General features: G+C 43.6%; 3 protein-coding genes and 2 pseudogenes across 3 annotated transcripts; 4 read left to right on the forward strand and 1 right to left on the reverse strand.

Annotated features, from left to right (window-relative positions):
- The first annotated feature begins 122,300 nt into the window (after positions 1–122,300).
- LOC144493968 (dynamin-like GTPase OPA1, mitochondrial pseudogene) lies at positions 122,301–123,084 on the forward strand (annotated as a pseudogene).
- Positions 123,085–314,428: 191,344 nt separating this feature from the next.
- On the forward strand, positions 314,429–328,678 carry LOC144493969 (G-protein coupled receptor family C group 6 member A-like). Its single transcript, XM_078213544.1, has 6 exons — positions 314,429–314,610; positions 317,507–317,810; positions 320,709–321,575; positions 322,256–322,459; positions 324,634–324,754; positions 327,627–328,678. Exons 1-6 carry the CDS (start codon positions 314,429–314,431, stop codon positions 328,676–328,678), a joined length of 2,730 nt encoding a protein of 909 aa, XP_078069670.1.
- An 8,469-nt stretch (positions 328,679–337,147) lies between these two features.
- Positions 337,148–895,737, reverse strand: me1 (malic enzyme 1, NADP(+)-dependent, cytosolic). The gene is made up of 14 exons (XM_078212605.1): positions 895,293–895,737; positions 707,284–707,417; positions 688,447–688,596; positions 630,633–630,708; positions 627,731–627,892; positions 546,718–546,821; positions 476,939–477,048; positions 439,585–439,682; positions 438,083–438,196; positions 421,026–421,131; positions 414,789–414,931; positions 380,779–380,952; positions 341,239–341,337; positions 337,148–339,842 (listed from the first exon to the last, which is right to left on the reverse strand). The coding sequence occupies exons 1-14, from the start codon at positions 895,401–895,403 to the stop codon at positions 339,675–339,677; spliced, it is 1,749 nt and encodes a 582-aa protein (XP_078068731.1). The 5' UTR covers positions 895,404–895,737; the 3' UTR covers positions 337,148–339,674.
- LOC144494094 (small ribosomal subunit protein uS14 pseudogene) lies at positions 714,884–715,042 on the forward strand (annotated as a pseudogene).
- Positions 895,738–950,146: 54,409 nt separating the features above from the next.
- On the forward strand, positions 950,147–965,341 carry prss35 (serine protease 35). The gene is made up of 2 exons (XM_078212606.1): positions 950,147–950,515; positions 962,029–965,341. Exon 2 carries the CDS (start codon positions 962,048–962,050, stop codon positions 963,185–963,187), a length of 1,140 nt encoding a protein of 379 aa, XP_078068732.1. The 5' UTR covers positions 950,147–950,515; positions 962,029–962,047; the 3' UTR covers positions 963,188–965,341.
- Positions 965,342–980,598: the final 15,257 nt, after the last annotated feature.

Raw genomic sequence — 980,598 nt, forward strand, 5'->3', positions numbered from 1 at the left:
GGAAGATAGACTAATTTCTAATTTAAAAAAAGGGAACCAGGGATATGGGGAACAGGTGGGGAGGTGGATTTGAGACTAGGGAGAGATCAGCCACGATCTGATTGAGTGGTGGAGCAGGCTCGAAGAGCTGAACTTGCTTACTTCTGCTCCTAATTCCTATGTTCCTAAATGTATTCAAATGATAATCCCACCACTAAACATCAGGATACCCGTTACGACAATCCGATCGGAGAAACCCTGGTGTAAAAGTCATTTTGGGACTCATGCACGATTCTCCACCCCCCTTGCCATTCCCACCCACCCTCTGAAAAAAAAACGCAGGTGGAAATTCCGGGCCTTGGCATGAATAAAGAAAGCAGAGTTTTGGATTACCTCCAGTTTACAGATACATTTAGAGAGGGCTTGATGAAATTTGGTGTACAGTTAGCGAAAGACAGAGAGACTAACTGAAAATCAAATCAAAACAAATCTTACAAATACAAATGTATAGGCCAGTGACCTAAATATACCAAACCCTACCCAAATATTAATATATGTCCTAAAGGATTCACCCTTTGACACAAGACTACAATTGCCTGGGGCACCAACTCTATTCTCACAAAAAAGTTAGTTATAAAATGCTGGCAGCATGATCAGTGAGAAATACTCTGGGCTTTCTCCATTTTTTTGATCTAAAACAGGGTGAAAAGGGTGAAGAAAGAAATGGACAACTTTCATTAACTAATAAAAATCTTGTATTGAGCTTTATGCATGGATTGTTTATTTCTATCCAGATAAATTCCCAACAGGTAATTTCAGCTCTAGTCATTGCACCATGTTCTCAAGAATAACTGTAGAGGCTGCATGATCCTCTTTCCCAGAGTCTTCCCATGGATTACACGTGACTTTTATTCTTCTAACGATGCATACATTTCACCTCACCATTTTCTGTTGGTGATGTTCCAGTCCGAGGTTTATAAGATTATCAACGTTTGGACTGTGTCTTTAAACTTTGGTACAAATGAGCGGCAGCATGTGACTGATCCAAATTTTGCCTCACAACAAGACTGGTTTAGTTAAAGGACAGTCTGAGCAAGGTGGTGTGATATATGTGTATATATTGCATGTTGATGACCCCTGGCCAACTAGCTTCTCTCAGTGTTGGACCCTGTTGGGCAGTCGTAGACCTGACTGTGAATGAGTGCACACCTCAAATAAAGAGGTCTCAATGTTCAAGTTATCAAGCCTGCCTTGTGATTCTTTATGCACTCTTAGTCCATAGGAACTTACATAAAAGGGGCAAAGTTCTCACAGCTGGGAATAAAGGGCAAAAGCAGCTGTGCTAACAGGAAATAGACTTGTCGGCTCCAACCTTTTTGGGGCAGAGAAGAAAAGGGTGGCACGGTGGCACAGTGGTTAGCACTGATGTTTCACAGCAGCAGGGACCCGGGTTCGATTCCCAGCTTGGGTCACTATGCAAAGTCTGCATGTTCTCCCCTGTGTCTGCGTGGGTTTCCTTCGGGTGCTCCGGTTTCCTCTCACTGTCCGAAAGACATGCTGGTTATGTGATTTGGCCATGCTAAATTCTCCCTCAGTGTACCCGAACGGGTGCTGGAGTGTGGCGACCAGGGGATTTTCACAGTAACTTCATTGCTGTGTTAATGTAAGCCTACTTGTGACTAATAAATAAATTTTAAACTTCAAAATAGAAGAAAAGGAACAGTTTGTGTGCAGCAGGCAGAAGAGGATACAACTTCTTTGCAAGATACCAAAGCAGGAGGGAGATGGTTTTTAGTCAAATAGATCCATTCCATAGCCATCTCAGGAATCCGGGTGATTTATCCTGGCTTGGCTGGTCATCAGAATTGGCTTTCCTGCTGATAATGGATTTGGGAAATACTCCACAAAGTGAGGGAAGTGTCTGAAAATGATCACTCGAAGTTACTTCTTGGTGAAACGGGAAAAGGTGAACCCACTGGAAACTGGAAACTGGAAGCAACTGCAGACTATTTGCGATAAGGATGTAAAAGAATAAAAATAGAAACACATCAGCCCCCCCATTACATAACCCCTCCACCAGCTCCCTAGTATGGAACTGCCCCCTCCCCCCACCGCCCCGAGCCCCCCCACCTCCCCACCATTCCCCAAGAAAGCAGAATCACCCCCAACACTGCCCTCTAGCCTGGGCAATGCCAAGGTACTGCCCAGGCATGACCCTCCCTGGGACATATCTGGTGGGTTCTGCTTGCCTGGTGCATGTCATAGAACCAGCGAAAATTTACAGCACAGAAGGAGGCCATTCAGCCCATCTTGTCCATGCCAGCCCAAAGACATCCAGGTGCCTTTACTAATCCCACCTTCCTCCACCCAGCCCATAGCCCTGCACTTTACTGCACTTAAGATGCAGGTGGATGAGCAAGAGAGCTGAGGGAAATTATGGGGAGGATTGGGGTCAACAAGGGATTGGAAAAGATATGCTGAAGCATAAGAACATAAGAACATAAGAAATAGGAGCAGGAGTAGGCCATCTAGCCCCTCGAGCCTGCCCCGCCATTCAATAAGATCATGGCTGATCTGACGTGGATCAGTACCACTTACCCACCTGATCCCCATAACCCTTAATTCCCTTACCGATCAGGAATCCATCCATCCGCGCTTTAAACATATTCAGCGAGGTAGCCTCCACCACCTCAGTGGGCAGAGAATTCCAGAGATTCACCACCCTCTGGAAGAAGAAGTTCCTCCTCAACTCTGTCTTAAACTGACCCCCCTTTATTTTGAGGCTGTGTCCTCTAGTTTTAACTTCCTTACTAAGTGGAAAGAATCTCTCCGCCTCCACCCTATCCAGCCCCCGCATTATCTTATAAGTCTCCATAAGATCCCCCCTCATCCTTCTAAACTCCAACGAGTACAAACCCAATCTCCTCAGCCTCTCCTCATAATCCAAACCCCTCATCTCCGGTATCAACCTGGTGAACCTTCTCTGCACTCCCTCCAATGCCAATATATCCTTCCTCATATAAGGGGACCAATACTGCACACAGTATTCCAGCTGCGGCCTCACCAATGCCCTGTACAGGTGCATCAAGACATCCCTGCTTTTATATTCTATCCCCCTCGCAATATAGGCCAACATCCCATTTGCCTTCTTGATCACCTGTTGTACCTGCAGACTGGGCTTTTGCGTCTCATGCACAAGGACCCCCAGGTCCCTTTGCACGGTAGCATGTTTTAATTTGTTTCCATTGAGATAGTAATCCCATTTGTTATTATTTCCTCCAAAGTGTATAACCTCGCATTTCTCAACGTTATACTCCATTTGCCATATCCTCGCCCACTCACTCAGCCTGTCCAAATCTCTCTGCAGATCTTCTCCGTCCTCCACACGATTCACTTTTCCACTTATCTTTGTGTCGTCTGCAAACTTCGTTACCCTACACTCCGTCCCCTCCTCCAGATCATCTATATAAATGGTAAACAGTTGCGGCCCGAGTACCGATCCCTGCGGCACGCCACTAGTTACCTTCCTCCAACCGGAAAAACACCCATTTATTCCGACTCTTTGCTTCCTGTCGGATAGCCAGTCCCCAATCCACTTTAACACACTACCCCCAACTCCGTGTGCCCTAATCTTCTTCAGCAGCCTTTTATGGGGCACCTTATCAAACGCCTTTTGGAAATCCAAAAACACCGCATCCACCGGTTCTCCTCCATCAACCGCCCTCGTCACATCTTCATAAAAATCCAACATGTTCGTCAAGCACGACTTTCCCCTCATGAATCCATGCTGCGTCTGATTGATCGAACCATTTCTATCCAGATGCCCTGCTATCTCCTCTTTAATAATGGATTCCAGCATTTTCCCTACTACAGACGTTAAGCTGACCGGCCTATAGTTACCCGCCTTTTGTCTCCTTCCTTTTTTAAACAGCGGCGTAACATTAGCCGTTTTCCAATCAACCGGCACTACCCCAGAATGCAACGAAGCAGATGGGAGGTGACTTGTTTGAAATGTAAATATTAACACAGGCCAGCTGAATGGTCAGTTTCTGTGCTGTATATTCTGTTGCATTTATTTAAGAAACAACATTAACCTCAGTGGTTGTTCCATTTACAGGGAACAACACTGCACTGATTATATTTGTGGGAAGGATTGAGGATATTGAACTTGGTCAAGTATTTCAAATAGGTGGAGCTGGGAACAGATGTTCTAGGCTTTGGGCTGCAGGGTCCAAAACATGGACATTTTGAAGTGGAAAAGACTAAGATGAACAAGGAACAATCAGGGACCCGGGTTCGATTCCCAGCTTGGGCCACTGTGCAAAGTCTGCATGTTGTCCCCGTGTCTGCGTGGGTTTCCTCCGGGTGCTCCGGTTTCCTCTCACAGTCCGAAAGACATGCTGGTTAGGTGATTTGGCCATGCTAAATTCTCCCTCGGGTACACCAGCTGGAGAGGGTGGGCAAAAACTACCCTGATTTACTAATGAGAATTTAAGTATTGCTGAAAAAAGAGCACGCTGTCGAAGTTTTTCGCCCTGCACTCATCAGGACAGAATCACAAGAACGCCAAATCTCAAAGGGAACAACAATTTAGCCTGCATGAAAAGAGGGTGCTGATTGGTTGGCAAGTCACGGTATTGCCATGGGGAATGAACGAGGGAGTAGCTGTACCCAAGATTTTGTTTAGCTGAAAAAAATGCAATACATTGACATGTACTTTGTATGCAAAGGGCAAGACCCTTTGTGTGAATATATGTAACTTCTATCTTCACAGCCAGGACCCTGTCCTTTGTAAACTGAAAAAAAAAGTCAATGCAAAGCACCTTTTTCAACAAAACAAAAGTTTGGGGGACAGGTATTCAGTAGTACATTCCCCATTAGAGTTGACTTGCTTGATTTGAATTTAAAAAGAAGCTCAGCAGTTAACTGTTTCATAGTGCATGCTCCGTGGCAACACCTTTACCAATCAGAGTCCATTTGGCAACCAATCAGTACCCTTTTCTCATGCAGTTGTTCCCTTTGAGATTTGGTATCCCTGCGAATCTGTCCTGATGAGTGAAAGATGAAAACTTTTAACAGCGTGTCTCTTTATTCAGCAATGCTCAAGTTTTGTATTACCATGCAGGGTGCAGCAACTTCTCACAGAGCTGAGACCAGAACTGGGTGAGAGATTGTGAGCGGATCTTTCTCAGAATCTGAGCGACAGACAAGCCAAAGTGAATTGAATAACTAATTGGATTCTGTGCTTGGAAAATGGCAAGGGAGAGGAATGGCATTCCAGCACATCTGGGCGCACACCCTTGACTTTGTAAGAATATATTTATTTTGTACTCTATGCATCTCGTACATGAATATTTCTCTTTGCCCATCTGTTGAGCTATTTCATTACAGTTCAGGATAATTTAAGTAGTATCACTTCTATTAATTGCAACCGCTACCTCAGCTGAAATCAAAGAGCTTCAAACAGACTAGTGCCAGCATTTTTCCACCCCGCATGCCACGAGAATCAGAGCAGGTGAGGGGCGGACGCTGCCCCTAATGGGTCCGCGGCTCTCTGCAATTCTGTACTCTCTTTCACAAGGAGAAAACATAGAGAGCTGTGCGTCTGAGAAATGGATTGTGTTTTGATTTGATTTGATTTATTAATGTCACGTGCATTGGGTGCAGTGAAAAATATTGTTTCTTGTGTGCTGTACAGACAAAACATACCGTTCATAAAGTACATAGGGGAGAACGAAAGGATAGGATGCAGAATATTGTGATGCAGTTACAGTTAGGGTGAAGAGAAAGGTGTGGAGAGGAGAATTGGATGATGTAGTCCAGTGAATATGAAGTGTGGGTGTGAGATGTGTTGTGCCTGCCGCACAGTCTATTTTAACCCTTATACAATGGACAAAGAACTGCGAGTGGACTTCTTGTTAGTACAACCAATATTTATTTAAAACACACAATTAATAATCACCCACCCAACCAGCAATAAGTTATCTTACAGAAAATACTAAAGTTCAAGTCCAATACCAGACCTTGACTTAACTTTGCGTGACTGGCAAGTACCCAAGCAGATATTGGCCTTTATCTGTGCGCTGGTCTCTGTAGTCCTCTGTGTAGTCTAGTCCTTTGGTCTGGTCTGGCATTCTGGCTCTGGTCTTCCTTCCTTCTCGTGCTGGTCGTTGCTGGCGATGGTCACCGTTGTTGTAGCCCGTTCATTGGGTCAGAGAGAGAGAGAGAGATTCTTGGTTGCGTTGGGTTTCACGCCCCTTTTGGCCATTGCCAATCAATCGATCAGGACTTGATCACCCTGATCGATAAAGTCCAATCAGGTGCTGCCACATCAATCTCTGGATGTGTCCCCAACAGCCATGTCTGTAGGTGCTGGGGGCACGTAGGACACACACCTCCCTCCCAAATAAGGGGTTATGGCACCTCTATGTCTGGTAAACAACCAGTTTGACCAGAAAGTCCCTTTTGTCCTGGAGATGACCCATATCCTGTGTATTCAGTCGCCTGAGCTGCAGCTTGTTTATCTCTGTCTTTTAGGCTGTTTTAGTTCTTGCCCAATTGTCCCAGAGCGCTTTACAAATCGCCATTTTAGGTGGCCCATTTGGACACAGATGGGACAAAGATAGGGCTATGAGTATTGCCTATTCAGATGGGAATGTGGAGAGGTGCATGAAAAGAGAGGTATGAGTGGAGATCAAGGTGTGTTGGTTTGAAAAGTGATGTTCAGGCGAATGCTGGGAAAGTCAAAGACTTGGCATCTGAAAGTGTTGTCTTTCCCTTTTTGAGGCCCTTGAACCTCACTTCCACTGTTCCCAGACGTGTGGGACCACAATCCTGCTGCTACTTTCATAAGAACATAAGAACATAAGAAATAGGAGCAGGAGTAGGCCATCTAGCCCCTCGAGCCTGCCCCGCCATTCAATAAGATCATGCTGATCTGAAGTGAATCAGTTCCACTTACCCGCCTGTTCCCCATAACCCTTAATTCCCCTACCGATCAGAAATCCATCTATCCGTGACTTAAACATATTCAACGAGGTAGCCTCCACCACTTCAGTGGGCAGAGAATTCCAGAGATTCACCACCCTCTGAGAGAAGAAGTTCCTCCTCAACTCTGTCCTAAACTGACCTCCCTTTATTTTGAGGCTGTGCCCTCTAGTTCTGGTTTCCTTTCTAAGTGGAAAGAATCTCTCCACTTCTACCCTATCCAGCCCCTTCATTAGCTTATATGCCTCTATAGGATCACCCCTCAGCCTTCTAAACTCCAACGAGTACAAACCTAATCTGCTCAATCTCTCCTCATAATCTACACCCCTCATCTCTGGTATCAACCTGGTGAACCTTCTCTGCACTCCCTCCAAGGCCAATATATCCTTTCGCAAGTAAGGGGACCAAAACTGCACACAGTATTCCAGCTGCGGCCTCACCAATGCCTTGTACAGATGCAGCAAAACTTCTCTGCTTTTATATTCTAGCCCCCTCGCGATAAATGCCAACATCCCATTTCTCTTCTTGATCACCTATTGTACTTGCAGATTGAGTTTTTGCGACTCATGCACAAGGACCCCCAGGTCCCTTTGCACAGTAGCATGTTGTAATTTTTTTCCATTTAAATAATAATCCAATTTGCTATTATTTCTTCCAAAGTGAATAACCTCGCATTTGCTAACGTTATACTCCATCTGCCAGATCCTCACCCACTCACTCATCCTATTCAAATCTCTCTGCAGACCTTCCGCTTCCTCCACGCAATTCACTTTCCCACTTATCTTCGTGTCATCAGCAAACTTTGTTACCCTACGCTCAGTCCCCTCCTCCAGATCATCTATGTAAATAGTAAACAGTTGAGGCCCCAGCACCTTTCCTTAGACACTTCCCTCCAGTTCTGGAAGAATCATATTGGACTCAGGACATTAACTCCGTTTCTCTCTCCACAGATGTTGTCAGATTGGGTGAATACTTCCAGCACTTTCTATTTTTATTCCATCCATTGCTTGCTTAGTTTGAAAGGCTAGCCTCTTCATCCTGCCCTTGACAATTATCACCTCACTTCAGTTCCTTAGATCCCGCAACAGGATATCAAGGTAAGAGTCCGAGACTCAAGGGACAACCTTTCCAGTTCTCCTCTCCATTCCTGTGGTTGCTGAAACCTCAGGAATCAATGTCCAGTTCTGCCATTCTGAATCCTGCCAGTGTCCCTTTAATGAGAAATCCATTCTTTGACCCATCATGGGAGATTCAGTGGCCCAGCCAAAAGTCCATTGACCCACCACGGACAATCCTGGTGGCAGGTGAGGCTGGAAAATCCCACCCAAGGAAGCAGGATGTGAAGACCAGGGATGGGTTAAAGCACTAAGGAAAAGTCCACCAACAGAACAAATGTCTTCACAACCCATTACCAACCTTCATGTTGCATGCAGATTTGTTCAGTCGGTTAAGATTCCACCCTGTATGTTCCAGGGAGGACTCTTCATTCAACTTGGTGCTTTTTCTGTGCACAAACACACCACAGATCCCTTTCATAAGGCAATGTGCTGGAAAGGATCTTTCGGAACCATAAATTTCTACTCAAATTCACATGTTAAGCCCATGGGCAGCTGTAAGTGTAAAGAATGGGAAGTGCCATTTATTTGTACACTTCATAGAATCATAGAACCCTACAGTGCAGAAAGAGGCCATTAGGCCCATCGAGTCTGCACCGACCACAATCCCACCCAGGCCCTACCCCCATATCCCTTCATATTTTACCCACTAATCCCTCTAACCTATGCATCTCAGAACACTAAGGGGCAATTTTAGCATGGCCAATCAACCTAACCCGCACATCTTTGGACTGTGGGAGGAAACCGGAGCACCCGGAGGAAACCCACGCAGACACGAGGAGAATGTGCAAACTCCACACAGACTTATCACAAAATCCAGGCCACATTACAATATTGTCAGATTCTCTGAGCTTTAGTGTTCATAATTTCAGTTTTTGTCATAAGAATCCAAAATGAATACTAATCATGTACATCATACATGTTTCGTTTTATTTTCTGATAAAGCCTTAAAGGATCAAATTCCCACATTAAAATTTCCCAACTGTATATCATGATGTTTGCAACAGAATGATGATAGGTTAGATACCTTAACTACAAAGATGACATCAAAAATCTTTCCACACAGTACTTTAGTAAGAATGAAAGTTGAATGACTCCTCTTTCATTCTTTGTAATCCAGCCTTTTAGTTTTTACTCACAGCCTTTAGGAACTGAAACAAAGCCTAAAGCCTTATTTTGCTACACAATCAATGAAGTTTAGCACTACTGAAACCTCAGCTGAAAATCTTTAGCATGTGCAGGTGTTAATAGGACAGTGCCTGCAGCTAAAGCCGTTCAGAGGGGTTGGAGTGTTTGATGCACCCCGCGTATTACAATTAACATAACTGTTTGCAATCATTAAATGTTGCACCTTTTTCTGAATTGCACACTTTCAACGTGTTTTGAACTTAGTCTCTCACAGGATTGCAATCATTGATTTGTTTTCAGTAATTTGGGTTTCAGATTTTTTTGTCATACTTATTAAGAGCGCAATTGGAATGAGAAATTCACTTTTCATAATGTACAGTGATGGTTCACAAGCCTGTACTATGGGGTTATCTATCGTTCTGGGATTCAAGTGTTCATTCTTTAAACATTCTTTAAACATTCATTCCTTATTTAAGGAGGCGATGGCCGAGTGGTATTATCGCTAGACTATTAATCCAGAAACTTAGCTAATGTCCTGGGGACCTGGGTTCAAATCCTGTCACAGCATTGGTGGAATTTGAATTCAATAAAAAATATCTGGAATTAAGAATCTACTGGTGATCATGAAACCTTTGTCGATTGTCATAAAAACCCATCTGGTTCACTCATATCCTTCAGGGAAGGAAATCTGCTGTCCTTAGCTGGTCTGGCCTAGATGTGACTCCAGAGCCACAGCAATGTGGTTGACTCTCAACTGCCCTCCATGAGCAACTAGGAATGGGCAACAAATGCTGGCCAGCCAGCGATGCCCATGTCCCACGAATGAATCTCAATATTAGCAACATAGCGAATTTTTCACTTTAGCAAGATGGCAGTATCAAATTTCAGTTTATTGCTCATTGGGAAGCACTTATTAGTGCCATTTCAGACCAATTGAGCAGCAGTCCTAGTCTAAACTACAAGCATTGGCTTACAGCCATCTCAGATGGATATCCAAATGTAATTATGTACATTGCAAACAGTCTGCACAATCCAAATTCCCTTAGAGACAAAACCATCATCTTGCGATTTGCATAGGTGTCAGATTGTTTTGTCATCCCTTTAGAATTGTTTGGAGTCTCCAAGAATTCAAGATGAACTGTGAGGACACTAAGGCAAGAAGCCCAGAAAAAGGTCATAAGACATTTCCACTTATTAAAAATAATAGATTTGGGATCAAAGGGTATTTGACTGGATGAGGCACTCGGAGATGGGAGGCCAAGTGAATGAAACATCTAGGAATATCTCAAATTGGCAATGCCATGCTAAGAACAATGTCACAGCATTTCTAGTACATTTTCATATTTTTGCAAGTATCTTGTACTCTTGTGCACAGCCAGACTTTGCTCTCTAACAGTTGTGCAACATAACAAATTGTGTGATTGAAAAACAGAAAATAAATGACAACCAGAATTTTATTTCTAAAACCCAATTTCTCCTGTAAAACATGATACAATGTACATGCATTGGACATGTACAAATTTGCAGACCCATGGTTTAAGACCCAGCTTTCAAAGGATTAGATTCATATAACTGAAGCAGGTTGATTCAAATACATTTGTATTTTTGTGTGTTTTCCTGTTGTAATCAGCTGCCATTTTCTGGATTAAAACACGCATGTTTTATATGCATGTCCAAATGATTCATCAAAACTAAGCCTGATCTATAAATATCATTAGAAGGATGGCACGGTGGCACAGTTAGCACTGCTGCCTCACAGCACCAGGTAATTGGGGTTCATTTCCAGCCTTGGATGATTGTCTCTGTGGAGTTTGTACGTTCTCCCCGTGTCTGCGTGGGTTTCCTCCGGGTGCTTCGGTTTCCTCCCACAGTCCAAAGATGTGCCAGTTAGGTGGATTGGCCATGCTAAATTGCCCCTTAGTGTTCCAAGATGTATAAGTTAAATGGATTGGTCATGGTAAATGTGTGTGGTTATGGGGATAGGGTGGGGAAAAGGGCCTGGGTAAGGTATTCTGTCAGAGAATCAATGAAGATTCAACGGGTCAAATGGCCTCCTTCTGCACTGTAGGGATTTTATGATTCTATGAATCAATTTTGATTGCCAATTTAAAACATAGGCTGAACTTTCTTGCAATGTCTTGCATACACTTACATCATAAATGTTATTTACATGAGGGGATTCCTGGGTCAGCTCATTTAAGTACCCATTGGAGATGTGATTGATGTAGGTTCCATGTAGAATGTGTGCAAATACTTTAGAGCACAGAAATCAGAATTCTGATTGCCATTTATGAACTGGGCACACAATTTGTTAAGTTGCACATTTTTAAGACGGTAATGTTTGGCTATCTATGCAGGTTGGTCTATTTTTCAGTACAAGATACACCCAAAGATGCGCATGTCAGATGGATTGGCCATGCTAATTTGCCCCTTAGAGCCCCAAAATGTGTAGATTAGATGGATTAGCCATGGTAAATGTGTAAATTATGGAGATAGGGTGGGGAAAAGGGCCTGGGTATGGTACTCTGTCAGAGAATCGATGAAGACTCAATGGGCCAAATGGCCTCCTTCTGAAATGTACGGATTCTATGATTCTATGAAACGTTGGCTCTATTCTCTCTCCACAGATGTTGTCAGACCTGCTGAGATTTTCCAGAATTTTTGGGTTTTATTTTAGATTCCGGCATCCGCAGTATTTTGCTTATAACTTTACACTCAGGGTGTGTCACTTCCTCATTGCCCTTGAGAAGAAGTTGGTGAACCGCTGAAGTCCATGTGGTGTAGGTTGTGATGTTAGGTAGGGAGTGGCAGATATCTGACCCAGTGACATTGATGGAACGGTGGTATAGTTCCAAGTCAGGGTGTTGTGTGGCTTGGGAGGTTTCCATGCTCCTGCTGCCCATGTCCTTCTTAATGGTAGAGATCATGGATTTGAGAAGTGCTGCCGAAGAAGCCTTGGCAAGCCGCTACAGTGAATCTTGTAGATTGTACTCACTGCAATGACAACCTGCCAGTCGTGCAAATGGTAGATGAGGTGTCGATCAAGCAGGTTGCTTTGTCCTGCTTGGTGCCAAGGCTCTAGAGTGTTGGCGCTGCACTCACCTGAGTCAGTGGAGCTTCTTCCACCACACTCCTGATTTGTGCCTTGTAGATGGCAGACAGACTTTTGGGAGTCAGGAATTGAATTATTTGCTGCAGAATTCCCAACTTCCTCTTGTAACCATGGTATTTATGTGGCTGGTGAAGCTTGTCTGGTCTGGGTATGAATTGCTACCTAGCCAATGTAGTATTTGCAATAGTACAGTGTTTGCTATTTCAGTTTCAATTTGCTTTGAAAGCCATCTGCCCATCTGTAGGTCTCCAAACATCTTATACCACATTAATTAATTAAAAATACATGTGTGTACATTAAATCAAGTCAAGAACCATCCAATTCATGAAAGAGTAAAAATATTCAGCGACATACAAGTTAGATCAAATTGCTCTCTATAAAAGAATCACAAACGCTGAGGAAGTAAAGACCAAAAACCATGCAGAATTCAAATATCTTTAGTTATAATGGCCCTCCAATTGCTTTCACAGTTTCTAATTTTTGCAACAGGATCCTGGATTTCTCATATATGATAAAAATAGATTATTGCCTTGTTACCTCACTGACGAGTCTTTATTTTGGAAGAAAGTGCCATCTATGGTTTAGTGGTTAAGATTGCAATATTCCCTTAGTCAGTAATTGTAAAATGGGTCAGTACCCTTTAATGCATCATCAAATAACATATTTCATTTATCTTAATATCTGTATTTCTGTTGCACATCTATTGATCAGAGAACATTGGAATATAGCTTCAGTAAAGACATTTTCTCCTGTTTTAGCCCTGTCAGAGCATTTCTCCCTGTTTCAGTTTGATATCCCTCTGATCTACAGACAGCTCAGAATAACATCTCAAATGTGGAAAAATTATTGGGAATGCAGGCTTTTCCCTGACAGCGTTGTCATGGCACATTATCTGGTTTTGACTGCGGCTTGCGTTCATTGTAGTCGTCAGATAGAATTTCCCATTCTGAAGCTGAGCAAAGTGCGGTATTGTCACTGCCACAGGCGACTGTCTTCACAGGAAGGTTTACCAGTGAAGTTGAGCCTCTCAGCCTGTCACAGTGTATATACTTCAGCTTTTTGGTGCTTCTTCCTTGTCTGGTTTATAAGAACGTTGCCTGGAGCAGTCAAGGGACGCACCAAAAGAGCGATTTTTGTTCAACACTTAGCAACATTACCGCACTTTGCTCAGCTTCAGAAGGAGGAAATTTCAGCTGACTACTCTGAATGCAAGCTGCAGTAGACATCACTTAATGCACCATGACAATGATGTGGATGGATGCTGTGAAACTGCTTCATTCATATTCTACCGTCAGATTTGCTTCCAGATATTAAAAATGAAGGTAAGCAAACCTGCCAAGTATATCATAAAATTAATATCTGATAAGCAAATAAAAATAAGTCCATCACAAGATATTTCTTTGTCAATCCTCCTTAGTAAGACAGTTCTATACTCGCTGTTGTTATTGTCACTGGAGCGAGGCTTACTGTGACGTTTTGTACCCCACTGTCGATTCTATATGCTACTATTTTTAGTGCTGCCCCAGCTTGCCATAGACTCATGCAGCACAGGAGGAGGCCATTCAGCCCATTTTCCTTTTGTCCTTTCTTTTGAATACACAAATAGAGAGATCATTTTCTTCTGGTATGTTCCACAGCCATTGCGACCATAGCATCTTAATGTTCATCATTTATGGAGCATCAGCTGGCCACAATATATTATTTCCTTTGATATTTTACACCCATAAAATAAACACATGCCTGAATAATTTGCAACTTACACAGGGAGATGGTGGCGGTATAGTGACGTAACAGTGGCAAAGTCACTCGACCAGTAATCCAGAGGCCCAGGCTAATGCCCACAAGACACAGGTTCAAATCCCACCATGGCAGTGGGTACAATTTAAATTCAATTAATAAAATCTGGAATTGGAAGCTAGTCTCAGTAATGGTGAATATCATTGATTGTTAATAAAAACCCGTCTGGTTCACTAAAGTTCTTCAGGGGCGGAAATCTGCTAACCTTACATGTAGCTGCAGAAACAATGTGTAATGTAATGTGGTTGATTTTTAACTACCCTCTGAAATGCTTAGTTAGCCACTCAGTTCAAGGGCAATTAGGGATGGGCAACAAATGCTGGCCTCACCAGCGACTCTCACACCCCATGAAAGAATTTTAAAAACCTTTCACCATCAGGCCACCGATCACCATTGCCCCACTCGAAGGATGAAACCCTTTCTCCTACCACTATCCATACCCACCCGAAATTGGACCCCAAACATGACAACTATCTCCACCCTGCGATTATATACTCCGGACCACAATCTACACGCTCGCCCCAGCAATCAGAATCGTCAACCTCCCCACAATCTAACCCCAGTCCGCAATTTCCCCCCCATCAAAAATCTACCCTCGACCATGAACTCCAACCCTGACTCTCCTAAACCACAAAGCTCACCCTCAGCCAAAACCCTCCTGACCATGACCTATCCCCAAACACATTCAACCCTGCAACTGTGTTCTACCACCAAATACAATTTATCCTCCATCACATTCCAACACATTCCATCATTCACATTCACAAAAATGTGCTAACCACCCCCCCCCCAAACCATGACCTAAATGAGTCCATGATTACACCTCAAAAATTATCTACCCTGTCATTGTTTTACCCCCAAACCCAATTTACCCCTGAACTCATTCCAACACCAAGCACACTCTACCTGCGGACCATAATCCTACCCCTGTGTTCTCCCCACACACCCACTCAACACTCTTACCTCCAATTGCATTCTCTCTATGCCTTCTCCTCCCTGGCTTTTTGATCAATGAGTCCTTGGATTGTAGGCCTTTTGCCCAACAGTTTGACAGTCACGCTGGAAAACTAGAGAAACAAATTAAAAGACACCCTTCAGAAGCCCATATTTCCTAGTTTCATAGCCCATCTTCCCTGCCCCACACCCCACCTAACACTCCTACGAGCAGCCCCATGAATACCGAGACTTAAGTGTTTCCAACTCACTTTGTCATCGATCCACATACCCAAAATTGTGCCCAGAATTAAATAGGGTCCACATGTGAAAGAAATCCAAGGCTCATTCTGACAAATCTATGAAATCCCTCTCTGAAGATATTAAAAAGTAAGTTCTAGGAGATGCCCATTAATATAGCATTAATTAATGTCAAAATGCTGTTTATTTATTTGTTTGTTTATTAGTGTCACAGTAACACTGCAATGAAGTTACTGTGAAAATCCCCTAGTTGCCACACTCCAGCACCTGTTCAGGTACACTGAGGGAGAATTTAGCATGGCCAATTCACCTAACCCCCACGTCTTTCGGATTGTGAGAGGAAACCAGAGCACCCAGAGGAAACCCAAACCCTGTCTGTATGCAGCAATATCAACCTCCTAAGAGAATACGTCTTGAACAAATCTGCTCACACTGCCAAAAGCTGGCAAACTATTCCAAAGGTCAATGACCCTCTGGGAAATCTAATGTTCATGTGTCTTGCTTGTTCATTAAAAAGAATGGGTGTTATGGTGTTTATTGCTAAGTATATAATTGTGCCGCTAGAATTAATTCTGATTTCCAGTATGCTAAACAACCGTGTGTCAAAATTATCATTGAATATCGAAACAAAATGCTGAACCATTGTAGTATAATTATTCCGATTTGGGATACAAAATTTAAATCAAATAGCAAAGTAGATACCAAAGCCATTGTAAATTAACTTTTCCCTCAAGGGATATTTAAGTCAACTTTTTTTAGTTGAAGGTGATACCATACAGGCTGACTCACGTTGAACACCTGTCAGTAGCTGTGAACCTGGACTGAATTTAACCAGGTTAAAGTCCAACAGGTTTATTTGGTAGCAAAAGCCACACAAGCTTTCGGAGCTCCAAGGCTTGGAGCTCTGAAAGCTTGTGTGGCTTTTGCTACCAAATAAACCTGTTGGACTTTAACCTGGTGTTGTTAAACTTCTTACTGAATTTAACTGCCAGATTAATTCATTCACACTGACTGAATTTTATTGTTGTATATACAGATCTCATCCCAACCATAATCATCGTTAATCACAGACACAGGAAACTTTATAAATCCTGCACAACTTTCAATCAGCTGTGATACTTGCCGCTGCCAAAAAATACTTTGGAACAGGGAATCTAATGAAGGGACCTGAAAAATCCGAATAATAAATACATCAAAAAGCATGTTGGTCCAGAAATTGCATTCTGCAGTGCCTGTTCCACAGGCCTCAAAATGGTAGGCTAGCAGTATGTGCTGCCAGAAGTACACCCTCCACCATAGTAAGTAAGGACAAATAAGAGGCATCTTTTACCTCCCCAAAGCAGAGGTTTGGGGGGGGTAAAAAATGCATATGCAAATAACAAGGTGAATGCCTCTCAAAGTTGCACTCTCCAAATTTGCTTTGCCCTGCTTCATTCAGTGCAATCAGCCCCAGGGGTTGTCTGCAACAAAGAGCGTAAGCCATTTACCTGAATGTTGAGCTGGAATGAGCAGAACCCCACATTTAGCTGCCCACTCTATTGACTCTACCACAACCCCGTATCTCCCACTCCACCACTCATTCCCAAATGCTGATCTCTCACTCGATGAAGCAAACCTGACCCCCAGTTCAGTGGCCTCAGCCATGTTCCTGACCTGTCCTTGCATTGTATCATTCCCCATCCCATGCTAACCCCAAACCCCTTACCTAATGCCTGCTGCAACCCAAGCAATGGCATCATTTTCCATCATTGCTCTTGTCTCCTTTGGCACTCCGAGTCTTCGGGCTGTTGAGATTATCGTACAGCATGCACTAAAAGACAATATATTTGCAGAATTAAAGGGCAATCAAAAATTAAATGGCCGACTCCAATGAGTTGAATTGTTCTCAGGTGATTGATGCTGTCTCCCTCACTGAGGAAAGTCATCACAGATGCACGTCGCTGAGGCAACATCAATTACAGCATAGCATCATGTATGTCCTTACTTGCAGCTCTGAAGGTGACTACAGCCCTGAATTCTTCAACCTTGGGATCATCCTAGACTGTAGCATGTGACATGCTTAACATTTTCCCAATCTGCTGAATCAAGCAGAGGACAAATACACTGTTTACCAGAGTCCATAATTCATATCCTTCCCTATCAGGCTATGAAGTAGAAGGACAGCTGTAATTTTTCAGGGTTGCAGATTCCTTCAGTTGCTGGGCATTGTCAATTCAATACACATAGCCTCACATTCTCCGCTGACGGACCTCAGAGTATAAATAATAGGAAGGGTCTCCATTTGCTGAGTGTGTTGCTGCTTTGTGATGTTATGCGGCATACCATGCAGGTCTGTTCTCAAAAGCCTGGCTGCTGTCATAATGCCTTCACCCTTTTGCAAGTCCTCAGTTTTCTTGTCTCTCTCTTGCCAGGCCAAGAGGTCAGGTGCTTGACAACAGGGCTATATCCCCTACACAAATGGCTTATTATACCTTTTAATAATCTCTCACAGACACCAGTCAAAACCATGCCTCCATCAGAGACCTAACAGAGAAAATTATTAGATCTTGAAACTACATGCCTTCTGCCTGAGTAGTTAAAACCCCCAGAGATTCTCCAGGATTCCTGTTGAGTGTTACTTTGCAATGGGAATAGGCCAACCCATTGAGTCACCTGTGGAGGAAGATATGGAAGGAGAAGGACCAAGAAGCATATGAAAACACAGAGGATGGCGAGGAAGAGGAAGCCCACCATTATTAAGTTGCAAGAGTTATTCAATAGCAGATCATTAGGGAGCCAGTGTAAAACTGTAATTACTTCCTTCACTTTAACGTTTCATTTATATTGTATAGCTTTTTTGGAAATCTGAACTCATCATGCATTCCTGGACTTTAATGTCATAAGTTGTTGCATATACAGCAATATTTGATCACGTATGATGCCAGTAATTGTGTCCGTATAGCATGGTGTTTCGTTCTGAATGTCGCAACATTCATGATTGAACAAAGAAAACACTTTCAACACACCATACTGGTGTAATGCTTTGCACTTATCGAAGTGTAACTAAAATTTCTGATTCAAATTTCATATATTCATATGAAAATGTAACATAGCTGAACTACAATTGATTCTCCCTTTCCTCCAATAAAATTGGCTGAATTCCTACTTCATAAGAGCTAACATAAAATAAGCTTATATAAGAAAATATGAAATGTCTAAGATGGGCGGATTAGGTTGATTGGCCATGCTAAATTGCCCCTTAGGGTCAGAGGGATTAACAGGGTAAATACGTGGGGTTACGGAGATAGGGTCTGGGGGGATTGTTGTCGGTGCAGGCTCGATGGGCTGAATGGTCTCCTTCTGCACTCTAGGGATTCTATTATTCTATGATTCTATGACAGTCAAATGATAGTTAACGCCAGGCATTCATTTCTGATAATGATAGGGTGCTTGTATAAAATCGTTGTGAGATTGCAAATCATCCCTTTGTCTTCTACAGACTTAAGGGTCAAAAATTCACCAGCAAAGATGAAGTGAGGCATTTTCTGGTGACATCTCCTCCTAGTTGACCTACAATATTAAGGTTCAGGGTAGGGTTACTTAAATTTGAATTGCATCAATGGGTTCCATTGAATGAACTTTGGGCATTTCTTAGGCAAATGGGGAACTGGCAAACTGCTTTGCAATTTGTCAGTATCAGCTATGCAGATCCATAATATGCATCTAATTGTCTCCCTTAATAAGAAAAACAAAATTAGAAATCGAGTCATTATTTTGTCTTGAATCCCTAAGTTCATCCCAGAATCCAGGTCACCCAGTGTTCGGAAGGCTGGGACTGAAGAAATTCCTGGTGTAGGAGTTCCCTCCCTCACCCCTACCTCTTTTGTTATGTCGAATATGAATGGATATTTCACTCCCAAAAAGGTCCCAGTGGAAACTGGCAGCCTGGGCTAGACTGCATTGCCCTACTGGCCAACTTCAACTGGGCTCAAGGATATTTGAGGCCTAAACTGCATGACATAATCCTTCATTTACATCCTTGACTTACCTTGTTTATTATAGTTATGAGCCAGAATCGAGAGTTAGCGTGCAGTTGAGCATTTGGCTAGCATAATTAAAAGGGCAGAGAAAATAGTTAACAAATGAAGGAACGAATGTTCATTGTGCAACAAGCATGGTTCCAATTTTTCCAGAAGTTTCCATGCGTTGCTGCTGTGATATCATGAGGATCCCATGCACACACACAGTTTAAAGAAAGATTTTACCTCTAGCTAGCTGCAACTATCCTTGGAAAAGCATTATTAACTATTTAGCTATATTAGCAGCCTCAATTTTGGCAAATCACCAAATTTTCAAATGTTGACTGAATTTTGCTCTTCCAACTGGGGTGGATGATTTAGTAAAATAATACAACAAATCACTCCAAATGACTACTGACTACCCTCCAACAGACCTGAAGCTGACCTGAAGTCTGCCAGCTAGCCCACAAACATGCCTGGCATTAACACATGTATTTGGTGCTGCTTTCTATAAGACAAACCTGAGGCAGTCAGAAGTGGTCATTTAGCGTACAAGTCAATGTGACAGATCTCTGCTTAGCATGAGCAAGGACATTTTCCATTTTATTAAAGCAGGCAAAAGAGCCTTGGGTGCCTTAGCTCTGTGACTACACAAAAGAGAGAGCTTTTGTCAGTATCTGTCTACATCACCCGTTCACAACTGCCACAGTGAATCGGCTGTGCGAGCTTCAGGCACGATTCCCACTGTCCAGGGCCTTTTTTTTTGCTTGCTGTTTAATGCTCTGATGTGAAGGAAGGCAGAAGACAAGAGAAAATGTCAGGGGCTTATTAAAATGGCACTTACATGATGTGAGGAGCTCTGTGAATTTTATGCACATTGCTTTCAATTTTAATGCTCCTTTGCGTTTATTTGTTTGCTTTTTACTGAAGTTTAAGCTGCACAGAGTCAAAAAAATGTCAAATGAATGGCTGGTTCATGTACATGGAACAGAATAAAAGCAATCTGTTTGGAATTCTTGGTTATAGTAAAGGTTACAGAGGAAGTCGCGCGTCTTATTGCACTTTCTATTGACTACAATTTTCAGCAAATTAACATTTGCATCCATGCCCCGAGGGTAGTGTTAATAAAGGTTTTAACCATTTTCAGTTTTCAATTAATAAAATTGATGTAAACTTTGTGTGGACGTATTATCTATGAATGAACTACATGAATACATTAAAGGCAGTCACTAAGCACCACACGTGGTTCTCAATGAAGTGTTCATTATTTGCATCCAGTGATGTATTTATTCAGGAAGCATTAAAGGCAGACTGTCAGCAGCCCATAAATTTGGAGAAATGGAAAATCCTGAGTATAGATAAATAGGAAAATCTCCCACATTCATGTGCCCAATATGCTATTGACCACAAAATAGGTTAGCAACCTTCCATGGCCTTGTAAATCCCAATACTGGGTGGTGAATTTATAGGCCAATATTGCTGTAAAGAGAGACGTGTTGCCGAAGGTTTTTGTCTTGCATTCATCAGGACAGATGCAAGAATGCCGAATTTCAAATGACCACAGCAATTTACACAACCAGAGAAAAGGGTGCTCTTTGTTGGCAAGTCGACTCTGATCAACCAAGGTGATGACATGGAGAGAGCAATGGTCAACAATAGGCTCCCCAACCTAATGGTAATTTAAAAGTGGCCTGAATATCGTCTTTTTGTTTGCAAAGAACAGGTCCCTGCGCGGGAATGTATGTTGCTTCAAGCAAAGCGTATATGAGCCATGTTACAGGCTCAACTGATTATCTTAAGTTGTTTACTAGTTAAGTGATTAACAACTCAGGATTGTTCAGCAAGTGTTGCCCAGTCGTGGAATCATCTCTAACAGTAGAATTTCAATGCCAATGTGTTGCCAAGTAGATCATATATCCCAGTGATTTAACTGATTGATCAAATGAAGCTATATAATCCTTCAGTTGTTCATATTAGACACAGTACAGACCGTACTCAACCAGCCCGTGACTGCAAAACACTAAACAAAGCATCTACTGTCCTATCTTTTCTCAACCAGAAAGAAAAAAAATGGTGATGATATGGGCAAGTTTGCTTTCTGCTGCTTCCACATTTGATGCAGTGAATGGTAGAAACCCTACTGACGTGCGTTAAAGAGGTTTCAGCCAAACCTCCACTGAAGTTACAGCTGTAGAGAAGGAAAAGACCACCCTCAGCACAATTTTTAAATTGTTGCTGAAGTTGCTCTGCTTATCATGTTTCTCCCCTCAAAAAGAAAGTGACGCGGCTGGCTCATTACCTTCTCACTTTCAATCTTGTCCTTCATGGCATTTTCCTGAAACAGGTCTGTCCTTCCTGCTGACCTTGTTCACATCTACAGCGAATGATAAATGGGATCAGAAGCAGATAGTTCAGCTTGCCCTTGACAGCTGGTCTCTGTTCATATCTTTCACTATATTGTAAGTCTTTGGGAATTCAGTTGGTATCAGGATTTGACGAATCTTTGTTGACAGGCAGTCTCTAAACACTGATGATGCTTAACACATCTTTTCATGACAGTCCATCAATTCTCAGTATGGAAACACACAAAGGGTCTTTCAGTCAGAAGTTTGCCTTCTTTGTGAAGCCTAATTTATTATGGAACTTCTACTTTTCAAATATTGATTTTGAAACAAAATCAGACACACGAACCCCAGGCCATAAAGGAGTACAACTAAAATGTGTCACACTATAGTGACTGCCAAATGATTTTGGATCACAGTCATTGGAAAGGGAAACATAAACTTTATTTTCTAGTTGTGAAATGCTGGGATTCTCCAGCCTCATGAGATAGCCTGTGGGAATCCCGACAGCCCACTGAAGGGGGCATCAGCCAAATATCGAGATTCCCAAAGGGACTGAGGGCTCTCAGGATTCACCCGACCCGACCTGCGGCTCCGCCCCGATCAGGTTCCTGCCCATAGCGGGCAGCAACTCAATAATTTTGCACCCCCTCCCTCTCCCCCCCACCCACCCCAGCGAGAACGGCATTGGGCGGACTTTGGTGTTGCTAATCACAAGCGGGCTCATGGCATGCTGGACCTCAAGAGTGCGGGGAACACCACCAACCCCTCAGAAAAGAGGGGCAGCTTCCACTCTCCTCCATTCAAATCATGGTTCATCACCCACCCACACCAAGTGGGGAATACTCAATTACCATCCTGACTTGTGCTCCGTAGATGGTGGATCAGGCTTTGGGGAGACAGGAGGTGAGTTACTCGCCACAAGATTATGAGCCTCTGACCACTCTTGTAGCCATAGTATTTATATGGCTATGAGGGAGAGATGCCAGTGTTGGACTGGGGAGGGGTTTTTTTCCTCACAACACCAGGCTAAAGTCCAATATGTCTATTTGGAATCACAAGCTTTCGGAGCACTGCTCCTTCATCAGGTGAGTGTATATAGTACTCCAGTTTCTGGGCAATGGTAACCCCTAGGGTGTTGATCATGGGAGATTCAGCAATGGTAATGCCATTGAATGTCAAGGGGTGATAGTTAGATCATCTCTTTTGAAGGTGGTCATTCCCTGGCACTTGTGTGGCACAAATGTTACCTTCCACTTGTCAGCCCAAGTCTGGATATTGTCCAGGTTTTGCTGTTTTTAGACATGGGCATTGATTTTCCCTTTGTTAATGTGCTCTGCGGATTCTCTTTTTAAACTGACAACCCTCTTTCTTTTTTTTAATTTTCAGCTGTCCTCTGGATGCTGAACCCTTGGGACCTGCACTTATTTTAAAATATAAGAACTGCCACTTTTCTATATTTCTGCTCACTATCTCGTGAACTGTGCCACTCAGGTTCTTGCAGTTTTCTGCAGTATTGCTCACCCATCTTGTGCTCTAATTATCTTAACTCAGTGTCACTTGGGGGTCTTGCAATATTTCTTCTGAGGTGCACTGAGCTTCAGTTATTCATACCTTGGGATACTGTTCTGAGTTGAGGCATTTAGCTGAAACCTTTCATACCAGCACGGGTCACCTTGTTGAATTATGATCTATATCTGATGTGGTATCTTTCAGGAGCTCTCACCGCTGCCAATCATGTTTTAATAATGTGTTGCTGCTGTGGTGTTGCCGTAATGAGGAGCTTGAGACATGTACGATTAAACATGAACCATTTATTGTTAGTCTGTAACTAATTACATATTCCAGGCTACTGTTATGTATGGTGCTGCTTCCATGCAGGTTCACTGCTTCCAGAGTATTCTCTCTGAGTCTGGTCTCCCAGAGTCTATTACCATGTGACTCTATACATCATACCAATGGTGATTCTTTAGTCCTGTGTTAATCCTTGCTCCGCCAAGCCCCTTTGCACTACAAATACATACAATATCACAACTCTCAGTAGTGGCTTCCCCACCAAATTTGGTGTCATCCACAAATTTAGAAATTGTGTTTTGAACTCCAAACTCTAAGCCATTATTATATGATGGGGGCCAATTGATGGGGACCAGTTGTCACCCAGTGGGACTACCGTCGCAGGCTCGCTAATCATATGGAAATGTCAATTTCCATATGGTAATCAACTTTGCGCTGATTTCTGACGCAAGGCTGATTATGTCAGAAAACATTGCCTGGAAGACTCGCGATCAGCCGGACGCTGGTCGTGATTCCCGCTACATGCCCCCCGCTGTTGTCTCCTGGCCCACTGCGCTACTCCAGCAGCATAACGGGCTGGGAGCATCACCCCACATGTTCTGACATTCGTTGGCGTATTATGCAGTGTATCTTACCAAATGCCTTTTGGAAATCTAGATAAATATCTACCTCATCAACATCATTCATAGTCTTAAAGATCTCTATCAGGTCTTACATTAAGGAACAGCAAGTAGACTTTAAAACAAAAATGCAAGGTAAGTTAAAATGGCTATTAGTTATATCTGTTTGACAGATACAGAAGTTAACTTGAAGGTGCTTACACTGATGTGTGATGTCAACATGGAACTATCAACAGTGTAAAAAATCAAGAAATGAGATGCATCAATTTGGACATTTAACTAGAGATCAAAATAAATGATTTTAGCATTGTGTAATTCAGTAGGCTGCAGAATTTCAGCATGGTACCTCCAAAAGTAAAGTCAACAATTAGCAAAGGCTTTTGGGAAGAATACGATGGATAATTCAGCAATGTAGGACACTGCATTCTGGAGAGAAATACACAGGAGTGAACCTGTTTCCACCGATTCAGGTTCTAAAGTGCTGAAAGGAATGGAGAGTGTAAATGCAAAAGGGTTATGTTTAACCTATAGATGTGTATAAGACTAGAGGACATGACTATAATTGGGGTGGAGGTGCGGGTGAGTCCCTTATGCTGCTGAATGCATGTTCAACTTTACGTGTTTAAGAGTATAACAAGAGTGGATAGGTACAAAACAGTGGGTTGGGTGTCAAATCGGTGCTAAACATTAACTGACACCAGGATCTTCCCAGTCTGCCCTGCTCGCAGGGGGAACCCACACAATCACACTTCATAATGTGGCAAACAATATGGGCCATGCTGGAAGAGGGTGGGAACAGTTGCTTGCCACTTTTTAATTCAGCTGGCTCTCGTAGGACCAAAGCCACTCGTGCTGTGGAGTCAAACATTGCGGCCAAAGAACAAAGAGCAAAGAAAAAAGAAAAGTACAGCATGGGAACAGGCCCTTTGGCCCTCCAAGCCCGTGCCGATCATGATGCCCTAACTAAACTAAAAAAAAAACCCTTCTGCCCTTACTCAGTCCCTATCCCTCTATTCCCTCCCTCATTAATGTACCCATCCAGATGCCTCTTAAATATTGCTAATGTAACTGCTTCCCCCACCTCCTCTGGCGGTGCATTCCAGGCACCCACCACTCTCTGCGTGAAAAAATTGCCTCGTACATCTCCCTTAAACATTCCTCCTCTCACCTTGAACCTGTGCCCGCTTGTAATCAACATTTCCACCCTGGGAAAAAGCCTCTGACTATCCACCCTGTCTATGCCTCTCATAATTTTGTCGACCTCTATCAGGTCTCCCCTCAGCCTCCATCTTTCCAGTGAAAACAATCCTAATTTATTCAACCTCTCCTCATAGTCAACACCATCGAGACCAGGCAACATCCTGGTGAACCTTCTTTGCACTCTCTCAAAAGCTTCCATGTCCTTCTGGTCCTGTGGCGACCAGAACTGCACGCAGTATTCCAAATGCGGCCTAACCAAGGTTTTATATAGCTGCAACATGATTTCCCAACTCTTGTACCCAAATGCCCCGGCCGATGAAAACAAGCATGCCACGATCACCTTGGCCACCTTTTAAAAAACTGTGGACCTGCACGCCCAGATCCTTCTGTGATATAATGTGGTATAAATTTATTCTGAACCTCATTCAAGAAATTCAGTAGTTTTGTGACATGAATCTACTTATCCCATTCAAGCTAAAAATTAAAATCTCGATTTAAGTTGGGAAATCATGTTGCAACTATATAAAACCTTGGTTAGGTCGCATTTGGAGTATTGCGTGCAGTTCTGGTTGCCACACTACCAGAAGGACATGGAAGCTTTTGAGAGAGTGCAAAGAAGGTTCGCCAGGATGTTGCCTGGGAAAAAGCCTCTGATTATCCATCCTGTTTATGCCACTTGCTTGTCTAATCTCAGTATTTATGCAATATCCAACTTCACAGCTGCCAACACACTCCCACTACGGGTATATGTCCTTTTCTGTTTCTTAATTCCACCCATAACGTCTCATCCACCTGCTCTTACGATTAAAATGTTTGCTCCTCCCCACCTAACATTTCCCGGCCTTTGATAACCGGTTTTTCTTTTATTTATTCTTTCATGGGATGTGGGCATTGCAGGCAAGGTCAGCATTTGTTGCCCTTGAACTAAGTGCTTTATGAGGCCACATGTAAGAATGGCAGATTTTCTTCACTAAAGAGCATTATTAAACCAAATGCGATTGTACTCCAATTGATAATGGTTTCATGGTTACCATTATTGAGACTAGCTTTTAATTCCAGGTTTGCTCAATCTCAGATGCTCTGGTGGGATTTGAACCCTGGGCCTCTGGATTACTAGTCCAGTGACATTAGTATTATGTGTGGTAGTGCGGCCCCTTTAAGGGGCGATTGTTCACGGATCACATGGCCTGCCTGGGACCTATTGCATGGGAGCACGTGAATCTCAGCCAATGGAGAGAAAGCAAGGGGCCATCAATGTGAGTCCAGGAGTGAAGATCTGTGCTGTAGTTTCTGTGCCTGTATATAGTTTCACTTTGTGTCTATTAAATAAATCACCTTTGTGATGCAAGGATCCTCCTCAATGTTACCTTGTACTATTACACTGTGCCACCATCTCCCCCTGAGGTACATTAGTTTCATGTCCTGACTGTCTTGTTTCAGTAATGGCTCCCATCCAAGTCGAATTTGCAACTGCAATTCATTCAATTTGCTCATTATAGTACACACATTTGTATTAAGGCTCTTTTCATTGGTACATAAAAGAAAATTGTAGAGTACCTAGTTAACTAATTACCCATCTTTGGCTGGTTGCCTACCCTGGCATGATATTGCCATGATCCCAGCAGATTAGGTTCCACACAGCGTTCAGTCATCTCCATTTACTTATCCTTATAATCCTGAATCAGTTTCCAAGCCTGATATTTATCCAGCTCCTACTTAAAGGTGTTAATCAACACAGAATTAATAGCTTGAGTTGACAGTCTATTCTGGTGGGAAAATAAACTCTTTTAAATCTAAAGTTTTGCTGGAGGCTTCTTAATTTTATAGTCAGGTCCTGTAGCCTTATACACATGTCCAAGTTAAATAACCTTTTTGCATTTACATTCTCCATTCTTATCAGCAGTTTAAAACCTGAATTAGCAGAATCAAGATCAGTCTTGTGAACTTCTCTATGGAATGCAATGCCCTACACTGCTGAATCATCCATCTTATTCTTCCCAAACAAAAACAGAAAATGCTGGAAAATCTCAGCAGGTCAGACAGCATCTGTGGGGAGAGAATAGAGCCAACGTTTCGAGTCTGGATGACCCTTCATCAGAGCTAAGAGCAAAGAGAATCAGCAGAGATTTATACGATTGGGGTGGTGGGGGGATGGGGAGGAGCGGGTGCGGAATGGGACAAAGGGAATGTAAATGAGGATACAGAAGGCTAAGAAAGTGCTAAAAATGTCCATTAAGCGATCAGAATGTGTGAATGGCAGAACAGAGGTACAAATTGTTAAAGGACTGCCTGAGGAATGTGGCATTTGCCCTGAAGTGGGAGGGGCGAGAAGGAAAGCTGGAATGGAAAAGTGGAAAAATGGAAGTGAGAGAGAAGGATGATAAAATGGATGAATGAAATGAAATGAAATGAAATAAAATAAATGGAAATGGGGTGAAGGTGGAGGAGAGAGTTCATGCTTTGAAGTTGTTGAACTCAATGTTCAGTCCAGAAGGCTGTAAAGTGCCCAATTGGAAGATGAGGTGCGGTTCCTCCAGTTTGCGTTGGGGTTCGCTAGAACATTGCAAAAGGCCAAGGGCGGACATGTGGACAGGAGGGCAGGATGGTGCATTGAAGCAGCAAGTAACAGGAAGGTCTGGGTCCTGCTTGCGGATGGACTGAAGGTGTTCAGCAAAGCGGTCACCCAGTCTGCGTTTGGTCTCTCCGATGTAGAGTCGACCGCATTGAGAGCAGCGAATGCAATAGACCAGATTGAAGGAGGTGCGTGTGAAGCGCTGCTTCACCTGAAAAGGGCGTTTAGGATCTGGGACGGTGAGCAGGGAGGAGGTAAAAGGGCAGATGTTGCATCTTCTATGATTGTATGGGAAGGTGCTGTGGGCAGGAGGTGAGATGTTGGGTGTGATGGAGGAGTGGACCAGGGTGTCCCAGAGAGAGTGGTCCCTGCAGAATGCTGACAGGGGGAGTGAGGGGAAGATGTGTTGAGTAGTGGCATCTTGCTGGAGTTGGCGGAAATGGTGGAGGATGATCCTTTGAATGCAAAGACTGGTGGGGTGAAAAGTGAGGACAAGAGGGACCCTCTCCTGGTTCTGGGAGGGAGGGGAGGGGGTGAGAGCAGTGGCCCAGGGGATGGGTTGGACGTGGTTCAGAGCCCTGTCAACCACAGTGGATTACTTCCATCTCAGGGATTAATAAAATTAGGTGAAAATGTTGCGGATGGCCTAACAATAATGATCCAAATGTCTTTCAATTTGAAAACCATACCTTTAGTTACCGTGGCATTTAAGGAAGGTGAGAGAGAGGGAAATCAGGGAATTATAGACCAGTTAGCCTAACATCTGTTGTCAGGGAATGACTGGAGTCCATAATGAAGAGTAGGATGACTGAACACCTTGTAAATTTTCAGCTGGTCAACATGGATTTGTGAAGTAGTCAAGCCTGAAGAACTGAATTGAATGCTTGAAGCGGGAAATCAGGTGGTGTACAAGTATAAATGATATTTATTTGGATTTTTAGAAGGTATTTCAAAAAGAAATCCCTCATAAGAGACTGATAGCTAAAAGTTGAAGCTTATGGAATTGAAAGCAAATTATTGACCTGATTAGAAAATTGCCTGAGTGGCAGGAGAGAGAGAGATTAGGGATCATCAGCAGGTGCTGTAATTGGCAGGATGTAATTAGTGGCATTCCACAAGGATCTGTGTTGGGGCCTTAACTATTCACCATTTTTATTCATGACTTAGTGATGCACTAGAAAGCCACATATACAAATTTGGCTGATGAAACAAAGTTAGACTGCCTTGTAAACATAAAATTACAAAATGATAATAATGGTCAAACAAATGGGTAAAATTGTGGTAAATGGATTTTAACATGAGCAAATGTGAACTCATTCTCTCTGGACCAAAAAGGATAGAACAACTGGAAATGGATGTCCAAAATACTTTTGAGTTCAAGTACATAGATCATTAAAGTAACATGAACAGATACGAAAAATAACTGGAAAGTTAATGGGATATTGGACTTTATAATTTATGACTAGAACACAAGGGAGTAGAAGTTATGCTACAGGGCCCTGTTAGATTGTCACACCTGCAGTACTGTGAGCAGTTCTGAGCAGCAGAGTTTAGAAAAGATATATAGCCCTTGAGGGAATGCAGTATAGATTTACCAGAATGATTCCTGGGCTGCAAGGATTAAATTGCAAGGATAAATTATACAAACTAGAGTTGGATTCCCTGTAAGATAGAAGTTTAGATCCAATTTTTCAAGATATTAAGAAAATAGACCTGGTGGATTGAGAGAAAATATTTCCACTGGTTGTGGAATCTAGTTGGGGTGTAGTTAGAAAATTAGCCTGGCCATTCAAGAGTGAAGGAGTGCAGGCAAAGGTTGATAAAGGTTTGAAATACTTTCATATAACTAGTGATTGATGAATTCCATAACCACATACTCCAGTAAAGGAGCCATACAGGATCTGAAATCAGGCTACAAGGTGGGCCTACATTCATCTGTTCTTTCTTCAAAAGCATATGTCACTGATACGTACAGCTAAAGTTCTTCCGTCTTTTGCATAAAAGAAGGTGCCTTGGGGGTAGTGCTTAGCCACCTCAATGACCTGGGCATTTTCAGATCCACAACTGCTTCCACCTCCTCACCAAACGAATCCTGGCATATTTCCTGGAACAGCACGAGCGCAGGGATATCCAGTTGTGGGGAGTTATAGGGCGGGAGTTTCCGGCTGTGCTCGCTCCAAGACTGGAAAATCCCGTCCGAGGTCAATGGACATTTGTATGGTCCTGTCCCACCCGCTGCAATTCCCATGGCGGGCAGGATGGGATAGTTCTGCTCCTAGAGTCCCAAGCGTTTTTACCGGGTGAGGTAGCAAGTACTTGTAAAAATGAGGACTGTCGAGTGGAAATGAGCGCGAGTTGTTCATAAGATCATAAGAATTAGGAGCAGGGTAGATCATTTAGCCGACTGGGCTTGCTCCACCATTCAATGAGATCATAGTTGATTTGACTGTGACCTCAACTCCAGTTTACTGCCTGCCCCCATAACCCTAGACTCCCTTGTACATCTCTAACTCGGCCTTGAATATAATTCAATGACCCAGCCTCCACTGCTCTCTATGGAAGAGAATTGCAAACACTAGCGGCCCTCTGAGAGAAGAAATTCCTCCTCATCTCTGTTTTAAATAGGAGACTCCTTACTTTGAACCTCTGCCCCCTAGTTCTAAATTTTCCCACAAGGGGAAACATCCTCCCAGAATCAATTCTGTCAAGCCCCCGCAGAATTTCATAGACTCGATTTTCCCGGCCCACTGCGTTGCTCGAGTAAAGCGATGGGGGGCACAAAAACAAGATTCGCAACCGGCCAGATGCAAGTCTTCCCAGTCCATTTTTTATAGCGCAATCAGCCTCGTGCCAGGGAACGGCACGAGACTGATTACCATATGCAGAAGCTGCGCTGCATCTCCTTAGGGGGCTCAGGATGGTATTATCCGGGCTTGCTAAGGTTTCTGCCCCTGCTGGTGGAGGTCCGCACCAGCGGGAATCACGAATGGTCCCCGCCATGATGGCCTCGCTGGTGGGACCAGAGGAGGGCCCACAGGAGGTTGGAGGGGATCAGAGGCTGGCATTCGGGATCGAACGGGATTAGGCCACCCCACCCAACCGGCATAGATCCCCTGACGGACTCTGTGATGCACAGAGTGCCATAAATCCCTTTTACTAAACTCACCCAAAACACATGCGGGAAAATCTCCCGCATTCCCGCCCATTGGTACTTAGTTTTTTGCGGGGAAAAATTGCCTCCCATATGGATCAATAAAATCACCTCCATTCTTCTAAATCAATTCGCGCACAGAGGGGGTACTTTGAAATTGCATAATTGTGCAACAGGAATGATTATTCATCAGCAGCCTACTTTACATCTTTCACAACTTTCATTTCTTATGATGTCAATGTGGCTCCTTGTCAGTGAGTGTCCATAGTTACACAGAAGATTCCCTTGTTCTGTAGAAAGATTATTTAGATCCAAAATGGTAACTCTGGCCGCGGTTTTCCCAAAGAATTACTGAAGTGTCATTACGACGAGAAAGCCGGAGTGATCCACGTCAGTCTGTTCGGGACAGACTGGATTGCAACCATCCCACACTTGGGAGAGTGGTGAGTTGTGTGCCAGCTCTGGGAGGGGCAAGGCCTCAACACGTTAGTGAGCCTGACTGCAAAGTGGTTGGGTGCCAGTTCAGAAGGGCCTTCCCAATGGGTCTCCCTTCATGGCACCGGACATGGCCCCTTTCATGACCCCCAACATGCCCCCCACTTCATGCTCCACCCCTATATGACCCCCGACATGATCCTCCTGCAGGACCCCACTTGCATCCCACCCATCATAGCCCCACGTCATAGCACCCGCCCCCCCCCCCCCCCCCTCCCCCACTGTGACCGGCCTGGTCACAGCCCCAGCTCAGGTTCCAACCCTTTGGCACTACCCCTGGCACACTGACAGTGTCCAACCATTTCCCCACCCACCTGGGAGCTTCATTAGTCTCCAAGCCCCCGGCATGGCCATGATGCCTGGTCTCTGCTAGTGAAGACCAACAGTGATTCTCGCCGGGCCCGAAGGTTGGAAGATTCCGGGAGCTGGGAGAATCCAGTGTTGAATAGCTCAGCACATTTAAATGCTACTCAAAATATGCTACTCGGCTTCACGCCCTTTCTGGGCACAATTCAGTTTGCGCCAGTAGAAAGGGGCCAGGTCATTTGCAAACATTTGGCGTTGGGCACATGCCCACATGAAATTTTATGGGATCGGCACAATCCATGCCAGACACTAGACCCTCCATATATGGTGCCATAGATGGTTTCCCTCCATAGATGGTGCCAGATCTGCTGAGTTTATCCAGAATTTTCTGTTTTTATTTTAAATTTCCAGCATCCACAGTATTTTGCATTTATTTTCTCTTGTTGATGCCTGATTCCAAAGGGAGGGGGGAGGATTTTCTTCTAAAGATATCCCAATCCATCATGCCAACCCGATCCATCACGCAAACCAGCCTCCCATCCATTGATTCTGTCTGCACTTCCCGCTGCCTCGGCAAAGCAGCCAGTGTAATTTAGGACTCTATGCACCCCAGACATACTCTCTTCCACCTTCCTCCTTCAGGAAAAAGATACAAAAGTCTAAGGTCACGTACCAACCGACTCAAGACCAGCTTCTTCCTGGCTGCTGTCAGACTTTTGAATGGACTTATCTTGCATTAAGTTGATCTTTCTCTACACCCTAGCTATGACTGTAACACTACATTCTGCACTCTCTCCTTTCCTTCTCTATGAACGGTATGTTTTGGCTGTACAGCGTGCAAGAAACAATACTTTTCACTGTATGTTAATATATGTGACAATAATAAATCAAATCAAAGATAGTTCCTGACAGGAAACTGCAAGTCCATTCACTGTCTGTCAATAGCAGCTGGAGGCTTTTGCCAATTTTAATTACAACACTTTGTTTAAGTTCCCACTGATCCATTTTCCAGTTGTTGGAGAGGATTCTTAGAGACAGGATGTATGTGCATTTAGAACGGAACAATCTCATTAGTGACAGACAGCATGGTTTTGTAAGAGGGAAGTCGTGCCTTACAAATTTGGTGGAGTTTTTTGAGGAAGTGACAAAAACGGTTGATGAAGGAAGGGCCGTGGATGTCGTCTATATGGATTTCAGTAAGGCATTTGACAAAGTCCCTCATGGCAGGTTGGTTAAGAAGGTTAAGGCTCATGGGATACAAGGAGAAGTGGCTAGATGGGTGGAGAACTGGCTTGGCCATAGGAGACAGAGGGTAGTGGTCGAAGGGTCTTTTTCCGGCTGGAGGTCTGTGACCAGTGGTGTTCCGCAGGGCTCTGTACTGGGACCTCTGCTATTTGTGATATATATAAATGATTTGGAAGAAGGTGTAACTGGTGTAATCAGCAAGTTTGCAGATGACACAAAGATGGCTGGACTTGCGGATAGCGAAGAGCATTGTCGGGCAATACAGCAGGATATAGATAGGCTGGAAAATTGGGCGGAGAGGTGGCAGATGGAGTTTAATCCAGATAAATGCGAAGTGATGCATTTTGGAAGAAATAATGTAGGGAGGAGTTATACAATAAATGGCAGAGTCATCAGGAGTATAGAAACACAGAGGGACCTAGGTGTGCAAGTCCACAAATCCTTGAAGGTGGCAACACAGGTGGAGAAGGTGATGAAGAAGGCATATGGTATGCTTGCCTTTATAGGACGGGGTATAGAGTATAAAAGCTGGAGTCTGATGATGCAGCTGTATAGAACGCTGGTTAGGCCACATTTGGAGTACTGCGTCCAGTTCTGGTCGCCGCACTACCAGAAGGACGTGGAGGCGTTAGAGAGAGTGCAGAGAAGGTTTACCAGGATGTTGCCTGGTATGGAGGGTCTTAGCTATGAGGAGAGATTGGGTAAACTGGGGTTGTTCTCCCTGGAAAGACGGAGAATGAGGGGAGATCTAATAGAGGTGTACAAGATTATGAAGGGGATAGATAGGGTGAACGGTGGGAAGCTTTTTCCCAGATCAGAAGTGACGTTCACGAGGGGTCACGGGCTCAAGGTGAGAGGGGCGAAGTATAACTCAGATATTAGAGGGATGTTTTTTACACAGAGGGTGGTGGGGGCCTGGAATGCGCTGCCAAGTAGGGTGGTGGAGGCAGGCACACTGACATTGTTTAAGACTTACCTGGATAGTCACATGAGCAGCCTGGGAATGGAGGGATACAAACGATTGGTCCAGTTGGACCAAGGAGCGGCGCAGGCTTGGAGGGCCGAAGGGCCTGTTTCCTGTGCTGTACTGTTCTTTGTTCTTTGTTCTTTGTTCCAGCCAATGGGAAGAAAGTGATGCAGGTTACTGAAGATTAGCCGCTGGCTGCTGACTAGTTGATGGGTAAGTGGTTTCTAGAAGGTTTCACGAGAGGGAAAGGGAACAGGTCTGAGGGATATTCCTCCTAACCCCACAAAGGAAAAGTTTTAACCTACTCTTTGTCCCTCTTTGGCCTGCCCAAACTCCTTGAGACCTGATCTTAGCTTTTCCTGTGTCTTCATTTTGCACAGCATCAAAATGTATTATTTCTAATTAAAAATATATTTGCAGAAAGCAAAGCAGTACAGCTAGTAGAGAAGTGTAAAAGCTGCAACAGAAAACAGGAGTCAACTTCCAAAATATCAAAATGTTCACTATTGTAGATAAAGAAAGATAAACCTTCAGTAGCAGCATATAAAATAGCCTTTGTAACATGACACCCACTTTAGAGATATCTTGCAGCGGCTATTCTAATTAATTGGGCTGGGTTTGAAGTAGGAATAGAGGAGAATGCAGTGGAGGGGATAACTGTGCTGATTTAATGCCATTTACATCTAGTAAAGCAATTTTTAAAAAGTAAATGTTATAATATGCCAATTTTTGAAGAGGAAAATGCAGATGAAGATTTTTGTGGCAGATCTTATTTTACATTTTATTTATTTTGAGATGTGAGTACTGTAGCATGTGTTGCCCATACCTAGTTGGGCCTTGAGATTATGGTGGTGAGCTGTCTTCTTGAGTCATTCAGTGGCTGTGGTAGGTAACCCCACAATGCCATTTGGTCGGGAGTTCCAGGATGTTAACCCAGCAACAATTTGAGGTGTCAATTGCCCAGGTCATTTGAAGTTTCAAAAACAACAAACCACAAACACTTGAAACTACTAAACTTGTGTCAACAAACATTGCGAGGATGGTTGCAGAGAACAGCCAGCCTGAGCTGTCAAGCAAACAAATGATTCATGTGGGGGGGAAAATGTGATCTGTTATTCAAACAGATATTTTGGTTCAGAGCCAAGTGTACATAATTGATATATTTATTAGTTTGCCAGCCAAGACTTTCTTTCATCGGACAAAACTTTCAATGGATTGCATTTTTTCAAAACTTTATTCTCACATCCAATATTATAATGTGATTTTTACTGGTTCAAGATGGTGTACAATGGGTCAACGGGGATGGAAACGCTGGAGCTTGGCATAGAAGGCATGAGGGGCCTGACGAGTGGAAGCAAGCGCAAAACTTGACATGGGGGTATGAAGGGACATGGGGGTGGTGGGGAACATGAGGTGACATAGATGTGCATGGTGAAGGGTGAAGGGAGAGAGCAGAAGGGCCTCTGTGTATTTTCTTCCATTGGGACAATGTCCGACAGCACTGAAGTGGGCCTTTTAGACAGACCGCCTCAGCAGCCCCTGTAGCTGTCTCCACATTTCTTCCCGGTTCAGCTTCCCAACTGAAGCTCACACCTGGCCCCAGCATTGAAGGTCCCAAATTTCCTGACTCCCCCTGCCCACCTCAAGGATAAAAATCAAGGCCCTTCCTTCCTGGATGGTATTGAAGGGTCGCTGCAGTGGCACATGTTCCGGCAAGTGGAAAGTATTCCATCGTACTTCTCACTTCTGCTTTGTAGACAGAAACTCTAAAGAACAAATTATGTTCTGTTGATTATCCTGGACCTGCACTAAAACTTTTGTTAATTCAGAGCAGAATCACAGCTTTGGTCTCTGAGAGAAACTGCGTTTATGGGGCCAATTCTTTCATCTATATTTTCTTATGCTGCTAATGAATTCTAATTTCGCGACATCATAACATAAACAAATAGCTTTTTGCAGAAAAATACATTTAGAATAATAGACAATATGCATTCAGTTACAAACTATTTTTTTAAACAACCACTCAGATTTCATCATAAAACATGAATAATGTATGAATCACAAAATCCATGTATTTACATTAATTCAGCAAAAATGTGTACTAATGGTGATAATGTATTCTATGGTTTCATTTTATTTTATAAACTAAAATTCATTCTCTTCATTTTATTACAATGGGTATGCTGAATAAGAAAGGGGACAGTAAGAAGTCTCACAACCAGGTTAATCATAATCATAGAAACCCTACAGTGTAGAAGGAGGCCCTTCGGCCCATTGAGTCTGCACTGACAACAATCCCACCCAGGCCCTATCCCCGCTTAGTTACCCTGCTAATCCCTCCAACCTATCACATCCCAGGACACTAAGGGTTAATTTAGCATGTCCAGTCAACCTAACCCGCACATCTTTGGACTGTGGGAGGAAACGGGAGCACCCGGAGGAAACCCATGCAGACACGGGAAGAACGTGCAAACTTCACACAGACAGTGACCCGAGTCAGGAATTGAACCTGGGTCCCTGGCGCTGTGAGGCAGCAGGGCTAACCACCGTGCCACCGTGCCATGATAAGAATCACATCATAAGAAAGGGAAAAGGGTAATCAAGAAGGAAATTAGGTAAATTCTAAAGGTGTGATGGTATGTCAAATTAATTTGCATTACTAACCATCTAAAAAATACTATAACATATATACAACATGCCAAAAATGTGAAAAGAATTCTTAATAGATGTGATAAAGACAGTCAGCAGTTGCTGTAAAACTTAATTTCGTACCATTAAGGTGGAAAATTAAAGTCAAAAAATTTATAGCTGGAACTTGGTTGCACATCTACCGAAGAACATGTTTCTGCTAAAATACAGACTAACCCAAATCACATAGTTGCAAAGGCACATACATTGGCATGCATATAATCACATAATAATTTAAATGCATTCATGCATGAACATACTGGCTATCTTACAGAGACAGCATTAATAGAGGTGCATGCGCAAACAAAAAGGTGCAGCCCAAAGCAAGCACATCATGGCCCCCTATTCACAGGCGTAGATATGTATCCTAAGCAGTAATGATACTGTGAAACACATATTTAAATTTACCTGACCATCACCATTTTGATAAACTTTAAGGGTATTCATTTCTGTCAGCAAAATTAATTAAAAATCAGCTAAATGTGCTAAACAATTTTAATTGTACATTTTATGCTGTTTAATGACATTTGTGTGCCCAAATTTGCAGCTGGCAAAATGTTGGAAAGAAGATTACATGCCGCACACAACAGGCACAAGGTAGTCTATTTTCTTGTGTTTTCTGCTGATTGTGAAGCTACTTGCAACATCGTAAGCTAATTCTTTTTCAATACAACCAGTTCACTTGTTTCACCCTGATGCAGTAGCAGACATTTTTGCAGAGGCTAAATGCTATAGGTGTCATTTTTTTTTTAAATGGAGTAGATGGCGAAATTCAAAAGTGTATGTAATTAATGTTCATTACATAAAATGTTCTAGACACTACTTGAATGATAATGTAATTGTTTTTCTAGACGAATGGTTGGTTAAAACAAATGATCATGTATATGCATCACGAGCCCCATAAAGTGCCGCAGACCAGTTGATTACAATGCGCATCATCGTAATTCACATCTGGTCATTCATCATTCAATAAAGTAAAGTTTATTTATTAGTCACAAGTAAGGCTTATATTAACACTGCAATGAAGTTACTGTGAAATTCCCCTTGTCACCACAGTCTGGTGCCTGTTCAGGTCAATGCACCTAACCAGCACATCTTTCAGACTGTGGGAGGAAACCCACGCAGATTCGGGGAGAACGTGCAAACTCCACATAGACAATGACCCAAGCCAGGAATCAAACCCAGGTCCCTGGCAGTGTGAAGCAGCAGTGCTAACCATTGTGCCACCGTGCATCTCAAAGCAAAGAACTTAACATCATTTCTATCCAAAGTCCATAGATGTGCGGGTTAGGTTGATTGACCATGCTAAAATTGCCCCTTAGTGTCCTGAGATGCGTAGGTTAGAGGGATTAGCGGGTAAATATGTAGGGATATGGGGATAGGGCCTGGGTGGGATTGTGGTCGGTGCAGACTCGATGGGCCAAATGGCCTCTTTCTGCACTGTAGGGTTACTATGATTCTATGATTCTATCAACTATCTAAATATTCATTATCATTCATGGTTTCTTAGAAGACACACTAAACAACAAGCATCATCGTGGCTACTGTTTACAAGAGGAAAAGTGTTTGGCACATGATCAGATTTAAAAAGGAGGAAATGAATGTTAGGAGATTTACATTCATTAGGGGTTAGGAGCTACCCAAATGCGATTTGTGAAAATAGGATTTTGGAAAATTTCTAGACTGAATATTTTAATTGCATCAGTCGGAACACAATTCAAGCAGCAGTTGCACATTTTTTTCTTAATTCTTTTTTCACTTGGTGTCAAGTTCCTGTCACTGATCTTGAAGCTTTCAAATTGGTTCTGTGTATATTTAAGAAAATAATCTTCACAGGACCAAAAAATAGGTTATTTTCACCATACAAGAGAAAGCTCTTTAACTCTCTAAATGTTTCTGCCCTGAGGAAACATTAAAAGTTAATCAGCCTCATGTGGGACTAGCACTTCTGGGGTTAAGTGCATGTGACATTCCTGCTAATGAAGCAGAGCAGTCAAAAACAATAGAAATTGCTTGTGACTTGCAGCAAGTCTTTGAGTGCAATAATATTATAAACCTATAATTATAACCAGCCTATTCATTTAGTTTGACAATAAAGAATGATATTTTAGGATTGAATATGAATTTTAGGAAGGAATATTACCAAACAAGGATCTGGATCATACTTCAACATATGTAAAATGAAGAGACCAATTTTTACCTTGCTTTCCTGAGCTCCGCAAAACTGCTTTCTTTCTCCCTTCTATTTAAGTTAATGACTCATTATGTTATAAAATTGTTTACTTACCAGCTGCCTTCCAATACCTCAAGAAAGTGGCTATCTTTCACATGTCAGCCAAAGCAGCAAATGTTGTGTAGATATTTCAACATGGGAAGCATCACATCTCAGTCCGATCACGCTGTCACCCAAAGCCCACCCACGTGCACTTTCTAGTATTAATCAGTGATTAACAATTAGCTGTGACAACCCGGGCTGATCTTTTTTTATCTCCTTGTCCTAGGAACATTGAAATCATTGTCAATGCCTATGCACTGAGCTGGCTGAGATCCATAAACTTAGCACCAACCAAATATGTCTCTGTGAGCTTCCTGATCTATGCAGCTGAGTGTCAATTCATTTAGCGAGTTACTTAGCCACTGAGCAAACTTGCACTCATATAGCACCTTTCACTACCTCACGGTGTTCAAAGTGCTTCACAGCCAGTAAGGGGCTTCTGAGGTGTTGTCAGTGTCCCAATGCAGGGAAATACGGGAGTAAATTTGCGCACAACAAGGTACTTAAAACAGCACTGAAATAAATGTCGGATAATCTGTATTTGCTGCTGTTGATTAAGAGATAGTGATCAGGATACTTAGCAAAAGTCCTTGATCTTCATCAAGTGGTGCGTGGGATTATTTACATCCACTTGAGAAGACTTCAGTTTAACTGTCTCCTTCAAAATATTTCTATCTTTGAATTATAGTTGAGACATCTGCAACTGGATTTACCAGTTGCCAATAATTTAAATGGATGACCATGAATTTAATGGTCAACTGGCTACACAATGTTACCATTGTTTAAATCTGCTGCTCTGAAATGTATCATTAAGAACATTGCAACATGCACTTATGTTACATTAGAATTAATCCAATACAATATGGAGGGCAAACAAAATAGGTGGTTAAAAATAGCTACTTGCCACAAGGAGACAATTTTCCCATTTTCCCAAAGGAGCACAGGCTCTTGTCATCGATTTTTAATAAACCCAAATTAAAATGGTGGGTGTGCACAATTTTACATTACACTTGTATTGATGCTCCTTTTGTACTTCTCAAGTGGATACTTTGTATAAATGATACATATTTTGTTCATTTAACTGTGGAGTGTGAAAATGTGTCGATACAAAATCCCATTTATTTATCTCAATCATAAATATACACCGGGCTCATTTAACATGAACAAACCTGACAGTATCAATCACGGCGAGGACACGGGACATGTACGGGAAAGCATATTTTGAATTTTTTAAATAAAAAGCAGAATTGCATGAAAAGGGTTGTTGTTTTGTCTTTTCTCAATCCTTCTTTGGAGAGGGCTGTGAGCTATTTGTGATATCGACAACACTCCTTCCATGGGTTTACTTATGTCAGAACTGCTGACAGGGTGAATAGCTCTACACGATACCCGCATCCACATGATAGGGCACACGCAATATCACCAAGTTACCAACACCTTCTGGAGCATGGTTCAAAACCCTGCGCCTTCTGACTGAAAGGCAGGAATGGTACTACCCAAACAAAAAAAGTTCACTCCTATGGAAAAGGTATATGCAAATAAATTTTGAATGGCTGCTTCCTATAAATATTTCAAAGGACTCTATGGGATAATAGTTGAGTACAGTAATGACTTTCATTGCCATTGTGAACATTTTGCAAAGGAATTACTTTTCGTCCAAGCCAACATGTGCCTGGAGATGTACCTTAGTTACAACCTCCCTGCTGACCTGGAGTCTCATCATGCACGACTTAATGATCCCTAAGCAATTCTTTCAGTTGTCGTAGATCCACTGCCTAAAGTGACTTGCTTATGAGTAATGTTCTTTTGTGCACCCACTAATAGCCTGGGTAAGAAAAAAAAGATGCATTTTTATGTAAAATTTAGTATGCTCTATGCTTATTTAATTTTGTCACAGCACATGAAGTTTAATAAAAAAACAGCTTAACTCATAGAAACCATGGACCAGCTCAACTTGATATAATTTTTCAATAACTAGTGTTTTTTCCTTCTTTGCTTTTTGCTGAAATTGTGTGTGGTGGCTGTGGAGGGGGTGAGGGGGGTGGATGTAAAACCATTCAATTCAAATATCGACATTTATTCAAGAACGTATTTGAATTTACCACATGCGTATTCAAAGCTTCTTAGTCCCAGTATTTTTTTATAAAGGTATCCTTTAATCCATCTTTTTTTCAAATCAGAAGACCTATCTGTGGTCTTCAGTGGGAGATGGTCGGTCAAGATAGATTCTGCAGACAGCTAAAAAGAAAAGAATTGCTATGTGAGATTATTATACAAATCATAACTAACAATTATAGCATTTTACAACATCAAAATAAATCATTTGTTCTGTTACCTGTGTCAGCTCTGTAAAGGAGTAATACACATAGTCACATTGCCCTGTTGTTGCCCCTCACATTTTTTTTTCTTTTTCATTCATTTATTCATCCACTTTCCTTTTAAAACCTATTTTGAATTCTGCTTCTATCACTAGTTCTGGGAGGACATCATTGGTTTCTATCACTTTCCAGCGTGATGCGGTGGCACAGTGGCTAGCACTGCTGCCTCACAGCGCCAGAGACCTGCATTTGAATCCTGACTTGGGTCACTGTCATGTTCTTCCCATGTCTGGGTGGGTTTCCTCCGGGTGGTCCGGTTTCCTCCCACAGTCTGAAAGACGTGCTGGTTAGGTGCATTGGCCGTGCTAAATTCTCCCTCAGTGTAACCAAACAGGTGCCGGAGTGTGGCAACTAGTGGATTTTCACTGTAACTTCAGTGCAGTGTTAATGTAAGCCTACTTGTGACACTAATAAATAAACCTTATAAAAATCCCAAGTCCAAACGACACTCAACATTAAAAATTTTGTCAACCTCTTCCTTCATTTTTCTGGTGAGTATAAATTTTGTGCATTCTAATTACTAACTCAGCAGCCAGTAGGAATAGTTTTACACTATTCCCCACAGCAGTAGCAACTATTTTCTTATTTACTACTATATAAGGGACGAGCTAAGTTTCCAAACTACTGTAAAATGCTCGTTGTGTTACTGATGCAATTTACTTGTTCATTTGCAGTTTAACATTGGCGGACTTTTCTCTGAGTTGTAATAAAATGTGGTGACGGGAGTGCTATAAGATGTTTCCTTATTGGCCGCAAGGATGGATTTTTGCGTCATATTGTCCGCACTCACCTTGCTACTTATGCAGACACAGGAAACATGCTGTATTTCCTGGCAGGTGGCTTCTGAATTGCCCATCACACCTTTGTCTCACTGTCTCCTCACTCCCGGTGCAATATCTAAACTGCAGCATCTCAATGCTTGCAGCCCAGGATTGCTCCAGCGAAGACATGACTCTGATAGCCAGGAAGAGTCCAGTGATTTATCCCTGAAATGCCTTTTTGAGGCCTGCTGTGATGTCCTCTACCCCCACTCTGACTGCAGGAGGTCCAACAATCTCACCATTCCAGCTTGGGAGGGGGTGGCAGTGGAGGTTAGTGCAAATGCTGCACAGATGGGGTTGGCCATCCAGGGCAGAAGGAGAATGGAGATTTCATCACACTCATAAGGCCTTCACACTTTCATTAGCATCTCACTCATTGCCAGTTCACGCACTCTCACACATACCCTCGGCCTCACTATTTTGAGGCACTTGCACAAATCAACTTGTGCTGCCACATACACCCTGGGATACCCCCCTTCTCAGTATAGCCGTCACCATGCAGCCACTTTCTTTGTCACTTCTCCCCTTCCCCAAGCAAACCCTAGCCCTGCAGTCATTGTACCACCAGCCCTGTCTTACCATTAGTCTGATAGGTAGAGACCTGCCTGAGAACCACCACCACCCCCCCCCCCGCCCCGCGCCCACCCCCTCCCCCCTACCACCCTGACAAACGATATGGTTCTTCCTGCGAAGCCTGGCACTGATGACCGTGAATACTTCCCAAAGCAAGATAGGAAAATAACCCTCCAAGTCCAGAGTGAAATGCAGGTCGGCAGATGCACGTTGCTTATGTACTATTGTGAAACGCGTCAGTCTGATGAGCTCATGATGCAACCGTGAAGGGATTTTCTGGCGAGCCGGGGTTACGTTTTGACATTAAGGGCAGGATTCCCCGGCTGATCCCGCCTGCAGGATTCCCTGGTCCCACTGCAGTGAATGGTGATTTGGCTAAGAGCCAAATTCTCTCTCCTCACTGGCAGCGGCGACAGGACATGAATGGCCCAAGAATCTGGACTTAAGCCTCAATGTCAGGCAGCAGGAAACTGGACTACAATTGACGGGTGGAGCAGCCAGTCGCAAACTGGTTTGATGACAGCATGAGGCCGATTTTTGCAATCTCCCGCTAGGAACCCCATCACAAACGGGAGTGGAAAATTCGTGACACCTATTGCCAGTTGAATTGAAGTCAAATTCATTAAAGTATTTAACAGAGAAGCGGATAAATATTTGAAAAATAGAAGCTTCAAACAGACCATCATAGAATCCCTACAGTGCAGAAGGAGGCCATTCGGCCCATCGAGTCTACACCAACCACAATCCCCCACCCAGGCCCTATTCCCATAACCCCACATATTTACCCTGCTAATCTCCCTGACATTATGGTCAATCCACCTAACCCACACATCTTTGGACTGTGGGAGGAAACCGGAGCATCTGGAGGAAACCCACGCAGACACGGGGAGAATGGGCAAACTCCACACAGACAGTGACCCAAGCCGGAAATGGAATGGAACCCGGGTCCCTGGCACTGTGAGGCAGCAGTGCTAACCACTGTGCCACCATGCCGTCCTAAGGAAAGAGAATTGGAATAGGCCTAGGTTTTTCAAAGCACTGAAACAGTTTAGTGTTATTCTACCTACCCGTAAGCCCAAACAGGATTTTGTGGCAGCACAGGCATCTCTGGGATACTTGGATACAGGGACTAGGGCTAACCTGAACTAAAAGCAAAGATATTCCAAAATGTAAAGGTTGCATCAGAAGGTGGTAACTGGCCCCCAGGATAGAAACTTTTGTGTACTTAGAAATACTTAGGAATGTTGACCTTCTTATAATTGACTTAGAAGTTTGAATTTTCAGCCATCCCCGACACTAATGTCCCAATCTCCCGCCCCCACTGCATTTATGGTCAAATTTATTTTCATTAGCTTTCAAAACAGTATTAAGAATCCTTAATTATATCTCATTTGGCTAATTTTCATTAATATATTTTAGCTAGGGACAGACTTTAGGCTAGAGTTAATGAATTGGTGTTCCCGTGTGCACGGTAGGAGCGCATTCACATGCAGAGGTCATCAAATCCCTGATGATCTTCTATGTATTATTTTTAATGGATAGAAAACCAAATGGGACACGTTATGACTTCCATGCGCAGATTCCCAAATTGCTCTCCTGTTGTGCAAAGTTACACATTAGGATGGTTAATTCTTAAACCTGATCCTCTGACTTGTGGTTAAAAAATGAAGTCCAATGCAGTTTCGAACGAATCTTGTTCTCTTGCTTTTCACACTTTCTTTTTCATTAAATTTAAATCTAGAGAAAAGTACATCTCAAAATCTTTTCAAAGGTAAAAGATTTTACTCAGTATTTTAAAAATACTTCTCTGTAGGTCCTGCAGATTTTTTTGCCAGTTTCAAATCAAAAGGTGAAATCTCTCTATTTTCAATTCTGTTTTTGAGCTCTCAACTATTTCATTGTAACATTCTTTATCTAAAAGATTGTGCAAAAAAACAATTATTGCTGTTTTAAAATAATATTTGTTTTGGCACTCCAGCCTTCAGTCTTACATAGTTTTATAAAACAATGATTTCATTCAGAGATTGCAGTATCAGCATTTCACACTTTCACCCTTAACTTCCCTGTAACAGTGGGAATTAGTGTTTCTTCATTTAAATATTAATAAGCTGCCCACTTATATGACTTGGCAATTTATCGCTCTGACACTGAAAATAGCACCTCTCAAAATATACAAAAGACAATTAAAAAACAGTGTAATTTTGGGACGGCGCAGTAGTTCGCACTGCTGCCTCACAGCGCCAAGGACCTGGGTTCGATTCCGGCTCGAGTCACTGTCTGTGTGGAGTTTACACGTTCTCCCCGTATCTGCGTGGGTTTCCTCCGGGTGCTCCGGTTTCCTCCCACAGTCCAAAGATGTGCGGGTTAGGTGGATTGGCCATGTTAAATTGCCCATTAGTGTCAGGGGGACTAGCTAGGGTAAATGCAGAGGTTAGGGCCTGGGTGGGATTGTGGGTGGTGCAGACCCGATGGGCCAAATGGCCTGTTTCTGCACTGTAGGATTCTATGATTCTATGATAGATATTTTAATTGGAAATAATGTGATCTGTGCAGTTAGTTTCAATGGGAGGAATATTAAAGTGAGGCGGGAGGAGCGGGGGGAAGGTGTGGCAAACCAAGTTGGCAAAAAGATGGGCATGCTCCACACCGACCTGCCTCACAGCTATAAAGCACTGCAGTACCCACTAACGATGGCCGAGTGGGACTTCCGCCTCTCATAGCTCCATCAGTCCTGGCAACATCAGGAAGGCGTCAGTGGCTATTGCCGGAGCTGTAGAAAGAAAAGAAGGTTAAGGGCAATGGGTCTGGGGTCTGAGAGGGTTTGGGTAGGTTAGAGTGAGGGGGTGGGTTTAATGAAGAGAGTGGATAGGAAGTTGGTGGGGGGGGTTCAGCCTGAGGGAGGGCTGCCCTGCAAACGGCCAAGGGCAGCCTCTGAAGAGCAACCCCTTCTTTCCTGCCTGTTAAACATTAAAGTTTAAAAAATGGGCTTCTTCTTCCTGTCCTGTTGCCCGGACCAAACGTTTTATGTCGTGGGCAGCATATTTTCAGGGTCAACTGTCTTAGTTATAAGCCTCATTGACCCTTAATTATTCATTTAAATAGGACAGGTCAGCTGCTGATTTCAGCTACCACTCTCCAGCTGCTCCGAGTTATCAGGGAAGAGTTCAGGGGTGGGTAGCAAGGTAATGGGTTGAGCCCACCCACCCTCCCACAGGAAACCCATCCATCGGAGGCAAATCGGATTCAGTCCAATGTCAGGCGTTTCTATTGAGAAGGGGAAAAGAAAATTCCTTTGCAGTATCAACAAAACAGTATCCCTTTCCTCTCTTACCATCTCCATGCGCTGTAACACTAACTTGCTTGCATCAGGTGTAGCAGAAGCAAAAGTTGCACTGGGTTTGAAACAGACTTAAGCACACGGACAAATGGTATTTTCTGGCTGTACAAGGGCTGGTCACTGTATTTATCAAATGGACTAAACTTTAAATGTTCCAACTGGCAGATTGCTCCAGGGAGGGACGGAACATCATGAAAGGTAAAATTGCTTTAAAATATCTGCTTAATTTGATTTAACTGTAAATAGTTCTATTGTCAAACATGGTCCTATTGATTTTTCTCGACTCTTTAAGAATTTATGCATTATTTTGGCCATATTTTCCACATTTCTGACAATATTGTTGGAATTTGAACAAGTCACAATTAGAAAATGCACTTCAGAAAGATCATTGAGAAACACATAACTCACATTTCACTATAAATCCCTGTCATGCAAGTATCCCTCAAAAAATTTTTTGTGTTTCTGTTCAATAAAAATTGATTGTAGAGATTTAGTCAGCTGCTTACCAGTATTCTCAAAAGTAAAAGCCCAAAACTTTAAAGGGATCTAAAAAAGGAAAGCAAATTTCTCACAAATGTAGATGTAGATTAAAGTGATCAAAATTCTAAAATTCCCTTATTGTTCTTCCTTGAAAACAAAATAAGTCCCAGTGGTGATTCTCTGGGGCCGTTAGCTCTAGCTGGAATTCCCACTCGCTTGTTGAATTAGGCATGAGGTCTAAAACGGGATGCTTGCCGGGCGTCAAACCTGTCATGAGTCTCCCAGCCTGCTCTCCTGGCGAGATTAGTTTCTCATCCCGAAACGGCGAGAACCTGATTAGAACTCACTAGCATCCATTTCAATCTGATTAGCAAGACTGAAGTGGAACGCTGTGGCCTTCTGGGATGCTCCCGTGCCCACAGCTGGAAGCCTGATGGCACCAATCACTACTAGTCCTTAAAAGCAGGGACCAGGCTCTGTGGACTCCAAATGGGAGCAAGGAGGGAAGTACCAATTTTTACTTATAGTCATGGTGCCCATGGCCCATGCAGCCACTACCAGGCTGCAGAGGCAGGGTTCCTTAAAAGATCTGGGGGTTGCAGGCGGCTCGGGCTGGGGAGATTGGGTTAACTTTGGGGGTTCACGTGGCTGGTCATCTCCATGGAACCTTAAAAATCCTCAGCATGTAAACTTCAAGCAAGTTTCAGATTGACCTGAAGATTCATCTCTCTGAATTGCTTTGAAGCCCTTCATTCAAATAAACTTTTATATCCCAGGAACATTTAATAACCTTTGGTTTGATAGGTCCAGTCCATTTGAAAGCAGAGAGTCCCTCAGGCAGCATAGAATAGTCACAGATGGTCCACTGAGTCCTTTAAACTCCTTTTGTTTGACAGCTCCAATTCATTTCAAAGCAGCCATTAGCTGTTTGTTTATTCAGTCACTTCATGCTCCAATAACTTTTACAACCATTTTGATTGACAGGTCCAGGCTAGTTCAAAGCAGAAAAATGGGGTTGTTTATTTACACAAGTTTTTTCATGGTTCATTAACCATGAAGTACGCCCTCTTTTGACGAACTGTTCTCTAACCACAGTTTTCTTCTGAACTGGTTAAGAGAGGGGAGCTTGTGGTCTTGCAACCACAGTTATTTTCATAGTGGATTATTTTAATCTCTGAAGGAGATTACGGTAAGGGCAATGCTCAGGTTAACCCCATTTTTTAAAACTGATACGTCAGAACCTCTTCTGCCTGAATATAATGCCAGCACTGGAGGTGGTGTTCCATTGGAAAGGGTGCAGAGGAGATTTACTAGGAGGTTGCCTGGTATGGTGGGAAGGTCTTATGAGGAAAGGCTGAGGGACTTGAGGTTGTTTTCGTTAGAGGGAAGAAGGTTAAGAGGTGACTTAATAGAGGCATACAAGATGATCAGAGGATTAGATAGGGTGGATAGTGAGAGCCTTTTTCCTCAGATGGTGATAGCTAGCATGAAAGGACATAGCTTTAAATTGAGGGGTGATAGATATAGGACAGATGTCAGAGGTGGGTTCTTTACTCAGAGAGTAGTAAGGGCGTGGAGTGCCCTGCTTGCAGCAGTAGTGGACTCGCCAACATTTAAATGGTCATTGGATAAACATATGGATGATATTGGAGTAGTGTAGGTTAGATGGGCTTTAGATTGGTTTCACTGGTCGGCGCAACATAGAGGGCCGAAGGGCCTGTACTGCGTTGTAATGTTCTATGTTCTATGTTCTATCATGAAAGCTGCTGGCAACACTCAAAATATTGAGCTGCAGGGGTCTGGAGGCCTTTGTAGCCCCTGAGTGGTCAGGGACATGGCTGTATAGTTCCCAGACACTGCCCCCTGGCACGCTGGCATTGCCAACCTGATGGTGAAAGGTTGCACTGCCAAAGGGGAGCTTGAACAGGAGGCCTAAGGGGTGGGGGGGGGCGGTGTGGGGGGGGGGGGGGGGGCTTGAAGGGGGTGGAGCCTTTGGCGACCTCACAGCAGACTGTCACTCACATGGAGGAGGAATGATGCTTGTAAGGATGAGGAGGGAGCTTCAAATCAGGTGACTGATGCCCCTGTCGTGTGGGGAGGGGAGTGACCTGAGCCTTTAGTGGTGGGAGGGAAGATGGCCTCTGTGTGCTGAAGGGTTGGGGTCAGCAGGGGTTACGATGAGCATTGTGGGGATAGGGGTGGGGGGGCGCTGTCACTGTTCTTTGTGATCAGGGCGCCCTTTAAAAATGGCGCCCCAATCTCTGAGGAGCTCTACCTGTCAGCATTTTTAGGTCCTGCCCCTCTCAAGGCCAATGTAAAACTCGCCCCTCTCCAAAGAATTTTCCAAATGTTGTTGAATCTCCCCTCAACAGGACCAATGGGAAAAGCAGCGATTTTCCTGCTGGCCGCAGCACTTTGTTTTCTTTTTGGAGAATTGGGGCCATTATTTCTAACAATATGCAAATGCAGGCAGAGATACCCTGTTGGTTTGAAATTGTGTTGTGTAATGGAAGTAAAAATGTGTTAAAATATTCAGATAAAATTCCTTCACCTTCCATTTTAAAGAAGACAATTTAATGGTACATACATTACTAATGTTTTTTCCACTCTCAATTTCAATCTATTTTTCTTTCCCTTCCTTCTTGTTTTCTCTACCCTCACCAAGTGACTTAAAGTTAACACTCCTCAGAAAGTTAAGTGTGCTGTCTTAACAATTCAATAAACACAACTTCAAAACATATGACCTCCTGCATGCTTAAGGTTAAGCAGAAAATAAATACTGCAACTCTGCCGTCTTTTAATCTACGTTAAAGGGCACCGAATAAAATTATGAATCCCATATGATTCCTTTGCAATTGACATTTCCAATATTATTGTTTATTCTTGTTTATCAACTGTAATGGTTAGGGCGTGTGTTAATGCAGATGCCATCAATCTCCCACTGTTATTTAATGCTGAATTGCCTCAGGCAGTGACAGTTCAGTGCTGGGTCCATGGTCCTTTTTTTTGATCATTATTAGCCTGTGTAATTGTGGTTGTCAACTGCTGAGCTGAATGAATGCATTCCTTTATATGCTGAATGTGCCGGATAGTCAGTTCTAATTACTTTTTAACCTACATTTCACAGTCACATTTTAGTACATATTATTTTTTTTAAATTATCCAATTCTCTCACTCAAGCTTCTCACCTATAAATTACTGCCTCCAGAAAGGAAGAGAGGTGTTCCTTGTTATATTTCCCCTAAGGAAATAAGAAAACAAGCACAATATTTAAATGTGGAATATTTAATAGGTAGCAAAATGAGATGACCATGTCAGCAGAATGACAGTGGTGTGTGTCCTGTTATTACGAGATGTTCCAACTTGCAGCCAAGTGGGAAGGAATGGAACTCATTACGTCTGAATGTGACAGATTTGATTGACAGGAAGTCCTGCAGCTCAAGCCTGTGATATCTGATTGTAACAAGAAGCTGGTGGGATAGTCAAGGTTTGTCATTATTAAAATATTTCTGTCTCTGCTGGTTTCTATTATCATTTCATTCATTAGGGTAAGAAAATGCAATGTTTTGTGAGTTTTCTTACTATCATTGCTCTTTTACTCAACAGCTGGTCACCTGGACAGCGAAGAGGAGATGTTCTGGTCATGATGGCTGGTTGCACTGGAATGGAATGACAACGTGGCACAGGTTTGTGCCTGGTCAAATTCATAGGACCACGTTTGTAAAATATTGATATGAAAAATGTTGGTTCTGACAAGTAATTCAGGAATGGCACATTCTTTAACAAAATGTGAATGAAGGCGAGGCACACATGATTAGGAAGGGCAATATAACATGTATTATTCTAGCTCATCTGCAAGACCCAGCACACTCCCAGCTATGATAAATTCAGCACTGTGTGTAACTTTTAAATTAAATGGGAAGAATAAACGTCCACTGACAAAATAAAACACAGGGTAACAAAGCGGTTGATCCTTTTTTTCTGTTTCAAAATAAGTTGATTGTTTATGATAAATGGAAAACAATTAACTGTAAACATTATGAAAATTAAATAAAGTTACTTTCGCTACATGTGTTTTTCTTCAAAATTCAAAGATGATACCAAAATATCTCACCTTTAAATCTCACCTTTAAATGTCTGTTGTTTATTTCTGATGTTCTGTAAAATATGTTAAATTGTAACAGGTGAAACTCGGTGTGATCTTGTGCTGTAGAAGGTTTCCTGAGATTATTGATCTGGCAATGCCTCAGGACTCTAAGGAAATTTGGCTTGTTCGCTACGACTTGCACCAACTTTTACATATGCACCATAGAAAACATCCTTTCTGGATGTATCACAGCTTGGTATGGCTCCTGTTCTGCCCAAAACCTCAAGAAACTACAAAGGGTTGTGAACGTAGCCCACTCCATCACGCAAACCAGCCTCCCATCCATTTACTGTCTACACTTTCCAGTGCCTCGGAAAAACAGCCAGTATAAGCAAGGACCCCACGCACCCCGGACATACTCTCTTCCACCTTCTTCCGTCAGGAAAAAGATACAAAAGTCTGAGATCACGTATCAACCGACTCAAAAAAAGCTTCTTTCCTGCTGCCATCAAACTTTTGAATGGACCTACCTTATATTAAGCTGATCTTTCTCTACACCCCAGCTGTGATTGTAACACTATATTCTGTATCCTCTCCTTTCCTTCTCCCCTATGTACTCCATACATGGTATGTTTTGTCTGTATAGCGCACAGAAAACAAGGTTTTTCACTGTATACCAATACATGAGACAATAATAAATCAAATCAAATGTCAGTAAGGATGTGTGATTTCTGAGTGAAAGATGGTGGCTGGGATTCTCCCAGCCCACTGCGCTGCTCGAGTAGTGCAGCAGGATGGGAAACATCAGTGAGGGGCAAATAGCAGGATGCCCGATCACGAGTCTCCCAGGCCCTTTTTCCTGATGTAATCAGCATGGGGCTGATTACTATGTGGTAATCGTTATTTCCATATGATTAGCGAACCTGGGTCAGTAGTTTCAAAGCCCGTTAGTGTTTCCCCCGTGCCGTGAGAGGTTCCCACCAATGGGGTTAACAATTGTTCCCCACTACAGGGGACCAGACATGCTGGCGGGGTCAAAGGCCCTTGATGCCCCCTGGGAGGTCAGAAGCAGGGGGTGCCCCTTGGCAGTGCCAAGAGGGCAGGGCCAGAGGGGGCTGGGGCCTACTTGGCGGGCTGGGCCTACAGGTGGCCGATCGGTGATGGTGGGGGGAGTCCCACTGCACACCATGCAATGGGAACAGTGGAGGAGGGAGAGAGGGGGTGATCGGGGCTGGCCATCGTGGGGGGGGGGGGGGAGGGGGAGTCAGGACTGGCATGGTGGGGGGGAGTCAGGTAGGCCAGCGAGCAGTGGGGAGGGTGGATCAGGTAGGCCAATGATCGTGGGGGATGCCCTCAAAAGAAATCGGGAGGCTGGCAATCAGGAGGCCGGCGATGGGGTTTGGGATCAGTGCGCATGCGCTGATCTCCCACTGACAGATTGGTGCATGTGCAGTGGCCCACTCAGCACTGTGCTGGCGACCTCTCCAGCAGGATGAACTCCCGCTCCCTACTGACTGGCATGAATCTTTCTGAGGCACTCTGTGATGCACAGAGTGCCGGAGATTTGTCAAATTAAGTACGCCCAAAAAATGGGCGGGAAATTCTCCCGTTTTCCCGCCCATTGGGCACTTCATTTTTTTGGGGAGTATCTTGGCCACTGTTGGTGTTTCGCACCTACGAAAGTACCTGGCAAGTAAGATTCAGTCCTCAATTTGACAATAAGGAAATATTTTTAAAAACTTGTCTTCATCAAACAGCTTGTAAATGAAGCACTAATGCACTGGACTGCCGTTTAATGTCACCTTGAGTCATAAGGGCATTACTAGGTTGCATGTGTTGATAAACATTATCAGATAAACTCTAATTCCAATGTGGAACTCTGTTTTCCAGGTTACCAACTGGATCTTTGAATCTGGATTTACTTATCACCTGTTTCAGAAGTTCTATGACTTTGTTCAAAGATTGGGTCCATTGTCTCATGCACTTCTCCCAAATGGACAGCTGTCGAGTTTATAACACTGAGTTCCTCTTTGCAAATGGTCTCAGCCATATTTTCCCCTCTCAACATGGAGCACACCCATGTTAGGCGCCCAAACTGGAGGTATGCAGGGCCACAATTTTATACGTGTAATGATTTCATTATGGGCAGCAGATTCCCCAGGGCAGGAAATGTGGAGGGCCGTAACCCAGCTCACATGAAGTGATGTCGAAGTTGCCATTTAAGTGCCTGCTGAAAATGCAATTTTCACTAACATTGGTATTTTTGTTGAGGCAGATTCATTCCTGAAGGCTGTGGGAACGATTGAGTTAAGGACATTTTGACAGGTAAATTTAAGAGAAATTGTCAACTTCAAATTTAATAATGTAATAACAATTTAAGTCTGTTTTCAATGTGGTGATTTATTTTAGAGCTCTGTCCTTAAAGGTAAGTGACCATTACATTGACCAGCATTGTCTAAATGTTGACATGCATTTAAGTATTTTACCCAGTGAATAAAGTCCTTTTCTACAAATGGACAGCTTGGAAACTGTGCTTTGATTTTTACATTGATTTAAAAACCAGAGATTTGTTGAGCCTTTGAAAAAACCTAAATAGATGCCAGACTTCTTTGATATAAACACCATTTAGCCTTTGTAACAAAAGGAGCAGATGGCTGGATTTCTGGTCAAGGAACTTCATGACTTTATTGTATTGACATGTGTACAATTTGTTTATTCACTTGCGCAATGTAATCCCATTATGAATGCATGGCTGAGTTACAAACCTCAATGATGGATTTAACTCACACAGATTGTTGACCTATCTGTGGAAGGGACTGTATGCTATGTTTGATAGTTTCATGAGCAGCCAATGGAATTAAATATTTTGGAAAAGTTTTTGTATGGATTTTTGTTTATTTTGAAAGACTAATGAGCACTTGAGAGGAGAGTTTTTTTCAATAAAAGTTTCAATAGCTGTGTTTTTGGCTGATAGTTTAAGAGGGATATTTTTTCAACTGGAGTTTGAATGAATTATATTTCTTTAAAATTTCCTTAACATTTCTCAGGCTTCCCAGTGTTGTTATATGGTTCATGGGTTCTGCAGCTAGTGGATACTGGGTGAGTGGGTGGATGCAAGGGGCTCATCATGGGGAGTGGGCAGGTTAATAATATTGAATTGCATGCAAATACAGCAAAGCAGGTTCACGTCCCTAATGGACGGTAGCACAGTGGTTAGCACTGCTGCTTCACAGCTCCAGGGACCTGGGTTCGATTCCCGGCTTGGGTCACTTTCTGTGTGGAGTTTGCACATTCTCCTCGTGTCTGCGTGGGTTTCCTCCGGGTGCTCCGGTTTCCTCCCACAGTCCAAAGATGTGCAGGTTAGGTTGATTGGCCATGCTAAAATTGCCCTTAGTGTCCTGAGATGAGTAGGTTAGAGGGATTAGCAGATAAATGTGTAGGGATCTGGGAGTAGGGCCTGGGTGGAATTGTGGTTGGTGCAGACTCGATGGGCCGAATGGCTTCTTTCTGCACTGTAGGGATTCTATGATTCTATGATGTCGCCGAGAATAGGCGGGGAAGATCCAAAGTCGTGTTCTCGTTGGCAAAAACTGCGACTTCTGGATTTTGAGCCCTCGCCAGCGTTCCCACAGACAGCAAACGCGGGCCAAAGATTACGCTGTGTGTTCCCAACTTCTGAAAGTCAGTCCATTCACATCTTTCTCCTGCACGCTGCCCTCGTCTGAGTCCTTGACAGCAGAATTCATCTATTGTGCAGAATCACCCTAATCATAACACAGCATGCAATGTTGCTTGTGTTCCTGCCCACCCGTTAGCTTTCAGAGGCCAAAATCCTACCAACCTTTTTCTACAGTACCTGCCAAAACTGCCAAAGAATGACTTTGGGAACATTTTCCTCAGTCTTTGGTGAGCGAAGCAGTGGTTGAGTCGTTCTATCTGCTGCAATTCACAACTACCATGTATCATAAGACTTGAAGATGAAAGAGTCAGGGGCAGGCTGAGGTTGTGAAGCATGCCTGAGGTGGACCTGGAGGCAGGTGGATGTCACGGGCAGCACTTTGAGCAGTTTAGTTTACTCCATATGACGGAATATCGGCTCAGTTCCAACATTCATAGTTATTGTTACTACTGGACGGGAAAGTCCCAGGATGGAATCCTGACTAGTAAGACGTAACTTTTATTCATAATAGAAAACGTGGATGAATGTGGATGCTTTTAACAACAGAAAAAAACATTTATTAAACATGACAATTTGACTAAAATGAAATATTCCTTCACTCCCACTTATCTTCACAAATGTACACAGATTTTATAGATGACCCAGGTTACAAAATATACCATATGCTATAATGTTCTCAGTAAACACAATCCCTGTAACCAAAAGGCTAACTGTGGTCAGAAAACACACCACTCTGAGACCAAATGGCAGATACCACTCAATTGATCTTCTGTGGACTCCTCCTCAGATCCCCCCAGATGACTATTACACTGTGAGCCAACTGATCTCACTGGACTCCAGCTTCCACCTGAGTGTTTCCAAACTCCACTCTCAAACAGACATGCCTTAGACTCTTATTTCAAACATTGCTTTCCCTCAACTGTTCCCAGCAAGGATCAACTTCAAAGATTTCCTACTCTCTCTTTACTAATTCCTTTCTCTTGAATGGCCATGTGCTTTCAAGTATTTTCACACAATCTCACAGGGCTTCAGCCACCAATTGTTTCACAATTACTTCACAGACTGTTGGGAGATATCACCAACCTTATGATTACTTCACATCTCTGGCTTTTCTCTAGCCACCTTCACCAGATCTGCTCTGTTCAGCCCTGACTTTAATTTCAATGAACAGTTTCAAATCTAGTTCCTCTTTGTTCCTCTGACTTCAAACTTCCTGGAATTCCTCTTTTCAACCCCTGGTTTCTAGAAATAACCTTCCTTTAGTTTCTGGGACTTGGGTTCTTGCTTATTATCCCATTTTTTCTGGCAGAGTTGAGAGATCGGTTCTCTCTCTAGCTTCCTAGCCCCAAATGTTATGGGTTCAGCTAAACTAAAAACACAAGGTATTTTCCCTTAAATGGTGGGACTGTGGTTAGCACTGCGCCAGGGACCCAGATTCGATTCCTAGCTTTGATCACTGCCTGTGTGGAGTTTGTACGTTAGCCCTGTGTCTGCATGGGTTTCCTCTGTGGGCTCCAGTTTCCTTCCACAGTCTGAAAGACATGCTGGTTAGTTGCATTGGCCATGCTAAATTCTCTCTCAGTGTACTCGAACAGGCGCTGGAGTGTGGCGACTAGAGGATTTTCACAGTAATTTTTATTGCATTGTTGATGTAAGCCTACTAATAGATAAAACTTAAAGAAAACTTAAACTTAAAGATGGTCCCTGGTTGCTAAGCAACAGCTCATTCTCATTCTTTCTCCAAGTTCATGTTTACTTCTGATGCTGTAAACTCTCTAAGCACAATAGTTTTAAAATCAAACCAAAACACCCACACATGAAAACACCTTTATTTAACAAGAATCTAGCTGGTATCTTACCCTTTCTTACCCAGAAGCACTAAACTAAACTCACTTAAATCTGATGCTTAGAAGCTGGCAGATCTGCTGAGTTTTTCTGGCGTCTTCTATTCTTGTTTCGGATTTCAGCATCCACAGTATTTTGCTTATTTCACTTAAATCTATACCTTATTTATATCTATACCTCTGTTTCCTGACAATAAGGACATTAACGGTTTAACTGTACCCTGAAATGTGGCTGTATTTTCATATAGGCATGCTACAGAGCTGATTTATGGTATGGTTCTGTCTCATAATGCTCTCAAGGAGCTAATCCTGTTCTTCACTCTAAGACAAAGTACCTAGATCCTGAATGGTACCACCCAGGTGCCATTCAAATTCAAATTCACTGGAAAAGCAGGACTGAGTCGAAGGCTTAAAGACTACTGGACACTCCTCCAAATGTGGGTTCACTTAATGTTCCAAAAGCAAAATGAGATTGGGGCCCCAAAACATCCCTTCAATCTCATTTGTATGGGATCCCTGTACCTGTGCCTGGTGTAGGCATTACATTCTATACCCCTTGCAGAATACCCGGAAACTCCAAAAGAAACAGGACAATGCAAAGGGAGTAGCCACTGAAGCCTCAGTTTTCCCTCTGTTTTCCATCTGAGAATTGAGCATTCCATGAACACAAACCAAAGGCAAATTAGACCTATTTAATCACATCATAGAATCCTTACAGCGCACGTGGAGGCCATTTGGCCCATCGAGTCTGCACCAACTCTCTGGCAGAGCATCTTACCCAGGCCCACTGGGACACTTAAGGGGCAATTTAGCATGGCCAATCCACCTAACCTCCACATCTTTGGAGCGCCCGGAACAAAACTACGCAGGCACGGGGAGAATGTGCAAACTCCACACAGACAGTTGCCCAAGGCCAGAATCGAATCCGGGGCCCTGACACTGTGAGGCAGCCATGAAGTTCTGGGGTTAAGGTCTGGGGTTAAGAGTACTGTGCTTTAAAGGTAATACTTTAACCAAGGTGTTAACCCACCTAAATATAAAGAAATACATTAAAATAGCAGACAGTAATATTGCACAGCTGCTTTGCAAACACGTATTTGCAAACTTACCTCCTGATTGATGTTATGAAACTAAGATGACAAATGGGTGCCCAAATTTTTACCTGTCAGAATCATTGTATGTCAGGCAGTGGGAATTAAAGAACAAACAAGACTTGTACTGCTTAAGTGCCAAACAGTTGGCACTTCTGAAATATTTAGACACAAATAAATTTGGAAATTCATCTACTTTTACAAATATTTCTTTCGACTTTTACTGTCTGCTTTAATTCACATCAGACATTATTGCTGATGACTTGGCCTTTGAGATGAGAGCAATACTGCCACAAAGATGGGATTTAGTTGAACATTAAGCCATAAACTGGGACACTGACTGTAATTCAGAATAGCTTCATGGTTGCTGGTCCCCTCAGACAATGTGCTGCCTTTTAACTTTAATGTAACAACAAGAAATACTGTTCCAATCTGTTCTCTGCCATAAAAATAAATAGGAAAGGCATCTCACTAATTTTTTTTTGTACCTAAAAATTGCCTTTCAATATGAGGAGCAGGTTATCTGGGGAGAAAAAAAACACTATTGTGTGCTGTAATGGAATTATTCAAGATGTCACATATCACCCTGACAGAATTTGGTTTCATGCTTCGTGATGTTTGGAAACAATGAACTCAAAGATGTTATAATTATGTTTACTATTAATTGACAATAAGGCGCCTGTTTTCAAATATAAGGCAACAAGATTTCCTACTCTTCGGTAAATGGATTTCACACGTACAGCTGGTTCTTTTGCTGAGATGAAATTTATGCAGAGACAAGTGAGCCAAGTCCACATGACTGAGCTAGTCTTCATGGAAAGCTTAGCTCTGGCCTTTTCCGTGGCAAAATCTCAGAGGGACGGCAGCTTTGTAAAATCCAAAACAGCAGAATTTTGTGAAATCTGGCTTCCTCGGTAAGATTTTGATAGAAACATCGTCACTTTGCCAGTGGATACTCAATTGTCACCTTTAACATCCCCCCGCACCCCCCCTTGCCCCCGCAAAGTGATGAAGAGTGAAATCAGAAGTGAACTTCAAATCCTTTATTTTATAAAAATCACTGGGAGAGAAACTGTTGGGAAAGTATCTATTCAGCAAAACCATGAGACAGGAATTCAGTCGCATCGGAAAGGAAGCCAAATGAGCTGTCAAGTGAAAGAGACTTGTCAAAGGAAGTGCCTTGGGATGTTTTACTATCTTAAAGGCACCTTATTGTTGTGGTCAACAGCAAGGGTTAATCTGGACAATTATTCAGTCATGTCGGAAAGAGACTGATCAGAAAATCTTTTGTTTAATGAATTAATGTAAAATGTTGTATGACAAATGTAACATTTTGACATCTGAGGAGTCAATATTCGAGGTCTATATTTCATGGGATAAATCGAGTTTGGTCATTCTTTCTGGCAGGATGTTCTTGCATGATCATGGACAATAGGTGCAGCCGGGAAAAACTTACTTCATTGCTACCATTTTTATTAAAAGTGATCACAACTGTCAAGCAATATATTATGCAATAATATGCAATATATTACAGGATATATTCAATGGCACGACTGCACAGTGGTTAGCACTGCTGCCTCACAGCACCAGGGACCCAGGTTCGATCCCCGACTTGGGTCACTGTCTGTACAGAGTTTGCACATTCTCCCTGTGTCTGCGAGGGGTTTCCTCCGGGTGCTCTGGTTTCCTCCCACAGTCCAAAAAGACGTGCATGTTAGGTGCATTGGCCATGCTAAATTCTCCCTCTGTGTCCCCAAACAGGTGCCGGAGTGTGGCGACTAGGGGATTTTCACATGAACTTCATTGCAGTGTTAATATAAGTCTACTTGTGACTAATAAATAAACTTTTTAAAAACTTTTTTTCACATGCAGGCAAAGATCGCAGTGAAAGCCTGAGTTACCGCAATTCACCCCTAATAGTTCAAAGCCATTGCCTGCACTGAATATTTTGAATTGGCCAATAATGTAAGCAATATAGAAAAGTGGGATTTGGGTGGTTGAAAGTCTGCTTCCATGCATTGGCTTCACGTGGATATGCTGGGCACAGAGGAAATGAAGCAATTTTATCACACTAAACTTGCATGGCTCCATATTTTCATGTGCTGGGAGTATAGAGGGTTTGCATCGTTCCATGGCATAAGCCTCTTGCAACACTCCCTTGGGCATAGGGTGATGGTGGGGGTGATGGTTGAGGTGGGGGGGAAGAGTGGGCACTATTTTTGGAATCTGAAGAGTAGCAGCCGTGACAGCAAGTTCTAAACTTGGGAATGCATCACCGAAGGTTAGATGGAAAACGAATCCAGTTGATCTGTTGATGATGCCAGCGGTCAAATTTACTTGGCTGTTTTTGTTTTGTGTTTGCTGTTTCTCATTTCTCGGAGTTGCACCATTTTTTTATTTTGCATCACATTTACAGCACAGAAGCAGGCCATTCAGCCCAACAGGCCCACGTCAGCGTTTTATGTTCCCTTCTGTTTGGACTCAGCATTAAGGCTGCACCATACTATATAAAACATTTTGCTTGATAAAGGCATCCTGCTTTCCCCTGAGTAATTTTTGCTGAAAATGTAGTATTCGAATGCACCATCCCATCCTCACAGTGAACCCAGTTACATTCCTGCTTCAGGGTCATTATACATGTAGGTCAGTTTCTGGCAGTAGCTTCACCATATGTCTGACAGGGATTTGTGAGGTGGGCTAATGACTTGGCTACGTCAAAAGGGATTGTTTTTGTATTATTTCAATTAACAGCCATTTACATTGACAACAACTTGCATTTGTATTAGTTAATTGGTCTTCCCTCAGTGCCAGTAATCCAAGGAAAGGCGGCATGGTGGCACAGTGATTAGCCTCACAGCGCCAGAGACCCGAGTTCAATTCTGGCCTTGGATGACTGTCTGTGTGGAGTTTGCACATTCTCCCCGTGTCTGTGTGGGTTTCCTTCAGGTGTTCCAGTTTCCTCCCACACTCCAAAGGTGTTCAGGTGAGGTGGATGAACCATGGTAAATGTGTAGGGCTATAGGGATAAGGCAGGGGGAGGGTTGGCCTGGGTGGGATGCTCTTTTGGAGAGTCAATGCACCAAATGGCCTCCTTCTGCACTGTCGGGATTCTATAATTCTATGAGCCTCTGAGATGGAAGGCTGAATATTCAGGCCCATGTTCAGACAATCCTGCTGAGAGTTCAGGTCTTTGACATCCAAGAAGACATTTGTATCCAATGGTAATGGAGGGGTCCCTACCAAATTAAGCTGGAGTATACTGTGTTAAGATCCAACAGGATACATGCTTTATCCGCATGTTAATTTCCTGAGATTCATGTTAGAATATACAGGTCCCTCTAAATACCAACATTTCTCAGTCATTTAGTACTTTAAAAAAATTCTGCTTCTCCATTTTTACTAATAAAGTGGATAACTTCATACTTCTCCACATTATATTCCATCTGCCATGTTGCGAAGTTGAGTAGAATGTTCAAATGTGGTGATTGGAAAAATTATAAAAAAGCATTGTAAATGGCTGAGGTGAAAGTATTGCATGGTCCCTTTAAAAGGTGATGCTCTTTCTGTACTTAGAGTTTTTAATAAAAGTTTTTAAAAGGACGCAGGTGCCTATGTAGTACACAGACTGAAACATTGTATCAAAGGCCAAACAGTAGTGTTGCCAAGACAACAGGCTGTTTTTGAATTTTGCCCAATCAATTTAAATTAGGCACTTGGATAACAGAAGCCTATTAAATTTAAATTTGATGCTTTGGTAACCTGAGAACCAATCCTATTGTGGGAATGTTGGTATGTCATCAGGGAAAAGAGACAGCTCTCAGCTCCAGAGAGACACAGCAACTGCTCTCTGCCACAGCGAATAACTTTTAGGTCAAAGCCTCATCTGAATAGAAAATGCATCAAAAGAAGACAGAGATTTCAAACAGAAGAGAGAAGATAGAAGATCCCAGAAGATAAAACCTGGTTGTAATTTAGAAAGCGACTAAAAATTCTATTTTTTTGTTCATAAGTGGGAATTGTATTTTTCTAAACAGCATTCCATTAGAATCATGTTTTATTCGTTTTTTTAGTAGTTTAACCTGTTTACTGTTAGTTTGATAAATAAAGTGTTACTTGTTGATTTTACAGAGAGTGTCTCAGGTAGTTATTTTGATTTAACCACTAAAAGTTGCTGCAGAGTAGATCGTACTATTTCTCACACACTTTTAACAGATTGTGAGGCGAGGTTCTCCTCTTTGAGTGGTTAGTGTTAGTTCTCAGAGAGGGGATCAATCTCCCGTTTATAATATTACTCCTTTGTTTAGCCTGCCTATATCCCTCTACAATCTCTTTGTCCTCCTCACAACTTACTTTTCCAAACTTTAGCAAACTTGGATACTCAGTTCCTTCATCTAAGTTATTAACATGGATTGTAATTAACTAAGGGCCCAACACCAATCCTTGTGGTACCCAGGCTAGTGACAACCTGTCAACATAAACATTACACCTCGATTCCTACTCTGTTTGTTGACCATTAACCAATCCCACGCCCATGTTAATATATTATCCTAATCCAAAAAGTCTTAATGTTGTGCAATGACTGCCAGGAATAAAATGAAGAGGAATGCCGAAGACCAGAGGGAAGGAAGCCATGGTGAAACGTAAGTGAGTGGGGATTGGAAGAAGAGCAGTTGAGTGACAGGTGGGAATGGAGAAACGTTTTCAGTAAGTGTTTTAGAAACCCCAAGTAAAATGGGAGAAGTTGAAAGAGGAAGAAGAACATCTTGTGAGGTACATTATTAATTATTTTTTAAATTCAGATTTACTTCAGCCACTTGTTACCTTTTATCTATCCTGCTCACCACAACCTAAAAAACTTGTAGCAGATTTGTCAAACACTATTTCCCTTTTACAAATGTGTTTTGCTTCTGATTAAAATCTTATTGTTATGATCCCCATTGAGACTGATATATCTGAAGAAAATGACTTTGAATTTCTCGTGACTGTCTGGAAAGATCACTCAAATTTCAAGTGTAATAAACAAACTGTTTAAATTAAACACTATTCAGTTGGCAACCTGCACTCAAAACTACAGAAAAGACAGCCCGACTTAACTTTTAAATGACTAAAGATCCCCTCCCTTACTCTGTCCTTTAGATGGTCACTTCATTCTCCAGGAATCTGTCCAAAGCTAACCTCAACTCACAACGGCTTTCACACACACGAGATAAAAGCAAAATACTGCGGATGCTGGAATCTGAAACAAAAACAGAAAATGCTGGAAAATCTCAGCAGAGCTGACAGCATCTGTGGAGTGAGAATAGAGCCAACATTCTGAGTCTGGATGACCCTTCATCAGAGCTAAGAGCAAAGAACATCGGAAGAGATTTATACTATGAGGATGGGTGGGGGTTGTAATTAGACAAGGGGAATGTAAATGAGGATGAAGAAGGCTGAGAAATGTGCTAAAAGTGTCCATTAAGTGATCAGAATGTGTGAATGGCAGAACAGAGGTACAGATTGTTAAGGCAGTTGCTCTGAAAGGTGGGGGGGGGGGTGGCGGGCAGGCGCAAGATGGAGAGTGGGAATGGAGAAGTGTGAAAATGGAAGTGCGGCACGGTGGCACAATGGTTAGCACTGCTGCCTCACAGCGCCAGGAACCCGGGTTCAATTCCAGCTTCGGGCGACTGTGTGGAGTTTGCACATTCTCCCTGTGTCTGCATGGGTTTCCTCAGGATGCTTCGGTTTCCTCCCACAGTCCAAAGATGTGCAGGTTAGGTTGATTGGCCATGCTAAATTGCCCCTCAGTGTCAGTGGGATTAAAAGGGTAAATAGGTGGGCTTACAGGGATAGGACCTGGGTGGAATTGTTGTCGGTATAGGCTCGATGGGCCAAATGGCCTCCTTCTATGATTCTAAGTGAGAAAGATGGATGATAAAAATGGATGGATGAGATGAAAAGAAGAAACAAACGGAAATAAAATAAATGGAAATGGGATGAAGGTGGAGGGGAGAGTTCATGCTCTGAAGTTGATAACTCAATGTTCAATCCAAAGGTTGTAAAGTGCCCAAATGGAAGATGAGGTGCTATTCCTCCCCTCACTCCCCTATCAGCATTCTGCAGGGACCGTTCTCTCTGGGGCATCATGCTGAAGTTGGCGAAAAGGACGGAGGATGATCCTTTGAATGCGGAGGCTGGTGGGGTGAAAAGATCCTGGTTCTGGCTGGGAGGGGAAGGGTGAGAGCAGTGGCCTGGGGGATGGGTTGGACGTAGTTGAGAACCCTAAATGGCTTTCTCCCTTTTTCCTTTACTAGCCAGATAATTTCTACTCCCTGAACTTATTTTCACAGTGAGGGTTACCCGGAGATACTCCCTCTAGCCAAAGCTAGGTGAATCTTGCAGCCTTGTTTCAATCCTCTGAAATTTGATCTCTTCTGTCCAAGAGCGAGCTCCTGCCTACATCCTGAATGAGAAAAATAGAAACTGGTTGCCTCTCTCTCTCTGCTCTCTCGTGCTTGCAGACTGACTTGCCTGTGAGGTTCATGGATATATTAGGAAAAACACGATAACCCGATGCTATAAAATGGCTTGCTATGAATTTTTCCCCTCGCAAAACCCATCTCCATGGTAACATGATTCACACAGGCCTTGCATCAGGGTAGAAATGTGAATTATTTATCCTTTAGACCCCCAACTCCATTTTATTTTGAAATTAAATAGACAATTTAGGTATAATGTTTACTAAATGTTTCTAATATATATAAATGACTTGGAAGAAAATGTAGCTGGTCTGATTAGCAAGTTTGCTGAAGATACTACGATTGGTGGAGTTGCAGATAGTGATGAAGATTGTCAGAGAATACAACAGGATGTAGATAGACCGGAAAATTGGGCGGAGAAATGGCCGATGGAATTTAATCCGTACAAATGCGAGGTGACGCATTTTGGTAGATCCAATTTAGGTGGGAGCTATAAAATAAATGGCAGAACAATCAGGAGCAAAGACACACAGATAGATCTGGGAGTACAGGTCCACAAATCCTTAAAAGTGGCAGCACAGGTGGAAAAGGTGGTGAAGAAAGCATATGGCATGCTTGCCTTCATCGGACGGGGCATCGAGTATAAAAGTTGGCAAATTATGTTACAGTTACATAAAACGTTGGTTAGGTCACATTTGGAATACTATGTCCAATTCTGGTCACCACACTACCAGAAGGACATGGAGGCTTTGGAGAGAGTACAGGAAAGGTTTACCAGGATGTTACCTGGTATGGAGGGTATTAGCTATGAGGAGAGATTGAATAAACTGAGATTGTTCTCTCTGGAAAGACGGAGACTGAGGGGCGATCTGATAGAAGTTTACAAAATTATGAGAGGTATAGATAGGGTGAACAGTAGGAAGCTTTTTCCCAGGGCAGAAATGACAATTACAAGGGGGCACAAGTTCAAGATAAGGAGGGAAAGGTTCAGTGGAGATGTGCGGAGGAAGTTTTTTACACAGAGAGTGGTGGAGTCCTGAAATGCACTGCCAAGTGAGGTGGTTGAGGCAGTTACGTTAGCCACATTTAAGACTTTCTTGATAGGCATATGAACAAAAGGGATTGGTTAAATAGGTAAACGTGATCGACGCAGGTTTGAAGGGCCGAAAGGCCTGTTCCTGTGCTGTACTGTTCTTTGTTCTTTGTTCTAAACCTGACATTCCTAACAACTCCCTGTGGAACTTAAAGACTAACAGTCCAACTAAGAATCATCTAAATTGGGCCTACCATCAGCATACAACTACGCATGCATAGCATTGGCAGCCACCCTGCCCCTTCTTCTCAGTGAATCAAGCTGAGCCTCTCTGTCACCATAGCAGTCAAGCCACCCAGACTTGTTGTCAAGTAGATTTCAGAGCAGGTCACATGACCCCTTTAACCTTAATTTACTTCTTTACCTTAATTTGAATGGGTAATTCTAAAACATGACCAACTTATAAATTTTGCATTTGTAATAATATTGTGATTTTCTAACTGCACTGTTATCACGGCCCTGATGATAGATTCTGGCATTTTCCCTACTACGAATGTTAGACTAACTGGCCTAGAGTTCCCTGTTTCTATCTTCTTCCTTTCTTGAATAATGGAGTTATATTTGCTATCTCCCATTCTATGGAGATCATTCTAGAATCTGAGGAGTTCTCGTCCTTTTCTATGTACCATTCCCCAGGAGGGCCTTGGCAACCATGAACTTGCATGGCATTGGCCCATGATTATTTTTGGCAAAGTACTGCATTGGTTTGTGTAATAAGTCTATGGAGGCAGAAGTCGCTTCACTGAAATCACTTTATTTACAAATCTAACAGCAGTACACAGAGTGCTATCAGTTAGCAGTCACATCAGGGGTTTTAGAGGAACTGACATTACTGGTTAAGTACAAGGCAAAAACTCCCTGATTTGTCCATCAATTGGATCCTTAATCAGGGAGTTCATACTCCAATGGCCTGATAGAAGTCATGACAGTTTGCCATTTCCTTCTACAATATGGTTAACCAAGAAACTCTCCCGCTCTTACTCCCTGCCAACAAGCATATTAGAAAGATTTACAGAGTGTTAATCAACCTGTTTGGCTACATTATGAACGTACCTTCTATAGACATCAAGTGTTGAAGTGGGATTTAAACCCGGAGCTTCTGGCCAAGAGGTAGGAGCACGACCCCCCACCCCCCCCCCCCCCCCCATTGTGCCAAAGACTTCATCTGGGCAGTCCTAGATGATCAAAACCAATGCATCCATCAGCTTGGAGTTAGCTCTTTAAAGCACTAGGGAGAAGGCCATCAGATAAAGTGGATTTAAAAGATTATTAAATAAACTTCTGCGGTATTTTCCTTATCAGTAATTTTTCAAGTTCTTCATTCTCATGTCACAGTCCAGATGCGGATGAAATTATATATATATTCATCAGCTGAACAACGTTAAACAGTTTTTTTGTGCTTTTCAAAATGGACAATTGCTGAGCTAACAAGATGGCTCCAGCTGGTCACATGCTGGCTTCCAGATGTTTCTGAGTCATTTCAAAGTGAACAAGGACTAATACCCAAAATGTCAAGAATGTAACAGTCTTTGCATCGAATAAACATTCCGGCCAAGCAAACACAGTGGCCCAGAAGAGGTCAGTCTACTCCAGCCAACTTTGAACAAAGACAGCCCTCTGCAGGTCCTAATCTGCAATAATGCCTAATAGAATGGTTTCAACAAGAGGGCTCGTTTAAAAATCCAAAAGCAGTATCACATGACCGAGATTTGGGCTGTATGAATTCCTTTAATTATGAGTCTTTGGATCTTATGGTCAGTGACTGCTTGAACTTCAACGAGAGCAGGACTTCAGGGAACAGCCTGCATTCTCTACCATCAGTCTAGTGGCAGGAGGAAGACCTCGGGCCGTCATGTGTGTGTGTGCATGCATGCATGCGTGTGTGGTCTCCACAGGGGATTGCAATACGCCAAATGTATCCACTTCCTGTTTTCAGGTGGATAGAGAGCAGGGACATCAGGAGACTTTCAATTGACCCCCCTCTTCATAGAATCATAGAAACTCTACAGTACAGAAGGAGACCATTTGGCCCATCGAGTCTGCACCAACAATAATCCCACCCCAGGACCTATCCCCACAACCCCCCACATTTACCCCGCTAATCCCTCTAGCCCACACATCCCGGAACACTCAGGGGCAATTTAGCATGAACAATCAACCTAACCCGCACATCTTTGGACTGTGGGAGGAAACCGGAGCACCCGGAGGAAACCCACGCAGATATGGGGAGAATGTGCAAACTCCACACAGACAGTGACCCGAGCTGGGAATCGAATCCAGGCCCCTGGAGCTGTGAGGCAGCAGTGCTAGCCACTGTGCCACCGAGCCACCCCTCTTGTCTGAAACACACGAAACATTTGATTCCCCTTTATTTCTGGAATGTCCTCTATCCTGAACACAGATACAAAGTTTGTTTAATCACTCCGCCATTGTTTCCAATTGTTGGGTCCAATATTGTTTCCAATCTCTGTCTCTACTTTTGTTAATCTTTTGCTTTTACCATCTAGATAAGTTTCTACAATCTATTTTCTGTCTTGCTACTATATTTCTATATTCTATTTTCACTTTCTTTTTCAATGTTTTCATTAACCTTTGCTGAATTCTTAAATGCCCCAAATCCTCTGTTTTATTATTCCTTTTGTAAAGGTTATAAGCTTCTTCCTTCAATCTCATACTAACTTTAACTTAATTTATCTTTCTAACCATAGTTGGATCACTTTCATCACGTAGTTTTCCTTATGAATTATTTATTTAACTTGTTCCAGTAGCTGTCTATGATCATGCCTTTTAATCTAGCTTCCCAAACTAGTTCAGTAAATTCATACTTCCATAGTTTGCTTTGTTCAGATTAATACCCTAGAATCAGACTAAATTAACTAATTCTCAAAACTAATACAATATGTCATGATATTATGATCACTGTCTCCCAGAGGCTCCATTATGTCAAGATTATGAATTAACCCTATCTCATTGTGCAATACTAGATTTGAAATCACTTTTCACAAGTTGGGTCATTAACAAATCCATCTACATTACTATCTTGTGTATACATTTCATGAATTGGTTCTCCATACTATTACTGTAAATTTGCTTTGCCCAGTCCACATGAAGGTTAAAATCCACCATGATTATTGTATTACCCTTGTTATTTACAACCCTAATTTCTTGAATTATACTCAGCTCAACACTGCAACTATTGTTAGGGGGCCTTTAATTTACTCCCATCAGTGTTTTATGCCCCTTGTTTTATTTTTTCAGCTCCACCGAAACAATTTTGACTTTTTGAGCTAAGATCCTTTCTCCCTACTGTCATTATTCCATCCTTTACTGTGAGTATTCTGGAATAATTCATTCCTACCCTTGGTCATTTTGTCTCCAAAATGGTTGTTAGATCAAACCCATCCATTTATTTTTGTGCTATCAATTCATCTATTTCATTCTGAAAACTTGGTATTTTATTCTGAATACTTGCCTGATCACTTTTTTAAGGCTCTCTATCTCTGCTTTATCCAAAACGCTGCTCCAAAACCGTGCCATTTCTCTTACTGCTTTTGAATGAATCCTCTCCTCAATCCTCCCACTCCCTCTTGCTTTAGAACAACAAAGAACAAAGAACAATACAGCACAGGAACAGGCCCTTCGGCCCTCCAAGCCCGCGCCGCTCCCCGGTCCAGGATTGAATCCTGAATCCAGGATCCCCGCCCAATTTTCCAGCCTATCTACATACCAATATCCTATCCACCGAGCTGTCCCTCACAGCTACGATGCTTTGTTCATCACAACCTATTAACTCACCCCCACCCCCCCATTCCAGACCATGTGATCTCCAGGGAGAGGCGAAAACCCAGAGTGAAAACCCCAGGGCCAATATGGGGAAAAAAAATCTGGGAAATTCCTCTCCGACCCCCTGAGGCGATCGAAACGAGTCCAGGAGATCACACTGGCCCTGATCGGAAAATGCTTCCCAACCCTAGTCATTTCCACTTCCACGAACACCATATGAATTCCCTGCCCCCTCGACAGGTTCCCAACTATCCGCAGTAAATTCATGTCAGCACTGGATTTCATTGGAGTTCAATTTTCAAGTATTAGGGAACATTTGGAGAAAGTAGTTTGGGATGTGCTGTTATGCAGTCATAAATCTGTGCGAAAATAAGAACAGAATATTTAAATTTAGATCTATATTGATGGATGGGGGAATGTTGTAAGATCCTAAATTAAAAAGAAAGGTAGACAATGATGTGAAACCTAAATGGATTAGCAATAAAGTTTACTATTGAGCAAATAATGCATATTGTTCAGAAACTGTGAGTACATTATGCCTATACATTTTCCAGGACCAGAATAAGGCTGATAGAAGTCTAGTGCGCAGGAACTCTGCCACAAGGGCTTTACCAGACAATCTGCATATTAAGTGCTCAACCACAGCACAGGACCCAATAATATGCACTTTCACTGTTTGATGTACTTCAGTAATGTGGGAATGAAATTCTGCATATCGGTCTTGGTATTTTACATTCCTTTATGCTTCTTATCCTGATTATTTGCTCTTCGTGCTGCTGTTTTCCAGTTCCCACACTTCTGATTTCACCCTTTTCTCTTTCTTCCCGAGCCATGTCCTCACTTACCACCCCATCTACCTCCACCTTCAATGGATCATCTTTCACCATTTCCGTTATCTCCAGCATAATGCCACCACCAAACACAAAGTCTTCTCCCCTTTCAGTATTCGGGAAAGACTGTTTCCAGAATACCCCTATTCAGTCTTCAATAACCCTCAATATCCTCTTCCCTTCCCATAGCACCTACCCATGTCAGTGTACAAGATGCACCACCTTCTCACGTATTGCCTTTCTTCTCATAGTCCAAGGGTCCAAATATTCCTTTGAGGTGAAACAGTGATTTCCTTGTACTCTTTCAATGATCCATCAGCAGCTATATGAGAGGGGAATGGGGCACCTTGATCTCCCTCCAGGAGCCCTTCTCCCCAAAGAGCCAGGGAGAGGCCCTCCGGCACTCACTAGAGGAAGAGGGTCAGCAGTTGTCTATCTTATTGAAGAGGACATCAGTGACACCTTAGATGTATTTATAAGCAGAGGATGGTGATAATCTGCAGAGATCCCTAGTGGAGCCCTGGAATGTGCCAATTGCAAAAGGTTGAGTGCAGTGTTCACTTTTAGAGCTATTGGCAATGGATGACCTCCCAGGCTGTGTTGCCCAAGATGCTCCCAAAGAATGTGGCAAATGTGAGCCACCTTATCCTTTGACAAGAGGCATGTCACTCCTCTGCAAGTATGAGAGGTTCATTAGTGCACCCTCCGTCTGCTTAATGCTTCCATGGAATTGGCCTCTCTGCCTCAGCTTTTGGGTCTTCATGGGGCCCCACTGACTGATGTTCTTCTGGGTGAAGCTCCTCCCTTGCCCTACCTGATGGCGATGGGCTCTTCTTCTCCTTGCCATGCCAAGAAGACATGAAAGAAAATATATCACTAAATCACCCTGGCTATTTTATAATGGTTTTTTTGTTGTTGTTTATAATTGAAAAAGGCTTTATACTGACTGTAGCTATAACTCACACAAAAGGACTTTCTAGCCTTCAGAAAATCACAGCCATCTCATTATCTTTAATGTCCCCTATGACTGCAGAAATCAACTTTTAAGGAAATGCACAAAGGTCTGTTTACATTTTTGAGGCAAAGCCCTGAATAACAAAAATGACCCATTGTGAGGGCAAAGGACCCTGCAACCCATCTTTACACCAGCAGCAAACTGACTTCTGGCCACACTCTGAATTTGATATTCACTCTGTTTTTGACTCCCCAGGTGCTGCCAGACCTGTGGAATGTCTCCAGCACATTTTCAATTTTATTTCATATTTGCAATGTTCGCTGTAGTTTTCATTTTTGTCGCTCCAAATTTGGCTGATCAGATTACATTGAAGTGAAAATCCTTTAAAAATCTTGCAAATTCCTTATTGAATATGGAGAAATCTTTGAGATTTCATTGGCAACCTAATGACAGGTAATGTGCTCTAAACAACAGGGCCACAGGCAACAGGGAGTATGACTATTGCCATTTTAAGAGTTAGGGAGCATATGGCAGGGGAAGCCTTCAGTCATCATTCAGAAAGCTTTGAAAAGCCTTTCAAGCCTTGAATGATCACCTGAAAAGGCTGTAACATCGGGATGGCAAAGCTTTTGACTGGGGGCTGTGAAAAGCTTCAGCATCTAAGAGTGGAAGTTTTGATTCTGGATCTGACAGCAGACATTTAGAGCATTGATCTGAGGAGCCAGCAACAATAAAAGCCATAATCCTGCAGAGGTCTGTGCCATTCTTTATTTTTCTTTTGGTGGAATTCTGTAGTTGTAAAGTGTTGTATTTGAGTTTGGGAAGGAAGAAATTTGTACTTTGAAGATATTTTACACAATAGTAGTGGCAGCTAAACAAGGCGGCTGGAAGCTCACTGTGAAATTATAGCCAAGCCACACAGACCTAAATTATCTCTGGTTCTATCCTGTGCCTGTACTCAGTGCCATAGCTCATTATGTTTCAATACCCCATTGTTCAGGCTCACATATGAATGCATGCACATAGGTAGGATATCAAAGAGTGACTGACACTATGGAATTTTACCTCCATAAGGAACCAATACCTTTTAGAGAGGAAGAGAAAAGTAGGAGAAAAGTAGGTGAAACAAAACTGGCAGATGGGGAAAAAATGAATACAAATTTCATTGGTAAGTTTCAGGAGTTGCTTCTGAGTCCAAATTTCCAGCATGTGTTTCTAGTGGCTGAAGCTTCCTATCAAGAACATAGGGCCAGGTTTTCAATTGCGGGTGGGATCAGGGCCAAGTGCTGGTGCTGGATTGTTTGCTTGGATCCTCTGGAACAGTCTGGAATTTTCAAAGAGGGGGCATTGGGTGTTTGGGGATGGGCTTCAGGTTTGTCTCCAATTAATGGGCCATTAATCTCCGTTAGGAGATTGTTAACAGGCTGGAGAGATGGAGACTGTAATTTTCAGTGGCGGTGTTGGCAAACCTCAATTGTATGAAGCAGGTTAGTTCACAGCTGACGGGTTTGGCGTAGGTGAAGAAAGAATTTGTTTTTAAGCCCTCAGGTACTCTGCACCAGATTGCACACATTACCTCAGCTTTGCTCATTTGCATTTATTTCTTTCCCGTAACCTGTTGGTCTTCTGAAGAACTGTCTACTCTCCTTGGCAAGCTCAACATGGTTACTGCCTGTGTTTGCCACTGGAGCCAGGCAGGCACCTCCCGCTTCATGGAGTTGCTTGGTATGACTAATAGGGCACTGACCTCAACTCCTGCTCAATTAGGACATTTGCTCAAAAGAGCGGGTGTGTGCAACACAGCTGAGGGGCGGAGTCAGGACCCAGAATTAATTTGGGTACCAGCTTCTCCACCCCAATTTGAAAATCTTGCCCAGAGATTTGTAAATGCGTTTTCTCTTTACCCAAGCGTTTGACCACTTGATCTCAGATTACCTTTGAACTTGAGACCTGAGGCATCTTGCTTATCTTGTGCTGTCAATGTTTTACTGACTCCAATAGTGTGGTATCACTGTTATGCTGCACTCCATCTAGTGGCTTAAAGTTCTGTATCCAACACAGGAGCTTAGCCAGGAATTTAAGGTACATGTACTTTGTTACAATAATCAGATGATTAATTATTAGCTGCATCTTTAATATTGAAATCGTCGGTCATTTTCAGTTGAAATCATCTCAAAAAGCTAGAACATCTGCTTAGGAAAGATGTTCATTGTGGCCTTTGAAGCATCTGCCTCTAACAGCGGAATTCTTAAAGCTTTTAACAATCTTGGGTGTCAATTGCATTGCACTCAAAAATAGGCACATGTATCACAATGCACACCAGTTTGTTTTATTCATTCATGGGATGTGGACTTGACAGTGACAACGCGTTCTCTGGCAGCTCCGCATGTATCAAAAGTGTTTGACACATGCAGAGCTGCCAGAGCACCCATTGTCACCGTCAAGTAATATGTTGGCACCTTGGCACTGGGTCATCGCTTGGAGATCATTGTTCTGTGGATGTGGTGGCCAACTTCAATATCACACTTGTGGACCCAAACATGTTGTAGCATCTGATAACTGATGTCAGTTTCCTTTACAGTATAGGCAGTAGTCACCAAGGCCTGGATTTTTAGCCTCCATCTCCCCCTCCCCCCATTCTCCCCAAGCCATTTTTCTGGAGGGCAAATAGGGTAGTAGGGATATCCAGCCTCAAACTGTGAGCGGCCAACTGAGCCCCTAAAAGTCTTTCAAGGCCTATTGTCGGGTGCAGACTAAAATTTTGCTGTCAGCCTCCAGAATCCCCCAGTTCAGCAAAACATCCTTTGTCACCTGCTGCACAATTCCCTGTAGATTTTTGCAACTTGAAACAACTATAGAAAAAAAATTGTAGAATACTGTAATACCAATAAGCCAGAGGAAATCAACCAACAACTAGCCTGTAAATTGATAATCCCCTGAAATCCTACTTGTGTGGATTCCCTCTTGCTGCTGAATGTGTCCCCCAATCATAGAATCCAGTGCAGAAAGAGGCCATTCAGCCTATCGAGCCTGCAATCCTACCTAGACCCCCATATTTACCCTGTTAATCTCCCTGACACTAAAGGGCAATTGAGCATGGTCAATCCACCCAATCTGCATATCTTTGGAGTGTGGGAGGAAACCAGAGTACCCGGAGGAAACCTACGCAGACACAGAGAGAATGTGCAAACTCCACACAGACAATCACCTGAGGCCGGAATTGAACCTGAGTGCTTGGCGCTGTGAGGCAGCAGTGTTAACCACTATGCCACTCAAGTTAAGAGAGAGAATTTTTGAGTTGCAAAATGGCAGCTCTGGTATTAAAACATCATGATGCAACTGACTGATGTTCTGATCGGCTTGCTCTGCATATTTCCATTGGATAGTCATTGCGCCCACATTGACCTCCTCACCAATATGTTTTCCGGCAGGATTTGCCCTGGATTTAAATATGCACCATGGACATTGTTTTCAGAGCTGTAGGAGCATTAATAGTACCCGAAAAACAGATGCTAACGAGCCCAATTTTTTGCTCCTTATTTTTCTCTTAAGTGGAATTCATCTTTATTCCAGTTTAGTTTGAGACCTGTCAGAAGGGATTTCCTAGTTGTGTAGCTTGTATATTATTGATTGGCATAATTTGTGATCGATTGACCCCGCATTATTGTAAAGAGGTCAATAAAAGCCATCCATCTACTTAACCTGGCAGGTGCACATTCAGTCGTCTGCTTCAGATGGAGTTCTCCATTCGGAGCTTTGAAATTTAAACTGCAGCTTCTTGTATCAGATTGATCATTCATTTACTGCACCTCATTTTTATTACATTTTAGAATGACAGAGGCCCCTCAACTCCTGCAATTTTTATTCATGTTGTTCAATTGTTAAATCTCACACTCACTGGGATTTCATATTTCAATCATCTTTCACCTCTGGGACTTAAGTCTGAAATCAACGCAAGCTAAAGCAATGAAAACCTCCACTGTCTGTTGGCTTTAATGACATGACATGAAATGCGCTTCATCAGCCTCAATCCAGTTCTTCCCTTCGTTCTTAGACAAACAGGTTTTGACAATGTTTTGGGGAGCACGTGTTCGCAGCCCAAAATTGCTCCTAATTTGACATTAGTTAGGCGTCTCATTCAAAGAGACAATCTGGGTTGCTAGTGTAGGATCTGCAAAAAATGCTTCACTGGTGCAATAATGGCTGCTTCTTTAAGGGCACTGGCATTTGTGCTAATGCTCACCCTATATACTTGCCTTGTGATTGTTGCAGTATTCCATTTGGATGCGTCTAGCATATTCTTGGGAAATGTTTTTAATCTCTATTTCCAGTGTTGAAAAATGTTGACGATAGCATTTTGTCAGCCAATCACTGATCGCCTCCTTTTGGAAACCGTAATCCTGTAAAGGGTGCCCTCCTGTGGAAGTTCTATTATTAATACCTCGCTTGGCCAGTTTTTTGGGGAGTTGGGAGTGTTTTTACTCCTTTGGCCTGTGGCAATTCTACTTGATTTGTTTCATGTTTTGCAAAAGAAAATGGAATTACAAGTTCAAAATGTGCTTTTAGTTTGGCACTCTGAACATTTTAAAAAATTGATCCCCAAAGAACTGACCTTGTTTATTACCTGTCTGCCCAAAGGATTTTATAAATTTACATTCAGTTAAACCATATATCAATGGTTGAGCTTGTCAGAAATTAATTTCAATATTAAATACCAAAAACTGATAAGCAGAAGTATACCTTATTGCTGGCTCAGATCTATTGAGCTTGGCTGAGAATATGATGATTTTGCCACATTAGCTTCAAACAATCGGTAAAAGAATAAATGATAGTATATTTGCATAGTGCCTTTCATGACCACAGAACATCTGAAAGCATTTTACAGCCAGTGAAGTACTTTTGAAGTGTAGTCTTTATTTTAATTTTGGGAATGTGACAGTCAATCTGCACAGAACAAGTTTCTATAAATAGCATTGAAATAATGACCAGTTTTAAAGTTGATGAGTGTCATGCCCAGTACATTCATATCATATCAGGAACTTCCAGCCAATACTTTTAAAACATTGCATACAAACAAGCCATTAAGATGCTCACCACAAATCATGTGACTTTTGGCATTTGGATTACAGACAGTACGAAGTCTCTGGTGAATATCTAATTTGATATGAACACGGGTGAGGGTACTCCACAGCCATCTGTGGAATTCACACATCTCATTATTTAAGGATCAGCCAACACCTAAAGATTGTGGAGTTTCAAGGCAGCTTGTATTCATGTTTCATTCTGGACAAAGGAAAAGATTGAAACTCAACGGCCAATATCAATTTCTCATTGTGTCGCAATGGCATCCCCCATGCAAACCAACCTGGGTTGACCGCAAAAGTGTTAAGCCAGAAGTCATTTGTTTGGAACTGGTTTTGGGGACTGCACCTTTAATAGCCCAGGACCCAACAGATCATCAGAAGAATCAATTGTCAGCCAGTTTGAGAACTGAACACTGAAATTAGCAGTAAGTCAACAAGCAACCAAACTACTTAACCTGTGACAGTTGTAAAGTTCAGCTGAGAGCAAACCTCCTAGATATTCGACTACAAAAAATTTCACAAACTGCTGTGAACGCTTCGCTTCACAAGGCATACAGTTCAACTATAAATAATCAAATTCATTCAAGCAACATTGCCCCGCCATATGGGATTTAATCTATAAAAGTGCACTATCTTTATCTGTACACAATCATTGTGGGTGCTTGTGCATATGCTTGTGCATGCATAATTTGATTTGATTTATTATTGTCATGTATTAGTACACAGCAAAAGGTATTGTTTCTCGCACGCTATACAGACAAAGCATACCATACATAGAGAAGGAAAGGAGAGGCTGCAGAATGTAGTGTTACAGTCATAGCTAGGGTGTAGAGAAAGAGCAACTTAATGCGAGGTAGATCCATTCAAAAGTCTGATGGCAGCAGGGAAGAAGCTGTCCTCGATTGGTATGTGACCCCAGACTTTTGTATTCTTTTCCTGACGGAAGAAGGTGGAGGAGAGTATGTCCGGGGTGCGTGGGATACTTGATTATGCTGGCTGCTTTTCCGAGGCAGCTAGAAGTGTAGACAGAGTCAATGGATGGGAGGCTGGTTTGAGTGATGGCTTTGTTCACGACCGTTTGTAGTTTCTTGTGGCTTGGACAGAGCAGGCGCCATACAAAGCTCTGATACAACCAGACAGAATGCTTTCTATGGTGCATCTGTAAAAGTTGGTGAGAGTTGTAGTGGACATGCTAAATTTCCCTGGCCTCCTGAGAAAGTAGAGGTGTTGGTGAGCTTTCTTAACTATAGTGTTGGCATGGAGGGACCAGGACAGGTTGTTGGTGATCTGGAAACCTAGAAACATGAAGATCTCGACCATTTCCACTTCATCCCCATTGATGTAGATAACGGCACGTCCTCCACTACACTTCCTGAAGTTGATGACTATCTCCTTCATTTTGTTGACATTGAGATTACTGTCGTCGCACCAGTTCATCAGATTCTCAATCTCTTTCCTGTACTCTGTTTAGTCATTGTTTGAGATCCGACCCAATACAGTGGTGTCATCAGCAAACTTGATAATTGAGTTGGAGGGGAATTTGGCCTCACAGTCATAGGTGTGTAAGGAGTATAGTAGGGGGCTGAGGGCACATCCTTGTGGGGCACCGGTGTTGAGGATGATCGTGGTGAAGGTGTTGTTGCCTATCCTGACTGAATGCAGTCTGTGGGTTAGGAAGGGCATGAGGCTGAATTTCTGATGTTGCATTAGTTTAGAGCAAGTATGTGAGAATAAATAGCTTTCTTTAATTTAAGCTTATGAAAGCTTGCTGCTGAATTATTTAATTTGAATGTGCCTCCAAGGGTAAGAAAAGACACACCTCTTTCCATCCAAAACACAGTGATTACGAGCAGTAAGAGAGCACATACAGTCTATTCATGGTGGAATTTGTTGGGGGGGGGGGGGGGCACTGAATCCTGGATTTAAATCCATTATAAGACAAACTGAATTGGCGAGGGAAAGGTGATCTTTACATAGTGGAGAAGAAGCTGGTGATTTGAATGATCCTAGTTCAGAGGAAAGCTTTGATTTTTTTAAATAACGCTTGATTAGTACCCACATTTGATAAGCATGATATAGAAACATTCTTCATCTCACTTGAAAAGCTTGTTGACAGATTAATGTGGCCGGAAGAAGTCTGGATTGTCTGGCTGCAAGGTCACTAAAAGGGGAACACCTGCAAGGTTCAGTCCCTGTGGCCCACTGATGGTTCTGCAAATTATGAAGAGACAAAGGCTTTAATCCTAAAGGTCAATTAACTCATTCCAGAGGCCCACACCCAACAATTCCAGAACTCTCATAAAAAGCACACCCAACTTTTCTAGGGTTCGAGAGAATTAAACAGATAGCATTTGACCAATGAGTGCGAAACACTGTCCACGCATCTGACGGATTAAGGGAAATAATTTTGCGACAGGAGTTCAGAAATTGTCTCCTACCTGACCTCAAAATTCATATATTAGGAGCAGAGAAGTTTAACAGCCAGGAATGCTGCCATCCTCGCTGATGACTTACCTCAGCCATAGGCCTGGGAACTCTGACAGAAAGACAAGAAGGTGGAAAAGGATAGAATGTGGGATAGCCAAGAGAAGAAAAATGAATATGAGGTACATTGAAATTGAAATTTTGTTCCAATTCCAGTTGGCAGTTGAAAGGGTGATACGTTAAAATTTAATGTTTTTAGACTGTTAGTGTAACAACCTGACTAAATGTACTATTGGCTACACACTGTTGTTTTATAGGCAAATTATACTTTAAGCTACAGAAGAAGGACTCTCCCCTTTTACTTTTAACACAACTGTAAAGTCTATCTCACAAGCATTATGTTGCTAAAGCCGCAAAGTGTGGTTTTCTGTTCAATGTACTGAAACTTAACCTCAGAAGGTCACCGCCTCCTGCACTAATAAGATATTTGAGTTTCTTAAATCAACCATACATTCAGTTCCCATACTTTCCAAGCTCTTAAAATTGAATGTTGAGAACATTGTGTAAAACAGTTCTACAATGTTGGATGCTTAAGGGAGAATGTGGAAGGGGAACATTGAAATTCACACCAAGAGGTGCAGTGCTGCAGAAGCATTAGAACCTGAGTAGCACTGCTAGTTTCACTGTCAATTAGTGCACAGTTGATAGTTTTCTTCAACAGACTCAACACATCCACTCAGAATTGGATTGAAATTTCTCAAGTTCATTTCACTTAAGCTGTCTGAGATGGGAAACTTTCATTAAATTATTCTACATTGGATTTAAAATAGATTGCAGATGTGACAGAATACTATGATAAATTCATCAATCTAATGCTCCCACTGGGGAACGATGCTCGGATAGAATGGGTCAGAAAATCATTTGCTATAGTACTGTAACCCTCTCGCTAACTCATATGTTTTCAGTGAGCACATAAGCATTTGGAAGTGTGGAATATATTTACTTACCATTAGGGCAGGATTTTTCCCTCATTGCACTAAGAACATGAAAAATGGCATTCTGCCCACTGGCCGCAATAAGAACATAAGAAATAGGAGCAGGAGTAGGCCATCTAGCCCCTCAGGCCTGCCCCACCATTCAACAAGATCATGGCTGATCTGAGCCGAATCAGTTCCACTTACCCGCCTGCTCCCCATATCCCTTAATTCCCTTATCGATCAGAAATCCATCTACCCGTGATTTAAACATATTCAACGAGGTAGCCTCCACCACTTCAATGAGCAGAGAATTCCAGAGATTCACTACCCTCTGAGAGAAGAAGTTCCCCCTCAACTCTGTTCTGAACCGGCCCCCACTTATTTTGAGGCTGTGCCCTCTAGTTCTGGTTTCCCTTCTAAGTGGAAATAATCTCTCTACCTCTACCCTATCCAGCCCCTTCATTATCTTATATGTCTCTATAAGATCACCCCATAGCCTTCTAAACTCCAACGAGTACAGACCCAATCTGTTCAATCTCTCCTCATAAGCTACACCCCTCATCTCCGGTATCAACCTGGTGAACCTTCTCTGCACTCCCTCCAAGGCCAATATATCCTTTCGCAAATAAGGGGACCAAAACTGCACACACTACTCCAGTTGCGGCCACACCAGTGCCTTGTACATTTGCAGCAAGACCGCCCTGCTTTTATATTCTATCCCCCTCGCGATAAAGGCCAACATTCCATTCGCCTTCTTGATCACCTGCTGCACCTGCAGACTGAGTTTTTGCGATTCGTGCACAAGGACCCCCAGGTCCCTCTGCACAGTAGCATGATGTAATTTTGCTCCATTTAAATAATATTCCAATTTACTATTATTTCTTCCGAAGTGGATAACCTCACATTTGCCAAGGTTATATTCCATCTGCCAGATCCTCGCCCACTCGCTCAGCCTATCCAGATCTCTCTGCAGACTTTCCGCATCCTCCACGCAATTCGCTTTCCCACTCATCTGCTATTACCTCAGCCATTTCAGCAATGGTGGGTTTTTCTCTGTATTGTTTGCTTCCCGTTGCATTAATTATGCACACATCGAAAATATGCCATATTGAGGGCAGGCAGCCTCTGATTCACCAGTCTCGCTGTGAGTTTACTGCTTCCTCAGGCCAGGTGCCACATTTAACTGGAACACCACACAGTTTTAAAACAATGTTTGAAGCCCGGGGCTGTTCCATGGAATACATGGTTCCCAAAGAGAAAAAGCTTTCTGCTCTGAAATTCAGTGATGCCGTCCTGGAATCCCTGTCAGACACCATTGAGGACCGCTGCAAAGTCCTCTACACTCGTGATGGCCGGAGGAGTTTAACAACCTCACCATTCCAGCTTGGTAGGTGGTGCCAATGCAACACAGAAGAGGTCAGCTACCCAGTGCAGAAAGAGAATAAATGATCTCATCTGTGCTGCCAAGCTAATACATATTTCATCACCCTCAACTCACACACTCAGAAGCCCATCACACAATCACTGGCATTTCACATATTACCAGCTCAAGGGACATCGCAACTCATTCTCTCACACACATCCTCACATCTCCATCTGGGTTCACCTCCACTGGAACTTGCATCTTCATCCCATCCTTGGCTCCATTCACCACCCACACATGCCAGACATCCTTCTCATCTTCCTTGGCATGTGTCTTGCTCACACTCTCCATCTGTCCTTATGCAGGACAAGCTGGCACACAGCGAAAGGTGGCACACTGGGGTTGGAATGCCAGAACTCAAGGTCCTCACTGCATTCAAAAACAGAGACATTGAGCTGGCCAGAAAGGACATCGACTGTGCAACTCTCTGCACCACTTCATTGCCTGCAATTACGAAATCCTTATTCTCTTTTGAAGTCATAGAGTCATAGAGGTTTACAGCTTGGAAACAAGCCCTTCGGCCCAACTTGTCCATGCCGCACTTTTTTTTTAAACCCCTAAGCTAATCCCAATTGCCCGCATTTGGCCCATATCCCTCGATACCCATCTTACCCATGTAATTATCTAAATGCTTTTTAAAAGACAAAATTGTACCTGCATCTACTACTACGTCTGGCAGCTTGTTCCAGACACTCACCACCCTCTGTGTGAAAAAATTGCCCTTCAGGACATTTTTGTATCTCTCCCCTCTCATCTTAAACCTATGCCCTCTAATTTTAGACTCCCCTATCTTTGGGAAAAGATATTGCCTATCTAGCTGATCTGTGCCCCTCATTATTTTATAGACCTCTATAAGATCACCCCTCAGCCTCCTACGCTCCAGAGAAAAAAGTCTCAGTCTGTCCAGCCTCTCCGTATGACTCAAACCATCAAGTCCCGGCAGCATCCTAGTAAATCTTTTCTGCACTCTTTCTAGTTTAATAATATCCTTTCTATAATAGGGTGACCAGAACTGTGCACAGTATTCCAAGTGTGGCCTTACCAATGTCTTGTATAACTTCAACAAGACGTCCCAACTCCTGTATTCAATGTTCTGACCGATGAAACCAAGCATGCCGAATGCTTTCTTCACCACGTTGTCCACCTGTGACTCCACTTTCAAGGAGCTATGAACATGTACCCCAAGATCTCTTTGTTCTGTAACTCTCCCCAATGCCCTACCATTAACTGAGCAAGACCTGCCGTGGTTCAATCTACTAAAATGCATCACTTCGCATTTGTGTGGCATAGTGGCACAGTAGTGAGCAGTGCTGCCTCACAGCGCCAGGGTCCCAGGTTCGATTCCTGGCTTGGGTCACTGACTATGTGGAGTTTACACATTCTCCCCCTGTCTGCGTGGGTTTCCTCCGGGTGGTCCGGTTTCCTCCCACACTCCAAAGATGTGCAGGTTAGGTTAATTAGCCATGCTAAATTGACCCTAGTGTCGGGGGATTAGTAGGGTAAATATGTGGAGTAAGGGGAATAGGGCTTGGGTGGCATTGAGGTCGATGCAGACTCGATGGGCCAAATGGCCTCCTTCTGCACTGTAGGGATTCTATTTGTCTAAATTAAAGTCCATCTGCCATTCGTCAGCCCACTGGCCTAATTGATCAAGATCCCGTTGCAATCGGAGATAACTTGCTTCACAGTCCACTATGCCACCAATCTTGGTGTCATCTGAAGACTTACTAACCATGCCTCCTATATTCTCATCCAAATCATTAATATAAATGATAAATAACAGTGGAACCAGCACTGATCCCTGAGGCACACCGCTGGTCACAGGTCTCCAGTTTGAAAAACAACTCTCTGCAACCACCCTCTGGCTTCTGTCAAGAACATCATTTACCCCATCATTTACACATCATTTACCCCAGTCCAATGCCGGCATCTCCACATCATGACTACCATCGACACCGCAAACTGCCGGCTCCAAGTGGAGAGGATCTCCAACAAGATCACGCATATCGACACATTTACCCCAGTCCAATGCCGGCATCTCCACATTCTGTCAAGAAGCCAATTTTGTATCCATTTAGATGCCTCACCCTGGATCCCGTGAGATTTAACCTTATGCAACAACCTACCATGCGGTACCTTGTCAAAGGCCTTGCTAAAGTCCATGTAGACAACATCAACTGCACTGCCCTCTCTACCTTCTTGGTTACCTCTTCAAAAAACTCAATCAAATTTGTGAGACATGATTTTCCACTCACAAAGCCATGCTGACTGTCCCTCATCAGTTCCTTGCATCTCTAAATGCCTGTAGCTCCTGTCTCTCAAAATACCTTCCAACAATTTACCCACCACAGATGTGATCACAGTACAAGTGATTAACTGGCTGCATGTGAACTGTTGGTATTTGTACCAAAGCTAAACTGGAAATGGGCTTCCACGACAATGGCTGTTAATAATTGAGTCCATAGCCACAAAGGCAAATTCATTTGTTTTGATTTAACCAACTCACACAGGAAGAAATTAGAATAATCTGCTCAGAGAGACAATAAAGACAGTTCAATTCCCAATGGAGTTGGATATGATTGTGAAAGAAACAATTGCTGACGAAGAGTAACTGGAGGGGGAGGTGGCTAGATGGGTGGAGAACTGGCTTGGTCACAGAAGACAGAGGGTGGTAGTGGAAGGGTCTTTTTCCGGCTGGAGGCCCGTGACTAGTGGTGTTCCGCAGGGCTCTGTATTGGGACCTCTGCTGTTTGTGATTTATATAAACGATCTGGAAGAAGGTGTAACTAGGGTGATCAGTAAGTTTGCGGACGACACGAAAATGGCTGGACTTGCAGATAGTGAGGAACATTGTCAGAGGCTACAGAAGGATATAGCGGCACGGTAGCACAGTGGTTAGCACTGCTGCTTCACAGCTCCAGGGACCTGGTTCGATTCCCGGCTTGGGTCACTTTCTGCGTGGAGTTTGCACATTCTCCTCGTGTCTGCGTGGGTTTCCTCCGGGTGCTCCGGTTTCCTCCCACAGTCCAAAGATGTGCGGGTGAGGTTGATTGGCCATGCTAAAATTGCCCCTTAGTGTCCTGGGATGCGTAGATTAGAGGGATTAGCGGGTTAAAATATGTAGGGATTTGGGGGTCGGGCCTGGGTGGGATTGTGGTCGGTGCAGACTCGATGGGCCAAATGGCCTCTTTCTGTACCTTAGGGTTTCTATGATTTCTATGATTTCTAGATAGGCTGGAAATTTGGGCAAAGAAATGGCAGATGGAGTTCAATCCAGATAAATGCGAAGTGATGCATTTTGGTAGAACTAACGTAGGGTGGAGCTATATCATAAATGGCAGAACCATAAAGGGTGTAGATACGCAGAGGGACCTGGGTATGCAAGTCCACAGATCCTTGAAGGTGACGTCACAGGTGGAGAAAGTAGTGAATAAGGCATATGGCATGCTTGCCTTTATAGAACGGGGCATAGAGTATAAAAGTTGGGGTCTGATGTTGCGGTTGTATAGAACGTTGGTTCGGCCGCATTTGGAATACTGCGCCCAGTTCTGGTCGCCACACTACCAGAAGGACGTGGAGGCTTTAGACAGAGTGCAGAGGAGGTTTACCAGGATGTTGCCTGGTATGGGAGGGCTTAGTTATGAGGAGAGATTGGGTAAACTGGGGTTGTTCTCACTGGAAAGACTGAGGATGAGGGGTGACCTAATAGAGGTGTATAAAATTATGAAAGGCATAGATAGGGTGAACGGTGGGAAGCTTTTTCCCAGGTCAGTGGTGACGTTCACGAGGGGGTCATAGGTTCAAGGTGAGGCGGGGTGGGGGGGGGAGGTTTAACACGGATATCAGAAGGACGTATTTTACACAGAGGGTGGTGGGGGCCTGGAATGCGCTGCCGGGCAAGGTGGTGGAGGCGGACACACTGGGAACGTTTAAGACTTATCTAGATAGCCACATGAATGGAGTGGGAATGGAGGGATACAAAAGAATAGTCTAGTTTGGAGCAGGGAGCGGTGCGGGCTTGCAGGGCCGAAGGGCCTGTTCCTGTGCTGTATTGTTCTTTGTTCATTGTTCTTTGGAGAAATGTATTTACCTTGTACTCCAAGTCAGAAGTCTCACTGACCAAGAGTGCATAATAGAAATAACAGTGCTCTCCCGAGTGGACTGTAATTTCCAGTATGAGAGATTAATAGATATCATAGTTATTTATAAATGAGTGAGGAGCAGGATATTGTTGGCCATTTATAATAAATATGTATATATAAAATATAGAGCAGATTACTGTCTTGGAAGTATGGGATGAAGTAATATATCCTAATATTTTGACTTTACTATGAAAACACGTGAAAAGGCAGTTCAGGAAAGATACATTAAAAAAGAGATGTTTGAAAGTTTAAGCGAAAAGTTCAAATGTGAAAAAAAGTTAAAAAGAGGAATGGGAAGAACATAACAACATAAGAACTAGGAGCAGGAGTAGGCCATCTGGCCCTCAAGCCTGCTCCGCCATTCAATAAGATCATGGCTGATCTTTTCGCGGACTCAGCTCCACTTACATGGAGATGGAACAGTGAGTGAAAAAAGAGTGAAAGATGCCAGATGGAGAGGATAACCAGGTCCTGGAGAAGGGAGTCAAAGCTCAATCAGAACCCACTACATTAAATAAAAATAGAAAATGCAGGAAACACTCAGCAGGTTTGACAACAACTGTGGAGAAAGAAACAGAGTTAATGGGCTGAATTTTTGTCCGGGATTTAGGGGACCTTTAAACAATGTTGGGAGCTGGGATACTGTCTTGAAGACCTCAGATGGGCCTGCTAACCAGCAGCCAACTCCTCACACGCTCCAGCATAATTCAGATACTGCACTGTGAATCCAGCCCCCGTGTGAAAAGACAAATTAGGCTTGTGAAGTCACACGAGGGTCAGGTATGCAGTTTGCGACCCACAAAAGAGTGCCAGTCAGGTTATCCTGTGGCCAGAGGAACACTCGGCTATACTTTCAAATGTTTCATTTGAAAAATGTTTGTGTCTAAATTTTATGCTTTTGTAAAAGGAAATTTTAAATAAAAAGAAGTACTCTATAAAAACCTGCCTGTTGGATGTGCTGGAGATGGAGTCCCTGTTGTATTTGTCTTTTGTGTAGAAAAGAATAAAAAGGGCCTGTTTTGGCAGGCAGTTCACTCAGAAGTAGTCGTGTATGTGTGTTTGCATTTTTAAATGTTTAGAAGTGACAAAACACTTCAAATGCCGATGAGGATGGGATTATCCGGGGCTTTAGAGTCTGTTGACCCAGCTACAGTGGACTTTAGTTTATATCAAGCAAATGGAAAAGATTTTTGTTTCAAATGAAATTTCATAGATTCATAGAATCCCCACAGTGCAGAAGGAGGCCATTTGGCCCATCGAATCTGCACCGACCACATCCCACCTAGGCCCTATCCCCACAACCACATACATTGAGCCTCGCTAGTTCCCCTGACACTGAGGGAGAATTTAGCATGGCCAAATCACCTAACCCACACATCTTTGGACTGTGGGAGAAAACCCACACAGACACGGGGAGAAAGTGCAAACTCCACACAGACAGTGACCCAAGTCAGGTCCCTGGCGCTGTGAGACAGCAGTGCTAACCACTGTGCCACCGCACCGCCCACGGAAGAGGAAAAGCAGGCCTCAGAAACTTTTACATTCTTTAGAATGAAAAACTTCACTTTACGGAGAAATCTCATTCCCCCTGACAAGCCAGCAGATTAAAACTTTAAAGAGCTTGTGGACATTTTGAAAAAGCACCTCAATCCCAGACTGGCGGTTATGACCGAGAGATTCAAGTTTCACCAAAGAGAACAACACGAGGGTGAGTCAGTTTCCCCAGTTCCAGGCTGAGCTGAGAAAATTAGCAGAACATTGTGACTTTAAACGTTACCTCGAAGAAGCTTTGTATAATCACTTGGTTTATGGGCTAAGAAATGAAAGAATGCAGCGAAAATTATTAGCAGAGCAAAACCTGACATGGAAGAAAGCACAAAGTATAGAAATGACAAAGAAGGCAAGCTAGAGATTTGAAAGCTGCCTGACCTGATGAGCATTTCTAATCTCATGTCACGTTTGTAACAACCCCAGTGTTTTGCATTTGTATTACGGAAAAATTCAATGTTGTGGGAGGGAGAACTCGATGGGTCGAATGGCCTCCTTCTGCACTGTGGGGATTCTATGCTTCTATGAGAACGAGTAGAATTTGCTATTTTGATAGTAAGCAGCCGAAGGGAGGATTGGCAGCGAGAGGATCCAGTGCACAGAGCATTTTTGACAACAGATGCTCTCCTGTGAGGTCCCAAAGTGTATGCCAGCAAAAATATTGATTTGATTTGATTTATTATTGTCATATGTATTAACACATAGTGAAAAGTATTGTTTCTTGCACGCTATACAGACAAAACATACCGCTCATAGAGAAGGAAACAAGAGAGTGCAGAATGTAGTGTTACAGTCATAGCTAGGATGTAGAGAAAGATCAATTTAATACAAGGTAAGTCCATTCAAAAGTCTGACAGCAGCAAGGAAGAAGCTGTTCTTGAGTCGGTTGGTATGTGACCTCAGACTTTAGTATCTTTTTCCCGAAGGAAGAAGGTGGAAGAGAGAATGTCCGGGGTGCATGGAGTCCTTAATTATGCTGGCTGCTTTGCCGAGGCAGCGAGAAGTGTAGACAGAGTCAATGGATGGGAGGCTGGTTTGCGTGATGGATTGGGCTACATTCACAACCTTTTGTAGTTCCTTGCGGTCTTGGGCAGAAAAGCAGCTATACCAAGCTGTGGTACAGCCAGAAAGAATGCCTTCTATGATGCATCTGTAAAAGTTGGTGAGAGTTGTAGCTGACATGCCAAATTTCCTTAATCTTCTGAGAAAGTAGACTATGAAAATGGACTAGAATGGCCAATGGAGAAAACCTTGAGGGTGGAACAGAATGGCAGCAAGAAGAAAAATAAATAAATAGGTCAGGCACAACAGAAAGAGAAGGGTCCGGAAGTGAAGAAGGTTAGTATTCAAATATTTATTCTGAATTCAGCCTTTTGATATTGTTCCTTCCAAAATTACGTGCTCACAGCACGCAGCTATTTTCTGACCTCGAGGCAGATTACAGCTAGAGGCAGAAGAAAATATTTATTTTGGAAATAGGGACCAAAGAAACCAAATCAAAAAGCATAAAGAAACAAAATAAAATATTGAAAGTACAAAGATGCCTTGAGGATGTTAAAACCAGGAAACAGGTGGAGAGCTTGTAGTGAAGATGCTAATGGTGGCCGAAGAGCTAGAGAGAGGCCCAGGGTTTGAACTGAAGAGAACAGGAGTGCCATTGTGCCAAGATCGATGGAGAGTAATGTTGCATGCATCACTTGTGCTTCCTTACCCAAGTGACCTGTGAAGTGTCAAGCACAGGTTATTAAAGCGTTTTCATTGTCACAATTCCAACAAACTTAAAAAACTCTCGAATTTTAATATACGACGACCAGATTTCCCATGGCATTTCACAAAGTAAACTTTTTGCCAATGCAAAATACGTAAATTTAATACATCAAAATAAAAAGTCTGTCAGGGTGTATTTGGGATCAGGTTACAGAGAAAAGTCAACCCTCAAATTGAAGTCAAAGGAAAAGAAAATTGGGTAAGGTGTTAACAGAGGAATGATTCACTACTGCCTTTTGCTCAAGAATAATTTCACCCTTATTAGGTCTGGCCCTGATTTTTAAAACATTTAAGTAAAAAGCTTCAACAAAAGCATGAAAGGATAAGCAAAAAACAATCATTGGATAAATAATGTCATTGTCACCGCTGCTAATTCCCCTATTGGGGACGATGTCATCACCACTCCAAGGCGGCATGATGGCACAGTGGTTAGCACTGCTACCTCACAGCTCCAGAGACCCAGGTTCAATTCTGGTCTTGAGTGACTGTGTGTGTGCAATTTGCACATTCTCCCCGTGTCTGCGTGGGTTTCCTCCGGGTGCTCCGGTTTCCTCCCACAGTCCAAAGATGTGCGGGTTAGGTTGATTGGCCATGCTAAATTGACCCTAGTTTCAGGGGGATTAGCAGAGTAAATACATGGGGTTACCAGGATAGGATGGGATTGTTGTCGGTGTAGGCTCAATGGGCCGAATGGCCTCCTTCTGTACTGTAGGGATTCTATGATTTCTCCTTGTTCCTGTGTGGGTTTCCTCCGGGAGCTCCGGTTTCCTCTCCCAGTCCAAAAATGTGTAGGTTAGGTGGATTGGCCATGCTAAATTCGTGAGGTTTATGGGGATAGGGTGGAGAGAGGGCTTAGGTGGGATGTCCTTTCAGAGAGTTGGTACAGACTCAATGAGCTGGATGGCCTTTTTCTGCACTTAAGCAGTCTATGGTGGGGAGATCCTTGAATCTACTGAGAGACCAATAGAGACAATTAAAAGGCAATTAAGAGCTTCTTTTAATCTTGTATTCAGACTTTCCCTGCCAATATATGGGCTCCACAATATTTCTACATTTCTCCAGGTTTGGAGGAGGCAAGTGCAGTGCAGGAAACCATCGTGGACTGAAACTGACCTGCTGAAATCAGCAAGCTTGTGCTGAGCTACAAAGAAAGGTTAACAATCAGGAGCCATTCTTTCAGCCTGAATTGACAATTTACTTTGAGAAATATGCATAGAAAAATACATAGAAAAGAGAAGCAGGAGGAGGCCATTCAGTCCTTCAAACCTGCTCCACCATTCATTATGATCATAGCTGATCATCAAATTTAATATCCTGATCCTGCCTTCCCTCCCCTCCCCCTCCTCCTCCATATCCCTTGATCCTCTTAGCCCCAAGAGCTATATCTAATTCCTTCTTGAAATCACACAATGTTTTGGCCTTAACTACTTTCTGTGGTAGTGAATTCCATACATTCACCACCCTCCGGGTGAAGAAATTTCTCCTCACCTCAGTCCTAGAAGGTTTATCCCCTTATCCTCAAACTATGACTCCTCGTTCTGAACTCCCCCACCATTGGGAACATTCTTTCTGAATCCACCGTGTCTAGCCCTGTTAGAATTTTATATTTCTACGAGGTCCTCTCTCACTCTTCTAAACGCCAATGAATATAATCCTAATCGATTTAGTCTCTCCTCATATGGCAGACCTGCCATCCCAGGAACTAGCCTGCTAAATCTTCACCGCATTCCCTCTATAGCAAGAACATCCTTCCTCAGATAAAGACACCAAAACTGCATACAATACTCCAGATCGGTAGATTTTTGATTAACAAGTAGGTGTAAGGTTACTGGGGGTAGGCAGGAATTTGGGGTTGAAGTTACAATCTGAATGGCGGAGCAGGCTCAAGGGACCGAGTAGCCTACTCCTACTCCTAATTCATATGTTCATATGTTTATTGTGTTCAATATTTCCTATCCCTTCAAAGCTCACCTTAGTTAAACTTAAGACCATTGTTCGAGACACTCCCTTCCTTCTTGTACATGCTAGTCACCGAACTGCTATATGGTCACTTCATCAGGAAACTGAAATAGATTAGTAACACAGCATCATCATTTTCTAAAGCCATGCTCTGATTTTTTTTTAATAACTGGCACTCTCCAGGTAATCATAAATTATAAGCTTCAGAATGCCTTCCAGCATTGTCCCTGGTGGCATCAACAGGCCTATAATTCCCGAGGTTTCATTTGTCTCTTTCTTAAATACCGGGACCAAATGATCTTCCCTTTAGTCCCTTGGAACTAGCCAGACCTCAAAAAGCTATTAAGTATATGACCTAATGGTTCAACATAAAGTATTTCCCATTTCCTTCAACACTCTGGGGTAAATAGCATCAGGTCCAGGAACCTAATCAACCTTGACTACCTCACTGTCAACTAAGACCATTTTGCCACTTAGTTCTATAGAATTAATTTTAGGTCCAGCCTCATTTCGCTTCAGTAACACCTTAGCAGCCTATTTGGCTTCATTCAGGAAAACAGATACATCCATTTACTAATTTAATCAAGACCCAGCACTTAAACTGGCTCCTTGCAAAATTCCTCTAAGTCCAGCTTTGATAAAGGGTCATCTGGACTTGAAGCGTCAGCTCTTTTCTCTCCTTACAGATGCTGCCAGACCTGCTGAGATTTTCCAGCATTTTCTCTTTTAGTCCTCAAAGTTCAATGTGATTTTAAGTTGTTTTCTGTCCATTGCTGTTCACAATTTAGATTTAGAACATAGAACATAGAACAGTACAGCACAGAACAGGCCCTTCAGCCCACTATGTTGTGCCGAACTTTATCTTAAACCAAGATCAACCTATCCCACTCCCTATCATCCTGGTGTGCTCCATGTGCCTATCCAATAACCGCTTAAGTGTTCCTAAAGTGTCTGACTCCACTATCACTGCAGGCAGTCCATTCCACACCCCAACCACTCACTGCGTAAAGAACCTACCTCTGATATCCTTCCTATATCTCCCACCATGAACCCTATAGTTATGCCCCCTTGTAATAGCTCCATCCACCCGAGGAAATAGTCTTTGAACGTTCACTCTATCTATCCCCTTCATCATTTTATAAACCTCTATTAAGTCTCCCCTCAGCCTCCTCCGCTCCAGAGAGAACAGCCCTAGGTCCCTCAACCTTTCCTCATAAGACCTACCCTCCAAACCAGGCAGCATCCTGGTAAATCTCCTCTGCACTCTTTCCAGCACTTCCACATCCTTCTTATAGTGAGGTGACCAGAACTGCACACAATATTCCAAATGTGGTCTCACCAAGGTCCTGTACAGTTGCAGCATAACCCCACGGCTCTTAAACTCAAACCCCCTGTTAATAAAAGCTAACACACTATAGGCCTTCTTCACAGCTCTATCCACTTGAGTGGCAACCTTTAGAAATCTGTGGATATGGACCCCAAGATCTCTCTGTTCCTCCACAGTCTTCAGAACCCTACCTTTGACCCTGTAATCCACATTTAAATTTGTCCTACCAAAATGAATCACCTCACATTTATCAGGGTTAAACTCCATTTGCCATTTTCAGCCCAGCTTTGCATCCTATCTATGTCTCTTTGCAGCCTACAACAGCCCTCCACCTCATCCACTACTCCACCAATCTTGGTGTCATCAGCAAATTTACTGATCCAACCTTCAGCCCCCTCCTCTAAGTCATTAATAAAAATCACAAAGAGCAGAGGACCAAGCACTGATCCCTGTGGTACTCCGCTAGCAACCTGCCTCCAGTCTGAAAATTTTCCATCCAGCACCACCCTCTGTTTTCGATCAGATAGCTAGTTACCTATCCAATCGGCCAACTTTCCCTCTATCCCACACCTCCTTACTTTCATCATAAGCCGACCATGGGGGACCTTATCAAACGCCTTACTAAAATCCATGCATATGGCATCAACTGCCCTACCTTCATCAACACACATAGTTACCTCCTCAAAAAATTCTATCAAATTTGTGAGGCACGACTTGCCCTTCACGAATCTGTGCTGACTATCCCGGATTAATCCGCATCTTTCTAAATGGTCATAAATCCCATCCCTAAGGACCTTTTCCATCAATTTACCAACCACTGAAGTAAGACTAACCGGTCTATAATTACCAGGGTCATTTCTATTCCCTTTCTTAAACAGAGGAACAACATTCGCCACTCTCCAGTCCTCTGGCACCATCTCCGTGGACAGTGAGGACCCAAAGATCAAAGCCAAAGGCTCTGCAATCTCATCCCTTGCCTCCCAAAGAATCCTAGGATATATTTCATCAGGCCCAGGGGACTTATCGACCTTCAGTTTATTCAAAACTGCCAGTACATCCTCCCTCTGAACAACTATTTCCTCCAGCCTATTAGCCTGTAACACCTTCTCTTCCTCAAAAACACGGCCCCTCTCCTTGGTGAACACTGAAGAAAAGTATTCATTCATCACCTCGCCTATCTCTACTGACTCCATACACAAGTTCCGATTTACGATTTGGACTTTGGAATCATGAACACAGAATATAATTTTACAGGACCCTATCAGTGGATTTGCAGGTGCAGGGGCAGGGCAAGGGTCATAAAATTCTCCAACAAGTCTCTTTTCACTTACCTGCCCACCCTGACTTGTCAGAAGTTATACTGGGTGCAGGCAAGGCCTAGAACAAACCAACTCCTTCACCCAAATTGAGGTCTTCAAATCATCACCCAGCTGCAATTTGGAGCCCAAGGGACGAGGTCCAGGTAAGCCTGCTCGGGCCTTGGGCAGTAAAGGGAGGGTGCCTCCATCATTGGCCCCCTTTCCCAATTGTGCCAGCACCCAAAATCTGCCATCCCCATTGTCTTTACCAACATGATCCTCGCCCCTCATTCCCCCAGGGCTGGGGTCGCCCTTCCTATCCCTACCAAGTGACCCCCTGGACTTAGCACTGTTCTGTTCTCCCAGTAGTTAGAATCTGGGGAATGCCAATAGGCCAGCATTGACCACCGCTTTTTGTGAAGCTGTTGGGTCTACAGAGTTTCTGGCCGATCTCTGAGGCAAGGTTTCCTCCTGAGTGTGGAACAGAAGTACCATCTTCAGTCAACTAACACATCAAAATGTGTTAAATAGCAATGGGAAATATTTGTAGTGGTGGGATGGGAAATCCAGGCATCCGAAAAGTCTTGTCCACAGTTTTGAAATTTGCGGATGGCACCAAATTGGGGCACAGTCAATACTGAAAAGGACTACAACAAATTACTGAAGGACATTAATAAACTTGCAGAATGGCCAAATAATTGGCAAATGAAACACAACACAGGTAAATGTATGGCAGTGCGTTTTGGTAAGAAGAATAGTGAAAGGGTTAATCATTACACAAGTTTAAAAATCACATAAGCTGCAAGCTGCTAAACTCAGTCACATGGGGAAAACGATGAGAAAACCACAGGTCTTGATTAAAGCAGACCCAGATAATGGTCAGGGACCATAAAACTCCGAGTTACAAGGAAGGCCTCAGTCACACAGCATATGCATGGCCTTCATTGAATTATATACAGCTGCAGCTTGTTAGTATCTGTTCTAACAAGGGACAATGAACATGGGAGACCATGAGAGGTTGATAGAAATAAAGCTATCGTAATCATGCCTGGAAAGTAATGGATAAATAGAAAGAAATACTTGCTTGATGATATTATAATTAGTTATTTCTTTTCATACCAACCAAATAAACTAACTCAAACTTAAGGACAAAGTAAAAAGGGCAGCTCCCCAAAAGGAGGGGGAACAGCCCGAACAAAAAACAAAGTCGAAAGGAAACTTAAAACATTAAATCAAAAGGTGATTATCAGGGTCGATAATACGCCCCAGCCCCTGCGGTGCTCAACGGACATGGAAGGCGTCAACTGCACACGTGGACACCGCATGCTCCCTCTCCAGGGACACCTGGCCGCGAATGTAATAATTGGGTAGACATGCACAAGTTGTAATTGGACAATTATACCCTTATGTTATACATTATGTGATCCCAATTGTTAGTTGTGAGTGTATGTTGATAACTTCTGTGATACCTTTGATTGGTAGATGTTAATTGTTCGTAGTTGAGTCACAGGGTATAACTGCCATTATATTCTCTTGTTCAAAGAGTTTGTGAGCCCCCAGTGGATGACAGACTTCCCTGCTGTAGCTCAAATAAAGATTTTGGACGTGAACCTCTGAGTTTTATCTGATCAGTTACAAGGAGTGAGGTACGCTGTAGTGCAATAGCTTAGAAACTCCCGCAATAAATAGGGAGGTCAGTTATGACTTAGAAACTGTGAGTCTAGGTGAAGTAGAGGAACAAAAGGGATCTGAGTATAAATATACCAATCTCTAGATGTTGTACCATAGGTTAGCAACGATTAGAATTGAAAAGTAGGGAAGTTATGTGAAACCTGTATTGAATCTTGGCTAGACCACTCTTAGGTAATTGTGTGTAGTTCTGGTCACTATATTAAGAAAATAACTTGGCGACATTGGAGAGGATGCAGCGAAGATTTACAAGGCTGATATCAGAAATGCATGGGTGTAAATATTAGGAAAGGATTGACCAGCTGGGTCTCTTAACTCTTGAAAAATGAAAGCTGAGGGAGAGTTAGTTAAAATTCTGAAAGATTTCGATAGTGTGGATACAGAGAGAATTTTTCCTCCTGTGGAAAAAAGAGTAACTATCGGTTATCAATGTGAGATAGTCACAAAGAAATTTAATATTGAATTAAGAAACTTCCTTAACCAAAGTGATGAGAACAGCCTGTTTCTGTCTATTGAGCCTGTGTAATCCTATTTTTCAGCCAATAAATACACATGTTAGTATTCTCCACAGCATGATAGCTAACATAGTAACATAGAGATAGAAAATAGGAGCAGAAGGAGACTAATCAGTTTTTCAAGCATGCTCCACCATTTATTATGATCATGGCTGATCATCCAGCACAGCAAAGGAAGCAACCTCTGACAGGATCAACAAGTGTCGCTTATTTTAACTCCCTTTAGATTGAACTAGCCTCATGAATCCACTTAATAATTCTCAATAATAACAACACTGTCCCATTCTTCTGCCTTCCTAGTTTTCTCTAAGAATTCCTAGAATAGGTACCAAACATTAATTTTGGCCTATTATTTGTCCCCAATATATTTTTAGCTCCACTCTGTTAATCAGTATCATCACTCTCTAAAACAAAAGCAAAATTATGTGCATGCAGAAAGCAAAATAGACCAGCCTGTACCCAAGGAGCGAGACAGAGTTAACATTTCAAGTCAATGACCTTTCATCATGATGAATGCCCATCAACCTGAAACTCAAACTAGCTATGGGTTATTATGTTATTTTAAAACAGATATTGAGGAGTTTTTTTTATCCAAAGTGTGCTAAATGTTTGAAATATTCCCCCATGTTGTTATAAAGGGAAAATCATTTCAGGTATTCAAGGAGCATTTGGGCATTTGGCTGTGTTAGACTACTGGAAGGATGATCTTCAATGGCTCAATGGCCTTCTCTCAGTCTTAACTTATTCTTATGTACTGAACTGCCATAGATTGCCAACAAAGATATCAATGAAAGAATGAGCGCGCCCATGAATGAACATAGAACATAGAACAGTACAGCACAGTACAGGCCCTTCGGCCCTCGATGTTGTGCCGAGGCTTTGTCCGAAACCAAGATCAAGCTATTCCACTCCCTATCAATCTGGCGTGCTCCATGTGCCTATCCAATAACCGCGTGGAAGTTCCTAAAGTGTCTGACTCCACTATCACAGCAGGCAGTCCATTCCACACCCCAACCACTCTCTGAGTAAAGGACCTACCTCAGACATCCCTCCTATATCTCCCACCATGCACCTTGTAGTTATGCCCCCTAGTAACAGCTGCATTCACCCGAGGAAAGAGTCTCTGAACGTCCACTCTATCTATCCCCCTCATCATCTTATAAACCTCTATTAAGTCGCCTCTCATTCTCCTCCGCTCCAGAGAGAACAGCCCTAGCTCCCTCAGCCTTTCCTCATAAGACCACCCACCAAACCAGGCAGCATCCTGGTAAATCTCCTCTGTACTCTCTCCAATGCTTCCACATTCTTTTTATAGTGAGGTGACCAGAACTGCACACAATACTCCAAATGTGGTCTCACCAAGGTCCTGTACAGTTGCAGCATAACCCCACGGCTCTTAAACTCAAACCTCCTGTTAATAAACGGCAACACACTATAGGCCTTCTTCACGGCTCTATCCACTTGAGTGGCAACCTTCAGAGATTTGTGGATATGAACCCCAAGATCTCTCTGTTCCTCCACATTCCTCAGAAACCTGCCATTGACCCTGTAATCCGCATTCAAATTTGTCCTACCAAAATGAATCACCTCGCACTTATCAGGGTTAAATTCCATGTGCCATTTTTCAGCCCAGCTCTGCATCCTATCAATGTCTCTTTGCAGCCTACAACAGCCCTCCACCTCATCCACTACTCCACCAATCTTGGTGTCATCAGCAAATTTACTGACCCAGCCTTCAGCCCCCTCCTCCAAGTCATTGATAAAAATCACAAATAGCAGAGGACCCAGCATTAATCCCTGTGGTACACCGCTGGTAACTGGTCTGCAGTCTGAAAATTTTCCATCCACCACCACCCTCTGTCTTCTATGAGATACAGTAAGCTCTGTACAAGGAGCTCTGTATCTTACTGTGTTCACCCCAGTCCAACGCCGGCATCTCCACTTCTATGAGATAGCCAGTTACTTATCCAATCGGCCAAATTTCCCTCGATCCCACACCTCCTTACTTTCTTCATGAGCCGACCATGGGGAACCTTATCAAACGCCTTACTAAAATCCATGTATATGACATCAACTGCTCTACCTTCATCTATACACTAAGATACCTCCTCAAAGTATTAAATCAAATTTGTTAGGCAAGACTTACCCTTCACGAATCCGTGTTGACTATCCCGGATTAAGCTGCATTTTTCCAAATGGTCATAAATTCTATCCCTCAGGACATTTTCCATTAACTTACCGACCACCGAAGTAAGACTAACCGGCCTATGATTACCAGGGTCATTCCTATTTCCTTTCTTGAACAGAGGAACAACATTCGCCATTCTCCAGTCCTCTGGCACTATCCCCGTGGACAGTGAGGACCCAAAGATCAAAGCCAAAGGCTCTGCAATCTCATCCCTTGCCTCCCAAAGAATCCTAGGATATATCCCATCTGGCCCAGGGGACTTATCGATCCTCAGGTTTTTCAAAATTGCTAATACATCTTCCCTCAGAACATCTACCTCCTCCATCCTATCAGTCTGTGTCACACACTCATCCTCAAAAACATGGCCCCTCTCCTTGGTGAACACTGAAGAAAAGTATTCATTCATCGCCTCTCCTATCTCTTCTGACTCCATGCACAAGTTCCCACTACCATCCTTGACCGGCCCTAACCTCACCCTGGTCATTCTTTTATTTCTCACATAAGAGTAAAAAGCCTTGGGGTTTTCCTTGATCCGACCCGCCAAGGACTTCTCATGCCCCCTCCTAGCTCTGCTAAGCCCTTTTTTTAGCTCATTTCTTGCTACCTTGTAACCCTCAAGCGACCCAACTGAACCTTGTTTTCTCATCCTTACATACACTTTCTTTTTCCTCTTGACAATACATTCAACCTCTTTTGTGAACCATGGTTCCCTCACTCGGCCATTTCCTCCCTGCCTGACAGGGACATACCTATCAAGGACACGTAGTATTTGTTCCTTGAACAAGCTCCACTTTTCATTTGTGCCTTTCCCTGACAGTTTCTGTTCCCATCTTATGCGCCCTAATGCTTGCCTAATTGCATCATAATTACCCCTCCCCCAATTATAAACCTTGCCCTGCCGTATGGCCCTATCCCTCTCCATTGCAATAATGAAAGACACCGAATTGTGGTCACTATCTCCAAAGTGCTCTCCCACAAACAAATCTAACACTTGGCCCGGTTCATTACCCAGTACCAAGTCCAATGTGGCCCCACCTCTTGTTGGCCTATCCACATATTGTGTCAGGAAACCCTCCTGCACACACTGTACAAAAACTGTCCCATCTGAACTATTCGACCTATAAAGGTTACAATCAATATTTGGAAAGTTAAAGTCAACCATGACAACTACCCTGTGACCTCCACACCTATCCATAATCTGCTTTGCAATTTCTTCCTCCACATCTCTATTACTATTTGGGGGCCTATAGAAAACTCCTAACAACGTGACCGCTCCTTTCCTATTTCTAACTTCAGCCCATATTACCTCAGTAGGCAGATCCCCCTCGAACTGCCTTTCTGCAGCTGTTAAACTATCCTTGATTAACAATACTACTCCTCCACCTCTTTTACCACCATCCTATCTAAGTCGTATACTAATGAGTATAAGAAGGAACCAATAAGGGTGTATAAATCTCTGTTTATAACATAGAACCATAATAAATTACAACACAGAAGGAGGCCATTTGGCCCCTATTGTCCATATCACCCTGAGGAAACCCAGGTACCCTTTCTAATCCCACCTTCCTGCACCCGGCCTTCTAGTTTGTAGAACTTAAGATCCAGGTACTTTCTAAGAGTCAAGGGTCTCTGCCTCCACCACCAACTCAGGCAGCAAATTCCAGACATCCAGTACCCTCTGCATAAAAAAGTTATTTATCATGTCCCCTCTACACCTTCTGCAACTTATCTTGAATGTATGTCCCCAGGTTCTAGAATTCCCTGTCAAGGGAAACAATTTTATCCTGTCCACTTTATCACTTGCCCTCATAATTTTGCACACCTCAATCAAGTCACTCCTCAGCCTTCTTTATTCCAAAGAAAATAACCCAAACTTATCCAATCTCTCCTCAAGTCTATACTTTTCTAGCCCTGGCAACAATCTTGTAAACCTCCTCTGCACTCTCTTCAGAGCAATTGCATTCTTCCTGTAATGTGGTGACCAGAATTGCACACAATTGTCGAACTGTGGCCTCATCTATTTTGTGGCCTCAATATCTTGCTTTATATATCATTAGAGTACACTACTTGGTTAATTCAATCTCAAGAATCTGCTGATCTTTATAATGCAGAATGATCAGACATATTTCAGTGAATTGCTGCCTTATAACTTATAGCCCACAACCAACCACCGTTTACCTTTCAGGACATGAGCGTTGAGTCTATTCTGAGTTACAGTTGTTTATACTCCATTAAGGGGAAACAATGGCATAGTGATATTGTCGCTGGACTAGTCAATCCACAAAACCAGGGTAATGCTCTGGGGAATTATATCAAGTGAGAGTTTCAACAACACCAGATTAAAGTCCGACAGGTTTATTTGGTGGCAAATGCCATTAGCTTTCGGAGCGCTGCTCCTTCGTCAGATGGAGTGGAAATCTGCTCTCAAACAGGGCATAGAGACACAAAATCAAGTTACAGAATACTGATTAGAATGCAAATCTCTACAGCCAACCAGGTCTTAAAGGTACAGACAATGTGAGTGGAGGGAGCATTAAGCACAGGTTAAAGAGATGTGTATTGTCTCCCGACAGGACAGCTAGTGAGATTCTGCAAGTCCAGGAGGCAAGCTGTGGGTGTTACTGATAGTGTGACATAAACCCAACATCCCGGTTTAGGCCGTCCTCATGTGTGCAGAACTTGGCTATCAGTTTCTGCTCAATGACTCTGCGCTGTTGTGTGTCGTGAAGGCCGCCTTGGAGAACGCTTACCCGAAGATCAGAGGCTGAATGCCCGTGACCGCTGAAGTGCTCCCCCACAGGAAGAGAACAGTCTTGCCTGGTGATTGTCGAGCGGTGTTCATTCATCCGTTGTCGTAGCGTCTGCATGGTTTCCCCAGTGTACCATGCCTCAGGACATCCTTTCCTGCAGCGTATCAGATAGACAACGTTGGCCGAGTTGCAAGAGTAGGTACCGTGTACCTGGTAGATGGTGTTCTCACGTGAGAATGGGAATTATATCAAACCATAGGACCTCCATCTCGTCATTAGGAATGAGTTCTGGACATTTGAATTCCACAATGGCAGATGGTGAAATTTGAATTCAATAGAAATCTGGAATTAAAAGTCTAATGATGACCATTAAACCATTGTTGATTGTCATAAAAACCCATTTGATTCACTAATGTCCTTTAGGGAAGGAAATCTAATGCCCTTACCTGACCTGGCCACATGTGACTCCAGACCCACGGCAATGTGGTTGACTCTTAAATGCCCTCAGGGATGGAAAATAAACTTTGGCTGGCCGAGCCAGTGACATCCCACGAACAACTAAAAAAATACAGAATAATACAATAATGGTTGTTTATGCTCCGTACATTATAATACAATTAAACCCTTTACTTAAAAGGAGCATTCCTAAAAGAATGATATCAATAGGATTTCCATCTCGTCATTAGGAATGAGTTCTAGACATCTTCACACTTCAGTACCTTATAATTATAGGTAATATTACTCCTGCCATTTGTAACAACAATTCTAAAATTTAATCTAAAATGTACCAAAGTCATCCATTCACAGCAAATAATTTATCCATCTAATAATTTTGTTCTTTTTTAATGAAGTTGTATCATTTCACTGTGTTAGATAATTATAAAATGACTGGATAAACCGATATACAGCAATGTGGATCTTGCGCCTTCATCAGTTTAATTGAGCCAAAATATTTACTGACAGGAATTATCCAGTAACAGTGTATAATTCAACTTTTTGTCAATCAATTTTTGTCAAGTTAGTTTAGGAACTCAGAACCATAATTTCTCAACTTTTCTGGATAATTTCCAAATAACCTATCTACAATATTCAACACTACGTTTCTCTGGTAAAGCCACTAAAGTATCTGTTATATGATAGTCAATTGGTGCAAAATAGGACATTCACAACTCATCTGTGAAAATGGAGAACCAGAGCCGCCAACAAAGAACTGTCGCTTTAAAGCAGGAATCTTGATTGAATGACCAAAATGAAAAGAATTTGTCTCTTTAAATAATAATCATCGAGAGATGCATGTCACAGTTATAGACCTGAACCTGCAGCCTCAAATTAAAAAGAAATTAAAGATGTGGCCTTTAGTCACCATGCAGAACATACCTTCTCTGGAGGTATAATTACCATCTGCATATTAATATATGCAAACTAACTTGGAAAGATCTCATCCTCCAAAGGTTAAATGCTGAAGCCCATTAATTGGAAACCAGTAATTAGCTGCGAATGTAAAGGAAAAGTTTTTTTGCCTAATACTTTTTGTTGAAGTATAAGTGAAACTAACAGTTCCATTTTTTCTGAGGTGTACTTAAGGTGAAAGAAAATTATGATTCATCCCAGCAATAATTAATTGCAACCTTCTATTCCTAATGTCAGCACGTCCGAGATTTTCAAATGTCTGATATGCAGATGATCCTGGTTAGACACATTTGCACAAATTCAACTCCTATCTGTCATTTTGACATGTATAATCCCATATTGCTAACAGTTGCATCTCAGAGAATATAGATAATTAAGTCTTCAGGCACAATCTGTTTTTTTACAACTTGTGCTAAGTGACCCTCCAGTACCTGAGAATTTATAAAAAGGGACAGTATCTCTTTTGATTCCAAATGTAGGTTGACTAAATTAAAAGTACAGATATTCTTGGAGTCATAATCTAAAAAGGAAATCACACTTAAGCATACGGAAGTATATAAATTCTTCATTATTTTCACAACACGCTGCACAGGACTCATCAAAGATGTGTATTTATGATCATTGTTAGATCAAAACAATCTGCCTATATACTACCTGGAAAGAGCTACAGGTTGACAACAGATTATCAGGATTGCAAACATAAACCAATTTAGTTTAAATCACAACTTAATTTTAATTGCTGTTCTTTTGATGTATAGTTTGACTGTTGTCTGGTTCTGAGTGTATAAATCAGGACAAGTAATGGTTATTATGCATGGGTTCATTGTGGTCTCAGCTTCTGAATTTTTTGCAACAATCCTGTTACTGTATTCTGTGAATCATCGTGCATAATATTGCTATACTATAGCTCTGGCCTCAGAAATATTAAATTGCATTTATTTTTATTGGCACTGCTTTTATTGAACCTTCTGTCCAGTAGGTGCCTTTCTAATTTGCAAGAGTAAAAGTTACAGCTATAAGGTTTTATTTTTCTTCTAGTTTCTTCCCTCTTTTGAAAACATGCAGGTCGACTGTAACCATCAAAATAAAACGTTGGAAATGAATGCCAACTCCCAATGGAACAGTCATGCTGCCTTCACTTTAAGGAAGTGCATTTTTTTCCGATTATTCGAGCTGCGGAGAATAGTGCAAAGTTATTTTTTAGAAAACTAAAGCTACTCTCGTGAGCCCAAATGATGCATCCATGAACAACAGTGGAGCAATGATATGACAGAAACAATGACGATAACTGAACACAATAAGCATCTTCAAGCAAGATGCTTTGACAAATCAGGACAACATTCTACCATATCATTGTGCATGGGTCTCCGAGACAATTAAAGGGTTGTAAAATGTTGCCATGCAAAGTGGGTCAAACAAGCAGATAACAGGAGTTATCCTCCCACAGCGAAAAGCCAAACAAGTTAAAGTCAATAAGCTTGAAGATAATTTTGTTGAATCATCTGTGAAGCAGCTAAAGCCATGCAACAGATTTGCATTTGCAAAATCTTCATATTCCCATCCACAAAAAGTATTAACTGCTGTAATTACATCTGCAATAGGTAATGAATAAATATACCTTCACCAACGTTAGCTTCAATGATAACTTACTTATGAATTCCTTTTTATTTTCCCCTATTAAATCCCTATTCTACAACATTCTAAAGAAACACTAGCTGAAAGAAAGTCTGAACAATCCCTTAAAAGTATTTATATGGGCAGTATTTGTTTGAACATCAGTACCTCCCTTGGTGGAATACATGATTTGTGCATTATAAAATGTAATCTAATGTTCCTTCTCAATGCTTCTCCAGTTAGAGAAGTTAATGAAATGGTTGGCTGGAAGTCTAGGTGGGAGCCTTTAGGAATTGAAATGTACAGGCACCTCATTGTACTGCTGTGAAATCAGACTGCAACTGCTTCTGCCTTGTCTGATTTTGCAGTGGCTGCTTCATCATGTGCACTTTCTGTCACATGAGAACAGTGGCTACAAGGGTCTGATGTTACATTGCCTGACAGCAGCCTTATCCATGCCTACTGCCGGCATGATCCTGCCACTGGGCTGTCTCACAGCCTGATAACTGATTTTTGTGGATGTAAATCTTTGGCTAGTTATGAGCACAGTGGCTGACTATATACTCCCTAAGAAAAATTGGAGGGCAAGCACTCTGAATTTCCTCTGAGTTCTTGGTAAACCAGCAACATTTCTGGACCAGTTGCAGACTAGAAGGGGCATATATTATGATCTCCAGTCGTTTTATATACACCAGGGTCTTTCTGAGACAGGAAGGTGGGCACTTCCAGTCATCATGAGTCCTACTAGATTTCCTGCAGGATGGAAGAACAGAATCACAGGTTCTCACCCTCACGTTCTTTATATGTGTTGCCCATGCATCCAAGGAAGTCATTTGATTGAGTTTTCATCAATCATGCCATCAGAACATAAGAACATAAGAACTAGGAGCAGGAGTAGACCATCTGGCCCCTTGAGCCTGCTCCGCCATTCAATAAGATCATGGCTGATCTTTTTGTGGACTCAGCTCCACCTACCCGCCTGCTCACTATAACCCCCAATTCCTTTACTGTTCAAAAATGTATCTATCCTTGCCTTAAAAATATTCAATGAGGTAGCCTCAACTGGTTCACTGGGCAGGGGATTCCACAGATTCACAACCCTTTGTGTGAAGAAGTTCCTCCTCAACTCAGTCCTAAATCTGCTTCCCCTTATTTTGAGGCTATGCCCCCTAGTTCTAGTTTCACCCGCCAGCGGAAACAACTTCCCTGCTTCTACCTTATCTATTCCCTTCATAATCTTATATGTTTCTATAAGATCTCCCATCATTCTTCTGAATTCCAATGAGTATAGCCCCAGTCTACTCAGTCTCTTCTCATAAGCCAACCCTCTCAACTCCGGAATCAACCTAGTGAATCTCCTCTGCACCCCCTCCAGTGCCAGTGTATCATTTCTCAAGCAAGAAGACCAAAAATGTACACAGTACTCCAGGTGTGGCCTCACCAGCACCTTATACAGCTGCAACATAATCTCGCTGTTTTTAAACTCCATCCCTCTAGCGATGAAGGACAAAATTCCATTTGCCTTCTTAATTACCTGCTGCACCTGCAAACCAACTCCTTGAGATTCCTGCACAAGGACACCCAGGTCCCTCTGCACAGCAGCATGTTGCAATTTTTTACCATTTAAATAATAGTCCATTTTGCTGTTATTCCTACCAAAATGGATTACCTCACATTTACCAACATTGTACTCCATCTGCCAGACCCTCGCCCACTCACTTAGACTATCTATATCCCTTTGCAGATTTTCAGCGTCCTCTGCATACTTTGCTCTTCCACCCATCTTAGTGTCACCTGCGAATTTTGACACACTACACTTGGTCCCCAACTCCAAATCATCTATGTAAATCATAAACAATTGCGGTCCCAACACTGATCCCCAAGGCACACCACTAGTCACTGATCGCCAACCAGAAAAACACCCATTTACCCCCACTCTTTGCTTTCTGTTAGTTAACCAATCCTCTATCCATGCTAATACATTACCTGTAACACTGTGCATCTTTATCTTATGTAGCAGTCTTTAGTGCGGCACCTTGTCAAATGCCTTCTGGAAATCCAGATACACCACATCCACAGGTTCCCCATTGTCCACTGCACATGTAATATTCTCAAAGAATTCCACCAAATTAGTCAAACATGACCTGCCCTTCATGAATCCATGCTGCGTCTTACCAATGGGATCATTTATATCCAGATGTCTCGCTATTTCTTCCTTGATGATAGATTCAAGCATTTTCCCTTCTACAGAAGTTAAGCTAACCGTCCTATAGTTATCTGCCTTTTGTCTACCTCCTTTTTTAAACAGTGGCGTCACATTTGCTGTTTTCCAATCTGCAGGATCCACCCTAGAGTCCAGCGAATTTTGGTAAATTACCACTACTGCATTTGCTATTTCTCCCGCCATCTCTTTCAGTACCCTGGGATGCATTCCATCAGGACCCGGAGACTTGTCTACCTTTAGCCCCATTAACTTGCCCAACACTACCTCTTTCGTGATTATGATAGTTTCTAGGTTCTCACCTGCCATAGCCTTCCTGTCAATCAATCGTTGCAAGTAAAATATAAAATATAAAAATGTTTAAAGTTTATTTGTTAGTGTCACAAGTAAGCTTACATCAACACTGCAATGAAGTTACTGTGAAAATCCCCTGGATGGAAAGAACAGAATAAAGTAACAGTTTCAACACTCGATTAGGGTTTTTATTATCTTGCAGGATTGAATATTTATCCATTATGTGTCTGGAATACACATTGGACTATTCTTAAGCCATATTTTACATTTTAATTCAATTAGTTACTTTGAGTTCTTGTTGCTGGTAGCCACTGTGAGATCTGTCTGCAGGTAACAAGTAGTGAAGTTTGAAGTTCGGCAACAATCTCTTGAAAGAATGGCAGAGTTGATTGTATCGGCTCTCTCCGGGCCATGTTTGTGTAAGGCACCTGAGTAACTGTGGTAATTAGGGCTAAGAATAATTTTGCAAGCTCCTTTCTGAACACTTTCAATGGCTTTACACGACTGTTTTGTGATTCCACCCGACAACACAGATGCCCTGTATTCAAAAACGTGAAATATAAAGGATTTTTTTAAAAAGTGGTTTCGAGATCAATGTTTGTGAGGAAATGGTATTACAGCTTCTGAAGTAATCTGCAGATGGACATTGGCCTGGCTTGGCTTAGCTTGATTAGAACTGATGTGTTCATTCCATTTTAGATCTACCTGGATAAACGTAATCAATCATTTGACTATATTATTGTATATAAGTTCCAGGTATTATCTGAATTTACACTCTAATGATGTTCATTTGAGACTTGAACAATATAGGCAACATGAGGCAGCATGATAAAGCAACTCAGGAAATCTTTAATAAATTGTTGATTAATACTTATCAAAGACAGCACAGGACTTGACCAGTATACTATTGCTCTTGCTTTTCGGATCAGCCTCGGGCACAGATTAACACTCGGTCTCTGTTCACTCCCCGTAACTTCTATGTGCAGCTAGCACTTGCTGTGCAACTTGTTCAGTGAAAGTTTCTGCGTATTTATCCATTCCAAGCCACAACCCATAGGGTGATCCATGAAGTTATTGCATTCTGATTGCCCAAATGAGGTGAGATTATTTCCTAACTGTTTTAAGGTGTGCGTGATCAATCTCTAAGTGGTTTCTCAAGCGTGATGGCCATCTATTTATGTCATTTCCCATTGTCCCCTCACTGGCCCTCTATAGTGTCAATTACTTGTGGGACCATCCCTCACATTAAAGTTTACATTACTTAATTCTTGTTAAAATTAAAGAATGTTTTATGATATTTTCCTTACCCATTTGTTCAGGATGGGGGAAGTGTGCTGTCATGCCTTCATGATTCTGAGATGATTCATCATCTCAGACTTAATTTAATTGGTATTAAATCAGACCTTTATCAGTGACTCTAGATTGATACAGGTCATTTGAAGGTTGCTGTCACTTATCTTTGTGGTTACTTGGAATTAATTATTTTACTTTTAAAACAAAGGGTTGAGTGGTAAAGTTGCTTATAACATTAAAACTAATAAAGTAGTTTATGAAGTGTGTCATGTAGTTTATATATAGAAAATAAATGATGTCTGCTTTTATTTGAGATAAGACAACATGCAATGTCTGGGAACGTGGATTAATTGGTCCAAATGTCTAATTGATACACAGATATTAGTATGCCCCGTGGAACTTTATTAAAACAAATGCTTATTTTATTGAGTCAACTGATTTACCACAGTATGTTTTTGTATCTATCAGTATTTGGTATAAGTCAATTAAAAATATAGAATAGCTGTTCAAAACTTACAAAGGTATAGAAATTACACAAAGTCTATATAAAATCAATGCTTAAAAGTGTTTGGTGTGCTAAATATGACACAGCACATTCAACTAACATTGAAAAGAACTGTAGAGTTACAAAAACTAATTACAGAGCTTAATTCTGAACCTATAAAATCAAAGATGTTTACATACAGTGAAATAAAGTGACTTCTTTGAAACATCACAAGTTAAACTGTACTAATTTAATGCACAAGACTGAATGTTTTAACACTTGTTTTCCTTTGCACAATAGGTCTCTGAATTTAAAGAATAGAGCTGATAAGTATTAATAGATAGGGAGGTGAATGGTGTGGATTGTTCAACCTTGACATCTTGCACCACCAGCTTAAGAGCCATGGGCAGGATTTTACAACCTCGCTCGCCCGCCCGACGTCAACAGACCTTTCCTTACCTTCCCTCCCCCTTTGTTTCCCCTTGCCCCCTTTTTCTAAATTTTACCTCTCTCCCACCCATTCCCCCGCTCCCCCGGCATCTTCATCTGTCACAGCTTACCCTCTGATTTCAGCTTCTCTGCCGTTTGGCCATTCACACCTTCTATTCTCTCAATGGACTGCCATGAGCAGCCTTTTGCCCTGGTTTCTGTGGCTGTGACTCATCTTTCATTCTCTCACCCGGCAGTATAAATATCTTCCACTTTCTATGCCTTTTAGCTTTGACAAAGGGTCATCTGGACACGAAACGTCAGCTCTTTTCTCTCCTTACAGAAGCTGCCAGACCTGCTGAGATTTTCCAGCATTTTCTCTTTTGGTTTCCCATTGTCTGCTCCTAGCCCACTCCGTTTCCATGGTGGGCGGGGCGGTAAAATTCCAGCCCATGTGTTTTTTCTCTTTTAAAGTTTGAGTGTGATGCTAAGTCGAAGTCATGTGATGAACTAATGTCCCAGAATTCAGCCTAAGGCCATATTAGGTTGACATCAAAATTAAACTTTCCTGCATTATGTGTTGGATTGTGATGTAACTCAATGGAAGACTGGGAGAAGCCGGTGTGTTTTTTCACAGGTCAGCAGCTCCCTCAGTCAGCTCCGCAGTGGCTGTCCCCCTTGAGGGAGACATTGGAAGCGCCAGCCCACACACTCCCTTTTCTCAGCACCCACCCTCTTCCCGTCATCCCGAGCAAAGCTCAACCTTTCACAGCACACATTTCACGCTGGTTGTTCATTAACTGGCCAGACGACATGAAATTGTGCCACAGGGTCGATTGTGGCCGGGAGGGTGTTTCTCGCCCACTTATCGGCCCACTGAGTGTGCGCGCCCGACGGGTGAAATATTCAGGACATGGTGATAGCTGGTGATTTCTGTCGACTGTTCAGATGCACCATCCAAAATATAGTGACAACAGACAGAGCAGAAAGACCAGGAAAACCTCCAAGAGAGGACTGCAGACTTGAGAGGCCACTGAATCCTTAGAAGAGGACAGGAAAAATGATTGAACACTGACCTGAGCATAGAACATCACGGGTGCCGAAGGCCCAAACAGACATGCAAGTCCAGAGTCCAGATAGCAGTGAGTACAGATCACAATCAAACAGCCAAACTTCTAAAGCAGCAACAGGCAGAAGGACGAGCTAAGCGTGAAAAATGTGGGAAGTTAGGACATTTTAAAATAAAATAATACAGATTCAAAGTTCCCTATAGCTCATTTGGGGAAAAAGTAAAAATAACAACAAAACCAAATAAAATCCAGGAAATGGAAGAGTCACAGAAAGAATAGATAAACTTCTCAGGAGAAGTTAACAAAATAGAAAGTAATTACCGGAGCATTCAATTAGAAGTTGATGATAACCCCATAGAATTCAAGCTAGATACAGTTCTGTGATTGTCTTCTCTCTTGGATTCTAGACATGGGACTTGTTTAGTAGGTAGACCTTCGCCATACTATGGTATCTACTTAACACTTGTTTATTAGTACTACATCTAAACAGATTACAGAGTATGCATGTTGCTCAAAGACATGGGATGGGATTCTCTGGCAACGCTCGCCCCAAAACTGGAGAATCCCACCTGGGGAATAATTCTTTGTGTGGCCCGCACCCCCCTCCCCCCTCTGCCACCCGCTATGATTCCCGTGGCGGGTGGGACAGGAGAGCTCCTGTCACCACCCCCCCCACCCCCCCCCACCCCCTCCACCTCCCACCCCCGGTTCCAATCTCTCTTCAAAGAACATCTAATACTTGACTAACTGATATCAGTGGTACATCATCATCTACCTCATATATTAGAATATCCCATCTGTTAGCCCTTAATACTACAGATACTGGGGCAGGTGTTTCAGTATTATCTGATGAGGTAAAGTGGTTTAAAGATTACATATCACAGGCACCCTCCATCCAGTTGCAGGGTCCAGAGGGGAATACATGAAAAGTAGTAGGCATCTGGCAAGATCAAGAAAAAAAGGATAAAGAAATGTAGAACTCCTGTATATAATAAAGAATCAGGAATCATCAATATTTAACAGGTTTGCAGTTGAGGTTAATTTACAAAGTTGATTTAATTGCTGATGAGCAATCCAGCGAGTTATTCAGGAATACATTTCCATCCCTATTTTCAGGATTAAGAAATCTGAAAACAAAATATTACATAATCCTAAGGGCAGAGGCTGAGCCCCGATATCTCTTCACAGCAACGAGAGCAAAGTTAAGAGCAAGATTGAACACATGTTACAAGAGGTCATCTCTCTAGCAACCATAGCAACAAAGTGGTGTTCTGAAATGGTCACAGTATCAAAGACTAATGGTTGAATTGCAATCTGTGTGGATCTGGCTCAATAAACAGGTCAATAGAGTACAAGATCCACCAAATGGCATCAGTGGATGCAAGTCTTGCCTCTTCTCAAAATTGGATGCTGATGACGACCTTTTGCAGTTACCTCTGGATAAAGAATCCAGATTGTTAATTACTTTCATGGCTCAGTTTTGACATTAATGTTTTCACAGGTTGCCATCCAGAATTGTTTCTTCACCTTAGATACATAGAAACATAGAAACTAGAATCGGGAGAAGGCCATTCGGCCCTTCAAGCCAGCTCTGCCATTCATTTTGATCATGGCTGACCATCAAATTCAATATCCTGATCCCCCTTCCCCCCATATCGCTTGATCTCTTGAACCCCAAGAGATCCCTAATTTCTTCTTGAAATCAGACAAAGTTTTGGCCTCAACTTTATTCTGTGGTAGAGAATTCTACACATTCACCACCTTCTGGGTGAAGAAATTTCTCCTCACCTCAGTTCTAAAGGTTTATCCCTTATCCCCAAACTATGACCCCTAGTTCTGGATTCCCCCACCATTAGGTACATTCTTTCTGAATCTACCCTGTCTAACCCTGTTAGAATTTTATAAGATTCTATGAGATTCCCTCTCACTCTTCTAAACTCCAGGGAATATAATCCTAACCAACTTAGTCTCTCCTCATTTGACAGATCTGCTATCCCAGGAATCAACCTGGTAAACCTTCACTGTTTTCCCTCTATAGCAAGCACATCCTTCCTCAGATAAGGACACCAAAACTGCACACAATACTCCAGGTGTGGCCTCACCAATGCCCTATCCAAAGAACGATGCCTCAGACCCTGGAAGATATGAAAGGAATAATATGCCATGTGGATGGCATTCTCGTACATGGTTTATCAAAGGAAGAACATGACCATCATGTAGGAAGAGTCCCACAAGAAGCAAATGTGAATTTGCAAAGCCTATGATAAATTTTGTAGGGTACATTGTTGAAGCTTTGGGAATTACAGCCAACTCACAGAAAACCCAAGTCATGAGAGAGTTCCCATAGCCTACAAACATCACAGAATTGCAAAGGTTCATTGGGATGGTCAACCAAGTAGACAGGTTCCTATCAAACTTGGTGGAAATCAATGAGCTATTACAACAGCTATTGATTCAAGGTCAACAGTGGTGCTGGAACATGGACCAGCAAAATACTTTTGACCTAATGTCCTAATTTCACAGGAAATTCTACACACTATTCAGAATTACCAACAATTGTAGCAGCAGACACAAAATCTAAGGCTTAAAAGTAGTGCTGTTTCAAGTTCAAAAAAGTGAGCAAAGACGACTAGTTTATTATGCCTCAAGACAAAAGTATTTAACCATCGAGAAAGAAGTATTAGCAGCCACATTGACCTGCTAGGGGTTCTCTGATTATAGGATTGAGTTTTAAAATTGAAAATGAACACAAACACCTGTTTATTTTTCTTAACCTAAAGGAAATTGTAAAAATGCAGCCAAGAATTCAATATCATAGACTGAGATTTCATGAGATATGATTCATTGACTGAGTATGTTCAAGGCAAGTACCAGATCACAGCGGATGCATTATCAAGAATATCAGCGAAAGGATTCAAACTGGAACATTTAACTCTTATTGTGGAAGTGGAAGCATATACTTCAATCATTACTAAAAAATTACCAGCCACAAAGGAGAGAGTAGAAGAAATTAAGCAAGTGCAACAACGGGAAGATGGGTGCATCAAAATAAAAGAGCATTGCCAGAATGGATGGCCAAGGTACACTCCTAAAAATACTTTGAACAGAGAAAACCTCTCGCAATCATTGATGATTTCTTAGTTTTTAATGACAAAGTAAGCTAAAACACTTCAACTTGGCATTCTTCGGAAAATCGATCAAGCTCACTTGGGAATAGCGAAATACAAAACAAGAGCCTAACTGTAATTCTGGTGGCCAGGCATCAGTCACTCCATTGAAGGATTAATCACAAATTGCCTTACATGTGCAGTGCATCACCAGCAGCAGAGTGAACCACTATGGGAGCACCTCGAAATAGATTTACTTAGGTCCAAAAGCAAAGATTTCACCATCATCATTGATGACTACTCCAGATTGTTTGAAGTGAGCAGACTGTCTCGGCCATGGCGCTAGGCAGTCATTGCATCACAAAGCAGAATCTTAAGGACACATGGCACATTGCATCCCGGACGTTGTAATGTCAGACAACTGACCTCAGTTTGTTAATGAGCTGTTCCATAACTTTTCACAACAACATGGATTAATATGACTCATTTGCCAAGATATCCTCAGTCGAACAGAAAAGCGGAAAGAAGAGTTCAAACATTAAAGGAATTGATAAAAAAAGAACAACAACATTAACTTAGTTCTTCTTAACAATAGAATCTCACTGTTAAAGAACAGATTTTCCCCATCAAAACTATTGATGGGAAAATGGCTGTGAACACAGCTCTAAAACAAACACTACAACCTGACATTACCTCAGATTGTGGGAAAAGTAGGGAGCATGCGGAGCAACAAAGAGACAGTCAAGCTCATAATTCCAACTTCAGTGCTATTGCCCAGGAAGACAGTATGGGTATGAGACCAAGGGGTTGATCTTACCAGAATTTGGCAGAGTGCTGGTTCTGGTGAAAAATAAAGGCATATTCCTCTCCGGAGAAACACACTGGTTTTCCCTCCAGATCTTACCACGCAAAAAACAGCTGGGCGAGTTTCACATCATCATGCAGGGAGGCAGGGCCTAAACACAGTAGCAAAGCCTGGCTGCACTAAGATCAAGGCGCCATGATCAAAGGGCACCCCCGATCAGAACATGAATGATCCACCCCTCACAGCGTACCATGGAGGTCTCAGGGTATCTTCCCTCCACCCTGATCAGAGTGGGCACTTCTCTCCCAACCCACCTCCCCTCAACATCAGTGTTGCTACCACATTCCCCCCGACATTGGACCCCTGCCCCCCTGCTGCAACCCCCCCCACCCACAGAATCACTGTCAGCACCCAATTCCCCCCCACCCCCACCCCGCCAAATTGCCATTGCCGGCATCCCCAGTTCTCAGGTCCGCTCCTGTCAACTCCCCCACCCCTCCCCACCAAATGAGTCTCCCACTGGGGTCCACCCCTGGCACGGTGCCAATCGGGCACTGCCAATCTGCCAAGGGACAGTGCCAGGGGCATTGCCAAGCCACTGCCTGGCCACATCCCTCTCCCTCCGGGGTCTATACTCAGCTTCATGCCCCCGAGGGGGAGCATGACAGGTTCACATCTGGGTGAACTTGTTGTAAACCGTGCAGACGTGATGTCAAGTCAATGCAGTGTGAATATATGGCGTGGGGTTGGGGTCAATACATGGCAAAGGGGCATGTTAATAATATTAAAATCTATTGAAATGTACTTTCATCACAATGGACAAGAACCTGATCATGTTGCCTGCGAGTGGCAGTGGAAATTGGGTTCTTGCCAAATATTGAGCCTCCGCTGCTAATCCCGTGACAAACACAGGCTCAAGATCCCACCCCAACAGAAAGAAGGCAGTGTAATAGAGAGAGCTCCATAGTTGAGATATTAAAGGATTGAAACAGACCAGGCAAATATCAGATGAAACAAAGAGCAACCTTGGACAAACTATTTAGATCAGTTTGGAGACAAGGACCCCCATTGACTCTGTCTACACTTCCCGCTGCCTCGGCAAAGCAACCAGCATAATTAAGGACCCCACGCACCCTGGACATTCTCTCTTCCACCTTCTTCTGTGGGAAAAAGATACAAAAGTCTGAGGTTATGTACCAACCGACTCAAGAACAGCTTCTTCCCTGCTGCTGTCAGACTTTTGAATGGACTTACCTTGCATTAAGTTGATCTTTCTCTACACCCTAGCTATACATTCTGCATTCTCGTTTCCTTCTCTATATACGGTATGCTTTGTCTGTGTAGCAAGCAAGAAACAATACTTTTCACTGTATGTTAATACATGTGACAATAATAAATCAAATCAAAAAAACAAGTAGAGATTATACAATCACCCAGGTGGAAAACACTCCTTTCGATCAACAAGTGAGTCCAGCTCATCTTCAACCTCGAGATGAAGTCAGCACCAGATCAGGTAGCATAGCACTCCACAGAGACTAAGCCTGTGATGTCTGAGACTTTAACTGGAGATGGAGGAGGAAGTGTATAGTTGGAATGAAGACCTGGGGGGAGATGTGGAATAAAGGATTAACACCAAGAACACTTGATACTGATATAACTGTAATGCACTGTAACATGTCAAAAGCACCGAGATTTGGTATGAAACAGAATTACAACCTTGTGTAGATTACTGAATCATAGAATCCTACAGTGCAGAAGGAGGCCATTCGGCCCATCAAGTCTGCACCAACCACAATCCCATCCAGGCCCTATCCCCATAACCCCATGCATTTACCTTAGCTAGTCCCACTGACACTAAGGGGCAATTTAGCATGGCCAATCCACCTAACCTGCACACCTTTGGACTGTGGGAGGAAAGCGGAAACACCCAGAGGAAATCCATACAGAAACGGGGAGAATGTGCAAACTCCACACAGACAGTGACTCAAGCCGGGAATCAAACCCGGGTCCCTGATGCTGTGAGGCAGCAGTGCTAACCACTGTACCACCGTGCCACCCATATAGACCTGGAAACCCTTAAGAAACCTCATTTAAACCCCAAACGCATGGCAAAACACTTCTGCCATAGACTTAATCAAGGTGGAGGTGGGAAGGTGGCAGGGTCCTCACCCTCCAGCCTGATTCTGATCATTGCTGTCTATCTAGCTGGTCCCAGTGTAACTTGCTCTCGTTGTCCTGTATTGCTCTAATCAGACAGCAGTGTCAAATTGTTACTCGTGAAATAAATACACCTGTTGAAAAGCAGTCTGCGGAGCAAAATTGCCACTCGGTGCATTGAAGGTTATTTTAAGGCGGAGTTGCTTTTAGAGATGCTTTATGACAATATTTTTCAGTGTATGATCCTCATTCATTAATTAACTTTACAAAAAGTACAATTTACTTGGATAGAAGTTGGTGGTATTGGTTGAAATCCTGCTGAAGTGAAAATTCCTTGAAATTTTTATCAAAAACATTCAAATTAGTCTCTTGCTAGGTCAACTAATGAGCTGGCATGGGGTGGTCTCAGCTAGAACGTACCTCCTGTAGATTAATATATCAGGACGTGTCCCAATCAAAGGGAAAGCTCATTAATGGTGCTTTTTGAAACTGATTTGATTACTTTTTCATTCGTGAAAATGAATATTTTGACTCATTAGAGTGATTATGTTTCAAGGTCATCTTTTGAAGAGAATCCAGCCAATATAAGATAAATCAGCGCTTTTTTTATCTTCTGATTTTTGCATATTTAATATTTTTAGAGTTTAGCACGGCAATTAATTTCTTTCTCATGTAAAAGCCATACAGAGAAAGTACAAAACAAAGGCTGTGTCCAACATAAATGTACTGAAGAATTTATTACATCAGAAAATAATTCATATTTTTACTAATTTAAAGAAAAACTTCAAGAAGAGTGTGCCTTTCTATAATTTGTCTCTGTTCTCTGCCTTAAACCAAAATCAGTTTCAGAGGGTTTGACTATACTCATGGGGCTTATTTTTAAGGGTCACTGTGCAATAGGAGCAGTGAGAGGTTAAGCAAATCACCAACTGGCTTTAAAAAAAAATCCCAAGGATGGCAAACTCAGCAAGCTGGAGGTTTAAATTTGTATCAAGAAACTCAAAAGATTAAACACTCAGCCTTAACTGGTGTTCAGATGAATCTACCTTCACTGAACGTGCGTGACGGTCTCTCCGATGGGTCAGCGCATGAATGAAGGGACCAACGCCTAATGGGTTTTTTTCGGAAGTTCAATCAGAATGGTGTTCCCATAGTGACTACAGAACAATGTGTGATCCTGGCCATCTTCCCAACCTCTTTTTGACTGAGAAAAGAATCTTATCATTAGGGACCAACAACTAGTCTCAATAGGTTAAATTATCTCCTTTCCTTAAAGCTGAGTGACCTGTTGTGTATTTCTAGCAAATTCTGATTTCAATTGGAGGCAACCACCAGGGCTTAAAGAGAAAAAGCATTCACATGGTGTGCGTGGTGCTTGTTGGATACAATCCCCAAATCAATCCTAATTTAACCAATCAGATAAATAATTCTAAAAATCTAAATTATGAATGGCATGTTTTCACGTTGGGATATTTTGCTGGTTTCTATACAAGCTGCACAAGCATAATACAAAATTGACAATTATATAAATAAAACATTTTTACACTTTCCACATTGCTGGACAAATTTCTAATGCATTAACATTTAATCATTTAACTTATTTTTATCCTATTATGCACAGATAATCTGGGCAATTTGATGATGACAAAATTGCTATCAATTTCCCCGGAGATGCCTCCGATGTGTTAAACATTACACAGAGGGGTTTCTCTTCATTTTATACATTCTGGAAAAGATGCAAGGCTGCTGTATTCTGAGGTCAGAAGACTGAAATGATCTTACCCTAAAATCAGGTGTTGCTGTAAAGAAAGCTATTCTTTGCCACTCAAATAAAAAGTAAGAAATAATGGAGATACACTGCCAGTCAGTCAGCATTCCTGTTGTTCCAGCATTTCGTGACTAATTCTAACTTTGGGCGATGATGTAAAATGGGCAATATCAAATTGGTTACCCGGTATTGACCCTATCTGACTTTCCTTTCCCTCAGTGTAGGGAAAATTGGGAGGTTGTATACTGAACAACCAAATCAATTAATGAACCCCTTCCCATTTTTGTCTTTTTATTGACTTCAATTTTTGGCTCCTGAAAATATTGACACAGACACAGTTGTTAAGGCCAAATGGCCTCCTCCTGCTCCTATATTCTATGTTTCTTCTATGTTTAGGACCTCTACAAATGAAAAATGCTACTGCAAAGAACATGAAGAATAAAAGCTTTCTCAGATAATGAACTTATTGCACTGAACAAATTGGACATGTTCATTATAGTATGTTTGATCCAGTTTAAGAAGTGCAGGAAACAATAGAACTAGTTTTCATGGTTACCCATCAATTAATGATATAGAACAAAGGAAAAGGATCTGCCAGATCTCCTGGAAAAGGATCTGCCAGAATCCATATAGGTCGAAACCAGGCATGACAAAAAATGATGATAGGTAACCGTTCTAGTCCACTAGGATAAAGTGAACAGGCTGACATTTAACATTGTGGACAAAAAAGGAAGGCTGCAGAAAAATGTAGAGTTCTGATCATGGGCAATTTAATTATCTGGGAATTAAGTGAGTGGAACAGGGTCACCCTGGGGGAAGAAAATAAATGTATTCTGATAGTGCAAGATTCTCTTCTTTGATACAATATGTGAATCAGTGCACCAAAGCACATGTCACATTAGATTTATTATTTAGCAGCACGTTAAAAATAATCACTAACCTCGACATAGGGCATAATTTAGACTCAATTAATCATAATATTATTAGGTTTGGCATATTAATGAAGGTAGCTGTTGATAACATTAAAATTAAGGTACCTGATCTCAGAACAACAAAGTAAAAGATTATTTGGTGGGAATGAGGGAATGCAGAGCAGGAAATGCATTGGAAGGGAAGCAACTAAAATAAATTGTCATAAAACGTCAGAATTTTGGGGGAGAACACTTTGTAAGGTATTAGTGGGTGAGAAGTTGCATCGTAGAATTAAAGATTAAGCCAAATTCACTGAATTAAAAGTGTCAGACATGAACAGATGATAATTAGAGGAGTTTTAGATAATGCAAGCAGCCCAGAAAATATATAGGTAAAAGTTGGCTCTTAAAGATGAACACCTTCCAGGGTACAGGCCAAAGGGCATTTTTGACAGACATTTATTGGCAAAATTCATCTCAAAGCACTGATTGAATCACATATTCTGGCCTCAGAAATAGTAAGAGTTTTAACAACACCAGGTTAACCTGGTATTGTTAAAACTCTTACTGTGTTCACCCCAGTCCAACGCCGGCATCTCCACCTCAGAAATAGTGCCACAGTATTCTTTTAAGGACATCAAATCAGAGGATGGTGGTAATTATTGACAATTGCTGGAATGAAACAACCTGCTCTATTCAAATTACCTTTCTCCCATTCCATTTAGGATCATAGCAAACGAAAAACATCCATTGCAGATACACAGCAGAAAGTTAAAATTCACCAGAAAAGATCTTAAAGAATTTATACAACAACCAACATGAGTTTTGAAAAGTTAAAAAAAAATCAGCATTAATAAAAAGCTTATGTTGTAAATAGTTTGTACATTGCCCAGTATGAAACAAAGAATGCCCTTTGCCTACACCAGAAAAGGATATTTTATATTTATTTTAATATTGGAATAATGATCAATTTATCTATTATAATTTTAATTTATTATTTATATTACTTATTATTTATATTACATATTGAGGGAGTGAGTTAAAAACATTTGAGATAATGTACAAATTTTTAACCGATACATAGAAAGCAACATCCCCGCTGAAAGAGTTAAAAGTGAAGGCATTGGGCTTGGTGACATTTTGGATATGTTAACTGTTGGTAAATGGCTGATTTAAAACCTGTCTCTAATGCTTAGGCCAGTCAGCATATGCAGTTAATTTCAACAGAGCATCAGATAAGAAACCCAGTGACAAGACTGGCACTCAGGGGTAGCCTGGGGGCAGGCAGCAGTGGTAGAATGCTTCACGTATCCCCAGATGAAAAGTTATTTCACCAACACAAAGCTAAATGGAACTGAACCTTGATGATTGTGACCAGCCAACTGCAAGTGATGTCCTGCCCAACATGTCATTATGCATCCCTTTTTTATTTTTGTTTTGCTTCCAGATGATAATTGAGAAACCTTTGACATAGATTCAATGGTATCTTTTCTTGACAGATGTAATGGTGTTGGAATTTGTGAAAGGGTCTTGTAAAAACTGCCATCAAAATGCTTGCAAGGGTCAAATTTCAATGCAAGTCAAAATAGGACAATATTACTTTTGTAGAGGTGTTGTCATGGAGAATGTATGGTTTCAGTTTCAGTGTGACTTCATCCCAAATCAAATGGAAAAAAGGGATTGCAGATTTTGATCTCCACTACTCCAAACTATCCCACCAGTAATCAGCATCCACTGAAGCCGCTGAATCCTTGAATCTGTGCCTAGTTGATCTAGTACACTCGTATTGCGGGTTCCGAAACACGGCACGGCATAGTGGCACAGTGGTTAGCACTGCTGCCTCACAGCGCCTAGCACTGCTGCCTCACAGCGCCAGGGACACAGGTTCAATTCCAGCCTCGGGTCACTGTCTGTGTGGAGTTTGCACATTCACCCCATGCGTGGGTTTCCTCCGGGTGCTCCGGTTTCCTCCCACAGTCCAAAGATGTGCAGGTTAGGTTGATTGGAAATGATAAATTGACCCTAGTGTCAGGGGGACTAGCAGGGTAAATGTGTGGGGTTACGGGAATAGGACCAGGGTGGGATTGTGGTCAGTGCAGGCTCGATGGGCTGAATGGTCTCCTTCTGCACTGTAGGGATTCTATGATTCTTAACCTGTCTGATTTTCACATGCAAAGCATATTACTTACAGTGTTGTGAGGCCTTAAGACCACCTTGGATATATGCATCTATAAACCTGACAAAGGAACGGGAATACTCATCCTTAAATAAACATGACTGTATCGAGAAAATGCATGCCATTCTTAATGACAGGTCCAAATATCCATTGGACTTGTCGCTCAGCATGACTGGTCAGCCTTGCCCGAAAGTAAACTGAAAAAAACGCTTGCTGGACTTTTGTAAGAGTGATGAGCTGCCGTATAATATATATGAAACGTTTCACCCTCACGGCTCATTGCACCCACGTACATATGGACTGTCCAAGACACACAAAAGTGTTGCCCCATCTATGACTGGTTCTGCACAGCATAAATTGGCCAAATGGTTGGGTGAAATGTTACAACTAATGTTGAACAAGTTTTCCACAAACACGGTGAAGGATTCCTTCACATTTGCAAAGAGCGTACAGGACTTGTATGTCGATAGCAATGCTGTGACCATCTGCTCATTTGACATTGCTCGCCTATTCATCAACATTCCACTTAAAGAAAGACATAGATATTCACACTGCAGCATTATATCAAGATGATCTAGACCTGCCACCATTGCATGGGTCAGCATTCATTGAGTTAATGAACTTGGGAACTTGGGTAGTTGAGCTCAGCTTTATTGACACCACGTATGCCCAGGTAGATGGTGTTGCCATGGGATCCCTTCTAGGCCCAGCTCAAGCAAACATCTTTTGTTGGGTTCCATAAGAAAAGTGTCTTTAATGGAATGACATCTAACCTCCTACCTCATGCATATTTCTGATATGTGGATAATACATTTACGGTATTTAAATCTGCAGTTGCATATAATAATTTCCTTACATGCCTTAATGGGCTCCATCCTGCACTCAATTTCACCTTTAAAATGGAGCAGTCAAATGAACTCCTTTTCCTTGACATATTAGTTGAGAAACCTGCCAAGGGGTTCTCTACCACGGTCTTCCGCAAGCCTACATTTACTGCTCAATACACGTGTTGGGATTCTTACAGGTCCATGTGCTACAAGATTGGCCTTATTGGCAACCTTGTAAAAATAGCCTGAGCCATTAGCTCACTGTGCAAACGTGATGCTGGAAATGGCACATCAAAGACACCCTTCAGGTTAATGACCACTCTGATCAGATCATTGCTCGCTGTATATCGCACAAACTCATGAACGGACCTTTGGTCCTGAAAGGTACTTCAGATTATCCTGTAACGGTATGCTGTTTCAAAACTTTCAGCAGTGGAGCTGGCTGTTTCACGCTGTCACTATGCAGTAGCAACATGAGTGGTATTCGCCACTAACAGGATAGCTGTCAAGCCATAAAGATATTCTTCTTATCACACAAATGAGTAATGTTGTATAGGAATTTCTGTGTCAGTGTGATGTTCGGAATTTAAGCTGTATGAACCAAAGACTGGTGGATCGTATGAAACAGCATGTTCCTTCTGCTGCTCACACCAGGCAAATTACAGACTGTAGCCAATCAGCCCATGCTCGCAAACTCAAAGCACAGTCCAACATCAGATATGGTTCTGCGATTGGACAACATTTGCTAAATAATCCTCAGGGCCCGATTTTACCAAAATGTCCCGCCCGTTTTCGGGCGCGAAATCACGGTAAAGTTGGCCGTCGGGCCTATACCGCAATCTGCACCCGATTCTGAGCAGATCGCGGCTTTACCGACACCCGATTCGGGCGCGGGTCCGGCCTGCGTGCGAATTGGGCGGCCCGACGATTTAAATGCATTAGCATGCATTTAAATCGACTTAATGAACCGCACGCCCAACCCTACCGCCAAATCCCACTTTACCATCTTCTGGCCCGTTCCAGATCCACGCTTTTAGCAACCTGCAGAATAAAAGTCCGAAGCGGATTTCTATTCTGCAGGGGAACCTCCGAAGCCCATCTCCTCGTCCATCCTTCGCGGACCCCCCGCTAACCACCCCAGCAGAGCCCCCCCTCCCCCGGATCAGACCCCCCTGGGAGGCTGGTCCCCCCGGCAGACCCCTCCCCCCCCCCCCCCCCCCCCCCCCCCAGGATCAGACACCCCTGGGAGGCAGGCCCCCCTCGGCAGAGCACACCCCCAACCTACCTTGATCGCTGGTCTCCCTCCACCATCCTTCCATTAGCAAGATAAGCTGTATGTTCCTCAGTGATGTTTAGCAGCCATTCCAGTTCGGTTTTGGTTTCACTTCGAACATGCTGTTCTGGAGACCGCGATTTCCAGTAGAACCACCTTTCTTGCCAATCTGGCCCCACCATATCACGAATTACAGATTCAGTATCTCGAAGACGGGTTTGCAAGGTTTCTTCCAGGAAATGGATAGCTGCATCCCACTGCTGTTTGTCAGATATGGAACGATCTTCTCAAGCATTGTGCTGGATGACTCGCAGACTGTCTTCAGCCTGCTCATCCCATCTGTGACGTTTTATACCTTCATCTTTAACAGCATGTTTTAGTTTGTCAAGAATATCATCATGGTCCTTCCCTTTGTTCTCTGACATAAATCGAGCAAATTCATCCTCCAAGGTTCCCCAAGCAACCTCTACTGCTTTGTGAGGCAACTGTTTGTCAGTCCACTGCTTGAGCTTGATGTCTACTGTGGTATTGAATGTGCCTGAATTCACAGACTGGGCAGCAGGAAGGTCAATATTCTCTATCACATGTGTACAGACTCTTTCCCACAGTTTCCTTTGTAGAATCTCTTCCCAGTGATTTGGAGTAACCTGACCTAAGCTGATCACTTCATCTAGAATTCCATTCTTTGCCTTCTCGTATAGTTCATTCCTGTCGAGTTCCCTCAGCCGAGGATAGTCATTCTTCCATTCAGTTTCAAGGTTGAAGCGAGTAGGTTTAAATGCATCAGCCTGTTGTTGCACAGACTCGCGCACCATCTTCCAGAAACAGTCTGAAACTGCTAGGCTCAAGTTCTTAGTTGTCACTTGATGTGCTTTCAGCATCCCTGTCTTCAACAATTTTAAATTCTGAAAGAACTCTCCTTCATAATCTTTTAAAGTGACAACACACTGCCATACATCCCTCCAACCTCCCCCCCCACTCCCCTCCAGAGGATGATCCGTTAAAGATGAAGGTATAAAACGTCACAGATGGGATGAGCAGGCTGAAGACAGTCTGCGAGTCATCCAGCACAATGCTTTAGAAGATCGTTCCATATCTGACAAACAGCAGTGGGATGCAGCTATCCATTTCTTGGAAGAAACCTTGCAAACCCGTCTTCGAGATACTGAATCTGTAATTCGTGATATGGTGGGGCCAGATTGGCAAGAAAGGTGGTTCTACTGGAAATCACGGTCTCCAGAACAGCATGTTCGAAATGAAACCAAAACCGAACTGGAACGGCTGCTAAAAATCAATGAGGAACATACAGCTTATCTTGCTAACGATGAAGTTACAACAGTTCGTAAAAACCTGGAGGCCAAAGATGTAGATGTGGACACCATTCTGATTAAAGATACTTGGCACCAAGTTTACCGAAAACACTTCCTAATGGAATCGCTGAACCATTGTAATCTTTGCAGAAGAGGTTTCCACTATTACCAAAGGCATTTTGTAGATTCTGAGCTTGAATGCAATAACGTTATCCTGTTCCGGTGCATTCAGCAAATGCTAGCTATTACAGCAAACACACTCCGACAACAGCTAACAAATACTGAAGTGAGACGCCTCGAAAAGAATGTGAAAGAAGTGTTGGAGGGTTTTGCTGATGACAATGCTAAAAAAATGCAACTGTTGACAGGACGGCGAGTTCAACTAGCAGAGGACCTCAAAAGGGTTCGTGAGATTCAAGAGAAGTTAGAAGTATTCATTGAAGCTCTTCATCAAGAAAAATAACACAGTCTCTCGTCACACACTGCCATACATCCCTCCATCCTCCCCCCACTCCCCTCCAAAGGATGATCCGTCACGTCCCCTCTCCTCCTCCCACCATCCCCCCCCCCCCCCCCCCCCCCAGATGATCTGGGTCAGAGAGCCGCTCTCTCTGCTTTTTTCTTCCCGCCCGGGCGCGCTGCTTCCGATTTTTTTCGAACTGCGCATGCGCAGTTCAGGGCTCCGATCGGTCCGGCAGCGCTAAGCCCCGCCCACTGCGCGATTCGGACTGGAGCCGGCAAAAAGCGTATGGGCGCGCTGGAAAGAGGATTCCAGGCTCGGGTCTATTTGACGCCCAGATTCGGCATTTAGACTCAAAATGGTAAAATCAGGCCCTCAGTGTGCTAAAACAGATGCTGACAACCCATTAAAATTGTCAGTTGGGCTCACACTGTGGTGCATTTGTATGCACTGGAAGCTACATGTATTAATACACAGAGCCCTGTTCTTTGCACTCAGGAAGAGCATGTACACACGTTGCACCTGCTTCATTTAAACAAAATAAATGACAGCCATCCATTGGTTTATTCCTCAGGGCAATGCCTTTACCAATCAGAGTCAAGCTGGTTTAAATTTCAAATAATGCTTGGCAGTTACCTGTCAGTAACAATTGTTGCGAAGTTGAGTGGAGTAATTGTAGATTGGCGATTGTAAAATTGTAAAATGCTAGGGGGGAAAAGCATTGCATGGTCCCTTTAAAAGGTGGTGCTTTTTCTGTGCTTAGAGAGTTTTTAAAAATTCAAGTACATACTAAAAGCCAAAAATGAAACATTTGTGTCGAAAGGCCAAGCAGTAGTGTTACCAAGGCAACATGCTTTCAGGCTTTTGAATTTTTTTAATTCAGCCAATCAAATTTGATGGTTTTAGCAACCACGGACCAATCATATTATGGGGGATATTGATATGTCATCACAGGTTTAAAAGGGTGGCAGTGGGACAAAAGCAGAGACAACTGCCATCTGCCAGAGTAACAGCCTCATTTATGTTTTAGAGAAAGCTCTATCTAAGTAGCAAAGGTACCAAAAAAGAAAGGAGTTCCAGGCAGAAGAATCAACAGAGAAAGCCCAGAATATTCCGGAAGACACGAAACCTGGTTGTAATTTCGAGCGTGACAGAATTCTCTTTTTGTTAATGAGTGGGAATTGTATTTATTTGAACAGCATTCCATTAGAATCTTGTTTTATCGGGTTTATTAATAGTTTGGTTAACTTGTTCACTGTTAGTTAGATAAATAAACTGTTACTTGTTGATTTTAGAGAGTGTCAGGAAGTTATTTTGATTTACACACTAAAAGTTGTTGAAGTGCAGATCGTACCACTTCACATTCACTTTTTACAGATTATAGGCGAGGTACTCCTCTTTGAGTGGTTAGGTGTTAGTTCCCAGAAGGGGAATCCACCTCTGCTTTATAACAGAATCAACTGGTGAATTCTCCATGGCAACATTTCTACCAATCATAGTCCATTTGCAACCAGTCATCACTCTCTTCTCATATTGTATAAAGTTGTTGTTTCCCCTAACGTTGAAATTCTTGTGGTCATCCTAATGAGTTCAAGACGAAAAGCTTTGACAAGATGTTTTTTTCAGCAACACTTATGTTTCGTACCACCAATCAACTACTGGTATTACTTTTATCATTTTAGTGAGATCTGTGAAGAGTTACTACTTCAACGATGTCTACAAATTCACTTGTCTCTCCAGAATTTGTGTGAGCCATCTTTGCATCAAATACAATCCAAGTTCTCAACTTTCTTATGATGGGGGTGAATACTTTTAGGTCTTTATTGCTCACCTGCCTGAATTTTGATGGAGTTGCTGTGGAAATCCAGGGCAAGTGACCAAGACGTTTGCTGATTTTCCTCAAGTTCCACTGTGGCTACACTGAGTAATCAGGCAAACACCCACAGAAATTCAAATCTTAGTTGTGCAAACAAGATTTAAGAAAATGCTTTAAGCTGAAGAATTGTGAAAGGTCCTCACCTGGTTTCCTTCAGTGTTTGAGTATGTGTTTAGATCACATAAGGTGACCAGCACTGTTTTGCCAATGGGATTGGCTTCACGTCCAAAAAAAGGCACGAAGCCGATTAGAATATTAATGTCATGCTTGACATTAATGCATCAGCACAGCTAATTACGGCCTCGCCCATACTTACCACCTTGCCGGTTGGACCTCACATCGGGAAGAATCACTGCTGGCTTCCACCAGCAGAGACAAGGCATGATGGCCACACCGAAGTTATCAGAGATACTGCCACCCGGGCACCCTGGTACTGCCCACCGGACACCCTGGCACTATCCACAGGGCAACATAACTGTGCCAGAGCAGTGTCAAGGGGGTGGAGCCTGAATGGGGGCAGAGCCTGAGTGGAGGTGAGGCTATGATGGGGGGAGGCAAGTGGGACAGTTCTGTGGGAGGGGGAGCTCTGAAGATGGGGGAGTAATCTGCGGGGGTGGGGGGGGCAGTATGCAAAGGGGGGTGATCGGCAGAGACCAGCAAAGGGGGTTGATTGGCAGACAGGATGAGACTGGCAAAGAGGGTGATCAGCAGGCAGGGGGAGGTTGGCAAATAGGATGGCAGCAAAGAGGGCAATCGGCAAATGGGATGATCGGCAGGCAGGGGAAGACTGACAAAGGAGGGGTATGCAGGTTGGGCTGTGGAGGGGGTGGGCCGTAGAGAGGGTCAAGACAGGATCTCATTGGGAGAGTCCCAATGCCCCATGGCCAGCGTCCCGTGTTGCCATGGGGGGTGTTAAATTGCAGCCGATGATCGGGGGTGGGGGGAAGGGCGATGTACATGGGTGGGGGGATGGCAGGAGGTCTCTTAGTTCACTGGAAGATCGGGGTGTCTGCATAATGGTGCCCCAAGCAGTCTGCAGCTGGCTTCACCAGCGAGCTTAGCCTCCTGCAGCTCCCCCCCCCTCCCCCGCCCCGCCACCCCCCACCCTCCCCAACTGATGGGAATCACACTTCTGTCCAAAAAAAGTGACATTGTCATAATATTCCATTGTCGAACCTGCACAAAACAGGTCTGAAACACACCCCGTTTTCCTGCTCGTTCAGAACTTAGAATTTTTTCCGTAAGATCGTGGCCTACATGTCAGTTCAAAACAGTTAAGAACCGGGGCTAATCTTATCAGAATGTTAATGAGCAGGCAGCACTGAAATTTCATGGTCAGTCTATTTGTCTATTTAGTCACAGAGTTACCTGCAGACTTAAATTAGTGGAGACAGCACGCTGGGGATGAAGACTAAAAATACTCCACGAGTGAGGATTTTCCACTCTTGTTTTCAAGGGTGGGGGAGGGCAGGAATGGCGGACGGGGCGGAGAATCGAGCAAGAGACCCAAAAATGACTTTTAACACCAGGGAGGTTTCCATGATTGCTTGTCTCCCCCCCCCCCCCCACCACACCCCCAAAATGGCATAACAGGAATCCGGACTTTAAAAACCTGGATCTCAATTTACATTAACTCATTACCCGACATTTACACCCGATTGTCCCCCCACGTTACATTGTTCATTCGTGTCAGCATGAGGGCACACCCACAACAAGTCCCCTGCAATGTGCACCTGACAATCAGAGCCCACCGGAGGTGGACAGGTGAGCACAGCCCCCAGTGGGGGAGAGGATCATGTCTGGGTGGTACCCTAACACTCCCCGAGCACTGCCTCGACAGTTCCCAGAGGTGAGGCTTGTGGGGGAGGTGTCGGGGGAGGTGTTAGTTCCCTATTTGGAGGGAGGAAGGGTGTGGACTGAATTCCATGGTGGGGGGGTTGGCGGGGGGGGCGGGGGGCGGGGGAGGGGGGGTGGGTTCTGTGCTGGGGGGGCAAAAGGGCTTTCCATAGGGGCTGGGGGAGTGTTTTCTTTACATTATGGGATCCTTTAAAAATGGCATTCCCCATCTTTTAAAGGCTGAAGTTACTGGTGGGGCAGACTCACGGATTCATTGAGATCCCACCCCAATGTGACATCGTGGGACCTGCCCCTTCAATTGTTTTTGACAATGTGTCAAAAATTACAGCTGGAAAAGCCAGCGGTGCAGCCAGTGGGCTACATTCTGTATTTTCCACTCAAGCGGACATTTTGCCTAAAAATGGAAAAATTACACTCATGAATATAGAGTGGGATTTTTCAGACCGTGGGAATCGTCACAGGCCGCAGTGGAAAATCTGACAAACCCTTAGGTGGCGGCGGGTCTGGAAAATCCCACCCTTAGGCAAAAGGAGTAGGAGTAGCTCAGACAGCTTCTGGAGTCTCCTCCACCATTCCTTAAGATCGTGCCGATCTTTCACCTCAGCTTCCCTTTCCTAACCAACTCGCCTTTCACCCTTGATTCCTGGAGAATCTAAAAATCTATTGATCGGCCTTGAAAATATTCAATGTCTGAACACCCAGTGTCTGATGGACAGAATTTCAAATATTCGCAAACCTCTCCTCATCTCAATCTTAAATGGTTGAGCCTTTACCCTGAGACTGTGCTTGTTTGAGGTTCTCCAGCCATTAGAAATAGCCTTAAGGCAATGACTCTGTCAAGCACTCTCGTGTTTCAATAAAAGCATCTCTCATTCTTTTAAACTCCAGCAAGTAGAGGCCCATTCTACTGAGTCTGTCCACAGAGGACAATCCTCTCATCTCAAGAATCAATCCATTAAACCTTCATTGTAACCACACTAAAGCTCTTTATTAGATGTGGAGACCAAAACTGTATAGAATGAGCTGGATTCTCCGGTGCACCCTGGCACAAAACGCACTTGGGCCAGAGAATCATGGGGGAGGGTCCATAGCGTGGTTAGCGCCGGCAAGGACCCGGTTTGGGATTCTCCCAGTGCCCACGCCTTGACATAATCTGGTTCAACAAGGTCGTCAAACAGATTAGCATATCTAAATAATTTAAATAATTATTTAAATATGCCGGGTCGGTTTGGTGCCGGATTCTCCCAGCTCCTGAAATTCTCTGACCCATGGGAGCAGTGGGAACCTGGTGCGAATCACTACTCATCTCCACAAATGGAGACCAGTCACAATGGCCGCACCAGTGGGGTGGGGGTGGGGGGTCAGAGGGCATTGAAGACCCTGGGTGGTTGGGGAAATGGCCGGGTAGTGCCCTGGCACTGACTCCTGGCACTCTGGCAGGGCCAACCTGGCACTTTGCAAAGAGAATTTGGAGGGCTGAAGGGCCTGATCCTGTGCTGTAGTTTTCTTTGTTCTTTGTTCTAATTATCTGAAGAGAAAATGATTGCAGGACGATGAGAAGGTGGGTCTAGGTGAGCTGTTTGTGCAGAAAGCCAGCATCGACATGTTGGGCTGAATGGCCTTCCTTTGTGCTGTAACCATTCTATCATGCTACCATTTTGTATGAAGGAGTTAAAACTTAAAAAAATAATAATTGTGTCTCAGGTTTAGTCAATAGATATTTTCCTTGTGGTCTATCTCGCTCACTCTCAAGTCTTTCTCTTTCTCTATCATTCACTCTCTCTCTCTCGGGACATTGGGTTCAGTGCTTTTCCCTCTCTCTCCTTGCAGATTTATGATTGACATGCCATGGGGAACGCAACTACACTGTTTAGCCTAAAACCAACATGCTTCTTGCATTCACTGTAGTGTGTTCACTTGTAAATCATCCTTTCCCCCAAACCTTTCTCTGAAATCCACCTGGACCGTTTGCATTATGGAGAAAATATTGAAAATTGAATGTATTATGAAGGAAAAAGAGCAAGACACTTCTCTTGACATTTTAGCATAGAAAAGTGGATCATAACCTGGTTTTTCCCACCGTGATGAAACACCTCATTCCTGATGGATTTTTGAGACTTCTGTATGAGTGCAGTCTATTTCCAGTGCTCTCTGACAGCCAACTATGAAGTCTGGAAATATATTCTTTAGGGATTAGAAAATACAGTCAATTTCACTAAAGCACGTATATGAAAAATATATAAGCTGGCTGCTGGTATAGAATTTCAAATACATTTTCCAAACACCAAAGTTCTGCTGTGGTATCCTTAAAGCTACACTGCAAATATACTATACTATTTCATCATCAGAATTATGCATTTTTTATGCGTTGCACATTCTGTGAAATTTATAAATGATCAAAATAGTTGGAGAGATTGGTCTCTACTTTCACATTTCAGGCTCTGCCTGTTTTCGGAATACTCAAAAATGGCGTCCGATATGCAAACACAGACCTCAGCAGGAAACTGCACTGAACGCCTTCTTGATGAAGGAGTTTGTACACACATCCAAACACCATATTGGTGAAGGAGTTTGTACACACTCAAACACCATCTTGGTGAAGGAGTTTGTACACACTCAAACACCAGCCAGAATTGTACCGCCATACCCGCCTGGAATCGGGGCGCGCATGGCTTGCAGAAGGAATTCTCCATTGGCCTCGGGCAGGATTTTATGAGCCTCGCCTGAGCGAGGTCATAAAACACCAGCCACTGTAATGACTTCAATCAGGCCATTGAGGTTGGCCTATTGGAATGTGAACTCCCTGATTAAGGAGCCAATTGATGGGCCAATCAGGGATTCTTTTATTTGTATTTAACTGGGAGTGTCAGTTCCTCTGGCACTCCCAAAGGTAGACTGCTGACTGATAGCACTCTGTGTACTGCCATTGGAATTGTAAATAAAGGGATTTTGGTGAAGGGACTTTTGCCTCTGAAGACTTAATACAGCCATCATCTTGGTGAAGGAGTTTGTACACATATTCAAACACCATCTTAGTATGTACACATGCAAACACCATCCTGGTATATGCACACTCAGACACAATCCTGGTGAAGGAGTTTGTACTCACATCCAAATGAATTTGGGCAGCATAGAGAACAGGCAAATTATGACATCAATCAGTGCATTGCCACTTTGGTATCAGAGTAGACACTGTCTAAACCTCACAGTTAAATAGTTTTTATTTATTCTTTGTGGGTTGTGAGCATCACTAACAAGGTCAGCATTTGTTGCTCTTGAGCTGAGTGGCTTATTAGGCCATTCCAAGGGACAATTAAAAGTCAACCACATTGCTGTGTATCTGCTGTCATGGGTGCAAAACCGATTTTTAGGCCCACATGCTATTTTCCGGGATCGGCACAATCTGCAGCAGACACGGCGAGGTTGGAAAGTCGCCTCCCCAATAATTCTTTTTATTATTTTATGGGATGTGGGTATCGCTGGCTAAGCTAGCATTTATTGCCCATCACTAGTCGCCCTTGAGAAGGTGAAGGTGAGCTGCAACCATGAATGGTAGCAGTCCGTGTGGTGTAGGTGCACCCACAGTGCTGTTCAGAAGGGGTTTACAGGATTTCAACCCAGCGACAATTAAGGAATGATGATATATTTCCAAGTCAGCATGGTGTGGTGCAGGTGGTGGTATTCTATTGGATCTGTGCCCTTGTCATTCTAGGCAGTAGATGTTATGGATTTGTAAGCGGGCTCAAACTGAGAGGGGCGAAGTATAACTCGGATATCAGAGGGACGTTTTTTACACAGAGGGTGGTGGGGGCCTGGAATGCGCTGCCAAGTAGGGTGGTGGAGGCAGACACGCTGACATCGTTTAAGACTTACCTGGATAGTCACATGAGCAGCCTGGGAATGGAGGGATACAAACGATTGGTCTAGTTGGACCAAGGAGCGGCACAGGCTTGGAGGGCCGAAGGGCCTGTTTCCTGTGCTGTACTGTTCTTTGTTCTTTGTTCTTTGTTCTTTGTTCTTTGTTGTTCTTTGTAAGGTGCTGTCGAAGGAACCTTTGTGAGTTGCTGCAGTGCATCTTGTAGAGGGTATAGACTGTTGTTACTGTGCATTGGTGGTGGAGGGATTGAATATTTAAGGTGGTGGATGAGGTGCCAATCAAGCTGGCTACTTTGTCCTAGATGGTGTCAAGCTTCTTGAGTGTTGTTGGAGCTGCACTCATCCAATCAAATGGACAGTATTGTAGGAAAGCTTAATTTTAATAATTATTTACAGTTAATTTGTAGTTTAGTTTTGGGCATTGGTCAAATAATCGAAGTATGAATGGGAACACTTAGTTTTGTGACAAAGGATCTCAGAGAATCTGTCAGGCCAACAGTGCAATCGGAAGGGGAAGCCCAAGAAGTTGTGGGATCATTGTTAACACCCCTGTGATTCCTAACACTACTGACAAGATGTCAGTCAAAATGGTTTCTTCTCTCCACCAACGCAGGCTAGAAAAGACGTCTAGCAAAAGGTGTCCAAACACTGCTTACAGAATGTTTAGAAAAGGTGGATAGTTCATAGAAATCATAGAAACCCTACAGTACAGAAAGAGGCCATTCGGCCCATCGAGTCTGCACCGACCACAATCCCACCCAGGCCCTACCCCCATATCCATAGTTGTGTCTGTCCAGAGACAGATGGACGCAAAGAAGTTAAGAGGTGAAAAGGTAAGGAGTCTTCTGGCTTTTGGAGCATTTTACCATGCTTACAAAGTTGATGACGTTTTAAAAAAGAGTCAGGAAGAGATGGACAATTGGAGGAAGCAATTCCAGCAGAAAGATCAGGAGAAAGATGGTTCAGTGAGGCAGCTTCATACTTTACGCAGGGCTCTGTATTGGGACCTCTGCTGTTTGTGATTTATATAAACGATCTGGAAGAAGGTGTAACTGGGGTGATCAGTAAGTTTGCGGACGACACGAAAATGGCTGGACTTGCAGATAGTGAGGAACATTGTCAGAGGCCACAGAAGGATATAGATAGGCTGGAAATTTGGGCAAAGAAATGGCAGATGGAGTTCAATCCAGATAAATGCGAAGTGGTGCATTTTGGTAGAACTAACGTAGGGGGGAGCTGTACGATAAATGGCAGAACCCTAAAGGGTGTAGATACGCAGAGGGACCTGGGTGTGCAAGTCCACAGATCCTTGAAAGTGACGTCACAGGTGGAGAAGGTAGTGAATAAGGCATATGGCATGCTTGCCTTTATAGGACGGGGCATAGAGTATAAAAGTTGGGGTCTGATGTTGCGGTTGTATAGAACGTTGATTCGGCCGCATTTGGAATACTGCACCCAGTTCTGGTCACCACACTACCAGAAGGACGTGGAGGCTTTAGAGAGAGTGCAGAGGAGGTTTACCAGGATGCTGCCTGGTATGGAAGGGCTTAGTTATGAGGAGAGATTGGGTAAACTGGGGTTGTTCTCACTGGAAAGACGGAGGATGAGGGGTGACCTAATAGAGGTGTATAAAATTATGAAAGGCATAGATAGGGTGAACGGTGGGAAGCTTTTTCCCAGGTCAGTGGTGACGTTCACGAGGGGTCATAGGTTCAAGGTGAGGGGGGGAGGTTTAACACGGATATCAGAAGGACGTATTTTACACAGAGGGTGGTGAGGGCCTGGAATGCGCTGCCGGGCAAGGTGGTGGAGGCGGACGCACTGGGAACGTTTAAGACTTATCTAGGTAGCCACATGAACGGAGTGGGAATGGAGGGATACAAAAGAATGGTCTAGTTGGGACCAGGGAGCGGCGCGGGCTTGGAGGGCCGAAGGGCCTGTTCCTGTGCTGTACTGTTCTTTGTTCTTTGTTCTTTAGGATTAGGAGCTGAGCAATCAGCTACAATATTGCAACGGCAGAGGAGATCTGGTTTGCATGCAGAATCTGCCTTGGTTGTGATACAGCAACACAGGCAGGAGCTCACAGCAAGTAACAGGACAAACCAGAGGCTCACACAGAAGCTGTGTGATGCCAGAGGAGCTTTGAGGAAAACTGTTAAACCGCCTCGCAAAGTAGCTGATCCCTCTCGATGTTAAGTTTCAGATATTAGACTAAGATGGGGACTTGGGAAAACAGCAGGCGTTAGAAGTGGCAGCTACAGGAAGCGAGCTCCCTTTTCAATGAGATGACACACCAGCTGCTGGTGTTCCTGACCAAAACATAAAGCAATCTGTTTCTATACATCCCACCTCGTGACAATTAAGGTTAAAATGATGAGGAGAAAGTAAGACATTTTGTTTGTAGCCCCACATTATTATTCAGATGCTGTGTGAAAGGCAACAAAAAGAAATAAATAATTTGTGAGTATTGGTATATTTTGTTGAGATATAAATCTTATTCTTCGAATGTGATTCCTGGTGTAAGTGTTGCTTTGTGTCAATGAACTGAAATGGGCGGCACGGTGGCACAATGGTTAGCACTGCTGTCTCACAGCTCCAGGAACCCAGGTTCGATTCCTGACTTGGGTCAATGTCTGTGTGGAGTTTGCACGTTCTCCCATGTCTGCGTGGGTTTCCTCTGGCTGCTCCAGTTTCCCCCCACAGTCCAAAGATGTGCGGGTTAGGTTGATTGGACATGGTTAAATTACCCTTAGTATCCCAGGGTGTGATAGGTTAGAGGGATTAGCAGGGTAACTAAGCTGGGACAGGGCCTGGGTGGGATTGTTGTCGGCGCAGACTCGATGGGCCAAATGGCCTCCTTCTGCACTGTAGGATTTCTATGATTCTATGAACAATGGCTTGTTAACCTCTGTAGTCTGGTCCTGTCTGTTTTAAGGTTTTTTCTTCCTTGGCTGATTAATGTGAGTATACATTTATATTATGGTTGCGATTTTAAACCAGTTTAAACTTTGTTTTTTTCTTCACTTGCCTGGAGCTTGTGATCTAAGGATACTTTTGACACTTTGGGCAGAGTTTTCCCATATTTTTTCAGAGTGCCAGGCTTTGACTGGAAATCCCTCTCCAGCTGCACAGCCGAGTTTTTAGTCCAGAGTTTGAGCCTCCCTGAAAAAGAAAATCCAGGTGGCTTGGTTTACGCCATCACTGCAGTGAGGCGGGGCCTGATAGAGCTGGCCTTTTTAAAGGGCACTCTGATAGCACAGAAAATAAATACTGCCCAGCTACCCGCCCCCACCCCACGGACATGCGGGAGCTCCCCCCCCCCACTCCCCCCATTCCCCCACAGACACAAGGAGGGACCCCCCCCAACCACAGTACAAGTATCAGGACTTTTTAGATTTCAGTTTCCTCTTCCTATAATTTGTGCTGAATTCCATTATATTCCATAATCCGTTGTAATTTGAAAGCAATCTTTGAACAATGACAATTTAGATTGATGTTCCTTTCTGTCTGACACTCCCCACCTGCAGATCACCTCACTCAATATAATTCAAAATAACATCATGCATAAACTTAAATGATTCTCCAACTCACCTTTCACTCTCGCCTCCCCCACCATTATCAGCATCAGGGGCTTCTCCCTCTGAACAAACACAACAAGAACCCTGGCCTCCAAAGGGACTCTCCAGGGGCTTTGGCCCAGCACTGCCAGCCTCTGACAGCAGGCAGTGCCATACCACTGGCTGGGCATGTCCCTCTTCCTCAGGGAGATGTACTTAACTTTGCAACCTGAGGGAGGATTCCCTTTGACTCTTACCTGTTTTTCCGAACTTGTTGTCAAAGTCGCCCACGTTTGAATATTCAATGAGAGGGGAATCATGTGGCGGGGGCTCGATAATGAGATTAAAATGTATGAAAATCTGTTAAAATGGAAATTACAACATTTTAAGTTTCTGAATTGGCAAATATCATAGAAATCATAGAAACCCTACAGTACAGAAAGAGGCCATTCGGCCCATCAAGTCTGCACCGACCACAATCCCACCCAGGCCCTACCCCCATATCCCTACATATTTACCCACTAATCCCTCTAACCTACGCATCTCAGGACACTAAGGGCAATTTTTAGCATGGCCAATCAACCTAACCCGCACATCTTTGGACTGTGGGAGGAAACTGGAGCACCCGGAGGAAACCCACGCAGACACGAGGAGAACGTGCAAACTCCACACAGACAGTGACCCAAGCTGGGAATCGAACCCAGGTCCCTGGATCTGTGAAGCAACAGTGCTAACCACTGTGCTACCATGCCGCCCCGTGCTGAACAAATACATTCAGATTAATTAATCTATTTTTCCCCCACCAGAGTGGATCTTTTGTGTTTGTTTTCCAGGAAACTTCAAGTGGAACAGGATTTGCAGTATCTTCAAGATTTTGAGAATTTATCTGCAGGTTTTCAATATCACAGCAATAGTCATGGAGTTTATTCCAAAAACAAACAAGTCCTTAGCCTATTCGGGCCATTTGTTAATCCCAGAAAGAGACTGGGATTTTCCGGCCCTTCCTCCCGGCAGGAACCTCCAGGGCCAAAAGTGACCCCTCATGGCAGACTCACCAGTGGTGCAGCCGGCAAGAATACAAATGACCATTGACTTCGGCAGAACCAGATGATCCCGGCCAACATGTTGTAAAACATACCATGGAGGGCCAGAAGATTCCGGCCAACAAGCCATAAAGACGCTATGGAGCGGGATGGAAGGGATGGTTCCAGAAGATCCCAGTCAAAGTGTTTGCGTATGGGAAATCCATTGGACACGCGCAGACCAATGACTATCTGACTTTTAAAAACCACCAAGTCTGAGCACCAGAAATTGGAATTGATGGATTAATTTTAATCCATACAAGTTTGTATTCCCAAAAAAACTTCCGAAATTTAAATGTATTCTAGGAAAACAATGAGAAGACATATGCACACAGTCTAGGTGGTTTCAATGGATATAACAACAAAATTTATTTCAAAGACGGAATGGAATAAGCACTAATAGAAATCTGTCTGCCCAATAACATTGTTATTTGAATTTGGGACAATTCTAAGATGTGAGAAGTGCAATGTGGTTTAGCAAGTTACTTTTGAAAAATGATGATATCATTTAAGATGAAGAAAAAGCAAGCAAAATATGTTAACGCCTGGAATCAAATAGAAATGTTTGATTTCTGTTTTAAAGATATGAGAATATTTCATTGAACTGCAAAATTTCTCCAGGGCTGGTGAATGAGATAGGATAGTAATTAATGGGATGCATCAAACTGGATAGAATTAAGCAATTGAGGATAGAAGATAGAGACAGGAAATGATAGCACCAAATGGGAATTGGGATCTTGGGTGCAATTCAATGGAATATTTCAATTTGGCATTGATGTTTATTCGAGTGAAAGAAAAGTATAGATGAGGCTCGTAAATTGGCAGCATTCTCTTGGTGAATATTGTGTCTTGTCTATTTTTGTTTCAAGAGAATTGAATTTGATACGTTGACCACCACCCGAGGCATTGGGACCAAACATGGAGAGATAAGTAATAAATCTGAGATCTTTTGATAAGATCATAAGGAATTCAAGAATATGTGGCATGACACTTGGGGCACTGCATATGTGTGCAAATACATGTTACATGTGAAGTAACTAATATGCAGAAAACCAATTCAAAATGGGTTGGTTCAAAGGTTGGGAAATACTTGGGAGCACTGCACTGTCAAACAGGTCTCAGACATACACATTACTTGAAAAATAGCATGGCATGAAATGGTTAATGTGGCCAGCAGTATGAGACAACACCTTTAAATTATCAAGGCACTGATACATACTCCATAGATAAAGTGACTTTAAAACAATTGGAATAGAATTAAACACACTGATGCCTCTCTAAGTAAGTAAAATTAAAGTGAAATTTGGATTGGAACAATTAAAGGCTTGGGAGTAAGTAAGCATAGTAAAAAGTATCCACAAGATGGATACAAATGTGAAAGGAGAGTTGGAGAATCATCTAAGTTTATGCATGATGTTATTTTGAATTATATTGAGTGAGGTGATCTGCAGGTGGGGAGTGTCAGACGGAAAGGAGCATCAATCTAAATTGTCATTGTTCAAAGATTGCTTTCAAATTACAACGGATTATGGAATATAATGGAATTCAGCACAAATTATAGGAAGAGGAAACTGAAATCTAAAAAGAAAATGCCTTGTTTTTTTGTGTGCCAATTACCCGACTCCAGGGCGAGAGAAAAGAAAGTAATCAAGAACAACCATCAGGCAAGGGGTGAATGAGTAAGATCTCATCCTGGGAAACTGAAGCAGTCTTTTGCACATGACACACAAGTTGAAATGACATTTCATCCACAGAGGAAGCAATGAATGAACTTAATAACATTGCAAATGGTCAAATTCCATCTTTTGAAAATTATAGCAGGACTAGTAAATTATTTGTGAGTTGCAGTGATACTAGTGGAGCCAGGAAGCTTGCGCTACCGGAGTTAGTGAAGTGGAGTCAGGTACACAGGAGTCGAGTAATGGGAGCTATTTGAAAAACAGTGATAGAATTATTATGTGAGGCATCAGACACCCAGCCATTTTCAATCTTAGTTGTAGGAAACAGTAAGAAATCTCACAACACCAGGTTAAAGTCCAACAAGTTTATTTGGAATCATGAGCTTTCGGAGCACTGTTCCTTCATCAGGTGACTAACCTGAGGAAGGAGCTGCACTCCGAAAGCTCGTGATTCCAAATAAACTTGTTGGACTTTAACCTGGTGTTGTGAGATTTCTTACTGTACCCACCCCAATCCAATGCCCGCATCTCCACATCATACTTGTAGGAAAGTTTAATTTTGATTATTGTAATTAGTTTCCAGTTTAGTTATGGGCATTAGACAAATAATCAAAGAATGTCAATCCAGCACAATTTTAGGCTGAATTCGCTGACATTAGCTCACGTTATGACTTGGTTTCAGCATCACAATCACAACTGACAAGGGAAGAAAAACATAATATAGCCCTTAAGCCAATGCTGCAGGATGTCAAGGTTGAACGATTTACTGGTTCCACACCATCTACCTCCCCAACAATTAAAACTTATCAGCTCTATCCTCTGAACTCAAAAACGTATTATGCAAAGAAAAACAAGTGTTGAAACATTCAGCCTTGTGCATTAAATTAGTACAGTTTAACTTGTGATATTTAAATTAAGTCACTTTCTTTCACTGTACATAACCATCTTTGGTTTTGTAAGTTTAGAATTAAGTTATGTACTTAGCTTTTGTAACTCTGTTTTTCTTAGGTTTTAATAGGTATTAGCTGAATATTAATATTCTATCTAATTATTAGTCACATGAAAAAATGTGAGTTGATTAGGAAGATCCAGCATGGATTTCTAAACGGGAAATTGTGTTTAACTATCTTGCTGCAGTTTTTTTGAGGTGGTAACAGAAAGAGGTGATGAGGGCAATACTGTTGATGTGGTATACATGGACTTACAGAAAGCATTTGATACAGTGCCACACAACAGACTTGTGAGAAAAGGTATAGCTCATGAAATAAAAGGGACAGTAGCAACATCGATACTAAATTGCTGAAAAATAGAAAGCAGAAAGTAACGGGGAATGGTGAGAGTAACAGTTTCGGGCTGCAGGAAGGCTTGTAGTGATGTTCCCCAGGCATCGGTATTGAAACTCTTGATTTTCCTGTTATATATTAATTATCCAGATCTTGGTGTGCAGGGGACAATTTCAAAGTTTGCAGATAACACAAAGGTTAGAAGTATTCTAAACTGTGAAGAGGACAGTATAGAACTTCAAAAGGACACAGATAATTTGGTGGAGTGGACAGATAGGTGGCAGATGAAGTTCGATGCAGAGAAACATGAGGTGTTGCATTTTGGTAAGAAGAAAATGGAGAGATAATATAAAATTGGGGTAAAACTCTTAAGGGGGCACAGGAGCAGAGGGACCTGGGCATATCTGGATAAAAGCAAATTACTGCGATGCTGGAGTCTGAAACCAGCTTTGACAAAAGGTCATCTGGACTTGAAACATCAGCTCTTTTCTCTCCTTACAGATGCTGTCAGACCTGCTGAGATTTTCCAGCAGTTTCTCTTTTGGGGACCTGGGTATATCTATGGATAACTCATTAAATGTGGCAGGACAGATGGAGAGAGAAGTTAATAAAGCATATAATATTCTGGGCTTTATTAATAGGGGCAAAGAGTACGAGAGCAAGGAGGTTATGCTGAACCTATACAAGACACTAGTTAGACATCATCTGGAATATTGTGTTCAGTTCTGGAAACCACACTATAGGAAGGAAATGAACGCACTGGAGAAAGTGCAGAAGGGGTTTATAAGAATGGTTACAGGGATGAGAAACTTCAGTAATGAGGATCAATTGAAGAGGTTGGGATTATTCTTCCTGGAGAGAAGAAGGCTGAGAGGAGATCTGATAAAGATGTTCAAAATCAGGAGGGGTCTAGACAGAGACAAAAGCACAATATCAGAGCAATCACACAGTGACATTGAACATCATTGTTTCTTTTCTTTCTTTCCTACTTCACCCATCCAAATACTGCCTTATGCGTCTTGGGGTCAAATTTTGTTTGATAACACTTCTGTAAAGTGCCTTAGGATAATTTACTGCATCAGAGGTGCTATATAAATGCAAGCTGTTGTACAGGTGAGTTCACTAAAGATAAAGCTTTATTTCATGTGGTGATTCCACACGTGAGGAAGACTCACGCACTTGTGGGGAAAGACTAATAATTAAAGTTTGAGTGATTTGATTCTCTCAACAACTCACTCTAAATAATTCTTCTCTCTCCCAATCAGCCTCATCTTCTTCAGCTTCTCCCTGCCTTCCTTCTCCTGCCTCCTTCCAGGTCAAGACCCTTCTTAGTAGAAAGTTGTGGAAAGAACTGCAGCCTTAGAAACTTTGACCAGAATGTATTGAACCCCCATTTCTCATTTGTCCAAGCAATAGAATCACTGTTTGAGGATGTGAAAAGTATCTTCCATTGTAATCCTAGTGGAAATATGAACAATATTGTACCCCTCCTGACCTATTATTCTTAAGTACTATTATGATGATTTTGGTCACACCAACAGGACTATGTTTGGTCCCCAAAAGCTATTAGTGCGAGACTCTTCCTGGACCTTCAAATGACTCACAAATGGGGCTGCCAGAATATTGCAAATCCACCTGCACAATTCTCTTCCAGTGACCATAGATCACTTGTTCATTGACAGAATGGAAGTCTTTACTTGCATTTAGGAATGACCGTGCCTTGGGCATGTTGCCTACATGAGTTGCCTTGCGCACATATGAATCCTGCCACATCATAAGAATCATAGGAACTAGGAGCAGGAGTAGACAATGTAGCCCTTCAAGCTTGCTCTGCCATATAATATGATCATGGCTGATTTCATTTCAGCCTCAACTCCATTGTCCTGCCTGTTCGCCATAACCTTCAAACTCTTACTAATTAAATATCTGTCCAACTCTTCCTTAAATTTATTCAAAGTCTCGGCATCCACCACAATTTGGAATGATGAATTCCACAGACTCACAACCCTTTGAGAGAAGTAATTTCTCCTCATCTCAGTTTTAAATCTTGTCAACCTGAAAAAGACCCATTTATCCTGACTCTCTGCTTTCTGTTAGTTAGTCAATCCTTTATCAAAGTTAATAAATTACTCCTAATCCCATGTGAACTAATCTTGTTTATTAATCTTTTGTTAACCTGAGCAAATGCCTTTTGGAAGTCCAGATATACTACAACTACAGGATCCCCATTATCCACCTTGCTAGTTAATAGTTCCGAAGAACTCAAGCAAATTAGTCAAACATGATTTACCCTTCATAAAACCATGCTGACTCTGATGGATTGCATTTTGTCCTGTTTGCCTTCTTTATAACGGATTCTAACAATTTCCCAATGACAGATGTTAAACTAATTGGCCTATAGTTTCTTACATTTTGCTCTTTCCCTTTTTGAATTAAGGATGTTATATTAACATTTTTCTGATCCACCAGACTCATTCCCACATCCAGAGATTTTTGGAATATTGTCACCAATGGATCAACTATCTCCAACGCCACATCCTTTAAGATCCTAGTAGGTCATCAGGACCTGGGGACTTGCATGCCTTCAATAACAATAGTTTGCTCAGTGCCTTTTCCCTCGTGATGATGATAGTTCTAAATTCGTCCCTTTCTATAAGCTCTGCATTTTCTGTTGCTAATGGAATGGCACCTGTGTCCTCACCATGAAAATTGAGGCAAAATATTGATTTCGTGTCTCAGCCATTTCTGTGTTGCCCACAATTAACTCCCCAGCCTCATCTCAAAAGGACCAACATTCACTTTAGCTACTCTCTTCCTCTTTATATACTTATATAAACTTTTGCTGTCTGTTTTTATATTTTGCGCTAGTTTTCTTTTATAATTTACCATTGCTCTTTTTATTACCTTTTTAAGGACACTTTGTTGATCTTTAAAAGCTTCCAGTATTCCACTAACCTTTGCAGTACGGGTATGCCTTAGTTTTTGTTTTTATGTTATCCTTAACTTCCTTGCTTAGTCATGGAAATCTTTCCCCCCCTTACCAACTTTCTTCATCTCTGTAATATATTTTAGTTGGGAGGACTTGAATATCTCCTTAAATATCTATCACTGATCATCAACTGTCCTACCTGTTAATCTTCCACTAGGGCCAAACCTGTCCTCATGCCTATGTAATTTCCTTTGTTTAACTACAGAATGCTCGTGTGGGATTCCAGTTTTTCGCCCTCAAATGAATTTGAAATTCTAGCATGCTGTGATCACTCATCCTTAGAGGATCCTTAACTATGAGATCATTTATTAACCTGACCTCATTACATAATACCAAATCTATAATACCCTGCTCATGGTTGGTTCCACAATATATTTCTCCAAAAAACAATCCCTAATACACTCAATGAACTCTCCTTCAAGACTACCCCTGGCAATTTGATTATTCCAGTCAATATACATGTTAATATCACCAATGATTATTGCCGTACTTTTCTTACAAACCCTCAGTGTTTTTTGGTTTATACAGTGTCCCACAATATAAACCAAAACTACTGTTTGGGGAACTATAGATTACTCCCACCAGGGCATTCTTTCCATTCATACCGAGACTGTTTCTACATTTTGGACTCCAGTGCCTATATCATTTCTCACTACAACACTGATCTCTTCCTTAACTAACAAAGCCACACCTTTGCCTTCCTACCTGTCCTTCTGAAATACTGAGTACCCTTGAACCTTCAATTCCCAAACTTGGTCTCCCTGCAACCATGTCTCAGTAATCGCCACTAAATCACACCCATTTGTCTCTATTTGCACTGTTAACTCAATTTTATTCTGAATGCTTCATATATTCAGATACAAAGCCTTTAAGTTTGTTTTATTATCCAGTTTCCCTCCACTTGTACGAGATCTTGGTGCAGTATACCTTTCATATGATCTGGCATTACCTTTTGCTTTCTGTTGACATTTAGACTCATCACTAACTTCCACTCCTATCTTCTTTGATTTTGACTTTCTAATTTTCCATGCAACTGAACTCTCATCCCCACTATTTAGTTTAAAGCCCTCTCTACTTCCCTGGTTATACAGTCTGCCTGGCAGATGCTGTAATAGGAGTGGTTGTCAATCAATTGGTGGGCAGTGCCAGTGCTATGCTCCTGGTAATAAGATGGCGACGGGCCTGTAAACATCTCAATGTGTGCTCCCAATAAAGTTTGCATTTGCTTGCGACAAAGCGGCTCTTGTCTCAAGTTATCACATTGGTGACGAGGATAAATCTGGTTGATGCTGTGTACTTCACCCTGGTTGCTGTGTGCACCACAAAGCTCAAAAACAATAGAGAAGTTCTAAAAGTTTGGCAGGCTTGAAGGGGATTCCAGAAAAAGGCAGGAAAAATAGAGAGGAGAAAGAAACACCAGCAATTTTATAAAAATGGAACAAAGAATTGCCCTGAAGTCCAATAAATTGCTGCGGAGCTGACAGCTCGCAACTTTTCAAAAACACGCGCCTGACGAGACTTCAAAAGCGCGGGAAGATCAAAGACCGAGAAAGTCGACAGAGTTCAACATAAAACGGGCCTACAGAGAGGAGAAAAGAAATTAGTGTTCTTACCTGAACAAATTTGGCAAAGAACACCCATGATCGCTGGGGAGTCTGCCTAAGTAAGGAAAGGGTGGTAAAAGCACAGCGACATAACTGGCAAGCTGCAGAGACAGCTCTTAAAGCTGCAATGCTCATTAAGTGGTAAACACAAACACGAAAGAAGAACACAACCAGCACCCGCAGAAGCAAATAGGAAAACTAAAACTTACTGATCATCCTGTTGTTCAGGAGAGATTTCCAAGTGCGGTTGTGTCCTTGTCACTGGTCCAACTGACGCTGAACATCTAGCCAACCTCCTGCAAGGGTTGAAAATATTAATGGAATCAGGTGTGCATTTGAAGCGAGAGATTCCAGGTATCTAATGTAACATCCCCGTGCCACAGAATGAACACTGTGGGGTTGCATCCTACTGAAAACAAGGTTCAAGCCCTTAAAATGCCCTGTAACGTGACAGAGCTTGAGTCATTGCTATAGATGATAAATCACTCCAGCCGTTTCTTAGTTAATCTGTTCGTTGTCCTTACATCACCCCACCCAAAGCAGCACGGTGGCATACTGGTTAGCACTGCTGCCTCACAGCGCTGGGGACCCAGGTTCGATTCCCGGCTTAGGTCACTCTCTATGTTCTCTGCATGTTCTCCCCTTGTCTGCGTGGGTTTCCACCGGGAGCTCCAGTTTCCTCCCACAGTCCAAAAGATGTGCTGGTTTGGTGCATTGGCCACGCTAAATTCTCCCTCAGTGTACCTGAACAGGCGCCGGAATGTGGCAACTAGGGGATTTTCACAGTAACTTCATTGCAGTGTTAATGTAAGCTTTATTTGTGACAATATTGAAAAATAAACTGTCAGTGAGGAAGAATCATCACTGGTCATGGGGTTCACAGCAAGAAAAGCCTTCACCGCATTGGAGCCCTACTGTCGCATTGAGTGGAGGATGGGGCAGAAAAGCCAATCAGCTACATTTCAAAAACACTCTCCCTGGCTGAAAAGGGCTACTGCCAGCTGAATAAAGAAGTGCAGTCAGTTTTTTTTGGTGTCAAGAAGTTTCAATAATACCTGCAGGCACAACATTTTAAAATTGTGCCTGACTATAAGTTGTTGACAGGCTTATTTAGCGAAGACAAAGCTATTCCACCAACATCTTCAGCGAAAATCAGCATTGGGTCCTGATGCTATCAGCTTATAAATACAGATTCATGTATCACCCTGGCTCACATATAGACAAGACGTGGAGATGCCGACATTGGACTGGGGTAAACACAGTAAGAAGTCTAACAACACCAGGTTAAAGTCCAACAGGTTTATTTGTAGCAAATGCCACTAGCTTTCGGAACTGGCTGTTCCTTCGTCAGGTGGGTGGGAGTTCTGATCACAAACAGGGCATACAAAGACACAAACTCAATTTACATGAATAATGATTGGAATGTGAGTCTTTACAGCTAATCGAGTCTTAAAGGTACAGACAATGTGAGTGGAGAGAGCATTAAGCACAGGTTAAAGAGATGTGTATTGTTTCCAGACAGGAAAGTTAGTGAGATTTTGCAAGTCCAGGCAAGTCGTGGGGGTTACAGATAGTGTGACATGAACCCAAGATCCCGGTTGAGGCTCGTCCTCATGTGTGGTGAACCTGGCTATGAGTCTCTGCTCAGCGACTCTGCGCTGTCGTGTGTCGTGAAGGCTGCCTTGAAGAACGCTTACCTGAAGATCAGAGGCCGAATGCCCGTGACCGCTGAAGCGTTCCCCGACAGGAAGAGAACAGTCTTGCCTGGTGATTGTCGAGCGGTGTTCATTCACCCGTTGTCGTAGCATACAGACAATTCACATATAGACAATGCAGTTGCACTTGGTCATCCTCCATGAACAGGTCATCCTGCAACACACCTGTTTCTAAAGGCTTATAGTTAAATTTCTCGGATTCATCACCTGTACGCACGAAACAGATCAGGAATTGGAAGTGTAGAGATCCAGTGCTGTCAAACGTTAAAGGGGCGATTCTCCCAGCAGTGCAGCAGGCCGGGAGACTTAAGCAGAGGCCGTGTAGTGGGCTTCCGCTGAGCACCACAGCCTCCACACATCTCCGGCCGCCGGATTTCTGGCATCATCAGCTCCGGGCCAGAAATCGGCGCAGAGCTCAATAAATTATGCAGATGCTCATTTAAATCTTATTAGCGGGCCCAGGACCGAAGTCTCTGGGCCCACAAGCCTCCCCCTACCCCACGCCCCCTCCCACCAGCCTGCTCGCCAGGGGTATTTCACTCCAGCGGTGTTTACAACAGCTCCCCACTAACGGGGAGCTGGCGGCCCGACCCCACTGGTGTGAAGGAGGTCCATGGAGGCCCCCCAGGAAGTCGGGGATAAGGGGGGGTGCCCTTGGGCATTGCGAGCCTGGCCCCATTGCACTGCTGGGGGGTCGGGGCTGGCCAGGACATGTCCAGAAAGCCAGCCATCGGGACATGGGGAGATGGGTGGGGCAGCTTTGCAGGGTCGCTGTGCTAGCCAACAATCAGGAGACCAGTTGATCTCGGCGCTGACAGATCAGCACATGCACAGTGGTCTGCTCAGCGCTACGCTGCCGGCTTCTCTATCGGGAATAGGCCCCGCCCACTGATTTTTAGCATGATTCATGCTAGGGCTCCCTGTAATGCACAGAGTGTGGGAGATTCATTTTGAAAATCCCACTGAAAAACCAGCAGGATTTACTCCAGTTTTTACATGAATTTGGAACTTAAAATATTTTGGGGAGAATCCCACCCAAAGACTTTGTTTCACAAGGTTGGCCAGGTGTCTGAATACCTCCGTCCCTTTTATTCTAGAAGCATTGAACTGAGTTGCTAGGATGGCATCTTGCTGTGGATTTCCAGAGTCATTGTCCCTTCCCAGGGCAGTGAGACATTCTTAGCAGAGCTCCACATCACACAACCAGGCAAATCAAGGATGAAGATGTTGGTATGCAGTTATGTCTGGTGGCCAGGGTTAGACATTGAGATTGAGAACGTGGTTAAACATTGTTCCCTTTTGTCAGCAACACTAGAATCAGCCTACATCAGCTCTTCTTCATACATGGGAATGGCCTGGGTGTCCTCGGATCAGACTGCACATTGGCTATGTGGTACAATTTCCAGGCGCTCCATGTTCCTGTTACTCATTTACATGATGACGCCAGAGCGTGACGACTTCTTGCAAGCTGTGCCCAGCATACCCTCTAATTCTATCTTTTACTCTCGTTCTATGCTTCTAAAATTTTATTATAACCCTTTTAAACTCTCTAACAATGCTTATTAAGTTGATCTTTCTCTACACCCTAGCTATCACTGTAACACTACATTCTCCACTCTCTCCTTTCCTTCCCTATGTACGATATGACTTGTCTGTATATTGTGCAAGAAACAATACTTTTCACTGTATATTAATACATGCGACAACAATATGTCAAATCATCGATGCACATCTGAAGTAGCTTGATGTCTGCGAGATAAAGATGCCAATTCCAGCTACAACTATTGAGAAGCTGCATCACTCCTTTATTATATATGATTTGTCTCAGATTATCATCTCTGACAATGGAACAGTTTTCGCCAGTGCAGAATTTCAGAGACACTGACCTGAATAGCATCAGGAACATAAAGACTGCTCCCTGGCATCCTTCACCAAATGGCCCTGACAAAAGAGCTGTCCAGACATTTAAAGCCAGTATGAAGAGGTTGTCTGGAGGTACTTGGGAATCTTGTCTTCCCAGATTCTTTCTGAGTTACCGCACAGCACCACAGACGACTACCGGCTCCACGCCTTCAGAGCTGCTGATGAAACATCACTTACACACATGTCTGGATTTGGTGTTTCCCAATTTGGAGAGGAAGGTGAGACAAAACAAAGTGAAACAGTAACAAAGTAACTAAATCGCAGTGGTGCTCCTACATTCAAAGTCAGCCCGTGCGTAACTTTGGAAGTAGACCATGCTGGACTCCAGGAGCCATAATTTCAGAAATTGGTCCATTGTCATTTTGAGTTCAAGTTGGGAACAGAAATGTGGATTATGTCGAGCAAGAAAAGCATCCCAATGAATGCAGGATCAACCTGTGACTGATGTTTCACCGTCAACCCTGCAGCTGTTATTCCTGATACAACCAATGAGCTATCAAATACAGAACCACGTGGTTCCAGTCACACGTCTTTTTCTGCAGTTCTAAACCACATTATTCCTGTTCCTGAACCACTCCTTGTAGAGTTACGTCACTCTGACCATCCCCGCAGAGCATCTCAGAGATTTGATTTGTAGAAGAGGGGAAGTTAAAGGCTTTTGAATGTGAAACATAAAATTTCAAGTGGCTGTAACCTTGAAGACTACTGACTGAGTTATTCTTTTGCAGGAACTGTCCTCCAACTTTGATTGCAGGACAGTGCAGAGTCCAGTGATGACTTCTGAAGGATTTCTTCAGACAAGTACTGATGTACACAAATGCTAGCTCAAAGGTGCTTCTGAATTGAACCATCTAGACTGCCATTTCAGTACTTTAGCTTTCCTTCAGTGAGCCTGAATCCCATCCATTGACTCCATCCACACTTACCACTGCCTTGGAAAAGCAGCCAGCAAAATCAAGGACGCCATGCACCCCAGACATATTCTCTTCCACCTTCGGGAAAAAGAGACAAAAGTCTGAGAACATGTATACCAACTGACTCAAGAACAGCTTCTTCCCTCCTGTCATCAGACTTTTAAATGGTCCTATAATATATTAAGCTGATCTTTCTCTTCACCCTATCTGTAACAGCAACATCCTATCCTTTCCTTCTCCCCATGTACTCTATGAACAGTATGCTTTGTCTGGATAGTGTGCAAGAAACAATACTTTTCACTGTATCCCAATACATGTGACAATGATAAACCAAATCAAATTTCTTCCTCCTTCACTTCCTACTACTCCAAAATGGCACTGCCAGTGGATAGTCATTAGAGAGGAATGGCTTACCTAATTATTTTGATGTCAGTCAATGTAACTTTGGAAAGCTAGCTCCAACTTATTCTCAGGAAACAATCCTTTTGTCTTCCTTTTGTCTTAAGATTAAGCCGGCAACACTGTGCAGTTCATACTTTGGCCTTTGTTCCAAGCATATTGGCATTCTACAGTTCCCAGCTCAGATCCTTGCCAACAGGTTATCTAAATTGGCCACAGCTAGATTCATTACTGATACTCCAAGACCTGCAAAGTTATGCCCAGAGGGAAATGTATACATGGATCCTAAAGAGTTCTCTAAAAACTACAAGTGGAAAAACAATTATTGACATAAGGTGTAGAACAACATTAAATAGCAACCAGAAAAGCTCCAACAGTTTTCAATAACTTAATTTGTCAAAAGGACAACTGAAACAGTGCAGACATGATAAATTGTTAAGAGACACATCAGTAAGAGTAATGTATCTTTAACAACATGGACCCAGCTGAACAAGCTTCCCCGTTTCATACAAGTGTTCAGCTGATTAAGTGCTGTTCTGGATCAGACAACGTAGGGAAACTCTGATTAACATAAAATTGCCGGATGTATCAAGCTTCACATATTCTCCGTGTGCTTGCTTGAAGAAGTCAAAGCGCTTCGGGGTTGCATTGTGGTATGTTATGTCTCTCAGGCACATAGTAGGCCTCAGGGCTTTGCATCCGATAACATAGGGAGCTAGCACTAGATTCATATCAGTGCTTCAGGTGCCTGTTATATTATCAGCCCCATTATTTCAGTCAGCATGAGCTGGTAAAATACTTTAGAACAGAGTTCATTCACCTCTAAAACTTGATATCACGGGGAAAAGAATAGCTTCTGTCTGTAATGTCCTAAAGTGAAATGAGTTTGGGAAGTTTCAACCCAGTTCCTGCAACATAAAAGTCCATAGTACAAATTGATAGTACATCAGAAAGGTCACAAATACAAGTTTCATGGAAAATGCACTCTGCTACATTACAGGGTGCTTTCTTTGTGACCCAAGTTAGAACTGAGCTACTGTGGGTTGGAGTTTCCTCCATGGCCTGTTTTCCAAAGGTGACTCCTAGCCTTTGACTAGCAGGGGGATCCTCCAGTCCCATCGACGTCCCGCGGCATTTTGCATGATTTGCCAGTCCCGCCAGCAGAAACACTGGAAAATCTTGCCCTGTACGTCGTTATGGCAGAGGAGCAGGGGTTTACATAATTTATCTCATGCCAAACCCAAACTGCTTGTTATCAATACCGCACACAAGAAGTGGCATTGGTGTTCTGTCACCTAGCAGTGATCTCGAAGAAGAAAAATAAAACAAAAGTTAACATAAGATTCAGTAAAAAATTCTATCCATTAAAGCTACCATCCCTCACTGTAGGGAAAACTCAGCATTTATAATTCCATTCCAAAAAGTGAAGCTTTTTGTTTAAACTTTGAATAAGGAAACCGACAGTACCGTATTTATTTTTCCTTAAAAATACTAAATCTAATCTCACAGGCTGATCACTATAGCTTTGCTGTAAAAAAAATGCAAATGTTTCATGCCTTAATTATTATTTGGTAATTGTATCAATAGCAAGTTAATCTTACAAATATTAAGTAGGCCTCCTAAGGGTTGAATGCGATGTGACATAAATTATTCGTTAGGTGTTTTCAGCAGCAAGGTCTACCAGCTGAGTTAACATATAATTATCAAATCTGACATATTCTCATTACTCACAGTATAACATGAACTATATTGTGACTTTAGCATTGCAAATCAGCCTGGAAGAATTGTTACTGGTACTGCAGAAGGGTCCCTGGAGATGAAAGAGAGTGGAAGTGACCCAGGTTAAATCCTAAACAGAAATGAGAGACAGAGCAAAAGAAAGCCAGAGGAATACAGAACAAATTGTATAATTTTAGGAGTTAATACTCCAATCCAGCCCTCTTAACAGTGGAATAAAACAGCTTATTACGCCAACTAGATATCGTTGGTCCAACAGTTGCACTAATTAAATTGTGTGGGACTAATTAGTACAGAGATCAAAGATATGAGTGTGAAATGCAGAGGAAACTGTTACAAATGGTGTGCACTGGAGTCAGGTTAGTTGATTTCAATGCAAAGAACATTGGCAAGAAGTGTTAACCCTGAATCTTCCAGATGCTAGCTGTTCTCAGTGCTCCTGCCTAAAGCTTAAACATAGTTGACACATTTGTTGAATTTATTTCTCCTGTGGCAATGTCCTGTTTTGTATAAATGAGACTAAAGTGGTTAGCTCCAAACTCCAGCTTCCTGTTCCAGCCAATCAAGGTTCAGAATTGTCTTCCAAGTCTCTTGCAGTAATTCTGATTCCAAGTTGCTGTCAAAAGAAAGATATAACATTTGATATGTCACAAGATGGTTTATAGTTTCGGAGTCATTATGTTGTACAATTTGAAAATGGAAATTGTATCTTGCGCTTCATGGTTAATTACAGCGGAGTGATGGGTTTTGAAAAGTCTTTTCTCACACAAAATGATATTTTCCTCCATTAGAGTGAGGCGATTGGTTGGATAACTTGAAGAGCACCACTCTGCATCAAGCATGAGACAAGATAAGGAAGCAGTTCTCCATGAACTACTCCAGCCAATAGAGGGATTGGAACTATGCAACTGGTGCTATTTTGCTCCATACTTTAACCAACCTGAGCTGGTTGTATATGTGTGACGAGAGTTTCTTTGTTACATGTGTTACACCAATTCAAATAACTTTTTATAATCTTTGCATGGGTTGTAGGCAAGTTTGCAGTAAATGTATGCAGCTGGATTGTGCAAATATCCTTGACTGAAATCAACTTAAATATTAAACAATGATTACAATTGAGTAAAACATTTTTGAAATGACAATTCAGACCATGAAGAATATTTTGCGTGCTTTCACTGTAAGGGCCCGATTTTACCATTTTCATTCTAAGTGCCGAATCTGGGTGTAATGCAGATCCGACTTAGAAATCCGCTCTCAGCCGCCCCCATACGCTCTCAGCCATCTCTAGTCCCATTCGCGCTGTGGGCGGGGCTTAGCGTGGCCGAAACGATCGGAGCTCAGAACTACGCATGCGCAGTTAGAACAAAATTGGAAAAAGCGCGCCCATGTTAGATCGCTCCCGAGCCGCAAAAAACGGAGAAAGCGGCCCGGGAGCGAAAAGCGGGAGTGAGGGTGTATCTGGGGGGGGGGGGGGGGGGGGGGGGGGCGGGGGGGGGCAGATGAATCTCTGGTGGGGGGGGCAGATGGATCTCTGGTGGGGGGGGTCGATGGATCTCTGGTGGGGGGGGCAGATGGATCTCTGGTGGGGGGGGGCAGATAGATCTCTGGTGGGGGGGGCAGATGGATCTTTGGTAGGGGGTTGGGGGCAGGGGGGTCCGCTGCCACTCTGCAGGCGATCAGCGGGGGGGGGGGGAGGGGGGCAGGGGTGGTGATCGGTCTGGGTAGTGGGGGTGGTGGATAAGGGACACACACACACATAATTGTCCCCCTTACCCATCCAGCTCACTACCCAGACCAATCGCTACCCCTGCCCCCCCACCAGAGATCCATCTGCCCCCCCCACCAGAGATCCATCTGCCCCCCACCAGAGATCCAGCTGCCCCCCCGCCAGAGATCCATCTGCCCCCCCACCAGAGATCCATCTGACCCCCCCGCCAGAGATCCATCTGCCCCCCCCTCCCCCAGATACATCTTACCCGCCTCCCTCCCCCCCCCACCCCCGACAACAAACTTGCCTCACTCTCCCCCCCCTCCCCGGAGAATGGTCTGGCCTCACTCCCCCTCCCCTCCAGAGGAACATCTGACCCGCCTCATCCTCCCCCCTACCAGCAGACAATGATCGCTCTTTCCCCCCCCCGCCAGAGATACATCTGACCCGCCTCCTCCTCCCCCCCCCCAACCAGACAACCATCTGACTTCACTCCCCTCCTCCCCCCTCCAACCAGAGAATGATCTGACCCGCCTCCCTCCTCCCCCCCCACCACTGATCTGAGTCAGAGAGCCGTTGGAAACACTGAACACGCCCTTCAGAGGTTGGAGCACCCGACTCAGACTTTTATTTAGCAGGTCCGTAACGGCACGGTTCCGGATCAGCAAATGCGGTGGTAAAGGGAGAAATGCTGATAAAGTTGGTCGGGCAGTTCATTAATTTAATTTAAATGCATGCAAATGCATTTAAATCTCCATTGTGCCCGTTTTGGGCGTGAAGCGGATCGCTGCCATTCTCGGGTTTCGGTAAAGTGGCGATCTGCGCCGATACGGGTGCAGATCGCAATAAAGGCCTCACACCCGACTTTACCATGATTTCGCGCCCAAAAACAGGCGCAAATTGTTGGTAAAATTGAGCCCTGAGAGTCTCATTTGGGGAAGGTGGTGGCATAGTGGTATTGTCATTGGACTAGTAACCCAGAGGCCCAGGATAATGCTCTGAGGAATTGGAATTCAGTAAAAATCTGGAATTAATGACCATGAAACCATTGCTGATTTTCGTAAAAACCCATCTGATTCACTAACGTCCTTTAGGGAAGGAAATCTGTTGTCCTTACATGATCTGGTCTACGTGTGACTCCAGATCCAAAGCGATGTGATTGACTCTTAAATGCCCTCAGAAATGACCCAGCGAATCCCTCAGTTCAAAGGCAATTAGGGATAGACATTAAATGCTGGCCCAGCCAGTGATGCCCAAATCCCATGAATGAATTACAAAACATTTGCCTCTGGATTTTAACAAAGCTTTTCAAGTGTCCTTTTCTCTAGCATTTTAGATATTGAAAGGAAAATTGAAATAGGCCTGCAACCATTCAAATCAAGTATATTTTCCTCCTCTTGTCCTGATATCTTAGATGTGTTGATAATTAACCATGTTTTTTTTGCAGTTGAGTAGTTTATTAGAGGATAAAATATTTATTTGCCATATGATTTAGGATTACAACAGACAAACCAACTAGTGATAATCTCTAGAGCTGTTTAATGTACTGAATAAATCATTAGCTTCTTTAGTTAGATGGGTTTACCGCATAATTATCACTCGGCAGAGATTCTTATGCAGCTGTATGGATGCTTGAGTCTTGAGAAACAGTAGTTTGGTCAAGATCCACTTGCTAACATAAAATAAAACCTAATTTGTTGGGTTTTAAGATTGCTGCCAGTTAATAAGAATAATAAACCTTCTGTCTTTATACAATCTCTAGCCACACCAGCAATGGCAGCCAAAGATTGACTAGAGCCTTTGCAGTTAATTAGTCTTTCAAGAATGTTCCTCTGTTTTGCTGCCTGATTTTATTTGGATCTCTCAAGCATCATTGTTCCCTGCTTTAAAAAAAACCATGCTAATCTAAGTTCTCGGATATTTATTTTTGTAGTAATTTTTAGAATACTTTTAGTGGACACCTTTTGCCTCATTAGGTACGTTCACCAGTCCAACACTCCCAGCAAAAAGCTGTGTTCAAAGCAACAACAATTTGGAGCTTGCTGTCTTATTTCTGACTCATGCTTTCTTCAGACGGTCTTAGTTGGATATATGAAATTGGTAAATTTCCCCAATACACTAGTTCTTTATCAGGAATTGACTGTTGCAGGTATCAGTATTTTCTGCACATTACAGTATTTCACAAGATCAATATTCAATGATTATAAGCAAAGCGTACGTCTTTCTTGATTTATTCTGTTCATCTGGACACAATCTGAGTAAACATTCTTAATTTGGGGACGATAACAAGAAAAAAGTGAATGCTGAAGATCTGAGGTAATTCAATGTTGCATGTCCTTATGCTAACCTTTTTGGTGACCTTTAAGTGTACAACCATATATTAGATTCTTCAACAAACAGCAAGGCATTGTTTAGGTGGTTAGATGGCAAGCATGTGGTTCAGAATAATGTCAAGAGTACAGGATTAAATCCCTGTTCTGGCTGAGGTAGACTTGGGGCCTGCCTCCTCACTCTACCCCGTAGTGATAAATCACAGCATATGTCATGGTTCAGCAATCTTCAAATAATCAAGGACACTACCTGAAGAAGAGAGAAGAGGCATCACTATTTTGTGCTTTAACAAATAAATTATAAGCTATCCCCAAAAATTGTTTTGCAATAATTCTATTTTATTTCATCGTACAATGGCTCACCATCATGAAGTCACTTTAGGTGAGACTTGTGGCAAGATTCTGTGACTATCTGGCTAGTTGATAGGAGGTATACTGTCATTGTGCAATGATACAAGGAAAATAGTCTAATTTTCTTATAGTAGAAAACTGACTCCGAAAAGGAAAATGAACATCCAGAAATTGAAAATTGATGCTAATTTCTGTGATTTTTCGATTATGGTGTGTATCAGTACATTTACTGCTTTCCTTCCCCAGGATAATCATGACTGTTGCGCTTGAAGTACTGTAAATAAAGAAAACCATTTCAAACCATAAACATTTTAGCAATCATATATTATTCCCTTCAGTCAAGCTTTAATCATCCAATTTTATTGTTATTGTGTGAAGCAATTAACAATCATTACAAAAATATGAAAAAAAAACCATATGCGTTTGACAGTTTGGTGAAATAATGGTCTGTCGAACTGTTAACAGTTTCAAGCATTTTACTGATCAATGTTTCTTGCAGAGCATTTTTATGTGACATCGCCTACCATGTTGAAAAATCATTAATCTTTTAAAATAATAGTTTATTGGTATGCCATCCCAGTAGTTGCAGTGCAAGTTCATTGGATTCTCAGCGAGGAGAACTCGGTTCCAATCCCAGTCTTGATTGACATTCACACTCTGGCTCTCCCTGGAGTGCAATTTGCCAGTCTGAGCTGGTTCATCTGGCGGGGGAGGGAAGGGGAATTAAGCAGAAGAGCATCCTTTACTGTACAACTCATGCACACTTCCTACCAGGTCAAGTGATGAACAGCATATGTTTGCAGGCTGGAGAGTTTCAACCTGCTAAGGAAGACAGCAAAAGGATAGCAGAGGAAGCTATGGAAAAAGGAGAAGAGGAGAAGAAAAGAGGAGACACTAATCTCAAAAATATATTTCAAAACATTTTTGACAGTAAACAAAAAGGAAATAAAAGTGACTGCAACATCTTCGAGTGCATGTTTAAACTAGAAAACAGTCATTAATTGTACATCAAATCTGTGTTGATTTAAACAAAATCCTCATGAATTGTATTTGTTTAACATATATTACTTTCCAGAAACACATGAAGAAATGGCATTTTTCACATTGTGCAAAACAAAAACTGCACAATGTAAAAAAAGTGAAAATAGCAACTGAATCCTCAATATAGGTTAATGCTATGAGTTATTCATCAGACTGAAACATAGGCTTATAATTGCAAAGTTGTTCCAATCTGAGCAAATATGTTGTAAATCTTTTGGTTTAAGAATGTTCAAAAAGGATATTTTTTTTATATGTAACTAGATTTCGAGCAGTTCTGGAAATGAAGGCCAAGTGAGCAATTCAAAATGCTAAAACTCAAGGGATCGCACAATATGTGGTCAATTTACCAGGTTCTTTAGAAAAAAGGGATAAGTTGTTAAATTTTCTTCCCAAATCCACAGAAACTTACATAGACCTCTTTAATTGTAATGCTATTGAATTTATGTTAACACTACACTGGATTTTCTTTTTAAATCTAGGATTTTAACTTGATTCTAAAATTGATTTTGTATCCAGCCAATTTTGGGACTTTCATCTTAGAAAGGGTTGCATATACAAATTAAAATGTAAGCAAGTCTAATTGAATGCACAAGCTTCCCTATAAACTATACTTCAACTTATTTGTGTTTGTCCTGTTGAGTGATTTTAACAGAATATATAGCATGGATTTTTTAAAAACAAAGCAGTTTTGATTAAATTATTTAAAATGCAGCCCATATGTAAAACAACAGTTTTTTTTTCAAAGTCCCACCTAAGCGGAACAGTGTCTTTTTAACCTTTCTAACCATGGCTCATCTGGCCTGCAAAGCTCTTTCCCCTCATTTCCCTGCACCAAGCTATGAATGTTAATTGAAGCGAGTAATTCAACGCATTGTTGAAGGCCAGCTGACAGGGAATGGTGTCAGCTGCATAGGCAGCAGAAAGCCGACATCTTAATAAAATAGCCTCAGGCAAAATCCCATTAAAGCCTTCAGAAGCTTGTTTCCCCGCAGTTGAGCAGGTAGGCGGCGAGCAGTGCGTGGCAGCCCCAAGCACTCTCGGGGAACGCAGTTCAAATAAAATGAGCGCTGTTAAAAAAATATCATCCGGGCTGGCTCCTCAGAGTCATTTTGCAGGCAGAGAAACAGAGAAAGCTCCTTGATGTAGGGGCTGAGTGGCTGTGGTATGACGGCACTGACAGGGCTGTTAGCAAGCTGTACTCTTCCATTAACGAGTCACACAGACCCCATGGTGACCTTTGGGGAAAAGCGGAAGAGACAGCAGAGAGAATTCAAGAAAAAAATAGGAGAGTAGGCAGAATAAAAAGGCAGGAGATTAGTAAAGTAAAATGAATTGATAACCTGACCACATATGTCAAAAGTGATTGTTTTCTTTTCTTTAACAAGATCAACGGGACTGCTGGATTAAAAACAAGTGTCATTATAATTTGAGATAATATGAATACGATCAAGTGTTAATATTTTTGCTGGGGTGATAAGTACTAATATTTAGCCTGTAGTAAGAACTTTTATCTTTAACAGTATGAAATGAGAAGTTCAGCTCAACAAATCTAATTAGATTTATGGAAACAAAGGAAAAGCACAAATATTGTACAGTTTCAGAGCATCAGTAATTTAAAAATTTTCTTTCATGGGATGTGGGCGCTACTGGCTAGGCCAGCATTTAGTGCCCATACCTAGTTGCCCATGAGAAGATGGTGGTGAGTTGCCACCTTGAATCACTGCAGTCCATATGGTGTAGGTAAACCCACAGTGCTGTTAGGGAAGGGGTTTCAGGATTTTGACCCAGCGATAATGAAAGAACAGCAACATATTTCCAAGTCAGGATGGTATTTGGCTTGGAGGGGAACTTGCAGGTGGTTGTGTTCCCATGCATCTGCTGCCCTTGTCTTTCTAGGTGATAAAGTTTACAGGTTTGGAAGATGCTGTCGAAGGAGCTTTTGTGAATTGTTGTAGTGCATCTTGTAGACTGTACACATTCTGCCACTATGTTTCAGTGGTGGAGGAAGTGAATGTTGAAGGTTTAGGTATCAATCAAGAAGGATGCTTTGTCTTGGAAGGTGTTGACCTTCCTGAGTGTTGTTGGAGTTGCATTCATCCAAGCAACTGGAGAGTATTCCATCACGCTCTTGACTTGTACCCTGTAGATGGTGAGCAGGCTTTGGGGAATAAGGAGGTGAGTTACTCATTGCAGAATTTCCAGCCTTTGATCTGCTGTTGTAGTCACAGTATTTATATGGCTAGATAAATTCAGTTTCTGGTCAATGGTAACCCCCCAGGATGTTGATAGTGGGTGATTCAGCAATAGCAATGCCACTGAATGTCAAAGGAAGATGGCTGGGTCCTCCCTTGTTGGAAATGGTCATTTTCCAGCACTTCTGTGGTGCAAATGTAACTTGGCACTTATCAGCCCAAGCTTGAGTAGTGTCCAGGTCTTTTTGCATATGGAAACAGATTGCTTCAGTATCTCAGGAGACTCAACTGGTGCTGAGCATTATGTCGTCATCAGCAAACATCCCCCCTTCTGACCTTATGGTGGTCAGAAGCTCATCGATGAAGCAAATGAAGGTGGTTGGGACGAAGATGCTACCCTGAGGAATTCTTGCAGTGATGACCGGAGAGTGAGATGATTGACCTCCAAACACCACATTCATCCTTCTTTGTGCGAGATATGGCTTCAGCATATATTATAAATATGCTATACTAAAATGGACTGCGTATCTCACTAGAGGTGTTTCTGACTTGCAAGTCTGGAGTACAAATTATACATTTGTTTACTTTTGAAATATGCACAAACCAAATAATAGATTATTTTCATGCCACCACTGAAAAACTGAGATGATCCCCAAATTAATGTCTTGCAGTGTGGCACCAAGTTTATCCAATGGAATGCTATTTCTAATTTTGTCTCTACAATTACTGTCATATTAAGGCAGTTGACAGTGACAATACCACATAATTGCTAAAAATTGCCTGTCTTCCTTTTCAAGTGATAATTCAAGTCAAATTTGACAACTCAGCCTAATATTTGTGTGGAACAATAGTGCTAAATATTCACAGAAGCTTTGTGACTCAATCATGACGGTAATCGTACTTTGGGTCAAAATGGCTCTCTACATAATTGTCAGCTTGGCTCAGTCAATAGCATTCTTTCTTCTTAGTCAGAGAATTGAGAGTTCAACTGGCACTACTATCTTCAGTGCCTAATTTAGGCTGACTCTTCAGTGCAGTGCTGCATCATCAGAGGTGCTATCTATTGAATTAGATGTGAGAGTGAGATCCAGAATGCACAGGTGGGCTTAAAAGAACACGTGGAACTACCTGCAGCAGGGTGGGCAATTCTCCAGCCAAAGTTCTTCCCGCAACCATCGCCAGGAATAGATTTGGTCATTCATTTCATTTACTTGCACTCTGTGGCGGTAATGTGATCTTCATTTTGGGGATTTGGACTGACTGCTTTAGTAGTATCATCTTGTTTGAGTATATTTCTCGCTCTTGTGGACTCTATACTTGTGAGATCTTACATATGTAAATTGACTGCTATTTTTGCCTACATAGCAGTAGCGACTTTCCTTTAAAAATAATCTATTGGTTGTAAAATGTTTTGTATAAATATCAAAAGCTCGAGTTACTTTCTTTGGCTCGGACTCTGTACACGAAGTGCATTTTGAAGGGTGTCCATGAAATAAATATAAAAGTAATCAGTGCTGTTGCAGAAGATTGCCATGAATTAGAATCATAGAATCCTACAGAGCAGAAGGAGGCCAGTCGGCCCATCGAGTCTGCACCAATGACAATCCAACCCCAGGCCCTATCCCCATAACCCCATGCATTTACCCTAGCTGGTCCCCTTGACACTAAGGGGCAATTTAGCATGGCCAATCTGCCTAACCCACACATCTATAAAAGTTACATTTTGATTCTCAACTTTTTGAATACACCTTCATAGGCACCAGAACTATTGAGCGAAATTTTACAAGATTTCACCTGCCCCTAAACATTGCACCTTGACTTTCCAAAACACCTTCCCCTGTCCTGGTAATGTGGACACTCAGAAAATTTTGTCCCATAGTCATTGTGTGAATCCTAATTGTTCAGAACCTAGATGAGGGTATTATTTAAAATGGTAATGTAAGTAGCAACGATTAGCACTGGGGATCTCTATGCCGAGCAGGAGAAAGAATAAGATTTCCTGCACTGCTAAATGTGGCATGGCCCACCTCCAGAGTTGCCAGTACTGTACTGAGAATCATCCCAATCTGATTGTCACCATTCTTGCAGAATGGAACCTAGATTCTGTGTTAAACAATTATATTCTTATCAGCGTGGAGTTTGAGTCTGCTTTGAATTGTGCCCATTTCATCTTCATAAAATATCAACAAACAGTTGGTACGCACAGGAAATTTCCTGTTGCTTAGATGCAAGTATCACAGACCAGAGGAAGAGTGCAATGGTACCCTGGTGTGGCGCAATAGCAGAAAATTATACATTTTTGAATGGGCAATATCAGCACAATGTTACAACTTTAAATCCAGAAAAAAAGCTCCGACAGATACACCCTTCATAGTCCGTCTCAATTTGTTCTAAATTAGTCTAGTTTAAATCAATTCAAAACTTGGCCACCACCTCCACATATTCCAAGGTGGGGTTCCACAGAACCCTGGGCTTCCGTGGGATACATCCAGGGGTTCTGCAGTAGGCCAGGCTGACGTACAACATCTGCAAATGCAATAAAGCTGCTTGTCCAATCAGAGATTGGCTTCTCCTTGCATTGGTGAGCCTAGCAGCAGCCAGTACAGTGAGAAGCCAGGCTCTGATTGGATGAGCTGGAAACAGCGGGATGGTAAGTCTTCAAAGTTTCAAGCCAGGGCGAGTGCGGGAGATCATAAGACCATAAGACATAGGAGCAGAATTAGGCAACTCGGCCCATCGAGTCTGCTCTGCCATTCAATCATGCCTGATATTTTTCTCATCCCCATTCTCCTGTCTTTTCCCCATAACCCTTGATCCCCTTATTAATCAAGAATCTATCTATCTCTGTCTTAAAGACACTCAATGACATGACCTCCACAGCCTTCTGCAGCAAAAAGTTCCAGACTCACCACTCTTTGGCTGAAGAAATTCCTCCTCATCTCTGTTTTAAAGGATCGTCCCTTTAACCTGAGGTTGTGCCCTCTGGTTCTAGTTTTTCCAATTAGTGGAAACATCCTCTCAACGTCCACTCTATCCAGGCCTCGCAGTATCCTGTAAGTTTCAATAAGATCCCCCCTCATCCTTCTAAACTTCAGTGAGTACAGACACAGAGTCCTCAACCGTTCTTCATACAACAAGCTCTTCATTCCAGGGATCATTCTTGTGAACCTCCTCTGGATCCTGTCTTTCCAAGGCCAGCACATCCTTCCTTAGATACGGGGCCCAAAACTGCTCACAATACTCCAAATGGGGTCTGACCATAGCCTTATACAGCCTCAGAAGTACATTCTTGCCTTTGTATTCCAGCCCTCTCGACATGAATGCTAATATTGCATTTGCCTTCCTAACTGCAGACTGAACCTGCACGTTAACCTTAAGAGAATCTTGAACAATGACTCCCCTTTGCGTTTCTGATATCCTAAGCATTATCCCATTTAGAAAATAGTCTATGCCTCCATTCCTCCTTCCAAAGTGCGCAACCTCACACTTTTCCACATTGTGAGAGTATGGACAGCACAGCCAAGCAGACAGGATACTGGAATCAGGCAAAGAGGACAGCGGAGTAATGGGGAGAGCAGGCAATGAGATGGGATGGAAAGTGGGTGATGGAGGGGGAAAGAGGAAGTGGGCGATGAGGCCAGAGGGGAAGTAAGTGATGAGGCAAGAGAACCAGTGAGCACGGAGCAAATGAGTCACCAGGCCATGGAACAAAACACGAGGTGGCCATTGAGCGACCTACAGTGCAGGCAATGGGATAGGTTGGGAAGTGGCCATGCAGTGAGAGAGAGCGTGGGCCATGGGGTAGAAGGGGAAGTGGCCATGGAGTGAGAGAGCCAGCAGACTGTGGGGTGGGAGTGATAGGGTGAGCAGGCCTTGGAATGGGAATGAGAGTAGGGCACAGAGAGAATGGGGCAAGGGTTGTGGCAGAAGGGGACCACCAGCATGTAAGAGAGAAGGGGTAGAGGGTCAGTGTTTATGTATGTATGTGTATAAGAGAGAGAGAGAGGTGAGTGTGCGCGTGAGAGGGAGTTGAGTGTGTGTAAGGGGGAGAGGTGTGTGTGTGAAAGAGTTGAGTGTGTGTGTGATGCGCGTTATCACATACGAGGCTTGAGATGCTCAGGAAATAAAGGCTTTTATTTGCTGTAACAAGGCAGCTACTAATTATATACACGATCCCAGACTGAGGGGTCCCAGACAGAGCAGAGACCTTTATACCTCTCCCAGGAGGCGGAGTCCGACTGGGATGTACCACAATAACTATAATACAAGGTGTAACAGCCCAACCCTAACCCCAACAGCAACAAGTAGAACAACCCATCCCTAACCCCAACAGCAACATATATACATACTTGTAGTACTGGCCAGACCCTGGCTCAGTACTATCTAGTGGGAACCAACGATGGTTCACCACAGTGTGCATGTGTGTAAGAGAGTGAGAGAGATGAGTCTGTGTGTGTTTCCAGGTGTGTAAGAGATAGGTGAGTGTGTGTGTATGTGAGAGAGTGAAGGGGTTTGAGAGTGTGAATGTGTATGTGTGTCTGTGTGAGAGAGGTGAGAGTGTTAGTGTGTGTGAGAGAATTGAAAGTAAGTGTATGAGAAGGAGCTGAAAAATGTGTGTATTAGAGAGAGAGGTGTGCATGTAAGAGAAAAGTGAGAGTGTTAATGTGTGTATGTGCATGTGTGAGAAATCTGTCTAATATGAGAAACAGCTTTCCAGCAGCACTCCTAACATTAACTTTCTGAGCAAAAGGAAGAAGATCACTTCTGCCATTAAAAATGACAAAAAGATAAGACTCAAGTACTTTGTTGAATAAGAGAACTTTTTAATTGTAATAAATATACACATAACAAATAGAAAATACTTCTACAAGTTTATTTTTGTATGTTTGTACCTATTACACGTTTAACTCTTCAACATATTAAAAATATTTCTCAAGTGTTCATCTATACTCTTGGGAGGTCAAAAGAGTTCCGTGGCTCGAAAAGTTTGGGAAACCTTGTCCTGGATATGTGTGATGGTGGGTGATGTGGCAAGTGTAGCCAGTAGCTGCTTGTAAGATGAACTGTACTGTTCAGATATCAAAAGCGCAAAGTCAAGGTTTAGTCAAACAAAAATAGCCTATAGTCATTTGGTAGCACAGAAACTCAAATATTTCTGAAAAAGGAGACATTTTGATCAAAGCTTTTCATCTTGCACTCATCAGGACATTCACAGTTACCATGCAAGGGAAATCAACAAATGTATACTGTATAAATACAGTAGCAGACTTTGGTGCAGAAGGCAAAATTTCAAAATTTGTAGAGGACACTAAATTTGAAAGTACTCTGATCTGTGAGGAGGATAATAATAGACTCCAAGAGGACATAGGTTGGCTAGTGCAATGACCAGGAATAACTTAATGCAGAGAAATGTTTTGGTAAGAATGGGTGAGTGAATAAATGGCTAAGAGATAGGGTGGTCAGTAGGGTAAGTGGGTATGTTAGGTAGGTGGGTAAGTGGTTAGGGTGGGTAATTAGGTAGGTACGGTGGGTAGGTGAGTAATCGGCTAAGTGGGTAATCTTGGCATAGGCTGAGATGTGAATAGGTGGGTGTGCGAGGTGGACATGGACCTCACCATGTGGATGAGGTGAGTAAATGGATGGGTAGGTGAGATGGTAGTTGGGTGAGATAGCAGGTAAGTCAGGAGTAGTCAGGTGGTTCGGGGCGATCAAGTTGGGCCGGGAGTAGTTGGGAGGTCGGGGGCTATGAGACCAGTTTGTGAGGATAGTTGATCAGGGTGGTAGTCAGGCTGAGGGGAGGTTATTGAGTGGTCAGAAGGGTGATCAGGTCAGGGCTGTGGTCGGGTTAGATTGGATCAAGTCAGAGGCATTCCTTAAAGGACCACCTGTTAGGTTGCAACTAATGAGGTTAGTTTCAAAAATATACTTAGATGTTCTTGGAGCTGGGCAGAGTCACATTCAAATATCACTGTCAGCCTCTGCCCCACTCCCGATTCTCACAACTCCCTCCTGGCTCAATTGCCTCCTTGGATTAACCCCTTTTGACCTGACCAGCTCTCCCCCCACTGATCTGATAGCCCCACTTACATTACCAACCTGATTGCCCCATTCTCAGTCTGATTGCCGACCTTCTATATTTAACTCAGGGCCACTGCAATTTTCAACCACAATTCATCACCAAGATGCTCGCTACTCTGTACAGTTCACTGGTTCCATGGAAGTGAGGCCCAAGTCGTAATATTGGGTGGACCTCGGACCACCCCATTTGGACACAGGGGTTGCAAATTTCTGAGGTTATCTGATCAATCTGCTGCACATTTCTACCATTTTCTCTTTTCTGAATGTTAAAATTATCCTTGGCAATAATAGAGAATGAGTTCTAAGCACATCCCGATAATGATCCTCAGCCTGCTATTTAATGGACAGTTTAATCTACATAAAATAAGTAGGTTAATTCCCCTTTTTGACCCTTATAAAAAGTATATCATCCTAAGTATGAAGCTTTTGAAGCTTTTTGGCTTGCACTCATCAGGAACGATTTTCAAAAATACCAAATCTCAAAGGGAGCAACAATTGGTTGCTGATTGGTTGACAAGTGGACTCTGATTGGTGGAAGTGTTACTATGGAAAATACAACAGGGAACCATTATTACTTGTTAGGCAAGTCAGGTATGATTGGTCAAAGCATTGCCATGAAGGAATGATACCTCCATCAATAGCTTTAACAATAGAAATCACAGTGATGTCTGGTACAACTGAGTGGCTTATTAGGCCATTTCAAAGGGTAATTAAGAGTCAAAAAACATTGTGTGGATTTGCAATCTCATGGAGGCCAGACTGGGTAAGGATGGTAGATTTACTTTAAGACAGAAAGCAAGAAACTACAGGACAGTTAGCCTAACATCTGTCATCGAGAAAATGTTAGAAGCCATTACTAAAGATGTTATTGTAGGGCATTTAAAAAATTCAAGGCAATGAGGCAGAGTCAACATGGTTTTGTGAAAGGGAAATCATGGTGGATGTATTGTACTTAAATTTCCAGAAGGCACTGCCACATCACAAAATATTATGGAAATAAAAGCTCATGGTGTATGGGATACCATATTGGCATGGTTTGAAGATTGGCTAGCAAACAGGGAACAGAGTTGGCATAATTGTGTCTTTTACTGGTTGGCTGGATGTGAAGAGTGGTGTGCCACAAGGATCAGTGCTGGGGCCTCAACTTTTGCAATTTATATAAATGATTTGGATGAAGGGACTGAAGGAATGGTGGCTAAATTTGCTGACAACACAAAGATAAGTTGGAAAGTAAATTGTGAAGTAGACGTAAGGAGGCAAAAAGGGACACAGGTAAGTTATGTGAGGTGGGCAAAGATCTGACAAATAGAGTATAATGTGGGCAAATGCGAAATTCTCCATTTTGGCAGGAAGAATAAAAAAGAAGCTTATTATCTAAACGGTTACAAAAGTAGGAAAGTTATGCTACAATTGTACAGGGCATTAGTGAGACCACATCTGAAGTATTCAGTACAGTATTGGTCTCCTTATTTAAGGAAAGATGTAAATGTTTTATAAGCAGTTCAGAGAAGGTTTCCTCAACTAAACCAGGAATAGTCAAGGTCGTCTCATGAGGAAAAGTTGCAGAAGTTATGTTTGTATCCACTCGAGTTTAGAAGAGTAAGAGGCGACTTGATCGAAACCTTTAAGATCTGAGGGGTCTTGACTGGTGGATGTGGAGAGGATGTTTCCCCTTGTGGGAGAAGCTAGACCTATAGGTCAGTGTTTTAAAAATAAGGAGTCGCTCACTTAAGATCGAGATGAGGAGAATTTTTTTCTCTCAGAGTCGTGAATCTCTGGAACTCTAAAAGGCAGTGGAAGCAGAGTCTTTGAATATTTTCAAGGCAGAGCTAAATAGATTCTTGATTAACAATGTAGGCAAGAATGTGGGGTTGAGGTTACAATTAGATCAGCCGTAATCTACTTGAATGGCGGAACAGGCTAGAGGAGCCAAGTGGCCTACTCCTGCTCCTAATATGTATGTTCATATGTACTTCCCTAAAGGACATTAGTGAACCAGATGCTTTTTTCAACAATCCAATAGTTTCACAGTCACCATCATTGAGACTAGCTTTTAAATCCAAATTTATTAATTGAATTCAAATTCCACCAGTTGCCATAGTGGGAATCGACCATGTCCCCAGAGCATTAGCTGGGGCCTTTGTATCACAGATCCAGTAACACCACCATCATACCATCATCCCCATAGAAAGATGGGGCCTCGGTTTAACATCTCATCTGAAATATGGCATCTCCAACTTTGAAATATTCCATCCGCCAGGTGGCATGGTGGCACAGTGGTTAACACTGCTGCCTCACAGCGCCACTGACACAGGTTCAATTCCAGCCTCGGGTCTGTGTGGAGTTTGCACATTCTCCCGCGTCTGCGTGGGTTTCCTCCCACAGTCTAAAGGTGTGTGGGTTAGGTTGATTGGTCATGCTAAATTGACCCTAGTGTCAGGGGGATTAGCAGGGTAAGTATGTGGAGTTACGGGAATAGGACCTGGGTGGGATTGTGGTCGGTGCAGACTTGATGGGCCGAATGGCCTCCTTCTGCACCATCGGGATTCTATGAGGATTCTATCCTAAAGACAGCAGGATCACAACAATGGATCCCAGGTATTTCAAATGGATTGATACAAGATTGATAGAGAGCAAATCCTGACTTCCTGAATTTGTGACCATTAAAAAACCTTTAATTAGACAGGTTTAAAAAAAGGGTAGGAAAGCAAGGAATAAATAGTAAGATTACCCAGAAAAAAACAAACTGGCCTCCAGAATATTTATCCTAATACTTCCACTGCTCAATCCTGGGTAGCAGGAACCTATGCTCCAACAATCCCAATAACTTGAGAACCAACATGCCAAGTAGAATATTTGATCATCTCAGTGTATGCTAATGCATTTAACTGAGTCCTAAAATAGAAATGGCAAACAAAGTTATTGGTAATGTAACTGCGTTCAATTGGCTGTCAAAAACTGTGAAGCTGGTGGGTAGCATTCCTGAAATCCCGTTGATCTAGCAAATTATTTTTACATTCCATTGCCTGAAACTGTAGAAAGATATGGATGTCGACTAGCTTAAACAAATTCAATAAAAGGATTGAGATAAATTATTCAAGATTATTTTGCCATATAAGAGAAATCCATCCTTTTTCTGTGCCTTCTATAAAGTACAAATATTTTCTCCACAAGTTCTCAGGTACTTACTGTAGAAAATGCATCATAAGCACATAATCAAAAAAAAACTACCTTAAATAAATCCTTGTTAAAATATTCAAAGTAATTTTTGTCACATTAAAGACCCAACCTCCCGTTGTGACTAACATTTTGCATTGTGTGCGTGCATTGTTTTCCTAAGTAAAGTGAAAGGGTTGCTTCTTTAAGCTAAACTGAAATAACAACACAACCTGTCACTGTCAAAATTGCAGAGCATTACATTTCCAATTCCTTTTACTGAAAAAAACCAAGGAAGAGACGTGAAGCCATGGAACAGCAGACACCATTCATTTCTGTGACAGACTGTATGGCTGTGAATTTTCAAAATCCTTGGTCTTGATCATATTTTTCTTGTTTCTTTCAAACAGACTGTATCTGGATTGCCAGTACAACTGTGCATTGGTTTATCTGTCACTGAAGATACACCAACCAAGAATGCAAATTCAAAATGCGTGTCTGGGACAAGACAGAAAAAAGCAAATGTATGTTAGCCGCCTTCAGAATACTAGACAGTAAGACCAGCAACTGACAACAATCAATACTCCACAGCTTACAACAACAACTTATATTTAAATGCCACTTTTAACATTAGAAAACACCCCAAGGCGCTCCCCAGGGGCATCATAAAACAAAATTAGACACTGAGTCGTGTAAGACGATGTTGGCACAGATGGCCAAAAGCTTGGTTGAAGAGTAAGGCTTTGAGGAATGTCTTCACAGACGAGAAAGAGAGTCAGAGAGGTTTAGGAAAGGGAATTCAAAGTTTAGGGCCTAGGTAAGCTGCAGGCACTGCTACCTGTGCTGGAGCAATTAAAAATCAGGATTGCCTCAAGAGGTAGCATTAGGTCAGTGCAGATATCTTGTGGGCCTGGGAGAGGTTATAAAGATAGTGAAGTCAAAGTCATGGAGGGATTTGAAAACAAAGATGAGAATTTTAAAATCAAGGTGTTGCTTGACTTTTGGAACCAATGTAGGTCTGTGAGCACAGGGGGGTTAGATAAATGGGACCTGGTGCAAATGAGGGCACGTGTTGCGTGACTTCAAGTTTATCAAGTGAATCGGGCATGGGTCTTGCTCCGTAAAATTTTGGTGTACTGTCTGACTGAACATAAAGTTTGGTTTTCAAGCCTCAGATTTTGCTTAATTCTTCTCGAACTACCTTTTAATATCTCCTGAGGATGTCATGTTGTCCTCTTCATTAATCTGGAAAATTTCTAGCCAATTCAATTTTATTTGCTGAAACCAATCTCATCCCATCGAGCTTGGCCCTCAGCTACCATTAAAGGTAGTTGGGCAGACTGCTGTCTGTAACTTACAGATGCCGTTGTTGTTCCTAAAATCTGTATAGCCTCCTCTGTGTACATTTGCAGCCTGGCTGCAGTATTTTCTTAATCTCCGGAACTGGACCCCATCTCTGTAAATCAATAACTTTGTTCTCCCATTACTGTGGCAGAGACTCCTGTGTCTACTTCCATTTTAAGCAGGTAACTGTTAACCATCAGTATGAGTGTGATGGGAGCCACTTTGCCCACCTTAATATTATTTCAACCTGTATACATTTCATCCTTCTTCAGAGTTACACTCTACGCTGTGCATTGGAGCCAGATTTTTTTCCTCCAACACTGGGTAGGTCCTGTTCCGGCTTTTGCTTGCTTCTTATATGCTTCTTTTTTCTGCAGGTATAACACAAAGCTTCCCTAAACCTACACTTTTTCTGGGGTGGGGCTCCCCTACACTGATAGCATTCTTCACAGTTTGTAGTTTGTAGACCTTATCTCCTATACCTCTGCATTCTCTCTCTGGTACTGTACTTCTTTGTTTGTTACACTTCACACCCACATCCCTAGTGCCAATGCCATATAAAGACACAAACTCAATTTACAAAATAATGGTTGGAATGCGAGTCTTTACAGGTAATCAAGTCTTAAAGGTACAGACAATTGTCTGTATCTTTAAGACTTGATTACCTGTAAAAACTCGCATTCCAACCATTATTTTGTAAATTGAGTTTGTGTCTTTATATGCCCTGTTTGTGAACAGAACTCCCACTTACCTGATGAAGGAGCAGCGCTCTGAAAGCTAGTGGCTTTTGCTACCAAATAAACCTGTTGGACTCTAACCTGGTGTTGTAAGACTTCTTACTGTGTTTACCCCAGTCCAACGCCAGCATCTCCACATCATTGCTAATGCCATTAGCAGTTTCCCTCCAAACTTGGTGGACCTCAGCAGCTTGCAAACTTTCAAATTCAATTGCACCTTTTTCTGAGCTTTCCGTAGCAAGGGCAATTTCTAACACCTTCTTTAAGATTATTTCTGCTTCGGCCAACAGTATCTTCTACATGGTCCTATTATTCACCCCACACACTAGCCAGTCTCTTAACATCTCATTAATAGCAGGCACAAATTCACAATGTTCAGCTATTTGTCTCAATCTCAGCATGAAAGCTGCTATTGCCTCCCCAGGGGCTCTTGTCACTGAGTTGAATTTATATCTTTGCATAGTCACCAAGGGCTTGGGGTGATAATGCCCTTTTACTATTTCTATGAGTTTTTTGAAAGTTTCAGTGTCAGAGGTTTCTGAAGAGATCAAGCTCCTTATCAATTTATAGGTTGGGGCACCACAAATTACTAGTAGAATTACCGTTTGTTTCTCCTCCCCCACTATTTAATTTGCTTTGATGAAGTATCACAGGTGTTCAACATATTGAACTCAATCCTCCGAATTCGGGTCAAATGGCCCAAGCTCCCCGATTAGAGGCATTTTCGTCACTCACTAACTGCTGAATGGAAGTGTTTCCAATGACTTATGCGCAAGGTCTGCTCTGCCATTCTCTGTGACAAGTGGAAAGCAGTCCTTTGATCCTCATCACCAACGTAATATCTTGGAAAGAGTGCCGACCCCCAAGTGGAATAAGAAAGAACTATTTATTAACAATAAACAACTCTGTATAGAGAGTGAGATGAATGCCACCAGTTACTTCAACTCCCGTTCCTAGCCTGCCGAGGGGAGCCCGCGCTCAGCCCCAGGATTTGCATGCTTCGGCCCAATTGACTAAACGGGTCACATGACCCTCAGAATCCTTGCTCCTTAAAGAGGCTTGCGACTAAATGGAGCATTGAATGTGGGAGGACAGCCAGCTTAAAGCAAGCATCATTGACATTATTAGAACCATATTTCACATATAAAAACAGAACGTGGTCTGCAGCAATTCAAGAAGACAGTTCACCACCACCTTCTCAAGGGCAACTAGGGATGGGCAATAAATGCTGGCCAGCCAGCGATGCTCATGTCTCACGAATGAATAAAAGAAAACACCATGTTTTCTTTGAATATATTATATTTATGACCTTGGTATATAATGACCAGGGCAATTCTCATACAGTCAATTGTTCATTGGAGGCTTTTGCAAATGAGTGTCTTCACTGAAAAAGAAAAGATTGACAAGTGATATGATTGAGATTTTTAGAATTCTAAACGGACAAAATATTTTAAACTCTGACAAGTTGACGTGTTATTCGTCTTTTAATGTAAACACCTTCCGGCTTTCCAGTTTAATGAGACAAACAAGGACAGTAATCAACATTTCAACTCATTCATTTCTCTCTTTATTTAACACTTCAGACACCAACTTAAACAGTTGCAACTCATTAACTCTCAACTGAACTTTAACTCTTAACTGCACATTAACTTTAACTGAACATTAACTTTAATTATTTAACTGAAAATAGATACTATCAAATTTAGGAAAAACCTTGACCAAGAAATATCACCGATGTAGAATTTATCTTCTCCTCTGAAACATCCTTCAGGGCGCATGTCTTGCGATGGTTAGTCTCTATAGAGTTGTCGCTGGCAAACAAAGGACTGCAGTGACTTTTATCCACAAATCCTCTACTTGCTTCCATCAAATTCTCTGTCGTCCAGCCAACTATGTAACCAGAAATCAATCGCACGGCTCGAACATCCAATGAAATTACTTGTGAACGACGCAATTATGCTTAGTTCAGACTGCATATTCCACACATAACGGCAATATAATTCGAGGCATGATATCTGTTCAAATGTAAACAACTTCCCTTATTTCGTCAACACAGGAAGCTTCAGATCACAGTTCCCAGACCAGAGTAACTTTACGACTTGCGTTTGGTTTTAATTAGAAGTTGACCAAAAATCCCAGTCTGCTTAATTCTCAGCCAGAACAGCTATGTTAAAGCCTCTATTTCCATTATTGTTGTGAAATCACTGTTGTAGCTGTTCTTTCTTCAGCCACATCAGGAAAAATAGAACCAGGGACAAGACAAAAATAGAACAGGGACAATGGAACCATTGAAGGGGTGGGGGGAGGGGGGGAGGGTAGATTGAAAGAAAATTTGCTAATGCAATAATTAATTGATTGAGTGGGTTTGTCTATGGAACAGTCTCCCCAAAAACAGTGGAAGCATTTAGCATTGATTCATTCAAATAAAGAACAAAAAACAAAGGAAAGTACAGCACAGGAACATTCAGGCCTCCAAGCCGGTGCCAATCATGATACCCCAACTAAACTTCAAAAAAAACTTTCTGCCCTTACTCAGTCCCTATTCTCTCCCTATTAATGTACCTATCCAGATGCCTCTTAAATGTTGTTAACGTGCCTGCTTCCACCACCTCCTCTCGCAACGTGTTCCAGGCATCCACCACTCTCTGTATGAAAAACTGCCCCCGCTCATCTGCCTTAAACTTTCCCCCTCTCACATTGAACCTGTGCCCCTTTGTAATTGACACTTCCACCCTGGGAAAAAGCCTCTGACTATCCACCCTGTTTATGCCTTTCATAATTTTGTAGACCTCTATTAGGTCTCCCCTCAGCCTCTGTCTTTCCAGTGTAAATTGGATAGATTCCTTGCAGTGAATAACATTTTTGAATTAGGGATATTTGTAATTTAAGACATGACACAGTGTACCACACTTGGCAGGAAAAAGGTGATTTTGAGCCCATGTTTCCAAAACTCTCCACAATACACCTGGGGTTTTCCTGGTGTCATTTCTGGCTCTGCTGTGGATTAATAGAGATTAATTGCTATGAATAGGCATCATGACGATTATCTCTGGCATGTTGGTAAAAGTTATGTTCCAGGACTAGTGGACCAATGTTAATTTAGAAAAAAAATATTTTAACTGTTGTTAGAAAAAACTCTAATGACAGACTTTTCAACTGATTTAGTAAGGCGAGCTGAGTACACAGTCGTTTTATTATTGCTGACTCCTGTTGAAAGTTTTTTAGTCATTCACGGGATATAGGCATCACAGGCAAGGGCAGCATTTATTGCCCATTCCCTAATCATTTCCTACAATAAAAGGTTGCAGAAAAAAATGAAATTCCTGGGGGTAACACAGCAAGACTGTGTTGTCTGTTTATTTATTTTTTCTTATCTCTTTTGTGTGTTGGGACTTATGCATATATTCTTCTCTGTCTGTGTCTTGTCAGAATAGACCGCTGAATTGTTGTGAGTGCTGGTTCAGCATTATCCCAAGTGTCCCAAATTTTAACATATCCCCAATATTAATGTCCATCATCGCAGAGATTCTGACAGCTTAATTTTCTCCAACGTCCATTTTAACATGAATGTTCCTACCTATTTGCCCACTCTCAATGAAGATATGAATGCTTATTGTACAAATAGAAATCCAAAGGAGATTTTGAACCTTTCTAACTTATTTTAATACATGCATCATCTGAATTGGCCTTTTTTGTATCAGAATATGCCATTCGAAAAATAAGACCGGAATGTTAGCCCACTCCTCTGTTACCCCACCTTTAACTTGAACCATTAGTATATTAACCTTCCAACTGCTTGGAGGTGAAATTAAACTTCTGTCTTCCTGGATGATTCAGCTCGTGTCACTGAGCGTAACAACTTGCACTTATACAACACTTCTGCCATAAATCATATCCTCAAGGTGCTACACCCATAGGTCTAAGGAAAATGGATACCAGCTAGGAAGGAAGAAAAGTAATAAAACTACCCAAGCATCAAAATACCATAAATTGTAATGTATAAGACCACGTCAATTGTCATGTTTTGCTTATAGTCGGCTTATAAGTCAACCCCACCTTTTCAGTCACAACATGCTAGTAGCCAGCCTCAAATTTTCACCTCACAAATGCACACTTTTACATGCACCAGGAGCTTAGAACTGAGCACAAGGGATCAAAGAGGTGATAATGCCTGGGTTGCAAAGATGCATGCATGTTTAAGACATGCCCACTCTTAGCCCCAATGCTAATGACTTTACAAAATGGTAACCACACACACACCAAACTCAGCGTGTAAGTCAACCCCAGTTTTTGCAAGGATTTTTCAAAGCTTGAATTATACACCATCTTTAGTAGCTTTTTTATAAAATTAATATTAATTGAAGCCTGGAAAGTTAACACATATAACACAATTTTAATAAAGAAGAAATCTAATATTGACTTTTCAAACATGGTTTTGCTAATGGGAGACAACAGAATTGTTACAGAAATTAGATAAATGGGCATATACATCCATTTAAGACGATTCCTGTGTTTTTCACACTCTATTACCAAAGCTATGACAGGATATTGAGGACACTCTGGAAATTCAGGGCCATTGTGTTCTCAAGCTGAATTAACTAAACCTACTGGGCACGATCTTACCGGCCATTCACACCACGTTCCCGCTGCAACAAAGTCAGAGAATTTGGCGGCCAGCCAAATCTCCGTTCACTGCAGCGGGATGGGAAAATCCCTCCGGCGTGAACGGTGGGAAGATTGTTCGTTTCAGTTCAATATTTAATGTTATTTACTTTAACTCGATTTTACTTTTCTTTCAATAGCTAACACATCTTCTGTGCTACTGTAAGGGAAATTGTATGAGTTTAGTATGAAATTCAGATTCACTTGTAAGGGAAATTGTATTAGATATTGTATGAGCTAGGTATGAAATTCAGATTCACAGGTTTTAGTAAAATGATATAGCAGATTTAGGTGAGTAGTGAGATGGGTATATAACCTAAAATAACTTCGTGTGACCTAATATAATCAAGTGTAGTCGATATGATCAAAGTGGAGAAACTAGAGAAGTAATATAGCAATCACTAATTAAGGAAAGCAGACAATAGTCGCTTAAGAAAACAAGGAAGACTGCTCGGTGGTTCAACTTAATAGTGGACCATAAATCAGCAGAGAGAATGTCTTTTCTGCTAAACACATTAGTGGACCATAAATCAGCAGGGGGGATGTCTTTTCTTCTAAACACATTCGCCTTAGCCTACAAAACCACGATTATTGTACAAACAGAAAAGTTCAGATAAGAGCAAGAGTTATAACCACCATGGTTTAAGAAACGAAGAGATATAACAGTGAACGACCGATTGCAAAGAAAACAGATAAAGGGTCAACTAAAAATAATGGTGGCCAAAGAAAGATAGGGCTGTAGGGTAAGATAACAACCAAGGACAGGCTGTAAAAGGGAGAGGAGGATCTTGAAATATGAGGCTGAAATGTACATAAAAGACTGTAAGCCCAAGGGCTCTTTGGAGTGTTCCGGACGTTCCCGACTTTATCTCTTGTGCTGAGAAATAAAGTCTATTGCTTGGAAGATCGCTGCTCAGACTCTCTGTTTTAATTGATGTGAATAAATTGTCGTCCTGGGGAACCACGACAAAATTGGCGCTGCGAGCAGGGTTGGTGAGAGATCGCCCAGAAAAGCATCTGGAAGGAGTAGCGGAGACGGTGGTCCGACCGGAACCGAGAAGTCCCCAGCCGGTCTTCTGTCAACAAGGTAAGCAGACTTGCATGCATGTAAATCCTTGTTGTCAGAAAGGGGTTTTCTCGAGGCCCGGTGCGCCCGGCTCTCTGCGGGTCCTGGATCTCCCCAACCCAAAAAGATATCCTGCACAGGTAAAACCAAATTGTGTAAAAATTTTGAGAGACTGAGTCTGATCCGAAGAGCAGAATTTTTGCATGCAAAAGCGCGCTGCGAATACTGTATTGTCTGTGAATGGGTAAAAAGTGAGACGGGAAAAAGGCCGAAAGCTAAAGTAATGCAATTAGGTTAAGTCAAGCGGTTTGGAGCGGGTTTTTCAGGTCACGACTTGCCCAGAAGAGAGTAAGTGTGGGAAAACCTGCCAGTCCAAACCTACCCAGGACCTCGGGTAAGGGACGTCAACCGAGAGGGAGAGAGATCAGTGAGAGATCGCTCTCTGACCTAGTACAGTAGTCAAAAGCACAGGAGTGGATTTTAACCACAGGAAAGGGGAGTAGCAGCTAGAATAGAGGAAGTAAAAGACCAATTTGAACAAACTGGTCTGAGAAAACAGCGTGAAGGACAGAAATAAGAGAGAGAGTCGGAATATAGGTAGGGTAATAACTAACAACTTGAAAAATTACCCTGACAAAACTGCCTGGTGACAAGATTGAAAATAACTAATCTTTGAATAATAACAAAAACGGAAGCAACACTGGATTGGAAAAAGATTACACATATAACTAACTTAGAGGAGATAAAGAATGAGTGGCCGTATGTAAAATGGGAAAGAGTAGTCGATAGGAATTGGATAGACAAAATAAAATTGGAAACCCTAGAGAAATTAATAAAGGGATCTGACCGATACAGGATTCTTATACACATAGACGAGCAAGTGAAAACCTACTACCCTCTGGCCCGGGAGAGGAAGATAGTGCCGGGACAGGGGACTACGGGGAAGTGGATATCAGGACCCCGGTTAGAATTACAGATAGTGGCAAAAGAAATCCAAAGGAAAGGTAAACAGGGGACTGAGCACGGAAAAACAATACAGCAAGTAATAATCACTGTGATACCTAACTCTGACAGATTAAGTGACAAAAATTGCGACAGTGATCCAAAAAGACGAGTAATGGCGCACCAAGTTAAGACACCAGTGGAGATATTAGGGGATAAGTTCCCAGCCCTTAGGGGAGATATAGAACACGTCTCTAAAAAATGGGCCAAAAGAACAAATAAGACCAATACACAGTGGCCGGAGGAAGGCACATGGTCCATAGAGAGGTGTGAGGACCAGAAGGGAATGATAAAGAACTATAAGATTAAGGATAAATCGAGCAAAAGAAGGGAAAAGCGAGAAAAGGAGTTAGAGATATTAGCCCTATTCCAACAAGAAGGGAAAGAGAGAAGAGGGGTATGGAGGGGAGGTAGAATGCAGATGCCAGTACAACTTGAGGAAAAAGCAAAATTGGAAGATCCAAACGTAGCCCCACCCCCATACTTAGAGAAACGGAGCTCCACGGGACTGTACCCAGTTATATCAGGCACAATGAATTTTGAGGGAGAATATGACATAGAACAGATGACGAAGGAGGGAAGGGCACAAAGGGAGAGAGAAAAGAGACAAGATATAGAGAGATGGAAGGAGAAACAGAAGAGAGTAGTGAAGACGAAGGGAGGCAATCAGTGTTAGGGGTGCAAAGAAAATCAAGGCGGGAAAGGCACCCACCTGTAAAGTTTCCAGATGTGGATAGGAGAGGGAAAAGGGTATTCCCGGTGATTCTGAAGGGTGGCAGACCGCAGTATATCCCTTGGTCAGGTCAGGATTTGCCTAATTTAATTAATGAATTACCCAATATTTTGGATGGGGCTGGAAGGTGGATTGGACAGTTGGAGGCAGGGATGGTGGGAAAAAGGATGGCACTGGGCGACATCAAAGCTCTCCTGACAAAGGTGCTAGGAATGGACCAAATGGCGGAAGTAATGAGACGTGCTGGCATCCCGACCGCAGCTTATGACCCAGCGGTGGATGGGATACTAATGGACCAGTACCGCCAAGACATCTGGCAGGCACTGCGGGATATGTACCCCAATCGAATGGATGTAAAAACCCTAAAGGGAGAGCCACTGGGTGAGGAGGAGAATGCAGCGGTGTATGTGGAGAATCAATTAAAAAGGTGGAGAAGGGACACGGAGAGGGACATTCTAATAGACCCACTGACCAACTCCATGTTCCGGGCTGCAATCCTAGAGGGCTTGCCAGCCCCAGCTAAGACAAGGCTGGAGGAAGTGGTGGGCTTGGACTCAAAAAATTACCGAGAGTTTGTGGATTATGTTGCCCATGCAGTAGAGAGACATCGCAAAGATGAAAAGAATGCAGACAAACAGCTGAAGGAGGTACAACGTAAACTCCTTCAGGCACAGTTGGAGGAGATTAAAAGCAAGGATAAACTGAAGGCAAAAGAGGATCTTGCACCCAGAAAAATAGCACCAATGATGGTGGAGCAAAAGCCAGAGGAAACACCTGCACTAATCAAAGGGGGGAGCGGAGATGGAGGCCAGCCCGTCATAACCTATAACATTTCTGCCTTCCCACTGTCCATGAACCCAGGAGCCTATGGCCTAAATTATCAAAACCCATACGCCCTGCAAAGTCAGACTGACTGGAATAGAAATGGGAAAGGACAGGGAGGTGGTAGGCCACCCTATCAGAATCAGAGAGGACAGGGACAGGTTAATCATCAGACTCCGAGACAGGGACCACTGCCTGGCCCTTCAGGTGTGTGTTGGGGGTGCGGGGAGGCAGGGCACATAAAAAGGAATTGCCCGCGGAATTTCCCCAGACAGGGAGAAAACCAGCAGCAGACAGGCCAACAACTGATCCAAGGATCGCCAAACAGCATCCCGATGTTTCAAGGGCCGGTAAACCATCAGAATTCCCCATAGGGAGGCCCAGAGAACCCCGAAATGGTAGGACAGTACGTACAGATAACAGAAACTGCAGAGCAGGAACCTATAGTTAACGTTAGAGTAGGAGGGATCGAGGTCCCCATGATGATAGACACCGGCGCCACATGTACGTGCATGCAAACGAAATATGCGGATCACTTACCATTGTCAAACCAGTTTGTAAAAACTGTGGGGTTCTCGGGGAAAGTAACATTAGCTCGAATGACGACGCCGGTGCCTGTTACCATTGGAAATAAGACAACCCATGTACCTATTTTAGTATGTGATAAAACTCCTTTAAATCTATTGGGAAGGGATGCAATCCTAGGTTTAGGACTGAAATTAGAATGCACTGAACAAGGAATTGATTTGATGGGAATGTATCCACTTGAAATACCAGGAAAGGAAGGGGTTAATGTATATTGGTTGGGAGATATAGAGGAACAAGTTAAAAAACAGATATGGGAAGTTTGGGGAAAGCTTATAAACACTTGGGTTCCACAAGCCAAATGGCCAAGAACAGAATTACACAGTACAATGATATTTGATGAAGGGCAAGAACCTGAGATACAGGAGAAATGGGAAAGGGAGGCAGGACGAGAACAGGAAATAAAGTCAGGAAGTATTTTAATCGGACTAGAGGGAGTAGCCCTCACCATTGTTAGGAATGAATGGGTTAACAAATGGTTCTCTGTATCTGGGGCGGAGCCACATGTCACATTGAAAGTGAATCCGGGATACAGATCAAAAGACCTAGGACCAATGGTGTTGAGAGCACAAGATTTAGAATTTGTCCAGACAGACAATGTAGATACTTGGACGTCCAGCAATGGACAAATGACGAAAATAATTTTGGATGTTAAAATGCTTGGGAAACCGAAGCAGATAACAATAGGAGTGCAAATCGAGAAACAGGAACTGGAGTGGAGAGAGAGGTTAGAGCAGGATTTGAACTCTCTCCCGCAGGAGTTGTGGTCCAGACAGGACACGGATGTAGGGAGGGTCAAAAACGCTAATCCAGTTGAAGTCAGATTAAAGACAGGATGCCAGGGGCCGTATAGGCCGCAATACCCAATCAAGACAGAAGCAATTGAAGGAATTAGAGGGACAATTAAGGGATTGATAGAAGCAGGGGTATTAAAAGAAACCCGGAGCAGGTGTAATACACCGCTACTACCAGTGAAAAAGGCGGACGGAGAAAAATGGAGATTGGTGCATGATCTAAGGGCAATTAATGAGGTAGTGGAAGATATGCCAGCAGAGGTTCCAAACCCTTATACCTTGATGACAAATATACCACCTGAAAGTAGATGGTTTACTGTAATAGACCTATGTTCGGCATTTTTTAGTGTGCCACTAGCTCAAGAAAGTCAGTATCTCTTTGCATTTACATACGAGGGGAAACAATACACATACAATAGGATGCCCCAAGGATTTAAACATTCCCCACATGTATTCAATCAGGTGTTGAGAGCAGATTTAGAAGGAATACAGTTGGAAGGAACACTGATACAATATGTGGATGATTTATTATTATGCACAGGAACACAAGAACAATGCAGGAAGGATAGTTTAAAACTATTGAAAAGACTAGCAGAAGGGGGCCATAAAGTTTCCAGGAAAAAGCTGCAGCTGTGCCAGAAAAAGGTAGAATACTTGGGAAGAGAAATATCAGCAGGACAGAAGGAGATAGCTTCACAGCAAATAGAAGCAGTACTGCAAGTTCCGAAACCACAGACGGTGGGACAAATGATGACATTTTTGGGAATGACAGGATTCAGTTCAGAATGGGTGGAAAGCTATGCCGAAAAAACGCAGGCACTACGAAAGATAATGAAGGAGGCAGGGTGTGACGAATTAAAAGCCAAACTAAAATGGGATAAAGATGCTTCAGACGCATTTGAAAACGTGAAAAAAGAAATGGCACAGGCACCAGCCTTGGCTTTACCGACCTATGACAAGCCCTTTGACTTATTTGTGAGTAACAGAGAAGCCGGATTTGCTACAGCAATGTTAATGCAGGAAAATTGCAAGGGTAGACGAAGGCAGGCTGTAGCATATTACAGTACCAAGCTAGATGACGTAGCAATGGGATACCCTCCGTGCTATCAAGGCCTGGCAGCAGCTTGGTGGGCGTACGAAAAGGCAGCCACGGTCACAATGGGATATCCGATAAACATACATGTATACCATAAGGTCGCTGAATTGATTGAGCAAGGAAAATTTGTGCTGACACCTGCTAGGATCCATCATTATCGAATGCTAACTACATTTCCAGATATCACGATAATAAAGTGCAACAGAGTAAATCCAGCTGATTACATGCCATTACCTCATGAAGGAGAAGAACATGAATGCTTAAGAGAAGCAAAAACATTTATGAAACTGAGGAGAGATTTAAGAGCAGAGGGACTAGTGACAGAAGGGAAAAGGACACTGTATGTAGATGGCTCATGTTACAGGGATCACTTAGGAAACCACGCAGGCTATGCCATAGTTGAACAGAAAGGGGAAACACTTGAAGTCATAGAAGCAGAGAAATGTGAACAGCCCTGTTCAGCCCAACTGGCAGAACTTAAAGCATTGACCAGAGCATGTGAGCTAGCAAACGGGGAAGCATTGGAAATTTATACTGATTCGGCCTATGCCCACGGGGTCTGCCATCTGTTCGGGGCAATATGGAAGCAAAGGGGATTTATGAAAAGCGGAGGAGGACCAATACAACACGAAGGTCAAATCAGGGCTTTAATAAGGGCCATGATGGGTCCAAGGGAATTAGCCATAATTAAGTGTCAGGCGCATAAAAAGGGGGCAGACAGCGTCACACAGGGAAACACCAAAGCCGACAAGGCAGCTAAAGAAGCGTCAGGATGCATTGAGGCTACGATAGCCCCAGTAGAAATAGCAAGGCCGCACCCAGGGCCAGGTACGGGGGATATCGAACCTCATATCACATTAGAGGATGTAGCACAGTTACAGGAGGAAACCTCTGTAGCTGAAAAGGCAATGTGGAAAGATAGAGGAGCACTACAGGGACAACAGGACAGGATATGGAGAAATGGGGAGGGATTAGTCATAGCACCCACATCATTACTAACCGTACTAATTAGCGAAGCGCATGGAGTGGACCACTGTGCAAGAGGAGAAGTGGCTAGAAAGATCAAGAAGGAAGGATTCTGGTCACCATACCTGCAAAACTCGATTGACTACATACTAAGTCAGTGTGAGGTGTGTGCTCAGAATAACATCAGGAAGGGCATTACTGCCCCAATAGGGCATATACCCATTCCTGAAGGACCATTTAAACATCTATGCATGGACTATGTGGATATGGGAAAGGTGGTGAGGGGGAAAAGATACATGCTAGTGATTATTGATAGATTCAGCAGATGGATAGAAGCAACGCCATCCAAAGATCAAGGATCTGGAACGGTGATTAACTTCCTGTCAAAAGAAATTATCCCAAGATTTGGCATACCCACGCAATTAAGTTCAGACAATGGATCTGCTTTTATAGGAAGGGCACTGAGAGAGACACTCTCGGCACTCCGAATAAAGCAGAAGTTTGGATGCGTATATCACCCTCAATCCCAAGGAATGGTGGAGAGAGCAAACGGGACCCTTAAGGCTAAAATAAGCAAAATTTGCAATGAAACAGGGAAAAACTGGATAGATGCTCTGCCATTGGCTCTAATGCAATACAGGAGTCAGGAAAACAGAATCACACATTTGAGCCCACATGAAATGATGACAGGAAGAGTAATGCCGGTACCTAAGATCAGGGGATCAGGAGGTCCTACGCTAGAATGTTTAGATCAAAGCACAAAAGAATATATACAACAATTAACTGTTATACATAGAACTATATTTGAACAGGAAAAAGCCAAGGAGGAGGAGAATCCGGTAACAGAACATCAGATCAAACCTGGAGATCGAGTATACATCAGAAAGTTCCGGAGACGTTGGAACGAACCGAGACGAGAAGGACCGTTTGAAGTCACCAAAGTGTCTCCCACGGCGTTGCAAGTAGAAGGCAGTACACTGTGGTATCACTTAAACCATTGTACCAGAACGGTACCAGGGGTAGGGGAGAGAAGGGAAATTGAAGAAGTACACAGAGTGGACAGAAGTGATAGCGAGGAAGAAATAGAAATACACGGGGAGAATCGTGGGGAGGAGGAACAGAGCCAAGGAAGAACAAAAAGAATAGAGGATGATGAAAGTAGTTCTGTACATGAGCTGGCTGATGATACAAATGCCCAGCCTGAGCCTATTAGTCAAGGTGCCGAGGGAGGTGAGGACAGGGAAGGGGCCCCATTCCCCACCTGGGAGTTGGAAACTATTTCCCTTAGGAACTTCCGTGACCCATAGAAAAGGAGAATGGGATACAGAAGACATAAGGGTGCAGAATCAGGAAGATAGAGTATTAAGACGAACAAAACGTGAACGATTAGTGAGCACAAATACTATTTGGGAAAAAGCGCAGAAAAACAAATGGTGGAAATGGGCTAAGTATACAGGTCAGAGAAACAGTGATGGGAAAGAGTGTGTAGTATGTGCATCAGAGAAACCTAACACCCAAGTAACTGATATACCATGGGGATCAGGAGACTGTAGAACCAGGAAACAAAGCTGGAGAAAGGAAAATTGCCGTCCATATACCACATATATACGGTATCATATGATAGGGAATCGGAACTACTCGTATGAGAAGATAGACTGTTCCGGATCCGCATGTGATAACCTTTGTAAAGGTGAGTCGCCGTTGTGTCAATACCACTGCATCCTGTTTGCTGGGGTAAAAAAGGGCATCTACAACTTGACCCACAGATGTCCAAAGTGGCCAAAAACGGCAGTGGACGCGGTCCCAAAGGAATGGAGTGTAGAGCCCAACTTACAAATCCGAGATTGCTATTGGAGGGAAAGTAGCACAGGAAGTAGTGTGGGAAATTACACAGGAGAGTGTGAAAGGATTTGGAATATAACCGATGCTCTTTATCTGATCCTCTCAGGAGGGGGATGGGCACCCCCTCCTTATGTGTTAGACTATCAAGAAAATCAACTGGCCGATCTCTGGTGGCTTTGTGGCCCGGAGAAAGGGCTATTGGCAAAACTACCACAGAATTGGAAGGGACTATGTGCCCGAGTTATGCTTGCCCAGAGCACTGTGATACTACCGGTGGAAAGAAAAATTAAATCACAAAAAGTTAAGAGGGCATATACCCCTGACCCTACGATAAGATTGGACGCAATCGGACAGCCCCGCGGCATCCCGAATGAGTTCAAAGCTAGGAACGAAATAGCTGCAGGGTTTGAATCCCTCTTTGTTTGGATCACACCCAGCAAGAATACTGAGTGGATCAATTACATCTATTATAATCAGCAGAGGTTTATTAATTATACGAATGATGCCCTGGAGGCCTTAGGAGAGCAGTTGGATGCGACCAGCAAAATGGCGTGGCAAAATCGACAGGCGTTAGATTGGCTCCTGGCAGAGAAAGGAGGGGTGTGTGTTATGTTTGGGGATCAGTGCTGCACATTTATCCCTAATAACACTAATCCAGAGGGGTCATTTACACAAGCCATGAATAAGTTAAGAAATCTTAAGAAAGAAGTGAAAGAAAATGCTGGGTTTGGGCATGAGGTATGGAGTTGGCTGGACAGAATATTAGGAAGATGGGGGGGCGTGGTTTGCCAAAGCTGGAGCTGTAGCAATCGCAACAATAATCATTCTGGGATTGATATTTTGTTGTTTTTTACCCGCCCTGAGATCCTTCCTTACCAGAATGGCAGCGCGGCAGATGGTGACGCGGGTGCTAAGCAGCTCACGCTCAAGAGAAAAAACAGAGGAATGGGAAAATCTTGAGCCGCCCCCGCTGAGTGGATTCACAATGACCTTGGTCGAAGTTGAAACTCGTCACTCTGTAAAATAACTACAATAGTGGAAGATCACCTTGTGGAAACAACAGCACCTTGCTGAAGTCCGCACGAAACCAGGAGAACTTAGTCTGTACACAGGAATCAGTCTTTTTCCCTTCCCTAGACAAGAGTGGGAAGGTTTTTGGCTGATGACTGTCAGGGGCAGGCAATCTGGAGGAGCAACCCAAAAATCAGAACCGGGATAGACAAATTATGATAAAGTTAGAATAGGGACACTGATCCCTGACCAAAATAGTCGGCTCCTCCACATCGCCTGAAAAAGTGATTAAAATGAAATGCAAATGGAATTGAGCGAGGGGATTATTTGAGCTTGGTAATTGGGATGAGGCTAGGGAATAGCCTCAAAAGGGGGACTTGTAAGGGAAATTGTATGAGTTTAGTATGAAATTCAAATTCACTTGTAAGGGAAATTGTATTAGATATTGTATGAGCTAGGTATGAAATTCAGATTCACAGGTTTTAGTAAAATGATATAGCAGATTTAGGTGAGTAGTGAGATGGGTATATAACCTAAAATAACTTCGTGTGACCTAATATAATCAAGTGTAGTCGATATGATCAAAGTGGAGAAACTAGAGAAGTAATATAGCAATCACTAATTAAGGAAAGCAGACAATAGTCGCTTAAGAAAACAAGGAAGACTGCTCGGTGGTTCAACTTAATAGTGGACCATAAATCAGCAGAGAGAATGTCTTTTCTGCTAAACACATTAGTGGACCATAAATCAGCAGGGGGGATGTCTTTTCTTCTAAACACATTCGCCTTAGCCTACAAAACCACGATTATTGTACAAACAGAAAAGTTCAGATAAGAGCAAGAGTTATAACCACCATGGTTTAAGAAACGAAGAGATATAACAGTGAACGACCGATTGCAAAGAAAACAGATAAAGGGTCAACTAAAAATAATGGTGGCCAAAGAAAGATAGGGCTGTAGGGTAAGATAACAACCAAGGACAGGCTGTAAAAGGGAGAGGAGGATCTTGAAATATGAGGCTGAAATGTACATAAAAGACTGTAAGCCCAAGGGCTCTTTGGAGTGTTCCGGACGTTCCCGACTTTATCTCTTGTGCTGAGAAATAAAGTCTATTGCTTGGAAGATCGCTGCTCAGACTCTCTGTTTTAATTGATGTGAATAAATTGTCGTCCTGGGGAACCACGACACTACTTTCAGGGGGGGGCCTGGACCACTATTCAGATGTTCTGCTGTAGAGTTTGCCTGTCTCTTTTAGGCTATTGCTCAAAAACTCCCTGTAGGAATACAAGTAATTATAGCTGCCTGTAAATATGCTGAGGTGAATTAGAGGTCAGTATATTGCTTGTAGATTTCAGGCTGCAAGTAAAAGAACTCAGCTAGGCTTTCTTTTTTTTAATAAAACGTGACATCTGGAGTATGATGAATGTATGCCAGAGGCAAGACGTTTTCTATAGTTATAGATATTCATTTTATTCTAACTCGTCTTTTCACAATATCTTTTAAGTTGAAAACATTTTCACGTACCTTTTTCATCTGTTCCCTGTTTCCACCATCCACACAGAGGTGAGGAAACATTTTATTTACATGTTTCCATTAACTGAAAATCAGACATTAAGATCAGGGAACCAAACGTCCACAGGATCAATATACCAGCAGTAAGTGCTGTAGCTCCACTGCCAGGGTTGTTTGGCACTGACTACTCCCAAAATATTCTAGCTCATTCACTTGGTTTCCCACCACTAAAGGGGCTGAAAGATTCTTTTAAAAACTTTTGAGCTCCAGACGTCATCCGGAGTCTGGACTTCCAGGAGACACCTGTGTAGACTTTAGTAAAGCGTTTGACAAAGTCCCTCATGGTGCAAAAGGTTGGATCTCATGGGATAAAGGGGGAGGTGGCTAGATGGGTGGAGAACTGGCTTGGTCACAGAAGACAGAGGGTGGTAGTGGAAGGGTCTTTTTCCGGCTGGATGCCTGTGACTAGTGGTGACTAGTGGAACACAATGGGACAGCCAATGAACCGGAACAGCCGACAGAGAGATCCGCAGTGCATCCGAAGAGGAAAGAGTCGAATTGGACTCCTCCGGAAGGCCGCTGCCCTTGACTTGACATGTATGCCCAAGCCGTCAGGAGGTGCGTCAACACCAAATTCATCAGCCGCACTCACAAGACAGCCCCGAACATCACCCAAGCACAACGTAACACCATCCACGCTCTCAAGACCAACCGCAACATTGTCATCAAACCAGCAGACAAAGGAGGGGCCATCGTCATACTGAACAGAACGGATTACTGCAAAGAAGTGTACCGACAACTAAACAACGAGGAACACTACAGACAGTTACCTGCAGATCCGACCAAAGAACACACCCGTCAACTCAACACTCTGATCAAGACCTTTGATCCGGACCTTCAGAACACCCTCCGTGCTCTCATCCCACGTACTCCCCGCGTTGGAGATCTCTACTGCCTCCCGAGGATACACAAGGCAAACACACCCGGCCGTCCCATCGTATCGGGCAATGGGACCCTGTGCGAGAACCTCTCCGGCTATGTCGAGGGCATCCTGAAACCCATTGTACAAAGAACCCCCAGCTTTTGTCGCGACACGACGGACTTCCTACAGAAACTCGGCACACATGGAGCAGTTGAACCAGGAGCGCTCCTCGTCACAATGGATGTCTCGGCACTCTACACCAGCATCCCCCATGACGATGGCATTGCTGCAACGGCCTCAGTGCTCAGCGCCAACAGCTGCCAGTTTCCAGATGCAATTTTACATCTCATCCGCTTCATCCTGGACCACAATATCTTCACCTTCAACAACCAGTTCTTCATCCAGACACACGGAACAGCCATGGGGACCAAAATCGCACCTCAATATGCCAACATCTTCATGCACAGGTTCGAACAAGACTTCTTCACCACACGGGACCTTCAACCGATGCTATACACTAGATACATCGATAACATTTTCTTCCTTTGGACTCATGGTGAACAATCACTGAAACAACTCTATGATGACATCAACAAGTTCCATCCCACCATCAGACTCACCATAGACTACTCTCCGGAATCGGTTGCATTCTTGGACACGCGCATCTCCATTAAGGACGGTCACCTCAGCACCTCACTGTACCGCAAGCCCACGGATAACCTCACGATGCTCCACTTCTCCAGCTTCCACCCTAAACACGTTAAAGAAGCCATCCCCTATGGACAAGCCCTCCGTATACACAGGATCTGCTCAGATGAGGAGGATCGCAACAGACACCTCCAGACGCTGAAAGATGCCCTCATAAGAACAGGATATGGCGCTCGACTCATTGATCAACAGTTCCAACGCGCCACAGCGAAAAACCGCACCGACCTCCTCAGAAGACAAACACGGGACACAGTGGACAGAGTACCCTTCGTTGTCCAGTACTTCCCCGGAGCGGAGAAGCTACGGCATCTCCTCCGGAGCCTTCAACATGTCATTGATGAAGACGAACATCTCGCCAAGGCCATCCCCACACCCCCACTTCTTGCCTTCAAACAACCGCACAACCTCAAACAGACCACTGTCCGTAACAAACTACCCAGCCTTCAGGAGAACAGTGACCATGACACCACACAACCCTGCCACAGCAACCTCTGCAAGACGTGCCGGATCATCGACACAGATGCCATCATCTCACGTGAGAACACCATCCACCAGGTACACGGTACATACTCTTGCAACTCGGCCAACGTTGTCTACCTGATACGCTGCAAGAAAGGATGTCCCGAGGCATGGTACATTGGGGAAACTATGCAGACGCTGCGACAACGGATGAATGAACACCGCTCGACAATCACCAGGCAAGACTGTTCTCTTCCTGTTGGGGAGCACTTCAGCGGTCACGGGCATTCGGCCTCTGATATTCGGGTAAGCGTTCTCCAAGGCGGCCTTCGCGACACACGACGGCACAGAGTCGCTGAGCAGAAACTGATAGCCAAGTTCCGCACACACGAGAACGGCCTCAACCGGGATATTGGGTTCATGTCACACTATTTGTAACCCCCACAGAGTTTCACTGGCTGTCTTGTCTGGAGACAATACACATCTTTTTAGCCTGTCTTGATGCTCTCTCCACTCACGTTGTTTTGTTTCTTAAAGACTTGATTAGTTGTAAGTATTCGCATTCCAACCATTATTCATGTAAATTGAGTTTGTGTCTTTATATGCCCTGTTTGTGAATAGAATTCCCACTCACCTGAAGAAGGGGCTTGCAGCTCCGAAAGCTTGTGTGGCTTTTGCTACCAAATAAACCTGTTGGACTTTAACCTGGTGTTGTTAAAGTTCTTACTGTGTTTACCCCAGTCCAACGCCGGCATCTCCACATCATGACTAGTGGTGTTCCGCAGGGCTCTGTATTGGGACCTCTGCTGTTTGTGATTTATATAAACGATCTGGAAGAAGGTGTAACTGGGGTGATCAGTAAGTTTGCGGACGACACGAAAATGGCTGGACTTGCAGATAGTGAGGAACATTGTCAGAGGCTACAGAAGGATATAGATAGGCTGGAAATTTGGGCAAAGAAATGGCAGATGGAGTTCAATCCAGATAAATGCGAAGTGATGCATTTTGGTAGAACTAACGTAGGGGGGAGCTATACGATAAATGGCAGAACCATAAAGGGTGTAGATACGCAGAGGGACCTGGGTGTGCAAATCCACAGATCCTTGAAGGTGACGTCACAGGTGGAGAAGGTAGTGAATAAGGCATATGTCATACTTGCCTTTATAGGAAGGGGCATAGAGTATAAAAGTTGGGGTCTGATGTTGCAGTTGTATAGAACGTTGGTTCGGCCGTATTTGGAATACTGCGCCCAGTTCTGGTCGCCACACTACCAGAAGGACGTGGAGGCTTTAGAGAGAGTGCAGAGGAGGTTTACCAGGATGTTACCTGGTATGGAAGGGCTTAGTTATGAGGAGAGATTGGGTAAACTGGGGTTGTTCTCACTGGAAAGACGGAGGATGAGGGGTGACCTAATAGAGGTGTATAAAATTATGAAAGGCATAGATAGGGTGAACAGTGGGAAGCTTTTTCCCAGGTCTGTGGTGACGTTCACGAGGGGTCATAGGTTCAAGGTGAAGGGGGGGAGGTTTAACACGGATATCAGAAGGATGTATTTTACACAGAGGGTGGTGGGGGCCTGGAATGCGCTGCCGGGCAAGATGGTGGAGGCGGACACACTGGGAACGTTTAAGACTTATCTAGATAGCCACATGAACGGAGTGGGAATGGAGGGATACAAAAGAATGGTCTAGTTGGACCAGGGAGCCGCACGGGCTTGGAGGGCCGAAGGGCCTGTTCCTGTGCTGTATTGTTCTTTGTTCTAGATATGCTGACAGGCCTACACGTCCACTGTTGTTGATCAATGAATGGGCCTGCCAATGAGAAAAGAGATCCCAAAACACCAGGCTGAAAATCCTTTTCCTTGTTTAAACCCTGATAGAGGTAACCATTGTTGGACAGGATAGAACCTCTAACCCTGACCTGGGCAAACTATGGTTTGTAGGCCACAACTGGCCCTCAAGAACATCTGTTTCAAACCATGGCTCCAGCTGGGACGCGAGGTTCACCAGCGAAAGCGATGTACACCAAATGTGCAATAACTCCTGGAACCTGCCTGCTTGGTGTCAGGAGAATCACAGAATCTACAGTGCAGAAGGAGGCCATTCAGCCCATCGAGCCTGCACCGACAGCAATCCCACCCAGGCCCTATCCCCGCAACCCCACATATTTACCCTTCTCGTCCCCCGGACATTAAGGGGCAATTTAGCATGGCCAATCAACCTAACCCGCACATCTTTGGACTGTGGGAGGAAACCGGAGCACCCGGAGGAAACCCCCACAGACACGGGGAGAATGTGCAAACTAAACACAAACAGTCAACTGACACCGGAATTGAAGTAAGAAGTTTAACAACACCAGGTTAAAGTCCAACAGGTTTATTTGGTAGCAAAAGCCACACAAGCTTTCGGAGCCCCAAGCCCCTTCTTCAGGTGAGTGGGAATTCTGTCCACAAACAGGGCATATAAAGACACAAACTCAATTTACATGAAATTCATGTAAATTGAGTTTGTGTCTTTATTTACATGAATTTACATGAAATTCATGTAAATTCATGTAAATTGAGTTTGTGTCTTTATTTACATGAATTTACATGAAATTCATGTAAATTCATGTAAATTGAGTTTGTGTCTTTATATGCCCTGTTTGTGAACAGAATTCCCACTCACCTGAAGAAGGGGCTTGGGGCTCCGAAAGCTTGTGTGGCTTTTGCTACCAAATAAACCTGTTGGACTTTAACCTGGTGTTGTTAAACTTCTTACTGTGTTTACCCTAGTCCAACGCCGGCATCTCCACATCATGACTGGAATTGAACCCAGGTCCCTGGCACTGTGAGGCAGCAGTACTAACCACTGTGCCACCATGCCGCTGTAAAGATAAAATGCAGGTCCCATAGAGCTTCAAGGGAAGTGGCCAACAGAAGTTGGAGTTGGCCACTGACTTGATGCAGGCCTTAATTGGGAAGTGCATATGGTCACCATGTAAAAGGGGTGGGCACATGTGGAACAACAGTGAGCACAAATTTAAGCATACTTATTAGATTACTGCAGGTTTAAGCTGCTTTTTGATTTGGCAAGTATATACACTGTAATTTCAAAACTTTAGCTTATTTTACATTTAGGTTTAAAATACACTTGATGAAGTCAAGTCAACTCTTATGTAGTTTTATTTCCCCATTTTGCTCACTCACTCACTGAAGAGGTTGACTCTTTCTCAGGTCTGATGCCATGGGTGCTGGCAGTTCAGGATTTGAACCTGGGGTCGTCAGGTCTTCATTGGCATAATTATACACTGAAAAGTGCTTTCATCCACTGGTGGGGTTAAACATCTATAAAACATTCTTATATCTGTGGGTGCCTCCTGTCAACTTTTTACAATATCAATTTCATATAGCCACATGTATAGCAGCACCAGGAATGCGGAACTTCAGTAAAACAAGGAGTTTAAAATCATGGAGTGAATTGATTAGGTAAACAAGGAGAAGCTGTTTCTGGTGGCAAGAAGGTCAGTAACCACAGGGCCCAGATTGACAAAAGAACCTGTGGGTGACAGGTTTGTGAACCCAGTAAAAACCTGATCTACAAATTGGCTCATGAGCAAGGGATTGGAAAGCCAAAGCATAAATGTTGCTAACTGCAACTAGTCCCAAGGTAAGTATGGCAAGGTCTCCACAAGCAACCTTAGTTTAACATTTTGACATTGGGAATTCCAGTGATCAGTTGTTGATGCACTTGTGAAGATAACAGTTGGAAAAGCAGATCCTGTCTCTGCCAGAGGTGCTGATCTTTAGAAGAAGAATGTGTGATTTTAAGTTAACGTTTTGCATTTGAGAGAAATAAAAATTAGGAATGTGTTTCCGAACAGATGTGGAAGAATCATGTGCAATTTATATATCCTCGAACAACACGCATTCTACCACACACATGAAAGGGACTACAGAGCATTGATAGTACCTTGTTTAAATTGTCCTGAGAGGTTATGAAATTATGTGGAGATGCCGGCGTTGGACTGGGGTAAACACAGTAAGAAGTCTCACAACACCAGGTTAAAGTCCAACAGGTTTATTTGGTAGCACAAGCCACTAGCTTTCGGAGCGCTGCCCCTTCGTCAGGTAAGTGGGAGTCGTGTTCACAAACAGGGCATATAAAGACACAAACTCAATTTACAAAATAATTGTTGGAATGCGAGTCTTTACAGGTAATCAAATCTTAAAGGTGCAGACAATGTGAGTGGAGAGAGGGTTAAGCACAGGTTAAAGAGATGTGTATTGTCTCCAGCCAGGACGGTTAGTGAGATTTTGCAAGCCCAGGCAAGTCGTGGGGGTTACAGATAGTGTGACATGAATCCAAGATCCCGGTTGAGGCCATCCTCATGTGTGCGGAACTTGGCAATCAGTCTCTGCTCAGCGACTCTGCGTTGTCATGTGTTGTGAAGGCCGCCTTGGAGAACGCTTACCCAAAGATCAGAGGCTGAATGCCCATGCCGCTGAAGTCAGGTATGTGTTCTCCAAGGCAGCCTTCACGACACACGACAACACAGAGTCGCTGAGCAGAGACTGACAGCCAAGTTCCGCACATGAAGATGGCCTCAACCAGGATTTTAGGTTCATGTCACACTATGTGTAACCCCCACGACTTGCCTGGGCTTGCAAAATCTCACTAACTGACCTGGCTGGAGACAATACACATCTTTAACCTGTGCTTAATCCTCTCTCCACTCACATTGTCTGCACCTTTAAGACTTGATTACCTGTAAAGACTCGTATTCCAACAATTATTTTGTAAATTGAGTTTGTCTTTATATGCCCTGTTTGTGAACAGAACTCCCACTTACCTGACGAAGGAGCAGTGCTCTGAAAGCTAGTGGCTTTTGCTACCAAATAGACCTGTTGAACTTTAACCTGGTGTTGTGAGACAAAGAACAAAGAACAATACAGCACAGGAACAGGCCTTTCGGCCCTCCAAGCCCGCGCCCTCCCTGATTCAAACTAGACCATTCTTTTGTATCCCTCCATTCCCACTCCGTTCATGTGGCTATCTAGATAAGTCTTAAACATTCCCAGTGTGTCCGCCTCCACCATCTTGCCTGGCAGCACCACCCTCTGTGTAAAATACATCCTTCTGATATCCGTGTTAAACCTCCCCCCCTTCACCTTGAACCTATGACCCCTCGTGAACGTCACCACTGACCTGGGAAAAAGCTTCCCACCGTTCACCCTATCTATGCTTTTCATAATTTTATACACCTCTATTAGGTCACCCCTCATCCTCCGTCTTTCCAGTGAGAACAACCCCAGTTTACCCAATCTCTCCTCATAACTAAGCCCTTCCATACCAGGCAACATCCTGGTAAACCTCCTCTGCACTCTCTCTAAAGCCTCCACGTCCTTCTGGTAGTGTGGCGGCCAGAACTGGGCGCAGTATTCCAAATACGGCCGAACCAACGTTCTATACAACTGCAACATCAGACCCCAACTTTTATACTCTATGCCCCTTCCTATAAAGGCATGTATGACATATGCCTTATTCACTACCTTCTCCACCTGTGACGTCACCTTCAAGGATCTGTGGATTTGCACACCCAGGTCCCTCTGCGTATCTACACCCTTTATGGTTCTGCCATTTATCGTATAGCTCCCCCCTACGTTAGTTCTACCAAAATGCATCACTTCGCATTTATCTGGATTGAACTCCATCTGCCATTTCTTTGCCCAAATTTCCAGCCTATCTATATCCTTCTGTAGCCTCTGACAATGTTCCTCACTATCTGCAAGTCCAGCCATTTTCGTGTCGTCCACAAACTTACTGATCACCCCAGTTACACCTTCTTCCAGATCGTTTATATAAATCACAAACAGCAGAGGTCCCAATACAGAGCCCTGCGGAACACCACTAGTCACAGGCATCCAGCCGGAAAAAGACCCTTCCACTACCACCCTCTGTCTTCTGTGACCAAGCCAGTTCTCCACCCATCTAGCCACCTCCCCCTTTATCCCATGAGATCCAACCTTTTGCACCAACCTACCATGAGGGACTTTGTCAAACGCTTTACTAAAGTCCATATAGACAAATATCCACGGCCCTTCCCTCGTCAACCATTCTAGTCACTTCTTCAAAAAACTCCATCAGGTTAGTGAGTCATGACCTCCCTCCCACAAAACCATGCTGACTATCGTTAATGAGTTTATTCCTTTCTAAATGCGCATACATCCTATCTCTAAGAATCCTCATCAACAACTTCCCTACCACGGACGTCAAGCTCACCAGCCTATAATTTCCCAGGTTATCCTTCCTACCCTTCTTAAATAACGGGACCACATTAGCTATCCTCCAATCCTCTGGGACCTCACCTGTGTCCAGTGACGAGACAAAGATTTGCATCAGAGGCCCAGCGATTTCATCTCTCGTCTCCCTGAGCAGCCTTGGATAGATTCCATCAGGCCCTGGGGATTTGTCAGTCTTTATATTCCCTAAAAAACCTAACACTTCCTCCCTTGTAATGGAGATTTTCTCTAACAGGTCAACACTCCCCTCCGAGACACTCCCAGTCAACACATCCCTCTCCTTTGTGAATACCGACGCAAAGTATTCATTTCGGATCTCCCCTACTTCTTTGGGCTCGAAGCATAATTCCCCACTTTTGTCCCTGAGAAGTCCGATTTTTTCCCTGACAACCCTTTTGTTCCTAACGTATGAATAAAATGCCTTGGGATTCTCCTTAATCCTGTCTGCCAAGGACATTTCGTGACCCCTTTTTGCCCTTCTAATTCCTCGTTTGAGTTCTTTCCTACTTTCTTTGTATTCCTCCAGAGCTCCCTCCGTTTTTAGCTGCCTGGACCTCATGTACGCCTCTCTTTTCTTTTTGACCAATCCCTCAATTTCCCTGGTTATCCACGGTTCTCGAATCCTACCCTTCCTATTCTTCTTTTTTACAGACTTCTTACTGAGGTTATTAAATCCCAGCTTTAGGAGTGAGATGTGGAGAGAGGATACCCGATCAATGTACTTTTCACAACATGTTGTAACTGCCTCTGAGCCTTTAGTCTCTCCACATTTTCTTTCTCTTTTCTTCACTGTTTTGTCCTTGGTGGTTCTCACCTCAATGTAAATCACACTTTAGCACTATTTAATTACGGCAAGACAAAAGCAAAACACTGGGGATGCTGGAAATCTGATATAAAAACAGACAATGCTGGACGTACATGGGCAGTATCTGTGGAGAGAACCAAAATAGCACCGGACTTTGATACCATTGTAAAAAGGATGAACAACTACATTGTTCACATCCATTATTCGATGCCATGTATCTTTCTGATAGGATAATTACCATATTGAGTTATTATTCATGGGATGTGGACATTGCTGGCTGGGTCAGCATTTATTGTCCATCCTCTAGTGCCTTTCAACTGAGTGGCTTGCTAGGCCATTTCAGAGGGCATTTAAGAGTTGACCACACTGCTGTGGCTCTCGAGCCACATGTAGGCCCGACCAGTTAAGGACAACAGGTTTCCTTCCCTAAAGAACACTAGTGAACCAGGTGGGTTTTCACAAACAATTGACAATGGTTGCAATGCCATCAAACTTTTAATTCCAGATTTTTATTGAAGTCAAATTTCACGATCTGCCATGGTGGCATTTGAACCCAGGTCTCCGGAGCAGTACCCTGAGTGTCTAGATGGCCAGTACGCTACTGCTTCCCAGTGTTTATGTTTATCTGTACCTCATAACCAGATGTGGCCCTCTGTCCAAAAGGTTTGCCCATCTCTGCTCTAATTCAAACATAGAACTTTGGAAACCAGCAGTGAAAAGGTGGGACCCTAGCCACATTTCAGCTGGATTTATTGCAGAATGTGTTGGGAGGGCCACAGAAATTTAATCCCCATTTTAGTAGTCACCCATTCCATCCGTATTATCAAATCAATTGTTGATGCATAAACATGTACCAATAACCAGGTAGAGCAAAATATTTGCAGCACAGTGTAACATTAGAGCATTCCAGCTGCAGATTTTGTGAACAGTTTTGATGTATTGTACTTTTAATTGTTTTCTTGTTACTCTCACAGGATCTCTTCACAGGCTGTTAATAATTTATTCGTGAAATCACGCAGAGGAAGGTGAAAATATTATCCCAGTAATCTAGGTGCACATTATACCCACAATAAACATTTTAATAAAGATGCTCTTCATAGGCAGAATGCACAAAATCTTTAGAGAATTTTCTCACAGCTGTTCCTGCCCTGCTGGTGCTGCACTTCACTGCAAGTGCCGCAGATATCCCATTTATGTGCAGAAATGATGCTGTTGGGATGCTGGGACTGAGAAATGTAGGAGAAATGTTATTTCCCTTGAATTTGAGCACAAAGAATTACATGAGCACACGCATTCCACACAAGAAAGTCAAATGGTAGTGATTGCTAATGTTTAAATCTACTCATTGTTGTAAAGGTGTGGAAATGTGGGCAGACTCAGATCTGCACCTGTTTTTCCTCACTTCACTGTACTGGGCAATCCTTTACAGCCAACTACAAGAACAGGAAAATCTGCCCTCTAATGTTTTGCTGTATTGAGGTTCTGAGTCTCTCCAAATTCAGTGGTCTGGGGTTCGGCTCCTCCCTCTGAGACTGGATCCTGAACTTCCTAACCCACAGACCGCAATCAGTAAGGGTAGGCAACAATACCTCCTCCACGATCATCCTCAACATCAGTGCCCCACTAGGCTGTGTCCTCAGCCCCTTACACCTTGTACACCTATGACTGTGTGGCCAAATTCCCCTCCAACTCAAATTTCAAGTTTGCTGATGACAGCACCGTGGTGGGTCGGATCTCAAACAATGATGAGACAGGGTACAGGAAAGGGATAGAGAATCTGGTGAACTGGTGCGACAACAATAATTTCTCCCTCAATGTCAACAAAATGAAGGAGATAGTCATCGACTTCAGGAAGCATAGTGTAGGACACACCCCTGTCCAATTAACAGGGACAAAGCGGAAATAGCCGAGAGCTTCAAGTTTCTAGGTGTCCAGATCACCAACAACCTGTTCTGGTCTCCCCATGCCGACATTATAGTTAAGAAAACGCACCAATGCCTCTACTTTCTCAGTAGGCTAAGGAAATTTGGCATGTCAGCTACGACTCTCACCAACTTTTACAGTTGCACCATGGAAAGCATTCTTTCTGGTTGTATCACTGTTTAGAATGGCTCTTGCGTATTCTAAGACTGTAAGAAACTACAAAGGGTCGTGAATGAAGCCCAATCCATCACACAAACCAGCCTCCCATCCATTAACATGGTCTACACTTCCCGCTGCCTTGGAAAAGCAGCCAGCATAATCAAGGATCTCACACACCCCGGACATTCTCACTTCTACCTACTTCCGTCGGGAAAAAGATACAAAAGTCTGAGATCACGTACCAACCGACTCAAGAACAGCTTCTTCTCTGCTGCCATCAGACTTTTGAATGGACCGACCTTGCATTAAGTTGATCTTTCTCTACCCCCTAGCTATGGCTGTAACACTACATTCTGCACTCTCTCGTTTCCTTCTCTATGAACGATGTGCTTTGTCTGTATAGCGCGCCAGAAACAAGACTTTTCACTGTATGGTTGATATATGTGACAATAATAAATCAAATCAAAGCATCTCCATCAGGTCAGATATAGCAAAGCTGGATGCAGAGTAAGAGTCTGATATTGTTTTCTTCTGGGGCTGTGAAGGTCACAATACCAGACCAGGTAAGGGAGGGGTTTGGCGGAATGGGGCCCATTTCTGCACAACTCTCAACCTTTTTGAATTAGAGTTGGTCAGAATTTGGCAAATCCCATGATTTTCATTTGGTGCTCACTCCTCCCATTCAAAAATACCAATGTTAAATTTGGCTCTGAACTCAGGCCAGTGTGAGCCATTGCACAAAACAAGCACATCACCAAATTCCCTTTTCTTTTGAGGTCCGGTCCAATTTGACCCTGCACCCACCATCACCCCCCTTCCCCACTTCCAGTGAGAAATACTGGGCCAAGTGTTTACACTGGCGAGGGTCCCCACCCTCCCCGGTGTAAATGTTGGGGGCACCGGCTCCCTGCAACCAGCCCGTACTTGGTTTGACGTAACACTTCTGCTCCCATTTAGTGAGGAAGACCTACCTCCCAAAGGGGCCAGCCAATCAAATAGCCAGCAGCATTCCCATGAGCTGTGGCCGTTTTTGGGACTGCACCTAGTTTCAACAATGATGGTTACTAAGCCAGCTATAAAAGGTAAGTTGGGAAGAGTTAATCATCAGAGCCAAGCTGACAGGGAAATTGGAGCCTGGGCTGTATAAGGCAAGGGAAAGGGGAAACACGGAATGGAAAGATGCTGTGATGGACCCAGAGGGCACATAAAGGAGATATGCCCAAACCATCCCGTCCTGCCACCAGTTCAAACAGTGAAAACTGCTGGGCTTCACACATAGACTTGGCCTCTATCTGCCGACAGCAGTTGGAAAGAGGCCATTAAGTGGACCATTCATTGGTCACTTAAGGTCTAAATTGGGTTGACCTCACCTGATACAAATGAAATTGAGGCAAAGGGCAGAGTATGGGCAGGAAGATCAGTGCTGGGAATGACACCAAGGATATTGCAGCCAATGTGCCCCTGATCACTCACCTGATGAAGGACAGCTCATGATTCCAAATAAACCTGTTGTGAGACTCCTTACTGTGCCCACCCCAGTCCAATGCCGGCACATTAGAATATAACAGAGAGATCACAATGGTTGTAAAGGAAGAGGATTTACTTTGAGCGATTTTGCTCTCTTGGGTCATTCAGTAAATGGTTAAACCTGTAAGACTGTGGTCATAGTCTATATGTGTACCAACCATCATTAGGATATATTGGAAATTCTGAGAACACTTTTGCCGTAGTCATTATTTTATCCTGCTTAACCAGCTGCTAACCAATGACTTTCTCAAGATAAAACAGAAAAAGAAACTATGCCAGTTTGAGAAGCCACCTGCCATGCACATTTGCAATTCAATTAGATCTATGAAGCAAAATAAATAACAACCAGCAACATTTCTATTGCAGCTTTTATTTCAACATTAGTTGCAAAAGACAGGGCCCAGGATCATCTGATTTCTCTTTACCTGTGGAAAAGATTTCCTCGCCCTTTGAAAGCAAGCCTTTCTTCAGAGCAAATACTTAACCTATGTACCTAATAACACAGGAATGCTTCTATTCTGTAGCTGGCATGAAATCCAGTCACTTGCTGTGCAGCTCTATTTGTGCTTGAGGCATAGAAATAAGAGTCTAGTTTGCTAAAAGTATTTCTAATGTCAAAACAAGCAGGAAATCAGCAAGTTCTATTAGCTTTGAGTTATCGGAAATGCATCCTGTTAGAGATCAGGAACAATCGTTAACTGCACTGTCTCAGAGCTTCGGAAGTCTTTGTAATTTTATTGCCGTTAAAAATTCTTCTTTACTTTATTTTATTGTTTCTAAAAGCATACTTCAAACTCGATGCAAGGTAACAAAACTTATTTCAGACTGAATTAAGAAAATTGTGCTGAACTTCGCTATTGGCCCAGATTCTGTAATTCAAATAAAAATGCTGCTTACTGGAACATGATCATAAACCACTTCCAATCAGTGACTAAACATGGCGATCGCACAGTTCTCCTACAGGGACTTCCTAAACTTGCATACTTTATCCCAGATTTTGTGGGAGTATAAACAGCAAAAATGTCAACGTTTGCCAACGTAACTCCTCCAAAATCGACAGCAACTTCTAAAGTCCACACATGCACTCTTAAAAGCAGAAATATAGATGTTTCTACCAGGGGCCTTCTGTTTCTCCAAAGAGCTATTGCAGTCCTGCCTGAATGAAAGCAATTAAGAATCATTGTGCTGACAAGAATTTCCATGCTTAAGCTTTTAGTCTTGCTATAAAAAGCCTTGAGAAAGTATTACTGCTCAACAGCCTCACTGACCCTGAAAGATTAATTTGCTGAATGTCAAATTTCTTTATTATCAAATAAATGGCACATATTTTTAAAATAAGTCTTTGAAAATAAGTTTGTTTTAATGATAAATTAGCTTCTTTCTTAATCCCATGTGCATATCCCAATCATTTATTTATTATCCATCACATTTAATATTACAAGTTAAGAAATTCAGTGCTTTTTTTACTTTCTGGTTTGCTGTCTGTGAGAATATATCCTTGTAATTGGTTGCTTATCTTGCCTGACTGCTGCTGGTCCCTTGCTCCATGACCTGGAACCAGAACCAAAACTGGAATCAGGAAAAGGGAGACACATACAACAGAGATTGCTAGATATTCGAGGGAAGCCTTCATCGAAGTCAGAAGCAAGCATCATTGCATCACTGCCAATCACATTCCAGCCATTTTCTTCCTGTCTGTAGACCTAATTTCATTTTTACACAATCATATAGGTTAGCGTTGTTTCTGATTATTAAACCGTGGCATTTTATACTGGAATCACTAGGTATCCTGTGAACTTGAGATATGCAGGGCAAGATGTCAGACCTTCAACAGCAGCACTTGTCAGATTGATAGTTACACAAAATAGGGATCTAAACCAACATTCCACCCACCAATCTCCGCCGAACCCGAACAGTGTAGAGCATTAAATGTTTTAGGAGTATAGAATCATACAGTGCAGAAGAGGCCCTTGGCCCATCAAGTCTGAACCAACACACAAGAAACACCTGACCTCCCATCTAATCCTATTTACCAGCACTTGGCCCATTGCCTTGAAAGTTATGACATGCAAAGTGCTTATTCAGGTACTTTTTAAAGGATGTGAGGCAACTCACCTCTACCACCCTCCCAGGCAGAGTATTCCAGACTGTCACCACCCTCCCAGACAGGAGTTTGAGGTCATGTAAGTGAGAGGGAATGATCTTTTACTTTTTATGAAATCTGAATTTAAAAATATATAGAAGGCTTAGATGGATTTTAACATTGGTAATACAGGATTGTATCATTCTATATTGCAAGACATAACCTTCAACCTTTGCTCGTTTGTCCTACAGTCCAGACACGAGCATTAAGAGAAATATTGAGAGCTGGCCCAAATATCAGAATTAAACACTAAGCTTTATTAGACAAAATGTACAATGTTAAATTCTATTCAATTATGCAGCAGCTCCAATAAACATTCTAAGCAGGGGTTCAAAGACAAACTATGGAGCTTACACACACATACATGTCCCTCTTTGCTTAAAAGCAAAATAATAAAATATAGAATAAAAGTCTGCACCGTCTGAAAGCAAAACCTTTCGAACAAGATACAAACTGGGCTCAGCTTTCTTTCCCATTAACCATGTGTCCTCAGTGCACCCTGTGTGTAAGCATGCTAATTACGTGATCTTCACTGACTCTGTGAACTTTGTAAGAAGTCTCACAACACCAGGTTAAAGTCCAACAGGTTTATTTGGTAGCACGAGGCACTAGCTTTCGGAGCGCTGCCCCTTCATCAGGTGAGTGGGATTTCTTCGGCAGCATCATTAGTACAGCACCCAGACAAGTATGTTCCAGCAGGGATCACACCCTGCTGGTCTGTAGTTACCAGTTTGATCATGCTTGGTATTTTTTTTAGCATGTGCAGTAATCACCAAACCAGGTAATAACTTCTGCAGTGGCAAAATGGAGTTCTCTCTGAGCCCTCCGCTGAATTTTGTTAGGGGGCAGTCTTCAGTGACGAGTGTAATTGATTGGGGTGCACCACTCCTGCTGTCCGGGCTCCCTACAGCGACCACTTGTGCGGATTTGCTGCACAAAGGCCTTGGCCAGTGTGGAAACGGTTAAGGAATGCCCAATTTTGGTGTGGTGGGTGATAAGCAGCCGATGGATTGGTAAGGTCCTTGTGTCGTGGCAGACTTGGGCTATGTAAACCTTCTCCAGGAGCTTTCTTGTTGCAATCTCCTTCCATATGTGAGGCAGCGGAATGTTGCTCAGGACTGGGAGTGGGAAATTGAGGTGATCAGAGGGTACCTGAGATGATACACATTGTTGTGTTAAGCTGGTAATCTACAAGACTGTATGGGATGAGTTGTACCACATTGGTGCACAGTACTCTGCAGTCAAGTAGGCAATGGCATGAGCTGAGGTTATTAAGGTTTGAACATCTGCACCCCATGAAGGGCTAGCAAGTTTGCTGAGGAGGTTGTTTCATGTTTTGATCTTTGGTTGTCTTGCTCAGATGTTCTTTATATGTCAGTATTTGGTCAAGCGTAACACCAAGATAAATTGGATATTGTTTCTGATTTGGGCTGGAATCTTATCACCATTCACGCCGGCGGAATTTTCCCATCCTGCTGCAGTGAACGGCGATTTCGCTGAACACCAAATTCTCCGACCTCGCTGCAGCGGGAGTGTGGCATGAACAATAGTAAGATCGGGCTCCTGGTCTCTTGCCATTCAAAGAGATGCTGAGTTTCCTCTTGGCGCTGGCATGGCGGAGGTGGAATATACTTGAGGCTGTTTAGTTGCTACCAAGCAGTAGTTAGTCAGCTTTGCAACATTATTGTTAAGTGTCATCTCTAGCTCAGAGAATGTCTGAGCCTGAGAGGCACAGCAGATATCATCATCATGGATGAACTTCCAAGACAGGATTGGAGGCTGATCACTGGTATAGAGATTGAACAGGGCTGGGACAAAAAAAGGTCCCTGGGGAAGCCAATTGACTGTTTCCTCCAGGTGCTTGTCTCATCACTCATGTGCAGCCTGAACTGTCTATCTCAGAGTAATAGTTTGATGGCACCAGTAAACCATGGAGGGAGATTTTGACATGAAGACCAGTGTGCCAGACTGTGTTCTAAGCCACAGTGAGATCAAGAAAGACAAACACCAGTTTGAGGTTATTTCCAAAGCCATTTTCAATGAAGTTGGTCCTGGTTGCATGTTCTTCACCCTCATCAAAAGCCAGTCTGTTAAGCTTTCAAGATTTTCTTCACCTCTGGCTTCTACCCATTGTAAGAGGAGACAGTCTAGGACCTTGCAGCACACAGAGAGCAGAGAATCCTGAAGGGGGAGGGAGAGGAGCCGAAGGTCGTGATGCATATAGGTACTGCTGACATAGGTAGGAAGAGGGAAGGGGTCATGAAAAGAGAATATAGGGAGTTAGGTAGACAGCTGAGAAAGAGGAATGCAAAGGTAGTAATCTCGGGATTGCTGCCTGTGCCGCGGGAGAGTGAGAACAGGAATCGGTGGAGAATGAATGCGTGGCTGAGGGACTGGAGCAAGGGACAAGGATTTGGGTACTTGGATCATTGGGACCTCTTTAGGGGCAGGTGTGACCTGTTTAAAAAAGACGGGTGGCACTTGAATCCCAGGGGGACCAATATCCTGGCGGGAAGGTTGGCTAAGGCTACTGGAGAGACTTTAAACTAGAAAGGTTGGGGGGAGGGAATCGAAATGAGGGGACTGAGAGCGAGGAGGTTAGCTCGCAAATAGATAATGAATGTAAACAGGGTAAGAGGGAGGTTAGACGAGTGATGGAGAAGGGAAGTGCTCAGGCTGAAGGTCTGAGATGTGTCTATTTTAATGCCAGGAGTGTAGTGAATAAAGTGGATGAGCTTAGAGCGTGGATTGCTGCTTCGAATTGTGATGTGGTGGCCATTACGGAGACTTGGATGTCTCAGGGACAGGACTGGGTGCTTCAGGTGCCGGGTTTTAGATGTTTCAGGAAGGACAGGGAGGGAGGCAAGATGGGGGGGGGAGTGGCACTGTTGATCAGGGATAGTGTCACGGCTGTAGAGAAGGTGGACGCCGTGGAGGGATTGACTACGGAGTCTCTGTGGGTGGAGGTTAGGAACAGGAAGGGGTCGGTAACGTTGCTGGGTGTTTTCTATAGGCCGCCCAATAGTAACAGAGATGTTGAGGAGCAGATGGGGAAACAGATCCTGGAGAGATGTAGGAATAACAGAGTTGTCGTGATGGGAGATTTTAATTTCCCAAACATAGATTGGAATATCCCTAGGGCTAGGGGTTTGGATGGAGAGGAGTTTGTTAGGTGTGTCCAGGAGAGTTTCCTGACACAGTATGTGGATAAGCCTACTAGAGGAGAGGCTGTACTTGATCTGGTGCTGGCTAATGAACCTGGACAGGTGGAGGATCTCTCGGTGGGTGAGCATCTTGGGGATAGCGATCATAATTCTATCTCCTTCACGATAGCATTGGAAAGAGATAGGATCAGGCAGGCTAGGAAAGTGTTTCTCTGGAGTAAAGGGAAATACAGTGTCATCAGGGAGGAAATTAGACGGGTAAATTGGAAGGAGGCATTCTTGGGGAAAAGTACCGAAGGAAAGTGGAGGATTTTCAAGGAATGTTTGTCTGGAGCTCTGCATGACAACGTTCCGATGAGACAGGGGGGTGTTGGTAGGGTACGGGAACCGTGGTGCACGAAGGTTGTGATGAACCTGGTGAATAAGAAAAGAGAGGCGTACAGAAGGTTCAGAGAGCTAGGAGGTGTTAAGGATTTAGAGGAGTATACGGGATGTAGGAAGGAGCTTAAGAAGGAAATTAGGAGAGCGAGAAGGGATCATGAGAAGGCCTTGGCGGGTAAGATTAAGGAGAATCCCAAGGCTTTCTACAAATATGTCAAGAGTAAAAGGATGAGATGTGAAGGCATAGGACCCTTAAAAGGTGAAGGGGGAAAAGTTTGTGCGGAACCGTTAGAAATGGCGGAGCTGCTTAATGAATACTTTACCTCGGTATTCACGGTGGAAAGGGATCTGGGTGGTTGTACTGCTGGTTTGCGGTGGACAGAAAGGATCGAGCATGTGGACATAAAGAAAGAGGATGTGTTGGAACTATTGAATGGCATCAAGGTTGGTAAGTCGCCGGGACCGGATGGGATGTACCCCAGGTTACTGTGGGAGGCGAGGGAGGAGATTGCGGAGCCTTTGGCGATGATCTTTGCATCGTCGATGGAGACGGGAGAGGTTCCGGAGGATTGGAGGATTGCAGATGTGGTCCCTATATTCAAGAAAGGGAACACGGACAGCCCGGGAAATTACCGACCGGTGAGTTTAACCTCAGTGGTTGGTAAGTTGATGGAGAGGATCCTGAGAGACAGGATTTATGATCATCTAGAGAAGTTTAGTATGATCAAAAGTAGTCAGCACGGCTTTGTCAAGGGCAGGTCGTGCCTTACGAGCCTGGTTGAGTTCTTTGAAAATGTGACCAAACACATTGACGAAGGAAGAACATAGAACAGTACAGCACAGAACAGGCCCTTCGGCCCACGATGTTGTGCCGACCTTCATCTGAAACCAAGATCAAGCTATCCCACTCCCTACCATCCTGGTGTGCTCCATGTGCCTATCCAACAACCGCTTAAATGTTCCTAAAGTGTCTGACTCCACTATCACTGCAGGCAGTCCATTCCACACCCCAACCACTCTCTGCGTGAAGAACCTACCTCTGATATCCTTCCTATATCTCCCACCATGAACCCTATAGTTATGCCCCCTTGTAATAGCTCCATCCACCTGAGGAAATAGTCTTTGAACGTTCACTCGATCTATCCCCTTCATCATTTTATAAACCTCTATTAAGTCTCCCCTCAATCTCCTCCGCTCCAGAGAGAACAGCCCCAGCTCCCTCAACCTTTCCTCATAAGACCGACACTCCAAACCAGGCAGCATCCTGGTAAATCTCCTCTGCACTCTCTCCAGCGCTTCCACATCCTTCTTATAGTGAGGTGACCAGAACTGCACGCAATATTCCAAATGCGGTCTCACCAAGGTCCTGTACAGTTGCAGCATAACCCCACGGCTCTTAAACTCCAACCCCCTGTTAATAAAAGCTAACACACTATATGCCTTCTTCACAGCTCTATCCACTTGAGTGGCAACCTTTAGAGATCTGTGGATATGGACCCCAAGATCTCTCTGTTCCTCCACAGTCTTCAGAACCCTACCTTTGACCCTGTAATCCACATTTAAATTAGTCCGACCAAAATGAATCACCTCACATTTATCAGGGTTAAACTCCATTTGCCATTTTTCAGCCCAGCTTTGCATCCTATCTATGTCTCTTTGCAGCCTACAACACCCCTCCACCTCATCCACTACTCCACCAATCTTGGTGTCATCAGCAAATTTACTGATCCACCCTTCAGCCCCCTCCTCTAAGTCATTAATAAAAATCACAAAGAGCAGAGGACCAAGCACCGATCCCTGCGGCACTCCGCTAGCAACCTGCCTCCAGTCCGAAAATTTTCCATCCACCACCACCCTCTGTCTTCGATCAGATAGCCAGTTACCTATCCAATCGGTGGAAGAGCGGTGGATGTGGTCTATATGGACTTCAGCAAGGCGTTCGATAAGGTCCCCCATGCAAGACTTCTTGAGAAAGTGAGAGGGCATGGGATCCAAGGGGCTGTTGCCTTGTGGATCCAGAACTGGCTTGCCTGCAGAAGGCAGAGAGTGGCTGTGGAGGGGTCTTTCTCTGCATGGAGGTCAGTGACCAGTGGAGTGCCCCAGGGATCTGTTCTGGGACCCTTGCTGTTTGTCATTTTCATAAATGACCTGGATGAGGAAGTGGAGGGATGGGTTGGTAAGTTTGCTGACGACACCAAGGTAGGTGGTGTTGTGGATAGTTTGGAGGGATGTCAGAAGTTGCAGCGAGACATAGATAGAATGCAAGACTGGGCGGAGAAGTGGCAGATGGACTTCAACCCGGATAAGTGTGTGGTGATCCATTTTGGCAGATCCAATGGGATGAAGCAGCAGTATAATATGAAGGGTACCATTCTTAGCAGTGTAGAGGATCAGAAGGACCTTGGGGTCCGGGTCCATAGGACTCTTAAATCGGCCTCGCAGGTGGAGGATGCGGTCAAGAAGGCGTACGGCGTACTGGCCTTCATTAATCGAGGGATTGAGTTTAGGAGTCGGGAGATAATGCTGCAGCTTTATAGGACCCTGGTTAGACCCCACTTGGAGTACTGCGCGCAGTTCTGGTCACCTCATTACAGGAAAGATGTTGAAGCCATTGAAAGGGTGCAGAGGAGATTTACAAGGATGTTGCCTGGATTGGGGGGCATGCCTTATGAGGATAGGTTGAGGGAGCTTGGTCTCTTCTCCCTGGAGAGACGAAGGATGAGAGGTGACCTGATAGAGGTTTACAAGATGTTGAGAGGTCTGGATAGGGTAGACTCTCAGAGGCTATTTCCAAGGGCTGAAATGGTTGCTACGAGAGGACACAGGTTTAAGGTGCTGGGGGGTAGGTACAGAGGAGATGTCAGGGGTAAGTTTTTCACTCAGAGGGTGGTGGGTGAGTGGAATCGGCTGACGTCGGTGGTGGTGGAGGCAAACTCGTTGGGGTCTTTTAAGAGACTTCTGGATGAGTACATGGGATTTAATGGGATTGAGGGCTATAGATAGGCCTAGAGGTGGGGATGTGATCGGCGCAACTTGTGGGCCGAAGGGCCTGTTTGTGCTGTGGCTTTCTATGTTCTATGTTCTATGTTGATATTGGTCAGTGGCTTGAAGATAAGTTTGGGTCTTTGCCTGGTTTTGGGAGGCCAATGACTTTGTACCTGCTTGGATGATGGTGTTATTTTGGCATCTTTCTAACTTCTGCCAGAACAACAATAGCCAAAGATGTTTGAAAGATTATGATCAGAGTCTATGATACTTCTGCACTGATTTCCTTCGACATTCTAGGATGCAAACCTCAGGGTTTGCTACCTGCAGTGAGTGATTTTTGTTTTAAGATGTAATTAAGGGGATTAAAAGCAAGACATTCAGATATCTTGAACCAAATCATTGGGGGCTTGAGACAGAGTTAATAAAAAGTTAGTCCAATCATGACATTAGCACAGATTTCTATATAGTCTGGAGTGTGATCATCAGGCAGCTTTATTTCTGTGGACAGGAGAAGCTGACAGGAACTCAGGAGAATTAGGGGGTGCAATTGTTTTGAGCAGTGGCACCAAGTGGATAATCGTACATGAACAGCCTGATTTACACTCTGCCCAATTTGCAAGTCTAGTTTGTGATACCGCCCAAGAAGACCATCTTGTGTTGGCTGATTACACAATCATGGGAGTCTCATCATTATATTTGAAGGAGGATAGCCTGGAGTAGGAACGGGTGTGAAAGAGAGAAATTAGAAGAGAAAGTTTTTGTTTTTGAAAGATAGCATAATACAACCCTGAGTGCTGCTAACTTTTACAAATAGGCTACATCCCCCTCTTGTGGTGACACTGGCTCTTTCATTGTCAATGCTGTTTTCAACCATTAACAGAATGACTTGCATGTATATAGCAACTTTCAAGACCATGTCAACCCATAGCATTTTACAGACAATGAAATGCTTCTTCAAGTGCAGTCACTGTTGTAATGCAGGACACGAGGCAGCCTCCCACAGCAAACTCCCACTGCTGCTTGTGGCATTAATATTGGTACGATCACCTGGTTAACTCCCCTACTCTTCTTCAAAATTATGTCCTGGAGTATTTTAGAGGGAAGACAATGCCTCAGTTTAGCATCACATCCAAAGACGGTACCTCTGATAGTGAAGTCCCTCAGTGAAGTCCTTTTCCTGCTTGTGCTCAGGTCCTGGAGCATTGGTGTAATTTCATACAAATGTGAATTGCCACACAAAGGAAGAAATTCTTGATCTCAGGCAGTTACCTCTTAAATCTCAGGATTATTACTGTATTCCAAAATAAATTCTTCAGCTACCTTGATCAACGTTGTTACACAGTATTCAATTTTCAGTCCTTATATTTCAGTAAAGCTCCTCAAAAGGAAGCTTATTCTGATAGATGTGTGCTGAAAGACTGTATTTTACCATGACTATGTGAAAGTGAATGGTCAACTGAATGGATGGCACGGTGGCACAGTGGTTAGCACCGTTGCCTCACAGCGCCAGGGACCCGGGTTCGATTCCCAGCTTGGGGTCACTGTCTGTGCAGAGTCTGCATGTTCTCCCCATGTCTGCGTGGGTTTCCTCCGCATGTCCCAGTTTCGTCCCCACTGTCTGAAAGACTTGCTGGTTAGGTGTATTGGCCTTGCTAAATTCTTCCTCAGTGTACCCGAACAAGCACCAGAGTGTGGCAATTAGGGGATTTTCACAATAACTTCATTGCAGTGTTAATGTAAGCCTAATTGTATCTCTAATAGTTCATAAAATTAATGTGAATGTAGAGTGATAAATATTATCTTTGACAGGTATTAAGGTGCGTGTATGAGGCAATCATTTTGTGAGTTTTGTTCTTTTGTGCATGCAGCATATATCTAAATGGACCATAAATAGAATCGAACACGTGCACAATAAATAAATTCCATTTGGTTGATTCCTTCTTTATTTGGCAAGGCAAATAGATGAAGACTGTAGATTTTTTTTTCTAGCAAGTTCAATTTACAAAGCAACAACAATAACTTGTCAATATATAAACACATTTAATCCAACAACTGAAGATGCTTCATTGAGCATTATCAATCAAAATAGGGCAAAGACACAGAAAGAGGCATTAGGACAGACCATCAAAGAGGTAGATTTTAAGAAATATCTTAAAGGAAGAGGGAGATGAAGAGGTTAAAATATTTTGGGAGTAAATTCCAGAGACTAGACATTTGCTGATAATTTTCAATTGAATCAAATACAATTCTAATACATTTCTACCTGTTGCCAAGTTGCCTCAATGGAAAGGCTGCAATACTGCAAGAGTGGGAGTGACTTTAAAGGGACAGAATCATCCTGTACCTTACACAGATAAGTCATGGTTTTCAGACTGGAGAGGGTGAATATTGTTGCAATACCCTTTCCTTCCATTGTAGAATCTGAGGATTGTTAATCCTGCTCCCCAGGGCCTACAATCACAAGAGAAATATCCACTGAGACCCAGGTCCCAGACTGCTGCTGCCTTTTCCATGCACTTTGCAGAAGCAAAGTCCAATAGTGGTCCTAAAGAATGCAATGGGTAGCGAGGCTTCAGTCAGCGCCAGTGCTTGAATTCTCCATGCTATCCTATTGCAGAGGAGAGTCCAGCCCTTTTACTCTAGATTCTGATTCCCAAGCCAGGAGATGTCAAGTTCCATCTAGGAAGCCATCTCTAAGTGTTTTAGGAACGCATTGGTGGATAATAACTCGAATTCAGTATGAAACAAGCATATACAGAGCACTTCAGTCACTAATCTGTGCAATCTGCAGCCATGTGTAAGTTAACAATATAACTCTGGCCAACTGATTGCACATTGTACTCCACAGCTGCAGGTCTTTTTAATTTTACAAAGTTCTCTGGACTGTGGACAAATCTCCTTTTTTCTATTTCCTATTTGATAGTCTACAATGAGTAACCAGTATTTTCAGAGTTCTTATGAATTTACAATTCAATTCAAGAAAGCACAACACCCTCACCAATATGGATTCTTTCTAATGCTTCAATACCAGCCTTAAGCTTGCAAGACTCTGCTGTTGGCATGGAGTCAAACACAACAAGTGTTTAGCTTTGTGAATCAGCAGTGGAGACAGTCCCAATTTGCTGGCCACTGGTACAACACATCTTGCTGCGTACAGAGGCAGTAGATTCCAATAGTTATTACTGGAACTGATGCGTTCAGCAAAGGGCAGGGTAGCACACATTCAAGGAGTACATTTGGCATTTTTACAGTGGTAAAAGATCCAATTTGTGCATAGCCTACTGCTGAGTCAGATCTGCTGCTGAATTGATAATCATGGCCATAGTCTGCCCTCAATGATCACCATCTGTGTAGTGATATATAAAGTCTGCAATGAAAAAATTAAAAAATACCGTGTACTACTACAGCTCATTTGCAGTCACTGGATCTGTTGGCGTCAACTGTACATACATGTTTTCACTGACACATGAATATTACTGATGCTCCACCTTCACTTACTACTGACATGTTCATGATAGGAACTTGAATCAAGAATATTGACAATACCTTGATTCAAACTGATCAAATACCACAGAAAATAGAAATTTAAATGATATGTAGAAATACGTAGGTGGTAGTTTGCATCTGAGAAGCACTTATATCCACGTAAGATATGAGTATTTGACAAAGTCCTGACAACCACACTGACATCCTTATTAATGATCGGGTCAAAACAGTAAAATGTGTTATTTTAGTAAATAAGTCTCTCTTATATAGAACTGCACTCTTTGAATCTCTTGTAGCGGTATTATCTTTGAATGAGACATCGTCAAGTTTTTAGTGACTTCAGTACTGACAGTCTTGTGTTGGGTGCTGCTCAAACCATTTTCAGTTAGTGACAAGTACATTTTATACATGAGACAAGTATAAATGGATGCTCCAAAATTGCAGCTGATGATGTGTCAAAAAGTGTTATTCCGTTTGCAATGGCCAAAAGGGCTGGTATTTCCAGGGTATAATGCTTTGGGAGCATCTGGATAGGCGATTCAGCCAACAGAGCAATACTAAAACTACACTCAAAATAGGAGCAAATGAATTTTGGTATTTATCACTAAAGGAATAGAGCATAAATGTAGGGAAGTATTGCTGCAATTGTACAAAGCATTGACGAGACCACACCGGGAGTATTATGCACAGTTTTGGTCCCTTTACTTGAGGAGGGATGTAGTTGCATTGGAGGCAATTCAGAGGAGGTTCACTGGATTGATTCCAGAGATGACAGGTTTGTCTTGTGAAGAAAGATTGAGCAGTTTAGGCCTATACTTGCCGGAGTATAGAAGAATGAGCGGAGATCTAACTGAGGTATAAAAGATAATAAAGGGGATTGACAGGATAGGAAAAGTGAGGATGTTTCATCTTGTGAGGCAATCTAGAATGAGAAGTCATAGTTTTAGGATAAGGGGTAACAGATTAAAACAGAGATGAAAAGAAATTACTTCTCTCAAAGGGTCATGAATCCATGGTATTCAATAGTGCAGTGGATGCCAGGGCATTAAAGGAGGAGATAGACAGGTTGTTAATTAGCAATGGGTTGAAGGATTATGGAGAACAGGCAGGAAACTGGAGTTGAGGCCGAGACAAGATTAGCCATGATCATATTGAATGGTGGAGCAGAATCAAAGGGCGAAATTGCCCACTCTTGCTCCTCATTCTTATGCTCTAAGAGACCAGTAATAGTGAGTAACTTAAAGAAATCAATTTCAGCAGAGCAAAGTTATTGAAGAAACTTAAGGGCCTCATAGCTGACAAATCCCCAGAACTCGACAGCCTATGGTTCTGAGAGGTAGCTGCAGAGATAGTGGGTATTCTGGTTATATTTTTCCAAAATTCCCTAGATTCTAAAACAGTCTGAGCAGATTGGAAGGTAGCAAATATAACACTACTATTCAAGAAAGGAGGAAGAGAGAAAACAGGGAACTATAGGCCAGTTAACCTAATATCAGTCATCAGAAAAGTGCTGAAATCTATTGTTGAGGAAATCTGAAAAATGCATTTAGAAAATCATCTGACAGAGTTAAGATAGTTTTACAAAAGTGAAATTGTGTTTGACAAATTATTAAGAGTTTTTGAAGATGTAACCAGGAGGGGAGATAAAAGGAAGTCAATAGATGGAGTGTATTTAAATTTCTAAAAGGCATTCAATAAAGTACCACACAAATAGTTAATATGCAGAGTGAGGGCTCATGGAGTTGGGGCTAATACATCATTATGGATAGAGGAGAAAAACAGAGACTAGGGATGAACAGAGCACTTTCAAGTTGGCATCATGAGTGCAGGCAAGAATCAGTGCTCGGGCCTCAGCTATTTAAAATCTATGTTAATGACTTGGAAAAAGGGATTGAGGGTAATGTATCCAAGTTTGCTGATGATACAAAGCTCAATGGAAATATAAGCTGTGAGGAGGACAAAGAGGATCCAAGAGTGAGTGTAAGATGCCAGATGGAGTATAATGTGGAGAAGTATGTGGTTATTTACTTTGATCATGAGATCAGAAAAGCAGAATATTGTTTAAAAATATGAAACTTCAAAATGTCCACAGAGACTTAGATGTGCCCATACATGGAACTCAGAAAGTTTTCATGCAGGAACAGCATGCAATTAGGAAGTTAAATAGTATGTTGGCCTTTATCACAAGGAGATTGGAGAACAAGAATAAGGAACTCGAGCTAAAATTGCACAGGATTTTGGTGAGACCACACCTCATGAAATGCACCCAGTTTTGACCTCCATAGTTCAGAACATTCAGTTTCTGGGTTGGAGAACCTGTCCTTTGATTTGATTTTTTGTCATAGGTCTTAGTATACAGTGAAAAGTATTGTTTCTTCCGTGCTATAAAGACAAAGCATACCGTTCATAGAGAAGGAAATGAGAGAGTGCAGAATGTCGTGTTACAGCTGTGCTATGTAACCATTGGCAGTCCCACTTCACTGACTCCATGGGAATTGCCAAGGAAGTGTAAAACTTACTCCCTGGGATCATCCAAAAGAATTTCCACTTCTGAACTTCTGACAATTCTGGCTTATGTATCTGGATAGATACCCAGGAAATGTAAGACAGAAAAATCCTATTTGAACTATTGGGTAACTAAACATCTGATCCTCCACTCACTCAGTATCCACTATGTACAGTGCTCAGCAGCCATTGCACTAGCAATGGAAATTTTTAAATACAGGCGTAAAAATTTAGACCTGTGAAAATGAAATAAAATTTTCAATCAAGTGTCCATCATTGATACGGCAGAGAGAACTCGTGCAGTTAAATAGTGTAAACGAATAACCTTGTACTCTGAAACCACATCAAACATCGAGTATGTTTTAAGTTCATAAAACTATCAATTATTTTCCTAAGCAACTGAGTGGAGTACTCTTCGAGGTTTTAGAACTCAGCCAAGCATTCATACCAGCTATCAAAACAATTATAGGAGCCTGAAACTGAAAGGACCGGTTGTCCTATCCATTTCAAAGCAGATTTGCCTGTCAATTAATGGAGGGAAACAGGTGCTAAGATTTTATTTTACCTTTCAGATGCAAGGGATTTTTATTCCACTATCAGAGCTGTCTGTACATTTAAATCTAGTGCCAAGTATGGAAAGGAGAAAATAAAACACTTTTTTCTACATTATGGAATGCATTGTATCACCCTCTCAAATGGAAAACATATTGTAATACATGAAAACATGGTTAATGATTAACTTATCCCTTACAGGACAGATTCATGTAATGAATCACTGCACTAAAAACACATCTACATTACTGTGACATATAAAGGTGTCAAAGCATTGTGGGCAGGAATTTCCACCCAACCTGCTGCAGGTTTCACGGTGGCGGAGGTGGCCCGGCATTGGCAAAATCTTCTGGTCCCATTGTTGTCAACAGGATTTCCCAGTGAATGCATGCTTCACCTCTGGTAAAGCCACAACAAGGTGCACCTTTGACAGGACTAGTAGATCCCGTTGGCGTGAACAGCAAGCCAATTCTGGCCCTTGCACTTAACTCAGAACATCCCAAACTCCTCAGCAGGCTTTCTGCAATGGTTACAAACTCTACTAGGAGATGTGGTTATTTTAGTGTTTCCAAAACCCACACGAGCACATAAAAATTGTGTGTGGGGGGAAATATTTCTCTGGGCCTCATAATGCAAATTCTGACCTCAGCAGAGGTGCATGTGTATTTTGCACCCAAGGCCTTCCCGACCCATGAAATAGGTCACACAGAATGGCATAGGTCAGGAAGACATAGTAAAATTGTTTTCCCAGTCAAATAAACTAACTCCATTGTTTCGCAACCCGATTCGCACATCTATCAGAAAATATAAATCCAACCCTTGGTGTTAAAATAGTTATTATGGAATCTTACAGCACAGAAGGAGGCTATGCAACCACTTCATGAAATATTAGCCTAAATGTAGCACCAGAGTTTTCATGCAATTATTTATAATGAGGGGACATTAAAATAGTATGGATATTTGACATGTCTATATTACGAATTTGTATGATAACCTGGCACAATGGAAATTCTAGGCGACCATTGTGATAAGCTTGACATCTCAATTCTTTGATAATCCCCACCCATTAAAAATATTAAATAACATGTATGCTTATGGTGTATCTTAACTTTCTTTATGGGTTTACTAAGCAGTTTTGAAATCAAAAAGTATAAAGATATAGTAAAATTTAATTATCAAACATCTAAATAAAACACTAAACCACTATTTTAAGTTTTAATACATAATTCAAGCTACTATGCATTGCAAATGAAGATTTGATTCTTTCAATCAGATATCTCTATTCACTCAGTTAATTACGTGTGTGTGAGTGTGTCTACTAAGTGCAATTATTTGAAAAGATATGCATGCAAAAGAAAACTGCAGAATTACCATTTCTAGCATTTTGCTTTCTGGGTACATATTCTGTAATCATCAATCAGTTATGACTATGAAATGCATCAATTAATTTTCACAGGTGTTAATCCGTGCCCATCTTCATTAAATCTTTCAAGAATACAAAGATCATTATATCACTGGAATCTGACTTCTGTTTTGAGCACGAAAAGCTGAAGTTTCTTGGTGATGACATATGCTATGTATAATTACATTACCTCTCACCAGCAAGAAATATATGTGCATCCCAGTCTTTTGGAAGAGCCACTGGCTGCAATAAATCAGTGCAAAATGCCTAGTATCATCATAGATAGCGAGACAACTGGAGAAACTGACAAGGTTCCTCCAGGATGCTTTGTAACCCAATAAAACATGTCGGTACAGCTCAAGTTGAATTTGTAGAAAGAGTAAGTTTATCCAACAAGAGAATCATAGAATTGCTACAGTGCAGAAGAGGCCATCCAGTCCATTGAGTCTGCACTAACTCTCTGACAAAGCATCTTACCCACGCCTCCTTCCCTGTCCTCTCCCCAAAACCCCAAACATTTACTATGGTTAATCCATCTAACCTACGGATTTTGAGAAACTAAGGGGCACTTTAGCATGGCCAGTCCATCTAACCTGCACATCTTTGGACTGTGGGAGGAAACCGGGACACCCAAAGAAAACCCATTCAGACACAAGGAGAATGTGCGAACTTCACATAGGCAGTCACCCAAGGCTGGAATTGAACCCGATTCCCTGGAGCTATGAGGCAGTAGTGCTAGCCACTAACCGCTGCCTCAGGAGAAAATTCTGTTTTGTTGATAATATCTGCACAATGAAGGCAATATGGGCAGATGTGTATGTCTTGCCAGGACCCATTCCCAAATCTTAAACAATACATTGAGAAATCAACAAGGGAACTGGCTATTTTAGATCAGTTGTTATGCAATAAGACAGGAATAAATTAATTACCTCATTTTAAATGATCCTCCAGGGAAGGGTGATCATAACATTAAAGAATTTCTCATTTAGTTAATGTTGAGAAAGTTGGGTCTGAAACAAATAGCTTAAAGTTAAATAAAGGCAATTACAAAGGTATGAAAGTAAGTTTAAGTTTATTCATTAGTGTCACAAGAAGGCTTACATTAACATTGCAATGAAGTTACTGTGAAAATCCCCTAGTCACCACACTCCGGTGGCCGTTCAGATACATTGAAGGAGAATTTAGCATAGCCAATGCACCTAACCATTAGAGTTGTCAAAACTAAGCTGGAAAAATGGGTTAAAAGATAAAACAATAGATAAACAATGACAGACATTTAAAAAGATATTTCACAACTCTCAAAAGATATATATTCATTTGAGAAAGAAACCATGTACCATCCATGGTTAACGATGGTAATTAATGATGGCATCAAATTGAAAGGAAAGGCATACAGTGATGCAAAGATTGATAGTAGGCGAGAAGATTGGGAAGATTTTAGAAACCAGCTACAGATGACTGAGAGGAAATTAGAATATCATAGAATCACAGAATTGTTACAGTGCAAAAGGAGGTCATTCAGCCCATCATGTCTGAACCAGCTCTTTGAATAAGCTTAATCATTGAGGACCATTGGTGGTGCCTTTCTCCTGCCTTCTCCCCATAACCAGGCACATTCTTCCTTTTCCAATAATAGTTTAATTCCCTTTTGAATGTGTGATTTTACCTGTCACATATATGATTAGATTAGAAGCTTAGAATCCTACAGTGCAGAAGGAGGCCATTCAGCCCATCAAGTCTGCACAGACCACAATCCCTCTCAGGCCCCATCCCCACAACCCCATGGATTTACCCTGGCTAGTCCCCCTGAGGGGCAATTTAGCATAGCCAATCCACCTAACCTGCACGTCTTTTGGACTGTGGGAGGAAACCAGAGCACCCAGAGGAAACCCACGCAGACAGGGAGAGAATGTGCAAAGTCCGGACAGAGACAGTGTCGCAATCCAGGTATTGAACCCGGGTCCCTTGCGCTGTGAGGCAGCAGCGCTAACCACTGTGCTACCGTGCCACTCTAATAATACTCTCAAGCAGTGCATTTCAGGCCTTAACCACTCACTGCATGAAAACATTTCTTCTTATATGGCTGTCGCTTCTTTTGCAAATTACTTTAAATTTCTGCCCTCTTGTTCTCTATCCTTTCATAATTGGGAATTCTCTCTCCCTTTCTAATCTGTTCAGACCTCTCATGATTTTGATACAACTATCAAATCTCCTCTCAGCCTTCTTTACTCCAGGAAAAACGGTCCTAAATTCTCCAATCTATCTTCGTACCTTAAGTTCCTCATCCTTGAAACCATTCTCGTGAATCTTTTCTTCACTCTCTCCAAAATCCAGTGAAGCATTCAACATGAAAATGTAAATGCTGAAGTTCAGTATTTTGATTAACCGCTGCTATTTAACATTTCTGCACTTTAACTGTGTTTATTTTTTTTCATTCCTGAACTGTTTATTTCGTTTTTGCATCACGTTTTTGTGAAACTTACAGTGCAGTCCAGTCAAGTCACAGTTCACTGCAGTACACACAGACACACTGGGCAGGATTTTTCACACACACCTGACGGCGTGTGTTTTGTAGCAGTGGAGGCTGCCATTGACCGGTGGTGGGAACTTCCAGTTCCACTGCTGTCCCATTGTCCCACCCTCGGGGAATCTGCAGTGGAAGGGGTGGAGGAGGTGGTTCGCTGTCGCTGGGACTATAAGGGACCACCAATGGGAGCAGTTGTAAAATTCCACCTTTTCCATTTATAAGTGGTATTTATATGGATGGAGTGAATTAATTTTCTAGATTTTCTCTTTTTCATGTTTTATGCATTTAGCTGCAGGGTGACTAGCTGTCCCGTTTTTTAAGGGATTGTCCATGGACTATTTGCCCCATAAGGGCTGCCTGGCATCCGGTATTTCTAGGACAGCCACAAGAGTCTGAACCTTGGGAGTCCACAGGGTGAGTTTTAGTCATTCAAGTGGCACTGGAATTAAGTGAGTCATCTAGCAGAAAGTCTCAACAAGGTAAATTGTAACCCCATCCCTGGTCTCAATTCAAAGAATCCCCACCCCTCTCACCAACCACCCTCCCAATACTTACCAACCCCCAACCCCTGCTCTTACAGTCGCCAACACCCCATCCTATGCAGTCCCATGGTAAAAGTGTTCCTATAAAATTGTTGATCAACCAGGACTAGTAAATTTAACCAAGCTACCTGGGCACAACTGCAACCAACTTGATGACTCAAGTGGAAGTAATTCAACTGGGAGCAGCTCAGCTGGCTAACTGAGAGGTGACCACCTGGGACCAGCTTACCTGGGACTAGTCCCAATTCCTATTTAAAACTGGACTTGTCAACCACAGATTTTTCCACAAGGAAATATCAGGTGGCCTTTGGCCATTGGTTGGCTTGCAGGATGTTGGCAGCGACTGGTCTCTAGGAAGGTTTTGTGGGGATAAAGTGATGGAAGGGATTCCCCGAGAAGGGATGGCCATGACTTTCCTTGTGATGCGCCATCTGTCTTTCAGCTGGTTCCACAAGAAAATGCTCTCACTTACCAGGAGGGTTACAAGTGGAGGCAGTGTCCATGAAGAGGCAAGGGAGTTTACATGATAAAATTGGGGGTTTATAATCAACAGAGAAGAGACCAAGACTAAGATGGAAATTATAAAATATAAGGCACAGTTTGTCAGCTCTGATCTTTCAATGGAATGATCAAGAGTCAGCAAGACAGCAGTAGGATTTACCATTTGGTAAAGGGTAGCACCAAACTTTACTGCAATTTTCCCCAAGTCAAATTATGAAAAAATGGTCAAAGATATATTCAGTACTTTATCCAACAAAAGGTTTTCATTAAAATTATATTTGCACGTGTAAGCTCATCATGTCCCCTCTTTGGTGAGGATAAAGACAGCCATTCTTCAGCAAACAGCTACAGGAAAATCTGAGAAATATACGACAGATCTATCAACCCTAATTTCCTTGACTCCATCAGTGTATTTGTAACCACAGCAGGCACACACATTCAGTATGTCGTTTTGTCAGAATTGGCAGTTTTGTAGTGGATTTAACAGGTTCCAAAGTTGTGACAGATTTCAAAAATTTTATAGCAGTGAATCCTTCAACTAGCTGAGAAAAGATTCTTAGTGCTTTAAGTTAAGCACCACCAATGGTCCTCATAATTATTAAAAGAGGTTATGGTAGATTATGATTTTCTTCAAGAAAAAATATGAAGATAAGTTTCTGGTAGTGCTATCTCCTAAGGCCTGACTCCTGCCCAATGGTCCTCTCCAACATTAAGCTGTTCATGGTGGCATCAGCTCATTCAAGCATGCACTGATATTGTCCAGGTATGAATCTCTCCACTGCAACTTTCACATTGGGGACTTACTAACATGATAGCACTGGGCAGCCCAATCAATCTGAAGCTTTGCTGAGATGTTGAACTGCACGAATTCTCCAGCATCACTGTTATGTGATGAGTGCTTGCATGGACAGCGTTGCACACATCCTGGTTGGTTGATATGAGGCTGTGTTTTAAAAATTGAACGAGTTCTAATTTTCACTGACAGACTTAGAATCATAGAATTCCAACAGTGCAGACGGAGGCCATTCGGCCCATCAAGCCAGCACCGACAACAGTCCCACACAGATCCTATCTCCTTAACCTCCCTGACACTAAGGGGCAATTTTAGCATGGCCAATCCACCTAACCTACACATCTTTGGACTGTGGGAGGAAACCAGAGCACCCGAAGAAAACCCACGCAGACACGTGGGAGAACATGCAAACTCCACACAGACAGTGATCCAGGGCTGGAATTGAACCTGTGTCCTTGGCACTGTGAGGCAGCAGTGCTAACAACTGTGCCATCGTGCCGCCCACGTGTGTGTAGCTGACCTAGTAAGACGCGTTTGCTACCAAATAAACCTGTTGGACTTTAACCTGGTGTTGTTAGACTTCTTACTGTGTTTACCCCAGTCCAACGCTGGCATCTCCACATCATAGCTAAACTAGGCCATAGGTCTTCATGTGATAACTATAAAGCACAGCTTTCATATGGCATCTTTCGGGGGCATACTGTTTGGACACAGAGCTCAACAACAATAATAACTTGCACTTATATAGCAACCTGAACATGGTAACATAGGGCGGTAATGTGCAGAACACAAATTCTTGGAGGGTTGTAAATGTGGGGCAACATACAAAGGTACGTGTGGCATGGTAGCACAGTGGTTAGCACTGCTGCTTCATAGCGCCAGGGACCTGGGTTCAATTTCCGGCTTGGGTCACTATCTGTGTGGCGTTTGCGCGTTCTCCCCGTGTCTGTGTGGGTTTCCTCCGGGTGCTCCGGTTTCCTCCCACATTCTGAAAGACGTGCTGGTTAGGTGCATTGACCTGAACAGGTGCCGGACTGTGGCGACGCGGGGAATTTCACAGTAACTTCATTGCAGTGTTAATGTAAGCCTTACTTAGTAATAATAAATTAACTTTAAAGATAGGCAGGAGGGAGGGTGAAGGCTATGGAGAAATTGAAGAGTAGATACAAGCAGCAAAGTTTTGGACAAGCATAGGTTTAGGGAGAGTGGACAATAGAAGACTGGCCAATGAAGCAGATGGGCTGAGGGCAAAAAACAATGATGTGGAGATGCGGTGTTGGACTGGGGTGGGCACAGTAAGAAGTCTCACAACACCAGGTTAAAGTCCAATAGGTTTATTTGGTAACACGAGTTTGAGCGCTGCTCCCTCATCAGGTGAGTGAAGAGTAGGGTTCACAAACAAGGCATATATAGACACAGACTCAATTGCAAGATAATGGTTGGAATGCGAGTCTTTATAGGTAATCAAGTCTTTACAGGTACAGACAATGTGAGTGGAGAGAGAGATAATCACAGGTTAAAGAGGTGTGAATTGTCTCAAGCCAGGACAATTAGTAGGATTTTGCAAGCCCAGGCAAAATGGTGGGGGTTACAGATAGTGTGACATGAACCCAAGATTCCGGTTGAGGCCGTCCTCATGTATGCGGAACTTGGCTATCCGTCCCTGCTCGGCGATTCTGCGTTGTCGTGTGTCTTGAAGGCTGCCTTGGAGAATGCTTACCCAAAGATCGCAGACTGAATGCCCTTGACTGCTGAAGTGTTCCCCAACAGGAAGGGAACACTCCTGCCTGGTGATTGTCGAGTGGCATCCATTCATCCGTTGTCATAGTGTCTGCATGGTCTCCCCAATGTACCATGTCTCAGGACATCCTTTCCTGCAGCGTATCAGGGAGACAATAGTGGGCATGTCGCATGAGTGTGTACCATGTACTTGATGGATGGTGTCCTCATGTGTGATGATGGCATCCGTGTCAATGATCCGACACATCTTGCAGAGGTTGCCATGGCAAGGTTATGTGGTGCCGTGATCGCTGTTCTCATGAAGGCTGGGTATTTTGCTGCGAACAATGGTTTATTTGAGGTTGTGCAGTTGTTTGAAGGCAAGTAGTGGGGGTGTGGGGATGGCCTTGGCGAGATGTTTGTCTTCACCGATGACGTGTTGAAGGCTCCGAAGAAGATGTCGTAGCTTCTCCACTCCAGGGAAGTACTGGACGACGAAGGGTACTCTGTCTGCCGTGTCCCGTGTTTGTCTTCTGAGGAGGTCAGTGCGGTTTTTCGCTGTGGCACATTGGAACTGTCAATTGATGAGTTGAGCGCCATATTCTGTTTTTACAAGGGTGTCTTACAGCGTCTGTAGGTGTCTGTTGCATTCCTCCTCATCAGAGCAGATACTGTGTATACGGAGGGTTTGTCCATAGGATGGCTTCTTTAACGTGTTTAGGATGGAAGCTGGAGAAGTGGAGCATCGTGAGGTTATCTGTGGGCCTGCGGTACAGTGAAGTGCTGAGGTGACTGTCCTTGATGGAGATGCATTGTCTAAGAATGCAACCAATTCTGGAGAGAAGTCCATGATGAGTCTGATGGTGGGATGGAACTTGTTGATGTCTTCATGTAGTTGTTTCACATGAGGGCGGCCTCAAGGTGGATTTCAGTTCATGTCACACATTTTGCTTGGGCTTGCAAAATCCTACTAACTGTCCTGGCTTGAGACAATTCACACCTCTTTAACCTGTGTTTAACTCTCTCTCCACTCGCATTGTCTGTACCTGTAAAGACTCGCATTCCAACGATTATCTTGTAATTGAGTCTGTGTCTATATATGCCCTGTTTTGTGAACTCAACTCTCCACTCACCTCATGGAGGAGCAGCGCTCCGAAAGCTTGTACTATCAAATAAACATGTTGGACTTTAACCTGGTGTTGTGAGACTTCTTACAGCAAAAAACAACAATGAAGAGGTGGAAGTGGTGGTCTAATATGGTTTTCATGGATCTCCATGCTCTGTACATGGGGTATTAATATCTTGGATGCCAAATTCCCCTCTTTTCCTCTACCCTGCATGAAATAAAGACAAGATTTGCATTTAAATAGTGCCATTCACAACATGTCAATACACTTTACAAAATAGCTTTGAAGTGTAGACACTGCTGTAGTGTGGGGAATACTTCAGCCAAATTCGCACACAGCAAACTCCCACAAACAGCAATGTAATCATAGCACCTTATCTGTTTTTATGATGTTGAGTGAGGGATAAATATTAACCAAGAGACCAGCGATAACTACTCTTCCTCAAAATAGTGTCATGGGATATTTTACATCCACCCAAGAGAGCAAAATGGGGCCTCAGTTTAGTATCTCATCTGAAAGACAGCACTAGCAGCAGTGCAGTACTCCCTCGGTACTGCACTGGGGTGTCAGCCTTGATTTTTATGCTTTAACTCCTGGAGTGGAACTTGAACCGAGAGCCCTCTGAATCAGGGGTGAGAGCACTACCAACAAAGCCACAGCTGGTACTGCTCATCACCCTCAATTAAAATTAAAGCAAGCGAATAGCTATTGCGAAGCCAGTACTCTACCTGATACTCAGAACCTCTTGTCATGGGAGATGGCAAAAAGAAATGGACTGAAGGGCTCTCAGGATGTCAAAGACAAGTCAATCTTAATCCAAGCACAAGATACAAAGAAGAAAATACTTGAAAATCTCTTCTGCAGCTCCAGCAATCTTCAGGCTGCAGGCTCCAAAGTAAAGCACTTTCACTGCTGTCAGCCGATACTGGCAGCAGGTTTGCTTCTTTTATTTCATTCTAAGTTACCCTTGGTGAAATGGGAACACAAGCCATGGGATTTGGGGATTCCAATGCCATTCATCCTCATTATAACTTTGCTAATGAGCTCCCAACAGCAGCGGCAAGCGCACGGATATAGAAAGGCCCAGATTGCATCACAAACTACAGCACAGACATTACAGGTTGCAATCCTAGTAAAAACACACCCTGCCTTGGCCTCCACTCATGAAATTGCCAGTGCTATAGGCTGCTTTTAAGCCACAAACTCACAAAAAGGATTTGTGATTTCGGGATCCAGGTTTCCGTACTTGTATTATCTACTCACTCATTTGTTCCAAGAAACAGTTATGTATGCCAACACATTCATTTTTCTTCTCCAAATCACATTAAATGGATAATATATCAATACATTGTAGTCTGATAAAACCAAACGCATTCTGAAAATTAGTCATGCAACACTGCAATTGCATCTGGTGCTTTATAATTTTTAAAAGTTCAGAATATTCATTAATTCAACCTAGGGCAGCACAGTGGCACAGTGGTTAGCACTGCTGCCTCACAGCACCAGGGACCCGGGTTCGATTCCCAGTTTGGGTCACTGTTTCTGCGGAGTCTGCACGTTCTCCCCGTGTCTGTGTGGGTTTCCTCCGGGTGCTCCGGTTTCCTCCCACAGTCCGAAAGACGTGCTGGTTTGATACATTGGCCATGCTAAATTCTCTCTCGGTGTAGCCGAAAAGGCGCTGGAGTGTGACGACTAGGGGATTTTCACAGTAACTTCATTGCAGTGTTAATGTAAGCCTACTTGTGACACTAATAAAATAAACTTTAAAACTTTAAAAACGAGAGTCCTGCATTTTATGTTCTGCATTTGAATCCCACCATGGCAAATGTGGAATTTGAATTCAATAAAAATTAAAAAGTTTAATGATGACCATAAAAACATTGTTGGAAAAAAAAAACCACATCAGGTTTCCTTTGGGAAAGGAAATAGAACATAGAACATAGAACATAGAACAGTACAGCACAGAACAGGCCCTTCGGCCCACGATGTTGTGCCGACCTTCATCTGAAACCAAGATCAAGCTATCCCACTCCCTACCATCCTGGTGTGCTCCATGTGCCTATCCAATAACCGCTTAAATGTTCCTAAAGTGTCTGACTCCACTATCACTGCAGGCAGTCCATTCCACACCCCAACCACTCTCTGCGTGAAGAACCTACCTCTGATATCCTTCCTATATCTCCCACCATGAACCCTATAGTTATGCCCCCTCGTAATAGCTCCATCCACCCGAGGAAATAGTCTTTGAACGTTCACTCGATCTATCCCCTTCATCATTTTATAAACCTCTATTAAGTCTCCCCTCAATCTCCTCCGCTCCAGAGAGAACAGCCCCAGCTCCCTCAACCTTTCCTCATAAGACCGACACTCCAAACCAGGCAGCATCCTGGTAAATCTCCTCTGCACTCTTTCCAGCGCTTCCACATCCTTCTTATAGTGAGGTGACCAGAACTGCACGCAATATTCCAAATGCGGTCTCACCAAGGTCCTGTACAGTTGCAGCATAACCCCACGGCTCTTAAACTCCAACCCCCTGTTAATAAAAGCTAACACACTATATGCCTTCTTCACAGCTCTATCCACTTGAGTGGCAACCTTTAGAGATCTGTGGATATGGACCCCAAGATCTCTCTGTTCCTCCACAGTCTTCAGAACCCTACCTTTGACCCTGTAATCCACATTTAAATTTGTCCTACCAAAATGAATCACCTCACATTTATCAGGGTTAAACTCCATTTGCCATTTTTCAGCCCAGCTTTGCATCCTATCTATGTCTCTTTGCAGCCTACAACACCCCTCCACCTCATCCACTACTCCACCAATCTTGGTGTCATCAGCAAATTTACTGATCCACCCTTCAGCCCCCTCCTCTAAGTCATTAATAAAAATCACAAAGAGCAGAGGACCAAGCACCGATCCCTGCGGCACTCCGCTAGCAACCTGCCTCCAGTCCGAAAATTTTCCATCCACCACCACCCTCTGTCTTCGATCAGACAGCCAGTTACCTATCCAATCGGCCAACTTTCCCTCTATCCCACACCTCCTTACTTTCATCATAAGCCGACCATGGGGGACCTTATCAAACGCCTTACTAAAATCCATGTATATGACATCAACCGCCCTACCTTCATCAACACACCTAGTTACCTCCTCAAAAAATTCTATCAAATTTGTGAGGCACGATTTGCCCTTCACAAATCCGTGCTGACTATCCCGGATTAATCTGCATCTTTCTAAATGGTCGTAAATCCCATCCCTAAGGACCTTTTCCATCAATTTACCAACCACCGAAGTCAGACTAACCGGTCTATAATTACCAGGGTCATTTCTATTCCCTTTCTTAAACAGAGGAACAACATTTGCCACTCTCCAGTCCTCTGGCACCATCCCCGTGGACAGCGAGGACCCAAAGATCAAAGCCAAAGGCTCTGCAATCTCATCCCTCGCCTCCCAAAGAATCCTAGGATACATTTCATCAGGCCCAGGGGACTTATCGACCTTCAGTTTATTCAAAACTGCCAATACATCCTCCCTCCGAACATCTATTTCCTCCAGCCTATTAGCCTGTAACACCTTCTCTTCCTCAAAAACATGGCCCCTCTCCTTGGTGAACACTGAAGAAAAGTATTCATTCATCACCTCGCCTATCTCTACTGATTCCATACACAAGTTCCCACCACTGTCCTTGACCGGCCCTAACCTCACCCTGGTCATTCTTTTACTCCTCACATAAGAGTAAAAAGCCTTGGGGTTTTCCTTGATCCGACCCGCCAAGGACTTCTCATGTCCCCTCCTAGCTCTCCTCAGCCCCTTTTTCAGCTCGTTCCTTGCTAACTTGTAACGCTCAGTCGAGCCATCTGAACCTTGTTTCCTCATCCCTACATAAGCTTCCCTCTTCCTTTTCACAAGACATTCCACCTCTTTTGTGAACTACGGTTCCCTCACTCGGCCATTTCCTCCCTGCCTGACAGGGACATACCTATCAAGGACACCCAGTATTTGTTCCTTGAAAAAGTTCCACTTTTCATCAGTGCCTTTCCCTGACAGTTTCTGTTCCCATCTTATGCCCCCTAATTCTTGCCGAATCGCATCATAATTACCTCTCCCCCAATTGTAAGCCTTGCCCTGCCATCCGGCCCTATCCCTCTCCATTGCAATAACAAAAGACACCGAATTGTGGTCACTATCTCCAAAGTTCTCTCCCACAACCAAATCTAACACTTGGCCCAGTTCATTTCCCAGTACCAAATCCAATGTGGCCTCACCCCTTGACGGCCTATCCACATATTGTGTCAGGAAACCCTCCTGCACACACTGCACAAAAAGTGCCCCATCCAAACTATTTGACCTACAAAGGTTCCAATCAATATTTGGAAAGTTAAAGTCCCCCATGACAACTACCCTGTGACCCCCACACGTATCCATAATCTGCTTAGCAATTTCTTCCTCCACATCTCTATTACTATTTGGGGGCCTATAGTAAACTCCTAGCAACGTGACCGCTCCTTTCCTGTTTCTAACTGCAGCCCATATTACCTCAGTGTGCATATCCCCCTCAAAGTGCTTTTCCGCAGCCGTTAAACTATCCTTGATTAACAATGCTACTCCTCCACCTCTTTTACCAGCTTCCCTACACTTACTGAAACATCTATACCCCGGAACGTCCAACAACCATTCCTGTCCTTGTTCTACCCACGTCTCCGTAATGGCCACAACATCGTAGTCCCAAGTAGCAATCCACGCCCCAAGTTCATCCACCTTGTTCCGGATGCTCCTTGCATTGAAGTAGACACACTTCAACCCATCTTCCTGTCTACCGGTACCCACCCTTGACCTTGATACCTTCCCCAATACCTCACCACCCTCAACACTGACTTCTGGACTACAACTCCTTTTCCCACTCCCCTGACAAATTAGTTTAAATCCCCCTGAAGAGCCGTAGCAAATTTCCCTCCCAGGATATTGGTGCCCCTCTGGTTCAGGTGCACCCCGTCCTGTTTGTAGAGGTCCCACCTTCCCCAGAACGTGTTCCAATTATCCACGTATCTGAAACCCTCCCTCCTGCACCATCCCTGCAACCACATGTTTAAGTGCACTCTCTCCCTGTTCCTCAACTCGCTATCACGTGGCACCGGTAGCGTACCAGAGATGACCACATGTTTTGTCTTTGCTCTCAGCTTCCAGCCGAGCTCCCGAAATTCCTGTTTTAAATCCCCGTCCCTTCTCTTACCTATGTCGTTGGTACCAATGTGTACCACGACTTGTGACTGTTTCCCCTCCCCCTTAAGAATTCGGAAAACACGGTCCGAGACGTCACGGACCCTGGCATCCGGTAGGCAACAAACCATCCTCGAGTCTCTTTTGCTGCCACAGAACCTCCTATCTATCCCTCTAACTAACGAGTCCCCAATAACTATTGCCCTCCCGCTCTCCTTCTTACCCTCCTGAGCCACAGGGACGGACTCAGTGCCGGAGATCCTCTCACTGCGGCTCACCACTGGTATGTCATCCCCCTCAACCGTATCCAAAGCGGAATACTTATTGCTAAGGGGAACGACCACAGGGGATCCCTGCACCGACTGCTTCTTCCCAGCCCCTCTCACCGTCACCCATCTATTTTCATTCCGCGGAGTAACTGTATCCCTGAAGCTTCTGTCTATGGCCATCTCTGCATCCCTAATGATCCTAAGTTCCTCCAACTCCAGCTCCAGTTCCCTTACACGGTTTTGGAGGAGCTGCAGATGGATGCACTTCTCACAGGTATAATCAGCAGGGACACTGTCGTCGTCCCTCACCTCGAACATAGTGCAAGAGGAACATTGCACTGCCTTCACACCCATCCCCTCTAGATACCTTGCCAGTACCAGGTAGAAACAGCAAAAAATGAATTAACTCACCCAAGCCCTGTGAGCCAAAGCCCTACAGGTTTCACTCTGCCTCCTGCTCACTCTGCTGCCCGCTAACGACGCTGCCCGCTCAAAAGTGCGGCCTACTTTTAAACCCTCCAAAAAACCTTCCCAGACTCCTGCTGGGCCCACTTCCTGTTTTAAAAAAAACCTCCGATTTTTTACACAAATTTAACTTAAAATAAATAAATGTAGTGAACAAACCAACTGCCTTCTCCTCAGCCTGGTCCTTATCTGATCTGGTTTGCATGTGACACCAGAAACACGGTAATGTGGTTGATTCTTAACTGCCCTTTGTAATGGTCTTACAAGCAACCAGTTCAAGTGCAACAAATGATGGTCTTGCCAGTGATACTCACATCCCATATAAGAATTTTTAAAATTCTGTGCTGTAAGAACATATGGGCAGAATTCCCAATGGGGGAATAGAGAACCAGTAAAATATAATGGATATTGGTAAGTACATACAACTGGATAGACAGGCAAGACAAGACAAACTATAAACTCCAGTCGCAAATCCTTCCGAGAAACAGAACAGGTATTAACAAAATTGTTGTATTAATTTCAAAACCTGCATCATCCTTGTCTAAAGTTAAGAAAATTCCAGCAATAATTCTAAAATAACTCCAGTCCTCCTCTACTGTGTTTTTTTTAAAGGTGGCAGTGAAATCGTCCGTCAGGATTTGTTACTGCAGAGCAATTGGATTATTTTATCTGGTCCAGGCATTGCTGAATAAAAGCAATTGGAAGTTGGCTGAACCAACAGCAGGAGGTATTGGTGTAGACAATACAACATGTAGTGATGTCAACAATACCTTCTTCCATTATTGCATTTATTAGTTTTAATACCATTGCTGTTATTGTTCACAAAAAGCGAGAGGGATTTATCATCTTTTAAACTGCAGCAAAATGAAAGCTGAAGAGAAGCTTACATTTAGTATAAATGCTGCTACACTGAAGCTAACCAGGCACCAGCAACATGGAACAGAAAACTGTTGTAAGATATATTACAGATTTGTCTGACGTTACCACCAATAATTTTTAGCCCATTATGCTTGGCAAATCCAAACGTTTGACAAAGTACACCTGTGAGTAAGCCCATTCCTCAACTGTTTTTGTCCAACAGGTTTATTTGAAATCACAAGCTTTTAGAGTGCTGCTCCTTCGTCAGGTGAAGTCCAGTAGGGCTGACAAAGGAGCAGCGCTCTGAAAGCTTGTGATTCAAATAAACCTGTTGGACTATAACCTGGTGTCGTGTGACCTCTCATCTTGTCCACTTCAATTCAACACCGGCATCTCCACATCGCAACTACTTTTGTACCATGTCCAAAATTCTGTGATCAGATTATTTGAATGGGCACTACCTAGGAGAGGGTGAAATTTGGCTTAAGCCTCTTGGAAAAACATCAGTGGGTCCATAGACATGACTGAACATTTTAACATTCTGCTTCCTGCTGTACACTATAGATTTGGGAATACAGTTGAACGCCCTGGTAAACCAGACTTTAGATGTCCAAACTTACACCTCCCCTCCACATCTGCCTTTCTTTCCATTGGCCTCAACAACTCTGGATGTCAGGAACCTCCAGACATCATCAATGGTGATGCTTATGGTGGGGGTGATAACTGGGATTTCTCTTCTTCAAGATGCCCATTACCTAAGTTATGTGATTGTACCTGCCGCTACTCAGGCTAATGCTGGATGTCACCCAGCTCATGCTGTAGGTTGGCATGGATTACTTCACTGTCAGCGAGTTGTGAATGAAATTGAAGACTGTAGAACCATCTTCAAACAGATTAACTTCTTACTTCATGACACAAACAAAGTCTCTGATAACTTGAGGCTACTCAATGCGGTAATTAACAAACTTGAAGATTTATTGAGTACAAAGAACTATTTACAACTATAGATTTAATAGCATGAATATAAAGGTCTACTCCCAACAATGCCCTAACTTCTACTGCTGACTTCCAGCCCCAGGCATGCATGCCCTCGCTTCCCATTGGCCAAAGTTCACTTCCTCCTGCTCCATTGGTTCTGGCCTGGTCATGTGGTCACATGGCCCACAAAGGCTTACCTCTTAAAGGGGCCACGCAATCACTCAGTCATTTATGAAGCAACTAAAAATGGTTCGGCCAAGAAACATTCCTCTTCCCTGAGGAATTCCCGTTCTGTGGCCATAGTAAGTGGGCCAACAATCAAAGCCATCTTCTTTTGTGTCAGGTATGTCGCCATGCCAGAGGAGGATTTTCCGCTTAATTTTGATTGACTTCAATTTTGCTCAGGTTCTGAGGTGTCATATTCTTGGCGTCAAGGGCAGCTGCTCCCATGTCTCCTCCGGTATACAGCTTTTATGTCAATGTCTCAATCAAGGAAGTGACGAGGACTGGAGCCAATTGGCTCTGGCAGGGAACCCAAGCTGAGAATTGGTGAGCAATTTATTGGTGAATAAATGACACTTTTAATTAATCCTTCCATTACTTTCCTGATAACTGGGAAGATACTATTTGAGTAGCAATTGATCGCGTGAAATTTATTCCCTTTTTTGATTTATTCTATTTTTTGTGCATTGAACCCATTAGCACAATCTTCTCTATTATTGGACTGCTAGTGTCATGGCAACACTGGAACAGCTTGAAAAGGGGAAGAGTCGTTAATATGTTCAGGGTTACTCATGCTACAGCACTGTTAATAAACATCCTCAGTCATTTAATTGATGATGCTAACCACAAAAGAAGATCTGATTCCAGTATCTATCCTCGAAGAGAAGTTTTTCCTAAGTTTCCTAGGAAAATAATAAATCATTTCTCAAGTTATATTAAAAAACATTCTCTCATGCAGATTCAAAATCTTCCCCAATTCTAATTAGACTTTCTAGTGCATCCAAGCCCACAAAATTCTGGCAGGTGATTTAGAATGGGTTTCTGTTTGAGCATAAGGAAAACAATGTATAAATTTGATGGCCTATAAATTTGGCAGCATGGTGCTCTTTTTATAAGCATTAACTGGCCTACAAGCCCCCAATGTATTGTGCAGGGAGCTTGTGCACATTTCCATTCTGAAGAGCACAGCCTGCAATTTGGTGATAGAAAAGTTGAGGTATCCGGAGACATTGGGCACAATATTCCAGCATTGGGCGGCACGGTGACACAGTGGTTAGCACTGCTTCCTCACAGCGCCAGGGACCCAGGTTCGATTCCCAGTTGGGTCACTGTCTGTACGAAGTCTGCACATTCTCCCCGTGTCTGTGTAGGCTTCCTCCGGGTGATCCGGTTTCCTCCCACAGTCCGAAAGACATTCGGATTAGGTGCATTGGTCATGCTAAATTCTCCCTCAGTGTACCTGAACAGGTGCCGGAGTGTGGCGACCAGGGGATTTTTACAGTAACCTCATTGCAGTGTTAATGTAAGCCTACTTGTGACACTAATAAATAAACTTAAACCATTCACTCCGGCAGGATTTTCTGGTCCCACTGCAGTGAATGAAGATTTGGCTGAGCGCCAAATTCTCCGCCCTCGCTTGCAGCGGCAGAGCGGTGTGAACGGCTGGAAAATTCCAGCTCATATTTGCGTCTGAAATCGGCATCAGCTCTTTTGCTTCTGCAGATAAAGGCCCTATCACTGGTTTGATGCCCCCACTTCTAGACTGGTTTGCCCTGAGGCAGTGCGGTAAAGACAGACCTTGGGAGTGCCTATGATGGTGCAAGCAGGAGATTTTAAAGAACCCATCCCTGCTCTCACCTCCTTCCGGTCAATCACTGCTGCCCCTACCACCCCTGGCTTCCTATCCTTAATAAATCCTCCACTCTCAACCCAACTTCCCTTACCCAAGGGCTGCTGTGCCACTAGCAGCAGCCTATTTTTGGCTTTCTCTTCACAGGGAAGCTGTTTTCGCCATGTTGGCTCCATTAGAATTAGACCTGAGTCCTTGGGGGTGATTTTCCAGCCCTGTTGAGCACAGATGCAAATCCTGTTAAGGCCGGAAACTCTTGCCAAAGAGCCATAACGGGTTTTGTGATAGGGAGATCTCATAATGAAATCTTCCCCACCCACGGCTGGTGACATCATCAGGTTCCATTCATTTAAATATATCTTAATATTCAAAAATCGGCTTAAAATCGAATCTTCCGGAACGTGAGATATTCCAACCTGTCGGCATGATGTAATGCCAGTTGGAATCAGACTGGTCTTCAAATACGGAGACCAGACATGATGACCGCACTAGGGGCTTGGAGGCCAGTGCAGCCTCCAGGTGGTCAGGGACTTGGCACTACATCTGGCAACATAGAACCACAGAATCCCTACAGTGCAGAAGGAGGCACTCACCCCATCCAATCTGCACCAACTATCGAAAGAGCATCTTACCCAGGCCCATCCTGCCCACCCCCCGCCCCACCAACCCTATCCCCATAACCCCATATATTCACCATGATTAATCCACATAACCTACAATTTTTGGGACACTAAAGAGCAATTTACCATGGCCAATCCACCTAACCTGCACATCTTCGGACTATGGGAGGAAACCGGAGCACCCGGAGATACCCATGCAGACACGGGGAGAATGTGCAAACTTCACACAGACAGTCACCCAAGGCCAAATCGAAATCGGGTCCCTGGCGCTGTGAGGCAGTGGTGCTAGCCACTGTGCCACCATGCTGCCCTAGCAGTGCCAATCTGTCATTAGGTCCCATCCCTCACAATGATGGTGTGGAACACACCCACCTTCTGAAAATGGCAAAGCATGGGAAGATCTTGATGGAAAATCTGTCTGTTTCCCTGGGGAGAAACACACCGGTTTCAGTCAAAACCTGGCGCTTCGTCGTATTTGGGGAAACTTCCACCCCTCTTGAGGCACTTCAGGCTTCACCATTCACCTATCCCATCATCAAATGTGGACATGTCTGAAATTCCAGGCCAATGCAAAGAGCAAGTCAGAGGTCAAAGTTAATTGTTCCAAAAAGTAAAGTGCAGATGTATATATAACATATGACAGATTTGTTCCAGATAGACCAGATTTTATCAATCATATTTATTTGAACTGCATATAATTTAAGCAAATCCTTAAGAGGGAAGCTAAGCAAAGATCCTTTAATTCATCAGGCAATTGACATGGTGAGAAATGGTACTACAAAGAAAACGGCGAGGTCTATTGGAGCCCAGCCTTTGCAAGTATTTCAACAATGCAATTTTTAATATTTTAAGAATGAATGGAAGGAGCCAAACTTTGAGGAGTAATTAGAATTTCCTTGGTTTAATGTTTTGAACTTAATGGAACAATGAAAGAGAAGAACAACTACTTCAAAATTCCCTCACTTTTAAGGTCTTTTTTTGTGAATTTCACAGAATCACTGAATTGTTACGGCACAGAAGGAAGCCATTTGGCCCATCATGAATGCACCAGTTCTCCAAATGAGCATTCTGGCTCAGTGCCATTTCTGTACCTTTTCCCCTGCACATCTATTCAAGTAATCATCTTACATACCCTCCTACATACCTCAATTGAACCTGCCTCAACCATAATTCCAGGCAGTGCATTCCAGACCCGAACCACTCATCGTGTGAAAAAGTATTTTCTCACATCACATTTCCTTCTTTTGGAAATCACCTTAAATCATTGCCCTCTTGTTCTTGATCCTTTTACAAGAGAGAACAGTTTCACCCTATCTACTCAGTCCATCTCCCTCATGATTTTGAACATCTCTATCAAATCTCCTCTTAGCCTTCTTCTCTCCAAGGAGAACAATCCCAACCTCTCCAATCTACCCTTGTAACTGAACTTTCTCATCTCTGGAACCATTCTTGTAAACCTCTTCTGCACTCTCTCCTATGAGTTCACATCCTTCCTATAGTGTGGTGCCCAGAACTATACACAACATTCCAGCTGAGGTCTAACTAGCACCTTGTAATGTTCAGCATTCCCTCCTTTCTCTTGTACTCTACACCCCTATTAATAAAGCCCAGGATACTGAATGCTTTCTTAATGGCTCTCTCCACCTGTCCTGCCACCTTTAATGATTTATGTACAGATACACCCAGGGACCTTTGCTCCTGAATCGCGGTTAGAATTTCTCTGACTTAGATGAAAATGGCATAGTTCCCCTAAGATCCTGATTACATGGGGACAATATTCAAACAGTAAATAAGTCAATCAGATGTAAAGCTTTGTAGAATTTGGTGGAGGATAAAACGGCTGCAAGGGGCCTATGGCTGGATTCATAATTTGCTATTTACTCAGCAGAGAAATAGCTAAGATTTTCCAGTGGGCTCTGGGTCATAACTCATTAAGTTACAAGAAGACAAAACTGGTGGCATTAATTTCAGGTCTTCCACTAGGTTCGATCTTTGTGCTGATCTAGATCCAGTTCCTTGCCAACATTCGTATTGCTAGGCAGGAGCCACTGGAATACCAGCTAAATAAAGTCATCCTACCAACACTGTCTCCTTGTGACCTCATGGGCCATATATGGAACTGTTAGAGCTTCTGTTCACTTCTGGCTCCATCATAAATCTTGGTTGCTCTCCTTCTGGGTAAAAAGCATTTTGATTTGATTTATTATTGCCACATGTATTAGTATACAGTGAAAAGTATTGTTTCTTGTGTGTTATACAGACAAAACATACTGTACATAGAAAAGGAAAGGAGAGTGCGCAGAATGTAGTGCTATGGTCGTAGCTAGGGTGTAGAGAAAGGTCATCTCATGCCCAGTACCACATAATGTTTCTTTCAGCACACAACCCTTGAGGAAATTAGGTGTCGTATTAAACAGATGGACCCAGCCTGTCCCAGAATATTCCAGTAGGGTGGTCGATAGCTTACAGTTCCATTCTTGCAAGAGCACGTTTGTTCCCAGAACTTTTGGTTCACAGATCCGAATGACTGCATGGATAAAACAATACAGTGCAAATGTGCAAAATATATTCATTTACAATCTTCACTAAGTTGATTATTCATTTTAGCATGCTGCCTTACCCTTTTTAGCTGTTAGCTTAGATTTGTGCGGAGTTTGCACATTCTCCCCATGTCTGTGTGGGTTTCCTCTGGCTGCTCCAGTTTCTTCCCACAGTATAAGATGTGCAGCTGACGTGTATTGGCCATGCTAAATTTCCCTTAGTGTCCCAAGATGTGCAGGTTTGGGGGATTAGCCATGGTAAGTGCACGGGGTTACAGGGATAGAGCCGGGGGTGGTGTCAGTCAGCCTGGGTAAGATGCTTATGCAGAAAGCCAGTATAGATTGAATGGGCTGAATGGCCTCCTGCTGCACTATAGGGTTTCTATGATTCCATGGAATATGCAATGGAGGGATTTATTAGATGGAATAATACCCAAGTCCAAATACAATAGCATTGAATGATCTTTATCACTGATTTGTTCTTTATATCAAGTTTATTATTTGGATATTGATGAATTAAACCCTGTTTATGTTCTATATGGTATATTCAGCAGAATTTTCTGTATGGCTGAGGAAATACTGCCACCTTGTGGAGATATTCAGACTGTAATAGTTGATTTTCTGCTGCGATACAATGAACACAGAGCAATGCAGGAAGTCACTGTGGCATCCAAGTCTGAGACTACTTTAAACAGCAATTTAAAAGCCTAATATATCATGAGAAGGAGAAATCAAGAGATACCCGGCACAGACAATAATTACGCACACAACATTTAAGTTTTTGAGGCAATTCAGGTGAACACATTTCCCCTTCACATTGTAGCTGGGGTTGTACTTAAGCCTTGAATTTCAGATCTAATAGGTGGTTGAATGGATGGGCTGCACTTTGATAAAATGGCTGTATTTTTGGGCAGAAGATTTCCCATGAACAGCAGGCGAAAGACTCACAAGTTAATTACCTGGAAGCAAGAAATGGATGGACAGACCAGAGTACCAGAACAAGAGTGACCAGCCTGAACAAAAGGGCTTGGATTTTGTCAAAGAATTTAAGTCCTAATACTTCATTGAGCACAAAATTTCTACCAGCAACAGCACAGAACGTAAATGACATTTGAAAGTCATGGTAGCACAGTGATTAGCACTGCTGCCTTTAAGCGCCAGGGACCCGGGTTCGATTCCGCCCTTGGGTCACTGTCTGTGTGGAGTTTGCACTTTCTCCCTGTGTCTGCATGGGTTTGCTCCCACAGTCCAAAGATGTGCGGGTTAGGTTGATTGGCCATGCTAAACTGGCCCTAGTGTCAGGGGGATTAGTGGGGTAAATGTGTGGGGTTACGGGAATAGGGCCTGGGTAGGATTGTGGTCAGAACAGACTCGATGGGCCAAATGGCCTCCTTCTGTACTGTAGGGATTCTATTCTATGAAAAGGCCAATGAAGAATGTGCTCCAATCTGGGAATTCTGCATCAAAGGATCGCCAGAGTACGTTCCAAATAATCTCACACTGAAGTAATACTTTGAACAATGAAGATATCAAATCCCCACCCCCATTCCCAGCATGACCAGTGTGGAATGAGGTGGTGTTTAGTGATCCCTTAACATGTACTCCTGGCCTGAGGTGTGCTAGGCATCTCACGCACACTCTTTGTGGAGTCAGGCCAGTTCTGGTTCAGAGGAATTGTGAACCATAGTCTGGATACCTTTTGAAATGTAAGTTTAAAAGGTCTTACCTCCATCCCATGCCACTTCCACACCCCTCCATACCCACTCAATCAGCATGTATCATGTACAGAACCAATAAAGTATATAATAACACTGACAAATCCTGAATGCTGAGGAAAAGAAAATATCCATTCAGAAATCTGGTACAGAAGTCTTCTGGTTCAGAAGTCTGGTTTAACCACTGTGTCACCGTGTCTGGGCGGCATGGTGGCACAGTGGTTAGCATTGCTGCCTCATAGCACCAGGGACCTGGGTTCAATTCCCAGCTTGGGTCACTGTCTATGTGAAGTTTGTACATGCTACCCATGTCTGCGTGGGTTTCCTCCGGGTGCTCCAGTTTCCTCCCACAGTCCAAAGGTGTGCGGGTTAGGTTACAATAATTGAGTCATAGAGGTTTACAGCATGGAAACAGGCCCTTCCGCCCAACCTGTCCATGCTGCCCTTTTTTTTAAACCCCTAAGCTAGACCCAGTTGCCCACATTTGGCCCATATCCCTCAATACCCATCTCACCCATGCAACTGTCTAAACGCTTTTTAAAAGACAAAATTGTACCGGCCTCTACTACTACCTCTGGCAGCTTGTTCCAGACACTCACCACCCTCTGTGTGAAAGAAATTGCCCCTCCGGACCCTTTTGTATCTCTCCCCTTAAACCTATGCTCTCTAGTATTAGAAAATATATTGACTATCTAGCTGATCTATGCCTCTCATTATTTTATAGACCTCTATAAGATCACCCCTCAACTTTCTACGCTCCAGAGAAAGTCTCAGTCTATCCAGCCTCTCCTTATAACTCAAACCATCAAGTCCCAGTAACATCCTAATAAATCTCTTCTGCACTCTTTCTAATTTAATAATATCCCTTCTATAATAGGGTGACCAGAATTGTACACATTATTCCAACTCTATCTGCCAGTGGTATTGACAAGGTATCTAGAGGGGATGGGTGTGAAGGCAGTGCAATGTGTGGTGGACCTCAGTTGTGCCTTTGTCCTATATGGACCACCGTTGTGTGTGCTTGTCATACCTGGACACATCCCCTCCCGGTTCGGTTCCTCCCCTCAGCACCTAGTATAAAGGTGGCTGTCTCCTCCCCCTTGTTCAGTCCAGGTCGGTTATTTGTTGGGATCTGCTCCTGATTCTGTTGTGAATAAAAGCCTACACTTATATTGGCATATCGGTAGTCTTTCGCCTTATTGATAGCGCATCACAATGTTCCTCTTGCACTATGTTTGAGGTGAGGGACGCCGTCAGTGTCCCTGCTGATTACACCTGTGGGAAGTGCACCCATCTGCAGCTCCTCCAAAACCGTGTTAGGGAGCTGGAGTTGGATGAACTTAGGCTCATTAGGGAAGCAGAGGTGGCCATAGACGAAGATTCATGGATATAGTTACTCCAGGAAAGGAAAATAGATGGGTGACAGTGAGAGGGGCTGGGAGGAAGCAGTCAGTGCAGGGATCTCCGTGGTCATTCCCCTTAGCAACAAGTATTCCGCTTTGAATACAGTTGAGGGGGACGACATACCAGTGGTGAGCTGCAGTGAGTGGATCTCCAGCACTGAGTCTGTCCCTGTGGCTCGGGAGGGTAAGGGGGAGAGCAGGAGGGCAATAGTTATTGGGGACTCATTAGTTAGAGGGATAGATAGGAGGTTCTGTGGCAGCAAAAGAGACTCACGGATGGTATGTTGCCTACCGGATGCCAGGGTCCGTGACGTCTCGGACCGTGTTTTCCGGATTCTTAAGGGGGAGGGGGAACAGTCACAAGTCGTGGTACACATTGGTACCAACGACATATGTAAGAGAAGGGACAGGGATTTAAAACAGGAATTTAGGGAGCTGGGCTGGAAGCTGAGAGCCAAGACAAAACATGTGGTCATCTCTGGTACATTGCCGGTGCCACGTGATAGCGAGTTGAGGAACAGGGAGAGAGAAAGTGCAGTTAAACATGTGGTTGCAGGAATGGTGTAGGAGGGAGGGTTTCAGCTACGTGGATAATTGGAACACATTCTGGGGAAGGTGGGACCTGTACAAACAGGACAGGGTGCACCTGAACCAGAGGGGCACCAATATCCTGGGAGGGAAATTTGCTACGGCTCTTCAGGGCGGTTTAAACTAATTTGTCAGGGGGGTGGGAAAAGGAGTTATAGTCCAGAAGTCAGTGTTGAGGATAGTGAGGTATTGGGGAAGGTATCAAGGTCAAGTGTGGGTACCAGTAGACAGGAAGATGGGTTGAAGTGTGTCTACTTCAATGCAAGGAGCATCCGGAACAAGGTAGATGAACTTGGGGCGTGGATTGGTACTTGGGATTACGACGTTGTGGCCATTACGGAGACATGGGTAGAACAAGGACAGGAATGGTTGTTGGACGTTCCGGGGTATAGATGTTTCAGTAAGTGTAGGGAAGCTGGTAAAAGAGGTGGAGGAGTAGCATTGTTAATCGAGGATAGTTTAACGACTGCAGAAAGGCACTTCGAGGGGGATCTGCACACTGAGGTAATATGGGCTGCAGTTAGAAACAGGAAAGGAGCGGTCACGTTGCTAGGAGTTTACTATAGGCCCCCAAATAGTAATAGAGATGTGGAGGAAGAAAATGCGAAGCAGATTATGGATAGGTATGGGGGTCACAGGGTAGTTGTCATGGGGGACTTTAACTTTCCAAATATTGATTGGAACCTTTGTAGGTCAAATAGTTCGGATGGGGCAGTTTTTGTGCAGTGTGTGCAGGAGGTTTCCTGACACAATATGTGGATAGGCCGACAAGAGGTGAGGCCACATTGGATTTGGTACTGGGAAATGAACCGGGCCAAGTGTTAGATTTGGTTGTGGGAGAGCACTTTGGAGATAGTGACCACAATTCAGTGTCTTTTGTTATTGCAATGGACGAGGGATAGGGCCGTACGGCAGGGCAAGGTTTACAATTGGGGGAGAGGTAATTATGATGCGATTAGGCAAGAATTAGGGGGCATAAGATGGGAACAGAAACTGTCAGGGAAAGGCACTAATGAAAAGTGGAACTTTTTCAAGGATCAAATACCGTGTGTCCTTGATAGGTATGTCCCTGTCAGGCAGGGAGGAAATGGCCGAGTGAGGGAACCATGGTTCACAACAGAGGTGGAATGTCTTGCAAAAAGGAAGAGGGAAGCTTATGTAGGGATGAGGAGACAAGGTTCAGATGGCTCGATTGAGGGTTACAAGTTAGCAAGGAATGAGCTGAAAAAGGGGCTCAGGAGAGCTAGGAGGGGGCATGAGAAGTCCTTGGTGGGTCGGATCAAGGAAAACCCCAAGGCCTTTTACTCTTATGTGAGGAATAAAAGAATGACCAGGGTGAGGTTAGGGCCGGTCAAGGACAGTAGTGGGAACTTGTGTATGGAGTCAGTAGAGATAGGAGAGGTGATGAATGAATACTTTTCTTCAGTGTTCACCGAGGAGAGGGGCCATGTTTTTGAGGAAGAGAAGGTGTTACAGGCTAATAGGCTGAAGGAAGTAGATGTTTGGAGGGAGGATGTACTAGCAGTTTTGAATAAACTGAAGGTCGATAAGTCCCCTGGGCCTGATGAAATATATCCTAGGATTCTTTGGGAGGCAAGGGATGAGATTGCAGAGCCTTTGGCTTTGATCTTTGGGTCCTCACTGTCCACGGGGATGGTGCCAGAGGACTGGAGAGTGGCGAATGTTGTTCCTCTGTTTAAGAAAGGGAATAGAAATGACCCTGGTAATTATAGGCCGGTTAGTCTTACTTCGGTGATTGGTAAGTTGATGGAAAAGGTCCTTAGGGATGGGATTTACAACCATTTAGAAAAATGCGGATTAATCCGCGATAGTCAGCACGGATTCGTGAAGGGCAAGTCGTGCCTCACAAATTTGATAGAATTTTTTGAGGAGGTAACTAAGTGTGTTGATGAAGGTAGGGCAGTTGATGTCATATACATGGATTTTAGTAAAGCGTTTGATAAGGTCCCACAAGGTCGGCTTATGATGAAAGTAAGGAGGTGTGGGATAGAGGGAAAGTTGGCCGATTGGATAGGTAACTGGCTATCTGATCGAAGACAGAGGGTGGTGGTGGATGGAAAATTTTCAGACTGGAGGCAGGTTGCTAGCGGAATGCCACAGGGATCAGTGCTTGGTCCTCTATTTGTGATTTTTATTAATGACTTAGAGGAGGGGGCTGAAGGGTCGATCAGTAAATTTGCTGATGATACCAAGATTGATGGAGTAGTGGATGAGGTGGAGGGCTGTTGTAGACTGCAAAGAGACATAGATAGGATGCAAAGCTGGGCTGAAAAATGGCTGATGGAGTTTAACCCTGATAAATGTGAGGTGATTCATTTTGGTAGGACAAATTTAAATGTGGATTACAGGGTCAAAGGTAGGGTTCTGAAGACTGTGGAGGAACAGAGAGATCTTGGGGTCCATATCCACAGATCTCTGAAGGTTGCCACTCAAGTGGATAGAGCTGTGAAGAAGGCCTATAGTGTGTTAGCTTTTATTAACAGGGGGTTGGAGTTTAAGAGCCGTGGGGTTATGCTGCAACTGTACAGGACCTTGGTGAGACCACATTTGGAATATTGTGTGCAGTTCTGGTCACCTCACTATAAGAAGGATGTGGAAGCGCTGGAAAGAGTGGAAAGGAGATTTACCAGGATGCTGCCTGGTTTGGAGGGTAGGTCTTATGAGGAAAGGTTGAGGGAGCTAGGGCTGTTCTCTCTGGAGTGGAGGAGGTTGAGGGGAGACTTAATAGAGGTGTATAAAATGATGAAGGGGATAGATAGAATGAACGTTCAAAGACTATTTCCTCGGGTGGATGGAGCTTTACAAGGGGGCATAACTATAGGGTTCATGGTGGGAGATATAGGAAGGATGTCCGAGGTAGGTTCTTTACGCAGAGAGTGGTTGGGGTGTGGAATGGACTGCCTGCAGTGATAATGGAGTCAGACACTTTAGGAACATTTAAGCGGTTATTGGATAGGCACATGGAGCACACCAGGATGAGAGGGAGTGGGATAGCTTGATCTTGGTTTCAGATAAAGCTCGGCACAACATCATGGGCTGAAGGGCCTGTTCTGTGCTGTACTGTTCTATGTTCTATGTTCTAAGTGTGGCCTTACAACTTCAACAAGACGTCCCAACTCCTGTATTCAATGTTCTGATCAATGAAACAAAGCATGCTGAATGCCTTCTTTACCACTCTGTCCACCTGTGACTCCATTTTCAAGGAGCTATGAACCTGTACCCCTAGATCTCTTTGTTCTGTATCTCTCCCCAACGCCCTACCATTAACTGAGTAAGTCCTGTCCTGGTTCAATCTACCAAAATGCATTTATAAATGCACCTCGCATTTGTCTAAATTAAACTCCATCTGCCATTCGTCAGCCCACTGCCCCAATTGATCAAGATCCCGTTGCCATCCTACATAACCTTCTTCACTGTCCACTATGCCACCAATCTTGGTGTCATCTGCAAACTTACTAACCATGCCTCCTATATTCTCATCCAAATCATGAATATAAAAGGTTGACGAGCCATGCTAAATTGTCCCTTAGTGTCAGGGGGACTAGCTGGGTAAATGCATGGGGCTATTGGGATAGGGCCTGGGTGGGATTGTGGTCGGTGCAGGCTCGATGGGTTGAATGGTCTCCTGCTGCACTGTAGGATTCTATAATTCTAAATAACAAAACAGTTCTTATAACAGTGTAGAAGTGTCTATCAGCCAGAGCCAGTCATTGGCTGAGATTTACTGGCCCTGCCATGGGCATTACAATGGGATAGTCAAAAATCCATTAATTTTTCAATGGGACCAGACAATCCTGGTGGTGGGTGAGAGTAAAAAATCCTGTTCATTGTATCAATAGAAGAATTTTTCCCTTCCTTCACATAAACACATTGACAAAACAAAGAAATAACTTAATATAACCTCATGAAGATGTCAATCAATCGAGGCAAATACACCACTTCAACCTGTCAAAATAGAATCCCTGTTGAGCTAATCAATTTGTGAGTCTTAGAGCTCAGCTGACATTTATTATGAACCAAGCTGTAGATATGCCATCTTTCTCTGTTCTTACAGTTCACAGAATGCCTCATTATGTATACTGCATGAGAAGACATGAAGGGTGATTGGGAACATGGAGGAGGTATAGAGAGTGTGAGGTGGAGTGAGGGCTAGGGAGCCTACAAGCTTTTAAAACAACAGGGGCCAAGTCCCAGTGAACTAGGGTGACGCTTCCAACCAGCTTGATTTGGCACTCGTCCATGCCCTCGCCATCTCAAATCTGCTTCCAGGATTGGCAGACACAACTCAATCCTGCGCCTTCCTGCCCGGAACAAAAGTTTCATGTTTCAGGACTTTTTATATTGAGGCAGGTCAGCCAAGTCCAGAAATTTCCCGAGTCGAACTACCCACCTCAGTAAGAAAAATCAGACCACTTATCTCTACAACAGAATACACTGTGATTTTGAAATGCTTGGTAGAATATTTCCCTTTCAGGTTTCAGGTCAGGAAGCAGAAGTAGTTGTAATTCATTTATATTTGTATTGTTAGAAATAAGATACAGATTTAAATAAGTTTAATTTAGTGTTTCTGTGTAAGAAAGAGTAAAACTCTAGTTAGATTCATGTCAAACAAAGGTGTTTGCTTGTATTGCAGTTTTTGGTTTCAATTCAAACCGTGCCTGCATTGTGCTTAGTGAGTTTATGACATGAAAGGTAAACAAGAGCATTGGAAAAGAATGAGCTGTTGCTTAGCAACCAGGGGCACCCTGACAGTTGTAGCTTAGCAGTGAAAGAGAAGGTAGCTCTGACAGCCCTGCTAGAAGCAGGGAAGCCATACCATAGAGTAATGGGCAACAAAACAAGTCCAGAGGCTAAAGGACAGTTAGTTCCAGAAACTAGAGAATGAAGAGATATTTCCAGGAAGATGAAAGTAAAAAGGAACAAAGAAGAACTTCACTGAAGTTAAAGGTTAGCGGTGAAAAGTGCAGACCTGGTGAGTTAGCTCATGAAAAGCCAATGATATCTGAAGCACTCCTAATTCCAGTTCTCATCCTGCACCTAATGGTGCACTAAGGCAGACTTTTGTCAATTTCCATAGCTAGTAATTCCCAAAACAGGTCGCTAGTCTGTCACTAGAGGCTAATAGCTTGAGGGGTGCCACTCCAAAGCAAGCTTGGCTGACCAGGAATCTCTCCTGCTTTTATTGCCAGCCAATGCATGTTGGACAGAATTGCAGGTTGATGTACTCAACTTGTCTGACCATGTTATGAACGCACCTTCCTTGGCCATCAGGTCCTGGGGTGGGCACAAATCTGGAGCTTCTGGCTCAGAGTAAGAGATGCTACCCATTGCACTACAAGATCTCCTTGAAGCACTCCTAAGGTTGGTGAGATCTTAATACCGCCTGTAAAGTGAAAGATTGAAGCAATTATGAAGCAGTTGCTGGCTGGATCCCTGAGAGACTATGTGAAAGTTTGAAAGCTTCCAGCTATTCAAGACAAAAGAATACTGAAAGGAGAGTTGGAAAACCTGGAGTTGGATCCTTGCTGAGAACAGCTGAGGGAAAGAATTATTTGAAATTAAACTCTAAGGTGTGTCTATTTGAGAGTGGAGTTTGGAAACACTCAGGAGGAAGCCAGAGTCCAATGAGATCAGTTGGCTCACAGTCTAATCGTCAACTGGGGGGATTTAAGGAGAGATCCACAGAAGGTCAAGTGAGTGGCATCTCCCACTTGATTTCAGAGTGAGGTGTGTCTCACCGTCATTAGCCTGTTAGTTTACAGTGACTGTGTGTTTACTGAGAACATTATAGCATTAGATATATTCTGCACCCTGTGTTATCCTTAAAATCTGCATACATTTGTGAAGATAAATGGGAGTTAGGAGTATTGTATTACAGTCAAACTTTTCAGGTTTAACTATTTTGTTATTAAACACTTATTGGCAGCCCTGTGACTCTGTTCCTCAACGTTTTCTAAAAAAGTAAAAGTTACTTTTGAGTCAGGGTTCCATTCTGGGACCTTCCCATCCAGTAAGTAACATCAATTAGATTGTAACAGGCTTCACAAGCCTAATCTTTAATTTTGCGCAAGTTTCCTAAACCATCACTGTCAGCTGAAAAGATTCAAGGTAGCATGTCACTGATCCTATGATTCTATGATGATTCTATCCCAATATGCATTTATGTATATTAGTCAAATCTTTTTTAAGATTGAGAGCAAGACTGGTTCTATTTATCTTCAAAGTAAACCTTTAAAATGATCAGGTTAAATTGAGGAAAGAAATGGCATATTTATCTTTCTCTTTCAGTCATTCACTCTGTAACTTTCCCTCAGTCTCTCTCAAAGGCATTGGAATTTGAATGTCTGCCTCACTGGTGTATATGGTTAATATTACTTTTTCCTGGGTGTCAACAAAACACAGATATGTTAGGCAGATTGCTTCAAAATTCAACTTTAAAAAAATTGGGATAGCATTAAAGGAAAGATCCTCTGATTCTCCCTCTCTGCTTTTATATAAACCCAACTCTCTGGGCAGAAATTTCCACTTTTGAGACTTTAAGTGCAGAGATGGGAAAGTTTCAAGGCACATTTCCCACTGGGCAGTGTGACAGGAAACCGACCAGAGGCTAATTAATTATGCAGCTCTCCAAATCACATTGCGGTGTGGGCACTGACTTGTCCACCCTGCTGTTAGCTAATAGGGTCGCTGGTCCAAGCACCATACTTAATCGCCACCTAAACATACAGATGGATACAGAGTTCGCCAGTGGCCTTTCCAAAGATTAGGGCCTGGTGAATCATGACGGTTGAAGGCACAAGATTGAATGCTGAACTTGCTCTCGATGTTACTCGTTGTAAAGGTCATTCAGTGCACTACAGAAGGATTGTGGCCATGCCATTGCCTGCACCTCCTAGAAACTAGTGGTTATCAGTGTATCGTGGCCACGTCTCCCACGTCATGCTTCTTCAATGGCATCCTCATGTGGAAGCAGACCTTCAGAGTCTTGTCCTTCTTGGTCTTCATCGCCCAATGAGCTCTGAGATTCCTCCATGTCTCCCTCTGGCAAGGGATCCCCCCTTTGAAACATTAGGCTGTGAAGGGTGCAATAGACCACGGTGATGCAGGACATCCTCTGTGGAGAATACTACAAAATCTCACTCACCTGAGCAGTCCAAATATCAGAAGCACATCTTCAAGATGTCAATGGTCTGCTTGATGATGGATGGTGTCAACATGTGCACCACATTGTATCTCTCTTTGGAGTCACTCAGAGGACCAGGTGTGGGTGTCATGAGCCATTGTTTGAGCAGGTTCTCCTTATCCTCAGGCAACCAGCCCTGTAATTGCTGAGGCCCTTTGAACATGTGAGGCACCTGGGAGTGCCTCAGCAGGTCTGAGTCCTGGGAACTCCAAGGGAACTTGGGTCGAATGTACATAGTTTGCTCCTGATCATTGCACACCAGTTGAAAATTGATGGAGCGGAACCCACTCTTGTTAAAGAACATCAGGGGCTGTTGCCATGAAGTTCTCAAAGTCATATGTCTGCATCCTATAGTCTAGGGAAGTGTGAGATAGCTGTAAACCCCAGAAATCTAGCAGCTTGTCTAGCTTTATCAAATGTGAACTTCACACAATGAGCCTTACTTTAGAAGGCATCTGTCACTTGCTTGATATGTTACGGATATACACAAATATAGATAATAGGCAGAATTCCTATATAATAAGGGCATTATACTATAGAATTGAAAAAAAAGATACAGGTTAACAGATAGCCATTTCACCCAGACGCCTTCAAACATAAACATGGGCAGTGTAGACCTTGATTAAAAACAGCTCTGATTTTAGTTAGAAACAGACATTACTTCAAGTGGTAGTATCCACTGAAGCTCATTAGTGCACTTTCCATTTTTAGAAATAGGTATTTATGCTTATTCACCAGCAAAGTGGAGCAGCACTGTGGTTAACACTGCTGCCTCACAGCGCCAAGGACCCGGGTTCAATTCCCGACATGGGTCACTGTCTGTGTGGAGTTTGCACCTTCTCCCCGTGTCGGCGTAGGTTTCCTCCGGTTTCCTCCCACAGTCCAAAAGAGGTGCTAGGTCCATCCTGGAACTTTCCCTGTTCAGTAGTAACATAAGCTGGGATTGTAACAGTACCTCAATAATTATTTTTTATTCTCTTCTCTGCCAAAATTATTTCTGAACAAACATTATTGAGCAGGAGGTGCAAGCATCTAAAGGAAAATATTCCATTCGTAAAACTGACTTGGAAATCTTGCACGTGCTCAGACTGCATAATCCAAAAGCATGTCACAGAAATACAGTTCAAGGAACTGATAATAAAGTGGGTAACAAGGGGAGGTTGGATAGTGATAGGAGGAACGGGATTTTGGAGGTGGAGAAGATGGAGGAGAATGGGTGGGTGTAATGTTGCATTTTCAGAGATTTTATCAGGGAATAACAAAGGATTTATTTACAAGGATCTACGAGAGGACACAGGTTTAAGGTGCTGGGGGGTAGGTACAGGGGAAATGTTAGGGGGAAGTTTTTCACACAGAGGGTGGTGGGTGAGTGGAATCGGCTGCCGTCAGTGGTGTGGAGGCAAACTCAATAGGGTCTTTTCAGAGACTCCTGGATGAGTACATGGGACTTAATAGGATGGAGGGTTATAGGTAGGCCTAAAAGTTAGGGATATGTTCGGCACAACTTGTGGGGCCGAAGGGCCTGTTTTGTGCTGTAGTTTTTCTATGTTTCTACAAGAGCAGCAGCATGTCTGCACCTAGCTGTGGAATGACTGTGCCGAAGAGAACTCCTCCGCCTGGTGTGATACTCCGCTCTGAGTGCCTCCATTATTTACCCTTTTAATGTACAATCATATTTTAACTACGTAAATCTTTCTTTATTTCTTTTAAATTAATTAATGTAGACCAGTTGTGGTGTAACTCTATGGGTGGAGTCTGTCTCATGACGGTAACATGGAATATTGCTGTAAGAAGAAGAACCCAGGCTGACAAGATGTAAAGAACAATACTGAACTGCACCATGGGCTCAAACACAAAGTTTGATAGTTAATTTAGTCAAATGAAAGCCTTGTTAGGATCAGAAAGCTCTGCCTCATGACTGAAGCTGTAGGAGGGCTTATACCAGGAAAGATAAACAGATAATGGACAATAAATGTGCCAATGTTTCCCAGCTATGGAGATTGTTGATACTGTTAGAGAAAACAAAGTGGAGTCAAGCTGGTTATAGTACCTCAAGTGTGGTCTTCAAAAGGGTCCTGGCCAGGGAATATCTGAGAAAGCATGGAGATGTTGTAATTAAAAACAATTAAACGGGCCAAAAATGGCCTTTACGGTTTATGGGCCAGTGCAAACAAAATGTATAAAGTAAGAGTCTACAAACACATCTTGGCTGCAGTGGGTTGAGCAATTTGGTCAATCACTCATCATTGGATTGACCACCGCAAGGGACTCCAGCTCACAGGGAAGATAAGCAGCCAGTATTATTGTGAGAATGTACCATTGCTTAGTCATTTAATAAACCTTTTGGTGAAACTTCATCCAAGTTGTTGTCTGTGACATCCATAGTAAAGCCAGGACAATCTTTAGGCCAGGTAGAGGGTCTTACAACTCCACTACTAGCACACCTCCTCACCATGGTGGCAGCAAGTCCATAGCCATGGCATCCTTCAAGAGGCAGAAATGGCATTTCGAATGTGGATGCACTTATGTCAGTTTGACAGTAACTTAACAATGAGACTCTAACAGGAAAAACATTCATTCATGGTTAGCGCTTAACTGTTTCCAGAGGAGCTACATCTGATCACTGGCATCTCTCTAAACACCAACTCTCATGCATGATTAGTGCACAGGCCTTGTTGTCTATTCATGTTTATTGGAACAAGGTCACTTTAAGAGTCTGATCACATGGTACATTGATGATGTCATTGGCTGTTTGCACGGGCAAACAGGCAATCATTCCTGACAGCCTGCAGAGTAAACACCTTTCCAATAAAGCTCTTATTTACTCGTACCTTCATGATCTGCAAGTCTATCCTTTCAAAATACCACAAGCCTCGCCTTGATACTGAATCCCTAGATGCCTGTTACGTGCACCCAAAGCTGGAAGATATGTTAGCAATGCCCTTCCAGAGAGTGGTTCAGCAGTACCATCATGTGGTTATTGACAAACACTCATGACCCTGCATTTATTGGAAACCTGCCAAGTTCACATCTTGCATTGCCTTGGCACTTGGGAGAGAATTGGCTCAGTCAATTGACACAGCAGTCACTGATAACCTATTCCTTACATAGATACTGCTGAGCACTCAGGAGATGTGAAAAGGGAGTGGGGGGTGGCGGGGGGAGCGTGAAAGAAAACACTGGTGGGAAAGTCTAAAGGTGTTTTATAGGTATAAGGGCAGGAGGATGACCGAGGAAAGTGTCGGGCCCATTAGGGGCGAAGGTGGCAATTTGTGTGTGGAGCCAGAAGATGTAGGTGAGGTTTTAAATGAGTACTTTGCATCTGCCTTTACAATGTAGAAGGATGGTGTAGATATAGAAATCAAGGAGGGATATTGTGATTTACTTTAACAACCTAACATTGAGAGGGAGGAGGTATTAATAGTTTTAACGGACCTAAAAGTTGATAAATCCCCAGGCCCAGATGAGATGTATCCCAGGCTGCTGTGGGAGGCAAGGGAGAAGATTGCAGAGACTCTAACGCAAATTTTCAAATCTTCCCTGGCTGCAGGAGAAGTGTCAGAGGACTGGAGGACAGCTGATGTGATATCACCATTCAAGAAGGGAAGTAGGGAAAAAAAACAGGAAATTACAGACCAGTGAGTCTAACTTCAGTGGTAGGTAAACTATTGGAAAAAATTCTGAGGAGCAAAATTAATCTCCACTTAGGGAGGCAAGGATTAATAAAGAATAGTCAGCATGGCTTTGTCAGTGGAGATTCTGTCTAATAAAATTTGATTGAATGTTTTGAGGAAGTGTAGATGAGAGTAGAGCAGTTGATGTAGTCTACATGGATAAAAGAAAATTACTGCAGATGCTGGAATCTGAAACAAAAACAGAAAATGCTGGAAAATCTCAGTAGAACTGATAGCATCTGTAGAGAGAGAATAGAGCTAAAGCTTTGAGTCTGGACGTCCCTTCAACAGAGCATCAGAATAGGCTGCATGGACTTCAGTAAGGCTTTTGACATGGTTCCACATGTGAGGCTGATAAAGAAGATAAGAGCCCATGGGATCCAAGGCAATTTGGCAAATTGGATCCAAAATTTGCTTAGTGGCAGGAGGCAGAGGGTGATGGTCGAAGGTTGTTTTTTGTGAATGGAAGCCTGTGCCCAATGGTATTCAACAGGGATCAGTGTTGGGTTCCTTACTGTTCGTAGTGTAGATTAATGATTTTGATGTGAATATAGGAGGTATGATCAGTAAGTTCACAGATGACACAACAATTGGTGGTGGGGTAAATAATGATAAGCAAAGCTTTGTATTACAGAACGATATAGACAAGCTGGTTCGATGGGCAGATCAGTGGCAAATAGAATTTAACCCTGAAAAGTGTGAGGTAATGCATTTTGGGAGGACTAACAAAGCAAGGGAATATAAAAGAATGGTCAGACCTTCAGAAGTAGAGAGCATCAGAGGGGCCTTCGTGTACATGTCCACAGATCTCTGAAGCCAATAGGACAGATAGATAAGATGGTTAAGAAGGCATAAAGGAATCTTCGCCTTTATTAACCAAGGCATTGAATACAAGAGCAGGGAGGTTATGATGGAGCTGTATAAAATGTTGGTTAGGCGAAAGCTGGAATACTGTGTGCTGTTCTGGTCACCATGCATAGGAAGGAAGTAATTGCACTGCAGAAGGTGCAGAGGAGATTCACCAGGATATTGCCTGGGCTGGAGCGTTTCAGCTATCAAGAGAGACTGGATAGGCTGGGGTTGTTTTTCCTGGAGCAGAGAAAGCTGAGGGGACCTGATTGAGATATATAAAGTTATGAGGGGCATAGATAGGTTGGAGAGGAAGGAATATTTCCCCTTAGCAGAGGTGTCAATAACTAAGGGGCAGGAGGTTTATAGGAGATGTGAGGAAAACCTTTTTCACCCAGAGGTTGGTGTGAATCTGGAACTCACTGCCTGAAAGGGTGGTAGAGGTGGGAACCCACACAACATTTAAGAAGTATTTAAATAAGTCTGAGGTGGAAGGATCACATGTGTATTGTCCAGACATCATTCTCAGATAGGGAGTGCCTTTGTTCCTGCCGCAGATGTAACAGTTTCTTTCTCCACAGATGTTGCCAGATCTGCTGAGCATTTTCTGCTTTTATTTCAGATTTCGATATCCACAGTATTTTATTTCTCCTAACACTGGGGCTGTTGCACCCTTCTAGGCATGACCTTTAAGTTTATTTATTAGTGTCACAAGTAGGCTTACATTAACATTGCAATGAAGTTACTGTGAAAATCCCCTAGTTGCTACACTCTGGCACCTGTTTGGGTAACACTGAGGGAGACTTTAGCATGGCCAATGCATCTAACCAGCATGTCTTTCGGACTGTGGGAGGAAACCAGAGCACCTGGAGGAAACCCACGAAGACACGGGGAGAATGTGCAGACTCCACACAGACAGTGACCCAAGCCGGGAATCAAACCCAGGTCGCAGGAGCTGTGAGGCAGCAATGCTAACCACTGTGCCACCGTGCCGCCCGCCTGTTGGAGTTGTTGGGATCACAGACAGAGGGGATTTAGAGGGCAGGACACCCTTGGAGTATCCTGGGGTGGTTTCCCCCTGGGTGTTTGTTAGGCAATCCTCCTCCTACTCCCTTTGAATCCCCAAGGGCCCCTCCCTGACCCCTGGAGGAGAAGGGAAACTTAGAGAGAGGTCATGGTGCACTGTCCCCCTCTCATCTAGCCATTGAAGGAATACACCCACAGCTAGAGCAATGGAACGCAGGTCCGAGTACAATCCAGCAGAAACTGCTGGGCCTGGATCTCCAAGGCAGACACAACCCTTCCCATGGATGCCATGCTGGAGCCAGAAAATCAGGCAGAATATGGGATGGACTCCTCCATCCTTCATTCCAGCCTGTAAATGGCCTGACGTGATTTGCGAATCACTGAGTTGCTAAGATTTGTGTCACTCTGCTGTTAACCGCGCTAAAAGCACCAACTCGCTTTCAAGTTACCTGGGAGTCACATGCAATTGCTGCATTTACATATGAATTGCCTATTAGACATGTGCAGATAGTCAGGGCAAATGCTTTTTTAAATAGAAGGTTTATGTTCATGCAATGTCATTCACCCTCTCCAGCCCAGAAATACAAATCAGGAAACATTATCTCACACAGCGGGAGGGGAAATTTAGAGCTCTCTTTCCTGGAAGGCTGTGGTGCTCAGTCAAGATAGGTCAAAACCAGAATTACAGGTTTTTTTATTATGTAAGAGTATCAAGGGATGTGGATTATATTTGGGTCATTGAAGTTAAAAAGCAGCTCAGCCATGATCTGATTAAATGGTGGAATAGGCTTGAGGGGCTGAATGGCCTACTCTTGATCCTCCATTTTCAGCACATACAGAGAAGACTGCAGGTTGTGAGTTTGTTTGAGGAATCTGGCACGCATAAGAAATAAACAAGATTGAAAATCAAATGGCAAAGAACCGATACTATTGTCTTACACCAACTTGCAGCTGGCTACAGAGAACTATTAACATAAACAGCTGGACTGCCTGCCCTCTTCTGCATGGCACAAGAAAGACCTAATGATGAAAATGAGAAGCTAAATGGGAGGAGAAATCACCTTGAAATGCTCGAGGGATAAAAGCTGTAATAAAGTTAGCTCGCGATTTCAATAGATGGTGCTATGCCAATCTTTATTCATGGATACAGAAAATTCATTGTGAACTAGAAAAGATTTTTATTTTCCCAAATGCAATCACAGCTGAAGGCACTTTCCCTTGTGGTAGATTTTCTGTACATGTGGTTATTGCTCAGGTCAGATTTACAAAGTATACCGCATGCACACTGTTAAGTGATAATTCACATGTGTGCGTGTTTGTAAATTTTGCATTCACCACAATGTTAGCACCTTCGGGAGTGGAGAAATAACAATAAAGCTAATTTTATTCTGATTTCATGAGGTCATGGATATCATTCTCCTTAAGTATGGGCCCGTTCTCCATTATATTTTATACACGTAGCAGACCACACATGACCACATCAATGAATCTTGAGCACAAAGCGGAGGTGCAGAGTTGCCACTGATACTTACATAGATACCTTTCAGCAACTTACAAGCTTTTAATCCAATTAAGCGTTCCAAATGCAATTGCAAGAAAGCAGTTTATGGCCGTCATTTAGACTCAAGTCGGATCAGGGATTAACGTCTAAAACTGACTGTGATGTACATGCTACCGTATTATTATAACATGCCAGCAGATCTCTCTTGTGGCATTGTTGCTTCAGAATGCTATGTCATGTAATGCACAGCACAATGTGTTTTTGGGATCACTGACTGACAATGACTGTTTAAGTCAAATTCCATTTGTATTAGATTGCACCATAGAATATCACTTTGTACTTGGGCATGTACTTTGGGCATTGAATTCCACAGCACTTATCCCCTTAATTGTCTAAACTATAATTGAGTCATCTTTACATACATCTTTACCAATGTATTTGATTTTGTTGCGTACTATTTTTTAAAGCTGGAAAACGTAGTAAGATGGTAAGCAAGATGCGCCAGATGGAGTTAGATATCTGAGCCTGGAAATTCTGATGGGCAGGGAGGGGTTGGGAAGGGGCTAGTTGGGGTCAGATCCAGGTTCAATCAGCATGAAATGCGGAGCAATTCCAGCAGAGGGAACTGTCATTTGGGATGGAGTCCGGATCCATTATATTTCCACCACACAAGATTCCCCAATAGTTATGCACCAGATTGGGCCGTCTTTAAAGAGACAGAGCTCAATGCACATCAATCTAAAATAATCTGTATGAAGAAACCTGCATCAGGGCTCAATGTTAAGATCTCTGTTCTTCCTGATATATGTATATAGACGTATAAATGAGCCAGGCCTTGGTGTACAGGGCACAATATCAACACTTGTGGATGATAGAATACTTGGAAGTATTGTGAACTGAGTGGAGGATAGTAACATAGAAACTAGGAGGAGTAGGCCATTCAGCCCTTCAAGCCTGCTCCACCATTCAATTTCATCATGGCTGATCATCAAATTCGATGTCCTGATCCCCCTTTCCTCCCATATCCCTTGTTCCCTTTAGCCCCAAGAGTTATATCAAATTCCTTCTTGAAATCATACAATGTTTTGGCCTTAACTACTTTCTGTGGTAGTGAATTCCATACATTCATCATCCTCTGGGTGAAGAAATTTCTCCTCATCTCAGTCCTAAAAGGTTTACTCCTTATTCTCAAACTATGACCCCTAGTTCTGGACTCTCACACCCTTGGGAACATTCTTTCTGAATCTACCCTGTCTAACCCTGTTAGAATTTTATAAGTTTCTATGATATCCTCTCTTACTCCTCTAAACGCCAATGAATATAATCCTAACCAACTTAGTCTCTCCTCGTATGACAGACTTTCCATCCCAAGAATCAGCCTGGTAAACCTTCGCTGTACTCCCACAGTAGCAAGGACATCCTTCCTCAGATAAGGACACCAAAACTACACACACTACTCCAGGTGTGGCCTCACCAAAACTCTATACAATTGTAGTAAAACATCCCTATTCCTGTACTCAAATTCTCTTGCTATAAAGGGCAAATTACTATTTGCCTTCTTTGCTGCCTGCTGTATGTCCTGCTGTGTGGTTACCTTCAGTGACTGATGCACGAGGACACCAAGGTCTCACTGAGTATCTACCTCTCTTAATTTACACCCATTCAAATAATAATCTGCCTTTCTATTGTTGCTATGGAAGTGGATAACCTCACATTTATTCATATTATATAGTGTCTGTCATGCAGATGCCCATTCACTCAGCCTGTCCAAATCACGCTGAAGCATCTCTGCATCCTCCTCACAGCTCACCGTCTGAAGAGAACTTCAGAAGGACATAGGCAAGTTGATGGAATGGGCAGAAAAGTGACAGACGAAAGTTTATACAGAGAAATGTGAAGTGGTTCATTTGGTAGAAAGAACGTAGAGAAATAATATAAAATAAATTGTTAAATTCTAAAGGGGGTGCAGGAGCCGTGGAACTTGGGTGTATATGTGCATAAATCAAAGAAGGTGGCAGGACAAGTTGAGACAGAGATTAATCAAGTATACTGTATCTTGGGCATTATTTATAAGGGCTTAGACCAAGGTCTCTATGGTATTCATTCCTACCTATACTGTCACGGAGAGATGTGTGTGCAACAGGCAGGTTGGTGAGGATGAGGTCAAGTATATTTTTCCCTCTTGTTGGTTCCCTCAGTCCCAGTCTGGCAGTTCTGTCCTTTAGGATCCAACCAGCTCAGTCACTAGTGGTGCTGCCGAATTACTCTCGGTGATGGACTTTGCAGTCCCCATCCAGAGTTCATTCTGAGCCCTTCTCATCCTCGGTGCTTCCTCCAATTGGTGTTCGACATTGAGGAGCGCTGATTCATCAGTTGAAAGGAGACGGTATGTGGTAATCAGCAGGAACTTTCCTCGTCCAAGTTTGACCTGATGCCATGAAATTTCATGAGGTCCAGAGGACTCCTCAGACAACTCCCTCTCGCCTGTGTACCACTGTGAAGCCACCTCTGCTGGATCTGTCCTGCCAGTGGGACAGTACATATCCAGGGATGGTATTGATGGTGTCTGTGACAGCATCAGTAATGTTTGATCATTTCCTTAGCGTTTTCAATTTATGTGAAACCATTATCAAAGGACTATTGAGATAAATCTTTAGGGTATTGACTATTAAACAGATTAAGTGAGCCTCACCAACATCCTGTACAACTGCAACATAACTTCCCAACTTCTATATTCAGTGCCCTGACTGCTGAAGGCTAGCATGCGAAAATCCTTCTTCACTGCCCTATCTACCTGTGACTCCACCTTTAGAGAACTGTGCACCTGAATTCCAAATTCCCTCTTTCCACAATACTCCCTAAGATCCTGCCATTCACCATGAAAGTCTTACCTTGATTTGACTTTCCAAAATGCAACATTTCACACTTATCTGCATTGAACTCCATTTGCCATTTCTCCACCCACTTCCCCAGCTGATCAAGATCCTGCTGCAATTTTTGACAACCTTCCTCACTGTCTACAATACCACCTATTTTAGTATCATCTGCAAACTTACTGATCATGCCTTGTACATTCTCATCCAAATCGTTGATATAGATAACAAACAACAATGAATCCAGCATTGACTCCTGAGGCACACCGTTAGTCACAGACCTCAAGTCCGACAAGCATCCTTCCACCATTACCCTCTGGAAAGGCGGCGGCTAAGAGGGGATCTTATTGAAACATATAAGATGATTAGAGGTTTAGATAGGGTGGATAGTGATAGCCTTTTTCCTCTGATGGAGAAATCCAGCACGAGGGGGCATGGCTTTAAATTGAGGGGGGGTAGTTATAGAACCGATGTCAGGGGTAGGTTCTTTACCCAGAGGGTGGTGAGGGATTGGAATGCCCTGCCAGCATCAGTAGTAAATGCGCCTAGTTTGGGGGCGTTTAAGAGATCCGTAGATAGGTTCATGGACGAAAAGAAATTGGTTTAGGTTGGAGGGTCACAGTTTTTTTTTTTTTTAACTGGTCGGTGCAACATCGTGGGCCGAAGGGCCTGTTCTGCGCTGTAATGTTCTATGTTCTATGTTCTATGCTTATTACCAGCAAGCCAATTGTATATCCAATTTACCAGCTCTCCCTGGATTCCATGTGATCTAACCTTCCAGAGAAGCCTACCAACTTTATCAAAGGCCTTACTAAAGTCCATACAGACTATGTCTACCACCCTGCCCTCATCACTTCATCAAAGAGCTCTAACAAATTTGTAAGGCATGATCTCCCATGCACAAAGCCATGCTGACTACTCCTAATCAAACCATGTATTTCCAAATGCCTGTATACCTTATCCTCAGAATCCTTTCCAGTAACTTACACACCACAGATGTTAGGCTGACTGCTCGATAATTCCCAGGTTTTTCTTTGCAGCCCTTCTTAAACAAGGGCACAACATTTGCTACCCTCCAGTCTTCTGGTACCTCACCTGTGGCTAACGATGATGCAAATATCTCAGTAAGAAGTCTAACAACACCAGGCTAAAGTCCAACAGGTTTATTTGGTAGCAAAAGCCACTGACTTTCGGAACAGGCTGTTCCTTCGTCAGGTGGGTGGGAGTTCTGATCACAAACAGGGCACAAAGACACAAACTCAATTTACATGAATAATGATTGGAATGTGAGTCTTTACAGCTAATCAAGTCTTAAAAGGTACAGACAATGTGAGCGGAGGGAGCATTCAGCACAAGTTAAAGAGATGTGTACTGTCTCCAGACAGGACAGCTAGTGAGATTTTGCACATCCAGGCAAGTTGTGGGGGTTACAGATAGTGTGACATGAACCCAATATCCCGGTTGAGGCCGTCCTCATGTGTGCGGAACTTGGCTATCAGTCTCTGCTCAGCGACTCTGCGCTGTCGTGTGTCATGAAGGCCGCCTTGGAGAACGCTTACCCGGAGATCAGAGGCTGAATGCCCATGACCGCAGAAGTGCTCCCCAACAGAAAGAGAACAGTCTTGCCTGGTGATTGTCGAGCGGTGTTCATTCATCCGTTGTCGTAGCGTCTGCATGGTTTCCCCAATGTACTATGCCTTGGGACATCCTTTCCTGCAGCGTAACAGGTAGACAACGTTGGCCGAGTTGCAAGAGTATGTACCGCGTACCTGGTGGATGGTGTTCTCACGTGAGATGATGGCATCCGTGTCGATGATCGGCACATTTTACAGAGGTTGCTGTGGCAGGGTTGTGTGGTGCCGTGGTCACTGTTCTCCTGAAGGCTGGGTAGTTTGCTGCGGACAATGGTCTGTTTGAGGTTGTGCGGTTGTTTGAAGGCAAGAGGTGGGGGTGTGGGGATGGCCTTGGCGAGATGTTCGTCTTCATCAATGACGTGTTGAAGGCTCTGGAGGAGATGTCGTAGCTTCTCCGCTCCAGGGAAGTACTGGACGACGAAGGGTACTCTGTCCACTGTGTCCCGTGTTTGTTTTCTGAGGAGGTCGGTGCGGTTTTTTGCTGTGGCGCGTCAGAACTGTTGATCGATGAGTCGAGCGCCATATCCTGTTCTTATGAGGGCATCTTTCAGCGTCTGGAGGTGTCTGTTGCGATCCTCCTCATCTGAGCAGATCCTGTGTATACGGAGGGCTTGTCCGTAGGCTTCTTTAACGTGTTTAGGGTGGAAGCTGGAGAAGTGGAGCATCGTGAGGTTATCCGTGGGCTTGCGGTACAGTGAGGTGCTGAGGTGACCGTCCTTAATGGAGATGCGTGTGTCCAAGTTTGCAACCGATTCCGGAGAGTAGTCCATGGTGAGTCTGATGGTGGGATGGAACTTGTTGATGTCATCATATAGTTGTTTCAGTGATTGTTCACCACACGTCCAAAGGAAGAAAATGTCATCGATGTATCTAGTGTACAGCATCGGTTGAAGGTCCTGTGCGGTGAAGAAGTCTTGTTCGAACCTGTGCATGAAGATGTTGGCATATTGAGGTGCAAATTTGGTCCCCATGGCTGTTCCGTGTGTCTGGATGAAGAACTGGTCATTCTCCAAGGCGGCCTTTACGACACATGACAGCGCAGAGTCGCTGAGCAGAGACTGATAGCCAGGTTCCGCACACCTGAGGACGGCCTCAAACGGGATCTTGGGTTCATGTCACACGATCTGTAACCCCCACAACTTGCCTGGATGTGCAAAATCTCACGAGCTGTTCTGTCTGGAGACAATACACATCTCTTTAACCTGTGCTTAATGCTCCCTCCACTCACATTGTCTGTACCTTTAAGACTTGATTAGCTGTAAAGACTCACATTCCAATCATTATTCATGTAAATTGAGTTTGTGTCTTTGTGCCCTGTTTGTAATCAGAACTCCCACCCACTGGACAAAGGAACAGCCTGTTCTGAAAGCTACTGGCTTTTGCTACCAAATAAACCTGTTGGCCTTTAACCTGGTGTTGTCAGACTTCTTACTGCGTTTACCCCAGTCCAACGCCGGCATCTCCACATCATGGCAAATATCTCAGCCAGGGCTCTCGCAATTTAGTCTCTAGCCTCATGCAGTGTTCTTGGATATCAGGGCCAGGAGATTTATCCACCTTCATATATTTTAATATGTTCATCACCTCCTCTACTGTAATGCGAACTGTCCCCAATATATCGCCACTAACTTCCCCATGTTCACAAGTCTTCGTCTTCCTCCACGGTAAACACAGAGGATAAATATTTATTGAGAACCTCACCCATCTCCTGTGGTTCCACACAAGTGTCCTCTTTGGTCCTTGAGGGGTCCTATTCTCTCCCTGGTTATTCTTTTTCCTTTAATAAGCTGAAAGAATCCCTTTGGATTCACCTCAATCCTCTCAGCCAAAGCTATCTCATGCCCTCTTTTTGCCCTCCTAATTTCCTTCTTGACTATGTTCCTGTATCCCCTGTACACTTCCAGGGAATCCCTTGATTTCAGTTGCTTGTACCTGAGCCATGCCTCCTCCTTTTTCCTGGCCAAAACCTCAATATGTTTTGTCATCCAGGGTTCCCTACTCCTGCCAGCATTGCCCTTCACCTGAACAGGAACATTTAGACCCTGAACTCTAGCTATTTCATTTTTAAAGGCCTCCCACTTGCCGGAGGTCCCTTTGCCCTCAAACAAGCTACTCAATCAAGCCTTGCAAGCTCCTGTCTAATTCCATCAAAATTCACCTTGTCCCAATTTAGAACTTGCATCTGCAGGCCAGTTTTGTCCCTTTCGTAACTATTTTAAAATTAATAGAACTATGGTCACTAGTCCCAAAGTGGTCTCCCATCATCACCTCAGTCACTTGCCCTGCCCTATTTCCCAAGAGTAGGTCAAGTTTTGCCCTTTCCCCGAGTAGGACCCTCCACATACTGCCAGAGGAAACTTTCCTAAGCACACTTAAATTCTACCCATCTAAGCCCTTAACACTATGGCATTCCCAGTCTCTGTCAGGAAAATTAAAATCCCCTACTACGACAACCCAATACTCTTGCAAGTCTCGCCAGTCTCCCTGCATATTTGTTCTTCTAATTCCTGTTGACTATTTGAGGGGCCTATTGTACAACCCCCGTAGGGTCACCATCCCCTTCTTATTTCTTAGTTCCACCCACAAAGCCTCGCTGGATGATCCCTCAATTATTTAATCTCTGACTACTGCGGTGATGCTTCCCTTAATCAAAAATGCAACTCCCCCTCCTCTCTTTCCTCCACCTCTATCCCGCCTAAAGCTGGAACACTAAACTGCCAGTCCTGTCCCTCCCTTAGCCAAGTTTCAGTTATGGCTATAATATCCCAGTCCCACGTACCTATCCATGCCCCGAGTTCATCAGCCTTACCTGTCAGCCCGCTTGCATTGAAATAGATGCAATTTAACCCAACAGATTTTCCCCGCTCTCTGCTGTGCTCCTGCCTATCATGGCTATTGAGCTTGCCATTGCCGAGTTCTGCATCTCCTTTCAGCCCTTCATTTGCTTCCCTGCTGCTGAGGATCCCACCCCCCTGCCAATCTAATTTAAACCCTCCCTTGTAGCACTAGCAAATCTGCACCCCCCAGGATATTGGTCCCCCTCCAGTTCAAATGCACCCATCCCTCTTAAACAGGTCACCTCTGCTCCAGGAAAGATCCCAATTATCTAAGAATCTGAATCCCTGCCCCCTACACCAATTCCTTAGCCACACATTCATCTGCCATGTTCTCTTGTTCTTGCCCTCACTAGCACGTGGCACTGGAACTAATCCAGAGATTACCACCCTCGAGGTCCTGCTTCTTAACCTTTTTCCTAGCTCGCTATAATCATTCCTCAGGACCTCCTCCCTATTCCAATTTATGTCATCTGTGCCAACGTGCACAACGACTTCTGGCTGCTCACCCTCCCCCTTGAGAAAGTTCTGCAGCCGCTCAGAGATGGGTGACCCTGGCAGCCGGGAGGCAACATACCATCCCCGACTCCTGTTTGTAGCCACAGCATCTCCTATCTGTCACCCTAACTATTGAGTCTCCTATCATTACAGTCCTGTTTATCTTTACCCTTTCCCACTGTGCTCCAGGGCTAGTTGTAGCACCAGAGATCTAGCTACTGCTGCTTTCACCTGAAGGGTCATCCCCCCAACAGTATCCAAAATGGTATACTTGTTTACAAGGGGAATGGCCATAGGCTTTGCCTTTCCTGGTGGTCACCCAGCTACTCTCTGCCTGCACCTTAGGTGTGATTGCATCACTAAAACTCTTAACTATCAAGTGCTCAGCATCCCAGATGATCCTGAGTACACCCAGCTCCAGCTCCCTAACTTGGTCTCCCAGGAGCTGCAGCTGGGTGCACTTCCCACAGGTGTAGTCATCATGGTCAATGGAATTCTCCCTGAGCTCCCACAACCTGCAGGAGGAGCATATCACTGCCCTCATTGCCATCCCAACTGCAACAAGGCTAAAGAGGAAAGTTAAGGGGACATGACTTGAGATTACCTGTACTCTGCTGAGACGCCACTCGCCGAAGTCTCTCGAGCCAAAGCCTCACCACTCGAGCAATCCACTGCAAATTTTTTAAAGAGTGCATCTCTCTCTCTCTCTCTCTTTCTTTCTCTTGCTTGTGGTCCTCACAGTGACTGTCCCTTAACAACAGCTCCTCCACAAACCACTTTCTGGAAGCACTGACCACCCAGTGGAAATCTTCCCCGCAACAGCCAATCAGCATTACCGCTCTGCTGCCCTCTGTTGGACACATGTATGAGTATATAGTGAAAAATATTGTTTCTTGCGCGCTATACAAAGGATACCGTACATAGAGAAGGAAAGGAGAGTGCCGAATGTAGTGTTACAGTCATAGCTAGTGTGTAGAGAAAGATCAACTTAGTGCGAGGTAAGTCCATTCAAAAGTCTGATGGCAGCAGGGAAGAAGCTGTTCTTGAGTCGGTTGTATGTGCCCTTAGACTTTTGTATCTTTTCCCGATGGAGGAAGGTGGAAGAAAGTATGCCCGGCGTGCGTGGGGTCCTTAATTATGCTGACTGCTTTGCCGAGGCAGCAGGGAGTGTCAACAGATGGGAGGCTGGTTTGCGTGATGGACTGGGCTTCGTTCATGACCCTTTGTAGTTGCTTGCAGTCTTGGACAGAGCAGGAGCCATACCAAACTGCGATACAACCAAAAAAGAATGCTTTCTATGGCGCATCTGTAAAAGTTGGTGAGAATTGTAGCGGACATGCCAAGTTTCCTTAGTCTTCTGAGAAAGTAGAGGCGTTGGTGGGCTTTCTTAACTATAGCGTCGGCATGGAGGGACCAGGACAGGTTGTTGGTGATCTGGACATCTAAAAACTTGAAGCTCTTGATCATTACTACTTTGCCCCCATTGATGTAGACAGGGGCATACCCTCCACTACGCTTCCTGAAGTCAATGACTATCACCTTCATTTTGTTGACATTGAGGGAAAGATCTGGTCGCACCAGATCCTCTATCTCTTTCCTGTGCTGTGTTTCTCATCGCTATTTGTTAAAATGCTCTTCGGAGACTCGATGGGCCAAATGGCCTGCTTCTGCACTGGAGGGCGTCTGTGGTTTTACGGTTCTAAATCAGCAATGAGTGTTGTCACTTCACCACTGACTGCAAAATCCACAATGTTGTTCTGTTAGTTTGTGCCTCATACTCAGATATGGCTGGCTTTAGATAAATAAGCCTTTGAAACTAAATACAAGTCTAGCTGTCAAATTATAAGCCCATACTTTTTATTTATCACACTTCAAATAGATAGAAAATTAGGAATTGCAGAACTGTGATTCCTTGGTTCAAAATTTCTTATTAACGCCATTTCTCACCGAGGAACCAACTGGGGATACAGGATTACTGTGTATACTCCAGGATCAGTCCCCTTCAAAGGGGCATCATTGCACTGGGATAAATTCAGTGAAGGTTAAAAAGATGAGGTTGTAAGTCATGAACAGAGACACACAGCACTGAAATCTTTCCAGTGGAGAAAATAAAATTGGCTGAAAATGTCAAATGGGGATGGAATTTAATGCCCTTCCCCATTCCCCATGTGGGTCTGTGATTATGGTGGGGAGGGGGGGGGGTGTTGGCATTTAGTCTGATGGGAGGGTGTTGGGTGGACTGCTTTCCTGCCTCACCACCACCCATGTAAGGGCCTCATTCTACCACCACTGGTATTACTCCAGTAGTCATGATGTGGAGATGCCGGCGTTGGACTGGGGTGAACACGGTAAGAAGTCTCACAACACCAGGTTAAAGTCCAACAGGTTTATTTGGTAGCAAATACCATAAGCTTTCGGAGCACTGCTCCTTCGTCAGATGGAGTGAAAATGTGCTCTCAAACAGTGCAAACAGACAAAATCAAGTTACAGAAATTCTGTAACTTGATTTTGTCTGTTTGCACTGTTTGAGAGCACATTTTCACTCCATCTGACGAAGGAGCAGTGCTCCGAAAGCTTATGGTATTTGCTACCAAATAAACCTGTTGGACTTTAACCTGGTGTTGTGAGACTTCTTACCGTGATTACTCCAGTAGCCAGTTGTGAACCGCCATGCAGGGAGCATGGCCTGTGTGGGATTGCTAATGGGCTCCTGGGGGGATGTTTCCTCATTCAAAGGCACTCAGTATTTGATCAAGGTAAGGTGGGGGACCCAGCTGTGAACCATCGCCTGCCCTTGCTACCAACCCCCATCCTCCATATCACACCACCCCCATCCCCCACCTGATGCTGAGAGGTATAATTAAAAAGAGCCTTCCACCACTCAGAACAGTCAGTAAAGACAACCTGAATTCAATTAACTCATTCAGTGAACAGGTGGATAATACCTACAGCACAAAATCTTGTGACAGATTTAGAAGACTGATTACTCCAAAGGGATGAAATGTGGACTCATTCACTTGCCTGCCAGAAACCCTATAAAGCAATGAAGAAAAAACTATTTATGAGTTTTGCACACCTCCTTGCCTGACCTACAATGGATGAGCAGATAAACTCTGCAGAAATTCTCCCCGCTCGTGGTTCCTACACTGCTGCTGATGGTGGGTTTTCAGAGGTGGAGCCCTTATTGTCAATTGCAAAGAAATGGTCAGACAGAATGGAGCAGATGGAAGATGCTAAGATTTACTGGAGTTAAATTTTGACCTTTTGGGTTGCAGGAATATTTTCTCTCAGGATATTAAATGAGTTGAATAAAGTTAATGATAGAATCATAGAATCCTACAGTGCAGAAGGAGGCCATTCGGCCCATCAGGTCCGCACCGACCACAATCCCACCCAGGTCCTATCCCCATAACCCCATGCATTTACCCTAGCTAGTCCCACTGACACTAAGGGGCAATTTAGCATGGCCAAGCCACCTAATCCACATATCTTTGGACAGTGGGAGGAAACCGGAGCACCCGGAGGAAACCCACGCAGACACAGGAAGAACGTGCAAACTCCAGACAGACTGTAACCCAAGCCAGAAATCGAACCCAGGTCCCTGGTGCTGTGAGACAGCAGTGCTAACCACTGTGCTACCGTGCCGCCCAACGATAGGTTAAAATGCTGTAGACTCTTGGAAAGTGGGCATGCTATCCTTTTCTCCTATCTTTTATAAATCTGTTTTGTTAGCTGATTGGAGCTCCACTGGTATGCAACAGAACTGGTAAAGGTAGATTTTTTTTTTAATTTAGTGGATGTAGTGCCAGAACTGTGTGTGTCAACAATGAGTTTGTCATCAAATTCTCCATTGGGAGGAAATAAGTCTGAAAGACATTCATGATTGGGATTCAATCTCAACGCATTGAGTTCAATGCTCTACTTACAGAAATATTAGGATACCATTTTATCACTGATTTGTTGAAAAATCATGATTTTGGGACCATGATTTAGAGATCTAAATAAATGCATATTGATCCATATTGGAATTTGATTTACTAATTTCCAACCAACATTTTTTTTTACAGAACAAAGAAACACTTGGATGGTTGCAATCTGTTTTGGAGGTAGAACCAGAGCATGCAACTCATTATTGGAGAATGACACCCACAAATCAATGCATAGTCCAAGGAGAATAAAAACTGCTGATAGGGACAGGTCATTGAGTGAAAACATTCCACTTCAGAGGAAATGGTCTAATATACTGAAACCTTCACAGTCATTCACATAAAAAGCTACATTTGTTGCACAGGCTAAACCCTGTCATACTTGCTACTTTGAATGTTTCATTTTTTTGTCATTGGTTTGTATCTGCTGTTAATTTTGTTCAGTACAACATATGCATTGCGTTTTCCCATAGGCTTTTAGAGCTTTTTGACATCAAACATGAATAGTTTGTCTGATTCAAAATACACTTTAGACTGTCAGTGGGTTGCATAGCAGATGTCATAGTGTAAAAGTTCTTTTTTTCCCCCCACATCCTTTTTTTAAAATTTCCTTTGAGAACGTCACGTTCTTTGCATCTGATGCATCGTTTTATCAGATCATATTTTACACGCTGTAGGATTTTCCTCAAATATCAAATGGCAAATATGACAAAGTGAAATTATAAAAACCTATGAAATGATGGAACATTTCCTCCTTCACATCACGCCATAAACTAAAAATAAATTGCTTCATACAGCAAAATTATTTTTAAAATGTGTACAGAAATGCACCCGCTGTTTTCCAGAAGTTAAATATAAAACTCTTTGAATTTAATTCTTTCTTCAACAAAAAAATCAGTGTGTGCTACAGAATTTTAACTTAATTATATTTATAATATTGTATAGTTGTAAGAATGACCTATACAATGAATTGCAGTTGTTGTGCATAAATTTCACTTATTGATACACTTATGAGTAAAATATAATTAAGTGAAATCTATTGTTTATACACACTGAGATGCTTAGTAATGTCATACCACTGGAGAGCTGTCAGTCAGGCTTCCATCCATCTGGCTAATTGGCTTCTTGCCGCATTTCAGTCATGTTTTTCTTAACTGGTTGCCTCTGGCGAAAAATGCAAATGACAGGCAGAGCAGTCTGGCAGTCTGCAGCTTCTTAATTATCTGTCAGAGTAAAGACCAGTCGAGCCCAGGCCGCACAGTAGAGATATGCTAAGCAGCAATGCATCTTGGGAATAGGAATGACAGCTCATTTTCCTCTTGTGTTTTTGGTAGCCTGACACCATAGGTATGCGGATTTCCCAGTTTCCCAGTGAACACCTGGGCCAGTGCTCAGGAGAGCATAGTGCCAAGTGTCTGGCTTATCAAGTCAATGGCTTTCTTCGTTTATCTGTGACAGGATTGTTGACAAACGCCAGCAGTTGTTCAAGCATCATGGGAAATGCCTGCCATGATTATGTCAGTGGCCTGACAAAAATTGTTATTGCGAAAAATCCTTCTGACGACAGAATGCTGTCACTCTGAAAACACTTCTCTCAAACTTTATCAAATGTCAAATAACCAGAATCATGGGTAACAACTGGAGTGCAATGCTTGTTTACCTAATTGTACATAGCCTGTCTTCTTATTACTGTGTTAAAGTTTAACTTGCTGGTGTTTATACATAATCATTTTTTAAAAATAAACATAAACCAATTTAAGATACATACCTGAAGATCATTTCATATGAAATGTATTCTGTAAGCTTTAAGAACGGTTAAAAGAACTTGAATTGTTTCTGGTGTCAACTAGATGAAAGAAACAATACCTGGCACCTTTCAGCTCAGCCAAAAGCCTGATCAAAATTAGATATTGGGCCTCATCTGCATAATTGGGCACCAGTCAGGAGTGTGATGGAATACTCTCCACTCGCCTGAATGAGTGCAGTGCGATCAAACCTTAAGAAGTTCAACATCATCCAGGACAAATCAGCCTGCTTGATTGGCATCCAATCCACTAACTTAAGCATTCACACCATCTAGCACAGTGACAACAGTGTGCAGCTTACAAGATGGACTGCAGGGCGGCACGGTAGCACAGTGGTTAGCACTGCTGCTTCACAGCTCCAGGGTCCCGGGTTCGATTCCCGGCTCGGGTCACTGTCTGTGTGGAGTTTGCACATTCTCCTCGTGTCTGCGTGGGTTTCCTCCGGGTGCTCCGGTTTCCTCCCATAGTCCAAAGATGTGCGGGTTAGGTTGATTGGCCAGGTTAAAAAATTGCCCCTTAGAGTCCTGGGATGTGTAGGTTAGAGGGATTAGTGGGTAAAATATGTGGGGGTAGGGCCTGGGTGGGATTGTGGTCGGTGTAGACTCGATGGGCCGAATGGCCTCCATCTGCACTGTAGGGTTTCTATGATTCTATGATTTCTATGATGAACTTACCTAGGCTTCTTTGACAGTATCTTCCAAATTCATGACCTCTACCACCTAGAAGAACAAGAGAAGCAGAAATATGGAAATATCACCACCTGCAAGTTCGCCTCCAAGCCACATACCATCCTGACTTGGAAATCGATCACCATTCCTTCACTGACGCTGGGTTAAAATCCTGGAACTCCTACCCCAACAGCACTGTGGCTCTTCCTACACCCCAGGGATTGCAGTGGTTCAAGCAGGCAGCTCACCACCACCTTTTCAAGGGCAATTAGGAATGGATAGCAAGTGCTGACCTATGAGTGATGGCCACATCCCATGAACGAATACAAAAATAGAATTGTTGGGATCTCACATGGCTTGAAATGCAACTCGCCTCTTTCAATCAGGATACTTTGGACTGCCTGCCTCATTGCTGTGGCCTGCAGATACACGTCAGGGTGGAGGAGATATGAGGAGCAGAATTGGAGGAGTGAACAAGGCTCGCAGAGACCATCAAGTGTGCTGTGGATTCATGATGAGCCTTCCTTCTACTCTTGGCTGCACATGAAAATTATCTTTTCCAAATAAAAATCAATCCTTTGATGTTTGCTGGATTGATTCCCGAGAGTGCTGTCTTATGAGGAGAGTTTAAATATAAAGGTTCCATACTCTTAGTAGTTTAGAAGAAAGAGAAGTGATCTCATTGAAACATAAGAGAATCTGAGAGGGTAAGTGTTTCACCTGTTTAGAGAGTGTAGAGCTAGGGGTATATTCTGAGGAAAAGGGATCAGCCATTATGATGGTGATGAGGAGAAATTTCTTCACAGACAGCTGCAAATGTTTGTAATTCTCTACCCCAGAGGGCTATAGAAGCTCAATCATTATTTATAAGTTTAAGTTTATTTATTAGTGTCACAAGTAGGCTTACATTAGTACTGCAATTAAGTTACTGAGAAAATCCCCCAGTCGGCACACTCTGGCACTTGTTCGGGTACACTGAGGGAGAGTTTAGCATGGCCAATGCACCTAACCAGCATGTTTTTCAGACTGTGCGAGGAAACCGGAGCACCCGTAGGAAACCCACGCAGACACGGGGAGAACGTGCAGACTCCGCACAGACAATGACCCAAGCCGAGAATCGAACCTGTGTCCCTGGCGCTGTGCGGCAGCAGTGCTAACCACTGTGCCACCCATAGGGTCGATTATATGCAAGGCTGAGATTAACAAATTTTGGAGGCAGGTTTTGGTCGAGGCTGCAGGATTCTGGAGGTGAATTAATTTCTGAGTCGCAAACACACTCCCGATAAGAAAGGCGTTTCGAATATTGTTGGCGGCGAGAGGTTAATTGATAAGGGTGAAGAGTGGTGGCTAATTAGAGGCAGGGGAGGACACAAATGGATGGGGAACATCAGGGAAGTAGATCACATTCTGGAGCAACTCAGCAATGGCTGTGGCTGCGATTGACATGATTTTAAAAAATGAAAGCATCTGAATCTGCAAATTAGTCTGGATGGAAGGAGCTGGAACACGGGATAGGGGAATGAATTGTTAATGTTGTTAAAAATTTGCTGCTGTGGAACAGATTTTCTTCAAAGCTTCCAATTCCTTCAAGCAAATGGAACTTTGTCCACACTGTCCACCCTGCTGCTGACATGCTGGAACTGTTCAGCTTAGCACAGCTCCCAATGGTCCCAAACCCCAGGAGGACATTTCAACATCACAAGCTGCATAAATTACCTGCAGTTTCACGATCCCACTATCCTCCCACCCTCACAAAGATTGGCAGCGTCCGGAACAGAGGTGAACATCATCCTGCATGACGTCAATGCCATTTCATCGCCCCCACACCTCCCTCCATTCCTATTCGACGCCAGCCCGAAGAGTTTAAGAAAATTAACCAAAATAAGGAAATATGACAGGAACGTGGAAGCAACATGGGGTGGATGGCTTTGGGTGCAGGACAGAACGTGACAAAACTGGTCATTGTAAGATTATTAGTTTACTAACCAGAAAGCAAGTTGCTAAAATTGAACTTCATTGTAAAATACAACTAACATCTAACCCTGTGATTTACTAACACTTGACTTAATTATTTTACAAAGAAGAATCTCTAATTACAAAGAACAAAGAACAGTTCAGCACAGGAACAGGCCCTTCAGCCCTCCAAGCCAGCCCCGCTCATGATGCCTGCCTAAACTAACACCGTGTGCACTTACGGAGTCCGTATCCTTCCATTCCCATTCTATTCATGTATCTGTCTAGATGCCCCTTAAATGCTGCTATCGTACCTGCTCCCATCACTTTCCCAAGCAGTGCGTTCCAGACATTCACCACCCTCTGTGTTTAAAACTTACATGGGAAAACTTAGAATTAGCGCACAGTATAGAAAAGATGACAATGTGGAGTGACTCTGGGAAAATTATGCCAAGTTACAAAAAGCTTACTTGCAGCAAAAGAACAAGACCTGGAGAAGTGTGAAAACCTGCTAGCCTGAGATTGGAATGTAGATATCCCTCTCTAGCAGATAAGGAATTATGGCATACGAAAGCACTGAAAGACACAATTGACACAAAGGGCATTGCTTACGTAAATATTTAATAATGTGATGCTCACATAAAAGATCTGTGGTTGGTCAGGGAAGGTATCCGCACACACAGGGTGGTATATGATTGGGACAAGGGAGGAATTAATTGGATAACAACCAGGATAAAAGATGCCCTCAGTTTGTTTTTTGTTTGGTGAGAGAGAGAGAGACCATCCAGAAACAGAGCAACCAAGAAAAGACACGAGAGAGAGAGGGAGGGAGACCTGAAGACCAAAGTTATGAGAAAAACTATTTGCACGTTCTACAATCCAAATCTTGACATGTGTAATATAATCAGTGTTCAATTGTAAATTACTGCCCGAGTTTAATGATATGTCTCTATGGAGCTGATGCATAACATAGCTTTGCTGACAAGTCTGTCCCTGCCTTAAAAGGAGTTAAACCACCCCCCCCCCCGCAAAACATTCTGGCTGGGATTCTCCCAGCCCGGAGACATCAGCAGGGGTCCTCTGGCGGGACTCGCGGCCGGTCGATCGCAAGTTTCCCAGGCCAATTTTTCTGACGGAATCAGCTCTGCACTGAAAATCGGTGTGGAACTGATTATCATATGGAAATATCATGGAAACTGACATTTCCATATTATTAGCAGGCCCAGGATGGTAATCTCTGGGCCTGTTAGCATCTCCCCTGGGTGGGCGGGGTGTATTGGGGGTGATCCGTGGTAGGGGGGGGGGCTCGCTGCCACTTCGCGAGTGGGATTGGTGGGGGAGGGAGTGAGGGGTCGATCGGGGCTGGCCATCGGAGGGGGTCTTTCTGGCCATTGGTGGGGGGGGGGGGGATCACGGCTGGGGTTGGCTCAGGGCTTTACATCATAGAATCCCTATAGTGCAGAGAAAGGCCATTTGGCCCATCGAGAGTGCACCGACCACTATCTCAGCCAGGCCCTATCCCTGCAATCCCATGTATTTACCCCGCTAATCCCTCTAACCCACACATCTTAGGACACTAAGGGTCAATCTGCCTAACCTGCACATTTCTGGAGTGGAGTGTAGGCGGAAACCAGAGCACCTGGAGGAAACCCACACAGACACAGGGAGAACATGCAAACTCCACACACACAATCAACCGAGGCTGGAATTGAAGCCGGGTCCCTGGCGCTGTGTGGCAGTAGTGCCAACCACTGTGCCACTGTGCCGCCCAGGGGAGGCCAGTGATGGGGGAGTGGGGAGGATCCAGAGGCCAGCAATCAGAAGGGAGAGGGCCAGTAATCGGGATCGGGAGGCCGATGATGGGGGAGGGGCAGCGCTCATGCGCTGATCTCCCCACTGACAGATGGGGGCATGCGCAGTGGCCCACTCAGCGCACTGATTCTGGTTTCTCCAGCGGAATGAGGCCCCACCCCTCACTTTCCGTCGTGAATGACTCCGAGGCATTCTGTACTGCTCAGAGTGTCAGAGATTCATTCAGAGAAGTACGCCCAGAAACTGGTGGGAAATTCTTCCATTTTCCCACCTACTGGACACTTATTTTGTTTGGGAAGAATCCCGGTCTGCAACCTTTTTGCAGTTTTTCCATCCTATAAGCAAATTGTTAATTTACATCACATAATGCAGGTAACAACACAAATTTATACTCTTACAATACTGGGATTTATACACCAGTGGGGAGGAGATCTTTGAATATAAATTTACGATATGAAACTGTTTGATTTTTTAAAAAGTGCCTGCTATAAGTCTCACTGGTGTGCACGTTTGTACAGGAATACATTACTTGCATTGTTATATCCTCTTCAATCTGTCAATTCCACATGCACTGTTGGCCAAACACCACTTCGCAATTGGGGAGAAATTCCAAGAGGTCAAAGACATTTTGATATCTGATGTTCCACAAACCTGCATCGTGCCTTCCCTCAGTCTTTTCTCTTGCAAAAATGAGATAGTTAGCCGAGACTTCGTTGACAACTTAATTCATTCTGAACTGGAATCAGTTTAGTTTCTGTTCTGTGAACCCAGTTTCAGGAAGGCTAAACAAAATGACATTCATGCCCCTGAATCGTCCTTGTCTTCGATATAAGCTGAAGAAAATAAGAAACATGGGACAATATTTCCAGACACCAGTACATTATAACTACAATCTGCCAGGTGCCTCAGCCATATCTATTACTGAGCACATGAGAGACATGGTGAAGCATTGCTTACAATGCCTTGACAGGTCAGGAAGCATCTCTCAATATAACACTGTCATGGTCTCCCAGATCATCACGGCCTGGTACATTCTTGACAAATTCACAGTTAAAAGAGGTCTGGAGCAGCTGCGGCAGGAGTTCTTTGAAGAGTAACTAGAAGACATCACTGAAAAGCCTGAGGAGACAGGAGAGACAGCAGCACTGGAACTTTGACAGCTGCAAACTATAATAAAGGACATTTTCTTCTAATGCCACATCACCAGTCTTCTCTGCATCTTCACAGGCCTTGCTAATAAATCATAATCTGCAACATGGTGCCTCTGACGGCAGCCTGTTAACTGGCTGGCAGCTAAAGGACTTTGAGAGGTTCCTGAAGTGGGGATGACTCACGACTGTTTGCAATCTGGCTCTGGGATGTTCCTGCTTCAGCTTGCTGCTCTTCTGTATGCAAGAGGGCAAAGGCCTTCTTAACTTCCATGAAAGGACCATACAGGGTTTAAAGATCTCCTTTTGCTACAGGGCCAAAGTGGGGGGGGGAGAGGGGTCCCAGATCATGTGTCACAAATGAAGGATTGTGCCTGTGCGGTGGTACACAGGGAATCCAGAATGACAGTGTAGCTAGTCAATCATTAACAAAGCATCAGAGATATGTTCATGGCCTCACCATCTTGTTCAGAAGGAGCTGAGTGCTTCCCATGAATTTCATGGCCTTCCCATAACATCTAAAGGTTTTATAGGTTGGGAAGCCCCCTCCAATGAACTGCCCCTTGTTGGTACTGGGCATCATTCCGTCCCACAATAAGACTGAATGAGAAGATGGTTAGCAATTAGAAATTGGATGTGTCGAGTGACATGGGAATGCTGAAGTCAGGTGGGGAGGTGAAGGTGAGGAAAGGTTCCAGCCTGTGTAAGTGGCGGAGAAGGGGATTTGGGATGTGCATTTCAGTAATACATTGAGTGGAGTTAAGTATCACCCCCATCGCCACAGACAGAATGGATGCTGAAAAGATGTTTCCCCTGTGGGAGGGACTGAAACTAGAAAACAGTTTGAAAATAAGGAGTCTCCCATTTATGTTGGAGATGAGAAGATTTTTTCCCCCTGATTCCTGATTCTTTGGAACCCTCTTCCCCAGGGAGAGGTGGAGCCAAGGCGATGATCTTTTTTTAAGGCAGCAGTAGATAAATTCTTGACCAACAGGGGAGTCAGAGGTGATCAGGATAGGCAGAAAGTGGCATTGAGGCCACCATCAGATCAGCCATGTTATTGAATGGCAGAGCAAGCTCAAGGAGCTGGATGGCCTACCCCTGCTCCTAATGTGTATGTTTCTATGTAATGGAGTCCAATGGTGGACAGGGGGATGGGTCCAATGATAGCCAGGGGGTGGGGGTGGGGGAAGTCAAAAGGATTTGCACCCCCTTTCTGGTCAAGTTGTAGATTTCCAAAGGGTTGGAGAAAGGGTCCCAGTTTTCTGGTCACCTTCCGAGGAAATGCATCCTTAAGATGTACCCAGGATGCTGCAACATTTCAGAGGGATCAATTTACCATTAGTTAAACAGCACGACAAACATACAACAAACCAGCAGCAAACATTTTTCACATCAGACACTAGTGCAGACAGTTCCATATTCCCCAAGCCTACACTCCCACACTTGCTGACAGGGTAGCACTCTGAGACTCCAGTGCCTGTGTAAGGCAGACATCCCAGTGCCCAGCGATGTGGGAATGGACACCTGTCCCTCTTAATAAAGATGACCAACCTCCTCTGGGAACTGGGACAGGCTCATTACTGGGATAGCCAGGTGAATGCATGTCCCATCCCATTTATCTTCTTATAATGCTGCAAATAACTCTCAATTTCTCAGCTATTCTATAAAGGGAAATTATGAAGGAGTAGCAAGGGGGACAGGAGGGCGAGGCACTTTCCTTCTTAACCCTCACCCCTGCTGCCGGTACAGGACATCCCTCCTCCTCAGGGTGTTCTCCACCAGAACCTCCAGTACCACATCTAAGATCATCTAATCAATGCTCGATTGTTAAGCCGGCAGGTTTATGTTTGAGCATCTCCAGGCAAGTTTGAATGAATGTAATCAGCACTTTGGGCTAAAGTTGTGTGCTGAAACCAGGGCCGCGATTCTCCGATCGCAACCCGCAACTTTTCTGTTGGGTCGCGGTGGGAGAGGCGGGTCTACGGCCTTGAACAGGGATTTGCGCATGCGCTGGGAACGCATGCACATCTCCCAGAGCCGGCGAACAGTCGCCGGTCAGACCACCCTGGAAACCGGCGGGAAGGCAGGTCAGTAATTTGAATCTTTTTAAAAATATATTTAAATACGTATATTAGTTCATTATCGGGACCGATTGAATCTCTCACCCCGCCAGGAATACTTCATTCCGGTGGGGTTCAGACCAACTCCCCACATTCGGGGAACTAGCAGGAGACCCCGCCGGAATGAAGGGGGGTGCAATCGGTGTCCCCCCAAAGGATCGGGCGGTGGGGGGGTGGTGCCCCATGGGCATGGGCACCCTGGCAGTACCAGCCTGTGCCCCTGAAACTATCCAAGGGGGCAAAGTGCCCATGCCCAGGGGGCACCTTGTAACTGCCCACCAAGCATCAGACAGTGCCAAGGGGGCGGGGGGTCCTGCTGCCATTCTGCAGATAGGATCGGTCAGGGATGGAGGGAGGCAGCGATTGGGGCGGGCTGGGGAGAGGGAGGTGGTCTGCCAGGGGGGGCCTGCCTCCTGGGAGGAGGTCTGACCCCGGGGTGGGTGGGGGGAGAGTGGTGGTCAGCGGAAGGGTATGCGCATCAGAGCGCTCCGGGACGGTGGGGGTGTCAGGGCTAACCTGGGAATTGCTTTTGGGGGCCGCGATCATGCCATTGGGGTGTGGGGGCTGGAGGGACAGCACTGCGGGGGTCCCGGGCTGGCCAGCGATCGGGCTGGCCAGCAAACGGGGAGTCTGACAGATCGGGACCACTGCACATGCGCAGAGTTCCAGAACTGTCACACTCCAGCGTGAATAGGTCCCGCCCCGGGTTTTTAATGAGATTCACGACTGGGACCTCTTCAGTGCACAGAGTGCGGAGATTCGGGAGAGAAGCTGAACTGACAGAACAGTCGGGATTTAGAACAGTTCTCCCACCAATTCAGCACTTGTGTGAGAATCGCGGCCCAGGTTTCCAAACATGTCCTAGTATCACTCCGCCCACTGTTTTCACCACAAAAACCTCAAAGGTAATTTTCACATTCTTCCCGTCAAGTATAAAAAAAACCGGCAGAGTCACATGAACAGTCATTTACTAACCACAAAAGAAATATAGAAACATAAAATCCCTACAGTGCAGAAGGAGACCATTCGATCCATCGAGTCTGCACTGACAACAATCCCGCCCAGGCCCAATCCCCATAATCCCACTAATCCCTTTAACCTATGCATCCCGGGACACTAAAGGGCAATTTAGCATGGCCAATGCACCTAACCCGCACATCTTTCGGACTGTGGGAGGAAACCGGAGCACCCGAAGGAAACCCACGCAGACACGGGGAGAACGTGCAAACTCCACACAGACAGTGACCCAAGTCAGGAATCGAACCCGGATCCCTGGTGCCGAGAGGCAGCAGTGCTAATCACTGTGCCGCAACCACGTAGGATTAAAGGAGACTGAGAGAAAACAATGAGAGTTGTACGCCTATATACATTATATAAATGTCATGCTGCAGTCAAATTCTTGACATCACTTTCCAAGTCTTTTAATTCACTACGTTTCATGTTTTTATTGTTAATTGTGATTTTCATATAGGAACAACAAGTCCCTACGTCACCTGCTTGCCCTATTGAAATAACAAATGAATAGCTGTTTAGATTGGAGTTGGAGGCAGGAAGGTGGGGGAGTGAGGGGATTCTCATCGCTACACTATGCTGAATTGTTGTTTCAGGGAAACTGACTTCTTCAAACTGCAGATTGCAATAGATCCCAGGACTGGAGTGAATCACATGAGGTAAACTCCAGCACCCTCATGTGGCCCATATTGAACTGCAGCAAGTAAGCACAATTAACTGAGGTGATTGAAAGTACATATACATAGGTACCTGGGAGTGTTTAAAGACAGTAACCTAATCAAGGTGTTCAAATTAAAACATAAACATCTGAGTTTTTAAAGAGTGAAATCTAAATGGTTTTGTAACTTGCACCACCCAAAATCCAAGGATAGGTTATTGATTTGATTTATTATTGTCACATGTATTAGTATGCAGTGAATAGTATTGTTTCTTGCGCGCTATACAGACAAAGCACACCGTACATAGGAAAGGAGAGGATGCAGAATGTAGTGTTACAGTCATAGCTGGGGTGTAGAGTGATGCACTATCAATCAAGCAAAGACTAGTTTGTATGCAAGAACAAATAGGCTTTTATTCGCAAAAGACTTGGAGCACACCCATGCTGATGAACTGGTCCAGACTGAGGCAGGGGGGTGAGGAGCAGTCACCTTTATACCTGGACCAGGGGGAAGGAGTCTCAGGCAGGGCCGGCAGGGGCATGCCCAGGCATGTCACACACACACACACACACACACACACACACACACAGGCAATAAGCTTAACAGTGGTTCACCACATAGAGGAAGAGAGCAAGAGTAAAAGATAGAATTAGGGGGTATGCTGGGGACAGCTCGCAAGAAATCGTCACGCTCCGGCGCCATCTTGAATGAGGTGACAGCATTACTGGCCACGAAGCACCCCAGTCCAACACCGGCATCTCCACATCACCAAGCAAGAGACAGAGAGAAATCTAAAGGCAATTCAATGAGGTAAATAAAAACAACAGAGCCACACTATTGACCCACTGTAATTATCCCAGGAAGACTGAGATAAAAGAACGTTTTAGAATGCATCCAAGAGTGTTTCCTAGATCCATATCCACCACAGTTAAAATTACCCACTCCCCCGCTCTTTTCAATATGGTAGTTTGATAGTTTGATTTATTATTGTCACATGTATCAGCATACAGTGAACACTATTGTTTCTTGCACGCTATATAGACAAAGCATACCGTTCATAGAGAAGGAAACGAGAGAGTGCAGAATGTAGTGTTACAGTCAGAGCTAGGGTGTTGAGAAAGATCAACTTAGTGCGAGGTAAGTCCATTCAAAAGTCTGACAGCAGCAGGGAAGAAGCTGTTCTTGAGTTGGTTGGTACGTGACCTCAGACTTTTGTATCTGTTTTCCGAAGGAAGAAGGTGAAAGAGAGAATGTCCGGGTGCGTGGGGTCTTTAATTACGCTGGCTACTTTGCCGAGGCAAATGGATGGGAGGCTGGTTTGCGGGATGTATTGGGCTACATTCACGACCTTTTGTAGTTCCTTGCAGTCTTGGGCAGAGCAGGAGCCATACCAAGCTGTGAGACAACCAGAAATAACTCAGGTCTCGTGCAATCAAGTGCACCCCACCACACCACAGAATAAGGCGTTAAACCTCTGGATGCATATTCATGAAGTCAGGGCCAGAAGATTTGGTGTGGTTTCCTGTCAGCCTCCGCAACAGCAGATAATCCCATCCCTACCCCCGCCGCAGGACTTTATCCCAACGGGGAGAAATCCACTCTAGAGTTAAAGGGATAAGTGGCGAATGGTCTCGAAAACTAGTGGGAGTGCTCTATTATCAAAGCTCTAGTAGGTACCTGGGGACATCGGAAATGCCAGATGCTCTGTTAAACTACATGTTGCTCAGGGGTTTAATTTCAAATCAGTGCTTGCAGACTCTTCCATGAGGCTACCCAGCACTGCACATGCCCGGAGTTTCACTAACTATAACAAGGTTCACAAATGCTCTGAGCTTCAGCACCCAACAGAACATGGAGCAGGAATACAAAAAGGAGAATACTGAACGCCGGAAATCTGAAATAAATCAAGAAAATGCTGGAAACACTCAGCAGGTCAGGCATTGTGGAGGGAGGAACAGAGTTAAAGGATTGAATTTTCATCAAGGAGATGGGAATCAGGAGTCAGGAAATTTCCTATTGTCTCAACTCGACCTGTCTCAGGAATGCCGGCCGGAGGGATCTTCCTCCTACAGCGATGGATGACAAAATCCTGAATTAAACCAGGATCAACATCCAAAAAATGACAATCCCACAGATCATTGTGAATAAGTAAAGACATGGTTACTATGAGAAAATCTGGCCATAGCAGTAGATTACTTCTATGCTTTAGATTCATCAGTCCAATATACTTATGTAATGGCAACTAAACATGAATATGTACTGTAAATAGTTATACATCTTGGGGGGGGGGACACAAATATCTTTAAAAGAAAGGGAGGGTCTACTGATATGCCTTTAAGGGATAGCAGTATGACATCTAGAAGGGAAGTATGTCATGTGATCCAGTCTCAGTTTCACTTTGGCTTGTGAGCAGAACACAGCAACCAGCTCTGCTGATGTCTTTAAGCTTCCTATCTTTGTATAGCTGTCTTATGTGCCGAGTCTAAATAAATGAACCCACAACATGTTTACTAAATCCCTTATGATTGTGCTTTTTTATCAGTATGTAAACATAACAGATCACACATCCAAAAATTGGCACACTGGGTGCCCATGTTGTGCCTGAGAAAAGGGTGCAGCAGAGAGAATTTCAAAATAATGCATAATGCACCTGCAGGTGTCCCTGTGAGCATAACATTACGTTCAGTATTGTGACACCAGGACTGAGGAACAAAACTAAGATACACACTTACGCAAGAAAGAGGGGAAAGAATGGGTGCATGTTCAAAAAACTTTAAACTGTCCTGCTCGAGGTCAACGGACCTTCCCATTATCCGCCCCTCACCCGCTAGGATTCCCGTGGCGGACAGGGTGGTAGAATTCTGGCGCACATGTCCGTTTTTGGCCTGTTGCAATGTTCCAGTGAAGTCCAACGCAAACTGGTGGAACAGCAGCTTATCTTCCAATTAGGCACTTTACAACCTTCCAGAGGGAGTTCAACAACTTCAGACCATGAACTCCTTCCTCTAGCTTCACCCCATTTCCATCAATTTATTTATTTTTTTGAAATGTATTTTCATTTCTTTTGTTTAATTTTTCAATTTAAAAAAAATTAAATCTCGCTTTCCATCTTTTTACCCTTACCACTGTCTCCCCTCCCCCCACCACATCCGGGCCATCTGTTCCCTGTCTCAGGTTATTCTTTGACACTCTGCTTACCTGTGTTCTGCCATTTACTTCTTCCGATCTCTTAATGGCCGCTATCAGCATCCTTCTTAGCCACGATCACCACGATTCACATTCTCTTTGTCTTTTTGTCTCTAACATCTTTGTCAATCTCTCCCATCTCCACCAACTGCTGGCTCTCTATCTAGCTCCTCACAACTCACAGTATAAATCCCATCCTATTTGGGGGAGGGCTAGTGGTATTATCGCTAATCTATTAATCCAGAAATTCAGCTAATGTTCTGGAGGCCCGGGTTTGAATCCCGCTACGCAGATGGTGGAATTTGAATTCAATAATATCTGGAATTAAAAATCTACTGATGACCATGAAACCACAGTCGATTGTCGGAAAAACCTACCTGGATCACTAATGCCCTTAAGGGAAGTGTGGTGAACCATAGATGGTTACCACTCTGCGTACTTGTACATATGTTACTCTTGTTTCTGTTGGGGTTAGGGTTGAGGTGTTCCACCTGTTAGCATTGTTCTGTGGTACACTCCGTTTGGCTCCGCCTTCTGACAGGAGTATAAAGGTCACTGCTACTTCCTAGTGGCCCTTAGTCTGGGATAGTATTGTTAAGCAGTATGCTCTATTCTTGTTGTGAATAAAAGCCTTTATTCCCGGGTACGTCCTCGCCTCCCGAGTGAATTAATCGCGCATCAATTTTATTCACAACAAAATACCGAAACTTTTGTTCGAAGAAAAATGGAGCAGATGCTGAAACCCGATCGGCTAACCTTGGATCCGTGTGCCGCTGGAGCGTCGAATACTTTCGACCATTGGTTGAAGTGTTTCAAGGATTACATCGACGCCTCAACAGCAGTCCAGTCCGACGCCGACAGATTGCGGGTCCTCCACGCCAGGGTGAGCGACACTGTGTATGCAACAATCCGTGATTCCCAAAATTACAAAGAGGCCATCGAATTACTCAAGAAGCTGTACCATAAACAGCTGAACAAAATTCATGCTCGTCACCTATTAGCCACTCGACGGCGGCAGCCCGGCGAAACTACGAGACAGTACCTGCGTGAACTTCAACAGCTAGCCAGAGCCTGCAATTGCAAGGAGGTGTCGGCTACTCAATACACCAACGATCTGATCCGAGATGCGTTCGTGGCGGGAATCGGCTCATCCTATATTCGCCTGTGGCTGCTAGAGCAGGGTAACTTGGAGCAGGCTAAGATGGTAGAATTGGCCGTTGCAATGGAAACGGCCTCCAGAAGTCTTGAAACCTACCCCACCGACCACGTGGGAACATCGTGGCAAGTACAGCCACCGCCTCAACTGTACCCGGCGGCTCCTCGGAACTGCGCGATAATGCTCTCAACTTCAGACCTGACGGCTGCGGCAGCTCCTGGAGGCCCACGGTGCTATTTCTGTGGATTGGCGAAGCACCCTCGTCAGATGTCCGGCCAGGACGGTGTTTTTCTCTGCCTGTGGGAAGAAAGGGCACTATGCAAAAGTGTGCCGAGCAAAGACCCCTTCCAAGCCCAGCACTGCTGCGTGTGACTCCCCAGGATCCATCTCCGGCCTCGTCGATGTCTTCAGCCACGTGCGATTCGCGGGCGCCACCATTTCCTATGACGACGATGCAAGCCACGTGCGATCTGCGGGTGCCGCCACTTTCAACATCATTGACCACGTGCGATTCGTTGGTGCAGCCATTTTGGTCGACACCGGCCGCAGAAGACCAGCAGGGGGCCTCGTCGTCGGCTATCTCAGCTGCCTGTAATTACACTCGGGATCCAACAGTGGCGTCAATCATCCTGGACCAGGCCAAGCCTCACAGACTCGACAAGTCCATGATGGACATAGAGGTAAACGGGCGCCTGGCGCATTGCCTGTTTGACAGCGGGAGCACGGAGAGCTTCATCCATCCGGATACAGTGAAACGGTGCGCTCTCCGTGTGCAAACTGTCAGGCAGACAACCTCCATGGCGTCGAGGTCCCGATCTGTCCTCGTTCTTGGGAGCTGTGTGATAACCTTAACGGTGCGGGGCACAGTTTACGAGAACTTCAGGCTCCTCGTGTTACCGCACCTTTGCGCGCCGGTACACCTGGGGCTAGACTTTATGGTCCACCTGAAGAGTGTGACCCTGCAGTACGATGGGCCACTCCCTCCGCTTTCAGTGGGAGAACAGCAGCCTCCAAATTGTCCAGCGCGCTCCACATGCAGTCTCTCAACACTCAAAATTACCCCACCTTCCTTATTCGAAAATCTCGTGCCAGGCTGCAAGCCCATCGCGACTAAGAGCAGGCGTTACAGCGCTGAGGATTAGATCTTTATTCGATCTGAGGTTCAGCGGCTCCTCAGGGAAGGGATCATTCAACCTAGCACTAGCCCATGGAGAGCACAAGTCGTGGTGGTCAAGACTGGAGACAAGCCCCGGATGGTCATAGACTATGGTCAGACCATTAATAGGTACACGCAGCTGGACGCGTACCCTCTCCCGCGCATATCTGACATGGTCAACCAGATTGCGCAGTACCGGGTGTTCTCCACCATTGACTTGAAGTCAGCCTACCACCAGCTCCCCATTCGCCCAGAGGACCGCAAATACACGGCCTTTGAGGCGGATGGCCGTCTCTACCACTTTTTAAGAGTCCCTTTCGGCATCACAAATGGGGTCTCGGTCTTCCAGCGTGAGATGGACCGAATGGTGGACCAAAACGGGCTACCGGCTACCTTCCCGTACCTGGACAACGTCACTATCTGCGGCCATGACCAGCAGGACCACGACGCCAACCTCCAGATGTTTTTACGCACTGCGACTCTCCTGAACCTGACCTATAACAAGGAGAAGTGCGTATTCAGCAAGCACCGCCTAGCAATCCTCGGATACGTAGTGGAAAACGGGGTCATCGGCCCCGATCCAGACTGTATGCGTCCCCTCCTTGAACTTCCCCTACCCACTAGCATCAAAGCACTGAGAAGATGCTTAGGCTTCTTCTCGTACTATGCACAGTGGGTTCCCAATTACGCAGACAAAGCCCGTCCGCTCATAAAATCTACCTCTTTTCCCCTGACAGCAGAGGCTCGCCTAGCCTTTGAAGGGATAAAAGCCGACATCGCGAAAGCCACGATGCACGCTGTCGATGAGTCCATCCCCTTTCAGGTGGAGAGTGATGCATCTGATTTCGCCCTGGCCGCCACACTTAACCAGGCGGGCAGGCCCGTCGCCTTTTTCTCTCGCATCCTCCAAGGCCCTGAAATTCGGCACTCCTCTGTGGAAAAAGAGGCTCAGGCCATTGTGGAGGCCGTATGGCATTGGCGCCATTATTTGGCTGGCAAACGGTTTACCTTGCTCACGGACCAGCTGTCCGTGGCCTTCGTGTTCAACAACACGTTAAGGGGAAAAATTAAGAATGATAAAATCTTGAGGTGGAGAATCGAACTCTCCACCTACAACTATGATATCATGTACCATCTGGGGAAGCTCAATGAGCCCTCAGATGCTCTGTCGCGTGGAACATGTGCCAGTGTGCAGGAGGACCGGCTGCAGGCCCTCCACAATGATCTCTGCCATCCGGGGATCACTCGGCTCTTCCATTTTGTAAAGGCTCGGAATCTGCCCTACTTCATAGAGGATGTCAGGTCGATAACTCGAAGCTGCCAGGTTTGTGCAGAGTGCAAGCCGCACTTCTACCGGCCTGACAGGGCACACCTCATTAAGGCCACTCGCCCTTTTGAAAGACTGAGTGTCAACTTCAAGGGCCCCCTTCCTTCGACAGATCGGAATGTGTATTTCCTCAACGTGGTTGACGAATACTCCCGATTCCCCTTTGCCATCCCCTGTTCTGACATGCCCTCTGCCACAGTCATCAAAGCCCTGCAGAGTCTTTTTACCCTGTTCGGCTACCCCAGTTATATCCACAATGATAGGGGTTCGTCGTTTATGACCGACGACTTGAGGCAACACCTGCTCTCTAAAGGAATTGCCTCAAGTAGGACTACGAGTTACAACCCCAGGGGTAACGGACAGGTCGAGAGAGAAAACGCTACAGTCTGGACGGCTGTTTTACTGGCGTTAAGGTCTAGGGGTCTTCCAGTCTCCCGTTGGCAAGAGGTACTTTCTGATGCCCTCCATTCAATCCGGTCCCTCCTGTGTACGGCAACCAACGCTACCTCACATGAGCGAATGTTTACCTTCCCTAGGAAGTCTTCCTCTGGGACCTCACTGCCATCTTGGTTGACGTACTCAGGATCTGTCCTCCTGCGGCGGCATGTTAAGGCCCGCAAGTCCGACCCTTTGGTTGAACAGGTCCATCTCCTCCACGCCAACCCTCAATATGCCTATGTGGCATATCCTGACGGGCGAGAGGACACGGTCTCTATCAGAGATCTGGCGCCTGCAGGGGACCTGGAAACCCATGTCACTCCCGCACCCCTGGTTAGGATTCCTTTGCCCATTCTCTCCCCTCCTGACACGGCGCGGGCAGCATCGGGACCTCAACTTAATCCTCTTACTCCCGTGTACAGCTTGCCTGAGTCCAGGAGATTGTCGCCACCTCGAGGTCCACAGGTGTGTGAGGAACTGGAGGAGTCACTGGACACCACCTCAGAGAGAGGGTCGTCACCACGGTCACCAGAACCAGCACTGTTTTTAAAGGAGGGGTGAATGTGGTGAACCATAGATGGTTACCACTATGAGTACTTGTACATATGTTACTCTTGTTACTGTTGGGGTTAGGGTTGGGGTGTTCCACCTGTTAGCATTGTTCTGTGGTACACTCCATTTGGCTCCGCCTTCTTACAGGAGTATAAAGGTCACTGCTACTTCCTGGTGGCCCTTAGTCTGGGATAGTATTGTTAAGCAGTATGCTCTATTCTTGTTGTGAATAAAAGCCTTTATTCCCGGGTACGTCCTTGCCTCCCGAGTGAATTAATCGCGCATTCGGAAGGAAATCTGCTGTCCTTACCTGGTCTGGCCTGCATATGACTCCAGAGCCACAGCAATGTGGTTAACTCTCAACTGCCCTCAGGCAACTAGGGATGGGCAATAAATGCTGGCCTGCCAGTGATGCCCATGTTCCATAAATTAAAAAAATTCTATTGTCTTCTGATGAAGTTCTCATAGAATCATAGAATCCTACAGTGCAGAAAGAGGCCATTCGGCCCATCGGGTCTGCACCAACCACAATCCCACTCAGGCCCTATCCACATATCCCCACATATTTACCCACTAAACCCTCTAACCTATGCACCCCGGGACACTAAGGGGCAATTTAGAATGGCCAATCAACCTAGCCCGCACATCTTTGCACTGTGGGAGGAAACCAGAGCACCCAGAGGAAACCCATGCAGATACGGGGAGAATGTGCAAACTCCACACAGACAGCGACCCGAGCCGGGATTCGAACCTAGGTCCCTGGAGCTCTGAAGCAGCAGTGCTAACCAGTGTGCTACCGTGCCGCCCCAATGAAGTTGTGATGAAGATTCATCCAGACTTGGAACAGTAGCTCTGCTCTCTCTCCACAGATGCTGTCAGGCTTGCTGCGCTTTTCCAGCATTTTCTGACATTGTGTCAAACAATGTGACAATCATCAAAACTAGATCGGAAAGTCCTCTTCCATATCATTTATAAAATGAAGAGGAGGTCCTGTGACATAGTGGGCAGGATTTTACAGTGTCGCTCATCCTGAAACTGTAAAATCCTGCTCGAGGTCAACAGACCTTTCCATGTTCCATCCCTTGCCCGCTTTAATTCCCGTGGTGGGTGGGGTGGTAGAATTCCGGCCGAATGAGTAGCATCCCTGCCTCCGAGCCGTGTTCAAGTCTCAAAGCCAGGACTTGATGCCAAGGAAAGTGTGATTGCAAAGTGGCCATATGGGTTCCTACTAGTAAATCCTGCCAACATATGCCAAAGGTCGGTGATAAGATTTGGAGAGATTTCTGATCAGACGTTATAGAAAGAAATTGGAGCCTCTACCATCACTATCCATGGTTCCAGGCTGCAACATGTATGTAAATGTCTATGGGCAGGATTCTCCGACCACGTACGCCCGAAGATCATAAATTCCCGTCAGAGCTCAACAAACATTTGAACAGTTGCCAAATTTTCTGTCTCGCCCACGATGATCCCCATTGGGCGAGATGGGAGAACTTTGGCCCACGTTGCTACAGCAACTCAGACTCCTTGGTGGACCGGTTGGATGAGTGATCGGTGTGAATCAAACTTATAGCAACTACATGGGGGTTTGATCCTCATTACAGCTGGCCTATTCCTTGCCCTACTTGTGGTGAAGTTTGTGGTGTCGTGGGTCAGACTTGCCTTCAGGCAGAGGACTCAAGTAGAAGAAGAATGCAGCAAGGTCTCGAGCAGATCCCTTCAAACTCACTCACCTTATTTGTTTTCTCTTGCTCTTTATTGCTAAGCCATTGAATACAGACGACATTAACAATTCATTAGCCACTGGATGCCAATATTCTTCCGTGATAACCCCATGAGTTCCGTGGGAATCTCTAATTGATCTCCCAGTGGGGCTTGTTGAATACGAGTTCCCTTGGTAACAGGCAATGGCTCACCCAGGTGGAACTCATCAGCTGAATCCTTTATAAAACAGAGACTGGAAAGGGTCTGCATGTTTTAATTTCAAGTAGCTGTCTGTGCTAAAAGTCAGTGCCTGCTTAATGTCTCTTTCCCAGGTAATCTTTTGATGTTTCCAAGCAGCCATTTTATGTGTTCGGTACCCATTTTTATGTTTTTCCCCACTTCACTTCCCTGGGAAGTTTCATCAGGAAGTGACAGATGGACTCGATTGTACAATGAGGCCAATTAAAGTAGTTAACAAACTCACAGCCCTCGTTAAAGACCAGTTTGGGAAATTGGTGAGGGTGCATGTTTTACACACTGGATCAAGGGCAGACCAGGTGCACGAAGGCAGCAACACAGTGGGGAGTCAGTTATAGACACACCATCAAATTAGGTGGGCCCATAAAAGGGACTAGATCAGGGAGGCACTGAGACTTTGGCACACAGTTGCCATTGGGTGTGCAGTTTGTGGAAGAGCAGATTGTACATGTATGGGCAAAGTAAGGGTACTGTTACTCCATGGTGGGAGCCTAAGAGAATGTATTGCAGACTTTATTGCGACTCCAGCTGAACACAAGGACTGTTGTCCCAGTTGGGGCTTATGAATGTACGCCATGGAGTAGTGGCTTTATTTTATGTTTAACAATAAATATCATTCTTTTATAGTCAGCCTTCCGGAGTTATTGTATTCTCAAATAATTACAATTCGAAAAATTTCACCAGACTGATGTATCATTTTAAACATTGTATTCATCTTATTTCATTTGCTTCTGTAATTTCCGGTATGACTGGTATGCATTTTTTATGACAATGGAATATGTGATTTTAACTTTGCTTCTTGTAAAAGCCTGGCTGTCTGCCATGTCGCAGATGCAACTTTAAGAAAGGGCACGTCTGAAGCTGTTAACTTCTTCAGTCTGCGTGGTGTAATCTATCTGCGCATCGTATTATTTTCTTTACGCATAATCCCGATGTCAGCAGAATGTAATTCAATCATGAAGAAAGAACAAAGCTGCTTCGTGGGAACATGCCAAAGTGCAGCACGAACACTAAATGCTTTTGAAATACAGGCACCAAGTCTTCACAAATCGGGAGCCAATGTATAACAGGGAACCAATATGAAAGTGCCAGAAACAAAAACAGAAAATGCTGGAGAATCTCAGCAGGTCTGACAGCACCTGGGGAGAGAGAATTGAGCCAACATTGAGTCTAGATGACCCTTCGTCAGAGCTGATGGAGGCTCATCCAGACTTGAAACTTTGGCTCTATTCTCTCCCCACAGACGCTGTCAGACCTGCTGAGATTTTCCAGCATTTTCTGTTTTTGTTTCAGATTCCAGCATCCGCAGTATTTTGCTTTTATGAAACTGCCACATCGCTTCCTGTGCAAAAATGAAAGTTATTCCCCATAGTCAATACCGTAAAGTAGACAAAAGAGGCAGTCAATTAGTGCACAGTAAGATTCCCAAACCTGCCAAGAAATAATTGACTAGTTAAAGTGTAGAATGTCCACCTCAGTTCACTTAATATCCTTACAGTAAATTCAGCAGAAATCACAGAGAACATCGTTTTTGCAATTTTCTCCACTGATGTACCTTCTACCAGCCCAGCAACATTCCTCAAAACCAAACCCAGAACTTCTCTTCTCTCACATAAAAGCAAAATACTGCAGATCAGGAATAAGCACAAAGAGTGCTGTAAAAACACAGCAAGTATGGCAGCATCTATGGAGAGAGAAACAGAAATAGACTATTTTATCCATTTCCTTTTTGACTCTTCTTTGGAATTTCCCTGCTCTAGTGGGACTTGTTACAGACTAAATGAAAATATTCTTTTGAATGTATTTTAAGCATTCTGCACCCTCTATAGCTTTTACATTGATATCCCAGTTGATGTCAGGGCAGTTTAAAATTATTGCTGCTCCACTGTTGTTGCACTACGTATTTGCTCTTCTGTTTCCCTCTGAATGTTTGGTTGCCTATAGTGACACAAGTAGTATGTATTTAATATTTCTGTTCTTCGGTTAACGTATATAGCCCTGTTTGTTGATCACTCTTCACGGCTGTAATTGTTTCTTCTTTTTTAATTCTCTCTCTTCCTCTCTTTCAGCTGAAACTGCTGGGTGGCACAGTGGTTCACACTGCTGCCTCACAGCACCAAAGACCCTGGTTTGATTCCTGACTTGGGTCACCGTCTGTGTGGAGTTTGCACGTTCTCCCTGTGTCTGCGTGGGTTTCCCCTGGCTGCTCCGGTTTCCTCCCACAGTCCAAAAGATGTGCTGGTTAGGTTGGATTAGCCGTGCTAAATTCTCCCTCAATGTACTCGAACAGGCGCCTGAGTATGGCGACTCGGGGATTTTCACAGTAACTTCATTGCAGTGTTAATGTAAGCCTACTGGTGACACTAATAAATAAACTTTAAATGTTGAGCTGCCACTTTTGCCCTTCCCTCAGCCATGTTTCAGTTAGGTCCAGGGAGAAAAATCACATGTCCTGGTATTTCCGGTTCCAGATCCTTTATCCATGCCATCTGCCGAATCACCTGACAAGCCACGAGCCGATTCGTCCACCCTGCAATTACCTGGCGGGGTCAAAGATCCAGGCACCATATTTAAATGCCAGCCGAGCACACACATCTCACTCTCTCCATTCCGCCAGTCTTCAGGAGACCGTTAGTGATCACTTCCATCCAGAAGGTGGTGGCTGGAAGCCCAAAGAAGACGGTAGCACCTGGTTCAGCCACAACGCCCTCCAGGCATTGATAAAAGGAGTGTGTCCACAAACGGATGTCCTATATCCCAGGGTCGGCTTCCGAACGCATACCAGCCTCGTATCTCTGGTCTGGGAGGCTTTTGTAGAGGAGGTCAGTGCACACCTGAAAAGCCACCCATGCAGGAAGAAAATGGATGATCTCATCCACTTAGCCCAGGTAAGTCCTCCTTCCTTTCCTTCAATATCAAATTCTCATCCCGGCATCATATAACTCAAATTGCTACTCTCTTCAGGGATCTCCTACAACCATTAGCGGCAGTGGACATTTAACACCACCAATTTTCTCTCAGAAACTTTCACCATCATGCTGTGCACATTCCATCCTTTGGCCTTTCTGGGGCGGGCTCACCACACACAGAGAATATGTATCTCACCCAACCTATGCTCCCTTCTCAACACGTCTTTCTTTCAACTTCATACAAGCTAGGCTGGAACGTAGCAGGAGTGCAGACCAGGAGGAATAAATAGCTGACGTATAATTGCCTTCACAGAATTTGAAAATGATGCCACTGAGATCGCTGGGGAGGACAGGGATGGCGCTGCTGTGAGAAAGGGGAGATCCGATTGTGTCAGCAACCTCATACGGATCACGCCTCCATCAGTTCATCACATCCTGACAATGGGCGAGCAGCTCAAGGTCACCGTGGGAAGGCTGGCAACCAACATGGACTCCTTGGTCCAGTAGGCTTTGCTGGATTTGCGCTTGGCCCTGGAATCCATGGCCACGCACCCTGGTGGGCATCAATAATGCACAGGCGAGAGGGAAACAAGGCACCTTGACCTTCCAGGTGTACCTTCTCCTCAAAGATTCAGCACAGGGCCCTCAGGCTCACACAAGGATGGTAAGCATCAGCTGGATACCCAGGGGGCCTCCCCTCAGGAACATGCCAAGGCTGTCCAGCCACTCAGAGTCCCCTCGACCTGTGATTCCATCCACTGCAGTTGCTCAGACTGAGGAGGGTGCATCTGCCCTTGAGCAGGAGACTCTCATCAGGCCAGGGCCCTACAGGCCTCAGGCCACCAGAGTTCATCACAGACTTCAAGATGTAGCAGTCAACAGGCTGCCTCCACCTCTGCTGCAGATGTTGGGCTGCACCTGGACGTTGTGGTAGTGTTAAGAAAATCAATATTGAAATCACTTTTCGGTCACTGCTCTCAGTTCTATCACTGTAAAAATACTTCAATTTTGTAAATACATTTGATATTTATGTGGCTGGCATGTCACCTAAAGGTGTTGTGATACCTGAATCCTCTTATTTCAAGGTTTAGCTATCCTCCCATTGAGTGATAGTGTCCCACTGTGAGAGTCACTTTCATGTGAAGTCAACCTCACTGAAGATAATTTCTGTATCCTTGTGTGGTGTCAGGGAGATGTGTTAAAGTCTATATTGGAAATGTGTGATTAAAGCACTTGTGACCCTTCTTCCTCATGAGACACCACTGTGTGAGGGCAGGCCAGCAGTCTTGAGGGATTAGCGACAATTCTGTCTCCTCAGTGGCCGTGCCAAAGGACAAGACATGGACGGAAGGATAGAACCATAGAAGCTAGAAGCAGGAGTAGGCCATTCGGCCCTTTGAGCCTGCTCCACCATTCATTTTGATCATGGCTGATCATCGAATTCAATATCCTGATTCCCCCCTTCCCCCCATATCCTTTTAGCCCCAAGAGCTATATCTAATTTCTTCTTGAAATCAGACAACGTTTTGGCCTCAACTACTTTCTGTGGTAATGAATTCCATACATTCACCACCCTCTGGGTGAAGAAATTTCTCCGCACCTCACTCCTAAAAGGTTTATCCCTTATCCTCAAACTATGATCCCTAGTTCTGGCCTCCCCCACCATTGGGAACATTCTTTCTGAATCTACCCTAATGAAATCACCAGCTCCCTGGCTGCTGTAGTTTGATATTTATGTGGTGATGACTACTTCAAGTGAATTTTAGCAGCCTTCTCATTGTTGAGGACAATATAGAGGATGCCGCTGACCTTCTTAGAGATCATGGCCTGCTGGATCTTAAGGCTAGAAAGTGCAAGTGTGAATGCTAAATGAGCTCTCAGTGTGACTGGTTGGACATCCTTTTCAATGAAATGGAATAGCATCCAAGGCGGCACTGTGGCAAGCACTGCTGCCTCAGAGCGTCAGGGACCTGGGTTCAATTCCCACAGCCTTCGGTGACTGTCTGTGTGGAGTTTGCACATTCTCCCTGTTTCTGCGTGATTTTCCTCTGGGTGCTCTGGTTTCCTCCCACAGTCCAAAGATGTGCAGGTTAGGGGGATTGGCCATCCTAAATTGCCCCTTAATGTGCCAAGAATTGTAGGTTAGGGGAATTAGAGGGGTAAATACATATTTACCCACTAATCCCTCTAACCTATGCATCCCGGGACACTAAGGGGCAATTTAGAATGGCCAATCAAGTAGCCCGCACATCTTTGGATTGTGGGAGGAAATCGGAGCACCCGGAGGAAACCCATGAAGACACAGGGAGAATGTGCAAACTCCACACAGACAGTGACCTGAGCCGGGATTCGAACCCAGGTCCCTGGAGCTGTGAAGCAGCAGTGCGAACCACTGTGCTACCGTGCCACCCTGGGGGTAATGCTCCCTAGGCATGGGCACCCTGGCAGTACCTAAGGGGCAAAGTGCCCATACCCAGGGGGCATCTTTGTGCTGCCCATTGGGCATTGGGCAGTGCCAAGGGAGCAGAGCCTAGGGGACAATCGGTGGGTGTGGGGGGGGGGGGGGGGGGGGGGGGGGGAGGGTCCTGCTGCCACTCTGCATGGGGGTCGGTCTGGGCTGGAGGGAGGCCAGCGATCGGGGCTGGCAGGGCTGCTCTGCCGGGGGTGGGGGAATCTGCCTCTGGGGGGGTAGCAGTGGGGGCGGTCTGCTGTGGTGGGGGGATTGCCACCACTGGGGGGGGGAGGTGGGTGGGGAGAGGGGACGGCTGGACATCGGGGCGCTCCAGTGCGGGGGTGTCAGGGCTGGCCTGGGAATTGTCATGGGGGCCCCCCGATCAGGCCGTGAGGGGAGCTGGAGGGGTAGAACTGCAGGGATCCGGGGGCTGGCCAGCGATTGGGCTGGCCAGCAAACAGGGAGACTGACAGATCGCGGACACTGCACATGCTCAGAGTTCCAGAACTGTCAGCCTTCCCCCCCACTTTTAGTTTTCAATAATATTCACGATTATGACCTCTACAGTGCACAGAGTGGGGAAATTCAGGTCTAAAGTTGCACTGAAAAAAAAGTCGTGATCCAGGCCAGCTTTCTTGCCAATTCGGCACTTTTGGGAGAATTGCCCCCACTGTTGCTAGTTCCACAGGATATACACCACACATGCTGATGACCGGATGTCCTATGAGAAGTATTGAGACATTATCAGGATTAGATTTGACCAAACCAGGATACATTGTCCGTGTCACACAAAAGGACGGTTCAGCACTTACTGGAAAATGTCAAGGCAGCTCAAATGACAGCCGCAGTTAAAATGGGAAAAAGGAAACAAAAAGTAAAGCCTGTTTGGACGCCACCATCAACACTGGAATTTGAAGTAGGTCAATTAGGTCTGGTTAAAATTTATCAGCCTGGGACATTCTGGTCACCAAGGTACATGGGACCATTCTGTATTGTGGATAAAGTTAGTCCTTCAGTATAGAAAGTATTTGTGGACAATGGCAAAATGGGATGGCAGCATGTAAATCAGTTAATACCTTATGGAGGGGAACAAAATTGTCACTTGCACCACATCATGATTGATACCCTTAAATAATCAAAGTCAGCATGGATTTACAAAAGGGAAATCATGCTTGATGAATCTATTAGAACTTTTTGAGGATGTAACTAGTAGAATTGACAGAGGAGAACAAGTGGATGTGATTTATTTATACTCTCAGAAGGCTTTTGACAAAGTCTCACATCACAGACTATGTAAAGTTAAAGCACATGGGATTGCAGGTAATGTCTTGAGATGGATAGAAAGCTGGACAGCAGATAGGAAGCAAAGAGTTGGTATAAATGCGTCTTTTTTTGATTGGCAGTCAGTGACTAGAATCGTAGAATCCTACAGTGCAGAAGGAGGCCATTCATCCTATCGAGTCTGCACTGACCACAATCCCACCCAGGCCCTATTCCCGTAACCATAGCTAGTCCCCCTGACACTAAGGTGCAATTTAGCATGGCCAATCCACCTAACCCGCACATCTTTGGACTGTGGGAGGAAACCGAAGCACCCAGAGAAAACCCATGCAGACATGGGGAGAGTGTGCAAATTCCACGCAGACAGTGACCCAAGCCGGGACTCAAACCCGGGACCCCAATTGTTCACATTATACATTAATGATTTGGAAGAGGGAACGGGAATGTATTAACACCAAATTTGCAGATGATACAAAGTTGGGTGGGAGAATGAGATGTGAGGAGGATGCAGAGATGCTTCAGTGTTATTTGGACAGGCTGTGTGTGTGGGCATCTGCATGGCAGATGCAGCATAATGTGGATAAATGTGAGATTATCCACTTTGGGAGCAATAATAGGAAGACAGGTTATTACTTGACTGGGTGTAAATTGAGAGAGGTGGATACTCAATGAGACCTTGGAGTCCTCGTGCATCAGTCGTTGAAAGTAAGCGCGCAGGTACAACAGGCAGTAAAGAACGCAAAGAGTTTGTTGGCCTTCATAGCAAGAGGTTTTGAGGATAGGAATAGGGATGTTTTGCTGCAATTGTATAGGGTGTTGGTGAGGCCACATCTGGAGTGTTGTGTGTAGTTTTGGTGTCCTTATCCGAGGAAGGATGTCCTTGCTATAGAGGGAGTACAGCGAAGGTTTACCAGGCTGATTCCATGGCAGGTCTGTCATGTGAAGAGAGACTGTCAGTTAGGATTATATTCACTGGAGTTTAGAACAGTTAGAGGGATTCTCATAAAAACTTATAAAATTCTAACAGGGTTAGACAGGGTAGATTCAGGAAAAATGTTCCCAGTGCTGGGGGAGTCCAGGACTGGAGGGTCATAGTTTGAGGAAAAGGGGTAAACCTTTTAGAACTGAGGCGAGGAGAAATTTCTTCACCCAGATGGTGATGAATGTGCAGAACTCTCTACCACAGAGGTTAGTTGAGTCCAAAACGTTGTCTGATTTCAAGAAGAAATTAAACATAGTTCTTGGGGCTAAAGGGATCGGGGGTGAGCAGGGAGAGGAAATCAGGATATTGAATTCGATGGTCAGCCATGATCAAAATAAATGGCAGCGGAGCAGGCTCGAAGGGCCGAAAGGCCTACTCGTGCTTTAGTTTCTATGTTTCTATGTAAGGAGCCCCATGGCATTATTTGGCATTAGTATCGACCACAGAGTCAAGTGAAACCAATAAAACAATAGAGTGTCCTGAACAAACACAAGGATGAAAGAATGGTCCGGTGCCAAGAAAGACAGAATTGCGATTGTGTGATGACATCCAGTACGAGTCAGGGCCAGTTGTTTTAAATATAACAGATACTCAGCTACTTCATTGGTATGGTAAACTAATGAGTGTTTTACTTAAACAAGAAATTGGCCAAAATAATAAACAAGAAAAGGTTACAAGAAAGACATGGGAAATTGTAGAAGGAGTGTTAGGAGTTTACAGAGCAGGGGTGTGTACTGTAAACACCCTAGAAACACAAAATCTGGATAGTAAATTAAAGACTGAAACATAACACACTAAGAAACTACTAAACAATATAGAGTCATAGAGTAATATGAATCAACACCCCCAGAGTGATACAGCAGAGGGAGGACAACAACAGATATAAATTGGAAAAATTATAGTGCAAGTGCTACAGAGTCATGCAAAAACTATCAGGTGATAGATCAAACTCAAAAGATTGAAGACAGAGGACAGAATAGAACAATTTGTAATATCTACTGGAGCTAGATGATCAAACAATTAAGAGAAAATTTGGTAGCTGTGGAACAAGAAATAATGCCATCATGGATTAACATTGAACAGATTCAGGAGAATAATGCTAATATAATAGAACATAGAACATAGAAAGCCACAGCACAAACAGGCCCTTCGGCCCACAAGTTGCGCTGATCATATCCCTACCTCTAGGCCTATCTATAGCCCTCAATCCCATTAAATCCCATGTACTCATCCAGAAGTCTCTTAAAAGACCCCAACGAGTTTGCCTCCACCACCACCGACGTCAGCCGATTCCACTCACCCACCACCCTCTGAGTGAAAAACTTACCCCTGACATCTCCTCTGTACCTACCCCCCAGCACCTTAAACCTGTGTCCTCTCGTAGCAACCATTTCAGCCCTTGGAAATAGCCTCTGAGAGTCTACCCTATCCAGACCTCTCAACATCTTGTAAACCTCTATCAGGTCACCTCTCATCCTTCGTCTCTCCAGGGAGAAGAGACCAAGCTCCCTCAACCTATCCTCATAAGGCATGCCCCCCAATCCAGGCAACATCCTTGTAAATCTCCTCTGCACCCTTTCAATGGCTTCAACATCTTTCCTGTAATGAGGTGACCAGAACTGCGCGCAGTACTCCAAGTGGGGTCTAACCAGGGTCCTATAAAGCTGCAGCATTATCTCCCGACTCCTAAACTCAATCCCTCGATTAATGAAGGCCAGTACGCCGTACGCCTTCTTGACCGCATCCTCCACCTGCGAGGCCGATTTAAGAGTCCTATGGACCCGGACCCCAAGGTCCTTCTGATCCTCTCCACTGCTAAGAATGGTACCCTTCATATTATACTGCTGCTTCATCCCATTGGATCTGCCAAAATGGATCACTACACACTTATCCGGGTTGAAGTCCATCTGCCACTTCTCCGCCCAGTCTTGCATTCTATCTATGTCTCGCTGCAACTTCCGACATCCCTCCAAACTATCCACAACACCACCTACCTTGGTGTCGTCAGCAAACTTACCAACCCATCCCTCCACTTCCTCATCCAGGTCATTTATGAAAATGACAAACAGCAAGGGTCCCAGAACAGATCCCTGGGGCACTCCACTGGTCACTGACCTCCATGCAGAGAAAGACCCCTCCACAGCCACTCTCTGCCTTCTGCAAGCAAGCCAGTTCTGGATCCACAAAGCAACAGCCCCTTGGATCCCATGCCCTCTCACTTTCTCAAGAAGTCTTGCATGGGGACCTTATCGAACGCCTTGCTGAAGTCCATATAGACCACATCCACCGCTCTTCCTTCGTCAATGTGTTTGGTCACATTTTCAAAGAACTCAACCAGGCTCGTAAGGCACGACCTGCCCTTGACAAAGCCGTGCTGACTACTTTTGATCATACTAAACTTCTCTAGATGATCATAAATCCTGTCTCTCAGGATCCTCTCCATCAACTTACCAACCACTGAGGTTAGACTCACCGGTCGGTAATTTCCCGGGCTGTCCCTGTTCCCTTTCTTGAATATAGGGACCACATCTGCAATCCTCCAATCCTCCGGAACCTCTCCTGTCTCCATCGACGATGCAAAGATCATCGCCAAAGGCTCCGCAATCTCCTCCCTCGCCTCCCACAGTAACCTGGGGTACATCCCATCCGGTCCCGGTGACTTACCAACCTTGATGCCATTCAATAGTTCCAACACATCCTCTTTCTTTATGTCCACATGCTCGATCCTTTCTGTCCACCGCAAACCAGCAGTACAACCACCCAGATCCCTTTCCACCGTGAATACCGAGGTAAAGTATTCATTAAGCAGCTCCGCCATTTCTAACGGTTCCGCACAAACTTTTCCCCCTTCACCTTTTAAGGGTCCTGTGCCTTCACATCTCATCCTTTTACTCTTGACATATTTGTAGAAAGCCTTGGGATTCTCCTTAATCTTACCCGCCAAGGTCTTCTCATGACCCCTTCTCGCTCTCCTAATTTCCTTCTTAAGCTCCTTCCTACATCCCGTATACTCCTCTAAATCCTTAACACCTCCTAGCTCTCTGAACCTTCTGTACGCCTCTCTTTTCTTATTCACCAGGTTCATCACAACCTTCGTGCACCACGGTTCCCGTACCCTACCAACACCCCCCTGTCTCATCGGAACGTTGTCATGCAGAGCTCCAGACAAACATTCCTTGAAAATCCTCCACTTTCCTTCGGTACTTTTCCCCAAGAATGCCTCCTTCCAATTTACCCGTCTAATTTCCTCCCTGATGACACTGTATTTCCCTTTACTCCAGAGAAACACTTTCCTAGCCTGCCTGATCCTATCTCTTTCCAATGCTATCGTGAAGGAGATAGAATTATGATCGCTATCCCCAAGATGCTCACCCACCGAGAGATCCTCCACCTGTCCAGGTTCATTAGCCAGCACCAGATCAAGTACAGCCTCTCCTCTAGTAGGCTTATCCACATACTGTGTCAGGAAACTCTCCTGGACACACCTAACAAACTCCTCTCCATCCAAACCCCTAGCCCTAGGGATATTCCAATCTATGTTTGGGAAATTAAAATCTCCCATCACGACAACTCTGTTATTCCTACATCTCTCCAGGATCTGTTTCCCCATCTGCTCCTCAACATCTCTGTTACTATTGGGCGGCCTATAGAAAACACCCAGCAACGTTACCGACCCCTTCCTGTTCCTAACCTCCACCCACAGAGACTCCGTAGTCAATCCCTCCACGGCGTCCACCTTCTCTACAGCCGTGACACTATCCCTGATCAACAGTGCCACTCCCCCCCCTCTCTTGCCTCCCTCCCTGTCCTTCCTGAAACATCTAAAACCCGGCACCTGAAGCACCCAGTCCTGTCCCTGAGACATCCAAGTCTCCGTAATGGCCACCACATCACAATTCGAAGCAGCAATCCACGCTCTAAGCTCATCCACTTTATTCACTACACTCCTGGCATTAAAATAGACACATCTCAGACCTTCAGCCTGAGCACTTCCCTTCTCCATCACTCGTCTAACCTCCCTCTTACCCTGTCTACATTCCTTATCTATTTGCGAGCTAACTTCCTCGCTCTCAGTCCCCTCATTTCGATTCCAGTTAATGTACCAGTTATGGAAGTAAATTAGGGTATAGTTTAATAAAGATGGCACGGGTCCTACTATCTGAGCAGTAGACTGGTGTTGGGAATACCTATTATACCAGGAAAGAAAGAAGGAATGAAAATATTTACAGTCAACAAAATAGGCATACCAGATAAACAACAACCAGGAGTACAGATGGGTATCGAAGCGATTTCGCAGTATGGAGTAGGAAAGAATGGAGAGTTGATAGGATCTGGATGAGAGTGGTGTCAAAAAATCAACCAGTTAGTAATATGTCCCTTTCCTATCTATGAGGCTGGCAGAACAAAATGTTAATTGTACTTGGGTGATAGAGAAAAGTGAAAGGATGTATGTAAAAATGGGGTATATGGGAGATGGAACATACTGTGTACACACTAACGAAGTAGAGATGCATTACAATACAGAAATTTGCCTCCCCCCCCCGCACCACCACACCTTCTCTTTTAAAACCCGGCAAGATTGGACCAATCAACCTCATTGACATACTTGTTCGAGAGCAAATTGCAACTAATGTCACTGAAGAACTAAGGGATTCCTTGAGTGAATATTGAGAAAATTATTTAGCAGATATTCTGAAGTTAGATGATGAATTGAACAAATTGAGAAAACAGCTGGGAGAAGTATTCAAAACAGAGGTAAAGATTGAACAAGAAACAAAGAGAATTGATGAGGAAATCAAAGATATCAAGGAAAATTAAATGGCAAGTAACATACATGCCACAAAAATGCCAGGCAATGATCATCACCAATAAGAGACACTCTAACCACCATCCCTTAACATTCAAAGGTGTAACCATCACTGAATCCCCCACTGTCAACATCCTTGGGGTTACCATTGACCAGAAACTCAACTGGACTCACCACATAAACACAGCAGGTCAGAGGCTAGGAATACTGTGGCGAGTAACTCACCTCCTGACTCCCCAAAGTCTATCCACAATCTACAAGGCACAAATCAGAAGTGTGATGGAATACTCCCCACTTGCCTGGATGGGTGCAGCTCCAACAACATTCATGAAGCTTGACACCATCCAGGACAAAGCAGCCCGCTTGATTGGCATCACATCCACAAACATTCAATCCCTCCACCACCGATGCTCAGAAGCAGCAGTGTGTACTACCTACAAGATGCATTGCAGCAATTCACCAAAGATCCTTAAACAGCATCTCCCAAACCCACAACCACTTCCATCTAGAAGGACAAGGACAACAGATACATGGGAACACCACCACCTGCAAGTTCCACTCCAAGCCACTCACCATCCTGACTTGGAAATATATTGCCATTCCTTCACAGTCACTGGGTCAAAATCCTGGAATTCCCTCCCTCACAGCATTGTGGGTCAACCCACAGAACATGGACTGCAGCGATTCATGAAGGCAGCAGCTCACCACCACCTTCTCAAGGGCAACTAGGGATGGGCAATAAATGCTGGCCAGCCAGCAAAGCCCATGTCCCACAAATGAATAAAAAGAACACAGTGGGACGATGTACGAAATTGGGGAAATAACGTACAAGTGCATCTATGGGTACGTTTATTGTCCTATATTGTGATCATGAAGATGTAATTAATAATGGTCTATCAATTGTAATGTTAAGAAGATGGAAAGAACAAGTTCAAATGGTATTAGAAAAAAGGAGAATATATGACCTGCTGTAAAGAAATGCTTCTGACAGGAAGAGTAGGATATCTTATACTAAATTGTTTTAAACTAAATGAACTAAATGTAATTATGATAGACGCTTAGTGTAGTTCTGTATTTGTTTTTTTTAAAAATGGAGTTGTAAAGTGGAACTGCAGATGGTAGAAAACCCAAATGTTTTAATTGAAACATTGCATCAAAGGGGTAAGTATAAGCAAGCTATTGTCTAATACAAAAATGGTCAAGCAAGAAAAGGACACTACTATGGCTGATGAGAACTATGGCTAACTTCAGAAGAGAAGATTTGTAAACTCCAGCCTGGCGATGTGGACTGCTCTGTTTCCTTTTGATAATTGGCTTTGGTTCTTTGATGGGTGATAAAGTCAGCAGGATACTGGGCATAACTGTAACAACATATCCATGACAATAAAGTCATTCTAATCGATCAAATGGACAGAAACCAAATACAAATGGAGCCAGAAGTCTGATTTGAAATGTTAAGCAGGCTTAAGACCCTACCCTAAAGTCAGGCAGCTGCAATAAACCAGTTTGGATAACATGCCTATGGTTAAAACTTAGGTACAAAACTGCATGTTTTCAAGGCAGTCGGAATTAATAAATATTGGAGTTTTGAAAACCTGATCAGAAGAGAAAAGAAGAACAGATGAAGAAGAAGAGGAACCTCAAACTTTAAGTTTGATGAAATCTGATCCCTCTCCATGTCTGTCCAGCATGAATGGATAAAGACATCCCTACAAGTCCATTAGTTAAGCAAAAATGGTTAAAATCCATGTTTGTAATCTAGTTATAGTCGATTTTTGGGGAATAGAAGGATTTGATTTGTGATACAGTATAAAAGAATCAGGCTTGTAGCAGTCATAAATATTTAAAGTTTTTTTATATTCTCCTAATAAAGATGTCATTTGATTTAAATATAAAGTTTTTGTATCTATCAATTAACTGGAGCAAGGGTCTCGGTTAACAGAGGGGACTGTAGGAAGGATGAGCAAACTGACCATGGTACCATGGTTCCAGGGAGCCGTTCAAGTGGGGGGAGAAAAGACAAATGTAGTTGTTAGGGATAGTATAACCAGGAGAATAGATACTATTCTCTGTAGTCAGGATCAAAAATCTCGAAGGCTGTGTTGCCTGCCTGGTGCCAGGGTTCAGGAGATCTGGGCTGGAGAAGAACTTGCGGTGGGGGGGGGGGGGTGGGGGGGGTGGGGGGGGGGGGGAAGGATCCAGTGGTTGTGGTCCATGTAGACACCAACCGCCTAGATAGAATAAGGAATGAGTAGGCAGCTTGAGGAGGTAGGCACTAAATTAAAGAACAGAACCTCCAAGGTTATAATCTCTGGGTAATTACCATTATGATTATAAATAGTAAATACCTGAAGCCTTGATGTGATCTTCACAACACTCCAAAAGGCACATCCTACCAACTTGAAAAATGCCTCATCCCACTGCTGCCAGGATTTAACTGGCAGCAGGAAAAGCCTACGCCAAGCAGCCAGCTTGGCAGGTTTTCATGCAGAGACTGGTGGCGGGCAGGGTAGGGGTCGCACCTTAAAGGATCCCCCCCAGCCCAGAGGGTCCGCAGGGTTTCACCACCAGGTTCTGCTCTTTCCATTGACCTCTGAAACCCCATTTCCCCTTCCAGGGCTTGCCAACTGCTTGCAACCGGTAAGACCCGAAAAGGCCAATCTTGCGTACCAAAGTGCTGGAGAGCAAACAGCTTAAGCTTGGTTAGCAACTCAATGAGACAGGATTTCCTGTCCTTCAGGGGCTGAAAATCCCACCTGCAGCCAATTAAGGAGCAATTAGGTGTTAAATGGCCACAGCACAGCCGGTGTTCTTCAAGGCAAGCTCACTATTGACTTTTCAGCTGAAGTGGAGCCGGAAATCTAGTGACTTTTTAAATTCAGCTCTTGAAAGTAGTCCCAATTCTCAGACTTGCTACTATTCTTTCCCTCTCATTTTAATCTAATACTATCCTTACCTTCCTGAATAAGCTACAAATGGAACTTTCTTTCTGATTCTTTTGCTTTCAAATGGAATGCATCTTTGTTCAATGTTTTCAGTTATTCCTTTAAATGTTTTAGGTCATTTATTTGCAGACACTCCTTTTAGTCCACTTAACCAAACAAGTTAGCCAGTTTTCCCCTCATACCTATGAAATTGGCTTTAAATTTACGATTCTCATTTGTGATTAGAGCACATTGCTTTCAATCCTAACATGGAATTCAATTATATTATGATCACTATTTCCCAGTGGATACTTTACCAAGAGATTTCTAATTAATCATGCCTCACTACATAATTGTAGATCTAAAAGAGCTTTGTCCCTAGTTGATTCTACAATGCATCGCTCTAGGACATTGTCATGAAAACACTCTATAGATTTTTTTTCTGATCACGCTTGCCAATTTGACTGGTCCAGTCGAAATGGAGATTACAATCTCCCACAATTCTTACATTGCCTTTATTCCATGATCTAATAATTTCTCATTTAATGCTCTGTCCAGTGGTATAACTGTTGTTAGGATGCCGATGAACTATCCCGCCAATGTTTTCTGACTCTTGCCAGTCCACCTGCTTCTACTTCATGCTGTTCTGATCCATAAGACATAGGAGCAGAATTAATCTGCTCAGCCCATCGAGTCTGCTCCACCATTCAATCATGGCTGATATTTTTTTCATCCCCACTCTCCTGTCTTTTCCCCCTAACCCCTGATCCCCTTATTAATCAAGAACCTATCTATCTCTGTCTTAAAGATGCTCAGTGACCTGGCCTCCACAGCCTTCTACGGCAAAAAGTTCCATAGATTCACCACTCTCTGGCTGAAGAAATTCCTCCTCATCTCAGTTTTAAAGGGTCATCCCTTTAGCCTGAGGTTGTGCCCTCTGGTTCTAGTTTTTCCTATTAATGGAAACATCCTCTCCACCTCCACTCTATCCAGGCCTCTCAGTATCCTGTAAGTTTCAATAACATCCCCCCTCACTTTTTTTAAACTCCAACAAGCACAGACCCAGAGTCCTCAACCGTTCCTCATACGACAAGCTCTTCATTCCAGGGATCATTCTTGTGAACCCTCTTTCCAAGGCCAGCACATCCTTCCTTAGATATGGGGCCCAAAACTGCTCACAATACTTCAAATGGGGTCTGACCAGAGCCTTATACAGCCTCAGAAGTACATCCCTACTCTTGTATTCTAGCCCTCTCGACATGAATGCTAACATTGCATTTGTCTTCCTAACTGCCGACTGAACCTACACGTTAACCTTAAGAGAATCTTGAACAATGACTCCCAAGTCCCTTTGTGTTTCTGATTTCCTAAGCATTTTCCCATTTAGAAAATAGTCTATGCCTCCATTCCTCCTTCCAAAGTGCATAACCTCACACTTTTCCACATTGTATTCCATCTGCCACTTCTTTGCCCACTCTCCTAATCTGTCCAAATCCTTCTGCAGCCCCCCTGCTTCATCAATACTACCTGTCCCTCTATATACTTTTGTATCATCTGCAAACTTAGCAACAGATCTAAGATCCAAGATCTTTATTCACATGCTGTATGTATTTTCAAAAATACTGTGGACCCTGAAATACTTAATCCCCAACCTTGGTTATCTCATAATCATGCCTCTGTAATGGTGATCCTAGATGTTCCACACATTCAGAGAAAGAGCCCGGAAATGTCATTGTTTTATCACTATTCCCTGCATGGACCTTACTTGTTGTTATACAATTACTGCTAAACTTGCTGTCCCTTCCTTTCCCACTCTGTTTGTCTTTACCCATCTTGATGCACTGCCATGTTGCCTCAACTTTTCTCTTTGGATTTCTGAATCTCCCTTCAACCAAACCTTCCCCCAAACCCTCTCTTAGTCTCTTCTCTCCACATTTATACAAAGTAACTTCACATATAACTTGTATAACTTCACATCCCTAGTTATATGATTTGCTAGGCCACTGGTCCCAGCCTGGTTAAAGTGAAGCCCATTGCATTGTGGTTTTCTCATCCAACATTTTCTGGTTTTAACGGCATGGCTTTGCAATTTTTCACAAATCATGACAGCTACTTGTACAGTTCACAATCCAAGTCAATCATCAAACTCAAGAACCACTTCAAAAATTTCCCACTGGTCTAGATGAAGTCATGATGTGGAGATGCCAGTGTTGGACTGGGATAAGCACAGTAAGTCTCACAACACCAGGTTAAAGTCCAACAGGTTTACTTGGTAGCACAAGCCACAAGCTTTCGGAGCACTGCCCCTTCATCAGATGACTGGGAGTTGTGTTCACAACTGTCCTGGCTGGAGACAATACACATCTCTTTAACCTGTGCTTAACCCTCTCTCCACTCACATTGTCTATGGGTAAAGACAAACAGAGTGGGAAAGGAAGGGACAGCAAGTTTAGCAGTAATTGTATATCAACAAGTAAGGTCCATAGAGGGACTAGTGATGTAACAATGACATTTCAGGGCTCTTTCTCTGAATGTGTGGAACATCTAGGATCACCATTACAGACACAAACTCAATTTACAAGATAATGGTTGGAATGCGAGTCTTTACAGGTAATCAAGTCTTAAAGGTACAGACAATGTGAGTGGAGAGAGGGTTAAGCACAGCTTAAAGAGATGTGTATTGTCTCCAGCCAGGACAGTTAGTGAGATTTTGCAAGCCCAGGCAAGTCGTGGAGGTTACAGATAGTGTGACATGAACCCAAGATCCCGGTAGAGGCCGTCCTCATGTGTGCGGAACTTGGCTATCAGCTTTTGCTCAGCGGTTCTGCGTTGTCATGTGCCGTGAAGGCCGCCTTGGAGAACACTTACCCGAAGATCAAAGGCTGAATGCCCATGACTGCTGAAGTGTTCCCCAACAGGAAGAGAACACTCCTGCCTGGTGATTGTCGAGCGGTGTTCATTCATCCATTGGTGTAGCATCTGCATGGTCTCCCCAACGTACCATGCCTCGGGACATCCTTTCCTGCAGCGTATCAGGTAGACAACGTTGGCAGAGTTGCAAGGAATGTACCATGTACCTGGTGGATGGTGTTCTCACGTGAGATGATGGCATCCTTTTTGATGATCCGGCACGTCTTGCAGAGGGTGCTGTGGCAGGGTTGTGATGTGTCGTGGTCACTATCACTTTCTGTTCAGCGATTCTGTGTTGTCGTGTGTCGAAGGCCGCCTTGGAGAATGCTTAACCGAAGATCAGAGGCTGAATGCCCGTGATTGCTGAAGTGTTCCCCATATACCACGACACCACACAACCCTGCCACAGCAACCTCTGCAAGACGTGCCGGATCATCGACATGGATGCCATCATCTCATGTGAGAACACCATCCACCAGGTACACGGTACATACTCTTGCGACTCGGCCAACATTGTCTACCTGATACGCTGCAGGAAAGGATGTCCCGAGGCATGGTACACTGGGGAGACCATGCAGACACTACAACAACGGATGAATGAACACCGCTCGACAATCACCTGGTAGGAATGTTCTCTTCCTGTTGGAGAGCACTTCAGCAGTCACGGGCATTTAGCCTCTGATCTTCGGGTAAGCATCCTCCAAAGTGGCCTTCACAACACACAACACAGAATCACTGAGCAGAAACTGATAGCCAAGTTCCGCACACATGAGGACGGCCTCAACAGGGATCTTGGGTTCATGTCACACTATCTGTAACTCCACGACTTGACTGGGCTTGCAAAATCTCACTAACTGTCCTGGCTGGAGACAATACACATCTCCTTAACCTGTGCTTAACCCTCTCTCCACTCACATTGTCTGTACCTTTAAGACTTGTTTACCTGTAAAGACTCGCATTCCAACCATTATCTTGTAAATTGAGTTTGTGCCTTTATATGCCCTGTTTGTGAACACAACTCCCACTCACCTGATGAAGGGGCAGTTCACCGAAAGCTTGTGGCTTGTGTTACCAAATAAACCTGTTGGACTTTAACCTGGTGTTGTGAGACTTTTTACGTGATAAAGTCGACATAATTTCTCTTTCCAGGCATGTGGTTTACACTCAAACGCACTCAAGCAACTGCGGCAAGTCGAAAGATGATTTGCAAATCAGCCCATGATAATCTTTTGGCAAGGTATAAAAGCAAATTACTGCAGGTGCTGGAATCTGAAACAAAAACAGAAAATTCTGGAAACTCCCAGCAGGTATGACAATAGAGTCAACATTATGAGCCTAGGTGGCCGGATGCAAAACATGGGCTCTATTCTCTCTCCAGAGATGCTGTCAGACCTGCTGAGATTTTGCCCAGCTTTCTGACAATCTTATAAGCCTCCTGGACCGTCGAGGGAGAGGATCTCTTCAACTCCCTCACAGATTCTGAGAAACCTTTAGCCACATGCTGACTTTCTGCTCGATTTCTGTAGCTTCCTCCTGATCTTTAAACTGCTCCAGCCCCTGCTACAGTTAGAATGCACCTTACTTTTAAATAGTGTGACCTGGTTTCAAGTGGAGTTGGCTAGCTTTAATTGATGCATGTTGGCATTAGGTGGTGCTAGTTTCGGAAAGAAATACACCGCCACTTAGCAGCATATTCAGCACTCACTGCATGACACGATAATAGGTAGGGGAATTTGCTTGCTGTCTGCATCATGCTGAATGGGCGGAAGGCAATCACGCATTGCCAGTCCCCATACCTGGTTTTGGGGAATGCCCAAGTAGCCCACTTAATCTTTGTTCTGTAGCAACTAAACTGGCTGCTTTCAATCAGAGCAATGTTTGCATGCTCCAATGGCCCTCAGTGCCCCCAGGCTAGGGAGGAGGATATTATCCAACATGTTAGTTGGTGTTGTCTATTTGCAGATTTCTATGACAATGATACTGAATAAATTAAATGCTGTTCAGCTGGATTTTCTACCTTTCACAAGTCTCCTTACTGATGATATATTTTTAACAAAGACAGCATTCTGACCTTCAGCCAACAACTTCCCTGAAGTGTGTTTTCTTTACTTCACAAGTGATTACACTGAAATCAGAAAATAATTAAACAGAATTCTAGTTAACAAAGCCTTAGAAAACCTTCTCAGGTGTATAGAAAAGTGCAAAAATGTTGAAATTGTCGTAATTAGTCATCAAAATAACAAATGAGACTTATAATTTATGAAAAACACCAGCTTTGATATTGACTTACCATACAAGGAAGTATTTGATTTGATTTCATAGAGTCAGAGAGGCTTACAGCACGGAAACAGGCCCTTCAACCTAACCCCTAAGGTAGTCCCAATTGCCCGCGTTTGGTTCATATCCCTCTATACCCATCTTACCCATGTAACTGTCTAAATGCTTTTTAAAAGTCAAAATTGTACCTGCTTCTACTACTACCTCAGGCAGCTTGTTCCAGACACTCACCACGCTCTGTGTGAAAAAATTGCCCCTCTGGACACTTTTGTATCTCTCCCCTCTCACCTTAAACCTATGCCCTCTAGGTTTAGACTCTCCTACCTTTGGGAAAAGATATTGATTATCTAGCTGATCTGTGCCCTCATTATTTTATAGACCTCTATAAGATCACTTCTCAGCCTTCTACGCTCCAGAGAAAAAAGTCCCAGTCTATCCAGCCTCTCCTTATAACTCAAACCATCAAGTCCCGGCAGCATCCGAGTAAATCTTTTCTGCAGAATGTAGTGTTACAGTCATAGCTAGGGTGTAGAGAAAGATCAACTGAAGCAAGGTAAGTCCATTTAAAAGTCTGACAGCAGCAGGGAAGAAGTTGTTCTTGAGTCAGTTGGTACACGCCCTCAGACTTTTGTATCTTTAATGTATTAGTGTATTAATACACTAACACCATGCTAAATGGGATAGATTTAGAAACGATATAGCGGCTCTAAACTTGCACCCGTGAGGTGCTGAGGGCCAGCAGCAACACTAGAAATGGATTCAACCACAACCTGTAACCTCATATCCGGTCATGCCTCTCATTCTGTCATTAACATCAAGACAGAGGAAAACCCTGGTTCAAGGAGGAGTGCAGGAGGGCTTGCCAGGAGCAGCACTAGGCATAGATAAAAATGAGGTGCCAACCTGGTGAAGGTACAATACAGGATATCGAGCTAAACAATCACACAACTAACAGATCAGGCAAAAGATCTGCAGTCCTGCAACATTCAGTAGAGAGAACAATAGTGGACAAAATTAAATAATGATCGAATTTAAGTTTATCTATTAGTCACAAGTACGCTTACATTAACACTGCAATGAAGTTACTGTGAAAATCCCCTGGCCGCTACGCTCCGGCGCCTGTTCGGGTACATTGAGGGAGAATGTAGCATGGTCACTGCACCTAACCTGCACATCTTTCGGACTGTGGGAGGAAACTGGAGCACCCGGAGGAAACCCATGCAGACACGGGGAGAACATGCAGACTCTGCACAGACAGTGACCCAAGCCGGGAATTGAACCCGGGTCCCTGGCACTGTGAGGCAGCAGTGCTAACCACTGTGCCACCGTGCCACCCTAAAGGAGGAGGAGACTTTACAAACAACCCCATCTGCAGTGATGGGGAACCCAGCACATCAGTGCAAAAGATAAGCCTGAAAAATTTGCTTCAGCTGAAAGTGTTGCGTGGATGATCGATCTATAGAAGGATTATTTAGATCCAAACTTTAACTCTGTTTTTCTCTCTCTACAGATGCTCCCAGAGTTTATCCAGCATTTTCTTTTTTTATTTCAGATTTCCAGTATCTGCGGTATTTTATTTTTATTTACCAATCTATCCTTCGTTTTAAAAGTAAAGTAACCCATTCCAAGTAACCACTGAGAGAAGTAACAACGCCCTTCAAGTGACCTTTATAAAACATAGAGTCACCGATAGGAGTCTCAGTAACGACCAGTGTTCGACTCGGGGCAACCAGCATTTGACTTGGGGGTACAGGCTTTGACTAGGGTGACCAGCCTTTAACTCAAGAAATACAGGCTAACACTGGAGCAAGACCGGGGGCTTAGTTAGGGGGAGGAGAACCCAGGGTAATTCTGGAAGGATATTAGGATCTAGCCAGGGAAAACTGGAGAGACTGGGATATCACTAAAGTGTACCGGGGGCCTCGTCAGGGGGTACAAGGGTATCCTTGGATGGGTACCGGAGGAACACTGGAGACCGGGAGGGTGAGGGGGAGGGGGGGGAAATTTAGGAGACACTGGGATTGGTTGAGGAGAGCTGTGAAGTGTGAAAAGCACCATTCCTAAGGTTGCCTTCTGCTGCAGGGCCACAGGTTTCTTAGAAGGGCCTCAGACGGAAGGGAAGTTGGGAAGCCATCACGGACTTCTGGCTTCCGGAGACAGGATGTTGACAAGAGCAGGGCAAATGGAAAGATGAGTCAGTGATCATTATTACCCTGTTGCAGCTGAGACTGTTCAGGTGTAACTCCATTGACATGCCTGGAGTAATTATGCCCATTCATGCATCACTTAAAAGCCGTGGGGTTATGCTGCAACTGTACAGGACCTTGGCGAGACCACATTTGAATATTGTGTGCAGTTCTGGTCACCTCACTATAAGAAGGATGTGGAAGCGCTGGAAAGAGTGCAGAGGAGATTTACCAGGATGCTGCCTGGTTTGGAGGGTAGGTCTTATGAGGAAAGGTTCAGGGAGCTAGGGCTTTTCTCTTTAGAGCGGAGGAGGTGGAGAGGTGACTTAATAGAGGTTTATAAGATGATGAGGGGGATAGATAGGGTGGAGGTACAGAGACTATTTCCTCGGGTGGATGTATCTGTTACTAGGGGGCATAACTATAAAGTTCGTGGTGGGAGATATAGGAGGGATGTACGAGGTAGGTTCTTTATTCAGAGAGTGGTTGGGGTGTGGAATGGACTGCCTGCTGTGATAGTGGAGTCGGACACTTTAGGAACTTTCAAGCGGTTATTGGATAGGCACATGGAGCACACCAGAATGATAGGGAGTGGGATAGCTTGATCTTGGTTTCGGAGAAGGTTCGGCACAACATTGTGGGCCGAAAGGCCTGTACTGTGCTGTTCTGTTCTGTGTTCTATGTTCTACTTATGTGTTTAAGTTCCACTGATTGCTACTCAGCAATTAACCTTTAGCACACTGAGTTCCAAAATCGCTGACTGCAATGCTGTGCCTGCACCATTGGCTGACGTAAGTCAGTGGGCTTTGAGAGGCAGCTTCAGATGATGAATGGGCAAAGTGTATTTCTTAGGAGACAAATGTTAACCATCAAGTCTCTCTCTCTGTGATACTGCAGTGAGGAGAATGAACAAACATGGAGCCTGGTGAAGTCACTATCATTCATCTCGCTAATAGGCAGGAGAAGAAGAAGAAGATATTAATGGAGGTGCTTGGCTCGCCAAAAGCAGGAACAGAATGGTGAAGAGGAAGGGGTGGAAGAGTCTGCTCTGCACGTAGAGGTGAACCACAGAGAGCAGTCGTTCAGAGGCGCCTCACTAGACCTAGAGTGTACAGATGGTGCCTAACATACCTGCAGATGTCCGAGAACCTTTCTCTTCACAGAAGTGCATCCAGGAGCTAACAGACACAATCTTTGTGATGGCACACAACTTCATCCACATTAACTAGGATTTGGCAGGCCAGGATGCAAGAGTGATGGGTTTTGCAGAAATCTCTGGCTTTCTACAAGTACAGGGTGCCATCGACTGCACACACATGGCCCTCATGTCTCTGGGGCAGCAAGTAGTGAACTATATGCACTGCAATGTCCTCCACGCGCTGAATGTTCAGCTAGTCTGTGACCAAATGCATCCTCCAGGTGTGTGCTCAATTCTCAGGAAGTGTATACGACCCCTACATTCTGAGCCACTCCCAGATCCCTGACATGTTTCAGAGTTCAGAGAGGCTGCAGGATTGGCTCCTCAGGAAGAAGGACTACTCACTGAGGAGTTGGCTGATGGCACCTGTGCGGAGGCCACAGAGTGCAGCTGAGACAAGGTACAGTGAGGCTCATGCTGCAACTTGTACTTTCATGGAGCAGACCATAGTGATGCTGAAGATGAGGTTCCGGTACCTGGGCCTATCTGGTGAAGCCCTGCAATACAATCCGCAGAGGGTGACGTGCATCAAGGTCACTTGCTATGCCCTGCAAGAGCTGGTGTTGCAACAGGGGGAGGAACTGGCAGGAGATGGAGGAGCAGCACATTTCCTGCGATGAGGAGAACATTAAAGGGAACAAAGCTGAGGAGGTCCTCGAGGGAGAGAATGTTAGCCATGAGGCAATGGCGAAGTCTAGATGAGACAAATTACAGTCTGCTAGATTCATGGAGGGTGATGGGGACATCCAGTGAGGACATCCCATTATCTCCACATGGCTTTTGTGAGCATTGCTCTCCCATGTGACTGATGGCAGTACACACTCTCTGTGATAAGGCTACTATCAAGAGAATGCAACGGTTACCCATAATCCCTACATTCATAAGAACATAAGAACATAAGAAATAGGAGCAGGAGTAGGCCAGCTAGCCCCTCGAGCCTGCCCCGCCATTCAATAAGATCATGGCTGATCTGAAGTGGATCAGTTCCACTTACCCACCTGATCCCCATAACCCCTAATTCCCTTACCGATCAGGAATCCATCTCTGCATGATTTAAACATATTCAACGAGGTAGCCTCCACCACTTCAGTGGGCAGAGAATTCCAGAGATTCACCACCCTCAGAGAAGAAGTTCCTCCTCAACTCTGTCCTAAACTGACCCTCCTTTATTTTGAGGCTGTGCCCTCTAGTTCTAGCTTCCTTTCTAAGTGGAAAGAATCTCTCCACCTCTACCCTATCCAGCCCCTTCATTATCTTATAGGTCTCCATAAGATCCCCCCTCAGCCTTCTAAATTCCAACGAGTACAAACCCAATCTGCTCAGTCTCTCCTCATAATCAACACCCCTCATCTCTGGTATCAACCTGGTGAACCTTCTCTGCACTCCCTCCAAGGCCAATATATCCTTCCACAAATAAGGGGACCAATACTGCACACAGTATTCCAGCTGCGGCCTCACCAATGCCCTGTACAGATGCAGCAAGACATCTCTGCTTTTATATTCTATCCCCCTTGTGATATAGGCCAACATCCCATTTGCCTTCTTGATCATCTGTTGCACCTGCAGACTGGGTTTTTGCGACTCATGCACAAGGACCCCCAGGTCCCTTTGCACAGTAGCATGTTGTAATTCTTTTCCATTTAGATAATAATCCAATTTGCTATTATTTCCTCCAAAGTGAATAACCTCACATTTGTCAACGTTATACTCCATCTGCCAGATCCTCGCCCACTCACTCAGCCTGTCCAAATTCCAGGAGGATGATGACGAGTTGCTGTGGGCAGAGTACTTAGATCTTCACAGAGTTTCTGTGACTCTCTGACTCCTGTCTGGCTGGCGGCTCACTTACTTTCAATGACTAAGGTCTTATCATGGCGACGCAGTGGGGAAAGTTTCACCTCTCCTGATCTAACACCATCCTTTGTGAGCTGTACCCTTGAGGGTCAGTGTCACTGGAGGCTGAAGCAGATGGGATGGGATGGATGGGCCATCTGCAGCTCAAAGATGCAGAAAGCACACATTGACAATGAATGGAATGAGTAACACTGGCTCTACATTGTGAGAGACATCCTCATTCCCTACAAGAAACAGACATGATTGATGTGTTCAGTCACAGTGAAGGGATGTCACCAATGTGCTGGAAATCTTCTACAAAGCACATAGAGGAAGCTCTGGACGAACACCCTAGGTGGGATTTTCCGTCTGCACTCACCCCAAGGCTGGAAATTCCCACCTGAGGTCAACGGATCTTTGCATGGTCCGTGTCCCGCCCACTACGATTCCCGTGGCGGGCAGAACAGGAAAATTGGTGAAGTAATCCAGTTTTTAGATCTGGATTACAGCTCATCAGAACAAGGAGCAATAGAAAGGGTGTAATTAGAGTGATTTATTTATATAGATAAGTGTTATGTGCAAGTGCCCATGCTGTGCAACTCGAGCTTCTTAACCTTTCTAACTCTATTGCTATGTCTTGGTGCATCCCCAACATCCACAGCGGAGGTGGAGGCAGCCTACTGTCTGCCACGCCCTGTTGTCTGTGATGACCTTGGAGGGTGTCCTCCGGACGCCAAGACCTGGAGAGCTCCGGTCTGCTTTCGGGTTCCTATTGTGTGGCAGTGCCACCTTCCTCCGCTCCGTGGACCTGGAGCTGAAGTGATCACAGGAAGAGGAGATTTGGACAGGTGGGACACTCCCGGAGTCAGCCGAGTGGATAGCCCCTGGGGTGTCCATCAGCTGATCCTCTTCCGTGTGGGTGCCAGAGGATCTCTGGCTTCCTCCTTGGAATAGAGGGCCACAGGAGTGAGCTCGGGAAACTCCACCATCCTCTGGCATCAACACAGATGGATCCCAGTAAGTGCCTGCACCATGGAACGCATGTCCTGCAGAAGTACAGGACAAAGGCCTTGCACCAAGGTCCCCGTGGTGGCTGCATCCTAGCTGTGTTGACTTAATTGCGTTGCATCGTCGGCACCATCACCTCAGATATAAGACATTCAGACTCCTCCGTGCAGCCTTTCAATCGGAAGAGTGTACCAGACATCCCTTCCTGATTTTCCCGAGTTTGCCTTTGGAGCTCCAGCAGCTGAGGCCTGACTGAGTCCAGAAGCACGTCATCTGACTGGGACTCATCTTTCTGGCCTCCAGCAATTCTCCAAGTGCCGGCTCTCTGGAGCGTTCCTGCCTCTGCCTGCTGTGGATCTGGAAGTGTGATGTGCTCACCAGATTGTGACCCGGAGGCTGCTCTAAAACTAGGTCCCACCGAGGTGTGTGCTGGTGGATGGTATGGGTCAACGCTGTGATGGTTCTTCTACATTGGAGTCCTTGAATCCTTCCTCTGCACTGCGCTCAGAGCTAGAGTCACGGACCTACTGGTGGACTCCATGGCTCCTTCCCAGATGTGCCTGCAACAGAAAGGAGTGTTCATTAATGTATGGCAGAGGTCTTTAGAAACAGGAGACATGACTCACAGCATTGTTGTCTAATGGATGATGCAGCCCTGGATCCTCACTTGGTTTATTGTTGCTGACCTCACCATCAGCACAGGAGGGTCAACGTCCTCCCCGACCAACTGGATGGCTCTGTCCATGAGGTCCACGAGAGCCTTCAGCTCCGGCATCCCTCCACCCGTCTGGGATCTCCCCCTCTTGTTGTGAACCAACTTCTCCTGCATTAAAAACAGATGGACAGAGTGTAAACAGAAAATGTGTCCAGGCAGATGATATGGCATGTGTGGATGGTGAGTGGGACCAGCACGGAGATAATGACATGACCAGCAGGGGAGATGGAGATGATGTGTAGGGGAGCGTGATTGGTGGTGACCCTTGAGCTGGCAGGGAGCGAGATCCCTGTGGACATCTGATGGGTGTGTGAGTGGAGAGTGATGAGAAGAGTGTCTTACCTTGACAGAACTGAGAAGATCATTCATCCTCTTCCTGCACTGGATGGCAGTCCTCTTCTGCAGAGTGTTAGCATAGACCTCTTCTGTCACTGCCTCCTGTGCTGGATTGGTGACCTTGCTGGCTGGTTTTCTTCCTGTGCGTGGGTAGAGGACATCACGTCAGGCCTCTACAGCACCCAGGAGTCTCTCTAGGGAGGTGTGTGAAAACTTGGGGACAGATTTCTTGGCAGCAATCACTTCCCAATGACATACAAAGTGTGGCTGGTGTACGCTGGGGCAGCATTTAAATGTGGTGCTCCGATGATTGCAGTGCAGAGGTGATGTTGGGGCAGGTGAATCAGAGGCCTCCCCACATAAGGCGTGGAATCCATGGCTCAACATTTTTGGCACTAAGTGTCACACTATATGGCAGAATAGATTTCCAGGATAGACGATAAAACAAGAAATGGGTTTACAGAAGAATCTAGACTGGTTCTCGTCAGTGTGTGGGATTCAGGGTTATTAGATGTACACTAAGGTAATACTCTGGATAAGTTGACCCGATGGAGTGAAGGTCTTCTGTCTGAAATGTTACTGTTATGTAAGTGTGTCACTGTTCATTGCATCCCAGACTATTAACATTAAGGAAGAATTGCGTGTACTGGATACAGCAAACACTGTGGGCCCCATGACATCCCAACTATCATGTGGAAAGCTTATGCTCCAGACTTCATCACACCCCAAGCTGTTCCAGTCCAGCTACAAAACTGAAAAAGTGAAAGATTGTCCAGATACACAATTGTCCTAAAAACAAAAAGCAGGACAAAAGCAATCTAGCCAATGACTGCTCCAGTGTTCTTTAAACATTTTGGGGTTTACCTTTGACCAAAACATTAAGTAGCCTAGCTATGCAAATATTTTGACTGAAGAGCAAGTAAAAAGCTGGGACTTCTACAATGAGTACCTCACCCCGACTCCCCAAAGTCAATCCACTTGGCACAATTCAGTGATGGACAAGTGCAGCTCCATCAACATTCAACGCACCTGACATCAGCTAGGACAACCAACCAGCTAGATTGGCACCTCATTCATCACCTTAATCATCCACTTCCCCATTGGCACACATTGCCAGCAGTGTGTGCCATCTACAATGTGCCCTGTAACAACTCCTTCAGTAGCAACTTCCAAACAGTGGCCTCTACCACTTTGAAGAACATGGGAAAGCAGGAATATAGGAATGCACTAGGTCACATACCACCCCAATATAGAAATACATCACTGCTCTTTCAACACACTGAGTCAAAATGTTCGACTCCCTCCCAATGAGCATTGTGGCTGCACTCACACGAAGAGTGCTCTGGTTCACTGAGGTGGCTCACCATCACTTCTCAAGGGCAATTAGCGATGGACAATAAATGCTGGCCTAGCCTACATCCTATGAATCAATTTAAAAAAGGATACACCAAACAGTGAACCACACATTACAGGATGCAAGATCAACAACAATGCCTTCAAATAAACATTTCTGCTATTATTCAAGTCTCCTGATCCTGTACCTGTTAACAGTTAAACAGCCTGAAAGCAAAAGCAGGAAGTATGAATACGTTAAGAGTGAAAGTTGAATAATCTTGACGTGATAGTGAGAATAGCAGGGAAATTCCTGGCATTAATCTGTCAGAAGAAAGGTTTCATACCTTTAAAAGCAAAGAAAATTCTTTCATCGTCTCAGTGCACACACAGCAGATAAAGCAAGAGCATTACCCGTGTCCAAGATCAAAAGTGGAGGCTGCTTTCATTTGCTCTCAGCCAACTCAATAAATACATCTAAACACCAGGTATGGTACTGAAAATTCTCATTTGTTCTTAAGGTTTTATGTTGTTACATTTAAGTTCTTACCGAGTTGTCTGCAACACTAAATAACTGAATATTCCTAGGAATCATGCGCAGTGTGAAACCAGCTTATGTTTGGTGCTGTGCTTTTCTCTGTTGGTCCGTGAGAGCTTGTGACATTGTAGGAGCCCGTAGCCAAGGAGACATCAATATTGGTGGAATCTTCCCAGTCCATCGCCAGGTGGAGAAATTAGAAATTCGTTCTAAACCAGACCCACTAACATGCAAACAGTAAGTTTATTTGTTCTTCTATTCTGCAACATTATTCAATAAGCATGGAATGAAAAGTTAACCACACTTTCAATGTGACTGCTTCAAATCAGTGTGCTTTGGCGTTTCAGATTTCAAGTGATAGTACGTTTCCATGTCATACAAGAAATCCAATCTGGCAAAAGAAAATTGGAGATGACACGGTTTCACTGAATTATTAGATTTCAAAAGGAAACATTCTGTTGTTTGAATCAGTTTTTATTAAAAATGTTTATATTTATATTTTCACAACCAATATCAGCATGAGTTTTGAATGAGTGCATAATTTTGTGTTTATCAACTTGTATTTGTAAGAACTGGTGAATAGAATGGAGGATTGAGAAATTGATCCTTCTGTTCCTGTTCCTATGTTAAATCTGTAGCAGATATGGGAGTCACTATGAGTGGAAAACGAGAGCAGGTTAGGGCCCTCTCAAACTTTTCTGTTGAAACACCAGTCAATTGGTGGATTCTTTGTCCCACCGACTCATTTACTTTCACCCTAATGCAAAAGCTACTTACTTTTTGAAAAGGTGTGTAAGATAGCTGTAGGCGGCACAGTGGCACAGTGGCTAGCACTGCAGCCCACAGCTCCAGGGACCCAGGTTCAATTCCAACCTTGGATCAATGTCTGTGTGAAGTTTGCTCATTCTCCCCATTTACGTGGATTTCCTCCGGGTGCTCCGGTTTCCTCCCACAGTCCAATGTTGTGCAGATTAGGTTGATTGGCTGTGGTAAATTGCCCCTTACTGTCAGGGGACCAGCAAGGTAAATATGTGGGGTTACGGGATAGGGCCTGGGTGGGATTGTTGTTGGTGCAGGTTTGATGGGCTGAATGTAATTTGACTATCACTTTCCCCAAAACAGACACACTTCCACTGAGATTCCACAGGCAGTCTTGTGACAATCACCGAACTCTTTAATCAATGTACAATGATTTAGGGCAACTTTCTTACAAGGCAAAGCTCCACTGGATAAGGAATACTCATCAGAGAATTGAACAGCGGTCACTTTGCCCAGTTCTGTGTGCTCACGCTTTTTTCTGATTACAATTAATCATTGAAAGATCAGTTTTTTAAAATTCATATGTGGGCATCAGTGGCTACACCAACATTTGTTTCCCAACCCTAGTTGTTCTTGAGAAGGTGGTGGTGAGATGTCTTCTTGAACTGCTGCAGTCCATGTGGTGTAGGTACACCTATAATGAAGTTAGGGAGGGAGTTCCAGGATTTTGAACTAGCAACAGTGAAGGAAAGTCAATATATTTCCCAGTCATGATGGTGAGTGGCTTGGAAGGGAACTCCCATGTGGTGATGTCCCCATGTATCTGCTGCCCTTCTCCATCTCGATAGTAGTGGCTATGGGTTTGGAAGATGCTGTCTAAGGGACCTTGGTGAGCTCCTGCAGTTCATCTTTAGATGGTACACATTGCAGCTATTGTTTGTCAGTGTTGGAGGGAGAGAATGATTGTGGAAAAGGTGCCAATCAAACAAACTACTTTGTCCTGGATGGTGTCGAGCATCTTCTGTCTTGTTGGAGTTGCACTCATCCAGGCAAGAGGAGAGTATTTCATCTTGTGCCTTGTAGATGGTGAACAGGCTTTGGGTAGTTACTAGGTGAGTTACTCACCACAGAATTCCTAGCCTCTGACCTGTTCTTATAGCCACAGTAGTTATATGGCTAGTTCAGTTCAGTTTCTGGTCAAAGGTAATCCCTAGGATGTTAATATTGAGGGATTCAGCGATGGTATTGCGATTGAATGTCAAGGGACGATGGTTAGATTCTCTCTTCTTGGGGATGTCACTGCCTGGCACTTGTGTGGCACAAACATTACTGACCACTTGTCAGCCCAAGCCTAGATATTGTCCAGGTCTTGCTGCATTTCGACATGGACTGCTTCAGTACCTGAGGAATCTCAGATGGTGCTGAACATTGCACAGTGAACATCCCCATTTCTGGCCTCGTGATAGAGAACGTCATAGGTGAAGTAGCTGAAGATGGTTGGGCCTAGGACACTATCCTGAGGAACTCCTGCAGTGATATCCTGGAACTGAGATGATTGACCTCCAACCATCTTCGTTTATGCCAGGTATGATTCCAACAAGCAGATGGCTTCCACCCCAATTCTCCTTGACTCCAGTTTTGCCCAAGTTCCTTGATGCCCAAGTTCCTTGATGCTACTTTCAATCAAATGCTGACAATGTTAAGGACAGTTGCTCTCAACTCACAGAAGTGCATGCCACCACCAGAAGCATCTGCCCAAATGTCATCATCGGTCACATTCTCCATCATTATTGCCAAAGCCATGTTGGATATTGGGCACTTCCGCGTTAAACTGATATCCAGCATTGCTATAGAAAGTGGGAGCGGCTCTTTAAATTTTAAACCTCACCAAAAGGAACGGATTGACACTCTGAAACCCACATCAATTGAAATAATTCCAACAGGACGAGCTTCCTGTTAGGAGACAGCTAGTCCCTTTTCTCCTTTTGAGAGTGTGCAAGTCCTGTGAAAGTATTTCAGTGCAAGCAGAATCCCGCCGTTAAAAGTCTTAAAGCCCCAGATGTTCCCTGCGAGGCACACGCGCGCGTGCGCACACACACCTTACAATGCTTTTGGTGACAGCCACTTCATTTGTGAAGAAAGAATGTGCATGGTATCACTGCAGCCTGTGAGATAAAAGTTAGGAAAATGCACGACTTAAAAAAAAATAGATGCTTCGAATCTAGACGGACATTGTCACTGATTAGCAATTTATTTCAAAAGTTAAAACGTTTTGACACACTGAAGTATCATGTTAAGCTCTGGCCACAACATTGTGACAAGACACTATTCACCTTTTTAACACTTGGAACAATATTTGATTTTTATTTTAAAGCTTTGATGTTCAGAGATTTATCTGGCTCCAGGCTATGATACACACCATCGAAAGGATAAACACCTCTCCCCTACTGCCGGGTATTAAACTTGGATATGAAATATATGACACCTGCACAGATGGCGCCAAGACTTTGACAGCTGCAATGAAATTACTTTCTAAAGCAAATACCTCAGAAGATTGTTTGGAAGTTCGATGCAATTACACAGATTACCAACCGAAAGTAAAAGCTGTTGTAGGTGAAATCTATTCTGAGTTGTCGATTCCCACCGCAAGATTATTTAATGTAGTACTTATGCCTCAGGTATGTCAAACCTTATATTTTGTTTTATGTCTGTTGAAGATATTTGAATTCCTCATTACAAGTATTACCAAGTATTTACAGTATTAAAAAAGGCCATTCAGCCCAAGAAATCCACAGTGGTGTCCATGCTCAACAGAAGCCTTCCCCGAATCTTCTTCATCTAACCCCATCAACATAGGGGCAGCACAGTGGTTAGCACTGCTGATTCTAACATAGCCTTCATGTGCTTATGTGGGTTCCCTTAAATGTATTTATGCTGTTCACCTTAGCTATTCCTCGCAGTAACATGTTCCACATTCTTAACACCACTTGGGTAACAAATTTTCTCTTGAATTAACCTATTGGAGTTCATTTTATGAGTGGGAAGGGGTGGTTGGGGAGGGCGGGGGGAGGACTTGCCCTCCCGTCAACAGAAGGAAAGCTGCCAGCAGCCAACATGCCAAAAAGAATTACTCTGCAGCCCTAACATTAATGTCCCAAGATGTGTAGGTTAGATGGATTAGCCAGGTAAATGTGTGGGGTTACGAGGATAGGGTGGGAAAGAGGGCCTGGGTAAGATACTCTGTCAGAAAGTCAGTGCAGACTTGATGGGCTGAATGGCCTCATTGCACTGTAGGAATTCTATGCTGGGAGAGGGCCAAAATGGTTGAGAATAGGACATCCACCTGTGAGTGGGAGGAACTCCTGCCCTCATGAGCTGCCAGTCAATCTGATTGGCCAGCAGTACCACAGCTCAGGATTGGGCACCATGGGGTTCACAGAAAGGAACAGGAAGGAGAACCATGGCTGCCACAGGAAGGTGAGTCCCACGTTTTGAGGGCAGGGAGGGAGCTGAGAGCCCAGGGTGGGAGCTAGGTTATAGCAGGCAAGTGTGAGAAAGGAAGGGGTGGCACCTGGGGGTTTCCACCGATGCCTTCCCCTTCATTGGGCAGCATGGAATGCGGTGTTCCCCCTTTCTTCCGACCATTTTCAACTAGGCCACAAAAAGCAGTGCCCATCCCTGTCGTCCCATGTCAAACACACCCAGTTGCGGGGGGAGGGGGGGGGATGTTGCTGGCTTAAAATCCAATCCATTTTCCTTATTAGTGACTATTCTAAATTTATGACCCTCGTTCTAGTTTTGCTCCCAAATGGCAACATATTCCCAAATCTATTCCATCAAACACTTTCAAAATCTTAAAGAAGATTTATTAGATTAATACTAGGAATGAGTCAGTTGTTCGATGGGGAAATGTTGGAGGGATTGGGTTTGTAACCACTAGAGTTTAGAAGAGTAAGAGGTGACTTTATCAAAACATTTTAAGATCCTGAGAGGTATAGGCTCTGCAGTCAGGGTAGGGGGAAATGTTTGTGCAAGTGTCAGCTTACTGGAGGGTAATGTCACACATAAATCCTTTTGCAGAGACTCAGATGAGGACTTCAATGGGGTAACATACAGAAAAATGCCGATTCGTATGCACACAGGTGGATTGGTGGACCTTCTAGAAAACCTGTGGTCACTGTGAGAAGCATATAAGAGTCCAACAACCTACACAGGTCATCACACAGAGCTCATTCATTGCGGTGTAAATATGGTGGCCAACTCCATGAGAACACTTGCGGACATAAAAGATGTGGCTAATAGCCAATGCCTCATCTCCCATTGAAGCACAAACATTTTCCAGCAGAAGTGAGAGTGTGGCTCTGGGTGCTTAGACTGAAGTAATAAAAGGGCAGCTTGCCACTATGCAAAGTCAGACAGTTGCCATCACAGTGGTGAATACCAGTGTCCACAAGGGCTTGCTGGATCCCACCAGCAGTCCATTAATCTGTCCTCCAACAGATCACGAGGAATCGTAAGGTGCCCCCCAATGGGAGCAGCAGTTCTCTCATGGTGACAGCATTTATTCATCCATATCTACGACTCCTCCACAGTGCCTTGCTATTGCCAGTCAGCTCAGACTGCTTCTGCTATGTTGAGATGGTGCAGTACAAAGTCGAGCTTTTCTAATTGCATGACCTTTCCTACAATGTTCTTTGGGAAATTGACCTGATTTCCAAAAAAAGGTCACTCGGTCACCATTTTGTTTAAACCAGTACCTGATGATTCTAAGCAATCTCTGATTGTCAAAGGAGGTACAAAATTGTAAAAGCTTGCATTAATTTTATTTAATATGTTTGTAAGAAGTTCAAAACAAAAATGGGAGTTCAGAAAGAAAAGGCTGAGATGAATGAAAAGACTGGGCTGATTAGCCCTTTCCCAGTCCAAAAAGACTCAGAGCAGGATTTGCAATTTTCACTATGACTCTGCCATGCTCCATTCAGATTTCTTCATATGGCTGATTAGCAATTCCTTTTGGGTTCCTAATGCAGTTCCTGAGATAAGTCAGGAGCCCGCATGTAGCCAAAGAAAATTCCAAGTGTTGCAACAGGAAAGTAAGAGAGTAGCCACTTCCATTCAAACTGCCCAAGACCACAAGAAACTACAAAAGGTCGTGAATGCTACACTTCCTGCTGCCTCGGCAAAGCAGCCAATAATTAAGGACCCCACATACCCTAGACATTCTCTCTTCCACCTTCTTCCGTCGGGAAAAAGATACAAAAGTCTGAGGTCACGTACTAATCAACTCAAGAACAGCTTCTTCCCTGCTGCTGTCAGACCTTTGAATGCTGATCTTTCGCTACACCCCAGCTATTACTGTAACACTACATTCTGCACCCTCTTCTTTCCTTCTCTATGAACGGTGTGCTTTGTCTGTATAGCGTGCAAGAAACAATACTTTACACCTGTATACTAATACATGTAACAATAATAAATCAAATCAAAAACTAAATCAAATTCAGATGTGATCACAAGAGAAAAATCTAAGCCCTGTATGTGTAATTGAATAACTTCCGTATATTCTGACTGCTTCACAGATCAGTTCTGCTTCATCTGCTGCAATCCTTAGCGACAAGGTGAGATTTGCATCATTTTTACGCACTGTTCCTAGTGACATCCATCAGACAAAGGCCTTGGCTCGATTTGTCAGAAACTCTCGTTGGAACTGGATTGGGATTATCGCGACAGATGATGATTATGGCAAATCTGCAATGAGTGATTTCATTTCAAATGCACAGGACCTTGACATTTGTTTTGGTTTTCAAGAACTGATTTCAACATTTGCGGCAGATGACTCAAATGTCGAAGCAATACAGGCCATGGTTTCAAAAATTGAAACCATTCCAAATGTGAATGTTATTGTTCTCTTCGCTAAACCAACAATTGTCATTAAACTGTTGGAGGAAATCATTAAGCGTAACATTACGAGGACGTGGCTTGCCAGTGATGGCTGGTCCATATCCAAAGCTATTGCAACGATGCGGAATATTGAGAAAGTTGGAAACATATTTGGCTTTTCTTTCAAAAATGGAAACATTCCAGGCTTTGCAGAACACTTAAGGAACCTAAGGTCAGAACCTGGGGCTTTTAACAAGTTCATTGAAAAATACAAGAAACTTCGTTTTACTTGTTCAGATGAGTATCTCAATTACACAAAGACATTCAATGCAAGTTTGAAGGACTGCCCACTTCCAGATTCTTTGAAACTGGTATCACCTCTTGCTTGTAGCAAAACAAAGAACTCCAGTGCAGATTTTGATGATGATTATTTAGTTCAAAATATTGAGCCAGCTGGCACTTATGCAACATATTTAGCAATTCAGTCAATAGCTCACGCTCTGAGGAATCTCCTCAAATGTAAAGAAGGAGCATGTCAAAAATCACTCAATTTTGCACCGTGGCAGGTAGATATTTTTACTTTATTATTTATTTGCAGGAAATTCTTATTTAGCTATAAAATACTCTTGCTGTTATATAGTCGTGCAGCGATTGAGCTGGTGCACATTCCGAGACCGGGTTCACTTTTGCACCCATTATATGGGTAGCCTGTGAACGAAAGCACCTTGTGATTCTGTGCTATCACAACTCCCAGACTCACGGTTTATAACAAATATTTACAGGCTCAGCATCAGCAATTCAAAAGCATTGGTTCAGTGCATAGTACTAGCTTGCAAGAGAAAAACACTGCTAATTCTCACTTAAATATTTTAAAGATGCTTTGTTCCTTCTTGCTATATTTCAAAGTCAACTAACCAATTGCGTTCCTACGTGGACAGCAATAAGCGCAGGTTGTTGCTGTTAGTCTTCACAAAAGTAGAAAAATGGTTAACTTACTGTTTCTGTACCCATTGGCTTTGTGTAAAAATAGCTTACCTTTCTCCACAATCTGGGCCCTACGGTGGGAATTCCATCTGCACATCATACTGGGAAAATAGAAACTCCATGGATAGAGGTAATTGATTTAGTAACTGAATTGGGGATTCGCCAGATATCCAGTTAGCCAAAACTATAGTTGCAACTGGTCTGTGGATTTTCAATCTTATCAAATAAAATTGTATACTAATTATGAGCCTTTTGTTTGCAGCTACTTGAAGCCTTAAAACTGGTGAATTTCACTGAGGCAGGGAGACTGTTCTATTTTGACAAATCTGGTGATTCTATAAACGGATATGATTTAATTCAGTGGGAGATGGACAAAGGAACTATATTGTTTAAAATAGTTGGAGAGTATAACCTCCTGGATAAACAAATCGACATGTATGACAATACCATCAGAAATATAACAGAGGTTTGGATTTACCTTTTCTTGGTGTGCACAGTTAATCTTTGAATTGATTTGATTTATTGTCACATGTATTGGGATACAGTGAAATGATTGTTTCTTACGCGCTGTACAGACAAAGCACGCCATACAAAGGGGCAAAGGAAAGGACAGGGTGCAGAATATAGTGTTACAGTCATAGCTAGGGTATGGAGAAAGATCAACCTTAATATAAGGGAGGTCCATTCAAAAGTTTGATGTCAGCAGGGAAGAAGCTTTTCTTGAATCCTACAAAGTGAGATAAATGACTTGATAATCTGCACTTGAAGAAGTTGATTGTGGGACGAATGTTGGCCAGTGCACCAGGAGAACTCGTTGCTCTCCTTAGGATAATGTCATTAGATTTTTTGGATCCACCTGAGCCGACAGGTTGATCTCAGTTATAGAGTCGTAGAGTCACAGAGGTTTACAGCATAGAAACAGGCCCTTCAGCCTAACTTGTCCATGCCGCCCTTTTTTTTAAACCCCTAAGCTAGTCCCAATTGCCCGCATTTGACCCATATCACTCTATACCCATTTTACCCATGTAACTATCTAAATGCTTTTTAAAAGACAAAATTGTACCTGCCTCTACTACTACCTCTGGCAGCTTGTTCCAGACATTCACCACCCTCTGGAAGGTGAAAGAATTGCCCCTCTGGACACTTTTGTATCTCTCCCCTCTCACCCTAAACCTATGCCCTCTAGTTTTAGACTCCACTCCCTTTGGGAAAAGATATTGACTATCAAATCAAGCTGATTTGTGCCCCTCATTATTTTATAGACCTCTATAAGATCACCCCTCAGCCTTCTATGCTCCAGAGAAAAAAGTCCCAGTCTATCCAGCCTCTTCTTATAACTCAAACCATCAAGTCCCAGTAGCATCCAAGTAAATCTTTTCTGCACTCTTTCTAGTTTAATAATATCCTTTCTATAATAGGGTGACCAGAACTGCACACAGTATTCCAAGTGTGGCCTTACCAATGTCTTGTACAACTTCAACAAGACGTCCCAACTCCTACATTCAATGTTCTAACCGATGAAACCAACATGCCAAAAGCCTTCTTCACCACTCTGTCCACCTGTGACTCCACTTTCAAGGAGCTATGAACATGTACCCCTAGATCTCTTTGTTCTGTAACTCTCCCCAATGCCCTACCATTAACTGAGTAAGTCCTGCCCTGGTTCAATCTACCAAAATGCATCACCTTGCATTTATCTAAATTAAACCCCATCTGCCATTTGTCAGCCCACTAGCCCAATTGATCAAGATCCTGTTGCAATCGGAGATAACTTTCTTCACTGTCCACTATGCCACCAATCTTGGTATTATCTACAAACTTACTAACGATGCCTCCTATATTCTCATCCAAATCATTAATATAAATGACAAATAACAGTGGACCCCGCACTGATCTCTGAGGCACACCGCTGGTCACAGGCCTCCAGTTTGAAAAACAACCTATGCCCTCTAGTTTTAGACTCCCTACCTTTTGGAAAATATATTGGTTTATTAATTCATCCAAAGGGCATCGCTTCCAACAATCCACCATTCAATATTACCATAGTGAAATGTCAGCCCAGATTGTATGACTGCAGTCTGAAACACTTTCTTCGGCCTCTGAGGCAAGAGTGTTACTGAGCTAAGGCTAACACTTGACGTACAAGTAATGCAGGAAGCAGTCTCTTGGTTTTCTGTCTCAGTCTTAATTTATCAAATTCATTGAAGAAATCCCAAATGCTAACACTATGAAAGACTAGGATTAGACATTAAACCTCCTCATTGTGAGTCCAATGGTTTCCAATTACCTGAATATGTGTTGCAGTGTTAAATACATTACCTCGGGTAGATGATGTGCCCAAGGATGTGGAAAAACATCAAAAAGGGATAAAGTTTGTGTTTCTTTTTGTTACCATGAAGCAATGCCATGGAGATGTAATCTCTCTCTTCACAAGGTGAATGAAAGATTGATAAAACTTATTACTAAAGAAAATGAATTGAAGGAATGAGCTCCTAACATAATATAGAATGGGGTAGCTATTTCGCTGTGGTGCATCTGCCAAAACAGTGTCCTTGGTGATTGTTGAGAGATAAATAACTTTTAAAATTAACTACTATCACATTAAATTGATGATGGTTTGGATTAATTCTGTTTCCATAGGCTGTATTTTCTAATTGCTCACAGTCCTGCCAACCTGGAGAAAGGAAGAACTCAAATTCCTCACATACCTGTTGCTACGAGTGTGTGTCTTGTGCAGAGGGATACTACTCTGTGGGTTGGGGTAAGTACTGGTTATTGTCACATGCGAGATAGCTGATCCAGTTCTGCGATGGTGACTTTTAAAAGTGCCAGCTCACAATTCTGATTTTCATTCTGGGGTGTAAGACTGAAATATAAACTGAGTCTGCCACCCTTGGAATGAGCGCTAAGATTGCCAGGTGGAGAGGCAAGCTGGGCAGAAGGAAAGCTCTTTGTTAATTGAATTAAAAACGAAGTAAAACAAAAAACAGCCCTGATTTCCCCTCACATCCATTCACGTCTGAGCCCCATCCATGCTAACCTATGCTACCCCATGCCCCCCATCCCCTTGGTCCCTCATACCCTTCGCATCCCTATGGCCCTTTATGGACCCTATGCCAGCTTAGTGCTGATACACGCAAATCTGTACCTCACACACACCATCCTCTGCCCTCATCTTTTCTGGGGTAGCACAGTGGTTAGCACTGCTGCCTCACCGGTCCAATTCCGGTCTTGGGTGACTGTCGGTGTGGAGTTTGCATGTTCTCCCCATGTCTGCGTAGGTTTCCTCCGGGTGCTCCAGTTTCCTCCCACAGTTCAAAGATGTGCAGGTTAGGTGGATTGGCCATGCTAAATTGCCCCTTAGTGTTAGGGGGATTAGCAGGATAAATATGTGGGGATATGGGAAAAGGGCCTGAGTGGGATTGTTGTTGATGCAGGCACGATAAACCAAATGGCCTGCTTCTGCACTATGGGGATTCTATGGTTCCATGATTCTATTCTAACTCACCTGGCATCCACAATGAGCAAATCTCAGGAACCATTGTTGAAATAAAATATCGATTCCTATTTTGAAGCCTAGGAGATAAACAAACTAAATCAAATAAACTGACAGACAAAAAGGGGCAACTCCTTAAACAGTAAATGGCAGAGTCCTTAAGAGTATTGATAGGCAGAGGAATCTGGGTGTACAAGTACACAGGTCACTGAAAGTGGCAACGCAGGTGGAGAAGGTAGTCAAGAAGGCAGACAGCATGTTTGCCTTCATCGGCCGGGGCATTGAGTTTAAAAATTGGCAAGTCATGTTATAATTTTATGGAACCTGAATTAGGCCGCACTTGGAATATAGTGTTCAATTCTGGTCGCCACATTATCAGAAGGATGTGGAGGCTTTGGAGAGGGTACAGAAAAGATTTACCAGGATGTTGCCTGGTATGGAGGGCATTAGCTATGAGGAGAGGTTGGAGAAACTTGGTTTGTTCTCACTGGAACGACGGAAGTTGAGGGGCGACCTGATAAAAGTCTACAAGATTATGAGAGGCATGGACAGAGTGGATAGTCAGAAGCTTTTTCCCCAGGGTGGAAGAGTCAATTACTAGGGGGCATAGGTTTAAGGTGCGAGAGGCAAGGTTTAAAGGAGATGTATGAGGCAAGTTTTCTTTTTACACAGAGGGTGGTGGGTGCCTGTAACCCGCTGCTGGGGGAAGTAGTGGAAGCAGATATGATAGTGACTTTTAAGGTGCATCTTGACAAATACATGAATAGGATGGGAATGTTGGGATATGGTCCCCGGGAGGGTAGGGGGTTTTAATTCAGTCGGGCAGCATGGTCAGTGCAGGCTTGGAAGGCCGAAGGGCCTCTTCTTGTGCTGTAATTTTCTTTGTTCTTTGTTAAAGGGATACTGCTCGAAACAAAAAGGCAATCACAAATGAACTGAATGATTTCATTACTTAAAAACCACCAGTTTAAAGAAAACCATTCAATGATAGAAATGTCTTCACCTAATCCCTACGTAAACAGGAGAGCCTCTCCATTGTGGCAAAACATCTGAGCCTGAGTTTTAAGGAAAAACACGAAAACTCCACTTCAGAACGTAGTGCTCTAATCCAATTTTCCTGCTTGTAGAAAATTACCTCTTCATAATTTCATCCATTTTTTTCTTAAATGCTGTCATGGACATAGCTTCAATTGCCATTCATATTCATACATTTCACATAGAACCTTTCACATGAAAAGATTCTTCCAAATTCCACCTTTTTGCTTTGTTAGTAGACTGTAGATAGTGTCTCATGGTTCCAAATTCAATTTAATAAAGTTTTAGATGTTTGCATCACTTATGTAGAAGTATATTAAGTCATATTGACAAAACAACTACTTCTAGGCAATTGTCAGTATTGGATTTTTTATTGGAGACTCTACTTCTAGGCAGGTAAAATGGAAGAACAATGGAGCATTGACTAAACCCAGTCAAAAAGCAACTTAGGCCTTCTTCACACAAAGAGTAACCAATATCTGAAATAATCTACTAAACCTGTTAGTGGAAGTAACCAGACACATTGCAAATCATTGTCTAGATGGGTTATGGTGATCTGAATGATCTCCTTCATCTACATTTGTTTAGCAGCCTTGTGAATGCAATACCATTGATTTGTACAATATAGAGATACTTCATAAATTAATTGGATAGTCAGAAGCTTTTTCCCAGGGTGGAAGAGTTAATTACTAGGAGGCATAGGTTTAAGGTGTGAGGGGCAAGGATCAAAGGAAATGTACGAGGCAAGTTTTATTTTTATACAGAGGGTGGTGGGTGCCTGGAACTCGCTGCCGGGGGAGGTAGTGGAAGCAGATACGATAGTGACTTTTAAGGGACGTCTTGACAAATACATGAAAAGGATGGGAATAGAGGGATACTGTCCCCAGAAGGGTAGGGGATTTTAGTTCATTCAGGTAACATGGTCGGTGCAGGCTTGGAGGGCCGAAGGGCCTGTTCCTGTGCTGTAATTTTCTTTGTTCTTAATCACAAAACACTGGAGCAGTTTATGACTATTTTCTGCAAAGAAAATGACAATTCTGCCAGCTTTTCTACATTAATTTGATGTTCCTGAGTGTTAACAATGATTTTTGTTCCATCACAGATATGAACAACTGCTTAAAATGTTCAGATGACCAATGGTCTGATGCTGGAAGTTCAAAGTGCAATGACAGAACCATAGAATACTTTAGATGGAATGACGGGTTTGCGATTGTCCTTGTAGTTTTTGCTTGTTTTGGTGTTATTTTAGTAATTGCCATTGCTATAATGTTCAGGAAGAAATTGAGCACTCCAGTAGTGAAGTCTATTGGAGGTCCATTCTGTTATGTAATACTCCTCTCATTGATCCTTAGCTTTGTCAGTATTGTATTCTTTATTGGTGAACCAACAAGCTATGGCTGCTACATTAGACAGCCACTCTTTGGCATAAGCTTTACTATTTGTGTTTCTTGGATCTTGATCAAATCTTTTAAGATCATTTTGGCATTTAAGTTTGATCCCGTTGATCGTGAAACAATGATGAGTTTGTATAGACCCGTGGCAATTCTGGTAATCTGTAATATAATTCAAGTAATGATTTGTACACTGTGGTTGACTTTTAACGGACCTCGTTCTGTAAGAAATTATGCAATACCTAAAATAATTTTACTGAAATGTGAAGAAGGCTCCAACGTGGCATTAGGTGTCATGTTAGGATATATAGCTGTACTTGCAATGTTTTGTTTCCTGCTCGCATTTATGGGCAGGAAGCTGCCAGATATCTACAACGAGGCCAGGTTTATCACATTCAGCATGCTCATTTACTTAATTGTATGGATTTCTTTTGTCCCTGCGTATGTCAACACTGATGACCAATATCTTCCAGCTGTTGAAGTGGTTGCAATTTTAGCATCAAACTATGGCATCTTATGTTGCCATTTCTTTCCAAAGTGCTACATGATTTGTTTCAAGAAAGATGCGTGCACACGTGAGGGAATCGAACGGTACATGAGGGAGCATAACAATCACCATGATCTGGTCGGTTTTTCACAAGGTTCAGCCTTTAGTGAATCCCTGTGGTCTGCACCAGCACCTTCATCTGTCAATGTATCAAAGTGTGGACATAGTCCAATTTTCACTCAATCCTTTGTGAGAAATCGGCGTAAAAGCTGTTAAGGATGAGAACTCTAATTTTTTGAGATTTTGGTTTAAAACACATATGGACCAAGAATATTAGGAAGACTGAATGTGAATAATTTTATTTCTTTCTAAACCCCAATCAAAAAAAATTATTTGGAGCCGAGATTCATAGTGTGAACAAGCTGACATTTTGGTGAGGGAGAAGCGATCAAATTCACCCATGACAAGAGACAGGAATTTAACCAGACTTCCAGAGACAGACTGAACGGTGGCAGGACTCAAAATGGCAGCAGTAGGCACCGGAAGGAAGCCCGACGTCTTCCTGGTGCCAGGGCATATTCCCAGAAACAGGAATGGCAGTGGCTTAGATGCCAGCCAACCAATTAATAAAATTAGTTCGCCCACTAATAGCCAATTAACATCCCCACTGGTATTTTCCGAACATCGTGAGGGCCTCTTTGACACGTTGGGAGACCCGCCAGGAATATCGATGTGGCCTCCTGCGAAGGGGATGAGAGCAGGGGGCCTCCATTTTGGGCTGGTCAATGGCTCAGAGGGATCCACCCAACACCATTGCTTGAGAGGTTACCCCTCCAACCAACGAGGCCTGCCTGGCTCTGGCACAATAAATAGTCTCAACTTGCTGCAAGGATGCCTCAGTATGAGGGTGCGCTCTCTTTCTTTCAACCTCAGCTACAGCTATCTCTATCAGTGGTGCTGCCAAGACTGCAGAGCTGTCAGGCTTCTGATTGAGCCAGCATAGGCTAGGGAGAAAGAATATGGTCCTGACATGCTGGTAAAACTCAGACCCATATCTCAGAAGGTCCAAATTGGACTAAAATTAGATATTGCTATGAATAGGAAATTATTGGGAATTTTTGGTTATCACCCCTGCTGCCCCCATCTATTGAAAAACTCTGAAGTCAGAATCTGCAAGGACTCACTGTTAAAATATACAGGTCATTTTTATTTTAAAGAGATTGCTTTCAGTTGGCTGATGCAAAGGAAACATCACAGGACATTTACACTCCAGCTTCTGGTTAGAAATGGTTGATACAGTTCAGGATCTATCTAGGAGGAACCCAATTTCCACGACTTGGCTCTTAGCTGGTTTGAGATTTAGGTTTTCTGTTTAGGTGAGTGTTCTGTGAATAACTGGATACAAACATGCACAACGCTGTTCCCAAAAATTATAACATTAAATGGGGGCATGGTGGCACAGTGGTTAGCACTGCTGCCTCACAGCACCAGGGACCCGGGTTCAATTCCGGCCTCAGGTCACTGTGTGTGGAGTTTGCACATTCTCCCCGTGTCTGCGTGGGTTTCCTCCGGGTGCTCCAGTTTCCTCCCACAGTCCAAAGATGTGTGGGTTAGGTTGATTGGCTATGCTAAATTGACGCTAGTGTCAGGGGGATTAGCAGGGTAAATATGTGGGGTTATGGTAACAGGGCCTGGATGGGATTGTGTTCGGTGCAGACGCGATGGGCTGAATGGCCTCCTTTTGCACTGGAGGGATTCTATGATTCTAAATTTTTAAACTGTTGCAATTGGTGAATCTGTGCTCTCTGAACAAGAATCGCAATGTGCCCAGGTTGAGGATGGTTAGTAGACTCCAGAATGAAGCAGAATGTTCTGAAGCCATATTGGGCACAAATACGTGAAACACATGGACAGTTTAAGAGTGGCACAATTGTTCCACATGAATACTAAACTCGTAATGCAAAGACACCTATACTTACATTTACCCCGATTTGGGTAATACCCTTGTTAAAATACCATTTACTGAACTTTCCTTTCCTAGTGAGAACGGAGATTTATAATTGGCTTTTTTTTTGTTGCATCTGTTTCATAATTTGTACTTCAGAGCAGATTGAACATAGATGATGAGGGCTGCTTCAAACGAAATGCAAAACAATTCATAGCTTAAAATGAAAAGGAAAAAACAGCGAATGCTGCTTGTGTTTCAAAGCAGGTAGCGAGAACCTGAAAATAGGAAAGACAATAATTCTGCATCATTCATACTCTACTATTGCAGCAATAATGAAAATGGGACTTGGGATGTAGCCAAAATCGCAGAGTATCTCCAGTTCTTCGAAAATAAATACATTATGGACAGAGTTTTCTGGTTAAGTACACTTGGGGTGCAGAATCTCCACCACTGGAAAGATATTGAAAATTCAACGATACTTCATTTTGCATTGGCAGTGGCTTATAGGTTCCTCACAAAAAAGCATGTCCCCAGAACATCAGCTCTACTAACAGAAGCTTTCCTTGTTCACAATTTATAATTAAGTTCTTCATACTATTTTTCATGTAATTTAGGTGCGTGAAAGCATGTGTCAAATTAATTTTAATCAATATCGATTGCTTCAGTTAGCATTTCTAAGTGGAAAATGTATTGACATTTCTCAAAGAATGACCAAGCTAAATGGATGAATCTGTTGCCAAAGTTTGTAAAGGAAAATGTCCATCATACGCTATTAATGGGCTGAATCTTCATTCCTTTTTGCCTAGCCTCTCAGGACCAGGATACAATTAGATGAGGCAGATATTTTAAATTGTTTGTTAAAACAATTTTGGGTATTGTAGATTATAAGCTTTGCATGTATAAAACTGTGCAATTTACATTAAGGCGAACAAATATTAAAACATGGACAGTTGCTATATATTCATACGTGTGGCACGGTGGCAGTGGTTAGCATTGTTGCCTCACAGCACCAGGAACTGGGCTTCAATTCCAGCCTTGGGTGACTGTGTGGGGTTTGCACATTCTCCCTGTTTCTGAATGGGTTTCCTCCCACAATCCAAAGATGTGCAAGTTAGGTGGATTGGCCATACTATATTGCCCCTTAGTGCCCCAAAATGTGTAGGTTAGATGGATTAACCATGGTAAATGTTTGGGGTTATAGAGAAAGGGCGGGAGAAGGGGCCTGGGTAAGATACCCTGTCAGAGTCAGTGCAGTCTTAATGGGCCAAATGGCCTCTTCTGCACTGTAGGGATTCTATGATTCTATGAAAGGATTTAGCAAGATCGATTGACAACATATGTAATCCGAACAGCTGCAGAATCTACTTTTGTCAATGTAGTGCCACCCTTGTTAATATCCATGATAATGTCCTCAATAAGATTTTCTAACGTTCTAGTAATGGGAGTCTGAACTTCCATATACCAGCACTATGAATCAGAGATCTCATCAAATGCAAAGTAACAACAAGGTCTCATTAAGAAATAGAGAGATTCTAAGATTTCATCAAATTGGGTCAGATCTTACTAATTCATTAAGTTCTAGCTTTCGCCAACTGGCAACGAATCCGAGATCTCAAGAAGCAGCAATGAGAGTCTGCGATCCCATTGCATCACATTGTGGCTGCAAGAGCTCCCTTAACTGCACTCCAATTATACGATTTCACTTGGTTGCAATGTCACTTAAATCTCATTAAATCACTGTGACTCAAAGCGTGGACTTTTACTTTGGCTTCATTGTATGATGAATTTCATCTGGAATACCTAATATAAATGATATTCTCATGTTGAGAGATAATAAGTCGTTGTATTGATGAAGTGTATACTATGCTAATAGGATTTTAAGGTTTTTTTTCCTTTTGCTTTGGCACAAAATTTCCTCGATATTATATTGTTTCCAGAGTCAGCTGAATTCAGACAAAATATGCACCAAAAACAATTCTACTATTGGCAATCTGAAGTGGTCACCTCAAGATGATAAGGTACATTAAGTGCATGCCCTTCCTATGGCCTTTCCTTCTGCCTTTTGTGGAAGGACCTCCAATTCACGTGTAAAATAAAATGCAGCTTACAATCCTTGCACTTCAACTTTCAGCCAAGGTTATTTCCAAATTGTTCTAGTAGCGAGTCCTCAATATATCTGAGAAATACTGACTGAGAATATAACATGAAAAACAGCTTGTTGTCTGCTTTCACCTTTTTGTGAAATGTGACAGAAAATAATAATTGATTCACAGGTTCAAAAAGGAAGGGGCCTCATGATTTTGAAAGAATAAATGGATGATTATAATCAAGGCGTAAATTATATATTTGAGAACTTTCAGAGTGACACTAGACTACTCAAGTGTTATCCCTCAAGTCTGATTGCCTCTGAATCTCAAATAAGAACCGATAATGCTGGAAAATCTCAGCAGGTCTGACAGCATCTGAGGAGACAGAATAGAGTTTAACATTCTGAAAGGTCATCCAGACTCAAAACATTGGCTCTATTCTCTCTGCACAGATGCTGTCAGACCTTCGGAGATTTTCCAACATTTTCTGTTTTTGTTTAAGATTCCAGCATCCGCAGTAATTTGCTTTTGCCTCTGAATCTTGTTAATGTTAAACTTTGCCACATTTAGTATGTTATAATTCCATTTTTGTATTTTACTATCTTCACGAAACTTAATAAAAACTTCAGACTTTGGAAAAAAAAACTTCCTCGAGCCTGTGTGTGCAAGTAACCAAATCCATCAAAGATCATTTACACTTCTTCATTGTCAGGTGGCAGTGACTGCTGATCTTACAATAGGTCATATGCTCATGCCACCAAAAAAGAGAGCTCTGGAAAACATTTATCATATAGGTTCTGATATTCTTATTGGGTGAATATACGCACAGGGGTTCATCTGATCCCTCACCTTAAATTATTAGCAGGAATCTGGAGAAGCAGCAGATTTGACCATTTTTAGTTGTTCACACCGTTTCTCTGAGCCTCCACTACTTTTCCACTGAGATAATGGCAATTGATCAGGAGAATTTTAATAGAAATCATAGATGATTGTTACTTAAATGGATTATTTGAGCACTCAGAGCACTGAAATTCTTTAGTTCCTGAAATTAAATATCTTACAATTAAGCAATCATAATATGAGCAGACAAGAAATATGAATATTTTTCTTCTTTATAAGGTTAATTGTCCTGTATTGCTTAATACAATTAAATTAGGATTTAAATCTAGCGTATAATAGTCCCAATTTTCCTCTTGTAGTCCAGGATTTTTAGCAGTATTCCAGAAAAGTGAAAATGTTACACTCTCAGCTAATTTTTCACGAAAGCTTTCATCCAATGGTGGAACCACTGGACCATAATGGGTGAGCTAATTTTAATTAATGCTGTAATATCATCCACCCCATTTACTATAGTTAATGGGCTTAATTAATGTTCAATAATCATGCCCAAATAATATAGGTGACCAACATTGTAAGGAAAAGAACTCAGCAATTACCATAAAGATTTCAGCTAAAGCTCACTTATTGCTCAGCTGATTTGATCTTTTAAATGTCAAGTTCCTTGCTGCTAATCAATACTTACCGTCTGCTTATACACTTACTGCTCTGTGCTCCATTGCTTCATCCTCAACTATAATCACATCAATGAAACTCCTCTATATCCAAACATTTTTCAATTGAAGGTGCAACAAAGGTTAAGCCAATAATGCAGAAGAGTACTATACATAGCAAGAAGTCTCACAACACCAGGTTAAAGTCCAACAGGTTTATTTGTAGCACAAGCCACAAGCTTTCGGAGCACTGCCCCTTCATCGGGTGAGTGGGAGTTCTGTTCACAAACAAGGCATATATAGATACAAACTCAATTTACAAAATAATGGTTGGAATGTGCGTCTTTACAGGTAATCAAGTCTTAAAGGTACAGGCAATGTGAATGGAGAGAGGGTGAAGCACAGGTTAAAGAGATGTGTATTGTCTCCAGCCAGGACAGTTAGTGAGATTTTGCAAGCCCAGGCAAGTCGTGGGGGTTACAGATAGTGTGACATGAACCCAAAATCCTGGTAGAGACCGTCCTCATGTGTGGAACTTGGCTATCAGTTTTCGTTCAGCGATTCTGCGTTGTCGTGTGTTGTGAAGGCCGCCTTGGAGAACACTTACCCGAAGATCAGAGGCTGAATGCCCGTGACTGCTGAAGTGTTCCCCAACAGGAAGAGAACACTCCTGCCTGGTGATTGTCGAGCGGCGTTCATTCATCCGTTGTCGTAGCGTCTGCATGGTCTCCCCAATGTACCATGTCTCGGGACATTCTTTCCTGCGACGTTTCCGGTAGATAACGTTGGCCAGGTTGCAAGAGTATGTACCGTGTACCTGGTGGATGGTGTTCTCACGTGAGATGATGGCATCCGTGTCGATGATCCGGCATGTCTTGCAGAGGTCGCTGTGGCAGGGTTAAGTGATGTCGTGGTCACTGTTCTCCTGAAGGCTGGGTAGTTTGCCGCGGACAATGGTCTGTTTGAGTTTATGCGGTTGTTTGAAGGCAAGAAGTGGGGGTGTGGGGATGGCCTTGGCGAGATGTTCGTCTTCATCGATGACATGTTGAAGGCTCTGGAGGAGATGTCGTAGCTTCTCCGCTCCAGGGAAGTACTGGACGACGAAAGGTACCCTGTCTACCGTGTCCCGTGTTTGTCCTCTGAGGTCAGTTGGTGCGGTTTTTTGCTGTGGTGCGTTGGAACTGTCGATCGATGAGTCGAGCGCCATATCCTGTTCTTAGATATACCATATCTCCTTAGATATACCTATGTCAAGGCTTTTTGAATATTTTTATCTGAACGACTCCTTTTCAAATGGATTAGTAACCATGGACCCCTCTCATCTAAACTATAATGTCTTGTGATAAAAATGTTGAATGGAAAATGCGTTGTACTAATACTTTTAATAAAATACTTACAGATAAATGGGTGTACCTGCATCTCACTGTATACTCCGTCGATTCTTGGTGTGAGGTTTGAGAATGCCATTTATGTTTAGCGGTGGTGTTATGGTCCAAGAGTGAGGCAGTTGGCAGCAAGAGTAGGTCAAAGACAGATAATTCAGCAGATGAGTGCAACACCCAACAAGTCCAGAAGCTCGACACTATCCAGGACAATGCAGTCCGCTTGACTAGCACCATAGCCACCACCTTCAATGTTCATTCGCTGCATCAGTGATATAGTGGTAGCAGGGTGTGCCATCACAAGATGCACTGCAACAATTTACTAAGGCTTCTTCAACAGCACCTTCCAAACACTTGACCTCTGCTACCTGGAAGCACAAGGACAACAGATGTGTAGGAATACCAATTACCTACAAGGTCCCCTCCAAGTCACACACTACCCTGACTTGGAACTATGTCATGGTTCCTTTACTGTCGCTGGGTCAAAATCCTGGAACTTGCTTCCGAACAGCATTTTGGGTGTACCTACAGTTCAAGAAGGTGGCTCACCATCACCTTCTTAAGAACAAATAATGATGGGCAATAAATGCCGGCCTAGCTAGTGATGCCCACATACTGTGAAATAATGTATATTTAATGAAAATTGAGTTCAGACTCCACTGGATAGAGGCTGGTTTGCCAAATGGTGTTTTTTACATTTAAAAGGTTTTAAAAATATTGTCACTTTGCATCCATGCTAAGGCCCCAACCGCATTTTTGGTTTGATATCATGGTCTAATGGTCCCAGCTTTTCCTTTCCCAACAACTGTTTAAATCTGTTGCCAAGTCATGAGGATTTCCAGGCCTTAAGTATCAGCAGTGATGTCGGCAAGCAGGGTAGGCAAACATCACATTGAACTATTCTCAAAGACAGTAAACCCAAAAGTAAAAATATTGAAACTCTTATCTTGCTATCTGAAAATTAAAAATGATTATGCTTGGCATAGCAGCTTTGATGGGCTGAATGGCATACTTCATAGCTAAAACAACAATAAAATGGAGACTTCAGCAGCTTCCAAAGTGCACTGGATAATTAATTTCTTCTCTTGATCTCTATTTCCTCCCCTTTTAAATTACTTTGCAACTGCATCCTGGAGCAGAGGTTCTCTACTTTTTTGCATCTCAGATACCCCCTCCCATTTTACAAAGGTTTCATGGACCCCATTTCTATCCCAATGAAAATTACTTTTGCAATTGAAGATACATATAGTGGTGGGACCCCTTTCAGTCACTCTCTAACCTGCACATCACCTACCCATTTTGTAGTAAGTAAAGATGCCCAGAAACTACAAGCAAGACATAAATACTGTAAAACAACATCCTTGCCTCAAAATGCAAATGAACATATGTGGCCAAAGAATATAACATTAATGTAAGAAACAAAAATGTTTTTGCAAAAGGCAGTAATCACAACTAATGGTGTGCACACTGGACACACAAACACATTTCACAGGAGTGAACTATCTTGTAGAGACTGAGGTTTCTACTGCAGGAACTCATCAAGGTTCCTGACACAGTACGTTCCAAACCCACGGCCACTAGCATCTTGAAAGGCCAGAGCAACAGACACTTGGGAACACCACCACCTGCAAGTTCCCTTCCAAGCCACATACCATCATGACTTGAGAATATAATGCCATTCCTTCACTGTTGCTAGGTCAAAATTTTCTTACTCCCGAACAGCACTGTGAGTGTACCTACACCACATGGGCTGCAGTGTTTCAAGAAGGTGGCTCACCACCACCTTCCCAAAAATTGTGTATGAAATTTCTCTGATACAAAAGTAAAGGAGACAGTAAAATGGCAACAAGAGCAGTCTTTATTCTGCACTGTTAATACAAGCAGCTCTGGAGCTGTGATTAGACAAAAATAACACCACCAAAGGAGGAAGTAATGCAAGTGACTAAAAGCCTGATCCAAGAGGTAATTTTTAAAGGAGGGCCTTAAAGGATATAGAACAGTGGTGAGTCATACATTCTATATGTTCATAGTAATTTTCTTACTGCTCACTCACATTTCATCGCAACTCATTTTGTATTCCATGACCAATCTCCTAGTTTGGTATAATCAGAAAATTTTGAACAATTCTTTTGGACTTCTGAATCCAAGGCTGGAATGTTACGACTGTTTATGCCGGCGAGATTTTTCCATCTCACTGCAGTGAACGGAGATTCGGTGAGGCGCCAAATTCTCTGACTTCAGTGTAGCAGGAGTGTGGTATGAAAGCAGGTAGCATCGCGCCCCAAATCTTTCTTATGAATTAAAACCAATAACAGTCCTATTCCTGATTCCTCTCAACAGTTATTCCTTCTTAGCCCCATATAACTCCTAACTATTTTCTATTAGCCAATTTCTTATTCATTCCAAATGTTCATCAGGATCTCCACAGTTTTAAGCTTAACTGAATACCTGTCATGCAAAAGTGTCAGACACCATTTGGCTTTCTACAGTCCACTTTGTGTGTCACATCCACAAAAGGAAACTCAAGGATGTTGAGAACATTTCCTTTTCTGAATTCAAGTTGATAGTTATTTATTAGGATGTTAGACCGAGGACAGATAATATACAAGGTTATTCCAATTAATCATATGCTGTATTGAGGCAAGACAAATGGCTATGCAAAATTAGTTAGCACCAACCCAGCCCCACTTCCCTCAATGGTCAGAAAGACCAAGGATAGCTTCTTCCATAACCTTCTTTATGAAACCAATTTTTAAATTAATGCTTCCAACTCTAGTTCTTCTATATTTATCAAATTTACCAGAACAAAAGGGCATTCATCACAATATATCCGGATTTACCTCCACTTATCCAGCACTTTGCACTTTTAGTACTCAGCCTCTCCCTTGTATTTTAACATTGAGTTATGATATAAATTTGCTTATATTGGAGAAAACAACATAACTGATACAGAAATGCACAAATTCTACTCCCAACACTATTATTTTTTTCACTGCAACTTGTAAACCATGCATATATTTCTGAAGTACAGGATCCCACTTGTGACTACGATTTTTGGAAGAGCCACATTATGGTTCAAAAGACTTTTGGAATTTAAGTTACAGCACTTATCTGAGAAGGGAGAAGGTGGGGGAACACAACATCATATCCAAACATCTTATTTTAAAGCACACTTAGCTTGTCAGCCCTTGTTTTTGTCCACCACCTGATATTGCTGATTTAAGGAGATTTTTAAGCATTTAGTAGTTATTTTCTCTTGAAATTCAAATTAATTACTTGAGCAAAAGGACAACTGAAAAAATCGTAACATGATCAATCTGGAAACTTTCTTACTTACTACTCATTAATCATATTCATGCTATTTTGGAAAATCTTGTGCGAGTGGATTATGCCAAATGCATATGCAAAAATGGTGGGCCCTAACTTTACTCCTGGTCATGAGGGCATCCAGGATATCTGGGTGCAGTCAGTGAGAGTGCTGCATTGATTTTAACAATTGGATCTCAATAGCAAGTTGCTTGACTATTTCCCAATTGTAACAGCCAGGAAATGGTGGCTCGCTCATTAAGATTTAGTAAGTAGGAGGCTGCTGCCAGGGACCTGCAGGAGCGGTGCCAGACAGAAGTTGCATGGATAAGAAGAATCAGCAGGGGAGTTGTAAATAAAGGGGATAACCAGGGCAATAGACATAAGATCTCCTGGTTCTTCTTACTGGGGTGTTTCTGGACCTTGTTGCAGCTCCTGGCAGAGAAATCACCATTGTCCCCCCACTTAGCATTGATGTAAAAATAGTAGATATGTCCAAATGATGCCATCTGAACTCAATCTAAATAGTTAAAAAGGACCATGCCGTGTGCCCTTGCCATGTTCAGTTCAAAATTGCATTTAGCCAGTTTGGGATGGGAACAAGTGGCTAAATCGTCTGTTCGCTTTTAACTATCCTTGTATCTCAATATGGACATTGCAAAAATGACTTCTAATTGTCTGCAGAAATGCTGTTGAAGATGCTTTAAATTACCACTTGTGGCATTGCCTAGTGCTGCAATCAACTACAAGACCAGATTTAAGTACCAGTGGCATCAAGCAGAACAAAAAAAAGGAATTCATTGTGGGTGACGTTTAATGTCCTCCACTTGTCAGTGAATGAGGGCAACAGATTAGTGTTACAGCCATGTGAGGTCTAGAAAATTAGAATTGAAAGATCATGGGATAATAGAAATAAAAACTTCCAGTTGTAGAACAAATTCATCCACATCAGAAAACAAAATAACTGGAAGCAAATTAAAAATTTATTAGAGAATCTAATGATTAATTTTCCATACGATTTAAACTGACGTGAATGCCCACACCCTCTGGAAACTGTTTTTATTTTTTGATTGTTTGAATCTTTGAGGCCTCTTCAGGCCAGGTATAGGAATCAATTAGAAACTCATCGTAGTCAGTGCTGTAAATTAAGGAGCTGATAAACATCTCCTTGTCTTCAGGCTCTGGGTATAAAGATGCCATTCCATTTTTGAATGCATATTCAACAACCTGTAAAGAAAGATGTGACAGAAGGTTCAGTCCCACATTAGAAACTTGGTCACAGTCATGCACTCCTTGAATCTTTTCAGAAGGTCCTAAATCGTTTCAATTGTGATTTGCAGCTTTTAGAATGTTTGCTTTATGAAAGTCATTCCTTTAACCTTGATAGAATCACCCTCATGTTATTCTAAATATGCACTCCATATATGTTGCAGCGGAAAACCCACAATAACCACCTGTTACACCCATAGCTCAACTACTGGTAAGTAAGCCAGACCAGTTTCAGTAAAATAAAACACTAAAATCAAATCAAAAAGCTGGAAATACTCAGCAGGTCAAAGAGAACCTTGTGGAAAGAGAAGCAGAGTTTTTCCGTCCCACCCGCCGCAGGAATCGTAGCGAGTGAAAAGCGGACCATGCAAAGGCCTGTTGACCTCAGATGGGGTTTCCTGGCTTTGGGGCGAGTACGGCTGGAAAATCCTGCGCAATATTTCCAATCAATAACCTTTCATCTAATGACTCGGTTTTGCTCTCCATAGATGCTGACTGACCTGAGTATTTCCAGCACTTTTTGTTCTTATTTCAGGCATCTTTTATAATGTGTAAACAAAACAGATAAAACTAGAATTTTAATAGTTATTTGGCTCTTGAACGATCTCCCTCTTCGTCCACTTATTTGCCTAGCTCTCCTCCTTCAGACCCTCCCTTACAGACTAAAAGCTTCTCATGAGCACAACGCACCCCAATCCTTCTCCCCTGCCATTTCACTGTACATCTATTGCTAGGTCAACTGCTGGTCCTACACACCATCCTGTTTGCTCAGCTTGAGCAGAGCTTCATCCTCCAGCAATCTTTTAAACTCCAATAGACACAGGCTTTTGGACCCTATATTTTTACTTAAAATGTCCAAGTTCCCGTATGCTTCGATTGTTAATCTGTCCTGCCACCTTGAAGAATTTGTGCACCAACTGCCCCAGCTCTATCTGTTCCTAAACTCCCTTTTATATCTTGGACTTCAATTCTGACACTCATTAGCTGCCTCTACTCTCTCCTTTCTTCATATCCTCCCCATGCTCTTTCTCATTCACCTGTTTTCTCTGCTTCTACTTTCCATCTTCCTTCCCCTTATCACTCTAGCTCTGCTCGCTCCCTCCCCAATCTGGGCCAAATTGTTCCTGTACTCCAATTCTGCTGGAGCAGAATAATTGATCTCGAGTCGGCCTGTGCCTTTTATAGAAGTTGGCAGTTGAATATTCAACAAAACAATGCAACATTTGGAGAAAACCATCTGGTATGTCCTGCTACCGACAATATTTTTCTTACAGAAACCTTTCAAAGAACTGCTGTTAATGAGAATGTTTTAATCAAAAAGAGTCACAGATAATAAATTGATTAATTTCATTACCTTTACAGCCACCGCTAAGGAAACAGTTCTGATGGTGTTAAGTGGAGGATATAAGCGACCTGCAGCCAAATGCTCCTCAAGTACCTGCGCAACTATAACCTGGAAGAAGTAAAAGCACACAAGTAAGGGCCAGGTTTCTGTAATATTATTAAAATTAAATAATATTGCTAATATCATCAATAAGAATGATTTTTACTAGTTTCACATATTCATAGCAACACAACAGTGAAACAAATTGTGCAATCACAGGACAAACCCTCATTTCTGTTATTACCTCTCCATTTGTAGAAACCATTCTTGTGCTCCACACAACATGCTCTTGAGCTCTGTTACTTCTGTAGCCCCTATCAGCTTTTCCAAGCACTACAAAATCTCAGAAGTGCCCCATTCCTGAAGCACCAACAGGTCACAGCCCTTCAGCCCTACTCCAGAGCACTGATAATGGCTATTGTTTTCCCAGAGTGATGGCAGGCTCCAGACCTCTTAGTTCATTTCAAGTTGTGAAGTGCTGAATACCTTCCAGCCCTGTATCAACTCTGCTTGTGCCGTCCTGTGTGCTGCCTCAGGCACAATACCCACATTCCCTGCCAACTCAGCCCCAATTTCATCAATTTTCAGAATTAACTATTGAATATATTTCCCGTCTCCGGCTAGAGTCAATATATGAAAAATGAGGAGTTTCTTTCACTGCAGCCCACAGATCAACAGTGAAACCCCTTTCACAATGGCAATTTATAGTGTAGTTTTAACTATAACATCCCAAAACACCATGTGAAATAGGAGATTCCAGTAAAGTTATAGTAATATAGCAAAGGATAGTTTTAAGATTCTATAAATAATTTTTAAAAAGGCACATTTGTTTTCAGACATCCTGAATATTCCCCATGCATTAATCCCATCTTGGACACATTATTTCAGGGCCCGCAAGACTTTTTCCACTTCTGTGGTCTCAATGTGGCCTTGGTACATTTAAATTTTTCTGGGGCAATGAGATAATAGTAAATTGACAATAATTATCTTCAAACAGAAAGACTTTAGAACTAACAAAGAATGACTAAAACAAAATAAAGAGGGAGAAAGTTAAACAGGAGAGAAAGCTAGCCAGTAATAAAAATGACAGCAAGTGTTTCTGCAAGTATTGGAATAGGAAAAAAGCAACTAATGCCAGTGTCGTCCTCTGGAGAGTGTGTTTGGGGAACTGATAATAAAATAGGAGACATTGAAGAGGTACTCTGTCTGTTTTCACTGTAAAAAAATTAGAAAATGTCCCAAAGATATTTGAAAATCAAAAGGTGAACAGGGGGATGGAACCCAAACACTCACCATCACGAAGGAAAACGTGCTGGGAAAACGATTAGACCTAATGGCTGACAAGTTCCCAGAACCAGGTGGTCTGCATGGTAGGGTCTTAAAAAAAGTGGCTGCAGAGATCATAAATGCATTGGTTTTAATATTCCAAAATTCCTTAGATTCTGGAAGGGCTCCAGAGGATTTGGAAAATAGCTAATATAACACCTGTATTCAAAAAAAGGGAGACAGAAAGTGGGAAACTATAAGCCAGTTAGCCTAACATCTGTTATAGAAACCATTATTAAGGACGTTACAGTGGAAATGAGGAAATCATAAAGTGATCAGGAAAAGTCAACATAGCTTTGTGAAAGTGAAATTATATTTAATTCATTAGAGGTTTTTTGAGGAATTAACAGGCAGGGTAGATAAAGGGGAACCAGGGTAGATAAAGTGATGCACTTAGAATTCCAAAAGGCAATTGACAACGTGCCACGTCAAAGGTTGCCACGCAATACAAAAGAACATGGTGGAGCAGGTAACATATTAACATGCATGACGGATTGGTTAGCTAACGTGAAATAGACAGTAGAGATAAAAGGGACTTCTTCAGGTTCGCAAGCTGTAACTAGTGGAGCGCCATAGGGGTCAGTGCTGGGGTCTCAACTATTTACAATCTACATCAATGATTTGGTATGGTCGCTAAATTTACCAATTGCAGCAAGGTAGGTTGGATAGTAAGTATCAAGAGGAGTAGAGATCTGCAAAAGGATATAGACAGGTTAAGTGAGTGCGCAAAAAAAAAGGCAGATGGAGTGAAATGTGGGAAAATATGAACCTGTTGGCAGGTAAATTGGAAAGTATACTATTTAAATGGAGATATATTACAGAACTTCTTGGTACGGTGGGATCTCACAAAAATTTACTATGCAAGTACAGCAAGTGATAAGAAAGGTAAATGGAATGTTGACGTTTATTACAAGGAAAAAGGAATATAAAGGTAGGACATTGGTAAGACCAGATCTGGATATTATGCACAGTTTTGGTCTCTTTACTTGAAAAAATATATTGCATTATTGCATTAGCAGTGCAGATAAGATTCACCCAACTCATCCTTGGGATGAAGGGATTATCTTATAAAGAAAAGCTGAACAGGTTGGGCCTATTATATCCATTGGAGTTAAAAGGATGAGATGTGTTCTTATTGAAATAATACAAATTCCTGAGGGGACTTGACATGATAAATACTGAGAGGATGTTTCCACTTAATGGGAATATTAGAACTAGGAGATGCAGTTTAAGAATAAGAGGCCTCCTTTCAAGACTGTGATGAGGAGAATTTTCTCCTCTCAGAGGGTTGTTAGTATGTGGAATCGTCTTCCTGAGAAAATTGTGGAGGCCAAGACATGGAATGTATTCAAGGTAGAGTTAAGACACATTTTTGAAAGATAAGTGAGTAAAGAGTTATGGGGGTAGACAGAGAAGACTACAACCAGATCCACCATGATCTTATTGAATGGCAGAGCAGGCTCGAAGGGCCCTATAGGAAACCACAACAAAGGATAAGTAAACAATGGAAAATCCAATCATCAAGAACTGGCTGGAGAAAACAGGAAAATCCAAACACTCTACTGTGTTTCCAAGACCATCAAAAGACAAAGCCAAAATGAAACATTACATCAGAACATATTTGCTGCAATCATTTTGGTGCAAATTTCAGCAGGCAATAGTGCTCTTTAAAGACAATTTGCACTGAATAAAGAGTGAAAATGTTAGAAGGACCCAATGAGTTGTGTTAATGTAATAGAGAATATGGGAATTACACATTTTTTAAGCACTAGAAGATCTACTGACCTTCCATATCACTGCTCAGTGGATTATGCTGTCAACAGACAGCTGGGGAAGGTGGAGGGAAGCTGGAAGAAATCACGGCTCAACATAAAATGGTATTTTCTGCATAGTATAAAACACAAACTTTACTAAAAAGCTTTCTAAAAAGGCAATAATTTCTAAACAGTCCCTGGAAATGGCAAGGCCAATTGATTCAGGTTGCCATGTTGACATTCCTAAACTGGTAGGATGGCATCCTGTGTCATCTATGCTAGTGTTTAGAAAGGGCCAGGATATGATCCTCAGCATGATATAAACTAAAAAGCTGACCTTAAACAGGGTGACAAACAAGGGAGTTGGTAACCATCCTGACCATTATGGGTATCTGTCCTGTACCTGTTGTTCAAAAGGGTTTGAAATAGATGATTGACACTGGGTAACTTACCAACCCCTAGAAAAAAATCATAGAAACATAGAAATCTTACAGTGCAGAAGGAGGCCATTCAGCCCATTGAGTCTGCACTGACAACAATCCCACACAGGCCTAATGCCCATAACCCCACATATCCGCTAATCCCTCTAACTTACGCATCCTGGGACACTATGCGGCAATTTACCATGGCCAATCAACCTAACCCACACTTCTTTGGACTGTGGGAGGAAACCAGAGCACCCGGAGGAAACCCACACAGACACAAGGAGAATGTGCAAACTCCATACAGACAACGACCCAAGCCGGGAATCGAACCCAGGTCCCTGGAGCTGTGAGGCAGCAGTGCTATCCACTGTGCCATTCAATAGGACATTAACAAGTGCTCAGGAACAGGGGTCAGTTTCTGGGGATGTGTTATTGCTTGCTGGCAGCCGCCTTCTTTGAAGGGAAAAGGAAGAAGAGGCAGAGGAATGCCAAGGGAAGAATTCTCTAACACTTAAACTAGAAAATAGAATGCTGCTATCACAAGCTACTGAAAGCAGCACACGCACACTGTGCCAACTGTCATGGGTCATAGACTTTTCTGTCTAAGCAGTTAATGCATCATATCAAAAATGTTGTTTCTTAATAATCTTTCTTAAACTCACTTACAAATAATGAACTGCCTAACTGTGGACCCCAATTCCAAAGTACCTTAAGAGCAAATGTGTAAGCTGAAATATTTTGGAATGAAATTTGTAAGGCATCTCTACACAGAAATAACCTTTCTGATTTCTAAAAAATTAAATAGGTACTATTCTTCCTCCTCACTGCAGTTAGACAGACCTCAGAAAGTATCTGCAGTCTCTGGATTGAAGATAAATCCTGCTCAATTGTGCAGATCAATGATTTGGATATAGGCCAATTAGAGCCTATGTTCCACCTGCTTCAACTACCTTCTGCTCTCTCCCACTCCATTTTTCTGCCCTCTCTCTCGCTCTTTTGCTTCTCATCTGGGTCCAATTATTCTTGTTCTAATCTTGTTGGATTTGAAAACATGGTCATGAACTGCCACATGAAACATCAAGGGAAATCAACTAACTTTTCGCAGAAGTCACTGAAGTCAATAATAAACAGAAAATAACAAACTAGGAGATGTAACTAATTATTTAGAATACCAAAGAAAGCTTCAATGGGAGACTGATAATATAGGCCAACAGGCTAAAAAGTGTCAGAGATAATTTAGGTATAATATAAACAGTAGTAATTGCACTCAAAGCATGTTCTGTACTGTAGCAGAGCAGAAGAATTTGGGGGAATAGTTTGAAATTCTCGGGTAGGTGTGGGGCAGGATTTCCTGAAAGGTTTTTGGGCCCTGACGTCATGGTCAAATGGGGGGGGGGGTCAGATCCCTGCACTGTGGAGGGGAAATTGGACAATTAGTGTATGGCTGGCAGGGTCTCTAAGCGAGAGGGCTAACTGGAGGTCCTCCAGCATGGGAAAAGCAGCTAGATTTTTTTTTCAGGTAATTAAGAGGTGTCTCGAGATGGAAACATTCTCTCTTCAACTAAAACTTTGGATTAACAAATGGCTTCAGCAGCTGGGTCATCACTTTGGAGGGAAAATTCCTCCACAGTTACCTACAGCTGCAGCTTAAGCCAGGCAGGCACAAAGGGTCTCTAAGCCTGCCTTGAGCAGACAATCCCCAATGTACCCATTCACCCAGTCTACCACCAGGAAATTGCCTACAAGTGGCTGCATGGTTTCCCAATGTCAGGTAATTCCACTCAACCTCAGAAAACAAATCTTAATGAGATCACTGTTTCTGGGAAAATGAACTGGGAGCAGGATGGGTCCTGTGCACCTACCCATCACTGTGCCAATAACTTCCACCCCACACTGCATCCCTGTCAAAAAAAAAATCAGGGCCTAAAAATACAATTAATGGTCGTTTAAAAAAGCTAATGGAATTATATTGCATAGAAAACATAAAAGCCAAGTGATATCCTCTACTGTGTCCAGTATTGATTACATACTCCAGGAAGTGCATTAAAGGAAGTATACACGTATAATGACACTTGAAAATTTGGGGGGGGGGGGGTTTCTTCGAACACAGATTAGAATATATTAGAACCCTATGGAATTATGCAAGGACTGGGTAAAAGATAGTGTCTCCAGTAACTGTGGAATCTAGAATCATGAGATAAGAGAACAAAACAAATAAAACTATGGCATCCAGTTCCACCATTAATGGCTGAGACAAGAACTATGTCAACATTTGAGACTAATGGGATAAATGATGGAAAATTGGATGCATGGATAAGGGAATACTTGTGTAAATCTGACTAGGACTTTATGCTCACGACAGAAAGCAACAGCACAAACTGGTTGGTTGAATGGCCTGTTTCCATTTTGTATTCCTATGTTACATAGAACATAGAACAGTACAGCACAGAACAGGCCCTTCGGCCCACGATGTTGTGCCGAGCTTTATCTGAAACCAAGATCAAGCTATCCCACTCCCTATCATCCTGGTGTGCTCCATGTGCCTATCCAATAACCGCTTAAATGTTCCTAAAGTGTCTGACTCCACTATCACTGCAGGCAGTCCATTCCACACCCCAACTATTAAGATGCCAAGATACTCTCCCTAATTACCATCAAAGGAGTGGTTAGCCACCTTCTTGAACTGCTGCAGTCCATATGTTGTAGAAGCTTTTGGGGCAGGGTGTTGGGGGGGGGCAGAGGGGGTTGGATTCCAGGATTTTGACACAGCCACATTGAAGGAATGGTGATTTAGTGCTAAGTCATGATGGTGAGATGCTTGGAAGCAAACTTGCAGCTGGTGGTGTTCCCATGCATAGTCTGTAAAAAAAACTTGCACTTATATAATGCTTGCTGCCTAATGGAATGTCCCAAGGCTATTCACAGGAGTGAATTATCAAATATGACAGCGAGGAACCAAGAGTAGATGACTAAAATCATTATCAGGCTTTAAGGAGTGTTTTAAAGGCAGAAAGTGAAGTGAAAAGAGGAAAGTTTAGGGAAGGCATGAGGGCTTGTAACCAAAGTGGCTGAAGCAATAGTGGAGCGATGCTTGAGGTCCAATTGGAAAAGCAGAGAGATTGCAGAGACGGGAAGAGGAAAGCCATGGTGTAATCTGAAAATAGATGGGAATTTCAAAATAAACATCAGCAAGCAGAGGGTGTTAGGTGAACGGGACTTGTTAGGACATGTGCAACAGAGTTTTGGATGACGTCCAGTTCACAGAATGTAGAACATGGTTTGTCAGCCAGAAGTGGGTTGGAATAATCAAATAAAATAACTCGCGTAGTCACATCGCATGACACCTTTAACACTGAAATATCTGCCTCATCTTTATCTACAGGATTTACAATGAGAATCATATACAAAAATTGATACTTATACAGGATACTTAATATGATGGGTTCCACTCTTCTTTAAGATTAGATAGAAACAAGGAATCAAATAAACAAATTATAGCCTCAGCTCCAAGGCAGTTGCTTGATGTCCAACCATTCATGAGAAAAGGAACCATATCTGGATTGTTCTTACTTAAAAGGCCACTTTTTTCAATAACTTATATTTATATAGCACTTCTAATATAATTAAACATCCCCAAGGTGCTTCACAGAACATTATAAAACAAAGTACGACACTAAGCCACATTAGGAGATGTTAGATTAGGCGATCAAAAGCTTGATTAAAGAAATAGGTTTCAAGAACTATTAAAGAAGAAACGTGAGGTCAAGACATGGAAAGGCACAAAGGGGGAATCCAGAGCCGAGGTTACAGAAGGCACAGCTACCAATGATGAAGAAATTATAATTTGGAAAGCACACAATATTAGAACAAAATGAATGTAGATATCTTGGAGTGTGGTGGGACTGGAAGAGATGACACGATAGGGGTGGGCCAAGGACATGGAGGAATTTGAAAACAGGGACCATAATGTTAAAATCAAGATATTGCTTACCAGGAGCCAATGTAGGTAAGTGGGCACAAAGGTAATAGGGCAATGGGACCTGCTGTGGGCTAAGACACAGGCAACAGAGTTTTGATGACCTCAAGTTTATAGAGAGTAGAAAATAGGAGACAGCTCAGAAATGCATTTTACACATAAATTACATGTAAGAATTATATTTTAGTCAAAACGCACTCCATCCTGAAAATTTACTTAAAGTCTACTGGATAGCAATTAAGTAAAATCTGGACTAAACCATGAGCACTGTTTTTGCCATATATTTGCTGATAATTTGAATAGTTTGCTGCAACAGCCATCTGCCACCAGAGGGCAGAGGAAAGCTGTAGGTGCTACATTGCAAGTTTGATGAGGAAATATTAAGCCGTCTTTCTGTGCAAATTAGGCCTAAAAAAGCTGAAGGTTGTTTACAGCATTTGCTATTTTAGCAACAAAAGTCCTGATTATAATCAATCACATTCAACAAAGCAGTTATTGTGACCACTTTACTGCAAAGAAAAATGACACCAGCAGCCCACCATCTTATCAAAATTGTTCTACAAAAAGAGACTTGAAGTTGCCAAGTATCTGAAAACTGATACTGCAAAACTTATGCAATGCAGAGAGTATTTAACATGTACAATCAGCACAATGCAACTCAAAGGCCTGAATTTTCAGGATGGTGAGCGCTTGGTACCTGCCACTCTGCCAACTCTGTCAGACCCACTGCCATTTCGTACTCTATTGAGCATTGATTGGTAGTGGTAGCAGAGGGGGGGGGGGGGGCTCTCTCCACAATTGGATGCAAGTCCTGCCTTGGAGTGCTATCAGCCAGCTCTCCAGCCTTTCCAGTCACATTGCTGCAGTGGCCAGAAGAGGTGCCATGGCATGACTGAGACGAAGTCCCAGGAACCACAGTGCTGCGAAGTCCCAGGGGTCTGGGGCAGAGGAGAATGGGGATGCCCTGGGGAGTTGTGGGAGGCAATCTTACTGTCTGTGGGTAGATCTTGGGGCGGGGGGGGGCGTGGCTGGAAGTCTTCAGTCCGTGAGAGGAGGAACCCCCCTTGTTTAAAGGGGCCTACCAATGGGGATGTACCCTCTCTTCCCAACCATGATAGTGGGTGATAACTTTTTCTGTTTCCACCCTCAGTCATTGGACACCCGCCAGCCTACAAATTGAGGCTGGACAAAAAAATGCCCTTCAGTGGCTATAGTGACTGTTTGAGGGCTTTAATTGGGGAATGAGATGGCTTCCGGTCTGAGGCACCATCTGCCTCATTATAAAATCGCGTCTGGGTGGGATCCCAAAGGGAATCCCGTTCATGTTATTCTACACTTCCCCCATGCCTCAGAACTCGTCAAGTGTGGGGAGCTTAAAATTCTGGCCATGAATAAACTCCAGAGTGTGTGCCCAGTGCAACTCCGTTAGGAGCATTACAAACTTCAATTGTCAATGGCTTCCCTTCATTATCAAAATTGGTCTTTTCTTGTGTGTGTGTGGAGTCATCTACACATTCCAATGTGGCTGCGGAGCCCGTTTATAGACCTGTAAGGCTTTCCAGAGTGCAGGCAATTGCCTAATTTTATTGGGACTGCCCAGTCTCAATTTCTAACTTGCCCTGCTGCATCTTGCTTGTGTATTTTTCCCCCAGTCTGCGCTGGATATGCCACATTTCCTGAAGTTCACCTTCAAGAAGTCTTTGAACCATAATCTCAGCCTGCCTCACAGGCACTGTCCAAGTTTAAGTTGTGAATATATGACTGCCTGTTGGGTCCATTCATTCATCTGAATAGACAAGGAGATCACGCTGATACGAGTTTTAAAATGGTTTGCTTTTATTGAACAGAACTTAAAATTAACATGACAAAACAAAAAGAAAAGTGAACTTGGAGACTGGCTTTTACTGGCTGTACTGATCTTGAAACAAACTGAAACAACACACACTAAAATCTAAATTATATTTCAATTCTTATCTCGTTATTGGAAATGTTTTCCCGCAGTCTGTCTTCGTCTTAGAAAAACAATTCTATGTTGTTTATCTGCATTGTGTAGCATTCAGGAATGCAGTCAATTTTTAGCTAACCTTTAGCCTTCTAATTCTACATGTAGTCAAGATAGAAGTCAATTTTTCCAGCTTGGAGTGAGTTGCATAGGCAGAAATATTTTAAAATGAAGTCTTTGCATTGACTGAAGCAAACAGAGCGAAGCATACATAGGGTCTTTCACTGGCCTTAGCGATTTGATCATCACTCACAGGTATTACATGTCTATCCCATCTGAGTTGTGCTCTGATAAGGAATGTTTCAAACCCAGCCATTCCTGCACTTTGAGGTATCACAGTGTTGAGCACTTTGTCCTCTCATTTGAAGCCCATGATGTCCTGAATGTATCTCATGTGGAACCTGTCCAACTGCTTAATCTGAATGGTGCTCCTCATCTCACAGGTATATAAGGGTGGGTATTACCACAGCAAGTTTTGTTGTAAATTTGATAATTCATTTCCTCCAGTCTCTAGTGTAAACAAGAAAATGCTGAGCTTGTTTTGGCAATATCTAGAATTAAGAATCTTCCAATGACCTCGAAACCATTGTCGATTATTAGAAAAACCTATCTGCTTCACGATGTTATTTAAGGGAGAAAATCTGCCGTCCTTACCTGGTCTGGCCTATATGCGACTCCAGACCCACAATTATGTGGTTGACTTTCAACAAGCTATTCAAGGGCAACTAGGGATGGGCAATAAATGTCCCATCGTAAAACTGTTGTATTAGAACATAGAACAGTACAGCACAGAACAGGCCCTTCGGCCCACGATGTTAGATTAGATTTATATTTCTATCTGGACATCAGAGTTTGGCTAAGACTTTACACAACACCTCTCTTTTTACTCTGTCCAAGGCCTTCATCAGTCAACAAAGGCAAAAGAGTCCCATTCGAATTAGCTGTTTCAATATCAGTACTTATGGCTGCTCAATCCAGCTCATCCTGATCTACCTCGACTCTCTGCCTGCTTGTCTCATTCTAAAAAAAATTGTATCAGCACAAGTATTGAGCAAAATCAATTTTGATGATTCAGCATGTAAGCGGACACAAATTTCTGTGATTCCTTAGATTAAATATTTCTTAGAATAAAATCAAATAAATGAAACAGGACACAGCAGCACCCAGGCACAAAGTGTGAACAGACAAGCAGGTCTTTTAAAATGCAGAAACAAGGCAGACAAAGGGAGTCAGGAACTCACATTAGCATAACCTTCCATTTAATTAAATTGGCTCCAAGGATATCAGGAAGCCCTTATCAAACACTTAAGAAGGCCTTCGAGACTTGGAAGACTTCCTGATATCCAATTAAACACCTATCGTATAAGAAATTCCGGAGATCTCAAACAATTATCACCTCCCTAGACTGGACAATCACCAGACTTAACACATCAACCACAGAATGGTCAGAGTCAAATACTGTAAACAAAACATTAACATTTGAATCATACAAAGTATCAAAGTTCGAGTATAACTGGAGCCCATTGCGGCGGGCCTTCAGAGTGCTTTTGGGACAGTGCTGTTTGTATGTCCTGATTGCACCTCCGTCGACGTTAATAAAGCTGTACCGCTGTTGAACCTGACTCTGAGTCAAAAGTGGTCGTGTTCGCCCACTCGCACTAACAAGCAATTTAAAGCAGACACTTTCTTGTAGCGTCATGAAAAGTCTCAGTAACTTGCTACCAAGCAATGATAGTAGTGTAAGACAATGGTAGGACATCTATCACTGGAAGTGTTTCAAATTCTGCATGCTTTTAAACTTGAATGAGTGCTGATCCTCCAAATCCCAAACAAATTAATGCTCAAGTGCTAAGAAAACTGATGGAAGGATTATCATGACATTTATTAATATTTCTTCCTCAACAATCTAAGTTTGCTATCCTATTTTAAGATTTTCTAAAACATTTTCAACACAAAGAAAGTGGATACATTTTCAATTGAGGGAAATATTAAATTTATTAAAACAATACTTACCTCTCTGAGAGAGGAGAACTGGAACTTTAACTCCTGACAGACCTTGGAGCTTTGCACATGTGCAAACTGAGAGTGGACTGCACATGTGCACTTTTGTAATTCTTATGCTCTTTAGGCTCATGCAGCATGCCTGTACAGAGAAGAAAATGGCACAAAACCTCAGGTCAAGTGACCAGGAGCAGAGCACCTTGGTTGACTAGTTTTCCTACATAGGTTACAGTGAAATGTCCCAGAGAGAGGAGTGGGACAGGGAAAGGTTCCAGTTCAGTTATAAAGAGGGGAACAGAGAAACAGGCTCCAAGCAGAAAAATGGCTCCAGGGAACAGAAGTTAAGTGAAGGCAGCAACCAGATGTTGGTGACCCTCTGCAGCAGGCCTTTGGGAAAGGGGTACCCCTTTGGAGCAGTAGTGTTCTGTTTGGCACAGCTAAAGAGCTAAAGTTGTGATTATGAGTTTGTGCTTGAGTACATACTTGGAAATCCAGGGGAATGGAATGTCAGGAGATGAGCTTGAAATCCCATGAGGTGGGCTTTGTTGATGTCATCCAAATTGGAATGATGTTTGAAGAGAATTCCCAGGTTAGATTTTTGAAGGTGAAGATTGGAGTCCCTCATGAAAGAGACAGAGTTTCAGTGAGCTTTGCTGACTCAGTGTTACTGATGCCAGAGTGAGTTGTTGAGAAATCCATGGATTCAGTCTTGGTCACATATGCATTAATTGTGCAGTAGGGTGTGCTCGACCACAGTTTACCTGTTAATTCATACATACCTCAAATTAACACAATAGACATTGTGAATTGTTATAAACTTCTGACCTTGCATGTAAAGTTTATTTTTTGTTTGTTCAAAACTCAAATGAATCCTGTAACTTTATTCTCTGAGTGAGTGTCTTGAACTTTGCCTACTTTTAAAAAAAACATTATTGGTCTCCAACCAAATCCTTCCAACAGCTTGGGGTCTGATCAAGGTTAGTAAATTTTCTAGTCTTTCAAACAAGATCAAATTTTTGTATGCTCAAAATTACTGCAGCCTTTCTGGTTTCTGCACAACATCCTCATCAAGGTAGAGGATTGGGTAAGCAATAATGAACTCTGCACTTTTTTTAAAAAAAAGGATTAGTTTGAAACTTAAAATTCCTTAAGCATTAAATCATCTTGAACAGTTCATTGAAACCATATGGACAAAATGTCTTTAGTTCTTTAAAATTAGTTAACCCTTTAAAAAAAATAACTTCTTACCTCATCAGCAAAAGGAAAACTTGAGAGATGTTAAAGAGGGCAGGATTTGGGAGTGATAATAGATCATTTTACAAGTTTGTGCTTCTGTAGGAAAGCAGCTAGAGAATGTACATCTTGCAGACGAGCCTCCCCATCAAAAGCATAATCTATTTGGGGAACTATGGGGACATAGTTTAAAAAACTGTAATTATACATCTGGTCCTGATAACACTTCATGCAATACTTGCTGCGCCATCCAGTAAGCAGCAGGTTTTATAAACTATTTACCACCAATAAAAATTCAATCACGAAAGAGAGAATATGATTGCATTTACTACTTCTTTCAGAAAGGTTTCTTCTAACTCAAGATCTTGCTTTAGGATCATCCATAGTCTTTAGAAGCGGCTTGATTTTAAAATTCTTTACTTGCATTCACATCCCTCATGTTCCCTATCTATCACTGATGTGGAGATGCCAGCGTTGGACTGGAGTAGGCACAGTAAGAAGTCTCACAGCACCAGGTTAAAGTCCAATAGGTTTATTTGGTATCACGAGCTGTCGGAGCGCTTCCTCTCCATCAAGTTCCCCTGATGAAGGGGCAGCGCACTGAAAGCTTGAGCTACCAAATAAACCTGTTGGACTTTAACCTGGTGTTGTGAGACTTCTTATTGTATCTATCACTATAATCTCCCACAGCCCTAGAACCCTCCAAGATATCCACTGTTCACTGTCTGTGTGGAGTTTGCACATTCTCCTCGTGTCTGCGTGGGTTTCCTCCGGGTGCTCCGGTTTCCTCCCACAGTCCAAAGATGTGTGGGTTAGGTTGATTGGCTATGCTAAAAATTGCCCTTAGTGTCCTGAGATGTGTAGGTTAGAGGAATTAGTGGGAAATATGTAGGGATATGGGGGTAGGGCCTGGGTGGGATTGTGGTCAGTGCAGACTCGATGGGCCGAATGGCCTCTTTCTGTACTGTAGGGTTTCTATGATTTCTATGATATCTACATCTTCCAACTTTGGCCTTCAGCAACCCAGATTGTAACTGATTGTGGTGACTTCAGCTGCCTTGGCTGGAAGCGCTGGAATTCTCTTTTTAAACTCATCTTTCCTCCTTCATAACTCATCTTAAAACCTACCCCTTTGGCCAAATGTTTGACCATCACCTTAGAATTTCCATAAATGGCTTGATGTCAAATTGTGTTTGTTAATGCTCCAGCAAAGCACCTTGAATGCTATGCTGCGTTAAAGGTGCTTTATAAATACAAGCTATTGATGCCATAGTTTTGTGATTTTAATTGTAACATTGTAATTTGAAACCAATGTCCTCTCGTTTTTTTCTGACAGTTCAAATCAAATATCTTGCTATACATCATGGCACAGTGGACAAGCAGCATGGTGGCACAGTGGTTAGCACTGCTGCCTCACAGCGCCAGGGATCCAGGTTTGATTTTCGGCTTGGGTCACCTTCTGTGCGGTGTCCGCATGTTCTCCCATGTCTGTGTGGATTTCCTCCGGGTGCTACGATTCCCTCCCACGGTCCAAAAGGTGTGCAGGTAGGTGCATTGGCCATACTAAATTTTCCCTCAATGTATCTGAACAGGCGCCCAAGTGTGGCGACTAGGGGATTTTCACAGTAACTTCATTGCAGTGTTAATGTAAGCCATTTGTGACACTAATAAATAAACTTAAACTTTAAAATCATATACCTCTCAGCATTTAAGAATTAGAATAATGCTCTTCTCTTTCTTTTTCCTACAATTATGTACAGCTCAAAATCCCTCATTCATTTTGGGTGGAATTTTCCGTCACTCCTGCAGCGCACATGCATATTGCAGCCTGGAGCTATAGGTAGTGACAGTAGAGGCTCCAATGCGGGTATTGCAATCAAAGAGGAAATCAAGTGGAATGTTGGCCTGTATTGCAAGGGGATTGCAGTATAAGAAGAAAAAAGCCCTACCACAATTGTATAACACAGTAAGAAGTTTAACAACACCAGGTTAAAGTCCAACAGGTTTATTTGGTAGCAAAAGCCACACAAGCTTTCGAAGACAATTGTATAAGGCATTGGTGAGACCACACCTGGAATAGGGTGTGCAGTTTTAGTCTTCATATTAATGGAAGGATATGCATGCATTGGAGTCAGTACAGCAAAAGCTTATTAGATCGATTCCTGGGATGAGAGAGATGTATATGATGAGATTGAGTAAATTGGGTCCATATTATCCGGAAATAATATGGACCCAATTATAATGAGAGACGATAACTGATCTCATTGAAACATTCAAGCTTATGAAGAGGCTTGACAGGCTAGACACTGAGGGTGGAATCCTCCCATGCTCTGCTGGTGGGTTTCATGGGATGGGCGCGGGGTGGTTGTCCTCTGGAGGCCCAGAAATCGGTTTTATGCCAGCTTAAATTTCCTGCACGATCTTTCCCTGGTGCCTGCCATGGTGGATCTGGAAACCAACTGGAGTGCGGTGTGTTAAGCCGATTTGCATCTGCTAATAGGATGCAAATAAAGGCCCAAACTCCCATGCCTGATTCTTCGTGACAACAGGAAAACACACTGCCAAGGCAAATACCACTAAACACATTTTTTGAGTCTAATTATCTCAAACCAAATTAGGCATAATAAAGCAGTGTGTAAGGTGAAAATAATTCATGCTGCCAAGAATTTTTAAAATTAGTAATATAATTAAAATGCTACACAAAATGAGAACTTGGCAAGGCTGTTTTTGAAATGACGGGTTGGATTTTCGCAGAGTTGGGGAGATTTGGTAGACCTTTAAAAATGGTGGGAGGGATCCGGATGTTGAAGTCCCCTTTTCTGACTGATCTAATTTTTGGCGGTAGCGGAAAGTGGGTCGGGTGTAATTCATACAGAAGAGAAACCTGACCTTAACAGGGCTACGCTGAGTTCAAGCGGATTCCATTTTAACTTTACCAGGGCCTTAACCTGCAATGTAAATTTCATGAATTGATGGAGTACACATAAGCATTCTTTAAGTGTGGATATGGTTTGTATAATTATCATGGTCAGAAGCTTTTTCCAATGCCCTGCGCTTTAAATACTTTTTTTAAAAATGAGGCTCTCCGTGACAAGTTTCTAGACTTCTGGAGGCCGTTTCTATCGTGTCAGCCAATTCCACCGTCTTAGCTAGGTCTAGGTTACCTTGCTCTAGCAGCCACAGGCAAATATAGGATGAGCCGATTCCCACCACGAACGCATCTCGGATCAAGTCGTTAGTATACTGGGCCGCCGACACTGGCTTGCAATTGCAGGCTCTGGCTAGCTGCTGAAGTTCGCGCAGGTACTGTCCTGTCGTTTCACCGGGCTGCCGCCGTCAAGTGGCTAGAAGGTGTCGAGCATGAATCTCGTTTGGCGGTTTGTTGTACAGTTTCTGAAGTAGTTCGATGGCCCCTTTGTAGTCTTGGGCATCGCGGATTGATGAGTATACAGTGTCGCTTACCCTTGCGTGGAGGACCCGCAGTCTATCGGCGTTGTTTTGAATGGCTGTTGAGGCATCGATATAGTCTTGAAAACACTTCAACCAATGGTCGAAAGTGTTCGACACTCCCGCTGCACGTGGATCTAAGGTAAGCCGATCGGGTTTTAACATTTGCTCCATGGTTTTTTTTTACCAAAATTATTACTAATAAAATTGATGCGCGATTAAATCACTCGGGAGGCTAGATCGTACCCGGGAAATAAAGGCTTTTATTAGTAACAAGAATGGAGCATACTATATAACAATACAATCCCAGACTAATGGGTCACCAGGCAGTGCAGTGACCTTTATACTCCTACAGGTAGGCGGAGCCAACTGGAGTGTACCACAGAACAATACCAACAGGTAGAACACCCCAACCCTAACCCCAACAGTGACAACAGTAACATATGTACAAGTACCCATAGTGCTGACCATCTATTGTTCAGTACCCATAGTGGCAACCATCTATGGTTCACCACAATGACAAACACATTTTATTAATGTATTTACAACATTTTAGGCAATAATCCTTCCTCCATATCATCACTTGTGACATTATTTCCACACACTACTCAAATGATAATATGAAGATCGCATGCTATATATAGGGAAGTTAAGATTCAATGTTGAAAACAGGCAGTTCCTTTTATGACTCATAATTCTTTACTTTAAATGATAAGTTGTGAACTTTGCTCAGCTTATATTACCATAAACTGGCTTGTAGCACATTAATCCCAAATTCTCGATGCCATTGCTTATTTTCTTTTGCTATGATTACACTGATTTAATAATAACAGGGCTGAGCAATGACTGGCCGATCGTTGAGCAAGAAGATAAATTACTCTGTGTATTTCAAAGACAATTGAATCTACTATAGTCAACTTTGTAAAGAAACTATGATCGCTTAAGCTGTTTATTCCCCATTATTTACTTGTACTTCATTAAGTATTCAAAACTTAAAAAGAAACGTGGGCCACAACTATTTCAGGAGTTTATTCTGCATTCAGTTTTTCTGTGGGAGGACAGCAAATGAACTGATCAGCATTGTCAGATGTGTGAATAGCACAACCAAACGTTTGGGAAGGTCCAAATGGAAGAAATCCCTTTGCTTTTAAAGTTCGTTCAAGATGCTGCACTCCACCCAGTACACTATCTTACAGATCAGCAAGAGCTTGCTGCACAATCTCTTCCAGACCATTTGGGAAGGCAGCAAGATTCTATTTGCAACTGATGGCTGCAAAAGTTCATCACAAGTGATGACGGTGACCTGGATGGAGGTTGCCAGGGAGGTGAGCGGCCATGGCCTCTGTCATAATATGTACGCAATACAGGTTCGTTATGTTGCAGTGGTGGTGGTTCACTGGTGAGATCTTGAAGCTTGTGCGCTTAAATATAAACACCTTTCTTGGCAGGCTTTGAGCAAGATTCTCTGGCCTCAGTATTTTACCTCAGTGGTAGGATGCAGCACACCATTCGCTGGCAGCAGGATCCTCTGGTACTGCCACTGTCAATGGGAATTCCCATTGAAGCCACCCCACATTGCCAGTAAACCTGTGGCAGGTGGTGCACTGCCAGCAGGACCAGAGAATCCCACCAGCGTGAATGGCTAGAGAATTCCGGCCTTTTACTATTTATAGTTCCAAGTATGGTCTTGCATGGGGTTGCTACTACTATGTAGCTTAGTTGCTTCCAGAGTTCTGTTCTACACTGTTTTTTGACCAGGTGACTGCATACATCAGACTGTGGGCGGTGGCACTTTCCAGTCCCATGTTAACCTTTGCTCTGCTGACCCTTACGTTATAATGCATGCGACACATGTCATCACAGCCTCCATACAAGGGACTGGGTCCAGTACCAAAAAAGGACGAATGCCCTTCTCAGTAATGCGAGGATGAGTTTGAGTGTGATGCGCTATCAATAAGGCGAAAGACTACCGATATGCCAATATAAGTGTAGGCTTTTATTCACAACAGAATCAGGAGCAGATCCCAACAAATAACCGACCTGGACTGAACAAGGGGGAGGAGACAGCCACCTTTATACTAGGTGCTGAGGGGAGGAACCAAACTGGAAGGGGATGTGTCCAGGTATGACAAACACACACAACGGTGGTCCATATAGGACAAAGGCACAACTGAGGTCCACCACAGAGTGCCATGCTGTCAAGAAGTGAACAAAAAGTGGGTGAGAAAAGTAGGGCATTTAATAGTTAAGGGTTGGGACAGGTGTTGAAGTGTAAAGTGTTTCTCCTTTCCAGTTTCCATAGTTGTATCGCTTGCATATCTCACTGGAATCTGCACCATCCTCAGCACCTTACACAAATTCAGTGCGAGTGTAAGTATTAGAAGGACAGTTGGGCAACTTATCACCTCGTGGGGCCAGGGGGTAATCTGGCACTACGGAGTATCCTCATCATCACTGGAAATCTCATTTTTTCTCCTCTGGTGCCTGCAGGACAAAAGGGTCAACTACAGGATCCAAGACTGGAGATAGAGTGCTGGAGGTTCATCCACCGACCATGGAGTAGTTGGCTACCACAATAAAGGGATAATTCCTCATTCACTTGCAAATCAAAGGAGCTCGCACAGTGAGTCAGCTAAGCCACAAGTAAGTTGCTAGCATTCAATGGGTAGATTATTAAAGGAACAGGAGACTTTTGTTAGTTTTATTTACGTGGGGATCACAATGAATTAAAAGTAAATTGCAAGCTGTTGAAGGGTGAGTTTCCGCTTGTTTATCCTCCCATTGCTGGCATAATTGGAAGACATTTTCTCTGCCTACTACACAATTCTCCAAGCCTGCCTGCCATCTTGCATGCTCCAGTGGGCGCCCCAAAATCTAGCTCAACAGTGCGAAAGAGCAGAACACCTACATGTTACATTGCCCAGGCTACAGATCCCATTTCAGGCTGCTGATTGCTGCAAGATCACATCAGAATGATCCATTCCAGCCCAGCTTAATCTGCCCTTGTAAGGTGAAGCAGCTCCATTCCATCCCACTCCACTCAAGCTCCTTCCTGAGTCCCATTCTGCCAAACAAGGTAGCTTCAAAAAGTCTAAAGCAGCTTTCAGCTGGCCAGAATTCCACCGAGGTGTTTACAAAGGGTAAAATTTCCTTGGGCGACTTGAGAGATACCTTAACATCTCCTGTGGACAGAATAGTAAAAGGGCCATAGAGAATGAGACATAAGCCCAATGGCCTTCACCATTTTCCATCCCCCAGTTGAAGGTATGTCAAGTGCTTCACCTCACCATTTTCATTCTGTTTCTTCAGCGGATATTAACCTTTTTTGAAATAATAAATTATAAAATCATTTTTTGTGACCGTCTGCTTCACAGATCCATCGCTATGGGAAATTCTGATCACAGGTAGGTTTAGATGAAAAATGCCCTCAGTCAACGTACTCTAATCCTTCCTGAATGAATACCCAGCCATTTTCCCATTACATCATCTGGTTATTTCTGAAATGAGCTCAGTGTCCTAGCTTGAACCACTCTTCCTAGCAGCCCGATCCAGCTGTGGATCAACTTCTTCATAAAGAAATAACTTGGTCTCATTAATTTTGCAGAAACTAAGGCCAATTTTATGAATGTATGCTCCCAACATGGAGCCTTGCCCGCAGGGAGTGCAGATGCAGTTCAAGATCTTCAGTTAATTAATTTTAAATGCATGGAAAATCGTGGGAAATACACCCACAGGTTTCCAAGATGCTCTCCCAGTAAATGAAGCTCCAGTGTTTATGAAGTTGACCCTGTAGTCAAAATTAAATTATCGGTTCACATCAGTAAACATTGTACGGTAGCATTTTTAACAGATTAAAAAAGTCAAAATAAATTTGAGACCAAACAGATCTGAACAATAAAAGCGAAAATAATACATTAATAGTTCCTATGTGAAGGTAGCTATGTTTACCAAGTATTCAGTATTGGCTATATCCACATAAGTTTTGAAAGCTGATGCAATAACATGAAGTAATTCCAAGCTAAACAAGATTCATAAATCCTTACATAGCAAGAGTACATGATAAAAGAGGCATCCATTCTGCCCAAGTCAGACTATACTGAGCCACAACTAATCCTTGAGTACTTGGACTGGCCTTCAAGTTGTCAGACTCCAGTTACATTTGGTGATTGTAGCTGAAAATTGTGCACCAGTGTAATGAAAACGGAGATCTCCACAAATCGTGTTGATTGTGAATCAGACACCAAGGGCCAGTACAGTGCCAGGCAGATAAAAAAACAAGGGCAGAGAGATTGACTGACTGGATGTCTTGCTTCAGTTCCCGACCTCCTCAATTTTTTTTGAGGGCAAGAGGGGGTTTGGGCTTCCAAACTGCTATGCACCTATTATGATACTGATTAATCTCTTTCATGGGCTTACTAAAAAGCATTTTCCATGGTTTGTAATTTTCACCAGAGGTGGGCAGAGTTCAGGAGCTGCCTGAATCAGACCAGCTGCATGGAGGCTTGGTCCATGTCTGGGGCAAATCATGGAGTAAGAAGTTTAACAACACCAGGTTAAAGTCCAACAGGTTTATTTGGTCGCAAAAACCACACAAGCTTTCGGAGCTCCAAGCCCCTTCTTCAGGTGAGTGGGAATTCTGTTCACAAACAGGGCATATAAAGACACAGACTCAATTTACATGAATAATGGTTGGAATGCAAATACTGACAACTAATCAAGTCTTTAAGATACAAACAACGTGAATGGAGAGAGCATCAAGACAGGCTAAAAAGATGTGTATTGTCTCCAGACAGGACAGCCAGTGAAACTCTGCAGGTCCAGGCAAGCTGTGGGGGTTACAAATAGTGTGACATGAACCCAATATCCCGGTTGAGGTGGCCTTCACGACACACGACGGCGCAGAGTCGCTGAGCAGAAACTGATAGCCAAGTTCCGCACACACGAGGACGGCCTCAACCGGGATATTGGGTTCATGTCACACTATTTGTAACCCCCACAGCTTGCCTGGACCTGCAGAGTTTCACTGGCTGTCTTGTCTGGAGACAATACACATCTTTTTAGCCTGTCTTGATGCTCTCTCCATTCACGTTGTTTGTATCTTCAGGACTTGATTAGTTGTAAGTATTCGCATTCCAACCATTATTCATGTAAATTGAGTCTGTCTTTGTATGCCCTGTTTGTGAACAGAATTCCCACTCACCTGAAGAAGGGACTTGGAGCTCCGAAAGCTTGTGTGGCTTTTGCTACCAAATAAACCTGTTGGACTTTAACCTGGTGTTGTTAAACTTCTTACTGTGTTTACCCCAGTCCAATGCCGGCATCTCCACATCGCAAATCATGGAGGCAGTAGAGTTTATTAAGTGAAAGTCCTTTTCAAAATTCAAGGTTGCAGTAATAAAGAAGCAAAATACTGCAAATGCTGGAAATCTGAACTAATATCAGGAAATGCTGAAAAAATTCAAAGTTGGGCAGCACCTGTGGAGACAGAAACAAAGTTAACATTCTGAGTTGGTATGACTCTTCGTCAGAGCTGAAGAGGGACAGAAATGTGATGGATTATAAAGTTGAAGAGAGGAGTGGAGCAAATGGAGCAAAATAGAATGTTAAGGATAGGTGGGAGCTCAAGAGAGATTTGACAAAGACCATAAGACATAGGAACAGAATTAAGCCACTCGGCCCATCATGTCTGCTCCGCCATTCAATCATGGCTGATATTTTTCTCATCCCCATTCTCCTACCTTTTCTCCATAACCCCCGACTCCTTTATTAATCAAGAACCTATCTATCTCTGTCTTAAAGATACTCAATGACCTGGCCTCCACAGCCTTCTGTGGGAAAGAGTTCCATAGATTCACCACTCTCTGGCTGAAGAAATTCCTCATCTCTGTTCTAAAGGATTGTCCCTTTAGCCTGAGGTTGTGCCCTCTGGTTCTAGTTTTTCCTACTAGTGGAAACATCCTCTCCATGTCCACTCTATCGAGGCCTCGCAGTATCCTGTAAGTTTCAATAAGATCCCCCCTCATCCTCCTAAACTCCAAAGAGTACAGACCCAGAGTCCTCAATCGTTCCTCATATGACAAGCTCTTCATTCCAGGGATCATTCTTGTGAACCTCCTCTGGACCGTTTCCAAGACCAGCACATCCTTCCTTATTTATGGGACCCAAAACTGCTCACAATACTCCAAATGGGGTCTGACCAGAGCCTTATACAGCCTCAGAAGTACATCCCTGCTCTTGTATTCTAGCCCTCTCGACATGAACGCTAACATTGCATTTGCCTTCGTAACCGCCAACTGAACCTGCATGTTAACCTTAAGAGAATCTTGAACAATGACTCCAAAGTCCCTTTGTGTTTCTGTTTTCCTAAGCATTTCCTCATTTAGAAAATAGTCTATACATAGTCTATGCATCCATTCCTTCTTCCAAAGTGCATAACCTCACACTTTTCCATATTATATTCCATCTTCCACTTCTTTGCCCACTCTCCTAACCTGTCCAATTCCTTCTACAGCCCCCACTGCTTCCTCAATACTACCTATCCCTCCACATCATCTGCAAACTTAGCAACGGTGCCTTCAGTTCCTTCCTCCAAATCGTTAATGTATATTGTGAAAAGTCGTGGTCCCAGCACTGATCCCTGAGGCACACCATTAGTCACCACCTGCCATCCTGAAAAAGACCCCTTTATCCCCACTCTCTGCCTTCTGCCAGTCAGCAATCCTCTATCCAGGCCAGGATCTTATCCTTAACACCCTGGGCGCTAAACTTATTTCACAGTCTCCTATGCAGCACCTCGTCAAAGGCCTTCTGGAAATCTAAATAAATCACATCCACTGGTTCTCCTTTATGTCAAAGATGTCATGGACATCAGACAAGGGGAGCATTAAAAATAAAGATGGTGCTAATAATGGCATGAAACTAAGGTAGCAGAATGTGGCGCTCTGTGAAAGCAAAACATCACCCGGGGCAGGAAGGGGGAATTAAAAATGATCTAAATGGAGGATAGAGCTCATTGGCTGAAGTTGACAAACTCAGTGTTGAGTCCAAAAAGCTGTAAAGTGCCTAATTGGAAGGCAAGATGCTTTTTCTCCTGTTTAGGTTGGGTTCCACTGGAACACTGCAGAAGGTCAGGAACAGAAATGTGGGCAAGGGGACAAGATGGTGAGTTAAATGGCAAGCAACAGGAAGATCAGCAGAAGCCAAGTGCCAACTCTCAGGTACTTCCTCCTAACGCTCCATGTGCCATGAGCCTACCACTGAACATCAAGCTATTGTTTCCAGGACTGTCATTGACCTGAGCTCCTTTAAAGATCTTCCCTCCATATCCTCTAACCTTATAGATCCCAGCCCACTTGACATTCTTCCCAAAATCCACAAACAGGATTATCCTGGTCGCTTCATCGTATCTGCCCCACGAAAAAAGAACCCCCCCCCCCCACCCCAGCAACGTATAATCTATCCCACTATGTCTCCATTTCTGGTGGTGGACTCTCCACCAATATTTATTACAAGCCCACCAACTCCCTCAGCTATCCTGACTACAACCCCTCACACCCTGCCACCTGTAAGATGTATATGGATTTGAAAAGGTTGGGTGGGATTTTCCAGTGACGCTCACCCCGAAACCAGGAAATGCCGCCCGAGGTCAACGGGTCTTTGCATGGTTCGTGTCCCTACCGCTATGATTCCCGTGGCGGGCGAGACAGGAAGATTCTGCCCATTAACTCTTTCTCTCTCCACTGATGCTGCCAGATCTGCTGAGTCCAGCATTTTTTGCTTTCAGTTAGTTACAGTAGCAATCACATCATAGATGAGGTGAAGATCCAGCATTAAAGAACTTTGCCAGTACAGAAGTCCATCAATTACTGGGGCATCAGAGCAAGGCAGTTCAGACTGCACCTGAGCATGAGGAAGGGTGAAGTGGGAAATAATTGCTGCACCCTCTGAAATCAAAGCCACTGGAGATTTGGAGCCTGCACGGGAAGGGAAGAGCATCAGGAGGCCAGAGGAGAGGACAAAGGAGAAAATGTTACTCTGAGCGTATGTTCAACAGGCAGATATGAAGTTACCTGTAGATGACTGAGAAGGAGCGGCAAAGGAGACTGAGACGCTTTAGACAGATGGTCACAGACACCTACTCTATTCAGCTGCAGACCTTGACAACATTTCACCTATTGCCGCACACCAGTGCATCACCCAGCTGATAGATTCCCTCTTCACCAATGATGGATAACTCATCAGATTCACAATTGTTGGGATGTCTTAGGCCCAGAGGGCACCGGGTCTGGTGCCTGGATCAGTCAGTTGGTGCTCAGCAATGCCCTCCTGTGGGGACTTTGTAATTGTTCTGGTCTACTATGCTTTACATAATATGGTCTACCTTGCTTTACATAATATGGTCTACCTGAGTATAACGAACCTTAAGGATGTCGAGGTTCTGGAAGGGGTCAGCTCTTCAGAGGGGGAGCATGAGCTAAGAGAAGAGAAGGAATGGGAGACGGATGTTGCTGAACAGGGAAGTACCCCTGACGCATGACAAGATGGCCTCCTCCTGCCATCCTTTAGGAAGAGGACTTCCCTCCTCTTGCTTGTGGGTACAAACCTCCATCTCCCGTGATATCTCACTTCCTTGTGGTGCAGAGCCAGCTATGGGCTCATGCGCTCAGGAGAACCAGCATCCTGAGTGAGGGTTAGGTGTCTGAAACTCACCCACATTCCTGCCAACCTTCACTTTAATTGGAACCTTAACTTTAATTGGAACAGGAAACCTGTCTTCATATCAACTAAGGGATCACCCAGGTGATGCGCGATTAATTCACTCGGGAGGCTAGGACGTACCCAGGAATAAAGGCTTTTATTCACAACAAGAATAGAGCATACTGCTTAACAATACTATCCCAGACTAAGGGCCACCAGGAAGTAGCAGTGACCTTTATACTCCTGTAAGAAGGCGGAGCCAAACGGAGTGTACCACAGAACAATGCTAACAGGTGGAACGCCCCAACCCTAACCCCAACAGTAACAAGAGTAACACATGTACAAGTACCCATAGTGGTAACCATCTATGGTTCACCACATTCACCCCTCCTTTAAAAACAAAGGCCGGTGGGGTAAGGAGACAATACGAACTGTCCATATGTTCACAAGTTCAGCCGTATCGGAGGTCTGCACCGTCTCTGCGACCTGCGCAGCACTGGCTCCAGTGCTGGTTCTGGTGACCGTGGTGACGACCCTCTCTCTGAGGTGGTGTCCAGTGACTCCTCCAGTTCCTCACACACCTGTGGACCTCGAGGTGGCGACAATCTCCTGGACTCAGGCAAGCTGTACACGGGAGTAAGAGGATTAAGTTGAGGTCCCGATGCTGCCCGCGCCGTGTCAGGAAGGGAGAGAATGGGCAAAGGAATCCTAACCAGGGGTGCGGGAGTGACGGGGGTTTCCAGGTCCCCTGCAGGCGTCAGATCTCTGATAGAGACCGTGTCCTCTCGCCCGTCAGGATATGCCACATAGGCATGTTGAGGGTTGGCGTGGAGGAGATGGACCTGTTCAACCAAAGGGTCGGACTTGCGGGCCCTAACATGCCACCGCAGGAGGACAGGTCCTGAGTACGTCAACCAAGACGGCAGTGAGGTCCCAGAGGAAGACTTCCTAGGGAAGGTAAACATCCGCTCATGTGGGGTAGCGTTGGTTGCCGTACACAGGAGGGACCGGATTGAATGGAGGGCATCAGAAAGTACCTCTTGCCAACGGGAGACTGGAAGGCCCCTAGACCTTAACGCCAGTAAAACAGCCTTCCAGACTGTAGCGTTTTCTCTCTCGACCTGTCCGTTACCCCTGGGGTTGTAACTCGTAGTCCTACTTGAGGCAATTCCTTTAGAGAGCAGGTATTGCCTCAAGTCGTCGCTCATAACCGACGAACCCCTATCACTGTGGATATAACTGGGGTAGCCGAACAGGGTGAAAAGACTCCGCAGGGCTTTGATGACCGTGGCAGAGGACATGTCAGAACAGGGGATGGCAAAGGGGAATCGGGAGTATTCGTCAACCACGTTGAGGAAATACACATTCCGATCTGTCGAAGGAAGGTGGCCCTTGAAGTCGACACTCAGTCGTTCAAAAGGGCGAGTGGCCTTAATGAGGTGTGCCCTGTCAGGCCGGTAGAAGTGCGGCTTGCACTCTGCACATACCTGGCAGCTTCGAGTTATCGACCTGACATCCTCTATGGAGTAGGGCAGATTCTGAGCCTTTACAAAATGGAAGAGCTGAGTGATCCCCGGATGGCAGAGATCATTGGGGAGGGCCTGTAGCCGGTCCTCCTGCACACTGGCACATGTTCCACGCGACAGGGCATCTGAGGGCTCATTGAGCTTCCCCGGACGGTACATGATATCATAGTTGTAGGTGGAGAGTTCGATTCTCCACCTCAAGAATTTATCATTCTTAATTTTTCCCCTTAACATGTTGTTGAACACGAAGGCCACGGACCGCTGGTCCGTGAGCAGGGTAAACCGTTTGCCAGCCAAATAATGGCGCCAATGCCGTACGGCCTCCACAATGGCCTGAGCCTCTTTTTCCACAGAGGAGTGCCGAATTTCAGGGCCTTGGAGGATGCGAGAGAAAAAGGCGACGGGCCTGCCCGCCTGGTTAAGTGTGGCGGCCAGGGCGAAATCAGATGCATCACTCTCCACCTGAAAGGGGATGGACTCATCGACAGCGTGCATCATGGCTTTCGCGATGTCGGCTTTTATCCCTTCAAAGGCTAGGCGAGCCTCTACTGTCAGGGGAAAAGAGGTAGATTTTATGAGCGGACGGGCTTTGTCCGCGTAATTGGGAACCCACTGTGCATAGTACGAGAAGAAGCCTAAGCATCTTCTCAGTGCTTTGATGTTAGTGGGTAGGGGAAGTTCAAGGAGGGGACGCATACGGTCTGGATCAGTGCCGATGACCCCGTTTTCCACCGCGGATTGCTAGGCAGTGCTTGCTGAATACGCACTTCTCCTTGTTATAGGTCAGGTTCAGGAGAGTCGCAGTGCGTAAAAACCTCTGGAGGTAGGCGTCGTGGTCCTGCTGGTCATGGCCGCAGATAGTGACGTTGTCCAGGTACGGGAAGGTAGCCCGTAGCCCGCTTTGGTCCACCATTCGGTCCATCTCACGCTGGAAGACCGAGACCCCATTTGTGACACTGAAAGGGACTCTTAAAAAGTGGTAGAGACGGCCATCCGCCTCAAAGGCCGTGTATTTGCGGTCCTCTGGGCGAATGGGGAGCTGGTGGTAGGCTGACTTCAAGTCGATGGTGGAGAACACCTGGTACTGCGCAATCTGGTTGACCATGTCAGATATGCGCGGGAGAGGGTACGCGTCCAGCTGCGTGTACCTATTAATGGTCTGACTATAGTCTATGACCATCCGGGGCTTGTCTCCAGTCTTGACCACCACGACTTGTGCTCTCCATGGGCTAGTGCTAGGTTGAATGATCCCTTCCCTGAGGAGCCGCTGAACCTCAGATCGAATAAAGATCCGATCCTCAGCGCTGTAACGCCTGCTCTTAGTCGCGATGGGCTTGCAGCCTGGCACGAGATTTTCGAATAAGGAAGGCGGGGTAATTTTGAGTGTTGAGAGACTGCATGTGGAGCGCGCTGGACAATTTGGAGGCTGCTGTTCTCCCACTGAAAGTGGAGGGAGTAGCCCATCGTACTGCAGGGTCACACTCTTCAGGTGGACCATAAAGTCTAGCCCTAGGTGTACCGGAGCGCAAAGGTGCGGTAACACGAGAAGCCTGAAGTTCTCGTAAACTGTGCCCCGCACCGTTAAGGTTATCACACAGCTCCCAAGAACGATAACAGATCGGGGCCTCGACGCCATGGAGATTGTCTGCCTGACAGTTTGCACACGGAGAGTGCACCGTTTCACTGTATCCGGATGGATAAAGCTCTCCGTGCTCCTGCTGTCAAACAGGCAATGCGCCAGGCGCCCGTTTACCTCTCTGTCCATCATGGACTTGTCGAGTCTATGAGGCTTGGCCTGGTCCAGGATGATTGACGCCACTGTTGGATCCCGAGTGTAACTGCAGGCAGCTGAGATAGCCGACGACGAGGACCCCTGCTGGTCTTCTGCGGCCGGTGTCGACCAAAATGGCTGTGCCCACGAATCGCACGTGGTCGATAATGTTGAAAACGGCGGCACCCGCAGATCGCACGTGGCTTGCATCGTCGTCATAGGAAATGGCGGCGCCCATGAATCGCACGTGGCTGAAGACATCGACGAGGCCGGAGACGAGGAGATGGATCCTGGGGAGTCACACGCAGCAGTGCTGGGCTTGGAAGGGGTCTTTGCTCGGCACACTTTTGCATAGTGCCCTTTCTTCCCACAGGCAGAGAAAAACACCGTCCTGGCCGGACATCTCTGACGAGGGTGCTTCGCCAATCCGCAGAAATAGCACCGTGGGCCTCCAGGAGCTGCCGCAGCCGTCAGGTCTGAAGTTGAGAGCATTATCGCGCAGTTCCGAGGAGCCGCCGGGTACAGTTGAGGCGGTGGCTGTACTTGCCATGATGTTCCCACGTAGTCAGTGGGGTAGGTTTCAAGACTTCTGGAGGCCGTTTCCATTGCATCGGCCAATTCTAGCGTCTTAGCCAGGTCCAAGTTACCCTGCTCTAGCAGCCGCAGGCGAATATAGGATGAGCCGATTCCCACCACGAACGCATCTCGGATCAGATCGTTGGTGTATTGAGTAGCCGACACCTCCTTGCAATTGCAGGCTCTGGCTAGCTGTTGAAGTTCGCGCAGGTACTGTCCCGTAGTTTCGCCGGGCTGCCGCCGTCGAGTGGCTAATAGGTGACGAGCATGAATTTTGTTCGGCTGTTTATGGTACAGCTTCTTGAGTAATTCAATGGCCTCTTTGTAATTTTGGGAATCACGGATTGTTGCATACAGTGTCGCTCACCCTTGCGTGGAGGACCCGCAATCTGTCGGCGTCGGATTGGACTGCTGTTGAGGCGTCGATGTAATCCTCGAAACACTTCAACCAATGGTTGAACGTATTCAACGCTCCAGCGGCATGCGAATCCAAGGTTAGCCGATCGGGTTTCAGCATCTGCTCCATTTTTCTTCGAACAAAAGTTTCGGTATTTTGTTGTGAATAAAATTGATGCGCGATTAATTCACTCGGGAGGCGAGGACGTACCCGGGAATAAAGGCTTTTATTCACAACAAGAATAGAGCATACTGCTTAACAATACTATCCCAGACTAAGGGCCACTAGGAAGTAGCAGTGACCTTTATACTCCTATAAGAAGGCGGAGCCAAACGGAGTGTACCACAGAACAATGCTAACAGGTGGAACACCCCAACCCTAACCCCAACAGTAACAAGAGTAACATATGTACAAGTACCCATAGTGGTAACCATCTATGGTTCACCACACCAGGAAAATCTGAAACTCATGTCAGATTTCCCATTTGAGGAGTGCTTCTGACAAAAATGGAGCTGGCTCTTGTTTCCCATCTCTAAAGGGGAAAATTCACAAACGGCACTTATTGAGAAGGCACAATATACTGTCTATTCCCCTTAATTCAATATTTCTTATTTCAAATTAATGCAAAACCAAATTGAATTAATAAATTAGGCATTGCATTTTACATTATATTATTGGTCACCCGTGATGCAAAAAAAGGCAATCAAGAAAAAATGTTTCCATGATTGGATTGTTCGGTTTTGTTGCACAAACTGATGCATTAACAGGGGTTCTGAATAATTTTGTAGTCATGGTTGCTTATTAATTTGTTAGCTTTGTCGACGAGTTTACTGAATGAAACTGATCTTTGCTCAAATAACCCAAAATATTAAAGTGTGAACAAATTATCATGGTTAACTTAACAAGAGTTAGTTATGTGGGAAGATCATTGTTTTATTGAGACACAGTATACATTAGATGTTAGGTCACAGACATGCATAAAATTCTTGATCCTCGAGCTACTGTATAAGCTCAACTCACTTTCTTGTTGCAGCTGTCTCTATAATGGTGTATATGTGCACAATTTACTGGGATCATTGGGAAATGAAAAATGAGAGGAATATTAGGTTAATAACTGTTCAATAAATCTGTCCATGTTTAAAACTATAATGCATACTTAGAATCACTGAGCTTTGATTTATACACAGCATGAAAGCAATTATTACAAAGGCTTATTTTCAGAACATATTTTAGCAAGCTGCATCAGGTATGATTACCTTCGCCCATAACTCTTCCTGAACATTCTTTAACAGCAATTATCTACAGACTTAACACTTAATTGAAGTATCCTCTACTTGAATTCTCTGCCAATTTTCTTCCAAATATACTTAAAACACTGAAAATACAAATATCCACTCAACGGCCTGTTGTATTTACATGCCTTACCAACCCCCCACAATAGCTTGACCCTGAACTGCCCATTCAGAAGAACAGTGAGCTATTTTCAGCCATTTCCTGCCCAACTCTTGCTGAAATTAAGAGGCACCCAATTTAGAACTTGCTCCCTTACCATCTCCACCAACTCCCAAACCCAAAAGGCCATGATCTTATTGAATGGCGGAGCAGACTTGAGGGGCCACGTGGTCTATTCCTGCTCTTAACTTGCACGTTCATATGCACGGACATGAGCAGACTCAAGTTATATTGTCAGTGCTAGTAGTGTAAGCATCTAATATTTAGAAAATCACTGGCTAACCTATGCTGGTCATCAGGAGAGCCAATCTTCAAATGTCAGGAACTTCAAGATGACTTAAATTAACTGCGAGTTCAGGATATCCTGCCTCCTTTGGACCTGCTTCACCAGGTCTGAGAGTCCTCTCCATCAGTCCTGAGCCATCCAGTCATTGTGCATCAGCCAGTCCTCTTCACATCTTCAGTGAAACTGGGTGTGTGGAGTCCATATCCACGAAAATTGGTTCTAATCTGTGCTCAAGGGTCTGAAAGTGTCGGTTTGAACATCTCCAGGCAAGTTCCAATTATGGTAATCAGCAATTATGGCCAAAATTTAATGCTAAACCCAATTAAACAAATACATTTAAAAATTAAACAAATACACCTTACAGCATCCATTCAGTCCCTGCTTTCACCAAAATTACCCCAGTCTTATTTCAGCCATTTCTAGATAAATGCTCCCAATAGCTCAATTGAAACAAAAAGTGATTTATTGTGCCAAACACATCTGAAAGGACAATGGTTCATAATGAGATAGTCAATCCTGGGTAGGCAACAATTAAGGACGTGACAATTTTCCTAAAACAGTTATTTGATTAGAGGATAAAAAAGTAACAAGGATTTCCTCTCCGAATTGCTATTTAACAATATTGCTTAAAGTTTGTACACACACCATATTAAAAGTACTATAAATACAAGCCGTGCTTTTTTCTTTATTCATTCAAAGGTGTGAGCATTACTAATGAGGCCAGCATTTGCTGTCCATCCCCAATTGCCCTTCAAATTAATAAGCATGCTAGGCATTTGCTAAGATCTAAGATCAAATTAAGCCCAAGATTAGGTGCGATTCCATTTATCGGCTTGAATCTTGTATATCTCTCATGTTTCTTTTCCAGTATCCAAGGTTTAACAGTGGGTTCGGCTCAGTTTACGCATGCTCCACGCGGATTGCAGCGGGCCAGCTGGATGTCTTTGGGCATGATGGTGACGCACTTGGCGTGGATGACACACAGGTTGGTGTCCTCAAGATTCCCACCAGGTAAGACTCGCTGACCTCCTTCAGGGCCATGACAGCCGAGCCCTGGAAGTGCAGGTTGGTTTTGAAGTCCTGAGCGATTTCCTGCACCAGGCACTGGAAGCGCAGCATGTGGATCAGCAGCTCAGTGGATTTCTGGTAGCGGCAGATCTCCAGCAGAGCCACAGTGCCGGTATCAGTGAGGCTTCTTCACTTCGCTCGTGGCTGGAGCGGTCTTATGGATAACTAACTGCTTATGGAGAGGTTTCCCTTCGGTCAACTTGTGGTTGTCTGCTTAGTCCTGGCCATCTCCTGGAACAGGTTTATTTGGCAGCACAAGCTTTCGGAGCACTGCCCCTTTATCAGTGAGTGGGAGTTGTTTTCACAAACAGAGCCTATATAGACACATCTCCTGGAATGCAGCAACTTTGGGATCATGAATTGGATTCAATTTGAATTGTTTTTTGGAGCAAGCAAGGAGATGGATTAAGGGCTTGCCTGGCCCACTCTGTGCATTGACTTTGTAACTTTAAGATTGGAGTCATTTTTGTTTTAAAAAGCCAACCACATTGCTGTAGGTCTCAAGCCACATGTAGGCCAGACCAGGCAAGGATGGCAAATTTCCTGCCCTAAAGGACATTAGTGAACCAGATTGGTTTTTACAACAAATGACGATGATCATCATTACTGGGACTAGTTATATTCCAGATTTATTAATTGTCCATCTGCTGCGGTGGGATTTGAGCTCATGTCCCATGGGCCTCTGGATTACTAGTCCAGTGACATTGCCACATCACCATCATCTCCCTCTATGCTGCATACCAAGTTCAAACAAAGCTTTCACATCACGCAATGCGCCTGATGTGCATTGACTCAGCTTACAAAAGGTTGGCATGATGAAGAGAAAAAGGCTTGCATTCGTATAGTGCCTTTCACAACCACCTGACAACTCAAAGTGTTTTACAACAAATTAAGTATTTTTGAAGTGTAGTCATGTTGTAATGTAGGAAATGCTGCAGATAATTTATGCACAGTCAACATCTTTGGGGTTACAATTGACCAGAAACTCAACTGGACTCGCCACATGAACACAGATCATTCTCTGGTGGCGGGGGGTGGGAGAGGGAGGGAGGCCAGATGGTTCGCTGGTAAGGGGGCGGGATGGGGTGGGGGGGGCGCTAGATCGTTCTCTGGTGGGAGAGGGGAGAGGGAGGCCAGATGGTTCTCTAGTGAGGGGGTGGGAATGTGGGGCCAGATCATTCTCTGGCGGGGAGGGGGAGAGGGAAGTCAGAGCAGGCCAGAGGCTCGGAATACTGCAGCAAGTAACTCACCTCCTGACTCCCCAAAACCTATCCACCATCTACAAGGCACAAGTCAGGAGTGTGATCGAAAACTCTCTACTTGCCAGGTCCAACAACACTCAAGAAGCTTGACACCATCCAGGACAAAGCAGCCCACTTGATTGGCACCACATCGACAAACATTCAATCTCTCCACCACCGACGCTCAGTGGCAGCAGTGTGTACTATCTACAAGATGCACTGCAGCAATTTACCAAAGATCCTTAGACAGCACCTTCCTAACCCACAATCACTTCCATTGAGAAGGACAAGGGCAACAGATAAATGGGAACACCGTAACCTGTAAGTTCCCCTTCAAGCCACTCACCGTCTTGACTTGGAAATATATCACCGTTTCTTCGCAGTCGCAGGGTCAAAATCCTGGAATTCCCTCCCTCCCTCATAAATGACCTGGATGAGGAAGTGGAGGGATGGGTTGGTAAGTTTGCTGACGACACAAAGTTTGGTGGAGTTGTGGATAGTCTGGAGGGATGTCAGAAGTTACAGAGGGACATAGATAGGATGCGAGACTGGGCAGAGAAGTGGCAGATGGACTTCAACCCAGATAAATGCGTAGGGGTCCATTTTGGCAGGTCGAATGGGATGAAGGAATATAATATAAAGGGAAAGACTCTTAGTACGGTAGAGGATCAGAAGGACCTTGGGGTCTGGGTCCATAGGACTCTAAAATCAGCCCCGCAGGTGGAGGAGGTGGTTAAGAAGGCGTATGGTGTGCTGGCCTTTAACAATCGAGGGATTGAGTTTAGGAGTCCGGGGATAATGATGCAGCTATATAAGACACTCGTCAGACCCCACTTGGAGTACTGTGCTCAGTTCTGGTCACCTCATTACAGGAAGGATGTGGAAAAGATTCAAAGGGTGCAGAGGAGATTTACAAGGATGTTGCCTGGATTGAGTGGCATGCCTTATGAGGATAGGCTGAGGGAGCTCAGTCTTTTCTCCTTGGAGAGACGTAGGATGAGAGGAGACCTAATAGAGGTATATAAGATGTTGAGGGGCATAGATCGGGTGGACTCTCAGAGGCTTTTTCCCAGGGTGGAAATGGCTGCTATGAGAGGACACAGGTTTAAGGTGCTGGGGGGTAGGTACAGGGGAAATGTTAGGGGGAAGTTTTTCACACAGAGGGTGGTGGGCGAGTGGAATCGGCTGCCGTCAGTGGTGGTGGAGGCAAACTCAATAGGGTCTTTTAAGAGACTCCTGGATGAGTACATGGGACTTAATAGGATGGAGGGTTATAGGTAGGCCTAAAAGGAGGGATATGTTCGGCACAACTTGTGGGGCCGAAGGGCCTGTTTTGTGCTGTAGTTTTCTATGTTTCTTAACGTCATTGTGGGTCAACCCTTGGCACATGGACTACAGCGATTCAAGAAGGCAGCTCGCCACCACCTTCTCAAGGGCAACTAGGGATGGGTAATAAATGCTGGCCAGCCAGCGCCGCCCATGTCCCATTAGTGAATTAAAAAAATACTCCTACAAACAGCAATATAGTATCTGATAACTGGGGGAATTGTAAACTAAATGTGCTGAATGATCCCCCCAAATGAAGAAATTACGAACAAGATTTCACTTTTTGTAACTTTTACTTTGACATGAATCAGAGTCAATGCAAATTGAACATGAATTAAGAGACAAATGATACTACAAATAAAAGGTGAAATTTCACTTGAAGTAGCTGACCCAACAAAGAAATGTTTTCGAAAACCACAAGCATTCCCCTTCAAAGTATAGCTGCTGTTCATTATTCACGCAATCAGGGTAGGTCAGGAGATAATTATCAGTGTTTGTCAGGTGATAACTATCAGGGTAGGTCAGGCGGTAACTCAGGGTAGGGTGGGCAACAGACATCAAACAGCAGCTTTCACCTCCAAATTTCAAAGCAATGTGCAATCCTACAAACCCTCTCTCTCGTTTCACAACAGTCGTGATGCTGTAAGCTTCCACTGCCACTAAACTTGCCAAGGGAGATGACACAAAACTCCATCTTTCCTCTCTCCACAAATGCTGCCAGACCTGCTGGGCTGAATTGTATGAGGTATCAGATTTCCTCCAGTTAAAAGTCAAAGCAGGGAGAATGGGTGAAGCCTACAGAGGTGAAAACTGCCCTCTCCTCAGCCACTTAATGGCCAGAAAATTAGATGAGATTTACGCACCTCAGGAACAGGAAAAACAGCTTTAGAGAAATGCTAAGTGGTTGGCAGCTCTATAGCACTTCAGGACCGAAGTATCTGCTTTTGGCTCAGAATTTGTCGATCCTCACCACGATTCAGGCACAAAACCTTCTCAAACCCTTATCTCACCTACTTTAGTCATGTCAATTCTCTCCCTCTCTCAATTCAACCTGTCACTACTCAAACCAGTCCCAAACCCCACCTCGCCTGTACCTCCATCCCTGTAATCCCCATGATCAACCGCAGACCCTTCTAATACAGCAAAAGCTCACACAGAAACAATGTAAACAAAAATACATTTTACTCATTTAGCTTTTTAAAAATATTGTTCTACAATGAACTAAATTACAACATTTCTGTTGCTGCTATTGCTGTCACTGGTTAAGTGATCGAACTACATAGGGTGGAATTCTTAAATCTTCTGGAAATTGCTAATCTTGAGGGAATTCCCATCCATGGTACGTAACTGCATTTAAATCACTTGCAGCTTCAACAAGACCTACAATGTACAATGATGCGGGGGAGGGGGGTTGGTTTAAAAGAGTGGCAGGGAAAACGGGAAGTTAATTCAAATTAATTCTTTTGAACACAAACATAGACGATGTGCCCCAAACACTGATAGTTACCATGTGTATTGTCAGCTTCACATGATTCTGCTTAAGTAGCGGACATCATTATCTACTAGTTTAAATTTCATTAACAAATTAGGTTCTCGGCTTTTGATACAATTGCCTGTTCCAGAGGCAAATGATATTCTGGTCTCTCAAAGTGTATGATGTGACAAATATAGGGTGCAATTCTCCCCCAAAAAAATTATTTTAAGTGTGCTCACCAGCAGGAAAGGCGGTGCAATTCCTGTAGGGTGGCTCAGTGCAATTCAGATTGCAATCCTCCCACATTTGGACAATCTTTTGGAGATTGGTTCATGCTATGAAAGGGATGTATGGGACCAAAAGATGCCAACAAAACCAACTTCACATAAATCGGGGTGCTGTTTTTAAAGGGCACTCTGACCTCAAAGTAAAGTTGAAGGTAACTCCCACCCCACTGATCATTGTGAGCCCCTGCGGACATGATAAACACCCCCAACCCCTCATCACTAAATGTCCAGGTGACCCACCCTCCACACCACGCAGCCATCAGGGTGATCCGGCCCCACAGCCACCCCCATCCATCCTCGCATGCAACGGGACCCCTCTGCTCCCAAGTAAACGATACTCCGCTATAGGGTTGCCCAAGGCCTCACCTAGCCCCTTTGGCAGTGTCAACCTGCATGCCATTGGCAATGCCAGTGTGGCAGTGCCCAGCCATGACCCTGACCACCTGTGGGCTACAATGGCCTCTGAGCCCTGCATCATGGCTATTACATCTGGTCTCCGTTTGTAGTGATTCCCACAAGTTTCCCATTGTGCCAGTGGGATGGTGAATACCAGGAGCCAGGTGAAACCTGGAAATGTATTTTGAAATGGATTTAAATTTTCTAATCTGGTTCATGTCCTCACTGGGTGTAAACCAGATTATGTTGCTGCATGGGTGGGGGGTGGAGGGGGCAGGGAGAATCCCACAACCCTGCCACAAATCACATTTGGCCCCTCTTGCACGATTCTCTGGCCATAACATGATTTACACCTGACCAGAGCATCACCCCCATAGTTTTTGGAACTATTCCCAGTACCGCAATACAGACCATAGACTCAATCATGTACACTTCAATATATGCACATTTGTAACAAGAGGCAGTATCTTTACTTATGGCACTTAAACTAACAGAAAAGTTCAAAGCAAAAGACGGTCTCTACTCTTATATTGCTTTCCTGGCTTCTCCAGTCCACTCTTGGCCTGTCCCTTTCTGCATCATGTGGAGATGCCGGCTTTGGACTGGGGTAAGCACAATAGGAAGTCTCACAACATCAGGTTAAAGTCCAACTTGAACCTGGTGTTGAGAGACTTCTTACTGTCCTTTATGCATCAACAGATGCTTTGGAAGAGGGAAATCTTTCTCCCAACCCATCCATTGCTAACCACCCTCACTTTTCCAGTAAGAAACTGGACAATCCCTTTCTAATTGTATCCCAGTTTCACTGCCTGAGAGTGTCCAAGGAGAAAAAGTGTGACCCAAGCATATAAATGAAACAGAAGAAATAAAGGCAACACTTAAGACTAAGGAGCAAAATAAAATCTGTTCCACCAAGCTCTTAAAATGTTGCCAAGTATTTGGGTAATTTGGAATGATGGCACCCTGTCGTCAAACTCCAGCTTTGGAAATATTGAACCCATGGCCATTAAATATCATGCTACATTTAACCAAACACCAGGGGGGACTTCAAACAATTTACTGTGGAACCATGCCATGATGCACTGTTTGTGTAGAATTAGCTCAATGCTTATTTTGGGTGAAGCTGGCCTTTAAAGTGAAGGAATTCAGATATTGCACTGTAGTATTTTCACATAGGCATTGAAAGATAGATATTACTTGTCCTAAAGTATAAAGTACACTACCTGGAAAGCTAAAAAGATAAACATCCCACATTACTAGATTATGAATGTTTTGGAAGTAAAAACAGTTTAATGTTATTTGAAAACATAATCCAAGTTTCTCAAATTAGAAGGAAAAGCATATTTGTGAAACTATTACAGCGTTTCTTGTCATTAGTATGACAATCTTCCAGGAGCAAACTATTAATCAACTATAATGCCATCTAAAAACAGGATGAAGTATTGTCATGTTACATTTTGCACTTTACCTTGCAGCTACAAGAAGCTGTATGCCTTTTTAGCTAAATTTATTTTCTCACATATCCTTATTCCTCTTGGAATAAAGCTCTGGGTCAGCCAGAGTGCCAGATGCAACAGTAAACTCATCAATTATGTTGCTTTACAACGTGGCATGCAATCGAGAGAAAAAAAACAGGTTGCAAATGTCTTGGAAAAATATAGTGCTAGTCTGCTGCTGATCCTATGTTCAAAATGTAGCCTTAAGTACTTTAACCAGAAATGCTACTTTATTTGAAATTAAGAATGCCTGCTTATAATATATGGAAAAGTTATATATAGGTACAATTGCAACATTACACTTATTGAAGTTATGAATGCAGCTCATTAAACAAGTGTTCCACAACAATGACTATGTGGCCAAATTCCCTTCCAATTCGATTTTCAAGTTTGCTGACGACACCCCCGTAGTGGGTCGGATCTCAAACAATGACGAGATGGAGTACAGGAATGAGATAGAGAATCTGGTGAACTGGTGCGGCAACAACAATCTCTCCCTCAATGTCAACAAAACGAAGGAGATTGTCATCAACTTCAGGAAGCGTAAAGGAGAACATGCCCCTGTCTACATCAACGGGGACGAACTAGAAAGAGTCGAGAGCTTCAAGTTTTTAGGTGTCCAGATCACCAACAACCTGTCCTGGTCCCCCCATGCCGACACTATAGTTAAGAAAGCCCACCAACACCTCTACTTTCTCAGAAGACTAAGGAAATTTGGCATGTCAGCTTCGACTCCTATCAACGTTTACAGATGCACCATAGAAAGTATTCTTTCTAGTTGTATCACAGCTTGGTATGGCTCCTGCTCTGCCCAAGACTGCAAGGAACTACAAAAGGTCGTGAATGTAGCCCAATCCATCATGCAAACCAGCCTCCCATCCATTGACTGTCGACACTTCCCACTGCCTCGGCAAAGCAGCCAGCATAATTAAGGACCCCACACACCCCAGACATTCTCTCTTCCATCTTCTTCCTTCAGGAAAAAGATACAAGTCTGAGGTCACGTACCAACTGACTCAAGAACAGCTTCTTCCCTGCTGCTGTCAGACTTTTGAATGGATCTACCTTGCATTAAGCTGATCTTTCTCCACACTCTAGCTATGACTGTAACGCTACATTCTGCACTCTCTCATTTCCTTCTCTATGAACGGTATGTTTTGTCTGTATAGCGCGCAAGAAACAATACTTTTCACTGTATGTTAATACATGTGACAATAATAAATCAAATCAAAAAATAAAAGTAGAAAAACACTGTACTGGAGATAGTGTACTGTCGTTAAGTGTTTTGGATCTCCACAGCACTGATGACAAACTCAGATTATGGGAAAGTCAAGTTATGAACATACACATTACCTCTGCTGCAATCAGAAAAACGTCGTCGTCAATGTGTCTCAAACCACATGCTACAACCCCAAGTGCAACTCCTGGGAAAACGTAAGCATTGTTACCCTGGCCAGGATACAACACACGTCCATCTTCCATTGTCACTGGGTTAAATGGACTTCCGCTTGCAAATATAGCTCGTCCCTGCAACAGAGAATGCAAAGAGAGAAAAATGCTTAGAAATTATATGGTCAAGGCTGGATTACATTTCTCACCAGAATTAAGCAAAGAAGAATCCTGAGAGCTGAGAAGCAAGATGCAGATGAATAATTTTCTGACTGACTTTCTTTCAGACATGTGCCTCGAAATATCTAACCATTCAAATAAACGCGAATATTCCCGACCACTGTAGCCCCAAAGTCAGGGACCTTGACCCGATCCCAAAACCCAGCATAAAGTCAACTGCATGGCTGGGGTGCTGGGACAGTGCATCAGATATCCCAGCCAGAATATTGTAGTTCCTATTGCAGAGAAAAGGTTCAAGAAGGTCTCAAATAACATTTCTCTTTTCTGATCTTCTACTCCAAATAGAACAAGTTGGTACCTCAGGGAACAGAACATTGATCAGAAGAACCAATTACTTTGTTGGGGGAAAGTTTGGAATTGCTCAACATATCAAGTGCAATTTATGAGCTCTTCACTGGCTTGAATTCCATTGAGGTTTACAGTGTGTGCAATTTCCAGGGTAACCTAGAACTCCACCAGAGATGGCCACTTGATACATGGGTGTGGGGTGGTATAGCCAATTCCTTTCTGACAGAATTTAATGAACGAATGGGATAAATTCCAACACAACTTGAATTCTCTACCAATTTCCTGACAGAACTGCAGCTTTCACTCTCTCCACTGCCTCAAATGTCAATACAATTGTCTTCAAACATAGTCATCATGGAAATTAATGCTGAGGAAGGAGATGTCTAGATGTGTATGTCATGGATTGCTTGTAACTCAGTTTGCTGAAACACAAACATTCCTATCCGTGTGGACTCTCACTCTATGCAACAACAGGCATTGCAAGGAGCACTTCAGGTTCTCGCTTGGATGCAAAATCACAGTCACTCAGAGCCTTACAACATTCAGAAATAAATATGGTCCATAGCTTTTAATTAACACCCAAATTCAGTAAAATTACATGCTTGGCAGAACAAAAACTTCCAGAGTGAGCCATGCAAGTGGTAAAGGGCATCTACAATATTAGAGGTAGCACAATATTTCAGTGTTTAAGAACGTCTCCAAGCTGTTATAGTTTTACTGAAAATGGTACTTGTAGCTAGATATACAGGTACAGTCAGGCCAGTTTAACTAAATGACATTGTCACTAAATTATATTGTCACTAAATTTCAGGCACCATGTTTTCCTTCATTTGTTAACGTTATCATAGAATCTACAGTGCAGAAGGAGACAATTTAGTCCATCGAACCTGCACCGACAACAATCTCACCCAGGTCCCAACCCCATATATTTACCCTCCAAATCCACCTGACACTAAGGGGCAGTTTATCATGGCCAATCAACCTAACCTGCACATCTTTGGACTGTGGGTGGAAACCGGAGCACTTGGAGGAAACCCACGCAGACACGGGAAGAATGTGCAAACTCCACACAGTCACCTGAAGCCAGAATTGAACCTAGGTCCCTGGCGCTGTGAGGCAGCAGGTGCTAACCACTGTGCCACGGAGCAATTACCAGAAGTACAAAATGTGTGTCCCGAATGAAAACTCAAGGTAATCTTTTCCATCTGCCATAGAGACCCAGGTCCAGCAGTTCCTGCCATATTTGTGCTCAAACCTGCGCGGCATCATCTAACCATAGGTGCATTCCATCAAAGGCTAGGCGAGAGGCAGATGGGGTACCTTAACTTCCCTCCTCCTCAGGGAGGGGTCTTCAGACACCCAAAGGGAGGGAAAGCACCAACTAAAATCTCAGGTCATCCACATTAGCCACTCCAAGTATGTCCTGCCACTCTAAATCCCATCTGCATGTGGCCTCATCAACTCAAGTGCATGTCTGGGTTGCACCTAGACACAGTGGTAGAGTTAGGAGATTTAAGAAGTGTTGACTGCACAACGGTGGCATGCGTATGTATTCATTGTACATAATCTGCACCATTGTTGACATATTTTGCTTTTATCCTGCTCCAAGTCTCAGGTATTGAATAGCAAATCGATGTGATACAAGATCCTGCATTAATTCCATCTCCCATCTTAAGTCTTACTCAATCTCATCACAATGAACATCATCATCATCGACGTGAACAGGGACACTTTCGATCTGAAAGTTATGGCTGGACAAGACACATGCAACCCTTGCATTTTAGTCAGACATTATATGACCTAATGAGAATTGGTGATCAAGGTTGGTGATTATCCTAATGCTGTCACACTGAAGTCAACAGTATGAGGATGTTATTTGTTGTGAGTATCTTCACCCAATTGCACTTTGCAATACTGTTTATTTTATTACTGAAAGGTTTTGGTTAAAATATTCATCATCGAGCATGATAGCCATTCATGCCTCCATGCAGCAAGATTTCATCTCCATGTTTAAAGCTGAAGGTTATTTCTTTGAGTTCTTACTCTTCCCATGCATGATTCTGAACGATGGAAATTGGTTCTACTTGGTGACATTTGAAATAGCTGCAAGAGATCACGAGTGTGTGATGTCAGGGGTGTGGGCTCATCCTTATGAAGCTGTCTGCTTTCCTGTGAGGATGTTACTTTGCTCCCGAATGGCTGCCAGTGATGCTTCAGTGCTAACCATTGACAAATAATTTTCCTCTTGGAGCCACTTTACAAACTTGCTGCAATATATGCATAAGTGCATCCATGTGTGCATAGTCTTTCAGCCGCTTGAAGGTGCCATGGTTGAAAGGATTGCACTATATGCAGTTGCTTGAGGATGTACCCTTGTACAGTGTTAAGCACACTCCACAGCAACTGCATAATCCTTAGGCTACTGTGCCTTCCAAGGATGACCCCACTGTTGGGGTTGAAGGTGATTTATGCTTCCTCAGTGTTAACTGAGAAATTTATGACCTTTCATGGCATGTTGAATATGACAATAAAGATGTTGTTGCCTCCCCTGCATTGAAGCGTGAAGAGAACTGTGCTCATCATAAGTTCCACCTTATTCTTTTGGAATATTGTAGCTAAAGTTGTCATGATCAAGTGTCCCGCATTACGCCCATGTAATGGTATCCTCATGTGGCTCGTTTGAATCCTTGCCCCCTTCAATGTTCTCCTCATCCGAGGAGACATCTAATGTTCCTGTGTCTCTCTGTGGTAAAACATCCTCCTTTACAGTGCGGCGTTGTGCAATGTTGTGCAGGATGCTGCAAACAATAATGATCTGGGACACACTCTGTGGTGAGTATTGGAAAGCTCAGCCTGATTAGTTCAAACATCTGAATTACATCTTTAAGAAGCCAATGCTCTATTAAAGAGCTGGTATACAGCATTGTATCTCTCCTCAGAAGCAGTCTGTGGATGATGAATTGGTGTCCTTAGTCAGGTCTTTACAGGATCTTATTAACGAGCAGTTAAACCTCTAGGCACCAGCCGAGCTCCCTCAAATATTGCTGGCACCATGGAGTGACTCAAAATGTATGAATCCTGCAAAATCCCTGGGTACCTCGCACAATCATCCATTATCTGCTTTGTATGATCTCAAATTAATTGGAAATTCCTTTCTATTGGTGAATCTCACAGGATGCTGCCAAGGGAGGCTCTCAAGGACTCTTGTGCAGTCAATGGCACCCAGCACTTGTGGAAAGCCCGAGATTGCAGCAAATCCACAGCTTTGGCAACCTGGCTTGCTTCATCAATGCAAACTCAGAGACAGAGAGTCTTAGGGGTTTACAGCATGGAAACAGGCCCTTCGGCCCAACTTGTCCATGCCACCCCTTAAATTGATCAAGATCCCGTTGCAATCCTAGATAACCTTCTTCACTGTCCACTATGCCACCAATCTTGATGTCATCTGCAAATTTACTGACCATGCCTCCTAAATTCTCATCCAAATCATTAATATAAATGACAAATAATAGTGGATCCAGCACTGATCCCCGAGGCACACCGCTGGTCACAGGCCTTCAGTTTGAAAAACAACCCTCTGCAACCACACACAGTCTTCTGTCGTCAAGTCAAGTTTGTATCCAATTGGCTGCCTCACCCTGGATCCCGTGAGATTCAACCTTATGCTGCCATACGGTACCTTGTCAAAGGCCTAGCTAAAATCCGCGTGGACATCATCAACTGCATTGCCCTCATCTACATTCTTGGTTACCCCTTCAAAAAACTTAATCAAATTTGAGAGACATGATTTTCTACTCAAAACCATGCTGACTGTCCTTAATCAGTCCTTTCCTCTTTAAGTGCCTGTAAATTCTGTGTCTCAAAATACCTTCTCACAACTTACCCACTAACGATGCTAGGCTCACCAGCCTGTAGTTCCCAGATTTTTCCCTGCAGCCCTTCCTAAACAAAGGCACAACATTTGCCACCTCACCTGCGGTTGTCAATGATTCAAATCTCTCTGCTAGGGCACCTGCAATTTCCTCCCTTGCCTCCCTCAACATCCTGGGATACACTTCATCAGGTCTTGGGGATTTATCTACCTTGTTGCGCTTTAAGACTTCCAGCACCTCCTTCTCTGTAATACGTACACTCCTCAAGACATCACTATTTATTTCCCCAAGTTCCCAAACATCCATGCCCATTCATAATGGTATGCTTTATTGAAAGGGACACCTCCTTTATCCATGTGCCTCGCCAATTGTGAGGTTCTTCAAAGGTCACCAGTGGAGCCCTGGAAAGATCTGCAGGCAAAAAGGTTCAGTGCAGTGGTATCATACAGAGCAACTGGTATTGGATTGCCAGAGTCTGTGCAGCTTGGGTCCCTCATGGAGAACGTGGCAAATATGAGCTTTCACATTCCTGGATGGGCAAAGGCTCACTTTGCAAATGACAGTTGTTAATCAAACTGTGTCATTGCAAAGTGAGCTTGCAAATGGTATTGCTGACCTTCATCTAGGAGACCAGCTTCCAAACTATTCCTATTGCTCACAAAATCCCACATATCCTTACCACCTCCTAATTGCCTTTCCTCCTGTTAACCTTGAGCCCATCATTGCCCATGTGGATATTCCTGTTCTTCCCCCAAACCATTTAATGTTAATGTGCCCATCCACTTTATGGACTTGATCCATCCCCTTCTTGAGGCCACATGCATGCTGACTTTTCAAGTCATCCCACAGAGATCATCCAATACCACCACTCCATGACTTTTCAGCTACCAATTTATAGGATAGAGATGTCTATCCTGACTGTGCCATCTGGCTCACAGTACCATGCCTCTAATCCCAAGACCAAGTTCCTTAGATGATTAACCATGCTCCGCACAATGGTCACTGCCCAGACAGGCCTTCCCCACCCAACACTGGAATTAAGTCATGCATCCATGCAGAGCCCTCTAACATGACCCACACAGTCTCTTTAATATGCCCCAATAGCATGGCCTCAGGCCCAGGTGATCCTCATCAATCTCACCCCGACAATGTGGCCGCAGCCCCAGAATCATACAGTGCAGGAGGAGGCTGAAAGGAAAGAGCAGCTAGCTTCTGTGTACTTTCCAGATCTTTGGAAGATAGGTATTGATGGACAGAAGGGTCACATATGCCCTGACAGAGTGCAAACATCCATTTGTACTAGCGAGAGGGTAGCCTAATTATCAATCCTTAAAAGGAATCACAGGAAAAACCGTCCCACAAAATTACTGTGGGTTCACCCAGCAACTGGTCGCACCATTTTTTTTTTTGGGAGTGAGGAATATTCCTGAACCTAAAGAGGAAATGCTGGAAAATCTCAGCAGGTCTGGCAGCATCTGTAAGGAGAGAAAAGAGCTGGCATTGAGAGTCCAGATGACCCTTTGTCAAAGCCCGCAGTAATCTGCTTATATTCTTGAACTTCCTGGCCCCACAGAAAGTCCCAAAACATTTGTGTGGCCATCTCCAATGGTCCTTTTAAGGTGGTTAATTCTGCTCACTGTCTGGCACAAATAAAAGGAAGGAATGGAATGGAATTATTGATGTAGGAGACCAAATTTGTATCTTTAACTAGTTGCCTAGGTGAGCATGCCATTCAACCATGAACCTAAAAAAAGAGAGGGGCAAACATACAGGCAGACAACTTGGCACCACGACACTGCTCTATAAGATTCAAATTCCATTCAATCACTCAACGCCTTTCTCAAATATTTGTGACACAAACAGAATCGTTCCCTACCCTGTTTGAATCTCATTATTAGCACAGATACATCACTAAATTTCATTGGTGGCAGATTACTTTCTGTGCAACATCTTTATCTTATCTTAAGAGGTGTCATGTACAACACAGGCATTTGCAATTCAAAACAAACTTCAAATCATAGAATCCCTACAGTACAAAATGAGGCTATTCAGCCCATCAAGACTGCACCAACAGCAATCCCACCCAGACCCTATGCCTATAACTCAATGTATTTACCCTGCTCGTCCCCCAATACTAAGGTACAGTTCAGCTTCTGGATCAAAGTTCCAATATGCTTCTACCTTTCTTTGTAGATTTGTATCACCAGTTCCATTCAAGAAAGGTTGAGAAATGTTAGTATTTTTGTATTCTTTTGTGTGGTTCCTGAGGGGGTTTGAGGGCAATCTTCCTGGATCCTAAAACAGAATCACTTGTGCAGAAAAATTAAACCAAGGTTCTGCTGCCAAATTTCCACTCTAGTTTATGACCATGATTGCAATTGGCTAGTCAAATCTTGAAGGAGTAAACTCCTACTTTCTGTACTGCAGTGCACGAATAATTTTTGAATCGTGCATTTGTTTGCTGTTTTCATGACCATAATATATCATTGTTACACAACGGGTAGATTTTCAGCGTCTGGAGAAAATTGCCATCAGTTTGATAAATTAATTGCAGTTATACATCCTCTCCAAGCAGGCCAGCACAGCAGTACACTTGCTCACTGTGAAACCACCTGGGTTTCATTTCAATGGAGTGAACATCAGACAGCTGGTGATCCACCTCCCTCTGCCAGGCTACTGTTCAAGTGGTGAAGCCGAAAATCTACCCGACATCTCCAAAGAAATAGCTTTCTGACATGATGTGCAATATGACAGGGCTCCTCCAGTGCAGAAGCAATAGACTTGATTCACTTTTCTGCAGGACCGTGAACTATATAATTCAAAAATTCACTCTGGGGAAATTGCTGTTAGTTTGATAAATTAGTTGCAGTTAAACATCCTTTCCTACCAAGTCTGCTTGAAGCTGTTTGAATTGAAAAGAAGCCCCTTCTATTACTATCAGCCATCATAAAAATCCTCATGAAAGTCTCTTAATTTATTGCTAGAAAAACAAGTTTAAAATCCAACATTTTATGACCTAATTTGATTAGATGCAGCTGGGCTTTGCTCACTCTTCTCCTAACTTGTTTTGTAGGAATACGTTCAGAGATGATCTCTCCTTGATAGAAAGTGTCAGTGTAATTGGTTTCATATTTGACATTCTCTCATTTCAGAATGGCTTAACAACTTGCATTTATATACTGCCCTCAACATGATTAAGAGTCCCACGCAGGAGATTTATGTTTATGGAACAAAACAATGAGCCAGTTTCTTTTTCATTTGTTCATGGGTTGTAGACATTGCCGGCTGGGTTAGCATTTATTGCCCAATCCAAATTACCCTCAAGAAGGTGTGAGCTGCCTTCTTGAATCACTGCAATCCATGTGGTATAGGTACTTCCACAGTGCTGTTATGGAGGGAATTCCAGTATTTTGACTCAGCGACAGTGAAAGAACGGTGATATCTTTCCAAATCAGTATGATGAGTAGCTTGGAGGGGAATTTTCAGATGGTATGTTCCCATATGTCTGCTGCCCTTTTCCTTCTTGATGGTAACCATCGTGGGTTTTGAAGGTGCTGCCATGGAACCGTGGTGAGTTCCTGCAGTGCAGCTGCCTTGTTGTCAAGAGCAGATTTGATTTTGATTGGATTTATTGTCACATGTATTGGGGGACAGTGAAAAGTATTGTTTCTTGTGCGCTATACAGACAAAACACTGTGCATAAAGTACATAGAGGTGAAGGAAAGGAGAGGGTGCAGAATATAGGGTTACAGTCATAACTAACGTGTAGAGCAAGATCAGCTTAACATATTATATGTCCATTCAAAAGTCTGATGGCAGCAGGGAAGAAGCCGTTCTTGGGTCCTCACCTCACATAAGATGTTAGGGCAAAAGCTTAGACAGAGGTTCCAAAGAAAGAATCTAAAGGAAAGAGAGGAAGAGAGGTAGAGATTGGGAACGGATGTTCAGAATACATTTCACTGTGGCACAGAGGGAATTCAGCATGGTTAGTGGTGCCACATTTTCAATAAGATGGTCAGTCAAGATCTGTTCCAAGAGGACATATAAGACTCCTCGAAAAATTTTGAAAATGCTAAGGATGCAGATCTTCTGCAAAGTGGCAATCACTGATGGATTGTCACTCCGACTGTACCTTTCTGTGCCCTGACACAGCACTACATTTACTGGACGTGCCCTCCTTTCACTGCACTAGTTGCAGCAAGAAAAGTTTAAATGTGCAGGTGAATGAATGAATGGATAGGGTGTGCAAGGTGGATCAGATATGCAGGATGTTGACAGGAAGGCAGATAGATGGGTGAGTTGGGGTAGGTAGTCGGTTGGGTGAGTGAGTCAGATTGGACTTGGGAGATAGTCAGGTGGTGGGCCAATCAGGAGTCAAGGGCTAGTTAGGTGTTTGTGTACAGTAAGCAGACTGGGCCTGAGGGGTGGGCCAGAGCAGGGCAATTTATGTCCCACCCAACATTTTTTCCCTAATTACAACCAGCACAAGCAGATTAATCTCAATTACTGGTTGTGGGAAATTGCTATGCACAGAGTGATGAATTTGAATACATCATAACATTGACAGTACTTCTTGCTTGTACATATGACCTGAAAGTCAGTATGTACATGCAAGTTCATTTCACATTCTTTCATTCTATTATGCCAGTATAAAATTGCCATCTTAGCCTTTTTCTTTCCAATTAACATCTTCTAGTGCAGCGCTTCCCAACCTTTTCTTTTATATGGACCACTAGTTTGTCGTCAAAAGCTTTTGTGAACCACAATACACGTAAGCCATTTTAAGCATTTTGTTTAAAAAACAGCCTATAGCTGACAGGAGTTAAACTTGTATTTCAACAAGTATGCAAAACACAGCTATTTCTAATAGTTTATTATGCACAAAGAACAATACAGCACAGGAACAGGCCCTTCGGCCCTCCAAGCCCACGCCGCTCCCTGGTCCAAACTAGACCATTCTTTTGTATCCCTCCATTCCCACTCCGTTCATGTGGCTATCTAGATAAGTCTTAAATGTTCCCAGTGTGTCCGCCTCCACCACATTGCCCGGCAGCGCATTCCAGGCCCCACCACCCTCTGTGTAAAATACGTCCTTCTGATATCCGTGTTAAACCTCCCCCTCCCCCCCTCACCTTGAACCTATGACCCCTCGTGAACGTCACCACCGATCTGGGAAAAAGCTTCCCACCGTTCACCCTATCTATGCCTTTCATAATTTTATACACCTCTATTAGGTCACCCCTCATCCTCCGTCTTTCCAGTGAGAACAACCCCAGTTTACCCAATCTCTCCTCATAACTAAGCCCTTCCATACCAGGCAACATCCTGGTAAACCTCCTCTGCACTCTCTCTAAAGCCTCCACGTCCTTCCGGTAGTGTGGCGACCAGAACTGGGCGCAGTATTCCAAATGCGGCCGAACCAACGTTCTATACAACTGCAACATCAGACCCCAACTTTTATACTCTGTGCCCTGTCCTATAAAGGCAAGTATGCCATATGCCTTATTCACTACCTTCTCCAAATGTGACGTCACCTTCAAGGATCTGTGGACTTGCACACCCAGGTCCCTCTGCGTATCTACACCCTTTATGGTTCTGCCATTTACCGTATAGCTCCTCCCGACGTTAGTTCTACCAAAATGCATCACTTCGCATCACTCCACAAATACATTGCACTCATCACAGCACATTCACCTGCAGTAGGCTTACCAGTGGAAGCACATAACCTTTATCTGATAAGACGGCTGGTGTTATTTCACAAACGTAAAAATTTGGATGTCAGGTTCCAGGACTGACAGTCTCATCGACATCAAGTTAATTCTACTATTTGATTTTCAATGTAATAACCCCGGAAAATCCAGTTTCGCAAAGGTAGATTGTAGGAAAAGACATCTGAAACTTCATTAACTCATCGGACAGTTCTGGATATTCCAAAGCAACCTTAAGCCAAAAGTCAGTCAGGTAGTTCTAAAAAAAAAGCCAGCTTTGTAGCACTGTCACAGGACAGTTCCACAAGGCCGTCTTGCTCTTTCAGGGTCAGGCTTGCAATGATGTTATCATCGAGACTTGCAAAGGGATTTTGCATTCAGTTGAACTGTGTGTCGGGAACAGCGAAGTACTTGCATAGCTGTGTCTTCAAACTTTGCAGGTGCTCTATGATGTCCTGTTTCACACTGTTTGGAATCTGACAGTTTCACAAACGAGTCATAATTTGATCGTTCAAGTTGTTTGACTCATCCCTATTTTCTTTACCATGGTTTCCATTTTGTCCTGCACATGATTTTCCCTGAACACAGATTGAAACCATTTAAGTACTCGAACATATCGAGCGTATGTGTCAATTTGGCAAGTCATTGAAGCATTGAGAGAGTTCAAACTTTGAATCAAGTAAAAGAATTCTCACTTCATCATGCAACTTGAAAATACACGCGAGTACCTTTTCTCAGGAGAGCCAGCAGGTCTGTGTGCAGAAATAGTTGATGGTGATCACTGTCAATCCCATCACATGGAGCTGCAAGTATTCGCAATTTCAGTGGACGGGCCTCAATAAAATTGACCGTTTTAACTGCTTCCTCCAAAATGGGCCTAAGTTTAGCAGGCATTTTCTTCGCAGCTAGCGCCTCCCCATTGATGCTGTTGCTAGCGTAGCCACTGCTCTTACACGCATAACAACCCCACTGTTGACCCAAAATTGCATGGACCCCATCTGTGCTAACTCCTACACTTTTGACCAATCATTTCAATTGCAAATACTAATGTGGATAATCCATCAAAGCTTCCTCCAGAGGTCTCCAGTATCCAGCCAAATCAATTCATTCCAGGTGATATCAAGAAATGGCTGAAGACACTGCAGAGCCTATGGGCCCTGACAATACTCTGGCAATTATACTGAACACTTGTACTCCAGAATGAAGCTTTGGAGAGAGTACAAAGAAGGTTCACCAGGATGTTGCCTGGTCTTGAGGGTGTTGGCTATGAGGAGAGGTTGAATAAACTAGCAATTTTTTTTACTGGAAAGATGGAAGCTGAAGGGAGACCGAGAGGTCTACACAATTATGAGAGGCATAGACAAGGTGGATAGTCAGAGTCTTTTTCCCAGGGTGCAAGTGTCAATTACAAAGGGACACAAGGTTCAAGGTGAGGGGAAAAGTTGAAGGGATGTGCGAGGGGAGTTTTTCACAGAGTGGTGGGTGCCTGGAACATGCTGCCAGTGGTGATGGAAGCACATTATTAGCAACATTTAAGAGACATCTGGAGGGTACATGAATAGGGAGGGAATAGAGGAATACAGATCAAGTAAGGGCAGAAGGTTTTTTAAAAGTTTAGTTAGGGCATCATGATTGACACTGGCTGGGAGGGCCAAAGGGCCTGTTTCTGTGCTGTACTTTTCTTTGTATGCCCCTAAGCAAGATTTTCCAGTTCAGCTGCAACACTGGCATCTACCTGGATGCAGGTAGGTAAAAGTAAAATAAATCGAACCTGTCAATTATGACCCAAGTCCACTCTCAATCATCAGTAAAGTGATGGAATTGTCATTGATAGTGCCATCAAGCGCCACACACTCAGCAACAACTTACTCTCTGATTCTGTTTGGGTTTGGGTTCTGTCAGGGCCATGTGGCTCGTGACCTCAATGCAACCTTGGTCCAAACATGGAGAACAAAGAAAGATGGATGAGGTCGTTGGAGATCAATTATCTCACTCCAGGACATTATTGCAGGAGTTCCTCAGGGTAGGGTCCTGGGCCCAACCATCTTAAGCTGCTCAAACAATTATTTTTCCTTCATCATAAGGTCAACTGTGGGGATGTTCACTGATGATTGCACAATGTTCAGCACCATTAAACACCCCTCAAATATTGAAGCAGTTCATGCCCATAAACAGTAAGGTCTGGACAACATTCAGGCTTGGGCTGGTAAGTGGCGAGTAGCATTTGTGCCACACAAATTCCAGGCAATGACCATCTCCAACAAGAGAGGATCTAAATAATCCCCCCTGACATTCAATGGCATTACCATCACTGAATCCCCTACTATTAACATCCCAGCAGTTACCATTGACCAGAAATTGAACTGTACCAGCCATATGAATACTGTGCTACCAGAGCAGATCAAAGGCTAGGAATCCTGTGGTAAGTAACTTACCTCTTGACTCCACAAAGCCTATCCACCATCTACAAGGCACAAGTCAGAAGTGTCATGGAATACTCTCCACTTGCCTGGATGAGTGCAGCTCTGACAACTCTCAAGAAACTTGACACCAAAAGACCATTAGAACCAGGAGCAGGAGTAGGCCATCTGGCCCTTGGTGCCTGCTCTATCATTCAATAAGATCATGCCTGATCTTTTTGTGGGCTCAGATCCACTTACCCGCCCATAGCCCTTAATTTACTGTTTAAAAATCTATCCAGGACAAAGCAACTCACTTGACTGGCACCCCATCCACTATCTTAAATATTCACTCCTTCAACATCACTTTCAAACCACACAACTTCTATATCGAAGGTTAAGGGTCACAAGGGCACACCTGGAAGTTCCCCTCCAAGTCACTCAACAGCCTGATTTGGAAATATATCAACATTCCTTCTCTGTTAATGGCTCAGTATCCTGGAACTCCCTCCCTACCAGCACTATGGATGTATTACACCACACAGACTGCAGCGATTTAAGGCAGTGGCTTACCACCACCTTCTCGATGGCAATTAATGCTAGCATAGCCAGCGATACCCACATCCCATGTACAAAATAAAGCTCTCTCATAATTACACTTTCACTTTGTATTAGTGATTTATTTTATGATAGAGTTCAATTTCGTAAATAGTAGCTCAAGTTTCAACCTTCCATGGAAAACCAATGGGGTTAGTTACCAAGTTGCAGTTGGTGATGTTTGCAGTCACCCATGGAGATGAATCATTAAAAGATGGAGGTGCCATTAGTTTGTAGGATACGGAGTGTATTCCCGTAGGGTTGGAGTGTGTTACATCGCCAATGGATTTCTACACTGCCTGCCTCTCCCTACCTGCTGGATTGCTACCAACTTACTATCCTGTGCACTCTCCAAGAAATTTTCAGCCTCCTATATGCCCTACCTTACCTGCAACCACTTCTCAAGCTCAAAAGCCCTGAGCTCAGATTCAAAGAACAGAAGGCACTTCCTGGCCTACACACATGGTTATCCAGAACTATGTGTTGGCATTCCCACATAACACAGGAATGGCAAGCATTGGGTCTCAGCTGTCCCACCATTTTACTTTGGAGTCTGTTCATCGAGGTTTGCAGTTTAGTATCCCTATATTTCCCTTTTATTCAATTACTTGCATTAAATAAATAGCTGGTATATTAATTTGGATCAATATTATGTTGGTACCCTCTACTCAGTTCATTTTAATTTTATTCCTTTAGATTTATTTACTCCAATTTATGTATTTTCTCATTTACTGGCAACTATTAGTTTGAAGTGCTTCACATTCCCTTCTCTTTGCATCAAATTCCTGTCACCACGTCATTTAGCATATTCACCCAGTGTTGTGTGCACAGCTTTATTGTAAAAATTAGTGATTTTTATCTTAAGGTGATCAGAAAATGTGCTTTTGTGACGAATATTTGTTGGTCCGCAGTTAATTTAATTAGATTTTTGTTATTGGAGAGCTTTCAACACGGTATGACAAACGGACAAATGCGACAACGCCAACATGGAGATTCCTGCTTCTTCATCATCCTACACATTTCAGCCAAGCATCACAGACGTTTTGCTAAATGTAGTTTTATGGAAACTAGAAAGCCAATATGCTTCTAAACTTTCAACACGTTAATGCAGACCTCAAAATTCTCATTCTATCTGCAGCTTTTCATGTAGAAAATCAGCCACAGGCAGACAGATAAGGCATTCCACTTGTCCCTAACATTAAACAAAGACATCTTAATATGGATTATATTGAAACATGGAACTTTTGTGGTATTCAGACTTCAATGCGAAAAGAATCACAGCATTATAGACGGTAGTAGTACTTGTGGTTTAAGTCAGCTTCCATGCTGATATCACATTTTTGCCTTGATTAAATTTGCAGAGGCAACTTACAAATCTACCCTCTTGCAATAATAACTATCCTCAAAATTCAACAGGGAATCTGTAAGATTTGCATAATCTTTTCATCAACCTGTTCTGACAACTTCTGGGCAGTTTTGAAAATACAAGCAGAATGTTGTCTGATGCACAGTATAGCTGGTTTTTTTACTTGCACCAATACGAATAGCAGACATCAAGAAAATATTTATTCAACATCTGGAGGCCCCGTTTTAAATTGAAAATTCTTTCCCTCACTATGACAAAGTTTCCTATTCTTTACAGAAGCCAGGTCACATTCTGCTAGACTGATTTCATGGCGTCCATCAATTATTTTTAGAAGCTGCCCAAAAACCTATTATAGGCAAAACTGCACTTACATTCAAACAGATTTACTATATCGATATCTATATTTTTGTAATCACAAGGCCACAATGTCATCCTGAGCCAGAAACAAAATATGGTAAGAAAAAACCATATAGTGCAAGTTAAAATGTGCAAAAATGTTCATCTTAAGTTTTACTATAGAACCCAACTTCTTTCCCATCACCCCACGTCTGGAAGTTGTGCCCTCAACCACCTATATAATCATCATCGATGAAGACGAACATCTCGCCAAGGTCATCCCCACATCTCACTACTTAGAAACATAGAACATAGAAACATAGAAAAACTACAGCACAAACAGGCCCTTCGGCCCACAAGTTGTGCCGAACACATCCCTACCTTCTAGACCTACCTATAACCCTCCATCCTATTAAGCTCCATGTACTCATCCAGGAGTCTCTTAAAAGACCCTATTGAGTTCGCCTCCACCACCACTGATGGCAGCCGATTCCACTCGCCCACCACCGTGTGTGTGAAAAACTTACCCCTAACATCCCCCTGTACCTACCCCCCAGCACCTTAAACCTGTAACTTGCCGTCAAACAACCACACAACCTCAAACAGACCATTGTACACAGCAAACTACCCAGCCTTCAGGACAACAGTGACCATGACACCACACAACCCTGCCACAGCAACCTCTGCAAGACGTGCTGGATCATCGACACAGATGCCATCATCTCACGTGAGAACACCATCCACCAGATACACGGTACATACTCCTGCGACACGGCCAACGTTGTCTACCTGATACGCTGCAGGAAAGGATGTCCCATTGGCGAGACCAGGCAGGGGCTACGACAACGGACGAATGGACACCGCTCGACAATCATCAGGCAGGAGTGTTCCCTTCCTGTTGGGGGCATTCAGCTTCTGATCTTCGGGTAAGCGTTCTCCAAGTCGGCCTCCAAGACATACAACAACGCTGAATCGCTGAGCAGAAACTGATCGCCAAGTTTCCACACGCATGAGGATGGCCTCAACTGGGATCTTGGGTTCATGTCACACTACATGTAACCCCCACCATTTTGCCTGGACTTGCAAAATCCTACTAACTATCCTGGCTTGAGACAATTCACACCTCTTTAACCTGTGATGATCCCTCTCTCCACTCGCATGTCTGTACCTGTAAAGATTGACTATCTGTAAAGATTCACATTCCAATCATTATCTTGCAATTGCATCTCTGTCTATATATGCTGTGTTTGTGAACCCAACTCTTCACTCACCCAAGGAAAGAGCAGTGCTCCAAAAGCTTGAGATTTCAAATACATCAGTTGGGCTTTAACCTGGTGTTGCGAGACTTCTTACTTCTTGATCTCAACATGACCCAAACTATTTACACACCCTTCCCCAGACTCATCATCCACCAAGTCCTTCTCTTTGGTGAATACTGACGCCAAGTACATATTTAATATCTTGCCCATTTTCTCCTGCTCCACGCATAGATTCCCTCCCTTGTCCTTGAGTGGGCCAACCCCCTCCCTGGCTTCCCTCTTGCTCTTTATATAAAAAGCCTTGGGATTTTCCTTAATCCTGCTGGAATGGCTTTTTGTGACCCCTTTTAGCCCTCCTGACTCCTCGCTTAAGTTGCTTTCTGCTTTCCCTGTATTCCACTTCTGCTTCATGTGTTCCCAGCTTTCTAGCCTTGACAAATGCTTCCTTTTTCTTTTTGACTAAGCTCTCAATATCTCTCATTATCGAAGGTTCTCAAAACTTGCCATACTTACCCTTCATCCTTACAGGAAAGTGCCAGTCCTGAATTCCTATCAACTTCCACTTGAATGCCTGCCACATGCCAGATGTTGATTCGGCCTCAAACATCTGCTCCCAATCTACATTCTTCAGTTCCTGCCTAATATTATTGTAATTAGCCTTCCCCCAATTTAGCACCTTCACTTGAGGACTACACTTATCTTTATCCATCATACCTTAAAACTTTCTGAATTATGCCACTGTTCCCGAACCACACCCCTGCTGAAACATCGACCACCTAGCCAGGCTCATTCCCCAATACCAGGTCTAGTATGGCCCCTTCCCTAGTTGGACTATCAACATACTGTTTCGAGAAGCCCTCCTGGATGCTCCTTATAAACTCTGCCCCATCCATGCCCCTAGCACTAAGTAAGTCCCAGTCAATATAGGGGAAGTTAAAATCACCCACCACAACAACCGTGTTACTTTTATACCTTGCCAAAATCTGCCTACAGTCCACGAGGCTTATAGTAAACCCCCAACATTGTGACTACACTCTTCCTATTCCTGAGCCCTACCCATATTGCCTCACTGTATGACCCCTCCGTGGTATCCTCCCGCAGTACAGCTATGATATTCTCCTTAACCAGTAGCGCAACTCCCCCACCCCTTTTACATCCCTCTCGATCCCACCTGAAATATCTGTACCTTGGAATATTAAGCTGCCAATCCTGTCCTTCCCTTAACCAAGTCTCTGCAATGGCACAACAGCATAGTTCCAAGTACTAATCCAAGCTCAAAGTTCATCGGCCTTACCTGTTATACTTCTTGCATTGAAACAAACGTACTTCAGTTCACCAGACCCTCTTTGATTAGCAACCACACTCTGTCTGCTCTTTCTCTGAGTCTTACAGGCCCCATTCTCTAGTTCCCCTTCAGTTAATTCATCTCTGCTTTGGTTCCTACCCCCCTGCAAAACTAGTTTAAATCCTCTCGTGTGACACTAACATCCCGGCCAGGATACTTATGCCCCTCCAGTTTAGATGCAACCCGTCCTTTTTGTACAGGTCCCACCTGCCCCAGAAGAGATCCCAATGGTCCAGATATCTGAAACTCTCCCTCCTACACCAGCTGTTTAGTCATGTGTTGAGCTGTACTATCTTCCTATTTCTAGCCTCACTGGCATGTGGCACAGGGAGTAATCCTCAGAGGTCTTGCTTTTTAATTTTCTACCTAACTCTCTAAACTGCTGCTGCAGGACCTCGTCACTCTTCCTACCTATGTCGTTAGTACCAATATGTACCACGACCTCTGGCTGTTCATCCTCTCCCTTCAGAGTGCTTTCTGCCTGTTCAGAGACATCCTGGACGCTGGCGCCAGGGAGGCAACATACCATCTCGGAGTCTCTTTCACATCCACAGAAGTGCCTATCTGTACCCCTAACTATAGCGTCCCCTATAACTCTTGCTCTTCTGCTTTTTGTCCCTCCCTACTTATCAGAGCCAACCATGGTGCCACAGCTCTAGTTGCTGCTGCTGTTATCCTGATAGGCCATCCCCCCAACAGTATCCAAAACGGTATACTTGTTAGAGAGGGGGTCAACCACAGGGGATTCCTGCACTGACTGCCTGCCAATTCTAGTGGTCACTCATCTATCTGCCTGCACCTTGGGTGTCACCACATCACTAAAACTCCTGTCTATGACAAGTTCAATGTCACTTTTCCGTTCAACAGTTCTGTGACTGTTCTTAGCTAGAGCAATATAAAACACATCTCCGGGTCAGACACTGTTCCTGTAACCTTGTAATGTGCAGGATTATAGACAACTTAGATTTTTCCAAGTCAAATTCTATTTTAGGTTAAAATGGTTTGCGGACCACCTAAGTAATTGAGGTACAATACAGTAAGAGCCTGTATCAACTGCCTGGGAAGTATATAAGAACATAAGAACATAAGAAATAGGAGCAGGAGTAGGCCATCTAGCCCCTCGAGTCTGCCCCGCCATTCAATAAGATCATGGCTGATCTGACGTGGATCAGTACCACTTACCCGCCTGATCCCCATAACCCTTAATTCCCTTACCGCTCAGGAATCCATCCATCCGCGCTTTAAACATATTCAGCGAGGTAGCCTCCACCACCTCAGTGGGCAGAGAATTCCAGAGATTCACCACCCTCTGGGAGAAGAAGTTCCTCCTCAACTCTGTCTTAAACCGACCCCCCTTTATTTTGAGGCTGTGTCCTCTAGTTTTAACTTCCTTACTAAGTGGAAAGAATCTCTCCGCCTCCACCCTATCCAGCCCCCGCATTATCTTATAAGTCTCCATAAGATCCCCCCTCATCCTTCTAAACTCCAACGAGTACAAACCCAATCTCCTCAGCCTCTCCTCATAATCCAAACCCCTCATCTCCGGTATCAACCTGGTGAACCTTCTCTGCACTCCCTCCAATGCCAATATATCCTTCCTCATATAAGGGGACCAATACTGCACACAGTTGATAGCTATCCTCCAAATTTATGAGAAATACTTTTCACATGGAATACAGGGCAGCGACCCTGAAATGAATGAACCTTTGGCTGACTCTCTCTAGGACTCTTAAATCCAAAAACATTGGATTTTAATAGCAGGAGCCAAATGGTTATACTGAGATCCTTGCTCTGAATCATACAATGTCTATAAGGCAGGATTCAAGGCCAAAGCCTTGGCTTGGACTTCAATATTGGAGGGAAACGTCCACCTTTTTATCTAAGAAGGGAGTAGGAAATCATATGCTATGTGCTAAAAAAAAATACGAGCCCCCAGCACCAAAATTGGACAACTTCCTATTGCATTCAAAGGATGCTCGAGTAGTGTAGAACTTTAAATTAAAAGTTTAGATCAATTATCTATTATTTTCTGTGCTCCATAATTCCCACAGTCCATTTTGCACATACATCAAACATTATTTAGACAGAAAAAATGAAAAGAATTTTCAGGCAATCTTTCACTTGTATAAACACCTAAAACAGGAATGGTTGCTGACGGGCAGCTTTACACCCAAGGCAGCTGACACAGCCCAATTGCACTTTAACAAGTAAACTTTCTGTGCAGAATTCAAACAGCTTGTAATTGAATCTGCACAAGGAATGCAATCTTTCCTGCATTCAGCCAAATTGCACCCAAAGTTAGATTTGCAAGAATTTTTTTTTTTAAAAAGCAAAAAGGAAGCCAAGTTGGATAGCCACCAAAATGTGTCCTTATTCTGCTACCCATTCATCGTAATGAAAGCATCTTGGCAACTTTACGCAGACTGCTGAGTTTAATGTTTTCAGCTTCCGCTAACTGTAGCATTGATTGGCTGGACATATTAGCAGGAGGACCAATATCTTGACTGGTTAGCAAAACTTTTATGTATCGGGAGATCAGGAGTTCTTCTAGACACGGGTTCAGATGGCGGTAGGAATAGATAGTTGTGACAATCAATAACAGATGTCTAGCTCCAAGGAGGAGGGCGGCAGTGACGCAAGGAAGTTCAATGACCACACAAGTGGTTAAGGTCAGTGAACGCATCTTCAAATGCCATATCCTACCATCTGTATTCTACACTGCTCAATTTACCATATCCCATCACTCATCTATCAACAACCTCATCAATCAAGACTCATATCCATTAATCATATTGTTTGCCGCACCCTCATGCACTCAGCATTGCTGCAAGCCTTACATGCACATCTCACAGCTTGAACACATTCACAACTATTTAATCATATTATCCAAATACATTGCACATTCACTGACTCAATTCCTTTGTGCTAGCAGAGAAAGGTGGCACACATCCGGAGACAGCAGCAGCTAACATACAGGACAAGCACAGATGCATGTCCTCACTCCAGAGGAGGAAATGGTACTCGCCATAACTGAGACCATGGCCAATGGCATTGCTCAAACCATTGAAGGTGACAATATCCTCACACCCAACCCTCTCTTCCTCACACCCCACCCTCTCTTCCTCACACCCCACTTCCCCTTCATTGCATTCTCTCTTTTGATCAACCATCGAGAAGGCAAATTGCAGCAGGCACATGAAAACATCTCCTGCAGGTACCCCTCTAAGCCACACCGCAACCTGATTTATAAAGAGATAAAGGGGAATTTCACAGTAACTTCATTGCAATGTTAAGCCTTACTTGTGACTAATAAATAAACTTTAAAGATAGTGAATTGGTTCATTAAAAAATGTCAGCAGATGTCAGATTGTGATGATGATACAAATAAAGCATAATCCATAAGTTATAGACAATTATTGAAATAAAAAAAGTATAAATAAATAAAAGGATTGCACAAATTATGAACATATCGGTATACAAACAATTATAATGTGTTATAAAATGCAGGTCTCCTTAATTTACAGAATAAAATGAAAGTCTACAGCACTCAGTTTTGTTGAGGTCCACAGGTCATATGTTGTGGACGATATCAACTTGGAATGACATTGGCAGTCCTTCACAGTCACTGGGTCAAAATGCTGTAACACCCTTCCTGACAGCAGTGTGTGTGTACCTACACCACAATGACTGCAGCAGTTTAAGAAAGCAGCTCACTACATCTTTTCAAGGGCAAGGTAGATTTGCTGGCCTAACCAGAAATGCCCACATCTCAAGAATGAATATAAAATACGCTGCAATATGGAAAGCAGCAAACCAAATCCCTACCATCATGCATTCAGATATCTCAATACAACCTACTCATTCAATGGTAGGAGAGACAGAACACAATGATAGAACCATAGAAGCCCCAAGGTGCAGAAGGTCGTCATTCGGCCCATCCAGTCTGCGTCGACTCTCTGAAAAAAAAGCACCCCCCCCTCCCCCACCGCACAATCCCTGTAACTGCGCGTTTACCATGGCCAATCCACTGAACCTGCACATCTCTGGACCGTGGGATGAAACCGGAGCACTTGGAGGAAACACACAGACACGGGGAGGATGTTCAAACACCAAGGTGACAATATCCTTGATGCGCGATAAATCACACGGGAGGCTGGATGTACCCGGGAAATAAAGGCTTTTATTACCAACAATAACGGAGCTACTATATACAATATACAATCCCAGACTAAAGGGTCACCAGGCAGAGCAGTGACCTTTATACCTCTCCCGGAAGGCGGAGCCAACTGGGGTGTACCATAGGACTATATTAACAGGTAGAACAGCCCAACCCTAACCCCAACAGTAACATATCTACAGACTCATAGTGCTGGCCAAACCATGGCTCAGCACTCCTGGTGGTAACCAACAATGGTTCACCACATTCACCCCTCCTTTAAAACAAAGGCCGGCGGGGTACAAAAAAAAAACAGAACAACTGTTCATCTGTCTATAAGTTCAATCGTTTTGGGGGACCGCACCGTCTCTGCGACCTCCTCAACACTGGCGATGACGCCGGTTCAGGCAATCGCGGTGACCTTCTCTCCAAGGCGGTGTCCAGTAGCTCCTCCAGTTCCTCACGGGCCGGTAGACCACGAGGTGGTGACAATCCGCTGGACTCGAGCACGCCTCGAGGTGGCGACAATCTCCTGGACTCAGGCAAGCTGTACACGGGAGTAAGAGGGTTAAGTGGTGGTCCCGATACTGCTCGCTCCGTGTCAGGAGAAGAGATAATGGTCGGGGGGTCCCTAACTGGGGGTGTGGGAGCGACTGGGGTTTCCAAGCCCCCTGCAGGCGCCAGATCTCGAATCGAGACCGTGTCCTCTCGCCCGTCAGGATATGCCACATAGGCATACTGAGGGTTGGCGTGGAGGAGATGGACCTGTTCAACCAAAGGGTCGGACTTGCGGGTCCTAAAATGCCGCCGCAGGAGGACAGGTCCTGAGTACGTCAACCAAGACGGTAATGAGGTCCCAGAGGAAGACTTCCTAGGGAATGAAAACAGTCTCTCATGAGGAGTAGCATTGGTTGCCGTACACAGGAGTGAGCGGATGGAATGGAGCGCATCAGGGAGTACCTCTTGCCAACGGGAGACTGGAAGACCTTTAGACCTCAACGCCAGTAAGACAGCCTTCCAGACTGTAGCATTCTCTCGTTCAACCTGCCCGTTACCCCTAGGATTGTAGCTCGTGGTTCTACGAGAGGCAATCCCATTTAAGAGCACGTATTGCCTCAAGTCGTCGCTCATGAGCGACGAGCCCCTATCACTGTGGATATAACAGGGGTAACCGAACAGAGTGAAAAGATCCCGTAATGCTTTGATAACCGTGGCAGCGGTCATATCAGAACAGGGAATGACAAAAGGGAATCGTGAGTACTCGTCAACCACATTGAGGAAGTACATGTTCCGATCTGTCGAGGAAAGGGGGCCCTTGAAGTCCACACTCAGTCTTTCAAAAGGACGAGTGGCCTTAATGAGGTGTGCCCTGTCAGGTCGGTAGAAGTGCCGTTTGCATTCAGCACATACCTGGCAGCTTCGAGTTATGGACCTGACATCCTCCACCGAGTAGGGTAGATTCCGGGCCTTTATAAAATGGAAGAGCCGAGTGACCCCCGGGTGGCAGAGGTCATTGTGGAGAGCCCGTAATCGATTCTCCTGCACACTAGCGCATGTTCCACGCGACAGGGCATCCGAGGGCTCGTTGAGCTTCCCTGGACGGTACATGATATCATAATTGTAGGTGGAGAGTTCGATTCTCCACCTCAAGAATTGATCATTCTTGATCTTACCCCGTAACGTGTTGTTGAACATGAACGCCACGGACCGCTGGTCCGTGAGCAGAGTGAACCGTTTTCCCGCCAAGTAATGGCGCCAATGCCGAACGGCCTCCACAATGGCCTGGGCCTCTTTTTCCACCGCAGAATGCCGAATTTCAGGGCCTTGGAGGGTGCGAGAAAAAAAGGCGACGGGCCTGCTCGCCTGGTTAAGTGTGGCGGCCAGGGCGAAATCAGATGCATCATTCTCCACCTGGAAGGGGATGGACTCATCAATAGCGTGCATCGTGGCTTTCGCGATGTCGGCTTTTATTCCTGCAAAGGCTAAGCGAGCCTCTGTTGTTAGGGGAAAGGAGGTAGACTTGATGAGCGGACGGGCTTTGTCCGCGTAATTGGGAACCCACTGTGCATAGTATGAGAAGAAGCCTGAGCATCTTCTCAGTGCTTTGATGCTAGAAGGCAGGGGAGGTTCGAGGGGGGGACGCATACGGTCTGGATCAGGGCCGAGGACCCCGTTTTCCACCACGTATCCGAGGATAGCTAGGCGGCGCTTGCGAAACACACACTTCTCCCTGTTGTAGGTCAGATTCAGGCGAGATGCAGTGCGTAAGGATCTAAGAAGGTTGGCATCGTGGTCCTGCTGGTCGTGGCCGCAGATGGTGACGTTATCCAGGTACGGGAAGGTAGCCCGCAGCCCGTTCTGGTCCACCATTCGGTTCATAGCACGCTGGAAGACCGAGACCCCATTCGTGACACCAAAGGGAACCCTTAAAAAGTGGTACAGACGACCATCCGCCTCAAAGGCTGTGTATTTTCGGTTCTCTGGGCGAATGGGGAGCTGGTGGTAAGCAGACTTCAAGTCAATGGTGGAGAACACCCGGTACTGTGCAATCTGATTGACCATGTCAGATATGCGCGGGAGGGGATATGCATCCAGCTGCGTGTATCTGTTAATGGTCTGACTATAGTCTATGACCATCCGGGGTTTGTTCCCATTCTTAACCACCACGACTTGCGCTCTCCATGGACTAGCGCTAGGTTGGATGATCCCTTCCTTGAGGAGCCGCTGAACTTCAGATCGAATGAAGATCCGATCCTCAGCGCTGTAACGCCTGCTCTTTGTTGCGATGGGCTTGCAGCCTGGCACGAGATTCTGGAATAGGGAGGGTGGGGTAATCCTGAGCGTCGAGAGACTACATGTGGAGCGCTTTGGGCAATTTAAAGGCTGCAGTGCTCCCACTGAAAGCGGAGGGAGTGGCCCATCGTACTGCAGGGTTACACTCTTCAGGTGGACCATAAAATCTAGTCCTAGGAGTATCGGCGCGCAAAGGTGCGGTAACACAAGGAGCCTGAAGTTCTCGTAAACCGTGCCCTGCACCGTCAGGTTGACCACGCAGCTCCCTAGCACGATGACAGACCGGGACCTTGACGCCATCGAAATTGTCTGCTTGACAGTCCGAATCTGGAGACCGCACCGCTTCACGGTGTCAGGGTGAATGAAGCTCTCCGTGCTCCCGCTGTCAAACAAACAATAAATCTGGCGTCCGTTTACCTGTATGTCCATCATGGACTTGTCGAGTCTGTGAGGCTTGGCCTGGTCCAGGATGATTGACGCCACCGTTGGATCGTGGGTGCAACTGCAGGCAGCTGAGCTGGTTGATGACGGCCCCTGCTGGTCATTTGCGGTCGGTGCCGACCAAAATGGCTACACCCATAGGTCGCACGTGGTCGATGGCGCCAAAAATGGCGGCCCCTGCAGGTCGCACGTGTCTTGCGACTCCGTCGTTAGGAATGGCGACGCTCTGGAATTGCATGTGGTGTAAGACCTCGAAGACGCCAAAGACAAGGAGACCGGCTCCAGGGAATCACACGCCGCACTGCTATGTTTGGAGGGTGGTTTGGTCCTGCAGACTTTGGAATAATGCCCCTTCTTGCCACAGGCGGAGCACAATACCGCTTAAGCTGGACATCGCTGCCGAGGGTGTTTCACCCCCCCACAGAAGTAACACCATGGGCCTCCTGGAGCTGCTTCCGTCGTGAGGTCCGAGGCTGGAAACGCAATCGCGCAGTTTTTCGAAACCGCTGAATAAAGTGGAGTCTGCGGCTGCACCTGCCACAATGTCCCCACGCGGTCGTCGGGGTACATCTCCAGACTTTTGGAGGCCGTTTCTAGAGTGTCAGCTAATTCTACGGTTTTAGTGAGGTCGAGGTTACCTTGCTCTAGCAGCCGAAGGCGAATGTATGACGAGCCGATTCCCGCCACGAACGCATCTCGAACTAGGTCGTTCATATACTGGGCTGCCGACACTGGCTTGCAGTTGCAGGCTCTGGCTAGCTGCTGAAGTTCACACAGGTACTGTTCCGTCGTTTCGCCGGGCTGCCGTCGTCGAGTGGCTAGAAGGTGTCGAGCATGGATCTCATTCGGTGGTTTGTTGTATCGTTTTTTGAGAAGCTCGATGGCCCCTTTGTAGTCTTGGGCCTCACGGATCGCTAAGTATACAGTGTCGCTTACCCTCGCGTGGAGGACCTGCAGTCTGTCGGCGTCGTTTTGAACCGCTGTGGAGGCGTCGAGGTAATCTTGGAAACACTTCAACCAATGGTCGAAAGTGTTCAACGCTCCCGCCGCACGTGGATCCAACGTAAGTCGCTCGGGTTTCAGCATTTGCTCCATGGTTTTCTTTTGTTTTTTTTTGTCAAAAAAAAAATGTTGTTGGTAATAAAATTGATGCGCGATAAATCACACGGGAGGCTGGATGTACCCGGGAAATAAAGGCTTTTATTACCAACAATAACGGAGCTACTATATACAATCCCAGACTAAAGGGTCACCAGGCAGAGCAGTGACCTTTATACCTCTCCCGGAAGGCGGAGCCAACTGGGGTGTACCAGAGGACTATATTAACAGGTAGAACAGCCCAACCCTAACCCCAACAGTAACATATCTACAGACTCATAGTGCTGGCCAAACCATGGCTCAGCACTCCTGGTGGTAACCAATAATGGTTCACCACAATCCTCACACCCAACCCTCTTCCTCACACCCCACTTCCCCCTCATTGAATTCTCTCTTTTGATCGACCATCAAGAAGGCAAAGGGCAGCAGGCACATGAAAACATCTCCTGCAGGTATCCCTCCAAGCCACACTGCAACCTGATTTAGAAAGGAATAAAGGGGAATTTCACAGTAACGTCATTGCAGTGTTAATGTTAGCCTTACTTGTGACTAATAAATAAACTTTAACTTTAAAGATAGTGAATGGATTCATTAAAACATGTCAGCAGATGCCAGATTGCGATGATACAAATAAAACATAATTCATAAGTTATAGACAATTATTGAAATAAAAAAAGTATAAATAAATAAAAGGATTGCACAATTATGAACATATCGGTATACAAACAATTACAATGTGTTACAATTACAAAGTCACCCAAGGCCAGAATTGAACCCAGGTCCCTGATGCTATGAAGCAGCTAACCACCAGAACACAGTGATGTTAACAATACACTGTTCATCAATTTCTCTCACACAGTCAGAAGCTCAGATATGTTTTTAAAATTCATTTGCAGGATATGGGCATCATTGGCTAGGTCAGCATTTATTGCCCATCCCGATTTGCCCTTCAGAACGTGGTGGTGAGCTGCCTTCTCGAACCACCGCTGTCCTTCACGTGTAGGTATGTGGCTCATTTTCCAGATAAGAACAGAGACAGAATTTGTACATGGTGAAATACCAGATAAGAATGATCTGCAGCCAGGACAAGGGCCAAGGAGGAAATAAGTGCCAGCTCATCAGAGGGAGAGGCCACACAGAAATTCTACTGTCGAGGACTAAAATAGAGCAGCCTATAGAAGAGGCCTGATATGCAAGCTTTGTGCATTGGGAAGTCTGCCAAAAAACCTGTGTCCAACGATAAGGAGAATGAAGGAGTCTAACATCAGGACTTTATGCAGAGCTTGGATTCCATCTTTTCCAGGATGGAAGTGGTGGGAAGTGCCATCCAGTCCAGATTTCTGCCAGATTGGTTCAGTCTGCAACTGGATATTCTAGACATAGAACTACTTCAGATCATTCACGAAGGGCACTTGCGGTCTCCTCTACTAAAAGTCAGCAGTCTTCCTGCAGCCATGGGGTAACACTGGGTGGCAGCACTAGGGTAGGCAAAGGCAGAAGGAAGACAAGCTCCAAGAAAATGCACAAGGCTATTAGTTGAATTCTGTATGAAATATAGCCTGATTTTCTTTATAAAAGAGTGTTTTTTGGTGACTTTTATTTATGCATTGCGGCCAAATAGATGCTGTGATGGGCACTGATGTGGGCAGGTAAGGTGTGAAACTGTTGGTGAAGAGGGGATTGTGGTTACTGGCACCGTAATTGGAAGAATACTTCACAACTTCCTCTTTCTTCTATTCATGTTCCTACTCAGCTGATAGTCATAAAGCTAATTACAAGAATTGTCCCCTCATGATGGCAAGGTCATGCAGATCGAGAGAAATGATGACACCTGCTCCAAGTACTGCAGGGCATCTCCAGAACGATCCAGGTAGCAGGAGCGTTGCCCCAGCACATCAACTGCCTGCCCTATTACATTTCGTGTGACAGCATGGCTTCCATTGTACATATGTTGTGCACACGTGTTGCGCACCAGAACCAGCAACCAAGTCTTCAGTGGAAAGCCTTTTTCACCCAGTAACCACTCTTCTGTTTGTCGTGGTGGCTAAAATGCAGCTGGCACTGTGAATTGCCAAAGAATGACAGCATTGTGACTGTTGTCAGGACACCTGTCATCAAGATGCAGGAGTCCCTGCCAATGGTCACATACCAGCTGCACCATGAAGAAGTGAAATCCTTTTAAGCTCCAGTGGATGGCACAATGGGTGTTGCAGAGCAAGGCGAATGCAGTCAGTGACACCTTATACCCGGGGGAATCTGCAAGCCTCGCAAAGACACTTATTTGTTCCACATGCATATCTCTCCCCACATTCAGCTGGCTCTCATTGAGAGTCACTGTAACCTCCCTTAGGCAACAGTGATGGCAAACTGCAAGATATTGCCCTGGTTTCCTCCGGGTGCTCCGGTTTCCTCCCACAGTCTAAAGATGTGCGGGTTAGGTTGATTGGCCAGGTTAAAAATTGCTCCTTCGAGTCCTGGGATGTGTATGTTAGAGAGATTAGCGGGTAAATATGTGGGGGTAGGGCCTGGGTGGGATTGTGGTTGGTGCAGACTCGATGGGCCGAAAGGCCTCCTTCTGCACTGTAGGGTTTCTATGATCTCCACCATTAGCTTGAAGAAGCCAAATGCATACAAGTTTATGCAGAAGCAGGATTAGGCCATTCAACCCGCCAAGCCAGCTGTCATTCAATTGCATCATCATGGTTACCTTCACAGCCAGTGGAAATGCTTTCCTTGCCCTGCATTGAAGCTATGGCTGAAGCAGGTGGCAAATTTCAATAAAGACATCAAAGAGGAGGCATCTCAAACATTGTTCCACACTGAGTTTGGAGAATTGCCGCCATGTGCATATAGGGCCTCCTGCTGAGAATCCTTTGTCCCATCATACACATCCTCCTTTCAATAATATATCCTTTCAATACTATATTCTACTCTTTATTTTTCAAGGCATACAGCATTCTAAGGGGGAAGTGTACCCATCTGGAGAGCAATTGATTTGTGCAGAAACCTTGAAACGAATAAAATGTCTATGAGCACCTGCCAAACCACTCCTTGTATATTTTTGCAACTTGAAACGGCTACAGAAAGCACCAAGCACTTATAGAATAGTACCAAAAGCCTGAAGAAGGCAAACAGCAACAAACACAAAAGCAGTTGATGATCCCTTTAAATAGGCCTGGTAGGAGGAATCCTTTCTGCTGCTTCCCCACATTCAGCTGTGCATAATTAAGAGGTGGCATTAATTGGAGCACTGAGCTTCAAAATGGCACTACTGGCATTAACTGACATCACAATCCACTTGCTCTATATACATCCAGCACTGTTCACTGTGCCGGTGCTAACACCCTCACTAATTTGGCACCCAAATGTAAGTGGCCAAAAAGAGTAATAATGCATCTAATTTCTTGCCCAAAATCTGTTACAGTCTAGTATAGAAAACCAAAACTGTAGTTCTTGAACTCAAAGACATTTAAAATATAACATGGAATCATTGGAATTTGCAGTTCAAAAATAAGCCACAAAATTGCTCAAAGAATTATCCACTTAGTCTAATGCTTTGCCCCTCATAGCAATTTAAATTTTTAAAATAATATTTGATGTTCCTGCACCATTACTTTTAACATTATAACCAGTAGAAAATATACTTTTCAAGTATGTTGTGAAAATGCTCCACTGAAGAATATTATAGTATTTATACCAATTTTATAACAGGTGGCAGAATGGTTAAAACCTCTCCTGTCTATTAAGTAGTGACAAAGACAGTAGTGGAATCCAAAGATTCTGGTTGCAAAGGAGGTTACATTTAAAAGGGCTTTTACTTGCTTAGAAACTGATTTCTTGTCAAGCAATCCCTCCCCTCCCCCCTTCTACAGTCACCCCACACTCCTAAGAATAAACTCTCTCAGCTTAACAATCACTAACACTGCTCTATTAAATTCAATTGCAGGTCTAAAGATACTCCAATCTCTGAAGGAAGAGCCCAAACTGGCAATGAGACAGTGGACCCCGATACACGGACTCATCCGTGACTGCGACCCCAGGGACATCATCTATTTGCCAGCCTTCGACCCGTCCATGCTGGAGCGTCTGGATATCCACCAACCGGCGAAGCCAAAACGCAGCCCGACAACGACCTGGAACGCCCGACTGCGCAGACCCATCTACCGACGCAGGAACTGCAAGCAAGGCAACAAATCTTCCATCCACACACCAACCAGAGCGAAGAACCTCATTGGACACAACCATACCCTTAACACCATAAACCACTCTCACCGTCTCCCAGGCTTGAAAAGAAGCAGTCACTCCAGGAAGTGTGGAAAACATGCAGGCCTGCAGCTGAGAGTGAAACAATGTGGTCCCAAGGCCCCAGCTTACTGCTTGCAAATGTCCAGTCTCTGGAAAACAAGCTAGACAAACTTAGAGCCAGAGTCACTTTCCAAAGAGAACAGAGGGACTGCTGTGTACTCTGTTTCACGGAGATGTGGCTCACTTCTGATTCACTGGACATTGCCCTACAACCAGAGGGCTTCTCAATCCATCGAATGGACCGTACAGCGGCCTCAGGCAAGGCTAGGGGAGGTGGGGTCTGCTTCCTAATCAACACCTCGTGGTGCATAGACGTAGCAATTCTGGCAACTTCCTGCTCAGTAAGAAGTCTCACAACACCAGGTTAAAGTCCAACAGGTTTATTTGGTAGCAAATACCATATGCTACCAAATAAACCTGTTGGACTTTAACCTGGTGTTGTGAGACTTCTTACTGTGTTCACCCCAGTCCAACGCCGGCATCTCCACATCATAACTTCCTGCTCCCCAGACCTAGAATACCTGATACTAAAATGCCGCCCCTACTACCTTCTGCGGGAGTTCACCTCCGTTATCCTAATGGCAGTTTACATCCCACCCCATGCAGACATGAAGATCATGCTGGACGAAATATATACCACTACAAATAGCCTTGAGACAAAGCATCCCAAGGCCTTGTTCATCGTGGCCGGGGACTTCAATCAGGCCAAGTTCAAGAGCGTACTACCAAGTTACCACCATGTCTCCTGCTCCACCAGAAGCCCAAACATCCTAGACCACTGCTCCACAAATATCAAACATGCCTACCACTCTATCGCCCGCCCAGACTTTGGCAAATCAGACCACAAGGCTGTGCTCCTGCTCCCAGCTTACAAGCAAAAACTGAAGCGGGAAACTCCATCAAAGAGAGTCATGCAATGTTGGTCTGAGGAATCGGATTATTTCCTACGGGGCTGCTTGGAGTCAGTGAACTGGTCAGTAAAAAACTCTGCGACCAGCCTGAACGAGTAAGCCACTACAATAACTGACTTCGTTAGTAAGTGTGCAAAAGACTGTGTCAAAGAAGCAAATTTGTGTGTTCCCCAACTGGAAACCATGGGTGAACAGGGATATCCACTGCTTGCTGAAGTCCAGGTCTGAGGCGTTCAAGTCAGGCAACACTGACCTATACAAGAAAGCCAGTTACGATCCAAGGAGATCCATCAAAGATGCCAAAAGACAGTACCGGACCAAGCTAGAGTCCCAGGCTAGCCACACCAACCCCTGCCGACTATGCCAAGATCTGCAAGACATAACAGGCTACAAGATGAAGGCATGTAAAATTGCCGACTCCAACGCACCTCTCCCTGATGAGCTCAGTGCATTCTACGCCCGTTTTGAGCAAGAGGTCAGCGAGAGCATGCCCTCCACCCTGGAAGCCCTGGATGAACCTGTATCTGGGGTCACCATTGCAGATATCAGAGCAGCTTTCTTGAAGGTCAACCCATGGAAAGCAACTGGCCCGATGGGGTACCCAGAGGTGCACTCAGATCATGCACGGATCAGCTGGCGGAGGTATTCACAGACATCTTCAACCTCTCTTTACAACAATCTGAGGTCCCTATCAACTTCAAGACGACGACCATCATCCTGGTACCTAAGAAAAACCAAGCAGCGTGCCTTAATGTCTATCGGCCGGTGGCTCTGACATCCATCATAATGAAGTGCTTCGAAAGGTTAGTTATGGCACGAATCAATTCCAGCCTCCCGGACTACTTGGATCCACTACAGTTTGCCTACTGCAGCAACAGGTCCACAGCAGACGCCATTTCCCTGGCCCTGCACACAACCCTGGAACACCTAGATAACAAGGACACCTATATCAGATAGCTATTTATTGACTACAGCTCAGCCTTCAACACTATTATTCCCACGAAACTCATCTCCAAACTCTGTGGTTGGGCCTCGGCACCTCCCTCTGCGACTGGATCCTGAACTTCCTAACCCACAGACCACAATCAGCAAGGATAGGCAACAACACCACCTCCACGATAATCCTCAACACCGGTGCCCCACAAGGCTGTGTACTCATCCCCCTACTATACTCCTTGTACACTTATGACTGTGTGGCCAAATTTCCCTCCAATTCGATTTTCAAGTTTGCTGATGACACCACCGTAGTGAGTCGGATCTTAAACAATGACGAGAGTGTACAGGAATGAGATAGAGAATCTGGTGAACTGGTGTGGCAACAATAACCTCTCCCTCAATGTCAACAAAATGAAGGAGATTGTCATCGACTTCAGGAAGCATAAAGGAGAACATGCCCCTGTCTACATCAATGGGGACAAAGTAGAAAGGGTCGAGAGCTTCATGTTTTTAGGTGTCCAGATCACCAACAACCTGTCCTGGTCCCCCCATGCCGACACTATAGCTAAGAAAGCCCACCAATGCCTCTACTTTCTCAGAAGACTAAGGAAATTTGACATGTCAGCTATTTTAACAGATGGACCATACATAGCATTCATTCTGGTTGTATCACAGCTTGGTATAGCTCCTGCTCTGCCCAAGTCCACAAGAAACTACAAAAGGTCGTGAATGTAGCCCAATCCATCACGCAAACCAGCCTCCCATCCATTGACTCCGTCTATACTTCCCGTTGCCTGGCAAAGCAGCCAGCATAATTAAGAATCCCACGCATCCCGGACATTCTCTCTTCCACCTTCTTCCTTCAGGAAAAAGATACAAAAGTCTGAGGTCACGTACCAACCGATTCAAGAACAGTTTCTTACCTGCTGCTGTCAGACTTTTGAATGGACTTACCTTGCATTAAGTTGATCTTTCTCTATACCCTAGCTATGACTGTAACACTACATTCTGCACTCTCTCGTTTTCTTCTCTATGAACGGTATGTTTTGTCTGTATAGCGCGCAAGAAACAATACTTTTCACTGTATGTTAATACATGTGACAATAATAAATCAAATAAAACCTGAACTCCAACTTTTTTGGCTCTCTTCAACAGAACAAAACTTGCTGTTTGCATTGCTGAATAAATATTAACCATATCACTTAAATCTACCTCCAGCATGTACTTCAATCAATGGGTGGAATCTTTCCATACGGCCCACCATGGAAATTGTGACAGGTGGGACTGAAAATCTGGCAGACTGTGTAAAGGTCCATTGACCTCGAGTGGGAATTTCTGGTCTTGGGGCGCATGCAGCCAGAAAATCCTGCCCAACGTGTTGCAATTTTCAGAGTTTCCACGAAAATATCACATTTGCTGAACAGGAACTGTGATCATTTAGTCTGCAGGATCAAAATTCCATAAATGTCAGACAGCAGCAATACTTTTCTTCAAAATTGGGATTTTATTTTCTGCTTCTGAAGTTTTTCGCAAGACAGCACATCGAGTGCTAATATCTAGCATTTCTAAACACTAAATCAAACAGCAAAGTAAAGCTATTACTAAACAAAAAAAAATACAATGGATTAATTATATCCTTCTGGGCCAAATAAAATCATGATGCCAAGCAATTGTCAGATGCAATCACTTTTCAAATATTCACCATGGAATTGCTGTGCTCCTTATGAGTTGCATTTCGTATGATAAACCAGTCATGATAGCCAATATGTTGTAGCATTCTAATAATGTAATTTTGAAGTCAGTGATAAGTTCAGAGGTCAGCAAAGCAATAATGAATACTGCTGGTACTGTCATTGGAATTTTAGATGGTGAAACTTTAATTACATCAGAAAATAAGGTTACTTTAATAAACTGGATACAATACCTCTGTCAGCCGATAACATTGCTCAGCAGTGCACTCTGCCTTGCTGGTTGGATTGCTTAAAGCAAATATAATTGGCTGCTCATTGAAGCTTGCCATTTCTTTGAGGATCTGCGCTGTAAATGCACCACCAATTGCGGAAACTCCTGGAAGAAACAGTCAAATGCAATCAATGAGCAAAATGTACTTCAAAGCAAGAAGTCTCACAACACCAGGTTAAAGTCCAACAGGTTTATTTGGTATCACGAGCTTTCGGAGCGCTGCTCCTTCATCAGGTGAATGGTCACTCACCTGATGAAGGAGCAGTACTCCAAAAGAACACTAAAAGAAAATGCAAGGAATACAATATTATAATAAAAGTTAAGTGTGGAAGACAAGAACATTTTTTGACTTACGCTGGACAGAATTCATACGAACCATCAATAACTATAAACAAGATGATCACTACTTACCTGCTTTGAGTTTCTGGGAATACTAACTGGGGTCAGACGCTAAAGTGAGCAGTTAGCATTGAAGTTTGTCGGGTAATCCTTATCTGAGGAAGGATGTCCTTAGTATAGAGGGAATACAGCGAAGGTTTACCAGGCTGATTCCTGGGATGGCAGGTCTGTCATGTGAGGACAGACTGTCGATTAGGATTATATTCATTGGAGTTTAGAAAAGTGAGAGAGGATCTCATAGAAACACACAAAATTCTAACAGGGCAGATCCAGAAATAATGTTCCCAATGGTGGGGGAAGTCCAGAACTGGAGATCATAGTTTGAGGATAAGGAGTAAACCTTTTAGAACTGAGGTGAGGAGAAACTTCTTCACCCAGAGAGTGGTGAATGTGTGGAATTCACTACCACAGAACGTAGATGAGATCAAAATATTGTCTGATTTCAATAAGAAATTAGATATAGCTCTTGGGGCTAAAGGGATCAAGAGATATGAGAGGAAGGGGGGAATCAGGATATTAAATTCAATGATCAGCCATGATCAAGATGAATGGTAAAGCAGGCTTGAAAGGCCGAATGGCCTACTCCTGCTTCTAGTTTATATGTAATCGTGTCTGAAAAGTAGTCACTTTGTCCCTTTATTTGACTTTTCTATTCAGTAGCAATGGTAGTTCATTGCATACAAGGCAAGAGAAAACTTAATTAATTAAGCTGCCTTCAGTCCTGAATATAACTGGGGAACCAGAAGAGTAATCATATGACTTGAGGCATTGTTGAACAATTATGCAACATGTCGAACATGACTCTTAACAACATTGAATCATAAAGTACTGCTAATTGTCAGAAAGACAGTGCCACTTGCCAAACAGTACCTATGGACTTTGCGGTCTTAGAAAGGAGCTTTTCAAAAAAAACTGCCCTTTGATAGGTTAAGTTACAAAAATGAGATTCCCATATAGTGAGGAATTAAATTCCCATTGCTTCATCACCTACCTCTAATTAGGTTAGTGGTGGAAAGGCTTGTGGATGGCTTTTCTGTCCGGAGGTGAATTGTGGTATTCAACAAGTGACAGGCTGGGAACTCACTATCAGGCTGCCCAGGACACCTGGTTGACTCTGCCTGTGAATCTCCGACAGGGAAAGGCACTCTCATTCACAGACACTCAATCCCATTCAAGGGACAAAGCATTGGGAAGGGGTGGAAGGACTCACCTGAAACCCTGCCCTTGTTGTTGACCTTCCCCGCCAGCACCTTTCACTGTCTACCATCCCTCTTCCTGGGAAACCCATGCTTAACTGTGTCCAGAGGATCTATCAGCGATCCTCTGGACAGGCCCCAGTGTAATATATGCAGCAGGCCCCACTCCAGTAGGTGGGATTTCCACCCTACAGTGGTTTTAATTCAGAGGATAAGATCCAGGTAAGTATCCAATTACCTCAGAATAGCATCGAGCCACTGGTGGAAATGTAGTGTGGGTCTCCCAACAGTTTGGCAACCTGCAAGCAGAGCCCATGTTTCTGTCTCTAAATTCTGCCCACATGATGTATCATTTTACATTTCTAAAAATTTGTGCTTTACATCTAAGTACTACTGGCAAAGCAGCATTACCCATTCATCCAAAGTCAGTATTGGCTCTTAAGTAATTGGCTTGCCACATTGTATTTTCTAAGATGGGATTTAGAGTCTTTGGAAACAGGCCAATTAGCTTAAATGGTTCATGCTTGTGTTTATTGTCCAGATAAACTTCCTTTCATCTCACTTCCAACCTTATTAGCATATCCTTCGATTCCTTTCTCCCTCGTGAGTTTATTAGCTTAAGAGTCAACTATTTATTATGGGACTGGAGTTACAAATGTGCCAGATTGGGTAGGAATAGCAGATTCCCTTCGCTAGTTTACCTTACTGAACTAACTGTATTTTATAGCAGTTTTGCAACATTTCTGAATATTTGGAGTCAGATCACAAATTATCCGATTGTCTAAGTTCAGTTTCACATCTTGCCACGGTGGAATTTGAACTTTCAACTGCTGAGTTGCTAGCCCCAGGACAATAATCATTGCAATGTTATTAAGAAAGTTACAATCACAGCTGTGGAGAAATCCCGAGGTGACTCCGGAACATAACTGGATACTTGGAAGCAGCCTATTGCTCAATGGAAACTGTAGACATGTACACTATGAAAGATAACATCAGTATTGAAACACTACCCATGTACAGTTAACAATCAAGTAATCTTTACTGCAATCAATAGTTAAACTTACAACAGCATTCACTATGGCTAGAATTCTCCAGCCGTTCACACTGGTGGGATCGTATGGTCACGCTGATGGCACACCCCCGCTGTGGGTTTCCTGGCAAGAAACACAGTGGGGAGGCCAGAGAATCCCACCCTATATCTTTGCAATTATACAACAACTTATGTTTATATAATGCTTTTATATAATAAAGCGTCAAAAATGTTTCACACGAGATTGGCAAAATCAAGACACCCAGCCACAAGGAAATATTAGGTCAGATGTCCAAAAGCTTGGTTAAAGAGGTAGGACTTAAGGAGTGTGTAAAGGACACAAGCGAGAGAGAGAGGCGGAGAGGTGGATGTAAGGTATTCCAGAGCTTGGAGATCAGACAACTAAAAGTGCGGTCCCAATGGTGGAGTAATTAAATTGATGCACATGAGGCCAGAATTAGAGGACAGCAGGTATCATGGAGAATTGTGGGGTGGAGGAGATTACAGAGTTAAGGAATGGCAAGGCCATGGAAGATTTGATAATCAGGATCAGAAAATTTTAGAATTAAGACATTACTTTAATAGGGAGCTAATGCAAGTCAGCAGCCACAGAGGTGATAGATGACTGGGACTTGGTACAAATAACAACATGGGTTGCAGAATTTTGGATGACCTCAGGTTTACGACATGTAGAAAGTGGACAGCCAGGAATGGTTGGAATAGTCAAACCTGGAGGTAATGAAGGCATGAACGAGGGTTTCTGTAACAGATGGACTGAGTGAGGGTGAATTTGAGTGAGATAATGGAGGTGCAAATAGGCATTCTTTGTGATGGCACAAATATAAGAGATGCTTATCCCCAGGACAAAATGTGACACCATGTCTGTGAAAAGACTGATGTCATCTCCAACTGTTGCCAGGGAGAGGCACATAGTCAGTAGCTAGGAAATGGAATTTGGAGCAGGATTGAAAACAATAACATCAGTCTTTCCAATATTTATTAGAGGAAATTTCTGCCCATCCATTATTGGATGTCAGATAAACACACTGAATCTAGCAACAATGGATGAGTCAATAAAGATGATGGTGAGGTAGGATTGGGTGTTATCAATATACATGTGAAAACTAATGCCATATCTTGTAATTATGTCACCAAGGGGTAGCATATACCTGAGAAACGTTCTGGGGGAGGTGGGGGTAAAAATAGATTCATGAGGATACTGGAGGTAAAGGTTCAGAAGTGGTGAGAGAAGCCATTGCAAATGATTCTCTGGCTGCAACAGTATAGATATAGGAATGAAACCTGGCAAGAGGAGTCCTACAGTCTCACTCAGCTGGACAACAGTCTAAAGGATAGTGTGATCCAACCTAATCAAAAGCTGCAGACAAGTAAAGGAGGAGGAAGAGGAGGAGGAGAAGTTTATCACCATCATAGTCACAAAGGACAATTTGTGACATTGGTCAGAGCTATTTTGATACTGCGTCAGGGGGAACATAGAACATAGAAAGCCACAGCACAAACAGGCCCTTCGGCCCACAAGTTGCGCCGATCACATCCCCACCTCTAGGCCTATCTATAGCCCTCCATCCCATTAAATCCCATGTACTCATCCAGAAGTCTCTTAAAAGACCCCAACGAGTTTGCCTCCACCACCACCGACGTCAGCCGATTCCACTCACCCACCACCCTCTGAGTGAAAAACTTACCCCTGACATCTCCTCTGTACCTACCCCCCAGCACCTTAAACCTGTGTCCTCTCATAGCAACCATTTCAGCCCTTGGAAATAGCCTCTGAGAGTCTACCCTATCCAGACCTCTCAACATCTTGTAAACCTCTATCAGGTCACCTCTCATCCTTCGTCTCTCCAGGGAGAAGAGACCAAGCTCCCTCAACCTATCCTCATAAGGCATGCCCCCCAATCCAGGCAACATCCTTGTAAATCTCCTCTGCACCCTTTCAATGGCTTCAACATCTTTCCTGTAATGAGGTGACCAGAACTGCGCGCAGTACTCCAAGTGGGGTCTAACCAGGGTCCTATAAAGCTGCAGCATTATCTCCCGACTCCTAAACTCAATCCCTCGATTAATGAAGGCCAGTACGCCTTCTTGACCGCATCCTCCACCTGCGAGGCCGATTTAAGAGTCCTATGGACCCGGACCCCAAGGTCCTTCTGATCCTCTACACTGCTAAGAATGGTACCCTTCATATTATACTGCTGCTTCATCCCATTGGATCTGCCAAAATGGATCACCACACACTTATCCGGGTTGAAGTCCATCTGCCACTTCTCCGCCCAGTCTTGCATTCTATCTATGTCTCGCTGCAACTTCTGACATCCCTCCAAACTATCCACAACACCACCTACCTTGGTGTCGTCAGCAAACTTACCAACCCATCCCTCCACTTCCTCATCCAGGTCATTTATGAAAATGACAAACAGCAAGGGTCCCAGAACAGATCCCTGGGGCACTCCACTGGTCACTGACCTCCATGCAGAGAAAGACCCCTCCACAGCCACTCTCTGCCTTCTGCAGGCAAGCCAGTTCTGGATCCACAAGGCAACAGCCCCTTGGATCCCATGCCCTCTCACTTTCTCAAGAAGTCTTGCATGGGGAGAAACCTGATTGGAGGGATTCAAGCATGGATTTCTGGGAAAGAACAGATTTGGGAAGTTTTGGAAAGGAAATGGATGTTGGAGAAGGGACATTAGCTTGCAAGGACAGTGGAGTCAAGGGTTGGTGTTTTGAGGAGGGGGAAGGATGACATGGAAAGGGAAAACCATTTACAATATCAGCTAACATGGAAGCCAAGAGTTGAGTGGACAGCAGCATAGTGGAGAGTGGGGGAAAAGGGTGAAAGATGGGTTTAATAGACATGATGAGCTCAGATAGGGCATGAGGGAAATATGAGGGAAACTAGTTCAAGAAAGTAACGTTAGCAGTACAGCTCCTTATCTGCCTTGCTCTTTTGAGTCTCTGAAATAAATATTAACTCATTGCTAGACTTTAGACCTCTGTGATTTAATTTACTTTGGTCAATAATCAAAATTTAATTTGGGTGACACAGTGATTAACACTACTGCTCACAGTGCTAGGGACCCAGGTTCAATTCCGGCCTTCAGTGACTGGCTATATGGAGTTTGGAAGTTCCGCCCATGTCTGCGTGGGTTTCCTCCAAGTCCTCCGGTTTCTCTCACTGTCCAAAGGTGTGTTGGTTAGATGGATTAGGGCCTGGGTAAGATGCTCTTTGGAGAGTCGGTGCAGACTCGATGGGCTGAATGGCCTCTTTCTGCATTGTATGGGGTTCTATGAAATCAATATCTTTAAAGGTAGTTCTGTAGCAATCCAATATCTGCCAAGTCAGATTTGATGAGGAAGCAGGATCAAAAAAGAGTGAAGGTAGCAGTAATGTTGTGCCAGTTGGTGACCTGATGGTGCCAAAGTAAACGAAATGGGCTTATAGGATGTATATGCTGTAAGGAAGGAATTTGAGATAGTAGTCAAATGATTTGAGTAATGAGGGGACAAACAGTGTATAGGAGATAGCAGAGCAAGCAAAAAAAATGCCATGTACCTATAAGTGCAGTAGGCTTGAGACAGTGAACCGCATCACTCAGGTTCCTCAGCCATGGATGTGAGTGAGCAAACAGCAATTTCTCTTTGGTCAGGTTGTCACGTCCCTTAAAGACAAAAAATAGAAAAAGAAAACACACTAGATGTTATTGGCAAATCAATTTAAAGTCCTTATTTCTCATTTCTAAATTTAAAACAAAGTTGAGTGCGATACTGCAATGTCTCAGATGAGTCACCCATATCATTGAATCCTTACAGTGCAGGTGGCTGCAATTCGGCTCATCAAGTCTGCACTGACAACAATCCCACCCAGGCCTTATCCCCATAACCCCACATATTTACACTGCTTGTCCCACTGACATGAAGGGGTAACTTAGCATGGTTAATTAATCTAACTCGCACATCTTTGAAATGTGGGAGGAAACCGGAGCACCAGAGGAAACACACATAGACATGGGGAGAATGTGCAAACTCTACACAGACAGTGACCTGAGGCCAGAATTGAACCTGGGTCCTTGCCGCTGTGAGGCAGCAGTGATAACCACTGCATCACGTGCTCATAACCAACTACTATATTAAAGGATAGTTTGCTTTACATCTTCACTTATACTGAATTAGATGCGTCAAACTCTGAAGTCAGTCGTGTCATGGTAGGTCCCATTCACCCAGCATCCAGTATTGCTCAAAGCACAAGATGTGGGATTTGGGTGCATCAATTTAGGGTTAGTCAAAACTTCATACATCATCGTGATGCCATTGAACTACTTGTCCCAACCTTTTTTTGAGAAGAAACTTGCATAAGTGCACCGTTCACAAGGTGAAATCCGCCACTAAACAAGAGTGTAAATATTAGTAGATGGGCACAATCTCTCGTGCAGTCAGGCATCAATACAAGGCTCCAATCTTTTTCCAAATCTACCAGATAGGGAGATTCCCATTAGGAAATGCAATGATGTCAAAAATAGTGCTGGGGCAAACAAGAAAAGTAAAGACAAGACAAGTGCCAAGAAAGGAAGGAAAACACATTAAGATATGGCTGAAGTCGTCACTCTACTGCTCTTTTCATTTTACTGATTATTTAAGCTTGCCTGTGAACTTATTGTCAAAGCCTGACACCCATTCCAACGGAGTACAATTTACAGCATACAGCCGACAATCTAGAACAGATGGACACGCCGACAATTGCATAGTCAAATGGTATTTTCGCCTTTTGATAGTCACCAGTTACACTGTTGATCCTATCAACTGGAAAATGCACCGTGCAATGTGTTTCTAATGGTACCTCCAGCCATTTAGCTAACACCCAGAAATTGCACTGTATTCGTACAATAGTCTAGTTTTAAATCTCAATCAGCTTAATCACTTAAAGCTGGGTATTAAACTAAATCGGACTGAACAAAGCAAATTATTCTGAGACACAGGGCTGATAAATACAGGTAAAAAAACAGGGAAGACATAGCCCAACTTTAATTACACACAATTGCAACCAGTGGTTGTTGACAACTGTTGACAGGTCTGCTTTTGAATTCAATCCACAAGTTTGTTATCAGAACGCAAAACCAGTAGGAAAGAATATCACCAAAGACTATGTACTTGGTTTCCTTGTACTTCTTTTCAAAAGAAAGTTCCGCTCTGGAGAACACTCAATACTATTAAGGAGTCATTTTAATCTTTTTATCTGAAGGAAAAATGATGCGTGTTTGACTGCCCCATTTGATCTTCCTTTGACTACATTTAGGATGTTTCTTTTTTATTCATTCATGGGATGTGGGCCAGCATTTATTTCCCATCCCTGAGGACATTGATGTGGGTCTGAAGTCACATATAGCCAAATCAGATTTGCTTCCCTAAAGGACATTAATGAACCAGATGGCATTTTACAACAATTGGCAGTGATTTTCACGGTCATCATTGACTTCTAGTCGACAGATTTTTTTTTATTGGATTTAAATTTCACCATCTACCATGGTGGGATTTGAACCCAGGTCCCCAGAGCATTACTCTGGGTCTCTGGATTACTAGTCCAGCAATTACCACTACACCACTGCCTTCCCCATCTGACCACATCAATTGGTCTATTATGTGGTTCATCTGACCGCATCATTTTCCCCAGCAGGAAGGTCAGGTTAAAATTACCCCCTTCATTTTTATTTTGATTCAACTCCATGTGAAATTCTATTCAATTCCACCTTACAAAAGGATTTTAAAATCTGTAAAACAAACATTAACAATCAGCCATTAGAGAAATTTTAATGTGAGAAATTAAATAAGGAAAGGGTGTAAAAACAGCGAGGTTATGTTGCAGCTGTATAAAGTGCTGGTGAGGCCACACTTAGAGTACTGTGTACAGCTTTGGTCTCCTTATTCGAGAAAGGATATATAGGCACTGGAGGGGGTGCAGAGGAGATTCATTAGGTTGATTCCGGAGTTAAGAGGGTTGGCTTATGAGGAGAGACTGAGTAGTCTGGGGCGATACTCATTGGAATTCAGAAGAATGAGGGGAGATCTTATAGAAACATTATGAAGGGAATAGATAAGATATCCACTGGCGGGTGAAACTAGAACTAGGGGGCATGGTCTCAAAATAAGGGGGAGCAGATTTAGGACTAAGTTGAGGAGGAACTTCTTCACACAAAGGGCTGTGAATCTTTGGAATTCCCTGCCCAGTGAAGCAGTTGAGGCTACCCCATTGAATGTTTTTAAGGCAAGGATAGATAAATTTTTGAACAGTAAAGGAATTAAGGGTTGTGGTGAGCGGGTGGGTAAGTGGAGCTGAGTCCACGAAAAGATCAGCCATGATCTTATTGAATGGTGGAGCAGGCTCGAGGGGCCAGATGGCCGACTCCTGCTCCTAGTTCTTATGTTCTTATGTAAACCGTGATAAAAAGATGCTTTGTAAACTTTATATTTACTTGAATTGTACAACCGCAGCTTTCCAGAAACTTTGTTGGTTCATTTAAAGGCATCTCTCGAATCAAAGAATAATTTCACACAGAAGGATGCCATTAAGCCCATTGTGAGTGCACAGACTATTTGGTGGAGCTATCCAATTAGTCTCACTTGCTTGTAAATTTTTCCCTTCAAGTGTGCATTCAATTCTCTTTTTGAAAGTTACTACCGAGCCTTCTTTGCCACCCTTCAGGCATTGCATTCCAGCCCATAATTTGCTGAGTAAATTGTCTTTTCTTTCAAGTCTGGTCTGGCTCTATTGCCAGTCACCTTCATTCTGTCCCCTCTGGTTACTGATCTTTCTGCCTCTGGAAACACTTTCTCCATGATTTTTAGCATCTTTATAAAATCGTCCCTTCACCATCTCTACACTAAGGAGAATAACCCCAGCTTCTGCAGTCCCACCACGAAACAGAAATTCCTTATCCCTGGTCGAGCTCTGGTAAATCTCTTCTGCACCCTCTCTATGATTTTCGCGTTCTTACAGAAGTGTGGTACCCAGAATTGGACACAGCTGAGGCTGAACCAGTGTTTATAAAATTTTGCAACAATTACTTGCCTTTATATAGCACTTTAATATGGAAAAATGCCCCAAGGCGCTTGCCAGGAGCAATAACAAACAAACCTTTGACACCAAACACAACCAAGATATTTGGACAGATGATGCATAGTCAAAGAGGTTTTAAGGAGCTCCTTATGGAAAAAAGTGAGGTCGAGGGGCAGAAGAGTGAAGAAGGGAATATCAAAACTTCAGGCTCTTGTCAGCTGAAGGCTGCCAATCATGAGGCAATTAAAATTATGATGGCAGAATTTAGGTCAACTTCCTTACCAAAAATAACCTTCAACTTGTCTAGTCACCTACACACACCACAGGTCTCAGTCACAACTCCTCTAACATTGTTCACTTTATATTGCCTCACTCTTCCACCCAAAATGTATCATTTCATAGTTTTCTGCATTAAAATTCATCAGCCATACATCTGCCCATTTCACCAGTCTATGTCATCCTAAAGTATGTTACTATCCTCATTGTTACCTACATTCCCAAGTTTCAAGCCAAGGTCTTTCCAGAGCCAATCATGTCATGCAGCAATCCCGGCAAAGAATGTGTCTTGGCAAATTGCAGAAATGCAGCCCAAATTTACTGAAATGCATTCAAATCACCCTCAACTGTAAGGATTGACCAGGAAATTTGAAAAACATACTGGCCTTCTCACTAGCCAGTAGATGGCACCATTTCCCAGGAAATACTTAATTCTCTTCCCATTTGAAATAAAATTTTAAGTTTTAAGGAATCAACTTTAGGTAATTCATCACTCTTTACAAAACAGCACTTTATTTTTCATATGGGAATGTTAAATTTGAACCAGGTGTGCCTGCATACAAAACATTTAAAGTTTTGATAAAATGTGCCTTGTGGATGAAACAACATTGAAATCCAGCACTTGGGATTTTTTTTTCATTCTTTCATGGGATGCGGGTGCCTCTGGCAAGGCCAGCATTTGCTGCCCATCTCTAATTGCCCTTGAACTGAATGGCACACCACACCATTTTCAGAGTGCACTTGAAAGTTAACCACATTGTTGTGGGTCTGGAGTCACATGTAGGCCAGACCAGCTAAGAATGGCCGATCAGTGAACCAGATGGTTTCATGGTCACCATTACTGAGACTAACTTTTCAATTCCAGATTATTTATTGAATTTAAATTCCACCAGTGCTGTTGTGAACTTTGAACCCTTGGGCCTCTATTATAAGTGCAGTTATATCACAACTAGGCCAGCCTGTTTTAAACAAGATCTTCAAAGTAGTAGTGCATCTTCTCAAGGGCAATTGGGGATGGGCAGCAAAATTGGCAGCACTAGCTCATATTCCAAAGAATTAAAAAGTGTTATCCTCAAGTTCATTAGAATAATTCATATTGTGATAATACTCCCAATCAAATCTCACTGTGTGGGTTGAAAATGTGCAAATATGCTGAACTTTACAGAATGAAGTCAGGTAGCATTCTTCAAAAAGAGTTAATTTCTTTTGCGCACTACTCCCTGCCTCTAGGCAGTGACTCAAGAATAGCCCCTGGTACATTAACCAATGCACCTCTTCAGGTTAGAGCCTAAGCAATGAATGCTGACAGATTGCGATTGTGGGGGCCATCCCAACAGAGGTCAATATCCAGACCAGTTCACCTTCCAGCATGATGGACAACAAGTAAATGTTCCTTCTCTTCTTACCAAGGACAACGTGGTCAAGTACCATATTTGTCAGAACTTTCCCAACTAATACTGGCTGATTCAGTATGGACCAGTGCTAGAACTAAGGATATGTGTGATCTGAACAGTAGCGTAATACATAATGCATTTTTCAATGCGCCACCAGTGGAACCCAGCCATGAATGTTAAGAATATCAGAAATCCAAATTTGCAGGAAGTCTGATCCGTGAAAGGGCTAAAGGTTGGGCATCTGAGTAGAGGAATCCTGGAGTGTAACGTGTTAAGTCTATTAGTTTATAAAATAACCTACTGTATGCATCTGGTTGGGATTAAGACCTACTGTGAAAAGAAAGACTGAGAAAGAGAAAATAAGCTGATCATGAGATTTTTAAAAAGTAACAGAATATGGATTCTGAAAATCTGAATTCATAACAGAAAATGCTGGAAACACTCGGCACATCCTGCAGCATCTGTGAACTGAGAGACAGAGTTAACATGACAGATCAATAACCATCGATCAGAAATACCAAAGCAGTTTCTCTCTCTCCACAAATGCTGCCAGATTTTTGATTTTTATTTCTGGTCATTAGAAGGTTTAAAAAAGTAACAATTTAGCAAATATATTTCTGCCTTGCTCCACAATACTATTTAATGGATGAAATGGAGTTAACACAAGGAATATCTCCAAACCTAGGTTAATCTCTGTTCTATAGATGTGAAATGCCATGTTTTCAACTTTCATATAGGTAATAACTGCCGGCTGTGGATAAGAAAAAATAACCAGGACAGTTCTGTAGCTCTTGTACTATATAATCAACTGTTAATAATTCAAAGTCAGTTTCAATTCAAACATTTTGAATTCAGCAACTTTGAATTATCAGAGATCGACCAGTTATTTCATGCAAACATTGCAGCTCAATTGCTTGTAAAAGTGCATGCAGAGTGGAGTCTGTTGTTAGATTTAATTCCAGCATAGTACATTTATGAAAATTGACATCGTCTGTTCCCCACTTCACTGCTTTTGTTTCATCTGACCATGTCCAAACACAATAATAAAAGTGAGTGCTGAGGAGTGTAAAAGCAAATAGGTTGTGAATGCAGAGCATCACATTTAAAAACTATGTGAACCTTGTTTTACAAATAGGACATGTATGCAGGTATATAATGGTTCTACGTAGTGAAATCCAATAACAATATTCCTCATTTCAGTATGGTACATTAGGTATCACCTTTTCAATTAAGAAATTCCTTGGCAGTTGTTTCAAATGGTATTAATTTTAAATTGGTGCCCTGGCCCATAATTAACCCTCAACTAGAACAGATTATTATATTGCTATTAGTAAGATGTTGCTGTCCACAATTAGTTATCAAGTTCCCGATATTACAACAGTGATGACACTTCAAAAGCAATCAATTGAGTATAAAACGCTTAGGAAAATCCTGAGGTCATGTAAACGCAAGTCTGTCCCACCTGCTTTACAGCAGTTAATGCTGTTAAAAAAGGGGGGTGTCCTCCTCCACTGTGCTCTAGCCTCAAGCTGTTTTGTTGTTCCTGTCTCACCCAGTCTGAATGTGGAATGTCAGGTGAGACAGTGGCTCTGGAATTCCAACGAAGAGGAGTCGCTATGAAGTGGCAGCGCGCCAGTGACTGCCACTGAGGGAGCTACGGGCCACTGTCTTTATTCTTCAAACTATATTCATCATTACAATCATTGAAGTGTTTAGTTTCATAGGTTCTGGGGAAACCACATACTGAATCTCCTCAGAAAATTACCATCAACAATGATGCATTTGTGGTGCCATTTATGGTCTTCAACTTATGAATTTTAAAGATCCAGAGAACTTATAGAAGCTCATTCCAAATTGATACAAACTTTCCAAAAACAAAATCCCTACAAGACCTGGTGGGATAGGATTGTCATCCATGGAGGATACACAAAGATAATCAGTGATTTTCTTCATTTTGCTCTGCACTGTAAGAATACAATATATGCAGACAGGACCGATCTGTCAGGCAGGACTGGTCTGCCAAAGAGTTTGTTACATACTGCATTTCGACCAAGACTGTAATGTTTATAGACATTTGAGGAATGACAGCCTCTCTCATGCTGTCAGTTGGCATCTGCAAGAAAGATGGCTCAAAAGTGGCCATGTAATATAAAAGCAGCTCCCTGCATTTCCTCCCTGTAAGATGCAACCTACTTAGCCATTTGCCCAAACCCTAGAATAGGAAATGAGTAACTGCCAACATCCTAAGGTTCTCTGTGGTAGAAAAATAACCATGGGTTCAGCATAATGAAAACAACAGGCCCCAATACACGTGGGCCATCAACCACTGCCTCTTGCCCTACCAGAGTACGTTTGGTCAGGCTAAGGCTCCTTACTTCAAATTCCCCAAAATTGCAGCAGGGGGAATATAGATTCTAGCCAGGCTCCTACTACAAGTACCTCCCGCAGCCCCATGCATCCGCTGCCAGTGTACTGACTGCCCAGAAGATTTTATTCTGGGGCCAAGGAAATGCAAGGGCCGGCAGTCCACTTCATGCCACAGATGGCCGAGTTTTGGGTCAGCAGATGTTCACTCCTTAGTAAAAGATCAGGCACACATGAGGTTAACGTGGGATGGAGTACAGTACCACCCACCCAATTACGAGAGAGAAAACATGACCCGTACCTGGGGTCAGTCTAGTGTTGGACAGAGCTGTGTGCAGAAGCAAGCATGGAGACAGCTCCTAGCTTGAATCTTCTACAGTACATATGTACAACACATTCCAGCAGTTTACACTACTGTTGGACGAGTGGTTTGCTCTGTTGTTGAAGGTAAACTGTTGATATAGAGGTTGTTCTGACATCTGGAGTGTCATCCTTGATGTCTCCCACATTCTAACACAGGCCAGGACCCAGTGAGTACCAGTCCTAGACTAGTGGGCTTTCCAAAACTTAAGTGAGAATGCATACCAAGGCCCGGAGAGATACAGGATGAATAGGTTAAATCTGCCCTGTGTAGCAGCAAATAAGAAGTCATGAAAATGGGACAATTTCTTGACCCAAATGAAATCGAGAAACAGGCTCATTAAAAGCTCTGCTCGAACTCAGAGGACAATCTTGTCAGAATGCCAACTCAAATTCACAGACCTAAATTGCTTGCGGTTCACTAACTCTGAAGTTGAAACCAAACATAGTGACAGCGCAATTTTCAGTGTATGAAACTTTATCTCTCAAAGTGGTTCAAACATCAGCTTTTAATTTGAAGAATTAAAATTAGAGCACAACTATAAAACAATAAAGTCTCAACAGGTCACCTTAAGTTTGCAACTTTAAACCTCAAATTGTGAGAAGAGGTGAAAATTCTGCCTATTTGTCAATACAAGAACCTCAATTTTCAAGATCATAAGGACCCCTGGTTGCTCAGCATTCTCAATGCTTTTAAAACAATTGTAGGATATAGAACAATAGATAGGTGCATACAGCTACCTAGACATCCGCACTGACAAAATTTCCATCCTTGAGCAAAAACATGGAAACTGTTCATCATCTCTGGATTCTCCAAATATCAAGCGCCATCACAAGATGGATCTTCCATCCATAAGTAGGAACCGTGAAGACAACAGTGTCTCCTGCTCTGTGTATCACAGCTCAACACTAAATCAGGAAATCAATTTTGTGATCTAAACACCAGTATGAAAGTAGAATTACATCCTTCTAACCAAGCAGGGACAGGTGCTTCTGCTGTGTTAACAAGAAGCGATAAGAAAATCATTGCAGCATTTCCTGAAAGCAAATATACCAAGTTTCCCTGTATCTAGCATTCCAATAAAAACTCTAGCCCTTGTCCTGACTTTATAAAGTAATAAGTTTTACCTATAATTTGTAAATAAGCACCTGGGTCCTAATCAAGAAACTATAGAGACTTTCCACAATCCAAATTATGTTGATCATCTTTATTTTCATTGTATTTCAATACATGCAACATCTTCTCTTTCCTTTTCTCCCACAATGGCACATCCCAGATATATAACTGGCTTAAATTAGTGCTCGTGAGTGTTTTCACTGTGAAGAAAGATTCAGACAGAAGCCTCTGAATTTTAGTTGTCACTCGCAGGTGGAAAGCAGGTAGGTGCACTCATAAAATAACGTGCCAGCCATCGGTGGTGTGCCTATCAGTCCCAACCCTGCCATGATTTTACAAGTGGCAGAGATGATGTTGGGTGGGCTGCACCCCTGGCGCAATTGCAGCCCTCAAGTAACTGACAGGTGGCAGGAGAGTGTGCACCTGGGGTGAAATCTAGCAGGTTTGCCCTGGCCAATTGCTGGCCAGCGAAAGCTGTGGTGGTGGGAGGGGGGCTATTTTCTGGGTCCCCGGACCTTCCTCTTCTTTGTACAATGTGCCCTCTAGCCCACCCTCCCCTCTCCTCCCCCCTTCTCACCTTCCAATGTACCACAATCTCCCCCCGGCCCACCGCCACACTCACTGGAGCATGCTAGCCCAAGATCCTTAGATAACTGGGGGTCGAGGCTCGTCACGAAATGCCTTCTCCTTAGCATAGCTGCTGTACTGGCAGTGGCCACTGCTCCTGGTGATTCAGAGCTGCCAGAAGTGGGACTGCCTCCTGAAAAAGGGGGAAGGGGAACCTCGACTTAATAATTAATGATAATTAATTATTTTTAAAAATTAAATCGAGACGAGCTAGCCAACAGGAGGCGGGCACACCCCTGACATTTACACTGCAGTGCAGGGAGCCTCTTAGTGCATAACCCAACGCAAGACTTCTGAAACACATTCTAAATATCACTCAGCAATTACAACAGATTGATTTATTTCTTGTGCTGTGACCAAATGTCACAGCACAAGAAATAAATTTACAATTCTGGACTTCTTTCTGATCTTACAGTGACACTTGGCAAGCCAAAGTACCAATATCTCCAAAAAAGCAAAGTTGCAGAAAGGGCTCCTCTGTACACAACACAAATATTGGGTTCTATTTGGTGGTGAGTTATACTATTGAGTGATTCTGACTGATTAAATAAATATTTTTTATATTTCCCTAGCACAAGTTGAAGACAGTTGTAGCAATTTGACACTTTCATTGGTAGTTTTAAACTCTTCTATTAATTTCAATATTATAAGAGGCTCTCGTCCAGTTATGTCCATTATCATAAATCTATGTGCTGCCATTTAAAATATGTTTTAAATGGCAGCACATAGATTTAAGATAATGGACATAAAAGGTTGGAGGAGACGGTGGCGGAGAGGAAGAGATTTTTTTTTCCACCCAGCAAGCTGTGAAAATCTGGGAGACACTACCTGGAAAGGGTGGAAGAAGAAGATTCAATAGGATGCAGCCATAAAATTACATGGCGGGTAAATGGAGTTGAAATCAACCATGATTGAATGGTGGAGTGGACTCGATGGGCCGAATGGCCTTACTTCCGCTCCTATGTCTTATGGTCTTATGTAGACCATTCAGAGGTGACGTCAGGGAGCACTTCTTCACACAAATGATTGTGGTAATCTGAAACTCACTCTCCTCCAGAGGACCGTTAAGGGCAAGTCAATTGAAAATTTCAAACTAATTTTGATTGAATTTTGTAGCCAAAGTGATTACAATGCAGTTCAGCCATGATTTCACGGAATAGCAGAATAGGCTGAAGTTGAACAGCCTACTTCTTTTCCTGTGATTCTGAGTCTGATCTCTTGTCATGAACTTTTATTCCACTTCCAAGGTGAAAAACACTGCTAACATCGGTCTTACTATTCAAATATCTTTGGCAATATTTTAATATTGTATGACAGCGTCAACCAAAAGCAGACTATTGTGTTGCAATGGGTCTTATAGAGGATAGACCCACTTTGTACAATGACTATTCTATCCTCCAGATGCTCTGCATATCCCTTTTGTTTTGTCTGCAGCTTATATTTAGTGCATGCAAGTAGCATTTAATAACATTCCAGTTTCTTTCCAGTTGATAGCTTCATTATCACCACAGTATGGTGCGAGCTGAAAGGTCATTGCAGTGTGCGTGACTGCAATTGATTTAGCAATAGAGGGGCTCCCAGAGATGCATTTCTTTCCTCCCAAAGCACCTCTGCAGAAGTTATTTGAAGAATTTACCATTATATTAAACACAGCAGAGTGAATTGGGAATAGTAATTCCCATTAAAGCATATAAAACGCAAGTTAGCCAACATCTGACATTCTCAAATCATTTGTATGCAAGGGAATAGAAGGTAAATCCATATAGTTTATTATTAAGAATGCCTTGCTCCATTGGTCGGACAAACCAACCCCAGAGACACTGGGTGGAATTTTACCAGCCCGCCCACCACGAGAATTCGATGCGAGCAAGGGGCGGACCATGGAAAGCTCTGTTGACTGCAGGATTTTACAGTTTTGGGACAAACGAGGACATAAAATCCCATCCACTGAAACATTTAGTCAGCTGGGAGAGATAGGAACTAGTCAAGAGAGACTCCATCAATTCCTGGACCCTTGAAGGCTCACAGCCTCAAGTCAAATAAGACTCAAGAAACCTCCTGCTGATGTCAGAATAAAAGTCCAAAGATGTGCAGGCTAGGTGGATTGGCCATGCTAAATTGCCCCTTAGTGTCAGGGGGACTGGCTGGGATTGCGGGGTAAATGTGTGGAGTTACTGGGATAGGGCCTGGTTGGGATTGTTGTTGGTGCAGGCTCGATGGGCTGAATGGCCTCCTGAATGGCAGCACAATGGTCTGCACTGCTGCCTCTCAGCTCCAAGGACCTGGGTTCAATTCCTGGCTCGGGTCACTGTCTGTGCGGAGTTTGCGCATTCTCCGTGGGTTTCCTCCCACAGTCCAAAAATGTGCGAGTTAGGTTGATTGGCCATGCTAAATTAACCCTTAGTGTCCTGGGATGCTTAGGTTAGAGGGAGTGGCAGGGTAAATATATGGGGATAGGGTCTGGGTGGGATTGTTGTCGTTGCAGCTTCAATGGGCCGAATGGCCTCCTTCTGCACTGTAGGGTTTCTATGATTTCTATGATTGATTTCTATAATTTCTGCACTGTAGGGTTTCTATGATTTCTATAATTTCTGCACTGTAGGGATTCTACGATTCTATTCTACGATCATCACCTACTATCTCATCGCTAACATTCTCTTTGCTGATGGTTGGTCCTTATACACCCAAACCGACAAGGACATCCTGCCACTATCCAATGACTTAATTTGCTCATGTGCTAGTGTTTTTGCCTAACAATTGTTAAAGACAGGAGAGAGGCAAACCGAATTTCTGCACCCTCTCCCTGTCCGTCCTTAAGCAGAGCTGTTTTTCAATTTTTAAAGTAGGCTGTGGTGTGTTTTCAATAATCCTCAATTCTGTGCAGTCCAATTTTATAGGTAACACGCAGCAAATTTACATTATGATCAACGCAGGTTTGTTTGTTGCACATTCAAACCTGGGGATGGCATTGTTTGAAACTTCAAATACATACACATATACAGTAAGGGGGGGGGGGGAGAGTAGTAAAGAGACAGGTTATGCAACTATGGATAATAATAATAAAAGAACCACAAAAATGAATATTGGTTCAAATGCCACTCTCAATAGAACGTAGAACATTACAGCGCAGTACAGGCCCTTCGGCCCTCAATGTTGCGCCGACCTGTGAAACCAATCTAAAACCCATCTAACCTACACTATTCCAATATCATCCATATGTTTATCCAATGACCCTTTAAATGCCCTTAATGTTTGGTAGATCTAGGTTTGCCTTTGACCGACTCCACCTTCTGACGGTCTCTGCTCAAGTTTGTCAGTCAACAAAATTGACGATATCCTAAATTGCTGTCCTCATTACCCCATTGTACAGATCAGTCATGAATCTTCTACTGTTGTCAAAGAGAAACTTGACCAGCTCCACTTGCACTATTTGCAATATGTCATAAGCATCAACAATATGTTTCACACTAATGTTCTCATAAGCTATAATAAGATTGGAGAGAATAAAAAATGATTCAGTTAAACCAGTCTGGACATATCACTTGCATGACTAACTGTGGAATTCCCAAAACAGCCTTCTACAGTATGTTGCAATCCCGATATTGTGCAGAGTTAGGCTATAAAGACCCATCTTAAAATCTTGTAATAATTCCCCTAACACTTGGGAAAACACAGTCACTGGCAGATCATAAAGATGTCAGTTTGAATGAATCTGAAACTTAAAGGTTGTAAAATCTGTTTGTCAAATGTCTGGTACATAAAGCGCCTGATCTGACTTCTAATACTATATATATGGATTCTTCTCCGATCAGCTCACCCACAATATCCGAAATTCACCTGGTGACTTGATGGGAGACTCCATCAGCTCTCCCATCCTGCCAAAGCTGACTGAAGTAAGGGCACAGAATGAAGGATGAAGTTAATGTCAACCATGATAACTCAGAGAGTACCACCACTGACTGAACTAGGCAAGTTCTAAATTACATAGGTGCTAGACTAAGTCAGTGTCTGCTGGTGAAGGAACCAACGTAAGGGAATATCCTATATCGTCTTAGTTAATAACAACGTGTCGGGGGTCCACAGGGGACTCATCGGGAGGGTCCTCATGCCCCGATGGCAACCCCATATTGGTGTGATGTGAGGGGTAGCAATGCCACCAATGATTGTGGGTGGTGGTGTGTGTGTCAGTGACAAAAGGTCTCCAGGTTTACTGTCAGCTCGGGCCACCCTGTGCAATGGCACCCAAGTGCTCTGCAGCTGGCCTCACCAGCGTGCTTAGGCTCTGCCGCCTCCTCCTCCTACTAGTGCAAAGCTCCCAGCTGTCAAAAAAAAAACTGACAAGAGTGCTAGAAGATTGCAATGCTGAGCTCGCCCAAAAGGCCGTCACGGAGGACTCCCGTTTTCACACTGTTATGGCACTTAAACTTTTGGAGGGAAGTTTCACCCTTTATCTTTAACGTGGGCGGCACGGTAGCACAGTGGCTAGCACTGCTGCTTCACAGCTCCAGGGTCCCGGGTTCGATTCCCGGCTCGGGTCACTGTCTGTGTGGAGTTTGCACATTCTCCTCGTGTCTGCGTGGGTTTCCTCCGGGTGCTCCTGTTTCCTCCCACAGTCCAAAGATGTGCGGGTTAGGTTGATTGGCCAGGTTAAAAAGAAAATTGCCCCTTAGAGTTCTGGGATGCGTAGGTTAGAGGGATTAGTGGGTAAAATATGTGGGGGTAGGGCCTGGGTGGGATTGTGGTCTGTGCAGACTCGATGGGCCGAATGGCCTCCTTCTGCACTGTAGGGTTTCTATGATTTCTATGATTTCATCAGAAATAGTAATGATAGGAGCGCACAGACTGTTGAGAGCTGCTTTCCTGCTGCCACGCAGAAGGAGTTTAAGCACGATCAAACGATCATAAACCACCTCGGGAAAACAAGTCAACTTACGGGCGAAATGGTTCATGACAGCAAAGCCTACGCCAGCTTCATGTCGCTCTCCTTTTCCACAGCTACTCTGCAAGAATGTGTAACTTGCAATGATTTCCTTGAGCGGACCCTCAGGTAGATGGGTTTCATTGAGAGCAGCAACCTGGACATTGTACCTAGCCAGCTCTCTATTGACAAAAGCAGTACTCTCAGGTCTGTCGGCTGTGCTATTGTTAGTGAGGGTGCACATGTTCCATGGGCCAATGGTGACCGGTGTCACCATAAACTTTCTTTTTTGAGATTTACTTACAATTATTTCGATTGGATCACTGCCAACTGTGGCCTGCTGGTCAGGGGTGAAGCAGACAATGTTTTGGGCATTTTATCTAGCCCCTTCTTCATGAGGGAGGTGAGAAGTGTGGCCCTGAAAAGAAATGCTCAGTCACTCAGGGGACTGCTGAGTTCCACTTCTGCTTCTTTCCAGTGAAGTAACCTATGGCCTGAGCTGCCATTTTACAGGTGAATCCACTCTTGCTGCTATATGACTCATCCATTACACAGCACTAGTGCCAGATAGATAATGAGTGGCAAATGATCAAAAGAAGAAGAACTTGACTTGGTCGCAGTGAGGGAGAGGTGCGCATCATCGGCCTCTCTCCTCATCCTGACATACCTTGGTCTAGTGGCAAAATGTGCCCAGACGGATGGAGATGGATTTGAATGCAGTGGGTGATCAGAACATCTTGTGTTCCTTGTCAAGGTCGACACGTCCCACAACATGATGCTGAACTACCTTCAAGACAGTTGGACCTTGGATTTGTCTCAAAATATGCCAGAATCAGTCTTCAAATATTAGGGTAGACAAATCCTTAAACTGCTGAGGGTGGGAGATCCAACAGCTACCCACACCTGATTTGACCAGCCTGTTGTCCTAGTTTACTGGGGTGTGGCTCGCAGGCTAACAACTACTTGAAGCCATTGGTAAGAGTTGGATGAAGGCAAGGACTAATACAGGATGAGCCACTCCAAAGAATGTTTCTGTCCATGTTGATCAGCATGGTCTGTGCGAGTTGCTATCCCTCCCTTACACCCCTCATCAATTATAATAGTTTTGATAGCAATAGACACAACACCTTTAAAGATAAAGATTTACATTCACAGTAAATACCTCCTACTTAAGCTAGTGTGGTACTCCACAGTGCTAAGTAGGAAAAAGGACAGTAACTTAAAATTGGCATCCATGAGACACTTCAGGCTTTCACCATCAGAATTGTATACCAGCATAACTTGTAACATTACAACCTGGCACATTCTTTGCCTCATCACTAACCAGTGGATAGAGCGGAATTTAGCATATTCTGTAGAAGCAGCACCAGACATAATGGCAGAGATTTTCCCAAAAAAGTGCCGAATTCACGTAAAAATGGGAGTAACTCTCGTGGATTATTTGGCAGGATTTTCAAAATGAATCTCCCACACTGAGCACGGCAGAGTTCCCTAGCGTGATTCACGTTGAAAATTCAGGGCAGGGCCTATTCCCGCTGGAGAGGCCGGCAACATAGCACTGAGTGGCCACTGCGCACGTGCTGAATTCGGCGCATGTGCAGTGGCCCTGCACTGATGGCCTCCCAATCGCTGGCCAGCACAGCAATCCTCCATTGGTGGCCAAGGAACCCCCCGCCCCACAAAGCCCTGGCCTCCCGGACCTCTCCTGAAGTCTCCCCTCACCCTCCCCACGCCAGCCCAGGTCTCCCCAACCCCCTCTCCTCACCAGCAGACCCGGTTTCCCAATGTCCCCAAGCCCCAGCAGTCCTGATGACCAAACCCACACCCCCCCAATAGCCAGCCCCAATCAGCCCCTTCCCTCCCTCTGCCACTGATCCCAATTGCAGAGTGGCAGCAGGGCACCCCATTCCCACTCATCTCCCCCCAACACAGGCCATGCCCCACCCCCCCAAAAACAGGCCCTGTCCAATGCCCAGTGGGCAGAGCCAAGGTGCCCCTTGGGCATTGCCATTTTGCCCCAGGCTGGCAATGCCCAGGAGGCACCTCCCCCCCCACCCCCCCACAAAAAGACCTTCAACCCCCTGGAAGACCTCCATGGCCTCCCTTCATTCCAACGGGGTCAGGCCACCAGCTCCCCGTTACTGGGGAGCTGTTGTAAACCCCGCTGGAGTGAACACTCCTGGCGAGGATTGGGGGGGGGGGGGGTGGTGAGGGAGGAGCGAAGAGGCTTGCAGGCCTGGAGACATCGGTCCTGGGCCCACTAATCAAATGGAAATTAAAATTATAATATTTAAATCATTTCTGCGCCGATTTCCGGCACGGAGCTGATGATGCCTGAAATCCGGGGCCCAGAGACACACAGAGATTGTGGCTCCCAGCAGGGAGTTGGCGAAACGGCCTCCACAGATGTCTCCCAGCCTGCAGAGCAGTGTAGCGGGCTGGGAGAATTGCCCCCAGTCTCTAACCCTCACATGCCAAAATGTTTTCATGATGCTTTTGTTTGTACCTGAACAATGAGACCTTTAGAGTCAACCATCCAAACTTTAAAAACAGCCTGCTGCCGAGGTGTCCCTTCCTTCTCCATTGCCATCAAAATGAGATTTGCTATCCCCATGGCAGCCTAAATTAGAAGCAAGAGGGGGGAAAAAAACATCAGATTTTAAAATATTGAAACCTGCTTTTTCTTAGCTAAAATGCAGGACAGCATTACAAACTTGTAGCTTTTAAAAATAGCTTTGTAATGCAGCTGTTTAAATTAACGTAACTCTGTTTTTTCCTCTTCCAATTTATCACTTCTTGTCAATTTGTCGCCATGCAATGCACTGTTCCTGAGTATGGACAGTGTGTGTGTCGCAAATTGCTACAATAATTCCACTCCAAAACCACTCCTTGTTGATTACAAGCTGAAATTATGGTCTCGACATGTGAATTATTGGTGAAAAACTGCATCCCATAAAATGTTGCACAGGACAGTGGGAATCAGAGACTATATTACTTCCACAGTGACTGACTGTTGTAATTCTTATTTTAGTTCAGTTGTAACTATTAACCTGAGGTCCAATTTGATGAGAAGCCAAGTTTCTTGCATTTTGACTAATATTAATACTTCAGAATTAATATGTTAGAAGTATTGTTGTACTTCAGATTTCAAATCAAGCCACACTGGTTTTGGATCAATCCTATTAATGCTTGGGTGACAGGATACAAAAAACTATTGCAATGTTTAACAGTTTTCATTAACCCATGCTGCACAGGTGTTCATTATGATCACCAATGTGTATCAACAGCACATGCCTATTATTTCAATCATCTTAAAAACACTAATTTGAATGTACAGACTTCACAGCCCAGGCATTCACCACGCTTAACCAAATAATTCAATTTTAAACATTCTGCAAAAAATTAAAAATGCTTTTCAAGTCAGGTGGCAACGTAGAGAAACCAGGGATGGAACAGCCAGCTATGGCATAAGTTTAATTTACTGAACAAAATTTTAAAATATTTCTGAAAACGATAAATAGTATATTGAACCAATTTGAGAGAGACACTTGGCCCATTATCATAGAATCATAGAATCATAGAAACCCTACAGTGCAGAAGGAGGCCATTCGGCCCATCGAGTCTGCGCCGACCACAATCCCACCCAGGCCCTGCCCCCACATATTTACCCACTAATCCCTCTAACCTACGCATCTCAGGACTCTAAGGGGCAATTTTTAACCTGGCCAATCAACCTAACCCGCACATCTTTGGACTGTGGGAGGAAACCGGAGCACCCGGAGGAAACCCACGCAGACACGAGGAGAATGTGCAAACTCCACACAGACAGTGACCCGAGCCGGGAACCGAACCCGGGACCCTGGAGCTGTGAAGCAGCAGTGCTAACCACTGTGCTACCGTGCCGCCCGTATGCCAGTACCAACCTCACTTTTTAAAGATCTTAATCATGAACGGTGGAACATTAAAGAATTGAAGTTGCTAGTTACCTGTTGTCACCTGCTGACTTACCTCTCCAGCACCTTGAAATAGGAACTTGTGATCTGACAATTTGTTCTGAGTGATGCGCAAAGCTGCCAGCAGACCTGCAACTGCCACTGCGGCTGTTCCTAAACGGAATAACCAAAACATATAAATATCCAAACAACTGAATTTAAAGTACATGCAAGCTAATCAAGTTGTACACTTATTTGTACACTACTTGTTCAATACTTCAATTGAATTAGGTAATTGTTATATTATTGAGTATAAATGTAACTTAACAGTGAGAGCAGTATATTTAGTTGTTTTCCAATGTCTTCACAATTTCAATTTTTAAAAAAACTCTAGTTTCCTGGTGTCATTTTGTGGACAGAGTGTTCTTATAAGCCTTTTCTCCTATGGAGTTGTTTTACTGGCACTTGAGGGTTCTGAGCATATATAAGCTTTGGCAGGTATTTCAGTCATGGTATTGTCACTGGACTAGTAACCCAGGGCAAAATCTGGGGACCAGAGTTCAAATCCCACCACAGTGAATGCTGAAATTTGAATTCAATAAAAAATCTGGAATTTTCAACTGTCGTAAAACCCATCTAGTTTACTATATCATTTAGGGAAGGAAATCTGCCATCCTTACCTGGTCTGGCCTCCAAGTGACTCCAGAGCAGTGTGGTTGACTTTGAAATGCCCTCTGAAATGGAGGGCAGATAGGGACGGGCAATAAATGCTGGCCCAGCTAGTGATGCCCACATCCCATAAATGAATAAATGGTCTGCTAGTAAGATCTTTTTACTTTTGCTCCTGTCTTCATAGTTATTACTGTTCTGCTGAGTTAGTTATTTTATTATATACTTTTAACTTAAACAGCACATTTGACTACTTTTATTGTGGTCTCAAGTTACCAGATCTTTTTGGCAATGAGGAGAAAATGGCGAGTAAAGAAAATGAAGTTTTTGATGTTCAGTGTGGCAACAAATTTCTCAGGGCATGAACATGGCTGCCAGCAATGTTCAAGATATTCAGAAGGTGCCCAGGCAGGGACACTGCGCCAAATACAGAAAGAAGCTGCAAGCAGAAAGGTGAAAGCTGTGGAGTATTTTAGGTGTGAAGGTCCACACTATGCGAATCATACAAAGGAGCTAGTTTTCATCTTGGGTTGATTTGATAGAATTTTAAGATAGAAACACTATGGCTATGTTTGGCGTGGTCAGTGAGTTCAATGAGAGATGGACTGAATATGTGGAGAAGTTGCAGCATTTTCGATTAGCAAATGGAATGGAAGATGAGGCGAAGCATGCTTGATGCTCCTGAGTTAGCATGTGGTGAAGACTTATAGGTTGATGAGGAAGCTGGTTGCCAAGGAAGCGAGGGGAGATTTCATTTGCAGATATAGTTGCTCTGGTCCAGAACCACCATTGCCCTTGGTAATAGTTCGAAGATTCAAATTTCATAGCTATTTTTGAAAAGTAGATCAATCGGTTGCTAACTTTATGGCAGAATTATATCAGCTTTCAGAACACTGATTTCAGAATAGTTTTAGAAGATATACTCAGAGATAGGCTGGACTGCGGCATTGACGAGGACAGCATTCAGTGTGGTTGTTGGGGGAAGTCACACTGACTTCTAAGGCGGCTCTAGAAATTTCTCAGGGCATGGAAATGGCTGCCAGCAATGTTCAAATATTGAGAAGGTGCCCAGGCAGGGACACTGCACCAAATACAGAAAGAAGCTGCAAGCAGAAAGGTGAAAGCTGTGGAATATTTTAGATGTGGAGGTCCACACTATGCGAGTCATTGCGAGTTTATGGACACTGTTCATCACCAATGCAACAAGGGCAGTCAGCAAAAAATGCAGGGGTGGGAAAGGCAAAGTAAAGGCAGAGCAAGAAAACCGTCCGAGGTGGTAAAGTGGGCTGTAAAGCACTGAACGTAATTAGCGGCCGGTGTCATTTTACAATCACCGGATATCCGGCATGGTCAGCCTCTTGCCGGAAATGAGCGACAGGCAGGTTAATATATTTAAATTTATTAAAATGGGTATTTGCATCTGCTTAGCGAGCCCGGTGCTCAATCGTCCGGGCTCGAACCCCCCTTTATGACCTCTCTGGGAAAGGTTCTCGCTGGTGAGGAATAGACATGCTCTCCATGAATGGGCAGCAGTCGGCTTGACCTCCCTGGTGGAACCGGAGGCCATTGAAGCCCCCCGGGAGGCCGAGGGCAAGGGGGGCAGGGGGTGTGCCCCTTGGGAAATGCCATACTGGAAACGATCGGTGGGGAGAGGGAGGGAGGGAGAGGGGGCCCACTGCCACTCTGCAGCAATTGGTGGGGGTAGGCGGGTCTGCGATCGGTCTGGGCGATGGTGTGGGGTGGGGGGGTTTGCTCTAGCTCGGGCAATTGCAGGGGAAGGAAACTGCTTCAGGCAGCCTGCAGTATCAGGGGCCTGACAGCTCTCTTTTCTGTCAGACCCCTGCTACTGCTAGTGTGCATGTGCAGCATCAGAGACCTGTACATGAGCACTACCTCCCTCTGCAGTCTTTCGGGCGCATTAAGCCCTGCCCACCAGCTTCTGCAGCACGAATCTGATGCACTCAAAATTCTGCAGGCAGAGTGAGCACTTGAAATAAAAATGGTAAAATTGTCCCCATTGTGTGGTACTACCATGAAATTGGATGCAGAGCCTCAGGCTACTCTGTGCTTTTTCAGGCCCAGAACAGTGCCCTATGCCACGAGAAGGAAAGTGGAGGAGTTGGAATGGCTGCAAAGGCTTGGAATCATTGTTTCTTGTTGTGCAGCTCCAATCATTCCTGTCCTTAAAAATTATGGTACAGTGCTCATATAAAACATAGAACATAGAAAAGCTACAGCAAAAACAGGCCCTTCGGCCCACAAGTTGCGCTTGTGGTGACTACGAGCTCACCATTAACCAGGTTTCCAAGTTAGATGCTTTCCTAGGGTGGAGGATTTGTTTTTAACTCCTGCAGGAGGCAAGGTGTTTTCAAAACAGCACGAGTCACGCACATCAATAACTCTTCCTAGAAGAGGACTCTAAGCAGTGCGTTATGATGAACATGTATCAAAGTCTATTTAAGTACAAACGTTTGGTTTTTGGGGCATCCTCCAGTGCAGTGATTTTTTAAAAAACGACGGACAATTTGTTGCAAGGCATTCCTCAGATTGCGGTCTACTTGGATGACATCTAAATTACAGGGAAGACTGAGGAACAGCACTTTAGCAATCTGGATCAAGTTTTAAAAAGGTTTTCAGAAGCAGGACTGTGCCCCAAGTGGCAAGTGCCTGATAAAATGCTGTTTCTTTGACAACTGTTGTGTTGGCCCTGTTGATGTACCTGTTGGGTGGCACGGTAGCACAGTGGATAGCACTGCTGCCTCACAGCTCCAGGGACCTGGGTTCGATTCCTGGCTTGGGTCACTATCTGTGTGGAGTTTGCACATTCTCCTTGTGTCTGCGTGGGTTTCCTCCGGCTGCTCCGGTTTCCTCCCACAGTCCAAAGATGTGCGGGCTAGGTTGATTGGCCATGCTAAAATTGCCCCTTAGTGTCCTGAGATGCGTAGGTTAGAGGGATTAGCGGGTAAATATGTAGGGATATGGGGGTAGGGCCTGGGTGGGATTGTGGTCGGTGCAGACTCAATGGGCCAAATGGCCTCTTTCTGCACTGTAGGGTTTCTATGATTCCATGTAGAACCTGAGGCCAAGCAGTGATTTCAGGTTCCTCAAGTCCTGTGAAGGTCCAGAGGCAAAAGTGATACTGTGCTGGTGTCAGTGACTAGGGATTGGAAGGAAATACTCTGTGCCCTGAATACAGTAACCCATGGGAATTAGCATTAAATCAATTTCTAGCGCCAGAGGAGTGAAGCTAGTGAGCAATTAGCATATCCTGGGCAATCACTCCGGGAATTGATTAACCTGCCATAACTCACTGTAGGCACATTAAATAGGCAGCCAATGGGTCTTCTGTCCCTCACTGGGAAGGAAGTCTCACCCTTAGGTGCTGTCCTCCAATCAAATTAGCCAGCAACTCCAACAGTCTCAAAAGTGCCAAAAATGGGCATTGCCAGAAATACAGTGAGGAAGCAACAATAGACCCATGGATTCCTGGAAACAAGTCCAGAGTCTTGGACAAGGAGGGTTCAAGCTGATTAGAATCATAGAAACCCTACAGCACAGAAAGAGGCCATTTGGCCCATCGAGTCTGCACTGACCACAATCCCACCCAGGCTCTACCCCCATATCCCTACATATTTTACCCGCTAATGCCTCTAATCTACGCATCCCAGGACACTAAGGGGCAATTTTAGCATGGCCAATCAACCTAACCCGCACATCTTTGGTCTGGATTAGGGAAGAGGGCAAGGGATGGATGGGAGGTGGTGGATTTAAGGCAGCAACCAGGTAGAAAGGAAGGACAGGGGATAAGCAGTCCCCCTAACATTCCATCTTAGGAGGACTGTTCCTGCACCACAATCCACAAACCGCAGCCCCCAAAGATAGAACACTCCTCTTCCATTCCACTCTTTGAATTTATGTAAAATAATTGAGCTGCCCACTACCATCCGACTGACCACACCAACTATTTTATGGCAGCATATTATCAGGGTCAATTAGCTTGATAACAAGTCTAATTATGCCTTTGTTGTCCATTTAAATATGGCAGTGTTTGATTTCAGCACTCACTCACCCACCATATTACGAGAGTGAACTCGGACAGGTGGTTGGAAAGGAAATGGGGTGGGCACCTACCCTATTTTACAGGAAACATGCCCGCCAGTGGTACATAAAGTACATCCCCTGATTGAGAGGTCTTGTTCTAAACTAGCTCTGCAACTTGGTTCACCAGCAGATTTCCTGACACTTCAGTCATATTATTCATAAGAATTCTCACAGAAGATGCTCATAAACAATACTGATTACTTTAAACTCTATTTATTTTCCGCTCTGAACTGCAGAATTAAATTTTCAATGCAATATATTGCTCTAAATTCAAAGTTACATAATTTGGATAATCTGTCAATTTTATTTTCTTTCCCCCTTAACTAAAATAGTCTTTTGTGCCATTCCGTTTAAACATAATATGAATTTTTGGAGAGTTTGATTTTTTCCTAAGCAAACAATATCAAATTAAACACAGTTGACTGTACTGCTAACTAATTTGTCATTATACCAATAAATTGGTATATCTTATTTAAACGTTCCACATCTGGGACTTCATAAAACACCTTCAGGCATTCCAATGAAAGTATGTCCCCTGCACAGCCCTCCTTAACAAACCCAGTTACCTCCTCAAAGAATTTCAATAAATTCATGAGGCATGACTTATCGTTTCTAAAACCGTGCTAACTTCCCTTTTCAGGGCTCTATGCCTTTGGGATACAGGCAGCATCTCTTTATATACTTCAGCATTTTTCTTCTTCCTGTGAGCTTCACCTTTTGCTCACCAATCTCAAAGCACATCCCACCTGTTCCAAATATCCTGCTGACAGTCACAATTTTACAATGACATAGGGCTGTAATTGCGAGTGTGCAGACACATCCATGCCTGCAGCATGGTAGTGAATCCCACTTATTTTGAGAAGCGAGGCCCAACTCCTCAGCCTCTTGCACATGGAGAATATGTGGGGATATCAGGCCTGGAAGCTGGCTGGCAGTAATCTAGCAAAACCTAACTAAAGAGAGTCTGTTCACCCTACATCATTTCTGCCCCACATCTGATCAATAGTATTTGTTTAGAAGAACAGACGGAAGGGGCAATGTAAGCAAAATGCTCTGAAGTTCCTGCCTGTGGGCAATGCAGCAATTCTTGTTGGACATGCGTATAAGGACTCTCATAGCAGTTGCATTTTCAAGGCAAGGTAAATGGAGTCTCCTTTGTGCAACATATACAGGTAAATGCGCAACCTTTTAAATGCTACCTAAAAAGATTTCCAATTTCAAAATGTAGGGCAAAGTGACAAATTAGCTTTAAGAGATCCTGCTAAGCGGGTCTCAGCTGTTCAAACAGTGGTGCAATATTTTATGGTCGAAAGCCATCCAAGGACCCAAGAATCTTCACTTCAACATTTCTGAAGTCCACTCATGCCAGCTCCCCCACCTTGTTCAATACTTCCTAGGATTGCGCCAATAGCACAGCTTCTTGCAGATTGATGCCAGGAACATCAATGCCAAAAGACTTTTTTGCGCCAGGAGTTAACTTTTTTGGGGTCCAGTGCATATGTCAACATGTCAGACAAAAAACAGTACAGTGTGGACCATTTTGCTCTCAGTGCCACTTACATGAAAGTTTTGCTGACTACTTGAAGTGATCAGAAACACTGCATGAAGGAGGTAATTGTTGAACGAACAGAAATTCCCACCTATAGTATGTAGTGTCTGGAATCATTTCAAAAGCAGCAGGAGTTGGGTTAAGAGTTGTGTTGATGGAAGAGCATTCCTGCGAAAACAGAAATTCCCACCTTGGAGTATTTAGTAGCTGGAGTGACTTTAAAGAGCAGCTTGACTTGGGCAAGAGCAGTGCTATATGTGTAGGAAGGTGAAAAATTAAATGGCAATAAATGCAAAGAAGGGTAGGAATGCTTAAGGTGAGAGGAAGAAGAAATTGCAGATTCAAGGAAGTGGAAGAACAGCAGCAGCTTGAACTGCACAGGAGCGGCAAAGGCAGCAACATTCTAAATTGGGGGGGATGGGGTGTGAGGAGAGATATTTAAAAAGTTTGGGGAGGAAACGTTTGTCAGAACTTGAGTGGAAATAATAGTCTGGTTGGTTTGTTGAAATGTGCTTTAGGATTTTAGTCAGAGAGAAAGAAAATATCTTTTTTGTGTAACATGCTTACACTGAGCATAATGCATTATTTTTAATCGAAAAATTCAAACTTTTCCAAGCTAAAACTCTAGGGCTCATAGGAATGCACCAATTTTGTGCTTTCAAGACTGATTTGTAGGTCTAAAAGGATACAGCAAGTATTTTCTGTCCTTCTCCAGTACAAATGAAAGGATAGTGTGTCTACTGCTAATTTAAATGAGAAATGCAATGTAATTATTTTTCTTCACACCAGGACAGCTCTTAAGTTGTCAGCGTTTTTGACGGCATTGGCCAGCTACTGCTGGTTTCCTAGGTTGGCTCATAATGCTGAATTGCTTCAGAACATATGTTTTACCGACCTCTGCTTATGTTTTAAATTCCCGAGCCTGGTTGACTGCATGTGGAATTAGTCCAAATTGATATAGAGAATTAACACTTGCATCATTTCCTGATTCCTTTTAATTTCTCAAAAGACCTTTAACTTTTTTTTCACTGCAGGGATAAACACAGTAATCCGATTACTCTGTCAGCTATCTTAGTATTTTTACCTTAGTTTTTTTCTCTTAGCACGTCCAGCTGTCATTTTAGTTATACGGTCACATTATTAACACTCAATATTTTTAATTTCCACAGATATTTTCTGAAATGGCCAAAATCAAAGAGGTTGAGGTAGAAATTCAGACACCAGCAGGAACAGGACTTGTGGTTCATTCTTTCTGGCTGAATAGTGAGCTCTGAGGCAACCTTGATATTGGGCCTTAGGCCTCACTATAGTGGAGCCATGCAGCATGGCGTGAATGGACAGCACTAAAGAGGAAACTCAGATCCAGTCTCGAAGGGAAGGATGGTGGGCGGGGTCAGGATAAACCAGATAATGGGTCAGAGGTTGAGGCATGCTTTAAATGTGGCTCTGGCTCCACATTCAACAAAATACAATTAAAATAAAGCCACCTTTGTGCTTTGCAGTTTCACACACTTCAGATTAAAGTTCTGTAGTGACTGCCCTGTTAACGGTAATGCAGCACAGTGAGGATTACCTGGCCTGGGTTACCAATTAGGACACAGATCCCATCATTGTAATGCTATGGGCAAATGGGTAACCTCTTAAATTGAAAGTGAATACTGGGGCATCACCCACTGTGATGGTGTGATGAGCAAGCATACATACCAAAGATAGGGAGTCCAACCAATCAAATTGAAGAGCACTTCTGCCAAGTTGAAGACTTGCGTGGGGAAGCAATAAAAATAAAAGACACTACAATGGTACCTGTAAGCAATGGGCAACAATCTACCCAGTTTCCAGTGACGATGATGGATAAAAGACCAAGCCTTCTCGGCTGTGACTTAAAGAAATCAAGTTTAATTGAGCCGAAACTTTTCAAGTGAAGGAAGGGGGACTGTCAGAATTAAAAAAATATAATATTTTCCATGAGAAATTAGGCAAAATCAAAGGGTTACAAGATTTACGTTGACACAGAGTTGACTCCCCAAATCTTTACAGCAAGACTGGCACCATATGCCTTGTGAGAGAAAGTGGATTCTGAGTTAAACAGGTTGGAAGAACTGTCGGTTCAGTTCTCAGAATGGGCAGCACATATCGTCGCCATATTGAAACTGGATGAGGCCATCAGCATCTGCAGTGATAAGTTAATCAGGTTGCCAAAATAGATTAATATCCAATCCCTAGAATTGAAGACCTACATGCAAAACTGTTAGGAAGTCAATCTTACACAAAGCTGGATATGGGTCATGCGTTCCAACAACTCGAATTAGATGACTCTTCCCATGAGTATGTCACAATAAACACACACAAAGGCCAATTCCAGTATACGTACCTGCCTTTTGCCATGTCTTCGGCATGTGCAGTATACTGAAGTCTATTGTCTGAAGGACAGTCTGCTACAGGGGCTACGATAGGTTGTAGTGTAGCTTGATGATGTCCTTATAACTGGATCGTCAGTGGCCGAGTATCTAGCAAACTTAGAAGAGGTATTAAAGAGATTTCAAGAGACTGGAGTTCACCTCACGAGAAGTGCACCGTTCAAGGCACTGAGGTGACCTACCTCGGGCATCGTGTGGACGCACAGGGAAGAAAACGTCAAGGCGATAAAGGAGGTGCATGTCCCCACAAACACAACTGAACTCAAATCATTTTTGGGGATGGTAAACAACTATGGATTTTTTTTAAACACCAAAAGGCGGCATGGTGGCACAATGGTTTGTGCCAGGGATCTGGGTTCAATTCTGGCCTGGGGTGACTGTGTGGAGTTTGAACGTTTGCCCGTGTCTGCGTGGGTTTCCTCCGAATTAGATGACTCTTCCCATGAGTATGTCACAATAAACACACTGGTGTGTTTATGCTCTGGTTTCCTCCCACAGTCCAAAAGTGTGAAGGTTAGGTGAATTAGCCATCGTGTCAATGGGACTAGTGGAGTAAATAAATATGTGGGGTTGCGGGAATAAGGCCTGGGTGAAATTTTCTTGGTGCAAGTTCGATGGGCCAAATGGCTTCCTTCTGTACTGTAGGGACTCTATGATTCAAACCTATTGACAGTAATAGTCCCCTTGATTATTCTACTAAAGAAACACCATCATTGGACTTGGAAGACTTCCGTGGAAGAAGCTTCCAAAAGAGTGAAGCAATTGGTGCACTCCTCCAAGCTGTTGGTGTGCTTCGACCCATCTAAAGAATTGATATTCATCTGCCTCGCGTCTCCACATGACATTGGTGCTGTGTTGTCCTATGAGATGCAAGAGCAATAGGGTGTCCAGAACCTTCTCAAAAGGTCAAAAAAAGTTACTCACAAATTGAGAAGGAAGGACTATTAATAGTCTTCAATATCAAGAAATTTCACCAGTACTTATATGGTAGACACTTTACCATCATTTTTGACCACAAACCGCTGCTGGACCTTTTCAAAGGGAACAAGGCTATCCTGCTGATAGCCTCGGCAAGAATTCATTGATGGGGGTTAATTCTGTCCGCCTACAAATGTAATTTCAAGTACCAATCTGCGATACACATAGCGATTGCAGATTCCCTTGGGGGTCTAACCTTGCCAGAAAGTATCACATATATTCCAGTCCCACAGGAAATCAGCATGGCATTAATTTTTTTGACACATTGTCAGTCTCTGCAAAACGCATCAGGAACTGGACCAATTGAGATCCACTTCTATCCAAAATAAGTGGATGGATGAATGAACCAGTTTCCAAGGAAATGAAACTATTCTTTTCCTGCAAGAATGAATCATGTTATCACGATGACATCATTCTCTGGAGCAGTCATTCCTATACCACTCTTAGGTGGAATGTACCCTCACCCATCACAATGGCCGATGTCCCTGTATCCACTTCCATCTTCCATGTTCCTAATTGAATTGCACAGCACTCATCCTGGCATCTCTAAGCTGAATCCTGGCATCTCTAAGCTGAAGATGCTTGCCAGGAGTTATGTTTGGGTGCCCTGGTATTGATGCTGATAGAGAAGATGTCAACAGTGCTAACTGCAACAAAAGTTGTCTGCTACAGCCTCACATGGCCTGGGTGACCAATCAGGACTCCGAGCAGGGAATCAACCTAAGGGGAGGTAGTTTGGAATTAGTTTCAAGCATGCAACTGCAAAAGATCACTGTAAATAAATCAATTTTTATTCACTAAAAAGGTCTCAAAGTGAATCATCACATCTGGCAACAAGGATAAATTATTCTGGCACTGCCTCTGGCTCGACACTTGCAAGTATCCTGTTGTAATCAAAATCTGAGAAAAATAAAAATATGCTCACCAGAATGCCTCTCTGTGGGTGCAGAGACCCATTTCACTCCTCCACAGAGGACTGGACACAATACGTCAAGCGCCTCAGGTATTATTTCTAAGCAACCAAAATAGGGAGGAGGCAAAAGACAAAGCAGTTTCCCCAAGTGTTTGTGGATGTCAGATCTATAACCTTATTTTCAGTTTTACAGCCCCAAGTGCACCCAACTCCAAATCATTTAGTGAGTTTGTGGATTTAGTGAAGTCTCAATTGCAACATTAACCATACTCCAGAAATTCAAATTTAATTTGAGAGAAAGCACCCCAGGTGAATCAACTGCAACTTGCATCACTAAACTGAAGCAATTATCAGAGTATTGTGTAAAGGAGTGACCCTAAATGACATATTATGGGATAAGTCTGTGGCGTGAATGCCACTATTAAATGCAGATTGCTTGCAGAAGTCAACAATGAGCAATGGAGGTAGCACTGGCCATGGAAAGTATTGAAAAAAGGTGCTCAAGAGCTGCAGAGTGCACAAAATGGCATAATTATCAGTTAGGACTGAACCTGCAGATAGCAGTTTCAACGGTGTTGGCACTATGACTGTGAAGTGCAAAACAATTTCAGCCACCAAAAGAACAAAAATATACAGCAGAGGCAATCAGACAGTGATGCCTAAAGTGGAGTATTTCCGATGTGGGGGCAACAATGCTCTTGAATCATGTAGATTTAAGGACAGTGTTTTTGTCACAAAAGACATTTGATTAAGCAGTGCAGAGCTAGGTCAAGACCGCCTAGTAAATGATCAACCAAAATGTTACAAGTATACACCGGTACCAGTTAGTTATTCTGGTATTCACTCTCTTTTTAATTAAGTCTCCAAAAGTGCATCATCACATTTTGTTTTAAACATATCCGGATATCCATTTTCAGACTGAAAATTATCTGCATCCATTTCTGGTGGGGTTTTTTCATGTTTGTTTCAGATATATGGTTTCCAACGCTAACAATTTGTTTCTTTAAGATTTTTTTCAAAAATCAGAAAATGCCAACAATGTCCAAGTTGTGGTCATGTGTGAACTAAGTAATGGAGTTTATCACTCCGGTCTACAAAATGAAATGCTGCAAAGTCAGCTGTTTATCTGTGGTGGGGGAAACTTGATAAAGCTTTCAAGCCAATCTTACAGCAGCACTGATGAAACTGCATTATAAATGAAAAGGTTATAACAATTATGTTTTAAAACCATCTCTTTAATTTAAGGAACTATAACAACTGCCATTAATTCATGTCTCAGCCTGAATTCATGGTTTGATTTATTTGCCAACTCTCTGTCTGAGTCAGGTGTCTTGAGCTTAAAGTTTGCTCGAACACTTATGTTTATGCTCCTGATTGATCATTTTCTGGTGTTGTGGTCTGGTTGCAAGCAATCCCATGAGAGGTCCATTATTCCAAAAAGTTAATCCATCTCCAGTGACTTGATCACTACTCCACAACCCAAAATCCTCACAGCTTGATCGTGCCCAACTTGAATTGCCACATTCTCAATTTACACACACACACCCCTTTTATTTTTGCAAGTAATGCCAAAGAAGATCACCTAAATAATGGTCCAGCAAAATAGCACATCCTTGACTCATCAAGAGAAATGCCACAGATAAAATTCTCTGCCCCTGCTGAGGAAGCAAGATTTTGCAGCCTTAATTTTGTCAACATTATACCATCAGTTATCAGAGCTAGTTAAGAACTTATGGAGGGTCTGAGGATAGAGTCAACCATGCATCTTGTTGAAGGAAGAGATTTTCATTCTTCACTTCTATTTGAATGATTGATAAAGCTTGGCACCCTGGGTAGATATGACCAGTGCTCTGACAGCCTCAAACTATAGAGCTGTTATTCTGCTATCAGGTAGCAATTTTATTGCACTTAAACGCACTGAGACTATACATGCAGTACAGGGGTAAGAAACCCATTCGTTTGTTACAGAAGAAACAGGTTTGGAAATAAATATTCACTTTTTCAGCAACATTTTGGAAATGCATTGAAGAGAGAATGACATTTTTGAATATCTGTTCACATTTCACCCGAGGTGTTGCTTGACTGAAAAGTCAGGAGTTAAGAAAAGAATCTATTTACAACACACTACCAGTGAAATCTTTTTGAGTATTGCTTCTCACTGCCTTGTATCATTGATTTCAGTAGAAGAAGAATTTAAACACATATAAACCCAGATACAGATAAAAGAAGCAAATTTCAGGTTTTAAGCATGACAAAACCACAGCTGGAACATGAATTTCCCTTACAATCTCAAAGCACTATAATTACAAGGATTATTATTAGAAGAGAGGTAACATCCTGTCTTGGCTGTATCCTAGTTAATTTAGTTGTTCTTGATTCATAATTGGCAGTGGGGAGCCCTGGAAAGAATTATACTACATTTAGGGTTCACTGAATCGAGTCAGATTCTCTAGGACCAGAGATAACAAGCAAGTATTCCACATCTGAATGCACATTTTGAAAAGAAATCTTATATGGCACAGCTGTAGGTGACACACAAAGAAGAGATAATCATACTCCAGTGCCTTTGAGTGAAAGTTGAGTAAAGGCATCAGGAGCACTAATGAGTCAACAAGTAGGGTTCTTTGTTATAGTTTCAGGGAGAAACAACATCTGGCAGTTATGTCTTCATTTTTAAAAAATTGGTCGAGAACTGAAAGCAAGTTCACATATATAACAGTTAGTAATTCCAGATTTGGCCATCATAGGATCTTCTATCACAAAGGAGGCCATGTGGCCATCATTCCCAATCACCTACTCTTTCCCCCCACAGCTAATGTAAGATTTTCCCCTTGCATTTTTCTCTTCCATTTCAAAAGTTACTATTAAATCTGTTTCCAGTACCCTCAGTGCATTCCTGACCATAATGACTTGCTGCGTGATAAAAAAAAACTTACCTCCCCTCAGGTTACTTTGCCAAGTCCTCTAAATCTGGTTTCCGACCCCGCTGCTCGTTGAAACAGTTTCTATTTACTTTCAAAACCTTTCATGGTTTCAAATGCCCCCATTAAATCTCCCCTTAACATTCTGAAGTCCAATGAGATTTGTATTACATATTATATTTAGCAGCTCAATAGCACTGCATCACTCAGAAATTAAGTCTGCTGAATATCTAATTGAATTTGACTTCTAATTGTGTTGCTGGAGATACTGTGCAGGGTTCTATTTAGAAGAAGACAGACAGCTCACCAGACGCACTGTGGCCCACAAATGCATCATGAAACAAAGGGAGGCAAGACACATGCTCATGATTGTCTGCACACATTCCTCTATCATGATTCCACTTCAACAAAAAAAATCAAACCATGACCAAGAATTTTGATGAACTGACATAAAGTATTTAATATTGTCTACATATTTAATATTTTTAACTTAAAAATTATAACTGAATACAGCAAACAGATTGAGGGGACTACTAAAATGAATGAGAGAAAAATGATCCATCTTGGGAACTGCAGTCAATAAGCTAATTGAATTAATTGTACAGCTTACTTCCACTTTCATACACTCTTGGGCTAAGCCCCTTTGACTTGCCTATGTTTGGCAGGAATCTCAGGTGGGTGAGCATACTCTTCCACTAGAACTATGCTAATAAATCACAGTGCTTTTGTTCTTTTGTTTTCTTGCTTCCCAAGAAGAGGTTATGGAAGTTGGACTTTCCTACCACTTATAATCCCATATAAAAACTAGTTCCAACAGAGCTTGTGATAGCCCTGCCTCCATAGCTTTGCTCAGCTTCCTTGCCTTCCAGCAAGCTACCAGAGTTTGTTTCAATCTCAAAACCTTAACTTTTTTTGACAAAGTTTCACACCAGCTGCTTCTACACTGCACCTACTGTCTGTACTTCTCACCGTCAGACCACCTGTTTCACATTATTTGCAAATAGTGATAGGTTGAAAGCGTCTCTTCCAGTAATTATCAAGAGGCATGACTCAGATAGTCAAAAAATAACTTTAGATTACCAGTGTCAAGGTGCAACTCTGTAAAGTAGTAGCAGCACAATAAACATGAAGTACAGAAATGTCATTCCCTATTCCATGTGACAAATGCAAGTTGCTACCTGAGACCAGGTTTAAAGTTCTGTGCAAGGCCGACAGTAATGCTAACACAATTTAGTACCCCATCTCAAAGAAAAATCAGATGACTAGAACTCAGTATTTAACAGAAGTTTAAAAATCACCAGGGAAAAAAATTCAATTTTAAAATAGATGTTGAGATGCTGCCTTTTAAGACACGATGCCTGCTTAAGAGTGCACACAAGGCATGCATCATCTGTTTTGTTCAAAATCCCTGGTACAATGGCTTTCATTCAGGATGTGTTTCCAGACTGTTTACTGTATAACTATGTATCTACTATATGGCACTACATTGATGAAATTGAATTTCCTGAATTCTTCCATGGTTCACAGAGGCAGCTACATACTGAAATTGCAGCTGCTTTCAATCAGAAGCAATTCTAGTTATACAGGTTTCTGAAACCTGATTTGTGTGCTTCAGAGATTTGAGGAAAAGATGTGAATTTACCAAAGCTATTTGGGGAGGTCAGGGACATCTTTGGGATTATTACGATTAGACATGAATTTGTGTAAAAAGTGGATACGGTGTGCGGATCTGTCAAGCAATCAAGTCATTTAAATCATCTGTTCTTTAAACTTTGAGAAAGATACCGTGTTAAAAAGACGTAATTTGTAATTTCAATAGAAGGTTGATAATCCCTGAGAATTATCATTATTGAATTAGTGCTGTTTAATTGCTTCCACAACCTATTTCACAATGGAAGGCTGATAAATTCATAGTTTCACTGATGGTCCAAGTGATCACAGAGATTAGTTATCTTTGATTTGGGCCTATGAATACACATATTCATTTTTATGAAAGATTAAGTACTTGAAGAAAACATTTGTTTTTACAAGGGTTAAGTACTAGGATGGGCCTTTTAAATACCCTCTTCGGCACCTGGCTGCTCCTAAGGCCGCCTCCAAACTCTTACCAAGAAGCAGTCAGTGGGCCCAACTCCAGTTATCCACCTACGTCCCTCTTCTCTAGTGAGGTTTGCAGAGTCACAAAATTTCCATACCTTCTATACCAGCCTATGCGCCTCTGGCTAACTCCAAGACAACTCATACCCCTCCATGCGACCCTATATAGCTCCTCTCACCCACTCATGCCCCCAATGAGCATCAGGGAATTCTCCAACTCTGTGTGCCCAACTTGGGAGCGAAAATACGGCGGAGTATATTTTCACTTCTGGAGAAGTGCAAAACTAGAGCCCACCGATATTAGATAGTCACAGCCAAAATCAAATAAAATGTAAATAAACTTCTTCACGCAGAGAATGTAGAAGTCGCTATCCACAGGCAATGAGGAGGACCATAACATGGACACATTGAACAGGAAGCCAGATGAGCATCATAGGGAAGGGAATAGAGGGCTATCTCAGATTTGGATGAAGGGGGATGGGAGGACGCTTGAGTGGAGTATAAATGCAGACTGGTTGGGCTATGTAATATACCATTATAAAAGAAATCTCTTTAGGAATGGAGAAAGTGAAACAAAAATTTAGCAATAGAAATGGTGTGTAGTTGTAGTCTCCGAGTCCATGCCATGTGCCTCATCATCCTCTACTATGCTTCTTCATTCCACTTCTGTGTCTGCCTCAGTAACTATGTGCAATCAGCAATCAACCTACACACACTGCACCCCCCGACATTTTACATTTGAGTTGTAATTTCTATTGTGCAGGGACAATTCTTTGGTGTAAATCATTTACGAAGATATCTCATAAATGCAAGTTCCTGCTTTATTTCTCATGTGAAAGGCCATTATGAAAATGAGTGTCAGGGAAATGTACTGTAATTTTTCATTTTGACAAACATTCCATTTATAAAGATGGGTAGAATGTTCCCAATTAGATTTACAATAAGCTTCAGATTTAAATTGGTTCAACAGTATTAAATGTCAAGGCAAATGTCTCTGATCCATTTGAATGGGATAACATTCCATTCTGTGACCCTGTGGGACTTGTACTTTTGTGACATCATGTCTTCTGTATATGTTCTGATTAAGGCAATGTAGCCTGAGCTTTCCGAATCAATCTCACGACCCCACAGCCATTAAATATAAATAGTAATTCACTTGAAGCACATTTTCATTGGGTTCAAACTAAAATGAATCCTCAGTTCACCACGTGTAAGTTACATGTGTATAAAAATATTTTTAAATCTCTATTTTCACACTAATGCATCCAGTTATGACTTTTAAAAATGTAATTGACTATTCAGCGAAAGATTTGATATAATGAATTAATAAGAATTAATCATTTGAAATCACTGAAAGTGCAATGTAGGATGGATTCTAAGCAATAGGGGACATGGATAGTGAGATCCTAACTGTTCTGGGGCGGCAGAGGCAGAAAGTCTCAACTTCGTATATATGAGGTTGGGAGGGAAATAGTTAGGTAAGCCAGCCTTCACATTTAGGTGCGGTTTGTGATGGGTTGGGGGTGGTGGGTGAAATGAATCTGTCCTCTCGTACTTTGTTGCAGGAGTTGGGCATTAAAAGTCATTACCATCTCAACAATTTTTTTAAAAAAACACCAAGTGTTGATGACACAATTAAAAACAAACACAAATGGAAGCTAAACCCTATCACAGACATGATAACCCTTAACGATGGAACAAGAAAATTTTTAAATATTACAAAAACTTAATTCTGAAATGGCTTGCCTAAATATTTAAGCTAAACAACTACAGCAAAAGACTTGTGGTACACAGTAACCTGTCAAATGTACTGCAGATGGAACTGGGCAACATTTTAAAACACATTTAAAATACAATCTGCATCCTTTCAATATTAATGAAAGCAATGATTTCTATTAGCTTAAACAACTGCAGCTATTGTAATCATTCAGCCAAGTTTTAATATCCTGGAAAGAATGTTCATTTCAATTCCCCCCACTAATTTGTATGGTGACAGTTCTATTGAGTCATAAACTAAACTATAAAATCCAACAATAGCTCCCTCAGTCACCACTTCAAGTCATCAGCCGGATTCTCCTTTCCATTCAACTCGAAAGGGATCACGAGTAGAATAGCAGGTTTGTTTAACTTGCAGCCGTATGACTAATGAAATGGCTTTAAATTTCAACTCTGATACCGCCTGGACAATCTGAGGATAAGCCAATGCTCTTCAATGTTTTAAATAATTCAATGATGATATCATATACAGGAACCTAGTTTCTAAGCCATAATATCATCTTTTATAATGTAATATTAAAAGTTTATATACTGATTTTTGTATGTTAATACCAAAGTGCAGTACCTAATTCAAATCATATATGGACTAGTGATTTTTTGTTCTTATAAAATTCAAGCAGAAGTTGAATCTTTCTAGAATTTCCAAGATTTATAGAAAACAATTCTGCTTCAATTTTGGTGCAATTATCACAATTGTTAGGTTTTAAGAGGGTCATATTTAGAAATAATTTATATAATGAACAACCTTTTCCATATTCACAGTGAATGGTATAGAATTAATAAGTAACATCCTTCGTAAGCTTGAGAAAATCATGATTAACAGCTTTAATTCAATCATAACTTGTGACAGAGATGTTACCCTGCTTTAGTTGCAATCAAGGTTTCAAATACCAAAGTATGAGCGGCTAGTTCCCTTCCATAGAGGAACTTGGTGAACTTGTTGAGTTTTTAAATGAGAAGCCAGCAGCTTTGATACATCATCATAGATTGGTTAGGCCGCATGGCCTGTTTCAGTGCTGTATATCCTATGCAATATTTTGCTGTTGCTGGTTCACATATCACCTCATATGTTGAATTCAATATCACAACTCCGCATCGTGAGATTTTGAAATTTTGAATTGCTAATCTGGTACCATACCTGAATTTAATCATTGGCCCCAATCTCCCTGACCCCTCACACTCCCCATCTCGCAGTAAATTTAAAATCCTCTTTTCTATAAAATGCTCCATGGCCTTGCTCTCATCTAAAAGCTCCTTCAGCTCTATTACCTTCCCCTAGCACAGCACACCACTCCACTCCACTCAGAGGGCAACATGGTATTCATTAACCCTTCCCTTCATCATACCATTGTTGGCAGTCTTCTGGTGTATTGGTCCTGTTCTCTTGACATACTCCAGACCTTTCTGCCTCTCCACCTTGATTTCCACTTTTCAAAATTTTCCTCAAAATCCAATTCTTCAGTCAAATATTCTACCTCATTTCCAAACACACTACCTGGCTCAGAATTCATTCCCGATTACCACATGTAAAACACATGAAGGTGCTGCATAGATTTAAATAGTTGTTGCGGTCAATGATTAAGATGTTTTTAAACGAAATAGAAAGATTCCCAAGTCATTATTTCCTCTCCAAATATTCTCCTGTTCTAATTTCTTCCACTCATCCCATAAGAATATGTTTACAGCCAAGAACTAATCAAAACCAGTTTGTGTATGACATCATTTCAAATTCCAATGGTAATACAGTAAAACCATCATATTTAGCTGAGGCAGTGACGTAGACCCAGGGCAAGATCTGGGGACCTGGGTTCAAATCCCACCACAGTAGGTGGTGACATTTGAATTCAATAAAAATCTGGTCATGAAACCATTGTTCATTGTCATAAAAATTCAACTGGTACTTTAATGTCCTTTTGGGAAGGAAATCTGCCATCCTTACCTGGTCTGACCTCAATGTGACCCCAGATCCACAGCAATGTGGTTGACTCTCAAATGTTCTCTGAAATGAAAGGCAGTTAGGGATGGGCAGCGGTGCCCACATCCCATAAATGAGTTTTGAAAAAGTAATGTTATTTAGGAAGTTGTAATTCAGTGCTTTTGGGTTGCAGGTCATTAGACATGATCAGCAAAGATGACACTGTAAACTGTACATTAATAGTTAGAAGTAGTACAATTACCACACCAAAGAAGCACACTCAAATTTCATTTCAATCACACTAATCTGACAAATAACAAAATACACAATAATCAATGAGGAAATACATTATAAATTGAAGGCAACAGATCAGCAGTGGGTTTCCTTAAAAATCATCACTTCGAATATAGCTTCAAATATATTTCAGTACATGCCCAAATAGGAAGGAATCTTGCGTAATAGGGATGAGCATGAGACAAGATTCATCCATCCAGTAATGAGATGAAAAAAGAAGAATGCTAGAAAAACTTAAAAGGGTACTCAGTTCCAAAGGAAACGCTGTCAACACTGATTTTCACAGAGGATTGAGAACCAAATTGAAAGGTTTGCTCTTTTAGATGTTAAACAATCTGCTGCACAGTCCCAGCATTATCTATTGGGTCTATGCTATTCAATTCAATTCTATGGGCTTTCCATCACTCTGTTGTCACCTACAAGTCTCAGGGTGAATTTTGACCTGCAAACTGCAGCTGGGAATTCGGGTTCAGGAAGAAAACATTTTGAAACCGTATCAAATCCTAAACTGAAAGTCATTAACAGTGCACAATAACATGTTGTGAATATATACACCTCTTGCTGAATGTGCAAGAGAACAATGTATACAGAAAACACACTAAATGACACAATTAAGAGCTGTCAACACTGGGTAAATCCAAGGAAAGATATCTTTGGTTGAGAAGCAATCACCTCCCCAAAGCATCATTTTGTGCACAGACCAAAATAATTAAAATTGGCCCCTATTAGCACGACCATGAGAGATGGCAAGGTCAACAGGATGACTGTGAAAATGGCTCGGGGAGTTTACATGGAGCAAGAGAATAAGCAGCAATAAGGCGGCAGTGGGAGGAAAATGGTGCTTTGGGACCTTGTGTCCACCTGAGGGTACAGACAAGGCCTTGTTTTAATCACTCATCTGAATGATAGCACCTTCAACAGTTCAGCAATACTCCCTCTATACTGAACTACAATGGCAGCCTTGATATTGCACTCAAGTCTTGGAATGGGACTGGAGCCCACAAACTTCTAACTTGGAGGGGAGTGTGCTATGAACTGAGCCACAGGTAATACATTCCCAAATCTCTTGAAATCAATATGTGCACTAAACATTGGAACATAGGAATTAGGAGCAGAGGTAGGCAAATTCAGCCCTTCAAGCCTGCCCTGCCATTCAATCAGATCATGGCTGATCTCGCCCTGATCTCAAATCCACTTCCACATCTGTTCCCCATATCCCTTTAGTTATTAGAAATGTGGATATATTGAACACCAATCTTCACGTCTGTGGGATGGCGGTGGGCGGGGGAAACCATTTATCAGAAAGCAACTTCTGTAAACTGAAGGACACTACCGCTTAGGTTCTGGGAGACTAGCCAAGATCAACATGCAAGTTTTCACACTGATCTAGACTCCAGAACCCAAAGTGCTCTGGCTAGAATATTTCTTAAAGATTTTGTCCTTCCTCCTGGTGAAAACTCTCATGATCTTTCTAACCAGCCTCTTCAAATGCCTGATTATGAAGGTAACTGAATACAGGGCCAGGCTCTGTACATATTTACTGTGGTGACACAGCCTTCTGAAGGGGCTTCTTTGAACTTGGAAGCCTTGAGATTCAGCCCAGTTCAATCACTAGAAGCTCACTATATCACAGCACAGCTTATCAGGCACTTCTGGCTCTCTGCTTTAATTTCAGCTTGACATCAGGGCTGGTTTAAGAACAGCACAGACAGGCACCAGTGTAAACACAGTGGTAAAAAGTAATAAATAAATAGCTGTACACAGTAAAAGAACTTTGTAGTGTGAGGTGCACGCTTCTGGAGCACATCTGTTCTTTGTTATTTGTGATCGGGAGGATGTTTGGAGATCAGTTTGCAACAGGAGATGGGTTCACTTTTATAGTTTCTTTCTGAACCATGCCCTCTTCAAGCAGACTTCTCCAGAGATATCATTGCAGAATCAGCTTGGTCTTAGATGCTGGTTAAAAGGTAACTCATTTGTCGTTGTCTTCTTCGGTGTAACCTCATACTGCGTGAAAAATTCTCTCTGGGCAGTACAGCTGAAAAAAGATTCTTTTCTAATCCCTCCAGTCAAAGCTGATGCTGCAGACAAAGCTTGTGGCTATTTAGCCTGTCAAATCAATCACTTTCTGGTTTGACAAGTAATGCTGTTGGTAACCTATTCTCTTCACTGAGCATAACTAAAGTCAGGTGCAGTTCTGGTATAAATGGTGGAATTCTGTGACAGCATCACTGCAGTCATTATCCTGTCATTTACCAGCTTGCACGATTTTGCAGATGGGCACATCGCCCAGCATCCACTTCTAACAGAATTAGCATGCATTTTAGAAGAGGCGAACTCTGGCACATACAATTTATGCCCTTAATTCCAGTCAATTATGCAAACTTCCCCCACACCCCTCCCCAAAACAAAATCTTAGACTTTCAGGCCCATCGGCTTTAAAAGTAACTTTAATGGACTGTTGCACCATGACTGATATTTTAATTGTTGTAAAGAATCATTGGTCGGAATTTTACCGGCCTGACCGCCATGGGAATTGGAGCAGGCAAGAGGCAGACCATGGAAAAGTCCATTGACCTCCGGCGGGATTTTATTGTTTTGGGACAAGCAAGACTGTAAAATCCTGCCCATTGTATCACCTGCTGTTAGCCAGTGACAGAATGTGAGCTGTACTCAGTATGTATCTGAGTTTCCCCACATGAAGCCCTGCCTTCCCAAATTCACAACACTACGATCAGGCATGGTTGTGAATAGAGACAATGCATATCCTTAAAGTGCAATCTAAGGATGGTACTTTTGTTTCAAGTTCTCTTTCTCTCTATTTTGTATTCTGTTTTTCCTACTTGTGTCTTCATGAACAGCATAGCAACAATTGCAAATGGCATTCTTGTATTTTCCTTAGCTTGCCCTCACACTCCAAAATACTGTCATCTTTTTTTATTCGTTCACAGCATGTGGGCATTGCTGGCTAGATCAGCATTTATTGCCCATCCACAAATGCCCCCGAAATGTTAGTGGTGAACTGCCTTCTTGAGCCGCTGAAGTCCACGTGGTGTGGGAACATTTAGAAAGTTCCAGGATTTTGACTCTGCGCAGTGGAGGAACAACTCCTTGATGCCACTCTTGATCAAATGCTACCTTGATGTCAAGGGCAGATACTTCTATCTCATGCATTCAGCTCTTTTGTCCGTGTTTGGTCCAAGGCTGTAATGAGGTCAGGAGTTGAGTGACCCTGGCAGAATGCAAACTGAACATTAGTGTGCAGGTTATTGTTGTGTATGTACGGCTTGATAATTTCAGGAAGGAAATCTGTCAACCATACCCAATTTGGCCGATATAGGACTCCAGATCCACAGTGGCATGACTGACTCAGATCAAGGACATTTAGGGATTGGCAACAGGTGCAGTCCTTCCCAGGGCCATCCACAGCCCATGAAATAATTAAAAGAAATATAATGGGGCAGTAATTGGCCAGGTTTGTCAGCAATTTCTCATCTTGCCAGGTTAATGCCAGTGTAATAGCTGTACTGTTGTAGCTTGGCATGGGATGTGGCTAGTTCTGGAGCACAAATCTTCAGTACCATTGCCAGAATGTTGTTGGGGCCTTTGACGTAGCCAGTGCCTTCAGCCATTTGATATCATGTGGAGTGAATTGAATGAAGCCGGGGATTCTCAGCATTTCTCATTAAAGAGTGCACAAAGCAAGAGATCACATTGTGGACATCTTGGTTTTGATAACATTGAAACCATAATCTGTTTGTTCAAATAGTCACATTTCAGAAAAAATGAACTTGCATTGATATAGCATTGATATCAATACTTCTCAAAGTGCCTCACATGCAATGATATACTTTCGAAGTATAGAATCTCTACAGTGCAGAAAGAGGCCATCCAGCCCACCGAATCTGCACCGACTCTCCGAAAGAGCACCTTACCCAGGCCCTCCCCTCTGCCCTGACCCTGCACATTTACCATGGCCAATCCACCTAACCTGTATACATTTGGACTGTGGGAGGAAACCGGAGCACCCGGTTGAAACCCACACAAACAGGGAAAAATGTGCAAACCCCACACAGTCACCCAAGGTATAGCCATGGTTAAGAAAGCAAAACTGACAGCTAATTTCTATACAGTAAGATATCAGAAACATGAGATGAATGATTAGTCAACTTGTGTCAGGCAAGTCAGTAGGGCAAAAGGCAACTTGTTGCAACATCTTACTGAGAGGGAGTCAGATCTCACACTTCTGCTCCAAGAGATATATTGTGTCATTTCAGCGACTCCAAATAATCTCTACTTTCCAATGTTTGTTCTAAAAATCAGACATTTTACACATGCATCTCTTTTCAAATTAAATACGCATAGGAAATCATTTATCACTATCCACATCATTGAAAATTGGATTCCAATAAAATTTCTACTCAAAGGCTGCTTGAGACATGTCATTTTAAAGCATAGACAACTTGCTTAAATGAATAGCACATTGATGACTAGATATGAAAACGTATGACTATCTCTCAATGAGTACGTGGCAAATGCTTGCAAAATGCTGATTTAAGTATTACATAGATGCTTTATGTTCATATTATTTTATGAACATCCCTTCTTTACAAAGTTCAGAAGATAAAGAACCTGCTAAAAAGACTGGCACAATCACAATTGTAGCCTTTTAACACTGTAACCTTGTGCAAAGAATTCCTTGGTCAACCTGCCTCTGAAATTTAGAGAATAAACTTCTGCTTTGGGCTAAAGAAAAAATGACTTGAAAAATAAAAGCATTACTTCAACATGGTTGTATTCCCATATTTGAAAAGGTGTGCAGGTTTTAGCCCTTTTTAATTAATGTCCAATTAAGGGCCGCCTCCTGCCACCGTGGGCAGAGGGGTGAGGGGGGGGGGCATCCTTCAGCCCATGGGTGGGGGGCAGCAGCAAGATCACCCCTCCCTTTGCAGGACATTGTGCCTCACAGGGGTAGAAGCTATTAGTTGCCTGAACAAAGTAAGAGTCATGGTTTCCAGATTATAGCAGAGGCAGATTTGCCCTTTCTTTCTGGTACGTCGGCAGGCCACTATCACCTTGCAATATCCTGGCAAATGTTTTGGAGAAGGTGCATTTTCAACCATGTCAAAGGTCATTGTTATGAATATGTAATATCATGATTCATATGCTGTAGGAATATAACAGTTAGTTGGGAATTGAATTTTTAAAGGCAAGTTGAAATAAACTGGGTGAGAGGCCAGTAAACTATGAGGAGGCAGTGTTGCATTGGGCAGCAGCCAGGATGAGGAGCATAAGGGCTATTAGGCACCAGGAGTGTTCCTGGTCTGGAGTCACTCAGGAAAGGAATTGCAAGTGGGGCCCATGTTTGGAATCCATGCGCATGAGGAATTAAAATAGCCAGATCTGCCTGGTAAAGCTAATGGAAGAGATAAGTGGTGGAATCCTCACAGAGAGAAAGCAAGCTCTGGAAGTCTATGTGCCAGACTGAGAAAGTGAAGAAGATTAAAGTGAATTCCTAAGAGCTGAGGCGCATTTTGGTTTGGACTCATGAAGTAGGGGAACACTTGGGTGGAAATAAAAATTAAACAGGGAGTGCCTGTTGCGATTTTCAGGTTAAATAACATGGGTTTATGAAACAGTGTTAGCTAGTGGTACTTGCTTTATTTAATTTTTTTTTACAACAAAAGGTTTTGGTTAAATCCCGAAATTTTGGAGTGTGATTCTCAGTTAATAACTGGAAGTTTGTATTCCTTTTGGTCTCCCTCAAAATCATAACATTACAAAGACATCAAAGAGGGATAAGGCACATGACCAGCAACAGGTAATGTAATTTGTGATTTTCTTTAGGGCAGTTTTGCAGTGTACCAAGGCAGAAACTCAAACACAGAGGTTTGAGAGAGATGCACATGGACTTTGGAAGACACATTCAAGGCCTCTATAAAGAGCATGAAGTTGAACTTGGAATAATAGTTTGCAAGGATTGAGGGGTCAAAAATGAGGAGGGGATGGTGGTGCCGAGATGGAAAGAGACAGTACCCAAGGACAGGGAAAATTTGCATTCAAGATATGTTGTGAGGCATACCATGCATGACCTTCAACAAATTATTTTTTGTAGTTCACTTGCTAAGAGAGTCTGTACAGAATATATGCATGAATCCTGAATATACATTATCACATCACTTTTGAGTGCTGCTATGACACAAAATACTGACTGGGAGCCCATTTAAAAGATTCTTAATTTTTTTTTGCATCATATTAAAAATAAGGTGCTAGAGACAATAGAGTTTGTTTTATCTGGGGGTTTTAAAATTGTCTCTTCCTTCAAGTTTTATGATTGATAGGTTTGTAAATCATTATTTTATAGTAATTTACAATGCAAAAGCTAGCATCACATGTTGAAAAAATATACAAACAACTTTCTTGCAACTTATCTTTGGAAATGCATGAAATTATAAAACTTTAAGGAAAATGTTAAGGCAAACGACAGAATTATCTTTAAATTTATACCAGCATATGCATTCTACATGTTATTTGCTATTCCAAAAATGCATCACCTTTTAGGAACGTGGGTATGAATATTTACAGAGTTTGAAGTTGTAAGGTAAAGGAATTGACGAACATCAGTTTCATTATTAATTATTGGCACAAAAGTAATATATATCAAAAATGTACTTTAATTTGAATCCCAATCACCTAAATTGAAGACATTTAACAAATATTTTAGGAAAAAATAAATATGCATTTCAAACCTTCCAACATTCATGATAAAATTATACAGAAAATGGTGGAAAATCTCAGCAGGTGATGATGGTCATTCAAACTCAAAATGTTAGCTCTATTCTCTCTCCACAGAAGCTGTCAGGCCTGCTGAGATTGTTCAATATTTTCTGTTTTTCCTTCAGATTCAAGCAGCTGCAGTAATTTGCTTTGATCTTCACGCTATAAATTGTGTGCCAAAGTGAATATGTCACCACCCTGTAATTTTAAACTTTGGAGAACAAATCTATATAAAACAACCCTGAGCTAAGTGTTCTATTTAAAGAAGTCTTACTAAATGACCTGGTGAATCGAGAGGTTCTGCTATATTACTTTATTTATACTTCTGCAGTCACAATTTAGGATCTTTCATTTTAATATTTACACACATATTTGTCAGTCCCAGGACATTGCTACAGGAGTTTCTCAGGCTGGGGTCCAAAGCCAAACCATCTTCAGCTCCATCATAAGGTCAGAAGTGGAGATGTTCGCCGATGATTGCAGAATGCTCAGCATGATTCATGACTCCTCAGACACTGAAGTAGTCCATGTTCATATGCAGCAAGATCCGCACAATATTGAGGCTTTGGCCAAGTCAAAATCCTGGAACTTCCTATCTAACAGTACTGTGGGAGTACCTACACCACATGGACTGCAGAGATTCAAGAAGGTTGCTCACACTACCTTCTCAAGAACAATTAGGGATGAGTAATAAATGTTTTTTGGAGTTTATTTATTAGTGTCACAAGTAGGCTTACATTAACACTGCAATGAAGTTACTGTGAAAATTTGAATGTCACCACACTCCGACACCTGTTCGGGCACACTGAGGGAGAATTTAGCATGGTCAATGCACCTAACCAGCACTGTGGGAGGAAACCAGAGCACCCGGAGGAAACCCATGTAGACACTGGAAGAATGTGCAGACTCCCCACCTATGGTGACCCAAACTGGGAATCGAACTCGGGTCCCTGGCGCTGTGAGGCAGCAGTGTTAACCACTGTGCCACCATGCTGCCCGTTGATCTCGTCAGCAACACCTAACTAAAGCTAAAATGAACTAAATAAAATATTCACTGCACTAACCTACTGAAAGTGCATGAAACCATCAAGTACAGTGATATGTGCTGATATGAGCTTTCAACATAAGTTATGCTCTCTTCCAAATTTGACAAATCTGCAAGATGTCTCAGTAAAGATAACCAGGAATACAAACTTCAGATAAGGTCATAAATTAATTTATTATTCCTATCCTTTACCCCAAGTATTTTATTTTAAACATTGTTTAACTAAATCCCATCCTCTGAAGCATGAGAGGTTCTAAAGTATTCAAAACGGTGCATAAATTGGTCAATTATTGTCCAGTCCCACTTGGAGACTTGTAAATTTTGTTTTAAGCAATTGAAGACTTACCATAAGCTAAGTAGAGTGTCACAAATGTACCAGATTCCTGCTTGAATGCAGGCCTTATTCTCTAATTACAAAGGCATTTGAATGCTTAAGAAATGTAATTGCCACACTTCAAGAAGTAGGTCAACATTGTTCTTTTGACCCAAGAACTTCTGTTCAAATTGATCAGAGTTCTCCATCAGCTGCATGAGTCCTGTACGAAATAAGGTCATGGAATCTGAAACCAACTTTGACTTGTTATTTCTGACTCTCACCTAATACAAGAAAAACAGAACATTTGGAAATCCTCAGCAGGACAGACAGCATCTGTGGTCAGAACAAAAAGATCATTGATCTGAAATGTTCACTCTGCTCTTTTCCACAGATGCTGCTCGAGCTGCTCAGTATTTTCAGCATTTCTGCTTTTATTTGAAGACTAATTACGATGCCAAGGCAAGGGTGGCAAGTGTGGGAATTGGTGCAATTCACTGCGGTGCCTGAAAACACCTTGATTAGGGGAATTTTTAAAAATTGTTGCCATCAGAGGACAAATATAGATGATGTAGGTCTGAGCCATGTAGACTTAGTTGCCACCCATGTTTTGATTTTAGATGACTTACTTCACTTGAGATAGTAGTTGACTTATCCATCAGTTGGACTGATTTGCTTGAAGAGGTAACACGGATCCCAATCCACTGACTAATTGAGTTCACAATTCCTGGAACAAGAGGCTTGTCCAAGGAGGAGCGATTGAGTGGACTAGACCTATACAGCCAAATGTTTTGAAGAATGAGAGATAATCTAATTGAGACAAACAAAATTCTTAAGATACTTAACTATGTAGAATCCATTTCCCCTGGCTGGGGCAGTGGGTCAACCACTTAGGACTGAGATGCAGAGAAATTTCTGAGTCAGTTTTTTAGGACTGAGACGAGGAGAAATTTCTTCAGACAAAGGGTCATGAATCTTTGGAATTTTTGACTGCGGAAAGTCGATTCTTAAGTGTATTCAAGTCAAAGACTGACAGATTCCAAGAGAATACAAGGCATGTGGGGATAGTGCCAGGAAGATGTAGCTAAGGAAGCTGATCGACTATGATCTTACTGAAAGGCAGAGCGGGTGAGGGGCAAATGGCCAGCACTGCTCCTAGTTCTTATGTTCTTATGAAAGCAAACTCTACAAAAAAAAGGAGTCAGATTATTTTCAATTAACTGTTCTCAAGAGGTACAAGTGACTGAAGCAGCCAATAAGTGTGCTAAACTCCACACAAGTTTACTTGCTAGAAAAAGGGGTTTATAGGCATATGTATTTCCTTTAAATGGATGCATACAAGGCTATCTACCTAGAAATATTAATGACAAATTAATTGACAGAATCAAGGGAAAAAGTATCAGCTCAACTTCTTTCAGCTCAGAAATATCAGTGGGCTATTGATCAGTGCACTACCTCTTAGGTAGAAAGTATCTTCTGATAGAGTTGTTAAGGTTATGCTAATAGTGTTAGTTGATGAGGGCTGGGACAGCTCATGTAGAGCTCAAATAGGGGCATGGGTCAGATACACTGAATGGCTTGTTTCTGAGTTGTATATCCCATGTAATTACTGTATATGCAATGCCATCACCATGTCTATTCAATGAGGGGCAGGCTCCCTGCAGCCCAGGGACCACATACAGCCCATCTTATTTCTGAGTGCAGCCCATTAGACATTTGGTTGACCACTGCCCTTGCACAAGGTTGCCACATTCCGCTGATTTCTGTCTGCATAGAAATCAGCGGACCAGTATGGCTCAAATGATATGTAAAGTAAGTTCAAGTGAAGCAAAACAAAAACAGAAAATGCTCAAAAATCCCAGCAGGTCTGACAGCATCTGTGGAAAGAGAACAGAGCTAGAGTCATCCAGACTTGAAACATTAGCAGCTTTGTTCTCTCTCCACAAATGCTGTCAGACCTGCTGAGATTTTCCAGCATTTTCTGTTTTTATTTCACAGTCCTGCATCTGCAGTAATTTGCTTTTATCAAGTGAAGTGCATGCTGATTGCACACATTGACAGATCTGTGAGCAAAGTATAAGTATTGCTTTTGTTTCCACCATTTGAAGTTGATAATAGTTCCATTAAATATACAAATGACGAAGCATTTCCTACAACTCATTATGGAATATTCTGTGTAATGTATTTAATCTGATTCATGGGTTCATGGTTAGTCACCAAGCCCAATTTCAATCTTACGGCCCACTAAGATGAAGGAGAGCCACTCATGTGGCCTGCTTACAGCCTAGGTTGCCTATCAGCGTTCTAGTTTATTTTACAAGTAGGGATATCTTAGCTCAATCAGCAGAGACTGAACACCCATCATTATGGACTAAAAGAGAGAGGAAAATAATGTGAGCATTAATAAATTAGATTGCAAGAAACAACTAAGTCAAAGGACCTAAGAACAATATATATTTAAAACAAATTGCATACAAGCACGCAAATTAAAATGTGTAGCTTTGTTCTTCTGTAAAGATGAATGTCTCATAAATACAGATATATACATGGAAGGAACCAATACTGAAGAAACAGACAACCAAGAACCTTACCAATCAATCAGCTTGCAAGCAAACCTTCAGAATTATGACAAGTGCAGTATAATCTTGATTTGAAATGTGACTTCTTTACCAAAAACAATCTATCTTCTTCAAGCAGCTATAATTAACCTGTCAGTCAGAACACTCCCACTGTAGCCCTTTACAGCAATGAATGAGGATCCACCTGCTTAGATTCAGGTCAAAGTCAAATAAACCTCTGCCAAACTACCTTCCTTTCAGGGATTCTTTTTAAGACAGTTGTGAAGATATATAACTACATAAGCAGCTGCTTCGCAGATATCATATATTACAGCTCGAGTTCCCAGGCTACAGCTATTACAGGGCTGAATAAACTGGATTGTTGTGCATGTTAAAAAATCTAACATTGGGGCAGAAAACACAAATGAGAATTGCGTGGTTACAGGAAATATGACGATTTCAGACTCAGAGCACACAAAGCAAAATCAAATCAAGAATGTAACAGAAACACTACCAAAATGGCCAGCGCGTTGCATGGAATGATAATTAATACTTCACTATCACAGGATTAGGCTGTTCACCCCCTCAAGCCTGTTCCGCTGCTCTCTCCAAGTGAATGAATAATATTTGGAATGTCACATTTCATACCAAAAGAGGCAATTCTGATTAAAACAACAAACAATTAAATGGTGCTCACAGCAGAGTTTTACCGAGATAGTACAATGCTTTCATGCCCATTGTATTTTACAATAAGTGCTTTATTCCTATCACAACTGAATCAGCAGGAAGTGGTGGATATAGACAGCTGTTATAGATCAAAGCACAGTGGAGTATTCATTCCTTAAGACAAGAGATAAAAAGGTGCAAAAAGAAAACATCACCAGAAAGAGAAAGCGTGCTGGATGGTTCCCATGTCTAAGATAGTGTCAAGTGCTGACATGTTAATGTCAGGAGAAATAATTGAAAAATTGCCAAAAGAATCAGAGTTTCAGAAAGTAACTTCCCAGATTAGCTTTATCATTTTCATGGTCATTTTATGCAACTATTTTGTATAAGTAGTAAAACTCAACTTTCATATTAAACTGGCTTATACAACAACAGAGTTTCAGGAAGAAAGGGAAAATCAGGCATATTATGATTGTGATACAGCCAGAGTACGAGCATTGAGTAACTAAAATAAATTTGCAAAACTCAGATGCCATCCATTGAAGTAATGGGCTCTGCTATCCAAATTGGAGATGGGGTGCGAGTTGCGAGATGCATGTCAGGACTCTGTGGAAGTCCTGACATGCACACACGTGCTGAAATTGTCCGTGGCATTTAAACCTCTGATAGCTTGATTTCCGCTGCTTGGGACCCTCTACAAAAGTTTCTTACACTAAGCTCAGGGTAGGAGACTTGGGTCAGATATACGCGGGATACCAGAAATACCAAATACCTGCATATTTACTCTGGAAATGTTACACAGTTTAATATCTGGTCTAGCTCACAGCGTAACACAATGGAGAACCACAACTGATCCCTTCACCACACAACCCCCCCACCCACCAATTATCCACCCATTCACTAACCCGCTGACTTAATGAAAGGCTTGGACCTTAAAAACCCTTCTGAATACAGCAGCTGCTCCAATCAAAAGGGGGCATATCCTCCCTTCTTCCATCTCTTCATTCTCCTGATGATCTTCTCCTTGCACTGACTCTTTAATCCTTCAGCCAGGATCAGAAATCCTGGCAGGCTGCAGAGATCAACACAGGCAGCATTGATGCTGACTGGAATATCTGGGCCACAGACTTTCTCATTTATTTAAAAGGGATTATCAAACTGTCTTTTTGTGAAATGAAGAGAATCCAGCTCAACTCTTCATTACTTGTAGAATATCCCCAACGCCAGCTTCCTAATCTTCCTCATCTGTTCCACTTCAGATAATTTTGAAACACAGAAATTTAAGTTATGGAATTATAAATGTGTTAATACCATAAATATACAATTCCTCACCTAATGTTGTTACTTCTCCCTTCTTAATGGTCACAACCCATCCTTTCATAGCATGCTGGAACTTATTTTACATCGGGTGCATTATCCAAATTTAAGTTATTAAATCTCTTCATCCTGCCACACTACCATCTCTGCATCGGAAAGCCTCACAAAATAACTTCCATTCACTCATGTAGCCATCTCTCCTTCCCTCGATAAAGTGTCAGTTCTCTCCTCCTTGGCGTCTAACTGGATCCACTGTGTAATTGCTCAGTTCCTTCACGAGGAAAGTTATAGAAATTAGTCTGTTATAATTGACATTCCTCCCCCACCCACACCTCCATCCCTCCTCCCTCTCCCACCTCCAAGTACATAATGTTAAACTTTGCTTTTAATCAAAGCACATGCATTAACAGTATCCAATGTGCTTTGTTTTTGGTATTTAACAACAGATCCCATACTTTGAAAATTGAAGTGAATTTGAATCTTTCAATGAGGCCACAATGGTACATCATAAAACATGATGCATTCTGCCTCATGTTGATCAAGATACCCATCACCAGTAGGGAAAAGGAAACAACAAAGTAATTCCCATCAACTCAAATGGCATCACCCCAGAGTTGACGGCATAGTAGTATTGAAAATTTGCAATCATCTGTTATGACGTTAACAGAGGGCATTTTTGAAGACCTCCGAACTTTGAGATTTTATTTATGATTGCAACCTTTTGATAACTCAAAGTAAAGTATACATTATTTGGACCCCATTATATTACAATGGTGTTCATACTGGCAACAAAGAAAATCTATATTGGAAAAGAGCCAAATTAAATAAACAGCATATTTTCTGCACAGACAACCTGAAGAGATGTAAAAATAATGGAAAAAATCATATGGTAGCTATAAACTATGAATCTCTGTTCAATTTGTCATTTGAAATTTTGAATTAGATCAATATAGTTCTACAATCTTCAGATTGAATTTACGTAGATTATCTGAACCATAAGGCTACATGACTATAAACATAGAAAATAGGTGCAGGAGTAGGCCATTCAGCCTTTTGAGCCTGCACCACCATTCAATATGATCATGGTTGATCATGCAGTTTCAGTTTCCCACTCCTGCTTTCTCGCCAAACCCCTTGATCCCTTCAGCCACTAGGGCCACATCCAGCTCCCTCTTGAGCATATCTAACAAACTGGCCCAACAGCTTTGTGTGGTAGAGAATTCCACAGGTTCATAACTCAGTGAAGAAGTTCTTCCTCATCTCAGTCCTGAATTGCTTATCCGTTATTCTTAGACTGTGACCCCTAGTTCTACACTTCCCCAACATCGGGAACATTCTTCCCGCATCTGACCTGTCCAGTCCCATCAGGATTTTATGCATTTCTATGAGATCCCCTCTCATTCTTCTAAATTCGAGTACAAGCCCAGTCGATCCAATCTCTCTACATAGCCATTCCAGGAATCAATCTGGGTGAACCTTCACTGGACTCCCTCAAAAGCGAGAATGTCCTCCCTCACACTAGGAGACCAAAACTGCACATAATACTCAAGGTGTGGTCTCACCAAGGTCCTGTATAACTGCAGCAAGACACCTTTATTCCTATACTCAAATCATCTTGCTATGAAGGCCAGCATCATTAGCTTTCCTCACCACCTGCTCTACCTGAATGCCAACCTTCAGCGATTGCTCCACCATGACACCCAGGTCACATTGCACTTTCCCTTTTCCTAAACTGCCACCATTATGATAATCTTCCTTCCTGTTTTTGCCACCAAAGTAGATAACCTCACATTTATCCACATTAAATTGCATTGGCCAAGTATTGTCCACTCAGCCAGACTGTCCAAGTCACCCTGCAACCTCTTAGCATCCTTCTCACAGGACACACTGCCATCCAGATTTGTGGCTTCTGCAAATTTGGAGATATTGCATTCAATTCCATCGTCCAAATCATTAATGTATGTTGTGAATAATTTGATTTATTGACACGTATTAACATACAGTGAAAAGTATTGTTTCTTGCTCTATACAGACAAAGCATACTGTACATAGAGAAGGAGAGAGTGCAGAATGCAAGGTAGGTCCATTCAAAAATCTCACCGCAGCAGGGAAGAAGCTGTTCTTGAGTCGGTTGGTATGTGTCCTCAGACTTTTGTCTCTTTTTCCGAACGGAAAAATGTGGAAGAGTGTATGTCTGGGGTGTGTGGGGTCTTTAATTACGATGGCTGCTTTTCCAAGACAGCAGGCAGTGTAGACAGCATCAATGAGTGGAAAGCTGGTTTGAGTGATGGACTGACTTCATTCATGACCCTTTGTAGTTTCTTGCGGTATTGAACAGAGCAGGAGCCATACCAAGCTGTGATACAACCAAAAATAATGCTTTCTATGGTGCATCTGTAAAAGTTAGTGAGTCGCAGCGGATTTCCTTAGTCTTCTGAAAATGTAGAGGTGTTGGTGGGCTTTTTTAACCATAGTGCAGAATGTGGGGGGGGGGGGGGGGGGGGGGGGGACGGAAAGAGGCTGTTGGTGATCTGGACACCTAAAAACTTGAAGTTCTCGACCATTTCTACTTCGTCCCCATTGATGTAGGCATATCCTTCACTACACTTCCTGAAGTCGATGACTATCTCCTTAGTTTTGTTGACATTGAGAGAGAGATTGTCGTCACACCAGTTCACCAGATTCTCCATCTCTTTCCTGTACTCCATCTTGTCATTGTTTGAGATCCGAACAACTACGGTAGTGTCGTCAGCAAAATCGAGTTGGAGGGGAATTTGGCCACACATTCAGAGGTGTATAAGGAGTATAGTAAGTGGCTGAGGACAGAGCCTTGTGGGGCACTGGTATTGAGGAAGATCATGGAGTGTTATTGTTGCCTATCCTTACTGATTGCGGTCTGTGGGTTAGGACGTTCAGAATCCAATCACAGAGTGAAGAGCCGAGCCCCAGGCCAAGGAGTTTGAAGGCGTGTTTCACAGGAATAATGGTGTTGAAGGCTGAGCTTTAGTTGAACAACAGGAGTTTGACACAGGTGTCTTTGTTCTCAAGATATTCTCGGCTTGCGTGCAGGGCCAGGGAGATGTGGACCTGTTGTGGTGATAGGCAAACTGTAGTGGATCCAGGCAATCTGGGAAGCCGGAATTGATTTGTGCCATGACTAACCTTTCGAAGCACTTCATAATGATGGATGTCAGAACCACTGGACGATAGTCATTAAGGCAGGCTGCCTGGCTTTTCTTTGGTACCGTGATGATGGTCATCTTCTTGAAGCAGATAGGGACCTCAGATCGTTGTAAAGAGAGATTGAAGATGTCTGTGAATACATCTGCGCGGACCGCCAGCTGGTCCGCGCAGAATCTGAGTGCTCATCTGGGTACCCCATCCAGGGGCCAGTCATTTTCCATGGGTTGATCTTCGAGAAGGCTGCTCTGATGTCTGCAATGGTTACCTCGGATACAGGTTCATCTGAATAGCTGGGGTCTCAGCACTGAACCCTGCGGTACCTCACTAGTCACTGCCTGCCACTCTGAAAAGGAGCCGTTTATTCCCATTCTCTGCTTCTTGCCTGCCAACCAGTTCTCTATCCACATCAATACATTATCCCCAATACCAAGAGTTTTACTTTTGCTCACTCATCTCTTGTGTGGGACCTTGTCAAAAGCCTTCTGAAAGTCCAGATACACAATAGCCACTGGTTCACCCTTGCCCATTCTACTGGTCACATCTGCAAAAAGTCCCACAAGATCTGTCAAGCACAAATTTCCCTTTAGTGAATCCATGCTGACTTGGACTGATCCTGTCACCGCTTTCCAAATGTTCAATTATTACATCCTTAATAACTGACTCCAGCATTTTCCCCACCAATGATGTCAGGCCAACTGGTCTAAAATTCCTTGTTTGCTCTCTCCCTCCTTTTTTAAAAAGTGGGGTTACATTAGATACCCTGCAATCCACTGGAACTCTTCCAGAGTCTATAGAATGCTGGAAAATGATCACCAATGCATCCACTATTTCTAGGGCCACTTCCTTGAGTACTCTAGGATGCAGAGCATCAGCCCCTAGGGACTTATCAGATTCTAATCCCAGCAATTTCTCCAATACAATTTCGTAACTAATAAAGATTTCTTTCTGTTCCTCCTCATGCTAGATCCTCTGTCCCCTAGTAGTTCTGTAAGGTTATTTGTGTCCTCCTTTGTGAAGACAGATTGAAAATACTTGTTCAGCTGGTCTGCCATCTCCTTGTTACCCATTATGAATTCACCGGATTGTAACTGTAAGGGACCTACATTTGTTTTTACCAGTCTTTTTTACTTCACATATCTATAAAAGCTTCTGCAGACAGTTATTATGATTTTCTGCAAGCCTACTCACAATTTCTATTTTCCCCTTCTGAATTAAACCCTTTCTCATCTTCTGCTGGATTTTAAATTGCTCCCAGTCCCCAGGTTTGCTGTTTTTTCGGGCCAATTTATATGCCTCCGCTTTGGCTTTAACACTATCCCTGATTTCCCTTGTTAGCCATGGATGAATCACCTTCCCTGTTTTAATCTTACACCAGACAGGGATGTACAGTTGTTGAAGTTCTATCATGTGTTCTTTAACTGTCTGCCATTGCCTATTCACTGTCAACCCCTGAAGTATCCTTTGCCAGCTTATCCTAGCCAATTCACGTCTCAGGCCATCAAAGTTACCTTTCCTCAAGTTCAGGACCCTCGTCTCAGACTTAACTGTGTCACTCTCCATCTTAATGAAGAATTCTATCATATTATGGCCACTCTTCCCCAAATGGTCTTGCACTAATTGTTCATTATTTTCTACTTCTGAAGTGATTTCACTCACTAAAATGTTGAAAATGAAATCAATCTAGTATTAATTGATACAGATAACGTTAGCAAAATTAGCAGAAAGCTTGCCATTTTGGTTATGGATAGAAACACTTCTTAGAGCCAGAATTATGGTCAATAATTCTCTGATAGGTATTCCAAAAGTGAGATTAAACAGCCTGATACTCATCCAGATGGTAGCCCTGGATGGGATTTGACAGGGTCACTGATTAACCTTAGTGGAATCTGTCTTTGGTTATGTGCAGTTGTCAGTGAAATTTAAAATATTGTACATACTTACCCTGGATATCATCATTGAAGGTGCAGTATTTGTTGCGATACTTGCTCAGAAGACGAAATGCATTCACATTTGCAAAATCCTCAAACTGAATCAGACACTTCTGGCCATACCTAACAAACAAAACATTATTCCTGATTACAAAGACAGTTTCCAGAAAACTATTGAATGTCAAATTATTCGCTTTAACATAAGCAAGAAAAAGAAATTTACTAGATCAGGGGATATAAAATGAAAACCTTCAGCTATTTGTGTAATTTGCCTTTTTCTAACCTTCTTGATGCTATCCATAATATTATTAATCCAAGAGAAAAATCAGGTAACATGTACTTCTAACAATGCTACATGAAAACAAAAGCTTAAAGTGTGAATAGGTGCACCACTTATCAACAGTGCTTCATTATTCTTCATGGGAAGCCTTGTATTTCCCAATTGTTGAAAGGCCTAGAACTCACCTTGCAGGAATTGGCAGTGGCCAAGCAAGATCTCTCATTTTCATAACACTGTCCATGGACATGTCACCTAACCATACTACCAGTCTCACACACTGTTTAAAAACATATAGGCCCAGATCTTTTGGTCTCAGAGTGTCGTACCCTCCCCTACTCAGACCCCACTACATGAAGATCCCCACACCAGATCCAACGCCCCCCCCGCCCCCCCTCCACTCAACCTGACCCAACCTCACCAGAAAATTCCCTCTGACCGGAGTTCACCACCAACTCCCTCCTACTATCCCCAATGCCCAGGCTCCCTCCGGCCTGATTTTACCCAGCTGCCATCTTACCTTACCCACTGTACTCCCTTACGTCACCAAGCAACACTTTACAAAGAAGCTTTAGTATATTCAAACATACTAACTGTTCCACCAGGCTATTGAAATGTGAGTATAGAGAGCTGCCTGTGATATGCTCAAAATCCAACATGTGCACAAAGTTTCAAAATTCAGGGGAGATGAATCGGCAAGCAGGGTCTGTCATCAGTCTCTGTGGGATACTGTGTGGGGCAAAATGTCTCGAGTTTGATGATGACTGTGTTACTTGTTATGTTTGACAGGTAACCGAGTTCAAAACACCCAGAATATGAATTCACTAAGATATCAGCTCCTGTGAATGACCATGGCAGGTCCAGGACCTCAAGCAAATGCAGCAGTTCTTTTGCTCGATGGAGCTTGAGTGCATTGCATGGTATGCATCTGGAGACTTCCTTTTTCATGTTGGGAGACGTGGAGGGCCAGTATAGCAATTCCTTGGCCCTGTATCAGGTTGCTTCCAATCCAGAGTGCCCCTGGTGAAACTGTTGGGTGTAGCACCCTCTGAACAGAAGTAGGGATGAAGCATCAGTGGCCATACAGTATCAGCTGATTCTGTGCAGTTAGTTCATCTCTGATGGCAAAGAATGTGCAGAGATCATTGGGAAGATCCCGTGAGAACTCTGGCCAGCTCCTCAATGATAATGTGCAGTTGCTGCATGTGATGTTCATCTGTGAGACATCTTTTGAGTTCCTGGATTCTACAAAAGGACAGCAACTATATTGTCAAGACGTCTATGTATTCCTCATGATCTGCCTGGTCTGTAGTGGGTTGGAAGACTCTGGAGAGGGCATCAGTCAAGTACAGCTTCCTACCACATTTGTAGACTACACTAAGATTGTAACATTACTGCTTTAGCATCATACATTGCAGCCATTCAGATGCAGTGTGAAGAGGTTGATGCTCCGTTTCAACAGTTGCAGGACAACCATATGAAGTCATGAATTTTCTGACAATGCAAAGACTAGAGTGAGGAGTTCCTTTTAAATCTATGCATAACAGGTCTCAGCGTCAATGAGGGCCCTTGAAGCGAAGGTTATTGGTCTGCCATTCTGGATGCCGATTGCACTGGGAAGCATCTGCTGATAAGTACAGGTGCTCGAATGTCAAAGTACTGTAACACCGATGGGGCTGCGAGTGCCTGTTTAAGAGTCTGTGGACGACCCCTGTATGACGCTCTTACCAACACCATTTGACGTCCTGGTGGAGAAGTTGATGGAAGAGATCCCGTGGTCTTATTACAACATGGAATGAAATTCGAAAGATAATTTGTCACACCAAGGAAGCACTGCAAAGCATGCTTGTGCGCAGGATCAGCCACCTGTCTTATTGTCATTGCCTTGTCTGGATCTGGCTTTATACCATTGGTTGTGAGTAAATGAACTTGGTGGATCCCAAATCTGCATTTCTCCAGCTACATGGTCCTGGTTCTGTTGAGAACAAGGCAAAGACGTGCATCATGTTCTTGTATAGTACGACCCCAAACTAGGATAATGATTTGACAGGTTTGGCCTGGAATGAGTTGTGCCATGCACATTGCTGCCAGTGGAGATCCCATAAGGCAAGCGAAAAAATGATATCTGCCTTTGCCCGAGATACGAATGTGGTAAGTTTAGAAGTTTCTTCATTTAACGGGATCTGCCAGAACCCGCATTTCACATCCAGGATGTTGAAAACCTTCGCATTTGGCAGGTCTGCTATCACTAGTTCACTTCGTCATAGGGTAATGAGGTTTGAGCAGTGCCTTGCTCAAGTGCACTGAGTCAATGCATATTCTGATTGTGTCATTTCTTTACCGCGACCACAATGCTGAAACACATTATCTATGGCTTAATCTATAGGAATTATGACACTTAGTGTTATCATCGGATGCAGCTCAATCACGACTTTCTACTTCATGGCTATTGGTACTCAGCTCAGAGGTATTGAGCCATCCAGTCTCATTTGGTATTGTACTGGCAGCTTATCAATGATGTCACAGTTGTAGAGGTCTTTGTATTCTATCATTTCTGAGGCCTGGTGTTGCAGAACATGCACCTCTGGACCAAGGCGAATAAGCCCCAGTATAATGCTGTCCCAAAAGAACTAGTAGTGGCCTTATGTTCTGGCCAATTATATGAAACTTGAAACTGCCCTGTGTGCACAGAGAGTGACCACACCTTCAGTGTGAATGGTTTGTCCACCATAAGCCACAAGGTCCATCTGAGTACAGGGGCCCAATGCTGCATATGGGTCTAGTTTCCATAGCATTCGGTTGGGCAATACGTTACACTTTGCTCCAGTGTTAATCTTTACCTTCAGTCTCGAGTTGCTGCAAATCACGTTTAGGCTGGTGAAGATCGGATCCTTGTGTGTTACGGCATTGATACTCTCACAGTAGAGTATTATTGGAGGCTCAGTGGTTTTGCTGCTTTGGCCGAGTCCCAGTTTGTTCATCTTGCTGATGCCCCTATCTTTGGAGGACTGCCCAGCTGTAATGTGGTTGGTGGCAAAGGAAGATTGCCTTTTCGATCTGCAGCATTTTGTGAAATGATTCCACTTGCCACATTTATTGCAGCATTTACCACAGGTGGAATATGCAGTTCTGTTCTTAGGATAATGTCCACTGCAGTTGGAACAGGGCATGCCCAGGAACTCAAAGATTTCTGTTTTCCACCTAAAATCTCTGCTTTTTTTTCCTGATGGTTTTTCATACACGCACTAATTGGTGTTTGTAATGTTAAATCACGCTCGCAGCAACTGCTTGTGGACAAGATCACTGTGGATCCCAAAGACTATTTGATCCCTGACTAGCTCATCAATAAGTGTGCCAAATGAGCATTTCTTCACTAAGATTTCCAAGGTCACTATATAAGATTGTATTGATCCCTCTGCTCTTTGGTTTGTTGAATGAAATGCATGACTGTCGAGGATTATATTTTCTAACCAGAAGACAAATATTCTCAAGCTTTTTAGAATTATATTGGGGTCCTCTCTCCTTTCCTTCCTTTGGAAAACAAATGACTTTGACAAATGTATTGCTGGTCTCAGGACTCACTATGTTTAGTAAGGTATAAGCCTGTACCGTTTTTGACTTGTCAGATAATGTGGCATTGAAGTAAATACGCCACTCCTTCTCAAACTTTTAACAACTGTCTGCAATATTTTCATTAATGGCGAGCAGGTCGATGTGCAAGTCCTTATGCCATACTGCCAACTCCTGATACCATATAAAAGTGTTGCGTTCCCAAACACCAACAAGGACTTGTAACAACGATACTTTATTCATTAACTGAGCAGCTACTTCAAGCTTGTACTCTGCCGTGCTCCCAGAGAGAACCCCTATGCACCCAGCACATGATCTTTTTTGTAGCCGTGTCACCAAATGCCTTCTACCCGGTCTACAGTTGGGATGCCCAAAACTGCACCATAATACGTTAAATATGGTCACAACACTGAACTCAGATAAGGTTGCAGCATGTTTTGTAACTTAAGGTCTTGAGAGCTAGCTTAGTATTTAATCAGCCTTTACAAATTGCATCTTAATATTTAGTTCAGGGCACCAGATTAGAGGAAAGCCAGTAGGGTCATGGTGAGTTTACAGCAAAAAAAAATCATTGCAAACAAATTACACTAGAGATAAAAGATTATTTTCAAAGAACTGCTCAAAAATTTGCAGCTCATTTCATAGCACAGGAAAATTTAACAGGAGGGTGCAGTTTTAAAAATGCCAGGTTTTGCAATGATAAAAGTGTGTTTCTACGAGTTGACAAATCTTAAAGCAGCAGAAATTCTGGATGCCTCTGGCCAGGAAAGTTAGCAGTTTACTCTTTTCAGAGGGTTACTGAATCATGGAATGTTTTAGTAATGACATGTGACTATTGAGGTTGAGTATATAAAACCATTTTCAAAGGATTGCATAAGCATTTAAAAAGGGAAGCTGAAGATTGGGAACAAAAGCAGGGGAATTGGATTAGGCAGATTCAGCTTAAGAGCCAGCACAGCAAAGACTTGATGATCTACGTGGCCACATTCTATGTTCTTGTTTTCATGATTCTCCAAAATTTCCACATAGCTAACTCTTTTCTAATTGACTGCATTTACTTTTGATGTGGCATTCAGTGTTTCTCATTCCATAAATAATATATTTTACATCATTATTTTGCAGTACAATGTGCTTTACTCCGAACTGCAGTTACTCTCAATTCAGCCTAGCTTTCTGCCTGCATTGTACTGCAAAAAATAATACAAATTACAGTGCAAGCTTAGAGCTTTTTAAAAGTCAACATTTTCCATTTTTTAAAATAAAAGCCTATTAATGTCAATGACTTCATAGATGCTAACCTTTCAATGATCTAGTTTGCGTCACTAAAATTTGTAGCTATAGAGTATTTCCAAGCAAACTACACTGAAGGTTGGACACATATTTTAATAAATTAGATTCTCCATGCAGCACAAAGCTTTCTAATATCAGTAATTCAAAACATGTAAAATTTACAAAGGTAACAAAACATAATGGAATGCCCCACTTACATTGCCAACTTGCTGACCATAAACTATTTCCTTTGTAATTTGATATTTTCCTTTGTTAAAATCGCACATTTAAATGTCTCAGAAATAAAGAACATAGGAGCAGAATGAGGCCATTTGGCCCTTTGAGCCTGCCCCATCATCCAATAGGATCATGGCTGATTCTCTATCTCAACGTCATACTCTCGCGCTCTCCCCATACCCTTGGAACCTTTAGAGTCTAGAAATCTATTACTTGTGGTGCTATCAGCTGAAGAAGAATGTTGGCCAGTGCACAAGAACTCTCTGCTCTTCTTCCAGTAGTGTCATGGGTCCTTTTACATCCACTTGAACAAACAGACTCAGTTCATTGTCCCATCTAAATTATGGCATTTGCAGCAGTGCCGTGCTCCCTCAGTACTATACACGTGTCAGCCCACATTAATACGTTTAAGTCCTGGCGTTGAACTTCAACCCACACTTCATGACTCTGAAGCTGAGTGCTGCCAACTAAGCCAAGCTGACATTCACAAGCACTTTTAAGTTGTATTGGTGGCTTAAAGTGTGTTGATCACTGATCTTCATTGTATCATGTAAATTCTATAAATTAACATTAACTTTCTGCACACAATTTCTGGTAAGGTATCACGTTATTTTAAGTGTGTAAAAAGAATAACTATGCACTCATATAGCACCTTTCATATCCTGCAGGCGTGCCAAAGCCCTTTACAGCAAATGAATTTATTTTGAAGTGTGGTAATTTTTGTTTTATAGGTATATAGGCAGAAGCTAGTGTGTACACAGCAATGTTTCCATAGGATGTTTAGAGAGAATCAACAACCTTGGTGGCCCTGAAAAGAAAAGAGGCATGTTGGAGAACAGAAGCTTATGGCAAGAAATGAAATTAATGGACCAAGATATAAAAGGTCTTAAGTTTGGAAATATAATATTTTATTTCCATATTTCTGACTGTTATAAATTAATGCTGCCAAATGTCTTTTCATATGATCTTCCAGCTATAAGAATTTGCAAGCCAAGAACACATCAATCTTTAACTCTTATACACTTGGCATGGGATGAGCTTTTCTGCAGGATATATTTCATTCATATTCTACAAGGAAATTAAAACTATGCATAAGTATTCAGACTCAGTAAATAACAGGCAATATTATATACCTAGCCCGACTCCTAAATACATGAACATAATTTAAGGCATTGGAAGAGATAAAATAAATACATCTTTCTTTTGACACAAATATATATAAACCCAGATCACAATGTTAAATGCTTTCTGCTCATGTCATTGAAAAACAGTTATGAAAAGAAGCCTTCAACACACATTCTTGGCCTAAATTTAAGCATAGGAGACATATTTGGCTACCAAAATCCTTTTGCCTCTGGGATGCGGGCTCAAAACCGTCCAGACTGATGGAATGAAAAATCAGCCTCAACCACTTTTTAAAGCTGTTGTGAATTGCCACAATTGGAATATCTCAGGCAATGGGAATATCTACTGCAGAGAATTCATACTGGTATGGTAGTCTTCTGAAGTTTAACTCTTGGGTATATTTTTGGAGTAGCTGCCCGATGCTATATGGAACACCTGGATAACAAGGACACTTATGTCAGACTCTTATTTATTGACTACAGCTCAGCCTTCAACACCATTATCCCAACTAAACTCATCTCCAAATTCCATGGCCTAGGGCTTGGCTCATCCCTCTGCAACTGGATCCTAGATTCCTAACCCACAGACCGCAATCAGTAACTGTTTCTATCAGCATGACCATGTATTCTTCTGGTCTGTCTAAAGTCTGCTAATCTCATTACTTGGAAACTCACATCCTGTGAAATGTCTAGGTGCTCAAACCATTCCTTTCCCACACAGCATTACTCGCCCACCATCCACCATATTATCTGGCCATTAGTGGTGGTAATTACTCCACTTTTGTCAATTGAAGAGCCGAATAGAAAGCTATTCTCCCTTCTATTCAGTTATGGCACTGTTTCAATCTAGCGGAGGTCTTTAATGGAGCATGAATTGAAATGTTACAAGTTTTACTGCCCATTAAAGTTGATTTCTGCTTCTTCTGAACCATCTAGATATTCCTGCAGCTGAAGGGGAATACTGTCATAAATGTCAAAATGACCAACCAACTCAAAAATTGGGCTGCGATTATGATTGGATCTAAGCAGAAGTCCTTCTCCTGACCCTGTAGGGATAGGATCTGAAAAATCTATCCTCTCTGCTGCAGGAGGAAATCAGCAGTTCCATGTATGGGGAAACTTGATGTGGAGATGCCAGCGTTGGACTGGGGTAAACACAGTAAGAAGTCTCACAACACCAGGTTAAAGTCCAACAGGTGGCTTTTGCTACCAAATAAACCTGTTGGACTTTAATCTGGTGTTGTGAGACTTCTTACTGGGGAAACTTGGCCAGGTGAGTTTTGAAGGTGACTCGATCTTTTCATTAAAAATGGTTGACATGGCATGGACTATCTTAATTTATCTGCTCCCCTCACCCACTCCAACTGGTCTCCCGATGAACTTGCTGTATTCTGTCCTCTCAAGTCTAACCCTAACTTTATCAAACCTGCCTACAAAACTGATGCTGTTCTCTGGTGTGCCAATCTCTTGCAGAGGCCGAGCGCCAACTCTCAGATATGCTCATACCCCAACCTCGGCCAGGGCCCTAACACCAAACATCAAGGACTGCCATTGACCACACTGACTCTGGAGATCTTCTTTCCACAGCCTCCAACCTCAGTCCCTCAACCAGCTCACTTCTACCTCCTTCCTGAAATCCACAAACAGAGGTGCAGACCTGTTGTTTCAGCCTGTTCCTCCCCTACTGAATTTATTTCTTCTTATCTTGATTCTATTTCTCCCCTGGTCTAGTCTAGTCTTTTGCCCCTGATACTGGAACAAGGTGGCCACACCTTGTTCCAGTCCTACTCTGGATTCCTTCCCACACTCTCTTTCCAGTCCGTCAATGAATTGGTGCCATTTCCTGTTCTTGTCTGAAACCAGATCTGGAAAAATTAATTGTATTTGCTACTAATTTCCACTCTTCCCTCACTTTCACAAGTTCCATTTCTGACACTTCACTTCCTCGACTTCCCTGTCACCATTTCTGTGGATTGACGATCTACCAATATTCAGCACAAGGCCACCAACTCCCATAGTTACTTTGACTACATGTCCTCACACCTTGCTTCCTGTGAGGACTCAATTCCAGTCTCCCAATTTCTCCACCTCTGCGGTTGACAGCACCCTCAACTTTGTCTGACAAATTCCTGCACTTTGACCCTCATCCTTTTTCCTCCCTCCCAGAATCATGATAGGGTTCCCCTTGTCCTCACTTTCCATACCATCAGCCTTCAGATTGAAAGGATCATCTTCTACCATTTGCACCAACTCCAACATGATGCCATAACCTCGCGCACTCACACTCTGAAGGGACAATTCCTTCTATAAGACTCTGGTTCACTTCCTCCATCACCCTTAGCACTTCACCCCCATCCCACAGCACCTTCCCATGCAATTGGGTAACCTCCTCTTTCCTCACTGTCCAAGGCCCCAAACATTCACTTGCAGCTCTTTCAATTTAGTCAAATTTATTCACTGCTCCTCTACACTGGTACATGTTGCTCCTTTACATTGGAGAAACCAAACGCAGATTGAGTGTCCAATTTTCAGAACACCTCTCAGTCTGCAAGCTTGGCCCTGACATTCCAGTTCCTTGTCATTTCTATTTGCCATGTCGCTCTCATGCCTACATTTTCGTCTTTGGCCTGCTGCCATGATTCAGTGAAGCCTAACACAAGCTGTAGTAACAACACCTCATCTTCAAACTAAGCACTCTCCAGCCTTCTGGACTTAACACGGAGTTCAACAACTTCAGACCATGAACTTTGCCCTCCATTTGGAATCCACACCTACCCCACCCCCAAAGCCATCTATATCTTGTTCTCATGTTTTTGCTTTGTCATCTCAAAAGTACATTAATCCACTATAGGGATAGAGCATATTTCTATGTGTCGAAGGAGAAGTGAGATCGAGCTAACCAAGCAGAATTTCCTTTTGACTGTCTGTTTGTGCCTCACCGATTCATATCTAGCCTCATCTCATCAGGGGTTTCAGACTTTGAAAATAAATAGAGAAGTGCATGTGCCAAGAACATGATAGCCAGTGTAGATCAGTAACATTATGTGGTGAACCATAGTCGGTTACCACTATGAGTACTGAACCATAGATGGTCAGCACTATGGGTACTTGTAGATATGTTACTGTTGTCACTGTTGGGGTTAGGGTTGGAGGTGTTCTACCTGTTGATATTGTTCTGTGGTACACTTGAGTTGGCTCCGCCTACCTGGAGGAGTATAAAGGTCACTGCACTGCCTGGTGACTCTTTAGTCTGGGATTGTATTGTATATAGTACACTCCATTCTTGTTAGTAATAAAAGCCTTTATTTCCCGGGTACGATCCAACCTCCCGAGTGATTTAATCGCGCATCAATTTTATTACTAACAAAATTTTGGTAAAAAAAAACCATGGAGCAAATCTTGAAACCCGATCGGCTTACTTTAGATCCACGTGCGGCGGGAGCGTCGAACACTTTCAACCATTGGTTAAAGTGTTTTCAAGACTACATCGATGCCTCAACAGCCATTCAAAGTGACGCCGACAGACTGCGGGTCCTCCACGCAAGGGTAAGCGACACCGTATACTCATCAATCCGCGATGCCCAAGACTACAAAGGGGCCTTCGAACTACTTAAGAAACTGTACAACAAACCGCCAAACGAGATCCATGCTCGACACCTTCTAGCCACTCGACGGCGGCAGCCCGGCGAAACGACAGGACAGTACCTGCGCGAACTTCAGCAGCTAGCCAGAGCCTGCAACTGCAAGCCAGTGTCGGCGGCCCAGTATACGAACGACTTGATCCGAGATGCGTTCGTGGCGGGAATCAGCTCATCGTATATTCGCCTGCGGCTGCTAGAGCAAGGTAACCTAGACCTCGCTAAAACGGTGGAATTGGCTGACACGATGGAAACGGCCTCCAGAAGTCTAGAAACTTACCCCACCGACCACGTGGGAACATCGTGGCAAGTACAGCCACCGACTCAACTCTACCCAGCGGCTCCGAAAAACTGCGCGATTGTGCTTTCAACCTCGGACCTGACGACGGCGGCAGCTCCAGGAGGCCCGCGGTACTATTTCTGTGGATTGGCGAAACACCCTCAGCAGCGATGACCAGCTAGAACGGTATTTTGCTCTGTGTGTGGGAAGAAAGGGCATTATGCCAAAGTCTGCAGGGCCAAACCACCCTCCAAGCATAGCAGCGCGGCGTGTGATTCTCCAGAGCCTGTCCCCTTGTCTCCAGCTTCTTCGAGGTCTTCCACCACATGCGATTCCAGAGCGTCGCCATTCCTGACGACGAAAACGCAAGACACGTGCGACCTGCAGGGGCCGCCACTTTTAGCGCCACCGACCACGTGCGATCCATGGGCACAGCCATTTTGGTCGGCACCGACCGCAGACGACCAGCAGGGGTCATCATCATCAACCATCTCAGCTGCCTGCAGTTGCACTCAAGACCCAATGGTGGAGTCAATCATCCTGGACCAGGCCAAGCCTCACAGACTTGACAAGTCCATGATGGGCATAGAGGTAAATGGACGCCTAATTCATTGTTTGTTTGACAGCGGGAGCACGGAGAGTTTCATTCACCCTGACACCGTGAAACGGTGCGGTCTCAGAGTACGGACTGTCAGACAGACAATTTCGATGGCGTCGAGGTCCCGGTCTGTTACCGTGCTAGGGAGCTGCGTGGTCAACCCAACGGTGCGGGGCACAGTTTATGAGAACTTCAGGCTCCTCGTGTTACCGCACCTTTGCGCTCCGATACTCCTGGGACTAGACTTTATGGTCCACCTGAGGAGTGTAACCCTGCAGTACGATGGGCCACTCCCTCCACTTTCAGTGGGAGCACAGCAGCCTCCAAATTGCCCAGCGCGCTCCACGTGTAGCCTCTCGACACTCAGAATCACCCCACCATCTTTATTCGAGAATCTCATGCCAGGCTGCAAGCCCATCGCAACTAAGAGCAGGCGTTACAGCGCTGAGGATCGGATCTTTATTCGATCTGAAGTTCAGCAGCTCCTCAGGGAAGGGATCATTCAACCTAGCACTAGTCCATGGAGAGCGCAAGTCGTGGTGGTTAAAAGTGGAGACAAACCCCGGATGGTCACAGACTATAGTCAGACCATTAATAGATACACGCAGCTGGATGCGTATCCTCTCCCGCGCATATCTGACATGGTCAACCAGATTGCGCAGTACCGGGCGTTCTCCACCATTGACTTGAAGTCAGCTTACCACCAGCTCCCCATTCGCCCAGAGGACCGAAAATATACGGCCTTTGAGGCGGATGGTCATCTTTGCCACTTTTTAAGGATTCCCTTTGGCGTCACGAATGGGGTCTCGGTCTTCCAGCGTGCAATGGACCGAATGGTGGACCAGAACGGGCTGCGGGCTACCTTCCCGTACCTGGATAACGTCACTATCTGCGGCCATGACCAGCAGGACCACGATGCCAATCTCCTTAGATTTTTACGCACTGCGTCTCGCCTGAATCTGACCTACAACAGGGAGAAGTGTGTATTTAGCAAGCACCGCCTAGCAATTCTCTGATACGTGGTGGAAAACAGGGTCCTTGGCCCTGATCCAGACCGTATGCGTCCCCTCCTTGAACTTCCCCCACCCACTAGTATCAAAGCACTGAGAAGATGCTTAGGTTTCTTTTCATACTATGCACAGTGAGTTCCCAATTATGCGGACAAAGCCCGCCCGCTCATAAAGTCTACCTCTTTTCCCCTAGCAGCAGAGGCTCGCTTAGCCTTTGAAGGGATAAAAGCCGATATGCGAAAGCCACGATGCACGCTGTTGATGAGTCCATCCCCTTTCAGGTGGAGAGTGATGCATCTGATTTCGCCCTGGCCGCCACACTTAACCAGGCGGGCAGGCCCGTCGCCTTTTTCTCTCGCACCCTCCAAGGCCCTGAAATTCAGCACTCCTCTGTGGAGAAAGAGGCTCAGGCCATTGTGGAGGCCGTACGGCATTGGCGCCATTATTTGGCTGGCAAACGGTTCACCCTGCTCACGGACCAGCGGTCCGTGGCGTTCATGTTCAACAACACGTTACGAGGTAAGATCAAAAATGATAAAATCTTGAGGTGGAGAATCGAACTCTCCACCTACAACTATGATATCATGTACCGTCCGGGGAAGCTCAATGAGCCCTCAGACGCCCTGTCGCGTAGAACATGTGCCAGTGTGCAGGAGGATCGATTACAGGCCCTCCACAATTATCTCTGCCATCCGGGGATCACTCGGCTCTTCCATTTTGTAAAGGCCCGGAATCTACCCTATTCAGTGGATGATGTCAGGTCCATAACCCGAAGCTGCCAGGTATGTGCTGAATGCAAACCGCACTTCTACCGACCTGACAGGGCACATCTCATTAAGGCCACTCGCCCTTTTGAAAGACTGAGTGTGGACTTCAAGGGCCCCCTCCCTTCGACAGATCGGAACGTGTACTTCCTCAACGTGATTGACGAGTACTCACGATTCCCTTTTGCCATTCCCTGTTCAGATATGACCGCCGCCACGGTTATCAAAGCATTACGGGATCTTTTCACCCTGTTCGGTTACCCCAGCTATATCCACAGTGATAGGGGCTCGTCGTTTATGAGTGACGACTTGAGGCAATACCTGCTCTCAAAAGGGATTGCCTCAAGTAGAACTACGAGTTACAGCCCCAGGGGTAACGGGCAGGTTGAAAGAGAAAATGCTACAGTCTGGAAGGCTGTCTTACTGGCGTTGAGGTCTAAGGGTCTTCCAGTCTCCCGTTGGCAAGAGGTACTTTCTGATGCGCTCCATTCCATCCGGTCCCTCCTGTGTACGGCAACCAACGCTACTCCACATGAGAGGATGGTTTCCTTCCCTAGGAAGTCTTCCTCTGGGACCTCATTGCCGGCTTGGTTGATGTACTCAGGACCTGTCCTCCTGCGGCGGCATGTTAGGACCCGCAAGTCCGACCCTTTGGTTGAACAGGTCCATCTCCTCCACGCCAACCCTCAATGTGCCTATGTGGCATATCCTGATGGGCGAGAGGACACGGTCTCTATTAGAGATCTGGCGCCTGCAGGGGACTTCGAAACCCCAGTCGCTCCCACACCCCTAGTTAGGGACCCCTTGACCTTTATCTCCCCTCCTGACACGGCGCGGGCAGTATCGGGACCACCACTTAATCCTCTTACTCCCGTGTACAGCTTGCCTGAGTCCAGGAGATTGTCGCCACCTCGAGGCGTGCTCGAGTCCAGCAGATTGTCGCCACCTCGTGGTCCACCTGTCCGTGAGGAACTGGAGGAGTCACTGGACACCGCCTTGGAGAGAAGGTCACCACGGTCACCAGAACCGGCGTTACCGCCAGTGTTGAGGAGGTCGCAGAGGCGGTGCGGTCCTCCAATACGACGGAACTTGTGAATATATGAACAGTTGTTCTGTTTTTTTGCCCCGCCGGCCTTTGTTTTAAAGGAGGGGTGAATGTGGTGAACCATAGTTGGTTACCACTATGAGTACTGAACCATAGATGGTCAGCACTATGGGTACTTGTAGATATGTTACTGTTGGGGTTAGGGTTGGGGCTGTTCTACCTGTTGATATTGTTCTGTGGTACACTCCAGTTGGCTCCGCCTACCTGGAGGAGTATAAAGGTCACTGCACTGCCTGGTGACCCTTTCGTCTGGGATTGTATTGTATATAGTGTGCTCCATTCTTGTTAGTAATAAAAGCCTTTATTTCCTGGGTACGATCCAGCCTCCCGAGTGATTCAATCGCTCATCACATTATATGCCACCATATGGTTAGATATTGGACAAGATAAGAATATCTCCAAGCATTAGAAAGTTCAACCACTTAAGGCAATATTCAGAATAGTTATACTACAGAATACAAGGCCCTAAATTGGTAATACCAGCCTTTACATTTTTGGTACGCTCCATTTCTACCCCATAGTAAAGCACTAAATGCTTCCAATTCATCCTGCACCTAGTGGTGCAACAAGGCAGACTTTCATCTGTTTTCACAGCTATTAATTCCCAAAACAGGTCTCTAGTCTGTCGGTAGGGGCTTATAGCTTGAGAGGTGCCATTCCACATTAAGTGCGGCCAACCTGGCATCTCTCCCACTCTTACCGCCAGCCATTGATATGTTCGGAAGGATTGCAGGTTGAAACACAATCTATTTGACCACATTATGAATGCACCTTCCTTGGCCATCTAGTCCTGGGATGGGACTTGAACCTGGAGCTTCTAGCTCAGAAGCAAGGGTGCTACCCACTGCGCCACAAGACCTCCCACACTGGATGCTTACTTCACAGATATTCTAGTACACCTCAAAAAGAGCGGAGTCCAACATGAATAGACCCACACCTGAAAACAAATCATCCAAAATCAGAAATCATAGATTTCATTGACATATCCTGCATAGATGACTCAAATGCCAAAATAACCCCTTACATGGACAGAAATAGAACAAATGGAAATCAGGTGGTGAACAGACCCAACTCAAAAGACAATATTCATGCACATTTTTAAAAATAATCTCTGCTAAATAGGAAGATATAGCAGTCAGTTAAAATGATGTTTGTTACAAAGGAGAATTGGCAACAGCCAAAACAAACAGTAGCAGCCGGTCATTCCCCGATTGCAAACACGTGCAGGAGCTTATTCTCTCAATTGTTTTGTAGTCATCAATGCATTGAACTAAACTTTCTACAATAACCCTAATCTTCAGGTACAAAAGGACCACCAATGAACAAACTCTCATTTGCTATCATATAGCAAAGAAAATCAATGATTTGGCAAAGGATTTTTTTTTTAAAGTGGAAAGTGCTTTTAACATTTAACCATTTAGAATGCATTGAAATAACTATTTCCCTTAAATTTCCATTGCAGCATTGGGACAGATGTTCTCAAGCCATTTAAGTTTTGAAAAATACAAACAATCTCTAAAAGTGTGGAATGCAAAGTCTTAACTGAATCATCACAAGGTTTTTAGCTTCTATTTCAAGAACAGGAATGAAATCCATATGTGAAAAAGAACTGCCACCGTGATGTTCTGGTGAGAGAAGCACTAGCTTCTCGGCCATGTATATTCAAAAAGATAATGGATATTTAAAATAGACACAAAGAACATATCAAGCGTAAATCTGCAGCTCATTCATTCATAGCAGATCAACCGAACACAATTTTATATCTTGTCCGTGATTCAACTTTCAGCATTTATTCTGCAAACATTAGGCATTCAATAATTCATAGCTCCACATATAGGGCTAGCAGACTCCTCAACTCAAACACTATATATGAATTTTCATGTGAATTTGTTTGAAAAAGACAAAAATGATTTAAAAATACTTGTTTTCAGGCCATTTCTGATAACTGTTCGATTTTTTAAAATATTTATTTAACAATATTTCCACACAGCTCATGAATGGGCCAAACAGAACAGCAGGGTTGTCTGTGTTACTGATAATGTGACATAAATCCATTGGGTACATTGGGGAAACCATGCAGACGCTACGACAACGGATGAATGAAAACCGCTCGACAATTACCAGGCAACACTGTTCTCTTCCTGTGGGGGAGCACTTCAGCAGTCACGGGCATTCAGCCTCTGATCTTCAGGTAAGCACTCTCCAAGGCGGCCTTCACGACACACGACAGCGCAGAGTCGCTGAGCAGAAACTGACAGCCAAGTTCCGCACACATGAGGACGGCCTAAACCGGGATGTTGGATTTATTTCACATCATCAGTAACCTCCATAGCTTGCCTGCTGGACTTGCGGGCTATCCTGTCTGGAGACAATACGCATCTCTTTAACCTGTGCTTAATGCTCCCTCCACTCACATTGTCTGTATCTTTAAGATCTGGTTGGCTGTAGGGATTCGCATTCTAATCAGTATTCTGTAACTTGATTTTGTGTCTCTGTGCCCTGTTTGAGAGCACATTTCCACTCCATCTGACGAAGGAGCAGCGCTCCGAAAGCTAATGGTATTTGCTACCAAATAAACCTGTTGGACTTTAACCTGGTGTTGTTAAAACTCTTACAAGCTTAAGGAACAGCATCACGTCTTCCGGTGGGCATGTTACAGCCCTTAGGACTTAACGGCAAGTTTGGCAGCTTCAGATTGTGACCCTTCTCCTCCACTTAAACCCCTTCTTAAATATTCCAGACATTTAAGGCCTGGATGCAAGTCCCCTCCTCCTCCTCCCACACCAGGCCATCTCTTTTGTTCTTGAAGTTGCTACTTTTTGTTGCAATCTCTCACAGCTACACTATAATATTAACACATTCTCGCCCTGCCTTCAGTTCTGACGAAGAGCCGAAGCACTCAAAACATTAACTCACTTTCTCTCCAGCCAGATTCTCCTGTACCTGCTACGTTTTCCAGCATCTTCTGTTCTTGTTTCAGGTTCCAGCATCTGCTCTATTTTGCCCATGTTAGGCGAGGTTAGTTAAGTAGCACCAAACACAGTGAAAGCTCAAATCAAGGTCAGACGGAATTTTGCATCTTTCTCAGAGTGTGTAAAATAATATCCGCAAATCACTCTGCTCTTCCCGTACATAGAGGAAGATTCAGCCCAAAATATCGTTGTAAGAGTGAAGGTGACCGATTTCAGTTTATAAACAAATTTCCATGAAATGTGGTGCAGTACTGTATCAACAAGTTCAACACTGGCTGGGCATTTTTGTGGCTAATTATCCGATCCATATCCTTCATGTTTCTATCTTTGCTATTGGACATTTAATTACATATTACAAATTTCCTGTTTCAATATGCAGTTAGAGTGGCAAATTATAAAAAGTTTGCTCCTGAGCCAATGTTCTTCATGTGTAATTGCTGAATGTAGGATGCTGAGAACATAAGGAATTTTCTTGCACTTCTTGTTTTATAATATTTAAGGTTTTTCTAAATTAAAGATTTTAATGCTGCAGCAGCACCAACAACAACAAGTATTTATGTAGCACCTCTAATGCAGTAAAGCAACCCAAGGCATTTCACAGGAGCAAATACATTTTGACACCAAGCCAAGGGGCTTGAAAGGATAGATGTTGAGAGGTTAGAATCATCAGAGAAACCCTACAATGCAGAAGGAGCCCATTTGGCCCATCGAGTCTGCACCGACAACAATCCCACCCAGGCTCTATCCCCGTAACCCCACACATTTACCCTGCTAATCCCTCTAACTTACGCTCCCAGGACACTAAGTGGCAATTTAGAAGGCCAATCAACCTAACCCGCACATCGTCAGACTGTGGGAGGAAACTGGAGCACCCGGAGGAAACCCACACAGACACGGGGAGAATGTGCAAACTCCACACAGACAGTGACCCGAGATCAGAATTGAACTCAGGTCCCTGGAGCTGTGAGGCAGCAGTGCTAACCACTGTGCCACCCACAAAACTCAATGGAATGTGCGACAGGTTTTCAAGTCAGTAAACATTTCCAATCAGACATGCGGGGAAACCCCCATTGGATATCAAGTCTAACGCCTTAACCACTCAGCCATCGCAAGGTTGTTTGCCCTTGTGGGCGAGTCAGGACCAGAGGGCATAATCTCAGAGTAATGGGTTGCCCATTTAAAACAGAGGAGGTGGAATTTCTTCTGAGGGTAGCAAATCAGTGGAATTCTTTGCTGCAGAGGGCTGTAGTGGTAGGGTCGTTAAGGATGCTCAAGGCTGAGATAGACAGATATTTAATCAGGAATGGAATCAAGAGTTATGGGGATAAGGCGGGAAGCGGAATTGAAGATCATATCAGATGAGGTCATGGTCTAATTGAATGGCAGAGCAGATGCTGGAGCAGCAACATCTTGTCTTCCAATTGAGTCCCGAGGGCTGCAACATGCCCAATGTTGAGTTCAGCAACTTTAGATTTTGACCTTTGATGCGCGATACAACTCACGAGGCTAGAGATGCTCAAGGAAATAAAGGCTTTTATTTACTATTACAATGAAGCTACCATATATAGTACACGATCCCAGACTGAGGGGTCCCAGACAGAGCACTAACCTTTATACCTCTCCCAGGAGGCGGAGCCCGACTGGGATGTACCATAATAACTATAATACAGGTAGAACAGCCCAACCCTAACCCCAACAGTAACAAGTAGAACAACCCAACCCTAACCCCAATAGCAACATATACAGACTCATAGTACTGGCCAGACCCTGGCTCAGTACTACCTGGTGGGAACCAACGATGGTTCACCACATTCACCCCTCCTTTGAAGACAAAGGTCGGCGGGGTACAAAAAAACACAGAATAATTTGTCATCAGTCTATAAGTTCAGACGGTCAGGGGGACCGCACCGTCGTTGTGACCTCCTCAACACCGGCGATGACACCGGAGTAGGCACTCGCGGTGGCGTTCTCCCCAAGGCGGTGTCCAACGGCTCCTCCACTGTCTCACGGGCCAGCTGACCCCGAGGTGATGACAATCCGTTGAGTTCCGACACTCCTGGAAGTGGCGACCATCTCCTGGACTCAGGCAAGCTGTACACGGGAGTAAAAGGGTTAAGTGATGGTCCCGATGCTGCCCGCGCAGTGTCAGGAGGGGAAACAATAGCAGGGGGATCTCTAACAGGAGGTATGGGAGCAACAGGGGTTTCCAAGTCCCCTGCTGGCGCCAGGTCTCGAATCGAGACCGTGTCCTCTCGCCCGTCAGGATATGCCACGTAGGCATACTGAGGGTTGGCGTGGAGGAGATGGACCTGTTCAACCAAAGGGTCAGACTTGCGGGCCCTAACATGTCGCCGCAGGAGGACAGGTCCTGAGTCCGTCAACCAAGACGGTAATGAGGTCCCAGAGGAAGACTTCCGAGGGAATGAAAACAGCCTCTCATGGGGAGTAGCGTTGGGTTGCCGTACACAGGAGTGAGAATCATAGAATCATAGAAACCCTACAGTGCAGAAGGAGGCCATTCGGCCCATCGAGTCTGCACCGACCACAATCCCACCCAGGCCCTACCCCCACATATTTTACCCGCTAATCCCTCTAACCTATGCATCTCAGGACTCGAAGGGGCAATTTTTTTAACCTCGCCAATCAACCTAACCCGCACATCTTTGGACTATGGGAGGAAACCGGAGCACCCGGAGGAAACCCACGCAGACACGAGGAGAATGTGCAAACTCCACACAGACAGTGACCCGAGCCGGGAATCGAACCCTGGACCCTGGAGCTGTGAAGCAGCAGTGCTAACCACTGTGCTACCGTGCCGCCCCGTGAGTGTATGGAGTGGAGCGCATCAGGGAGCACCTCTTGCCAACGGGAGACTGGAAGGCTTTTTGACTTCAACGCCAGTAAGACAGCCTTCCAGACTGTAGCATTCTCACGTTCCACCTGTCCGTTACCCCTAGGGTTGTAGCTTGTGGTTCTACTAGAGGCAATCCCGTATGAGAACAGGTATTGCCTCAAGTCATCGCTCATGAACGACGAGCCCCTATCGCTGTGGATGTAGCAGGGGTACCCGAACAGGGTGAAAAGATCACGAAATGCCTTGATAACCGTGGCAGCGGTTGTATCAGAGCAGGGAATGACAAAAGGGAATCTCGAGTACTCATCAATGATGTTGAGGAAGTACACATTCCGATCTGTCGAGGGAAGGGGGCCCTTAAAGTCCACACTCAGTCTTTCGAAGGGACGAGTGGCCTTAACGAGTTGTGCCCTGTCAGGTCGGTAAAAGTGCGGTTTGCATTCCGCGCATACCCGGCAGCTTCTAGTTATGGACCTGACATCCTCCACCGAGTAGGGTAGATTCCGGGCTTTTACGAAGTGGTAGAGCCAAGTGACCCCTGGATGGCAGAGGTCATTGTGGAGAGCCTGCAAACGGTCCTCCTGCATACTGGCGCATGTTCCACGCGACAGGGCATCCGAGGGCTCGTTGAGTTTCCCTGGACGATACATGATGTCGTAATTATAGGTGGAGAGTTCGATTCTCCACCTCAAGATCTTGTCGTTCTTGATCTTGCCCCGTAACGTGTTATTGAACATGAACGCCACGGACCGCTGGTCCGTGATCAGGGTGAACCGTTTTCCCGCCAAGTAATGGCGCCAATGCCGGACGGCCTCCACAATGGCCTGGGCCTCCTTTTCCACTGCCGAATGTCGAATTTCGGGGCATTGGAGGGTGCGAGAAAAAAGGCGACGGGCCTGCCCGCCTGGTTAAGTGTGGCGGCCAGGGCGAAATCAGATGCATCGCTCTCCACCTGAAAGGGGATGGACTCATCTACAGCGTGCATCGTGGCTTTCGCAATGTCGGCTTTTAGTTTATCAAAGGCCAAACGAGCCTCTGGTGCTAGGGGAAAAGAGGTAGACTTGATGAGCGGACGGGCTTTGCCCGCATAATTGGGGACCCACTGTGCGTAGTAAGAGAAGAAGCCTAAGCATCTTCTCAGTGCTATTGCGCTAGTGGGCAGGGGAAGTTCGAGGAGGGGACGCATACGGTCTGGCTCAGGGCCGATGACCCCGTTTTCCACCACGTATCCGAGGATGGCTAGGCGGCGTGTACGAAATACACACTTCTCCCTGTTGTAGGTCAGATTCAGGCGAGATGCAGTGCGTCGGAATTTAAGGAGATTGGTATCGTGGTCCTGCTGGTCATGGCCGCAGATGGTGACGTTATCCAGGTACGGGAAGGTAGCCCGCAGTCCGTTATGGTCCACCATTCGGTCCATAGCACGCTGGAAGACCGAGACCCCATTGGTGACACCAAAAGGAACCCTTAGAAATTGGTACAAGCGACCATCCGCCTCAAAAGCCGTGTATTGTCGGTCCTCTGGGTGAATGGGGAGCTGGTGGTAGGCAGACTTTAGGTCGATGGTGGAGAACACCCGGTACTGCGCAATCTGATTGAACATGTCAGATATGCGCAGGAGGGGGTACGCATCCAGCTGCGTGTATCTATTAATGGTCTGACTGTAGTCTATGACCATCTGGGGTTTGTTCCCACTCTTGACCACCACGACCTGCGCTCTCCAAGGACTAGCGCTAGGTTGTATGATCCCTTCCTTGAGGAGCCGCTGAACCTCAGATCGAACGAAGATCCGATCCTCAGCGCTGTAACGCCTACTCTTAGTCACGATGGGCTTGCAGCCTGGCACAAGATTCTGGAATAGGGAGGGTGTGGTAATCTTCAGCGTCGAGGCGCTACAGGTGGAGCGCGTTGGGCAATTTGGAGGCTGCTGTTCTCCCACTGAAAGCGGAGGGAGTGGCCCACCGTACTGTAGGGTTACACTCTTCAAGTGGACCATGAAATTTAGTCCGAGGAGTATTGGCGCGCAAAGGTGCGGTAACACCAGGAGCTTGAAGCTCTTGTAAACCGTGCCCTGCACCGTTAAATTTACCACGCAACTCCCTAGCACGGTGACAGACCGGGACCTTGATGCCATCGAAATCGTCTGCTTGACAGGTTGGATCCGGAGGCCACACCGCTTCACAGCGTCTGGGTGAATTAAACTCTCCGTGCTCCCGCTGTCAAACAGACAATTAATCAAGCGTTTGTTTACCTGTATGTCCATCATGGACTTGTCGAGTCTGTGAGGCTTTGCCTGGTCCAAGATGATCGACGCCACCGTTGGTTCGTGAGTGCCACTGCAGGCAGCTGAGATGGATGAAGATGACCCCTGCTGGTCGTTCGCGGTCGGTGCCGACCAAAATGGCTGCTCCCATAGGTCGCACGTGGGCGATGGCGCCAAAATCAGCGACCCCTGGTGGTCGCGCGTCTCTTGCGACTCCGTCGTCTGTAATGGCGACGTCCTGGCCTCGCACGTGGAAGAAACCCTCGACAATGCCGACAGCGAGGAACCCGGCTCCGGGGAGTCGCAGGCCGCACTGCTGTTCCTGGAAGTAAGTTTGGATCGACATACCTTCGAATAATACCCCTTCTTGCCGCAGGCGGAGCACAACACCGCTTTAGCGGGACATCGCTGCCGAGTGTGCTTCACTCCCCCACAGAAGTAACACCGCGGGCCGCCTGGAGCTGCTGCCGTCGTCAGGCCCGAGTGTGGGCACGCCATCACGCAGCTTTTCGGACCCGAGGGACGGGGTGGGATCTGCGACTGCTCCTGCCACGCTGTCTCCACGTGGTCTTCGGGATACAACGCTAGGCTTTTGGAGGCCGTCTCCAGCGTATCCGCTAGTTCTATCGACTTAGTGAGATCGAAATTACCTTGCTCCAACAGTCGGAGTCGGATATAAGACGATCCGATTCCCGCCACAAACGCATCTCGAGTGAGGTCATTCATGTTTTGGTCTGCCGACACTGCTTTGCAGTTACAGCCCCTGGCTAGCTGTAGGACCTCGCACGCGTACAGTTCCGTCGTTTCGCCGGGCTGCCGTCGTCGAGTGGCTAAAAGATATCGAGCATGCATCTCGTTTGACGGTTTAATGTAGCGCTTCTTAAGAAGCTCGAGGGCCCCTTTGTAGTCGGTGGCCGCACGAATCGCTAAATATACAGCGTCGCTTACCCTCGCGTGGAGGACCCGGAGTCAGTCGTCGTCTGTGGTGACCGCTGCGGAGGCTGCAAGGTAGTCCTGAAAACATTTCAACCAGTGGTCGAAGGTGTTAGAGGCGCCCGCCGCACGTGGGTCCAGCATAAGACGTTCGGGTTTTAACATTCGCTCCAGACTCTCTGTATCGTTTTCTTTTTTATTAACGACGAGAGTTCAATTAATAGTAAATAAAATTGATGCGCGTTATAACTCACGAGGCTAGAGATGCTCAAGGAAATAAAGGCTTTTATTTACTATTACAATGAAGCTACCATATATAGTACACGATCCCAGACTGAGGGGTCCCAGACAGAGCAGTGACCTTTATACCTCTCCCAGGAGGCGGAGCCCGACTGGGATGTACCATAATAACTATAATACAGGTAGAACAGCCCAACCCTAACCCCAACAGCAACATATATACAGACTCATAGTACTGGCCAGACCCTGGCTCAGTACGACCTGATGGGAACCAACGATGGTTCACCACAACCTTTCCCCTCCATCTTAAACTCCTTTTCTTCTCCTTTTTCTTAATTTTCTGTACATGTATGCACCAATGAAACACACCCCCTCCCCCTTCTCACACCAGGCCACCTCTTATTTGTTCTTAAATATGTTACTTTTTGTTGCAGTTTCTATCGCTCCAGCACATTCTTCCTCTTTTCAGTTCTGACGAAAAGACGATGACGCAAAACATTAACTCTGTCTCTGCTGATAGATGATGGTAGACCTAGTTTCCAGCATCCTCTGTTCTTGTTAGAGAAGGGAGGGTTTTGGCCGGGGCAGCTGTTTGAATCGTCTCAATCTTATTGACAAAGAAGTCCACGAGCTCCTTATAATTATTGGAGAGAAAGGTGGAGGTAACAGACGAGAAGAGTTTTAGTAGTAAAAATGGGAGTTATCTTTACATTCCAGGATGATCCTGGAATAGTGAACAGTTTTGGCAGACAACAGCAAGACCCAACAGCACTTTATGTGGTCCACCCAGGTCTTTAGTAAAAGGCAAAATCAGTTGGCCACCTATCTACTTAAGGCTACATTCCTGGGACCCAAGGGAGCTGAGGCGAGGACCATACATGGGAGCACCCAGATTGAGAGAAAGTTACAGGTAATCAATCTAATAAAGGAAAACATGAACATAAATATTACATAAATAAGTAACTAGTCTACGCAGAAAAGTCCTATTTGGATCATCATTATATAAACCTATATATATAAAATAGCTGATTCACACATCTTTGAGTGATTAAATAAGTAATGGTTAACCAGTAATTTCATCTGTACAATAAAAACCACTGCCAGTAAATTACTAATAGTCAGCACAAATCTATATTTATAAAATAAGTGATCAGACTAGGTGCATGATTTACAAAGTATGGCATTGAGCAGAGTACATTTATTGGAATTTTTTTAAAAATAGGATAATCGTGGAACATTTTTCATGTTTGGGTCTAAAGTTCTACATAAAAGGAGTAACTAGGATTTTTGGCATTCTCTGTAGTTCCATCTATGCAATCAGTTCTATGCTAGAGTCAGTGAGATAAGAACCAAGTAAGGAATCACAAAGCGTAATGAATAAACCATGTTTGAGGAGCTTTGCCAAGTAATGCAACATATTGGAAACTTTCCAGAAAGTTGGGAGCTCACAGTCAAAGTGCGTTGCTGGCAACAAATATTTGTTAAATTACTGTTCATATCTAATATATCCCTGCACTACTAATAGTCAGAAGTGAATTATCCTTCTTTTTCTTTTGAAGGGGACATTTCAAATATTTGTAACAGCAAATGGAAGACAGATTTTAATACTTGAAAGCATTTCAGATACCTATTGTCATATAGCAGATACCTATTGTCATATAACAGATACCTATTGTCATATAACAGATACCTATTGTCATATAGCAGATGCTGGCTGTCACGATTCCTAAAGACCAAGTGCCAAATGAACCCAAACCTATTATTTCTCCTGCTGCAACATCACGAATTGAAAATTCACACCCTTATTTTCAAATGCCTCCATGGCTTTATCCTTCCCTATCTCCAAGCTTCTCCATCCCTATATTTCTCCTAGATCATCATGCTGTTCTTGTTTTGGCCTCTAATTTTAATCACTCTACCAATGGTACTCATGTCTTCAGCTGCCAAAGTCCGGAGCTCTGGGATTCTCTTTCTAAACCTCTTCATCATTTTCTACTCCTTTGAAGACTTTCCTTAAAACCTCTCTCCATGACCAAACTTTCAGTCACCTAGTTTAATATATCCATGTGGCTCAATAGCAAAATTTGTCGATAATACTCCTGTGAAACATATTTGGGAAATTTTATTCTTTTAAAGACACTAAACAAGTGAAATTTGTTTTTTTTAAAAAATGAACATACACAAGTTTATTAGCGTTTACAAGCTCTGAAAGTTGGCAGCCATGGTTGCAAAGAAAAAGTCCATTTCAGGACCAACTGGAACCATTGGATTTTCTTCTTAGCATTTTTGCCTACACAATGGATATTAAGGCAAACTGTGGCCTCTGTTGATGTGTAAATGGCAGTAATAAGCTGATATTGGATGATTTAAATTAGCACTTATGGTGAAGCAGTATTTCTTCCCAGGTAATACACTGCAAAAACAGCTAGGTAGGCAAGGTGGGGGAGTGGGAACTCAGTTGGTCAATATGCTTTTTAAAAGTGCTCAGACTTGTAAAGTGTGCGCTTTTGACTAAAACTGTTTCAAACTCATCTCGAGCTCTCAATGTGCCAGGCAACACATGATTGAGGATGGTATAATCATGGATCTCCTCTTCTGCCCAGTTGCCCACCAACCCTGAACATGATAGGTCTATAGAGTAATGTTCTGACCAGTTGGTAGTTAGGCTTTTCAGCTCTGTCCATACCTTGAGTTTTTAGTATTCATTGCACAGGTAAGCTGTGTGTAATGGATTCATTTTAAATGTATGCATGGTCATCCTTCATTGAGAAAGCTCGGCACAACATCGTGGGCCGAAGGGCCTGTTCTGTGCTGTACTGTTCTATGTTCTAGAATCAGAACTGGTTTCCTGGTCATAAGATCATGATCTTATAAAATTCTACTGTTGCTGATAGCCTCAGGTTTTGGGCTCTTAGAGCAGTCCTTAGTTTATCGCACTTGGCACCTTGCCAACTGATATGATGCCTGGATCATTGTTGATTTTGTTCCATTGCAGCCATTGTTTATCACTGGCTTGCTGGGCTATTTGAGAGAACATTTGGAAATACTCAAATAGTGTTGGTCAGATCAACTGATATTGGCAGGTTTCATTCCCTGTAAGACTTTAGTGAATTAGTTAGATTTTTATTAACAATGAGACAAACTTTCCTGCTTATTTTTGTGGTGCTAGTCCACAATTTACCAGCTTTATTAAATTGAGTTTCACAGATTGCCATGTTGGGATTTGATCACACAACCTTTGGCTTGCTGTTCTAGTAATACAATTATTAAGTCAGTGTCAAAAACGTATTTTTATTGCCTTGTATCTTAATCATCTAACACAACAGTTAACTTTGATTCGTCTTTCATGGTTAGTTAATGCATGCCCAATGAAAACACTGAATTTACAGATCACAAAAAGTATGAGCTCCAAAAGGGAAATATTTTCAAATCAACCAAATACTTTCACTTCCAGAACTAGCACAAAAGACGACGATTGTGGGAGGCAAGTTATGTCAACCCAAAGACAAGTGTGGATATAGTCTACATTTTGTTGCCCATGGAAATTGCAAATTAGGCTGTACACTGTGGAGTAAACAGTCTACTTGTGATGGAGACAAGGTAATTGAAGCAGTGGAGATGACTGGACCTAGGGCAGTGTTCTGAGGAATTTTTGTTGCACCATCCACATCTTGGGGGAAGTCACCACTTGCCAACAACCCTTTGCAACAGCCAAATAAACACCATAGCTACTAGAGCAGTTCCAGTTCCTGATTCTCCAAAGCCTCTGCACCACCTCCAAGGCACAAGTCAGGAGTGTGGTTCAATTCTTTATACTTGCCTGGAAAGGCACAGTTGCAGTATACTCAAGAAGCTTAACACTATCCAAAACAAGCAGAACATTTGATTGTCATGTCTTCCAATAAGGTAAGCATCCACCTCCTCAACCATGATATTCCACAAATTGTGGCTGTAGTAACTGCACTGTAACAACTCGCCAAGGTTTCTTCAGCAATACCTCCCAAATCTGCCAACTTGAAGGGCAAAGGAAGCAGGTGCATTGGAATCCCACCAGTTCCAAGTTCCCCTTCAGATCGCACACCATTCTGTTTTGGATATTGTGCCTTCATCACCACTGGGTCACCACACGCCTGTTGTCGATTCAGGATGATCAGCAAACACCATGCCAGCACATTAGGCGATAGGCAATTAAGGTTGACTTTGGCAATGATGTCAACAGAAAATTAATTTTAAAAAAAGCCAACGTAGATTTTCCCTTCCCACTTGAATAATTTGTAGATAAGTAAACACTGCGAGAATCACTTCAAAAGTCCCAGCAGAAAACGGCATTCTAGAGTAAGACACAGAAGTATGTCACAGCATGACACCCAAGCATTATATCTGCAGGCTTTTGAACAAGGTTCCCAATTTTGTAAAATTCTAATGTATCATTTTAAGTTTTGCTTTATAAGCAGAAAATCACCCAACATACAATATGTATTTTGCAGTGTTCTTAATTTGTCTTTTTTTATAGCGTAGAGTGACAAGCTTTTGGAAACAATTAAATTTATGATAATTTAAATATATTTTAAATTTATTTTTTGTATTTGTACATCCTTCATCACAAGGGAGAGAGAAAAGGAGATAAAATTGAGCAGGTGGCCTGTTCTTAGCTCTTACCAATGTCTGTCCTACTGCCAGGAGAACAACAGCTTAAAGTCACAACACACTATTTTTTCCTTGGTACATAAAAGTATTCAGAACTTCGAACAGATAAATAAGCTAGCCAAGTTACCAGGTAAGAAAGTATGAAATATTGGCATCATACTACTCTGCAACATTATACAACAAAGATTAAAGTTTGAGGATTACAATTGAGAGAGACCTTTTCGTGAAAGAAATATCGTAGAAGTTAGTGTTAAACTGCAGCTGGTAATATTGACTTGTGTTCTCCAAATACATAATTCTCAATAATTACTGGTGATATGTTGTCCACAGAACAAAACCGTTGATTTATTTTAATCCATCATGACATTCTACCTGCCAAAAAGACTAATGGAATCATTATAAAAGCCCCTTTGAATAATAAAAGAGCAGCAGGTTACTAAATCTTTGTACTCCACAGAAGGAGTTTACTAAATCTTTGTACTCCATAGGAGGGGGAAGACAAAAACAGAAAATGAATACAAGTCACTAAGTGTCGCAGAATTTGCGTCACCGATATAAGTTTATTCGTGTAAAACTTTGAATTTGCCACCAAAATCAAACTTGCATTTTGTATATTAGGCATCAAAGTCTGAACTGGCTCCAAAGTAAAGTGGAAGACATTCTTGCATTCTGCCTTGTACGAACATTATGTTGTATCCTGGCATGACATTAACAGCATTAGTGGAAAGTAAAAGTCCTGCAAATCCACACGACAGCTACAGTGTAAACACATCCTTCTATTCTTTGTACAATAAACAACCATTAGAAAACTAAGGAGCACCCTGATCAATCTCTGATTATTAATTTCAATTTATTTTATCTCTTTGATACAAATAAAATGATCAGCGCTTGAATGGTATCTCTTTTAGTTACCAAACAAATAAACTAACTCAAATTAATTTAGAGTATGGACACAAATTACTGGTAATTTGAATAAATCTAACATCATGTAAAGAATCAAATAATTGCATCTTGGAATCAAATCACTGGGTAACAAGTTGGATTGACATTTAGAACATAGAACATAGAAAAAATACAGCATAAACAGGCCCTTCAGCCCACAAGTTGCGCCGGTCATGTCCCTACCTACCTAGGCTTATATATAGGCTTACCTATAACCCTCAATCCTATTAAGTCCCATGTACTCATCCAGAAGTCTCTTAAAAGACCCTATCGAGTTTGCCTCCACCACCACTGACGGCAGCTGATTCCACTCAGCCACCACCCTCCGAGTGAAAAACTTACCCCTGACATCTCCTCTGTACCTACTCTCCAGCACCTTAAACCTGTGTCCTCTCGTAGCAGCCATTTCAGCCCTGGGAAAAAGCCTCCGAGAATCCACCCGATCTATACCTCTCAAATATCTTGTACACCTCTATCAGGTCACCTCTCATCCTTCATCTCTCCAAGGAGAAAAGACCGAGCTCCCTGAGCCTATCCTCATAAGGCATGCCAACCAATCCAGGTAAATCTTCTCTGCACCTTTCAATAATTTCCACATCCCTCCTGTAATGAGGCGACCAGAACTGAGCACAGTACTCCAAGTGGGGTCTGACCAGGGTCTTATAAAAGCTGCATCATTATCTCCCGACTCCTAAACTCAATCCCTCAATTGATGAAGGCCAACACACCATACGCCTTCTTAACTACCTCCTCTACCTGCGAGGCCGATTTAAGAGTCCTATGGACCTGGACCCCAAGGTCCTTCTGATCCTCTACACTGCTAAGAGTCTTACCCTTGATATTATACTCCTTCATCCCATTTGACCTGCCAAAATGGACCACTACACATTTATCCGGGTTGAAGTCCATCTGCCACTTCTCCGCCCAGTCTTGCATCCTATCTATGTCACGCTGCAGCTTCTGACATCCCTCCAACCTATCCACTGTTTCTAAGTGAATTTATAATTAAGCTGCCACTCTTTCCCATAGAAAACCTACAGTGGGAAAAATTCTTGATACCAAGTTATTTCATTCCAGAATGTAACAACAACAAATTTATTTGCCAACAACGTGCCTGGCAGATGGAATGAATGTCAATATTCAGGAGTTGATGCAACAGCTTGACATTTTTCTTTCCATGAGCCCGGGCAGGAAGCAGATAACCATCTGAACAGCAGCAATCATATCCTAGAACTATAGAGTAGTACTTAGATATATTCAGGGAAGACATACAAAAGAATTTCCTCCATAGAAACAAAATATCTTTGTACCAAGAGAATATCCAGCTACAGTTAATATATTAGCCTACTGACAAAAAAACACCCACTCAAAAGCAGTAAAATGCATGGGGATAGGGTGTAGGAGTTGACCATGTAGAAATTGTTTCGTCATTGACTGTTAAGCAATAAATCTCTTGTGACAAGAACATCTTGTATTTATCTAGCACTACATCGCAAAGCATTTCACTTGATCATCGTCAAACAAAAATTTACACTGAGCCACAGAATCAATATTAAGGTAGATGACTGAAAGCTTGGCTCAAAGGCTTTACAGAGCATCTGAAAAAGCAGAGACAAAAGGTAGAGCGCAGAAAGGTCTAGGAAGAGAATTCCAGAGTTTAATGCTAAAGCGGCTGAAGGCCTATTCAGCAATAGTGGAACAATAAAAATTGAGGGAGCTCAAGAGGACGGAACTGGTGGAGTGCAGAGCACTCGGGAGGGTTGTTGGGCTGGAAGGACTTAGAGAAAGGGAGGAGCAAGGCTTGTCTACCCAATAGTTGCAGCAAAAGTAACAACTTGGCAGGTGAAATAATACGAAGGAAAAAACAATTAGGTCCGGATTTCTAAAACCTAAAATAAGACCAGAGATATTTTTGAAAATGGACACACCAGCCAATAGCTGAATTGCTGCAGGGAGATTCTTGAATAGACAATGGAACCCAATCCTGCTACCAGACAAGGTACTTTTCAAAGCATCCAGAAACTAATAGTCAACTCCAGAAGGGACAATGGGACATAATAGCCATCTCATCAAGAGGTTTCCTGTGTAATGCCCAGACAGATTTTTGTGGATTCGCCTTCCCACTTCGGAATATACAAAGAATGGGTTAAAAGCCAGTTGAAAAGCTGCCCCAGATGTCCATCTGTGTGTGTTCTCTGAGAACAAGTGTTGGAAGTTTGACACAGAAGTAAAAGCCAACAAGCATACTCCCAGCACCCCTGCCAGTAAGTCATTTTTTGCAGGCATTTCTTGAACCTCTCTCTGACTATGGAAGTCCAGTAAGAAGTTTAACAACACCAGGTTAAAGTCCAACAGGTTTATTTGGTAGCAAAAGCCACACAAGCTTTCGGAGCTCTAAGCCCCTTCTTCAGGTGAGTGGGAATTCTGTTCACAAACAGAGCTTATAAAGACACAGACTCAATTTACATGAATAATGGTTGGAATGCAAATACTTACAACTAATCAAGTCTTTAAGAAACAAAACAATGTGAATGGAGAGAGCATCAAGACAGGCTAAAAAGATATGTATTGTCTCCAGACAAGACAGCCAGTGAAACTCTGCAGGTCCACGCAACTGTGGGAGTTGCAAATAGTGTGACATGAACCCAATATCCCGGTTGAGGCCGTCCTCGTGTGTGCGGAACTTGGCCAAGTTCCGCACACACGAGGACGGCCTCAACAGGGATATTGGGTTCATGTCACACTATTTGCAACTCCCACAGTTGCGTGGACCTGCAGAGTTTCACTGGCTGTCTTGTCTGGAGACAATACACATCTTTTTAGCCTGTCTCGATGCTCTCTCCATTCACATTGTTTTGTTTCTTAAAGACTTGATTAGTTGTAAGTATTCGCATTCCAACCATTATTCATGTAAATTGAGTCTGTGTCTTTATAAGCTCTGTTTGTGAACAGAATTCCCACTCACCTGAAGAAGGGGCTTAGAGCTCCGAAAGCTTGTGTGGCTTTTGCTACTAAATAAACCTGTTGGACTTTAACCTGGTGTTGTTAAACTTCTTACTGTGTTTACCCCAGTCCAACGCCGGCATCTCCACATCATGACTACTATGGAAGTCCAGTCAGCAGAAGACCACAGCTGAACAAAGAATTGGGAAGTTTCTCTACTAAACTGCAGAGCACTGAAATTATAAAACTGACTATTCACCTACCAAAGTCAACTCGACTGGAATCTCAAATCACATTGCTCAATCGTCTACTTCTCATGAATCAAGGACTGTTACATATAGCTTTTTGTTATATTTAATTACTTTGAATTTAATTTTCCCTTCTAATCTGTATGAACATATATGCATGTGTTTTACTATTTTCTCACCTTTAATAATTAATACATTCACTCGATCTTTAACTCAAGAAAGCCTGATTAAATTAGTTTCTTTTTAGAACATAACTAGAGTGTCTAGGAAAAAGGTATCCGCAAAACAGGATCCTTTATAGATTAAATCTTGTTGCAACGAACAGAGGGGGTTGAATAAAGAGAGGGAGCCAGTTCATTCCTCTTCATCCAGAACTGTAACAATTTGGGGATATCCCAGCCAGTCACTGATAAATTGAGGGGTCTTATCCAGATCAACAGCTTTGGAGAAACCGCACCTGGGGTGCGTCATAACAATTTTGGGGCTCATCATTTGTGATTGTTCTCATAGAGGGGTAACAAATCTGGGGCTGGTGATCCAGATGTTGCTCTCACAGAAGAAATGAATGAATGAATGGGGAAAAAACTTGGCAGAAAGCCCAACATTTTAAAAGAGATGGCCAATAGTCTGCAGGTGGAAATTGAGAACAATGAAACAGATTAAAATTTGAGAAGTGGAAATTAGAATTTCAGCAGCCAGGAAAGGAAAGAGAAGGGAAAGAGAGAAAGGGGAAAGGAATTTTCCCCAGATACGATCTAAGGAGATCCATCAAAGATGCCAAAAGACCAAGTTAGAGTCCCAGGCGAGCCACACTGAACCCCGCCGACTATGGCAAGGTCTGCAAAACATAACAGGCTACAAGATGAAGGCATGTAAAATCGCCGGCTCCAACGCACCTCTCCCTGATGAGTCGAATGCATTCTACACCCGTTTTGAGCAAGAGGTCAGCGAGAGCATGCCCTCTACCCTGGAAGCCCTGGATGAATCTGTATCTGGGGTCACCATTGCAGATGTCAGGGCAGCTTTCTTGAAGGTTAACCCACGGAAAGCAACTGGCCCGGATAGGGCACCCGGACGTGCACTCAGATCCTGCGCGGATCAGCTGGCGGAGGTATTCACAGACATCTTCAAACTCTCTTTACAACAATCTGAGGTCCCTGTCTGCTTCAAGAAGACGACCATCATCCCGGTACCTAAGAAAAACTAAGTAGCGTGCCTTAATGACTATTGGCTGGTGGCTCTGACATCCATCATTATGAAGTGCTTCAAAAGGTTAGTCATGGCACAAATCAATTCCAGCCTCCCAGACTACCTGGATCCACTTTGCCTACCACCGGAACAGTCCACAGCAGACACCATCTCCCTGGCCCTCCACTCAACCCTGGAACACCTAGATAACAAGGACACCTATGTCAGACTCCTATTTGTTGACTACCGCTCAGCCTTCAACACTATTATTCCCACGAAACTCATCTCCAAACTCAGTGGCCTGGGCCTCAGCACCTCCCTCTGCGATTGGATCCTGAACTTCCTAACTCATAGGCCACAATCAGTAAGGATGGGCAACAACACCTCTTCCACAATCATCCTCAACACTGGTGCCCCACAAGGCTGTGTTCTCAGCCCCCTACTATACTCCTTATATACCTATAACAGTGCGGCCAAATTCCCCTCTAATTCGATTTTCAAGTTTGCTGACGACACCACCGGATCTCAAATAATGATGAGACAGAGTACAGGAATGAGATAGAGAATCCGGTGAACTGGTGCAGCAACAATAATCTCTCCCTCAATGTCAACAAAACGAAGGAGATTGTCATCGACTTCAGGAAGCATAAAGAACATGCCCCTGTCTACATCAATGGGGATGAAGTAGAAAGGGTCTAGGGCTTCAAGTTTTTAGGTGTCCAGATCACCAACAACCTGTCCTGATCCCGCCATGCCTACACTACAGTTAAGAAAGCCCATCAATGCCTCTACTTTCTCAGAAGACTAAGGAAATTTGGCACATCAGCGACAACTCTCACCAACTTTCACAGATGCACCATAGAAAGCATTCTTTCTGGTTGTATCACAGCTTGGTATGGCTCCTGCTCTGCCCAAGACCGCAAGGAACTACAAAAGGTTGTGAATGTAGCCCAATCCATCATGCAAACCAGCCTCCCATCCATTGACTGTCTGCACTTCCCGCTGCCTCGGCAAAGCAGCCAGCATAATTAAGGACCCCACGCACCCCGGACATTCTCTCTTCCAACTTCTTCTGTCGGGAAAAAGATACAAAAGTCTGAGGTCACATATCAACCGACTCAAGAGCAGCTTCTTCCCTGCTGTTGTCAGACTTTTGAATGGACTTACCTTGCATTAAGTTGATCTTTCTCTACACCCTAGCTATGACTTTAACACTACATTCTGCATTCTCTCGTTTCCTTCTCTATGAACAGTGCGTTTTGTCTGTAAAGCGTGCAAGAAACAATACTTTTCACTGTCTGTTAATACATGTGACAATAATAAATCAAATCAAATTTCAGCTAAGGAGCAGGAATCCTGCAGGGTCCCTTGAAGACACCACTTGCTCAGATTTAAGAGGCGGCAATCCCGAAATTTGATGAAGCCTTCTGTATCCCTTTCGAGTGGTTAGCACAACAGCTAAAGCGGCCGGTCTAACAGTGATCTTTAGAGCTGCAGAATAAGCTTTCAAAGAAAGATCATGACATTTAATCCTTCTGCCTGAGGAATGTATCACTGACTATGAGGCAGTGAAAATAGCTACTTTAAGTGTGCAACAGTTAGTGCCAGAGACATCCCATCAGGAATTTCCACTCCTCAGGAAATGGCCTGACGAGTCATACCTGGAATTCTAAAGGCTTAAGCAACTTGCTTTTCAGCAACGGGTGTGGGTGCTTAAAACAGATGTCACTTATGAAAACTTCTGTGAAATGATTCTCCTTGAAGATTATAAAAACTCCATACCATTACCACTAAAATCACACCTAGAGGAGCAGAGGGTCACAGGTACCAGTCAGGCAGCCACAATGGATGCCAATTATTGATAGGAAACTGATCACCCATAGGAGAGGGGGGGGGGGGGAATTCTGGGGGTCCTCCTCGGAACAGACAGGGTGATGCCGAAATGAAAAGTGAGGTCAAGAAGACGGTGCTTTAATTGCCGGAAGGTAGAGCATTTCTGGGCCAACTGCTGGAGGCTATTGGAAAAACCAGGGATTTAATTGGGGCACGTACAGCCTGTGCAGAGAATGGGAGTCAGTCAGAGACCATAGCAGATCAGACAATGGCTCTGACCACAGCTGCGAATCCTTGCAGGGGCACTTGTGAGTGTGGATGAGGTTAAATGAATCTCAGAATTACCAGGGTTTTGTATCCAAAGGAAGAGTGACCCCATTTCCCCAAGGTGAAATGGGTAAACCTGCAGTAATACTGAGGGATACAGGGGCCAGCCAGAGTCTGACCTTCTCACTGGAGAAAGTCACACATGCCAGGGTTCTCGTAAAGGGGATTCAAGGAGGATACATGCTCATTCCCCTAAATCGAATGCACCGAGTGCGACCTTCTATCAGGACTAGTGACAGTTTGCTTGTGGATGGGGTGCCTGCTCCTTGTCAATTTTTGCTCATGTACATGTCCCAAATTGGGACAGTGAAAATTTCTTTCACTCATTTTCATAGTCCCTGCCAGATATGGGCTTGAGTTTATTTATTTTAGGGGATGACTTCAATTGCTGGCTAAATCTCACCTGTGACCGCTCCTCTACTAAAACCAGCACGTCTTTGACGTCTGCTGAGATTATTAAATAATTCCTTCAGAAGTATGCAGTCTCAGACCCATGATGTTTCTTCAACCCAAGTAGTGAGGAATACCCCTTATGCTCCCGTTTATTATTCAGACACACGTATTGATTATTGATTATTTTTTATTAGATAAACAAACTTCTTCTGGCTGCCCACTCCTATTCATACAATGCCACTATTATTTCTGCTCACGCTCCTCTAACAATGGATTCACTATTTTGTGGCAGGGCTGAATAACATTCCCCCTGGCAATCTAATACACGCATGCTCACAAATGATGACTTTGCTAACTTGTTGTCGGCCAGATAGATGCTTTTATAGCTATTAACAATAGCCCCGATATCTCTGCCTCTGTTCTACGGGAATAACGGAAGTCCTTGAAGGCCTACTTCAGAGGGCAGATCATGTTCTATGCCGCCGATGAAAGAAAAGAGTAAAAAATTACGTGAACTATCAGAACATATTATTTAATTGGACAAAATAAACCCACTAATCTATCTCCAGCTGTATAGAGGAGCATCTCTTATATGTTGACTTTTAATGCCTTCTCTACACAAACTGAGGAGATGCTGTTTAAGTCACAACATGCATATTATGAACATGGTGACAAGGCAAGTAAACTGTTGGCCTACCAACTCAGTCAGCCATCCTCAACCCCTCTAATTGCACAGATCCAAATTGCTGCCGGCATATCAGTTGATCCTCAGCAAATAACTAATCAATTTAAACAATATCATGCTACCTTGCATAAGTCCAAACATCTTATGACACATCAGCCTTTTAGAATTTTTTTGAATTTTTGAATGTCTCCACCATTGGTCCTGCCTCAATGAGTTGTTTAGAGGAGCTTTTCACCATAGATGAAATGATAAAGGCAACTAGAGTCATGCAATGTGGAAAGTGTCAAGGAACAGATGGATATCCTATTGAGTTTCACAAAAGAATTTTCAGACAAACCTTCTAGTACTTAATGTATTTAATTAGCCGTTTAAATCACGATGTCTCCTTCAAACCCTAAGACAGGCCTTAATTTGATTTTTTAAGAAAACAACAAAGATCCCCTTGCATGCTGCTTTTTTAGACCAATTTCATTGCTTAATTAGATTTTAAGCTAATAGCCAAAATATTGGCTGTATGTTTAGGCTGGAATTTTCTGGCCATTTACACCTCACCGCTGCTGCAAGTGAAGACGGTAAATGTAGCGTGCAGTCAAATCTCCGTTCGCTGAAGTGGGACCAGAGAATTCTGCTGGTGTGAACGGCTGGAAAATTCCACTCAAAATCTATTCTTCACAGAATCCCAACAGTGCAGAAAGGGGCCATTCGGGCCATCAAGTCGACACCAATTTCTCTGACAAAGTATCTCACCCAGGCTTATCTCCATAACCCAAAACATTTCCCATGGCTAATCCATTTAATTTACACATCTTTGGACACTAAGGGGCAATTTAGCATGGCCAATCCACCTAATCTGTACATCTTTGGACTGTGGGAGGAAATCGGAGCAGCTGGAGAAAACCCACACAATGGGAGAACGTCTAAATTCCACACGGTCATCCAAGACCGGAATTGAAGCCGGGTCCCTGGCGCTGTGAGGCAGAGGTGCTAACCAATGCGCATCATGCCATCCTTTCTTCCCTCCATTGTTTCTCCTCTCCAGACTGGATTTATGAAAAAGACACTTTTTTTGATAACAAAGAACAAAGAATATTACAGCACAGGAACAGACTCTTCGGCCCTCCAAGCCTGCACGGACCATGCTGCCCGACTGAACTAAAACCTCCTACCCTTCCAGGGATCATATCTCTCCATTTCCATCCAATTCATGTACTAGTCAAGACACCCCTTAAAAGTCACTATTGTATCTGCTTCCACAACTTCCCCCATCCTCGAGTTCCAGGCACCCACCACCCTCTGTAGAAAAAAAAAATTGCCTCGTACTACGTGTGCTTCAGTAAGGCCTTTGACAAGGTCCCTCATGGCAGACTGGTGCAGAAGGTGAAGTCGCATGGGATCAGAGGTGAGCTGGCCAGTGGATACGGAACTGGCTCGGTACCTTAAACTTTGCCCCTCACACCTTAAACCTATGCCCCCTAGTAATTGACTCTTCCACCCTGGGAAAAAGCTGACTATCCACTCTGTCCATAATCTTGTAGACTTCTATCAGGTCCGCCTCAACCTCCATCGCTCCAGTGAGAACAAACCAAGTTTCTCTAACCTCTCCTGATAGCCAATATCCTCCATACCAGGCAACATCCTGGTAAATCTTTTCCTTTCCAAAGCTTCCACATCTTTCTGGTAGTGTGGCAACCAGAATTGAACACTATATTCCAAGTGCGGCCTAACTAAGCTTCTATAAAGCTGCCACATGACTTGCCAATTTTTAAACTCAATGTCCCGGCCAATGAAGGCAAGCATGCCGTGTGCCTTCTTGACTACCCTCTCCACCTGCGTTGCCACTTTCAGTGACCTGTGTACCTGCACACCCAGATCCCTCTGCCTATCAATACTCTGAAGGGTTCTGCCATTTACTGTATATTTCCTATCTGTATTAGACCTTCCAAAATGCATTACCTCACATTTGTCCAAATTAAACTCCATCTGCCATCTCTCCGCCCAAGTCTCCAACCGATCTATATCCTGCTGTATCCTCCGATGGTCCTCAACACCATCGGCAAATCCAACAATCTTTGTGTCGTCCGCAAACTTACTAATCAAGCCAGTTATATTTTCCTCCAAATCATTTATATACATCACGAACAGCAAAGGTCCCAGCACTGATCCCTGAGGAACACCACTTGTCACAGCCCTCCATTCAGAAACGCACCCTTCCACTGCTACCCTCCATCTTCTATGACCGAGCCAGTTCTGTATCCACCTTGCCAGCTCACCTCTGATCCCATGCGACTTCACCTTCTGCACCAGTCTGCCATGAGGGACCTTGTCAAAGGCCTTACTGAAGCACACGTAGACAACATCCATTGCCCTACCCTCAATCATCTTCGTCACTTCCTCGAAAAAATCAATCCAGTTAGTGATACAGGACCTCCCCTTCACAAAACCATGTTGCCTCTCGCTAATACGTCCACTTATTTCCAAGTGGGAATAAATCCTGTCTCGAAGAATCCTCTCCAATAATTTCCCTACCACTGATATAAGGCTCACCTTCCTGCAATTACCTGGCTTTTCTTGCTACCCTTCTGAAAGGAACAACATTGGCTATTTTCCAATCCTTTGGAATCTCCCCTGCACAGTAAGAAGTCTCACAACACCAGGTTAAAGTTGGACTTTAACCTGGTGTTGAGAGACTTCTTACTGTGGTTATCCCAGTCCAACACCGGCATCTCCACATCATGACCTTCCCTGTAGCCAATGAGGATACAAAGATTTCTCTCAAAGCCCCAGCAATTTCCTCCCTTGCCCCTCTCAGCATTCTGGGGTATATCCCATCAGGCCCTTGGGACGTGCTACCTTAATGTTTCTCAAGAACCCTAATACCTTCTCCTTTTTGATCTCAACAGGACTCAAACTATCTACACACCCTTTCCCAGACTCATTATCCACCAAGTCCTTCTCTTTGATAAATACTGACGCAAAGTACTCATTTAATACCTCATCCATTTCCTCTGGCTCCACGCATAGGTTCCCTCCCCTGTCCTTGAGTGGGCCAACCCTCTCCCTGGCTACCTTCTTGCTCTTTATATATGTATAAAAAGCCTTGGGATTTTCCTTAATCCTGCTGGCCAATGATTTTTCATGACCTCTTTTAGCCCTTCTTACTCCTTGCTCAAGTTTCTTTCTGCTTTCCTTGTATTCCACACTTGCTATATGTGTTCCCAGCCTCCTAAGCTTTGACAAATGCTTCCTTTTTCTCTTTGACTAGGCTCACAATATCTCTCGTTATCCAATGTTCCCAAAACTTGCCATACTTATCCCTCATCCTTACAGGAATGTGCCGGTCCTGAATCCCTATCCACTTGCACTTGAAAGCATCCCACATGCCAGATGTTGATTTGCCCTCAAACATCTGCCCCCAATCTACATTCTTCAGTTCCTGCCTAATATTGTTGTAATTAGCCTTCCCCCAATTTAGCACCTTAACTTGAGGACTACACTTATCTTTATCCATCAGTACCTTAAAGTTCACTGAATTGTGGTCACTGTTCCCGAATTGCTCCCCTACTGAAACATCGACCACCTGGCCAGGCTCATTCCCCAATACTAGGTCCAGTATGGCCCTTTCCCTAGCTGGACTATCTACATACTGTTTCAAGAAGCCCTCTTGGATGCTCCTTACAAACTCTGCCCCATCCATGCCCCTAGCACTAAGTGAGTCCCAGTCAATATAGGGGAAGTTAAAATCTCCCACCACAACAACCCTGTTACTTTTACACCTTGCCAAAATCTGCCCACATATCTGTTCCTCTATCTTGTGCTGGCTGTGGGGAGGCCCATAGTAAACCCCCAACATTGTGACTACACCCTTCCTATTCCTGAGCCCTACCCATATTGCCTTGCTGTACGAGGCCTCCGAGGTGTCCTCCTGCAGTATAGTTGTGATATTCTCCTGAACCAGTAGCGCAACTCCCCTACCCCTTTTACATCTCCCTCTATCCCACCTGAAATATCTGTATCCTGGAATGTTAAGCTGCCAATCCTGTCCTTCCTTTAACCAAGTCTCTGTAATGGCAACAACATTACAGTTCCAAGTACTAATCCAAGCTCTAAGTTCATCTACCTTGCCTGCTACACTTCTCGCATTGAAACAAATGCACTTCAGTCCACCAGACCCTCTTTGATTAGCAACACACCCTGCCTGCTCTTTCTCCGAGTCTTACTGGTCCTGCTGTCTGGTTCCCCTTCAGCTAATTCACCTTTTCTTTGATTCCCACCACCGCCCCCCAACAAAATGGTATACTTGTTAAAGAGAGGGACGACCACATGGTATTCCTGCACTGATTGCCTGCCTCTTCTATCAGTCACCCATCTGTCTGCCTGCACCCTGGGTGTGACCACATCTCTAAAGCTCCTATCTATGACGCTTTCCGCCATAACCAGTGAGCTTTAATATTATGTACAGCCCCTCAACCACAAAACTCCCAGAGATCTCAAGTTCTTTAGGTGCTAAGAAGCATGCTGATCATGTTGAGTGGGTCTACCTTTATGCTTTGGAAAAAATTGGATTTGGCACACACAGATTTTGTTTCTTGGGTTAAATTGTTGTCTTCTGCCTCTCTGTCATTGGTCAAAATAAATAATATCCACTCCGAATATTTTCCTCTTTTTCAAGGTACCAGGCAAGGGTGCCTCCTTTTCCCTCAACTATTTGCTATAGCCATTGAGCCCCTTGCTATTGCACTTCATGATAGCCACTGCATGACAGGAATACGTATGGAGGGAGACATTGAACAGAAGGTCTTATTTTTGCAGACCTCCTTTATATTATAGACCCTGCGGTGTATTTGCCTAACGCTTTGTCTATTATCGTATTTTGGGTTTATAAACTCAATTTGAATAAGGGCAAATTTTTCCTTTGAATGCAGCAGCTTGTAACTTTTCACTGCATACACTATCTTTTAAGATCTCCTTAATCAATTTGTCTGGTCTATTCTCCCTAGCAGGTCACTGTCAAAATGAATTCCTTTCCAAATTTTCATATCTTTTTCAGTGTATTCCAATTTTCATCCCTAAACTGTTTTTTCATAAGCTCAATCATCTCATTTCAGATTTAATTTGGAATAGAAAGGTCCCAAGATTTTGCAGAGCAATTTTGCAAAGACCAAAGATCTTTGGTAGGCATGAGTGTGCCCAATTTCATTACTGTGCTGCCAACTTGAAGGCTATCCTATATTGGTTATAGGCAGACACTCAACTGGTCGTCCCAGTCTGGTTGCACTTAGAATCATCACCTTGTACCCCTTCTTCCTTGGCGGCACTAATTTGCTCTTCCACCATTTCAGCCACCTCCCTTTATACCAAGAATGTCATTGTTAAGTCGACCCTTAGAATTTGGATAGAAGTCAGATGCCAATTTGGTTGCAAACATTTTCAATGCTCTCCACACTTTGTGAACTACTTTTTTCTTCCCTCTCTCCTGGGTGGAGCTTTTAATATTTGGACCGCATGATGATGATACATTTGCATAATTTCAACAGATTATGGACAATTATTCCCTCCCCAAAACCTATTTTTTCAGATTCTTGCAGGTACATACCTTTGTAAGCAACATGACTCCTCAGATCCCTACTCTTACCTCACACTTCCCTAGTGATGCATTTTTGACTCTAACCCCAACTATGAGGGGAGTTGTACCTATTCTACATGATAAAATTCTTTCATAGCCCTACATTATCAACTGTAAAGGCCTTATGGGAGCAAGACTTGGGTGAGAAATTCACAGATGTGAATTGAGATGCAGTATTATATCACATTCATTCCTCATCCATCTGCGCTAAACACAATGTGACAATGTAAAATCTTCCATTGCACCCATCTGATTAAAGTGAGACGAAGATTTATCAAGGTATCGATCCCATCTGTGACAGATGTCATCAGGCCCCTGCTACCTAGATATATGTGCTTTGATCTTTCCCATCCTTGCATAGAAACCGAACAACCATCTCTAAAACTCTCTCTGAAATATTGCAAACCCCTGTTGATACAAGTCCACTGACTACATTTTTCGGTGTGCAACCAACAATCCTTCCATGGGCCAAATATAAAACAGATTTCATTGTCTTTGAGACTCTTCTGGCAAGACATTTAACTTTACTTAGATGAAAGTGTGTGCTCTTCTATCCCACTCCCATTGGATTAAAGATGTGCTATATTTCATTAAATTGGAAAAAGGTAGGCAGTATGCAGCTCTACGACATACTTTGACAAGATTTGGCAACCATCTTTAGTATATATGGAGAAATTGCAACTCATCTTCACAACACAGAATTGCAATGGGTACCCGCACAAGCTATGCTTGTCTTTTTATGGGCTGTGTAGAACATTCCTTGTTCCAGGCCTACCCAAGTCCCCTCCCACAACTCCTTTACCAGTACATCAATGACTATTTTGGTGCTGCTTCATGCTCTCATCCGGACCTCAAAAAATTCATCAACTTTGCTTCCAGTTTCCACCCCTCATCGCCTTCACCTGGGTCCATCTCAGACACTTCCCTTCCTTGACCTTTGTGTCTCCATTTCCGGCAATAGACTATCTACCAATATCCATTACAAGCCCACCGACTCCCACAGCTATCTGGACTACAGCTCTTCAGACCCTATATCCTGTTCTCTCTCTCAGCTCCTTCGCCTCCGCCCATTTGTTCTGATGATGCTACTTTCCAAAGTGGTGCTTCTAATATGTGCTCTTTTTTCCTTAACCATGGATTCCCATCTACAGTTGTTGACAGAGCCCTCAACAGCGTGCAGTCCATCTCTCGCACCAGACCCTCACCTCCCTCCCAGAACAAGGATAGAGACCCACCCCCTTGTTCTCACATTTCACCCCACCAGCCTGCGCATGCAAAGCATAATCCTTCACCATTTTCGCCAACTCCAGCGTGATGCCGCCACCAAACACATCTTCCCTTCACTCCCTCTGTCAGCATTCCGCAAAGACTGTCCCCTCCGGGATAACCTAGTCCACTCCTCCACTATACCCAAACACCTCTCCCATCACTCATGGCACCTTCCCATGCAATCGCAGCAGGTGTAACACCTGTCCCTTTACCTCTTCTATGCTGACCATCCAAGGTCCAAAGCATTCATCCCAGGTTAAGCAGCATTTCACTTGCACCTCTCAAATTTGGTGTATTCCATTCGCTGCTCCCAATGTGGTCTCCTCTATAATCGGAGAGACCAAGTGCAGACTGGGTGATCGCTTTGCTGAGCACCTTCGGACTGTGCGCAATCAGGACCCTGACCTTCCGGTTGCTTGCCATTTTAACACACGATCCTGCTCCATTACCCACATGTCTGTCCTTGGCCTGCTGCAATGTTCCAGTGGAGCTCAAGGCAAACTGGAGGAACAGCATCTCATCTTCCAGCTAGGCACTTTACAGCCTTCCAGGCTCAAAATCGAATTCAATAACTTCAGATGATTAGCTCTACCCCACCTCGACCCCTTTGTTTTAATTTTATTTAATTTTTTTACTGTTCTCCACCTTTTATTTCTTTATTGTCTTTCTTCATTCCCACCCACTCTTTCCTCAACTTTATGCCCCCTTTCCTTAACTTTTCTCCCTCTTTGCTTCCCCTTTTCTATATTTTACCTCTCTCCCACCCATCCATCCCCTTCCCCCACATCTTCATCTGTCACAGCTTATCCTCTGATTTTAGCTTCTCTGCCGTTTGGCCATTCACACCTTCTATTCTCTCTGTGGACTGCCATTAGCAGCCTTTCCCCTTGTTTCTGTGGCTATGACTCACTTTTCATTCCCTCCCCTTGCAGTATAAATATCTCCCACTGTCTATGTCTTTTAGCTTTGACAAAGGGTCATCTGGACTCGAAATGTCGGCTCTTTTCTCTCCTTACAGATGCTGTTAGACCTGCTGAGATTTTCCAGCATCCGCAGTAATTTACTTTCATACAGAGAATTGCCTGTTGCTTTCTTTTTCATTAAAAATCTTAATTTTGTTAGCCCAAATCCCCATTTTATCTTTCTGTTTGTTTCCTAAGGTGATCAGCACGCATGGTTTTTTTTGTGTGGTTTGCTTATTTGTTGGTGGCATGTTGTTTTCCCCTTTTTCTTTCTCTTCTCTAGTGTGTACATTCACTGTACACAAGTTGATTCTTCTCTATGTCTCATTGACTATTCTCTCTTAAATATAACATTGAAATAATGGAAAGCAGTTGTCTAGTGCATTGTGCCACTCAATAGTAGGACCATATTTTGTGTACGGGCATACATGTACTGCACCTGAAGCAGGAGTGCAATGTAATCTTATGGGAAAATGAAATAAATCAGCTGGAGAGAGGAAATTTGTCATGCTACGGGGAAACGGGCAGGGGAGTGAGACTAGCTGAGTTTACCTTGCAGAGAACCAGCAAAGGCACATCAGGCATAGTCAATTCCCTTCTGGAAATTTACCATTAAATTTGCTTCCAATGACCTTTCAGCGATGGCTTTTTGGATCCTTCCATAATAAAATTTCTCCTCATCTCCTCAGGTTTTATCAACTTGCCTTAACAGATGTCTTTCAGTTACCGACTCTTTTATAAAAAAAGTTCATTAGTCACAAATAAGACTTACACTGCGATGAAGTTACAGTGAAATTCCCCTAGTCGCCTGGCACCTGTTCGGGTCAATGCACCTAACCAGCACGCCTTTCAGAATGAGGGGGGAAATCGGAGCACCCGGAGGAAATCCACGCAGACACGGGGAGAATGTGCAAACTCCACACAAACAGTGACCCAAGCCGGGAATCGAACCCAGGTCCCTGGCACTGTTAAGCAGCAGTGCTAACCACTGTGCCACCATGCCGCCCCTTCTCCACTGGGACTGGTTCTTATTTATTCTATCAAACCTTGGGTAAATTTGAACACATCTATTAAATCTCCAGTGGCAGTTTATTAGCATTAGTTGTGTACTACTCTTTCCTTTACAACGAAAGAACAGAGCAAAAGGAATGCAAAAACGGTACGGCAATAATCATGGGGGACTTCAACCTGCATATTGATTGGCTGACTCAAGTTGGAAGGGATGGGATGGAGGAAGAGTTCTTAGAATGCTGTCGGGATAGTTACCTTGAACAGTATGTTACAGAACCGACGAGGGAACGAGTTATCTTAGATCTGGTAATGTGTAACGAGGTAGGTAGAATTAAGGATGTTCTTGTGAAGGACCCTCTTGGGTCAAGTGATCGAAGGGTCGAATTTCTGATACAAATGGAAGACGAGAAAGAAGGGTCCCATACCAGTGTCCTCTGTTTGAACAGAGGGAAGTACGATAGGATGAGGGCTGAATTGGCTAAGGTGGACTGGGAGAGCAGACTGGTAGGTAGGACAGCTGAGGAACAGTGGAGGATTTTTAAGGAGATCCTTTTCAGTACTCAGCAACAATATATTCCGGTGACAAAGAAGGACTGTAAGAAAAGGGATAACCAGCCGTGGATAACGAAGGAAATTAAGGAGAGTATTAAATTAAAGACCGATGTGTACAGAGTGGCCAAAAATAGTGGAGAATCGGAAGATTGGGAAAACTTTAAGAAACAACAAAGAACAACTAAGAAAGCGATAAAGAAAGGAAAGATAGATTATGAAGCTAGGTGAGCTCTAAATATAAAAAATGATAGTAAAAGCTTTTACAAATATATAAAAAGGAATAGAGTGGCAAGAGTGAATGTTGGACCCTTGGAGGACGAGAGGGGGGATTTAATAGTGGGAAATGAAGAAGTGGCTGAAACTTTAAATAAGTTTTTTGTGTCGGTCTTCACGGTGGAAGACACAAATAGTTTATCGAATATTAACGATAGAGGGTTGGTAGGAGGAGAGGTACTCAATACAATTAATGTTACCAGGGAGGCAGTGCTTGGTAGACTAACGGGACTGAAGGTGGACAAGTCCCCGGGCCCGGATGGAATGCATCCCAGGGTACTGAAAGAAATGTCAGAGGTAATAGCGGATGCGTTAGTGGTTATTTATCAAAATTCATTGGATTCTGGGGTAGTGCCGGCGGATTGGAACACGGCTAATGTTACGCCGCTGTTTAAAAAAGGAAATAGACAAAAGGCGGGTAACTACAGGCCGGTTAGCTTAACGTCTGTAGTTGGGAAAATGCTGGAATCCATCATTAAAGAAGAAATAGCAGGCCATCTGGATAAGAATGGTTCGATTAAGCAGATGCAGCATGGATTCATGAGGGGAAAGTCGTGCTTGACGAACTTGTTGGATTTTTATGAAGATGTGACTAGTGCGGTTGACGGAGGGGAACCGGTGGATGCTGTGTTTTTGGATTTCCAAAAGGCGTTTGATAAGGTGCCTCACAGAAGGTTGCTGAAGAAGATTGGGTCACACGGAGTTGGGGGTAGGGTGTCAGCGTGGATTGGGGATTGGCTATCCGACAGGAAGCAGAGAGTCGGAATAAATGGGTGCTTTTCTGGTTGGCAGATGGTAACTAGTGCCGTGCCGCAGGGATCGGTACTGGGGCCTCAACTATTTACCATTTATATAGACGATCTGGAGGAGGGGACTGAGTGTAGGGTAACAAAGTTTACAGACGACACAGAGATAAGTGGAAAAGTGAATCGTGTGGAGGGCGTAGAAGGTCTGCAGAGAGATTTGGACAGGCTGAGTGAGTGGGCGAGGATCTGGCAGATGGAGTTTAACGTTGACAAATGCGAGGTTATTCACTTTGGAAGAAATAATAGCAAATTGGATTATCTAAATGGAAAGAAATTACAACATGCTGCTGTGCAGAGGGACCTGGGGGTCCTTGTGCATGAGACGCAAAAACCCAGTCTGCAGGTGCAACAGGTGATCAAGAAGGCAAATGGGATGTTGGCCTATATCACAAGGGGGATAGAATATAAGAGCAGAGATGTCTTGCTGCATCTGTACAGGACATTGGTGAGGCCGCAGCTGGAATACTGTGTGCAGTATTGGTCCCCTTATTTGCGGAAGGATATATTGGCCTTGGAGGGAGTGCAGAGAAGGTTCATCAGGTTGATACCAGAGATGAGAGGTATTGATTATGAGGAGATACTGAGCAGATTGGGTTTGTACTCGTTGGAATTTAGAAGGCTGAGGGGGAATCTGACAGAGACCTATAAGATAATGAAGGGGCTGGATAGGGTAGAGATGGAGAGATTCTTTCCACTTAGAAAGGAAACTAGAACTGGAGGGCACAGCCTCAAAATAAAGGGGGGTCAGTTTAGGACAGAGTTGAGGAGGAACTTCTTCTCTCAGAGGGTGGTGAATCTCTGGAATTCTCTGCCCACTGAAGTGGTGGAGGCTACCTCGTTGAATATGTTTAAATCACGGATAGATGGATTCCTGATCGGTAAGGGAATTAGGGGTTATAGGGATCAGGCGGGTAAGTGGAACTGATTCACTTCAGATCAGCCATGATCTTATTGAATGGCGGGGCAGGCTCGAGGAGCTAGATGGCCTACTCCTGCTCCTATTTCTTATGTTCTTATGTAACTAGCCAGAATACTTCAGCCAGATGTTGACTGCATGCATACCATCCTCAAACATGAGGTGCAGGCTCCCTTTAAACACTTCTACGGATAACAAAAATTGCGGCAAGCCATGTGTTCTCATGGTGGTTTGAATTTAGTGCAATGCACTGTTGTTTACAGGGGTTTCCAATAAATGACCAATGAATGTTACCCAAACATGATGCGGTAAGGCGCTGAATAGTTCCTGTATTCTTCCTGCAGAATGTGCCTGGGGAACGAGGAGTTAATTTGCTTTAACCAGTCTCCTTATGGCAGTTTGTGTGGTGGTGGAGGTTATACCGACTGTCTCTTCGACCTTCCTCTATGAAAGTTCAAACCACACTCTTACTTGGTTGACTACCCTCTTCCTACAAGGAATTCTCTTATGGATTTTATTGCTGTTGGGAGGACATTCACAGAACAACCTGAAAGCCCTTCCTGTAACTGAGATTTTAACTCCATTCTCTCTGAAGCTAGTCCTACCTCAGTCAGTGCTGCACTACTTCTTGCCAAAAGACATTTTGTCCCGGTTATCAGCTGCAGTCCCGAATGATGAATTTCCCTCCCACACACTAACAAACCACCACAATGAAGTAGTACTGCTATAAACCTATGAATACATATTTCAGCCCTTCTTCAGAAACTTGTGTGTAAACTGGGAATGGCGAAAATCCTACCCTGCCACAAGACCATAAGACATAGGAGCAGAATTAGGCTACTCGGCCCATTGAGTCTGCTCCGCCATTCAATCATGGCTGATATTTTTCTCATCCCCATTCTCCTGTCTTTTCCCCATAAACCCTGATCCCCTTATCAACTGCCACTAATCTATCAACTGGAGTTTAGCCCCCTCAATTACAATAAATTCTAATTTTAACTTTACAAGTCAAAAGAATCTCCCTGTCCTAAAATGGCAGAAAATGACACTTTCAAGCTATTTGCAAGAGTACTAAATAGCAACTTGCATTTACAATTCTGCAAAATGTATTTCAGTTTGAAATACTTTTGCACAAGTCTACACCTCAATCAAGAAATCAAAAATCTGCAAAATACTCAATGCTTTAGGTGAGACAACTCTTATTTGCACTAAGTAGTTGAGTAGTCTTCAATAGTGGCAGACACATGGCAGATATTGTGCACCTCAGTTCAAGTTGCATTCCAAGCAGACAAATCACTGTTCTCTAGTCTCAATTCTTCAACTGTTTTGCTGTAAACATTGAATTATTTTCCATTAAATTTGGACCAAAATAAATTGAAGTTTACAGTTACTTCAATCGTGAAAGTCCAATGAAAAGGACCAATTTACACAAATGTTTGATTTATCTGGTACCACCAACTTGAATAATTAGGTATTTAAAAACTTACATGCTCCAATTAGTGATCCAGACTTCCGTAAATAATATGATCACTAAAATTGCAAATTGAATCAACATGGAAATATAACCAGATAAAAGAAATAAAATGAACATAAATTCATATTCAGTTTCTGCTAGGTTCACTAGGTTGATTCCGGAGTTGAGAGGGTTGGCTTATGAGGAGAGACTGAGTAGACTGGGGCTATACTCATTGGAATTCAGAAGAACGAGGGGAGATCTGATAGAAACATAAAAGATTATGAAGGGAATAGACAAGATAGAAGCAGGGAAGTTGTTTCCACTGGCGGGTGAAACTAGAACTAGGGGGCATAGCCTCAAAATAAGGGGAAGCAGATTTAGGACTGAGTTGAGGAAGAACTTCTTCACACAAAGGGTTGTGAATCTGTGGAATTCCCTGCCCAGTGAAGCAGTTGAGGCTACCTCATTGAATGTTTTTAAGGCAAGGATAGATAAATTTTTGAACAGTAAAGAAATTAAGGGTTATGGTGAGCGGGCAGGTAAGTGGAGCTGAGTCCACAAAAAAATCAGCCATGATCTTATTGAATGGTAGTGCAGGCTTGAGGGGCCAGATGGCCTACTCCTGCTCCTAGTTCTTATGTTTTTATGTTCTCTTAAGATCTGTGAAATTCTAAGTCCAATGACCAAATAATCAATTTTAAGTGGAAGTACCAATCAAAATTCCAGATTATGGTCCACTTCTTCTCTTGGAAGAGGAGACATCTTTTGAATGTTTGACGTCATACAGAAAGAGAAAGAACTTTCATATATGGAGCATTTCACAACGTCAGGATAGCCCAAAACCTTTTACAGCCAATAAAGTACTTTCAAAGTTTGTAGTCACTGCTGCAATGCAAGGAACACTACAAGCAATTTGCAGATAAGGTCCTACAATAAGATAATGACCTGATAATTTGTAGGGAATGTTGATTGATGGATGAATAATGGCGAGAAGATAGGGTGAACTCCCCAGCTCTTCCTTGAATAATGTCCTCGGATATGTTTAATGTACATCATAGCAAACTGCACAACTGTTTTGTACATTAAACAAATACCCACCTGACAGGATAGGTGAGGTTACAGTTTAATATACAACTCCAAAAAGACATCTTAGAGTGTAACTGCTTCTGGGCAGTTAATATCAACCCTTTTATGTCAACATTTATATTATAGAGTGATTTATGGTTTTACTAATTTTTAAATATATTTAATGGACTATTTGGAGTGATATGCATGGCATTTTAAGTGGTAGATTAAGACTAAGGGCAAGCTTTTCAAATGCCAAAGATAGCATCTTACTAGAAGCTTTATAATAGATTGAGGTATTCGTTATGGAATTTGTATAAACACGCATTTCATTTTCAGCTTTCTTAATGCCGAGGAAACCAAGCAATTTTCCAGGTTTAGCAAAAACTTTCCAGCAAATATGATTAAGATCAATTTACAAGAGCTCAATTCCACATTCACATAAATTAGATGATAACCTGGGTAAGCTTTGATTCAAAAAAGCAAGGCATGAAAAAACATTTATCTGCTTATACTTCATTTAACAAAACGAATATTACTTCATCCTTGGCCGTAAACTAAAACTACATTTGATCATAAACGTTACAACCACAAAATCTATTCAAATGCTACCGTTTTTCTTTGTACCAGACATGATACTTGACAACACAGGCTGCATCTGCGCACAAAACACTATAATGTCCAGATCAGTATACTATACACCTTGCTTAAATTGCGTTGGCTGATAATTGGACCACTAGGTTTCTCCCCTTCATAGGGTTAGGCCTGATTTTGCGCAAAATTTAGTCAAATATGCTGCTCATTACAACATTCAAGGACTTCGTATCTTGCAAACAGAGTACAGAAAACATCTGTGATTATGTATAATCAAGCAATTCCCATGCCATCATCATCAACCGTGCAATTCCTTCCCCCCCGCCGCCCAAGTATGTTCCAGCCACAAAAAAACATAACTAATCAATTTTGGCCAATTACCATTCCATTAGCCCCTACCTCTAATCAATGTGAAGGAAACAAACCATCAACCAAACCAACAAGCATACGTATGATTCAAAATACAATGCAAAAGTCCATTCCTTAATATAATTAATACTACAAATTTTCACAAAAACAAAATCAGTACCAAAAAGTGAACAGTTACATGAGGAAAACTTTGTCCAAAGCTGTCCTAAGAATTTACTTACTGTTTTAATTTTACATGAGTTGCACACTTATCTGATTAAGGAAAATAATAATTGAAATACAGTAAGCAAGGAAGTATGACATTATAACATTGAGACGGTGCTTTGAACCCAATTAGTTGACCAATGGTTATAAGCAGACATCATATCATAGCAAACTGCACAACCGTTTTGTACATTAAACAAAGAGGCAATTGGACATCACTGACTGAAATTTTTTAACAACTATAAGCAGCAATCCAGAATCTGGTTTTGTCTCGGATCTTTCCTCACAACAACTTATATTTATATAGAATCTTTAATGTGATAAAACATCCCAAGGCATTTCAGAACAAAATTTGACTCCAAGCTACATTGGGAGACATTAGGTCAGGCGATAACAACTTTATCAAAGGTGGAGCGCATTAAAGAGTGCCTTAAAGGAGGAAAGTGAGGTAGAGAAGTGTAATAAGGCCATTGCCAAATTGCTGAAAGAGGCATATTAAGGCACTCATTAGACAAAAAGCTTTGACATGTCTTTTTCAGTGATAATCAAGGTCTGTATTATCACGCATTATTCCAGAACTTGGGGACAAAGACAACCGAAGAAATGGTCACAATTGTTGAGGCAATTAAAACTGGGGATGTACTAGAGGCCAGAATTAGAGGAACACAGATGAAAGATCCGAAAGGGCAGCATGGTGACACCATAGTTAGCACTGCTGTCTCAGCACCAGGGACCTGGCTTCAATTCCGACCTTGGGTGACTGTGTAGAGATTGCACATTCTCCCCGTGTCTGCGTGGGCTTCCTCTGTGTGCTCTTACGCTGTGTGCTCCAATTTCCTCCCAGGGTCCAAAGATGTGCAGGTTAGGTTAATTGGCCATGCTAAATTGTTTCTTAGTGTCCCAAGATGTATAGGTTAGGGGAATTAGTGGGGTAAATATGCAGGGTTACAGGGAAAGGGCCTGGGTAAGATTCTGTATTGGAGTCGGTGAAGACTCTATTGGCCAAATGGCTTCCTTCTGCACTGTAGGGAGTCTATGATTCTAAGGTGAGGTGCAGGGCAAAAAATTACATTTAGTTACTGATTTTCTCCAGTCCTATTAAATAGAAGGCTTTGATCGTAATAGCAATCTGAAAGAAATATGGATATCAGAAAATATAGATGAGACAGCATTGTATGTTATATCAGAAACTGATAAATAATTTAACAAATGAATTTGAAGGCTCCACTGCATAGCTTTTTTTCCAGAAGTTTTTAGCAAACTAAACCCTTTGTATCATGCACAGTGCTTAAAGCCACCAGGTCAAATAGAAAACCACAGGTTTATTCCCGATCTACTCAAAGTTAGATCAAATAAACTGCAACAGTTGATTTGAACACCCCATGTTCTGGAACGAGCATTAAAATCGTAGTTTTCCCACTCCTGACAGCTATCAGGCATTTAACAGTGCAAGTGTGTACAAGACGACAGCATGAGGACAAGATGTCTCAGCTGTGATGCCCTTCAGCATCAAATAGGCTGCGAACACTCATTATCTAAGCTCTGTATGGTGGCCAAATGGAATCACAAATGGAAGACAGTCAGTTGATGGTGCATTCAACAGAGAAAAAGGGAAAACAGTAGGGAAAGGGCCCATACTTACCAACAAATTTGTCATTGTGAATGAGGGAGCTGGACTGGGGCAGAGGTGTCATAATAGAAGATAAGTGGATTAATAGACAACACTTAATCCACATGATCTCCTGGACAGATTTTGATTGCCTGGGGCAGGGAGATCCACAGAGAAATGTTCCAGAATATTCTCTCTCTTGCTGACCAAGATTTTCTCTGGGGTGATTACTTTGCCCCGTTGTGAGTTGAAGGGGCAAGATGGTAAATATCTAGTCGTGATGCACCAACCATTGTGCAGGGCAGGAGAAGACAAGTTGGTCTGTCATTTTAAATTTACTTATATTTGAAAAGGATCAAATGTACTGCGCTGGTGCTGCCCAGGAGTAAAAATTAAAGGTGTAATAGTGGAACATCTGCCATATATTACTGTGGAATTTTTGGATTAGTCATTGATATTATAATGTGTTTTAATACGTACCACAAACCTCCTGAAAATCACATTGGTTGGTAAAGTTCAAACCACGATCTTTTTTAGTAAGCTTGGTAGTCAATTTAATTTTTAAGCCTCAAATTTCTGACTGAGCATTCATACGAGTATTAAATGGGGATGGTACCAACATATAACGTTCATAGGTGGACATTCCTTATCCGAAAAGCTGATTTTAAACCTGAATATTTGTTCTTCCAAGATATCAATGCCATACAATTGGATTTTTGCTGCAAAACATATTACAATATTCTTTTTGGAGCAGTAATAAAATTATGCAAAGAAAATTATCTACATGCATCCATCATATTCTGAGTGTCAGAAGTATATTGGAAGGAAAGCACCTGGCAATGTATAAACTTCATTCATCAAGTAGTAGTTATTAGTTTGACATGGGGACCTGTTTAGACCACTTCCCCACAGGGAGCACCTCAGCCATGGCCTTAAAAGAGCAGCTAAATATCACAACTGTGCTGCAGGCCCCCAAATTCTTTTGCACAATGTTAAAGATCATCAACAATTTTGGTTGAAAAGATGTAGACCTGCAGCATCAAAGGCACCAGATGCATTACACTCATTAGTCGGAAACAACGCTGGGCTTTGGTTCACATTGGTAAATCAAGCCAAAAGTTACACCGGCTCATAACGGAACTTGTTTATTTCCGAGCTGAAGACTATTTTTATATAGTACAGAAAAAAGCAGGAATATTGATCAGAAAGGAGAATGGTCACACACACAACCTGCGTCTAAGCTGTATGAAGTTTCTGCAGGGACAGTACTAGCTTCAGAAATGCATTCTTGAGAGAGACTGGTTTAAAATTTTGGTAGATAGCAGGTTCTAAATACTTGGTGCTACCCAGACTATCAAGGTCTTCATTCTGGGGATTTGTCATAGTGATGTTTGCCCCCTTTATGAGGGAGGGGGAGGCAATCTGCTGAGATGGTCACATGACCTGGGTAACGAACCGAGGTGGGGGATCACCCTGTGGGCTTCTGCATCAGCTCGATCCTGGAAGCTGACTGGCAATATTATAGTTATATATAAATAAATGTTGCAGATGTTATTTACCCAATTGCTGAAGGGGAATTATTACATTGGTAACGAGGATGAGAGAGAAAAAAAGCAGTCCCAAAATATTGAGTCTAAAGTCACATTGAAATTCAGTTCAAGTTGAGAAACTGAAGAATGTTTGTAGATATGCCCCTGTTAAGACGGATATATCTTTTTAATGCCTCTGTGGAGGATTGAGCAAAATACGAAGAAATGTACTTTTCAAGCCACTGAGGTAGCCTCTCTGGGATACTGCGTAGATGCACAAGGATTACACCCCAAGATAAGATCAGGCAATGAAAGAGGCAATCACCCCCAGAAATACATCGGAGCTCAAGTCATCCTTAGGAATGGTGAGTTACAATGGCATTTTCTCCCAAATTTGATGACAGTATTGGCTCCCTTGCATATGCTGTTAAAGCCGCACCAGGTCTAGTTTTGGATGATGCCCCATTACATTAATTGACTTTATTGGTGTATTTTGACCCATCTAAGGACTTAGTGTTAACCAGTGATGCCTCTCCATGACAGTATTGTCCCATGAGATGGATGACAGATCTAAAAGACTTGTACGGTATGTCTTAAGAAACCTCTCAAGAAGCTGAAAAAGGCTACTCTCAGGTTGAAAAAGGTTTGTCAATAGTGTGTGGGGCAAAGACGTTCTATCAGTACGTGTATTGGAGGCACTTTCCCATTGTTATGGACTACGAACCATTCCTGGATCTTTTTAAAGAAGACAAGGCTATTCTGCCAATCTCATCGGCATGAATTCAGCGTTGGGTGTTAATTCTGTCCACCTATGAACATATATTCAAGCACCAGCCAGGAACATGCATCACAAATGCAGATGCGCTTCGTCACTACCTTTACCAGAAAGTGCAGCACCTTCACCAGTACTGCAGGAAATTGTTACAACGCTAAATTTCTTGGGACAGGTTGCCAGTTTTAGCACAGCAAATCAAGTGATGGGATCTGTTCTTATCCAAAGTGATACACAGGATATTAATAGGTTGGGCCAGTGAGCCAGTTTCTGAAGAGATTAAACCATATAATACATGAAAGGATGAATTAAGTTGTGAAGCTGACATCATACTTTGGGGAGCCAGTGTAGTTGTCCCTGTAGCAGGAAGTGAGTTGCTCCTCCCGAAATAGTATCAAGCACATTAGGACTACACCTTACCACTCAACATCCAACAGACTGGCTGAACAAGCAGTCCAAACCTTCAAGGTGGGCAGAAGCAGTCAGAGGTGACCCAGGAGACTAGAATGTCATGATTCCTTCTGGGCTATAGAATCACTCCACACTACAATGGGAGTGCCATCAGTAGAACTATTGATGGGCTGGCATCTTAGGACCAGACTAACCAAGTGTTACCAAATTTGCTGGAGAGGGTAGAGGTCAGTCAGTGCTGTCAGAAGAAAAATCATGTTTCAGTCAAATCAACAAGGTCGTTTTCAGTGGAGGAACCCTTGTACGTTAGAAAATTGGGAAGTTGGGTCCCAGGAGTTGTATCAAAAACAGGACCGTTGTCTTATGAAGTGGACGTACAAGGAAGAATTATCTGGATCCATGTAGACCATTTATGAGGACGTGAGTTATTCCAGCAGCTGGTACAGCAGGAAATGTTGCTGACTATCCAAGCAGCAATGTACCAATTCAGCCTGTCACAGGCAAGTCTCATCTCCATGGAAACAAATAAAGCTGGGTTGCCAGTAACTGAGGAGATGACTGGCATAGTGATTTCTGCAGAAAGCACCCCAGTGGAAATACCCCCAACAGGGGATAGCACTGTTCCACCAGAAATTGGAAACCACCTGAAAGACTCAATTTCTGGTGGACTGAATGCATGCGTTCAATATTATAATTATTGGGGACTAAGTTAGTTAATTATCGATGTATAAAAGAATTTAGAGGGGGAGGGATTTGGTGTTCGTTCCCTTTATGCACCGATCTGTCAACAGGGTCACGTGACCTGTTGTCGCCAGTATTTCCACTGGGTGCTTTCTGAATAAATCACGATGCCAGGCACTTCCTCATTTACTGGCAACTCTGGTTCATCTGCTTCCATGGGGATGACAGACTTGCCTGTCACTGGCTGACTCGGTACTTCACTGCTTCGATAATCAACAACATTTCCTGTTGACAACATGGTTTCAAGGATCAGAGTGGGGGACCACACTAGCAAGCATGGGCCTCTGTATCAGTTCAATCCTGGAAGCCAACTGGCAGCCATGCACATGAGCTAAATGTGCTCCTTCATTTTCAGCACAAGCTCCTGAGCTGCCTCAGGGAGCCCAGCAGCAAAGAATGTAGGCCCCAAGTGTCAAAGCACAGCAGCCTTGCTTGTGACTCCAGAGGCCCTGCAACTATGCTCAACTGAGCATGGCTGTCTCTCTTCTGGCAGCCATGAGGCTGCAAGCTTCTGTATTATAGTAACTGTTATTAAAGGTTGCAGATGTTATTTACCTCACTGGTGGATAGTAATTACTACACTCATATGTTGTGGGGTTGTGCATGGACCTTGTGCAGCTCAGTACCTGAATTTGGACAAGCTGGAGTTACACTGCAAGCTGTCCACAACAGGTCAGGTCACAAACTGCCGATTTCAGAAACAAAATTTTGCTTCAAAGAACAAAACAGCACAGGAACAGGCCCTTCGGCCCTCCAAGCCCGCACCGCTCCCTGGTCCAAACTAGACCATTCTTTTGTATCCCTCCATTCCCACTCCGTTCATGTGGCTATCGAGATAAGCCTTAAACATTCCCAGTGTGTCCGCCTCCGCCACCTTGCCCGGCAGTGCATTCCAGGACCTCACCATCCTTCTGATATCCATGTTAAACCTCCCCCCCCTCACCTTGAACCTATGACCCCTCGTGAACGTCACCACCGACCTGGGAAAAAGCTTCCCACCGTTCACCCTATCTATGCCTTTCATAATTTTATACACCTCTATTAGGTCACCCCTCATCCTCCGTCTTTCCAGTGAGAACAACCCCAGTTTACCCAATCTCTCCTCATAACTAAGCCCCTCCATACCAGGCAACATCCTGGTAAACCTCCTCTGCACTCTCTCTCTAAAGCCTCCACGTCCTTCTGGTAGTGTGGCGACCAGAACTGGGCGCAGTATTCCAAATGCGGCCGAACCAACGTTCTATACAACTGCAACATCAGACCCCAACTTTTATACTCTATGCCCCGTCCTATAAAGGCAAGCATGCCATATGCCTTATTCACTACCTTCTCCACCTGTGACATCACCTTCAAGGATCTGTGGACTTGCATACCCAGGTCCCTCTGCGTGTCAACACCCTTTATGGTTCTGCCATTTATCGTATAGCTCCCCCCCTACGTTAGTTCTACCAAAATGCATCACTTCGCATTTATCTGGATTGAACTCCATCTGCCATTTCTTTGCCCAAATTTCCAGCCTATATCCTTCTGTAGCCTCTGACAATCTTCCTCACTATCTGCAAGTCCAGCCATTTTCGTGTCGTCCGCAAACTTACTGATCACCTTCTTCCAGATCGTTTATACATATCACAAACAGTGATTAACTCAGTATTAACTCATTTTTATCCTTGAAGAGAAAACACCAATGGTCCTTCAAAAACTTAACTCGCCAAAATGCAATAAATTGAATGACCTTTTGCTAACACTCCCTTGACTTCAATAAGGGGGAGGAAGCAGAGTTAGCATGCAGAGGGCGGCAGACGAGCAGGGAGGTGAACACAGTATTGAGTGAGATTAAGGGAGTGATCAAAGAAGCAAAAAGAAGGGAGATATGGAGCAATCGTGAGTGAGGGAGAGAGCAAGTGAGTGAAAGAGATAGTGAGTGACAGAGTGAGTGACAAAGCTGGGAGTGGGAGGAAATAGAAAGAAAACCAGTTGGTTTAAACAAACACAAAAGGTTCGCCTGCTCCTCAAATGACCTGCATCAACAAACTAGCCAGTTACCACTATATACACAGCAAGTTTGGGATTCCTCATTCCAGGTCCATTGACAGAAGGTGGTGGCATAGTAATAATATCACGGGACAACTAATCCACAAGACCCAGGACAATGCTCTGGGGACTCAGGTTTCAATCCCATCATGTCAGATGGTGAAATTGAATTCAATAAAAATCCGGAATTAAATGATTAATGCTGACCACCCATCTGGTTCACTAATGTCCTTTAGGGAAATAAATCTGTCATCCTTACCTGGTCTGGCCTACATATATGATTCCAGACCCACAGCAATACAGTTGAATCTTAACTGCCGTCAATAATTGTTGGCCCAGCCTGCGACATCCCATGAACAAATAAAGAAGAAAAAAAATTCTTCAAAGTGACTTGGTTTGTGGAGTCTCAGCCAGAGTCCACTGATGAAAGTGATCAAGTCTAGCAGCTTGGTCTGCACCCACCTGAATAGGAGGTTATGTCTAGAAGCCTGTGAGCAGCTTTGGGAATGGACAATATACTCTTAGTTAAGTGAATTGTCTCAGATAGCTTACTTCCAGATAGCTCGCTCCTTTCTGATGGCTTTGTCATTTGCAAGGCATGGTTATGTCAATGTTTGGCCATTTTAAGAACTGCTGTTCAGGTCACAAAAATACTGCTGGCAGCTGTTATGAACTAAACCTGGAGTTTCAGCCCTCTCAACAAATAAAGTCATTCTCAATATAAAACTTAAAAATACTCCAAGTACACACAAAATGTTCATCTCTGCTCTAATTTTTGAAATAATGAAAGACCATAATTTTACATTTTTTAAAGAATGATGGCCTGTATTTAAAGGTTTAGAAACTCCCCTGTGATCATTACACATGCAGTAAAGCAGTTCCAGATCCCCAGCCATTTCCCAGGGCCAGAAACCTAACCAGAAAGCCAGCGAGCCAACCAGCACCCTGTCACCACCCCCCTCCACTCTCCTCTCCTCAGAAACAACCAGAAACAAGTTAAAGACTTAAATCTTTACCAGGAATCCCATAGTGCTGACAGACAGATCTTCACTCTAGCAGGATGTGTACAACTCAATACCTGACTTGACAGGATTCCAGTTTTGCAGCCACTTGTGCGCACACATCAACTAAGCAGCCTAAGGGCACATTGTGCTCCTGAACATGAGAGAAAAGTGCACCCAGGGTGATTACTGACCAGTCAGCAAAGTCTTTAGAATTGGTGCGAGAGGGCAGCCTTATGTTATCTTACTCTCGCTCTTTCTCACCCATGCAGGAAAATCGAGAGCACACAATGTTAGGGCTCGCACAGAAGGAGTCCCCAAGCTTGCCACTGCAATGGTGAAGGCAGCCCATTACTAGAGTAGCAGTGTACGAGGAAGTGGATGATGGAGGGATAGGAATACCTGCAGGTGAGATGAAAAGAGATTTGAAGGGGATGGAGTGCATTCTTCCCTGTCTGGCAGCATGCTAAAACTTCAGCTGCATTTGGAAGCCTCAGCTGTGGTGAGGTATCTACTGTTAGAGACAAGTCCTCATGATCTCCTTGTATCTCCCACAGAGTCAGTTGTCAAGGGGAGCATGTGAGTTCCACAGCAACATCACTGCAAGCCTGAAGAAACCAAATCTGCAGAGCCAGCACCATCAAGTGGAAACCCCACCAGTGCAAGTACACACTCATACCAGTAAGACCTCACTTGCAGCTAGAATGGGTGCACTAGGTGAAATGCAAGGCATTAGTGAGCAGCAGGTGGTGACAGAGATAGAAATAGCTATAGACAGTCCCTCTCAGGAGAGAGGCAGCCATGCTCAACTGAGCATAGTTGCATGGCCTCTGGAGTCACAACCAAGGCTGCTGTACTTTGACACTTGGGGTCTACATTCTTTGCTAATGGGCTCCCTGAGGCAGCTCAGGAGCTTGGGCTGAAATGGAGGAGCACGTTTAGCTCACGTGCATTACCATGGGTCAGGGTTTTGAGTGCATGAGATTGTTCTTTGAGTGATTGGCCCATCACATGCAGAGCCAAATGCAGCAACAACACTAAGAGTGAATGCAGGGACAGTTCAATGACATGCAGAGAATGCATAGCACAACACATGCTATAGCACAGACTGATCAGAGGAGCTGATGGCACAGAGGACTATAGTGTGAATGGCAGTTGTGCCTCAGTTGAAACCCACTCTGGAGATCCAGTTTTAAAAGGCTGAAGCAATCAATGATGAGGATGAGAATGTCATCCCTGAAGGCCTTTATCATCAACCACATCTTTGGCCCCTCGAATTGAGGGACCATCTATGCAAAAGTGACTTCTTGCCCCTGCAGCAACATTGTGCAACAGCTTCTCAAGGTGCCTCCACTGGCACAATACTAAGAGAATGACCACCACAAGTGCCTCAGCTACAAGCAGAAACGCAAGCTGGCTGCCTTCAACTGATTCTAGACCACAAAGAATGCACAGTGCAGCGGTGGTTGAGGGCAAAGGTCATAGCACTGAGTGGGTCACTGGGGCTTATTTCATTTGTTCATTCATAATAATGTTGGAAATGTTGAGCCATGAGCCCAGACACGAGCCTCCAATCTCCAAAAAAAAAACTGGAAAAAGAAAGAAATTGTGAAGGGAATCATTCAACCAGGACACTGGGTCATTGGACAAATGAGCATCATGCACTGCAGAAAGAATGGATCTGATCAAGATTGTGTCTTCAATCGAAGTGTTCTCACAAGCAGCTTTAGCGCCAGAGAACACAGTCTTCCTGGATGAGTGGTATTGAGATGAAAGATGGCATTAATGCCTCCTGAGCCAGCCGCAGGCAATTCCTTCCTCAGCATGGGCACCCTTTTGTTCTGCATTTTCTGCTTCCTCCAATGAACTGAGTCAATCTAGCACCTACCTGTTCAAGCTCTACTCCTATCTGGGGAGTCATGATATGAAGAGTAAAGGAGACCACAATAACATGCAGGACGCTTGCAGCACCACCTCACCAGTCCAGGTACCAGAACCACATTATCATAAACATAAGGCTTGCCTAATAACGGTCCTTGTGAACAGATGACTTTGGTTGTCACAGTCAGAGGGCATTGCAAAGTAGTAAGTAGCTATCTCTTCGAGAGATATTGTTCTCCAGAATCAACACCAACCTTCAATGATGACATGAAGAGCCGTAGTATCCCGGACTCCAAAAGAACAAAAGTATCATGGTAACTGCCAGGAAATGAGTGCACATCAGCAGAAAGATTTTTGTGGTAGCACGCCAGCTGACCCTTTAAGGAATGGAAATTCTTCCTGTTGATGAATTTCCCTGGTCACTCACTCTGACTCAATGGCAACATAGAGGTAATCAGTGATGCCCTGTCCTGCAGGAATCTCACTGTCCTCTGCAAGGCTTCATTTGAAACTACCTTTGTACTCACCCCCATATCAGGACAAAAAACTCTGCCTTTGGTCTACTAGTCAACTAATTTCAAATTCCTTTGATGTGAGAGACTTGGCTTGCATAGTTTAATCATTGTGTTGTTTGGGATGTGCTCTCTCCAACATCTCAACTTCACCTCTGCCCATTCCCAACAAAGTCTTTTGACGTTTTCAGTGCTTCCTGATCTTCTCTATTTTGGTCGGTCACAAGCCAGGGTCTCCTATGAATCGGTGGGGTGTTAATCTCTTCAGTGATGCTTTGAAGATATCCTCAAGTGTTTCCACTCTCCTCCTAGGAATCTCCTGCTGAGACCAAGTTCCTAGTTGACCACAGAATCCCTACAGTACAGAAGGAGGCCATTCGTCCCATCAAACCTGCACCGACAACAGTCCCACCCAGGCCCTATCCCCGTAACTGCATATATTTATGTTATTAATCCCCCAACACTAAGGGGCAATTTAGCATGGCCAATCTACCTCGCACATCCTTGGACTCTGGACTGTGGGAGGAAACCAGAGTCCCCAGAGGAAACCCACACAGATATGGGGAGAACGTGCAAACTCCACATCAACAGTGTGGACCAAGTTAACATGGGCATGCCAACTGTCAATATTGTACCAAGAAAACAATTACTGACATTGAAGACTTCAAACAACCAAATCATTTGCTAGGCGGGACAAGAGATAAGGTGGAGGGTGCGACTAGAATGAATGGAATCTTACTTACTCATTGCTAATAAGCAAACAGGAGGCAACTTCTTCTTAAATTATCATTTGTTTTCAAGAGTTCCAATTATGGGGGTGTATTTGGAGTGTTTGTCCTGAAAGTAATCTAACAAATGGGCTATTAAAATACAGTTTCTGAAAGCCCTTCCTTTAAAAAACTTTCTGGAGAATAGCTGGCTGTGAAATTTGCTTCCTTTATTACAGGTTGCAGCTGCTTCTTTAAACAATAAATTGGATGTACCTTTGCACCCTGGTGTGAACGTGTTTGCTGGTTTTATTCAGAGGATTCAGGTAACACACCCCTTTTGGAATTACCATGGTTTTGTAACAGAAAGAACTTGCCAACAATGCAGTACTGTAACACAGTGATGTGGAGCTTAGATAGCTTTTCACTAGCTTGAGTTGAACTTTAACTTATTTGTTTAGCATGTGCACAGTCATATAGTCAGTGGCTAGGTGGAGTCCCTTTCACCTGCCTTCAAATTTAGTCAGCGGTCACTACTCGACAATGAGTCATTATTTCAACAGTTGGATGACCTTGACAACCCTCTCATGCTGGGTGGCACACAGAGGCCTTGGCCAGTCCAGAAACAATTTAAAAGGGTCATGGTCACCAGTTTAATGAGCAGTCAGGGTCTACAATGAATGAGTGGTTTCTGGTCGATATTCTTACCAAGTTTTCTGCCATGGATCCTCAGCTGCCACTCCTTGGTGCAATGGTTGACTTAAATTGGAGTTTACCATGTCTGGTAGCTTGCCTATTGCAATTATTGTTTGTGTGATCCTCTCTCATTCTTTTAAATTCCAACAAATACAGGTCCAGTCACCCAATGTCTCCTCATATGACAATCCTGCCATCCCATGAATTAGTCTGGTGAACCTTTGCTGCAATCTATGGAAAGTATATCCTTTCTTAGATAAGGAGACCAAAACTGCACACAATACTCCAGGTGTGGCCTCAACAAGGCCCTGTACAGCTACAGTAAAATACCCTCACTCCTGTACTGAAGTTTCCTTCCTACAATGTAGGTCAACATATCATTTGCCTTCTTGACTAGCTGCCGTAGCTGCATGCTTGCTTTCCATGACTGCTGTACTAGGGCACCTCTGTCCCTTTGTACGTCCACGTTTACCAATCTATCACTATTTAAATAATACTCTGCCGTTCTGTTTCTTCATCCAAAGTGAATAACTTCACATTTATCCATGTTTGGCTGCGTCTGCCATATATTTTCCTACTTACTAAACTTGTCTAAATCACCAGAAGCCTCTTAATATCTTCCTCACTACTCACATTCCCATCAAGTTTCGTGTCATCAGCAAATTCAAAGCACTGATCCATGCAGGACCCCACTAGTCACTGCCTGCCACTTCAAAAAAAGATGCATTCTGGTCTGTTAACCAATTTTCAATCCATGCCAATCTATTATCACCAGTCCATGTGCTTTAATTTGACACACTAATCTCTTATACGGAGGCACAGTGGTTAGCAATGCTGCCTCAGTGCCAGGGACCCAGGTTCGATTCCCAGCTTGGATCGCTGTTTGTGTGGAGTCTGCACGTTCTCCCCATGTCTGCGTGGGTTTCCTCCGGGTGCTCCGGTTTCCTCCGACAGTCTGAAAAGCATTCTGGTTAGGTGCGTTGGCCATGCTAAATTCTCCCTCAGTGTACCCGAACAGGCACCAGAGTGTGGTGACTAGGGGATTTTCACAGTAACTTCATTGTAGTGTTAATGCAAGCTTACTTGTGATACTAATAAATAAACTTTAAAAGCTTTCAAACCTTCATAGAAATCATAGAAACCCCACAGTGCAGAAGGAGGCCACTCGGCCCATCGAGTCTGCACCGACCACAATCCCACCCAGGCCCCACCCCCACACACTTTACCCACTAATCCCTCTAACCTACGCATCCCAGGACTCTAAGGGGCAATTTTTTTAACCTGGCCAATCAACCTAACCCGCACATCTTTGGACTGTGGGAGGAAACCGGAGCACCCGGAGGAAACCCACGCAGACACGAGGAGAATGTGCAAACTCCACACAGACAGTGACCCGAGCCGGGAATCGAACCCGGGACCCTGGAGCTGTGAAGCAGCAGTGCTAACCACTGTGCTACCGTGCCACCCTTATTGGGGCTTTATCAAAAGCTTTCATAAAATCCAAATACACCACATTTACTGGTTCACCCTCATCTATTCTACCAATTACATTCTCAAAAACTCCTGTGGGTTTGTCAAACATGGTTTCCCTTTCATGCTATAATCCAGGTTTGAAACTCCAAGATATTTTATGAAGTCAGCCGAGACCATATGTTTTGCACTTCTAATTTGGCTAGGGTAAGCATAAGATGTCTCACCCCAGATATGCTTCAAATGACCACTAGAGAGCTTTTATCAAACAAAGTTTATTTAAGAATACAGTTAACATAAAGAAAATGAGCAATAACTTTTACCAATTACAAACAAGAAACAACAAACCATGATATTGTATAAACCACAACGAAATGCACGGTTCTAACCAAACCAACCTCCTTATAAGCATGCACCCATCCCAGGTTTAGCATAGGAAATAAGAATGCTCATGATGCTGGATTTTCTAGCACTGTAACACCTGCTGCGAATTAGTCCTTTGCTTCAAGGATTGAAACCCTGGCTTCTCCATTTGGAAATCCCAGTACCTCTCGAGGTAGAGATAGTGCCACTGCTTGCCTTTAGCAAGCAAACTGCCAATAGCGAAGTTTTCGCTCCAGGAAGGCAAGAAAAACTGCAAACAACTCACCAGTATAGCTTGTAATGCCAGAGAGAGAGAGAGAGAGACAGAAATACTGCTCAAAAGAAAAAATGCTGGAAAATCTTAGCAGGTCTGGCAGCATCTGTAAGGAGAGAAAAGAGCTGACTTTTTGAGTCCAGATGACTCTTTGTCAAACCTCGAAACGTCAGCTCTTTTCTCTCCTTCCAGATGCTCCCAGACCTGCTGAGATTTTCCAGCATTTTCTCTTTTGGTGTCAGATTCCAGCATCTGTAGTAATTTGCTTTTATATATAGAAATACTGTTTTTCAGTCTGGAGCTCAACAACTTCTAACAACCCAGCTGCCAAAACTGAAAGTGAAAGAATTCTTGGGAGAAAAAACTGTCCCACCTGACTTGTCAATTATTCTTCCTACAACAGTTCAAAAGATCATAAACTCGCAGAGAATGCATTAGGCCCAGATTAAAGATAAACAAAACCCCATTTAGACAGCAATCAAAGGACATCTAATAAGGCAGCCAGTGAAAAAAAGCAAAGCTGTATATAACTGCAGAGAATATGATTAAAAATACATTTCTTAAAGGCACAGTAGCGTCACATTGATAAATCCATATTGAACATGTCTCATTTTGTTGATGTTTTCTAAGTGTCCTGTTACCACATACTTTATAATAGACTCTAGCATCTCCCCTCAACTGATAACAGATCTATAATTACGGTTTTCTCCCTCCTTTTTGCTACCCTCCAAACTGCCAGGACTGTTCCAGAATCCACAGAATTTTGGAAGATGACAATCAATGCATCCACTACTTCCACAGCCATTCCTTTAGTATCCTGGGATGTAAATAATCGGGCCCTGTGGATTTATCAGCTTTTAGTCCCAGTAATTTCTCTAAAACTATCTTTCTACTAATTCTAATTTTCTTCAATTCCACCTTCGCACTGGACCCTTGATTCCTTAACATTTCTGGAAAGATATTTGCATATTCCTCCATGAAGACAGAACTAAAGCAGTTATTTAATTGCTCTGCCATTTCCTTGTTCTCCATTATACATTCTCCTGTTTCAGACTGCAATGGACCTATATTTGTCTTCACTCATCTTATATATTTATAGAAGTGTGGTAATATAATCAGGGCCTAGTTTTAAGGCTGATTAAATTGGATATCCTAAATCAAAGAATTGGGCATATTAAAATCAAACACAGTCAAACTTCGGGCAGGCCAATTGTACAAATACACAAACATGTCTGGGCCTGGCCCATCAAAGATCATTGCACTCAGACCCAGCAGGAGCTCATCGCACCCCATTGAAATGTACCAGACTATTGTTTGAAACCCAGATCGGGTCAGACTTTCTGTCACCTAGAGTTCCTGCAGTTACCTTATCTGGCAACTGGTTACATGTAAGCAACAGCCTGGAGATGGACACCTGGGGGCGGGCCCCAGTGTTCTGTCAGGCAGACATCAAGAAACCCACTGGGTATTGGAACCCCCTCCTGGGACCTCATTGGCCGGAAACCAGAGAAGTTTCTAGAAAGGCAGGCAGGCAGGCAGGGGGATAAAGGTACACATTTCATACACACCAGCAGCGAAGAGTCGACCAGGGAGGCGACCTTGACCATTCGGAAGATGGACCAGAGAAGGAAGGAAGCAGCTGCCATCGAGACTCACCTTCATGACGACAGACCAGAGGGACCCAGAATCGAGCCTGCAGTTTAACCAAACCATCTTTGCGGGTAGTATACTTGAATCTGGGGTATCCTCTTATGTGGGTAATTTAAGGGTTAATAGTGTTATTATTAATAAACTTGTTGAACCTTTACTTGTGATTGTCCTTTGTCCATCTTGCAAATAAGGGCACCAGGGTAAAACCCTGGAGTAAGCAAACTGGTCGAAAGTATCTGAGAATTAACAGGTACAACAGAAGCCTTTACGGTTTACTTTTATGTTAACTCTCATACTCCTATTTTTCCCCTCTTAATCAAATCTTTTTGTCTTCCCTTGCTGAATACTGAACTTCTCCCAATCCTCCGGCTTGCTACTTTTACTAGCAACTTTATATGACTCCTCTTTGGATCTAATACTATCCTTAATTTCTGTTGTAAGCCATGTTTAGGCCACTTGCTGGGATTCTTGTGCCAGAGAGGAATGTATAGCTGTTGCAATGCATACATTTCCTTAAATATTAGCCATTGCCTATCCATCATCATGCCTTTTAATGAAGTTCCCCAATCTATCTTAGCCAAATCACACCTCATACCTTCAGAGTTTCCTTTGTTTAGATTTAGGAACTTAGTTCAGATCAGACTTCTTCACTTTCCATCCTTATGAAGAATTCTACTGTGTTATGATCACTGTTCCCTAATGGACCCTGCACAACCTTTGGCACCAATGCATCATATCAAAATTAAGATAGCATGTTTCCTAGTTGATTCCCCAACATCCTGGTCTTAAAAAAAACTCACACTTCAGGAATTCTTCTGCCACAGTATTGTTACTAATTCCATTCACCCAATCATTAGAAATAGAAACATAGAAGATAGGAGCAGGAGGAGACCATTCAGCCCTTCGAGCCTGCTCCGCCATTCATCATGATCATGGCTGATCATCCAACTCAATAGCCTAACTCTGCTTTCTCCCCATAACCTTTGATCCCATATTTGGCTCTATGTGGATTAAAGTCACGCATGATTACTGCAACATCCTTGTTACATGCATATCGAATTTCCTGTTTAATGCCATCTCCTACCTTACCATTACTGGAATAGGAATTAAAGTTGACCGAATGATAAATTTTTCTTGACTCAATATTATAGAGATTCAACTTCACATAAGTGGGGCAGAGTCTCCAAAATGCATTACAAAAGTACTAAATCAAATGCCAAAAATGTTTAGGGCAGGGAAGGGGAAATTTCTAAATCACCATTATTCCCATTTGTGCTTTTGTGTAATGTAATAAAAGTGGAAACTTAAAGAAACCTGTAGTTTAGATTATGACATGTCTATTGCCATTTTACCCTCATTCTGACAAACCAACCTCAATTTTGTACATTTATGTTCAAAACTGTTCTTGAGCTACGAAAATGTTTGCATTGGATCAGATTTATCTGGTTTCCCCAGGGTGGTCTTTATGAGAAAATTATGCAATGAAAACAAAGAGTTCAATGGGCGTGCACTTTCCAATGAGCATTCAAGGCGTCCTCCTCAGGGATGGTTTGTGTGAATTGGGGCTGCTGTGCTCGTAGACTAAAACATAAGTTCCAAATATCAGACATCAACTACACCACTGCGACACATTAAAACAAATTGCATTGAAAAGTCACCTTTCACACAGGGAAACATCCTAAGACATTTCACAGATCTAAAGAGATGATAGCAGGATGTTTAAAAGCTTACCCCAAGAGATTGGTCCACTCCAATAAATTTAGACAAGCTGAATATCTGGCACGTTGATTGGAAATTCGAGACAAATTTCTCAATCCTAATCGTCTCATATAATGCCTAACTCTTTTTGTGACTAAACAATATTCAATTATAAATGAATAGTTCAAGCTGATATTTTCTGAGGAAATTCTGTGTTAATTCCAGTAAATTATTTGCCATTAAAAAGCTGAGGATCAGCCAATAATTCTCGGGAAAATGTTGACTTCAAATCAAAAGGGCACAGGGCACTTATGGAAACTGACATTGAGTCACTTAAAGGAGAAAACTGTGTTGGAATATGCTTGAACTGTAGTAATGGGCCAACTGCAAACAATACAAAAGACAACAAAATCTTATCTTAAACTTTCAGTCTTCAAATTAAACATGTCCCCCCATTTTTCAGAGATTTCACGTTTATGTACTCCATGAAATGAAATGAAATGCAAAAATTGATTGTCATTGCAAGATTATGAGATTTTAAATATGGCCCATTTGGACTGGGGAATCAGGAAACGAGTGCATATTTTGCAATACACTTTTGAAATATCACATTCAGCAGATTAAACCCTTTCACCCACACTGTACTGAGATTCAGTTACTATGAACAGGAACCTGTGGGTGAAACCACTAAGAAAAGACTGATGACTAAGTTTTCCTACACATAAAGCAGACTATAATGGAATTTGATCATGTCAAAGAATGACACAGAGGACTGCTAAAGTTACAGGAAGAGAAAAAAAACAAGTCTCTCACATTTTCACCCAATAGGCTCCAGAAATGTCTGGAAAATTTCAGAGTAAATCACAAAGTAACCTGCGATAAATGTATTGCTAAATAGAAATAACCAAAAATTTGTGAAAGACAGAGGGAACAAACTTTGTATATGAGAGATTACTGACCAATTCTAAGAGGAAGGAAATGCAAGTTTATATACAAAAGGTCTGTACCTTTCAGTCACAGCCTGCATAAACTCATCCAAAAGGTCATCATATGCTTGACCTCTCACTCTCGTGTGTCTTAATCCAGTGTACAAAGGATCTTTCAGCAACTCCTGTCAAAAAACATAAAAGAGTTTTGGTTTCATATCAAAACTTCAATAATAAGGTTTCATGGATTAACATATAAATCTTAAAATTCTTGCAAACTTGTCTTGCACAACTACAATGCAGACATTGCAGTAAAATCACAACATATACAAGTTTGGTTTAGACTGAAGAAATCAGCCAGAACAGAAGGCAAAATGACAAAACCATACAGAACAAGCAGCTGGATTTTTGTTTTAAATTCATAGTTATCACAGTAAATTCAGTGGCAGCCCTCCTGTTTGAATCAGAAGGTTCTGGGTGACAAATTCTATACTTGGATTGGGGACACAAGCTAGGTGACATATCAGTGTAGTACTAGAGGAGAGCTGCATCATGCAAAGTGCCATCTTTCTGCTGAGATATTATGCAGAATCTCCACGGCATGCACAACTGGGGCTGGATTTTCAATCTGGAAAATTTCTGGGTCCTGAGCATGAAATGCAGTTTTAATATGCAAAGGCCCCATCCAGGCTGGAGTTCAGCACTGTCTGCAGGCAAGAACTGGTGGTGGAATGCAAAGTTCAATGGTTGTCAGCCATAAATGAGTTTGCTTTGCAAGTTGGAGCAGGCAGGAGAGTAGAGGGCCAGTATACAAGTGACCAAGTATTTACATATGAACAATCGAATTAGGAGCGATTCATGCACTAGGACAGAGACCAAGATCCATCTGCATCTCCAAGCTCTGTAACCCCTTACCATATGCTTCTTTTTTATTCTTCCTGCCAAATGGACAATTTCACATTATACTTAATTTGTCAGGTCTTTGTCCACTCACTTAACCTATCTATATCCTTTTGCCTGATGTCCTCTTCAAATCGTATTTTCTGACCTATTTTTGTGTCATCAGCCAATTCAGCAACCATAACTTGGATGAAGGTATTTATATAAATTGTAAAAGTTGTGGCCCCAGCACTGATCTACCTTCTGTTTCCTGGGTTAGCTAGCCAAAAATGTTACCTCTTACCCCATGAGCTTTTATTTTCACAATAGCCTTTGATGTGGCATCTTATCAAATGCCTTCTTGAAATCTAAGTACATTGCATCACCTGGTTCCACTTCTTCCAAGAACTCCAATATATTCGTTGAACATGACTTCCTTTTCACAAAACCATGTTGACTCTGCCTGATTACTTTTGAATTTTTCCAAGTGCCTTGCTATACTAGCTTAGTAATAGCTTCTAATATTTTCCTTCGGACAGATGCCAAGCTAACTGGCTTGCAGCTTCCGGTTTTCTGTCTCCTATTGTTTTTGAATGAAGAAGTTACATAAGAATATAAGAACTAGCAGCACGAGTAGGCCATCTGGCCCTTCGAGCTTGCTCCGCCATTCAATAAGATCATGGCTGATCTTTTTGTGGACTCAGCTCCACTTTCCCGCCCGCTCACCATAACCCTTAATTCCTTTACTGTTCAAAAATGTATCTATCCTTGCCTTAAAAACATTCAGTGAGGTAGCCTCAACTGCTTCACTGGGCAGGGAATTCCACAGATTCACAACCTTTTGTGTGAAGAAGTTCCTCCTCATCTCAGTCCTAAATCTGCTTCCCCTTATTTTGAGGCTATGCCCCCCTAGTTCTAGTTTCACCTGCCAGTGGAAACAACTTCCCTGCTTCTATCTTATCTATTCCCTTCATAATATTAGATGCTTCTATAAGATCTCCCCTTATTCTTCTGAATTCCAATGAGTATAGCCCCAGTCTACTCAGTCTCTCCTCATAAGCCAACCCTCAACTCCAGAATCAACCTAGTGAATCTCCTCTGCACCTCCTCTAGTGCCAGTGTATCCTTTCTCAAGTAAGGAGACCAAAACTAGGAAGGGAGAAGGGGTCATGAAAAGGGAGTACAGGGAATTAGGGAGACAGCTGAGAAAGAGGAAAGCAAAGGTAGTAATCTCAGGATTACTGCCTGTGCCACGGGAAGGTGAGGGCAGGAATGGAGTGAGGTGGAAGATGAATGTGTGGCTGAGGGACTGGTGCAGGGGGCAGGGATTCAGGTTCCTGGACCATTGGGACCTCTTTAGGGGCAGGGGTGATCTGTATACAAAAAACGGGTGGAACTTGAATCACACGGGGACCAATATCCTGGCCGGTAGGTTGGCTAAGGTTACTGGGGAGAATTTAAACTAGATAGGTTGGGGGGAGGGGAGCTAGAAGAGTTGACTAGGATCAAGGAACTAATTGATGGGGTGGAGGATGCAGGGGTAAGGGGAATTACAAAATTAATGGTAGAGGAGAGGGTGCAAGTGAATGAAGGCGGTAATTTAGATAAGGGAGTAGAGGGAGAGGGTGTTCGCGACTCATCAAAGCGGGTCCAGATAAAAGCTGGAATAAGGACACTTTGCCTGAATGCACGAAGCATTCGGAACAAGGTAAATGAGTTGATGGTGCAAATCAGCACAAGTGGGTACGATCTAGTGGCCATTACAGAAACGTGGCTGAAAGGTGACCAGGACTGGGAGATGAATATCCAGGGGTATCAGGCATTTAGGAAGAATAGACAGGAAGGAAAAGGTGCTGGGGTCGCGCTATTAATAAGAGATAATATCAGGGTAGTACTGAGGGATGACATAGGCTCTGAGGAACAAAACGTGGAATCATTATGGGTAGAGATGAGGAATAGTAGAGGGAGAAAGACACTAGTAGGTGTGGTATATAGGCCCCCAAATAATAATGTTGAGGTAGGGAGGGCTATAAACAAGCAGATAAGGGATGCGTGTAAAAACGGAACGGCAATAATCATGGGGGACTTCAACATGCACATTGACTGGCAGACTCAAGTCGGTAAGGGTGGAATGGAGGAAGAGTTCTTAGAATGCTGTCGGGATAGTTTCCTTGAACAGCATGTTACGGAACCGACGAGGGAACGAGCTATTTTGGATCTGGTATTGTGTAACGAGGTAGGTAGAATTAAGGATCTTATTGTGAAGGACCCTCTTGGGTCCAGTGACCACAATATGGTCGAATTTCTGATTCAGATGGAAGAGGAGAAAGTTTGGTCCCAAACCAGTGTCCTCTGTTTGAACAGAGGGAAATATGATAGGATGAGGGATGAATTGGCTAAGGTAGACTGGGAGAGCAGGCTGGCAGGTAGGATAGCTGAGGAACAGTGGAGGATTTTAAAGGAGATCCTTTTCAGTTCTCAGCAAAAATATATTCCAGCAAAAAACAAGGATTGTAAGAAAAGGGAGAACCAGCCGTGGATAACGAAGGAAATAAAGGAGAGTATTAAAATAAAAACAGCTGCGTACAGAGTGGCCAAAAATAGTGGAGAAACAAGTGATTGGGAAAAATTTAAGAAACAACAAAGAGAGACTAAGAAAGCGATAAAGAAAGGAAGGATAGACTATGAAGCTCGGCTAGCAATTAATATAAAAAATGATAGTAAAAGTTTTTATAAATATATAAAAAGGAATAGAGTGGCTAGAGTGAATGTTGGACCCTTGGAGGACGAGAGGGGGGAGTTAATAGTGGGAAATGAGGATATGGCTGAGTCTTTAAATAAGTTTTTTGTGTCGGTCTTCACGGTGGAGGACACAAATAGTTTGCCAAATATTAACGATAGAGGGTTGGCAGCAGGAGAAATACTTAATACAATTAATGTTACCAGAGAGGCAGTGCTGGGTAGACTAATGGGACTGAAGGTGGATAAGTCCCCGGGTCCGGATGGAATGCATCCCAGGGTATTGAAAGAAATGTCAGAGGTAATAGTGGATGCGTTAGTGATTATTTATCAAAACTCGTTGCATTCTGGGGTAGTGCCGGTTGATTGGAAAACGGCTAATGTTACGCCGCTGTTTAAAAAAGGAAGGAGGCAAAAGGCGGGTAACTATAGGCCGGTCAGCTTAACGTCTGTAGTAGGGAAAATGCTGGGATCCATTATTAAAGAGGAGATAGCAGGGCAGCTGGATAGAAATGGTTCGAGCAATCAGACGCAGCATTGATTCATGAGGGGAAAGTCGTGCTTGACGAACATGTTGGATTTTTATGAAGATGTGACTAGGGCGGTTGATGGAGGAGAACCGGTGGATGCGGTGTTTTTGGATTTCCAAAAGGCATTTGATAAGGTGCCCCATAAAAGGCTGCTGAAGAAGATTAGGGCACACGGAGTTGGGGGTAGTGTGTTAAAGTGGATTGGGGACTGGCTATCCGACAGGAAGCAAAGAGTCGGAATAAATGGGTGTTTTTCCGGTTGGAGGAAGGTAACTAGTGGCGTGCCGCAGGGATCGGTACTCGGGCCGCAACTATTTACCATTTATATAGATGATCTGGAGGAGGGGACGGAGTGTAGGGTAACGAAGTTTGCAGACGACACAAAGATAAGTGGAAAAGTGAATCGTGTGGAGGACGGAGAAGATCTGCAGAGAGATTTGGACAGGCTGAGTGAGTGGGCGAGGATATGGCAAATGGAGTATAACGTTGAGAAATGCGAGGTTATACACTTTGGAGGAAATAATAACAAATGGGATTACTATCTCAATGGAAACAAATTAAAACATGCTACCGTGCAAAGGGACCTGGGGGTCCTTGTGCATGAGACGCAAAAGCCCAGTCTGCAGGTACAACAGGTGATCAAGAAGGCAAATGGGATGTTGGCCTATATTGCGAAGGGGATAGAATATAAAAGCAGGGATGTCTTGATGCACCTGTACAGGGCATTGGTGAGGCCGCAGCTGGAATACTGTGTGCAGTATTGGTCCCCTTATATGAGGAAGGATATATTGGCATTGGAGGGAGTGCAGAGAAGGTTCACCAGGTTGATACCGGAGATGAGGGGTTTGGATTATGAGGAGAGGCTGAGGAGATTGGGTTTGTACTCGTTGGAGTTTAGAAGGATGAGGGGGGATCTTATGGAGACTTATAAGATAATGCGGGGGCTGGATAGGGTGGAGGCGGAGAGATTCTTTCCACTTAGTAAGGAAGTTAAAACTAGAGGACACAGCCTCAAAATAAAGGGGGGTCGGTTTAAGACAGAGTTGAGGAGGAACTTCTTCTCCCAGAGGGTGGTGAATCTCTGGAATTCTCTGCCCACTGAGGTGGTGGAGGCTACCTCGCTGAATATGTTTAAAGCGCGGATGGATGGATTCCTGATCGGTAAGGGAATTAAGGGTTATGGGGATCAGGCGGGTAAGTGGTACTGATCCACGTCAGATCAGCCATGATCTTATTGAATGGCGGGGCAGGCTCGAGGGGCTAGATGGCCTACTCCTGCTCCTATTTCTTATGTTCTTATGTTCTTAAAACTGTACACAGTACTCCAGGTGTGGCCTCACCAGCACCTTATACAGCTGCAACATAATCTTGCTGTTTTTAAACTCCATCCCTCTAGCGATGAAGGACAAAATTCCACTTGCCTTCTTAATTACCTGCTGCACCTGCAAACCAACTCCTTGAGATTCCTGCACAAGGACACCCAGGTCCCTCTGCACAGTAGCATGTTGCAATTTTTTACCATTTAAATAATAGTCCATTTTGCTGTTATTCCTACCAAAATGGATGACCTCACATTTACCAACATTGTACTCCATCTGCCAGACAACTGCTATTTTCTATTTGCTATTTTCCAATCTAATGGAATATTCTGCTAGTCTAGAGAATTCTGGAAAATTAAAAGCATCAACCATCTCCCCAACTACTTCTTTAAAGACCCTGGAATATTTGCCCACAATTCCAACAATTTGCTCTGTACACTTCCCTGCTGAGTTCCTCCTTCCCTTCCATTTTCTGATTTACAGCTACTTCTGGCATGTTACTTGTATCCTCTACAGTAAAGATCGATGAAAAATACATGTTCAATTCATCTGACATCTTATTTTCCATTATTAGTTCCACATATAGGACCAGCACACTCTTATTTTTAAGTATCTATAGAAACTCTTACTATCTGTCTTTATATTTCTATCTAACTTTCTCACATACTCTAACTTTTCTTTCATCAATCATTTAGTAATTTTTGTTGTTTTTTATATTCTGTCCAATCTTCTAACCTGCCACTCACCTTTGCACAATTGTGTCTTTTCTATACTATCGGTAACTTCTTTAGTTAACCATGGATGGGAGGCTTCTCCTTGAAACGTATCTCTTATGTGCATTCTGAAATACACCATTAAATGTCTGCCACTGCACCTCTATTGAACTACACCTTAACCTAATTTGCTAGTTCTCCTTGGCTAGCTCTGCTTCCATGCCCTCAGAATTGCCCTTATTTTAAGTTGAACATACTAGGCTTAGACTCACTCTTCTTTCCTTCCAACTGAATGAAAAACTCAATCATATTATCATTGGTGCTACCTAGGGGTGCCTTCACTACAAGATTATTTAATCTCATCTTGTTGCACAATACCAGCTCTGGCATAGCCTGCTCTCTGTTTGGCTCTAGGACATGCTGCACTAAGAAACTCCCCAAAAATATTCAGAAATCCTCATCTAGGCTACCTTTTCCCATTTGAGTTTTCCAATCTCTCTTGTTGTAATGCCATCCCGAATTAAGAGAACATGGACTTTAGCAAGGTCTTTGTTGCATAAGGTCAAATCTCACGGGATCCAGGGTGAGGTAGCTAAATGGGTACAAAATTGGCTTGATGACAGAATGTGGAGATGACAGAATGTTGGACTGGGGTGACATGTTGAAGGTTCCTTCATCACTCACCTGATGAAGGAGCAGCGCTCTGAAAGCTAGTGGCTTGTGCTACCAAATAAACCTGTTGGACTTTAACCTGGTGTTGTGAGACTTCTTACCTTGATGACAGAAGCCAGAGGGTGATTGTAGAGGGTTGTTTTTCAAACTGGAGGCCTGTGACTAGCGGTGTGCCTCGGGTCAGTGCTGGGTCCGCTGTTATTTGTCATTTATATTCATGATTTGGATGAGAATATAGGAGGCATGGTTAGTAAGTTTGCAGATGACACCAAGATTGGTGGCATAGTGAACAGTGAAGAAGGTTATCTCGGATTGCAACAGGATCTTGATCAATTGGGCCAGTGGGCTGACGAATGGCAGATGGAGTTTAATTTAAATAAATGCGAGGTGATGCATTTTGGCAGATTGAACCAGGACAGGACTTACTCAGTTAATGGTAGGGCGTTGGGGAGAGTTACAGAACAAAGAGATCTAGGGGTACATGTTCATAGCTCCTTGAAAGTGGAGCCACAGGTGGACAGAGTGGTGAAGACGGCATTCGGCATGTTTGGTTTCATTGGTCAGAACATTGCATACAGGAGTTGGGACGTCTTGTTGAAGTTGGACAGGACATTGGTAAGGCCACACTTGGATTATTGTGTATAGTTCTGGTCACCCTATGATAGAAAGGATATTATTAAACTAGAAAGAGTGCAGAAAAGATTGACTAGGATGCTACCGGGACCTGATGGTTTGAGTTATAAAGGAGAGGCTGGATAGACTGCGACCTTTTTTTCTCTGGAGCATAGGAGGCTGAGGGGTGAGCTTGTAGAGGTCTATAAAATAATGAGGGGCATAGATCAGCTAGATAGTCAATATCTTTTCCCAAGGTAGTGGTGTCTAAAACGAGAGGGCATAGGTTTAAGGTGAGAGGGGAGAGATACAAAAGTGTCCAGAGGGGCAATTTTCACACACAGAGGGTGGTGAGTGTCTGGAACAAGGTGCCAGAGGTAGTAGTAGAGGTGGGTACAATTTTGTCATTTAAAAAGCATTTAGACAGTTACCTGGCTAAGATGGGTATAGAGGGATATGGGCCAAATATGGGTAATTGGGATTAGCTTCGGGGTTTTCAAAAAAAGGGCGGCATGGACAAGTTGGGCCAAAAGGCCTGTTTCCATGCTGTAAATCTCAGACTCTAACCACCGCTCGACCTTTTCCTAGCTTTACTTCATAATCATAAGATACTTGACCAGCTTAGTTGTGATAATGTATCACCATTTCAGCACCTCAGTTTGAATAACGCTTTTTAATTCAGCAGCAACATCACATCCTGGCACACAGGATGTGTTCCTGCACCCATTTAGTACTGTATTCCTTAATTTATATTGCCTCTCTTTGTTCTGCCATCAAAAGATAGGTGTCTGCTCATTCCACCAGCTTGCTTATGTCCTCTTGAAATGTATCACCATCCTCCCTACCAGTCCATCTGTAGCTTGCCTCTCATCACACCAGCATGTATGGTTAAGACTACCGTGCCAAGGAATAACAGCAGGATGGTACGGTAGCAGGAGTGGAACCAATAATCCACCATTAAAAACCACTTCCTCATCACCTGGCTTCAACCTGCCACACTTTGGGCTTCCCCAACATTTCTATACTCGCCAAGGTCATTGTCCAGCAAATCAGCACAAGTGGGCCTTGCAGGGAACCCAGACTATAGCTGTGGTGTGCCCCAATCAATGACTCACATCACTGAAGATTGCAGCCTGACAAAATTCAGTAGAGGGCTCAGTGAGTTCCATTTAGCCACTGCAGAAGATATTGTTTCGCTTGATGATTACAGCATGTGGTTAAAAACTATCCTCCTCACGGTTTACAATAATTCCAAGATTGTGTGTCATCCAAAATTGTACATTCAAATCTAGGTGCAGAGAAAGCACTGATGGGGGAAACCCATTGCTAACCTTCCTCTAGTCTGAAAAAAGAACAATCATTCACTACTACTGTTTTCTGTCACTCATGCTCTCACATGCATGCTGCACTGTCCCTCTATGGGCTTCAAGTTTGCAGGCAAACCTAATATGTGCACTATTTCAAATGCCTTTTGGAAGTCAGCACACACAACATCAACTGCATTACGCTCAAGCAAGTTAGTTCTGAAAGACAACACTTCTGACAATACAGCACTCCATTATTTCACAGAAATGTCAGTTTAGATTATGAATTCAGATTTATACTGGTCCGTGGGAACTGTCCATTGATGTCCAGAGATCAACTTGCTATCTCTGAACCAAGATAACCAGGGGACCTATGGCAATTCAGTAACTTAATTACAGTATTGAGGGTTTCTGTTTGATCAATTAGATTTGCAGGGGGGTGGGAACCAGAGTGCCAGAGCAGATAGTGGAGCAGGGGTAAAAAGACAGGTTAGTTCAAGCAAAATCACAAATGGAAGGGTAGAGTGTGGTGGAAATAATCTTTTGAGGTGTGTCTATTTCAATGCCAGGAGTATTGTGGGGAAGGCAGATGAGCTGAAGGCGTGGATAGACACATGGAAATATGACATTATAGCCATTAGTGAAACTTGGCTACAGGAGGGGCAGGACTGGCAGCTCAATGTTCCAGGGTTCCAATGTTTCAGGCGGGATAGAGGCAGAAGGATAAAAGGTGGGGGGGCTGGCATTGTTGGTCAGGGAAAATGTTACAGCGGTACTCAGGCAGGATAGATTAGGGAGCTTGTCTACAGAGGCCCTATGGGTGGAGCTGAGAAACAAGAAAGGTAAGACCACATTAATGGGGTTGTATTATAGACCACCCAATAGTCAGCAAGAATTGGAGGAGCAAATCAGCGGAGAGATAGCTGACAACTGCAAGAAACACAAAGTTGTGATAGTAGGGGATTTTAATTTTCCACATATAGATTGGGACTCGCATACTGTTAAAGGTTTAGACGGGGTAGAGTTTGTAAAATGTGTTCAGGAGAATTTTCTACATCAGTATATAGAGGTGCCAACTAGAGAGGATGTGATGTTGGATCTCCTATTGGGAAATGAGTTAGGGCAGGTGATGGATGTGAGTGTGAGGGAACACTTTGGATACAGTGATCATAATGCCATTAGTTTCAACCTGATCATGGATAAGGATAGATCTGGTCTTCGGGTTGAAGTTCTGAACTGGAAAAAGGCCAAATTTGATGAAATGAGAAGGGATCTGGGAAGTGTGGATTGGCACAGGCTGTTCTCTGGTAAGGATGTAAATGGAAAGTGGGAGGCCTACAAAGGAGAAATTTTGAGAGTGCAGAGTTTGTATGTTCCTGTCAGGATTAAAGGCAAAGTAAATCGGAATAAGGAACCTTGGTTCTCGAGGGACATTGTAACACTGATTAAGAGGGAGAGAGAGTTGTATGAAATGTACAGGCAGCAAGGAACAGATCAGATGCTCGAGGAGTATAAAAAGTGCAAGAAGCTACTTAAGAGGGAAATCAGGAGGGCTAAAAGAAGACATGAGGTTGCTTTGGCAGACAGAGTGAAGGAAAATCCAAAGAGATTCTATAGGTATGTTAGGAGCAAAAGGATAGTGAGGGATAAAATTGGTCCTCTTGAAGACCAGAGTGGTAGACTGTGTATGGAACCAAAAGAGATGGGGGAGATACTAAATGGTTTTTTTGCATCCGTGTTTACTGAGGAAACGGGCATGGAGTCTACGGAAATGGGGCAAACTGGTAGGGAGGTCATGGAACCTTTACAGATTAAAGGGGAGGAGGTGCTCGCTGTCTTGAGGCAAATCAGAGTGGATAAATCCCCAGGACCGGACAGGGTATTCCCACGGACCTTGAGGGAAGCTAGTGTTGAACTTGCAGGGGCCCTGGCAGGCATATTTAAAATGTCAGTATTCACGGGGGAGGTGCCGGATGATTGGAGGGTGGCACATGTTGTTCCGTTGTTTAAAAAAGGTTCCAAAAGAAATCCGGGAAATTATAGGCCAGTAAGTTTGACGTCGGTGGTGGGCAAGTTATTGGAAGGTGTGATAAGGGATAGGATCTACAAATATTTGGATAGACAGGGACTTATTAGGGAGAGTCAACATGGCTTTGTGCGTGGTAGGTCATGTTTGACCAATCTATTAGAGTTTTTCGAGGAGGTTACCAGGAAAGTGGATGAAGGGAAGGCGGTGGATGTTGTCTACCTGGATTTCGGCAAGGCCTTTGACAAGGTCCCTGTGGTGAACCATCGTTGGTTCCCACTAGATAGTACTGAGCCAGGGTCTGGCCAGTACTACAAGTATGTATATATGTTGCTGTTGGGGTTAGGGATGGGTTGTTCTACTTGTTGCTGTTGGGGTTAGGGTTGGGCTGTTACACCTTGTATTATAGTTATTGTGGTATATCCCAGTCGGGCTCCGCCTCCTGGGAGAGGTATAAAGGTCTCTGCTCTGGCTGGGACCCCTCAGTCTGGGATCGTGTATATAATTAGTAGCTGCATTGTTACAGCAAATAAAAGCCTTTATTTCCTGAGCATCAAGCCTCGTGTGTGATAACGCGCATCAATTTTATTTGCTGTAAATAAACTCTCGTCGGGGAAAAAAAAACGATAGTTAGGAAGGTTCAGTCGCTAGGTATACATGGGGAGGTAGTAAATTGGATTAGACACTGGCTCAATGGAAGAACTTACCTGAAGAAGGGGCTTGCAGCTCCGAAAGCTTGTGTGGCTTTTGCTACCAAATAAACCTGTTGGACTTTAACCTGCTGTTGTTAAACTTCTTACTGTCTTTCAATGGAAGAAGCCAGAGAGTGGTTGTGGAAAATTGCTTCTCGGAGTGGAGGCCTGTGACTAGTGGTGTACCGCAGGGATCGGTGTTGGGTCCATTGTTGTTTGTCATCTATATCAATGATCTGGATGATAATGTGGTAAATTGGATCAGCAAGTTTGCTGATGATACAAAGATTGGAGGTGTAGTGGACAGTGAGGAAGGTTTTCAAAGCTTGCAGAGGGATTTGGACCAACTAGAAAAATGGGCTGAAAAATGGCAAATGGAATTTAACGCAGACAAGTGTGAGATATTGCACTTTGGAAGGACAAACCAAAGTAGAACGTACACGGTAAATGGTAGGACTCTGAAGAGTGCAGTTGAACAGAAGGATCTGGGAATACAGGTACAGAATTCCCTAAAAGTGACGTCACAGGTGGATGGGGTCGTAAAGAGTGCCTTTGGTACATTGGCCTTTATAAATCGGAGTATTGAGTATAAAAGTTGGAGTGTTATGGTAAGGTTATATAAGGCATTGGTGAGGCCGAATTTGGAGTATTGTGTACAGTTTTGGTCACCTAGTTACAGGAAGGATGTAAATAAGGTTGAAAGAGTGCAGAGAAGGTTCACAAGGATGTTGCCGGGACTTGAGAAGCTGAGTTACAGAGAGAGATTGAATAGGTTGGGACTTTATTCCCTGGAGCGTAGAAGATTGAGGGGAGATTTGATAGAGGTGTATAAGATTTTGGTGGGTATAGATAGAGTGAATGCAAGCAGGCTTTTTCCGCTGAGGCTAGGGGAGAAAAAAACCAGAGGGCATGGGCTAAGGGTGAAAGGAGAAAAGTTTAAAGGGAATATTAGGGGGGGCTTCTTCACGCAGAGAGTGGTGGGAGTGTGGAATGAGCTGCCGGATAAAGTTGTAAATGCAGGGTCACTTTTAACACTTAAGAAAAACTTGGACGGGTTCATGGATGAGAGGGGTGTGGAGGGATATGGTCCAAGTGCAGGTCAGTGGGAAGAGGCAAAAAATGGTTCGGCACAGACAAGAAGGACCAAAAGGCCTGTTTCTGAGCTGTAATTTTCTATGGTTCTAATTAGCAACATCTCAATCCCAGAAATCGTGAATGTGAAGTTAAGCACAGTGCATCAATTAAAAACTAATCTGCAACTGTGATCTGGTACCTTTAGCCTGTGCAAAGCTACTCATGATAAACATGCTGTGGAAGCCATTTACGTCGAAACATCAGAAAATGGGGAAGTATACTCAGAAAATGTATGGTGGCCCTATTTGTCTACCAAATGAACTGGGAAAATGCAAACCATTGTGCTGAACATAAATCAGACTCCTGAGGTGGCTTGAGAACAGTATGCCCATAACCAATTATTTCTGATTTTCCTTTCTGCAATATGGGAGAGTTTTTCCTGACCGTCTTCAAAGAACTATAGAAATAATGCAAGCCCTTACTGGTCCCCATGCTCACAATAAGAAAAATTGCATCATTTCTCATTAAAACTTGCGCCTGAAGGCTAAATGTTAAGTGTTTCAATCCAGTAGAAGAAAGAAGCCAAGTTAAGCCTCTCAGAAGGAAAGATGGTCTATCCCACCAAGAGTCCATTTCAATCCAAGAAGCAGAATCACTGGGAGAATGATGTTCTTGGGTAATATTTTCAAAGGTTTATGAAAGTATACCATCCAGTAATAATGTGTATAATCTTAAAATCAGCATTTAATAGGCTGGGTTATTAGAATTAGTGAGCCTGGACTCAATCATCCGAGCTTACTTGCCTGTGCGGCCTCACCAGGGGAGGTTCTCTCCAGCAAGGATCACATATGATCACCTAGGGGACTAGACATGATGGCCTCACTGGTAGAAATGGAGGCCATTGAGGTCCCCCCAGGAGGTTGGGGGAAAGGGGAAGGTGCCCCTTGGGCAGGGCCTACTGGGCAGGCCAATCAGGGAGTGGAGTGGAGGACCACTGCGCACTCTGCAGTTGTGATCATTGGGGGAGGGGGGGCACCGCTGCCACTCTGCATAGCTTTCGGTGGGGCTGGGGACGAGAGCGGGTGGCAATCAGTCTGGCTGGGGAGGGGGTGGGGTGTCAGATTTAGGCCACGGAAGCCAGCTATATGCAGCAGGGGCTATGTGACAGGTCTTTGCTGCTCTCAAAACAGAGACCTGTACATGAGCAATGGCGATCTCTGCTGCTATCAGCCAGCTTTCTGGTGATTTAAGCCCCAACCCCTCCCCCTCCAGTAAGAAACAGATTTCAGGATTTTTTTCATGCATAAGGTGCATAAGATTCAACATTTGAACTCACCAAAAAAAAAGGATCCAAAACTTTCCCATTTTCACGTGCGTTTTGGACTAGAATTTTTTTCACAAGATCGCCCCCTTAGTCTCAGTCACAGAAATAGGGGAAATCTGTTTCAGTCCTGATGCTTATGCTAAAACATTGACCTACCCTTTAACATATATGCACCCACAGTACATTTCCAGAATTTGTATTTTTTCTTTTGATCTGATGTTTTAGAGTTGATGATTGTGCTTTCCACAAGCAACATCGTGGATTACGCTGAGACTGATCTACAAAAGGTCTGAAGGCAGCCAATCTGTCTGGTCTACTACCCAGGGATGGTATGTAGCAGATGAAAATCCAAATAAGAGAATCTCCTATCTCCAAATATTTTCTCAGACAACAAAAAAAAACCTTGATCGTAAATTCCCCTACAATACTGCACTTTAATAGCTCTTTCATTGACTGCAAAGTGATCTGGCACATCCTGAGAATGTAAAAGGGTCATAAATAAACGCAGGATGTTTCTTCATAACATAAAACATACGCAACTCCATTCCACAAAATCACTAATTATTGTGACACAGAACACATATGAATTTATGGTTTGTGTCGTGAACACCCACACCTGCTTCATGGACATAGGTTTTCTCAAAATTGCTGCCAAAACATAGAACTGATGTTGGAGCACTTAATTAAAGGAAGAAAATAACTTAGGGCTTCAAACACAAATGAATAATTCAGTACATATTAACGTTATACCAAACAAGTTAAATTACATTTGTTGAGGCAATATAGCATTACACCCTTTTTTAAAAGCCCAAAAAGCTTTCCTTATAACGGAATCATGCTCATGGTATTGACAAAATTTCTTTAAAAAGCAATCTTTTTCCCCACAAATTCTAAGTTCCACCCACAAAACATTCTTGAATCAAAACCGTTTCTCACTTGTGCCAAACTTGGCAAAATCATCTACTGCCTCTATTTATGCACTTGGTTTCTTTCAAGTTAGAATTTTCCAGACATTTAAGCTAAATCTGTACTTATTTCTTCTCATCCTTTCTACAATTTGAAGTAAGTTGCACATTTTGATACCAAGAAAACTATCAAGAGATTTTCTTTACTGCTATTTCCTGCCTTTCTCTTCGTTCATTACTTTTCACGAATGCTCTTCCGGCAACGATGCTGAAGTTTGAAAATTCTGTCATCTCAACAGTATAAAGTTGTTGACTTAGTTATAGCTTTCTTTCATGCATCTTATACTGCTCTTGTGCATGTTTTTCTTCGTGAAATTGTTTAAAGTATGGCAATTAGCATACCTTTCCAGTGACTCAGACTGTTTTGGGTGGAGGAAATTAAACAAGTCTCCATAATAAGTTTAAGCAGCCTAACAAGCAGCTTTTGTTCTGTTATGGAAAGCATAAAATAATAAAATGGCATACATTAGTCGGGATGAAGCAGCCCATTAAGCCTAACGTACACTATAAAATGTGTGTGTGTAGGCATGAACTCGAATTATGACATACTCTGGAACACATTCGACTATCAACATTTTAGATACAAAGTGAAACCATAGCTATATTATTCCATGAACCATCAAAACAAAATGTTAAAGGCAGCACAATTCCCACCTTAAATGCTAAAAGAGGACTCACTAAATGAACTTGTGCCCAATTCTCTGAACTACATGATGCTTTATTGTGCAGTTCAAAAGCACAATTTCTTTGCCTTTTTGACCAACACTCTGTGGATAGAATGAATGTAACTGCCTTATTTAGTGGTAACACTCTTGCCTCAGAGTTGGAAGGCTGTGGCTTTAAGTCCTTCCTGACATGCAAGCATAAAATCTAATCTGATTACTTCATTGCAGTAATGAGCGAGGTTCCACAATTTAGATAGTGATCATAGAGATGCTGCATAAAAGTGCTTCACATGTTTTTCTTGGTGATGTACACAAAATTAGCCTGAAATCAGAAGCACTACAGAAAGATAGCCAAAACAGGCACCCCTGAAGCCACTTAATTTCAAATGGCAGATAAGTGTTCAAATTGTTCCCAAAGAACACACAAAGAAATAACTAGACTCTGCCTGTAATGCTGTGATAACATTGAACTGCTGCATTTTTGAAAACGCATGACCTCTGCACCGAGAAATACAAGGCAGCAGACGCATAGGAACATTACTACCTGCAAATTTCTCTCCAAGTCACAGAACATCCTGACTTCAAATTATTTCCCCTCCTTCCCTGTTGCTGGGTCAAACACCTCCCTGGCTCAAAATCCCCCGCTAACCGTATTGAGTGTATATCTAAACCACATGGATTACAGTGTGTGACGCTAATGTACCTTAAGAAATTTTTTTGAAATCACGTCCGCTGCAGTTTGTAAGCAGGTTTTTTTTTATTGTTGTCAAGCTGTTTGCTAAAAGGCCTTTTACTGCTGCTTCAATGGTTTAAATGGGGTTTTATTTTTACTCAGGGCCTCAGGTACTTTCTGGGATTTTTTAATGACCCTGCATTGTTAGGGGAAAGAATGATTGACAGGTCAGGTGACAAGAGTTATTGCATTTTTAGTTTTGAGCATCTGTTTTAGTTTAGGTGGTGTTTGGACATCAGACTGAAAAGCAGAATTTCTCTCTTTCTCTCCCTGGTATTGTAAATTCTGCTGGCTAGCTGCAAGCAAGACTCCTTGCCTTCCTGCAGTGACAATTCTGCTGTTAGTGATTTGCTAGTTAGTACCCAGAGTCGCTCTCTCTCTCCCTGGTGTTTTGGGAAACTATTCTGACTTCAAGCTTGTCTGTGTCTGCATCAAGAGAGCTGCAGCATCCAACCAAGGCACCAAGTTCCAACATCATACGAGCATTCATATTTTGTGTGTTAAACCTGTGGCAAGATTTTTGTTCAAGTAGGTTTGCTTGGTTGGAACATTATATATTTGTCAGGGGTTATACAATATCATGGTTGTTTTTTGCCTCATTTGTGATTGGTAAAAGTTATTGCTATATGTTAACTGTATTTTTAAATAATCTTTATTTGATAAAAGCTCCCTTGTGGGTTCTTTGAATCATACCTGAAGTGTTTGCCCTAGCCAAATTTAAATTGCAAAACCTATGATCCAGACAGACTTTCTGACCTGAATTATAACAAGTCGTTCAGGAACGGAGCTCAACACCACCTTCTTAATGTCAATTAGAGATGGGCAATACATGCCTTAAGAAGTCTCACAACACCAGGTTAAAGTCCAACAGGTTTATTTGGTAGGTTATTTGGTTTATTTAGATAGATAAGTCGCCGGGTCCGGATGGGATGTACCCCAGGTTACTGTGGGAGGCGAGGGAAGAGATTGCAGAGCCTCTGGCGTCGTCGATGGAGATGGGAGAGGTGCCGGAGGATTGGAGGATTGCGGATGTGGTTCCTATTTTCAAGAAGGGGAAAAGGGATAGCCCGGGTAATTACCGACCGGTGAGTCTAACCTCAGTGGTTGGTAAACTGATGGAGAAGATCCTGAGGGACAGGATATATGAGCATTTAGAGAGGTTTAGTATGCTCAAGAATACTCAGCATGGCTTTGTCAAGGGCAGATCGTGCCTTACGAGCCTGGTGGAGTTCTTCGAAAATGTGACTAAACACATTGACGAAGGGAAGGCGGCAGATGTGGTTTATATGGATTTTAGCAAGGCGTTCGATAAGGTCCCGCATGCAAGGCTTCTGGAAAAAGTGAGAGGGCATGGGATTCAAGGGGCTGCTGCCCAGTAGATCCAGAACTGGCTTGCCCAAAGGAGGCAGAGAGTGGGTATAGATGGGTCTTTTTCTAAATGGAGGTCGGTCACCAGTGGTGTGCCCCAGGGATCTGTTCTGGGACCCTTGCTGTTTGTCATTTTCATAAATGACCTGGATGAGGAAGCGGAGGGATGGGTTGGTGAGTTTGCCGACGACACGAAGGTTGGTGGGGTTGTGGATAGTCTGGAGGGATGTCAGAAGTTACAGAGGGACATGGATAGGATGCAAGACTGGGCGGAGAAGTGGCAGATGGACTTCAACCCAGATCAATGCGTCGTGGTCCATTTTGGTAGGTCAAATGGGATGAAGTAGTACAATATAAAGGGAAAGATTCTGAGTACTGTAGAGGATCAGAAGGACCTTGGGGTCCGGGTCCATAGGACTCTGAAATCGGCCCCGCAGGTGGAGGAGGTGGTTAAGAAGGCTTATGGTGTGCTGGCCTTTATCAATCGAGGGATTGAGTTTGGGAGTCCAGGGATAATGATGCAGCTATATAAGACCCTCGTCAGACCCCACTTGGAGTACTGTGCTCAGTTCTGGTCGGCCTCACTATAGGAAGGATGTGGAAAAGATTGAAAGGGTGCAGGGGAGATTTATAAGGATGTTGCCTGGATTGAGTGGCATGCCTTATGAGGATAGGCTGAGGGAGCTCGGTCTTTTCTCTTTGGAGAGACGAAGGATGAGAGGAGGCCTAATAGAGGTGTATAAGATGTTGAGAGGCATAGATCGGGTGGACCCTCAGAGGCTTTTTCCCAGGGTAGAAATGTCTGCTACGAGAGGACATAGGTTTAAGGTGCTGGGGGGTAGGTACAGGGGAGATGTTAGGGGTAAGTTTTTCACACAGAGGGTGGTGGGCGAGTGGAATCGGCTGCCGTCAGTGGTGGTGGAGGCAAACTCAATAGGGTATTTTAAGAGACTCCTGGATGAGTACATGGAGCTTAATAGGATGGAGGGTTATAGGTAGGTCTAGAAGGTAGAGATGTGTTCGGCACAACTTGTGGGCCGAAGGGCCTGTTTGTGCTGTAGTTTTTTCTATGTTTCTAAAAGCCGCAAGCTTTCAGAGCGCTGCTCCTTCGTCAGGTAAGTGGGAGTTCTGTTCATAAACAGGGCAGATAAAGACAAACTCAATTTACAAAATAATGGTTGGAATGTGAGTCTTTGCAGGTAATCAAGTCTTAAAAGGTACAGACAATGTGAGTGGAGAGAGCGGTAAGCACAGGTTAAAGAGATGTGTATTATCTTCAGACAGGACAGTTAGTGAGATTTTGCAAGCCCAGGCATGACGTGGCTAGTGGCTTTTGCTATCAAATAAACCTGTTGGACTTTAACCTGGTGTTGTGAGACTTCTTACTGTGTTTACCCCAGTCCAACGCCGGCACCTCCACATCAATAAATGCTTGCCACACGCACATCCCAAAAATGAGTTAAAACAATGCTCCTTAAAACCTCTCTCTTTGAGAAAACCTCTAGATCTGCCACTAGACCCCCATTATTTGGCTGTCAAATTTTGTTCAGTAATGCTCCTTCGAAGTACCTTGGTATGTTTCACAGTTCTACATTGAAGGCGCTATATAATGCACCTTTGTAATATATGCAAAATATTATGCAGGCTAATAGAAACTAGAAGCAGGAGTAGGCCATTCGACCCTTCAAGCCTGCTCTGTCATTCATTTTGATCATGGCTGATCATCGAATTTAATATCCTGAACCCCCTTTCCTTCAAAATCCCTTGATCCCTTTAGCCCTAAGAGCTATATCTAATTTCTTCTTGAAATCAGACAACACTTTCGCCTCAACTACATTCTGTGGCAGTGAATGCCATACATTCACCACCTTCTGGGTGAAGAATTTTCTCCTCAACTCTGTTCTAAAAGATTTACCCCTTATCCTCAAATTATGACCCCTGTTCTGGACTCCCCCACCTTTGGGAACATTCTTTCTGAATCTACCGTCTAACCTTGTTAGAATTTTATATGTTTCTATGAGATCCCCCCTCATTCCTCTAAACTCCAGTGAATATAATCCTAACCAACTTGGTCTCTCCTTATATGACAGACCTGTCATCCCAAGAATCAGCCTGGTAAACCTTCGCTGTACTCCCTCTATAGCAAGGACATCCTTCCTTAGATAAGGACACCAAAACTGCACACAATACTCCAGATGTGGCCTCACCAACACCCTATACAATTGCAGCAAAACATCCCTATTCCTATACTCACAACCTCTCGCTATGAAGGCCAACAAACTCTTTGCCTTCTTTACTGCCTGTTGTACCTCCAAGGTCTCATTAAGTATCCACCTCTCTCAATTTACACCCATTCAAGTAATAATCCGTCTTCCTATTATTGCTACCAAAAAGTGGATAACCTCACATTTATCCACATTTTACTGCATCGGCCATGCAGATGTCCACACACTCAGTCTGTCCAAATCACGTTGAAACATCTCTGCATCCTCCTCACAGCTCACCCTCCCATCCAACTTTGTATCATCTGCAAATTTGGAGATAATACATTCAGTTCCCTTTTGCAAATCATTAATATATAATGTGAACAGTTGGGGTCTTAGCACAGATCCCTGCGGAACCCCACTAGTCACTGACTGCCAATCAGAAAAGAATCCATTTATGCCAATGCTTTGCTTCCTATCTGCTAACCAGCTTTCTATCCATCTCAAGACATTACCTGCAATCCCATGTGCTTTAACTTTACATAGTACTCTGTTATGTGAGACCTTGTCGAAAACCTTCTGAAAGTCTAAATAAACCACACCCATTGGTTCCCCTCAGTCAATTCCACTAGTTGCATGGTGTTGTTGAGGTGTAAACCCAACATTATATAAACCTTTTGGGGTTCCAGCGAGTTTGATCAAAATTATCCCCAAGGGATAAGAGAATCCACATAGCCTCATGTTCCTAATTTTGTAGGTGTTCTCCACATTTCTGAAGTGTTTGCTACTTTAATTGCAAACATAACACAGTAATGGCTGTGGAGAAAGTTGTGGGCCACACAGTGGCCTTTGAAATGCTTTGCCCAATAGCTTGATTACTAACCCAAGTAACAGCAAAGTGCCTTTGGGAAGTAGTAAGCTAGTCTTGCCAGTCGTGTATCAAATTTTACACAGTTTATGCTGTGGACAGCATCTTGCCAGGGCTCATGAAATTCATCACAAGGCCATTTTTGAATGTGTTAATAATTTGTGGTCTGTGCATCGAGGAATTAAATTGTTTAAACATGATAAAGGTTTCCAACATGGAAAAAAAACGCTCCATATGTTCTGTGGAAATGAAAGGAAAAAGGCAAATGAGGAAAGAAAATACCAATAACGCGTGGGTTTTAAAGAATTCACATTTTACTTAAAACAACTGCTGCACTTTTACTATAAACATTTAAAAACAAAATTAAAATGAACCACAAGAAAAATCTGCAGCTGTGACAAATCAACAGCATAAGATGCTGCAAGTCAAAATGCCATTTGCTTTGTTTCATTTGATTGACATGTTCCATATTCAGGAATAACTGATCTATACAAAAGCAAAATATTGCAGATGGTGCAAGTTTGAAACAAAAACAAAGTTTGGAAATACTCAGCATGTCTGGCAGCATATTGGGAGAGAGGAACAAAGCCAACATTTCAGATCAATGAACTGTTGCTGGAACTGCAAAATATTACAGATGGTAAAGGATTCCAAGCAACGACGGAGACAGTAAAAGGGACATGGAGGGAGCGGTAGGAAATCAATGGAAGATATAGGAGTTTAAATGACAAGCAGATGATAGTTCAAGGCAAAAATGTACATTGGGACAAGAAAAGGGGAAAAAAAAAAGGAGTCCAGAAGAATAGATGGAAAAAACAGAACGATTACCAACAGCTGCCAATTTAAAAATTAACTGGGGGCAGACATTACAATCTGAAATTCTCAAGCCCTCTGTTTGGAAGGCCATAAAGTGCCTAATTGAAAGATTAGGTGCTGGTCCTCAAGCTCACAGTGAACCTCATTGGCCAAGGGGAGAAAAGGTCAGAATGAGAGAAAATGACTGGCAACCAGAAGCTCAAGGTGCTGCTTGCATACTGAACAGAGGTGTTATACAATGTGGTCCCCAATCTGAGTTTGGTCTCCTCAATATACAACAGGCAGCATTGTGAACAGCAAATACAAAATTGAAAGATTAATAAAATTGCTGTTACAACTTGAGGCAGTGTTTGGGTCCATGTATATTGAGATGAGAGAAGTGCAGACCTCACACCTTCTCTGCTTGCATGGAAAGGTGCAATTGGAAGGGGAAGGGATATTGGGGGTTAATAAAGAGCGGGCCAGGATGCTGTGGAGGATATGGTTCTTCTAAAATGCCGAAAGGGAAAGATTTTGTGGTGAATCACACTGAGGTTGACAGGAATTGATCCACTCTCATCCATCAAATGTGGAGGCTGGTGTGGGGGAAGGTGTGAGAATCAGCCCATCAGAGGAAAGAGGAAGAGGTGAAGACAGAAGTGTGAGAAAGATCAAGTGTTCATCAACCATGGTGGGAAGGAAATCCTTCGCTGAGGAAAAAGGAAGACATCAGAACAAAGAACAGTACAGCACAGGAAACAGGCCCTTCGGCCCTCCAAGCCTGTGCCGCTCCTTGGTCCAACTAGACCAATCGTTTGTATCCCTCCATTCCCAGGCTGCTCATGTGACTATCCAGGCAAGTCTTAAACGATGTCAGCGTGCCTGCCTCCACCACCCTACTTGGCAGCGCATTCCAGGCCCCCACCACCCTCTGTGTAAAAAACGTCCCTCTGATGTCTGAGTTATACTTCGCCCCTCTCAGCTTGAGCCCGTGACCCCTCGTGATCGTCACCTCCGACCTGGGAAAAAGCTTCCCACTGTTCACCCTATCTATACCCTTCATAATCTTGTACACCTCTATTAGATCTCCCCTCATTCTCCGTTTTTCCAAGGAGAACAACCCCAGTCTACCCAATCTCTCCTCATAGCTAGGACCCTCCATACCAGGCAACATCCTGGTAAACCTTCTCTGCACTCTCTCCAATGCCTCCACGTCCTTCTGGTAGTGCGGCGACCAGAACTGGACGCAGTACTCCAAATGTGGCCTAACCAGCGTTCTATACAGCTGCATCATCAGACTCCAGCTTTTATACTCTATACCCCGTCCTATAAGTCGCCAGTATGTTGTTCCCAATGTAGGATGTGGGAGGTCCTGGAGGCTCCTAGCCTCCCGGACGACCATATCTGTGCTGGGTGTGTTGAGCTGCGGTTCCTAAGGGACCACGTTAGGGAACTGGAATTGCAGCTCGAGGACCTTCGCCGGGTTAGGGATAGTGAGGAGGTCATTGACAGGAGCTATCGGCAGGTGGTCACACTGGGACCACGGGAGGAGGGTAACTGGGTAACAGTGAGGAAGGAGAAAGCTCGGTTGATGGTGAGCACCCGGTGGATGTGCCCCTTAATAATAAGTACTCCTGTCTGAGTACTACTGGGGAGGACAGCCCACCTGGGGGAAGCAGCGGTGGCAGTGTCTCTGTAGCTGAGCCTGGCCCAGTAGTGCAAAAGGGTAAGGAAAGGAGGGTAGTGCTAATTGGGGACTCTACGGTGAGGGGGTCAGATAGGCGTTTTTGCGGACACAGACAGGACTCTCGGATGGTGGTTTGCCCCCCTGGTGCAGGGGTCCGGGATGTCTCTGGTCGAGTCCCAGAAATCCTGAAGGGGGAGGGAGAGGAGCCGAAGGTCGTGATGCATATAGGTACTGCTGACATAGGTAGGAAGAGGGAAGGGGTCATGAAAAGAGAATATAGGGAGTTAGGTAGACAGCTGAGAAAGAGGAATGCAAAGGTAGTAATCTCGGGATTGCTGCCTGTGCCGCGGGAGAGTGAGAACAGGAATCGGTGGAGAATGAATGCGTGGCTGAGGGACTGGAGCAAGGGACAAGGATTTGGGTACTTGGATCATTGGGACCTCTTTAGGGGCAGGTGTGACCTGTTTAAAAAAGACGGGTGGCACTTGAATCCCAGGGGGACCAATATCCTGGCGGGAAGGTTGGCTAAGGCTACTGGAGAGACTTTAAACTAGAAAGGTTGGGGGGAGGGAATCAAAATGAGGGGACTGAGAGCGAGGAGGTTAGCTCGCAAATAGATAAGGAATGTAAACAGGGTAAGAGGGAGGTTAGACGAGTGATGGAGAAGGGAAGTGCTCAGGCTGAAGATCTGAGATGTGTCTATTTTAATGCCAGGAGTGTAGTGAATAAAGTGGATGAGCTTAGAGCGTGGATTGCTGCTTCGAATTGTGATGTGGTGGCCATTACGGAGACTTGGATGTCTCAGGGACAGGACTGGGTGCTTCAGGTGCCGGGTTTTAGATGTTTCAGGAAGGACAGGGAGGGAGGCAAGCGAGGGGGGGGGGGGGAGTGGCACTGTTGATCAGGGATAGTGTCACGGCTGTAGAGAAGGTGGACGCCGTGGAGGGATTGACTACGGAGTCTCTGTGGGTGGAGGTTAGGAACAGGAAGGAGTCGGTAACTTTGCTGGGTGTTTTCTATAGGCCGCCCAATAGTAACAGAGATGTTGAGGAGCAGATGGGGAAACAGATCCTGGAGAGATGTAGGAATAACAGAGTTGTCGTGATGGGAGATTTTAATTTCCCAAACATAGATTGGAATATCCCTAGGGCTAGGGGTTTGGATGGAGAGGAGTTTGTTAGGTGTGTCCAGGAGAGTTTCCTGACACAGTATGTGGATAAGCCTACTAGAGGAGAGGCTGTACTTGATCTGGTGCTGGCTAATGAACCTGGACAGGTGGAGGATCTCTCGGTGGGTGAGCATCTTGGGGATAGCGATCATAATTCTATCTCCTTCACAATAGCATTGGAAAGAGATAGGATCAGGCAGGCTAGGAAAGTGTTTCTCTGGAGTAAAGGGAAATACAGTGTCATCAGGGAGGAAATTAGACGGGTAAATTGGAAGGAGGCATTCTTGGGGAAAAGTACCGAAGGAAAGTGGAGGATTTTCAAGGAATGTTTGTCTGGAGCTCTGCATGACAACGTTCCGATGAGACAGGGGGGTGTTGGTAGGGTACGGGAACCGTGGTGCACGAAGGTTGTGATGAACCTGGTGAATAAGAAAAGAGAGGCGTACAGAAGGTTCAGAGAGCTAGGAGGTGTTAAGGATTTAGAGGAGTATACGGGATGTAGGAAGGAGCTTAAGAAGGAAATTAGGAGAGCGAGAAGGGGTCATGAGAAGGCCTTGGCGGGTAAGATTAAGGAGAATCCCAAGGCTTTCTACAAATATGTCAAGAGTAAAAGGATGAGATGTGAAGGCATAGGACCCTTAAAAGGTGAAGGGGGAAAAGTTTGTGCGGAACCGTTAGAAATGGCGGAGCTGCTTAATGAATACTTTACCTCGGTATTCACGGTGGAAAGGGATCTGGGTGGTTGTACTGCTGGTTTGCGGTGGACAGAAAGGATCGAGCATGTGGACATAAAGAAAGAGGATGTGTTGGAACTATTGAATGGCATCAAGGTTGGTAAGTCGCCGGGACCGGATGGGATGTACCCCAGGTTACTGTGGGAGGCGAGGGAGGAGATTGCGGAGCCTTTGGCGATGATCTTTGCATCGTCGATGGAGACGGGAGAGGTTCCGGAGGATTGGAGGATTGCAGATGTGGTCCCTATATTCAAGAAAGGGAACAGGGACAGCCCGGGAAATTACCGACCGGTGAGTCTAACCTCAGTGGTTGGTAAGTTGATGGAGAGGATCCTGAGAGACAGGATTTATGATCATCTAGAGAAGTTTAGTATGATCAAAAGTAGTCAGCACGGCTTTGTCAAGGGCAGGTCGTGCCTTACGAGCCTGGTTGAGTTCTTTGAAAATGTGACCAAACACATTGACGAAGGAAGAGCGGTGGATGTGGTCTATATGGACTTCAGCAAGGCGTTCGATAAGGTCCCCCATGCAAGACTTCTTGAGAAAGTGAGAGGGCATGGGATCCAAGGGGCTGTTGCCTTGTGGATCCAGAACTGGCTTGCCTGCAGAAGGCAGAGAGTGGCTGTGGAGGGGTCTTTCTCTGCATGGAGGTCAGTGACCAGTGGAGTGCCCCAGGGATCTGTTCTGGGACCCTTGCTGTTTGACATTTTCATAAATGACCTGGATGAGGAAGTGGAGGGATGGGTTGGTAAGTTTGCTGACGACACCAAGGTAGGTGGTGTTGTGGATAGTTTGGAGGGATGTCAGAAGTTGCAGCGAGACATAGATAGAATGCAAGACTGGGCGGAGAAGTGGCAGATGGACTTCAACCCGGATAAGTGTGTAGTGATCCATTTTGGCAGATCCAATGGGATGAAGCAGCAGTATAATATGAAGGGTACCATTCTTAGCAGTGTAGAGGATCAGAAGGACCTTGGGGTCCGGGTCCATAGGACTCTTAAATCGGCCTCGCAGGTGGAGGATGCGGTCAAGAAGGCGTACGGCGTACTAGCCTTCATTAATCGAGGGATTGAGTTTAGGAGTCGGGAGATAATGCTGCAGCTTTATAGGACCCTGGTTAGACCCCACTTGGAGTACTGCGCGCAGTTCTGGTCACCTCATTACAGGAAAGATGTTGAAGCCATTGAAAGGGTGCAGAGGAGATTTACAAGGATGTTGCCTGGATTGGGGGGCATGCCTTATGAGGATAGGTTGAGGGAGCTTGGTCTCTTCTCCCTGGAGAGACGAAGGATGAGAGGTGACCTGATAGAGGTTTACAAGATGTTGAGAGATCTGGATAGGGTAGACTCTCAGAGGCTATTTCCAAGGGCTGAAATGGTTGCTACGAGAGGACACAGGTTTAAGGTGCTGGGGGGTAGGTACAGAGGAGATGTCAGGGGTAAGTTTTTCACTCAGAGGGTGGTGGGTGAGTGGAATCGGCTGACGTCGGTGGTGGTGGAGGCAAACTCGTTGGGGTCTTTTAAGAGACTTCTGGATGAGTACATGGGATTTAATGGGATTGAGGGCTATAGATAGGCCTAGAGGTAGGGATATGATCAGCGCAACTTGTGGGCCGAAGGGCCTGTTTGTGCTGTGGCTTTCTATGTTCTATGTTCTATAAAGGCAAGCATACCATATGCCTTCTTCACCATCTTTGTTGCCACCTTCAAGGATTTTTGGATTTGCACACCTCGGTCCCTCTGTTTCTATCCTCCTGATGACTCTGCCATTTATTGTATAACTCCTCCCTACATTATTTCTTCCAAAATGCATCACTTCGCATTTATCCAGATTAAACTCCATCTGCCACCTCTCCGCCCAATTTTCCAGCCTATCTATATCCTGCTGTATTGCCCGACAATGCTCTTCGCTATCCGCAATTCCAGCCATCTTCGTGTCATCCGCAAACTTGCTGATTACACCAGTTACACCTTCCAAATCATTTATATATATCACAAATAGCAGAGGTCCCAGTACAGAGCCCTGCGGAACACCACTGGTCACAGACCTCCAGCCGGAAAAAGACCCTTCGACCACTACCCTCTGTCTCCTATGGCCAAGCCAGTTCTCCACCCATCTAGCCACTTCTCCTTGTATCCCATGAGCCTTAACCTTCTTAACCAACCTGCCATGTGGGACTTTGTCAAATGCCTTACTGAAATCCATATAGACGACATCCACGGCCCTGATATGAAAGGTGGCATCATCAGAACAGATGTGAAGGTGACAAAGAAAGTGGGAGAATGGAATACAGTCTTTAATATAAGTGGGGTGAGAGAAAGTGAAGTTGGGGTGGCTGTAGGAGTCAGTGGGCTAATGACGGACATTAGTCAGTCATATTTTGATCCTCTTAGGAGGTCAAAAAGATATTTGAATTCCCAATACTGACTTGAATGAATTGCATCACAGGCTTTCAAATTTTAAGACTTTTACTGTAACAAATAAACTAAATGCCATATCAACTAAACATTACCCAAGAGCAACTAACCCTAAATTACAGATTACCCCGAATAAGGTGAGCAATAAACCCACACCACATATATATACATTCTCTATTATAAGGAAAAATACAGTCAGTCCCAGATTCCAATGGGTTCATATCTCCCTGCTTCACCAACTTGAAATGCCCCAGGACCATTTAAAGTCACAGGCCTTAGTCTTCAGAGAAACCCTGAACCAGGCCCACTCCAGTGAGTTTTCTCCCCCCAAATCTTGCCAGAACAAGTCTTCCAGAATCATAGGCCGCGATGTTACCATTTTGCCTCACACCCGATTTCTTACTTCTCACAATCTGACTGGCACCGGATAGCTGCTGTGAGGCTGATTGTAATATTTTAATTCTACTTGTAATAGAATTTAAATACTACAAGAAAGACCAGGGTGTAATCGTCCCGACTCACTTGTCTCGAGGCCTCGCCGGTGAAGATAACGTATGGTCCTCATCAACAGGGAACAGACGCGATGGCCTTGCCGGTAGGACCAGAGGCCATTGAGTCCCCCCCGAGAGGTCGGGGCAGAGGTGAGGTGCCCCTTGGGAAGTGCCCTCCGGGCACAGGACTGATTGCGGGGGGGGGGGGGGATGAAATCAGCCGCGGAGCCCAACGATAGCAGGGGGTGGGGAGGGCTTGGGCTGTGGAGGCCAGCAGTAGCTGGGAGAGGCAGTGAATGACACATCTCGGTGTTCTCAGAACACAGAGCACAATGGCGCCCTCTGCTGCTATCTGTCAGCTTTCAGTGAGCTTAGGCCCCCCCTCCCCCTGCTGGCGGGAAGCAGGTTTCCCTTCAATATTTTTAACCAGTGGGAGATTGGATTCAATTTTTAACTTACCCAATGAAAAGTGCGATTCTCTCCTGTTTTCACACTCGTTTGGCTCTTTGAATTTTTTTGTTAAGATTGCCCCCCATAAAAACCCTGCAATACAGAAACAGGCCATTCGCTCCATTGAGTTTGCACTAACAATCCCACCCAGGCCCTATCCCCGTAATCCACAAATTTATCAGACTAATCCACCTGACATTAAGGGGCAATTTTAGCATGGCCAATCCACCTAACCCGCACATCTTTTGTCTGTGGGAGGAAATCCATGTAGACACGGGGAGAATCTGTAAACTCTCACACACAGATAATCAACCAAGGCTGGAATTGAACCTGGGTCACCAGCACTGAAGCTGGGCTAACCACTGTGCCACTCTTCTTTGGATTGGCACAGGATGCGTCTTTTCCACTAGCTCGCAGAGAACGTCTCCCTGCTGACCACACCACTGTCAGCTTTTCATCCCGGTTTGACTTCTCTCACTCTCTTTTTATCTGTCTCAGAACCTGGGAGGCTGAAGGTCTGCCCACAATTAGCCTAGCTGCTCCTGCTTTTATTCTCAAATACAAAAAGTGTGCACCTGGCTCCCACTAAGTTTCAATCTGGATCTCCCCTGTATCCATGGTAACCAAGCTATCCAGGCTTGTTGCTAGGCAGAATTCAAAGATCACATGATCTTTGTTCCTCCATTTTACCTTAAATTAGAGACAGTCACAAAACAATCATTTTATGAAACCTCACATTTTAACAATGGGCTGCCTCCAGAAATGGAGACAGAATTTGTAGAAAAGAAGAATCATAGATGGATCATATGGAGATGAGGGAAGGGTAGACATTGAAAATAATGTTGGTTAAACTTTCAGTTCAAGGCGAAAACAGGAAACAGCACCAATATAGGCATTAGTACAATAGAGACGAGGGGATTAAAACAAAGAATGTTCTGTATACCCCAAAAAGGGTAGGCATAGCTAGGGCCATGCAGGTTCCCATAGCAGCAAATCTTTTATTTGGAGAAACTGAGTGGAGTTAAAAAGGAAAGGTTGTTCAATGTGTGAATAAGTTAAGGTAAAGGAGGTGGAGGAGGAGGGGGAAGGAGTATGTGGTGATGGATTCGGACAGGCGGGGCCTTTGGAAGAATTAGCCTTCAGACCATCCCAGCGGGCAACTGAAGTGGAGAGAGGTCAAATGTCCATTGTGAAATGGACATGACTGGGCAAGAAACTGGAACTTGTTGAAATGAGAAAGGATATCAGAAGAGTAAGCAAGTCGAGGCCAGTTAGTTTAACATCTATTATTGGCAAGAGGCTGAAGTCAATAATCAAAGAGGAAATAGTTAATCATTTCAAAAAGCTGAATATAATCAAACGGAGTCAACATGATTTTAAGAAGGATAAATCATGTTCGACAGATTTGCTCCAATTCTTTAAGGATGTAACAGGGAGTGTAGATAGAGGGGAATCTGTAGATGTAGATTTTGTTTTCCAAAAGGCATTTGACAAGGTCCTGCTTAAGAGGCTGGTACATAAAGTAAAAGCCCATAAAATTGGAGGAAGTGTGTTAGCATGGATTGAAAACTGGCTGTCATATAGAAAACCGTGTTGGAAAAAATGGATCCTTTTCAGAGTGGAAAGATGTAACTCATGGAATACAGAAGAAATCAGTTATTGGCCCACATTTGTTCACTATTTACATTAATGACCTGAAGGAAGGAATCAAATGCAAGGTTTCCAAATTTGCCGATGACACGAAGATAGGGGAAGGGTATGTTGTGATGAGGATACTGTGACTCTGCAACGAGATGTAGATATTTTGGGTGACTGGACAAAAACCTGGCAAATGGAGTTTGATGCGAGTGTGTGAGGTTATGCACTTTGGTAGGTGAAATCTAAAGGCAGATTATCTAAATGGAGAGAGACTGCAGATGAGTGAGATACAGAGGGATTTAGGTATTCTTGTGCAGGAATCACCAAGCAAGCAGGTCCGACAAGTAGTTAAGGCAGCAAACAGCATTTTGGCCTTTATTGCAAAAAGGTTGGAGTTAAAAATAGGGAGGTTTTGTTGCAATAGTTCAGGGTGTTGGTGAGACCTCAGCTAGAATACGGTGTACTGCATTGCCCCCCTTACCTAAAAAGGATATCGTAGCATTTGAGGCAGTCCAAAAAAGAGATTCACCAGGCTAATTCCTGGGCTGAGGGGGTTATCCTATTAAGAGAGACTAAATAGTCTGTTTAGAAGAGCGAGGGGTGACCTTATTCAAACATATAAATTCCTGAGGGGGCTTGACAGACAAGGTGGTGAGATGTTTTTATTAGTGGGAGAATCTCGAACACGGGGATATAACTACAAGATAAAGGACCAGTCATTTAAAAACTGAGGTACGTAGAAATTTCTTCTTGCAGATGGTGGTGAATCTCTGGAATTCTCTGACCCAAAGGGTGGTGGAGGCCGGATTATTAGAAGTATTCAAAGTGGAGGTGGATAAATATTTGATGAATCAAGAAAGAGAGAGCTATGGGGAAATGGCATAGAAAAGGAGTTGAGGCTGACATAGATCAGCCATAATCGTATTGAATGGCAGGGGAGGCTTGAAAGGCCTGGTGGCATATTCCTACTTCTATTTATTGTGTTCTTGTGAGATTGTACAAGGGGAGGAAGGAAAAAAGGAATCAAGATAGAAAGAAATCACTTCTGTAGGGCAGGTTTAAGCAAAAGCAATGCATCCATCAAGTCCTGTTTTTTGGTCGAGGGATTTGGGGACTATGAGATCCTAGGGCCTGGAGGGAAACCCTCCAGAGATTAGGTCAAAGAGTCTTGGAAATGGTGGTTTGGTGATCAGTGTTGGAATCATGGTCCAGTGGGAGTAGGAGGAGGGGATCAGAGTTGCCATTCAACCACTGCCATATAGGGGTCTGTGAATCAAAATACAACAGTACCAGCTTTATCATCAGATTTGAGGTATGGACCTAAGAAAATAGAATGCTGCAGGTTCAGAAGGAAGTACACTGGACTGAGTGAGGGAGCAGAGAGCCTGAGACAATCAAGATTACACTCGCAGTTCTCAATGAAATGATCTGCAGGGAGTAAGAGACCAGAGATCCAAGAGGAACAATTATTGATTTATTACTGTTACGCCAGATGGAAATATTTCTCTACAGTACCCTGCATTAACTCTATCAAACGGACAAAAAAAATCCCATCTTCCTTTTGAACTGCGGCATTCTTATTAAGATCAAATGGCACTTTATGCCTTTCAATATACTGTATTTGAGCTCAAGTGCAGTGAAACGCTGACTCAATTTTTTTTATTCATTCGCTGGTTGACCACCATGTATTACCCATCCCCAGTTGCCCTTATTCAGAGGGCAGTCGAGAGTCAACCACATTGCTGTGGCTCTTGAGTCACATGTAGGCCAGAGCAGGTAAGGATGGCAGATTTCCTTCCCTAATGGACATTAGTGAACCAGATGGGTTTTTCCAACAATTGATAATGGTTTTATGGTCATCAGTGGATTCTTAATTCCAGATACTTTTTATTGAATTTACATTCCATCATCTGCCGTGGCAGGATTCGAACCTGGGTCCCCAGAACATTAGCTGAGTTTCTGGATTAATTGTCCAGTGATAATACCACTAGGCCATCACCTCCCCCAAATTAGTATGCAGAATAAAGTTTGACCGTCACTGTCCATTGTATTTAATTTAAATTCCCCTCTGATTATATTTGAGGACCCACCTTTTGTAATCCATTGTCCTTTCTTCACTCACTTTTGAATTGCATAATTAGCTGTTTTGACATTTAATCACTCCTGCCCTCCCGCTATCCTATAATGGGCCCGTCAATTTTGTTCTTTTCCTGACACCAATGTTTTACCTGGACTCTGTACTTGCTTCGAAACTTCTTCCAGCTCTAACGAAAGGTCATGGACCTGAAATGTTAACTATTTTTCTTCCCACAAATGCTGCCGGACATGCTGATTGTTTTCAGCATTTTCATTTTTTATTTCAGATATCTAGCATCTGCAGTATGTGCAGTTGTGGAAGGAATGCCCAAGTGTGATTTACAAGGTTGCCTTGACATGTGTTGTGTTTTAAATAATTCTGCTTTCTGCATTAAAAACAACCTTTAAAAAAATCTCCATGAATGTGTGTGTGCGAGAGAGAGGGGGAGAGAGAGAGAGACAGGCAGACAAGTTGTGTCCTGTGCTGGTCTCCATTTGGATGTGTGGCTTTCACTGTGACAAGTACATGAATTTTTCCTGCTCACTCATAATTTACAGTTCAGTGCCTGAAGACACAGAAAACTGCTTCCTATTCTATGCCAAATGGGGAAGACATTTTATCCAGTTGTTGCTTCAGTTTATCAGACAAAACCAAGATAAATCGACAGATTACAGTAATCCACATTTGCATACAAATATTTCAATTATTAAAAAAATTGAGAATCTATTAAATCCCTAGGTTTCCTGAAACAGGATGGTTTTGATAAGATTTGTTTTAAAGAAATCTATAGAAGTGTTGAATAATGTCCAATAAATCTGCTCTGTTAGAATGCTGAAGTGAACAATTGTTGGCAATTTCCAGTCAAAAACTTTCCATTCTTTCAAAGGAATCCCAACACAGTTAACCTCAATATTCAAGCTGTCTGCAAATGGAATTTGCTTTGGAACTGTCAGCCTACCCACAAAATACATTACTAATAGCCTCCTCTGCAGTGGTCACAGCACATACTTGAAGTAGGTTCTCATCATTGACAACAGCATTTTGTGTGTACTTTCTGCAGGATTTCTGAATCATAAAACATTTGTTCATGGGCCATGAGAAGATTAAAGTAAATAACATAAGAGGGGCTACAGCTGAGCTAAGTGTATAAATAGTAAACAACATAACCAACAATCGCTGAGAGTTAGGGACACCAAAAGGTTTCCATGGGGCCAAGAGAGGCATGCTTGCTTCTCCCAGCTGGACAAATAACTTTAAAACATATTCTAATTAACTTTATCTGAGTAGCCTACAGTGACCCCTTTAATGGCTAGTACTAAGGGTTGAAGCATGATGAGGACAGAAATGGGATGATAATTACTGCAACATTATTTTCGGGGTGGTAGTCCCCCCTTTAACACCTCCCACCTCCACTCCCATTCCTGGCATTCAGAGAACCCCAACATTCGAGCCATAATGTGTGCAGCCAACAGAAATATTTTAGATGCTTCAAAAAAAACAAGGCAGTTTGTGGGAAATTAGGCTTCCAAAATTGATTCAGTAGTCTGTGTTCAGCTGATATCATGCACAAAATACATGTGTAAATGTAAACAACTACTGCCATACATCCAAATTGTTGGTGTATGACAACAGGTTGATACAAGATAATCTGCCAGAACAAAACTGGGAAACCTATATTGATCTCTACAATTGTCAGAGTAGAAACTGTGAGGCATTTAGTAAATATTAAGTGAACAGTTTCATGTAAGGCATGAACAATTAGAATCTTGTAGCTATTGTGAGCACCAACCAGATAGATAATTTAGTTACCATGAAATATTTGGGTCACACAGAAGGGTTTTCATAGTACATATTCAATAACAATATTGCTCAGTCTGCTATATTCACTGTAGAAAGTTCTAAATGAGCTTGTATTTTTTGAAATGCATGACTGTATAGTACTTTTTCCAATATTTACTGCATAAGCACAGTTGCTTTTGGTGAGTGAAAATCATGGGTAACAGAATGAACATCAATTATTCCTGTAATGTGGTGACTCACAGCAGTAGCTCTTTCAAAGCTGTGAGTGGCAAATGATTGTGCCACATCTTAAATTCAGAGGATTAATGAGAAGCGAAGAAAGCTTAAGCACATCAGCCAGTTATTCAGCTCAGTGAGTAAACCGCAAATGGAAGAAAAGAAAAAAACTTCAAGCATATTGCACGATTAACTGATTTACTCTCCAGTAGTTTCATGGTTTCACAGCAGTGAAATAAAAACGCAATACAACAATGTTTTTCTAGATATAACAGTTCTCGCAACTGTTGCTCAGCTCTGTTTGAGAAAGGAATAATATAATCGTACAAGTCACTCATCTGTTTTTAATTACTTCATGTGATTTCCCTGGATTGCATTTAAAAGACACAGCTATGCATTAAATAGTTACAATGTTAAGCAGTTACACTGTCCTATAGTCATTGGGATGGATAGATTTTTGGGGGCAATTTGGAAATGTCAATTGTGTTAATTTAAAGCAGCCCATCTGTCAGATGTTGGTTTGCAGAAAGTACAGGGTACTGTCAGCCTCAGTATAGTGACAGCTGCCTTGCTTCCAAGTCAGGAGGTTGTAGGCTCAAGTCCCACTTTAAGAACTTGTGCACATAATTTAGGCTGAAACACAGTGAGCTGCACTGTCGAAGGGTCAGCACTCTGATGACACCCTAAATTGTGGTGCTGTATGCTCACTCAAATGAAGTCCAGATACGACTGGATGAGCAGGAACGATCACCCAGTGTCTTGATCAATATTTCAATCAGCATCACCAAAACAGTGCCTTGTTATTCCTTTCACTGTTATAAAGACTTGCTCTGTGCAAATTGGCTACTGCACTGCCCTACATTGCAACAGTGACTGCGCTTCAATAAGAATTCATCAGTTGTGAAAAATTGTTGGATGTACAAAGAACATGAAAGTTCCTACGTAAATACAAATTATTTTCTTCACAACAAGACAGTCATTGGAACTCTAATTCATTATGTTACGTCAAGGATTGCCTACAATCCTTTTACATGGCAATTTCCAAGACTGGCAAGTAATTTAGTAGCATAGTTCAAGAGATGGGGCGGCATGGTAGCACAATGGTTAGCACTGCTGCTTCACAGCTCCAGGGACCTGGGTTCGATTCCCGGCTTGGGTCACTGTCTGTGTGGAGTTTGCACATTCTCCTCGTGTCTGCGTGGGTTTCCTCCGGGTGCTCCGGTTTCCTCCCACAGTCCAAAGATATGCGGGTTAGGTTGATTGGCCATGCTAAAATTGCCCCTTAGTGTCCTGGGATGTGTAGATTAGAGGGATTAGCGGGTAAGATATGTAGGGATATGGGGGTAGGGCCTGGGTGGGATTGTGGTCGGTGCAGACTCGATGGGCCGAATGGCCTCTTTCTGTACTGTAGGGTTTCTATGATTCTATATGCAAATAAAATTGGTGCCAGACATTTATAGATGCAGCCAACTACGCAGTGTGATTTGGTAGCTATCTGTGGCCTGTTCACTGAATGAGACAATGTGAGGCAGAGGCAAAAAAACATAAGTTATGTTTTCTTGTATTTAAATATTCTACTTTTTATAGGTAGTCTTTTCAAGCAAGGCAAAATAACAGATTATTAAATGATAAATATGAATTATGATTTGAAAAGAAAAAGACACCAAGTTTATTACTAAACATGTAAAACTCTATGGAATCTCTGAAATATTTTAAAAATTGAGTTACCTCACGGGAATGTGCTGCTGAGCTTTTAAGAGTGAACTATTACACCAGACAAAAAGGTTGGAAAGATCTCAATATAGACAAGATGCCAATTCAAGTTTTCACAATTCATTTACACCTGCAATATCTTTGCAGACACACAAACTAGTGAAGAGTTACCTCCAGCTTGACATAAAAGCTTCTTGCATAAGTGGCACAGTTACAAATAGTCTTCTTCTGGTGAATTTCTGAGCATGCACTTTATGCTTCTCACCCAACTCTCAAGAGTATGGGATTTTTAAGCTCTCTGAAAATAAAAACTACAAGGCTCTTGGGACAGTGGTTAACTGAACAATCAATTATAGGGCTCAAAGAAGTGATCAGTTTAGGAGAGGTGCTATAGGAAGACTAAGTTTAGGGAAAACATTTGTTTGTTTTGCAAGAAGAATTGGTGAGTTTGGAATACAGGTTTTGCATGTCCTTTCTGAGCCCTATAACTCAGTTACATTTCAAGCTACAGAATCCCAAGTGACCGCTCAAGAGCATTGGGGAACACCAAACACTCATTATGTTTTTTGCCACAAAGTAGATGCAAACACAGGAATCAAATATAAACAAGTATTTTCTAGCTGTATCCATGCATACATTACCAACAAAACATGATTATTTTATTTGACAAAGAACTGAAAGTTGTCCTTCCTGTCATCTTCAGTGTGAGGAGTGATGCTGCCTCATTTACTCTCGCATCTGCTTGATGCCAGGGGTGATGCTGGAGAGCTGTTTCCAAAGTCAACAAACCTTGAACTCTTTAAACCATCTCTCGGGGTTGTGAAACCTCATTAAAAATGTATATATACAAACAAACACAAATAATCTGAAACCTGTCAAACCATAGACTCCCTACAGTGCAAAAAGAGGCCAGCTGGCCCATCGACTGTGCACCAATTCTCCAAAAGAGCATTATACCCAAGCCCTCCCTTCCGCCCTATCCCTGTAACCCTGCACGTTTACCATGGCTAATCTATCGAACCTACAAATCTTTGGATACCAGGGACAATTTAGCATGGCTGAGCCACTTAACCTGCATACCTTTAGACTGCGTGGAGGAAACCAGAGCACCTGGAGGAAACCCACGCAGACAAGGGGAGAACATGCAAACTTCACACAGACGCTCAAGGCCAGGATTGAACACAGCGCTAACCACTGTGTCACCATGCTGGTGACAAACCAAACTTTGAGGCGTCAAGGTTCATAAACAAGACCTAAATGAAACATTTTTACCTTTTTTAAACACACACAAATATATAAATTCAACTTAAAAATATATATATTGTTCATAATAATCATCAATAAGAGAGGCTATATGGAAAGACATAGGTTAAAAGCCCTTGGCTAACAATTTCCACTTTGGAATGTACAAGTGATATTAGAGTGATATTGCACGAATTTTAAAGGTTATTTTACTCAAATGTATTTGTGTGTCACCCAAAAGTACAATCTCCCATGAATCAGCACAAATGGCAACATGTCAGAAAATAATAGTTGTAATGTCTTTAATATTCTCATATTTACCAAGAATGCGTCTTGTCCACCACTTGCAAAAAGCACAATTTTTAATTATTGGAAATGATTTACACAATATGGAATCATTTTAGTTATATTGGTGTTACTTTTAAATAGGTTCTTGCAAGAGCCACTTTGGACGCCTGTAAACAGACAGTTAGCAGATAGTTATTAATTTGATCTGGGGATTATGGCTTCTAAGTTGATGATCTTTTAAATTAATGCGAACGATGGTGACACCAGTTTGTTTATTTTGGATGAAAGCAACGAAAAGTGAAACTTAGCAGAACTCTTGCCCCTGATGTTTTTCTTGCATCCTATTCAAAAGCACAAGGAGCTGATAAAAGATCACCCCATGGGTCATTAAATGATATGCAGGAGGTTGCCATTCAACCCATCATTTGAGACTGAAGCAAACTATTTGCAATCTTCTTGTCAAATTTGACCTCTGAAATTAATTTCCAAGCACATAACAACCTATTTGCATCTCCACAACATTTCCTAAATTGGCTCATTTTGTGCTACTGAAACACTCAATCTATGCCTCCATTACTTCTAGACAACTATGCCAATGCTTGCCTGGCTAGTCTTGCACCATACATAAACTTGAGCTTATCGAAAATTGTGCTGCTCTTATTCTAACCTGCATTCACCCATCACACTATGTTCATCAACTTCCTTTTTAGAATTGAGGAAGCAATGCAATACTTCAATTTTAAAATTCTCACCTTTGTTTTCAAATTCCCTCCAAATCTCTAAGCTTCTCCACCATTCAAGCACAAGATCTCCGTGCTCCTCCAATTCTTTCCTCTTTGTACACACCTAATTTTAACTACCCATCAATGGCAGCTTTGCCTCAAGTTGCTTGAGCCCATAACTATGGAATCCCCTTCCTAGGCCTCCAACTCGTCACCTTCAACTTGAAGCTTCAAGTCTCTCCTTAAAAGCTAGTTCTTTGCCCATGCTTCACTTCAGAGAAGTGAAGTGTTCAGAGAAGTGTTGGATTGCCCAACCCTTTTCTCCCAGCATATATTGGTCAATAAAGAAGAAAGGTCTTTCACTAGGATGCTGTAGTCATGAATCTTTGTTTTGGCTAAAATTAAGCTCAATACTTAGCCTCTGAAAAAAACTCTACAGACATTGAACTATGTTCAACACTATAAAAGTTCAAAATGCTTTTGGTGTGATAAACAATGTTGATTTGAAAACATTAAGACGTCTTGGAGACATCCTGAGCCCATGTTTGTACATACTGCAGATCAACCATTATCCAAAGCGCTGGAAAAAAACAATTAGCATTTTGGGAGATGGTAGTGTAATAGTAATGTCACTGGACCAGTGATCCAGAAGCCCAAGTTAGTGCTCTGGATACATGGTTCAAATCCCGTCATGCATTAAATTCAACATATAAATCTGGAATTCTGGAATGGTGACCCACAACCTATCATAGATTATTGTAAAAACCCATCTGGTTCATCATAATGTCCTTTAGGGAAAGAAATATGCCATTGTTACCAGGTCTGGCCTCCAGATAAAATTTATTTACTAGTCACAAGTAGGCTTACATTCACACTGCAATGAAGTTACTGTGAAAACCCCCTGCAGACCTACAGTAATGTGATTGATATGAATTTCAGCAGAGCCTTTGACAAGGTCCCACATGGGAGACTTGTAAAGATGGTAAATGCACATGGGATACAGGGTAATTTAATAAAAATTGGTTCAGTTGTAGGAGATAGAGTGATGACGGAAGGCTGCTTTAGTGACTGGAAGCCAGTGTCCAATAGCATACCATAGAGATCTGTGCTGGGTCTCCTATTATTTGTCATTTATATAAAAGACATAGGCTACTATGTGACTGATTGATTTGATTTATTGTCACATGTACTGGGATAGTGAAAATTATTGTTTCATACACACTATACAGGCAAAAAGGCATGTTAGTAGGGCAGTGAAAAAGGCATATGGAACACTTTCCTTTATCAATCGAGGCATAGATTGCAAAAACAGGAAAGTCATGTTGGAGTTGTATCGAACATAAGGGGCGGCATGGTGGCACAGTGGTTAGCACTGCTGCCTCACAGCGCCAGGGACCCAGGTTTGATTCCCAGCTTGGGTCACTGTCTATGCGTAGTTTGCATGTTCTCCCCATGTCTGCATGGGTTTCCTTTGAGTGCTGCGGTTTCCCCCCCCAGTTGGAAAGACGTGTTAGTTAGGTGCATTAGCCATCCTAAATGGTCCCTCAGTGTACCCGAACAAGTGCCAGAGTGTTGCGACTAGGAGATTTTCACTAATTTCATTGCAGTGTTAATGTAAGCCTACTTGTGACACTAATGAATAAACTTTGGTGAAGCCACAGGTGAAGTAGTGTGTGTAGTTCAGGTTGCCACATTATAGGAAGAATGTGATTGCACTGGAGGGGTGCAGAGGAGATTCACCAGGGTGGTGACTGGGATGGAACATTTAAGTTAAGAGAGGCTGGGTAGGCTTGGGTTGTTTTCAATGAAGCAGAGAAGATTGAGGGGTGACCTGATCGAGGTATACAAGATTATGAGAGACACGGGCAGAATGGATAAGGAGCAGCTGTTCCCCTTAGTTGAAGGTCAGTCATGAGGGAACATAGGTTCAAGTTGAAGGGCAGGAGGTTGGGGGGGGGGGGGGGGGGGGGGGGGGAGAGAGAGTGAGAGAGAGAGGGGAAAACTTTACCCAGAGGGTGGTGATAGTCTGGCAATGTGCTGCCTGGGAGGTGGTAGAGGCCGGTTGTCTCACATCCTTTAAAAAGTATCTAGATGAGCACTTGACACATCATAACATTCAGGGCTATGGGCCAAGTGCTGACAGATGGGATTAGCTGGGAGTTCAAGTGTTTCTAATGTGTCGGTGCGGACTTGAGGGGCTGAAGGGCCTCTTCTCCGTTCTATATTTCTATGACTCTTAATTGTCCTCTAAATTAGCCCAGCAAGCCACTCAGTTCAAGGGCAATTAGAGATGGGCAAGAAACGCTGGCCATGCCAGTAACACTCAAATACCATGAATTTGTTTCTTTATTCAACCTTCTAAGAATACATGTTCAAATTAATTACTTTCCGGAAATTTTGCTTAATATGCATTGCCCATTAAAACTTGAGTTTCTTTTTTCTGGTTTGTACCAGTTTAATCCCGCCCATCCATCAAAAACGCTTGCAGCATTCCCTAAACAACAGGAAGATCTGTTTGAGTTTCTGTTAACAGCATGCTTGCATTCTCAATGGAGACGGGAGCCGTCAGCCTGCAATGCTTTCACCCCTCATAATATAGAAAAGTCTTCATTTTATTTCCTCTCCAAGACATTATTTTTCAGTTCAGATATTTACAGACAAACCTTGGCACAACATCAAGGCTCTTGCTGTAAGCTAGAGTTTAATGCAGACATTCACTGCACAGAAATCTGTGCATGTAATAAAATTTTAAGAGATTCCACAGTGATTTAAAACTTTTCTTTCAATCTCAGAATCCAAAGTTTGATTTCCATGCTGCTTAGAGTTAGCTGAACAGGCAAGGGTCATGAATTCATTGATTAAGGAAGTTGAGAAAGAAATTTGATGGTTCACAAGCTTGCTTGCCACCAAACTGTATGCAGCTGAAAGGGTGCATTTGAGGGCATGAGGCAGGGAAAATAATCGGGTCAAATCATATTTTCCATGGTTGAACAATCCACTGGCACTCACTAACTGGGCCTACACATGACGAATCATCACTTGGTTACGGAATGGGAGGGCAGATGTGACCACACTGAACCATAACCCAGCACAAGTCAGTACATTCAAGGGAGGGAGGCAAAAAATGAAAGGTCATAGTTACAATATAAATCTCAGCTGCCAGAATGCAGACAAGAAAAAAAAAGAAAAAATCTAATTCTTATCTAAAAGTGTACACACCGTGGGAAATGGCATACCAGCAGTGTTCAATGAATTAACGGGGTAACTTTTCTTTAAGTCGTCACATTAAAGCACAAAGGAAATTTGGGCAAGTAAGATCTGCACACCAAATGCAAAGCCAAATCAATTTTTGCTTGAATGATCAGAATATGAAATGGGCTCCATTACACAGGGATGTATCTCCTCAATTAACTTTCCACCTTGCACAGAGTTTTATGCCCCAATGCAATAAAGTAAAAAATTTAAAGTGAAAAAAATTACAACATGCTACTGTGCAAAGGGACCTGGGGGTCCTCGTGCATGAGTCGCAAAAACTCAGTCTACAAGTACAACAGGTGATCAAGAAGGCAAATGGGATGTTGGCATTTATCACGAGGGGGATAGAATATAAAAGCAGAGAAGTCTTGCTGCATCTGTACAAGGCATTGGTGAGGCCGCAGCTGGAATACTGTGTGCAGTTTTGGTCCCCTTACTTACGAAAGGATATATTGGCCTTGGAGGGAGTGCAGAGAAGGTTCACCAGGTTGATACTGGAGATGAGGGGTGTAGATTATGAGGAGAGATTGAGCAGATTAGGTTTGTACTCGTTGGAGTTTAGAAGGCTGAGGGGGGATCTTATAGAGACCTATAAGATAATGAAGGGGCTGGATAGGGTAGAGGTGGAGAGATTCTTTCCACTTAGAAAGGAAGCTAGAACTAGAGGGCACAGCCTCAAAATAAAGGGGGGTCAGTTTAGGATAGAGTTGAGGAGGAACTTCTCTCGGAGGGTGGTGAATCTCGGGAATTATCTGCCCACTGAAGTGGTGGAGGCTACCTTGTTGAATATGCTTAAGTCACGGATAGATGGATTTCTGATCGGTAGGGGAATTAAGGGTTATGGGGAGCAGGCGGGTAAGTGGGACTGATTCACTTCAGATCAGCCGTGATCTTGTTGAATGGCGGGGCAGGCTCGAGGGGCTAGATGGCCTACTCCTGCTCCTATTTCTTATGTTCTTATGTTTTTCCCCAAAATATTTGTGAAGTTGTACAAAGCAATTGCATTATCCTTGCATAACATCATGCAAATCTTCACGCACAAGACTCCATTAGCTTTATGGAATCCAAATACGTTCAAATGATAAACACAAAACCACATTATCTATTCTGCTGCAATAAATCTATCTCCAGAAAGTATACAATGCATCTACTTGCAATGGAGCATCAAGAACTCGTGCCACAGCAACAGAGCCAGTGTGTCAGCAACACAGCAGTCCCGTTCTTTATTTTAAAATTATTCGATCTTCTTTTGCCAATTCAGAACCCTGAAAACCTTCTTTCTTCCATAGATTTTCGCTGTGAAAGACAATGTCACCACATTTACAAGTATCTGCAAGAGTGATGAGAATAATCAAATATACATTTTAAGTCCCCATCCCACTGAATAGATAAAAATGACACGATTAAAAAGGGATACAATGCTGTTGTCACGTACATTAGGAAACAGAATGAGAAACTATGAGATTTTAAAGAAAAGTCAGTAACAAAATGCTGTATTCTACATTGTTTGCAGGTCAAATTTAAGTTATAAATCTCATTGCTTTAGTTCATTCAGTAACAAAGTACCAAAAAGCACCATAGCAATTCCACTGCACAATAGTCTTCTGTTTTTCACTTTCTTTCCACTAGACAAGCTAAATACTCAATCCATCAACCATTCATCCATAATTACCTTGGAACATTTTCTCCGCTTTCAATGATGGCCTATATAGAATCCATCTGAAGGCCCTTTACAAAGAAAAATCACAATGGACAATCTCCAGACCCCATCCAACACTGGTGACAATGCAATGGAACATTTTTTCCTTTTCCAATTTTCTTCCCTCCCCTGTTGAAGGTGTTTACTTCCTCAATTTGGCACAGTTCCAGAGACTTAATCATTGATATCCATTAGGTTAGATCCTAGATTGTGTGTAGAAGGTTATAGCTAAGTGTTATTCTGTCCTCATTCAGCATCCATTTCTAGTAATGGTTTCTATAATGCAAGCAACAGTAGCAACCTTGGTGAATTTTCCTTTCCCAAACTCAGATACCAAAGTTGATTTTTGCATCCCTCATACCAGCCCTCATCTTCCAGAGTAAATTGCATCCATATTTGATGTCAATTTTTAAACTTGTGAACTTTATTTTGTTACGTATTTTAAGCTTCTGGCTAATTTTCCACATTATTCAGCATTTCTTGTCAATTTGCTAATGTTAACCATATACTTCAATGGCCCACAAATACAGGACAACAACATAAGACAGTCACCAAGAAATCCAATAGGGAATTCAAAACAAATTTGATCACCAAGCAAATAGTAGGAATGGGGAACTCGCTACCACAAGTGATTGAAGCAAATAGGAGAGATTTATTAAAGAAGAAAACTGGATAAGCATACCTGAGGGAGAAGGGATTAGAGGGTTACAATCGTAGATGAGAAAGAATGGGAGGGGCCGCAAGTGGAGCATAAACACTGGCATGAATTGGTTGGATCGAATGGCCTGTGGGTCTTGTATCTGATGTAAACACAGAACACTGCAGGAGATTACCCAGTAACTTAAAACAGGTGCAAGTGCAATTTCAATGAACATAGAATGTAGCTCTATGGATGCTCTGTCACCATTTTCTTTCCCCACTTCACAAAAAAAACACTATATTTATTTGCAATAATCAACCGCTTGCTTCCAGTTTTTGAATAACAATTTTAAACAAATCAATAAGAGGCAATCTCATTGAAACATACAAGATTCTGAAGGAGTTTGATAGGGTGCATGCTGAGAGATTGTTTCCACTGGTCAAGGAATCGAAACACAGAAGGGCACGGTCTCAAGATAAAGGGGCCGGTCATTTAGGATTAAGAGGAGGAGCAACTACTTCAGAGTTATGAATGTTTGGAATTCTCTTGTCGCAGAGGATTGTGGATGCTCCATCGTTGAATATATTTAAGGTCAGCCAGGCAGATTTTGCCACACTCCCACTCTGGGTCCATCACACTCCCATTGCCTTCTCCTCCTGCTCGCCTCAGAGCGACTCTGCCGGGTCCCAATCCCAGGATTTTTCTCAGCCTCCTGCAGTACGAACTGTTTAAAATGAGCAGCAGGCCATAGCACATTTGCAAGCTTTGCCACAGCACAGCGATGGAAGCCACTGATCTAGACTATCACTGAAAGGTGCTGGGACTGGGATCTGAGTGTACACATTGAGGAGAGCAGGGGAGGGGAACTGGGAGTGTGGCGGACCCAGAGCGGGAGTGTGGTGGTAAAGAGTGGGAGGAGAGGGAGTGTAAAGTCATTAGCAGAGGACTTTCAAGTAAGATGCTCTTGACTTTCCTTTGTTATTGTAGAATGGGTGGAAGCTGTGTTCAGTGTTGTTGGAGTTCTGATAAGCTGTTGGAGTCAGAGGAAGTGTTGCTGGACTTTTTCAAAGAATGCAGCCCCATCAGCAGAAAACCTGTTGGCTCTAATAGGGGCTTTATTACAGTCCTTATTCAACTGCAGTGTGGCAGGGAAATGGAGCACAGGCAACAACTATTTTTAAGATAGCTTGAGCGTTGCATAGATTTCATCATTTCTATACTGGATCTAAATAACAACAACTTGATACAAATTATTCCAACGTTCTTTATCTTGCGAAATAGTGAAAAATCTTTAATTGTTATAAAGACTTAGGAGCCAAAAAGTTTTATGAACGTTTTCTTCTTTTAAATATTTCTGTATCTGAACCCCTCAGAGGCTTAATTTTTCTAATTTTAAAGTGTTGTTTCGGAGATTTATCTTGTTCTTTTTCACAAATTGTATCACCTTCAATTCTCAGCTTTAATATTATCTGCCCAATTGACTTAACGTGCCTGTCCTTTTGAGGTCACCTGGACTCCATTACACTGTTGTTAATGCTATTTGTTGTATTTGTTGCTAATTTTGAGAGTTGTAATATTGTTTACCAATTATCTGGGTGTGTAGTGAGGTTTTTTGATAAATACCCATTCATCTGTCCCTCTTGTATTAGATACTCTTGTACCTATGCCTTCTGCAGTTGAGTATTCATCCACATCTTAAATCGGATGATGTGATTGGATGATCTAGAGCAGTAGTTCCCAATCTTTTTGATAAGATTGCACACTTCAAAGAGACAAACAATTCCATGGCATACAGACTTCTTTTTCAGCTGAATCGAATGCTCATTAATGTCACATTTACTTACGTTTACTCTGGTTATGGTCTTACTTGAAAGGTTTGCAACATACAATTACATTCAATGGATCAGAGAAAAATTCAAAATTGAGTAAATAGCAACTTACTGGATTAGTGGGAAAACTGGGGCTGCTAGTGTGTGCTTTTGATCTGGGGAGGAAAAGCAGCACACTAGCCAGAAGGCCAACTGAAGACCCCAACATAAGGGTCTCTTCCTGCCCCCAATCCAATTTTTCTCATGTAGGGCAGATGCTAGTGCTGAATGGGAGGTACTGCAGCTTTCACTGTTTGGACTGCTAGCAGGCAAGTGTGGGGGTGGGGAGACCTACTTCATGAGGCCCTGCGCTTATCAAAGACCAATCCCAGCATTCACCCCCAAAAAGCAATCATAGAAATCATAGAAACCCTACAGTACAGAAAGAGGCCATTCGGCCCATCGAGTCTGCACCGACCACAATCCCACCCAGGCTCTACCCCCATATCCCTACATATTTTACCCACTAATCCCTCTAATCTATGCATCCCAGGACACTAAAGGGCAATTTTTTAACATGGCCAATCAACCTAACCCGCACATCTTTGGACTGTGGGAGGAAACCGGAGCACCCGGAGGAAACCCATGCAGACACGAGGAGAACAGAGACCACTCCATCTGACGAAGGAGCATTGCTCCGAAAGCTTATGGTATTTGCTACCAAATAAACCTGTTGGACTTTAACCTGGTGTTGTGAGACTTCTTACGAAGTTTTTCACACAGAGGGTGGCGGGCGAGTGGAATCGGCTGCCGTCAGTGGTGGTGGAGGCAAACTCAATAGGGTCTTTTAAGAGACTCCTGGATGAGTACATGGGACTTAATAGGATGGAGGGTTATAGGTAGGCCTAAAAGGTAGGGATATGTTTGGCACAACTTGTGGGGCCGAAGGGCCTGTTTTGTGCTGTAATTTTTCTATGTTTCTATATCCAGAGAATGAAGGGAAGGGCCTGTATAGTCCATTGGAAAGGAGGCCCTGTTCCAAAAGACTGCAGATGTCAGTGACAAACAGCGAAAACCTGAGCCTCCTGAGACACTGGTGCTCCGACATGCCGAGAGAGCTGATCCTCCTCCACCTACTTTAGGGTCTAGACTCCTTGGGGTTGGACCTGTGTCTGGTCCCTCTGTCCCAGGGAGCTACATATGACAGAGAAAAAAGTTGGAGTCCCTGCTGTTGCAGGTTCTGCTAATGCTGGTCCTCCTCTTATTCATCAGGTATCCAAGATAGAGCTGCATAAGCTGCTCCCATGCTGCAGTGAAAGGAGACAGCAAGGATGTGCAGATCAAAATGAGTGATGTCCAAGATAGGTGAACTAACCTTTAACAATTTGGAAAATCACCTGTGCAGCAGTGAAACCACTCCCTCTAATGAAGTGCTATGAACATCAGCCCCTCACCTCGACAGGGCTGCAGCTATTAAGCTTTGAATGCTTTCCAGTCTGTCATCTTCACTGAAGAAGCATTCCCAGCTGTGCTCTGATCTGGTTGACCCAAACTAATTTCCCCAAACTTGGGAAACCCCGCACTAACCACTAAAGCCAGAAATTCTGAGTTAAATCCTCAGTTAGTCACCTCTTTGAATATTTTAATTATTTTCCGGCCATTCTATGGGGATTCCCTGCTCACCTGCCAACGTTAAATTCTGAAGTAGGTCAGATCATGTCCTTTTTCAGGGCTATAACCATCCACTCTCCTCCTCCCCCCCCCCCCCCCCATCCGCCCCCCAACCACCACCTCCCTTCTCTGCCCACAGTTAAAATGCTGTCCTCAGTGTCTAAGAATTGTATCTCTTACATATCACAACAGTTTGAGACAATGGGATCTGTCAATACACTTTAGTCATGATGTGGAGATGCCAGCATTGGACTGGGGTAACATTGATGAGAGATATTAGAATTACCAAATTCATTTGAATCACTAGTCGTCTTCTCATTAGCTATTTGTGCAATATACGTGCACATTAGCTGTTATGTTTGTCTTTATAAGGACAGTGCCCGATTTATGTCTTTAACTTTTGAAGTGTCTTGGATTGTACTAAAGACTGAATGCAAGTTCTCTCTTCTGCATTGTGGTGATTCACTGCAGAATGCTTGAATCCCTGAAACTACAGGGAGTATTTAAAATTGGAACAGAATGGTCATCCCTACAAGTAGCTGTAGTACTACCCTGTGTGGGGCTCTCTGGTATTATAATAAAGATTAAAACACAGATTTACCACCTTGGGTATTGTATAATTCTACAGGAAATTACACGTGAGGGACTTGTATAGCCTAAGCCTCTCAATGTTTCTATCAGATGGTAGATGCAGACACAATCATTTTTGTTTCAAATGCTACGTACTTTAATAAATATCAAATAAAACCTATGGATACTTTTGTTTTGATGTTTGGCCAGGCTGCACATTTTCTGACTTTTCCAATTTGTAGTGTAAATTTATTTCACCGATATCATATAATTACTTAAACAAAATGATTGGTATGATATCTAACTATGCAAAGTATTTAGTACACAAAATCTTAGAACACAAAGTGAAAGGACTTGCTTAAACATGCAGCTTAAGATAAAGATAATTTTCTTTACATTACAAAAGCAGGTGTGTTGTTTGAAGAAACTACCATTTCTGTAAATCAAGCTGAAGTGCCAGTTTTAAAAATTGTGTCTTGCTATGCATGAAATGGTTGCTATGTTGTCCTATCAAACTCTATAGGAAAGGAATAACTCAAGTACAAAGGGCTTGGAAGCATTTCTGAGTGTCGTTAGCGGAGTCAATTTCAGGATAAGGGGGCAGACTATTATTAAAGAGAGAGAGAGTTCTTAACTTAAAGAGTTGAGAGTATTTGGAATTCTCAACACCAGAGGATTGTGGATTTGAGGCACATTTTTGGTCTCTCAAGGAATCGAGAGATATGTGGAACAGGCAGGAAAGTGAAGCTGAAGTCCAAATCAACCATCATATTAAAAGGAGGAGCCATATGGAGTTCCCTACTCCTACTGTAAGTTTTTCGGGCAACACCAACGCATATAAGGACTGTGAAACGCACATTGGCCATTTAAATGGTAGAAGTGGCCACATTTGGCTGCAGAAATTGGCTGTTTTCTCCCAGCAGGCTCAGCCCTGCCTGCCTCCAGTCGAATTCACAAACAGTCAGCGTCCAGACAGGCTGCTGATTAGATTAACTGAATCACAAAGGGAGCAGATGACGTCACCAGACCAGACCTGCATCGAGATTGGAAGATCAATACCAGCCACAATGTACCTGGATAAGATACAATAGATATGATAATAGGGCTATCCAGCAGTAAGGAGAAACCCATCTCCATGATGGGAAAGCAATCTGTAAGCCCCGGTAAAGTGATTAGAAACATCGATGGGCCATTCCTACTGGACAAGGCAGTCTCAGCTATTTGTGATTTCAATAGGCTGTGCTATCACTGGAGCTGACAGCGATCTGGGACCATTGTTCTTGCAATTGCCGGTGGGGGCAGAGCTCACGGGACTTTTGAAATCTGAACTTTAAAAAGTGTGGCTACACAGCCATTCTTTCCCTTTGGGCCAGCATGGCAACTCTCTCTCCCTCCTGAACCACGTTGCAGACAGCAGTTTTCCAGCGCACAGCCAGTCCAGAAGGTCAAGGTCAGCTCAACTGAGTATTTCCTAGTAATTCGTGAAGTTCCCGAGGGTAACATAGCAGTGGAGGCTTTTGTGGGAATGGTGGGTGCATGAACCTTTTCATAGTATAAGATATTGCTAACACTGTTTAAAGTTAGAATTGACGTTGTGCCCGTTTAGTTTTGTTTCCCATAGTCATAGTTATAGAGTATAAGATACCTATATGTTGTTTACTGGTGTTGATGAGGTGTAATTTTGGTGTTTAATAAAAGATATATGATTTGAACTCAATTGGAGCCCATCTTGCTCTTTCATTTTCTCATCAGCTATCTCTGGTCAGGTCACATTTTAATATCCCTTACCATAATTCCGGAATCGAGAATCGAGGGTACTCTGGGCGATTCGAACCCGCCCACTCAGGAAAGGCTGCCAGGTAGTGGATAGGCAGCAGTTTCCTTTTCTCTCTCTTGGGAGCGCTACTCTAGTGAAGTAGGCGCAAGGTGGCCGTTGTTCCATCGGCGAGAGAGAGAATCACTCGGGCATTGGTGGGGTTTGGGTAATGGAGAACCAAACCTAAAATAAGCTCGCTAGTGGAGTTAAAAAGAGGGAGCCCGCTACACTACTTAATATTTTCTTATGATAGGGTACTACCGAAAATTTTACTACTCCCACCACATGAAAAATGCTCCTTGCAAATTTGTGGAGTGTTTTCCTCAACCAACTTCACCATTATTATGATAATCCATAAAATCTGTCCACACTCCTGAACTGAGAGTACATAACTTCTTCTGCACCTTCCGTAAAAACATGCATTCATAGGAAAGTGCTGGAATAACTCAACATATAGGTAATGAAACACATTGTGATCAAGTCCACTGGTTTACACTTCTCTCAGATTAGCAGACATTGGTCACACTGAATTCCAGAATATATAACTGTAATTACTTAGGAAGCCCGACTGGAAAGGAACATCGTTCATTACAGAATACGAAGTAAAACCACTACTGTGTTGTATGCAAACTAGTCGTTGCCTGGGATTACAGTTTAGCAAGCCCAGTCCTGGGCCTGCCTTATGAAAGGCTCAGGTCATGAGTTTTAGCTGGGCAGGCCACTGTCTGTTACCAGGGGAACTTGTACTCGATGAGCTCCACAAGGAGATCAGTGATTCCACATGGACCTTGTGGGGATCACAATAACGATTCCATTTAACTATAAATGACTGGCCCCAGTAGCAATCTGTTTTGTGCACGGCATTTAAAAAACAGGAGATCTTTCCAATGAAATCTAAACTGAGCTTGACTTCAAAACAAGCGACGATACAATCTACTATTAGAGATGTGGTAATTTGCACTTAGAAAATCATAACAAGGTTGCATTGAGCCAATGCAGTTTTATGAAAAGGAAGTAATGAATGAAGAATCTATTATAGTTTGAGGGCGTAGCTAATAGGGTAATGATGAACAAGCTGTACCATATTTGGATTTTTTGGTTTTCTCCCCACCTCCCTTTTTGAATATTGGAGTGACATTAGTTACCCTCCAATCTGCAGAATCCTCCAATCTATAGAATCCTGGAAGATGACCACCAATGCATCCACTATTTCCAGAGCCACTTCCTTAAATGGGATATCAGGCCCTGGGGATTTATCCGCTCTCAATCCCATCAATTTTCCTAGCACCATTTCTCTACTAATATTGATGTCCCTCAGTTCTTCCCTTTCACTAAATCTTGCATTCTGCAACATTTCTGGTATCTGATTTGTGTCTTATTTTGTGAGGGCAGAACCATTTGAAGTAGATTATGAGGCATTTGAAGTAGATTATGATGCATTTGAAGTAGATTATGAGGCATGATTTTATTGAATCGCAGAGCAGGCTCAAGAGACCTTGGCCTACTCCTACTTCATGTTTTATATAAACCATATTGAGTAATAGTTTTCTGTTAAGCCATTTCCACCATACTTTGGCTGTCACTCCAGTTGGTCATTTTTTGGTCTCGATTGAAAAACAAAGGTACATTTAGTTCAGTACTAAGTCGTCTGAGGCATGTGCTCGTCTCTGACATTGGGCAGGATTCTCCAATCTCGTTCATTCGCACCCTGCTGCCAGCGAGAATGGAGAATTTGACACTCAGCAAAAACTCCATTCACTGCCACAGTACCAGAGAATCCAGCAGCGGACGAGGTTGGAGGTTAGGGTTAGGGTGATTATGTCTACAGTGTCATTCACCATGGAGCTTCCAAACGTTGTGTGACCTAATGCTGCTTTCCTGTAACAACTACTCTGTGGTGCTGTTCTCCCTTGCCCCACACTAAAGTAACCACAAGTCAAAGCTGCCACATATACAACTACATAGGATACAGGCACAAACATGCTATTCAGCCCAAACAGCATTTATATTTCACTTGAGTCTCCTCCTATCTTTCCTCATCTATTTCACTCGAGTCTCCTCCTATCTTTCCTCATCTAAATCTCTCATAACTTAATTTCTTTCTCTCGTCTAGTTTCCTCTTAATTGCATCTATATAATTTGCTTCAACTATCTCAGTACGAGCACATGTCTTAGAGGACTTAATTAATACTAAACTAAATGTTTCTTTTTTTCAATCGAGACTAAAAGAACGACCAACTGGAATGAAGCTAAAGTATGATGGAAATGGCTTAACAGGAAGTTACTCAATATGGTTTATCGAAAACATGAAGTAGGAGTAGGCCATGAGGCTTCTTGAGCCTGCTCTGCAATTCAATAAAATCATGCCTCACAATCTACTTCAAATGCATTTCCCCACTCCATCTCCAAATCACTTGATTCCCTTGGTACTACCTGTGGTAGCAAGTTCCACATTCTCATTACTCCTGGGATAAAAAAGATTCTTCTGAATTTCCTATTGGATTGCCTGGTGACTATCTTACATGATCACTAGTTATGCTCATCCCCACAAGTGGAAACATTTTCTCTGTATCCACTCATCAAAACCTTTCATAATTTTAAGACATCTATTATGTCACCCTCAGCCTCTACTGTTCAAGAGCAAAAAGACCCAGTGTGTCAATCCTTTGCTAATATGTATACCCCAACATCGATGGCATTTAGCTTGCAAGTTTTCTTTGCACATTCTCTAGTACCTTTATAACATTGTTGTTCTAGTTCCTATATTAAACAATCAGTACTCTAAATGTAGTCTAAGGTTCAATACAGGATTAGCATAAATTCAACTGAACTTTTCAATTCTATCCCTCGAGAAATAAATCTGAGTGGTTTTCTTTGTCCACAGCCTTGCTAAACTGAGGCACAACTCTTAGTGATTGATACATTAGTACTCTAAGATCCCTCTGTTCCTATACCCCCCTTTGACTTTCACCACCCAAATAATAAGTGCCCACCATATTCTTTCCACCAAAATGTATTATCTCACATTTATTTGTGTTGAACTTCATTTGCCAATTAGTTACCTATACTGCAAGTTTATTCATAATCCTTTTGTAATTTATTGCAATGCTCCCAAGTATTGAATATTCCACCCCACCACGCCCAACCCTACCCCACTCAACCCCTCAGAATTTGGTGACATCTACAAATGTAGAAATTATGTTTCTGATTTCAAAGTCTAAATTATTGGTGTAAATTGTCAACAGCACTCAGCCTTGTGGATCAGCACTACCCACCCTCAACTAAAGGCAGTCCACTGACTTGTGAACACAATTGCTTCCTGAAAACCACAATAAGTTGGAACCTATTTTCCCATAGGAATAATGATATAACTGGGGGATTGGTTCCTGAACCAAGGCTAAAATCAATCATAGGCTGCCTGGCGATGGAAAATGCTCTGAGCTCTTGCCCCGTCAGGTCGCTGAGGTGACTATTGATATCTGCATCCTTTAGCACAAGTTCCTCGGTCAGTATGGGGATATAATGAAGCCATTTGATCACTGTCAGTTAGTTGTCTGTTTAACCTTGAACTTCTGTGAGCCTGAGCACATATTAAATACAACATAAGCATAAGGTGGCATAAGAAATAAGGTGTCAATTTATAAATGTTGCAAGTGTCATAACTGAAACAAAGTTGAGGATTGTACTCTGAACAGCTACAATTTACTCCCACTTCACTTATGCCCGGATTTGTATTCACTGACCTTATTCATTAGCCTATTATGCAGCACCTTATCAAAAGTCTTTTGAAAACCCTGATGCTGCCAGATCTGTTGAAATTTCCAGAATTTGTTTTTATTTCAGATTGCCACAGAATTTGACTTTTGAACAAAATGTAATGCTGTCAGCATATGTGCTGACAAAAGTTGCAGCAGTAGCAAAGTTGCTAAGGCATGCTGAGCAGGCTGATATCAGTGCAGATAAGTAGGTACCGAAGTTTATCAGAACTAAGCAAGGGATTACCAACTGAGGCAACACACAGTTAAAAATAGTCAAGAGAAGGAAATAAATCAAGCTTACTCAGGAAAACAGTGCACAAGTACTTTTATCTTTATTCTTTCATGGAATGTGGGAGTCACTGCAGGGCCAGTATTTGTTGTCGATCCCTACTTGACCTTGAAATGAGTAGTTTGCTAGACTATTTCAGAGGGCAGTTAAGAGTCAACCACATTGCGACGAGCCTGGACTCGCATGTTGACTAGACCAGGTAAGGATGGTGGATTTCCTTTCCGAAAGGACACTAATGAATCAGATTTTACAACAATCAATAGTTGTCATGGTCACCATCAATGAGACGAGCTTTACATTCCAGATTTAATTTTAATTAATTGACTTCAATTACCAGTGAGTGAAGACATTAACTTTTCTTCATCCTCTTCCCAGCTTAAACTATCCATATCATTCCTCCTCTGCTTGGTAGGAATAGCAGCAAAATGGACTGTTTAAATAGTAAAACATTGCAGCATGCTGCTGTGCAGAGGGATCTGGGTGTCCTTGTACATGAATCACAAAATGGTGGTTTTCAGGTGCAGCAGATAATTAAGGCAAATGGAATTTTGTCCTTCATTAGAACATAGAAAAAATACAGCACAAACAGGCCCTTCGGCCCACAAGTTGCGCCGGTCATGTCCCTACCTACCAAGGCTTATCTATAGGCTTACCTATAACCCTCAATCCTATTAAGTCCCATGTACTCATCCAGAAGTCTCTTAAAAGACCCTATCGAGTTTGCCTCCACCACCACTGACGGCAGCCGATTCCACTCACCCACTGAGTGAAAAACTTACCCCTGACATCTCTGTACCTACTCCCCAGCACCTTAAACCTGTGTCCTCTCGTAGCAGCCATTTCAGCCCTGGGAAAAAGCCTCCGAGAATCTTGTACACCTCTATCAGGTCACCTCTCATCCTACGTCTCTCCAAGGAGAAAAGACAGAGCTCCCTCAACCTATCCTCATAAGGCATGCCAACCAATCCAGGCAACATCCTTGTAAATCTTCTCTGCACCCTTTCAATAATTTCCACATCCCTCCTGTAATGAGGCGACCAGAACTGAGCACAGTACTCCAAGTGGGGTCTGACGAAGGTCTTATACAGCTGCACCATTATCTCCCGACTCCTAAACTCAATCCCTCGATTGATGAAGGCCAGCACACCATATGCCTTCTTAACCACCTCCCCTACCTGCGAGGCCGATTTTAGAGTCCTATGGACCCAGACCCCAAGGTCCTTCTGATCCTCTACACTGCTAAGAGTCCTACCCTTGATATTATACTCCTTCATCCCATTTGACCTGCCAAAATGGACCACTACAAATTTATCCGCTTTGAAGTCCATCTGCCACTTGTCCACCCAGTCTTGCATCCTATCTATGTCACGCTGCAGCTTCTGACATCCCTCCAAACTATCCACAACACCACCAACCTTCGTTTCGTCGGCAAATTTACCAACCCATCCCTCCACTTCCTCATCCAGGTCATTTATGAAAATGACAAACAGCAAGGGTCCCAGAACAGATCCCTGGGGCACTCCACTGGCGACCGACCTCCATTCAGAAAAAGACCTATCTACAACCACTCTCTGCCTTCTGCAGGCAAGCCAGTTCTGGATCCACAAGTCAACAGCCCCTTGGACCCCATGCCCTCTCACTTTCTCGAGAAGTCTTGCATGGGGGACCTTATCGAACGCCTTGCTGAAGTCCATGTAAACCACATCTACCGCTTTTCCTTCATCAATGTGTTTAGTCACATTGCTAGAGGGATGGAGTTTAAAAACAGGGAAGTTACGTTGCAGCTGTATAAGGGTGCTGGTGAGGCCACACCTGGAGCACTATGTACAGTTTTGGTCTCCTTACTTGAGAAAGGTTGTACTGGCACTGGAGGGGATGCAGAGGACATTCACTAGGTTGATTCCGGAGTTGAGAATGTTAGCTTATGAAGAGAGATTGAGCAGACTCGGACTATACTCATTGGAAATCAGAAGAATGAGGGGGGATCTTATAGAAACATGTAAAATTATGAGTGGAATAGATAAGTTAGAAGCAGGAAGGTTGTTTCCACTGGCGGGTGAAACCAGAACTAGGGGCATAGCCTCAAAATTAAGGGGGATAAGGACTAATTTGAGGAGGAAGTTCTTCACCCAAAGGGTTGAGAATCTGTGGAATTCCCTTCCCAGTGATGCATTTGAGGCTACCTTGTTGAATGTTTTTAAGGCAAAGATAGGTAGATTTTTGAACAGTAAAGGAACTAAGGGTTCTGATGAGCAGGCAGGTAAGTGGAGCTGAGTCCACGAAAAGATCAGCCATGATCTTATTGATTGGTGGAGCAGGCTCGAGGGGTCAGATGGCCTACTCCAGCTCCTAATTCTTATGTTCTTAGTCTCTTCCCTCTGCCTCTTGCAAAACATGATCGAATGATTAGCAATGCAACTTCAGATTGTCAAAAGGAGTAGGTTGTCACTGTACTGAATGTTACATCATATCAATTTTTCCAGAAGGACAAGGGCAGTAGATGCATTGGAACACTATAACCTGCAAATTCCTCTCCAAGCCACACACCGTCCTGACTTAGCCATTCCTTCACTGTCACTGTGTCCAAATCCTGGAACTCTCTACCAAACAGCACTATAGGGATACCTAAGCCACATGGATTTCAGTGATTCAAGAAGGAAGCTAACTACCACCTTCTCAATGGTAATTAGACATGGCGAATAAGAAAGCTGGCCAAGCCAGCAACATCCACATCCATGAAAGGTTTTTTTAAAAAACTCCTCCTTCGCCCAAGCAGCAATATCTTACTCCCTCCATAACCTTGCTGCTTCCACTGTCTATGCCAAGCCATCATACTTTATTTCTGTTCCCATCTGCTAAGATCTCTCTTCCAGTAGTCCTACATATAAATTAAGAGTAGGTCATTTGCTCCCTTGAACCTGTTGCACCATTTGGCAAGATCATACTCATCTGATTGTGGTCTTTATTTTCCTATCTACCCCCTATACCATTCGAGGCCCTTGTCAGTCAAGAATCTATCCAAAACAACCTTAAAAATATTCAATTACTTGCCTCCTGCTCTCTGGGGAGAATAATTCCACAGACTAATAACACAAAAAAATTCTCCTCATCGCAGTCTTAAATGGAAGACCCCTTATTTTTAAGCAGTATTTCCCAGTTCTTTTTCAGCATCCACCATGCCAAGTACCCTCAGAATCTTTCATGTCTCAATAAGACCAGCACGCAGGTATGTTATGTGCCCAGTCCAAAGATGCGTGGGTTAGTTGGATTGGCCATGCTAAATTGCCCCTTAACGTCCAAAGATTTGTAGGGTAGGTGGATTGGCCATGGTAAATTCACTGGCTATGGGGATAGGATGGAGGAGAGATGCTCGAGTAGGATGCTCTTTCAGAGAATCGGTGCAGACTCGATAGGTCAAATGACCTCTTACTTCACTGTAGAGAATTTATGTGCCCCTTTGCCGTGGCCAGGTCACAGAAGGGGATCCCCCAAGCACCTGGGGGTTGGGAGGGCTCAGGCTGGTGGGGAAGGAGTTGACCTCGAGATTCTCCCCTGAAATGTTTTTTTTTTGGCTGGACTTCCCCTTCTTGCCCTGTGAAAAGTGGAGATCACTTTTAGCATGCTGATCACAGGCAGCTTTCTGTTAAAAAATCTTCACTCTCATCTGTGCACTGAGACACCTTTGAAGTGGTCTGATTACTTTAAAATTTATGTCCCCTGGAAGCCACCAAAATCTCAGCATTACTCCATTCAACAGAAGGAATTCCCCTTGCTCTCTCAGAAGCCAGGTGCGAGCAGACTCCTTTGAAGTTCTCTGATTTACAGGAGGTGTCAGGTTTCACTGGGGGATTCCCCTTTCAAGCTTGAATGAGCTGCAGCTTCTGACTGAATGCTTTTATTGACAGGAGACTGTCAGTTTTAGGAGGCTGTTTGACTGACAGTCCAAACAACATCAAAGGGGATTAGCTGAGTTTGTTTGCATAAAAAACAGATGGTGCTTTTAGCTGTTAAAAGCTTTTTGACCGACAGCTCCAGGGGAGATCAAAGCCTGCATTGTTGATACAATCATTTCACGCCTCATTAAACCTGAAAAACTTCCTCTTTTCACCATATCTATTCAGTCAATCCCATTTTCTTAATACCACAGTTTCCCTTCGAGTCTCTGGCCATGTTGAGAGGTCTAAATGCTTTGTTTACATTCAATTTCAGGCTCTAGTACCTTTAACTAGCCTTCAGAATGTCAGTTCTAGGCCATTTCCAAGCATGCAGTGGCTTTGTTTGTTTTTCTTCCCCTTCACAGTTGAGTTTTGTTCTGAAAACTTTGGCTTTTATATTAGTGGGTCTTCTTCAATCTTTTATGCTGGAATGGCATGGGTGCACCCGAGGTTGCTTAAGAGGTTGGCACTATTCCCCTTCCACCGTGGCAGGGGGCATCTTCCCCAGCCAGGGTGGCACTGTCAAGGGTAAGACCTGAAGGCTGACAGGATCTTTGGTGATCCCAAATCATAAACATCAAGACTGACCCTCCAGTGCTGTACTGAAGGAGCAAGGAATGTTTCTCAGATAAAAGATCAAGGTCCCCCTCTGCCCACACAGGTGGATGTAAATAATGTCAGGGCATCTTTTTAATAAGGGGGGTGGGGGAGTTTACCGAAGTATACCCAAGACCAATGTTTATCCTTCAAATCAACATCATAAGAAATAAATTATTGGTCATTATCCCATTGCTGTTCATGGGAGTTTGAGGAGTACAACTTAGCTGCTGCATTTGCTACATTACAACAGTAGCAATGCTTCAAAAAGAACTTTGAAAAGTCTGACGGTCATGAAAAGCGCGATATAAATGCAAGTCTTTCTTTTTAAAAATTGTACAGGCTGGTGGGGAAATCTACACAATTAATACCTCGATCTTTCATAAAGGGAGGAATTGGTTGTTGAATGAGCTGTTAAATAAAATTTCAGAACTGCTGCAAATCTAAGACAAATAAAAATTAAGTTCAAAACTGAAGCAAGTGGGTTCATCTTTACAACAATATTAAACTGGAGTTTAAATCAGATGTGAAGGACCAAAGTAAATCCTCTGCCAGGAAATCACAGTCCACTGCCTGACAGTAGGCTACATTTACATTAAACCTGCAAAAGTGACAATGTCATTCTGCAGTGCAATCCTACAGCAGTAAATACATACTTAAACAGGATGCAGAGACCAAACACATATGCAGTCTCCAGAATGTTTCCATATTAAACATTTTTGGAATCTATGCTAATGTCAGCTTAGATTATTGAGTTATGATTACCAACATTAAAACAGAACCATGGTCACCATGAGCAGCCCCTTCCAAATTGGGCCATCTGGCTTGGCACCACCCCTCCAGGCTCCACCCCATAAGCCATAGGGCCAGGCTGGCACAAAGGGCACCACCCCTTGCCCTCAACCTCCCCAGGGGGCCTCAATGGCCTCCAGTTCTACCAGAGAGGCCAACACAACTGTTTCCTGCTCACGGGGAGCGGGTGTTTTCCTCGCCGAAGAGAACCTCACCCGGCGAAGCCATAAAGGCAAGTGAGCCTGGACGATTGAGCGCTGGACTCACTAAACAGATGGAAATTACGTTTAACATGAATTTAATTTACTCAGCCTCTCACCAGAAACGGGCGAGGGGCTTACCACACTAGAAATCCAGTTCCAGTAAAGTCAAGAGAGCCGAGAAATCGGATGTGATGCTGATTTCTCAGCTGCTCTGCCCATCGATGGGTGGAGCTAGCCAGTAAAATCATGGCCAATGTTATTTTCAATTAATCCACTATTTTTAAAATGTGTTAAAATATTACACCATAATTATTGTAATGTTGCAACCTATTTAAAGCTATAACTTACAGGGGGAGCCTGGTGTACCTTCCATGTAGTTGCAAACATTAAACAAGCAATCTAAAATATCTGTCGCTGAAATTTTTGATCAATGCTGACAGCCTATCTCAATGAAGAGAACAATTCTCTATAGATTAAACTCACTGGACCTTCAGAATGCACTCAAAAGGTTAGATCTTAACGACGTGCTCCCGGTTCAGCAGTGAACTGTTCTCTTGTATGAACTACTTCAACTATGGTACAGATTTTACTTTAAAATTGCACAATAGCTCGAGGGAATACAGCCTTAAAACAAGCATACCAGATCAGTCAGTGTTACCAAACTGCTAAGATTTCTACACATACAAATAGGTCCACACTTTGGGTGACCATCAGAACTGTAAACTGAGGCAATCTAACATACTGCAGGCCACAAATGTCTCATGGCTTTGTAACCACAGAAACAAAAGCTTCACAATGTTATGCTCCAATAGCCTGAATGCAACTTAATGCATAGGAACCACATAATCTTGACCTCATTTTGATATTAAAGCCACTTACTCTGGAAAACACCATTTAAATCAGAACTATATGGAACAGACAATAGAATTATAGCTATTCTAAAAGCAACAGTCACATACAAGATCATTCCCCAGAGTCATAACCATATCTAAAATTGTATAAATATATATATTTTTTAAAAATCAAATTCATGCCAGTATCATTTTTCCAGTTTACACCGAGGATACAAGGACTGGAGAAAATTGAAAGTGAAAAGCAAAATCACTGACATTCCAGTAAAACAAACATTGAAGTGACCAAAGCAGCAAATATGGTCACATACAAAGGGAATGATTTATCAAAAGTATTATTCATAAACAACAGCTTCAGGGTGCAAATTATTCCAGGTTAAAGGAATGAATGGAAATAGGCTTGAATTACTCCACCCCTTGTCTTAAATAGCAATCATTAATGACTAAGGCCAATACAAATAACAGACTTGTTTTCTGTATGTCAGCAGACCATTTACTTATTGATAAAGAAAAAGACAACACCCCCTATTGTAATTCTGAATTGACTGAAATCATTAGCCAAAATGCTGAGTTAAAATTTTAAGAGATCACCTCATCGGCAGAGTTCTGAACAAACTAAGCTGCCCCTAAAGATGGTTGATCACTGACGAGAGGTCAATGAGCAAGCTTTTGCAAAATTAGCACTGCTTGAACATTGAGGCAAGGATTCTGAGGGGTTTATATTTAATCACACGCCTGAAAAGCCAGTGGCAATCCTTTCATCAATGGTATCAGAACGCATCACATGGCAACTCTTAAGAACCAGACTATAGAAAGGCTCGTCAGTTCACACAACTAAAAGCTGCTAATATTCATGCAATTTGTTTGTTCCAACCGATTTAGTACAAGAAACCGCACTGATTCGAGGGAGGGCATGATGTAATCCATTCCATCTTGATACCATGGCAAAAACAGATCAGCTCAAGCAAAGGCTGAGAGTACTGTGTACAGTTTTGGTCACCCTGTTGTAAGAAAGACGTTGATAAACTTGAATGAGTGCAAAGATGATTTACGAGGATGTTGCCAGAACTAGTGGGCCTGAGTTATAGGGAGAGGTTGGCCACGCTAGGATTTATTCCTTGGAATGTAGGAGAACAAGGGGTGACTTTATTGAGATGTATAAAATCATGAGAGGCATAGATAGGATGAACAGTCTTTTTACCAGGTAAAGGGAATTGAAAACTAGAAGGCACAGGTTTAAGTTGAGAGGAGAAAGATTTAAAAGGGACCCGAGGGGCAACGTCTTCATGAGAATGATGTGTATATGGAATGAGCTGCCAGAGAAAGTGGTTGAGGCAGGTACAATAGCAACATTTGAAAAGTATTTGGATAAGTACATAGGTGGGAAAGGATTAGAGGGATATGGGCCAAATGCAGGCAATTAGGACTAGCTGGGAGGGCACCACGGTCGGCATGGACCGGTTGGGCCGAAGGGCTTGTTTCCATGCTGTATTGCTCTATGATTCTATAACTCCTGAATAGTCCTATCATATAATAAGCTGATCTTTCTCTTCACCCTATCTGTAACTGCGACACTATATTCTGCAACCTTTCCTTTTCCCCTAGATACTTCAATAAATGGTATGTTTTGCATGTACAGCACACATGAAATTCACTGTATCCCAGTACGTGTGATAATAAATCAAATCAATCACATCGTAGTCTGTGTCTTTTATATAAATGACAAATAATAGGAGACCTAACACAGATCACTATGGTATGCTATTGTACTCTGGCTTCCAGTCACGAAAGCAACCTTCTGTCATCACTCTCTGTCTCCTACAACTGAGCCAATTTTGAATCCACTTTATCAATGTACACTGCATCCCATGCGCATTTTCCTTCTTTATAAGTCTCCCATGTGGGACCTTGTCAAAGGCTTTGCTGAAATCCATATAAACTACATCAACTGCACTATCCTCATCTGCACACTTGGTTACCTAGTCAAAAAATTCAAATTTGTTAGGCATGACCTCCCCCTGACGAAACCATGCTGACTATCCCTGATCAAGCCTTGCCTCTCCAAATGGATATAGACGCTCTCCTTCAGAATTTTCTCCAGTCGTTTCCCTACCACTGACATGAAGCTAATGGTATGTAGGCTTATCTCTACAACACTTCTTAAATAGTGGAACCACATTAGCTATCCTTCAGTCCTCTGGCATCTTCTGTGGCCAGAGAGGAATTGAAAATTTAGGTCAGAGCCCCTGCAATCTCCTCCCTTGCCTCCCACAGCAGCCTGGGACACAATTCATCCGGACCTGGAGAGTTGTCCACTTTGAAACCTGCCAGCACCTCCAAAACCGTGTCCTACCCTATTTGCTCAAAAACCTTACAGCCACCCTCCCTGAATTACATACCATTGTCCTCATTCTCTTGGGTGAAAAGGATGTGAAGTATTCATTCAACACTCTACCAACGTCCTCTGGCTCCACCCACTATTGCCACCTTGGTTCTTAATGGGCCACAAGACATAGGAGCAGAATTAGGCCACTCAGCCCATTGAGTCTGCTCCGCCATTCAATCATGGCTGATATTTTTTCTCATCCCCATTCTCCTGCCTTTTCCCCATAACCCCCTTATTAATCAAGAACCTATGTATCGCTGTCTTAAAGACACTCAATGACCTGGCCTCCACAGCCTTCTGCGGCAAAGAGTTCCACAGATTCACCACTCTCTGGCTGAAGAAATTCCTCCTGATCTGTATTAAAGGATCGTCCCTTTCGCCTGAGGTTGTGCCTTCTGGTTCTAGTTTTTCCCACTAGTGCAAACATCCTCTCCATGTCCACTCTTCCAGGCCTCGCAGTATCCTGCAAATTTCAATAAGATCCCCCCTCATCCTTCTAAACTCCAAGAAGTACAGACCCAGAATCCTCAACCGTTCCTCATACGCCAAGCTCTTCATTCCAGGGATCATTCTTCTGAACCTCCTCTGGACCCTTTCCAAGGCCAGCACATCCTTCCTTTGATATGGGGCCCAAAACTGCTCACAATACTCCAAATGGGGTCTGACCAGAGCCTTATAGAGCCTCAGAAGTACATCCCTGCTCTTGTATTCTAGCCCTCTCGACATGACTACTAGCATTGCATTTGCCTTCCTAACTGCCTTCTGAACCTGCACGTTAACCTTAAGGGAATCTTGAACAAAGACTCCCAAGTCCCTTTGTGTTTCTGATTTCCTCAGCATTTCCCCATTTAGAAAATAGTCTATGCCTCTATTCCTCCTTCCAAAGTACATAACCTCTCACTTTGCCACATTGTATTCCATCTGCCACTTCTTTGCCCACTCTCCTAACCTGTCCAAGTCCTTCTTCAGCCCTTCAAATATAATTGTTCTTCATTTTCCACTATGGCTAGGCCAGCATTTGTTGCCCATCCGTACTTACCTCAAAGTGATGAGCTACCTTTTAAACCAGTGCAGTCCATGTGGTGTAGGTACACCCACAGAGCTGTTTGGGAGGAGTTCCAGGATTTTGACTCAGCGACATTGAAGGATCGCCAATACAGTTCCAAGTCAGGATGGTGTGTGGTTTGGAGGGGACTTGCAGGTGGGGTGTTCTCCTGCATCTGCTGCTCTTGGTCTTCTAGGTGGTAGAGGTTGTGGGTTTGGAAGGTGCTGTGAATTGAGCCTTGGTAATTTGCTGCTATGTATCTTGTAGATGGTCAATACTGCTGTCGGTGATGGAGCAAAACTAGGCAGAATTTTTCCACCCCACTGCGCTGATTGAGTAGGAGGCCAGTGATAGAATTTAATTTAATTTAATTAATGAGTTGGGTGCTAGGCTAAAAAGAAAGATTCTACAGTTGAACGCGTGGCTAAAGGACTGGTGCAAGAGGGAGGGTTTTAAATTCATAGATAACTGGGAAATCTTCAAGTCAGGATGGCAACTGTACAGAAAGGATGGGTTACACCTTAACTGGAAGGGAGCAAATATCCTGGCTGGGAGTTTTGCTAGAGTGTTTCGGCAGGATTTAAACTAGTGTGGCAGGGGGGTGGGGAACAAAACAGGAGGTCAGTAAATACTGAGGCTGGGGTCGAGCTGGGGGCCAGGACAAGGCTAGCTAAGAAGAGGAGCACTCTGGAGGAGGAGGACCTGACTGGGCCTGGAGGTCTAGAGTGCATCTGCTTCAATGCGAGGAGTGTAACGGGTAAAACAGACGAACTTAGGGCCTTAATGCTTGTGCGGAATTTGGATGTGGTTGCGGTGACGGAAACTTGGTTAAAAGGACAGGACTGGCAGCTGAATATTCCGGGGTATAAGTGTTTTAGGCGAGACAGAGGAGGGGCTAAAAAAGGTGGGGGAGTAGCGATATTAGTTAAGGAGCGTATTACCGCGGTACAGAGGGTAGACAACTTAGAGGGGTCATGTACTGAGTCGCTGTGGGTGGAACTCAGAAACAGGAAGGGTGCAGTCACTATGCTGGGGGTGTACTTCAGACCACCCAACAGCCCACGGGAAGTGGAGGAAAGGATATGTCAGGAGATTCTGGATAGGTGCAGAAAAAATAGGGTTGTTGTAGTGGGGGACTTCAATTTCCCTGGCACAGACTGGAAAGTGCTTAGAGCTGGGGGACCGGACGGGGAGGAATTTATAAAATGCGTACTGGAAGGTTCTTTGGAACAGTATGTAGATAGCCCGACTAGAGAGGGGGCTATACTGGACCTAGTTCTGGGAAATGAGCCCGGTCAGGTCGTCAAAGTTTCGATAGGGGAACATGTGGCAAATAGTGACCACAACTCTGTTAACTTTAGGATAGTAATGGACAAGGATGAGTGCTGTCCTACGGGCAGGGTGCTAAATTGGGGGAAGGCTGACTATAGTCGGATTAGGCAGGAATTGGTGGATGTTGATTGGGAGAGGATGTTCGAGGGTAAGTCCGCGTCTGGCATGTGGGAGTCTTTTAAGGAACTATTGATAAGGCTGCAGGATAGGCATGTGCCTGTAAAAAGGAAAGATAGGAAAGGTAGGATTCGAGAGCCGTGGACAACCAGGGAAATTGAGGATCTGATTAAAATGAAAAGGGAGGCGTACGTTAAGTCCAGGCAACTGAAAACAGATGGAGCTCTGGAGGAATACAGAGAGAGTAGGAAAGATCTCAAACGGGGAGTTAGAAGGGCAAAAAGAGGTCACGAGATGTTCTTGGCAGGCAGGATTAAGGAGAATCCTAAGGCATTCTATTCATACGTTAGGAACAAAAGCGTTGTCAGGGAGAAAATCGGACCTCTCAGGGACAAAGGAGGGGAATTATGCTTAGAACCCAAGGGAATAGGGGAGATCCTAAATGAATACTTTGCATCGGTATTCACGAAGGAGAGGGGCGTGTTAACCGGGAGTGTCTCGGAGGGAGGTGTTGACCCGTTAGAGAAAATCTCCATTACAAGAGAGGAAGTGTTAGGTTTTTTAGGGAACATTAAAACTGACAAAGCCCCAGGGCCTGATGGCATCTATCCTCGACTGCTCAGGGAGACGAGAGGTGAAATTGCTGGGCCTCTGACGGAAATCTTTGTCGCTTCTTTGGACACGGGTGAGGTCCCTGAGGATTGGAGGATAGCGAATGTGGTCCCGTTGTTTAAGAAGAGTAGCAGGGATAACCCAGGACATTATAGGCCGGTGAGCTTGACGTCCGTGGGAGGGAAGTTGTTGGAGAGGATTCTTAGAGACAGGATGTATGTGCATTTAGAACGGAACAATCTCATTAGTGACAGACAGCATGGTTTTGTAAGAGGGAGGTCGTGCCTTACAAATTTGGTGGAGTTTTTTGAGGAAGTGACAAAAACGGTTGACGAAGGAAGGGCCGTGGATGTCGTCTATATGGATTTCAGTAAGGCATTTGACAAAGTCCCACATGGCAGGTTGGTTAAGAAGGTTAAGGCTCATGGGATACAAGGAGAAGTGGCGAGATGGGTGGAGAACTGGCTTGGCCATAGGAGACAGAGGGTAGTGGTCGAAGGGTCTTTTTCCGGCTGGAGGTCTGTGACCAGTGGTGTTCCGCAGGGCTCTGTACTGGGACCTCTGCTATTTGTGATATATATAAATGATTTGGAAGAAGGTGTAACTGGTGTAATCAGCAAGTTTGCGGATGACACGAAGATGGCTGGAATTGCGGATAGCGAAGAGCATTGTCGGGCAATACAGCAGGATATAGATAGGCTGGAAAATTGGGCGGAGAGGTGGCAGATGGAATTTAATCCGGATAAATGCGAAGTGATGCATTTTGGAAGAAATAATGTAGGGAGGAGTTATACAATAAATGGCAGAGTCATCAGGAGTATAGAAACACAGAGGGACCTAGGTGTGCAAGTCCACAAATCCTTGAAGGTGGCAACACAGGTGGAGAAGGTGGTGAAGAAGGCATATGGTATGCTTGCCTTTATAGGACGGGGTATAGAGTATAAAAGCTGGAGTCTGATGATGCAGCTGTATAGAACGCTGGTTAGGCCACATTTGGAGTACTGCGTCCAGTTCTGGTCGCCGCACTACCAGAAGGACGTGGAGGCATTGGAGAGAGTGCAGAGAAGGTTTACCAGGATGTTGCCTGGTATGGAGGGTCTTAGCTATGAGGAGAGATTGGGTAGACTGGGGTTGTTCTCCTTGGAAAAACGGAGAATGAGGGGAGATCTAATAGAGGTGTACAAGATTATGAAGGGTATAGATAGGGTGAACAGTGGGAAGCTTTTTCCCAGGTCGGAGGTGACGTTCACGAGGGGTCACGGGCTCAAGCTGAGAGGGGCGAAGTATAACTCAGACATCAGAGGGACGTTTTTTTACACAGAGGGTGGTGGGGGCCTGGAATGCGCTGCCAAGTAGGGTGGTGGAGGCAGGCACGCTGACATCGTTTAAGACTTACCTGGATAGTCACATGAGCAGCCTGGGAATGGAGGGATACAAACGATTGGTCTAGTTGGACCAAGGAGCGGCACAGGCTTGGAGGGCCGAAGGGCCTGTTTCCTGTGCTGTACTGTTCTTTGTTCTTTGTTTGGGGGGTGGGGGGAGAAAGAAAACAGGGCGCATGCCTGGCAGTCTGCAGACGGCTTCCCTGGTGAACCCCCCACCCCGCCCCCCCCCCCCCCCCCCCCCCCCCACCCCACATGAAACTCCTGACAGCCAAAAGAATTGACAGCATCGGAAAATCAGGGTCGCTTTCTGAAGAAAATGGTGTGAGACATTCCACTTTTCAGACTTTTGTGACACTTAAAATTTTGACGGGAAATTTCCACCCTTAATGTTTAAGGTGGTGGGTAGGCTGCCAATCCAGCAGGGTGCTTTGACCTGGATGGCATTGAGATTGAGTGTTGTTGTTGTTGGAGCTGCAGGCGAGTAGAAAGTATTCCTACTCACTCCTGATTTGTGCCTTGTAGATGGACAGGTTTTGGGGAGTCAGGTGAGTTACTCTCTGCCAATTTCCATACTCTGTCCTGCTCGGGTTGCCATATGAAGCACCTGATGAAGGAGCAGCACTCAGAAAGCTCGTGATATCAAATAAACCTGTTGGACTTTAATCAAGTTGGACTTTAAGTCCACATCAGGACTTTAACCTGGCATTGAGAGACTTTTAACTGTGCCCACCCCAGTCCAACGTTGGCTTCTCCACATTAAAATAAACTGTACATGAATGAGGGCAACAATAAAATATAAAGTGGAAGTAAAAGGACATTGCTGTTTTAATCCTTTCACACCTATTACAATGACATTTAAGTGTTTCAACAAACTCCGATTACTGTCTGGGAAAATTATATCGACCAAAGCTATCAATTATTGCTAATTCTGCTCCTTCAATCACAGGACAGTTTTAGTGCCTGGATTTAATCACTGTTATCTTTTTACACAGATTTAAAATATGCAGCAGAAACAGAGTATACTGCAACAGAGTTTAATACTATGACTGTTCATCTCTCAGCTGTACATTTTTCAGACTGCTGCCCTGGCTCCTGTTATTTTAAACTTTGTTTCTTTCAGAAACTAAATGCAACCACATTACAAGCTAGCTAAAAGTTAGAAGTTAAGTAGTATTTACAACCAATCCTGGCTGTAATTTTCCAAAGTACTTTGACTCCATTCATATCGTGATAAGAGGCAATTCTTACTTGGCAAACCAGAATTCAAAACAATGATCATTTTGAATGCTCCTGTTCCACCCACTCAAGTCAGGCCAGCTGTTCTCATTATATGATAAAGGAGTGATAAATAGCTACATTTTCCCTTTGTGTCTGCTTAATTTGATTGTCATTAATCAATAGAGGAAGCCAAAATTATTGAGCAACTTGCAACTAGAAATTTATTGTGGGGAAAAAAAATTTGAAGAAGTTTGATACAAGCTGAAAAACAACTTCACGCCATGGCCTGTGCTCCTGTATGCCTGCAGAATGACACACTCATACATCTATCGTTAAAAAAATATTGAATTTAAATAAATTGTTAAAGTCTCGGGTGAAATTGGACAACAGATTCACTGGGATAGTGATGCGCAATTAACCTCTGTTTGTTTAATGTAATAAGAAGTCTAACAACACCAGGTTAAAGTCCAACAGGTTTATTTGGTAGCACAAGCCACTAGCTTTCGGAGCGCTGCTCCTTCATCAAGTAAGTGGGAGTTCTGTTCACAAACAGGGCATATAAAGACACAAATTCAATTTACAAAATAATAGTTGGAATGAGAGTCTTTACAGGTAATCAAGTCTTAAAGGTACTGAGAATGTGAGTGGAGAGAGGGTTTTAAGCACAGGTTAAAGAGATGTGTATTGTCTCCAGCCAGGACAGTTAGTGAGATTTTGCAAGCCCAGGCAAGTCGTGGGGGTTACAGGTAATGTGACATGAACCCAAGATCCCGGTTGAGGCCGTCCTTGTGTGCAGAACTTGGCTATCAGTCTCTGCTCAGCGACTCTGCGCTGTCGTGTGTCGTGAACAGAACTCCCACTTACCTGATGAAGGAGCAGCGCTCCAAAAGCTAGTGGCTTGTGCTACCAAACAAACCTGTTGGACTTTAACCTGGTGTTGTGAGACTTCCTACCGTGCTTACCCCAGTCCAACGCCGGCATCTCCACATCATGTTTAATGTAAAGCAGGCAGTATGACAACATGGTGCTGCGTGCTCATTTGAATGATGACTGTGCTGTTTGTTAGCTGCAACCATCAATGGGGAGTCTAAAATCATAACCAAACAGTCTTAAAGATAAGCTGAACCTCTTAGAGGTTCCTGGAGCAGATGTTGGCAGTCATACAGAAAGCAAATCTAGTCTGGGAAACAGCAAAGAATGTCACAACATGGGAGAGCATGGCGCCAAGGTTTTCCGATGCTGCACCAGAGGCTTTAGTGAACGAGGTGGAAAGTCAGATAGATGTCTTGTATTTAGAGGGAGTTAAGGGACACCTCCAGGCTCAAAAAGCAATGGGAGCAGATAGCCGTAGGTGGTCAATGCCAATCCAAAACACTGGACATAATGCTGCATGAAAATCAATGAGTTCATATACATGGTCAAGCTCAGTAAATGCACCATTAAATTTTGTATCTTACAATCTGCACCATGTAACCTCATACACTACTCATATCCTACCCACACCTAATCCTAGTGAAACCTTGTACTCACTCCACCTGCTTCTCTCTTTCATGCATTAACATGTAGTCAGCTCTCTTTGCATAAACACTCCTAGTGACCTCTCTCATACAACACTGGATAACCAACTGCATGATGTTGCAAGTATCGCATGAGCAATAGTTATAGTAATGAGTGATGTAGGCCATGAGGTGACAGTGACATCAATGCAGACTCTGTACACAAGGTAGGGCAAGAAGCACTCAGGAGAGATAGGGACATAGGAACAGAGGCAGCCATTCAGCCCACTGGGCCTGCTCCACCATTCAGTATGATCACAGCTAATTAGACACTTCTATGCGTTTTACCCACACTGTCCATATAATGCTTTACGTTATGGATACAATGTACACAGTGTAAATAAACCAGTTTGAAGTAACTACCCGAGTAAGGCTACAGACTAGATAAGAGACACCACATCGCCAGTATATGAGGCATTGAGCTCCAACCTGGAAAAAGCCAGATGCATAAATGTTCATGGCCACAGTTCCCTTCATAGTTACCGGCAATACAGTCCTTCGCCCTGTTCAGGAGGTTGGAGTTGTGGCTGCTACATTTGGCAGATATCAGCATGGGAAGAAAAGTGAAGCACAGTCTTATATATTGCTCTGTGGTTTAGGTCAGAGCTTCCTGAACATCCTGAGCAATTATGACCTCCAGCTGAGAACCCTTGTCCCCCTCCTTTCTCTTCCAATAGTTTGTCCTGCTCATTCTCCAGATCATACTGTATTCCAAAGAAATGTCCACTCGTCATCTATGTCTGGAAGCAACTGATTTGTCAGCAAAAAGCACTTCAGACCATAAGACGTAGTAGCAGAAGTAGGCCAATTGACCCATGAAGTCTGCACTGCCATTCAATGAGATCATGATTGATCTGATATTATAATTCTCAACTCCACTTTCCACCTTATCCCCATAACCCTTGACTCCTTACCGATTAAAAATGTGTCTCAGCTTTGAACATACTGAATGTTCCAGCCTCTGCAGTAAAGAATTCCACAGATTCACCACCTCAGAAGAAATTCCTTCTGATCTTTCTTAATTGGGTGACCCTTTACTCTGGGATTATGCCCTCTGTTCCAGACTCTCCCACAAGAGGAAACAACTTCTGAGCATCTGTCAAGACCCCTGAGAATCCTATACTACTCAATAAGGTCACCTCTCATTCTTCTAAACTACAATGAATATAGATCAAACCTACTCAACACTCCTCCTAAGAAAATCCCTCCATATGCAGGATCAACCTAATGCACCTTCTCTGGACTGCTTCCAAAGCCAGTATACCATTCCTTAGGTAGGGAGGCCAAAACCGTTGACTGTATTCCAGGTGTGGTCTAACTAGTGCCTTGCATAGTTTTAGCAAGACTTTCCTATTTTTCATTCCCTTTGAAATAAAGGTCAACATTCTATTTGCCTTCCCTATTACCTGCTGAACTTGCATGCTAGCATTTTGTGATTTATGCACAAGAACGCCAAAATCCATCTGTACTGTAGCTTTCTGGATTAAATATTTAGCTCCTTTATTCTTCTTACATAACATCCATCTAACCTGTTTATATCCCTCTGTAGACTCCGTCATCCTCAGCACTTGCCTTTCTACCTATTTATATTCAATCCACAAACCTGGCAATAGTACATTCACTTCCCCTCGTGCAAGTCATTCATATAATGTATTCTAAATAATTGTGACCCCCACCACTGATCCCTGTGGTACTCCACTAATAACAGGTTGCCATAGAATCATAGAATCCCCACAGTGCAGGAGGCGGCCATTTGGTCCACCAAGTCTGCACCGACTCTAACAGAGTATCTTACCCACTCTATCCGTGTAACCCCACATATTTACCATAGTTAATCCTCCTAACCTAAAGATCCTGGGACACTAAGGGACAATTTAGATGGCCAATCCACCTAACCTGCACATCTTTGGACTGTGGGAGGAAACCAGAGCAACAGGAGAAAATCCATGTAGCCACGGGAAGAACATGCAAACTCCGCACAGATAATCACCCAAGCCCGGAATTGAACCCAGGTCCCTGCCACTGAAGTAGCAGTGCTAACCATGTTGCCCATAATGAAAATATCCTATGTATCTCAACTCTGTCTTCTATCAGGAAATACCAGCGTTGGATTCAGGTGGGCACAGCAAGATATCTCAACACCAGGTTAATGTCCAAGAGGCTTTTTTGGAATCACGAGCTTTCGGAGTGCTGCTCCTTCATCAGGTGAAGAGGGAAATTTGCCATGTCAGCTACAACTCTCATCAACTTTTACTGATGCACCATAGAAAGCATTCTTTCTAGTTGTACCACAGCTTGGTATGGCTCCTGAGCTGCCCAAGACCACAAGAAGCTATAAAGGGTCGTGAATGTAGCTCAGTCCATCTTGCAAACCAGCTTACCACCCATTGACTCTGTCTACACTTCCCGTTGCCTTGGCAAAGCAGCCAGCATAATTAAGGACTCCACGCAGCCCGGACATTCTCTCTGCCAACTTCTTCCGTTGGGAAAAAGATACAAAAGTCTGAGGTCACATACCAACCGACTCAAGAACAGCTTCTTCCCTGCTGCCATCAGGCTTTTGAATGGACCTACCTAACACTAAGTTGATCTTTCTCTACATCCTAGCTATGACTGTAACACTACATTCTGCACTCTCGCCTTTCCTTCTCTATGAACAGTATGCTTTGTCTGTATAGCATGCAAGAAACAATACTTTTCACGTATACTGATACATGTGGTGACATTGTCAGTTTTCCAATCCTCTGGGACTTTTCCAGAATTTAAGGATTCTTGGAAGATTAATACCAGTGCATCCACCAATTCTGTCGCTACTTCCTTTAAAATCCTAGGATGCAACCTATCATGCCAGGGGACTCATTGGCCTTCAGCCCCATTAGTTTCCCCAGTACATTTTCTCTCAGGATAGTTACTGAATCTTTTTCCTCATCCACTTTTGTCCCCTGATGATTTAGTATTTCTGGAATGTTAAGAGTGTTTTCACCGTTAAGATTGGTGCAAAGTATTCATTTAACTCCTCTGCTATTTCCTGGTTCCCCATTTTTTTTCCCCAGTCTCATTCTTGAAGAGGCCAATGTTCACTTGGCCTCTCTCTTACTTTTTATGCATCTAAAGAAGCTTTTACTGTCTGTGTTTATATTACTTCCTAGTTTAACCTCAATTTATATTCTCACTCACTTCTTTTGGTCATCATTTGTTGGTTTTTAAAACTTCTCCAATCCTCTGGCTTACCACTAATCTTTGCCACATTGTATGTTTTTTCTTTCCGTTTAATACTATCCTTAACTTCCCTGGTTGATTTACCCCCTTTCTAGAATCCTCCTTCCTTACTGGGCTATATCTTCGAGAGTCATGAACTATTTTCAGAAACATCTGCCGACCACACAAGACCTTCATTATTCACTGGTACATCTTACATTTCTATCCATTTTATTTATTTTAGACTATAGCTAGCTTAGGCTTCAGCCATCGTTATGTAAGTAGGCCCCCGAAAACCAAAATTATCCGAAATCCAAAATGCACTTGGCCCCAAGGACTTTGGGTAAAGGATACTCGACTGGTCCTGCAATGCCATTCTCACCTTGCTTTGAGACAATAGGTCTGCCTGCAAGAGGTGAAATGGAAGCCCATGATTGGGAGGGAAGCAAGTGGTCTGAGCAGAATACTTGGAAGTGAGAATCAAAGCCATCCCCACCTGCAACACCACTTCCTGTAAACTTCACCAACTTTATGTAACAGTAAAAACCTCCAAACGTTTCTACCAACTCAGCATGTAGAAATCAATCAGCATACTAGCTGGAAAATGGCTGACCATTCCTTTAAATACCACTGGTTGGTGGCCCTTCCTGCTGAATACACATTCAACTCTGTAAAGTTAAGAGAGGGTACAAGCTGGAGAATTGTTTAAAAATGGCATCACTGGAGTCCAATCAGTATTACATGATGATGTCACAATCTGCCTACTCTGCATGCCTCCAGTGCATATTCCCAGTGCTGGGTGGCACCGGTCATTTATCCTATGCTTCTGATCTTGGTCAAATTGTCAGAAGATGCACTGGCTGAAACTGGGTATCTTGAAAGTGAGAAATAAAACTGCACAATCTCTAGTAGTAGCTGGTAATTCATCTGTCATGCTAATATTACAAGATTATTGAATGATGTTAAACAGGGACTTGTATTGGTCAGGCATGTAAAGCATTACAAAGTGCATCAAGAACTTGCCTTGCCTAATATTTACTGGTCAAGGATACAAAGTCATCTTTTTGAAAACCATCAATGGATTTAATAGAGTCAATATTAAATGCACACTGCCAAGTTATTATTTCGAGGAAAAAAATCTAACCCAATTGTGCAACAGAACTAATCTTACAAAATAATTAAAGTAAAATACTGCGGATGCTGGGAACAAAACAGAAAATCTTGGAAAATCTCAGCAGGTCTGACAGCATCTGTGGGGAGAGAATAGAGCCAAAGTTTCGAGTCAAGATGACCCTTCGTCAGAGCTGATCTTACAAAATAATTACTGGCTGCAATCCTGCACTAAGACATTAGCTCCTAAAAGCAGAAAGATACTTTTGTAACAAGTTAGAATTATCCAGACAAGCTCAGCTGATTTCTCAAAACTCTGCTGACCCTTTGCAAATATATAACACTGTTGGGGTATTAAAATGGCCAGTTGAACTCAATCTCATCAAATTCTCAAGTCCATTTTGGCACGTTACTAAAATTGAGTAGGATTATAACATATTAACAGAAGCAAAGAATTGGCATAAATGGGTCTTTTTCTGATTGGCAGACAGTAACTAGTGGGGTTTCGCAGGAATCTGTGCGAGGACCCCAACCGTTCACATTATATATAAATGATTTGGAAGAGGGAAATGAATGTATAATCTCCAAATTGGCAGATGATATAAAGTTGGGTGGGAGGGTGAGCTGTGAGGAGGATGGAAAGATGCTTCAGTGTGATTTGGACAGGCTGAGTGTGTGGCATCTGCATGGCAGATACAGTATAATGTAGATAAATGTGAGGTTATCCACTTTGGTAGTAATAATAGGAAGATAGATTATTACTTGAATTATTACTTGAATGGGTGTAAATTGAGAGAGCTGGACACTCAACGAGAACTTGGAGACATCGGGCATCAGTCGCTAAAAGCAAGCACGCAGGTACAGCAGGCAGTAAAGGCAGCAAATGGTATGTTGGTCTTCACTGCGAGAGGATTTCAGTATATGGATAGGGATGTTTTGCTGCAATTGTACAGGGCGTTGGTGAGGCCACTCCTGGTGTAGTGTGTGCAGTTTTGGTGTCCTTATCTGAGGAAGGATGGCCTTGCTATAAAGGGAGTACAGCGAAGGTTTACCAGGCTGATTCCTGGGATGGCAGGTCTGTCACATGAAAGGAGACCAAGTCGGTTAGGATTATATTAAGGCAGCAGTCATAGCACTAGGTAGTAGTCATGATGTGGAGATGCCTGCGTTGGACTGGGGTAAGCACAATAAGTCTCACACCACCAGGTGAGACTTCTTACTGTGCTTACCCCAGTCCAATGCCGACATCTCCACATCATGCCTCACAGCATCAGGGATCCGGGTTCGATTCCTGGCTAGGGTCACTGTCTGTGTGGAGTTTGCACATTCTCCCCAAATCTGCGTGGGTTTCCTCCGGGTGCTCCAGTTTCCTCCCACTGTCTGAAAGACGTGCTAGTTAGGTGCATTGACCCGAACAGGAGTGTAGTAACTAGGGGAATTTCACAGTAACTTCATTGTAGTGTTAATGTAAGCCTTACTTGTGACTATTGAACAAACTTTAACTTAACTTTATAATCATTGGAGTTTAGAAGAGAGGGGGAATCACACAAACTTATAAAATTCTAGACAGAGTAGATTCAGAAAGAATGTTCCAATGGTGGGAGTGTCCGGAACTAGGGGTCATAGTTTGAAGATAAGGGGTAAACCTTTTAGAACTGATGCGAGGAGAAAGTTCTTCACCCAGAGGGTAGTGAATGTGTGGAATTCACTACCACCGAATGTAGTGGAAGCCAAAACATTTCTGATTTCAAGAAGAAATTAGATATAACTCTTGGGGCTAAAGGGGTCAAGGGATATGGGGGGGGGGGGGGGGAATGGAGGGGATCAGGATATTAAATTTGATGATCAGCCATGATCAAGATGAATGGTGGGGCAGGCTCGAAGGGTCAAATGGCCTACTCCTGCTTCTAGCTTCTATGTTTCTGTGATTAGAGACTTCGACATCTTAGTAAGTAAGAAGTCTCACAACACCAGGTTAAAGTCCAACAGGTTTATTTGGTAGCACAAGCCACTAGCTTTCAGAGCGCTGCTCCTTCATCAAGTGAGTGGGAGTTGTGTTCACAAACAGGGCATATAAAGACACAAACTCAATTTACAAAATAATGGTTGGAATGCGAGTCTTTACAGGTAATCAAGTCTTAAAGGTACAGACAATGTGAGTGGAGAGAGGGTTAAGCACAAGTTAAAGAGATGTGTATTGTCTCCAGCCAGGACAGCTAGTGAGATTTTGCAAGCCCAGTCAAGTTGTGGGGGTTACTGAATGTGACATGAATCCAAGATCCCGGTTGAGGCTGTCCTCATGTGTGTGGAACTTGGCTATCAGTCTCTGCTCAGCGACTCTGCGCTGTTGTGTGTCATGAAGGCCGCCTTGGAGAATGCTTACCCGAAGACCAGAGGCCGAATGCCCGGACCGCTGAAGTGTTCCCAACAGGAAGAGAACATTCGCGGCACGGTGGCACAGTGGTTAGCACTGCTGCCTCTCAGCGCCAGGGACCCGGGTTCAATTCTGGCCTCGGGTCACTGTGTGCGTGGGTTTCCTCCGGGTGTTCCAGTTTCCTCCCACAGTCCAAAGATGTGCAGGTTTGGGGCATTGGCCATGCTAAATTGTCCCTTAATGTCAGGGGGATTAGCAAGGTAAATGTGTGGGGTTACATGAATAGGGCCTGGGTAGGATTGTGGCTGGTACAGACTCGATGAGCCAAATGGCCTCCTTCTGTACTGTAGGGATTCTATGAATTCCTTGTATCAATTTATGTGGGCGGCACGGTAGCACAGTGGTTAGCACTGCTGCTTCACAGCTCCAGGGTCCCGGGTTCGATTCCCAGCTCGGGTCACTGTCTGTGTGGAGTTTGCACATTCTCCTCGTGTCTGCGTGGGTTTCCTCCGGGTGCTCCGGTTTCCTCCCACAATCCAAAGATGTGTGGGTTAGGTTGATTGGCCAGGTTAAAAAAAAAATTGCCCCTTAGAGTCCTGAGATGCGTAGGTGAGTGGGATTAGCGGGTAGATATGTGGGGGTAGGGCCTGGGTGGGATTGTGGTCGGTGCAGACTCGATGGGCCGAATGGCCTCCTTCGGCAAGGGGCGGCACGGTAGCACAGTGGTTAGCACTGCTGCGTCACAGCTCCAGGGACCTGGGTTCGATTCCCAGCTTGGGTCACTGTCTGTGTGGAGTTTGCACATTCTCCTTGTGTCTGCGTGGGTTTCCTCCGGGTGCTCCGGTTTCCTCCCACAGTCCAAAGATGTGCGGGTTAGGTTGATTGGCTATGCTAAAATTGCTCTTAGTGTCCTGGGATGCGTAGGTTAGAGGGATTAGTGGGAAAATATGTGGGGATATGGGGGTAGGGCCTGGGTGGGATTGTGGTTGGTGCAGACTCGATGGGCCGAATGGCCTCTTTCTGTGCTGTAGGGTTTCTAAGATTTCTAAGATTCTAAGATTCTTACCTGGCGATTGTCGAGCGGTGTTCATTCATCCGTTGTTGTAGCGTCTGCATGGTCTCCCCAATGTACCATGCCTTGGGACATCCTTTCCTGCAACGTATCAGGTAGACAACATTGGCCGAGTTGCAAGTGTATGTACCATGTACCTGGTGGATGGTGTTTTCACATGAGATGATGGCATCCATGTCGATGATTCGACGCGTCTTGCAGAGGTTGCTGTGGCAAACCTCAAACAGACCATTGTCCGCAGCAAACTACCCAGCCTTCAGGAGAACAGTGACCACGACACCACACAACCCTGCCACAGCAACCTCTGCAAGACGTGCCAGATCATCGACACAGATGCCATCATCTCACGTGAGAACACCATCCACCAGGTACACGGTACATACTCTTGCAACTCGGCCAACGTTGTCTACCTGATACGCTGCAGGAAAAGATGTCCCGAGGCATGGTACATTGGGGTGACCATGCAGACGCTACGACAACGGATGAATGAACACCGCTCGACAATCACCAGGCAGGAGTGTTCTCTTCCTGTTGGGAAACGCTTCAGTGATCACAGACATTCAGCCTCTGATCTTCAGGTAAGCGTTCTCCAAGGAGGCCTTCACGACACACGACAACACAGTCGCTGAGCAGAGGCTGATAGCCAAGTTCCGCACACGAGGATGGCCTCAAGTCACACTATCAGTAACCCCCACAACTTGCCTGGGCTTGCAAAATCTCACTAACTGTCCTGTCTGGAGACAATACACATTTCTTTAACCTGTGCTTAACCCTCTCTCCACTCACATTCTCTGTACCTTTAAGACTTGATTACCTGTAAAGACTCGCATTCCAACCATTATTTTGTAAATGGAGTTTGTGCCTTTATATGCCCTGTTTGTGAACACAACTCCCACTTACCTGATGAAGGGGCAGCGCTCAGAAAGCTAGTGGCTTGTGCTACCAAATAAACCTGTTGGACTTTAACCTGGTGTTGTGAGACTTCTTACTGTGTTTATCCCAGTCCAACGCCAGCATCTCCACATCTTAGTAAGTGACAGACTTAAACCTGAAACAATCAATTGAAGTGCTACAAAGTAGCAAAGAAATTCCCATCAGCTCTATTTTCATTGACATCCAAACATGGGTTAGGTTTTGATCCACAGAAGCTGAAGAAAGCAGAGTTTCAGGCATGCGGATGCACACATGTAAAAAGAGAATGCTCTCCAGCCTCCACACAGCTGTACGATTAATGACTAGGGAAATATTGACTAGATATTTTCTTTGTAATTGCCAAATGTCAATGTTGTCTGAAGTAACAGAATTTGTTTTCTTTCCCCTTTTGGCACCATTGTGGCAATATAATCAGGGCCTAGTTTTAAGGCTGATTAAATTGGATATCCTAAATCAAAGAATTGGGCATATTAAAATCAAACACAGTCAAACTTCGGGCAGGCCAATTATACAAATACACAAACATGTCTGGGCCTGGCCCATCAAAGATCATTGCACTCTGAGACCCAACAGGAGATCATCGCACCCCATTGAAATGCACCGGCCTATTGTTTGAAGCCCAGATCGGGTCAGACTTTCTGTCACCTAGAGTTCCTGCAGTTACCTTATCTGGCAACAGGTTACATGTAAGCAACAGCCTGGAGATGGACACCTGGGGGCAGGCCCCAGTGTTCTGTCAGGCAGACATTAAGAAACCCACTGGGTATTGGAACCCCCTCCTGGGACCTCATTGGCCGGAAACCAGAGAAGTTTCTAGAAAGGCAGGCAGGCAGGGGGATAAAGGTACACATTTCATACAAACCAGCAGCGAAGAGTCGATGAGGGAGGCGACCTTGACCATTCGGAAGATGGACCAGAGAAGGAAGGAAGCAGCTGCCATCGAGACTCACCTTCGTGACGACAGACCAGAGGGACTCAGAGAATCAAGCCTGCAGTTTAACCAAACCACCTTTGCGGGTAGTATACTTGAATCCTCTTGTTTTATGTGGGTAATTTAAGGGTTAATAGTGTTATTATTAATAAACTTATTAATAAACTTGTTGAACCTTTACTTGTGTTTGTCCATCTTGCAAATAAGGGCACCAGGGTAAAACCTTGGAGTAGCAAACTGGTCGAAAGTATTTGAAAATTTACAGGTACAATACCATCTTTGGTCGCCGTGGGGCCTTTTCACTTCAGCCAGACCTGGAGTACAGAGTTTAAGACAGCAATTACATTCCTGCTTCCATAAGACCATATGACATAGGAGCGGAAGTAAGGCCATTCGGCCCATCGAGTCCACTCCACCATTCAATCATGGCTTCCACACCTATCTGACCCTAGCAAGAGACTCTGGGCCCTGAGAAAGCATAAAGTTCTTATCCACAACTTTATTGCTCCTAAGATTGATTTTGCAATGCCCTCCTCACTGATTCCCCCATTCTCTACTCTTAATAAACACACATGTCCAAAATTCAACTGCGTCCATTCAATGTTGCACAAAGTTACATTTGGTCTCCTGTCCAACAATGGCGCCCTGTTCTTTGTCCTCATGTTAAGATGTTCACATTGTCTTATTTCATCCCTCCTCTAGCTTCTAAAAATTTGAAGTCTTCTGGTTCTTGTTACATTGTCTTCTCAGCTTGACCCATCACTGCAATCATTTCAACCTCTGTATTGATATATGTATCTCTTCCAGGTGAATTCACTAACCAAGTGCTGATCCTCAGCTGCTGAGAAATTCTTGTTAAGCCGAGTCTAATACTCTACTCCAAAAACAATTTCCCAGCAGGGATATATTGCTGGAGGTTTCATGCACAATAGCGGCATTATTATGAATGTAACATTGCATTTTATGCCCTGTAAGCTAATATATCAGAGAATGTGTTATTAATTACTTTTGTTTTTAATTATACAACACATATACTCACGTGTGTGAACTGTGTGTGGTGTGGCCATGTACAGAGTTTGTCAGGCGGTGGAACATGGAACAAAGAACTCAAGACTGAAGGCATTGAATGAACCGTGTAGTGTTGGTATAGAGAAATTGTTGAAGGTTAGTTTAGCCAAGGTACAGCTTTGCTGGAGTAGTCAGACTGTAGAAATGTTTGCATCAGGGGAAAAGCACTGACCCTTGCACTTAAAGCAAGTGAACAGGTTTTCTCGGTCAACCTCGGAGTGATAATCGTGTTAGAAATAAGGAACTGCAACTTGAGTGGTTGTGTTCACTCAAGAGTAGGGTCTAACAAGAAACTATGAACCCATTGTGTTGTAATGGAGGGACAATGCACTAATGAAGAACCAACTGAATGGGTTAAAACAGGTTTTACTTATGGCACAGGACCAGAGCCAAAAAACAGTACGTACAAAGAAAAGGGCCCACAGAGACATTTTTGCTGCAATCAGCTAGGAGTGCCGATCTGAAGTCCTGCACGGAGAGCCTGGGATAAACTCTGGTAAGCAGGGACACTAAGCATCAGGAGTACACACTATTACTTAGTTGTAGAACAAAAGGTGTACCACGTATAGTAGAAACAGGATTCAAGTTGTGGCCACTGATATCCAAAATAAAGGTCCAAACTCTTAGATCTAGTAAAGGTCCTCAAGCATGTCCATTATTATGTGTAGATGGAAGGCTGTCATCAACAAAAAAAGTAAAGTCTGACAATGTAACCTTGTAAATCCTTAAGCTAGATAATTTTCTTTACCTCATTATCAGTGCCAACGTCTAGCATCACTGGTAAACAATGTTGAGGATTCATTCCAACGCATGCTGTGTAGAGTGCTAGCTTACCCACTGGAATGCCCATTCCATAACTCCCAAGGTCACCAAGACCTAGGATACGTTCTCCATCTGTGATGACAATAGCCTGGGGGGGGGTGGAAATCCCAAAAAAGATAGTTAGAGATAACAGAAGCAAGATTTATGACAAGCTGGCACCTAAATGCTTTATCAAGAACAACAATGATATTAGATTACACAGATGCCAAGCTCCCAATCTCATCCATATGGTTGGAGAGGGGAAGTTAGAAGCAATGCAGATCACTGCTGCTCTTCTCAAAAATACTACCAGAAACCAGATATTTGGCAACTTGTCCATCCATTCAGGTGACCATGCTTTGACTGTTAGTCTACAGAAGATTACGAGGATGGAAAAGTAAACAAACACAGAAATTGTGCAGGGATATTCACCACAACTCTGACAGGAGAACCCCTTGGAATGGAATCAAAACTATTCTTTCACTGAGAATTTCAGTGGGTTAGGATGTAACTCAGCATCTCAAGGCCAAGACTGGAATTTAATTAGCAAATCAGCTTTCCAAAACCTTTTCCCTTGCAAAGTTTTAGTTACTGACTCAAGTGAAAAAGTAATTTTAGTGTTTTTTTTATTGCAAATGGAGTTATTGAACCCTGTGGTTCAATTCCTCTGACACACATCTTTACAGTTAACAGCACAGCAAAGGAAAAGTGTTCCTGATACTTGAATAAAAGTCAAATATGCAATCGTAAATAGCTCTTGGAATTTGTGACTATTGTGACACAGATTATCAATTCTGATTTAATTCTAAATTTAGAAATAAGCAATCACAAAAATTTATGACTGTGGATTTCTGTGCACCTTAAACTATAAAGTAGTCAATTATTTGATTCCAATACCAATTTAATTGCTATCAGCATTCTCCTGGTCTTCCATTATTCCTACCAACTTGTGCTTGGGTATAGTTCCATAAGATTCAGTAGCCCTCTAGTATCTCGCCTGAACGACTGCCTAGACTCATGTGTGAAAGGTAATAAGCCTTAACAGGCTATAGAAAAACTGGTCCACTGTGAACTTAATCTTGACCTTCAATAACAAACAAGTATACTTTACATCAAGGATCCTTGGAATGAGATCAGGATTGGGAATACTTGCTGATTTTTTCATTTCCCTAGCCCAGAAGATACTGAAGTTGAGTGTAGGATCACCCATTGCAACCCAGCTATTGATGGATTAGTTATCTCAGGCAAGAAATCAAACACCGACATTATTAATTCAATCGTTTCAGAAAACAGATCTGCCATCATTCTACTCGTCAATTCTGTAATTTCTCACCAACTAAACTGTGCCAAAATCATGTACAGCACAGTATTTTGAAGCACAGAAAGACCTAGTATCTCTGCACCAGGACACATACATATTTGGAACTGAATGGTCCGACTAGCGACAGAGAGCATGGTTTTGTACGAGCGAGGTCATATCTCACTAATTTGATTGAGTTTTTTGAGGTGGTGATAAAAATTAATGATGAGGGAAGGACTGTGGCAGGCTGATGCAAAAGGTTCAATCACGCGGGATCAAGGGTGAACTAGCTAGATGGATTCAGAATTGGCTTGGCCATAGAAGACAGAGGGTAGGGTGGAAGGTTGTTTTTTCTGAATGGAGGTCTATAGCCAGTGGTGTTCCACAGGGATCAGTGCTGGGACCTCTGTTGCTTGGAAATAAACTAAGCTGATCTGATTAGCAAGTTTGCAGATGATACTAAGATTGCTGGAGCTGCAGATAGTGATAAAGATTGTCAGAGAGTACAGCAGGATATAGATAGGCTAGTAAATTGGGCAGAGAAATGGCATATGGAATTTAATCCGGACAAATGCATTCTGATAGATCCAATTCAGGTGGGAGCTATAAAGTAAGTTGCAGAACCATCAGGAGCATAGAAACACTGGTCTGGGAGTACAGGTCCACAGATCCTTAAAAGTGGCAGCACAGGTGAAAAAAGTGGTGAAGAAAGCATATGCATACTTGCCTTCATCAGCCAGGCCATCGAATATAAAAGTTGGCAAATGTTCGTTATATAAAACATTGGTTAGGCCACATTTGGAATACTGTGTCCAATTCTGGTCGCCACACTACCAGAAGAACGTGGAGACTTTGGAGGGAGTACAGAAAAGGTTTACCAGGATGTTGCCTGGTATGGAGGGTATTAGCTCTGAGGAGAGATTGAATAAACTGGGATTGTTCTCCCTGGAAAGACGGAGGCTGAGGGGCGACCTGATAGAAGTTTATAAAATTATGAGGTGAACAGTTAGAAGCTTTGTCCCAGGGCAGAAATGACAATTACAAGGGGGCACAAGTTCAAGACAAGGGGAGAAAGGTTCAGTAGAGATGTGCATTTACACGGAGGGTGCTGGGAACCTGGAATGCACTGCCAAGTGAGGTAGTTGAAGCAGACACATTAGCAACATTTAAGACTTATTTGGATAGAGACATGAACAGGCAGGGAATGGAGGAATACAGGCGGTTGGTCCAGATAAGACGATGTGATCGGCGCCGGCTTGGTGGGCCGAAGGGCCTGTTTCTGTGAAGTACTGTTCTTTGTTCAGGGTCAATAAGTAGACAAAGCTACCCTGCTTGTGTGAACTTGTACTAAGTGGATTAGTAACTGTGATTCATGTGCAGATTGCCTGCCTAATCTGTAGAGTCTTGTGATGAGCATTCTCTGGACAAACCAGCAATGAGAAAAGAAGCTAAATGTTCAATACTTTTAGAATTTAATGCTGTTTCAAAAATAATGCATTCTGACATGTTAAAACAGTATTTCACTGGGCACACAACAATTCAAACATACCTGAACATCATTCTCAGGCCAAGATTTCAGTATTGTAGCAATATGTCCTCTGTCATGGATAGTAATAAAGAGACCCCTGAGAGATTAAAAATGGTTTGTTACATGGTTTTCATTAAAATTGAATTACAATTTAACTAACAAACCTCCTAAGTAGGGTGAGGTCAATCCCAAGAGATAAAAACTCCATCACTTTGAATTGGCATGCCAAGTACATAGAATGTTGCCAAGTTATTATTTTTGGTCATTACATGTTGTGTGTAGGTCAAAAACAACATGACTGTAAACCAACATAGTCCTTTACAATGACAATGTATTTGCAGACAGTGTCTATGTAATACCATTAGACAATATTCTATGCTAATTTTGTAAGAAGTGTTAAGATTTCTAGACAAGTCTGAATGAAAATGTAATCCGTGAAAGTAATTTATTTTTCTAATCAACAGGAGGTTCAAATCTGTCAGGAATAATAAAAGGTGAACAGAGATCAAAAAGCAGATAGGGCGCCATGGTCCAAGTTGTCTCCGTATACAACCAGGACAAAGCAGCCTGCTTGACTGGCATTATCTACCACCTTCAACATTCACTTCCTCCACATAGTGGCAGCAGCATGTACTATCTACAAGAAGCATGGCATCAACTCACCAAGGCTCTTTCAACAGAACCTTCCAAACCCCACAACCACTACCATCAAGAGAAACATGGGACCACCACCACCTGCAAGTTCCCCTCCAAGCCACACATCATCCCTCGAAATATATCATTCTTCCTTCACTGGCACAGAGTAAAAAATCCTGAAATTCCCTTTCTAACAGCACTGTGGGTGTTCCTGCAATGCATGGGCTGTAGCAATTCAAGAATGCAGCTCATCACCACTTTCTCAAAATAAATTAGGGATGGGCAGTAAATCCAGGTCTAACCAACAAGGCCTGTATCCCAGGAATGGAAAAAAATGGAAATAAAACACAAAACGACAAGACAAAGGTCACTTCCATTAATCCATTTCTAAACAGCATCTGGTACTTGTTTAAAAGAAACACGAGTGTTGATAAGGGGTGGAATTTTCTAAAAAAGTGATCAAGTGCGGGAAGATCGCAATCCAATTCATACCAGACATGCCAGCGCAAATTGCATGATTTTCTCACCCAAAATGGCACTTAGTCATTTTTTGGGAGGGGGTGAGTTTCACACCAGTTCTAAAAGGGGCAGAGACTAAACACACCAGCAAGCCCAACTTCAGAGATTAGGCGCTGTTTTTAAAGGACACCCCGATCTCAGTGAAATTGAAGACCCCCCAGGTCCCTCACCCTTGGCATTGTCCCCTGGCACCACCAAGCTGCAATATTTAGATATGCTAATCTGGCTCCCATCCTCTTTGGGCAGGAGCCAGATTCTGTTTGGACACAGGGCTGGGAGCATCTCAAATGGATTTCTCACTGACACCAAATGTGTTAGGCCCCTTCCCCATGATTCTCTGGCCCCAGTGCCATCTGCGCAACATAGCCAGAAAACACCCCCTTACACTGACAAATGAAAACATGCAAATACAGTACACAGTACAGTTCGCTCCTTCAGGGCCAATGCAGCATTCATATCCACTGGCACATTCTTTTGTACAGAAAGAGACTAACAATGGCAGCATGAAGTATTTGTTGTTTGTTTTTGAACATCCCAATAGCCATCAAAAACATTCAGCAGTAAATGAAATTATGAAGCATCATAGAAAGTACAAATGAAACAAAGCTGGCTTAAATACAATGACAATAACCCTGATATTTCACAGGATCTCCCAGTCCCCTACTGAATTCCTGCCAAATGTCAGTCAATATCCTGCTTCACTAGATAGAATTACAAGTTCAATGTCAAGTTATCCAAGTTTTCCATGTCTCATTTGGAAAGCTTGGACCACTGAGCTCAATTCGGTTCTATTGTCCCGCGACAAACTACTTCTAATTTCGAAACAGGCATCACAACACCTTTTTCCATTCCAGTGAACTTGCATAATTGTTAGTCATAGTTTTTAAGCATGATATGTGCAGTTCATAGCACCCATGTCAATACCTTCACGACTTAAGAATTTACTCTTTTAACAATTATTCACAAACATAATCACTATCAGATCAAAACAGTGTATTACAGAATGGTAAAACATTGATTCATACTAGCATCCCTTAGAAGGGATTTAGTGTTTATGGATAGTCATGTGTCAGTATTATCATGAATTTGATGAGATATGAGAGGAGGTCTCAGTAGCGCCAGAAGTTTTTTTAGACAAGGAACTTTGAGACAATTTAAAGTTTTCCTGGCAGCTTTCGCTAATTGCCCATTATTGATTGATTGCTTTCGCATATGCATCCTTCCCTCATCCACTTGGGATTAGGAAATTTCCATTCATTCAATCACTATTTAATTTTTAGGAATAGTAAATGTTAGCCAATCATGTGCAAGTGTGGCACATAACTATGTAGGTGTGTCCGAGATTTTTTTTCAATTTCAATCATGGACTGAATTATGTTTCAGTTTGTTTTAAAACAAAGTGAATTGAAACAGGCATTTAAGATAAAACAGTAAAGGCGTTACACATTGAAATGTGTGTTGAAATCAGGCAGACCATTTCAAGAAATATCACAGCTTGCATTAAAAGACATGCTGGTAGGTGCATTGGCCATGCTAAATTCTCCCTCAGTGTACCCGAACTGGCGCCGGAGTGTGAAAACTAGGGGATTTTTACAGTAACTTCATTGCAGTGTTAAGAACATAAGAAATAGGAGCAGGAGTAGGCCATCTCGCCCCTCGAGCCTGCCCCGCCATTCAATAAGATCATGGCTGATCTGAAGTGGATCAGTTCCACTTACCCGCCTGATCCCCATAACCCCTAATTCCCTTACCGATCAGGAATCCATCTATCCGTGATTTAAACATATTCAACGAGGTAACCTCCACCACTTCAGTGGGCAGAGAATTCCAGACATTCACCACCCTCTGAGAGAAGAAGTTCCTCCTCAACTCTGTCCTAAACTGACCCCCCTTTATTTTGAGGCTGTGCCCTCTAGTTCTAGCTTCCTTTCTAAGTGGAAAGAATCTCTCCACCTCCACCCTATCCAGCCCCTTCATTATATTATAGGTCTCTATAAGATCCCCCCACAGCCTTCTAAATTCCAACGAGTACAAACCCAATCTGCACAGTTTCTCCTCATAATCAACACCCCTCATCTCTGGTATCAACCTGGTGAACCTTCTCTGCACTCCCTCCAAGGCCAATATATCCTTCCGCAAATAAGGGGACCAATACTGCACACAGTATTCCAGCTGCGGCCTCACCAATGCCCTGTACAGATGCAGCAAGACATCTCTGCTTTTATATTCTATCCCCCTTGCGATATAGGCCAACATCTCATTTGCCTTCTTGATCACCTGTTGCACCTGCAGACTGGGTTTTTGCATCTCATGCACAAGGACCCCCAGGTCCCTTTGCACAGCAGCATGTTGTAATTTTTTTCAATTTAGATAATAATCCAATTTGCTATTATTTCCTCCAAAGTGAATAACCTCGCATTTGTCAACATTATACTCCATCTGCCAGATCCTCGCCCACTCACTCAGCCTGTCCAAATCTCTCTGCAGACCTTCTATGCCCTCCACACGATTCACTTTTCCACTTATCTTTGTGTCGTCTGCAAACTTTGTTACCCTACACTCAGTCCCCTCCTCCAGATCGTCTATATAAATGGTAAATAGTTGAGGCCCCAGGACCGATCCCTGCGGCACACCGCTAGTTACCATCTGCCAACCAGAAAAGCACCCGTTTATTCCGACTCTCTGCTTCCTGTCGGATAGCCAATCCCCAATCCACGCTAACACCCTACCCCCAACTCCGTGTGACCCAATCTTCTTCAGCAACCTTTTGTGAGGCACCTTATCAAACGCCTTTTGGAAATCCAAAAACACAGCATCCACCGGTTCCCCTCCGATAACCGCACAAGTCACATCTTCATAAAAATCCAACATGTTCGTCAAGCACGACTTTCCCCTCATGAATCCATGCTGCGTCTGCTTAATCGAACCATTCTTATCCAGATGGCCTGCTATTTCTTCTTTAATGATGGATCCCAGCATTTTCCCAACGACAGACGTTAAGCTAACCAGCCTGTAATTACCCGCCTTTTGTCTATTGCCTTTTTTAAACAGCGGCGTAACATTAGCCGTTTTCCAATCCGCCAGCACTAGCCCAGAATCCAACGAATTTTGATAAATAACCACTAACGCATCCGCTATTACCTCTGACATTTCTTTCAGTACCCTGGGATGCATTCCATCCGGGCCCGGGGACTTGTCCACCTTCAGTCCTGTTAGTCTACCAAGCACTGCCTCCCTGGTAACATTAATTGTATTGAGTACCTCTCCTCCTACCAACCCTCTATCGTTAATATTCGGTAAACTATTTGTGTCTTCCACCGTGAAGACCGACACAAAAAAACTTATTTAAAGTTTCAGCCATTTCCTCATTTCCCACTATTAAATCCCCCCTCTCGTCCTCCGAGGGTCCAACATTCTCTTGCCACTCTATTCCTTTTCATATATTTGTAAAAGCTTTTACTATCATTTTTTATATTTAGAGCTAGCCTAGCTTCATAACCTATCTTTCCTTTCTTTATCGCTTTCTCAGTTGTTCTTTGTTGTTTCTTAAAGTTTTCCCAATCTTCCGATTCTCCACTATTTTTGGCCACTCTGTACGCATCGGTCTTTAATTTAATACTCTCCTTAATTTCCTTCGTTATCCACGGCTGGTTATCCCTTTTCTTACAGTCCTTCTTTATCACCGGAATATATTGTTGCTGAGTATTGAAAAGGATCTCCTTAAAAATCCTCCACTGTTCCTCAGATGTCCTACCTACCAGTCTGTTCTCCCAGTCCACCTTAGCCAATTCAGCCCTCATCCTATCGTACTTCCCTCTGTTCAAACAGAGGACACTGGTATGGGACACTACTTTCTCCTCTTCCATTTGTACCAGAAATTTGACCATATTGTGATCACTTGACCCAAGAGGGTCCTTCACAAGAACATCCTTAATTCTACCCACCTCGTTACACATTACCAGATCTAAGATAACTCGTTCCCTCGTCGGTTCTGTAACATACTGTTCAAGGTAACTATCCCGACAGCATTCTAAGAACTCTTCCTCCATCCCACCCCTTCCAACTTGAGTCAGCCAATCAATATGCAGGTTGAAGTCCCCCATGATTATTGCCGTTCCATTTTTGCATGCATCCATTATTTGCTTGTTTATAGCCCTCCCCACCTCAACATTATTATTTGGGGGCCTATAGACCATGCCTACTAGTGTCTTTCTCCCCCTACTATTCCTTATCTCTACCCATAATGATTCCACGTTTTGTTCCTTAGAGCCTATGTCATTCCTCAGTACTACCCTGATATTATCTTTTATTAACAGAGCTACCCCACCACCTTTTCCTTCCTGTCTATTCTTCCTAAATGTCTGATACCCCTGGATATTCATCTCCCAGTCCTGGTCTCCCTGCAGCCACGTTTCTATAATGGCCACTAGATCATACCCATTTGTGCTGATTTGCACCATCAACTCATTAACTTTGTTCCGAATGCTTCATGCATTCAGGCAAAGTGTCTTTATTCCAGCTTTTATCTGGACCCGATTTGATGAAATGCTATCAACCTCTCCCTCACCCTCTACTCCTTTAACTACTTGAATGCCCTCATTCACTTGCACTCGCTCCCTCTCTTCTAATTTGTAATTCCTCTTACCTCTGCACCCTCCCCCGCATATATTAGTTTAAAGCCCTATCTACAGCCCTAGTGATACGATTCGCTAGGACTCTGGTCCCCGCACGGTTCAAACGGAGACCATCCCATCTATACAGGTCCCAATGTAATGTAAAATGTTAATGTAAGCCTACTTGTGACACTAATAAAAAAACTTTATAAACAAAAACTGATCCAATTGGGCAAATCATCTCAGCCTGCATTCACCAGCCAAGAAAAGCACTTGTGTTTTTCACCAACACTTGTGTATGGAGTCAGTAGAGATGGGCGAGGTGATGAATGAATACTTTTCTTCAGTGTTCACCAAGGAGAGGGGCCATGTTTTTGAGGAAGAGAAGGTGTTACAGGCTAATAGGCTGGAGGAAATAGATGTTCTGAGGGAGGATGTCCTGGCAGTTTTGAATAAACTGAAGGTCGATAAGTCCCCTGGGCCTGATGAAATATATCCTAGGATTCTTTGGGAGGCAAGGGATGAGATTGCAGAGCCTTTGGCTTTGATCTTTGGGTCCTCACTGTCCACGGGGATAGTGCCAGAGGACTGGAGAATGGCGAATGTTGTTCCTCTGTTTAAGAAAGGAAATAGAAATGACCCTGGTAATTATAGACCGGTTAGTCTTACTTTGGTGGTTGGTAAATTGATGGAAAAGGTCCTTCGGGATGGGACTTACGACCATTTAGAAAGATGCGGATTAATCCGGGATAGTCAGCACGGATTAGTGAAGGGCAAGTCGTGCCTCACAAATTTGATTGAATTTTTTGAGGAGGTAACTAAGTGTGTTGATGAAGGTAGGGCAGTTGATGTCATATACATGGATTTTAGTAAGGCGTTTGATAAGGTCCCCCATGGTCGGCTTATGATGAAAGTGAGGAGGTGTGGGACAGAGGGAAAGTTGGCCGATTGGATAGGTAACTGGCTGTCTGATTGAAGACAGAGGGTGGTGGTGGATGGAAAATTTTCGGATTGGAGGCAGGTTGCTAGCGGAGTGCCACAGGGATCAGTGCTCGGTCCTCTGCTCTTTGTGATTTTTATGAATGACTTAGGAGGGGGCTGAAGGGTGGATCAGTAAATTTGCTGATGACACCAAGATTGGAGGAGTAGTGGATGAGGTGGAGGGCTGTTGTAGGCTGCAAAGAGACATAGATAGGATGCAAAGCTGGGCTGAAAAATGGCAAATGGAGTTTAACCCTGATAAATGTGAGGTGATTCATTTTGGTAGGACTAATTTAAATGTGGATTACAGGGTCAAAGGTAGGGTTCTGAAGACTGTGGAGGAACAGAGAGATCTTGGGGTCCATATCCACAGATCTCTAAAGGTTGCCACTCAAGTGGATAGAGCTGTGAAGAAGGCCTATAGTGTGTTAGCTTTTATTAACAGGGGGTTGGAGTTTAAGAGCTGTGGGATTATGCTGCAACTGTACAGGACCTTGGTGAGACCGCATTTGGAATAGTGTGCGCAGTTCTGGTCACCTCACTATAAGAAGGATGTGGAAGCGCTGGAAAGAGTGCAGAGGAGATTTCCCAGGATGCTGCCTGATTTGGAGGGTAGGTCTTATGAGGAAAGGTTGAGGGAGCTAGGGCTGTTCTCTCTGGAGCGGAGGAGGCTGAGGGAAGACTTAATAGAGGTTTATAAAATGATGAAGGGGATAGATAGAGTGAACGTTCAAAGACTATTTCCTCGGGTGGATGGAGCTATTACAAGGGGGCATAACTATAGGGTTCGTGGTGGGAGATACAGGACGGATATCAGAGGTAGGTTCTTTACGCAGAGAGTGGTTGGGGTGTGGAATGGACTGCCTGCAGTGATAGTGGAGTCAGACACATTAGGAACATTTAAGCGGTTATTGGATAGGCACATAGAGCACACCAGGATGATAGGGAATGGGATAGCTTGATCTTGGTTTCAGATAAAGCTCGGCACAACATCGTGGGCCGAAGGGCCTGTTCTGTGCTGTACTGTTCTATGTTCTAAAACAGTACACAAAGTTAGTCTATGTTCTAAAACACAGAAACAATGGGAGAGTGTGGGATCTAGGGAGAAGAAGGGGTAGCCCATTTAATTGACACAAGTCTACTGGCAAATCACTAATAGGCTGGTAGTGCAAACTACTATCTGCTCCTGGTTGCATACACAGCAGAAAGAAACACACCAGTCATTTTGAATAGAGGATTGTGAAGCAAAGCTTTTCGCCCATTTAGTAGGCTAAAATTAAAGGCCATTAATTTTTCCTATTTGTACTCTGAAGGAATAAAATTTGCATAAACTAGGTCAGTGATGGTATATTTCAGGCACATAGTATGTTCAATTTTCAATGCGCGAATTAACATTGAACTAATAATGGCATTTCCTATGACTATAGGGGTGATGTTATTTGACTAGTAATCCGGAGTCATGGACTAAAAATCTAGTTAAACCAAATTCAATCCTTAGCATGCCACTATGAAATTGAACTCTGAAGAAAAGGAGGAGTTTAGTTGAGAAATTGCACAGCTTGGGGCCCAAGTGGGACACACAGGAGGGTGAATTTAGAGGAATGCAAAGCGTGGAATTTTCCATTCTGGAGACCAAGTCCAGTGGCAGGCAGGAAGGTTGGCATGACTCCACTGAGAGAGGTGAACACGTGCAATCTTCTGTTTCCCAGCTCATTAATTATGCATCAATGAGGAGCTCGGCGAATCTTGTGTCACCCACAATTTCCTCATTGGATCGAAGGTCCAGGCACCATATCCAAAAGGCACCTGAGCACACATTCATTCATTGCAGGCCAGGAGCTCCACACTACACCTCCAGAGTCTTTGTGGCCAAAGTTCATAGTGGGAAGATCACTGATGTGAACAACTACATTTCAGGACATAAGAGGATACCTCCGGCATTGCCTCTTGCTTATCTATAGATAAGAGCACTGCCAACAATATACCCATGGTCAGGCCAATCCTGTCATTGCAGTGGTCCATGTTCACCAAACTCTTGATCTTATAGACTGCTCTAATTATCCACTGTAAGAAGACTCACAACAGCAGGTTAAAGTCCAACAGGTTTATTTGGTAGCAAATGCCATAAGCTTTCGGAGCGCTGCTCCTTCGTCAGATGGAGTGGAAATGTCATTTCCACTCCATCTGACGAAGGAGCAGCGCTCCGAAAGCTTATGGTATTTGCTACCAAATAAACCTGTTGGACTTTAACCTGCTGTTGAAACTTCTTACTGTGTTCACCCCAGTCCAACGCCAGCATCTCCACATCATGACTAATTATCCACTGGCAGAGCACTTAATTCAGAGTGGGAATGCACCCTCTGGAGTTGGCCTTTTGATGAGCATGCATGAAATACAAATAAATGCAAATGTAGTTTCCGACATAGGCCAGAAGGGCAGAATTCCAAACTAATTTCCTGCCAGCAGGAAACTGACTTTTCCCATTACACCACTGTTCATCTGCCATGATTCTACTGCCAGTGAAAGCAGTAAAGGATTAAGAGAGAAATATGGTTATAGATGTGAAGAGGCAAATGAAGAGTGGGTGCAATGCTGTGAAGGGATTGCAATACAATGATAATAGTTTTAAATTTGAGATGTGAGGGATCTGAAGCTAAATATAGGTCAGCAACCATATAAGTAACAAGTAAATGGGACTTGGTCCAGAATAGGAGGCAGGCAGCAGAGTTTTGAATGATCATGAGGTGATGGAGGATACAGGATAGAAGGCTGGCCAGAAGAGTATTGGAATAGCCAAGTATTCAGATAACAAAGGGATGGTTGAGGAAAGATTAGGTCACATTTTTCTTGAACACATAAGGCTAGGCTGACATTAACTGCAATATTGAACCAATGTCAACTATCAGAGCAACCTTCCTTTAACCAAATTCCTGCTCGCCTATTCCAGTCAACATTATAAATCCTATAGCACTATTCAAAAAAATAACCACAGTTACTACTCCCCTTCTCAGTCCCGCCCTCACCATTAATTTGTAATGAAGTTTGAAAAATAAACAGAATTCAAGATTTACAATTTTGAGTTTCATCTTTCATCTAAATCACATTCTTCCCTCAACCAGGAATATTAAATAATTGAAATATCCCACTACATTTGTGGGATCTTTCAAGTACAGACAGTTGCTTGAGTATCCCTTTCACAGTATACTGACAAATGGGTTACATTTTCAGTCCAGAGAGTTGTACCAGCTTCAGCTATCAAGTTTTCCAGACTGCCAACTCTAGCAAATTGTCAGCTACCGATCACAGCCCTGCTACCCTTGCTGATTGTCCACATAAATGGATATTAGCTTAGGATAGGACTCGCATGTTTGCCCTGGTGCATTGTGGAAGAATGACAGCGAAGGGAACATATACATTAATAATGCTCCACCACTAACTCCAAGGTTCATTCCTGGGTATTCCTAATCTGTACCCATTGAATTAATCATTTAATTATTCAACCAACCCAATGAAATTAAGGTAGAAATCAGAAAGACACAAGAAATACAGGTGATACACTATGTAAGAAGACAAGTGACAGAATGTGAAAGAGAGAGATAATAACACTAAGATTTCCAACAGTACCTGCAGCATGAAAAATGAAACTAATCCAACCCTTTAGAACAGGGCATTATCATCTGGAAAAACACTTTTACCAGTGTGCCAACTTAACTTTTAGCACAAATCTGGTTTATAATTCTGTTTTATGCCCCATTAGATCACCAGGTACTTCATAGCACAAATTAATAAAATGCTGTCCAAAAATGCACAATATTGTACGACACTGCATGCTTCATTTTTCATCAATGTATAGTAGCTTATTCAATATGACTGATAGCAGCATATCATAAAACAAGAACAAAACACAATGGAATTGCACAGGTTCCAAAATCCAACCATTACTATCAAGTTAAATATCCATTTGTTTACTTCTGATGTTTTATGCAAGGACATGCTTGGATGATTATGCAGCTGACAGAAAGAACTCATGATCAAAAATTGTGCACCAAAATGAGATATATAAAAATGTTATGATATTATATAGGAGAGGTCTGGAATCACAGCACAGTTGAATCATAGCAGGTTTATGGAGTCAGATAGTACCAACCAATACCAATCATCATTTTATGACAAAAATAAATATCATCCCTTTGTTACAAGGTAAGGGTGTACTTTATGACATTTATGAATGAATAAAACTATGGAGGGCATACAACATGTATTTCAGGGATCAGAAACTTTTATTAAAATGGAAAATGCCGAAATACTCTCCAGATTTGGCAGAACAAGTGCAAAGGGAAATATGGCAGAAAGAACCAGGTAATGTTTCAGGTCGGTAACCCTTTACCAGAACTAAAGGTTAACTATGGTGGGAGTTCTCTGGCCGTTCACATCCCACCACTGTTGCAAGCGAAGACAGAGTTTGGCGCTCTGCCAAATCTCCATCACTGCAGTGGGACCAGAGAATCGCTCAGGCATGAACAGCCAAAGAATTCCAGCCCATTTTTCTCCATCCATCTAGACCTGCTGTATTTTCAACATTTTCTGCTTTTGTTTCAGATTTCTGGCACGCACAGACCTTCAGTCTGAGAGAAATAAGGTGCTGGAAAAAGAAAGAGCCAAAAGGATAACACTCTGTCTTCCAGTGCACCAGAAGATGGGGGCACCCTGCGCAATGATGCCCAAGCACTCTGAAGCTGGCTCCCCCTGCGTACTAAGGCTCTGCACCCCCCTCTTACTGGCACAAAGCTCCCAGCTGTCAGAAAAACTGACAGTATCGGAAGATTACAGTGCCAAACACGCCCAAAAAACCGGTGTGAAACAGTCTCGCTTTCAGACTTCTATGACACTTAGAATTTTGGGGGGAAAATTCCAACTGAATAGTTTGGACACATTTTTTATGTTTAAAGCTTAACATTTAACAAAAGACAATACCAAAGTTCCCTTTCCCTGCCTTAGTGCAATCCAGAAGGACCATGTCAAAGCTAAAGTTAGTATCTGTGAAGACTAAAATGCAGAGATTGAAAATAGAGTTCCTAAAAGACTAAAAAGGTTAAATCTACAAATGTCTTGAAGGACAAAAGAACATAGTTCTTGAAAGTACTTATCCCTCCTGTAGGTTTATAAAAGGTTTCTTCCTTCATCCAATATCAAGAAACACAAGTCACATTTTTGCACCTTCATAGAATAACTAGGGTAAGTCCACAAATCTACCATAATATTGTTGAGATGCTCTCACTCCTTCTGTTTTGACTGAAAACAAATACATTGAACCAAAATGCAATCCTCTCAGGTTAATAAAAGATGGTGCCATTGAGTAGATAGAATTTAACTATGGAGAAGTCTTAGGCACTGGCAGTGCTGGAGAATTTTTGGTGTATTTGTAGCTGAAGGTTGACAAAGTGCTGGACTGGCCAGACCTAAATTAGTTTTTTTGTATTCTAGTTTATATCGCATATTTTGGCAGCAAGAAAAGCAATTTTGTATGTTCTTTAAAAAGTAATAACTGAAACTTGACCATAAGCACGCACACACACCAGAAGAATTCAAATAAGTCAAAAATGTGCAAGGCAAGGTATCACAAACCACAATAGCGATGTCAGAGAAATATTGGTCAGGACATATGGAAGAGCTCCCAATTTTCTTTGATTGTCATGGAATCTTTTATGTATAGCTGAACAGGAGTACATGGCCTTGGCTTAATATCTCAGTTAAAAAGGCAACAGTACTGAAACAGAATACTGTATACATTTAAGAATATAGGAACATAAGAATTCCGGGCAGGAAGAGGCAATTCAGCTCCATGAGCCTGCTCTGCCATTCAATACAGTCATGATTATCTTGTCTCTGCCTCAATTCCACTTTCCTACCTGTTTTCAATAACCCTTAAAAATCTGTCTATCTCTTCCTTAAATTTACTCAATGTCCTGGCATCCACCGCACTCCGGGGTAGCGAATTCACAGATTCACAAACCTTTAAGAGGAGTAGTTTCTCCTCATCTCTGTTTTAATTCTACTTGCCCCTTATCCTAAAACTATGATCTCTTGTTCTAGATCACCCTACAAGAGGAAATATCTGTTCTACATCTACTTCTCAATGCCTTTTATCATCTTATATACCTCAATTAGATCTTCTCTCATTCTTCTAAACTCTGAGCAGTTTAGGCCTATACTCTCTAATCTCTTTTCTTAAGACAAACCTCTCATCTCTGAAATCAACATGGTGAACCTCCTCTGAACTGTCTCTAATGCCACCACATCCTTCCTCAAATAACGCAGATCAAAACCGTGCACAGTACTCCAGGTGCGGTCTCACCAATGCCTTGTATAGTAGCAGCAACATTTCCTTACTTTTCTACTCTTATATACATTTGTACCAAAGCCCTGAAATGTGACATATCTCCAATTGGATGGTTTCCAATTCACCAAATAAACAACTTATATTTAGAGTGCTACATGTGTGCATTACAAATATTTAAATAAGCAATAAGGGGTGTGATGGACCTCAGGTATGGTGAAAAGAGAAGTCAGAGTGGGAAGATGAACCCATTATTGAAAAAGAGGGTTGTGAGGCAGCTACTTTTCGTAACTATGGATACAAGTGGTAAGGCATAGGAGAAAAATTCAGATGGCAGAAGTGATTTTTTTCACTGGCACATATGTAATTCTCCCAAAGCTCCTTATTTAAAAATTAAATAGTCCCGTAGAGAAAATCCCCAACAGCCCACCGAATAATAGATCAATTTTGCATTGGATTGTTTTTTGTTTTTGTTAAGTTTTCACAGTTGCTTCAGAGTTAAAACCATGTAAAAAGAATTTTAAAACATTATACAATATTTCATTATGCCCATTGTTATGGACAAGGGAGAGGCAAACCTGAACTGCATTTTTTCTGCTGTCTGCCAATAAGTAGAGATGTTCTAATTTTTCAAGGAGGCTGTTTCCCCAAACCCTTTTGTTTGTGAAGTCAACTTTTTCAAGTCAGGCTGTTGAGAGATTTGGAGGGGAACTTCCAGGTGGTGGTCTTCCCATAGGTCTGCTGCACTTGTCTGTCTAGATGGTAGTGGCCATGGGTTTGGAAGGTGCTACCTAATGAGCCTTCCTAAGTTCCTGCAGTGCATCTTGTAATTGGTACACACTGCTACCGCTGTTAGTCAGTGTTGGGGGAGCTGAATATTTGTGGGAGGGCGCCAATCAAGCAGGTTGCTTTGTCTTGGATATTTATAAAGGGTATTTATATGGATAGTCCAATTCAACTGCAGGTCAATGGTAACCCCCAGGACGACGTTTCAAGTCTGGATGACCCTTCAGAGCTGCTGACGAAGGATCATCGAGACTCAAAACTTTGGTCTATTCTCTCTCCACAGATGCTGTCAAATCTGCTGAGTTCTTGCAGCATTTTCTGTTTTTGTTTCAGATTCCAGCATCCGCGGTAATTTGCCTTTATGTTGATAGTATAGAATCCCTACAGTGCAGAAGGAAGCCATTTGGCCTATTGAGTCTGCACTAACTCTCTGACAGAGTATCTTACCCAGACCCTTTAGCCTGCCCTATCCCCACACATTTACCATGGCTAATTCATTAATCGACACATCGTGGGACACCAAGGGACAATTTACCATGGCCAATCCACCTAACCTACACATCTTTGGAGTGTGGGTAGAAACCGGAGCATCCAGAGGAAACCTACACCCACATGGGGAGATTGTGTGGAGTTTGCATAGTCACCCAAGGTTAGAATTGAAATAGGGCGCTAGCCACTGTGCGGCAGCAGTGCGTTAGGGGGTTCAATATTTGTAATGCCACTAAATGTCGAAGAGTGATGGTTAGATCCTCTTTTGTTTGAGGGAGTCATTGTCTGGCACTTGTGTGACGCAAATGTTACTTGCCACTCATCAGCCCAAGCCTAAATACTGATCAGGTTTTGCTGCATTTAGACATGGACTGCTTCCGTATCGGAAGAGTCATGAACGGTGCTGAACATGGAATCATAGAACCCCTACAGTGCAGAAGGAGGCCATTCGGCCCATCGAGCCTGCACCAACGATCCCACCCAGGCCCTATTCCTGAAACCCCATATATTTACCCTGCTAATCCCCCTGACACTAATGGACAATTTATCATGGCCAATCCACCTCACTCGCACATCTTTGGACTGTGGGAGGAAACACACGCAGACATGGGAAGAACGTGCAGACTCCACACAGACAGTGACCCAAGCCGGGAATTGAACCCAACATTGTGGAAATCATCAGCAAATATCCCCATTTCTGACCTTATGATTGAAGGAAGGTCATTGATAAAACAGCTGAAGATGGTTGGGCCGAAGACATGACCCTGAAGAATGCCTGCAGTGATGCCTTGGAACTGAGATGACTGACCTTCAACAATCACAGCCATCTTCCTTTGTGCCAGGTTTGACTCCAAACAGCAGACCATCTCGCCCACACACCCATCCCCCCCCCCCCCCCCCCCCCCCCGATTCCCATGAACTCCAGTTTTGCCAGGGCTCCTTAATGCCATACTCAAGGGAGCAAGAAATATAAGCAGGAGTAGGCCACCAGACCCTTCAAGCTTGCCCTGCCATTCAATACGATCATGGCTGACCTATGTCGCCCTCAATTCCTTTTCTGTGCCATTTCCCCATAGTCCTCTATTCCTCAGTCTATCAAATATTTATCCAACACCACTTTGAAAAGTTCGAATGATCCAGCCTTCACCAGGCTTTGGGACACAGAATTCCAAAGGTTCATTACCTTCTGTAAGATCAAATTTCTATGCACCTCAGTTTTAAAGGACCGGCCCTTTATCTTGTAGCTCTGTCCCATTATTTGAGAATTTCCCAATAGTGAAAACATCTTACCATCTACCCTGTCATGCCCCCTCAGGATCACTGAGGTTACTCATGGAGACCCACCTTCTTAACCTTGCCCCTTGCCAGAGGTGTGGTGATCCTCAGGTTGTTACCACCAGTCAGCTCTCCCCCTCAAAAGGGGAGCGCAGCCGATGGTCATCTGTAACTCTGGTGACTTGACCTTTAGCTGCACTGAAACAGCTTGGCTGGGGCATGGCAAGTTCCGGACTTAAGTCTTCAGTACTATTGCCAGAATATTGTCAGGGCCCATAGTCTTTGCGGTATCCAGTGCCTCCAGCCATTTCTTGATACCACATTAATCGAATTGGCTGAAGACTGGCATCTGTGATATTGGGCACTTCAGGCTGAAGACTGTTGCAAATGAGTCAGCCTTATTCTGGACTGATGTACGAGGCTCCACCATCACTGATGATGCGGTTATTTGTGGAGCCTGCTCCTCCTGTTTAATTGTCTATCATGATTCATGGCTGGATGTGGCAGGACTGCAGAACTTAGATCTGATCCATTGATTACATCATCACTTAGCCCTCGCCATCACTTGCTGATTATGCAGTTTGGTATGCAAGTAGCCCTGTTTGGTAGCTTCATTAGGTTAACACCTCGTTTTTAGGTAAGCTTGGTGCTGTTCAAGGCATTCTTTCCTGCACTCTTCAGTGAGATTAGCACTGGATATTCTGCTTAGAGTCATAGAGTCAGAGGTTTACAGCATGGAAACAGGCCCTTTGGCCCAACTTGTCCATTCCGTCCTTTTTTTTTAAACCCCGAAGCTAGTCCCAATTGCCCGCATTTGGCCCATATCCCTCTATACCCATCTTACCCATGTAACTATCTAAATGCTTTTTAAAAGACAAAATTGTACCCACCACTACTACTTCTGACAGCTTGTTCCAGACACTCACCACCCTCTGAAAAAAATTGCCCCTCTGGGCCCTTTTGTATCTTTCCCCCCTCACCTTAAATCTATGCCCTCTAGTTTTAGACTCCCCTACCTTTGGAAAAAGATATTGACTATCTAGCTGATCTATGCCCCTCATTATTTTATAGACCTCTATAAGATCACCCCTCAGCCTCCTACACTCCAGAGGAAAAAAGTCCCAGTCTATCCAGCCACTTCTCATAACTCAAACCATCAGATCCCAGTAGCATCCTAGTAAATTTTTTCTTCACTCTTTCTAGTTTAATAATATCCTTTCTATAATAGGGTGACCAGAATTGCACACACTATTCCAAGTGTGGCCTTACCAATGTCTTGTATAACTTCAACAAGACGTCCCAACTCCTGTATTCAATGTTCTGACCAATGAAACCAAGCATGCTGAATGCCGCCTTTACCACTCTGTCCACGTGTGACTCCACTTTCAAGGAGCTATGAACATGTAGCCCTAGATCTCTTTGTTCTGTAACTCTCCCCAACGCCGTACCATTAACTAAGTCCTGCCCTGGTTCAATCTAGCAAAATGCATCACCTCACATTTATCTAAATTAAACTCCATCTGCCATTCTTCAGCCCACTGGCCCAATTGATCAAGATCCTGTTGCAATCGGAGATAACCTTCTTCACTGTCCGCCACCAATCTTGGTGTCATCTGCAAACTTATTAACCATGCCTCCTATATTCTCATCCAAATCATTAATATAAATAACAAATAACAGCAGACCCAGCATCGAGCCCTGAGGCACACTGGCTTCTGTCAAGAAGCCAATTTTGCATCCATTTAGCTACCTCACCCTGGATCCCATGAGATTTAACCTTGTGCAACAACCTACCATGCGGTACCTTGTCAAAGGCCTTGCTAAGGTCCATGTAGACAACATCAACTGCACTGCCCTCATCTACCTTCTCGGTTACCCCTTCAAAAAGCTCAATTAAATTTGAGACATGATTTTCCACTCACTAAGCCATGCTGACAGTCCCTAATCAGTCCTTGCGTCTCTAAATGCCTGTAGATCCTCTCTCTCAAAATACCTTCCAACAACTTATCCACCACAGGTGTGTGGCTCACTGGCCTATAGTTCCCAAGCTTTCCCCTGCAGTCCTTCTTAAACAAAGGCGCAACATTTGCCACCCTCCAATCTTCAGGCACCTCACCTGTGACTATCGATGATTTAAATATCTGCTAGGGACCCGCAATTTCCTCCCTGGCCTCCCACAATGCCCTGGGATGCACTTCATCAGCTCCCAGGGATTTATCTACCTTGAAGAGCTTTAAGACTTCCAGCACCACCTTCTCTGTAATATATAGACTCCTCAAGACATCACTTTGTTTCCCCAAGTTCCCCAACATCCATGCTTTTCTCAACAGTAAATACTGATGAAAAATATTCATTTAGGATCTCACACATCTCTTGTGGAGCCACACAGATATGACCTTGTTGATCCTTAAGAGGTCCTACTCTCTCCCTTGCTACTCTTTGGCCTTAATGTATTTGTAGAAGCTCTTTGGATTCTCCTTTGCCTTATTTGCCAAAACAATCTTGTGTCCCCTTTTTGCCTTCCTGATTTCTCTCTTAACTCTACTCCTAACACCCCCTATACTCTTCAAGGGATACACTTGATCCCAGCTGCCTATGCATGTCATATGCCTCCTTCTTCTTCTTGACCAGGGCCTCAATATCCTGAGTCATCCAGGGTTCCCTACTTCTGCCAACCTTGCCCTTCATTTTAAGAGGAATGTGCTTACCCTGAACCCTGGTTGACATACTTTTGAAAGCCTCCCACTTATCAGACGTCCCTTCACCCTCCCAGACTCTCCCAATTAACTTTTGAAAGTTCCTGCCTGATGCCATCAAAATTGGCCTTGCCCCAATTTAGAATTTTAACTTTTGGGCCAAACCCACCATTCTCCATAGCTATCTTAAAACTAATAGAATTTTGGTCACTGGTCCCAAAGTGATCCCTCACTAACACTTCTGTCACCTGCCCTTCCTTATTTCCCAAGAGGTCAACTTTTGCCCCCTCTCTAGTCGGGCCATCCACATACTGAATGAGAAATTCCTCCTGAATACACTCAACAAATCTCTCTCCATCCATCCCTCTAATACTATGGTTGTCCCAGTCAACGTTGGGAAAGTTAAAATCCCCTACTATCACCACCCTATTTTTCTTGGAGCTATCTGTAATCTCCTTACATATTTGCTCCTCAATTTCCCGCTGACTATTTGGGGGCCTATAGTACAACCCTATCAAAGTGATTTACCCCTTCTTATTTCTCAGTTCTGCCCATATAGACTCAGTGGCCGAACCCTTAGATATATCCCCTCTCAATACGGCCGTGATGCTTTCCCTCATCAAAAGTGCAACTCCCCCTCCTCTCTTACCTCCTGTTCGATCTTTCCTATAGCATCTGCACCCTGGAACATTGATCTGCCAGTCCTGTCCCTCCCTTAGCCATGTTTCAGTAATTGCTATAATATCCCAATGGGTATTGCTATAATACCCATTCGTGCCCCGAGTTCATCTGCCTTACCCATCAGGCCTCTTGCATTGAAGTTAATGCAGTTTAATCTGGACTTCCCTTGCTCTCTGCCCTGCTCTTGCCTGATCTGTCTGGTACTAGGATTACAGACACTGCCTTTACCACTTAATGTGCTCTCTAACTTCTGTGCTGTCCTCAATCTTCTCTTCTGTCTCCCTACTGCTTTGGGTTCTACCCCCCTTCAGCAACAACTTCATTACACAAAAGGAAGAACATAAGAACAAGGAGCAGAGATAGGCTGCTCTCAAACCTACTCCACCATTTAATCCGATCATGGCTGATCTCATCTCAGCCTGTCCTGTCCGTACACCATAGCCTTTCAAACTCTTAGTGATTAAAAATCTGTCCACCTCCTCAACTTTACTCAATGTCCCAGCACCACCACGCTCTGGGGTAGTGAATTCCACAGATTCATGACCGTTTCTCCTCATCTCAGCTTTAAATCTGCCACCCCTTACCCTAAAACTATGACCTCTTGTTCTAAATTGCCCCACAAGGGGAAACATCCTCTCCAAGTCTACTTTGTCAAGCCCCCTTACCATCTTGTACATCTCAATTAGATCCTCTCATTCTTCTAAACTCCAGGGAGTATTAACCTAAGGATTTCATTCTTGAGGGAATGCTGTCTTTTTGCTTAAACACTATGGCAGCCTTGCAATTTATATTAGTTAACTACCAGTCATCCTATCACACATCTTCCTGCAGTCATTCCATTTTCAACCACATAGATAAACTGACCACTTAATCAGATTATTTATTCTAAGGAACCTGCCACCTTCCAAATCTGCCCATCTCATTCTGAAAAACAATAGTTCATTGCAATGACACATTCCACTTCCTGTTCCAATCACAAAGCTCTCAGCATGTTCTAAATTTAGACTGCACTTCCTTAGTCAAAAATTCTCTGAACTTCTTTACACACAATTGCAAAATAGCAATTCGACAATGATTTGTTACTTTAGGATATTATGGCTCAAGGAGTGTGTGTCTGACGAGTTAAATTTGTACTTGCAGAAAACACAGCATAGGCCTGCAGATTCTTTCAAACAAGTCAGCTGCAGCATTTCTGCTACTGTTCTGATTAACCCTATCCATGTTGTTCTATTACTGCTTACATATCTATTGTCCATCAGCCATAAGGGTAATATGAGCTGTGCGGCCAAATTTCCCTCCAATTCGATTTTCAAGTTTGCTGACTACACCACCATAGTGGGTCAGATCTCAAACAATGAGACGACAAAGTACAGGAATGAGATAGAGAATCTGGTGAACTGGTGTGGCAACAATAATCTCTCCCTCAATGGCAACAAAACAAAGAAGATGGTCATTGACTTCAGGAAGTGTAAAGGAGAACATGCCCCTGTCTACATCAATGGGGACGAAGTAGAAAGGGTTGAGAGCTTCAAGTTTTTAGGTGTCCTGGTCCCCCCATGCTGACACTATAGTTACGAAAGCCCACCAACACCTCTACTTTCTCAGAAGACTAAGGAAATTTGGCATGTCAGCTATGACTCTCACCAACTTTTACAGATGCACCATAGAAAGCATTCTTTCTGGTTGTATCACAGCTTGGTATGGCTCCTGTTCCACCCAAGACCACAAGGAACTACAAACGGTCATGAAGGTAGCCCAATCCACCACACAAACCAGCCTCCCATCCATTGACTTAGTCTACACTTCCCGCTGCCTGGCAAAGCAGCCAGCAATATTAAGGACCCACACACGCCAGACATTCTCTCTTCCACCTTCTTCCTTCGGGAAAAAGATACAAAAGTCTGAGGTCACGTACCAACCGACTCAAGAACAGCTTCCCTGCTGTTGTCAGACTTTTGAATGTACTTACCTTGCATTAAGTTGATCTTTCTCTACACCCTAGCTATGACTGTAACACTACATTCTGCACTCTCTCATTTCCTCCTCTATGAAAGGTATGCTTTGTCTGTATAGAGCACAAGAAACATACTTTTCACTGTATGTTAATACATGTGACAATAATAAATCAAATCAAATCAAAATCAGTTCAGCTCAGAAAGATCAGATGTTGAGTTAGGAGAAAAACTACAGAAAGATGCAAATTCAAGGCCAAAAGAGACAGCCTTGGCTTGGTGAGAAAGGCAAAGGGGTCAAGAGGTGGAAAGGTGAAGAGGAAAAAAAGAGACTGGGTGGAATGTTCCAGACCAGCCTGCCACCTGGGATCATATGGTTCTGCCAAAAGTCAATGGACCTTTGGCTGACTCAACATCCCCTGAAATGGGTTCCACCATGGCTGGGCCAGAAATCCAGATGTGGAGATGCCGGCGTTGGACTGGGGTAAACACAATAAGAAGTCTAACACCACCAGCTTAAAGTCCAACAGGTTTATTTGGTAGCAAAAGCATCGCTTTCGGATCAGGCTGTTCCTTTGTCAGGTGGGTGGGAGTTCTGATCACAAACAGGACACAAAGACACAAACTCAATTTACACGAATAATGATTGGAATGTGAGTCTTTACAGCTAATCAAGTCTTAAAGGTACAGACAATGTGAGTGGAGGGAGCATTAAGCACAGGTTAAAGAGATGTGTATTGTCTCCAGACAGGACAGCTAGTGAGACTTTGCACATCCAGGCAAGTTGTGGGGGTTACAGATAGTGTGACATGAACCCAATATCCCGGTTGAGGCCGTCCTCATGTGTGCAGAACCTGGCTATCAGTCTCTGCTCAGCGACTCTGCGCTGTCATGTGTCGTGAAGGCCGCATTGGAGAACGCTTACCCGGAGATCAGAGGCTGAACAGCCCGATTCAGCCTCTGATCTCCGGGTAAGCATTCTCCAAGGCAGCCTTCACAACACACGACAGCGCAGAGTCGCTGAGCAGAGACTGTTAGTCAGGTTCCGCACACATGAGGACGGCCTCAACCGGGATATTGGGTTCATGTCACACTATCTGTAACCCCCACAACTTGCCTGGATGTGCAAAATCTCACTAGCTGTCCTGTCTGGAGACAGGTGCTGTCGTGTGTCGTGAAGGCAGTAATAAAGTCCATGAGCTCCTTGCAGTAACTGGAGGAACATGTAAAAAGTGAGAAAGAGGAACGAGTTTAAGAGATGGGTGGGTTGTAAGCCAAGGGTAGAGAAAGCTCAAAAAGGGCCAAAGGGTCTATTCCTCCTCTTATTTTTTTCATTTATGTTGCTCTCTAGGATTTTCCTGAAGCAGTAAACAGTTTGGACAGAGGATGCGGTCCTGCCAAATTGGTAATTCATCGGATATATTCTTATTATTGCTCCTTAGACTTGAATCAATTAAGGCCACACCAGATGGATCAGCGAGAGAGGGTACGAATAAGAATTTTACTAAGTGATTGAGTAGATAAATAGCAACTGAAATATGGGCCTAGATACTCCGGTCTGTTCATCCCAACCAGGAGTCCTGATGGCCCTTGAACTGTGTGAAGGAGCCAAATTGAGATTCCCACTGGGTTTCAATCTAGTGGCTGCATTTGTCTTGTTGCCCTCAAATGTAGTGTTCACTCGCAGTCTGGTGATTTCAGACACCATTCTGTTAAAGGTATTCATTATTGCTTCTGTCCTTTAAAACTTTTGAAGTGTCCTAGAAGCCCTCAAAATCACCACAGCACTCCATTCCACAGTAGGATGGGCACTGGTTAATGTCATAAGATCCAGATGTTAAATGACTTATTTAAAGTGTTCTTATAGAAAAGGACCTGTTCCCATGCTCTCATAAGGCCCAGCTGCTTTAATGGACAGTTTCATGGGGAGTTCCCTTTTAACACTGGAAGAACAACATCTACTGTCTGGCTCCTTTGAAGTGCTTTGATTGACAAGGTGGATCGCTTACCCACTAGCCAGGTTTTTATTTCCCTTCACAGTTGAATGCATCACGTGCTGCTTTTGTTTCTAATCACAATGTTTATAAATATTCTGCCTTTGATTGACAGGTTGGGTCAATTACGAGGTTCCAGTTCCTCTTTTCTAACCGCAATGTTTCAAAGCACTTGAGATACGTTCCAATCTCTAAAACCAGGCTGGCTGGTGAATTTTACGCTCCGAATATTTTAAAATACTAAAACTGGGAGAATTCCACCTGACAAGCATTGCTAACGCCAATGGGAAACACTCCAGTTTTCCTACCCGTGGGAGAACTAATCGCGGCCATAATGGCAAACACTGGGCCAAAGGCTAGACAGTTAAAACCTCAATAGCATGTTTGTAAGTGTTTTGGGCCCTGCTGAAGTGGAATTAAAAAGGGGTGCTTGAAATACACTGGTTAGGGATGTGACGAAAAGGCTAGAGGTAGCTTCCTCCAAGTCAGCCCCTCTATTTCCATAAGCTCAATGAGATGGCAATTTTAAGGCCATGAATGTGGTTAGGAAAATTTATATGGAAAACAGGTTATACAAGGATAGGGTGGCAGCAAAAATTCACGAGCAAGAGCATTAGTTGAGATGAAGAGTGGGTTTAGCAGTCAATGAGAATGAGCACTTGTTCAGTCAAGTGGCTGAGAGTGGATATCTTGCTTTGAAACTCAGTGGGGACATGCTGGGGACAGCAAAAATTGTAGAGAAGGAAGATTTTAAAAGGAGACACGAGGGCTGCTACAAGGTAAAAAGGCTTCAAGGAAGGGAAGGTACCAGGATTATGATTTGCTGATAAGTGCCACTTCCACGGTGGTTGTTTGGGTGGGGCAAATTGTGGAAAGCATAGCCAGGTGGGCAAGCTTCATCAAGGAATAAGGTGCAAGTACCTGTAAACCTCTCTCTTGATACCATAATACATTGCAATCACCTACAAGGTTATTAATCGCAAGGACCTTTTAACTCCCTACATGGAGATTCTGGGAAATATGGAGAGGATGCCAGCGTTGGACTGGGGTAAACGCAGTAAGTAGTCTCACAACACCAGGTTAAAGTCCAACAGGTTTATTTGGTAGCACAAGCCACTAGCTTTTGGAGCGCTGCCCCTTCATCAGGTGAGTGGGAGTTCTGTTCACAAACAGGGCATATAAAGACACAAACTCAATTTACAACATAATGGTTGGAATGCAAGTCTTTACAGGTCATCAAGTCTTAAAAGGTACAGACAATATATGAGTGGAGAGAGGGTTAAGCACAGGTTAAAGAGATGGGTATTGTCTCCAGCCAGGTTAAAGAGATGGGTATTGTCTCCAGCCAGGACAGCTAGTGAGATTTTGCAAGCCCAGTCAAGTTGTGGGGGTTACAGATAGTGTGACATGAACTCCAATATGGAGAGGGGCAGTGATTATTGATCCACTAACATAATGGTGGAGTTTTGCTAAAGAGATTAACACACTGGACAGCAGAAATGTAACTTATGTTCTATGCTTAGATTGCGAGAAAGTCTTTGACAAGATTTTGCAGAGCCAATTAATGGCCAAGATTAAAAATCGAGGAATTGGGAGATAGGACATGAACAATTTAATAACAAGAATATTTTTTAAAATTAGAAATCAAATGCAAGGAATTAGACTGAAATTTTGATTCCAAAGATTTACAGAATAAATTATCTATGATGAGGGTTGTATGCAGTGAATAAAATAGCAAATGCATTTCTAGAGAACGAAAGAAATAAGATTGATATTATAGCGAGGAGTGAGGAGTTGTTGGGGTTAAAAATTACTTAATTAAAATTTTAAAATTGCATCTCCTTTCTTCAATCAAAATTTACCCATTTAGTTATTTGCTTTGTGGGACAACCAAAAGGGAAAACAAAGTCGTAAGTTCCTCAACTTTATGTTTTGTTTGAGTGTAAAACTGCTCTGAGGCATGGTTGGAATTTTCTCCTCTGAACTGAAGGAGAAAGATAAAGTATCAACTCACCTTCCCAAAGAAACTAGTTTGCTACTTTGAAGGAGAGAAATATTTCCCATTCAAGTATGTGTGTGTACAACTTGAGACCAATGTACTAAGACCCTGATGGCATTTTTCACATCAATAGTCTATGTAGTTGTAATTTTGATTCAGACATCATACTGTTGTGAAATAACATTATTGGAATAGCAATAAAGATAGGCAAATAATTACATACAACACAACAGGTTATAAAGAATATATTGACTATTGGAACATTGGAATATTGACTACATTGGAACATCTTTTCTTGAAACCTAATCATAATGACCATGAAATTACATTGAATTCAACAAGAATTAAAACACTTATGTACGAGATTTTCCTGACGATAAAGCAGGTTGATATGGAAAAATGCAAGTGTAAATGCAGATAGCAACACTACAGCACTTGGTGAAAACAGAAGTTACAAGACTTAATGTAAGCTAACAGATGAAAAATAAAAAGGCTGATATCAATGGTTAAGCATCATTCTTGAAAAAGTGCCAACAACCACACAGTAAGCCTGCAGCACAATACGCTTGTCAAGTTATCAATCCACTACACTATCATGGGACTTGTAAAAAAAGAAAAACTGTCAGCTCTCTACAGGGATGAGGAAGATGTCCAGCTTAAAATAAAAGATCATTCCTCTTATCCCTAAAAGATTGGGTGACCATAATATATTCAGTTGTTAAAAGTGGTTGCATTTCAGCAGAAAGCTGCAACTAAGCGTGCAGCTCTTGCTAGTTTTTTTTTAAGATGTCTGGATTCCTATCTCTGCAAAAACAATTATTCACAAGCAGCTAGTTAAAAGGCTATTCAGTCTTATCAAAAGACTAGTCTTGAGAAAGTGATCTACATTTGCAAACAATTAGAGTCTCGACAGCAGAATATTTCAGCATGTCACATCTGATTTATAGTAGTAGTATTTTTAGGGCAGTCACTGAAGTGTGAAACGAAAAGAATAAGGCCAAAATCTCTCAACCTTTCTGGCATACTCTTGTACTCCGGCCATAATGCAAAATAATAATCAAAAATAAAACCAGGGCCTAACCATGAGAGGATTCCTGCTCATCTTTATTCTGGATATATCCTGTGCCCAGTTTAGCTATTAGTGCAAAAATGGTGCAGGTATTAGTGCAAAAAGGGTACAGGTAGTACTTCAAGTTATTATTATTCACAACGCTGCCTCTTCAGCCTGGTTCCCTTTCTTGCAGATTCAAAGCCAACTTAAAATCCTGAGTCTTTCAGCTACCTCCCTCCCTCCAAGAGGGTCCTGGCAGCACTTGATCTACAAAATGTTAACCGACTTATCAAACAAAGCCAAGGTTCTGACTTGCAGCTCGAATGTAATTAACCTGAGTATTTGTTTCAAATATCTATAGCAATTGTACATACAAACCTTAAAATAAGCACATACCTAATTCTACTTGACATGGTTTATTATTTTGCATAAAATTTAATATAGTGACCATTTCTTCAACTCATGGGCAAAGTAATTGGAACAATTCTTATTAAAAACTTAATCGCATTTGAAAACAACCAATACAAAATGGTGAGGGAGCAAACCATAGCAATGGAGGGAGCCATGACATGGGATCTTTGCATCCACTTAAGACAGATGGGTCCTCTACTTAACATCTCATTCAAAAAACAGCATTTCAAACAATGCAGCATTAAAAATGTCAGCCGAGATTATGTGCTCGAGTCTCTGGAATGGGGCTCGAACACACAACTTTCTGACTCAAAAGTGAAAGGTGCCACCACTAAGTCAAGGCTAACGGAAATGAATGAAAAGAGGATTACACCTAAAAGCAAAGCTCATATCTAGAAAGTTAAGTGGATTTTAGAAAGTAAATAATACAACCCATAAACTGGAAACCCTTTGTAAACAAGTCTAAAAATTCCTACTAAACTGATTAACACCTTTCTCTTCATATACCAGTTAATCCAGTGGCCTGGAAATTATGGTCCTTTAAACACTGAATTACGGGAGGTTTATGATGCTTATCACTGCCCACTAAGAACTGCTTTAAAGATTTTCCAACCATACAAGACCTTAATGCTGGCATACATAAAACTACATTTCACCAGCCTGGTGCTAGAACAGAAATCAATTTCTAGAGATAATCATTTTGCATATACTTGTATATTCTGCAAAAGAAATTGCTTAATTTTTTTCCCTAACATGATATTTTTCCTTTTTTATGGGGTTATATGACCCCAGAAAGTACCAGTAATAGTATTTTAAACAACCAGATTTTAGACGAGCTAAATCTACTGAAATATTGTACAACAAAATATGGCTGAATATCTGGTTTTAAACTACCAGAAATAGGAGGGACAAATATTTTTTTCAATCAGCAACTCTTTGCTGCCTCTACTAAGTGCTGTAGAAAGATCCAATGGATTTTCTTTCAGATTTTTCAAAATATGGTCTGCTTTATGTCCATGAACATCAATGCTACTTACATGAATGCATATATTGTCAAAGGGATCTCAAATTTTAAATTTCAGTTATTGAACTGGGAAGGTCTGAATAGCATCAGAAGGAATCATAGAATTATGTGCTTCACCCCTCACTTTTCAGGGTTTAAATTCTATCTGCCACTTATCTGCCCATTTGACCATTCCATCTGTGTGTCTTGGGCTACAAGAAGACTCCACCTCACTGTTAACCACCTGGCAAATCTTTGTCATCCGCAAATTTACTAATCTTGCCCCCCCACACATAGTCATTTATGTCCTTAACTCATTGATTGTATTGGATGTCTACTGGATATGATTTGTTGATTATCTTCTTCAATAAGACTGCTCCAATTCCAAAAGCTAGAAAAAGGCAAGGACTGACAAATATTGAATCAGTACCTTGCCTTGGTATCTACCAGAAACATCAACAAGGTGGAAATGACATTAAAAGAAGAGATCAAAGGGATTGGCTTTGAAGCTAAAGGATGAAGAAAATTAACAAACCTAACTGATGGATAAACCCCCTGGCCCAAATGTACTACATCCCTCCATATTTAATAAGTTAGGAAACTCAGAGGCACAATATAGTGCTTAGGATTAGAGACCAGACAAATTTCAGACAAAGAGACACTTGATGCTAATGTAGAGGTATCAAAATAAATTATGCAAAAATAGTTATTAACAAATGGAGGCAATCAAAATCCTAGTTCAGATAAAGCAGGTGAGTTTATAATCCCATTGAAAGGGAGAAGGTCAGCTTCCAAAGTAAGTGAATGGGATGTAGGGGTTCACCCGGTAGTGGGGAGGGGAATCAAGGCTAAGGGTATGTGTATGTACATGTGTACACGCACCACACGGAGCTTAGTCTGGGTCTTTAAAATAGTTACGTTTAAGTTGGAAATGCTTTGCTTCCTAACTCTTTCAAAGTAACAATGAGTGTAAAACAAGCAGAAACATCTGAAGTTAGCAATTTAAATTGCTTTGTCAGGTGATTCTTAGTGCAGCAGAATTGTCCAGAGAAAATTGAGCCTTCTGGACAATTGTGAGGTAAACCTCTGCCTGGGAACTTCCAAGAGGGATTTCCCACCATATCTTTGGGGTGCCCTCCAAATCCAATGCTGGGGAGCCAAGAAGTAATGAGCCTAGATTTTTCAAAGCACATCCCTTGATCACAACTGGTAACATAGTTTAGTCATCTGTTCCTACTTCTCTATTCTATCAATTCATACAATCAATTTCTCTTAGTGTCACAAATCTAAAATTAAGCCTTCATCTACCAAGAGCTCATACAAAACACACAAAAATAATTCATAATACAAAAAGGTATAAACCATACAAGATAAAAATTTCTAGTTATAAATTGACTGATGCCTGATGGACAGCTAATGTTATTCCTGTATTTTAAAAGAATAGAACAAGTTAGCTTATCAGTAGGAAAGCTAATGGAATCGTTATTTCAAGGTACAATGGAATAACATCTAAAATTCAAAAATATACTGTCACAAAGAACAGGAACATGAATTCCCAAACGGAAGGCCTAACCAGCCTTATTGATTTTTTTTAAGTAACAAAAATGAGACAAGGATAGAATTTTCAGAAAGGCTTCACCTAGGTACTGTTAGCCAGGGGCTGAAAGGGACAGCTAAAGTCTGCAAAAGCTACTTGAATTGGAAGAACCTGAAACTGGTTAAACTTACTCAGTTCTGTAAAAAGACAAAGGAAATGTTGTAAAGCATAAGCCCTTATTTAGCCAGGGAACAATGAAGTAATCCTACCTAGGACCTTGGGCTGGGGCCAATGAGAAGACACAAAATAAGCGAGGAAGTTTAAAACAAGGAAGAGGCAGCATATCTCGGAAAAAATAAGCGACAGGATAAAAATGACGATTCAGGACTATCGGCAGGGAAACTCCAGAGATTTACGACACAAAAGGAGGAGACCCAGCGTCAAAGACGTGGAGATGGCATCCAGAGGGATGATGCTGCTGGGAGGGGTTAAAGAATGGAGGTGCAGCAGGGAATGATGCACAGCGGAATATAGAAGAAAAACCAAGTCAGTCTGGAAGGCAGATCAAAGATAGATATGTTAAGACACAAGGAAATATGGCGAGACAAGATGGCATTTATTTTAATATAAGGAGTCTTACAAGTAAGTGTGGTGAACCATAGATGGTTACCACTATGGGTACTTGTACATATGTTACTCTTGTTACTGTTGGGGTTAGGGTTTGGGTGTTCCACCTGTTATTATTGTTTATGTGGTACACTCCGTTCGGCTCCGCCTTCTTACAGGAGTATAAAGGTCACTGCTACTTCCTAGTAGCCCTTAGTCTGGGATAATATTGTTAAGTGTGCTCCAATCTTGTTGTGAATAAAAGCCTTTATTCCCGGGTACGTCCTAGCCTCCCGTGTGAATCAATCGCGCATCAATCTTATTCACAACAAAATACTGAAAATTTTGTTCGAAAAAAAAAATTGAGCAGATGCTAAAACCCGATCAGCTAACCTTGGATCCGCGTGCCGCTGGGGCATCGAATACTTTCGACCATTGGTTGAAGTGCTTCGAGGATTACGTTGAGGCCTCTTCAGCAGTCCAGTCTGACGCCGACAGATTGCGGGTCCTCCACGTCAGGGTGAGCGACACTGTGTATGCAACAATTCGCAATTCCCAAAATTACAAAGATGCTATCGAATTACTCAAGAAGCTGTATAATAAACAGCCGAACGAAATTCATGCACGTCACATATTAGCCACTCGACGGCGGCAGCCCGGCGAAACTACAGGACAGTACCTGCGCGAACTTCAACAGCTAGCCAGAGCCTGCAACTGCAAGGAGGTGTCGGCTACTCAATACACCAACGACCTTATTCGGGACGCGTTCGTGGCGGGAATCGGCTCATCCTATATTCGCCTGCGGCTGCGAGAGCAGGGTAACCTGGACCTGGCTAAGATGGTAGAATTGGCCGTTGCAATGGAAACGGCCTCCAGAAGTCTCGAAACCTACCCCACCGACCACGTGGGAACAGCGTGGCAAGCACAGCCACCGCCTCAACTGTACTCGGCGGCTCCTCGGAACTGCACGATAATACTCCCAACTTCAGACCTGACGGCTGCGGCAGCTCCTGGAGGCCCACGGTGCTATTTCTGCGGATTGGCGAAGCATCCTCGCCAGAGATGTCCGGCCAGGACGGTGTTTTGCTCCGCCTGTGGAAAGAAAGGGCACTATGCAAAGGTGTGCTGAGCGAAGACCCCTTCCAAGCCCAGCAGTGCTGCGTGCGACTCCCCAGGATCCATCTCCTCGTCTCCGGACTCGTTGATGTCTTCAGCCACGTGCAATTCACGGGCGCCGCCATTTTCTATGATGACGACGCAAACCACGTGCGATCTGCGGGTGCCGCCGTTTTCAACATCATCGACCATGTGCGATTCATGGGCGCAGCCACTTTGGTTGATACCGGCCGCAGAAGACCAGCAGGGGTCCTCGTCGTCGGCTATCTCAGCTGCCTGCAGTTACGCTCGGGATCCAACAGTGGCGTCAATCATCCTGGACCAGGCCAAGCCTCACAGACTCGACAAGTCCATGATGGACATAGAGGTAAACGGGCGCCTCGCGCATTGCCTGTTTGACAGCGGGAGCACGGAGAGCTTCATCCATCCGGATACAGTAAAACAGTGCGCTCTCCGTGTGCAAACTGTCAGGCAGACAATCTCCATGGCGTCAAGGTCCCGATCTGTCCTCGTTCTTGGGAGCTGTGTGGTAACCTTAACGGTGCGGGGCACAGTCTACGAGAACTTCAGGCTCCTCGTGTTACCGCACCTTTGCGCTCCGGTACTCCTGGGGCTAGACTTCATGGTCCACCTGAAGAGTGTGACCCTGCAGTACGATGGGCCACTCCCTCCACTTTCAGTGGGAGAACAGCAGCCTCCAAATTGTCCAGCGCGCTCCACATGCGGCTTCTCAACACTCAAAATTACCCCGCCTTCCCTATTTGAAAATCTCGTGCCAGGCTGCAAGCCCATCGCGACTAAGAGCAGGCGTTACAGCGCTGAGGATCGGATCTTTATTAGATCTGAGGTTCAGCGGCTCCTCAGGGAAGGGGTCATTCAACCTAGCACTAGCCCATGGAGAGCACAAGTCGTGGCGGTTAAGACTGGAGACAAGCCCCGGATGGTCATAGACTATAGTCAGACCATTAATAGATACACGCAGCTGGACGCGTACCCTCTCCTGCGCATATCTGACATGGTCAACCAGATTGTGCAGTACCGGGTGTTCTCCACCATCGATTTGAAGTCAGCCTACCACCAGCTCCCCATTCGCCCAGAGGACCACAAATACACGGCCTTTGAGGCGGATGGCCGTCTCTACCACTTTTTAAGAGTCCCTTTCGGCGTCACTAATGGGGTCTCGGTCTTGCAGCATGAGATGGACCGAATGGTGGACCAAAACGGGCTACGGGCTACCTTCCCGTACCTGGACAACGTCACTATCTGCGGCCATGGCCAGCAGGACCACGACGCAAACCTCCAGAAGTTTTTACGCACTGCGTCTCTCCTGAACCTGACCTATAACAAGGAGAAGTGCGTATTCAGCAAGCACCGCCTAGCAATCCTCGGATACGTGGTGGAAAACGGGGTCATCGGCCCCGATCCAGACCGTATGCGTCCCCTCCTTGAACTTCCCCTACCCACTAGCATCAAAGCACTGAGATGATGTTTAGGCTTCTTCTCGTACTATGCACAGTGGGTCCCCAATTACGCGGACAAAGCCCGTCCGCTCATAAAATCTACCTCTTTTCCCCTGACAGCAGAGGCTCGCCTAGCCTTTCAAGGGATAAAAGCCGACATCGCAAAAGCCACGATGCACGCTGTCGATGAGTCCATCCCCTTTCAGGTGGAGAGTGATGCATCTGATTGCGCCCTGGCCGCCACACTTAACCAGGCGGGCAGGCCCGTCGCCTTTTTCTCTCGCACCCTCCAAGGCCCTGAAATTCGGCACTCCTCTGTGGAGAAAGAGGCTCAGGCCATTGTGGAGGCCGTACGGCATTGGCGCCATTATTTGGCTGGCAAATGGTTTACCCTGCTCACGGACCAAAGGTCCGTGGCCTTCATGTTCAACAACACGTTAAAGGGAAAAATTAAGAATGATAAAATCTTGAGGTGGAGAATCGAACTCTCCACCTACAACTATGATATCATGTACCGTCCGGGGAAGCTCAATGAGCCCTCAGATGCCCTGTCGCATGGAACATGTGCAGGAGGACTGGTTACAGGCCCTCCACAATGATCTCTGCCATCCGGGGATCACTCGGTTTTTCCATTTTGTAAAGGCTCGGAATCTGCCCTACTCCATAGAGGGTGTCAGGTCGATAACTCGAAGCTGCCAGGTTTGTGCAGAGTGCAAGCCGCACAGGGCACACCTCATTAAGGCCACTCGCCCTTTTGAACGACTGAGTGTCGACTTCAAGGGGCCCCTTCCTTCGACAGATCAGAATGTGTATTTCCTCAACGTGGTTGACGAATACTCCCGATTCCCCTTTGCCATCCCCTGTTCTGACATGTCCTCTGCCACGGTCATCAAAGCCCTGCGGAGTCTTTTTACCCTGTTCGGCTACCCCAGTTATATCCACAGTGATAGAGGTTCGTCGTTTATGCGCGACGACTTGAGGCAATACCTGCTCTCTAAGGGAATTGCCTCAACTCGGACTACGAGTTACAACCCCAGGGGTAACGGACAGGTCGAGAGAGAAAACGCTACAGTCTGGAAGGCTGTTTTACTGGCGTTAAGGTCTAGGGGTCTTCCAGTCACCCGTTGGCAAGAGGTACTTTCTGATGCGCTCCATTCAATCCGGTCCCTCCTGTGTACGGCAACCAACGCTACCCCACATGAGCGGATGTTTACCTTCCCCAGGAAGTCTTCCTCTGGGACCTCACTGCCGTCTTGGTTGACGTACTCAGGACCTGTCCTCCTGCGGCGGCATGTTAGGGCCCACAAGTCCAACCCTTTGGTTGAACAGGTCCATCTCCTCCACACCAACCCTCAATATGCCTATGTGGCATATCCTGACGGGCGAGAGGACATGGTCTCTAACAGAGATCTAGCGCCTGCAGGGGACCTGGAAACCCCCGTCACTCCCGCACCCCTGGTTAGGATTCCTTTGCCCATTCTCTCCCCTCCTGACACGGCGCGGGCAGCATCGGGACCTCAACTTAATCCTCTTACTCCCGTGTCCAGCTTGCCTGAGTCCAGGAGATTGTCGTCACCTCGAGGTCGACAGGCGTGTGAGGAACTGGAGGAGTCAGTGGACACCACCTCGGTGAGAGGGTCGTCACCACGGTCACCAGAACCGGCACTGGAGCCAGTGCTGCGGAGGTCACAGAGACGGTGCGGACCCCCGATACGGCTGAATTTGTGAACATGTGGACAGTTCGTATTGTCTCCTTACCCCACCGGCCTTTGTTTTTAAAGGAGGGGTGAATGTGGTGAACCATAGATGATTACCACTATGGGTACTTGTACATATGTTACTCTTGGGGTTAGGGTTTGGGTGTTCCACCTGTTATTATTGTTTATGTGGTACACTCCGTTCGGCTCTGCCTTCTTACAGGAGTATAAAGGTCACTGCTACTTCCTAGTAGCCCTTAGTCTGGGATAATATTGTTAAGTAGTGCGCTCCAATCTTGTTGTGAATAAAAGCCTTTATTCCCGGGTACGTCCTAGCCTCCCATGTGAATCAATCGCGCATCAGTAAGGCAGGTGAACTGAGGGCATTGATTAATACATGAGAATATGATACTATTGCTACTGCAGAGACATGTTTCAAGGAGGGGTAGGAATGGCAGCTCAATATTCCAGAGCATAGAATCTTCAGATGAAATGTGGGGGTGTAAAAGAGGAGATGGTGTTGCAACATTGATCAAGGAATCAATTACTGCTGTGAGAATGGATAAGATCATAACATAAAAACTAGGAGCAGGAGTAGGCCATCTGGCCCCTCGATTCTGCTCCGCCATTCAATAAGATTTTTTCATGGACTCAGCTCCACTTACCCACCCAATCACCGTAACCCTTAATTCCTTTACTGTTCAAAAATGTATCTATCCTTGCCTTAAAAACATTCAATAAGGTAGCCTCAACAGCTTCACTGGGCAGGGAATTCCACAAGTTCACAACCCTTTGTGTGGAAAAGTTCCTCCTCAGCCCAGTCCTAAATCTGCTCCCCCTTATTTTGAGGCCATGCCCCCTACTTCTAGTTTCACCCGCCAGTAGAAACAACTTCCCTGCTTCTATCTTATCTTTCCCTTCATAATCTTATGTTTCTGTAAGATGTCCCTCATTCTTCTGAATTCCAATGAGTATCGCCCCAGTCTACTCAGTCTCTCCTCACAAGCCAACCCTCTCAACTGCAGAATCAAACTAATGAATCTTCTCTGTACCCCCTCCAGTGCCAGTATATCCTTTCCCAAGTAAGGAGACCAAAACTGTACACAGTACTCCAGGTGTGGCCTCACCAGCACCTTATACAGCTGCAACATAACCTTGTGTTTTTAAATTCCATACCTCTAGTAATGAAGGAAAAATTCCATTTGCCTTCTTAATTACCTGCTGCACCTGTGAACCAACTTTGTGATTCATGCACAAGGATACTTGGTCCCTCTGCACAACAGCATGCTGCAATTTTTTACCATTTAAATAATAGTCCATTTTGCTGTTATTCCTACCAAAATGGATGACCTCACATTTACCAACATTGTGCTCCATCTGCCAGATCCTTGCCCACTCACTTAGACTATCTATATCCCTTAGCAGACTTTCAGCATCCTCTGCACACTTTGCTCTGCCACTCATCTTAGTGTCATCTGCGAATTTTGACACACTACTTGGTCCCCAACTCCAAATCATCTATGGAAATTGTAAACAATTGCAGTCCCAACACTGACCCCTAAGGCACACCACTGGTCACATCGCCAACCAGCAAAACACCATTTACACCCACTCTGCTTTCTGTTCGCTAACCAATCCTTTATCCATGCGAATACATTACCCGTAACACCGTGCACCTTTATCTTTTGCAGCAGCCTTTGGTGCAGCACCTTGTCAAATGCCTTCTGGAAATCCAGATACACCACACCCACAGATTACATGTGCAGTGGACAATGGGGAATGTTCTCAAAGAATTCCACCAAATTAGTCGAAAATGACCTGCCCTTCATGAACCCATGCTGCGTCTTCCCAATGGGACAATTTATATCCAGATGTCTCACTATTTCTTCCTTGATGATATCTTAGCAGGCTCCTCAGTTGAAGCCATATGGATAGAACTTCAACAAAAAGGGAGCAATCATGTTGCTGGGATATATGCTGTAGACCCCCAAACAGACAGGGAGGGATAAAAGTACAGATATGTAGACCAATCTCAAAGTGCAAAAATAATAATAGAGGATTTCAACTTCTCCAATAGTAATTGGGATAGGCAAAGTGTGAAAGGCTTAGAGGGGGAAGATTCTTAAAGTGCATCCCGAAGAGCTTTTTGAATTAGCACGTAGGAAGTCCTACAAGAGAGGGGCAGTACTTAACCTAATTTTAGGGAATGACACCAAGCAGGGGTAGATGTGTCAGTGGGGGGAGCATTTCGATGATCATAACCATAAGATTTAATGTAGTTATGAAGAAGGACAAAGATGGACTGGAAATAAAGGTTCTGAACTGGGGCAAAGTCAATTTTAATAGGATAAGACAGGATCTAGCCTGGACTAGGACTTGTAGGAAAATCGACATCAGAGTAATGGGAGTCATTCAAAAAGGAAAGAGTACAACGCCAACACGTTCCCGTAAAAGTAAAGAATGGGACCAAAAAGTCCAGAGAACCCTTGATGTCAAAGGATATACAGGATTGGTAAGGGAAAAAAATGGAGGCTTATGGCAGATACAGGGGGCTCAAATAGTTGATGCCTGAGAGCAGTGTGGAAAGTGCAGGACCGTACTTAAAAATTAAATTAGGAGAGCATAGTGGAGGCATGAACAACACTGGCAGGAGAAATAACGGAAAACCCCAAAATGTTTTATAAACATATTAAGGGCAAGATGTAGGTGAGGAATTAAATGAGTATTTTGCATCTGTGTTCACTATGGAGAAGGACAATGTTGTTATAGAAAGTAGGGAGCGGGACTAGGATATAATTAAACAAATGGAGGGGGAGAAGGTGTTGGCAGTTTTAGCGGGCTTAAAAAGTGGATAAATCCCCAGGAATAGGAGAGATGTATTCACCTTAGGGTTTTTGTGGGAAGCAAGACCATGTTCTGGTGCTAATTTTCAAATCCTCTCTGGCCACAGGAGAGATGTCAGAGAATTGGAGGACAGCTAATACGGCATCATTATTCAAGAGAAGTAGGGAAAAAACAGGTAATTACAGGCCAGTGAGTCTAACATCAGTGGTAGGGAAATTATTAGAAGAAAATCTGAGGGACAGTTAATCTCCACTGGAGAGGTAAGGGTTAATCATGGATTGTCAGCATGGCTTTGTCGGGAGAGATCATATCTAACAAAATGCTTGCATTTTTCAAGATGACTACTAGCTGGGCGGCACAGCACCAGGGATCCGAGTTCAATTTCTGACTTAGGTCACTGTCTGTGTCGAGTTTGCACTTTCTCCCCATGTCTGCGTGGGTTTTCTCCAGGTGCTCCGGTTTCCTCCTCCATTCTGAAAGATGAGCTGGTTAGGTGCATTGACCCGAACAGGTGCTGGACTCGCTGCCTGAAAGGGTGGCAGAGACAGGAACCCTCAACATTTAAGAAGCATTTAGATGATCACTTGAAACGCCATAGCATGCAAGACCAGGGACCAAATTCTGGAGAATAGGATGAGAGAGAAATACTCAATGGCTGGTGCTGACACAATTGGGCCAAAGGACCTCTTTCTCTGCTGCAAAATTCAATGGCCAGAATTTTGCTAGCCCACCCGCCACGGGAAACAGAGCGGACACGGGTCGGAGCATGAGATGGTCCATTGATCTCAGACAGGATTTTACAATTTCCTGCCCCATGACTACTTGAAGACAGCAGAATTATGAAGGACCTTTGGTGATTGCATGTGACGTCATATGTACTGAGGGAATTTCCAGTAAATGTGAAAAATCCATCCTTACTGCACTGGACATTTAAAGTGTAATTTATAGTCTCAACTGAATACAACTGACTTGTGAATTCAAATTTAATTTATGTTGATTTTCATTTTGTTTTTACAGTAAATATTTTAAAAAGCAGAATCTTACTATCAATCTGTTGGGGTCATTTGGGAAGTTCAGTTCTCTCTCGTTATTGGTCTCCATGGGGATTATAACAGTACAAAAGAAAAATGAATTACAAGATGATGCCAGAACTGGGAGGTTAAATCAATCAGAAAAGGATGATCAGGCTGGGGCTCCTAGAAAGACCAAGGGGTGTCTTGAAAGTTTTTATATGGGAGACATAGCGATGTTTCCACTGGTAAAGTGTCCAAAGCTAGGGGATCGTAATTATAAAAGTTAATAAAGCCCGAATGATATTCAGAAGAAACTTACTTCTTCAGATTTGTTAGAATGTGGAACTCAGTCATAAGGGGCAGTTGAGGCAAATAGCAGTGATGCATTTGAAATGGGGAAGGTAGTGGTATTGTCACTGAACTGGTAATCCAGAGACCCAGGTTCAAATCCCACCATGGTGGAATTTGAATTTAATAAATACCTTGAATTAAAAGTCTAATGACCATTAAACCATTCCTTTAGGGAAGGAAATCGGCAGTCCTCACCTGTTCTAGCTTACATAGACTCCAGACCCACAGAAATGTAGTTGACTGTTAAATGCCCTCCAAAATGGCGACTCAGTTCAAGGATAATTAGGAATGTGCAACAAATGCTGGCCTGGCTAGCGATGTCCACATCCAACAAATGCTGGCCTAGCTAGCGATGTCCACACCCAATGAAAAAAAAATGGTAAATAAGCAAAATGTTTCTCCGCATTTAATTATTTTCCCACTTATGAAAGTGTGACATGACTGTGCCTTTAAGACATGTATTTGTGTCATATTTCTTGTGCAAGATTTGTTTCAGCAGTCAGTTCTATTAACTGGTGACACTACATCTGTAACCGGCAGCCCCTGTTGTTGCTACAGCAGCATATTTGATCTTAATTGCTAAAAAGTGTTTTATAATCTGGGCTAATGCTGTTCTGTTATTTTAGTGTTCCCCCACCCCGAGGTATCTCAGAGTAGGGCTTGATTAGGTTGATTGGACAGGACTAAGCCGACACAGAAAAATCAAAGCAGTTGTTGCTTGGAATCTTTAGAGAGAAGTAGCTCTCTTGTCTGTCTCTTTCTTTCTATCTCTAGAGATTGGGACCTGCCAGAGAACAGGTCTCTTTTACTGGAGGTTCTGCTGTTTGAGATAAAGCTCTCTGAAGGCTGCTGTATAGGAATCAGAAGATAGGTATATTTCTGCATTTCAGTCCAGAGGAGTTACAAGGCTGGAAATGGAGCACCCACATGAGCACGTGTGTTTTTGTGATACCTGATTCGGAAGAAGGGTGCATGTCTGTGGGGATATTGCTTAAATTAGAACTATAGAGACAGCTATTAAGAATTGTACATCGCCATGTTTAAATATTTCAGTTGGTAAAAGTTATGCTAATTCTTGTCATAGACTCAAAGGTTTACAGCATGGAAACAGGCCCTTCGGCCCAACTCAATCATGCCGCCCAGCTTTTAACCATTAAGCTAGTCCCAAATGCCCACATTTGGCCTATATCGCTCTGTACCAATCTTACCTACTGCCCAAATGCTTTTTAAAAGACAAACTTGTACCCACCTCTACTTCTACCTCTGGCACCTCGTTTCAGATACTCACCACCCTCTGTGAAAGGATTGCCCCTCTCACCGTAAACCTATGCCCTCTAGTTTTAGACTCCCCTACCTTTGGGAAAAAATGTTGACTATCTACCTCATTTAAGCACCTCATTATTTTATAGACCTCTATTAGATCACCCCTAAGCCTCCTATGCTCCAGAGAAAAAAGTCCCAGTCTATCCAGCCTCTCCTTATAACTCAATTCATCAAGCCCCGGTAGCATCCCAGTAAATCATTTCTGCATTCTTTCTAGTTTAATAATATCCTTTCTATAATAGGGTGGCCAGAACTGTACACAGTATTCCAAGTGTGGCCTTACTAGTACAAGTAAGTCTTGTACAACCTCAACAAGATGTCCCAACTCCCGTATTCAATGTTCTGACCATTGAAACCAAGCATGCCAAATGCCTTCTTGACCACCCTATCCACCTGTGACGCCACTTTCAAGGAGCTATGAACCTGTACCCCGAGATCTCTGTTCTTTTTGCAACTCTCCCCAATGTCCTACCATCAACTAAGTCCTGCCCTAGTTCGATCTACCAAAATACATCACCTCACATTTATCTAAATTAAACTCCATCTGCCATTCATTGGCCCAGTAGCGTAATTGATCAAGATCCTGTTGCAATCCTAGATAACCTTCTTCACTCTTCACTATGCCACCAATCGTACTGTCATCTGCAAACTTACTAACCATAGCTCCTAAATTCTCATCCACATCATTAATATAAATAACAAATAACAGTGGACCCAGCATCGAGCCCTGAGGCACACTGCTGGTCACAGGCCTCCAGTTTGAAAAACAACCCTCTACAACCACCCTTTGTCTTCTGTTGTCAAGCCAATTTTGTATCCAATTGGCTACCTCACCCTGGATCCCGTGAGATTTAACCTCGTGCAACAAACTACCATGCAGTACCTTGTCAAAGGCCTTGCTAAAGTAGACAACATCGGCTGCACTGCCATCATCTACCTTCTTGGTTACGCCTTAAAAAACGCAATCAAATTTGTGAAACGTGATTTTCCACTCAAAGCCATGCTGACTCTCCCTAATCAGTCCTTGCCTTTCTAAATGCCTGTAGATCATGTCTCAGAATACCTTCTGACAACTGACCAACTTCAGATGTTAGGCTCACCCACAATTTCCTCCCCAGGCTCCCACAACATACTGTGATACATTTCATCAGGTCCCACGGATTTATCTACCTTGATGTGCTTTAAGACTTCCAGCACCTCCTTCTCTGTAATATGTACACTCCTCAAGACATCACTATTTATGTCCCCAAGTTCCCCAACATCCATGCCTTTCTCAACAATAAATACCAATGAGAAATATCCATTTAGGATCTCACCTATCTCTTGTGGTTCCACACATACATGACCTTGTTGATCCTCAAGAGCCCCTACTCTCTGCTTACTCTGTTTTGCCCCTTATTTATTTGTAGAATCTCTTTGCATTCTCCTTTGCCGTATTGGTCAAAGCAATCTCATGTCCCCTTTTTGGCTCCTGATTTCTCTCCTAACTCTACTCCGACAACATTTATACTCTTCAAGAGATCCACTTGATTCCAGCTGCCTATGCATATCACATGCCTCCTTTTTGACCAGGACCTCAATATCCCCAGTTATCTAAGGTTCCCTACTTCTGCCAACCTTGCCCTTCATTTTAAGAGGAATGTGTTTACCCTGAACCCGAGTTGACACTTCTGAAAGCCTCCCACTTACCAGACATCCCTTTGCCTGCCAACAGACTCCCCAAATCAACTTTTGAAAGTTCCTGTCTAATACCACCAAAATTGTCCTTACCCCAATTTAGAATTTTAACATTTGGGCCAGACCCACCATTTTTCATAACTGTCTTAAAACTAATGGAATTATGGTCACTGGTCCCAAAGTGATCCCTCTAACAGTTCTGTCACCTGCCCCTCCTTATTTTCCAAGAGGAGGTCAAGTTTTGCCCCCTCTCTATTTGGGCCATCCACATACTGAATGAGAAATTCCTCCTGAATACACTCAAATCTCTCTCCATCCAACCCTCTAATACTATGGCTGTCCCAGTCAACGTTGGGAAAGTCCCCTATTATCACCCTACTTTTCTTGGTGCTCTTTGTAATCTCGTTACATATTTTCCACTATTTGAGGGCCTGTAGTACAATCCTATCAAAGTGATCTCTCCCTTCATATTTCTCAGTTCTACCCATATAGACTCAGTGGCCGAACCCGTGGCTATATCCCCTCTCAGTACTGCCGTAATATTCTCCCTAACCAAAAATGCAACTCCCCCTCCTCTCTTATTTCCTGTTCCATCTTTCTTATAGCATCTGTACCCTGGAACATTGAGCTGCCAGTCAGAGAGATTTACCGTATGGAAACAGGCCCTTCGGCCCAACTTGTCCATGCTGCCTTTTTTTTTAAAACCCCGAAGCTAATCCCAACTGCCAGCATTTGGCCCATATCCCTCTATACCCATCTTACCCATGTAACTATCTAAATGCTTTTTAAAAGATAAAATGGTACCCGCCTCTACTACTACCTCTGGCAGCTTGTTCCAGACACTCACCACCCTCTGAAACAATTGCCCCTCTGGACACTTTTGTACCTCTCCCCTACCTTTGGGAAAAGGTATTGACTATCTACCTTGTCTATGCCCCTCATTATTTTATAGACCTCTATAAGATCACCCCTCAGCCTCCTACGCTCCGGAGAAAAAGGTCCCAGTCTATCCAGCCTCTCCTTATAACTCAAACCATTATTTAAACGGTGAAAAATTACAACATGCTACTGTGCAGAGGGATCTGGGGGTCCTTGTGCATGAATCACAAAAACTCAGTTTGCAGGTGCAGCAGGTAATCAAGGCGGCAAATGGAATGTTGGCCTTTATCGCGAGAGGGATGGAGTATAAAAGCAGGGAGGTCATGCTGCAACTGTACAGGGTACTGGTGAGGCAGCACGTAGAGTACGGTGTACAATTTTGGTCCCCTTATTTAAGAAAGGATATATTAGCTTTGGAGGGGGTGCAGAGAACGTTCATCAGGTTGATTCCAGAGATGAGGGGGTTAGCTTATGAGGAGAGATTGAGTAGACTGGGCCTGTACTCATTGGAGTTTAGAAGGTTGAGGGGAGATCTTATAGAGACATATAAGATAATGAAGGGGCTAGACAGGGTAGAAGCAGCGAGGTTATTTCCACTTACAATGGAAACAAGAACTAGGGGGCACAGCCTCAAAATACGGGGGAGTCAATTTAGAACAGAGTTGAGGAGGAACTTCTTCTCCCAGAGGGTAGTGAATCTTTGGAATTCTCTGCCCAATGAAGCAGTAGAGGCTACCCCGTTAAATGTGTTTAAGTCACAGATAGATAGATTTTTAACCATTAAGGGAATTAAGGGTTATGGGGAGCGGGCGGGCAAGTGGAACTGAACCCACTATCAGATCAGCCATGATCTTATTGAATGGCGGAGCAGGCTTGAGGGGCTAGATGGCCTGCTCCTGCTCCTATTTCTCATGTTATGTTCTTATGTGACATGACTGAAGGCCAGTGCCGCAGGAAACTCCGACTTTCAATCAAAATCATGTCAAGCATCTGCCAGATGATTGAGCCCAAGATAGCCTCTAATTGCATGAGAACACCCAATGCCAGAGGGTTGAAAGCTCACTGTGGCACTAATCTTTTATGCTTGATGGCATCTTTCCTTGGCTTGTGTCCTTGTGTTGAAAGATGTAACCACTGCCATGTTTTCCTAACGAAGCAGCCTCTTGAACAGTAAGACGATAATGCAGCGGTACCTGCCTCAGATGTGGACACTGACAAAGATTCAGATGCTGAAGCCAAGCAGCCAGAGGGCAAGGAAGTTGAGGCTGCAATGCAGAATCTTCAGGGAGGGCAGGGAAACCAGCAACACCCTGATTCAGTGGTTCTTCAGATAGGCTGGCATGACCTACCCTCTCACATCACCAATGTACACGATCATCATCCCAAACACATAGCCACTCCATTCCAAATAAAGTTTGGCACCCGGACATCTCTGAACAGAAAATGATTAGTCTGACACCAAAAATTCAGCACACACAACACTACTGGCTTGAGTGCAGTATGATATTTATGGTGATCAATTAAAGATGATACAAATGAAAGTAAATCCACCAGGATCATCAGCATAACTCCTTAATTTTAAATGAACCCTTGCTTGTGACTAATGTGTCTTGAGTTTATGTTTGCAGGTGCTACGTCTAGGTAACACGTCACTGTGTTCCTGGAGCGACTTTTTCAGTAGAGTCGCCAAACCCTCAACGGATGAGGCTGTGTATTCAGAGCTTCAGGTCACCACAGCACTCGTGCTCTGCAAGGACTCTTCCATGACAGAGACCATGGTATGTAAACACTCCGGGATCTCCTCAGATCTCCCTGCATATCCTGCTGGAATCCAGCATTTGCCACTTTATGGATGGCTCTAGAGGCGAATCATCTTCCTCAACCTCAGCAGTCGTCCGATTGCTGGGGCACTGAACACTCATCTTTGCAGTCTGCTCTTGCAAGTATGAAATACCCTCAACTCTCCTAACATGGTGATGGCACCCAGAGTAGATGATTCTGCACTTTTTATTTTAATTTATTCATGGGACATGGGCTGGCCAGCATTTATTGCCCATCCCTAGTTGCCAAAGGTCAGTTGAGAATCAACCACATTGCTGCAGCTCTGGAGTCACATGTAGGTTCAGGCAAGGATGACAGATTTCCTTCCCTAAAGGATATTAGTGAACCAGATGGGTTTTTCCCGACAATCGACAAGAGTTTCATGATCAGCAGATTCTTAATTCCAGATATTTTTTGAATTCAAATTCCACAACCTGCCACAGTGGGGTTCAAATTCAGGTCTCCAGAACATCAACTGAGTTTCTGGATTAATAGTCTAGAGATAATACCACGACGCCATCACTCCCATCTCTGCGCTGGTGCTGGGTGGTTAGAAATAGTGCGGTGCATCCCTCAATGTTTAAAGTGTTAGGGGAGGCTCGTCGGACTCAACTGGCTCTGGAGGACAGCTCATCTGAGGGATGAAAACAAAGGGTAGGATTCACAAGTCATATCTCAGTTTAATATCTCCACAAATGCTTGCCATCATGATTGGCCTTGGTTGCACTGAGGTTCCTCGGTGATTGGCACATAAATGAGGTTGCTCTGATAACCAAACTCTCAATCATCTTCACCCTGAATATCTCGCGCTTCAGACCAACAGGCTCTTACCTTCCTTGGACACATCAGCCTCCCTGCGAGCTAATGATCTGCCGCCTTCTTGGCCCTCTAGCTCCAGTGCTACCAGCTGATGGCAGGGGAGGTGATGGTTTTGTGGTATTATCGCTAGACTATTAATCCAGAAACTCAGCTAATGTTATGGGGACCTGGGTCTGAATCCCACCACAACAGGATGGTGAAATTTGAATTCAATAAAAAGGAATCTACTGATGACCATGAAACTATTGTTGAATTTCGGAAAATCCCATCTGGTTCACTAATGTATTTTAGGGAAGGAAATCTGCTGGCCTTGCCTGTTCTGGCCTACATACGACTCCACAGCCACAGCAATGTGATTGACTCAACTGCCCTTGGGCAATTAGGGATGGGCAATAAATGCTGGCTAGCCAGCGACACCCGGTGTCCACAAATGAATCAAAAAAAAAGAATGGCCTCCTTTGCCCATCTTTCAGCATAAGGAGATCCCTCCTTTTTATAACTGCCGAACCCTACAGGCCATTCGGCCCATCGAGTCTGCACCGATCACAATCCCATCCAGACCCTACCCCCATATCCCTACATATTTACCCGCTAATCCCTCTAACCTACACATCTCAGGACACTAAGGGGCAATTTTTAGCATGGCCAATCAACCTAACCCGCACATCTTTGGACTGTGGGAGGAAAGCGGAGCACCCGGAGGAAACCCACACAGACACGAGGAGAATGTGCAAACTCCACACAGACAGTGACCCAAGCCAGGAATCGAACCCAGGTCCCTGGAGCTGTGAAGCAGCAGTGCTAACCACTGTGCTACCATGCCGCCCCAAATAAATAGATTGAGGCCTTTTATTTCAGAGCAAGTACAGGATCAAGTCCCACAAAATTGTGTTGACTCTGTCAGATGCCATCATCATTTTCTAAGTATCCTGCCATCACCTCTAATAATGGATTCTCACAATTTATATATGGCAGATGCTAGGATAGCTGGCCTTTGGTTTCCTGCTTCCTGTCTCCCTCCTTTCTTAAGGAAAGATTTTACATTTGCCATTTTCCAATCCACTGGGACCTTTCCAGAATTCACAGAATTTTGGAACATTATAACCTATGCCTCTATCATCTCTGTAGCACCTTCTTTTCAAAGCCTGAGGATGCGGGCTATCCAGTCCTGGGAACAAATGGGACAATAATCATCAACTTGCTTTATTTAACTAAACAATTAGGTTAGAAGACATCCATTGATGATAGAGTTCATGAGTTTAACAATGGATATGCTTAACTCCACAAATTTTAAAATAACCTAAATTTCACCAATTCAGTTACAGTTTCAACTCTCATTCTTAGATACAAAAACAGAAAATACTCAACTTGTCGGACATCATCTGTGGAGAGGGGTAAAAGAGAGTTAATGTTCCAGGTCAATGACCTTGCATTAGAAAAGGGAAATTTGCAAATGTAATAGGTTTTAAGCAAGTAAAGATTGGATGGGATGGGTGCAGTTCTGATGAGTGGGTGGCAGGAAGAGCTTGGGAAAATTTAAAAGGTCAGTGATAGGATGGAAGACAGGAGAGATTAAATGACAAAAGACTTGGTAGTGCAAAGTTCAAGGGAGTAATAATGGGGCAAGTGAAAAAGTTTTTAAAAAGTGTGCATCTAGAGGAGGTGTGAATGGCAGAAATGACACAGAAAGATAAAAATAAGGCTAAGACCCCAAACCTTCAAAAGAAAAAGGAAACAAAATGGGGCCAGAGATTTACGGTTAGATATTGTTGAAGGCAATGCTGAGTCTGAAAAGTTTGAGAGTATCTCATCCAAAGATGAGGTGATGCATCTTGAGCTTAAGTTGAGCTTCACTGGAACACTGCAGGAGGTCGAAGACCGAAATCAGAGTGAAGAGCATGGTCAAGATTTAAATGACTGGTGGCTAAATGCTCAGGTCACACTTGCAGACTTTTTCTTAAAATTATTTCATGGGCTGTGGGATGTCATTGGCAAGGCATCACTGCAAAGCGTTTATCTAATCAGTGTTTAGTCCCCAATGTAGAGCAGTGACCCCCAAGTCGGCACAATGTCTTTTCTGGTTGGTTGTTGACATGCAACTGTAGCGCCATGCTTTATGACTATTACACTAAAAGTGAATGAGATTTCCATTGCCATCCTAACAAAACAAAAACTGGCGGCCTGTTTCTGTGGGGGCAAAGGAATGCTGGTCCCTAGGAAGCTTTCTGGATAAAGAGTTAAAATGATTATAAAACAGGAAGTCAGTTTAATTTTCTTGACTCCATGCAATTTATTTGGTACAATAGAGTATTAAAATTGTTTAAACTTTTCTTCAAAAAAATGTCAACAAAACTTGACAAAGCAAAGACTTTCATTTTGAAAAGAAAACAAAGACAAAATGACAACTTCCATTTTGGAAAAAAATGGATCACCTCTTTGTACAACATTTCAAAACTAAATACTGAACATCTGCAATATGTTTGAACACGTGTCAAAATAAACAGTTGAAATGTCAAAAAACCCTCCATCCATATGTTACATCAAACAGCTCCTTTGAGAAGGTTCAACATTTGAAATTTGGCAAGCGTATAACACCAAATATAATGCATCCCCTGAGGCTAGATGATGAGCAGTCCAAGAGTTACAGCTAGATATTTTAAGGGAAATGTTCAGAAAAACTTCCACCAAAACAAAATTAAACTTACTAGACCTTCCTAAAGTGTCATTTGCTCAAATAGCCAGCACTCAAAAAAAGTTGGGTTTTTTTTGTCTGTGTTGGGGTGGCGGGGGGGGGGGGGGGGGGGGGGGGTGGTGGAGGGAGAGGGGGGGGGGTGAGGAAAGCTGAGAGGGGGAAAGGAAACTGTAATCCAAAGTGCTGCTTCCCAAAAAAGATTTGCCAAATTAAGTACCAATATTGATCCATGCATTTGAGAACCAAAATTCAAATGCATACAGGAAACATCTGGTTCAATTTTGCTATGTTGACATGTGCACCTCAATAGCAACCGTTATGCATGCTCATTCGATTTTCTTTCAAGCATTATCCCTGCACCCCATCCCCCACAATCCCCTGTAAAATGAAAATGAATGGCATGTCCTACAACATTAAACAAAATACGAGCAGTGGATTGGTCACCAGGCAACATACAAATTCTGTGTTACTTTACATAACATGAACAAGAGAAATTCAAATTTTGTTTGCAAACACATGGGTGGAATCCTCCCAAAATTTGTCATTTTCAGACCGAGAACAGGTGTCCAGCTCTCCAACTGCACAGCCATGTTTTCACTCCAGTTTCCTGGCACTCAGTGCACAGAGAATCTGAGGGCGTGGTTTGCTCCATCACTCTGGCGGGAGAGGGCCTGATAGAAATGGCTACACACATGCTTAAAAAATGGTGCCCCAATCTGCTCGAGAAATGAACTCCACCTGAACCCCCTGTGGACACAGAAGTACTCCTAAAAGCATCAGGGCACCACACTCTCCCGTCCCCACAGGCATCAGGGCATTCCCTCCACCCCCAAAGGCATTGGCGTCCCCTCCTACCCGCACCCCCCCCCCCTCCAAAGCATCAATGCACTCCCCCACCATTCCACTCAAATATCAACACAGTCATCCCCCCACATGTAATGGAAACCTCCCCTGTCCAAATGGGCTCTCCAGAGGGCCCACTCTTGGCACTGCCACCCTGGTGCTAGCCTGTCCCTCACCACCAGGTACTATACCGACCTGTATACCCCACAGTATACTCATCATGACTGGTTTTCACTTTTGAAAACCAGTAATGAATTACACCAGCTTGATGGGACGATGCATTGAGGGTAATCAGGCTCCCGCCCTTCCAGGTGGGGAAGATTCTGGACTGAAATCTCACCGGCACAAATCCTGCTTTTGGTCTCTCTCAACGTTTAGTGGCCGTAATGGGATCACATCTAGCGCAGCTGCTAAATTGCGTCCCATGTATCAACTATTGAGTTTAGAATTAAGGTGTATGAGCCTAAACTGCACCACATCCCCATATACAATCAAAAATAGACCACATAATTCTCACTCTTTTCGGCAAAGCAATTAAGCTAAATTAAACAACCCAAGGGACAAATTAAAAGGAGAAGCCCCGGAAGGGGAGGAGGGGGGCAAAAGTCAAGGACATGAATTACAAGTACTTCATGTCTTATTTTGGGACAAATCAATTAAAATAACAAAAAAACTGAGGCATAATTGAATACCTCTGTTCTACTAACAGTTAGCTCCCAAAACTACATATGATTAATTGCATATCAATTGAATGTTTTATTATATTTATTACTAACAGTTAGCTCCCAAAACTACATCTGATTAATTGCATATCAATTGAATGTTTTATTATATTTATATAGTGGACATTTACTCCCAAGTTACTTTAGCTGTCACAGTTGCCTTGCCGTCCTCTATTAGATAATAAGCCTCACCACTACTAAATAACCCTCACTATTTAAAAAAAAAACTCACCAGCTACTTACTCCTTTTCTGTTGACATCACTTAAATAGAAGAAAACTAAATGCTTCACTTCATGCTTTTGTTAAATAAAAGTTTAAATTTCTCAGCTGTTTAAACTAACTCACCAATTTTAAGGAAAGGGAAACTTGGCCACAATACTCACAAACCAATCAACTCAGATTTTCTATGATGTCACAGATCGATTTAGTTTTTCCAACTTATTTGAACTCGTGTCTTGGTCTGCTTCTGCTCTTGACTCACAGCTCAGGTAAGTGATTACAAATTAGGAGGAAAACAAAATCTAGCTAATAATATACATTATTCACTCGAGAAAGGTTTTGCTTCCCAAACAGCAATACTTACCATAGCCAAGAACAAAATAATACAAATAAGTTTCATCTGTGCAAAGCAGATTTACCAAATTACAAAAAACTGACATGACATGAACACAGCACATCTATTGTAGCTTCAACTAATGATTTCTCCAATGCCGAATCATTAATTTCCTACCATGGTAGCCCATAAAGCCAAAGCCATGCGAGTTCAACAGATTCGTTGTGAGGTTCAGTCTGTACCTTTGTTGCCACTTTCTGATCTCTGGAGATCAACTGGTATTCTAGGCTCAGCAGTGAAACATACATCACTTCGTGGTGTAATGTGTCGAACAATATTTAAGATATTAGCCAAACAGACTACACATTATAGCAGCCTGTTCAACTGTGAAAAACAAACAAAATTAAACAAACATTAACGCTGAAGTGTCTGCTCTAAACCTGATCATCTTTTATGCCAGCTGTCCAAAATATGAAGATAAAAAAGGGATAAAAATTTGAGCCCCCATTTTCACTGCAGTAGTCATAATTCATTATCCGTGTGCAGCAGACAGCATGCAAATTTTGCCTCCATAAAGGCTAGATGAATTCTCAAATGGGATGTCTACATACATGCTTCCCCTGTCCACAGCCTCAGTTCCAGAGACAATGCAACTACAGCTTCCATATTGATCGCAGATTTGGTGTGGAGATCAAAGACAAAAAACTTTCTACACTCTCTATATGGACGTAATTCACCACAACACCCCCAAAAACAATCTACAGTATTTCAATTAGAACAGAAGTCAGTCAACAGCACCATATCTGTAATTTAGATCGTCTTGTGCATGAGGATTCCTTATAGAACATAGAACAGTACAGCACAGGAATTGGTGCTTTGGCCCATGATGTTATGCCAAACATGATGCCAAATTAAACTAATCCCTTCTGCCTGCCCTTGGTCCATATCCCTCTACTTCTTGCATATTAATGTGCTTATCTAAAAGCCCCTTAAACACCCCTAACATCTCTGCCTGCACCACTACAGCCGGCAGTGCATTCAAGACACCTACCACTTTGTGTAAAAAACATGCCCTTCACATCGCCTTTGAACTTTCCTCCTCTCACTTTAAGTGCATGCCCCCTAATATTTGACACTTCCACTCTGGAAAAAAGATTCTGACTGTCAATCCTATCTATGCCTCTCATAATTTTATAGACTTCCATCAGGTCTCCTCTCAGCCTCCACCGCTGCAGAGAAAACAACCCTAGTTTGTCCAGCCTCTCCTTGTGGCTCATACCCTCTAATCCAGGTAGCATCCTGGTAAACCACTCTGCACCCTCCTCCAAAACTTCGACATCCTTCCTGTAATGTAGCGACCAGAACTGAATGCAATACTCTTCAGTGCGGCCTAACCAAAGTTTTATAAAGCTGCAACACAACATCCTGACACTTTTACTCAATGCCCCAGCCAATAAATGCAAGCATGCCATATAAGAACATAAGAAATAGGAGCAGGAGTAGGCCATCTAGCCCCTCGAGCCTGCCCCGCCATTCAATAAGCTCATGGCTGATCTGAAGTGGATCAGTTCCACTTACCCGCCTGATCCCTATAACCCCTAATTCCCTTACCGATCAGGAATCCATCTATCCCTGATTTAAACATATTCAACGAGGTAGCCTCCACCACTTCAGTGGGCAGAGAATTCCAGAGATTCACCACCCTCTGAGAAGTTCCTCCTCAACTCTGTCCTAAACTGACCCCCCTTTATTTTGAGGCTGTGCCCTCTAGTTCTAGTTTCCTTTCTAAGTGGAAAGAATCTCTCCATCTCTACCCTATCCAGCCCTTCATTATCTTATAGGTCTCTATAAGATCCCCCCTCAGCCTTCTAAATTCCAACGAGTACAAACCCAATCTGCTCAGTCTCTCCTCATAATCAACACCCCTCATCTCTGGTATCAACCTGGTGAACCTTCTCTGCACTCCCTCCAAGGCCAATATATCCTTCCGCAAATAAGGGGACCAATACTGCACACAGTATTCTTTACCACCCTATCTACTTATATGGCCACTTTCAGAGATCTATGGACTTGAACTCCAAGATCCCTCTGTACATCAATGCTGTTCAGGATCCTGCCATTAACTGTATGCTTACCCTTAACATTTGATCTCCCAAAGTACAGCACCTCACACTTGCCCGCATTAAACTCAATTTGTTATTTCTCCACCCATATCTGCAGCTGATCTATCTCCCACTGTATTCTTTGACAACCTTCTACACTATCCCCAACTCCACTGATCTTTGGGTCATCTGCAAACTTACTAACCCACCAATCTGTTTTCATCCAAGCCATTTATATATATCACAAATCGCAGAGGTCCTAGTACAGATCTTTGCAGAACACCACTAGTCATGGGCCTGCAGCCAGAAACACACCCTTCCGACACTACTCTGACTTCCATAGGTAAGCCAATTCCAAATCTAAGCAGCCAAATCACCGTGGATCCCATGCATCTTAATCTTCTGGATGAGCCTACTTCATGCATCTGAATGCTTGTTCAACCAGGTGGGATTAGGACAGGCCTTTGTTAAAAACTTGCATCGCGTGTCAAGTCAGCTGGAACTGACTAGACATCACATCTGGGCATTCCTAACATTTCTGGCGTATACACGCCCAGAAGGAAATAATAATAAAACAGGGAAATAAGAATACTGGTCTAAACATTAGTTTTTTCTTTCTGGGAAAAATATGTTGACCATAATTCATTCATGGGATGTGGACATCTCTGGCTAGGCCAGCATTCAATGCCCATCCTGAATTGGCCTTGAAAACGAAGTGGTGAGCTGCCTTCTTGAACTGCTGCAGTACATGTGGTGTAGGTACACCCACAGTGCTGTTAAAAGAGGGAGTTCCATGATTTTGACCCAGTGACAGTGATGGAACAGTGACACGTTTCAAAGTCAGAATGGTCCAAGTCTTGGAGTGGAACCTCTATGTGGTTGTGTTCCCATATGTCTGCTGCCCTGGCCTGCTGGATGGTAGTGGTTGTGGGTTTGGAAGTTGCTGCCTAAGGAACCTTAGTGAGTTTCTGCAGTGTTTCTTGCAGATGGTACACACTGCTGCCATTGTGCAAAGGTGTTAGAGGGATTGAACGTTTGTAGAAGGGGTAGCAATCGAGCAAGCTACTTTGTCTTGGATGATATCAAGCTTCTTTTGCAAATTGGAGCTGCACTAATTCAGACAAGTGGAGAGTATTCCATCATTTTCCTGACTTGTGCCTTGTAGATGGAGCGCCTTTGGGCGTTAGATGATGAGTTGCTCACTGCAGAATTCCAAGGACGGAAATTTCCTGTCCCGTCCGCCATGGGAATCATAGCAAGCAGGACATGGACCACACAAAAGTCTTTGACCTCGGGTGGGATTTTCCGGTCTTGGGGTGAGCGCAGCTGGAAAATCCTACCCCAAGTCTCTGAACTGCTTTTGTAGCCTACTGTATTTATATGACTAGTCTAATTGAGTTTCTGTTAAGGTTTCATAATTTGCCTGGTAAAGGGTCAATGTGCTTCAAGTAAAATAATTCAAATCCTGAACAAGTTACCCTTGCAGAGTTTACACATTCAGCATACTCAGAATTGTGAAGTGCACATAATTCTAAAGTTCTGCAACTATTCAGTTACACTATATTAGAATTTCAAAAATAAATCTTCCAACATGCTACTTTTCCATTTGCCTGTAATTTTTATTTGGCAACTGATAAAATGGAGGGCTAATAATAGCAGTCAGTGTAATACCAAAGAGCATAACAGGTTAACAATTCAGAAACCAGATACCTTACCAAACTCTCAGCATTAGTTCAATCTTTTCAGGATTGGAAAACTTACTTCTCATATTTATAGTTACATCAGGATATCCACTTGGCATCAACTTCCAGCAGTAATTATTTATACTACAGTAAATCAACAGCCAATTCAGCTCATAATTGGGGGCGAAAACATCTGCAACAAATTCCTATACAATTTGCAATGACAAATTGCACAGTTAATTACTGGCTGTGGAGTCCAATTTGGCCATAAAATGGCAGAAAACTGCAGAGATGCTCACAGGAATGCCTCTCACTCGACTGCTACTGTAGCGGTAACAGTATAACAAACCAACAAGACCAAAACCTACAAGGCTTTACAAATTACTTGTGTACAAAATGGAATTGGAAAATAAATGGAGGTAAATTTACTTGAGGCCCGTTTTCCTTTTTGGCCCCATCAACCAGTTCAACAAATACTAAAATCACGATTTGTACGAAAGTCAATAACTCTCCCAGTGTACCAGCCAACATTAATCTATAAATTAACAGTAATACAATAGATTATCTCATCATTTACCTCAGTGGTATTTGTGTGATCTTGCTGTGTACACTGACAGCCACGTTTGCCTACAAAACAAATGTCTACCAAAGTGGTGGGCAGTCTGCAGCCCGGGGGGGGGGGGGGGGGGGGGGGGGGGAGGGGGGGCCTCATGTGACCCATCAGGGTTCAAAGTGTACGCCACAAGACATTTTGTTGACTTACTCACACACAGTTGCCACATTCTACTGGTTTCCATCCACGTAGCTTTTTTCCTACCACTATGATTGAAGTGATATGCACGTAAAGCAAGGGCATGTGAAGTGAGGTGCATGCCGATTGCGCACAACATTGACTGCGAGAGCCGTGTGCTCCCTCTGCATCCAATCAAACATAAATGTTTTTGTTTTTAATCACTTAAAGTTGATGAAAGTTTTATGAATATGAATAAGCATCTTCTATAATTTGTTATAAAACATTTAGGTGCATTAAATATATTCAATGATCATAGTTAGTGAACATGCCCGGTTGCAATCTTGCAGCCCATTCACTAGCCTAGATTGCCCATCACTGGACTACTACTTAAAGGAATAATTAACTCTTGCGAGGTCTTTTGGGACTTATTAAAAAGTTTTACTTGGGACATGGGTAATTTTGGCTAGGCTCCTCCATTTAAATTTAAAATGTATTTATTAGTGTCACAAGTAAGCTTATATTAACGCTGTAATGAAGTTAGTGTGAAAATCGCCACATTCCGATGCCTGTTCAGGTACACAGAAGGAAAATTTAGCATGACCAGTGCACCTAACCAGCACGTCTTTCGGACTGTGGGAAGAAACCAGAGCACCCGGAGGAAACCTACAGAGAACATGCAGACTCCGCACAGACAGTGACCCAAGCTGGGAATTGAACCCGGGTCCCTGGTGCTGTGAGGTAGCAGTGCTAACCACTGTGCCACCGTGCTGCCATTAATTATCCATCCATAAGAGTTCTGAGGCATTAGTGGGCCATCTCATTGAGCTGCTGCAACCAGCATTGTTGTTCCACAAATAAAATCTATTAATTGCATTTGAAGAAGTTCTCTTTTTAACAAAAGAACAACACGGAGTCAATGTGCAGCAGCAGTTTGTAAAACAGCAGGTAACATGTTTCTATCACTCTTTAGTTGATGTAGCCCTCAATTTTTTTTATATTTGAATCAATATTATTCCATTTAACAATTTATAAACTGATACACTTAGTGTTTCTCTCGTTTAATCCTCTTGATCATCAAACGTAGGAGCTTTTAGTGAGAAACAAGTAATAAAGCTAAGAAACTTATGTACTTAAAACCAATGACAGAACTGAGAGATAAAAAACAACTTCATTTTTTATGAAGCATCACGTGACTGAAGATTACATAGGATACGTGCCGCAGAATAACATAAGAACTAGGAGCGGGAGTAGGCCATTTGACCCCTCAAGCCTGCTCCGCCATTCAATAAGATGTTTTCGTGGATTCAACTCCACTCCACCGCCTGCTCACCATAACCCTCAATTCCTTTATTGTTCAAAAATCTATTTTTGCTTTAAAAACCTCAACTGTTTCACTGGGCAGGGAATTCCACAGATTCACAACACTTTTGGTGAAGATGTTCCTCCTCAACTCAGTCCTAAATCTGCCCTCCTTTTTTATTGCCTCTTAGTTCTGGTTTCACTCGCCAGTGGAAACAATCTCCCTGCTTCTATCTCATCTATTCCCTTCATAATTTTATATGTTTCTATAAGATCCCCCCTCATTCTTCTAAATTCCAATGAGTATAGCCCCAGTCTACTTAGTCTTTCCTCATAAGCCAACCCTCAACTCCGGAATCAAGCTAGTGAACCTTCTCTGCACCCCCTTCAGTGCCAGTACATCCTGTGTCACGTAAGGAGACTAAAACTGTACACTGTACTCCAGGTGTGGCCTCACCAGCACTTTATACAACTGCAACATAACCTCCCTCTTTTTAAACTCCATCCTCCTAGCAATGAAGGACAAAATTGCATTTGCCGCCTTAATTACCTGCTGCACCTTCAAACCAACTTTGTGATTCATGCACAGCAGCATGCTGCAATTTTTTACCATTTAAATAATAGTCAATTTTGCTGTTATTCGTACCAAAATAGATGACCTCACATTTACCAACATTGTACTCCATCTGCTGGACCCTGGCCCACTCATTTTGACTACCTCTATCCCTTTGCAAACATTCAGTGTCCTCTGCACACTTTGCTCTGCCACTCATCTTAGTGTCATCTGTGAACTTTGACACGCTACACTTGGTCCCCAACTCCAAATCAGCTATGTAAGTTGTAAACAATTGCGGTCCCAATGCTGATCCCTGAGACACACCACTAGTCACCGATTGCCAAACAGAAAAACACCCATTTACTCTCGCTCTTTGCTTTCTGTTAGTTAGCCAATCCTCTGTCCATGCTAATACATTACCCATAATGCCGTGCACCGTTATCTTATGGAGCAGCCTTTTGTGCGGCACCTTGTCGAATGCCTTTTGAAAATTCAGATACACCACATCCACTGGTTCCCTGGTATACACCGCACTTGTAATGTCCTTAAAGAATTCCACTAAATTAGTTAAACATGACCTGCCCTTCATGAAGCCATGCTGTGTCTTCCTAATGGACAATTTCTATTCAGAAAACTTGGCATTTCTTCCTTGATGATAGATTCAAGCATTTTCCCTACTACAGAAGTTAAGCTAACCGGCCTATAGTTACCCGCCTTACAACCCATTCACCCAAACAGCTAATGGTCCACTCAAGCCTATTTTTCCTCATCTAAGCCTTGCATTCCTTCTCCTTCATGTGCTTGACTAGTTTTCCCTTCAATTTACTTTGATGTTTGCAGCTTCCATTTCAAAGATTGCTAGATTTATCATATTGCCCATTAAAAGCGTAGCTCAACCAAACAATCTCAGGTAGCCACCTACAAAATTACTGAACAGCTCTTGGTTTGAACTCCCTGTGCTTGCTCATGAAGGACAACACACAAGCTATGTTTAGTAACTGGTTTGCATTTCCAGATTCCCATCGAGAAATGTTCTGCTTCAGAACAATTTAGGGAGAGGGATAGAACACAAAAAATATATAAAGTTATAATGAGGATTTGCCCGAAGACATTCGGAAGCCCCAGCTGGGAAAATAGCTTTGGGATGGGGTCAGAGTCAGACAAAAAGAGAAGGACCTTTGCCAACAAAAAAAAGTTGGAACTCTTCACCCCCCACCCCCAACATCAACAGTATTGAGGGAATACCTTCACCACACTGACCGATTCCCTCCACCTTCCCCCACTATCGCCCCAAGCTTGGAGGCCAGATATATGAAGATTTCTAGCTCACTACTCTTTCACAATCTATTCCAAGGCTAATTTATAACAAACATTTATAGCATTGGATAAAGAATACACGAGCAATTGGTGGTTCATAGCCAACCCTACTTGCTGACTTACACCAGCTTTAATCTTAGTGATAAAGTCCCAACAGGTAATATCAAATTTACAAAAAATATTAGTTCTCATGCAATATGAAAATAAGAAATGAGAAAGAGGGATGAGTTTTCATGTCTCTATACCATGTCTGCTTCAAGAGAAAAGTTATTGGGAAAATGGACAACATATTTATTGGTACTTTTAAATACTTCATTTATATAGCAAAGCAATTCAAATTTTTAATCTACCTCAGAAGTTGCCATCATTTCTTAATCATTCAAACCTCCTAGAAAGGATTTTGTAGCATTGATGATGAACATAGTTAAACAAAGAGCCATCCCCATATGATATGCATGTATTAGTAACTTTGACGTATTGGTAAATTTTCTAAAGTTAGTGTCCGTTCACAGCAGTGTGAAAACATTTGTGCATGTTTTGGGTTGTCTATGCAACACTGAAGCAGTATTGACATTAGAATACATCTACTTGCTGCAGTGAATTTGAATAGTTATCAGTTATTAAGTATACTGATGGCCAACATACACATTGCTAACAGCGGTAATTGTTAATGTCACTGCAAAATGTAAACTAATTTTCTTTTTTTTGAGTTTATATGACTGATTGTCTTCACTATAGATGTGTATGTTACAGTGCATCAGTCACTTACCTTGGTCTGCGAAATACAAGTCCATACTGTTGACAAGCCAGGCCCACAGTGGGTGTGTAAACAATGGGCATGAATCTTTCAATGTCTGACGTCAGTACTCTGTAGAAGAGCTTTTCATTTCGGTCTTGCAGAGCAATTAGAAATATGTACCTAAAATGATAAGTAGAAAGAAAAAATAAATTTGCAGAAGTGAAGAAAGCACTCAAAATATATTCCATTGGACCAGTTTATAAAAGCCAGCACATTAATATATTTAGTACATACTGTATGTACTTTTTCTTTTAAACCCATACCTGCACTGAAATATGAATACTTAATTAGAACATTTTCCTCTTGCTGCTTTTACTTTATTCTTGCAATTACCAACTGAGGCTTTAAAAAGCTAAATATATTTACATCAGTGCACATCTTTCTAATTAAATTATCTATTCAAACTGACTGATGTAGTATATTTCAACAATACTATTTTAGCTAGGCCTCAAACCTACCCATATTTATAGGTAAAGGTCTATTGGATGGTATATGTAAAGATGAGTCTACAATATCGTATTCATGCTGATGATAGACTGAAGTTCACAGAAGGAGCAGTCAAATTCACCAATTAAAAATCAAATGTTCACTCCATGGCAGTAATAATATGCATTTGAACTAAAACAAGGCAAGTTGCAAGGAGCACCCTTTAATAAATTATCGCAATTCATTCAAGTTGTCGCATTCAGCATCAAGGATACAATTGTAAAGTCTTTGTCAACTTACAGCTAAATGAGTACATGAACACAAGCGTTTACTACAATATTCTGCATAGCATGAGATGCCTCTGTCATAGATTCAAAAAGGTACACAATTTTGAATACAGATATCCATAAATGGGCCTTTTAAAGATATTTACATGAACAGTGTGCATTGTCATATATCCCAGTCCGTTCAAGTCATAAACAAGGTAAATAGCTACTAATGTTCAATGTTCAGTCCCTAATTGACAGTGAAATAGTGTATCTCAATTGGAACAACGAGACATTGAACAGACATTCCACTTGATTGTTGTCCAGAGATCTCTTGTCTGAAGTATATGTTTATGTGGATGTCGGGCAAGGGTATCCCTAACCAGCTGTCAAGTCTAGCTTTATTTCCGAACACTAGCCAAATGGAAGGAGAGCAATATTTGAAATGAAATCATGGGTTCATTACCCATTTTGAATAACATTCTTGACTGAAAATGAAATTGCTTCAGTAGGTTGCCTGAAGTATTTATGTGGAGTTGACAATAGAAGCCAGTCAACAAGAAGTGTAGAATAGGCAAAGAAGTGTAGAAAATATCCATTTAGTACAGGAATACTTCTTCCCAACATAAATGTATCAAACAATTTTCTAAGTTATGTAACCAAATCCTTCTGTGTACATTGTTGTGCTGAAGATGTGGTGCCAGAGATATAAATCTGAAACTGGGTCATTCATTTGAGAAATTATTGCATGCCCCCAAACTGACTTGAGGACGAGCACAAAATAATGAAATCAGTTTAGTTTCTTGGGGCATAATGGAATCTCACCAAAAAATATATACACAATAGAAATTTGAAATGCCAAGTATTTCACCACTGGCCAATATTTTCCTTAATTCTTGGATTTCACAACTGATGTTAGCAAAATATTTCATTAAGATTTTCTCTCGAAACTGGTGAATACCTTTTAGCTCTAATGGAATAACATGCCTGTGCATCAAGATATTGAGTGCCCAAACCTTTTAAAAAGATACCATTCCTTTTGTCAAACTATATGTCTGCACCATCACCAAAGCCATCTACTTAAGTTCATGCCATTGCCTGACTCTGCAATCTGCTAACATTCTCATTCCCACCTTTGTTACCTTTAGACTTGACTATTCTAATGCACTTGTGACTAGACCTTCCTCTTCCCCTCTTGTAAATTTATACTCTTCCAAAAATCTGGCATCTGTGTTGCATCTTGCATCAAGTCAGGTTCACCAGTCAGCCCTGTTTAATTGACCTATACTGCATCCTGGTTAGGCAACATCTCAACTTTAACATGATCATACTCCTTTTCAAATCCCCCCATGGCCTCATTCCTCCCTCTGTAATCCCCTCCAACCCAACCACCCCGAAATATTTGCATTCATCAAATTTGCTTCTAGCACAATCCCAATTTTTAAAATCATTTCACCACTGGCATCCAGGTCTTCAGCTGCTCAGGTCCTAAGTTCTAGAATTCCCTCCATAAACCTCCATGTTTCTTTTCTCCTTCACTTCTACCTGTTAGTCCAAGCTTTTGTCATTGGCCCTAATATTCATCTCTCCACATTGCTTGGGGCCAAATTCTGTTTGATAACACACCTGTGAAGTTCCTTGGGACATTTCACTATGTTAAAGGCACTATATAAATAGCTCTTATACTTAAGATTAGCATTTCAGTTATTCAAGCCTCAACTGGAAATGTATAGGAAATGCATGTATGAATCAAGAAATGATCAATAGGCTGGGTCTCTTTATTGAAATAAAATGTCTGAGCATGACCAAATAGAGGTTATGGAAGATTGAGATAGATCACACATCGACAATGTTTCCTCTTCTGGAGAGCATAGATAGAGGTCATCAGTATAAGACAGTAACCAAGAAATCCAATAAAGAATTCAGGAGAAACTGCTTCACCCAAAGCAGAGAGAACATGGAACTCGCTACCACAGGACTGATGGGGTTTATGGCATTGAAACAGGCCATTTGGGCCAATGTAAAAGGCCACTGCAATACTTTTGAAGCAAAGGGAGGAAATTATTTGATTTATAAATGTCACATGTATTAGTATACAGAGAAAAGTATTGTTTCTTGCATGCTATACAGACAAAGGATACCGTACATAGAGAAGGAAACGAGGGAGTGTAGAATGCAATGTTACAGCCATAGATAGGATGTAGAGAAAGATCAACTTAATGCAAGGTAGATCCATTCAAAAGTCTAATGGCAGCAGGAAAGAAGCTGTTCTTGAGCTGGTTGGTACGTGACCTCAGATTTTTGTATCTTTTTCCCCCAATGGAAAAAGATGGGAGAGAATATAGCCGGGTGTGTGGGGTCCTTGATTATGCTGCTGCTTTTCTGAGTCAATGGATAGGAGGCTAGTTTGTGTGATGGACTGGGCTTCATTCACGATCCTTTGTAGTTTTTTGCAGTCTTGGCCAGAGCAGGAGCCATACCAAGCTGTGGTACAATTAGAAAGGATGCTTTCTATAGTGCATCTGTAAAAGTTGGCGACAGTCAAAGTGGACATGCCGAATTTCTTATGTCTCCTGAGAAAGTGGAGGCATTGGTGGGCTTTCTTGACAGGTTGTTGGTGATTTGGACACCTAGGAACTTGAAGCTTTCGACCATTTCCACTTCATCCCCATTGATGTAAACAGGGGTATGTCCTCCAATACGCTTCCTGAAGTCGATGACTATCTCCTTCGTTTTACCGACATTGAGGGAGCGATTATTATTGTCACACCAGTTCACCAGATTCTCTCTCTCCTTCCTATACTCCATCACAACATTGTTTGAGATCCGACCCACTATGGTGGTATCATCAGCAAACTTGAAAATCAAGTTGGAGGGGAATTTGGCCATACAGTCATAGGTGTATCAAGAGTATAGTAAGGGCCTGAGGGCACAGCCTTGTGGAGCACCGGTGTTGAGGATAATTGTGGAGGTGTTGTTGTCGTCTATCCTTACTGATTGGGGTATGTGGGTTAGGAAATCAAGGATCCAGTCACAGAGGGAGGAACCGAGCCCTAGGCACAGAGTTTGGAGATGTGTTTTGTAGAAATAATGGTGTTGAAGGCTGAGCTATAGTCAATAAATAGGAGCCTGACATTAAGTATCCTTGTTATCCAGGTGTTCCAGGGTTGAGTGTAGGACCAGGGAGATGGCGTCTGCTGTGAACCTGTTGCGACGATAGGTGAACTATAATGGATCCGGGCAATCTAGGAGGCTGGAATTGATTTGTGCCAAGACTACCCTTTCAAAGCACTTCATAATGATGGATGTCAGAGCCACCAGGCGATAGTCATTAAGGCATACTGCCTGGCTTTTTTTTGGTACAGGGATGATGGTTGTCTTCTTGAAGCAGATAGGGACCACAGATCGGTGTAAGGAGATGTTAAAGATATCTGCGAATACCCCCGTCAGCTGGTCTGCACAGGATCCGAGTGCTCGTCCGGGTATCCCATCTAGGCCAGTTGCTTTCCGTGGGTTGACTCTCGAGAAGGTTTATCTGACGTCTGCAATGATGACCTCGGATACCAGTTCAGCCAAGGCTTCTGGGGTGGAAGACATGTTCTCGCTGACCTCTTGTTCAATAAGGGCATAAAATGCATTGAGCTCATCAGGGAGGGGTGCACTGGTGCCAGCCATTCTACATTCTTTCATCTTGTGGCCTTTTGTCTTGCAGACCTCGCCATAGTTGGTGGGAGTCCGTGTGACTAGCCTGGGACTCTCGCTTGGTCCAGTAAGACCTTTTGGCATCTTTGATGGATTTCTGTAGATCGTATCTGGATTTCCTGCGTAAGTCAGGGTTGCCTGACTTGAATGCCTCGGACCCAACTCCAGCAAGCAGTGGATATCCCTGTTCATCCATGGTTTCCACGGAAACACACAGATTTTCTTCTTTGGCACAGAGTCTAATGAAGTCAGTTACTGTAGTGGCGTACTCATTTAGGTTGGTCGCTGAGTTTTTAAATATTGACCAGTCCACTGACTCGAAGCAATCCCATAGGAGATCATCCGATTCCTCAGAAAAACGTTGCACGACTTTCCTCATCAGATTCTTCCATTTCAGTTTTTGCTTGCAAGCCGGGAGCAGGAGCACAGCCTTGTGGTCTCATTTGCCAAATTGTGATAGAGCGGTAGGCATGTTTGTGTAAAAGTAGTCCAGAACGTTTGGACCTCTGTTGGAGCCGGAGACATGTTGGTGGCAACTTGGTAGGACATCCTTGAACTTGGCTGCCAGTTTGAGCACAGCAAGGTTCCACAAACAGTAGCTCACAAAGTGGATGTCCAAGTGTCATCAGCACATACTTTGGGAGATCCACAAACTAATCAAAAAAGACCAAAGCTATATTTCTGTGAGGAACATACACGACAGGTTCCTGTTTCACACAGGGCTGCACAGCATCATAATGCTCAGGAAATCCTACTTGTATTGTTTCAACTAAAATCACACTTTCACATCATGTCTCATGTGGCTCTCATGGATTTGGGCAGTATGGAGCATCATTGAAAGACCTACAGTACCTGATTTTATAATGTGTGCCAAAAACCACATGCAACAACCAATCCATACATTTATCTTAGAGATAGCTAAGACAACAGCCAGATGATTTGGGCCCGCTTGACGCAGGCACAAATCTCGTAATGGCCGATAACTCTCTCTCTAGAGAGAGAGAGAGAGAGAGAGAGAGAGAGGGGGCCATAACTGGATTTGTACCAAGGATGTTGCATGCCCAGCAAAGGCATGGACCTGATTACCATCGATTTAAATAATTTCAAGAATGTGTAAACAGCATAATGCTGTACTTTCCAGGGACGTCAGAAGCTCCCCCTGCCAGAAGGGGATGACCATGAGATGACCACACCCGGGGGGCGCAAAGGTCAGTGGAGCCCCTGGGAGGTCAGGGACATAGCCCTGGCACCAGAGGGGTAGAACCAACCTGGCCCCACCACACGACAGAGTCAGGTGACGATGGGGAGGGGGTTGGGTGGAGAATTGCAGGCATATTAATCGATGAGGTGGGAGGAATTGCTGGTGATAATAGATTGGGGGGGGTCCCATCTCTTAAGTGATTGGGGCACTGCAGCATCTTTAGGCAATGCCCCTCAAGAATGACAGCACAAACACCCTCCCCCCCCTGCTTTTCCTTGACAAAAAAAAAGTGTCAGAATATCTGGAGAGAAAACCTGGCTGCTTCTCTGGGGAGAAACATGTTGGTTTTCAGTCAGAACCTGGCACTGCCATTTTTTTGGAAAAATGCCACCCAATGTTGAAGACACTGGTGCTATATACAAGCCAACATTTTGCTTTGCTCTAATAACTAACTTGATATTCCATTACAGCTTGAAGATACTTGGTATTGGTATAACTATTTAACCATATCAAAACACCACAAATAACAGCTGCCACAAATATTCATATGTTAAAGGATTCCTCCTTCCTTTAGGGTATGAACCACCACCTTCTACAAATAGGATTAGATTAATAAACTCTTGTCTGCAACACAGCATTAGCCTATGTATTGGTTGTAGATTTACTGAACTACTGACAGGAACGGGTATAATTTTTCAGCACAAGTGGTCAAAACATTCTAAAATCAACTGCACCATCACTCAACCCTTCCTACTCATGTTATAAAATTCCCCTTACAAGTGCTTTCAAAAACAACAATCTTCTCAAACAAAAGACTAAGGAGTGTGTAAAATTGTCATTTCAGGCATGTCTGTCAAAGCAGCATGTGCACCACCAGCTCACAAATTCTAAAGAATTGCATGATTCAACATTGTGTGGGCTAACAATTTAAAGTAATGTCATCTTGATCTCTTTGCAAGATGCAAAGAAACCAAAGCTTCCTGTGCACACACTCCTGACCGAACATTTAAAAAACGCAGGTACAGGTACAAACAGTTGCTTCCATAATTCCTCCTTTTTCACCCTGTCAGTGTGATATCCATTAGGTACAATTAGTTTCACAGCATCTGCATTCAATGGTGTACCATGTTTATTAAACAGAACAAATGTGGTTTCAGCTAGTGGAACATTTGCCTGTCAAAGTTTCAAAAAGCATTTGAGAAACTATATTTAGCAATGAAATTTAACCCATGGTAGATAAATTAATGCCAATTCATTTTGTAAAGCCAAGCACATCTCATTGGACTTGTTTTACCAAAAACTATGAACTTTGAGGAAAAAGTGGAACTTCAATCTGTAACAGGAAATTGATTACTTATTTGAAAATGTCAATTTCATCAAAGTAAAGCCTCTACTTCAATATTCTCATCAGGGATTTCATTCACAAGTGATTTTATAAATGCACTCTTGATGGTGCAAAATTACTCAAAATTAACCTGCACATAAAACATCACTAATAAAGGCAAATTACTGCGGATGCTGGAATCTGAAACCAAAAGAAAATGCTGGAAAATCTCAGCAGGTCTGGCAGCATCTGTAGGGAGAAAAATGAGCTGACGTTTCGAGTCCACATGACCCTTTACCAAAGCAAAGGGTCATCTGGACTCAAAACATCAGCTCTTTTCAAACATTACTAATAGTTTACTTTGCATCGAGTGTTTGCGCTACAGATCCACATCAGTTCTTCAAATTACTTCAATCAAAAAGCATTTTGTTCATCAGTATATTCCTAATCCAATATATTATGAAATATAGTTTTAAAATGTGCTAATAAATATACAAAGATTGGAATAAAATAAACAGAGGGCATGAGAAACACCAGAGAACAACAGTAATCCTCCTGTCCATTGACTCTGTCTACACTTCCCTCTGCCAAGCAACCAGCATAATTAAGGACCCCACGCACCCCAGACATTCTCTCTTCCACTTTCTTCTGGTCGGGAAAAAGGTCTGAGGTCACGTACCAACCGACTCAAGAACAGCTTCTTCCCTGCTGCTGTCAGACTTTTCAACGGACTTACCTTGCATTAAGTTGATCTTTCTCTACACCCTAGCTAGAACAGTAACACTACATTCTGCACTCTCTGGCTTCCTTCTCTATGAACAGGTATGTTCTGCCTATATAGTGCGCAAGAAACAACACTTTTCACTATGTTAATACATGTGACAATAATAAATCAAATAAATCACAATTTTTCACGCCTAAATAATATGTTGAAGACATTTAAAGAGCACAATGCTATGATATAATTAGTAAGACGGCATTACACAAGTCTATCATTGTACTAAGGATTTACAATGTGCTAATCAAACTACATTTAGCAAAGTGTTTGGTTCTGGTAACCATGCCCACTGGAATCCCAACTCAGATTCAAGTTTATTTATTAGTGCCACAAGTAAGCTTACATAAACACTGCATTGAAATTACTGTGAAAATCCTCGAGTCCACACTCCAGTGCCTGTTCAGGCACACAGAGGGGGAATTTAACATGGCCAATGTACTTAACCAGCACATCTTTCGGACAGTGGGAGCAAACAAGAGCTCCTGGAGGAAACCCATGCAGACATGGGGAGAACGTGTAGACTCCGCAGTGACCCAAGCCGGGAACCAAACCCAGGTCCCTGGTGCTAAATTGCTAACCATCCAATCTCTCAATCGCTTCCTGGCTCCCATGCTGTTGTTAAGAGTGGCCTCTTTAGACTCTGTCATCATTCAACCCTTGATTTCAAGGTTTTTGCAGACTACCATCTCATCTCCAAAATCCTTGAATTTGTTGCTATTTCCATCTTTCGCAAACTTCAAGCTCGAGTCTCTCCAATCAAGTTTCAGACCCCTCCCTACTGCACAGGAGTAGCTCTCATCAATCACACATCTCACCCTATTTGCAGCAATTGAGATAAACAATCCCTCATTATTCTTTACCATCAGTAGCCTTTGACACTGGGGGTGATTCTCCAGGCCCACAAGCTACAACCTGGATTTCTGATGGCCCATGAATTGGGTGAGAGGGCCAACTCGGAATTCTCGCTGGGCATTAAATTGGCCGAGTGATTCCCGACCCACTGCACCTGCCCAAATGAGGGTCTTGCACACAGTGCGAGAGTGAGGACCTCCCAATTGGACTTCCTGCTGAGGAGGCAGGAGCCTAAGTCCAGCAGGTGACGATCTCTCCTGGTCCTGATAAGCATGAATCAGGCACCAGTTCCATGGCAGATGGATGAGCATTGTTGGTGCCATCACTGTATGCTCCACACAAGCCTCTGCCTACCTTTCCTGATCTAAAACTATGAGGGGCCACCTTTAAAGGTAAAGACCTGGTGTGTTTAGCTTAACTGTATCCAGGAATTCCTGCAGCGATGTTCTAGGACTGAGCTGATTGACCTCCAACAACCACAAGTATCTGCCTTTGTGCTAGATATTACAATCAAGGATAACAATTCCCATTGACTCCAGTTTGCTAGGGCTCCTTAAAGCCACATTTGGTTAGAAGCTGCCTCTCATCTCTGGAGTGGAGCTCTTTTGTTCATGCTTGGACCAATGCTATAATGAGGTCAAGGCTGATTGACCCTGGTGACCCAAATTGATTGACATTACTGGACAAGTGCTGCTTGATAGCACGATCAATGACACCTTCCACTATCCTACTGATGCTTGAGAGTAGACTGATTGGCCAGATTGCTTTTTGTTTGTCGACAGGCTGCACCTGTGTAATTTTCCACATTATCGAGTAGATGTCAATGTTGTAGCTGTACTGGAATAGCTTGGCAAGAGGTATGACTAATTCCGGAGCACGTCTTCAGTACAAATACCAGAACCCACAGCCTTCTGCCATTTCCTGATACCAAATTAGTTGCAAGACTGGCATCTGTGATGCTGGGGTCCGCAGGAGGAGGCAAACTACATAATGTACTCAGCACCACTGGCTGAAGGTGACGTGAATATTTCAGCCTTGTCCTTTGCACGGATGTGCTTGGCTCCCCCATCATATTTGTGGAGCCACTTCTCTTCCAGGCCCTAGTTTAATTGTTCACCACCATTCACAACTGGATGCAGTAGGACTGCAGAACTTGAATCTGATTTGTTTATCATGGGATAGTTTAGCTCTGTTCACAACATGCTGCTTCCACTGTTAGGCATGTTTTTTTTTGCCATAACATCCAAACCAGTTGCACGAGATACTGAGGGACAAGATATATGCATATTTGGAAGAAGCATAGTTTTGTGCAAGGAAGATAATGGTTCACCAACTTGATTGAGTTTTTTTAAGAAGTGGCACAGATAATTGATGAGGAAAGGGCTGTGAATGTATTTTTATGGACTTTTGTAAAGCGTTTGACAAGGTCCCACATGACAGACTGGTACAAAAACTAAAATCACATGGGATTCAGGGTGGACTGGCTAGATGGATACAGAACTGAGTTGGTCACAGAAGACAGAGAGAAATGGTGGAAGGGTGTTTTTCAGAATGGAGATCTCTAAGCTAGTTGTGTTCCGCAGGGATCAGTGCTGGGACCTCTGCTGTTTGTAGTATATATAAGTGATCTGGTGGAAAACGTGAGTGGTCTGATTAGTAAGTTTGCAGATGACACGAACATTGATGGAGTTGCTGATAGTGCCAGGAATTGTCAGAGGCTACAACAGGATATAAATAGATTGAAGACTTGGACACAAATGGCAGAAAGAGTTTAATCTGTACGACACCTCTACTTTCTCAGAAGACTAAGGAAATTTGGCATGTCAGCCACTACTCTCACCAACTTTTACAGGTGCACCATATAAAGCATTCTTTCTGGTTGTATCACTGCTTGGTATGGCTCGTGCTCTGTCCAAGACTGCAAGAAACTACAAAGGGTCATGAATGTAGCCCAGTCCATCACACAAACCAACCTCCCACGCATTGACTCCATCTCCACTTCCTGCTGCCTTGGAAAAGCAGCCAGCATAATGAAGGACCCCATGCACCCCGGACATACTCTCGTCCACTTTCTCTTGTTGGGGAAATGATACAAAGTCTGAGGTCACGTACCAACCGACTCCATAAAAGCTTCTTCCCTGCTGCCATCAGACTTTTGAATGGACCTACTTCGCACTAAGTTGATCTTTCTTCTACATCCTACCTGGGTGGGCGGCATGGTGGCAGTGGTTGGCACTGCTGCCTCACAGCACCAGTGTCCTGTGGTGGGGAAGTTGTTGGCAAGCTAAGAGGTATCTCTAAGATTCTTAGAGATAGGATGTATGCGCATTTAGAAAGGAATAAACTCATTAACGATAGTCAGCATGGTTTTGTGAGAGGGAGGTCATGCCTCACTAACCTGGTGGAGTTTTTTGAAGAAGTGACCAAAATGGTTGACGAGGGAAGGGCCGTGGATGTCGTCTATATGGACTTTAGTAAAGCGTTTGACAAAGTCCCTCATGGTAGGCTGGTGAAAAAGGTTGGATCTCATGGGATAAAGGGGGAGGTGGCTAGATGGGTGGAGAACTGGCTTGGTCACAGAAGACAGAGGGTGGTAGTGGAAGGGTCTTTTTCCGGCTGGAGGCCTGTGACTAGTGGTGTTCCGCAGGGCTCTGTATTGGGACCTCTGCTGTTTGTGATTTATATAAATGATCTGGAAGAAGGTGTAACTGGGGTGATCAGTAAGTTTGCGGACAACACAAAATTGGCAGGACTTGCAGATAGTGAGGAGCATTGTCAGAAGCTACAGAAGGATATAGATAGGCTGGAAATTTGGGCAAAGAAATGGCAGATGGAGTTCAATCCTGATAAATGCGAAGTGATGCATTTTGGTAGAAATAATGTAGGGAGGAGCTATATGATAAATGGCAGAACCATAAAGGGTGTAGGTACGCAGAGGGACCTGGGTGTGCAAGTCCACAGATCCTTGAAAGTGACGTCACAGGTGGAGAAGGCGGTGAAGAAGGCATATGGCATGCTTGCCTTTATAGGACGGGGCATAGAGTATAAAAGTTGGGGTCTGATGTTGCAGATGTATAGAACGTTGGTTCGGCCGCATCTGGAATACTGCGTCCAGTTCTGGTCGCCACACTACCAGAAGGACATGGAGGCTTTGGAGAGAGTACAGAGGAGGGTTACCAGGATGTTACCTGGTATGGAGGGGCTTAGTTATGAGGAGAGATTGGGTAAACTGGGGTTGTTCTCCCTGGAAAGACGGAGGATGAGGGGAGACTTAATAGAGGTGTATAAAATTATGAAAGGCATAGATAGGGTGAACGGTGGGAAGCTTTTCCCCAGGTCGGTGGTGACGTTCACGAGGGGTCATAGGTTCAAGGTGAAGGGGGGGAGGTTTAACACAGATATCAGACGGACATATTTTACACAGAGGGTGGTGGGGGCCTGGAATGCGCTGCCAGGCAAGGTGGTGGAGGCGGACACACTGGGAACGTTTAAGACTTATCTAGACAGCCATATGAACGGAGTGGGAATGGAGGGATACAAAAGAATGGTCTAGTTTGGACCAGGGAGCGGCGCGGGCTTGGAGGGCCGAAGGGCCTGTTCCTGTGCTGTATTGTTCTTTGTCCCGGGTTCGATTCCTGGCTTTGGTCACTATGTGGAGTTTGCATGTTCGCCCCATGTCTGCGTGGGTTTCCTTCAGGTGCTCCAGTTTCCTCCCATAATCTGAAAGGCGTGCTGGTTAGGTCATTGACCGGAACAGGCTCCAGGGTGTGATGACTAGGGGAATTTCACAGTAAGCCTTACTTGTGACTAATAAATCAATTTTTAAACTTTAGCTCTGATTGTAACACTACATTCTGCATCTCTCCTTTCCTTCTCTACGAATGGTATGCTTTGCCCGTATAGCATGCAAGAAACAATACTTTTCACTGTATACATGTGACAATAACCAAAATCAAAAATGTGAGGTAGTGCATTCTGGAGGATCAAATTTAGGTGCAAATTATACTATAAATTTGATTTTCACATGTATTAGTATACAGTGAAAAGTATTGTTTCTGTGCGCTATACAGACAAAGTATACCGTTCATAGAGAAGGAAACGAGAGAGCGCAGAATGTCGTGTTAAGTCATAGCTAGGGTTCAGAGAAATATCAACTCAGTGCAAGGTGGGTCCAATCAAAAGTCTGATGGCAGCAGGGAAGAAGCTGTTCTCAAGTCAGTTAGTACGTGACCTCAAACTTTTGTATCTTTTTCTTCTAAATGACAGAACCCTTAGGAACATTAACAGAGGGATCCAGGTGTGCAGTTCCCTAAAAGTGACAACATAGGTGGCCAAGGTAATCAAGAAGGCATATGGCATGCTCACCTTCATTGGACAGGGCATTGAGTACAAGAGTTGGCAAATTATATTGCATCCATATAAAACCTTGGTTCAGCTGCATTTGGAGTATTGTGTGCAGTTCTTGACACCACACTACCAGAAGGACATGGAAGCCTTGGAGAAAGTGCAAAGAAGGTTCACCAGGATGCTCCTTGGTCTCAAGGGTGTTGACTATGAGAAGGGATTGAATAAACTGGGATTGTTTTCACTGGAAAGACGGAGGCTGAGGGGAGACCTGATTGAGGTCCACAAAATTCTGAGGGGCATAGGGTGGAAGTGTCAATTACAAGGGGGCACAGGTTCAAGGTGAGAGGCGTAACGTTTAAGGGAGATATGTCAGGGGAGTTTTTCACGCAGCAAGTGGTTGGTGCCTGGTACATGCTGCCAAAGGAGGTGGTGAAAGCAGGCATGTTAGTAACATTTAAGAGGCATCTGGATGGGTACATGATTGAGGGGATAGAGGGATATGGTTCGAGTAAGAACAGAAGGTTTTTTTTTAACTTTAGTTAGGGCATCATGATCGGAATGGGCTTGGAGGGCCAAAGGGCCTGTTCTTGTGAAACATAGAAGAAAAGATACAGCACAAAACAGGCCTTTCGGCCCCACAAGTTGTGCTGAACATATCCCTACCTTTTAGGCCTACCTATCACCCTCCATCATATTAATAGAAATATAGAAAAACTGCTTTGCTTATTTGTGTTCTTTGTTCTTGAAGTAGTGGGCTGAACTCACCAGACATCAGTCTTGCCTTGCAAGACATTGGTCTCACCTATGGAAGCACTTTTTTCACAGAGCTTGCATGGTAACTCTGTTGCCTGGTACTACTTTCCAGGCCTATGAGTGTCCATCTCTTTGTTGCTTAGCTAACTGGAGTATGGGTTGGCCTCTGCACTATGATTTATTCCCTCCCCATAAAATGGTCCTGTGCTGCTCACAGAGTTCTTATTTCCAAGGTTAGATCGTCTTTTGTCTACGGGTTTTATTTAGGCCTGTAGCAATGCTGCATTTTAAGAATCTTTCCCTCCAATGTCCCAATTTTGTAATTGAATTGCGCCTTGGAATAGTCAGAATTGACTTGGAAATTTGGATTTTTGATCTTTGTGCAAAATTTTAAAATGTTTCGTTTTAAGAGCTGTCTGAATTTCAAGATGGCCTCACCGTCCATTCAGCAACAAAGGGATTTTCCTTACTTGCCGGTTTCATTGGGTTCCAAAATAATGCCAATGACAATCACCCCAAAGAACTGTTTTAACAATAGCTGCCAGGACCACCTACCTGATGACTTCTCTTGTTCAGCATTTTACATTTTTAAACTCGTCAGCCTGTTGAATTCTGGCTTCTATTCACAATGTTCCCAAAATATTTACTTAACTGTTTCTTAAGAACGTAAGAACTAGGAGCAGGCATAGGCCATCTGGCCCCTCGAGCCTGCTCCGCCATTCAATAAAATCATGGCTGTTCTTTTCGTGGACTCCACTTCACTTACCTGCCCGCTCACCATAATCATTAATTCCCTTACCGTTCAAAAATGTATCCATCCTTGCCTTAAAAACATTCAATGAGGTAGCCTCAATTGCTTCACTGGGCAGGGAGTTCCACAGATTCACAACCCTGTGTGTGAAGTTCCTCCTCAACTCAGTCCTAAATCTGCTTCCCCTTATTTTGAGGCTATGCCCCCTAGTTCTAGTTTCACCTGCCACTGGAAACAACTTCCCTGCTTCTATCTTATCTATTCCCTTCATAATCTTGTGTTTCTATAAGATCTCCCCTCATTCTTCTGAATTCCAATAAGTATAGCCCCAGTCTACTCAGTCTCTCCTCATAAGCCAACCCTCAACTCCAGAATCAGCCTAATCAATCTCCTCTGTACCCCCTCCAGTGCCAGTATATCCTTTCTCAAGTAAGGAGACCAAAACTGTACACAGTACTCCAGGTGTGGTCTCACTAGCACCTTAGGCCGCAGCTGGAATACTGTGTGCAGTATTGGTCCCCTTATTTGCGGAAGGATATATTAGCCTTGGAGGGAGTGCAGAGAAGGTTCACCAGGTTGATACCAGAGATGAGGGGTGTTGATTATGAGGAGAGACTGAGCAGATTGGGTTTGTATCCATTGGAATTTAGAAGGCTGAGGGGGGATCTTATAGAGACCTATAAGATAATGAAGGGGCTGGATAGGGTAGAGGTGGAGAGATTCTTTCCACTTAGAAAGGAAGCTAGAACTAGAGGGCACAGCCTCAAAATAAAGGGGGGTCAGGTTAGGACAGAGTTGAGGAGGAACTTCTTCTCTCAGAGGGTGGTGAATCTCTGGAATTCTCTGCCCACTGAAGTGGTGGAGGCTCCCTCGTTGAATATGTTTAAATCAGGGATAGATGGATTCCTGATCGGTAAGGGAATTAGGGGTTATAGGGATCAGGCAGGTAAGTGGAACTGATCCACTTCAGATCAGCCATGATCTTATTGAATGGCGGGGCAGGCTCGAGGGGCTAGATGGCCTACTCCTGCTCCTATTTCTTATGTTCTTATATGCAACATAACCACACTAATTTTAGACTCCATCCCTCTAGCAATGAAGGACAAAATTCCATTTGCCTGGATGTTAGGGAACTTGGGGACATAAATAGTGATGTCTTGAGGAGTATACATATTACAGTGAAGGAGCTGCTGGAAGTCTTAAAGCGCATCAAGGTAGATAAATCCCCAGGACCTGATGAAGTGTATCCCAGGACATTGTGGGAGGCTAGGGAGGAAATTGCAGGTCCCCTCGAAGAGATATTTGAATTACCAATAGTCACAGGTGAGCTGCCTGAAGACTGGAGGGTGGCAAATGTTGTGCCTTTGTTTAAAAAAGGGCTGCAGGGAAAAGCCTGGGAACAATAAGCCTCTGAGCCTCACATCTATGGAGGATAAGTTATTGGAAGGTACTTTGAGAGACAGAATCTACAGGCATTTAGCCACGCAATGACTGATTAGGGACAGTCAGCATAGCTTTGAGAGTGGAAAATCATGTCTCTCAAATTTAATTGAGTTTTTTGAATGGGTAACAAAGAAGGTAGATGAGTGGAGTGCAGTTGATATTGTCTACATGGACTTTAGCAAGGCCTTTGACAAGGTACTGCATGGTAGGTTGTTGCATAAGGTTAAATCTCATGGGATTCAGGGCGAGGTATCTAAATGGATACAAAACTGGCTAGCTGACAGAAATCATAGAAATCATAGAAACCCTACAGTACAGAAAGAGGCCATTTGGCCCATCGAGTCTGCACCGACCACAATCCCACCCAGGCCCTACCCCCATATCCCTACATATTTTACCCGCCAATCCCTCTAATCTACGCATCCCAGGACACTAAGGGGCAATTTTAGCATGTCCAATCAACCTAACCCGCACATCTTTGGACTGTGGGAGGAAACCGGAGCACCCGGAGGAAATCCACGGGGCAGGCTCGAGGGGCTAGATGGCCAGAGGGTGGTTGTTTTTCAAACTGGAAACCTGTGACCAGCAGTGTGCCTCAGGGATTGGTGCTGGTCCACTGTTATTTGTCATTTATATTAATGATTTGGATGAGAATATAGGAGGCATGGTTAGTAAGTTTGCAGATGACACCACGATTGGTGGCATAGCGGACAGTGAAGAAGGTTATCTCTGATTGCAATTGGATCTTGATCAATTGGGCCAGTGGGCTGACGAATGGCAGATGATGTTTAATTTAGATAAATGAAAGGTAATGCATTTTGGTAGATTGAACCAGGGCAGGACTTACTCAGTTAATGGTAGGGTGTTGGGGAGAGTTACAGAACAAAGATCTAGGGGTACAGGTTCATAGCTCCTGGAAAGTGGCATCACAGGTGGACAGAGTGGTGAGGAAGGCATTCAGCATGCTTGGTTTCATTGGTCAGAACATTGAAGTTGTACAAGACATTGGTAAGGCCACACTTGGAATACTGTGTGCAATTCTGGTCACCCTATTATAGAAAGGATATTACTAAACTAAAAAGAGTGCAGAAAAGATTTACTAGGATGCTATCGGGACTTGATGGATTGAGTTATAAGGAGAGGCTTGATAGACTGGGACTTTTTTCTCTGAAGCGTAGAAGATTGAGGGGTGATCTTATGGAGGTCTATAAAATAATGAGGGGCATAGATCATCTTTTCCCAAAGGCAGGGGAGTCTAAAACTAGAGGGCATAGGTTTAAGGTGAGAGGGGAGATATAAAAAAGGGTCCAGAGGGGCAATTGTTTCACACAGAGGGTGGTGAGTGTCTGGAACAAGCTGCCAGAGGTAGTAGTAGAGGTGGGTACAATTGTGTCTTTTAAAAAGTGTTTAGACAGTTACATAGGCAAGATGGGTATAGAGGGACATGGGCCAAATGTGGGTAATTGGGACTCACTGAGGATTTTTTTTTTAAAAAAAGGGCAGCATGGACAAATTGGGCCGACGAGCCTGTTTCCATGCTGTAAATCGCTACGACGCTAATTACCTGCAAACCAACTTTGTGATTCATGCACAAGGGCACCCAGGTCCCTCTGCACAGCAGCATGCTGCAATTTGTTACTATTTAAATAATAGTCCATTTTGCTGTTATTCCTATCAAAATAAATGACCTCACATTTACCAACATTGTACTCCATCTGCCAGACCCTTGCCCACTCACTTAGACTATCTATATCCCCTTTGTTAGTAAATCAATCCTCTATCCATGCTAATCCATTAATCGTAACACCGTGCACCTTTATCTTGTGCAGCAGCCTTTGGTGCAGCACCTTGCCAAATGTCTTCTGGAAATCCAGATGCACCACATCCACAGGTTTCCCATTGTCCACTGCACATGTAATGTTCTCAAAGAATTCCATCAAATTAGTTGAATATGACCTGCCCTTCATGAACCCATGCTGCGTCTTCCCAATGGGACAATTTATATCCAATGTCTCACCTCTTTCTTCCTTGATGATAGATTCAAACATTTTCTCTACTACAGAAGTTAACCAGCCTATAGTTACCCGCCTTTTGTCTACCTCCTTTTTTAAACAGTGGCATCACATTTGCTGTTTTCCAATCTGCGGGAACCACCCCAGAGTTCAGCAAATTTTAGTAAATTACCACTAGTGCATCTGCTATTTCCCCCGCCATCTCTTAGTACCCTAGGATGCATTCCATCAGGGCCAGGAGACTTGTCTACCTTTAGCTTGCCCAACACTACCTCTTTCGTGATAACGAGATTTTCTGGATCCTCACCTGCCATAGCCGCCTTGTCGTCAATTTTTGGCATGTTATTTGTGTCTTCCACTATGAAGACCACACAAAATACCTGTTCAATGCCTCAGCCATTTTCTCATTTCCAGTCATTGCACCACCCTTCTCATCCTCTGAATGGGGAATGTTTACTTTAGCCACTCTTATTCGTTTAATATATTTGTGGAAACTTTTGCTATCTGTTTTTATATTCTGAGCTAGTTTACTCTCATAATCCATCTTACTTTTCTTTATAGCTTTTTTCGTGGCTTTTCGTTGACCTTTAAAAATTTCCTAATCCTCTCGTTTCCCACTTTGTATGCATTTTCTTTCAATTTGATACCCTCTTTTATTTCCTTAGGTGTCCATGACTGATTATCTCTTTTTCTACAGTCCTTCCTTATCACTAGCATATACTTTTGCTGAGCACTGTGAAAAATCTTGAGAGTTCAGACTCTCTGGGATCAGGTTTTTAGCAATGAGTTTCTCTCGAACTACACTTCTAACTCTGAATTACTTTTCAAGAGCTGCTGCAGCCTAGAATTTTAAAAGATTAAGCTCAAGTTCTGCCGATGCAAAAGTTGAGACTCAATCTCATTAGATTTTAGTAAGTCAATACAGTATGAAATATCAATTTGTTATTCTTACCGGTCAAGGTCATTTTTTTTCAGGTCATAGTTTTTCAGCACCTGGAGAACCTGAACATTCTGGTCAAGAATGCAGGGGGGCAGAAGACCATGGATGCCCAGTTGTAGCCTCTCTTCCAATGTAAAGGCTAAGCCCTAGAAAAAGTGACAAGTTATACTGGATACTAAATCCATGAACATCAATAAAAAAAAACTCAGTGAAGAAAATCAACAGCTTCTAAAATTTTGGTAAAATAACTACAGTGCTGAAAAATTAGACATGCCATCAAAGTTTTTCATCTTGCACTCATCAGGACAGATTCATACAAATACTAAATCTTATTAGTATTTATACTACACTGCACGAGAAAATGGTGCAAATTAGTTGGCCAGTTGGCTCTGATTAGTAAACGTATTGCCATGGAGAATACACCAAGGGAAAAAAAGTTAGCTGCCAAGCTTTTGTTTAACTTAAAACAATGCAATTAACTCTGTTTGCTCAAGGCATTGCCATGGGGAAGAAACAAATGAATTGCTGTCACCCAAGTTTTCGTTGTTGAAAATGGTACAATGCGTGGATGTATTCTGTTTGCAAAAGGATAGGGCACCATGTGTGAATATATGTAATGTCCAGCACACATAGGTGAGGCATACTGTGAGCCCAACTGATAATTTTGGATGTCACCAACTCTTAGCACAACCAGAATTCTTTAGCAGGTATTGTCCAAACATAGTATTGAATGTTAGATGTGATTCGATGTTCTGAGTTTTGCAAGCACGGACTGGATCAGTAAGTTCAGTATACTGCCTGTTGCAAACAGCCAAAAGGACATGTTTTTTGATACAAAACCCCGTTGGTATGTACAGTCTATAAAGCTGGCATTAAACTGATGCTAAAATTGATTTACCACATGAATCTTTTAAGAGATTTGGTTTCACAGCAACACCCTGTCAGTGAAGACGACCACGCATATTGCTACTGTATAGTAGCAGCACCTGTTTCTCAATTTTTGAAACATCTTGGCCTTCCGGGGTACTTTGAGATAGATCAGGCACTCTTGAGAGCAGAAATTGGTAGCCCTTGGTCCATGAATTTGCATGATATTCAGCAAACGATTAGGGTGCTTGACATCTTGCCGGAGATCTTAAATGCACCCTATTTCGGTATCAGGATTGCACAGTGAGTAAATTGTATGGGCCCCATTTAGAAGGTTGCCGGTAAGGCCAATCTTCTCGTGCATCTTCACTTCACTTTCACTTAACTGCTTACTCCAATTCAGGGTCACGGAGAGCCTATCCTGACACACACAGGGTGTTAAGCAGGGTACACCAAGTGTGGTGAACCATCGTTGGTTACCACTGTGGGGTTATTCCAATGTTGCTGTTGGGTTAGGGTGTTGACACTGTGGGGTTGTTATAATGTTGTTGTTGGGCTAGGGTGTTTACACTGTGGGATTAATATACCTGTGGTGGATGCTGTTATGGCACATCCCGGTCGGGCCCCGCCTCCTGGGAGAGGTATAAGACCCTCTGCTCAGGCGGGACCCCTCCAGTCTGGAATGGTGTACTCGTGTTTAGATAGTTCCATTGTTTGTCAATAAAAGCCTTCAATCGCTGAAGCCTTGTACCTCGTGCTTGATTGTCGCGCATCAATTTTATTGACAAACACGAAACTCTCGACAGTAAAGAGAGTATGGAGCAAATGCTGAAACCAGAGCGTCTGACGCTGGACCCACGTGCGGTCGGCGCCTCTAACACCTTCGACCACTGGCTGAAGTGTTTCGAGGACGACCTGGCAGCCTCTGCAGCAGTTACTACGGACAACGACAGACTCCAGGTCCTCCATGCGAGGGTAAGCGACACGGTCTACCTCGCGATTCGTGCGGCCACCACTTACCCGAGGGCCATCGAGCTCTTGAAAAAGCGATACACGAGACCACCCAACGAGATCCACGCTCGTTACCTCCTCGCTACACGATGTCGGCAGTCGGGCGAAACCATGGAGGATTACGCCAATGAGCTCTTGCAGCTTGCCAGGGGCTGCGACTGCAAAGCTGTGTCGGCTGAGCAGTACATGTACGACCTCGCCCGAGATGCGTTTGTGGCAGGGGTAGGGTCTTCGTACATCCGGCTCAAGCTGTTGGAGAAAGAGAATCTCAACCTGACCCAAGCGATGGAGATGGCTGAGATGCTGGAGGCGGCGTCGAAAAGCTTGGCTCTGTATCCAGAAGACCACGTGGAGACAACGTGGCAGGAGCAGGCACAAATCCCTCCTCTCCCCACGGGCTCGCGCTCCCATATCGACCCGACGACGGCGGCAGCCCCAGGCGGCCCGCGGTGCTATTTTTGCGGAGGAGCCAAGCATCCACGGCAACAGTGTCCAGCTAAAACGGTGATCTGCAGTCAGTGCGGTAAAAAGGGGCACTACGCGAAAGTCTGCAGATCGAAGCCCAAGAACGGCAGTGCAGCCTGTGACCCTCCAGAACGGAGACAATCTCCATCGGCGTCGCAGTACCCACGAGGTCCGACCACGTGCGAACCCAGGACGACGCCATTGTGGCTGGCGGAGGAGGAGGATGACCACCAGGAGTCGCTACGCTTGGCGCCCTCACCCACGTGCGATTCATGGGGGCGGCCATCTTGGTCGACGACGACCAGGAGCGACCAGCAGGGGTCCTCAGCATCAACCTCGGCTGCCTGCAGTGACGTCCAAGGGCCAACGGTGGCGTCGATCACCCTGGACCAGGCAAAGCATCAAGGTAAATGATCGTACTGTGTATTGTCTGTTTGACAGTGGGAGCACCGAGAGTTTTATTCACCCTGACACTGCAAAGAGGTGTGGACTCCGGGTTCTACCTGCCAAACAGACAATTTCTATGGCATCACGGTCCCGGTCTGTACCGATCCAAGGACGTTGTGTGGTAACTCTGGAGGTGCAGGGCACAATTTACGAGCGATACAGGCTCCTTGTGTTGCCGCATCTTTGCGCGCCAATTCTCCTCGGACTAAACTTTATGGTCCACATGAAGAGTGTGATCCTACAGTACGGTGGGCCACTCCCTTCGCTGGCAGTAGGGAATCAGCCGCAGCCTCCAAATCGTCCAAAGCGCCCCGCATGCAATCTTTCCACACTAAAGATCACCACACCCTCTTTATTTAAGAATCTGGTACCAGGCTGCAAGCCCATCGCTACTAAAAGTAGGCGTTACAGCGCTGAAGACCGGATCTTCATCAGATCTGAGGTTCAGCGGCTCCTCAAAGAAGGGATCATACAGCCCAGCGCTAGTCCGTGGAGAGCACAGGTCGTGGTGGTTAAAAGCGGGAACAAACCCCGGATGGTCATCGACTACAGTCAGACCATTAATCGTTATACGCAGCTGGATGCGTATCCTCTCCCGCGCATATCTGATATGGTCAATCAGATTGCGCAGTACCGGGTGTTCTCCACCATAGACCTTAAGTCCGCCTACCACCAACTCCCCATCCGCCCAGAGGACCGACAATACACGGCTTTTGAGGCGGATGGTCGTCTGTATCAGTTTCTTAGCGTTCCATTTGGTGTCACCAATGGGGTCTCGGTCTTCCAGCGTGCTATGGACCGAATGGTGGACCAGAACGGGTTGCGGGCTACCTTCCCGTACCTGGATAATGTCACCATCTGCGGCCATGACCAGCAGGACCATGACACAAACCTCCAGAACTTTTTGCGCACTGCGTCTCGCCTGAATCTGACCTATAACAGGGAGAAGTGTGTATTCCGTACGCGCAGGTTAGCTATCCTGGGATATGTGGTGGAAAACGGGGTCATCGGCCCTGATCCAGACCGTATGCGCCCCCTTACTGAACTTCCCTTGCCCGCTAGCGCAAAAGCACTGAGGAGATGCCTCGGCTTCTTCTCTTATTATGCGCAGTGGGTCCCCAACTACGCGGACAAAGCCCGTCCGCTCATCAAGTCCACGGCTTTCCCACTCACGCCGGAGGCCCAATTGGCCTTCAAGGCTTTGAAAAGCGACATTGCGAAAGCCACGATGCACGCGGTGGATGAATCCATCCCTTTTCAGGTGGAAAGTGATGCATCGGATTTCGCCCTGGCCGCCACACTAAACCAGGCAGGCAGGCCCGTCGCGTTTTTTTCCCGCACCCTTCAAGGTCCCGAAATTCGGCATTCAGCGGTGGAGAAGGAGGCCCAGGCTATTGTGGAGGCCATCAGACACTGGCGCCATTACCTGGCGGGGAAGCGGTTCACCCTGATCACGGATCAGCGATCCGTGGCGTTTATGTTCAGTAATACGCAGAGGGGCAAGATCAAGAATGACAAGATCTTGCGGTGGAGAATTGAGCTCTCCACCTATAATTACGATATTATGTATCGTCCAGGGAAACTCAATGAGCCCTCGGATGCCCTCTCGCGCGGAACATGCGCTACCATGCAGGAGGACCGCTTGAACGCCCTCCATAATGACCTGTGCCATCCTGGGGTCACTCGGCTCTACCACTTCATAAAAGCCCGCAACCTGCCCTACTCGGTGGAGGATGTCAGGTCAGTAACGAGATGCAAACCGCACTTTTACCAACCTGACCGGGCACAATTGGTCAAGGCCACTCGCCCTTTCGAGAGGCTGAGTGTGGATTTTAAGGGCCCCCTTCCCTCAACGGACCGGAATGTGTACTTTCTCAATATCATAGATGAATACTCCCGGTTCCCGTTTGTTGTCCCCTGTGTGGACACGTCGACTGCCACGGTGATCAAGGCATTCCGTGATCTTTTTACCCTGTTCGGGTACCCCTGCTACATACATAGCGACAGGGGCTCGTCGTTCATGAGTAACGACTTGAGGCAATTCCTGCTCTCATACGGGATTGCCTCTAGTAGAACCACGAGTTACAACCCTAGGGGCAACGGACAGGTGGAGAGAGAGAATGCTACAGTCTGGAAGGTTGTCCTATTGGCGCTGAAGTCCAGGGGCCTTCTAGTCTCCCGTTGGCAGGAGGTCCTTCCAAATGCGCTTCATTCCATTCGCTCCCTCCTGTGTACGGCAACCAATGCTACTCCCCACGAGAGGATGTTCTCATTCCCTCGGAAGTCGTCCTCGGGGATATCTTTACCAGCCTGGTTGACGTACCCAGGACCCGTCCTTCTGCGGCGACATGTAAGGGCCCGCAAGTCCGACCCCTTGGTCGAACCGGTCCAACTCCTCCACGCCAACCCTCAGTATGCCTATGTGGCATATCCTGACGGGCGAGAGGACACAGTCTCGATTCGAGACCTGGCGCCCGCAGGGGACGTAGCAACTCCTGTCGCTCCCATACCCCCTGTCACGAATCCCCTATCACTTATTTCTTCCCCGGACGTGGCGTGGTCAGCACCGGGACCAGTGCATAACAGTTATACTCCCATGTACAGCTTGCCTGAGACTCGGAGATCGGCGCAACCACAGAAGGTACCGGGATCCCCTGCACCACCGCTTCACCAGGGTCAACCGGCCCGTGAGTCCTCGAGGGGACAGCCAGACGCTGTTTTGGAGAGAACGCCACCACAAGCACCTGCTCCGGTGTCACAACCGGTGTTGAGGAGATCACAGCGACGGTGCGGTCCTCCAGACCGTCTGGACTTGTAGATTTTTTTTGTATATATGTAATCTGTTTTTCGCACCCCGCCGGCCTTTGTTTTCAAAGGAGGGGTGAATGTGGTGAACCATCGTTGGTTACCACTGTGGGGTTATTCCAATGTTGCTGTTGGGTTAGGGTGTTGACACTGTGGGGTTGTTATAATGTTGTTGTTGGGCTAGGGTGTTTACACTGTGGGATTAATATACCTGTGGTGGATGCTGTTATGGCACATCCCGGTCAGGCCCCGCCTCCTGGGAGAGGTATAAGACCCTCTGCTCAGGCGGGACCCCTCCAGTCTGGAATGGTGTACTCGTGTTTAGATAGTTCCATTGTTTGTCAATAAAAGCCTTCAATCGCTGAAGCCTTGTACCTCGTGCTTGATTGTCGCGCATCACCAAGAATGGGATGCTAGGCCACCACAGGGCACACACTCTCACATACAGACAGACAAACTGAGTGGCAATTCAAAGTGGCCAATCCACTAAGCCGCACATCTTTGGACTCTGGAGGAATTCGAAGCATCCAGCAAAGCCCATACAGGTATGGGGAGAACATGCAAACTCCACACAGAGTCTCTCTCCTACGGCCTGAATCAAAGCCGGGTCCCTGGAGCTGCAAGGCAGCAGTGCTAACCATTGCACCACTGAGCACCCGACTTGAAAACATAAAATCCAGAAAGGTCTGAGGACTGGTTCATTGGACTGCAATTTCCATTTATATATACACATGTGAATTAGGAATAGAACTGTCCCTCATGCCTGCTCTGCCGTTCAATAAGATCACAGCTGATCATATTTTAACTTCACATTTCTGCCTATCCTCTAACCTTTCACCCTTTGCTTATTAAAAATCTGTCTATTCCTGCCTTAAAGATATTCAAAGACTCTGTCTTAACCACCTTTTGAGGAAGAGAATTCCAAAGTCTCTTAGCCCTCCCAAGAGAAAAATACTTTCCTCTTCTTTCTTAAATGGGAAATGTGAATTTTAAACAGTGGCCTCAACTCGATTCTCCCACAAGAGACAACATCCTTTCCACAAGTCAGGCCCCCTCAGGATCTCGTGTTTCGATCAAGTCGCCCCTTATTCTTTTAAACTCCAGCAGATGCAAGCCTAGCCTGTCCAGCCTTTCTTCATAAAACAATCCAAGTATTGGTCTAGTAAAGCTTTCTCTGAACAGCTTCCAATGCATTTACATCTTTCCTTAAATAAGGAGACCAAGAAACCAATACTGTACACAGTACTCCAGATGTAGTTACATCAATGCCTGTGTAACTGATGCATAACCTCCCTATCCTTGTATTTAATTCCCCTTGCAATAACTAACATTCTACGAGCTTTGCTAATTACTTGGTGCACCTGCATACTAACCTTTTGTGATTCATTCGCTAAAACGCACAGATCATCTGCATCTCGGAGTTCTGTAATCTCTCACCATTTAGATAATATGCTTATTTATTTACCCTGCCAAATGGACAATCACATTTTCCGACATTAGGCCAGATCTTTGCCTACTCATTTGCTTGCAAATATCACATTCAATCACTATCTAACCTCTTGCGCGGTTCAGTGTCCAAGTCCCCATGGGAAGCTACACAGATCGTCACAAGGCTTCCAGCACTCAGGACCACACTCGAGCAAATGTTATCAACTTAATAGAAATGCAGAAAACGGAAGTAAAACAGCATATGCAGTCCAAGATTTTGGATTGTGACTTCTTAATTCAGATGGACCAACAAATGCAATGAAATACACTGAATCCAAAACATTAGCAGAGGTCAATGCTTAGATATATCGCACGTGATGGGGAACATTTAATTTGGATGTCATGTCCTCTCATGTGAGGGTACATGTATTTTTGTGGAAAAACCTATGTTTTATGTTGGGATGATGGTCCTTTTAAGAACTAGGTTTCTCTGAAGGATTTCTTGCAATAGCAGGTGGTCTCAATAATTAATCCTACGACCAAGATGCCCGAGATTAAAGAAAGTCAACCAGCTCTGTGTCTGGCCACCATGTGTCATCAGCAGCTTTACAAGTCTCACCGCAGGAAATTCAACTCATGCCAAGTGTGTGTGAACTGACATAGCCTGATCCGGAAATACGGCCTCAACATGTGCCGCTAGTGCTCCAGACAATATGCTAAAGACATCAACTTCATCAAGCTGGACTAAATTACAAAAGGAGCAAGAGTCATTCTAATGCAGTACGAAATGGAAAGCAGTATTTGTTGAACAACTTTCTACTGTCTTCACCTGGAAGAAGCAAACTTTTGTGATGCTCCATTTTTGTGAATAAAATTCGATTGTCATTTGTGCTAAAAAGAAAAGTTAATTATGAAGGAGAGTGGATGCGGTTCTGTGTTCAAGCCATTTGGGTTTCAATTTGGATCAATCCGGCTGCAGGAAACATCTTTCCAGCAGAGTTCATGTGAAATTCTCTGTGCTGGCTCAATAATTTAAGCATCTTGTTCACGACAGGGTTCCCAACAGTAAGCTGAACCTCTGGGTTAGCCAAACTGAGGAGCATGAGCGAGAATGAGAGGAAACAAGAGGACAGGCGAGAGAGAGGTGAGAAAGAGTGGAGGGAGGAAAGGGAAATCAAACAAAATGAGAGAGAAAACAACAGGAAAAGAGAAAAGCCCTCATCAAGAATCTTTTTAACAGTACTCAGACAAAGTGGTTAATTGTTCAGTTTTTGATAAGCAAAATCTTAATTGAGCTTCGTGGGTGTCAAATGGGTGTAGAATTAGGAAATTCAGTTTAAAGTTGAAGCATCTGTGTTCATTTTATTTTTAATACCTTTAACAAAAACTTTTGATATTTCAGGTTTTGATTTTTTGTGTAGTAAAATTATTTTGATTTAAACCATGAACCTGGTGGTTTCATTCTTTGAGTGTTACTAGCCTCTACCAAAATCAAAACACCTAGAAAACAACAAGTCACAGCAGAGAAATTCACAAAAGGAAAATAATACCTCCTTGACCAACAAATGATGAGCAAATCATTAAGATACTGCTTTGAATGGTCCTCTGCATATCAAGTAATTCATAAACGTCTTTTGCAGAGAAAAACAAATCACTCAAAAGGATTTGTAACCAAAGCATTGTGATAGAAATTCATTGAAAGGGAGTATCATGACCTTCTTCAGCAATTTACAGTTCTAGGTGGCTACACTGAAACAAACAGGTTTGTTGAACTGGGAGGGATGGGAGAGGCACATTCAAATTTCTTGGTTTACCAAAAGCAAATGTTTTCTTCCTTTAAAAATCCTGACTAAACTTTGGCTTGTATCAAATGCATGACTCACTTACATTTCGAAATTCTAGCCATAATTAACATGAGATGAGTGTGTGTCAGACAGGGATAATTAATGTACGAGCAGACATTTAAGAAACACATTTAATTTCAAGTTGTACTTTGATTTGAAAGAGAATAGACCCTATAATTAAAAACCTGCCAAAGTTAATAGTGCTGCTGCACTTCTCTTCCCACAAACATTCAAAATACACCAACAGAAAATCGGTATTGACTGTCGCATGTTACAATCTTTGGGATCTATAAATCACAATTGCAGAATTGTCAGTGCAAAAAGGGGGCCATTCAGCCCATCATATCTGCTTTGGCTCTCTGAATGAGCAATTAACTTTGTTTCCCCCCCCCCCCCCACCCCACCTTCTCCCCAGAACCCTGCACATTCTTCCTTTTCAAATAACAGCCCTTGTGAATGCCTCCATTGAACTTGCCTCCACCACACACTCAGGCAGTGCATTCCACAGCCCAATCATTCACTGCTTGAATGCATTTTTCCTTGTGTCACTTTAATTTGTTTTATCAATTATTTTAAATCTGTGACCTCTCATTCTTGATCCTCGAGTTAAAATAGTTTCTCCCCATCTACCTTGTCCAGACTTTCCCTCACTCTTCAGTATCATGCCCTGAAAGATCATTGATGACCATGAAAAGAAAATCAACAAATCAGAAAGTCTTTACAACTTTTCAGAATATGATTTAATTTTTTGTGTAACTGCTACCATTTATGGGTAAAATAGTGCCCACAAAATGTAAAAGTACTGGGTTCCCAAAGACTGGCAACCAAAAATTAGCATCAAACAATACTTAGCAGCTGAGCAGCTAACCCATGCTTGTACTCTGCCCATGCTCTGGGGTGAACTCTCACGCTCATGTCACATGACCCTTTTAGTTGCCACGTCATCACAGCCAGTTCACAACTAACACTACATTAAAAATGTCCTTCAGAGCAGCTACTAGTGTTTTAATATGAGCCATTAGTTTATTCAATCATTTTCATAAGATTTGTGTACCAAGAGAGCTGATAGGATTTGTAGTAATTTATGGACACTTTCAACATTTTCAGACTGTCCATGGTTATGCTGAGCAAGGTAATGCAGAGGTCTGCAGTTGCCTTCTGAGATTGCGGCCGCACTTGGAGTACTGTGTGCAGTTCTGGTCCCCACATTACAGGAAGGATGTGGAGGCTTTGGAGAGGGTGCAGAGGAGGTTTACCAGGATGTTGCCTGGTATGGAGGGGAGATCCTATGAGGAGAGGCTGAGGGATTTGGGATTGTTTTCGCTGGAAAGGCGGCGGCTAAGAGGGGATCTTATTGAAACATATAAGATGATTAGAGGTTTAGATAGGGTGGATAGTGATAGCCTTTTTCCTCTGATGGAGAAATCCAGCACGAGGGGGCATGGCTTTAAATTGAGGGGGGGTAGTTATAGAACCGATGTCAGGGGTAGGTTCTTTACCCAGAGGGTGGTGAGGGATTGGAATGCCCTGCCAGCATCAGTAGTAAATGCGCCTAGTTTGGGGGCGTTTAAGAGATCCGTAGATAGGTTCATGGACGAAAAGAAATTGGTTTAGGTTGGAGGGTCACAGTTTTTTTTTAACTGGTCGGTGCAACATCGTGGGCCGAAGGGCCTGTTCTGCGCTGTAATGTTCTATGTTCTATGTTCTATTCTCCCACTCTTACCGCCTGCCATAGGCGTATCGGAAGGATTTGCTGATTGATAATCAAACTATTAGCCCACGTTATAAATTAATTTCACAGCCATCAAATCTTGAAGTTGGACTCAAACCTGAAGCTTCCAGCACAGAAGCAGGGGTACTACCCACTGTTCCACAAGACCTCTGTCCAATCCATAATTATTTTGAATACCACTATCATATCTCCTCTCAGCCTTCCCTCCTCCAAGGAAAACATGCTAAATTCTCCAGTCAATCTTAACAATTGAAATCAACTTGTATCCTTCCAGTAGAGTCATACCATTTATGTTATATGTCCATGTTCTTCCTGTCAAAATGAATCACTTCACATTTCTCAGAAATCATAGAAACCCTACAGTACAGGAAGAGGCCGTTCGGCCCATCGAGTCTGCACCAACCACAATCCCACCCAGGCTCTACCCCCCATATCGCTACATATTTTACCCACTAATCCCTCTAACCTACGCATCTCAGGACACTAAAGGGCAATTTTAGCACGGCCAATCAACCTAATCCACACATCTTTGGACTGTGGGAGGAAACCGGAGCACCCGGAGGAAACCCACGCAGACACGAGGAGAATGTGCAAACTCCACACAGACAGTGACCAAGCCGGGAATCGAACTCAGGTCCCTGGAGCTGTGAAGCAGCAATGCTAACAACTGTGCTACCGTGCCGCCCAACTCTGCGTTGAACTTCATCTGCCACTTGATCACCCATTCCAATTTATCTATGCCCTTCAGAAGTTCTACACTATGCTCAGTCTGTCGTCATTTTCTAACATGCAATTTTCTCTACATTACAATTTTGGTGAAACGCAAAACCAATCACTTGCAATGCCATGAATCAGCATAGTTATTTGAATATTCCAGTGAACAAAATTTGATAGCCTAATTCTGTTGATGCTCAGAAAGATTATTTTACAGGGTTCATAATAAAAACAGAGCAAGTTTTTCATTTTTGCTTGAAGCATTTGTTGCATTCTGTGGTATCGTGCCTCCTTTAAGGGACAATCCTATGTGGCCACGTGTTCGGGTCAGACCCTATGGAGCAGAGGCTCGGGAAGCCAGGCCATTCGGAATTGAGGGCACAAGCCCGGCAACAGAGAACCGCAATCAGAGCTGGGAGGAGGAGAGAGTAGACCTGTGCGTATGTTCCGTTATATTCTTAGTGTTTAAATAATTATAGCTTCTCGTCATTGGAGCTACATCAAATCACCTCCAATCTTTTACATTAGGGATGAAAAAAATTTGTGTCTGTTGTCAGAAGATCGCTGCGCGCAGTTAGAGGAGGAGGAAAGTGATCATTGAAGCCAAGAGGTGAGAAGTACAAATGCCCTTATATTGCCTGTAATTGGGAAGTTGGAGCCGGTTGACCCAGACTCAAGAGCTGGAGGCAATATATCGGAAGGTTGCATTATTTGAGGCTAACTGTAAAAGAGAGTTTCAAATCAGTTAGTGAGATTCACAAACAGATGTAATCTTTGAGGAGACAGGATAGCAAGAAAGGGTTAAATGATTTTTTATAACAAGTTAATATGGACATAAGTATTGAATGTATTTTAATATATTGTTCACTTTGGCCAAGAACAAGATGCCGCAATATATAATGGTCTAGGTCAGGAGAAACCATGGGGCGAATATCCCTTAGGTAGCAGAAAGATATTAGAAATGTTGCATATGTGGAACAAATGTTGTAACTTAGAGTAGCGGCATTCATTGTCTAGACACAGAATAGATACGTACCTGGGGCCCCAAGGTTTATTCATCTGGCAATGCGCCAGTGGGACAGTTCATTTTGACTTCTGGGGAGAACTTCTGTGGATGTCTAGCAACCAGGAAGTCAGTTTTGCCAGGTTAGAGGGTGATATCCTTATTAAACAGACCAGTGAAAAAACATTATGCTGGTTGGCAAATTTTGAATGGCCAAGTATCTGACAAAGTGTATATTGATGTATAATTGTTAAATTTAAAAAAAAATCGATCCTAGGCTAATGGAAGGCAGAATTATAGATAACAGAATCCTATAAGCGATTTGTGATTTGGCTGTGCCTCAGATCTGAGGTTTTACAATTCTGAACCCGAGCTGTTTAACCCTTTGGAAGGTCGCCGAACGGCCGCACGTTTATGTTTTGTTTGTCCTGCTTGACTTTATGTTTTAAATAAATCTTGTTACATCTTTCGACAGAGACTTCGCCTTTTGCGAGTTTTTTTGAATGAAGTCTAAGTTTTTAAGACATAAATTGACCACCTTTACAAATTCCCCACAACACTGCCAAAATCAAGACCAAGGAAAAATAAAAGGTGATACTACTCAGTCCGTGGCCCACAAACTTACAGCCTGGTGAGAAGCCTAACATCACCTGATCTCCAGACACAAAGGGCAGAATGTTCCCATCCTGCCCACCATGGAAATCATAGCGGGCAGGTGGCAGACCGTGCAAAGATCCGTTAACTTCAGACAGGATTTTCTAGTCTAGTGGCGAGCACAGCTGGAAAATGCCACCCACAAATTCGATCAAATACTGGGACTGGCCAAAAGCCACTTTAACTTCCAACCTTCAATCATGTTGAGGTCCAAGTTTCATTCTGCTGTGAGGGAACTGGGGGAGTCATTCTCTGGGTTCACGGCCAGACTGCAGCATTTAGCAGAGTGCTGCAATTTAGGCCCAGTTTTGGGGGAGATGTTGAGACACCATGTGGAATCAACAACTTCACCATACAAAAAAAGCTGAGACCAAAATTTCTGGAAAAAGCTGTAGAGACAACTCAGCTGAGCAAGGCTTGAATGAATTATAAGGCATGCTGATCAAGATGAATCATTTGTGGTGGAAAATAGCTGCAAGGAACAGCCCGAGTGAGGGCACAGCAAAGTCCAAGAGGGTAGCACAGCGCCAGCGATGGAAGCATGCTTCCAGTGTGGGGTGCGCACTCCCAGAAGACGTGCCAATTGCAAGAGAAAGGGTAATTTGCAGCCTTGAAGAGCAAAGCAGGTAGGGCAGAGTGCAAAAAAAAACGATATTGAGGCAACACCGTTAAACCAACTGGCTGAGGAACCCAACAAGGGACCCAAAACTTGTACATTAAACCAGGTCCAACTCAACAAGGTACCACCTATCAAGGTAGTCTGAAGATAGAGGTCAACACTTCAGCCACAGCCACGATCACAAGTGAACAAGCATTCAGATACCTCCAGAAAAGGTCTGCAACTCTAGTTGCGTCCTTCCTGTACAAATTGGATGGGTTACAGCTGGGCAGGACTGGGACTGATATCCGAGGGGGACTGTTTGCTGGAGCAGTTGGAGAGGGTTTAAACTAATATGTCAGGGGGATGGGAACCTATGCAAGGAGTCAGAGAAGCAAGGAGCAAGGACAAAAACAAAAAGGGAATAAGAAAAGTGATAAGCAGAGAAACCAAGGACAAATTTCAAACAGGGCTAGAGAGAAAAATATTGGGTGCAAGGCAAACAATGTTAAAAAGACAAGCTTAAAGGCTCTGTGCCTTAACGTGCGAAGCATTTGCAATAAAGTGAATGAAGTAATTGTGCAGATAGATGTAAACGGGTACAATATAATTGGGATTACAGGAGACATGGCTGCAGGGTGACCAAGGGTGGGAATTGAATGTCCCAGGGTATTCAATATTTAGGAAGGACAGGCATAAAAGGAAAAGGTGGTGGAGTGGCACTGCTGATTAAAGAGGAAATTAACACAATAGTGAGAAAGGATATTAGCTCTGACAACGTGGAGTCTGTATGGGTAGATTTGAGAAATACCAAGGGGCAAAAAGCATTAGTGGGTGTCATATATACCCCCAAACTGTAGTGGCGATGTTGGGAATGGCATTAAACACAAAATTAGTGATGCATGTGATAAGGGAATATCGGTGATCATGGGTGATTTTAATCTGCATATGGATTGGGCAAATCAAATTAGCCACAATGCCATAGAGGAGGAATTCCTGGAGTGCATATGGGATGGTAGAAAAGGTCACCATGTGAAAAAAACATGTGGATCATTTGAGAAAAACAGCTGGGATTGATCCAGAGGACCAACAGGGATGTTCCACTGCAGACTCACGTGTACCAGCTATGAAACCAGGGATACCTGTAGCCTTTGCAGAGCCAAGGAAGCCTCCGGCTTCTGTAACTGAGAGGGAAGATGTGACCCTGAGCTGATGAGTTTGCCTTTTGCTTCTGCAGGACCAGATTCATTAGTTGCTGAAGTTTAACCTCCAGTCCCGAAAAATCCAAAAGCTGCCATATTTTCAAAACACAGAAAATGCTGAAAGTTGAAGAATTTTTAAAAAACATGAAAATATTTTCTTGAGAATCCCTCAGAATGTCCTATCAAGTTTTTTTTAAAATCTGCCTCAACAGAAGTAACTCAGCATATAGGTTTGTCAAGCAAATATTGCTTTTTTTTTTAAAAACTGATTTATACAGATTTTTTTTCTTCAAAAAGTTAAAATAAGTCTTAAGAAATGGGGCTGGATGCAAGTTAAAAACTGACACCAGAAGCTAACACACTCAATAACAATGAAAGCCCAAGTAAAAGCATAAAACCCGATTGGCTTTTATTTTTAAGGCACAGGTGTGCCAGTCTGCAATTAGAAAGAAAAAAGAGCGTGTGACAAACAAGGGCGAATCATGTTCTGTTTTACACAACAAAAATAATTTGTGCTTCGGGATTTTTTTCAAAAACACACTAAAGAAACCATATAAATACGTCACAAAAATAAATCTCAAGCAGAGCAATGCTGCTCCTGATCCACAAATCAGCAGGGAACAGTTTATTTGCCACTTGATGCTCTAGATTTGCAGTTGCTTGCTGCTTCCCAGCTCTTGAGAGAAGGTCCCAGGTTTCTTGACCAAATAAGTTCTTCACAAAAACAGAATGAGTAGTTACTGGTTTTTGTTTTACAATGAAATACAGCACACAAATAGCTCCTCATGCATCTTCTACAAATGCTACTTTCTGTAAACCTTAAGCTTAGATTATAAACCTGAACTACTACAAGGTACCAAAATATGAAGAACTGCCACCATTTTCATCTGCAGCAAAATGAGTGGTAGGCATCTGTGACTTCAGAACTCTGAAAAGTAATTCAGAATATTTTTGAGGTAACAGTTTTTCTTTATTATACAATAAAGTTTAAAAGACCTTGCAGTAAATATGGTGGTTTGCATATTTGCACCAGTACATCTGAAAGCAGACACTGTTGAATAAAGGGTCATCATACAGATACATGATGCTGATGTACTAATAATGTTAGAACACATGACTGAGATGCGAGAGAGATCTGGAAGTAGTAGTTCCAACCTTATATAGAGACCGAAATGTATAAATATTTGCTGTCAGTAAAAAGCAATGAGTTTTGAGAAACCACAGACTTAAGCAGCAGATCATATTTTGGTGAATATGACAATTCCCAACCTCCCCATCCCACTAAGATCCCTGCCAAACAATGAAACAAAGAGATGTCAATGAATTAACCTAAAAAGGAGGATCAACAGATCTTGTTTTTGTGGGCATTTATACCACAACTGAAAAAGACAACATCTACAATTGGTCAATCCATAAACAAACTGATTTATGAAAGGTTCTGTCACCTACTGTGCATTTTAAATGTCCATACAATGGTAGATATGCAATTTTTGCCCAATAAATTAAGTTCCTTTAAACATTTGCTTTTGTTTTCTGCATTTTGAATAAGCACATAAAGCTGGCTAGATGACAGAAGACAGAGGGTGGTTGTAGAGGGTTGTTTTTCAAACTGGAGGCCTGGGACCAGCGGTGTGCCTCAGGGATCAGTGCTAGATCCATTGTTATTTATATTAATGATTTGGAGGAGAATATAGGAGGCATGGTTAGTAAGTTTGCAGATGACACCAAGATTGGTGGCATAGTGGACAGTGAAGAAGGTTATTGAAGATTGCAGCAGGATCTTGATCAATTGGGCCAGTGGGTTGACAAATGGCAGATGGAGTTTAATTTAGATAAATGTGAGGTGATGCATTTTGGTAGATCGAACCAGGGCAGGACTTACCCAGTTAATGGTGGGGCATTGGGGAGAGTTACAGAACAAAGATCGAGGGGTACAGGTTCATAGCTCCTTGAAAGTGGCGTCACAGGTGGACAGAGTGGTGAAGGCAGCATTCGGCATGCTTGGTTTCATTGGTCAGAACATTGAATACAGGAGTTGGGACGTCTTGTTGAAGTTGTACAAGACATTGGTAAGGCTACACTTGGAATACTGTGTTTTGATCACGCTATTATAGAAAGAATATTATTAAACTATAAAGAGTGCAGAAAAGATTTACTAGAATGCTACTGGGACTTGATGGTTTAAATTATGAGAGGCTGGATATTCTGGGACTTTTTTCTCTGGAGCGTAGGAGGCTGGGGGGTGATCTTATAGAGGTCTATAAAATAATGAGGGACATAGATCAGCGAGGTAGTCAATATCTTTTCCCAAAGGTAGGGGAGTCTAAAAACTAGAGGGCATAGGTTTAAGGTGAGAGGGGAGATATACAAAAGGATCCAGAGGGGCAATTCTTTCACAGAAGGTGGTGAGTGTCTGGAACAAGCTGCCAAAGATAAGGTGGGTACAATTTTGTCATTTAAAAAGCATTTAGACAGTTACATGGGTAAGATGGCTATAGAGGAATATGGGCCAAATGCAGGCAATTAGGACTAGCTTAGTGGTTTAAAAAAAAAAGGGCGGCATAGACAAATTGGGCCGAAGGGCCCGTTTCCATGCCATAAACCTCAGACTCTATAAAGGAAAAAGTGCCAGCACTTGCATTTAGGAAATCTAAGTCCCAGCCAAAACGTGCGTGACTTGGGTTCACCCAGCATAGGATAGGATACCACTTGAAGCATTTAAGTTGATAAGTAATTTCAGGACTAGATTAATCATGGTTTCACTTGCATAATTCTGATTTTCTTTGGCAATATATATTTTTTTAAATGCAAACACCGGGTGCTTTTAATTTAAAGTTTTTTTTTAATGAATTGGTGTCCAGCAACAAATTTTATGCCAGATACCAGAAAAGTTTCCAAAGTAGTTAATATCTGCTTTCAGGAAGTGGAAATCAATTAATGCAAGGAATTGTGGATTATAAAAATACCCCAATCTGTTAAACACATTCCTTTCACAGGTTATGTATAATTGCTCCATTATGGATTCAACACAATCAATTTAATAAAGGTTCTGCTTCTTCCCCAAACTATGTAAATTACTTATGAAATATAAAAGTTGGTTCTTGAGCGTTGAGGCACTGTTTAGAAGCCGGTGTTTCAAACAAATTTTATTTCCACTGTGCTTCAACAGATCAATATGTTGGCTATTAGACTTGCAATGTCGGCTGGAAGAAGCCTTCCTTCCTTAGTATCCACAGTTATCAAATACTACGCTGAATGCAGGGACAGCAACCAATCATAGGGCAATAAAGTAGATATTGACAGCATCTGCTTTATCACTTACATTAGAGGAGCAGTGGGGCCATCAACAGCGAGAAAGAGAATGTGGAAGGAAGGGGCAAAGCCACTAACAGCATGATAGTGCATCAGGTGGAGCAGGGCAATTAACAGTGAGATTGAGAGAGCAGGAACTAGGCCATTAACAGCAAGAAAGAGAGCAAGAGGAGGAGTGAAGCCATCAATAGCAAGAAAGTACAAGAGGAGGGGCAGGGCCATTAACTGTAAGGAGCCTGAAAACAGGAGAAGAGGATAGAATAATAAAAGTGCAAAGTCACATGCAAATAGCTAAATGATTGGTTAGTGTGTATTTTGCACCTTCATCTTGCATCAAAAGTGTGAAGATTATTAATAATAAGTTTTTATTGGTTGTACCAAGGTTTACGAGCAGAAGTAAAGGTTATTTGGAGTAGAGTTTATTATAAATTAACTGCAACACATAGATAACAGGGCAAATGATGCATTGTGACAGCAGGATGTAGGAGCTCCTGGACATCAGTATGATCCAGGGCCACAGTGTTTATGGTTTGAAGAACCTTGGCTCAGAGCCATGGAGCCGAAAACCAAATTCTGGACACTGCAATGCCTCAAGGAACTGGAAAGTTACCTGGACACTTTATTGCAGAAGGTAGTCACATCCCTTAGGATGGCAAATGTGGGGCAGGAGGACATGCCTGCAGGTCACACAGGTTTGGGAACCCAACATGTAGTAATGAGCCTCAGTCCATAACTTTGTTCAACAGGTACGAGGTGCTTACTCCATGTGTCAATGAGAAGGACTGCAAGGCAGATGAGCAGACAGATCATGGCATCATGGTGAAAGATACTATTCAAGTGGAGCAAAGAAAAATATGATAGTGATAGGAGATAATGTAGTCAGTTCGCTGCGGCCATGACAGAGACCACGATGATTGTGTTGCCTGCCCAGTGCCAGGGTTAAAGACATCCCTAAGCAGCTAGAAGTGGGAAGCGGAGGGTCCAGAGGCACCTGTGGGGACCAACAACATGACAAATCATCCTTCCTAATTCTCCAAGATAATTTGAGGAGTTGCACTCCAAATTAAAATGCAGAACGTCAAAAGGTAATCAATTCTGGATTATAACATGAGGCACAGATCAATTGAGATTGGGAGAAACTGAGGGCCTCTTTAGAACACTTCCTCAAAAAAACATTGGAAACAGAGTCTTAAGATTTTTTAGGCAGAGGGATAGATTTTTCTGAACGAAGGGAGGGGGGTTGAAAGATATCACAGTAGAATGTTGAGCAGAGATTCCAATCAGATCAGCCATGATCTCACTGAATGACGGAGCAGGTATGAGGGGCTGAGTGGCGTACACCTGCTCCAAATGTGTATTTATGTAATTAGCATCGGATTAAATCCAACACTTTGATCAAAAAGTGGTGTGGGAAGAAGGGCTTTCAATTCATAAGTCACTGGCACCAGTATTCAGAGAAAAGTGAGCTAATCCATTGGGATGGTCTCCACTTGAAACAAGCTGCGATCAGCATCCTGGCCATCATATAACTAGGGTTGTGCGCAGGATTTTTAAATCAACATGGGGTGGAAGGAAAGGGTTGGGATGAAGGGAGACTTATAAACCCAAAGAGAAAGGTTGAGGTAGTGAATAAAGACAGAGTGGGATAGGAAGGGACAGAGGTTAACAAAAAAAAGTACATCAGCAAATATGTTTGTTGTGGTGGATAGAATAAAAAAATGAAATTAATGGTTCTTTATCTGAATGCTTGAAGCATCTGCAATAGGATTGATGAATTAGTGGCACAAAGAGGTAAATGACTTGGATCTAAACACTTTTACAAAAACATGGTTACCACGTCGGGAAATTAATATTCCAGGGTTCACAATATTTCAGAAAGACGGACAGAATGACAATAGAAGAATATTAGTGAGCAAGTATCTGGTCTCTGAAAATCATGAAGTAGAATCAGTATGGATGGAAATTAGGAAAAGCAAAAGTCAGAAAACATCCATGGGGGTACTTTATAGGCCTCCGAATAGTAGTCATACGATTGAGCAAGGCATTAAAACAAGTATAGTAATTGTGGGGAACTTTTTTTTTATAGAGACTAGGACAATCAACTTGGTAAGAACGAGCCAGAAGATTATAGAACGTTTTTGTGACAGATTCTTGGAATAACATGTCGTGGAACTGATTAGGGATAAAACTATTTTAGATCTAATATTGTGTGAAGCAGGAAGCAGGGTTGATTTACTATGGTATTGCCAAAGATCCACTGGGAAATAGTGATTTGATTTATTATTGTTGCATTAGTATACAGTGAAAGGTATTGCTTCTTGCGTGTTATACAGACAAAGCATACCGTTCATACAGAAGAAAAGCAGAGTGCGCAGAATGTAGTGTTAGTCATAGCTAGGGTGTAGAGAAAGATCAGCTTAATAAGGTAGGTCCATTTAAAAGTCTGATGGCAGCAGGGAAGAAGCTGTCCTCGAGTCGATTGGTACGTAACCTCAGACTTTTATATATTTTTCCCAAAGGAAGAACGAGCAAGAGTTTTTGTCTGGGGTGCGTGGGGTCCTTAATTATGCTGGCTGCTTTTCCGAGGCAGCGGGAAGTGTAGACAGTGTCGATGAATGGGAGGCTGGTTTGAGTGATAGACTGGGCTTCATTCACGACCCTTTATGTTTTGTTGCAGTCTTGGGCAGAGCAGGAACCATACCAAGCTGTGATACAACCAGAAAGAATGCTTTCTATGGTGCATCCGTAAACATTGGAGTCGTAGCGGACATGCCAAATTTCCTTAGTCTGAGAAAGTAGAGGCATGGTGGACTTTAACTATAGTATCAGCACAGGCGAACAGGGCAGGTTGTTCGTGATCTGGACACTGAAAAACATGAAGCTCTAAACCATTTCTACTTCTTCCCCGTTGACGTAGACAGGGGCATGTTCTCCATTATGCTTCCTGAGGTTGATGACTATCTCCTTCGTTTTGTTGACATTGAAGGAGAGATTGTCGTCGCACTAGTTCACCACGTTCTCTCGTTCCTGTACTCCATATCATTGTTTGAGATCCGACCTACTATGGTGGTGTCATCATCAAACTTGAAAATTGAGTTGGAGGGGAATTTTGCCACACAGTCATGGTGTATAAAGGACTATAGTAGGGGGTTGAGGACACAGCCTTGTGGGGCACTCGTGTTGAGGATGATCAAGGTGGTGGTGCTGTTGCCGCATATCCTTACTGATTGTGGTCTGTGGGTTAGGAAGTTCGGGATCCAGTTGCAGAGGGAGGAGCCGAGCTCCAGACCATGGATTTTGGAGATGTTTCGTAGGAATAAATGGTGTTGAAGGCGGAGCTGTAGTCAATAAGTAGGAGTCTGACATAGGTGTCTTTGTTACCTCGGTGTTCCAGGGTTGAGTACAGGGCCAGGGGCATGGCATCTGCTGTGGACCTGTTGTGGTGGTAGGTGAACTGTACTGGATCCAGGAGGCTGGAATTGATTCATGCCATGACTAACCTTTTGAAGTACTTCATAATGATAGATGTCAGAGCCACTGGACGATAGTCATTAAAGCTCACTGCTTGGCTTTTCTTTGGTACTGGGATGATAATTGTCTTCTTGAAGCAGATAGGGATCTCAGATTGTTGTAGAGGGGTTGAAAATGTCTGCAAATATCCCGTTGATCTGCACGAGTTCTGAATGCTCGTCCGGGTACCCCATCCAGGCCAGTTGCTTTCCATTGGATGATCTTCAAGGCGGCTGCTCTGACATCTGCAATACAGGTTCATCCGAGGCTTCTGGAGTGGAGGGCATGCTCTCGCTGACCTCTTGCTCAAAATAGGCATAGAATGCATTGAGCTCATCAGGGACGGGTGTGTTGGAGCCGGTGATTTTACATACCTTCATCTTGTAGTTTGTTATGTCTTGCAGATCTTGCCAGAGTCAGCAGCGGTCCATGTCGCTAGCCTGGGACTCTAGCTTGGTCCAGTACTGTCTTTTGGCATCTTTGATGGATCCCTTTAGATCATATGTGTCTTTCTTGTTTATGATGTGGAGATGCCGGCGTTGGACTGGGGTAAACACAGTAAGAAGTTTAACAACACCAGGTTAAAGTCCAACAGGTTTATTTGGTAGCAAAAGCCACACAAGCTTTCGAGGCTCTAAGCCCCTTCTTCAGGTGAGTGGGAATTCTGTTCACAAACAGAACTTATAAAGACACAGACTCAATTTACATGAATAATGGTTGGAATGCGAATACTTACAACTAATCCAGTCTTTAAGAAACAAAACAATGGGAGTGGAGAGAGCATCAAGACAGGCTAAAAAGATGTGTATTGTCTCCAGACAAGACAGCCAGTGAAACTCTGCAGGTCCACGCAACTGTGGGGGTTACAGATAGTGTGACATGAACCCAATATCCCGGTTGAGGCCGTCCTTGTGTGTGCGGAACTTGGCTATCAGTTTCTGCTCAGCGACTCTGCGCTGTCGTGTGTCGCGAAGGCCGCCTTGGAGAACGCTTACCCGAATATCAGAGGCCGAATGCCCGTGACCGCTGAAGTGTTCCCCAACAGGAAGAGAACAGTCTTGCCTGGTGATTGTCGAGCGATGTTCATTCATCCGTTGTCGCAGCGTCTGCATAGTTTCCCCAATGTACCATGCCTCGGGACATCCTTTCTTGCAGCGTATTAGGTAGACAACGTTGGCCGAGTTGCAAGAGTATGTACCGTGTACCTGGTGGATGGTGTTCTCACGTGAGATGATGGCATCTGTGTCGATGATCCGGCACGTCTTGCAGAGGTTGCTGTGGCAGGGTTGTGTGGTGTCTTGGTCACTGTTCTCCTGAAGGCTGGGTAGTTTGCTGCGGACAATGGTCTGTTTGAGGTTGTGCGGTTGTTTGAAGGCAAGAAGTGGGGGTGTGGGGATGGCCTTGGCGAGATGTTCGTCTTCATCAATGACATGTTGAAGGCTCCGGAGGAGATGCCGTAGCTTCTCCGCTCCGGGGAAGTACTGGACAACGAAGGGTACTCTGTCCACTGTGTCCCGTGTTTGTCTTCTGAGGAGGTCGGTGCGGTTTTTCGCTGTGGCGCGTTGGAACTGTTGATCAATGAGTCTAGCGCCATATCCTGTTCTTATGAGGGCATCTTTCAGCGTCTGGAGGTGTCTGTTGCGATCCTCCTCATCCGAGCAGATCCTGTGTATACGGAGGGCTTGTCCGTAGGGGATGGCTTCTTTAACGTGTTTAGGGTGGAAGCTGGAGAAGTGGAGCATCGTGAGGTTATCCGTGGGCTTGCGGTACAGTGAGGTGCTGAGGTGACCGTCCTTAATGGAGATGCGCGTGTCCAAGAATGCAACCGATTCCGGAGAGTAGTCTATGGTGAGCCTGATGGTGGGATGGAACTTGTTGATGTCATCATAGAGTTGTTTCAGTGATTGTTCACCATGAGTCCAAAGGAAGAAAATGTCATCGATGTATCTAGTGTATAGCATCGGTTGAAGGTCCCGTGCGGTGAAGAAGTCTTGTTCGAACCTGTGCATGAAGATGTTGGCATATTGAGGTGCGAATTTGGTCCCCATGGCTGTTCCGTGTGTCTGGATGAAGAACTGGTTGTTGAAGGTGAAGATATTGTGGTCCAGGATGAAGCGGATGAGTTGTAAAATTGCATCTGGAAACTGGCAGTTGTTGGCGCTGAGCACTGAGGCCGTTGCAGCAATGCCATCATCGTGGGGGATGCTGGTGTAGAGTGCCGAGACATCCATTGTGACGAGGAACGCTCCTGGTTCAACTGCTCCATGTGTGCCGAGTTTCTGTAGGAAGTCCGTCGTGTCGCGACAAAAGCTGGGGGTTCTTTGTACAATGGGTTTCAGGATGCCCTCGACATAGCCGGAGAGGTTCTCGCACAGGGTCCCATTGCCCGATACGATGGGACGGCCGGGTGTGTTTGCCTTGTGTATCTTCAGGAGGCAGTAGAGATCTCCAACGCGGGGAGTACGTGGGATGAGAGCACGGAGGGTGTTCTGAAGGTCCGGATCAAAGGTCTTGATCAGAGTGTTGAGTTGACGGGTGTGTTCTTTGGTCGGATCTGCAGGTAACTGTCTGTAGTGTTCCTCGTTGTTGAGTTGTCGGTACACTTCTTTGCAGTAATCCGTTCTGTTCAGTATGACGATGGGCCCTCCTTTGTCTGCTGGTTTGATGACAATGTTGCGGTTGGTCTCGAGAGCGTGGATGGCGTTGCGTTGTGCTTGGGTGATGTTCGGGGCTGTCTTGTGAGTGCGGCTGATGAATTTGGTGTTGACGCACCTCCTGACGGCTTGGGCATACATGTCAAGTCGAGGGCAGCGGCCTTCCGGAGGAGTCCAATTCGACTCTTTCCTCTTCGGATGCACTGCGGATCTCTCTGTCGGCTGTTCCGGTTCATTGGCTGTCTCATTGTGTTCGTTGTTGGCCTCTTGGGGTTTGTGGAAGAACTCCCGCAGCCTCATTCGCCTGATGAATTCCTCTGTGTCTGCTGCGAGACTGATGGGGTCTATTTTGGTGGTGGGGCAAAAATTAAGCCCTCGGCTGAGAACTTCGATTTCAGCTGGTTGAAGTGTGTAGTCGGACAAGTTGACAATGGACTTCCCTGCAGTGGTACTGTTTTCTACTGTGGTACCGGGGGAGGCTTGGTTGCTGCTGGTGGTGATGCCGAGTTTCCCAAGTTTCCTGTTCTTGGTGTGCATGTAGATGGTGAAGTTCCTTTGTCTCGTCTGCTTGGCACGTCGCACGGGACCTTCAACCGATGCTATACACTAGACACATCGATGACATTTTCTTCCTTTGGACTCATGGTGAACAATCACTGAAACAACTCTATGATGACATCAACAAGTTCCATCCCACCATCAGGCTCACCATAGACTACTCTCCGGAATCGGTTGCATTCTTGGACACGCGCATCTCCATTAAGGACGGTCACCTCAGCACCTCACTGTACCGCAAGCCCACGGATAACCTCACGATGCTCCACTTCTCCAGCTTCCACCCTAAACACGTTAAAGAAGCCATCCCCTACGGACAAGCCCTCCGTATACACAGGATCTGCTCGGATGAGGAGGATCGCAACAGACACCTCCAGACGCTGAAAGATGCCCTCATAAGAACAGGATATGGCGCTAGACTCATTGATCAACAGTTCCAACGCGCCACAGCGAAAAACCGCACCGACCTCCTCAGAAGACAAACACGGGACACAGTGGACAGAGTACCCTTCGTTGTCCAGTACTTCCCCGGAGCGGAGAAGCTACGGCATCTCCTCCGGAGCCTTCAACATGTCATTGATGAAGACGAACATCTCGCCAAGGCCATCCCCACACCCCCACTTCTTGCCTTCAAACAACCGCACAACCTCAAACAGACCATTGTCCGCAGCAAACTACCCAGCCTTCAGGAGAACAGTGACCAAGACACCACACAACCCTGCCACAGCAACCTCTGCAAGACGTGCCGGATCATCGACACAGATGCCATCATCTCACGTGAGAACACCATCCACCAGGTACACGGTACATACTCTTGCAACTCGGCCAACGTTGTCTACCTAATACGCTGCAAGAAAGGATGTCCCGAGGCATGGTACATTGGGGAAACTATGCAGACGCTGCGACAACGGATGAATGAACATCGCTCGACAATCACCAGGCAAGACTGTTCTCTTCCTGTTGGGGAACACTTCAGCGGTCACGGGCATTCGGCCTCTGATATTCGGGTAAGCGTTCTCCAAGGCGGCCTTCGCGACACACGACAGCGCAGAGTCGCTGAGCAGAAACTGATAGCCAAGTTCCGCACACACAAGGACGGCCTCAACCGGGATATTGGGTTCATGTCACACTATCTGTAACCCCCACAGTTGCGTGGACCTGCAGAGTTTCACTGGCTGTCTTGTCTGGAGACAATACACATCTTTTTAGCCTGTCTTGATGCTCTCTCCACTCCCATTGTTTTGTTTCTTAAAGACTGGATTAGTTGTAAGTATTCGCATTCCAACCATTATTCATGTAAATTGAGTCTGTGTCTTTATAAGTTCTGTTTGTGAACAGAATTCCCACTCACCTGAAGAAGGGGCTTAGAGCCTCGAAAGCTTGTGTGGCTTTTGCTACCAAATAAACCTGTTGGACTTTAACCTGGTGTTGTTAAACTTCTTACTGTCTTTCTTGTTTAGTCAGGGTCGCCTCAGGCCTAGACTTCAGCAAGCAGTGGATATCCTGTTCATCCATGGTTCCCAGTTGGGAAACACGCGGATTTGCTTCTTTGTCACTAAATTAACGGACTTCATCAGGAAGTGTGTAGAAGACTGTGTGCTCTCCTCATTCAGGCTATTCGCAGAATTTTAAAATACTGACCAGTCCACTAAGCAGCCCCATAGGAGAACATCCGATTCCTCAGACCAACATTGTATGACTTTCTTTGACCGATTCTCCCGCTTCAGCGATCATAATACTACTCAATTCCATGTTCAGTTTGAAAGTCACATATTTCATAGAACATAGAACATAGAAAGCCACAGCACAAACAGGCCCTTCGGCCCACAAGTTGCGCCGATCACATCCCCACCTCTAGGCCTATCTATAGCCCTCAATCCCATTAAATCCCATGTACTCATCCAGAAGTCTCTTAAAAGACCCCAACGAGTTTGCCTCCACCACCACCGACGTCAGCCGATTCCACTCACCCACCACCCTCTGAGTGAAAAACTTACCCCTGACATCCCCCCTGTACCTACCCCCCAGCACCTTAAACCTGTGTCCTCTCGTAGCAACCATTTCAGCCCTTGGAAATAGCCTCTGAGAGTCCACCCTATCCAGACCCCTCAACATCTTGTAAACCTCTATCAGGTCACCTCTCATCCTTCGTCTCTCCAGGGAGAAGAGACCAAGCTCCCTCAACCTATCCTCATAAGGCATGCCCCCCAATCCAGGCAACATCCTTGTAAATCTCCTCTGCACCCTTTCAATGGCTTCAACATCTTTCCTGTAATGAGGTGACCAGAACTGCGCGCAGTACTCCAAGTGGGGTCTAACCAGGGTCCTATAAAGCTGCAGCATTATCTCCCGACTCCTAAACTCAATCCCTCGATTAATGAAGGCTAGTACGCCATACGCCTTCTTGACCGCATCCTCCACCTGCGAGGCCGATTTAAGAGTCCTATGGACCCGGACCCCAAGGTCCTTCTGATCCTCTACACTGCTAAGAATGGTACCCTTCATTTTATACTGCTGCTCCATCCCATTGGATCTGCCAAAATGGATCACTACACACTTATCCGGGTTGAAGTCCATCTGCCACTTCTCCGCCCAGTCTTGCATTCTATCTATGTCTCGCTGCAACTTCTGACATCCCTCCAAACTATCCACAACACCACCTACCTTGGTGTCGTCAGCAAACTTACCAACCCATCCCTCCACTTCCTCATCCAGGTCATTTATGAAAATGACAAACAGCAAGGGTCCCAGAACAGATCCCTGGGGCACTCCACTGGTCACTGACCTCCATGCAGAGAAAGACCCCTCCACAGCCACTCTCTGCCTTCTGCAGGCAAGCCAGTTCTGGATCCACAAGGCAACAGCCCCTTGGATCCCATGCCCTCTCACTTTCTCAAGAAGTCTTGCATGGGGGACCTTATCGAACGCTTTGCTGAAGTCCATATAGACCACATCCACCGCTCTTCCTTCGTCAATGTGCTTGGTCACATTTTCAAAGAACTCAACCAGGCTCGTAAGGCACGACCTGCCCCTGACAAAGCCGTGCTGACTACTTTTGATCATACTAAACTTCTCTAGATGATCATAAATCCTGTCTCTCAGGATCCTCTCCATCAACTTACCAACCACTGAGGTTAGACTCACCGGTCGGTAATTTCCCGGGCTGTCCCTGTTCCCTTTCTTGAATATAGGGACCACATCCGCAATCCTCCAATCCTCCGGAACCTCTCCCGTCTCCATCGACGATGCAAAGATCATCGCCAAAGGCTCCGCAATCTCCTCCCTCGCCTCCCACAGTAACCTGGGGTACATCCCATCCGGTCCCGGCGACTTACCAACCTTGATGCCATTCAATAGTTCCAACACATCCTCTTTCTTTATGTCCACATGCTCGATCCTTTCTGTCCTCCGCAATCCAGCAGTACAACCACCCAGATCCCTTTCCACCGTGAATACCGATGTAAAGTATTCATTAAGCACCTCCGCCATTTCTAACGGTTCCGCACAAACTTTTCCCCCTTCACCTTTTAAGGGTCCTATGCCTTCACATCTCATCCTTTTACTCTTGACATATTTGTAGAAAGCCTTGGGATTCTCCTTAATCTTACCCGCCAAGGTCTTCTCATGACCCCTTCTCGCTCTCCTAATTTCCTTCTTAAGCTCCTTCCTACATCGCGTATACTCCTCTAAATCCTTAACACCTCCTAGCTCTCTGAACCTTCTGTACGCCTCTCTTTTCTTATTCACCAGGTTCATCACAACATTTCAATTGCAAACAAAATCTCAAGTTTGAACAAAACCAATTACATAGATAGATATGCGAGGAAAAGTAGTTAAGGTTAATTTGGTGCATAAACTAAAAGGTATGGAGGGAAATGAATAGTAGGAAACATTTAAAGAAATAATTAAAAATGTTCAATAATACAATCCATGGAAGAGCAATAAAAATCAATCTGAGCTTCATTCGAGAAGCTAAAGATAGTATCAGATTCAAAGAGGAATACAATGTTGCAAAAAAAGTCAAGTCTGAGGATGGGAATGTTTTAGAAACCAGCAAAGAGTCACCAAAAAGTTGGTAAAAAGGAAAACAATAGAATGAGAATAATCTAGTTACAAATATGAAAACAGGTTGCTAGAGCTTTAAGTATATAGAAAGGAAGTGAGTAGTTAAAGTAACTGTTGGTCCATCAGAATCACAGCCAGGAGAAATTATCATGGGGAACAAGAAAATTGAACAAATATTTTGTGTCTGTCTTCACAATAAAGACACAAGTTCCATACCTAGGGGCTCAAAGAGTGAGGAAATTAAGGAAATTTAGATCAGAGATAAAAGTATTGGAGAATCTCAAGGATCTAAATTCCAATAAATTCCAGGACCTGAGGGCCTACATCCAAGAGGTCTAGGAGAGATAGCTGCAGGGATCATGGATGTGCTAAGATTTTCCAAAATTCCTTATATTCAGCAATGGTCCCACTCAATTGAAAGTTGGCAAATATTAAAATGCAAGAGAGAGAAAAGGGAGCTACAGGTCAGTTAGCCTAATGTCGATTTCTGTGACAATGCTGGAATTTATTATTAGAACAAAGAAAAGAAATTACAGCACAGGAACAGGCCTTTCAGCCCTCAAACCTGCACCGACCATGCTGCCCAACTGAATTAAAATCCCCTACCCTTCCAGGGACCGTATCCCTCTATTGCCATCCTATTTCATGTATTTGTCACCATCATATCTGCTTCCACTACCTCCCCTGGCAGCGAGTTCCAGGCACCCACCACCCTCTGTACAAAAAAAAAAACTTGCCTCTTACATCTCCTCTAAACCTTGCCCCTCACACTTTAAACCTATGCCCCCTTGTAATTGACTCTTCCATCCTGGGAAAAAGCTTCTGACTATCCACTCTGTCCATGCCCCTCAATCTTGTAGACTTCTATCAGGTCGCCCCTCAACCTCTGTCGTTCCAGTGAGAACAAACCAAGTTTCTCCAACCGCTCCTCATAGCTAATGCCCTCCATACCAGGCAACATCCTAGTAAATCTTTTCTGTACCCTCTCCAAAGCCTCCACATCCTTCTGGTTGTGTGGCGACCAGAATTGAACACTATATTCCAAGTGCGGCCTAACTAAGGTTCTATAAAGCTGCAACATGACTTGCCACTTTTTAAACTCAATGCCCCGGCCGATCAAGGCAAGCATGCCATATGCCTTCTTGACTACCTTCTCCACCTGCGTTGCCACTTTTAGTGATCTGTGTACCTATACACCCAGATCCCTCTGCCTATCAAGGATTCTGCCATTTACTATATACTGTACTGTATCAAAGAAAGTCTTAATGCATTTAGAACAAGTTAACATAATTTTACTAAAGGTGTTTGACAAATGTATTAGTTTTTGAGGATGTAGCTAGTATGCTAGATAAAGGGAAACCAGTGGATGTTGTAGACCTAGATTTTCAAAAGGTATTCAGTAAGGTTCCACATAAAAGATTAATGGGCAAAATAAGGGCTCAGATTTGGGGACAATATATTAGCATGGATAGAGGATTAGTTAAGAATACAGAGTGGACATAAAGAGGATTGGCGGATTATGCTTTGTGGGGTGCCACAAGTATCAGTGTCAGATTAATGACTTGGATAAAGAGCCATTTGACACCAAGCTACAACAGAAGGTAAACTTTGGGGACGGCATAGACAGGCTGCAGAGAAACAGGCAGGTTAGGTGAGTGGGCAACAAGATGACAGATGGAGTATAACGTAGGGAAATATGAAGTTATTCACTTTGGTGGTAAGAATAGAAAAGCAGTTTTTTTTTTAAAAAGTATAAAACTTAAGAGTTGATGTTCAAAGAGACTTCGGTGTACTTGTATAAGGAATGCAGAAAGTTAGCATGCAAGTGCAGCTAGAAATGAAGAAAAATGGCATTAGGAATGACAAATGTACTTTATTGAAAGGGGATTATAAAGAAGTATTATAAAGAATAAATAAGTCTTGCTACAGTTCGACAGGCTTTTGGTGGGACAGTGGTGCGCAGGTTTGGTCTCTAAATTTAAGAAGGGTATACTTGTATTGGAGATGGTACAGCGAAGGTTCAGCGAAGTTGTTCCCACAATGAGAGGGTTGTCCTAGGAGGAGAAGCTGAGTAAATTGAGCTTATATTCTCTGTAGTTCAGAGGAATGACAGATATCTCATTGACATTTAGATGGTGAAAAAGGCATATTTTAGTCTATATATCAATCGAGGCATAGATTACAAAAGCAGAGAAGTCATGAAGTTGTATAGAACTTTGGTGAGGCCACAGCAAGAGTACTGTGTGCAGTTCTGGTCGCCACATTATCAGAAGGATGCAAATGCACTGGAGGGGGTGCAGAGGAGATTTACCAGAATGCTGCCTAGGCTGGAACATTTAAGTTATGAAGAGAGGTTAGATAGGCTTGAGTTATTTTTGATGGGACAGAGGAGATTGAGGGGTGACCTGATTGAGATGTACAAGATTATGAGACATGGACAGAGCAGATAAGCAGCAGCTATTCCCCTTAAAGGATCAGTCATGAGGGGACACAGGTTCAAAGTGCGGGGCAGGAGGTTTTGGGGGGGCGGGTGGATGTGAGGAAAAACTTTTTTACCCAGAGGGTGGCGACAGTCTGGAATGCGCTGCCTGGGAGGGTGGTGGAGGCAAGGTGCCTCACATCCTTTTAAAAAGTATCTGGATGAGCACTTGGCACATCATAACACTCAGGGCTACTGGCCAAGTGCTGGCAGATGGAATTAGGTGGGTGTTCAGGTGTTTCTAATGTGTCAGTGTGGACTCGATGGACCAAAGGGCCTCTCCTGTGCTACATGATTCTATGAAAATTCTGAAGGATTCTTATAAGGTAAGCACTGTGATTGCTTCCACTGTTCGGGAAATCTAAAACACTGGGGAAGTCTCATGATAAGGGGCAATCATTTAGAATGGAGATAGAGAAATTACTTCACTCAAGGGGTTGCTAATCTTTAGAATTCTCTATCCCAGAGGGTTGTGGATTCTCCATCGCCAAATATATTTAAAAGCTAGGATAGGCAGGTTTCTGGTCTCTGAGGGAATTAAGGGTTATGGAAAGCTGATTGGACTTAAAGCTCAGTTTTCCCGAGATCCCCCATGACTGTGTTGAATGATGGAGCAGGCTTGATGGGCCATGTAGTCTACTCCTGCTCTTATTTCTTAAATGATGTTCTTATTAAACAGACTAGGAATTCACACTGTAGTGATTCTATGATTCTACTTTTGGCAAAACTAGTGGAGGGGGCTGTTGCCCACACCACCCAATGGATTGCTAACTACAGATAAGATGTAGCAAGAGGTGACTCAAAATCGCCAAAAACAACTCAAGTAGCAGGATATAGAGACACAAATCTCCTTAAAAAATACAATAGCATTACTTAGTTGACTGTTTGGGCTTGCTTCAATGCTAAGTAGAATAGATCCCCAGAAACATCACCATAGTGAAATGGATGTCCTGTAATAAGATACAATACAAAACATCCAGACTTTTTTTGGGAAAGCTGGTCTATAATAGCTCAGATGGAAACAGTTAAATTTTAAATTCCACTGCATAATTTACAGTTAAACATATGGCTTCATGTTTGTCACTCAATTACATTCCTATCACCGTATGAGGCATTTACTCAGGTTTCATTGTAGTCAAACATTGGCACACATGAACACAGATATATATAGTTCCATATAGTAAATTGTTCCATGGCCGCTGGTAAATTCACATTTTCCCATTTGCTAACATAATCTTCGAAAACCTTTAAAATGTGATAGGGCCCTACAATGGAGCAGCAATTGAGGCGGATTGCCACTCCGCTGGAAAGATCTTACCTTGAAATGCAGGCGACCCTATCTTCAACTCAGGTCAGGCACCAGCTGTCATAAACTAGGCATGTTTAAAGGTCCAGCCAGATTTAAAAGGACCTTCATAAGCCAAGAAGAAGGAGCACACAAGGCAAGTGGGTAGAATTTGGGGAGAGTGGTAGAGTCCCATGGGGATAGGAGGGGAGTCCTGTGGGTTGGGGAATTCCTGTTAAGGGCCATAGTCCTTCAGGGTTGGGAGAGTCCCCTGGAACAAACAGTGTGGGGTGGGACTCTACAGTAACTACCCAGAAGCTAGAATTAGTTTTACATGTTCAAACCTTTTCTAGGTAACTATTAATGAAAGACAGAGTCAGAAGCATTCATAGGTCGAGTTTGAAATTGAATTTTTTGGATGGTTCCCAGTGCAGGGCAATTGCTTGTGGGAAGGTTGCACTTCCCAGGCAATTGCTTACAAACCTTACCTGTTTAAATTTAGTGTCACAAGTAGGCTTACATTAACACTGCAATGAAGTTACTGTGAAAATCCCCTAGTCGCCACACTCCAGCACCCGTTTGGGTACACCGAGGGAGAATTTAGCATGGCCAATGCACCGAACTAGTACATCTCTCGAACTGTGGGAGGAAATGAGAGCACCCAGAGGAAACTCATGCGGGCATGGGGAGAACGTGCAGACTCCACACAGAGTGTACCCAAGCCAGGAATCGAACCCGGGCCCCTGGCATGGAGGTGGGAGTAGAGTCCAAGACATCTTACACAAATACGATACTCTGAACCTCAGAAGTTACTGCCCATATCTGCTTTAGAAAAAATGTAGTAATTTCAGATTACATAATAATATGATCGATGTTAAAATTGAAAATATAGTCCTATAGTGACAGTACACCACTACCTGCTCATTAACTAACAAATGATTTCAGGGCAGTACTGAAGAGGGCTAGGATTCATCAGTGCCTTACTTGGGCAGAACAGAGGGAAGTATACTCCTTTCACAACCTAGATTTTATCCCTAATGAAAGACACTACCCTTCCAATTTACGTATTCAAATGCAAAGGAAAGCCAACTGGCAAGACGCAAAGATAGGGAGAGCCGTCAGTTGAGAGAAAAAACCAAAATACATTAAAGTATGAGGCAAGATGATAATTACAGGAAGATTAAGTACTTGAAATACATAAAGTTTTGAGAAATCTTTCCACTGGTTGTTCAATCTGCCCTAGCCTTTGCCATCTCTTTTCAATTTTGCAAATCGCATTCAGAGATTAATCAATAGGACCCTGCAGCTCACTAAAAAAGTGCGAACCAGCATAAACTATCCTACCAAATTCACCCTCCAGTGAGGGTAGCTGAAGCAAATGAAACAATCTGTCCCACTCCATGAGCATTCATGCACCAGAGATCCTGCTAATCATAGAAACCCTACAGTGCAGAAGGAGGCCATTCGGCCCATCGAGTCTGCACCGACCACAATCCCACCCAGGCCCCACCCCCACATATTTTACCCGCTAATCCCTCTAACCTACACATCCCAGGACTCTAAGGGACAATTTTTAACCTGGCCAATCAACCTAACCCGCACATCTTTGGACTGTGGGAGGAAACCGGAGCACCCGGAGGAAACCCACGGTCACCATGCGGTCCATTCCCCAACATTTTCCCATAATTGGAGGGATTTTTGCACACAGGTCAAGTCTCTTATGAGCCAAAACCTACATCTATTATCTGCAATGGCTAGAATAGTGATCTTATTTTAAAAGGGTGGGACAAACCATATTCTGGATATCTAAGTTATCCAATCATCTTCAAAAATGATAGGAAACCTGTCAACAGTACAAGGTACACAAGCTAAAATTACTTTGTCGATTTATTCACAGGAAAAATAGAAGCAAATACAGAAAGATACTAACAATATCATGCTTAATTAATAAAATTCAAATCAGCACTAAATTATTTCTTAGAATTGTTAATAAACCCTTTTTGAAAGATATTTTAGCTGGACAAGCATCAGATCCTTCAAACTGAAACAGTTTGTTTTCTCAAAGCTTATAGAATGAGACATTGTAATTGTGAACCATAAGTTCCAGGTCACTCATTCAGGTTGTTGCTTTTAGCCCAAAACTGAAACCTAGCAGCCAGAACTAATAGGTTTCTTTCCTGTAACACTCATGAAATTAAACAAACTTGCTAGCATGTTTGGAAGTTAAATGTTCATAGCTGAGAAACCAACATCCTACCCAATCAGCCTGAAGTGGTTACGCAGCTCGTACCATTGGTACGAGGCATCAGTATGCCTATTAATCATGGCTAGTGACTGGATCATCCTTCAATCAGCTATTTGCAAACACTTCAGGAAGTTCCTTTTCCAGTCTCTCATTTTCCCTGACCTCACCCCAATGGGAAAACAATACACAAAAGCAACAGAAGTTAATCTTTCCATGAAAACTATTTTGAACTCCAGTATAATAGTTTGTCGTATAGGATCTTTAGGTGTCTCAATGAAGAGATTTTGAGGATTGAATGTTGAAACATGAACCCTTTATTGGTAGTCTTTAACCATTTACAGTTGAGGTATTATCATACATAGAACTGCTCCATGTAGTTAGGCTGCTTGCAGATTTTTATTCCAGACCATTCGCGCTCCAGAAACTCTTATCATGTGACTTTGTACATCATACCATGGACTATTCTGTAATCCCACATTAACCATTGCTCAGCCAAGCATCTTTGCATTACAATGCATGCAGGCACATAACAGAACACCACCCCCCCCCCCCTTCCTTTTCCAAGGAAACTGTCCTCCCTTTGACAGAGTATTACATTACAATTTTACTTGCAATCGATGCTCCCCCATCTCAAGTCTAACTTTAGAAATTCAGGAAGTCTTGACAGTTCTTCCTATCTATCACATTTGGAAGAATGGCAGTGGTACTGTTTCTGATACTTGGCTATCTGCATTTGATTTATATTTTTTCCACTTCACAGTTACATTTCTCTTGATTAACAACTTGTCTTTTTTTCATACACTGAGTTTCTCCTGTCCCTCCCGAGAGGAATGTGCACTCCCATTCGTTCCTGGGGGGGGGGGGGGGGGGGAGAAATCATACATAAAACAGAACAGTATAGCACGGGAAAAGGCCCTTCAGTATTGTGCCAAATCAAGTTTTCTTTTTCCGTGACACCCACCATATTCTTGCTGGGACGTTTACATTTTGCAAATTTGCACGTGCCATATTTACATTTTCCGAGCTTATTTGTCTTTTCTTTTTCTGTCAGCAGCAGAACTTTGCCATTGTCCTTAATTTTGGTTTTACTTTTAACCAGGTCTGTCTCCAGTCAAGTTTTAACTGGTTTCAGTTCTGTAATAGTGCAACTCATGGTTTCATTATCTGCTCGCAGTTTGGAAATGTCAAAAGCTTTTCCTGTCACTTTCCTCCACTTTGCCATTCAGCTGCTTCTTCAGCTCTCCAATCTGTTTCTTGCAGTTTTAAGCATCCTCCTGGAATCTGCTCTGCCAGCTGGCTCTTCAGTGAGACAGTAAATTCATTTTGCTTCTCTTCATAATCTTCCAGAAGAATAAACTTTGACCCAAGGAATTCTTGTAGCGTGTGAAGGTCTTGCAACAGATTTTCCTTTTGTGAAGCTTGCTCTTGAGCTTTCCTGCAATTCAGTAAAGTCACCTAGTATGTCTGCTGTTGAGCTTTCATGCTGCTGTTTAGGAAAGTCTTTATTTCTTCATGGAGCTGAATGGCCAGGCATTTGAAATTGTCCTTCCAATCAACTGAACTCTTTATTCTCTGGCTCCCCTCCCTCTGGGGTCTCTTGTTGCCTCAGTGCTTTACTCGGAGTATGTTAGACCACTCGTGTCTGGTGTAGCCATTTCCTTATCACAAATACATCTAGCTTCCCTAATTTTCTGTTCATAGCCACTTGTATTTCTTGTATCTAACACTTTAAATGTGTTGATGTTTTAAGAGTGTGGCAACCACTTTTTTCAACACGGGCTGCAGTTGCTAGGATACAGCTGGCTTTTTTTTTGCGATCTTGTTGCTGGGCAGATCTTGGAAAAAGCTTTGTAGGTGTATTTTGCAACAAATGTAGCAACAAAGGTTCAGAGTGTTCTAGCTTCCAACGCTACCACACTGGATTGGAGCTGGAATCCGATCACCTTATAGAGCAAAGCTATTTTCTTTCAGCTTAGAGGGCTTTTGAAATTAAGATTTGAATGCTCAGAAAAATTGAACTCAGTGGCTGTAACTCTACAGGAACTTAACTCTTCCAATCTTTTGTTCTGCGGGGCTTTTTAAAAACTTTTTAAAAAACTTGCAACTCTCATTCAGGTTCTACAATCTGCTGAGCCACTTGGGACCGCCACCTATATAGCTACTACTGCTTAGCGGTCTTATGCACGCTGACACGGGTTTTGCAGTTTTTCTGTAGCTTTGCTCAGCTGTATCATATTAGGATCTTGCAATGGTTCTTAGGTACGCATCTCAAGTTCCGCTTCAGTTGTTCATTCTTGGGATGTGGTTTTCATTTCATCAGTTAAAATACCTTTTATATCATGGCTGATGAATGCTTTATGGTACTATTGCTGATTTGGTATCTTTTAGAAGGTCTAAACATGTTGCAATAGGGGTTCTTTAGATGTCTCAATCAGGAGATTTTGAATCATGAATGTTTAAACATGAACCCTTTATTGGTATTTTTATAGTTTCAAGGTTTGCTCATGCATGGAGCTTAGCGTTTGGTTCTAGAATGTTCTCTCTCAAGAAGCTTGTGATGTTCTGCATCATACCTTGCGTGGTGTGGTTTTCCAGTCCTAAGTCAACCCTTGCTCTGTGTACCATTGCATTACAATGCATGCAGGCACGTAACAGTGTGTCTATTCTGTTCCCAATACCATATGGTTGTGCCTGGTGGCAAATTAAACGATTACAATATAGAGATAGAGAAATGGAACAAGCCTATTTTCTTAAATCATTGTTTGTCTGCTGCAGTGGCTGCACCCGAAAATGTTCTAACAGACAAATATTTAGTATGGCTTTTGGATTTCATTGACACAAAAGAACCGAGTACACCTGCAGCAATTCTAGCAAATGGCACTAGACCATCTCAAATCAGTATTTAAATAGCCAACACCAAAATACAAATGGAGACAAGCCAACAGTGCCTTTGAAAGTTTTCCAACTTGACGTTTTTGGTGGCGCATGATAAAACATGTTTTCAGCAGGGGAGGAAGAAAGCCACAATAGGGGAGAGGGATGCCCCTATTATTGCCCAGTGTTTCCACGTGAAATGAATACATGCATATCGGGAATAAAAGGCTATTATGCTCCCCTTAATAACTGGCCCTTATTTCAGTACCCATAAGAATGACCACTTGGCTAAACCATTAGATATTCACCAGTCTGCACAACTATAGAGGGTTTCAAAAAAAATGAACATTTCAAGTAGAAAATAGTGGTGTTTCATCTATGTCTTGTATATTCTCATCTACTCTCAGATTTTTATTCAATTAGATTGCAGACAATTTCAAAATTAAAACATTTAAAATAATTTAGGAGTGATGCCCTGGATTTTATAAGTTTTAAATGTGTTCTAAATTAGAAGTCCGAGAACTGTATCCTCATGGATTATTTGTGTTTTAAACTATAAAGCTGATTTTTTTTGGAAAGGAGATTTTGCAAAGTAGTTAGCTTCTGCTTTCAAGCCATGTTCACTCTAGGAGTCCAAGCTAAAAGCACAATTTTGGCATTACGTCAAAAAACATTTTTCAAATGACAAGTTTGATTTTTTTTGCAGAAATAGTTATTTGTCCTGATACTACCTGTGTAGTATATTGTAAGATTTGAGCATTATGTCTTTTGTCATTGGGAAGGTGCAAATAAAGTTCTTTAAAAATGGCTGCTTGCAGTGGACATAATGCACAAAGAAAAGATAGTGACAAGGATGGGATGGAATTTTCTTTTACATTTTCATTTGAAAAATTAAGGACGGAAGAACGTTGGTGACATTTTTGGAATTGGATCGAGGAAGTTTGAGCACTTGTAAAGATTGCTCTATGCGCATAGGATGTAATTGGGGAAAAGAGGGCACAAGCCACATTTCAGCACAATGGAGAGGAGCACAATACACAACTGGCATCTGGTGAATAATGACAATAGCAAAGTTTATGATAACGTTTTGTACTTGTGCAAAGATTCAAAGCTAAACAATTGCTTTCAGAATTTCTCTCATTACAAACATTTGGCAAAAGTTTTTTTTAGATAGAGTTGTTTTTTTAGATGATTACAGTTGTACAACTGTAATACATAAAATATACAAAAAAACTTCCATCTATTCTTCTACAGTTATACACTATTTCTACTCTATTTAGCATAGTCATTAAGTAGGTTTTTACAGAAAGTCACTCAATATTCGGAACAAAATTCAATCACTTACATTCTGACACAAAGATGGCATTCTAAAAAGGGAGATGTGATGTGGTAGTGGTATTGTCACTGGACTACTAATCCAGATTGTGGAATTTGAATTCAATTAAAAAATGGCATTAAAAGTCTAATTATGACAAAGAAAACACTGTCAATTGTCCAAATGTAGCAACACTAGTGCTGGCAGAATCATATCTTACAGATAACATCTCAGGCACCACCATCCCACCAACAGGATAGACCCAGAAGAAATGGCAACAATTTTCAGCCAGAAATGCAGAGTGGATGATCTCAGTATCCTTTGGAGGTCCCCATATAGTCAGGAGGGAGTTGCCCTGGGATTCCTCAACATAGACTCTGGACTCCATGAAGTCTCATGGCATCAGATTAAGCATGGACAAGCATCCATATACCACCGCCAACACTCCACAGCTGATAAATCAGTACTTCATGTTGAAACCACTTGGAGGAAGCACAGAAGGTGGAAAGGGCACAGAAGGTGGAAAGGGCACAGAATATACTCAAAGTGGAGGACCTCAATGTCCATCACCAAGACTGGCTCAGTAGCACCAAGCTGGCAGTGTCTTAAAGAACATAGCTGCTAGATTGGGTCTGTGGAAGATGGTGAGGGAACATATACTTGACCTCATTCTCACCAACCTGCCTGCCACAGGTGCATCTGACAGTATTGTAAGAGTGACAGTCCAGATGGGGATAAAGTCCTATCTCCACATGCTCTGGATGTAGTGTGCTAAATGGGATATATTTCTAACAGATTGGGTAACATCTGACAATATGGTAGTAGTGAAAGTCATTGCAGAGTCAAAGTCCTATCTTCACAAATTGAGGATGTAGTGTTCTAAATGTACCATCGTGCCAAACAGGATTTATTTCAAAAAGATTGGGCATTCATAAGGCACTGTGGGCCATTGGCAGCACTTCATGGCCTGGCATATCTCCTAGTCTATCATGACCACCAAGCCATAAGTTCAAAGCTGGTTAAATGAAGGGTGCAGGAAGGCATGCATGCAGCAATACCAGACATACCTAAAAATGAGGTGTTAACCTGGTGGAGGTGCAACACAGTACCACATGTTTACCAAACATCCCAGGGATGGTGTGATTCCCAAAGAGGGGAAGGATTAAACAGGTTGGGTCTGTACTCCTTGCAGTTCAGAAAAACGAGGGGCGATATGATTGAAACATACAAGATTCTTGGGAGGGTTTAGACAGGGTAAATGCTCCAAGGATGTTTCCAATTATGGGAGAGAGTGTAGGACGAGGGGGCAGTCACAGAATAAGAGGGCCTTAATTTAAAATGAACTCACTGGACAAGACTTCATAAATATACCCATCCTCAATGAGGGGAGAGCCCAGCTCATTAGCACAAAAGCATCTGCAACAACTTTCAGACAGCCATGCAGAGTGAATGATTTCAGCATCCTCTGGAGGTCTCCAGCATTACAGATGCCAGTCTTCAGCCAATTCAATTCACTTCACATGGTATCAAGAAATAGCTGATGGTACAGGATACGACAAACATGGGTGCTGACAATATCCAGGCAATAATGTTGAAGACTTGAGCTCCAGAACTTGCCGTATTGTTCCAATACAACATTGCTTCGAACTGGCAATGAAATTGCTTACCCATGTCCTGGATATACCCTGGACAAATCCAACCTGGCCAATTAATGTCCAAATCAGTCCACTTTCTATCAGTAAAGTGTAGAAAGGAGTCATCAACAGTGCCATCATGCGGCACCTGCTTAGCAATAACCTGTTCACTGACACTTATTATGGGCTCCACCTGTGTCACTCAGCTCCCAACCTCTTTCAGCCGTAGTTCAAGTATGGGCAAAAGAGCTGAACTCCAGAGGGGAAGAGTGACTGCTCTTAACAACAAGATTTGGAAACACACCACTGTTCCTTCACTGTCGTTGGTTCAAAATACTGGAACTTCATCCATAACAGCACTGTGGGCATACCTGAACCACATGGACTGCAGCAGTTTAAGAAGGCAGCTCATCACCACCTTCAAGAGTATTTAGGGATGGGCAATAAATGCTGACCCAGCCAGTGAGACTCGTAATCCATGAATGAATAAAAAACACAATGAATCTATAGAATCCCTACAGTGCAGGAGGCCAATCAGCCCATCAAATCTTAACCAGGCCCTCTCCCTACCTTATCCCCATAACATTTCACATTTACAATAGCTAATCTGCCTAACCTATACATCGTTATACACTAAGGGGCAATTTATAATGGCCAGTCCACCAATAAAGATTACAATAATTTTATAAACAATATGCTGTTTGTACTTGAAACCTTTTTTAGCTTTAGGTTAAACCAATAGAATATTGTTGTGTCTTTAGGACCTACTGTTAGTTGTACAAATCGGTGCTAAATATATCTGGTACAAAGCTGGCCATTTGAAAGGCTTTTCTGAAAAAAGAGATTTACCTAAATCTGACTGAACCTATTTCAGACAATTATTTGATTTGAGAATTTTGCATTTAATAGAGTTTTATTAAATGCAAAATGCACGCAGCATGAAGATAGTTGTATATTTGTGATGATACTGAGCCTTTAAGAAATATACATATATCATGTTTCTTGTAAGGGGTATGTCTAAAAGTCAACTCTTTTTACAAGGTATCTATTTGTCGGAGAAATCATGCTGAGAAACCAGGATGATAGTGGGGTGTTTGTTTAATCTGAGTTTATGTATTTATGTTTACTTGGGTTTTCCCAGTAAGGTTTTGATTAGGTTGATTGACAGAATGGGCAGAGCTAAGCTTGCAGGCAAGACTAAACTGTCAGTTACTGTTAGGTTCTGAAAGATGGGGTGTCCTTTTGTCTCTCTCCATGGGGATTGCTGTTTGGGGCTGTCAGAAGACAGGTGTCCCTCTCTCACTCCATGGGTGTTCAAAAGACTCTAGGACAGTCAACAAGTACAAGTATGCAAGTCTGGAGATTTGCTAACTGAATTTGAAGGCTTTTAAGTCTGGAACTCACTGGGACAGGTTAATTAATAACTATCTTGTCCTGTTTAAGTTGGTAAATGTTAAGCTAATTCTTTTGTTGCAATTAAACATAATTTGTTTTGATAAAAACATCCGAGTTTGTCAGTAGAATTGGACTGGGGTGAAACATCTATCCTCACATTAATGCTAAAATAGCAGATAGTTGGGGTCTAGTCTAACTTCATAACATTTCTTGGGGTTTCTGATGTCATACACTAACAGTTTCTCAGATCCTCACCCAGTATCATGGTGTTAAGGTTCTTTGAGCCATATATAACAGGGTTTTCTATGCACCAATTACACAGTACATTTCCCACAAGTGATCTCCTCCTGCTAAGTAAACTTCAAGGAGGCAGTAATTTCAAATTGCATCCATATCTTCCAAATGTATACCCACTCCAGTGTTGTATCAACTGGAGTTACACTTCCCAGGTGCATATCAGCAAACAAATTTAATTTTTTGCATTAAAATGGAGCATTTTAGTGAGTAAAAGCAGAAAGCAATTAGTACAACCATTCTTGCTTACTGGTTTACATAATGGGCGGCACGGTAGCACAGTGGTTAGCACTGCTGCCTCACAGCTCCAGGGACCTGGGTTCGATTCCTGGCTTGGGTCACTCTGTGTGGAGTTTGCACATTCTCCTCGTGTCTGCGTGGGTTTCCTCCGGGTGCTCTGGTTTCCTCCCACAGTCCAAAGATGTGCGGGTTAGGTTGATTGGCTATGCTAAAATTGCCCTTAGTGTCCTGAGATGCTTGGTTAGAGGGATTAGTGGGTAAATATGTAGGGATATGGGGGTAGGGCCTGGGTGGGATTGTGGTCGGTGCAGACTCGATGGGCCGAATGGCCTCTTCCTGTGCTGTAGGGTTTCTATTAAAACATTATATAGAATTATATGTGGAAACAGATTATTCAACCCCATCAGTCCATACTCCTAGTTATGCTCCACAGGATTAGTAGTTCACGTCTTCCCAAATCCCATATTCTGTTATTCCCTTCACCTTCAACTGCTGCCAATGTTCAAGAATAACAGAGACCATTACCAACTCTGGTAACGCATTCCATTCCCAACTCAAGGGGGTTAAAGACGAGGTTCTCCTATTCTCAGTCATGCATCTTTTCCATTTCATCTTGCATCCATATCCTTTCATTCCCGGCCCCACAATTGCTGGGAACAAACAGTCTAGTTTCTACCTAACATCCCATTCTTTCATAACATAAAACATCTCCATCAAATCATCCCTTAATGTTGTAATTGAAGCAGCCACATTTTTTTTCAAATCATTGTGAATTACTGTAGGTGTTTTGTACAGCCTCAGCCCTCTAAAATATTACAATTTTAAATTCAAGTTTGAAAGGTAGTCATAAAAATATCCCCCCCACCTATTTATGTATTTTTCTCCAATTACATTCAAAGCTGTTGCATGAAATGTTTAAATATTTTTCAGTTTTATTCACAAGCAAAATGATAAAGGAATCAATGAACCACCTGGGTCACTTTTTTTGGCGGGGGGGTATTGTTTTCGAAGGTCACATGACTCACTGGATCAATTGCAGAGAGGCAAATGTTTGACAGTTGGAATCTGGGAGTTAGTGAGTTTACGAGCTCTCTTATTACTGCCCTACATGTATAGTCATTGTTCCCAAATAAACCTCCTGTTCATTTACCCGTCTTGGTGTTCGTCAATTCCTTGGTCATTACACCATCCATGGCCCACATGCACTTTTTAATGATTCATGCAGTCAGAATATAAAAATGCAAAAGGTGAATAGTTCATTCAGTTGCTGTATGTCTTGCATATTTATCCAACTGTTAGTCATAACAGTAGCAAATGGCATTCATATTTCTTTCACTTATACAATTAACACACATTTACAATGAGCAAGTATAAAATCAATAATTTAGTGAGCGATGAAAATTGCTCCAATTTATTCAAAGGTTAGGATGTAAATTTTCATATGTTGGGTTTACTTCAACATGGCTGGTGAGGGTGTAGTCCAAAAGTGTTAGAACTCAGAATTGCTACGGAGCAGAAAGGGATCATTCAGCCCACCATGTCTATTCAGGCTCGCCAAATGAGCATCATAGTCTAGTGCCTTTTCCTTGTACCCATTCAAATAATCATCGAAAGCCCCCTTGAATGCTTCAGTTGAACCTGCCTCCATCACAATTTCAGGTAGTGCATTTCAGACCTGAACCACTTGCTGTGTGAAAATGTTTAGAATCACATTTGCTTCTTTTGCAAATCACTTTAAATCTGTGCCCCCTCGATCTTGATCCTTCTGTGCCCTCTCATTCCGAGACCCTTTCACAAGTGGGAACAGTTTCTCTCATCTACTCTGTTCAGCCCCCTCATAATTTGAGCATCTCTATCAATCTCCTCTTAGCCGTCTCCTCTCCAAGGAGAACAGTCCTAACCTCCCCAATCTATCTTCATAACTGAAGTTTCTCATCCCTGGAATCATTTTGTAAACCTCTTCTGCACTCCAGTGGGTTCACATCCTTCCTATAATGTGGTGCCCAGAACTGTACACAATATTCCAGCTGAGGTCTAACTGGTGTCTTGTACAAGTTCATCGTAACCTCCTTGTTCTTATACTCTATATAGGTGTATAGGAAACCTTGGAGGACGGCACATGGCAAGAGATGATGATTTTTGGAGGGCGAAAGCCTTTTGCTCAAAGTTTCTTTCTTTATACACCAAATAAGATGCAATTGTCAGGGGCCTTTTCATCAAATTTAAAAAAAATTCTAACTCCACAAGTTCCCCTATTGTGGCCACAGTTTCATTTTCAAGAATATAAAGCACCATCCATCTTGCATGAGGTTTTCAAATTGATTCTCCCCAATGAATGCCGAGCAATTCCTTCTCAAAATTCATGGGACAGTTTGCAGGAATGTCAAATCAGAAACTGGATGTTCAAATCCCACTCCCTGGCTTTAATCAAGGCTTGCATGTACATGCATAATGAGTGTGCGCTGCATTGTTGGAGGTGCTATCTTCCACATGATATACAACAGACCCCAGAGGCCACCACCAGCCAGCCCCTTTGCCCATCTCAGTGAATAAAGATCCAAAGTGACTACTGGAAGAGCAGCAGGGAATTCTCAGTCTCCCGGCCAGCATACAATAAAAACAGATCAACTGATCAGTTATCTCAGCTACAGGTTGTGTGATCTTGCTGTGCATAAATGAGCTGCTGCCTCATTTACCCAATTAATTCACTGGTGTAATAGCTAGTACATTTAACCACCAATGTCATTCACCAATATCATCATTAATCTCAATCATCCACCTCCCTGGGCAACTTAATCAAAACATTCACCCCACTTTTTTTTTATATACAGGAACATAGGATTCAAGAGGAGTAAGCCATTCGGACCTTCGAGCCCACTTTGGCATTAAGATCATGGCTGATCTGGTTGTGGTCTGAACTTCACTTTGCATTCTACTCTCCCATTACCTTCTACTATCAAAACTATTCAATTACCTAACCTCCTTCCGGAGAAGAGGATTCTACCCACCAACGATCTTTTAGGAGCAAATATTTCTCATCTCAGTCTTAAATGGCAGCCCTTTTATTCCTAAACTGTGCCCCTTGGTTCTAGTCTCTCCCACAATTGGAAACAGCCTCCCTCCATCTACCCGATCAAGTCCTCTCAAGATCCTGCATGTTTCAAAAGATAACCTCTCATTCTTCTCAACACCAATGGTTTTATGCACATGTGGGAGTAGGAATAGACCATTAAGACATCATGACTGATCTGCATCATCACTCAATCCATAGAGTCTGGCTCTACATCCTTTTATAGCCTTGCTATTTTAAATTAATTGAGCTTGCATCTACTGCCTTTTGTGGGACGGAGGTGCATGTGCGCGAATAAATGTTTCACAACATTTCTTAATGGACAGATTCTGGTTTTAAGGTCATGTCCCCTCCCCAGAAAAAAAATTCCTTCCTACAAATTCCCTCCAAAATCATCCTTTAAACTTCTACACTGTATCCCAGGGGATACAAACTTAGTTTGTGCAATCTCTCTTCACGGTCCACCCCTTGAAGCCCAGATCTGCTGAATCTACAATGTACACTTTCCACAGCCAATATAAAAACTTTCAAAAGAAGCTGAACACTCTTCCAGATGCAAACCAAGATATTGTATCAACATACAACTTCAACCTCCTCTTCTTTATAATCTCTCTTCTGGATATAAAGACCAACATTTCATTTGACTTTTATTAACCAACTAATACAGGTTAGTACAAAAACTAGGTAATGCAATGCTGGAAACTCGCAGGTCTGGAAGCATGTTTGGAGAAAGGAACAGAGTTAAAATTGCAGGTTGATGACTTTGTCAAAACGCCAGACATGCTGAGTATTTCAGCATTTCCTGATCTGTGTACATGGACCTCCAATTCCCTTTGGATCTCCATTGTTCCTACTTTTTTCTTAAATAGTTAAATAATTGGATCTATTGTTTTTGGTCATCAATAGATGACCTCACACTTACCTGTAAATCCATTTACCACAGTTTTGCCCTTCACTAAAATTTATCAATATTGCTATGTAATTTTATGTTGCTGTCTTCACCATTTACTATAATTCTTGCGTCACTGACAATCTTGTCTCTGTGGCTCTTTGAGCAATCCAAATCATTAGTAATTACAAAAGGACAAATCAAGACCCCAGCAAAGACTCTGCCAACCACTTTCCTTCCAATTCAAGCACGTATCAGTTTTCAGGTCTACCACATAACTGGGGCGGCACGGTCATTAGCATTGCTGCCTCTCAGCATCAGGGACCTGGGTTCGATTCCTGGCGTGGGTCACTGTGTGGAGTTTGCATGTTCTCCCTGTGTCTGCATGGGTTTCCTCCGGGTGCTCCGGTTTCCTCCCACAGTCCAAAGATGCGCAGGTTAGATGAATTGGCCATTTTAAATTCTCCCTCAGTGTACCCGAACAGGCGCCAGAGCGTGGCGACTCATGGATTTTCACAGTAACTTCATTGCAGTGTGAATATAAGCCTACTTGTGATTAACAAACGAACTTTAGGTCAATAACTTGCCTTCAATTCATTAATTTTAAGCAAAATTAATGATTCATCTTACCTTGGACATTCACTTCATGCCCTCCTTGGAGCCATTCCTTGATGACATCATAACATTGCCATGAACTCAGCAATATCCTAAATTAATACCTAGAATACTGTACATAGCTCTGATATTACAGGAAAGACATAATTGTACTGGAAAAGATGCAATGATGCAATCCAAATGATAGATAGCATCAGGTACCCAATTCACAAGAGTTAGGCTTGGAAGTGCTTTCATTGTTGGGCAGATATGACTATCCATTTTCACACAGCAAGATTCAGCAAGGCAATCAAAAATAAAATATTGAAATTTGTTTTTGAAGCCATTTCATTCCACTTCTTCCTGATTTTATGTTACTGTGGCTTAGTAGTTGTACTTTTACTTCCAAGTCAGAAAGTTGTGGTTCCAGCCTTACTCCGGGGAGTTAACAATCCAGAATGAAGCTTCAGTGCCAAACTGAGGGAGTGCTGCATGTCTGTCACGCTGTCTTTCAGATAAGATGGTGAACCAGGGCTTTGATCCCATGGTGCCATTTTTCCAAGAGCTAAAGAATTCTTTCCAATGTCCTCGCCAATATTTGTCCCTCAAATATTAGAATAGAACATAGAATCACTATAGTGCAGAAGGAGGCCATTCGGCCCATCGAGTCTGCACCGACCACAATCCCACCCAGGCCCTATTTCCGTAACCCCACATATTTACCCTGTTAATCCCCCTGACACAGTAAGAAGTTTAACAACACCAGGTTAAAGTCCAACAGGTTTATTTGGTAGCAAAAGCCACACAAGCTTTCGAGGCTCTGAGCCCCTTCTTCACCTGAAGAAGGGGCTCAGAGCCTCGAAAGCTTGTGTGGCTTTTGCTACCAAATAAACCTGTTGGACTTTAACCTGGTGTTGTTAAACTTCTTACTGTGTTTACCCCAGTCCAACGCCGGCATCTCCACATCATGAATCCCCCTGACACCAGGGTCAATTTAGCATAACCAATCAACCTTACCCGCACATTTTTGGACAATTACTAGAACAGATCTGATTATTTGTGACATCTTGCTGTGCACACATTGGTTGCCAAGTTCCCTCATTACAATAATAGCCCTTCCCAAAAAAGTACTTCATTGGCTGCAAATCTAGTCAATTAACAATTACTCGAAAGGACAATTCTTTAAAAAAAGTCTCAAAACAGAACATATGAAATCAGAAATTTTAAACAAGGAAAAGCTGTTACAATCAACAAGTTATGTCCCTTTATACCATCATTTCCCTGTATCCCTCAATCCCATCCACCTCTATAGACATACCACAATTGTCTCGAGTCCATTTATATTGTCTCCTTCGAATGCCTTCCCGAGTAACTTATTTGCAGTTTTAAAGTTGCAATTAAAATGTAGTCCATGGTTTCAGGGTCTACATTCATGGTGCAATACATGCTTGACAGACCATTCTTGGATATAGGAGCAGGTCGCTACCCCCCCAGACAATACTTTTTTCCACTTTAGGAAAGCACAGACAAAACCTTTATTAAAGACAAAAAAAATCCGTACAAAAGTTTTATAGCTTTCTACACCATGTACCAGGCATTAAAATGTGGCTTTACTTAGGCAAACCAACTAGACACCAGAGTCTTTGGCTTTAATGTGCTTGGCAGCCACAAGGTTTATCATTCATCCTGCAGCCTCCCCGCTATTGCGGAGGCCGTGGCCTATCGCGACCTCCCCTGCCCGGACAGATCGACCCATGCAAACCCATCCCCGAACAGCCACTGCTTAAGGGCCACCCCGCTCCCCTTGCCCCTGTACCTCCCAGGGCAGCCTCAATGGCCTCCGGTTCTACTAGCAAGTCCATCATGTCCCAGTGGTGGGGACCAGCTGTTCCTCTCGCCAGAGAGAACCTCTCCCGGCGAGGTCGCAGACGCAAGTCAGCCCAGATGATCGAGTCCGGGAGTCACAAATCACATGATAAATATATGTAAATGCAATTTAAGTAATTTATTCAGTCTCGCGTCAGATTTGGGAGCGAGGCTGATCACTCCAGATATCCTATGCCGATAAGATCACAATGGATGAGAAATTGGGCGCAAACCTGAGTTCTCAGCTTTCTTGCAATTTTACTGGCTTGCCCCATCCATCGGCCAGCAGTTCGTGATGGTAAGATTTCCCCTCCTCCCCCAGTTTTAAAGGATTAAATTATCAGGGAAGGTTGCATAAATTTGGCATTTATTTCTTTCAGGTTGGAATGGTGATTTAGCCAGAGGGGGTTGACACTATAGTTAAGAAAGCCCACCAACGCCTCTACTTTCTCAGAAGACTAAGGAAATTTGGCATGTCATTACGGCTCACCAACTTTTACAGATGCACCATAGAAAGCATGCTTTCTGGCAGCAGGCAGTGTAGACAGAGTCAATGGATGGGAGGCTGGTTTGCGAGATGGATTGGGCTACATTCACAACCTATATTAATTTTCCCAATCCCAATGTATTTACATCTTTTTATGCTCAGAATTTGCCACAATATCCAGCTGAGGCTAAATCAGTGATTGAAATAAGTTTAGCATGATCTCTTTGGTTTTATATTCTATTGTTCAATTTATAAACTCAAGTGACCATAAGCTTTTTCATCACTTTATGACCTTATTCTGTCATCATTACAATGCGCATGTAGACACCAAGGTCTTTCTATTCATCTACACCTTCAGAGTCATCTCAGTTATAATTTACTGATCTTTCTTTTGGTGCTCCAATATCACTTCACACTGAACTCCATCAACCATGTTTCTGCCCACTTCACCATCCTGTCAATTGCGATGCTGAGAACAATCACTATCTACTACTTTTCCAAGCTCTGTACCATCTGCAAATTTCCACTGATCATTTTATGAATCAGTACCATTTCAAATCAAACTGGAGGGAGAGAGAGTCTGATGTTGCCTGCAACAGGTGACAAGGTGGATATGAACAGGATGTTTGCTTTTGTGGGAGAATCCAAAATAAGGAGTCCCAGTTTAAAAAATGGGGTCACCCATTCAAGAGATGGGGAGAATTCCACAACCTCCCCCACCCCCATTGTCTTTTTGGAGCAGTCTTCCTCAAAAAGGTGGTGGAAGCATTATGGAGTATCTTTAAGGCAAAGGTAGATAGGTTCTTAATAAGCAAGCGGTTGGAAGGTGATCATGGGTAAGTGGAAATGTGAAGCTAAGGTGACAATCAAATTAGCCAGGATCGTATTAAATGGTGGAGCAGACTCAAGGGTGAGTGACCTACCCCTGCTCCTAATTCATACATTTGTATATTCGTAGGTAGATGTGCAGACAATCAAGAGCTACAAATAAGTACTTGTTCATTAAGATGCAAACCCCATTTTGCATATATGCTAACCAGAAAAACTAAAATACTGACATCTAATAAAACCACGCAGTTACAATATCTTCTTAATTAGGTTGCAGATGGATCAAGCATTTCTTCATTTGGATTACAGAAGGAACAGTATGGATGGCAGAGTTAACTAGTGGGGCTGCATCCAGAGTGCACATCTTAGCATTGAATTAGTCTGGTACTTTGTGGGTTAGCACCATCATGAGTATGAAAGTAGCTAGATTGTCAGAAGATAGTTCAGGGAGGCTTACAATGTGATTCCAGTTCCATGCTGTGATTAACTCGATGCCCACAATGCACAATCAATACTGCGTTGCTAATTTCATCAGCAACCCAAAAAGGTGCAGGCAATTATAGTATGCACAAATCAACTTGTTAAATGTGACTTTTTAAATTAATAGTTACAACTTTTCATCCTTTTGCTCCCAAATTAATTGATGCTCATTTTCTACCCCTTCCCCCTTTTCCTTCTCCACTTATCCAGTGCACAACAATACATGTTGGCACTTCTGTCCCAGCCCTCAAGTTAAAATGGGATTCTTTTCCAGCTCCTACAAAATTCCTCAGTTCAACAATTTAATGATCTCATTCCAACTATTTTGATACTCATTTTGCCTCCATGTAAACAGGTACATGTGGTGAACCATCGTTGGTTCCCACCAGGTAGTACTGAGCCAGGGTCTGGCCAGTACTACGAGTCTGTATATATGTTGCTGTTGGGGTTAGGGTTGGGTTGTTCTACATGTTACTGTTGGGGTTAGGGTTGGGCTGTTCTACCTGTATTATAGTTATTATGGTACATCCCAGTCAGGCTCCGCCTCCTGGGAGAGGTATAAAGGTCACTGCTCTGTCTGGGATCCCTCAGTCTGGGATCGTGTATTATATATGGTAGATCTATTGTAGTAGTTAATAAAAGCCTTTATTTCCTCGAGCATCTCTAGCCTCGTGAGTTATATCGCGCATCAATTTTATTAACTACTAATTGAACTCTCATCGTTGGAAAAAAAACGATACAGAGAGCATGGAGCAAATGTTAAAACCCGAACGTCTTACGCTGGACCCACATGCTGCGGGCACCTCCAACACCTTCGACCACTGGTTGAAATGTTTTCAGGACTACCTCGAAGCCTCCGCAGCGGTCACCACGGACGACGACAGACTCCGGGTCCTCCACACGAGGGTAAGCGACGCTGTATATCTAGCAATCCGTGTGGCCACCGACTACAAAGGGGCCCTCGAGCTTCTTAAGAAGCGCTACATTAAACCGCCAAACGAGATGCATGCTCGATATCTCTTAGCCACTCGACGACGGCAGCCCGGCGAAACAACGGAACAGTATGCGTGCGAGCTCCTACAGCTAGCCAGGGGCTGTAACTGCAAAGCAGTGTCGGCAGACCAGAACATGAACGACCTCGCTCGAGATGCGTTTGTGGCGGGAATCGAATCATCTTATATCCGACTTCGGCTGTTGGAGCAAGGTAATCTCGATCTCACTAAATCTATAGAGCTAGCGGATACGCGAGAAACGGCTTCCAAAAGCCTGGCAATGTATCCCGAAGACCACGTGGAGACAGCGTGGCAGGAGCAGTCACAGACCCCACTTCGTCCAGCGGGTCCGAAAAGCTGCGTGATGGCGTGCCCACCCTCGGGCCTGACGACGGCAGCAGCTCCGGGCAGCCCGCGGTGTTACTTCTGTGGGGGAGTGAAGCACAATCGGCAGCGATGTCCCGCTAAAGCAGTGTTGTGCTCCGCCTGCGGCAAGAAGGGGCATTATTCGAAGGTATGTCGATCCAAACTTACTTCCAGGAACAGCAGTGCGGCCTGCGACTCCCCGGAGCCGGGTTCTTCGTCGTCGGCGTCGTCAAGGGTTTCTTCCACGTGCGAGGCCAGGACGTCGCCATTCCAGACGACGGAGTCGCAAGAGACGCGCGACCACCAGGGGTCGCTGATTTTGGCGCCATCGCCCACGTGCGACCTATGGGAGCAGCCATTTTGGTCGGCACCAACGGCGAATGACCAGCAGGGGTCGTCATCATCGATCTCAGCTGCCTGCAGTGGCGCTCACGAACCAACGGTGGCGTCGATCATCCTGGACCAGGCAAAGCCTCACAGACTCGACAAGTCCATGATGGACATACAGGTAAACAACGCACGATTTATTGTCTGTTTGACAGCGGGAGCACAGAGCTTTATCCACCCAGACGCCGTGAAGCGGTGTGGCCTCCAGATCCAGCCTGTCAAGCAGACAATTTCGATGGCATCAAGGTCCCGGTCTGTCACCGTGCTAGGGAGTTGCGTGGTAAATTTAAAGGTGCAGGGCACAGTTTACGAGAGCTTCAAGCTCCTTGTGTTACCGCACCTTTGCACGCCAATACTCCTCGGACTAAATTTCATGGTCCACTTGAAGAGTGTAACCCTACAGTACGGTGGGCCACTCCCTCCGCTTTCAGTGGGAGAACAGCAGCCTCCAAATTGCCCAACGCGCTCCACTTGTAGCCTCTCGACGCTTAAGATCACCACAGCTTCCCTATTTCAGAATCTCGTGCCAGGCTGCAAGCCCATTGCGACTAAGAGTAGGCGTTACAGCGCTGAGGATCGGATCTTCTTTCGATCCGAGGTTCAGCGGCTCCTCAAGGAAGGAATCATACAATCTAGCGCTAGTCCTTGGAGAGCGCAGGTCGTGGTGGTCAAGAGTGGGAACAAACCCCGGATGGTCATTGACTATAGTCAGACCATTAATAGATACACGCAGCTGGATGCGTATCCCCTCCCGCGCATTTCTGACATGGTCAATCAGATTGCGCAGTACCGGGTGTTCTCCACCATCGACCTAAAGTCTGCCTACCACCAGCTCCCCATTCGCCCAGAGGACTGACAATACATGGCTTTTGAGGCGGATGGTCGCTTGTACCACTTTCTAAGGGTTCCTTTTGGTGTCACCAATGGGGTCTCGGTCTTCCAGCGTGCTATGGACCGAATGGTGGACCATAACGGACTGCGGGCTACCTTCCCGTACCTGGATAACGTCACCATCTGCGGCTATGACCAGCAGGACCACGATACCAATCTCCTTAGATTCCTACACACTGCATCTCGCCTGAATCTGACCTACAACAGGGAGAAGTGTGTATTTCGCAAGCGCCGCCTAGCTATCCTCGGATACGTGGTGGAAAACGGGGTCATTGGCCCTGATCCAGACCGTATGCGTCCCCTCCTCGAACTTCCCCTGCCCACTAGCGCAAAAGTACTGAGAAGATGCTTAGGCTTCTTCTCTTATTACGCACAGTGGGTTCACAATTACGCGGACAAAGCCCGTCCGCTCATCAAGTCTACCTCTTTTCCCCTAGCACCAGAGACTCGTTTGGCCTTTGAAAAACTAAAAGCCGACATCGCGAAAGCCACGATGCACGCTGTCGATGAGTCCATCCCCTTCCAGGTGGAGAGTGATGCATCTGATTTCGCCCTGGCCGCCACACTTAACCAGGCGGGCAGGCCCGTCGTCTTTTTTTCTCGCACCCTCCAATGCCCCGAAATTCGACATTCAGCGGTGGAAAAGGAGGCCCAGGCCATTGTGGAGGCCGTCCGGCATTGGCGCCATTACTTGGCGGGAAAACGGTTCACCCTGATCACGGACCAGCGGTCCGTGGCGTTCATGTTCAATAACACGTTACGGGGCAAGATCAAGAACGATAAGATCTTGAGGTGGCGAATCGAACTCTCCACCTATAATTACGACATCATGTATCGTCCAGGGAAACTCAACGAGCCCTCGGATGCCCTGTCGCGTGGAACATGCGCCAGTATGCAGGAGGACCGTTTGCAGGCCCTCCACAATGATCTCTGCCATCCAGGGGTCACTCGGCTCTACCACTTCGTGAAAGCCCGGAATCTACCCTACTCGGTGGAGGATGTCAGGTCCATAACTAGAAGCTGCCGGGTATGCGCGGAATGCAAACCGCACTTTTACCGACCTGACAGGGCACAACTTGTTAAGGCCACTCGGCCCTTCGAAAGACTGAGTGTGGACTTTAAGGGCCCCCTTCCCTCGACTGATCGGAATGTGTACTTCCTCAACATCATTGATGAGTACTCACGATTCCCTTTTGTCATTCCCTGCTCTGATACAACCGCTGCCACGGTTATCAAGGCATTTCGGGATCTTTTCACCCTGTTCGGGTACCCCTGCTACATCCACAGCGATAGGGGCTCGTCGTTCATGAGCGATGACTTGAGGCAATACCTGCTCTCATACGGGATTGCCTCTAGTAGAACCACGAGCTACAACCCTAGGGGTAACGGACAGGTGGAACGTGAGAATGCTACAGTCTGGAAGGCTGTCTTACTGGCGTTGAAGTCAAAAAGCCTTCCAGTCTCCCGTTGGCAAGAGGTACTCCCTGATGCGCTCCACTCCATACGCTCACTCCTGTGTACGGCAACCAACGCTACTCCCCATGAGAGACTGTTTTCATTCCCTCGGAAGTCTTCCTCTGGGACCTCATTACCGTCTTGGTTGACGTACTCAGGACCTGTCCTCCTGCGGCGACATGTTAGGGCCCGCAAGTCCGACCCTTTGGTTGAACAGGTCCATCTCCTCCACGCCAACCCTCAGTATGCCTATGTGGCATACCCTGACGGGCGAGAGGACATGGTCTCGATTCGAGACCTGGCGCCAGCAGGGGGCTTGGAAACCCCTGTCGCTCCCATACCTCCTGTTAGAGACCCCCCAACTACTGTTTCCCCTCCTGACATGGCGCAGGCAGCATCGGGACCATCACTTAACCCTTTTACTCCCGTGTACAGCTTGCCTGAGTCCAGGAGATGGTCGCCACTTCAAGGCGTGTCCGAGCTCAACGGATTGTCACCACCTTGGGGATTAAACGGCCTGTGAGACATTGGAGGGGCAGTTGGACACCGCCTTGGGGAGAACGCCACCGCGAGTGCCTACTCCGGTGTCATCGCCGGTGTTGAGGAGGTCACAACGACGGTGCGGTCCCCCTGACCGTCTGAACTTTATAGACTAATGAACAATTGTTCTGGTTTTTTTTGTTCCCCGCCAGCCTTTGTCTTCAAAGGAGGGGTGAATGTGGTGAACCATCGTTGGTTCCCACCAGGTAGTACTGAGCCAGGGTCTGGCCAGTACTACGAGTCTGTATATATGTTGCTGTTGGGGTTGGGTTGTTCTACATGGTACTGTTGGGATTAGGGTTGGGCTGTTCTATCTGTATTATAGTTATTATGGTACATCCCAGTCGGGCTCCGCCTCCTGGGAGAGGTATAAAGGTCACTGCTCTGTCTGGGACCCCTCAGTCTGGGATCGTGTATTATATATGGTAGCTCTATTGTAGTAGTTAATAAAAGCCTTTATTTCCTCGAGCATCTCTAGCCTCGTGAGTTATATCGCGCATCAGTACATGCCCATCCCCAAAGCTGGTCTTTTTCTTGCACTTCCTTGTGCTCCAAGCAGCTGCTACTCTTTGAACATCAGAGCACATGGAACAAGAATCTGTGATTAAATGGATTCCTGGAGGTGCCTTAAACATGGACTTGCCCCCATGCTCCAGCCATTCATCGACCAACATTTCCATCCAGGTGACAGTGCCTTCCTACACCAAATGGAAAGCAAAAAGATGTTTTATCCTATTGGATGATGCTGGGCTGACAGCCAAACAGCCTTTTGTGTCCCATTTTCAATGTATTTATATCGGGTAAAGAGAATTGTTCAAAGAATTTTTTAAAAAACATTTTTTAATGTCCCGATGGTTTTTCTCCAGAATTGCACATGGCAGTTTCTGGGAGATTGATCTTTAATTCCTGGACCCTCCAGGAAGACTGGCAATCTTATAGAAATTCCAAACTCACTAAGCTGTTAAGAATTTCCACACATGGTATTCAGGAATGAATTTCTTGGAGCAGAAGTGGGTAGGATCTGGCATCAAGTCTACTTGTGTGAATTTTGGCCAAGCAGATACCAGAAGGCTTCCGTTTGATTTATTGTCACATGTATTGGGATACAGTAAAAAGTATTGTTTCTTGCGTGCTATACAGACAAAACATGCCATTCATAGAATACATAAAGTAGTAGGGGAGAAGGAAAGGAGAGGGTGCAGAATATAGTGTTAGCTATAGCTAGGGTGTAAAGAAAGATCAGCTTAATTTATGGTAGGTTCATTCAAAAGTCTAACGCAGCAGGGAAGAAGCTGTTCTTGACTCAGTTGGTACGTGATCTCAGACTTTTGTATCTTTTTCCCGACAGAAGATGGAAGTGAGTTTGTCTGGGGTGCATGGGACCCTTGATTATGCTGGCTGCTTTTCTGAGACAGCGGGAAGTGTAGACAGTATCAATGGATGGGAGGCTGGTGTGTGTGATGGACTAGGTTTTATTCACGATCCTTTGTAGTTTCCTGTGGTCTTGGACAGAGCGGAAGCCATACCAAGCTTTGATACATCCAGAAAGAATGCTTTCTATGGTGCATCTGTAAAAGTTGGAGTCATAGCAGGCATGCCAAATTTCCTTAGCTCCTGAGAAAGTAGAGGCGTTGCTGGGTTTTCTTAATTATGGTTTGCATGTGCTATTCATCACACATGCATCATCTGCAGACACACACCCAATTGTAGTAGAGGACCAGTAGCAGCAACCTACTCTGATTTCTGTCGATGTGAATTTTAAACAGCCACTGACTGTTTTTAATGTTCCTATGCATTCCTTGGCATGGCAAAGACAAGTACAACCAGAAGAGGTGGACAATCTAGAGGGAGAGAAGAGTAGGGAAGTTGAGCTAAACCTGCATTGAAGGTTAGGCCACATGTAGCTCTGGTTACCACATTGTAAAAAAGGAGAATAAGGTTGACGGGAAGATACAAGGATGACAAATATGTGGGTATGCATATTAGGTCAGAATTGATAGGGTGGGTTTCTTTATTAGGTAACCCACCACTGTTTTTTCAATAGAGGTCATAAAAATTATGATAGGTATTGATAGAGTGGACATAGCAAGAATGTTCCCTCATATGGGATAAGGTAATCACCAAGTAATTCGCTAGGGATTTGAAATATATTTGAATGGTGAAAATGTAGGCACTGGCCATGACAGTGAGCGAAACTTTCCCCCCCCCCCCCCCAGTAGAGAGGTCAGTAAGTAGGGGGCATAGATTTAAGGCAAGGGGCAGGAGATTTAGAGGGGATTTTAGGAAAGCTTTTTCACCGAGGGCAGTAGGAATCTGGAAGTCACTGCCTAAAAAGGTGGCAGAGGCAGGAATCTTCACAACATTTAAGAAGCATTTAGATGAACATTTAAAACACAATAGCATGCAAGGCTACAGACCAAGCGCTGGAAAATGGGATTAGAACAGATAAGTGCTTGATGGCCAGCACAGACATGGGCCGAAAGGTGTTTTTTTGGTGCTATAAAACTCATACATTTATGGGGAAATCAGACAAACACAAAAGAAGAGATGGTTGTGATGAAGGCTAGAGAGAAGTATAAATATTAACATGGACCAATCAAGCCGTTTCTGTGCCAAACATCTAATGATGTGAATGAATATATCCGACTCATTCTTCTATACAGGGGAAATTGGGCAGCTGTATGTGTGCGCGGATAAGGGAGGAGTGAGAGAAAATGAGAAAAAGCCAAAGAAAATCCAGAGAAAGAAGGGGTGAGAGACAAAGAATCAAGAATGGAAAAGGAGGAAGAGAAACTGATTTATTTTCCATCCTTCAATAGTGTGCCTTAATTTTAACATGGCTCCTAACCAGCACCTTCAAGTACTTCCTTAAAATTCAGTTGCACGAGACCTAGTACTGTCAATTCACTCCTTTAGTTTCTCAAATTCCAAGTAAATATTGATTTATCCCATATAATGGCTTCTAGGTTATCCACCTCCTCTGAAAGCTGAGCCCAGATACTTAGGCTGAAATTCTTCCTGTTGCAGGAATTGCAGCAGGTGAGAGAAAATTCAGTGGACTAAAGTTCCATTCTCAAAGCAGGAACACTACGTTGCCCATCATCTTACTACTGATGAACCTACAAGAAAGCCTTTCTATTGCCATTCCTGTTTGTTGCTCAGCAACCAATTGCTCTGCTTTGCATTTTCTAATCAGCTTTTTATAGCTCTCCTATAGTATCTTAAGTGTTCTGTTTTTTGTTTAATTAAGTGACCTGCTTGCACTGAATTTTGTTATAAGTTTCACATTTGATGCAATATTCCAACATATGCGATGAGTCTTCAATATTCTCTTTGTCTCTGACTGGGAATTACCCTTCCGATTTTCCTAAGCAAGGGTTACCGTTACTGATTAACAATTCCTGTTGCAAATTTTGTTTTAGAGGATGATGTTGTTTTGCAACCTTTAAACAAATAATCCTTGGTGGTGATCTAACTACATTCTCTCCTTCCATTTATAATTTTGCCAATGGTTAAAATATTGAAGGGGCATCAGCCTAATTAGTCAAGAGGTTTGCATCACAATGATTAAATTGTAAGTCCTCTGCTCATTTCACAAGTCTGCAGCTGGAAATAATGTGCTCCTCTGTAACAATGAACCAAATTTTACTGGTCATTGCTTGCAAAGTTAATTCAGAATTAGAAATCAAGACAACGTCTGAAAAGTTAACCAGCCAATTCTAAAAAAAAATTTTGTAACCATCACTATAGAGTTCAAAACAAGTTTGATCATGGATACGTTTCCCCATATGTAACTCTGGAGGAAATAACACTCCTTTCATACTCAGGAGAAATCAAGCTTTTAAATCAGCAGGAAGATCATCTACCAAATGACAATTCAATTTGTCCTCCCTCTTCCCCCTTTTGTACTATATAAATTCTCCACTGAAAGCAGTTCAAAAGGTCAGGAAGATGAATAAGGAATTTAGAGTTGCATAAAAGAGGTAAGCACGCCAAATACAATGATTGTCAAAGTAAAATTGCTAAGTTATTTATAACAATGTATGATTTAATGATTTCCAAACTCGTCACAAAACCAAATCCTGAGCAATACTGATTTATGTGCAAGTCAAGTCGTTTCAATGTGTATAGAAGGTGAAAGCAGCCCTTTGAATGTAACACTGCAAAACTACAATATCTCCATTTTGGGGCATGCAAAAATGAGCCTAGGTTTGAAGAGGGGAAAAAAAACGACAGCTGGGGAAAAGGTCAGATAATCATTTGGAAAGCTTGAGTTTTATTGGGTTGCTTCTTTGGCATCTTTAAATTTTATTTGCTGCACTTGCATTTCAAGTCTCATTAATGACAGAAATTTAAAACAGCAGCTATAGAAGAAATCTATCAATCTAAAAGCATGACAGCTTTTTGAGACTCACTGAATAATTAACTTTTCTGCTCTCTCCACAATGTAAATGCTACGACTGTGAGGGTGAATGAGGAACTCCTACATTATAGCCCACTGAAGAGAGCCATAAATGGTGCACCTGGAGAAGACAATGTGCCCTCTCAACTGCCCTCTGAAAAGGCCTAGCAAGCCACTCAGTTGTCAAGGTAGCAGCAGCTCACCAGCACCTTCCCAAAGGCAGTTCGTGATGAGCAATGAATGCTGGCTTTACCAAAGATCCTGCATCCAATAAGCAAATAAAACAAACTTCAATGCAATTCCCTCCGCACCCAATCGTTTTTCTGTTTCAAAGGCAGCACCAGCTGTTAAGACATTCTGTAAACTGCCTGCAGTTGCTGGTCCATTTGCTGTTCCACATTGCTGTAATAGCAATAGGAATGTATAATCAAAGAGAATTGTAAATCACTTGGGGACTTTTGTGCAATTATTACAGAAATTCCCAAATAATGCACAAGAGATTAAACTTCATCATGATCCACTAATTGAGTCCAATTAATTATGCTGAAATACATGACTAGGAATTCAAATTAACAAAATCACTTGTGAAATTTGCCATTTTCATGTGCGAAAATCCTTGGGAGCGTTCTTCCAAAATATTAGATACAAACTATGTTTGTCCCCTTTTATTCTGATGTTGTTTGTTTACATAACCAAAGTTCAAAAAACTAGCACCAATTCATTTGAAGAGGTTCAAAATGTTGCTGCTCAGTAAACTGGATATTGCCATGATTCAGAATCATCCCCATAACCCCACACATTTACCCCGCTAATCCTCCTAACCTACAAATCTTGGGACACTAAAGGACAATTTAGCATGGCCTAACCACCTAACCTGCACATTTTTGGACTGTGGGCGAAAACCGGAGCACTCACAGGAAGCCCACGTAGACACAGGAACAAGCAAACTCCACAGAGACAGTGACCCAAGGCCGGAATTGAACCCAGATCCCTGGCTTGGGGGTTGGGAGGCTGCAGTGCTAACCACTGTGCCACCATGGTGTAATTTTATTTTTAAAACGCTAGGCACAAAGATAGTAAATCATAAATATCATTTTGTTTGGTGTTGGATTTACCTTTTGCACTCTGATTCACATTTCAGGTCCACGAAGACTGCAGAGAGGAAGATTCCAAAGATCAAACAAGGAGGACATTCTTTCCCTGTTCTTTTGGCATCCTTATATTTTAGTTGACTAAACCATAAGACATAGGAGGACAAGTAGGTCAATCAGTCCATCGCGTTTGCTCTGCCATTCAAAGAGAAATGACTTCGGAAAGGCAGGGGGTTCCAAAAAAGCATTGCAAGCAGAAATAATTGCAGGGATATGAGGAAAGAGCAAGAAGTGGGACTAACTGGATGAATCTTCAAAAAAAAGACTCGATGGACCAAATGGCTTCCTTCTGTGCTGTAATTTACTATACCATGTATAGGATTTCACCATTGTGTATCTCAATTATGATATTCCAAAATGTGGTTGGTCAGACATCAAATCAACTATGATTAAGACGATGTGCATTCAGTTACTCATTAGCTTTCTATAGGTTCTTTAATTGTATTTTTCCTGAAATATTGCAAGACTCTATATATTTTGCCAAGTGAAGATAAAGTTATTTCTTCAGGAAACCAAGTGGGAGTTTTAATCCAACTTGCCAAGTGGAAACCATGGGATCCGATGGAACTGATTTTACACCTGCAAAATGGAGGCAATGTCAACCTATCCCACTGGTCAGAAAACTGACAGGATTGGCTGAAATACTTGTTTTACACAATTAAAACAACACACTAGAGGAGGAGGCTCCACAAATATCCCCATCCTAAGTGATGGAGGAGCCTAGCAGATTCTCAACAAACTTCAGCCAGAAGTACTTAGTGGATGATCCATATCGGCCTCCTCTGGAGGTCCCCAGCATCAGTCTTCAGCCAATTCAATTCACTCCACATGACATCAAGAAACGGCTGAAGGCACTGGATACTGCAAAGAATATGTGCCCTGACAATATTACAGCAATAATCCTGAAGTGCTCCAGAATTTGCCACGCCCCCTAGCTAAGCTGTTCCTGTACAGCTATAACACTTGCATCTACTTGGAAAAGTGCAAAATTGTTCAGCCAGGTCCTGTACACAAGAAACAAGAACCCGGCCAATTACTGCCCCATTCAGTCTACTGTCAATCAGTCAAGTGATGGAAGGGACCATCAACAGTGCTATTAAGCAGCACTTACTCAACAATGAACCTGCTCATGGATGCTCATCTTCAGTTATGCCAGGGCCACTCAGCTCCTGACCTCATTAAAGCCATGGCTCAAACATGGACAAAAAGACCCGAATACCAAAGATGAGGCGAGAGCGATTGCCCTTGACATAAAGACAGCATTTGACCAAGAGTGGCATCAAGGGGCCCTAGCTAAACGGAGTTTAATGAGAATCCTCCACTGGCTGAGATCATAACTGGCATAAGGATGCTGGCTGTGGTGGTTGGAGGTCAATCATCTCAGCTCCAGGACATCAATGCAGGAGTTCCTCACGGTCATGTCCTAGGCCCAATCAACTTCAACTGCTTCATCAATGACCTCACTTCTATCATAAGGTCAGAAGTGGGGATGTTCACAAATGACTGCACAATTTTCAGCACCATTCACGGCTCCTCACATACTGAAGCAATCCATGTCCAAATAAAGCAATACACAGGCTTAGGCTGACAAGTAGCAATGAACATTAGCATCACACAAGTGCTAAGCAATGACCATCTCCAACAAGAGAGGATCTAATCATCACCCCTGGACATTCAATTACATTACCATTGCTGAATTTCCCACCATCAACATCCTGCACATTACCACTGAGCCAGAAACTAAACCAGTCATATAAATACTATGGCTACCAGAGCTGGTCAAAGGCTAGGAATCTTACGGCGAGGGCAACTCACCTCCTGACCCCCACCCCCATCCCCAAAGCCTGTGCACCATCTACTAGGCACATCAGGAGTGTAATAAAATACCCCCTCCTTGGCTGGATGAATGCAGCTCCTTTTCAATATGGCACCCAGACACAATGGCAGATTACACACCATCCAGGCCTGCCCAGCCATGGAATACAGCATAAACATCTGGGTACATAATTAATGAGGTTGAGTTAGAAGATTGGAATGTTTTCTTGCCAGATTCTGCAGCAGGAAACACTCCATGTTCCCTCCCCTGCCACAGCACATTTCACCCAGAGCTTTAGATAATTTGAAATTGTAAGTGACAAACAAGAACAATGATGCCCAAATATATGTAGTACATCAGGAACTGTATTAGGTGGTCTACAGCGATGAGATAAGCAGTTTGATTATGGTCAACGCTCGTATCATAAATAAAGAGTTGGTTTAACAATTTTTGATATTAAAAAGAGGCTTGCCTTCTTTCTATTTCCACTTAATTTCCAACATAATGGACCAACCTCAATACCTCTTTCCATACAATTTCTGGGACTTGGATGTTTCTTAATCATTAGTGTATTTTAACAAAATGGGAATTAAAAAACTATTCCTTACATTTTGAGTAACATTATTGCATTTATTCTCCACATCATATTGCATTATTTGAAAGTTTTTACCCAAGTGATTAAACCAGGGAGTACATACATCTTGAAGTTGCATGCTAAAAGTTAAACCATACAATAAAATAATTGGCTCACTTGTGTAGCATGGTTGTACTTAAAAGTTTCCAAGAAGTTCTTCCTGGCTTTGGTACAAACCTCAACCCCAAAGTTTCCACCAGTCTTTAAATTACTATTTCAACTTTGCAATTTAGTCAAAGAACATACTATAGATATTACGGCTTGTAATTCAAATTCTGACAGTAAAAGAAACCTGCCACTGTTTCAATATGGCAATAATCAAGTACGTCACCATGCTATAAACAGCAGGCAGTAAAACATCTTGGTGACAAAATTGGCACCACCACTAGAGTGAAGCAAGCATAAATATGCCTATTGCTTATATATAGGCAGACAACTAAATTTATTTGGAGTCAGTATCATAGTTCTGTCAAAGCAAATTGCATTAAACAGGGGAAAACAAGCTGCAAACTACTAGTGATTAACATAGCTATTCTTGGTGTATTTCAATCTAAGGTCAAAGGTTTAACAGAAATTGACCCAATAGAATTAGAAATTGAAGTAAGCACTCTAACAAAACCACTTGTCAGGTCGTGTCCAGTCCTCATAGAAATCATAGAAACCCTACAGCACAGAAAGAGGCCATTCGGTCCATCGAGTCTGCACCGACCATAATCCCACCCAGGCCCTACGCCCACATCCCTACATATTTACCCACTAATCCCTCTAACCTACGCATCTCAGGACACTAAGGGCAATTTTTAGCATGGCCAATCAACCTAACCCGCACATCTTTGGACTGTGGGAGAAAACCGGAGCGCCCGGAGGAAACCCATGCAGACACGAGGAGAATGTGCAAACTCCACACAGACAGTGACCCAAGCCGGGAATCGAACCCAGATCCCTGGAGCTGTGAAGCAGCAGTGCTAACCACTGTTCTACCGTGCCGCCCATAACAAGATATCAAAGGACTGGAGGTAGCTCAAGATGATCCCTCGTCAGAGGGCCGAGTTAAGATCAAGCCTTATTTTAAAAAAACTTGAAAGCAAGTGACTCAGAAGCTATACATTACAGGGATGAAAGCTAGTAAACAGTATTGAAAGTAACTATAGGTGGATGCGCAGAACAAGTATAAACAGGTTCAAACCACCTAGAACAAGGACAGCATCGGAACACTGCCACTTGCAAGTTCCCCTTCAAATCTGTAATAGCTCCTTCACTGAGTGGATCAAAATCCTGGAACTCCCTCCCTAACTATGGATGCACTTAAACTACAAAGACTACAGCAACTCAAGGAGGCGTGTCACTATCATCTTCAAAGGCAATCAAAGATAGACAATAAATGCTGGCCTTGCCAGCAACAATCGTGTGAGATGTTTTTTAAAAAAAAGTTAGGGCCATTACAATATAGTCCTTCACATAATGAATTCTGTGGGGTGGGTCAAGAATCCTATCACAAACACTGGAATCCATGAGACACTTTATGGACCACTGAACCAAAGTTAGGCTGAATTATTTTGTTCACCATTAAAGTGTTTGTTTGGATGCAGAAGCCTCAAGATCTCAGCAGTGAGCCATCAAGAAATGTTTTTGAATCTGTAAGCACTGAAGTACCTGACTGACCTGTTATAGACATAACTGATGTCTCTATAGAAATAAGTAGTGATGATCTGCCTGTGCCAGAAGAGGTACCTGTTATTGCAGTTCCTATTAGTGTCGATCCAGTGGAAGCATCTCAGACTACAGAATTACACCTCTACCAGGAACAGAAAAACCACTCAAAGCCTCGATTTATATATTGTCCAATTCGTGTATGCAAAAGGCATTAACCAGCAAACCTAAAAATAATTTACAAAATTAAGTAGAAGTTAATGAGACAATGGAGAATAAGCTGACTCCATGAAAAAGCAACCAGAGAATAAGAATTCCAGTGAAGAATTGAATCAGAAGAATAAGAGCATGAAGGAGGAAGCTTGACAAAGAAATTAACTGAAGAGGTTAAAACATTGAAATGGATAGCAAAATTAGCAATTCAGCAAGAGATAGAAACATACAAGAACAAGATGGCTGAATTGGTCATGCAAACGGAAAAGCAGCAAACCTGTATGGAAGAGTTCCATGCAAGACTATATTTGTTACTGTACATTGTTAAAGGGACAATCACGACAATTAGTGTCACATTTTACTTTCTTAATTCAGAAGAACAGTCTACAAAGTTATCCAAACATTTATATAACATTGTCATCTGCAACAAACTGAACATATCTACAATGCAACAAGACATGGATTTCCACCTTATTGTTGTGCAATCTGCATTATAGACAACGTAATATCTTAAGCATTCAGCCATTGCAGTACCAATAAATCACTTCTCAAAACATCAAGAAAAATATGGGAATGAAGGATAGGGAATAATGGTGCATTTTATTCAAAAAGTATACCCATCAGTTTTAAATCTTTAATTTTTTAAAATATTTTTATTATTGCAATTGCTCAGTTTATCCAGGTTTGCTTATGTTGGTGCCACTATACAACCTCAATATGACACTACTTCACAACATCAGTACAATTGCAGGCCACAAGCAAACGAGGAAAGATTCAACAGATTACGTGCAGATGGAAATAATAAGGATTACCATCGCAAGAGTTTGATCCCTCTGGCTGACTGACAAAACACAGACAGATTGTACGCCTCAGGCTACATATTAAGTCAACTTTATTAAATAGAAACCAGTGCAAACAGAGACCTCCTAGATTAGTTTAATTCATTTAACTGTCAACATCTCTTTCAAACAAGTCCAGAAATCTTAGTATTATTTTAAACAATTTGCAATTGTCACTGAAAATGATTGTACAAGGAAAACAAATTGGACTCCTCAGTTAGTCCCCTTTTATGCTGAAGTATGGCAAAAGGAAGCCCCAGACTATGGTACTCGTCTGATGCAGTTCCCAAATTAACCAACATCCTTAGAGACCCTGGGCAATATGCCTGCTACAAATTTCCATTTCCAACTGTTGAACAGTCTCCTCATAGTCTGGCATGTGTGACTGTCCCAGATGGTGGGCATCCAGCTCCAAAAGAATGTGGGACATTTCATTGAGGCTTAATGCTTCCAACGACAAACAATTTAAAGTGAGCACAAAGTCCAAGACATAAAAAGGTATAACGACTTTAAAAATGTGATAATGTACGTTTCAAAACAAAGACTGTTGCTGTTGCGAAGTTGGGCAGAGTAATTGTAGAGTGGGAGGTAGGAAGTTAGAATTTGGTGTTTGTAAAATTGTAAAATACTGGGGGGCAGTGTGGTGAACCATCGTTGGTTCCCACTGGATAGTACTGGGCCAGGGCTGGCCAGCACTATGGGAATGTATATAGGTTACTGTGGGATTGTACTAATGTTGTTGTTGGGCTAGGGTGGGATTGATACACCTGTGATTGTTACTGTTGTGGCACATCCCAGTCGGGCTCCGCCTCCTGGGAGAGGTACAAGACCCCCTGTTCAGACGGGACCCCTTCAGTCTGGGATAGTGTGTTAAAGTTCTGATAGTTCCATTGTTAGTTAATAAAAGCCTTCTTTTACCGAAGCTTTGAGCCTCGTGTCCAATTGATGCGCATCAATTTTATTAACTAAAATTAAACTCTCGACGGAAGAAAAAAAGAAAGGAGAGTATGGAGCAAATCCTTAAGCCAGAATGTCTGACGCTAGATCCACGTGCGGTGGGCGCTTCTAACACCTTCGACCACTGGCTGAAGTGTTTTGAAGATTACCTAGCAGCCTCCGCAGCGGTCACCACAGATGATGACAGACTCCGGGTCCTCCATGCGAGGGTAAGCGACACAGTCTACCTCGCGATCCGTGCGGCCACCACTTACCCAAAGGCCCTCGAGCTTCTAAAGAAGCGCTATACGAAACCTCCTAACGAGATCCACGCTCGTTACCTCCTCGCTACACGACGTCGGCAGTTGGGCGAAACCATGGAGGACTACGCCAATGAGCTCTCGCAGCTAGCCAGGGGCTGTGACTGCAAAGCTGTGTCGGCTGAGCAGAGCATGTACGACCTCGCCCGAGATGCATTTGTGGCCGGGGTCGGGTTTTCATACATCCGTCTCAAGCTGCTAGAAAAGGGGAATCTCAACCTGACCCAAGCCATGGAATTAGCTGAAATGCTTGAGGCGGCTTCGAAGAGCTTGGTCCTGTACCCGGAGGACCACGTGGAGTCAACATGGCAGGAGCAGTCGCAAATTCCTCCTCGCCCCTCGGGCTTGAAGTGCAGTGTTATGGCGTGCTCCCATGTGGACCAGACGACAGCTGCAGCCCCATGCGGCCCGCGGTGCTACTTCTGCGGAGGAGCCAAACATACACGACAAAAGTGTCCCGCTTAAGCGGTAGTCTGTACCGCATGCGGTAAAAAGGGGCATTATGCGAAGGTGTGCAGATCGAAGCCCAGGAACGGCAGTGTGGCCTGTGACCCTTCGGAACGGGGATCATCACCATCGTCGTCGAAGTACTCACGGGGTTCATCCACGTGCGAGTCCAGGACGACGTCATTGCGGTCGACGGAGTCGGAGGAGGATGACCACCAGGGGTCGCTACGTTTGGAGCCCTCACCCATGTGCGATTCATGGGGGCGGCCATTTTGGTCGACGATGACCATGAGCGACCAGCAGGGGTCCTCAGCATCGACCTCAGCTGCCTGCAGTGACGTTCACGGACCAACGGTGGCGTCGATCACCCTGGACCAGGCGAAGCCTCACAGGCTTGATTGTTCGATGATGGATATACAGGTAAATGATCATGCAATTTATTGTCTGTTTGACAGCGGGAGCACTGAGAGCTTTATCCACCCTGACACGGTGAAGAGGTGTGGACTCCAGATTCAACCTGCCAAACAGACAATCTCTATGGCATCAAGGTCCCGGTCTGTCGCTGTGCTAGGACGTTGTGTGGTAACTTTGAAAGTGCAAGGCACAATTTACGAGCGTTTCAGGCTCCTTGTGTTGCCGCATCTTTGCGCACCAATTCTCCTCGGACTAAACTTTATGGTCCACATGAAGAGTGTGATCCTACAGTACGGTGGGCCACTCCCTTCGCTGACAGTGGGAGAACAGCTGCAGTCTCCAAATTGTCCAAAGCGCCCCGCCTGCAATCTTTCTACGTTAAAGATCACCACACCCTCTTTATTTCAGAATCTGGTACCAGGCTGCAAGCCCATCGCTACTAAAAGTAGGCGTTACAGCACTGAGGATCGGATCTTCATCAGATCGGAGGTTCAGCGACTCCTCAAAGAAGGGATCATACAGCCCAGTGTTAGTCCGTGGAGAGCACAGGTTGTGGTGGTCAAGAGCGGGAACAAACCCCGGATGGTCATTGATTACAGTCAGACCATTAACCGATATACGCAGCTGGATGCGTATCCTCTCCCGTGCATATCTGATATGGTCAATCAGATTGCGCAGTACCAGGTGTCCTCCACCATAAACCTTAAGTCCGCCTACCACCAACTCCCCATTCGCCCAGAGGACCGACAATACACGGCCTTTGAGGCGGATGGTCGTCTGTATCATTTCCTTAGGGTTCCATTTGGTGTCACCAATGGGGTCTCGGTCTTCCAGCGTGCTATGGACCGAATGGTGGACCAGAACAGGCTGCGGGCTACCTTCCCGTACCTGGATAATGTCACCATCTGCGGCCGTGATCAGCAGGACCATGACACAAATCTCCAGAACTTCTTACGCACTGCATCTCGCCTGAATTTGACCTACAACAGGGAGAAGTATGTATTCCGTACGCGCCGGTTAGCCATCCTGGGATACGTGGTGGAAAACGGGGTCATTGGCCCTGATCCAGACCGTATGCGCCCCCTTGCTGAACTTCCCTTGCCCGCTAGCGCAAAAGCACTGAGAAGATGCCTAGACTTCTTCTCCTATTATGCGCAGTGGGTCCCCAACTACGCGGACAAAGCCCGTCCGCTTATCAAGTCCACGACTTTTCCACTCACGCCAGAGACCCAATTGGCCTTCAAGGAATTGAAACACGACATCGCGAAAGCCACGATGCACGCGGTAGACGAATCCATCCCTTTTCAGGTGGAAAGCGATGCATCTGATTTCGCTCTGGCCGCCACACTTAACCAGGCGGGCAGGCCCGTCGCGTTTTTTTCCCGCACCCTCCAAGGCACCGAAATTCGGCATTCGGCGGTGGAGAAGGAGGCCCAGGCCATTGTGGAGGACGTCAGATACTGGCGCCATTACCTGGCGGGAAAGCGGTTCACCCTGATCACGGACCAGCAGTCCGTGGCGTTCATGTTCAACAACACGCAGAGGGGCAAGATCAAGAATGACAAGATCTTGCGGTGGAGAATTGGACTCTCCACCTATAACTACGATATCATGTATCGTCCAGGGAAACTCAATGAGCCCTCGGATGCCCTCTCGCGCGGAACATGCGCTACTACGTAGGAGGATCGCTTGAACGCCCTCCATAATGACCTGTGCCATCCTGGGGTCACTCGGCTCTACCACTTTGTCAAAGCCCGCAACCTGCCTTACTCGGTGGAGGACGTCAGGTCGGTGACAAGGAGCTGTCGGATTTGCGCGGAATGCAAACCGCACTTTTACCGACCTGACCGGGCACATTTGGTCAAGGCCACTCGCCCCTTCGAGAGGCTGAGTGTTGATTTTAAGGGCCCCCTTCCCTCAACAGATTGGAACGTGTACTTTCTGAACATAATAGATGAGTACTCCCGGTTCCCGTTTGTTGTCCCCTGCGCGGACACATCGGCTGCCACGGTGATCAAGGCATTCCGTGATCTTTTTACCCTGTTCGTGTACCCCAGCTATATCCATAGTGACAGGGGCTCGTCGTTCATGAGCAATGACTTGAGGCAATTCCTGCTCTCATACGGGATTGCCTCTAGTAGGACCACGAGTTACAACCCTAGGGGTAATGGACAGGTGGAACGAGAGAATGCTACAGTCTGGAAGGCTGTCCTATTGGCGTTGAAGTCCAAAGGCCTTCCAGTCTCCTGTTGGCAGGAGGTCCTCCCTGATGCGCTTCATTCCATTCGCTCCCTCCTGTGTACGGCAACCAATGCTACTCCCCACGAGAGGATGTTCTCATTCCCTCGGAAGTCGTCCTCAGGGATACCTTTACCAGCCTGGTTGACGTACCCAGGACCCGTCCTCCTGCGGCGACATGTAAGGGCCCGCAAGTCCAACCTCTTGGTCGAACAGGTCCACCTCCTCCACGCCAACCCTCAGTATGCCTATGTGGCATATCCTGACGGGCGAGAGGACACAGTCTCGATCCGAGACCTGGCACCCGCAGGGGACGTAGCAACTCCTGTCGCTCCCATACCCCCAGTGACGAATCCCTTATCCCTCCCCCGGACGTGGCACGGACAGCATCGGGACCAGTGCTTAACAGTTTTACTCCAATGCACAGCTTGCCTGAGCCCCGAAGATCGTCGCCACCGCAAAATGTGTCAGGATCCCCTGCACTACCGTTTCATCAGGGTCAACCGGCCTGCGAGTCCGTGGGAGAACAGCTGGACGCCGTTTTGGGGAGAACGCCACCGCAAGTGCCTACTCCGGTGTCACCGCCGGTATTGAGGAGGTCACAACGACGGATCGGTCCTCCAGACCGTCTGAACTTATAATCTGTTGACATTTTAGTCTATTTTCGTACCCCGCCGGCCTTTGTTCTCAAAGGAGGGGTGAATGTGGTGAACCATTGTTGGTTCCCACTGGATAGTACTGGGCCAGAGCTGGCCAGCACTATGGGAATGTATATAGGTTACTGTGGGATTGTACTAATGTTGTTGTTGGGCTAGGGTGGGATTGATACACCTGTGATTGTTACTGTTGTGGCACATCCCAGTCGGGCTCCGCCTCCTGGGAGTGGTATAAGACCCCTTGCTCGGACGGGACCCCTTCAGTCTGGGATAGTGTGTTAAAGTTCTGATAGTTCCATTGTTAGTTAATAAAAGCCTTCTTTTACCGAAGCTTTGAGCCTCGTGTCCAATTGATGCGCATCAGGCGGTGGGGAGCATTGCGTGATCCCGTTAAAAGATGGAGCTTTTTCTGTGCTTAGAAATTTAAAATGCAAGTACATAGAGAGCCGAAACTGAAACATTAATATCGAAAGGCCAAGCAGCAGTTTTTTACCGAGACAACAGGCTTTTGAATTTAGCCAATCTAAATCAGGCACCTAGACACTAAAACCCATTAAATTTAAATCTGATGGTTTTGACAACATAGAATCAATATTTCCCATCATAGGATTGGTATGTCATCACAGATATAAAAGGGGGCAGTGCGCCAAAGAGGGAGAGCAACTTCCACCTTCCAGAGCTAACATCTCTCTCTCTCTCTTTCTCTCTATCTATCTATCTATCTCTCTCTCTAGAGAGAGAGAGAGAGAGAGAGAGATAGATAGATAGAGAGAAAGAGAGAGAGAGAGAGAGTCGCTGGCTCTCATAGCTTCATCTATGTCTTAGAGAAAGCATCATCTAGATAGTAAAGGTACCAATGAAGAAATATGTTCCAGACAGAAGAATCAACAAGAAAGCCCAGAATCTTCCGGAAGACAAAATTTGATTGTAATTTAGAGTGACTGAATTCTATTTTTGTTAATGAATGGGAATTGTATTTATTAGAACAGCATACCATTAGAATCTTGTTTTATTTAGGAATAGTTAATAGTTAGAAGGGATTTATTCGATTTATTAGTTTAGTTAATTTGTTCACTGTTAGATAAATAAATTGTTACTTGTTGACTTTCGGGCGAGTGTCAGGGATTTACTTTTTTATTTAACCACTAGAAGTTGCTGAAGAACAGGTCACACCACTTCATGCGCACTTTTTAAAAAAAACAGATTATAGGGTGAGGTACTCACCTTTGGGTGTTTCAGTATTAGTTCTCAAAGGTGGGGGGATCCACCTCTACTTTCTAACACTGCTCAGTCATAAACAAGTAATTTTATTTCCATTCAGGCCATGGACAGTTTAACTCTTGTAAATTTATAGCAATTGCTCAATGTGTACGCCCTTCATTTTTTTTTCTTCTTTAGTTACACATTTAAGATTGTTTATTTCCCCTTCATTTCCAAAGTGAATTTATAGAAGGAAAACTTTAACCTGTCAAAAGCAGGCGAGTCTAGTTCAAGTTAAAGAAATTAAAAATTAACGGAAGAAACAATTCAGCCTATTTCAAATCCACCATACACTTTTGGTTTTAAATCAATTGCTGCTTCTCATCCTGCCTATGTACTCCCAGGAGGCAGGTCAGGTGTTGAAATCTTTTTGAAGGCCATGTCTCCCCATTTTGACAGTGATTCCATCTTTTAACCACATTTGACTGGGTTTCCCAAGCCTCAAGAAATCTGCCAGGTAAAAGGAAGAGAGAAAGGCTGTACCTATAAAACGTAAATACCATTACAGCACTCATGGTAAGCCAGCCCAAGCACAACAATATCCATAAACGACACCCCTTGCAATCTTCTCTATCCCCACTACAGTGATCAAACCCCCTCCCCCAACCAACATTTCAACCCTGCCCCAATCATCTACCTTGCAACGAGATACTCCCTTCCTTCCCCACCACCCAATAATGATCTCTTCCCTACCTGCTCCTCCCTCTGCATCTTTCTGCTACCAGCTTTCCTGCCCGATGAACATCTAGCCATCTTGCTGGAACTCCACCCTACCGCACTGAACATGTTTTAAGATAATATATAATTCTTCTTGCATTGTAGCTGCACAATATTGTGTAGATTTATTCTATGATGTGGTGTTCCTTTCATATTTAAAATTTAAAATTACAGGTCTAGTTTATGCCTTGTCCGAGTGTCTGATGAGAAAGATTCCTTCATTGACAATGTTGTAAATGTGGCCTAACCAATAATTTACACATTTAGAATTCCCTCTTCACTTTGACTTCTGAGATTACAGTGAGAGATTGAAGAACGTGGGTCACCTTCATTAGTGCAGAAGTTTAAGAGGCTGGAAGTGTTTAATGGAGATGGTGAAGATGAAAAAAAGCTAGGCATGGAGAACAATGGGATTGGTAAGCATCATTCTACAAAATGGAATCATGGAGAGGCTGGAGAACAGGAGTAAAAAGAAAAGGCAAATTGGAGAGAGCGAGAAAGCCTACACCTCAAAATAACTAATTCATTGCTGACTGTGGGATCTTGCTATGCACAAATTGTATCCTACATCGTGATAGTGACCTGACTTCAGAAAAAATACTAGTTAACTGTAGGCTGCTTTGGGACATCCCAGATTGTGAAAGGAGCCATATAATGCAGGGCTCTTTCTTCCATAGCTTAAAAGTACAGATACACAGGGATGTAAAGTAGTTTATTAACATTTTTATTCTAAACTGCGAAATAAAGCAATTCTAAAGGAAGGCCATGTGCCGGAATGTAAAATACTCTTCACAGATACTGCCTGACCTAATTAAGTGTTTCCAGCATTTTAATTTATGAAAGACACTTTTTCCATCATTGCTGGATTAGGACAAACAGCTGTTTTCTACTAATAGGCTTGCTTTTTCATGCTTATCAAAAATGATTCAGATGTACAAATCAATTTGCATAGCAGCTACTTGGGAAATGTTCCACGAAATGTGGTCAAAAAGTACAAATGCAAATAGGGTGGATTACAAATAGCAAACTTTCTAATATTATATCCTCATTTTTTTCATGTCAGAAAGATACCATAGAACATTTCTAGCGAAAATTAAAATGGACACCAAAGTTGATGGAAGCATGGTGAGAATAGTATTATAGAGGAACGCAAGTGGAGAAAGGGAGGATGGAGCCAATAAGAAAAACATTTGAGACAGCAGAGGATCTTGGGAGACAACTCTGCAGACCAGGGACATTAAGAGCAACTCTGGCAACATAGAGGATGGTATCCTCAACATGTGCTTCAATTTTAAATAGCAAATATGTATTATGCAAGAGAATGGAGAAGGAGGGCTGATGATACAAAGATTGGAGGTGTAGTGGACAGTGAGGAAGGTTTTCAAAGCTTGCAGAGGGATTTGGACCAACTAGAAAAATGGGCTGAAAAATGGCAAATGGAATTTAATGCAGACAAGTGTGAGATATTGCACATTGGAAGGACAAACCAAAGTAGAACGTACAGGGTAAGTGGTAGGACTCTGAAGAGTGCAGTTGAACAGAGGGATCTGGGAATACAGGTACAGAATTCCCTAAAAGTGACATCACAGGTGGATAGGGTCGTAAAGAGTGCCTTTGGTACATTGGCCTTTATAAATCGGAGTATCGAGTATAAAAGTTGGAGTGTTATGGTAAGGTTATATAAGGCATTGGCGAGGCCGAATTTGGAGTATTGTGTACAGTTTTGGTCACCTAGTTACAGGAAGGATGTAAATAAGGTTGAAAGAGTGCAGAGAAGGTTCACAAGGATGTTGCCGGGACTTGAGAAGCTGAGTTACAGAGAGAGATTGAATAGGTTGGGACTTTATTCCCTGGAGCGCAGAAGATTGAGGGGAGATTTGATAGAGGTGTATAAGATTTTGATGGGTATAGAGTGAATGCAAGCAGGCTTTTTCCGCTGAGGCGAGGGGAGAAAAAAACCAGAGGGCATGGGTTAAGGGTGAAAGGAGAAAAGTTTAAAGGGAATATTAGGCGGGGGCTTCTTCATGCAGAGTGGTGGGAGTGTGGAATGAGCTGCCGGATAAAGTGGCAAATGCTTTTAACATTTAAGAAAAACTTGGACGGGTTCATGGATGAGAGGGGTGTGGAGGGATATGGTCCAAGTGCAGGTCAGTGGGACTAGGCAAAAAATGGTTCGGCACAGACAAGGGCCAAAAGGCCTGTTTCTGAGCTGTAATTTTCTATGGTTCTCTATGGTTCTATGGAGGGCGTATAGAAACTAAGAGCAGAATTCTCCTACCCTCTGTATGATGGGTTTGGTTGCAGACAGGCACAAAGAATCCAGTGAAAACCAAAAATTTGGAAACCTGGTGTAAAATTATGGTTACAATTTGTGCAACAGCGGGTCATTCTGTTTTCAGGTGCCGCCAATGCCATTTACATTTATTTGCATTTGATGAATGCTCATTATTCTTGTTTGCCAGTGTCCAATCAGGCCTTCCAATCTTATGTCACGCCAGCAAGAAATCACGCTGGCATCAAACCCAGTTGCTAAACAGTGACGTGCACAAGGCAGTCCATAGTTGGCAAGAGACTGAGGCAAGTGCAACAAAGCTTTCTGCACTTTCTGTAAAGTGTTACACTGCTCCTGATGTGGTTAATGGGTTTAAAAAAAAAACTTAGTGATAATTTAATGTTTCAGTTGTATAGAGCCTCAGTTAAGAGTCCACTTGTACTGTGTTTAGTTTAAGCACTGGAGGTCAGGAAGGATATATTAACCAGGGGTAGGATGAGTGCAGACTCAGTCGAATATCAGGGCATTATGGGATTAAATGAGGAGGGCATTTGTAGAAACTTGGATGTTGCAAGGTTAGTGGTTGATCTGATTGAAGTCTTAATACGCAATTTCCTGTGGCGATGAAATGCAAAATAAGGGAGCAAAATGTAAAAATTAGAGCTTGGCCGCATTCAACAATAAAGTACTTCTTCCACATAGAAGGACTCAATGTTAACTGTCATTGTATGGGTTTTGAGTTGGTTACAATCTCGCCCAAAAGATTAGCAGAAATTGTGAACTCACTTTGGCAAAAGGCTGTAGATACTCATTGTTAAGCAAGGGCACCAAGGGATGTAACAACATACCCCTTGGCGCCCTTACACTAAGTATATAGAGGTTAGGTACAGATCAATCATGGAATGGCAAAGCAGGGTTTGGGGAGCTGAATGGCACGTTGAGAAATCAAAGTGTCTGCAAACTTCCAAATACACTAATAAAGGAAGGATCAGCTTCTATTTTAATTGGTCATCTTAAAATTTAAACAAATCCTCCTTCCCCCATTGTAGATCTGAGTGGTCATGTGATTATATGACAACACAGCTACTGAAAGAATCACGTGATGTGGGCACAGGAGTTTGCTCTGGAGCATAGAGTCAGAGGTTTACAGCTTGGAAACAGCCCTCCAGCCCAACTTGTCTATGCCGCTCTTTTTTTTTAAACCCCTAAGCTAATCCCAATTGCCCACATTTGGCCCATATCCCTCTCTACCCATTTTACCCATGTAACTGTCTAAATGCTTTTTAAATGACAAAATTGTACCCACCTCTACTACACCCTCTGGCAGCTTGTTCCAGACACTCACCACCCTCTGCAAAAATTGCCCCTCTGGACACTTTTGTATCTCTCCCCTCTCATCTTAAAAACTGCCCTATCTTTGGGAAAAGATATTGACTATCTAGCTGATCTGTGCCCCTCATTATTTTATAGACCTCTATAAGGTCACCCCTCAGCCTTCTATGCTTCAGAGAAAAAGTCCCAGTCTATCCAGCCTCTCCTTATAACTCAAACCATCAAGCCCTGGTAGCATCCTAGTAAATCTTTTCTGCACTCTTTCTAGTTTAATAATATTCTTTCTATGATAGGGTGACCAGAAATGTACACAGTATTCCAAGTGTGGCCTTACCAATGTCTTGTACAACTTCAACAAGACGTCCCAACTCCTCTATTCAATGTTCTGACCAATGAAACCAAGCATGCTGAATGCCTTCTTCACCACTCTGTCCACCTGTGACTCCACTTACAAGGAGCTTTGAACCTGTATCTCTAGATCTCCGTTCTGTAATTCTCTCCAATGCCCTACCATTAACTGAGTAAGTCCTGCCCTGGTTCAATCTACCAAAATGCATCACCTCGCATTTGTCTAAATTAAACTCCATCTGCCATTCGTCAGCCCACTGGCCCAATTGATCAAAATCCCGTTGCAATCCGAGATAACCTTCTTCACCGTCCACTATGCCACCAATCTTGCTGTCATCTGCAAACTTACTGACCATGCCTCTTATATTCTCATCTAAATCATTAATATAAAATGACAAACAACAGTGGACCCAGCACTGATCCCTGACGCACACCACTGGTCACATGCCTCCAGTTTGAAAAACAACCCTCTGGCATCTGTCAAGGAGCTAATTTTGTATCCATTTAGATATCTCACCCTTGTTCCCGTGAGATTTAACCTCATGCAACAACCTACCATGCGGGACCTTATCAAAGGCCTTGCTAAAGTCCATGTAGACAACATCAACTGCACTGCCCTCATATACCTTCTTGGTTACTCCTTCAAAAAGCTCAATCAAATTTGTGAGACATGATTTTCCACTCACAAAGCCATGCTGACTGTCCCTAATCAGTCCTTGCGTCTCTAAATGCCTGTAGATCCTGTCTCTCAAAATATCTTCCAACAATTTACCCACCACAGATGTGAGGCTCACTGGCCTGTAGTTCCCAGGCTTTTCCCTGCAATCCTTTTTAAACAAAGGCACAACATTTGCCACCCTCCACCCGTGACTATCGATGATTCAAATATCTGCGTTAGGGATCGCAATTTCCTCCCTAGCCTCCCACAACGTCCTGGGATATACTTCATCAGGTCCCGGGGATTTATCTACCTTGATGCACTTTAAGACTTCCAGCATCTCTTTTTCTGTAATATGTACACTCCTCAAGACATCATTATTTATTTCTCCAAATTCCCTAACATCCATGCTTTTCTCAACAGTAAATACCGATGAGAAATATTCATTTAGGATCTCACCCATCTCTTGTGGATCCACACATAGACCTTGTTGATCCTTAAGAGGCCCTACTCTCTCCCTTGTTACTGTTTTGCCCTTGATGTATTTGTAGAAGCTCTTTGTTTTAGTAGATAAGGCAAAGGAGATTCTAATCTCATGTCCCCTTTTTGCCCTCAACTCTACTCCTACATCCCCTGTACTCTTCAAGGGATTCACTTGATCCCAGCTGCCTTTGCACGTCATGTGCCTCTTTCTTCTTGACCAGGGCCTCAATATCCCGAGTCATCCAGGGTTCCCAACTTCTGCCAGCCTTCACTCAGAGGAATGTGCTTACCCTGAACCCTGGTTAACACATTTTTGAAAGCCTCCCACTTACCAGACGTCTCTTTGCCTTCCCACAGACTCCCCCAATTAACTTTTGAAAGTTCCTGCCTGATACCATCAAAATTGACCTTGCCCCAATTTAGAATTTTAACTTTTGGGACAGACCTATCATTCTCCACCGCTATCTTAAAACTAATGGAATTATGGTAACTGGTCCCAAATTTAATTTAATGCTATTTAAAATTTTTCTTGGAGCCATCTGTAACGTCCTTACATATTTGCTCCTCAATTTCCCACCAACTATTTGGGGACCTATAGTACAACTTTATCAAAGTGATTTCCCCCTTCTTACTTCTCAGTTCTACCCATATAGACTTGGTGGCCGAACTCTCGGATATATCCCTTCTCAGTACTGCCGGGATGTTTTCCCTAATCAAAAGTGCAACTCCCCCTCGTCTCTTCCCTCCTATTCTATCTTTCCTATAGCATCTGTACCCTGGAACATTGAGCATGAGCAGAGTACAAGCACAGAGTAGCTGCTTAGCTAGTAAATAAAAGTATTGTTTGTTACAAGTCATTAGTGGCCAGTTTTTGGGAAGTCTGCACTTTGCATGGTGTCAGAAGTTGACAGTAGGCGCACAAGAATTTTGCCGCATCAACCCGCTTCTTTTCTGCAAAAACATTACAGTTGGACAAAGTGAGAAAGAGTGGCACATTTACTGCAATGCTGCATTATTTGACAACTTGGAAAAAAGCTACAAGCTTACACCTTTCTAAACTTACTTTAGGCAGGAAACAAGTTTTTGCAGTGCAGTGCACGCACTGTCTCAAATGTGGTAGCCATCACAACAGAACAGCATGTTTGGTGCATGGCAAGTGATGCCAATATGTGGCAAGTGGAATCATTTCGCAAAAGGCTGTGCATCGAAACCTCGGCATCCTTCCTTTGCAAGCAGCCACATTGTAGCTGGTCAGTCCTCCAAGGTTGGGACCATCAGCAAGGTAAACATATTGGAGCTCAGCTAAAGCAACCAAATCGCTGAGCCTCAAACAACAATATTGTGCGAGTGTCAACATCACAGAAAAGGGTGAGATTTTCACCATCCTGAACATGATTTGTAGCAAGACTGAAAATAAACATTGACAGTTGAGCGAAGTGTAATGTATTGTACAGCCGAAAGTTACAGGAATTTGAAACATATGCAGTACCAGTACCCAGCACCCAGACAGACATCGTGGCTTATAACGGACAAACCATCCACATGGAAGTTGTGGCCACTCTGCACTGCACACAGGGTCGTTTCAAGTTTCATACACTTGTTGAGAATGCACGAGCATTACTAGGTCTTTGGGACAGCATTACACTGGGGCTCATCCAAGTTGGTCAGAGGTGCATGCTGTGCAACATCAGGCCCCAGAAATGATAGAATGCAAAGACCTCTACAATTATGACTTCATTGGGAAGCTACTAATACTATAATGACATGATACTAGATGACTCGGTGCTACCAACATTTTTTGTGCTCAAAGAGTATCAATAGTCACGAAGCAGAAAGTAGTCAATGAGCTGCATCAGATGATGACACTAGATATCAAGGCTGCCATAAATGAGACCAGAGAGTGAGTTTCAGCAATGGTGTCCGCAGTGAAGAAAAATGGCAGAGTCAGGAAATGCATTAATCTAGTGCATTTGAGCAGGGCGCTGCTTAGACCTCATCACCTTATGGAGACAGTGGAACAGGTGATAGCTGACATGCCAAATGCTAAGGCTTTCAGCATCCTCTATGCAAAATGCCGGTTCTGAAAGATCCCATTAGGTGAAGAACCCTCAAAACTTACCACGCGTCTCTCCAGTAGGCAGATATCGTTTTCTTTGTGTGCACCATGGGATCTCCACTGGCAACGAAGACTTCTAGCAGTGTATGAAACAACTCTTTGCAGGCCATGCAAAATCATTGCCAATGACATCTTGGTTTGGGGTCATACTGTGCAAAAACATGATACATCTCATGCTCAACAGAATCAGGACCATGCTGCTGAAGCTTAACTCTGCAAAATGTAGATTTAGAGTGAATAAGGTTCCTTATGTAGGTCACTTACTCTCAATTGATGGTACGAAGCCAGATCTAGACATGACAACCACTATGCGACAGACGGCCATCCGGTGGGCAAGCATGCTTTACAGCACTCCCTTGGAAGGACAAACTATCTTTCTAACTTCATTCAATGTTATGGTGAAGTCACTGGACCTCATCAGTGTCTGCACCAGGACATCGAATACTGCTGACAAGAGCACTGCAGAGTGGTCTTCATGAGACTCAAACAGGAACTCTCAGGGAGCGATTCATCATTCCTACTTATCTTCAGAGGTACTACACCCAACAACTTCACCGGGGCACCTTGAGATGGAAGCAGCCAGATACAGTGCCGAGAAATCTGTATACTGGCCCTCCAAGCAAGCTGACAAGAGGGAAGTTTCCAGATATGCACAATGCAATGCACTCAAGCCGCATCAAGCGGAAGAACCACTGCACATGTATGAGGTCCCAGGCCGCTCATGGTCATTCACATAAGCTAACATTTTTAAATGGAATGATAAACATTTGGTCTTAGTCAGCTCATATTCCAGGTGGTTTGATCTCAACTACTTGCTACATATGATGAGTAACAGTCATCAATAAAAGGTGACACTTCGCCACACACTGCACCCCTCACACAGACAACTCTCGCCAATTCGTCCCTACTGAATTTCGAAACTTCTCACACAAATGGGATTTTGAGCACGTCACGAGTAGCCCCATATACCCACAAGCCAACAGCCTGGTGGAATGGGCAATGGATTCAACTAAGCATCTTCAGAGAAATATGCCAGGATTGCACATCCGTAGACTGCAAAATCTGCCAAGGCAGCACAATGACTCTTTTCTAGGCACACCAGGACCACAATTCTGACTGCCAAAACCTGAAACCAATGTGAATGGCACCCTCATGGAATGCTGAGCGTGAAGCAAAACACATTATCACAATGCCTACAGTCTCGGCCCTCTAACACCTAGTAAAATAGCCAGGATCTAGAACACGTGACCATGATATGTTGGCAGTAATAGATAGCCTTGCCCCACAGACTAATAGTTGTGCGGTAGCCTCAGAGTGCCCATTATAAACTGCTGTCACCTATTACAGGTATTAGAACCAGCATGAACAGATGCCACAGCACCCCAGTCATCTAGCCCACAACACAGGCCTCCTACACTAATGGACACGGAGGTTCCTCCAGCACCTACACAATGAGCCCTGCACCCACTGAGTACACTGATGGAATTCCGCAGGTGGTCCACACCGAGGACACCAGCCTGAGTAAAATTATAGCACAGCCAAGCAGCACAATCTCATCCTCAAGGCATGTGACCATACAGAAACGCAAGGTTCCAGCACTATGTCACCAATTAAATTATCTTTAGATCTCATCTTTACTCAAGGGGCAAGGGTGAAAGGAGACAATAAACAATGCACCAGTTTAATATGTGTTTCAACAAATACAAATAATTGTGATGATAGCTTGTTCAATCTATATAGCATTAAATGGTTTGGACCCAGTTACTGTTCACATATTCTGTCACATCCCAGCACCACTGGTTGTCCGTACTTAAAATGGGGAAGATGTGGAGAGAGTAAATATTGTTCGTTTGTTACAGGTTCTTCACCAGCCTTTGCAAACTCAGAACTTCCACACCTGTCAAAGCCTTTCAATTTCCAAGATAGCTTTGCATACCTCTTTAGCTGTCCTGATTGTTTGACAGCATTCAAATTTTACATAAAATATAGGGAAGTGGGATGTGTTTTTCTGGGGGCGTGTCAAAATTGGGAGTGCTGTCTCACAGACTAGTCAGACAGCCTGACATAGTTATACTCTCAGAATCATACCTTACAGATAATGTCCCAGATACCACCATCACTATCCCTGGCTATATCCTGTCTCACGAGTAGGACAGACCCAGCAGAGGTGGTGGTACTGTGGTGTAAACTTGGGTGAAGGTTGTCCTGGAAGTCCTCAACATCAACCCTGAAATCTCATGGCATCGGGTCAAACATAGGGAGGAAACCCCCTGCTGATTACCATGCACCGCTCCCTGTCAGCTGAAGAATCAGTATTTGTCCATGTTGAATACCACTTGGAGGAAGCACTAAGAGGGGCAAGCATGCAGCTGAAGCTTAACTCTGCAAAATGTAGATTTAGCGTGAATAAGATTCCTTATGTAGGTCACTTACACTTACATGCAGAATGTGCCCAATGTCCATCACCAAGAGTAGCTTGGTAGAACCACCAGAGACTGAGCTGGCCGGGTCCGAAAGGACATAGCTGCTAGATTGGGGATGCAGCAGGTAGTGAGGAAACCAACGAGAGAAAAACCTTCTTTGCCTCATCCTTACCAACCTGCCTGCCAAAAATGCATCTGCCCATGACCGTATCGGTAGGAGTGGCCACTGCAGTTCTTGTGGAGTCGAAACCCCGTCTTCACATTGAGTATATCCTCCATTGTGTTGTGTGGCACAAACACTGCTAAATTGAGAAACTTCAAGGTCTAACAACTCACGACTGGGCATCCATGAAGTGTTGTGGGCCATTAGCAGCAACAGAATTGCATTCAACCACAATCTGCAAGCGCATGGACTGGCATATCCCCTACTCTGCCATGACCACCTGTGGTGAACCATAGTTGGTTACCACTATGAGTGCTGAGCCATGGATGGTCAGCACTATGGGTATTTGTAGATATGTTACTGTTGTCACTGTTGGGGTTAGGGTTGGGCTGTTCTACCTGTTGATATTGTTCTGTGGTACACTCCAGTTGGCTCCGCCTACCTGGGGAAGTATAAAGGTCACTGCACTGCCCGGTGACCCTTTAGTCTGGGATTGTATTGTATATAGTGTGCTCCATTCTTGTTAGTAATAAAAGCCTTTATTTCCTGGGTACAATCTAGCCTCCCGAGTGATTTAATCGCGCATCACCACCAAGCTTGGGAAGCAACCCTGGTTCAAAGAGTGTAGGAGGGCATGCCAGGAGCAACACCGAGTATACCTAAAAATGAGGTGTTAACCTGCTGAAGCTACAGCACAGGACTACTTGAGTGCCAAACAGCATAAGCAGCAAGTAATAGACAGAGCTAAGAGATTCCACAACTAATAGATCAAATCTAAGCTTTGCAGTCCTGCCGCATCCAGCCATGAATGGTGGTGAACAATTAAACAACTCACCGGAGACTCCACAAGAATCCATCTACTCAATAATGGAGGAGTCCAATACATCTGTGCAAAAGGCAAGGCTAAAGCATTAGCAACAATCTTCAGCCAGAAGTGCCAAGTGGACCTCCTCCGGAGCATCTCCGGTGTTTGTCTTTAGCCAAATCCAATTCACTCCACGCGCTATCGAGAAATGGCTGAGGAAACTGGATTCTGCAAAGGTTTTTTGGACTCTGACAATATTCTGGCAATAGTACTGAAGACTTGCGCTCCAGAACTTGCCATGTCCCTAGCCAAGCTGTTCCAATACAGCTACAATACTGGCATCTACCGGGAAAAGTGGAAAATTGTCTGGCATATCCTGCATACAAGAAACAGGACAAATCCAACCCAGACAATTACCGCTCCATCAGTTTATTCTTGATCAGCAAGTGATGGAAGGAGTCACCAACAGTCCTGTCAAGCCTGCAACAACCTGCTCATAAATGCTCAGTTTGGGTTCTGCTAGGGTCATTCAGCTCCTGACCTCATTACAGCCCCTGACCTCATTACAGCCTTGGTTCAAATATAAAGAAAAGAGCTGAATGTCAAAGGTGAGATGGGAGTGACTTCATTTGACATTAAGGTAGCATTTGACCCAGTATTGCAACAAGAAGCCTCAGCAAAGCTGGAGTTGATGGGAATCAGGGGGAAAATCCTCTGCTGGTTTGAGTCATACCTGTGTTATGGTATAGGTCAGAAACTCCAAAGTGTTTCATGAAACTCGCCTGAACTACAAGTTTTGCATCTTGTATTTGGCTAGGATAGGCAGGAGATGTTTCACTTCAGGTATAATTCAAGTGACCCACGAGGGAGCTTCTATCAAAGTTTAAGAATATCGTTAACATATATAGTAAGAAAATTAGCAAGAACTTTTATCAATTACAAGTGAAAACAAAAAACTGTCACAATAATGTATAACCCTTAACCAATCAAAACCAACATTCAATAAACAAAACCCTTTAAACAGATTTATCACTGCACAGGCTAAAGCTCACATGATACTGTAATCCAGTTCCCTGGGTTGAAAGGTGATTTCAAATGATCTTGAAAACTCATCACCTCGTAGTCTTCAGCTCCCCAAAACCAAAACATAGATTCTTTACTGCAGGATGGCAAATTGTGCTTTCAACTAATTGGTAAAACTTAACAAATAAAAACAGAGGGAGACTTCTTTCAGCAATGCTTCTCACACTGCAGCCAAAACAAAACTAAAAACAACCCGTCACCTGACCAGCATACTTTTTTTCCTCCCACTATTGACATCACCAAGGCTGTGAGCATGATTTTTTTTAAACAACTTTCTTAAAAGGGACACTAAAATCACATTTGGCACAAAGGAAGATTGTTGTGATGGTTGGGGATTAATCATTTCAGTTCCGCGACGTCACTGCAAGTGTTCAAGGGAGTGCCTTAGGTACAACCATCTTCAGCTGCTTCATCAATGACCTTCCTTCCATCATAAGGATGAAGTGGAATGTTCGCAGATGATTACACAATGTTCAGCATCATTTGTGACTCCTAGATACTGAAGCAGTCCATATCTAAATATAGCCAAGACCTGGACAATATTCAGGCTTGGGCTGACAAGTAACATTTGCACCCTAGTAGTACCAGGTAACAACCATCTCTGACGAGAGAATCTAACCATCACCCCTTGACATTCAAATGGCATTACCATCACTTAATCCTCCACAATCAACATCCTCGAAATTACCATCAACCAGAAACTGAACTGGACTCGCCACATAAATACAGTGGTTACCAGAGCTGGTCAAAGATTGGGAATCCCATGGTGACTGACTCACCTCCCAACTCCCCAAAACCTGTTCACAATTTATAAGGAGTGCAATGGAATACTCTCCACTTGTCTGGATGAGTGCAGTTCCAACAACACTCTAAGTTCAATGCCATTCAAGACAAAGCAGCCAGCTTGATTGCTACCCTTTCCACAAACATGCAATCCCTCCATGACCAATGAACGGTGGCAGCCGTGTACACCACCTAGAGGATGCATTGCAGGAACTCAAGGTTCCTTAGGCAACACCTTCCAAACCCGCAATCACTCGCTCGAAGGGCAACAGCAGCATATAAAGAACAAAGAAAATTACAGCACAGGAACAGGCCCTTCAGCCCTCCAAGACTGCACCAACCATGCTGCCCGACTGAATTAAAAACCCCTACCCTTCTGGGGACCGTATCCCTGCATTCCCATCCTTTTCAGGTATTTGTCAAGGTGCCCCTTAAAAGTCACTATCGTATCTGCTTCCACTACCTCCCCTGGCAGGAAGTTCCAAGTACCCACCACCCTCTGTGTAAAAAAAACTTGCCTCGTACATTGATGCGCTATCAATTAGGCAAAAGACTACTTGCGTGCCAATACAACTGTAGGCTTTTATTCACAACAGAATCAGGAGCACATCCCAACAGATAACCAACCTGGACTGAACAAGGGGGAGGAGACAGCCACCTTTATACTAGGTGACGAGGGGAGGAACCGAACCGGCAGGGGATGTGCCCAGGCATAACAAACACATAAGGCAGATCCCTTGGTCGAGGAGGTCCAATTGCTCCACGCTAATCCTCAATACGCTTATGTAGCGTACCCTGATGGGCGGGAGGACACGGTCTCTGTCCGTGACTTGGCACCCACGGGTGCCCGAGGCCACCACGTCCTTCCGCCCCACTGTCCCTGGTGTTGTCCACTCAGACCGCTACGCCCCTACCCCCTTCAGTCCCAGTCTCCCATGTTGTCCATGTAGGACAAAGGCACAACTGAAGTCCACCACATTCATCCCTCCTTTAAAAAAAAACAACACAGGGTGAAGCGGAAACAATATCACAAGTCCAGACGAACCGGTGGCTTGATCCGCCGTTGCGATCGTCGTAGTGCAGGTTGCAGAGTCGTCCGAGCAGGGAGCGATGTCAGCCCAGGCTCCTTGCCGTGAGTGTCGCGAGGAGGCGCCAGGTGGTGAGGCGGACTGATCCGTCGCCCCGTCCAGTCATCGGGTACTGCGTGGCAATGGCTCCGGCGACTCAAGCGAGCTGTACATAGGGGTGAGAGGAGTGAGCTGTGGCCCTGGTGGCATATGGAGAACAGTGGGAACTGGAGCTGGGAGTGGGGGGCCGCAATGGGCTCTGGGCGCACAACATGGGAGACTGGGACTGAAGGGGGAAGGGGCGTAGCGGTCTGAGTGGACAACACCAGGGACAGTGGGGTGGAAGGACGTGGTGGCCTCAGGGGCACCTGCGGGTGCCAAGTCACGGACAGAGACCGTGTCCTCCCGCCCATCAGGGTACGCTACATAAGCGTATTGAGGATTAGCGTGGAGCAATTGGACCTCCTCGACCAAGGGATCTGCCTTATGGGTCCGGACATGCTTCCGAAGCAGAACGGGCCCCGGGGACAGCAGCCAATCTGGGAGCGAAGTACTCGAGGAGGATTTTCTGGGAAAAGAGAACATCTGCTCGTGAGGGGTCGTATTGGTCGCTGTACACAAGAGTGACCTAATTGAATGTAATGCGTCTGGGAGGACGTCTTGCCAATGGCTGACTGGAAGGCCCCTAGACTGTAGCGCTAATAGAACAGCCTTCCAGACGGTTGCGTTCTCCCGCTCGACTTGACCATTACCCCTGGAGTTATAGCTAGTGGTGCGGCTGGAGGCAATGCCTTTGGCGAGCAGGTACTGCCGCAGCCTGTCACTCATGAATGAGGACCCACGGTCACTATGAATATAGGATGGAGAGCTCAATCCTCCACCGCAAGATCTTGCCCTTCTGCCTGGTGTTAAACAGGAAGGCAACGGACCGCTGGTCCGTAATTAAAGTGAACTGTTGGCCTGCAAGATAATGGCGCCAGTGCCGGACGGCTTCCATGATGGCCTGGGCCTCCTTCTCAACCGAGGAGTGTCGAATCTCAGGGCCTTGTAGGGTCCGGGAAAAGAAGGCCACCGGACGGCCCCTTTGGTTAAGGGTGGCGGCTAGGGCAAAGTCAGACGCATCAATTTCCACTTGGAATGGGATGGATTCATCCACAGCATGCATCGCGGCCTTCGCGATGTCCGCTTTGATGTCGAAGGCCCGACGGGCCTCCTCCGCCAGGGGAAAAGAGGTCGATTTTAGGAGCGGATGGGCTTTATCCGCGTAACGGGGAACCCACTGGGCATAGTAGGAGAAGAAGCCCAGGCATCTCCTCAGTGCTTTGAGAGTAGTAGGGAGGGGAAGCTGCATAAGGGGACGCATACGGGCTGGGTCGGGACCAAGGACACCATTTTCTATCACGTACCCAAGGATGGCGAGGCGGCGTGTCCGAAAGACACACTTCGCCTCATTATATGTCAGGTTCAGGAGAGTGGCCATATGGAGGAATTTTTGTAGGTTGGCATCATGGTCCTGCAGGTCATGGCCACAGATGGTGACGTTATCCAGATACGGGAAAGTGGCCCATAGCCCGTGCTGGTCCACCATTTGATCCATGGCCCGCTGGAAGACTGAGACCCCATTGGTGACACCAAAGGGGACTCGGAGGAACTGGTAGAGGCGACCATCCGCCTCAAAGGCAGTATATGGGCGATCCTCCGAGCAGATAGGGAGCTGGTGGTAAGCCGATTTTAAATCAATCGTAGAGAAAACCCTATAGTGCGTGATGCGGTTGACTATGTCCACGATGTGGGGAAGAGGGTACACATGTAGTTGCGTATACCTGTTTATGGTCTGGCTGTAGTCAATCACCATGCGGTGTTTCTCCCCTGATTTAACTACGATCACCTGCACCCGCCAAGGGCTGGTGCTAGCCTGGATAATCCCTTCCTTGAGCAAACGTAGTACTTCGGACCGAATGAAGGCCCGGTCTTCCGCACTATAGCGCCTACTTTTGGTGGCTATAGGCCTGCAATCCGGGGTGAGATTATCGAATAAAGGGGGAGGGGGGGTAATCTTGACGGTCGAGAGACTGCAAGTGGTGCTCGGGGGGGCGCTGCAGTGACGGCGCCTGGCAGACAGAGAGCGGGGGATAAGGGCCATCATACTGCAGGGTGACGCTCCTATGATGGGTGAGGAAATCTAACCCCAGCAGTACAGCTGCACAGAGTCGCGGCAGCACGAGGAGCTGAAAATGCTTGTAGACTGTGCCCCGTACCGTCAGCGTCACCCAACAGCACCCGAGGACCTCCACTGAGTGGGAATTCGAAGCCATGGAGATAGTCTGGCTCCAGGGCCGCATGGGAAGGGCATATTGATGCACTGTGCGAGGGTGTATAAAACTTTCTGTGCTCCCGCAGTCAAACAGGCAGTTTTCTGCATGGTCATTTACCTTGATCTCCATTATTGACTTGGAGAGTTGGTGAGGCTGCGACTGGTCCAGGCAAATCGATGCCACCGTCGAATCCAGGAAGAATCCATCTTCGTCCACGTCTGATGACGTCACGGATAAAGCTTCCTGCTCGGCGCGTCTTGATGACAGCCTCAAAGATGGCGATTCCCGCGCATCTGGTGACCGCATCAAAGATGGCGACTCCCGCACTTCCAGTGACCACATTAAAGATGGCGATTCACGCGCAGCCGCCGCCTGCATTAAAGATGGCTGCGCCCGCGGAACACACGTGGCGCCACGAGACTTCGGGATCGGCTTCGCCCGGCAGACTTTAATGAAGTGGCCTAGCTTACCGCATCCGGAGCAGATCGCATCCTTCGCCGGGCAGCGACGCCGAGGGTGCTTGGATAGGCCACAAAAGTAACATTTGGGCCCCGGTGGAACCGTCGATGGAACGGGATGCAGGGTAGGACCCGAGGTTGCGAGGCCGCTTCTAGCGTTTCAGCCATCGTGGCCATTTTCCGGAGATCCAGGCCATCCTGTTCAAGCAGACGCTGCCGAATGCAAGTAGACTCAACGCCCGCAACGTAGGCGTCGCGGATCAGGTCCTCCGTGTTCTGAGCTGCTGAAACAGCCTTACAGTCGCAAGCTCGAGCTAGGACCCGCAGAAATTGGGCACACGATTCTCCTGGCTGCTGCTTGCGGATAGCTAGGAGATGTCTGGCACAGACCACGTTAGGGGTCTTTCGAAACTGCCCTTTTAAGAGTTCTATAGCGTCCGCGTATGAAGTAGTGTCCCGGAAGATACCGTAGACTGCTTCGCTTACCCAGGCGCGGAGCACGTGGAGCTTAGCGCTGTCGGAGTCGACGGCCACAGCGGCGTCGATGAATGCTTCGAAGCAGTCCAGCCAATGGTCAAATTTATCAGAGACTCCGACCTCTTGAGGGTCTAATGTTAACTTGTTGGGTTTTAGAAGCTCCTCCATGTTGGTCAAATGTTGTGAATAAAATTGATGCGCTATCAATTAGGCAAAAGACTACTTGTGTGCCAATACAACTGTAGGCTTTTATTCACAACAGAATCAGGAGCACATCCCAACAGATAACCAACCTGGACTGAACAAGGGGGAGGAGACAGCCACCTTTATACTCGGTGACGAGGGGAGGAACCGAACCGGCAGGGGATGTGTCCAGGCATAACAAACACACAACAGTGGTCCATGTAGGACAAAGGCACAACTGAAGTCCACCACATACATCTCCTTTAAATCTTGCCCCTATGCCCCATAGTAATTGACTCTTCCACCCTGGGAAAAAGCTTCTGACTATCCACTCTGTCCATGTCTCTCAATCTTGTAGACTTCTATCAGGTCGCCCCTCAGCTTCCATCGTTCCAGAGAGAACGAACTAAGTTTCTCCAACTTCTCCTCATAGCTAATGCCCTGCATACCAGGCAACATCCTCGTAAATCTTTTCTGTACCCTCTCCAAAGCCTCCACATCCTTCTGGTAGTGTGGTGACCAGAATTGAACACTATATTCCAAGTGCAGCCTAAAAGGTTCTATAAAGCTGCAATATGACTTGCCAATTTTTAAACTCAACGCCCCGGCCAATGAAGGCAAGCATGCCATATGCCTTCTTGACTACCTTCTCCACCTGCGTTGCCACTTTTAGTGATCTGTGTACCTATACACCCAGAGCCCTCTGCCTATCAATACTCTTAAGGATTCGGCCATTTACTGTATACTGTACTGTGTTAAATATACTCTGGCTATGATTCGGTAAGAATGGAAAAAGGCAAGCATAGTCCCACCCAGCTGAGGAGTGACAAGGGAGAGGTGTTGGAGGAGGATGGTGCACTCACTGTCCAAGACTGTGGTCAGGTGATAAGTGACAAGGGGGAATAGTTTACTTTTGTCACAGTCACATAAGTGACATTTTTGACTTAAAGTCATACTGTAGCTGAGGTGGACACCTAATTGTAGGAATTCAAACAAAGCTCCGGAAAGTTGGGAGCAGACCATGGAGACAACAACAGACTGATAGTCTCGGGTGGGGTGGGGTGGGGGGGGGGGGGGGGGTGGTCGTTGTGCACAGAAATGACACTGTCCTTACAAATTACCTCCCTTTGTTCTCTGGAATGCAGATTTGAAAGAAACAGAAACTCCATGACAGAAAAAGGGAAAAGGGAACACACATTCAATCACCAAGGAGATTAACAGTTTCCCAGCACCTCAAAGATGTGTGGGTTAGGTTGATTGACTATGATAAATTGTCCTAGTGTCAGGGGACGAGCAGGGTAAATGCGTGGGGTTACGGGAGTAGGGCATGGGTGGGATTGTTGTCAGTGCAGCTCAATTGGCCACATGGCCACCTCCTGCACTGTAGGGATTAAAAAGATCAAGGCTGAGATTCCACCACACCCCTCTCCCTTCTGGGGGTTTTCCAGCAGCAGAGGCGGCTCGTCATTGGCCAAATGGGATCTTCCAGTCCTACCAAAGTCAATGGCCATTTATGTTGCTTAGCGGCCATGCATCCAGGGAACATGCCACAAGGGGACACCTTCAGCGGCAGGATCAGAAGATCCCACTGGTGGGATGGACTGCAAGATCCTGCCGCAAGTCAAACGTTCACTTTACTATGTAACATCAAATCTTAGCTGCTGGTGCAGTCTGAAGTTGATATGGCCTTCCTACTATGCTCTGATTATCATCATTGCCATATGGTTAACTTTCTCACTCGATTTGTTTGGTCTTCTCTCTTTATTTAATCATATCTTCCACACTTGATCCCTTGCCCCCATTTAGTTAAAAACCCTTTCTACTGCCTAATAACACAACTTGCCAAAAGACTGACGCCAGCATGGCTCAGATGAAGACTGTCTCAATGCGACAACTTCCACTTTCCCTAGTACTGGTGCAGGGTCCCATGATTGAAAACCATTTCTCCCACAACTTTGAGACGTGCATTCAACTGCTTAACACTTGCCCTGCTGTTTTGCTCACGGTTCAGGTAATAAGCCAGAGAGCATTCCTTTGAGGTTCTGCATTTTAATTTAGCCTGGAGCTGCCCATATGCCCCAAGCAGAACCCCTTCCCCAGTCCTACTTATGTCATTGGTATTAATGTGGAACACGACAACTGGTCCTCTTCCTTTCACTGCAAGTTTACCTCCAGCCCAGTGCAGATGACCAAGTCCTGGCACCAGGTAGGCAACACAGCGTTCTGGATTCACATTTTCAGCCACAGAAAACCATGTCTATCCTACCAACTATATGGTCTCCAATTACCACTACATTTCTATTTATGCCCCCCACTTCCTGTACCATGCTGTCGTACATAGTCAGTTCACTGATCCATCCTGAAGCCCCACTTTTATCCATGCAGATTACAAACACATTTTAAATCTGTTGGACAATTGCAAAGGCTGAGGCTTCGCCACTTGTACCTTCTGGATCCCCATACCTGCCTCACTCACTTAGGCTCACCCTCCTGTTCCTGATCATTGACCAAAATCCAATGACCCTATCGTAGGGGTTGTGACTGCCTCCTGGTACAAAGTGTCCAGGTAAATTTCCCCCTCTGATGCATCGCAGAGTCTACAGTTGTCTCCTGTTCAGTGACTCTGAGCTGAAGCTCATCAAGCCACAGACACTGCTACAGATGTATTTGTCTTGGATCACAGCTGCATCCAATAGCTCCCACATTCTGCAGTCACTTCATGTTACTTGCCCTGTCATCTTTATTATGTTAATTTTTCTCATGACTGTTGGCAAACCTAATAGTTACAAATAAATTACATAAATTTAAGTTAAACGAGCAAATATCAACCACTTGTTTCCTCTGAAATCATTCTTCAATTTCTCTCAGAAATGCAGCCAATCAGTACGAGAGCCAGACTGGATTGCTCTTAGAGGTCATGCTGATTGTCTCCAGGTCCTCCTCTCTCCGTCTTTTGGATGCTGTTGAATGCATCCAAGTCCTCCTCTCTCCAATTCTTCCAGGAGTTGCTGACTGCCTCTCGGCCCTCATCTACATAGGAAATAATTGTATTTTTGCCCAAAATAGCAATTTGTCATTGGTTGTTTGTTTTTACAGGTGTAGCACATTTCTACTCAAGCTGCTTCCCTCTTCTGTAGTTGTGCAAATTATACTGAAAGCCCTACAGGGCTATGGGCAGGAAAGAAAGATTACAAAGGGCACCTGGGTGTCCTCAGGCTGGGCATGAACAAGATAGGCCAAATGGCCTCCTTCTGTGCTGTAACTTTTCTATGGTTTGCATGATCCCTTAAGTCACTCCACTGGTTAGCTTACCAAGTACAGTCACAGAAACACTTATCTACTCGGCCTCCTCTCATGCCCCTTTTTAAAAATTTGTTCGTGGGACATGGGCGTTGCTGGCTGACCAACGTTTATTGCCCAACTTGAAACTGAATGCCTTGCTAAGCCATTTCAGAGGGCATTGAGAGTCAATCACATTGCTGTGGCAATGGAGTCACAAGTAGGTAAGGACGGCAGATTTCCTTCCCTAAAATAAATTAATGAACCAGATGGGTTTTTCTGACAATCAGCAATGGTTTCATGGTCATCGGTAGATTAATTTCAGATTTTTTTAAAAATCGAATTCAAATTCCACCATCTGCCGTGGCGGAATTTGAATCCAAGTTCTCAGAACATTAGCTGTGTTTCTGGATCAATAGTCTAGCAAAAATACCACTGGGCCATCACCTCCCTCTTTCACACATTGTTGCATTTAAATGACAACAATGTGAATTGTCTAATTGGCTTCATGATTCAGTTTTAAAATTGCTTAATGCAAGGCTAACAATTGCTCCATTTGGAAATACCGTTGTCGGTGTTCTGTAGTTTTCTCACTTTAAAACAATCACAGTCTTGAAATCTGCTGCATACTTAAATAATCAAGAAACAATCCAGAAGATGTGATTTTATCACTTTCAAACTTTCATCAGGTGAAAGAGTCCTCTGTCACAGTTGGTCTGCTGTTGCTGGTAAAAGTTCTCGGAGGAACATCCTGTGTTGCAGAAAAAAGGTGTTTTTACATTGCCGAAACACAGCCAACAGGCAAACATTCCAATCTCCTACTGTTGGCTACACAGAGATTTGAATTGCACCACTTGTCTTATTTCACGCACTAGTCACTTTCCATTTAGGAACTGCTCATGCATTTGCTTTTCCTACTTTCAAATAGTGCCTAGAATCAGTCAAAATGGCACAGAGGGAGGCCATTCAGTCCACGACAGCTCTTTGCAGAGCAATCCAGTCAGTCCCATTCTCATACTTTATTCTCGCAGCCCTACTAGTTTACTTCCCTCAAGTGCCTACCCAATTTCCTTTTGAAATCATTCACGATCTCTGCTTCCACCACTCATAAGCACTGGATTCAAGGTCATTACCACCCCTTCATGCCTTGCCCTAACGCCCACTAGAAACTTTATCAACTAATCTTGTATACATCTATCAAATCTTCCCTCAACCTCCTTTGATCCAAGGAGAACAACCCCAACTTCTGCAACCTAACTTTGTAACAAAAAAACCCCATCCCTGGAACCATTCTGGTAAATCTCCTCTTTCCATCCTATTAAGGACTCTCAAACTTCGCAAGTCTGGTGACAAGAACTGGACACGATACTGCAGCTGGGGAATTACCAGAGGTTTATGCAGGCTCAGAAGTGCATTCTACTTTTAAAATCAATACTGCTACTTGTGAAGCCCAAGATCCTTTATGCTTGGCTAACTACTCCGTGTCAAAGATTTATTCACATGAACCTTCTCTTCCTGTCCTCTTCGAACCATGCAATGGTGTCTGATGGAGAATGGTGGCAGGTGGAAAATTAAACTTGAATCAGGGTACAGATGGAAAAAGGAAATGGAGGTAGAAGTTTAGCAATATAAAAGTTTCTAACAAAAGTCATGATAAAGAAAAACAAACACGAGAAGGGCTTATGTTGAACACCTTGCATTCATCATTGTGTGTTTCTGGCATTTGAATTTCTGTAATTTCTTTTGCTTTTTGTACAAGTCACTACTAAAAAGGGTTTGTATTCTTCACATTGTTCCCAATAGTTACAGGAATTAGAACGCCAGCAGTTATTAAATATTCTTCAGAAAGAGACAAGCAAGTGTGCTGGAGCAGAAACCCCATGTGAGTCAGTAGTCTGACCACATCCAGGAGGCAGGGAAATCTGAAGGATGGCTTGGCAATCTCAGCGTGGGAAATGGAGGACAACTTTGGCAGCCTCAACAGGCAAGTATGCAACACAGCCATATGCATGTGGCTTGGGTGAGGTCCATAAATATTCATCTCCTAATGGCTGACACTTAATTTCCACAATAAAACATTAACTCCTTGCCCTGGCAACATTGGCTAAATACATATGTAAACTATTTTAATCTGACAAGTGATAGACAAATAACCCCGGATGCCTCAGAAAAAAAAAAGTTTCCATAACTCAATCTTTTCCCTCATCTAACCACTTGCTGTGTTTCATTACAAGCCAGACAAACATTTGTTCAAAATTTGCAATGTTTTCTCCGCTGTCTCTTATGGAATATGAGAAAACATTTACAATTCTAACGGTCTTGTACTTAACACACATGCATTTTGCAGTGGTATAGTGTCCTCCCAAACAATTTGGAAATCACAATGTCCTGGATTTAAAAGCTTTTGAATCAGTAATTGTTCCCAAATCAAAACATTCTGTCCTACAGAATGCATCAAGGTACACACAGAATATGAAACAGAAGCACTGACCAAGTGAACCAATTCTTCAGGTTATCCAGGTGAGATTATAGCTGCACAGACTCTGAATGGCATAATGCAACTGAAGTTGTAACTGCTCAGCCTAGCAAATTGAAACACTGATACTACTACTACCTTGATTCTTTTGAGTTTAGAAAAATGAAATGCTAAACCAGAGACCAGACTTTCCTCAGTAATAAATGAGAACTGCAGTACGACCAATGGTCTTAATTTCGAACTGAACATTCCAAGTTGAGAATACTGCCCTTCATGGAGTTTTCTATCTTTGCAGCAGCAATGCCAGTAGTATGAATAAAGCCAATGCTGAGAATTTCTAGCACGCACAGCTGTAGCTCATACACAAGATACAATTCCTGCAGTTATTTTCCACTCATAATTAACAAGTGCACCAATCTGTTCACAATCTGTCCACAAAGCATTCCACCAGAAAGGCTCAAAACTTCACCACTTCCAATACTCAGGTGCCTGATTTGACAAGGTAGCTAGTTACAATTAACACCCCAGTATTTGATTAACGGACCCATCCAATTACCAAAGAAGTCAAGTCAATCCTACAAGATTCTATAGTGAACGTAGCTCAATTTTGATGAGGCCCAATTCTCACATTCAGTAATATTTGCCAGCTTTGTATCCACCCAAGGTACAAAAATTAGATTTCAAGACTGCCTCGAGCATCATCAATTTAAGAGTTTCACTTGACTGTCAACATTATGTAAAAACAACCCAAGAGTTTATCATCTGATCTAAATATCATGTCTTGCACACAATAGGATTGGAGGAGGATTGGAGACCACAGATCATTAAGCTGCTTTACCGTACAGATAAATGAAATGAGCTTTGTAAAGAATGTAATTAAATGTCATTCTAAATAACCACAGAATGCTCAAGTAAAATGGATAAAGAAAAGATGCTATGTTATCCTCATTTGCAGGGTCACAAATTTTCCTGGGTCACAAATTTTCCTGGTCAGGCTTGGAATTCTCAGCAGCTGGAGGTGAGGAAGGAAGCCTTTTGCAAGACAAGAATTTCTCCCCAACCTCAGCTAGCTGTCAAATCATCCATTTGGGGAGGTGTTGGCAGAGTGATGTCACTGGCCGAATAATCCATAGGTTTGAATCCCACCAAAGCAATTGGTGGAATTTGAATTCAATGAATAACTCTGGAATTAAAAGCTCGTCTCAGTATCAGTGACCATGAAACCATTGATAATTCGTATACAAACCCATCTCATTTACTGATGTCCTGACCTGGTCTAGCCTATATATGCGGCTTCAGATGCACAGCGATGTGGTCAAATCTTAACTGACCTCTGAAATGGCCTAGCAAGCCACTCAGTTGTATTAAATTGCTACAAAGTTTACAGAAAGAAAAGCAGCCAAATGGATCACCCACATTTTCCTAAGCACCAGAAAAAACAACATTCAGCATCATTGGTCCCATAAAGTCCTCCTTATGAACACCTTAAGGATTGTCCCACAGCCTGGCATTGTTTGTAAGATATAATTCCATACACGTGCCAGACAGCATCATGATCACTGTCCTGTCAACAGAATAAGACAGACTCACCAAAGAGTGGTGGCACACAATTGAGAAGGCATTGCCCTGGAAGTCCTCAACATCAACTCTTGACTCCATGAAGTCTCATAGCATCATTGGAAGAAGGAACTGAAGGCACTGTTGCTAAGTTTGCAGATGATACAAAGATATGTGGAGGGACAGGTAATATTGAGGAAGCAGGGGGGCTGCAGAAGGACTTGGACAGGTTAGGAGAGTGGGCAAAGAAGTGGCAGATGGAACACAAAGTGGCAAAGTGTGAGGTTATGCACTTTGGAAGGAGGAGTGGAGGCATAGACTATCTTCTAAATGGGGAAATGCTTAGGAAATCAGAAACACAAAGGGATTTGGGAGTCATTGTTCAAGATTCTCTTAAGGTTAACGTGTAGGTTGAGTCAGCAGTTAGGAAGGCAAATGCAATGTTAACATTCATGTCAAGAGGGCTAGAAAACAAGAGCAGGGATGTACTTCTGAGGCTGTGTAAGGCTCTGGTTAGACCCCATTTGGAGTATTGTGAGCAGTTCTGAGCCCCCTATCCAAGGAAGGATGTACCGGCCTTGGAAAGGGTCCAGAGGAGGTTCACAAGAATGGTCCCTGGAATGAAGAGCTTGGCGTATGAAGAACAGTGAGGATTCTGGGTCTGCACTTGTTGGAGTTTAGAAGGTTCAGTAGGGATCTTATTGAAACTTACAGCATACTGTGAAGCCTGGATAGAGTGGACATGGAAAGGATATTTCCACTAGTAGGAAAAACTAGAACCAGAGGGCACAACCTCAAGCTGAAGGGAAGATCCTTTAAAACGGAGATGAGGAGGAATTTCTTCAGCTAGAGAGTGGTGAATCTGTGGAATTTTTTGCCGTAGAAGGCTGTAGATGGCCAGGTCATTGAGTGTCTTTAAGACAGAGATAGATTGGTTCTTGATTAATAAGGGGATCAGGGGTTATGAGGAAAAGGCAGGAAAATGGGGATGAGAAAAATATCAGCCATGATTGAATGGCGGAGCAAACTCGATGGGCTGAGTGGCCGAATTCTGCTCCTATGTCTTATGATCTTATCAGGTCAGATATGGGAAAGGATAATCACCTAATTACCACTGAATGCACCCTACCGCTGGTGGTAAATCAGTACTCCATGTTGAATCATAGAATCCCTACATTGAAGAAGGAGGCCATTTGGCCCATGAGTCTGCACGGACCACAATCCCACCCAGGCCCTATTCTCATAACCCCACATATTTACCCTGCTAATCCCCTGACACTAGGGTCAATTTAGCATGGCCAAATCAACCTAACCCACACATCTTTGGACTGTGGGAGAAAACTGGAGCACCCAGAGGAAACCCACGCAGACATGGAGAGAATGTGCAAAGTCCACACAGACAGTGACTTGAGGCCGGAATTGAACCAGAGCCTCTGGCGCCATGAGGCAGCAGTGCTAACCGCTGAGCCACCCTATAGGCTGACTGGTGGCGATTTAACCCAGGGACCACCACACTTCAGCCGAGGGGCAAGTGTGAGAAGGCAGGGCCTTCATGAATAACCTCAGCTAGTACGGAAATTGAACCCTCGCTGTTGGCGTCATTCTGCCTCAAATCAGCTGTCCAGTCAACTTAGCTAACCAACCCCTGCATCATTCAACATCATTTGGAGAAAGCATTAAGGGTGATAAGGGCACAGAATGTTAGGGGACTTTGCCCATCACTAAGAGTTGCACCAATACTGACCAAGACCTAAAAGACATTGCTGCTAGATTAAGTTCGCAGCAGGTGCTGAGAGAATCAACAGGAGGGGAAAAAACCTACTTGACCTCATCCTCACCAATGTATCTGTCACTGATGCATCTGTCCATGACAGTATTAGTAGGACTGACCACGCCACTGTCCTTGGGGACATGAAGTCCCATCTTCACATTAAGGATATCATCCATTACATTGTTTAGCAGTACCACCATGCTAAAATGGGATTCCAGACTGATCTAGCTACCCAAGACAAGGCTTGAGATGCTGTGGACCATCGGTGGTAGCAGCAGATTTGTATAACCGCAATCTTTAACCTCATAAACCAGCGTTTCCCCCACTCTACCATTATGTTCGAGCCGGGATCGACCCCGGTTCAAAGGCGGCTGTAAGAGGGCATGCCAGGAGCAGCAGCCGGCATATCTAAAAATGAGGTAACACCCTGATAAAGTTACAACACATGTATTCTTCAAAACCAAGCAGCATGTGATAGACAGATCCAAGTGATTCCACAACCAATAGATCAGATCTAAGCTCCGCAGTTTTGCCACATCCAGTCATTGATGGTGGGAGCAATTAAACAACTCATTGGAGGAGGCTCCACAAATAATCCCATCTATAATGATGAAAGAAGTTCAACACATCAGCACAAAACAAGACTGAAACATTTGCAACAATATTCAGCCAGAAGTGCTGAATGGATCTCAGCCTCCTCCCAAAGATCCTAGCATCAGATGCCAGCCTTCAACCAATCTGATTCACTCCACGTGATATGAAGAAACAGCTGAAGGCACTGGGTACTGTAAAAGCTATGGGCCCTGACAATTTTAGAGCCATGGAGTTTTACAGCACAGCAAGTGACTTTTTGGCTCATGTCTGCACCGGAAGGACTTGCCTATCTATTCCAATCCCATTTTCCAGCACTTGGTCTATAGCCTTGTATGCGATGGCATTTAAAGTGCTCATATAAATGTTTCTTAAATGTTGGAAGATTCTTGCCATTACCATCCTTTCAGGAAGTGAGTTCCAGATTCCCACCACCCTCTGAGTGAAAATGTTTTCAAATCCCCTCCAAATTTCCTGCCCCTTACCTTAAATCTACACCCCTCTAAGGGGAAAGGCTTCTTTTTAACTACCATATCCCTCACAATTTTGTATACCTCAATCAGGTCCCCCTCAGCCTTCTATGCTCCAAGGAAAACAACTCCAGCTTATCTTAATAGCTGAAACGCTCCAGCCTAGGCAACATCCTGGTGAAGCTCCTCTGCACCATTTCTAGTGCAATCACTTCCTTCCTAGTGTGGCGACTAGAACTGCACATAGTACTCCAGCTGTGGCCTAATGAGCATTTTATACAGCTTTGTCCTAACCTCCTTGCTGTTATGTTTTATGCCTCTGCTAATGAAAGGCAAGAATTCCTAATACCTTCTTAACCACCTTTTCTACCTGTCCCGTTTACGTCGGGGATCTTTGGAAATGTACCCCAAGGTCCCTTTGGTCCAGCAATAGTGTTGAAGACTTGTGCTCTAGAACTAGCCGCACCACGAGCCAAGCTGTTCCAGGACAGCTACAACACAGGCATCTATCCGGCAATGTGGAAAATTGCCCAGATATGCCCTGTACACAAAAGAACAGGGCAAATCCAACCCAAGTTATTTCCTCCCCATCAGTCAACTCTTGATCGTCAATAAAGTGATGGAAGGGGTCATCAACAGTGCTATCAAAGAGCACTTACTCTGCAACAACATGTTCACTGACTTTCAGTTTAGGTTCTGCCAGGGCCAGTTAGCTTCTGAACTCATTACAGTCATGATCCAGACATGGAAATAAAAGAGCTGAACCCAAGCGTGAACAGGAGAATGACTGCCCTTGACATCAAGGCAGCTTTTGATTCAGTTTAGCATTTTTGATTTGATACCTGCAAGTACCCCTCCAAGACACACACCATCCTGACTTGGAACTATATCACTATTCCTTTACTGTCGGAGAGTCAAAATCCTGGAACTCACTTCTTAACAGCACACTGGGTTTACCTTGACCGCATCTCGACCTTTTGGCTAAGATGCAAATGAGATCAAGCTTTGGAGGAGGAAACCTCCCCCTCCTCCAATCAGCTTGGCTCATGTAGGTCAGGCCCAAGACAGGTGTGAAGGCCCTGTCTTGTCAGCTTGGATCGGAAATGTCTCAACTTGTTGAGACTCTGAATTGGACTTGATTTGATTGAATTGGAAAAGTATATAAAAAAATAGATTCCAGCAGTTCAAGAAGGTGGCTCACCTCCACTTTCTCAAGGACAATAAAGCATGGGCAATAAATATTGGCCTAGCCAATAGCACCCACATCCTAAGAGAGAATGAAAAAAAATTGTATGCAGGGGAAAAAAAGGTCAGCTAATGGGACAGTGTTCCTCTGCCTCCCTCCACAGTGCTTGTTTGTCATTATTCCCCCATGACCTCCCTCACCCTACTGTCTTTTTAAAACCTATGCAAAATACTTCATTATAAATGAAAACAAACAACAATAATTTCACAGATCCTTTCCATGACTGGAAAAAAAGTAAGACTGAAATATTTATGGTGCAGGCCACAACTAGTAGAAGAAACATAGAAACTTAAAAAAACTACAGCGCAAAACAGGCCCTTCGGCCCCACAAGTTGTGCCGAACGTATCCCGACCTTTTAGGCCTACCTATAACCCTCCATCCTATTTAGTCCCATGTACTCATCCAGGAGTCTCTTAAAAGTCCCTATTGAGTTTGCCTCCACCACCACTGACGGCAGTCGATTCCACTCGCCCACCACCCTGTGTGTGAAAAACTTCCCCCTAACATCTCCCCTGTACCTACCCCCCAGCACCTTAAACCTGTGTCCTCTCGTAGCAGCCATTTCCACCCTGGGAAAAAGCCTCCGAGAGTCCACCCGATCTATGCCCCTCAACATCTTATATATCTCTATTAGGTCTCCTCTCATCCTACGTCTCTCCAAGGAGAAAAGACCAAGCTCCCTCAGCCTATCCTCATATGGCATGCCACTCAATCCAGGCAACATCCTTGTAAATCTCCTCTGCACCCTTTCAATCTTTTCCACATCCTTCCTGTAATGAGGCGACCAAAACTGAGCACAGTACTCCAAATGGGGTCTGACGAGGGTCTTATATAGCTGCATCATTATCCCCAGACTCCTAAATTCAATCCCTCGATTGATAAAGGCCAGCACACCATACGCCTTCTTAACCACCTCCTCCACCTGCGGGGCCGATTTTAGAGTCCTATGGACCCGGACCCCAAGGTCTTTCTGATCCTCTACAGTACTAAGAGTCTTTCCCTTTATATTGTACTCCTTCATCCCATTTGACCTGCCAAAATGGACCACTACGCATTTATCTGGGTTGAAGTCTATCTGCCACTTCTCCGCCCAGTCTTGCATTCTATCTATGTCCCTCTGTAACTTCTGACATCCCTCCAGACTATCCACAACCCCACCAACCTTTGTATCATCGGCAAACTTTCTAACCCATCCCTCCACTTCCTCATCCAGGTCATTTATGAAAATGACAAACAGCAAGAGTCCCAGAACAGATCCCTGGGGCACACCACTGGTGACCGACCACCATTTAGAAAAAGATCCATCTATACACACTCTCTGCCTCCTTTGGGCAAGCCAGTTCTGGATCCACAGGGCAGCAGCCCCTTGGATCCCATGCCCTCTCACTTTTTCTAGAAGCCTTGCATGGGGGAAGTTATCAAACGCCTTGCTAAAATCCATATAAACCATTCTACCACTTTCCCTTCGTCAATATGTTTAGTCACATTTTCGAAGAACTCCACCAGGCTCGTAAGGTGCGATCTGCCTTTGACAAAGCCATGCTGAGTATTCTTGAGCATACTAAACCTCTCTAAATGCTCATAAATCTTGTCCCTCAGGATCTTCATCAGCTTACCAACCACTGAGGTTAGACTCACCGGCCGGTAATTCCCTGGGCTATCCCTATTCCCCTTCTTGAAAATAGGAACCACATCCGCAATCCTCCGGCACCTCTCCTGTCTCCATCGACGACGCAGAGACCACCACCAGAGGCTCTGCAATCTCTTCCCTTGCCTCCCACAGTAACCTGGGGTAGATCCCATCCGGACCCGGTAACTTATCTATCTTGATGCCATTCAAAGATTCCAGCACAACCTCTTTGTTAAAGTCCACATACTCAATCTTTTCAGTCCACCGCAAGCCCCCAGTACATCCACCCAGGTTCTTCTCCTCTGAAAACCGAGGTAAAATACTCATTAAGCACCTCTGCCATTTCTACTGGTTCCGTACAGATTTTCCCGCCTTCACCTTTTATAGGCCCTATTCCTTCACGTCTCATCCTTTTACTCTTCACATATTTATAGGACGCCTTAGGGTTTTCCTTCATCCTACCTGCCAAGGCCTTCTCGTGACCCCTTCTGGCTCTCCTAATTTCCTTCTTTAGTCCCTTCCTACAAGCCGTATACTGATCGAGATCCCGATCTTCGCCAAGCTCTCTGAACCTTTTGTATGCTTTCCTTTTCTTCTCGACTAGGTCCCGCACAACTTTCGTGCACCACGGTTCCTTTAACCTACCAACTCCTCCCTGTCTGCTCGAAACGTTGTCCTGTAGAACTCTAGACAGACATTCCTTGAAAAACTGCCACCTCTCTTCAGTACATTTCCCCGAGAATACCTCCTTCCAATTTACTCCTCTAATTTGCTGTCTAATGTCTTCATATTTCCCCTTACTCCATATAAACGCTTTCCTAGCTTGCCTGATCCTTTTTTCCAATGCAAGCATAAAGGAGATAGAGTTATGATCGCTATCCCCAAGATGCTCTCCCACTGAGAGATCTGACATCTGTCCAGGTTCATTGGTCAGTATCAGATCAAGTACAGCCTCTCCTCTTGTAGGCTTGTCCATATGCTGTGTCAGGAAACCCTCCTGAACACACCTAACGAACTCCTCCCCATCCAAGTATGAACTCATTATTTCCATATGCCTATTGGATCACATTTATAGCTCTGGCTGAATCTAAATTTTCCTCATTTCTTTAACGACTCTCCTAAATCCCAACAGAAATGCTACTTGGATGCACGCATTTTGCTCGGTTTCGCCATATTCAAGGAGGTCAAAACTTAGACAATGGCCACTGTTTACTCAACTGTAGACAACACAGACTGGTTAATCATTTCAGTCTGATATACTATAATTGATCATTGTAAAACACAGTCAGACTTAAAAGCAGTATTCTGTTTCCATTTATAATCCACATTACATAAAGACATAGCTTCAAAGGCTTATATCCACAAATAAGTTTAAAATTGGCAATGGCAAAAAACAGGCTCTTGAAATCCTTAATTTTATAAAGCATTCTCACAAAGCCAACAGTCAGAAATGTATTATAAACAAAATCGGATTCCACCCAGAGGAACCAACCATGGTTCCTTCTTCCCAGGAAGCAAAGCTGACCGTGAAATGTCTGTATCGATTTGAAAGTCAAATGCTCAGATATGTTCCCTGCACAAATTCAAAAGCATTAACAACTTGCAATCATCATTTGCAAGAAACCTTGCAAGATCAAATAGATGTACCTGTTTACTGGATAAAATTCAGTAAACTTAATGGCCTCCCTAAATAAAGCAACTTAGTAACTAGATCTGGAATGGGATCAGTGTGGCCCTTGTAGCCACTGTGGAGAACTAGTCATGCAATAGGAAGACAACCTGAACTCTGGCATTCACTTATTAACTCCGTAATAACATATGCTATCACTAACTCAACCAAATGGAGAAACCATCCATGATGAAATTAGTTTTGTGGCAGCATCTGGTGCGGAATTAGAATTCCTCCATTACAAAACTGATCAAAATATAGAGGAAGCAAAATTCTAAAATAATATGATCCTACAATTTTGTACAGTATATTAGAAAAGCTACCAGTCAAGCAGGTGTCTAGGATGTGAGGATTACACAGTTCTAATCTCGAATCTTGTATTGCAAATAGACAGCAACAAAAGCAGAATTATAATCTTAAAATCACAAGGTCCACCAGTGCTAAAAGGAACAGATTAGTTAGCATTGGGACAATCTTGTAAAGTGGCACCTGTGTTAATAGAAGCAGTAGAGAACTTTTTGAGGGTATTTTGCCTGGTATTTCCAACCACTACGTGGAAGTGGACAGTAAATATACAGCTGCTGCAACTGATAGTCCATTTAGACCAAAATTCACCATCTTAGATTTGAATTTTCAGTGCAACTGTGCAGACCAGCAATGTTCCTTCTCCATTACTGTCCCATATAGGCCTTCCCTGGAGAGGTTAAAATCATTGATTGCAGTAGAGTTCCCCTGAAAATCAAGTGCAATACCATGCCCCCTTCCCCCCAAAGGGAGGGATGGGGTGTGGCATCACAACCATATTTACATCTCCACTTAACTGAACAGGTGCAAAATTCACTCAAGAGCAGCTGTACAAATGTTGCTGAATCCACATACAGCATAAATGGAACAGCTTTGTTAGAAAGGCAATCAAGTGATATCAGAACCTTCCAAAATAACTGGAATATTCTCGGAACAGGCTCACAGCCTTCCTGAATATTACAGCTGGACGCAAAGGCAACCATCCATATACAGGGAACTAGTTTGTCACTTTGAGGTGACTAATGTGCTGCACATTACTGGTGCAGTATAAAGAAATAAAATCTATTGTGCAGCACTTCTCAAAGGGGGGAAGCCATAAGCACCTTGAGTGCCATGGAATTCAGTAAAAGTCAGCCCATAAAATCAGAACTTAGAATGAAGGAAATGTGAACAGCATATGGTACACAAGTTTCAGTTATAAAGCAGAGAATTGCAATAATCCAGATGGATCACATGTGGTGTTCTTGAAATAAAAACATCCCTTTTAACCTTTAGACTACAGCTCAGTAATCATTTTCTTTTAAAAATGATTAACAGTCACCTTGGAACACAATTTAAAATAGATTAAAATCTTATTGTACTCAATAGCTTGCAAAATACATTCATTGGATCTGCCTAGTTTGCAAAATTCAAAACCTAATTATGAACAATGTGGCCCATTCTAACTGATCCACCCGGAGATCCTGACATCCACCCACTGTAGCATCTGATTGTTTTAAATCATTTCAGTATTTTTGCTTCCACTACTTTATCTGGAAGTCATTCCTCAGACAGTTTTGTAAATCCATTAAGAGGGCAGAATTACAATAGTGCTACTGCATTCTCATTGTTACTTTCATCTCCCCCATTCCTAACCACACTTCCTCCTGCCCCCATTTTATCCCTGTGGATTTACTTTCCTGCTTGCGTCCTTCCAGGTTGAAACCAAGAGGGACAATGGATCCTCCAGGCAGGCAATGTACTCAACCTCTAGCTTTTAAATGCAGCATTTAAATGTGGTTGGCCTGACAGATTTTCAACTATTGAAAATAGGCATCTGTGAAAATGACAGATAAAAATTCAACCCTAGTGTATTTTTAAAAACTCATTTTTATTAGCATAACCATAGGCTGAAGTTTGGTAACAATGTTACAGCCCAGCTGATAAATCTAGTCCGTCACTAAAAATTATGCATTCTTGATGGAGAATGCTTGATGGAGAAGGCTTGGTGGCCTTGCATGCTACTGGGACTGGGAAGACCTAATAAGGATATTCAGTTGAATAAATAACCTGCATACATTTAGAAAGAGATCCATGAAAGGACAGCTTCACACAATCACAGTAAAATAGTGCTGCACAAATTTGGAATTCAATGCACTGAATTGCACTCCTAAAAATTGCATTTTTCTATTTTCTGTTCCTCCCATATATGTGCAGCATCTTCATTGCTGAGAGATCAGTATAACCAGCTGGTAGCTCTCAAAGACTTGAGTTGCACTTACAGGATATACTGTTCAGGAAACAACCCACACCAGATTTCCCTCCAACATTAGTTGGAATATCTATTGAAAAACTAACCCGCAATTGTGGATATCATAAGACGAGGATTCAAAACGAGTTCCAATTGTAGGTGGAATTCAATACTCTAGCAAATTTACACAGCAGCCCCCCTACAGATGCTGTAAATTTGAAATAACAAAAAAAGGGCGGAAACACTAAACCCAAGTGGCAATATCAGCAGTGTGAGAGCGGTTGAGGGCAAAATTTGAAAACTGCATTCTTGGAAGGCATCTCATTTATGGATCCTGATGCCTCCTGGACATGCTCTAATTTCCAAATTGAGGGTGGGACTGGGAACTGCCTGCCTCTAATTAATGGCCTGTAAAGTTCGAGGAATTTGTTAACAGGCCACAGGGAGCAAGGAGGAAGTTGGCAATGCACAGAGTACAGCTGTGGGTTCAATGAGAAGGAAGATTTTGTATCAAAAGCAAAGTACATCTTGTGATCTGGAGGATCTTCTGCATTATCTTCTATTTGGTGATCTTGCCACTTTCATGTGCATTTAGGTTACTGACCCTCTTTAGATGCTGCCTGCTCTCTTTGGCAAAGGAGGCACAGACCTTCATTGTGGCTACCAGTTACTATTGCCTTCTGCAGACAGTTCTCACCACTAATTGAGCACTGAGCTCACCTCCAACCAAACTAGAGTATTGATACTTACCACACCACAGGCAAGGGGCAAGCTTGAGAAGGCAGGGTCTTCATGAGTAACTGGGCCAATACAGGAATTAAGCCTGCGTTGTTGGCATTGCTCAGCCAGTACGGAAATTGAACTTGTGCTGTTGGCATTGCTCCACATTATAAACCTGCCATTCAGCCAACAGAGATAATCGACACCCCCACCCCCCTCCCCCAGGTAAAGTAGCCATAGTCCTGGATGAGTATAGGCTGTTCTCCGTTTTGAAGGGGAGAGCCACTGGTGAAGATCTAAAGATGCAATGATGTGTGGGTTCGGTTGATTGGCCACCCTAAATGCGGGACTGGAAAATTCCACCCAAAGAGTGTTCGTTTATGTGCATTCATGTTAATCTTTTGGAAAGTGCTTAGATGGGAAGCAAAGGTAGGATAGTTCAAGTATACCCAAGGTACTCAAAAACATTGAATATAAATGTGCTACTACTCATTCTGGTTAATATGGTTTCGTGACAGCAATGGAACTTGAAATGTACACAATAGAATTTCTGTTAGCAAAACTGAAGATTAAGGAGATAATCTGCACTCTATTAAAAACTAAACATTTGCTTTAGAATGGAACAGATTGTCAATAAATGAATCATGAATGATAATTCCTCAGCTGTTGTAATCAAAGAAACAGCAGCAGTGGGAAAGCTTGAGGCAGCGTTCAAAATTGGAGTGGAATAAGTTCTAGAATTTACCCAATTTGGGAGAGTTTCTGGAATTTCACCATACTACAAGGCCAAAACTTCAGCATGACACCCCAAAATGGAATTCATCAAAACTTGTGGTATACAATGTCATTCATTAATGTAGTCAGATGCAAGTAATGTGAAGCAACATTTATTAGACTTGTAACAAGCTATATTTATCTGCCCTTCCCTCACTCCAACAACGCTGCTGCCACCAAAATTTCAAGGCACACTTAAAAACAATGCGGTGTTTTCAGTGATACTCAGTTTAAGAGGAAATTAATTGGTTTGCAAGTGTATCTATTTCATCTAATAACTCCTCAAATACTCCTCAAAATCAACTTCCCCACAAGAGGCCTGTAAAGGTTCATACAACTTTGCAATATGTACTGTTGTGATTTTTGCATCACTGGCTTCCAAACTAAACAAACCATCTAACCTCAGTTTTACATGAGCATCTGAATCATAATGCATTTTTGGACAAAGTACTCTATGCAGCCAGAACTTGGTACAAACTGCAGTTTAAAATAATAGAAACTATGACTCATAACATGGTCTGATTTTAAAGTTACAGCAGCTGTTTGAAAGGAAGCAGCACCAACCACCCTCGCGCCGCGCCCCCCCCCCCACCCGCCCCCGCCCCTTGCCCCCCCAAACCCCGCACCAAACTTGACCTCAGTCTAGGAAGAAATTGAATTTTTAACACGTGTATTTTGCATGGTCGTTGCATAGTGCCATTTCTGTCTTGAACGAGAGTTATTTGTCCTAAAGAAATTTAAAAAACTTCACATGTTGTGCCAATGTGCCTGCTTTTTAACGGTCTTAAAAATAAACTCAAGGGAAACAGCTGCATTTACCAGTAACTGGTACCAGTTCGCAACACAGCAGAATTTGGCAAAGGGTGCCCCCTCCCAGCTCTGCTATGGATTTTCAGATCTGAAAGCACAACTTTAACATGAACTACATTCCAAGATGCTGCCAAGTTAAGCAAAACAATTAACATTCAGTCAGTATCCAAGCTACCTCAAAAAACTTCCACAAATCGGGACAATAACTTTTGCCTCAAGTATTTTACTATTTCAAATACTTTGCTCACATCTGTTAATCATAATTAGAAGGAAGCTAGGATACAGGTACAATTAACTTGCACTACATAGCTAAAGCATTTGGGGCAGCACAGTGGCACAATGGTTAGCATGCTACTTCACACCTCCGGGTTCAATTCCAGCCTTGGGTAACTGTGTAAACACCACACAAACATTCTCCCCATGTCTACATGGGTTTCCTCTGGGTTCCTCCCAAATTCCAAAGATGTGCAGGCTTGATGGACTGCCCATGCTAAATTGCACCTTCGGTTATCCATGGGAAATGTCGGTTATTAATGGGGGTAGGGTGGGGGAAGAGAGCCTGGGTAAGATACTCTATCAGAGTCAGTGCAGACTTGGACTGAATGGGCCCTTCTGCACTATATGAAATTTATAAAAACTGAAGCAATTGTGGTTCCAAAAGATTTACCAAATAAACAATTTATTTTTGCCTCTTTACCTGGTTGATTCCAGTGAAATGCTGATCAACATGGCTTTCCCCATTGAGTTGCACTTTGTTAAAATGAGCTTTCTGCCTGTACCTTGGCTTTGTAAGATTACATCGGGCAATGTAAGATTAAAATGATACACACAGGACATATGTTGGCCCAAGTTTCACAATGATAGTGATGGTAAAGCTGCCAGTATTCACTGAAACTGGCAGCGACTCCACATATGCATGGAATGATGAAAAATCCAAAAAAGTAGTTGATTGTGAGCCCATGTTTCTCCATAGGATGCACTGTTAAAGTTCCCACACAATGCAATTAATAGAATGTACAGCCATTAAAGTATGCGAAACAGCCATTTTAGCCCATTGAGTCGACACCAGCACTGTAGAGAAATTCCACCCCCCCAACATCAATTAAAGTGACTCAGAGCAACAATACCCAAAAACTTGCCATTCACATTGAGATAGAAATACAAACAAAGATATTTAGAAGCTATTCATAATGAGAATCATGGCGACAGCAAACATTCCCCATTGTGTGATAATTGCTTGGACCATCAGACTATTTGTGTGGACAATGGGAACATCAATACAGTTGCTGTGATAGGAAATACCTTTAACGCACAGGGACAGCTCAGAGCATCAGTTTGGGATACGGAAATTACAGAGGGAAGCCATTTTGCCGAGCTAAAGGTATAAACCTGCCAAGAAATTTCACTAGCAGCAGTGAAGTGGGGCTAATTTGTTTTAACTGCATGGGCTTGACCACAACTTTCAACTGGAAAAGCCAGAAACCTGCTGTCAAATGCAGTAAACCACTGTGCATTCATCACCAGATACCATCAACCTCCATTTTTCTTCAGTGAACCAAAAGAAAATTCTCAGGCCTGCAATGTTTCCAACTACCATCCTGAAGAACTAAAATAGTGATTTTTCAAACTCCAATTCACAGAATCCCTACAATACAGGAGGAGGCCATTTGGCCCACTGAGCCTGCAATAACCCTCCTGAGGATTTTACGGTGACACAGTGATTCACACTACTGTCTTACAGCGCCAGAGATCTGGGTTCAATTCCTGGCTTGGGTCACTGTCTGTGCAGAGTCTGCATGTTCGCCCTGTGTATCCCTCAATGTACCCGAACAGGCGCCAGAGTGTGGTGACTAGGGAATTTTAACAGTAACTTCATTTCAGTGTTAATGTAAGCCAACAAATAAACTTTAACTCTACCAGGCCCACCCCGATGAACCATTCCCTTAACCCCATGCAATTGTCCTGCTAATTCCCCTAAACCTATACACCTCGGGACACTAAGGGCCAATTTAGCATGGTAAATCCACCTAACTTGCACATCTTTGGTCGGAGAGAGTAATCCGAAGCATTAGAGGAAACCCACAGACACACGGAGAACATGCAAATTCCACACAACTGGAATTGAACCCAGGTCTCTGGCACTGAGGGGCAGCAGTGCTAATCACGGTGCTGATTGGTACATGCTTGCAATCACCTTTTCTTGTGTATGACGGAGGAGGAGGAGTGAACATTGTCATAACAATGAAGGAAAGACCAAATTACATCCGAAGAAACTTTAACTAAATACCTGTGGAGGTTCCTTTTCTAAAAATGCACACAAAACCAAAAAGGTGACAGTGGATGTACAGTCAGCCACTGACTGAATTGCTGGGTGAGAGGTTTGATACTCCGAGAGACTATGGAAACCCCGTTTCCAGATAAGGTACTTCTAAAGCCTTCAGAAACTAATTATTCTGTCTGATAGAGACAAAGGGATAAAATAACCCTCTCATCAAACGATCCTGTGAGCAATGTCGAGATGGGATTGTGGATGCCACTTTTCACTGAGAATACACAAAGATTGGGTTTAAAGCCAGCTGAAAGCTGGCACTCAAACAGTGGACTAAATAGCCTCTTTCTGTGCTGTAATGTTCTATGATTTTAGGAAAAATGTCCATTTGATTTGGTAGAGTAAAGGTGATACCTCTGGTAGTGTACTCAGCACCTTCATGGGAGGCAAGAGAACAAAGGCAAAAATATTTAAGTTGAGGAGTTAAAGTTATAAAAATGATTCTCAGAATAACCTAGTGAGGAATTATTCCTAGAGTTTATTGTTTGAACCTAGTAAGTTTGAACAGATGTGATTGACTTAAGGGTCAGTTTCACTTCTGTTAAATTTTTCCTGATTGAATTTTGCTATTCTTCGATGGAAGGTCCCAAAATATGTACAAATACTGCACAACAAAAATCCAACCACTAACCCCTGCAACCAACACTTCAAGATGATTCGCAAATTTTCTGATTAGTCCTCAAATTCATATCAAAGAGTACAGAAATAAATCCAAATAGGAAATATACTAGGATATATATGAAACATCTTTTTAAAAAGTTCTATTCCATTCATATTGAACGATTGTGACATTAATGTGCCTTTAAGAAATGTATTTTTTATCATGTTCTCTACAGTTTATAAGCAGGCCTTGTTTTTTATTGGCCCCAAGTTGTCTGAGCCGGTGTCCTTTTATTGTTGCTAAAATCATATAATGGGCCTTTTCTTTAGTTTTAATCTGGGCCGAATGCAGTGTCCTGGGGTTTTATGACCCGCTTTGAATTACTGGGGCACGAATGATTGACAGGTCAGGTCAGGTCAGGAAAAATCTAAGCTTCGCTTTCAGTTTGGACTCGAGGATTTTGTCTCTTTCCCTGATATTGGAAATTCAACTCTTGGTGGCTGGCTACCGAGAAGCAAGTGGTGTCCCTGTCTATTGAAGTGTGCTGAAAGCTCCAGGGGAGGAAAGCCTCTGTTTCAATTCCATACCCAAAGGTCTAATTGACAGCAGGCTGCAAAGCTGCAAGATCCAGCATTACATCTTCCAACAATTCAAACTAGTCCAGCAGAGTGGCGACACTGATGGGCTCTCGGGGTGAAGATTTCCATCAGCGCAGTCACTGCTTCGAGAAGGTGGACCTCAGCAAGACAAGTTCAAACAAAGACAAGCTTCCAGCAGAGCAGTGACATCGATTGGCTCTCAGGGTGAAGATTTGCACTTATGCAGTTACCATTTCTAAACAGTGGTTTGTACAGGAGCTGTTGTCAAGGGACAGTTAAACCCCAAACATTACTGCACTGTTTCCCTCCCTACCTCCTCTAACAAAAAAGTCACTGAAGACCACAAGCAAAGGAAAAGTGCATTGAGATTCTGTTATTCTTTTAACTGTAAAAGGACAGTATGGCAGTGGGATGCTTTTCCTGCCAGGTGTTGGAAATCAGGAAGCAATTCAGTCTCCCTGACAACTTTGTACACAAGATGCGTGTCGAGCTGCAGCTCCTCAGACCCCATTTTTCATTTGGAGCAGCAACTGGACGCATTGCGGAGCATACGGGGGCAGAGAGTGTGATTGACACTTGTTACAGGGAGGTTTTCCCATCATAGGTTGTCAGGTAGATGGGTAACTACCAGGAGAGGCAGGAGGTAGTACAGGAGTCTCCCAAAACAGGTATACATGGTTAAATTTACAATTTATATAGATGATTCGGAGTTGGGGACCAAGTGTAGTGTGTCAAAATTTGCAGATGACACGAAGATGAGTGGCAGAGCAAAGCATGCAGAGGACATTGAAAGTCTACAAAGGGATAAAGATAGTTTACATGAGTGGGCAACGGTCTGGCAGATGGAGTACAACGTTGGTAAACGTGAGATCATCCATTTTGGTAGGAAGAACAGTAAAATGGACTATTATTTAAATAGTTAAAAATTGCAGCATGCTGTTGTGCAGAGAGACCTTGTGCATGAAATCACAAAACGTTGGTTTGCAGGTGCAGTCAGTAATTAAGACAACAAATGGAATTTTGTCTTTCATTGCTAGAGAGATGGAGTTTAAAAACAGGGAGGTTATGTTGCAGGTACTGGTGAGGCCACACCTGGAGTGCTGTGGACAGTTTTGGTTTCCTTACTTAAGGATATACTGGCACTGAAGAGGGTGCAGAGGAGATTCACTAGATTGATTCTGGAGTGGAGGGTTGGCTTATGATGAGAGACTGAGTAGACTGGGACTATACTCATTGGGATTCAGAAGAATGAGGGGAGATCTTATAGAAACATAAAAGATTATAAAGGGAATAGATAAGATAGCAGGGAAGTTGTTTCCACTGACAGATGAAACTAGAACTAGGGGGCATGGCCTCAAAATAAGGGGAAGCAGATTTAGGACTGAGTTGAGGAGGAACTTCTCCACACAAAGGGTTGTGAATCTGTGGAATTCCCTGCCCAGTGAAGCAGTTGAGGCTACCTCATTGAATGTTTTTAAGGCAAGGATAGATACAGTTTTGAACAGTAAAGGAATTAAGGGTTATGGTGAGCGGGCGGGTAAGTGGAGCTGAGTCCATGAAAAGATCAGCCATGATCGTATTGAATGGCAGAGGAAGCCCGAGAGGCCAGATGGCCTACTCCTGCTCCAAGTTCTTATGTTATGTTCTTGTATCATTTTGGATACTGTTGAGGGGGATAGCCTCAGGGGAAAATACCAGCAGCAGCCAGGCCTACGGCACCATACCTGGTTCTGCTGTAGAGCAGGGTCAGGCAAAGAGCAAGCAAGCAGTAGTAATAGGGGACTCGTTAGAGGCACAGACAGAAATTTCTGTGGCCGTGATCAAGATTCCAGGATGGTGTGTTGCCTTCCTGGTGCCAGGGTCAAGGACATTTTTCAAAGACAACAAAATTCAATTTTTGGGTTTAATCTCAGTTGTTTGGGTTTAATCTCAATTTTAGAGTCTCCCACCCTCCTCCCTCTAACCTAGAAAAAAAGGACTCAGCAGGTAAGCTTTTTCTTTTTTTTCCTCTCTTTCGTTTCTTAAGGTAAGTTAGCAGGGATGTCAGTGCAGGCAGTACAATGTTCCTCCTGTGGGATGTTTGAGGTGAGGGACACCAGTAGTGTCCCAGCTGAGTACACCTACAGGAAGTGCATCCAATCCCAGCTCCTTGAAGACCGTGTTAGGGATCTTGAGCTGGATGAACTTCGGATCATTCGGGAGGCAGAGGTGGTCATAGACAGAAGCTTCAGGGATGTAATTACTCCGAAAAATGAAGATAGATGGGTGACGGAGGGGCTGGGAGGAAGCAGTCAGTGCAGGGATCCCCTGTGGTCGTTCCCCTCGGCAACAAATATACCGCTTTGGATACTGTTGGGGGGATGACCTACCAGTGGTAAGCCACGATGACTGGATCTCCAGCACTGAGTCCGTCCCTATGGCTCAGAAGGGGGGGGGGGGGGAACAGGAGAGCAATAGTCATTGGGGACTCGACAGTTAGAGGGACAGATAGGAGATGCTGTGGCAGCGAAAGAGACTCACGGATGGTATGTTGCCTCCCGGGTGCCAGAGTCCGTGACGTCTCGGACCGTGTTTTCAGGATCCTTAAGGGGGAGGGGGAACAGTCAAGCCATGGTGCACATCGGTACCAACATAGGTAAAAGGGACGGGGCTTTAAAACAGGAATTTAGGGAGCTAGGGTGGAAGCCGAGAGCCAGGATAAACCATGTTGTCATCTCTGGTTTGTTGCCGGTGCCACGTGCTAGCGAGTTGAAGAACAGGGAGAGAGTGCAGATAAACACGTGGCTGCAGGGATGGTGTAGGAGGGAGGGTTGCAGTTTCATGGATAATTGGAGCACATTCTGGGGGAGGTGGGACCTGTACAAACAGGATGGTTTGCACCTGAACCAGAGGGACACCAATATCCTGGGAGGGAAATTTGCTGCGGCTCTTCGGGGGGGAGGGGGGCTTAAACTAATTTGTCAGGGGGATGGGAAAACAAGCTGTAGTCCAGAAGCCAGTGTTGAGTGTAGTGAGGTACTGAGGAGGGTATCAAGGTCACAGGAGTGTACCAGCAGACAGGAAGGTGGGTTGAAGTGTGTCTACTTCAATGGAAGGAGCGTCCGGAATAAGGTAGGTGAACTTGGAGCGTGGATTGGTACTTGGGACTACAATGTTGTGGTCATTACGGAGACATGGTTAGAGCAGGGACAGGAATGGTTGTTGGAAGTTCCAGGGTATAGATGTTTCAGTAAGAGTAGGGAAGGTGGTAAAAGAGGTGGAGAAGTAGCATTGTTAATCAAGGATAGCTTAATGGCTGCTGAAAGGCAGTTAGAGGGAATCTGCCGACTCAAGTAATATGGGCTGAAGTTAGAAATAGGAAAGGAGCGGTCACGTTGTTGGGGGTTTTCTATAGGCCCCCAAATAGTAATAGAGATGTGAAGGAAGAAATTGCAAAGCAGATTATGGATAGATGTGGAGGTCACAGGGTAGTTGTCATGGGTGACTTTAACTTTACAAACATTGATTGGAACCTTTATAGGTCAAATAGTTCGGATGGGGCAGCTTTTGTACAGTGTGCAGGAGGGTTTCCTGACACAATATGTGGATAGGTCGACAAGAGGTGGGGCCACATTGGACTTGGTACTGGGTAATGAACCGGGCCAAGTGTTAGATTTGGCTGTGGGAGAGCACTTTGGAGATAGTGACCACAATTTGGTGTCTTTCATTATTGCAATGGAGAGGGATAAGGCCTTACGGCAGGGCAAGGTTTATAATTGGGGGAGGGGTAATTATGATGCGGTTAGGCAAGAATTAGGGAGCATAAGATGGGAACAGAAACTGTCAGGGAAAGGCACAAATGAAAAGTGGAGCTTGTTCAAGGAACAAGTGTCCCCAATAGGTATGTCCCTGTCAGGCAGGGAGGAAATGGCCGAGTGAGGGAACCATGGTTCACAAAAGAGGTTGAATGTCTTGTCAAGAGGGAAAAGGAAGCATATGTAAGGATGAGAAAACAAGGTTCAGTTGGGTCACTTGAGGGTTACAAGGTAGCAAGGAATGAGCTAAAAAAAGGGCTCAGGAGAGCTAGGATGGGGCATGAGAAGTCCTTGGCGGATCGGATTAAGGAAAACCCCAAGGCTTTTTACTCGTGAGGAATAAAAGAATGACCAGGGTGAGGTTAGGTCCGCTCAAGGATAGTAGTGGGAACTTGTGCATGGAGTCAAAAGAGATAGGAGGCGCGATGAATGAATACTTTTCTTCAGTGTTCACCAAGGAGAGGGACCATGTTTTTGAGGATGAGAATGGGTTACAGACGGATAGGCTGGAGGAGGTAGATGTTCTGAGGGAAGGTGTATTAGCAATTTTGAAAAACCTGAGGGTCGATAAATCCCCTGGGCCAGATGGGATATATCCTAGGATTCTTTGGAAGGCCAGGGATGAGATTGTAGAGCGTTTGGCTTTGATCTTTGGGTCCTTACTGTCCACGGGGATAGTGCCAGAGGACTGGAGAGTGGCGAATGTTGTTCCTCTGTTCAGGAAAGGAAATAGGAATGACCCTGATAATTATAAGCCGGTTAGTCTTACTTCGGTGGTCGGTAAGTTAATGGAAAAGGTCCTCAGGGATAGGATTTATGACCATTTAGAAAAATGCAGCTTAATCCGGGATAGTCAACACGGATTCGTGAAGGGCAAGTCTTGCCTCACAAAATTGATTGAATTCTTTGAGGAGGTAACTAAGTGTGTAGATGAAGGTAGAGCAGTTGATGTTGTATACATGGATTTTAGTAAGGCATTTGATAAGGTTCCCCATGGTAGGCTCATGAAGAAAGTAAGGAGATGTGGGATAGAGGGAAATTTGGCCGATTGGATAAGTAACTGGCTATCTCATAGAAGACAGAGGGTGGTGGTGGATAGAAAATTTTCAGACTGGAGACCAGTTACCAGCGGTGTACCACAGGGATCAGTGCTGGGTCCTCTGCTATTTGTGATTTTTATCAATGACTTGGAGGAGGGGGCTGTAAATTTGCTGATGACACCAAGATTGGTGGAGTAGTGGATGAGGTGGAGAGCTGTTGTAGGCTGCAAGGAGACATTGATAGGATGCAGAGCTGGGCCGAAAAATGGCAGATGGCATTTAATCCTGATAAGTGCGAGGTGATTCATTTTGGTAGGACAAATTTGAATGCGGATTACAGGGTCAACGGCAGGGTTCTAAGGAATGTGGAGGAACAGAGATCTTGGGGTTCATATCTACAGATCTCTGAAGGTTGCCACTCGTGGATAGAGCCGTGAAGAAGGCCTGTAGTGTGTTAGCGTTTATTAACAGAGGGTTTGAGTTTAAGAACCGTGGGGTTATGCTGCAACTGTACAGGACCTTGGTGAGACCACATTTGGAATATTGTGTGCAGTTCTGGTCACCTCACTATAAGGAGGATGTGGAAGCATTGGAGTGCAGAGGAGATTTACCAGGATGCTATCTGGCTTGGAGGGCAGGTCTTATGAGGAAAGGTTGAGGGAGCTAGGGCTTTTCTCTTTAGAGCCGAGGAGGATGAGAGGCGACTTAGAGGTTCATAAGATGATGAGGGGGATAGATAGAGTGGACGTTCAGAGACTATTTCCTCGGGTGAATGTAGCTGTTACTAGGGGGCTTAACTATAAGGTTCATGGTGGGAGATATAGGAGGGATGTAGGAGGTAGGTTCTTTATTCAGAGAGTGGTTGGGGTGTGGAATGGACTGCCTGCTGTGATAGTGGAGTCAGACACTTTAGGAAATTTCAAGCAATTATTGGATAGGCACATGGAGCACACCAGAATGATAGGGAGTGGGATAGCTTGATCTTTGTTTTGGACAAAGCTCGGCACAACATAGAGGGCCGAAGGGCCTGTACTGTGCTGTACTGTTCTATGTTCTATGAGCCACTTGGGAGGGTTCAAACCAGTTTGGCAGGAGGGGTGGTCCTCCAAGCTGTAGGGACACAGATGAGAAGGTTGAGGACAGCACGTAAAACAGTAAAGGCAGGTGTCAATAGTCCTTGTACTAGACAAGTCAGGCAAGAGTAGGGCAGAAGGCAAGGGAAGTCTAGATTAAACTGCATTTATTTCAATGCAAAAGGCCTGATGGGCAAAGCAGATGAACTCAGGGCATGGATGGGTACATGGGATTGGGATATTATAGCTATTACTGAAACATGGCTAAGGGAGGGACAGGACTGGCAGCTCAATGTTCCAGGGTACAGATGCTATTGGAAAGATAAAACAAGGAGGTAAGAGAGGAGGAGGAGTTGCGTTTTTGATTCGGGAGAACATCATGGCAGTACTGAGGAGGGATATTTCTGAGGGTTCGCCCACTGAGTCGATATGGGTACAACTGAGCATTAGGAAGGGGGATATCACTGATAGGATTGTACTGTAGGCTCCCATATAGTCAGCGGGCAATTGAAGAGCAAATATGTAAGGAGATTACAGATAGCTCCAAGAAAAATAGGGTGATAATTGTAGGGGATTTTAACTTTCCCAATGTTGACTGGAACAGCCATAGCATTAGAGGGTTGGATGGAGAGAAATTTGTTGAGTATATTCAGGAGGAATTTCTTATTCAGTATGTGGATGGCCCAACTAGAGAGGAGCAAAACCTTCCATCCTCTTGGGAAATAAGGGCAGGCAGGTGACAGAAGTGTTAGTGAGGGATCACTTTGGGCCCAGTGACCATAATTCCATCAGTTTTAAGATAGCGATGGAAAATGATAGGTCTGGCCCAATGTTAAAATTCCAAATTGGGGCAAGGCCAATTTTGATGGTATTAGACAGGAACTTTCAAAAGTTGATTGGGGACATCTGGTAATTGGGAGGCTTTCAAAAGAGTGTTAACCAGAGTTCAGGGTAAGCACATTCCTCTTAGAGTGAAGGGCAAGGGTGATAGAAGTAGGGAACCCTGAATGACTCAGGATATTGAGGCCCTGGTCAAGAAGGAGGAGGAGGTATATGACATGCATAGGCAGCAGGGATCAAGTGCATCCTTTGAAGAGTATAAAGGATGTCGGAGTAAAGTCAAGAGAGAAATCAGGAGGACGAAAAGGGGTCATGAGATTGCTTTGGCAGTTAAGGCAAAAGGAGAATCCAAAGAGCTTCTACAAATACATAAGAAAGAATGAATAGGGAGAGAATAGGGCCTCTTAAGGACCAACAAGATCATCTATGTGTGGATCCACAAGAGATGGGCAAGATCCTAGATGAATATTTCTCATCAGTATTTACTGTTGAGAAAGGCATGGAAATAAATAGTGATGCCGAGAGGAGTGTACATATTACAGAGAAGGAGGTGCTGGAAGTCTTAAAGCACATCAAGGTTGATAAATCTCCAGGACCTGATGAAGTGCCTGCCAGGACGTTATGGGAGGCTAGGGAGGAAATTTCAGGTCCCCTAGCAGAGATGTTTGAATCATTGACAGCCACAGGCGAGGTGCCTAAAGATTGAAGGGTGGCAAATGTTGTGCCTTTAAGAAGGGCTGCAGGGAAAAGTCTGGAAACTACAGGCCAATGAACTTTATGTTTGTAGTGGATAAGTTGTGAGAAGGTATTCTGAGAGACCAGATCTACAGGCCTTTAGAGATGCAAGGACCGATTCGGGACAGTCAGCAGGGCTTTGCGAATGGAAAATCATGTCTCATGAATTTGATTGAGTTTTTTGAAGGGGTAACCAAGAAGGTTGATGAGGGCAGTGCAGTCGACGTTGTCTCCATGGACTTTAGCAAGGCCTTTGACAAGGAACTGCATGGTAAGTTGTCACACAAAGGTTAAATCTCACGGGATCCAGGGTGAGATAGCCAATTGGATACAAAATTGGCTTGACAACAGAAAACAGAGGGCGGTTGTAGACGATCGTTTTCAAACTGAAGGCCTGTGACCAGCGGTGTGCCTCAGGGATCGGTGCTGAATCCACTGTTATTTCTCATTTATATTAATCATTTGGAAGAGAATTTAGGAGGCATGGCTGGTAAGTATGCAGATGACACCAAGATTGGTGGCAGAGTGGACAGTGAAGAAGGTTATCTAGGATTACAATGGGATCTTGATCAATTGGCCAGTGAGCTGATGAATGACAGATGGCATTTAATTTAGATAAATGAGAGGTGATGCATTTTGGTAGGTTGAACAAGGCAGGACCTACTCAATTAATGGTAGGGCACTGGGGAAGAGTTATAGAAAAAAAACCTCAGGGTACATGTTCATAGCTCCTTGAAAGTGGAGTCACAGTTGGACAGAGTGGTGAAGGCGGCATTCAGCATGCTTGATTTCATTGGTCGGAACATTGAATACATGAGTTGGGATGTCTTGTTGAAGTTGTACAACACATTGGTAAGGCCACACTTGGAATACTGTGTACAGTTCTAGTCACATTATAGAAAGGCTATTAAACAGCTAGAAAGAGTGCAGAAAAGATTTACTAGGATGCTACTTGATGGTTTGAGTTAAAAGGAAAGGCTGGAACTTTTTTCCCCTTGGAGCGTTGGAGGCTTGGGGTGATCTTAGAGGTCTATAAAATAATGAGGGGCATAGATAAGGTAGATAGTCAACATCTTTTCCCAAAGGTAGGGGAGTCGAAAAACTAGAGGGCATCGGTTTATGATGAGAGGGGAGAGATGCACAAGGGTCCAGCGCGGCAAGTGTCTAGAATGAGCTGCCAGAGGTAGTAGTAGAGGTGGGTACAAATTTTGTCTTTTAAAAAGCATTCAAACAGTTACATGGGTAGATTGGTAAAGAGGGATATGGGCCAAACGTGGGGAGTTGGGACTAGCTTAATGGTAAAGACTGGACGGTATGGACAAGTTGGGCCACAAGGGCTGTTCCCATGCTGTAAACCTCTATGACTATGACTCGTGACGCAAACATATGTACTCTGTGCTAAGCAGAGAACAGATTGCATCTTTGTGGGGATGTTTGAATTCGAACAGTATTCTTAGCGGTTATGGTTTTAGTTGTTTCTTTTGTAATTGTTAAAAATTATTGCTGACTTTTCTCACTATATAGTTGAATTGTATTCTTAAATAAACTTTGTTTGATAAAAGCTCCCTAGTGGGTCACTTGAATCATACCTGGAGTGATACATCTTATGCTTACCCATACTAAATGCAAAATGCATAATGATCTAGGCTGACTTCATAAAATATTGCGGGAGTTTCTAACATGGATTAGAACACAATGCCAGATTTGGCCAAATACCAAAACCCTCGTAAAAATATTTTCTAAAGTACATAAGCCATTAAAAGGTTAATACTTTCCAACAAGGTACCAATTGGCCCAGATCAGAGGAGACCGGATGTAGCAAGGAAGATGAGCCACAGGATTCCAAAACGTCCCAACTCAAGGACTCCCAAAGGAATTTCCCAGGAAGTTTGAACCTCTGATGGGCAATTCCCCCGCTTCCCAGTACCCTTCAAATCAGTCTCCAACTCTGAATTAGGATCAGAGACCTCAACAGTTCTAACTTGCCTATCTGGATAGTTACCCGAAAAAAAGAGTCTAACTACCAGAGAACTATCCAACTGACCTACCCACTGCACAACTCCCCTAACCAGACTGATCCGTCAACCATCTTACCCCCTCCCATCTTGGTGTAGTGGTTTTCTAAGCAGCTTAACTCTACTTACCAGAATTTAATTAAATGGCCCAATGCAAGAGGCCCGATGGGCAAGGCAGATGAACTCAGGGCATTGATGGGTACATGGGACTGGGATATTATAGCAAAATACTGAAACGTGGCTAAGGGAGGGACAGAACTGGCAGCTTAATGTTCCAGGGTACAGATGCTATGGGAAAGATAGAACAGGAGGTAAGAGAGGAGGGGGAGTTACACTTTTGATTAGGGAAAGCATCACGGCCGTACTGAGGGGGGGATATATCCGAGGGTTCGGCCACTGAGTCTATATGGGTAGAACTGAGAAATAAGAAGGGTGAAATCACTGATAGGGTTCTACTATCGGCCCCCAAATAGTCAGCAGGAAATTGAGGAGCAAATATGTAAGGAGCTTACAGATAGCACCAAGAAAAATAGGGCGGTAGTCGGCGATTTTAATTTTCCCAACACTGACTGGGATAGCCATAGTATTAGAGGGTTGGATGGAGAGAAATTTGTTGAGTGTATTCAGGAGGAATTTCTCATTCAGTATGTGGATGGCCCGACTAGAGAGGGGGCAAAACTTGACCTCCTCTTGGGAAATAAGGAAGGGCAGGTGACAGAAGTGTTAGTGAGGGATCACTTTGGGACCAGTGACCAAAATTCTATTAGTTTTAAAATAGCTATGGAGAATGATAGGTCTGTCCCAAAAGTTAAAATTCTAAATTGGGGCAAGGCCAATTTTGATGGCATCAGGCAGGAACTTTCAAAAGTTAATTGGGGGAGTCTGTGGGAAGGCGAAGGGACATCTGGTAAGTGGCATGCTTTCAAAAGTGTGTTAACCAGGGTTTAGGGTAAACACATTCCTCTTAGAGTGAAGGGCAATGTTGGCAGAAGTTGGGAACCCTGGATGACTCGGTATATTGAGGCCCTGGTCAAGAAGGAGGCGGCACATGACATGCATAGGCAGCTGGGATCAAATGAATCTCTTGGAGTATGGGGGTGTAGGAGTAGATTTAAGAGAGAGAAATCAGGAGGGCAAAAAGGGGACACGAAATTGTTTTGGCAGCTAAAGCAAAGGAGGATCCAAAGAGCTTCTACAAATACATAAAGGGCAAAAGAGTAACAATGAAGTAGGGCCTCTTGAGGGTCAATTATGTGCGGATCCACAAGAGATGGGAGAGATCCTAAATGGATATTTCTCATCAGTATTTACAGTTGAGAAAAGCATGGATGTTAGGGAACTTGGAGAAATGAATAGTGATGCCTTGAGGAGTGGACATATTACAGAGGAGGTGATGCTGGAAGTCTTAAAGCGCATCAAGGTAGATAAATCTGCGGGACCTGATGAGGTATATCCCAGGACGTTGTGGGAGGCTAGGAGGAAATTGCAGGTCCCCTAGCCGAGATATTTGAATCATCGATAGACACAGGTGAGGTTCCTGAAGATTGGAGAGTGGCAAATGTTGTGCCTTTGTTTAAAAAAGGGCTGCAAGGATAAGCCTGGGAACTACAGGCCAGTGAGCCTCACATCTGTGGTGGGTAAATTGTTGGAAGGTATTTTGAGAGACAGGATCTACAGGTATTTAGAGATGCAAGGACTGATTAGGGACAGTCAGCATGGCCTTGAGTGGAAAATCATATCTCACAAATTAAATTGAGTTTTTTGAAGGGGTAACAAAGAAGGTAAATGAGGGCAGTGCAGTTGATGTTGTCTACATGGACATTAGCAAGGCCTTTGACAAGGTACCGCATGGTAGGTTGTTGCATAAAGTTAAATCTCACAGGATCCAGGGTGAGGTATCTACATGGATACAAAATTGCCTTCTTGACATGCCAGAGGGTGGTTGTAGAGAGTTGTTTTTCAAACTGGAGGCCTGTGACCAGCGGTGTGCCTCAGGGATCAGTGCTGGGCCCACTGTTAATTGTCATTTATATTAATGATTTGGATGAGAATATAGGGGGCATGGTTAGTAAGTTTGCAGATGACACCAAGATTGGTGGCATGGTGGACAGTGAGGAGGGTTATCTCCAATTGCAGCAGGATCTTGATCAATTGGGCCAGTGGGCTGATGAATGGCAGATGGAGTTTAATTTAGACAAATGCGGGGTAATGCATTTTGGTAGATGGAACCAGGGCAGGACTTACTCAGTTAATGGTAGGACGTTGGGGAGAGTTACAGAACAAAGAGATCTCGGGGTACATGTTCATAGCTCCTTGAAAGTGGAGTCACAGGTGGACAGAGTGATGAAGGCGGCATTCGGCATGCTTGGGTTCATCGGTCAGAACATTGAATACAAGAGTTGGAATGTCTTGTTGAAGTTGTACAAGACATTGGCAAGGCCACACTTGGAATACTGTGTGCAATTCTGGTCACCCTAATATAGAAAGGATATTATTAAACTCGAAAAAGAGTGCAGAAAAGATTTACTAGGATGCTACCGGGACTTGATGGATTGAGTTATAAGGAGAGGCTGAATAGATGGACTTTTTTCTCTGGAGCGTAGGAGGCTGAGGGGTGACCTTATAGAGGTCTATAAAATAATGAGGGGCATAGACAAGGTAGATAGTCAATATCTTTTCCCAAAGGTAGGGGAGTCTAAAACTAGAGGGCATAGTTTAAGGTGAGAGGGGAGAGATACAAGTGTGTCCAGAGGGGTAATTTTTTCAGAGGGTGGTGAGTGTCTGGAACAAGCTGCCAGAGGTAGTAGTAGAGGTGGGTACAATTTTATCTTTTAAAAAGCATTTAGGTAGTTACATGGGTACGATGGGTATAGAGGGATATGGGCCAAATGCGGGCAACTGGGATTAGCTTAGGGGTTTAAAAAAATAATAAGGGCAGCATGGACAAGTTGGGCTGAAGGGCCTGTTTCCATGCTATAAACCTCTATAACTGGTGCCGTAAAAAACGGATGTGGCTTCTGGACAAATTCTCTGCGCTGCTCTCTATGAGATTTGCTACAAGCTAGTTGCAGAGGATCCTCCATCTGAAGATTACTCAGAAAAATCAGAGGATAAAGCTTTTTTAAAAAATCTAATTAGGGTCGGAAATAGAGAGGTAGATTCTGAGCCTGTACTCTATCTGCAGGAGTGGTGGGGATTGCCCAAAATCCAGAGAGCACAATTAGCACCAGAAAGATTCTGAATTCCAATCTTACCGACCCATTCAGATTTGATTATGGACCAACAGCAGACGATGCCGGGGGTGGGGGGTGGGGGGGGGGGGGGGGGGGGGGGAAAGAGGGAGTGGACCAACAGCAGACGATGCCAGTGGTGGGGGGTCCAGAGACCTCTGTGGTGGGCCGGGGGGAAAAAGGGGGTTTATATTTATGTTACGATCAGGACTCCCTTTAAAAGTTAGCACGTCAGCAAGTTAGAGCCCCACTTCCCTACATGACGGCGTGAAACACACCCCTTTGTTTTTTTTAAGAAAGGAAGTGTATCCCAAGATCGAGAGAGAAAACCAGCTTCAAATTCTGATCAGATGATCTGGGCCATTGTTCCTTTATAACGATGCTGGGAAATAGAAATTACTCATTAGCCACAGATGTAGTCATGGCAATATGTTTTCACAGGTAACAAAGTAGGAGCAGAATGGAAATCTGACTCTGCCACTTCAGAAGTTCACGCCAAATGTTTGTTGTAAAGCACTGGCTCAAGCTCATTTGGAATCCAGATGTGGCTATTTGCATTTCTGGTGCAGTGAATGAAAAATGCCTAATAGACTGATGTTTATGGATTTGTAATTGATCTGATCTGTGCATTTTCTAATGACGAGACAAAAAGCAGTGTGCATTTGTGCTGTATTTGCAATATACTTTCCTTCACTGATTACTGAAGTGTGATAGATGTTTAAATATATTTCATATACCATTATTTACTAGCTTTAACTAGTGTTTTACAATAAACATTTGGCCTGAACTTCTGAAGTGGCAGTCAGATTTCCACTCTGCTCCTACTTTCTTACTTTAAATTATTTTGATCCTTGCTCACCCAACCTTCCGACTCAGGCTGGACAAGAACTGCACAGTGTAGCATACTCCTGAAGCCTTCAAATCAGGAGTTCTACAATGGAAGGGAAGGAGGCCATGCCTCCTTTTTACAGCACTAGCTGCTGTAAAGCAGGTAAAGTTTCAAGGTCTAGCCAGGTAGCTAATACATCAGTGGCGATTTACTTTAAAAGCAATTCTTTGTTGATTTCTGTGAATGTAAATTTCAACAACAAAAAAATCCACGACTGGCACTTCTTTCTATACAAACATGCTGAGAGACCCCTTGACCAGTTTATTAGTTTTAGATCACACCACAACAGTTCTGTTCAATACCATGATTAGTTCTTAAAATAGGTTAGCATCTGCAGAGATCTAACTTCTGGAGCCCATCAATGCATTGTGTCAGCTGATGACTGGGGAGGTGGGACACAAGATTTAAATAAACGTTTCCACAAACTGCAAACAAAGCTCACTGAAACTGCTGCGATTTCGCATGACCAAAAAAATGATGATTTCTTCAGCAAAATTGAGGAAATTTACATACAAGATGATGAGCAAAGGAATTATGCTCAATGTGGAAGATTGGGAGGAGATGTATAGAGGTGGAAAGGGAGATTAAGTGAGCAATTCAATGACCGTGACAAATGGATGAGATAAGCAGTAAATCCGATGGCCAACAAGCAGCCTTGGAAACTCCATCCATTGGATGGATTAACATCTATGTGCTTCTGTCTGACAGTTTTCAGATTATATGACCTTGTATTTATAATTAGTGCAGTTGAGTTGATCTCCTTCCCTCTCTGAAATTTAGTTTTGGAATGTCAAGTTTATGGGTCACTTTAGCAGCAATAACATTATCTGCAGTTTGAGGGATCAGCATCAGAAAAGGTGACAGAAATGTCCTTGAATTTTGTGCATCTCCAGAAAAACCTAAACAATTCAAAGCCAATTAATTATTTTTGAAATGCAATCACTTGCATTGCAACAGCCAAATTGCATACAGAAAGGTCCAACAAAGTTCAGTAAGTGATCTGCTTTATGGTGTTGTTACAAAAAAAAGCAGGCAAACACTCTGCCAGGAACAATGATTGAGCTGCCTCCAGAGTTCAGGATGGAGGCTGTCTGCAACCGTGGACCCAGAAAAACCAATATGGAGCTCATATACAATGGGATGTTGGCCTATATCGCAAGGGGGATAGAATATAAAAGCAGAGATGTCTTGCTGCATCTGTACAGGGCATTGGTGAGGCCGCAGCTGGAATACTGTGTGCAGTATTGGTCCCCTTATTTGCGGAAGGATATATTGGCCTTGGAGGGAGTGCAGAGAAGGTTCACCAGATTGATACCAGAGATGAGGGTGTTGATTATGAGGAGAGACTGAGCAGATTGGGTTTGTATTCATTGGAATTTAGAAGGCTGAGGGGGGATCTTATAGAGACCTATAAGATAATGAAGGGGCTGGATAGGGTAGAGGTGGAGAGATTCTTTCCACTTAGAAAGGAAACTAGAACTAGAGGGCACAGCCTCAAAGTAAAGGGGGGTCGGTTTAGGACAGAGTTGAGGAGGAACTTCTTCTCTCAGAGGGTGGTGAATCTCTGGAATTCTCTGCCCACTGAAGTGGTGGAGGCTACCTCGTTGAATATGTTTAAATCACAGATAGGTGGATTCCTGATCGGTAAGGGAATTAGGGGTTATGGGGATCAGGCAGGTAAGTGGAACTGATCCACTTCAGATCAGCCATGATCTTATTGAATGGCGGGGCAGGCTCAAGGGGCTAGATGGCCTACTCCTGCTCCTATTTCTTATGTTATGTTCTCACCCAGGTGAGAATACCAATCAGACAAATGTACATTTTTTTTCACTACATTCACAATTATTCTTCAATATTTATTTTTGACTTCACTAATTCTCTGTAGAGGGAAAAAAGCAAAAAAACCTTATAGAAGCAATTTTTAAAATTGCATAAAAAACAACCCTGCACTAGCTAGTGCAATCTTCCAATACAATCCTTATGCAAGGATAACCAGCCAAAAGGCCTTTCATCTTCATTGATGCTGAATGATAGAAATACACTATCAATTACATTTCAAATTTTCAGCATTCATGGTTTTCCTTCATTTTCATGCACAGCCATTTCACAAAGTGCCTATATATCAAACTTAGCTGCTGCCAGACTTTACTGAAGAATTAGGGGTTTCTTTCCTTACTGTCATGCCAGTTGTTCAGTTTCCCATGCACCCACCCCCGAGTCTTTGTTTATACATTTACAAGATTGAGAAATTTCAACTCAATTACAACCAGCAAAGCTATTGCCAAAATAACATGGCTCAAAATTCTTCTTCCATGGATTCCATCTGAATGGAGCCTCACAGCCAAAATATCCAAAAATTATCTGTGATAGTTCCTTAAACCTCACAAATCCAGTACTACAAAACTAATAAAGGAACAAAATGCATAGATATTTATTCACGTTGCCCCATTATATCACACTCAAGAAAAAATACGGCTGATTCTAACAGGATGTACAATACCAAAACAGTGCACAAATGTGGTTAGGTGGATTGGCCATGGCAAATGCATGGGGTTGCAGGCATAGGACTGGGGAAGGTAGGGGTGGGCTTGGGCAAGATGAACTTTCAGACAGTTGGTGCAGTCTCGATGGACCAAATAGCCTTCTTCTGCACTGTAGGAATTCTATGGCCGATGTAAAATAAAAATCAATAGTTACCTTGGTTTTGAATAAACAGTCCCAGTTCAGGCTTTTCACGCATATGCCAACCAGGAAAGGGCTGCACATGCACAGTTAATCTTTCTTACCTTCTTTAGACCAGGAATCAGCTCTGCACATGAAGAAAAGCAGCAAAATAAGTGAAACGGTGCAAAATTATAGGTCTAATGACCTGGGACCAGAGCACCATTCCACAAAAAGTGCCCAAGGGAAGATTACGAAAGGAGAACAGGGTAAAGGTCCCAAACCAGACAGTGGACAAGAGGTCCCAAGATGTAAATGTAAATTGGGACAATGACAGTGATCAAAGATCACATTTAGTCAATAAAAATGTCAGGAGCAGAGAAATAGGCTCCAAATTGAAGACAGAGTTGCAGGCTCGAGTAAAGTCCAGAAGATCCAAGAGGCCAACGGTTGTTGTGGGCCACAAGGGCAAAGGTACCCTTTGCTTGACAGGGCCAAAGATCTAAAATTGCGCTTGGACTGGAAGGTGAAGCAGAAAGGGATTTCAGAATCCTTGTTTTAGCTGTCCAAGTTGGTGCAATGTTCGGAGAGAATTCCAAGCCAGGTTCTTCAAGTGTGGAGATTTTATGAGAAAGACAAAGTTTCAGTGAGACTGGTGAACACAATATGCCAAACATCCAAGTGGATGATTGAGAAATCCATGGAATCTGCATTGGTCACATCTATCATTTACTTTGGAATGTAGCAAGTCTGACCACAGTTCACCTGTTGTATGATGTGCACATCATACTTACCCGAATATTAGATAGAGTATCAAATGAATATGAATTGTTTTATCTTTCTAAATGTTTATATGTCTGTGGAGATATTGCTGTGGTGAAGGAATAGTGAATAATCATTTTTATCTAGATCTTTCCAGTTTTTTTGCCTGGTATAATATAGATAATGCCTTCAGATGATTTGCTCTACCCCACCTCGACCCCTTTGTTTTCATTCTATTTATTTAATTTTTTTTAAAAAACTGTTCTCTACCTTTTGTTTCTTTATAGTCTTTCATTTTTCTTCCCACTCTTTTCCCCTACTTTACACCCCTACCCTTACCTTTTCTCCCCCTTTTCTAAATCTTACCTCTGTCCCATCCAGACCTGCTGAGATTTTCCAGCATTTTCTCTTTTGATTTCAGATTCCAGCATCCACAGTAATTTGCTTTAATGTAATATAGATAATGTTTCTTGTTTAATTTGTGCTTTAAACAGCAGACTCCTATTGTTTTATTAACTTCTCCACAGATTCAAAAAAAAAGTTAGTTCTATCTAGCCAGGTTTCTCCCTCTGGAATCTGACTTTTGTCCAGTATTGTCAGCTGGGATCATAACACTAGTTAAAAACAGCTGCTTCAAGAACTAGCATTCTATTCAATTGCAATTTAAGCATGCGAAGTAGCGCAAGAAAATTCTTCACTAAAGTCATTGCACTTTATTACCTGTTAAAAAAATACTGAAGACCAATACTGGAGGTGTATGAAATACCAGCACGTCATTTTGTTACATTATTCAAACTAAACAGACTGTCATTTATATATTACACAAAGTATTTTGCAAGAAATAGATCCCCACTTCCTATATTATTCTGTTTTTACAAATTCTTAAGCACAAATGGTTTAAATTCCAGCTGTTCACGTCTCAAGAATGTATCACTGAAATGAAGGGACCCTTCTCGGTTTTATTTCTGCTTTGCAAAAAGGTCAAGTTACTTGTAGCATTGGCATCCATTGCCAACATAATTTGTGTCATTCTTCAAATTGTGCCACTTAAATGGTTTAAAGGATCAGATCGTAAAGTGGATTCAAATACATTATTATACGTTAGCTGGAATGCTTTTATAATTCATTATTGAAATGAGAATTTGTTTAGAAAAATTCCACATTGTTGAAAGGGTTTTTGCAGAGGAACAACGCTTCATGGGAATTTTATCAAAAATATAGATGGAGTTGACAGGGTACTAAATAACCCAGAGACCTGAAGAGTCAATGGATTAGAGTTTAATGACAAGATTATTAACTCCAGCAAGTCATATTTTACAACCCACTGTGCAGTGTAGTCATTACTACTAATAGAGGGCACCCTTGTGCGAATGCAATCTGCCTGCTATACAGACTGCCCAATAATCACCATTGTCTGATAAATCAATTTATTCCCACTGGGAGTATTCATCTCAGGTGATTGCCAAGTGTAATCTCCAGATGTGATACTTGTTTGAAATACAGGCCTGAATTTTTCTTCTTGCTGCCAACCAGTGAGGCTAATAGGGCTCAGTTATAATAGAGTAAGACAGGCAGACCACAGAGAGCATTGTTTGCCATATAGCAGATGCACTGCAGTGACTCACCAAGTTCCTTCAAAAGCACCCCCCCATTCATGTGATCTTCAACACCTAGAAGGACAAGGACAGCTGACACACCAGCACCCAACAACTTCCACTCCAAGCCACACACTATTCTGACTTGAAACTAATCACTGTCGCCGGGTCAAAATCCTGGAACTCCCTTCCGAACAACACTGGATGTACCCACAATACATGTACTGCAAGGGTTCAATAACTGCAAGGGCTCGCACCAACTCTGAGTCAGAGGTATACAGCACAGAAAAAGGCCTTTCAGCCCATCGCGTTTGCACCGGTCAAAAACAAACCACCCAACTAATCTAATCCTATTTTCCAGCACTTGGCCCACAGCCTTATACACTTTGACATCACAAGTGCACATCTATATACTTGTTAAATGTTACAAGGGTCTCTGCCTCCATCACCCTTTCAGGTAGCAAGTTCCAGACTCCAATGACTCTTGGGATTAAAAGGCTTTTCCTCACAGCCCCTCACCTTAAATCTATGTCGTACATATACAACACGGAAAACAGGCCCTTTGGCCCAACTCGTCCGTGTCAACCAGGTTTCTCTAACTGAACTAGTGTCATTTACCTGCATTTGGCCCATATGCCTCTAAACCTTTCCCAATGGACCTGCACAAATGTATTTATACCTGCCTCTACCACCTCCTCAGGCAGCTCATTCCATATATTGATTGAATTTTTTGAGGAGGTAACTAAGTGTGTTGATGAAGGTAGGGCAGTTGATGTCATATACATGGATTTTAGTAAGGCGTTTGATAAGGTCCCCCATGGTCGGCTTATGATGAAAGTAAGGAGGTGTGGGATAGAGGGAAAGTTGGCTGATTGGATAGGTAACTGGCTATCTGATCGAAGACAGAGGGTGGTGGTGGATGGAAAATTTTCGGACTGGAGGCAGGTTGCTAGCGGAGTGCCACAGGGATCAGTGCTTGGTCCTCTGCTCTTTGTGATTTTTATTAATGACTTAGAGGAGGGGGCTGAAGGGTGGATCAGTAAATTTGCTGATGACACCAAGATTGGTGGAGTAGTGGATGAGGTGGAGGGCTGTTGTAGGCTGCAAAGAGACATAGATAGGGTGCAAAGCTGGGCTGAAAAATGGCAAATGGAGTTTAACCCTGATAAATGTGAGGTGATTCATTTTGGTAGGACTAATTTAAATGTGGATTACAGGGTCAAAGGTAGGGTTCTGAAGACTGTGGAGGAACAGAGAGATCTTGGGGTCCATATCCACAGATCTCTAAAGGTTGCCACTCAAGTGGATAGAGCTGTGAAGAAGGCCTATAGTGTGTTAGCTTTTATTAACAGGGGGTTGGAGTTTAAGAGCCGTGGGGTTATGCTGCAACTGTACAGGACCTTGGTGAGACCACATTTGGAATATTCTGTGCAGTTCTGGTCACCTCACTATAAGGAGGATGTGGAAGCGCTAGAAAGAGTGCAGAGGAGATTTACCTTCAACAGCACCTTTCAAAATCACGACCTCTACAACCTAGAACGGCAAAAGGCCACAGATGCATGGAAACACCACCAGCTGCAAGTTTCCTCCCAAGTCACTACCCTAACCTGGAATTATATTCACCATTCCTTCACTGTCACTGGATTAAAAGTATGGAACTTCCTCCCTAACAGCACTGTGGGAATACTAAAACTACATGGACTGCAGCAGCTCAGTCACCTTGAACAATTAGGGATAGGCAGTAAATTCTGCCTTTATCATAACAAATAAAAAACACACTTTTCTGCAAATATACAATATTTAAAAAGGCATATCATATCAGTTAAGTTTTGACCTGTAAACACATACAGGGAGTGGAAAGATATTTGTCAGGAATTATGAAGAGATTAGACATAGGTCTGGGTAATGTGTTTAACTGCATAACTGGGTCTGACTAAATGTTTAATCTGGAGACAGTGGTATTAGTCTGTTAATTGTTGGCAAACAAAATCTGGCCTCTGTTGAATAGCTAACTTAGTATTTTGATGCCTCAGTCATGCAAAGTTTGAAATCTCCCAGTGATAAATGCATGGGGACATTCCCAGTAGGTCAGTATGGCTAGGGTGTATAGAAAGATCAACTTAATGTAAGGCAAGTCCATTCAGAAGTCTGATGACAGCAGGGAAGAAGCTGTTCGTGTCATTTGGTACATGATCTCAGACTTTTGTATCTTTTTCCCGACGGAAGGTGGTGGAAGAGAAAATGTCCGGGGTGCGTGGGGTCCTTAATTATGCTGGCTGCTTTGCCGAGATAGTGGGAAGTGTAGACAGAGTCAGAGTCAATGAATGGGAGGCTGGTTTGCGTGATGGACCGGGCTTCATTTACGACCCTTTGTAGTTTCTTGCCGTCTTAAAGCAGGAGCCATGCCAAGTTGCAATACAACCAGAAAGAATGCTTTCAATGGTGCATCTGTAAAAGTTGGAGAGAGCCTTAGTGGACATGCCAAATTTCCTTAGTCTTCTGAGAAAGTAGAGGCATTGGTAGGCTTTCTTAACTATAGTGTTGGCATTGGGGGCGGGGGGTGGGGCAGAAACAAGGACAGGTTGTTGGTAATCTGGACATCTAAAAACTTGATGCTCTCTACCATTTTTACTTCGTCCCCATTGATGTAGATAATAGGGGCATGTTTTCCATTATGCTTCCTGAAGTCGATAACTATCTCCTTCGTTTGTTGACATTGAGGGAAAGATTGTCATCATAACAGTTCACCAGATTCTCTCTTTCCTGCACTGTGTCTCATCATTGTTTGAGATCCGACCCATTACGCTGATGCAATCAGCAAACTTGAAAACTGAGTTGGAGGGGAATTTGACCAGAGTCATTAGGTGTATAAGGTGTATAGTAGGGGGCGGAGAACATAGCCCTATGGGGCACCAGTGTTGAGGATCACAGATGTTGTTGCCTATCCTTACTGATTGTGGTCTGTGGGTTAGGAAGTTCATCATCCAATCGCAGAGGGAGGAGCTCAGTCCCAGGCCACAGAGTTTGGAGAGGAATTTCATTAGGAATAATGGTGTTGAAGGTTGAGCTGTAGTAAATAAATAGGAGTCTGACATAGGTGTCCTGTCCAAAGCACCCATTTCGTGCTTACTGGAAAGTACTCAATCCTCTAGGATCAATTGGCTCTACATTCAATGCAAGAAGGATAAAGAGATACAATTTTTGGATCTACACCATCTTCAGACTGATCCAGTCACGGCTACACCCTCCAAGGGCAAGGGCGCTACTCAAGAATTTGCTCATCTACATGGGTGCTGTCATATTGCAATTTCACTATTTAAAATGGTAGAGAGCCTCCAGTGCTTTTACCTTCACCCTCCCACCCCACCTTTGAGACAGTGAATTTGTAATTTTTGATGGAGGCATCTTGTTTAAGCTCTGTTGTGCCTTGCCGCCGTGTGCTTTTAACCCTTCAATGGTGGACAAAGAACTGCGAGTCAACATCTTATTAATGCAATAACATTTCTTCATGCACACAATTATTAGTTATGGTTGTTACTTTTACAGAACAATCAGAAGTTTCAAACTTAATGTTGGACTTTGACTTAACTTTGAGTGACCAAGCAGATATTGGCCTGTATCCACGTGTTGGTCTCTGCAGTCTCATCAGTATGGCCTGGTTTGGTCTGATCCTCTTCTTCTGGGTCTGATCTGTTCTGCCTTCTCCTCTGGATGGTCCAGGATCATCCTTCATGGTGGTTGGTCTCTAGAGTTGCTGCTGCTGGTAGTCTTGCGCAGCATCTTCATCCTTGTGATTATTTTGCGCCCTTTAGGGCGGGCCCTCAATCATTACCAATCAATCGATCAAGGCTCAATCACCTTGATCGATGGAGTCCAATCGGGCGCTGTCACACCAATTTCAGAGTCATGCCTGTGGGTGCTGAAGACAGGTAGGTCACATACCTCCCAAGTAAGGGGTTGTCTGGTAAGCAAGTATTTTTGACCAGAGAGAGAGTGTCCATTAATTTCAGGATGGCCTATTTCCTGATGTCTAAGGCTGCGGCCCACTTGTCTCAGTCTTTACACACACTTGACCATCCTTTCATGCTTTGCAATCGCCATCTTTGGTGGCCCGTTTGGCCACACTGTCTATTCCCATTGAGGCCTTTGTCCACCATTTGGAGCATGTGTTTAGAATGGTGCATTCATCCCTAGTATGGATTCTGTTCAGTTTTCACATGATCGTGATTTCCAGCTTTTGCCTTAAATCTTTCATCCACATTAGATTACAGAACAAATTTGAATCCCAAGACCAGTTACCAATCCAAACAGTAATCATGGCATGAAAGACAAATGGCAAAAGAGGTATTGAATCTATAAAACAGATTTACCAGTGTGCATGGCAGAACAGAAGTTTTTCTTTTAATTAAACAGGATAAACCTTTGGATTGGAACTCTCATAAATACAGAGTCTACAAACTCAAAAGCTGAGAAATGACTTGCAAAAAAAACAGAGCCACGAATAAAGCTACCAGCTCAAACAAAAAACATACAATTGAAAACACATCTTTAAATAGAAGCCCTATAACCAAAATTAACCAAAGATAAATTTAAATTGATTCTATTAGACTTCTTGATTAAGTTTTGTGGATCACAGTCCACAATCCACTAATTTTTCTGTGAAAACTGAAACCCATAATATCAATGAAATTACAGCTTAGCTGCAGCAATGCCTAATATTTCAATGGTATTGGAGAAAATGGTACAAAGTTTTTTTTTTAAATAATGAAGGGCAAGAGTGGAATTTGACTTGGTAGACAGAATAGGTTTTATAATATGGGAAGGAGTTGGAGGCATGGTTCCCCAAGGAAATTCTAGTCATTTCCAGGTATTGGCTCTATAGTGATTTATTTTGTCTCAATCAAAATCCATGGGCCACACTTCTGTACAACACAAGGCCTCTCGGATTTTTAAAAATTTGCTCAGAAAAACACTGCAGCACTGTCTCCCTCAGTTCAGGATTTCCCAAATATGGATGAGGATGTGTCAACACACTGAACCCAATGAGGATCAAAGAAGCATCTCTAGCGAATACTGGAAATAAAACAAGGCTTTAACTTTTGTGATGCATAATACAGGGCATTCTGGCAAAAGATACACCTTGATTCCAGGAAGGGAATTGGACATTGAGCAGAATGAACTGTTGGTCAATGGTCTTATGTTCGAGTGCTACAAGTTTACCTACATCCACACTAAATCTGCTGCTGAAACTCTCATTGATGATTTGGTTACAGTCAGCCATCATCCCTGTGCTTGTTGACCCTTTATGACCAAGTGCCCGAATGCCTCAATTTTAAAATTCTCATTGTGTTCAAATGCCCCATAGCTTTGCCCCCACCTCATTTTTCCAGTCATACAAGCCTCTAAGACCTCCATGTTCCTCCAACTCATACATTCTCTAGGAGGGAGTTCTAGGATTTTTGACCCAGCGCTAGCGAAGGGATGGAGACATTTTTCCAAATCAGGATGATAGGTGGCTTGGAGTAAAACTTCTAACTGGTGGTGTTGTCACATGTCTGTTGCCCTTGTAGATGGTAGTGATTGTAGGTTTGAAAGGTTCAATCTGTGGAGGCTTGGCGAGTTCCTGCAGTTCACCCTGTAGATGGTACATATTGTCACTGTGTCAGTGGTGGAGGGAGTGAATGTTTGGGGATGAGGTGCTGATCAAATGGGCTGCTTTGCCCTGGATGCTGCTGAACCAGTTGGAGCTGCACTCAAGGCAATTGAAGAGTATTCCATCAATTGTCTCTTGAAGATGATGGACAGGCTTTAGGGAGTCAGGAGGCGAGTTACTCACCGCAGGATTCCAAGCCTCTGACCTGCTCTTGTAGCCATAATATTTAGAAGGCTAATCCAATTCAGTTTCTGGTTGATGGTAGCTTCCAGGATGCTGATGGTGGGGGATTCAGCGATGGCAATGCTATTGAATGTCAAGGGCGATGGTTAGATTCTCTCTTATCGGAGGTGGTCATTGCCTGGCACTTGAATGGTGCAAACGTTACATGCCACTTATAATGCAAGTTGTTGACTTCTCAGAAAAGGGGTTAGGATTCACTCAGGAGAGTGATTCAAGATGGAAACAATTTACAAATAATGGTTTTAAAAACTTGGAAACAAATTACCACCTAGTTTTTATTTTGTTCTTCCTTAAGCTCATTAATTTCACCACAGCAAATGTCATTTTCCAATGCATCTACCAAACCTATCTAGATCCCTCTATAGCTGACTTCTCTTTCCGATTTCAAAGTTCCCCAACTACAGGCTGTTTATGTTCTTAATTTCCAACAGTATAACATCACCTCCTGGGCCAAATCAGTTAGTTTCATAGATGACTGCGTATGCAATGGGAAGTAAACACAACAGGGGCAGAATATGCTGCATCAGAATTGTACAGCTAGGATTTGCCAGATTGAGAGTTATAAGCTAAAGTTAAGCAATTGAACAGAAGCATATAGCTTCCTCAGAGCAAAACAAGGCGAGATAAGTCAACCCTGCCACTTGACTTCTGTTGAGTATAGCTTTTTAGTAGAGACACAGTAAGTGCACTGAAAAGAATGTGTGGAACTTGTTTAGAAGTAAGAGAAGAATGGAAAAAAATAAAAGCAAAAAAAATTGGTAGATAAGCATGCTCAGGTGCATGTACGTGCCATTGTGCAGGAAAAAAGCAAAAACTAAGCTCAATTTATCAAGAACATTAATACCAATTTCAGATTGATTTCTTGCACTGGTATAACAGAACTAAATGGAGATGTTATTGGCACTGAAACATTTAGAGAACTAATTAATATCCTGCAGAGTGAATAGTGGAAAAGATTTTTCACTTTTCAAATTATAAACACAAATTCCCACCTACGACTGCTTTCACTGAAAACATGATTCTTTTCAAAACACCAAAATCTGGACACTTTCAGACAGTGACTCTAGCACAACTGATCTGTAAATCCTTCATTATTTTTGTATGTGTGCGCTGCCTTTGGCCGTTCTTTTATTAAGAACTGCAATAATATGTCTGAATCTAACAGCAAGCAAACACACAAGATTAAGTAGATTCCTGAACACATTCTTTGCATCAAAATGTATTACTGACCAAATGATTTATATGGCATTACCACAGCAAAGCATTCAACCAAGCTCTAAAGCAGGGGTCTCCAAACTTTTCAGTACGAGGGCCACATCGTATATTTTACACATTTTCGGGGGCCAAAGAAAAAAAAATTAGTTTTATAAATGAATGAATAAAATTTAAATGAATGAATAAGTTTTATTTGGATCATCTTTGTAATCAGCATGATATGATTCAGAACAAAAGAGAAATGTGACAATTACAAAGAATGCCGTGCTTACACTGAGAAATTATATACAAGTAAAAATGTCAAACATTAGCAAATGCTCTGACAAAATAATCAATTACTTAACTGCAGATGAGAAAAACAGGCTATTCATTTTTAAATTAATTTTATTTACTGAAATTTTACAAATGTTTACTTGAAACGAGAATTTGCCCAATTTTGTGGCATGCAATAAGAAAAATAAACACGCCCCAAGAAAGAACTTCAGTAAAACAAAGCAAAGAAATTCAAAATAAACTTGAACCATTAATAAAGGTCGAACAAAAATAAATTCAGTCTGCACCTTTCTACACAATTCTGGCAATTGGAGTTTTCAATCGTAACCAACAAATCATGAAGTTTTGCACAAGATTAATGGGAATGATGGAACTGCTTTTTTAATTTCAAAATATTGCTGAACTGAGGTTTCAAGCTTGCAGAGCCAATATTAGAATGGACTTCAAATGCTCATCAGATAAATTTGCTCGATATTTGGACTTGACATACTTCATTTTTGAAAATGTTTGTTCACACAGGTACGTTGTACCAAAAACTGATACAAATCCACAAGCAAATCGCTTCAAATTTGGAAACTGCTCAGGCTGCAAAGATTTATAAAATTGGATCAGATTTCCTTCTTTATACTTGTCTTTCAGCATGTCATCTGATTGGAGATCAATAATTTCCATTTGAAACTGACTTGGGAGTGTTTCAACATTGCAGCCAAATGGATTTTGAAACAGCTTTATTTCATGTGTTTCCATCAAGATCAGAAAGCCGTTCCTGAAATTGTTTTTGCAAGTCCTTAATGATTTCTGTTGCAAATGAAGGAGGAAATTCTGCTTCACTTTCTTCATGAAATTTTTCACAACATGGAAAATGAACCAAGTTATGAACTTTCAGCTGTCCTTGAAATAGCATCAGTTTTGCCCTGAATGCCTTGACATGCGCGGATAGATCACAAATCAAATTTGTTTCACCTTGCAACTTCAGATTCAATTGATTCATATGGCCTGTCACGTCTGCAAAAAATGCCAATTTCCAAAGCCAGTGTTTGATAAAAGTGGTTTGGGTCGATTCTTCTGTGAGAAAGGAATTTCCTCTGAGCTGAAAGAACCGTGATAGAACCTTTCCACAACTAAGCCATCGAACTGCTATATAAGGCAAGTCACCGAACTCAGTTTTTTTCAGAAAATCACGGAACTGGCGATGATTAAGCCTGTGAGATCGAATGAAATTCACTGTTGAAACAACAGGTTTCAGAACGCAGGACATATCCACATATTTTCCGCACAATGCTTGTTGATGGATAACGCAATGCAGAAACATGGGCTTTGAGAATCCACCAACCTCAAGCTTTTCTGATTTGTCCAACCAAACCTTTCACCACTCCAGACATGTTCTTTCCTCCATCAATTGTCACGCATTGCAGTTTATTCCACTCCAGGTTATATTTTAACACAGTTTTTTGCAATTCTTTGAAGATGTCTTCTCCAGTTACTGTGCTGTGCATGCTATGCACTGATGCAAATTCTTGTGTCACATTAAAGTCACTGTCGACGCCACGGATGAATACTAGGAGTTGTGATGCGCCACACAGTCGATTCATCAAGTGCGAGAGAATACAACTGAAAATGTCTTGCTTTGTCTGCAATTTGATGAAATATATTGTTTCCTATATCCTCAATTCTACGAGCAACAGTATTTGGCGCAAGACTGGTGATTTCGAACAGATTTGCTTTTTCTGGGCATAACTCTTCCACTGCTTCCATTATACAGTCTGATGAGATCTCCATCAGTGAATGGCTTTCCTCTTTTAGCCAACACATAAGCTAGTTTGTAACTGGCCCTGGTTAAAGTTTCATTTTCAGTTATCTTCTGCGTAAAAAAAGCTTGTTGGGAAAGCAACCTGCGTTGCATCGATTCAAATTTTTCTGAACGCTGTGTTCCTGTGAATTGGGAATAACTTGGTTCATGCTTGGTCTCAGTGCTGACGTACATTGTACTCCTTCAAAACTGCAACAGTTTCGTTGCATATGACACAAGGCTTTACCACCTGCTTGTACAAAGAAATACTTTACACTCCATTCTTCATTAAACCGGCGGCACTCACTGTCCACTTTTTTCTTTTTTCCTTCCATAACTGAATTGCCACCATCATTGTCATTGTTCTCGCTCATTTCAGACAGATGGAGCTTACGGATTGGATAAAGCAGCTGTCACTCAGTCAATGCAGAGCAGCAATTGGATAACAGATGTCTCAATTGCTGATTCATTTAATGAACTGTCAGTCACAGGACAGCAGCTCCAATTGGACAACAGGCTGGTAAAGAGGGCGGGGATTCCCATGGGTCCATTAGACACCACGCAGAGCGGCACCAAATGTCCGGCCTGTGGCTTCCGTCCCCACGCCCGGATCCTGAGTCAGCGGCGGGGTTCTGGATGCGGGAGTGTTTTTGACAGTGGGAATCCCGTCCCGCCCCACTGGCTGCGGGCCATAGTTTGGAGACCCCTGCTCTAAAGCAAAAAGGCTAATTTTTTCAGATTATAGCCTGGGAGTGCAGGTTGCGGTGTACAATAAGTGAGAGCAAGCAGCAGCATTTAGACAAACACTTCATCACCGAAATCATAAAAACAAGTACTAGCTAAACAGCAACACTCGAGAACTAAGGAACAGGAAACAGCTACTAAAATATAATCTTTAAAAACCACACAGGACAGCTTACATATTTGGATGAAACAAATTGGCTTAGCCATTTTAAACCAGAGCTCCAATTTAAATATAGCTCCACTTTGTAATATTTCAAATCACCTTTATAAAAACAAAAATGTATCAGATTAATAATACTTCTATCCATCTTTTCCAGAATGTCTAGACTAAAATGTTAACAAGATCAAAATTTCTGAAGGTCAGAAAGACAGCAGCTGTAACAATATCCAAGGACAAAGCAAAACCACTTCTGCTTGAAAGGAAAGTTAGTTAACTGCAATGCAGAGCAGAAATGGTTTCCAGAAATCACAAAAGTTCTAATTTATATAGCTCATGTTAAAACAGTAAAATGTCACAAGGATAGTTAGACTGTTGGTCACAAAAGACCAATTTCATTTTTATTATTCTGCTCATTACAAATCAAAAACAAAACAGTCACTTGGTCAGAGAAGTCATTTGGGAGCTTCCTCATACAAAAACAATACTGGTGTTTACTGTCATTTAATCATATAATTAAAGATGACATTCTTAATGCTGTTAACATGACAAGATGATGCCCGAGGTTTCCACCCATACAAATTTATAGCTACATTGTGGTAAACTTTATATTTTCAATCCCATTAAGGTTTGCAGCCAAAGAGCATGTGAGTGAGTGTGAAGCAGTCTTTAAGTCAAAGGCCTTATTTAGCCATTGGTTTGTTGTTGCTGGAATCCCTATAGAGTTTGGTGGGCAGAATATTGGTAGAGTGTGGGAGTGTTAAACTTGTAGCAGATGTGGAAATCCCCAACCAGCCACGAGAAATTAGATTCTGTTACATGCCCACGAAACACTCTGGTCAGCTTTGAAGATATATTTAACTAATTTTAAACTGAATTAATTGGCCAGAATTCAAAAGCAATGGAGTGGATTTAACAGAAGAGTCTTTCAAAGTTTTTAAAAACATATGCAAATACCTTAGATGATGGACTAGAGATCCGAGCAAGTATTAGAATTTGCAGGAAGAAAATTGTGAAGGCAGGGAATTGGATTCTCAATTATAAAGTGTTCTGTCAAAAAAGTATCCAACAAGAAAGATGGAAGGATTAAGCTCCAACTGAGATCAAGAAGTAGAGGGTCATCAATGATTTAGGACTAATAATGAATCCATCAAAAGTTGAGGTGACAACTGTAAGCTGTACCTGAGAGAAATTGCACCTTCTAAGAACTGAAGGGGCAGGATTCTGAAATCTCACCCATACACACCGCCCCCCCCCCCCACCCCACTGCCAGAGAGAATGTTGAATTTGGCGTTCAGCTGAAACTCCATTCACTGCAGCAGCATTGGAGAATCCCAGCAGATGAGAGCAGAGATTTTTATTTACTTACTTATTGTCACAAGTGGGCTTGCATTAACACTGCAATGAAGTTACAATGAAGACTCCAGCACCTGTTCGGGTGCACTGAGGGAGAATTTAGCATGGCCAATGCACCTATCCTGCACATCTTTTGGACTGTTGGAGGAAACCCACGCAGATACGGGAAGAACATGCAGACTCTGCACAAACAGTGACCCAAGCCATGATTCGAACCTGGGTTCCTGGCCATGTGAGGCAGCAGTGCTAACCACTTTTGTTTTCCTATTAAAAAGGCACAAGGGAGATTAAGATATAACGATTGGTCATCACAATAAAGACCTAGTGATGTGAAGCGACTAAACTTGTAGGTTACATGTTGAAATTCAAAGAGGGAACAGAGCCTAAAAGGCAAAATAAGCACCAAAATCTGTTGGGTTAGTGTAGTGGTTATGCAAATCAAATAATTTAGAAGTTCGCGTATAATCCAGAGAAAACAAGCTCAATGTGCCAATTTGAGAATTTGAATTCAGTGTTTAAAATGTGGAAACAAAAAATAACGGAATTTAATGGGGTCTTTGGGAAAGGCTTAGGGAGGTAGGAAGGTTGGTTTGCCCGATGTTTATGTATAAAGAATATTTTCTTCAATTTGATCAAAATCTGAGTAAATGTGTCAAATATTTTAACAAGACAACACATTTGAAATCTGAGCCACATTCAAGAGAAAATTCAACATAAAAATGGCTTAAGGTCTCGATGATTTGTCAAGCACTCTTAATTTTCCAACATTTTTTCCAAAGTAATTTGAAGCTTAGATCACTACGTAACCATTCAAATCCATGCCAAGGGTTTTCTTTTTGCAGCATTCAAGATTAAATACTTTTTCAGATGCAAAAAAGATCTTTAACAAAGCCAGCACACAATCAAAACCTTGATAATTATTACAAACAGCCCAAGATCCAAGCTTAAAAAATATTTTGCCATAACTTCTTGCAAGCCAATAAACAAACTATAACAGATTTTTTTGGTTAACATCGGCTTCAAAAATGTCCTGCGCTTGACTTAGCACCCATGTTTGGGTATCTGCCTTGGCAGCGAGATAAACAGCAATTGAAACTTGCTCCTACTCCCAGGAACCTAGAATTTGAGTTCCTCCTTTATTTTATGAAAATTTACATTTGCAAAATATGAACACGAACTTGTATTTAAATTTTACACACAAACTGGTTTCAATACCCAACCTGAGAATGAAAAAAAAACCAGTTGGGAAGAACAACAGTGAAGAAAGGGGTGGTGTGAGAGCAAAGGATAGTGTGTTAGAAGGATTTGGGATAACCGAGTACTGAAAGACTAATAAAATCAGGGTAGACTAATTTAGAAATGAATATAGTACAGAAAAGGTATGATGTACCTGGAATTACAAACATACAGATGCATAGAAACACAACCACTGTAGAAATTTTAGGTTTGTATTTTTTAAAAAAGGAATTCTGTACATCTTGGCCAAATACAGATTGTCCCAAGTATAATGCGATGAAAGCCAAGTGAGGTGAACCACATTATTTAAGAACAATAGAGCCACAGAGCATAATTTTTAAAATCAGTATAGTTCCCAGACACTAAGAGAATGGGAAAATTCATTTTCTACTTATAAGGGATGCTTAGCAGACAGTGAGAATGGCAACCCTAACTTTATGGAGAGACAGAGAAAGTTACCTTTGAACTCTTTACTTACATAATAGGGTTTGCTAAGAGACAAACGGGTGGAAGTGTCCAGACTCTACAGACCAATTAATTCTCATGGTTGCCAGAGAGTAGGATGTAATTGACCAAGGTAAATAATCCATATTAACAAAATTGGTTCATCCTATTAAGATGGACAAAGTAGGTGGGCAGATGATTTCTGAAGTCTTGATCATTTATTCAGAGTAGTTTGAACTGTCTTAAATTGCTCTCCCATATATATATATATATGGACCAGGCCTGGGCAAAATAAGTACATCTTCAACCAGAATTTACTGCCTCCATGAGTTTATTAATTCAGCTCAGCAAATACAAAGAGAAATCTCACAAATAAGCCAACATAATACTTAGGCCTCTGAAAAGCTCAACTGAGGTTGAATGGGTAGTTCAAAAGCAAATAGGCAAGGGCAGTGGTAGAAATTAAGGGCCACCGTATTGCCAGGTAGCCTTTGGGAGTCACATTTTTTCTACACAAACTCTACCCAACTGCAACCAAAGTTCCTTTCCTCCACACCTAAAAACTGACAGAAGGAAGCAGAAAGAGTTAAAGAGGACAGGCTCAACTGACAGGAGAGAAACTGCTAAATCAAAAAAAGTGTACCATATGCCATATACAGCAAGTTATGACGTGTAACACTGAAGGTACATATCTCAGTAAATCAACAGTTGCAACAGATGAATCTAATGCCTTTGTACGATCTTTGAAGAATCAAGTCCAGGCATGTTTTAAAAGACTAAAATGTGGATCACTGAACCATCTTACACTTACCAGTTTGAACGGTATTAACATTTACACTACCAACACCTAGTGTGATACAAGTTAGTTATGAGCCAATTTCTTCTTGTGGAAACGAGACCCTGAACTATAAATTTAGTAATACAAACTTTGGCAAATTTGCAATAATGCTGTTAATTGCATATTATTATGCTATAAATATGACTTGGGCAATCATCAGCATTAATAAGGTTACAAGGTAGCTCAGGTGCATCATAATAATGCCATGCCCCTGCCATCACTCCCCTCTTCAGCCACCACCTCAAACAGAAGTAGACTGATTGAACTTGCATCCTATTCAACTCAAAGCTGTGTTCTGGCCTCACCTCCTTTGGGTAAGCCTCTGATCTTCGGGTAAGCGTTCTCCAAGGCGGCCTTCACAACACATGACAGTGCAGAGTCGCTGAGCAGAAACTGATAGCCAAGTTCCGCACACATGAGGACGGCCTAAATCAGGATGTTGGATTTATGTCACATTATCAGTAACCCCCCCCCCCCCCCCCCCCACAGCTTGCCTGCTGGACTTGCTGACTGTCCTGTCTGGAGAGAACACACATCTCTAACCTGTGTTTAATGCTCCCTCCACTCATTGTCTGTATCTTTAAGATCTGGTTGGTTGTAGGGATTCGCATTCTAATCAGTATTCTGTAACTTGATTTTTGTGTCTCTGTGCCCTGTTTGAGAGCACATTTCCACTCCATCTGACGAAGGAGCAGCGCTCCGAAAGCTAATGGTATTTGCTACCAAATAAACCTGTTGGACTTTAACCTGGTGTTGTTAAAACTCTTATATGTTCACCTTCTCCATCAGAGTATACTTCCACCATAGCCCCAACCTTCATCACATCAGTTGCCGAAACTCTCATCTATGCCTTGATCACTTTGAGCCTCCAAGGTTCCAATGCACTCCTGCTGACACTCACATGCTCCATCCTTTAAACATCAGTTTGCATAAATCCAGTCTGTACTGGATCACACTCCAGATCCTACTCACCCATCACTGCTGTTCTCTCGTGCCTCAAATTTAAAATGATCACCCACACGCTTAAATCCATTCATGGCCTTATATATCCTCATTTCTACTCAAACCGCCACCCCAATAATTCACCTGCTCCACAACTCCTCCTCCTTCCTCTTAGTCCCACAATTATGGCTGTGCCTTTCAGTACATGGGCCTCATGTTCTGGAATTGCCTCACTAAATGCCTCTGCCTTTCCACCACTTCCTCCTTCAAAAGCCAATGTGAATGTCTCCTCATTGACCAAACTTTTGTTCACCCATTTGAAAGTCTTTTTTGGCTTTACATGCACTTTTTAAATTAAAAATTGCGTTGGATATTTTTCCATATTAATTGCCACTAGTTTATCAAAAAAGAACCAGCATAAGAAACAACTAATCCTAAAGGCATTAAAAACTTGGATGAAAGGGTTATACAACGGCAACAGAAGTGTTTAAGGAAATTCAATGTCTGCTGTTTAAACAAATAAAATAAGTTTACTGAAACGTAGTGTTATGTTCAGTCTTTTCACTCTAGTATCCATCCAGTTTTTGGCTCTTAATAAAAGCAGGTTATGAATTCTCCACTTTGCTCTTTTCCATCCTGTGGTATGTCTGTGCTTATAATGCAAAAAGCAGACCTCTCTCTTCCAACTCTTCTTTGACTTAGATAAATAGCCTTCCATGTTTGTATTCCATACGAGGAGAGGCACAGAAAAGGCTAGATTCAGAATACAGCTCAAAACCAAATTATAACTACCCCTTGAGTAACTTATAAACTTAATTCCAAATGGTTTGAAGAAAAATACCTTCAAACAGGTGGGCTGGGTCATTATACCTGGAAATTACTACTCCGGATGCTTCCTCAAACATTAAACTGTTAACCAAAATGATAAAGAAAATTTAATTAAATTCATTCATGGAATGTATATTGCTGGGAAGACTACCATTTATTGCCTTTGAGCTTCTTGTAAAGTAAATAGCTGAGCGGCTCGCAAGGCTGTTTCAGATGGCAGTTAAGAGCCAACCACATTGTTATGGGTCCAGAGACATACCAGCCAGACTGGACAGAAGTGGCAGATTTCTTGAAAAGGGCATTAGCAAACAAGAACAAATCAGTGCACTGTTTAAAATGTGGGACAAGAAAAGGGAACAGGTAGTGCTGGTTCTTGCTCATCACTGCCAGTTCAAGATGAACAGGGACATGATATAAAGCAGCCGTTACAAAACTTAACAGTTTACCCTGATTTAAAGTTGGAGGCTGGGAGCAGTTCCCAACGAGCCTCTCATTATATGCCTGCAGGAAGTGGTTGTACATGCACAGCTCGTGTCTTTTTACATTCCTTAGGCAAGGACTGGCCCTGGACAGAAGGAAAAGAAGAAGTGAAATGGTGTGAAAAAGCAGATCAGGTGACCTGAACCAAAGCACCACTGAGGGTGTCCCAGGTAGTCATGATGTGGAGATGCCGGCGTTGGACTGGGGTAAGCACAGTAAGAAGTCTCACAACACCAGGTTAAAGTCCAACAGGTTTATTTGGCAGCAAATACCATAAGCTTTCGGAGCGTGCTGCTCCTTCGTCAGATGGAGTGGTCTCTGATGGTATTGCTGCAACGGCCTCAGTACTCAATGCCGTCACCTGCCAGTTTCCAGATGCAATTTTACAACTCATCTGCTTCATCCTGGACCACAATATCTTCACCTTCAACAACCAGTTCTTCATCCAGACACACGGAACAGCCATGGGGACAAAATTCGCACCTCAATATGCCAACATCTTCATGCACAGGTTCAAACAAGACTTCTTCACCGCACAGGACCTTCAACCGATGCTATACACTAGATACATCGATGACATTTTCTTCCTTTGGAGTCATGGTGAGCAATCACTGAAACAACTATATGATGACATCAACAAGTTGCATCCCACTATCAGACTCACCATGGACTGCTCTCCGGAATCGGTTGCATTCTTGGACACACGCATCTCCATTAAGGACGGTCGCCTCAGCACCTCACTATACCGCAAGCCCACGGATAACCTCATGATGCTCCACTTCTCCAGCTTCCACCCTAAACCCTACGGACAAGCCCTCCAAATACACAGGATCTGCTCGGATGAGGAGGATCGCAACAGACACCTCCAGACGCTGAAAGATGCCCTCATAAGAACAGGATATGGCGCTCGACTCATCGATCAACAGTTCCGACGCGCCACAGCGAAAAACCGCACCGACCTCCTCAGAAGACAAACACGGGACACGGTGGACAGAGTACCCTTCGTCGTCCAGTACTTCCCCGGAGCAGAGAAGCTACGGCATCTCCTCCGGAGCCTTCAACATGTCATTGATGAAGACGAACATCTCGCCAAGGCCATCCCCACACCCCCACTTCTTGCCTTCAAACAACCACACAACCTCAAACAGACCATTGTCCGCAGCAAACTACCCAGCCTTCAGGAGAAGTGACCATGACACCACACAACCCTGCCACAGCAACCTCTGCAAGACGTGCCGGATCATCGACACGGATGCCATCATCTCACGTGAGAACACCATCTACCAGGTACACGGTACATACTCTTGCAACTCGGCCAACGTTGTCTACCTGATACGCTGCAAGAAAGGATGTCCCGAGGCATGGTACATTGGGGAAACCATGCAGACGCTACGACAACGGATGAATGAACACCGCTCGACAATCACCAGGCAAGACTGTTCTCTTCCTGTGGGGGAGCACTTCAGCAGTCACGGGCATTCAGCCTTGGATCTTCAGGTAAACGTTCTCCAAGGCGGCCTTCACGACACACGACAGCGCAGAGTCGCTGAACAGAAACTGATAGCCAAGTTCCGCACACATGAGGATGGCCTAAACCGGGATGTTGGATTTATGTCACATTATCAGTAACCCCCACAGCTTGCCCCTGGTCTTGCATAATCTCACCAGCTGTTCTGTCTGGAGACAATACACATCTCTTTAACCTGTGTTTAATGTTCCCTCCAACCACATTATCTGTACCTTTAAGACCTGGCTGGCTGTAGAGATTTGCATTCTAATTAGTATTCTGTAACTTGATTTCTGTGTCTGTGCACTGTTGGAGAACAGAGACCACTCCATCTGACGAAGGAGCAGCACGCTCCGAAAGCTTATGGTATTTGCTACCAAATAAACCTGTTGGACTTTAACCTGGTGTTGTGAGACTTCTTACTGGGTGTCCCAAGAACAGGGTCAAGGAGAGGACCCAAAAAAAAAAATCCAGGTAGGGACAGATACAAGGATCAAAAATAGGTCCCAATAAATGCTAAAAGTAAGGAACAGAGAAATAGGTTCCAAACTAAAGACAGAGCTGCAAACTGAGCTCAAGAGAAGCCCAGAAAGTCAGAGATAACAGTAGAAGCTTGGTGATTTCGTGCTACGGGCTATAGGGGCAACGGTATCCTTTTGGAGCAGTGGTGCATTAGGGCCAAAGATCTGAAAGTGTGCTTGGATGATGAAGCTCAAGAGTACTCGAGATATTGGAGAAAGAAGTCTCAGAAGGTGGGGCTGAAACCCTGTCAGCAGATCTTTGTTGAATTTAAGTAGGAGCAACATTTGGAGAGAATTCCAAGGCTAGTTCTTTGAGTGTGGAGATTTGAAACTCTAATGAGCAAGACAGTTTTAGAGAGACTGGTTGGTCGAGGGTGTGACAAGCAGTGGGTTGCTGATAGAACAGTACAGCACAGAACAGGCCCTTCGGCCCACAATGTTGTGCCGAGCTTTATCTGAAACCAAGATCAAGCTATCCCACTCCCTATCATCCTGGTGTGCTCCATGTGCCTATCCAATAACCGCTTAAATGTTCCTAAAGTGTCTGACTCAACTATCACCGCAGGCAGTCCATTCCACACCTCAACCACTCTGCGTAAAGAACCTACCTCGGACATCCTTCCTATATCTCCCACCATGAACCCTATAGTTATGCCCCCTTGTAATAGCTCCATCCACCCGAGGAAATAGTCTTTGAACGTTCACTCTATCCCCTTCATCATTTTATAAACCTCTATTAAGTCTCCCCTCAGCCTCCTCCGCTCCAGAGAGAACAGCCCTAGCTCCCTCAACCTTTCCTCATAAGACCTACCCTCCAAACCAGGCAGCGTCCTGGTAAATCTCCTCTGCACTCTTTCCAGCGCTTTCACATCCTTCTTATAGTGAGGTGACCAGAACTGCACACAATATTCCAAATGTGGTCTCACCAAGGTCCTGTACAGAACCCCACGGCTCTTAAACTCCAACCCCCTGTTAATAAAAGCTAACACACTATAGGCCTTCTTCACAGCTCTATCCACTTGAGTGGCAACCTTTAGAGATATGTGGCACAGTCTTCAGAACCCTACCTTTGACCCTGTAATCCACATTTAAATTAGTCCTACCAAAATGAATCACCTCACATTTATCAGGGTTAAACTCCATTTGCCATTTTTCAGCCCAGCTTTGCATCCTATCTATGTCTCTTTGCAGCCGACAACAGCCCTCCACCTCATCCACTAAAATCCATAGAATCTGTTTTGGTCACGTCTGTCATTTATTTTGGAATGCCTGATCACTTTTCACCTGTTTATTCACATATATTCAGGGTAAGAATAAGGTACTAGACCGACATTGTAAATTGCTTTATCTTTTTGAAATTGTATACATCTGTAAAGATATTGCAGGGGTAAAATGAATAGTGCAAGCTTGAATCATTTTCTTGTGTCGGTATGAGATCTTTTGTCTAGGTGTAATATAGTTCATTTTTCTGCTTCATAAATATTTTCTTCTTGGTGTTAAATGATCAGCAGACTCCTGTGAATTTATTCAGTAACTTTCTGCCACAGTTTAAAAAACCTTAGGTCCATCAAGTTAGGTTTCACCCTGGGATCCGACTTGTCCAACATCAACAACAGCTGGGATCGTAACAGCCAGGATGTTTAACTAAATTAATTCATGGGATATGGGTGTTGTTGTGAAGACCAGCATTTATTGCCTTTGCACTTCTTATAAAGCAGAGTGGCTTTTGCTTGGCCATTTCAGATGATGGTTAAGAACCAACCACATCGCGGTGGTCTAGAATGTCATGTCATAACAGCCAGACTGGGCAAAAAGTGGCAGGTTTTTCCTTAAGTGACTGACATTAGTAAACTAGATGGATTTTTAGAAATGACAATCCAGTAATTTCGATACTAATTTTATTTCAGATTTAAATGGAGTAAATGCCCAAGCCATCATACTGGAATTTAAATTCATACTTCTGGACCATAGTTCAGGCGACAAAATTATTCATCTGTTAACATAGCCCCAGTTTGACCACTTTGCGCTGACTGAATTCCTGCAGTTCTCACCATCTATATACCCAACTATCTGGGTACTGGAGCCAATGATGTATTTCATGCTGGGACAACCATAAAAATGCTAACATGCAATCTTCCAGATTGGCCTCCACGTCACACTCTGACGGTGGCATAGACTATTGAAGGACAACTCCAAGCAACACTTGCACTCTACATGGAGTTTTGCCTGTGTGAAAAAAGTCATGAGTATAAAATTTACATTTATCATCTGGAAGGACAATATCCATTTTCTGCACCACAAATAAGAGATTTCATGCTGCTGATGAATCATCCTGTTTGCTGACTTTGATTATTTTGAACCAGATCCCTCCTTATTTCACTGAAGTTTGATTTTCCACCCACTGTACCCATCCTGTACTTAAAAATTTACTTAAAATGTGTTCATTCAGAACAATGGGATCACATCTAGCAGGGACATGTCGAGACATAGACATACAGACTGATCATACAACTTTCCATCTTTTTTCCAAACTGCTTATTTCCCACTGTAAAGACAGTCAGCAATGAAGAAAACAATGTTGTGATGAGCCTGCAAATGGATAAATCAGAACTGCCACCCAAAACAAGCAGCAATCTATTTGATTAGAAATGGACATCCAAATACAATGCATACAAATATATTTGCACCCATCAGTACAGGTAATGGTAGCTTGAAGACTACACAAGGTCCAACCACAGCAGGCCTCAAACAGCCTAACCAATATCCTTAAAGATCAACTTGGTGTGTTCAAAACTGTTCATCCGGAGACTACGGGGGGGGGGGGGGCGGATGTAATTCCAAGAACTCACACTGAAGCATGCCACAGGTACAAAGGTTTTATTCAACAAACTGTTCTCCTCGCACTCCAACCCTCAACTGCCTGGAAGGGCAGATCACGCCGGGTCACCTAACCCATCCTCTTAAGAGGCTAACATCCTGCATACATAAACAAAAACCATTTTCATCTGCCTACACCCCTACCACTCCGTCTAATCACTTCAGTTTCTCTCTGCCTAGGATCCGCTATAGTGTGGCTGGACTTATCATTTTAGATGAACACAGCAGTTCATCATCCCAATATAAATACGCACTGAATTTGAACATTTTCATGCCACTAATAACTGGGCTGACAAGGTGCAATTGCTCCACCCACCCAGAACAGGCAGTGCTGAAAATAGCCCACACTATATCAGTGCCAGAACCAGCGTCAATGACCACACTATAGCATTTCAGTGAGATCATCCACTTAAAAGTTACTGATTCCAGTGCTTAAGTGAGCTGCTATAGTGGTATACCTCAACAATAATTCCCTTTAAAAACATTAGATAACAATCACGAAGTACTAAGCAAAGTGGTCATCCTTGAATGATTAAAAAGTAAAAAACTCAGAGCAAAACATTCTTTCAGAGATACTTTTGAGAAATCATAAGATGTCTCATAGATTTGTTCCACCTGTGTGCACATCACCCTACTACTCAACAGGTGGAGCTCACATTTCTGCAAGTATCGACATTCCTCTTCTGAACTCATCGTTAAAAGATTTATTCTACATTTATCAGTCTCAAATTGCATTAATCTGGTAGGAGAGGAGCAACAAAGGCGAACTAGTGACTAAAGATATTTTTCCAAGGCAGGAATTTCAGGATTAGAAAGTTTGCTTATGTTAGTTGAAAATACAACTTCTGCAGAAGTAGACAGCGGAGAGATAGCAAGATGGAGTTTACTCCAGACTAATGTGAGGTAATGCATTTTGGAAGGTCTAATACAAATAGGAAATATACAGTAAATGGCAGAACCCTTCAGAGTATTGATAGGCAAAGGGATCTGGATGTACAGGTGCACAGGTCACTGAAAGTGGCAATACAGGTGGAGAAGGTAGTCAAGAAGGCAGCCGGCATGCTTGCCTTCATCGGCTGGGGCACAGAGTTTAAAAATTGGCAAGTCATGTTGCAGCTTTATAGAACCTTAGTTAGGCCGCACTTGGAATATAGTGTTCAATTCTGGTCGCCACACTACCAGAAGGATGTGGAGGCTTTGGAGAGGGTGCAGAAAAGATTTACCAGGAGGTTGCCTGGTATGGAGGGCATTAGCTATGAGGAGGGGTTGGAGAAACTTGGTTTGTTCTCACTGGAACGACAGAGGTTGAGGGGCAACCTGATAGAAGTCTACAAGACTATGAGAGGCATGGACAGAGTGGATAGTCAGAAGCTTTTTCCCAGCGTGGAAGAGTCAATTACTAGGGGGCACAGGTTTAAGGTGCGAGGGGCAAGGTTTGAAGGAGATGTACGAGGCAGATTTTTTTTTTTAAAAACAGAGAGTAGTGGGTGCCTGGAACTCGTTGCCGGGGGAGGTAGTAGAAGTGGATACGGTCGTGACTTTTAAGGGGCGTCTCGATAAATACATGAATAGGATGGGAATGCAGGGATATGGTCCCCAGAAGGGCAAGGGGTTTTAATTCAGTCGGGCAGCATGATCGGTGCAGGCCTTGTTCCTATGCTGTAATTTTCTTTGTTCTAAATAAAGCACAACTTCTTGGGCAATTACTGTTGATACTTTACTAGATCAAACTGTTAGATCAATATTTTGTCCCTTGTGTTTTCAAAGCAGACTAATAGGTTTTTGAAATTGCAGCATTTAAGTACTTTTCCAACTGACTAAATGATGAGAGATAGCCATGCCAGTATATGTTTAAAAATAGAACAGGCAACGCTCTTTAAACATTTAGCAGTGGTAGGGTTACATGAACTTTAAACATACACAGAGTGGATACTTAAAAAGAAAGCCACAAGTAATTGAGGTTTGGAAATGCTATTTTCATTTAAGTAACAAATGAACTAAAGCAAGTTACGTAATTTGTGAAATCAAATTCATGCAACACATCCGTTTCCTCAACGTGTATACACATTTTGCCATGTTTAAGACAGCAGGACTTAAAAACATCAGCATTCACTCTTTACTCAAGTTTTAACCAATTGCAACTAATGGTCCAAGACAGATTATATCTATTGGCTGCAATGCAAAGTCAATTTTGTTAGGTCATATGCAACAACATCCGAGTGGAACCCAATGTGGATCTTTGAACTCCGAGAAACTACTGTTAACACAATTCAGAAGCAGCATGCATTTGTGAGGGACTATGATTGCAGTCAGATCCCATTTCTTCATCCCAAATAGTGTATATAAAGGCTCAAGTTTCTTCTGGTTCTGGAGGAAGCAGAGTGCACAACAATGAAGTTCCAATCAACCAATGAATACTGTGTTATTAACCTAGGTCAGTGCAAGTTGCAGCCCATTTTTCCAAACTCCAACTGTGCACGTGCAAGAACTCCTACAGTTCTAGTAGCCAATGAGCAAGGAAAGTGCAAATCAAAAACATGTGGCATTGTATTGATCTAACATTCCCACATGTACTCAAGTCTTTCTAGAGGCTTTTTTTTTTACTGTATTAGGTTGTAGAAAGCTTCAATTCCTAATGATCAGTCTTTTAAAACACACTAGAATTGCAAATTACACTTTTGCATAATATCAATGTTCCAGGTAACCGACTGAGCAATATATTGCTCAGTGATAATGAAAACATTGGGAATTAAACGAATTGAAAATATCCGAGCATAGGTGTAGTACCAAATGCAGTAAGATATGGGGGGGGTGGGGGAGGAAATAATTTGCACTTGTTAGGGATCATATCCAGGACATTTGCTCTCAAGATCAACAAGATGTTAGACGGTCTGGGTGTTTCAGAGTGTATCACTTCTGGGCAGCAAAAAAACCCACCAGCATATGTGATGCGCGATATAACACACGAGAGGCGTGATGTACTCGGGAAATAAAGGCTTTTATTGCCAACAATAACAGAGCTACCATATACAGTATACGATCCCAGACTAAAGGGTCACCAGGCAGAGCAGTGACCTTTATACCTCTCCCAGGAGGCGGAGCCGACTGGGGTGTACCATAACAACTATATTAACAGGTAGAACAGCCCAACTCTAACCCCAACAGTAACATATATACAGACTCATAGTACTGGCCAGACCATGGCTCAGCACTACCTGGTGGGAACCAACAATGGTTCACCACATTCACCCCTCCTTTGAAAACAAAGGCCGGCGGGGTACAAAAACACAGAACAATTGTTCATTTGTCTATAAGTTCAAACGGTCTGGGGGACCGCACCGTCGTTGTGACCTCCTCAACACCGGCGATGACACCGGTTCAGGCAATCGCGGTGACATTCTCTCCAAGGCGGTGTCCAGCGACTCCTCCAGTGCCTCATGGGCCGGTAGACCCCGAGGTGGGGACAATCCGCTGAACTCGGGCACGCCTTGAAGTGGCGACCATCTCCTGGACTCAGGCAAGCTGTACACGGGAGTAAGAGGGTTAAGTGGTGGTCCCGATACAGCCCGCGCCATGTCAGGAGGGGAAATAATGGTTGGGGGGTCCCTAACAGTAGGTGTGGGAGCGACAGGGGTTTCCAAGCCCCCTGCTGGCACCAGATCTCGAATCGAGACCGTGTCCTCTCGCCCGTCAGGATATGCCACGTAGGCATACTGAGGGTTGGCGTGGAGGAGATGGACCTGTTCAACCAAAGGGTCGGACTTGCGGGTCCTAACATGTCGCCGCAGGAGGACAGGTCCTGAGTACGTCAACCAAGACGGTAATGAGGTCCCAGAGGAAAACATTCTCTCATGAGTAGCGTTGGTTGCCGTACACAGGAGTGAGCGTATGGAGTGGAGCGCATCAGGGAGTACCTCTTGCCAACGGGAGACTGGAAGACCTTTAGAACTCAACGCCAGTAAGACAGCCTTCCAGACTGTAGCATTCTCTCGTTCGACCTGTCCGTTACCCCTTGGGTTGTAGCTCGTGGTTCTACTAGAGGCAATCCCATATGAGAGCAGGTATTGCCTCAAGTCATCGCTCATGAACGACGAGCCCCTATCGCTGTGGATGTAACAGGGGTAACCGAACAGGGTGAAAAGATCCCGAAATGCCTTGATAACCGTGGCAGCGGTCATATCAGAACAGGGAATGGCAAAAGGGAATCGTGAGTACTCATCAACCACATTGAGGAAGTACAGGTTCCGATCTGTCGAGGGAAGGGGGCCCTTAAAGTCCACACTCAGTCTTTCGAAGGGACGAGTGGCCTTAACGAGTTGTGCCCTGCCAGGTCGGTAGAAGTGCGGTTTGCATTCCGCGCATACCCGGCAGCTTCTGGTTATGGACCTGACATCCTCCACCGAGTAGGGTAGATTCCGGGCTTTTATGAAGTGGAAGAGCCGAGTGACCCCCGGATGGAAGAGATCATTGTGGAGAGCCTGCAATCGATTCTCCTGCATACTAGCGCATGTTCCACGCGACAGGGCATCCGAGGGCTCGGATGAGCTTCCCTGGACGATACATGATATCATAATTGTAGGTGGAGAGTTCGATTCTCCACCTCAAGATCTTATCATTCTTGATCTTACCCCGTAACGTGTTGTTGAACATGAACGCCATGGACCGCTGATCCGTGAGCAGAGTGAACCGTTTTCCCGCCAAGTAATGGCGCCAATGCCGGACGGCCTCCACAATGGCCTGGGCCTCCTTTTCCACCGCCGAATGTCGAATTTCAGGGCCTTGGAGGGTGCGAGAGAAAAAGGCGACGGGCCTGCCCGCCTGGTTAAGTGTGGCGGCCAGGGCGAAATCAGATGCATCACTCTCCACCTGGAAGGGGATGGACTCATCGATAGCGTGCATCGTGGCTTTCGCGATGTCGGCTTTTATTCTTGCAAAGGCTAAGCGCGCCTCTGGTGCGAGGGGAAAAGAGATAGACTTGATGAGCGGACGGGCTTTGTCCGCGTAATTGGGAACTCACTGAGCGTAGTATGAGAAGAAGCCCAAGCATCTTCTCAGTGCTTTGACACTAGTGGGCAGGGGAAGTTCGAGGAGAGGACGCATACGGTCTGGATCAGGGCCAAGGACCCCGTTTTCCACCACGTATCCGAGGATAGCTAGGCGGCGCGTGCGAAATACACACTTCTCCCTGTTGTAGGTCAGATTCAGGCAAGATGCAGTGCGTAAGAATCTAAGAAGGTTGGCATAGTGGTCCTGCTGGTCATGGCCGCAGATGGTGACGTTATCCAGGTACGGGAAGGTAGCCCGCAGCCCGTTCTGGTCCACCATTCGGTCCATAGCACGCTGGAAGACCGAGACCCCATTCGTGACACCAAAAGGAACCCTTAAAAAATGGTACAGGCGACCATCCGCCTCATAGGCCGTGTATTGTCGGTCCTCTGGGCGAATGGGGAGCTGGTGGTAAGCAGATTTTAAGTCGATGGTGGAGAACACCCGGTACTGCGCAATCTGATTGACCATGTCAGATATGCGCGGGAGGGGATATGCATCCAGCTGCATGTATCTGTTAATGGTCTGACTATAGTCTATGACCATCCGGGGTTTGTTCCCATTCTTAACCACCACGACTTGCGCTCTCCAAGGACTAGCGCTAGGTTGGATGATCCCTTCCTTGAGGAGCCGCTGAACTTCAGATCGAATGAAGATCCGATCCTCAGCGCTGTAACGCCTGCTCTTTGTTGCGATGGGCTTGCAGCCTGGCACGAGATTCTGGAATAGGGAGGGTGTGGTAATCCTAAGCGTTGAGAGACTACATGTGGAGCGCGTTGGGCAATTTAGAGGCTGCGGGTCTCCCACTGAAAGCGGAGGGAGTGGCCCACCATACTGCAGGGTTACACTCTTCAAGTGGACCATAAAATCTAGTCCTAGGAGTATTGGCGCGCAAAGGTGCGGTAACACAAGGAGCTTGAAGTTCTCGTAGACTGTGTCCTGCACCGTCAGATTGACCACGCAACTCCCTAGCACGGTGACAGACTGGGACCTTGACGCCATCGAAATTGTCTGCTTGACAGTCCGAATCTGGAGACCACACCGCTTCACGGTGTCAGGGTGAATGAAGCTCTGTGCTCCCGCTGTCAAACAAACAATAAATCGGGCGTTTGTTTACCTGTATGTCCATCATGGACTTGTCGAGTCTGTGAGGCTTTGCCTGGTCCAGGATGATCGACGCCACCGTTGGTTCGTGGGCGCAACTGCAGGCGGCTGAGATGGTTGATGACGACCCCTGCTGGTCATTCGCGGTCGGTGCCGACCAAAATGGCTGCCCCCATAGGTCGCACGTGGACGATGGCGCCAAAATCTGCGGCCCCTGCAGGTCGCACGTGTCTTGTGACTCCGTCGTTCGGAATGGCGACGTCCTGGAATCGCACGTGGCGGAGGACCTTGAAGATGCAGAAGACAAGGAGGCCGTTTCCGCACTGCTGTTCTTGGATGGAAGTTTGGACCGGCATACCTTGGAATAGTGCCCCTTCTTGCCGCAGGCAGAGCACAACACCGCTTTAGCCGGACATCGCTGCAGAGGGTGTTTCACCCCCCCACAGAAGTAACACCGCGGGCCACCTGGAGCTGCTGCCGTCGTCAGGTCCGAGGCTGGGAACACGATCGTGCAGTTTTTCGGTCCCGCTGAATGAAGTGGGGTCTGTGACTGCCCCTGCCACACTGTCTCCACGTGGTCGTCGGGATACATCGCCAAACTTTTGGAAGCCGTTTCTAGAGCGTCAGCTAACTCTATGGATTTAGTGAGATCGAGGTTACCTTGCTGCAACAGCCGAAGACGGATGTACGACGAGCCGATTCCCGCCACGAACGCATCTCGAGCTAGGTCGTTCATGTACTGGTCTGCCGACACTGCCTTGCAGTTGCAGGCTCTGGCTAGCTGTTGAAGCTCGCACGCGTACTGTTCCGTCGTTTCGCCGGGCTGCCGCTGTCGAGTGGCTAGAAGGTATCGAGCGTGCATCTCGTTCGGCGGTTTGTTGTATCGCTTCTTGAGAAGCTCGAGGGCCCCTTTGTAGTCGGTGGCCCCACGGATCGCCAGGTATACAGCGTCGCTTACCCTCGCGTGGAGGACCCGGAGTCTGTCGGCGTCGTCGTTGACCGCTGTGGAGGCGTCGAGGTAATCCTGGAAACACTTCAACCAGGGGGCGGCACGGTAGCACAGTGGTTAGCACTGCTGCTTCACAGCTCCAGGGTCCCGGGTTCGATGCTCGGGTCACTGTCTGTGTGGAGTTTGCACATTCTCCTCATGTCTGCGTGGGTTTCCTCCGGGTGCTCCGGTTTCCTCCCACAGTCCAAAGATGTGCGGGTTAGGTTGATTGGCCAGGTCTAATTGCCCCTTAGAGTCCTGAGATGCGTAGGTTAGAGGGAATAGTGGGTAAATATGTGGGGGTAGGGGTAGGGCTTGGGTGGGATTGTGATTGGTGCAGACTCGATGGGCCGAATGGCCTCCTTCTGCACTGTAGGGTTTCTATGAAAGTGTTCGAAGCTCCCGCCGCACGTGGGTCCAACGTAAGCCGTTCAGGTTTAAGCATTTGCTCCATGTTTTCTTTGTCGTTTTTTTTTTAAAAAAAGAATTTACTTGTTGGCAATAAAATTGATGCGCGATATAACACACGAGAGGCGTTATGTACTCGGGAAATAAAGGCTTTTATTGCCAACAATAACAGAGCTACCATATACAATATACGATCCCAGACTAAAGGGTCACCAGGCAGAGCAGTGACCTTTATACCTCTCCCAGAAGGCGGAGCCGACTGGGGTGTACCATAACAACTATATTAACAGGTAGAGCAGCCCAACCCTAACCCCAACAGTAACATATATACAGACTCATAGTACTGGCCAGACCATGGCTCAGCACTACCTGGTGGGAACCAACAATGGTTCACCACAATATGCAAAATCTGAAAAATTGTGGATCAATTCTTACAGCAAGGGATGTCGCATAAGTTGTCTTTTAGGAAAGGGTTGATTAACTGCAATGCAGAGAAATTCATTTGACGGTTTTTGGCTGATTCAGCAGTACTTATTTAAAAGCAAAATACTGCAGATGCTGGAATCTGAAACAAAAACAGAAAATGCTGCAAAATATCAGCAGGTCTGACAGCATCTGTGGACAGAGAATAGAGCCAAAGTTTCTAGTCTTGGAGTCATCCAGACTCAAAACGTTGGCTCTATTTTCTCTCCACAGATGCTGTCAGGCCTGCTGAGATTTTCTAGCATTTTCTGTTTTGTTTAATACTTAGTTTTATCAGCATGCAAACAAATATTGGTAACTCGGCGTAGGCATGAAACTATCATACACATTTTATTAGATGCTGGTCTAAGTGGCATTAATGAAGCACAACATTTCATACAAATTAATAATCGTCACAGAATCTGCTGTGTTGATCTTGCTAGCCTTTATTAAAAAGTTAAGGACACAAGGAGGTTTGCCTCACTTCTAGTGAGCAAATTGCAACCATGACATCAGTACAATACCATTACTTCACTAAATAATCCTGCAGAAGGCTTCTCGGCCTTTTGGCAAAGATCAAGTGTGGTCTGGTGATGCTGCACTTGGTAGTGGCCGTTGGGTTGCATTTAAGCTTCATTTTCATATGAAGCAATTTTTAAAAGCGGCATCTCGGCCTTTTGGCTAAGATGCAAATGAGATCAAGCCTTGGGGGCGGAGACATCTGCCTACTCCAATCAGCTTGGCTCATGTAGATCAGGCCCAAGGCAGGGTAAAGGGTCAGCTTGGATCAGAAATGTCTTAACTTGTTGAGACTCTGAATTGGACTGGATTTGATTGAATTGGAAAAGTATAAAAATAAAAATCCTACAGAAGGCAACACTCGGCACAAATTAATCCCCACTTCCTGTAAAACAGCACAGAAGAAATGGCCTTGCATTGAGCAAGCCAGTTTGATGAAATGGAACTAAATATATCAAAACTACAGGTCTGGCAGCATCTGTAAGGAGAGAAAAGGGCTGTCGTTGAGTCCAAATGACTCTTTGTCAAGGGCCTGGGAACCCCATAGTTAGTGTAATTCATATCAGAAAATTTCTGGTGAGGGAACAGATCTTGCAACATTATGAATAGGCTCATTCATTGTCTAGACTCAGGCCAAGGACGTGCCTGGATGCAGGACCCACATGTTCATCCAGGTTGTCAATGATCTGCTGGGAACATCCACTTTGACCCCTCTTTACACGACCTGGTGATCCCGGATTCCTCCGGGGACACCATATCGATGCCCAGCTTAGTGAGGACACCTGATCGGCATAGTCCGCAGCAGCCCAGAACTCCTGATCTCGAGCAATCCGATAGCCTCAGCCTCCGAGTCGCCGGATTACAGGCGCGCGCCACCGCGCCCGGCTTGTAGCAAGTGTCTAGGGTAATCAGAAGTGACTTTAACAAAGATGGGAGTTAGCGTCCAGAGTAAATGAAATATTATACTGGATGGTAGAATGCAATTGGCTGGAGGTAAATGTCAGAGATTATCATCGATGTGTGTATACTAAATGCAATTGATTTTAAATTAATGTAACACAGGAATAATTGATAAGAAAAACTATAATTGATCTGTTTTTGATTGTAAACATTAGATTAATCGGAGAGGTTCTGTCGCTCCATCCCAGAGCTGCTTTGTGATCTTTGGGCAGCTGCTTGGTGTTTTTGTTAAAGAAATGTTACGTCTTTATACAGAGATATCTGCCTCGTGAGTTCTATATTGTCTCTAGTTACAGTACCGGCCACCTCAATTACCCCACAACACGATACAAAGAAGAGAGATGTGGGGCAGAATATCATCATGTTAAGGATCCTGAAATGAGATGGCACTTCAACTTGGAAGTAGAGTGGCTGACCACACAGTGGCCAGCCAATTAGATATGCAGATGCAAGAGCCTTGGCCAATCATTTGGGAGGTGATGGGCAGAAAGTCACAGGCCCCAGACATTACCTGACAGGATCAGAGGTCCTGGCAACATATTTGAACAGCACCCAGAGGCATTTACTCCTCACCATCCAATAGCAACAGTCTGGCTCTTTTGAGGAGTTTTAAATCCCAAATCCCTGAATCTGCTGGCATTTACACAACATTTGTGGCTAGCCATACAGACTCCTGACTATGGCAAGGTCCGCAAGGCATAACAGGATACAAGATGAAGACATATGGAATTGCAGACACCAATGCACCCCTCACCGATGAGCTCAATGCATTCTATGCCCATTTTGAGCAAGAGGTCGGCAGGAACATGCCTTCAGCCCTGGAAGCCTCAGCCGAACCGGTATCTGAGGACACCATCGCAGATGTCAGATCAGCCTTCTCGAAAGTCAACCCATGCAAAGCAACTGACCTGGATGGGGGTACCCGAACGGGCAAAAAGATCCTTTGTGGATCAGCTGGCGGAAGTAATCGCAGACATCTTTAACCTCTCCTTATACTGACCCGAGGTTCCTATTGCTTCAAGGTGACCACCATCATCCCCGTACCAAAGAAAAGCCAGGCAACCGTGCCCTAATGAGTATCACCCGGTGGCTCTGACATCCATCATTATGAAATGCTTCAAAAGGTTAGTCATGGCACAAATCAATTCCAGCTTTCCAGACTGCCTGCATCCATTACAATTTGCCTACTGCCACAACAGGTCCACAGCAGATGCCATTTCCCTGGCCCTACGCTCAACCTGGAACACCTGGATAACAGACACCCATGTCAGACTCCTGACTAAAGCTCTGCCCTCAACACCATTATTCTTGCAAAACTCATCTCCAAGCTCCGTGGCCTGGAGCTCAGCACCTTACTCTGACTGGATCCTAGACTTCCTAACCCACAGACCACAATCAGTAAGGGTAGGCAACAACACCACCTTCACGATCATCCTCAATATCAGTGCCCCATAAGGCTGTATCCACAGCCCCTAACACCTACAACTGTGCGGCCAAATTCCCCTCCAACTCAATTTTCAAGTTTGCTGATGACATCACCGCAGTGGGTCAGATGTCAAGCATTGTTGTGTTGGAGTACAGGAAAGAGATAGAGAATCTGGTGAACTGGTGTAATGACAATAATCTCTCCCTCAATGTCAGTAAAACACAGGAGATAATCATTAACTTCAGGAAGCGCAGTGGAGGACATGCCCCTGTCTAAATCAACAGTTTGAAGTGGAAATGGTCAAGTGCTTCAAATTTCTAGGTGTCCAGATCAGCAACAACCTGTCCAGGGCCCTCCACACTGACGCTATAGTTAAGAAAGCCCACCAATGTCTCTACTTTCTAAGGAAATTTGGCATGTCTGCTACGACTCTCACCAACATTTACATTTGCACCATAGAAAGCATCCTTACTGGTTGCATCACAGGTTGGTATGGTTCCCGCTCTGTCCAAGACCACAGGAAACTACAAAGTGTTGGGTCATGAATGCAGCCCAATCCATCATGCAAACCAACCTCCCAGTCTGTCTACACCTCGCTAACTTGGAAAAGTAGCCAGCATAATCAAGAACCAGACACACCCCAGACATGCTCTTTTCCGTCGGGAAAAAGATACACAAGTCTGAGGTCACATACCCACTGACTCAAGAACAGCTTCTTCCCTTCAGCGATCAGACTTTTGAATGGACCTATTGTATAATAAGCTGATCTTTCGTTGGTCAGAACATTGAATACAGGAGTTGGGACATCTTGTTGAAATTATACAAGACATTGATAAGGCCACACTTGGAATACTGTGCACATTTATGGTCATCCTATTATATAAAGGATATTAAACTAAAGTGTGCAGAAAAGATTTCCTAGGATACTACCGGGTTTGAGTTATAAGGAGAGGCTAGATAGACTGGGACTTTTTTTTAATGGAACGTAGGAGGCTTAGGCATGACTTTATAGAAGTCTAGAAAATAATGAGGGGCATAGATAATGTAGATAGTCAACATCTTTGCCCAAACGTAGGGGGTTCTAAAACCAGAGGGCATAGGTTTTAGGTGAGAGAGGGGAGAGATACAAGAGGGTTCAGTGGGGCAATGTTTTCACAGAGGGTGGTGAATGTCTGGAACAAGCTGTCAGAGGTAGTAGCTGTCAGAGGTGGGTACAATTTTATTTTTTTTTAAAAACATTTCAACAGTTACTTGGGTAAGATGGATATAAAGGGATATGGGACAAACACAGGCAATTGGGACTAGCTTAGTGGTTAAAGGGTGGCATGGACATTGGGCCGAAGGGCCTGTTTCCATGCTGTAAATAGGCAAACTCCTGTGGGGTTGGACAAGTTCAAGAAAATGTCACTCCAAAATATACTAAAGCAGCAACCTATGAACACCCTAGTTTTCTTATATATGGAGCAATGATCACAATGTGTTTTTGGAAAGCAAGGGCCTTAATTCAACTAGAAACTGTCAGCACTAGATTTGTTTGATTTAGATCAAATGTATGATCAGCTCACTTGACAGGGTCAAAGTTAGATGCTCTAAAAAATTATATTTTTTTGTGCGATGTAAGCATCACTGACAGGGCTAGCATTTTTGCCTGTCCCCAATTGCCAGGCAAGAGTCAACCACATTGCTGTGTGTCAGGAGTCACATGTAGGCCAGGCCATAGATGGCAGATTTCTTTCCTTAAATGAAATGGACATTAGTGAACCAGATGGGATAGAAAGCTGGTTAGCAGATAGGAAGCAAAGAGTTGGCAAAAAATGGGTCTTTTTCTGATTGGTAAGCCGTGACTAATGGGGGGGTGGGGGGGTTGGGGGGAATGTTCTGCGGGGACCTGTGTTAGAACACCATTATATATGATTTGTAAGAGGGAACGGAATGTATTATCTCCAAATTTGCAGATGATACAAAGTTGGGTGGGAGGGTGAGCTGTGAGGAGGATGCAGAGATGCTTCAGCGTGATTTGGAGAGGCTGAGTGTGGGCATATGCCCATATGTAGATACAGTATAATGTGGATGGTAGCAATAATAGGAAGACGACATTATTACTTGAATGTGTGTAAATTGAGAAAGCTGGATACTCAGACCTTGGAGTCTTCATGCATCAGTCACCGAAGGTTTGAGCACTGGTACAGCAGGCAGCTAGGAAGGCAAAATGGTATGTTGGCCTTCGAAGCGAGAGGATTGGATTATAGGGATAGGGAGGTTTTACTGCAAAACGTTGGTGAGGCCACGCCTGGAGTATTGTGTGCAGTTTTGGTGTCCTTATCGGAGAAAGAATGCTATGGAGGGAGTACAAATGTTTACCAGGCTGATTCCTGGGATGGCAGGTCTGTCATATACGAGGAGAGACTAAGTCGGTTAGGATTATAGTCACTGGAGTTCAGAGGAGTGAGGGGATCTCAGAAACTTACAAAATTCTAACAGGGTAGATTCAGAAAGAATTCTGATGGTGGGGGAGCCTAGAACTAGGGGTCATAGCTTGAGGATAAGGGGTAAGTCATGGTTTGGCCACCTTTCCCATTTTATTTTTGCAGTTCACTCATGAGCTCTTTTCATTCAATGAACAATTGTTGCAGTTCACTCATGAGCTCTTTGAATGTTTGCCATTGCCAACCCACTATCATTCCTTTAAGTAATGTTTCCCAATCCATCGTGGCCAACTTGCTCCTCATACCATCGTAGTTTCCTTTATTAAGATTCAGGACCATAGTCTCAGAATTAACACGTCACTCTCCATCTTGATGAAGAATTCTATCATATTATGGTCACTTATCCCCAAGGGATCTCGCACAACTAGATTGGATATTTGAGAAAGAAATAAGTGACAATCTAGTTGGTTCCACAATGTATTGGTCCAGAAAACCAACCTGTATATACTCCAGGAATTCCTCCTCCTACGGGATTGACTAATTTTATTTGTTCAATCTATATGCAGATTAAAGTCATCCATAGTTACAGATGTTCCTTTATCACGTGTCTCTAATTTCCTGTTTAATTCTATATTCCCAATATTACCACTATGATTTGGGGGTCTATATACAACCCAACTAATTTTTTTTGCCCCTTAGCTCAATCATCACACAATGAGGAAGTCAGATTTAATTACGCAGCATGAACCCTACAAAAACCAAACCATATTCTAGAATCAGCTTCAAAACAACCAAGTACGTTGTATTGCTAAAATCTAATGAGCTTGCATCCCTATAGCAACTTGAACATAGCCACGTCCCAAGGTTCTTCAAGAATCAGCATCCAAAGTTTGAGAGCCGCATTAAAGCAGTAGGACAAGTGACCAAAAGCTTGGTTGAAATGTTTGATTTTAAAGAAGCACATTAAAGGGAGGCATAAATTGGAATGTCTCGGGTTTTAGGGAATTAATTCTAGAGTTTAGGGTCCAGGCCAGAGAAAGCCAATAATGGATCGATTAAAATCAGGGACATGCTAAAGATCTTCAAAATGAATTGCAGGATTTGAGAAAGTTAGAGTTAGGAAGGTGTCTTGAAAGGATTTGTAAACAAGAATGAAAATGTATTCAAAAAAGGTATTTCTGGACTAATACAGATCAATGAGCATAGGGGTGACAGCCAAAGACAACATGGCACAACTCAGACAGAAGTGTAGAACTTTGGATGAATTTAAGTCTGAGGGTATACAGTTGGAGACTGGCCAGAAGAGTACTGGAATAGTCAAGTCTGGAGGCATCATTGAACTAACTTTAGAATAACTCAAAAATGAAAGCAAGGCTTTTAAACATGGCTCGACATATGTTAATGGTCTGAAGTTTTTAAGCATTAGCAGTGATCTGACAGGGTAGTCAGTTTCCACAAAAGACACTGGGCCACCGGATGCTTTCCAGGGGAAAAAAAGTTTAAATGATTTGGCTTTGCACCAGTTTCATTTACAACCAAATTGAAGCCAAAAGTAATGCAAAACTGCTTTCTCTGGGTGGTCTCACCTCAGCAAAGTCAAACTGTACTACAAGGCCTCCCATTTATTAAAGAAGTGTAGAAGTAGTTCCTGTACCACAAGGCCTCCCATTTATAAAAAAAAAGTATAAAAGTAGTTCCTGTCTAAGAAGCTTTTTACTCACACCATAATTGTTAGAAGGGCACCATTTAAACCACACATCAGATTTTCAGATGCAGAAAAAAGGGACAAAAGAGCATTATCGTTCACAACATTAAGTTTCAAATTCCACCTCCCACTATTACACAAAGCCCCATCAGTCAAAATATGCATGCATGTTCCACAAATTAGAGAATCTTCAAAATGTTTAACATCAAGATTGTGCAGCAGAAAAAAAAATACAAGCCATGAGAAAAGGGAGATTTGTCTCACTTGATATTTTAATTTCCAACAGCAAACACGATAAAGTGTGGCACTGATTTCAAACAACACTATTATCTACATGTAAAACTAAACATTTGCTTCTTAGGAAGCAAATAGTGATTCGTCACTACCCCTTGATTACAGGACGATATAGACAGGCTGGTCTGATGGGAAAGAACAGTGGCAAGTGGAATTTAACACTGAAAAGTGAGGTGATGCATTTTGGGAGGGCTAACAAGTACAGAGGATCAGAGGGACATTGATGTGCTTGTCTATTAGTCCCTGAACATAACATAAGAAATAGGAGCAGGAGTAGACCATCTAGCCCTTCGGGCCTGCCCCGCCATTCAACGAGATCATGGCTGATCTGAAGCGAATCAGTTCCACTGACCCGCCTGCTCCCCATATCTCTTAATTCCCTTAGCGATCAGAAATCTATCTACCTGTGATTTAAACATATTCAAACGAGGTAGCCTCCAACACTTCAATGGGCAGAGAATTCCAGAGATTCACTACTCTCAGAGAAGAAGTTCCCCCTCAACTCTGTTCTGAACTGGCCCCCAATTATTTTGAGGCTATGCCCTCTAGTTCTGGTTTCCCTTCTAAGTGGAAAGAATCTCTCTACCTCTACCCTATCCAGCCCCTTCATTATCTTATATGCCTCTATAAGATCACCCCTCAGCCTTCTAAACTCCAACGAGTACAGACCCAATCTGTTCAATCTCTCCTCATAAGCTACACCCCTCATCTCTGGTATCAACCTGGTGAACCTTCTCTGCACTCCCTTCAAGGCCAATATATCCTTCCGCAAATAAGGGGACCAATACTGCACACAGTACTCCAGTTGCGGCCTCACCAGTGCCTTGTATAGTTGCAGCAAGACCTCCCTGCTTGTATATTCTATCCCCCTCGCGATAAAGGCCAACATTCCATTCGCCTTCTTGATCACCTGCTGCACCTGCAGACTGAGTTTTTGCGATTCGTGCACAAGGACCCCCAGGTCCCTCTGCACAGTAGCATGATGTAATTTTGCTCCATTGAAATAATATTCCAATTTACTATTATTTCTTCCAAAGTAGATAACCTCACATTTGCCAACGTTATATTCCATCTGCCAGATCCTCGCCCACTCGCTCAGCCTATCCAAATCTCTGCAGACTTTCCGCATCCTCCACGCAATTCGCTCTCCCACTCATCTTAGTGTCATCGGCAAACTTTGATACCCTACACTCAGTCCTCTCCTCCAGATCATCAATGTAAATGGTAAACAGTTGAGGCCCCAGCACCGATCCCTGCGGCACGCCACTCGTCACCAACTGCCAACCAGAAAAGCATCCATTTATTCCAACTCTCTGCTTCCTGTTAGATAGCCAATCCCCAATCCACGCCAACACCTTACCCCCAACTCAGTGTACCCCAATCTTCTGCAGCAACCTTTTGTGGGGCACCTTATCGAATGCCTTCTGGAAATCTAAAAACACCACATCCACCTGTTTCCCCTCTGCCAACCGCACTAGTCACATCTTCATAAAAATCCAGTAAATTAGTCAAACACGACTTTCCCTTCATGAATCCATGCTGTGTCTGCTTGATCGAACAATTCTTATCCAGGTGCTCTGTTATTTCCTCTTTAATGATGGACTCCAGCATCTTCCCAACTACGGACGTTAAGCTAACCGGCCTGCAGTTACCCGCCTTTTGTCTACTTCCTTTTTTAAACAGCGGCGTAACAGTAGCTGTTTTCCAATCAGCCAGCACTACCCCAGAGTCCAGTGAATTTTGATAAATAACTACTAACGCATCTGCTATTACCTCAGCCATTTCTTGCAGTACCCTGGGATGCATTCCATCCAGGCCCGGGGACTTGTCTACCTCAGTCCCACTAGTCTACCAAGCACTACCTCTTTAGTAACAGTAATTGTATTAAGGACCTCACCTCCCACCAGCTCTCGATCTCCAATATTCGGTAAACTATTTGTGTCTTCCACCGTGAAGACCGACACAAAGAACCTATTTAAAGTCAGTCATTTCCCACTATTAAATCTCCCCTCTCGTCCTCCAAGGCTCCAACATTCACTCTAGCCACTCTATTCTTTTTTATATATTTGTAAAAACTTTTACTATCATTTTTATTTTGAGCTAGTTTAGTTTCATAATCTATCTTTCCTTTTTTATCGCTTTCTTAGTCGTTCTTTGTTGTGTTTTTAAAGCTTTCCCAATCCACCAATTCTCCACTATTTTTGGCCACTCTACGCATCTGTTTTTATTTTAATACTTTCCTTTATTTCCTTTGTTATCCACGTTTGGCTATCCCTTTTCTTACAATCCTTCTTTATCACCAGAATATATTTTTACTGAGTACTTAAAAAAATCTCCTTAAAAACCCTCCTCTGTTCCTCAGCTGTCCTACCTACCAGTCTACTTGCCCAGTCTACATTAGCCAATTCCGCCCGCATCCTATCGTACTCCCCTCTGTTCAAGCAGAGGACACTGGTTTGGGACCCTACTTTCTCACCCTCCATCTGTATCAGAAATTCAACCATATTATGATCACTCAACCCAAGAGGATCCCTCACAAGAAAATCCTTAATTCTACCGGTCTCATGACAGTACCAGATCTAAGATAACTTGCTCTCTCGTAGGTTTTGTAACATACTGTTCAGTATGTTACAGAGCCAGCAGGACAGGACAGGTAGATAAGGTGATCAAGGTGACATATGGGATACTTGCCCATATTAGCAGAGGCACAGAACATAAGAACAGAGATTATGATGGAGCTGTAGAAAACACTCATTAGGCCACAAGTAGAGTATTGTGTGCAATTCTGGTTGTCACATTGTAGGAAGGATGAGATTGTACAAGCAAGATATATCAACCTGGTGAAGTCACAACATAGGACTACTATTGCATGTCAAACAGTGAAAGTAACATGCAATAGACAGGGCTAAGGGATCCCCAAACCAATAAATCAGATCTAAGCTCTGCAGTTCCGTCATATCTCGTCATGGTGAGTAGTGGACAATTAAACAAACTAACTGGAAGAGGCGGCTCTACAAAATCATAGAAATCATAGAAACCCTACAGTGCAGAAGGAGGCCATTCGGCCCATCGAGTCTGCACCGACCACAATCCCACCCAGGCCCTATGCCCACATATTTACCCGCTAATCCCTCTAACCTACACATCCCAGGACTCTAAGGGGCAATTCTTAACCTGGCCAATCAACCTAACCCGCACATCTTTGGACCCCAGCTTTAATGGAGGGGGAGTCCAGCACATTAGTGCTAAAGACAAGTATGAAACAAATCTACCCTATTGTAAGGGACTGAGGAAAGTTTGTGGGGAAGACTTTTACCAGTGTTCTTTGTCCCTTGTGGGTTTCAGTGTCCTGTTTGCCGGGCGGGTGCTGTGAACAGGATGCTGTTGGTTGAGTGATGTGGGCTGGGCCAATGGGATTGCTCTGGGGGCGGGAGGAAAAAAAGGCGCCAGGAAGTGAAGCAGCTGCAGAGCTGAAGAGGGAGAGAGCTGAAGAGGGAGTGTGCAGAGAGAGAGCTTTTTCCAGGCAGTGAGAATTCGGTTTGGAGTGAGAGGCAGCCAGGCGTTCCCCTGCCTGTTCTTTTCATTACTGCCGAGGAGGACAGCTTTCAGCGCACTCGACCTACGTTGCTGCACGGATAGCTCGCGGTACCTCTGCCTCCTGCAGCATCATCTTCCACACGTGTGTCTCTCCTGGACTGTGTGTGGGTGTCGTGAGTAACTGGTGGGGACTATACAATCCAACTGGAACAGTATCTACAAATGTGTTACTGAGGATGAGTTTCCCCATGTGTGCTCCAACGGATGGGCCCCAACGGTTATAGATCAGAGCTCACTGTTTTATGTCTGTTAATTATATGTGTTATTAAATTTATTTTTGATATTCCGATTACAGTACTGACATTTATGGGTAAACAGGGAATTAGCCAAATCAACATCAACCGCTCGGAATTCGGGATCCTGTTGATTGAATATTTAAATAGTAGCCCCATATAGTGGTCAGCAGGGGGTTACATTATAATCAAAGGGCTTCTCAAGCCAGTGAATGGACCGTACAACGACCTCAGGCAAGCAAAGGGAGGCAGGGTCCGTCTCCGAATCAACACCTCGTGGTGCCTTTACGTGGCAACATTGGTGAGTTTCTGCTCCCCAGACCTAGAGTAGCTGACGCTAAAATGCCACCCCTACTACCTTCCAAGGGACTTCACCTCTTATCGTGATAGCAGTTTACATCCCACCCCACTCGGACGTGAAGATTGCACTGAACGAAATATACACCATTACAAATAGTCTTGAGACAAAACATCCCGAGGCCTTGTTCATAGCGGCCAGAGACTTCAATCAGGCCAAGCACAAGAGTGTCCTACCAAGATACCACCACCATGTCTCCTGTTCCACCAGAAGTCCAAACATCCTGGACGACTGATGCTTTATCGCCCACCCACACTTTGGCAAATCAGACCACAAGGCTATTATGCTCCTGCTCCCGGCTTACAAGCAAAAACTGAAATGGGAGAATCTGATAAAAGGTCACGCAATGTCGGATGAAGAATCGGATGATCTTCTATGGGACTGCTTAGAGTCAGTAGTCAATATTTAAAAACTCTGCGACCAGCTTGAATGAGTACGCCACTACAGTAACTGACTTCATTAGTAAGTGTGTAGAAGACTTTGTGCCAAAGAGGCAAATCCATGTGTTTCCCAACCAGAAACCATGGATGAACAGGGATATCCACTGCCTGAAGTAGTCCAGGTCTGAGATGGTCAAGTCAGGCAACCCTGACCTATAGAAGAAAGCCAGATATGATCCAAGATCCAATGATGCCAAAAAACAGTATTGGACCAAGCTAGAGTGCCAGGCTAGCCACACAGACTGCTGCCAACTATGGCAAGGTCTGCAAGACGCAACAGGCTACAAGAGGAAGCCATGTAAAACCAGTGGCACGAACGTACACCTCTGATGAGCTCAATGCATTTGATGCCCATTTTGAGCAAGAGCACGCCCTCTACCCTGGAAGCCTTGTACGAACCTATATCCAAGGTCACCATTGCAGATGTCAGAGCAGCCTTCTCGAAGGCCAACCCATGAAAAGCGACTGGCCCGGATGGGGTACCTGGAGTACTCAGATCCTGTGTGGACAGATGGCAGGGGTATTCGCAGGCATCATCAACTTCTCTTTACAACAATCCGAGGTCCTTATCTGCTTCAAGAAGATGGCCATCATCCCGGTAACAAAGAAAAGCCAGGCAGCGTGCCTTAATGACTATCATCCGGTGGCTCTGACATCCATCATTATAAAGTGCTTTGAAAGGCTCATCATGGCACAAATCAATTCCAGCCTCCCAGACTTACTGGATCCACTACAGTTCACCTAACGCTGCAACAGGTCCACAACAGACGCCATCTCCCTGACCCTGCACTCAACCCTGGAACACCTAGATAACAAAGGCACCCATATCAGACTCCTATTTAAAATAGACAGCAGCTCAGTCTTCAACACTATTATTCCTATGAAACTCATCCCTAAATCCCATGGCCTGGGGCTCAGCTCCTCCCTCTACAATTGGATCCTGAACTTGCTAACCCACAGACTGCAATCAGTAAGGATAGGCGCGAGAAATGGGGACGAAGTAGAAATGGTCGAGAGCTTCAAGTTTTTAGGTGCCCAGGTCCCCCCATGCCGACACTATAGTTCAGAAAGCCTCTACTTTCTCAGAAGACTAGGGGAATTTGGTATGTCAGTTACGACTCTCACCAACTTTTACAGATGCACCATAGAAAGCATTCTTTCTGATTGTATCACAGCTTGGTATGGCTCCTGCTCTGTTCAAGATCGCAAGAAACTATAAAGGGTCATGAACAAAGCCCAATCCAGCTTCCCAGCCATTGGCACTGTCTATACTTCCCGCTGCCTCGGAAAAGCAGCCAGCATAATCAAGGACCCCATGCACCCCAGACACTCTTCTCTCGGGAAAAAGATACAAAAGTCTGAGGATGCATACCAACTGACTCAAGACCTGCTTCTTCCCTGCTGCCAGACTTTTGAAAGGACCTACCTTGCATTAAGTGGATCTTTCTCTAAACCCTAGCTATGACTGTAACACTACATTCTGCACTCTCTCCTTTCCTTCTCTATGTACAATATGCTTTGTCGGTATAGCGCAAGAAACAATACTTTTCACTGTATACTAATACATGTGACAATAAATAAATCAAAATCTTCAGCCAGAAGTGCCATGTGTTTTAATGGACAACGTGTCCCATTATCACTCCATTTCTCCCTCATAATGCAAAGGGATGTAGAAATGATGTGCTGTTTTGCATAAATTGGCTCCACCATTTGTCTCTAGCTTTAGTACAAATTGTAGAAGTTGCTGATCCATTTTGCCTCCGCCCAAGTTTGCCAGAATTCAGCCAATTGGATTCACTCCACGATATCAAATAATGGCTGAAGACACTGTATACTGCAAAGACAATGGCCCTGACAACCTTCCAGCAACATGAATGAAGACTTTTGTTCCAGAAGAGATCACATCCCTAGCCAAACTATTTTGTATAGCTACAACACTGGTAACATAGAACATCACCCAGGCACATCATGTTCATAAAAAGGACAAATGCAACCTGGTCAATTACTGTTCTATCAGCCTACTCTCAAATCAGCCAAGTAATGAAAAGTGTCGCTGACAGTGCTGTAAAGTGGCATTTAGTCAGCAATAACCTAGTTTGGGTTCTGCCAGGGTCAGCTTCTGACCTTCTGATTGGTTCAAACCACGGACAAAAGAACTGAACTCAAGGTTAAGTGAGAGTGACTGCCCTTGACATCGAGGCAGTATTTGACAAAGTGTGGCATCAAGGTGCCCTAGTGAAATTGGAATTAATGGGAATCAGGAAAAAAACTCATACCTAGCACAAAGGATGAGGCTTGCGTTTGTTGGAGTCCATCATCTCAGTCTCAGGTCATTGCTGCAGGATTTCTTTATGGTAGCGTCTTAGGCCCAACCACCTTCAGCTGCTTCATCAATTACCTTCTCTAACCTTGGAGAGAGATGGATGAATGCTGATGGTTGCACCATGTTCAACACCACAGAGGACTTCTCAAATACTGAAGCAGTCTGTGCCCACATTCAAAATCCAGACTAGGGTCGATGTGCAAACAGCAAGTAACATTCATGCCACACAAATGCCAGGTAATGAGAGAATCCAACCATCTACCCTTGATATTCAATGGCATTACCATAGCTAAGTTCACCCACTATCAACATCCTGGGGTTGGGGGTACCATGGACCAGAAACAGAACTGGACCAGCCATGTAAATACTACAAGAGCTAGTCATGGAATGGAAATTTCTTTTAGAAAGTAACTAACTTCCCAAAGCCTTCCATTATCTACACAGTACAGGTCATGGATGTGATGGAATTCTTCCCACTTGTCTGGATGAACAGCCCACTTGATCAGCACCCTACCCACCACCTTAAACAACCAACGTAGTGTGGCAGCAGATTGTACCCTCTACAAGATACATTGCAGAAACTCACCAAGGCTTCTTCAATAGCACCTTCAACACCCGTAACCTCCACACCTTGACGAACAAAGGCAGCAGATGCATGCAAATTATACCATCTGCAAGTTCCCTTTCAAGCCAGAACTATTCTGACTTGGAACAATATCACGATTCCTTCATTGTCACTGGACCAAAATACTGGAATTCCCTTAACACTATAGATTTCCTATAACACAAACTACAGCAGTTCAAGAAAGCAACTCACCATCACCTTCTCAACTACAATTAGGGATGAGCAATAAACACTGGCTCAGCCCATGAATAATTTTTTTAAAAATTACCAGTTACTCAATGGTCAATGTAAAAACATTAATAAATCAAATCAACAATGATGGTATTGTCACATGTATTAACATGGTGAAGTATTGTTTCTTGCGCACTATATAGACAAAACATACCGTTCATAGAGAAGGAAACGAGAGAGTGCAGAATGTAGTGTTAGTCATAGCTCGGGTGGAGCGAAAGATCAACTTAATGAAAGGCAAGTCCATTCAAAAGTCTGATAGCAGCAAGGAAGAAGCTGTTCTTGAGTCGGTTGGTACGTTAAAAGTTGGAGACAGTCGTAGCTGACATGCCAAATTTCCTTAGTCTTCTGAGAAAGTAGAGGTGTTAGTGGGTTCTCAACCCTTTCTACTTCATCCCCATTGATGTAGACAGGGGCATGTTCTCGTTTACACTTCCTGAAGTCGATGACAATCTCCTTCGTTTTGTTGACATTGAGGGAGAGATTATTGTTGCCACACCAGTTCACCAGATTCTCTCTCATTCCTATACTCTGTCTCGTCATTGTTCGAGATCAGACCCACTACTGTGGTGTCGTCAGCAAACTTGAAAATTGAATTGGAAGGGAATTTGGCCACAGTCATAGATGTAGAAGGAGCTGAGAACACAACCTTATGGGGCACCGGTGTTCAGGATGATCGTGGAGGTGGTGTTGTTGCCTATCCTTACTGATTGTGGTCTGCGAGTTAGGAAGTTCAGGATCCATTTACAGAGGAAGGTGCCAAGGTCCAGGCCAGAGAGTTTGAAGATGAGTTTTGGGGGAATAATGGTGTTGAAGGCTGAGCTGTAGTCAATAAATAGGAATCTGACATTAGATATCCTTGTTATCCAGGTGTTCCAGGGTTGAGTGCAGGGCTGGGAGATGGCATCTGCTGTGGACCTGTTGCGGAGGTAGGCAAACTGTAGTGGATCTAGGTAGTCTGGGAGGCTGGAATTGATTCATGCCATGACTAACCTTTTGAAGCACTTCATAAATGATGGATGTCAGAGCCACCGGCAGATAGTCATTAAGGATGCTGCGTGGTTTTTCTGAGGTACCTGGATGATGGTCGTCTTTTTGAAGCAGATAGAGACCTCGGATTGTTGTAGAGAGGGGTTGAAGATTTCTGTGAATACCCCCGCCAGCTGATCGGCGCAGGATCGGAGTGCTCGTCTGGGCACCCCACCCAGGGCAGTCACTTTGTGGGTTGACCTTCGAGAAAGCAGGCCTGACATCTGCAATGGTGACCCCAGATACAGGTTCATCTAGGGTGGAGGGCATGCTCTCGCTGACCTCTTGCTCAAAACAGCCGTAGAATGCATTGAGCTCATCAGGGAGGGGTGTGTTGGAGCCTGCGATTTTACATGTTGATGATATGCAATACTTTAATATAGCTAGATATCAAGATTTAAATAAAATGGCAGGATCTCATTTGTATTAGTACTGTTCATTCAACTCATGCCAGTTAACAAAAAGACATCTATAAAAACTAAGGCTTCTTACATACCATGCCCAGCATACAGAGGAAACATAGAAAATTGACATGCACAACTGCTGGGAAAGTAGCTGCCTGCACTGCTGAGTATTTCCAACATTTTTTTGATCTTATTTGCATCGAGATCAACTACTAAAAGAACATAGAAAGGGAGAAGGCATTTTAGCCCTTGAGCTAATTCCATTCAACAAAATTATGGCTGATCTGTGACCTCATGCCATCTATTCACCTTGGTTCCATATTGCTCAGTACATTTGGTTAGTAAAAACCTGCCCATCTCATGTCTAAAATTGAGCGACTTAGCATTTACTACTTTGAGAGTCTTTTCCATAATTTGATGACCCTTAGCATGAAGTGCTTACCAATCTATTGCATGAATGACCTGGGTCTAACTTTAAGATTAGACCCCATGCTCACTCCATAACTTTTTATATTCCAGGGAATAAGCTATTATTTAATCTTTTTTCATAATTTAACTCTTGGGGTCCTGGGTATATTGACATTTCCACTGCAGTATCCCAAGGTATGATGCCTAGAATTGTAAAATATCACACCGAATCCATTATAACCAGGTCTTTGTCTAACTATAGCAAAACACCCTTGCTTTCATATCTATAGAGCTAGAATTTCATTAGTTTGATGCCTTTATAACTGACTACTATATTTTAGTTGTGTTTGTGTGGACCATACAATCTTTTGGGACTTCCTGTTCCACCATTTTTTATTTCATAGGTGAAAAATGAATGGCCCACATTTATCTGTATTAAAATTCATTTACCATAGATTTTCTCATTCATTTCATCTCGTTTTGAGGTCTTTGCAATTTTCTGCATCCGTACTATTCATCTGAGTGTATTCAGTGAGGCTGGATAATATTGCTTTCCATTTTAGCTTAATCATTAAGAATGACAGTGATTAATTGAGGCTCCTGAATAGAACATTAATCACTTCCCTCTAATTAGAGTACCCACCCATTAAACCTAATTTTCCCCAACCAGGTCAATAATTTGCTTTCAATTGCAGGAGTTTTAATATATAGTTCTGTTCTCATCAAGCATGGCTTTTTTTCTTGTCTTGGGGCAGTGATTCTCAAAGTGCGATCCAATGACTCCTGTTGTTCCAGACAGACTTGCCAAGGTGTCATTAAAATAATGCAAACGCAATCCATGCTGCAATGTCACAGGTCAGGCACACATTGTTGGCTGTCTCAGCTACTGGCAAATGTTACGAAGGGGAGGTTGATCTCCTCTCGCATGACTAACACTCAACCACAGAGAAGTACCTCCCTGCATAATCTGTTAAAGTGTTTGTGAGAAGGGGGATTATAAAGAACAAAGAACAGTACAGCACAGGAAACAGGCCCTTCGGCCCTCCAAGCCTGTGCCGCTCATTGGTCCAACTAGACCAATCGTTTGTATCCCTCCATTCCCAGGCTGCTCATGTGACGATCCAGGTAAGTCTTAAACGATGTCAGTGTGCCTGCCTCCACCACCCTACTTGGCAGCGCATTCCAGGCCCCCACCACCCTCTGTGTAAAAAAACATCCCTCTAATATCTGAGTTATACTTCGCCCCTCTCACCTCGAGCCCGTGACCCCTCGTGAACGTCACTTCTGATCTGGGAAAAAGCTTCCCACCGTTCACCCTATCTATCCCCTTCATAATCTTGTACACCTCTATTAGATCTCCCCTCATTCTCCGTCTTTCCAGGGAGAACAACCCCAGTTACCCAATCTCTCCTCATAGCCAAGACCCTCCATACCAGGCAACATCCTGGTAAACCTTCTCTGCACTCTCTCTAACGCCTCCACGTCCTTCTGGTAGTGCGGCGACCAGAACTGGACGCAGTACTCCAAATGTGGCCTAACCAGCGTTCTATACAGCTGCATCATCAGACTCCAGCTTTTATACTCTATACCCCGTCCTATAAAGGCAAGCATACCATATGCCTTCTTCACCACCTTCTCCACCTGTGTTGCCACCTTCAAGGATTTGTGGACTTGCACACCTAGGTCCCTCTGTGTTTCTATACTCCTGATGACTCTGCCATTTATTGTATAACTCCTCCCTACATTATTTCTTCCAAAATGCATCACTTCGCATTTATCTGGATTAAACTCCATCTGCCACCTCTCCGCCCAATTTTCCAGCCTATCTATATCCTGCTGTATTGCCCGACAATGCTCTTCGCTATCCGCAAGTCCAGCCATCTTCGTGTCATCCGCAAACTTGCTGATTATACCAGTTACACCTTCTTCCAAATCATTTATATATATCACAAATAGCAGAGGTCCCAGTACAGAGCCCTGCGGAACACCACTGGTCACAGACCTCCAGCCGGAAAAAGACCCTTCGACCACTACCCTCTGTCTCCTATGGCCAAGCCAGTTCTCCACCCATCTAGCCACTTCCCCTTGTATCCCATAACCTTCTTAACCAACCTGCCATGTGGGACTTTGTCATTGCCTTACTGAAATCCATATAGACGACATCCACGGCCCTTCCTTCATCAACCGTTTTTGTCACTTCCTCAAAAAACTCCACCAAATTTGTAAGGCACGACCTCCCTCTTACAAAACCATGCTGTCTGTCACTAATGAGATTGTTCCTTTCTAAATGCACATACATCCTGTCTCTAAGAATCCTCTCCAACAACTTCCCTACGACGGACGTCAAGCTCACCGGCCTATAATTTCCTGGGTTATCCCTGCTACCCTTCTTAAACAACGGGACCACATTCGCTATCCTCCAATCCTCAGGGACCTCACCCGTGTCCAAAGAAGCGACAAAGACTTCCGTCAGAGGCCCAGCAATTTCATCTCTCGCCTCCCTGAGCAGTCGAGGATAGATGCCATCAGGCCCTGGGGATTTGTCAGTTTTAATGTTCCCTAAAAAACCTAACACTTCCTCTCTTGTAATGGAGATTTTCTCTAACGGGTCAACACCTCCCTCCGAGACACTCCCGGTTAACACGCCCCTCTCCTTCGTGAATACCGATGCAAAGTATTCATTTAGGATCTCCCCTATTCCCTTGGGTTCTAAGCATAATTCCCCTCCTTTGTCCCTGAGAGGTCCGATTTTCTCCCTGACAACTCTCTTGTTCCTAACGTATGAATAGAATGCCTTAGGATTCTCCTTAATCCTGCCTGCCAAGAACATCTCGTGACCTCTTTTTGCCCTTCTAACTCCCCATTATCTGCCTTCAACAGCTTTTAGTGGTCAAATCAAAATAACTACCCGAGACTTTCTCTGTAAAATCAACAAGTAAAAAGGTAAACTATTAACTAATCGAATAAAACACTATTCTAATGGAATGCTGTTTAGATAATTACAATTTCCACTTATTAAAAATATATATATAATTTTTCTTAGTCACTCACAAAATGCAGTCAGGTTTGTCACCATCTGGAATGTTTTTTCTTCTTTGCTGATTTCTTTTGCCTTCTGTTGTTCTGTTCCTCAGATGAAATTAGGCTCTCTTAAAACATCAATGTGGCTGTTAGACCGGCAGAGACAGTGACTGTCTGTGTCTCCCTCTCTAGCTGTGACAGTAGTGGGCAGATGGCCTTTGACAGTTTTGTAGAGCTGGTTTTATACCCTCCAATGACATACCAAAATTTGCACAATAGGATTGGTCTACAGGTTATCAAAATATAAAATTAAATTTTGATAGGCTGCTGCTATTCCAAATTAATTGATTAAAATTCAAAAACAACCTGTCGTCTTGGCAGCATTTACTGCCTAGTGATAGAATGAAACAATGTACAGCATGCATCTGCTTCTCTTTTTAAAAAAAAATTAAGTGCAGAAAACAACAAAGCCACCTTTTAAAAGACAATTTCACAACTCTTAGTATTTTTACAATTTGTAATTTTACAAACACTAATTTCACAAAACAAAGTCCTGATGGTAGAAATGCCACACACCAGTGTCAGCAATACTTTAGTGCAGACAGGCTGATAAACAACAAACACAAGCTGCACAGCAGGTAGAAGGGTAGGGAGACGATGGCCAAGTGGTCTTATTGCTTGGCTATTAATCCAGAAACTCAACTAATGTTTTGAGGACCTGGATTCAAATCCCACCATGGCAGATGGTGGAATTTGGAATTCAATTTAAAAAAATCTAGAATTAAGAATGTACTGATGACCATGAAACCTTTAGTGATTCAGATGGGTTTTTCCGACAATCAATATCCTTTAGAGTCAGAGGTTTACAGCATGGAAACAGGCCCTTCGGCCCAACTTGTCCATGTTGCCCTTATTTTTTTTTAAAACTCCTAAGCTAATCCCAATTGCCCACATTTGGCCCATATCCCTCTATACCCATCGTACCCATGTAACTATCTAAATGCTTTTTAAAAGATAAAATTGTACCCACCTCTACTACTACCTCTGGCAGCTCGTTCCAGACACACCACCCTCTGCACCTCTCACCTTAAACCTATGCCCTCTAGTTTTAGACTCCCCTACCTTTGGGAAAAGATATTGACTATCTACCTTGTCTATGCCCCTCATTATTTTATAGACCTCGACGAGGTCACCCCTCAGCCTCCTACACTCCAGAGGAAAAAAAGTCCCAGTCTATTCAGCCTCTCCTTATAACTCAATCCATCAAGTCCCCGGTAGCATCCTAGTAAATCTTTTCTGCACTCTTTCTAGTTTAATAATATCCTTTCTATAATAGGGTGACCAGAATTGCACACAGTATTCCAAGTGTGGCCTTACCAATGTCTTGTACAACTTCAACAAGACGTCCCAACTCCTGTATTGAAAGGAAGGAAATCTGCCGTCCTTACCTACATGTGACTCCAGAGCCACAGCAATGTGATTGACTCTCAACTGCCTCTGACAATTAGGGATGGGCAATAATGCTGGTCAGCCAGTGACACCCATGTTTCATGAATGAATAAAAAAGGGCAGTGGTGTTATTCCAGCCACCAAGCCTAATCCACACCAAGATGTTCGGGGATGTGTCGTGCAATGAACAGGCATGTTGCTGACCTAGAAGGCTGCCTTTCAAATGAAGGGAAGATAAAACTTTTGTCACATTAACTGGCATGGTGAAAAGTATTGTTCTTGCACACTATACAGACAAAGCATACGGTTCATAGAGTACATAAGGGAGAAGGAAAGGAGAGGGTGCAGAATGTAGTGTCACAGTCATAGCTAGGGTGTAGAGAAAGATCAACTTAATACAAGCTAGGTCCATTCAAAAGTCTGATGGCAGCAGTTCTTGTATTGAGTTCTCAATACTGTATGAACAAAAAGTTGGAAAAACTCAGCAGGTAAAGAGTGTCTGTGTACAGAAACAAAACATTTCAGACCCATGACCTTACATTTCCCTCCTCGGTTCTGATGAAACGGGCTTTTAAAGGTACAAGACCATAACATGTAAAAGTAGGCCATTTTGATGCATTGAGTCTGCTCCACCAGTGAGATCATAACTGATCTGCTATGATAATCCTCAACTCCACTTTCCTATCTTATCCCCACAACTCTGATTCCCTTACGAATTAAATATCTGAATGCAACATGAAAGGACACGTTTTCACAAATGTTCACTACATCAGACAGTCAAGACACTAAGTTTACATTCAGGAATGCAAGTATGCAAGGAGTTTAATGCATTATAATTAGATATGTAATCCATCAGGAAAGGAATCCAGAGCCACCTCAGGGCCATTTATTGGCCCAATATTTAACTAAATTATTTGGGTAAAGTTTATTTCATTCATAAGTACACTTACATTAATACTGCAATGAAGTTACTGTGAAAATCCCCTCGTCGCCATACTCCAGCGCCTGTTCGGGTACACTGAGGGAGAATTTAGCTTGGCCAGTGCACATCTTTTGGACTGTGGGAGGAAACCCATGCAGATACAGGGAGAATGTGGAGACTCCGTACACAGTCACGCAAGCTGGGAATTGAACCTGGGTCCCTGGCGCTCTGAGGCAGCAGTAACCAGTGTTACTGTGAACATCTCCCATTGCTCCTCTGTAGTTTAGCAGATAAGAGTTTGGGCCTGTTTGCTGTTCTCAGGATCCACCACATCTGTTTAACCTCATGATAATGTAAAATCTTAACTATGTTAGGTTTCTTCTGTTCAAACCCAACATTGAACCTAATCATGTTGCGAATATTGTTGAATATTCGCAACATAGATTAATGGCTATATTTAGCTCATTGTTAAATCTAGTACAGTCTCTATTCTGCGAGAGAGAGTAGAGCCAACATTGAGACTGGATTACCCTTCGTCAGAGCTCTTGCTGTCAGACCTGCTGAGATTTTCCAACATTTTCTGTTTTTGTTTGATTCCAGCATCCACAGTATTTTGCTTTTATATCAGCCTGCATTTCTTGTTGGTTCTAGACTAGTGGTTCCCAACCTTCTCCTTTATGCAGACCACAACATAAACAAGTGGTTTTAAACATTTTTTAAAAAAATGGCTGAATGGGTATTAAAAATGCAGCTAATTTCTAGTAGTTTATGACACGCACACAAATATTGCACTTGTCACAGCACAATAACAGAACAATAATGGATCATATTATACAAGGATGTTTGTGAAATTACATTGAATAATGCAATATCAATTATGATATATATATATAAGGTACACATAATTGCATTTTTTCTATGGACCATTTGCAGTACCCTTGCAGACCACATATTTTAAATGAGGTGCACACAGAGAAAAGTATTAGCAGCAGCTCAATTTATTACCACCACCTGCAGGTAATCTCAAGTGCTCAATACAACCTACCACATTAAGGGACATCTTCAAAAGTCAGAGCAAATACCCAAAATAATTTGAAATAAACCTCAAATTACACACTACTGCTTGCTACATTGCTAACACATTTTCCCACTTTTCATATTTATTTTGACTCTGAATTTTAACAAATCTGCCTAATGCTTGCAAACAGCAATTTCAACAACTACACTTCAGAATGAGATGTTGGGGGTTGTTGTTTAACAAAAAAAGTCTCAGCTGAATTAGTTAAAATTCAATAAATATTATGAAAAAAGCTTCATCAGGTGATTCCTCAAGCCATAAAAGCTGAGGCTGAGCTGACATTCCACCTCTGAGTGCACTTATACTTTGACAGTTAACCCAAGCAAAACAATACAAAAGAAATCTTCTGTCAGGAGTCCAATTTTATCCCGAGAGATCCAACTAAATCTAACTCCAACAGAAAGCTTTTATTACAATTAGTCTTTTGCAAGCTCAAACTCACGTCAGCAGATGATGCAACTGACAAGTGCTCCTAACAAAGGAAGTGAATAAAGTTCAATGTAAGCACCCACAAACAGCATTAAAACAAAAAGAAACTTTACAGCACACTAATGGTTGCAAGCAGGTGCCAGAGTGTGGTGATTAGGGGGATTTTCACAGTAACTTTGTTGCAGTAGGCCTACTTGTGACTAATAAATAAATAGCATAATCTGTCAGTCATAATATAAACAGATGGTTTTTTTAAAACAAGGGATAAAGCATATGACAACTGAAGTAGATTAATGCTGGATATTTATTTAGTTTAAATTATTTCCACTTGTACAAAATAACCCTCACTGTAAACAAAAGGTACCACACAATGTTGACAGTATCAGTATGTACCACTCAATATCCTAAACCATCCATACATCAAGCAATGATTTAATTATAACTAAGATTTGTACAGTTAACATATATACAAGGTGACCAGATTTAACATCTTGAACATACTTCCACAAAATCTTTCAATCTCTGTATGAATGATAGTTAAATGTTCATTTTAATATTCAAATCAACAACTTGCAATTATCTAGGTGCTTTAAATAAAGTGACCTGTCCGAAGGTATTACACAGGGGCATTGTTAGACAAAAATTGACTGAGCCAAAAGAGACAGTGTAGATAACAAAAATATCGATCATAGGTTTTGAAGGAGAGATTTATGATGGAAATTTAGAATTATGGGCCAATACAGCAGAAGGCACAGCCACCAAACGTGGAAGAAGTCAGGAGTGCATAAGAGACCAGAATTGTAGGAATGCAAAATTCGCAGACGTTTGTGGAACTGGAAGGTATGGCACAGAGGGAATTGAACACTGCACAGAATAAGCATTAGAAAACATGATAGGGCACACTTCTAAAGATGATCTTGTGAAACCATACTTAATGAAAAAAAATGACTGATTTTACTGATTGGATACCCCAAATGAATAGTTAAAAAGACCAAAGCCACACTCCCAAAGATATGAAATCACAGTCAAAGATGGCTGTACATTTGCCTCACGGTACCTTCTATATTCCAAGGCTGTTCAGTGAAGCCACCTGCAAAAATCTCACCAGGAAAAATCACCTTTAAAGTGTGTATGGGAGTTATCTCCCATCCCATTAGCAAAGGATCCAGGTAATTACCAGGCAATTAAATTGGGTGGATACAAGCCATTTGGCATAAATTACTTGGATAGTACGACACTGGCTGAGAGGGGAATTCCCATCCACGATCAAATCAAGTTAGAACTGGAATACACTAGCCATGGGCATATTTAGATCATTGGGAAGTTGGAGAGAGGGTTACATGGCAAGCCAGTTACTCTGTGATTAGGCAACATTTTGTCTGTCGATCAGGACAAGCAACAGTGAAGCTGAAGGAGCAAGGCTCTGGGTGGGTTCCCTCTCTACCCAACTTCCAGGTTTTGAACCCTGTTTGCTGTTTGGACTCTCCATGTGCCACAGAAATTTTAAAAGGCCTCAACCCCATAGCTGTAACCTTCAGGGGACGGGCAAAATCATCTATCAAAATCTTTAAACCACCCAACACTGACCAAGATTAGCCTGAAACCAGTCAAGTCATCTTCACGAAGCACATATCCCTTTAATTTTATAGGATTTTAAAAAGCTTCATCTGTCCTCCCACTATTTGCGGGAGAGAACATGTGAAAGTTGGAGCATTTTATAATAAATATTATACTCTTTTAAAACTCTCAAAAGAAGCTTGTCTGCATCTTCTTTAGCCACAGCACAAACAGTTAAGTATTCATTGAATTGACAGGCACATCCTTTAAAAACTATTGCAATCAAACGAGGAGTGAGAAATGTGGGTTCCAGTACACAGAACAAAACTATCATCTTTCTATAATAGGTAAAGACAGAAAATTAAAAAAGGAAAGTTATTGTTTTCACTTTTTAATGTTTTGTAAACCTGTAATTCACAAGAACATACATAAGCAAATTCTATGCAACTAAGTTTTTGAATACAAAGTAATGGAAACACGAAAGTGCCTTCAGCACATGGATTTTCAATAGAATTTCTAACTTGGCAAATTTCCATGCACACCAGAGTGGCACTCCCTGTCAACCCACGAGGCAAGCACTATTTTAACTTCAAATTGGACTTGATTTGATTGAATTGGAAAAGTATTTTTAAAAAGAGCCACATATATATTCAATTTTAATCTTGGATAGATCTATGAAAAGTCAGTAATAGTATAACATTCCAAACTACATGGTGAATAAGTTAGTATGATTTTCATATCTATGCAAAACAGATAGCAATGGTAAGTAGTACAGCACTTCATTTTGTACATTTAGAAAGGAGCCCAGTAGATCTGTCATTAAATCGAGCTAAATTCCACAATGTCAGAAGATTTAAGTACCCACTCAACATTAAAGCAAGCCACATGGATCACCACATCTGCAAGTATAACACATGTGTAATGTTTTGTGGTAGATCACACTGCAGCCTAACTACCAATATCAATATTGCATCCATATATTTGTGAACTTAAGAGAGACTGCAGCCTGGACACACTGGATCATTAAGGTCACTCCAAACTCAAAAATGTTTCCAATATTCCTGCTTGCAGTCACACCCTCTACCCACAACTGAGAGCACAGGCCACAGATCTGACCTCAGATAGGGAGTGTCTATGGATTCCAAGGAAAAGGGTCATCAATCCCAGGACAGCCGCAGCTGTCAGCACCCTCAAAATCCAGCTCCCACAACACTTCAGTAAGGTGAATTATAGGTTCTCTTTTTTCACTGAAAACAGTCAAGCTGACACCCTAACAGGAAGTTTGAGTTCATAAAAAATAAATCAGCCACTTCATGTTACCATACAAAAAAATAAGTGAAATGCATCCAGCAAGCAATCCCCACCCCTCAGATATTAAGCAAAATCTTCTCATCAAACATGCTGCCTTGGCATTTAAAGTAATAGTTGCAAGTGTGCAGACTGCAAGGTACCTCAATCACTGGTCAGTTCAGTCTATCCCCAGCGCTGGCCAGACCTGTCAAGCAGTGGTCAGTACAGTCTATCCCCAGCACTGCCCAGGCCTGTCAAGCAGTGGTCAGCACAGTCTATCCCCAGCACTGCCCAGACCTGTCAAGCAGTGGTCAGTTCAGCCTATCCCCAGCACTGCCCAGACCTGTCAAGCAGTGGTCAGTGCAGTCTATCCCCAGCACTGCCCAGACCTGTCAAGCAGTGGTCAGTTCAGCCTATCCCCAGCACTGCCCAGACCTGTCAAGCAGTGGGTCAGTGCAGTCTATCCCCAGCGCTGCCCAGACCTGTCAAGCAGTGGTCAGTTCAGCCTATCCCCAGCACTGCCCAGACCTGGTCAAGCAGTAGGTCAGTTGACTTTATCCCTGGGCCTAATGACTGGTCAGTTTCCTCTGTCCCTGGTCAGTTGGCGGCCTCTCGGCGGCTGACATTATTATTATGATGATTACCTTGTTCAGGAGCGGGTCCCTGAGAATATCAGAGCCCCTTTTCCGGGTGTAAACGGGAGTTTGGGAACACTCCTGCAGTTTCTGACAGCCGGCTGCCTCTTGTTGGGCCATGTTAGGGGCGAGATTTCAAACGGACTCGGGGTCGGTTCCCAGCGCGAGAGGCTGGGGCAGAGCGCGCGAGAGAAAGACAGCTGCACTAAGCGCGAGGCCCGCTGCTGCACAGGCTTATCTCCAGCTGCTCCACATCACCAGCAAAGCAGATAAGAGAGCTGTTCCAATCCGAGCCAGCCCTTCATCCCCTTGCTGAGGGAAGCACTCATTAATCAATCAACCATTTGCAAATCAATCTTCACCATGCTGGCAAAGTCGCACAACACAAATACTCAGCAGGTCAGCATTTAGAGAGGAGCCAGGTTAGCCATTTTCATAGGTAATCTCTGCACCTAAGACGAATGAGAGATAAATATTTCTTCCCCCCGCAGGTTGATCAAGAATTGAGGGGATGGGAGGAGGAAAACTGCAGACTGATGGAAAGGTCAGCGAGCTGTAACTTTAAACCTGCTGCTGTTCCCCACAGATGCTGAGTATTTGCAGCATCTTTTACTTCAAATTTCCAGCATCTGCAGTAATTTGCATTTATATATTTCATGTACTTGCAATGATATACTTCTCTTGATATGCATCCCTTGCACTTGCTGAAACACTCACTCCCAAACGTTGTCTGATTTCAAGAAGAAATTAGGTATAGCTCTTGGGGCCAAAGGGATCAAGGGAATGGGGGGGGGGGGGGGGAGAGGGGATTAGGATATTGAATACCATGATCAGCCATGGTCAAAATGAATGGTGGAATAGGCTCAAAGGGCTGAATGGTCTACTCCTGCTTCTAGTTTCTATGTTTTCTCCACCACACCAGAGTGGCAACAGTGTGTACCATCTACAAGATGCACTGCAGCAACTCACCAAGGATTCTTGGAAAGCACCTTGCAACCTCTACCACCTAGAAGAGTAAGCACGACAGTTGCATATGAATACCACCTGCAAGCTCTCCTCCAAGCTACATACCATTCTGATTTGGAACTATGCCGGAATTCTCCGGATGTTCATGCCAGCTGGATTCTCAGGTCCTGCTGCAGTGAACGGAGATTTGGTTGCAGCGGCAGCAGGGTGTGAACGGCCGGAGAATTCCATTCTTCATTGTCACCTTGTCAGATTCTTGGAACTCCCTTCCTAACAGCATTGTTGATGTACCTACAACACATGGACTGCAGTGATTCAGTTCTAGGGGTACCAAATGATGGATTTGCCAGCAGCACCCACATCCCATGAAAGGATTAAAAAAACATGCAGATATGTGGGCATGTTTCGTGTACATGTTTAAGTTAGACAGAATATGACTCCACAGATGGAGATAACCTGTGAATCGGTGAACTATACTGAATAGCAAGACCGAAGTTGGATATCCCTAATACGATGAGTTAACCTATGTAGAGGTGGGGGGCAGGAAAATTGGCTTCATTGTGAAAGGAGGGAAATTGGTTCTTCCTCCTCTTGATTGTTATGCAGTGACCCCTGCTGGAACTTTGTGTATGTGGCTGTTAGGTAAGCACAGGATCAATCAAATTCAATTTACCTAACTTCTCACCGTCAAGATTTAGACATGAATAATGGGAGCCTGGGTGACGAGCCTGTTAGTACTGGGTGTCTTTGGAACTATTTCCCAACAAGGGGTTAATGGAGTGCAGTTTCCTCATATTTCCCTTGAATGTAAAGGATGGCCTGGATGTAGCACATGGAGGAAGGTCAGGCAGGGAAGATGACATAGTTGGAAACAATCCTGACTGACTTTCCACCCATGTAACTTAATGTGCAGAAAAATCAGACAGGCTCCATAATGTGAATGTGATGCTGTGCAATTTCCTTCTGGGTGCTGTGTCTCAGCAATCCCTTGCACTTGAGCATTAAAATAGAAAAATCTATTTAAGGGAAGGGAAAATAGAACTGTGGAATGAGTAGAAAAATGTATTAGTTGGTCTGCAGAATGTGTGAGCTTACAATTCTGTTATTCCCACATAACTGATTACTTTTCACAGATGTAATCTAGTAGTCCCAACAGCACATTGTATCCCATGTTTGATTACCTCAATATGCTTATTGTTATGACCTTCATCCCCATTCCTAACAGTTATTTGTTCAGCTTTTATTTAAAGACGTCATTAGCACAGCATTAACTGTGGGAAAAATAATTTAAAATTTATGTCTATTAGTTTTATACTTGTGTTCCCTTTGGCTTTGCTATATTTCCAAGATAAATAGCTCAATAAAGACATATATTAGTCTCCTCTCAATTTGCTTTCCTGCAATGAAAACAAATGAAATTCTGTTAGTGTAAAGGTTCGAGGATGACTCGATGAGGTTTCAGAACAAAAAGGATTTATTGCCAACATAACAATTAACTATATATACAAATGGGGTCAGACAGAAAACTATGCGACTACACAATCTCCTCCCTGGCTCCAACTACCAATCCTTCTGGACCCCAGATATGCGCCCTTGCACTCATTTGGCTTGGCTTTCCGCCTTCCATAGGGTCCAGCGTGACCACGTAGGGTCATGCGATCAGTTAGTTTTTCCTGTGTATATTATCTGAGGGCATATCATTTCCTTTTTCCAAGTAGAGGTTTAATTACTCATATATTCTGGAAAATTGCAAACACAAAACTATACTGTGGATTAGCATAACTATGGTGCTAACATTTATACAAATGCATTAGCTGCAATGAAAATAAGCCAGCCAATCAAATTTTTTGGCACATTTCGACCATTGTGCATCTTTTGGCAAATTTCAACCAATTAAATTACCACTTCTACTGAACATTTTTGTTAATCAGTCTGTGGAGTGCACCAAACATTTTCCACAACAACAACTACTTGTATAGTGTCTTTAACATAATAAAATGTCCCAAGGCACTTCACAGGAGTATGAATAAACAAGGATGACACAGACACAAAAAGAAGATATTAGGTCGGGTTACCATAAGCTTGTTCAAAGAGGTAAGTTTTAAGGAGTATCTTAAAAAAGGAAAGTGGGGTGGAGAGATGTAAAGAGGGAATTCCAGAGCTTAGGGCCGAGGCAACTAAAGATATGGTCACCGCTGACAGAATGATTAAATTCAAAGACAAACAAAAGACCAGAATGAGTGAGGAAGAGAATAACCAAGAGTGCACAAGACAAGCCTTGCTGTACCAAATGCATTAATAAGGGTTTCAGCAGCAAATGAATTGACAAAAGGGCAAATTCAAGTGATATTATGGAGGTGGAAGTAGGCAGTCGTAGTGATGGCACAAAAATGAGGACGGAAGCTCAGCTCAGGGTCAAATGTGACACCAAGATTGCAAGCAGACTGGTTTAATCTCAGACTGTTGCTTGGAAGAGGGAGGGAATCGGTAACTAAGGAATGGTGTTTGGAGCAGGGACCCAGACAATAGCTTCAATCTTCACAATATTTACTAGGAGGAAGTTTCTGCTCATCAGGTACCGGATGATAATTTAACAACAGCGGAGCAGTCAGGAGAGAGAGTGGTGAGGTACAGTTGGGTGTCATCAACATACATGTGAAAACTCACAAATCTTCAATGACCATAAGAATAAAAATAGAAAGAAATCCCAGTTTACCCTGAAATTAAATCCACCCAAACAGTAATTCGTGGCTTTTAGTATTCTCAATAAAGTCTGTTCTTTGTCATGTCGGATTTATCAGTCCGCATTTCTCACACGTGATGATATGCATTATACTGTGTGTGGGAAAAATATGGCCATTACTATATTCAGATTTTTTATCTATAGTTTATTTTCTTAAATTACAGAAAAATTACAACTTTCTATTCACATCACATCTCTCTGAGGAATGTTAAAATGTCCAACTACAGTATATCAAATTGAATGAAAGATTGGAACTACACTTCACTCATGTGAAGCATTATTTTTAATATGAAATGCCATTGTTAGTCAGATGACCAAACATTCCACAACTAAATCACAACAGTTGTCTGCCAGCTTCAGCTTCATAGAGCCATAACAACACAGAAGGAGGCCATTCAGCTCATTGAGTCTGTGCCAGCTCTCTGTGGAGTAATCCAGTCAGTCCCATTCTGCTCTATTCCTGCGGCCCTGCTAGTTTACATCCCTTAAGTGCCTAGCCAATTTCCTTTTGAAATCATTAATCATCTCTGCTAACATTCTTGTAAGCAGTGTGTTCATTACCACCCCCTTCATCTCTTGCCCAATATCCACTAGAACTTGTACCATAAGCTAATTTCCAATTGTAAATGTTTTCTCATATTCCATAAGATAGAACTGGGAAAAAGCAGTCTTCATAATGGTGTAAATATGTGGTCAGAAGCTTAGCTCAACGTCAGGTATGACATCAAGAATGCATACAGAATGGTTCAGTCTCAGATAGTTGCCTGGGACAGGAATACTGTCAGCCACCAGGGAATGGATTTTGAGGACATGGGTCTTCCCGATATTTAATTGGAGAAAACATGTGCTTATCCAATTCTGGATGTTGAATAAACAGTCAGATAATTTACCAAGCCTGGAGGAGCCATGAGAGGAGTTATTGAGGTACAGCTGTGTGTGATCAGTGTATATGTGAAAATTCATACTGTGCATTCAAATGATGTCATCAAGCGACAGAATATAGATGCAAAATATGTGGGGGTATGTAAACTGGAGGTAGCAGGGGCAGGAAGAGAAGCCATTGCAAGTGATATTCTGACTAGGATTAGAAAAAAATGGAACAAGGTGGGAGCAGTCCTTGCAGCTGAGTGACAGTGGAGAGGCATTAGAGAAGATCCCTCATGGGAGGTTAGTTAGGAAGGTTCAGTCGCTAGGTATACATGGGGAGGTAGTAAATTGGATTAGACACTGGCTCAATGGAAGAAGCCAGAGAGCGGTTGTGGAGGATTGCTTCTCTGAGTGGAATCCTGTGACTTGTAGTGTGCCGCAGGGATCGGTGTTGGGTCCATTGTTGTTTGTCATCTATATCAATGATCTGGATGATAATGTGGTAAATTGGATCAGCAAGTTTGCTGATGATACAAAGATTGGAGGTGTAGTGGACAGTGAGGAAGGTTTTCAAAGCTTGCAGAGGGATTTGGACCAACTAGAAAAATGGGCTGAAAAATGGCAAATGGAATTTAACGCAGACAAGTGTGAGATATTGCACATTGGAAGGACAAACCAAAGTAGAATGTACAGGGTAAATGGTAGGACTCTAAAGAGTGCAGTTGAACAGAGGGATCTGGGAATACAGGTACAGAATTCCCTAAAAGTGATGTCACAGGTGGATAGGGTCGTAAAGAGTGCCTGTGGTACATTGGCCTTTATAAATCGGAGTATCGAGTATAAAAGTTGGAGTGTTATGGTAAGGTTATATAAGACATTGGTGAGGCCGAATCTGGAGTATTATGTACAGTTTTGGTCACCTAGTTACAGGAAGGATGTAAATAAGGTTGAAAGAGTGCAGAGAAGGTTCACAAGGATGTTGCCGGGACTTGAGAAGCTGAGTTACAGAGAGAGATTGAATAGGTTGGGACTTTATTCCCTGGAGCGTAGAAGATTGAGGGGAGATTTGATAGAGGTGTATAAGATTTTGATGGGTATAGATAGAGTGAATGCAAGCAGGCTTTTTCCGCTGAGGCTAGGGGAGAAAAAAACCAGAGGGCATGGGTTAAGGGTGAAAGGAGAAAAGTTTAAAGGGAATATTAGGGGGGGCTTCTTCACGCAGAGAGTGGTGGGAGTGTGGAATGAGCTGCCGGATAAAGTGGTAAAACTTTTAACATTTAAGAAAAACTTGGACGGGTTCATGGATGAGAGGGTTGTGGAGGGATATGGTCCAAGTGCAGGTCAGTGGGACTAGGCAAAAAATGGTTCGGCACAGACAAGAAGGGCCAAAGGGCCTGTTTCTGAGCTGTAATTTTCTATGGTTCTATGGTTCTAAGGATAGTGTGCTCAGTGGCAGGGAAATTATTGGAAAGGATGCTTCAAGACAGGATTTACTCCCACTTGGAAATAAATGGACGTATTGGCGAGAGTCATGGTTTTGTGAAAGGGAGGTCGTGTCTCACTAACTTGATCAAGTTTTTCGAAGAAGTGACGAAGTTGATTGATGAGGGTAGGGCAGTGGATGTTGTCTACATGGACTTCAGTAAGGCCTTTGACAAGGTCCCTCATGGCAGACTGGTACAGAAGGTGAAGTCGCACGGGACCAGAGATGAGCTGGCAAGATGGATACAGAACTGGCTTGGTCATAGAAGTCATGATGTGGAGATGCCGGCGTTGGACTGGGGTAAGCACAGTAAGACGTCTCACAACACCAGGTTAAAGTCCAACAGGTTTATTTGGTAGCAAATACCATAAGCTTTCGGAGCACAGCTCCTTCGTCAGATGGAGTGGATATCTGTTCTCAAACAGGGCACAGACACAGAAATCAAATTACAGAATACTGATTAGAATGCAAATCTCTACAGCCAGCCAGGTCTTAAATGTACAGACAATGTGGGTGGAGGGAGCATTCAACACAGGTTAAAGAGATGTGTATTGTCTCCAGACAGAACAGCTTGTGAAATTCTGCAAGTCCAGGAGGCAAGCTGTGGGGGTTACTGATAATGTGACATAAATCCAACATCCCAGTTTAGGCCGTCCTCATGTGTGCGAAACTTGGCTATCAGTTTCTGCTCAGCGACTCTGCGCTGTCGTGTGTCGTGAAGGCCGCCTTGGAGAACGCTTACCTGAAGATCCAAGGCTGAATGCCCGTGACTGCTGAAGTGCTCCCCCACAGGAAGAGAACAGTCTTGCCTGGTGATTGTTGAGCGGTGTTCATTCATCCGTTGTCGTAGCGTCTGCATGGTTTCCCCAATGTACCATGCCTCGGGACATCCTTTCTTGCAGCGTATCAGGTAGACAACGTTGGCCGAGTTGCAAGAGTAGGTACCGTGTACCTGGTAGATGGTGTTCTCACGTGAGATGATGGCATTCGTGTCGATGATCCGGCACGTCTTGCAGAGGTTGCTATGGCAGGGTTGTGTGGTGTCGTGGTCACTGTTCTCCTGAAGGCTGGGTAGTTTGCTGCGGACAATGGTCTGTTTGAGGTTGCGTGGTTGTTTGAAGGCAAGAAGTGGGGGTGTGGGGATGGCCTTGGCGAGATGTTCGTCTTCATCAATGACATGTTGAAGGCTCCGGAGGAGATGCCGTAGCTTCTCCGCTCCGGGGAAGTACTGGACGACGAAGGGTACTCTGTCCACCGTGTCCCGTGTTTGTCTTCTGAGGAGGTCGGTGCGGTTTTTCGCTGTGGCTCGTCGGAACTGTTGATCGATGAGTCGAACGCCATATCCTGTTCTTATGAGGGCATCTTTCAGCGTCTGGAGGTGTCTGGTGCGATCCTCCTCATCCGAGCAGATCCTGTGTATTCGGAGGGCTTGTCCGTAGGGGATGGCTTCTTTTACGTGTTTAGGGTGGAAGCTGGAGAAGTGGAGCATCATGAGGTTATCCGTGGGCTTGCGGTACAGTGAGGTGCTGAGGTGACCGTCCTTAATGGAGATACGTGTGTCCAAGAATGCAACCGATTCCGGAGAGTAGTCCATGGTGAGTCTGATGGTGGGATGGAACTTGTTGATGTCATCATATAGCTGTTTCAGTGATTGCTCACCATGACTCCAAAGGAAGAAAATGTCATCGATGTATCTAGTGTACAGCATCGGTTGAAGGTCCTGTGCGGTGAAGAAGTCTTGTTTGAACCTGTGCATGAAGATGTTGGCATAGTGAGGTGCGAATTTTGTCCCCATGGCTGTTCCGTGTGTCTGGATGAAGAACTGGTTGTTGAAGGTGAAGATATTGTGGTCCAGGATGAAGCGGATGAGTTGTAAAATTGCATCTGGAAACTGGCAGTTGACGCCATTGAGTACTGAGGCCGTTGCAGCAATGCCATCATCGTGGGGGATGCTGGTGTAGAGTGCCGAGACATCCATTGTGACGAGGAATGCTCCTGGTTCAACTGCTCCATGTGTGTTGAGTTTCTGTAGGAAGTCCGTAGTGTCGCGACAAAAGCTGGGGGTTCTTTGTACAATGGGTTTCAAGATGCCCTCGACATAGCCGGAGAGGTTCTCGCACAGGGTTCCGTTTCCTGAAACGATGGGACAGCCGGGTGTGTTTGCCTTGTGTATTTTTGGGAGGCAGTAGAGATCTCCAACACATGGAGTACGTGGAATGAGAGCACGGAGGGTGCTCTGAAGGTCCGGATCAAAGGTTTTGATCAGAGTGTTGAGTTGACGGGTGTGTTCTTTGGTCGGATCTGTGGGTAACTGTCTGTAGTGTTCCTCGTTGTTCAGTTGTCGGTACACTTCTTTGCAGTAATCCGTTCTGTTCAGTATGACGATGGCCCCTCCTTTGTCTGCTGGTTTGATGACAATGTTGCGGTTGGTCTTGAGAGCGTGGATGGCGTTGCGTTGTGCTTGGGTGATGTTCGGTGCTGTCTTGTGAGTGCGGCTGATGAATTTGGTGTTGACGCACCTCCTGATGGCTTGGGCATACATGTCAAGTCGAGGGCAGCGGCCTTCCGGAGGAGTCCAATTCGACTCTTTCCTCTTCGGTTGCACTGCGGGTCTCTCTGTCTGCTGTTCCGGTTCATTAGCTGTCTCATTGTGTTCGCTATTGGCCTCTTGGGGTTTGTGGAAGAACTCCCGCAGCCTCATTCGCCTGATGAATTCCTCTGTGTCCGCTGCGAGACTGATGGGGTCTATTTTGGTAGTGGGGCAAAAGTTGAGCCCTCGGCTGAGAACTTCGATTTCATCTGGCTGAAGTGTGTAGTCCGATAGGTTGACAATGGACTTTCCTGCAGTGGTACTGTTTTCTACTGTGGTACCGGGGGAGGCTTGGTTGCTGCTGGTGGTGATGCCGAGTTTCTCAAGTTTCCTGTTCTTGGTGTGCATGTAGATGGTGTAGTTCCTTTGTCTCGTCTGCTTGGCAGAGTTTCGCAGCTGGTCTGCGTCCTGAGCGCAAGTTGAGACTATGGATTCGATCTTGGTTTCCAGGCTGCGGTGTTTGCTGTAGAGTTGGTGTATGAGGTGTTTGAGGAGGGTGAGAGAGGTGCGACGGCACAGTCTCTCAGCGTAGTCCGTGTTAAAGGTTGACCTGAGTGGGTTCGTGATCCGTAGTCCTTTCGGTATCTTGTCTGCTTTCTTGCATGTTTGTAGAAACTTGATGTCTGTGTCGATATGCGCGATCTTCTTGGAGATCCTCTCCACTTGGAGCCGGCAGTTTGCGGCGTCGATGGTAGTCATGATGTGGAGATGCCGGCGTTGGACTGGGGTAAGCACAGTAAGAAGTCTCACAACACCCGGTTAAAGTCCACCAGGTTTATTTGGTAGCAAATACCATAAGCTTTCGGAGCACAGCTCCTTCGTCAGATGGAGTGGATATCTGTTCTCAAACAGGGCACAGACACAGAAATCAAATTACAGAATACTGATTAGAATTGATGGCAATGGATGATGGCATCCGTGCCGGATCATCGACACGGATGCCATCATCTCACGTGAGAACACCATCTACCAGGTACACGGTACCTACTCTTGCAACTCGGCCAACGTTGTCTACCTGATACGCTGCAAGAAAGGATGTCCCGAGGCATGGTACATTGGGGAAACCATGCAGACGCTACGACAACGGATGAATGAACACCGCTCAACAATCACCAGGCAAGACTGTTCTCTTCCTGTGGGGGAGCACTTCAGCAGTCACGGGCATTCTGCCTTGGATCTTCAGGTAAGCGTTCTCCAAGGCGGCCTTCACGACACACGACAGCGCAGAGTCGCTGAGCAGAAACTGATAGCCAAGTTTCGCACACATGAGGACGGCCTAAACTGGGATGTTGGATTTATGTCACATTATCAGTAACCCCCACAGCTTGCCTCCTGGACTTGCAGAATTTCACTAGCTGTTCTGTCTGGAGACAATACACATCTCTTTAACCTGTGTTGAATGCTCCCTCCACCCACATTGTCTGTACATTTAAGACCTGGCTGGCTGTAGAGATTTGCATTCTAATCAGTATTCTGTAATTTGATTTCTGTGTCTGTGCCCTGTTTGAGAACAGATATCCACTCCATCTGACGAAGGAGCTGTGCTCCGAAAGCTTATGGTATTTGCTACCAAATAAACCTGTTGGACTTTAACCTGGTGTTGTGAGACTTCTTACCTTGGTCATAGAAGACAGAGGATAGCAATGGAAGGGTGCATTTCTGAATGGAGGGCTGTGACAAGTGGCGTTCCTCAGGGATCTTTGCTGTTTGTGATATATATAAGTGATTTGGAGGAAAATGTAACTGGTTTGATTAGTAAGTTTGCAGATGACACATAAGTTGGTGGATTAGCAGATCGTGCTGAGGACCTCAGTGGATACAGCAGGATATAGATCAGTTGGAGACTTCGGCGGAGAGATGGCAGATGGAATTTAATCGGGACAAATGTGAGGTAATGCATTTTGGAAGGTCTAACATAGATGGGAAATATACAGTCAATGGCGGAACCCTTAAGAGTATTGATGGGCAGAGGGGTCTGGGTCGACAGGACACAAGTCACTGAAAGTGGCCAGGGCATTGAGTTTAAAAATTGGCAAGTCATGTTGCAGCTTTATAGAACCTTAGTTAGGCCGCACTTGGAATATCGTGTTCAATTCTGGTCGCCAAACTACTGGAAGGATGTGGAGACTTTGGAGAGGGTACAGAAAAGATTTACCAGGATGTTGCCTGGTATAGAGGGCGTTAGGAGAGGTTGGAGAAACTTGTTTTGTTCTCACTAGAACGACGGAGGTTGAGGGGCGACCTGATAGAAATCTACAAGATTATGAAGGGCATAGATAGAGTGGACAGTCAGAAGCTTTTTCCCAGGGTGGAAGAGTCAATTACTAGGGGGCATAAGTTTAAGGTGCAAGGGGCAAGGTTTAAAGGAGATGTACGAGGCAAGTTTTTTACACAGAGGGTGGTAGGTGTCTGGAACTCGCTGCTGGGGGAGGTAATGGAAGCAGATACGAAAGTGACTTTTAAGGGGTGTCTGGACTAATACATGGATAGGATGGGAATAAAGGGATATGATCCCTGGAAGGGTAGGGGGTTTTAGATCAGTCAGGCAGCACGGCCCATGCAGGCTTGGAAGGCTGAAGATCTTGTTCCTGTGCTGTAATTTTCTTTGTTCTTTGCTATTTGTTCTTTATTCTTTGTTCTTGGTGTCTAAGACTTAGTGTCTTCGTGTCAGGTCAGAAGGTAAAGAGGGGAGATAGATTAACTTTGTCACAGTCACATAGATGTCATTTTTGAAGTTGATAAAGGACATACCATGGCAGGGATGGAATCCTAATTGCAGGAGTTCAAACATAGAGTTTTGGGAAAGATGGGAATGGATTTGGGAGATGACAACAAACTCAAGGGAGGGGTGATCTTACCAAAAAGATTCTAAGTGCCAAACGTACGTGAAAACAGGAGAGAATTGCGCCCATTTTTTTGGGCGAGCTCCTAAACACAATCGTACGGCACTTAGAAAAAAAAACGAGCCCCAGTGTGGTCCAGCTTATTTGAAGGTGAAGTAGAGGATTGCTCAACAGACAGGTTTGTTATAAAGATTCAACAGCTATTGTTAACAGGAAATTACAGCTGCAACTCCTTCACATCACATGCTGCTAGACAAATCAAAAACTTCTCTGAACAATGTCTGCTGGTTACATGGTTTACATCCTGGCTACTCACTCATTAGCACATTCTCTCTTAAAGTAACGAGTACCTGACAAGGGACACCTCAACCACCACCCCCAGGAGTCTGCAAACAATGTTTTCTTTTCATGTTCCCTGCATTGCGAGCCTTCCATGTGCTGCCTGAGGCACTTAAATGGTCATTAATTGCCCACATAAGGACTTCAATTGACAGCAGGGTGGAAAGCTGTCTATGAATCTTCCAGGCCCAGACTTAATGGTGTCTGAAGCAGGAAGGTGACCGGGCCCCTGCCTCTCAACCTCCCACCAAATTAAATGCCTAAGTGCTCCCAAATTCAACTCAGGGGAGGGCATTAAAATCCCCCATATTCCATTGACAGTCAGCTACTGCTGGTGAACACGGCAAAGAAATTCTTGAGTTTTCAATTGGAAAGACGCTGGGATCCCAGCACCCAAGCAAATATACCATATTGACTATTATCTATCCAACACCAAATCTGTTCAGTAGGAGCACAACACATCAAATGCAACATGATCTCATCTCTGTGCATTATTGTGCACAATCATTATCTAGGTGTAGGGTAGATAGATAAATAGATCATCAGCAGTATGAAAAGTCATGACCCCACTCTGTCATGAGTGCAATGGAGTGGGTGGGCTGCTGAAACCTCTCCTTATCCTGCTGACATACTGGGGAGAAGTACAATTGCTGTCAGGCATTGGGTGACTGCACTGGAAAGGAATATTTTGGGTGCCTGCTTATTTTGAGTTGGCAGAAACCAGTTTCCGAGGCTGGAAACTAATTTAACCAGGTATTTTGACCAATCTTCTTGCAGCTGCGTAGCAGGTCTGGCCAATTTATGCCGGGGTGCTTCACTCGCCCAATAGTAATTTGGGGCCATAATGTTTTACTGTGTTTGATATGATCCTAGACATCAAATTGAGCTAATAAATTTACTGGAAACATTTTTTTATTTGGGTTTTCCAGGTTTCAAATTCAAAAGAACTAAGTTTAGTCCTTTAGGAAAATTGTTGTCAATCAGCTGAAAGGAAGTTGAAGATTTCCACACAATGTCACTGTAACTATGGTGGCAGTGAGCCAAAAGGACTGGAAAGTTGATCAAAAACACAGGTACACATGGCCTTGGCTTTACATGAGGGAATTATGCAAGTCTTTAGATGGGTTGGGACATCCCAACCCTCAAGAAACCCAATGTAGGATCAAGTGAAATCAAGTGTACCAACTCTCCAAGTGGTGGTAATGGAGAGATTCGAGCATGGTCTGTAACCCCAAATAAAAATTGTTCATTCTTTAGCTCACTATCTCAGAGATGTCATTCAAGGGATAAAAGATTTGTTTTGTGGTCTGTTAATGAAAGCTGATTTATGGTGAACAGGGATAAAGAATATTGGCAAGCTGCCCAGAGAGTAACAGTCATTCTCCAGTTAATGCTCCTCTTTTGAGGTAACGCCCCACAGCATTAAACTCTCCTGTTTCTCCTCAAATGTCAATTCAACCTCATAAATGATATAATTCTCAGTGCAACAACACCGCTGAAAAACAACAGACAGCAGAAAGTCATGGATATACTAGTTTAAAAGATGATGGAGGAAATTTGATGAAGAGTTTCATTACAATGAAAGTGAAGAATTGAAGCGGTACAGCAATGACAGTTTTAAGTTATGATGTGGAGATGCCGGCGTTGGATTTTGTTAATCAATTTTAAGTTATGCAGGAAATGATTTTACTATTTTAATTCTAAGTGCTGAATCTGGGCGCAATTCAGATCCGACTTGGAAACCTGTTCTCAGGCGCTCCCATATGCACTTAGCCTGAAAAAAACATTGCGAGTCTGAATTGCGCTGAGGGCGAGGCTTATCACGCCTAAAACACCGCTGCTCCGTTAGAGTCTTGAACTGTGCATGTGCAGTAAAATAAAATTGAAAAGCGCTCCCCTGCCACATCGCGCCCGGGCGGGTTAATGCCTCCCCTCGGCCCTCACAGACATAGCCCCATCCCCACAACATTACAGACCCACTTACTCCCCCCACCTCCCGCCACCCAGATTGATCGCGGCCGCCTCCCCCCTTCCCCTCCACCGATCTCAGACAAACAGAACCACCCTGCTCCCTCCACCCTACAGATATCAGGCAGAGTGATCCCCCTCACCCCCACCCTGGACCCTCCCGCACAAGGCCCCATCTCCTCTGGAATCCGATGGCTGTGTGACACCTCCCTCACTCTCCCCTGTCCCCAATTATTGAGGCACTCATCCAGCATGGTCGGGCTGCCGTCCAGACTTGAGCACCTGTCATTTCTCCACTCACTTTGAGGCAACTTCTCGAGGGCATGAGTTTCGGGTGCGAGGGGCAAGGTGTAAAGGAGATGTACGAGATATGTTTATTTGCACCGAGAGGGTAATGGGTCCCTGGAACTCACTGCTGGGGGAGGTTGTGGATGCAGATCCGATAGTGACCTTTAAGGGGCATCTCTACAGCTATGTAAATGGGATGGGAATAGAGGCATATGGCCCCCGGAAGGGTAGGGGCTAACAAATCAGATGGGCAGCCTGGTCGTTACAGGCTTTGAGGGCCGAAGGGCCTGATCATGTGATATAATTATGTTAGTGCTTTGTTCTATCTTCAATGGAGGCATGTGAATCATGCGTTTGACATCCCGGATTCCTCTCCCTCCCTTGCACTTAACCTTTTGTCCTGTGTTGCAGGGACAGATCCGGACATCCCGGGGCCTCCTGGACCACAGGCCCTGGCTACAGCTCCCACCCATCCTGATCACGACAGTTCGGACGAGTCCTCGGAGGATATGGGTGAAGGGACCTCTGAGGGTGGCACCGTTTATCCGTCAGCTTCCACCTCACAACTCACCATCCCAGAAACTGACACGTCGGTGGGTCCAGTTAGTGTTGAGGCTCCTGGGTCACTCTCTGGTGAGCACGACACATCTGCTGATGTACATCGGATGGAGGAGGGAATATCAGAGGCCTCTGGCACGCAGGGGCCTGCCGGAGGCGAGGATTCAGCTGGCCCCAAGCTGGGCCTCTGAGATCACTTCTCCCTCAGCTGCTGGAGATGCAGCAACAGTGCCAGGGAATGCAGGATGGGCTGATGGCCACACTGGACCAGCTGCAAGGCTGCTGGGAGGAGTCCCAAAGCTTTCAGGTGGACCCAGCTATTGCTTGTCTTGCGTGTTTCTCAGGCCGACTTTGCAAGGGTGGCGTCTGCAGTGGAAAGCCTGGGGCAGGGGATCCTCACAATGAGTGGCAGGCTCCAAGCGATGGCCAAGTCACAGCAGGCCACAGCTGAGGGACTGATCAGGCTTCTCGAGATTCTGTGGCCCATGGCTGAGAGGCTCAAGAGCTTGCAGGAGACCCAGCGGGACAGCACAGAGACACAGTGGGCAATGGCAGCAACCCTTGAGAATGTGGCCCAGTCTCAGAGGGTCATGGCTGAGGGGTTGCAGAGCATGGCCCAGTCTCAGAGGGAATTGCTGCGGCCATTGAGAGGTGGCCCCCGACTTAAGTGGCCATCACAGAGCGGTCGACCACCATGGGTAGGACGCAGGTTGTCCTCCAGGACTGGCAGTGCCAGGTGATGCCAGAGCTTCTGGAGCTCACTGCGGTAGCACCATTGTCCCATGGAGTGACCCAGGGGCAAATAGCAACACCAAAGGAGGAGGAAGGGCTCGAGCCAATGCTGGAGCCTTCCAGCCAGGAGACTGTGGCTGTGGCTACACCTTCTGACTCCCCGCTTCCTGACACCGGGGCATCTCAGGGACAGCGGGATGAAGAGGATGTCATGGAAACATCCCAGACACCTGGAAGCAGGCCAGGGCCCTCAAGGTCCAGGGTCTCCAGAGGATGCCCGCCACGCGCCTCACAGGTGGCAAGGTAGGCAGCTGGCCCCCTCCACCTCTGATGTACAGTCTGGGGAGTCACTGAGATGTAGTGGTAGGCCACGTAAGGTTAGGAAGTTGTAGTTGCACTGAGATGGCAGGGGTGAAGGGCTGCACTAGTTAGAAAGAAATGTTTTCTGTTCACAAGTTTTATGTTACAACAGCTTATCTAAACACCTTTATTGTAAATAAATGTTTTTTCAACGCTCACCTGTGGCTAATTTGTCTCGATTATGATTCCTGTCCCATTGATGATCACCCGATCATCATCCCTCATGCTGATGGCCCCTCAATGCTGTGTCCCTAAGAAAAGGAAGCCATTGGTTTCACAGACCCCATGAGCAATTCCCTCCTGTCCTCCACTCCACCCACCCCAGGACCCTGTATGGGGGTTTCAGATCCCTTACCCACTACACAGGCGTGGGCCGAGGTGCCAGCGTGCATACAGAGCTCAGGTAGGGGCCAGACTAGTTTGCACCGGGGCATCATTGTAATGGTGCTTAGTGAGTCGTCATCACCCTCCTGCCAGCCAAAGACACTCGCTAACACAGAGTACCCAGGCCCATCACTCTGGTGTGACAATGTGCAGGATATGTAGAAGGCATTGGTGGTGGGGGGATGGAACCCACAAACACCATCCCCTAGCGAGTGAACCGCCTGGTTATCAGGACCTCCCTTGCTGCCCTCACATGCCTCATTTGAGCTGTCAGCCCTCCACCGCCTGGCTGATGTTCCAAAGCGTGCTCTTCCTCCTCTTCCTCTTCCTCCTCCTCCTGCTGGTCATCCTCCCCAGTGACGCCCGGCTGGTCAGCCTCCACACCTTCCTCCTCTTCCTCTAAGAGGTCACCTCGCTGCAGAGCCAGATTGTGCAAGGCACAGCACACCACCACAATGCGGGAGGAGATCACTGGGCTGTATTGAAGGGCCCCACCAGATCGGTCCAGGCACTGGAATCTCATCTTGAGGAGCCCAATGCACCTCTCCACTATCACACGGGTGGCTACACGGGCCTCATTATAGCGGGTCTCCGCCTCAGACACAGGCCTCCGCACAGGCGTCATCAGCCATGTCCGAAGCGGGTAACCCATATCACCCAGGAGCCTCCCCCACAGCTTGGGTTCCTCCTCGAATGCCTCCGGGATGTCCGAGCTCCTGACAATGAAGCTGTCATGCACACTGCCTGGATATCTGGCGCAGATGTTCATGATGGTCATGTTATGGTTGCACACTCGCTGAACCTTCAGGGAGTGGAACCCCTTCCTATTAACAAATTTTCATGGATTCTGTAGGCGGGGCCTTGAGGGCGACGTGTGTGCAGTCGATTGCCCCCTACACATTCGTCATCCCCGCAATGGCAGCAAACCCTGCAGCCTGGGCTTCCTGCTGGGCCTGGTCCAGGTTAAAGTTGATGTACTGCCCAGCCCGGGTATACAGGGCTTCAGTGACCTGCCTCACACAGGTGTGCACGGAAGATTGGGAGATGCCACAGACATCTCCGCTCGAGGTCTGGAAAGAACCAGTTGCATAGAAGTTCAGAACAGCCGTCAATTTGACAGTCACCAAGAGTGAGTGCCCCCTCCCGCCTCTAGGTGCCAGGTCCTGCAACAGGTTGCACAGGTGTCGCACGGTCTCCTTTTGGAGTTGGAGACGTTGGCGGTACACAGTGTCCGACATCTTCTCGAAGGACACTCGTGCACGGAACTGCCGGGGTCTCTGCTCCCTCCTTATCCTACGTCCCCCTCTGGGTGAATGACGGACACCTCCTGCCTCTGGTGGTCATCTCCCTCTGGTTCTGTAAGTGGTAAGGCCCAGGCCTCCTGTGCCCTCAATTCTTCCTCCTGCTCCTCCTCCTCAGCTCCAGCAGCAACCAAAAGAACAGCAAGATCTATTGGTTGCATTGCTCTGAAGGTGGGCGGAGGGGGTGGTGGTGAGGAGGGGGGAGATAGGTGGAGAGGAACAAATGTGGAGGTTGTACAATGCTGCTTGCCCCTAGCACATCCACAATCACAGCCCCCGCCCCCCAATTCCCCCAGCCACATGCTCCCCACAGTCATAGCGCCCCCGCCCCCAATTCCCCCAGCACATGTTCCCCACAATCACAGCCTCCCCTGCCCCCCAATTCCCCAGCCACATGCTCCCCATAGTCACAACCCCCCTGCCCCCAATTCCCCCAGCCACATGATCCCCACAATCACAGTTCCCCCCTGCCCCCAATTCCCCCAGCCACATGATCCCCACAATCACAGTTCCCCCCTGCCCCCAATTCCCCCAGCCACATGATCCCCACAATCACAGTTCCCCCCTGCCCCCAATTCCCCCAGCCACATGATCCCCACAATCACAGTTCCCCCCGGCCCCCAATTCCCCCAGCCACATGATCCCCACAATCACAGCTCCCCCCTGCCCCCAATTCCCCCAGCCACATGATCCCCACAATCACAGCTCCTTGCAAAGTTGAAAGGCTGCAGCAATGCAATTTGCAAGGGCTTTGTGCACATCCTTCAGCTGGAAGTGAGCTGAGTGCGCTCGGGACCCAGCAGCACCACAAGACCTGAGGTCAGTGCTGAGACCCGGGTCCATGCTGCAAGACAAACATCGGAGACCCTGCAGAGCAACAGCCCCCCACCCCCAACACACTCACAGTGTCGCCACCTACCTGAGACAGAAAATGGCCGCAACAACAGGACACCCGTGAGTAGCAGAGAGCCATCGGGCGCTATGCATTTACTGCCTCACAAACCCTCACTGATGAAGCGCCCGAATTGGACTTTGATTGAGCATGTTTGTTTCGCGCCGATTCAGGATTGGCGAATGCGGTGGTAAAGGGGGAAGTGCCGGCAAAGTTGAGCGGTCAGCCCATTAATTCAATTTAAATGCATTCAAATGCATTTAAATTGCCGTTGCGCCCGTTTCGGGCGCGGTGTCGATCATGGCCATTTTCGGGCCTTGATAAAAGGGGATTCGGCAGGGACACGGGCGCGGATCGCGCTATTCGCCTCACACCCGAGATTACCACGCTTCCGCGCCCGAAAACGGGCACAACACAGTGGTAAAATCGCCCCCATTGTGCCTTTCACACAGCAGGGTGCTGCATAAGAGTTTTATCAAGCAAAATTAGACACTGGGCCACATATGGCAACATGAGGACAGATGTTTGGTCAAAGAGGTATGCTTTAAGGAGTGGCCAAAAGGAAGAAAGGGAGGGAGGGAGGGTGTTGGAAAGAGTTAGGGTAGCTTTAGGCATAAGCAGCTGAAGGCACAGCCACAAAGGGTGAAGCTATTAAAATCAGGCACACACACAAGAGGCCAGAATTAGATGAGATCAGATATTTCAGAATTCCACCCAGCTGGCTGACATTGGAAAGACATTAGAGGAAGGTGTGGTGAAACATGTAAAAGACTGCAGATCGGTCGAGGAGGATGAGGAGAGATCACCTGCCTTTGTCACGGTCACATGGAACGTCATTTGTGCCAAATAAAATACAGATTGAGATATTTCTGATTTCTCATTTTTGCTCCTTCATATTATTATTAAAATGCTGAAACAAGTTATTACATCCCAAGAAGAAAATGAAATCCAAGCCATGTTTTCATATGTGGCATGCAAAACCCTTAAAATAAACGACCCCTGTAAACTTGCAAACAACCACCTCACAAACTTCTGTCATTGAGATAATGCATCAGATAATGTTTAAGAGGGTATGAATCACACACTATCACCAGAAGGAAACACGAAAGGGAATACAACAGTAGGCCTTGGATACATATGGGGCAATATAAAAGTTAGCTACACTGCTGTTGGACTATATATAGAAAGCATTCTTTCTAATGTTTTGTTTCAGCTTCAGTAACTGGCAGCAATAGCAATCTTAAAAGTTCAGTGGCAGTTGAGATATTAGAGGCGAATGCTGATTAGCCAAAAATATGTATTCAAGATAGCTCTTAACATTGGAATACCTCATGTTTTAGCTCTCGCAAATTGAGCTGGATTCTTGTTTCCAACATCCTAAACCCCTTTTGTATGTCTCTCTGCTGAGGAGAGGAGCCTTTTTCCTCTAGAGTCTCCATGACAATACAATACAATACTTGAGCTTTTCAGCTTTCAATTTCAAAAGAAAGAAGTTCAGTCCTTTTGGAAAGTAGTTGTTGCTGAAATTAAGTTGAAGGTTTCTGCACAATGCCACTGTAACTATGGTGGCAGTGTGCCAAAAGGACTGGAAGTTTGATAAGAAAATGGCTCCACTGGGCCTCGGCCTTACTTGAGGGAATTATGTGAGGCTTTAGAAGGGCTGGGACTTGCAATATAGGAGTTTTCACATCTTGACCCTTGAGAGGCCCAATGTAGGATATCAACTGTACCAATCCTCCCACCAGGGACATCCAAACCAGGGGCATGGTCTGAAATCCCAAATAAAAATTGTTCATTCTGTAGCACACTATCCCAGCGATGTCATTCAAAGCATGACAAAGCATGCTGCACACTTGACACCCCAGTAAAAGCTGCCTTGTAGTTGTTCAGGCAACCTGAAGTGCTGCTTCAACATTCCAAAGATATACTTAATTATTCCTCTGGCGGTGGCGTGCACCTCTTAATATTTGTTTAAGCGTGACACATGACTGTACAGGATTACCAAAGGCCATCTTGAAAGTTTATGGCTGGAATTCACACCCTGCCACTGCTGCCAGCAAAAAAGGAGAATTTGGCACTCAGCCAAATCACCATTCACTGCAGCAGGACCGGAAAATCCCAACTGTGGGCAAGTTTAGAGAATCTGGCCCTATGCGTGGGGGCAGGCAGAAAAGTGGAGTTAAGGCCACAATCAGATCAGCCATAATCTTGCAGCAGAGCAGGCTTGAGGGGCTGGATGGTTTTCTCCCACTCATATTTCTTATATTTTTATGTTTTATGACTTGATTTTGTAAGTCAAATAATGATGAGATCAGAGGTTGTCTTGAAATGAAAACATTGTGACAGCTTTATGGGAAGAGACCATTGACTTGCAGAATTTGGTTTTGTTGGATGCAAATGAGTTGAAATTTAAAGAATGAAATCCTTTTCAGACATTGGCACGGTCCAGTGGAGCATGTGCAACCACGTAGAAGAATATCAAATTGTCGGCAAAAGGCATTCATCACAAAATCAGAAAATTCAGCAAATACCCAACATCTGTGAAGAGGTAGGGTGAATTAATGATTCGAGTGTGGACCCTTCATCAAAGCTGGAGACATTACAAATGAACAAACTCAGAAAGGGAGAGGACATTGCAAATGAAAAAGGGAAAGATACATACAAATACAGGGAAATAAATAGAAAAGACAAGTGAAGAATTTAAATCAAAACGGGAGCTGGCTAAATGGAAAAACGATAAAAACATGAGACAATAAAAGGCATAATGAGGGAAAAGGAAATGTAAATATCTGAGGTACAGAGAACATGTGAATATTTTAAGGAAGGGGATGAGTGAGGAGTTAGAAATGCAAGCACTAAAAACAAGGAAGGCAAAGCAGGTTTAAGCAGCTCAGAAAAGAGAAAGAGTAGATCAACATCAAAGATACCAATCACATCAGAATGAAAAATCTTGCTTTTGCAGATGAACATATGAACCATTCTGTGATATATGCCCACGGCTTGGTGTAAAAAGACTCGTAGTTTGCTGTAAGTTAAGAGAAAAACTGCTATATGAATTCATCTCATATTACAGATTGTATGCGATGATATGTTAGAAAGTAATTTTCGCTATTTGTGATTCTATTTTCCATCTAATTTGCCCTAAACCCCCTCTCATTTGTCTTCTTTCTTCTTAATCAATGTTTTTGTCTAATGACTGTCAAAAGATATACTGAAACGATACATGTCATGACTGGGAATATATAATTGGCACATTAAGGCTGTCAGAGTGCCAAGGGTGTACTGCATGATACAGTGTTTAGTTCAGCTCAGTTTAATTTCAACTCAGCTCTTGCCACACAACATGATACCTTTCTTTCATGGGATGAAATAGCAATTTCAGAGGGCAGTTAGGAGTCAGCCACATTATCATGGGTCTGGAGTCACATGTAGGCCATATTCAGGGAGGACAGCTGATTTGCAGATGGATTTTTACAACAATCAATGGTAGCTTCACTGTCAATTCCGGGTTTTTTAAATAATTGATTTTAATTCTACCAGCTCCCATGGTGGGATTTGAACTCATGTTCCCCAGACCATTAGCCTGGGCTTCTGAATTACTAACCCGGTAACATCACCAACAGGCCACTGTCTCCCTACCCATTGCAATAAAAGAAAAGACATAGTCATTTGCTTAGATATGTTGCTCAGATAATGACACCGTTGCAAGTTTGAAAACATTCCAATGATCAGAGTAATTTGTCTCCCAGTCAGAACACGTTTACACTATCTTCCTCGCTGAATCTGATGTTTATCAGCCTTTTGGTTCAGTACCAGTTGACAAAAACTTATTTAGAATTATTGTACTTTAAAGTACTTTCTACATCCAAATGTAGGCATAATAAAATTGCAATATTGCGTTGCAATGGATTTTCACAGTAACTTTATTGCAGTGTTAATGTAAGCCTACTTGTGACTAATAAATAAACTTACTTAACAATATTATTATCCATCATGTCATTCATATTGGCTTTTGATACATTATCAATTCAGTTGCTTGCTGCACATTGGATCATAAAACTTATTCATGTTTAATTGGAATTATGATCCAATTTTCAGCTTCAGGACCTATCTCAACCTATATATAATTATATTTATTAAAAGATTACAGAAGAATAAAACAGTATTTAGAATACTTAATTTTACACTCACATTCCTTTTGCAATATTATATGTGTTCTTAGTTATTCATCCATTTTTGATGTGTGAAAATGAAACAGTTGCCATTCCTTTCCCTTCATGACCCTTCCTTTCCTCACCTCTCTTACGCCCTGTGAGATATTAGTCATGGCTCAGTCTCACCTCTCAGTCCTGATTCAAACCCCACTCCAGCATAATATAGTGTGATAGTTCAGTGCATGCTACACGATTGAATCTTTCACTCTTTCAGCTGAGATGTTAAAGCGAGGTAGCATCTGTCCTCTCAGGAGAATGGGAAAGCATTATTCAGAAAAGACAGTGGGATCTCTCCCAGTGGCCAACATTTATCCATCTTCAATACTATTAAACCATCAATATCGGAAATTTAACTAGACCAGCCATATCAATATCGGTCAGAAGCTGGGAATTCTGCAATGAATAACTCACCTTCTGACTCCTCAAAGTCTGTCTACACTCTACAAAGTACAAGTCAGGAGTGTGATGGAATACTCTCCACTTACATGGATGGGTGAAGCTTCAACAACACCCAACACCATCCAGGACAAGACCAGCCAGTTGATCGACATCACATCCCCCACTTCAACATTCACTCTCTTCACCACCAGTGCACGGTGGAAGCAGTGTGTACCATCTACAAGTTGCACTGCAGCAACTCATGCAGGCTTCTTCAACAGCACCTTCAAAACCTGCAATCTATACTATCTAGAAGAACAAGGATAGCAGATGCATGGGAATACCACCTCATCCAAATTCCCCTCCCAGTCACCATCCTGACTTGAACTATGTCGCCATTCCTTTACTGTCACTGGTCAAGATCCTTAATTCCATCCCTAATAGCACTGTGGGTGTACTCGACATGGACTGCAGCAACTCAAGAAGCAGCTCATCATTACATTCTCAAGGCCAATTAGAGATGAGAAATAAATGCTGGGTCTTGTGTACACATCCCATGAAATAATAAAGAAAAAGTTATCTGAGGGCTCGATTTTATCATTTTGACTCTAAGTGCTGAATCTGGGAGTGTTTCAGGTCCATTTTTTAGACCTGTTCTCAGGTGCCCCCACATGCACTCTGCCTGAAAAAATAGCAGCGATTCTAAATCGCGCTGCAGAAGCTTGTGGGCGGGGCTTATTACATCCGAAACACTGCAGCTCCAATCGGAGCCTTCAATTGCGCATGCGCAGTCAAAAGAAATAGAAAAATGCTCCCCGCCACATCGTTCCCGGGCCTAAAAATGCATCCCTCCTGGCCCCCACAGACATTGCCCCACCCCCACAACATAACTGCCCCCCTTATCCCCCCCATCTCCCCGCTACCCAGACCGATTGCGGCCCCCTGTCCCCCTTCCCCCCCTCCCACTGATCACACGCAGAGTGGCAGCAGACCCCCTTCCCCCCACCAGAGAGCCATCTGACCCGCCTCCCTCCCCCCCAACCAGAGAGTCATTTGACCAGCCTCTCTCTTTCTCCCCCCACCAGCCAGTGATCTGACCCACCTCCCTCCTCCCCCCCCCACCAGAGAGCGATCTGACCCGCCTCCCTCCTCCCTCCCATCAGAGAGCGATCTAACCCATCTCCCTCCTCCCCCCAACCATAGAGCGATCTGACCCGCCTCCCTCCTCCCCCCCACCAAAGAGTGATCTGATCCGCCTCCCTCCTCCTCCCCCCACCAGAGAGCGATCTGACCCATCTCCCTATCCCCCCACCCCCTGCTCCCCCCCACCACTACCACCACCATCACCACCAATCTGAGTCAGAGAGCCGCCGGAAGCCCTGAACTTACCTCCTCAGAAGCTGGAGCACCAAAATCGGATCTTTGTGGACCATGTCTATTTCACGCCGAATCTGGATGGGCGAACGCAGTGGTAAAGGCGAAAGTGCTGGTAAGTTTGAGCATGCATCCCATTAAGTCAATTTAAATGCATGCAAACGCATTTAAAATGGCTGTCACGCCCATTTTGGGTGTGGTCCTGATCATGACCATTTTAGGCGCTTGATAAAGGGGGAACGGGTGCGGAGGCTGTCGTGGATTGCACTACCTGCCTCACGCCCGACTTTACCAAGTTTTCGCACCCAAGAATGGGCGCAACTTAATGGTAAAATCGGGCCCTGATAATTTATTTCATTGATGTTTGTGGAACTTCGAAGTGCGCTGCCACATTTCCCACATTACAACAGTGATGATACTTCCAAAATGCTTCATTAGGTATGAAGCATTTTGGGTAAAGCAAATTAAAGTAAAATGCTGTGCCTTCATTTCCTAGGCCCTTAGTTCTGGAATACACTCCCTGCACCTCAACATCTCTACGTTGCTTTTCATCTTCAAGACACTTCTTCAAACTACGTCTTTGACCAATGTTTTGGTCAAACATGTTTTGACCAATGCCTCTGAGACATACAAAGCTACTGGGAGACATATAGAAGAGAAAAGATCAAGGGAAGGACAGACCTATAGAAAATATAAGAAACAAAGGGAACCAGAGAGATACAGATACAACAATGGGAGAAAGTGCAAGACAGCCATGAAGAAAGAAAAATGTGCAAGACAAATATGAAGAGCTGGAAACAAAGACTTATTCATCAGATTGGAGGGGTTGAAGTTGCAAGTGGATTTATTAATTCAAATCTGTGACAATGCAAGCAATTTAGTTCTTACTCATCTGGTTACATTGTATTTGTGAAAACCCATCACAATGTCCAAAGTGACAAATCAAGGTACAGCTGTAGAATCTGCTCAGCTGATATAAATTACCCATTCTCTTCCCGTTTGGGAATACCCCATCTACCAGTTCCAGAAAGCCTCGGCGCAGGCTGGCAGAGCCAAGTCTTCGGGTCATTCTATGTGCTGGAGTTCAACCAGCTGAAATCACACAGCATACCAGTATAGATTATGAGTAAACATCTCACTGTATGTCCAGCCAAGACCATTTTATCCTGTGGGAAGAATCTGAGTCCCCAGTGCCAAAACTATCCCTCCGTGTTTCACTAGGGAGCCAGACTGATTAGTCATTCATCAACAATGCTCCTGAGCACAGCGAAGCTGGCTGCTTTATGTATCAGAGTAATAAATCTGCCATAGACAATTGGCTGAGTTTCACATTTCCACCATCAGGAATGTCATTATGAAAATCACTTCAACTTGCGGACAACTGACAAGTGCAAATTTGAGCCCAATAGCAGAAATCGGGAGCTTCTTTCAAATTTTAAAATCAGCACAGAGCATTTCATTGTTCTTCAGTAAAAGAAATGTGCTTGATATTCCTTACAGTGGCTGTCAGAATATGACAAAATCTCTCACAAAGTATATGACAAAAATGAAAGTTCATGGAAGCCAAAGTGAAGTGGCAAAGTAAGTAGAAATTGAGAATAAGGAAACAGAGATATATAGAAGGCAGGGACATAAGTGAAGAAAAATATTGAGAGACCTAGTGGCCTGGGCTTTCCTCAGTTTTATATGTTAACATAACAAATGCAGTCACGCTATCTACTTCTTAATTTCACTGTGTCTGCCCCAAGCTGACTTCACTACCAGCATCCTTTAATGCCTGCATTTTGACATTTCACCAGCGCAATACCATAAGAATAGGTTGAAAGGTTGTGTGCTGAAACATCGCAGCAAGAGCTTTGTGAGCGGGTGCAACGGACGCTGCAGATTTGGGCCCTAAAGGACAAGCTGTTAGCTGTGTTTCCTGTGCTGAAACAAGGTTAACCTGGTCCTCGGTGGTTATTCCCAGAAGAGCCAGCCCCTGAGGAGTGCCATGGAGTGGGGATTCAGGGGGGTAGGTGGGGTGGGGGGGGGGGGGGGGGGGGGGGCGGGGGGCAGTTGCACAAGCTTTGCTGGCAATCCTGAGAGATGGTATTATCGTTCAGCCTGACACCTGCTGGGGAGTGGCTTTCTAGGCTCTTGGAAAATTTATGTTTTTTCTTCAAGGATTCCGTGCTCTTTCATTGAATTTATGACAGACATGTAGGAGAGCCTTTGCAGCAATTCGCTCCCACCTCTTTATGATACAATATGGATTAGAGCCAGGTGTCGGTTAGACTGGTTGGGGATAGTAGGTTCCATTCCCTGAAGGACATTAGTGAATAAGTTTGATTTCAATAAAAATCTATTCGCTTTTATGGTCTTTTTTTCTCGTGCAACCCCAAAATTTATCAGATTTATTGAATTAAATATTGTAACTTGCCTTGGGGTGAATTTGAACTCTAGTGTCTATAATCACTCATATACACTGTCATGTTAAAACCTAATTTCAATTAATTGAGAACATGTTTTTTATTCATTCATGGGTGTCGCTGGCTGGGTGGCATTTATTGCCCATCCCTAATTAGAGTCATAGAGGTTTGCAGCATGGAAACAGGCCCTTCGGCCCAACTTGTCCATGTTGCCCTTTTTTTTAAAAACCCCTAAGCTAATCCCAATTGCCCACATTTGGCCCATATCCCTCTATACCCATCTTATCCATGTAACTATCTAAATGCTTTTTAAAAGACAAAATTATACCCACCTCTACCACTACCTTTGGTAGCTTGTTCCAGACACTCACCACCCTCTGTATGAAAGAATTGCCCCTCTGGACACTTTTGTATCTCTCACCTCTCACCTTAAACCTGTGCCCTCGAGTTTTAGACTCCCCTACCTTTGGGAAAAGATATTGACTATCTACCTTATCTATGCCCCTCATTATTTTATAGACCTCTATAAGGTCACCCCTCAACCTCCTATGCTTCAGAGAAAAAAGTCCCAGTCTATCCAGCCTCTCCTTATAACTCAAACCATCAAGTCCCGGTAGCATCCTAGTAAATCTTTTTTGCACTCTTTCTAGTTTAATAATATCCTTTCTATAATAGAACTGCACACAGTATTCCAAGTCTTGTACAACTTACCAATGTCTTGTACAACTTCAACAAGACGTCCCAACTCCTGTATTCAATGTTCTGACCGATGAAACCAAGCATGCCGAATGCCTTCTTCACCACTATGTCCACCTGTGACTCCACTTTCAAGGAGCTATGAACATGTACCCCTCGATCTCTTTGTTCTGTAACTCTCCCCAATGCCCTACCATTAACTGAGTAAACCCTGTCCTGGTTCAATCTACAAAATGCATCACCTCACATTTGTCTAAATTAAACTCCATCTGCCATTCATCAGCCCACGGCCCAATTGACCAAGATCCCGTTGCAATCGGAGATAATTTTCTTCACTGTCCACTATGCCACCAATCTTGGTGTCATCTGCTTACTAACCATGTCTCCTATATTCTCATCCAAGTCATTAATATAAATGACAAATAACAGTGGACCCAGCACTGATCCCTGAGGCACACTGCTGGTCACAGGCCTCCAGTTTGAAAAACAACTCTCTACAACCACCCTCTGGCTTCTGTCAAGAAGCCAATTTTGTATCCATTTAGATACCTCACCCCCTGAGATTTAACCTTATGCAACAACCTACCATGCAGTACCTTGTCAAAGGCCTTGCTAAAGTCCATGTAGTCAACTGCACTGCCCTCTTGGGTAACCTTCTTGGTTACCCCTTCAAAAAACTCAATCAAATTTGTGAGACATGGTTGCCCTTGAAGTAGTTTGCTAGGCCATTTCAGAAGGAATTTTAAGAGTCAACCACGTTGCTGTAGGTCTGGAGTCCCATGTCGGCTAGATCAGGTAAAGATGGCAGACTTCCTTCCCTAAAGGACATTAGCAAAACAAATAGGTTTTTATGTGATCAACAATGGTTTCATGGTAATCAACTAATCACAAAATTCATTTTCTCTCCACATATCGAGAGAATTGTTATTGAGGTATGAATTATTATTTAAGGTGTCACCAAATCAATAAATTAAGGCTTTTGCATGTGATTTGGCTAATTCAAGCAGGGTGACCTATTGGCTGCAATAGGCTGATAAAGTTTTCAAGTTTATTTATTAGTGTCACAAATAGACTTACATTAACATTGCAATGAAGTTGCTATGAAAATCTCCCAGTCCCCACACTCTGGCGCCTGTTTGGGCCATCTCCCTGGCCCCCGCACTCAACCCTGGAACACCTAGAATACAAAGACTCCTATTTATTGACTACAGCCAAGCCATCAACACCATTATTCCTACAAAACTCATCTCCAAACTCCGTGGCCTGGGGCTTGGCTCTTCCCACTGAACTTCCTAACCCACAGATTGCAATCAGTAAGGGTGGGCAATAACACCTCCTCCATGATCATCCTCAATACTGGTGCCCCACAAGGCTGTGTCCTCAGCCCCCTTCTTATACACCGATACCTTTGTAGACAAATTCCCCATCAACTCGATTTTCAAGTTTGCTGATGACACCACCATGGTGGGTCGGATCTCAAACAATGACGAGACAGAGTACAGGAAAGAGATGGAGAATCTGGTGAACTGGTGCGACGACAATAATCTCTCCCTCAATGTCAACAAAATGAAAGAGATAGTCATCAGCCTCCCATCCATTGACTCTGTCTACACTTCCCGCTGCCTCGGTAAAGCAGCCAGCATAATTAAGGACCCCACGCACCCCGGACATTCTCTCTTCCACATTCTTCCTTCGGGAAAAAGATACAAAAGTCTGAGGTCACATACCAACGGACTCAAGAACAGCTTCTTCCCTGCTGCCATCAGACTTTTCAATGGACTTACCTTGCATTAAGTTGATCTTTCCCTACACCCTAGCTATGACTGTAACACTACATTCTGCACTCTCTCGTTTCCTTCTCTATGAACAATATGTTTTGTCTGTATAGCATGCAAGAAACAATACTTTTCACTGTATATTAATACACGTGACAATAATAAATCAAATCCAATCAAATCAACTTCAGGAAGCATAATGGAGGACATGCCCCTGTCTACACCAATGAGAATGAAGTAGAAATGGTCGTGAGCTTCAAGTTTTTAGGTGTCCAGATCACCAACAACCTGCCCTGGTCCGTCCATGCTGACACAAGAAAGCCCATCAATGCCTCTACTTTCTCAGAAGACGAAGGAAATTTGGCACGTCAGCTACGTCTCTCACCAACTTTTACATATGCATGAATAGAAAGCATTCTTTCTGGACGTATCACAGCTTGATGTGGCTCCTGCTCTGTCCAAGACCGCAAGCAACTACAAAGGGTCGTGAACGAAGCCCAGTCCATCACTCAAACCAGCCTCCCACCCATTGATTCTGTCTGCACTTCCTGCTGCCTTGGAAAAGCAGCCAGCATAATTAAGGACTCCACGCACCCCGGACATACTCTCTTCCATCTTCTTCCGTCGGGAAAAAGATACAAAAATCAGAGGACATGTACCAATCAACTCAAGAACAGCTTCTTCCCTGCTGTCATCAGACTTTTGAATGGACTACCTCACATTATGTTGATCTTTCTCTACACCCTAGCTATGACTGTAACACTACATTCTGCGCCCTCTCCTTTCCTTCTCTATGTATGGTATGCTTTGTGTGTACAGCCCGCAAGAAACAATACTTTTCACTGTATACAAAAACATGTGACAATAACAAGTCAAATTAAATCTGAGGGAGAATTTAGCATGGCCAATGCACCTAACCATCACATCTTTCTGACTGTGGGAGGAAGCCGGAGCATCCGGAGGAAACCCATGCAGACATGGGGAGAATGTGCAGACTCCATACAGACAATGATCTAAGCCAGGAATTGAACCCGGGCCCCTGGCACTATGAGGCAGCAGTGCTAACCACTGTACCACCAATAAGAGGAGGCAGTGAAACAAATTACTCCATTGGTGTTTAAAATCAGAAATGGACGATGACCAATTATAGAGAGTCATAGAGTCATAGAGGTTTACAGCATGGAAACAGGCCCTTCGGCCCAACTTGTCCATGTTGCCCTTTTTTTTAAAAACCCCTAAACTAATCCTAATTGCCCGCATTTGGCCCATATCCCTCTATACCCATCGTACCCATGTAACTATCTAAATGCTTTTTAAAAGACAAAATTGTACCCACCTCTACTACTACCTCTGGCAGCTTGTTCCAGACACTCACCACCCTCTGTGTGAAAAAATTGCCCCTCAGGACACTTTTGTATCTCTCCCTTCTCACTTTAAACCTATGCTCTAGTTTTAGACTCCTCTACCTTTGGGAAAAGATATTGACTATCTACCTTGTCTATGCCCCTCATTATTTTATAGACCTCTATAAGGTCACCCCTCAGCCTCCTACGCTCCAGAGAAAAAGGTCCGTCTATTCAGCCTCTCCTTATAACTCAATCCATCAAGTCCCGGTAGCATCCTAGTAAATCTTTTCTGCACTCTTTCTCGTTTAATAATATCCTTTCTATATTAGGGTGACCAGAATTGCACACAGTATTCCAAGTGTGGCCTTGCCAATGTCTTGAACAACTTCAACAAGACATTCCAACTCTTGTATTCAATGTTCTGACCGATGAAACCAAGCATGCCGAATGCTTTCTTCACCACTCTGTCCACCTGTGACTCCACTTTCAAGGAGATATGAACATGTACCCCTAGCTCTCTTTGTTCTGTAACTCTCCCCAATGCCCTACCATTAACTGAGTAAGTCCTGCCCTGGTTTAATCTACCAAAATGCATCAATTAGTCAATCCAAGGTGAAACATGCGATCACACTCAGAGTTCATCCTTGTGTAGCGAGGTCATGATCTTGGGTGTTCTGGAAAGTACCAAGAGAAGGTGAAATACTTCCCAAGGTGGGGAAAATTTGACTTTGAAGAAGAACTTATCGGAATTTTTTGGCCGTTCATGTGCCGCCACTGGTGCAAGCGAGGATGGAGAGTTTGACATTCAGCCAAATTTCCATTCACTGCAGCAGGACCAGGGAATCTCGCCAGCATGCACAGCAGAACATTCCAGCCAAACTTGTTTCTGGGTAGCAGGGGAGATAAATCATTCTGTCTGACATAAATAAATTATTCTAAAATAAAAGCATGTAAACTGCAGATACTGGAGATCTGAAATAAAGACAGAAAGTGCTGGGAAAACTCAGCAGGTCTGGCAGCATCTGTGAAGAGAGAAACAAGAGTTAATGTTTCAAGTCCTTCTGAAGAAGAGTCATATGGGCTGGAAACATTAACTCTGTTTCTGCCTCTACAGATGCTGCCAGACCTGCTGAGTTTAGCCAGCATTTTCTGTTTTTGATCAATATAAATCATTCTGACAAAAACACCTTTCCTGCTCTGAATGTTAATACAACATGGTCAAATGGTTTCGAAACCTGGTGTGTAATACTATGTGAGTCTAAAAAGTTGGGGTTATTCTCGACTTCACGTACAATATTTTTAGAAGAACATACTGCTGTTTTTATGCAGTGTCATAAAATAACCAGCCAACAACTGTATTGGTTACCAGGCGACTGTGAAAATTAAAAATGTACTTTCCACTACTATTAAATTTAACCCCAACTTATGTTCCTTCCACCCAAAATCCACTATGCCATCTAACTGGAAATTATAACAAGTGAATGCACTTTGGCAAGTCTGTTCGCTTAATGCTCAGGAATGCTTTGAAAGCACTGAAGCAAATTATGTCACGCTTGAAATGGAACTAAATGAAAGAAGGAAAATTAGAGAGTTCAGCGGCACTGAAATCGGTTTCACAGATCCACCACAACTTCAATGATCATAACTCCATTCCCGGCATGACTATGGGGGACTTGGCTCTGCATGTAATACTGGTGAACATACGCAAGTTTTTGGAGATCTGTACCTATTTTTACAAGGATACCTGAAGCCAAATGACACCTTGGTCAGTTATTCCTATTTTTTGACTTGGTCTCCTTCCACTCCAGCATACATATAGTTTTCACAAACAGCCACTGTGCCAACAGGTATACAGAACAAATGACCAGCACATCGCCAGCTATTTCCAATCCTTTGTTAATTGGCACCAAGGCAATGACTGGGTTGCCCAAAGCCACCACAAGGCTGCTTTTACAGGGGCCTACCTACCTACGGGTGACCAATGACTTGCCTGTTTTAGAAAGTAATACTTTTAGACAGCTGTCTTAATATATGCAACGGGGTCCATTTTATGACGGAATGGTATGAATGTGTTGCATGTGTTCTCTGATCAACTTTATTGATGATAGATCTATTGAAGCTCTGAAAAGGTAAGTCTTTATTTATTATTGTGGGGCCAGGAGGAGCAAGAAATCAGGGTTTGCAAAATAATTGCTGTCTGCTGCATGCTTCTGCATTTCACCCTAAAAAAAAAAGGCCTCAGCTGCAGCTTAGTGACCAGAATAGCAATGTCAAGTTGGATAAGAAGGTGAGCTACCAGCAGTGCAGCACAGAAAATTAAATACTGGCTTCCCATTTGTCCTACAATAGTGCAAATGTTATTTTATGCTGAGCTCCTGCTATCCAGTGACAAATAAATGCTTAACACAATTTTGAAGGCAAAAGCAGGGCTTTCTTTTTATTGGCCCAGATTTTATGGTCAGTGGCGTACCAGATATTTATTACACTCGTATTTACCCACAGACTTTCCATGGACTTTTGGAACAGAACTTCCTGTGATTAGAAATTCACTTCAGCATGGCACCTTCTACATGGTATGTGGGTCCCAGTAATTATTTTGTAAGATCAGCTCTGATGAAGGGTCATCTAAACTTGAAATGTTGCCTCGATTCTCTTCTCACAGATGCTGTCAGACCTGCTGAGATTTTCCGGCATTTTCCTTTTTGGCCCTGCCCACAGTTGTCGCTCTCTGTGTCCACCGGAAGATCATGCCAGTGAGATCAGCTGGAAAATTCCAGCCGCACTGTATCCACTCATGAAACAGGTCCAACTGCAACTTCATGAGATGACCGATTCATCCCTCCCATCACTCAGTCGACAAGAGTGGTGATCCAGAATGATTCCAGTTCCTAAACCAAATGGGTCCTTTCACATTTGTGCCAATGACACCTTGGTGAGAGAAATCTATCTGATGTCCTCAGTGGACAACAGCATGACAAAGTTCTCTAAAAGTACCTCTCGTGTTCTCAAAACTCAATGTCAATAACAGCTTTTGGCAAGTGCCATTAGATTAAAAATCTAAATTTTTGACAACCTTGAATATCCCATTCTGCAGATCTTGCTTTAATCCTTAGCCATTTGGCGTAACCTCATTTTTGTTACATTTGAGGATGATCTTCAAATAACCCTCCCACTAACCCCCTCTCCCCACAACCAACTGCCCAACCCCTAAGGGTAAAAGGCCTAACACCACTTTTAGATGGGCAGCAAACTAAAATGACCTGCAGCGAGTGGAATGAACAGTAAAGTTTATTTATTAGTCGCAAGTAAGGCTTACATTAACACTGCAATGAAGTTACTGTGAAATTCCCCTCCACACATACCACACATGTACATAGATGTCCTGAAGCCACAAAGGATGCTGGAGCAATGTTTATATGAAAGGAACTCCCCTACATCTAACCCACAGCTTCCTCACTGCTGCCACAAAGTTTAGTTGGACAAGTGGCGGATGCTGGGCAGGACCTGTAGATTTTCAAGGCCTATTCCGAAGCTACCATGTACAAATACACTGAATCAGTGGAAGTTTTAGTCAGGATCAGTTCATAGCTGAAAAGCCACAGTATTAACACCCAATTTGTTTCCATGTTATAGGATCTGTTTTTTCCACTGGAAGTTTAATTTAAGTTACTAAAATCCTGGGGGATCTATTGGACATCCTCCCACAACCCCCTCCCCACCCCTGCAGGGCTGATCCCATTGACGGGTGCATTCCCTGCTTTAATTAGCCCTCCAGCGATTTTTCGGAAATATTGGGCAGAAGTTGGTTTCACATTCACTTCTGCTCCTGCCTGGCGCTCCTACCCAACACTTGTGAAATTCAGCCGCTAGTCTTTTATTTCTTATAATAAACTAGTTATTGTTCAGACATGTCTATGTCTCCATAACCTTCCTTGGCTAGTGATGTGCGATTAAATCACTCGGGAGGCTAGATCGTACCTGGGAAATAAAGGCTTTTGTTAGTAACAAGAATGGAGCATACTATATAACAATACAATCCCAGACTAAAGGGTCACCAGGCAGTGCAGTGACCTTTATACTCCTACAGGTAGGCGGAGCCAACCAGACTGTACCACAGAACAATACCAACAGGTAGAACACCCCAACCCTAACCCCAACAGTGACAACAGTAACATATGTACAAGTACCCATAGTGCTAACCATCTATGGTTCAGTACCCATAGTGGTAACCATCTATGGTTCGCCACATTCACCCCTCCTTTAAAACAAAGGCCGGTGGGGCAAAAAAAAACAGAACAACTGTTCACATATTCACAAGTTCAGTCGTATTGGAGGGCCGCACCGTCTCTGCGACCTCCTCAACACTGGCGGTAGCACCGGTTCTGGTGACCGTGATGACCCTCTCTCCAAGGCGGTGTCCAGTGACTCCTCCAGTTCCTCACGGACAGGTGGACCACGAGGTGGCGACAATCTCCTGGACTCGAGCACGCCCCGAGGTGGCGACAATCTCCTGGACTCAGGCAAGCTGTACACGGGAGTAAGAGGATTAAGTGGTGGTCCCGATACTGCCCGTGCCGTGTCAGGAGGGGAGATAAAGGTCAAGGGGTTCCTAACCAGGTGTGCGGGAGCGACAGGGGTTTCCAAGTCCCCTGCAGGTGCCAGATCTCGAATAGAGACCGTGTCCTCTCGCCCGTCAGGATATGCCACATAGGCATATTGAGGGTTGGCGTGGAGGAGATGGACCTGTTCAACCAAAGGGTCAGACTTGCGGGTCCTAACATGCCGCCGCAGGAGGACAGGTCCTGAGTACATCAACCAAGACGGCAGTGAGGTCCCAGAGGAAGACTTCCTAGGGAAGGTAAACATCCGCTCATGTGGGGTAGCGTTGGTTGTCGTACACAGGAGGGACCGGATTGAATGGAGCGCATCAGAAAGTACCTCTTGCCAACGGGAGACTGGAAGACCCTTAGACCTCAACGCCAGTAAGACAGCCTTCCAGACTGTAGCATTTTCTCTTTCAACCTGCCCGTTACCCCTGGGGTTGTAACTCGTAGTTCTACTTGAGGCAATCCCTTTTGAGAGCAGGTATTGCCTCAAGTCGTCACTCATAAACGACGAGCCCCTATCACTGTGGATATAGTTGGGGTAACCGAACAGGGTGAAAAGATCCCGCAATGCTTTAATAACTGTGGCAGCGGTCATGTCTGAACAGGGAATGGCAAAAGGGAATCGTGAGTACTCGTCAATCACGTTGAGGAAGTACACATTCCGATCTGTCGAAGGAAGGGGGCCCTTGAAGTCCACACTCAGTCTTTCAAAAGGGCGAGTGGCCTTAATGAGGTGTGCCCTGTCAGGTCGATAGAAGTGCGGCTTGCATTCAGCACATACCTGGCAGCTTCGGGTTATTGACCTGACATCTTCCACTGAGTAGGGTAGATTCCGGGCCTTTACGAAGTGGAAGAGCCGAGTGATCCCCGGATGGCAGAGATCATTGTGGAGGGCCTGTAACCGATCCTCCTGCACACTGGCACATGTTCCACGTGACAGGGCGTCTGAGGGCTCATTGAGCTGCCCCGGACGGTACATGATATCATAGTTGTAGGTGGAGAGTTCGATTCTCCACCTCAAGATTTTATCATTTTTGATCTTACCCCGTAACGTGTTGTTGAACATGAGCGCCACGGACCGCTGGTCCGTGAGCAGGGTGAATCGTTTTCCAGCCAAGTAATGGCGCCAATGCCGGACGGCCTCCACAATGGCCTGAGCCTCTTTTTCCACCGCGGAGTGCCGAATTTCAGGGCCTTGGAGGGTGCGAAAGAAAAAGGCGACAGGCCTGCCCGCCTGGTTAAGTGTGGCGGCCAGGGCGAAATCAGATGCATCACTCTCCACCTGAAAGGGGATGGACTCATCGACAGCGTGCATCATGGCTTTCGCGATGTCAACTTTTATCCCTTCAAAGGCTAAGCGAGCCTCTGCTGCCAGGGGAAAAGAGGTAGACTTTATGAGCGGACCCAGTTTTCCACCACGTATCCGAGAATTGCTAGGCGGTGCTTGCTAAATACACACTTCTCCCTGTTGTAGGTCAGATTCAGGCGAGACGCAGTGCGTAAGAATTTTAGGAGATTGGCATCGTGGTCCTGCTGGTCATGGCCGCAGATAGTGACGTTGTCCAGGTACGGGAAGGTAGCCTGTAGCCCGTTTTGGTCCACCATTCGGTCCATTGCATGCTGGAAGACCGAGACCCCATTCGTGACGCCAAAGGGGACCCTTAAGAAGTGGTAGAGACGACCATCCGCCTCAAAGGCCATGTATTTGCGGTCCTCTGGGCGAATGGGGAGCTGGTGGTAGGCTGACTTCAAGTCAATGGTGGAGAACACCCGGTACTGCGCAATCTGGCTGACCATGTCAGATTTGCGCGGGAGAGGATACGCGTCCAGCTGCGTGTATCTATTAATGGTCTGACTATAGTCTATGACCATCCGGGGCTTGTCTCCAGTTTTAACCACCACGACTTGCGCTCTCCATGGACTAGTGCTAGGTTGAATGATCCCTTCCCTGAGGAGCCGCTGAACCTCAGATCGAATAAAGGTCCGATCCTCAGCGCTGTAACGCCTGCTCTTAGTTGCGATGGGCTTGCAGCCTGGCACGAGATTCTTGAATAAAGATGGCGGGGTGATTCTGAGTGTCGAGAGACTGCACGTGGAGCGCGCTGGGCAATTTGGAGGCTGCTGTTCTCCCACTGAAAGTGGAGGGAGTGGCCCATCGTACTGCAGGGTCACACTCCTCAGGTGGAACATAAAGTCTAGTCCCAGGAGTATCGGAGCACAAAGGTGCGGTAACACGAGGAGCCTGAAGTTCTCATAAACTGTGCCCCACACCATTAGGTTGACCACGCAGCTCCCAAGAACGGTAACAGATCGAGACCTCGACGCCATAGAAATTGTCTGTCTGACAGTCTGTACTCGGAGACCGCACCGTTTCACGGTGTCGGGATGAATGAAACTCTCCGTGCTCCCGCTGTCAAACAGACAATGTATTAGGCGTCCATTTACCTCTATGCCCATCATGGACTTGTGGAGTCTGTGAGGCTTGGCCTGGTCCAGGATGATTGACGCCACCGTTGAGTCTTGAGTGCAACTGCAGGCAGCTGAGATGGCTGATGATGACGACCCCTGCTGGTCGTCTGCGGTTGGTGCCGACCAAAATGGCTGCGCCCATGGATCGCACGTGGTCGGTGGCACTAAAAGTGGCGGCCCCTGCAGGTCGCACATGTCTTGCGTCTTCGCTGTTGGGAATGGCGGCGCTCGTGAATCGCACGTGGTGGAAGACCTCGATGAAGCTGGAGACAAGGAGACAGGTTCTGGAGAATCACACGCCGCGCTGCTAAGCTTCGAAGGTGGTTTAGCTCTGCATACTTTAGCATAGTGCCCTTTCTTCCCACACGCGGAGCAAAATACCGTTCTGGCCGGACATTGCTGCCGAGGGTGTTTTGCCAATCCACAGAAATAGCACCGCGGGTCTCCTGGAGCTGCCGCCGTCGTCAGGTCCGAGGTTGAAAGCACAATCGCGCAGTTTTTCGGAGCTGCTGTGTAGAGTTGAGTCGGTGGCTGTACTTGCCACGATGTTCCCACGTGGTCGGTGGGGTAAGTTTCTAGACTTCTGGAGGCCGTTTCCATCGTGTCAGCCAATTCCACCGTCTTAGCTAGGTCTAGGTTACCTTGCTCTAGCAGCCGCAGGCGAATATAGGATGAGCCGATTCCCGCCACGAACGCATCTCGGATCAAGTCGTTCGTATACTGGGCCGCCGACACTGGCTTGCAATTGCAGGCTCTGGCTAGCTGCTGAAGTTCGCGCAGGTACTGTCCCGTCGTTTCACCGGGCTGCCGCCGTCGAGTGGCTAGAAGGTGTCGAGCATGAATCTCGTTTGGCGGTTTGTTGTACAGTTTCTTAAGTAGTTCGATGGTCCCTTTGTAGTCTTGGGCATCGCGGATTGACGAGTATACAGTGTCGCTTACCCTTGCGTGGAGGACCCGCAGTCTATCAGCGTCGTTTTGAATGGCTGTTGAGGCATCGATATAGTCTTGAAAACACTTCAACCAATGGTCGAAAGTGTTCGACGCTCCAGCTGCATGTCGATCTAAGGTAAGCCGATCGGGTTTTAACATTTGCTCCATGGTTTTTTTTTTACCAAAATTTGTTACTAATAAAATTGATGCGCGATTAAATCACTCAGGAGGCTAGATCGTACCCGGGAAATAAAGGCTTTTATTAGTAACAAGAATGGAGCATCCTATATAACAATACAATCCCAGACTAAAGGGTCGCCAGGCAGTGCAGTGACCTTTATACTCCTACAGGTAGGCGGAGCCAACCGGAGTGTACCACAGAACAATACCAACAGGTAGAACACCCCAACCCTAACCCCAACAGTGACAACAGTAACATATGTACAAATACCCATAGTGCTAACCATCTATGGTTCACCACAGCTAGTCACAACCAACATATAACAATTAGCAGGCTTTACATTCTTTAATACTCCTCCCATTGCTTAACTGGCCCTTGGTTGCAGCTCACAGCTGTTTTATGGCATTTAGGGCTTTTCCCTTATTGGTGTTTGGCTCACTGAGGGTGAGAGACTTCTCACAGTTTTCACTCACAGACTGAAAGAAAGAAAATAGGGACTTAACCAGAAGTAAACTTTCCCAAAGACTTTCAGTAATTGAAACCCGGTCCAGAAACAAGCATCTCCAGGTTATAGTTAACAATAATTGTGATGCAGACATATTGATTAATGCGCTCACAAAGCAAATGCTTAACATGACTTGATAGCATTGCATTTGCACTTGTAAAGTGCTAACATAAGTGAGGCTATCCACTCTGTTAGTTATATGGCGTAAAAATGACCCATGAAAGTTGGATCACTCAATTATACCTGTTTTGTGCTTATCAAACAAATATTGTCAACTCTACTGCACAGATTGTCCCACCTCAATCTTAATTGCTAGATTTGAGGCTCATTTTAACATCACTGGTAAGGTATAGGCACCAAACAGTTGACCCATGCAGTTCATTGATTGTGGACATGATTGTGGGCTCTCGCAGTGAGTTTGTCAGTCCGTTAAATCAGGAAGAAAAGGAGGCCAATCCCAGAGGGGCTGAATCAGGACCTGACAAAGGTCGAACCAGAGGATTCTTGCGATTCTCCCAAAAGTGCTGAATTGGTGGGAAAACTGTTCTGGATCACGACTGGTTTCTCAGTTCAGCTTCTCACTTGAATCTCCCCACTCTGTGCACTGCAGAGGTCACAATCATGAATATCAGTACAAACCCAGGGGGCGGGACCTATTAGCATCAAAGAGCCTGAAATCGGCGGGATGAGCAGGAACCCGTGAATGTGCACATCACTGGGAGATCGCTGAAAAGACCTCCCAGCATCCAGATCACTGCCATCCAAACCCCACAGATATCGCTGGCCCCCACAACACCACACAGACACGGCTGGCCTCATTGCTGGCCCCCACAGACATCACTGGCCTCATCGCTGGCCCCCACAACCCCCCCCCACAGACATCACTGGCCCCCACAACCCCCCCCACAGACATCACTGGCCCCCACAACCCCCCCCACAGACATCACTGGCCCCCACAACCCCCCCCACAGACATCACTGGCCCCCACAACCCCCCCCCCACAGACATCACTGGCCCCCACAACCCCCCCCCCCCCCCCCCCCCCCACAGACATCGCTGGCCCCCACAACCCCTCAGGCTCAGAAGGTTAATGCTGAGGGGCTCCGGAGCCTGGCTCGCTCACAGAATGCTGTAGCGGAGGGGCTCCGGAGCTTGGCCGAGTCTCAGAGGGCCAGGGCTGAGGGATCACACATCATGGGGCAGACGCATCTCTTCCCCACGCTCCCCCCCCCCTCCTCACAGTGTTCCCGACTCCCAAAAATAGAGGCACTGTCTGTTGAGCCTTGCAGACTCAGCCCATGTTTCAGAGTGCCTGCCCTACCCTTTCCAACATCCACCAGACCCTTGGTGCAAGTGCCCCCACCGCCCACCCCCACTTGGCCAAAAAACATGTTTTCCCCAACCCTTACAGCTACGTGGGTCAGGGTGGCAGCATGCGTTTGGAGTCAGACCTGAGTGGCACCAGGGGCAAGATCCCAGTGAGCACAACAGCGAGTCGTCATCATCCTCCAGCCTTCAGCCAAGACTCGCAACCATTGCCAGCCCAGGCACATTAATAGGGTCGGATGTTTCTGGGGGATAGGCTGGTGGGATGACAGAAGCAGGGGAAGGGTGATGTGGTGGTTTGAGGGCCCAGGTCGGTTTGGGGAGGGGGAAATAGCGGCTGCACTTGCTCCTGGGGTGTGGTGGGTGTGTGCTGGTAGCACCCCCCCTCACTGCACAGCACCAGCTGGGCGAAGTGGGTTGCAATCAAAGCATCCCTCGCTGCCCTTCCCTGCTGGACACCTGCCATCGCCGCCCGCCCTCTTTCCTCCAGCTCTTCATATGGCGGGACGTCCACCTCGCCCCCCCCTTGCCGCTTCTCCTCCTCCTCCTGCTCCAGCTGGTCCCCCCGCTGCTGGGCAATGTTGTGCAGGGCGCAGCAAACAATGATGATGCATGAAGCACGCACAGGGTCATACTGGAGGGCCCCCCCAGAGCGGTCCAAGCAGCGGAACCGCATCTTCAGCAGGCAGATGCACCGCTCAACGACGGACCGGGTGGCTGCATGGGCCTCGTTGTAGCAGGTCTTCGCCTTGATCTGGGGCCTCCGCACAGGCGTCATCAGTCATGACTTTAGCGGGTAACCCTTGTCACCCAGTCGCCATCCTGGGAGCCTGGGCTGGTCTTCAAAGAGCCCAGGAATGTCCGACTGCCGGATCACAAAGCTGTCAGGGACACTCCCTGGGTGGCGTGCATCGACCTGCGTGATCTTCATTTGATGGTCGCAGACAATTTGGACGTTCAGGGAGTGGAACCCCTTCCTGTTCAATAATTACTGCGCCCCGGATGGGTGCCCCGCAAGGCGATGTGTGTCCCATCCACTGCACCCTGCATATTCAGAATCCTGGCGATGGCCGAGAGCCTGGGCCTCCTGCTGTTCACGGCCCACATCAAAATTAATGCATCTGTGACCTGTCGCACACATCTGCGCACAGAGGCCTGGGAGATCCCAGCTAGGTCGCCACTGGATGCCTGAAATGATCCGGAGGCATAGAAATTGAGGGCTGCTGCCATCTTCACGTCCACAGAGAGCGAGTGGCCGCCGCTCCCCCAAGGTGCCAGGCATGAGAGCACCTCACAAATGTGTTGCATCGTAGTCTTGGACAGGCGCAGCCGGCGATGGCACATCTCTTCCGAGAGAGCCTCGAAGGAATTGCGGGGTCTGTACCTCCTTGCCCTCAGCACCCTCTGCCTTCTGTGCGCCCTCTCGGGAGGCTGCCCACCCCACGTCCTGGCCCTCAGCAGCAGCCCCTTGCCCTCCTTCCTGAGGGTCTGGTGGTGGCTGCACCTGCGGTGGTCTCTCCATGCCCGCCACCTCCTGAGGTGCCTCCTCCTCCTCATCCTCATCCTCCGCCCCTGCTGCCACCATCATGGCCAGTTCCAGATCGAGCAAACCGAGATCCATCTGCACAGTGAGGTTTGGAAAGAGCATGGAATGATGGATTATTCTCATAGGCTGCATCGACCCAGCTCCACCCCAATCCCTCACTTGGGCGAGAACATCCACTTGTGGGAGCTGGCAACACCACACAATCCATGGTGCCATGCATGGCCCGACTAGGGTTGTGTGAGATTCCCATCATGACAAATGCTGGCACAGATTATGCAGGTCGGTGTGCAGCCGTGGGCAATGCGCACCCTTGAGCCATTGCTGTGTGCGCAACTGCAGCATCCGTTACAGGCATGTGTTGCTGGTCTGTGTCACAGCGCAGCGACAGACTGCAAATCAGCACCAGATGTGTGCCCAGTGACAGCAGATTCCATGCAGTCTGTGTCTGAACCTCTGCACCCCGGCCTGGAGCAGCAGCTGCTTCATCTGGTTAGGCCTCAGTCGGCACATGGAGCACTCCTCCCCCGCCCTGGAACACCAGCACTCAGTCGAGTCCCTGACCACACCCCGCGGCAAGACAATACCACTGCAAAGTGCTGTGGAGGGGGAGGATGAGTGGGAGCCCTCGAGGCTGCCTCCCACACTGCGCGACAGCGCTGCCCTGGGAGGGAGGAGGGTGAGCGGGACTCCCTGACGGAACCGCACCCAGAGATCTGTGAGGAAAGAGAAGGCCTCCCCACCCCAGATATCACTGGCCTGAAGAACCAAGCATCTCCAGGGCCTGCCTGCAACACCCTCCGTGCTCCGCTAGCAACACTTACGTCCTCACGCCAGTTCAAGGCTGCCATGCCAGGTTGCAACTTTTAAATACCTATTCTGATTCGTGCTAAAATTACATCACGCCAAAGAGGTGGGAGACGCAGACGTGGTCGGAGATTGCTGTGTGGATCCCGATAATGGCATGTAAAGGTATGTAAACTTATGCTAATCAGTGGCCCGCTGCATTTTCAGCGGATTCCTGGCGGCGCCATTTTCCTCTGGCTGGGAACTGTGCGTGGGTCGTAAAAGCTCGCGGGGAACCAGTGAAATGGCCGACATGTGCATCTCCCGGCTGGACCCGCCAGAAAAATTGCAGGTCACAATGGGAGAATCACGGCCAACATTTCTGCCCAATGGTCTTTTTCCCATGGGTTTAGTGAGAGAGTGGGAGAGGGAGAAGGGGGAGCTTGAAAATGGTAAGTTGTGGCAAGCTACAGTTTTAATGTGGAACCAGAAGGAGTGCTTCTGCTACTCTTGCCCCACATTTATATCAGTGAAACATTCTTTACTGAGCTTTTTGATGGCAGCCTCCATCAAGTTCATTTATGGTCCACTGGCTGGGCTGCTCTGTGCCCTGGAAAACTAATCACAGCGTGAGCAAGTACCAAACAATTTTGAGAATGATCCTCAAATAATCATCAGCCTCTATTCACCCACCACAATCACCCCATCATCTGTCCAACCCCTAACGATAAAGGTCCTGACACCAGTTTTAGGTCGGCAACCAACTGATATGATGTGTAGTGTGTGGAATGAGCACACATGACACATGCAATTTTGGATATTTTAGAGCATATTATCTACCTGAAAAATGGTTACTGCACAATCCACTTTTTTGGCCCCTGATCCCTATCAGCCATTTCTCTCCTGTGTTAAAACAATAATTACAAGTATTGCAACCTTTCTTATCCTAGTGACTGCATACTTTTAGCTGCACCATACCTGTCATGTCAGTATTTGACCGACTGTGGCAACAAGGAGCCCTAGCAAAATTAGTCATGAGAATCATGAAGAAAACTTTCCCCTGGTTGGAGTCATATCTAGCACAAAGGAAGATGTGATGGTTGAAGGCCAGTTATCTCAGCCCCAGAACATCGTTGCAGGAGTTCCTCAGGGTGGTGCCCTAGGCCCAACCATCTTTATAAATAATCTTTCCTCCATCATAAGATCAGAAGTGGGGATGTTTGCTGATGTTTGCACAGCGTTCAGAACTCATATGCTCCATGTTCATGTGCAATAAGGCCTGGACAACATTCAGCCTTGGACCAATAAGTGGCAAGCAACATTCGCATCACACAAGTGCTAGGCAATGAAAATCTCCAGCAAGAAAGAATCTAACCATCTACCCTTGACAGTTAATGGAATTACCTCCACCAGCAACATTCTTTGGATTATTATTGATGGGAAACTGAACTGTATCAACCATATAAATACCTTGGATACAAGAGCAGGTCAGATGCTGGGAATTCTGCAGTGAGTGACTTCCCTTGGCTCCTCAAAGCCTGTCAACCATCTACAAAGCGCAATATATGTATGATGGAGTATTCTCTGCTTGTCTGTATGAGTGTAGCTCCAACACTCGTAGCTCAATACCTTCCAGGACAAAGCAACCAGATTGGCACGCAATCTAACAACCTAAACAGTCATGCTTTAGCATCAACGCACAGTGGCAGCAGTGTGCAACATCTATAAAATGTACTACAGCAAGTCCCAGCCTCTTTCAACAACACCTTCCAAACCCATGATCTCTAGTATCTAGAAGGACAAATAACAAATGCGAGGGAACTCCACCATCTGAAGCTACCCCTCCAAGTCGTCCTGTCTCGGAACTATATCTTCCATCGTTATTTGGAACTATATCACTGTTTCTTCATTGCTGCTGGGTCAAAATCCTGGAACTGCAAATGGATTCCAGCGATTCAAGAAGGCAGCTCACCACCACTTTCTCAAAGACAATTAGAAATGGATAACAAGTACTGCCCTTGCCAGCAAAGCTCACATCCCAAGAATAAATAAAAAATAATTCAATTCCAGTTGAAGCTGAGAATAGGAATGCCAGGAATGCTATATTACTGGAGGAAGTACCAGTGGTGTTATGTCTTAATTGGTCTTAGCCGATCTGCTACAGAAAAATAAATTCCACAAAGACTATTCCACCAATTTGAAGCCATTGGAGAACTCCTATTGCCACGTCAGCAGCCATTGCTGCCGCTAAATCAAATTTCACTGTTCGCTGCTGGGTTTAGGGCTAGATATGGTCACGATCTCAAAATTGTAGTAGAGTGCAGGTTCCCTGGTATTATTTATCCAGGTCAAGCTTTAGAGTAAAACCTCCAACTACTTAATCTTGGGGCTGTCTCAGACTATAAAGCAGGAGATTCATAGCAGCATTGAGAGGAATATCCCATTGATTTTAAATGGAAATGAAAATAAAGGTCATGTGTTGGAAATATAATTTAAAAATTCATTGCACAGAGCAGTCATTTATAGTATATAAAGGCTGGAAACGTTCGCTGGGTTTGGGTGATTCACTTCCGAAAATAATGTGACCTGTGTGGGGCTGAAAGTATAAACAAGATTATCCCATGGCCATAGAATTCCTTGCATTTTACAAGAGAAATTTTCAATATACAGGGATTGAGGGAGGACAAGGAGAAGTTGTCTCAAAAATAGCTATCACTAGCTTGTAATGATTTCAAAATTGGGACATATGAATCTGAATAGACAGTGACACTGCAGCTTCAGATGAGATGGAATGAGTCATCACGAAAGACTGATCTTAGTCACTATCACAAGAAAAAGATATGAACCTATCATTCATTTCATTCCATGTGTTTGAGAATTGCTGGGTCAGAATGCTTACTGTGCTTGCTCTTACGTAACTTGTAGCCATTGCACTCCGAACAAAATTCATTGTGCTTTTGGGACATTCTGGTGGTGTAACAGGAAAGTACATGAAAATGTACTTTATAGTAATTTTCAATGATTGGAGCTATTGGGAATAAATCAGCATTATGAATTATGGTTGTGTGGTAACTTGGCCACAAAAAGGAAGTCAGACGTTTTGTGTTATTCAATCTTCTTTACTTATAAAAATATCAAAATACAGTACAGCATAGACACAGAACTGTAGGCAGTTAGTTATACAGGTCCCTCGTGGTAAGACTAGACCTGCGAAAACCCACGCTATGGATGACATCACCTGTGCATGCTCATACCCGCTAAAGTATGTACATTCAATTAGGAAGATGCTTACTATGACACTCTAGAACAGGTTGTGTCATTCAAGTTTTACTATTGTCTTTGAGAACAAAGAACAAAGAAAATTACAGCACAGGAACAGGCCCTTCGGCCCTCCAAGCCTGCACCAACCATGCTGCCCGACTTAACTAAAACCCCCTACCCTTCCGGGGACAATATCCCTCTATTCCCATCCTATTCATGTACTTGTCAAGATGCCCCTTAAAAGTCACTACCGTATCCGCTTCCACTACCTCCCCCGGCAACGAGTTCCAGGCACCCACTACTCTCTGTGTAAAAGATCTGCCTCGTACATCTCCTTTAAACCTTACCCCTCGCACCTTAAACCTATGCCCCCTAGCAATTGATTCTTCCACCCTGGGAAAAAGCTTCTGACTATCCACTCCGTTCATGCCCCTCATAATCTTCTATCAGGTCGCTTTGCTCACTATTCAGCAAGATAGAAAAACAATTCTATTGCTTCATTTTTTCTTTATTTAACTTTTGTTGGCATAAAATAAGTTTAAAGTTTATTTATTAGTGCCATAAGTAGGTTTACATTAACAGTGCAATGAAGTTACTGTGAAAATCCCCTAGTTGGCAAACTCCAGTGCCTGTTTGGGTACACTGAGGGAGAATTTAGCATGGCATTGCACCTAACCAGCATGCCTTTCAGACTGTGGAAGGACTGGAGCACTCAGAGGAAACCCGTGCAGACATGGGGAGAACATGCAGACTCCGCATAGACAGTGACCCAAGCTGGGAATTGAACCCGAGTCCTGGAACTGTGAGGCAGCAGTGCTCACGACCGTGCCACCCAGAAAAAATACGTAAAAAATATAGAGTTAAAAAATTATTTGGTATGCAAGAAAGATTTGATGTTAGGGTATCCCAGATCCTGGATCCTCACTTCAGATGGACCAATACTTAGATAGATTCCTTCAATTTGTCACATAACGTGGATTGCCATATACTAGATTATTAACTTTTCAAACATATATTTCCAGGAGCATGATGTCTAATTCAGTAGAGTTCTGTGACCACATTTGTTTTCAATCAATTAAGAGTTAATTTTGAGAGTTTTGATTTACTTATCAATGTTGAAATCAGCCCTTACGGCATTTTATACCATTTTCTCTCTTTAATCAATAGGCTCTTTTTTGTAATGTCACCTTGCACTCATACTTCTTATAAAAGACCTTCCTTCACTGTACCTATTCTTAACCAGACAATAAAACCCATGTTGTAATGGATACTCTTGACACAAGAAACGTAGGTACTCAATGACATCATCTACATTTAATTCATAGGAGAAAAACAAATATCACAGTGACATGAAAGGTCTATTGAAACCAGTACATTGCGTTCTGACCACTGGGGGGAAAAAAGCAGCAAAAAGTATAGCAGTAAAGTTGAGGAGAAAGTAATCAATGTAATAAAAGGACTAACTTCACCACTCTGGGTTTAAGTTCCTTTAATCAAACTGAATGTTTACATCAATAATAATTTTGGGCATCCAATGATCTCCACCGTTTAATCATTTTTTTGGGTGTGCCCAACAGAATCCACCTCCCGCCCTACTACAGCTGAGGTTTTTTTGTAGAATTTTTCGATAGAGTCCATATAAGACCAGATTTCTGTGTGGGCTCTTCAACCTATTAATTATTCATTCAGCGAAAAAATCTAAAATTAAAGAAAATGTTTTCGTCTTTACTCTTCTAAATTGAGAGTCCATAGCTGAGAGAGAGAGAGAGAGAGAGACTACAAAACACAGGGGCAGGCTGACCATATTGGAAATCCAGAGATTTCAGCGCCCATTTTTTTCCATAGGAATCTGAAGGAATCCTGCGTCCTATTCAATACTCTTGTGTTATGCACCACGAAACTGAAACGTCTTTAGCTTTAAGTTTTTTTTGACAATGGACATCAGCAGTGAAGTTACGTTTCAGGATTTATGACTCTGATGTGATCACTGTGAACCTGTCTAATGAGTAATAGGAATAAAAGGTCAATGTCAGCTTGGATAAAAAAATTGTCTCAAGGACTGAAAACAATAATTTGTGTTAACTGGCTATTTTTGAGACTGGCGGATGGTAGACAGTCATGTTCCCATCTATACATATACATATAGATATGACTTGGATATTGGAATACAGAGTTAAATTTCAAAATTTGCCACTGCTCCCAAACTTGCAGGTATAGCTGACAGTGGAGATCTTACCAATCGAATGCAACAAGTGAGATATAGGGAAGTTAAGTGTTTTGGTAGAAAGGATAGGGAAAGGCAATATAGACTTAATGGCACAGTTTTAAAATATGTGCAGTGACAGAGGGACTTGGGGTTCATGCACATAGACCTTTGAAGGTGGCAGGATGTCTGAGGAAGAGTAGTTAGAAAAGCATATGGGATTTTTGGTTTCATAAATAGAGGTAATGAGTACAAAAGCAGGGAAATTATGCTGAACCTGCACAAATCTCTGATTAAGCCACAACTGGAGCATTGAGTCCAGTTCAATTCACCACACTTTAGGAAGGATGTGAGGGTACGGAGGAGACTATGAATGAGGGATGATTTTAATCACAAGGCTAAGTTTCAGAAGTTGGGTTGTTCTCTTGGAGAAAAGATGATTGAGGAGAGATTTGCTAGAAGTGTACAAGATTATGATTACAAATTTAACTAAGAAGGATAAGGAAAAGCTGTTCCCATTAGTTGATACAAGGACTAGGGACACAGATTTAAGGTTTTGTGTAAGCAATGGAGGAGGGTTTGTGAAGGACAACTTTTTACACATCGAGCGGTAAAGATTTGGAACTCGCTGCCTATGAGGGTTGCCAAGAGGAGATGATCTTTAATGGAAACCGGATGGGCACTTGAGCCAAATAAACTTGTATGACTATGGGGATAGGTTAGGGGAATGGGGCTGATTGGACTGCTCTACAGAAACTGGCATAGTTTTGATGGACTAAATGGCCTCCTTCTGTGTCATACTGAATCTGTGATTAAGTAGTTGGATCATTGTATATCAGAAAATGTTATGAACAAGAAAGTGTTAGAAGTGCAATGTCTTCAAATAGAATTATTTGTAATTTTTTTCTTGTCTGTTTGCCAAATCCATAATGCAATGATGATCGTGTCTTGTGTTGGGAGACAACATTGAATTAACAACATTACTATCTCTCGCATTTATCATGAGAACAACAGTGGAAGCTTTACCACCCCAGCATTGAAGACAGTGCCCTTTTTAATTTGCTGAAGATTAAAAATTGAATACACACTGCTGTCCTTCTCCTTACTATATTCACAATATTCATAATTTAGGTGCATTAAAAAATCCCTCAAGTCGATATTTTTGCATTGAGAATTAATAGAAAATATTTTGTAGACAAGGCAATTCGCTGCTTGCTTCAAAATAATCTGACGAATGCTTATTTTAACTGAACTTTATGTCTGGAAAGAAGGTATTCACAGATAAGGATTTACAAATGCTGTCTGACCTGCAATTTGCAGTAGCTCTTAGCTCTACATTGTTATCTGAGTTACACAAGGTCAGGCAAGAGTCAGTCTGGAGCTGAAGATTTTTCTGCTTAGGAAAATATTCTTTCAGACATCAAATTACTAACAGCTCAGCAAAGATAAATAGAAATTGTCTCTAATCTTTAAATTACATTGTGTTGATTGTTATATTATTGCACAGTTATTTCTCTCATGAATTTTGAAGAGAAATGTTACACTTATCAAGGAGAACGGTGTCAATACAGAGCAGTTGAATACATTTTTCTTATTTCTTTCACTCAGTCAGCATCAAGCATTACCATGATCAGGTACAGCTCAGTTCTCTATATTATTCTTTTATTCTGCCACAAAAATCAGCCATAGTCAGAGATTTGGTACTGCATTAATAAAGTTTTTCTCATTCTTTGAACGAACCTGCCCATTTTGTGACTATCAGTGCTAAGTCCTGGACAATTTGTGCTGTTGAGTTTACATTCATTAGATACTAGGTTGAGATACTAGGTCAAACTCATTTCACAGAGAAACGTTACAAGCAGTAGAGTGAGAAGACTAGGCAAAATTTAGAACCCATCTTCCAAGGGTGAAAGGCGATGTTCTACCGCATATACTCAAGTAATAGTTGCTCTCATGTAAAAATTGACCCATGACTTTTGGCTAAAATGTCCTAACTGTTTCTACTTACCACCTGCTTTCCTGCAGGCTGACTCTCTCCCTTTCATTGCTTCCCTGTCTGACTCTCACACTTGTCGCTTTCTCTCCTGAACCCTCACTATGAGCGAGGACTCAGGAGCGGGACACAAGTGGGAAAAAGTGAATGAAAGGAGCAACAAGAGGAAGAAAGTGAGCGAAGTGAGAGGGTGTAGTGGGTCTGGGTAAGATGCACTTTTAAAGAGTTAGTGTAGACTTGGTTGGCCGAATAGCCTCTTTTAGCACTGTAGGGATTCCAAATCTGGGAACACCATCACCTGAAGGCTCTCTCCAAGTCACTCATAATCTTGACTTGGAAATATATTGCCATTTCATCACTGTCATTGGATTAAAATCCTGGAGTTCCCTCCTTAACAGCACTACGGACGTACCTACGCAACATGGACTGCAGCGATTTAAGAAGACAGTTCACCACCACCTTCTCATGGGCAATTAGGGATGGGCAATTAATGCTGGCCTAGCCAGTGATGCCCATGTCCCTTGAATGAATTTTAAATAAGTTGACCCCCTACATTTTTCCTCAGCGTTTGGTCTCAAAAACATGACTTTTACACAAGTAGATATGATAATTCACTTCAACATTAACTTCCTTCTGGAATATTCTTACATTTATTTACATTTACTTATTCTATTGATTGTTCCACACTTTTACTTTGTTTGAAGACTCAATGGTCAATACTAACTTCACAAGGACAATGGTGCAATGATACCCAGAATTTGAGCTTCCCAAACCACAATCTACAAGGTTACATTAAATGGGGCCTATTGGATGTTACTAAATGCGAGCAAGCATCGGCTCTTAAAGAGCTGCCCACAGGCACTGGGCAAAAAATAATTGGCTGCATTTCAGGAGAAAGGCATGAGAAAACAGAGACTTAAAATTTCCTCAGGGTCTGAAGTGTTCTGTGGGACTGAATTGGTTGTCAGGTGGAGTGAAAAACCATACTGAACCTGAAGTCGCTGTCGACAGAATGGAATTCCTTTTGGGAACTGGAGCAGACAGCAGTTCTGTGCAGCCCAGACAAGGCAAGGATACAAGGAACGGGGTGTGGAGTCAATGGATGGACTTTCCCCACCGGAATTCCTGCATCTCCAAACATCCTGTGTGCCCAGTAATCTGAGCACCTGGAAAATATCAACATCAAAATTAACTGATCAAGTGGAGTCTGGGTCTTAGTCTGGAACAGCAGAGAAGGCCTTCCAGCTGCATTGGGCAAACAAACCCTCTTATAAAGGTGAGGCAAAATAACATAGTGCCTGTCACAGCCTCCCTGAGCATTTCTAGCCTGCAGAGGTACATTCCTTGGACAAGTCCAGAGAAGTCCACCTTTGCCTGTAGTAGCGGTTTGGAAGATATTTGCCCTTTCAACTTTACTTTCCACAGTAAACAGCGAATGTTAGAGATCAGAAATTTGTGTGGAAAAAGCCAGCGACAAAATTGATGGACAAACGAGTTGGCTTTCAGGTGATTGTTTCCTCACATGATCCACCATCTAATGGAAACAAAGATCCACCTCCCAACTTCTTTAATAACCTTGTTCAGAAAGGACAAGAGAGGAGCATTTTGATTGGCTCCTTGACCACAAACATTTCAGAATGGCCTGTGCTTGAAAACTAAAGACAATGGATCTTGTAAACATTTTTGCATGAGTGCCCCCTTCATTATGAACAAATGATTACCCCAAACAGTAATCAACGGGCGGCACAGTGGCTAGCACTGCGGCTTCACAGCGCCAGGGTCCCAAGTTCAATTCTGGCCTTGGGTCACTGTCTGTATGGAGTTTGCACATTCTCCCCGTGTATGCATGGGTTTCCGCTGAGTGCTCCGGTTTCCTCCCACTGTCCGAAGATGTGCGGGTTAGGTTGATTGGCTATGCTAAATTGACCCGAGTGTCAAAGGGATTAACAGGGTAAATGCATGGGGTTGCAGGAATAAGGCCTGTGTAGGATTGTGGTTGGTACAGACTCAATGGGCTGAATGGCCTCCTTCTGTACTGTAGGGATTTTATGAAACTTGCATTTTTCTTTCCCTTATTCTACCAACTCTTCAAGTTTGCTTCTCCCATTCTTGTTTGTCATTCTTGTTTCCTATATTGAAATTAATCCTATCTACCACAAGAGACAGCAGATTCCTCAGGCAGTGTTACAGCTTTATTCATCCTACCTCTCTCATATCTACTGTTGATGTAGCTGTTCACTCCACACTTGCAGATGGATGTAAAAGTAAAATACTGTGGAAGCTGGAAATCTGAAATACAGACAGAAAGTGCTGGGAATACTCAACAGGTTGGGTATGGCTTTGTGGGACATGGGCATCACTGGCTGGCCAGCATTTATTGCCCATCCCTAGTTGCCCTTGGAGGGCAGTTGAGAGTCAACCACATTGCTGTGTTTCTGGAGTCACATGTAGGCCAGACCAGGTAAGGACAGCAGATTTCCTTCCCTAAGGACATTAGTGAACCAGATGGGTTTTTCCGACAATTCACAATGGTTTCATGGTCATCGGTAGATTCTTAATTCCAGATATTTCTATGGAATTCAAATTCCACCATCTGCTGTGACGGGATTCGAGCCTAGGTCCCCAGAGCATTAGTTGAATTTCTGGATTAATAGTCTAGTGATAATACCACTAAGCCATTGTCTCTGTACAGAGAGAAACAGAGTTAATGTGGACGATTCTCCGCCCTCCCTCCACCTGATCCAGATTCCACCGATTCCAGAGAATAGCATGCGGGCCTAAAAATCAGTTTCACACCCGGCACCAAACAGTTTGCGATCCTCCCAGCCCCTTTCGAATGGCATGAACTGGATCGTGCCCAGAAAGAGCATGAGGCCAATTGGAATATTTAAAGTAACATTTAAATATGCATAGCCCATCTAACTCCAAGCGCACTTTGGGCACAGCGTGAGAATGGCAAGAGTCACTACTGGTCTCCACTAGTGGAGTCCTGGTGCGATGGCTACCCCAAGGGTGGGGGGATAGGGCTCGGAGGTCATCGAAGCCCCCGGGTTGTCAGGAGCATGGCCAGGTAATGCCCATTGGGCAGTGCCCACCTGGTGGAGCTCACAGGACACCCTGGAAGTGGCAACCAGACACCATAGCAGTTGGGCACTGCAGTTGTGCCAGTTGGGTAATGCCATCGTGCAAGGTTCAGTGCCAAGAGGGTGGGACCTGAGTGGGGGCTATTAAGAGGAGGGATTATGGCGGGGGGCTATAATGGGGAGGCTATGCAGGGTGAATGCAGGGGTGAATCATGTTGGGGGTCATGATGGGGACATGTCGGGGGTCAGGCAGGGGGACCCATTGGGAGGGCCCTGATGCCAGTGACCCGTGTCAAGGAGGGGTTGGGGGAACATGCTGCTGATGAGGGATGGGGGTGTCCTGATGTCCAGTGGGGAGGGAGGGGGGTTTCCCAGTGCATGCTGAGATCGGGGCACCTTGTGAAATGGTGCCCGAGTGCTCTGAAGCCGGGCTCACCAGCTTGTTTAGGCCCCACCTCCCCAGGACTGGCATGAAACTTCCAACTCCAAAAAAGTGACTGAGTTTGGGAGGATTGCGGTGAGGAAGGCGCCTGGGAGACCGATGTGGATCTCTGTTATTCTCACCATTAGACACTTAGGCTGGAATGTCCATACTGGCCATTCACACCGGCGGGATTTTCCCATCCCGCTGCAGTGAACAGAGATTTGGCTGGGCACCAAACTCTCTGACTCCGGTGTCGCGGGAGAGATTGGGGCGCAGTCTTACAACCGGTAAAACCGTGCCCCAAGCCATTTTGTTTTGCGAGGATTCTGCCTGATGTTTCCAGTGGAATAGGATTCTCCTTCAGAACTCAGCACCGATTACAGCACTGAATCTTAGAGCCCAGACTCTTGTTTATCTTGAACATCTCTCCGGTTTCTTTCACCAAAAACACTTGGATTTGAAATGCTACCATTCCCAAAGCTGGGAGGATGTTTTGTGATTTTAAGCAAATAAAGTTTAATTAGTCACAAGTAAGGCTTACATTAACACTGCAATGAAGTTACTGTGAAATAAGAATTTACTCAACTAAAATAAATCTATATCAGTTAATATTAGTGCAGGAACCAACTATTCTGCAGCAGTCAAATGCTTTGCCTATCACTTATTTACGAACACACAAAAATATGGACATTGTTGTCAGTGTAACGTTTGTAAAAAAATAGTTCCCACTTAAACACAGGTATCCGGTGTCTGGGGCGCTTGTATAAAATAAGACAAGAAGAAAGGACTGGGTAGTAAAATATACACTACAGTAGCTTCAAAGATTTAACACTGGGAGATACCACGAGATCTAAGTGTCCCAGGTGTATGAAGCTATTCCTAGCAGCCCTCTGATTCACCCTCTGGCGTGTTGGAACAGACACTAAAACTTTCTCTCCAGCAGCCACAAGGGGATGATCTGGGGGGAGGGGGGAATCCTCAGTAGTTCACAAGGGCTTTTTTGTTTCCAGTCATGCCTGTGTGTGCGTCTTTGAATAATATAGGGATGGGTTTGTAAACAGCAACTTGGAAACTAAACAGCGCGGTGTGACTAGCTGTCAGAAGCAGAGGGGAGGGCTGGTCGTTTCAGACTGGGAAAGACAAGCAGGCGGGCGTGCTGATCCCATTGGACAAACCCCTCCCAGCTCCCTTGGACTGGGAAGAAAAGGGGAAGGTTTTTTTTTCCAAGAAGCATCAAGTGCACTGTGCGGACGAGGCTTTGCTCCGCAGTGTTGCGCTGATGTTTGGTGTTGAATGTGAACGCCAGAGCATCTGTCCTGATACAACCCCCACCCCCTCCCCTACAATGTGAGGGGCCAGGAGCGGTATTTTGGCAGAGAGGATCGTGTATAAATTTCTCCCAGCGAATGGTAACAGGTAAGAAATAACCACTGTAGGTGAGCCCTTCAGTGGGAGCTGGAGAGTTTGGAGCCTTTTGCTGTATCGCTTTGTTGTCGGTGAGACTCATCAATTGGTATACTGGATTTAGATGGTGCGGAGGGTATACATTTCTGTCTGTGGCAAACATTACAAAATAAAGAACGCTATTGACAATTTCTATAGAGAAGTGCCTGGCAAAACGAGGAGTTTTGTTTAGTCTTTCCATAGAAACACATCAAAGGTGTCTGACTTGATCAAATACAAAATTGTTAACGCTGGCAGGTTTTACTGACTTTCATAGAACTTTGCAAAAACTTCAGCACATTCCGCAGCAAATGTCTTGTTAGCTTTCCAGCTTTTTGTCTAATTCTGATGAAGATCAAGTTATTAAAGTCCAGCACCCCCCTCCCTCCCCCATATCAGGCATTTACTGGCAGCCTCGTTATTTCAAGTGAAATTAATCGTCAGATCTCCAGATTTCACGTTCATTGTGCTCTATAGAATTGTCCTGGAGACAATTCTAAGGTCCCTGGAATCAGGTGTAGAGTCCTATCCCGGTCGCTGTCTATCTGGGTGACAGAAATGTGTGTGTGTGTGTGTGTGGGGGGGGGGGGGGATATATTTCTGAGGGGTATGTGTAGGTGTTTGTGTATGTGGAATGTAGCTCTTTTTGAGAGAGTGTGTGTGGGTGTTTGTGTGTGGGAGGGTGCAGACCTCTCTGAGGGAGTGTGTGTGGGTGTTTGTGTGTGGGAGGGTGCAGACCTCTCTGAGGGAGTGTGTGTGGGTGTTTGTGTGGGGTGTAGCTCTTTCTGAGGGAGTGTATGGCGGGGGGGGGGGGAGCAGTCTTTTCTGAGGGAGTGTGTGGGGGGGGGTGTGCGTGGGGAGTGCAGTTCTTTCTGAGGGTGTCTGTCTGGGTGTTTGTGTGGGAGTGTGTGTGGGTGTTTTTTGTGTGGGGGTTCAGTGGTTTCTGAGGGTGTGTGTGGGTGTTTGTGTGTGGGGGATGCAGTTCTTAGGGAATGTGTGTGGGTGTTTGTGTATGTGTGTGGGGGGGTGCAGTTCTTTCTTCGGGAGTGTGTGTGGGAGTTTGTATGTGGGGGGTGCAGTTCTTTCTTCGGGAGTGTGTGTGGGTGTTTGTATGTGGGGGGTGCAGTTCTTTCTTAGGGAGTGTGTGTGGGTGTTTGTATGTGGGGGGTGCAGTTCTTTCTGAGGGAGTGTGTGTGGGTGTTTGTATGTGGGGGGTGCAGTTCTTAGGGAGTGTGTGTGGGTGTTTGTATGTGGGGGGTGCAGTTCTTTCTGAGGGAGTGTGTGTGGGGAGTGCAGTTCTTTCTGAGGGAGTGTGTGTGGGTGTTTGTGTGTGGGGGGATGCAGTTCAGTCTGAGGAGTGGGTGTGTGGGTTGGGAGGGGAGTCTCACTCTCCGCTGAGGAGTTGGCAGAGCAGTTTCCAACTTGTCTCTCGCCCTTTGTCCTCCGCTGCAGTCGATCAAATCATCAAGTTGCCTGCTCTGCATTACTTCACTGGCCCGGGCTGACTGCACACACACACACATTTCTACAGGATCTTGACACATCTTTGCGGTATCTTTCCATTACCTCCTTTCTAACAACTTGGCAGCGTTTCAGTTTAATTCTGCGGGATGTTTCTGTGTCTTCCCCCTGAGTTTCCCTTTTCTTCTCCCTCGCCGAGGCTTTACCAAGTTTTCGTTAAAAAAAAGTCTGCAGGTTTGAATACTGGTTATCCGAATGAATTAAAAGGTTATCAATCACTTTTCAACTATGGCAGGGCATAAAGTGAAAACTTAAATCATTTTGTAAAATCATTCCAAATTCCACAAGGCATTTAAAAAAAATCTTGAAATATAACTCGGAAAGTTAAAGAATACCGGGGTATACAAGGATAAGGAGGTTTCCACAGAAGTACAGGGTGGGGGGGGGGGGGGGTTGGGTGGGTCTGAAGGTAAAGCAGCTATTGGGGGGGGGGGGGGGGGCGGAGAAGTGTGCAGGATTAGAAATGATCAGAGCAAAGCGAATTACAGAATAGAAGTAGAACAAGTCAGACAACATCCGCGAAGAGAGAGAAACAGAATTATTCTCTCTATGATATTTCAGGAGAGATACGATGTAAACTTGCACAGATACACCAGAAGCCGTTTTCATGAATTGGGGATACAGAGATAGTCTCGCATATATTGGGAATTAGTCATGGACCCGAGGAAATGTTTCTGGCGTGAACCCCGGTGCAGAAGAACAAACAGTACATCAGTCAGTTTAACCAGTGTGGAATATTGCCTGTTGTAGCGCCTGTTCACACCTCGCGTGAGTATTTCAGATTAGGTCACAATCGTGCAGATTAAATAAAGGGAGGTGCAGAAATTAACAGTGGCACAGATTCTCTGAGTTTAGCACATTGACTTTGGGGAAGTTTTCAAACACCCCAAATGTTGTCTGTTGCTTATAAACAGGTAAAGTATTTAACAAATGAAGCAATGGAATTGAGCGATTTTATAACGCGACCAGGACTTTAAATAATGTATTAATTGAAAGTTATCTGGAGACAGAAGAGATATCAAAGCAACAGTCAGAATCCGATATGTAAATAGAGGACCTGGTAATAAAGATAACATATTGATAGAAACAGAAGTGTGTGTTTTTTTTAAACATGTTTAATATTTGTAATGCCTTCTTGGTATATTGCTGAACTAAATGAATGAAAAAACTGTTGTCGTGTTCTGCCACCTTGTGGCGAGTCAACAACAAGCAACAGCTAGTTTAACTAGTTAGTTATAAAGAGTAGAAATGGCTAATCGAGGCGGGGCCAGCTTTTCAAAGGTCAATAGCTGGGAAAAATATTTTGTTTTCAAAAAGCCACAAGTTGCAATTGTTAAATACTTGCTGTCATTTCCATTGTAACGACAACTCGTACAAAAATACCTCCAAGGAACTTTGAAACCGAAAGAAGCTATATGCAGTAAAAAGCCAAGTACCAACACTGAACCAAAACTAACACCATCCATACATCATCACTGGCACTTGGTACTCCTGCCTGCTGAGATTTTATTGAAGGCTGATGCTGTGGAACACCAGTTGATTACCCTAATGAAACAGATATGCTGGAGCTTATAATCATGTTTATTTTTCCATCACCTTTAGGTCTTCCCAAACCCCACACAGTATTTGCGTAGAGTGGATAGGCAAGTACTGCTCCCATACTGTCTTTATGTTTTGTTTTAAAGCAATTACTACAGAAATTATTGCTTTTGTGGGCAGCACGGCAGCACAGTGGTTAGCAATGCTGCCTCACAGCGCCAGGGACTCAGGTTCAATTCCGTCTTGGGTGACTGTGTGGCATTTGCACGTTCTCCCTGTGTCTGCATGGGTTTCCTCTGGGTGATCCGGTTTCCTCCCACACACCAAAAATGTGCAGGTTAGGTTGATTGGCCATGCTAAATTGCCCTTAGTGTCAGGGGATTAGCAGGGTAAATGTCTGGGTAGGATTGTTGTCGATGCAGGCTCGATGGGCCAAATGGCCACCTTCTGCACTGTAGGGATTCTATGATTCTTTTCATAGAATCATTTTAATAACACATTTTCATAGAAGTAACAAAATTGTCCTGTTTTTATCACTGAAATTCAAAATAAAAGTTAATTGTTACATGATTATTAACTTAAACCTATCCCTTAAGCTTCAAGAATCATTCAGAAGGGAATAGTTTTTTTTACTTGTTATAGTCTTAGAATCATAGAAACCCTACAGTGCAGAAGGAGGCCATTCGGCCCATCGAGTCTGCACCGACCACAATCCCAACCAGGCGCTACCCCCACATATTTACCCGCTAATCCCTCTAACCTACGCATCCCAGGACTCTAAGGGGCAATTTTTAACCTGGCCAATCAACCTAACCCGCACATTTTTGGACTCTGGGGTAGACCGTTAAGTTTTGAAAGAAATCTGAACTCCCAGTCATTAGCTGAAAGAAGTATTACATCAATGGTTTCACATTTTAAACAAAAAGATCTGCACAAACTTAAAACTATATTTCGTAAGCACATGTTCTTTGATCCCAAAAATCTCAATCTCAAAATCTTCCCATTCTACTTTCATTTCCACCCAGGATTTCCCGTATGCATTACTTCTGCTGGAACCAAACCCAAGATGTGCCACAGCTATCAGTAATTCAGTTTGATTCTCTTCAATGTTCCTGCTATTCCCTGAGGTACAGGATTTTTTGGGGTCCTTCCACAAACATCTGGCTAGGTGACCCTCCAACTCTATTTTGGCACCTTGCAGTTGTGGCCACCACAGCTCAAGTATGGGGCTCAGTGCTTTTAAGATCACCAACACCCTACATTTCTTGCAGTCCTTCACTGCAGGTCTACGGCTTTGGCAGATTTTCTCTCTCTCTGCTTGTCTTAAAGCTGCTTCTCGGCTCCAATGAACTATCTGTTTCTATAACAAATTCCAAAACTAAACCCAAAACAGAAAAAATCTGCTCTGAAGAAGTCATACAGACTTGAAATATTAAATCTGTTTCTTTCTCCACAGATGCTATCAGATCTGATCCTGGATTTTTTTGTTTTATTGAGATTTCCAGCATCCACAGTATTTTGCTTTTACAAAAAAAACCTACCTCCCAGCTGTCTATCCCCATGATAACATGGCACTCTTGGGATGTTCCAGATAGAGATGTAAATCAATTAACTTTACCTTCAAAGCATCCCTTTGTGTCTGAGAACCACATGAATAACTTACATCTGCAATAGGGACAATGTCATTTTACTATACCCTGTCTCCATTACAAAGTTAAGAGAGGGCCACCTTTGTTTATTGTTTCCTGCTTCCAACTCTGACCCTGTTAAATAAATAAGGCCATTTATGTCTGTTTATTAGCCTCTCAAACCAGCTACTTACATTTAAAAACTTCAGTCCACACTATAAGATCTACCCCTAATACACATGAATCATGAAATTAGACATTTTTACACCATAGTTAAATGTTAACTTTCATTTGAAGAAAAGAACATCAGCTTTCACTAATCAACCTTCATTGGCTGTTCACTCACTTGATGAAGGAGCAACGCTCCGAAAACTCGTGATTCCAAATAAACCTGTTGGACTTTAGCCTGCTGTTGTGAGACTTCTTACTGTGCCCACCCCAGTCCAATGCCAGCATCTCCACATCAAAAACAAAACAAAGAATAACAGCTGTAGCTAACCTCATATTAGACTGAGAACTTCATGATAGAATTAAAATAATATTTTATCAACCTACCTGAAATAATCTATGAATATTTGGACTCCAATTTATTGAAATCTTTTGGAACAAGTAGAGAAACTCACAAGCTCTCATGGGATAGCAGAACCCATTCTCTTTAATCCAGTAGCATGGCAATGTTTCCAGAGAAATCTTTGCAAACCACACATGCACCAAATGCACAGATATGCTTCAAAGCTCTGTGAATCTTTCCAGCAGTAAAATAGGGAGTTTTGAGCCAAGCTGAGATTTTGACAAATCTCACAAGACAAATCAAAATGGTTAATTCAAAAACATGATCTTGTGAAATGTGCAATATTTTGACAATATTATTTTGCATTAACTTTACCCTCAACATTATAAATTGTAAATACTCAGGAAAAATGCAAGATGAGAATTCTATCAAATACATTTTGAGTGATTTGATTGAATCACTAATAATGTAACTGTTTACATAGTGAAATATGATTAAAGTATTTTAACCAGGAAATTCCAATATAACATATCGACCTTAAATTGTTACCAAAATTATGGCCACAGAAATGTCAGTGTTAAGAATTATACAAGATGGTTGAATTGGCAAAACAAGTTGGAAGGGAGGGATCTGAGGAGCTGCACACATGGTGTAGAGGAGTTGCTTCAGTCTCATCAGCTTCAAAATACGTGGAGGTTCTCTCTGGAGCAATGGAGGACCTCTCCACATGATGCTTGCCGCCACAACTGTTGCCATTGCATCCCACAGGTGGATTCTAGGGTGATGGAGTGGAGGCGTCATTGGTTCTTCAGTGTACTGCCAGGGGAGTGCCGCCAGTTAAGTGGCCTCAGCGAGGGACCCATCCACCATTAGACGAAGGGTCGTCCAGACTTGAAACTTGGCTCTATTCTCTCTTCACAGATGCTGTCAGACCTGCTGAAATTTTCCAGCATTTTCTGTTTTTGTTTCAGATTCCAACATCTACAGTAATTTATTTTTATATTAGAAAGATCCTTGCCATCACTTTCTCCCAATTGACCCATGCTGATGCATTTTCCAACTTTGTTCCTGGTCCTGTCTCCTAACCTGCCTCTGTGGGACTGGGAAAACTCCCACCTATAGTTACCGATGTAATCTAAGTAAATGAGTTAGCCAATATATGCCCGATAATATGCCACAGGGAGCAATGAGATAAATGATCAGAAATGTTCTTTGTGATGCTGATTGAGGGATAAATGATAGTCTTTCAGGCTTGAGCTGATAAGTTGCCAGTAACATTGGTGCCTCACAAGTATGAAGCAGTGACCATCTCCAACAAACAAGAGTCTAATTACCTCCTTATGACATTTAACGGCATTACATTCGCTGAATGGAGGTCACCATTGATCAGTGACTTAACTAGGCTAGCTAGTTATATACTGTGGCTCCAAGAGCAGGTCAGCGGTTGGGTTTTCTGTGGAAAGTAACTTATTTCCTGACTTTCGATGGCTTTTCCACCATCAAGAGATGAGCAATATCTGCTGGCCGTTCACATTCCAAGCTAAGGATTGATTATGGAATATTTTTTATTTGCTTTGATGAATGCAACTCCCAACAATTCTCAAGAAGATCAACAACCTCCAGGACAAAGCTACCCGTTTGGTCGATATTCCAATCACCACGTTAAACATTCACTCCCACTACCACTTGCGCATAGTGGCAGCAGTATGTGCAGAATGCAAGATGCACTGCAGCAACTCACTATGGGTACTTCAACAACACTTTCCAAGCCGATGACCACAGCCACCTAGACGATCAAAGGCAGCAGGTTCATGGACACATTACCATCTGCAAATTCCCCTTGGAGCAACTTAGAAGTCTGGGTAATCTTATTCTTGACTTAGAAATAGATTACTGTTTTTTCATCACACTCCTGCAATGCCACAACACCATGGGTGAACCAACACCACATGGTCTATAGCGGTTCAAGAAGGCAGCTCACCACCACCTTGTCAAGGACAGTAAGAGATAAGCAATATCTGCTGGCCGTTCACATTCCATCAAAGTATAAAAATAGGAGATTTCCCTACTCGTCTCCTGATAGTTCCCTGGGATCATTTGAGAGGGGAGATAGAGGCCGGAATATTACCGCCTCGCCTGCCCTGGAATTGGGATGGGCGAGGCTTGCAGAATTCTCCGTTGGCCTCTGATGGAATTTTATGAGCCTCGCCCAAGCAATGTTGTAAAATGGCAGTAAAAGTCTCAGTGGATCATTGCATTTAAAATTGTATATGATTAAGTTTCCTGCATGTATTTCAGAATCAATTAAGTAAAATTATTCTTTTGCCATATCTTTAATTTACTCCAATAGCTCCAAGTAAGAAATATAAATAAGCAACCCATTGGGAGAGGAATAACATGAGTATGTATTTATGCTATTTCTAACTCCAGTTTAACTTGTTTTTGTAATAATATGAAATACTGACCATTTGAACAAAATGGAAACAATTTTGTAGCAAAGTTAGAATATTTATAAATATAGAAACCATTCCAAATTAAAGAGGCTGCATGTCTGTGTATCTTATTACATGTATTTACTTCTCAGCTAATTCTATAATTTTCTGTATTATAAATTTGTGTTCTTTCAAATTTTCTACGGATGACAATATATAACAGCTTCAAAGATACACAACCCTTAATTAAATAAAGTCAAACTCACAATTGGATCGTACAATGATGGAACACCTGGTGAATTGATAAACAAAGTAAATGTTCTGAACCTGAGTCAGTCAGCACTGCTTAGTCATTGCTGTATTATGTAAATCTGAGTACACAGAACCATAATAATGTCCCTCTCAATCTGTTGCATGTATTGTACTGCATGCTCCAATTTGTGCTATAGTGACCAATGATCTTCCCATCACCTTCAGCCAAATTAATGTGACCTTCCAGTTATGAGTCTGAGTTCTCTATTTTCACACAGTGTGTATCGGCATCTCTATTGACTCCTCCCTTTTTATGAAATAAATGTGTTTAATTCTGTTGTTGAGTGACCATCAGGGGATGTCATTGAGAGGGAGCTTTATTATAGCCTCCCCTGTAATTTAAAACTAGTTTATCCTTACTGCAGGGAGTAATTTTCACATCACAGAGGAGACTGAGATACACCCACCCTAGTAAAGTACCCTGACCACCTTACTGTGTCAGTAAGATCAGAGCAGAAACAGGCATTTAATAAAACAGAAGAACATGGAAGACGTAAATGGAACATATTGCAAGGACTCAAGAAGTAGGAGCAGGAATAGACCATATGGCTCGTCGAGCTTGCTCCACCTTTCAGTAGGATCGTGGCTGATCTTGGGCGTTAACTCCATTTTCATGCCTGCTCCCCATTTCCCTTAATTTCCTTTGAGACCAAAAATCTGTCTATCCCAGCCTTAAATGTATTCAACATATTTAAATGCTAAGTATGAAAAGCCGGTAATTGAAGGGAAGATACAATGAAATGTCGAGAGTTTGTGCCAATAAGATGAAAGTAGTTATATGGGGATCATTAAAAGCAGTTAACAGAGAGATAGGGAAGGTATCAAGCATGAAGAACACAAGGCTCACTAGAGGTATGTATAAGCAATATCAAAGGAATGGGGAATATTATGGATGGTATGCTTGAGAACCATGGAGTATGGGGACAAGAGTAAATACAATAATAGTTGTTGACCAGAGACATGGAACAGCAGAGAGGGAGTTATGAAGAGACAACACCATTATATTTTTTTCTGAATTGATTAAATTCAGGGTTGCAACATTGCCTCCTGTTATCCAAATTTGCTGTGGAGATGCCGGCGTTGGCTACCAAATAGACCTGTTGGACTTTAACCTGGTGTTGTGAGACTTCTTACTGTATCCAAATTTGCTCCAGTAACATTTGAACATGTCTTTTTCAAATGGGGATGGTAAAACCGATGTCACTTTTATCTCACTCAGTTTTATAGCCTTTCTGAACTTGATAGTTCACTTTTGTTTGATCTTACGCTGAATCATACGCAGGTTTATTCTGTGACCTCACTGATTTGTACTTGGGTTGAGGTTGCCCACACTCAGTTCACATCGGATGGTTAAAGCCAGCAAAGAGACATCCCATCCACCTGATCTACATGCAGACCCATGTTGTAGAGATGACAGGATAGAGTGGTAACTTCAGGCATCTTCTGCAGATATTATGGGGCAGATTTTCAATTTGCTTTCCAGGCATAAAATTGGTATTGCAGGTTGGGCATTCTACAATGGGCAGGCAATCCACAACACCAGTTTATGTCTACGTGAAATGTAGGAAATCTACTCCTGCAATTTTAAGCAGGAGAGACAGACACTTGAGCATGTTAAACATTTTGAGGTAGGTACTAATGAAGGTTAATTAATCCCTGAGTGTGTGGGTGGAGGGGGAGCATAGTTTTATGAAGTAAGTACACGTGAAAATAATTCATATTTATCTGTGGATTTGTGAGTATTATTATCCTGTGATAAATTACCACTTGATTTCAGAAAATATTAGCATGTTGAATGTAGAGGAACCTAGGTACAGGATAACTTGGGTTTACACAGCACCAGTTTGAAGTACTTTTGAAGTGATGTCACTGTTGCAGTGTGGGGAAATGTGAAAGCCAAACTTACAAAATAAAGTCCCTTCCATAAACACCAATCAGCAAATTATGAGGTAACTTGTTTTGGTCATGCTGTTTGAGAATCTTGGGACAATTCCCTGGTCATCTTTGAAAAAAGCTGGTTATATTTTATATTCACCACACAAAGGCCGAAGGAGCCACAATTCAACAGCGCATCCTAAAGGGAGTACCTCACTGTGTGAGATGCTCCCTTTAGGATGCAATGTTGAACTGTGGCTCCTTCTGCAATCTCCTGGGTGCTGCACTGATCACCACCTGCTTAAGCCTCTGGTGTGAGACTAAACCTATGACCTTCTGACTCAGCGATGAGTGTCGTACTTCAGAACCAAAGCTGATAACATGGCAAGTTCACCATTGACAGCAGGAAGTATTTCTTCATACAAAGAATAATCAATACCCGAGATTGTATTCCAGGTGAGGCAGCGGACAGTAAACATTGTGGGATCAATCAAGAAGCTTTTAGTTTCTGTAATGTGATTAGGGCAGGGAGAGAGTACATTTCTCTGAGCTAATCATAGCACTTGTTCGGCACCCCATGCACCGCCTTAAATATTTACTTCCTCCAACACCAGTGCAGAATAGCATCTGTGTGCACCATTTAAAAGATGCACTGCAGCATCCTGACAAGCCGACTTTGACAGCCGCAGCCTTGTACCAAACCCAAGACCTCTACCTCCTAGAAGAATAAGGGCTGCAGACACATGGGAATACAACCACCTGCAAGTTTCCCTTCAAACCATAGATCACCTTGACTTGGACTGATGGGCTGAAGGGCCTTTTCTGCACTGTACAATTCTATAACTCTATCGCACTTCCTTCACTGTCACCGTGCCAAAATCCTGCCTTCCTAACAGCACTGTGGAAGTACCTACACTAGGTGGATCGCAGCGGTTCAGTAACGGGGCTCATCACCACCTTCTGAAGGAGCATTAGGGATGGGCAATGAGTGCTGGCCTAGCCAGCATTTATCACATTTTTCACATCCCAAGAAAGAACAAAAATAAATAAAGTTTGACAAATAGCTTCCTTAGCTTAACCTTGTGATGATTTGTGATGCAGCTCAATTTTCTCTTTTTAGTGGGAAATGTTCATGACCTAATCTGTCGCAGCCTGCTGGCATCAAATGGAAGGAAGCAAGTTTGAAATTAGTAAAGACCTGGGGTGACCTTCCCACTCATTTTGCAAACTAATTTGCGTTACTTGGCATTCACGAGCAACGTGATCCATTGCCATTGTTTCTTCTAGGTCTCAGCAACAAGATTACAAGTTCCATAAACATATGTACAATTCTGTCATTCTGTTTTCAAAAAGAAAAAAAATAAAGATGGCAAAGAAAGATCAAGAGAATGGAACTAAGTAGACAGCCCTTTCAGAAATCTCTTCATTATACCTGTGGGCTGCACAGGACCTTCTTCACGCTCTGTGTTATAAATAGCTCCATCCGCTCCTTTTCAAGCGGTAAATATTGGTTCAAATTATATTACAGCTCCAAGCTCTCCAGTGCTATATTTATGAAAACTTTTAGTAATTGTGATAGACACAAAATGAAGCACTTTCTAATGTAAATAGCAGAATTGAAAAGCAGACTTTTTATGTTAAGTTATTGTGTTTTTCTTTTCCTCTCAGGGAAGGATCTGGTTTCACCATGGGAACAATACCACTTTTATTATTACTTTCCATGAACACATTAACATTCGCCTTCCGGATTGAAACTGCAGAAGATTATACCTGGCATTTACAAAGAGCACCCCAAGTATTGGACAGAAGAACCGTGATCATAGACCCTCCAAGGTTTAAAGCTAAAACCAAGTTGTTGATAAACTCAACCTGTGGGATCGCTTGCCAGAAGAAACTGCCACTGCCAACCGTGTCTGACCTTCAGAATTATCTTTCTTATGAAACGGTGTACAACAATGGGACACGTACCGTGACTGAGGTTGATGTCAAAGAATTCGACTTGAAAAATGAACTTGAGTTTGCCCAGTCAAGAGGCCGTTCTCGGAGGAAGAGGCAGGTCTTTGGGTTGGACAGCAGATTTAGCATTGGTAACAAGCATTTCATAACAAGCTATCCTTTTAATACAGCAGTGAAAATCTCCACAGGATGTACTGGGATTCTTGTCTCACGGAAACATGTGTTAACAGCAGCTCACTGCATTCACGATGGTAAAGACTATGTGAAAGGTGCCAAAAGGCTTAGAGTAGGATTCTTAAAGATGAGATCCAAGGGGGGTGGAAGAAGAAGGGGATCTAAGAGGAATAAACGATCAACTAAGGATAAACCATCTTTCCAATGGTCAAGAGTAAAGCGCACCCAAGTACCAAAGGGCTGGTTCAAAGGAGTGGCTGATGATATTGCAGTGGATTATGATTACGCTATTCTTGAATTAAAGAGACCTCAGAAACACAAGTTTATGGAGATTGGAATCAGTCCTCCTGTCCAAAATATGCCAAGCAACCGGATTCACTTTTCAGGCTTTGATGACGACCGACCTGGGAAATTGGTATATCGTTTCTGCACTGTGTCTGATGAATCCAGTGATCTGTTTTATCAGTATTGTGATGCTAATCCTGGATCAAGTGGCTCAGGCATTTACATTCGTCTGAAGGAGCAAGACAAGCGCACATGGAAACGCAAGATCATTGGAGTCTTTTCTGGTCATCAGTGGGTGGATATCAATGGGATACAGCAGGATTACAATGTGGCTGTGCGAATTACTCCACTTAAGTATGCACAGATATGCTTCTGGATACATGGAAACTATGCTGATTGCAGAGATGGTTGATGGAATTCATTAAATATAATACATGCTTTTGTATCCATGTACTTGTGTGCAGACCTCGATCCTCTGCATACGAATGGATGATGGTGTTCCATCAAGGCACATTGAAAAGATTTGTGTAATTTCATCTCGACTAAAGGAATCTGTTCAGGGCGCTCTAATTTAAGTATATAAAGTGTAAAATTAATGGGAATCTTTCAGAGTATATTGTTGACTAGATAACATTGCTGTTCAAAATGTTTAGTTATTCAGTATTTAACTTACTGTGATAATTAATCTGTGGGAACAAAGTATTCAAGGTTGGTTAATAGCCCAATAAGTATTCTACTAATGATTTTGAAAGATGTATTAAAATGGAGAATGGTGCTTATTTTAATTCCTAAAGATATTTTTAAGGTTTTGAAGGATGCGCCACTGCAGTCTCCAGAACCTCATTATTTGTCCTGCGTACATAGAAACTAATATAGACTCAGATTTTAAGCATTTTCACTTATCAAAGGATAACTATTTGTCCCATAGCAAAATATACAGAACTATCCACACACGTCATTTGTTACTGAATTTAAAGTAGTTTGTAAGATAGGTGAAGGTGGGTCTTATCATTTATCTTAGTTGTACTGATCAATCTTGAAGCATTTTGGAATTGAAAGTTCATATTGGGTGTTGTTCATATCTTGTTTCCAGCAAAAGGAATTATGGAAATGCTCAATCATTGATGACTTCAATCAAAATATACAAATTAACTGTTTTAACTGAGCTCTTCAATACAGCAAAGACAAAGTAATGGCTGTCACCAATCTTGTTCTAAACAGGTTTAGTGAAGCTAAGGAAAAGGAAATAATGTGGTTCAAATTATGATAGAATTCATAGAACAAATCCTTTGAAATGTTTAATGTGAAATTTGGCAATTTATCCAGTTAAAAGTGTTTAAATTTCAACCATTTCTCCCTTCTCCCCCCAAAAGACAGTCAGTGATAGATACTAAAAAATGTAAACACAACACTGTGATGAAAATTAGTGCCTGTGGGATTAAAACTGACCAGGAACAGTTTATCTGCACAGAAAATCTGAACAATCTTTTTAAAAGTGAGTTGACGGAGATTTATCTTATTCAATTGCATCTAACCATCTGAATAGAATTAGAAACTAAAGCTTTAAGTACCAGTCTAATCATTTGTTGTGCTAACAGTATACAGTTTGTATTTATATAAAGAGCAATGGTTAAGATCTGCAGGCTTGCCTTAAATGAAAACCATATGTAAACCAACAACAGGATTCAGAAATCTTTGGCAGAGGAGTTTAATGACAAATGCAGTTCTTTAAAGTGCATTCCAGAATGCTTTCCAAAACGAAAACTGAAATAGTATTTTGGTGCTACATTTTGTCTTGAAATACATATTTTATATCACTAGAAGTACAAATGCATTGAGTGGATTAGAAAATTATGCCAATGAGGAATGTTAGGAAGGTCCTACCACTTTAAATGCACTGGTGCTACGCTGTTCGCTACAATCACAGTCTTTGCATGTTAAGTAATTTTCATATAATGATAGAATAGAAAAAGTATTTAGAACTGTAAAGTGACTCACTCTGCTTAGTCAGATCTTTCACTCTTTAAAATTAAATGTAATTGTACTCAAATAAAACACAGAAGCTGTGGTGTGAAAATCTGAACAATTATTTGATGAATAGTTTAAATAATGATGATTGTTAACAAATAGAGAGTGATATTTAACCAGCTTTGTTTTAGGCCAAACACAAGGTGGCAAAAATCACACGCATTTAAGAAAAAGGAGACAGTGATGAAAAATACTCCCGCCAAAATACAAAGAAACGCATCCGCCCAATATAATTATGCAACTCCCGAACCCAAATCGAATCCTACAGAAAAACATTCCAAACCGGAAAATGATTAACGATGATCATCAAAAATAAACATATCAGAGGAATAAACAGTGAGCATTGATCACTTTGTTTACTTCAAGCAGGATACATGTTGCTTTACATTCTTGATCTTTTGTTGCTTAAGAATTTCATGAAATGCATGTTTGGAAAGTGACTTTCTTTGTAATTTCACTGAATTGTATACTGTAAGACATGATCTATTCCTTTGACCCTCACTGTATATTCAGCAGAAAAATACAGACCTTTTCCCTCTCTTGTTATCTGTTGTGTTCTTCTGATCAAAGGAACTAGTTACACATTCTGCATACATATATTATTGATGCTTATGGAACCTCTTCAGCCATGTATTCTATTACTTCCAAGCAGAGTCGCTATCAAATTCATTTATTCAGTCAATAATCCTGTAAATTATCCAGATTGCATAGTAATTATTTTCTATAATTCATGCAGTCACTCACACAGCAAGGTGCATTGGCCATGCTAAATTTTCCCTCAATGTAGCCGAATAGGCGCCGGAGTGTGACGACAAGGGGATTTTCACAGTAACTTCATTGCAGTGTTAATGTAAGCCTATTTGTGACACTAACAAATAAAGTTTAAAAATCTGCATGAAAATGGCTGCTAAAGATCACAAACCAATCCGCTGACCTCAGATGACTAGTAAATTATTCCTCAAGGGAGTAAACAAGTCAATATTGTACATTATACTTTATATACGATACTAATCAGAAGGAATGTTGTAAAGCTCACAGTGGCACAGTGGTTAGCACTGCTGCCCCCACAGCGCCAGGGACCTGGGTTTGATTCCCAGCTTCGGTCACTGTCTGTGTGGAGTGTGCATGTTCTCCCCGTGTCTGCATGGGTTTCCTCCGGGTGCTCTGGCTTCCTCCCACAGTCTGAAAGACATGCGGGTTAGGTGCATTGGCCATGCTAAATTCTCCCTCAGTGTACCCAAACAGGCGACTAGGGGATTTTCACAGTAACCTCATTACAGTGTTAATGTAAGCCTACTTGCGACACTAATAAATAAATTTAAATAACTTAAAGCAAATTACAAACCTTTCGGAAGTTAATTGGCAGTTCAGTGATGCCACCACAACCTGTGATGCATGTTGAGTAAGCCCCACAGAGAGGTTCTGAATATTGAATGGTTGAACAGGAAGGTTTATTGATAACACATAGTTATGTAAATGTGTACACGGTATGGCTCAAGCTATGAGCAGACTCCCTGCTTGCTTCTACACAAGTGTTGGTCCAATCCACAAATCATTCCAGTCTGAGGTTTGTTTTTCATTCCACCAGGCTGTGGGCAGTACTGTTTCCCAAACCCACATTAACCCTTGCTAAGCCGGATACCAATGTTAGGCAGACTCGTCTAATCTTTTGGAATTTATTTGCATATATTAAGTAAATACGTGTGTGTCTGATCATATTAAAGTTTGTTTTCAGCAGGTCTTTGGGGTGTGATATTGTCTGATTTTACTTCACCAAGATCTCCATTTTGTTTGTGAAGCAGACATGAAGATAAAATTTACACACTTGTGTCGCACTCTGTCCGCTGCATCTACACATTGAAATTCCAGAAAAGTGGATTCAGGCAAATTAACCTACAGTTCACTGAGTGCCAGCTACATTCCAGAGCTGACATTCTTCATGTGTAAATACCGGTTAGCATGATATAGCAGCTTAGCCTATATAGGGCAGGATTCTCTGGCAACCCCGCGGCTTGTTTCTTGGCCACCGGTGGGATCTTCTGGTCCAGCCATTGTCAATGGGATTTCCCATTGAATCCACCCCACACCACCAGGAAACCTGTGGTGGGAGTGCTCCGTCAGCAGGACTAGAAGATCCTGCCGGAAGGATGGGCAGGAAAATTCTGTCCATAGACATAGGACGGGATTTTAGGGCCTCACTCGTCCCGAAACCGTAAAACCCTGACCAGGATCAACGGATCTTTCCACGCTCCGCCCCTCACCTGCTACGATTCCCATGGCAGGCAGGCCAATAAAATTCCAGCCATTGAGTTTTACAGCACAAAATGAGGCCCTCATTTGAATATCCTCAAAATGAGGATATTCAGCATGGATCCGTTGACGCCAAAAAACTTAGGCTGGGAGACACGTGGAGGCCTGGATGCCCAGTGAATCCCGCGAATTGGCTGTGGCTAGAATCTCCTGGCCTGCTGTGCTAAAACGTGAGTGCAGCGGGATGGGAGAATCACCCCCCCAGGTCTGTGTCCCTGGCCTCTTGCACTACACTCCTCTATAGCAATATACTCAACTGTTCTACAACACTTTTTATTTGCAACTGTTTAACATCTTGTGGAAGCTTCTTATGTTACTCTAACTCTAAAAAAAAGCACTTGCACAATTTCTCCAGGGTTTCAGTTGATCTTCTGCCAAAGCTATAATAAATGATTAAGAGAACCCGATGGAATTTCAGGCCAGGCAGCTTTCTTACCCCCGCAAGGCGAGGAATAAACAAACAGCTGTGAATAATATGGAGAAGCAGCCTTTCAATTTACCTTCCATCTGTTTAAACTAGGAATTTTTGCAGCGCGTGTTGAGAAATACATCAAATTTAAGAAATTAAACCAACACGTATCCTTCACTATTTATCAAATGTTACCAAAACAATATAACACCTTTTATTTTATTCACACTCCAAACTTGAATATTGGTAGTTCTTCCAGAACATCCAGAATTAAGCTTTTATACGAATAATAATTGTATTTTGAATTTTCATCAACAACGATTATGGAATTGTCATGAACCTATTTCCAGTGTTTTCTCTTTTTACTTCCACTAACAGAATGTCTGTGACAGAGTTCTGCGGTACCCGATAGGACATAATGTCACAGGCTTTTGTGGTCTGCCTCATCCTGCACAATCTCACCATCATGAGGGCACAACACTTGTCCCCTGGGAGGCGGTGGCCGAGTGGTATTATCGCCAGACTATTAATCCAGAAGCTCAGTTAATAGTCTGGGTTCCTGGGTTCAAATCCCAACCACAGCAGTTAGTGGAATCTGAATTCAATAAAAAATATCTGGGATTAAGAATCTACTGCTGACCACGAAACCATTGTTGAAAAAACACATCTGGTTCATTAATGTCCTTTAGGGAAGGAAATCTGCTGTCCTTACCTGGCCTGGCCGACATGTGACTCCAGAGCCACAGCAATGATTCTCAACTGCCATCCAAGAGCAACTAGGGATGGGCAATAAATGCTGGCCAACCAGCGATGCCTATGCCCCCTGAAGCATGCAAGCCCCTTAACAGTGCATTGGGCAGCATTTAAATCAGTGGGCAACACAGAAAAAAACAGCCATTGGTTAATTGCACATTGTGATCCTCTCTCCCATTTTCAGCCCTTGCCCAATGATTCCCCTTTTGCTAAACTTTGGCTGGAATGCTGCTCCTACTGGGACAGAAGCAAGTTGTCCATCCAGAATCCCTGCTCCATATGTTATTGGATTCCCAGTTGTGTCAAAAGAACACAAGTGCTTAATGTGCAAAATCACACTTGCTGCTGAATTTGGATGTTGTAAGATATAATCACACCCCCAACACTTTGAAATAAAAACTATGATCTTCGTTGAAACAATAATGGTTTGGGTTAATTAAGATTTTTATGTTCAAATCAATGCTTATTAAACATCAGAAATATTTTCATGATCATTTGTGAACCCAAATGATTACTAAGATGGACAAATTTGATTGACTAAGTAGATCAATTAGTACCAAAACAGTCTGTTGAATAATCTAGTCAAAAACTGGGGTGGCAATGCATCTACAGAGGTCTAGTCTCTGGCTGTGATAGCAGAAATTGATGACTATGCATATTCAGTTGTCTCTCAGTTCCAATATTATATTCGCTGAAGGAGCCTGGCTTCTTTGCAATCCTTGCATATTATTCGTTTTTAAAAAATCAACAGAAGCAGAGATTTAAAGAGGTGTGATGTTTCCAGGAAACATTGGCATTTCAGAAAGATGACTCAACCACCATGAACAGATGGCCCAGCAAGAACACACATCACACCAGCGTTGCTGGGGCAATTTTCAATCTACAGACCTGCCCAGCTTCCATTTTAAATGAAAACTTGCAACTACATTTTAATTTCCTAAAAAAACATTTATAAATAGAATGGATGAGCAAAAATCACGAATAATAGGGATGGTGGGGTGGTTGTCTTATGAACCGGTTCTGGCAGCAGGCTCCTTCATTCACAGCCAATGCAAAGGAGAAATTCAGGTACGCACTACAATGATTTTTTTCAACCATTAATTTTAATTTCCAATTTGCCTTGGACATCACCAGCAGCATGTCTTCACAAAGTAACCTTCGCATTCTGCATTCTAACCTGTAGTTGCTGAGAAATTACGGTAGCGCAAAGGGCGGCACGGTAGCACAGTGGTTAGCACTGCTGCTTCACAGCTCCAGGGTCCCAGGTTCGATTCCCGGCTCAGGTCGCTGTCTGTGTGGAGTTTGCACATTCTCCTCGTGTCTGCGTGGGTTTCCTCCGGGTGCTCCGGTTTCCTCCCACAGTCCAAAGATGTGCGGGTTAGGTTGATTGGCCAGGTTAAAAATTGCCCCTTAGAATCCTAAAATAGGTAGGTTAGAGGAATTAGCGGGTAAATATGTGGGGGTAGGGCCTGGGTGGAATTGTGGTCGGTGCAGACTTGATGGGCCGAATGGCCTCCTTCTGCACTGTAGGGTTTCTATGATTCTTTATGGGTGGCACAGTGATTAGCACTACTGCCTCACAACGCCAGGGACCCAGGTTCAATTCCAGTCTCGAGTCACTGTCTGTGTGGAGTGTGCACATTCGCCCCATGTCTGTGTGGGTTTCCTCCCACAGTCCAAAGATGTGTGGGTTAGCTTGATTGGCCATGCTAAAATTGACCCTAGTGTCAGGGGGTTAGCAGGGTAAATGAGGGTTACAGGAATAGGGCCTGCGTGGGATTGTGTCAGTACAGAGTTGATGGGCTGAATGGCCTCCTTCTGTACTGTAGGGATTCTCTGAATTATTCAGCCCCCATTGTGCTAGAATAAAAAAAATCTTATTTCACCACTTTGTTCAGAATGATTAAAGAAGCTCCTGCAGCCTTGGACTGGTTTGATTTTCAGCACAGTTGCTGTGGAGCCCGCTGGCAAAAAAGTTAATTGCTGCACTCATCCAGGCAAGTGGACCACATACCTGGCTTGTGCCTTGTTTGTTGTGGACAGACTTTGGGGGAGTCAGGAGTTGAATTAACCATTGCAGAATTCCCAACTTTTGATCGGTTCTTGGAGGCGCAGTATTTACATGGCTATTTCAATTCAGTTTCTGCTCAGTAGTAACCCCCCAAGATGTTGATAGTGGGGGAGTCAGCAATGTAATGCTATTGAATGTCAAAGGGCAATGGTTAGATTCCCTCTTGTTGGGGATGCTCGTATCTGGCTTTTATGTGGTGTGAATGTTACTTTGCCATTTATCATCCAAGCCTGAATGCTGGCCGTGTCTGATCGCTATGTGATAAATTGGGAAAGTGCTGGTGCAAACTGGTCTCATATACCTTAAAATAGAACAGCAGCTTGGACCAGGACAATTACCTCCCAGTTTTTACTGATTTTTCCTATTTAGGAGACACAAAGTTTCAGTATGAAGTGTTGCAAATGGCACTGAACTCTGCAATCATTGGTGAATATCCCCACTTCTGACCTTACAATGCAGGTAAGATCATTGAAGCAGCTGCAGATGATTGGGTCTAGGATGCTGCCCTAGGAATTTCTTGAACTGATGTCTTGGAGCTGAGGTGATTGTCTTCTAACAACCACAACTTGGTTTGTGCCATGTATGACTGCAGCCAGGAGGGGGGGGGGGGGGGGCGGGGGGAAGAGGGAGGGAGAGAGAGAGAGCTCCTCCACCCTCCTTTCTTAATTCCCATTTTCACCTGAACAATTGTCACCTCATCTTTGGAATTCAGCTCCTTCATCCACATGGTGAGGTCTGAGCATTTGTGAGCAGGTTATTAGAGAGTAAGTGCTACTTGGTTGCACTGTCAGTGACACCTTGCTGCTGATTAAGTCTCTGCTGGAGTGGTAATTAGCTAGATTGAACACATTGTCAACAGACATGCCCAGGCAATTTTCTCTTTCCTCTGGTAGACACCAGTACTGTAGCTATACTGGAATAAGCTTGCCGAGGGATATGATCAGTTTGCGTATACAGGCCTTTAGCTGGGATGGTTGGGGGGTTGGGGGGTTGGGGGGTTGGGGGGTTGGGGGGTTGGGGTTGGGGTTGGGGGGTGCTGACAGACATTGCTGCAGGCAGTGTACTCAACCCTTTCATTTGGAGTGAATTGAATTTCCTGAAAGCGAACATCAATGGTGATGGATGAGAAGGCCGAGGAGAATCATTCACTTAGCACTTGCGCTTTTTCCAGCAATCCAATAGCTTCATAGTCACATGTAGAACTAGTGCTTTATTGCATATGTAATAATTGAATAAAGAACAAAGAAAATTACAGCACAGGAACAGGCCCTTTGGCCCTCCAAGCCTACACCAACTATGCTGCCCGACTGAACTAAAATCCCCCACCCATCCAGGGATCATATCCCTCTATTCCCATCCTATACATGTATTTGACCAGAAGCCCCTTAAGAGTTACTATCGTATCTGCTTCCACGACCTCCCCCGGCAGCGAGTTCCAGGCACCCATCACCCTCTGTGTAAAAAAAACTTGCCTCGTACATCTCCTTTAAACCTTGCCCCTTAAACTTATGCCCCCTAGTAATTGACTTTTCCACCCTGGGAAAAAGTTTCTGACTATCTAAATATTTTGTTGTAAATAAGGTCAAATTTGTCAATTACCAAGGTGTAATTGGGACTCATCTGGATTATTGGACCAAGCACCTGGAATACTTTTTAAGTTGTAATCTTTTTAACGTGAATGCAGAAAGTATCATGCAAGAGACTTTGCATGATCACATTGGAACAATAAAGGTAGGATAACAAATTTAAGGTATGCCAATGACATAGACTTGGTTGCTAGAAGGCTGAAGGAGTCAGAAGAAATTGTAAACAAAGTAAACAATACAGAAAAAAAGATCTGAAATTTAAATGTTAAAACGACTAAAATTATGAGAGTTAAAAAATGGCACAGAGTAATGAAATAATAAAAGTCAACAGTGAGGACACAGAAATAAGACACTGACCTCACCTATCTGGGCAGTAATATGAACCATCAATTGAATGTAAGGAAAGAGTTAAAGCTGAAGATGAAAAGGAAGAAGTGCATGTACAAAACGTTAGTTAGAAAATACAATGGAGAATCAGGCTGAATATTGAAGGATAAAAGCAACTAACTGCGGATGCTGGAATCTGAAACAAAAACAGAAAATGCTGGAAAATCTCAGCAGGTCTGACAGCATCTGTGGGGAGAGAATGGAGCCAACGTTGAGTTTAGAAGGGTCATCTAAACTCAAAACATTGGCTCTATTCTCTCCCCACAGATGCTGTCAGACCTGCTGAGATTTTCCAGCATTTTCTCATTTGTGTTGAATATAGAAGGACCTGTGAAAAAATTTAAAATCTAATAAAAGCAAGGCGAGAGCATGAAAAGAGACTGGCAGCTAACACAAGAGAGAATCTCAAGGTCATCTATCAGCATGTAAATGATAAAAGGATGGTAAAAGAAACGGTAGGGCAGATTACGAATAAAAGAAAGGCGACTTGCACAAGGAGACAGGAGAAATATTGGAGGAATTAAATGAGAACTTTGTTTGTCTTTACAAAGGAAGACGCTATGCAGACTGAGGAGAAGATGTAATTGGTACACTTGAGTATCCAAGTGTACTGAGGGAAGTGAAAGTGAAAATCGGAGTGATAATCTTCCAGTTTTCCTTTGACATGGGTGGTTCCAGAGGACTGGAGAAGTGTGAATGCTACACCCTTGTTCAAAGAGTGGTGCAAGGATAAAGCCGGCAATTTCAAAGCACTCAGGAACTTCTGGAAGCTACAGTTCAGGGCAAAATCAATAGTCACTTAGGCAAGTGCAGGATAATTAAGGAAATTCAGTATGAATTCATCAAGTAAAAATTGTGTTTAGCTAACTTGCTGGAGTTCTTGGAGGAGGTAACATAGAGGATTGACAAGAACAATGCTGTTGATGTGGTGGGTATGTGGATTTTTAAAAAGCAACTGATACCATATCACACAACGGACTTGTGAGCAAAAGTCAAGCTGATGGAATAAAAGGGAAGTAGTCACTTAGATTGGAATATGGCTGACTGATGGGAACAGTAGTAATAAATAGTGATAGTTTTTCAGATTGGAGGAAGGTTTACAGTGGAGTTCCCCAGGGATCAGTGTGGGGGACCCTTGCTCTTCCTGATATACGTTAGTGACCTAAATTGCGGTGTGCAGGGCACGGTTTCAAATTTGCAGATGGTATGAAGATTAGAAACATTGTTAACTGTGATGGAATAGTCTTGAACTTCAAAGGGCATAGACATGTTGGTGGATTGGACAAACAAATTGCAGATGAAATTCAATGCAGAGAAGGGTGAGGTGATTCATTTTGGCAGGAAGAATATGGAGAGACCTTATAAAATAAAGGGAGAAACTCGACAGGAGGTGCAGAAACAGAGGGACCTCAGTGTAAGTACATAAGTTATTGAAGATGGCAGGGCATGTTGAAAGAACAGTTTATAAAGGGTATAGTATCTTAAGCTTTTTATAGAGCATGGAGTATAAAAGTAAGGAGGTCATGTTGAATTTAAATAAGACACTAATTAGGCCTCATCCGGAGTACTGCTTCCAGTTCTGGGCACCATACTTGAGGAAGGATGTGAAAGCCATGCTAAATTCTCCCTCAGTGTACCCGAACAGGCACTGGAGTGCGGCACCTAGGGGATTTTCACTTCATTGCAGTGTTAATAGAAGCCTACTTGTGACACTAATAAATAAACTAAACTATCTGTTCAGCAGCATTGGAGAGATTACAGAGGAGATTCACATGAATGGTTCCAGAGATAAAGAACTTTAGCTGTGGGGATAGGTTAGAGAAGTCAAAGAACAAAGAACAAAGAACAGTACAACACAGGAAACAGGCCCTTCGGCCCTCCAAGCCTGTGCTGCTCCTTGGTCCAACTAGACCAATCGTTTGTATCCCTCCATTCCCAGGCTGCTCATGTGACTATCCAGGTAAGTCTTAAATGAAACATAGAAACATAGAAACCCTACAGTACAGAAAGAGGCCATTCGGCCCATCGCGTCTGCACCGACCACAATCCCACCCAGGCCCTACCCCCATATCCCTACATATTTTACCCGCTAATCCCTCTAATCGACGTATCCTAGTACACTAAGGGGCAATTTTAGCATGGCCAATCAACCTAACCCGCACATCTTTGGACTGTGGGAGGAAACCAGAGCACCCGGAGGAAACCCACGCAGACACGAGGAGAATGTGCAAACTCCACACAGACAGTGACCCAAGCCGGGAATCGAACCCAGGTCCCTGGAGATGTGAAGCAGCAGTGCTAACTACTGTGCTACCGTGCCGCCTAATGACACCTAATGATGTCAGCGTGTCTGCCTCCACCACCCTACTTGGCAGCGCATTCCAGGCCCCCACCACCCTCTGTGTAAAAAACATCCCTCTAATATCTGAGTTATACTTCGCCCCTCTCACCTTGAGCCCGTGACCCCTCGTGATTGTCACTTCTGATCTGGGAAAAAGCTTCCCACCCTTCACCCTATCTATCCCCTTCATAATTTTGTACACCTCTATTAGATCTCCCTTCATTCTCCGTCTTTCCAGGGAGAACAACCCCAGTTTACCCAATCTCTCCTCATAGCTAAGACCCTCCATACCAGGCAACATCCTGGTAAACCTTCTCTGCACTCTCTCTAATGCCTCCACGTCCTTCTGATAGTGCAGCGACCAGAACTGGATGCAGTACTCCAAATGTGGCCTAACCAGCGTTCTATACAGCTGCATCATCAGACTCCAGCTTTTATACTCTATACCCCGTCCTATAAAGGCAAGCATACCATACGCCTTCTTCACCACCTTCTCCACCTGTGCTGCCACCTTCAAGGATTTGTGGACTTGCATACCTAGATCCCTCTGTGTTTCTATACTCTTGATGGCTCTGCCATTTATTGTATAACTCCTCCCTACATTATTTCTTCCAAAATGCATCACTTCGCATTTATCTGGATTAAGTTCCATCTGCCACCTCTCCGCCCAATTTTCCAGCCTATCTATATCCTGCTGTATTGCCCGGCAATGCTCATTGCTATCTGCAAGTCCAGCCATCTTCATGTCATCCGCAAACTTGCTGATAACACCAGTTACACCTTCTTCCAAATCATTTATATATATCACAGAGCCCAGTACAGAGCCCTGCGGAACACCACTGGTCACAGACCTCCAGCCGGAAAAAGACCCTTCGACCGCTACCCTCTGTCTCCTATGGCCAAGCCAGTTCTCCACCCATCTCCAAGTCGGAACTGGTTTCTTTGCAGAACAGAAGGCGGAGAGGATAGATCTTGATAGAAGTATTAAAAATCTTGAGGGGTATGGACAGGGTAAATAGTGAAAAACTTTGAGAGCACCAAGAACTAAAGGGCACAGATTCAAAGTGACAGGCAAAAGGAGTAAAGGTGATAGGAGGAAAAGAATTTCACCCAGAGGGTGGTTGGAGACTGGAACAACCTGCCTGAGAAGGTGGTGGAGGCAGATTTGATCAAAGTTTTGGAAAGGGAATTGGATTACTCTCTTAAGGGTACAGGGATAAGGCAGGGAGTGGAACTAAGTAAGTTTTATTTATTAGTGTCAGAAGAAGGCTTACATTAACATCACAATGAAGTTACTGTGAAAATCCCCTAGTCACCACACACTCCAGCGCCTGAGGGAGAATTTGGCATGGCCAATGCACCTAACCAGCACGTCTTTCGGACTGTGGGAGGAAACCGGAGCACCCGGAGGAAACCCACGCCAACACGGGGAGAACACGTAGACTCCACACAGACAGTGACCCAATGTTTAAGGGGTGTTGATCAAGCAAGCTGCTTTGTCCTGAATGGTTTGAATTTGACCGTTTATAGTGCTGTAATCATCCAGAGTAAACTTTGAATATTCCATCACACTCTTGATTTGCGCTTTGTAGATGGTGGACACATTAGCGGGAGTCAGGTAGTGAGTTACTGACATTTGATAGTATTTTTGATTGTATAGTTTGAAATGCACAAAAGTTGTAATATTTCTCTGAATGACTTAACAGAACATTTATGTATTACTTTCCATGACTTCAGGGCTTCCCAAAGCACTTCGGAGAAAATTATGTACTTTGAAAGTGTATTATTGTCATACTATCTGAATAGTAATGGCACTTCAGGTAATGTACTGCTCTCACTGCACTGACGTAGCAGCTTAGAGATTCTGGCAGGAGTGGCAGCATTGGAATCCAACCTTCTGGCAAGACTGAGCCAAGGCTGACACCATAAATCTCGAACAGATGCTAATCCGAGATAATATCACAGCAAATCACTGATTCTTCCTTTCTTTTACTGAAACTGTTCACTGCTCCAGGATCATCTTGGAATGCAAAGATCACCTCCGGTTTCTCAAACACCTCCCCCACTATTCCATTCATCCTCATCTCCAACGATGAGAGGAAGCTCATGGGCGTCACTAGGATTGAGACAATTGGACAATGTCCCTCCCTTCCACTAGCCTGCCTGCTCTAACTTCCTTTAATGCTCTTTCTTGCCCACATCTTGAACTTGCATCTTTCTCTGGTTTCTCTCCTATCTTCCCTCATGTTCGCTATGAGCTCATCTTGTTCACGAGACCCACCTCCTGTTTCCTCGATGCTATTCCCAACTTCCCCTCCTCGCTCTCATATTGTAAACTGTTCTCTCTTCAGTTGTTGTCCATTCTCTTTCCAATCAGCTGCCATCACCTCTCTTCTGAAAAAAAGGCCTACTCTTGCAAGCTACTGTCCCATCTCCAACCTCCATTTTCACTCTAAAGTCTTGAAGGTGCTGTCATCTCAAATCCATTCTCATCTTTCCTGAAACTCCATGTTTGAATCTTTCCAATCAGGTTCTCACCCCAGTCAGAACACTTATCAAAGTCACAAACATCATGTGTCACTGTGACAGAAGTTAAACTTTGCCTCCCCAGTCTTCTCAATCCACCTGCTGCCCTTGATACTGTTAACCACACCCTCCTCCTCTGTCTTTCCACTGTCACCCAGCCAGGAGGGACTACTCTCATGTGGGTCCAAGTTTATCTAATCATAACCAGGAAATCATATGCAATGGATTCTCTTCCTGTTCCCACACCCTTATCTCTGACCCCCCATGGATCAATCCTTGCCCCCTCCTATTTTTCATCTACATGCTGCCACTTGACAACATCTGAAATACAGCATTAGTTTTCACATGTATGCTGGTGACACCCAACTCTAACTCAGCCCTACCTCTCTCAACTCCTCCCCGTCATTAAATTCACAGACTGCTTACATAACATTCAGTCCAAGGGGAGAGCAGAAATTTTGTCCAATTAGATATTGGGAAGGACATAACCATTGTTTTTGGTCCCCACTTCAAACACCGTTCCCCAATTACCAATGCCATCCCTCTCCCTAGCACCAGTCTGAAATTGTCTCTCTGTAACCTTGGTGCCACATTTGACCTGGAGATGAGCTTTCAATCCCATTTAAAAACTGTCTTTTTTCATATCTGTAACATTGCCTAAATTCACCAATCTCAGCTCAGCTGCTTCTGAAACCCTAATTTGTGTCTTCGTTACCATTAGACTCGACTATTCCAGCCTGAACTCCCATATTACACTGTCCGTAAACTTTTGATCATCCAAACCTTTGTTGTGCGCGTTTTAACTTGTAGAAATCCCATTTCTCCATCACGCCTGTGCTCGTTGATTTTCATCATCTCTGCGATAAGCAATGCCTCGATTTTAAAAGTCTCATTTTTTGCAAATCCTTTGATGGCCTTTCCTCTTCTGTAATCTCATCCAAGTCCACAATCATTCAAGATCTGCATTGTGCATTCTCGATCATTACTGTTTCACCATTAGTCGCTGTGCCTCCAGTTGCCCAGGCTCCAATCTCTGGAATTCCCTCCCTACATCTCTGCAGCTCTCTTCCTTGCTTTCCCCCTTTAAGAGACTCCTTAAAACATCTCTTTGGCCAAGCTTTTGGTCATTTTACCTAATATCTCCTTATATGGCTTGGTGCCGCATTTTGTTTTCTAATGCTCCAATGAAGTGCTCTCGGGAGTTTCATTACATTAACAATGCAATACAAGTTGTTTTGTAGTTTTCTTATGTAATTTCTAATCTGCCAGTCCATCTAAACCTCTTTCTGTAAACAATTGCTCAGTATGTTTGAGCAAACCAGCTGAATTACACGATTCCTGCAGTGTGATTATACACAATTTGATCTGTCATTTATAATTATGCTGTTGAGGCTTTTTGAAACTGGTTTCTTATAATACTCACTTTGTTAACTGCAACATTAATCAGAACAATCACATTTGAACAGTTTCTGTTTTAACACCACTCATTCTCACAGCTGGACTCAAAATGTCAAGTTAAAAAAACAGAACCGCTTTGTCAGATTGTCATTGTTCCATGCATGTGTGAAAACATAAAATTACGATAAATCTTTCAAAAGCTTCCTTTTGAGATGGAAAAACCCTAACCTTAACTGTAGTGTAGGGTCTGGACCATGAAGGTTCAATATGGACAGAGTAAGATACTGTCCAGTGATGTAAGAGAATAAATAACCTAGGGGTCAGTGTAGTGTTGGACAGAGCTGTGTGTAGAAGCAAGCATGGAGACAGTTCTTAGCTTGTACTGTGCCTATGTACATAGTATCTAGTAGTTGGTGAATACCGTTGAACTACCCAAGACTATGAATAGGACTTACCAAACTACACTCAGCCCATTACAACAATCATCAAGAGTCCATAAATTGAGATTGAAAAGTTATGCCATCAACATAATACAAACATGTTGCAAAATATAATTTGTTAGAAGTAAGAGTTTATTGTTTCTTTAGTTTAGAATTTAGAACTCTTGTGTGATGAATGTTTTGCAGACAGACAATTGGAGATGATGCCTTTTTTTATCATCTCCATACAAAGGAGTTTAAACTAGAGTGAAGAGGAACACTTTCCACAATGGTACAATCAGTAAGCAAAGGGCACAGATTTAATGTCGCCAGCAAAACAGTAAAAGAGATGAGAATTTATTTTTAAAAAAAGCAAGTTATGATAATCTGAAATGCACTGACCGAGAGAGAAGCGAATAAATTTCAAAAGGGATAAATGAAAAAAAATTGCAGGGCTTTGGCAAAGAGCAGAGGTACTAATTGGGAACACAAGAACACAAAAATAGAAGCAGCAATATGCCACCAGGCCATTTAAACCTGCCCCACCACTCAATACGATCATGACTGATCTATACCAACCTCCACTCCTTTTCTGTGCCATTTTCCCGTAGCCCTCTATTCCTCAAACTATCAACTATTTATCCACCTCCACTTTAAATACTTCTAATGATGCAACCTTGGGGCAGAGAATTCCAGAGATTCACCGCCCTCTGTGAGGAAATTTCGACGCACCTCAGTTTTAAATGACCAGCCCTTTATCTTGTAGCTCTGTCCCCTTGGTTTGAGACTCTCCCACTAGTGAAAACATCTCACCATCTACCCTGGTGAAAACATCTCACCATCTACCCTGTCAAGCCCCCTTAGGATCTTATATGTGTGAATAAGATCGCCCCTCACTCTTCTTAACTCCAAAAATACACACCCAGATTATTTGGTCTCTTGATAGGACAACTCTCTCATCCCAGGAATTAGCCTGGTGAATCTCCTTTCCACTGTTTCCAATGCTATAAATCCTTTTTTTAGGTAAGGGTTCCAAAACTGTACGCAGTATTCCAGTGAGACTTCACCATCACCCTGTACAATTTTTAACTCCAACCCCTTTGCAATAAAGGCCAAAATGCTGTTTGCCTTAACAAGTTCTTAGATCTGCCTGCTAGATTTTTGTGGTTCATGCATTAGAACGTCTAGATACCTCTGTGCTTCACCCACCTGCAGTCTTTTTCCATTTAGATAATAATCTGCCTTTTGATTCCTCCTACCAAAGTGCATGACCTCACACTTACCCACATTAAACTCAATTTGCCAGGTTTTCGTCCAGTCACCCAATCTATCTATATCCCATTGCAGAATCACAATATCCCCATCACAACCTGCCCTTCCACCTATCTTTGTACCATTGGCAAATTTGGAAACTTTACATTCTGTTCCTCCCTCCAGGCCATTAATGTAACTAGTGAACAATTGCGGGCCAAGGACTGATCCCTGTGGTACTCCACTAGTGACTTCTTTCCACTCTGAAAAGGACCCATTTAATCCAATTCTCTGTTTTCTATGTGACAGTCAGTTTTCAATCCATGCTAACACATTTCTTCCGA

This window comes from Mustelus asterias, chromosome 5, assembly GCF_964213995.1.
Source record: "Mustelus asterias chromosome 5, sMusAst1.hap1.1, whole genome shotgun sequence".
Taxonomy (NCBI): domain Eukaryota; kingdom Metazoa; phylum Chordata; class Chondrichthyes; order Carcharhiniformes; family Triakidae; genus Mustelus; species Mustelus asterias.

What these genes read in the sequence shown, in the direction of transcription:
- LOC144493969 (XM_078213544.1), top strand. Translation starts at nt 314,429, where the DNA reads ATGCGCAGTGTGAAACCAGCTTATGTTTGGTGCTGTGCTTTTCTCTGT. An exon ending in TCAATTTTGCACCGTGGCAG is followed by an intron (nt 321,576 to 322,255) that starts GTAGATATTTTT and finishes TTTTGTTTGCAG; the next exon opens with CTACTTGAAGCCTTAAAACT. An exon ending in CCATCAGAAATATAACAGAG is followed by an intron (nt 322,460 to 324,633) that starts GTTTGGATTTAC and finishes CTGTTTCCATAG; the next exon opens with GCTGTATTTTCTAATTGCTC.
- me1 (XM_078212605.1), bottom strand. Translation starts at nt 895,403, where the DNA reads ATGGCCCAACAAGAGGCAGCCGGCTGTCAGAAACTGCAGGAGTGTTCC. An exon ending in GGCCTGAGAATGATGTTCAG is followed by an intron (nt 627,893 to 630,632) that starts GTATGTTTGAAT and finishes ACCCCCCCCCAG; the next exon opens with GCTATTGTCATCACAGATGG. An exon ending in CCTTAGCGGTGGCTGTAAAG is followed by an intron (nt 339,843 to 341,238) that starts GTAATGAAATTA and finishes CTTTCTTTACAG; the next exon opens with GTTGTTGAATATGCATTCAA.
- prss35 (XM_078212606.1), top strand. Translation starts at nt 962,048, where the DNA reads ATGGGAACAATACCACTTTTATTATTACTTTCCATGAACACATTAACA.